This window comes from Camponotus vicinus, unplaced genomic scaffold, assembly GCF_025532165.1.
Source record: "Camponotus vicinus isolate PSW18456_S1 unplaced genomic scaffold, iyCamVici1.0 SCAF_11, whole genome shotgun sequence".
NCBI lineage: Eukaryota > Metazoa > Arthropoda > Insecta > Hymenoptera > Formicidae > Camponotus > Camponotus vicinus.
The window spans coordinates 12,622,178-13,633,482 of record NW_028141947.1 but is presented as its reverse complement, the minus strand read 5'-3'; the positions used below and the strand labels follow the sequence as shown (position 1 = coordinate 13,633,482).

Sequence of the window (1,011,305 nt, the reverse complement as noted above, 5' to 3'; positions counted from 1 at the left end):
ATTATTGCAGTTTACATAATCAAAGCTCTCTTAATCGCTCGTAGCGACTGTTTTGAAACCTGGTCGCCGACTATGTTCACGTACGATATGGTCTTTGAGACACCGCGCGAGGTGCTCGTAAGGGGTGTTGGAAAAAAGAAGAAGCGGCCGGGAGAGCGAGTCGAGTCGGCGCGTCTCCGGCGCGTACACGAGACAGGACGATAAATATCTTTATGCGTTGCACGTTGCAAGCGCGCACGACATTGTGGGCAATGGTCGTAAACCGACATGTTCGTGCTCCCCCTACGCGCCATCGCGTCGCGCTCCCCCTTGACCCCTTTCGTGTACCCGATGCTAGATTATACGCGCTGGACCGACAACTTCATCCGCAGGGCGTCTCTGATTTATCCTTATTAATAAAACTTTAAAGTCCTGTTAACATGTGTGTCGGAGAGAGAGGAAGGGGAGAGATGGGGTTGAGAGGATGGGGGAGAATTCGTCACGACAGCGAAACTATTGCTGTACTCGAAATGCGAATGAAATAAATGGAAACTTAAATACATACTTTTGAGTGTGTTTATTTCCAAAATTAATATGTAAGTCTTGCGATAAAAAAGATGGTAAATAAAATTTAAGAGAATGCAAAATATGTATACTCAAGTCTTCTCTTTCCTTGCATATGTGTATCATGTTTAAAATATCAGTACTTATATTTATTTTACCAGAGATTATGATAAATTAATCATTATAATTATTGTGATAAATTAATCATAATTATTCTACGCATGTATTACAGTTACTCGCTGATGGATATCGTATCGCGAAACAAGGGTTGCGTTTTTAAATGCGTGTCAAATGGAATATAAAAATGCGAGAGAGGCACATATGGAGGACGAGAGAAACATCGCGCGAGACAATATCGATTCTCCGATCGCACGGGCCCAAAGTTTCTCGGTCCGGACCGTATTACGACCACACATCTGGGCGCAGCGGGGTGCACGATGCAACGCCGGGGGGATGGAGCGCTCGCAGAGAGGGAGCGCCTTCTCCCCGCACGAGAGATATCAGGCATTATTAAAAGTACATAAACACCGCGAGGTAAAACGCGAGTTATGAGTCGGCCTGGCTGTGAATTAAGGAGGGGCGACGACGGAACGATGAGAACACGAGATAAAGAGAGCTATCGGGGCTTCACCACCTACCTATGTCGAACGCGAGGCCTCTAGTCTTTCCTCTTCTTCCTTTTCTCCTCCGTTGCTCTTCGTTCGCCTTTCTTTTACATACCGTTCGCGCGCTCTGGTCCCGGGGGAATTATGTCATTTTCTTCGCGCTCGAGTCTGTTGCTCGCTCGCTCAACGACTTTATTACTCGAAAGTATATTTTTTTTCTGTAAACTGAAGGATGTAACATGTTCCATCATATAATTATATAACACATAGAATCTCATCAATTTTATTAGGGACGATTAATCGATATAATAGAAGCATTTGCGTTCAGATATTGCTCAGTAAAATAATGTGTTTAAAGAAGTTCTTGAGATTTTTATAAACTCATAATTATATATTTTTTAATATTGTCATAATATATAATAATATTTATTACATATTTATAAGCTATCAAACTTAATTTCTTGCAAGATTTATGAATTTCTTACACACATATATTTTATATTATTTATTATTTCATTTTAGAATCTTGTATTCTTAACTTTGCTCCGATAATAAATTCGATCAGAGACGATCACGAAATGATTATAAATCAGATCGCTTGTCTTCACAAACAGATATTGCTTTCAAAAGTATAAAGAATCCGATATTATATCGATTATAGCTTCGCTATCATCTTCCAGAGCATGAGTCGATCGGTCCTGTAACGCGAGAGTTATAGTACATGTCCTTGCGTGGGATATCCGAAAGATGCCGGATCTTAATGAAGTTGTTTTAGTGAACGGGCCCACCGCGATTGTCGGTGGCGGAAGAGGAGAGATCGATCTCTTATCGGCAAAACTCAATCTGAGATCGACTCGCGTTTAGCTTCGCGATCGGTTATCGATCCTTCGTGGACTTCACCTGGATGATACTCGGATGTAATTCACGAGATCCCCTGTTCGTCTCTCATTCTCTTCTCTCTTTTTCTTTTTGTCTCTCTTTTATCGCGAATCGTTCGATCACATTTGGTCGTCTTTCAGATTGAGATATGCACACTCGCGAATCGCGGAGATGACGATGAACGGGCCCGATAGCGGCCCTTTCCATGATCGTCATTAACCATTTACCAGCTGTAACGCGACATCTCGACGTCATGACGATGCGAGATGATGGTGGCGGATGAATATGGATATTGATAAGAGAATAATTACGATGAGCACTTCCATATGCGAAGAATGCATGGATAATGTCGCGGAGCCCGATGATAATCTCTTTGAATTTTTACTCTTGGCATCGAATACTTATTGTGGTTCTACATGTTTTCTCTGCGAAGAGCAAAGGACTTTTAAATACGTTGCGAATGGCTTACAAAAAGCAATGAAACGATAAAAAAATATAATGACAAAATATTCGCAATTATAAAAAATACGTAATAATATGTAAAAATAATTTTGATATTACAAAAAGTATATTATATTAAATTTTATCACACACACACATATACGTATACAAGGGTGCTTATTATATATTGCATGCATTACTATATATACTCCTGGATAAAATTAACGCATAATTTTTTTTTCACTTTTTCTTTAAAAGCTGATATTTAAATTTTAACGAAAAATTTTAAAGAAAAAGTGAAAAAAAAATTATGCGTTAATTTTGTCCAGGAGTATATATACTATATATTGCATTTCACATCCGATATGGCGAGAGCAGCAACAACCGTTCCAAGTGACAGCTCAATCCGGCGAAATGCGATATTAATTAGCTCCTTTATCCCGTTCCTTAAACGGCCGTTCATAGGGGTCGACAAGGGAGGAGCGCGGCATGTCCTGCACTTGTCCCCGTCGTTCTCTCGCTCATGTCGCGCGTCCACCCACGTCGGCCGCGATATGGATGCGAGCATTTAGCCGGCGGGAGACACGGCACAGGAAGGTCCTGAATCATCGCGCTCCTCCGGAACAGCCACGTCGTTATTACACGCACGGACAGTAACATAATGTGATCGTACGCATGTATGCACATAGTCACCCGCCGCCCACGTGGTGGAACGATCTCACCGCCGAGATATGGCTCATCGTGGGTGAAAGTCGATCGAGCGATCGTAAGTCTTGCACAGCGACATAATTCCTCGCATTCTTTATGACCTGTTGTTAATTAATGAATATCTCGAGAAACGTCCCCTTGTCATCTCTGTGCCTGCGCTTATTGAATTCCCAAATTTCTTGTTCCATTTTTTAAATTCTTTTAATTATTTAAGAGTATATTTAAATATTTTGTTCCAATTATATAGTTTATTATGTTACTTATATTTAGCATTTTTTTACAATATGATATATTTAATAATAAGTTATTTATATTTTTGCAGAATTATTTTGAAAGTGTTTAGGCAAATTTCGCGATTTTGAGATATATTAATGTCAGACTTATAATAAAATTTCTAATAAAATATAAAATATAGTAATTTTTCATTAAAGTTTAAGAATGTAACAGAGAACACTAACTGTTATTATTTCAAGTAATAAAAACTGGAATTAAATTCTATAATTGATTGCATCATACAGGGATAAAACTGTTTAAAAGATTTTAGAGAGATCAGAGGAACTTTATCTAGATATAACTTTAGATCGGAGAAAGCGAAAGAACGGAAAGAGTTCGAAGCATGGAAATAGCGAAAGGTTAATTTGGATGTGGAATTGGCGCTAATTAACCGCAGACCAGCAGGCTCGCTGACGTACGATAATACTAATAATTCATGATATTTCTCTAACTATTCGTCGAGTGGATTATTTTATAGTCGGTCCGATCGGCTCGAGTCTTGGAATCTCGGAATATTTATTACGGTGTCGATGTACGTATGATAGAGTCTGCGCTTAGAGATCAAGATGTTAGTCCCGGAATGAATCGTTGGCATGTTTCATTAATTACGAAGATAGGAAATCATTCTCGAATTTAATCATCGAGATGCTTATCGTAGTTTAAAGAGTAAAAGCTTGGAGTAAAAGCTTAGAATTTTATTAATTTATATATCTGCAATTGAATACATGGCTTATCTTCAATTTGCAAAATCTTTGTCTTTTTAAAAAATTATATATATATAAATTCTTTAATAATATCTTCTATCTTCTTTCTATCTCTTATATCGAAATTTTTTAGCTGCAATTATAAAGTGCAAAATAAGAACAGGAAACCGGAGATGTCTTATTTCTATTTAATATTTATTGGACTTCTTATGATATTAAAATTCATCTAACAGTTATATCGATTACAACACAACGTAGAGTATTTTTTTTAATATACATAGATATTAAATTTTTAATGCTAGATTGTGAAACATTGTCACAACCTGGAATTTTTTTTCTCGTTCTATCGCTCTTGTGCAGGTTCGTCTTTTCTTTACACGCATCATCGAGCACAATGACGTATCGCCGATACGTGTTAAGTGAGCGGTTAGTTAGCCGCGGCAATTAGCATCGGTGTCGCCGGGTGGTTGCTATTGCTCCTGTCGTTGTTGCTGTTGCCATCGCTGATGCTTCTCAGCTGAGCGTGCCAGACACGCTTGACTGCCCGGGAAAACAGCTTTAAAGACTGTTAAACTGTGTGTCAATAACCGATCGCAGTTGATGCTGTTGTACACGCGACTCACCCGTCAAAGTTCGGTGAAATCGTTTCTAATGAGTCTTTCGATGAGTAACAGTTTCGGAAAAAATGTTTGATCATGACGACTGAAGGTAGTGTTTATATAAATGTTTAATTGAAATATTGTACAAATATAAACATAATCACAGAAAATCTATATGCATTAAATATTAAGGGAGAGAATGACTTTTGATATCTAAAAATTGTGCATATCATAAATTTTGCGATCTTGATTTGCAATTTGAATTTTGCAACTTGATTCTCTCTATCCGCTTAATCATATTGAATAAACTTCTAACGGATTCGGGGTAGCTCGCGTTAGTATGCAAATTACAAATCGTCATCGTTCGTAAATTTTTTCCCCGTCGCGATTGTAATATTGTAAATTCATTTGCGTTCACGCCCTCATCTCGCTGCCTGCCCTTCGGATGCGAAACGACTCGACCCGAGGCTACGGGGAAGGACCGATCGGGTCCGCCATGAGGCCGGAACGGAGGCGAGGAAAAAATCTCTTGTGGTCGCAAAACAAAATGTCACGTAATTATCGCGGTAGGTGTTCCATCGTACTCTTCCCCGCCTCACCCTCCTGTCTTTCCCTGTTCCCATGTTCCCCCCTCTTACGGATGACCTTCCGCAAGACCCGGTGCGGAACAAAAAGCACAGCGAAAAACCATTGGAGGGATCGTAAAATGGACCCGTTTATGAGCACCAACGCATCCGAGAGGAGAGAGAGAGAGAGAGAGAGAGAGAGAGAAAGAGAGAACGACAAAAAAGGGCGTTTCCACCGGTTGCTATAATAAACATTTTCTATCTGTCGGAGCACAGAGGAAGCACCTGCGGTTTCTCGATGTGGCGGCACTCTTATCGATACATCGTTTCATGCTACTCCCTTGCATCGTAGAATATATTGGCTGAAATTTCATGGTTTATTATAAACGACACGAACAGGACGGATGCTTCTTAATTTTAGTACTTAAGAAGCCTCTTTTTATATTAAATATAATGTTATTGAAAATTAGTAACAGAGTATTATCATTATATGGAAGATTTAATGGTGTGAGGATGAGGATGAGGATAATTTTAAATTATTTCCGATTTATTTTAACTCTGTACACAAGATGGAATGTTTATTAGGCTGCTTTAAAAAAAAAAGGCGAACTTATCGTAATAATTGCCGGGGATATTTTGAGATACGTGCTTACGTCGCGTGCGCAATGCAAGATCAGACGGATACAAGAAAAAATAAAAAGAAACGACATATCGAGAGGAGAACGGGAAAGAAAAAAAAATAACAAGACTAACGAGAGAAGGAGAAGAAAGGTGAATGAGAGGAAAGGGCGAAAGGGGCCGGATGGCGAGCTCTCTAACGTTCGGACACCGTTAAATTATCGTTATTGATTCGTAATTATCGGGAAATAACTCAATAAAGGGCCAGTGGATTATGGTGCGGGCCATCAATAAAATATCAATTTCGATAATGGCCGCCGGACCAGAAGATCACGCGAGACCGAACGAGAAGGGCGAGAGAGGCGAGAGAGAGAGAGAGAGAGAAAGAGAGGACCGTAGGGCGATTTTGACGCCTCTCTTTCGCAGCGGCCTTGCCGCGTAATTACGAGCCTCGCGGAACACGGCGGTGGGTCCGACCAGGCCCTTAAGCTTCGCCCTGTCTCTCGCTTCTTCTTCTCACCTCTCCTTCCTTCTCCTCTTCTTCTTCAATCATCCTTCTGCTTCTCGAGGCGTTCATGCGTCCCTCCGTTATCAGTATGCGGGCAACCTTTCCCTTCCTCCAGGTATATTTTCAGAAAATTGACAGAAATTGTCTTCATTAAAAATTATTTTATCTTATTATTGCGCGCGCTCCATCTCTTTTTCTTCTAATTACCCTTTAATCAAAAAAGATTTATATATATATTTTATTATATATTACATTACATGTGTTACATTTAATATATATAATTATTAGTAACATTTAATAATAACATTTTTTCGGATTTATTTGTAATGTATCTATAACTGTACTTTCTTGTGAGTTAAAAATTTTAAGCTCTCAAAACGATTTATTAAATATGATTTGCATATATATATTTACGAAATTTCATAACTTTAAAATTCAAAATATATGCGCAAACCAAAAAGATAGAAGATAAAAACGTGAGGATGAATATCATTTTTAATATGAAAATCTTTCAACAACTTCGTCAAACATAGTTATTGATATAAATGCAATCATCAATCTCTCAATGTCATCTTCCGTTGTGTTGAATACAGTTAAAAATTCGAAGGATTCTTCTCTGAGCTTGGATTCGAAAATTATCATGCATATGTAAATCTCGATTTCTTTCGAGCGAGTTATTAATGTATAGGGAGTGACTAGTCGATCTTATTCAGGAATAAAAGCGGTCGATATTCTTTGATACTCTTTCGCGAGCGCAAAGAGTTATCCATTCACGGAGAGGACTTGCTTCCGAAGAGATGTATCCAAATCTTTCTTCGTCTCAATTAGTTATAGGATACCTGTGTAAACTACCATGTATCTACATGTTAATAGTATTATCTGCCCCGAGAGATCTCTGTATCAAGAACTACTCTAGATGTTTCATATCGGTAAGATGTTAAGAAGCGCGGTTAATGATTACAAACGATCGTCTTGAGGAAAAGAAGATAATGACGATAATCAATAATACTGTACATTGCAAAACACGAATCGTGCTACGCTCGCGCGCTATGCTCGTTACATGTCGATACATCTAATTGCGCACTCACAGGACGATTACACGATCCTCTCCGTAGGAATGATGCTGCGAAAAACGCAGCCGCTCATTACGGATAAACGTTGCGTCGCGGCGCGCGTAAAAGTGATAACAATAATTGCGAATAGATTGCACGCCGTTATACCCGTTACTTATCTCCGTTTCTGCTGGGCTCGTACGATCCGATAGCTCCGAGATCGAGACGCTCCGCGATTCAAGGACATCGTGGTTGCGAGCAACACGCAACTCACACAACGTGACGTAATGCACACTTTGGTGGTGGTGAAGGAAAGAGCATAGATTTTACGAAATAAGTCTAAATCATTAGCCGTGCGCTTCCGGTAAATGAATCGGCGGTAAATTCCTCCGTTTCTTTAGCTTTCCGCTTGAACGATACTGGAGTATCTCGAGACAGGCGCATTCGGAATTTCCGGCCACGAAAGGCGTTAGTTCGCGTACATAAATTACGAGCGTAATCTCTGGCCCAAAGCATAAAGAGAGAAGTGAAGGAGATAGAGGTGCACGCGGGACCAGCAACGCCATAGCAACGATATGGGTGTTTCTACGGGCCGATGGCTTCCTGGAGAGAGAGTTGCTACTCATGCCGCGTAATGCAACCGTGCATCGTAATTTTTCGTCCCCCGCGACACTGAGTCTCGTCTTCTAATCCACGACAGTTGCAACGTGCCACCTGTTGGAACATTCATCGGCGACGAAACCGTTCGATTAAAGATGCACTTGAATACCATCGCAATTTGTAATCCAACAAAATGTTTGAGATTTCTTAACGGAAGATACATCGATTGTATGCGTAAAATTTTATATTAATTTGGCTTATAGTGTATATTTTATGTGATTTTTAGGGAATAGTAAAAGACTGAGATTTCTAGGATGATTTTGATTCAAAAGCTTAATTTATAACAACTGTAACACTTTTCTTTGTAAAAATATAAAAGAAGATTAGCATAGAATATAGGTCAATATAGAGAAGCGAGAATGAACAGCTACGACTAAAGCTACTGATCCGAGCGTATGTTAATTTACCAGGAATTGGTCCTCTTCTTCTTCTTCGATAGACATGGACAGAAGAATGAATCGAGTCCTCGAATGGCCAGGTGGTCCGTTGCCGGCGCATGCAACTGAGTGCACTCGATTCTGTTCCGAAGCCTGGCCTTTCGAAAATCATTAAGTCAAGTGAAGATTACGGAATCTTACGCGCGTAATTTTCTCACGCGTGCAAACGACTATTTTTATGCGTGAATGCACTAATTGACAAGTGGAATTTTTTTATTAGATTGTAATATAATTAATCGCTTTTATTACTCTGCAGTCACATTTAATATACTCGTGTAACTGAAAAAAAATAATATATTCACTAGGGGATGTCAAATCTTATTAAAGGATATGTATGAAATTTTGATAAGACATATAAATTGTCAAAAATTAAAATTGCAATATTAGTCATGGTAAATTTAATTTACATTCCAAGATATTAATTAGCGATAATATGTGAGAAGATATGTAAGTTGTTACACATTTTAATGCGGTTTTCCTTGTTTTTGTCACAAATGTGTCACTTTTATCCTCGCATTAACTGATTACCGTATCTGTTCAAAGGCGCGCACCGGATAAAGCAAATACGATGATGCGGAGCGAATCGATAATCCTCGCAAGGGAAACACTGGACTCTAAATCGACCAGAAAAAGTCGTATATCGACGAATCACGCGGCCCACCATCGGCGACGGTAAGCGCGTCTTTGTTTTGACGCCTCGATAAATTCTGCTCGACCGGACGCGAGATATTTCCAATATCATAAAACCATTAATTATCATCCTGGTCCTGGTGTCGGTCCGTCGGATCCTTCCGCCCCCTCCGGCTACTTAGGTGGCCGCCGGCGCCTGCCTGATGTATGTCGGTGTTTTTGTTCGATATTAATAACGACGTCGCTCCTCTCTCTTCGGCGTGTCTTGAATAAAAAGACGCGTCGTTTCCATCACACAGGTATATATACCTCTGATCGATCCTCTCCCTCCGCGAGCGGGATCTGGTGACCGTTGTAATTTTCGGGGGAACTAATTTTCGAAACTGTGGTCGCGCGAAAATCAATTCCGAGTCGCTCATTATATATAATAGTCGTCGAAGGAGCTCGCTAATAAAAGCATGTTGAACGATTCTGAAGGACATAATTCGTGGGCCAATAAAAGTCCGTAATTATGCTATTAAAGGGACGTAATGGTGAATTTTTAGGACAGCGATGTAGTTATATACGAACAAGTTTCAACGAGCATCCAGCTATAATTTTAATAAATTTAATTTTGGATAATATATACATTTGAATTGATATAGATATATAATTATCTTCCCTTATATAATGCATAGCATTCAAAAAGAGTCATCAATTTATCACTATTAATATGTACATGTACGTTCAACTGAAACATGGACTCAGATAATTGTTCTATAAAAGTTTCAGTATGTTTTATTTAAAATACAATATTATCATTAGATTAAATATAAATTTAATATATGAAATATTATAATATATTAAATATTACTTGTTTGTACTAAAAAATTTGGAATTTATAAAAATTCCAATCAGCCTCAGAGTTCGTGGCTTTCATGGTCTGGGAGTCGATGCGAATCTGGCGGAGATGAGTGTCGCGAGAGTCGCGAAAAAGAAGTGTAGAAAAACGGCGGACTCGCCGAGCTGAGAACAGAGTAGAACATTGTGTGTGTTTTTCAAATTAAAGGGAGGCCAATTGTTGATTTTCCCAGACGGCATCTCAGTGATTCGTTACGCCACTCACGGCGTCATCTACGCTTCTCGATCTTACGAAAGGGGACACGGCCACTGGACACGTATTACGCGCCCTGATCCTCTTCTTCCTTGCCTTCTTCCTCGTCCTTACCTCCACGTTCTCCGCTGTCCATCCGCCTCGCGTCGCAGACTCTCTGTCTCTATCTTCAGAGAATTAAGTCATTCATTCCGCGCCGGGCCAGAAAAAAGTAATGAAGCTCTCGTAGGATCCACGAACATGTATTGCCCTCGGGACCCGTAGCGAACGCGATACGTAAATCTACCCGCTGGTACCCAAAGGATTATGCACGGAATCGCCCAGGGTGGTCCGTTGTGCTCTTCGGGTTCTTCAATGACTCACTTACTTGCTACGATCGTCATGGATGAAAGAGCGAGAATAGCACTGAGTTTTTTACAAGAAGCGAATGTTGTCTTTTTAGACGTGCTTGGCAAAATACATTTTTCTTCTCGTAGACATTTTTCTTGTCATAGACATTCCTCTTTTCATGGATATTCTTCTTCTCATAGACATTCGTCTTCTCATGTTGACATTTTTTCCCCTAAATTAAATTCTCATTGAATTTAAAGTTGTTTTGCAAAAAAAATACATTTCTCTTTTCACGACAATCCTTATAATTAGCATGACGACAGGATTCCAACGAGTCAAACTGGAATTGTGTTGAATCTTGTCGCCGTGCTGAGTACAAGATATTGCCAATTCTTCCATTCACGAATCCATTTATCATTGTTTAAGCTTCCCTCAGTAAATATCGATTGGTCACACACATTTCTTACTCCTTTATTATTTAAATATTCAGTCTTGTAATTTATATTCATGTAATTAATTTACGAATAAGAATAGACTTTAAATTAGAGAATAAGAATACGAATAAGAATAGACTTTAAATTATAAATTAAAAGATGTTTGAAAAAATGCAGGCAATTTCTTACAGCATTACATCTAGACGCATTTTTAAATATTAAAATATCAGAGCGATTATTCACATAGAATTAGAGAAAACGAATAAACATACTGAATCTTGCTTGCAATCTTCTCTGCAGGACAGTCATTAATTCAGATATTTCCAAATATTCTTCGAATACCACAGGAGACAAGTGAAGATGATTAGATACTGACAGAAATTGAGACAGAGAAAGAGATAGAGAAGAACTTCTCTCGAAAGTTGAGAGAGAGGGAAGCTAAAGAATACGAAAGGAATCCGGGTGTCGACCGACACATTGGTACACGTTGGTTCCAGGCAGCGGCCGTACCGCGATTTCGTTCCCACAGTCGTCGAAGACGCGGATTCCGCCGGAGATTCCCTTTGCCGGTTTCGCGGAGGTGGACAACCGGAGGAGGAACGATCGAAGGAGCGAAAGGAAGAAGCCAGAACGGAGGTAGGAGAAGCGCGCTCCACGTCGGGATGCGTCTTATAACATGCCAAAACGCCGATAATTCGACGGTGTGGTCCTGAACGTTAGCCGATATCCTTTCCCACGGATGGCCACGACGACGAGCCCCAGGTCCCGCCAAAGGGGATTCCAGCCATTCCTGTAGCCCGGCGACGACATGGACGACGAGAACGATGACGGCAAGTAGGATGGGCCACCTTTGGCTCAATCGCAAAAACGATAAATTAGTTGATTTACGTGCACGTAATTCTTTTTTTTTTAATCGAGAATCATTTCAAAAAGAGCGAAAGATATCGTAGAGCGAGGGACATGAAATTCTGAATTTCATCGGACAATTCTACTCCGATTTCTTCATCGCGTTTTTCCTGCAATAGATATATTTATTTGATTTTTTCTCTAAATATTTACAGTGTTTATTTCACTTGAAGTTCATTTGAAATAGTGTATTTTTTCGGGTATGATAGAATACTTGACGATTATTATATATAAATGATAAAAGTATAAATATATATTTTTTTATTATTATTAAATTATATATTGTAAATACACATCATAAAAATGAATATATAAAAATTAAAATAATTAAAAATTAATATATATTAATTTATAAATGTTTTACTTAAAGTATTACTAAAGGTACAATTCTAGCTTTCATTATTAGCTCTGTACAAACTTTGAATATAGAAACTTGGGAAATAAAAAACTACAATAACGTAGAAGATACTTTACTCTAATTTAATCTCTTCAATTAAAGCAATATGGAATAATATAACAGCTCCTTATCACATTCACAATTATAAAATAAATTGCATTGTTATTTAAAAGCATATATTCAGTTTAAATTTATACAAATTGTCAATGAAATCATGGACCTGAAAAAAATTAAATGGTGGTTTCTTAGACAAGTCTTGCAGGCAATAATGATCCAGAACAGGAAAGCCTTTATAATATCAGCGCCTGTATCCGACTTGGCTTTAAGAATACAAAATGCACAGCACGGGAACGACAATCGAGTGCCTCCGCTTGTGGAGTGGCTCCTCGTGAAGAGGAGAGGCCATCAAGGATGCCACGCGCGTGTGTTCGTGCACGACACGCCGCGTGTCGTTCCGTCCGCCTGGCTGCCCCGATTTTATCGTTTCGGGGGCTCTTATAACCTCTAAATGTTTTCGTCGCCTCTATCAGATCGTCGAAGACAGAGATCGCTCTTCTCTTCGTTGGCGAGGGTACCATGCGAAAGATTGAAATGGCGATAAAGCGGCGAAAGGAGCGCCGATAGAAGGTGTCGATGACGCTATGACACATTTTATTTCCAATTAGCTGGAATTATCAAAAGAATTTTTGCAACGATTTATTTATACAACGATTTAATTTCAACAATAAATAATTTATTTAATTTTTTCATATTTTATTCTCTCTTTCTATAAAAAAAATTACAGAAAAATATTCTAAAAGAATTGAAGAGGGAGTGAATTTATGACGACGTAAATCTTTAAGATACAAAAATTATAATTTTTTTTTAATGAAAAGAATTTGTCACGCGTATCGATGGAATCCGCGGATTGCGAAGAGGAAATTGGCACGCGCTGCTTCCTGCGTTCATCAGGACTCAAGAATCGCGGAAGAATCCTTGAACGGCGACTATTTATCCATCCGGCTACTCTCCACCTACCAGACGTTTGCTTCATTAAGCCGACATCCCTATCAAGAGTCTCGGTAGGATCGTCGGGATCAAATTCCGCGGACTGAGACGAACCGCACGCGTGACGGTATGCGTAATAATAGTAAAACTGAATGAATCCTCAGCTCGTTTCGCCTCCGGGATGCGTTCGTGCTTTTTGAGAATGCGCGGAGGTCAAGAGGGAGAAGGCGGAGAAGGAGGGTTGGTGGGGTTGCCGCTCAACGTCGAGCTGGTTCAGGGTAAAAACCCGAACTCGCGAGGGCGAGGAAGGGAGAGGTTGGAAAGAGGCTGCTGGTGTCCGTTGGTCGAGGTGGGGGACCGAGAGGGTGGGTGGGTCAAGTAAGATCAAAGGGGCCGCCGTGAGAAGTGGTCCGGCTGCCCGAGATTCTTGTCTGTCGAGACGCTGGCAGAGTCCCTCTCTCTCGTGGCAAGAATTTGTTTTACTATCACGGTACACTTCACCCTCCCGTCTGTATTTTTATCCTCCTGAGTTGCATTGCTCGGCTGCGGATCTCAACTGTAACGAACAATTTCGGTATAATTCGATAGCGGAAATCGATTGGCCATTGCCAAATGAGACGTAAATGCTCGAGTATGTGTTGCGTAATTCGATTTATAATTCTATTATTAAATGTACAAATATTTTGTATATACATTATAGATAAGATTTTATTTAAAAAAAAATTGAACAATTAATTTTTCTCTCTCGATTTATAATATATGAAGATAATTTATAAAGATATTTGATGCTTAATTCGATAAGAACATAAGTTTGCTAGATTACAACATCATAAAGTAATAGACATATTCTATTAGGCAAACTACTAGCATATAAATTATAAATCATTTTTCATATGATGTGAAAATTATACTTCATCTGAAATCACGCTTTTAATCTATACTAATTTATTATAACGTCTCAACAGATGATCTAATGAAAGAAGGATAAAAATAAACTCGATATAACTTGATATATCAATTAGTCAATATCTAAATGATCTTGGAATACATTATGGAATACATTAATACATACGGATCTCTCTCAGAACAATACCTACCATCTGCGGATGGTGGATAAGAGAGAAAAGAACCGATGGTCCGTCAGTAGATACAGAAAAAAGAAGCAAGAAAAAGGAAGCTGTAACGGAAGGTAGATCAGGGGAAAGAGCGCGTGGAAAAAAAAGGATGAAACGGAGGGGGAGAGAAAGCCGGTAGGTCGGCGATGGAGTGTTGGTACCATTAGCGCGGATGCCTGTTCGTATGCGGTCAGGGTCCTTTTATCCCGCGCGGAGATTCCTGCGGGATTCCTACGTTCGTTATCATCGCGTGCAGTATTCGCCGAACGCTGAAACGGTGGAGAACAAGGATGCAGGAAGAAGGAACGCGATGAGAAAGAGGAGGGGAAGCAAGAGGGGGATTGGAAGAAGAGAAGAGGGAGGCCGAGGAGAGTCAAACCAGTCCTCGGCGCGGGGCACGGGCCTCCCACGACATTCACTCGGCTTGAGGAGTTATGAAGTCGTCCAGCTGGAGAACCAGTTGACTACATTTCGCGAGGATACGTCGACGGCGGCGCGCATCGTGTAATGGGAAAATATTGTATAGCGCCGCGACAGAACGCGTCGCATCGAGGGAGGCCCGAAGATCGAGATACGGCTTATAGATTTCATCACGATCGAGAAATAGCAGTCAGGTGGAGTTGGTCTTTCGTGAACGCACAAATCAATCTGTCTGCTTTTTCAAATATTTCTCGTGACGGGAAAGTAAAATTATTAAACATTTTTACGTAATTAATTAAATTCTCTTCTTATTTTTAAATGAAAGAATTTTTACCGTGATTGACACACTTGTATTAAATTTTTGACGCAAAACAAATGTCACTCAATAAATTATTGATTATGCTAAATGCCAAATCGCCACGTGATTATGTTTGAAATAATTAAAAAATTTTTTAAGTATATATTATTTTAATAGGAGAAGCAGAGATGGGATATAAGAACAATGCAATAAAAAACTCCAACATTTCATTGTTTATTTAATTCTCTTATATATTTATTTGCATAAATTACGAGTAATAATTAATACATCTATTATGCACAATGTTGGAATCACCGTTTTCTTATTCGTAGGTTTTTCTATCCAGCATTTTGTGATAGATGTCTCTAAGCCTGCGGGATTCTCGAAATCCCGGTTTTCGGTAGAAGAAAAGGAAAAGAGAAAAAGAGAGAAAAGAATAAAAAGATATAAAAATAATTTATTACACCCAATAGATGTCTCTCGTCAATCGGGTGCCATCTTTATCGCGCGCGCGAAAGTTATTTTTTATTTACAAGAATTTCTTATAGGAGAAATATCTTACGGCCGCTAACCGCCTCGAATTACTGCAAAATATATCGCTATTATCTATTTATGTACAATTACGCGTCTCTATACTCGAGATTGTTCATTTCTCCGAAGGAGTTAATATAAATCGCAGGAAAAATACCTTCAGAATAAATAATGTTTTACGAGACCACACGATGCTCGCATTAGATCGATCACTTTAAACATGGACTTCATATGCAGTAGGATAAAATAATTAAAGGCTTCTTTTTACAATGATCTACATATCATAGTTATAAACAATTTGTTCTATCATAGAAGGATAACAATTATGCAAACATTAAAATAATGTAATTTGTAATCAATGCATCAATAATGAGAGAGAGAAAGAGAGAGAAAAATATAAATTGAATTTGAATACAAATGGATGACGGCTAAATGCCTAATAAGAGTAGCCTTAAATTATTTTCTTCTACCACTGTGACATCTAAGATGTCAGAGTGATCTTTCTTTCTTATAGGTAATGATGGACCAGTCACACTGGTACTTACACCGGTGCACCGACATTTACACACTGCTTCCATGCATCCCTCAATCTTTCCGTCTCAAAATCTTAAAAATCTACGATCGCGCGAACGCTTTTCACCATTTCAGTCTTTAATACGCGCCACGCGACATAATAAATATATGTGGTTTCGAGCGTAATACTGGAGATGATGAGGCCCCGCGGATTCGCGCGGGTTTTACGACCTCGGATACATCCGACGAGTTCCGCGGCGGGATCTCACGCAGGATCAGACCTCGAGTCGTCCGCTAGAGAGACTATTAGAATCTATCGAGCTAGAGAAAAAAATAGTTTCGTTTGTCTTTGCCATACCGTACTTTAACTCCAACGTTTTGCGAAAACGAGAGCGAGAGTTCGATCATTTAATCCTGCGTATGCGTGAAGCTCCTCCAAAATGATCGAGATTTCCTCTATATCGAGTTGACCGAATCCGTTTTAGAGGCATGTGTGTACCGTCTTTGTTGTCCTGCACTTCTGACACTTGACCTCGCAGCACCAGTGGAAGATGCAAGCGCACCTCTCGATCACCACCACCTCCTGGGTCTTGTAGCCTCTGCCGCAGCACATCAGATCGCAACCGTCAACACCGAGACTGGTGTCGTTACACTGTCGCCCGTGGGTACCTAGGATGCCGAGTTTGGGATTCTTCTCGCAGAACGGCGGTGACTGCTCCAGATAGACGAGGTCTTTCAGCCCAGGGGGTTTGTGCTCCGGATTGTATGGCTTTAGCTGAAAGTTGTAGCGCTGCCGGCGTGGAAGACCGTCGCGATGCTGATGCACAGAGTTGCTCGCCGAATTAGCGTGCACATTACTGCGTACGCGATCTGAATTGCTGACCATTACCCGGGAGGCCCCGTCGAAGCGGTCCTTTAGATTATCGCCGACCACGCGGAAACTTGGCAGCCGCATCCAGCAAGTTTTCACTGTACACGAGCCCGACATACCGTGACACTTGCACTCCTGACGCATTTCTGCAGACACGTGCTGTAACGAGACGAAGACGGAACCCTGTAATTTTTCTCCTCGATTTAAATTGAATATATATTCGCGATATTTTCTCACATCTCTTCTTCGTGTCTGGTTGTTTCATACGAATTAAACACAACTTCGACAAATTTAAAAACGTGATAAAATAGAAAAAATGTAATATATTATAAATTTTGAATATTGAAATTGAAGAAATACTTTCTTCTTCGAGCAGGAAGTAGTAAAGAATAAAGAAAATGATTTAAACTCTTCTAATGATTTTTTTTATTTTTTCAGATATCACAGAAATGATTTTAAAAAATGAAGAAGATGCGTCCTCTCTTTCTCTTACCGTTCTGCCAGCTTCGTTGTTATGCAGATTCATCTTTTCGCGGAGGTTGCGACCACGTTCGCCAGTATCAACGAATTCGCGGGAGAACTTGAAGCCGTATTCGATGTTATCCGAGCAACCACCCCATTCCCAATCCCGAACGGTGGATGTTGGGGTGCGTGATTGGTGACTATAGTCACAGGAACACGACTGAATGCTGCCCTCGCTGCATGCTCTCGCGATACTGTGAGTCACAGCCGCGCTCGTGATGGCATAGATGAAAGCGGTCTCTCGACAACCTACAAAAAAATTGCGGGAAATTTATGACGCGTACCATGCTGGAAACTAAATTCCCCGTTGAGCAAACGGGAAAATGGAGGCACAACTCGAAAAGTGTTGTTTCAAAATCCATGATATATTATCGTAATTTATTGCCACATTGTTGTCTTTTTCTTCTTAATTTTATTTATACCGAGTTGTACAATATATTATATTTTTCTGCGAATTTCTGGCGAACCAAAACTCTTGGCAGTTATGATTTTGTCTCCATCAGAGAAGTGCTATATATTCTTGACGTAGGCACGTTTATTCTTCTCTCGACTAAACGATAAGAATACTTTTATACTCGCCGAGAGCGCGGACAAGACGCTCACGGTGTTTGGTCGTGTGGGAGGTGAGCGATGACGTCAGACAACATCTCAATCCTCCGCAGGAGACTACCTGCGCGAGAAGTCCTCGCAGGTGGAAGGTAGCGAAGGGAGAACGGGAGGATCGTGGGACGAGGAGAACGACAGAGAGAAAGAGGCAGAGCGAGAGATAGGAGACGGTACGTGACCTTAACCCTGAGTGGGCTGACCTGAAGCACCTCGACCTTATCTGCATAAGGCGCAGGTGTTTGCCGGCTCCTTTTGTGCCGGTGAAGATATCACGAGGGAAGAGCGGACGAAACGATTTCGTAAATTGCGAGCTCGCACGGTCCCAAGGTAATGTCCCATTAGCGAAAAAGATATTATATTGCGCTTTAGCTTTTTAAGTTATAAACTTTTTTATTTATTTGTAAATTTTTTTATTCATTTTTTTGTTTCAAATGTGTAATAATGCAGTCAGGAATTATATATGCGATTTAATAATATGATAGATAATTATTCGCGACGTTCTTCACAAAGTAATAGCTTATAATAATACATAATAAATTTATAAATGCTGGAAAATGCGATACCTTGGCTTCTCTAATTATGTCACTGATATCGAACTCGAATCTTTGAAGTGACTGATTAGAACTCGGCGAGAAACTTTTCTTGTCCGATTGGACGCGCGTGCGTATCGAATAAGACGTTCGTCCGCAAGCAAGAGATGTTTTTCCGGTCAGTGCGATAGTGATGACCAGATGATCATCCGTAACGAATTAACTCGGGCTACGAGTTCCAAATTCGTTACGTGTCTTTTTCGTTGCAGTGACATCTCGAGCTTCCTTTTTCACGGTAGTGAACCACTACGAAGCACAGAGAACAGACAGAACGAAATTGTAAAAGGGAAAGAGAAGAAAGTGAGCAAAGAGCAACGACGATGATTTTCCTTAATCCCCGTACAAGACGTTGTTGGCAGAAGCGAGAGCAAGAACGACGAAGAAAAGCGGAGAGATTTACGCCGTTACACCCTATTACACATCGTCTCGTTTCCTCTCGCTTCGTCCTAAATTCGATCAGTTCCAGATATTATTTATCATAATGTCAGAAACTACCATGACAGAATCATGAATTATACTGTTCGTGGTCACTTCTTCTAGACAAATCACGTTGTTTGTTCAGGAAACTGACAATGAGAGCGAAAAAGTGTTATAGATTGTTATCTGACAAGAAAAGATGTACAAAGCCGAGGAAGATTAATCGTTAACTTAATCTGAACATAATGCAAGAAATATTTGTTACATGTTTCTAATAATTTTCAATAATTGCGCATATGGCTACTAAAATTGCTCAATCTTAGAAATTTCCCATTATCATCGAAATACTTTAAATCTTATAACATTTCTTTTTTTTTCTTGCTCTATAGGTTTCGATACATTTTCTATTTTCTTGTTGAAGAGAGAATAGTTTTTGATATTCTATTATTAATATAATTTTTTAGGCAATATATTTATTTTATCTTTATTATAAGAGATGAAGAGAGAGAAGTTTATTCAAAATAATAATCAATTAATTTTTTCTTTTTTTTTTATTAGATAAACGGAAATCATATATTGGCAAATATTAATAGAATACTCGTGCTCGCTGAATCATATTTGTAGGAATGAGGCTAATCGTTGGCGGCGAACGCCCTCGATAAACTCGTTGCCTTGTTGAGAGAAGTTCTCCTTCGTAGTTCGCGGAAACCAATCCGTTCAATTTTTCTTGGCTTTTACGGATTTTACGATTTTCAAACAATCGGATTGTCATCCGCAGATAAGCGAGTTTTCTGAAGACGCGAAAGAAGGCCGTTATCGACACGCGCGCACAGAAGAATAAAATACAAGGAGAAGAGATAAATAAGGAGCGCGACGAGGAGAGATTCGGTGCGAAGGAAAGTATCAGACGGAGGGAAAAGCGACTCGCGATGATCCCGGTGCTGCGATTGTTTGCCCTCGGCGAATACGCCGTTCCACGTACGATAAATAGTTTGACGGCGGCTTTATCAACTCGTTCAAATAGCATGAGCAAGTTGGAGGCGCAGCCAGAGTGTGCCCGCAAAGTAAACACCAGCGCACACATTGATGAGGATTTCTTGGTCATGTTCGAGCATTGGTCCGGAATCTGTCCCTGACAATAGGCGGCAATATTCGGGACAGCGGACGGATTTCGAATATTCCGGGTTCGAAACGTACGGTATTTCGAAACCTTCATAAGAAAATAACACAAGTTAGGTAATCTCTGTAGAAATATGGATGCCTAAATATTTTCGGTTGTAATTATTCATTTTCTTTGTTAATTTTATTGAAAATTTCACGCAATCGTAGCTTGATATTAATTACTCGTCCAAATTATCTGAATCAAACTTTTCTTGATTATTATTTCAGATTTGACAAATATTCAAATGACATAAACGATGAAACAGCATTAATTGTTTACTGTTAAATTATTACGAGAAAATTAAATTACTGCGAAAACATATAATACATGTAACTATACAATTGTTAATTTAATGCAGAGAGAAAGTATATCAAATGTACACTTTTCAAGTCACAGATTATCTGATAAATTTAATTCGGTAAAAATTTAATATTTGAATGGGATTTATAGCTCGTGAAAAAAACGGTTGACGTCTCAGTCTCAGTGCAATATATAGAGCAATATCCGCGATCTCGTTTCGACTGTCGTTCTCAAGATTGTCTTAAGCGACATCGTCGCGCATCTTTACGAGGGACATTTGCATCTCGGCTGAAATTCCATGGAGATAAAATCGTTAGGAATTATTGCTACTGTCGCGCGCGGTCCGAGTTCCTGTCACAAGACATGGAACGAGTTATGGTGCAACCACCTACGCGTGGAATTTAAAACGATGTACTGGCGATGGTGGTCTCCTATGACGTGATATCGGCGACGTGATGATTTATGTAGATGTGTCGTAATACAGCCATTAGACATAAGATGATAGCCTGTAATGTCAAATGATAGGCTGTACGCTGAAAATCGCTTACAATGATTCATTACGAACGTTTATGAAGAATGGAAAGATGAATTTATTACTTGCACTGTGACAGAGATTGTCATTTCACAGCAACTCAAGATGTCAACGTAAAAAAAATGCGAATTCGAAAGAATAGCTATAAAACGGCTATTATTCTTAACGGACGCACAGAAAGTTGTTTGTCCAAGGATGATAAGCATTATGCAACCATAAAGATACGTTCCGACTTTATAAATGAAATTATTATAATCATTTATTATAGTTATTATTATATGTTATATGCACATGTATACATTTTAATTTTATATTCATATTTTAAATGCTCGTTGAATTTTTTTAATATTCATATATATAATATTTTTATACACATTTGTTATTTTAAGGATATGTATGGAGATTAGTTAAATTAAATTACACATGTACATATCTCTCTCTAGTCCCCAAATATATTAAAATATTATTATTAAAATAACGACTGTGCGAAATTATATAAATGTTAAAAAAATCCAACACAGACATTTAAAATACTTTCCTCGCTTATATTTTACTTTTGATGTCGTTGACGATATTCGGCGAAAATAAGACGAGACAAAAAGAGAAGCCGAGAACAGGCAGGACAGTCTTGAGGAACTCGAAGACCGCGAAGTAACACGGAGCGCCATATAGACCCGCGGGCTTGCGGGGCACCGCTTGGAAGCAAACAAGATGTAAAAATCACAGGGGGACCCATTGGGTCGCGGCTCACGTTTTCGCAAGAAACCGTGGCGTGCCGTCGACACATGTAGCCCATCATAGGCCGCGATTTATGGCGGCGTAACGCCGCAAAAACGCCCGGTGACGCGCCATATAAGACGGTGTCCTGCGCCTCGTGCACCGGACAGGTATCGATTGAATTTATTCTGCAAACGGTCGGATTACGTCGATATTCATGGCGAAAATATCCGAGCCTCGTCCGGACGAACATGTCACTGATAAAGATAAGATTAGAAAAGTTGAGAGTCAGAGAATGATCGGAAATAGGATTATGTATGTGGATTTATTGATTCATAAGAAAATGTCTACGATTCCGGTGTAACTGTCTCTGGAATATAATGTAATCAGAATCAGTGAAAAGAGATTGAAATTTGTTACGGATTTGTGCTCTGTATTGTGGAAGTTCTTTATACCTCTCCTTCCTTTTACGTCTTGCAGTTTATCTTGCATTGAAACTCGATTTATGAAATCATGGAGATGAAATGTGCAAATCGCAATGTCATCTCGTGGAATAGGATACAAGCTCATAACTAATTGCAGGACTTCTTTCGCTGATTATTTATCCCTTATTGATATAGAATATAGAATAAAAATAAAGAAGGTGGAAAAAGAGATGATTACAAAGCATAAATTATTCGCATATTACGCTGATTAATTGAAACTATTCTTGGATTAGAAATTTCATATTCCTTTGCCAATGCATCTCAAAGATTCAACGAGAGATCTATATTTTTCAATATTAATTCTATTCTTCCTCATTAAACTAACTTACACGGGCAGGTTCATTCGTTATCGATGATGCAGCTTTTTTTTTGCTGGATAATTTTGGCTGCGACCGTCAGATGTAATCTGGCGGAGAAAAAGACGGCATTGCGCGTCCGATGCAGCGGGGTCTCGCGAAGTTCGCAGTTTACCGAGCAATTAGGCTGTGGGACTTGCTTTTGCGAGCCATAGTGTGTGTCGAGGAAAAGGAAGATGCAGAAGGCACGAGAGGAAGAGACGCGCGAGAAAGGAGTAAGAGAAGAGAAGAAACGAGATGGAGAACGAGGATGGAAGGCGAGGGTACCAATGCGGTAGGTGGCTCTTGGCGGCGAAATGATTACAGGCCGCGAACGCATTCACTACCAGCTATAATATTGAGTACAAACGCAGCCAAAAGTATCCATCGAGTCTCCGAATCGCGAAAGTATCCCTCCTCGATTCGATACTAATCCTGTCGAGTATCATTTACATCAGCACAATGATTACGTACGACATTTAAATGTAAACGTCCGATTCGTGTTAGTTGTGTCGACACAAAAGTTTCGGATCATACATATTAATTAACATTCGCGATTTTTATCGAATCGCTAATTATGCGTTCCGCGCAGACATATGAATATATTAAGGATATCTTACTCATGTTATTAGACATTCCAGCGTAGATTGATAACTTGGCCTATACTTAATAATATATCCGCGCAAAAACGCGAAGAAACTAATTTATCCGTATACAGAATATCTTTAATTCCCTAGACATGACGAATATTTAATATATTCAAAATGTACATGGGCATTTCTTTCGCAATAAGCGCGATAAAAATCTAACAACACGAGACGGGAATCTCTACGTGATTTTCTATTTCTAGCGCAATGGATACCTGCGATGAAACGTCACGACGTAGCCGGTGACGTGAATGCGGAACCAACCGATTGCGAAACTCGTGTTCTTTCTACAGCTTGAAAATTTATGTATTCCACACTTTCACGATTTATATTTCCGGCATGACCGCCGACAGTTTGATGTTACATTAGAACGTGGTGCTAATCCGGAAACGACCGTTTAAGCCGGTGTTCGACTGCGAGTTCTTTCCGGATCCCCCTCTGATCTCTCTTTATTCTTGCGACAAGTACGAGAGCGCATTACTGCTCGCTGATAGTAATCTGCGTTTCCCCTGTGTGAGAGCTCGGCAAAGATCAAATCTCGAGGATCTATACGAGGACAAAGGAGATATGAGAAGCGAGAGCGGCAGCGAGAAGAGCGGAAGAAACTGGTCCGCGCTCACACGAGGCGATGAAGACGAGAGGTGAAAGGTCGAGAGCCCGGTCTCTCGTGGAAGCTACGAGAGATCCTGCAGCTTATTACGGAAAACGAGGAGGACAGAGTTTGTATCCAACTCCAATCTATCGTGATAATTTATTAAGAAACAATTACAAATCTTGTTTATTAATTTTACGTGCAAAAATAATCAAACACTTGCCACACATCTTAATTGCGCGTCTACGAAAGTGTATTTTATATATGTGCATGTTGCGAGCAAGAATATTATTTTCCCCGACGTATTTATGAATTTGTCACTTACGTGAATTTTATTTATTCATTAATTATTTCGTGATACAAGCTTTCTATGCGTATCATATCAACACGTCGCGATGATTTAATTTAATTTTGACAGGAATGACATTACGAAGCTCTCTTCTGAAGCGCGTGACATATTTTATCTCACAATTCATTTGTAATAATATTCTATCGTGTCTTGACGGAACATGTATCATAGCGTGTAAAAATGGATTCTCTCGTCCCTACCGGCGTTATTATCCGTCAGTGGCTTTCTCGGAGCTTGATTAACACGTCAAGCGTTATGGATACCACATGGCGCTCTCGCTTTTCGCTTACAGGTGTCATATAAATGCCGTACGTTACCGTGACAACCGTTCAACTTGCGGAATTTCTAATGGCTATTGCACCGCGTCTCTCTGTTCCTTAATGGCTATAAAGTATAGTAATAACGCACAAGAAGTACACGTAATTTGGACGTGATATCTCTGAGGCGTATGCAAAAATCGGATATGCATTATACATGTTGCATTATGTACGTCGAAACTGAATATATTAAACGCTTTCGTAGAAACCTCATAACTGGGTAAAAATTTAACGAACGTAGATTTCATAAATATGGCATTTCGTAATATTTCATAAAGGACATTCAAATAAAATAAGGAAGCTTATAGTAACTTAGATCGTGAATTTCGTGATATATATCATATTATATTTTTGAAATATATTTTGAAAATATCTCTAGATGGTACGAATATTTAATTTCTATGTACATTGCTGGTGTGCGACAAATGCTCCGAAGCAATAGCGAGAATAAAATCACGCTGGAGGGTGAATCGAAAATAAAAAAGGAGGGATAGAGTATTAGTACGAAAGATACGAATCTCTCTGCAAATAGATATTAGTATTAGTCACAGATGCATACGTTATATAACCGCCAATCTGCGTTAGTTACAATCGTCTCGTGTTGCAACATTGCAACGAAACGTATCTCGATACACAGGCTCGTGAAAATAACACGCAAAAATCTCTCGCTCTCTACCCTTTCTCCTAGTTTCCTTGCCCCTCTTCCCCTTATCCCTCCCTTCGCGACGTGTACTTCTTTTAGTTTTACTAAGTGGCCATATGGGGACATTCGACATAATGGGGTGGGAGCGGCTCGAGCGAAAAAGCTCGGCTTACAATCGCCTCGACGAGATCTAAAAGAGCCGCAGGGGAGCCAGAACTGGTACGAGAAGGTCCATTATCAGGTTGCAAAACATACATCTGGTCGGTGAGGGCACGTGCCCGGGGCCCTCGGACGTAGGGCACGCCCTCCAAGACCCCCTGGCCCCTTCTCCTCTCCTTTTCGCATCATCGCCGTGTACCTTCGCCCTTCTAACCCCACGACGACTTGGAGCCTTCGCGCCCCATGCACTCGATCTACGCGATCGTTCGCACTCGAATGAGGTGTTAATGCGCCTTGTCGAAAGCACCGCGGGTGCCTGATCATGGTCTCTTTAATGGTAATAGAATAATATTTATACTTTACGAATGTGTGTGTGTAATTGTCTATTAGGATTAAGAGCATTTTATATATTGCATTAAAAATATTTTATATAAATCTAATGCACGTCTTAAATGGAATCGGTATATTATTATTAAAAAGCAGTGAATAATTTCTGATAATCTTAAATTTTTTTATATTTATAGATACAGCAAATTAATGAAATCTTATTGAAGGATCATTATATAATCGTAGAGAGAATATTTTTTTTGCTTTATTTAACAAATATAATTTTAGATTTATATTTAAATTGTTTTTTTATACAATTTACATTATAACTTATATATTACATATTCAATTATATTTTATACAAATCTATAAATTTAATAAATTAATTCATAAGATATTTATCGTATGATTGTGTATATAATCGAGATAACTAATGCAAAGAGAAGAAATATGATCCATTCGAAGTAACACGCTTTTCGACCAGATAAGAGACCAATGATGTCGTTTTAAATTGACTCTACATCCGCTGAATCCATAGCTTATCTCGAAGGTATCGTTCACTCGGCGATTATTGCGATGACGCATTGCGATGACGAGATGACGACCTTATTACTTAATCTACCAAGTGTTACGAGACGTATCGAGAGTCTGTGTTGACTTAAGCAAATCGACAGATTTGTCACTCGCGATCTTAAGGAGCCCTCTTTCTCTTTCATTCCTTTCTTCCCTTTCGTTTCTATCGCATTGAAACTTGTCTCCAATAAATCTTTATCGAGAGTACCGGTTCGGGGACAATTGTGGTACAATGAATGATCCTTTAAAATATAAAATATATCTTTTTATTATTTATATGTGTCTTTATTTTTTCGATTTTTTGAAAAGCATTAGATGAAGACATTTATTTCTTATTATTTTTCAGTGAAATTTATTTTGATGGAAATTTAAATACCCCCTTGAGAAAATTGATAGAGAGAGTGAAATAAAATTTTTAATTAAGTCGTGCATTAAATAATAATTATATCGAATAATAATTATCGATGGATATAATATTTTCATAATAATAGTTCTTATTGCCATTCAAAATTCTTCGCGAGATTACACTTATAAGATTATTAAACTCGATTAATTACTTACCTTTATCGACGATCTTGCCGAAGAGATTTTTTCCTCGAAGAAAATTCTTTGTCGAGCAGTTCCATCGCCGATTGCGAAACTGATGTTGGCACTCGGTGACGGCTTGATTTGCACCCCTGGATATTGCCTGAAGTACTCCAGGATTTTCCCTAACGAGCCTTCTCTGTTTTCTTCTCAAAGTCCCGTAGATCGATGAATCCATCATGGAAGTCGGTGGCAAGAAATTGTTGGGTTCGTCCGCTTTCGCAATACCCCTGGAAACCGACATTATATCTCGTATCATCCTTCATATTTTTCACAATTCATTCAAGGAAAATTTATTATAAGGGCTATAAAATAGCCTCGCTTGTAGCAAATATTTTATGAAACTGAAATGAAGGAATACAATGAAACATAAAGAATATAAATTTCACGAAGAAAAATTAAGTAAGAAAAGAAGAAAAAAAAATCCAAGGATAGGAGAGAAACAAGATAAAATAGGAAAACGTACAAAGTTAAAAGTATTTATTAAAGAGTCCTTTAAAATCCACCGAAGCGGTTCCAGTCTGCAGCCGTTAAGGTTCATTCACTTTGGACAATTCTTCAAAGTTTTGTTCACATTCCAGAAAGGGTTACGATCAGTCAATGTCTGAAATGTGAATCTTTCTATAGACAGACGTGAAGCGTTAAGAATGTTTTCAAACAGGGTTCGTGTTAATGAAGAGAGTTTTCGAGTAAAATAACTCCCGTGGTAAAAATAAATCCAGCGGTGCGATGTTTCTCTTGTCCTCGAAAGATTCTGATCATATATATATATATATATATATATATCCTCGACACGGACGTTAAAACGCGCATAGTGCGCGCGCTTTCATGATATTATCAATTTATATGCAGCCACGTTCAACGGCGGTCGAGCTAACTCCAGTCCCGACTAATGCAAAGAGCTTAATGCAACGCGATCGCTGGTAAATTCGCTTAATGAGACCCTGTGCATTCGTTTCGGCGAGCGCCGCGCGCATCGTTATCGTGCGTGTCGCGTATTACATGGAAGTAATAATGTAACGCACAAGGTATGTACGTATATATCGAGCCATATCGCGGGAATAAATTTTAATTACGCGGCAATACCGCGAACGATAATGCGCATCGTCATCTGCCGCGATTGCATTTGTCCTATCCGGTCTACAACGCGACAGGTGATCGTGCGATCTGAAAGAGGAAAATTTTCGTTAAACGAAGTTTCAATTTATAGTCAATAATTTGTAAATATTTTAGTTGTCTTATTATATTTTTCTAATTATTATTCATGTCTGATGAAAAATGTAACATATCTTGTTACATGCTTTTTTATCCCTTCATTTGCCATTTCATATTTATGTTATAAAGAATGTAATTTTAAATGTAATTTTAATTTTGTCTGATTTATATTTTGATTCATGCTAAACAAAAATTGTGCCTCATTAAAATCATTTCTAGTAAAAATATCGAATAACATTAAATAAAACGTAATTAAATCATTTATATTATACCAGAAATTGTTAGCAAAATTTGGTGTAACCCATGGCGTTACGATTTAAACGGTGATTGTCAATGCGAAATGCCGATTTCGCGTGCAAAAAAGCACGCTTTCAGGAGAGAACAGGTAGCGCGAGAGAATGAGAAGCGACGAAGGTGGATTAGCACGAAAGACGAAACTGGTTCAGCAGTTTCGATCAACGGTAGCTCGTCGTCGTATGTATATAGGGTGTATCAGAGTTTGGCGTAGATTCTTGGATGAATTTAAAGTTGATTTTATCTGTAAAAGAGATGTGTACCTGATGAGACACCAGCTTCTCCAGACAACTTTTTAATTTTAATCATAAGTACTCTAATAACTAAGATGCAAATAATTGAAACAATTTCATAACTTATTTATATTGGAAATTATTTATAATGTTAATTACTTATAATCAGAAGTTATTAACAGTTTAACATGGACAATATCGATATTCTTTATGAGCCGGCTCTTTGGTTTTATAGATTGTAATTTGGTGAAAGCGACCGACTTTTGATACACCCTATGTATATATAAATCAAGCTGCCGCGCGAGTCCAGCCTGTGAAAGAATTCGCGTCTCGATCGATCGAGCATCGCGCAGAAAAACGTTTAAATGCGCTCACAGTGTGCCCTTCGTGGGAAGAAGGACGCGCGGTCCTCGAAGAAATGCTGGACCGCGCAAAATGCATACTGATCAAGCGTAGTAAGAAACGTGTTGTGACCCGCTCTTAAACACGGAACAATCGGAAAGCAGTTGGCAGCTGAGAGTGATTTTAATTAGACACAGGGGTGTTATTTTACACATCCTTTATCATAAATTTAATCGTCTTCATATTTTCCTTAGGAATAAATATGATTATTAATTATATACATTATTTATAGCATTATAAATATTTCTTTCTCTTCAAAAGCGAGTTTGAAGTTCAAACAATGCTAGTGTCATAAGCACTCTTCGTGAAAGAGAAACTTGACGAAGCCCAAACAAGATCGTAAACGTCCACGGCTGATTTGCCCCGCGTGAAAAAGCGCCAAATGCGTCTGATATTTGTTGTTCTTTAACGAGAGACCGCGCGCGACCCTTATTTAAAATAGCTCGCACGCGCTGGGATCGGATCAGTCGTCGCCCGGCATAATAAACAGGTAATCACTGTCGCCGCGGCTCCGTCGACGCTTCGCTTTCGTCTGGGCGGAAATCGAGGCTCTGACAGTAACCGGGCTGTGCGTGGCGCCCACTGCGAAATGACTGTCAGCCACCCGCCTCTCGTTGACACTTCGAGAAGCGAGCTAAACAAACTCGGATCGGTGGTAAGCACGTGGCCAGATAAAAGAAGACGGAAGATTGTTCCTCGATATTGAATTAGAAAAGAGTATTCTACATACAAGAACTCTCGAGCAACGCAAATATAATGCACGAAATAATACTATGCTTCGTGAATTCAATGAATGAAAAAAAAACAAAGTCGAGGATAAGCTGAGACAGCACATATATCCGGATGGAGAAGAAGCAACATCTCAGAAGATTACTTCCTCATATCATTTCAATGCAAGAGCCATAAGAAAATTAAAGATTTAAATGAATTTTGCACGGTTTGAATTTTGCAAGCAGCGCAAATGTCACGTTAAAAAATGCAAATACGACAGAATTATATTATATATATTATTACGTGCAAAAATGAAAGGATGAATAAAATATGGAATAAAATGCGGAATTCGAACACTACCTTCGAGAGCATCGCAAACCTCGTGTATTGCCAGAATGCGCAACACGACGACCTATCGATTCGTCACGTGCGATCCGCGAACTCGCGCGGTTGATGCGACGTGTAATGCACTCCGTGCATCGGCGATGCATTCAATAAGCGATGTCCATAAATAAGCCACGCCACGGACCGGTTAGGATATATCTATTGCTTGTAATTTACGTCGGACTGAAAAGCTCAGGGACGACCCCCTCCGTCCTCTCTTCCTTCGCATACTTTCTACCAGACAATGACCCAGACGCAAATAATTTATTATGCCTGACATAAAGATAAGAAAAAGGAAGAAAAGAGCAATAACGATCCTCCAAAGCTTCGTAATAACAGAGGAATACGTTGAAAATTCCTGTCATTATTACTGAATTATAAACACGTGTTTTAACTTTGTATTTCTTCCAGAATATATGAAATCTAGACTAAAAGATTTCTCTTCTCTGTGAAAAGTAAAAATAAAGAAATAGAAAAGATAGGGATAAAGATTTAGAAATAATTAAGAAAATTAATTGTACATAATTAGCATTAATTAATGTTTACAGAAGTAGTTTTAGATGGATGCATGCCTCGATTTATGCACTTAATAAAAACCTTAATAGTTTAATATCGATATTCGATCAATCAAATAATCTAATCAAATGACAAGATTATTGTTTATTTTGTATCAATTCCGTAACTTATGGGATCATTGTTTATCTTAGATGAATTCACACTATGATGACGCTGTTTTAGCATCGAGAGCCTTATCCTTCGCGCGTGTTATTCGCACCTTTTAAATCGAACGACATATAATTATATACGTAGAGGATATATTAAACTCACAGGATACATAAGACACTTTGATTTCTTTAGAAATGATACACAAAAGATCGAGCAAAATTTATACGTGACATATTATCGAGATTTTATAGACGATTGTAAATCTTTTTGTTCTCAAATGTGTCCAGATCCATACTTTTCTTGCCAACGTCCGTCTCGGAATAAGCGTGTTTTCCCGCGTGTATAAGCGTTCCTTTCCCGTGGCAGAGCGACGTATTCCGACGTATGTCATTTCTAACGTGACTCCGTCCATATCTAGAACAGCAACGTTGGTCGCGAATCAGGTCACGAGATGTCATGAATCAGACAGAGAGCTTGTCGACGTCTTTTTCATTCGATCGACCGATTTCTCGTCGTAGAAGAAGCATGACTGTCACTGTTGTGTACATCTCGCTCCTGATTCTCATCCTCGAGAATCGTTCTTATGTTGATAAATCGACCACACTTGAGATTACCGGTTCGCGACGAAAGCGACAGGTACAAAATTGTAGCGATCGTTAGAATCGCGATCGCGATGAACATGCGGAAAGATGTTCATCTGAAATTCGAAACACGAGTGATTAATGGCGATGCAGCCGACATCCCGTTTGTGTAGAACGTTGCATGTGACGTGTTATCTTGTTCAATGATAACGGAGCGTCTATGAACAACTTCATTCTTGCCCCAATGATGGATGTATAATATCAGTTGAGAGAAACCGAGCGTATTTAAAATTATAGCCAATAATGTATTTGAAAGAATGGATCACATCAGCATCTTACGTGTAAATTTATAATGAAATAGATTTTTTGTTCACTCCAAACATGCACATCCTGAAAGCCAAATTGCTTTGCTTTTGCAAGTGCGCCTTGTATTACAATGAAAAACTTTCAGTTGTTAATATTTTACAGAGGATGTTTTCAAAAATTTATAAACTTTAATTCAGGAAAATTTTAATCAGGAAAATTTTTTTATTTCGAAAATACCAGATGATTTCATGGAATAACAATATCGATTCTGTTTGATAAAAATCATATGGATAGCAATGACAATAATTCATAAGTTCAAGCGTGCTTTTTCGCGAAGATAGAAAAATATACGATTTAATTGACTATGATGTGTGTAGCAAAAGTAATATTACAAAATTAAATATTACAAAATCTAGAGTCTGTTATGTTGTGAATAATTTTTATTCGTGTCCACATAATTAATTGTCATTATTAACGTCCACCCCAGATGTGGCCACCCAGGTTGTGCGATAACGTGCGTTGGATCAGTGCGTATCGACTCTTGGACCGGTCTACCGGTCTCGGCAATCGCCGGTTGTACCTGTCAATCGATCGATTCCGACATGTTACGATCGGCGATGAATCATACAGATAATAGATTCACGACTTTCTCTTTGCGTTTTCCTTTTAATATAATTAATCTATTTTAGTTTTATTATTTAAATTCCGATACTAGTTGTTTGAATGTCCATTTCTTATATACTTGTTTATCTGTGTCTACTTGTTTTCTATTATTTATTGATTTATTAATATATTAGCCTTTCAATCTATTGTATTTATAATCAAGATATATATGGTTGATGTAGAAAATAAGACTATTAATTTATTGAGCCAAATACATCACTCTTCATTAAATAGAAAAACTTACGAGAAAAAAATTTACTTGTCTTTTAGGGTTTGGAAATTTTCCCTTTTTTATTTGAATAATTTTCCAATAATGATGTATGAAATAATTTATTTCGCTTGACAATTTTCAGATAAAATTAATTGCAGAAGTAATGTCATATTGCTCAGTTAATTTATAAAGCTTATGTAAAGATCACATCAATTACATGCTGATGCTTTTAAAATATTCTTTTTCTAAAACAGATTTATTTTAGTTTAGTCAAGGGTATACCCAGACACGTACATTGTGAAAAATATTCTCAGGCAAAAATATCTTCAGTGAAAAATATCCTCAGTGTCCAGAATATATCCTTTTGTAAAGATATCTATTTAAAGGGATTTAAAGGTATGTTTAAATGTTTAAAAAGATTTTAATATCTGTTTTGAGTCGCTGCTAATAAATCATTAACAACATGTTGTCTTGTTTATTTTAGACTTCTAAAAATATACTCAATTAAAGGATAGATTTCACGCCACGTGCATCCACAACGAAGAACATATTTTGTTCCTTTTCAATTGCGGCGACTAATTTATACGTCATAATCTGAGCCGGCTCGTGGAATCAGGAGGAACGCGCGGCTTGTGTTGCCGATTTAATTAATTTAGCGGCAATAACCATCGCTGCCAAACTGTCGCGCGAGAAACTGGACGAGACTGGTTGATTTATCGCCGGCGGTTTATCGTTATAGGTGAATATTCGCCGCGGCTGTATCTCGCGGGACAATATATGAGCGCGTGAACGCTCGATCGCGCGCGAGTTTTATTTACGATCGGGCTAATGAAGTTAGTCATTATCTAACACACATCGCGCGCAAGAAACGCGAATCGAAACGAGCGGAGTTAGAATTATGATTAATGAATTAATAACGATACGGACGGCGTCGCTCCCGCGATTAGCCCGACAAATGTCGGGGCAGACAGGTGTTAATGCGTGCGCTCGCATGAGAGCGAGGTGGAGTAATTAACGCACGTAGATCGTCGATTCGATTCAAGAGTGGTGGGTAACATTTTAATTAGAAGAAACGCCGCGAGTCCGACATTGAAAGAAAAAAGATACGATGCGATGTTGATTTCGTGAGACATTTATTCATGATGTGTTTCTGTATATAGGCACTCGTAAGCGTAATTTCCCTGTGAGATGTTAATTATACGTTGAATGCGCATAGAAAAGATGGTGAGAATATAAGAAGGGAATTTATATGTTATTTTGATTATGTTTTCAGGAAAATATATCAAATTTTTTTAATATGGCAACATATAGAAGAATAAAATGAAATTTCCTCATCAATTGACATTTAGTTTTGAAGATTTTCAGATTTTTTAATTAAATATCTTATTTAGAGAAGAAAAAAGAGAGAAAGAATTGAGAGAGTTATTAGTATTTATTAATATAATATTTAAAATCTTAAAAAAAATCGTTGCTCTGAAAAATTAGAAAAAGATTCTCGAGAATTCTTCTTGACAAAAGAGTAACTTGGCAATTGCAAAACAAGAATCGGTGAAAAATAAAAACGACAGAGTTTCCGATCTTCACGGTATAAACTCGTCAAAGATCAAGGGCAGGTCCATATGGAACAGATTCTGTCGGCATGATTTTTATTTTCGATGATTCAGCGATTGCAATCTCAATTAACGCTTGAATCGTTAGTTATGATATCATCGTTTATAGCCGGAAAAGAGTTTTTATAAGATCGGTAATCGGAGCAATAAAGCGACAATTATCGAAAATTTCCTAGTACTATGTATCGAATATTAGAACTGTAAATTATACACGTGCTTTTTTTATCAAGTTTATTCTCACACATATCTCATACATATATATTTTCTCAAATATAAATTTGATCATAATTACTAGCTAATTATTATTAAAATATGAAGGAATGAATGACAACAAATTTGAATGAGTTAAAAAGATAAATGAGATCTTTCGTCGAAAAAAGTATCTGTCATTTTCTTCAAAAATTGTATTTCATCATATTACGTATAACTTTTTTATTTTATTATTTATTGATATTTCATGCGAATAAAACAAGAAATAACTAAAAAATTGTACGGTATGAAAAAAATGCAATTTCGAGAAATATTTCCATTTCTTTCAAGCTTCTTCGATTATATTCAAACTTAACCAATGATTGTGTCAACAAGTCTATTAACTGCATAGTGTAACTATAATTTATTTCGAGAACCTTCACACGCTTAGTGTATCCGCGATAAAAAATTTTATGACGCGACGTGTTGTTTACAAGCGAACAGGACGACAGGATTTCAACTATACTGTATTAAAGCGAAAGTCCGGGTTCGTCTCCGATACTTACCACCACATGGATCCTCTGCCGCGACTCTTGTTTCTGGTGATCTCCGCCAACTCCGACACGTACGCCATCACCGAAAGCACAGCTAGCAACATCCAGAGCCTCATCTTCCAGCGTATGTCTCGCGCGTCTCGATCCTTACGAGTGTATCCAACGCGTAAAAAAATGCTCCGCTCGTCCTTATCTCACCGCGATCGGGAGCAAGCACCGTGCACCAATTGTATTCACTGAACGAACATCTCGCGGGATACTCGAACCTTCGTCGAACTTGCGAACCGCACTCACGGAATCGCGCGCTCACGATCCCGATGCTAATCGTCCGATAAGATCGTCCTTAACACCGCGATCCTTCCGGGGTGTCGGGATTACGATCGCCGCGATCCACCACGTCACTCCCTTGGAATCGACGTTCGGCGAACCGTATCGAAATTGATCGGCGTTATCGCACGAGGATATGCACCGTCCTCCTCTCCGCAAACACTTCTGTGCACTGACCTGAAGAACTTGGTGCCCGTTTTGTCTATCGTCGGACCGAGAGCGCGTCTTGCGAGTCTTGTCAACGTGTCGATTAGTTCCGGCAAACACTACGACGCTTAAGCTTCTGACTGGTTGCTGAATGCGACTGCCGCTCGGTGTGAACCGGCCTGGGAAATTTCACCCTCCCCGAAGGGTTCTCATCGAAGGGTGGGTGTCACCCTTCGAGAGCGTGCGAGCGGACGATTAGTGGTGGGAGAGAGAAACGGACGGTACGAGCACAAAATGGCCCGAGAACGTTTTATACCTGCCAACCCCCTCGGTGGTATACGCCGGCTGCTAGCTGTTTGGCGAGGATCGGGTCAGGTCGGGTCAGGTAAGAAGAATCATGGATTCGGAAACGCCACCGTAGATCCGAATGATTCTCGCCTAATCTCTCTCGGGAGAGGTTACGCGTGCCGCGCTCTGCTCCTTCCGTTCCGTCCCGTTCATCCGTCGGCCGTACGTGCCAACTCTCTGCTTCCTTGACGGGGAGGTTCTCCGAGTGGTAACGTGTGGCGGCGACGATGGTGGCGGTGGCGACGATGGTGCGCGCGCGTGCATGCGTGCCTGCCGCGAGCGTGCGTGCACGCGTGCTCGTGTCGGAGTACGACAATGTCAGGGGAGAGAGATGTCCTCTATTTGCCCTTTTCTCTGTCGAGCTCTCTCTTTCTCCTCACCTATTTATTCCTTCCGTCTCCCTCTCTTTCTCTCTCTCTGTCTTTCTTTTTTTTCTTTACGTCTTTTTCGTTTGCGATCCTTCTCCCTCTTTCTATCTCTCTCTTTCTCTCTCCGTTCGTCCGTTCGTTTCACGCTGCTTGGGGGGTATGGTGCAACGAGTTGGAGAACCAATACCCTTCGACGGACAAGTATAGACCTCGGCTAGCGACTGCATGCGCTCCTCGACGGAAGATCTCTCCTCAGAGAGAGAATGGAACGCTCTCCCTTCCCCCCTGACGCGTGGAGACTGCTGGACCCCCCCAAGACCAAGATTAAATCTTGCTCCGCCTCTGTCGGTTCGGCCTCTCTACCTCTACTCTTCCTTCACCAACGTGCGTTACGATCTCTTCGGCTTCTTCCCTCCCGGTGTCATCTGCTTCCTTCTTTCCCTCGTCAACGTCATCATTCTCTAACTTTGCTCAGCATTCGCTAAAATGTTTCTTTCTCGTTTCTCTTCCTTCTCCTCCTTCTCTCTCAGAATGCATGCTTTCATCTACTCTTCGCGATATTTGAAAGAGGCGTTCTGGAGTGTTGAATCAACTTTCATCATTAAGGAATATTTCTATGAGGTGGAATATAAAGTATGACTTTTGCCATGATTCTATCAAGTTCGATACTCTAAATTGTATCGATAAAAAAGTATTATGTTGTACTGTTGTAGAAAATAGTATGTTATATTTCTCTAATTTAATTATTTATACTTTCTAAATTTAAAATTTATACAAAATTGAATTTTAATGATGATAACTAGCCTAGATGATAATTTCTCTTCACGATAGAATCATCAGTGACTATCAATGACATAAGAACTGCGGCTACATCATCATCGCTCTCATTCTCACGTTCGCGAGACTAGTCAGTTTCTGACAGACAGAGTCTGTCTGACAGGCGAGCACGTGGCTCTCAAGGGGAAATAGTAGGCGGGTTTTATCAAGACTACGCCCGTTCAAACCCCCACTAAGAACCCCTGCATTTCTCGCGCAAGGAGTCTGTGTATCGTGGTTCCCTACTCCTCCGTCGTCCGTTTTGTCTCCCTTCCACCCTCCTTGTCCATCGCGCTCACCCGGTTCCTCTACCTTTTTTTCCTCTTTTTTTTTCATTCAGCTCTTCCCTCACTCTATGGCCCCGGTAGTTTCTTCCTCTTCTGGCGTGTTGCGCCTGGCCGGTCGCATCTCTTTCCTCGGGAATGCGTGAATCGAGAGGTGAAGGTGTGCATGTGTGTGGGAACGCATCGCGGAATGCGGGACAGCGTAGCTATGGAACTACCAGCCAAGTTTTCCCCCTCCCGCCTTGAATCCTAAAGGACTCTGATGTGCGATGTCGTCCACATCAGGAAATTTCTTCTATTGTTAGCTTAGTGTTGTAGAATTTTTATAATTTATCATAAATTTGTTTTCGTACATAACAATACATAGGTACCGAATACTTTGATTTGACAATTTAGTTAAGAAAAATGTAGATTTTCTATATTAAAAGTTACAGGTAACAGAAATTTTAATCTTAGAAAAGAAGTGATTATATAAAAAGATTTTTTTTAAATAATAATTTTTTGAAAAATCGAATGTTTCAGCAATGCTGAAATACACAATTGGTTACACAATCGGTCAAATCTTTAAATGAAACTTGGAAACATTATGGTCACTAATATTAATTAAATCTAAATCATTGTATAATATAATATTGGCTTTACAAATTCTTCACAAAAATTATCGTTATCACCTGTTACGTAAATGTTGGCGGACGCGCAACAAATTTTAAGCATGATTAAACGTTTGCACATCAATCTGCGTCAACAAATCCATTTATCTCCATGCGATAAGGGAAAGAAAGCGACCTGTGTCGGCTGTATCGCTTTCGCACCTACTAATAATAAGAACAAAGTGATGAGAAAAGCATGGCAAATGCATTTCTCTCCTCTCAAATGATAAACTTGATAAATATATGGTAACATTTGTGCGTCTGTCCTTTCACCGAATAACATGTCGTTTGATAGTGAAGCGAATTTTGATAGACATAGGAAGCATAAGCTACTCACATAAACGAATCAGCAACAAAAGGGATACTTAATGGATTTTATCTTTTTCTTTTTCTCTTGTCAAAAGTGAAAAGAACAAAAAGGAAAACGAGCTTCTTTAAGTAATTCTATTCTGTTTTATTCGGAGCAGTTTTTCTATTTATGGTGTAAATAGGAGCAATCTATATTTCCTATGTCTATAAATGAATTGTGTATGTGATGTACGTGTATAGCAAGGCGAGAAGCGAAATTGATAAAGTCGAATTAAGCGTGTGCGCGATGCAATTGATTTCGCGCAATGATTTTAATGGCATTTTGATCGATATGAAGCTACATATTTGATAGGTTGTTCGTTAATAGAAGGGAGAAATCTGAATATAATCGCGCAGATATTCTGTCTCATTAATATGCGATAATATCCGAAGTGCAATTATGCAAGGAATATTTTAATGTTGTATAATGTCGGTTTTACTCTTTTATAAAGATAAAAAAAATGGAATTAATCAATTACAATTATATGTATTTCTCCATGCTGCTGGAAAAAGAATAGAAAAAGAAAGAAAAACTGAGCATCAGAAATATAATGGTAATAAACAAACTGATAAAATCATTTATCGTATGCAATTTTTTTAAATGCTTCCAAAATTCATGGAACATTTGAAAAAAAAGCATTATGTCGGCAATTTTTTACTTTTGCTATTTATTTTATTATTGTCGAGTATAATAAATATTACAGTGAACCTTGATGATCAAATGAAAGAGAGAATCAAAAGCATAACTTTTACTATATTATATAATAAGTGATTATACATGTATAATTCGTTTGCTTTTTAGTAAAATGCTTTCAGCGATGACGTTGAAAAATATTTATTAAAGAGAGGAAATTTTCACTTTAAAGACGAGGTTCTTTTCGATCTAAAGGCAGACGATGCTAATCCGCTTCTCAATGTTTCAGCGGTAACGAGGAAAGGAGCGTCATTATTTACCGAGCAGAAGGCGAGGCGGTTTATCGTTAGCCAGCAAAATCCGAGGCAATTACGCTCGGAATGTTGAGCTGCATCGCCGAGAGGATGCGATTGCGCGTTTCGCCCGAAGCTCGAAATTGCACTATTGCATATTGCTCGCGTCCTTCGTTTAGTTTGTTTTACTATCGAGCAATTATATTGTGAAACGTGTCTTGAAACGTTCTCAAATTTATTTGAAATCCAACTTTTATGCAAATGTATATACATTGCTAATTTTTATTATTTCTGTATATTCTCGTCAGCAATTCACGCATCTTTTTGTCGCGAAACGCGGGGGAAAAAACGCGCGTTTATCGAGAAATTTGTCATTACGAGTAAAATCTCCACGTTTCCACCTAGAGTCTAATCCGGGCCTAATTGCCGCGAATAACTCGCATGATCATGTTCTTGCCGATGGTCTGTCTGTCTGCGTTTCTTCACGCCTCCGCGCGCGAGCGTAAGCAGAAATAATCGTTCTCGCCTGTAAGTCACGGACGAGTGAGTCGTTACTATGTATGATCGCCGAGAGCGAGACGTGGACTCGCGTGATGGACAGCCTGTCTGTACCGTACTTAAGCCGACGCTTATGATAATTACTTAATGCCGCTCTCTAAGTTGCACGCACGTATAAATGTGCGCGAATGCGCCGCGCGGCTTCTACGAATCCGCAACCAATACGCCGCAAAACCTTTACCGACGACTAAACGAAGCGCCCGGATAAACGTGGTGCCCGGTCTGGTATTAGCGTTACGTTCTCGTGCCATGTCTATTTTACGGAGGTAATTCTGCCTTTCTGGTGATGATTGAAAATAGAATTGCCCGTTACTCGTATATTCACGTAATTACATGATTAGTAATACTTTCCCCCTTATGATTTTTGCGATTTCGAAATTCTATCATTTATATATCAGGCTTTTTCATAATTTCTTCTGTCTTTTAAATAAAATTTGTGCCTTTCTTCTATAATGTCCAAATTTTGATACTCGAGCAATGTTGGCTCTTTTCTTTTTACGTTGTCTTAAATTTACTTCATGAGTTTATATTTATAATCATTATTCATACGGAAGTTTATGTTTGGCTTGATGGTGTTATTTATAACTATATTTATAACTTAATAAAAGAAAAATAATTTCTCTTGATTCATAGTAAAAAATATAAGAGGTATTACTAAGGGATAAATATAAAAAACATACTTTGCTATTATATTATACGAAGGTTCAACACATGGCTTTTAACGTAGATAACCTTGCGAACACACGACTAAGCGATAAATCTTTGATTATCACTTCTTCATGTATCTGGGCTAAGCGGCAGAATCTCGGTACCAATTTAAAGTCAATATCGTAAAACGATACGAAAGAATAAAGATGCTAGGATGCTCTATATACATCACTTCATGATTCACTGAGATGTTTTAATCGCAAGGTTGGCTATTGGATATATATATATATATATACAACAAATAGCTAGAATTTTTATAATAATTAGACATAAATCATGTACATTAATATGAAACAATGTCTTAAAAAAAGCATTTAAATATTTCGTATACATCCCTGGTGGTATAATTCGCTCATCATGGATAAAGTTGCGCTGACATTTATTTCTTCTTGCAGGTTCGTGTTAGGCAAAAATGTGTGTCACGAAGATACGTCGGGAACTGTCTGACAATTTAACGGAGGCATAGAAAGGAAGATACAGAAGCGACAGTTCCTTTTTCTCCTGAAACCCTCGACCAAGGTGATGAGTCCACGCGGCTGTTGTGAAATACTAATGGCGGTATCGGTCATTTTCCTCCGCTCACGGGCCGGGATCTTTCGTTTTCTCGCTTTCATCTTCTCGCCGATCCCTTACCATTTCCTTTTCACAGACCGTCGACGGTTACGTACGATGTCCCGGACAGCGTAACGAATTTTATGGGAGACCCGTTATGGGCCACCATGATCACATTTTAGTCCATCGATAATGGCAGCCGAAATCTCTCGACGAGGCTGTAATTTCTGGTCAAATTGAGTTTTCTGTTCTCGCCAGGTTATATATTTCTAATCTCTTCGATTTTCAGTAACGCGAATTATAATACTTTACCGTAATTTATTGTAAAAAATTTCTTCATCATGCTTCATAGATGTAGAATTTCTTTTATGTTCCAACTTTATATCAAATCTCTGACATACATTATTGATTACATTAGTTAAAGTATTTTTATTACAATCATGAGGAAGCTGCAGTCTTGGCAAGAATCAAATGATTTAATCGGGAAACAGTTTGCACATGTTCCACGTGGCGGCATGGCTGTGTTATCGTGCTCTTTTTCTTTTTGGATGTCGGTCCAGAGCGAGAGAAAGAGAAGAGGAGAAAGAGAACGGCGGGGAGGTGAAGTAAGACTGCTCATAAATCTAAAGGCCGCGTTGAAGAGGGACCGGGGAAGCTGAATAGGTGTAAATGAAGTTGCGGCCTGCCGCAAACTCGGCCGGACCACCCCGTATATTTTGTCTCCTGTACATGCTGGTGGACTCGTCTCCTCCTCTCGGTCTCCTTCATCTCGGCAAATAAATAGTTCCACGCGCACGGTGGGCTTACCTACATCCCTGATAACAATGTCGGCTCCGACTTCTGACTTCTTCCTTTCCGATCTGCCAGGATCTTTATCGGCCACGCCTACCAGGAGATGAAAGAACAAGATGTAGATTCAATTGCGAAAGAGACAAAAATGCAAAAAATGCAAAATATATCTGATTTTTTGGCGAGGTATACTAATGTTCGAAAAGTGTCAACTTTCAATATCTATGGGATTCTTCGAGAATTTCAATTAATACTATTATAATTAAAAAAAGATATTTAATTTTTTGTGAATATCAAAAAATCACACATTGATGTAAGTGTGATTAAAATAGAAAAAAAGAGATAAGTTGCAATTATTGTTGGAGGATGAAGCGCCAAACAGTTAGACAAGGCAGAGAATAAAAATTAAAATTTCATCCTTTCTGTCACACTTTCTTTCCGAAACAGGATTTTTCTTATCCATTTTCATGCACAAACATTCGTGTCGGTGTAAAATTTAACGTTAAGCGCATCTAAATTCCGTAACAACAAAAGAAGTTTGAAATAGACCGGAAAGCTATCGTCACATAAAGAGGATTGGAGAAACAAGCTAAGGACCGTTTTGAGACTTCTGAAAACTTCTTTGTTGGCAGTATTATATTCAGTTAGTTAATGAAGATCATGTTAAACTGTATTAAACTAATCTCACGATTCATCCCTCGGAGAATGCATCCGTATGGCGCTTTCCACTAGCACATTGCTTGCCTTTGGATGTCTCCTTTTCAAGGATTCAAAGATCACTCGAGACTCACCTGTCAGAGATCTTTCTTGGTGACCTCGTAATCCGCTACCAGTAATCCGCAGCATTGACATTATGTGAGTCTGCTTCATTTCCTACTTTCTTTTAATCCCAGGAGACATTTTTCGGATGGCATTATTTTCATAGTGTTTTTAGTAAAACTATCTTCTTTATTATTTCTTTATTATTTCGATTTTTTTGACTTTTAACATGATTTTTAACATCGATGTTTGGACGAGGTTTTTGATAATTAAGTATGCTCATTTCACACAGTTACATTTGCTTAATTATTTTTTTAAAAATAATTTAAAAATTGCTTAGAACGAGATACAATGCAATATTAATTTTACAATGCAATATTAACTTGATTTGTTCATTTTGTTGGTATTATCTAATAGCTAGTTTTCTAATATCTAATTATCTAATTTATCTATTCTAATATCTAATTTTTTCCGTTATAATTCTAATTATAAAATATAGATAGAAAAAATGATTTCATTATTCATGATTTACAATCAACATTAGTGCAATCGATGCTTGAAATCAAAGCCATATATTAGATCATTTAACACGTTATTTCGTTATATTTTATTAGTTCTAAAACTTTATTGTTTGGGAACGATTATTTTCGATTTTTCCACTCGAGATCGGCCGAACAGGTATCTTTCTCCCGGGCTCGCGCGTATGCGTGACTTTCTACGACCACCCGGGACACCTAAGTGTAGGATCTCTGGGCGGGGTGCGAACACGTCGGGGGACATCAAAGGACCCGTGAGAGGTAATTATTGTTTCTCGATGCCGGGCCGAGTGCGGAACCGTGAGCACGGTGGCGCCTGCACGATAGGCGCTGCCGTTCTCACCCTGCCCTGTCTCTCTACCTCCGAGAAGGCTCATTTCTCGTTGAGGAAGGAGACGTCGCAGGCGCGACGAGAGAGGGGAAGGGATGGAACGACTACGGGGCACTCCTCCAGGACACCCTTAATTAAGAGAACACCATTCGGCTCACGACCGATTCCTCGCACAGTCCCGCATTCCGAGATTCTACGCGCCGCAAGGTCGGCATTATGATTCCACCATCGACTCAAGGACGGTGTCGATGACTAGGCCCGATTTGTTGGCATTATTGCGGGAATTTCTTTTTTTTTATTCAGGTATCCACTCTCGGGCGATAAAAATGTAGGTGGGATTAAGAGACAAGCGAAGATAGGCACATGTCGAAATCTACTTTTTTGCTCAAATGTAAAAGTTAGATATTAGATACTTAATTTAACCGAATTGTATTTCTCTTTCGATTCATACTAACTCATTAATTTTTTGTAAGGCTACTTTTCGCACGGTGATTCGAGTACGTTAATATCGCAGAAACAACATAATCCAATAGCTTTCTCACGGCAAAAAGAACAGATAGATTAAAAAATAAAATATCGTCGTGACACTCACATTCATGAAAAATGTGTCATAGCAACATTAGCATTGAAATTATTTATAGTACTTGCTTTTTCTTTTTTTGTTGAATTTTTTGCCCTTAGTTTATTGTATCCTTTTTCTTTTCTGATTCATAAATAAAATATCATAAATACCAAGGTGAATTATTTTTATGACATAATAAAGGATGATGTCATAGGTACATACAATGTTTCTGCTTATAGCAATCTTCAACTGCATAATTTTCTTATTCAGTATAACACGATTTTTTAGTACATTGTAAAATATCGTACATAAAAAATAACGTAAAATATCATATATTTCACAAATGTAAAAGAGATATTTTTAGATATTTTCAGACATTTTTATTGAATTATTTACAAGTTTGCATAAATTTCAAAACCCTTAAAAGGGACAGCATATTTTCCTAGAATGATTCTTTCAAAGGAAAAGGGTTTTCTTTTTTTCCCTTTTCTTTCTTTTTCTTTAATATTTCTCTCGTAATTTAGAATAGAGATTTTCATTAAAAATTTAAATCGAATAATGTGTAATAACCGGTTATGTCATTATTAATAATTTATAGAGCAATAAATATATAAATGTTTTCTCGTAACAAAAAAGATAATTCGGCGTGCAACCTGAATAGGTGGGGAGCCCAGGTACCATTTGAACATCATCAAGATTAACCACGGTCCAGAAATGGAAGTAACGGTTCGCGTTTTCTTTCGCTGTAGAAAAGTATCCCACGGTCAATCTGCGAGATTCATTAAACACGTAAATAGAGAACAAAATTACTGAAAGAATTATCTCTACTCCTTTAGTATATTTTATACATTACAATCTTGATTATTAAATGAAGGTTTTTTAAATATTTATTGTAATCTAATCATGTACAATCGAAATTATAGTATGTGTACTCGCGTGAGAAATGGACAATATATTTTATGTTAGAAACAACAAACTACAAACTGCAAATCAAAACTGCTCAATCATTATTCATATATCTTTATTATTATTATAATACTGCTTCACAAACCAATTCTAACAGAACCATGAAGAATTTTGATAATCATATCTTAAATTAAAATTCCGGAGAAGAAACGTAAAACTTACTTAAGTTTTTGCATAAAACAATATCTTGATATTCAGTTATTTGTAAATAGAAATTTATCATCAATGACATATTAATTAAAAAAAATTCAAATTGATGAGAGAATCCGGCGAATTTAAGAAATATTTAATTACAATAGTTTATGATTTCTTCTATAAACATTTTTACATAGACGGAACATTATTAACGAAACGATTAGCGAGATTCGTCTTATCTATGCATTTTATCTCTCGGTACTGATCGGCGTAGTATATCCGAGACATAAAGAAGATCGAATGGGTGCAGAAGGGGGAAAGGGGTGGAGGAGGGAGCCGGCCGGGAGGAACATAATGTTTTCATTAGGTCGCGATCATTATCTGGCCCAACTGAACAAACGAGCGAATGCCACGGGCCGCATAGCGCACACGTATTAAGACGAATGACCGTGGCGGTCCGGTAATTAATTACGGCCTCCCCCAGTGTTACTAATATTAATTAATCCCGCGCGTTCCCCCCTCTGCCTTCCCCCTTTCCTCCCTCCTTTTCTTCCTTCTTCTCCGGGGTCCGGGTCGATCAGAGCCCACGCAGTGCACGTGACCTCTTGCAGGCTGATGCGCGCGGGTCATCGCGTAGACGAAATCGTGTTGAGGATTGCGAGCCACCTGTTCGGGGAATCGTTTCCGGCGCTGCTTCTCACACACTCGAATCATTAATTATTATACCCGACTGACGGCTGCTTTGTGACTGCATGCGGTGCCTTGTATGCGTACGTATGCTTGCTGCACGCCCGCGTGTTAGTTGATGCATCGGGAAAGAGGTCAGGTCGATTTCAAACAAATTATCAGTAGCGATCAGGGATCAGTACTCGGATCAAACAGATATCAAGCGATTGCCTCGCGTATACATCGCGTACGATAAATAGATACATAGATATCGTGATACATAGACGTCGTGATGTGATCGATTCTTTGAAACTGAGCAGTATAAATGACAAATATCGATGTCTGAAATAAAAAAATAATTATAAATAAAACATAAATTATTAATAAATTCCACGATGTTACGGAATAAATTTTATAATTAATCACAAAGTATTTCGGAAGTAACAATTATCCTTGCATGAAAATTATCTATTTTGATCCATAGATATATGGCAATTATTCGAGTCATGTGGCAGACGTCACTCTGATTTTCAAGAAGTCGATGCGATATATGAAATATTAAGGAGGTTGTTGGATTTTGATAAATCTGAAGTTTCATGTGGCGATACAACAACCAGGAAACGGGAATTCGGGAGAAGAACGACAGAAGAGAAGTGGATTTGGCCTGAGGATAGAAAAAAATAGAGACAAGTTGACGCATACCTCGCGTGACAGGACGCGTTAATGCACAATTGTGCGATCCGACGGATTGATCTGCCAAGAAATGACATATCGTCACGAACCTGTCCATTCGTAGGAGAAAAAACTTTTACGAAATGATGCCCCATGGCTGATTCGATACATATATCTTGCGCGTGCCCAATTGAGACATTCAAGTCACTATGTGACCAATGTGACAGTTGTTCCATGCTTGACTTCATTACATTTAATAATTTAACGATAAAGGAAAAGAATTTTTATTCTTATATTTTATTTATATTTACATCAATAATAGGTTGCATTATTATGGATGAAGATTAAATTTTTGTTTATGCTCAAGTAGCAGAGAGGAAATACATCAACGCGGAACGCGATTGCAAGTTATTGCAGTGTTTATTACGGACATGGATAAACATCAATTTGTGTTCATTTGTAAGTATATTTAAAACAAATTGCCAACATATATTCCATTCGTAACCGTCGATCCATACTTTCGGACCACCTCGTAGCGTTCTCGACCCGCGTGACTCGAGACCGATACAGAACCGATCGAAAAGCCCCTTTCCTTCCTGAAGGTGATCCAAATGAAGAAAAAAATAACAAATGCCGCAGGCTTGCATTAATAAATCGGCGTGGATGCACGGCGCGTAGATCATCGTGTCGCGAACCCACGGCCCATACGGGATTCATGCGATGTTCGAGTTCGCGAAAGAAAGAAAAAAAGGAGACGGAGGAAGAAGATCCGGGGTAGAGGAAGAGGCAAAAGGGAGGACGGCGGCAGCGTGAAGGGTTTACCGAGGAAGGTTTCTCCTTCTCTTAATTGCTCCGATTAATTAGCCACCACGGTTTCGCTATGGCTAATGGGCGGCCGTACGTTTTCCTGTGGCCCCGCGGACACGCGGATATATATGTTTTAATAACGTCCCGTTAATCACGCGACACGCGAGGCAAATCGGGACACGGGCCTGCCCTGGGTCCCTCGAGAGGCCCCGATATTTGCGGTTACACGCCAAGTTTCGTTTCACGAATAAACTGTAGAGACCATGAAAAGATCTCAATCACATTTAGGAGAAAGATTCAGGTATCATGAACATTGAACAATTTGAGTTGTTTTTGTAAAATTAAAAAATTGTTTCATATATAACAATATTAATTTCAAATGTTTCTGAAAAAATTGGAAATATCATACATGATACGATATATTTTGTATATTTGATTTTCAAAATGTACGTTCCTCAGATTTTCTATATCACCTTTCATTAAAGAATCTACGAATATTTAATTTTTGTTTTTACACATAAATTTTTATCCGGATAATGCGTTACTCATAACACACTCATATAATGATATTCATCCTTTTTTCCGTGTTTGGTCCTTTTATCTGTCCAAATTTCTCTCGCAAAGCCCGCCGAATTAGTTACACAGGAGAAAGAGCCGCGCGAAGGGAAGAACAAGAAAACGGCCGGTATATCTCGTACCTTCATCTTCGCCCTCTTTCTTTTTTCGCGCGTCCACTCTTTAATTTGCTGAAGTTTCCTCCCGCGGGTGGTAAGACGGTGGTTTCGCGGTCCCGCAAAAAAGAACGACGGGGTTAAAAGCGAAAACATACCGAATGACTACCGCTCGCAATACGACCGGACGATTCGGTTCTATCTCTTAATCGATCATCGAATCATTTTCTTCTTCCATACGTCTTACGTCTCTCTCGGTCTTTCTCTCTGCGGGATGCACTTACGCGTCGCATTCCGGTTTCTTGCTTGACCGCGGACAGGAGCCGTCTTGTATTTTCTTCCCCTGGAGACAGAAGCTTTCTTCTCGTCCTCCTCGTTCTTCTTCTTCCTTCGCTTTTCTTATTCGAGTTTGTCGCCTACCTCCTACCGAAGTTTCTTCCGGACAAACGTGAAGTCGCGTACTGGAGGGACCACCACTGCCAGCTGCGTGGAACCGGATCCTGACAGTTAATTAGTAGCTCCGATCATTCGAGGATGAATCGGTCTACGTGAGCCACCATGCTCACGGTTTCCCTATGGGTGGCGGATTACGAAAGAATAGTTAATATTATATATTCTTGAGGTCTATCCTCTTTTTTTTATATTCAACGTTTGCTTCTAATAATCAATTGTCAATTTTATTTAATTTTAATATTGCTATTTTTAGAATAGATAGAAAAAATTAGATATCGGCTCAATAATTTTAATAATCGAATCGCGATGCAAATTCCTTATATATGATGATATTATGACATAGATAACAATGAAAAGAAAGATATTTTGCAATTATAATTAATCCAAACTTTGAGATAATAATATATATAAATTTTATCGCTAAATATATAAATACCTAATTACAAAATAAAATTAAAAAAAGATAGATTTCAATGCTACTGATAGGGACTTTTGACTTTATAAAAATATCAGCGGGATTTGAGAGGTTGAAAGCCCACGGCGGGTATTCCTAATATTGATGATGGCGTAAGACCATATCCTGCCGAGCGTTAATGGATTGATCCTGGGTGGTTCAAATCCACGCAATCACAATGATTGTATAGTTTAAAATAAAAATTTCGTGACCGCGTGGGATGTAATTTTTTTTATCGATACTCTTAATTTATTATATACATCTACAGACTTTGACTATGGCACTTTCTTAACATTTATTTATTTATTTTATTTTATTTTATAATATTTAGTTTTAATTTTATTACTCTCATATTGTGCAAAAAAGTAGGATAATTATTTTTAATTATCTTCAATTCTAATTGCGATGCCGACAAAGAATAAGGAAATTTAATAATATACAGTACGTTTTCTAATGTTAGAAAGAACATGGTAACCTTTTACCTTGCATGTTCTCAATGATATATGTATATCATTGTAGTTTATAAATTGATAAATCGAAATGTAGAGCACAATAATTGAAATAAATTGGAATCGACAAAAAACTAATTTTAAATTCACTCTATGATCGTTAATGAGATAAGAACGAGCCATTTGCTCGCGACAGGTTGTGATTCATTTCTGAGAAACTTTTGACGGGACCAATGAATCACCGTTTCGCGGTTCCTACGCTATTTCCGGAAATCGTTTAGATGGCCCGACCTCTTTACATAGAAGTTGACTTGTCGAGTCATCAAGATTGTAAAAAAATGTATTAACACAGCTTGCTGAGTGTATGTACATTCGCCAAACTTATATTGTTCAGATGCGATTCGAATGATATATGTCTCGTTAGTTAAACTTTTGTATTAAAATAAATGTCTCGTTAGTTGAACTTTTGTATTAAAATAAATTATTATAGAAGACGAAATTGTATACATAATGCTGAATCATTACACAGAATAAAATGACAATAGCAGATATTTTTTTGACGTAAACTTTCTTTAGAAAAGAAAAAAGTGAAAAATGGAAAAATACAAAATACAATACTAACAAAAGAATTGTTGCTGCGAAATTATAGAATACTAGAGACCACCAAGCCACTTGGTCATGAGTGCAAAAAACGGGTTGAATAAAACGCGTGAAAAATCGAAGATGCTTTACCTACATAGAACTCCAAGAATAAATAAGTATAACACACTGTGATACCATCACTACAAACTGGACTTTTTGACCACCCATGAGAGAAACAGAGAAAAGAGAGTGAAAAGAAATAAAGAGAGGGAGAGAGAGAGAAAAAGAGTGAGAGAAAAAAGAGTGCATCAGCAAAAGAAGAGTAGTTTCGGGTTTTTGACGACTTTAACAATCCGTTTAGTTACACCTGTCGATCATTTTCTGAAACCATTTTGACTAAACCACAATAAGTATATAAGTTTTATAAATTGTTTGATATCCCGAAAGTTTTAAGGTAAAATATTTTAAAGATGTTTCTAATAAACGAGATTCTTTGATGTTTCTTTATTCAATATGAATAGTAACGCCTCTCATTAAAAAAATATAATAATTAAAAAATTAAAAAATTACGTTAAAAATAATTATATTAAAAACAATTAAAAGATATGTATTAATTAAATCTCTGTTTAATTAATATGAAGAAATGGTGAATATATTCTTTTTAGAATTTTAATTATTTATTTACAGCGTTTCTCTCCATGATTATCTACATCATTAACGTTATGAAACCAACCTTCATAATCATTTGTGTCGTGCCTGAGCGCGACGAATTAGCGGGCGTTGTAGTAGGTAAGATGCATGGTAATGCCAAAGCCACCCAGGTTAAGACGTTCTTTTTCGAGAAGAATAATTAAGCATCCTGTCGTAATTTTTGGGCGCGAAAGAACGTGCAAAACCATTCTCCACAGGCCTTTTTCCAGAGCCTTGAAAGGCGTACGAAATCGTTAATAATTTCTGAGTTCTTTGAAATACAATCGATATTTTGAAAAAGCTGAATAAAAGAAAATTTAGCCTATGAAATTATATTTAAACAATACGCCCTCTAATATCTAATAGTGTTATGCATCGAAGAGAATTGACATTTCGTGGGAAACAGTATTAGTTTCGGTAATACTGCTACCTAAGCTACTATTAGTATACAATTTAAATGTCTTAGGCCCGGTTGCACCAACGTTATTTTAGCTATAAGCAAGACTTAAATATATGTTTATCTTTATCTTTCTTTCTAAATAAAAACAGACATATATTTAAGTTTCGCTTAAAGCTAAAATAATGTTGGCGCAACCAGGCCTTACTTACTCTCTCTTATTTAAGCTTCTTCTTTTCGTAACTTTTCTAAATTTTTCGTAACATTTTAAATACATGATGCATTTCTTAAACATATTTATAAACATTGAAATTACAAAATTTAAATAATTATCAATATTTAATTAAATATTTAAAAATATTTAATTAAAATATTAATTTGCGCGGTACTTTTTTCAATCGATAACATGAACGAAAAGATTTATACTGAGTTTTAATGAAATAAAACCAGATATTTTAATAAAAAAGTTTCAATTAAATTTGCAATTATAATAGAGAATGAGTTAATAGGTTTTAGTTTTATTAATGATTTGATTTTCATCACTTACTCCTTTTTACTCCTTTTTCCGCGCTTTAAATATTAATTATAAAGATTCTAAATGTACACACATTTTTAATACGAGATATAGACCATAATATCGTCCTATATATGTGTTATGAAAAGATTGTACAGGTACAATGAGCGAGTGATGGAGCGACAGATGTAAGAGATTTCTCGAAGAGATCATCTCGTGCGAAATATATCTGGCCGAAGCGGAACGGGCAGGATTGGGACCCAAATTCCGAATTAGCTATCCTTCGTGGCTTTCCATTGAGATTACTTCCGCGACGGCCGCATCCTGCACATCGCTCCCCGTTCTCGGCGAACTCGACGACGTTTTTTCGGATTTGTCATAGCCAGGTGAGAGTATCGAGGCGCGTTCCCTTTTTGGACCGCGCCCGTCGGTCCGGATGCACGCTAGTTAGGATCCGGTCAAAGGGGAATCTCCCCTTCTTAAACTTAAACCAACGACAACTACACGAATTCACGCGGGGTCCGGCGTCGAACCCCCGTGGGGTCTACCTGACTATGAATGAGCATAGTTGTCATCCTGTCGACACGAACGTTTATAGCGATCGGGCATTCTTCAAGTATCATAATGATCTCCGTCCTCTCAATCACTTCCTTTCTTCAAGATTTCGTGGAAACGATTGGAACGTTGCACTTTGCATTTTTTTATGTAATATAAAATGCAAATGTGTCGCTTCGAGAAAGTATATTCTTTCCAAAGTGCACATACACACACACACACATCTCTGTAATTATCGATTTTTTAAATTATTAATGAACATAATTCTTAAGCGATAAAATATCTAATAATATAAATATCGTTATTTTAATTAAGAAGACGATATAAGTGAGATGATTATAATTTTTTGTAAGTTACAGATAAAAATATCTAAATGTCAAAAGTAAGCACATGCTTCTATTAAATAAGACATGCCTCTAGACAAGCATCTAAAATTTTGCTCATGTATAATAATAAAATTAAATAATTATCTTTAGATTAATTTACTAATTTGTAAAAAAATATTCTAGGTAAAAATATCACGCTAAGAAATGAGCATCGTTTTACGAAAAGCAGACTCAACAGAGTAATTCAATATTTATCGCTTCTTTTGTTGCGAGTGACTTTTCAACGTAAATGAATAAATAAGTTCGATATAGATGGCAACAGCCTTATTTAAATTTTTAATCGCCGATCGCAATCTCCACTGTTTCCATTCTGTTGTCGCGCAATCCAGACACTCGGCCTGAAATACCAACTAAGAAATTAATAATCCGTTAAACGATTGCTCTGGTGGACATAAATTTATCGCGCGATCGGTATTCCGAGTGTGGTCCGCTCGAGAGGAGCGTCGTTCACTTTCAGCGCGACGTGGCGATAAATTAATAGCGGATCGACGTTGATGAGGGACGATAACGATCGACGCTTCGCCACCGCTATGCAAACGACTTGGTGGCAAGCACTTGGCGCAAACAAAAAAAGAAGGCAAAAAGAAGAGACGTCCAAATGAATGGTAAACGAAAAGAGATGAGGCAGAAATAGACAAGAGAGATGGTTAATCTAAGAAGAAAGAATAGAGAGAGAGGAGAAGGAAGAAGGAGAGAGAGGAGGGGAGGCTGAGAGCGGGGGTGAGTAAAAAGAAAACGAGGAGACGACAAACACACGGAGAAGAGCACGACATTCCAGGTGCGCTGTAACCAATTTGTGAGCCGGACGATAGTGACAAATACACGATATTGCCATAACGTATCGTCGGAGCATGACTATCGTCGGAATTAATAGTCAACGCCGCTGACTAATAGCCTCATTAATTAACGATCCGCGGGACCAGATTAAGCTAATCCGGCTTAATTTAGTGATCGTGCCATCGTTCGCCTATCCACCTACCTGTCTGCCTCGAGAGGACACGACTTTTACCTCTGCACGCAGGTAAATCTCGTCCTCCCACTTCTCTCGCCCTTCGCCACCCTTCGTTTTTTCTCACCCTTCTTTTCTCTCTCTCTCAAACGCAATCAATAATTTAATTTAAAAAATACTCGCGAAAAGAATTGTCAACCTCTTGATTCTTTACCCAATTTCTCTTTGGCAAATCCGCTTTTTAAGTAAGATAACATTGTGTTCTAAGAAACAACTCCATTTATCAGGATTATGCAAAAAATACTTAGTCAAATAATGTATATATTCTATTAATTGTTAATGGAGAGATTTTCAAGAAAAAATGAATTGATTTTTAAGTCTTATTCTTTGATTTTTAAAAACAATTGGAACGAATTTATTTTACAGTATAAACATAAATAGAAAAATGATGAAAATATAACGATATTTATGTGTTACTTAAAAATTATGTGTCCATTTATTAAAATATATTTAATTAAAAGACATTGTGATGTAAAATATTAAAAATATTAAATATTAAAATATTTAATAAATATTAATAAATTAAAATATTTAATAAAATATTTGTTTCAAATAAATATATAGAATCTCAGATTATTAAATTAAATATTTTTCTCTCTTCACGTTTAATCCGCTTAAACAAAAGAATCACACCGAGAAGTTCCCGAGTCGAGTTAAGTCAGCTTACGATTATATACGGAGTAACGGATTGACAGAAGATAATAGCATTTGAGAAAAATATTTTTCGTTGGATTATCCCAGTATCGCTGCTGATTGTATAGCACAAGAAGCTATGTATAATTTTGTCGAAAAATACAGATTATACGGAAAATTCTGCAAGCGTCGCATTGCGGGTGCCTAACGGTGCGTAAGAGTGGAGAGCGAGGGCTTTATGTGGTAGCAGGTACACCAATATGGCGGCTGGATCCTCAGGCGGATGCCTGCGGGATCGGCGACAGTCCCGATATCTGTTTGCCTGCATGAAGTGCGTTCGAGCGCGTTACAACTCAAACCTTTTAGCCGGCTGTTTGCACGGCGCTTTGTATTCTATTTGTACAACCGCTTAAACAACTCGGCCTGGACGTAAGCCGCATTGAAGCCCCCTCGAGCGAGTTGTGCGAACCCTCGAGCGGAGTCGAGGGGGCCACTTTCGTGACGAGCCGCGTCGATGCTCACGTCAATGCTTTCCCGATGCGTCTACAAGCTTAGTTCCTGGGCATTTCCTCCTTCGCTCGTGATCCTTCAGGTGCATCCGTATCTCTTCGCTTTATTGCTCTCTTCCTATTTGAATCTTCCCTGAACAATTCTATCTTCTTTACACATCTTTCCGATTTTATTGATTGTTAACGATGTGATTCTTTGACAAATTTGATATTTCCTCGAGATAATTAGATTTAAAAAAAATTTTAAAGAATATTTAAAGAAGAATTCAAGAATGCTTGCGAATGAAAGTTTATGAATGTACGCAAATAAGATGAAATGTAAATATTTTAATTAATCTTCAAGATTCTTAGACTTGCTTCTGCTTCGAAATTTTTTACAAATAATTCTTTGCGTATTCATTAGTATTAATTTTCTTGTAGAATACATTGAAGAACACAAAACGGACCTGTCATCTTGCGAAACTAGCAAGTTTCTAGAAGTAAGATCATTATATTGTCAAGAGCTTTCCGAGAACGCACTGATCCTGATGGCACTACAACTGATCCTTAATGTCCCATGATCATTCGTCGTTCGTCGGCCGTTCGTCTTGAAAGAACATTGTAGAGTTATGCCGTGAGAAACCGCCGGACACCATAGTATCTGCGGCATATCTGTACAAATGGGGGACATACGAACGAAACCAGCAGGGGTAGATGGATATCGAGGGGAGGCGGATTGGTAGCGATTAACTCTTACTTAAGAGGCACCTTCGCTCTTCATGCGGCGTCATCTCGAAGATGTCGTGCACAACAATGGGGCACTTAAACGCCGCGAAAGCTTAAGTCATCGTAACGGCCAATCAGCAGGGCACTGCCTCTTCCCCTCTTCCAATTATCTCGGGGCAAAACAATTAAACGCGACCTCCGGCTGCCGCCCGGGATCGCGCTAATGCTCGTCGTCACATAAGCGGGGCCGGGATTCGGGACTTGTGGCTTGTCCGGCAGGAACAAAAGGATGTGCATCTTCATCCAATTAGACGATAATGGAACACGGACGCGCGTTTTGCCACGGGGCGCGACGGAGATGATTCCCCAATCGTCCGGCGATCTTTACTCCCGCGTGCCGGACGTTTTTGCGCCGTCCTGCTTTTGTACTCTGCGTTGGTGCCCCGGAATAATCCCTTTCTTGCGATCATAATTTGCAACGGTATATATCGTCTCTTGCATGTTGGTTTCTACTTGTCATTGACATTGGACTCTAGATGAAAGAGAAATCGTGATATATAATGATTGATATTGAATATTTGAATATATCTTCCATTTATTTTATAAATAGATAAAGAACACATTTCGTAAATTTTAATTTCATTAAAATATTACAAAGCATATATTTCGCACGTGATATTTATTTTCTTACGTTACATTATTTAATAACCTATAATTAAAAAATTACAAATTTGAAAAAAGATGTATTCTCGAAATATGAAAATTTAAAATGATAATATTAAATTAATATACAAATAATTTTTTTAATTATACAAATTAATTTTATAAAATTTAACCATTAGGTTGCTGATGTTGGCTCAACATTTATTTCAATTTTAAAATTAATTTAAAATGTAAAAAGATGCAAAAAATATTCAGCCTAAATTTACATTACAAAATATTGAATATTTTGAGATCATAATAAATTAATTATCATTTATCGTTTTCCTTAGCATATTATTGTTAAAACGCGCAAAATTACAAATTATATATTATATTAAAAATTATATAAATAATCCCTCCCAATGGGTACACCTTGACGTTGGTGGGAGGGCTTAGTACCTGAAAGGTTTATCCTGAAGGGGAAGCCAAGTACCTAAACGATTTGTGACAATGCTTTTATAGCATTGTCACAAGTCGCAAATATAGTATATAATATACGTCATATAGTGAGCATATTTATATAAACGCGATTTTGAATGTTTTTCGTAAATGATTAATTGTATCTTTATATATATTTCGATTTTGCTCTGATAAGCGCTTAAATTTAAATTCATTAAATTTGATCGATTATCCAATAAGATGGGAATTGGTGTTTGGTCCCGGATATTATCAAAATAAATTTTCATTTTTCGAGAAAAATAGAATTATGTAATAATAGTCATAGCGTTAAAGCTAATAAATATAATAGAAAAAAGCAACAAAAAATTTTGAGTCTTTTGAAAAGACCTTGAAAGACTTTGAAAGACTTTGAAAAGACATTCGAGTATTCAATTTAATGTTCCTTTTTTAAAAGTGAATATTGATATTGAATGGCAGAAAATTTGGGCTTTAAATCTAACAGAAAATTCTTGGAGAAATTCAATTATTTTTTTCTTAACAATAATGTCGAAGATTTGAGTTTCATTTTCATTATTTGTAATTTCATTTATTTGTAATTTTTTATTTAATATTATAAATTAATAGATCGACAGAAAAAATGATAAAGAAACTCAAAGAAAAACATTCCTTAACTGAGATAGAAAAAAATCAAATTAATTAGTAATACTTTGTTATACATGAGATACAAAGAAGTAGTTGGCGGAACGAAATGAGTCAGCACGTGGATCTCCTTGAAAATTTGGATGACCGATCGATCTGGAATAACCCAGCTATCAGAATGAATTAGGCGCACGAAATGTTGTGACAGAATTTCATAATCGCTCACCGTAGTTCAGATTCCCCTGGTTAACTGCGAGAGCGTGAGATCGATTCGTATGGCTCGTCGTATATCGACTACCAGCAGTTTCACATACCGTATAATACCACGAATACCACGAAGTATAATCACGTGGAGACACGCACCGTCATCGATCATCGAAGTCGGAACCTCCGACCATCTAATAGTCTACTAATTCAAGAATGGTAGCCCGCGATCGCGAAGTGAATAACCTGAAACAAATAGATTTGTGCGACTTCGCCTCTTGTAACTTTCATCGCGAAAAATTTTTTTGAATATATTTTTGCAGCATTGAAAATAATTTGCATTTCTAAGCAATGAAGATTAAACATAAAATAAAAGCATATATGTGTGAAAGGAAGGAACTATTATTTTTGAATAAAAAAGAATGATTTTAGTAAATAAGTTGTATTGACTTACTTAACGCAACATAATATTTCAATTAATAGCTATATTATTTTTCGAATTTAACGAAAGTAATTAAAAAACACACTCTGAAAAAAATATCTTTATTTTTTTCCAATTAATTAATTGTATTTATTTTTTAAGAACATTTATTACTAGCACAATTATTTTGCTGTAATTTTAATTATTAGAACGTTTACGTTCCTGCAAACTTCAATAGAACGTTTTATAAAAGAATTATATTTTTATATATTTCCAATATATAAAAGTATATAACTTAGAAATATGTATAAAGATTCATTTTTAAATCTTGTATTTTTATATATTTTCTATTTTTAATTAGGGAACATATGAAATAACAAATAAATTTACGAATTTTTCCATTTCAATATCTTCCACTAATCCATTTAATTATAAATACGTTTACATTAGAAGAAGAAATTGTTTTTCTTTTTACGGGTAGCCTTCGTTATTTGGATGCCAATGTAATAGCTTTTTATTGCAGGCTGACGGTTTTTTCCGACAACAGAGATATACATGTTCGCCCTTTGGCCGCAAATGTCTTCGATTTGCCTAAGTAAACGAAAGGGCCATAAAGGTGTGCTAGGCCCTTTCGACCCGACATTAGCATCGCTATCAAGGAACCATCGGTCTGTGTGATTGCTTAATCCTGCGCAACGGTCTTGGGAACAAAATCCAATCTTTCGATTGCCGTTATCCTGTAATAAAAAAGGGTACAACCTATTTTTGGAATGTTGAAATTATATTTACAGTTTATGATTTACACACGATCTTGAGTAGCATAATTTTGACAATTTTATAATACGTTTGGCATTTTTATTGCAGCAATTTTAAATTTGTGATGTTCAAATCTTTTCATTTTAGAGGTTTCAAAATGTGACAGTCATAAATTAACACTTACAATTAGTCATACTTTTTCTCTCAATAATTTGAAATTAATAAATTGATAGAGATTTTTATTTTATATTTTTATCGGTAGTATGGCTAATAATACAAAATATAAATTTTATTCTAATTATAATATTATTTTGATATTGCATTTAAATTAGTATTATTTTGATAATAATGTATAATACATTAATATTAACATTAATATTAATAACAACATTAATATTAACATGTATAATATATACATATGTATTTATAATTTACAGAAAATTTAATTAACCGACCGATTATCTCATCGCGCATAAATGAATTACCGTTCTTTTTTATAATATAAAAGATAAAGCGTACCATTAAAGGATTAGTTTGTTACGAATTCTATTGATTTTAGAGGCTAAGCTCTCTCAGAGGAGCTTTAAACTTCAAAATTATTTAAAACGCTGAGGCGCCGATTGTGCCCAGTGGAATTTAAAGAGGACTCTTTTACCTTCCAGCAAATGTTTGCTAGCAATGTGGCCGGGAAAACTGTGCGATGCCCATCGAAGTCATTTGAACCAACTTTGAGCTCGCACCGTCACAAGTGCATTGCAAATATGAGACCTGTCTATATCGATTTTCACGAGATCCATCCTATAAGTTTCAATCTTCCCTAGATCTAGAAAGATTATGCTGTTGGAAAAATTATTTCAAAGGAGATTATAATCGTTCATATTTACATTTCTCACTATTCTTTCAGTTAAATTGATATCTGCATTGTTTTATAAACTCGAGAGAGAAATTTGTGACTCAACAGATATATCACATACTGTAAAATATAATTAAATTACATCAATTTTATATTAATTATATTAATTACATTAATTTTATATTGAAATACAAAAAGTTATCAGCATCAAAATAATTGATCGAGGATTTAATGAATTTCGATCAGACTGAATAATTGTGCCTCTAGAATATATGTGTGATGAAACAAAAATTGTCTACTTTGAAATAACGTATAAACGATACAAATAGAAGAAACCAGCTGGTTAGAAAGACCAGAGATCAAGACGAGCTAGAATTTGCCCATCGGGGATTTAGCAATCATCCACTTTGTCAAATTCGACGTGAATTACGATAATCACACGGATATGTCGAGATGTCGATAACAGTCTGTAGGTTGCAGGTAGATACCCCGGGTAAACTTAAGCGGATAAATACATACATATATACGCGCTTACACCCGATAATATTTGATCTCAGAGCGAGAGAGGAAAGGAGGTGTGCCCGGTTTGTTCCTGCCCGTGCTCAAACAGAGGGTCCTCTGCGGACCTTGCCAGACCTTATCTCGATTCTTAAACAAAGGAAATGTCAAGTGGAAGAGACGTGCTTCCTTATCTGATCCTTTCTTTTTCTCGTCGACACGTCGAAGTCAGCTGTCCTGAATCCTGCTTCCGTGTTATTCTTTCGACTCGTATAATCACCCTGGTCCAGGACCCCTATTCGCTGCCGCTCAATTTCCTCAAAATTTTCTCGTGGCAGTTAAACTCGCGCGATTGTTTTCTTAAGATGGTGAGATGATTGAGAGCCAAGATCTTTCCGAGGAATCCATGCTTTAACAGCTTAACGGCTTCAGTCAATTTCCTCCAGGGATACTGATCTCGGAAAACGATGCTTAATCCATTGTCATGGTTGTCAAGTTAAGTGCATTAGATATCCTTATCGCAGAACAATAGTAGTTAATTGATATTTTAATAAAAATAGCAAAGCGTTTAAAAAACATTTATTAAATTAAAAATTTTATTTATTTTTTTATCTATTTCTTTATGTTATGTTTGTTCGTTTGCATTTATTCATTATGAAAACAAATCACTTGCTTCAATAGTTCTTTAATTGTAAACAGTAAATAAATAGTAAATAAAAAACTAAAATCTTCATATCTATTTTTTATTATATAATTTATATAATATAATTTTTATTATATAATTAATAATTTTTTAGTTTTATGCGTATGATATCGCCATCTATTGGACTTTATTACTGATTCAATGCATGAGTTGTATGAATTGAGAATATAAACATGATAAAAAGATAAAAGATTCCAATTAAAGCACAAAAATTATAATAAATATAAGGAAAGATGTGATATATGTATATATTTATCAATATAGAAATTTATATCATAAAATCGAATAATTTTACATTTCTGTATGATAACTGTACTTATTACACCGAGAAATCTACTATATCTACTGTATCATTTTCCAACAATGAATAAGTTACCGTCCAGCATTTGGTTATCATGGATCTTACTTTTTGCTGTAGCGTGTGAAAGATTTATCGCGATTCACAATTGTATCTCTTGATGTTACAGAGAAAAATATGAACAAATCAATTCTACGATATTTCTCGAAAAAATGTTAGCATTGGTTAGGTTATAAGGATCATTATAAAATATGTATCTAATTGAATATGTACAACATAAATACATGTCAGATTCAATTAAATAAATCAATTCATTCAATTTAAATTCGCTAATTCGTAAATTCTTTCTCTTTCGTTCTTTCTTTTCGTAATTCTTTCTCTTTCGTTCTTTCTTTTTCTTCTTCTCCTTTAAAGAGAAAGTTTTAATTTTCATTATTTTATATGTTGTATAAATATTTCCTTTCAGAATGGAATTTCTTTTTATCAGACCTAATAATCCTTATTTTTCTTCTTTAATAAAGTTACAAAAACTTCATCACGATAAAAAAATCAATATAAGGAAAAATATATCATTCAGTTTTGTTAAAATTTTATCTTATTTCTTGTATGACCATCAGTCTTGGATGTAGTTCTTGAATATACGAATGAGATATAATTCGTTATTTATTGTATAGATAGATGTTATATAATATATATACATTCTTATAAACTTATATTTTTGTTATATAAATTATTATAAAAGCATTTCAATAACATTAGAGTAAATTTTATTTTGGAGTAAATTTTACTTTGGAGTAAATTTTATTTTATATCTGAGATAATTCTAATTAATTTTAAAAATATTTTATTTGTATTTTCCGTGGATATAAACAATTTATATTAGTACATTTTTTGATGAAAAGAGACATTAAAATCAGTATATATATATTATTATTTATACATACATTTTTTATAAATATATTTTGAAAAAAATTATGTGTATAATTTTTTCTTTTTTAATTTAATAAATCATTTATACGAATTCATCTATTAAGTTCTAACGCAAGAAACTGAAGCAATTAACTTTCTGTCGGCGACCATACTCTTCGGGAGCAACGAACGACCTTCAGACATCCTTTCACCTTGCCGTGCTAATGTCCTGTTGAGCCACCCTCCGGATCCTTGGGTTCAAAGATTGAAGGTAATCTTTACTCGGGTCGTTTGCTGAAAATTTAATAATTCAAACAAGAAAATTTGTATATATATGCGAAAGATAGGTTCGAATTTTGGCAATGTTTGTATGAAATAATATAAAATTATAATTTAGATTTCAAAAGCTCCAGCAGCATCTAACAGAATCTCTAAATTAATTCTGAAAAGAAAGAGCAAATATCTACATATCTTAGAGAAAGATAATGATTAATAATATCTGATCTTTTTAAATTGTTTGGTAAAAACATTTGTGACAAAGGAATAATATTTCTATTCGCAAGCATAGAAGTTAAAATATATCAAAAAATCTCACTCATATCTAAATTTAAAAAAATTTAAAAATATTAACAATGCAAATAAGATTTTTATATCCATTTTTCTGACATGTGGAGTTTCTATATGTAATTGTATTTTCCATATTTTTGCATATTTATATTTTATTTATTTTCATCGTGTTACGCACGAAAGGTCAAAGAATATACATTTTAAAAGTGGACCTGCTGAAATATTAATCGGTCATTCACTGGTATATATCAACTAGGACCCCCATTTTCTCCGTCCTCCGAGTGGCGCCTACGACATCATCTTATCGTTCACCTCCTCCACCTCCGAATCTCATTATCTATGACAATTATCGACCTGTCAAAAGAATCTTTGTGGATCCAGGCAGACAGATAGGCCGTTGAAACAATGGGAGCACAACACCGCAGATTGCCGATGCTAGGAAGAGAGATGACGGGGCTGGTCGAACAAATGCGGAGAGGAGTGTCGTCCACGTGGATCAATACTGAAGAGCGTGCAGGCGCCTCCACCTTTTGCTACGAGCAGTACTCTCGCGCCGCGGACACGCGTCGCACGCTCCTCCGCGTCGGTCCTTCGTGCAAAGGTCCGAGGGTTGACACGGGGACGCCGTCGTTGCCCGCCGACGTTGTCCTTCGTCCTCGCCCTGCGGGAGGATGCGAATCACCCGTCGATCGGGAGGGAAGGATCCTTAGATCTCGACGTGCCTTACCCGTTCCCGCTTGCTCAATGCACTTTTCTCTCATCTTCATTCCGTGATACATCCGGAGAGACACAACACGAGAGACGCTCTTGGATTTGTTTGCTCGCGTGTGACAAGATCTACGTGCGTATACATTGTTTATTCTCCGTTGCCTTTTTTCATATAAACATTGTACGTTTATTTCATTTTTCTGTTTTTGTATTTTTCTACGTTTACTCGGTATTAAAAAGTAGGTTTTTGGTTCATTTCTTCCATAGATTAGCTAACTTTAATTATGTCTAAATTATAGTTAGTGTTTTTAGTGATCTAGGAAAAAAGGCAATTGTCCCCGATAACTTTTACCCAACAATTTACTGAAGGTGAAGTCATCGGATATATACATATAAGCAAGTTGCATTAATTGGCTTCTTGATTATGAAAGAATCGTTTCGCTTTACCGAAGTATTTTTCTTTTAAGAGAAAAAGAAAACGTGAGAGAAGTTGTTTCTTCTTTTCCTATAATATATTTAGCAAAAAAAAAAGTATTCTTAAAAGATATTCTTCGTTCTTTTCATTTATGTGAAAGATCATTCGTGAAGTATATATTGCAAAGCTTTTTTAATTATTTATCAATTATTTATACATAGATCTACTTGTTATTTTAGTGACTTCTCGAAGTGCATTGCTTATTCAAAAATATTTGAATTTAACTTAAGCTTTGTTATTATTTCAAAGCGATCCTTACTTGCAATCGAGAAAAGGTTCATATTTCCATAGAAATATTATTCTTAGAATTCCAGAATCAGACTTTTCTTCTTTGCGTGCCGTATTATTATTCAGATGAATGAGTGTCTATCAAATTATTGCATATGTTGCTTCGCAACAAGATTCAAATTGCAATATATATAATTTTGAAACTGAATACTTTTAATATAATACTACTGATATACTAATGTTAGAAATATAAATTAGAAAACATCTCTTGTATATAAAAGAAATATTCTTTAATAAAAAAAAGTATAAAATATCTTTCTCTTACATATAAATAAGAATAATTTTAAATCGAAACTTTTTATTATTCTACGGTATAGTTACATTTACATAATATGTTCTATATTATACGAGGCTCTTTAAATTATAAAAAATTATAGAATTTTTTTAAAGAAAGATCTTCGAGAATCTCTGAGAATAATAAAATTTAATTAAGAGATAATTATCATGAAAAAATGATAGTAAAAAAATATTCTTATATATTAAAATTATACATTAAAAACTTAAATATTTCAAATACTCTATCCGTATGTTTCCTCATTTTTTGCTTATTAATAAAATATTGAATAAAAATAATACATTTATATTTGATCAGTGCAATTAATAATCAGTGTGATTAATAAATAAAATAAAAAAGAGATATAAAATAAAAGAAGGTATTGTTATCTAATGTACACCTTAAAAAATATGACCCCGTACGTCATCGATCTCCATGCATTGACTATTCGATTGTTCGATATCGTCGAAAAATTTCTTGCACACATTATTGCGATTCATAAATAAGTCGAAATAGTCTTGTTTTATGATTTGTCACGCGGCCAAATACGAAAAATAATTTGTCTCATATCGTTTCGTGTGTCTTCCACGTTTTAGGCTTCCCGACAGCTATTACACGCGACTCTTGTTGAGAGTCACTAAACTTTCTCAGTGATAAGCACCGCTGAACTCAATACAGATGAAATTGTTCTCTTTTATCGTGTAGTCGCTATTTGAGATCTATGTTTTAATTTTTATCTTGTTTTCTTGTGCTATTTAATCTTTTATTTCTTTAATTTTTCTTATATTAGATTATGTATTAATGTCCTTTTATTGTCGATGTCAATGATAAAGAAAAAATAAAAAAGAGAACAAATTTAAGACCCGTCTATCAATATTGTGGAGTAAACTTATCTTAAAAAGGCATCAGTCTAATTGACAGTATTGACAGTTTTCTTTTCTCGCCAGCAAATATCATTTATTTTTATGATATTACAACTTACATAGTTTTATTTGCACAAATTTAAATTAAACAATCCATAAATTAGGCTTAACTCGATATTTGTCTGTAATTGGATTAGAGATGCTTAAAAATGTAATATATCGATATTTTAAATCATTTCGTCAAATATCACAAGCATCACTCGTAATAATGATAAAAAGATTCCTATAATGATCAATAATAAAAATCAATAATAAAAATAATTAATTAATATATATTATCCGGAAGTATACAGAAATTAAATATATAAATAAATAATATTTTCTGACGTGAAAAGAAAACTGTCAATATTAAACTAATGCCTTTTCAAGATAAGTTTATTCCACAATATTGAAATATAGAATTTTGAATATATCGAAATAGCTTACGATATCGATGTTTCTTTGATAATTAAAATAATAATATTAAAACAATAATTGATAATGAAATTAAAATAATAATATTTTAAAATTCAAAATATGTGTAAAAGTATTTAACATACTAAATAATACATAAATAAAAAAATATATAATATATCAACTCGAGCTCAAAATTCGGTATCAAACCACCATTTATACTCTGTTATCGTAATATCAATGCATTGTAAGCATCTTCATAGAAGTGAAAGTCCTTGTTGAATGAGAAAGGCGCGAAGGGCGGCTTGCGTTCGATATTCAGTTCGTGGTAGTTGCAATTGCGAGCGATAAGGTGGAGATAGTGAAGGTTGCATGAATTTGTAACATCAGCTTTTTATAAACGGCATTTACTCCACAATTCGCTGTCGACAGGTCAAGGTGACGCGATATTACTTAAACTCTGGCGAATCGACGCGCGTTCGCAAACTTATTTAAAAGTTATCATTTTACAATTTTATTCCCGTTTTTCACGATAATTTTCTGGGAAAGATTTTATCGATTTTATTGCAAAAGTTAATTTTAATAATTTTAATTTTCCTTACTTTTGTATAATAATTCTTTTTCTCATGAAATTTAAAATTTTTTTAATATCAATGCTTATATTGTATTTAATTTCTGTAAAATTGACTTAGGGCAAATTTTTCTGAGCAATTTGTCGCGCTGATAAAGGTATTTTGAGCAGAACAACATTTTATTGCATTTAAATAACTTCTATCTAAATCATTTCAGAATTTAATTTTTCGTGTTCTTTTTTTCATCTTTAAAAAAGTAACAGAGTAACACGAGTGTGTTTAACGTAAATATAAAAAACTTACGTTTTATTTTTCCAATATTTTCCAGTATGAAACCTTCGAGACGTCGCGCACGGGAAAACCCTAAAGGAGAAAATTTTAATTAAAAAAACATCTCCTTGGTGGTGATTAAAATCCAGTCATCGATTATTCGTGCGTATAAAGTGTGACTTTCTGTGGTTATGAGGGCAGTTTGATAGAACATCATCGAATTGTGAAGGAAAGAAATTTACAATCAGGGTGCATTCGAGACTGCCAGTAAATCAGGAGGTAAGAACATGTTTAGCAAATATGTTAAAGGCTTTTTGCAATAACGTATTTCGAATAAATGCTGACGTCGCGTTAAATTACATGTGTGTATAATGAATAATAATAAATTGCCGCGATAATATATACATCTATTTATTAAACACAGAATTTCAACATATATAATATTTAAATGCAAAATACAAATATTGCAAAAACATTTCATTAATACACGTTATTTGAACAAAATTACAGCAAATTTTAGTCAATAAGCGATATTATAATATGCTTGATATACTTTAATTCTTATCTCATTATTTAATAAAGAGGTCAAATATTGAGATATAGATTATATTTATTTGAGAAACATACATTATATTAAATTTTCAATGGTATCGATGTGAAATGAATCTAAACTACTTTAAACTAGTTCAAAGATTTGATATGAATCGTATCATTGAAGATATCATTCAAGAGATAACAGTCTGTCATTGATCACATAATCATCGTAATTCATGTAATTAGCGTCACAAAATTTATATTGCTTTAAGATAATAAAACAACGAACATGTGTAATAAACATTTGCATTTTAAAATAAACATCTGCGTTTATACAGTTGTATGTATAAAAAGGGATGAAAAATATTCATAACATATTTTTCATAATTGCTATATTTTGAAGGGAGAAAATATACGTTTCATGTTTTGCCGACTATTTGAAACGAGAATACTCATGAATTAACGATGCGTGATATCAGAGTATAAAATTATTTGACATCGTGCGTCACGCAGCAGTTATCGAAAGATTCTGTCGACTTTGGTACGTCTTACGTGTTATTATGATGAGACGAGGATCAAGCGTTATTTTATCACTTGTTCGCACAAGACGTACATGAAATTAAATTCACATGCAATTGACTATATACTAGTTTTGTAATATCTATTTTATTATCAGACAAGAGAATCAAGCCGAAAGCTAACAAGAAAAAAGACGAGCTGTCAAGTGTCTCCAAATACTATTTACAAGTCTTTAGTGCGTACTGATTGACTCTAAAAAGACTCACGATGTTTAAACAGATACATATTGAAAGCGGTTTAATATGAGAGGTGCGTGTTCGTTGTAAAGAATAAAAATTGTCTTATGTATATGTTACGCAAGTCATATTATAAATAGAAATCTGATAAGAAGATTTTCTGATTACATATCTAATTATATTTATAAGAAGATCGAATTACATTTAATATAGCAAAGGATTTTTCTGGATTAAGCATGAAAATTAAAAATTTTATTTTAAATCGATTAATTTAATAAAATTTTTTTTCTTAACGACTGAGGGCATATATTTAATTTCTAATATTAAAGTTCTTAAGAAAGAAAAACAAAAGAAAAATTTCTTGATGAAATTTTCGTTATGAGGAATTCTTTTTTGTTTCAAATTTTTCGATAAGAAAATATTCATCAAGTTTCTCATTAAATATGAGAGTATTCTGTAATCATTATCGTTATTTAATTATAAATAACGTTAAAGTTACATATTATATATTATTTATATTTGTATTATTTATAGTTATAGCTTTTGACACGTGCAAATAAATGATTAAATAAAGAAAATGATATAAAATATAACTGATAGTGGTATTTCTGCAGATGACAAAAATCTGAAGAAAAATTACACGTATTTTTAACAGTTAGAGTCAAAGTATAAATTGTGAAATACATTGTATGTTACAACAATACTGTACATACGAAAGTTCGCAACGGTATTATTTCGTACTCTACTAGACAGCGTGTCGTGTCTCTCATTGAACATCACGCAAATGATAACGAATGTTCCTTCATGTGACAAATACGCTTCTGCGGTTATCATGTAGTCTGATAATAAAATACATGGCAATAATACGTCGAATATAAGCGCATTCGTTTTTTTTTAATCTGATGTACGAAAACATATGCGCCTAATTAGGTTCATATTATCCCTGATTTGGTATTAACTAGCTATCTCTGGTTCTTAGTGGTTTGTATCTCTTGTCGCCGTAAAGATACGAGTGATAAAACTCTAAAAATTTACTTAAAACCGTTTAAACGAGTGATTGCCTATAATAAGGAGATGAGAAAAAATTATATAAGCTTTTATTATATAGTAACACAATCTGAAAATTATTAAAATTATTATAATTATTGTTATATATATTGATTATATGTATATTTTATATATATCGAAAAAACAATCATACACAGACATAGGCACATAAACATATAATAAAGAAAACTTGAGATTTGTGTATTAAATGAATTATGAATGTGTGTGAAAACAATTTAAATAAATTAAAAACTTTTAATTTTCCTTTTATAACAGTTCTTCTAGTCATTCTTAATAACTTTTTATTTCTGTCAAGTATTATTCTCTTTATAATAATTTAATTATATAGATATTAAAAAATAATTTTATATAAAAATGAGTGATTAATTGGAGTTCATAAATATAGTGTAGAGGCACGCATAAAATGATCCCTTGATATATTAATGCATAATTATACAAATTGATTGTATTTTCCCGCGGGTATGATTCGCAGAATACAGCACGCAATATTCAGTTATATGATTAATTATTTATGACATATTCTGCTAATTCTCTCGCTGTATTACGCGTTATAGTATGCTAATTAGCAGTAAGACTCCTTACTATCAGAAGTACTTGCTTAAGTAATATTGTTGGGTAAAATTGTTTTCAAACGAGTTACATTTATTTTATATGACAATACATTGCATTTAAAACTTTTATAAATTCCAATCTTTTTGCACATAATGAGCTTGTAATATTAATTTTATTGATTCCTTTATAATTAAATATCTATTTTTATTCAGTCATTTATATATTTGCCAATAAAAAAGATATTACAATAAATCTGTAATATACGCAAAAAATTAATATCTATTATTATCGAATATAAAAAAATAAAATAATAAGATCAAGATATAATTAAAACAAATACACGTGTTGCCTTGTAAAAAAAATAATTTATACAAGTAAGAAACAAGAAGTATGACGCATGCTTCTAATGCAAAATATATGTAAATCTCTTCCTTCTTCTAATCTACTCATAAATGCAGTCTGACTGTGTTATATCCACGTGCATGCTTGAATATACAAAGCAACGGCACATTCAAAACAGTGCATTCGTCAAACTCATTATCGTATTACAATAATTTTCAATGCAGTAAACTGGTTGTAAGCGTCATATGATAAAAAATGCGCGTTTATAGAAATCATTGTGTAATAATACAAAGCGATGTGCATGATTATTGGATACGTGATCAGATGATATGATGTTTTAAGTTGCCATTTCTGAGCAAAAATAATTTGAAATAACGAGAAAAAAACAGGAAAGTATTAGTATTTCATATCGTGTAATCTCTATAAGCTTTCAATATTTCCAAGATAATAATTATTTTATATAAATGATTCATTGAATTATTTCTCATTTCATTTTCACCATATTATTTTTACAAGATTTATATAAAATTTATAAAATTTATATTATACAAAAGAGCATATAAATATTTTTATAAAAATAATATTTAGCAAAAATGAGATAATGAAAATTGAGAAAAATTATATATCAAGAATATCTCTGTTTAGTTACCTGATTTATCTAAAACTACAGTCTCAATACCATTAAAACATGCATATAACGTAATATTATCTTCTTTAGATCATTTATTTTAAAACATCGATGATTAAATTTAGTAATATAAAATATTTTTTAATCACTACTCATATAATTCTATTTTATTTACTTATTTTGCTCTTCTTTGAACATTGACATTCATGCGCGACATCAGACCGAAGGATTAATTTCTCAATTGAACATGTGATTCATTCAGAAATATATTCAACGTTGTTTTGAAAAATTGAGAACGTATCTTCAGTAATCAAAAATCAATTATTTTCCTATAAATATATTTATAAATCAACAAGAGCGTATCGCATAAGTATATAGTTTCTTTAAACCTTGGATGAACTAATGACCCCTTTTACTTGATGTCTGGCATCGTCACGATTTCGACGTGACAAATTATTCCCCTCTCCATGGGATAATCTGACCAGATTCTCGAGCATATCTCGACACTATCTGGGCGGAGTTTCCTTATCAAAATCACCGGATGACTGTCCCGCGCTGCTGTCAGCCACCGACTGGTTGCTGCGACTGGTTGCGATCGCTGGTCGCTTACTGGTACCAAGGAGAGTGCGATCGGAAACTATCATCTGGCTATCAGCCGATGATAAACAGTCCACCGGCATACATCGCGGTGCGTAGACGTGGTTGCGTACGTGGTGCAACGTGTGCACATGTGCGTGAGTGAATAGAGAGAGAAAGGAAAAGAAAGAGGGAGACAAAAACGGATCCAATTAGATACACACATTCTCATCTACCCACGCGTGCCTCTTTATTTACTCGTGAAGCAGTGCGACATGAGGACCATTGTCTGATGTTACAACCGAAAGTGCATCCTCCTAGTGCCGAGGTGACGGACCTCTATAACCATCAATGCAGTCGTGGATAGAACTCCAGGAAGACATACACAAGTAGTGTCTTTATAATCTTTCACGTGACACAATTATATTCTTATTGTATTTTTTATCATACTCGTACATAATTCAAAAGTTTTTCTCCTATTTTATTCTGTCTTACTATACTTTTTTTATTTATCTACCATAAAATTGATACTCTACAATATGCAATATTTGATTATAGAAAGATTTGTTATTACAATATTATGTGATCAATCAAATTAACAAATAATTAATAATAACATCTCTGCACTAATTTACATTATTAATATATGGAAAATTTCATTACATAAATAATACATTAATTATACTAGTGATTTGAGATGTCATGGTCTCAAATGATTAACATTATCAGATAGGTCGATTTCGCAAGTTGAAAAAGCAACGGATGTTGGTGAGAAATTTATATTTGCCGATAAAGTTGTTTTATCATATTTATATTGGATCGCACCTTGTTTGCTTGAGATTCTCGAGATGTACTCGATGTCCTCGATGGCTTTCAAAGAATTATAAGAATAGATTATAAGAACGCAGAAATTAAAATGTGCTATCGACGTGATAGCAGATAGATCGTGTCGATCAAATTCATTGATATCCATCATAAAAATTTCTTAAAAAGATTTTTTAACTTCAAGAAAATATGTTTCTTTAATAGCTACAAATATATCGATAGTGTCATAGAATAGATAGACAACATATTTTTTTTCATTAAAATTAATAACACTATTATTTATAGAATATAAAAAAAATTCATTTACAGTGTAAAATAGATGTACAATGTAAATAGACATTTTAATTAGCATTACTTGATAAATATTAATAAGAGTTTTATTAACAGTTCATGCAAGTGAAGTGAAATTTAAAATGTGATCCAAATGTTATAATTGCTAAAAGTTGACACATATGATTTCATTAGAGAAAAATAATCGACAAATCTATAATTAATTGCATTAATCAGTGATCATGAAATTTATACGAAATGCATTCTTTTCCGATGCATGATAGTATTAATTAGATTCATCTTGCAGCATGAAATGCGAATTGACTTTCCGATTGTTCGAGATATCTTTTTCATGCTTATATTACGTAATCATAATTGTTCATATATATAATTATTTTTATATTACTTAATCTGGTAAAAATCGCGAAAGAATAATTATTTCGCAATATGGCTGATCGATCATGTGCTAGCTTGCACTTTGACCCAAGTGACGTCTCTATGTATGGATTCCCTTATCAACACTTACATGCGCTTAATTCTTGAATGCTGCGATTATCGGGACAGCGAACCTGGAAAAAATCGGTTAGCTTATCGAAACGAAGTCGATGATTGAATATACAAAATTTCATACTATATTGCAAATTATTTGTATATTTATAATATGCAAGAAAAATAATGCGGAACCAGACGTCGATATCAATGTAATAATTTTTATCTCTCTATAGTATATAACTATATAATAATTTCTATTTATATTAATAACATTATTCTTATTTGTTTTATTGCTAAATTAATTACATCGAAAACAAAGTACATCAAAAGATTCTTTCCAACTGTTTAGAGAGAGATGAGAACTGCGTTATTTCTGAAATATTATACAAATGTGAAACATCTGTCTGTTTTATCTGAAATTATTTATATATTACATGTATATTATAAATTTACTATTATATTATTTTATTATACGTGCCATTATTAAGTATAAATGTAATTCTAACAATTAAACATTAATTTTTTAAACAAAATAATCAGATAATAGGATTTGTTAAAATCCTGTTAGCGTGAACATAATTATTTATATTATATATTTATATTATATATTTATAATTTTCAAAATAATTTACTTAATTATTTTCGAATCATCGTAATTGATTATTGCTTGTTTTGGAGGAAATATCTCAAATCGATGAACGGCTAAGCAGAAGACGATTAGCTCGAGAATAAACATAATCCAATTTAGTTAATGTTCCGATGATCCAGATAATCCAGATGATCCAGATGATTGACAGATTGATAGCAAAAAGCAAAGTCAATTAAGAGTAATAGTCGCAGAAATGAGAAATTTTATAATCGGATTAAGCAAATTATTCTGATTGGAAGGTAAACGAATAAAAAATATGTTTGCTGTCATTTCAAATTAGAATATGAATGAATAGACTTCTAAATAGAGAAAGACGCACGACAAATCGCGCAAATGCCAATATTTTTTCAATCAGAAAAAATGTATTTTAGCGGACAAAAATTATGAATTTATAGGACTTATTTTAGAGAAGGTGAAAAAGAACAAGATTATTAGAAAGTAATAGAGTCTATTCAAAGATAATCGACCTTTGACCTCTTTTATATCTCGAAAGTGCACGAGAATCCCATTGTGTGATATTATATTTAAAGTAAGAATTGATTGGGCTTTCTTGCCATTTCGTTTCGCCTGCGAGATACTTATTTTGCGATTCTCTCCTCAAAATGGAATAAAATAAATCCTCAATCTATTTATGCGCGCCATTTTATAAAATTGGTTGTGACATATTTGCATCTCTCGTATAAACGGTTTATGTGATATTGTGAAAGATTTAATGTGTGCTGCACCAACTCGCTTTAATATCTGCAATCAACGAATCTGTTTGTACAATTGATAGATTATTAATACATGCTCTGCGAATTATACAAATACATGTATTATAAAAATGTTGAAAAATTGAGAGATATATGTGTTATATAAATTAAAAATAATAAAATTTTAGAGTTTAAACTTACAAACGATTATCTACAAATTTTACAGGAAATCTCTATTTATCATAAAATAGTACACATTATTTTACGCATATGAGTGACATTCAATTCATTAAAATGTTATAAATCACATTATGACAATATGCTTTCTTAGCTGTAAGAAGTTATAAACAAAGGCTAATTTCGACAATTATATTCATCTAGATTAGCGTTATTTGAAATTAGTACAATGCATCAATATTTTCCCATTATTCTCTCTATACAACGCAAACATTCATCTTCTCCCCTCGATAGCTATTTGAAAGTGGTTCTGCTACCGACGATTTTGCTAATTTCAATATGTGCGTTGATGCTATGTCTCGACAGTATAAAGCTGTAGTAAGCGAGTAGGGGAAAGAGTATTAAATAAGGGGACAACGTGATGGAGATTCCTAAATTCTAATTCTACCAAATCAAGCTTTGTTTTGTTTTCGGCAATCTGTTGTATTCTTCGAAGCTATATAAATCACTCTTAAATATCACTATCTGTCTCTCATGATTATTAATAAAAATCAATATTTGCTTCTTTATATCAATGATATCTTATGATTGGTCTTTTAAAACTTATTAAAAACTATTTAATTTATGACACGTGTGCGTGAAATTACAATCGAATATGTAAATTCAGTCTTGATGTATGAAGAACAAAGATAATATATTAAAATTATCATTTTGTGATTCAGACTCGTTAATTGCATCTGTCATATACGATTTTTGATCAATTTCGTTATTGGTTTGAGCTCAATATATTTTTTTTCACGATTATTTGTTAGACTGAAAAATAAATATGCCTTTGTTATATGCGTTGATACATTTATGATATAGCGTTAATCGCGACATTTATTTGTTATTTATTAGCTCTTTCATGAAAATATCATTTAGCAATTAACTAAGCGTATTTCGAATAATTATGTTTCAAGTAAGATTATTTAATAATGATTTCATTATTTTATAAAATTACGTAATCATATATGTCATTTTAAGACATTTATATACATATTTTTTATCATATATATATTGTAAGAATATTAAATAATATATACACATATTTTAAGAGTATTAAATAATATATATAATTTAATGACATATTTTTTAACAAATCAAGAGTTAATCTTTGACTAAAATGAATATTTTATATGAACAAATGATATCTTTCAGAAAACATTTCACACAATATAACTCGATTCAAAGCTCAATTTCTTTGGCAAGCTTTTTATATCAACGTTGATAAATGCCTGTAGATAAGAAACATTCATTTAATGAGCCTTGTGTTTTTCATTTTTGTACTCATAAAATATCGAAATATTTTTGTATGTTGAGAATGTTTTGTTTTATTTTAAAGCCGATTGTGTTTTATTCATCTTTCACTGACAATAAGTAAAAAATATATTTTTGATATGATATCATTTACAAACCGAAACTGTTGTGTTAAACATATTTCACTCAATAAGTTGTTATTGTCATTTAAAAAATAATGAATTGACATTGTAAAAATTCAATAGAATTTCGTGATGTTTCATATATAATTATTATTAATATATAATTAATATATAATTAATATTAGAAATATTTAAATATATATTGTGTTTATATATATATATATATATATATATATATATATATATATTTATTTATTTATATATATATATATATATAAAGAAAAGTACAATAAGTGAAACATACAATATTTCACAGACAAATATATTTTTAATGAATTTTTAATAATATTATAAAAAAATCACGATATTAAATTCCTTTATTTACAGAGAAATTCTAACATTTGTTTAGTGTTATCACGGAAATGTATGTTATTATGTTCTTGAGATTAGCAATCATTGCGTTGGGAATTTGGAGAGCATTTCATAAAGATAATTACTGGCGATCACGATAATCAATGTGTGATATGAAGAGAGCATTAATTACCCTTAGATTTGAATCATCATCTCAATTATATAATTAATACGTTTACAAGCAAATTGCATACGACATTCGCTACGAATCACCACATATGCCCACCTTAAAATGACACGTCGTCATTTTTGTCTCTATTAAACCGCCAATTATCGCCGCATGTCTACGGAAAAGTGCCGCATCACAAGGACTTTTTCATTTGACGTTGTTGCCGCTCGTTAATGCTCTCATTGGCCCGTCCGCCGACGTCCGCGCTTGATCATCATCCCGAGCATTGTCCGCTTCCTCGTCCAAATTCGTTTGCTCGTTCCGAAACCGGAAGCGTAGCGCAATGCACCGCGTAGCGCTAGTTCCTTTTGTCATTATATGCTCCCTATCGGCATTTACTTCATAAAGTACTAAAATATATTATATATATTTAGATCTTCTCATTAAAAAAATTCTTTATCTCTTTCATTAAAAGTACAATATATCATTTAAATATGTGAAATGTATAATATTTTAATAATTAAAAATCTATATCTCTAAAATATTTTAATTTAAAATATTTTACTTTTAATATAATTAGAGATATTTTTTTGGTAATTTTTTAATAGAATTAAAAACCTTTTTAAATCAAATTTTTTTAATTAGTTTTACAAAATTTGCTTATATTATTTATAAATATGGAGTTGATAAAAAACTCATTGATGATATATGCAATAATAAATTTGAATAATTAATTGAATAACTGGACAGATATATATATATATATATATATATATATATATATATATATATATATATATAACATTTTATATATTTATTAATTTTTATAATATAAATATTTTAATAATTTTTGTAAAAGAGGAAAAGGAGAGAACAAAGATACATTTTTCCACAGATAAACTATACGAGCAATTTTTCTAGAAATCAAACAATACGATCATTTCCTCTTTTCTTTTCAAATTAGTCCTACTTTATTATAGAGACAGCCCGAACAAACAGATTGATCATTATGAGCTTCGTACATACCTGAGTAATCGTATTGCGGTAATTATCCATTTGACGGTTCGACGACAATAACAATGCGATCTTGACATTCCGTTAAATGACATCACGAGAGGAATCTTGAAAGTGCAATGAATGGATGATGTATTCGAGACAATTGTCTTTACCACGCGAAATAATTTTTCTACGAAAGACACTGCTCTTTTTATCTATAATAATAAAGAAAATTGACCTACTTCCAGAACAAATTAAAATACCAATTACCATTTTTAGAGAAGGGAGATGACACGTATCACAAAAATATAATAAAGCAATTTAATAAAGCAATATTGTTGACGAGTTTTCGAATAATAATTTTAATCGATTAGCATGATGATTCAGCTATATCGCGATTGGCAATTTTTTTGCTGTATGATTCCGAAATTATCTGAGAGTAGATCAATATTTTGTCAATTATTACTATCCCAGTCCAACACACGAATATTTAATGTACACATTAATAATCTCCGCAGTGAGTACGTCTTAATAAACTATATATACACCAAAACTTAATACATTAATTATATTTAAAGAGCACACACATAAAATAGAAGGTCGCCGCGGTAAGTCGCGGACCTTCAAAGAATTTCATTGAGTATGCATAACGCGGGCTCACGACATCGTCATATTCTACTGTCTTTCTCCGCGATACACACTGATCTATGGCGACCCTGACAGTACGTGTATACGTCGTTTGCGTTTATATCGAGCGCTTCAATTGCGTTCGTCGCCGAGAACTGCACCTGGCAGCGCCCACGAAAAGCAGATTAAGCCTCACCGTCCCCTTCCCCGTTCCCTTCTATCCGCGACCGATTCGCGTCGCATAAAGCTCGTCTTGCGCCAGTTGCATCTGCGACGAGGATGCATATGTGATGTGCAACATTTAATTGTTTCCCGCCATGTGTTATCGGGACCGATATAAGAAATGTCGCCCGTTCGGTGATCATCTCAAACGTCTCGCGTGATTGAACGTCGTCGAAATCGAGAAAGAGTTGTCCGGCAAGGATAAGAATAAAGTTTAACTTCGGAAACGAGGTAATTTTAGGCAAGAGAAGCTAATATGTTAAAATTTTTGTTCTACTCTCCTGACTCATCTCGTTATCTGTCATTTTATCATCTAAATAAAACAAATTAAATTTAAAAGATTTATTTAAAAAACTATGTTGTTATTAATATTTATTATTGTTTAAAAGTTATTAAACAAATATTATTTAAAAAAAGCATGGTTAAAAGAAATAGAATATATAGGTAAAATAAACAAAGAGACCTTCACAATTAAAAATAGGAATTCTAAATATTAAATAAAAACAAGTAACGCGAAAAATTTTATACACAAAAAAGAGAAGAATATATCACGAATATTCACTTAATAACTTATTTAGTTTTTGTTATGAGATGAAAAAGGAAAACTCTGTCGTATAACGTGCATGTCAAAATTAACATCCATGTAGGTGGATAATCATAGTATACCATATTTTTCATATGCCTATTCATGTCATGATGTGCATTATCTGACAAGAATAAATATCATGCAGCGTATTCTAACAAACTTTGCATCGTCGCATTTTATTCATAATTATTATAATCATCTCAACATATTTTAATTGTTGTAATTATCAATTTTTTATGTCATATAAAATTTAAGAAAAAATAACACTTCAATAAATTTCATTAAAATTATATTTTTTACTATGCATAAATAATCATCTGTAATCGTAATAATGTTGTTTATATTATCTATTCATAATTTTATTTACGTGTAAAAATGTTTCACGTTCAAAGTGATAAAAATCATTATAATTTATATAATGTATTATATCACATTACAATTTATATATTTTAAAATCGATAATTCGCTTTATATTTATTATTCTCATATTTTCCTAACACTTATAAATGACTTTTACAGTTACTTGTTGGCAAAATATGACAATGGCCACAATTTATAATGCAATATTAAAAATAATTAAAAAAAACTTGATGAGAGAAGAGACAATATATTTTATTAATAATTTTAATTAAATATAAATTGAGAGAGATTTGCAAATAAAATCTATTTTAATTAAAATATGACATGAAAAAATAATCTGTATTTTTTTTTTATTTTAAAATATCTCTTGCATTTTTTTATACTCGGTAAATATTGTCATCCTTAAATTAATTTACAAATCGTCTCTTTCTCTGGTGCCATTAAAACGTAGTGATGAATTCAATCATGCCACTTACTGTCATTTATTCATCAACTATATTGTCATCATTGTCATTACCGCTATCGTCCCCCATAATTGCAGATTCTTGCGCGTAAAAAACTTCATCACGTTGAAAAGAAATCTGACACGTGCGGAACTGTCCGTTCTATGAAACAGCTGCTTAAATCCCAGAATTAAATCGCACGATTAGCATGATAATCGAATCGCTTTTGCGAGCGTGAAAGGAGCAGAATACCAATAGAATTGTGGTGACCATGGTGGCAGTTACACGATCGATGTGCGAACGTAAATTTATAGATAGACGACTGTATATCACAGCTATTTCTGTTGCAAAAAAACTTACATCCTAGACAATAATAGTGATATCAAACTTTTGTTTGCGAGATGCTTTATTTATGCATGCAAGTTGCCGTCTGTCTGAAGCTTCGATCGACTTAGAACCAACTGTTAATCACGATCTCAAGTGACTATAGACTTGAAACACAAAACCGAACATTTTACATATTGATATACATGGAAGATTAAAAAAGAGTAAACATTAATCTAGACATTTTATCTAGACATTTTCTCAGCAATTTCATGTTGATCTTTTTATTTTCTTTATTAAAAATAAATTTTATTATTTTATTTATACATGCATTCTAATTTTTGGTAATTTTTTTATACATTCCATCACGCGCGTGACATCCACTTAATATTAAAGCTGCTCTAACAACCGTTGATAAACGTGAGAACACAGTGATTAAGGATGTCGAAGGAAATTAGTAAATGTCTCAGAGGAAGAAGATGATTACGAGACAAAACCAAAAAAATATAGTAATAGCTGACTATATTATTACGCTTATTTCTTCTAAGAAAAACCGACAATAAATATTTTCGATTTAAATAAAAGAGGATTTTTGTAATATTCCATAAGCAAATTGAATGAATATGATTGTTGATTAAATTAAACAATTTGTAACATCAAGTTGAAACAATGAAACGTATCGCTGAAATTGTTATTTAATTATATTTTTAATATGTTTTTGACATAAAAAGATAATTATATCTCTTTATAATCTTTATCGATGTTTAATAAACGAATATTGTTTGAAGCGAAAAGTTACATATAGATTAAAAATTACTGTATACGTCAACATGAAATAATTATGCATTAATTAAACGTAAATATGTTTATGATTTAAGATATATAGGTCTTGACATCGATGATATTAATAAAATTATTTGATAAATCTAATATAATTGCGATTTATTTATGTAGTTCATTAGAAGTTGAATTTCTAAATTATATAAAAAAATTAACTACTTGAATGTTTTAGATGTTAACTTTAAATGTTAACTACTTGAAATGTTTAGAAAAATATATTAAAATTCTTATCAATCTTTTTATTTGCATCGAATTTGTCATAATACAAAATCAATGTGTGTGTGTATGTATATAATTAAATCTCATAAATTTATTATTCCGAATAATGTACAACATTTAATGTCTTGTATAATCGCTATGCACTCATGCAATTCTATATTGCAACAACTTGATTATGACAAAGAAATATAAAATTTAATCAAAATGTTAGCTTTACATAGACGCTTAAACTCGCTTTCATTTTCGATTATCATGACAATGCATATTAAGGCAGTTAATTCTCATTGAAATGTCACATTTGAATTATACATCTATTTTCCCTTTTCTGATTTGTAATCCACCGTGTTCATTCTCATACCTGAATTTTGACAACTATCTCCAACTTTTCTCATTTTCACACATAATCATGAAAATATTCCTAAGCTGATCATTTGTCAGTTATAAATGATACAATGATCGAATGCAGTGATTTTATGCATTCATTCAGCATTGCAAGTGCGTTGTCTATGTAATATGAGAACAGGTATAGAATGCGTAACAAGTAAAATAAAATGATATCTTTTACTACAGAGTTGTGTAACTTGTATTCATATCGGTCCAATGAAAAATAATCGGCCGATTGAATAATTGTAATGATTGATAAGATATGCAACTTCGAATGAATCTTGAAAAAATATATTCAATAGAAACAAATACTATTTTGATATGAAAATGGGAAAATATATTCAAAAGTTAAAAGAATTCATTTTTTTAAATATAAATTGCATTTGCAATTAGATAAGCTATAATTTTATATACATACAATATACATATATATATCGTTATATTGATAGTATAAAAAAATAATTCTATTGATATTGTCAATATAAAAAATTCTATATTCTTTAATTAATCATAAAATTTAGATTAAATGTAAATTTTCATAGTAAACAAAATGCCATTATATTAATTAAACCATTATATTAATCATTTTTAATACTGTCAAGCTTTATGGGCTGCAGTTAATATTTATATGTATTTCCTATTATCATATGTACAAACAAAAAATAAAATAAATATAAATGTTTTTAATCTGATCGAATATCCAATACACATAATAATTTCTATTAATTTAATTTATTCAGAAAAGACATTATCTTTTTCTTCTTAAAGAACCTAATTCGATTGTGAAACCAACTATATAAACGAAAATTGTATCACTGCAGAATCCGCTAAATTCATTCTCATTATCGAACAAAAGGCCGGCGAGAGAGAAATTTATGTATTTCTCACGACAATAACAAAATATATGTATGTGTATTAAAAGCTTGAGACAAATATATTGTCGTGAATGCAATGTGGAAATGTGCATTATCATTAATACATATACATATTATTTGTTAAGGAACTAGTCACGAAACTAATTTATTACACAGAATTAAATCATATTTAATTACATATATAACACGGAATTATTATGCACAATTAAATCATATTTAATGACATATATAAAATTTAAATAAGTTACATCGAAGATTAAAGAAGTAAATATAAAAATGACTGAACGAAATAGTATGAAATTTAATAGCATAAAAGAGAAACAGAGGAGGGGAAGTGGTTGTGAGCAAAGTGAGCCCCCGGCTGAGGAAGTTTAATTATTATTAACTCGCGTCACAGTAGTTACGTAGATGGTCGTAGACAGACGCCATCAGACTACCCACGAAATATTTCGTGGATAGACACCCACGAACTATTACGCTCACGTGCATGCTTGGCATTTTCCTTCGCCACTGAAATAAATACACAACTTTCAATTTATTCGATTTAATCGAACAGACATAAATTCAATATTAATAACAAAATACGAAAGTACAATTTTCGCTAATAAAACCAGTATTCTGTACGATATTTTTTATAGAAAATTTATCGCCAGCAACAACACGATTCGAAAAAAGAACAAAATCAGACAAACGAACTCGATAACATTTCCGCCTGTTGAAAACTCGTTAATGTGTTAATAATAAAAACATGCTAAAGCAGCGAATGCATAAAAAGAAAATCGACATTGCAATAATTTGAATTGAACGTTCAATTTATTTTCACAGATCGTGGATGCAGCCGAGAGCTGGCAGTGGCGGGGCCCACGCGGGCGGGACAGGTGACGATGAGGCCCCGAAGGATCCGGGGGCGCGGATCACCCATCAGTCTTATACGGAAAAGGATTATGAAGGTAAAAGACATCAAAGAATTTTCTTAGAGCGAATAAAAATTAATCGTAATCAACACAAATATTCTTTTATACTATTACTTAGGAATAAATAGAAATATTATTAATTTATTAAAGGCATTTTATAATTATATTGATCATTATTCGATTGTACTTTCCATGATGATCAAAAACTTATAATTTCATATATAACTGTTAATTAACTAATATATCGAATAGCTATTGAATCTATCGAATTCCATATTTTAGGCTATATTATATTAAAGCATAGTTTGATGATATATCAAAATATATGAATATTTCAATGAGATCAATCAAAATTAATCTTTCATAGTGATATGAATCAAATTTATGTGATTTACTACGAAAACGATATGAAAAAGCAAAATATCTTATTAATAAAGAAAGAAAAATTATAATCTTTAATAATTCCTATGACTCTTGCTTTGCAAAGCTTATGTAAAATTCTTTCACCGCTTTTAAAAGTAAAGGATAATGAAGCGAGCTTCTGTTTTGTAAGCATCAAATCTCCAACAAGCAATAATGTGCTATAGGTCAGTATGAATTTGGCTTCAGTGTTTGCTCACATGACCTGGTCCTCGCGCGTATAGGAGCTTCGAAAATCGTTATTTCGTTAAACAACACCACCAGCTATAGATGGATAGATACATGTGACCAGGTCACCTTGTACCGACAATGAAACGTATGGATAGAGGCCATATATGTCATGATGATCTTGCATCGTAAACGTTAAACCCTTTATCGAAACAAATTGATCACTTCGTCTAGCAGCTGTTCATTTTCTTCCACTGACAAAGTTTTATTGAAAAATGTCAACCAGTCTTTAAAGACAAAACTTCATAGAGAATGACTAAATCATAGCTTAAACTTTTCTCAATTGCTTCTAGTAAAAATTTTTCGTTAAATTTTCGTTATCTGCTTTATGGAAAAAAGCTTTTATATTTTATAAACTATATTATATTTCGAGAAGGATATACTTAATGCGTGGCACGGAATCATTATTTATTAAAAGATGTCTAATCGTATTATAAAAATATCAAAATATATATGCAATATATAGATACTTTGATCTAACACTACCTCAATCTAATGCTCAATAATAGTAACTTCAATGCTCATTTATATATATATATATATATATATATATATATATATATATATATGCCCTTTTTTATAAACATATAACATATAACGTAAATATCTATCTATCGTACTTCTTTTATCATTTTCTTATTGCAACATTCTCGTGTGATATCAGTACAAAAACTACATTACGCTTATCAAAGTAATCACGAGATATTTATGAAGCTTAAGACATAATGATAGTCACCGTAAACTATATTATGTTGAAAGGTTGCACTGTTAATAATATCAGAAAAGTGTGAATAGTATGCTATTAATATATATCATCCTTCGCATAGAAAGTTCAACCATTCGCTTATTATCGCGAAATCGCCGCAGACCTATTGACCTTTCCACCTCAGCTGACTCAATATGCCAATGTAAGGCTGCGTTCGGAAACATCACTCGAGTGCTCCCGGATATCATTTTATCCTTGTTGTTCACCGCATGTTAAACAAGGATAAAATGATACCCGTGTAAATTACACTCGGGTGATATTTCCGAACGCAGCCTAACGCAACCGTGTTACACCAATACCCGTGTAAATTAATTTCGTTCGTGTGAAGATATGAGGAGTCTTTTTCATTTGCTCTTCTCGCTTATAAGAGCGAGATTACGCGATCAAACGATGCTGACCTAATTTTCTACTTTCTTGTGCGCGGACGAAAGGGAAACACGGTATCTCATGCATGCACCCTCGTGTCTCATCCGAGAAAATCATTCTGAATCTGCGCAAATTCTGGTGTCGGTTGAGAAATACTGCATGACAAGGTATCTCTTTCATCTGCTTCCAGGTCACAGGGCGCACACGGTGTACGTGGGCGTGCATCTGCCGGGGGAGAGGAGACATCGTCGGCATAAGCACCATCATTCACAACGGCAGTCGTACACCTGCGGTAAAGAAGATGCCGACAACGAGAGACCAAGTAAGTTTGATTTTTCCCTTCTTTTTCCATCGCCGGAATTGTGCGACTTTTTTCGAAAATAATGTAACGTCATACTTTGATTCATCATGCTTTGACTCCACCCGAGCTCCTCTTGAAGAGATGACAAAATATCGCGTGAATAATGGATATGGTGGAGAAATTTCAACCATCGCGTTTTTGCTGATTATATTTTAACGTCAATCCATAATATCATCCTTTAACGTAGTCCATGTGACATATTTCAAAATGTACGTTGAAATATGATAGAAACTATTCCCCTACACGCGATAACTGTTGGTAATATATCATTCAATAAATGTATCGTTTATTGCTGTTTTAGTAGTAAACATGTCAACAGGTGAAATGTTTGAAATTCCGCGGTTTATTAATAAAACGCTCGGACAGAAACGAGAATTCTCGCGAACGGTGTATAAAGTGTTAATTGTACATGATATTCCCCAGCTTCTCTTGAGCAAGCTTGTGCACAAGAATTTTCAAGAAATAAGATCAAATATATCGTTTAACATAAATAAAATTCTATGTATATAATAAATATATTATATATTTTGAGAGTGTATCTTTCTTCGATAAAATTAAGGGTCGATATCATTGTTGGCAATCTCATACTATGACGTCAAAAGCCAGAAGATACATGTAAACCTCCCTTATATGTCCACATAAATAAGTTTTCTTTTGTGAAAAGAGTTTAGTTCGATAAAGCAAACTTGTGGATTGCGTCAGAGATTTTAAACGAGATAAAAATTGATGTCAAAGAAAAATGTCTAACCGATTTCATTATTGTACTTGTTGGAATGTTAAAGCCGCCACGTAATTTATCACTTGTCTTATCTAAAAAAGTGTTTAAAAGATTATAATATACAACATATAAAAGTAAAGATAATAGCAGATATATAAGATAATAGCAACAGTCGCAAAATTGATAATATATGTCAATATTTTTTTCAAATCATCTGGCGACAATTCACCAGTCAACAATTTTTCACTTTTTCGTGTATGATTCACTAAATATATTTTATATATTTTTACATTCTTACATCAGTTGATTAGAGTTATTTCTTTTTTCTAGAAACAATCGAAATCCTTTTTTTATTGATAAATAATATTAATAATATTAGATAAAATACCTCATTTTAATCAGCAACCATGAAAACTATCACTTTGATATAGACGCATTTATGCAATTATGCAATCATTAATAGTGAAATCGTTATTAAAAATTATGCATAGTATCGCACGTATTTTACGATATTATTTGCAACGTTTAAATTTGGCATCGATACGAAGTTTGCATTCCTCCAAGAATGACATATATTCGAGACACTGTACGGATCGCATAATAGATAGAAGAGAATTTTGGCGAGCAATAAATTTCATAGATCCCTAGAATAATAAGTATGCATATTTTCAACAAAACGTGCATTTAATTAAGTATCATTAAATTGTGACGTACCAATTTTACAATTCATACGATAGCTTTCCACAACCGTGCAAAGGCGTATCTTCTGCTCTCTGTAGTTTTGTTATTTAGGAACATGCAGTCGTAAATATAGCAATAAAAAGCAGATTGCGCCAATCTAAAAATGAACGAGAGCCCCTACCTTCGGTGCGAATTGCCTCCTATCTCTCAACGATGTTATTACTTTGCTCTCACAAATTTGATTGTGCTTCAAAAGAGCCGCTTATTACATAGCAAATTCTTCTGCAAAATTTGCGCTATTATTTTGTTCGAAAGCCATTCGGAATGTTACGCTAAAACGTCATATGTGACGCAAACGTATTATATGTGACGCGTAACACTTTTGCGGTGCTACTAAACCATATGTGGCAACATGCCAACCACTTGTCGAGACTTATTCGGATATTCACCCTACTTTTGATACATCCAGTACAAAGAGCTAATCGATATCGAGGTGCTGCAACAATTTTTCAGTTCCATTTTCCTTGATTTTTCTATATTTTATGTTAGAACGATATAATATCAATATATAAATAGAAAATTATGTTCTTAATTTTGAAAGATAATCTTAATTTTTTTTATTTTAAATAAACAATCAGATTGTCATCATCAAATCTATCTTTGATTAATGAAAATTTGATTGGACATTATTTTCAAAAAATTAGATTTTTAGATATCAAAAAGATTATATAACATTATATTAACACCTTATAAAGTCGAGTCTATAATGTAGTATTTGAAATTAATTAGAAAGGTAATATTGTTTCTTCTTTGTAGCTCTGTAACTCAATTCATAGAAAGTCCTTTATATAACTTAGTAGTGAATTAAAACGAGGAGTTTCAATCAAAAACTTTTGCGTACGCTTGAAATAAAATACCCTAATAAAATTATTGAGACAAAATACTGTAAAGTATATTCAAATATATGAAGATTGAGAAAAAGTAACTCAAATTATTCGCTTAAACGTAACGAAATGTGATGAAGATAGGGAAGCTCCTGGAAAATATCATATTAGGGTTTCCAAGGCGATAAATCGATTCTCGGCGTTTTTTAAAAATAGAGCGAAAACGTGTTGCCATTTCTTTATCGCAGTAAAAAGTTTGTTATATCTATACCAAATGTTTTATCTTTAAAAATAATATAATATTATATATATTAATATACTTTCTTTGAATGTCCAATTAATTTATGAAAATAATTGATTAATAGATAGAATTAAAAGTTATATATTTATTTAGTGTAGAATTACAAATTTTACTTAATTAAAATTTAAATTAGATATATATATATATATATATATATATATATATATATATATATATGTATAACACATGATAATATATCTAATTTAACTTAACTTTAATTAAGTAAAATTTGTAATTCTACCTATTAATCAATTATTTTCATAAATTAATTGAACATTCAATAAAGAAAGTATATTAATAGTTATTTTCTCTCTCTTCCCCTCTTTATATATTTTAGATTTGTTATTTAGAAAGATAAAAAAATTGTTTTTTCATTATTATGTGCGACATATTTGTACGATATTGTGTATATATCGGTGTCATTTCACTTAGTCGAGAATCTATCAAACTTGAAAAGGCGTTTTTAAAAAAATTCAGTTAATATCCCTCGAAAAGTAGATTTTCTGAGAGCTTTCATGAAAAGTGCACAGATCAGAAATTGGTTGCAATTTCTTAGCCAACTAATTATAGCACTAGCCATTTAATTTCTGCCGATGTTACAAGTTTGCGTTAAAGAAAGTTCACCATCTCGGCCACCTTTCCGCTTTACTACTTACAATACTTTCTGTAGTAATAGAAGATTGTGTATTGAGTGCCAATAGAAGTGCGCAATGATATTAATTGCATAAATACTTAAAATTGCAGAAGTAGCAAATAAAAATGATATTTTACGAAATTATTTATAACAAAATTTATTATATATATATATTCTAAAAAAAATATGACATGAAATAACGACGTTAGAAACAACATGTTCTGCAATATGTGAATATATTGTCTATATTTATTAAAAATTTTGTTTATACAATCATTAGTTGTTAGCTTGGATCTTAACTAGTAAATTGGTTTTCCTGATTGGAACGTGTTATCGTTTTTATATTTCCTTTCTTACTTTGTATTAATTTCTATATTTGTAGATTGCATCAATTAACATTAACACAAAATATATATAATATATAAGCAAAATAATTAAAGCAAAATAAAATTGAATTTCTTTGACTTGGATATATATATATTTACTTTCGATATATGACTTCTATTGACTTGAGATCTATCAATGATGACATGAATAAACATTGAAGGTATATGTAATCAATATATTTTCAATCCTTTTATCGCCAAATATTCGGTTTTGACCTAGATAAACATTGTATCAAGATAAGCAAACAAGATATTTCTTACCATGAACCCCTATAAATCAATGTTATAATTCTTTATGATTTGACAATTAATTATAATTCTCACTAAATGAGCAAATATAAATGCATAAAAAACTATATGTATATATAACACGATATCGCATAATTTTAAATAGAAGAAAAAAAACCAATCTTTTTTTTTTAGAAAGATAGAAGAATCTAAATTTTTCGTAAAAGAGTAAGGCCCGGTTGCACCAACGTTATTTTAGCTTTAAGTGAGATTTAAATATATGTCTATCTTTATCTTTCTTTCTAAATAAATAAAGACAGACATATATTTCAGTTTCGCTTAAAGCTAAAATAATTTTGGTGCAACCGGATCTAAGAAACTTACATATATGATCATTCCTCATATTAATTTCTTCATATCGACGCGAAAAGTATGTGATTTGTCTCTCGAGAATCAGCGTTTCTTTAGTCCGAATGACACGGCAACACCATTAACGTTGCAGGACAATTGTTGATGGCGCGCAGGGGTCGTCTCGCTAGCATCTGCGACCCCGCCGGCGAGATGATATGTAAGCCACCCTTATGAATACATACGAGATTCCTTTGTGTGATGCAAATTAACGCGGGACCGTTCGTGCATCTTACAATACGTTTCTCGAATCCTCAAGTTCTCGCCAAGGATCTCACGTGCTCGCGACTTTGCCTCGAATTGCGCATGAGATTCATCGTCGGACGACAATCTCAGCTTTCGTCGATACCGTATCTCGTACGAAGATAATATTTCTCTTAATAGATTGCCAGCTTACGCGCGTATAATGTGCTACGACGACATGTTAGGTGCTCGCGATAATCGCGTTACGTGCGTCGAGGTTTATCGGATACAAATAGCTCTTACATCGCGCAGACATCGCCTCGATTCGTTGTTTTATCGTTATATAAAAGTGATCGTATCACACGCCGTTGACATGTCGAGCGCAATTACGCTTAAATGCCCCCGTTGCAGGGCATTCGCTAACTCCGCACATGTTGCGAATGTAAATTATGTATGCCGGGATATAATGTCTCCCTCCCTCCAGTTATATGTACAATGCACCAGTTATACGATAAATATTTATAGCATTGTGAGATATACGAACGGTACCCCCGAAATTTATCGACGCACTATACGCTATATACATAATTTAGAGGAGGGTAAAAACGCTATTTTCGCACTCGCTAAGCGCGATTGATGAAGACATTATTTTGTACAATAATAAACAAGTAACTATTCTGTCCATAGTAAAATAAATAATGGGCGTTTTTAGAATTTTAAAAAATTGTATGTAAACATTTATATTTAAAGAGTGAGAGAATTGCTACACAATAAGTCTATGTAATTGAATTGCACACATTTGCATTTTTTTGCTTAAAGCTATATTTAAAATTAACGCTCAATAGATCAAGGAACCAATGGTGTGTAAAAATATTTTCAAATTTTAAAAATGTAATATAATATTATACACAAAAAATATAATAAATAAATAGAAGTATAAATTATATAATATTTAATCGATTAAAATATGTATGTAATAGATTTTCAGCTTAAACGTTGATTAACTTCAAAGCTCTCTTTATATCAACGATAGATTTTTATAAATAAAAAGGGCAGTCGATTATGGGGAGTGTACCTTTTCCCCCTCTGTGTCATCTATTTTACATAAGATAATGTTTTACCCAACTCTAAGCAAATTACATCACACAATAGGTTACGCAATCGTTCGAATCGGGAGAGATTCTTATTCTTTTTTTCTTTAATCTGCTTTCTATGTGTTCTCTTTGAAGGAATCTTTCTAATGTGCATGCGTCATCTATCATATGGCGTATACATATGGTCATATACATACATACATTTTTTATACCATTTATTTGGTCGATCGATCAACGTCAGGTTTCTTTTATTTCACTTCGAAATTGACGCGCGTCAAAAAAGTATTTCAGAAAAGTATAATTCCTTCGCTCTTTTACGTTATACGTGTTTCGCTCTGATTAATATATTGTTGGATACTTTTGTGCGTTGACATGTTCTCTCGCCGAACTTTGTTTCTTCATCTCGTGACTCTATTCTCATAAGTTTCTAGATACAAAACTTTATCTCGTCTGTTGACATTTTAGTGGACAAGATCTAATTTCTCTTTCATATACGCTACGGAATGTTTCTTTTTAACTATTACATGCATTCGCTGGGGTATGCGGAGAATGAGATGCAACATAAGATGCATGTTCTGAGAATCGATAATTTACTTGCTTGCACATGATTGCACGTAACCAGAAACAGCTATTCTAAGCGATTTGCTGTTCATCTTAACGCGCGGGCTCTCGTGTGATTGTATCACAAATCAATCTCTATTTATGATAGATAGTGTTATGCAAATACATAGGGAAATTGAAGCCACAGAGTCTCTACTGTTATAAAATTAACATATCATTGTATGAATATCTCTGCATTTGTTCAATTTTTTTAATCATATTTTTTGATAAATATTTTATAAGTAATGCTTTGAACAAGTTTCTTGTTTAATTTATTATATTTGTCATACTTGACATATATTCTGATAAATGTCTGTCCTCTGTATAAATCTCTCTTTCTCTCTATACATATATATTTTCGCAAATACTTTCATCTCCAAATTGCAATCTTAAAATTGACGATTCACGTTTTATCGAATGATTGTTTAGTCACTCCACCAGCCCAGAGAGTGCAGTTTATCCTCGGCGAGGAAGTCGGTGACGATGCGCACGAATCGCATCCGCTCTTCTCGGAGATGGAGGAGCTAGTCAAGGATGGCGACGAGATGGAATGGAAGGAGACGGCGAGGTAAAGTTCGAATTGCTACTTCACTTCCATCGACTTAACCCTTTGAAATGCAAACATATGTCGACGCGTGTTTACGATGTCATGCATTAAAATAATCAAGATAATATTTTTCTCTTTCATCACGAAACGAGGAAATAATATCTAATTTTATCTTTTTTATATTTGCAATATAATATAACAATATATTAATACAAAATACAAAATAATTTTAAATTAAGCGATTCAACAAAAAATATTAATTATTCTTTAAACGAGGAATTAAAAAAAAGAATTTTTTAATTATACATGTTTTAAGAGCTTAAACAAAATAATTGTAAGCATCGTATGTTATACATTATGCATAGATGGATCAAGTTTGAGGAAGATGTCGAGGAAGGTGGCAATAGGTGGAGTAAACCTCACGTTGCCACATTATCGCTGCACTCACTTTTCGAGTTGAGGAGTCTCCTTTTAAATGGAACAGTCATGCTCGATATGGAAGCAGCCAGTTTGGAGCAGATAACTGATCTCGTTCTTGATAACATGATTAATAAAGGAGTACTGCCGGTTGAATTGCGAGAAAAGGTAAAAATGTGACAAAAAGCATGTAAGAAATATCATATCTATCATTAAAATAGAAATCTCCGATATCTCTTTTTGGATGGATATAAATGAGTATACTTGTGATTCCACTTTGCTATTGACATAACACTTACATACAAAGGTCATTCATGAAATTTATATATGTGATTAAAGTAGAAATTAAATTATGCGTTCTGAAAATAGTAACTTATCATTAGATATCTATCATCGTTAAAATCAGTTATCGATTTTATGGAAAGTAAAAAATGCAAAGTAAAAGTTCCAGATTCTATATTCAGAATTCGTTTATTTCCCATTCGAATCAATATTTTAAAGTATCAGCCACACATGTGTCGCTAATCTGATCGATCAGGCGGGATATAAATATCGTTTCAGGTGAAAGAAGCCCTTCTCGTGAGACATCGGCATCAGCATGAAAGACGTAAAGACAATAACATGTCGAAGTTACCGATCATAAGATCGTTAGCTGAGATAGGACGCAATCATTCCTCTTCGAAAAGTAAGTTTCATGCCATGGCCCGACGTCAGTAATTTTTTTTTGACAGGTCACCGGATCAGACTTACACATATAATGTACATAATACTTTTAATCAGGCACATGGACGCTCAGAAACAGAGATTGTTTCTGTGTAATTAACACCATCAAACTCCGTTTGCCACATTTGCCTACTTAATATGCTCTCTCACAATACGCGCGCTTTTTATTTCCTTTAAGTTTATAATACTTCATTTTTTGCTTGTTATAATTAGTGAATTATTCTTATAATTAGCTATAATATTATATTTTGTTTTATATTTTTTACCATTATATTTTATGCAATTATCATGTAGCTTTTAAATAAAATAATTATATTTTCCTATATATTTTTTATATTGTAATTTTTGTTATCTAGACTTGCTCATATTTAATTTAATTTTTTGTAATAACTCATAATGACCCGAAATAATACTTAATAATAAAATTGTGATTTCTATATCTGAGATCAAATCTTCTATTATAAAAACGATTAAAATTAAATTAATTTTTTTTAATTTTCCTAATGTTTACTTTTGCGAATATCTGATATCGGGTCCTTAAGAGTTTGTGCTCCTTTTTGAAATTTAAGCTATACTAATTTAATTTAATTTCTCTTAATTTCTAATTCAGATTTTGTTTGTATTTTTACCTGCATTTTTTCCGTTGAAGACCACCCCGGTGTGGCGGTGGCGAGACGAAAGAGTCCGGGTTCACCGGTTCCCAGGGCGTGCTAACTTTGCTAAAACACGTATGACACAATCGACATTTTCAGATTGCGACTGTTCATGTGGTATGCATGCCTTGTTGACGTCAGATTTGCAGGAGCGTCGTGATCCCAAGGATGCCTATGTACCCTCCGTCGCCCGCAGCAGCAGCTGCCCAAACTCGGACACGGCGCCGCTGTCGAAAGAGGCGAAAGACCTTAAAGGGCCGTACCTTCTGGTTCCAGGTACAACTTAGGCCAGTCCATCCGCTAAGCAGCCTTGGATTGCGGTGCTTTCGTGGCTTTTCTAACCACACCTGACCGGAACAACCCACTAACAACTACAACATGCGTGTATTGACAGCCTCGCAAATTATTTCTAATTGCTTTTTAAATTGATACAAAAAACGCGCACAGTTTATTCAATTGCAGTGAGATTTATTACTTAATAAGTCGAATATTTCTTTTAAATATCTCGAATAAAATATTAGAATGACAGCTTGCGATACTATTATAAATTTGGGAGGCAATCGATACGTTTAGCTATAACTTAGTATGATATGATTGTGTATCATAGTGCGTGGTGAAAGTTCAAGCGAGGGTCGAGACAATCTCGATCGTCGTTGGATCTGTCACACGTTGAATTTTTACATCATGGTCATTTCCCAACTGCCTGATGTTTCTTGGTGATTGTCTTGTTCAGTAATTATCAATGTAAAATATTTGGCATCGTCAAGACTATTCATCGTCTTCATTGTGTCATCCATCCCCTTTGTTCTTCGGAGCTCAAGCCGGTCGAAAATTTATAACTTACCAGCGTTTTTTTCTTTTATTAGACGAATTTGGCATACCCCACGTGGTGGGATTCACGACGTGGTTCGCGATGTGTCCGCTAAAAGGTTAGCTTACCAGGTGGTTTATTCTCGATTCTACACGAATTTGCACAAAAAAGTTCTACTTCCTCACTCGTATCTTTCATCTATTCTAAAGTTTCTTCTCTTTCGTGTCTCTACCACATAAGTGATAGAAAACAACTTATTCCGGTCTCTCGTCGATCCTGCCTTTTACTATTTTAGCTATCTCAATGGTACTATAATTGTTTAATGTGTAAAATGCACAAGAATTTCAACTATAAGGACACCACTTCATCTAGAAATACGCGACACGGGAATCTCCTAAAAGATGATACATGTACGAAAATTCGAAGCTTTATAAAACAATTTGCGATTGTTTTCGCACATTCAGTAACATTGATTCAATTTATGACAGATACTAATTTTTAATTTTTATAAAGACGTGTCCTTATTGATGAGCGCAAGATTTAATTATTTACAGCAGACAGTGCGTCTGATCTATCACGGTTGCAACTACTGCGGTCAATTCTATCTCTCGAATATACTAGATATGTCCTGGTTATTCCCGGCACTCACACCGGAAATGAAGTTGATCGTGATTACCAATCTCATGCGATATAACAACTCTATGAGAAGTGAATTGCGGTTTTCGAGCATGGTTTATATTCTCATTATGCATTTATCATTAAATGCGGTTGTCTGATCATCATTTCTCATTAATATTAAATGTTCAATTCGAGCAAGTAAGCCGCATTAAATGTGCGATGATAACACGGAGAATTTCAACACATTTGCAAATTATGGATTTACTTTCGAGCGAACGTGACATTATTAGAGAACTCATCGTTCGCGATTCATTATCCATCGATCAACATGCACGTTTCTTCGTTGACAACTTAGGCCAACGTTTGTAATTCCGATCACGAGGCATGGATCTTTCGTTGTAATCGTACTAGGTGCACGTAATTCGATGTAAACCCTATTCTACTATATATTTATTACACAATTGTGCATTTGTGACTCTCAGTGTTATAATCGAATAATTAATATCTTTTTAGTATCCTAATTATCTCGTAACTAATTAATTTCATTAACATGCAAGAATAATTATAATTTTTTCTTTAATATCATTATTTTAAAACACATTATATTTTGTAAAACATAAGAAAATTAATATTAAATGTTGCAAATGTTTATAATCGTCATAAAATTATATCTTTAGGAATTTTTTCGGTAATTAACGGAGCGTATCTCCAAATGTTGAGAGAATTCCTGGGTTATTTGAATTTTACGACTGCCGCGAAACGTGCTGACAAATATATGGAAATGAAGCGATGCTTTAAAACATCGAAAACGCAATAGAGCTTGCGACGAAATCATTCGAGAAATTTTCCCGACGTCGTTTAATTTATCGTCGCCATTCTTGTCCTTGACGTTTCGCGCGTGCTTTTTATATAAAAATAGAAACAATTGCATGCACAATTCTCTCTCTTTTTACGATGCAATCAACACACGCGTATGTACATGAAATATCCCGGAGTTAAACTGTTTGTTCGCACGCGATAATTCCTTTTCCAGATCAAATCTTAAGATTAAGACTGAAAGCGACGCATATAATAAGGCAATTACTTTTAATCTCGATTACGAATATTCAGTTATTACCATCAAACTATTTGCGTGATGATAAATAAATATATCGAATTGTATGTGTGTATATAATTTAATAGATGATATATATATTATTATAAAAATCATCGCGTTTATTATGTCAAAGACGCAGATTGCTATGCATTTTAAAAAGGATTTCGAGCTCGAAACACTCGCGAATTACCGCGACGGCGGGTCATTCTCTCCTGCCTATTTTCGCACCTTCCTTTGTAAATAAAAGACGATCCTGGTGTTGTGTTTCATGCTCATTTTTAGTGGAGGAATCGAATTCCGCTCCGGCAATCGCCGGCGCAACAAGTCATGGCAGTGGAGCAGCGCTGAATGTTGGTAGCCGCTTCCTTACGATACCCGGCAATCCCGGTAAACCGCTTTTCTCTGTGTTCGCTTTATTACTCACACACTTTCACACATTCGCGAACCTACATTAATCCGTAGTGAAACGCCACACGTACACGTAGATTAATTTGTAGTGGCAATTATCCGCGCTGTTTGTGTGCACGCGACAAATGAGAAACCATCGTGAAATCGGAACAGCTTGTTATTGGAACGCGGAAGACTTAACGAACTTCGTTCCGCTTGCGACAAATTATCTTTAATCGCGCCACGAGGGGTCTTTATCGCAAATAACGATGGTCAGCTCGCAAAACGCACCAGGCGTCATTATTTCTCTTGGCATTTCGTAAAACTAGTCAGATTCAACGTGAAAATAAAAGGTCACTTCCCGTGATTTAATTATTTTTTCATAGACCATATTTGTGTGCTAATTATTTGTTATAAATAATCGAAAGATAATCGAGATTAATTGGCAAAGAAAAATAACAAAACATATTTCTTAAAATCTTTCTTGCTTATTACAAAAATCACTGTTTTATGTAAATATAAATATATACGGCAAATGAATAGCATATGTTATTTATATTTTGTACTAAAAAGAATATTGGAAAGATATTAATAAAAAATATTTTCTTATGCATGTCATGCATTAAAGAGCGAAAGAATTATTCAAGAAATGTCTGAGCGTGTATTAAGATTAATAAGATTATTTATTTGCGCAAGATTGTCATATAAATATAGAAATTGGATTATCTCGGTCTCTTTTTTATGACAATATTGTCGGAGAAACGATATGGGATATTATTCCAAATGGTTGTCAGTAACCGTTCTTGACATTTGATGCGAAGGTCGAGTATTACTTTAAGAATACTACCTTCTGTTACGATAGGCTTTGATCAAATAGAGATTCATTTAAACAAATAAATCGGTTATTATATCGATTTCACGCATTGACAAGATTCAAATTTGATTACAAATAAATTAATATGACCACTTTCCGCGATTATATTGAACCGCTTAATGGACATCGGTGCGATTTAATATTAAATTTAATCTGTATCGTTATAATTAGTCATATCTTTTTCTCGATTATTATTAATTTTAATCAGATGATTTAAACGGCTGTTTTGTACATTATACATAATAGTTTTAATCTTGATGAGAATTTGGTTAATGTATTTCGCAAGATAGCATATTTAATTTACGAAATTCAAAGGTAATTGCGATATCGGATTATTACGAATAAAATAAAACACTATACATATATCGGATCATTGATTGTTCATAGTTATGCAGGTATAAAAATTAATATCCTCGTTCACGATCGAAAATTGCTAAAAATATACGTTCTTCCATTAAAAACTTTTAATGAATATTTCTTATCATTATAAAAGATAGACAAGTTTCAATCTCATGAAGACGCAGCTTTGTGAACCTGCTGTTTATTCAGAAAGAAACTTTTATCTCAAGATATCGTTTATGAAATAAATGTCGAAATGGCATATTTAGTTTTGTAATGTTTTTAATTAATATCGTTTTAATCTAAGATCAGAAATCCGTTGTCTTTAAAATATTTATTCTACGGAAATAAAATATCTTACATTTATAACTGTTAATAAATGCAGATCAATTTTTTTGGAACTTTCACTTATTTTTCGGTTATTTTGCAAACATACTAATGAATTTTCATGGCAAATGTACAGGCAAATTTTATAATGAGATAAAGACGCGTCCTTATTCTTTTTGATTCTCTACGGGAAACTGTCTTAAAGCGGAACGTGCTGTTTTAGAACGAGTGGCTATGAAATTCAAACAGCACAAAATTGCAATTTAACTCGGACGTGCGAGAATTAGTGACGCATGGGCGGATAAAAGCCATGACAAGGGGGTTGCACCGATTCAATTTATGCGTAAAAATGCAGTAGGCAGTAAGCTAGATCTCTTTCAGGCCAAGAACCAGGCAGCAATGGTATGGACCGAAGTCCCAGCAGCATATCCATCAGCAGGAATCACAGCTCTTCTGCATTGGAGAATGGAGATGTTAATCATAGGGTTGGTAGATATATTATTTGGATATTATATTTCTAACAATAGATACAATTTCAATGTATTTCAATGTAAATGCCTCACAATGTACTAAATATGGCATTTAATTTCAATCATCAGATATAGTTTTGAGTTATTATGACTAAATCATTGTAAAAAAGACTATGTAATGTACAATTTAACTTCAAAATATCGAAATTTAATTTCGAAAATATCGAATCCGTTTATTATAATTATTTTTCGATTATTTATCGTCTATTTATTTTTCGACCTTTTTTTCTACCAGTAATATCAGATAAACGAGAAATTATTTTACTTTCTAACTTTCGCAAATCTCGCTTCTTTGACGAAAAGTTTTGTATGAGTTTTTCCCCTTTAATATTAAGGTCGGCCCTCCGTTAAGTAACGCGAGCAGAGTTTAACCCGAGCAACTTTAACTCTATTTTCTCATTAGGGTAATACGCACTTTATGAGAAAGATACCAGCCGGTGCCGAGGCGAGCAACATACTCGTGGGTGAAGTCGATTTCCTCGACAAAACTTTGTCCGCATTTATCCGACTAAGTCAGGCTGGGATAATGGGTGACCTGACAGAAGTTCCTGTTCCGACAAGATTCATCTTTGTCCTTTTAGGACCGATGGTAAGAACTTTATCGAGATTACAAACCATGCGAGCAAAACGTAAGAAATAAAATACGATCGCGATCATTTCAGATACCACTTCGTTAATTGTGCAAGAATCTCTGTAATAAAACGAGAATTTATCGCATACGATATCGTATACGACAGATATTTCGTTTTAATTAAATTGCACGTTACACGTGCGAAAATAATACAAAACATTTAATTCACACTCTGCAATATTCCAATTGAATTTACGAATTTCTCTTGCCATCTCTGATCAAAAATCTCGCGATTATTATAAATTTTCTTTCTTTTCATATAAAGTTAGGTAAATTGAAATGCGATCAAACTTAGCAATTTATTAAGCTTTTCCTGTTCTCTTCGAAAATAATAAGAAAAAATAGCTTTCTATGATAAAGAAACAAAATAATTTTAAAGTTATTATTTTCACTTTTCTACAGACTTTTTCGAAAAGTGAAATGTTATTTTGAATACTATGAATTTGAAAGTGTTGCACGATTTTTATACGAATGTCACATACATTCAGAAAAAGTTACAGCTCATATACTGGGGGCGAAAGTGTTCACGGTGTTTGAAATATCAGAACATCAATATAGCGCGTGTCGCAAATAAAACGCTGGCAACTGTGATTATATCAAATAAAATTGCCGTACATACAAGTGCGGTAGCCATTAACGAATTCCTTGACATGTTTCTGAATCGTCAATTATCTGCACGAATCAATATCTACTCGGCTATTACAGTTGATATCAACTGTTCATCACAGACAATCGCGCTCGACCTCGAATGGAAGTCTAAAAAAAGAGTATAACCAGTCCGAACCGCCTTTAAACCATTTGTGCAAGGTCTTCTCTCTTCGCGTTTACATATTACATATATATTCGCACGTCTATCAATTTAAGACTCGTCGAAAAGGCCGCTTTCACTAACACAACGCGGCAATTAAACCTTCAATAAAGCAGCCATGCATACTGATTGCGTTTGCTGACTATTGTCTCGAGAGACCTATATGCAAAGTAATTTAGTTTCGGCGCAAATGCAATTTAAACACGATCACGTGTTTATTACAGCTTAACATACAATGACTTTGCTCTCCATATGTTTCTTCGTACAATTCCAAACATGTGTGTATGTTTGCTTTTAAATTTAAATGTTTTTATCATTTGCCATTGATATATAATGTGCCGGTGATAAGAAATTAGGTCTGTTCATAAAATAATGTTCCGTAATTTGCGTATCAATGATATCCAAGATAAGAGTAAAGAATAGAATATCATAAAAGTATATTAATATTAAAACAAATCATTGAAAATAAATTGAACGATGCACGCAAATACAGTATTATTTATATAATATGAATTTAATTCCTAATTAAATATAATTCTAATTATATTTAAATATCTAAATAAATTTCTAATTTAATATAATTATTTAATTTAATATAATTATCGGATATGACGAGATTGTAATATTTATAATATTCGCTTATATTTCACATTGCATGAATCGATCAGGGCGGGAATTCGGGTTTTCACGAGATCGGTCGGGCTATGGCGACCTTGATGTCCGACGAAGTCTTCCATGACGTGGCTTACAAAGCGAAAAACAGAAATCATCTTTTAGCTGGGATCGATGAGTTCCTAGACGCCGTGACGGTATTACCGCCCGGTGAATGGGATCCGGCAATCCGAATAGAACCACCAGCTGCTATACCATCACAGGTGAGAATAGTCTCAAGCAGAAATAAAAGGCGATAAAATATTCTTGCATATTTACAGCAAGAGATTGTCCGGACAATTGAAGTCATTAAAATTAAAACTGATTTCAACTTTTAACTTTAACGTACACGTTCAAAAAGTATTCGTTTCTTCTCAATCGCGACTTAATTCGATGTCCTTAGGAAATCAGGAAGAGGCCCAAGGAGGAAAAGCCTAAGGAAGACTTCGACGAGGAGGCTGATGAACAGAAGCTGAGGGAGGAGTCGGGTCTTTCGAGATCCGGAAAATTATTTGGAGGATTGATTAATGACATTAAAAGGAAAGCTCCGTTTTATTTATCTGATTTCAAAGACGCCCTGGCGCTTCAATGCGTAGCATCTTTCATCTTCTTGTATTTCGCTTGTTTGTCGCCCATAATTACCTTCGGTGGATTACTCAGTGAGGCTACCGGGAAGAACATGGCCGCGATGGAATCACTAGTCTCCGGTTTCGTTTGTGGCATAGGATATGGATTCTTTTCCGGCCAACCCCTAACTATACTCGGTTCTACCGGTCCGGTTTTGGTTTTCGAGACAATTGTCTATGAATTCTGCAAGTGAGTCTCAAAAGAAGTTGATCTAAAGTTTTACTAATAATAGCTTTTTACAGTTTGATGAATCTCCTCTAAAATTTAGCATCCTAACTTTCCTCAAAGATAAAGAATATTAAATATAAATTTTTTCTCAGCAACACACATTTTCTTTCTTCGCGGATTTCAAGATAATTTGGTCAGATTGTTATTCTTCTTGCAGAAAGGTCGACTGGAATTACATGTCTTTTCGCTTCTGGATCGGCACATGGATAGCCACGATTCTACTCATCCTCGTGGCTCTTGACGCGAGTGCTTGCGTCTGTTACATCACTCGATTTACAGAGGAGAATTTTGCAACTCTCATCGCCTTCATCTTTATCTATAAGGTGAGAAAAGTCGTAATAGCATCTATCAATATCATAGATAGATATGTTATATCAATAAATCTTTCGAAATTTTTTTCGTTTTAAAGTCATTAAAGAAACCGCAAAAGATAATTATTCGAATTTTTTCACAATTTAGCATAAAACTATTTTTACTATTTTTTTATTATTAAACTATTATTTATTATACAAATTATAGAAGCGAGAAAATGAGAGATAATTTATCATCAGCAATTATAATAATTATTGTACTAATCAAAAATTTTTCATATTAGAAGAGATGTTATGATAGTACTCTATTTAATTTATTATTAAGCGTATCAATATCATTTTAGGCTATCGAGAATGTGTTGTCGATCGGCAAGAAATATCCCTTGACCACCTATTCAAGCGAAACATTGGACTACAATTGCTGGTGCAAATCACCAAACATCAGTCTGCCATCCAGTTATGATAACGTGAATTGGACGACATTGGATAAAACAGCTTGCGAGGTAAACATAACATACAATTATTTTCTATTTATAGTTCGTCTGTTTAGCTAGAAAACAACAAATAATTTCGTTGCATTAGAACTTTTGAGATCTGTCAACATTGAATGCACTTTAATTAATAAACTCTATCAACAACAAAGTTATTAATGTGATCTTTATTTTTCTAGTTTATCGCGTGCGTCTCGTTATAAAAATTGTAGACTTTTAAATAATTTGTTTGACATCTCTGCAATTGCGAACGGTAAGAAACGCAAAAGAAATGTCAAACATACACACAAATATCTCGTTATATTCAATCACAATCATCAAACACGTACGTTTCTTCTAGTATATCCTTTTTGAGAAATCACAAGTTCCTGCGAGCAACTAGATTACTAGGCGTTCAGAATCGGAGAGAAAATACGCTCTTGGTTATGATTTCCCTTTGGCATCTTGTTCATTATTACTTCTTTCAGAATTACAATGGTACGATGGTGGGCGACGACTGCAACGCACCGCATTATGTACCCGATGTGTTCCTCATGTCAATTATTCTATTCATGGGCACGTTCTTATTGTCAATCGAGCTCAAGGATTTCAAGAACGCTTTATTTTTCCCCTCGAAGGTAAACATAAAATAAAATTGAGAAGAATTTTAAAAATAATCAACGTATCAAAACTTTAATTTTCTAATTAAAGAAAATAGTTTCAAAATTCATCATTACTTTTATATTTCAAATTTTTCTATAGTGACCATTAATCGTTATATATATTTAATATAATTATTAATATTATTAAATAATATATTTAATATGATATTATACATATTAACTGTATTTATGGATGCTTCTTAATTTCATCGTTGATATCTCAAGATAATTACATTTCTTCTTCATATCGAAAATCCAATAATTTATTCTCACATTTGGTACACAAATTTATTTTTTAATATTCTATTATTATTTCAGGTAAGACAAGTGGTGAGCGACTTCGCAGTAATAATCGCAATATTTTCTATGAGCACATTGGATCATTTCGTGGGCATCCCAACACCGAAGTTGGAGGTACCGACAGAGTTCAAACCAACGTTAGAGGAACGAGGATGGATAATTTCGCCTTTTCAGCACAATCCGTTGTGGAGTGCTATTATTGCATGCCTCCCCGCTTTATTGGGCACTATATTGATCTTCATGGATCAGCAAATCACAGCCGTTATTGTTAATAGAAAAGAGAACAAATTAAAGGTGAGCGATTACGCTTGTCAAAATATTTCTATTTATTCTCAAGTATTACGTGAATGCGTAATAAATTAAATGACAATTAAAATAGTAAGATATAACTGAAGATTCACTATGACATCGATCAATAATTTCGTAAATATTTTTTTTTTCTTTACAGAAAGGATGCGGATATCATCTGGACCTCTTCATTCTGGCGATTCTTATCCAGATATGCTCGGTGATGGGACTTCCATGGTTCGTCGCAGCGACGGTCCTCTCCATAAATCACGTGAACTCCTTGAAGCTGGAATCTGAATGCGCTGCGCCGGGTGAGAAGCCGCAGTTTTTGGGTGTTCGCGAGCAGAGAGTTACTCATATATTGATTTTCCTGATGATCGGATGCTCGGTGTTCCTAACACCAATGTTGAGGAATATACCGATGCCGGTGTTGTTCGGTGTCTTCCTGTACATGGGCGTCGCGTCGTTGAAGGGTCTCCAGTTCTTCGATAGAATTCTGATTATGCTGATGCCCGTCAAATATCAACCAGATTACATGTTCCTTCGGCAGGTAAAAATAGATTGGATTTATCAGCTTTATATATATTTTCCTTTTAATAAAATGATTCGAAAAATATTGAATTTAAGATGCTTGGCAGTCAAATATTATTTCTATCGTTTTATTTCCAATATTTTAAAACAAATATATTTTTTTAGGTGCCATTGAAGCGCGTACATATGTTTACTGTAATCCAGCTTGCCTGCCTCGCCTGCTTGTGGATTATAAAATCTTTCAGTTCTACTTCTATCCTATTTCCCTTAATGGTGAGTAATTGGGGGTGGAGGATCCATCGGTTCGTAATTTTAAAACATATTAAAATAATTAGAAATAGCTACTAGAACATTAATTTGTATTTTACGAATGGAAGAGAAATAATCAATTATATTGTTATAAAACCTAGAGCTAATTAATCTTTTAGATAAATAAATTAATCTCGCTAGAGTTTGCAACGATTACAAGTTTGTCTCAAATTTTACAGCTCGTGGTAATGATTGGCATCCGTAAATCCCTGGATCTGATGTTTACGCAACGCGAGTTAAAGATCCTCGACGATATAATGCCGGAACCGAGCAAAAAACACGCCGAGGAGCTTCGGAAACTGGAGAACGGCGAGGTTAGCACCGCGACACGAATATTAAACGCCATCAATTGTTGCAAATAGCATACAAACGGTGATCACCTGGCGAATGCTCGCCCCGTGGTCACTATAACTCTCTCCGACTTTGGGGAATCCGCCCTTTGCAGAGAAAACGACATGTATACCACGTGCGATCGGAACGTCACCTAAAACGAATCAGTTTTTCGTCGCTGCGTAAAGACCAGATTCGAGTAAAGACATATAAGCTAGGATATAGTTTAATTTGAAGTGCATTATATCATGTATATGCAGAATAATTTATTCTATAAGAGAGCCAATTCGGGCTTTAATAATTTAAAAAAAACGGGTGGACCAATGTGATATATATATATAAATATATTTCTACGCAAAACGCATACTTTTTACGATTATTGTTGCATCGAAACAACTCTTTACTCTTTTCTGGTTGAGAATTTCGCAAAGGACGCTTTATCGCCTGAACACACCAAGACGACGAGAATGGTATCATGCAAACATTTCGAAAACGCACACAGACTGTTTTCAGTCCACAAAATTTTTTTTTCTTTCGAAGCACGAAAGTATTTGCCACTTTATGAAAATACTCGTTGTCTGTCAAACACTTTTACGCGTCGAATTTTTCATCCGATATTCTTTCAACGACTCAAGATTTCGGTCTCGAAAGCCATCCTCTCGTCTTCCATCCAGCATATGTGCCAAACAATTCTTCAATCCAGGTGGCTTACCGACCAGTATTAAAGTAAATGTAATAATAATCGTTGTTGAATTTTTGAACACGGTAGACTTTTGGATACCGCAATCTTAAATATTTGTATCGATAGCGTTGTTGTTGTAGCGAAATTAGGATAATGTGTTGAATGCTGATCGTTTCTGCGAGCGCTTCTCGAATACGTCGACGGCTGTCCGAAATTTTATTTTGCGCAAAACACATTTCGCTTCAGATTACCGATTATTCTTCTATGATGAACACATTATTCTATGATGCATAATGCTCTTTGTTTGCTATTTATAATTTTAGGCGAATTTAAAGTAGAAATATAAAACAACTCTAAGAGATTTTGTTACAATATAATGTAATCGCGAGAATAAGTAATATTATGGTATAGCCATGTAACGTAGGCAGGATATTTCAAACTGTAATAAATTAACAATTAAGTTAAGGAAAATTATTGTTGCGAGATAAGCAATATTTTACTGTTTCGTTCATTTGAATGACTTAAATGTAGCGCTTCTATAATTCTATATTATATTTCAATAGTACGGTAAACTACAAAAAATAAATAAAATTACAGTTAGTTCACCATAGAAGAATATATACATATATTTATTACATCGTGCGCGCGCGCGAACAGAGATTTTTTTTTAATATAATCACAGTTAATCGACTATATATATTATTAAATACATAGCAGGTTGTCGACTATCCAAAAGGTATCAACGAAGATATTTGTCGAGTAGCGATCGACGCATCACGATCAATATCACGACTCGGTGAAACGAAAGTTTCGTCTCTCCTGCATTTAATACATCGCCAAGTCGTTGATATTTCTCTGTGGACCATTCTTGTATCGATTCGATGCGCCGTCGTACATACAATTTCCACTTATCTTATCATGTAAAAATACATTATTGTTTCGAAACACGGAACCCTTTTATAATTTCAACATCTCCTAAGACAATTAACGATTCACGTTTGAACTTGCTTGAGAGTTTCTTTAGTCAAATTTACAATAATGAAATATCAAGATTTTAATATAATTTGAAAATTATTACTACGTAATATAATAATGAAAAAATATGAAGTACATAATAGTAATATTTACATTTATAATAAATGACGTTGAATTTTTTTATATATGTATTTTATAAAATTAGCCTTATTTTTTGTACAATTCTACTTCAATTTTTTTATTTATTTATGTGGGTGATACATTTTATTTTTACAATTTAAATATAGGCTAATTTAACGTGTTTAAAAAAACCCTGAATTTTTAATAAAAAATTAAATTGTAGAAATAATAATTTACTATAATCAATTCCAATATTAAGAGAAGATTTTCTCCAATATTAACTCTATTCTCCAAGTATGTATTAATGTTAATCAGAGATAGATATGTTAATGTCAAAAATAGATGACAAAAAGCAATTTTTCCATATAAATAGCTCAGTTAAAATTTTATCCCGCGATTTCAGAAAATTTTTGATAAAACTTGGATTAAAACTTAATTTATTAATTGAAAAATTTATCAAATTTAACATATTGCCAACTTGAAAATTATATAAGGATAAATATAGGCAGTAACTGGATACAGATATATAAAATGACGTAATTATTATGTGTTTAATTATTCATATAATGCGATAAAATAATATCAATAAGAAAATAATACTTTTTCTAATTACGTATTTCTTAACGCGAACGAATAATTAGATGAGTCGTCGCACTGTATAACAGTCGACAACTGTGCGTTCGTTGACAATGCAATTAAAGACGGAATAACCGAGACCGGAAGCACCATGACTCACGGAGGAGAGTGACGATTCAACGAGAGAAAATGAGAGAGCTACCGAAAGAAATCACAAGCCGGACAAACACGGAATATCGGTACAGAAATCGCAAACGAAAAAAACCGTCAGTCGTCGAATCCTCCGCCTGTCATTGGTACGTCACTATAAGTGCACGTCCGTAGTTTTGCCGCATAGCGACTATCATATATCTATATTCTTTTATCAGCAAGCGAATAAAAATTCGGCGAACTAATCTCTTATGCCCGTTACACGTTATTCAACGAAGAGAGGCGCTTTTCGGGACGTTGACAATTCTGTGAGTCGATTTACGCATCGAATACGCACCGAATTGCGCGTCGGATGCGTTTCAACTGCAATTATGTCAATCACGCGCCGCTAAATCGATCGCAATGGCATGTTACAAATTTTCCGCGTTTCGCATGACGACAGCGATGATTTATTGTAGCTTATGCTCGGTTGATTGTCAAAAGAGGTCATATTTTAAAAAATTTTTTTGTATTATTAAATACAAAGAAATATTGATTAATATTAAATTAATAATGTATGCATTTACGCATACACAGACCTTTTTATTCATTCATTCTGAATAATTTAATATAATTGCAAACGCGTGTTAATGATACATATTCTCTTTAAAGTATAAGCATCAAGATCGTCGCTATCTCAATCAATATAACCGATCGTTATACGCGGACAGAATGATAATATCTCATTATTTATATCACGCGAGGCAAGCAGAATCATTGTTATAATATATATATACATTTGTACATATCTATTTTATAGAGAATCATTTTTCTTAAATTACACACAAAACTGATTCCACTGTCATGGGCTCGTCGCACTAATTTTTCAGGTGCATTTTTTCTTTTAGGTTTATCTACACACAAAGAGTCATACTCTTACGAATTAATTTCTAGCGTTATACACGAGTTCCCTCTTTTGTCATTATTACTTCCCTTGTGTAAATCTATAATTTATTGTCATGTATAATTGACTAGTTCATGAAACATGCTGGCAAGCAGCATCTGGCATCATGCCTGCTTCCCAGCAATTTAAAGGCAACGCAAAGTTCGCTTGAATTTCTGCATGGCCTCTGGTAGAAATCAATCGCGTATCAACCTCGATACTCACTATCGTTTAATTCATTTCACAGGATCCGACCGAGACGATGGGATATGGACCACCGGGAAATATTCAAATTTCTTTGGCTAACGGGAATATCATGAAGATTCCTCTAGCAAGTATCAATATCAGCGAGGAGGTGAATAAGACCGGTATCTGGCAACAGGTCAACGAAGGCAACGAAAAATTAAAGCAATCAAAATCACTAATCAAGTAGGTATCGAATTTCGAACAATTGTACATAACTTTGCAAAGTTTAAAACAAGACATATAAAATTAAATAAAATATGAAAAGTGGAATAAAAATTATTTCGTTGTCTTGTTATTTTTATTTTAGTTTCTTTCAATAATAATACTTTTTATAATGTTACATTTTGTTCCTTATATTTTATATTCTTATATTGTATGTATATTTTTTTTGTGTATATTATTTTTGTTTTTTTATTTGGTTCTAAAGTGCATGCAAGGATATTTCTATGAAAAACCTTCTTCAAGATTGTGATGACCTATCCATGATTGATCAAATATCTTACTTATGTATTCATATAAACTCAATGCAAAAATTGCATCGGTATAAAATTAAGATGTTGCGAAAGGAAGAGAGTCGAAGGCGAATAACCAATTATTAAAATATCATCAAACAAAAATATCAGAGATATTTTCACTAATATTTTCCTAAACAATAAATATGAAAATTCTAATGTTTCTCAAACAGAGAAACCGGAAGTTAATATGAAGACTATTAATTGTAGAAACTTATTATATAATTATTTGACGCATAGTGTAGGAAAACAAAAGAAGCATCCGAAGAAGGACACCTCGCTGTTGACCGATGAGACAACGAGACTGACGACGATGACCGAAGAGGACGAGGATGACAGTGGAATCTCTATCAAGGTGACAAACGTAAATGACTCTAAATTCTAACTACCATCACCATCACCAAAAACCGACAATTCATATGGCAAGACACACAGCAAGAGCACCAACATACCGGCATGCAACATATCCTATGCACCGCCGCTGTGAGTAAACTTACAAACGAGGACGGCATGACCAGCCCTCGTCGAGTCGACGTAAAAGCGAATTCAAACGTGGACGACTCGTCGTAGAAAAAAATAGATTTTCATAGACGACAAGAATGTGATGAGAATCTTTTATCATGTAACAATGATATAATAATATGCCTATGTACATGAAATATTAATTCGCGTAATGCATGCAATTCTGCGTGACTTAGAGTATTTAGATTCCAAGCTTCATTTTATATTGTAGATTTATAAAAGTTTCATTGTACAATTAAATCATGTATAAAAAAGAGAATTTTTTTATGTTTATTGTTACTAGTCTATCAAATTTATCACATATGTTTCATTCTTTTCATAGCAATTTTATATAACAACATAATCGTCTATGAGATTCAGCTTTGCTTATAGAAATATAGAAATACATATGCACGTATTCTGCGTTGATTTATGCACCGAAATAATTAAACACTGATTGAGAAGACGTTACATGTACCTCTAGACTCATTTCTCATTCACAAAAGTTCCATTTCCCATTTAAATTATTTATTATGTGTACAGTAGTTAACTTTATATGTATTTTGTCGTATAAAAAAGGTAATCATCGAAAATAATCGAAGAAAGACGTAAAGTGCGAATTTAAGAAGAAATAAATTGATATAACGTTTTCTCTTCTTATGAGATGGAATGAAAGCATCTATAATTGCATGTTTCTTTCTTTTTTTTTCATTATATTATTAGCTACCTTTTTTTACCGTTGCATGAACATTAAAAACTATTTTTTTCATTATTTCACTATATTAATAAAATTATATCCATAAATAAAAGAAGAAATGAAGAAAAGAACAAATGTCAAATTTGTTAAAAAAATTCTCATTTTAATAAATTTATTAAACCAATTTAAAGCCAATTTATTAAAACCAATTTAAAGCCAATTTATTAAAACTATTCGGAAATTTTTTTTAAATATATATAGTATCTGCAGTACTATCTTTATCTTTATACTACTCTTTTCTTTAGTTTTACATTCTCTTCTCATAATTATTGTAATCAAATGAAAAAAGTCAAAAATTAAATGCCATAAAAATAATTATGAAACAACTTTTAATTATATATATAACATGTTTAATTTTTCGAATTCTTTAAATTTATAGAAAATCTTATGAATGATAGCAAAAAATAATTCAATACATATCTTATTAGAAGAATTTCAGGAAAAATATATCAAAATAAATTTTAAAGACAACAATGTTCGAATTTTAAAAAATAACGTTGCTCGAAATTAATGAACATTTTTTAATTCAATTATTCCAGGTAGATTTAATACGATCCAAGGAAAGCATCAATTCTTTAAAAGCAAATGGTACTACCTCAGCCGAAACTTCCGTTTAATAAGAAGACAGCAGAAATGAATTATTAAATATATATTAGTGCGGCATATAATTATTTTTAATTTCAATCATTTCATTTCGATATTGTTTCTCTTTCTATAACCTCTATTCTGATCTCATAAATCACCATTGAACTGACGATTTGAAATGATAATTATGTCTAATTTCCCAAATATGATTATCCTTATCCAAAGGGATATCTATAAAAAATGAACGTTATCATTTTTTTATCAATGGTTTATTTAATTGTATTATATTTGTATTATATTTAGCGAACAATGCGTGCGTCAAATTTCGCGATCCTCTGCGGTTTATACTGAATTATAAATGAGATTCTCTCTGATCATACACATTCTAACAATGTATATAGAACAATTCAACAAGATTCGCCAATAGTGTCCAATTGTGATTTTATGAAACATTTCCCTCTCGATATTAGTACAGGTTACTAAAACCGTTTGATGTTCATGTAAAAACAATTATAAAGTATGTGGGAACAGAAGAGACAACGTATATCTATATTCTTTCTAGTAATTATTCAATAAATAATTCTTCTTTGTTAATTTAATCATATACCAGGAGAGACCATGAGAAGAATTCTAAAGTTCGAAAAAATTCTTTGAAATAATAAGGCGTACGATAAAACATGTTTAGTGATGACAGAATGTAAAATATAATATACTTCTATATTATTATATATCTTTCTTTAAACGATATACACGATCTGAATTAATAAGATTTATATGATTTATATAAGTCAATAGCAATAGTATATCTATGCTAGAACTTCATGAAGGGACGCACATTTTTCCAAATTGCGACACTAAACAAACATATACATGGCATTTATAAAATATAAGTAAGAAAAATTACATAATACAGTTCGAGTTTTCAATCACGGCCCGTGAAGAATTTATTCAAGCTTTAATCTATTCAAATATTCAAATAATTAATATCAATAATTTTCATTATCGATCATTCTCATAGATTGACATGTATGAAATAAATTATAATAAATAAAAGTAATGATAAAAAGTATCATGATGTAGATTATATCATGATTCAGATATCCGAACTGTACAATTCCAATTATTCGAATATTTGAATATTGACAGATATAGTTTGACACATAGCTTTAAGTTCATCATAACAACATCTAATTATGTGAATCATAGAAAAAAATGTATAAGAATATCGTATTGCCGTGCAATAATATATTTCTGCGTGTAGATATTAGTAGTTAAAGTAACTTTACAACCATGCCAAAGAAACCCCACAATATATACGTCAATCATATATTATACGTACGCTTCCTTTGAGGGATCTGGCAAGTGAATATGGTACGTGCTAAAAAAAGGAAATCCGACAACTATCGCTTGTTAAGAAAGCATTTAAATATTATTTATCATCTAATAATTCAATACTGTCGATCAAAAATTATTGAAATTGTTGTGAGCTAAGAGTAGAAGAAGGAAACTGTTATGTTTACAAATTAACAATAATTATTCTTTACTCCTAAATGATACAATGATACGACTTCTTCTGTTCCGAAATACTAATATTGTGTAATTTTTGAACAGGGAACTTTTTCCGCGTATATTCGTTCGTAGTCGAAATTAGTTATTATATATATAGTAAATTATTTTTTTTTGTTGATATTTTAAGATAAAAATTTTATTTTAGACCAAAAATAAATAATATATCTTTGTTATTTTATAAAGTTCTAGATTCTAGCTAAAATTTTATGCGAACTAAATTCTAAAATTTTATTTTCCTGACTTTTTTGATATCTGGACACGTCCAACTAGTCATCAAAGACAATATATACATTTTAATTATAGTAAAATTAATTTCTTTGTTGCAATGAAAATTTTACGTACTATAAAAAATATAGATGCAATATGTAATGTCCTATAAAGTAAGACAGTAATAAAAAGCAATTTGAAGAATAATCAATGTTATTCGTGATTAAAGAGAAAAAATATAACTGTGGATTCATATATCCTATGACATATAATAATTATGCGACGATTCTTACGACTTTACTGATAATGGATATATTCTGTCGTATATGAAATAAATAATTGTTTATTGATATTTTAATTAATTGAATATAGAAAAGAAAATTTTTAGTATACTATATTCTTGAAAAACATAATTTTTTAACTTTGATTAACTTACGAAATACAAAATATTTTATTCAAATACACTTTATTATATCAACTTTAATAAAATAATTGAGGTAATTAATTTCAGAACTTTTTATATCAAACCGACAGAATATTTGCATTGACAAATAACGTATGTAACTTATGGAATATAGGATCAGAATATAAACAAAAGAATCTTTTCTCAAACAATCTGCAGTAGATCTGTATCAATGATAAAGGATCTTAAAAAGTTAGCTTTTCAATTCAGCTTATTAATAAAATACGATATTATTTAGGGCGTAAATATGGAACTTCTACAATTGAACTTTTTCTAAAATTGAATTTTAAGCTAAAACGTTTATACATTTTTTTATACGAACATTTTGCTATAACGAGTAGTTTGAAAAAAAATTTCAATGAAGCCAATGCGAAACTTACAATATTCAAAATACGTAGGAATGCACACAAGGGAAGACCTACAGTGTTAAAACAATATAAAACATTTATATCGTGCTGGAAAGTATAATCGCGTGTACGTACTTTTAGTATATTTTTAGAGAAAGAAAATGTGCGCGCTCGCGCGTAAAATATTTAAATCACTTGAAAGTCATGCGCAAATACGCGTTTGTTAAACATTAACAACGCTTATCTGTTATTGCAATATTAATGCTACATAGTGTGACATTTGGAGATACGAAGTATTGTATTGTAAACGGAACGAATAAAAATGTCTAGAGAGAAAAAGCGTGCCATAATCTTAGGAATGCGGGTATAAACGTGCAAGTTAAATTTATGAATATGTAATATGTAAAAAAAATATAATATAAATTTATGGAAAAATGTATGTATGATATGTGTATGTATAATGCGTTCCACATATCACGCAACATTGATCTTCGATGTGAAGAGAAAGATTCTATCACACATTCGAAGAGCATAGTTTCGCGCATAAATTTCGCAGCGAATTCACGATGACGAATGGGCTATAATTCGCCGACGTAGTATTTAATTGGTTGTGATTAGGAAAGATCGTCTCGGAAACTAGTTTCCTAGTCGACAAGGAAAGTAGCTGAAATGCCTGTCGTATAACTATAAACCATATACTGTGTTACTTTAAAATTTAATGTGCAATTATTAAATGTACAAAGATTGCTATTTCTGTTATACAAAGTGATATTCGTAAACGTGGGCCTACGCTACAGCCAGATAGGACCGCATTGAGAAACAAACTTTGTATAACACTTGTATGAATTTTAATAGCTTTTAACGACCATCGTTAGTGATCGTGTTTAATGCTTGTCTGAAAAATTTCCGAGCCGGTATAACAGAAAGTGCAATCTATGGCGTAAGAAAATTGATCGTTATAAGACATTCTTGTGAGAAAGATGGAAAAAAGTTCACGCATTAGAGAAATTTGTACTAGAATTCCATTGTACCCTATAGTAATCGGGTGCCATTCAAATTGATATGATGTATAATATAATAAATTAATTGATAATTATATGTAATTTATGTACAACATATATATTTTTTACCTTTACATCCTTCAATTCTGTAAAATTAAATATATATGTACATATTAAATTAAATTACATTAGAAAGTTACGGAGATCGGCAATCATCGTTGCAATTCTGCGCACGTGTCGACATCCTTAATTGAATTTGTAAAATTCTTCAATTCAAGAAACCTCCTGATACATCATTATTCTATCTTCTATTCTTATCTTCAATTTGTTATTTTATTTTGCGTTTTACGAATCTTGACGTGTACAATTACGTTGTGATCTCGAACTTCCCATTTGAAATTGTACAAGTATCACCAAGTACGTCACCACCGTACCGATCAGCTGATGAAAATTATTATTACTAAGTTGTATATTATTATAGTTTATTACTTATGGGAATTTTTAATTCTCTCTCCTTCTCATCAGACATATTTCGAACATTATTCTCAATATTCTCACCGAATAAAGGAAACTGTTATCAAGCGTGAAGTATCCATTAGCTGTGAACCGTATCTTACGATGTAGTATTTGAAGCGAAAATTGCTTGAGCTATAACAATAAATCTATAATCAATGTCGAATGTTATAACAAAGAGTGTCCTTAAGAGATTCCTTTACAATTACCTCTGATCTTGCTTCTTTGCCAATCGCGCAACTTAAGACGTTATGCACTATATTGCCCGTTTTCTCCATCTATAATAGATTCGTAATTGGAATAATGTCACGCAATTTTGTAAAACATTCTATTTTATTTTATCTTTCACCAGTAAAATAATTAAAACACTTTAATTAGAGCATGATACACAAGCTGAATTTGCATTATCCTACCTCATTCATAATCCTAGTAATCCTGTTGGTGAGGAGAAAAATGGGATAAGTCAGATATATTAACCAGACGACGGTATTACTAAAAATCACATATTCTAAAACTTCGTCAGACATCAACAGAGGCGAAAGAAGATAGTAGCCGTTATATATAAGTGACAAAAAAAGGAAAGTGACGCCGAAGAGTATTGGCAATGAATAGAAATCCGACACGTTCTCCGAGATTTCACAGAGATTACAATGCACATCTCGCAGTTGCAGTAGCTGATTAACGGTAGAGTTGCTGACGATCATGCGGCGCGTCTGATAGAAGGATTGCGGTCGAAGATCCGGTGTCCTGGATAAGGTCTGTATCGCCCGATTCACGTCAATGAAATCCGTCTGGATAATCGTAACCAGCATGAAGTACTGTATTATCATCCACCCCACATGAAATGTCGGCAGAATGTCTGTCAGCCAGGAGACCGGAGTCGAGTGGAAGGCCAGAACTTCAGAGACCAGGAGAACGATCAATAGGCAATTGTTCGAAATGCAGACGAGGATCATGGTCCATAAGACACGTTGTCGTTGCAACGGACTATACAGGCGATATAAATGATCAATCTCATGTTCAATATCCGTCAATCGATTTATGATTCGTATAAAGGATTTCTGATCTACGCAATAGAAGAACAGAATCATGCAGATTACGATGGTGCCCAATATAGTTTGCACAAGTTCGATAACTACGGTCAAGTTCGACTTGTTCTCGTACTTTATTTTAATTCTATACGGTATCGATAGATAGTTCGAAGCGACCATTAAGCTGATTAATACGCCATTGTAGATGATGCCAAATTCGGAATACTGGAATGTATATAATGTTCTCTTTTTCGAAGTATCAATACGACGAATGAACGTAGCGAGTCCGATGAGCTTGAAAAATATTATTAACATCCGAAGCATCCAGAGAGAATCCTGATGTGATCTTATTTTCATTACTTTCTGTTTACTGACTTTTTCCACGGCGATATTCATTTTATTTAGATTTCTTAAGAAATTGGAAATATTAGCATTCGTGAAAATTAAATCACTCGAACCGGAGATATTCTTGCGATGATTATTTTCTTCCATAATTCAATTTAAAGTTAAGCTCCTCTTCTAACTCTTCTCTTCTAGCTCTTCTCTTCTAGCTCTTCTCTGTTAGACTTTATCAATTTATGTATATTCGTGCCTTCTCTCATGATCTATAAGTATTTTCTTTCTCTGTTGTTTTCATATTTCAGTTCAATATACATACATTTTATATTACTATTACATTTACATACGTATATACTTTTATAAACTATCTATGTGTATAAATATTTTTTTTAATTTATACATTATAATTTGAAGTCTTGCTTGTTAACTTATAAGATAATATCGTTTCACATATGTATAATTTATAATTAAACGAAGAAATATGTGTGTATGCCTGTTATTTATCGATATCTATCTTTCCAATTACTGCAAGTCAAAATTAATCGTATTTGTTTAAATGTCATACAAGATTAATTATAAAAATTAATAAAGTCACTGCGCTTTGTGTCGCGCTTTAGTCATGCGAAGGCACTGAATGTATGTAGCGAGGAACTTTCACAAATGACTTCCTCGCGATCGCATCATGTATGCAAAATATTAAATATTAAGTTCACGAGACTCATAAGCGTGTAATAAAAAATATAAGACTAACACTTTTATTCTGTATCATTCGATACCGATTCTGTGATAAAATAGCAGATTACAGGCTAGCAAGCACGTTGTGTCATGTAGTGACATCCACTAAGACTTTCTGGAATATTTATTGTCACCTATGGTCTGATAAACGAGTACGATATGAATACAGAATATATAGTTTTGTGCATTTTTCCAACTCTAATGTTAGTTAGATTATCGTAGTAATTAATGCAAACATGACTTGAAAAATTTCCTCATAACTTTCAATCCGTCGCATCTATTTTAAGTTCTTATGGAAATATGTGAAAATGTTTTTAGCCTTCAATATAATTTTTTCTCATTTTAGCGATAAATTTTTTACGAAGTATACACTTATGTGTTTTACTGTTTTATATAAAATATTTGTTTTAGTATAAACGAAAACTTTATGTCATGTGATGATTTATCTGAAAATATAAAATACTCACGTATTAAACATTGTTTTGTGTTCTCTTGATGTATTGTAATTTAAAGAATTTTTTGTATAATTATCTTAGATTATCTTCTTTCATAGTATAATTTGAAATTAATGAGATTTTAAATCTTGTCTATTATATTTTGCTAATTTATATTTCTTTCTTTTTGTGATTTGTTAAAAATATCTTTTGTTTCTCATTTTTTAATTTCATATGAATCTAAAATATCTATATGAATAAAATAATACATTGAAGCGAGATACAAGCTCAGATTGTATATACTCGTATATTATCTACTCCATAGTATCTGTACAAGCCCTATGCACGTACGTTATTATAAATCGAGTGTTCATATCAGTTCTTGCCATTGTAATATGACCTTGCTTCTATAAAATTGATTTTTAAGTGTTTTTAACTCATCTTTGAATTTATTACATCGAAATAAAAAAAAATATAAGTCATATGTTACGGACATCTTACAAATAAAAAACAATATTAAAAAATAGTCCGCAAACATAAAAGTAGATAAATATAGCTATTACAAATATATCGATCATACCTCATCATAAATCTTCGTCGTTTCAGATATGCGATTTTATTAACAAGATTACTTTTACAAATTTTCTTTTATCGAGATATGCGATTATAAAATTACAATTATATCCTATATGATTATTAAATGTACATTTATAATTTAATCTAACTTATATGATATTAAATTCAATGTAATTATAACATTTTTATTATATTTTTATGAAAATGGAAATAAATTTTTTTATTTCCGGTTTGTAGAATAAAATGGATAACATCTGTTACGACAGTTATTCCAATTTTTGATATAATTTCGTCCTGAATAAATTTCCAATTTTGACAAAAATTACGTTCTTAATAAGTTCTGATATTTTTTTCGTAATACATTATATATATATGTATTATTAATTATAAAATAAAATTTAATACTTACCAATTTTATATCATAAAATGTTTACGGTAATTGCCACGTTGCTCGTAATAAAAATATAGTAACGTCCGAAAATTTTTGGTTTGTATCACTAATTTGTACAATTTCGATACTTTTTTACGAGCACTTTTAATGTAATATTAATCGAAATAGTAATATTTTGAGTACACGATAGTATTATACAAATATTAAAATAAAACATAGGTATATGTAAAAAAACACATTTTTATCTTTGAAATGTAATGAAAACGAGAAAAGTTATTTTCATATAATAGAGAAAACTTCTAAAATACGATAAAAACGCGGAATAAAACGTTTCTAGTCTTGAAATAAAATGCAAATATATCAAGGACTATTTTCCTATCGTTCATTGCATTATTTTTATGTAATATGTGACGTTTATCGCTAACATCAATTGTATTAATTAAACAAGTAAATAAGTTTTGTGTGAATAGTGTTTATGTGCTCTTTACAAATTTTCTCCATGGCACTACCCGAATATACAAAGACTAGTATTTCGATACATGACAGCATTATTTAACTGTCAAGTAAAAATACTATGCATGTGTCGTTCTGATTTTATCTATTATATTAGCCATTTTTATTGAATAATCTCTGACAGTGAATATTTGCCTGATCTTATCCAGTTAATTGTGACCAGTAATGATTGCAAATATTGTATCAAGTGATGATGCAGGTGTACTGCAGTCGCACAATGTGAATATATATTCACAAACTCATGAAATAAAATATAACACAACTTATTCAAGAGATTGATTTCCACATGCGCAAAAGCTATATCGATCGCATTCACAGAATCAAACTTTAAAGTGGTTTTACAATCATTTTTAATATTTTTTATTATAACACTGATTTGAATTCTTCATATAGAGATTTTCATATAAAAATTCTCAATATAATTTCTACTTTAATTTTTAATTTCATGCTTTTATTAAATAGCATAGATATTTTAAAATAAATATCATAAATATGTAACATGAGTGAATTAAGTGTTATTAAGTTTTATTTGTATAGGACATACATATGCAGATTAATAAATTATATTTAATAAATTATTTTAAAATAATGGGATCCTGATTGTAACAAGAGGTCATATTATTTACATCTCGTCAAATAAAAAGTTAACGAATTTTATATTTCTATTTTCAAGTATATTGTAAAAGTTAAATTTATGTCGTTGGAAAATAATTTAATAATTATATGAGAATAACATTAGCTAATAACATTAGCAATATATAAAATATAAATAGAAGATTATAAAACCAATCAATGCAAATTTAACTTTATAAATGCGTTCGATATACTTTAGCTATATATCCGCTTTTTTTTTCTTTTTTTTTAGTACCATAGTACAAGAAAATAAGCAAAAATTTATATTAATGAATAAAAATTTTTATATGTTACTTGATCTCCTCATTCTTGGGGCTCTCACTTCTGGTAGGCACTTCTGCTTCTATTTCCGTTTCAGCAACTGTTTCCGATTCCACCTCTGTTTCTGCTTGCATTACTGGAGCAGAATCTGTCTCTGCTTTCGGTTCCAGTTCAAATTCTGCTTCTGGTTTATGCTCTACTTCTGGTTCTGCTATAGATTCTGCTTCAACTACATCTGTATCTAGTTGACTGGCACTATCATCTGCAAGTGAATCTTCTGATCTTCCTGTGTCTATGTACATACACATCAAACATTTTTATACATATAGTAACAACACAATGCGGAATATTTTTTATTTCTCTCATCTCTAGTTATTATAAAAATATTTCATTGAATTATAAAACCAATCAGTTACTTTTATTTATAATTGTAAAATAGTGATAAAATTACCTGAACAAGCAGGATCAGACATCAATGAAAACACCTTCTCTTCAGGCATATTTTTTGTCAATTCTTTGAAATGGACTACTTGATTTGAAAATGATTGCCAAAATGACTGACCCTCAGGTATAGTAAACATAGCCTGCATATTTTTAAGTAGTTTTTAGTAAATGCATGACAAAACATTTAAATAATTATATTTAAATTCTTTTTTGCATATAACAATTACCTTATACTTATTGTATATATGCTCAGCCTTTTGTCTAATCTGTTCTGCCTTTTGTTTGAAAATAGCCTGAAAAGAATGTTGTAAATGATTATAGTGAAACAAAAATAATATCACATTAAATATTTTATAAATATATTATTTATACCCCTTCTTCTGCAGTTAGTTTCCATTCTCCTAGGTTGCCAATATATCGTCGCAGCTAAAATAAAAACATAATTAATTAAAAAAGATATACAAAATAGGAGAATCAGGTTAATGGACAATACTTAAAGTGCAAATTATATATTTTTTAATAAGATCAACAAAATTCTTTACTATCAAAATTAAAATGTTTGATATATTATTCACCCTTTTCACTGTTTCAACAATATGGGGATGTTTCTTTAACATTAAAGGATCAATTGAAAGAGCCAAGATATCGTCCATCGCCTGTAGACATTTATCTGTATTTGCTCGATCTAGTCCTAGATTTGATTTTATTTGAGCATCTAATTGTAGGAGTTGAGCCTCTATACGAAGCCACCTAAAAAATATAGTACATATAAGCATTTCAGTTGTAGGATAAATTAAATACATATATAGTATATAATTAAATATATATAATAATCAGTATATCATATATATATATATATATATATATATATATATATATATATATATATAATGTATAATTAAATATATATCACAACTATATATAGTACAGTCTTATTAATTTTGGCTTTTTCGGGTAAAAGAGAGAAACTCTAGAAAACAAAAATATATATAAATATCCTCTCCACAGTGAGATACTCAATCATTGTACATTTGGCGCATATTGCGCACATGAAGCTGTCATCTGCACTTGATGTAATATGATTTTTATAATATAGAAACATCACGTCTCTATTGTATCCTTTATATTAACGTTTTTTTGAAAACATATGTTGGAGGAAATTGTGAGGAATACCAAAATTAACAAAACAATTGTAATATGTAACAAATTTCTCTCTACCTCAATTTATATGTTTTTCGATGAACAGCACCATCTTTTGTTAAAAGACGCTTCTCATCCTCTGGCACGACTACATTAAAATCTAAAGAGTCCTTCACCTGCTCTGGTAAAACCTCACCACTTTCCAATTGCGCTTTGAGTTTCATAGCATTCCTGGCAACCATCCAATCCCATCGCGTTCGAGCTTCTTTACTTTCAAAAGTCTTCGGCCTGTTTATATCCAGCTTAATACCTACATGTTCTCCAGCAAATGTACGAGCTAAGAGAACGCGATTTGATGTATCAGAAGATGCGGCACTTGATACTACCGTTCCATCAAGTATCGATCCTTCATTATTTCTCTCTGTAAATTAGATAAATGATATTTTAATAATAGATTATAACTAAACAAAATTGAGCAGAGTAAAATCTATAAATGCCTACTTTCAATAGCAGCCCTTTTTTTATGCATTACATTTGGTGTTATTTGATGCTCATTAGAATCTTCATTTTTCGCTTTACGACCTCGTCCAGAATGTTCTAAACAGAAATAATACATAATTTTAAATCTTGATATAGCATGATATGGATGGCAAGTACAATATTTCATAAAATAAAATTATTGAAGATTATTTATTATAATAATTAATGCATTGAGTTCTAGAATGTTAATATTATTTTAATTTTATTAACTCAATGCATTAATTATTATATATACATTGTGCATTGAATTAAAAATAATAGAAAAGTCAATTATTCAATAAAACTACTTTATTACCTAATTTTGTATGAAATATTTACTATTTTTATTTATTTATAATTTATTTATTATTTATTTATAATTTAAATATTTATTTATAAAATTATAACATAAAAAGAGAAAATATCAATAATAGATTTTCTGAAATTTCTATGATATAAAAAATATTATATATACCGTTTTTATCCAGATTGGTTTCAGTTTCATCAGAACTAGAAAAATCTGCAAAGCGTTTTGGTTTTATCTTGCGTCCACTACGACTAACTACTTCTTTAGGCGATTCCTCGCCTTGCGAATCTAAAGCAGCTTCCTGTTTCGATGCATCACTTGTGGCTTTCCTACCACGTTTCTTTTTCACTTCTGGAGTATCCTATTATCACATATTATTTCCCAATGTAACATTTGAATTCTTAAAGATATGTGTTATAAATAATATTGTAAGGAACAATCGCACAAACTATTTAATCTTTAAAAATATTTGTCGGCAATTCCTAAATCTCTTTTGGAGTATATTCATCAATAACTGTTCTTTTTTTTTGCACAGTATTGTGAGGCATGCAGTAAATACTCCAAAGCTTTTTGTATTAAAAAAAAAAGAAGAAAAAACTTACAGAAGTATTGGAGGTAGACGTAAGAGATTTTCTTTTGTAAGATTTTTTCTTCTCTCCTTCATCTATCATTAAGGAACCAGATTCCATGTCGCTATCTGTAGTACTAGCAGTTGGCAATTCCGTCGTTTCGGCACCTTTGGATAAACACAAATTGGCTTATTTATACAATAATTATTTTAACAAATATATCTAATAATTATATAAATAATTATAAATAATTATTATCATTATTATTATTAATATTAGTCATTATATAATACCTTTAATGGCTGCAATATCTGCCATAGGCTTATTTCTGTCATTTTTAAGTTCTTGTTCAAGTTGTTGTATGCCCTCATGAAAAAATTTTCGTCGACTAGGTTTGCAAAACTTTGCTTTGTTTTCAATATAAGTATACAACTCTTCAACTTTGCAAACAGCTCTGAAATTTAATATCATATTTGATTAAATATCATGAAAACATTTGTCAATATTAGGATAAAGACTAATATATTACAGAGCAATACTATGTTAATATTAAGTAAGCTAAATTTTGCAACAACTTATGACGTTACTTACGTTTCTCCTGTACCATAAAAGTAGACACTATATTTAGCATTCTTTGAATTTGGATCACTGACTTTTTCAACCTGTAAATAGATAGACAATACATTTAAGTTACATTTGTACATAATGTGCAAGGTTGATACATATATACGTGCTGAAAAAAAAAAGTATATATATATGTGCGCCATATATATAATACATATATATATACATAATAAAAAATATATGTAGTTAGACTTATAAAAAAATATAAATTTTTAGTCGAATTTAATTAATATTAATGTAATATTACGTAAATATAAATAGCTACGCGTCTTATCAATCATCATAATCATGCAGGATTACAACTTAGCGAAATATCATTCATCCTACATAAATCCCGCGCTTTTCTTACTTCTATACGAGAAACACGATCTTACAAAACATGACCGCGTACATGCGAGACGATCCGAGACGCAATCTATAAATAATTAATATCCATCTCTCGTTGCGTCATCGTGATCGGATACTCGCGGAGAATGAGATACGATAACATCGCACGCGGTATTAGACATTTTTCTATTTCGTCGTAGAAGCGTCTAGATACTTACTTTGGCTGGCCATGGCGGGTAACCTCGAACTTTCGCAAACACCTTGTCACCGGCGAAGAATTTCTTCACCAGTTTCACCATGATTGCAGGCGATCCGCGATCGCGGCACCGATCTGTCCTAAGGGTACTCTCTCGCTCGTCGAACGCTGTATTAACGATATGGCGTAGTTAATTTCGAGGTAACATCTCACAAAACACCACGACAACGACCGCCATTTGCAATACACACATCGAAAAAACACACGCGCGATACGACGCTCGATCCGATTCGTCGTCGTCGTCTACCCGCGTAAAATCAAGCGCACGATTGTTCGTCAAATACGCGCTCGCCGATTGGCCGCTGTTGACAGCACGTGGATCCAATCAGCGATCTCCGATATTATCCTGGTTCTCGTCGATGCAGCATCCATGTAAATAGCTCGTAAGGTTTCGCGCGATGCGTACGATGATTTTAGTTGGATGAGAAACTGCGGGAAGATGCGCGTGAAGTTTGCGAACGCGTGATTAGGACGCGACTCTCTCAATGGGATACGGGCTGTCTGTCAAATATTACACGAATATTCGGACGACGCATTTATTTCGGATGCGCTCGGCGACGTTTTGAGGGAACGTGCGATGTTGTCCCCGACGACGATCCCGATAACGCGCCGTCTCGTACTCTCACGAGGACCACCGAGCAGAATGTAAGTGCGTATCGCGTTACGTTAGTTTGTAATGCATTACGCGTTCATCCGTGTATTTTCTTTTTCATCTTCGCCGATTTTTCGCGGCACGCGTACGTCTCGCTTTCGATCGCTTATCAAGTACACCGATCCTTCGTTAATCTTTCACGATCCGACTCCGGGCCGTTCGATGTTACATCTACCTGTCACATAAGGAATTCTGATTAATCAGTCATATATTACAGATGAGATTTACATTATTTATATTATATTCTGGCTCATATGTAAATTTGCATCGCGATTTTAATGAATCAATGTTTAAATGTCACTGAAGATCTTTTTGTATAATTATGTGAGAATTAAATTTAAAGAATGACAGAGTTGCAAAAAATACTTAATGAATATAAGGTATATATATGTTTATTGACAAATACGTTTATTGAGAAACAAAATTATACATAACGCGATGATTATTGAATGTGTGACATGGATAGATTAATATTACTTAAAGTATGAAAATGTACTTTACACACAGTGACTTTATCAAGTGCAAATCCAAAAAAAAATTTGATGTTTACTTTTAAGAACTATACAGATTAATAATATTTTATACAACTTTCTATATATATAAGAGCTAAAAGAAAAAATAAAACTAAGAAATATTTTACTTAATTTCTTTAATTATTTATCAATTTTTTTATGTTATATATAATAAGCAGATGAGCTCAGAATGGTCTCAATGGCAGTGTTTTATATTACTGCGATGAAAGATGCCAATTCTTAAAGAGCTGTACTTCTGCTGAAGTGGTTCTGGTTCAAGAGCCTGTGCTAAAGCACAATGAGAGCCATTGTATCAATCGCACTGATCACGCTGCTGTGTGGCATAAGTTTAGCCTCTGTCAATGCCACTAGAAAATGTGCCAGCAGAAAGAGAAATGCTGAAAATTTTTTTTCGAGACAGAACTCAACAGGTGTACCTGAAAATACATCCAATGACCATAATGTAGGTCATACAGTAAATTATTAAAAAATACGCTCTTTATTACATTTTTCATATTTTGAAATATTTACAAGCATATTGAATTCAAGATTCAGAACTAAACTAGTTCTAAATCTTGAATTTAATATGCTTGTAAATATTTCAAAATATGTAAAATAAAAAACATGTATTTTTAGATGAATGAAGATGTCAAATTTGAGAAATGTAATAATTTCTGTCATGCTTTATGGGTAGAGAATAAGACTGCAAATGGTACCAAAATTGAAATTTTATCTCAAGGTATATAAGATTATTTATTATGCATAAACATCGATTCATAAATGCCATCCAATATAAATAATTGTATCTGATATATGTCGTTTGTATATCAATTAGGTTGTTGGAAACAGTCTGGTGAACAAAAATGTGAAAATACAGAATGTGTTCCACTTAAGAGATCCACAAAAGCTTTGAACAATACAAAATTTTGTTGCTGTCATGGAGATTATTGTAATCTTAATATTACAAATTCCAATCCTGCTTCAGATAACTCGGATAATAAAATATCTAACCCTCTTTCATCACAAAAAAGTCAGCCAAGTAAGCTTAATAACATTTAATATCAAAATAAATTATATTATACTTACAAAATATATTATACTTTTATAAAATAATGATGATAGACCAAGGAATATTATTTTATAATAATTTTCAGCTACAGAATATCTTGAACAGTCAAACTCTAAACGATGGATGCTTATTATACTAACCATCATAGCATGTACATTACTAGTGATATGTATCATAGCAATGATTATATACAAAACGTATCATAATAATATTTTAGCAAGATTAGGAAAGCCGTTACCTTATAATGATCAGTTTATGGATAGTCCAGCATTAAGAACTGGTACTTACACAGTTGATCACTTGAAACTCACAACTATTGTAGGTATGTCCTTCTTCATTAATTACTATTTTGTAAAATTAATGACATCTTTTTTATCACATTTATTTAATATTAAAATTACAAAATATATGTTCAGAGTTCTCTTTCTTTGCAAATTATAATTATAATGATACTACAGGTCAAGGACGATATGGATCAGTATGGCAAGGTAGCATGGGAGATCAAGATGTTGCAGTTAAAATATATCCCTCGCACTATCGCAATTATTTTCAGAATGAGAGAGATACTTATTGTTTACCTTTTATGGAGCATCCATCATTATTAAGCTATTATGGTTTGTATTATATATTTTGTTGAAATTAAGATGAAATAAACTATAGTAATAATAATCTAAATAATATAAATAAAAATAATGTATATATAAAACTGGTTTTGATTTTGAAGTCCTAAATTTTTTAGTTTCTTTCTAAATCTTTAAGTTAAATTATAAAACAAAAATTTGATTAATATTTCAATTGCAGGTGTGGATGAAAGAATAAGCATGGATGGTAGTGTTGAATATCTTTTGGTATTCAGTTTTGCTCCAGGTGGTAGTTTAACAGACTTTTTACGAACACATACTATTGATTGGATTACATTCTGTAAAATGAGTCTTTCGATAGTTAAAGGACTTGCTTACTTGCATACAGATATACGCAAAGGTGGTATGTATACAAAATTATTTTTTTATTATATTATATTATAAGATTATATAATTAAAATTTTTTTATAGCATAGATTTACATAAATATTGTTCTTTTTAGATAAATTCAAACCATGTATTGCACATAGAGATATAAATTCGAGGAATGTATTAATCAAAGCTGATGGTACTTGCTGTATTTGTGATTTGGGTTTGGCGGTTCAAATCTCTGGATCTAAGTATTACTCTAATGGAGAGGAACAGCATGCTGAATTAAAATCAATTAATGATGTAAATATCTAAATATTCATAAAATTTTGAAGATTATATTATTATAATTAAATTTCTATTAAACTCTATTGTGCTAGGTGGGTACTTTGAGATATATGGCACCAGAAGTATTGGAAGGTGCTGTTAATTTACGAGATTGTGAAAGTTCTTTAAAACAGATAGATGTTTATGCAATGGGATTAGTTCTTTGGGAACTGGTTACAAGATGTTCTGACATTTATATTCCTGGATCAGAAGTACCACAATATAAACAGCCGTATGAAAATGAAATAGGTATAGAAATTATATATATATATATATATATATATAATCAAAATCTATGCTATTCTAATATTGTTACATTTTATTTTGTTATATTTTATTTCATAACAAATGTATTTTTCTTATTTTATTTTCTAGGTCTTCATCCAACATTTGAACAAATGCAAGTTTTAGTATCACGTAACAAAGCCAGACCACTGTTAGAGGGTAATTTAGTGGATAGACCAGGAGTACGTTTGATTAAGGAAACTATGGAAGATTGCTGGGATGCTGATGCGGAAGCTCGTTTAACTGCTTTGTGTATAGAAGAACGACTTTCGGAATTGCAATCTCATCGTGGTAATGCGTTTAATATTTAATGAAAATACATACCTTTTACATTTTCTAACAAAAGACTTGTTTTGTAGTGACAATGCACTTTACTGATGGAAGTCCAATGGTGAATTCTCATTGCACCCTAGTGCCTTCAACGACAAACAGTCTTTATAGCGAGTCCTCGCATCATGATAATGTACATGTTGTTCAACTTGCATTGAACATGATGCAAGATGGTAATGACAGTGCAATAGCTGAAAACTTAGTTATATTATCACCATCTGATAGTGTTGTTCACGAACACAGTTGTAAGCAATTGATATTAATAAACGTTATATATTTTATAATATTTGTAATATACTTTTTTAATCATTTTTAATCTGCTTGTGTTTCAGTTAAAAATTCAAACGAAGTAGCGACATATAATCACACTCAAACGCTTCAGCCGTATCAAGGCAGAAATCCATGTATGGAGAGAAATTTAATGTTACAATCGGATTCCTTGGACGACTTGGGCTGTAATGGCAATGTTCTCGTCGATAAATCGTTGAAACATGCGTGTCACGATCAATATAAGATAACTACAGAAGCACAGGGTCTAGTTTCACATGATTACTTAAGTCAACATACTACTCAATTAACGCAACTTAGACCAGCGACGCCTATACCATATGTCCAAAATGTCATTTCCGACGAAGGATCAACTTCCTGTAGTAAGCGAAAACAAACGAATATACAAGACTCATCGCTTCAAGAAAGTCCACGAAAAAAATTATTTGCCTGGCCCAATTTAAAAAAGTTGCTCATTACTAAAAAGATGTATCCGTATAGTAGATATCAAATTGACAGGGAGGATTCCAAATCTAATTTATTATCGAAGCAAAATATTCAAATTAAAACTGTCGAAACAAATGTAACAATCTCGTCTGGAGGAAAGTACGTAAATGGTATTGTTGGTAAAACTTCTACTTCGGCAATGCCGATAGAGAAGAATGACAAAAATACCATGCAAACGGGGAAGCAAAAGCAATATGAGACTGATAACACATCTAACGCACGTCCTTCTACTTTACCACTTGTCAATTTAAGAAATAAAAAGACAGAAAACAATTTAAGCAGACAACAGAGCATTGATAAATTTAACGAAGTTTTTAATGTGGGTTCAAATATAAACAATGCGTTAAAAGACCCACATATGAGAATAAAAACGCCCGGTGATTTGCCACCGTCCGTTAGAAAAATTCGTGGCCGTGCGCAATCAACAGCGAGATTTTCTCTTTATGATGATCGTATGATGTGCAATATCTTGAACGAAGAAGACGATCGAAATGACAAAGCCATTTGGAATTCAGTGCCATTTGGTATGGATCTCGGTGATAATGATGGGAAACATTCACCAACGAAACTTGGTACCAAAAATGTTACGTGCTTTTAATCAGATATGATATTAATGTGTTTGTAAAGTCTTTATGTCTATAACTTAGTCAAAGAAAAGAGGAATGTTGTAGGATACCTCTAGCTTCAATTTATGTACAGAGAGAAAGAGAGAAAAAACTTATGTCTATAAGAATAAGTAAGATTTTATACTCAATGCAAATATATTATTATAATATAGACACAGTAAAAAACACGATAAAATTAAAAAGAAATTTGAAAAAGAAGAATATATTTAGAAATTTATGCTATTCAATTGGTTTGTCATGTTATATTGATAGCATATTTTGTGCATCATGAATGCTTTTGAAGTAGATGGTTGAGTATGACAAGAAGTGCACATTACAGATAGAAAATAGAAAATCAAATTGACTTGCGATTTATATTCGCTGAACTAAGAAATGAGTTTATTCGTAATTTTGCTTTTGTATACATGATATTTGTGAATCATCCTCTTTATAATCAATATTTCTTTCAATTTGATATTTGTAGATTTAATTAATTCAGTGTAATTGATAAAACATAGACAATCAATATTGACATTTACATCACATCATAAGATATTATTAACATCTCGATGTGTAATTGTCTTTTATTTTTTCCACAACATTTAAAAGACATAATCTCTATGTAATGTGTAAAACAACAATCTCTCTTAATGTTAATATTTGTAGAATATTCCCCATTTGATATTATTAACTCAAAGACTTATGAAATTATGAATGAAAGTAATGCAAACTTCAATTTTTTATTATTGACTTTATATATTTTACATGAGAATTCGGTGTTTACTTTTTATGCGTATACGCGCGCATACAAAATATAATTTAAGTTTTAAACAAATTATGCAACAAATTTGTTCATTAATATGCAACGATATTTATCAGATATACGAATCTTATACAATTAATACAAAGCCATTAATATTAATATAGGTGATTATAATTATAAAATAGAAATAGAGTATAAAAAAAGGATATATTTGAGCACAAAATATAATTGTATCGAGTTATATGAAAATTATTTTTCCTGATCCTGTAAAAGTTCAGTGTAAATACCCATAGTATTAAAAGAAAACTATTGAAATGCGTTGAATATACTTGTTATGTTATGTCATGTTATGTTGAAGATATCCTAAATTCTTATGTTACATATTTCTTGCGCGGTACTTTATTCTACATGTTATTATTAACAAAATTAAGATAAATAATGAAATAATGATTATGCAATTCATAATAAAGTATGTCTTTTGTCGAAAATTTTCGTCCTTTCATTTATAATAAAACAAACATATTAGATTATAAGAAATATCTAAATATTATAGGAAATAAATTGGAAAATTTTATGAAAATATTTCAAAAAAATTTATAAGAATTAAAATATTTTATATATTAACTTTTTGTATATTTGTGAAATTATGAATGTTTTACACTTCTTTGATATTCATTTATTAGATGGGTCTTTTTCTGTATTTCTGTCTATGTAATTATATAAATCAAATGTGTTTATTCTATTCAATAAGTTACATTTTTATTGTACCTCTATTATATATTTAATATTTTTTTCAATTACATAAATTTTTGTAATTAAATTTTTTAAATTTGTACCTTTTTATTTCTGAAAACTTGCATATATAATTCTTAATTACATCATTAAATTAAATTGTATAAATTAATTATATGTTATTTATATTTAAAGGTTTTATATTTAGGTTCTTTGTCAATTCAATCGAGTACACGTGTTACGTTACGTCATTGAAACTGTTTGCAGCGGACAAAATTTGTGTGTGTGTGTCAGTGTATATGTGTGTGTGTAATCCCGGCAATGTCGAACATCGCGTGTGCTTCGTGCAACATCGTAAAAAAAATTTTGACAAAAATATTATAGCTACAAAAATTACTTGGTATTAGATAAAATTGATAATCATGACTATTGTGAATATTTTAAGTCGTAATATTAATTTAACTCAATTATTAAAGCTACATTCGTGCATCTATGGAGTAAGATTCATAACCTTTACTTCTTCCTAATTGCTTTTGCATTTGTTAAAAAGAAAATTTTGCGACTTACGAAAATTACTTTCTCTTTTTTTAGCAAAATGTGCGGTCTTGGGCGTCACATGCTAAATTTGCCGAGCATAAAACATTGGAAAAGCTCAGGAATATTGGTATATCAGCTCACATTGATTCCGGAAAGACTACCTTAACTGAACGTATTTTATATTATACCGGTAGAATATCCGAAATGCATGAGGTGAGTTGTAGAATTTACTTATTGTATATATTTTTAGTGTTTATTTTTATATAATATAGGCAGATAAAATTAACTAAGTTAAGTATATGTTACTACATTTATATTATAATATTTCTATAGAATATACATATATACATATATATATTGTTTGTTAGGTAAAAGGAAAAGATAATGTTGGTGCAACTATGGACAGCATGGAATTGGAAAGGCAGAGAGGAATCACTATTCAATCTGCCGCGACGTACACGTTATGGAAAGATCATAACATTAATATTATTGACACACCTGGACATGTAGATTTTACAGTGGAAGTTGAAAGAGCTCTACGTGTTTTGGACGGTGCTATACTTGTTCTCTGTGCTGTAGGTGGTGTCCAATCACAGACCTTGACTGTAAATCGGCAGATGAAGAGATACAATGTACCCTGCTTAGCATTTATCAATAAATTAGATAGGATGGGTGCAAATCCAAAGAAAGTCTTACAGCAAATGAGAACTAAATTACATCATAATGCTGCATTTTTACAATTACCAATTGGTCTGGAAAGTAATACAAAGGGAGTAGTTGATTTAATTTCTCAAAAAGCAATTTATTTTGAAGGAAATTTCGGGGAAGTTGTTAGAGAGGCTGAAATTCCAAAAGATATGAATGCAGGTATGCATATAGAATTAGATCTCAAAGTCATATTTATATGTTTGTTTTCTGTTTTTGCTTTACAAAGTTATTATATACAATATTACATCCATTAGAGGTGAATGAAAAGAGGCAAGAATTAATTGAGCACTTGAGTAATGTGGATAATACACTTGGTGAATTATATCTAAATGATACAAAGTTAACTGAGAAAGATATTATGGATGCTATACGTAGGAGTTGTTTGAAAAGAAAATTTACACCTGTATTAGTTGGTACTGCATTAAAAAATAAAGGTGTTCAGCCATTATTAGATGCAGTAATTAACTATTTACCAAATCCAGGAGAAGTAGAGAATTATGCTCTTCAAGAGAAATCTGAGTAAGCATTTTGTATATTAATGATAATTAATACCTGTGTGTGTACTATGTACCTAAAGATAAATTTTATTTTATATCTCTATTGTTTATTTTATTAAATATATCTTTATCTTCTATTTTTTATTAGTGGAAAATGTACTAAAGTTTTATTAAATTCTAATCGCGATGATAAAAATCCTTTTGTTGGATTGGCTTTTAAATTGGAAGCTGGCAGATTTGGTCAATTAACGTATTTCCGTTGTTATCAAGGAATGTTGAGGAAATCAGATAACTTATACAATACGAGAACAGGAAAAAAGGTAATTATATATTTACACACACACACACACACACACACACACACACATATATATATATATATATATATATATACATTTCTTTATAATTTATCATTAAAATGTTCAAAAAGTCTTTAAAAACTATCATGATAATTGTGTGTGTGTTCTATTATTTTCAGGTGCGAACTCAAAGATTAGTTCGGCTTCATTCAAATCAAATGGAAGATGTGACAGAAGTCTATGCAGGGGATATTTTTGCTTTATTTGGCATAGATTGTGCATCTGGTGATACTTTTGTCAGAGATTCTAAGCTAAAATTATCAATGGAATCAATTTATGTTCCTGATCCCGTGATATCTATGTCTATACAAACAAAAAATACGAAAGATCGAGACAATTTTGCTAAAGGTATTGGTCGATTTACTAAAGAAGACCCAACTTTGCGTTTCAACTATGATACCGATAATAAGGTAAGATTTTTAATATCATAAATTATTATTTTTGACAAATATTTATATATATCATCACTAAGACATATGTCTCTTTCAGGAAAGTATAGTTTCTGGTATGGGAGAATTGCATTTGGAAATTTATGCACAACGATTAGAACGTGAATATAATTGTCCAATCATTCTTGGAAAGCCAAAGGTTTCTTTTCGTGAAACTTTATGTGAACCATGTGAATTCAATTATCTTCATAAAAAACAATCTGGTGGTGCTGGCCAATATGCTCGTGTGACTGGAATTATGGAAGTATGAAATATGTGCATTATCTTTTTATTATTAATATTTATCATATTTATTGATATTAGATATTATTTGCGTATGTACATATAATCTTTCAATAATTTTCAAACAATATTTTATTTATAAAAAAAAATTTCTCTGTTTCTTATTCTTAGCCCTTGCCACCTCATAAGAACACACATATCGAATTTTCGGACGAAACTATAGGGACTAATGTTCCAAAACAATATATTCCGGGTGTAGAAAAAGGCTTCAGAGCTATGTGTGAGAAAGGTATGCTCAGTGGACATAAAATTGCTGGTGTTAGATTCAGAATAATAGATGGTATGCACCATTGTGTCGATTCTTCGGAGTTCGCCTTTTTCCAAGCTGCTCAAGGTGCTGTCAGAGATGTATTTCAAACTGGTAGCTGGCGAATTTTGGAGCCAATTATGCTGGTCGAAATAACGGCTCCTGAGGAATTTCAGGTACAATAATATTGCTTAATATAGTTTATTTCGCATTTATATAATTTATTACTTTTTTGCTAGAAACTTACATGTCCCTATATTACATAATTAAATTTTTAAATGATATGCCCTTTATAGGGTCTGGTATTAGGACAAATCAGTAAAAGAAAAGGAATTATAAAATCAACGGAAATGAATGATGAATGGTTCACAGCCATTGCAGAAGTACCACTTAATGAAATGTTTGGTTACTCTGGTGAAATAAGATCCACAACACAAGGTAAAGGAGAATTTACTATGGAATATACAAGATACAGCCCTTGCCTACCAGAGGTACAAGAAGAGCTTGTTAGACAATATCAAGAATCACAAGGAATCGTAGTAGCTCAGAAATCGAAAAATTGATTATAGAGCATTAGGTATGTTTTTTTAGTGAAAAATTGCGCAATATTATCGTGAATGCTATAAATGTATCATGGTAATACTTGTTTTATTATATCTAAATATTTACTTAATGTAAACTATTAAGATATAGTAATGAATTAATTTATTAATAATAGAAAGTTGATGAATGCAATTTGTATAATTGGCAATTTTGACAGAGTGAATGTATCGAGCGGATTAGTTCATGTCGAAAATGTGTGATATATAAAATAAATACATAGAAAATAATTTCTGTCTACAGAGAAACATACAACAAAATACCTATATTGTATTTCTCATTGTCTTTCCCGCGCTCGAGTTTCGATATAACATATAAAATTTAATTTCAGCATCAGCTTTCTCTATGTTTCCGTATTTTTAATTATGTTAAATATATACGAAAGCGTATTCTTTTTGTCTGTATATATATATATATATATATATATATATATATATATATATATATATATTTTTTTTTTTTTTTTTTTTCAAATCTTGTTTCTCATTTTTTTTCTCCAGTGCTTTTATTTTGAATGTTAAAAATGTAATAAGTAACTCTAGTGTAAACTTTTATCTATTATATATCATTTAATATATGGAAAAAAATATATATTAATATATAAATGATATATATTATATATATTTATATATATAGAAGTATAATTGTACACTACTATATGTATGCATAAATAAATAAATAAATAAATACTAAATACTAAGAGACCGAGAGACGGTTGTCATGGCGACGATACAAGATGGCGCTCAGGTGGCGTGCATCGCGGCGCACAGTGCGACGCGCAGCGCGGCCTATCAGTCGCGTCCTGATAGATTGGGGGGGAGGTTGTATCGCGCGTCTTCTACCCTCTGTCGCGTTCTCGAGCACGAGATCGGAGCGCGTCGCCGCGAGTGTACTTCGCCGGGGGAGACGCACCCTCTTGTCCTCGGTCGCTGCGTATCGCCGAAGCCGTGCGTGCAGTCGTGCCGCGTGTGCCCGTGTCCGAAAAATGTAATATGGCGATGGTTGCGTCGAACATGAGCGGCCACATACAAAAGCAGCTCACCAGGAGCCTCGAGCGAATCCTGGAGGAGGCGCACCTGAGCGGCGAACTTAAACTCAGCGGTCGCAAGCTCAAGGACTTTCCGAAGGTCGGGAAAGCCGGCGCGGCCAAGTATAACCTGCAGGACACCGTGATCGCCGGTGAGTCCATTTGATCCGTTTTTTTTCGCTATTTTCGATCAGGTCGATTTTACCAGGAATGATCGTACAAATATTCGCGAATGTTAAGTATACAGAGGAATACGTATACGCGGTAACGCACGCGATTGATCCGAATTCTGTTTGGTGGACATTTTTTGTTTGTTTTTGTGTGCGCGTTTTTTCGCTCTCTTACGTCACAAGGATACGCAGTACACACGGCAAATTCATAAATACGTATATTCGCAAATAATTTTTCGTGTATTTGTAAATTATAATTACCACTCACTGTTAGTTTATTATATTCGTAATATCTACTTTAATTCTCAATACTTGCTTCGCATAATTTGAAACATTTTTTTAAAGATTTTTTTAAAATTTTGACATGAATTGTCGGTTAAAAATTTTTCTGTGATATCTGAAGTAGAGTATTCCTATTGAATCTGCATTTTCCATAGAAAGATTTATTTGAATTTATTCCTGGCGGAAAGTTTACAATAGAGAGAATTACCTACAAAGATATTATGTTTCGTGTCAATGAATATGTATTATATGTATGGAATGCTATTAAATCTAACTTTTGGTTATTTAACAACCGAATACATATGTACCGTTCGTGTCAGTGCATTGACCACAGAAACTTTTAAGCATTACCTAATACGCGTGCACCTGCCAGGTTCTCGACACCTGGCGTGCATTATTCACCGATAATTGCAGCTGATTGTAGAGCTTTAGCAAACGTATAGTGCTGGCAGATTTATTAAACATCCCGACGACGATTTGAAAACGCATTTACGAACGAAATTCGCACATTCATTGCGCATTTATTATGCTTAACATCGATTCTTCTCGAGACTCGTTTCGATTTTACGTCTGAAGTACATATGTGACGTACATAAATATTTATTGTATTTTAATCGTTTTTCGGATACACAGTGCAATTAAATTTGAATAAGATAATTACTTTGACTGATAAAATTTATATTTTATCAATCAAAATGATTATTTTATTCAATTCTAATTGTTTCAACGCATAAAACAATTGAAATATAATAAATATCATTGTAACTTTTATGACATTGTAACTTTTATTAACAAGTTGCAAAGTAAAAGGAAAAATAGCACATTATAATACAGCAGCGATAAAAATAAAATAATAAAATGGATTTTTTATTCTTCGTGATACTTCGAAGAAAAACATCCACGATGTAGATAAATATAATTGAATTATAATATTGAGACAATTTAAAACTAGTATTAAGCGGAACGAATATTCGCGAGTTAATTCATTTCTCTTGAAATAATTCCTACAGATATTAAAAATTCTTCTTTTGATTGTGCTATTTTTGCAGTCGAATTCCTACGTGAAATTCAAATTTCAGATGGGCTAAAAAGAATGTAAAGGCTTTTACAAATAATTAGTCACGTCAATACTTCGTAACAAAAAAATTAGGGAAGAAAATAAAATAAAAATAGAAAATTACAAACTTTAAGTAAAAATTCACAGAAAGAATACAAAATTTAGACTGACATATTTCATTATCATATGCAGAGACAAGACGTGTGTGTGTGTTTGTATCGAAACAAAAACATATCAAATGAACACAGACTGCAGAATATAAAACAGACTACAGAAATGTAAACTCGTGGGATCTTTATATAGCAAGGTTTATACAGTATATTTATACTATGCTTTTTTTCACTTGCGAGACCAAATAATATGCAAACATGACATACGATCTATGTATATAACACATTCTTAATGTCTTAATATATCTTGATTAAATGATGTAGCATTATGTTTTTCTATTGAAAAGTGTAAGTACAAGTTACATACAAATTTAATTTACATACAATTTAATTACAAAAATATTAATATCTAAAGTAAATATCTCTTCAAATAATTTTAATATTTTCGCTTTTTTCAATATTTCTTTTCCTTGTTCATTTAAAAGTCCAAGCAAATTTAGTTACGACAAAAATGTTAGTAGTAAATATCTACAAATAATTTTAATATTTTCGCTTTTATTTAAAACATTTCTTTTCCTTCTGATCTCATTCGCGTAATCGTAAAAAGAATCAATGTGACGTAATACTCTCGAAATAGAAAGATATGAAAAAGTGAGAAAGAACCGCGCTCTGAAACAAAATTCTGCGCCAAAGTTATGCATCCGCGGAGGGACTTATTTCTGTCGCGCCGTGTATAAACATCGTGTGCGCCAAGAGCGTGCAATCGTGTCCGCAACTCTTTCGTGTCGTGCACAAAGGAGACTTTCCGCGCGTAATAATTTTCCCGCCCGATAGATCGACGTCCTGGTTCTCCTTTTATCACCGGGGGTTCGGTCTGAACACGACGTGCCGCAGGAACCGCGTTATCTCGGCGCACCCAGTGTTTCCTGTCGCTGTAATAAATACATGTCGAACAGCCAATAATATTCCAAGAGTAACGAGAATTAAGTTCGCTAAGAATGTGCCAAGTTTCGACGTGGTCGATACGTCGCTGACACTTGACAGTAACAAAACTTGCCAAGTATCGACAGACGTTCGTCCCTTCGTCTCTCACGCTTATTTCATTAAGATGAAATTACTTCAACTGTCGCTTCTGCATCTGCGATTTCTGCACTTCGATATAAAAGTGAAATAATTGGCAATTATATAATTATATTAATTATTAACATGAGTCACTAATATTATATAATATAATATATATACACTTACAAGATATTTTAACATGAAACACAACGAGAGACGAACATTTTAAAGTTAATCGCTACTTATGCTCATATATATTGTCATATTTAATAAATTTAAAATATTATTTAATTAAAATATTAATTAAAATATTATTTAAAATATTATTTAATTAAAATATTATAAATAATGATACGACAAATGTGAGGTTTAATTTTTTTCTGATTGATGATCTATATTATTTTTTTTTTTAGGCAGCTAAAATTTATTCGATATTTTCATATTAGTATTTTCATATTAGTATGTATGTGTATAAGATTTTGTAAGAAATAATAAAGTGTACGTGTGTATATATTAGATGGATATCTAGGTCAACACGATATAATATTAAAGGCAATAAATTACAGGCTATTCATCGATATTGCGAAAGAATTCAGTCGACTCTAATTCGCGGAATAATTTCATGCGTTCGCTGTTATACATTGATTAGGTTCTACGATGCTGATTCATAATTCTTAAGCAGAATGCAGTATATTCGCGGTTTCAATGCGGTGTCGTGCATACTCACACTTTTTTTTCTTACGCGTGTTACACGCACTCGCTTATTCAGTATAATGCCTAACGTGTCAGGAATGTGAGATAACATTGCACGTGAAGTTTTTCCAATCGTTATCCGCAATTTTCAATTATGGTTACACTTTCGTGGATTAATAGATAGCAATAACGACCTTACTTTCGTGTTTCAAACTCGAGAATGTTTCCATTAAAGCAATTTGAAAATCCAGTGCCCCATATTTTCACCGCATATAATTAACGGTTGGACGAATGATAATCAACGACTCACATTATTTAGCACACTGACACTCGGAGAAAGTGCAGACGCTTTCTTGTTGATTTCTTATTCATACTTTTTTATAAAAAGTAGTTCTGAAACGAGATAACATACATATATACATAGAGGCACACAATACGTTTTATTTTAATTATATCTTAGAAAATTATTACACGTTTTATTTTAATTATTTTTAAAAAAATATGTACGTTATTTCCATTATAAAAATAACGCGATATCTGCATATATCCTCCTGTCACAATCTTTCCGACCGAACAGCGGGCTCATCGAATTTCGATGACGTTCGTCGGGAAATGGACTAGAATCGTAGATTGACGTTGTCCCTGGAGAATGGATCGGTGATATTCCATGGTAGGGGACTTTTTTACTATTTTCCCGAGCATTATCGAACTGTCCCTCGCCCGCCCATCTTACGACGAGTCCCGTGAGAGAGGGGACGTAACTTTATTAACGGACCCCAGGTCAGTTCAGTCAGTCTTGATGAGATATCTGATAGCTTATTCCATATCGGACACCAGAATGAAATATGCACGCGTACCAATTAACGTTACGTTTCTTCCCTTCTCCGAAAAAAATCTCTCTTCAGAATAAACATATCGTTCTAGTGCTTGATAAACTTAATTTTAAAATTATAGAAGAAAATATTTTTTCTCGTGTATTTTTTCATTAAACTTCATTCACAATTGAGTCGATATATTAATAATAATAATATATATTAGTGTTATATTAATATATTATAATAATAAAATATTCCAAAATTTAAATAATCTTACTTTTTTATTTGACATTTCATGAAACTCGAAAAATTTATCTCGAGCACGTCTTTCTCTCCCCAAAGGATACTAATAAATATTTTTTATCATCTCGCCTTCTCGTCGCATATAATGCGCATTCGGTCAGAGCTGTTATCGATTATGTCACGGTGTACCGCGCACATTCTTCTTTAGATAAAGAAGAAGGGTGCGACATCCCTTTCCGTGTCGTCCCTCTTTATGCACCATTACAGGCAGATAATTCAGTCAGCGGGGGATGTCCGCCACTTCGCTTTGTGGATTTTAAAATCAGTGTGTCTGCGTCTGCAGTTGCGGGAACGAAACTCGCGCAGACGTTTTCACGATGACCGGAATGCCTTGGCATTCTACGCGATCTTCTGTGCCAAATGCAATTTCGTCGACGCAGTTACGATCCGCACGCTTGTGTGGCCGCGGTCTTGTTGCAAGGACTTCGAATAACATACGTATCGAACAAGCTTGCAGTCACGTTATATCGAATTTTCACGAACGTCCCCGTATTTGTATCTGTTTCTAGTAGTCCGGAAATTTAAATAAATGACACGACACGGTACTATATATTTCGCGGTACTCGCTTTAGCAAAATTGATGGTATCCCTTAATACACTTTATGGTGTATTTTTTCGTCTGCGCCACTGAAAACAAACATATAAATTTTTTTACGCGATTGTCGATCGTTATAACTGCAAGTTTACGCCGTTGACTATAAGAACACGTAACAGTGCTTCTCGCGTATATCTTTTCATTTGATCATTTAATTACCTTGCTTAGAGAAGCATACTATTTTGTAACATAACTTTAATTTTCTTTCAAGTCTTTATAATATCTCATTTCATTTATCATAATCAAATTATCGAATAAATATACTATCGTCACTTATCATTCAACGTGCAACAATACAGATTGCATTAACTCACTATCGATGGAAGGAATCAAAGAGCAACAGTGCGTAAAATAAAGTTTGTAACTTCACTGAGCAATCGTCATATCAGGCATCTTAATTGTCTAATTAGTCGAGCATGAATGTATCGGACTTTTGTCATACATTAAACTATTGCACAATAGTCACATCATAAACTAGTAGTAGTTATCTTCGATCATTAATGCCGTCTAATTACTATCATTGCGTAAAAAAACTTGCATATTTTCTCTTATCTTTGTGATACCGTAATTTCTTTTTTATTGCTTTTGCTTTAAAGAAAGTTAAATTCAATATAATAATATAACGTCCAGCAAAATATTTTCTACAAAATATTTTCAATGTACATTTCGACAAGTTACGCTTGCACGCGTGAAATAACTGTCGAAAGACTCGAAAAAGTTGGAGCGCGAGCGCATCCGAGTGCGATAGTGTGTGCGATTGCACTTCACTTTTCAGCGGATCACTTCGTTATTATTTGCTTTCTTTGCTCTCTCTTTCTTTGCCCGCTGACTCTGTAACAGCTGTCGTGCAACGAAGAATCGGCCAACCGCAACGAAAACGTTTCCTTCTCGAATCGCTTTAGGACAATTTCTTCGCGTCTGCAATATTCGAGCGTCTTAAAAAATTCTGATCGATATGCCAAGAATGGAGTACATTTGAAACATGTTATTTGTGTTCATTATATTTATTATTTGCAATCAATTAATCGTAAAACGTGGAACTTTGTAACGACGCGTTATATCGAATTTTAGAAATTAATTTAATTTCGCGAAAATCGATAGAAAGCATATATAAGTGATTATCATAACAGGAAATTATTCTCTAAATTATTGAAACGTTATAGCAGACAATAATAAGCAAAATGATATTTTCATAAATACATAATTCATTATTAATTATATGATAACGAGGAAAATATGGATCATTCTACATGATAATGCAATGATGCATTGATAAATCAACAGATTAGAAGATTAATAAGATTCATATCTTGTGGATAGAGTTTTTTTTAAATTACTTCACTTATATCTGTTAAATGTGCGCGAAGAATCTTATAATCCGAGAAGAAATATATGATACAGATCTCTCGAAAGGAAAATGCAAATGTCATATCAAGTATATCTTGAGAAGAGAGATATCTTATGAATTCAATGTTGAATAATCGAAAAGATCTTTCGTCCCCGAACTTTCTTAGACTCTTCAGTCTCTCTCTAGTTCAGGAAAATCCAAACGGTACACGAAATATACACCAAGGGCGATGACGACCCTCCGAATTATCTCCAGCGATATCGAAATGTGCCACGCTGGTCCTGCTCGTTCGTGAGGGTGCCGCATTTTTAAAGGGGTGGAGCGACTTGCGTGCGCGCGGGGATGTAAGAGAGACATCCGTGCACGTTCAAGCTAAAGATAGAGACACCGCAGCTGCAGAGGCAGGGGTGCCAACAGGTCGATAACTTCATAACGTGTTATACTATGGGGTTTACTATGGCGCCACTACTCTCGCGAGTTTCGTTTGTCAACATCGAAGCTGTTCAGCTTATACTACTCTCCCAGCAAACTTAAATACGACGGTATTATACTTGCTGTATGCTAGAGAGAAACATGACAAGTTGGGGAATGGGCTAGAGTACCCTAGAGTGTGTCAGAGCTCACGCCGTATTAATCCTAGAGTACTAACGCAATGAAATGATAACGGTTTTAGTTGTAATACCAAGGGACAACGTTATTCTCAATATGCTGAAGAAAATAACATATGATATAGTATCAATTATTAGGAGCAGTAATTAATATATGTGGACATGTCAATTATTTTATTGATGATTATTATACATAAACTTTATTAATAATATTTGATTGATATGTTGATATATAATAAGTTTGTAATATTAAAGTAAATTTGATATATCAAATTTAATATATTAATTTAACTTATCAAGATGCTTTATTATTTGATTATGAGCGTTTTAAAGTTATTTCAAGATAAATATAAAACATAATAAATATGATATTTCCGGTTTAAAACATAAATTTTATAGAGAGAATATAAAAATGCTAACATTTAATCGGAAAAAGATTTAACGAGCGATTCTAGAGTTGAGTTGTGTCACAGTGAAGCAAAGTTCGTTAACGTAATCCGGTTTTATCGTTTATTCGAAGCACTTATACTTGTCAAAGGAGACTCTAACGAGACATTCCCTTGCGAAACATCCAAAGTTCGAGGAACTCTTACACATACGACATATATCAATTTGATATGCGATTTGGATATTTTGTGTGATATGCTGTTTATAAAGAACATATCATTTATTCACATATTTAAGAATAATACAAACGACTTTCCTTTCTATTAAAATAACAGTTAATATTATTTCATGATACAATTTTAAAATAATGTATATTTATCTAGCATCATATAAATATTTATCAAAATCGATAAATACCAAACAAACCGTCGCCAGATGCACTAAAGAGTATATCGACCAATCGCGATTGTAGACTGTTTGATAGAAAAGTAAATAACGACATAGAATAAACACTCTTGCACAAGAGTATCTTGTTATTATGTGTATTTCTCTAGCCTTCTATATTTTTAGAATCATTTATATCCCATCATGTTTATCTTTTTACGCGGAATAAATAATAAATGTAATGAAAAATTTGAAAACAAATTGAAAACACTATCACTATACTTTCATAAAAATTAATACAAAAATTTTATCATAACTTTTATTGCACTAAAAAAAATTAAGGAGTAATCACTATTATTTCGTATGGTAAGGCATCGTCTGACGTACTTACGCATCGTGATTAATTAATTTCTTTCCGAGACTCCCAGCTGCGAACGAGCCTTCTCCCTAATTTGTTCGCGTCCGATGGCGAATATGAATGAAGACACGATCTCTCGTGCCGCATTTGGCACGAGACTTCGCGCATCCCCGATCTCCGTCGTGTTTGTAACGAGACAGTCCAGACTCTGTCGCATCTGAGGTCTGTGTCTCGCGTCGCACGTGCGCCGAGACCAAACACGATGAATGCACCCGATACGGCGTTGTGTCGTCATCTCTCGCGTGCCTCCGGACCGCCACACGCGTTTATTGTCCTGTGCTCGTGCATATAATGTACCGGCGACTGTGAGAAATCAGGCATTTCCTCCGGTATTGATAGCAACGCTATCCATTAGTTTATTAGAATCCAAGTTGCATTCACGGAGTTCTGGAGGAAGTTTAAATAATATCGAAATATTATTATAATTTCGTGAGAAAGAATGATATTTTGAGGGTGGCTAGAGGTAGATGGATACGAAATACAAGTGCAAAATATCTAAAAATGATTCGATTCTCATTTTAGCACCAGAAGATTATATATTATATATTACGATATATTCAATATTTTCTATATAAAATAGAAAACTGATATTAATATCAAAATTTCAATTTCGCGAATGAAAAATGATGAGAAAGACAGCTTATATATTCGAAGGCTTATACGCGATTTTACGATCGAGGTGTACTATCGTAATGATAATAACTCGCGGCTAATTATCTGGGAATAATACACTGTTTATTTTACGCGTTGGTAGATAATACAAATCGGTCGGCGGTTATTCCACAGCTTTCATGAATTCAGATGCCTCCTGAACGCGAATATATCGCCTTCGCGAATTAGTGCCGCACGCGCGAGCAAGCACGCGAGTTTATAGCGGCTTCTTAATGAGGAATATTAATTCAACACCTTTGCATCTAGCACGATATGAGGCTTTAATTACTATACAATGGGTAAAACATAAAATTCTAGCGGAAAAATAAATGAAATCGCTGGAATATAGCGTAGTTTCAAAAGTCCCGTAAGATTTACTATTGGCAAGATTTTTTACAGCTCTTATGTATTTCAAATTATTTCGTTTCTAGATTATTTTTACTTTATGCGTTATCATTTTTAATCTTTATTTTTTATATTAAAATATTTTATATATTTAAATATTTTATATTTAAATATTTTTTATATTTTCTTTGCGTCAATCTACATAAAATAATATTGCTTTTTGTACGAATAATTATTTACTTAAAATTTTTATTACTAAATTTATATGAAATAGATAAGTGTTATTTTGAAAAAATCTTACGAAACTTTTATTGTTCTTTTAGGATCTTTTTCTAATTATTTCAGTTTTATATAAAATCGCTTAGATTTATGAAACTCTGTTAAAGAAAGAGAATGGAAAGATATTTTTAAAAACTCCATAATTATCTCAATTTGTAATATTACAACTTATTCAAATAATTTTGACAGTGCATATTTTATCGTTTGATTTATTCAAAAATTTTCAATTGCTCACTCGGTTTTTCAGTAATTATTCATATACTAATTATTCAATAACTGTTCATATATTGCCGTCAAGTATTCATTCTCTGTCTGTAATACAAAATAACGCATCGTAATAAGGTAGACTTTTTTATGCATTGTTTGATATTCATAGAGATTTAAAGTTCTGTCATTCAGACCGCGTGTCACTGTATCACATACGCCATCATTCCTCTTGTGTATCGCATGTGCAAGGCAACATGGTTTCGTTGCCGAGTTATAATTAACTCTATCGCAGGGCCGCACTAATATCATCTCGGCTTGGTATGTAGAGTCACAAATTTTGTGCTAATAGTGCTTATTATCTAGTGTAGAATGCAGTAATTATTGTATATGTCATAATACGCAGCTATTCATAAAAATGATACGAAACGCGCTAGCAACTTTTCGTTAATAAAGAAAAATATATAGTATGTTCTATTTATGTGTTGTAATCCTTTTGCACAGATTGTTTCTATAAAGCACCAATTAACTGAAATTTTGCAGATTCTCTATGTCTCTTTTTCTCTCTAGCAACCTCAAATTAATTAAAGTTATTACTTTAATTGGTTTTATCTCTAACAATTTACAAAACAATCTTATGTAAGAGAGCATTTCAGCATTTTTTTCTCCATAAAAACATAATTTAATTTCATGGAATTTAATTACTGCCCATTAATTTCTATTCATTTTTTTATTCATATACGAGAATATCACTTCTAACCATAATTTATCTTTTATTCTATTAACAAGATTTATTGAAAAGCGGCAAAAGCTCTCGAAAGTTATTGGTCCAAAAAGAATATTCACGGTTTATAAGTAGCTCCTTTGTGAAGAAATTGCACCAACCCTCGTCGCTCTGATGCACTCGTTGTTTGAAGATAAAGTATCTCCCGTGGATTATCGATAGCTTAGAAGAAAGCTATGCCAGTCATGGCTCGCTGAGCCCTTTTTCCTTTTCACCGATATTCGCGATATTACGCTTACCAACTTTTACTTTTATCACTACGATATCATCGCTAGATATTCGTAGGCACACTTACAATATCAAATATATAAATAGAACGTTTTATGATATTTACATTAGCAGATTAATTTATGTAACAGAATTAATAAATTTTAACAGTTACGTATGCGAAATGATCCCACTATAATCGTTTATATTTATCAAAATGCAAAATTGCACTAATTTTTCTTTGTATGACTAATATATCAAGATGTAGTTGACTATCATTTTTTGAAAAATAATGCATATTTTCAATAAATAACAGATAATGCTAGATCTGTAAGAAGATGGCACGATATTTATATTTAAAAAATATATATTTTTAAGAGAGAAAAAGGGCAGAGATAATGCAATATTTGCGTACATACATCGCAGTTGCTGTGTAACTCGATTATTATAGAAGTGGATCGCTTTGTTTGCATCATTTACGCCGAGTGCTTAAAGACTTAAAAATGTCAGGAAAACATACATGCTAAGGAAACCAGGGCGGCAGAGGCATATCCTGTCGAACGCGTTCAACCGTATTTCAAATGTCACCGTGTATAACGCAAAAGAGAACCTTTCGCTTGGGTCATAAATAACGGCGATTAGCTTCCACTGTGTTTTTGTTTCAATCATGTGTACAACCTACGTAAATTGATTCTGCAAGTTTAGAATTCCTTCGGCTCAATTTTCTAATCTCATAAAGTACCCCTCATCATAAAGATTATATTAGATCTTAAGAGGGAAAATATGCATTTGGGAATGATTAAAATATCAATTTTTTTTATTTTAGAAATAGAGTAGATAAATTTCCGCATGTTTTGAGCTATATAAAATTATTTTTAGATAATAAAGGTTTTCTTTTTATAAAAATCAATAGTTTTTACTAAAATCAATAGTTTCTGTAAAAGTTATCTACTATCACTCATAAATATTCTATATAAGAAAAATAAATCGAAAAATTTTTCTTTAAATTTATAAAATGCTCCCGCATATCAGCTGTTAATTGTTAATTAATCATTAATCATTATTAACTATTTTTCTTATAAGTGTGTGCATGTCAACATATGTATAAGCAATATAAAAAAAATGTTCGTTTAGTAAATGTTAAAGTATGTATGATGTCTAATAAACATGACATGACTCTGCATCTATCGTTACGATATATGACCCATATATCGATCTATCGACTTTAAAGTCGGAGCTCTTCCGTTTTATCTACAAATAAATTTGCACCGCGGCACCAACGGCCATCGTTACATGCTTATGTGTGTACAATTACATACTTACACTTGCTGCATACAACGATGCAAAAGACATTTAGCTTTCGCCGTTTCATTGCTCATCCTTGATATTTACGAGCAATATAAAGACTAGTCGTTACCCAGCGTTTAATCTACGAGTGATCGATCGGTGAGGGTGCGCTCGAAATTAAAAATAGCTCTTTTCTATACAGATTTTTCAATTAATTTGCTATTTTCAGCCAGCTTTTATCACTTTGAGAAAATTCACGCGAGGAATTATTATGTCATGGAACATTCCTTTTGATCGTCGTTATACATGTTTCAACACAACAATGACATAATATTGTTTAATTTAAATTAATTTAAATTAATTTAAATTAAATAATATTATTAATAATATTATTGATAATAATATTATTTATAATATTATAAATAATATTATAATATTGTTTAATTTAAATTAAATAAGTTTTTATTACGTTTTATCTTAGACACATAAATAGCTATGTATTCATAGACATTTTTAGAAACAAAACTGTGACGTCTCCTTCCCAAGATTTAATCTTTTCATTTTCTCCAATAATCGATTCGACGCATTATTTTTTTTTAAAGCGCGTACTTTATCATTAGATCAATTTTTTTATTTTTTCCAATTATATGGCCTTTTTTCCTTTCTCTCACACCTATTTATTTTTATTTTAAACGTAGAAATTGTCAGAATAGATAAGAAGAATAAATTTATCTCTGTTTTAGCTTCTCAACACATGTACAGTGACATCATTTTAACGCTTTATTTCTCAGCAATGTCATGTAGCACTACTAGTATCACTTTTTTGCTCAAACTTGGCCTAGAATCTGACTTTTTAATGTTGAAACATGGATAAAAATGTACCTATTAAAATTGAGAAAAAAAGATTAATTATGTAGTTTAATAAAAATAACATGGTTATTTCTCATCTGGGCAAATAATGAATTTCATGCGATTCCATCTCGCAGAGATCATTCTACATTTTTCATTCGTACGAATTTAATCGCGCGTTATTCACGTATCCAGGTCGCGACCTGTAATCGTCTCGTGGACATCTATATAAAACTGTTGATAAACTTTAAAATGCCTTTTTATACAGGTCATCCTACTAGTATAGAATAAGATTTAATAATAAAGTTTTTAGAAAACTATCTATGAAATTAACTGTGCGAAAGAATATCAGTTTATTTAACAATAACCGACCAATTTTACATAATTTGACAAGAGCAGATTGAAGAGACGCGAATAATTCAGTTTCATACTATATTCTTCTTAATAGAATCAATCTCCGTACATTATAGACCTCGTTTGGCCGATTTGCTAAGAATTGTCAATGTCGGTCGACTGCACTATCGAAAGTGCAGTTATCTCGTGCTACCCATTGTTGCACATGCACAATATCGCATCTTCCGATCTCATTGTGTGAACTCATGGTGCTTCCATTGCGCTAACTTTATCTGATAAAAGATAGAAACCAGAGGTTATCAACGAGGTCAATCTTTCTCTCTTTCCCTATTTCTCCCTTCTGCGATATATTCTTGACAAACGCAATTTGCGTACACAACTTACAAAAAATTTGATGTGAAAAATTTGTGGATATACTTCTATATGAATTGAATCTTACTTTTTTGTGGATTTTAAATCGCAGATCCTCTCAATTAAGATTATAATCCATATTGTTCGAGCAAAATTTAGATAATATTGCGAGTTAATATTGCGAGAAAGTTTTTAATTTTACGCAGAAGAGAAAAAATTTTACACATTTCATACATTTGTTTATTATGCGAAATAATGTTTCTAAATAATTGAAAAAATTTTCATTTATTTTTTGATATTATATTTTATACGTGTAACACATTTTTTTATAGATAATTATAGATAATTAGAAAATGAAGCAAAACATTCTTAATATCTTAATCGAATTAATTCATTAAAAAAATCTAACGAAAAATAAATTGAGTTAGCATCGATGTGTAGTCAGAACGTTCAATGAACCTTTCATCTTTTGATTAATATAATTTTCCTGCAACCGCATAAATGACATGATGCAATTCGCCGAATGCCAGTTGGCATATATCTAACGATCGAAAGCTCAAAGCCGCTTTCCGCGAAACTCACTTTTCGTGTGTACACGCACGACGACGCTGCAGTGAGTTCGGATTTGAATACCCGCTGACGTGCATTGTACGTGAAAATGCATGAAAATAGAGAGAGAAGGGGTGACGTTACTCATACTCCTCGCGATTTTTTTTTCTCTGCGAGTGCTATATTTGCGTCCGAAAATGTGGAGTTTCCATTTGCAAGCTACACCTTTAGCACGACGTGTGCAAAACATTATCGCGGAATAATGCATCGTGAGCGACGAATAAAAGTCCCGATAGATAAAGGTGAATAGCTTATGCATATGTATAAAAAACATACGAGGCAATGCAACTTTTTATTCATTTCGCTCGGAAATTCTCTGAACGACTCAAAGTTGATTTTTTTGTCAAAAATGTCGAAACGATAGTTTTTAATTTGAAAATGATTGAAAAAAATGACACCATATGAATGATATCAAAATACATGCGAATAGTACATATCATGTTTATATCAAAACGTCTACATAAATACGTGTGATATAATTTTGTTAATAAATCGTATAGAATTTTTATTTATATATATTAATTTTTAATAATTAATCCATTTTCTTTTTTTAATACAAATACGAGTATAAATATAATGTTATAAATGTGTTTCTCTCTCTCTCTCGCGTACTTGATGATCATTTTCTTCTCTTCCACAGTGTCGCCGATGCGATCGCTTGATTATACGCTGGTATAATTTGTAGGCCGCCCCATGATTAAGGCTAACTTAATCTGCTTAAACGCGGTTCTTAGCTTCACGGGTTTAAATTAGGAAACGCGACTAGGCGTGAATAATACACGTGGAAACGGAGACCGATGAATTCGCCTCGATGATCATCTAAAATCGACACTGTGCGCAAATTATGAGGAACAAAGTCGTCTTTTAGCCTTTCGCACTCGGATCTCGAGCTGAATTATACAAGATCATGATAAAAAATATAAGCACAGAGTATGATACAAATAATATGAAATTTAAAAAAGCATTTAATATATGTTGTAAAAACATATTTTAATATGAATTAGAAAATGACATATCTTAATATACATTAGAAAAATTCTATGATAATAAAAAAAATATAGATAAAATGATTAATTTTAATTGCGATATAATTACTTGCTTTAATTCTTCATATACATATTATATATTAATATTTTGTATACATGAAAAATGTTTACAAGATGTAAGATACAGATAATGAATGTTAAAATTATACGATATAATACAGCTTTATTTGCTCTAATTCCTCACGCACATATTTTATATATGAATCGTTTTTGTATATTAATAGTTCTCTTCCTCAGCGTTATATCTGTGATATTGCTGTTATATGTGAAATAATCATAATTTCAAATAATTATATAAATTTGCAATAATAAATTTATAATGATATGCTTATACCTATGACAACGGTATACATAAAATCTTTTTTATAATTTTATATATCAATCATCATAATCGGAGTCATAATGAGATTTTCACATTAATTATTGGGTTTTATCAGTAATCACTATTATATCAATTTGATAATTGGATAATTGATTTGAAATGTTGTGAAACTAATTAACTATCTTTCCTAAACATTTATCTTATAAATATATAATATACAACACATTATATTATTTAATTCTGTAATCTTAATAATAGAGCGACAAATTTGTATTCTTGAGTCAGACTTTTTGAAGAAAATTATTTATAGCAGCTTTTTAAATATTTTCAAAATTACAATCGAATTAAAATACTGTCAAATTAACATTTAGATAAATATAAGTGATAAATAATGATAAATTAAGATAAAAATAAGTGAGAAATAATGAAAAATCGAATTAAAAACCTACTAAAATTAGAATTGCTCTCTAGAAAATCTTGTACATCGGCGTCAGCGCAGAATTGAAACGTATCTGTCGACGGAAAAAAAATATCTCCTTTGTTCCCCTGCCGTGTGTTATCCACATACGCTCTGGCACGTCTGCCAAATGTATTACATGCATCCATAATCACGCTCGGTCGAACGTGTGGCTTGAGACGGCTGCACGCACAATACGACGCACTGTTCGACACGCATGAGCCGCCTCGTCCACATATAAACCGGATCGTGAAAACGTGCTAGGAAACTCCTTTCTTTACATACGCGATATCCTAGAATATTTTTTCGAATAATTCGGAATAGATTCTTACTAATCGTATAATCTTCTCGTTGAGTTAGCGTCTCTCTCTCTCGCGTTCGTAATTTATTCCGACTTTGGTTTGTATAATTTTCAACGCTGCGTATGTTCTCTGCAAGTTTCCACGCACGTAATTCATGCCTGGTCAAATCGTCGCGTACCAGATGGTCGACAACTCGCTGCCGTGGAAATTATCTCTGACAGGCGGCTTAGATGGAATCCAAACATTGTCCGTCAGAATGTGCATTCGAGATTTCAGGCGTTACAACGCCGATAAATTCCACTTTACCTCGGCAGCACATGAATATTTTATCCGAATATTAACTTTAAACGTACAAATCCGGCTGTACGATATCACAGAGAGTCCTATTTCATTTCATATAAATGTAAATAATTGCACGCCTTAAAAGATCAGCTCTTGTCTGTAGAATTAACATGATGTGCTTTTTACCATTTAAAAAAATTTTTACATATTTATGTGATAGATGTATGAATATTTGAATGAGACATTAAAAATATAATTTTAATGTGATATTTAATTGTTAATGTTATCAGAATGTTATTCTTAATCAAAATGTTATCAGAAAAACTAAAGATTTCTTACAGGTATCATTATTGATTATTGCTTATACCACGATAAATTTTCCATCTGAGGAACCGGTGGCGAGTTCACGTAGACGATGACGAAGATGCTCTTGAATTCGTGGCGCCCGATCGAGAATGCGAGTCTCGTCCGCACTTGCGCGTCGCCGGAAGTTGCGGCGGTCCGTCACAAAAGCGGCAGAGCTGTCCTTCTCGCTCCCTCCTCGCGCGGTTGTCCACCTCGCAGCCGTCCTCCTCTTCGTCTTTGACGCGATCAACCCGCCAATGACATGGCAATAGCGACGGTTCAAGGACAGCACGCGACGGCGACGACGACGACGACAACAACACGAAGAAGCCGGACGGATGCGCCGTGTGAACTTCTTTTCTCCTCGCACACAATTCCCTTCCCGTCCCTTCCCGTCCCTCTCACCGGCGCATCTCCCGCGATGTCGTTTTTTCTGCGGGCCTCCTCAGCGGCGTCATATGTCGCCACCGTGAACAATGACGGCGAAAGTCAATTATGCGAAAATCGCGCTTCACCAGGTATGCGAAACGTACCATAATTGGCTCGCGTTGCGAATCGGGATTTCTCGCTCTCGAAGAAAGGTATTTATCAACTCTGGGTTCTTGTTGATCCATCCGATAACTTTTTACGTTATAGTGGAACTAATTAAATTTGTGTTATGTAACAATGGTATTGTTAGGGCAATTTAGACCTGCGGCTTTCTCGCCGTAATCATGAGAAGCGGAAAAGATGCGATCTAATATATTGTCTGAAGATCTTATGTTATCTTACGTCGGAAAAGTGTATAATTATGCTTGAAATCAAATAAGTATACCAATCGTGTTAGGAAGATAAATCGTAAGATTTATTAAATTTATGGCTTCTTAAAATTACCTTATTACATTCTGAAGAAACTTAATGAGAAGATTATATTAGAAAAACAGTAAACGTGTTCGTGCTGCTTAATATCGCGTAACATTTTCAATTATGATAATTTAAGAAGCAGATAAATAAATAAATCATCAAATCATAGGCTCATATAAACATTGTAAAATTAAGTAATTTCCGTTAAGTACAAAAATCATTACTAAATTCTTCAAAAAATCCTATTTTCTCCTACTTCCTATCTCTTTTTTTAGGCGTCTCTTATGCAAGCAGTTTTCGCTGCAAACACAGCGGGGATGCATCCTTTATATGATGCAGTTTGCACGAGGTTCCTGACCAAGTCTTCCGCAGAGGTAACTCGGTCAAATTTCACGCTGATAAGGCCGTGAATATTTCACTTTGTTGCGCGATACACGCCGGAGTGAACAACGCGCGCGCGAAGTATCTTGCTTAGTACTTGACAGCATGGCAACCCCCATGGGCAATATTTGCCATGGGGGCGTTATCGATCGTGCGGTCCTCTGTTTCCCTCTGTTTCGAGAGACGGCCTTACGTGTGTGGGCTTTCAGGGCCCCGCGTATCTCTCAGGATAAGTTAACGACATAAAGTCTTCTTCAACGTCCCTTTCCCTTCAACGATTTCTTTCTAGCCACACCTTTTGCAGGAACAACAAGAATAAGATCGGACGCAATAGATATAGGAGACTGCAGCCACTCACTCTCTCTTTTTTTTCTTTTGGTTTTTAATATAAAAAAATATTAAGAGGTTTTTCTCTGTCATATTTTGTAAGTTACAAGATATATAAAGCATAGCTGACAGAAATAAATGCTTATGGCGCCGGATATACTTATCTCAAATATTTATCGCCGATTACGAGTGATCATTACAATGATGATGAAATCACAGATGTTGGATCGATATTACGTTACGCTACAGCAATGTCATTGTAAACAATGTCACTCGTCATTCGATAGAAATACATTCGACGCCGGAAACAGTCATATTTATTGTACGCTACTGTCAAGAGAGAAAGAGGGAAAAATGAAGTGATTGAAACACAATGATTTCTCTGAAAATATTATATGATATTAGTTCTATTACAAATAAAATTTTTCTATATCAAGAATAACGCATGGAGAAATATTATTTTATTATTGCACAATGTAATATTGAATGATCAATTTTTATGTGTCTCGAAAGTGCATTTTCTTCTGTCAAAGAAGAGATCTCTGCCATTAGTGCGTGACATGTTCCAATTAACGAAGAATCAACATCACCTGCAACTCATGGTCAACGACGGCAAGTCACGGAGACGAGATTTTTTTGCAACATTCGATGAATCGCGCGGGACACACCCAGAAAATGGAGGAATTCGTCCTTCATTCGTACTTCAGGATTTACATCCGGCGCTCACGACTTGCGAGCTTGTCTCGATGCACATACGATGACATTGTACGCGAAACAATGTATATTCATAGTATCATTATTATGAACAAGAATAATATGTATTAATTTATATCACACTTATCATTTAAAACCTAAGTATATTCACATGAAATTTTATAAAACTTCTTTTTTATAGAAAAATATGAATGTCATCTCACGCTCACAACTAATGTATAAAAGAAAATTAGGCAAATTAAAAAAAAATTGCTCATAAAATGCAATTAATTTTTTATAAGAATTGATAATGAATAGATCCATTACTCTGAGTTTTAGTATTAAAGGCATTTCTTTTTTTTCTGCATAAGGCACTTATAAGTACCGTTTCATTTCTATCATCAACTAACTTTATTGTGCGTCATCGTATCCTCAGGTGTTAGGCATGCGGAAACCGGCTTTGAACCTAAATAAATTCCTCTATCCATTCAATAGCGCCTTAAATAGTCTATCTTGCCCTAGGGAAATATGCGCGTCCTATATCCTCATTCAATCGGATTCATGCTTGTAATTAAATTTCTGCATTTCGTATCTAAATTTTGTACAATGTAAAAAGGATCGAGTAACATTATTGATATAATTCAATTATAAAAAGCACAGGATATTTTTTTTAATTTTGTTACACAAGATGTTAATTTTATGATACACAGCACGTTAGAATTTTTTCCAATTCACAAGTGCCTTTTCATTTGTTAAATTACGATGCAACAGAAACGGCTAGTTAAGATTTGAGGAAATGATCGAGCTTACCTTTAAGGCTACCTGTTACGAGAACGCACACTTCTTTTGGTCGCAATGGTACTTAGATGGAAACCTGAACTAGAGAAAGAAACGGTAGGTAGGCAGACGCCGCCAGACGAACGTCGAAGCGATCGTCTCGCCTAGACGGACATTTATTTCTTCCCGGCCGTTGGCCTTGCATGCTTCAGCACGTGGAGATTAACGTGGAAACCGTGAGGCAGACATTTTCCGCTCGACAGGCAATTTCGCTTTCCGTCTCGCTCTTTTTTGCATCAGGTTCATTAGATAAGACAAATTTTCAATCTGAGATTTTTCAATCTGAACCTAACACATGATTGCTTCTGATTCATACATACTCTTTAAAAAAAAGTATTTTTTTACATAGTTTAGTAATTATTCTCTTATTGAACATGTAATGCTAGATTCGAATTTTTTTATTAATTGTTTAATATTTATTTTGTTTTAGATTATAATTAACATTTTTATTTTTAGAAACAAATATAATAAAATTATAAGCATTTAGAAGAAATTAAACTTTAATGTTAAGCGTGGTAAAAATGATGTTTTTATTTAGCAAAACGAATGAATCTAAAATAATATTTCATAACCGTTCACTAAAACGTTTACCTTGAACAAGCGAAATTCGCAAATGCGTAGGAGTTTGTCAGCGATAAAACTGCCACGCCCTTTATCAGGAAATAATATAACTGTGCGTGTCACGCAAATCGTGTATCGATCCTCGACCTTGGTCCTTGAAAATATTCGGGTACATCGACTCTTTCTGAAATGTCCTGTACAGTCACTACACAAAGGGTAGACTGCGATATTTATCGAGAGATCAATCTAACCGTTAGAAACGGAAGTGTGGACATGCTTATAATCATTCGCACGCGCGGTTCCACTGATTTTTATCAGCCGATTGTGAATTTCAAATCAGTGTGACTAACCTTCGTCATGTTGAGCGACAACGCGCAAAAAAGTATAAAAATCTTTCATCATGAATCGAATAAAAACAGTATAATATCCTTATAACGTACATAATGTAACAAATATGTTAATATCAATTACATCGGCTCTTTATATTACAATTATTCATATATTAACTTAAACTTTAATTATCATTACATTTATTTATCTACGTTATTATTAAGTGCTTTTAAATTTCGAAGTAAATCTATTATTCTTTCCTCTTGAAAGTGATAGCGGTATATTTTTATCTTACGATATACAATAGAAATATGTATTTTTCTAGCGATTTCTAATCTAACGAATTCTCAGAGATGAGAGTCATGTTTCTCGGCTCCCATGCTTTCACCGATTTTGTTTCTCACAAAACTTATCTGTAGACAGAGTCTATCACCAGCACACAACACATGGATTTATTGAAGTGTAGTGCGTCATATATTATCGCGAAACAAATTCGACAATAGGATGTCACAATATACCAATTCATGACGCGACACTCTGCCACAAAATTTTGTCACTTTGCACAAAGAGACGGCGTTTTGAAAGGGAATTCAATATTGCGTGGGAGTTGCTCGTGGGGTTGGCGAGGGGTCTCCGTCAGACGAGCCGACGCCCTTGCACCCGATAGACCGTATCCCAACTATTCCAGACCAACAAATGCTTAAATTGAACGGAATATTCGATATTCTGAAATGTTGTTTTAATACTACGCGTATTGATTCGACAAATTTCTCGAAAAAATATTTTTTAATGCCGAAATTACAATAAAAAAAATTTTTTTCATCGTGAATTATTCATAATAATTGCACGTTACTTTTATTAGAGAATATTAAAACTATCAAATCAGTTGCATCATTACTTGTATTATTCGATATTTCGATTGTGCTACATACTCTATCGAAATGTGCTACATACTCTATTGCAGTTATTGAGAGCAACACATCGATGTATCAAACTGCCATAAGAGTATCGTGAGCATCCCTATTCACGCCTTGGCTTTCACCCTATTCGATTTATTCCCGTTTCAATACGCTTAGTTCGCGAAGAATATAAGAAATGAGATCAATGAAGTTACATTCATCAAGGCACACCCTTGGGTTATAACCGCGTAAATTGCCATAGTTTTCGATGAATAAGAATGGATTATATCTTATGTTATGATGAATTACGCGAGCACATTATATAACATTCCCTCCGACTTACTGCAATTTATGATTAATTATTTCAATAATTATACATTAAGAGATAGATTTAGACTAAATTAACATAATACCATAGAACAGTGACGTATATATGTAATATTATTTTTAATCCTTTTATAAATTATTAAGTATTTTTATACGAATAAACAGAAATAGTTTTATATGTTACTTATTAAATACTTGTAATCATAATTCGCAAATTCTAATAAAATAAATGTCACATATTTCTTAAATCCTTTTCGTTAAAAATTGTTGAGCAAATTTTGATCTCAATCCCTTTAAAGGAAATCGCATATCCTGTTTACGCAACGATTGTCAATTTCCGTTGATCGTTCGACAGATTCGGGATCTGATTCTCTCCCTCAAATTGGGGTATATTTGGAAAATTTCCGTAAATTAATCCATCCACTTTTTCCAGTCCTTCCCAATCTATTTTAAAAAGATACAGAAATATATAGATAGAGAATCAGGTATTACTGAATAATTTTCTTTTTACAAAAGATAACATTTATAATGATATTTAATGTTAATTTTTTTGTTTTATATCAAATAAGATCAAGATATTTAAAAAATGTCAAAATGTTTGTATCTTAACCATTAATTTTACCACTAGTTTTATTTCCTAAGTGATTTAAATGTCAAATGTATATCAGATATAATATCTCAGTAACAGAAATAAGTATTTCTAAATCTATATAAATATTACTAAAAAAATTCAAGAAATTCTTATCTATATAAATAGAAATACTTATCTATATAATTTATAAATATCTATATATATTTATCTATATCTGTATCTCTATAAATATTTATTTATAATATGTAATTTAGATAAATTTTTTCCGAAGATCTTACATAACACATAATTTTTTTATTTTATATACGTATGCGATATTTTTATAATACTCGGGTCAAAAGAATAATATCCGCTTCGTAACTATTCGACTCGACGATATTTGCGAATGTTTCCAAGACTCGAAGACTAGCTTTTATTGATTAGGAAGAAGGTTCGAAGCTGGGAGCAGCTGAGCTACCCTTGTCCTTTCCCTGCATTTCGAGGCTGTGCGCGCACGTGGCCGTCGCGCCCCATTCATAACAACCCCCAGCAACACCCTAAGACCGCCCTAACCGGAGCACAGCTGTTGCCATGGGAGACATATCGATACCTAACTAAGTTCGATAGTTCCTTTCTTAATGAGTTTGATCGGCCAATTGTAGAGGCTGATTGTTTAGGATCGTTTATTGTTTGTGGGATACTTTTGGGGATAATTTAATTGTTATGGATAATTATTATTTTTCTTAAGAAAAATGCGAATTAGCTTTTAAATTAATGCAAGATCCATTTTCATATTCTATGTTTATTCATAATATAACGAGAACTCCAATTTCTTATTAAAACTGTATGTTACATCTCTTGAAATTACATTTCTTTTCAATCCACTCATCGTACTTTAACATATTTTAAAGGTGGAATATTTTCTTTCTGTTACAGATCTTTCGAAAAATCGCTTCAGTGAGTTACCGGAGGAAGTTACGGAATTTCCGTTTCTCGAAAAGCTACACCTTTACCATAATGCCATAAGAATAATCCCGGAAACCGTTGTAATGCTCCAATCTCTGAACTACCTCGATCTTAGGTTTGTGCACCTATGTATATATGTCTATCTATATTGACATTCATGCGATATATCTACATCCTGTTTAATATGACGTAATAGTCGATAACAGTTCTCGGAACTAGAAGAATATGTATCTTACTCTACATAGCACGAAACATCAACATCACACAATGGAAAGTTAAAAATATTTTAAAAAAAGATCGTCATATATTGCGACGATAATTATAATCAATTATATAATAATTTATCGAGTAATATATATTTCGATTAAAAAAAAAATGAATTTTAATGCGAAGGACGCATAATGATAATAATTTTTAACAAATCTATACATATATGTATTTAAAAAAGATGATATCTTCCAAAAAATATTGCAAAAATTGTTAGTCAGTTTAAAAAAAAACTGAATGAAGTAATCGATTAATCTATTATTCGTTCTAAAAAATAAAATTCGAACGCATAAGAAATTTAATTTTAATAATATCCAGACAAAGTATCTATTTAAAAAAAAAAACAATGACCTGACGTCTCTCTATAGTCGAAACCAATTGACGTCACTACCTCGAGAGATATGCAGGCTACCCCTCCAGACCTTGCTAGTCGCGCACAACAGATTAGCATCTCTGCCAGATGAGTTGGGCAGGATGACAGCGTTGGCAGAACTGGACGCAGGTTGCAACGAAATCACGAGCCTTCCACCTCGAATAGGCGACCTTGCGCGACTCCGGTCTCTAGACCTGAGGAGCAACTTGTTGGTGCACCTGCCTATAGGTAGGCCCGCCTTTTTAATGGGACTGCGACATATATAGTAGATATATTTTCATGTTACGATCGGATCCGCGATTAAGAAATCACATCAATTTGTGCGAAGAAATAAATATGTATTGCTTGAAAGTATAATTCTCGATAAACTAAATCTTTGCAAAATTAATGCATAAATTAACGTATGTATAAATCGGTTCTAAGTAAATTATTTATTTATTTATTCAATATAATAAGAAAATTAATTCTAAATAAAAAGAGGAAATTTGGAATGAAATGTAGAATCTAAAATAATTTTTTTAACTAAGCTAATTGTCGGAAGATTTGATAATCAATTTTCGATGAGAACTTCAATCAAGTTTTTAAAATGCATTTTCATGTAGAACTGACGTACCTGAGGCTCGTGAAGCTGGATATTAGCGGCAATCGAATATCTGTGCTTCCGAACGAGATAAGGAAGATGAAGGGCTTGGTGGATTTTAGACTGTCCGACAATCCGCTGACCTCGCCGCCTGCCTCGGTGAGCATTCGTAAACGATTCATTAGTTCATTTCCACTTAAGAAAGAGAGACAGAGAGAGAGAGAGAGAGAGAGAGAGAGAGAAAATCCGATATTTTCCTTGACATCCTACGCTCTTTCCTCAGACTGACGGATTTTAATAACCCGTACACGATATTACTTCATCTGTCGACTATGTTGTTTTCCTCATTCACAGACTTTTTACATCTTACGAAGTTGATTGCGAAACCGGTAGTTTTCGCTTCGGATATTTTATTCAAGACTTTATTTGCAAATTCCCGAATCAATATCCTGAGATTATTCGATAGTGTTCTACTGCTGGGAAGGCGTAAAATGAACGAAAATATAGCGCGAACATCTTTTCTTAAAATATCGATTCTCTCGAAGCTAACTTGGCCTCTAACTTGGCCGTTTTTATTGCCGATTTCAGCTATGCATTCGCGGGCGAACGCACATTTTCAAGTACTTGGAGAGGCAAGCAGCGAAACACGAGAGAGCCAGAGGCGGTCGAACACGACGAGCACCTCTGGATGCGAGAGGTCACGTGACGCTGGATAGGTCGCATCGACGGCACAACATCGACAGCGGATACAGCACGAGCGATGGCGTCGACAAGCGTTGGTCCCAGGAAATCCACAGCGCGGTTAGTTTCGCCGTTCTCGTGGCCTTTTCACTATCGCTCCATCTCCTACACGCGCTCTACAGCTATCTCCTCGCTAAGCTATTCGACGAGTCTGTCGCCGAATCGTCCGCGGATCTTTGATCCCAAGATCCAGCGTAAATAATGAGTTATATGAATAAACCGGAGCATCACATTGACGCTTTTGCTTCTTTCAGCGAGAAGAAAATTTCAAAACTAAACATATCCTGTGACTTAACATTCTTATTTTTCTTATCGAAGAAAATGCTGGAAAACACGGACAAAAGTATTACAGCATTTACTTATGCAAACTTACTTAATTAAAATAATTGTGTAAATAAAAAAATATAATATATTTTTAATATATATATATATATATATATATATATATATATATATATATAACGTAAACATGCCGTAAAATATGACAGATGTTTTAGAATAACAATAAAGTATCATATACATTTGCTTTATATTCTTGCTTTAGAAAAAGTGCTTCTGCTTCGTAGACGTTTGATTTGACCAAGATAATTGTCCATTTATTCATATGACTTCTTAGAATTATAATAAAACTTGTTATGTACATTTTTTGTAAGCTTTTGTGTAAGTCTTGTATAAATTATTGTGTACAAAAGAAAGAAAATTTTTATCCCAGTGATTGCGTTTGATCTTTGTATGATCGAACATTTTGTACAAAAGTACACGAATAAAATTCTACTGATACGAGGTGTACACCATTCACGATTTTACATGACTCCTATTTGGCCACCGTTTGCGTGCAGGTGCACGACGGCGAAGTTCGCGGCTTGTGGCGACAGGAATGCTCACCGCTTTCGATAACATTACCACACGAGGTAGGCGTGAACGGATCCTGCAGCGGCACGTCGACGCCCAGCACGATTTCACCTGGGGAGCACACATCCCTGGAAGATGAATTGGGCAAGGTAGGCTAATATGTAAGATTATCGCAAAAAATTCAGTAATCGATTCTTCCGATTGCTTCAAGATATGAAGAAATATTTTGTGAGAAATATATTGAGGTCCACATTTTTTTTTATTTTTTATTAAGTATAGCAGTAATTGCCATTTGAATACAAAACTGTTTTTTTATTTCTTACATGTAATAAATAAAAATACTGACCACTCAATATATTTATTAAACGATTTATTTTCATAATAATTAATAATTATATATCTTTCTTCACAGACAATTATATTTTCTTAAAAATTATCAATAGAAAAGTGAGATTTTATAAGATAATAATACGAATATTACATAATCCTGATAGTAGATTAAGATAGTAGAAAATCAGAAGTATATATCTACTACTGTAATTATGATAGACACTTATTGTACTATATCATTATCTAAAAGCAAGTGGTTATAAGAATATTGAGCTGTACTACATAATCTAAAGGATGACATAGTCGCTATATTTAGCTGTCAAATAGATCTCAAGTCGAGAGCCGCGGCAATGATATTCATTACGACAAGCCGTTGTTGGCTGTCGCTCAAATTTCGTTATAAGACCTTGACCTGATAAGATCATATTAACGACGTTTTAAAATTACGGATACGCGATGCATTAATAATAATATATTAGCATCTCTGTGTAAATCTGATGATGAAATTAACTTCTCGCTATTTTCCTTGATTGGTTATTGTTTTCCTCTATTAAAAAAGTTGATTTTTCCTTGACATTTATTCATTTCTAAATCATAGAATTCATTGAAAAATAATATAAATTTTAGGATAGAGAAATAGATAACATTAATTAAAAACTACTTGTTGAGAATGTCATCTCTTCTTTCTGGTAAATTTTAAAAGATTAAAAGAATTAAAGAGAGATGAAAAAAATTAAGTTTAAAAACTAATTTTTTAAGAGTTTAACATACACTACACTACACATTCACTACATTACACTACTATTATAAGATATCTTGTATTGGACTAAAAATTAAAGACTCAATCTTTTGCAGGCGATGATATTGCACGATCAACTGGAAAAGAGGAGATTAGAGAGGAGCACATCGGAGAACGGGACAGACATTAGGAGACCGATGATGTCTAGCCTTCATCACACATCGATTACGCCACCGGGGTGAGTGAATATCTCTTGCTACGATGATCAACCGATCCGCGTGCTTTCCCTCGTGATAAACAAACGCGTCCCTCTGTCGGTGTTTCCCATTGATATTGTGATACGAATTTCACAGACACGGTAGTTTACACGTTATATACGTAATATTCTTGCATGCATGCATGTGCATTATCGTGGCTGGCATCCTTTTTTGCAGCCATCTGGAGTCCACACATTTGACGAGTCAGTCGCAGCAGATATCGTCCGCACAATCGGTACACCCGCTTCAGACTGCGATGAATCCCGCCGCGCTGGTGAACGGCGACGATAAGAGGCCATTGAATCACATACAAACGTACAGGTAACTTCGCTTTGAACCGTACAAAAGCTCTTGTCCGTCCGAGTTTATCTCATTCACATTACTACGTTTGCGTTACACTCATCTTACTCATCCAACCGTATTTGAATCCTCCAGCAGACGCACTCTAATAGTGCTATGACGAATCATATGCGTTGAACAACTACAAACAACGCTGCTGTATTAATTTTCTCAAACGTTTTGGATATTTGAATTATAAAATAAATTATTTGGATTTTAACAATTATTTTTTATTTTTTTCTTTAAACTTTTGCAAGTTAGAGGATTAAAGTGTTGTTATCATGCTTTCAATATTTTTCATACATAGTCGTCTTGCTTTTATAATCATTCATATTCACAAAAATCATCATATAATATTCATTTGAAAGTTATATCACTCTCGTACGCTGTAACAATACATAAAGATTCGAAATTATAAACTATCTTATTCTTAGGGAGTACAAGGAAGCTCTAAAGCAGCAGAGAGCTAACGAAGGTCTAAGCGTGTATAGACCTCGTGAACAAGTGACACCACCAGGAAATGAATCGCAAAACAACGAGACTGATTCGGGCAATAATAAAGAAATCATTGCTTTGACCGGTAAACAAATCTTCAACGAGGACAACGCGTTAAAAAGGCCGGTGCAGAAGGTCACTCCGTCGCGGATCAACTATCAAAACATGCCGATTATCAACGGCAGCAACAACGAGTACAACAACAAGAATGGAAAGTATCTCGAACAACCTTACAAGAAACCTAGCTCGCCCATTAAAACTTGCAGTAGCATCCTGTCCGGAAATACGAGTCCAGCGCACGCGCCCAGGCTGGTCAAAACCGCTGTTGGTTACGTAGAAGGTGACCATCTATAAGTAAAACCAAATATAGGCTCATATAATACTGATTTTAGATATAGAATCGCTCTTAAGTAACTATATTTATATAAACGACGTATAAGAGAAATTTTATATTCTAAAGAATATAAAATTTCTCTAGATTCTATAATGAAAGAAGACTTAATTACACAAAATGCACATAGTATGTCTATCTTTATTAGGCAACAAGAGTCCAAGCAGAAACGGTGGTAGTCCGAAATCTCCGCGATCTGTTACGTGGAATAGTAATTTGCCTGAAAAGTATTCCTTTACCATGAGAAGAGAATTCGAACGCGCCAAAGAAGAAGCTGATCTCATTGAACAACTGCGAAATGTAAGTAGAACGAAAAGCAGCTGCAATTGTAATTATATATAACGGTCAAGAGAACATCGCGTTTATTTTATAGCACATAGAAACGAGATTGAAGATGGCACTGCCGGAGGACCTCGCACCAGCATTAACGGACGGCGTTGTTCTCTGTCATCTGGCCAACCACGTTAGACCACGATCGGTTGCCAGTATACATGTTCCTTCTCCCGCTGTAGTAAGTATATTTTTTACAATTTATTATTTTTGTGATATACAATTTTATGTTTATCGATATGATGTCTATGTTTTTTTTACAGCCTAAACTGACAATGGCGCGATGCAGGCGGAATGTCGACAACTTCCTCGAGGCGTGTCGGAAGATTGGCGTCGATGAGGTAAGAAACATTGTCAAAATTATTAATTAGTTTCGAGAAAGTTTGTGCTTCTCTTTCGCTCAAGATATATCATGCATGAGACATGCTCAACGTTAGTATACATTATGGAACATATAGAGGACACTTCTAAATCAAACGAATTATTCCGATTTTCTTTTTTCTGTAAATAATAATGCGATACGAGAATCATAATAGGTAGTAATTGTACTATATAACTGCTCATCGAAAAATAAAATATAAAAATAAGAGACATAAAACACAAAGTGCGAAAAATTAGCACAATTATGACTTGACGATACTTTCATCACAAGTGTTGTCTTAAATCCGATCTATCGAATCTGCTTGGTGAATAGTTGAAAAAATTTATCATACATTACTTGTAACCAAATGTCTATGTACGTCTCGTAACTAACGCTTCGGCAATATAGCCGTCATTTCTCGATGATACTTCCAACAACTACTAGTCAGTCCCTGATTTTAATCTGATCTCGATCAAGTGTAAACCGTTTTTAAGAAAATGACGAATGAAAAGACGGATGTATAGATGACAAATGATATTATATAAAAATATAAAATCACAGGAGAAGGAAAACAAATTAGCCAATAAGCTTTAGTTGCATGCGCCTAAATTCCAATCCGCTTTTGTATCGCTTCTTCGGGGAATAATTTAATATCTCAAGCTCTCTCTCATTCTTCCTGTTATCATTATTCCTGTCTTATCAATTAATATTTATAGATTCTAACACTCTACTCCTAATCTGTACAAATAACTGTACAAAGAAAATAATCTTAACTATTACATAAAATACTACTGTTATTGCTTACTTGCTTTCCTGCCATTCTACCTCTGGACGTCCTTCAATTGCTTTTCTTATGATAGAACTTTTGATACAATTATAGGATGAATAAATAAATTGAACAATTGATTTTAATTAGAAATATTAAAATCAAAATAAATAGATAAGCAAAGTCTAAACTCTATCGAAAGTTCTTTCGCAAAAGCAAAAATTTCCATACATAATACGGTGATAGTTTACACATACGGTTATAATAATCGAACAAAATAACTTCCCCGAGGAATGCTTTTTTTCTTATCGACACAAAAGTAGGGTCTTCCTCGAAGAGGACAAAAATATGCATTTTAAAACCATGTGAGAATGTTCTCACAGTGCGGTAACGTAGAAACTGGGACTGAGTAGTATCGTTGTTGGTGTTGCAGGAGGCGTTATTGGACGCGGACGCAATCATGGACGTGGGTTACATGGACGCGTACGGGCTGGAGGCTTTGGCGCGTCTCGTCACCGCTCTTCTCCTTGCTCGCGATGAGGGGGGGAGTGACACCGAAAAACCGGCCGCAGGTTCCCTCCGTACGATTCAGGACCGCGTTCTATCCGCGATGCTTTTTGCGACATTCCTATCCACCTTGGTTTTGCTCTATCTTTTCCCAATCCCCGATTAGTAAGACAGTGTCGAGAATGAAAAACCGCCAATGCGCGACAGAAAGGAAGGAGTTAATAAGGGGTGTCAGAACGGGAGCTATGATATCTAGAGATGGCGATTCCCAGAGAAATTCTCTGATCTTCTTGACCGTTGTGTCGTTCTCACTTTTGATCACATCGAAAATCTGAGAATCATTATCTCGTTCGAACAACGATGCACGCGACACTTTCAACGTTTGTTTCGTGATTTGATACTTTTTGAGATAATAGCATGTTCGATTATTTTCGTTAATCTTATTTGCATTTATATTCATTGAGATTCGGGAAAGTGTCGTGTCGTAGACTTGGACACGACTTCGACGTCGAAGATTTTCACAGGTGATGTTTAACAGATCTCTTTAGAAAAAAAGGACGCGAAAATGTTCGATGATTAATTTTTCTCTTGTAAGTGAAAAAAAGAAATGATTGAATATTTACATGAGAAAGTATACATACAGAGTTATCGTCGACGTCGAAGCATTCTGCGATTTTTTAAAGTGTTTTTTAGAGCGAATACATCAAAGAACGATTCGTGATCGCCGCGTCCAGGCGCTTTAAAAGATATCAGAATATATCTTTTCGCCGCTAGACCTCGCTGAGGCAGAGTATTTAACTCTCAAGAATCGATTTATCACGATAGTAGCTTTAACAGGGTTGTTCGCTTTTTTTGACCTCCGCTCATGTAAGTTTTCTCGTTCGGTGTAGGAATCCGCGAACGAGGAACTTCATAGTCGGTGGAAAATTTTTCGAGATAGTTTTTAAGTATCGATAAGCAGCTTGATGAGATGTTTAATCGTCTAAGTATTACATAAATTTTTTTTTCATCCATGAAGGAAAAGGCCTTCATTTTTCATCGACGATATGATTATACTGTTTACATGCAGGAATATCAATGAGAATTCGATAGATAACAAATATCTATTGGGAAAAACGTTTAATTCTTAATTAAGTAAAATTTTACTTCACTTCTCGTTAGTTTCCTTTGAGCTTATCTCGACGTAAAATCAAAGAGCGCAATCAAAAGCGAAGGCGCGCTCGCATATCACATTTGGTTGTCTATAAATGTATTTTGCAAAATAAAGCGGTTATTCGATCGTCGCTTGCGATCGTGCAAGCAGACTATCGTCAGCTAAACTGATGAATATTTTGATAAAAAGAAGGATAATCGGGATAATCGAAATCGAGAGATTGATAGTGTGCAATACTTGTTTAAGAATTATATAAATCGTATATATTCATCCTACATGTTTAATTGTTCCGTATTCTCGGAAAGTACGCATTGCCTTCTATGATGAAAGCCTCCGATTTATAATCGTCTTAACTGGTATTGCTACATCATTCTTTGTACGTTTAATATACCTGGGATTGTCTCTCAGGAAGAAAAAAAGCAGAAACGGAAGGATAACTATCGATTGCCTTCGATGGTAGTATTTTTTTAAGATTCGACCAATGAACCGCTATTTATGGCTTTTTCAGGATTGGTGGGTCTGTGATAGGTAGTCTGCGAATATATTACAGGATTCACAAAAAGGTGCTAAGGGAATCTCTTTTAGTTCGAGAATTTTCTATTTTGGTACGTAAGGTCTAACGAGAGATAGAATTCGAACGTTGAAAGATAATATGATGATGTTTATATTTGTTTGTTATAAGTTATACTGGCGGTATATATATTACCGCTTTCCTTGCTCGTAATTTCGTAAGTTAGATCGATTGTCTTCTTCATTGCGGTTATCTAAAACAAAAATCAATATTTTCATTTCGAAAGGGAGGAAACAAAATAGAGCACTCTTCAATATTTCACCGACCAAGCAATTCGGTCGTAGTCTAAGATACTTAGATCGAAGTTATTTTTATCTGAGCTTGTATTTTTGGGAAATTTATCTTATACCGAACTTTATCATCGCTAAATATAAAGAATAATTCTTCCTACACGTGAAAATTGAAATTAAACAAATTATATATCGACTTTAATTTCTAATATATATTAATTATATACTAATATATAATTAATTTCTAATATATATTCTCTTATACTCTTATATATTTCTAATATATATTCTTCCAAATAAAAAATAAAATTATAAGAAGATTTACATGATTACCAAGGATACATTACTTGAGATCGAAATGACTACGATCTATGATACTACGGTAGAGACACGGTGCCTACTACCTGCCAATTTATTTTCATAAAAATGATAAGAATGTAGAGGGCATGTATCGTCTATATAATATTTAATAACTTATACTATATTATTAAGAGATCTCTCTCTTCAAAGATATGCAGTTAGGACGAGGTCTTCGTCGGAAAAAGGAGATCGAACACTATCGCAAATCGATTGATATTGATTTTATAGATATCAATACATAGTGCATTTTTTTAAATCTCATGTCTCTCAAAATCGACTATAGTTCAGAAACGTACAATTCTTCGATCGCCGCAATATTTATTCAAACAGTGCCAAATATTCTATTTTGAACACGAAGGACGTCTCCATTTCTCCGACAAGATTCACGTCGTTGAATAGATCCTAGTACGAGGCAGCATCTGATCGTTGCGAATTACTTGAATCGAATTTCGAGGGCGCACAAGTGGAATTTTTTAGAGAGACGAAACGATTCTTCGCATAAAAGAGAGGCGTAGAATTCTTTCATACGCATTTCATAAGTGGGCCTTATAACGGGTGACCACTCTGTACTTGGAGACTATCATAATATACATATAAGCGTATATATTTATACGTACTATGTCGCGAATCGACACGCGTTTACTATATGTATGCAGTATGCCAGTGTATCTTTTTAAGGGGATGCAAAGACGAGTCGTATTTTCCATGATTTTCGCGATTACTCGAATTTAATCTACGCTTTTGCTGGGAGATGCGTGATTTCGGCGCGTACACATAAGTGGCAATGCATTTTCCTTTGCAGTTTCGAGTGTGGGTTGCACTTTCTAGTCTATAATAATAATAATAATAATGATCGTTAGTTACATAAGTCCATCTGTACCCGCATTCTAGTCAGTTTATTTTTTCTTCTCGCATTTATTTTCTTTTTGCAATTACCACAAACCGCTTTGAGTGGCTTTAGCATATTTCATTTGCAATTTATAATTACGTTAATGATTCTGCAGCAATTTATTACTTAATCTAATGTCGATTTAGTCTATTTAAAGAACGACAATATCGTCCTTTTGTTATTAAAGCTGGAACGTCCGATTCATTTTTTTATAACTTTTATACCTCAATTCTTCTTATGCATTTTTATTCTTGCCTTGAATATAATTTATTTACGCAGAATATTATCGCATATATTTAATCTTTTAAGCTGCGATTTTTTTAAATCCTTGTATCGTTTGATTGCCATTTCGTTGCATTTATTAGCTACTAATAATATTATCGAAAGTTCTTTTTTTATTCATTCGTACTCTAAAAAAATTGATCATTTATATTCAAATAGTAGATGAAAAATTAATATGCGCAACAAATGATTAATAGGATCTTTAACAATATCTCCTTAAAAATAACAACGCCAAAAGTTTCGAACTGTAAACGTTAATTGCACCTTGAATCGCATCGCTAAAATTACATGGGATAAATTACATTTCCGGACGTTCCGAGTTAAATGCAATTAAGCGTTCGTTAATAACTTCCGCACCTACATTCAATGAGCGGATCGTCCATCGCGTTCATTATGGAATAATAAATAGTGACAAATCATCATCGGATATTCCATTATACGCTTAATCATCGATCATTATGACGAGTGCCTAATGATCCTTCGCAAAGACGCGATTGCGAATGGTCGCGACGGCCACACATCATATCAGTATTATTCACATTAGAATTGGAGGCGGGATATCGGAATATTTTTAATAATTTAAGACTGGATTTGAACTTAGCATACCGATGTTTATATTATCAATTGCTTATCATAGCGATCTATAATTGATCTACGTGATTATCCAAGCGATATCTAAATCTTCACATTCGTAAATAACAGAAATTAATCCGTTAATAATGAACAAGTCAACACAATGATATGTCAATACAATGATATTTTGTATAGAATGATAAAATTTTGATAATTATATCATAGAATCATTAAAAAACTGGTCAGTTATAAACACAATTATTAGATTACACTTTAATAACATTACATACATATGAGTAGTGTTACATAAATAAAAATTCTACACATCCTAAATTTTGATTCCACGCAGTTATACTAGTCGAGAATTAATCTCGTAGATCGTCGCATTGAAATTTTACAAATAGCTTTCGCTTTCATAAGAGGCTACATCACTACTAAGCATATCTATGAAATGAAAAATGAGGGAGAGGAAAGGATAAAAGAAAGAGAGAAGGAGAAGAAATATGAAATCATTCCACTGCGCATTAGCTTACATGTATAATTAATTTTTGTAAAGTACGCGAAGAAGCTTATATATGCAGATATATATATAGAGATAGATATATTATATAAAGACAGATATATAGTTCGTTGAAGCTAGTTCTTTTGCGGCGTTTTTATCTTTTTTCTTTCTACGTTCTTTCATTTCTCAACAAGACGTTAAAATATATATGTAAGCCTATTAAATTAAATTATTCGCTAATTTGATAAATCCACACTTGGTGCTTGGTATATTTTTGTTCGTTGTTGTTTTCTGTAAGCTCCTAAAGCTTCTTATCTATTTATACGTACCTATATTTATTCCGCGGCGTCTCGTTAAATGCCGCTTCATACTTGCAAGATCGATCGTGCCTGCTCACCGAGCTCAGACAATAATTCCTTTCTAAATAGATATGTAGCCTAAGCAGAGTCAGGATCGGCGAGCCCAGCACGATCGACTCGTCTCAATTTGGTCCTCGGTTCTCTAATGAAGCATAATATCAGCTGATCTTGAACACAACACATTTTTATCACTGCGATCGAATCGGGTCTAATTTTCGTGTTTATCGTGATCCTTCATTAATATTCAATATCGATTACACATATACAAAAAATGGAAAATAAAAAATCTCTTATAAAAATATTAGTATCTCTTATAAAAATAGTAGATCTTTACGAAAAAAAATTTATTTTCAAATTAATTATTAAGTTTCGTAAGAAAGAAACTGGAAACAATTTTTACACACACAATTAAAATTTAATATTATATTTTAAATATAAAATATAAGTATATATATATATATATATATATATATATATATATATATATATATATATATACTATATAATTTTTATTGAATTATTAATCATTTAGTAATTTAGGAAATTTTATCATTTATAATTATTACTTATATCATCCCTAGTTAATGTTCAATTAGTCGACAATTTTTTTTGTTAAAGATCTATCTGTGCCTATATAGTGAATCATGTAAGAACAGTTGAATATGAATTTTTAATACTATAGTGCTCAATAAACGTGTCTATTAAGGAAACACTGCCTAATTTAAATGGAATTAACGATCCGATTCGATTGTTGTTAGAATCGAGTCACCAATGTAATGTGCGCATTTATTGGAGGATTTGTATTTACAAATGCTCACAGAGTGTATTTCTCCATTTTGTCTTTCATATTTAATTTATTTATATAAATTAATGTCATATACAACACTCGTCCGCCATCCCTGACGCTTCGTTATTAGAGAGAACGATCCTAGTGGCGAGACAATTGCATCTTTCTTTCAAATTTTAATCTCTTTTAAAAAAATTGAATCTCTTAATTGTTTCGCCGCTCGGACGATAATAATATCATGGACCTTGTTTTCCTCCTTTGAGATATGCTCTGTAATGTTGATTGTATGAGTAAAGCATAATGATTGTAATACTCTATAGCTATTTATAATAAAAATATATCCTTTTCTTAAAATGTGTTTTATGCTCGATTTAATGATGAGATATTTTCCAAGGAATTTCGAAAATCACATTTCTTTATTTTTCACAAATATAATTTATAAATATGCATTTGTGAAATCTTTGCAAAAATTTAAAAATCAATTTATATAATTTGTTTAGGAAATAATTATTTATTCTTAAAAAAGAGGTTTTCCTAATTTGAATTTGTGCATATTTTTAATTATACATTTCCTGTCTCTTTATTTCTATTTCATAAAAGAGTCATATCTTCATTTATACATAAATTTTTATGTAATTTGAACTGAATTAAATAAATAATAAATGTCACCTTTTAATTTTTAACATCATCCAGATATTTATAATTACTTTTACGATTCAAGCACACGTAGAAAGCTTGCAGATCTACAGTTACATTTTTTAAATGAAAATTGCAAGTATATACGCTCGCTTCAGAAAAAGAGATTTACTAAAGACACGTGCATTCTTCTTGATAATTTTCCAGAATCTTGTGTGCTGCGCCAGCGATGTCCTGGAAGGAGGTCGTGGAGTTGTACGCGTCGCGGTTACCGTATCCGAGCTACTAAGATTCCATCAAACACGCTCGCCGCTGCAAACATCCTCGAGCATGCCGAATCATGTGCCTGCTTAGCGTCAGACTATCTAATTCGCGAGATCGTCTGGCGAGAGATCCGGAGTCGGTTTCCTCACCCTCGCGCAGGAAGAGGGAGGAAAACGACGAGGATGAGCGAAGAAACCGCGCGGCGGATGCGCTCGAAATGTGCACCGAGACGAGACAGAAAGTCCGAGACGACTTTTTCCTTCGAATCGTCGATACTGAACTGGAATTTGCTCGATCGCTTCCGTTTCGATGTAAGTCAAGCGTTTGCAGATCGACAACTCGATACACGAATTGATTATCAATCGTTAACTGGTGAAAACATCATATATATTGATGGTTATATTTCAGATTTCAACTAAAGAAATTAATTGGCAAAATAATAATTACCAAAATCTTAAAAAAAAACGAATTTTTTAATTTTTTAATTCACTAAAATATTGTACTTTAAGAAGCTCTGCTTTAGAATTTCAAACTAAAATTTTTTAAATGTATGGCAAATTAGTTTTATAAATTTCACACATAACAGAGTAATGCAATATTTATGTAGTAATGCAATATTATGCAAGTTACATTAAACCAGTTAAGGATTGAATGGAATACTCGGAGTTAGAATTTAGATTTAATAGCGATACTTAATTAATAAATGTCAGGCGAATAAAGTATTCTTATGAACATACTTCTTAGATAACACAAACGTTTGAAAGATGTCTAACAGACGCCGTAAGAACATCTAAAAGAGATACCAATCTTTTAGGTATCCATCAAACATTTAAGAGACGTGCTAATCCTTCGCAAATCTATTAGATTTCTAAAGGATATGATGCTCGTCCTAAAATGTTTCTTAGATATCTAAAAGGCTGAATTTTTCAAGCATCTTTTTGAATGTTTGTGTTATGTAAATTGTTTCGAAGCTTCTCTCAGCTCGAGATAGTCCTTAGGATACAACGAGTCGATAGTCTCGATTGCGAAGTGATTTTTTATCGAACCGACAATAAGTCGCTTTGTCGCTATAACTTTTGCACGAGCGCTTTGTAGAATTGATGAATCGCTTTGAGACCACGAAAGGATAAACTCAAATAAGCGGTCGCGTATTAAGCTAATCTATATGAAAGAAACTCTTTTTTATCCTTCGTACGATAAGCAACCTGTGGTAATACAACCTGTGTTAATATCGAGAGGATTTTTCTCATCAAAAACCGCGCGCGAGCAAAATCGCACGTACGACGTAACGATAGACTGCAGCCATGACACTTAATTAGGTATAACGAATTTTATATGGAGAAACGAGGTCGGACATACGATGATGCTTATTTTTGCTCGTAGTTACAGCTGGATCCTTAGAAGTCCTGAAATAAAAACGGGACGGGCATTTTATAAAATAGAAAGACGGGCATATGGAATTAAGAGATATTAGATGTAGGCTGTGTGTCCACTTAATCTTCAAAAAAAATCTTATAAAATTGAAGAATTCTCAATCTTATAAATCAAAAATGCAAAATATCGAAGAATTAAAGAATTTTACTTATATGTCATATGTATTTATAGATATGTATGAAAATTATATAGGACCATATGTTGTTTATTACGTTACGTTTTCTCAGAGAAAGTAAGGTGGACATTCAACCTCAAGATTCTATTTCATCGGGCTGAAAAAGGTATTCGAGCTTTTGAATAGCGTAGTCCTGTAATATCCGTGATCTAATATCTCGCATGCATGCGTCGCTAAAGCTGAGTTTGTAGACTAGACTGGCAATCCATAAATACGAGTATCCCAAAGACATGTTATACGAATCTTCGATTTCTATCGCTTCATTATCGTTACATGCCTTAAATGGAAATAGTGTTAAATGTAAACGGATTTTTATTTCGAAATGTACGACATTATTTCTCATGTATCAGCATCTCTAAGTACATTCTTATGCTTGATAACAACAAATTTTATATCTTATTTTTAGTTTAACAATTAGTTGAACAATTTAATCATCAAGTGTATTCATTTCCATAAAAATTGAAATTGTCGCTTCAATTTGTACAAGTATTGATTTCAAATTAGACTATCCTTCGCGACATATTATCTCATAATTATATATTATATTGCTTTTATTATTTAGCACATATTTTTTAGAATATATTTTTTCGATAAATATAAGAATCAAAATCATGATATAGAATAAGATAGATAAAGAATATACTTATGGATGCCGATACTTGATATTCGTGATTCGCGAAGGAAAGCGGTCTCATCTCCTTATCTTATTTCCAAAGAATTATCACGTGTCAAACACAGATCAAAGAAGAGATCAAAGTAGATCTCTGCGCGAGCAGACGGTAAGTTAGTTAGGAACTTTCGAATAAGTATGCCGGCGATTTTTAACGTCGATGGTAAACCGCGAATGGTTACCAACAAGCGTCAAGTACAGTCGGCGATGGTACGAGTAAGGGCCTAGGTGTTCAAGCTGGTATACGTAAACGTTTTGTGATTTTTCAATTCAGGGTGAATTGCACCGAAGGAGCTCGATTAGCAATTATTCATTATAGCGATTTTTCATCATTCTGGAGGAAACAATAAAATTAGAGAGTACGAAATTAATTAAATATCGTTAATGATAATATTAAAGCAAAAATGAATTAGGTGGTTCCTTCGATATCTTCCGATTGATCTTTGTCTCTTCTATTTTTTTCTTAGATCTTGTCTCGAATAATGTTGGTGCACTTTCAACATATTTTAAATTCTCGACTCTCTTCACAGTCAATTGGAGGGAATTTTTTATAATTTTCCTAGGCCAAGCAGGAAGTATTTTTATTTTATTTTTTGAAATTTACAAGTGTTTCACGAATAGTTAAGAATCGTTAATTTGCGCGCGCGATTAATGTGAATAACCCCATTAGGTGCTAAGTCTAATATTATTAATTGTAATTGTTCTATATTACAATTCTTTTTAATTTCGATATTGATGTGATTTCCTATATGTGAGCGTGAGAAAACGCGAAAGATCTCATATACCGTGATCGAAGAAGGAAAGGAGACAATTAAGAATGCCAATACGATGACTACATTGAAATTGGCGGACACGGATAACACATTAATGTTCACATTTATTGTGCCAAAGATATGTCTTTTTTCACTTACGTTCGAAGACGAATTTCATTTAAATAATTTTAGCAAGAATTAACATAAGTGTGCATTAAGATGGATAATTTGCGTATGTTTCTTAATATATCGATTCCTGTTGAAACATTTTTTTTTTTCCAAAATATGTACATACACAAGAGAGAGAATTTTTCCGGCTGTAGTTTTTAATTTTCGCTGGTTACCAAATTAAAATACGTCTGACTCTTATATTCTTATATTTATCGAAAAAATATGTTTTATGTTGCAAAAATGAAATCCGGATTTATTAGAATTTATTTCAAAGTAATCTGTTATTCCTTGTACAGAACATCGATTTTACATTGTTTCTATGAATGAATATAATGAATATACATATAAAGATTCTCCAATATTGTTACATGGCAATTTTTAAGGAAACAAAAAATAATTAAAATCTTTTCCTTAAAATTACATTGCAATTTTACATTTATGCCAAGGGAAAAGTGGAATTGATTATTTATTCTTTCTTGCGAGAATTTTATTGTAGATATTACGAAATAAGTCAGCGCAACTTTGAGTGCTTAAAAATACGAAATTACGATTTCGTTACATTGTAATATAACTCCCATCCTCGGATCATTAGAGCATTACACATTCGCGCGTTTGCGACACACAAGACACAGAAAAGATGCGCTTTCTCTATTTTTAATTTGTTCAATTCATTCTTTTGATGATCGTAGTCACGTAGAGATTTGTAAAGCGACATGTTACTGAGGAATTGTATTACTGTCACCTAGATTAATTATGTTTGTCGGATTTCGTGCAGGGCAACGTCTGCTCGTTAAAATTCAGCGATTCGAAGCGCCTCGTTCAGTGATGTTTAACGAAGAATATTATTAGCAGATTTATACTCAGAGATCCCTTTCAGACCTGCATTTTTATTATTTTTTATTCTTTCTAATTTTTAAATATTATTATATAAAGGCTTTTATTCTGAATTAAAATATAATTTAATTGTAAAATTTTCAAGAATTATTTTCCTTATAAATATATAAATTAAATATTATTGCATGATAATATTAATATAATATTATCATACAAATTAATAAATAATCGGGTGATATCCTATTGCGATAATGTGTGCAAATAATAGACTTGAAATGATTAAATTTATACGCCCTATATTGAAAAAAATTTTATTTTGCGTAAAAAATACTTAAAATTGATGTTGAAACTGCCATTTCGTTATTCCGTCGCTTGATCGAAGTGCTTCCAGTGATTGCTGTGGCGAATTATTAAACGCACTACGTAATGTACTAAAATTAATCAATACTACGTATGAAATAAATCGAAAAGAATTACGTACCGAATATATGCAACAATAATACTGTGGTTCTCCCGAAATTTTACTAAAGCTACTACCTTATATATACATCCTTCTTTCTTTTTTTATCTAATAATAACTTTCCGAACACATATAACAATAATAACAATAATAAAATAAATATGATAGTTAAATATAATAAATATAATAATTAAATAAATATATAAAATAAATATAATTGGACAACTAATAAGAGAAAACTTTAGTCACTGTAATAGAACAAGTTTTAAAATTGCAATATGTAAAGATAATATTTATAATTATTTATACACAGATTAACGTATTACACACAATATATAGCAAAAATATACTGCAGTTGGTTGATTATTACAGTACAAAGGAACATTTAGTTAATTTCAGCATTCGGCGCATTTAGCATTTATAAAATAATTTGTTTTCTTAATTTTCAACTCACATTTTCTGCTTAACATTCTAATGACATAATTTACAAGGCAATCTGATTTTTTTAATTTTTTGACATATTTATAAACGTAAAATAAATTTAAGAAAAAACTTTTACGTATAAAAAAATCTATTCTAACTATAAAAAAGTCAATATCTGCTTAATATAATTATTACAAGTCCTTTTTATTTTTATCTCAATTCACAAAATCAGGCTGCTGAAAACAATAATGATTTCCTCGTCGGTTGAAAATTATCGAAATGAAATACAACACGGGATATCCGAGAACACACGTGAAGCACGTCGATCTGTATCGGAGTCTCCTCATCGGAGCAGCCTCCGTCCAAAAGAGAAGAATCGGTCCGTCAATCTTTCTCAGGATTCTTCGCGGGCGGATCCCTGTGGGCGGAGTTTCCATTCGTGTTCAACTCCATTTTGTTCCACGAAGGCGGTCTGCAGGTGCTCATCACACCTTCCTCTCTATCCCACCTGGTATCACCTTGGGGCAGCGTGGCGAGCGATCGACCTCCTCGAAGTGGAGGGAACGCGGCGGCGCACATTGCCGGCCAGGAGTTCGCGATACGCGTGTGCCGCGCGCGCTTACGGCTTCGCTCTCGCTTCTCGAACCAACTGTCAATTTCACCGTCAGGCCGATTGTACGTGGGACCGAGAGATATTAGTGACGGTTATCATACGGGATATCAACCGCGTTCGTCAATTAAATGGAACACATTAAAATGTGGTAGAACTCAAAAAGTTAGTAGACAAGTATATGTGATACACGTTGCAATGTGATCGATTCAAGGAGACTCGTGTTCTGAGACACATGGATCTATATGGAAAACTAATGAGACAGAAATGCTTGAGTGATAACAGATTTCAGTCTTTTGAAAATGTTGCCATAATGTTGATACTGGTTTATGAAGCTAATCAAGCATATGATGGACATTTACTTTGTTGCGCAAATAATCAGGAGGAAGAATTATGCTTCATTTAGATATCATATTTACACAGATTTATTATCAGAATCTACGATCTATCGAGAAAAGTGATTTTAAATCAAAGAATGTGATTCCTTCAATTATAAGTATTGGAGTTTATATCATGACTTATTTATTAACTAAACATCTATGACACAGATTTCAGTTTCTCGAGTGATTTCTATTTTATCTTGAAGTTTCTATAAGTGTTAAGATTGACTATTAGTTTATTATAGACTAATTATGGACATTGTAACAAATAAAGTGTGCATAATAGTACGAGGAATTTATCTGACGAAAAATTAACGTACTTGTGCTTATTTGAAATATTTACAGTCTCATATAATTGCAATCAAACTTTACGTACAAAGTGATTCCGTTGTGTCTGTGAAAACCTTTGTTAAAGCTGTCAAATTTTAAACAATGCTAGAGATTGAAATCTCTTGGATCTCCTGTCATAACACCACGTGTCGAAATGTCATCAGCTGATCCTTTCGTTGCTTCGAAAATAATTGCATGAAGAGCAATTTTCTTGTAAACGTCATTCGTAAACAAAGTAAGAAGTGACCAGAAGAGCGCATATAAACCAAGAATTGAAAGAGTTTATCGATTTTTCCGGGTGCAAAATGTACGTGCGTGAGTGTGTTTTTACGAGCCCGACAGAGACTGTTTTTGCGCGACACGCGCGATTTGCCAATCTGCGATGATACGTGCTCCTGATAACGATCGACGTGATAACATGCCAGCCGACGGGATCGATAGTAAACTATTTGATGATCCGATATCCTCGAGAAGCATTCTTGAACGGTGACGCTCATTCTTGACCGGAATCGCGATAGCACCGTCAATCGTTGATGCGAGGATCGAATTTATTGAAGTGTAAACAAAAGAAAAGAAACAATTTGCGATGTGATAACGCAAATATTAATGATGCGATTGCCAGATACTCGAAGATAATCGATCTCGGGAATTAATCACGGAAAGAGACAAGTGATAACGTTGACATATAAGATGATATGTAATCGTTGTACTTGTTATCCGGAAAAAAAAATTCGTTTATCGGTTAAAAATTCGAGTTATCATCGAATTCCAGAGATATTGCGACGAACTAATGATTATACTATCTAGGCTAACAATAAGTGCACATCCGTGACATATGTTGTGACGATTCAGATGGAGAACAGCTTCCTCGTAAAGTTGAGTTTACATGATTGTGACAAGATTGAACGTAGATAGTTTTCACAGAAAATTATCGACAAAAATCAAGATTGCCATTAATCTCTCGCGGGATCCGCTATAAAAAAAAATAAAGTTGCAGATGTTAGATGACGTAGTGAAGTACTTGGAATTTTTATCCAACTGTAAATTAGATTATGAGTATCAGATATATCACGCTGAGTATTATATATTAAGTATCATCAGAGCGTTAACAAAGTTGCGGGAACGGAGGTGCAAAAAAATCAGCGCGGCTTGTTAATAAGCGGATAACATTCAATTGTGTATGTCGTTAATAAGGTCGCGCGAACGAAGATGCGGGAGACAACGCCGACGGCGAAGATGGCACGATTCCGGTGTCTACGGTGAGAGGACGTGAGGTCTCCGAGTCCTCCTCCCTGTTTGCTGTCGAGAATTGTGCGACTATCGACGATGGATCTCAGCACAACGCCCAGAAGAGCCACGGACGGCGTTGGTGACATACAAAAGACCAGAGTGGCGAAAAGTGTCTTTAGCATCCGCAGCCTCGTCGATGTCGAGGAAGCAGAGCTACCCGCGCAGGACGAGTGTTCGCCAAGTGAGTCTTTTTGTTGGATAATCTTACTTAGAATTATCATAATCCGTTACATACATCGATGAAAGCAAGTGGTCTTGATTTTAAACAGGAATAAAATATTTTTTATAAATATTGGATTAATATATTTTGGATTAAAATATATTAATCCAAAATATATTTTTATTATAAAAAATTTCTTAGAAAGGAGATTTATTATATTAGATATATTAGACATATCTTAAAAGAAATATCGGCTTTTCTATCTCTAACGATATTTAACATCTCTTTACATTATAAAAAATTCATTATCTCTTCTATTTTCTTAAAATTCTTTTTTTGAAGAATGAGAATGCGCATAGTTATTTCAAAGAGTTATAAAAACAGTTTAATAATAGTAACTACTATTATTACAATACTAAGCAAATAACTACAAAAAATATATGTAATATGTAACAAAGAGTCATAGTAAATTTTAAACGTGCGAAATTACGTGTGAGAGAAGAAGAAAAAATAATTACATATAAATATATTAAACGTATTTTGGATGAAATGAGAATTTTATTGCTTCATAGATATGAATAAATGAATATGCTATGAAACATGACAGGTATATCATATTTCAAAGCAAATCTAAATCTGATAGGCAAGTTAATTATCAAGTTGATTAAGTTGGATAATTATTAGCATGACCTATGTAATTTATCGTCGCATAAAAAAATTCATTCTAGTAGAGTTGATTACACAACGCTATGGAATTCTTATTTATGTGTGATGCTTATTTATCATTTCCTTGTTTTATAACGATATATCGAAATAAGTTGAATGACAGATCTCATATAACGCATATGTATAAAACATACATGTATGTTTACTCGAGATAAACCTCTGACTTGTAATCGTGAAAGAAATTATGATTTTTTAAAATATATATTAATATATAAAATGTAACATTAAATAGAGAGAAATGTAATATAATACTTACAAGTAGATAGTAAAAAATTAGTAATATGATATTTATAGAAAAGTAATTATTGTGTTGATTTTTGTAATTTTTTTAATAATTAAAATTTTTCTAAAGTATACTGGAGAGGTTAGAAACTAAAAACTTTTGCAGGACATAATATATCTTAGACATTAGTTAAAACGCGCGGAAACGCGCAAATATTTCCGTTAAATATTTCCCGTGGAAAGGAACATTGAGAAACAAAAGCAAGATCAATCGTGACATCAGGTTTTCAAAGGATCAGTTACCTATCTCGATTAAAGCCGCATGACATTCCGAGGGGGCTTGAGAAATCCCGGACCCCGAGGTTTACTTTTTCCCCACGAGTGCCTTTTGTGCCAAAGACTCGGCAAAAACTCGGCCGCTCTTATAAGAGCGGCGGAGTTAATTAAGGCGCATTTAAAGTCAGTAAGATCGCGATAAGATGGCGATTAACTCGAAATTAGTCCGCCCATGGATCTAGCAAAAACTGTATCGCTGTCGTTATTGCTGACACGTATCGACGGTGCAGATAAATACGTGATTGAGATGATGCCCAATTAGAGATTCGGAGCATAGAGCGAATTGTTACGTCACCATTAGAATTCATTTTTTCTCTCGTAAACCGCAAAAAAAATCTGTCGAAAACAATGACACTTTTCTATTTATTCATTTAATTATTTTACTCTTATCCCTTCTAAGTGACAAACGCGATGTTTGTTAAGAAATAAAGAATTAAATAAAATTGCTATATTTTTATAGCAAATTCTGGAGTTTCGATAATAAAATCTGAAATTTTTCCTTAAAAATATATATTTATAAATTGATATATTTTCTTGATATTGTTGGCATGTCGCACGCATCTATAGCATCTAGAAAAACAACGAGAAAGGTCCGAGCACGATGCGAGCGACTAACGGAAAAGCGCTATCGGCCAAGTTTCTAGTTGGCCGATATGCAAAATATGTGCCCGGCAACGATAACGCGCATTACTCGACTCTCTTACGGTGGCGAATAAATAGCGAATTACCATTTAGTCGTCGGCCGATAAAGCGAAACGAGCTTGCGAAATCTCGGAATCTCATTCTCCCCGCGACTCTATGAATTATCGACTTGTAATCGAGTAATTAACAAGATAGCGATTGAATTAATGAATTACACATGAGCGTAATGTAACCAAGACCGGTGATATTAATTTACACGGAAACATCGGGCGACGAATATATATCATTTCGACTCAGGAACGTACTCTCTAAAAGTGAATCAGTGTATTATCACTGAAAAATGTAAATAGTCATTGCAGCAGTTATAAGTACAGCACTGTAAATCAGTGATATTTTATTGAAAGAATCAGTTAATAATTTTGACTGTGTTTCAATCAGTAATATTTCTTTTGTTATTGTCAGTAATATTAAACTACAATTCATCTCTCTATCTATTTCATATAAAATTGAAAATTTTATTTATATTTACTAAATATTTATTATATTAAAAATTTTATTTTATTTATATATTACATGCATATTAAACTTGTTATTTTAAATAGATAACGAACGAATAATTTTCATTAAATCGCCAGACATTTATTTATCCGACTGTTTATCCGATTTGTTTGACTTATAAGATTTAATATCTGAAGCCTCTCTATTGAGATTGTATCAGAAATTAAATCAAAGTAATACTTCTAATTTTATCTGTCGCTCTGTGCAAACTTTATATAATTCTTATGACTAAAAAACTAAATACGAGAGAGATAGCGATCGTAGCGATAAACGAACGAACTAGCGATTACTGGTTTTACAATGAATTTTAACTGACCACAATCAGTGAGATATAAGATAAAATAACAAAAAAAATAAGCGTTTCCTGAAGATCAGTAAAATACTCACTGATTCTCAGTGAAATCTTATTTTACTGTTTAAATTAGTGATATTTTCACTGATTCACTTTTAGAGAGTAACCAGAGATTAGCAGAGTTTATTAATATAACATTAAAATTACATATATATATATATTAATTTTCAATTAGATTGTATTATACGTTTATTATTATACATATTTATACAACTATGATATTTTTTATTTACTTAAATAGCCGAGGTGCATAGACACACTACTGTTTACCTTGTACTATTTTCAAACAACGAATTGTTAATTTTCATGTTTCTGTGTACATGGTTGCAAATGACTCGTTATATATCGTCCTGATCGAGTTTACGATATACGTAAAACGAATTATGTTACGAATAAGCACGTGGATATAGATAAACGTTTGAAATAAGAATTGCTAATTTAATGAAGTCACAGCGATATTTAACAAATTCAAATCAGAAAAGACACGTAATTGTTGTATCTTAAAAGATAATGAATTATTTTTTAAAACGAAGTGAAGAAATTGTATCAAAATCTATTAGTATGCTGAGATACGCGTTTTCAGATTAAAGATAAAATATAATATAATTAATTATTATATATTATATATATTTTTTAATTTAAGGATTCAACAAGAAGCAAAAAGAAATATATCGGGATTATAATAACACTTTGTATATTCAACACAGTGTGTTTCCGGATACAGTTATCTTTATTTATTGTTAAAATATCTTTATTTATTGTTAAATTTCCGTATACAATTTTTTAGTTTATTTTTTGTCGTCAATTTGTTTGAAAAGAGAACGAAACCGTATTATTATCGCCACATTAATGCCGGTATTATTAACTTTGTAGATACTTGCGTACTTTGTAGGTAAATATTTAAAAATGGATATAAATAATTACCCGTGTACAGACGCATAGATAAGCAAACTAAAATAGGTGGATGTACTGCGATATAGCGAGTAAAATGTGTTTTAGTTACCTTTACTTAAGTAATTCTTGTCGAAGTCGATAAAAAATATTTTTCCTAATGATTCGAGTTATCCACGATTAGTGGAAAATATTATATTTTACATTTATAGATTTTTTTTAAAACTATATAATCAATAATCTTCGTATAATCGAAAATTTCGTATGATATGAAATGTCGTGCAATTTAGCAAACCTGCAATAAAATAGAACTATTTTTTTTTCTTCATTCTTTCTTGTCACAAAATTAATTATCGAAATATAGAGTGCGACTTAAGATAGTTGAAATGTTCGTGCATTCGTAGCCTGAAACTGCAAATATTGGCTTTTCTATTTAATGACAAAAGTGTCTAGAGGAGTGAGATGGCATGTGCACGAGTTGGTTTATCGCCGCCATATTACGAGATCCGGTCTGGTCGATTAAATGCTATAAATGGCCATGACAGAGGGTGTAATAGAATTGGGGTAACTCCGGGCCAATGGCGTTCCGCGATTAGGGGTGGTTGTTCGTGCTCGATTGGCTTTCATGGAGGGTTGATGTTCCCCGGAGGTAAGCTACGTCTTTATCCTCCCATCGATTCCCGTTATCCCATTACAGAAACGACCCACCCCCGCGTTTAAAATTTCATCGTCCCGGAAATGTTACAATCCCGTATGCTTACTAATTCTCTATTCAAATTAGTGACTATATAATTGCATGGAATTACGAAACTTTTATTGTCAATGGATACCCCGATAATTTCCCCATTTAATATCTCAAAAGTTACACTGCATTCGCAAAAAAATACGAATATCTTTCTTTTCATGACAGAATAATAACATGTATATCATCATTGTATCTTTTATTATTTCGTTTATTTATTTATAAAATTAAGACAATTTTCAAAAATAATGAAAATATAATTTATAATTCTTCAAAATATCAATGCAAGAGAATTACATAAAAATGATTAAAATAATAACTCTTGTTACTTGATATATAAGATGACAAATTTTTTGACTAAAATATATTAAATGTAAAAATATAATATCCAATATTAAATAATCCAGCAAATGCTATGCGACTGATGTTATCGCTGAAGTTATATCACCAATGGTTTATAAGTATGTATCAAATATTCTGCCATTCGGGTTAAATTTGCAAGTTGATTAAGAAAATCAATAATTAAAACATGTTATTAATCTGACAAAACCATCAGAGTACTTTTCAAATATATAATTTAATACAACCATTATAGAAAAAGTGAATTATGTATATACATATATATTATAATTTCATGCATGAATTTTTAATCTACATGGATTAATTTATATTAAATAATTTTTATAACATATTGTCAAATAATTGATGTTTATATTTTTAAGTATATTTTTAGAGAAGAAATAACTTTATCTTTCTTAAATAAAAAATAATCAAGTACTCCTGAATAAAAGATAATCCAGTATCTCTTTATTAAAGATAAATTATTAAAATTTATCATTTTATATAAACACATGCATGATATATTAATGACAAGCACTTACAGTATTTATTTTTTTTATGAAACATGAAATAAATAAGATACAAAGTTAGATCAGGTCAAAGTCCAGTCAGTGTAAAGATCAACAAACATTTTAAATCCTATTAAATCGTTCATCTTCTGCAAAACTAGTCGGAGGCTGTCAAAAGTTTTAACGTTGACTTCCACAGATTCCCGCAACTAGTTGCAAAAAGCAAGATTTCTGCCAATAATATGTGGCAGTCAGGCTGTAAATAATTTCGCGCAAGTTTTACGCGTATGTAGTGCTATGGTATCCGCTGATTGGTCGAGTTGGTAAAGTCGCTAATTGTGTTTTATTAGCATTCACCCTTTTCCTGTTCTCTCTTTCTCTTTCTCTTTTTCTGCCTCTTTCTTATCTTCGAATAACTGCGGTCTAGCTAAGCTTCCCGCCCATACTAGTAACACATTGTTATCTCGATATAAAAAGTTTTTTAATATTACAAGGATACCATGCCTTCGATTTTTTTTAAGAACTGTCAAATATCCTAAAAAAAATTAATCGCATTTTTGTTAACTGAAAGGGAAAAGAAGTAGGAAATAATGAATAATATAACACTTATTAAATTATCGCATATGTAGATGAAAATTAACTGCAAACTTGTTATTTCTTAAAGAGTTACAGATGAGCTATTCATTTAAAAAAATAATAATTAAAATTTCGATTTTGAAAATGATGAAGATTGAAGGAAAGATAATTGATTTAAAAAATTGTTCCTTGGATTGGAAATTTTATGAAACAATCAATAAAAATAAAAATGATTCAAGGTGGCGTTTAATGAATACTCAATATGATCAATCCTGAATAAACGAAACACTGAGCATTTTTGCAGTATTTTGCAATAATTCAAAGTAAAACATTCAAAATAAAAAATGCACTAGTCTCGATGTAAAATTAATCTACATAGTTGCAAATTTACATTGATGCTTGTCGATTGTTTTTCTTACTATTCTAAAATTATTAACATCATTAATAAAATTATTAATAACATTAATATCTTTAACTTACTGTAAGAATAGTCGATCTCGAATTTTAGATGGAAGATCTTTAACTGGTGTTTACTCGTGCATCTCAAAAAAGTATTAATTAATCCTACCATCGTCCAAATCAAGTCTCTCGCGAATCGAACAAACACATTCACGCGCGATCTCAAGGTCGAAATACGAAACTGTCTCGAAGATTAAACGTGGGGAGCGCCCGTGGACGGACGGGTATTTCTTTACTTTCTCGGCGGTGCGGGGGTTGGGCTGCCCAGGCGACCAGGTGAAGGGGAGAGAGCTGGGGCGAGTCTTATTACGAGGAGAGCCGAGCATGCTGGCGCAATCAAATAAATTAGTCGGAATTACGCGGGCCATGGAGAGCCGGTGGTGGCGGCGCAGGCGTTCACCACCGGCTCGTCCTCGCCACCAATTAGCGGAGCTTAATCCCGCGCCGGGTCTCTCTTCCATACACATACATACATACATACATACATTCGTACATGTACGTACATATTTCACGCGGGTTCGGTATATCGCTTTCGTGGCAGTCCCTCTCGCGGATGCGGATCCATGATCCTCTCGAGCATCGCCGCAACCCTTTTTCGAACAAGGCTCGTGATTTGCGACGTATCGCGAGAGTTTATTGGACTGGCGGATAAACGAAAGACGACGCTACTAATTTAACGTATGATTCCGTGGCGATCGTTTGTTTCGCTTATTTATTAAATGACCGTTCCCCTCGTAAGACCAATTATCGAGATCCTAGATCGTACGGGAAGACGTCCTGCGTGTGTGCAAATTTTCAATCTGCGGCAATCTGCGGGCGATGAATTTCAAATCGAAATCAAATGCAAATTTGACAGATTTTGCAGAAACTTTTAATCGAGTAATTTGTATAGCAAAATGCTAAATTACACACGCATATAATTAAACGAGAAATTTTAATCTCACTCACGATTAAAATTATCGCGACGGCTTATGTCATTTTCACAAGAATAATATTATACCATAAAAATTTTAACTTGAATGGCGCGCGTAAGAATTAATAGAAGAATATATAAGCAAAACTGCAATAATTATCCCGATGTATAGAACTTGTCTGGTCTCGCGAATGCACGGTTTTCTCGGTGACGCTTTCAAATGATATTCGCTCGCCTTTATTCGTGCACACTAACTTTCCGTCCGTGAAATCGTTTGCTGCATAATGCGCGCGGAAGAGTGTCGTAATCCGTTAACGAGCTCACGATCCTGGGAATGACTATGCGGCGAGGGCCAATAGTCGATAAAGAGAAAGAGAGGGATAATAACGGCAACACAATATCGTACAACGCGAACGGTAACGCGACGCAAAACGGTTACCGCGTATTCTTGCGTGACGCGTTATTAGCCGATTGGCTCATTAATCGCTCCGTCGGTTCGAAACAGCTGAAGCCTCACTCCCACCTATCTGTTCGCGTAGGAAGTAATTGCTAATCGCTAATTGCGGGCGCAAACACTCCATCCAATTAACCCCTCCCAGGTTGAGCGCGGTTTGTCCATGACCGGAGCGGTGCAGCCACCCTTCTTGATAACTAACTTGCTTCCATAAACAATTTATATCCTACCTGCGGTCTGGATGAGTTAAAGGTTACCTTTGTTGCATAACGACCGCCCAATTATCAATTTAATTGTTCTAGCGCGGAGGATCAAAGATATTTCACAAATCGAGACGATTTACTTGCACTCGTTGTCGCTTATTGTTGTTGCAGCAAGTTTTTTTGTACCATTCGATTTTTATAGACATTTTAAATACTTGTGAAAAAAATGCTCTTTAAAATTGTCTATTTATAGAGAAATTAAATTGTATTTATGAGACATATTTAATAGAGCTTTTCCTACTCGCTTAAATAAGCAAGCGGCGCTCTCTTAAATTTCTCGTAGCTTTGATCATTCTGATATTGATGTCGCTTATCGCGAGATATCTTGTATACACATGTGCAGTTAATTAATGTAGGAAAATTACTCGCAGGAATTCCCCGCCTTCCTATAATCAGGTATTTTCCAGCGATGGGGCGCGCGTTCCCCTCAGCTTTATCCCGAGATGAGGTAAAAACAGATCGGTCACGGGCAATCTACGCGTTCCGAGCGCGCAGGTATCACCTGTTAACTCGCCGCCGGTCCTAATCGTTATGAAGGCGCCGGCGTCATATGCTGCGCGGTAAAAACAACGGCTCATTTCCTCGCTGCGTCGTATCTCACCCTCTCCGACCCTTCAGTTTCCCGTTCTCGTCTCGACCTAATGAAATTTCGTCTCGGACAAAAATGCAAACCGGCTCGCGCGAGGGGGATAGAAAGATGAACGGGGGAGAAGAGAAGGGGAGTACGCGAGGGAGACCCCTTTCGATCAATTAAGGCTAATAAATGGCGTCGGCGGTGGGGTTGTTGATGGCGACCGGTCATGGAGATGGGGATTGAGGGGAAAGGCGAGGAGTGAGAAGAAGAGCGGAAAGGAAAGCGTTGCCATGAGCGAAACGATCGGGCTCTGTGGGTTTATGCTATTAAAAATGTAAATATCTGCCGGCGGCTCGTTATCGGATGTAAATATGGCGGCGGGCGCGTCCGGTGTCGGGGCCAGATGGGACGGGGTGGGTCTCATAGCTCCTTTGTTTCGTTATTTATTGGAATGTGGGGCGCGCGCCGCATTGAAACCCACGCCGAGAGAACGAGCCCCCGTCCTTAGGTTCGTCCTTATCCTCCTCTGTGCTCTCATCTCGTCTCGAAATTTGTCCTCGCATCCTGTTAGACATGTTTCAATCACGAATTGCGTAGATCTTAAAATTGACGCGTGTTTTCGCTGTATCGCGATGCTGCAAGTTGCATTCAAAAACGAATCCTCTAAATTAAACTTATTATATGTGAAAAAAAATAAATTTAACGACCTTTGCGATAAAGCATAAAATAGCATCTATCTGTAAATTATTGATTCGCAGATGAATAAATGCTAAAACAGAAAACTCCACAAAGTCAAATACCAGGAAAGTATCCCAATCAAATCTAATCAAAAGTTTAAAGCAATCTCGCTGATAATTTGCGCCGAAAAAAATGCGGCGAGACTCCCCTAAATCTTGAAAATTCCGTCAGTCGATTCGCGAATGCGCGCGCCAGTCTTTCTACCCCTTTCGCTTTTTCAGGCCCCGAAGCTTTGATATATGACTCTATAAAACCAGATCCAAGGCGGGCCCGAAGTAAATATCAAACGTAAAATGTTCACCTCGTTAACCTGTTCCATGGAGTCGGGATGCTACGAAAGGAGAGAAAGAGGGAACATAGAGACATGCGCATCGGGACGAAGTACCAATTAGAAATTCCGCTAATTGATATAAGCGAATCGATGGAATGAAGAATCGAAGGAAGAAAGGAAGATAGAGAACACGCTCGTTTACTATTTCATTCAATTCTAAATCGGCGGGTGATAAATCGTCAGATGTTTCGGAGAGCCATAAAATTTCAACGGACGGCAAGAGCGATCATTCGCGCAAATTAAGCTTTGCCGTAGGCATATTTTTTTCACATGCAGATTTTTACGAATAGATACATACAGAAATCATCGAACATGTATCGCACGCTACGATTCAAAAAATTATTTATCTCATATGTTATACCTTCTGATAGCGATAGTTAATTTTGATTATTATCGTGTTTTATAGCTTAATGCCTAGTTTATTATTAAAAGCAACTATGTTCCGTTTTGAAATAATTTGTATCTCAAGTATTTCAATAGCATGATTTACAAAATATATTTATTATTTATTATTTCAATTATTTATTATTTATTGTTTCTCGTATGTGCGTGTGTAACGCAACACTAAAAAATATTTATTATACAAATAATTTCTAATATGTTTTTAACGACTTTACTGCTTCTTTACACAAAAAACAATTATAAACATACATATAATATTATGTTCCATAATATTAAAAACTAAGAGAAATACTAATTGATAGTGATAATAAAATTTTATAATATTACATATATTTATAATTCATTAATTAACAGAGAAGTAGCTATTTCGGCTAGATTTTCCATTTAAAATATCATTAAAGCGCCACAATGACACGTCATTAGGAATAACAGTAACATTATTATCAGATCTAGCTCGAAGAGATTATTTAGATTATCGGCAGGTGCGTGTCTTAATGACCCCGGCCGAAATTACAGTCGAAATTACCTCCCGTCCTGATAAACACGAAAAAAAAAACAGAATGAAGAGGCCGGCGTAACACAGCGCGATATCGCCGAGATAAATTGCAAAGATATTGGTGTCGTTTTCAAATTTCAGTATTGTTTAAATGACATGATATGCATGCGAAACGGATTCTAAGACAAATATGGCAGGCGTAAAGCTGCTATTTCAAAAGTCTAAATTATTAAATTTTGTCTCATTTTCGCTCGCGTAAAATTACGTATGTGATTTAAGTATATAATACTTAATATATATACTAATATATATACTTAATATAGGTACTTGTAAAATTTGTTTCCAATTTCTTTTCGTCCTAATCAAAATGATAGAGGATAATGCTAAAAATTCATGCATTGGAATAAATTATATGTCATCATACAGCGTTTTGTTCTATTAACGAGCGGACACTAAAAATGTACCTACTTATAAATTTGCGATTTACACATTGATAGTTTTATTGTGTATTTTCTATCGTTTCTTCTTGCATCGCGTCGATCCGCTTCGACGGATCGGATAGTCGTTTCTTTTCTGCCGCCATCAGCAGGTCGTTTCAATTGCACTTGGATCGCTTGTTTTGCTCCCCGAATCCTCTTTTTATTTTTCCCCACGATCATTTCACCCATTCGACGGGTGTTTGTTTTCATGTTATACTACTTTTATTTTATTCATTCGAAAGGATAAGATCTCGATTTACACACACACACACACACATTCTCTTTCTCTCTTCTTCTTGAAGTTTTTCAGGCAAGATTGTGATTCACCCTAATGACCCTGATTCAAAATAATCATATATCCGACTTTAACATACATAAGTTTACAAAAAATTTTACACAGTTAGCATCTTGTTTAATATTCATTTTTTAAAATTGCTAATTTTTGATTAATCATAATTAAACATGCATGTCATGTAAAATATTAATCCATCAAGTCATGAATGTAATGTAAGTTAATATTAATTTAAAATGTTGAATTTTGCATTGCCAGTCCAGTTCTTTCACACATTTCTTTTGCAATTTTTTGCATCTTAACTCATTTCTCTTTGCATACGCCACCTGATTAGCCGCGATGACAGTTTTATCTTCTATCACATGTCGTAGAATGAGAGTTTTAATTTTTCACGATACCTCGGCCTGCTCTCTAATCATCTCCAATGGACGCAGGTGTTACATTGCCGGCAGCGTACCGCGACGATTCGTTTTATCGGATCGCCATCGCCTTCATCGCGACTGATCTGTATCCTTAGAAGCAACACTGAAATTTCTTTGTCGTCGTTGTCATCGTCTTTCGTCACCGCACGGTATTGCCATTAGTTCCGGCATCAGGAACGAAGAATGAAGTGAAGCTACGTTAATCGAAACAATGATGAAGAACGGACTCGATCGAAATCGATAAACTAGTATCGACTCTTCGCAATAATACGTTTCCCGTGAAACAATGCAATCTCCAATATTATTATCTCATAAACCCTTATAGGAAATTTTGGCAAAATTATTAACGAAGAAATAATTTGCATGTATCGGTTTTTCTCATTTGAAATTAATTTTTTATTCGAAACTTTTCGTTTCAATTCATTTCAATGTTTCTTAAACGGAAATTTTTCCTCTGACAACCGTATCATAATGAATTATGAAACTTATTACTGACATTTACGCGATAAGAAACTTATTAATCGTTGTAGTGAACTAGATACATTTTGATCGTGGTAACAGATTATATACATTATGTAACAATATTAGATTATCATATAAAATCACTAGAATTCATATTGCAAGAAATTTGAAATTAACGTAATATCTAATTTGATCGATATATTATTAAATATAAAATATCATAATTATATATAAATATCACAAAGTGCAGGTATTATAGCAATTCTCTTATTTTTTTTCTCTTGTTAAAATGTCAGGCCGTGTTAATGTTATCGCGATACCGAGCCGTTGCAGAATACCTTTGGAATAAAGTGCATTACGTAAGGATAATTCAATCTCGTTGTGAACTTGAGGGAGGGACAGGTCGCAGGCACGGGCCCCGAATGATTGGAGATGTGCATGACGATTCCGAGAATCCATTAGGAAACACGAGTTTAACATACTCGCGGAGTTAGAGTCTTATAGTCGCAAGTCCCTGAAGGAGAGAAAGAGAGAGAAAGAGGGAGGATGCCAGGAATGCCGATCATTTGTCGGTGGCAGGACAAGGATTCCCAGCGACGGTGGCCTCCGAGTGTTTTCCGTAAATTTAGTTAAGATAGAGAGGCCTACCACGAAGTCGCCCTGCTACTTTCGTCCCTGATAACAGTTCCCGATAGAAGATGCGTCACAGATGCTCATACTGCATGTTTTTGTATGTTTATGCAGTGCAGTTCTATTGATACAAACACTGTTGTAAATTTTATCTTTCTCATTTCGAGAAACAAAAAGATTCGCAAAGATAAAATAAAAATTACTAACGTGTTAATGATGAAATAATATTAAATTTTCATACTTTAGAAATCTATGCGCATCGTTTATTTGCAAAGAAAGAGAAATAGTTACATTAGTACATAAAACAGATATAAATATATGCACAACTTTTGATAAGTATTCTTTTAAGTCATTTATACATACAGGAAAAAAATCATGTCTACAATCGCCATGATTATCATGCATGACAAAATTTTTTAAATGTCATAAAATATTTTAGTTATGCATTGTTCTTCTTATTTTTTCTAAAATTAATCCATAGTTAATAATTATAGTTGAAAAATGTACTCTTATCTCTGTGAGAAAGCAAATTTATATATATATATACATATATACAAACATATACACACAAACTATAAATAGGAAACTATAAATAGAAATTATAATAAGATTACTTATCAAAAAATTTTAGATTCAATGTTTAGTAACAAGTTTTTAGCATTTTCGTGCATTATTTAAATAATGTATTAAAAATGCATTCGCTCTTAACTTAAAATTTTAAAACAATTTGTTGTATTTTTTGTTCAGTATTAAAGTCATTCTTTCTTTTTGTCTCTAGATATAAATAATTGTATTATGAAGATTGGAAATAATATTGCACACAAAACAAAAATGGCTTATGTAGAACAATAATACTAATTGTTTATTAAATTGTTGCATTTGCTTTTTTCATGCATTCGATTTTCTCTCTTGTGTTATATATATAAGATATATATGTGTGTATGTGTTTGTTTTTCTAACTCGCATTTCGATATAATTATTATTCATTTTAAATTATATTCATGAGAAATAATGGGAGGTATGTGTTTTTATCTAATTTTTTCACCTTACGAAGTATTACATTTTGCATGAGTGACTTAACATGCTGAGATAAGAATCGGTTATCTTCGACGTGAAATATAGTTGACCGTAAAGAATTTAAGCAAAATGTACTTATTAAAAAGATATCGCATCTAATTCTCACATTGGCTACAACAATAACATTATTATTTTTAGAGAAGTTTATGTTGTACGTTGTATTTAAAAAAGTCTACGTTAATATTATTCTTACTCATTTAAAATGACTTTTTTGACTAAATGTAAATCGTACTCGCAAATCACTTAACAAATTGATACGCTAACAATATGTTATAAATACGTACGCAAAATTTAATTAATAATTATCTCTTGTTCTTTTCAATCTTTAACTATTATGAAGAAGATTACGGGATTTTGTTTATATTTTCATTTTCCGGTATGTTTTATTGAAATAAACGTCAAACCTGAAATGCATCAATCGCATGTTTACATGAAATGACGGATAAGTCACGTGGCCGAGCGAAAGCTATTAGTTCGTGACAGACCTGATCGGTTAAGAGCAGGTAACCTCTATACATCTTTTCTTTTTTTAATCAACATACTCGGCTATCTGCTTGGCGGGTGCACGCACCAGCAATGAAGAGGCACTTATGATTAGATCACTGGAAGGTCCATTTACGCGATGGTCCACTAAAAGTTAGCACTACTCGTAAATTGACTACAACGCGGTCGCTCTTACTCGAGAATTTTTCTGTCGAAGGATCTAGAGGCCTCGCGCAGATAGCAAGATGATAAAGAGTACATTATGTTCGAAGAAATATTTTTCGGTTTTCGTCACGTCTATTTCTAAGAATTCGGAAACCGATGAATTATACACATATATATAGATGCGCACATATATAAAAAAGCATGGATGAGAAATTATTAAAAACAATAATAAATACAGATAAAATAAAAAATAATCGAAATTGCAAAAATCAAAAGGCACGCACTTAATTAAATAAAATTAATATAAATTAAAAAATAGATATTACGATAAACGAATAAAAAATATAAATAATTCATACCATTGTGACTAATCATAATTAAAATTAGAGGAATTTTAATATATAGTTTCTTATCTAATTTATAAATACATACGAGAGATATTAATATAATATACGCGCGTATATAATTTATCTTTTAATCCATTTTTTCGAAACTAATAATTTTTAATAAATGATTTAAAAATGTTTCGAATTAAATTTTCTTCAAAACATTCTGTCTTACGAATGCTTCTACACACACGCACAAACAACATTTCTAAATAATAAATATCTGCTAACTTATTTTTATCCTTTACTTAAGCTTTTAATTTATTCATGAACTTTTAAAATAATGTTAAAGCAAAATATTATACTACTTTCCTCGTTGCAACTAAATTACTTATGTAACAAACACGGCACACGTGATAAGCACCGTTAAAATCCGAAAAGGAAAGTCAAATGAAAAATAGACTAATCTAGTTTTACGGTGCATATTTAAAAAAAATAGAAATAAATGTTAATATAATTTTATTGTATTAATAAAATGTATATATTTCGTACTCAAACATTTGCATTTCTGCTCTGGTTTTAATGTATAATTTTATCTTTTTTTTTTCATTTTCAAGCTAGTTTTTCAAAATAAATTATAAATAAAAATAAATAACAGAGAGAATTACAGCATAAAGTCTTTATTAAATGATTGAAAAAAATATTTTATAATTTATCTTCCTCTCTTTCTGCCTTATAAGTATTTTAATAAAATAAAAAATTATAGAAACAATTTCTTCCAACATTTTCAATTTTCTCAGAAATCATTAACTCTGACTATTAATAATTTTCATTAATAAATCAATTCGTTTTGTTAACAATGCGACTTGACATAATGCTTGTGAGTAAACTAGATATATTTTTGAACAAAACGCGAATTTTATTCCATTGTATGCATAAAACAAAGCAAGATTAGCTGGCCATCAACATTCACGTGAAAAGAATCGACAAACCGCAAAGTTTCACGTAAACTTAGCATAATGCGAACGAGCGCAATCACAAATAACAATTAGCGTGAGCGATTAATCATTTCACGTTAATCACAATACCAGGCACGCGATGTTTTTTAGTCTTAATTCGACGATTATTACAAATCAAATGCAAGCTGATTTGCAACGTGTTCTATATAAAACTATATTAGAAACGCTATGATTATTTTCCAACAATTACTTCTTTTAAATATTAGACTATTAACTTGTACGTTTATTCGTAAACAAAAACACAATGCAAGGCAAAGATCTTATTGCAGCTACATCGAAAAGAAATTATTTTTGAAATTATTTTGATTTCAATTTTCGGATTATTATCACTAGGCCTTATACATGTATCTACGAGTTAATTATTTATTCATAATTTAACGAATCAAGAACACCACAAGACGTAAGATAATCCACGAATCGGCTACGCTTCCATTTACCTTTAAAAAGCAATCCACGGGCTTGATTTTAGCCTCATTTTAGAATCGCACCTGATGAATGCCATACGAGAGATTCCCCCTTGTTAAAATTCTTAATGACGATATCGACCAATATGGTACGTCCGGGTCGCCGAACTCGGCCTTAATGGATTCTCCGAATTTTAACTCCAGTGATTAATTTCGCATCGAAGATGCGACGACGAAACGGAGAAACAACACTGTGGCTCGTTCGATTTGGATTTCCGAGGCATTCATCGAATCGCACTTATCGTAACGTCTCGGCGTGTTGTTAATATTGAATATTCCTTCAATATTTCGCGCGATCTCGACAATCGACTAAACGTTTCTTATATATTTTGGAGCTCTGACTGATTTCAACGATGCGGTTTTTTCATAAATTCGCTTCATCGAATACAAAATTTAAATCATGAGAGTTCAATCTCTCTCTCTCTCTCTTATTATCCAATTTAAAAAATTATTTCGAAATTATAGTAATACAGAGTTTAAAATTTATTAATATTAATTTTTTTTAATGATTCTTGGTATTCTGATTTTTTTCAAGCATTTCATATTGATTATTCAATAATCTAATAATCCAATAAACGCAGAATAAAATATAAAAACTCGATGTAAGTATGATAATATATGTATATCTGATATTCTTTGACGACCCCAGTGTACACTCTTATCGGTCGTTTTTGCACAATCAATTCTCAGTCAGTCTTCCGGTAGAATGCACGTTGAGAGTACTGCCGAAAATAGTAGAGGCAGCGCGGTATCCACGAAGTACCGAGATGGAAAAGCGCGAATTAGGCGAAAGAGCAGATGATGAAAGAGGGGGCGGACGTATATCGCGTGCGGAATAATCAACGCGGGGCAACATTAATTATCGTTATCAAAGCCCTCGGTCTGAAGCGTCGTGTAACGAGAATGCGGCGCGCAGCATGCGCTCCGCATAGAGCACGGTCGTGTAAGTTACGCACGCGGAGAAGTTCAAAGAGGCCGAACGCGAGTGCGCGAGCGCGCGCGTGCGAGTGCAATGCGTGCATCCCACGTCCGAGCGCATAGTACCCGTATGCATGCACGTGAGATGCAATGTACGATACGCGCCGTTGCTTACGAGTCTATTTGCGCGTGGATTATGCGTGGCGCGCGTACGGCGCGTCACGGGCGGATGCGCGAATGTCGATTATCAACGTGAGATACGTCAGCGAAAGAGATATTTTGGACCATAAAAGAAATCAATCGACAAGATCTTGCTTATATTTGTTTTTACGATTAGCAGGTATTTTAATAGTCATTTTTCAATTAATAAATGTGGTTACGAGAGTCGAATCTTAGAGACATTGAAGATTATATAATGTTTTGGTTTCATTCATTAAATCTAAAAAATCAGATTTAAAAAGAAAATCAGTATTAATCAAAAAATAAATCAGGGTTTTTTTATGGAAAATATTAATATTTAAATATATGAGAAATTAATAGATATTAATGCCATAAATTTTCGATTTTCGCGGAGTCGCTCTTAAAAATAAATGGGCAGCATAATTTTAATCAATTTTATCGGACTATATCTAGCATACTAAGCATCGATCTTGCTTTCAAAAAGTACTCATGTCTAAATAATCTCGTGTCTAAATCATCTCTTTCGAGCAATACCAACAGTTTAAAAAGTAATGACACAAAAAGTTCGATTGATGTCTATGACGTGAACACTAGTAATTACGTGCCGAGATTTAGCAATGTAATTAAAAGTCAATCTCTGTCTAAATTATTCTTCATTTGCACCGTCACTATCTCACCGTGACTATCAATGGCGTTCGGCATTCATTTTACATTATTTGATAATTGGTTTTTAGATGCTAGTTATATAAGAAGTTGGTTTTCTCAAATTAGTATCGGTATAGGGCATGATTGCCCGAAGATTTTTTATCTTAGCACATAGTCAAGTATCTAGTTATATATTTCGCAAGATAATATAATTTAAATATGACAAAATATCACAGCATGTATCTCATAAGACGAGGAAAAATGCAATAAGCGAAAAAATAATATTTTTCAGCGTATGCATATACTATTAAAACGATGTACTTTTTTTTTAAACACGCTTTTTTCCTTATACATTTTTATTTGTGTCTCGCAGGAGGCTATCGGAGGCACCCGGAGTCATTTGTTTCGAACGATAAAGTTACGATCCGTCGGTCGTCGCAGGAACCAGATTCAATCCGCCCGTCGTGAGTCGCGCTACGACACGATGACCACTTAAATGCACAAATGGACTCGACTTTATGCACGGAGATAATTTCATAATGATTTACCGGCTGTCCCTCGAAAAGCTCGCACTCGAATGGACGCGCTTCCTCCTTTCGTTGCGACGCGATAAAAGCGCGCCTCTTGGTGTATCACGGTGACGAGTCACTAATTAGTCCGTCGAGGAAACACTCGACCGCTAGCTGTCGCCCTTATTTTGCATTATATCGTTAAAAAGATGCGAGGATGCGACAATGTTATTTTTACCTAGAGAGACAATTTCATTAACTTGTGGATAAAAATTGTAGATAAAAATAATTTCATACTTATAAAAGAGTTTTATAAAAAACTTTTCTATATTGTAAATATAAATTTACATTATATAATAATTCTTTTCTCTTTATATTAATTGAAAATGTTTCTTTGTAATGTTTTATCTATTATCTACTCTCCAATTTATTATATTGTGTGTTTTACGTTCAAATATAAATATGCCTAGTGTTTTCAAATTAATTAACTTAGTTTATTAAGCAAAGTATTAACAGAACGTGAAACGTTATGCAATTTTCAATCTTCAAATACATGACATAAATTTTTTTGTTGATTACTCCATTTGTATTTTCGAAGGTTAAAGGAAAATTATGTAGAATCGCTGACATAAAATTTTATTCTACAATCAATTAAGTATAATTTGACGGACATAAATGATTATTTTTAAAGTTTCTATTAAAATAAACATTTCTAATAGAAAATTATTTTGATAATATCAAATTGATATTAATAATTTTAAGAAAAAAATCCTATCTTATAATTTAATAGATTCTTATTTTTTTTATTTTCAAATGAATTTTTAAATTTCTTCAAAATTTTAATTTGTAGCTTAATTACTAAAATATTTAATGTTAAATATGAAAAAATTATGTCACAAATGGCAACTTGAAATTATAGAAAATTTATTCTGAATTTATCAAAGAATATATATATATATATATATATATATATATATATATATATATATATATATATATATATATTTATTTATTTACAATCGAAATTAAATTAAAGAATAATTCCTTTAGATATAATCATGTTATATATATGTATATAATCACATTGAAATAATTAAATCACAAATGAATGAAAGAAAAAAATATTATTTTGTTAAGATATGTTATATTACACGTTACCATTGTTGGGTTAATGAAAGGAAAAGAACCAGAGATAAGATAAATACTAAAGTAAATTGTGGTGGATCTAATACGCTTGCGTGCTCGTGAATATCATTACATATGTATATATATGTATTATGCATGTATGTTGTATGCAAAATTATTTCAAGTAATATCAAATACAATCGTTTCTTTTTGAGTTCAAAATTAAATTTCGATGCTCTATAGTTTCATTCAATATCGTTTAAATTTGGAGATGACTAGCTTCCACAATTTTAATCAATTCAAATCCTTAAGATCCCTTAAAGATGTGCTGAGTCGAAAGATAAAAGCTTACTCTCTGCAGTAAAATAGATGAAAATATTTCGAGAATAATTTGTGATCAATGGACGCTGGCGAGAAATTTAGTATAAATATAATTTATACCGAAAATCGAGATACTTCTTTATTAATATTCATCGAACAAGATTTGCGCCTTTAAGAGAAACATACTGTGTTTTTTACACGTAAATGAGGCAATTTCGAAACATACATTCATAAGCATCGGATGATACAAGATATAAGTGTCTCATTAAACGTCACTCGTCCATTATAAATTCCTCTCGATGGTATAAGTCTAACGATTGGCCACAGTGCGGAAAGAATTTATTCGCGATTCGACCGTGACGAATTATTCGCAGAATTAAGATAACGCGGTTTACTTGTCGTTTTGTCGACATCGCGTGCCTATCTTTCGCAAATGAATAATATTGCAAAAAATTCAATTTTTGTTTTCGCAATGTTAACCGTTAATCGACGCGCGTTATCGTTTCGCCGTCACGTTGCCAAGGTTATGAAACTGTACTGTCTTTATTAAAAGAATGTAAAAAGGAATAACGGCCGTTCTCGTCATCGTGTCTAATTGTCTGCGGTAATGACTAGGTGCAGCGACCGGCGGTAGTGCACTAAAGCCTATCCGTCCGTTAAATGGAACTGCGTAAAATGGCAGCAAAACAGGACGGAGAGTTATTTCTGATCGATGACAGCCCAATTCCGCGACGGAATGCCTTTCAATCAAAAATACATTTATTGTTAGAACGGAAGACTAGCCACTACTTTTATAACGGTAAAACGCGCAACTAATCTTATATAATAGTCTTTCTTGTCACGTTTTTGACTTTTTTTAAATTAGAGGTAGCAATAAAATAATATCAAATAATGCAAAATATATTCATTTTTGAAAAAAAAATTATTTAATAAAAAGAATTTAAGCTAGTCAAAAAAGTATGTATATTATTAAAATTGAATATTTTGAAGTAATGCTATGAATGTGTGTATTTTTCAAGAATTCTGAAAGAAAAATTTATACAAATGCTTTTCACACGATGTAATGTTAAGTGAGTATAATACTTTTACTTGTAAAATCGGGTAATTTAGGATAATCTAGAATAGCAACGTTTAACTTTTATTATATCGATTTTATATCGATATAACATACACCGTTTAGTATAAGCCTGATTATTGTGTGTTTTACTAACGCACGACTGGCACGAACGAGCATAATAATATAAAACTGTCGATGAAATATGCGATAAGCGACGGTAATAATTCCGTCGAGTGAATAAATTTAATCGCGCCGTCGTTCGTAATTAAGAATATTATTATAAAAGTCAGAGCGCGAGAGTTGCACGCGAGCCGCGGCAAAAAACGATGCATTCGTACTAATTAATCACGTCTTCATTCAGGAGCACGTTTTAATTTGACGTTGTGCCGCGCAATTTTGCGCATCCGTGAAAGTTACGCTCGACGATTTCTTTGACCGCCGATCGGCGAATTACGCTTTTCTCGCGTACTATGTCGTTAATGAAATTTAATTGATCGCATAATGGATATAATAACGCATAGCCAAGTTAAACCTATGATTGAATTTATGCAGACATAATTAAGCTAATTATGTGAACATGATATATAATAAAGATTATTATTATTATTATCTAATATCACAATTTAATAAACAATTGTATTTTTTTTAAATATGCTCTTCTCTTTCATTAATTAAAAATATATTTTATATATTATATATATTTATTATATATAAATTAATTTAAAATATATATAATTTAAAACATATTATTTCAAACTTGAAAGATATTAAAGAAAAGTGCCTAAACGAGATACATAGCAATAATTATTTTTCACAAATAATAAATGAGTATCGCTGTTTTATTATCGAAATATTATATATGATTCACTTTTGTCGAATTCCCATTAAATCTACACATCGAAATGTGCTCGCAGTGATATGGATTAATAATCCTCTTGTACATGGCTGTTTACACAGACATATCACACGCGCGGTATCTCTCTCCTCTTTCCTCCGTAAAATATCATTTTAGAACTCGCGGCGCGGTGATTTGTTTCTTTCAACAAACGCTTTCCCCGATTTCGCGTGCTCTAGCACGCAAAGATATACGTCAGTCCATACATGCGCACAAACACTGTCTACGTCCGCCCGCACACGAGCGCGTGCATCCGCGAGCTGTCTCGGAACGGCGGTATAATTCAATTCCAGGTGGAACTACCTGCCTGACTAGGTACGGCGGCCGTGCGGCTCGAACAAGTGGAGGCAAATGAGATCCAGTTAAATTTGAGTTTACTAAGTTAGCGCAAAGTTGGCGCAACTCCGTGGCCCGTCACGCGGGGCACCGTGCGCCGGCCCGATAGCGTACACGCGGTGTAATTGCAATTAGCATATATCACAGTGGCGTACTCGGCTCCACGAGTTTGCCGGCACGCAAGCCCATTGGCGTAGCCGCAATTCAGATTTCGATTCGTCTCTTTTACAGGAAACTAAGTCATGAAATACGCATAAGGGTAAAAAATACAAGTTTTGTTGAAAATTGTTTGATAACGATTTTTCCTTGATTTTTTTAAAATTATAATCGTTTTGCTAACATCAAACTAGGCGTGAGATGTATGCAAATGGGAGGAATTAAGATCTATGAAAAAAGTATATGTGTTCATCATAAAATACACGTATGAAAAGGTAGTTACCCATTTAAGATGAATACTAGTGTTTCTTTTAGTTACATTGTTGTAACAAAAAGAGATCCATAACATTATATCTTAATGAGTCTAGTTTGTTTCTAAAAAAAAGTACCATTTTAATATACTGCTCCTAATCATTCAGCGATTTTAGGCAAGTGGAAACTTTGCCTTGCAGAGTCGGAGCGTCTTAAGTCGACCGTGCAATCTTGTTTCACCGTGCGGTATAAACATAAGTATACGTCACCTGGAGAATGCACTCGGAATCCCGCAGATGCAATAAAATCTGGACACCGCACGTAATTATCTCGTAAAAAAAAGAAACTTTCTCTCGCGAGCATCCACATTAATGCGTACACTACTACATTAACTACACTAACGATTTGAGGGACACAAGTGCGATTCCGCAAAATCCAGATCGCCCTTCCGGGGCGAAGAAACGAAAAAAAAATGGCGCACTAACGAAGTAATTACGGTGAGAGCCGTGGCGAATTGGTCGGGCGCTCTAACGACGGGCAATTTGTTGGCAGGAGGAAAATGTTTTCGCGGAAGTTTTAATGAAATGTTTTAATCAGACCCGCTCCGATAATATAAACGCAACGTAATCGTAATTAGCACACATCGCGTCTTATCAGCGAATACACTGGCGTCAGCGTCAATAATCCTCTCGTGATCTCTTCGCAAAGTCCCTCGTTCGGTCGCGATCGCTCGCGATGCCACTGTGACTTGAGAGCAGAAACTACCGAAATGACAGGATGCATTCCTGCGATTGAAAACTTACTTTTGCAACTTATTTTTGCGATAGAAACATCGTTTTATTAATTTATATTGAATAAACCGGAAATATTTCATTGATAAATTAATACAAATAAATTAAATCTCAGATTTGTTACATTATTTTTATTTCTATAGAGGAACGAGCTATTTAATGTCTGATAATAAAACATAGAGTTTACAGCAAAACCAAAATATAGTTTACATAAAAATCATTATTTTGAAAGATTGATTTCATCAAACCAAATATAATTACAAATATAAGTTCGTATATAAATCTACAAAAATAAGCATTTAAGTGTTATATAAGAAAATTATGCGTCATCTAAATTTTATTTAAGTTATAATCATAAAATATAAAAATCTCATCTAAATTTTTATTTAAATATTACCGAATCGCCTTTCCTCCTTTCTGAAGAAAATGCTGACAGTCCATATTGTTAGAGCAAAAAACAATTTCCCCATTTAAATGTTGTATAACGATTCAATTATCAAAAGAACACCTTATAAAACTGTAATGATTTGCAATCACATAATAAATTTCCCGTATATAATTATATATTTCTAGACTCACGAGTACGTCTCGCTCCAGTACAACAATCTAATAAGTGTCAAGCTATGATTATATTTACATCGCCGTGTTTTGTATAGAGAGCTTTTTATACCCGTTTCTCTGCGATACATCCCCTCCACTTACAAAATAGCTCGGCAATTTCCAAATCACGTTCTTAACGATTTATTATTATATTATTTAACTTTTACTCTGCTTTATTATTCGCTTACAATCGTGTATGCATAATTTATGTCTTTTTAATCTCTAAGTGCTTATAATAGAATTTATGAAATAATAATTTTTTGACATTTACCACACATCTGATAATAGAATTAAATAAGAATGTTAATTATTATTATTAAAGAGTAACGATATTTTTCATTTTTGTCCATACATAAAGAAAAGTTAATAATAGTATAAATAATATATTAAAACGAAATATTTTTTATTTGGATATTATATATTTTTACACTCACTTTTAAATACTATATTTGTGATTCTTTTCACAGTGTTTAAATACAACTTGTTTCAAAGAATTCTTTAATTCAATCATATAAGCGTTCATCCATGACTTCCTTGGGAATAAAGGAGCCTTTGGTATGCCAGGGTTAATACGTACGTTTCACGCTTTCTCGATTTTCTTTGATCCGCAAAAATTACGACTTATTATATGCGTCCATTGAGTGACTTGGTCGATCGTTGTTGTAAGCGGGGAGAATTAGTCGCCATGACTAATCCGTAATAACGAGCCGCGAAACTGAAGCTTGTCGATTCAATCAAGTGGTAAGCGCAATGTGAATTCGAGCTTCTCCCGGGAAATGTCGAAATCATTGACAGAAAATGGCGAGTAATCAATTTCAATGATTTTTATGAATATAACGATGCTTGTGAAATCACACAAACATAATAAAATAATATTAAAGTAAAATAAAAATAAATTATACACATTTTGCTATACAACTTTTATGTAGTGAATAAAGAATATGTGAAAAAATATATTATGTAAAAAGATTAAAATTTTTTTTGTATTAATGTATAATTAATGTGAAATAAGAATCAAAGAAAAATTATAAATTTCCTTATTCTCATATTTAAAATAATAGAAAAAAAGACATTTACTATATTTTGATATTTGACAGAAATCAGCGTTTGATTTTGAAACTATCGAATTAATTACCGTTTGATCTCATCACACATGATGTCAAATATGAATAAATTTATAACATGATTCTATAAGATTATCGTCTGCATATTTCTCGATATGCGAGGTAAAACTGTTATATTTAATGAACCAGTGATAACAGACTTAATCCTTAAAACCAATTTGTCGCATAGTAAAATTATGAGTTTCATAATTAATTTATAAAGATCTATAAAGGCACGGACTTAATTAGAACGAAAATTTCGTCCGAAACGCCGCAAAATTTGCGATGATATGTCGTAAACATACCGATATTTAATGTTTGCAGGCACATTTCAAAATCGCTTTTTCATCTCGTAAAGTCAATGTCGAAGTCAGTCGTCTTGTTTGGAGTTTGATAATCGAATAATTAAAAAATGTAATAATTTAATATTATAAACAAGGTTAGCAAAATTCCACATTTGTTGGATAAAATCCATGCCAGTGTTTTTCGGTAAAAATATTATTTTTTTAGATTATACTCTCTAAAAGTGAATCAGTGTATTATCACTGTAATCAGTGCTGTACTTATAACTGCTTGTAATCAGTGAGTATTTACTGTTTTTCAGTGATAATACACTGATTCACTCTAGTGAAAGTAGTATATATACTACTTTCAGTAAATACTCACTGATTACAAGCAGTTATAAGTACAGCACTGATTACAGTGATAATACACTGATTCACTTTTAGAGAGTAGTGCACGATTTATTAATTAAAGTAAAAATATTTTTTTACATAAGTTATGTAAATATATTTTAGTGTCAAAAAAAACACACATATTAGTTATTTTTATAATTATTATAGTTTATTTCATTAGATAATATCCGGGACAGTAACTCGAAATTTACCACCGAGTTTTTTTCATCCACTGGATTGTCTGGCCATCCCAGAATCATAAATTTAAAAAATCGATGCGTATTTTCGAAACACGTAGGAAATCGAAAATAATATTTCGTATTAAATATGAGTAGAGAGAAAGCTATACTTAATAGTAGTAGTATGTACAGTTTTTTATTTCCGACGAAAGTGGACTTATATGGATTTTTAGAGAGCTATTTAATTGATGATTCCCGATCCATCGAATACGAGTTCACAGAATATACTGCGAATGCAAAATACCGTAGAAAAAAGTGCGACAACCGATCGTGCGACTGTTTGCGTTCTATAAGTCGCGAGCGCAAAGGGATCGACTTATCATAAGCGGTGTGTATCGTAACGCTATGTATACGCTAAAGCAACACCGCCATGTTTCGACGACCGGCAATTACAATTAACAGCAAAACGGGAATGTCGTAAAATACAATTAAACATTATTACTTCCCGTCTAATGGTCGTCGCGGCCATGAACGCGCACAGGTTTGCATACGAGCCCATATGACTCGCACACATAAATACACGAAGTAACTAATGCGCGGACGTGAACACGTCGCTTACTTTGTTAGCGTATCCCTCGACTATTGCGCAGTCAACAAAATCGTCAACGCGCGATACCGTAATTGCAGCGTCCGCATATGTCCCGAGTTGCCGTAAATTACCATTTTTAATCGTGACGCGCGATTGAACGTACGTGCTTTTGACATGCAAGCTCCTTAATTGAAGACAAAAAATTTACGACTACGTGCGGCAAACACAGTCTTTTCTCTACAAATGAACGCGGAATAGCGTTATGATTGGCGATAAATATAAATTTAAGCATCGGTATTATTGCTACATTGCTGATTCTCCCCGTCCGAGTATAATAAATATTTCATCGAATATCGTTTCAACTAAATTCTCTTAAAATTGTCTCGTGAATTTCTAAAGGAATGGATATTTTAATTTAAAAATATCAATATATCTAATCTCTCTCTCTCTCTAGTAGTTTTGCGCCTTTGTAAGCCTCGTTAGTAATTTTATCATGCATAATCGCGCTTTGTTCCTTCCTTTCTTTGTTCACAATTCAAGTTGGGTGAGATTTTTCGTGGATCCAATCTGTGAAACACGCTGCGTAAACCGCGTCCGTGTTTTACGATACACTCTGTATAATACGAATTCGACGCGGATCGACGGGGATTGTTGCGTTCGCGAAGCTTTTCATTCGTTTCTAAAGCGTTTCGACGAGATCGTTTTAAAAATAGAGATGTTAACAAAATGAGGCGCGTTGGCAGCTCGACGCTGTTTTTGCCGGCTCTGCGAGCGCTACAATGGCGTTCACGGAGGAACACTCGGAGGACAATGGTCAGTTGATGGTTTTCGTGACCCGGCTCGCGCTCTCTGACTCCCCGTTCCCTTTGCACCTCACGAAACGAGATATCGGAGACGCCTATCAAGCTATTACGCGTTGAAGAATTAACGCCATTAGTGACTCGACTTTTCTCGGTGGCCCAATCTTTTTTTAAGCCGGTTACACTCTCCGCCGCTGACTCACATATTTCTTCGCTCACGAGTGTATTGTGGTCGTAAAGATAGATAAAGTCGTTTATATGACGATAATTTTTTTTCCATAGGTTCTTTCTCGCCTGACAAGAAATTGATAATTCTTAGTTCGAGCGCGACGTAAACATTAAAAATAAAATAAAATATAATATAATATAACATAAAATATAAAATAATATAATGTAATATATAATATCTAAAATAAAATATAATATATGTCGAAATATGCGAATCTATAAAGAGATAAATCATTCTACGCAAACACATATTTAAAAATAACGATGAAGCGATTACCATTATCCTTCGAAATTTCACAAAATAGAATTGTTCCCGTTAAAATAATTATTTTCGCATTGCCAATGATAAGCATCTAGAGCCAAACAGAATATTTCCTTTCTTCACGAATTTCCCCTCGACTGATAGGCGCGATAAAAGCTATCGCTGGCTTACAAGCCGCGCGGTTCAATTGTTGAAACGCACGAAAAAAGGCAATCAACGTTTGTCTCATTATTCGATTATGATTATTATTCGCTCGGACAAACAATCAAGGACGAATCCAGATATGGAAGGCTAGCATCGATTATATGCGGCATCGCGATCAACTAACGCCCATTAAATCGTGCTCAGAGCTTGCAGCAGTGTCACAATTTTTAAGATAAATGCAAATTGTAAGAAAAAAATACTGTTGATTATAAAAGATAAAATGGAGATAGGCAATTCGATTTCTTTAATTCTAAATCTTTAATTTCTAAAATTAAAAATTCCTCTAAATAACTTTTTTAAAATGTTGTTAAATCTAGTTTTTTTAAAACAATATCTCGTATCGTTATATCTTTTCGACACTTTGACGCAACTCTTTTGGCCCTCTCAGAAGACTGATAATTTCCGGTATCGCTCTCACTCTAATACCGATCACGTCCGGCAAACAAAACGAGAGAGACACGTGCTTCTTTTTTTCTCCTTCCTTTCCCTTTGTCTCGTGAGAGAAGTTGCGATGACGCCAGAAGGAGACACTGAAAGAGCGAAACAGTGCTCATTGGACGGTTGCATCTTATGCACTGGCCTGGACCCTCCTGTAATTGGTCGCCACTCAATTGCCGTTCATTAGGTAACTGCCTATTTTTTGCGCCGGCTTTGTGACTATGGTCAGAGAGCGATAAAAAGAGAAAAAAAAAAATAAAAAAACAATTATCTCCGCTTCACATTACCCTCCTGCATACTTTATACGTAACACATAAAAAAAAATACTTCCAAATATTATAATATATCGCCTACGAGAAAAATAATCAAGCGAGAAAGGAATATCGCTCAAGGTACGTACATAAGTGTATGATAAAATGATAGATTAGATTTCTTTCTGATCTTGACCTGATATGAAGGATTTTAAATTGTCATATGTACAAAAACATATTGCTTAAGAAAAACTATATAAATGACAACAATATTATGAATGCTATATTGTTCGCCAAAATTTCATTAAGAGAAATATAATTTTTTTATTATCATAATGAGAGAAAAAAAACAAAAAATTTTTATTTCTTAGAAGACACATGCTGTCATTAATTAATCTATAATATAAAGTAATGTAAATAGAATATTGTATTTTCATAAAACTGATTTACATAGCAAATTATCATGTATATTCATTCATATTTTAACATCAATCTATGCTCTTTAGATTCTTAAACATAAGATCAAAAACCAGAACCGATTCTCATTTCCTCGCCACTCTTCAATGAATCCGCACTCACACCGAGGAACATTAGATTAACGGCGGATGACAGGTCGGCTGTTCTTTGTCTACTTTGGGCAGGCTAACTCCGGCCTTCTTTTTATATCGTAAAATTAGTTGGCCGCGGTTTCCGGTCCCGGTTTCTTCATCCTGCGTCCTCGGCCATCATTAGCCGACCAGGGGACCAAATTTGCGACCTCGCCAGAAACGTCTTCGCGATCTTGAGATTTGCCAACACTTTCTTAAATTCATTCGTATGTACGAACAAAATATTTGTTTTATATCGCGTTTAATGATTACTATCATTTCATCAAAAACTTTAATGAAAATTTCCAATTATTAAGTCACAGAAATAATTGATGTATTAAATTAGAATAGTTAAAGTAAAGCAAATTATAAACTATTAGACTTTTTTTAAATATTATATAAAATTATTTCAGGTAATACAAGACTGAGAAAAATTTACTATTATATTAGAAAGTGAATAAAATTATACGTAGTACGTTAGCTACAGGGAAGATAATATATGTATTATATATTCTTTCGTCAGATTATTAATTTATGATTCATTCGTAATTTACTGTTTTTAAAATACATAGTTTATGATAAAATATTAAAATACAGCGTTATAATTCAAAGTATGTAAACAAGTACATAAATTCAATCCCAGAAATTTGCATAAATGTATATACATTTAAATACATTGTAAGTAAATATATCATTCGTGTGTGATATTTTACATTTTGTAAATCATCTTTTCTCATGTTCACGCATATATGCAAAAATATACATTATCATATTTAAAAGGCCATTTGACGTTTAATTCAAGTTTTCAAAAGTTCGAAACCTGTCTTGAGAAATTTGTCGTTATATGCGCAGATAGGTGCGAATATATATCGATATACTGTATAATTTCAAAAATTATTTATTTATGCATTAGTGATTTTTTTCAACATATCAAAGTATAATGAAACTAAATATATTCATTTGCCTTATTCAACATATGAAAATCTGTTTTTCATTTTTTAATGCATACTTAAGATATGTTATTATACAAATGTGGTTTTACTATTTTATTCGGTTTTACACGGTTTTATTCTTATGAGTATATTATTACATTTTACTCAAATTTTTTTGATAATACGAAATGTTATTACCGGTTTTTTCCACATACATCACTCTCTATCTGTCTTCAAGCAACTCGATATCTCATATTAAGGAGCGCGGGAATCTTATTACAGACAAACTTACACATTACACACAGATTACAACGCGCATCTCGCTAATAATTAAACGCACCATTTACGAAGCGCTTGTAGCCAATAAATTCCGTAACATTCATGAGGTAACGCGATCACCCATAATAATGGGTTCATCGACGAAGAATATCGTCGGAACTTGCTATAATGTTGCTTACGCGCAACAAAAATTTATCATCTTTATTATTATTTATTTTGTGACCTGCTACATCAAGCGCTGGAGTTTCTTCTCGTCGAGGTACAATGTTTCTCGTTCAACTAATTGGCGACGAGACTCGTTACCGAACGCGCTTTGCTCGCGACCGCCAATTGTCACCGTTCCTTACCATAATTTATAGGCCTTAACGCGATTCTGATTGATCGTAAATCATTACTGCGGATAAAATTATGCGCTCGTCGACCGCTTCATAACGCAATATCGAGCGTTTATTATCGGACGCAAAATCGCGGCCAAGATGTGTCTTTACTCGAGATTTATTCGATGATGTTTTTTTTACCAGGGCATGTTTTTCCTCTAACCGTGTAAATCGTTATCGCATCCGGTTCATTTTATTTTATCATATTCTTAAAGATTATTATATTTTTCTTTTCTTTTCTTTTATGAAACAAATAATTCTAGAATATTATTACAGAAAATTAAATATATGCATATGTATAGTTAATTATTATTAATTAAATTTTGATACATTAAAAAAGATAAAGTCCCAAGACATTCTCAGGAAAGATTGTTAAGCAGATCTATAAAATAGTATATAAATAAAAGAAAATTAAATTTACTTTGTAAATACAAGTCCATATACAAGTGAATAACAAGTGTTTCCTGTCATACAAGGCGCACGACTATTAAAGAAACATTGTAATATAATAACAGGTGTTGCCCCGCATATCCTAGTTGAAACATAAAAGCTTCCATTATTATTTTAGTATTGTATAATTTATGTTCAATATTAACTTATCCATCAATTATTTCGCATATTTATTTTATTCAATAAATTGAGCGGTAAGTGATTTTTCTTTCGGCAGGATCATTCACGATTATTTATTTGTTCGTCCATTTCTTTATTCGCGAAAAGTTGAAAATTTGTATTGTTCTTTTCTATGCAATTATTCCTTCTCGGGGCGGCGTAGTCTTCGTTGCATCGCGATTTCCACGCTTTTTTCTCTCCGGACGAAAGATCGGATCCATTGATATCGTTACACGTATATAAGGCAAGTCAACGTGCTAATCGCGGACGTTATAAATCTCGCAGCCAAACCGCCCGAGAGTTCCCTAATCGAAAATCGACGAGTCGCGACGTGGTGTCGGACGTTTAAACGCGACGCGAAGGCAATGTCCCGCAAGCGCAACGAAGTAGAACGATAAAAATGCGCCAGCAAGGGAAAGAGGAAAAGACAGAGAACGAGGGGAAAGAGAGAGAAAGGAAGGGGAGGTAGGGGACGAAAGACGTCAGATCCCTGTTAATAACCGTTATGGACGAGATGTATAGCGAGCTACATAATTACAGGTTTGGATACATTGCTTACTGGCCGGTGCACCCGAGCACGCCCTCTGTTCTCCTTCATTAAGACCGCCGTAGACGGTAGCCGCCTGTTACTCCTCCAACTACATCCTCTTCGTCTTCCTTCTCTTGTCCCCGTGTTCTCTTAAACGGACTTACAAAGTCTTGTATCGTTGAGAACTGAATTTACAATTAGCACAAATAAACGGCGAGGTGCGAAAATACGGATCATTTTGTATATTTCTAAAGATGCTCTTTTGCATGCGATACCTTTCGGCGCATTATTATATATAAGCAGATTTACACCGGCACGATTTAATTTGCGTCTTCGTATTATTTGCCGCGTTTGCATTTTGATAAGTTCTACGAATGAAAATTTTTGCAACAATTTCAATCCTCTAAAGATATATCGTGCAGAATTTCTGCAATTGTCCGACGCGATTGCGATTTTCGACGACGAAATCGGAAACGAGAGAAGAAAGAGGGAGAAAGATTCTTAGGGTTTGGGAGAGACCCGCCGATCGTGATTCCGAAGGCGACGTTTAGACCCAGGGACGTGATGGTACGAAATCGTCGGAGACCCAAAAGGAAGCGGCTGCTTATTAATAAGAAACCCGCGTATCTCGGCGTCGTTTTCCATGCGAATCGGATCGATTACCGATCTGGCCCGAGGAGGTTGCAAACGCCATTCTTCCTCCCTCTCGCGATCTTCGTTTCTACCCCTCTCATTCCTTCCGTTCGCAGGACTATCATTTGTTAAGCTGGACAACTTAGTCCCATCATTACGAGCAATCACACTTGATTATTTTTGTCTACAGAGTTGTGTACCATCCCATATACTTCTCTAGAGATGATCGGGCCTGCTTGTGGGTCGAGCCCGAGACAGAGAACAATGCATGTATGCGGGTAGGATGAGAGAGAAAAAGAGAGAGAGGGCGACGGAGGGAGATATCGCAACAAGAAGAGGAAAGAAGGAATCGCGGAGAGATCGGGCGATCGAGCGCCCATTTCCGCTTGATTGCTGGGATGTGTGCCGGGAGAGAAATAGGGTGATTTGCGCATGCGCGCGCAAATTCAAATTGGGGAATTAGACGTCGAAAATGATTCGGCAAAAGTATCATCGATCGACGATCGGCGAATACGTGGTAACGATGCTCTCAATCCCCGACCTGAAGAATTGCAGTCGGGTTGTCTGCGTTTGCCGGGTGCGACTGATAATGATTCTACTAATCTATTATCTGATAATAGTTCTACTAATCTAATATAGTTGTATTCTCGAATAAAAATTTTTCTTCTTATTCTCACTAACATCAAATATGTAAAAAATGTTTTTATAAATAGAAGCGCGCCTATTAAAATATATTCTTCATCTTTCAATCTTAATCAGAGAATATATTTTTGAGAAACTATGAGCTCTTCAAGACGCTAATAATAATCAATAGTAATATGATTTAAAAGCAGCAATAATTTTTTTAAATATCTTATCGACAGCCATTTGTTTCGCGATATTTACTACATTCAAATCTAAATTGTACATGTTTCCGACTAATATAAAAATAAAAATATGTTTACAATAAACATCAGGCTATAAAATCAGAACATAGACATTTGCAGATAAGGTTTACAAATTGAATGTGATGCCAGTTTAACATATTGACAACAACAATTACAAGTGAAACGATAATAAAAGTTTGTGATAATAACAGTTAAAATCAACTGTAACAAGATAATTGCAACGGCGTTGTAAAGAATACGGAAAAGAAAAGACATGCACTTTCTCGGTTGTGAACAAGGCATTAACTTTTACGAGCGTGATAATCTCGGCCAGCGTTATGCTCTACGATAAGTATGAAAAAAAATGTTCGGCGTCCCGTTCACGATCGAACGTCTACGCACTTGACTTCGCGTAATTATCACATCGTTAAATATAATTATCGTTATCGAGCCGCGAGATATGCATAATGCAGGCGTCGTACAAACGAGTCTTAGGACGAATTTGCGCTTGCAAATTTTAAAGACAAACCGTGCGAAATTAAAAAAAAAAGGAAGATCCGTGAAACAGATGATCGTTTAAAGTATGTGAAATATTAAAATTATATAATTTTTACTTAGCTTATTGTATGAATCGACAAGTAATTTTCGAACGTGTCATTAATTATTCCATAATCGCGACTGATTTGATTTGGACATATTTATTGAACACTAATCATAAATTCGACTTTAACGCGATATGCAACAAGCGCGCATCAATAATACGACAAAAGCATATGGAAGGAAATTTGACGCTTTGTCAGAGATCAGTGACAGAAAAATTAACAATAAGTACAGTGGCAATATGATAAAATCCGAAATTTCCACGATTAAATTGTAATCGACAAATATGAGAATTCGATTCTCAAGAAGGCTGCTATTTACTATAAATAATTAGAGATGCAATAAAAAAAAGATAATTTAAATATAAAATAGCATATGTTATATATTTATATGCATCAATTGTACCTCGTGTAATAATTATTTAATACGACGCGTATATATAAAGAGAAAATGCATATCATTAATGTGATATAAAATGCATAGAAAAAAATGATCAACATGAAACGAAAGGCTCTGATCCGATTTAGTATCTGGAATGTATCCCTTTTCTCGTCCCGTTAAAGTCAACAAGAGTGATAGAATCTGAGATATTTCGAAAGCTCCAGAAACTAATTAGATCGTTCTTTAACAAACGAGAATACAAATGACTATCTTTTTCATTTTGTGGGTCGAAAGTTGCGTTACTTGCAGAAAAAAGAAAGCCGCGCCGACGTCGGCTGCGGACACGAAATGAACTTATTAAAAATACAAATAAGCGTAACCGCGCCAGGTCCGAGAGAGAGAAAGAGAAAGAGAGAGAGGCGATGATGCGACACGCATCGTGCGTAATGCGTATTATATACGAGGTGGATAAAACATTGTCCTACCGTGGTGGCGGTTAACCTGCCGTGAAATTGGTAGGAGAGGAGAATCGGACTGACTCGGCGCGGCCGAACTCGCATCGTCATCATCGGCTCGTCTCCGCCGCGATAAACTCCCACTAATACAGGCATGCCCTCGCACCTTGAAGAATACGTCGAGAATGCGTCTACCATCCGAGGACCTGTAAAGGATCCGACGTATCGGTCGCCGCGTGTTTGTTCAAGATCGCAGCGCATCTGCCTGTCTACCTTTTCAGAGCGCCACTTGAAAGTCATATTGCGACGCAATCAACATTCTTTGCGTTATTATTTTTTATTATTTTACTCTGAAAAGTTCCTCATATAAGCTGGAAACTTAGTTCTTTTTAAAACTATTAGGAATTGTTATATATAACAATACTCTCATTTCATCATTTTTGTGATTTTTCAGAAATTAATTGAAGTTATGTAAAAGTGAATTAACATTATTACAAATAGCAGTTTTGAAAAACTTTACTTCCATATGTAACATTTAATATTGCCGATTTGGCAATTTTATTTCAATTTTTAAATTATAAATATTATCAAGCAAAATAAATTAATCTGAATCAACTTATATGTGCTTGATACTATTTATTTATTTAAGAATATATCAAAGCGTTTAATCTATAAAGATATATACTTTACATAAAAAATGAGAGATATTTAAAATTTATAATATACAACAAGAATAGATTCAATTTCTTCGAGCAGGTATATGCAAGCTCCAAACTTCCGGTCGTTTCCTTGGAGTTTCCTTAGAAACTAGAAAAGAAACGGTCTGAAGGAAACAAACGGTTATTATTTTTGATTGTGAGATCTTTATTACGACGATCGAGTCCCCTCGTAAGCAATTTCGAGCATAATTTTCTTCTGCGTTTTTCTCTGTAATTGCAACAATATTTGGGAACCCATGGTTATTTCTCATATTGTGCCATAAATACATAAATTTTTCAGTTGTTAAATAGGCGTACTGCAAGAAGAAAGTGAGCAAAAACAAATCGGTGGAAATATATTTTGATGCGAAAATGTAGATTATTAAATTTATAAATGTAGATTATTAAATTCTCGACATCAAGAATTGATATACAAAATAAATTCTTAGGAATTCTTTTACTTTTGCAGAATTGTATTAAATTTGAAAAACTAAGATTTCTTGCAAATTCTATTATTATATATACTACTTTAATAATCTGCCTGCTAATGAAATCTACGTAATATATAATGTATCTATGTCTGATATATATGATACATATTTTATTAAATAAGCTAAATTATATAAACTTTATTATATGATTTCATCGTATCATTCATTATTATTGAGACTTTATGAAAAACCTTACAATTATCATTATAGTAGCCATTATAATAATTGTATACGATAATAGGAAGCTCTCTTGAAACAGGAAATTCTATCTTATTATTTTCCGCATAGCTATTATAAATTTGATAAAGTCGAACGACAGATCATTTATGCGGGCACTCGTTCAATTTGTCAGGGGCAAAAGAACCGCAAAGCGGATTCGGCGTTGCTTCCTGTCGCCTTTGCCGAGACCGCAACCGCTTCCCAACACTAATAAGGACCGCGAATCTCGGTTTCTTCGGAATTCCCGCTCTGGTTTCCGCGCCTTTGCGCCGATCCTATTATTAAGGCACATCAAGGAAGGTGGAGAATTCGCGTGGGTGGCCTATGCACGAGAAATCACCGCCGTATACGACAAAAAAATTGATAAAGATACAAGCAAACAAATGACCTTCTTGGAAGAATAAGACACTTCCGGATCATTAAATACAAATTGCTTTCATTATTTCCTCGAACTGGAAAATTATATCGTGAAGAAATTTGCCTGATATATGATCTGATATAGTATATAGTAAACATATACATATATGTAAGCATTTTAATAGTAACACCTGTTTTAATGATCGTAATTAATGATAAGTGACTGAGAAGAAGAGGATACAGTTCAGTAAGGACGTATTTGGATAACTTTAATCTCTTTCGTTCCCTCGCAATTAGCTACTTTTTATAATTACAGTTTAATATGAGAAAATATTAATTTTAAAAAATAATAGAAAGAAAAGACAGTTGATTAAAATGATGTAATTACATTTTCTTCCTGCTGACGCCTCAAAATTGATCCACAAATAGCTATAGAATTTATGTGTTTAAAAGATTAAAAAAATCAATTTTTCTTTCTCTCACATAAAAATTTTTGTTACATTAATATAAAATTACGATTGATAATTATTAGCTTAATGCTCCCAGCACCGATATATTTGCAAAGTCAACTATTTATCCAGATCGCCATATGCATCGCCATTTGTTATTAATTCGTTGTGTAAATAATACTATAGAGAACTATGTGAAACATGCAAAAATGCCAATTAACTGTTCTTATCTGACAAAGTCATTGATCGACTACGCGTGCCAGCCAGTCACGTGTTACGAGTTACGTTGATTCGTGGAACTGAATGTTGGAATTAATTCAGTTTGCAAGTCAATAGTCGCACGGTAGAGTGAGGGAGGAGGAAGAGAGAGAAAGGAAGAACTTGATACGAGCGATCGGGCAATCAGAACAGACTGCGAACGAAGAGAATCGAGAGAAGATTATGTTCGGGACCGTAATTCACTCATTTACGAGGCAAGAAGTCAAAATAGAAAATACGGTTTAGATGATATCGCGCGTGTCTAACATTTAAATTGACTCTCTTGTCGAGAGATAACAATTAAATTGAAACTCTCATCGAGAGATGATAACGATTCTAACAATAAGTCACATTTTTGCATTTATGAAAATGAAATTTTCAAGAAAATTTTAGATTTATAAAGAGGATATTAAAGCTTATTGAATATAACAAGCATTGCATAAGATTTCTAGATCCTGTAAGCTTGAATAATATAAATAAAATTTAAATTAAACATCTATAAAAATAAATTCAATTTGGAATTAATTGAAGCATTATTTTTAAATTTTGATTCTTATGTGATTTCTTTTCTTGCGATTTAATTATTATCGATATTGATGTATTATTTGATTTAAAAAAAAAGAATCATTATATTCATTATATTTTTTTCTATTTTATATGTATATTGCGCTATATATTTTCGCTGCATACATAGTTTTATAAAATTATTAATTTAACGATTTTAATATCCAAATATTAATGAATCTGATCATATTGACTAGGAAAACCATCTGTCTTTTTTTAAACTCTATTATCTTCAAATTATTAACTATTTATTAACAACATATCGCACACGCATTCGTGCATAAATAATAAAATCTCTATTTATAAAATAAATTTAGTATCACCGAAGATATATAAATCAACATCGTTCCGTCCAACTATTCACTCATTTTCCATTTAGTACATTATCTACGTATACCGGTATCGTTTTCAGTTATATCGAGAAGATACCGGTTGCGAATCTATCATGGACGCTTCGATCCTTATTACCTCCGGCATCAGAGCTACGCCCATTCCTGGACTCGGTAACGTTATCGAGTCGGGGGATCGGTGTCGACGGATCTGATGATCATCGTCGATCGAGCGGAATCACATCTCGCGCCTCTAGAAACGTTTTGACCACAAGCGGACTATTCTATCGGTTTGCTGAACGCCACGTCGTGACTTTTGATCGTCCATACCACCATGTATCATACACGCGTATTTATGTGTGTATATCTGTATACGCGTCTATTACAGGGCCGGGTTAGCTTCAATCTTGGCTAATATTATTCTACGGATCTCTGTTTTTGTTTGCTTATATATGTACTATGGCCTATACTTTCAACTTTTTATTCACAAGTAAAATGCATAATGATATTTCCTTACAATATATAAACGATTCGTACTTTTTCTCTGCCATTTCAAGTTGATATGCTGCCGTGTTCATTAGGTTTCCTTAATATTCAAATGATTATTATACAAATCATTTCTCCTTTTCTCAATTTTGATAAAATAAAATTAATGTACAATTTACATTTCAATAACTGTTTTTGTACTCCTCGAAAAATATGTTTTACATTAATGCAGTTTGGCAAGAGTTAGCTTAAATGACGGATTGATCAGGTCGACTTCAGTTTGGTCTACAGCCGACCCTGGGGTGCAGCGTGCGTGCAGGTGTGCGGGCCAGGGCCCGATGAAAGTCTGTATGGGTGAGCGCGAGTGTCGGACGTCGTGTTTCGTGTTGCTGCGAATCGCGCCATCGCCGAGTATAATAATATGCGCTTGCGGTTTCGCCCGATCTCGATCCGCGCGATGCGCGGGCACCGGCGCATGATCTTGTTGGTTTAGGGGTATTATCGATAATTTGACAATCGACCGCCGGGCGCAACGCCACTCTCGCCACCATTAACGATCGTGCATTGCCATTACGGGCAGCACTCGTTCGCGATTGGAGTTGCACTCGCGCCTCCAGCCAGACTCGTGAAATTTCAGCGCAGATCGTGCACGTCGCATAAAAGAAGCACTATCGGACTCTCGTAAAGTCCCCTCCAACCTATGTTTAAGAAGCATAAAATGTGTTCGTGTTACGTAAAATCGCGCCGCATTGCTAGGATACTGCTGTCGAGAAGACGATGTTGCTATCTACACTTTTCATTTTTCTATAGAAAAGATACGGAATATTATAATTTAGCGAGATCTAAGAATATCGAAAGAAAAATGATGAAATTTTTAGATAGCAAAATATTTATAATATCATACTCATTATCGTGATCTCTACGAGTCACGTGCAACCGACAATCTATAAAAAGAATTATAAGTCGCGATGCGTTGATGGCTCGTTCTTGTCCCTCACGATCGCGCGAGTACTTTTGTCGCGTGCGTACTCCTTTTCCTCGCGTTTTCGTCGCGTCGCAATCATCAATTTTGTTGCAGTGCAAATGAAAATCGATAAAAACGGGAAGATCGGCAGGAAGCAGCTGCGCGGCCGGTCGGGTTGTCGGACTTCTTCCTGTTCAAACAAACAGGGAACGAGCGTGGCCAGTTTCTTTGGGAAACCGCAGACTACTTCCCTCGACTCGTTAACAAGATCCTCGGTGCTCGATCATGCAAGCACTCGCGCCAATTCCCCGACTTGGACTTCTTCGCCGAAACTCGACCGCAGGTTTCGCGCCGCGAGACCGCGAAGAAAAACGAATCTGGCGCAGCGGTTCGCAAAAACGAACGGAACAAACGCTTAAGAACACACAGCGGGACGCGAAAAATAAATCAAAACACCCGGGATCACATTTGCTTTGCGTTAAGGGAAGAATCATTCTCGCGTATCGCTTGTCGCGCAAAAAATTAACAACCCGTTTGCGTTCAAGTAACATGTGGCGACCGCGATATTTAACCCATTATTCGCCATACATGTTTTTGCGGCTGTGATTTTTCTCGTTTTTATCGATTCTGTGAGTTTGCGGTTCGTAAAAATTATGCGTTCTGCGATGGAAAATTAAAGAAAGATTGTTTGCAAAAAATAATGGTAGATAATTAACAAAAACGATGCAAACTTGCTCTTCCAATTATTTCATACGTTTTAAATTAATCAAGTTGATTTATTATATGTATACATATTATTTTTATTATATATATTTATTTCTTAATATACAAAAATTTGAAGGAAATTTGCTCCTATACGTATATTAATCAATTTTTTTAATTTAATTTTTCATTCCTTATATTTATGTCGAAAGCACAATTGCAATTCATAAACTCGTATTCGTTATTCGACGATAAAATTTTATTGCGATCTTTCATCCTCTTATAGCGGTACACGTTTCTGATGCAATTAGTAGACACTAAGTATGATCTGCAAGCATATGATCTTTTGTTTTTTCATGCGAGACCATTACCTATCGACCGGAAGACCTAGGTTAAAACCTTCCTTTCAATCTAAGCGATGCAACCAGCAAGAAAGAAATCCAGGATATGCACTTAGGCGTGGCCTGAAACGCCGCTCGTCTAATTTACGGTAACGTTAAATCATTGAATGAAAGAATATTTGAAATGAAAGAAAATGTAACTTTAAAGTGAATAGATAAGCGCCTATAAGTAACGCGTATAGTGGTTAACAATAATAATATTTACAATTATTGACACGTTAAGACATAGAACTTAAAAGTTAGCATTTTAGATATTAAGCAATGATTATTAAGACAATTATAAGTAAATAATGTTTATGCTATTCCGATATATTTACTATATTTTATTATGTAATTGAATGAATCAAATAATTATAGTAACTTGTGTTAAAAATTATCCTATTTCAATATTCTCATTTTTAATTTATTAATTCAATCATTTTTAAATTATTAATTTTTCGAATATTTCCAACATAATACGTAATCGTATATTTCCATAATACTATCGAAATTGTAATATATATCTTTTTACGTAAAATATATTTTTATCATTAAAATATTTATATAAGAAAAAGATTTTAAATTCATATCCACTTTGTCCGTGAATTTATAAAGAATAATTTGAATGAATTTTCAAAGTGCCATCGACCTGGATTAACATTTTGTTTTTCTCATTATCTCCCCTTTTTTCTCTCTTTATCTCTATTTTATTCTCTTCTTTAGTAAAGGCGCACCGTGGAAAATATAGTAAGAATCCGGAAATCATCTCATTGTCTCATCGACTATCGAAACACTGGCCGCGAAGATTAACCAATCAAACGGATGTTGCCACCGCACAATAGCCGGCTTAATGAGTGTTAGCCGGGTCGCTTATCGATCGTTGGAGCCGATCGATGATCCCCTTTCTTCCGCCACTTTCCACGTCATTCCCGGGGCTCCTTCTTTTGCCGCCCGGCTCCTCTTCTCCCTTTTTCATCGCCTCCGCGGCACAATGCCTTCGCCTGGTAGCGAATACCCGCCCGATATCTATATCTTCGCCGGCCAGTCAAGCCCCTGTGAGAATCACACAGTGGCTAAGGGAAAAAAGGGATCGGGGATCGATGATTGAGAAAAGAGAATAATGTTCCCGATGGCGCGTAACGAGTCCGGGGAATGATTCTCGCGACATAAAAGACGCCCATGAGAGCGAGTACAGAGCGAACCGAGATGTAATGAAGTACAAACATAGAACCGATATGTATAAGAAGTAAAAGGTAACACTATATCAAGATGTAATGAGACAATAAGCGGAGGAAGGAGGATCACAGAGATAATGTCGAAGCTATATCAATCTTCCTTCTTTAATGAACCGAACATTTTACACGTGCAACTTTGACGCATATAATCTATTATAATGAAAGATGTAGAATTTTAAGACTTCTAAGCAATATATATTTTTAATCGATCTATATCAATCTGTCTCTCTCTTCAAGCCATGATTTAATTTATTATTCATTTATCATGGTTTCTTCCTGATTAGAAATTATATTAAAAATTAGAATTTTCTACCAGATATAGATATAAATAATTACATATAAAATTGTAATTTTCTACCAAGTAAAAAATTACATGCATCTAGTTTTAACCTCATTAACCGAACCTAAACGATCCTCAGAGTCGATAAAATCCTCTATTGCTCTTCCAATCTTCTATTTCGCTAAATTATGATCTTACCCGGCCGTATTATAAGTTGAAAGGGGGCGAGGTTCGCATGAGTCAGGAACTGAGAGCGGCGCGCAAAAAGCCTCATTTAATTAAGTACTCGTAAAGGTCAGTGGGTGTCGGCGAGCGCATACTATATACGCGGCCGGAGGTCTGCGAATTAATTCCGGACGCTTTTGCATCTCGAGAATGTTGCGGATGGTTCTCAATCGACGACGTTACTGGGAATCAACGCGACTACCCTTCTCCCGCCTCCCCCCCTCAATCGAGCCCGCGATCCTTTGATCTCATCCGATGATTCGGCGTAATGGGGGTAGCGCCGTAGGGGGCGTGGTCACGGCTAATGACATCATCGTGACGCAATCGTTTCCCTCCGCGATTGTTGCGTATCGAAAGAAGAAAGAAAACGACGGCGACGGCGGCAGCGGCGACAAGAACAACACCGTGATAAACGAGATCACAATGAACGGACGACGCGTCCGTGACCGTCGCAGACTCGCGGATCGCAATCTCTCGATCGAATCCCCGCCAACGGGATTGACATCCGTGAGACTCCGGAGATCAGAGCGCCCGATCGGATTAATGCAGAACAGTACGGGTCAAACGAGCTCTTTCGCCACTGCCATGATTTAATCTATGAAATAGTCATGCCTTTCTCCTTAAGATAAAGAGCTAAGATGAGGAGTACAGTAGTGTTTGAGTAGTAAAGTTACGCGACCAAGTTTAGATCCGGAAAAATAGCTCGATTCACAATTATAATTTAAGATTTGACACCCTGCAATCTCATCTGATAACGTTAACCGCATTTATCTCTTTAACGACACGCATTTGTGTCTCATCACGATCGTTTACCACGTGCAATTTAATGAATGTGCAGTATTCTTGATGCAGATATTAGTTAATTTTATATCATATATTAAAGGATGCTGACGTAATTTCCTGTAACGTAATTTCCTTTCGCCGGAGATATTCTCGATGTAAATGTTGCGATGTAAAAATCACCAAATAACAATAACGAATTCTTTATTTGAAACGTTTTTGTGAATTTCCGAACGCATTTATCGCACTATAATATAATGTGCATTAATTAAAATAATTTAAAGAGTTTCTCATTAAACTGCTTATCTATAATACTTGCTTATCAAATAAACGAATTTAAAAACTCTTTAAATTTTATAAACGCGATATTTTATGCATGTCTACGTTCAATATGTAAATGTAAAAAAGAAAAACAAGCCAATAAAAAATATCTACACGAATAATTGGCTTCTACGACAATTAATAATTAATATAAAATTGCAGGCAACGCGTGTTGGACGAAATGTCAAATCGTCTCCACCGATTTAACATAATATTAATTTTTAAAAGTACACACAGGCCCGATATCTACTCTCCCCGTTAAGTATAATAATTACCTGATGAAAACTAAGAATTAAGGAGCGCCCCGCGCGAGATGAAGAAATTAAATTCAGAGCGGTACGCAGAGAAAGTGGCGCTTATAATGCGCTCGAATGAAAAGCGATCGGTGGAAATTATATACAGCTCCCCGGCATGCGTCATCCGCCGCCGCCGTAATTTACATGTTTACTGGGCCCGCGCGGCACCGATAATTTATTATTTACAATGAGCGATTAAGAGATAGCCGAGATAGAGTATGGTAGCCTCTCTCTCCCCGGTTAGAGAATCGCGCGGGAGGGATCGAGAGTAGCGCGGGGAGATAATTATTTGTAGCCACGGTTTAAGCGTATGTAATTTCGAGAGTCGGTAGCGGCAATCGATCATCGAGATCAGATACAGACGGGGCCTTTCGGAGGATAAACGGCGGGGCCCTCTAAGCGGGCGCGGCAGGGCCGAGGGAGGGAGGGGGGGACGAGGGCCCGAAGATAAGCTCGCGGCATGGGGTAGTCGTAATTATCGAGACACGGACGGTCGATGATCCTCTCGGAGCTACTTATTTCGCCACATCATCGATATCTCGTGTGCCCGTACGCCTCTAATCGCGCCGATCATCGGTCGTGCGCGCTTAACGTTATACGGCCGCGTAACGACGAGCCTGTTAACACCGGAACGCCCGGAGAGAGGAACGATTTGTACATTTACAATTTCAGCTAACTACAATTATCGGCAATTTAATACCGCGGCTACCAAGCGGGGAATTACGAGATTATCCCGCGCTCGTCTTCTCATCCGCGATGAATAATCTCTCGTTGTCACGTCTACGAGATACATACGTGAGAATAATACATTATTTACAATAGATCGATATACAATAAATATTATTCTCTTGGAGTAATATTCTTGATAGTAAAATTAAAAATTTTTCCCTGTAATTTCAACGTGCGATTACAGCTAAAGATTAATTTGCAACGAGACGATTCCATAAAAAAAGGGATTGCACGCAGTGCAAAAATGAACGAATAAAGAAGTAAACATCGAAAGTAAAATTCGACTCGGGCATTCTCGCTGGGATGGAGAACGAGCGAAAATTATTCCTAAATCTCCGAGATGGCTCCGGCAAAAAGCGCGAAAGAAATCGCTACGCCCTGGAGGACTACGGCGGCGTGTACACTGCCACGGCACGAGAACGAATTCCCGCTAACTGGATTTTCTGCGATAAATCAGCTTAACCGTCCGCCGGTCCAAGGCGTGGCTAATGAAGCATCCGCGAGCGAGCAGGACGTGCTGATGATCGGCAGTTTCGACGACGATGGGGTTTGAGTTTCTCACCGACTCCTTCCTTCGGTTCGCCGACGTTCGCGTCGGATCCGCGCGAATGCGAGCTCATTTATAACTCTCCGCGCCCCTTCTTAACTCTGTATATAAAAATAAATCACGGTACGCCCGCGTCCGTATCGTTTATCAATCGGGATCCCGTGCTCGTTACCGCTCAAGAATTTCAGCAACTTGGCCCAACCGTATTGTTTACCGATTTAATGCACATTTTCGATCTATCTGATTCTGACATCTTGCCGAGAACAAGGGATACGCGTTCTATCGAAGAAGAGAGATCTTCTCTTCCGGAGAATCATCGAATGATGTTGTAATGGATGGTCTGATGCAAGCGCGCGATGAATATTGTATAATCTTTACGTCAAGTTATTTATCGGCGCGGTACGCATATCGATTACGCACGCCGGTCGGGAGAAAGTGTAACGTTTACAAATCATTAAAACTATTTAATGAAGTGTCCATCACACAGAAATAAATAAATTGCCTAGCTTCTCATTCGAATCACATATGACGTGTTCGTGAGCGCATATGTCTAGATTTCTAGACTTTTTTCATTTTTATTACGGTTCCATCATTATATGTCTATAAGATGTATCACATAAATTTATGAACTGTTTATGCCATTTTTGTCTCTCTCGCTCTCTTTAATTTTTAATATATATTTTGTTATACATATCATAATGAGAGTTCATTAAAATTTTTTAATTTTTTTCTAAATAAAACATATATATATATAAAAATTACTTGTATAAAAAAACTACATAATGTAAATTAAAGAATTTTTGATACATTTAAATAATTTTTATATATCGTAATTTCATTTCCATTAGTTTAAATAAATCTTGTTTTAGCAAAAATTTAATTGAAACTTGATATTGTAAAAATCAAAATAAAATATTCGATAAAACACGATTAGCGAACTCTCATAAAGTAATTAGATGCAGACTTATGTATGTACATACTTGGTCTCTCTACAGTATAAAACAAATGAGTAATTATCGATTCACAGGTCCGTCCTCTCCCCTGTATCATTTTATATCCATCGTTCACCATTCTTGTTCCACCTCCACCGACTATAAACATTCTTATCGTCGTGTCTAACATGGTTACCAGCGCGATTGTTATCGCTCATAAAATCGCGAAAGCCACCTCGCTCCGCCGAAGCACCCAGTTGCCATTTTAAGCAGCGACGTTTCCACCCCCTCCCCCTCCCCGTCTCGCATCCCCCTCTCGTGCAACCGCGCGCTGATACTCGTGAAATCGCATCTTTCTGCTTCACCATCTGGGTTTCTATCTCCCCTTTCCGCCTCCCCCATTCCTGCCCTCTCCCATTTTCTCTCTCTCTCTCTCTCTATCTCTCTTTTTCGCACATCGAGCCTCTTCTCCTTCGTCGCTCGAGAGATGAACGGGGAGAAGTGCGAGACCGTTCTGGATTGGCAGGTTCTCCGGACACCTTCATTGGCGGGCATTCAACGCACGAGGCGGATCGAGCGACGAGGGCGGGCGGTTCAAAGGCCCCGGCTTCGTCGGGGAGAAGCCGGACGAGAGTCGTTTCCACCGGGTCGGTGAACAGCCGCGCGCACCATTCGAAAGTTCTCGCTCGACGAAGAAGAGGGGGACTCGTTCTCTCTCGAGGCTCTTCCGTCTCGGTCGCTGGAAACGACCCCGCACACCGGTTCGCGCAGCCGCGGCGTACGCCTCTCGCTCGTTCCGACCTAAGAAGCTACGGCGCGACGCGACGCGACCGACCGCGATTTTTCTTCTTATTTTTCCCCCCGACGTATCATCGCTCCCTCCCTCCCTCTCTCTCTCTCTTCTTCCCTTCTTTCGGTACACTTACGGGGTTTATGCGCCCGCGCGACTTCTTATCCGGGAGGCGGACAAGGGGGACCGATCCCCCACGACGCGGGTGATTCCCCCTGGTAAACGGACGTGTGGAGCAGATAAGGTGCGAGAGGTGCCAGGAGAGATCCTGCGAAAGCTAGTTCCGGAAGAGAACAGAGGGACAACGCTCTCGAAATAATCCTGTCGACGCATCAAGGTTAGTTGCATGGCTTTAGGTGCGCACGAGCTAAAACAAGAATGATTTTACGTGAATGTCAGATAAATAAAGTGTTATTTTTTTATCGATATTTCAAATCTAAATTAAATTTAACCTCTATATATTCGAAAATTTCTAAAAATGTTTCTGACAAATAAGAAGTTATTGCTTAAACTTGTTTTTTCTCTTGTTTTGTCTTCAAACATAACAATATAGAACCATGGCTCTCTCATTACTTTCCTCTTTTTCCAAACTAAACATTTGACGAAATCCACCGGTCAGTATGATTAGAATAGATTTATCGTCAGGCGATTATCAATGTTAACAACCTTGAAAGGGCTAAATGGCTTTGATGATGCGTAAGCGATTTGCGTGCGTGACGCGTCAGCGTTGATGAACGACCCGATCGCAGATACAACCCCATTACGTCTTTATATAGGCAAAGGTCCGGCAGAGTAGAAGGAGCCGCGACGTAACGCGTTGACGTTACATTACACAGTTATACGAAGAAACGAGCGTCCCAAGTTTTCATCGATAAAAACTCGATTAATCACGTCGCGTTCCCGGCGACAAGCGAGTCTCCTCGCTCGCGAATAAGAAACAAAGAGAGCCGAGGGGGCCACTTTGTTGCTAATCGAAGCAACAACGAGCGACGCCGCTATATCTGACATTCACGTCTCGCTGATTTACGATCCGACCTCGCGATTATTCGGGCATTTCTTGCCCGCAATAAACGTCCGTCACGTCGCGGCGGCGGCAGCGAGTTTAATTTGACTGCGTTTATAACAAGGTATCGCGCGTAATGGAGCACTAGCCCGCCGACAGGCTCCATTACAATCAGGACTTTCCTTCCGGGCCCGAGGGCAGGCTCATCGCCTTAATTGGATTTTATTTGTTTAACCCTGGACCGGCCCTCTCGCTCGCGAACGTCCTCGTCGTCGACGATGCCGTCCGTCGGATTGAACGGCTGCGACTTACCGTTCTAGCCCTCGGGAAATCCCTCTCCCTTTCCCGATCTCGCTCTTTCTCGTCTCTCGTTTGCATATAAATAATCATAATGACCCGTAGAATGTTGGAGCGATAGAGCGATTGACCGAAGCGCGTTTCGAGTCGATCCGAGAGTGATTAAGTAGAATTAAATTCCATTTTCATGAAGATGTATGTGATTATAGAAATACATTTGATATATGTGGGATGATTTAGAGTCATCGCTTCCTCTTATAGCTTATGAAAACAACACGAATATGTGACTGATGATGATAAATGATTATGACCTCCTACATAGGCTATAAAAAAATATCGGTATATTAATATTAATGTCATACGTCATTGATTCTGATTTAATTATTGAGTCGGAAGAAAAAAAAATTGCTAAATTAATAAATCGCGTTATTTTATATCGGTCGCATCTGCAATTCTATTTCCCTCGAAATCGATTTTGTTGGCGGTAAATTCTCCACGAGATGCGTCTCAGGGCGGTCTTCGACATACAACGTTTCATTATTATTTCGTTTCATTATTAGGGAGCAATTAGGGAATTGTACCGAACGCGTTCGCCGTAGCTTAATTAATTTCGCGGGAGAAATGAAAAACAATCTGCGATTATGCTACACATCGCACGTACGTGATGTTTAATCACGTACGGATAATTAAACAATTATTCGTAACCTCAGATGGTAATCGGCGCAACTTAATTACGCATGAGCAGCAGGTTATATCGCGCTTGCTTATGTTATACGAGATCATGCCATGCGAATATAAGATTTAATCGAGAGGAAATAATCACAAAATTACCTTTTGCAACAGTGAATTTAAGACTGGTATTCAATACGATATAATTGCCCCTATACAAGTAATTTTTTGAATCTCGCCTGCAATATTCACTTTTTAGCTTGCTTTATGATTTAGCTACAATATATTAGTTATTCGCCGAATAACTAAGTATAATAAGTAGATTAAACAAATTTTCTTACTTTTATCATAGCTACATATTTACTTGTTTATCATTTTTAAGGCATTTTTGTAGGCCGACTCGAATTAATAAAAAATATTATAAATAAAAGCTGCAAATTAAAAATGTTTTTCTAAATTTATCAACACTTTTATTTGCAATTCGAGAAAGTATATATTATTTTTTGATGCAGCGTTTCATCGAAAAAATCCTAACAAACACGCACATGTGGATCGCTTAATTACTCACGAAGAATCGCAACAAAGCTGCCGACGGCAGCCAATTTACGAGCTAACTCATCTCTTACCGTCAGCAACAGAGTAGAAAATTGCGTATCCATATAAGCAACGACATAAATAACGATATAATCATATGTAGCTAGAAATATTATTTCTATTTTTATCGATTCTATAATAAAAGCCAAGACAAATACACGAGCTCTGTATAAGCGATTAAGAATGAAGAATAATATTAATAAAACAAATATTAATAAAACAAAATATTTAAAAAAATATTAATAAAAAAATAAATAAAAAAGAATAAATAAAAAAATTACACAACCAGTGGAACTTTAGATTTCGCTAATAAATTTTCCAACTCGTTTCTCAGAGTTGTCTCATCATCACGGCTTATCGTTCCTACAAGCCCTTCGTTTTATCGTTCCACCAACACGGAAAAGAAAGTTGCGTATTTGGTCGCGATGGTGAAGTAATTCGCGTCGCGGTTAACTGCGTTCGCCTTGATGATTCCCGTCGCGCTGCGAATCACCGGCTAACGACAGCAAGCAAGCGCGATAATTGCGTCCACGTACGTGTTTTCCCGTACGAGAAATAGAATCGACGGTGACGCGGAGACGCACGGTAGTCGCGCGGACGACAATCTTAATTGCGACTCAATAAGCGCTAATGATAAGCGAGCGCCAATTACACGGAGGACGGATGTCCGTGCCGGACGATAAAGCGAACACGAGAACGCTCTCTTTCTCGTCGTAAGAAAAAATCCGATTCGCGATCACGACCGATGTTCGCGACACGCGAATCCGTGTGACTTCGAATGAATGCCAGCGAGTATCCAGAAGAATTCTTTCATCTCCTGGAACGTATCATTTGTTGTTGAGATATTTAATTAAATTTACTCCTTTAACGTAAAAGGAATTTTTGAAATTTTCCATAATTTTCCACAATTTTCCACCCTCATATTATCAAAAAAATATATGAAGCAATGGACCAGAATTTTAAATTAAAACCTTCAAGTTCCGGCAAAATCATGTGAACAAGTTTCATGGGTTTCTACGCTGAATGATGAAGTATCTTTGGACGCCCACGTTCTCGAATTCTGTCTTTTCTCTCCAAAAGTTGAGAGGCCACTCTCGGCACAACGCGTGAAATTTCGTCGAGTTGCTTAGAGCGCTTTCGCGCGGGAATTAACATTGCAAATAAGAGGGCCGATAAAGTCGGAGCGGCGGAGAGAAGTGGTCTGCCGAGCGTCGGGAGAGGACCGGGAGGAATAATTGGGCTGCGGCTTTTTTCGCGGGATCAGCTCCTCGCCCTACGGTGAGATTATGAGTAATGCGTTCTCCACCACGTCCTCCGCACCGGAGAGAGAGAGAGAGAGAGAGAGAGAGAGAGTCCGTCTCTTCTTTCTTCTCTTTTCGCGCGATCCACCTCGCCTCGTCCTTCCCGCACGCTGATAGAGACCAGCTCTCTCTCGATCGTCCCATTAGCGTAATGGCTCTCGCGGTATAGTCTTCGCATTTAATCCATCGGATTCTCGTCCATCTCTCGCTACGGAGCGAGATGTTCGCCAAGATCGTCGTTCTTCTCGAAAATTTCCCCTGGCTTACTCTTATTCGTACGAATCGCCAGCAAAGCACTTGTTACTTTGTTATTTCCTATATTCATATATTTTTACTTTTTCTACGCTGCTTTATATATTTCTCTTGTAGTTTAATCGGATAAGAGATATTCAATTCAATTCACGCATGCTGTCCAAGAGCCGATTGCGTAATTGCCAATGAATTATTTTCCTGGATTATTATGTTGAATCTTATTAGATAAAAAAATCTCCAGTTTGTGCGAAAAAATTATAATATGACCGCACTTTTTCTTCAAACATGCAAATAAAATTTGAAAATTTTCATCTTCCTATTTAGAGGGGGATTTATATAATTAATTTCACGAGAATCTCAACACATCCATTTGTATATTTTTATCAATGCGACGAGATGAGTTTCGCTACTCGAAACACAATCGGAACATTGCATAGCAATTTCGAGCAAATCTCATCTAAATTGATTTTTAATTGACATAATTAATGCGCCGGACACGGCATTGTTGACATAACAAGGACATTACAATTGTTATATAATTGTTGCGTAATACATATGACGCAATCTTGTCGCATCATGCTTCTAATATTAATCTTCTTATTCCATCGGGACACAGTTATGCGAGAGCGTTAAAATAAAAGTCTCTGTTAAATAATACATAATAATGAAAATAAAAATGTGTTCAAATATCATTTATCACTAATAAATTAACAGATAATAAAAACTGATAATATGAACAAGGAAATCGATAAAAAAGTTTGCTCAATTAAATGATATTTAATATTTTATACACATTTTTAATTTTTGTTCTAGTAAAATAATGTGCTAAAATTTTCAATCACGATAAATAAAGCAGCATTTCTCACATAAAGTATAGTATTTATTCGAATATCTTAAATCGATCTTTAAAACCATCTATTATTATAATAATCAAATCGAACATGAAGCGTTACGTTTGAAGGAAAAAACATTCCTTAGTTACTTTGTTATATCCATGAATAAGGAAATTAAATATTTCTGCAGCTACGATATTATAAAAGAAAAAAGAAAAAAGTACAATTATATTTAAGATAATAATTATATATTCTTTTTCATGAAAATATAATTTGTACACACAAGAAATCATTTGCTTTATCTCATTCGGAAGACTAGAAAGTTGGCGCGAAAATTTGCGCAACTTCTACGAGTGACTGTACCTTGGCCGTAGTGCTTGGTATAAGTTCTGATAGGGAGGGCAGGTTTTAATAAGAGAAGGATTGAGAGCTCGCCTGTACCTGCACTACCACGAACCGGTGGTAGACTCTTTTCCTCTCGCGAGACGCCAAGATAGCAACAATAAATAACTTGTCCCTGCGCCAGCTAAAAGCATCCTACTAATCCTCCTGGTGACCGCCACCACATCGTCTTTAAACCGACGATAGTGCACTCTCGATGCCCTTTGAACGTTAGTCATAGGCGCCACAAACAGACAGACGCACTTGCAACTCTATGGACTCTCAAGAAAAATTCGGCCGATTTTATCGCGCGATTATTATTAATTTTTTATATTTATTAATTTAAGAAAGATATAAATATACAATATTATTTTTAATATTAAATTTGCTACAAAATGTGATTTAATTTAATTGCAAAAAGCAGTTTTCTCGTTTATATACATTAATTTTCGTTTATACATATATCATTAATTTTAATGTCATTAAATTATTAAAAATATTATTATCAAATTGACGTATTTTCACATTCAATCTGTGATAAAATAGTTTCGACAAAATGTCTATTGATCTCGATTTTGATATTTCTGTCTTCGCGGAAACACTCGTGATCGTAACCTTGATCGAATATGTTACGCTCGGTTAATTTTATTAATTCGCGTCCTTCGCGATTTTATCCATCGCAGGTTGATTTTGTAACAGATTTTAGCAAAGTAATTCCACAGATAAAATGCGAAATCTTCTACGAGATTTCACTGTTTCGATATCAAGAGAAAGCTTTCTCTTTAATGTATCAGAGCTTATGTTGCTTCGATATCCTTTGAATATGGAAATCAAATCAAATTAATTATCACTAATATTGAGAGAAATGTTTTGTTCTTTAACGATCATTTCCTCTCCTCTAATTTTCTAATGAATACTAGAAATACATTCTATATTTTGGTTTCCTTGAACACACCTTATTTAAATGACCGGTATCGAGTTTTGCGCGTGAGTATCTCATCGACTGCATCAGCCAATTGAGCAGTAATTGTGTATGTAATGGATATTATGAATAATTGTAAAAAATAGCTATGTGCTTCTATAGGGGAACGGAATATCGGCTCGGTTATCAACTCGCGAATGTTTTCCCGGAGCAGAAAAACGCACATCCTCTTAATAAATTTAATACTCGCGTTCGCTACTTTATATCCGCCTGTTATTAAGCGGACGCCTGTGTTAGATATTCCGTCGCCGCGGCATTTCCCATTGCGGTCGCCGCGTATAATTACACGAGGCTGCCGCAGCGCGTATTATCGTCACACGTAATCGCGGGGAATAAGCGGTAATGGCGATTATAAGCGGACCCGCTACTGACGAGGCACATCACGGCTGATTTCTGCACGCGGCCCTCGTCCTGCCACGATTTCTACATCTCGCGGGATGTATTACCGTTTCGTGAGCCGCAAAAGCCGCAGGTACATACTAATATGCATCGACGAAAGGTGCGCATTATCAGCTGGAGAATCGGGTGGAAATCGCGCCGCGTCCGTCGGGGCGAATATCGAGAAATACCGAGGAAATCGTTATCGATGGTAAAAAAAGCGGGGTGGAGAAAGGAGGATTTTTACTTCTTTTCGCGTGATTCTCTCTCCGCGCGCATGTGAATTGAAACTTGGATACGATGATATTACTGCGTGCAATAAGTAGTTGCAGATCCGGATAAATAGCTCTCTAACTGTTGAAGATCGCATCTATTTTCGCAGCGAGATTCTCGTGTTTTCATCCGCAGAATATCGCGATCTCTCTAGAATACAATTTTTATCAAAATTGTTAGAGTATGTGTTTTTATTTGCAAGTCGAGACGTAGTTTTATATATTAGACAGAAGAAAAAATGCGCTTTATTAGGATATTAAGTAATAAAAAATAAAAAATTTAAGAATTTTTAATAAATTAATTTTTATAATAAAATTTACACTTTTTTGAAAAAACATTTAATTTTGTATACTTTATAAATAAAATTAGATTTTATTATTGATTAATTTTTTACTATTCTTTAACGCATTTTACTGTGATTTGTTCTCGTACAAAATTAATTGTAAGATGTAAAAGAATCGTGTATCGAAGAGACTTGCAAATGATATATAATGATAATTAAAAATATATAGTCATATTTCGAAATAGCATGAAACAATTACAACATATTTGTACCTGATGTCATGACATCGTTTCTGACAAAATCTCGTATGACGATTCACAACGCATATCGAATCGCGGTAATTAATCGCGAGAGAAATGCAGAGATTGCATACCGCGCGCGTGCATTTGTAGCGCAATCCGGATGCGTTATCTCCAACGTTTTGCTCGCGGTTAATCTACCATTTCCGCGATTTCAAAATCTCGTTCTCTCTCGAGAGCCGCTCAATCGTGTCGCGACTCTCTCACGCCATACGCAATTATTTGTGGCTCTGGAAAAACGGCCGCTGCAAATCTCTTTAATTACCCGCAATGCCGCTCTTTCCAAGATTTAATGACACGAACGATTGGTATTAAAAAAAACGATTTTCTCGCACGTACGAAATATATACTCGCGCAATGTATTGATTTGTCAAGGCAGTGACAACATAATGGATTATGTTATTCATTATTTTCTATTACACCATATAAATAACAAATAGAAACATGAAAATTATAATAAGAAGATAAACTGAATTATATAACAATTGTCAACGCATATTAAATTAGAATTTAAGCATCTTGTTTATTATTTTATCCTCGCAGAAAAGTAATAATATTTATTTTATTAATTTTTTCCAAATATATATAACTATTAAATATTTAATCGCCCACACAATTTTAATTATTAAAGTTCTATTGATTGTCATTTGAAAATAACATTATTATTATTGGGAAAAATCAATACAATTATTGAATCATAAGTCGGATCCAATTCTTACAAGAGAAGAAAGAAGTCGGCACGATCCGCGAGAAAAAAGCGGTACGGGACAAACAGGTTCAAAACAAAAGAATCTGACGAGGACTGTAAAATTTTTGCAGGCCGCCCTGTTATTTACAAGTGATATCTTAGTTTGCCCATCTTAAAAGTCTTTGTTTTCTTCGAATTTCCTTCTCTTTGCTGGCGCGAAGAGGTACACACGTTAACTACCGGCTATCAATAGCTGCTCCCCATTTACTCAACTGCATCACTTCCGGTTACGAACTACCGGTTTACGATTTTACAAGCCCATCATTCACGTTTCGAGCCTTTTTCGGTCAAGAATGGGCGCGACGGATTGGAAATTGTGATCTAACCAACATTCTCACCATGAATTTCCTCGAGAATTGCTTTTTAGCGAACAAGATAATTTGTTTTTGTTCTGAATACAATGTCATATTTATGTGTGAATATATATGTATATTTTCTATAAATGTTTTTTTAAACCTTAAATATTTTTATCAATATGTATTACTACTTATTATCCATATTACGTATTATACGCAATATATATTAAAACATTATTTAACATTTAAATGTATGCATTAGAAGCATATTATGTGTGCGGCAAATCAGTAATATATTTCTATATGTATGTAAACAAGCATCTAACTATTAAATTCACTGAAAAATTACGTAAGATTTTTGGCAAGAATATAATTTGAAAATAATATTGACATTTAAATAAAATGTCCACATTTGAATATGTAATTTTCAAACATCTACAGTTCTAAAGAGGCAAATCTGCTTTTATTATTAAAAATAGGTTTGCTGAGTGCATTTTGATAATTATGTTTATCGGATATTTGTTTTTTGTTCTTCATGAAACCGGACTATAATTAAAAGATCATCCATAAGAGATTGCAGTTTTTTGTTTATTAGTGGATTTCTTTTACGTAAGATGATTAATAGATTAATTTTTCCAAGAGTATGTCCTCTTATTTCATTAATAAAGCGCATATACACGCTCGCATATGCATACACGATCGACGATCAGAAAAATTAGAAAATTGAAATCGCCGCGATAGATCACCGCGTTCGATTAATGGATCAATTAGTTCTGTAGTTCGAGTCACGTAAATACATCTATCGTTATTCCTTATGCGATATATTATGCTCAATTTGCTCTCATATGCAATTTTTGCCCTCATTCCAGTACAATTATTTCAATTATTTCGTAATTTAAATTTACCTTTCTTGCGTTCTCTATTACGCAGATTTATACGGCGTAATTGATATTTGAGATTAGGTTGTTTTCCTCTCACCGTGTGATGGCCTGCAATTCTGCTGAGCTCTCTTGCATATGTTAAACTATGCGAATACAATCAAATTTATATTTTTTTTTCTATTTTGTATCTCAATAATTTGATAGAAACGCGGAAAACGTAAATGTCAATACACAGGTGATACAGCAATATTAACGATGACACAATAATTCGATGATTTATTAGCTCTATGAAATATTGATTGTGTTATTGGAAAGGCATACATTTTTTTTAATTCGCTCCATTTCTTCTTTTCTCTCTATAGTTCAAATAGATTAAACTATTTTTAGTATTTATACGATTTGATATATATTTAAAATATCAGTTTTCAAGTCAATATAATTTATAATGTATTAGATAAAAATATATCTTTATACTTCCCAAGATTACGATTCCTCTCAATTACAAAATTTTTGATACATTTTTGTGCAGTTGTATTTTCTATTAACTTCAGTGACGAGAAAAAAAAGGATAGATAATGTGCAAAACCACATAAATTATGAGATCGTATTAGAAAGCGAAATTATACAGATTACGAAAACACCTTCTTATTAAGTAAAAGGTCTTAGATCGAATGATTACTGTCAATAAATGTATATAACCAAAGCAAATAATACGCGTACGCGAGCGAAAGCGCACGTTCAGTCGATTCGATTACCTAATTTCAATGGAAAGACTTTTCTGCATTGTAATAAGGATGATTAATTGCGTAAACGCTCGAGCGGAACATCAAAACCAAATCAAATCGATCGGCGAACGGACCGATATCGTAAATCGCTATTAGAGAGCGGCACGCTTTACTTTGAACACCGCGTGTCAACCGACAATCGATGATGTATGACAGATTGTTGCATTATCATCTAAGTTGCTCCGGTTCACGTCGGGGCTTTTTGCTCGACGTGCAGATATACGCGGTAATATAAACGCCGTTATTCGGGGCCGATCGTCGAGACTTTGGGAATTCGCGCGCAGAAAAACAGTGATTGCTCGAGCATGGAAAACCGCGTTACATTCGCGCGAATTATTCTCTTTCTCTCTCTTTCTCTCGCGTGCGTCGCGTAACGTATAAAATCATCGACGGTTTTTTTCTCTCATTGCCCGGTGCCACCGGCAATTAACGTAAACTTATTGAATTTATGATAATTTTGACGTTGCAAAGTCAAAGTGACATTTCGCGATTGGATGGGAGTGATAATTGTTTCGCGTTTGGTCTTAAGTTTGACAGAAACTGAAGAACTTGAAATTATTGCTTGGAAAAAAATATATATAAAGGAAATATGATACAATTTTCAATTATGATTGAATGTTGAAAAATTATACTATGTTCAATTTATTTCGTAATGGCAATAGTTTTAGAAAAGAAAGTTATTTAAATGTATTCAAAAATTTAGAAACATATTTTTAATATGTATAAGAAATTGCACGATTGACAAAGTTTGATTTTAACTTTTTAATTATCATCAAATAGTTTGCTAAAGCTTCAAATTAAAATATAATTAAAAGAAAATTTATTTATTAATATCAATAATACTCTGTTTCTTTTCGTAAGAGAATCAAAATTCTTTTCATACATCATCTTTTTTGCAAACATAAGTTTCTAAATTTTTTAATATATATTTTCACAATCATTAAAATGTTAACGAATTACACATGGTATAATTAATAGATCCGTTAATCTGCCTCAATTATACTTCATTTATTATATCTTAATGATTAACAATCTTATTATAAATAAATCTTAATAAGCAAAGACTTTTGCGATTCTTCTCGTCATCCGAAATTCCTTCGCTTTTCGCGATGAGAGTCCTTGACACTAATGCCTTTGACATCCGTGGCAAGTCGACCATCGATCTTATATATCTTATGCACAATGAATATATATACGCTTTACTGTACATAATCGCGTGCAAATTTATTCCGAATAGTGTGCTCCATTTCGCGATACATTCTGCACGGTTATGCATGTGAGTAAAGCTGCGTGCACATTAGCAAGCGATAAATAATGTGTTGTGAACTATAAGTGTATGTATTCAGCAAATAAATCAGCTCATAAAATAATATCCGAATTAAATTCAACAAGCATGTGCATTGTGGCTATCAAAATCAAGATTTCATTAAATTTAGATTTGCATAGAAAGTGATATTTATATTTATTAATAACAATAAAAATAATATAAACGACGAATCCAAACGTCAAAATTAGTCTCGAAAGTCTACTTATATAAGCTTAAATTTATAATGTATATTCGTTAATTAATATCATTTTCAAGTTTGAATTCAAGTCATTTTCAATCAAATTTGGCAACAGAATGATCAATAAAAATCTGATAGTCAAAATTGAAATAAGTAATTTAACATCATTTAAATAATTTAAATCGTTTAAAGTAATATATTAAATGATATAGAATAAGATCATTATTGATAGTACTTATCCAACGTATTTAAATCTTGTTCACCAAGTTTCTATTTTTAAATTTATCCACAATTTGCAGCACATTCCTTATTACTGGCAATGTACACATGGTTTACAACGCATTTTCACAGTATGTTTCGCATTCGTCTCTTTCCTCGCATATCAATTACGTGCCTTCATCCTCGGGGCACTTCACATTTATTGCTAATAGTGCGCAAAACTAGTAATACATAAATTTATTTTCCATTTAATAACCTAATATATATTAGGTTATTTCGTCAGTTTTTTTATGAAATGTATATCGCTTTAAAGGACTCAGTCGTGGACCGCAATTTGCAGTCAACATTTTGCCAAAGGCATATTCAGAATTATTATTCAGTACAGATATTATATAGAATTTTCGAATGTACATAACTATTTATTGATATTATCAATATATATATTTATTGATTTATTACATATCAAATCTAATTAAAAGAGCATTAGAGAGAATATTAAATCCCATCTATGCTATGTGAAATAATCTTGAACTTTATGCAAGTACTAATGCATATCAATCATTTATCGATATACTAATGGCCATTAAGTTATTTCTTACATGAAAGTTATATTTAATATACAATATGTGTTATGAATATGTATCGCACATGTTTTGCATTTACGTAATCGTCATTCGTATTTTATATCAAGTAAAAACAAAATGTTATTGGAATGCGAATGTCAAAAGTAATATTCATTCCAATTAATATTAATTTTTTGATAATATATTAAATAAAAAGAGATATAAAGAAGAAACATTATCTCGAGATCAACTTAAATTGCGCCTTGGATGATTTAATTCGTGTTTCTTTCATACATTCGCCCGTAAAAACTCTAGGTGTTTTCGATTGCGGCGCGTAATAAAAGCGCGTACTTTGATCTTCGATCAGATGCGACTATTAACGTCTCTTAACTGTCAATTGCTCGGATTGCAACGTCGTGTCTCTCCGCATATCCATTGGCAGCTATGAAACACTCGGAGTGCAATTACACACAATTACAAGCGATCGCATGTACAATGTATACACCGTGCGTTTAGGTGATACATCCTTTTAAGGGGACGCGAGGCAGGAGCCATGGGACTCGATAACCGCCCATTGGCCACCTGCGAAAAAGCGAGGAAACATGCGGGTCCTATCTTCCTTGCACGAAGATAATACATACGTATGTACATCGGAATACTCAATTAGACTAAACGCGCATCCGTACCCTTACTCCGCGTAATTAATAGCGGACCGTTGCAGAGACGCACCTTCAGATCGCGACAAAGTGCACATTGTCGGTTACTTAGCATATGCTATTGCATCTATAACATCGTGATACGCAAATGGCGAAAAATTTATACCGCGCGCATTACTACACGTGCAAAAGAATTAACATAAATACATAATGTTTTTGTAATTCTCATTCGGACATCGAAAGATATTGACCGATAAGATCAATAAATCGAATTGATAAATCGGATATTAATGATGGTTTGATTTCATTTATCCCTATAGGATTGCTTCCCCCTTAGTTCATATCTCTGAAACAATAGCAGATCAATGAAGAATACACGTCTTTAAGATGTACATACGTAATTGGTAAGAGCTTTATTATAAGACATTAAGTATGATGTTAAGTTGACGCTAGCAAATAACGACATGATTTTGGCCATTGAAAGCGATTATTTACTTTCATTCATTTAATATATGTATATCGGTAGAGAGAAGAAAGAATTTCCTGCGAAATTACTTTCATCAGTTTAATACCATACGAAGAGAAGAATTTCCTCGGATATAAATTACTTGCATCAATTTAATATCGGGCGCTCGCTTATTAAAGAATATTTATCAATTTTAAACAGTGTACTCAGGAAAATTACATAACATATTATGCAAAAATTTCATGAGCATAAATTACGTATCCATTAGCCGTATCAAATATTCCGTATAATATTTCTATATTACCTATATTAATTGTGACTCTCAATAATTTATTCTCTTAATAAAAGATGCTTTTTTATAATTATTCGTCAATTTGAAATTGTGGTATATTATGCGCATTTCGCTTTGCCCAAATAATAACTTATACTATGTTTCGATTGCAAAACATTGTTGCGCTAATACTGATAAGTGCATTATTATCTCCGCCATTTTTACAAATTTAAAGGCAAAGTTAATTTTCTTATCGCGTACTTCAATGTATTTCTTATCGCGTGCTTTGCGTATTTTCAATGTTCTTATTATTAATTGACCACATCGTAATATATACGCGCAATTTAGCAACATGGCATTTGCAGTTTGAACCGTAACGCGTGGCATAAATTAAAGATAATTAAAGAAATTATTGTAATTACTGCAGCCATTGCGCTACATAGTATACTATACTGCGATAATATCCGATACATAATCTCTCATTAAGTTTTATTCCAGAATTTAACAGCCCGTACTTAATAAAAAATAAGTCACCATTGTTCATTGTACTTTAATTATTAAGCTGATCAATTTTGAATTAATTTCCTTTAAAAAATGTCAAAAGTACCAGTAATTTCCTAGTTAACGAATAAAACTATAGGAAATTCAAAACTAGGATAAAATAGATAAAAAATAAAATAAAACTTTTATTTTTTATTTTTATTCAAGTATATTTTAAATGAATTGTAAGTAGATTTCCAAAGTATTAAACTGAGAATTAAAAAGATTTTCAAAAATTTGGAAACATGGAAATATATCTAATACAATTTTCATTGAGAAAATATTGACTCGAGAGAAAACTTTTCGATTTATTCCATTCGAGAAACTCGCTTAGAGGTATACGAGATATGAAAATGATAATCAAACTAGTATGATTTTAATCAGAGCAGGACGTATAATTACACTCGTCGCCTTACGTGCCGGCTTGCTTCCCGTATAAGCAGCAGCTGTCGCTAGTATCACTCACAACAATGTTTGGTTATTATATTAAACTCGTTTACCAACGATAATTGCTGCAGTGCTCCGTCACGGCCGAGCATTTAACGAGAAAAATATGATATGCAGCTATGATGATCTCGTCTCTCTCTGTCGCGGAAATATGTCAATGAGATTCTTTAGTGTACTTATTTAGTAAAGAACGATCATAAAGACAATATTCTCAGATATAAAGCAAAAAATAACATTAAATAATAATAAAAAAATACTGCTCGTAATATATAAATTATCGTTATAATCATCGTAAATTCCGCGAGATTGTACGAAGACCAATTAACCAAGAACATATCGTTAAAAGTTATTCGCGCAAGTAAATGGGAGCTAATTAATTTCAAAATTAACTGCTCTTTAAAAGAGAGAAAAACTCTTCGCGTCAATGATGAGATATATTATATACACGAGCGCTTAATTGTAAATGAACTAGATGGAGTAGATACTTCAGATAGATAATTGCTGGCTTTTTGTAAAAAAAAAAGGACGGAAAAGAGGAAAATCGAGCGCGTACAACATTGAGCAAAGACAAATTGTTTTATAGTGCTAACATCATCCAGTTTCATGTCGTAAATTGGCATGTCGTAAAATAGCGTTATTTAGGACTTCAATTAATTTCATCCGGTCGAACAAGTCCTCCAGACTTTCCCGTCGTACAATCGCTCCGAGGATACGCTTGGAGTGGAATGCGCATTAAACAAAGTTATTGTTCGCGGAAAGAAACAGAACGGTTTGAGTAACAGCTAAGACTTTAATGTCCCTGGCTCTGGTAGCGAACATTTAAAATAATATATATCGGGCAAGAAATTTTCTTGAAGCTATTTGTAAAAAATAGGAGAAAAAAAGTACTTTTTTTTTTTAATAAACGGTGGTTTCCGCTATGATACGCTTTCGAATATTATTTTTAAAACTTCTAATTATATAATTCTCACGATATGAATTAATAGAATTATATGTACACTTATATAATTTACAATGATAATATACTGTATATGCCTGAATATAAATATTCGTAAATAATCGAGTAAAATTGCTCGCATCGAAAAATGTGAATCGACACTCGAGGAGGCTACGCCAGGGCCACGCTCGTTTCCGTACCTGTTGAACGCAACACGAAATCTCTCGAAATCGCCGCGGACGAAAAACACAAAATTCGGTCGGAGGATGATGCGAGCGCGCGGAGAGACAGCTGATATACATGGGATAGGCAGGGCAGATCCGGGCACCAGGGGTTGTCATTAACTGGGAGCTCACTCGGGAGATAAGTACTACCTGCCACCACGGCGGGGCTCATTTTCCTCGCTGACCTCCCCTCCGTTCCTTCCGCCCCGCTCGGGGGAGTTGCCGCGGCTCATTACAAAAAGCACGTGAGCCCGCTGCTGCTGGCTATTTATTTCCGAATGGTGCATATCACTTTTCGTAATGGGCCTCGCGAAATTAAAAGTATGCCCTTCGGCGCCGAATCGCGCGCGCGCGCATATCAGATACATCGCGATAAACTCGCCTCTCCTATATCCCTGTACGTCTTCAATCTCGACTTTGCGAGCACCGGAGCATCGACGACCCTGGGCTATTAAGATCCAATCGCGTTTTTTTCTTCCTTGTTTTCGCGGACGCGCTGCAACATTGATAATGATTCTCCAAAGTTACTTAAACGCCGTCTGTGCACGGCGGCGCGGATATAAATACCGTAACGTGTGGTGCTGGTCGTTAAAATTCATGCTGTATGTCGTCACGCTAGGACAGAACCATTCCTGAGGTACTTCAGGAAGTATCGGTAGAATTATACGATGCAGTAAACGCAAAGTACCGCGTTTTACGGTGATTTAACACATGTGCATTTTATTTTACAGCATAATTTTAAACTGATTATTATATATGTACTATATACATACGTGTATATTCGACGAATCTTTACGTGAAATAACATCCAAATCGTCATTCCTATCGAATGCTATTACGAATAATAACTTATCATTATTACTGATATTTTATTAATCCGCGCGTTTCTGATAACACGCTATATACCGATGCATTCTGTACTTTTATTTCCCGATATAACGAGATTCCAATCAATATTTTGTTTCATTGCTTAAAAATATCAATTTTTATTGTACGACTTTCAACTCGACAAGTATTATTCACCGTTAATCGGTCACGTTTGTTACTTTCTTGTTTTAATTATGAGCCAACGTATCGAGGGCTCGGGAGCAAGTCACGGTTCATCGGGCAGCCTCTTTCGCGGACAGCTGTGTTTCGGCCCATTAGCAAAGCACCCGCGTACCAGGACGTGTTTGTCGAGCATTTCCTCCTTTTTTCCTTTTAATGCCTCTTACGCTCGGGCGCGCTGCGGTGGCGGCGGTGACGAAGGGAAATGAAATTTCGTCGGCTAATTGAGTTTAAGCATGCGAGTGCGCCTTTCCCGAGAGCGGCACAGGTGTTTCCGCGGCTTAATGCAACCTGGAAACGTCCGTAACACAAAAACGGATAGGATGTGTATAATATCCTCGGCTCTCTTAGGCACGCCCTCCATGTTTTATGTTTCTTTGCAACCTACGCGTAATTATCCACAAATATCGGGGATGTCTCAATTATAAACCGTCTCGAGATAAAGTTTGTATTTCCAAAATACTAGATCAAGAAATTTTCTTTGTAATAAGTTATATGGACGGTTATAGACGATTTCCTTTACAAATGCATATAGATATATATTTTTGTATGCATTAAGAAAAATATATATTTATAAATTAATATATTTATAAATTAATATAAGATTTAAAATTTTTTATTTTTAAATTTGCTTAAATAATTATATAGCTTCTCGCATCTATTTATCTATTTTAAGAAAAACAATCTTCCGTATACTTTCATTAATTAAATCTCTTTCATATGTGCTTTACTATAAATGATTATTAAAAACTATTGTTTGCCGCGCGATTAAATATTGTACAATTTTATTATGCTTCTGTGAGAAAAAAAAACCGAGTGCCGCTCTTTGGCGCAAGAATGATGATTAACGTATGATTTATGCTAATTCTATTAACCTTGCAACAATGTATTCAATAGTGTCAATTTAATCGTTTTAACTTGCCGATATGCTTGAGTTTCTAACGTCATGAGTGATTATAAATTTTAATGTTTGAATACAGATGCTAGATAAATTATAGATACGTATGCATAGATAATCTAATTTAACTAGATAAATGGAAACGTGCGATGCGATGACTGGCCGAGAACATGAAATATTTTACATACTAAATCGCTAAACATTTCATCGAGTATTCATGCCTCGTAAAGGCATCAATTTATGAGCCCGTTTTTTGAGAGCGAAAGTTTTATAGTCATTTATTCTATAGCTAATCATCCTTTGAGGGAGGAAGTGCGCGAATCTTTTACCTCGAGAACGGTACTCCGACATTAAATATGAGCTACGTTTATAATTTCCCGTGAATATTTTTCGAAATTGATATTATACGCGCTATTTGTACGAGATGCTAAAACGTTCGAATGTTTATTTTAGCAAGAATTAATAAGAGAGTCGGAATGTACACATATCTCTCCAATTTTACTACGATTGTAGCAAAGTAATCAAATGGAAGGTTGCATGAAATTTTGTGTAGATCGCACTAATCGTATAGATTGCAATAAATATTAACTACAAATAAAATATATCAAAAATTTTAATAAATATTATATATTCAATAAATATTAATTATGCGAATAAAACATTTAAAAAATTTTAAATCAGAATTAATTAGTTATCGTATTATTTTTTGCCCGAAAACTTTTAATAATAGAATATTAATGCTAAAAAATAGATATATCATATAAATTTTTATAAGAATCTATTTTTACTCAAATAGATCTTATGAGAGAAAGAGACAGAATTATTAATTTTTATATCATTCTCGGCGTTTCATTTATCTCCACGATACAAACTATATATAAACAGCCTTGTTCGTTCGTGATAGGTCGTTTGTGAACGATCACTGGGATAAATAAGCTCGATACGTATGCGCGATACGAGAAAAAACGTATGCAAGAACGAGCATACGCAATGTTTATCTAGGCGTAAACCAGACATCGAGGGATCGCCGAGTAAATGCGATTAAAGACAGTAATTCCGCGGGTTCATCAACTATCCAAATGTCTTTATCGAGCAGCCCTCTTGACCAATCAGGAAGATATATATTTGCAAAGAAAAAGCGGACAAATCGAGAAACGAAGGATGATGACAGAAGAGAAGGAGAGAACAGTGGGACTCGATTGATCAAACGAATCAAATAAAGAAGGACGAGGAGCTAAAAAAGGACGCAAGATATCGGAGAACAATTACTGCAAAACGACTGTCGTTTCTCCGCTTTATTCGCTACAGTAGAAATCAACAATCGGATCAAGATCGGTGCAAGAAGCCACGTCCGACGTGTCATCGTCGATGGCGCGCGCCTCCCTCTTTAATTCATGAAGTCGACTCAGCAACCTCGGTATAATCTCGGATGCTTTCTTACAATCGCATCCCGATGCGGTTGGGGAATCCGTGCGAGCTCGATTCTCGTATAAGGGACCCGCGACGAAGAAAAGTCTCGCTCGGGTTCCGCGAAGGTCGCGCTTAGGTCGAACACCTGTGCGGACTTTTATGGAGCAACAGGAGAGTGTAATATAAAAAAGATTCGTTTATCGATGTGTCATTGTTGATTGCACGTATTACGTGCTCCCCCTCGTGAACTCTCTCATGTCATTGATCGCGCTCTTTTTCGAGAGTAGCGTGTACCTCGGGATTTTTACAAGATTTTTACATTTTTGCGAGTACGATGAAATGAGAAAGAATAAATTTTCTACGGCTAGTAAAACCAGAATGTGAAACAGTATCATTCAACGCACTTTGTGATCCTTTTTCTCTTTTTCTGTCTCTCTCAGTATCAATTATTCAATTATTTATGAATATTTGTATACAACGTGCATGTTTTATTTTTTACACAAGATTGCATTCCCAACAATTTCTATTATTTCGCAAAATTTTACATTTTGCAATACGTTTCACATACAAATATATTGCTAAATAAATATAAATTATATAAGCATAAATTAGTTAATTATTGATAATGATGCGTTGAACAAATGATAAAGTGATGTAAGGAAGGTAAATTGTATATAATACAACAATGTGACTAGCGATAATGATGATATATTATATGGACTGGAAATTTTTTACGCGACCCGACATAGTCGTCCAGCTATTTTTAGTTAAAATTAGCATTAGAAGTAATTGCACTTAATATTTCATGGCCATTTAATGCCATGCGCGTATTCAATTATTGATTATTATAGAGTCATTATTAAGTATTACATGTACGATGAGACAAGAGTCTCTATTTTCTTCAAATATATAAATTTAAAGTTAAATAAATAATTTAAAGTTAAAACAAAGTTATGTCTCCAAAATTCAAATGTGATTTAATTATAACTTAAATCAATACTATTTTTAAAACTAATTAAAAATGTAAAGTACAAAATTTCAAAAGATATTTTCATTCATATTTAGTCGATTTTTTTTATTTTATTTAAAAAAACTAGTTTATTGCTTACAAGTTTATTATTGCGAATAATGTATAATTTTAATATTAAAATGTTGTAACGAGTGTGCTAGTGGCTATTATACTTCATAATCTTTTTGTTTAGTAAAGATTTTATCCATTTTTATCTCGATATGACTTGCGAATCTCCCTCAGTGACTTGAAGATTTCAGTTCCGATATAAACACATTTGACGACGTTGACAAACATATACGTACGCGTATAAGTATGTAGCCGGGAGTTGACATTATAAGACGCAACAGCGTTCGCTTCCGTTGGCGAACGATCGGTGTCACGATCTTCATTACTTTCTTGCAACGCGTCGTCGGAATTCATCGATTAACTTGCTCTTCGAGGAGGCAATTAGCGCCACCTGAGCTTTAGCCTGCAAGGATCTTCGGACGGAACCTGTTCCGAGAAGACGACGACGGACGACCCGGACTGCGGGGAACAAGATGGTAAGAAGCGCGGGGAAGGCAATCCATCGAGAGCTCGCATACCGCTGTCTAATCCATTTAACATAAAGTCACCGTCCGCGTCCCCGTATCGCCGTCGACCTTCTTTCATCCTCTTCTTGCGGGCCGGGAATTCGCGGGCGACGAATCAATTCCGTGTAACCTGTCGGGAACGTTCCGATTCTTTTCGACGTCGGGAAGTGCGCCCGATGGGTGGCCCGCAAATTCTCCGGTTCCTCTCGTCCCCGAAAACGACGAGGACGAGCTCGTTTCTTTTTCGATCCGGGCAGGACCCGCCACGTTTCTGGATCGTACGATATCGCGAGGATGACAGGAACCAAGTTCCTTCTGGGATACTTCAACGTTGCATGTTTGCTATCTCTCTTTCAAATATACTATATAATATATAAAATACGTTAAGATTCTTCATTTCTTTGTTCGAGTTTAGCTTTAAATTTCTGAAATTTACGTCGCGCTTCATCTATTCGATTTATTATAATTAAAATCGATAGAGGTAATCCATTAAATGGCTTTCTACAAAGTCGAAACTCTGCAAATTCGCATTAGTATGCTCGATTATCAATGTTCAATTGACATTCATGAATCAATCTCAATTTCGCTGTGGGATACTCGCATATTTCGTTCTATTTGTCGACTACCACCCGCTGTTTATCGCGCAATTAATAAACCACGATGTAAGGTTCGGCGACCGATTAAACGCACCGGCTCATTAACGTAGCCGGTTAATTAGCGGATCGCGGTGGTCCGTGGTCCTTCGGGAATTACAAAGTGTCCCCTGCTTGTGCCGGCACGTGGCCGCGCGGTCCGGCCTCTAATAAGAGATAAGATCTAAAGGACTCTCTCGATCCTAATTCCAAGTGTCGACACCGCGAGTTCTTATTTGTATTTTCGTACCTGCGACCGCATTCTTGCGGCTAAAGATAACATCCGATGATCCTCGCGTGATACGACACCGAGAATGGCAGAGAGAACATCGCAGGACACACGGCACGTCTAGAAGTGTTCCTTTTTCTCAGGATCTCCATTGAAGAAATTGGCACATTTTAGTCAAGGAAAACAGAGAAAGATGCTCTTTTTTTATTTCTCTTCAATTAATCCATCTTTAAAAATGCAATAATTAAAAATAGTTTTTAGAAAATAAAATAGTTTTTAAAACGATTTTTAAGAGAATGTTTTTTTTCATATCACTTTCGAGAAATATCCGAAAAACAGGAATTTTCATCGCGCGTTGATATTATTATAGAAAATTTTCGGCGAGTTCGTTGCAGGAGCATTTTTCAACGAATTCCAAGGACTCACGTGTATATCGTGGGTCCAGTGATCCCGAGGACTCGGATTAATCGGAGACAAGGCAAGCACATTACCGCGGTCCGAAAGATAGCAGTGGGATAGCGCCACGAAAACCACCGTGAAACTCCGAGAACCCGACACCCAGGTTCGTTGGAAGTCCGCACGATGCAGCTGCTTCGGTCGGAAAGAGGCTGGTAGACTATGGAAGAAAAAGGAAGGAAGGGAGAGAGAGAAGCAAATTGCTTTCTGGATCTCCACCGAATCTGTGACGGGTTAATCCTCCCAGCTTCCAGGAAGCGGGAGAGAAAAAGCTGGCCGTGCGAGAGAGAGAGAGAAAAAGAGACCGCGAAAAACCGCGGTCCGTATCGAAATCGGCGTGTCCTATTCTCGAGAATTGTCGGAATGTTCATGGCACAATTCGAGACAAATCGACTTGTGTTTCTCGACGAAACGATGTTTTTTTTCCAAGGAAGGTTCTCAAGGAATTACGTTGATAATTGATGATTAATTACGCGAGCTATTAATATCTTTCTGTCACTTGATACTCATTTGATAAATAAAAAATACAATTTTTTGTGAAAATTTTTTCCTTCTAAAAATTAAACTTGATATTGTATTTCTTCCCTATTTAATCTTTCCATTTTTAATTTAAGAAATTCATAAATAAAAGAAAGTATGCAAAACTTCAAAAATTATATCGCATATATTTCCATTATTTTCATTATTTTTATTCATACTCATGAGTTTGAGAAATTGAGTATATTATATAATAGATCATCTTATAAGTAATTCATATAATTCTGCTCGATTCTATACGTTTATAGAGAAACTACTTGCAGATGATGGATATTCATAGAAAATATACTTAGCTAGTAACGATCACCTCAACTTCACCGACGCGTTCGTCGGGACAAAGGACATCCTGCACGATGCATTTAATGCCGACTCACGGCTGCCCCGACTAATTATTCCGCGGCAGTTTATTTCTCCAGCACGTGGGGTCACACGGGGCACCGGTTCGATGCGCTCCGCGGCTTTTCGGAACGCGATTAAAGAACTGAAGGCGACGCATGTCGTCGTAACCGACCATGACCACGGCGACGATGGTTATCGGTGTCATATCGAGTGGCATCTCGGCCGAACCTTCCTGAATCCTGCCCGAACTCAACTTAGAATCATACACAACACTGTTGCTAACTCGACACCTAGTAATTTAGTACACTTAGATAGGTGTCAAAAGAAAAAATTCACGCTCGACGGTTTTCGTAATTTTATAGCATTGTCATGTGTGCCGTAATATTTTAATTAGAAACTTCCGATTTTTTTTAAACTAAAAATCTAGAAGAGAGAGAAACGCTTCTCGAATTATTTAATTTCCTTTCAAAGAAATACGATGTCAAATTATCCTTATCAAATTAAATGTAACAATTGGAAAAATGTGTAACAGATTTCGCTCGAGAAGTCCAATGAATAAATTCGCGATACGTCTCTAGAGAGCGGAGAGGATCATCAGTTACGATCTCATGACATTAGAGTAACGACATGTCGTCGCGGTTGGTCGGTGAAAGATGCGGTTGCGAGAGAGCACGCCACGAAGAATGTCAAGGGTGTCATGGCACGGCTCGAAAATTGCGACTTCTCTCTGTCTCTCACACTCATCGTCGGAACACGACGCATGTGCAGCCGCGCCGTCGCCGCGGTGCACTAATGGGCTTTAATTGCGACCCCCTGCAATTGCGACTGCTCCGCGTCGCTCGTTCTCCGGCTTACCGGCTTACACAGGCGAGCGCGTTCTCCCGCCACGGTTGTGACATCGGGTTATAAGATAAGCGCAGTTACGGAAATTGAATAATAATTGCAGGCCTCGGCAGGCGTCCACCACCCCACCATCTCTCCCATGCCGCTACTCCTTTCCATCACCGAGAAAAGTCTAATAACCCTCTAGCGCGCCGCTAGAACGCTCCCGCGCGTCACTATCTGACCGATCTCCTTAATTAGAATTCCGTTGGAGAGGCGAAACAATGGGACCCGTCGCGAACGGGTCGCGAGAAGGTCCGACAAGCCTCTCACCATCACGGACGTTTATGGCGCGCAAAGTGTCAACGACGATATTCGAGCTTTCGTTGCGAAAACTACCGATTAGATCGCGTAATTTCTGTTTTAGACGTGAAAATATATATCTCTTTATCCTTCATTGTCTTTCTAGAGATTCGTGTTTCTAGAATGCTTATTTTTTTAAAATGTCAGAGATTTATATATCTTTAAATAATGCATGTATTTATACAAAATGTTTTATAAGTCTGCGATATTTCCTATATCCTGAAAAAAAGATCATTCATAAAACGATATATCGAATAAAAGATTTTTTTCCATAAAATTCAAAGAGAGAGATAACGATTGATTTTATTGAACTACGAACTTGATGATCACATCGCGAGATCAGTCCTCTTTACATTTTCTAAACGGGATTACGCCAAATCAACCTCCCGCAATGGGTTAAATGAGATTCGCCGAGGGACTGGCGATCGTTCTACAAATGCCGACATGATTTCGCATGGCGTTTTGTCACGGAACGCGCGTAAGTAACCGCATGCATATCGAGCGTGCGCTTACCATACGCCTCGATCGCACACGGTGCCGGGGTACGGGAGACTTCTTGCGAGCCGATGATTGATGACTAGATAAAGTTGCGCGGAGGTAGAGTAATCGGCCCTTAAGCGTCACGCATAAATCAAACGGCTCCGCGCAAAGAAACGCGGGGGCTGCTGTCGCGCCGACGACGGCGAGGATGCGTAAGTGGATTTGGAAAACCGGTAGAAAACCTGATCCTCTCTGTCCCTCCTCACCACCTTCGATGTTGCGCTCTCGTGTTTCGTTGCACGGCTATGCTCCATCGATTAATGAAACACCCCGCGACACACAGACATCGCGATGCTTCGACCCGGTCAGATAGTTAATTAGTCTCGCGATTTTTCTTCCCCGAGACACGGGATGTATTTATGCGCGCTCGATTTACTTACTTTTCGAATTTGTATATCGAGTTTGTGCAAGATCATGCGCTAGTTAATGATACCTCTTACTAGTCTACGGTACGGTTGACTGATTACCTGGCAGATTTAAGAAGATGGAGTTGTCGAAAGCGTAAATAAATATTTAATAGCTTCTCAATTACATCAAGTTAATCGTTTTTAAGACTCTCCTTTAGAAAGAGGAAGAAGTCAGATATTTAAAAGTCGTTATATATTATGGCAAAACATAGATATAACCTATACTTATTGAAAAAAATGCTTATTTTTATTATTTATCTTTTAAATTATTACGTTTCTACTTTTAAATGTTGTTAACGAATTAAAAAATATTTCAAGAGACTTTACATTAAATGAAATATGTTAAAGATTTTGATGACCTAACCTAACCTATTTTAATGTGTACTATGCAATAAAAATTTCATAACTTCTAAATTAATCGAACAGTTAGAAAAAAACTTTATTAACGTCAAAGATAAATATAAACATGCGGAATTAATGCAAATTACAATATTGGCTATGTATTAATAATATATTAGATTACACTGGTATAATTATTGTTAAGTATAAACTAGCCAGCTTCTCAATTATTGCTTACTATTGGAAAAAAGCAATAATATTATCGCGTTCTTGGCAACGCGAGATACAAATTTGTTCGCACATTAAGATTAATAATAGAATCAGCAACTTGAAGCTATTAAATGTATTTCTAACGATCTCTCGCATTTAATTCGAAAGTATTTTATTATCTTATAAAATATCAGACAACAATTTTCTCTAATTTCTTAATTTCAATACCGATGATTTAGAAATTAAGCAGCGAGGAAAAAAGTGAGTCGAGCAAAAAATTAATTATTAATTTATTTCACCATTTAACTGGCCGTTGCGTTAACCGTGATGGCGGTTTCGAATGCTTATTAACTATCGATGTTACAGACGATTATCCGGTCGCGGTCCGCTCGCTATAAATGAACGAATATTTAATTAATCGTGTAAGGCCGATGCGTAATAAGGCCCATTAAAGTTTTTGCCGCGGGACGGTCTTGAGCTCGCGAGTTACCCTTCGAAGGGGCTCGAATTAATGCTTAAGAACAACCTGCGAAGGGGCGGCATCGAGTTCTTACAAGGTGAAATTTGCCCAGCCGCTTCCAAAAAGCTGACTCATTTCTTGATTGCACCGACGGTATACTCTTCGACAATTATGCAAAATAGCTGGCCTTATTCGCGCCCGACGCATCGCGGCTATTATTATTCTTTCGCAGCAATAAAAGAACGCGAGGACGGAGAGAGCGAGGTGCTCGATACGTGGAGGATGATCGACGAGAACATAGTATTCGTGATTGCCTCCTTTCTTGACGTAATTGTAATCGATGACTTCATTCACCATTTAATCGACATTTAATTGCCTTTTCAATCCTAAACGTCGTAGAAATAAATAAAACTGGTATCACCTAAAATGGAGATTTTACAAGAGTGATTATGTATAAAATCTGTCGAAATGAATCGATAGAAACCGAGATGAAGGGACTTTCGCACATTATATTAATCACTGCCACATCTGCTTTACGACGGCACTCGCGCAGCCGGATGTAGGAACGAGAAGGGTCGACGACGTACTTCCGTCGTCGTCCCGTCCTGTCCCGTCATCGTCGTCATCGTTCAGCGAACGAGGACCGAGGACGCCGCGGCAATTCTTTCCGCGTTGCGCAATGCCACGTGTGTCTCGGCTAATGCGATTAAAAAGGCATAACGATTACGTCCAATTATTAACAATTACAAGGACGGCAAAAACCGTAATTACCCGCCATTAATCAAGAGAGCCGGTGCGCGTTTCTCCGCTACTTACATTCGCGACGCGCTACCAGAATGGCGGACACCGCGATATATACACACATAGTGTAGCGCTAATATAACGCGTATGCACGATCAGATTCACGCGAATTGCCGTGTGCGCTAAATCAAATTTCTGAGTCGTTGGGGCGGACAAAAAGTAGCCGCGTAATCTCGGCGCACAGATTGCCGTGCGCGCAAGAAAGTAGCGAATAATTGCGTACGGATAAAAACTTACGTATTTTTTGCTCGTCAAAGGCAATCACGAACGTGTCGCATTAATATTTTTAAATTGATGTATTAGATCGTTGTAATGAGATAAAAGGACGACGCCCCCCTTTCGTCTCGATCGCCGTAACTCGATATAAGAATAATGATACGTGAATCAACAATTTAAATAACATCGCCCAAAGAAAGCAATAACTAGATAATGAGTCAATTAATGCGATGAATTTTTATCGCGTCGTCCAGTTAAACACGATTAATGTGATTTCTCTCTTTCCCTCCTTTTTTTTAAACTTGGCAAAATTAAATTTGACGTTTAATGTGGTGGAAAATATGTAATAGTAAACAATCAAAAAAAAAATACTAACATTAATATGTAATTTCAAGAAAACTACTCTTCGAAATAAACTTTTCTTTGTTTTAAAATTTTGAAAAATAAATCGCTCGTCACGTTTTTTCGGAACTTCTCCGATCACATTTTCTTACATGTCACAAGCAACGGTTTATGCCGAGCGGTATAAAAAATGTACCTGTACTTCGCGCAAGGTATAATTAAGCGAGTAACGCGTGACATTGATGTCATCACTCGCGCCTTCTTACAATCGGAAAGCGAAATTAATCGCCGGCGCGTCGACGCCAATTATTCAGTTGGACGCGCAATTTTTATCGCAATGGAAAGCGCGTCGCGAGCATATGTATGTGCCTACCACAAAGGAACGTGATTTAATAATTGATAGTGACACCGTTGATAATTAACTGCCGTGGATAATTGTGACCGTGCGCTCAAAACCTACCGACTGGCAGCCGGTACGCACTCTTTCGCAGGCAAAAGAGGATGAAAAAAAGAAAAAGAAGTAATAAAGAAAAAAAAGGAAGAAAACACACGCTGCGAGCATCCTCGTCGCTCGTCGCTGTGTGTGTTCTCGGAATCGCAAGGACAAGACTAATGCACGAGACAACGATGCCTCGCGTATTTATGCAGCCGGACAGAGCAATTCGCGAGATTTATGCTCCAGGATGAAGGCGACGACGACACACGCCGTGGCGCTATCCTTTGCGAGGAGCGTATTTGCAAACGAATTTGTTCATCCGTTGAACGTCTCGAAATTTTGCGACCTTTTAGCAGGAGGTCCGCCGCGGAATCTACCGGGATGCGACTGGGAATATTAACGTTCCGAACGTTCGCAGTTTTTGACAAGAAAGTTATTCAAAATCATATGCGTTATTAATAAAATAATTCTCTCTAATTGTCGAGCGCTCCTTCCTTCTTCTCTCATCTTAAACATGCATCTTGTATTCTCTCTTACGCGCTTCCTCAGACTTATATAATATCGTGTCAACGATTACACAATAAAAAATTAATCGCCCACTCAGTCGGAAACGCCAGATTTGCGTAATTTGTAGCAGCTTCGTCCACTTCGCGCCAGTAAAAACGCGATCTCTAATCATACGGGATCAAGGTGCATCCGGCAAAAACGAAAACGAGCGACGCTATTAGCGTAGGGGCAAAACCTTCGATGCGCAGCTATGAATTTAGATTGTAGATTGAAGAGCGGCCAATTATATTTTGCACGTCGCTAAACTTTGCAATGGGAGATGCGTGTGATTTATCACACGTGCCGATTGCCTCGCGCAGAGATCCTCTTTCACGGAACGCCTAATGATCGTTTGCGTATCCCTATCGACGATCGACAGACGGTGCATCTGCCTAGACGACCATTATTGATTAACGAACATGCGCTATAGATCTACCGATTAGTTTACGCTTCTCGATAAAGAGGGAAATTGATGCAAATAAAGTCATCGAAATATTTTGGTCGAGCTGAAACTTTTATGGTAAATACGGAATTTTTATGTTCATTCATCAGTCTTTCTACATTTATTATGCTATGCATTAAATGCGTTAAAGTTATAATTTTATTCTCAGATAATTGATGATTGAACAAGTTAATATTTTGTTGGACAATTTTGAGTATTAAATTTTATCTCGAATTTATCTCTTCGACCTTTAAAAATCAATATATAAATATATCAATCCATATTTGTTTAATGCAGGAATGTAGAAATTACCGAATAATCGAATGTAATTAATAATTTTGTGGTAGCCAATAAATCATTACGAGTATTACAACATTCCATCGACATTCCTATCTATATCGCGACGATTAATTGTATATTTTCATGCATAGAATGCAATGTATGTTACATATCGGTAATATTATACATATGTATTAGTCTCTCTTTATATTTATTTATATTAACGTATATAATTGATCTGTGTGCAGAATTCTCATTTTAGTCGTTAATGATCGTTAAAGATCCCGCGCGTGTGGTAGCGATTAAAGGAGATCAAACCACATCTATCTTCGGGAAGAGTTCACGTCCTCTCTCTCTCTCTCTCTCTCTTTCTGTCTCGCGATAATCGATAATGTACACCGTTGCGGCTACTATATTGACAGACACCGCGTGTGCGCGTACATCAAAGTATCAAGGCACGGCAAAGTGTGTGCAAATACCCCCGGCGGCGGGCAACATGGCATTCCTCGGCAATCATGTGTGCAGAAATCATTAACGATCACTATCGAAGCGCGGATGCAAAACGGAACGATACATGGATATATATATATATATATATATATATATATATATATATATATATATATAAAATAAAAAAACATATATATAAAATAAAAAAAAATATATATATAATAAAAAAATACACACATATATAAATATGCCGTGACTTGAGCAGCTACCACGCACAATATGAATTAATTTTTATTTGCGAATCGGCACATTGTGGTACACGCCCGGCATATACCTTGTCGATTCGTAAACCAGAGCGAATGATCGATGATCGACCGATACCCCGGACGCCGCACAAATTACACTAGCCGCTATCTCCGCGATCATTAATTACTCGCGTGTGCGTAAATCGTCGGTGGATGCTTTCTCTCCGGCTCGATAATGGACCAATTTGCAGTTTGTAAACGAGAATCGCGCGTTGTAAACGTGATTCGGCATCGCATTTCGGGCACAATCGCGATGTTCATGGGCGTCGCAATAGAATCTTCCTCCTTATTCTATCCATATATGCTATAAAAAAAGATGTACTTTTAATTCTTTCGATACCGAATGATATAATTAAAGAAGATGGATTATAAAATTGACATAGAATTTCTTTTCTATAATAAGATAAAAAGTACTAAATATTTATAAACATCAATATGAAAGAGAGAGAGAAATTAAAAGATAATATTTCTTCAATGATCCTTTAGAATGAGATGATAAAAAAGTAGGCGATTAATATTAAATATTTACTACATTAATCAAATTTACTTATTGAAGTTAACCGTTATTGACGGACGATAGAATTGATATTTTGATAAATGTGGCATTTATTGAAAGATGAACAATGAAATATTAGAGACTTGAGAAAAATCTCTTGTCGGCGCCTATGACGTTGTTTAATCCTCGCCTTTCTCCGACTCCGCCGGGAGATAATGTTTCATCGGCATTCGTTGGTAGTTGTTTCTCTGTGTCCGTATACGTATACGTACGTGAAACGTACTAACAAGCACGCGTCCTAGTTTACACGATAATCTTTACAACGTAATAATCGGCGGATATACGTGAGCGCACGACGGGGTCGCAAGACGTTTCATAAATACGCAATCGCGATCGCGGCGCCGATACTTAACGCGGTTCTCGAACCGCGATCGAGAGAGTCAATTGCGCATAGTGGAACGACAGGATCTATTTTACGGATCATTGCCAGGCCGTTCGCGAAACAGATTCGCGCTAAATCACGAGACCGAGGCCGTAAATATCACGCGAAAAAAGATTAAATCTCGCCTTGGCTCAAAGTACCGTGCGATAAAATTGTAAAATAATCCGATTGATATAACCATACTTGGTTATTAATCTTAACGCGGTATGAAAATTTATAGCGTGCTTTAATCTGCGAGATTTGATTTAATTTTGGATTACCTCCATTTATCAAAACTCTTTTATTGCCGAGTTAGGATAAATTGTACTTTCGACGATTTATCGCAACAAAAATAATTCCGCGCATAAGACTGTAGCGGGAAATTTATTTATATGTTTTGCCGCGATGCTGATTATCGATTGAATCGATATTACACACTTACGTAAATCACCGTCTGAGTCAGTCTTTTCGTTTCATAATGGACCATGAAGAAATCGAAATCGATTGAATCGCGCGAAATTATACGAGTCAATAGAGCCCGGAGTCGTAATCGGTCTACCGAGAAATCATTTTACAATGCTCGTGTTCTTCATTGCGGTTTAATTATGAAGCTATTGCGTAATTGGGTGAAACACCCGCGTTGTTAAATTAAAATAGCACAATATATGGAATGTATATCTGTGAAATATGTGAGTTTTAACCGATATACACAATGACAGAATGAAAGAAACGAGCGTAAAAGAAATATCTATCTTTTCCTCTTAATAACGGTAGAGCTATTTGTTTCGACGAGATAAAAAAAATACTCAAAGGCGGCGAATGAATAACGTAAAGGGTCAGAGGTTGCCCTCACACGTCCGGGGTGCATTCAGCTGTTCCGTATCTCGCAATCTTACCGCGCTCTTCGGGGCATTAAAAGAGAGCCGACGAGAGCGGGAGTTACAAGCGCATTCGCGATACATCGGACGCGCATCACCCGTATCCGGAAGGTACACATATCCGGCGCTATCTGCGGCGTTATCGCGGTAGGAGCGAATGTAGCAGAGGACTCGCCGATAATTCGTAATTGCCGCTTATTATCGCGCGCGAGGGATCGAATACGGCCGAGTCGACGCCGATCCGTGTCGCAGGATGCACTGATGCGTCTATTAGCGCGAATTTGCAAGTATGATTCGACGTAGAAACAGCTTTCCGAGCGCGTCGTCGGTCGAGGTGTCTGAACCGCCGCAAAAAGACGACCCGCGAAGACTATATTAAGTGTCGTTCGCATGAGCCCTCGTGCACAGCTGTGTGTAATACGGTATAACTGCATTTTCCGCGCATCCTTCGTATCAAGAATTACTGCCGTCGTGTTTATGTAGAAAGAACATTCTCAGAGGTTTCATTCGCTGTTAACATTGGTTTAATATTATTTTAATTAATTTATTATATTGATATTATGTTAATTTATTATATTATTTTAATTAATTTATTATAGTAATATTATATATTAATTTATTATATTATTTTAATTAATTAAAAATATGTACAAGAATTAAAAATGGTATCTGATTATTATAATTTCATCGAGTTGAAATAGAAATCGTACTCTCTAAAAGTGAATCAGTGTATTATCACTGAAAAACAGTAAATAGTCACTGATTATAGCAGTTATAAGTACAGCACTGTAAATCAGTGATATTTTATTGAAAGAATCAGTTAATAATTTTGAATCAGTTAATAATTTTTTTTTACTGTTTCAATCAGTAATATTTCTCAATATCAGTAATATTTCTTTCGTTATTGTCAGTAATATTAAACTACAATTCATCTCTCTATCTGTTTCATATAAACTTAAAAATTTTATTTATATTTACTAAATATTTATTATATTAAAAATTTTATTTTATTAATATATATTACATGCACATATTGAACTTGTTATTTTAAATAGATAACGAACGAATAATTTTCATTAAGTCGCCAGACATTTATTTGTCCGACTTATAAAGATCGATTTAATATCTGAAGCCTCTCTATTGAGATTGTATCAGAAATTAAATCAAAATAATACTTCTAATTTTAAATGTCGCTCTTTGCAAACTTTATATAATTCTTATGACTAAAATTAAATACGAGAGAGATAGCAATCGTAGCGGTAAACGAACAAACTAGCGATTACTGGTTTTACAGTGAAATTTACTGGTTTTACAGTGAATTTTGTTTTAACTGACCATAATTTATAAATTATGACAGTTTAATCTGTCGTATAAAAAGACCTATTTTACACGCATCACTGCAATAAGTAGATCAAAAAATCTACTTTAAATCACCGATAAGTATCACGATAAAGGATAATTTCCCCCTTTTTTGTCAGAAATAATGTATAACGAATGTTTTATATTCTCATCCGCGTAAAAAGTTCAAAAACTAGTACGCAATTAAGCTTACAAAACAAACGATTAGATGTGATTTCAGTGACACGATGTGTGAGAATAAAGAAAGGAAAAAAAATATAGCGATATTTTATAATATTCGTGCGAGTCACAAGAAATCTCGCGAACGGAAAAGATCGGGGAAGCTTAATTGCCATTCGCGGTATGGATTAGCGGCTAATTAACAGCCGTCGTTGTCCACAGTGCGTACTGCGTATGTCGCGTTCGCGTAAGCGGTCACAATGACTTAGCTAATTGGTTGATTGCGACGCGCTAATTTGCACGGCCGTAAATCGCGCACACGCACATGTACGAACGTACACGTACAATCGGCCGCTAACGGCGCGTAAATGTAACAAAAACGATGCGGTTTTTCAAGTTCCGTTTCACGGACATGGCAGTGCTGCGTTCGCACCGCGTCATTGACACGTACTTAAGAAGCCAAGTTATTTGCTTAGAATTTTGCAACTACACAATCTTGAAAATTAACAAAAAAAATTCTGTTAAAGTAGAATCAAAATTGAAGTTAAGCGTAAAATAAGCTCGCGTTTCCTCAAAACTTGGTATTGAAATATCGCATATATATAAGTACACTTGAGCGTAATAATAAATTCAGAAAAAAATGTAGTGCATGCACATAAAAATTAATAATACTCTGTACAATTTTATTAGTTGCATTAATAAAGCGATATCTCTCGGCGTTCCCGAGATTAATCATCAGCTACAGGCCTGCAATCGTTTCTAATCGAGCATGACGTATCTAATTGAACATTCATGATATTGTCAAGGCGCGCGCGAGCAACAGCCGATGGGGAGAAATAAATGGGTCCTCGCGAGATCGAACTCGTGGTAAATTAAGGACGTCGATGCGATGCAGGTTTATGCTACCCGTTTCGCGATGGAATCGCACTAAAACACGTTTCCGTCAATGTTTATTACGACATACACTTACTACGCATAAACCAGCTATCGCTAACCCGCGCTGGGAATAACATCGACGAGATAACGCGAAGCACATAGTTGCGATATAGTCGATTTTTATAAAATTATGTTGAAAGCAATTTGTCGCTTGACATTTATGAATTCGTGTTAATTAAAGATCTGCGTTTTCCCGATATTTTCATTTACATATTGTCATTTAGAGTTATAATTAGTCAATCAGAATTACTCTACCGTGTAATAGAATAATAACGGAATGAATTATTTCCTAACAATTATTTTTGAACACGCGAGGAATTCTCGTTAAGAATATAACTAAATTGATAACAACAGTTTTAATCTGATTTTTGTATTAATTTTGTTATCTTTGCGTGCAAACCGAAACTGGTTACGAAATTGATGCGGAATGAGCAGTGCTTAGGCTCAAAAATCGATATAATCTGCTTATGGCGAATAGATGCGTTATCTCAAGGGGGTATATTTGTCCGCTCGCGATTAAGCCAAAGAATTTAATGCGTTATCGCAAGGGGAGAATATGAGAGAGCGAATGCTTAGAGCTACTCCCGATTCCACGGCATGCGGTGAAATTATAGTGTTTACGCGAATTAGATTTCGGTTTCGGTAATTTTCAGTTAATAATAACGACGAACTGACCGGCGAGTGAACGCTTAAGTGCGGCCTCGAGCCCCATTAATGCTATTATAATGTAAAAGGCTACCTACACGTTCTGTTCTCTCTCTTTTTCTTCTCTCGTCTCCTTTTCTCTTTTCAACTTTACTTCTCTCTTTCTGTCTCGTTTCTTAAACGCGTCGATGAACTCGTAGTTGCACACATAGTTGCACATGCGTGAACAAAGAGAAAAATCCAGCCAGATTTAGATCTGTGTATTATCAACATTATATCAGAGCTACCTGCATTATAAGCTCATTTCCGATAAATTAACTTGATTAAAAACGGCCGCTTAAGAATTGCGTAAAATCTCGTCGAGATCTCCTCCTCATCTCATGCCTATTTAACCTCGGCTTTCCAACGAATCTCTCGCTCCTAGAAATTTGTTCGATCGATCGCCAGTTTTCTTTAAAGACCTCGCATACGATTGTACGATGTAAGAGTTGCATTTTACTGATATGCGCGGAACGTGACAGGGATATTTGTAATCGTTGCGAATTAAGCTTCGTGGAAAATCTCAATTGAGCTAAATTGAATCAAGCACACATATGTATACGGATGCAAATAAGGAAAAAATAATTTCAATGCCAACACAATAAGATTGAGTCAAATACTGTATGCATAATAATAGAAAGAAATTTGAACACTGCTTGAGTTTATAACTATCAAAGTGTTATGAATACATTATATTATATATGCGCTTCGTACGTAATCTATTCATATCATTATTAGTTTTCTGCTTTGTAAAAGAATATATCATAATTAAAAAAAAGAATTACTGTAAATATTTATATAGTTTAAAAATTGGAAAATTTAAAATTTGAAATTTTTAAAAATTTATCTTATGTCATTTATGTATTAACAACAATCATTTTTAATTCCGAATATATATCTATTATGGATGATTTTACTGCAACTTTCAAGACAACAAATAATATTGAATGTTATTACACGATTACCACGAAGCTGGCATCGCGATTATGCCAAGATGTGAACTCGTAGGAATTAATTCCTCTACGAGGCAAGGTCGCAGTGAAAGGAATGACATCTCTACCGCAGATACATATGCGTATAGTAATAAATCAAATTATATATTTTAGAGACTCGTATATCAAATTATTATTAAAATTAACTTAAATTTTATTTTCTTATTAGAATCTCTTACATTTTCGATATATTATTTCGTATTATAAAATATTATTTTCAGTTAAAAACAGTAAAATTTTAATTTAAAAAATTAATGAAATTTTTAATAAAATTTCATTAAAAAAATTTTCAAGTGTGATGATATAAGATTCGTTAAATAAAGTATTTTCTATTAATAGATTTGTATTCTTCCTATTTGAAAGGGAGAAGTTTTTCAGAAAAAATGCACTTAAGTATCAAATGCAGTGTTTTCATCTTATTTGCTTACATCACTACATGTATGAGTACGATTGCGGCGAATAATAACATCGATGCCGAGTAAATTGCTCGATTTTTTATATTTCTGTGCCACAAATTACGCGGAAACGCTCTAGTTTACTCGCAAGATTTATTTTTTCGAATCGAATAACGATGCAATACGGAGATTAACCGCGGCAGGTTCGCAAAATATAGCGAGAGGGCACGCGAATTAAAGGGAATCGCGCAAGAAAATTAATGGGCATGAGAAGCGATTGTATCGTTTTGTTCGATTTATATATCTGCGCATGTCTATTACATATCTTACATTTTTCTCGAAAGATAACCTGCATGTATTCGTCATGAAGTTTTTGCGAATGTGCAAAGATGTGTTCGAGATAGCGCAAGTCATTATATACATATATGTATTATTTTATTTCAAATATATTAATTAAATATATATTTTAATCTAATATTGCTATTGATGACAGAATTCTATTTTTCGAAATGATATACTTATTTTAGTTCGTATTATTCTCTTTTCATTGTCAATAAAAAATTTATTATATCAAGAAGCACGCTTATTTAAAAAATTTGTTAATATTTTTTAATAAAAGATATTTTTAAAATTTTACATTATATAAATTTCTGGATGATTATGTAAAAAATTTTTTTTATAAAATTTAACAGTTATTTTAATGGTTAGTTTGATTTTTACGGCAATCTCTTCATAAATCTTTTCACAAAAGCGGGAAAAAATTTGACGTGTTGAAATTCTAAATCCTGAAATGGTCTACGGTCAGTACCTCAAATAAGTATTTAAATTCGCTTGTAACTAAAACTAAACCAATGATCTCCAATTTTCTTGATCGATCATGAAATTCGATTGCTGATAAAATATGATCACCGGATCACGTAATAGCTGATAAATCGTTTCACACTCTATTTGTGTTTCAATTGCGATTGGCCTAATAAGAGCCCAATGGCAAACTTCAGTGAAAGTAACCCTAACAGCCTATTTTCAAAATTTTAATATAATTATTAGAATTCAATAAAATGTAAAAGTAACCCCAACAGTGAAAGTAACCCTAACAGTCTATTTTCAAAATTTCAATATAATTATTAGAAAAAATTTTAATAAAATGTAAAAAATAGAGATCCGAAATATAAGGTGTCAACTTCGCGTCTTCGTAATGTGAAAATTAATGCCAAACGATGGAAGCCGATAAAAATAACTGTGACTGCATAATCCAATGAATAATTCGAGATAATCGTTTGTTATTAGATTTGACATTCACGATTTTCACACGCGCTATTGAAAAATACTCGTGACACTTATCATACTGCGCGAAACACGTGTTTGGAGATTGACGTCTCACAACAAACACAACGCGCGAAGTGACAGACGCCGATTGAGAATATCCGCGGTAAACGCGATCGCGTAATCCAGAGAATAGATCGAGGCGATTGTTTATCGTTAGATTCGATACTCGGCATGCGATATTAAAAGATATTCGAGATACTTATCACTGCGCGAAATAAAAAAAAATTGTCGCAACATTTTGTTTCCAGAACATAAAATTTCGATCAAAAAATTGTGAAAATTAGACATTTTTTTAGAGTTTTGAATAGTGCTATTATTAAATATATAAAAGAGCTATTTTCTATCGAAAAATATTAGAAGTTAAATCTCGAAATAAAAAATTATGATCTGTTTTAATATGTTGCAAAAACGTGAAGTTATATATAAACCATCCATTTAAATAACATAATCCTCCTACGAGTTTATATATAAATTTATATTCGAGATGCAACAATTGTCTTTTATAAAATCGATAAAATATCGCAATGATTGCTATGATAGATATAAGTAAAAATCATATTTAGCGTTGCTTGATTAACAAACTGCTAATTATTAAGATAAAACTGCATTATCGCAGATAAATCTCGACTCACCAAAAGTCCTGTTGTTTTCAATTTCAAGTCCACGTGCGTTGCGATTTTCAAGTGCTTCAAGTGCTAATCGTTGCAGCTTTCATGTGGCACCTGTAATCATACATAAAAAATAATTATATTTTTATTATCATTTATATATAAGTGATGTAATTTTTCTCGCAGATCATTCATTGCGAGGAGGCAGCGAGCAGGCCGTCCCGCAGACGAGTCCTGCGAGCAGCACGAGCAGCTCAAGCCAGGTTACTCAGGTGAGCCAGCAACCTCACCCGCAGCCTCATCAACAATCGGCGCCGACGTCAACGACGACGACGACGCCCCAATCTACCCAAATGGGCATCTCCACGGAGGAGGTGAGGCCCGAAGAAGAAGGTGCTCATCCGCGAGCGACCCCGACTAGCCCCGAAAGCGAGACTGAGGCCGACGATTTTGCGCCCAAGAGAAAGCAGCGCCGTTACAGAACAACCTTTACCAGCTTTCAATTGGAAGAGCTCGAAAAGGCCTTCTCCAGGACGCATTACCCGGATGTATTTACAAGGTAAGTCGACTAATTGAATAATTTGGAATTTTTATATTGATTTCTCTTCCTCTCTCTCTTTCAAATACCGAATGATTCTCGGACAGAATTTTATTTATATAATCGTATAATATTTGAAAAGAATTTCTTTAAACAAAAATATTGCATAATACGTGTTGTTGATGAAAATAAACTATACTAAATGAATAAAAAATGTGTAGCATATGAACAGCAAAAAATAGATAATTTCAATTCTTAATAACAGTCGAGCGAAAACTAATTGATACAAAGTTCTTTCTAAGGGCTCATGCTTTTCCTTCTTAGAATAATCTCGACAGCTAAGAGCTTATAATATATCTCGATCGCCGGATAGGAAGCTTATGTACCTTCCGTGAGTCTAGACGATAGGCAAATGTCTAGCTGTATTTATCAGGCTTTAAAATTCGTGCTCGGTGGAGTAATGGGATTTAGATACAATGTGAGGAGTCTATTATCTCGGCTGCCACCCAAATATTTGGTTGTCTGGCTCCTGTTCACTTTCCCGGCTTATCGTCGATATTATCCCCCTCCTCTCCTCTTTCTCTTTCTCGCTACTTACTGAATTCTTTTTCAAAAATGGTCTCTGCCGCACAACATTTACGATGAGTGCACAGGTAGTCCTTGAGCACGGTTATAAAAGAGATCTGGTTATCCTAAGTGTATACTACCTGAAACAGTCTCGAAATAGTGATGATCGAATGACGGTTGGAGACACAATATGTGCATCGGTATGTCTTTTAAAAGATATGCCTGTTAGAATTCTTAAGCTCTAAGTGAAAAATGAGGCATCAAAAAAAGAAAAAAACGGCTCCTCAATAATCAATAAAATTAATATGTAATCGGTTTAATTATGTGCGATAAAAATTTAATATCAAAATTTTATATCTCTAGCAGAATTTGATTTTAAGAATAAAAGATTTCTTGGAAGAGAAATCATTAAACATTAATAGTAAAAACGAAAAGAACATTAACGTTAATTATAATAATATTGAATATTCTCGTTAATCTCTTATTTTACTTTCATATTATTTCATTTTACTTTCACGCATTTCTGCCGTAATGATATATTGTATATAATTTCTTGTAGTAATCATATAATATACAATAAATAATATGAAATCTCTAACGTAAAAGGATATTTTGTACGTCTTAGAAAAAAAAGACAAATATAAAATCAACGTAAAACGTAAACTGTCTAAAGCATTTTTATTAAATATAATCTCGAGTAATAATTGCGTCCATTTAATTTTTTTAATTTTAATCCGTGGCAGATTTTAAATGAATCACGCATGTTCATCAATGTAAGTCTGCAAACGTATTTGCGAGTGTAAATTCGCGGAACGATACATCGATCATCGAGCCTTCTTGCAACTGGACTGACGATCCTCATGCAAATTCCCATCCGTAGACGCGGAACGGCAGTTTTACATTAAGTCCCCTGCACACTCGGGTCCAGTTACATACGTACAGTATATCGCGCCGCCATTGGGCCGCGGCGCAATCTATCTGGATAGCTTTTTCTTTTCTCTTGTCCTTTTTTCGGTACCTTCCTCCGTGGAACACCCGGTAGGTAACTAATAGCGGTGTAATCGCTCGTAATAGGTCCGGTCCTGCGGCCACGGTATGGGTTCTCGTAATTAACGAAGCTGGTGGGGGGAGTATGCAGAGAGAGGTGAAACAGGTAGAGTGTCCGTGGTATACGGTCAAGACTGAGGAGATGTATTCGCGAATGCGAGACGCGTCATTTATGTGTACATGAAATTGCGATTCGTAAGATAGGTCCTAGCGAGCAAAATACTTTAGCTAACGAAATTGAAATCAATCCCTTCAGAATTCTAATGGTTTCTCCTTTTTAATGAAAAAAAAATTTAAATGCGTAAGATCTATGAAGATGCTTAAAAGAAGGACGAATGTTTGTGAATCTTTTTGATCGTAATTGAGAAATTGCTAGTATATCGATTTTTGAAGAAAAAGGCATAGAGAAATTTGATGTGAGTGATGGAATTATCGTGTTACTGTTTATTAGAAAATGATAAACTAAAATGTATACAAGCTCCGTAATTTAATATCGCATGTCTCGTGAATATACTATTTATTTCTATATAATTTATTTATCGATATACAACTTGTTTTCATAATCAATCATCCGGTATATTAATTTTTATCATGAATATACATGTTCTCTTACAACGTCGACACCTATTTATTTGTCGCCATAAAAGTTTTTTTTCTGCAGGAAATGGCCAATAATTGAGTGAATTGGCTTCTAATAATATTCGTGTCGCATCTATTAATTTATTTCTCATCTATTGGTACGCGTTTCCTACTCGTGGAAAATTATCCGATGTATTCTGCCATTCCATAATATAAATTGATCTCCGCTTCTTCCGCGATTTTGCCGTGCAGAGGTATTAATTTCACACTAATTGGATTTTATGGTCGCTTAGGTTTATTGACTAGTCCAACGAGAAAGGAACGAAAAAAAAAAGAAAAAGAGAAGAGAAAGTAAAAACCGCGTCGTGGAGCATGATGCATATTCATTAGGCGCCTGAAGGGCACGCGTGCGATTCGGACCTATCGAAATACAATATATCGACGAGCCAAGATGATGCTCTAGCACGATTAACTTGCCGTACAACGTGAATAAAAATTCATTTGCCAATAAAAGACACATGTTCCCGCGTGGTGGCTTGTGTACCAATTGGACGATAAATATATTTCTCTTTTGCATACATATATTTCTTTCGTCATTTATTTTTTAATCAGTAGATATCAGTCTGACTGCACAATGTCAGGCAAACTTTTTTTCTGAACTCTTAGTTTTCGAGATTCCTATATAAATATTCTTATATCTATAAATTAAGTAAATGCAATTTTTATTTTTACTCATGTGTACATCTATCTTTTGTTGCTTCTTCATTTCACTGATAAAAAATTCTTTATTGTAAGCTTTTAGATACGCGAGATGTAATCTTAATTTTTTCTAATTTCCATATTTTTCTTGAATTTTTGCTATTTTTGTTCTTGAAAAGAATTTCAAATTTCCAATTTCGCCTGTGATCGATCCGAGACGAAGAAGTAGCCACGGACAAACTATCGGCGACGGTATGGAATGCCATTTTCAAGTGCGATAACAGATAAGCGCGCGTCTTTCTGCGAGTCGCGAGTGCGGGCTCGATTGGCATTTGCGAGGGAGCGCGCGGATTACCAGATTCGTCCTGCTTATATGGCACTTAAAGCCAGCTCGCCACGTAGGCTCGCGAGAGAGCGTGGCCACTTACCTTCACGGGCTCTTAAGATCTAATTTAGATTAGAGTATTGCGACTCGGGTCCGCGCTGCTACCGACGACGGCGGCGTCGAGCCCGACCGGACTAATCATTCGACCGCGAGCGGTTCCGCTAACCAGTCTCGGTGTCCCTGTTGATTTTAATTTTTTATCCCGGTTATAAACTCTAGAAGAGAGAGATACAAAGAGAGGAAGAGAGAGAAAGAGAGGGGGGGGGGGAAAAGAATGAGAGCGGAGCATTAAACCGACGAGATCCCGTCATCGCTTCGAATGTCCAGCTATGGTTATAGTTTCTTTCTCACGAATGACGTGGCTAATTAATAACCTCGTAAATATAATATATACGGTGTGTTAAGACGCGTTTATATTCCAGCAGGTTTTTACATTGATATAATGGATGAAATATCTCGTGCGATGTTTACGTGAGATTTATTTTATTATTTGTTTCTCTCTCGGTATTATTTGTTCATCGTAAAAATATATCACATGTAAGTCAAATTATCTCAGTTTAATTATGTAAAGCTAAGTGCTGAGAAAATGTCCGAACTAGTCATAACAAAACTCTTTGATGATTCTTCATTTCTTAATTGCTCGACCAACCGGGCGCTATTTCATCCCGAATTCGCTTTCAAAAGCTGACTCGGCGGAATCGCGCGCGGCCACCCCCGTCGTGCGTGTTCTCAATCTATCTACACGGTGAATCCATAAAATTTATCGTCGGTTTGCGACGCGTTTCGAGGGATCCACCTGTTCAAAGGGCCGCGCGACGCGCTTCTCAGTAAATCATTCCGAAGGATGCCTTTATATCCGCGGAGTGGGCCAGTGGTGAGTTTAATAAGGATGATTGTTTCCAGTGATCCATGGAACGGAACCAGTTCTACGGAGCGGTCTCTTCTTCTGCTCCCTCCTCTCCCCCTGCCCCTCTCATCGTACTTCTTGCGTCCACTCTTTCCTCTTCACCCTCTCTCCGCCGCGATTCTAGCCATCTTCTGGCCCTGCCGTTCGCTTGTGTCCCGCAACTTCTCCTGTCATTAATCGGCCGACGACGAGTCATGCTCCGATTAGATCGATTAGAAACGCTGCCGACCCGTTATTCGTTTCTCAACAAATAAGATTAGTGCCTTCCGGAGTTAATTAGTGGACGCTGTTGCTACGTCGGCTCTACGGAAGCGGCATTGGATCTCTGTCCGTCACGTTAATCAACGACGTAAACTCGATACCGCTTTCATTCCGTTTTCGATCGATCATTGGTTTATCGTGAGAGAATAATATTTGGATTAATAATAGGTGGCAAGTTTTACGAGAAATGCGGCATTCTTATTTTATATATCAAAAGTTGATAACATATAATTTTTTCTTTTCTTTTATCTAAGAATAATATATTATATATATATGTATATTTTTAGTTAAAATTATATATTAATAAATAAATTCAAATTTTTCTTTCCATCCATCTATCTCTGTCTCTGCCTAGAAGGGAATATTAAATATTTAACAGATTTATAGTATTTTTAATTAAAATTTTTTACTATTTATGATTTAGAATCATTTCAAATTTTAATTTTCAGATTGACTCTAAGAAAGGAAACTCATACGTCAAATCGAATATAATAAATGTTAAAAATATACTGTCTTTATACAAGATACGGTGAATGCTCAAGATCCCCTTTAGATAAATATGTTAATTACATTGCAATCTAAACAACCTATAATCGATGATTCGAATCCATTCGCCTTGCCCCTTCGAATCCCGTTCAAAGCGCGATGAAAAAGATTGTTAAACTATCTCGAGGTCGTCTCTTTCCTCGTCCTTCCTCGACATCCTCGAAGACGGCGCGGCTCCGTTGTCGAGCAGGACGAAGGGCCTCCTCGTCTCGCGAAGTGCGAAGGAGAGCGAAGAGTACAGGTTTGTCCAAGGTCCATCCCTCATCCGATTGGCGGTAGTGTGGCCAATCAGTAATTGGCTCGCCACGCCGTACGCGTATTAAGCGCGCATTACGCACGCATTACGCAGCCAGCTACCGGCATCTCTCTTTCGCCTCGCTCCTCACAAAGGTGGCGGTCGATAAAACGGCCGCGGATCCCGCTCGGGAATAATGCGAGCGGCAAAAGCCGCTTGTCACCCCTCGTCAGTGCGAATTACTCGTCTGGTCGGCGTGATTCGTTATTAAACATTATCGATACGGAGGCGTCTCCTTATGACGTGTAAGAAAGGCTTCGAGCGTCGCTTATTATCGAGGCTCGAACTTCGACGACGCGTCACCTTTTCGACATATCCACAGGTAATGATCGTGTGTGCGTAAATCTGATTCCGTGATATCCTGATCGTAGAAGTATATATTTTATGGATACACTCTTGCCACTTTTCGTGTCAATCTGATTTTCAAGACTTTTTTTTATGCTTTGCGTGTCATACACATCATTTCGTTATATTTTCGTATCGTGAAAAAATTGATATTCTCGAATAAGTTTGGCATTTTTATTAATTACCTAGCCGAATTTTTCTTTATTCATATAATTATTATTTGTTAATGTATTTTTTATATTTTATTATTAATATGTAGTATTAATATAAATATAAATTGTATTTTATCTACATAAATTGCATATTAGTCATTTTTAATTGTACAAGAAGTTATACTTATATAAGTTGTATGTTTATCATTGCAGTAAGATAACAATCGACAGTAATTAAAAGCAAAATGACTAATTTTTGTTTTATCATGTTGATATGATGCTATTTTGTAAGTAATTAAAAAATATTTTGTTATCTCATATTTATCAAGAAATATATCGACTGACGCAAATAGAGATATAACTATGTAGAGATAAATGCAGTACGTGATTTAATGCAGATATAAATTCTAAGACTTGTTTATTCAGCGCGATCGTAACAATGCGCATGAATTGTAATACATATGCTTACAACATAACATATTATATAAATAAGTGTATATAAATAAGTTTTATAACTAACAGCTATTAGTTCTTCCTTAGTCACAAATGTGACTAATACATCAACCATGAATCAACATCATTTTTTTATTCCCTTTCGGAAATGCCATGAACAATTATATGAATATAAACAAGTTTGGAATGAAAAGTAAAGGGACTGTAAATTTAATTTAATATAAATCGTACGCGAGCTATTATTTAAAAAAAATATACTATTAAAGTCATTGTGATTTTATTTATCAATCAAGTTTCGTTAATAATTGCCAATATTGTCTTAATAAGATAAGGAATTTTAACTCTTTGTTTATTAAACAGCTTAAAGATTAAGAGAGATCTTTACATCAAACTTAAATTACACAAAATTTTTTTTTGCCTTAACGGACAGATTTTCTGACTCGAATTGTTCCGGATGTGGCATGGCAAGACAGTTGCTATTGCATTAGTAAGTTGTTATGACAAAAGAATAATACCGGCGACTCGCCATTAATCTAAAGAGAAGGTAAATGGAAAACTAGGATCCCTCTAGTTTGGAAAAAACACGTGTAAGGCCCGCGGGCCAATCGTCGATCACGCGAAACGATTGCATGGCATGATCTTGGTAGGTAACGAGAATTAATAAGAGGAAAAAAAAGAAAAAGAAGACTTCGACTATTCGAGTCTTCTACGAATCGATCGAACAATGATATGTGTTTGTAATTGTTGATAATAATAATTGTAATTCTATTAGTAGATAATTTCAATGCTTGATTTTTTTTAAACAAAATTATAACTAATAAATATATAGTTTACCATTAGTTTATCATTAGAAGCAAAAGATAATTTCAATACTTGATTTTTTTAAACAAAATTATAACTAATAAATATAGTTTACCATTATTTTTTTCTGATCTTTCTTTAAAATATGCTTTAAAAAAAATACAACAAAATTAAAACTGTCCGTTTTCCTGTCAGCTCTGCAAATTTCTGCGAATTTTTGTAAATTCAACGGATTTCGTGTCGCGCGCGTTAAACAATAATAATTGCGATTGCGCCATAAGTGGGACAATCACGGCCGTCGCGGCGACTGACGACTGCTCCGACCTCCGGGGTTAATTAGATAATGTAATTGTGCAGTAATTACTTAAATTACCCGCGTGCCAAGCCTCTTGCTCACACCAGCAATATCGCACACACGCCCGCGCGCATTCTCCATCTCTCCTGTCTCGCTCGTGCATTCTTATACCCTAGCCATCTATCTCTTTCTCTAACTCGACTCGAGATTCGCATTCAACGATAATCATTTCTGCAATACGCGTATCCGAGCCGTATGCATAGCACAATTGTTGCTACACACGAATCGAAAAAAAAAGAACAAATTGAATCTGTATTAAATAAAATTAAATTACTTTAATAAATAATTAATTATTTTAATTAATAATACATTACTTTAATTAATTTAAGTAAATTTATTAAAACAAGATGGAAACTGCAAACTTTTTTTCATTATGAGAGTCACGCCAATATGCTGTCAATTATATCAATAACAATGACATTTATGAAAGCGACTTTTATGTATATAGAAAAATAATATGGAACATATCATAGATACTCAATAATTAACAGATGTATTATAATTTGGTTTGTATGAACCAACAATATCTTTTTTATAATTAAATATTAAATAATTAATACGATTATGTTAAAAAAATAATTCTACATAGAAATATGAAATTTCTTGGGAATTATATTTATGCAGGTTTTGCTTATAAATAAAGTAATACGAAAAATATATTCTCTGTATAAAAGCAAAATAATTAATTCCATACATATTAAAAATGATTGCAACTTGAAATATCGTGATTAATCACTATCATTTCGTCATCGAATTAAATTTCAAACGTGTTAAATCCAAATGTTGTTGAAGCAAACGACGCGAATAAATAAGCGCGCAAACACGATTAAACCTAAGTTAAGTAAATTATCTTCTTTCATCCGTGACTTCTGACGAAGCGCGGTTGCAACGAAGGACTTCGTGCCGAGACAGGAACAAATAAGAACGGCAGGATGCCGCGGCAGGAGTAGCAAAGGAAGAGAGAAGTAGAGAGAGAGAGGAAGAGAGAAAGAGAAAGAAAGAGAGTTCTAGACGAAGAAGATGACGAAGAAACTCGCCTTTAATCCACTTAGCGGCCTCTTTTGATGCTGCCCGTAGGTTTCGCGTTATACTACTGTGCGGTTGCGAAATGGCAAATCCATTCGCGCCTCGCAATCCAATTGCTATAACTTTGCAACGTTGCACAGGACAGAACAGGAAGGACTTCCTTTCAGCGGTCGCAATAGATTCTGAGAATGGTTTTTCATTGCGAATTATTCGCGCGAAATAATCTATTCGCCTAATCTTGAAAACTCTGGTTCTTCGCGCGAAATTCGAGAAACTCGCATAACCACGGAACCGGATTCTAAAGAGAGCTGTAATTATCGTGTTGATGCAATTAATCGACAATTAGCCACGTTTTATTTTGCAATGCGTGTGAATGTAGTACCTGTGTTAATTGCAGTGCAATTGTGTATTCCATAATACGAGAATGTATTTTGTATATAAAAATATTAAAAAATATCAAAGATATAACAGCAGCACTGTAATATGTACATAAAATATTAATTTTTTTATTTAAAATATTTGTTTTTTTATTTCTTTTTATTAAAAATGGCAAAAATTATTTCGAATTTTTATAAATTGAAAATTAACTCACAATAAAATAAAATATCTTCTTTTATACCTCACTCAATTTTAAGTGAAATTTTCGTGGATGAAATTTATTTATTTGGTTAATAAAGATATGTAAAATAAAAACTATGTATTTCTTATTGAATTCTAGAGCATCTTGTATACGTACAATAGAGATTTCAAGCAAATTGATCTTTGAAGCGAAATTGCACAAAGTTTCTATCGTCATCTCATATTTCCCATTAAGTCACGAATACACGACTAATCTCTATATATAGAAACAACTCGCGATTTTTCCGAAGCCCGCACATTTCCCATGGCAAGGACATATTGTGGACGAGGGAGTTAGGAGAGAGACATATAATAACGATACGAGCGAATCGAGGGTAACCGAGAGTCTCGGTGAATGGCGGGTGTAATTAGGGACGTCCGTCTAACCGCGAAATTTCGTGATCTTATTAAATCCAGAAGGACGCCGGCGAGAACGCGCCTGGAGAGAGAAAAAGGGAAAGGCTAAATTATTATTACTTGTAAGCCCCCAAGGTGCCTGAGCCTCGTCCGCCTCTTCGATGGTGTGCGTTTCGTTCGCGTTTGCGAAACTCATGCGTGTAATGCACATATCTAATAAAGATTATATCGTACTCGAATGATCAGAAAAGTGACGCAAAGATTATACGAGATAAATAAAATATTTAAATCGCCAGACAGAGGGAACAGCAATATAATTTTCCTCATTCTTGGAGAGATATATATAGAATATTAGATATACATGTCAAAAAGCACCTCTATGATATAAGATCTCGACCTATTTTATTGTAGTAGCTTTTTATTGTCTTATGAAAAAAAGATAAAATTTTAAAAATAGCCGTAGAAAAGAAATAGTTTGATGTAACATTCAAACATTTATTTTTAATAGTCTCGTCCAACGGTATTCATTCCACATTTGTGAGTCAATTACAATTAAACAACGGACAGAGAAACTACGTACATTATCGTACGTGGCGCGCGAGCCTGTTTTTCGTGAGAAGAAGCTGATAAGTGCGCGCTTTCATACTCGGCGTTTCATTGAAAACGAAGTCGAGCCGCCTGGTAGCAGGTACGAATTACCGTCTGCAACTATGTTCGCCAGAGTAGTCATTAGCGCACGACAACGGGTAATCAGAGAGTACCATGGCTATATACGAACGCGCGTCTTCTAGTTACGTTTCCTCCAATAAGCCCGAGTATGGGCCGTCAAAATCATTTGACGACATGAATACGTTTTGCAATTACCGGCCGATACACGATGAAAGTCATTTTGGACGATTAATCAATGGCTAAACATCGCTCCATTACATTTTGTTAATAATTTCATTCACCGACTCAACTTTCGATAAACCCGGTTTGACGAGTTCAATCTCAAAAATTACAATTTTTACATGTATAAATTTTATAAATAATAAACAGTATTATCGTTCGCATAAAGCATACATATATAATACATAAGAATATCATTATATATAATAATCTTATATATTTTATTACATATAAAAGTAAAAAAAGAAGTATATTATATTATTTCCTCGTGATTAATAATTGTAAAATGACGTGGCTTTAAAATTGAAATATAACGATATATAATAAATGCAATTCGAAAGGTTCTTGATCGAAATGACCGATTGGAAGAATCATCTTAGACGGAATGCAACGAAATCAGGTGAGCGGACGATAATAAAATCGATGGGAGGTGAACCGGGCGAATCTGTGGACCGCGAACTCGCGCCGAAATTCCCTGTAATTTCGGGAGCTACCGTCTGAAATGCACCTAAACACGAGATTCGGGCGATCGTACGCGGGAGCTTCTGTGCGTGGCATAATCACCGAGATTTCCTCGCGATTTCGTGGAACATCTGGGCAATTTGCCTGCGAGATGAGAGACGCCCGGCGGGCTGTCTCACTGCCCGATTCACTCTCTCTCCTTCTTGTCTTTCTTTCTCTACCCGCCGCCGGATATACTCGCCGATTACACGATCACCGCCGCATCCGATTCTTTTATCGCAACAAGAGTGAAAACCGGGAATATTTCCGGCATGAATGAATCCTCGACGCGCGGAATGTAAATTTTCGACACCAGTCATGATTCCTGTATTTCGCCTTGTAATGATTTCCTTACATTCTACGAGGCTTTACCTTGTTCTGGAGAGGTGAAAAAATTGGAAATGTGTTCGCACAATTTCCGGTGAAATCGCACGAATAGCGATTTAAACGGGTTATTATTTTTATTGGAAATATCCTGCGAGCAATCGATTAGTCTAGATAAATCAAGCTAAAGGAAATTCAATGACATTAAAGTCGATGACTATTAATTTTCTTTCTCTTCTTAAAAATATTACAGTTGTAATGCTATCTCTGTAATCTTACGCTCTTTACGTAATTTATTATGATTATAATACTTGAGATACATACATCTTTACAGCAAAGCGAAACATTTCTCTCTCTCTTCTGGATATGCTCGTGTACGTAACGTGACAAAATGCACTTTTTAATTATTAATGCATACCTAGACATTCAATAAGCAATTTGAATTATATTATGGGTCCAAATTAGAGGTTTGCGCTTATAAATTAAATCCTCGATACTTTGAAACGCATTCTACATCCTTTTTAATCAGTAGTTTCTTAATTCAATATCTGCATACGCTTCAGAATTCTATAAACGACGATAAGGAGAGTATTCCACATGAGGCGAAACATATACGCTTTGCAAAGAAAAGTGTCGTGTAGTACGTGCAGACATCGTGTAATGTGCGCCCGCGAGCGAAGGATGCGAAACTCGATCGAGTGGAAAGGAAATGATCGGTATCGTGTATGACAAGATCAACGTTATGTAAAATATCAAGAGCTAATAATTATTTGCCATTACTGCTGCGCGAGTCCGGTCAATTAGTCGCGGATAATCGTATTCGTAATAGCCGAGTATCTGTTTGAGAGAGAGAGGGGGACAACAGTCACCTACATAAAACGAGAATTTTATCTGACGCGCTAACCGCGGATTCTGATCGTCTCGTAATAGATATTAATAGCTCTCGTCACGACGGCTCGTGCAGGTAGCAATCGAACGGAAAATCACACATAATGTTACGAGATCCATAATGCAATTAATCCCCATCGTGCGTCGTTATACGCGGTTAATCTGTCTTCGGATGCAAAACTAATTAAGGTAATGAACGCGCGCGTTTTTACAAGACCGGCTATTTCGCAGAACGGTTTCTGCGATTTTCTCACGGATATGATACGAGGTCAGACCGCTATTCCCCAACGCTATTAAAAGACAAGCAAACCATTTTTTTCTACCTGAATTACATTGCGTTCTTAAGTAATACATGCTCAAGAGAGACAATAATTATAGTTGCAATTATATATGCAAAGTTTCAATTACTCCTGACCAAAAATTTAGATATACATTTGATTATATAAGATAAAAAAAAAAGACATTTCAACATTACAGAATTTATATTCAACCTTTTAACAGCATGTATATATAATATTTAAAATAAATGGTACAAAAAATATATAAAATAATATCGAAATAATAATAAAACCAAATACAACTAAACCAGATCAATAAAAAAATAAGAATTATATCATAAAATATTGATTAAAAATAATTTTATATAAAATCTTTAAAAAGCTTAGCAATGAAGCTCTTATCCATCTAATAAAACAAAAAATGATATAATCAAAACTTTTCAAACATTAAATGTAGTAAGTAATATACAATATGTATTTATTTAACTGACTATCAAAAAATCATTAAAAATAATTTTATCACTGGTTATTTATTATTATTTAGACATATTGAGTAATAGGAATATTTAATTGACTGGAAACTCGATTTTCTCTCTGTTAATTCGCGTTTATCGTAATAGCAAAATCGAATAACTCACACTCGCAAATAAGCCCGCGGCTACGCATAGCCTTGATATCTTTTTCTAGTGTTAATGATTGTCTTTCTTTTTATTTTTAGGGAGGAGCTCGCTATGAAGATCGGCCTGACGGAAGCACGGATACAGGTCAGTAGAATCTTATTTTATTTTGCGTAAAACAAAATATGTAAATAAATAACAACGTAGATAAATTCACTTTACATTTCTGATGCGAATTAATTAAACATATAGTTCTATCAAATCCGTAATATATGGATATTTCATGATTTTTAATTATTTTTTGCAGTTATTGTTTAAGTATAACAAAATATAAATATAATATAAATATAAAAAACTACTTTTCAAATTTGAAAAATAATGAATCTCCGAAAATAACTTCGTACTTCTTTAATAAGTGAATAAGTAAAAACTTGCTGTCTAGTTAAATGTAATATAAGAACTAAAATTAATTAATTATGTCGGATTATATGTATTGATGCATGTTATGGCGCAACTTAGAAATTATTTTAATAATAAGCAGCTACAAACTCAAATTTTGTCGGTTGGAAAAATGAAGTAATACTTGGTGGTAATAATGTGGTTAGAGGCGTCTGCTTTGGCGCGAAGGTGAAAATAATGCGCGATCGCGCATCTCTTGCGTAACAACAATTATCTCGTATCCTCTGACATTTGGATAATAGTTTCGAAGCCCGCAAACGCGCGCAAAGAATTACTCAAGAATTACTTAAGTTCTCCGCACGATCACGTATCTCCAACTGTGTATAATTTACCTTCGTGTGGCGAAACGCGATACCCTTGCAATATAAAAATCATCGACCGTGAGTCTTTTAATTATTCACTTTTCAATCTTTTTCAAAGCGTCTATTATCGTTAAAAAATTATTAGAAGTAACATTCAAATTATTATTACTTATATTGTTGCTTAAAAAAATTATAAAGACATATATCTACATTATTAGAAAATTTACATAATGTTAAAAAGATGATTGTGCACATATAAACAGGCAACTATTTATGGCAAGAATATGATTAAGTATAATTGATTTCTACTGTTGCGGCTATTATCGACGCTGATTCCAAGTATTGACGTCAGTAATTATCGAACAAAATAATTAAATACAATTATTCATTATTAATATTAATTATTTGCTCGACTTGTAAAAAAAAGAGATCGCAACAGGAGTACATGTTATTATGCAAAAATCAATTACGATTGATAATACTTTAAATCTCGTTATCGATAATAAACGCGGGAGATTGTTTTCTCGTAATTGTTCTCGATTGTTCTCTACGCAACAATATCGTATTTGAATAGTAAATCGATCATTAAAGGCACTAGATACTTTCGATTAATCAATACTAAAAATACATGTGTGTGTGTGTGTGTGTGTGTGTCACGCATTTATAATTAAATTGTAGTAATGTTCGTTCTTGTGTTCAAACAGCAATTATGCCATTCGAATACATTTAAATATTTCAATAACAATCATTAGATTAATTCTCAGTTCCCACTCAAGTTTTTATTGCACTTCATTATTACTATCGTTCCACGATCAAGGTATTTATTATAATGTTTCGTCTTTTGCGCGTGCGCATACATGCAATCATGACATCACATAAAAACTGGAAACCTATAAAAAGTAAATCATTACGATAAATGCCGCATAAAATGCTATTAAAATGTAAACAATCTGTAATATATTTTTAAAATCGTCATAAGAAAGTATCATACAAAACAACTCAGAAGATTAGTATGTATTTTTTGTATTTTTTTCTTTTAATAAACTAATCATGGAATGTTTATTATGTTAAATAACTCGTATTTTAAATCGAATTTGTACGTGTAAGATTTACATTAAGGAAAAATATTACGTTCGAGAAATGTTTCTAATTTAATATAAAAAATACTAGTTTAATGAAATATCAAATCTAAAATTTAAAAAAATATTATTTAGAAAATATTAACGTAAAAAATATTAACGTAAAAAGATGATATGGTTGGGCTCATTAATGATATCTATTTTGCTGATTTTTATTGCTATTTACGCATTTAATTTTTTTTTTTTTTTTTTAGTGTTGGATCTGTTATTCTCACTTATTCGAAGGAACGCGCGAATATACGTCTTCTGCGTGACGACGATGGCTTCTTACTGGCCAAGAAGAGCGTGTCTGTATGCCATAGTTGCGTGAACAGCTGGCTAATTTGCTCAATTAGTTTAATTTATTCCCGGTACTTACTTACTGACTCTTTTTCTTTTTCTTAATCGGCCCGCGCGTATTTACCTCTCGCTCCGTCCTACAGTTCTTCATCCCTTGTTGACTCCGGGGGCACGCACACTCGCGCGCCTTTACACGATCTTATTATTTTCCTCGCAACGTGAAAGTACAACGCTTTAACATTAACCCGATACTTTTCATTATACTTGCAAATTCGTCACCGTCCGCGAATCGGCGATTCATCATCGACGGCCAGGAATTATCCGCGACAACGCGCACGCGATGAGAACCACTGTTCCACCGGAGGAATGACATGCCTGTCGTAATTTCTCGCTGTGGCGTTAATAATTTTCAGGAATCCCTGAACCTGTATCGAGAGGCCTTGCGTTCTTCCTCTCGCTAGCTGCGGCGAGATGACCGGCTTCGCGAAGCTGCGTCCCTTTTCAATCGCGATAGAGGTGTCAATTGCTTTCAGGGCCGTAACGAAGGGAGATTACGCGTGTTGGTTTATGAAAATATTTCAGGGAATTAGGCTTATTCAGTCGCGATGTCTTCTTGCCATTTAAAAGATACGAAGTCGAGAAGATTTCTAAGTGTATTGAATTGGAATTGCGCGGGAGAATTTGTTTTGATTTTCAATATTAAATATTTCATTAATTTTTGCATTTTAAATTAAATGAATTTTTACGTTTGTTAAAATTAATTTAGCTTAACAAAAATAAGATTTTTTTATCATGTATATTTATATTAATTTCTAATATGAAATGATTAAACTTATTTATTTTTTATTAAAAAGTAATTAACGGTAAGTTCGATATATATAATCTATCACCAAATATATATATATATATAAATATATATATTAGGAATCCGTTTATAAGCGAGGTAAGAAACGACTTTAGTGAACGCCACAAATTTCTGTTCGCTCATCCTAACGCGCGAAAATTAGGTTGTCGGGCGATTCAGTCGCCGCTTGTCCATCAGCTGTCATTAATATGCATGACAAATACATCGTCGTGGAGAATGAAGTGCGATTTTTTTCGACGCTGAACGCTTTGCCCGTGCGCATCAACGCGCAAAAATTAGGATACATGACCTATCATTGGCGATCATTAATAATTCATGAAATACGCGGTATCGTTTGAGGATAGGACGCCTTCTTTACGCAGAGACGTTAAAGACAGCGGCTCATATTTATAACGCACATTTAACGCTAAACGATAACATTGAATAAAATCTTCATATAATAACTAACAGGTAAATTAAAAAAAACTAAAATATTGTGCGTAACATCCCATATACACATTAATTATGTAAAAGGTCAAATTAGATTAAGAATAGCGCTCGATCCCGGATGATTGCGGAGCACCGTGAATTTAATCGCATTTATGCGGGTTACTATAAATAGAAACATTGCGTTGCTTATCACATATTGAGGAAAGGTTCATGCAAATGTATGCTTCGATGCAGCTATTTTATGCTAATTCGAATCTTAAACAGTGCTAATGTCCAAAGCAAAATATGCTCGATATATTCGATCGCTTTACGAGATTAAAAGATATTTTATTTTGCCTTCGATTAAAAATTAAAACATTTATACACGAAAATATCTCCGCGCGACGCGTCCATTTAAGAAACGCTAATTCTCGAGTAAACAAATTCTCAGTTCTCGATTTGACTATTAATCGAGTATACGATTTTTTTGCACGGTTCGATGAATAATGAACGTTCCTTCTCGCAGACTTGTTTGCCGATGAAACCTGTCGCTCGCATGAATAACAGATTGCTATTAGGCAAAGTGATTATCGGTTGTTGCAGCGTCGACGATTAATTATTTTTACGATCTCCTCGAGTGTGACGAGATAATCGACAAGTCGCGAACTTCTGCTACGCGTAAGGAAGTTCTTGCGCAAGTAAAACTTAAGTTACGGATAAAAATATCATCTTTTTTTAGTTCGACGTCTGTCTTTTGAAAAAGATACACGCGAGACATTGCGTTTCCCCGAATCGATTTCGGCAATCGACAGACAAATGGAATAAATCCGCTTGACGTGTGCGTTTTTATTCATGAGCTTGGAGTTTCTTTTACGTTTGGATTCTTTTCTTCTGGCACAAGAGAGATTTTTTGATCAAAACAAACAGTACGTATATCTTTGTTTCGTTTTCATGTTAATAATTTCCATACAACATATTTATTTATTGATTAATATCATAAAACGAGTTTTTGCTCTAATAAAATTAATAAAATTAATTTTAGACAATAAATGAACTTGTGTGTGTGTGGGTAAAATATAAAGATTGCGTATATTTGTTTAAATTATTCAAAATTATAGAATTATTAGAAATAAAGAATTTTGTTGATGTGCGCGAAATGATTCGCCAGCTTCACACATTAAGATTTTATTAATAAAGTCTGTTAAAATAAATCAAAGTAATATTTATTTATACGTCTGCATAGCTCTAACATTAAATAATTAATTAAAATTATTTCTTTTTCCCCTTTTCGTTTTTCTGAATCTAGATATTTTATTTTACAAATTAAAATAATAACGATAAAATATTAAAAAAATAAATTTTTCAAGATAATATCTGAATTATGCATAAAATATTTTATTAGATATAAATGTGCCTTGCCTTGACTTTTATCTTCTATCTTTGGCATTTAGTTCTTTTTATATCAAGTTTTCAATTATAGTCACTAAGTTTGAAGAAGTTCAAAGAACGATTCGCTCGAGGAAGTATCTATACATGGCATGTCGAAGGCGCGGGAGAATCTTGTTTGTCGGCCAAAGAAAGAAAGAGGAAAAGATTGAAGCGGAGAAGCAGAAGAAACGAACATAGCCGGCGTTCGTGTAATTAATGCGGCACGATTAAGCACGAAACGACTAGGTTCCGGCGGCGACGTGCTTGCGTTTTGTTTTAAAAGCCGAGAGTCGGAGATGTTTAGCGCCCTGCTGGGGGCAATCCTGCTCACCGTGGGGGGTCCTGGCACCCGAGAGCCCCTTCCCCATTTTTACCCTAACGATGCCAGGGGTCTCTAATCTCTTGTGTGTCTAGGTGAGATTCCAAGACGAGCGGGCGGCACACGCGGAACGCGTATGTTTGCCTCTCTCTCGAATGATAAAAATCGAAATATAAATATCGGGGATGTAATCGATTATTGCGCAACCGTAAATCTTGCGTTTCAATTTGCAGTAGATTTGCCCCTTTGTGGAATGATTGATTTATATATTGTTAGGAGTGCGACGTCTAGTTCGAATTGTCAAATCTATTAATTACGTGATATATGACACACATTATACACTTAATATATAAAGAGAGAGAGAGAGAGTAAAAGAAGAAAAATGATAATATTTTATTGCTGTTGAATAATGTACAGCAATTAATAATCATTTTGGAAAATCGATAAATATGAACATAAATCTTGATAAAATTTAGGAGGAAAATTATCCTCAATCTCGCTCTTATAATTGCTGATAATACTAAACGTATTACTTTAAAGCGAATCTGAGATCTATATATGAAGGCGGAATTTAAGATCGAGTAAACCGATCGAAATCATTTTCTCGATACCGAGCTACCAGAATAGAGATCGGCGGATCCTTCTCACGGGATGCACTCGTAGTCGCCGTCCCGTCGGTGAGCCGATGATCGAGTCCGATCGTCAAATCGCAGAGTCATCGGGACACACGTTTATCCTCGTCCGCGCGATGACGAGGCTGCACCGTGACGAACCGTATTGGGAGTGTCTACATCTCCCGGCGGTACTTTTGATTCCCAAACTCGTGATGTTGTCGAGAACCGAAGCCGACAATATGAAACACGTAGCCATCCGATTCGGGAATCCCGCGAATGTCGATGGAAAATGAGGCAAATCTCTCTCGTCGTACATGGGAAAGACAAGCGAGCCATGTAAGGTTCTCGTCTATTACGCAACCCTGTGATCGATGAAAAGAATGAAAAGGAGAGACATCATTTTCCAGTATCGTTATCCACGTTCTTTCTACGTGACACGTTATTTGATTCTTCTGCCTCGAGATGCGAAAGTCTCACATATATATATATTCCTCTTTAATAACATTAAATAAGAATAAAATTTTAAAAAAATTTAAAAACTATATAAAATATAATATTTATGTAAAAAAAAAAACATTCTTGATCGATACAAAATAATTTGCATATGTGTAATAATAATAATTACTTCTTCTAGATTTATTCTCAAAGACTGATCAATATTATTAAAAAAAAGTAACTAATCAAAAGACAAATGTGATTAAAAAAATAAGACAGTATATATGAATATATGAATATATGAAAATATATCAAAAAATATGAATAGCCGTAAAGGGATGAAATTCATGTAATAAACGATGTGAATTGAAATTTAATCCATATTTAAATTCGCATTCAGAGAGCGAAAAAACTTTATAAAAGATAGAGAACCGTTCGCAGATTACCCGACGAGAAATACTTGTAAGTATCTCGCACTCTTCAAGCGGTAACACGAAACATCTCTCTGCGGAAATAATCACCGGAAACGATAAAAGATCCCGGATAGTTTTCAGGATAGACAGTTGCTTCTTGAAAAGTTCTACTCGAACATGTGACGTAACGAGCCGCGCGTTTATACTTTAGAATACGATCGTATTCTACACGACGGAAACACGATGGTACAAAAATGCCGCTGGAATCACGGCAGATGCTCGCGCGCGGAGAGATTGGATAAGTTGAATTGTTGTTGTCCTAAATCGCTCGTCATTGCAACCTGTCACGAGACATTTCTCCCTCCCCGCTCCGGCGCGACTTGATATTAAAACGAAATCGGCGATACGTTATTTGCGTTCGGTTGAACTCGCGCACGGCATAAAATCGACCTAACAACCAGAGATAGGATGGTAAACACAGCGGGAAAAAGAAGAAAGAGGAAAGAGATGCGAGACTGACGAAGGAATGAAAAGGAGCGAACTTCCGCTGAACTGATTAGATGCTCGGGTCTCTTCGGAGAAGTCTCGCTGTGGAATGAAATGGAATGGAATGCGCTGGAATCTGGCGGACGTGCATCACGAACGGTTTGTTCGCGATCAACTTTCCATTTAAACGAGTATCAAAATTAGATCTTGTTAGGTTTTACGTTCTAATTTCCGTTTTGTAAGTCGTAAGAACAAACCAATAATATCTTTCGCATTATGCACAATAAAATGATTTGTAGAAATATTTAATAATATATTTAATATTAATATTTAACATTTGGTTATTTTCTTGATATATTTTAATAATTTTAGAAAAAAATGTTTTATGTCACGCTGAAATAATCATAACAATTGATACGTCAAAATTCTAAATTTTCTCAGATTCATAATTTATATCAATATTCCTCATAATTTATATCAATATATTAATTGAATATATTGAATATTATATATTATAGATAAAACGATTGTCATTTAAATGATAACTATAAAAACTAAAAAAACTAAAAGCTCTCATTCTGTATGTATAGGAATATTAATATGATATTAATATGATATTATTTTAAATACGGTTTCTGTCAGAAACGAAAAGTAGGCCAAGCGCGATTGCTAACGTAACGGTTTTACAACCGATATTTTGTTAATTTTCGAGCAGGAACGTAAAATTCAGGTAAAAGGACAAACAAGGACGAAAGAGGAAGCAGAGAGAAAGGAAGGTAGAAAGAAAGATGCAGAGAACTCTGCCTCGCAGCAATGTTCGGTTTGGTAATCGACGTTTTTTTTAATGATACGCTACTCTTTACCTTCCCTAAAAAGGGAAGAATGCGTTACTGTAATCGGAATTCGAACTCTCGCGGATCGTTTCGATAACTTCCAAGGAAGAAAATATCTATCTACTACTTTCCTGACCTGGAATTGAAATTAGAAGAATGCCTTTCTTGAGTTGTTATCGACAACAATCTATATTTTCACTATTTGATCGCTGCGATGTTTGAAGATCACGTTAGATAGACTCATAATAAAGAACTGTCAATATAGAATGTCATTAAGTATTAAATATATAACAAATATATATTATTCGATTTTTACCAAAAAATGAGGAATATTTCGACTGAATATTATATCTAAATAAAATTAGCTCCTCTCTTTTATACAAGCTGATAAATTTATAAAAAATGTATCTTAAATACTGCAAGTATAACAAGTAAAAATAAAATACTAATTATCTCCATTTCAAATTTTAATAATATTTTGTCATAAATATTTAAAAACTGTCTATATTAACTATATTAACTGTCTATATAGAAAACTTTCTTAACTCTGAAAAATTTCTAGTATATATTTTTTACGTTTATAAAAATATTTATATGACTGTTGAAAAAATTAATCGATAAAAAAATACGGATTGCTCGTTCATTACGATCGAATGACGTCCGCAGATAAGCAGCTGACGACTAATATCGGTTTTGCCATTCGAAATATCGATTGCGCAACACGAAGGATTCCGAAGGCCGCGGAAGGAATCCTTCCGGGCCCCGGCGTTATCGTCGCGGCCTACTAACAATAAGAGCCTTCCACGAACGACACAGCGCCTAATCAAACCGCTCGTTCATCATGTGTTCCAGGTCTGGTTCCAGAACCGACGGGCCAAGTGGCGTAAACAGGAGAAGGTCGGGCCCCAGGCGCATCCCTATACGCCGTACCCACCACCGTCGGCGGTCGTGGCGCCGACCTTGCCGAACTCCTTCGCCCACCTGGTCACCTTTCCACACAGGAAGCCCTTCGACGCCTTTCGCTACCCGCCGCTGGGTCACGGCCCGGTCCTCCCCGGTAGTTACGCCGCTCATCCCTTTCATCGGGCTCCGCCGCCGTTGCTACCGCCCGGTATGCCCCTGCCGTACACGTCCGCGGCATCGTTTCAAACTTTGCTGGCGAATATATCGGCGCAGCGGCCGAAACTGGTGCGCGGCTCGCCACCCCCGCCGCCGCTGTCCGCCCCCGCGATTGTCCTGCCGCATCCCCCGGTGGCGCCGCTGCCCCCGCCGACGGCCACCTCGCCGCAAAGTTCACCCACGGGCAGCGTGGGTCTGCAGGATATCGACAGGAGGACTAACAGCATCGTCTCCCTCAGACAGAGGGCTCGCGAGTACGAGCAACAGCTGGAGAGATCGCTTAAGAACGGCGATCTTATAAGTTGAAACGTCGCGAACTGAATGTCAATGGGGAGTCAGTGAACGCGAGTCCGTCTTAAGATGATTTTGGACGGTCGCGAATCGGCGGGACCGGACAGGTTTTATACAAAGAATGTCGGTAGATTGAGTCGAGAGGATGAACTCGATATACTAATGGGATTTTCTTAGTGACATTCAAATCAGAATTTGCTGATCCGGATGAAATATCAAAACACATGTTTCTAGCCGAATGTCATATAAAAATAAATCGACGGCAAATGCGATATTTAATTATTGTATATACAATTTTTTAAATCACATATTCTCTTATGTATAATGTCACGTTGATCAGATCCTGCTTCGAATATTTATCCGATCAATCTGTTACCGATTATCGCGATGAGCTTAGCATATACGATCATGATTTCGTGACAAATAAAGACTATAATCATATTGATAAGCAACGAACTGTATATAGCAAATATGTTAAGCACGTTTGTTGATCGAAGCAATTTTTTTATCATCGAAGAAATTATATGCATCGTGAAAAGCATGTGATAATTTTCATTATTCCATCAGAGAAATCTATTGTCGAAGCTATAATATTTTAACGTTTTTTTTTTCAATTTTATAAAATAGAAATGTGATAGAATTTTGCAAAAATATTATTATAATCGAAATTTTTGAGCATATAACATTTTCTTGTTCATGTGATGGAAATCAAAATTAATTTCTTTAAATCAATTGGAATCAAATGATTATTTGCTTAATATTCAAAGTGCATTTAATGACTTTTAATCGGTTTTTATAATTTCATGCAGGTCATGTCAATCGATTTCAGAATAATCAAAACAAAATTTATAAAAAGGTAAACAAATATAATTAGAACTATCTTTTCTTTCAAACTGATATTGAAGTTCGAGAGAATGACATTGTTTACTTATAGAAAAAATTTATCATGATACAATAAAGTCAGTTTCTTTTTATTCATCACTTACCATTATTCATGATATCATAATTATAACGCGAAACCGATGGTAATAGGGAACACGTGCAGCACGAATAAAAGGAAGGAAGAGTAAAATTACCGTTACTCTCATGTGTATACACTCTACTGTACATAGTTTACAATATTCCGTTTGCGCGAGGGAACTAATAGAGATGCGCAAATCGAGAGTCTCGCAGGGGTGCGTATATCACTTGAATCTGTTTCACACGCATCGAAAGGTAAGTTTTTCTAATTAGCTTGCATAATCAGTAATCACGTCAGCTTCTATTAAGGTTAGTATCATATATGTATATTGTATGATGAATTTATATCAAGAACGCGCATTAATAAGTGTTTGGCGTGGAAAAAAAATTTTTCACGAAGCTATTAGACAAACTTGTTGCGGGACAAACTTGTGAAATATTAGCCTAACGCAATGCTGGTCGTTAAATGTATGTGAAACAGATTTTAATCTTAGCAGGATCAAGTTTCGAGCTGTGAGATGATCGATCAGATGAAGATCAATTTTATCTTATCGGAAGATCAATGTAATCAATGAATACATATGTAATTTGCACACATTAAAAAATATGTCAGCTTATTACTCACTTTAAATGGAATAAACAAAAAATATTATCTGCATGTATATTAGATTTTATAAATTTGCTTATAAACTCGGAAAATTTGCAAAAAAGATGTATAAAATTTATGAAAATATAAACGGAAAATATATAAAGGACAATTAGATATTTACAGGTAATTAAAGCTGTTTTGCAGCTGCTTGATTCTGCTAGGATTAACTAAGAGTCCTATGAACTGTCATTTTCTTCTCGTTAGAAAACGACAGCGGCTCTCTCGTGATTCCAAAGTGATCCTTATCGATCCTAAATCGATCATCGAAAAATATCCGTCCACTTGTAGATTATTCGACATCACGACGGTAAAGTCTAGAGTTTAGAGACTATTTGACTAGAAGCAAGAAATGGGCAATATATTTTCACTCGAAAATATCCAAATAGACACACAGGCTTTTCCGTCGTGATCGAAATGATCTCCTATATTGCTGCTGATTGCGCTGATCAGGGATCGCGTAAAGCGTGTAGTTTTATTTACTTTTACATGACGCATTATATATATTTAGATAACGAGAGGAAAGAAAGATACTATTTATATAGAAATCTATATATAACTTTATATATTTACTATTGAGATATTCTACGCTATTGCTATAGATTTTACAAGTGCATAAGCAAAGCCTAGCGCATAAGCCTGTAAATAATTGTAAACAATCCGCATGTCATTTTTAACAACGACTTGCAATTACCTGTCCCGTTTGCATAATGTACAACGAACGACACGTACGCGTAGCCATATCGATAACCCGGCTACTTCTCGGCGGCGTTTTTTCACTTTCAATTTCTTCGTCAAGAGATTCTCGGCACGCCTTTGATCTCGTTCAATTTAAGCGACAACCGTAACAATCGTCGTCTGTGACGATGTGTCGAGAGCGATAACCCTTTTTACGCGAATTACGATCGAGATCGACGTTGAGATTGAAAAGACACCGTTATCACACAAGCCTCACCTTATTTCTCAATTCGAAACAGTCGCGTGCATTGTGTACTTAATCTTAATATTACCTCCCTTAATATTACTATCCATTTGCAATGAATAAATGACTACGATAAGACAAACACGTTTTTTACTAAGCGACTCCCTATCATTAAAGATTGATTTGATAAATTTATAATTTTATAATTTTTCTCTCCTGAATTTTTTCCATTCTTAGATTCTATAATAAAAGCATCAATTTTACTTTAGCGAAAATTTTCTTAAGATTCTAATTAAAAAGGTGTTCGGTGATTGGTTCTGTTACAATAAATCATTTCTATTATTAGAGAATCAAACATATGTATAAAACAAAAAATATAAATTAGGATATTTAGAAATAAAATTAATCACATTTGATATACAATATACTTGACTGCTGTCGAATCAAGGATAAAAATCTTTTTTTTGCGTGTAAATTTGACTATTCAAAAATTACAGGAATTTAATCCTTGTTTCAGTGCCGTCATCTTGCCGCAAGGAGATGTATGCGACGGATAGCGGTATTAATTTACGGGCTCGTCAGCTTTTCGAAAAATACTCCATTAACTCGCACATACATTAAGTGCTCCTTCTCCTTGAAGGGCCGTGCTCGAGGAGCCTCCCGAGACTGACTTACGGCGAGTAATTCGCGACTGGACACGCCCGGCCGACGAGTTATTTAAATATTTTACAGTTTAATGGAGTCTCGAGCCCCATTAACGGGCGTCAGCTAATTAGTAACGTATCCTGGAGTGTAACCGCGCGCGAGCATCCTCTTGAGGAGGCCCACTAACGATCGATCGATAAATCGAACGTTCGCCGACAAATCGACTAGCCGATCAGGCCTGACGTGTAGCAACGAATTTAAAACATTTTAGGTCGTTCGAGATAAAACGCATATTTTCGATTCTTGATAAATGACGTAAAAGAGATTACTCGCTCAATTTAAATTATTATACTTTCGCAGGATTTTACATAATTCATGATTTAAGTACCAAGAAACACGTAAAACCTTCCGCAATAAGAAAGTAATGTCAAATTTCGTTAAAGAATTTAATTACAATTAGAAATTTCGATTTTTTGTCTATTAAAAAGTCAATCTCATAAATATAAGTCAATCTTCTGCGGACAGAATTGCTATAAAATTAAGATCTAAATAAACGTCAAATGATAGCACCGTTAAATTCGATGAAAATTAAACGCGTGATGGATTTTAACGTCACAAAATTCAATTTAAAAAAAAAAACTAGTATTCGGTATTTCGCGTTTCAATTTTCTGTTCACTCTAAAACTGTTAAAGCGAGTTTCCGCCGATCGGCATTTTAAATTCTCTCGCGAGATTTCATTGAATGCGATAGTAAATTTGCCGTAAAATCGTGATATTATAGCAGCGGTTGATTGAGAAATGGTATTAGGAATCGGACGTTAATGCTTGGAATTATGGGGCCGCTTTTATCTCGATATATCAGGGCTATTTTACGAGCGCGTCGTATGTACCTGAAACATTATTATGTGCTTTGCGATAATCTTAAATGAGTATCAAACTGCACGCTTAAATTACATATTTCGATTCTCTACATCGCTCGTATATATCGTAATTGCGATTGCACAAGCTCCAAGATACGTAAATGGAATGAAAGATTTCCTCTGATTATTATATATTATTTATGTATTATACATATACATAGAATGCCTTTGTTAAAAAAATAATAGCAAATAGAAACGAGGACTGTTTCTTACAGGATAGATGAAATATAATTACGTTATATAATTTGACTTGATAAAATTTGATTTAGGTTTTCCGAGTTTCTTTCTACACCTAATTTGTTAATTCAAAGCTACATTAATTGTACAGTTACTCGAGAGATATTATTTTTTCGTTATAATAAAATAGGAGTAATTTATCTCCTTGAAAACAATCTCCGAATGCAAGAAAAGCCGACTTGGATCGATGCGCGGCTCATAAACGATGGTAGCTGCCGATTCATTTCGCGATGTGGATGGTTATTAGGTGGCTAGAGCCGGTGTAAAACGTCGCCGTAATCACCGGTTACTAACTAACTGGCCGAACCCCCGATCCCTGCGCATCCAGCATCCCTTCGCGATATGTGCACGCGCATATGTACGCGATTCGCCGATCGCCCCAGGCACCGTCGATACTGTTTACACCGTAGTAATTTGCTAATGGCCAGGCCGACACGATGAATTCGGGATCGGGTTAGCTGCGTGTTCTGCATACCGATCGACGACGCGGCCCGAGTGATCGAGGATCGATCACGCAGGAGGAAGAGGGGACACGCCCCCGACGATCGATCTTGCCGTTCGGTTCGCGTATTACCGATCTATTCCGGACCGTAATTTGCGTCGATTATCCTTTCGTTTACCGTGGCCGCTTATCGCTCCGGCCGATTTTTCGATGATAACCGAAGTGATGAAGGCAATGGGCTCGTATCTATTTACGTCACCGTGCGCTCGTTTTTTCTTTCGGAATACGATATATCGAAAATGCGCGTACAACTTGGCTTGTCAAATAGGTGCTACGTATTTCAATAAACTTTCGAGCGATAAACGATTAAAAATCTTAACATTATTACGTTTGCTAGATAAGAAGCTATTTTCTGTTTTATTTAAAAATTGAGATTAGACATTTAGAATAGTATCTTTTAATGTAACATAATCTCCCGTTAAGTGAAGACAATTTGCGCACCGATTCACGATGACGTCAAAACGAGATCGATCTCTCCAAGGTACTATACGTTAATCCGGAATCGAGCATTCAACGTTTCAGGAGCAACGCTTCATTTAAATGCTGCTCGTTTTTTCTCTCTTTCTCTCTCTACCTCTCTCGCTCTCTCTCTTTCTCTTTCATATCCTCGCGCGCAGCACGCGCAAGGCTTTATCCGGTTAACAATCCCTAATTATGGGGTTCCTCGTAACTAACTCGGTTAACGTGGAAGGTCCCCCTTACAACCTCCCCTCCCCCTTCCCCCTGCGAGCTGCTCAGTACTCGCCTATCATCGCGATGGATGCAGATTAACCGGTCGTCCAAGATCTCTCTCGTAGCCTTCACTTTAACTTCCCGGCACCGGCTTCCTTCGTTCAACGGCATTCGATTTCGCGTATCCTGCCACGCCACCTCTCAGAATGGACCGCCAAGTTTTAATAACTCGTTACAAAATTTGTTAAACCGAGGCGAATATCAGGTATAAGCATTGCCACAGGGCGAAAAAGATTCGATTTTACAAAATTCGTCTTAATATTGAAGAAGTGACGTATGATCTTAAAAATTTTCTCTTTATCATATAAACTTTTCTAATATAAAAAAAAAGTTATCTTAAATTTATCTCGCATTTGTAAATATCTTTGTAAATCGCGAAGGAGAGCGATTATAAAAAAAGATAAATTTGCAGAAACAATCATGATTTACGTTACTATCTATTATAAATTGTGTTATTCTCTCTCTATTGTAGATTTAAAATAATGATAAATAATTTGATTATTGCGGGAAAAATAGAAATCAATTTCTGCATAAATTAAAATAGTATTAATTATTATTTTTTAAATTGTTATTGGAATTATATTTTATAATAAAATAAAAAATTTTATCATTTTACGTACTATGCTTAAGTCCTTGTGATTATCAAATTAAAAATAAGAAAATTCAATTCCCGAATAAATTCGCGTAGTTTTTGGATATTTTAAAGAACATTCATAATTTGAAAAAAATTATTAATATTAAAAAGACGCATATATATCGTTTATTTATGTAATAATAATTATTTTAGATTTTTAGAGATATCTATTCTGAAAATATCTATTCGAAATCGAATTGATATTGAATTCGAAATATCAATCTTTTCCATTAAATTAAAATTTGGATACAGCACACCCAATTCTTTTACTTTAACAATATTTTCATTAACACTCGCAGTTCGGCGTAATCATTTATACAAATTGCAAATAAAAATTTACATAAAATAGGATTTGATAATATAAAACTATCCAATTAATAATTTAAACAGTGTTGCTTTCATAGATTCCAGACTTTTCAATTGGAAAAAGATTATAAAACTCATTCTGCACGCATAATTATATTATGCGTACACGCGTGTTTTCATACATGTATAAATCCATACGCCTTAAGAGTCAGACGCGTTTCTCGACGTATCCACAAACACATGCGCATCTCTACCGAATTCTCCGGCCGCTTATCTCGTAATAAGACCCAACGCCTTCCCCTGCTTCGAGATCCAGAAGAAGACAAAATTGACGACGGGGTCGGAGGCATAGGGGGGGGGAGAAAAGGCGAGAGAGAAGGAGAGAGAGAAAGAAAGAGAAAGCGAGGGAAGGAGGGAGGGAGGCAGAGAAGCCGAAGACTCCGAGATGAGGGATGTACGGCGTGACGGTCTAATTGAGGCCCTCTTGATTGCATTTACACCGCCGCGCGGCCTCCCGTATATCCCCGGGTGTATCCACGCGGAATATCCACCTTCCCCGATGGATCCGCGCATAGAGAGACCACTCGTTTCCTTCTTCCTCACCCTTGTTCTTCCCCGCCTCCACCCTTCGCCCGTCCTCGTCCTTATCCCTTCTCCAGCCCCTCTCATCGCGGCTCGCATCGTTCTGTACCTTCCATTTGTACTTGGTAACATTGCTCTCGCGCCGTCTCTTTCAATCTTTACCTCTCTTCTTCCCCCTTTTCTCGCTCTCTTTCTCTCTTCACCTTTCCTTCCCGAGGAACTTGGAAGGATCGTTTCTCCTCTTTCACAAGAAGCAAACCGCGCTGCGCCATTATATAAACGCGCTCATCGACATCGTCGCTCGCTTCGAAACCTTGAGAGAAGACGGGACGAGCGAACAAGAGAGAGAGAGAGAGAGAGAGAGAGAGAGAGAGAGAGAGAGAGAGAGAGAGAGAGAGAGAGAGAGAGAGAGAAAGAGAGAGAGAGGGAGGAATACAAATGATAGAAGAGAGAAGCCGTATCATAGAGATAATTTGTCCACCTGCGCGTGTAACAATCTCACCTGATCTGTTCGCTATCTCACGATCTCTCTCCTCCTCTGTACTTCTCCGCTGCTCTCCTTCGTCGCAATCATAGACTGCCTCTATCCAATCTACACCATAAGCGGAAACCGTCGTACTTCTGGAGTGAGAAGAGGTACTTATATCGGAACTCCTTTTCTAATGGACGACTGTAGCATCACCGTTGATTCCTCCATTGCTTCGAACCGTTGGAAAATATAATCGATTAATAATCTTTACATAATTTGCGATCGAATAATATTAGATTTCTTAGAAATTCGAGTTATATATAAACTAAAGTTATTGTATAATAATTAATCCTATTATAGCAATATTATTAATATTGTTATATTGCAGCAACATTGCAATATTGCCGCAATATTACTGCAATATTCTGTGCTGTATGGGAAGTTATTGTATGAGTTATTGCATAATTATTGTATAATTTTAATCGGTAATGAATTTAAAATGAACTTTTTCTCCTTAGCACACTCACCGATTCGCGATGTATGTACGATTCTAATAAAGATCCGCGAAGAAAGGGTCTCTTTGCTTAACGGTCGACTGCCATTGCTCCGCTCCATCCACTTCTTTGTCTCCACATTTAACCACTCGCGGATACGAATTAACGCGATACGATAATCGCCCGTCACTTTATACGTCACTCCCGACATTCCGCACTCGCGAAGACACGTATCGGACGAATAAATCGCGCGAGAAACACGGCGATCGCTCCTCGAATCTTGCGATGCATCCGACGTCCGTTAACGCGCGAAGAAAACTTGAGTTATCTCAAGAAAAATTTGAATTACGTCACGATGCAACGCCGATAGCTGATAGGTGGATAGACAGCGGCGCCTAGTTCACTTGACTCGCGACACGAGGGGTACCAACTGCGAGTGACTCCGCGTACTTGGAGTTTTTTTTTATACAAAATTGCCGTCATACATTTGTGAAAGTTTTCGTAAATTATAATTATGAGAAGCAAAACTGTCAACTCACTTAATTTTCACCATCCTCTCTTAATATTCGTAGAGTGAAAAAATGTTTGTGCTTCCTCTACTTCTGATAGAAAGAGTAAGACTGATCTTACATTTGTCGACAAATTATTTAAACACGTTGATTGGCCGGGTAGAAAATTACTAAAAAATTACTTAAAAAATTACTATGCTGCAGCCAATCAATATGCTTAAAAAATTTGACATATGACAAATGTAATATCGGTCTAATTAAGTATTACCCTCTCTTTTATCGCATTGATATATTCGCATAGATTGTAAGTAGTCTATGCTTCAGATATTTAAAATCGCGATCACTGTAGACATCGTTTATCACGGTTCGGAAATAACGACAAGAAAGCTTCCGAAATCCATCATCAGACTAAACGTAAATATTCACCGTTAAAAAGTGACGCCCAACAGGTATGCACATCCACTTTGTGTACATTTTACCAATTATCTAATAAAGATATCCTTGATTAGTCAATCATCCGTAACGTTAGTGACAAGTAGATGACAAGCCGCGTAAATTCGCGCGATAATTTGAGAAAAGACCAGAATGTCTCACGCCGCTAAAATTTACGAGACGAGAAAATATTATGGCTTAACGAGAATTCGATATCCGATCCGCCATCATTTTCGCAAATTACAATTCGCGGATTCAATCTGGCGAGCAATTCGGTTATCTCGTTGCGCATCGACACCCTGTAAATTGCGCAAGAATTCAGGAACGACGGATGTGACGAGCACCTAACGGCGGACGTGACGAACATCTAGCGGCGGACGCGATAATTAAAAGAGCAACTAGCGGTATCGCGATTTAACGTACGACAGTGAACTTTTTCGCGCCTCTTTAACGAGATCTTCTCGTCCCCGGGGACCGTCATTTTCGCGCAAATCACGGATTCGATCTTGAGGCGTGTGTGATCTTTTTATCATGTGTTTATCGAGAGTGTCTCATCTTTTTATTACATGTACATCAACACGTCATAAATCAGGAGTATGAAAATTCAGAAAGGTGCAAAATTGAACCCAACTTAACCTAACCTAACTTAACCTAGTGAGGATAATTAAAAGTGATTCACAAAGTGATTCAAGAAACTATGATATCATCGCTTTACGAGGATTCGTCTCCATCATTTTCAAAAACCATGGGTTCGAGGGATTCTGGAGTTGTACTCGCGGTGCCAAGGTAAGCAAAAAAATTGTTATTGGATCATAATATATCGTTACCGTCGTATTACTTTTCACCAATCATTCATCGCTCCCCTAAGGGCTATCATCGACACGTCGTAAATTGCGCGTAATGTTAACCCCCAACTTTCTTTACGATCGTATTGATGAAGAGAGAGAATTTAATACGCTGCCGTGAATTTATCGATAGAATGTATCAATAATGTCAATGTACATCAAAACAGGCACGCGAGACAGAGGATAATTCACAGAAACGTGAATTATCCTTTTAATTATAAGCATTATGTTCATAAAACTTTCCCACGATTTTAATTAAAAAAATAAACACGTAAAGAAATTAATTTTTCTTTTGCATTTTTCTGCAATATTTATAGAGCATTATATCTTCTGCATTATTTTTTCAAAACTCGAAGACAGCAATTTCGTCCATTTATAAAACTCGTCAGATTCCTTGAAGTAAATTGTGATCTATATATCATGGATAAAATATAGCTAACATTACTTTAGAGATAATTACAATAAAGAATTGTTCAATTTACACAAAAGTCGTATTAAAAAAAGATTATTTTTTTATAAATGTAGATAAAATACAATTCGAGCCGCGAGCTATATAAGCGAAATTAGATTGTATTTGTATTAAAAATTATTTGATAGTAAAATACAACAATAATAAACTATTTTCCTATAATTTAACAACATTTACGTGACTCGTAGTAACGTCTTTATTGATCGTATTTAATACAGAAAGCACAAAGTATACGCGCGAAATTATTTTTGACAATCACGATAACTACATCGACGAGAAGCTATCAGATTTTTTTTACAATCATCCGATAATATTTCATTCCATTCCACTGATCGCGCTGATTGGTATATGACCGCATTAATTCGCTTCGGAAAGAGGCTCGTTTCGATTTGCGTGGATTCGCGCGCGCGCGAGACATTAATCGAGGAAGGGGGGAGGAGGGGGAGGGAACTCGGATCGGGACTTTCGGGACCTGGACCCTTCGTCCGGTGCCCGTTGCTCCCCGGACATGGCATAAAACGCGCAAACGCCGTCATTAGTTACTGGCACGGTCGCGGAATGCCATCCGGCCGGAGCCTTATTAAGCCCATTACGTCTTAATTTATTTCCTCATTTAAAAAAAAGCGCGGGCACGGCCGCGCCGAGAGAGAGAGAGAGAGAGAGAGAGAGGGCCCCGGGGAAGTAATGATATAATTCCACCGAGGCGTCTCGCGTCATTTGCATTCGCGGCTGGTATCGGTGGATGCGCGCATCTTATTGTGGGTGTACTATATGTGCACACGCGATAAAGTTTTACACACGACACACACCGAGATAGAGATTCTTGGCTTTCCCTTTCTTCCTCGGCGACGAACGCCCACGGATCCCTCTGATTCGGGAAGAATGGCGGCTTGGTCTTTATATATAAATTCGACTTTCGTTGCAGCTCGCTGCTTTAGCGAGCATTAAAATTTACCTTTGCCCAGGAAAGGAGAAGAAGGGAAGGGACACTTTACCTCTCGCACTCGGCGTGTTTGTCATCGTGATATTAGTTGGCGCTGCATTATGTCACAGCCGAAATTTATGCGAAGGTTTCAAGTCAAATTGGATTTCCAAATGCATGAATAATTAATAAGATTTCATAATTTTATGTAAATTCGCGATATAAGACACAGGCGTACAATAAAGATGAATTGGATGATAAATTAGACGGGAATCGTAAGATCGCGAGGTCAAATACAAAATATAATCATATTTTTACCATATTTGATATAGTGTATGCGCTTCCCTAAGATAAATTATGCACACAGGGCATTCTCTGCTAATAGTAACGGGGATTAATATCGAAGAAATTGAATAAAAGGATAACCTCGGGCTTTCTGAAATAACAGAACCGACCAGAGAGTCGACGGAATGCAAACACACCATTTTACGCAATCGCGCAGGAAAACATCCCCGCCTGCGGTGTCGTTCACACCTGCGGTTTACGCCCTCGGTGGGAAAGAGTGATTGCACCTTCTCCACCGCGAGGTTCCTTCCACACCGCGTCCTTGTTTGCAATTCGCCGCGTAGCGTTGCCGTTATTAGCCGTAAACCCGCAATCGCGATGGTAATTTGCGCGTTTGCCCGTCAGTGCCGCCTTGAGTAGAATTGCGGTGTCGCCTTACCTTACGTGATAATGCGCGACGTACCGTAAAAGCGTTCCTCACCGACGTCTTTCCACGCGCGCACATCCAACAATCGCGGTAATAACGTGAGAGAATCGGACATACGTATGTCAGCGAGTCACCGCGAAGCGGACGCGTCCGAAATATCGTGTAAATATCGCGACAAACGTTCGCTTCCATCTCACTGATGACGCCGATCCTTTTTGTTTGATATTTATGTTAGAGGAATTGAATATTTAATTTATCAATGGAATATATTAGAGGAATTAAATATTTAATTTATTAATGGATATTTAATTTATTAATGGATTAATTAATTAAATTGAAAATCAATTAAACGCATTTCTCTTCAGTCTAAAGCGAGCAATCTTAAATAATACGGTAATTTATACGTCGAGTAAAACAATTTGATAATTCCCGTGTAATAAATCAATTTTTATAAATAATTGTCTCTATAATTTTATTGATTTTACGAGATTGCGATTTAGGATCGGTAGCAAAGGATTCGATATTATTTGTATGATCGCTGCAGACTTAGCGACGATTGTTGTCGATATCGTGTAATATGATGTATCGTTCCGAACTGGTCGAGATGTATTTTCAAGGTAAATGATTTCAAACTTCTTGAACGATTCAAAGTCATTCATCACGACGACGGCGAATGATTCGCGGCGCTCTCGAATCGGGAAGCCAGTCTAATTTGAACATTGTCCGCCAGTGGCTTCTTGAAATTAAGCGTCATTGTTTAAGAGTGAATTCATCTTGATTGTCGATGACTAATGTCTCGCGGCAGCCACGCTGAGTGCTGCGAGAATGGATCGAGGGTGTCCAGAAGTTGGGGCCTGAAATGGCGGTTGGATAGTGAAAGAGAGAGAGAAAGGGGAGGGAAGAGGGGGGGGAAGGGTGAGGAAGGGACGGAGGGCACCAAAGACGGCGGAGACGAAGAAGAAGTGCCCGCCGCCACGTGAGAGAACTCTTTAACGAGCATCATCAATAACACGTACCGACGTTGAGGAGAAAACGAAAAAAAAAGAGCTCGGGGAGTCACGGACAGCGCGTCGCTCGCTATAGATACCGGTAAATGGTGTTAATTAGTAAATTTGATTTAAACCCAAATGGCGCGACCGGATAGGCGGACAAGTGTTGCGCGATGATGTACGATCTCTGCGAAATGTTCAGTCCGGGCTTCTTTGTGATCATCCTCTTTGACAGGGATTGAAAAGTTCGTGAGGGATAACATTATGCCACTATCTATTCGAGATTCTTCGCTCTCGTCTCTTCCCATAATAATAAATCTTTCTCTCTCTCCATAAAGAAATTTCACTGCTCAAATCGAATTATCCTAATTTTAAGCAAAATATACAATTTTTTTAATTATATTTATCGGACGTTGTCAATCTCTTTCTCTCTTTTTGCGTGAAAAAACTAAATTTCTTCAGAGAAATCCTCTAATACGAAATTATTCTTGTATGCAATTATTTTAGCCTGATTTCGGAGAAGTGATGAATATTCATTCTCAGTTAATAAATATTCATTCTCATTATATATATATCGCAAGATTTACAGATAAATTGAATTAAACACTGATTTCCCGAGTACCAGATCGTTAAAACACGTGTGCAAAGTTCAAAGTTTCCACGGTACCATGTATTTTTAACATTGGTTCACCTGCAGAAAATTGAACTGCTGGTTTTATTCCGCCGTGATCTTTCGTGGGATGGGCTTGAATTTCGGTAATGACCCGTTTGCTACCGTAGGAGAAGGCGGAGGAATATGGATGAAGAAAAGAAGGAGAGGCGAAGGGGAGAAGAAAGAAAGGGTTGAAGGATAAGAATGAAGGGAGGTAGGAGGAGAGAGAGAAGCTCGAGGAGATCAGCCTGGCACTCCGGCGGGGGCAGAGAGGCGAGGGTCCATTAATCGGAGGGCATTATCTCAATCACGTAAAACGGCAAAATTGCATTTACCTTTTTAAATGAATATTTGGCGGGAGACGCGCCGCGCTTACCGGCGCGTTGCAGCCGCCCGCTAAGTTAATTTACCGAAGAATGTCGGGTAACGCCCTGTTCAACCTACCAGCAGCTGGACAAGTATTGTCCCGCCCCTATGCAACCACAAGCGCGAGATACGTGTGGAGAAAAAAAGGATTTTGCGCGTATTATGGTTGGCGGCAAATTCGCGGATCGAGATTCGCGTCATCTCGAAAATTCGCGCATAATTCTTGACTTTAATATTCGACGGTTATTTAGATTTGAAAATATCGGTGGCGCGAAAAAATGCGTTTATAACGATGTAATTTGTACAATAAAGGTGTTACAATTTCTTAAATAAATAATATCTAATAAGAGATTGCTAGTATTCATATTTAAAATTTTTTTCTCTAGATAATTTCCGGAAGATATTATAATGAAAGTCTCATTTTAATCAAAGATATAATTTGACATAATCTGAAATAATTTGAATTTAATATATTCTTTATATTAGATTAATTGATTTAATATATTCTATATATTAAATTAATTGATTTAATTTATATTCTATATCTTTGACAAAGATATAATCTGACATAATTTGAATTTAATATATTCTATAAAAAATCCAAAAAATTCAAATTTATATTTAAAATTGTATTCTCTCGTTTGCGCAATTCAGAAACAGAGATGCTATCGCTAATCATGTATTCTCGATTAAACGTCATCGATGAATACGGATGAACAGTTTTCAAGAGACGCAAGGTCGTTTAATTTTCCAAACGAGAGATTGCAAGACATATTCCGTACACCGAGTAATTGACACTTTCTCGTGGCGGTTACCAATCTCGCGAAGCGATTGAGATCGACATGTAACCAGCCCGTTCGCCAGATATGACGGGCCCCGAGAGTAAACCGGACCACGCCGCTAACAGATTCCCGAAGCCGGCTGATTCCCCCGCCTCCTCCTCGTTCTCCTCGTGCCCCTCCGCACTTCTATCTCTGTATCTGATAATTGGAGCGGTAATTACGCGGTGATTAACAGAGATGGCTCCCGCGCATCGTACCTCCTTCTACGAGAGTCTCTGTCTTCTTTCTCCTCCTCTCTTTTCTCCCCAGTTGTTCATTACGTTCGCTATTGCGTCCTCCTGCGGAGAGATCCCTCCTTCTCACCCCCGGATCCCTGGTTAAGATCAAAGATAACCCCGTGCGCGAGCACGTTAACTTATCTCTTTCTTCTTCCTCTGTAACCTTTCCGCTCCTTCTCTCTGCTTTCTCCATCTTCAGATCCGATTCTCTTTGTGATCTTTCTCTTTCTTTTTCTCTCTTTGCTTTCTTCTTTTTATTATATAACACATGTACACTATGTGTAATGATGAACTTGTGTAGTTCATCAAACTTGTTTGTTGACGTGAATATTTTTAAGCATTTGCAACACAAAAAGAATCATTTTTTCAACAATATAATGTAAATACAAAAACAGAGAAAGAGAGAGAGAGAAAGACGAAAATAATTATTATAAGTAAAAATTTAGTTTTGACAATTATATATAAAATTAAAAATAAATTTTGATCAGTATCATGAGATAGAGTAAAATTTTCAATGCATTCTTATTCCATTTTACATATCACTAAAAAATGAAAGTATCTCATATAATTTCACTATTTTTTATTTAATAGTTTGCTCTTTTTTCCACTGCGCCACATTGTTATCCCGTTAGGCAGCTCCTTCTTCATCCAACTCTCTTCGGTAGAGACATTTGAATGAAGAAAGAAGGAGATGTTTGATGAGACCAATCTCCCTCTCTCCCCCGCCGGCGCGTTCACGAAACAGGGGTGATAGGTGGCCTCACAAAGTATTCGAACTAGCTGCGCCAGCCAGGTAAAAACGGAATTGCTTAACCAAACGGGCGTGGCCGTAACTTTGACCAGTCGAGTAACCCCTAAACGTCCAGTTAATTCCGAGCTCGACCCCCTCGCATCTCCTTTTACCGGCCACGTCGTTCTCTCCCCTCCTTCCCCTCTTGCTCTACCGCTCCCTCCCACAATCGCAGGGCCTCCTAATAACGCGGGCCAGCCGTAATGAGGAGTAAACTAATTATTGGATGCTAGTTGGGCAGGACGATATTTCACGTTCTCGCTGACAGCAGGGTAGGAGCAACAAGGATGCGGCGCGCGTGAAAAGAGAGAAAGAAAGAAAGAGAGAAACCTCGAAGAGCGAGCACCGCGCGCTCATAAACAGGTTAAAATGATGCCTAGGCGTTTTAGCAATTTCGAGAGCGAGAGAGGAAACAGCGAATTCTTGTATTGCGGTGTCTATCGCGCGGACATGAATGTTAAACGTTTCGCGCGATGCAACGATGTAATAAGTGAATGTGAGCCTGGTATATTCAATATTTAAAGCGTACTTCCCATCCTCAGAATCGCATAACACTTTTGTCTCTTAGCATTAATTTATTATGAATAAAAAATTAAAATTTTACAAAATTATGGAATATTATCGTTAAACTTGATTGATTTCGCAAAGTTTCTCCCGTAAAGTTATAGTTTACATTACTGTCTAAAAGATATCACGCAAGTTATGTGAATGAAAATACTATATAAATATATGGAAGTTATAAAAAATAAAGTTAATGTATGGAATTATTAAATATTATATTAAATCTTTATATTAACGATTGCTTTTCTTGGAGATAATTAATTTTTCCATAATATTCCGTGAGCTAATCACTTTAAAATGTATATTTGCTGTACGACATTATTATGCTCATATTTAGTATAATCTTTGAGAATTTACAATATATTTCTAAAATGTAATAATATATTTAAAATTAATTTTTTCACTGAGCAGTTGATAAATTTTGAAAAACTATGACGAAAGATGAATAAAGAATTAGACAACATCAATGTAGAATGGCACAGATTCAATTTTAATGATCCGTATTATAAATGGATGTAAAATACATACTTAAAATGTATTACAACTATCGCTACTTTAATTGAATTTTTTAATCAATATATAATGCAATTTTTTATTCCGCAAAATTTTGATTAATCGTCGCATTTTTTAAATATGTGAAAACAAAATATTTGACGTTACTATTAAAAAAAATATTATTCGAAATTAAAATAGAGTGCCATCTTAAAAACGCAATATTCCAAAATTTTCAAATTTTTAATAACTTATAAATTAGAGAACTATCTCAAAATGCATAAATAGATAAAACGATTTCTTCATATTTATTTTCTGATACTTCATATTTATAATTTTTTATAACGATATTCCTAAAGACATCGTTTACCGGCGAAAAACCTATAGCTTCTTTGATTTATAGTTGTGACGTTTTTACTGTCTAATCTTCTCCAGAGAGAATCATTCTCCATAAAAGTCATCGGCAATGACATCGCCCTTATAATCTGTCCTGACGAAAGCGCGCAATTCAATAAATTAATTTTTATCACCGCTTGCATTTTTCTCTTTGAGAGTTGTCTTTCTTTTCTTAGCCGTAATCACAATATCCTGTTCCTCGGATAACCCAAGAGACGTCCGCAATAACGTCACCGGTGCACGACCAATACGGCCGGCATCGACGAGATCGAAGTAAAAATGCGTCGTACGGCTCGAGTCTGGGCCCGGGCCCGAGATGAAATATCGCGCGGAACGAACCCAATAGGTCGGTCTAATAGGAATAAACAATGTTATGAATTTAAACGGCCCAGCTTGGCGCCACTATAACCCTATATTATCAAATTACGGGGGCCTTGTGTGTATCAGGCCCCGCGAGGTGCACGCCTCGCGCGACCAGGATGTGCCATAAAGTCGGATGTTAACGGTAGGAACCCACGTCCCGCCATCCTGTCGTTTTTTTAGAACCTATTCGCGATGCGCCACGGGGGGCCCCGCTTCGTTTCAACCCGGAGCACGAAAACGACGATAAAGAGTGCTATGGAATGACGTTTTCTGTAAATACGCATTGAACGTGCGACGACGGGAATTTCGACGGAATAATCGCCGCGAATTATTCGCGAACATTTGCCCGATGCCGTGGCAATATTCGCATTATAATCTAGTACTTATGTTGCAATATCGGAAACCAATATTTCAATGGCTGGATGATAATGTAATGTATAAGTGTTATTTAAAAAAGAATTTGGAATTACAGATTATTCTACAATTATATTAAATATAAATATGTGCGTTTTATACATTACATTATGTATCTATCCTATTGCGCAATCTTTATCGTAATAAATAATGCAGATAATGCAGATAATGTGTCTGCTATTACGTTATTGCAAATTCGATTTTGCATAATGAATAATATAATAGATAATAGCAAATATTAAGAATAAATTAATAAAATTATAAATAACTTACTTTATAATTGCTCCATCGTTGTCCGATGTCTCCTCCTCCTCGTGTGTTTGTCCTTTCTTCTCACTTTTTCGTGGCACTCACTCACGATTAATTACGTTCGCACACACGATAATTGGCATAATTATTTTAATATTACACGGCACTCCCGATAAACTATTACGCAAGACGCATTTTATTTTATATATTGCGACGGAAAAACAATAAATAAATTATGATTCAAAACTATGATTCGGTTAAAAAATCGCGACCAAATTCATGTGTCACTCACGGCACAATGTTAATTAATCTTGCGATAAACGATACCTAAAAATATTACGACCATCGAAGTATGTATTTCATAGGATATATCGCAACGCAAAATGTTGATAATGAATTACTACTTGTCGATAACGAATTGTATAAGTTTCCGTTTAAATTATTATTTTGCATTAAAACGCGAGATTGAATAAATATACTAGTTAAAATGCAGGATACGATATCTAAAAATACATCGTTATTCTTGCCATTTGAATCAATCTGTTTTGTAAATCACGGCATTTTATTAATCGGAAATGATATCGACAAAATTTCACTTCCAATATCGCGTAAGAAATACGCGAAAAATTCACGGATATATCGCCAAATACATGCTTCAATAAATAGCTATTATCTATTACTATAATATTTTTACATGTCGATTATCGAAATTTATTAATCACGCGAGCTAATAATTATAGCTAATAATTATGGCTAATAATTATAGCTAATAATTACTAATTATAATAATTATAGCGAATAATTTTGTATTTGTAGTATTTTTCGTGATTCGGAATATAATATAACGACATAATAGAGCGTTTCACGCTGTCTGCCTGCCTGCTCGAGCGCTGTGATACGACTAACAAGGTCGCGTCGATATATAAACAGTAGCGCGCTGTAGGTCGCATACCAATCAAGGCTACATACCAGTGTACTAAATCGTATATATCAGTTTAATTGTATATCAGCGTACTAATCGCAGTTTAAATCAGTTTATTCATTGTCATTTCGTAAAATATGTGTGTATTTTATTATTAATATAAATCGAAAGAAAACGACAAGGACCGATGTGTAGGAAACTAAAAAAATTGTTGTTACTCTGTCTTTATACGTAGAAGTTTTATACGTCGTTCGTCAATAAAATTTTATTTTCGGAGTTTTTTTTCCGATCGTAATTCTATCCAGTTTTATATAAAACTAGTTTTCTTTAAAAATAACTTCATTTCGTATTTTGAATTTTTCGCCTATTCATCGCGCGGTATAAGAATGTGAAATCGCACATGTCATTTCTGATTCTATTATTAACAAAACATCGCGAATACATTACAGATTGATCTCGAGTCGAGACGCATTTAATTGGATACGTTATCGAGAGAATATCGAATCATGCTTTAATATGTCTTTCAATCGTGTAGTAATAATTTGCCATTTATACATCGATGACTTATTAGTATGCTTATTTTACGTGATTTACTCGATCGAAATTTATCGTGCGAATAATCAACAAAGTACGACGTATGTATTTTCGAAAATTACATTCTACAAAACTGTAATTTTGCTTGTACATTCATTTTTATTATAATGAAGATAATAACGGTTTTCTCAAACGAGAACGTATGTTATCAACAAGTAGTAATTTGTTATCAACATTATGCAACTTTCATGCAAAATATTGCTTTAATAAATAGCAGCTGTCATAATATCTTTACGTGTTGTTTATTTTAAAAATTAATCAATCAAAATTATATGTCGCGATGAACTAGATTGCATGACTTTTAGAAACTAAGAGTCTCATAGCTTTGTGCCGTTATATTGTTCTCATATCGCAATGTGTAATAATAAAATACCCGTCGTGTGCGATTTATTATCAGGAGTGCTGTGCAAAGTTTCGGACGATTGTCATATTGTGCTAATTATTGCGCGTGCGATCGTAATTAATAGTGAGTGAGTGAGTGAGTGCCATGAAGGAAAGGACAAACATGAGAAAAAGAGAAAAAGATATCCAGAGAGGCATCCGGTGGAACAACCATAAGGTGAGTAATTTATAATTTTGTTAATTTATTATGTATTATTTGTAAAATTAATTGTCTGCTTATCTTTGTGATAGTAATCTATTTTATATTTTTATGTAATTATGTAATATTATGCATACACAAAATATTCTTGTTTTGAAATACGTAAAATATTTAATATATATATTTAAACGACATTTGTTTTTCATTTTTAAACATTCAATAGTAATTATAATTTACACATTTACTCTAATTTAATTCATCCAATGAGATATTTATTCAATTAAGTATAAAGATTGCTAAAATATTATTTTATTATTTTTACCTACGAAAATAATAAATTTATAAAAAAGAGAGTGTGTCACAAAATAACAATTATATACAAAAGATTGAACAGAAAGCAAAAAAAGATATTCGGATACTCAATCTATTTCCCAATTTGTGATTTATAATTAGGAAATAATATGTTGATTCTTGTATACATTAATCCATCTGTATAATCGATTACTATCGCAAATATATAGCATATACGTATCGAAATTATATCAATATTCGTATCAATGCTCGTATCATACTAATCACTATAAGATCATCAAACATATCGATTCATGCATGTTTATGTTCGCATTCGATCCTCCCGATTGAATCATACATATCTCACGATAATTAACTTGAACGGGCTTATTCGAAATGTTTCGGTTCAGCGAACGACAACGATAATGTCTCATATCGCCGGTCGTGGAATATTAAGAGGCACTCGGAAGGTCCATCGCTTTATGAATATCGAATGAGGGCGCGCAAGGGACTATCGCGGGAAAAGTTTTCGTAATAAATTGAGAACGAAGAAAGAAAGACGAAAGAGACCTCAGAAGAGTACAAAAAAAGAACGTGATCTGTTCGGTAAAACAGTCGACTAGCTGCCGATCGTTAACGAATAAAGAATGGTAATATTATGCTTGGTGGATGTGAGAATATCGTGGTTTCATGCACCCTTGATCAGCTGCTCGAGGGCGGGGACGATACAAATCAGGATGGGACAGTCGAATTGCCGTGGATGGATTAATTATTGACCGCCGAATTTCGTTTATCCGTTTCGAGGTTTCTCTCCGAGATTCTGTGAATAACTTACATTTGAATTGCAAGAAGAGAAATTGAGACTATGATAGTGTTTTATTATATTAAAAAATTATTATTTTTAATTTTAATTTATAAATTAAAAATTTATAAATTAATTTATAAATTTGGAAAAAAGAAGAAAAAACTTATTCTTTTAGATATCTATATTACTTATTGCTGCTTGCAATTTTTTAATGTATAAAAATAATATAAACTTTTACATTTAAGTAACAAAATATTCTATTGAAATATTATATAAAATCCATATTTCGCTCTCGCCCATCAGTAGTTTCCTATGAGATGCGGTCTCCAAAAGTCAGTCGGAGAAGTCGGGTCGGTCGGACGGTCGATTCCTTTGGACACGCCCCGAGAAAGAGATCGCGTAGTGGGGCCCGATGGGAATTTTAATTTAATTAAGACAGACCCGTTATTAAGAGGCACGTCCGGCTAGTTGATTAGAATTCCTTCGAACCCGTCCGGGATCATAAGTCACTCGCGGATTAGTAACAGACAGCGCGCAAAGAAGCACAGTAATTTATGTAGATGTGAGATTAAGGTGGAATCTTCTCTATCCTACATAATCATTATTCGTAATATTACTGCGGAAACTATTTTCTTAATATCATATTTAGTAGTAGAAAAATAATAGTATAAAATAAAAAAAATAATCATTCATGATTTTCTTATAAACCTATAATTTTATATTTTCGCATAAAAAAGAAGTTTTCGTGACTATAAAAGATAAGAGATATAAACATTAATTTATTATTAATTTCCGGTCGATCAATGATTTGCCTGTCGGCATTTTGACCGCGCAATCTCTTTTTTTAAATCGCTGTCGTCATAATTTTAATTTAATAACTGTGGGGACTTTTTTCATATTCATCGAGTCGACAACCGGAAATTCTCAGACGATTTTTTCTAGGATCTCCCGAGTAATCATCATGTCACTCGCCAGAAATGTTAGGTCACCATAAATCGACCGACAAATTACTAGTCTTTATGGCGGTACAAAAATGTCACGCAAACTTTTTTCAAACTTAATTTATTATCTAATTATCTTTTTAATCAATTATAAAATACGGTAATATTTTTTCGCATAAAATATCTAAAAATAAACTTGTAATACATTAGTTAATTTGTAAGAGTGAAAAAAATTAAGAAAGCATTTTATTCGATCATTTTATTTAGATTCTTGCCAAATTCGTAATAATATTAATATCAAAGCACAATATTAATATTCCTCAAACGGACATCTATCATAACAATATTGAATTTATTAAAATATTGCAATATTTTCTACAAACATTATGTCGAAAATCACTTCGCGATTACCACTTTTTGCATGCGATTCGTTTATCTTGTCGAACCCTACGACACTCCATGCGAAACCGAAATGAACAGAAAAAAATAACACGAGGCAAACAGATATAGCATCAGCCGCGCGCTAACACTGTGGTAGGGAGAACAGAGATTCCGAATAATTTTATCCAATTATACTTTAATGGCCAGTTCCTCCATTGAGCAGTCCGACAAAATTCCGATGTTCCGTGGCAAAATAGTAGAGGGAGAAGGCGGGAACGCAATTAGCATAACAACGGGCACGATAGTCAAATAATTCTCACTCTGTCCGAGATGAACGCTTCGACGGACAATAATACACGCTCTCGGGAGATTCTTGTTTTATTTATGTGTTTGGTAAGGCGACACGGCGTGTGGGTGTCGAAGCCCGGTGAGCACCACAGGAGCTCGCAGCGGCAACGCGCTGTGCGCGCCCATGGTGACCGACGATAGTATGAGTAGAATGAAAAATCCGACGCGTGCAAACATTTAACTTTGATCAATGCTATTTTTAATTAATATAATGCGACAGAATTACCATGTAAGCCATAACATATGATGAAAAAAAGCATTTAACGCCGATGAACCTCTTCAAGAGAGAAACCGTTATATAAACTACATGATTAAAAGGAAATTAAGTTTCAAGTAACGAGATATTAAAATTTTATGACAAAAATATATTTAAAAAATAAATTATTTCAACATGCAAAATTAGAATAATCAAGAGATTGGATGAATATTTGCTTATTATTATTATTAGTTGATTTAAATTTCAAGAGGAAAAATGATCAATTATGTTATAATTATATACTAATAATAATATAGCGGATACAAGAAACCAGCGTAATGATGATGAGATAAAAGAATATAATTCGCAAACTGTTACACGCATTACAAAGAAAAACCAAACGGGTAGGATCGCGCTCATCTCATCGACATCACCTGTCGTATGACGGCTTCCTTTACGGCCTTTCCCTCTCCGAATAGTCCTTCATGAAGGATATCGTCGAGCTATGAATCATATCGTGGATTTGTTAGAGCCATCATCTCCGGTTTGCAGAGGCGTGCATTTGAATAGGAACGACAGTCGTGTATCAGAGAGGTGAAGTCGTAAGAAGAGTAGGAAAAAAAGAGGGAGAGAGAGAAAGAGATATTAAGGGAGCAAAGAAACTGAAGGGGATATCCGACTAGCGTCGTAACGCGAGGTACACCACTGTCCCCTTTATATCCAGGAACATAATCTCACAAAGTTATTGGCCCATTTCGGACCTCCTGCCTCTACGAGAGACACCGGCTCTTTTCTCATTCACGTGTTCGACGGCGTTACTTGTGCCCTTTACTTTGCATCTCTCCTCTTCTTTTCAATGCGTCAGATTCAGAGTCTTCTCTTCGCCGCATACGATTCAGCTTAAAAATCTTCCTCTCCTCTTTTTCTCCCCAACGTGTTGTTTTTGCGTTTATTATAAAGTATTTACATATCAACCTTCATTTATGTTGTTTAAATCAAACACGTTGAAATAACATCATCGATATCAAAATTGTCAACGAAGAAATGTGATTTCTTTAATTAAATTTTAGAATTCTAATTAAAAATTTTACTTATCAGATCATTTAATAAATTCCTTATATTTTGAAATATACAGCGATTCGAAAATGGTCAAGAGCGCGAAGAGACACTCCGCTCATCGATTTGCATAAAGAGAAAAAAAAATAAAGCGGTAAAACCGCGACAATTTTCGCACCGTGCACACATCGGCACTAACTCGATCCTGCGAATTCGCAAAATGGCGCGCACGTTTCCGCTTATGATTGTCAATAAACAATCTGGCATCCCGCTGCGCACTTGAAATCATTTAACGCGCTCTCGCGATAACGATCCCGATAACCGAACATAATATTACTATACTAGAGATCGTCCTCGATGCCGCGACTTCCAGGATAATTTTCTCGGAAGGCGATCGCGCAATTATCGCGATCGAACGATCCTTACGCATCCTACGGATCCCCGCTGAGTATTAAAATCCATTTCGTCCTTTGCACCTGTGAAATATTTCTCACACATTCGCTTCTGTCATCAAATTGGAATAATTTCCACATATTAAAGCTATGCGTGATTTTAAGTCTATATTTGCGTATTCTTGTGGGAATGTAAATAATTTTGTTAATGGTGTATTCAATGGTGTATTCAAAAGTAATATTTTATGCAAATATTTCTCATGGATGAAAACACTTGATAAATTTTATTATTATAAAAATAATATTTAAATAATGATATTTATATAATGATATTTATATAAGATTTTATTATTATAAAAATAATATTTAATGATATTTATATATTTATATGATATTTATATAAATCTCTATTATATAAATCTCTATTATATCTCTATTATATTTAATAATTTTCCTCGATGTTTTTCAAAATCTTATTTAAATCAGCGAAGGATGCTGCTTATGACGGTGGTTCGTCTTTCGCGAATACGCCGCCGGCGCGGCTTTTGGCTACCGAATGACGGGAGAAATTAATCAAAACAATCATCCTCGAGTCCCGAGGCGGCCACCGAAGCCTGTCATTTACTCCCTCGAAACTCTTCCCTTCCATAGTCCTTTCGCACACTCGTGTATGGCCGCTACTATCCGGTAGCCGTCTGTAACATTCTGCGAGATTTTCGGAGGATCTACGAGAGTGCCGTAGCCTCGAGGATGAGACACGAGAATGGATTTCAAATTAAAGGATCGACCGTACCTATCTTTACCGAAATTTCAGTCCGAATAGTAGCCATATTTTTCGCAACAAAGAAAAGACTTGTGTGAAGGATCTAAATATATATAACTTAAAACTGCTTTTAACATTGCTATTTCTTTGAAGACTCATGATTTTATGATTTAATTATAATACTTTAATTATATAATATTGCAAAGCCTTTGTATGAAAAGTCTTTGCTTATTAATAATTATTCTCGCAGTAGCATCAATACTTTAGCAATAAGTCGTCTCATAAAAATCAAATCGTTTCATCAAATTCAGATTCAAGAAACGAACATAATTCTCCGCACTAATTTAAATTAGACTTTGGAAAATATGAAAAGCAATTATTAAATATAATAGAGATTTGTAAGAAGGTGTAACACACAAGTACTATTATAATACCAATAAATAATAAAAGTTAACTATTTTCACTTATTAAATACTTGTATATAAAAACGCAATCTCTGTGTGAACATCAACAAGATAATTGTATCGAATATTAGCGAACACGATCCACGTCGCTTATTTTCACGCACTATCTGTCGAATAACAGACGGTGTAAAAAAAAATAAAAATTGCGAGAGATCGTGCCGCTGTTGGTTGGCAACAGTATCCGTCATTCCGAGAGAAATTGCGCGGACCGATCATCCCGCGGCGGGATAATTCGGTCTAATTCCGCGGCTGCCCGGCGATTTCGGCTATCTGCTCGTAATCGACCGGGCCCGCCTCGCGCAGCAAGGAACCGAGCCTGTAATGGGATGGAATTAAGAGGAGACGTGCCCTTCGCTAATCTATTAATTCCTACACGCGAGATTACTGCCGGGCGTCGGAGAAAACGAGTTTTCGCGAAACTGGTCGCGAGTAAATTTTCTACGATATCTCCTACTTTTATACAGGGTGTTTCATCCTCGTCGATCGTTGATTAATTTATCTTGTCTTAATCAAAATATTCAAATACCAACTCGTGTGTAAGTCTTAAGTTATAATCCGTTAAAAATATAAACAAATATTTTCGTTTTATGCAACAAATAGATAATAATATACTAGGTTTTTTATTTAATTTAAAGTTGATTTTGAACGCCATTTGTTTTAAAACTTAATTATGAAGAGATTTAATATGCATAACATCAAGATCTATTGCAGAATTCATGAATGAAAAATGATGCGATACGAGACACCTAGTATGTATCTTTTTTTATTCCTCCCACATTCGATTTGCCAATAATTATGTAAACGCGCTGTGTTCCGCTTATAATAAACCTTATAATAAACGATCAGCAAGCGTGAGATTAATTTACATGGTAATTGAATTTACGGTATAAAATTTACCGGAGGAATTTGCGGAACGAAAAGTGAAATCGAGAACGAGACGGATAATAATCATGCGACATTTTGCACTATCGATATTTCGGGTTGCAAATATATTCTGTGTTAATCCATTGATTGATGATACTTTATGCAGATTTATCGAAACTTTATATCAAATGAAAGACTTAGTTGTAAAAATATCCATGAGTTTTACAAACAAATTATGTTTATTTAAAAAAAATTTATTAAATTTTTTTGCTCGAGAGAATTTTTTTCAGATTTTAGATATAAATGTAATCATTTGGTAATTCTTAATATATGGTCAGTAAAAAAAGGAACATTATTATATCAATTTGATTTTGTAGAAACTGTCCTTTACGTCCTCCGCATTAAGATCACTTAAAACTTGAAAGCACACACTCATTATCAACTTAGTTCGATTATGACCACGGTTTTAGTTCAATCATTCGTTTCATATCTATAATTTGGTAACTGCCAGAAACCTTTTGCAAGGTGAGCGAGTGAGTCATTAATGGAATGCGGATAGATATGTTGACTGAGTCTCTTATCACTTCGAGAAAGCGAACATTTGTCCTGCATTCCCTTATCATTGTTTTCTATAGCATTCACCCCGTTGCAATAAGCGAACGCATTCGTCTTTGTTGAGGAGAATTAAGAACATAGATTAAGAACGAGAGATAATACCGGTTTTTCAGCTTAGGAATTCAAATGGAAAATATTTTCAATGATAAGTAGAGAAAAAATCTGTAATTATGATGTAGTAAAAAAATTATACACGAAATAAAGAGAATATAAGAGCATTTTAAAGAAAATATTTGTCATAAATTGCCAAGTTATTTATTATATATATGTATGTATAAAAAATATATATATTAAGAATAGATATTTTGATTTTATGATACTTTAAATTTTTTCCTGAGCACAGAATCGAACTAAGATTTATCAAAGAATATAATTAGAAATAAATTGTCGATATATTTTATCAGCCAGTAATTATTACTATTTACATTAATATAAAAATTAAACTATATATATATATAATTCTAAATGTATAAGGTTTATTTAGTTTTAACCAAACGTAATAAGAGTTTTTTCTCTTTTATCACGAAATTATTTTTTCTGGCGTTACATTTTTATTTTTTATAACTTTAAAGATTATTATGTGCTGCGATATTTTGATTGAGAAAAAAATAATAGTATATTTTCTAGGGCTTCTAAAAAAATTACTTTACAACTGTGAGTTATTCAATATTTTAACCCCTCACCAAATATTCCATGTTCCCCTCAAATTAAACTACGGCAGTTAAGGGTTAATCGTACATGGCACGTTCGGCGAAGGCAAATGCCAAGGAACGGTTCTCGATGTTCCTCCACAACACTCTTCATGAATATCGACCCGAGCAGACGCTTATGCAGAAACACGCTCGCGCAAGTAAAATTGCTCACATTTTTCAGACGCGAGACGAGCGACGGGTAAGAGGGAGGCGGGAAGGGAAGCGAAGGGAGAACAGAGTATTTCCTTTTTCAAGCCTGACGAGCATCAAGCTCTCTCTCCGGGGCCCTTGAAGAGCACAGCAATGCTCGGGGAACGGACAACGGATCCGGCGCTGACGCTCATTACGATGATTGGCAGATTCAATTAACGGCCGGCCGGGCTCCACCGCGGCAGGGTCGCCCCGGCTTAACCTCGGCTAAATATTATTAATAATAATCAGCTCATTACCGGCTCCATTAATTATCCGTGCCGTATATACGCGGGTAGCGCGCCTCCAGGAGCGCACCAGATTCGAGGGCCGCGCGCGTTCGTCGATATTGGGTCGAAATAAAACTCACCGGTGGTCCGACATTAGTGCTTGCACTACTTCAAGTCACGTCGGTATACATATTAGAGCAGCACTCATAATTCGACTTGTATTAAGACACAGTTATCGTCGATACAACGGATAATTTAAGCAAATTTAACAGAGTTTTATTAGGACGATAAACGTTTTGGGAGGTAGGATTACTGCAAACCTTCGATGCAACTTGTCCTTTAATCAACTCGTTGCAAATGAGAAAAGTTGATTATTATACTGTATGCTATAATCAATGCAAAATATTTTTATTACCTGCTCGAAATATTTATAAAGATACAAAATTAAAATTATTTCTTCTGTACGCAATATATTATATAGTTTTATATTATAATATAATATAAAGGCATAAAGAAAACTGTAGAGGGATATAAAAATCTGTCGTTGATCTCTCGCGAGATGGTATCACCAAAGTTACCCTCATGATGATTCTCGGAAAACGGAGTGCGGGACGAAGGGCAGCGACGAGGGAAAGGGGCGGGGGACGGGTAGGGCGTGCAATATTAATCCATTTAACAAACTCATTATCGATGAGATATACCGAGCGTTTACCGTGCGCGGCGGCGGCGCGAACGTGCTCCACCTATCCCGGGGGAATCCCGGCTATATTAGCGGGTTTGCACCCCTGCGGCTTGATTTACGGGCGTGCGCTAACGAGTCTCGGCCCGCATCAGCCACGAAGAGGAGACGATGCAGCAGCACTCGGGCACGGTGAGGCCACGCTACGGTTACGAGGACGCAGCGCGGGTCATGGGCTAAAAATTTATCTGCCGGAGATGACGAAGGAGGGAAAGCAAGGGAGAAATTTGACCTCGGAGCAATCAACCGAGCTACCAATGCCATTTTACAAAAATTACTTGGAAAATGATTGAGCTGAAACCGCTAATCATATATTTTAACGCGGTACAAATGATAGATAAGCGAAATTTTTAGTTCAGTTTAATTATTTTTCATCTATATGTTTCAAATTAGACGTGTGTGCGCGTCAAGTTAATCGCGTCATATTTTGCAGGGACTTGTCGAAAATTATTTTGCGATAACATTATTCTGTTTATTTTGCGTCTATTATACAGATATAAAAGTATATTTCTTTGATTGTGAAATTTTTTTTCATAAATAATATCAGATTATTTTACAGGCATTCAATTTAGATCATTAAACGATAATAAGATGCATTCAAAGTTATCGAATAATTAATTTGTTCGGTACATCAATTCTCCGCTTGGCTCGAATTTATAAAGATACGATGATATTTCTCGTATATATATTTTATACAATCTTTCATTATCCTGTATCATTCAATCGCAATTCGGCGAGCGTACCCACAAGGTGCTAACTGTTTCTTGCTCGGTCCAATTAACTGGGATCGATAAGTTCGGCGAAACGTATTTCCTTTCTCGATTGCCTCGTTTCATCGACGATATAAATTCAAAGGCAAAAAAGGAAACGGATTATTCCAGTCTTGCGCATTAAGGATTCCCTGTGCGAACGTGAGCTTTGTCGTGTTTGGAAGTCAAGTTTCGATATCGTGGACCATCTCCATGGACGGCGGTGTCCGCCGAAACGCGGCAGAACGGATGCGCCGGTTGGCGAAAGAAAGGCAGGCTTCTCCGACAATATGCCGGCTAAAAATCTCAAAACGATCCGACACCCGAGCGGGCCGTATTTGGTTGTAATTAAGGCACCGGCGGCGGCCATTAGCGAATCACGAAAACAAACAATATTGTTCGATTCTCAGGTGCGTAAATCAAATCGCGCAAGTACATCTCCTCTTTTAAGAGTATCTCAGTTGGTGTCACGCATAATCTGATATGTACTTTATAAAAAAAAGACTCTTGAAGAAATATTTTATATAGATCTACATTTTCAATCAAGTTTTCTAAATCATTGATCAACTGCCACATGTTTCCAAAATATCAAGACAAATGCGAGAATGATGCTCGTTAACTCATTTTAATGATGTAAAAAATAAAATATCTTAATTTTAAATAATAATATTTATGTTAATTAATGACGTTCGATTGTCTGTGCATATACAATGCAATCGATCAAGCACGAATAAACGGTTAGCGAAAAATCGATGAAATGATGTTACGCGAAACGCTCCTGTCATATCCAGAGACGAATATATGAGCAAACAATACTTTTCGACTCGCATAATTGGTGCTACGGGCGCCCCATTGGGGCCACCTCGCAGAGGGCCGTCGATGCAGGATGAAGAGATTTACAATGTTCCCGGTCGTAAAATAATCAATAAAATCTGCGCAATGTAAAGAAACGGACGTGCGGCAATGATTTAGTATTCGAAGCGCCGGGTCTCGCCCTCCCTCCTTTCCCATTCACCATCTTTCTCAGGGTGGTTTTTTCAGGTTCGTTCTTAAGGCCCGGCCATACGGAGGACGAATCATGTTTTGAAATATATAAGTCTTCAAAAAAAGAAGAATTCGTCCAAATTTGCGAATCGAAACTTACAAAGTGAAATCAGATAATCGATATTTTATGCAATAATTATATTGCTAGTAATACAATTGTTTCAACGGTGTAATCAAGCAACATTCGAAAAAATATAAAATAATATAAAAGTTGTAAAATGAAAAAGTTGATACTTATAATAAATTAGAATAATAATATTTATATAGATAATTTATATTTTTTTGAAACAGTATATATATTATAAAAATAAAATATATATAAAATTACTTTAATATTGCTATTCTTTGAGTACTACTTAACTTTGAGTTAAAGTCATATATGATCGATTGTTAAAAAGGAAAATATAAACATAGACCACATGTCGTTGAGCTGAAAACCAATTAGGAAGGGTCGCTTTGAAAAAGCGCGTCGCGTTGTAATCGAGTACTAATTCATCAACGCGGTCCATTTACGAGCGTAAGTCGCCCAAATGATCCTGTAGCTTCACCACACAGGTAATAGGCGTGGTTCTGGCTCTTTTGAACGTTACGTATCTTGGTTTTACGAGGCGTTAAAGGCACCATGACTAATGGTGGAGCCAACTAACAAGCTTTTATAAGTAAAACAAAGATGTTCGACAAATTTTTATTTTTGTTTATCTACTGCTACAGAATTACAGAATTTTACAGACGACACTTTTGCTCATGCAATGCATATTTGTTTCCAGAATTCGACATAATTTTTTCAATAACATGAAAATAACACCTTAATAATTGATTGAAAATTAGATTCATCTCATTCATTATTAATGTTTCTTACTTCGGTTATTTTTTATTATTCAGTATCTAATGTGTAATTCTTAATATCTAATTTTAGAATTCTTAATCTACTATTCCTCTATTAATAAAAATAATATTTTTAATGCTGTTTTAGTATTATTATTACCACTTTTATTATTTTCCGTTTAATCTTTCTTTTTTAACTTAAGTACGTATAATGTTATGTTTTGATTTTTTCATATATTATTATAATTATTTCCATATGAGTTTTAAGGATGTTTACTTCATATTCGTAATAATTTCTCTATTTAATAAAATTTTTATTGCTATATCCGCGTATTTAAAAATTGCGAAATTTTTGCTTACTCGACGATCATCAATTAATCGAATCATGCGAAGACATATCGAATGTATATGGTGCCTTAAGTTTCCGGTGGGAAATATAGTGCGATTCGCTTCGGGGTTTTGCGGCGGGAGCCAAGTATGGTGACGAATTTACGAGCTCCTTACGAGCTTGCCTTCCTCGTGAGGCAATAAAGTATGAGGCCAGAGGATATTCGAAACAATCGGGAGAGGGATGATCATTTATTTTATTCTATTTTAGTTTTCGAGGAATATTCATATATCATATTTAAAATTAATTTACGAATAATCGGCATATTGACGAGTTTTTCTCTCGACTAATTTGTCGTTAATTTTATTTATTGAATAACAATGATGACAACAAGTTGCTGATAAAATTGAGAAACTAATAAAATATACTTGCAATAAATCATTACGTTGATTGGCGCGATTGATTTAAAATGTTTTGAGCGATAATTAAAATCTACTGAAAAATAGAATTTCAGAAGTTCTTAAATTAAATAACAAGATTTTTCAAAAATGAATGCAAATAAAGGTTAATAAAACTTAGTTTTGTTTTATACAAAGGAAGTAGCTTTTCATTAACATCTGTTATCATTTATAATATAAAAGTAAAATAAAACAAAATTATTTACATTTATAAAGCAATTTGAATAATAGATTTCAATGATAATATTCGTTTATTAATCAGGAAATCAAATTTTAAGCCACGATCGATGTAGAAATGGCTTTATGGGAACGAAATAATAAAATGTCTCGTTAAAAGAAACCTACGCGACTAGATTTTGCAATAAATAGGGGGAAGCAGGAAGTGCTTGAACAGAGTCATGTTATTACGAGCTTGGCAAGTGGGAAAAGGACACAAGAGAAGAGAGAGAGAAAGAACCATGAAAAGTTTTGTTCGTTTTTGCAAGCGAGATTCTTGTTGCCGATTGGTCGACTCATTATACGGCAATTAAAGAACGTGGCACCCATTGCGGCTTGGTCGATTCACTCACTGGCGTGGCGCTAGTCGTCGGATCCGATAGATTGAACGACTGGCGTTAAAGTCCCCTTCATATATTTACTTGTAAAGAATATTTCTATTTATACAATAAGATCTAAGAACATTTTTATTAATATCATAAAATGCCATAATATTTATATTAATATTACTTATTAGAAGTGCACATGCAATTTGTGCTGCACAAGTTCTATTTTTAACTTGAACAATTTATGTATTAACTATCGTGTATTATATTTTTAATTTATTGTTGAAATCTGAGATAATAAATTAAATAACGTATAGAATGGTCAATGTCTGTTAATATAATTACGAAATTATATTAATAAAACGTGATGTTTGCAATTTTTTAAAATGTTCAAAATAAAATTTTAATGCACGAGAAATAGAATTAAAAGGCTTAAATAGAAATGCTAATATCACAATGAGAGTCTCTCTCTAAGATTATTATTAATCTTTAACGTTGAACGTCGGATTGCTGAAAGTCGACGTCGCTTGCTTGTAGAGAGGATTCTCGCCCTGAAACATTCCGACATATTGACGTTCTGACAATCTTATAATCACGCGATCGAAAACAATGGTGAATAGCAACTCACTCTGTCCCATTTGGCGAGAGCGCGTTCTCTCTCGAATCTTGCGAATTCTCTCTTGTCGTGGATCATCGTGAGGATCTTCCAAATGAGGAGAATCAGGAAACCGACAATGACGGTACTTATGACGACGCCCAGCGCAACACCTACGGGAGAAAGTATAAATTCTAGTTTATTTTGTGTATTTCCTCTCACACATTTTTCTCAATTGTGTTAAGCATGATTGAAGCACAATAATATATCAGTTTTCAAACATCATCACTTGTAAATAGTATAGAATTGACATGTGTAGTCAGATAAATAGAATAGCATTGAAAAGTTGAAGAGAATTAATATAAAAATTTATATTAAAGTTATATATAATTTTTCAAAAGTATATATGTTACACACAAGAATAATTTTATATTAAATATTAATCATCTGTTTAATTACGTTATATACTATTTGATTATTATATAACATTAACATAATTTAAGAATCTTATACATTTTTCATCTAATATTACTTATGAAATATTTATGCTGAAACAAGTTTTTGGATTTATTATATCCATTATTTGAAAGAACATAATGAAAATTAAATTAAATATTTCCATAGCACACACGGCGTGACAAAGCATCATTCATCATATGATAAAATACAGGACAAATTACCAAAGACATTAATAGGTGCTGGACAAGTTCTCTCTTTCTGAGCCTGAATCTTGAAAATTTTAATATCTCCGCCAGTACCGTCTCTATGATACTGGTATTTGAAGACAAACGTGCAGCCTGCATCACCGGGTGTTCGGCATATGCGGGCGCCGGTTTCCTCGTCTTTCACAGGATCTTCCTCGACAACGTCGACCTACGGAATAATAAATGTCCGTTTACGTTGCAAATTATTAATTGCCCGCGCGCAGCTTGTAAGTAGAGATGTTATCTCGAAGGAAGTGCTACTAACAATGTCAATTTCATGCATGCACAAGTCACATTTCCCATCCTTCGCGAGCGGTCCTGTATTATACGCTACGCACTCCACGCAATCCTTCAGCTCCTCGCATCTTTGTCCTGGACACGTCTAAAATACATTTAATTATTTCGCAGGGAAAGATATTTATGATTAAGAAATTGTGATTTTGCTAAACGATGTATATGTGGAATTTATTCCGAAATTACATTTTCGAAATGTCTTTCTTGCAAAAAGTCAATTATGTAAATAGATATAATGTAATTATATAATTATATAATTATATAAATAGATATAATAATAATCGATAATTTAAATTACTTAAAAATCGAAATAAATTTAATTTTATTCATACATAATCAGAAATGTTTGCAGATTTTAATCACATATGCGCGTGCACATTACAACATATTATGTATAATGTAAGCGCCCGTATGTGGATAATTAATTAGAATAAAATTTGAATTAAATTATCACATTTTTATATTTATTGAGTTTCTTTTAATTTTCTTTGTTTTTTTATCGCGATAAGTCGCTCGTCGATTTCTTCCTCAAGGCACATGACAGATTACTCACGGGGCATTCCTCGCAATATTGTCCGGAATATCGAATATTGTCCCGTTCTTGGCAATGGCAGCTGCCGCAGATACAGTCGCCGCGTCCGCTGCAAATCTCGACGTTTCCGTTCGACGGTGCGATGCATGTGCTATTGGTCTCCTTGCAATCGCACGTCTCGCCACCCCAACCTGGTAGGCAATTGCAGGTACCGCATTCGCACTTGCCCCGTCCGCCGCAGACCTTAAACAGACAGAGGAAAGATGAACGGCGAACGTGTAATGGACGCAGGTAGAAAGGTGTATATAATATATAATTTGTCCTCTACCGCCCTTATAAATGCCAAGCTCGAAGAGAGGATTGCTGTACAAATTTCGCGTGAATTTGTTAAAAGTGATTATTAGGGGAGTAGATATGATAATAGATTATCTTCCTATCCTGTTTATAATTCGTTATTACTTATATCACACGTACATATATATAATTTGCGCTAAATGTACTATCAAATGATTTTTATATCATAATAATTATTTTTTTATAATAGATATGTAGTTGCAAGAAGCATATGTGTGAAATTTTATGTATTGCTTATTTACATATTTTTTGTGGTTGTATTCACTTATATATATTCTTTTCAATTTATTCTTAAAAAAAACATACCTGGCCACCACTGCGTTTGCAAGAGAAATTGTCGCATTCGCAATATTTCCCGTAAAACATTTCATGCGGATTATTCGGTCGTTTATCACAATCGCAGACTCCGCATTTGCATGTACCGTGTCCACTACAAATCTCTGCAGTTTGGTTGTCAGGTTTGCAATCGGTTATCGAGATCGAGTTACCAGCACCGACCTCGTTTCCCTCGCACTCGCATTGCTTTCCGTAAAAACCGGGATTACAGGAACACACGCCGCACATTGATTTGCCGTTATTCTTGCATTCCGCAGCGTTCATTCGATATCCCTATTTTCCGGTTTATAAAACGATTAATATTGTGCAAGTTTGATTAATTATATCAGTGTATAAATTGTACATTTTTTATTTTTTAACTAAATTTTTTTATATTAATTTTTTTATATTTTATATATTTTTTTATATATTTTATATATTTTATATATTTTTTTTGTTATAATATAATACCGAGTGCCCAGGTTTCTCACAAGGACAATCGCATATGATTTCTAGATCGATAGTCAAACTTTCATTCAAGCCTCTGGGTTTAATTTCCACGGTTTGCTGCCAATTCTTCGGATCGTCGGGGCATTCAACAACCTGATAATCGAATTAATAATACATAATAAACTATTATTGATTAACCAAAATATTCGATCGCTAATTCATATACCTTGATCACAACTTCAAATTCAATAACATTTCCTACGCGAAGTCCTTCGCATTCTTGACGCTCTAGCAATTCTCCCGTTTTGTTTAAACATCGAGAGAAATATTTAATATCGATTACCTTTGGCGCTGTATCGATTATTGTCACTGAGTCTACTAGTTTCTGCAAATTATTAACGTATGAAATTACTATTGACTTCTCAGCTATCGCATAAATATAAAATGGATAAAAGTTTTGAAAAGAGTAAGCTCAAGTTATTAATAAAGTTTCTATTAGCTTTTCTGGATTATGACATAAATTGAAATGTGTAGCGTAAAAAAACTATTATATATACTTAACGAATTATATGTACTTAAATTAATAATTATGTAAACATATGTAAATTGTTATTACTTCTAATGAGTATATTAAGATCACCTCGTATTCACTGCTCACTAAAGCGACAACGTTCTGCGATTCATTTTCTAAAGTGCCTGTCGAAGATCCACTGATATGTTGACTCAATCGCTGATAGGTCACATTTTTGTGATCAGGAACGGCAAAGATAATGTTCATGTTATGTTCGCGCGCTTTTCTATTGAGCTAGAAATTAAAGGGACAGACATATTTTTTCAAATTATTTAAGTCTTATAGAAATAAGGCTTAATTGCATCAACATTATTTTGGTTTTAAGCGAAACTTAAATATGGTATCTATCTTTTATTTATTTAAAAAGAAAGATAAAGATAGACACATATTCAAATCTCGCTTAATATAATGTTCGTGCAACTTGGCCTAAGCCATTTCTTTTCTTTAAAAAAATATTTATTCACCTGAGAGATTGACGGATAATCTTGTAAAAGGGAATGACTATAGAATCCTTTCTCATCCAAATGGCACATGCAATCATTGGGCTCTATTATTCCTGCAAGCTAAGAAATCCTAAATTTTTTTAAGTTGCAATGTTGATTTATTTCGGTATGTTATCGTTCGAAGTCGACCGAGGGTTTTGCATGATTCACAATCACGTACTTTACCATCTCCGGCGACGTGAAAGACCGCGTCGGTCGAGAACACGATAAGATGACGCGCTTTTTGGCGCCAGCCGATTTCTTTGGTACACACGATGACCTGCATCATCGCATCGAGCCCACCTTCAGGACCATCCAAATTACCTGACACTGGTGCCGCTTGTACCTGATCCTAATTTGTTAAATAATAGTATGTGATAGAATATTTGAAACACAAAGAATTGAATAGTTTCAGTAGTTTAATTAATAGTTTAATTAAAAAGATTTTGTTTCGAATTTTTCTCCTTTCCAGGAGACATATTTTGTTTATTAATTTTTTTTGTTTATATATTATTGTTTTATATTTATTTAATTATGATTTTGAAAGAAACCGCATTTACTTGTTTATTATTTTTAATCACTTTAAAATTTTCTTTCAATTCTTTCACTATCCGCTGAACACAATTTCATATAATTACCTCAAATAGAGCTACATTCTCCGTAAGAGACATTTGATTTTTATAGTCATAAGGCGGTGCACATGGTTCTCCAGTTTTCAAATTGCAGGGAGATTCCAGTCTAACGTTAAAATTTAATCAGATTATTATAGATGCATCAATGATATAATTTTGTATCGTTTGTATCGTTATAGTAAAGATTTCATTGTAATAGTTTATTTATTTGGTTCATTTAATTGATCGAAATACTATGATTTACGTAATGAATATATAATTACTTGTCAGGCTGCGTGTTGGTCATCGGTAAAACGACCTTGTCTATAAAACTACCAAAGCCGATACGAAAATTCGACGTGAGCTTTTGCATAGCTTTAGCCAACTGCAGACCGAGTTTCGACAATTTATCTCTATACGGTTCCATAGACGCGGATAAATCCATAAGATAATATAAATCCACAGGATAATCCTCTGCTTGACTGTATTTCAGAATTACGCGATAATCCTCTCCTATTAATAATTTATGTAATATTCTTATAAAATTTAATTTTTAATTGTTTTTATAAAATTTTGATTAAATTATAGTATTAGAAAAATATATATTGGATCAAATATTATAAAAATATAATTATATATTTTAGTATAAATGTTTTACATTCTACAAAAAATCTTATCGTTTTAAAAAAAATTTTCTTGTGTATAATATTAGAATGCTAGGAGCTTCGTAAAAAAAAAATACAGTATAGTTTCGTAAAAAAAATAATTGATTAGAAATAAAAAGGGGCAACATTTTTCTCTTACCTCGCCTGAGACGTAACCGTATTTTTTGCGGTTGGACTTGGACAGGATCTTTACCCTTGATCGAAGATAACGGCCGATTTTCAAGGATATCCATCGTATTCTCATGATGTATTACGTCTGACAGTGGACACCAGAGATGGCCTTCTTTCAAAAATGTTTGTCTAGATACACAACGTAGCAAAGGACTGCTTGCATTCTGTCCAGACACCTTGCGAAGCCATGAACATAAAATCAGCCTTATTGATCATATTGCAGGTTCAAGTTAAAAACGTTCAAGTTAAAAAAGCTTACAAATATTGTGCAAAATAGAATTTATCGATAATCTTTCCAAATCTTTCACATTTTGAATTTAATAATTCTTTTTTCACATCTGATAAAAAGCATGGAAAAAATTTTATCTGATTTATGATAATTCTTTTCACCGATGATTACGATTAATATATTTCCGGCACAAAAAACTAGGAATTCCCTCAGGAAATAAAAGATTTCTTATATGAAATTCTTTTTAAAAATTTTAACTCTTCTAAGTTTAAATGTTTTAAAGTTATAAATAATTGTTGACCTTAAGAGGGAATTTTTTTTATATTACAGATGAAAAAAATGTTCATCAAAATTGCATATACATCAATTTTATTGTATAAGTATGGCATTATTGTAAACATGATAATCAATAATTAATGGTGTATGAAATTTATTTTATAGATTTTAATCAAATTATTCTCATTAAAACAAATAAGTTTTAATCTTTTCACTACACGAATACGTCTCGTAAATTAATATATTTTTTATTCTATATATAACATAATAAAAATCACAGCAAAATATTATGATATAAATATTTCATTGATAAATCGCTTTCCTTTCATAAAAAGCCTTAGATTTGCGTATAAACTTTTTATATTTTAAAAATGACACTTCTCTCGGAGTTAGTCATCAAAAGACTGGTAAAAAAATATTGTCATGCTAAATGCCTGCGAATACAAAATAGTCACGCGGCATGAGTTCATTCATGAATCACCACTGAAAGAACGACGGTTGAGAAAGAAGGATTGTCGCGCAGGTGCTCGCGTCCGATATTTCTTCTCGTAGACTCGTGTACAGCCGTCACTTGGTTCGTCTCTAGCGAATAATCATAAATATTCATTACCATCATGGAACACCACACGCATCGCGGCGTTTGTAGACAGCTCGCACAGGTCTGTTGGGACTCGCAGAGGCTCTCCCGGTCCCGATGCTGCGAGAATGCGAGCACGAAGAATCGCGTCATCAGGAAAAGAAAGATAGTCGTCGCCCACCGTGTCATTATTTCGCCGTTAACGTCGACGTACGGCGAAAGTGAGGTGCGGACGAGACGAGAGTCGCGGTACCAACGCTCGCGATTCACGAAAGGATACTGCGGCATCCCGCGGAAATGACTTCGTGATAAAACGCGCCGTGGTCATGTCATAATGCGTCATTAGGTAATCATCACGTTTGTTCGTTTTCTTCTCCTCGGTGATGATTCTTTTATAATCGAGTCTATTAAAGCACGAGATTTTTATCGTGTACATCGCAGCAATATCAGAAATTTAATTTAATTAAATCTAATTAATATTCACATTTTTACTGTTTACTCTTACCCTGGCGAAAATAAATATCGGAGCGTAAGTCGAATGTAAGGAAAGAGTAACAGAAGTGTAAACGAAGCTTCTAGGAGGCGTAAATTGAAACAACGAAACGTAAATGAAGCGTTAACACTTCGTTTACGTTTCGTTGTTTCAATTTACGCCTCCTAGAAGCTTCGTTTACACTTCTGTTACTCTTTCCTTACATTCGACTTACGCTCCGATAATTATTTTCGCCAGGGTATTGATAACTTAATTGTAGACGTTAAAGAATGAATGAATGAATCATACAAATAAATAAATAATTTTTAAACATGTAATGTCTTGTTCGATGATGAAGATGAAGGGAAAAGATAGGAAAAGCTTATACAGATAGAATGCTTAGGAACATAGTAAAGATATAAATAGATTATACTTATTTCTTACAAATTGAGTATAATTTTTATTATATGAATTTTCATCAAACTCTCTTTATATATTATATACTCCAATGTAAACAGCTAATATGCTGGTAGTATTGAAAAATTAATTATATCGATTAAATGTCGATTAAAACAAAATACAGTCATTGATGTATCCTCTCACAAGTTCCAATATTATGAATGAAATTGATATGATTCATGTATTTCTAAGATTGTTTTTCATTAATAAAGATTTTGCGAAAAGTATAATTTGCTGCTATCTAGTGTGTCAACAATGTATTATACGATGAAAGTTTATTAATTTTCCGAGAGATGGCATGCGAAGAACAAAAAATTGGGCAGTGTTTTCAACAATCTACAAACATAAGAATATCATATTGCTTCACCTTCATCCCTCTTTTGGGACTTATAATATTTACTCGCTATTTTATAAATATATTTGATAATAAATTATAAAATGTCAAAATTATGTATGTTACATAAAACGAATTTTAGTTCTACGAATTCATATAGTTTTGTTTTTATAAGAACAAAAATTTGCACAACTTCGATACATTGATATTATATATTTTTTAACTTTTGTCATTAATTTGTGAGAAAAAATAGATATATTTATTTCTCTATTTAATAATAAAATTTCTCATTATTCTTTTTATTAGTTTAAAATTTTAAAATATCTATTTTCGAACTTGTTAATCTAATTCCCTTGGTCGCTTTTACGAACAGAAATTGTCGCCACTATCTCAATTGAGTATGCTCCTCAAAGAAATCATAATCTTTCGTTACAGGTATATCTCGTAGTACGTGACACAATGGCATACGTATCTCATTGAATCACCATTTTCGATGCGTTTGACAGATGATCGACTGTCAGCATTTGACAAGTTTAACAAATTGAAGACTGAGTAAGCAAGCCGATATGGAAGCAGTGCCGAGATTGCCAATGATATGGTTCCAAGTAAAAGTCAGTCCAGAACCCACTACTTTTGGGCCAAAACTCAAACAGGTACAAATCTCACAATTTTATATTTGGCTTTTTATATTTAATTAGTCAAGTCTTTGCGCTACGGATTTAGCGTTAATTACAAATTTGCCGTTTGTGTGAAATGTCAAAGTGCTATTAATATAAAAATTTGCAATTATGATCGTTTCCAACATAATGTAATTGTCTATAGCTTTACTAATTTTATGTATTTTATCCTATTTTTTTTTAGTATATACGAGATTTTTATAATGAGGATCCTGAATCATATAACAATGAAATACATCAATTGGAAAGCTTACGCTCGATGGCGGTTAGACCACCCGTCGATATGGCTGGCTGTGTGTTGCTGAAGAAGTACTATTGCCAGTTGCATTTTCTTCAAAGTAGGTTTCCCATGGGCAAGGATGGTTCTGCTGCAGTCACATTTACATGGTATAGAATTATGTTATCCTTGTATTAATATTACGAGTATAATATTTTACTTATCAAAGTGTAATATATAATACAGTTGTTTAAGATTTAATTCAATTATATATATATGAATTTGTATAAAATGCAAATTTTGTTGACGTGAATTGTGTGTATTTTATTAGGAGAGATACTTATGCAAATATGGTATGTTCATTGGCTAATATTCGTTTTGAAATGATATCCATTTTGTACAACATTGGCGCGATACATAGCCAATTGGGTGCACGCACAGAAAGAAACAGCGGAGATGGAATGAAAATGGCATGTAGTCATTTTCAATGTGCAGCATGGGCTTTTGAACACTTGAAAAATAGTTATCCCCAACCATCTGGTGTAGATCTAGCTCCAGAATTAATGACTTTTATGCACCAGCTTTGCTTAGCACAAGCTCAAGAATGCATATTACAAAAGAGTATGTTGGATAATCGTAAGCCAACAATTGTAGGTATGTGTTGTTAGTCATATTAATAAATTTTAACAGTAATTGTTTAGATTTGTCTGTCACTATATAAGACATGTATATATTATGCAGCAAAAGTTGCAAAGCAAATAGTAGATTATTTTACTATGGCGCTAAATACATTGGAGCAAGGGGGAAGTGAAGATGGAACTGTATCTGATACAGTGGGTACGAAAATTTATAAAGTAAGTGAAATTTATAATTTTTATATTTTACAATTATTTCACAATTACACAATATTATAAACATAGGAATATTATTTTGTAAATATCAATAAAACTACGACTAATTATTATAACAATTAATTATTATAAATTTTTGCAGAGTTGGAAACGTTATGTCAAATTTAAAAAGGCGTATCACTCTGCTGTTACATTTCTTTATCAAGGCCTCACAGCTGAGGAACAGAGAAAAATGGGAGAACGAGTTGCTTTTTATAATGCTGCGTTAACATCCCTTAATGAGGCACATGCAATTTACGATTTTGCAAATGTTAAAGAGGAAAAAGCTGCTGTGGAAGAAGCACTCACGTTTACAAATGATGTAATAGAAGGCAAAAGAAAAGCTGCTAAAAATGAAAACGAATTTATCTATCATGAGGAAGTGCCAGAAAAAGAAAGCCTTCCTATAGTGAAAGGCGCTTCTTTAGTTAAAGGAATATCATTTTATATAAATGATCCAGAAATATCAGGACAAGATATATTTGCAAGGTAATTACATTTTATATATTATTTTAATATTCCTCTCTTTTAGCATCAACTCACATTCAATTTTTTTTTATTAAGTTAAAAATAAATAAAATCTTTTTTTGTAATTTTTCCTTTTCTTTACTGTTGAATATTATTATAGATTGACCTTTCTTAATATGGAAATTATTATAATATTTATATGTGGTTTTTATAGATTAGTTCCTATGAAAGTGCATGAAGCTAGTTCTCTTTATTCAGAGGAAAAAGCCAAGATATTGCGTTCTATTGGAGCAAAAATCGAGGAAAAGGATCAATATCTTAATACTTATCTTACATCTTTAAAACTGGAACATATGAATTTATGGGATCCTGACAGTACACAAGCTTCAGAATGGGAATGCTTACCTCTTCCAGAAGAATTAGTCGAACGATGTGCTGCGCTTAATGCAAAACAACATGTTATTGAGGATTTAGTAGATATAATGGGAAAATTATCTGAAACAAGCCAAGATGTTGAAAGTGTACTAAAGGAAATATCAAAACTTTTGTTGGATGAAGAACAAAAGTATGAAACTAATCGTCTCTTAATTTTATTGAAAACTTTAAATCATTAATGTCTCTCTTTCTTTTTACATAACAATAATTAATGTTATTAATAAATTTGTGATCTTTTATAGAGAAAAACAGTATCAAGATGCAGTAGGCAAGAGACCACCATCGATAGTAGCAACAGATTTGACTAGAGAAGCTAAGAAATATGAAGAAGCACATAATAAGGCTTCAGAAAGTAATCAAGCTCTGCATAAAGCAATAACAATGCATGTAAAGAATTTAAAAATTCTCGCGCAACCATTGGCTGATTTAATGGCGCATATTCCTTCACCAAGTATATATCTTTCAGGTAACACATTTTATACAGAATTTACATTGTTCATATATATATATATATATATATATATATATATATATATATATATATATATATATTGTATATATATGTTTAATATATTGTATAAAATAATTATAAGTTTAAATATAATTTATTGGTCATATTTATATAATACATACGTATATATACATTCTTGTTATGTTTTATACAGATCAAAGTTCCGAAAAATCGCAAAATACGAAGGAAATAGAAAAAATGCATACTAAAGAACTAAAACGTATATTAAATAAAGTAGATGAAATGCGGATGCAGAGACTTGAATTGCATAGCAAACTACGAGATCAAATTGCCCAGGACGATTTAACACGCTTATTAGTTACAGCTACTTCTGAATCTGCTCCTTTGGACCGTTTATTTGCAGATCAGCTTAGCAAACATCAGAGTTTGGTTAGCAAAAAAAATTTATACATATTATTTTGTATCTTTTAATATACAACAAATTAAGTAAAACAATTTAATATTGAATTGCAGGTAAATTTAATAGAACAAAATCTTGCTGCACAAGATAATATATTAGCAGCATTAACAGATGTATATGCACAGACTGCTAACATACGGAAAAATGTCGAGGAGATATTGAAACGTAGAGAAATTACAATATCTTCTTTGATCAATTCTTATGACGCGTATGAAGATTTATTAGCAAAATCGAGTAAGGGCTTAGAATTCTATAGGAAATTAGAAATAAATGTTACAAAATTATTGCAACGAGTTAAAAGTACATGTAAGGTGCAAGAAGAAGAACGAGAGCAAATACTTGCTCAGGACAGTAAAAATACATATGAGAAGACTGATGCAACAATACCGTCGACTTATGATCAAGGACGTCGATCTAATAACGGCCTCAAGTTAAAAGATTATTTGAATAGCAGAGTTGAAGGGGGTACTGGTTATCAAAATCCGTATTACAACTTATACAAAGGACATGCTGCAACATTGCAAATGGATTCATTACCAAAGTCATTGGTAACGGACACTGGAAACAAGAATGTAATTCAATCTCCAAATACAATATCCGTATCGGAAATTCCATCTTCGTCTACGAGATCGCAACACTACTATCCTACAACATACACCGATTATAGAATAAATTCTCCTTCATACCTATACAATGCTCAAACTTATTATGAAAATCCAATTGCCGTAAATCAGAGCTCTTTGTCGACTAATACAAACGCTACAGGTATCTATCAACAACCAAGTTTATCCGCGCCAACTGCAACAAGTGTATCTAATTCAAGCATACAATATCCTGCAAATTCCTATCTATCGACTGGACAATCTCTACCTGCATCTATTGCCACACAAGAGAAATTTCGCGATGTCGCACATACTAATTATAATGTTTCTAATGCTACTTTACAATACGACGCTTATCAGTCTCCAGCGGGTTACAATATTGCCACATCATATGTTCCTAATCAAGAAAAAGCTACAATTAAAAGCGGAATAACAAAGGTATCTTCGCAAGTTCAACCAGTATCTACAAGAGTACCTGTTTCCACGATTAGTACAGCTGTAAACAGTACCATGTCGATAGATGATCAGCGGCAAATTTCTTATAGTATTGCGCAACAATCTCAGCAATATAACAGTCAACAGAAAACAACTTTAAGTCAAGATATACCTCATAGCGGTCAAAATATAGCTGTTGGACCTCAACAAACACTGTCGACCAAGGATAATACGCTCACGCAAAACTATTCGCTCCCTCAAAGCGGCCACGCTGAAGTGACGTATCTACAAAACTATCATCAAAATACCACATATTACAATCCAACAGAACTGCAAACTCAACGAGTTCCGTACACTCATGGCACGTACGACCCAACTGTCATTCCTCCGACGCAATATGTGCAATCGCAGTTACCGAGTACGAGCAATCAGTCTATACACTCCGTAACATCGACGAGCGAAAATTCGGCATCGTATCCTTTGAATTTACACAGCATTAATTCTGCTCAGTATTCGCAGCAGACAAGTACAGAACAGAGTAAACAGAATTATGCAGATAAAACATATGCTGCTTACAGTACACAAGTGCAAATGAACGCTCCGACAAATTATCCGAGTACTTATCAAACTTATCAGCATGGCACTGCTGGTACACCATATCAACAACAGAATATGATACCTGGAGATACACCTAATGCTTATGCTTATTTAAATAACTCGAGTAACTCGGAGATAATACAGAGTCACGCGAAATCAACGACAGTGCAGAGTTACTCACCATCGTATCAATATTCACAGCAAGTTCCTTATTCCGGATATGTACAGTATCCAAATTATACACAAAGTCAAAATTATAATTATATGCAAAACGCTCATGGAACAAATACAATAGCATATACATATAATCCTTCTGCTAATCAAGCACAAGGATATGCTTATGCATCTAATCTGCAAAGTACACAGACTTCTCAAGCGTCTCAAGAGGCAATAGTTTCGACAACATCCTCCGATATTACGGCTAATAGCGTTCATTATCAACAGCAAGAGACGAATGCGAGATACACGAACGCGAGCAATAATGCTATAGTTAGCCAAACACAATCGTCGCAATACAGTCAAGCTTACCAATCTCAAACGGAAACCGATACGTATTATACCACGCCTTACGGTCTTCAAATGCAGGGTCAAAGTATGTTATATATTTTTCACTAATATAAAGATATTATGCATTCTTACATTACTTAATTTGTTTTGTTTCAGCTGGTACAGCTGCAAGACCGGAAAATTATACTAATTATAATCAAACGTATATGCAAGCTGTCAATAATGGAACGAACACAACAACGAGTGCAAATCCGATGAAACTTACGACTAAATCCGAGGAAGAGAAATCAAATGTCGATCTTCTCGCCGATCTCGACATTACTATAAATCATGCACCACTTGTGCCGGAAGTACGACCTCTTGCTACAATACAGAAAAAAGAAGAAACAGTAACGAGCGATATTGCGGAAGATGTCAAGGCAGAAAAAAATGAACAGGAGAAACCTCATAATACTGAACAGAAAGCAACAACTTCCTCTGAAGACAAAAGTGACCATGAAAACTTACAAATCGTATGGGATACGTGGTACAATGACGTGCAACCGAAAAAAGATCCTCTAGGAGAACCAGCAACATTACAAAAGTTCATTAATGATGTTGAGAAATATGAAAAATTCGTAGATAGTTTACTTGTAAAGACTCTAAGCGGAGCTACAAATCTTGATATTAAATGGAAAGAAGTTCAAGACTTTGAGGTAAATTTAAAATCAATCTATGAATATTTATACAAGTTAAGCAAAAATATATTTTTAGAAACATGAAAATATGTTTTAGTTAATATAAAACTATTTGTTTTCTTTAGGAACGGGAAAATGGCAAACAGTCAAGTACTGTAGCGTTAGCTCATTCGTCCGAAAATCGAGCGGTCGATTGCATTCCATATGATACGACGCGAGTGCAAATATCATCCGCAGAAGTTTCGTCATACATAAACGCGTCTCACATTATGGAAATCACACAATGGATACCTACGGCATTTATTATAACTCAAGCACCTTTAACAAATAAATTGGACATTTTTTGGATGATGATCTGGGAGCAAGAGAGTGAAGTTATTGCGTGTTTAGCATCTGATGCTCAGGTTCATATATATGTATATATGAATAGAAATAATATATTTTATAGTGCAAAATTATATATATATATATATATATATATATATATATATATATATATATATATATATATAAAAGGAAGTAAAGAGAGTAAAGAGAGAGAAAGAGAATAAAGAGAAATTATATGTTATTTTTTTATATAGGCTACATCATATTTCTTTTATTACATAAATTATTAATTTTTCTTATTTTTTAAAATTTATATGCTCTAATAATATAAAATTTTTTCACAGTTGAATGGAGAAGTATATTGGCCCATTAGCGAAGAGAACAACCTAGACATAGGAAATTTTACAATTTCGTTAAAAAGAATAATCAATTATACAACCTATATTCAAAGAACTCTTTCTATACAATATAATAAAAAGAAGTCTGAAAAAATTGTTGTACACATGCAGTTTCTTGTGTGGCCTTCTAAGTAAGTTTATTATAATTAAAGAGAAATAAATATACACAGGAGATTATTATATCTTATTTTTCCAGTGGTTTTCCTAGTAGTCCTGGTGCTATACTTGCATTTGCAAGCGATGTGATGACTGAGCAAGCATTAAGACGTTGCTCTCCCAAGCCTGTAGTTGTACATTGTTTAGATGGCGGTTCCTTGAGTAGCTTGTTTTTAGTAGCTGCTACAACAGTATGCCACATACGAGCAGGTCGTGGAATTGTAGATGTACCGCTGGTTTTTAAAGGCCTTGCAAAATGTCGCAAACAAATTGTGAATAAAGAAACATTGTTATTTGCATATAGATTGGTACTGTATCACGCTCAGGACATTTTAATGAAACGTGAGGAAAATAATTTTTTCATGATATTCTTTAAGGAAATTATTTAAATATTACATTTTATTAACTTTTTTCTTTTTTTTAGGCGGCATTTTATCTTCTACTCGATCCACGTTTGAAAATTTTGATGGTTTTAAAGGAAATAAGGAGAGAACATCCAGAAGATTGCAATGTCATCCTTCAGATGATTTTCTTCATAATCTTGCTGTGGGAATGCAACATTCCGATTTGGAACAAGGTATATATAATTAGGAAAAATATCGTAAATCGATAGTTTCAGGCGAGCAATTTGCTCTAAGTATTGGTTCTTATTTAAACCTCTTAGAAAATATCAGATTTATTATATTTTAGGAAAAACACAAACTTTAACAAGTGATAGCGCATCGAATAAAAGTTCGTCATCGCAAGAAAAATCCAACGGCGGAGTCATCGATCCTTTGAGCCAATTGGACCCTTTGTGGTCTATCAGAAGATAATTATAAAATGCTAGAGGAATGTAAATTCCATTGCATTGCAGCTTTAAACGAATGATTATTTAAACAAAATAGCCATTCCTGTCTTTGTTAAAGCAATTGAGAAAATATCGAGCTAGAATTTTTAAGAGCTTGTATAAATAATGTTATAGAGGAATTAAAAAAGGAGTACCAATGCATCTAAATTAGTCTTGAAATAAAAGACATTTATTCAAGTACTTGCTAATCCTTAAGTTTTAACAGTTTTACAATCTGTTAAATATATAGAATAAAAAATATAAAACACATGCCTCCTATATATACTCGCCTTATATCCATTTTCATATTTATACATCTTGGCTTAAACAATGTAATCTAATTACATCTTTTTATTTATATTCAATATAAGCTATGATGTACGGTTAATTCACTTAGATAAATTTAAAGTATCTTTTTGCATTTATATTAAATGCTTTAATAACTAACTTAAATATTTTTACTGTTTCCAAGCAAAATAAGTATAATATAAAAAACTAAGAACTATTCGTTTTTCAAATATAATTTCTTGGAAAGTAAGGAAGATATTTTAGATAATTATTCGATATATCGCATTAGATGCGAAATATTTGTTATAAAGAAAAACATACATTCTCTTTATATTTAAAGCATAAGCTCATACTAGTGTTCATAAACAAAAGGATTATTACAATCATGTATCCAGTGTATATATGTGGATTTTGGGCGCCTCTGCCAAAATATGTGATAAATGCATACAGCTTTCAAAATTCTAATAAATTGCATATAGCAATATTTATTTATATCGCATTTCTCTTTTATCTCTTTGTGTGATAACATTTCATTTATAAAAATTTCGATTACGCGCTATGTACGATAATGCGTATTTAATATTAATGTTTATCACACAGAATTCGTACATTGATGAACATAAATATCAAAAGATTTATGAAGTTATGATGGTAGACTCATATGTATCTATAAAATATCGTGATGCCCAAGAACACTTTAAGCCCCTCTATTTCGTAGATCTTTCACCTTGTAAATTCGTACAAGCCAATGTTCTGTCGTGTACGCTTCTTCCAATGTATTTAATTCAAAATCCTTGTTTCCAATTTCCATATTCCTCACTCTGTCGTAACCTGAAGGTTTGCCTGCTTGAAAGATTAGAAATCATTAATTAGAATATAAAAAAATTATTGTAAAAAACGGACCTAAAAATTACACAGATTTTAATAAAAAACCGTACCGCCTTCAGTGAAAACTTGGCCGAATCTATAATAACACATTTTGTACATGAGACAATTGAGCAAAATTGGGGATCCATCTTTATCTACTCGAAATTCGCCCCCAGAATTATAATAATCCCACTCGGTTATAGATTTCCCTTTCTCTGTACTACCACCAATGCGCACCATCCATAGGAACTTGTTTATGTCTAATCAAAGCACATAATTAATAAATTTTTAATAATACAAGACATTTATTTTCAGATCAGAATTCGAATCGATTAGTTTTTAAATATTTCTAAAGATCGAAAATGACTATTATATTATATTATATTCTTACCATCTGATGAGTAGCCAGTCAGTCCACCAAAAATCACAAGAACATAGTTGACATCTAATTCTCTCATAATCTCGTAAGCCTTTTCCTCGGAACTTGCCATTGCCTGACCAACTCTTGATATGTGCGTATTATTCCATGTGTTATTGTCTACTAGGATAGTACGATTTGCCATTGCAGTTATCTGATATCCATAATCCCACCAAGACATTACTTTAGCATTCTGAAAATAATAGAATATTTGTTATTATCTTTTTTGCATAAATTTTCTATTTCAAGAGAGAGAATTGTATTAATTTTTTAATTTTCTAACAAAATTTACATTATTAGATATTGTTTATATTTGTATTTTATTGAATACCCAAATTTTTAATTTTTAATACTAATATCATTTAATTGTTTATTGTCTGAAATTATATAAACCTTACTTCAGGTGTATTCATACGCAGCCAATAATATGCTTCTCTAAAATCATCAAAAATCATCCGTCCACCGTCAGGCGATCGTGCAGATAGTACAATACTCGGTGAACTATAAGCTTCTGCTGTAACCCATGTGCAATGAAGAGTATAAGAAAAGAAAAGTACGCACATTACTATAATGAAAAACGTGGCAATCTGAAAATAACATGGTATATTCTTAATTTAATATTGCATTATTTTTATTTTTAAATACATTATATATTTTAAGCATATCTTTCTATAAAAACAGAAGTCCTCAATTTACCTCACTCCTCAAGACATAATTACTTTCAAATTTCTTGGCTTTTTTATCGACAACTTTTCCACTTTCAACTTGTTTCATATAAGTAACTAATAGAGAGGATGCTCCAATTCCACCCAAAATACACATAACTGGAGCAAGTACTAACATTAAACGTACCATGACTCCCTAAAATATTAAATATTATTCATATATAATATAGATAAAATTATTTCTACAGAAAAAAAAATTAATATATAAACTGTGATATATAAGCTAATAGTTTATAATAAAATGTCAATGAGAAAATAGAGAATATTTAATATATCATTATAATATAATCTTATTTACTTACTGCAAAATATAAACTGGTAACTCCATACAGAATTAGAAAAATGTTTGAGTCTGTTAATTTGGAAAAACAGAAATATAAGCCTGATGGAAACAAAAATACAAGTATCTGCAGATCAAAGTAGAATGAGCTCCATGATGTTGGTTGATGTTCAGAAACTGAAGCAATAATTGGAATATGATTTTTGGCATAAGATGGGTCAAGCAAAGAATAAAAGCGTCCGGTCCATGGTGATATTTTTCCTTAAAATACAAGAGAATATGTACATCACAAATGAAATAAATATGTATATTTGATACATATATATATATATATATATATATATATATATATATATATATGTATAAAGTGATAAAAAGTATATATTATGAGATCCATACCTGTAATAGTTAAAATACCACCAACTGTGCACGATACTGTAATCACCACAATTAGCAAGGCACGAAATAATATTTCAAAGTCCTTTTGGGACAATTTACTCCGCAAATAGTCCACTAACGCGTGTATTTGACAAAGCCCAAAAACGCCCAATGCCTATGTAAAAAATGAAGTAAATTGCATATTGAATTTTTAGTTACATTTAAATGTAGATGTAAATTTTAATAACACATTAGAAAGACTTACAAGCATGTGTTCGGAACTTTGAACAGGTTGAAAACCAACAAATGATATTTGCATAGATAGAATTGTTCCTAAACAATATAAAATGCTATATGCAATATATATTCTGTGGGAAAATCTGCCAGTCACCATCAAGGTCAGTACATGTAACGGAATTAAATTAATTAAAAAGACATATCCGCCCCACGAAGACACCATATAAAAATATGCTAGCGCAGAGCAGGTAGCCCAAGATATTGCTCCTGTTTTCACAGCTTTGATCCACATGTAGTATGTGAATAACATACAAAAAATTGCTATGCCTTCATTATCATAAGATCCTGCAACTGATCGCGATATGTAACCAGGTACAATTGCAATCATTGCAGCTGCAAATAGGCCTGATGCAGAATCCTAAAAAAATAAAATAAAATAAAATAAATTTAGTTTAAACACGACATACATAATTCGTGATTATATTGTAAATGATAAAAATACAAATTATACCTTTAATTCTTTTGTAAGCAGATAAGTAATAATCGTTGTTAAACTTGAAAACAGTGGAGCAAGGAAGACACAAATATTACGTATATTTAATGTGATATTGAGTAACCATGAGAGATGATATAATGTTGCTGAAGTTATCATCAAACCAGGATATATGGTTCCTACAAAATATTTATTTTCAAATTATCAAATTCTTCTCTTAAAAGGAAAGTTATATTAAAATTTATTAATATACAATCAATATACCTCCAATTATTCTGCCAAGCGGATACCAAACTCGATCATCAAACCAATTATGAAAACTATAGAATCCATTTTCAGCTAAATATTTCGTTGTACGATAATTGAAGTATGGATCAAATTCATGAATAACACTTTCAAATCTTAATACTGAGAATAAACGTGTTGCAAATGCTGTAAAAAAAATAATTATATATATGTAATTATATATAATTATATAAATAATTTTTTAAGTACAACTTTTTTTATATATATCCAGTAAAATATAAACACAAATGATAAACTTACATAAAATTGCTGCTAGAGAAAGAACAGTTAATTTTAAGAGCGTTTCTTGCTTCTGCGCCGTCATGCGCAAACCCCTTGCTTTTATTAACGATCCCATGTTATTGAAGAGAGACGCACACAATTCTAAATGAAATAAATCCCAAGTCTTATAACATCAATCTGCAAATAGAATTAATAAATAAATTATTTATTTTAAATTTTAAGTGTATTGTTTATACACATTCAACATCATCAATCAGAAACATTTTGCGTAACTTAAAACACAGATACTTGAATAACTTTAGTTTTCATAGAAAAATAACAGATATATAATTAAAAAATTTTTTTATTTTTATATATCTAGATTACACACCAGCTAATAGTACATGTCCACTATTGTTTAAGGTTATAGTTGAATTGACAAATAAATATTAGTATGTGCGTGATCATGTTAAAATAACAAAAATTTCCATTTTGAGATAAATGGTTCCAATTTTTAATTATCTAATACGCTCTCAAAATGTACATGCACCTTCAAATAATGCCGGGTTGTACATTCAATATTGTGACCACGTACAGAAAATTACCGGCCGGTGACACATGTACACGTCGATTCGCACATTCTTTTACTCTTGAATATCGTATATATCAACGTCTATATAAATAAGGGTTTCTAAAATTAAAAGGACAAAACTTACGAAATTACATACATCAAATGCGAGAAAACAACGTGGCCATTTAAATTATTAAAGGCCGGCAAGAGTGACAGGTCTCTACTCCGAATAGATTTTGAAGACCCCGTGTGGTGAAAATACAAAGCTCCGGTTTTAATAAAGGCTACGATCGAGAAGATGCAAGGGACAAAAGGAGTCGAGATTTCTTTATTCTGATTGGTTAACATGGTACTTCGAAATATCTCATTCGTAGCCAATGATAAGTTTTCCAGCGAAAAAATACAAGTATACACAGCTCACTCAATTGGTTATCGAATAGAGAATTTTTGAAATTCCAACAATTTTTCTATTCGATAACCAATGATAAAATCGTATAAAATTTGCTGGAAACTTTTTGCCATTATCGATAATTCGTGTTTTATGATCTGTGTCTTGTCTTTGATATCAGTGCTCAATGCTTTAAGTTTTCATCCATTATTTGTTCCCGCCAGAGAACCGGTCCTGAGACCGGTACGTTTTATGAGATTTGTATGATTATATGTATTTATGTATATAACATCGTGTTTACATTATATTTTAGAGAAGTTCTGGTTAAAAAAGACAAAATTGAAATTGATTTGGACTAAATAACTGCAAGGAAAAAATAAAAATGTCTGAAGGTAATTGATATTCAAATATAATATACATCTTGTCACGCGATGCATTTAACCTCTTAAATGTAAAATAAATTTTACTAAAAATAATTTTGCATAATTACAGACATAAACCGGGATATAATTTTTGAAAATTTATAATTGAGTGAAATTCTATAAATGAAAATTAAAGGATATCTTTTATTAACTAACTCTATAACATATTTCTTTCTTAAATGTATAGAAAAGATATGTTTTTTATAACAATAATACAATAATATAATACTTAAAAACTTTTTTTTATTATTTTATATATCAAAACTTTAATATATTCGTACATTTATTTTTGCATTTATTTTAATATTCTGCATTTAAGTGAATGATGGATTTAAATCTTAAAAAAATATGTGTTATCTTTTTGTACAGACAAAGCAGGAATAACAGAAGATATGTGGACTCCGTATAAAGAACTGCAAAATCTTGTTGAAAAATATATAATATCAGTTCCTGATGTTCAAGATCCACAATATCATGAACTCACAGAAGCTTTGCGAAACCATAGACAAAACTTTCTTACTATTCTAAAAAATCCAGTAAGTATACTTTTTGTATCTTTATGTTATAATAAATAATTTAAAAAAATTAATATTTCTATATTTCTAAAATAACAATTATATTTTGAATATATAAGATGAAATATATATAAAAAACCTTAAGTATATGTTATATATAAAGAGAAATTATATTGTTTGTAGCCAAAAAATATAAAAAGTCGCGAAGAAATTAAAAAAGGAGTTACAGATGGTATAATGCTACCTGGTTTGGGTCATCAAATATTATCAAAAGAATTAGTGGATGAGACTATCACTATATCAGATATGTATGATTTGAATGAATTCATGGCATTGGATCTTCTCTGTACTGCTCAACTTCAAATGCCTTATCATCCTGGATTAACGCGTGGTTTAACAGCTGTCCTCCTATATTATGATGGAAGGAAAGCTTTGACATCAGTATTAAGAACATTGGTACATGCTCGCATTGGTCATAGTTGGGCGATTGATACACCAATTGCTCTTACCAGATATATCACAGATTATACAAATAAATTGCAAGAGGATGGCTTGTTGAGCAGAATTTTATCTTTATTAGAAGAAATGGATCCTACCAAGGTATTGTATTAAATAATAGAAAAATACATAAATAAAATTTTATGTTGTGCAAAATATACCACATTTTGTGACAAATTGTGAAATAAATTGTTAGTATTAATTTAAAGAATAAATTGATAAAAATTACAGTTTTTGTAATTTTTCAAATATTCGAATTATCGAAATGAATTAATTTCTTTAAAAATAATTCTAAATAGGAACAAGATTTGTTGCAACAAAATAGAGCATTAGGTGGGCCCAAACATCATCAGATGGTTATGAAACTTTACAATGATACACGACAAGATTTGGCTGATATTTTGTACTTATGGTCTGCTCAAACATCTATACCAAATATAATTTTGTTTCGTCTATTATCTATATTGCAAACACGTCAAGTAGAATCCGAAGCGGGTGAAGGAGGACCTGACAAAATTACACTTGCTCTTATAATGGCTGTTTTGAATGCTTTTAATTTTAGTTTCTTACATAATCGCGAAAATGGCGAAGGTATAATATGTTAGTATTGATATATTAAGTTAATATATACAACTTTTACTAATTATAATTTTTTTTCAGAATTAATTAATTCAATGCCATTGATAGGAGAGAAAGAAGCACTAGAAGAATTGAATCAAAAATTAATATCTACTAATATAAATTGGGAAAGTGCTGGATTGCGAGGAGTGATACAATTTGCTTTAGCAATAGCTATGATAACAATTAAAACAACTACTGCTCAGTTTCAATCTCAAAACATTATTGCAGAGGATGAAATATTAATAGAAGCTGCCTTAGCTAATAAAGCTTTCCATTTTATGGCAGAGATTCTGTTCAAAAATAGTTGCATACATCAAGAAGAATTTTATTTTCGTTATTTTCATACACTTATTTCCGACTTTATATTACTGATGCCTGTTAAAGTCAAAGAATTACGTAGTCGAGCCGATGAATCTATGCGTTTGATCCAAGCATTCCAGCAAGAAGGCATTGAACCTCCAATGAATCTGAATAATCATTTTGAATATTTAATGTTGATGGTAGCAGAACTGTATAAGAAAGATCCATTGAAATTAAATTTAGCCATGGATTATTGGTGTTATCATACTGATACGACTCATGTATCTGCTCCTGCGTACATTAGCCGTTTGCCCTCAAGACAAGTTGCTTTGTTTAAATTTGTACGACTCGCCGGAGAGATATTGCCGGCAGGTTTATTCGTTTCGTATATGAAAATGATCGCATCTCTCGCTTCATCACCACAAGCGGCTAGATATGCATTCAATTTCTTTAAACCCAATGGTAAATATTAAGTATAATTTATAAACAAATTTTGTTATATTAATTACGCTATTTACGCAGGAATTATACATTATTTAAATGTTTGTTATACAGGGTCATCAGGTTCGGCGACAATCTGCTGGGATCATTTTTTCAATTCCTTAAGTCGATATTATTATAATTTAAGACAAGAATTACCTCCTAGTCAGGATACAGTCTACAGACAAAGATGTCATCCAAAAGGAATCATGCCACAGGAGGTGAAAGGTCTCGAGGCAGTGCTGTTGGTTGTTCAAGTGATAGCTAAGAACGATGAAATGTCAAGAGTTGCGATATGCGATCATCCAAGTTGGAAAATCTTGCAGTCTCTAATCGGTTTGGTGAGCTGTGCGATGCCGATACCGCTGAAAGGTGTGTTAGTAAGAACTCTTGCTGCACTTGCCCGATCTCCAGAAAGTTCTTCCAGTGTTTGGCAAAGTTTAGAAGCCGCTCAAATTCTCTCGACTATACCAACAACGAGCAGTTATCAACCGAGAGGTGTGCAAACGGAATTGGAAGAGATCGAATCCAGGAACGAAGAGTATCCATTAACGCGCGCAATGTTAGAATTATTAGATGTTCTCACCGATTTCCCAATACCGCGTCTGTTGGGTGTAGGTCAACGAAATCCAGGATTTGATCCATATCTATATTTTATCATTAACACTGTCTTTCTACGATTTCATACTCGTTCGTATAAGAATCCGGCCGAGAAGTGGGAGATTGCGGAAGCCTGCTTGAAGATATTCTCGAAATTTATAAAACAATACGAACCGACTGTCGAAGATTTCGTGGGCTGTAAGGTTGAATTGCAAGGTGGTGAGACTACATTAGTCAACTCGGCTCCGGGATATCACTTGATGACACAATTGCACACCACGTCTGAATTATTAAATGTGATATTATTCATTTTGAATGAAGGTTGCAATCATTTCGACACTTATAACAATTTTTCTGGCAAGAAATATTTGGAAAATTGCAGTTTTTATTGCTTAGAGATATTGGAGCGTGGATTGAAGACACAAAATAGTTATATGGCGCAGTTGACAGCCATACCTTCAAACAAAATTATGACCGGATTATCACGTTTGCTACTCGGAGTGAATCCTCGCACTGGTAAACCGGATCATATGATTAATATCGTCAAATATGTTTCTTACAACTCGTGGCTACCGAAGCAGGCTTTTGTAGCTGTTGGTGTTATACATGGTGTGACAAATGAACCTGGAGCAGATTCCGAATTGTTATCCACATTCACAGCGACTTCTGTTTTAGCGACGAATATTAGACACGGCTTCGTCGAGTGTCTAGACGCAGATAATTTAATCTTGGAGGATGGCGACTTGGAGACAGCTAGCAGTGATCAAAGACAATTACAGGCTGGAAATTGTAAAGAAAGAATTCTACTGTTGATGATGCATAGTATCACACGGCCCGCGCCCAATCTTGCGCATTACTTACTCGGCTTCGATATAACTAAAGATATCAGAAAGACCGTTATCCAACAACCAGGAATCTTGGGCTTCCCACGTACTTGTCTACACTCTATTTTAGGCATATTGGAACAATCTCTGGATTGCGGTCGCGACAAGATAACCGAAGCTTGTTACTGCTATCTTCACATATTGACGGCTAATAGTAAAACATCGGTACCTGTTCTCAGATTTCTACGCACCACGAGTAACCAGGACTTTGTACAAAGACATCTTTCAAAATTACCGTTTCAAGGACCGAACAAATCGACTGAACTCGGTTGCATGTCTTGGTTATTAAAGATAGCGGCCATTGAATTGCGAGTTGCCGGTGGTAGTTTACAAACTTCTCTGATTCAACGATTGGTGGGAAGTTTCAATCAAGATAAAGATCAAATTGTACCCTCCCAGAAGTTATTAATGGATCTTTTACATTATATCGATTTCCAATTGTATCTGGAACCTGCAAAATCCTGGGAATTCTTTGATCCATCGCAAATCGAAATGGTTTTGGGCAAATGCAGCACTCTTGTCGCGTTGATGGGCGGACCACGACTCATCGACATCAGAAAATTGCATTCTCTCATTACCGAGGAATTAACGGTTACACAGAGTAGTGCGACTGCTACTCAACGCAAGCTCATGCAGCAAGAAGTAAAATCTATACTTGCACATGCATTGAAAAAGAATCAGACGAAGATTCTATCTTATGCAACTGTTAAATTTGTGGAAGGTTGGTGCCAAACTACAGAGATACTCTTCTCCGTCGCGACTAATCAACAATTGCCGGTGACGCAAAGGCAGAACCTTTTGCTAAATTTGTCACACGATTTACTACAGAAGATGACGACTTGCGAAGCTTTGAGTGAGATTAAGACGTTAGTATCCGGTACAGTTTTGATGCTATTAGTGAACTTGCGAAATAGTTTCGTGATTCAATCAGATGAGTTACTGCCGTCGTCACCGTCGAATACAACGATGATGAAGATAATTTTAAATCATATCTTACAATGGATCATAAATGCTGGCACTTCCTCTCAGAAAGTCATGACACATCTTTACGCGGCTTTGTTGAACTTTTTAAGTATTGTTGGTTTAGAAAAGTCAACCGAACACGTAAATACAATTGATTCAATGTACATTAGCCAGTTGGACAGTTCATTGAATCGACTCATACCCGTGCAAGAAAGATCACAACGTTATGCGACAATTCAAGTTATCAACAGTTTTGGGAATCAATTGATGGATATTGTATGCCATAATTGCTCAGGAGGACACGATGTGTGCAAGATGCTTGCACTGTCTTGCCTAGACAAGATCTTGGAATTGGATTACGATAATGCGTGGATGATCTACTTGGCGAGCAGAGGCTACTTGAAGCACATGATAGATAGCCTATTGGAATCGGACAATTTGCTGCGGTGTATGCTGCAACCGGAACCGCAAACATTGCGGCCTTTGTATCTGTATGAGGCGAAAATAGCGATCTTTTGTAGAATGGCCTCAACGAGATTAGGCGCGGAGAGTCTTTTGGAGAACAAGGTTTTATTCTGTATGTCTAGTATGTGCGTGTTCGATCAACATCCTGATGTGCACATAGGTTTCGAGGGTGGTGATTACTCATTCATACCGTCGGTCGGACAACGTTATCAACAAATCTTTTTGCCGGCTTTGTATCTCTGTGATGCTCTATTCACCACGTTGGGAACGGAAAATCAATCGTGCGCTGTACAAGTGTGCGGATTCCTGCAGAGTCACAGAGATATTGTGGAGATGGCTTTAAGAAACGCATTCTTGCATGCTAATGTGCTTTTCTTGAAAGAGATTGCATGTCTCACTGGTGTAATATCCAGATCTGCCAATATAGGTTTGTATTATAAAGCATTAAACTTTATATTCGTATTTCATTTTATTATAAATGCTTCATTAGTACAATTATTTTTCAGACATGTACAAACTTGTGGATGATGAGTTAGCGAAGATAAATATAGATGATTATAAATTGGAGAATAGTACTGGAATGAGAGAATTGCGGGCGCACTTATACCGGCTGCAGAAATTAATGCTATCGTTGTTGCACAGATTTCAGTTACAATCGATCCCAATGAATCATAATTATCAGCAAGCTGAAGCAAACCAACAATATATTTCTTGCATACAAATTGTCGCCAATGTTTTATTATATACACGTAACCAAGTAAAGTTCTAAATTTATAATTTTTATAATATGATTTATCATATATATATATATATATATATATATATATATATATATATATATATATTTATATTTATATCTATAATTATTATTATATGGGATATATGGGGATATGGGTTCTTATGAGAGTCTACTGGAAATGTTTAAATTAAATTTAAGCTTTCTAATGGACATATTGTATACACATTGTAACATCATGTAACTATATTTCCATCTTTAGATGCAGCACAGTCGTATGGATCAGAAAATACGGAATGTGTTGTTTGATCCTTATTTAACGCCGAAACCTGAAGGAAGACATGATAAAATGAAAGACACTTCCGATGGGATGCATTTAGGCATGATAGTTGAACAACTGGTTTCTGTAACAAATTTACTACATACCGAGCTACCACATATCGACTCTTTAATAAAAAAATCGCAAATAGTAACTGACATGAGTACAGCAGAATTAAAAAAGGTGAGCAAAACTCGATCAAATTTATATATATTTGTAATATCAAATCACATGTAAACTTAATATGATTGATTTTTTATCAGTTTATGTCTGAAAATGAGACGGAACTCGATATAGGAAAACAACGAATATTGGTCGAGCAACGATTGAATCGTTGGGTAAAAGATAAGCGACAAAGTATAAAATATTGCTCTCTTATAATAGAACATGCTTTATACATTCTCTGGAGTCATTTGGACTTTTATACTATGCAAGTGATATCAAGACATACTCAAAGAATACACGGTCAGTGACATTTTCAACTTTTAATCATAAACAATGTATATTTACATAATTTTTATAATTATTCAAGCACTTAAAATATTTGTTTATACAGTGTCTTCAAGCAGCATTGATGAGAATATGATAGAATGGAAAGTCTCGACCGAAATATTAATGGAGCTGAAGCAAGGACTCGTTTCTATATTTACAGATACTTTTATTACACAGTTATTGGATACAACGCACAGTGAATATGCAACATTGGATCGCAGTTTTATTGAAGCTCTTATAAGACGAATTAAAAGATTATTACAATTTATAATCATAAAATAAAGAGCTAAGATGTGCGTTTACATTCATAGTTTCAATTTGTATGTTAATAATTTCCTTGATTTCAAATATTTTTTCATATCTAGATATTGTTTATAATTTAAGTATATATTTTTATCCCAATTTTAATAAAGGATCTTTATAATTTGTTAATTTTTATTAGTTTGTATAGTCTGTTTAAGGTCAATCGTCATTTTATATATAAAATAAAAACGAAAAATATTTAGACTAGAATATGAAATTATAATTGAAATCACTAACAATTTGTTACATATTTGAAATATATTAAAAATGATTGATAATATTCTAATTTAGAGAATCTCAAATATATACACAATGTCGATTTATTTACAAAAATTCAGGGAAAATCATAATTGTTCTTTACTTCATCTTCTGTTACATTTTTTGTAAAACATTAGAATATCTTTAATTCTTAAATATCTTAATTCTATTAGAATTATAACATATGATTTATATTAACATGCTTCTTCCATATATCTTATTTATCTCTCTGACTTATATATTATGCAATAAATATATTTATGTAATATGTCATTTATTATTTATTATATGAATATTGTAAATATGACATTTTTATATAAAAATATATAATAAATATAGAATGTTGTATTTTAAAGTGTACATATATAATCTAAATTTAATGGAGAGAAAGAAAAAGAAATTACATGTTTACATTTATATATAGTTTTATATAATCATGATACTTTACAGAGAATATGTTCTATTTGTTTTAGGAAACGATTACTGCTTCATCCCATGGACCATAAATGTTATCTTTATATTTTTGGCATCTGATATACCAAAGTGGACAAATAAAATGGAGGAATATTATAGCAACAATAAAAACATATGAAAATGTTTGTGAGATGAATAAAAGTAAATATATGGTACCAATTGTCAAAAAAACTGACATGAAAATTTTATTAGTTATTTGTGACAATAAATATGGTAACAATACAAAACACTGAACGGAAACTGTTAAAAGTGAAAAAGCATGTAATGGAGATGTTAATCTGGAAGTCAACATTAATGAACCAAAAATTGAAGAAGTTATGGATAAGGAATCTGACAAAGAGATTTGTGATGATCCATATTTACTAAATATTAAATGAGTCAAGAACATGAATATTGTCATAGCATAAATTGTATCAGTACTAATTGTTTCAGTTAAAGTTTTCAAAATAGGCGATAATATATAACCAAATGTAACAAATATTAATACTGTCCACAAATCTTTTGTCAATCTTACAGATCGATTGGATACTTTAATGTTATAAATAAAATATCCAAAAATTGTTAATATGCCACCTGATACTACAATAACATTTGGCGTGATCCACTCATTATTTAACCAAATAAATATTATGACAAAAAGTACTACGATGCTCAATTGTATGGATATACTAGCACCCAAACTTATCGCTTCAGTCATTGTCACATTATTTGGTTTTATATTTTTACGCAGTTGTTCTAAGAAAGATCTATCTGTGTAATTGTCTGGCAAGCCATAATTTTCATATAAATTTTTCTTCCACTGTACTTTTTTCATATTTAGCTGAGATATGTTTTTAGCTTTAGAATTATAAAAATTCTTATTCTTATAGAATCTGCAAATTATTTAGATCCATTAAAACATCTAATACTTAAACTTATTAGTCTTGCATTAATTTATATTAATAATTATACATAAAATATCTGCTCACCACTTCTTGTTGAAAAATTCAAGTATGTAATGATACTCTCCTTTAGATATATACACGTTAATGTAAAAAAATATATTAATATATATAATTTTATATATAAATTATGTGTATACATAAAAGAATCTTTCTATTTCAAAAGATTTTCATCTTATTAATAAAAATTTTTTTACATATATACATAATATATAATATTGTTCAAAATTTGTTTTTTTGTTTGTTTGTAATTTAGCTTACGAAACACATTTTATCCAATTAGCACAATAATAATGCAAACGTCACAAGATATTTAAAGAATTTCATATCGTAAAGATAAATCTTTGCATCTACAAGTCAAAATTTAGCGAGAAATTAAAAAAATATTCTGATGAGACCGATCATCTTACTCCCAATTCCCAATTAATTCTCCATGATAAGGCCGGTATTCATAGTCTGTCCATTCTTATTTCTTAAGGCCTATCCAGATAAACTTGCATACTTTTAAGATGCCATGTAATTCTTTTTATTTGTCAAAAGGGATTCGTCAGGGAATACTATTCGTCGATCCAAACCAATCGGAACAAGAGGAGAGCAAATATTTTTTTGTTGCAGTTGATGGATAAAACGCTATTTCACCTGATTTTCGAACGCGACCTTTCGAAATGGAAGCTAGGAAATTTCTCGAGAGGAATCAGCAGCACTGACGGCGAACTCGACAAATTTTGTTGTAGTACTTTTAGTAGAATTTATTTTCAAAATGGCCGCTACGAGGAGATTGCAAAAGGTAATTCGGTATAGTATCGGTCGTGTGACACAGGAACGACAGTGGAACGCGATCGTCATACGACAGTTAATTACAGACGAATTTTTCCGCGATCGCGATTAAGTCTGGTCGGCGAAAAAAACGGCAATCATAATGGCGTTTTTCTTGTTTCATCGTTGGACCCCTCGATCTCGTCGTTTATAATGTCGATAACTCTCCTCGTTATATTATCCGCTCTCGTAGCCCGTTTCGCGTATTTTCGTTTCGCGGCTATAATTTTCCGTCACTGTCACGAAACGTTACTGACTGAAACTAGCGCGACTGTGTCCACGATACGATCACTGCCACTGTGTCTGACATGACCATCCGTGTTCTTTTTCCAGGAGCTCGGCGACCTAAGGGCGTCGGCGATGAAAAACTTCACAAATATCCAAGTAGACGAGTCCAACATCCTCACCTGGCAAGGTCTCATACTGCCGGTATGTATACGTCATCCTCGAGAGCTCGAGGACATACGTAACCTAAAATACGCGCGGGGTGCAAAGTGCATTTGTGACTCATCCTTTATTTCTCTCTCAGGTGTATGTCTTGTTATATTTTTCACGCACGAGGGATGAAACGAGTACTTTTTCGAGAGAAAAAGATAAGAGAAAAATGTGCGAAGAAAAGTGAAAAATGTAGTTGCTTAAAAAAGCATTGCATATCGTTGTGTTCTTTTGATTTATATATATGTTTTGTTATTTATTTGTATTGCTTAATGTTTTTAAACACAGTATTTTTTGATAAAATTCATTCAGTCTATATTTCACTATAAAAATCATTTTTTAAAAAATATAATAGTTTCAATAATATATTTTAAGATATGAAATTACCTACATTAAAATATTATACTTAACATAATATTTAATCAATAATTAAATTACAGAAACAAATTATGATAATATATTGTGTATAATATTAATTATTATAAATTCCATACTTTTTGTATAGAATCTATGTATAAAATTGTAACTGCTATGTTTTATATGTATAAAAATATAAAAAGATTATTTTTTGTGTCTTAAAAAAAGCATATATAAAGTTTTTTAATAGTACTATAGCATATATTTACATATATAATTTACATTTTGTTTTTTTTAATTTTATAACATGTATAATCTTTACACATAACATGTAATATAATTTTAATAATATAAAATAGATATTAATTTACCTGTTATTTTACATTAATAAAAAAATGTTTTTTTCCATAGGATAATCCACCATATAATAAAGGAGCATTTCGTATTGAAATCAATTTTCCTGCAGAATATCCTTTTAAACCACCAAGAATAAATTTTAAAACAAAGATATACCATCCAAATGTAGATGAAAAAGGCCAGATATGTTTACCAATTATAAGTGCTGAAAATTGGAAACCTGCTACAAAAACAGATCAAGGTTAGATTCCCTCACTATCTTAGTCATTCAATTTCTCTTAATCATTCTGCTTTAAATGAATAGCAATATTCTCTCAGTGAATATAATTGCTACTTGTTGCAATTTGCAAATAAAAGGCTTATATAATAAAATTCTTATTTCTAAGGCAGAATAAATACAAAAGTAGTTTTTCTTTTAAAGAGAAAAATATAGACATGTCTTTAATCTTAAGATATCTTTAATTTTAAATATGTCACTTCTTTTTTTTTATGTATTTGTAGTGATCCAAGCTTTGATAGCATTAGTGAATGATCCTGAACCTGAACATCCACTGAGAGCGGATTTAGCAGAAGAATTTTTGAAGGATAGAAAAAAATTTTTAAAGAATGCCGAGGAGTTTACGAAAAAACACGCCGAGAAAAGACGGGAATCATCATCTTCTAACGAATAACGCCGAGTAATTGATTTTACTCACCATCACCACCGCGATGCCTGCCGCCCGTCAGCTGATTCAAAGTCAAGCCAATGTATACCTGTCTGTTAATTCCCATGGAATCTCATAGATTCAAGATGAGATGACTCTGTACAGTATTGGTTAACCCCGACGATATAACTATACGCAAATTGTAATGTTTATAAGTGAGAACTTTTCAGAGTACAGTAAATTATGATAAATAACTCTGTATCATATTGTATACAATTTATACTTGTCATATGCAGTTATACTTTGGTTTATTATCTAAAGTCGTTACATTCCAGCTTAATCCTGTAGGAATGTACACGATGGTGAAAATGGTTCAACATAGAGCTGTCATGTTTGTCAGATGTAGCAACATATATATATATATATATAATACAGTATGTATTAAAGTACATATAATTTCCAATGACGTTTAAGATGTTAATTTATAATTGCATTTCGAATTTATAGCTACCGCTTTATAACTGTTACTAATATTAAGATTACAGATAATAAAAAACGAACAATGTTTTCTCTTAATTTTCAATCAGTATTTCTACTAAAAAATAGTAATTACAATTTTATGTTAAAATCGTATTTCCAATCGTAACGTGAAATTATATAATTAACATTTTTTTATAACATGTAAGAGAATCTTGAGCATATAATTTAATTTCTCTATCAATCTTTAATTCAAATATATTAACAATATCTTTTGTTATTTTTAATTCTAAATAATTGCGTTTTCGAAAATTAAATGAAATTGGGGTTTTTACAAAAAAACTACAAATATTTTTATTTATATAATGTTATAAAGAATTATAAATTATTTTATGAAATTTCTCTATTAGATTTATATAAATTATTTTTTGAAAAAAAATTTGAAAATAAATTATTTTTTGATATATTCATGATAATATTTGAATCATATATAGTAGAAAAACTAACAAATGTAATTAAAAGCGTTGGAAAGAAGTCTCTAGTCATTTTTATCTTTCCATCTGATTATTACAGGTCCCAATTTTTGCAATGGGCTTGAAAAACTGAAGATTATTATAGAAAAATTGTGTTAATATCTTTTTCATATCTTAATATATATATAATATTTAGGTGGGTGAATAAATTATTACAACCTCTATATATTAGTATAAGTGTACATGTAATTATATATATATATATATATATATATATATATATATATATATATATATATATATATATATATATATATATATATATATCTTAAAAAAGTTCGAATTGCTGAAATGTGAAATGTCTTCTATGTGTGCTGTTCATTTCATACTTATAGGAAATAAATATAGCATATTAATTGTTTTTAATCCTTAATATAAGGATTAAAAAGTACAATTGTAGGAATATATATTAATGTAAATGTGGTAGTTGTTTTTCTTATGGAGCAAATTGATATACACATAATTTAAAAAAAATTTTTTATGTAATTACACACTTATATTTATATTATTTACATTTTTCAATCTTATCCAATAATTTATAGTAGCATTTTGAAAATGCTAATAAAAACTTTGCTTTTATAGTTATTCTATATCAACTTTTACATCAACACATATAGATAAATAATTATTCCTAAAATTCTAAAGATTGAAAAAACATTTTACAACATATAAGATTTTTTTTATAACATTGATTATTAATATATAAAGATTCAATACTTGCTTTATTTTTATTTTACTGCAATCATGATAACATGAATATTAATTAAATTTTAATTACTTTCGTAACTTTGCTAAAATAATATTTATCCCACATTGTACCCAAGTTCTTTGAGACAATAAAGAACATAGAAGAGGGAAATATAATAGTTAATCATTATGGTCATTATTTCAAGGAATATTAAGTTTCAAAGGAAGAATATTAATTTTTATCATTCATTATACTGAAGATGCATTATATATATATATATATATATATATATATATATATATATATATATATATATAATAAAAAAATTATATAATTATTGTGTATATGTGTGAATTATATCTTGCAACTTCCATTGATGAATTTATTATAATGAGCTTATAATTTTTGTACTGTAAATCTTTAACATTTATTTTTAGAATTATGAATGGGAAAGAACATGATCTATATATAAAAGATATATATATATATATATATATATATATAAAAGACCTGTTTGGCTGTAAATATACATATTATTTTGACACAATATATGTGAAACTTTTCATGTATGAGGATAATTTGAAGATATTAGATATTTTTTATATTTGCCTAATGTATTTTATTTGTGTATAAAGAATAAATATGTTGGGTGAATGTTTGAGGAATAATAAATGCTGTTATAGGATTTTATTTTTATTCAATTTTGTGTACGAAAGGGTAAAACTTCCGTTTAAATATTAAAACTCTATTAATAAATAAGGAGAATACAAATAAAAATAAAAATACGCCGATTATTTCACTTTTTTCACTACAATGTGAGCCTTGTGTAACACATGTTCGAATTGAATCCTTCAGCATTTTTATTAAGATCTCCATCTTTACTTAAGTTCTCATGCACATATTTTATTCCGTAAACAAATTCTGCATCTCTTATAGATTCGTAGATCCCACTTTTTTGGCATACTATAATAAATATTCTGTATTGTATCAAGTCAATGTTTGATTAAACTGTAATGAAGTAATTGAAAAGCTAGGTGGAAGAGGTGGAAATTGTTAAGTTTGAGAGAGAATGTATGTACATGTTTATTATATTTATTAAGTTCAGATGTTTAAATAAATAAAATGTGTAGTAAAAAAGTACATTTTTTAACTTAAATATATATCCAAAACAGATTTAATAGATGAGAGAATTTAACGCTCGTATATAATTTATATATTTTATATATGTAGAGATAAATATATATAAATTTATAGTTAGGGTTTATATGGAGTGCAGATGTTAAAAATAATATTAAATTATTGGAAAAAAAAGAGACAATTATATTTTTAGTAATACATTCACACATCGCTTATTTACATATATAATTGAAACATCAACGTAAATAAAACTATATGTAAATACTATTTTTTTTCCTAAATTCACGATATATCTGAATAATATTTGTTATCGTAGACAATCACAGTCTTACAAGTGTAGAAAAGTTCCTAATTGCAATATTATTTTAATACGAATCATTAAATTTTTTATTAACTTAATTATATTTTGTATTATTAAAAACATACATTGTTTAACTAAAGTTCATCTAATTTAGAATACACATATTTATTATAATGAATACTCATATGTATAACACATGTATTATAATACAAGTAAATATATGTATTATAATACAAGTAAGTCAATCAAATGCGTACATAATTGAAATGTGTGAAGAGTAGTATAGGGAGAGCATACACATAATATCTATTATTACAAAAAATTAATATGCTTCCCTAATTTAAACCTAAGTATGCATCATTCTTTTGATACACATGTTGACCTTTTCCACCAAACTAATCAATTATCAAAAAAATATCTTGCCATTTATCTCAAATAGAGATATTCCATTGCAACAAGTACGAGATACTTATTATTTTATGTTTAAATGATAAATATATATAATATATATAAATGCAATTAATGAATTCCAAGTAAAACTTTTTTAAATGTTGTCTGTATACAAAATAATAATATAAATAAAATAAGCACCTTATAACTTTTTCAGCACCTATAATGTAATACATTGGCTCTCTTTCTCTCTTTATATTTGATCTTTTACTATATAATGAAGGATATAAATATATGATTATCATTAAAATAAATGTTCAATCATGTTCATAATGTCGTCGGTATTTTATAATATTCAAGAATTTTTTTCAATTGTACATTTCTCCAAAAAATATTACAGATTATTTAAAGTTAAATAAAGATAAATATAATTAACAATATTGATAATTCTTGCTTGAAATAGTTTCCTTGTTAGCATGGAACATCCCTTGGATATAACGGTCTAATTAAAAATAAAAATAAAAACAAAGAGATAACAATAATGACATTACAAATGACGATAGTGTAATAATGATGTCATGATTCGGTGAAAAGAAAACGTGAAGAATCATTAATTTTTGCAATAAGAGAGAGAATATATATTATTACAAATTACTTACATGTTTGTACACATCCAATATTGAATTCAGCATTAAGCAACATATGTATACACCTTTCTGTAAATCACAATACATCATTAGTCAATGATTTGTAAATATTAGTTACGATTTATTATACAATATACTTCACACATACCGATCTTCCGGTGTACGAGCCAAGTATTCTCGTTCGATTAAACCTTCGATACGTTTCTTAATTATTACAGGTGAAGGCAAAAATCGACCTCTTAATTGCTCTGTTACTTCTGTTACAAGTATATTGTGCTAGTAAAAGAAAATAAGTTGATATTAATATTACACTTTTTTATATGTAAATACATATCCTGTGTATATAATTCATGAAAGTATATTTTTATATTTGTAAAATATATATTAATAGATTAATATTGTTTAAAAGAATAAATTTTCTATTTACAAGAATTTTTAAATTACATACAGGCATGCGCTTTCGAGCTTTCATAATCCGCACGATGGCAGCTTCGATTTCATGTTTTCGGTCTTCGTCGACTTTAATGCGCGTTTCTCTTCTCTCAGGTTCAGATTCTCCTTTTGCTGCTACAGTCTGGATCTTCACTCTTTGCAAAATAATTTAAATAATTAGCAATACTAATTATATATTACGCACATACATTCTCCACACACACACACACACATATATATACATACACAATACATTTATATATAACATCATATGCACCTGTGTAATTTGCTGGTAAAACTATCATTTACGCAGAAACAATGCGAAGGTTCGATTTCCTTGGTACGAGGGTGTTTAAGTAAAATTCTTTGTGAAGCTTTACCCATGGCAAGAGATTGTAATGCTCTGACCAAGTCCCTCTCTGGAATATCGGTTTCACCTTGAATTTCCTACACAATATTTATACATTTATGTATATGCGGATATAAATAATATTTTATTTTTTATGTAACGCCATATATACGAAAATGATTAATTGATTATTTAAACTTACATATTATAAAAAACTAACCTCATATGTTAATCTTTCTCTTTTATTGAAGAGCATTAATACACACATTTGATAAGTGGAAACTTGTATTATGTGTTTTCGCGGTGTACTACATGCATTGCTTCGCTGGCTCACTAAACTGCCACTTGCACTACTACCATTTCCAATAGAACTTGAAGACGATGGAGTATCTAAACCTCCACAATTACTTTCTTCTCTTCGTGGTCCATGGAATATAGCATTTAGATCAGCAGAGCCTAATAACAAACATTTTTTTATTCCTTTGTTATTAAATGCTTCAATAAAAACTACAGATATTAATAAATAAAGACATAAAAAATATTGCTTACCTAATTGAGGCTGCAACGTCAATTGTCGACCACTATGTTTAGCCAAATAGAAGCGCCGAAAGGCATCGAAGGCATCGCGCGGTGCAGTGGGCATACTGCATTTTGGGGTGGCCGATTGGGTCGGCCAGAAACCAGTTGTGAGCACCCGAACGCTTATATCGACACCGTGCAGATTCGTCTTTATAAGACAAATAACAAGATATAGTATATAACAAGTACATATATATATTAATTCGTTTATAAAATTAAAAAAAAATAATATTTTAAGTAATATTTTACATATTTTTTTAAACATAACCAAAATATTTGTGAGACTTGATTATATATAAATATCTCTTAGAAACATAATAAATACTTATATAATACTTTAATATCAAAATTATAAGTATGTTTTTAATTATAATAAAATTATCTTATAATTAACTAAAAAATTATCTTAAATAAAAAAAAAACTATTTTGTACATTAATGTTTTGTACTTTATGATAGTAGTTTGATACTTACACCAGATGTAAGGACATGATCTTTAAATTCATCCATAATTGTGTTACTGACTGTTATATCTTTAAACATGCCTTCTAATTTTGATGTAAACTGACACCCACATTCAGTCTAAAAAAATAGAATTGAAAATGGATATTATTAATTTTAGTACATGTTTATATTAATTTACATCTCATGGATCACTTTTCTTTTTATATATATTATAGGAGGTGCATTCCTAAATAATACACGCTTTGAATTTATTGTGGAGTTCTCTTTTCGTTCCTAAGGTATGTGACTTTGAAATATTGTAAAAATAAAATTTTTAGAAAAGGATATTTACAATATATGTGAAAAAAAGTAACCTACGAGGTGTAAGTTAATTATTTACCTTTTTTTTATAGGAATATAAGCAATTCAAATATAAATGAAATAATTATGGAAGATAGTTCTTAATACCAGTTCTCACCTTAAGTTTGGATATCATATTCTTTTCACTATCATCTGAAACAGATTTATTCAACAATAATCGCTTGGCTAAGTGTTGCTTATAGTACCGTTCAAATACATCTTTTTCTTGTAAAAATCGGAACAAGACCATAGTTTTGTCTAAAATTCCTTCAATTTCCTGCTCTGTCATCTAAAATCAAACATATTATATAAATAATATAATGCGATGTTGATACGCGATTGCGATGTAATTATGTATGTGATTACTAACTCCTTTAACACCTTTCTTCAATTTGTCATCGATAAAGAGTGAGAGATATTCCGGACTTTTAGGATTTAAATTAAGGAAATATTCAAAGTCCGATGCGATCATTTGTTTGTAATTTTTATCGTTATTGAAAGAATAATGTAGAAAATGATCAAAGCGGTCCTTTAAATCTAACAAGTTTTGGACGTAAAGAACAGCATTTGTGGTTGATTCATGCTCTTCTTGCACCAAAGCTCGACCCTGCTCTCTAAGAAATTGAGACACACAATCGCACACAGTGCGTAATCCGTCCGACACTCTTGAAAATAGCTTATACATACAACTAAGATCTTCTGTTTTCTGATTTTTGAGCATGTGTACTACACCACTATTTTCCATCTAATATAGAAATGATGAATTAATATATAACATATGTATGATAATATCATGATATAAGCTAAATTACATTAGCAATTAATAAAATAAAATTAGAATAAAAACAAGATAACGCACTTCAACAATGGTTTTCATGTGGATTTTGATTAATTCTTCTTCTACAACTTCTACTATTCGTGGTTCGGTGGATTCATCTAAATAATGTTTTGCTCTTTCAGATTCTTCACAAATTCTAGCTTCAACTTTTTTTATGTATACTGAGGCGCTGTTTTCTGCCAAAAATTTTTGAGATTCCATCTGAAGAAAATAATCTTCAATGTTACATGTATAGGTGCTCGTATTAAATACATTTTGTACTAGACACTTACTCTATAAAACTCAGCACTTTGCTGTAAAAAAGGCCTTTCAAAATCTTCTTCGTAAACTTGACGACTGTTAATTCCAAGTAACATTAACATTTGGCAGGCATTTTTTATAGCGCTACGATCTACAACTTCTCCTCTTCTTTCCCTTGCAACCATACCTAATAATGTCTCGCGTAAATGATCTCTAACACATCCATATCTAACGACCTAAAAGCATTATAACAAACAATTTACTAACATGACATATTATGAAAAGATTAAAAGTATATTAAAGACTTATATGTATAACAATTTTACAAATATGTAAAATATAATCATTCCAAAGACTGATCATATCAGAGAACAGAATTTTATATATATATATATATATATATATATATATATATATATGATTTCAAAGTTCTTTGAACTATTTAATAAAAATAAAATATTTATGATAATTACCTGATCTCGAAAAATAATTAATCCAAGATTATACACATTGTCTACATCATTCTGTTGAACATACACTCTGTCCATATACATTAATATATCCCTAATCATCACCATTGACGTTTGGTGATCGTTCCATGCAAGATTCAAAGTTTGCAGGAAGTTATTATGCAGAGATCGAAGAACATCTTCCCGTACTTTGTTTTCAAGATGATGTGTTACGACTTCTTTCAATCCTGTATACAAGCGTTCACCATATTTGTGAAGAACCATTGTATAAGCATTGCGATAGAGTTCTTCAAAACTGAGGCCAGAATTATTCTTCTTCTGTATTTCTTGAATAGCACTTTTCAGCAAAGCCCAAATGCTTTCTACATACTTTTCATCCATAGTAGTCTAAGAAAGTAAAATAGTATAAATAGTAATCAATTAATTCTGGATAAGACTAAAAATATTTCTACTGGGTTTTATTGAACAGATGCCATGCAATTAATACAATTGTTTATAAAAAAAATGGTATATCCTAATTACACAAGTATAAAAGCAAAGTGTAAATATAATAATTCTCACAAGAGTGTGATAAATTATGAAAAGACTGTTTTTGTTACTATATACTTATATTAATCCTGATGTAGGGATTGTTTCAGCCACTTTATCTATTTGCTGCAGACCATAGTCTTCAGTTTGATAATTCATATATGTGCAATTCTATTTTTTTATATACAAATTTTATTTGTATGTTTTATTTTGTGCAATCACAAAATAAATGTAATATAATCACACACCTTTATTACAAAAATATATATTTACTTTAGAGAAAATTATTTGTTTTGCTTTTAATAATATGGTATATTAATTAAATATTTTATCTGTAATTTGATTCTTGATATTATCAATCATTAAGCAATGCAAACTAGTATCTACTTTTAAATAACATTATCCAACTAATCATACAATATAATTAGATTTAGTATTAAATTCAAAGTAAAATAAAAATCTCTAATTAAATCAATGCAATTTTCATATTATTTATATAATGTAAATTTATTAAACAAAAACTATAGATCGTGTATATGTTTTATAAATACATTCATATATAACTATATATACTTTTTTGTTTGAATAATATAATCTAATAAATTCTGTGTGTGTGTGTGTATAATATACAAAGTATAGATGTTCTTATTATCATTTTATAAAAAAAGCTAATTTTTGTAAATAAAATTATTATCATTTTACCTTATGTTATTCAGTAATAAAAATTCAGTAACAAAAAGTAAGACATTACTAGTTATAAATTTGACAAATAGTAAAATATTAAAAATTTAGAACATGTGATATAACCTGACTAGATAGCATATATACATATTGCAATTGTTTTACACTGCTATGGTAACCATCAACGATTGTTGATTTTGATAGTAATTCAGTAATATAAAAATGCAGAATATACATAATACATGTGTATGTAATACATGTGTATGTGTGTGAATATACATAATACATAATACCTGTACATAATAATTACAAAAAAAGTAAAAGATAAGTGTTAAATGTTGACATATTTATAATATATTAAATTTTATTTATTGGACAAAATATGTACAAAATATATCATTGCACATGTAATTTTTTTAAGGAATCTAATTAAAGATGTTGATGTAACGAATGATATTTATTTTATATTATCAATTTCATATATATTATTATGTCTATTTCAAAGTTTCTTAATAATTAATCCACAATTGATGCTGATTTGAAAGGAACTAATTATTGTAATCATATAAATGTCGATTCAAATTAATATGTCTAATCAATGTAATTAATTATTACATATCTAATATCATCTGATTTCATATTTTTTCGCCATTACTTAGATTGCATATCATTTTAAACTTCTCTCTGAAAAGACGTATTAAAAAATGTGGTAATTATAGTGAAATTGAGTTACATGCGAATAAACGCGAGAGATGACAGACATATTATAAACTGAGTAATGATAACTGCGAGTAATGATAAAGATATTTAACGATTATATTCGCGAGAACAAGCATGAATTTTGCATTCCAATGGAATATCTTTGTTGGATAATAATGAAATGGTTATGATACAAGCCGTCACAATTCGATACTCGACTTGCATTTAACGGGGAGTATAAGTTAGAGAGAGAGAGAGGGAGAGAGAAAGAGAAGGAGAGAGAGAGAGAGAGAGAGAGAGAGAGAGAGAGAGAGAGAAAGAGAGGTGCAATTATACTCTACTCTCCAGTTGTGTGCGAGACACATAGGTAGGTTATGGAATTATGTTTGTACACGCATGGTGTAGCGCGGGACGGATAAAGAGACTCGAAATAAATAAATAAAATGATCCAACATGAAGAGGGAAAGGGGAGCAATGGTGTTGTGCTCCCCCGACTTCATTGAATCGTGCTCTAAACTCTCGTATCACTCACCGGAAAAGCACGTATGCGCATCTTGCTCTCCTTCTTCATCAGGGCACTGCTCTTCATCATGTCGAATTTTCGGTCTCAACGCGTCCTCAACGGGTCCTCTCCTTCCCAGTTAATGCCTTCCCGACGATGCTGCTACGATAATCGCGTGGCGCCGCGTACACATTGATACCGCTGCTTCTTTTTAAGCGTAGCGAGCACACATTTGGGTATATCGGGAACAGCCGATGATCGCGAACCACCGTGGTTGCCGTGCGAGGAGACGAGTGGAATCACTGCCGAATCATACTCGCGAATTCAACGTAGAGAGAACCGATGACGGACGAGCACATTTAACGACGCGTTTCACGGCGTCTCTCTCTTGCAAGCTCCAACACTGTTTCTTTCTCCGGCCTGGCGAGCGAAACGCTAAACGCGCCGAGAGGTACGCGCTTTTGACGATCGAGGCGAAAAGCGATGACTGTACAAGAGCGTGAGAGACGGAGCGAGGAGGCAGAATATCGGAGAGAGACAATGAAAGAGAGAGATAGATAGACACGATACAGAATCGCGGCCAATAGGGAAATATCGCACTTCTGTCAACAACCTGAGGGGATCCGATCTTCTCTTTCATCCGCAGCTGCAAGAGTCTCGATCCTCGATGATGACGATTGTAAAGATAATGAGCGTTCACCGATCGCTTACCGAAGCAGCCGTGAATGCAAATGTAGTGACATAATTGAGAAGAGTCCGGTACAACAGCACCGCCACGCTAACGTGAGTTTTCGTTGCGCCAACAACACCGCCACCGTCGTCAACAACAGAGAGTATTTACCATTAGAGAGAAGCTTGAGAGCGGCCACGCCAGCATTTTTCATTAAAATCCCTCCTACACTAGCGCCATCGCGTCTACTTTCGTTGCTGGTAAGATTTAGCCAAATCCATTTTTCAACTGGTAAAATCACAGATGTTCGCGACATGAATCAGGATTATCGCAATAAACTTATGATATAGAACTCTGAGATTTATTTTTGTTTTTTCCCTCTTTCTCCTTGTATCGAGTTACAAGGAGATTTTTATTGAGTCGTATGTAACTTATTAATTTGTAACGTACTGCCCTACTTTCTTAATCCCTTTTCACTTTTTTAACATTAAAATTTTATAAATACACTAAGAATTGAAAAGGAAATTTTTTGATCCAAGCATTTATTATGGAAAAGATGCATATGGGAAATGTGAAATATTGTATACAATTCTATTTTTTAATTTATTTTAATTTTCTTATGAAAGCGTTCTTTTCCACAAATATATCATTCTTTTTTTATATATTTAGGAAAAATATAAATTTTTAACTATATTCTCTTCTTAAAATATTAATATTTATGACTGTTTGTTTAATAAAATCAAATTTTAATATAAAAATGTACTTTTTATTTTAGTTATCATTATTTTCAGTTTTTATTCTATTTATTTTCATATAATGTGTTAAGGACTATTTATTTTATATATAACATGACAATTTTTTAATACTTAAAAAGTTACATATTTAATGATTTATTTTTTTATCTATATTTAATAAATACAATTTATATTTTTATCTTTAAATTCTTTGAAATTACCTTAATTTTATTACAAAATCGTTAAAATCTCGTGAAATAAAAATCAAATTTCTCTAAATAATTATTCTCAGTCTATCATTATTAATATTAAATATAAATATATATAAATATATATAAATATATATATTATATATATATACATTGATAATCACACTGATAATCACAGATATATGATTATTATTGTAAATTGATCATTGTATAGTGTCATTAATTTCAGATCAATTTGTAGAATCAACTCATTTTAAGCATACTTGAATCAAAAGAAGTCATATATACTATTACTATACCTATAATGCTTACAATAATCGCTAAAATCCATGCATTCCAACAGTTATTCCCCATGTTTCCTTGAGATAATTTCGAATTTTCATACTTGTCTTTCCTCTTTCGGCGTGGCTTGAACTTTTTCTCAAATTTCTCAATCTCTTTCCGATTACGTAGCTCTTCTGCCTCTCGTTTCTTTGCTATAATAGCTTCTTGAGCCTCCTTTTTCTCAATCTTCAATGATTCGCACACATTATCGCATTCTACAGTAATTTGCTCCTTTTGAAGACGCAAACAAAGAAAGTCCTTTTTGATCCTTTTACATTTACACCATAATCTAACTTTCTTGCTACATTGCTCCTCTCCTTTGCACTCTCCTGGATGGCAATCATTAATGCAACGGTGGCCGCATGAATACTGAAATGAAAAAACACATTATACTTTCTGTTAAAAAAGAAGCAAAATTTATATACATTTCATCAAGAGTACATGAATGTAATTACATTTTTTGGACACTGGTTTCCACATTTGAGTAATTCATCATGTTTCTTATTCGTCGCGGTTATCAAATCTACACAGTGTCGGTAAAGGGTACTAATACCACAGTGACAAGAGACTCGCACCAATTGCTTGCACGATTTGCAAGGCGCCGGATGACAAGGTTCCGGACATGCGTGCATACAACCCGGTAAACGTGCGAATTGGCATTCCTTTTCGCATTCCATACACGGTATACCACTGTCCGATTTGTTATCAGAAGTTTGTATCTTATGACAGGTCAATTCGCAGGTATGATTTTTACACGGCAATAGTTGGCCACAAGCCCTGCCGCAAGAGCTTGGCTTCGACATATGACACGGCCAGGGACGCGTCTCATGACCGCCGAGACAGGTCACGGACACGGAAATCTCACATGGTGGACACGGTAAAGTCTTCAATTCCATAATATCTTTACCAGGTTTTTCCCAAGGTCCAATAGGTTGTGCTTTTACTCCGTTCGCTTTGACCTTCACCCAGACCTTCGTGTGACAAGTGGCTGGGCAAGAGTGACCGCATCTTTTGTGTATCAAGCCGCAGATCTTTTTGCATGGTGGACACGGGCCTTGATGACATCTATGGGTTTCCCTTTTGTTGTGATGACAATCAGGCGGAATTTTACAAGATTTATTACATGGCGGCGGTTTGATTCTTTTTCTGGTACCGCATGGCACTGTTATTTTACTACTGCCGCATCGACATTGTACAGTGTCCATTCTTGTGCATGGATAGCAAGGACCACTGTGGCAGGGTGCGGCGCACTTGTGCTTGCGGCAATTAAGCATATTTTCGCACGTTTTTTCACAGGGATTAGATGTATTCTTCGATATGCAATCGCAACATTTTTTATTACATAGGTGTCTACCACATAAGCGCATTTGTGTACATTTCTTGTTGCAGTGAAATTCTTTTCCACAAGCAATCTCTTTTGTATAACTGCCACATCTGCAAGATTTTGTTACTACTTCCAGACACTGACCACAACGATCAATATGGCATCTCATATTGCAGAAATGTGATCCACAGTCTAACAATTTCCCGCAAGTATCGCCGCACGTTGGTACTTGTTGCTGCCTGCACGAAACTTCGTATCGTTTCTTCCCGCAAGGACAACATCTATTCTTCTCCAGCGGACAATTACCACAATCATCGGGTAAGTGACATGTACTCTCGCAAATATGTACATTACAAGAGAATTTTCTATTACAAGGTCTCTCACAACTCCACGTACCTTCATAGCATTTTCCTTCTTTTTGATTACTCTTACAGTGGCATTTCAGTGATACTGTTTCCATACAAGGGGGACATTCTCCATCATGACACAAGTTATTACAAGTGTGCGAGCAAAATTTATATTTTTTATCACATACTGTTCCACAACTCCAATTTTTAGCATTGCAACGACGTGGCTGTGGCAGTAGATTGCCACAATAGCATTTGACCGACACCATCTTTGCACATGGTGGGCATGGGCCAGGATGACAGAGCAATACACATTTGTGACCACATTCTGGTTGCAAGAGCTTGCCACAAGTTTCGTCACAAGAATGTGGAATTATCCAGGGTTGATATGGAGGATTTATAGTCTTTTTACAGAAACATTCGTATGATCTTGGAATCTGATCCTGGTTATATTCCATGCGACATTTTGGGCTGTAATATATGTATTTTTGGTCAAAATTAAATAGAACTTTTAACTTATATATGTATTCTATGTATTTTATGAAAACTATTTTTGGAATATTTCATGATGTATACCATGCCCAGATTGGTGCGATTCCTTTAGCCTGTTTGTAACTTAAACTGTCATTGATCCAACGTAAGATGCAGGACATGTGCAAAAATGCATAACATTTGTTACAGTTCCATATCTATATAAAAAGAGGGGAAAATAAGATAATAAGAAACTATTCTATTATACAGTGTATTTTACTGAAAACATATATATATATTTTTTTTAAATTTGAACAAAGTTGACAGGAAAAATATATAATATACATAACAATTTAAAAATTTATATTTTAAGATTGATAAATTTATATTTTAGCATGTATAAATATTACTACTTATATAAATATAGACAAAAATTGCAGAAATCTTTAATTTTGCATATATTTAGTAAAAATTTATTAAAAATGTATTTAACAATGTAAATAAAATTAAAATATTAACCAGACAGTAATGCCATGTTATATGAACATACCGGATCTATCTTCTTGACAGTTGATATACATATCAAACAAACAGCGCTACTTGATTGGAAAGAATTAATTAAGTATGATATCACTTTCTCTGCATCCGTACTTTGTCCCTGATATGCCAACAATACTTTGCCCACTACATTTTGGACATCTTCTTCATTTGTTTCATCTTCTTCTTCACTAGACGAATTTAATGACATGTTGGCCTCCAAGTGTCTTTCGATGGACAACTTATTTTGTGCTTGAGCTCTCCTAAATTTTTGCATCTTGAAATTCTACAATTTGGTAGCATAAATCAATTTGACAATTAAAAACTTGAATATACATATATACACGTATAAGTAACAGTTTGCTCATAACCAATATTGAAGGCATACATCATTTCTATCATAAATGAATAACAAATTATTGATACTATAAGATAGCTTTGTATGTTTTTATTGAAATATATTAGCACAATTATAATAAATATTTACTTTGCATCTAATGCGTTACTTTGCCGAACAACATAACCGGCAAATTATTATAAATTCTGTAAAAAACAATCAAATAACAAGTTGCATATGTATAGGTTTATAATTACCGATTCTTCTTCGTTTTTGCCGATTTTAAAGATTAATTGTGATTATTTCTAACTACTATATTAGGTTGTCCTTGAATGCTTTTTAACATTATCATGTATGTCAAAGAGAAGAATGAGAGGGAAGTCAGTGTCCACGAATGTTCTCAGAGGGTAACATATAATTTCTGGTTCTGTTCCGTGCTACGTGGACGAAATGCTGGTAGCACCAGTGTTGTAGCAAGATGCTTATATGTATAAATGTACATAAATTTTTAATATAAATGAGTTTTATAGTTTTTCTCTTTCTTTCTCTTTATATATATATATATATATATATATATATATATATATATATATATATATATATACAGGGTGAGTTTTAATGGTTGTGTCAATCTTTTTATCATGCGGGAGATTACCGATCGCAATTTTAATAAATTGCGATCGGTAATTGATCGATACATAGATCAATGATTGATTATGTATCAATCAATTTATTAAAATTGCGATCGGTAATCTCCCGTATGATAAAAAGATTGACACAACCATTAAAACTCACCCTGTATATGTGTATATGTATATATGTATAACGTAAATTTAATAAATAAATTTGAAAAAATATAGTAAAAAATATAATAAACAAATATAATAAAATATACTTATAATGACAAATATTTTTGATCTTTACATGTAATGAATTATAATAAATGTTCAATATAACCACCATCTTCTTCTAAACATAAAGCAATTCTGCGCATGAAATTTTCTTTTACGCGACTTATCATGAGAGACTTATCATGATCTCTGCACATGCGTTACGAATTCTATTTTTAAGAATTTCTATATTTTCCGGCAGGATGTGATATATTTTATTTTTTAAGATTTAAAATACTTCTATAATTTAATATTCCGCTCGTGTATATTTTATAGTATATAAAATATTTCGACGAATTATCAATAACATAATGTTCGACTTTTACAACGTAAACAATAGCGTGCTATTGTTTGTATGTTATGGTTTTGCTATCATTTGCTCGGTGACATTCGAGCAGTAAAATAATGATGCGAAATATATATATATGCTTTGTATGTTAGTTAATTGTTTAATAAATAATCGTTTAATTAATCTATAAATTGAAAAACTTTTACAATTTAATATTTTCATGTATATGTTATAGTACGTAAAATATTTCGGCAACGAATTATCAATAACACGGTGATCGACTTTGGCAATATAAACAATAGCGTGCTATTATTAATATGTTACGGCTTTGTTATCATTCGCACGGTGACACTCGAGCAATAAAGTAGTGGTGCGAAACGCTTCGCATATTCTATTATTGTCGAATTTTTTTCTAAACGCGATTACGATTAATATCGAAACATAATTTGATATAATTATTAATAATTAGAAATTAATTAACTTATGATAAACGACGAACGACTTATGATAAAATTGTATCGCAACGATAAATCCTTATCGAATCGCAATCATTAATTACTGCGAATAAAAATTGGAACGGGGGTACATAAAAGGGGATAAAAGAATTAATTTTGTTATGATCTTTCGATTATTAATGTTTATTAAAATAATTTCCTTAACGATGACCAATTTAAATTTTCTTAATCGGCAATCACTCATAGAATATTTCAACGACGAATTATAACAATAACATAGTATAAGTCGAACTTGGTTGACGATATAAACAGTATCGCGATAATGTTTTTGACTTACGATCATTCGCACAGTAACCTTGAGCAATAAAGTAGTGACGTTTCATATATTATCAAATTCTTTCTTTACATAGTCGAACTTGGCGATATAAATAGTACCGTGATAATGTTTCTGACTTACGATCATTCGCTCAGTGGCTCTTGAGCAGTGAAGTAGTGATGTGAGACGTTCCATATATTATCAAATTCTTCCTTTACATAGTCAACCTTGGCGATATAAACAGTACCGCGGTAATGTTTCTGACTTACGATCATTCGCTCAGTGGCTCTTGAGCAGTGAAGTAGTGATGTGAGACGTTCCATATATTATCAAATTCTTCCTTTACATAGTCAACCTTGGCGATATAAACAGTACCGCGGTAATGTTTCTGACTTACGATCATTCGCTCAGTGGCTCTTGAGCAGTGAAGTAGTGATGTGAGACGTTCCATATATTATCAAATTCTTTCTTTACATAGTCAACCTTGGCGATATAAACAGTACCGCGGTAATATTTCTGACTTACGATCATTCGCTCAGTGGCTCTTGAGCAGTGAAGTAGTGATGTGAGACGTTCCATATATTATCAAATTCTTTCTTTACATAGTCAACCTTAGCGATATAAACAGTACCGCGGTAATATTTCTGACTTACGATCATTCGCTCAGTGGCTCTTGAGCAGTGAAGTAGTGATGTGAGACGTTCCATATATTATCAAATTCTTTCTCTAAACACAATTGCAAGTGCAACGCGGAACTTTTCGTGTATGAGTGTAAGTGCAACGAGGAATTCAAATGAGTGTAACGAGGATTGAAGTGCCACGAGAAAAAAGCGAAGAAAGCAAAAGAAAAAAGGAAATCTTGGAAATGGATGGATCAATAAGATATGATGTAAGTCATTAATATTTTAATTATTCATCACATTCATTATTTATTATATTGTTACGTTTCCACGTCCTATCCCCCTGGATGTATTCGCTACCTGTTGAATTCTTTCGGCGGAAAGTACGTCGACGGAAGATCATTTTCGCGCGCGTTGTCAAGATGTTGTTATAAATAACGACGATCAAAGAGTTTGACAATGATCCCAGCTGTCAAGCTGTGCGGACGCGCGTCTATCTGTGATCCGTTATTCTGAATTCTTGTATGTTACTCGTGGTTTATTAAAGTTTTTATATCTTAAACCGCGTTATTATTTGCGCGAGCGTCAGCGTGTGCCGATCGATTGTGTCGCGCGAGTTCGATATATATCGTTCCGCGAACGCAACAATATATAAATTATTTATCAATAGTATTTATTGTTGTATAACAACGATGGTCAGCTGAGTCGAAGAATAGCTGTCAAGCTATCCGGACGCGTTTTACATTACGGGTCGTTATCGCGAGATTTCCCCTGTTATTATTCATTGTTTGTGTATTCTGTGTTTTTAATTAAAGTTCTTAATTTCCATTAAGAGTATGTTGTTATTTTACGCGGTCCGCGAGTGCCCGATTGTGGCTGTGTTCCAAAATTCACTGCCAGTACTGAAAATCTATAGTGTACGTCACGTAAACTATAGATTTTCAGTACTGGCAGTGAATTTTGGAACGCAGCCTACGTTGAACGCGCTTCGATATCTCGAAGTCGCCGCCGCGGACGTAACAATATATTCAAAATTTACATATTTCTCGTTTGGTTTTATTTCTTTAATTTTGATTCAATAGTGACTTTAAATTGTAACATAGAAACAATAGAAAAAAAAAAAGAAATTTTTTTATTTATCATATTTTTAAAAGTTTATATCTAAAAAATATAAATTATTTTGTAATTACGCAATTTATAACATTAAAATATATCTACTTAAAAGTAAAAATTAATTGCGCGCAATAATTAGTTTTAAAATCAATTATTTTGAACATTGTTTTATATAATAGATTTTCTCTTATCTCTTATATTTTTATTTATCGTTTATATTTGCGAATTAAAATTTATATAGTATATTACAAAATAAATTATATATTATATTATATATAAAATTATATATAATATAACCCTCCCATGGGGTACACCTTGTCGCGGTGGGAGGGCTTAGTACTTGGATGGTGCCTTGAGGTTTATCTTAAATTTTTCTATTTATCATAAATCTTAAGGTGCCTGAATGGGAAGCTAAGTACCCTTTCGCGTCGTCGGTGCCGTCAACGTGCCGCGGACGGCAAGCGCTTCGTTACCGCGTTTTCGCGTTGTAGTATTCTCGCGTCGTCGCGTTTTCGCGGAACTTTTGAACTTTTCATATAAAATCCCAATTTTATTTATTGTCACGAGTCTCTACTTCCAGGTACATCTCGCGATCAAATATAAAATTACATCGCGCGATCAAATATAAAATTTTTAATCGCTTCGAAATAGTGCGAAAATCATTAAGTATTCGCGCGTAAAATAGCGAAAATAGCGATATAAAAATATCGCTCGTGAGTGCGGGAGTGCCGTTGAAAGTATCGCGCGTCAACAACATGAGAAGAGAAGGAGGCCTGGGAGAGGCATCAGGCACCTGTAAAGCAACTCTATGGTAAATAAATTATCGCTTATATATAATTATTTATTAATTGCGTATGCGCGATTTAAATTAAGTAATTAATCGCGTAATTTGATTTTTTATTTATATGACTTAAACAAGAGAAAAAGAGAGAAATTTTTACATAAAAACTGTAATTTAAAAGTTTCTACGTTCGAATAGCTTTTGATAGAATTATTAAATTATTACTTATTAATAGAATTTTTTTCAAAATTTATAAAATTGTTTATCTGCTTATTATTTATGTGCGTCGGATATAAAATTAAATGCATATAATAATAATTTTTTGACCATGATTACAATTTGAATCTTCTTTGTATGTTACAGACCAACAAAAACTATTGTGAGAGGAGGAGGAGGCCTGGGAGAGGCATCTTGCATCGGCGAAGCAACCTGATGGTGAATATTTATTATTTGTATATCAATTGTTATAAATCGTACGCACAATAATTCCTTCTTATAATTTAAAGGAATTAAAGAGAAAATTAGAGAGAAAGATTTTTATAAAAATCATATATAAAAATTTCTATTTAAAAAGTAATTTTAAAATTTATAAAATCTTCCCACGTGTTTATATCTGCTTATTATTTTACACACCGGATATGAAATTCCGCACAATAATAATTTTTTGAAATATTGATTGTATTTTGAGCTTTGTTATAAATGAATTTTATATTTGTATGTTACAGACAACGTAACTTCGATAATGACAACTCCGCTGTGGCACATCAATGCTCCGGTAAGTGATAAAAACTTTTATTTAATTTTAAAGTAACGGATTCATAGAGATTGTAGATAAATCCGTTGCCTTAAAATGGATGAGCTAGAATAGATTAAATTAAATAACTTTTAATAAATTCGTTCGAAATATATTGCATCCATTGCGAAAATATATTGCAGTATTTTAATTATAAAGAAAAAAGATAGAGAAAAGATTATTTTTGTATAGATTTTACCTAATTTATTAAAAATAAAGAACACTAAAAATTGTATCAATTACATCTAATGCTAATTTATTCGCTTATAACGCGCATTTATCTTATTCACTTATCTTACTCTAATTTCTTATTAGCTCATCCATTACAACATTTGTTGTAGATATTGTTTTTAAACTTAATGTAAAGCCAAATGATTAATTAATGAAATAATTTGTAATGTGATAAATGTAATATGATAAATGTTATACACATATTAATTTTATATTTTATTATAAATTATGCATTACTATAAAAATTTATTAATTACATATATTATTATAATATTAATCAATTTTTATTGATAATCTGCACAGAGACTTTTATATTATAAGAATTTTATATATTATACCAGGCTGCTCACAGCTGAAGCCAGAATTTACATTTGGGCAGGATATACATATACAGATTAGATTAATATACATATTATGTCGTACTGTCAATTTTTGCCGGCATTTATTAAAATAAATATAAACTTCTACGAGATAGTGATTAAAATGAACATAAGTAGTTACAAAATATTAAAATATAGTATTTAAATAAATATAAGCAATAACCAGCAATTATTAAAATAAATATACAATCGATACTCATATAAATTACAATTGCATCTTTCGAGAGCGATAGTTATGTTATGTTAAATTCTGTGATACCCGGTATAAATTCTGTCCAGTTATAAATGGTTGCCTTTGTTTTACATTTTATCATATGAGATATGGCCGTGTTAGCAGTCTAATATAATATAGAGAAATTTGTAATTTGGCTTTATTTCAGTTTAAAAAATTAAATTGAATTTATTTTTAAAAATGCTAAAAAAATGAAAATATTTAAATTATTAATTCAAATTATTAAAATTATTTTCAGGAATACTAAAACAAATTGCAAAATTATTAATGTTTAAGAAGATTGTAAATTGCGTAAATACATTCTTATGTAAATTACACGAAAAATTATCCAAAGTACACGTATAATGATTATATAATAGTAATTTATTAAATTAACATATTTATTTTTATAGTATATATTCTTTAAATATTCATAAAAGGGTAACTATATTTATATTTTCATATCAAAGAGTCATTAATAAATTCGGAAAATTTTTATATCAAATGTAAAAATTCGATGCTAAATTAATGATTAAATATAAGCGTTATAAAATTTGACGGACGCCTTCGTTATAGAATCGCGAGCAATTATTATAAATTTAATGATATGCTTTCCGTTAGATTTATCTATTTATGAATTCCATATCGCGCGGAGCTGAATATTCTTAAAATAAATTATTAAATTATGATCACGAAAATACCGTGTTCTTTCCGCGTTCTTTCCGCGTTCTTTCCGCGTTCTTTCCGCGTTCTTTTCGCGTTCTTTCCGCGTTCTTTCCGCGTTCTTTTAGCGTTCTTTCCTGGTTCTTTCCGCGTTCTTTCTAGGTTCTTTTCGCGTTCTTTTCGCGTCCTTATAAAAGATTACCGTTTTAACAAAAGAATTTTATCGCTGTCCCTCTCGTCAGATAATATTCCTAAATATTGCTAATCAAATATAAAGAATTATCGAATAAGAGTGTGAAGATTCGATGTGATAAGTCAACGATTAAATATTAGCTATCACAAAATTTGACGACCACCTTCGATATTATAGGATCGCGAGTTAATTATTATGAATTTAATAATTTGTTTTTTCAGTTATATTTATACTTACGAATTTCGTATCGGAAAATATTCATAAATAAATTAATAAATTACGTTTGCGAAATCACCGTGTTTTTCCCGCGTTCTTTTCGCATTCTTAGACGAGATTGTCGTTTTAATAAAAGAGTTATCGTTGTTCCTTCCGTTAAATAAACGTTAATAAAAGTTGCGTGGCTTGTACTGCCGAGGAGTCGAAACGATTTTCATCATGGAGAATTATTTCTCACCGGTTCTTGTGAGATCCATTCGCGACGTCTAGTTCGGTGCCCTGTTGAAAATTGGGAATTTTTATTGTAAGATTGGAACTAATCCCAGGTTTTCCTGGCAATTTCCGAAAGCAATGATTTCGGTAGTAATTCAACGACGATACGCTTCTTTAACGTCGAATTAATTTAAATAATATATATTTAGATGAGAGAAATGTATCTTTTCTTTTCTTTGTTAAAAATGTTCTATCATTATTAGGATTGGTATTATTATTGTCTATATATATAATGCCAGAAAGATTTAATAGTAGATTAAATATGGATATAGCGTTGTGTATAAATTTTTATTTTTCAAGTAATTTCATATTGTAATTAGTTTTTATTAACTGTTTGATAAAAATGATTACGAACGAATATATTTTATTAATTATTAATTAATTATTTCTAGGTACTGGGGACATTAATATTAGTTTTTAGTTTCTTTTAAGAAACTATTTGCAGGTATTGGACATCCATCGCCATTTTAGAATATTAATTTTTAGATATATACCATTTTATATATATGTATAATAAAATACATGCACAAATTAACGTATCCAAAATATTTTTATAGTTTTTATTAATATTATATATTATATATACGCGAAATTATACATGAATGTTACATAAAATGTGCGAATACTTAAAAATTTTGAGACGAATCGAATGGGTACCCCTATATCAGCAAGATATTGATTAAAAGAAAAAAAATTATTAATTTAAACATTATAAGAATAAGAATCTAGAGAATTAATCTAGAATTAATTATATATTTAAAATTATTTGATTTATTTTATTTTGCATACTATTCGAATTGAAATTTTTTAAATCTTGCTGTTATCAGGTTCGATTCGTCTCGCGCGCGCAAACGGTACCCCAAAATTATTGTGTTCGCACATTTAACACAAACTCCAATGATGCATGGATTTTATTATTTATAAATATAATCGTTCGTAATCACATTTCTATAAAAAAATTGCTATATCCATTTAATTTTCAATAAAGAAATATATTTCTTAATAATGGAAGAACATGTTTTCTGACGTGCATATCAATTTCGTGAATTGAAGATAATGACGAGGGAATTGTCGTCGATTTATTACTGAAATCATTGCTATTGGGAATAGTCCGGAAGATCCAGGATTCGTTCCCTCCTACAGTGAAGTTCCCGACGTTCAATGGATCACTTAACTTTTCTTCGCAGATTGATCTTGCGAAATCTGATGAGAAGCAAGATGTTAATCGTTCTCCATTTTTAAGATCGCTCCTCTTTTTATCGCATATTACTGGTATGTCACCCGCGTATTTGATGGCTTCGATTATTATATTATAAAAGTTATACGCAATTGAATATTTAAAATATTATCGATTTATTTACTCGTCGCGTTTTATCGTGAATTTTAAATTGCGATTTATCTTATAAAAATTCGCAAATAACTCGGTCGGTGAATTGTATATCCGCAAACATTACAGACCTCAAACTGTCTATCGAAATATCTTAGCCTTTGTGTGATAATAATTATTTCGCGTGCGTGTCTATTGAGGACGCTTCGATTATCAAATTACAAAAATTAATACATGTCGCAATCGGATATTCCGAATATTATCGATTTATTTATTTGTCGCGTTTTCTCGTGAATTCAAATCGTGATTTATCTTATAATTTAATCGTTGACTTATGTATACATCGAACCTTTGTTTATCTTTCCACGTCTTTGAATATTGTTTTTAATAGTTCGCGCAAAATGCGTTAGTAGTGCGAATATTTTTTTCTACTATTTAAAAGACGATCAATATTTTTATTAATGACTGTTTTAATCGCGATTATTTACAAATTGTGTGATAATTTGAGTGATAATAATGTATCGCGCACGCATCTTGATGATTTCGATTATCATATTATAAAAATTTTTCATTTTATCTTATTTAACTAATTATGCGCGAGATAGGTATCTTATGTGAATCACGGCGTTCATATAAAGTTGCGTGTTAATCGCAAATAAATCGGATAGTGAATTTTATATTCGCAAATATTTCAGACCTCGAATGTCTGTCGAAATATATCTTCGCACTTATATGTGACAGCATAATTATATTGCGCGCGTATCTATTGAGGACTTCGCGATTATTATATTATAAAATTATTATTATATTATAAAAATTACGTATCGAATATTTCGTGTATTATCAATTTATTTATTCGTCGCGTTTTCTCGCGAATTTTAAATCGCGATCTAACTTAATCGCTGACTTACATCGAAACTTTGTCTATCTTTCCACGTCTTTAAATATTGTCTCTTTTATAAATCTTTTACAATCTGCGCTAGTAGTGCAAATATTTTTTTCTACTATTTAAATAGACGATAATTTTATTGATGATTAATCGCGACTGTTTAAATCATTATATAAATCTTATTAAACTCTACTAATAAATCGACAATTAGAGATATAGTTAGATAGTTAAATTATTAGAGAGGGTCTGTGATAAAATCATTCGTTCCGTTATTCTCTATTAAACGTGGCGAACAACGCGATTTTTTAATTATATGTTAATTACATTTAAAATTGTAAAGTCTTAAGATTCATTTTATTTCATTTAACTAATCATGCGCGAGATGCAATATGTATTTTCAATATGTATTTTTTTAATCGCGACATTTATATAAAATAGTGTATTAATCGCAAATAAATCGCAAATAAATTCGCAAATATTACAGACCTTAAATGTCTGCCGAAGTATCTTCGCACTTGTGTGTGATAGTAATTATATCGCGCGTGTCTATAGCGGCTCCGATTATATTATAAACATTATACATATCGCAATCGAATATTCCGAATATTGTCGATTTATTTATTTGTCGCGTCTTCTCGCGAATTGTAAATCGTGATTTATCTTCTAAAAATTCGCAAATAAATCAGACAATAAATTCTATATTCGCAAATATTATAGATCTCAAATATCTTGAAATATCTTCGTATTTGTTTGATAATAATTACGTCGCGCGCTGTCTATCGACGGTTTAAATTTTCATATTATACAAAAATTATGCGTATCGTAATCGAATATTCCTAATATTATCGATTTATTTATTCGTTATTTTTTCTCGCGAATTTTAAATCGTCATTTATCTTGTATTTAAATCATTGATATATAATTGACACTTCTTCTTCTTTTCGCGTTTTGAATATTGATAACCTACATAAAATGCGCCAGTAATGCAAATACTTTTCTCTACAATCAAAAAAACAATCAATAATTTTATTAATGACTCTTTTGATCACGATTATTTACGTTTAAACGTTATTTATATAAAATTAATTTCTATTCTTAAATTCTATTATTGTATGTCAATTATTAATAATAAATATCGCGTAATTTATCATTGCTAATCAGTCTTGTTTGGACTATGTAGAAATTTTTAATAAATTTTATATTAGTCATATATTTTGGATACTTTCGTGTAATCCTTTGTAATAAATTAAAATTGTTTTTAAAAAATTAAATTGAATTTAGTTTTAAAAAAGTTTTAAAAATGAAATTTAAATTATCAAAATTATTTTCAAGAAGATTAAACAAATTGTATAATTATAAATGTTCAAGATATATTTTAAAAATATATCATATATATATGTAAATTAATATATAGCTATAATATTAAGTCTAAATATTAATGCTATTAATATCAAATTATTTATGTTATTAAACATTTGAATAAATTGAGTACATATATTTGATATTAACATCATAAATTGTATTTTGTAAATTGTAAATAGTTATAATTGTATATTAATTATAATCTAATATTAATATTTTTAATTATTGACATAGTTTTGTATAAAATACAATTATAACTATAATGATATTACATAAAATTGTATTTACGATTTTAAATTACGTGAATACATTCTTATGTAAATTACACGAAAAATAATTGAAAGTATACGTATAACGATTATATAATATTAATGTAAAAATTCGATACTAAATTAATGATCGAATATAAGCTTCACAAAATTTGACGAACGCCTTCGTTATAGAATCGCGATTCAATTATTATAAATTTAATGATATGCTTTTCGTTAGATTTATCTATTTATGAATTTCATGTCACGCGGAACTGAATACTCGTATTCGTAAAATAAATTAATAAATTATGATTGCGAAATTCCGTGCTCTTTCCGCGTTCTTTTCGCGTAATTATACAAGATTATCGTTTTAACAAAAGAATTTTATCCCTGTCCCTCTCGTCAGATAATATTCCTAAATATTGCTATTTAAATATAAAGAAATATCGAATAAGAGAGTGAAGATTCGATGTGATAAGTCAACGATTAAATATTAGCTTCGCAAAATTTATCGCGATAACCTTCGCTATTAAAGAATCGCGAATTAATTATTATGAATTTAATAATTTGTTTCTTCAGTTATATTTATATTTACGAATTTCGTATCGGAAAATATTCATAAATAAATTAATAAATTACGGTTGCGAAAACACGGTGTTTTTCCCGCGTTCTTTTCGCATTCTTAGACGAGATTGTCGTTGTTCCTTTCGTTAAATAAAAGTTAATGAAAGTTGCGTGGCTCGTACCGCCGAGGAGTCGAAACGATTTTCATCATGGAGAATTTTTTCTCATCGGTTCTTGTGAGATCCATTCGCGACGTCTAGTTCGGTGCCCTGTTGAAAATTGGGAATTTTTATTGTAAGATCCCACAATGGCTCTTATGTGGCACGTGCATTTAATGCGTTGAACGCATTGCGTCGTCGGTGCCGTCAACGTGTCGCGGACGGCGGCGTCTCGTTACCGCGTTTTCGCGTTTAGCTTTCTCGCGTCATCGTGTTTTCGCGAAACTTTTGGACTTTTTCATATAAAATCCCAATTTCATTTATTGTCACGAGTCTCTACTTCCGATGCCAATTAACTGGGATGTTTCACCGAGTTTGCACACGTTGCTATGCAACGTACACTCGCGCCTTGTGCATCGCGGCACTTGGTGATGCCGGCCGCGCAGAACGTATGTCCAGTACAAAATGTACATGGGCGCGCGGGTTCGAGCTTCGCGCTCGATCGGCTTAGTGATGGTCACGCTCTACTTCGTCAAGTGATTCGGCCCGAATTGTCTAGGACTCGATCGATTGTTCGGAATGGTCGTTAATGGGTCCCTTCTCTTTGCTCGTCTACAGCCACACGCCCAGCGTGTGTTAACCCTGTCGAGGAGTCGAGTGGATTCCCCTAGGCACGATTTTCGCTCGGTAAAAGGGGTTGCCTCCCCATTTTCTAAATTGCTGAATGTTAGCATTTAAAAAATGTGGGTATCCTCTTCTTTTACCGTCTACTAGCCTTGTGTACTGCGCTAGTGATATAGCATCCGTGCGGGTCACCTGAAATCGTGCTTAGCGGGTCCAGGTTCGATACGAGATAGGATAATTATGCGCGAAAAAGAGCTGGTGAACTTCATTTTCCTCTATTTCCGTCAATCGTTTCGTCTTCTTTCCAGTTTGGGCCTAGTCCTTGCTCGTTGTATCGTTGCATTCCCGACCGGTTGGCTCGAAGCTGATTTTAGTAAGTGAAATGGGATTTTCGCTCGTACCGAAACCGGGAATGCTGTCCAAAGTATATACATATTAAGTATATACATCGCGCGATCAAATATAAAAATTATATGTATCGTGAACAAATATTCCGCATATTATCGACTTATTTATTCGTCGCGTTTTCTCGTGATTTCAAATCATGATTTATCTTATAAAGATTCGTAAATGACTCGGACAGTGAGTACTATATTCGTAAACATTACAGACATCAAATTGTCTGTCGAAATATCTTCGCATTTATGTGATAATAATTATATCGCGCGCGATAATAATGTCTATTGAGGGCGCTTTGATTATTATATTATAAAAGATATACATATCGCAATCGGATATTCCGAATACTATCGATTTATTTAGTCGTCGCGTTTTCTCGAGAATTTTAAATCGCGATTTATCTTATAACTTAATATTTTCTTAATTTAATCGTTGACTTGTACGTCGAAGCTTTGTCTATCTTTCCACGTGTTTGAATATTGTCTTTTATAGTCTGCGCTAATAGTGCAAATATTTTTCTTTACTATTTAAAAAGACGATAATTTTATTAATGATTAATCGCGATTGTTTAAATCATTATTTAAATCTTATTAAACTCTACTAATACATCGACAGTTAGAGATATAGTTAGATAGTTAAATTATTAGAGAGGGACTTTGATAAAATCATTCGTTCCGTTATTCCCTATTAAACGTGGCGAACAACGCGATTTTTTAATTATATGTTCATTACATTTAAAATATGTAAAGTCTTAAGATTCATTTTATTTCATTTAACTAATTATGCGCGAGATGCAATATTTATTTTCAACATGTATTTTTTCAATCGCGACATTTATATAAAATAGACATTTATATTAATCGCAAATAAATTCGCAAATATTACAGACCTTAAATGTCTGTTGAAATGTCTTCGCACTTGTGTGTGATAGTAATTATATCGCGCGTGTTTATTAGGGCTCCGATTATATTATAAAAATTATACATACCGCAATCAAATATTCCGAATATTGTCGATTTATTTATTTGTCGCGTCTTCTCGGAAATTGTAAATCGCGATATATCTTCTAAATATTCGCAAATATATCAGACAATAAATTCTATATCCGCAAATATTATAGATCTCAAATGTCTCGAAATATTTTCGCATTTGTTTGATAATAATTATGTCGCGCGCTGTCTGTTGGCGGTTTCGATTATCAATTACATAAATTATTCATTATTATTACAAAAATTATGCATATCGTAATCGAATATTCCTAATATTGTCGATTTATTTATTCGTTATCGTATTTATCCGTTTCCTCGCGAATTTTAAATCGTTGTTGATCTTGTATTTTAATGTATTTTGACGTACATCGAAGCTTGATCTATCTTTTCGCGTTTTGAATAAAATTCTATTATGACGATTAATAATAATAATATCACGTAATTCATCATCGCCAATCAGTCTTGTTTGTAGAACTTTTTAATAAGTTTTATAGTATACGTATATTTTAAATACTTTCGTGTAATTCTTTGTAATAAATTAAAATTTTTAAAAAATTAAATGGAATTTATTTTTAAAAATGTTTTAAAAATAAAATTGAAATTATCAAAGTTATTTTCAAGAAGATTAAACAAATTGCATAATTGTAAATGTTCAAGATATATTTTAATATGTTATATTTTATTTTGAAATTAAAAATTAAATATATAATTTACATATATATATGATATGTAATATTAAGTCCAAATGTTAATGTTGTCAATATCAAATTATTTATGTTATTAAACATTTGAATAAAACGAATCCATTTATTTGATATTGATAACATCATAAATTCTATTTTGTAAATTGTAATTTGTAAGTAGTAAATTGTGTTTTGTAAATTGTAAATAGTTATAATTGTATATTAATTATAATTTAATATTGATATTTTTAATTATTGACATAATTGTGTACAAAATACAATTATAACTATAATTATATTATATGAAATTGTATTTAGGATTGTCAATTATATCAATGCATTCTTATGTAAATTACAGGAAAAATGGTCGAAAGTATACGTATAATGATTATATAATAGTAATTTGTTAAATTAACATATTTGTTTCTATAGTACATATTTTTGAAATATTCATAAAAGCGTAACTATTTATATATTCATATCAAAGAATCATTAATAAATTCGGAAAATTTTTATATGAAATGTAAAAATTCGATGCTACATTAATGATTAAATACAAGCTTTATAAAATATGACGAACGTCTTCGTTATAGAATCGCGAGTCAATTATTATAAATTTAATGATATACTTTTCGTTAGATTTATCTATTTACTCGTATGAATTCCATATCGCGCGGAACTAAATACTCGTATTCGTAAAATAAATGAATAAATTATGATTACGAAAATACCGTGCTTTTTCCGCGTTCTTTTCGCGTTGTTTTCGCGTTCTTATACAAAATTATTGTTTTAACAAAAGAATTTTATCCCTTTCGTTAGATAATATTCCTAAATATTGCTAATTAAATATAAAGAAATATCGAATAAGAGTGAAGATTCGATGTTATAAGTCAACGATTAAATATTAGCTTCACAGAATTTAACGATGACCTTCGATATTATAAAATCGCGAGTTAATTATTATGAATTTAATAATTTGTTTTTTCAATTATATTTGTATTTACGAATTTCGTATCGGAAAATATTTATAAATAAATTAATAAATTACGGTTACGAAAATACCGTGTTTTTCTCTCGTTCTTTTCGCGCTCTTAAACGAAATTGTCGTTGTAATAAAAGAGTCTTATCGTTGTTTTTTTTCGTTAGGTAAACGTTAATGAAAGTTGCGTGGCTCGTATCGCCGAGGAGTCGAAACGATTTTCATCATGGAGAATTATTTCTTATCGGTTTTTGTAAGATCCATTCGCGACGTCTAGTTCGGTGCCCCGTTAAAAATTGGGAATTTTTATTGTAAGAATGGAACTAATCCCAGGTTTTCCTGGCAATTTCCGACAGCAATGGTTTTGGTAGTCATTCAACGACGAACGCCATACGCTTCTTTAAAGTCGAATTAATTTAAATAATATATATTTAGATGTGAGAGAAATGCATCTATTCTTTTCTTCTCGTTAAAAATGTTCTGTCATTATTAGGATTGGTATTATTATTGTTTAATGCCAGAAAGATTTAATAGTAGATTAAATATGGATATAGCGTTGTGTGTAAATATCTATTTTTCAACTAATTTCATATTGTAATTAGTTTTTATTAACTGTTTGATAAAAATGATTACGAACGAATATATTTTATTAATTATTAATTAATTATTTCTAGGTACTGGGGACATTAATATTAGTTTTTAGTTTCTTTTAAGAAACTATTTGCAGGTATTGGACATCCATCGCCATTTTAGAATATTAGTTTTTAGATATATACCATTTTATATATATGTATAATAAAATACATGCATAAATTAACGTATCCAAAATATTTTTATAATTTTTATTAATATTATATATCATATATACGCGAAATTATACATGAATGTTACATAAAATGTGCGAATACTTAAAAATTTAGAGACGAATCGAATGGGTACCCCTATATCAGCAAGATATTGATTAAAAGAAAAAAAATTATTAATTTAAACATTATAAGAATAAGAATCTAGAGAATTAATCTAGAATTAATTATATATTTAAAATTATTTGATTTATTTTATTTTACAAACTATTCGAATTGAAATTTTTTAAATCTTGCTGTTATCGGGTTCGATTCGTCTCGCGCGCGCAAACGGTACCCCAAAACTATTTGTATTCGCACATTCACTACAAACTTCAATGATGCATGGATTTTATTATTTATAAATATAATCGTTCGTAATCACATTTCTATAAAAAAAATTGCTATATCTATTTAATTTTCAATAAATAAATATATTTCTTAATAATGAAAGAACATGTTTTCTGACGTGAATATCAATTTCGTGAATCGAAGATAATGACGAGGGAATTGTCGTTGATTTATTACTGAAATCATTGCTATTGGGAATAGTCCGGAAGATCCGGGATTCGTTCCCTCCTACAGTGAAGTTCCCGACGTTCAATGGATCACTTAACTTTTCTTCGCAGATTGATCTTGCGAAATCTGATGAGAAACAAGATGTTAATCGTTCTCCATTTAAGATCGCTCCTCTTTTTAATGGATATTATCGGTATGTCACTCGCGTATCTGCAATTGAATATTTTGAATATTATCGATTTATTTATTTGTTGCGTTTTATCGCGAATTTTAAATCTCGATTTATCTTACAAAAATTCGCAAATGACTCGGATACTATACTTGCAAACATTACAGATCTCAAGTTTTCTATCGAAATATGTTCGCTCTTTTGTGCGATAATAATTATATCGCGCGCGTGTCTATTGAGGGCGCTTCGATTATGATATTATAAAAATTAATACACGTCGCAATCGGATATTCCGAATATTATCGATTTATTTATTCGCGTCTTCTCGCGAATTTTAAATCGCGATTTATCTTATAATTTATTATTATCTTATAATTTAATCGTTGACTTATACATCGAAGCTTTGTCTATCTTTCCACGTCTGAATATTGTTTTTAATAGTTCGCCCAAAACGCGCAGTGCAAATATTTTCTTCTATAATTTAGAAGACGATCGGTAACTTTATTAATGACTGTTTTAATTGCGATTGTTTTTACATTATTTAAATCTTATTAAGTTCTGTTACATCGACTATTAGAGGGACTTTGATAAAATCGTTCGATCCGTTATTCTCTATTAAACGTGGCGATAACGAGATTTTTAAATAATATTTTAAAACTTATAAAGCTTATTTTATTTTATTTAGCTAATCATGCGCAAGATGGAATATGTATTTTATTCTCGATCGCGAAATTCGTATAAAGTCGAATATTAGTCGCAAATAAATCGGACAGAATTTTATATTCATAAACAATACGGACCACAAATGTTTATCAAAATATCTTTGTGTATCATCATTTGTAATAATTATGTCGCCCGCGTGTCTGTTGATGGGTCCGATTATCATATTATAAAAATTATGCGTATCTGCAATCGAGAATATTCGATTATTGTCGATTTATTTATTTATCGCATTTTCTCGTGAATTTTAAATCGCGATTTATTTTGTAATTTAATCTTTGATTTACGAAGCTTGTTTTATCTTTACGCGTTTTGAATATTTCTTTTGATGGTATGCACAAATGCACCAATAATGCAAATACTTTCTTCTACAATCGAAGAAACGATCAATAATTTTATTAATGACTCTTTTGATCATGATTATTTACGTTTATATACGTTATTTATATAAAACTAATTAAGTACTATTATTGTATGTCGATTATTAATAATAAATATCGCGTAATTAATTACTACAAATCAGTCTTGTCTAGTCTATGTAAACATTTTTAATAAATTTTATATTATACGTATACTTTGGAGAGACACTTTCGTGTAATTCTGTGTAATAAACTTTATTTTGTATTAAGTTTCAAATTATAGTTTATATTAAATTTGTATTATATTTTGTAATATATATTTGTAATGTACATTGTATATTATATATTCTGTATTAAATTTTATAATATATTTTGTAATATATATATATTTGTAATGAAATTATTTTTATGTTACATAATTTAATATTTTGTAATGTGTTCTTTATGTAATTGCAAATTAATTATAATTTACGTTGTAAATATTATGTAATATATATTTTTCTAATATAAATTATGTAATATATATTTTATATATATATATATATATATATATAATATTCTCTGTTTGGAAACTTTGTATTAAAAGAAAATAAAAAGAAAATTTAAAAAAATTTTTCCTCCTCAATGTATCTCCATCTTAACAAAGGCATTTGCCGGGTGAGGAGGTTTCAGTACTCTCATGAACCTGAGAGCTATGCCGGCGGTAACATACGCCGATATTTATATAGAATATAGACTATTTTTATATTTACAGTGGCACACACATATATATTGGTAAATAATTTATAAAAATTATTTTTATTATTTATTATATTTATTATATTACTTTCAAAACAAATGAATTAATTGTTTTATAAATAATCAATTAAAGAATCTATAAATATATTAAAATTTTTCTATAATTTAATATTCCGCGTGTAAATTATATAATGCATAGAATATTTCGGAACAGTAACGCGTTATTGTTTACATATTATGATCTCGTTGTCATGGCGCGTGTGTATGTGTGTGTGTGTGTGTAGAAAGAGAAAGAAAGAGAACCACAAAATTTTATTTAAAAAATTAAAAAATTAAGAATTTATTTATATTTATATAGATAAGCGTCTTGCTATATCCCACACAGCACATTATACTAAAAGATAACGAAAAGATGTCTTTTTTAAGTTATCTTTTCGACAAAACGAAAAGATGTCTATAAAGACAGTTGTTGGTCTATAACTCAAGACTTCGAATATAATCTGACCGCTGAATTGACTGCATGATGAATATATGTTTGATTTATAAAAGATTCGTAATTGTATACGATATTTCAAAAGGGATATCTAATAGAATAATATATATTTTTAAAATCTTTATTTTATAACATTTCAGTCTCTAGAAAAGAATTTTTTTAATAAATATAGCAAATTTTTTATAAAGACATATTACGAATTCTTTTCAAGAGTTTAATACATTTATGAATTTATATTTTTGTGGTACAAAGCTTTAAACTTAAAATTTTAAGAATACTTGCAATTCTTGAATTTCTAATTAGTGCCACCTCTTATCTAGTTATATTCGTCGGATACTTTGTTAATGTTTCATAATTTCAATATTTACAGTTCGCGGATTATTCACTCGACATCGATGATTTTCCAGTTTCCAAATATATTCTGAAATAGGCGGAATATTAGAAAAATATTAGGCAAATATGATCGGATAGGAGGTAATATTAACAGAAAAAGACCGACCGTCGATAACCCAGTGAATACCGCTAAAGGTGATTTAAACAGCCGATAATTTAGCTAGGTAATTTTACTAGTTTTGCTACCTCCAACTTGATTATATTCGCCTAATAGTTTCCTAATATTTCAGAATACGTTTCCAGCGAAGAACTTGACATCAATGTCGGCAATTAATGAATTATGGATATCGAAAATAAGTAAAAATATGAATTTTCAGCGCTGACTTATTTCCGGTAAGTCCCATGGCATCTCTTATTCTTCTCTTTGATAATTTTTTATAAGTATGCGTTCAATTAAAGATGCAGATCGAATCAAACAAAACAAAAAATACAAAGATATTTTATCTCTATCAATTACTCAAACACCGAGGAAATATTTATAGTTTCAAGTATTTTCAAAAATAAAGTTCATCCGTGATATGCAGTAAATTGGGGAGATATAATTTTTTGATTTTTTATTATAGTCGGCGAAGTTAATCGTAGTTTAAAAGAGGAAAGATAAAAACATTTTTACAATTTTATAATTTTAAAAGATTTAACAAGATGTATATCATAAAAATAAAACTCTCACAACAATAAAAAAAGTATTAAGATAATATAAACAGATAAATATTGTACTAATAAAAAATCTATGAATTTATAATAATGTATAATTTTAAGTCTTATGATTAAGTCTTTTATCATTTCATGGCTTAAAAAAAAATCTCTTGATAATTTATGTTAGAACTTTTTTATTTCTTGATATAAAGATTGGTGATTCTAGTTTTGTAAATAAATAACAAAAATATGTGTACAAAATATTGTAATTGTATAACATTTATAATGATATATTGATAGAATTTTAGATTCTTTATACAATCTTGTGCGCAGTATTCTTACATAATTATAAGTCACTTTCTTTATCATAAAAAATTGTGTTGCACAATTTTTAAATACAAATATTGAAAATTGCTCTATGAAAATATGTGTGTGTAGCATTAATCTCGGGAGTGTCAGACTTAAATTTACAAATACAGTGGCAATGAGATCGCGTTAATATTAAAACTACATTTTTAAGATGTAAAAATATTAAACACATACAATAAATTGCAATAAACTGCTGTATAAAATATTTGTGCACTTACATATTTAATTGTTATAATGAATAAGGCACTCAGCCTACTTCTGATTATATATTCAACTATTTACTTAATATATAATGAATTGCATATTAAATCAGGAAATGTTGCATTTGAAACCTGCCTGCAAGTATCATGGATAATTAAACGTACTACATACATATACACGAATGCATATAATGTAATGAATATATTAAATATTCAAAAATAAGCATATACACATACACACACATACACGCGCGCGCGTGTGCGCGTACACATACACACACACATTCTATATATATAAAATCTATTACAAATGTTCTTTCATTTATATAACAATTATTGTTTTTATGGACGGAAATAAAGTAGCCACCTTTCAAGTGCTTTTTACTACTCACATAATTTATAAAATAATCTAATACGTTATAAGAATTAAAATTTAAAAAAATCCATTAATTATTAACTTAATAGTCTTATATGCACATGGCATTGTCACGCTATATTCAGAATACAGATATGACTAATAATTTGATTTGTAAATACATTGATTGCATAAAAAGTAAATTAATTAATAACAAATAGATTTTTGCATATTATTTAGAATAGACAAAGATGTGTTAAAATTTTTATAAAAATAATGTTAATTATTTTCAATTCATATATGCCTATTAAATTATTACATTTTTCACAATTTTCAGAACTGCATATAAAATTGTCTTTAAAAATTTTAACTTAATTTTATATGGCATTATATGTGAAAACAAATAATTTGATCTTTTAAAAATAATACAATTATAAAAACCTAGATATAAAAAATAAATTAAATAAATGTCGATTTGTGTAATGGTAACTTAATTATTAAACAGCTGTTTGTGGTACTCCCTGTACTAAAAGCGTCTTACTTTTAGCTTTCGGCAGTGTAGATTGACTCATTGTTTTTGTTAACTTAGGCTGACCATTAGGCGAGCTTGTAACAAAACCTTCCGATCTCATATCTTTCAAAGAGACATTAGAATTACTACGTAATGAAGGTGTAGAACTAAATTTTCTGTTATGTGCTAGACGTTCTTGTAATCTTGCTTCGTTTTGACGTGGTATTCTGGATTTTACTGGTACATCACGATATTCGTATATATTTTCTTTAGAGGCACGCGTTAAATTCTCGATTCCCTCGGAATGCTCATCCTCTCGTACCATCAGGATGTCTCCGCTATAGTAGTGATCAGATTGTCTGTAGAAAGAAACATATAGAAACATATTAGATATATCTTTACATGTATTGCATATAGAATATATGTATAAAATATAAATGAAATGAAATTAACAATTGTACATTCTTTTATTTATTTTAGTTAAATCTTTCTCTATCTATATAAATAGTGTAATGTAATATACAAACAATATAGTGCAATTAATAAAGCATACATATGTAAAAGGCAAAATAGTGTGCAAAATTGTGCATAAAGTATTTTTTTATAAATACCTGCACTCGTTCTAGCTGCTTTTGTTTTGCTAATTGTAAGCAGAAATAGAGTTAATCAGCAATTTTATTTAAAAATGGTTATATGAGAAAAAGATAAAGAAACCGTATCCCAATTATATCCCAATATATTCATGAACCAAAACCAGTCTCTGCATGCGCTATCGCATTCGGTCGCAGCGAGTGCTATCGAGTTATATTGCAGTTACATGGATTTGGTTCTGTTTACCTTTTCTTACCTTTTGGCATTACGCCAAAGCATACAGCACACCACAGAGAGTACAAGTAACAGCAAGCATGCTGTTGACATTGACCAAAATGCGATTTGCAGCGGCTGTTTAGGTTCCCACCAATACTATAATAAAAATTGTAAATATAATAAATGCAACCTAACCGTGATTTAATAATAACATGAAATTTATAAATGTTATATTACAGAGTCTTACTTCGGTAACAGGAGGATATGTAGGAACAAGATAACCGATAACAGATGGCAAATACATAGACCAGAACGCGCTCTCCGTTTGACGATAGTTTATTTGAATGGAGCTATTAAACGTTGTATTGATATTGAGATATCGTAATTGTCCATGACGAGCGAGATCAAAATGTAATCCCAAAATTTGTGAAGGCGTCGGATTTCTAAAATAAGAATAAATTATTTTAATTTTTTATAAAATGTTTTATGTAAGTAACTGTACAGCAGTATTACTAGATATGTACCCATATTTTGCAAAATTAGAGTATGCCTCCATGAAGAAGCGACTCATATTACGATCATTGTCGGTCCACATATCTCGACTTAATTTCCACTTTTGCGGGAAAAATTCTGAATTAATATATATTATGTTAATAAATGTTATAATTATTAATATTTAAATCAAATAAATAAATACACACACACACACACACACACACACACACACACACACACACACACACACACACACACACACACACACACACACACACACACACACACACACACATATATATATATATACATATATATATAATATAATATATAAATATATAATATATAATATAACATGTATATATATATATATATAATATATAAATATATACCAGAGTCCATAAATGGTGCTCCTGTTAGCCACAGAAGTTCTGTATCATGAGGTACTCTAGCCCATTCCGGCGAATTAAGCGCTTCTATCGAGGTATTTAGAATATACAAGTAGGTTGGTACATGTCTCTCCACTAAGAGTTTTGCTATTTTGTCAAATGGTGCAACATAATGGAAATCTGATAAGAGCTGAAAATATTAATAACGATCAAGATAAAGAATAATGCCATATAACAGAAATTTTATTTGGTACTGTCATATTACTTACATTTATATATTGATCACGTATGTGTGTAACATTTGTTGGATCTGGCCAATATGTATACATATACTTTATTGCTTCGTAAACACCTTGTGGATTTAGAGTATAATTATATTGCAAGACTAATTCCCAAACTTTTTGATCGAATGACTCAGAATTTATTATATATCGATTTCTCGCTAATGTAATATTATTCTCTGCAATGTAAGAATTATATGAAGTGATATATATGTACAATAATTTGCAGCGCAATAATGTATAATTGACTAAAATAAATAATAGTATGATTCTAGATGCAAAGAGATAAAAATACAATGAAATAAAAATAAATGAATTGATGGATAACATACTTATAATAAATGCTGCTTCCTGAGTTGTGACACCAGCCATGTACGCTAAATCTCTTCTATATTTACGGGCTTTAATACTCTCTTCTGGTGTTTCTGCGAAGAAACGCCAGTCAGATGCTCTCCAATCCTCATACCAATTATCTTGAGGTATCGTAAAGTTTATATCTAATACAGGTGCCCATGGAAACATTCCAACATGTGGTTTCAATTCGGAATTTCCCAATTCAAGGAAACTACGTCCATCTTTTAGGCATTGCACTAATTTCCAACTGCTCTCTATACTACAGCCGAGCATTTCTGCATATACCCGAGACGTATTTTGTACTCGATACTTATCTATTATCACTGCCCAATCAGCTAATGCTGAACCTGATTGCGCTATTACTTTTGATACCATATGTCGAGTTCTATAAAATAAAAAAATATATAATTTCAATATATAATTACAATATATATATATATATATATATATATATATATATATATATATATATATGTATATAAAAATAATTTCAGTTACCTAGGCGCAACCATTAATAATCCCGCACTTGCTGCTCCAGCACCTGGTCCAAAGAGTGTTATAGAGTCAGGATTTCCATTAAAAATGGCTATATTGTCATACACCCATCGTAATGCCATAGCTTGATCAAGAATTCCATAATTTCCAGGGCTATTCTCATCTCCAGTACTCAAAAATCCTAAAGATGCAATGGAATGAATTGTTGATTAATAATGTAATCAATAATATAAATTAAATGGTTCAAAGATTTTACAGTGTCTTTTTAATTATTTACTCACCAAGAGCACCAAGACGATAATTTATCGATACTACTACAACATTGTAAAAGGCAGCTAATATGTGAGCTGGAAACAAATTACTAGCCCCATGAGTAAATTCACCACCATGTATATAAAACATCACTGCATATTTGTTTGCTAACCCAGAACCAATCTGATATAAATGTGTAAATTTATTTAGTAATTTATTTACAATTTATTTAAAACAAACTTTATTTTTTTATGGATTTGATGTACTTACAGAAGGTGTAAATATATTCAAATATAAGCAATCTTCATCAATATCTCGTACACCTTTTGTAGCCCCAGTATATTCGCTAGGCTGAGGACATGCTGGTCCCCAATCAACAGCTTGTAAAAGTTGCCATCCTCTACATAGAAATAAATGTTTCTCTCAGCATTGTATCAGTTGTTGAATATTAAGATAGTAAAAAGTATGTTTCATGAAATATTTTTATATTAACCTGTGTGGTCTAGGAGGTTTGAAGCGGCCTTCTTTCGTAGGTGGCATAGCATAAGGAATACCCAAAAATACATCGACACTTTTTGTGACTCTTTCTACTGCCAGATTCCAAGGCCTATGCCTCGCATTTGGATCATCATATAGTTGAACTTTGAAGCCTTGAACTTGGCCATAATTTGTATTCACTATTAGATCTCTGTCTCTGAAATTTTTAGAATCTGGTCTTTCTTTGCCTTGAAGATCTTCGCGCCAGCCACCCAATATTCCTGGTAATGGAAGTCTTGCTGTTGTCTCCTTTAATAATTTAATCTTCATTAGTATAAATCCTAATCAATTAATCCTAAAAAAAGCATCTTGATTGAACATCTCATTTAAATATCTTTTCACATGACACATGCAGCAAAATGAATTTCCTCACTCACATCGTAAAGATATCTATCCTCTGGTGCCCTTGTAGGTCCTCTGTAAACAGGGTCCAGGTAGCTGGGCTGATATCCATACCTTCTGCCCTTATATACAAAAGTATAACCGGACGCGTCTTGTGGTACATACACACCGTCACGATTGTAATATCGGCTACCAGGCAAGATAGAGTCTTGGGCGAGCGCGACGATGTCCGTCAGCAACACGTAGAAGTAGCAACAAACAGCAACGCGTCCTGCGGACGCATGTTGTTTACGCATGGCCATTCTTCGCGCGATAGATTCACATAGGTGTGACTTTAAACGTCACGTTAAACTGTCACTTTCCGTCACGAGGAAACGCGGCAAATTCCCTGTCACTTTGCGATAAATGAGATAAAAGCGAAAGTCTTCTTCGTTGGTTCCCGCGCAGGCTGATAGTTTCTTTACCGATTATTGACGAAGAATGAGAGAAGAGGCATGGGCGCGTATTAAATGGACGTGTATACGATTACGAATTTTCGTATGTATTCCTTCAATGAGATACGCGAGAGGAGCACTCTTGTTTCAGCGCGTTGTTGTTACGAAATGTTTGCCACACGCGCTCGAAAGCGTCCCTACCTGAACGGCCAACACCCTATCGCCCCCCTCCGTCACGTTTGAACGTATACCTCAGGTAGCCCCGTCGCGCTCGCCGTGCGTTGTGTCCTCCGCCCCCGTTCTTCACCTCTTCCTCGAGTCGATAATACGAAATGTCACGATCGGTGCTGCAAGAAGTCCAAAGGCGGGATTAATAAATAGAATATGAAAGCAAACGAAAGACACACGAATATGTATCTGCGTCAATAATTACAAATTAAGATTTGATACATTTCAGTATAAAAAATTGCCTCGTTAAAATTATATCTATGATGAGAATTAAATATACAAGACTATAAATATATATAAATATATTTTATGGAATGTTTTCATTTTTTTGATGAATAATATGTAGTCTTTGTTAAAAGTAATTCTTCTTTCCCACAATTCAATTTAGAATTTAAGTTTAAAATTTAATTAGATTTTTACTTTATTTTTTAAAATTTAATTAAATATCTTGATATCTTGATACTTTCAAAGTTTCTCCCATATTTCAAAGAAGATTAAAAATAAAATGTTTATAAAACTAATTATATATATTATATTATGGCTCTAAAAAAAATAATTGTAATTGTCTTTAGACAATTTTGTCATTCAATTTCCAATAAGAAATACTGTCACCTGTATCAAACCCATCTATCATGAAGTATTTTATTTGAAATTTATAACGTTACATTTATTTCTGTATCAAACTTAAGTTACACGACGACACTGAAAATTATAATTATGCAATTAATCAATCTTACAATTAACGTAAAAAAAAAATGTTAAACGCGTGATACCAATGTACATATATATTGTAAAGTTATAATTTCATAACAAACGAACTTGTACAACGCACAGCTACTTATCCTCCGATTATATATTATAGTTAGATTTCACCTTCAGTACCGTCATAGAGGAAAGAAGACGTATGTCGAACACGTTAATGAATTCATTCACGAGTCATACCTTCCGCTATCTTGCCATGAGAAACCGAGATTAAGATCGCCTACACGAGTACCGTGCGCTCGAAGCCGAAGAATTACGTGAAAATGTGCGTATAGTAACTTGGCTACTGTCTCGCGCACTGTTTGCCGATCAGGTGTAATGTTGCGAAGGGCAGTGGCCGGACTCTACTAAGTCATAATGATGCTGTCGCGTGCATATATGTCGTCGCAATGGATGGGCAATGAGCCGCCCACGCGCGTAAGTCAGCGGCCCGTTGCAAAAAGCATCGTGCAGTAGATTGGAGGCTAACAAATAACGGGCAATCATTAAAAATTTAAATTTCAATATTTCTATTTATATCTATCTAAATTTTTGATCATGAATGTGTAATATTCATAATACAGATAATTGATTATTTATCGTTTATGGATTATAATATGTGGATTTGATTTTTTTTAATATTTTAATATTCCACTTTTTAGAAAAAGAATAATGAGGATCAATAGAAATTGATTATAAAAGGATGATAACTATGACTTAGTTTATCCTTCCCCTCTCCTTTTCATTAGATATTTTAATTTATACACGCCCAAAAGAATGTCATCGCGTGAACGGATATGTTCCGCAATGAGCAATTAGTTCATACAACTCCACATTTATCAACAATAGTTTTTCCTGCTACGAGATTAGATATCAAGACTAGCGCAGTGATGAATAAGTATACGCACAGCAACGAAGCCACGCATTTATCGCAGATGTCACATATTTTATCATGACACTATTTTTAATACTTTCACTTGTGAATTTAATTTGAAAATTAGATAGGTAATATCTAGGATTAAAATGTTATATTTATGTGATATTTAGCGTTAAATGTGACATATATTAAATATAAGATATTGAAATTATAGTTGATTATGATAGAATTATTAATTATTATTCTAGGATTATTATGCTTTATATGATTTTGATTTTTTCTGTCAAAATAAAAAAATAAGAAAAATTACTCTTTTCACTCTTTTCTTTTACTTTTTTATCGTGACCAAATATTTGATCGCCACCGCTGCCACCGCTATGTAACAGTCTTTATTACAAGGATCCATCACTGAAAATAAAGTATAACATACAGTATTCTAGTTTATTTCTAAATATTAAATATTATACATATTATAAAAGTTATGTTTTATAAAATTTATTTAAAAGAATCTTGAATCTATTCCAAAAGAAACCTTTATCAATGTAGCAAAAAGGAAGTTAATTATAAATAAATTTATTTAATTGAATTATCAAGCTATATATGATATATCTCCGCGATGAATTATACACGAAGCAAGCACAGTGAGAATATTTTTCACTTTTCTTTCTCTAATTTCTTCTTTAACTATCTTCAACTATCTAATATAATCAAAAATTTCCATCTGTCTTTTATATAAAAATTTTTGTCATCTTTTATTTTTCTTTCCAAACTATTATTTATTTCAATCACTTCTGAAATTGACAAATTATTTGAATTGTTACAATTGATTTTATTTTTGTCTTTGTTTAAAGAGAAAGAGATTCTAAAATGCTGCGAACTGCACGAATCTTCTGAACATTGAATTAACCAACAATACATACACGTGTGATGGGAATAAATTTACTTTTCATAAGATTCATTACGATGTCTAATGTCGCATCTTTCTTTCAAATTTTTGTAAATCTGTTTTGTAAAGCTGTTTTTTTATAACTGTTATCTTTTTACTTCAAAATATAAAGTAAAAGATGTCTCGATGTACGTTCCTTTTGTATGAATCATGTCATGACTCGTCTTTCTGACTCATGATTTTATTAGCTAAACTAAGTATTAATCGTTCGCTAGTGAAATGACTTGTTTTGTAAACAAAATGTAAGAAAAAAGTAAGAAATGAGATACTTATTTTAAAAGTTGAAAAATTATCAATTAAAACTATTTAATTAGAATATTATTAGCATGTTAAAAAGTTAAACTGAAATTCTGTTCAATAAAAGATAGAAAATTAAGTAATAGAATTTATTCTTTTAGAAAGAAAAAGAATATATATGCCTGTATATTAAACATTAAATTCTGCAAAAAATATATTAATAGAAAAATTTCCAACGCAAAAAATCATACATTCTGAGAGACTGCCACTTACAAGAATATATTCCGCCAAGCAGTACCGTGCCTAGGTAGTTTAGCACCCGGGGCGAGCTAGTCCTTTAGCGCCCTTTGAATAAAAGTGACGTCAAAAAATAAGTGCGCATTTGTTCGGGTTTATGAAGGAAATAAAAGAATATAAGTTTATAATAATTTATATAATTTTAAAGTACAAAGCTGAACAGTAATAATCACAACGACAATCATGATTGCAGACATGAACGAGCAACAATGTAAGTTACATTTCTTCAGAGGCGCATATATTAGCGACGTCATTTCAAGTGCACCGCGCTTGGATATTATAGCGATAACAACGCATCGCACACATACAAAATATTTTTTATATTATCACAATATTGTAATGCATATTAGCTTTCAAAATTTCATCTGCACTTGCGCCCCTTCAAAATTTGCGCCCTGGGCAAGGGCCCCGCTCGCCCCTGTCTTGGCACGGCACTGCCGCCAAGTTTTGTATGTGTATTATATGTGTGCTGCACGCATTTCTATAATGCACTACAATGACCAATGAATACAGCTAAGACCATAAATTACAATTAAAAACATGAATAATTCAAAGATAATTCAGAGAAGCTAGTGTACCGAGCTTGTGTAAGTTTTAATTTATGCTAAATATTTCGTAAGAAGGAAGAAAATTGTACAATTATTAAAGAAAGAAAATGAATTCTAATTACATAATAACAATGTGAAAATTATATACTATAAACATGATATAAATTCAAAAATTATATAGAAATTTTCTATTATATATTATACATATATATACATAATTTCAATAATATACTAATTAATATAATTTAAATCATATCAATATAATCAAAATATATATAAGTATATAAGTTAATAACGGATGTATATACAATTGATTATTGTTTTTATAAAATTCAATCATTCAATTTCTGAGGAAAAGATTCCAGACACGTATGCTCGACTAATTATAAAATTGTTACAGACATTTTTAAGATTCAATGAATAATAAAGCCAATTGTAAAGATATCGAGTAATATTTATAAACATGAATATTGTAAAGAAAATGTTCACCAGCAGCGCAGTGACGATAAAGCGAATACCCTTCATTTCATATCTTACTCCCCCGCATAAGTTCTTCAATTTACAGTAATTGGTAAATTTATTACTGTTTCACAGACTCGCAACTTCGCTCATGCGCCACTACAGTCTTAGTAAAGAGTTAAATAGCTTTAATTACTGCCAGCTATCGCGTGCTATCCTATTTTGAAATTATCAAACTGGTAAAAGTCATCATCAAAGTTTCGTTTTTTCTAGCTGAGACAAAATTTGTTAAATGTTAGAATTTGACAAAAATGAGATAACGATAAAATATCAAGTAATTTATTTTAAAGAAAAAAACATATGTAATAATAATATTTAAGAACTTGAAAATTTATTTTTAAAACATTTTTATTATATATACATATATATACATATATATATATATATATATATATATATATATATATATATATATATATATATATGTATATATGTATATATATATATAAATTAAAGTTCAACTTAAAAGAATTATTAAGTTAAAAATAAAATCGAAAAGTGGAAAATGAAGAATGAAATTATATAATCCATACATTTTCTATTTGAAAAATTATATACTTAACTTATAATGATTGTATGTAGCATAGCAAGAAGAAAATAATTTATTCAATTGAATAAAGGAACTATAAAAGATTTCTGTATTATAATTGAGAGAGAGAATAGTTTGTAATTGGAGATTTTACATTATGTACGTATGTCAGTATATATATTAGCAAAAATTGGATAGCATTTCTATCAAATCTCTTCTCATATTCGCGATATTCCTTTTATTATCATTACATTGACGTAGTCCCAAAAATTTGCATTTCTATATATTGGAATATATTGGAATTGACATAAACCAGTTTATCGTACTTATTCTTCTACGCGAACATGGACACTATGTAAATAATAAATTCGCACGATTTTCTGCCGAATCATTTCTACTTGTATTCTTAAGTTTATCGATCGCATTTTTAATACGAAAAATCAATGCAATTTTGTATAAGATGACCTTCGAGGTGATCATTTATGTCTGACATTCGCTTGTAAAGTTTGTCTAAATGTACGATATTATACTCGTTGTTCATGCCCCGTCGTGCGTATATCCCTTTTTTGTGGGAACATGGACATTATGGTACTCTTTGAACTCGTGGGAATAAGACCCACCACTGAGTCAAGTGTATACGCGATGGTTTATTTATTTAGTTTATTTTTATCATCCGCAGACTCCAACGTACACATTGGTGAATGGAAGCTCACAGCTAATGATGCGCGCATTTAAGCTTAAGTACCTTAACTAAAGGTAATACACGCGATGCCATTCTTAATAGTTTCTATTAGAACACTCGATCCGTTTTCTTATATTTCTCATACACACTATTTTATGTGTATATTAAGTATTACATTGTTTTATACAGACGAATAATAAGAATTACATTTATTAATTATTTAATAATTAATCGGATAGGAAACAATATTTTTGCATTAATTCTACACGAAAATTCTGCGGAGTTTAAAAACAGTGATTTATAATATTGAAAGCGCAATTCATTAATTTCAATAAAGTAAAAAGCATTAATAATTAATAGACTCTTTTGATTAAATTAATATTGAATTAATATTTGAATATAGATGAAAAGTTTCTTTATCTTTTTATAATATTTTATAATTTGTATAATCTCAATAATGTGTTCTTTGCATTTGTAAATATCAGTGAAAATTCGCGAGTGAGATCCATGGAATAAATGCAGATATCAAATCTTATATTTGCATATTTCAAGTGTAAGAAACAAAAATAATTAATTATCATTTATTATTGTATATTATTATTGTATTTATTTTTATATATTAAATAACTTTCAATTATTAAAATATAACAATTTACTTTTCATAGATCAGATTAATAATATAAAATAGAGGCGATAAAAAAATAGATATAGAAATATAAAGACACCAAAAAGCGTTTATGAGAAGATAAAATAATTCTTTAAATAAATAATTTGTTTTTTTAATACAAAAAAGTCTCACTATTTAATTGTAAAAATAATATACTTTATAATTATAATTATTTTACGCACTTTATAATTATCTTACGAAGATAAAGATCAAAAACCTCTCAGCGTATACTCAGTCTTTAAAAAAGAGTTTCTAAAGTTTTAGACATTATTCGGTTAGTATTTAATAGTAGTAGTGACAGTGATGATGTGAGGAGCTCGAATGCGCAGCTTCACAGATGCACCGACATATCGGGTATACTGATCGAAGAGAGGGGGGGTGGTAAGGTGGTGAAGGCGCGCTTACGCTCTGCAGTCTGCAGGGCCCACTTGTTCGCCATCGCGTTGGCTTGCCACTCGCGAGCGCGTTGGCGGTCGGACAACATCGAGTACATCCTCCTTCGGCCGCGCTCACAACACTTCGAGTTTATTTCACTCGAAGAATTCACCGAGAATAGTCGCGAATGTCACGGTATCTTGAGAGAGGAAAGATCAGTTTTTGAGTTTCCATTGGGAAAATTTACAATATCGTTGAAGGACGGTAGCGAATCGCACCCGATCGATCAGTGTGATCGCGGTCTTTTCGATTGACATTAGCGTAAAAGTGCACGTGAGAATCACATCATTCTGAAAGAACATGTTCTGAGAGCGAAAGCACACTTCGTCGTGTCGTATTTTTCTCTTTTTCTATTCGTGATCGAGCAACAACGAAAGCAAGGATGACAACCGAGTCTTTGGCGCGCGAGGTCGACTCGCACATCATCACCATCCTGTCCAGACTATCGGCTCTTCGGGAAAACAATGCCGAAGTCATTGACAGAAAACCACCCATGTCCATCGAGGCTCGTAGTTTAGAGCTTTGGCGAGCAGTGGCTGTCGAGTGCTTCGCTACTTTCCTCTTCAGTCTGGTGGTGGCCGGTGCAGCCGCTGCCTCCGCCGTATCCGGAAGTGGTCTCTCTGTATTAGCCACCGCCATAGCTTCCGGCTTTACTATCGCAGCTATTTCTCTCATCTTCAGCCATATAAGTGGTAAGAATTATTGCATCACTTTTTTATGAAATTCAGGAGATAAAGTTCCTGTGTATCTGTTGTCATGTTTTGAGAGATGAAATTCATTCGAAAAAAACAACGGCTATATTTTATACATAATAGTCTTCAATCCAATGTTTAATTGGAATTTTGGAAATTTTACTTTTGTAATCACAAAATTGATTAATTGTTATTTTAATTTAATTAATTTTTGCTTCTATTTAAGTGTTTAGAAAGAAGCAATTAGTTAGTCACTTTAAATATATATAAAACTTCAAAATATACATAAAAAATAAAAGAAAAGATATCCGATCATCTTCAAAAATTTTTTTTACTAATATATAACACATTTTTATTTTATTATTTCAAATAATAATTAATATTTCTCTTTCTCTCGTAAGTTTATAAGTACAATCTCTACTATCGCCAATAGTAAACAATTTGTTTGATCTTAATTTGTACATCTTACATTGCATGCGTGAGGCTTATACACATATGCGTGCGTATCTTCTTTCTGCAAAGTATTCAGAGAATAATTACGTAAAGGGTCGCGAACTGCTCGAAGCAACTATCTCGTTGCGTGAATAGTCGTGTTCCTTCTTCTATGTTCGTATCGTTGACGAGCAGCGGCCCTCGCGATTTCTCTCGATTGACTCGTTAACTGATTACGCCGGTGGCGTGGATGTGGATATTACCGCATTGTGCGTGTCTATCGGAACGCATATGTGGGTACTGTCAGAGTACGTTCCACCGCGCGCACAATACGCGTGTAGTATAAACTTTCAGTTCCCGTATACTACGGAAACTCGATCTCGATTATTCCTCATTCACTATGGTTTCACGAATGAATGGGATACACGTGCCCGCCAATTTAATTCTATTTCAGTTCATTGAGCAATCATTTATAACGAAAATTGATTCTCTAAATTTATATTAATCTATGTAATTTATATATATAATAAGAGAATTATTGCTTGAAAGAAAGAGAAAATTTATTTAATGTCTTCACAAGCGCTCTACGAGGAATATATTATTTTTGTCGTAATTCACATCAAGCCGTGGTTGGTAATTTAATTTTCCGATTTGTATCAATTTCGCATTGACTCGAGAATTGTAACAAATTAAATTGATTAATGTTACAATTTTTGAGCAATATAAACGAAGACGAATGTCGCTGTTTAAAAAAAGGAACGTCGATCAAACGGTATACAAGCGAGTAAAAAATCGCGTAATCCTTGTATTCTTTGAGATTCTTCCCTCTTCTTTATACGGAAAACCTTTTTTACGCAGGTGGACATGTAAATCCAGCGGTCTCGCTATCGTTCGCTTTGTGCAGACGGATTTCCCCACTTCGCGCGGTGCTCTATATAGCAGCACAATGCGGTGGTGGTATAGCTGGGGCGGCGATGCTTTATGGGTAAGCACATGCATCTTTGAGAACCAATGGATCTCGAAACAATTCAATTTGTTGCGCAATGTTGGTCGAGGTTGTCAACAACCATAAAATAAGCATTTAAAAAATATAAGATATTTTCGATTATTATTATTTCATGTTCGTTTAAAGCTATTAGCTAATAACTGAAGATTGAAAATATTATAAAAATGTTAAGTATTACGATACATCTCGTATAAGCAGAATCTTTTTAATTGGCAAAGTATTTTTAGTCTTTAAGAACAATGCAAGATCGTTTCAACAGTTGCATAATTTCTTCATTTCTGAGAAAAACTTATCAAAATAAATTCAAATTTAATTTTCTCAACTTTTTCATATCGATTTTTACAAGTTCTTAAAATTCAACAAATCAACAAGTGTCTTTAAATTATTCTGATATTTAGCCGATAGTAAGCATAATTACTTAATAAAATAATAGCAATTTTTCAATTATGAGTAATGAAAAATCTTGATATTACTCGATGTATAAAGTAGTATAGATCCTTAGTGTTGAGCGGTATTAAGAGCAGAATGAGATTCACTGTCTCGTGAAGACAGCTGCTAGATAGAACCAGGAAGGCATGTGGCCCATCCAAAGTCGGGTCGAGTTTTCTTCCAAGTGTTCGTACGGTGATTGGTAGGCTGAGCGAGTGTTTCGGGAGGAGCATAAATAATACCAATCATCGTGATTTTTATTTCATATGATGATTATAATAGGGCAAACGAAGCAAATATTTCTTTGAGTAATTTTGCACTTTTTTTTAAACAAAATTTTTCATTAACGACAAAACACATTAAAAGTAATGAAATGAATTTATCTCTATATGAATAAAATGTCAATCCATAACATTCCAAGGAATTGTTTCCGATCTTGCGAACGGTGGAGAATGTAATGTGTATCTTGTATAGCTGGACTATAGATAAGTTCCTTCAACATGAAACGAATAGTATCGCATAACGTAAACAGTGCTTGCCATCAAGCATATATGACATATACTAATATATTTCTTATGCAAATTTAACTGGAACATGAATACAAGGTTTGATAAAAATATTTCCTATATCATGCAATTCTCCTTGCTATTGCATTACAAGCTAAAGCGAAAACAAGGTTTTTTTATATTTTATTTTAATTATAAACTTTTCTATATTACATTTTAATATGAAAACTTTATAGAGTTTTCTGTAAAAACGAGAAAATATAATCTACTCTACGAAATATGAACATTCTAATTCGTTCTCCAGAAACATTATGATATATAAAAGTGCACACATCTCCGAGCCATTTGCAAATCGCCCTCGAGATGTACAAGCTAGTGCACGTGCCTCGATCTCGCCTATGGGCAGACGGCTGCCATCTCGAAGAGTGAGAAAAAATGAAAGGGGGAAGCTGGATGGAGCTGCGCGCTGGACCAAGAGAAGCGGCGCATCGTTTGAGAGAGAGCAAGTAAGCTACTCTTTAAGTAGCGGCAGCTGAGAAAGCCTAAAGAGAAGGAGCATGAAACGAAGCAAGAGCAACTTTAAGCACGAACAAGATGAAAAAAGAAGGCGATAAGAAGGCTATAGAAGGGAATGGCGATGCAAAGAATACCTGAATAATAATTGCACTATTTATAATATCCGCTTAATCAGCAGAAAGACATTCAGCGGGAAAACATGCGATATTATAGGAACATATTAAATACCTTCAAATGTAACATAGACTGAGACTTTTATGGAACAACGACTTTAGTCTACATTCAATTAAACGTGTCTAATAGTTTTTTCTACTGAAAAAATTTGGGAAATAATACCTGTGTGTGTCTTTTCTCTTTGATAATTAGATAGAGACACGTTAAAGTGCTCAAGTTGTCACGTGGGACATTCAATGAAAAAGATCGAAAGACAACATCGAAGATAGAAAGGAAGGATTATTATAAATGTTGTCCGATTAACGAATAACTGCTGGAGAAATGTCATAGAACTTTTTTACCAAACATATAAAAAGAACAGTTGGTTCGATAAAACTTTACCTGTTCAATAATTGAGGAGGAAAGGTGGAGCGTGTTAAAACACGCGAAGGAATGCAAGAAGTTGGCACGAGGGCAACAGGATGAAGGAGATCAAAACTCGGAGATAGAGGGCGGAGGAACGGGGCGGGGGAGGAAGGGAATAAAAACGGCAATGTGCGGGGGGAGGAAGGGATGGTAACGAGAGAAGGCGAGAGAAAAACTACGAAAGAGGCAGCGCGACGGAGGCGGCGAGGACGAGAAATGGAACGAGAGTGGGAGAGGCAGAAAGAGGCACGCGTAATTGGCAGGCGAGGGAGAGCCTCGAGAAGGTGAGCACCTGCCTCGTACGAGGAGCCGAGGTCCCGGCGGCGGTCCATCGCCTCGCAGCTGCCGCAGATGTTTCCCCGTGGACCAAAAAAGATCGTGCGGAAAAAGGAACGCGCGAGGCGGCGTACGGGCACCGTCGAACGAAAAGAGGAGACTGGAAGAGGATAATGAACACCTATGCATGCACATATCGAGGTGGGACAAGTTTCACGGCATCGGGCCGATCGGGCCGTGAAGGAGGACGCGAGCGATTCGAGAGCGACGGTGCGCCAAGACCGAGCAGATGTTCCCGCCGCGTTGCGGAGATCATTGTCCGTTCTTCGTCCGTCGCTTCGACTCCTTTCTTCGCCGGGGACGGATGTATCCTGCTAAATTTGGTTTTATGTACTGTCGTGCCGTCGCGTGCCTCTACGTGCGTGACTTTCTTGTTTTTGAATATTTAAAAAACCATATAACCAAAAGAGATATCCAAGTTTCTCTTTTCTAATAATAAATTTAAAAAGCTGTAATTTAAAATTCTGATTTAAAAAATCATTAGGCTTATCGCGACACGTTTTATTACAATTTTTAACTGTATACGTTATTAATATTATACGTTATTAATAAGTTACGCCTCATAAAAAAAATGCGAAAAGGACTCTTTTATCATATCTCTTCCTTTTTTACAATCTATTACTTATTTTTGATCTAATATTATAAATTTATTGAGATATGATATATTTGTATATATATTGTGGTAACATACATATATTTGTTTTATGCGTTTAAAATCTTTAATCTCTATATTTTTAATCGTTATACTTTCTTGTATTGATACTTTTATCTCTATTATGCCAAGTGATGCTGCGCGTGTTTCTCTCTAACTCGTCACGTCTTCTATCTCGTGACACTCGCTGGTCACCCTCCAACCACCATATGACCGCACAAAGAGGTAACAAGTGCGCGATATGTACTGAAATAATAATCGAACAATACTCTAGTTAACCGGACGACCAACAGGGCCCTTTCCCGAGGCATCTCGGGGGAATACCGTCGAGCTCGGTACAGAAAAAAAGTCGGGGCGTGAGATCGAGAGAGAGAAAAAGAGCGCGAGAGGTGCGGAGAATGCACTTGCATCTGTTGCGACTTCGCCGACTAACGGTGGCGGGTGTAAAACACACGTCGCGACGTTTTCCGGGGGTGGTGAAGGACTGAAAAAGGGACCCGGAGATAGGAATTGTGGGGAATCCGAGGGGTGGATTTTGGCGCCCCTATCGTTCTTATCCGCGATCGTTGTCTGTCCCAAACACGCGCGCGCAAGGTAATAAATATAAAAATCGTTCGATAAGCTAAACTGAGGCAAAGAATGGTAGGGGAGAGAAAAAAATGATAGAAGCGGGAGCCGCGAATTTAATTATCCGTGAAGAATTTACTGTCATCTCTTCATTACGCGCACTTACAGGATTCTTCCATTACTGCATTCGCAAGGGAGTAATTTTTTTTGCCGAAAGAATAGTTGTGAAATATTTTACTTAAAAAGTGTTTTCTGTTTATGTGTCAAGATAATATGGAGTTTTATTTTATATCTAGTCAAATTAGGCATATGCTTAAAAAATCTATATTTTTAAGAATATAAAAGTCAACGAAGATAAATAATATTATCAATAACATATGTAAAGAAATTTCTCTTAAAATTTTATTTGCTATTTATTTTTATCAGCTCATATTAATTTATTTTTACAACTGTATATTTGCTTTTTTAAAAATTGTGAAATATTTCTAGCAATATTATGTTTACAAAAATAAATCCTGCAATATCTACAAATATATTTAGAGTTCTTCGTTTTCCCGATTATATGACGAAGCACAGATTTAGTGATTTTCAGTCGTATGCGAGGAGGATCACGAAATTGGATGCTTCGAAAATTAGTCTATTGAAATCTTGAGACACGTGCGCCAGGTAAGCGTGCACGATGCCGATATGTGGGCATCCTTTCAGACGAGGTTTTCCATAGATATTCTCAATTGAAAGATTTCCAATTTATCAAAGTTAGACCTAATTCCTAGCGCCGCCAATATTTTGGCCAAAACTTTGCAGCTGCCAATAAAGTTCGGCTTATGGTTTCGTAATCTATGCAAAATGAATCTGCTTGAATAATTTCTGCCGTCGAATATCTGATATATCGGCACGAAATTCGCGTTTGAGAGTATGACTCTCGCGACACCGAAAACTCGTGCAATCGTTTAGAAAGATAATAATTCAGACTGCGACAAAAATGATTAAATTCTTTATAAATGAAAAAATAGGAATACATCATGAATACGTCTAGAATACATCATGAGATTCCCAAATCTAATTTTAAGCATAATTTGTGTGTATAGAATTGATATAATATGCATTCTTTTAATTAGCATTTTTCAAGCATTATAGTTAATACAATGAAAGATAGAGAAATCAAACAATGAAATAATATTGTTCAAACAATGAAATAATTTAAACGACCTTATCTTCTCGTAGATTTTTAATTTAAGGCTTAATTAAAGTTATGATATTTCAGTTTTTATAGAAATTTTCAAAAAAATTCTGTAGTTAATGGTATTTTATAATATCAAATACTAAGACGAAACTCTCTCGTCATATCGTTTTTAGATTTTACTTAATTCTTTCAAATTTTCTGCTTTTTAAAAACCGAAGAAAGCAATGGTCGCAGGGTGGTTCAAGTTAAATCTATTTATCAAGGGGGTTCTCTACTAATACCACGAATTGAGGAAACAGCTGTGAAATGGCAGGTGTGTTATGACGTCAGGCAAGACACACGCAGTGCGCGTGTCGAACCGGATGTCCAGGAATGAAAACAGCTTTGCCGCACAGCTTTTGTGGTTGTGTATGTCGTTCATGGGTGGTGGTATATTTCTTGCCTTGGTCATCGAACCACCATCACTGAAACTATCTATTCGAGATTAATGAGAAAGGTGTGCGCGCAAATTCCCTTTATTTATCTCTTATTCAAAAGATAAGGATTTCCTGTCATACTTTGATCGAGATATGTTTAATTAAATCGAATAAATGATATTTTTTTACGTATTTAAATATAAAAAAAATTAACAGTATATTTCACATCTTTTTTCGAAGCAAATTTAAGATTTATTTTTTCATTTGAAATGTCATTATACTAATATTTTCCAAAGCTCGTACTGTCAAATTTATTTAAAGTTTCTAAAGATAAATCAAAAGAGAATTTATATGATGATGTATTTATATGCATCTTTTGCTTTTTTAATATGTGTATTATGATAAGAGTGAACAGTTCTAGTGTGTATTATATCGAGATGTTTGGATAAGACGATAGGAGGATAGTAGATCCCCGTCTTTGCTCAAAGATATTCAAATAACCGAAAAGTGTGGTTTATATAGCAAGATTCAGCTACGATATGCAATATTCGCGTCTTCTTGAAAGGTCTCAGATATTGAGTTCTTAATCCGTACTTTTCGAAAAATCCTTCATATCACCAAATCGATTCTCATAAAATTCTTCTTGGATTTATTTCATTTTCTGATGATATTTTTTTTGCTTACATAATTCTATGTAACCCTTACAATTTAACTAATTTTTTATCAAATTGGTTATTGTATGTACGTATTTTTCTATTAAATAAATTCTATTAAATATTAATACATAGAATATTCTATAAACACAGATTTTAAAATTACGCATTTATTATATCATTAAAACATTTAATTATACTGATTGTAAGAATAGTGTATAAATACGTACGATAAACTCATTATTAGAGCATTTTTGCACAAATAAGTTTTCATAATTTAAAAATATATAGTCTCGTCTATAGTGGATGCAGGAGAAACCGACGTTTCTCGGGCCGAAAATACGTGAAAGCCAGGTGGGTCAGGTAGTATGGTCTTTCTGTCGGCGCTCAGGAATGCTTTACCTGCCCGAAACGCCTTTTACTGAGAAGCGACACAAAAGCATGCGCTCGCGGATGTTGCGGATTCCGTTCCTTTACAACTTTGGACCCGGCCGAACCCAGTCTCCTTTCCGTTTATCGGTACGTTATATTTTCAATGACACGAATGTCGTGTATTATGACAGTGCAATATCGGAGCTTACGGTACTACCTACCCGATATCCTTGAAGTAATAGGAATAAATTTAACAGAGGCTGTCTAGAGAAAACCTTGCTCGTTTGACACATTTATTAATCAGAGGTCAAGTTGAATTTAATTAATTTCTCTCTGGATACATTCTGATAGAAATTTTTTCTTTGATGTTTTATCAAGATGAAGTGAATAGTCACGTGAGTTCTAGGAAGATATTCCTTCAAACGATAAGAATTTGTTATCTGTGTATATAAATGTCAAAATATTTTCTGATTTCGTAAATATGTTACCATCTTTAGATTAAACAAAATGGAAGGAACTTTTATCGCGTTTAGGGACACAAAACCAGTGCGATACGTGAGAACTGTGATGTGAGATGCTATGGTCAATCTTTAGAAGCGCACTCAACATTTTATAACAACTTCATATAATACAATAAAATTATATTCAAAAGAAATATATAATAATATATAATGATATATAATTGCATTATAATATTATAGATATAGTGATTTCTTAATTCTTTTCGTAGAATGTACGCATGTGTCAAACAATGTGATGCTCTCGAATCAAAAAAACGTAAACTCCATTGTAAGATCCGCCAACATTGGCGGATCCCGTAAATGAAAAAAAAAGAACTTCCATTATATTAAAACGGGCCGGTTTGGTTGGGTTAGGTCGAGCAGAGTAGGATGCCAACAGATGGTCGCAACCACGTGTTCGTTTTCAAGAACCTTTCCATTCCTTCCCTGCGGAGCAATGGATTGGATGCACGCGTGTATCGCGAGTTTTATACTTTAAAATTAGCTTCATGACTAAAGTATAAGTGTGCGTGCTATTTTAAGATATCAGAAGCCGGCAAAAAGTTTTGACGGAACTTAATTTTTACTTCTCAATATAACGTATCTACCGAGGGGTAAACCGCTGATCAAAATTATGTACACTAATGCCTACTAATGCCCAATTCCTGGGTATTACTGCTAAATTTTTAAAATTTAATAATTTAAATTTTAATAAATTTAAAATTATTATTTGGAAGAAAAGACTTAATAATACTTTAATAACGTCCATAATACGCATTAATACTTCAATAAAACCTAATAATGCCCAAGTAATGCCCAAGTAATGTCCAAGCAATGCCCAGTAATGCCTCAAATCTGTACACCGCAATGCCCTCAGCGGTTTACCCCTCGGTATCTACACGTCAATTGCATTTTCGTACATGTTAATGATAAATTAAGAAATATTTAGCAAAAAAGAAAGAAAGATACGTTCGGATATTTTTAAATATCCAGTATTTATAAATCTAGAACAAGAAGCTTATATTTACCATATAGACAATAAATCATTCAAATGCATCAATTTTTTTATTTAATCGCAAAAATGTCTTACTTCTCGATTGAAATAATCGTTCCACAATCTATATCGAAATTTTTCTGCTTTCAATTTTCATTCTAACATCCACTTTTAATAGTTAAATCATTCTCTTTTTTTAATTATTTAATTTATAGTTTTGCGGAAAGTTCATCTTTTAAATTTCTAAGTGGATAAATGTTTGTATCTATTTGAAATACAAAATAATTCAATGTCTATATTAATTAAACCTATCAAAAGCTTTTAGAAATGTGAAAAAATTGAAGTTGAATAGGAACACAATTTCAATTCGGAAGATTTGAACATGTCGTTGATTTAAATTAGCTCAAAGTATCAAAATTAATATTGCATCTGGTAGCGAACACAGGAAAGACGTCAGACATTACGTGGACTGATCGCGAGTTTCCGTCTCTCTTTTATCTTATCGGTATTATGTATCCTTAAGCGTGTCCGGTGCGCGGATAGACATCTTCGAAGTCCCGGAGACGTAAAACATCTGCCGTGTCGTCGGACCCCCCGACGAAGGAGAATCATTTATGGGGTCCTAAAGCTCCTTTGTGACGGCGACTTACGCTATACGGCGCCCAAAAAGGACCACGGAGGATTCCTTTTGTGCAACATGTGGCTGGCACGTGTATCCTCGTATGAAGGCGATTTATAGATCTATATAGGAGAAGACATGCGCGCGTGATTCGCTCTCACTCTCGGGCAGCTGCATCGCCCTTCTATCATATCTAAAAGGTCAATAGGATTTTTGCATCGTTTTTACATTTACATGGATTATCATGTCAAATCGCGATTATTTATGTGCATTTACCGAATTAATTTAATATAAAATTTATAATAATTTTAATAAAAAATTAAAAAGAAATAATTGTAATTATAAAAGAATGTAAAATTATATTGTATTACATTTATAGATTCGTATATTTGCATTATTACTTAGACATTATAGGATAGTATATTAAGTTTGATTGTTGTTAAATAAATTTTTGCTAAAAAGCTATTTATTCTATAGCTTTTAATTTTAAACTCAGAAAATATGCAAGTCTTATGACATCACTATTAACATGTCAGTTTTGTGAAATTTACTGAATATTTGAAAATAATAATTTTTTGCTTTTAATGTGTTTTAATATCGAGAAGAGCTGCGGCTGAATTAACTAAGAATTATTTTTAAGAAGCGTCATTTGCATTATTACTTAAGAGTCTCGGCAAATGACCGCGTTGTCCTCTCACAATTCGCTCCCTTTCGACCGTCTGAAGGATACCGACAATTATTCCTCGACCCTACCATTTCCGCAGTATTACTACCTCGCAGCCTAGTACTCCGCTTTGTTTAAGGTTTCATTTAACCCATGCAACTTCCCTTCTGTCTTTCTGTCCATTAAAAAGACATTTTTGCTTTGTAATTAAATCTATAGTTATCGATTTATTAATTGTATAATCAGTTAGGGTTTTAGAAGAATTTGTTCACTTTAGATGAAAAATGTTACATATTTTTATATTATCTTATCGATTATTCAATATTTCGCATAAAAGAAATTTTTTTTATTATCGTATGCCTAACAAATAAAGAAAAAGTTCTGCTGGATGCATTGTTGGTGCATTAGAGATAATAATACAGAGATGATAATCCAGTTGTACGTCTCAATTACAGCCAAAATTATGTGTCATCATTATTTACTTCGAAAGGAAAAATGAATGGGCGTTGTACGTAGGTGATTTGCTGATATTTTAATCGGTCGGTATGCGCTTCCTGTCTCTACCTTTTTCAACTTTAAACAATACCGAGGAATTGTAGGGCGATCTGTTTCTTCCCTCCCCCATATGTACGCTTTACGTCCTCTTTTATAGAATTCTTTGTTACGGTGCAGCGCACACTTCGCGCAAGGAAGCACATTGATCGTGAAAGATGAGACTCGAAATCACCGGTCTGTACCTGGTCACAATCGCAGTCGGTTTTTCAAAAGCGAGAAAAGAGAAAGTGGGCGGATGCATCGAGCGCAAAAAAATTTACGACGAATTGTTGTAACACGCATAAATTCGGATGAACTATTGCTTGGCTAATAACACACGGACAGAATTACAACTTTGCCGAGTAATAATTTCATCTTTTTGACATTTTTACGCATTCGTCCCACGCTTAAGTTATTCGATGCGGGTCCGATTCCCATTGAGATTATATCGTACATTTTTCTCATCTTTTTATACAATTTAGAATAAAAATATATTAATAATTATATGGGAAATTTTTTCTAACATTTCTCTGATATTTTTATATTTTGATTTAGAAACACGAATTTATGTATTATTACAAAGTGTAGTATTTTAAAATATCTTTGTATTATATTTATTTTTTTAAAACAGTGCTACTCCTCTCTTTTAAATAAATTTGAATACTTATACAATTGCACTTATACAAGGTCAATATACACCTTTCCTATTTTGTCTGTAGCGAAACGAAATATATCGTTGTCCCTTCTTCGTCATCTCCCCCACAACGACTTTACGGTTCATGCTACATCCTAATTTTATGGTCTGACCATGCCAACCTCAGCATCTGAACTTTCCCATAGCCAAGACTTTATAATGGTATCGGAGCGAACGTATCATCTCCGGGCCCTTTGAGCTTTCGTCGTTTATCGCGCTCGTCACATGTGTGATATTCCTTGTACAGGGGGATTCTGGAGCAGTTTGGAGTATCCAGAACTTGGTTAGGAGAGGGCGGACTAGGACAGAGGGGGTTGATCGTGTCTCGACGAGCCTCGAGAAGGGGATCTGTGGTCCAGTACGTGAAAGGGGGTATCAATAGCTCGTTAATCGCAACGAAGGGTGGGATTCGGGGCGATACATATCCCGCATCCCCTTGAATTAAATTTATTTAAAACGGCGCACCGACGTATCTACCCTAGGGGTTTATGCCGGGACGTCTCTCGCCCCTTCGTGTGAATTGCGAAAACGGGGCACAGGTTGCACCAAGCACTGGCTGCGGCTCTCGAGTCAAGTGTACGCAAGATTAAACCTACCTCCATCGTGTCTCGCCTCGATGACCACGAGCTTTTCATCGCGTACGACGAGTCCTGAGAACGCGCCCGCCTCCGGGTCAAAATCTCATCGAATTTCTCCCACGAAGCTACTGCTCACAAGCATTCGACTTGCCTTTCATCCGATCGCTATTTTTACGGAAACCTGCAACAATAGTCATATGTGGAATAGATCATGAGAAATGAAACACCTACTCTCTAAAAGTGAATCAGTGTATTATCACTGATTTCCAGTGCTGTACTTATAACTGCTTGTAATCAGGGACTATTTACTGTTTTTCAGATAATACATTGTAGTATATATACGACTTTCACTAGAGTGAATCAGTGTATTATCACTGAAAAAGATAATAGTCACTGATTACAGTCACTGATTACAAGCAGTTATAAGTAAGAGTAAATATACCAGAAAATAACATATAAAACTTTGTTTTTAAAATGAAAAGATTCATTTTATAAGGTAATTTTACATACAAACATATATATATATATATATATATATATATATATATATATATATATACTCTCTAAAAGTGAATCTGATAATACACTGATTCACGCTAGTGAAAGTAGTATATATACTACTTTCACTAGCGTGAATCAGTATCACTGAACAACAATACACTGAAAAACAGTAAATACTCACTGATTACAAGCAGTTATAAGTACAGCACTGATTACAGTGATAATACACTGATTCACTTTTAGAGAGTATATATACACATATATGTATGTATCAAATATAGCATTGATTCTATCAGGATATAACAGTTTTATTTATAATATCTATATGTAATAGTGCAGAAGTAAAATTTCCGTTAAAAATAATTTTAATTTTATTTGAAAAATACATTTCGAAATATTTTTTCTTTATGTAAAAATATTCACAATTGTATCTATGATTTATGGAAAATAATCTATGGAAAAGAATAGGGATTACTCCCTATTCTTAGAATAGATGTAGAATAGATCTATTCTATCGTAAGAATAGATGGGAAAAATCTTTTCACTCATGACAAAAATAACTTTTAAAAGAAAAAATGGAATGCAGTTAAATCTTCCTAAGTAACAAATGGAAAAGTAAAAACTGGAATGCAGTTAAATCTTCCTAAGTAACAAAGATTAATGGCTCCACTTTCGATTCTACCGAAGGTCATCCGGTAATTGTTGAAAAAGGTAACTTATATAGCTGGCAGCAAAAAAAACTGACAGATTGTGAAGTATTATATTATTGTATTATGCGCATTCGAGAGAATGGAGTTTTTCAATAGAATTATTTAGAAAAATCATACAATGAAGGAAATACATCGTTATCATTCTCATGCACTCACACGTCAATCGCAGCATAATATATTCACGTGGGAAATGTACACTGCCGAGCGATTTTTCTGCCGAAGAAGTAAAAATCCGCTTATCACGCAAGGGCACGCATATAAATATAAAAATGCTACTGTTTCTTTCTCCCTTATTCGACCGGGGATTCTCGTCTGTTGCCGCAGTTGATCCCAATTGTGCGGTCATGATCTGCATTTCTGATTTCATCAATTCGCTCTCTTGACATACTTGCTCTCGGTGAAAATAGGGAAAGAAAAGAGACAGGGAGGGGGGGTGATGAATACTGTCATTTGCATTGCGACTGCGATGGTCGAGATAGGGGAGTGTTTCGTGTCTGATGATGAAGAAGAATATGAGGGACGGCGAATCGCAATTCGAATATAGTATTTAGCTATGAGTATTTAGTAAGATTAATCACGATCGAGTAACTCGTGGAGCGAAATTGTGAAGGGCGCCAATCGTACAGGTGTATTTCTATACCTTTGTGTAGAGATTTTGAATAAAAATATTATTCATTAAGATTATCAATTCAATATAACTATGTAAATTGCCCAAAAAACATCGATTTTGATTTTGAGAACAAAGCAATTGAATATTTTGATTCAATAAAAAAATCATATTTATTAATGTTATTAAATCAAAAATCTAAGAATTCCGGTAATTTTTCGAATATATATCACAAATCTTGATCCTATCAGTACATTAAATAAGTTAAATGCCAAAATTGTTACAATCATGAATGCATAATCGTGTTTTTATTACGCTGCGCGTGAAAAGCCTCCGGTCTGATCGCAAAGGAAGTGTCTGAGACAAATGATAATGCGAGAAACATGATTATGGTAATTTTATTGGAACTTGTGAATGCTGTACTCGAGAAGAATCTTGGTTGAGGAAAGTCACTTGCATAGTCTATGCATGTATAAACAGGAGGAATAAAAGTGAGGACAAAAAATAAAAAAAACACTGAAAAAAATCAAAATCGTCGAATAAATAAATGGAAAAAAGAACAAATCTTGTTTAAAATTCGATTGAAATAAAAAAAAATATACGAGAATTAATACAAATATTTCTCTTGTCTATTTACAACCATAATCTCTAATTCACTTTTTAAAAGGCTTGAAAATCTTTAAGTTGAAAAAAATTGAATTTAAATTAATTCTCTGAATTAATTTTCTTTCTTTTGACAAATTAATAATCGATGTTATATTAATTTTTAATTGTAACACATTGTAATTATATCGAATTATATCAATACGTATATTTTTTCACTATCGAAGAATTTTAACAAATAAATTTGAGTTCGCAAAAAAGTGTGTGAAATGCAGTCATCGAATATACTTGTGGGAGATGATTGAAGGTCATATCTCTGCGACCCTATATGATTATACGAGCTGAGAAAATCAACGAGAATTTTATGCAAGGGAAATGTCACAAGAGGTACATCGGGGTCACGTTTAAGGGCTGGAGGATGCACTAGCTAATATAAACATTACACCGTTGGGACCGACTTATCGCAGGGGGTTTCTATGCGGGGTGCATGTCTCGCGGCAAGTTTCAATAGGAAAATCATCGTATATTACACCGCAGTCGCATAACTCGCATATACTAGTGATATCGTCCTACAAGAGACCATATGTGATCATTTTTGACGATCGATAATTTTCTCTCGTCCTCAAAAAATAATTTTTCTATTTTCTATTTTCTATTTTTAACTAGTTTTCTTTCTGTAATTCTAACTATATATGATATTTATTATATAATAAAGATAATATAAGAACTATCCCTTTCTATTATACATATATTAATATAATCTCTCTTTTGATTTCAGAGTAACTACACCCTCGAATACGCAGACCCTGACATCCCCCGGTCGACTAGGAGGCCCGATCGAGAGGCTTTTAGTCGAAATAGCACTGTCTGTGCTTATCGTGCTAGCTCATTTCGCTGCGGATTCATCCAGAGCATTGCCACCTACGATTTCTTCAAAGGCTTCTGCGGTTTTGGCCGCAGCTTATACAGCGGCCACTCTCGTTTCCGTAAGTTCTTTTTCTTAATCATTTAATCGTCTTAATTAAAAAATTATTATGGACATGAAAAAATTGGAAATGAAATAATCTAGATGCAATTTTCAATTATTAAATCAATAATCAATTATTATTTCTTAATTATTCATTAATTATTATTCTTATTCTGTAAACACATAACTGGATAAAAGAATCGCGTTCTTTCTTCCGTTGTGCATGTTCTCCTTTACAACCGTTCTATAAATAAAAACGTCTCTCTCGGACTCTTTCCAATCGGACCGATGTCCGCATCTTTAAAGAGCACCTGCCGTTGGGCGAGTGAGAAGGGTGGGGTCTTGGAGGACACACTGATTGTGAGCAGGAAGGTGAAAGAAAGAACTTAATCCTGGACCCACCTGCTCCGAAACGAATGTACAATGCACTCCAAAACGAAAAATTCTTGAAAGCATCCTCTTACAAGTGTTGAATGTAAATTCTCTGCAAAATCAAATACGCTCAGAGTTCAGTACAAACTTTCTTCGTACATATCTATTACTTATAAAAACTTCTACCTTCGTCTATTTCCTTGTGTTCCATTCCGTACAAAAATTATAAAATATTATATCTCTCAGAGTATATGTAAAAAATTTTCATAATTTTTGAGAGGGAAGAATATAGCAATTATTTATAATTGTCACAATATACTGAAATTTTTTTAATGAAGACGTAAAAATCAAGCTTAATGAGAAGAATTATTTTGTTTAAATATCCATGGTGCTGTTAATTATTTAATAATTTTTTTTACATTTTTTTCAGAGTCCCTTTCTAAATCCAGCGCGCGCGTTGGGTCCGGCCTTCGTTATGAATCGCTGGGACAATCATTGGGTATACTGGGTAGGTCCGCTTTCGGGAGGCGCCGTGGCGGCTCTACTTCACGAGTACGTCCTAAGTCCCAGACCCGCGAAGGATTCGCGCGACATGGACGACGGCGATAATTCTTCCATGAGATCCGACGAGGATACGTACGACGATCTGGACAAACCGAACGGGCCCAAGTTTCCCAGTGCATACGCAACCTATCGTCCAGTGGCTGGCGCGTCGTCGTCGATCTACAGCGCACCACCAACCGCGTTGGAACGCGTCGAATCGATCTACGGCGGCACTAAATCGCTCTACTGCAAATCGCCACCGTTGACGCGTGCCAATCTGAATCGCTCCCAGAGCGTTTACGCGAAATCGACGTCGGGCCCGCGGGATGGCCTGATGATCCCGAAGCCGGGTCCACTGGTGCCGGCGCAGAGTTTGTATCCTATCAGACTTGGTCAGAACGGTGGTTGCCAGAGCGGTGGTAACCGCGAGAGCCAACCCATACCTGGTGGTCCACCGAGCCAGTCGTCGCAGAATCACAACAGCACCAATCAGAACATGCAGAACCAATTGCAGCAGTGCACGCAGAGCATCTACGGCATCCGCGGGATCTCCACGAGTCTTAGTACACGGGAAAACGGTATCTACGGTGTATCTACTGGTTCCAGCGTCTACGGCCGTGCACCAGCACCACCGCCGAGCAGTCAGAATTCGCAGCAGTCCGGTCAAAGTAGCGGTCAGTCCTCGATACAGAATCATCCGCCACCACCGCCGCCGTCGCAGCAACAACCGCAACAACAGCAACAACAGCAGCAGCAGCAGCAGCAGCAGCAGCAACAGCAGCAACAGCAGCAACAACATCAGAACGGACCATTGTCGAGTAATTCGGATAACGGGCCAAGCACCAGACGGCCCGAAAGCATGTACGGCCACGTTTCGAGGCGCAGTGACGATTCCGCGTACGGTAGCTATCAGAGCTGCACGCGAGGAAATTATGGCAAAATGCCTGGACCACCGCAATATCGCGATCAGGGTAGACCGAGTCCGGCCGGACCCCTTCAGCAAAGTCAGAGCGCGCAAAATAACTTCCAAAGAAATTCGCCGAATCCTCAGTATTGACTATAAATGAAGAAATCGAATCGGATATTATGGCGATCAACGAATTATCTCGCTTCTCGATGAAATATAGCTTTTCGTCAAATATTTAAAAATCTCAGACTCTTCAATGAGTGGTTTTTATTTAGCGACATAAATCCACAACAAGTTATCTTTGTTATTTACTGGATATTGAAAAAAGAGAATGACGCTTGTGTCGATTTATATCGTTAAATGGAAAGCACCTGATAGGAAGTTTTTTTACATTTTAAATGCGAAAGTTCGTCCTGATATAATTCTATAAGGTGTACTATTCGCAACGATTAGTTCTATGGAATCTATTTTTGCGAACTCCTATTTCGTTTTATAGAATGTGAAAGTAATATCGGACCAATATCATTTATGTCGATGATGAGCGTCAATAAAACTTGTAAATAGGTATTACATTATATATAACGTGTATACATTGTGTATTTCTGCGCGATGCACATTGAAAAAAAATGAACTGTGCGATATGATCATTGAGCTTTTATATCAATGTTTTATAATATATTAGATTTACCGTATATACATATTAGAAAAACGTAATTTAAAATCGTATAGGGCGAGAGAAAACTAATGTATCAGCAAAGGAAAAGATGAAAAAATATCTGCCAAAGAGCAGAAATATTATTCTCGATAAACTTCGTATAACGATTTACAAAAATGTTAGATATGTCGAAGATGAACCGACTTATATATCGTTGCCCGTACACGTGTAAATATATAGATTTAAATTTAATTTTTTTTGGCACAAAAAATATTATTAATTCTACTTGTCAATATTATAATACTATCAATATTATAATACTAATATTATAATACTATTATGCCAAATCTCTGCAGTGAAGCGTGTACTGATCTTTCAACTGTGAAATAAGCTTCATTAGCGAGATCATTTTAAAATCTTTTCGCAACGATGGAACCAAATGAAAGACTGCGAAATGAATTACATGCTATGCTCTATTTTATGAGTATTATTCTCTCTTCCATATGTGTAGACTTGAAATATATACATAATTTTAGCGCGCATGACGTAAATTATTATATTTGTACAAATGATAAGTAGTGACTCTTCGTATGATAAAAATTATTATAGTGGTTTAAGAAAGTAAACTCGCGCATGAGAAACATGTATTCCGACAATTTTAAAATAGAGTATATATATAATCTTTAAGCGATTTTTTTATAGAAAATCTGTACATAGATTCTAGTTAATAAATGTTTATAACTTCTTCATTTCTTTTTTCGTTAATCATGTCAACAATGTTTTACTTACCGATAATACTTTACGAAATATTAATAAATCCATAAATGTCTATTCATAAAAATTCGTTAAATACTTGTTTATTTTATAACGACAATATTTGTGATAATCAAATTTACGATCTGACGTGTTGTCACATTAATTTCAACGATTTACTGCCATTAATTGGAATTATTTCGAAAAAAAGATAAACGTTTATGAATCATATTAACTCTTTGTTAAATACTATAAGCAACTTATAATGGACGTTAATTAGTACCGGCTAAACAAATACAACATTTATATATAATTATAATATCTAATCTTTAGAAACAAATTGTTGTCAGTAAATATTCTTCAAAGAGCGACTTTGGCATATGATTTTTTTTTCTATATTCTTATATTTTTTTAAATTTCTCCAGGGAAAGAAGAAAAAATGCATAGTTAGAAACAATAGATCTAATATCGGTAAAAATAGGCTAATATGTTTCATCAGATTAGATTAATTAACAATAAGTTCGAAATAGTTAAATATTGATTGTGAAATATTAAAAAAAGCTGAAAGACTAACCTTGCATTATATGAAAACAATTGCACGATACTCTGCATCGATGCGTTGTATCATGAGACCTTAATATATCGATTTCTCGAGATTAATGTCCTGTAATTAAAATAATATATATTTCCCATTTAGTCGCCAGTGATTTCATTTCTTGTGCGAGCAGTAAATTTCGAATTCATCGAAGACGCGTTGAACACAGATTTAGAGAGAGAAATATAAACTGACCTTTTTTGAAAACAATCCCGGTGCTCTGCATCGTTGCGTATCTTAAGGTAAAGTAATTCAATTCCTTGATATTGCGTTGGTATCACAAAGATGATTGACGTAATTAAAAAATTAATAACTCACAAACTCACTCTCGATGCGCGCCAACGATTTCGTATAAATGGTGGACGGCGCCGAATTCGAATCTTCGAGAAAGTTAACCGACATACTCTGACGTCACCTGTATGCAACATGAAAGCATTCTTCCCATAGACTTGTAGAAATAGACCGCGCATCCCTGTACAAAAGACTGTCTTACATTAAAAAGAGAGAGCGATAGCGGTTGGATATCTCTCTCTCTCTCTCGCCCCATTGAAGGAGAAAAGCACATTTCGTCGCTTTTCTGTTCGTTCTCCTCCAGCCTCCCCTCTCCTTCAATGGTGCGAGAAAGAAGGAGATCCGCCCGCTATCGCTCTCTCTTTTTAAGACTTGTAGAAATAGACCGCGCATCCCTGTACAAAAGACTGTCTTACATTAAAAAGAGAGAGCGATAGCGGTTGGATATCTCTCTCTCTCTCTCGCCCCATTGAAGGAGAAAAGCACATTTCGTCGCTTTTCTGTTCGTTCTCCTCCAGCCTTCCCTCTCCTTCAATGGTGCGAGAAAGAAGGAGATCCGCCCGCTATCGCTCTCTCTTTTTAATGTTGAGTCTTTTGTACAGGGATGCGCAATCGCTCCGGGGTAGTTTACTAAACGTTATTGACCAATCACAGTCAATCTTCTGAAGAATATATGGTTACATTCTTCAAAAGAATGGCTGTGATTGGTCAATAACGTCTAGTAAACTATCCCGGAGCGATTGAACCAGACAAGTCGAAAACGCTATATGATTCTTCCTATCCAATCATTTACAGCTTCGATGGCGACTCGAGTCGCCATTGGTCGTCGTCGTCAACGTGTGAGCGCGCACGCTACTTCGTCTCTATATAAAATCGCATATAAGGAGGACTGCTTCCGCTCACTGCTTCGTTATTCTCGATGCACTCGGTCGCGATCAGCTGGTGACGTAACATACGACGAGCATTCTCGCGTGCGGGAGGAAAGTTTCGTTCAGTTGTGTGTCGCATATCGGTGTCCGTAGATCCGTGGGATCGCGAGCAGCAACGTACGGCGTAGGAGATTGACGATCCATTCTCCGATCGAGCTCGGTCAATCGGTGCTCGTTTCTCTCGCGCGTACCCGCTCGTGTTGCTCGGTCACGCGTTGTCACGCTCGAAGAAACGTGCGCGCGAACCGCCAACTCTGTCCCTGCCGTGCGGGGGTGCGAATAGGGAGTGAACGTTACAAGGAGTAAGGAAAGAGAAGCGTGGATCCATCCAGGATGAGCGTCGACGCGTACGGGCCCAGCAGTCAGACCCTCACGTTCCTCGACACCGAGGAGACTGACCTGATCGGCGCGGACACGCAGGGCAGCGAATTCGACTTCACCGATTTCACGTTACCTTCGCAGAGTCAGACCCAGGCCTCGCAACACGACGCGACCCAGACGCAGTCCAGTCAACCTGTTCAGGTTAGTCGACGAACGATAGTCGTGCACGTTCAGTCTCGTTATTGTAGGCTCGCCCGTCGATCTTCGACGCGAGAATCAGCCCGGAAAGCGAATTCGCGTGGCCACGCGGCCTAACCTCACGCTTGTCAAGGGTGCGGCACAAAAGCGATCGCTCTTTGAGCGCTTTCCGCTTAGTCCCTTATCTTTGTTTTGTGACCTCGCATTTTTCCTCAATATCGAAATCTCGTAGATTTCCGCGAAACGCCACCGAAATGATTTTAATGACACTCGTTCACGAAATGCACGAGATAAATCCACGTTTGTCGTGCATGTGGATCACTCGTCTCTCTCGCAGCCAGTTGCTAACACGAGGTTAAGTGTGTCGATTTGCGCTAGAATTTTGCAAAGTTACGCAAGTTGCGCTCTCGTTGCACCTTAAATGTAATAATGAAACGAAAAAATCGCATAATATATGTATTTAATTTTAAAACGACGTTAGACGAAAGAGATTTTTGACGATATATTTCATTTTTCGAGAAATTAATTTCTGCTTAAATAGATGAAATCACGGTAGTGTCTTGTATCAAATTTATCTAGCATAATAATAATTTCGCGAGAGGAACGCTATTCTCTATAGGAAAAATGAAGTTTTTTCAGTTTTATTTTCACAAAAATTCTTTTCTGTTCGCATGCGTTGAATAACTAACTTTTTTTCAAAAATATTCTATAAATTTTTAAACGTTTATCAATGATATTTTTTTAAATTTTGATATTTTCTCTTAATAGCACATTGTACATTGTTACATAGTACATTGTTATTTAGGTAAATGGAACAAATGGTAGTTCATCGTTGGATTTAAAGATTTCTGGAGCAGCTCAAAGTCTTGCCGAGTTGCAATTCGAGGAAGAGGAAGAGGAAGCATATTATAATCGTGATTTACCTGAACATGCATGTAAATACTGTGGTATCCACGAGGCATCATGCGTGGTTATGTGTAATGTTTGCCGAAAATGGTTTTGTAATGGACGTGGTAATACATCAGGCTCACATATTATCAATCATCTTGTTCGTGCTAAACACAAGGAAGTTACATTACACAGGTAATTTATTTTTCTATCATATGTTTCTACCATAGAATTTAAAAATGCATTATCAACATGTGCAAACAGTTTGAAACATTGTGTTTTTTTAGATCTGCCAATTTTTTTATTAAAATTTTTAATTTATAAAAAATCACTAATAACTTTTATGTTACAGAGATGGCCCTCTTGGAGAAACTGTTTTGGAATGTTATTCCTGTGCCACAAGAAATGTTTTTGTATTGGGTTTTATTCCTGCTAGAGCTGATTCTGTAGTCGTGTTGCTTTGTCGCCAACCATGTGCTGCACAGAGTTCTTTGAAAGATATGAATTGGTAAGAGTGAATTTGTTTTGACTTAGTTATATGTTGCGTATAAAAAAAATATTTGTATATATTATATCAATATCTTTTCAATATAATTATGTATATGCATTAATATTTTTTAAAAATATTTAGGGATCAAGAGCAATGGAAGCCTTTGATTGAAGATCGTAGTTTTTTATCTTGGTTAGTGAAAATCCCATCTGAACAAGAACAGTTGAGAGCTAGACAGATCTCAGCACAGCAGATTAATAAATTGGAGGAGTTATGGCGAGACAACGTCGATGCTACTTTCCAAGATCTTGAAAAGCCTGGAGTGGACGAGGAACCGCAACAAGTGTTGTTACGCTATGAGGATGGTTATCAATATCAAAATATTTTTGGCCCACTTGTAAAATTGGAAGCCGATTATGATAAACGGTTAAAAGAATCTCAAACTCAAGAGAATATTGAAGTACGATGGGATGTTGGGTTAAACAAGAAGACTATCGCATACTTTTTGCTAGCTAAAACAGATGGTGATATGAAATTAATGCATGGGGACGAATTGAGACTCCGTTACTTGGGAGAACTTCATAAGCCTTGGTCCGGAATTGGACACGTGATTAAGATCCCGGATAATTATGGGGAAGAGGTTGGAATTGAGCTAAAAAATAATTCTGGAGCGCCAACAGAATGCGTCAGTAACTTCGTTGTTGATTTCATTTGGAAAAGTACAAGTTTTGATAGGTAAGAATCATTGATGTAAAATGAATATAGATACTATTTTTTATGTGATTATGATTTTAACGAGTATTTTTATTTTATTTTCTATTGTAGAATGCAGTCTGCATTACGCAAGTTTGCTGTTGATGACACATCTGTATCAGCTTACATATATCATAGACTACTAGGTCATGAAGTAGAAGAAGTTTTGTTCCGTTGTCATCTCCCTAAGCACTTTAGTGCGCCGAATTTGCCTGATTTGAACAGATCGCAAGTGTATGCTGTAAAACATGCTATACAACGACCCTTGTCTTTGATTCAAGGACCACCTGGAACAGGTAAAACCGTAACGAGTGCTACGATAGTTTATCAATTGGTAAAACAAAACGGTGGTCCGGTTCTTGTATGCGCTCCCTCCAATACTGCTGTCGATCAATTAACTGAGAAGATACATAAATCAAATCTGAAAGTTGTACGATTATGTGCCAAATCGCGAGAGGCCATTGATTCGCCCGTGAGTTTTCTCGCGTTACATAATCAGATAAAGAACTTGGAGACCAATACTGAATTGCAAAAATTACAACAACTGAAGGATGAGACGGGTGAACTTTCAAGCGTTGATGAAAAACGCTATAGACTCTTGAAGAAAGCGGCGGAGAAGGAACTTCTGGAAGCAGCAGATGTAATTTGCTGTACTTGCGTAGGTGCTGGTGATCCTAGATTGCATCGATTAAAGTTCCATTCTATACTTATCGATGAGAGTATGCAGGCTACCGAACCGGAGTGCATGGTACCTGTCGTTTTAGGAGCCAAGCAATTGATACTTGTTGGTGATCATTGTCAATTGGGTCCAGTGGTGATGTGTAAGAAAGCTGCCAGAGCTGGTTTGTCACAATCTCTATTCGAAAGACTGGTGGTACTGGGAATTAGACCCTTCCGTTTGGAAGTACAATATCGTATGCATCCTGATCTTTCACGATTCCCGTCTAACTTTTTCTATGAAGGTTCTCTACAGAATGGCGTTTGCGCCGATGAAAGAAAATTATTGAAGATTGATTTTCCCTGGCCTGCAGTAGACAAGCCAATGTTCTTTTATGTCACGCAAGGTCAAGAAGAGATAGCTGGAAGCGGAACATCCTATTTGAATCGTACCGAAGCGTCTAATGTGGAAAAGATAACGACGCGATTTTTACGTTGCGGTGTGAAACCGGAACAAATCGGAGTGATAACCCCATATGAAGGTCAACGAGCTTATCTTGTGCAGTACATGCAGTATCAAGGTTCTCTGCACTCGAAATTATATCAGGAAATTGAAGTGGCGAGCGTCGACGCTTTTCAAGGACGCGAGAAAGATATAATAATAATGTCTTGCGTACGATCCAACGAACATCAGGGCATTGGCTTCTTGAATGATCCCCGAAGATTAAACGTGGCACTGACTCGCGCTAAATACGGTATCATCATTGTAGGAAATCCTAAGGTACTTTCGAAACAGCCACTCTGGAACCATCTGCTCAGCTTTTACAAGGAGCAAAAGGTGCTGGTCGAAGGGCCTTTGAACAATCTAAAGGAATCCATGATCCAATTTGCTAAACCAAAAAAACTTGTAAACGCAGCCAATCCAGGTTCTCATTTCATGTCCACATCGATGTACGATGCTCGTGAAGCCTTGATCCCTGGATCAGTATACGATCGCTCTGGCACGCAGGTGAACGGCATGCAAAATCACAATCCATATTATCAGAGAAACGTGCCGCTCGACATTTTCAGTCGCACTCACGATACCATTAGCTACATCAGTCCGGAACGGGCGCAGGCGGCGATGAACAATGTACCGGTACCGCTGGGTATGTTCATGAACATGGCGCACGTGCCGCCGCGCTTCTATAATCAACATCAGCAAGCATTGCAGGCACGTCAGAATCAGAGAAATCGACGTGGTGCCACCGCCGCTTCGGTAAGAAACAAGTCCGGTCCGCGTATGGGTAAACTGAATAGTCAAACCGAACAAAATACGCAGCCGTACAGCCAACCGGGTCTGCCGCTAACTCAGGGCACGACGCAGGGCATGTCTCAACCCGGCTTCAGTCTCTCGCAGCCTGGACTCAGTCAAGCGGAGCTTTCTCAGGATTCGTTCGCGGTTGGTGAATTCCAGTCGCAAATGGACGGTCTGTTGTCGCAAGATTCGACTTATCAGGGCGATCGAAGTGGTTTTTATCAATCGGGCCAGTCGCAAGCCGGAGGACAATTCTCGCAACCCTACTGAGCCGAGACCTACCTACGGCTGAGCAAAGCAATTGCCATGCCATGAAGGCTCGTTCGACCAATTCTTCTTCGACCAACAACCACAAATCACTAACTGCGCAAAACGGTAAAACGGCTCGACGATCGAGTACGATATTATTGCAGCATATGCTCATGTCGTCGACGTGAGAAGAAAAGGGGAAAGTGAAAGGAGAACGAAAGTTCCATAAACTAATTCGCCGTTGGCGGACTCCACCATGGATGAAAACATGCGCAAGGCTCATGATTATCTACTGACTGTAACACACAAGTGCGACAAGAACAAAAAAGGACATCCACACAGGCTGGAAAATACGACATACGACAAACTACCAATCAATATGATCACGCGCTTACCGTGAACGAACCGTTTTATCGCGGGGATGTCGCGTAATGCTAGAATTACAAAAAATATGTACACACAATGTAAAAAGAGAAAGGGGAAAAAAAATGGAACGTAAAATGGATAGATTGATTTTATAACTCGACCGAATTCAACAAGTGTGCCAATGTAGCATCATCGGACGAATCCACGGCGACGAGGTTCGCGAATGAGGATCTTTACAGCCGTCTATAACTAAATGGAAAATCGAATCTTGCAATAGCAAAGTGAAATGCTACATGTTTCTGCCACTTCGCCACAAATGTCAACATTGAAGAACCGAACGCAAAGCACAAGAGAAATAGGAAGAAAAGAAGACTACATACATTTCGAATTTCTTTATATCAATCATTCATCTCGAATTGAAAATAACACCGCTACTACTTGCTACTCGAATGTGTGAGCGCACATCGCATCCTGAAAGTCGATATCGATTTCTCCGGCGGGATTTTGTCGAAAGGAAAGTCGCCAATTAAATCTTCGTCAGACAGTATGAGGCCAACAACAGCATTTCAATGTTATCACATGGAGGTGGGACATCCTTTCTCAGAGGATCGGCATCTTCGCCGTGATCGTGAGAAATTCATTGGTGGTTTTAATTATATCGATTAGTTTTTTGTTTCCTTATGTTATATCTATTGCTTACTTACCGCAGGGGTCAACAGAGCGCATTAAAAAGATTGCTTTCTTTCAGTAGATTTTTAGTGACGTGGTGAGATCGATTTTTAGCGATTAATGTAATCGGATATAGACACAGCTTATCAAAATATATTATCGTTCTTTCTTTTATATATACATATACATATATATATCGCGTCGTATATATCGTTCTTTAATCTTTTCGCGACGACCAGTGAAAATGTTACAGCGCGGCAAAACGTTACTCTTTTCCAAGAGTAGTACTATTTTTTTTTCCATGTTAACTATGTATAATTTTGTTGCATCACATACATTAAGACATTACGATAATTTGTATCGTACAAATCGATGATGGATAAGAAATTGCTGAAATTTCTCTTTACTGATTTGACGTATTTGACTGCAACGTATCTCTACATAGGGGGAACTTTGACAACCATTACATGTAATGGCTTTTCTCGTAGCGAAAGGATTAACGTGCGAAACGATAATTATGTAAGCTTAAGATTGAAAATTTTTGATTTGTGTATTTTGGGGTGGATATGACGGTACAAGTCGTACTGCAAAATCACATGTGACTGCATCATTGCGTGTTTCCGACATTGCCATTATCCGCAATGGCACACAAACAACTTGTTATGAAACGTTATGGAGATATTTTACTTGCTGTATCGACTAGAATGTCATATAGATTTTTTTTTTGTATTCGGATATCGCTTTTTTGTTCTTTCCGAATCCCTGCTTTTAATTCTATACTCTGTCTGTATTGGCTTCTGGCGGTAATGAATTCTCATTATATTATTGCAATAGATTAAGTAATAATTAATGTAACCTGTGCATTACATGACACTAAATTCTTTTATTTCTTCTGTCCGACCAACAGCGCACCGCTAACATAACAGCAGATTATAATATTAAAATTTATTGTCAAAAAATCTCTTATGAAAAAATAAATTTGATTTGAAAATATTTAGTTCGTTGATTAATATAAGAAAATAAATACATATATGTATATATACAGATTTCATTAATTTTGATTAAGGAAACTTGACTAGAAAAAATTTATAGGAATAATACATGTATTGTGCACATATTTTCAATATCTTTTATATTAAAATAAAATATATATTTATTTGCGCAACACATGCACACATTAATAAATACAAGTTAATAATTATTTTTGTATTATACAGTTATAACGCAGTTAATAATTTTTTTAATCTTTCAAAAAGAAAAGCTGAAAATTAAGCGCATTTATAACATCAAAATGGAGAATATTTATAGTACATTAAAATTTGCGCGAATTTAATTACTTCTCGTCACCAATATTAGTACGCGGGAATTTTGCGCGCATGCGCTAAAGCGGCACGTGTTTACCATTTCTAAAGGCGCCTTTTCATGTCGACGTTCATTTTTCAGCAAATTCGATATCATTCGTCGTTTTTTGATCACGTGATGAATGAATGACGTTTGATATAACCAATAAGAGTTTATTTTCTAGAGACATGCGTCATTAGTTATATTTCGCAAAACTGTCGGACGCAATAAGAATGTTTGATTGGTCGATTTGCCTTATATACTAAATCTTTTTTTCATATATTTTGGCCTTTAGATATACACGGCACGCTATATATTCGTGTGTATCCATGTAACATGTAAATATAATAGCGTTTTCGACTTGTCGGATTCAATCGCTCCAAGGTAGTTTACTGGACGTTATTGGCCAATCACAGTCATTCTTTTGAAGAATATATGGTTATATTCTTCAGAAGAATGGCTGTGATTGGTCAATAACGTCTAGTAAACTACTTCGGAGCGATTGAACCCGACAAGTCGAAAACGTTATTAAAGCAAGGTTGTGTAAAGTCACTAGACATACAAAGTACCGCAATCATTCGCCATTTTGGCTCCAATAAGCGGTTCATTCAAATTATATATTTACATGACCTCTTAATGATAATGTATTTTTGGCAATTAATTTCAGCCATTTTTTGCATTTTTTGTTGTTATTTTCGCTTTTTGGGATGCGAAATAAACGAAAACCTTTTTCGCTTTGATTTCTATAGCCTTTTACGCAACAACCTAGTCACGAATGCTCAGATTTCACATACAGGTTAGAAAATTGCACTTAAAGTGTACATACATACGTAACAAAAGTGTGCACTTGTACTTTTTGGCGTCATTTTGGCTCCAAATCCTTATACATTGGCCGCATTCAGCAGACTCAACAGTTGGGCAACATTACTAGATTTTCCGATGTAATTCGACGCTGATTGGTCGGACCTGAAAGTAGAAACCAATCATGTTCGATTGCTACTTAGCGGTTGAGTCTGCTGAATGCGGCCAATGAGTCTTATGGATTGCGATACTTTGTATATCTAGTGACTTTAAGGTTGTGGACAAAGCATCACGGTTAATCCGTGAAGCACGTGAAGTGAGAGTCATCCATAACGCGTCAAAGATTTGAAAATTTGAACGTTTTGGCTTTTTGTGGATGTGGCGATTTGCGTTAATAGTGACGAGCGTGCGGCGAATCAATTAAGACAACGAGAGACATTCGTCGTTGACATATCGCGCGCATGCTATTGTAAAATTGCTGCTGGTTGAGAGATCGCGACGAGAGTCACGATTAGGTACGCCGCGTCGTATTTCCGATTGTGTACATTAATAATCGGAAACATAAAGCCCGGGAATGAAGAATAGTTTTTTCATAAATTTTTCGTTCATCTAAAAGGGTAAATTTGATTGCAACATGGCGATTAAGAACAGGTAATATCGCTATTTCCTTCTCATTTCTCGTTTACGCGCGAATTTCTATTTCTGTTTATTTGATCTCTAGTCTTGCTCTCACACCGTTGTATACGTGTACACGAGTACACGAGCAAGAAAATATTTAATATCTTCTGTATATATATATATGTGTGTGTGTGTGTGTGTGCGCGCACACGTTTACGTAGCATGTTGTTTGCTCGGGCAAGTAATATCTCATAGAAAATTATGTGTTTGATGTGATAAATATATTCAGACAATTTTGCAATCTCGAGTGTTTTTGTTTCGTTTGTGATATTCTACTTTAAAAATAGTATAAAATAGTATAAAAATAGAATAAAACAGTAATATATATACTAAAATTAATCTGATATTCTACTTAAAGTGTGCGCAAAGCATGTAAGATTATTATAATTTGTGCTGTAATAAATAATTTACAGACTAATACTTGATTCACATAATAATATATACTATAAAATTATTTGCAATTATTTTTCTTGTTTCTTACAGGAGGTTATGATAGAGTATGCAAGCACTTATATATTAGTTAAAAACTCTCAAAGAGAGAAAGAATAAAGGCAATCATACATTATCTCACATTATATGTATATAATCTTAATTGAAAACATCTGAAAACTAAACTTCAAAAGTACTCAACTTATAGTCAAAATTACACGTGTAAAATTAATTACTGTGAATGTAACTGGATTGAGATTATAAAAAATCTGATAGTTGATCAAAAATATGGACTTTGCCTTGCATAAATTTTCCTTTATCAAAATGCTGTGAGAGAGAGAAAGTATTTCTCATTAAATATAATCATTAATTTACATTACAATTTAGTTCCGCAACTCTGTATTCCACATATGCATCTATGTATATGTCTAAATATATATCTAAAACTTTATGACAAAAGATAGACATGATAAAGATAAACTAAACATAGTGTCTCTGCTTTTGAATTCTTAATTTCATTATCGCTTTTCTTGCATTATTATGGAATTGTTATGTATATTGTTATATTCTAGATTAACATAGCAGATCTCACAAGATACAAAATATAAATTTTGCAAAATTATATAAAAAAATATAAAAGCAAGAAAGTAACACAAGAAAGATAAAGAGAGTAAGAAGATTTTCTAAATATATATATAAATTAAATAAAAAATTGCAAGATTTAATAACAACATTGTGCCTTATATATACTATTGATTGCTATAAATATCTATGAGGACCATTAAAAGTGCAATAAACTGCTATATTAGCAATTAAATAAAGAAATTGCACACATCTTGTATCTCCTATATCTATATTGACTATGTACCATACTGTGTTTCCACCACAAATAATGGTACAAATGATGAGTGGACAGCAAACAGGTGGACATTGTCTACCATTGCAAACTCATACGTTGCATATTAATGGCATAAATGGATTGCCTCAAATTGATTTTACACAATATAGTTCAGATATTTCCAGGCATAACAGACCTCAAACAATACAGGTATATGTTAAAATTTTTTACATTTAATTTGAAATATAAATATATTGAAAAGAAAAAAAGAAAATATTTTTTCTCTAAAACTTATATTTTTACAAATGTTTTTAATATGATACAAAAATAAATACAAAATAAAAATACAACGTAAGAATTTACTTGAATAAAACAAGTTATGGAATTATTTATATTTGAGATGCAAGTTAATGATATATTTAGACTTTGTTTTACAATTCATTTATAAGTTTGTTATATCAAAATATGTGTGATAAAAGTATTCATTCTTATATTCAATAATAATTAATATGACAAAATTTTTTTTTACTTACATTTATAAATATATTTTATTATGTGAATATATTGTTTTTGTTTATATTTTTCTGTTGGAATATATAAATAATATTTTTGTAGACAGAATCTCAGCCAATGCAATTCTTACAACATATGGGAGTTAAAATGTCACCAGTACAACGTATAGAATATACACTATTAAATAATAATAATTCATCTGCTGCAACTTGGGAGAGACGAATGGGTACATCCAACAATACTTCAATTATTCCATCGTCAAATTATAGTTTCAAACCTTCAACTATTAATTCAATAAAAAAACCGAGTTGGAATAACAGAAATGGTAGACGAAGTACATATAAAAATTCTTATTCCAAGTATGAGACATATAACAGTGACAGTGGATTTAGTTCTCGTTCACCAACACCAAATAAATACCATATTGACAATAGTCTTACAGAGAGTTCAGATGAAAAAGATTCCACAAGTTCATCAAGAGGACAAGAAATAAAGTAAATATAATGAATCTTTAAAATTCTTTATTATTATTTAATTTCCACATGCATTACTGCTACTCTTTTTTATTAAAAATCTACATTAGAATATATTGATTAATATAGAGGAGAGAAAAAAAGAGAAGCGATTTGATAATATGATACATATGTAATATATATATTAATAAAAATTATATATATATATATATATATATATATATATATATATATATTATTAATAAAAATTTTATATACAGGAAATATCATAGGATACATTCAGATAATAGAACAATCAACAAACCAATATCAAATGGGTTAATTTCAAGTGCATCTGCTCATCAATTTTATCAAAATCAACGACCTGTCAATTATTACAATAATACTGTCTCCACCTCTAGATCTCATGCTCAAAATTATCAGAATAGAAGAAAGTATTTATCAAGTAAGAGTTTTCTTTATATATAAGATAATAACAAGATTATCTATACTGTTGTATGTTTTTGTATTGCTTTTGAATCTCCTAATAGTTATTTATTATTTTCCTTGTTTCCCATTATTTACATGTTATTTACTGTGTGCTATGTGATTGTGCTAGAATGAGAAAGCAAGTAAAAGTACATGTTCATGATGTACAAATGTAGCATGCTACATGTGAATTGTGAAAAAACAGGGAAAGGGATAAGGGAAAGAATGGGAATTTAACAACAGAGACTCAATTAATATTTAATATTATATTGATATCGAATTCAGAAAATATACAGTATAGAAAAAGTATATAATTTGATTCACTTTATATTAAATAAAATTTATTTTCAGATAGGATTGAAAATTCTCAAAGATTTCTAAGAAATCGTAAATTTCCGGAATTTTTATTGCCGAATCACAATATGGTTTCCAAATATATTACAGCTCCTGATAGATATTTTGCTAATTCTCATTTGATGGAAGTAACTTCTGCACCAAAGAATATTATGACTGGATCAAAATGGGATAATCTGTCACAAGAAATCTGGTCGAAATTTATATTAAATCAACAAACTGAAGCTACTTATAAAAATAAAATGATGCTGTGGAAAAGTCTTTATGTTTACATTAAGGTAAAAAATACAAAATAAGGATTAATAGCAGATAAAATATTGTAAAAATATTTAAAAAGAAAATTCGAAATGATATACTAATTAATTTATTCATATATTGATGTTTGTTTATAGAGTCAATATCCAAAATATGGTTTATTTTTGGTTGGTTCAACAATGAATGGATTTGGATCGGATAATAGCGACGTCGACATGTGTCTTTTAGTGAGACATACAGAAATGGATCAAAAACATGAGGCTATAGAGCATTTAGAACAAATACTAAAATATCTTAAAAAATGTGGTATGTAAGAAACAAAGATTTATAATATCATATAAAAATATAATGAATATTATCTTTTAATATATTTTACATATATATATATCTTAATAACAAACTTTTAATCTATCTTTCATATTTAGATTTCATTGATCAGCTCGAACTTATACATGCAAAAGTACCTATTATAAAATTTCGTGATACAATACAAAACTTGAAAGTCGATCTTAATTGTAATAATGCTGTTGGTATTAGGAATACACAATTGCTGTATTGTTATTCAAAACGTAAGCTTAATTAATAACTTGAATATTATTTACATAAAAGTATTTTATAAAAAGAATGTTTTAATTTTCTATACTTTTACAGTTGATTGGAGGGTAAGACCATTAGTACTTGTTATAAAACTTTGGGCTCAACATCATGACATTAATAATGCAAAAGATATGACAATATCTAGTTATTCTTTAGTTCTCATGGTCATACACTTTTTACAATGTATGTATATTGCAGCATTTATTTTTTCTGGACCAATGTTCTTAGAAGAGTTTGAATATAAATATTATACTATTTTACAGGTGGTGTCAACCCTCCAGTTCTGCCATGCTTACATTCGATATTTGAAGACAAGTTTAGCCCACATATAGATATTCATAGTATCGACATTCATGAGGATTTAAAAATTCCATCCTCGACTCGTTTACCTGAAAATAATCAGTCTCTTGGAGAATTACTTGTAGAATTTTTCAGATATTACGACAAATTCGAGTAAGTAATTTCTTATTTACAAATGTATAATGTTCAGAAGATATATTATTCTGATATATAATTTTAAATTTATATTATTAAAAATTAGTTTTAGGCAATATGCGATATCTGTACGCTTAGCAAAAAAAATACCAATTGAAGAATGTCGTATGGTGCAATCTCTCAAAAACGATCCTCGTCAATGGAAATATTTATGTATTGAAGGTAAATGAATATTCTTTTTACATAGATAACTTAAAAACATTGTTTTTTTTTATACTTATTAAAATTATTGCAATATTGTAGAGCCATTTGATCTGACTAACACAGCTAGATCAGTTTATGATCAGGTTACATTTTTAAGAATTCAACAGTTAATTAAAAGAGCACACAATAAACTGCAGGAAAAACATAATCTAAATCCTATATTTGACGAAATATGCGCTGATAATCCCATGACATTTTACTTAAGCGGTGAATATTGGTGAAGCCGTTTTAATTGAACCAAAGGCATTTTGTTAAATGCTGATAGCTTAATGATCTAATGATCTAAAACAATATAAAAGGAAGATTGAACGAAATGAAATAAGACTGCCAAGATCGTCTTGTATGCTTAGTACCTTGTAATATTAAGCTTTATTTTTTAAAACAACTTATATTAGCAAGGTATACAAAGTGAAACATGATAAAACATGTTTATTAAATTACTTGTCTGTAAGTAATACTCTTTCAAGTAATCCTCCATCAAATTTTATATTTTTCTTTTTTGGAGGATTTTAAAATCATCATTAATTATATAACATCTTTAAAAAAGACAGTGTCTTTATTAACATGCAAAAATATTTCATTTTGATATAATGTATTGCGAATGCACGGGTATCGTTCCTACATACGGGTATCGTTCGTACATAAATGCAAAACTTGCAATACGTGCAATAATAATAAAGTCTGATTTATACTTAAAGCTACAATTAATCAGGCTTGCTTGGATCTCTCTAAATCTTTAATGAGAATCATGAAATGAATTAAGTACCTCTACTCTGATAATTAGTTATATTCATGTATATGATAACATCATAGTGATTACTATCATATCAAAATTATTCAACATTGTCTTCCCAATATATATTACTCATTACCCTAAATATGTCTTTCACGTAATATCAACAATTTAAAATATATAGTGCCTTGTAGCTATTTTGATTACTGTTAACACAAATATATACTATGTGATACATCTACAATGATTAGATATAAAAATGGAGAAATAAAGGAATAAGGGTAATGAAATTTTTTTCTATGACGTTGAAAAATAATTATCAGATGCTGCACAAATATATTCTCGATTAAAAAATATTTCTAACTAGCTAAATTGCTAGCCATAAAAAATATCTGATATTAAATGTCTGATATTAAAATAACATCCTTATATACAAAGAGAAAGATGCAATACTTATTTTTTTTCGTGTAGTTGCTATTTCTCAAAAAGAAAAAAAAAAGAAAAAAAGAAAAAATCACGAGATTCGTGAGAAAAAAAATATATAAACTTTTAACATTACCTTTTGCAAAATAATATTAAAAAATAAAAAAAAAGAAAAGAAAAACGCTTGTTAAAAGTAAAAAAAAATGTTACACATTTGAAATAAATTAATTATTTACGTTTACAATATTTTGTTCAGATATATAGTGAATGAAAGACTGATAGTAAAGTTAGCAAGACTGTTTCTTTTAAAAGAATTTAAAAATTTTCTAAGTTCCAATAATTTTGTCTTAAAATTGATACAAATATGTCGGCACGTTAGGGGGATAATTTATATTCAATTCAATCATAAAACATAAAATATAAATTATAGTGATATATAAATATATATATATATATATATAAATTAGAGTAAAAATTTCTAATATTCTTGAAAATTGAAAAACTAGAAGCAAGTTTTTTGATATCAATGAATTTAATCTTTACTCCTTAGCAAAATGCCTCTTCATTTTTTTAGTAAATTTTCATTATTCTGAAACAATCAATTAATAAAAAATCTGCAGTTGTTACAAGATTATGTATTTCAACAAAATCATTAACTTTATTAAAGGACATTTTTACAAAAATTGTCTAAAAATAAAGTTATCTCATAATCATCAATCTTGGAAATATTTAATTGCTGAAAGATGACAATCTTCTTAGTATAGCTAACTTTGTGTAATAATTCTTTCCAAAAGAAACATTCAAGCTTGATACTTTTCTTTCTTTGTCAAAAGGAGGCTATTATCCCCATTCTTTTGCTAGTGTCTATTAATATTTTTTTTCTTCAAAGAAATATATATAGCATTGTGTAATAACATTCTTAAATAATATATAAAAAACAAGGTTGTGCTGCAGTATAACAAATTATTATTGTGATTATATTAACTCTAGGTCCATGTAAATAAAATAAGTAAAATATAAGTAACACGAAAAGCATCTATTAACTGCAGGATGAATATGCAATATTAAGTAACACATATATTTTGCCTTATGCACATATGACTTATGCTATTCTTATGATAGTAAAACTGATTCCATTTCTGATGTGATATTAAATTAAACTTATATCTTTTGTAACGCACTATGTACTTATACACAATGCTACTGTAAGCGCCAAATTTTTTAATGCATTCTTATAAAACAAAAAAAAATTAAAATTAAAAATTAACGATAAATCGAGGAATTTAGGTTGCAGCCATTATATAATCTTAGAATAAATTGCAATAGTACATTCCTATTAAATTATAAGTATATAAACATCTGATTTATACAATAAATTCGATTTCCTGTAAAACATCAATTTTCTTAAATAAAATGTTTATACAGTATATATTGTTTTATTTTTTGCCATTTTTTTCCATGATAATCTGTTTTTGATCATTTGATAAATATCTGGATGTAATGTACGCACGTATCTCTGTTAAATAATGTATATAATCTTTTGTATGAATGTAATATATAATGAAAAAGTAATATTCGAATATTCTCTATACAAAGGCTGTGTTCCAAAATTCACTGCCAGTACTGAAAATCTATAGTGTACGTCACGTAAAGGTCATTCGACAATGGCAGTAGCAGTCGTAAGCGAAATGAACCAAATCCATTTCCTACGGATTTCGTGCGTTCTACGGCGGTCGCGCATACGCCGGCACGGAAAAATTCTGCGTTCTTAATTCTGATTGCGCGTCCGCCGTAGAACATACATTATAGCCGTAGGAAATGGATTTGGTTCATTTCGCTTACGACTGCTACGACCTACTGCTACTGCCATTGTAGAATGACCTTAAATTATAGATTTTCAGTACTGGCAGTGAATTTTGGAACGCAGCCTCTAAATACTATTTCATATAATAACACACACAGAGATGCGTGCGTGCACATTCAGATTCACAGACATTTATCGAATGCAAAATTGATTATCATATGTATATATATTTTTTGGTATACTAATCAAATTTATTTTTCACTAATAAAGAAAATTTCCTTTTCCTAAGAATTCTAGAGAAAATTTTTTTCTCAATTCTAGGGAAAAATTACATTATCAAAGTCAATTTCAATGTTGGTCATTCTGAATATACTATGGTTATAATTTCCGTTAGCCGTCGTATTTCGTTTAGACCCCTTTCCGGTAGGGTAACAGAATGACGGGGTTCAGTGAGAAGGTAAGTGTTCCAAAATTTTAGATATTTTAGATGGTTAAAGAGATATTTGCACCGATCATATATGCGGTGACGATTACTTAGCCAGAGAAGCAACGTCCGACTTCTTCACCGCTCTTCGAATAAAAATAATTATCGAAAAGAATACAAAAGTTTTGTTACTTTGACTCATACACGTGTCTATGATGGCGAACGTCTGAAACGAAAATTCCAGCACGTTGTCGTATGGTCCAAGAACTCGGATAGACACTTTAATCTTCTTCATCTGATATTTTTGTACCGCGTTTATGCCGATCCGAACACTATGGATTGCATATATTATTGAACTTATAATGTTGCGAGCGACATGCACGTGGATCACATTGATTCTGAGATCCTGTAACTGAGGTCTTACAATTATAATATTATACTATTATACTATTATGATTTCAGTCAATATTAATAGATGGCCGCGGCCATTTACTCGGCCGATTGGCGGCTACTGTTGCCAAGACTACCTTGCAAGGCAACAAAGTTATTGTTGTACGTAGTGAACAACTTAATATAAGCGGCAACTTCTTCAGGTTTGTAACTTCTCATTCTTTGGATTTGGAATAATATCTGATTTTAAGTAACCAATTGTTATATTTGTATGATTAAAATGTGTCAATATAAAGATTATATATTATTTACTTTTTGTATAAGGAAATATGTGAATAGTTTTAAAATTTATATTGTTTATTTTCAGAAATAAGTTGAAATTCATGTCTTTTCTACGTAAGAGATGTAACGTAAATCCTGCACGTGGCCCATTCCACTTCCGTGCACCTAGCAAGATTTTCCGGAAAACAGTTCGTGGTATAGTTAAAATTATATCGATAATTTATATTGATAAAATAAAACCATTGCGTATGATTACATATTTACCTACATTATCTGATAGTATAATGAAAGAAATCTTTTTTTATGAGGCTAAAAATACATATAATATCTCACAGTAGCAAAGATGTAAGAATATTAAAAAAAAGAAAAAAAACTACAGGTATGATCCCACATAAGACTCAAAGAGGAAAGGATGCTCTCAGACGATTGAAGGTTTATGAAGGATGCCCACCACCGTACAATCGCAGAAAGCGTGTCGTTGTGCCTGGTGCCATGAGAGTAATGTGTCTTAAACCAGGCCGAAAGGTAAATCAGATTGTGTTTATTCCAGCTTATTTAATTCTTTCATATGCTTAAATTTTATTTACTGAAAAAGCAATGATGGTATGGTAATTTGCGTCTGAAGTTGATCTATACGACCATGATGTCATTTTAAACTGAGCAATAAAACAATATAATAGCTTATTCTTGTTCTTTCACAAAATATTAAGACAATATTTATACTGATACAAAACTTTTTTATTTTTAGTATTGTCATGTGGGTAGACTGTCTCATGAAGTAGGATGGAAATACAAGTCTGTAGTTCGTACATTGGAGAACAAGAGACGTGTTAAGGAAATTCTTGACATCCAGAAAAGAAACAAGCTTAAGGTAATTTATATAATCAAACTTTCTTGTAACTATATGTTTTTAAAATTTTTGCTCTTAAAAAATTATTTCTGAAACATTTTTGAGATTTTATAATCGCATTTTTTTTTTGCAGAAACTTACTAAACAAGCTGGTGAAGCAGTTTCCAAAGCCGCAGAACCATACACAAAAATTATTAATGACTTTGGATATAATTAACATTATAAAAATAATAAAGTCTTTTAAACTATATAATTCAAAGTATTTTTTCACATGGGGAATTATTAGAGAGAAAGAGAGAAATATATTTCTTAAGTATTCAAAAGTAAAATATGCACAATTCCTTAATCATTTAAAAAATAATTTTATTAATAAAAATAAATATTAATACTCTTAAAACACTAATATTTATATACAAGATGTGTATAACGTTAGCTTTCTATAGAATCTACAGTAAATACAACTGTTCCACTTCTATCATTATCTTCTTCATCTTGTACCTCGTATTCTTCCTCATCCTCGGAGGAAGAAGATGAAGGTAAATTATTTGTATGTCGTAACTGATAATTTCCAATATTTTGTGGTATAGGACCAATATTTTGCATTCCTATTTGATTAGCTAAACGCTCTATTGCGTGTTTTGCTTGAATTTCCTGTCAAATAATAATATATATATAGAATATATATATATATATATATATATTTATATCTAAATATATATATATATATATATATATATATCTAAATATATATATATATATATATTTAGAATTAATTGTAAAGATATATAGAAAAAAGGTTTGTAAAACATTTTTTGAAAATTTAACAATTTTAGGGAACAAAAAAAAATTAAATACCTGTAATTTTTTAGTTTGTTCTGTCTGCAATCTTAAAGATTCATTAATGCTTAGAACTTTTGTTGCATCATGAATTATAAGAGGTGGTGTAGCTGCTGTGACTTCCCAATTTTTAGGAAGTTTTCTTTGTTTCTCTTTTATTGGATCATGCACGTTGCTTTTAGTTGTTTTATATGGCTTAAATGGTTTTTTCTTTTTGTTTGTTTCTTGTGCTTTTTCTACTTTATCAATGATATATTTTACATGTTCCACATCTAAACAATTGTCTGTTTTAAAGGATTCAATTTCTACTATGTCTTCTGGCTTGATGAGACTTTCTTCTTGTATTATGTGTATAATTTTTTTCTTATGAACTCCAGTTCCTGTAGGCTATTAGAAAATAAAAAATTATATTACATTAGTTAACAAAAGTTATTACTGAGTATTTACATATTTAAAATATAATAAACCTGAGCTAATATCTTTAATGGATCTTCATCATCACTATCTAGTTCAACAACTTTGGTTGTATTTTCATCATTCTTGTCATTATATTTTCCTGTCCATTCTAATTTAGTCATAGCTGCTTTGCCTATGGATGCTATATTAAGTTGCGATAGCAAATTAGCTGCTGTCTCCATTTCATTTCTATGCTCAAGCTCTTTCAACAATTTATCACGGAAGCTTACAATTTTCTCTCCTTTATCGGGAAGCTTTGAGATAAATTGTCTGAAAAAATGTAATAAGAGTTAGAAATTCAATATTCATAATATATTAATTTATTTATTATTTTACCCACTTGTTTGCAAGAATTTTATTTTGTCTTTCCAAAAGTTCCTCCAATTCACATTTCTGCTTTATCCTTAAATCCTCGATATAACCTTGGCTTTCCTTTTTCGAATGAGGTGGTATATCGTCAGGTATTTTCTTAATTATATTTTTTGACATCTTTTCATATATTTATCAAATTCCTAAAAAAGCATACTTTGAATAAAATCAGTCATATAGTTAGAGAAATTACATAAAATACATGCCATAAAAGAGTAAATAAAATTACATGAAATCTATTTTTCAAAAATTATTATAGTATACATATATATATATATATATCTGAAATTGCATAAAATTATAACCTTTGAACAAATTTTGCGTAATGTGATTAACATTGATTTTAAAGGTCATTAAGAATCGGTGCATTGCAATTGTTTAAAAATACTTTGATATATTCATTAGCGTAAAAATAATCATAGAAAAATGTACGTTTCGAGGGACATACACAATGATATTATTGCAAAGAAGCACACTATTCAAAACAGTTACTTTTGAAACGTTTCAAACTGACAATACACGTTTTTACTCCAAAAAAATAAACACATATATGACATAAAAAAAGTACAATGCACCATTTTCATGAACATACGCAATGGTCGCCAATCAGATTACAATACTGAAAAACACATGTCTACTGACGTATATGTGATACAATTTTACATCATAGCACAAACACATTGCAATGACATAACGAGATATCGCGAGATCCTCGTTTCACTTGAATCGATACGAAACGGCATATACCAACCAAATGCAGATTCCGATTCCAACCTCAATGGAGTTCGAAAGTGCGAAGTACAATGTTTCGTTTCATCTTCTAAATCGTCGTTAAATACACGCCGATAATTTATCGCGGAATCCTGAGGGCTCGTTGCGAACTTTGGCGAACTTGCGAGTCCACGAACGACGAGGATTCTTATGCGGAGAGGATCGTGGAGTTGTGATGACTGAGAGCTCGATCGGGAGCAACGAGCTCGCGAGGCGTATTGTCAGTCCTCAGAAATGATGAATTGCAATGGAGGATCGTCCGTGGCTGAGGCACGCAAAACGAGTGCTCCCATGGACAGCAAACCGATCGTCACCTGTGAGTTGGCTCGAATCGTTTAACCGCTATGTTATGCCGATAACAACGCCGTCTCACTGATGCTCCCGATTTCACTATCTGTCAATTTCCGCGATGTTTCCCTCATTTTTTTCCTCTCTATTCCTCCGGGATAAAATTGACGTTTATTGTTTAGATAAAACTCGCGGAACGATACGTGCCTCAAGATTGAGTTATTCGATTTTCCAAAGTTTTTTTGTCTTGAAAAACATATGTTAGCTTTTGCAGAATAAAGAAAAATATCACTTGAATTATATTTAGATAATTGAATATTTTTCCCGACTCTTTTTCTTCCTTTGTTACGCATATGTAATGTTTAGACTATAAACTGACTCGATAAAAATACAAGATATATCTTATGATATACATGTTTAAATCTTACCTAATCGCAGTATATGCAAGAAAGATGTTATTCTTATATAAATTTATATAAATATGCTCTCTTTTAAAATTACTCTTATTTATATAAATTTATATAGATGATGACTTATTTATATAATTTATATAAATGTATCATTTTATTATATATGATGTTTTATAGGTAGGTACAGTAGAAATATAATAATTTGCGTGATTATACAGGTGCTGGGGATGAGAACTTGTTTTCTACATTGGAGAAGAATTTACTTCAAGCTATACCTGCAGATGTAGTAGAATGGCGTAGGTCCTTTAGCAGGCCTATTAAACAAGTTAAACTTGAAACGACTTTTGTGCCATTTTCCAGAGATATTTTGCCCACTGAGAAAGATTGGCATCTTATAAAACAACCAATCTTTCATATTTATTGGACTGAATGTTCTGTAAGTTTTTATAATAATGTTTCATTTGATACTATAGTTTCTTGCTATATATATATATATATATATATATATATATATATATATATATATATATATATATAATAAAAAAAGTTGTGTATATAATTTCAAGATAGATTTTTTCTTCTACTACGTATTTTATCAAAGGAAGTTATATGTGAAAATAAGTTATATATAAATATAATAAATTAAAAATGCTTTGTGTTTAGTAATATCTGGTTGTATTTATGTTTTTGATAACTTTGCAATAGCAAGTATATTATATCTTATACATCTCTTTACAGGATATTGATACTTATAAGACTAATGTCAGAGATGATATTGATGCCTGGTTAAAAATATTAAATTTATATCACATCCAAGATTGGATGATTGTGTTAGTAGAAACGTATGATTTAAAAAAGGCCAATAAGCTATTACCTAGGACAACAGTGTTGGATAAAATAAGAAATGACTTTGCTGCCAAAAATGGTGACAGGTAATTACATTCAAGTTGTAATTGATATAAATTCAATAATTATATTTTAACACAGATATGAATATTTTTGTTCGATATGAAATTATATATATAATTGTTAGATGCTTTGCTGTAATTAATCCAATTAAATCTGAATCTCGTTCCGCCGAGTCATGGAGAGGCTTGATAACTCGTATTCGTCATTTGATGTTGACTGCATATGATAGAACTCTTTCACGCTTTGAGGATATTATACGTGAGCAGAGAGAAAGACGAAACAATCCTAATTGGAATTTCTGCCATTATTTTCTTCTACAGGTAATACAGTGCTTGCTGGAAACTTTTTTATTTTTGAAATATCTAATCTTGAAAATTTAGTAATTTTTTTTTATTACAAAAACGACTTAAAATTGTTTTAGGAAGAATTGGCGTTTGCATTGCAAATGCTAGGTCTATATGATGAAGCATTGGTGCAATATGATGAACTAGATGCTCTCTTTACACAATTTGTACTCAATTCTAATGTAGGAGGTATATTTCTTTCAAAGTTTTTGGAATAAAAAGATGCACATTATACAATGAAAAAGGATATCGATACAAAATGAAAACCTAAATATAGATAAACTGTTCATAGATACTCCAGGATGGTTAAATCTATTTCAAATGCCTCTCAACAACTGGGGAGGCGTGAATTTAAATAACGGTACAAATCATCATTTAAGGTTTCTTATGGCTGAATGTAGGGCATCTTTATTAGATCTTAGGAGTTACTTGTTCAGTAGACAATGTGCCATGTTACTCTTGCTTAATAAACCTTGGGAGGTTTGTATATATGTTCAACAATTATTAATAATTAATCAATTTTATCTCGAAATATTATTGTTAAAGAAAGATTATTCTTGTATGTGATACAGGTTGCGCAAAGATGTTTATCATTTGTGCATAATACATTGAGTGAACTAAGAATCTTAGAAGTACAGAAGCCTGAGGGATCTATAGAATGCTGGTCATTCCTCTGTGCATTAGAAGTTTTGCAAGCATGTCAGTTATCTATTTACAATATTGATAATAATCAACAATTAGACTTGTGTTCTTTACATATGGCCAGTTTATGGGCACTTGCAAGAGACAAGGTAAATTATCTAATTTATGTATTTGACTAGGATTAATTTTACATATCTTTACTCTTTATTATTTTTTAATATTCTCAAATAATTATATATAAATGGAATAATACATAATGATATAAATATAATTCTTAATTTCTTTTCATGGCATATTTTTTTTTTCAGTTAGGGAGTTTAGGAAAATTATGTGGCCTAATGCCGGGAAGTGAACCGACTAGTGAACAGTTACACACAGTTGTGTATCTTATAGCTGGCATAGGAGATTCTGAACCACAGGTAGAGAGGAAGTTAACTCCTACAGATAAATTAAAGGAAGCACTTTCGTCCAAAGAAGCATTTAAGAAACAATATTTGGAGCATGCAGAATTAGCCATGGGTACATACAAGCACGTTGGACGCATTCGGTCAGCTAGATTAATCGGCAAAGAATTGGCACGATTCTATAGTGAACTCGGCGAAAATCAAAAAGCAGTCGCGTTTCTATCTGATGCTTTAAAAACTTATATGGATGAAGGATGGAGTCATTTGGCTGCACAAACACAGTTGGAGTTGGCCGAATGTTATAAACGCATGGACGATGTCGAGAAATATACTAAAGTGTGCGCAGCAGTAGCTTGTACAAGTGTTTTGCACATAACTGTACGCAATACATACTTGGAAGAAATGTTAGGATATATGAAAATGATCTCTTCGTCTCAACCATTACTCACAGAGCTCGGATATGCTTTTATAATACTCAGTATGGAAGCTAAAGTAATGGATAAGATAGTACAAGACTGTGTAGTTAGTATTGAGATAAGTGTACAGAGTTTGTTCCCTCGTGAAATAAGATGCACCAGTGCCGCTATCTCTGTAGAGGAGATACAAAAGCCATCTATACCTAATAAAAAGAAAGGATTAAAAGCACCTATTGAGCCTCCCGTACAATTGTAAGAGTTAAAATGAATAAGAAGTTTATAAATTTTCTTGCTTATATATAAACTTTTATCTGTGCATATAATTCTTCATATATATAAAAAACATTGTAAAAGCAGATTGTGGAATTGTAAAGATTATATATATATATATATATATATATATATATATATATATATATATATACAGGGTGACCCATTTTAACTTAGGCAGCCAAATAACTCGAAAAATAAGCAAGATAGAGAAAAATGTTTTAGACAAAAGTTGTATGGTTTCGAGGGGGCCATAAGATGGTATCATTGGTTTGACCTTGAAGAGTCATTTGAAGGTCACGTGAAGGTCACTTCAATTTTTTTAAATGGAATACCCTATATATTTTTGTACATTTTTGTAGCTTATTTCGAGAGCTTTCCAAAACACTATAATTAAGTACCTTTCCGTTAAGTACTTTTTGAGTTATGATGCTTGAAATAATTTCTTAATTTTACATAAACCGTAAAATATCTTGTAAAATATTCATTTTTCGATTATCTTACCTTAATACTTTTATGTACAAAATAATGAGAGGAATCAATTGGTGTAAAGAAAACACATAGTTGTTTTTAAGAAAAAATATGGAATTGTTAATTGCAAATTACATATTTTTTCTTCGAAACAACTATGTGTTTTCTTTACACCAATTGATTCCTCTCATTATTTTGTACATAAAACTATTAAGGTAAGGTAATCGAAAAATGAATATTTTACAAGATATTTTACGGTTTATGTAAAATTAAGAAATTATTTCAAGCCTCATAACTCAAAAAGTACTTAACGAAAATGTACTTAATTATAGTGTTTTGGAAAGCTCTCGAGATGAGCTACAAGAATGTACAAAAATATATAGGATGTTCCATTTAAAAAAATTGAAGTGACCTTCACGTGACCTTCAAATGACTCTTCAAGGTCAAACCAATGATACCATCTTATGGCCCCCTCGAAACCATACAACTTTTGTCTAAAACATTTTTCTCTATCTTGCTTATTTTTCGAGTTATTTGGCTGCCTAAGTTAAAATGGGTCACCCTGTATATTGCTATCTATGTAACATTATATACATATTTACTGTTATATGTTTTTTTTTATATATGTCTAATTTCTATTTTATTTTGCTTCAGGTTATCAAAGTGCACATTAGAAGATATGAAATTGTTTGATCCTAGTTTGTTACACTTGCAAGTATATTGTTATTTGGATTACAAGGAAGATAGAAGTCTTGGGTCTGCTAGTGTTATTAATAAAAATACAAAGCCACTTGTGAGACGGTCAGATAGTGCAAAGCATAGAAAACCTTCGGTTAATGTAAAGGGCGATTTTAGCAAAGCACTTTCATGTGATGAATTTCTTATGAAACCTGGTACAAATACATTTATATTGACAAGAAGAGTAAATCAACCAGGTTTATATAAAGTTAGCCAATTATCATTGGTGATAGAAGACAAATTAGAATTTTTATCATCTATATTAAATCCACGACTATGCTACGAAGTAGCAAAAACACAGCCGATGATATCTGTAAATTGCGGTAGAGATTTATTGGCAGGTCTTATTCAAGATATTGAGTTAGTTATTTCAAGCGGAAGTACGAAAATCACTGAAGAAATGAAATTAAAGTTACGCACATCACGCGGATTGACGGTGCAGTCACAAAGTGTCGAAAAAGTAATGGTAAAAGAATTGGAAATATCACTGCCAACATGTGAACCATTTCAAACTATAAGAATACAATTAAAAGTTCTAGCTGAACTTCCACCAAAGAAGGATGCCTCATCTATGGAACATAAAGTATTTAACATTTGTATAATTATATTATATTCTTTTCTATTCAATAAATATTACGAATTACTTTTAATATTAATTTTTTATATAATTACAAATAACTTATAATTTTTTTTTAGTTGAATATTCAATGTCCATGGGATTTGGAAGAAAGCATACTTTTACATTTTGGCCCACCCTTAATGTCTAACATGAAGCTTCATACGGCAAAACAAAGAAAATTTGTTCAAATAGTTGTAACTGGTTTGACAAATCAACTTTTACAATTAACTGAACCTGAATTAACTACAATTACGTCGATAGATGTTATCTTTAAAAGCTTAAATCCTATTGCGGGTCAAAGATTAGTGATAGGTAATGGAATGAATGTTTCCTTTATGTGGGAACTTGAAATTGGAAAAGATGAAAGATCTACGATGCCAATAAAGACTGATTTTCGTGTAAAATATATACCAATTAGCAATACTAAAGAATTAATCGATACACATGTTGATGATGATCCATTACACATACATAATTTAGAAAGAATTGAGAAAGCATGTAGTCTTTATAGATGCAATTTTGATATTACAGATTATGTGGTAAGAATAACTATATCTCATTGATTAATGTTTTATTGTTATACATTTACATATTCGAAATTTTTATTGAAATAAAAGAACAGTCGGATTAATGGTAACTTATATTGCAATATCTAATGTTATTAATTTTTTTTTCATAGAACTTATGATAAAATATCCTATATATATACATATATATATATATATATATATATATATATATGTATATATATTAGAACAGTATATAACATTAATCCTCTCTTTTATTCCTAATGATGCTTTCCAGACTTTATTCACGGTATCTTCAAAAGTTGAAGCAAGTGGTAGTGGAGGAGAGTTTTGTCGTGCTGGTAGTATGTGCCATCTCTGTCTTACAGTGATGCGCGTGTTACCTAGTCTTAGCCCAAATCCTCCACCACAGTTAATGTATGAGGTTCTAGCAGACCAAACCATGTGGGCGGTATGTGGTCGGACTGCAGGCATTGTATCATTAGAAATAGTAGAAAAGCAAAGTGTTACATTAGATGTAATGCCTCTGACGAGTGGTTATTTGCCTCTCCCTGTTGTTAGATTATCTCGATATATACCTGCAACAGAGTCTAAAAATGGTAAGTTTAAGCTATTTTTATATATACTTATATATAATGTATTATACTTGATTGGTGCAAAACTTACTAAATTTTTTTAGAAAAGATAATTGTAATACGATCTGGAAAAATAGTATTATTAGATTGTATGAAATTTATATAATTATTTTTTTATTTGTGTTTTTATTTTAAGATATCATCCGTAATAAAAATGATGTAGGATCTGGTCCTCGATTAGAGCCATTTAGTCCAGGACAAGTGTATAATGCCAGTAAAGCACAGCAAGTGCATGTTCTGCCAGCAGTTCCATCAGAATCGAACTAAAATTTGTAAATTGTTAAAAATGTTAAAAATGTATACATTTTACTTTCTGTAAACACTTGGGTTTAGGAGGAGCTTTAGAAAATATTCATAATTTGTTTTTGTAACATAATGAACGATTGTGTAAATATTTTTTATTATTTACACGATAAAGGTATATATATATATATATATATATATATATATATATATATATATATATATATATATATATCAATATAAATTAACATTTTGAAGTAAATCGACGTTGAAGGATAGTTTAACATTATTTGTCTAAGAGATTCATGTGACAGTTTATTTCAATTTTCTATTACCAAAGTTATTCATTATTATCATATTTCAAAAAAACTTAAATTTTGCAATTAATAATTATACAATGCGATGCCATAAATTTTTTATTTAAAATTAATAACTAAACCTATTTCTTACCAAGCATACATATGTATGTTTTGTCTAGAAGTTAGAACATTTAATATATATATGTAATTTGTTGTATTATATTGTATTTGTTGTATTATATTTTATATTTCAATTAGAGATTTTTGATAGAAAGATGTTATTTGTAATAATATGATGTGTATATCATATCAAAGAAAATATTATATTTCTTAATGATTTTATATTCATATAATTATGATGTACGTCGATAAAGCTTGTTTTAGTTATGTGTTAAACTATGTACTTATATTTTTGTCATTTTGCACATGACAAATAATAATTCTTTTCTAATTGATTTTTTACTTTTTTTATTCTACATTTATTTGGAGCTTATTATTATATGAATTTCCCACACAATATGTAATTTTTTTCTCTTATTTAAAATATTTAATACTACATCTTAATTTTAAAAGAAATATAAAAATGTTCATCAAATGTAGATATATGTAAAATTGATATAAATATTTGTTAGCAATATATTCATAAGCTTGTGAACATAAATTGTATTATGAATTTCTATTTTCTAAAAATTGTAAGTATAGTAATTACTACAGGTATAATTTTTTGGTACATAAATTAGGAGTTTATTTGATGCTGTAAAATATATGTTATATATATATATGTTCTTTTAATAATATTTATATTTTAAATATACATATATATACATATATAGAGGAGAAAAATATATGAATCGCTCATATGAGTATTTATTTTAAAATTGGAATTATTAGGAAGATTTTCTCTTGTATTGTGTATATGCGTGCCATGTTTTCTAAAATATTATAACTTTCTATATTTATGGAATTTTTAATTTCTAAATATAGAGTAATTATAAAATACTCTTGATTATTAATATTTATATATTTGTTAAATTGAAAATGCCTCTTAAAATTCTCTCTTTTCAGTATATTTATATTATGTTTTTATTATCTCATTTTTGTATGCATATGAGAGACAATTTATATTACTTATTATAGTTATTAAAAATATCTCTTTATTTTTATTACATTTGATTTTACGACCAAAATATGTACATATGTACAATTAATTTTCTATATATAATAGTAATAATAAGTTAAACTAAATGTATATATATGCATATATATGTTTTTTCACATATATTTCAAAGACTTATAAATATAAGTAAATTAAAATAAATTTAAACATTTCTAAAAAATTTATCTAATTATCAATTTATCTAATTAGAGTTCAATTATTTATTTTTTTTTAAACTACAATTCATATCTATACTAATTTTTCTATATGTAAAGAAAATTTAATTTATATAGTAATTATTAAAATATGCTTATGGGTACACACATATGCACATTATTTAATACTCACCAAAGTTATATTGTACCATAATGTAAAAATAAACATAAGATATACTACTATGTATTTATAATAATCAATATATGTGCAATAATGTAATTTCTTTTCCATTATATATTAGTATTTCAAATATCAAAGGCAAAAATAACATTAACATTTATATATAAATTTTTTAGGATATTTTCATATGTGCAGATTGCAATCATACTTTAGATCAAATATTCAATATATATATGTTGGATAATATTGTTTTTTTTTTGTGAAATTATATATTTCTAATCTATTATGCATAAATAAATATTTTAAAAATTAATTATTTTATAAATAAAGCTTATTAAATGTTTAAATACTTGCATTTGGTAAATAATTCTAACAAAGCATACTGTATATAGCTAATATTATATATTGATACATATGTAAAGTTGTTTACATATATATATATATATAAAATGCAGATTACCACTTTTATTATTTTTTAATATACATAGAATTATAAATAATATAGGTCTACATATTAATAGTTAAGCATATAATTATAAGATAGTTATCAGAAATTTATATTTTCGGCTTTTTGTATTTCAATTTTTATTATATATATATGTATATGTATTAATTTGCCAGACATTACAAGAATAATATTCATGTTAAGCTAATGAGATTGCTCCTATATGTCATCTTGTTACGCAATTTTCTAAATAAAATTATATTATATATTGCAAGTCAAGAAATCACTGTATACGACAAAGTTTTTATTCTTTATAAATGACATGTGAATATACAGTAAAAAAATAAAATGTTTATAGTAAATATATATATATATATATATATATATATATATCTGTATGAAAATTAATATGTAAGAAATGATTTTGTTTGCTATATATTAACAGAACAACTCAATATTATTTCATACAAATTAATAAATTTATTTATATATTATTTGAGTTAATAAATTCTTATAACAAATAATCATTACATATATGTATTACAGTTATGATGCCAAATGCATTAATATGATTTTTGCGTGTGCATATTTTCTGCCAATTATCACTAAAGGAAGTTGTAGGTGTAAAAGTTGAACTACCTCTGGTAACAGCGATGTAGATTATTATATAGTAGTACGAGATATATTACTATATTGTATGTGTGTGTGTGTGTGTATACATGAATTCTTTCAATTATATTCTACATTTTCCAGTAAAATTTATAACATGATTTTATATGTATTTTATATTAAAAGCTAGGTAGAGGTTGTTGTGTTAAAAGCAATCCAAATCGTTTCTTCATTGTAATCCTTTCTCTTGAATATTTGTCCTCTACAGAAAATCGAGCTATAAAAAAATAGATATAAATATATTACATAAAGATATTATCTACTTTTTGTAATTATTCTGTAAAATAAGATATATAGATCCAAAAATGTAGTTGTTTTTAATAATTTACCTGGATGTGCTGATAATGTAGGTTTTCCATTAGGATCTATTTTCTATAAAAAATAGAAACAAAGAATTAACAATTTTAAGATATTAAATAAAAAAAAGTTTGGAATATTCTATTACAAGAGATAGAAAATGTTATAGCTTGCACTATACAACGCGTGCATATAATTTTTATTTTATATAAAAATAATTGTACATATATAAAATTGTGTATATATAATTTATCACATATAATCACCTTTAATGTATATACTCGCTCTCCTTTTTCGTTCAAATAATACATGAGATACATTTTGGAACGTTTTTTTATGTGATATTTTTATAAACACTTTTCCTTTCTTTCACATCCGTTTCCTTTCTAACCACGCATTTGAGAGTAAATAATTATTTACAACGGAATGCTTGTGATTCTTGTACATAGAATACACAGCAATAAGATACGATAAGATGCGACGCGCGGAGCCAATCACGTTTTTGCTTTTTTATAAAAGAGATAATCTGATTGGCTGTTATATCGTGTGCACGTATTGTCGCAATCATGCGAAGGCGCCATTAGTACTGCATCGCAACGACATCGTTGCAAGTATTGTCAATTTGAAATGATTTCGCGCTGAAAAATTCCTGTTCATACATGTTCTTTTCCTTTGTGCGTGTGTTTGCTCGTGTCTCGCAATACAAATGTACAGTATTTTGCGCACAGTAAGTATTCTTTTAATACACTAGAAAAATGAAACTCGATTAATCAATAGATGTGATAGTCGAAGTCCGACAGATTTGTATAAAATGCATATATATAGAAAAATCAATCGTCACGGATCTAACATAATGGATGCCATATTTTTGCGCTCCGCATATATTATACAAGACGATTAATTGACTTTTCCATGTATGTGTGTTTGCTTTATGAAGCTATAAAAAAATCCATTTGAATAATACAACTAATAGAAAGTTGCAGTTGCAAATTCCTCTTCGCTGAACGTAATCAATAAGGCTTAAAATTAGGTATGGAAAATTATTCTTTATTTTATTCATACTGTTTACGCAATATCGAGCTGCTGGTGGTCATCGCCGCAACCAGCGATATTACACTTGATTCCAAGAATATAAAAACAAAAAAGTTAAGAATTGTAACCATTAACACTCGAAACGCTAAAGTGACGCGCATTTAGAGATTTAGATGAAACATAACTTTTATTACATATTTCTGTCATTCTTTCATCAATCACTTGCCAGTATTTTTGTTTGAACATAAAGATCGATTCCGGATTGATCCATCGGTCAAGGACCGAGATCATCCTAGATAAAATAAGATTCGATAGAGATTCGATCTACATACGTACTTATTATCATACTTATTATCGTACTTATTATCACATTCTAACAGGCTTTGCAATGCCGTGTGACGGACGTAGGCGCGACGATATTCGCCGGTGATTAGCCGGTGATAAAAGTACGCGGCCCAAGAGATGAACAGCCGCACTCGCTGCCAGCGAGTGCGAACGTGTAGGCGTAATGACTGACAATTCCTCCTCGTATGGCCAAGTCAACGTATAGTAAGCACGCAGGCACGATGCACATTGGCGAACGCAACGAGAGCTGTCCCGGATAGTCAGCTGGGGTGTCACTTCCGTTGACAGACAAATCACTGTCAGTGCTCACTCGTCGGTTTTATCGTCCGTGACGAGGCTCGAGATTCGTACGCGATTCGCCGAAGGCGGAAAGCGCATTTTCCTAATGTCACGAGGATTTCCGAGGTAAATAATGATTTATAGAAAAAGCCGATTATCGCGCTGTGTCGCTCGTAAATTGACGCGTCTCGCGTCGCGAGTACGATTTCATGGTCATTGAGAGTGAATTATAACGATGAAGCGTCAATTACGAATATTAGATGTATAGAAAACATCCGTGTTGTCTCTGTCATTCATTGCGAGAAGCGTCATTGATGGTGTTAATGTTGTTTCCGTTAATAATTATACAATAGGAAGCGCGTAATTATCGCAATCTGTGCAAATGTTATATGCATGTTTGCAGGTCGAAATCATACGTAGACATGTGCGCAACAAAGCACTATTACGTGACGCTAAACTCGTGCTAAAATTAATTTTAAACGAACTTGTAAATTAATTTATCATTAAATAAAAAAAAATTAACAAATTAAGCAAGAAATCTTTAGAGTTCATTATATATATGAGTTTTCTTGAAGTATAGAATTTTTAATAATTTTAATAATTTTTAAATAAAAATTCTGTACTTTAGAAGTGTAAAAAGAATTTAATCAAAATGCGCGCATTGAAAAATCGAGAGCATTTTAAGTAATAATAATAATAATAGTGCTCTTTAAATCAAATATACATTAATTCGGATTATACATTAATAGTTTTTGAATTGTTTGATGCAAATTTTATGAATTTAAAATAATCAGTAAATTTCTATTTAATCAAAATATATGATTAGTAATATTCGTTATAATTGTCATTTACATCATTAAAAATCTAAATATCTTATTTCTTATCTTCTTAAGTATGTACAACAAGCTCGAAAATATTTAGATAATAATTTAGTTGTATGTAAAATTTATTGTATTTCGTGCAAATACAACACTTAAATAGGAAAAAAAGTGTATATGTATTCATGATAATCTAGAGGTTACGAGGGAATTGTTATTATACCGATAGAAATAGTACTTTTCATATCAACTTCTGTCCATAAAAAATAATCGTACTGATATCGTCAAAGCAACTTTAAATCTGCCTTACACTACTAATCTCATTCAGTCTAGCGATTAAAACCAATAGCGATTCATGCTGCGCATTTTTAGAGTTTGTTGGATTATCGATTGCAACTGTCACGTGTGCGGTTTGTTTTAGATGCAGCGGAGGAAAATTCGTTGGATTATTCAAGTATCGGAAGAACCGCGGCATGTCGAGACCGTCGAGGAGCAAATCTTAAGCACGAAAGGTAAGAATTCAAAAAATAAAAGATTTCAAGATTTAAAAAGTAGTTCTAAATGATTAAAAAAGCAACTGTTAATTTTTTAAAGGCTCTTCGAATGTTATTTAGACAACTTTTGCATTATTAACATTATACGTATCTATTTGCAAATATATCAATTGCGCAAGTCAATTATCTGTAGAGACTTGCAGTTATATATTATTCGGTTAATGTATAAATGTATTTATTTTAATTTAATTTAATCTAATTCGTGCGCGCTAAAACGAGTAATCATTGTGTGTGTAAAATTACAATTAGAATTTAATTGATATATTATGTGATCAAAGATAATCTGTTGAGTAATAATATTAAGATATATAGTTGTCTAATTATAAATTTAGCAATGATTTCATTGAAAACAGCTTATTTATAACAGCAGTGTTTAGAATTAAATACGAGATTCTTCATTAGATTAACGTAGATAAATTATTACATATATAAATGAATAATTTTAACGCCAGAATCTTTACGCGCGTGAACTTCTGTTTTATGAAGTTTTATTGTAAGCACAATTCCTGAATACAGATATCTCAAGTTGTACATTTGGTCTGATAAGAGAAAGTCGCGATATATACATACGTAATATATCAATCATACTGATTTTTAATTCTGATCTCTTTACGAATTCTTATAAAACTGTCATAAGTGGTACATCAAAAACTGAAAAATTCAAAGGATTTAGTTCAATTTGATCTCTTCTACTTTATACCTTATCACGTCTAATTGTAAGTAATAGTATTTTATTCAATCTATCACGTAAAACATGATATCACGCATGCCGTTTGCGTGATTATAAATAGAAATGATCGGTGCAACATTACGTTTTTGCATCGCACTTTATTCGTCGCGCCTTTGTTTATTCATCACTTCACTTTTCAGTATATATATATATATTCGATTTAGAACGTCTTCCGTTGTCTAACGCCTAGTTTCTACCTCTTCCGGTCTTCCTATTGTCTCTCCGTGAAATTTCTTTCATTCATTAATTTCCTTATTTCTTCCACCCACTTTTCAGTATAACATCTTTTTATAGGTGATTACTATCATCTCATGATAATTCCTACGGTTTATGGATTCTATTCGCGCTTTTTTTTTCTTGCTTGATTAAATTTACTTTAAACCGTGTAAAAAAATATAACGTGCGAAATATTGGTGGCACCGATAAGGCAAATTCACGCTGATATTGAGGCAATTTCGTTTTGTGTACTTAACCGTTAGCAAATAAATCAAGTGACTGCACTCGGCGACGGATGTCCCAAGGCGCAATCGGCAATGGTGCATCCGTACGAAAAGAGATCATGTTATCGCTCTTTATCTATAATTTTATTTTTCGATAATATAAACCGTTAAAATATTGGCAAAGTCTACAATTTAAAGAAATTATAGAAAAAGGTATTTTTTGCAAAGTTTGTGTCAATCGAGAAAAAAAATTCAGATATATAAATATTAATGAAATCTTTTTCGATAGAGATGTATCTTGTAAGTTTTATCGCATACATTTTGTGCACATTAATCGATTGTATAAATCTATATACCAAACGCGGTGTTTGATGCGTCGGCGCTATAACTTGTGGAGAGATCACCCGCAGGGTCGAAATCTAGATACCGCGCAGTGTTGTAACGGGCTGCGTCCCATGAGGTCGTTCCGAGTTATGGAAAGTCAGAGATGCACTCTTATTATAGAAGTTCCCTAACTTCATAGACACGTTGTACTTTCCGTGGATCGCGACTTGGGAATAAGTGTTTGACAAAATGTGCAAAAGCGAGTGAAATGAACATGCTTAGGGGATGCAAAATTCTTCTTAAACTATATTTACAAAAATATAATGTGCATAGATAGGAAGTATTTTCTTTGCCAAGTGATCACAAAGATCTCGAGTGATGTTACTTTCCATTAGCAGATGAACAAGCGGATTTGTTGTTTTGTTACCGAGTCAGTAATCGAATTATGATCGTTTTAAATGCGGAGCGTATCATACATTTTTCCTAATTTTACTGTGTTTTCTATTATAAGTTGATTTTATTCATAGAAATTTTCATATCGGGTATTAATCAATTTAACTAAAAATTCATGAATAATAGCTACATACATAGTTGTGCAAGAATAAATTTTGTAAAAAAAATTGGAAAAATTTGTATATATTATCAAATTATATAATAAATTGATACGAGATATAAATATATTTTTATGTCGATTAAATTGACGGTCATTCTATATATCGTTTTATCATAATTGCCAATTTGACTTTGGCCGATTTAAATCACAATGCACGGATGTAATTAATGCGCAGTCAGTTATATCAAGATGACAAATACATACACAGTGATCATTTAATTATAAAAGTAATATATTGCATACATATTTTACTGTATATTTCGAATTATTTGGGTATTTAGAGGATCGAAAGTTAACTATGTTATAAAATATCAATTTACATTTCGTAATTATATTATAATATTATTGAAAATTGATCATAACTTATACAAAATTGACCGTAATATTTAATTGTACCATAGCGTATTATTAATATTATTATTATTTCTGTTTTTATATTTATATCAGCTACATCAGTTATATCATATAAATGTCGTAATCATTTTTTTAATTATGTTAAGAAATTCGTGCTATCGGTTTGCTATGTATCATAATAATACACATGTCCAAAAGACGTCCAGAGAACATCCAAAGGATAGTCAGAGGATACTTTAAATCCTCTGGATGTCCTCTGGATGATCTCTAGACGTCTTTTGAACATGTGTACTATTAGGGTATGTATTAAAATTTAATCAAATGCTTATAAAAAAATATATAGTAGATATATAATTGAGATATAATTAAAATTGTATGGTGAAATATAAATTCTTTTGTAAAACTTTCTGTACATCTATATGAAGTTAATAGAAAATGGATGATGATATATGTAAGTATAATCAATGATTAGTTAAAGTCCATTTTCGTTATTGCACGTTTTTTTTAAATATATGTATGTGATTCTTATTAATATTAATTTCGTGTGTATTAAGAATGTATGTTTTTATAATTTCACAAATATTCTGAACAATTCTCTTTCTTTCTGTTTCTTTCTTATTATTTATGATTCGAAATAATAACAAGAAATATTTTGATATATGTGAAACATTTTAAATTTTAATTCGATATTGTCAATTTAGCTGTATTTAGCATAATAATCATTTTCTACCATTCTTTAGAGAGTATCAAATATATTTGAAATAGTGCTCCCACATTTTACTCGTTAATTTTTGATTCATTGTCTTTTGTACTAGAAGGACATGTACACAAGATTATCATAAATTGCTATGTGCAGCTCATCTTTATGTAAAATCACAAAGAATTGATAAATCTAATTTAACTCTCTCTCTCTCTCTCTTAACTTGTACAATATAATAATATTATCTTTCTTTTCGCCACGAGTTAAAAAGTAAAGTAAAAGAAATTTAATTTACTGATGAATATAAAATGTCATAAGTTTTGAAAAAAAGAATAGACAAAGATTGTAAAACAAAATTGCGACAAAATTTGCTTGCAATTTTATTTAATTACGCGCATTAGTTATTTTTTAAGTTGGTTAAAATACACAATGACTGTTGACAGTGAGAATGTTAGAAAGGATAACAGTGGCATTGTGTGTTTTCGTTGGTAAACTATTGTTCTAAGTGGTTTAAATATTTCTACGGTTAACAGAATGTTTATTTTCCCGTGTCAGAAATGATATGCTTGTTATGAAATTAAAACTTTTCTATATTGCTGAATAAAAATGTCTCAGATAGCAATAAACATCCATAAACTTATCGAAAATTCGAAAAGTTTTAAATTCAAATTTAAGAAAAATATCCAAATATTAATAATTGAAATTGCAATAGAAATTACTTTGAAAGCGCACTTATATACGATGCTTAATTACATTTAAAAATTTTTAAAATTATTTAAAATTGTTTATTATAACTATATTCGCTTATAAAAAGTACTATGTTTGAGAGATGAAAGAAATTTTTATTATATCATTCGTATTATATTTAGATAGCATTTACGTACAATAAATACAGCTAAGATAGTAAATTATGAAAATGTTATCGCGAAATGGGAGGAGTGTCATAAAAAGAATGTGTCATATCGCAGACGTCTGCAGACAAAAATAGAGACATGTTCTTTGAGAATTGAGCGGTAATCTTTTTTGACTCTTTGTGGTCTCATGAGTCTTATAACTTTGGAAATAGAGGATGGTTATCTCCTGAAATTGCATGAGTAACAAACACATTTCACAATCAAATTTTCAATCAAAAATTCAGAGACGTGAATCATTATTTATTATCGCAACTTTGTTGAGAGAGATATGAGTTTTATCAATAATTTGATTAATCGATTAAGACTTTTTTGATATTATATTTTATCGCTTATTATATCATATAAAGTTTTATTTATGATATCACATATTTATTTTCATTGATAATTCTTTCGATAAACATATTTCAACAAACAAAATTTTTCGATAAACAATTATTACTTCTTATGAGATTGTATTTTACAATAAATTAATATTTTGAGAATTAAAATTTAAAATCAAACATGATGAGGGTATGGCATAATATTGAAATTATATTAAAATTGAATAAAAATTAAAAATGAAATGTGAATGTAAATTTTTTAATTCGTAAAAAATATTTCTTACTCTTTGATATTAAATTACGCTTTCAATTAAATTTTTATCAATATAGATTAAAAATGAGTAATGAACTATTACAGTGCTCTGCATTCTTTATTTTGATATGTATATATGAATTAAAATGTTTAAAATGTGCACAGAAAAATACTGTTTTGAAATATTGATGATTTGCTTCATATCATTCATAACCATAGTAGTATTAATTGGCATTACTATAAACAGATTCTAGATATGAAATTAATTAAATCTGTGCCTATAATGCGCGAATCAGACATGCAACCATGCGCAACGTTATCAGTGAAGCCAATTTATAATGACATCAAGATGCTATCTCTGGGTTATTGACACGAGCACTTCCGTGACACAACACATGCATCTACTATTGAGAATATACATTAGCATTGATACAAAATGTAGCAGTATCAGTAACAAAGATTAAAATTTCCGGTTCAGCATTTCTCTACACGGTTTTAATCTGGATTATTCTTAAAATTATCCGAAATTAAAAACTAATACTGATTGAAAACTCTACGGTATAGAATAGAAATTTGAAACAGGATTGAATCGAGCATTATAAAATTTGTAAAATTTACTTTAAATATAAATGAAAATCTAAGGCAAATACGTTATAATTTATGAATACGTTACAATTTATGGCTATTTTGCTTTGAATTTTTTTAAATGATAAGGGGACGTGTGAAGTTTTCTGAAGTAAATTTTTATACAATTTTGTCTCCCTGCTAAAACAAAATTTAAAAATATATTTTAATATACAAGAGTACAAAATTCCATGCTTGGTTATTTATTTTCTAATTTTAAGATTGTTTCATGCATATATATATATAATTGTTAACACAAAATGTTGCTAATTTGCTATACGTATATTTCATGTAACGTATGTATGTGAATGTGTAAAAAAGAGTATTAGTGTGTACATATTAATATGTACATAAATTTCTTCTCTCTCTCTTTCTTATCATGTATCTGCTATTTAGATAATTAATTGTAAACATGAGGTTTTCGGTTAGCAAATCCCGGGGCCCGCGTCTATATCTGTTTCATCCGTAGAATACCCCTTCTGCTTTCTGAATTCCTGTTTACCTGTGATCTGTTGGGCCTTATAATCAACGAAGCAGACTGTAAGGCCCAACCTGCAATAAAAAGACACCTTGAAATTATCTACGTTTTATTTACAAAAAGTAGTTGCATCGCAGATATCTTTAAAACGTATTATGTAGAAAGTATACGGGTATAATTTTATACCGAAATGAAAGAAATGATGATAAAAAATAATTAAAAATCATACTCGATAGAGAATAACATTTTTTCCAGAATATTAGATATCTTTTACACACACATATTCTATTACACTTTTCTGGATTAATTATCTATAGAGATTAGAGATTTTGCAGATCTAAAAAATTTTCGATTTATATAAATAGATTCACATAAACAAGGAAGTGTATCTTTGTTGACGTCTATTTTATTTCTCTTTTGACTGTTTTTTTTTGTTTGTATCAACGAAAATGTGCGTACGATTAAAATATATATATATATTTTTTTTTTTATTAGTTTCTCGTGCGTACTCGAGAAGGCCCACCGTGTTTGGAGAAAGGGGAAATTCTCGCGATTGGAGCGAGTAAGAGGGCAATATACGGCGAAGACGGATGCGCGGCGACACGAAAACGGAGTTACACTGTCGAGATATATCAGGGTGGGAGAAGCTGGGCCTTACAGCAAGCCGTCCGAGGTTGCCAGTTCGCTAGTGGCACGGCTGACGCGCGTTGTGTTTGGTAGCAGTCGTCGATTGACGTTAGCTCGCGTGAGAGCTTCGTGAGAGTTTCGTTGTTCCCCCTGTTCCCCCTTCCCGCGATCAGCGTCGTTCACTTTCCATCCATCGACGGTAGTACAGTAGAACCGCGTCGAAAGATCGCTCGATCGATCGGGATGTCACCAAGTGTTTCATTCTGTCGTCGTCTTCGGCTAAGACGACGGTTGTGAAGGTTGAAACGTCGTCATCTTGTTCGCGCGTGAAAGAGAGAGAAAGTTAAAAAGTTAACACGCACGAGCCGCGCATGCGACGACGAGAAGTGCCTTAATTCGATATACACATGTTTGTGCGTGTGAGTGAATGAGTGTCGTGTATGGATACACGGTGCCCCTTGACTTGTCAATGCGGAATCAACAAGTGGCATAGCAGCTGAGCGTGTAAGCGCGCGCGCGCGCGCGAGTCCCGATTCTAACCTCCGCGGATCAGCGGCGATTCCTCTCGCTTATTTACGCGGGCTCTGCCACCGCCAACGGCGAGTATCGCGCCGGTGATTAATGTGATCTCGCTGTGTGTGCCCCCCACCCCGCTCCCGCTTCCTTGCAACGCGTGCCCTTGGATATTACGTCGGCTGCGATCCGGTGTCGGCTACGTCCGAATATCTCAAGATGGAAGTCGTCTATATAGGTGCGTGTATATGTGTGTGTTTTTTTTTTATATACCTTACGTCTACGCGGTATACATGTGGGTATGTGTGTGGGCGAGTGGATATTGTATGTCGCCGAGTTTCTTACTGCAACGAGATTCTTTCTTCGTGTGATCATCTTGAGCGTGTGTGTCGTTCGTACCTGGCGAAATCATGCAAATCTCTTTCTCAGGATCGTTTCCATCTTCTACGGCCTTGATCTCGAGCGATCGCGGCAAAATCTGACACGATTCCTGTAGATAAGAGTTCACATATTTTAACAATCTTACATTTTATCTTACATTGTAGATAAGAGTTCACATATTTTAACAATCTTACATTTTAAACTTGACACGTTATTTCTCGATGACGTACTTGATAATCGCTCAAATTCAATAAGTTCATAATTGTTTCATTAAACCAACGGTTATCGCTTTTTGAGATTTTGCAATAATTATTAGGTTCAGTTCATTAACATTCCAAATCGAACAAAAGAATATGAGCAATCATGAATCATCGAGTAAGCGTAAACAGACGTTAATTATTTTAGCGTTTTCCAATTTCTTATAAAAAATAATTTTTTATAAAATTATTTAAATAATACCTTTTCATTGACATTTGCCGATACTTGCTCGCTTTCGTTTGCTTGATTTAAACTCGCTTCATATTATTATGACATTCGTCATAATTATCCTATTGACTCTATTTATCAGCCATTTATTATAATTTTGACATGTCTTCTCGTATCATCGTGTACAATCATTTATTATTTATGGTTTTCCTTTTGATCTTAATTAGCTGATAATGTTTTGTTTTTTTAAACATGTATTTTTTTAATAATTTTTTTTAAACATATTGTTCTTGTGAGAGACATACAAATATTTAAATATGAAATAGGAAGTCTAACATAAGACATATATTATCTATGAATCACACACACACAGTATTAATATAATTTTAGTGTTTTCAAGTTTTATAATCTTATAAAGTATAAAGAAATTCTTTCCCTTTATCTCTCTCTCTCTTTCTGCATATTTGTATATTTCAATAAATACTTCTAATTTTGATTGTTTCTTTTATATGAAAATTGCACATTTATTATATGTAAATTTGAGAACAAAATAGTTTATGGAAGACCGATGTAAATAAGATATATAAATATTTTAGTTGTATTTTGTTCTAGTATTTATTTATATATTAATATTATATTTTAGTTAAATTATTTTATTAAATAATAAATACTTGTTATGTTAATTGTATAAATATTGCATCGTGAAATGTGCCAATTATTTAATTTATTATCAAATTTCTTATCTATTATTAAATTTATTATTAAATATCTTTTTTATGTATAAATCGCGCGATTTGACAGTGGGCTATTCTCTTTAATAAATATCTGTCTATATTAATATTTCTTAGTACAATCACGTGTTCGAGAATCACGTACGTGATCATCGCGATTATCTGACATTGTCTTTTATAACAGCATGTTACCGGCTATATATTTAAGCGGTTAACTTACATTTTTCATGTTATTCACTCATACTAAGCAATGACGTTATCTATGCCTATATAACTTATCTTATCTTGAAATTATTTGCGCTCGGGTACTCGGCTAAACATACGTCAGAGAATTGAGAATCGGTATAAGTGTACATATATACATGTTAAGAAGGATACACATAGATAGGTAGGACTCATAACCGTTAACAACTTGAGTTTAGCGCGCACGTGCTATACCTTATGGTGCAGAAGTCGTTGACAATTGGCAAAGTGCGAATTCTTTATAATTGTTAGATGCGGGGGATATCTTTTAAATTAGAGATATCTTCTGACATTAAATTAAATTAACGTATTACTAATTGACATAAAAATATTACAGCTTTTTTTTAAAGATCGCTGACGATGTATACAATATGTCATATTAAATATGTCTATTAAATCAGTATAATATGTATATATGTCTACTAAATCAGTGCAACAAAATATTTAGTTTATATTTGAATTTTGCAAAATCTTTTTAATTATTATCAGAAGAAAATTTCTTGATAATTGATTACATATCAGTTTAAAGAGCATTTTTTTATGATAAATTATATTCAAATTCGTTTTATATATGATTTATATATTAAATCGCATATATAAATATAAGGAAGTTTTACAAATTTCTATTAAGCCGTTATAATAATTATTTGTTGCATATAAATTACATAAGTAATTATCTAATTATATAGATTGTAAAAGTATTAATAATATATTAAACAACACATCAACATACGACGTAATTTCATACATTATCACATACTTGATGAGAATAGATACAATGGGAGTACATATGTTCTATGAGGTCGTTATGCTTTTAACGAGATTAATACATTTACTGCAAATTATCTCTTATAATCTATTCTCTCTCTCTCTCTCTCTCTCTCTCTCTCTCTCTCTCTCTCTCTCTCTCTCTCTCTCTCTCTCTCTCTCTCTCTCTCTCTCTCGAATATAGCGTGCTTCATAGAAAAATGACGTTTATGTTATTAAATTATATCAATTTCATTATAATATACGCTACAAATTTAAATACGTAATCATAAATTATACACATATGTAAAGAGAAAGAGAGAGAGTGAGAGGAAGGGGGAGGGGACGAGAAGGTAAAGATTTCTTATAAGCTTTTTTAAAATAAATTAAAAAAAAATTTATAATAAAATATTTGTACTGGCAAGAGGGAGTAAAATTTGATTGTCAATCCTTTTTTAAATTATGATAAAAATTCATCATGATATTAACGATGTTGATTCCACTTAAATGCATCAATTTCTATTATCGATTGCATTAGTTGCTTCCACCCGACTATAATGAAATGAAATGACATTAGGTAGATCCCGTGCGTCTCTAAATAGATATGTCTGGTATCTGTGATGTGATCGTCGTGTGAGAAAAGTAGAATGTTCGCGTTCTATATGCGAGCTCTTGATAATTTCGCTGGCCACCACACCCATTGACGTAGTTAAATACTCTCACGAGAGCACACATTGACTTTATTCGGTCCCATCAGGACGCTTGACCCGCGAAACCTTTCGTAGTGCCTGGTTAGGGCCAACGACACGCACGCTCCAGGCATATCCAACAGAGGAGAAGTGTGCCATACTCGTGCAGCCGGTGGTAGTCCGCATTGTCAGCTCGTTTAAACAATTGTTCATGCTACGCAGCCGGCTTGTTCGCTTAGCATATACGGTGCTCCCAATGTATGCGCCATGGAATTGAAGGGATTCACCCAGTGACGCATTTACATTTTTGTCGTTCTAAGCATTTTGATCTCTGGGTATCTGAACGAATATACGGTTAAAAAGGATTAATATTTTATATTTTATATAGTTATAATTAGCGTCAATTTTCAGCTAATCATTTTTACTAAGAAAAAACAATTTTTATTTTATTTTAAATAAAATTATTATAATAATACGCATGATATATGGGTGGATTATCTCAAAAACTTTTTTGCTTAAAATCGATAAATGATTTGTTAAAAATTTCATCATCCTCGATATTAACTAATATTTTAAACGTATATTATGTATTAAAATTCTCTAAGAAAAATTACTGTGACATATTTTTAATGCTAAGCAGGAAACTATATTTTACTTTATTTCCTTTCATATGAATCGCACTTAATATGAAGCGAGATTCAGACGACGACTTTTAGCGTTAATTATATGCGCGTAAAAATATCGTACGTATAGAATCTCTACTTAGTGTCACACGCAGCGCTAAATACAGTCATCTGATTCTGGATTTTATTCCTCTGATATGAAGACTGCATCCATTGCCAGCATGGGGTAAAAAATAGTTAACTGCATTTAACTCGCTAAACGCGCAGCGAAAATGCAAGTTGAATTGGCTGAAAGATTAACTGGTGATAAACGGCGCGTTGCGGCGTTCGTTCGATTAAGTTGATTGGTTTTTTGCGTGCGAATTTGCACTTTTCACAAAAACCAATCGCATTACTCCGGCAAAGCAATATAAAATGTATAATCGATTTTTTTCGCTGAATAAGCGATAGATGTACATCGAATCCTTTTTTTTCTATCATTTCGATTCTCCTTGTTCTTCGCACTTCCCATTTAATGAAGAGACGGGAAGGAGTGTTTTTGAATCTGCTTCCAAAAAAAAACTTAAGAAAACATTTGCGGATCAATACCTCGATAATTTTCAGTTATTTTCATTCGCGAATTCCAGTAAAACAAACGGCGAATTTTATCGGTTTATACTAAACAATTGGATTAACTTGGGATAAAAGATATTTCTTTACATTTTAGTCGATAATATGACGGAAAAAATGGCACAACTTTAGCGACTGATCGAGATTTCGCTCTGACATTAATATTGCAAAATAAATCTAATTTTTAAGCACATACGTGAAATCATTACACATCTATTATTCACTTTACAGTTAAAGTGGTCGTTAGATTATTTAATCAAATAAATATTTTATATTGTAGATTGACACTAAAAGCGAATTCTATTGTCAAAGTTGTTAAAAAAGACTTGGAATTGAGACTTTAGACTTGTTTTTTTTTTCGTCGAAGAAGCCTTCTAATAGCAAAGTTATGTACGTGTGTGTATGTGTATAAAAAGTTATTGATGCAAAGAATAAAATCATTAAAACAATCTTTTTCGGTTAAATAAAATATTATTTGGAAAAATAATTCTTCTCGCGAGATTTTTCTTGAGACACATTCAATTTTTTTCATTAAATTCTCTTGATAAATTTGACGATTTTAATAAGAAAAAAATATGCATGCGTTAATTACAACTAAAACTACTAAAAATAGAGTAACTTTTCGATCCGTCAAAATAGATATTTCTTTTTCTTTCTTTAAGTGTTCGAAACGCACAATTAAAAACAGAATATTTTGCGATATTAGAGAGCGAAAGCCTAAAAAATGCACTCTATTGATCGCTGATATATTCGAAAGTTTTCATAACTGAAAAAAGGAGAAGATGCTTTTATAGCAGTTAGTTAAGTTTAGCGGTAACTTCTGATGGCTAGTACTATTTCCCCGACGAAGTATGTTATCGATGTGTTAACGGTGTTATATGTTGCGAACTTGCGGTTCGTTCAACCCTCGCGATTGTCGGTTATGCGAACGCAGCTTTCATCCCGTTAGCAATTCGACGTAATGAGCGATTATCGCATCAAATGTGCGATACGTATTCTTATTTTTTATTATTTTATAGAATAAAGCGCTAATTTCTCGATAAAAACTTATATCTCTATTTTTTAATGACAATTTCTCTGGATATTTAATTTTTTTTCCTTTGTAAACTCGCCACATAACTTGATGTATAACTTCTCATTTAAAATAACTAAATTTACGTTAGATGTCGTAATGTTTTTAACATATCACATTATTATTTTAATTTTATAAATAATTCGTATTATGGTATCAAAGATATAATTGAGATTCAAAAGATTAAGTTAAATGAAGATATGGAACGCTGGATATTAATACTTTATCGATATGAAAGACAAGCTGAAGACAAAAGTTATAAAAAATGCATTGAACAAGTATAGAATCTGTCTTGAGTGAAGATTAAATATCTAATCGAAATATAATTTTGTTCGAGATTCACAAATTTATTAAAGTTTGGATCTGTGCGATATTAATGCTCTAATTGTGTTTAATTATATTTTCTTGGATATTTATGACTTCCTTTAAAAAGATAGAAAGAGATAAAAAAAGATAAAAAGAGATAATTAAAGTTAAAAATAAAATACATCAAAAATATGTTATAAGAAAGATAGAAAAAAAGAACAATTAATTAATGTTGACAATACACGAAGAATAATAATATAAATATACATTTTATTCATTGCTAGAATTAAAATATTGAAATTTTAATGTTAAAACGCAAATGTATATAGAGTCGTATGAGATATTAAAATATAATTTTCTATGAACAAGTGCGTTTTAAACTGCACATGCATACTGCATATGTGCTAATTTATAGCAAGGCAAAGTATTTACAGACACACAAGTTCTCTGTTTGCTTAATGGCGGTATGCTACCGTTTATACTGCTTGCTTTGAAAGAAAACGAGCGGATGTGCGTACCTAAACAAAGTTGTAAAACGTAGAACAAGTTATAATAAATATTTTTTTAACCAATTTGACATAAAGTGCACTCTATTATAAAACAATGACAATAATAGTATATGCTTAATAATGAGTCTAAATAAAGATCATTAAACTATGATTTAAAATTTTTTTCCTTAATATCAATCTTCTATCTGTATTTTAATTTCTTTAATTGTGTCCTTTTAAGATCTTTATCGGGTTAATTATTCTCATTAAATATATTGGTAAACGTGTCAGTGTTGTTTTCTTTTTGCAAACAGGAGAAATAATTTTATACATTTATATATATATATATTTAATCCTCGGTATGATACGATAAGATTCTTTAACAGAAGATATAATGTTCAGAGGAAAAAGAAATCGTCGAATCCAGATCTTGTTGCGCCATATTCGGGAATGTCACATTTTCACAGGGCTGGACGAAGATGTTTTATTGCCCTGAACATAAAATTACACTACAATTAATTTTGCATATTTCTATATACTAATCCCAAAGTATACTTTTTGGCAAGAGTCATCAGTCACGAGTCATCATTAACTGTAATATAATTTTATATGTATTTTTTCATTTGCGAATTGAGTTTATATTTATTATTGCATAAGATTTCAATCAATCACTGATTAATATTAGGTTTGAATTCATTAGTCTCACGTTCCATCATTTTTTATTACATGCATAGAAGCATGTTAGAAGAAATTACGCAGCACGTTTCTGTACATAAAATGTTATATAATAATAATAATAATAACGCGAAAGAAAAAAAATTTAATCTGCTTTTAGTGACAATCTTGTTAATTTTAATGACAGCATTTTCCTAGTCATTCTGACTTTTCGAGATAAGCTAGAGGACGACCAAAACCCGCACGAAATAGACTGTCTTTTGCTTACATCGAGCTTACGACTTACTTTAGGAAAACGTGATCACCATTTACGATTTCTTTTCGCTTGCGTGTTCCGCATGTAAATTACGTTTCTTGAGAGATAAATATACGTTCATTCATTCATTCATTTATTCGCAAACGACTTTGTCGGTTAATGTTTTTCTTAAGACTTGTTAAAATGCGCGATTGACTATGGAATGACTTTCAGATTCCAAGTAAAAGCTTCATGTTGTCACTTATCACATGCATTGGCAGTGTGTTGTGTTTATTGCGGAAAGTTTTTTACATTTCCGGATTAACATAAGATTCGTTTTAAAAGTGTACGATTATTGGACGATACGATAGAATGCATATTAAGGATTTTTCCGAGTATACTTGAAAAAAGTGATAAGTTGATAAGATTATAATTTGAAAGTTACTACTGGCAAAGCAGGCAAGGTCTCTTCTATTGCAATGTGCGATCGCGAATTGTTTCTACGTGGCGCTAATTTAATATGCAACGATGCAAGAGTGCACGTGTCTACGCTTATCTAAATATAATTTTTCAGGCGTGTCAGTATGCTGGAAGGATATTTTGCGAACGTGCGGGAGTAGCGACTCCAGATTAATAAACATTCTGAAATGCGCGAAAGCTGACATCATCTATCATTCTATTTTTATCGACATTGCCGATATTCGTGGCTTCCTTATAAGCCGGTTGCATCACGACCATGAAATCACCATACGATCAATTCCGTCACTCTATGCGATAGATGACGACAACTATGCGTAGAATATTCACGCGCTTAATAATCCTATAAAATAAACAGGTGCTATTTACAATATACTCGTGAATTTCTACTGGTCGACCTAAATTTCGAGAGTTTACTGCTTCAGTCATCGGGGTCAACTAATGTCAACGTGATAGATAGCGATGAGCTGCCGTTGCTGCGTTGGCAATAATTCTATGAGAGACTAAAACCGTCAGTGGATCAATGACTGTTGTTCCACTTAATGCATTATAAATTGCTACAGTATCTCAACCATTAAAGCGCGAAATGAATAATTGAGAATCTCAGAGACAAAGTGACGTTTCTCTTAATTAAATGTTAATTTTTCTTTGAATATATATAAACTATTATAAAATAAATGTATCCTTTTAATTTTCAAAAAAACAGTTTGCTTCTGAATTTTGGAATTTTTGGCTATTTTTTCAGGAGTGACATGATAAAATAATAGCAAACTTAAATTTTTGACTAAAACTTTTTAACTTTGATTTTTGATTATAGTGCAATAATATAAATCTACATTAATATATTAAAGTTAGCATCTCAACATTCGAAAAAATTAAATTTTTATGTCATTTGATTGCGCACTATATATATGCTATTTTTTAAATTTCTCTACTTGCATTCATTTAGAAAGATAGTTATTTAAAAAACATTTAGAAAGAACGTTAACTTTCCTAATCCCTCAATTCTTTACAATATAATTTTTAATTAACATAATCAAATTTTTACTTGCTCATTACCGTCCAAGTTAAATTTTTAATAAAAAATGTTTAGTAGGAAACTCTTGAAAAGCCTTTATATTAGGCTTTATTCCACCTATCAAATGAAGTAATTAAAAATTGATTTTTAATTACTTTATTTGATAGGTGGAATATTCAATATATTTTCATTTGCACATATATTGATGTAATATTATTTAAATATGCTAACATAAATAAAATTCAAAGTAATGATTATAGTACAATTGATGATATTCAGAGTAATTTGTACATATGTTTATCAGATTTTATAATATTATTTGACGTGAGGTATATTTAATATTTAATATTTAATTTATATAATATTGCGTTACACACGCACACACACACACACAATATTAAGCATTGTGTATGTGTGTGTATGTTTTCAATGCAATCTTTCTCTTAAAATATTTTAAAATAAGTGAATTCTAAATATTTTATTACAACAATTAATAATAATGTTGCAGATGAGCGAGAAGATGTACAGAAGAAAACGTTCGCCAAATGGATAAATTCGCAGCTTCTTAAGGTAAAAGATCCATACTTCATATTCGAGGAGTATCTTATCACCGCTCACTTGTTATCATAGTATTACGAGTAGTAGTTTCGCTCTTAAACCTGTCTATGCATGGAATGTAACAAATACCTACTTGTCACATGTGTTCGTTTCTATATTCGTTATCTGCATCATATACGATGTAATAAGTCGAGAGATACTCCTTCGGAGAAAGAATGCGAGAGACGGATGTTTAATCTGTCTTACTTTCTGCAGAATCATCACGAGCCGATCAGCGATTTGTTCGTCGATTTACGAGATGGAAATCGTTTGTTATCCCTCCTGGAAGTGCTCACTTCTAAAACTTATGTAAGTATGTCGCAAACTTATCTCGGCTACAATAATCGTTTAGCGGTGATCCGTAATTTTGCACAAGTTTTTCCGTGTCATACTCGAAAGCGCTGTTAAATCGCAAAGCCGATCATTAGAATATCTTTTATGTTAGCTTCAGGCGCTTTCTAATAAAATTATTCCTCATGCATCTCACGTCAGCACATGCACACATTCACGTTAGCGAATTGCGAGCAGGTGCACGTGCATCGGGAATATTTGCATAAGAGTGCATGATTATGAATGCGCGGTAGGCGTAAGAATGTTCCATTCTCGAGATGTATATAGCGCCCCGGCATTTGCATTACCCCACGCAGGTGTTCTCTTTCATCGTTGAAATTTATTTTGTACAATGGGTCTATAGAATTGGTCGTAATGTAAGGATTATATTAAAACAAGTTGCGCGAGAAGGCCCAGTTAATTTTATCTTATTTTTTTAAGTGAAACAATACATATTGTTTTACAGAAAAGAGAACGCGGTCGGATGCGAGTGCATCATCTTAATAATGTTAACAAAGCATTGCAAATTCTTGAGCAAAATAATGTAAGTACAAATATAAATAATGTGTACATAATGTAACTACAGCATTTATTATTATTATTATTATGTTTGCAAGCATGCTACATTGTTAAACAAAATCAAACTATAAAACAAATTACGCGAAATATTTTATTTTAATAGAAAAAAGTGTTTAATAAATAAAGATTTTGGCGCGTAAATATATAAATAATGCTACACAATAATATATAATATTTTAGGTGAAACTTGTCAATATTAGTAGCAATGATATTGTTGATGGTAATCCGAAATTGACACTTGGTTTGGTGTGGAGTATTATTTTACATTGGCAAGTAAGTTCGATGCTTATATGATATATATATTTTTCACTTAAATATTAAATATGTTATATACACATTAATAAAATTATATTAAATTATAATAAAATTATTTTTATTTTGTTACGTGATTTAATATGTTATTCGTTATGATTCAAAATGTTATTCAACCTTTGTGATATATGATATACATATTTACTATATATACTTGTATCATTATTATTAACTTTTTCATTAATATGTTTCACCAGGTACATTATCATTTGAAAGATTTGATGACAGAATTACAACAAACCAATTTAGAAAAAACACTTCTTGCATGGTGCCGTCAAAATTCGCAGGTAAAAATTATATAGATACGTGTTGTTAAAAATAAATTAAAGCAAGCATATTTATTTTTATATGTAATATCGCTTTTTTCAGAATTATCCTGGTGTTGATATTAAAAATTTTACAACATCTTGGTCGGATGGATTGGCGTTTAATGCAATATTACATAGATGGAAACCTCATTTATTTGACTTTAATAATATCGCGCGTAAACATCCGAATGCTAGATTGGACCACGCTTTTCGACTCGCACAAGAACATCTTGATATCGAACGTCTTTTGGATCCTGAAGGTTATTTAATTTAATACATATATATCACATTAATATTAACAATATATATATATATAGTATTAACAATAATTTTTTAGCTTTCCCTAGTTTTATATATTTGAAAGATAAAATTTTACATTATTATCTTTTGCATTTTTAAAAATATTTTAATTAATTTTTTTATTTTATTTTTATAAATATGCAAAAAGTTATTAACTCTATCAGCTTATATAATAAGCCAATGTTATTTTATGAGTAATATTTCATTACAGATGTCAATACTTCAGTACCAGATAAAAAATCCATAATGATGTACGTTATGTGTCTCTTTCAATCCTTACCACATTCTGGGGATGATGTTGGTGAACTGGATCTTTCAATCGCAAGTGACAGTACTCCAGTCAGTCCAGTTACAACACCAGGAACAGAGGTAAATGAATGGTAGTTTAATTAAAGAAAGCAATAGCGTTATAAAATAACATATCAGTCGTGTGTAAAAAAAAAAAATATTAAATTTACAGAATACTTTATCGTTCAGCAATTTCGGACTGCCAGCTTCCCGTCCGATAAGTTTGGCTACAAATGTTTCTGTCGAGCTTGGCGGTTATCAGGTCGCGCTTGAAGATGTTCTAACATGGCTTTTGGAAGCAGAAGATAAATTGAATCATGCCCCCGAGCCAGGCTCGACTCTAGACATATTGAAACAAGAATTTCACGAACACGAAACCTTTTTGATGGAACTATCTGGTCATCAAGACGGAGTGGGGACTGTTCTAGAGGAAGGTGCAAGATTATTAGCTGAAGGCGGACTACATAAAGATGAAGAGCATGAAGTGCGCGTGCAAATGTCCTTACTGAATTCTCGATGGGAAGGACTTCGAATGCGTGCTATGGAAAGACAAACCAAAATTCACGAGGTTTATACATTTCGTTAATGAAAATAATTATAAATATATTAGATACGAAAAAAAACTAATGCTGATATTTAATTATATTTTGCGAATATATTATATCGAATCTGTGATTATTTCTAGGTCTTGATGCAAATGCAACAGACACAGTTAGATGCATTGCGACAATGGTTGACAAAAATGGAAGATCGGATTTCTTTGATGGCAGCAACTGAAATAAATCCGTCAACTCTCGAGGAGCAAATGAAACATTTGAACGAATTGGAACAAGATATTCAGGCACAACAAGACATAGTCGATGGTATGAGAAATATGGTAGTGGTCGTGGATGAAGAAAGTTCCGAAACAGTTTATGCTCAAATGGAAGATCAATTGTCCGCTCTTGGTGAACGTTGGAGTCACATTTGTCAGTGGAAAGAAGAACGACGCCAACGGTTGGAATCCCTGTCTATGCTTTGGCAGAGTATTATTGATGATTATAAAAGACTGGTAGCATGGTTAAACGAAATTGAAATTACGTTAAAGCAAATGGAAGCTAATCCAGCATCTGAATTTGGTGAAGTACTAGACAGAATAAGAAAGTTGCAGATTCTTAAAGCAGAAATGGATATAAATCAGAAAAAATTAATGTCTCTACAAGAATCAATACAGGATTTAGATGGCAATAGCTCATCTTCAGATTACGTGAATATTTTGGAGAAGATTGAAAACTTGCAAGATCGATGGGAAGCTGTTGGACAAATCATGGAGGTTCAATCTCAAAGGGTAATTTGAATATAATATCCCACCATGAAATTCATTTTATAAAATAAATATGTTTCGCTTCTTGAATTCTTGAAAAATAACTCACGTTTATGATATTACACTAGATAACAAACTCTGGATTTGAATTTGATTTAAAGTCGGAAGAAAGCATAACAACTATTAAAGGAAATGAATGGATGTCTGAAACGGTAACAAGTATAGCATACAAAGAAGAGATTACTGCTACAGTATGTATATTTTTCATTTTTTTCAATTATGTATCTTCTAAATCCGATTTTCGTTAAATATTCTTATTTTTTCAGTCAACGCCACATAGTGATTCAAAGAAACGCCGTGTGGATAGCTCCACTAAACACGAGTTTGAATCGGCATTACTTCATTTATATAAATGGCTAGATTATGTTGACCTAGAAATTAGTCGTTCAGAAGGAGTATTCGATGAATTAAGCGTGGAAGAAAAGAAAGTTGTTTACAAAGATACTCTTGTAGACGTGGAATCTCATAAGAATGAATATGATAAAGTTCTTGAAATTGGTAAACAATTTATCGATGAATTAAAGAACGCAAACGAGTCCATTGAAGAAGAAGAATCCAAAATTAAGGACATACAAAATTGTTGGATAGCGACAAATAATCGTCTGCAGGAAATAAAGAAGCGGATAGATTATCTGGAAGAAGTAAAGAAATTCCGGACTGAACTAGCCAGTTTAAATCTAATGTTGGAGAGTTATACCAAGTGGTTTGATACAAATAAAGCAAACAATCAAATAGAACCATTCAGGGTAAGCTAAAATATTGCTTTTTAGTACAGTTTAATGTCTTTAACATCAGTATATTTAATTAAATATTAAATTTTATATATATATATATATATATATATATATATATATATATAATAACTATATATTTTAATCATAATTTTAAATTTCATTTAGGTTAAAATGAAATCAATGAAGTCACATGATGAGCGCATAAAAAATATGCTTGAGAAAGCAAATGAACTGTCAGAAAATCAAATTGCAATTACAGAAAGTAGTAATGTGGATGTAGACATAAAAGCGTTTTCCACTAATTGGGAAAAATTGTACACTTTGTAAGTATTATTCAAGATATATGTATATTTGTATACTTTTTATACATTTTATTAAAATGTGCAATATTTTCAGGTTATCGGAGCGATTAACTGAAGTAAATAATGCTATCGATCGAACACCACCTAAAAAGTACACTGAAGCAGTCACTAGTTTGATGTCATTTATTAACAATATCGAAGGTGTTCTATTGTCAGAACATGTAGTTATATCTGATCAAAAGACTATGGAAGAGCAAATAGAAAGATTTAAAACCATACAAAGTTCATTAAAAGAACAGGAACAAACTTTCAAATATGTTAATTCCACTGGACAAGATCTCATAGCGAAGATAAATGATGATTCTTTAGGGCAACGGCTTAAAGATGAGTTGCAAGACTTGAATACTAAATGGAGTGATATTCCTATCATTTTGGAAGAGAAACAACAGAGTCTTGTCAAAGGTAAATAAAACACAAATATATTCATTATATGTAATATGCTAAAAAAATTGTTTAAATTTGTGGCTTATATTTTATTTAACTAATGTAATTTATATTATGATTGTATAATAAATATATTTATTATTAATGTAAAATAATTTTTTAGATATTGCAACTTTGCAAGCATTTAGTACTGAACTTTCTACACTTGAAGCTTGGTTGGAAAAGTCATCATTATATCTAGAGGATTTATCTAAAGCGGACATTACGGATAACGTTGAAAATATTCAGCATAAATTAGGGCAAATTCATTCGTTTTCTCAAGAAATAGACAAAACAAAACCACAGATAGAAGCACTTCGAACATCGGCAAATGGAATACTCGAGAAATCTGAAGCTAATTTTGCAAATCTATTAAATAGCAAATTACATACTGTAGCGTATAAATGGAATGATATTCTCGATGAGACTAGAAGTTTAAGTGACAAATATGAGAGTGCTTTAAAGAAGAATGATGATGTAAGTATATACAATTCTTACAAAAGAATTTACAAATGTAAACGCTTGTTATATAATAATTCTGTTTTATTAGATTATAAATGGTATAGAAGATTTCACAAAGTGGTTATCGAGTTTAGAAAAAGATATACCTGTAGATTCAAGAATAACATCTTCAGTTGAACTTTTTCAAGTGCGCGGTCGATATCAAGCGCTGAAAGACAAAGTTGACAAACGAGTGGAAGAGTTTAGAAACTTGAATGAAATAGGAAATGATAAATTATTAAGTTCAGAAGGAGCATCCGTGCAAGAGTTGGGTAGACGCTTTACTTTCTTAAATGCACGATGGACCGACGTTACAGATCGCATATATGAACGCTACAGACATTTACAAAATGCTAGTCATGAATACGGGGAATTCCGGGCTTTAGTCGCGCAGGAAAGCGATTGGTTAGATAAGTTAGATAAACGATTAAAAAAGTCACCTAAAACTGCTGCAGATGCAGAAGAAATATCAGAAGAACTTGATGTAAGTAAATTGTCCAGTTTTAAACATGTGTGCTAATTGCCTCATAATTTAAATACGAAATAATTTTAATTAAAAGAATAAATTGTGATTTAAAAAATTAATTTCTTTATATTTATTTTGTGTAAAATTTAATTATATATATATGTATGTATGTATGTAAATATATGTTATATATTCATCTATGAAATTTTATAATTTTATCTTATTTCTTTAATATATATAATACTTAAATTTTATTATTTAAGGATTTAGAAAATTACATACGAAATCACCCGGAATCTAGACTTGAGAAGATTCAAGAAATTGGTAAACAACTCATCGATAGTAATATCATGACTCATTCTATTGAAACAGATGTGGAAGGATTAACAAATCGATGGGAAAATCTAAATAAGCAGGTATGTATGTTAAATATTACATGTTCATGTTCATTACTAATATAAAGTGTATGATTATTAAGATACCTAAATAGTTTATATTATTTTTTGAAAATTGTATATAACAATAGTTTTAAGTACGGAATATCTAAGCACGAATTTTTCGGATTTTAACAGCTTATATAATCGCATGTAACATCATTACGAATTACTTAAAACGATTATGTGAATAGTATTATGCAAATATAATTATCTTAGCTATAAAATATATATAATTATGAAAATAGTTTATATAATATATCAAATAATTTTTTCTTAAAGAAAATTTTTAAATATTACATATATTTATTATTGTGTGTCATATTGCTTGTGCTTGGCCGAAAAAAAATTATAATCAGCCAGTTGTAATTCTAATATTTGCTTTGTAAAGTTAGTTTAGTTAGAAAGATAGAGTTATGTTTTGAGTAGGCAGGGCAACGGGCCAAGCTGCTGGAAGGATCAGTGAAACAAGCCCAACAATCGGAAGGGCGCATCCTTGCTCTCCAACATTCTTTAACACAAATAGATTCTGTACTAACTGCACGTCTTGATTGTGACCTCACTGCTGATGACTTGCCTCATGATTATCAGGTCTGTCTATGATACAAAAAAAAGAATATGTATATTACAGTGCTTTATTTTTGTATAATTTTCATTAATGTATTTAAAAATTAATATATAATTTATATATCAGGAATAAAATATAATTTATATGATGTCTTAGGGCTATAATTATCATGATTTTGTTGCTTATAAACGATCTTATTATTAAGCTTGTCAATGTTTAATTGTAAAGAAGCTATAGAATATAAGATATATATCTCTTAGACAATATTATAAGATATATATCTTTAGGCATGTTATTACAGAAATATTCACTAATATACAGGATGTTCATAAAATACGGGACCAAATTTATACAATACGAGTTTAATAAGATATAGTAAAAGATATACAAAATATATAATTTTTATTTTATTTGTGTGGGTGTGTGTGTGTGTGTATACACACCCACACAAATAAAATAAAAATTATATATTTTGTATATCATTTAAAATATATCTTTTAAAAATAAAAATTATATATTTTGTATATATATATATATATATATATAACGATTTTGGGAATAATATGATAAAAAGACATGATTATTAAAAAAATCTGCATTTTTTGCATAGATTTTACTAATTGTATCATAAAAGAAAATGTAAAATTATTAATATGGCATATCATGAAATAAATATAATAGTAGATTTTCTTTATTTTATGCATAATAATTACATATTATGATCACAGAAATTAATGGAAGAGTTGGAACAACAGCATGCTACACTCGAAGAAATGGCATCACAAATTGAATCGTATAAAGCTTCTGGTAAACAAGAAGCGGCGCTTCGACTGCAAGAACAAATGTCTCTGATTGAACAAAAATATACTAAAGTCCAGGCAAAATTTCAACGTTTTCGTTGTCCGATCAATATAGAACCTAGATTATCAAGAGCTTTGCGAGAACTCAGGGGAATAGAGGAAGCAACTTGCTTGTTAGAGCTATCATCAGAAGATCCCGAAGTCATCGAAGGTCAACTAAAACATTGCTTGGTATATTAATTATGTATTACTTATAAAAAATATATAATTTGGAAAATTAATGTACACATTAATAATTTATTTGTTACAGCGCTTTTATCAAACTTTAAGTGAGATTAAAAGTGAAATTGAATGTATAATTGTTACCGGGAGAAAATTAGTTAAGGATGAAACTATTCCCGAGTCTGATAAATTTTCAAAGCGAATTGATATGTTAAAGGAATTATATAATAGGGTATATAAGTTGTAATTCTAGAAAAGAATGTATCGCAATAAAAGAACAAATTGAATAGTTTTTTAATTTATTACAGCTTGGTCGTCATATAACAGAATCCAAATCTATATTAGAATCGGCATTAGACTTGTCACGCGACATGCAGAAAAATCTGACATACATTAACATGTCAATTGAAAGCATAAATAAGGAGTTAGATACGCAAAAGAGCATGCCCGATCTGCCAGTAAATGCGATATATGTACGAGTAAGTATAAATTAATTATAAATCTAATTCTAATTATATTTGTTTCTTAGTTCAGATATAAAAACGAATAATTAAATATTAGTCATGCTTTTTTATCGAATTAAATTTTATAATTTTTTGTATTAATAAATCAGAAAAATATATGTTCAATCGCCATTATTTGTAGGAGACTTTGACTGAAGTAATTCCGCGTCTCAATATTATAAGAGACAAATTGCTTAGATTGCAAGATGAATTTTCAAAGTTATGCGACCCTATGTATCTCGAACAACTTAAAGAAAAAATATCAGACATTATTACAAGATTAGCTAATACAGAAAAAAGACTGCGACTGTGTAAGGGCTCAGAGGTAAATATTCCTTTATAACATTTTTCTCAATACTTTTCAATATACATGTTTTCTATGTTCGTTTTTTTTCGTAAAAGGATGAACCTAATGTCGATGAAATAAACGCATGGCTTCTTCAAATTGAAGATAAATTAAATAAGTTAGATGCAGTTCCAATCGATCAACTTACAGAACATCACTTTGAACAGTGCAAGGTATTGAAATATTGTATATATAATATTAATACAGAAGATATATAAGAAATTACATATTCATCTTATTTTCTTTCTATTTTTCTTTAATGTCTAAAATAATATTTGATAGAACATACTTATAATAACATCCTAAAATGTTTTTAATGTTATCTGTATTATTAGGCTGTGCAAAGTGAAATGATAGAAGCAAAACCTAAAGTTAATCAGCTTCAACGTTATGCATTTTATCCTAAAGTAGCTGAAATATGTGAGAAATGGGAAGATATCTCTAACAGAATACAGGTATGTATTCAATTTTTGTGTTTATATAAAAATAAAAAGTTTATCTTTTTTCTAAATTTTATCATTCATTGCTTATTCGCTCATGGCTTATTCCTTGCTTTATACTTTAACAATTGGTATATGTAATGCTTGTGCTTGTTAGTACCATTACGTATATCTCTATCACATAAAACTTTTTTATTAATATGAAATTTCATTATATTCCGAAAAAAATTCAAAAATATTACAGATTTATTTTGAGTATCCAAATCTTTGCATTAAATATTAATTTTTCTTTAATATTGAAAACATTATTCCATTCTTTTGCAGCAGGATTTAAATGGAGCTATGTATGTTTTAATAAGTATTATTTTCTGGATATCTATATGTTTCTTGTATATATACTGATTATATATTTTAATAGTCGTTAATAATATTTTTTTTTATTATCGAAAAATTTTTATATTAAGATAATATATATATACACACACACATATATGTTTTTTTGAATTTATTTTTGTATTCCTCAACATATAGTATGAAATTTAATAGAATAGAATAATATGTATACTTTAATTCTGTCCAAGAGGTGGCTCTATCTTTGTAAATAATGTAATTACTGGCACAAAATAAGTATATACTTTGGTGGACGGAAAAAAAACTTTTATCGAAAGATTGTGTTCTACAGTATTGTCTCTCCCCTTATAGACATAAAAAATCTATTTTTTTATGAAGAACTTAGACAGCAAGCTACAGAGTTAAAAGAGAAGTTAATTGAACAATAGTGCAATGAGATTCTTGCATTGGTGATGGATACACATGAAAAATTTAGCTTTATGCACAGTGAACTGCCATTGTCACTTTCATTTAGATCATATGCTTAATATTGTTCTACTATATTAACATGCTCTTTCAATTAACTGTCGATTGTCTCTGAAAAGTTTCTGTCACCTATCATATTTTCACAGGAATGGATCCACAAAATTACAGACAATTTATTAATAAAAAGTAAAGCAGAAGCTTCTAAGGGGAGAGACAATTACGGACGCAACAAATTACCTAGACAGCTGGAACAAACTTTAGCACATCCTGTTAAAAAAGAAAAAAAATTAATAGATGAGAACGAAGCTATTTACGGCATAGGATATCTTAATCCTGCATTTGATGATAATCAATGTACTATTATTAATACGCCTGAAACTTCGCCCATTGATGTACCTCATCGAAGTAGAAAATCTTCTGCTAAGTCGGAAAAAGTAAAAGCTAGAATTGTAGATGTCAGTAGAACCGTTAGGCGAAAATTAGATATGAGTTCTGTACCTGATGTTGTTCAGACTTCTCAACCGCAAGTTGTTCAAATTGATGATGACCTGCCTTCGCCTTGTTCTGATACAGATGTGCACATGACTGATGAGGAAGAATTCTTTCTGACTAAAAACAGTAAATTATTTTCTCAAGTATCTAGTAATACCTTGACAGCAACAGAGACAAAGACGTCTAACGTAGCTTGTGCACAACAGAATCCATTTCGTATTGTTGAAGTGAAAGAAATGGAAATTGTGAAATCAGTAGCATCTTCCGAAAATCATGTAATTTTGCCAAGTGCTAATGTCAGTGTTGGATTGATGCCGCAAGTAGTTGAAAGAGTGGAAATTATCGAAGATACTGAGACAGAAGCTGAATCTATAGATACTGATACAGAAGACAGGGAACTCAGGGGAAAAATGTCTTCTGCCATTGGTATTGTAGAACAAGTAAATAAAAAGAAAGAACTTGTGCCAATCTTAAAAAAGAAAAAAACTTCGGTTAAATCTACAAAAAATATTAAAAGACTTGTATTAAAATTAGATTTAGACACTGATAAAAGTAATGTTATCGAATCAAATAAAAGTACAACACTTCCCAGCAGTGAACCATTGAAAAATACAGAAGAAGCTAACATTGCAGAAATTCCGATTGCTGAATGTAGTAAAGTAGAGCAACAATTAAAAGAAAGATTAAATAAATTACCAGTTTCAATGTTGAAAGATACAGAAAGTGTGGCGGAGTATCTTATATTAGATGATAATAAAGAAATTGAAAAATCCGACATGGGAATCAGTGAGCAAACAGATTATGCTAAATCACAAGATTTAATAACAATGCAAAAAAAGGTAGCTGAAAAAACTATTATTGAATATCCTAAAATATGTGAAAATGCTGGTGATGCGAGTTGTAGCAGAGAAGAGAAACTATATAAGAAATCACCATTACTAAAACGTACAAAGAGTCTATCAAAAGATGATACATTGGAAGATTGCGAAAGTTTTTATGGCAGTGATAAGGAAACAGATGATGTGTTGATATTTTCGGATGATACAGAAATTGATGTTGGTAGTTCCAGTTCAGATGGAGAAGATACTAATTTAGGAAAGCATGTTGAGCACCTCTTGGATAAGGTAACATGTGTGCCGCATATATCCGTCTTTGAGGTTTACCAACTCGTTATTTCCAATTTTTTTGATTATAAACTTATGAGTACGATAGTTCTTGGATATCGTTTTACAATTTTTCTTTTTTTACAGATTAAAGTTGAAAAGTCTCGACCGCTCATGCATAAGATGGAAACAAAAACTTTTAATGAGAAAGCACTATTTAAAGGTCCAATAAGTACATCTCGAACAACATTAGAGAAAAATATTTTAGAATTTGAACAGTTAGCACAAATGATGCTATGTAGAATGGATGTTATGTTAATGAGTATTAGCGGTATCTCTAATGAAAAAGATCCTACTAAACGTCTTGAGGTTTGTATAATTTATTTATCTATATAATGAATAAAATCATATCATTTAATATGAATTATGTTATAATTCATATTAATCATATTACAGATACTCAAAAGCGAAATTAGTACTCTTGCCCCAGATGCAGCAGCTTTAATCAGTAAAGGAGATGATCTAGTTATGACAATACATATGACTGATCCTGGACGAGCAGAAAAAATAAAGAATGAACATCAAGATAAGCTAAGGAGCAAGTGGCATCAAGTTATGGCAGAAATTAAAACCCGTAGAAAACAGGCACAAAAAGCAGAAGAAACTTTGCGGCAATATAATAATATAATCACAGAACTTGAGGATTGGTTTAGAGATGTACCATTGAAACTTGAACAGGCTAATAATTATGAAGGCCAATTAGAAACATTTACTGAGGAATTTGATGCAAAACAAATACAAATACACAAATTGAACGAGCTAGCTGTGGAATTGAAAAAATTAAATGTTAGCTACTCAGAATCAGTACGTTATAACATTAACAGCAATTGGCAAAAAGTTAGTTCACAGTTCAAACGATTTAGTGGTAGCAAAGATAAAGACAAACAGGTGATCGACAAGAAAGTAGAATTGGTATGTATAAATATTTGTTTGAATTGTTATAAATAAATTATATAATATTTAATAAAAAGACCGAAGTGTCTATATGAAAAAATTTGTAGAATTTGTTTACATTTGCGAATATTTTTTTCAGGATATTGATGGTGTAAATCCGCAAGAATTTATTGCGCGCATTATCAAACTGAGAGAAGCAGTCTCGACTGTGTCGCGATCTTTAAACTCTTTGCCATTGAGTGGTAAAGATTACGAGCTATTTACAAGTCAAGAAGAATGTTTAAAGAAAATTGGCAATGCTTTAAATATTTTGAAGCCAAGTGTCGATGAAATGAATTACATTTGTGAAAGTGTCACGCGGCAAGCCAAAAGAGAACAAGCCGATCAAATAAAACATTTAAGTGAAAAGTTGCAAGATGAATGGACAAATATAAATCAGAGCTACGTAGAAAGATATAATCGTTGGATTAAATGTTACGAAAAGTGGATGGAACTGTATAACACGTGCCAAACATTTTCAGAATGGTTAGATAAGATGGAAGATGCTCTAAAAAAATGTAATGTTTATAGCCATTCTAAAGCAAGCAAGACGAAAACTTTCGAATTAGAGCAAGAAGTTTCTAGAATGCAAAGAACATTGAATAATATTAACACAACGAATACAGATATATCTGATCGAGCCTCCATTGAAGATATGATAGAATTACAAAATATAATTGAAAACATTAAGCAACGCTGGCAAAATTTAGTAGCCGAAATAAGCGCGCGAAAAGAAAAGTAAGTGAAATATATGGTAATGACATTTTTGAATGAGGAAATAATATTATTTATTGGATGTGCTTGTATATCCATGTTTTTACTCAAATATTTTAAATAAATGTTCGTCGTATTTCATAATCACAAATAATAGTCGTTGCTTATAATTTAAAAAGTTATGAATTATGAAATTATGATTTGCTAATGCATACAAGCATGTAGCATTGCGAGGAAAGCTCGGTCCAGCATTGAGCTATTTCAGTTGTGATTTGTCTGTGCTACTGTAGTGAAGTCAGTCAACTCAGAATAACCTCAGAATAAGCAAACACCTTTCGAGTTTCTTTTGTAAATTATATTTTATATATAATAATAATAGATTATAATTTTTATTAAAATAATTTTCGGTGATTCGATGTTTGAAATATATGCTAAAATATTTCTTTTTTTTTAATGTATATTATATTTTTTTAAATATATTTACATTAATGTATTATTTAAGGAATTTTGCTATGGAGAGAAAAATAAACAATGACGGTAGGGTCTTGGAAACGGCGTACAATATCATAGAACAAGTTAACACTCTGTTGGTATCTGCAGCAAATCCTTCGGACGAAACCTCATTATCGATCCGATTATCATTAATTAAGGTAAGTTTACATGTATTTAGAATGTTTCTTTTATTATCTTATTAGAATCTACACGAACGATCATTGATGCAGTAAAAAGTTTATATCTATTTTTAATTCTTAAATATACGAATTTTTAGTTTTTAAACAAATAACATAATAATAGAGTAACTTAGTTTTATGTATAACATATTGACTGCTCCCGCGAAAGTTACTCTTATTATATGAAATCACATTTTTTAAATGATATCACATACACAATATATAACACACTATGATATATATTTAAAAAAAAAACACTCCTTAGCACTTGGCTTAGATGTGACTTGGATAAGTAATGGAATTATTCTCTGCGAGATTCAGTTTCTATAGGCTTATAGCCCGGTGCAGCATAATCAAATAAACCGAAACTTGTCCTAATAATACCTCTACATTTCATGACTGCACATACTAAATCGTGCCAAGATATAAATAGCATTGAACTCTCACTTTCAAACAAGTTTCCTAGTTCACCTATATATATTTGTCTTTTACTTTATTTTATAGTGTTAATTAATATTTATATTATTATAATTTATATATATATATATATATATATATATATATATATTTAAAATGTTTAAAATATAATGTAAATTATAATTCGTTTTTATTGTTATATGTTTTATTTTTAGCATATGCATAAACTAAATTTTTTAAACATAAATAAGCATTATTTACTTAAGGATTAATAAAATATTTGTAGGCAAGAGAAGAAGAACTTTCGTCTCGGAAAAGAGCTTTGCAAACCTTAGTAAGTCAACATAACGTTCCTAGAGAAGAAGACGAGAGCTGCAGACTTCTCTCGGATATGGATAAGGTATCCATTGCTTATCTAAATATTTAGTAATATTAATTTTATGAAATTTTAAAAACTTGATGGGTATAACAATTTTTTTTGTATCTAATGATATGTATTTAGGTTAATGCAAGTCTCTCAAATCATCGCGAATACGTGGAATGTAAACTTGCGTCGCTTAGAAAATACATCTGTACTTTGGATGCTGTTATGGTGTGGATTATGGAAACACGAACGCGATTGAGTATTTCTCAAGAGTTGCCGCAACATGAGCGTGATGAAATAATTAAAAATATTATGGTAAGTTATAATATTTTTTATATATTTATATATAATAAAAAAAATAAGCGTCAAATTTGTATTTTTATAAACTCATTATAGTCTAGAGTCGAAGATCGTGAGATGGAAGTAAAAGATGTGTTAGAAAATTATACTAATTTGGAAAAAGAATGTGAATCAGCAAAACAGCCAGTTTCTGTTGAATTACAGGTATATAGAAATATGTTTATTATGCATAATTTTCAATAGTTTGTTATTAAGATATATTGATATTTAAGTTTACATTTTGTATATTGCAGGAAAAGCTGAAGAAATTGCGAGAGGATTGGCAGTTTGTAAAGTGTTATGGTGAAAATTATGAAGTTTCTTCCACAATTTCTATTGGAGCTACATCAAAAGGTAAGAGAAATATTGTGTGCATTTTTACTAAACCTGAGTTTTTTCTACATATACTTACATATCTTCGAATTTTATATTGCTATTCTTAAACACACACATATTATGAGTTTTAAAATTTATGTATATCGTATAGATATACAATTACATATTTTTTTTTATTTTCATTAAAAAACTAATTTCGGTGTATACATATAATTTTGAAGAGATATTTAATATTTCATATACTTTTTGTGTTTTTTGCAAAGAATAAAAAAGTATTTAAAAAATTTTTCACTGCATTAAAAATATGTCACTAGTAATGTTTTTAATATAATAGAGATAATGCTTTTTGACTGATTGAATGCATTTTTAAGCTTGAAAAAATTTTTATGTCATTATTTATGATAATTTATGAATTCACATATTATTTACTAATATAAAACATGATAAGTTAGCAAAGATATAGTTAGCAAAGTTAGATTTTTCATTTTTTATCTTTTACATAGGAAAAATGTTTTCTTCTTAATTGAACATATAAAAAAATATAGAGAATTCTTAATTCATGATTATGTACATCATGATTATATAATTTACTATATAGTAGTGACAATAAGTGAATATATAAATTATATTCACAATAAATTAATTAAATAAAGCATGTTACACCACAAAATACATGCTATGTGTTTAAACATGTGTTAACATAATTTTGTTCTCTATATATTACATATCATTACATCAAATTTGAAAAAGCGTTATGATCAGGATATATAATACCAAACGTTTAATATGAATGAAGCCAATTCTAACTGTCTTTGGTAAATGCGTGTTCTTATGGACGACACAGAATCTCTGAAGGAAACCGGCAGCCGGACAATAAATAGTACATTTAGCCGGTCCGGTAAGCGCGGCTACATTTCACTTCCACCCCATCCTGCAGAGCGATATATATCCGCCGCGTTAAGTGCAGCTTTTTCAGCGACTGGCCCGATCCTTTCTCCTTTGCCACAGTCGTTATTCGATTGGTTGGTGTACTCGGATATAATGCCTTATCGCGTTGTTTAGAAATCTTCGTATTGATGACATTCATCAAAGCAGCTTCAATAGATACAAAATAACGTTCTTTCTTAATCTCCTAATTCACTTAAAATTATAATTTTAAGTAAATTATATTTTGTAAAAGTATCTTCTAAAATCGATTGATTAAATGATATTTGATTGAATTTTTTTTTTAATTCTCAATTTAATATAAGAATGTGATGTGAGAAACATTATTTATATCTATTGAGCTAATAAATATCAAACGAAGATTTTTAAACAACATCTAACGTGTTCAGAGTTTTAATAAAGATGATTGATATTATTATGATTATCGAAATTTTCTATTTTAATTATTAAAATATATCATAACTCGAAAGTTCATTATAAATTTGTGAAAATATTTTTTACTAAATTTTCATTAAAATTAAAAGCAGACGTCTTTGAATATGTTATATTTGTATAACATTTATTAATTGGCAACATAATATATTGTCATTATATATATATATATAATGATTTAAAAATTTATTAATAAACTTTCTAAGCAATGCAATAGCAACTGTTTGAAAAAAATAAATAGGAGATTCCCAAATTATTTTACATAAATATATATTTGCAATATTTTAAGAGATTGTAATTATTATTATAATCAATTAATTAAATGTCAGATTTAAAGTACACCAACAAAATAATAAAAACAATAGCAAATTAATTTTTAAATAAAATAGAAATAGGAAAATATAGTATCGGGTGGCGTGTTATCGGGAATCGGGAATGTTAGATGGATTTTCGGATTAATTAGGGCACGTGGTGTGATAATCGATCTTAGTGATCGAGCTCGGATCGCGAAATGACGCTTCTCAAATCGGTATGAAGTTGTCTCGTGTTTTTCGAGCATTAATTTTCTGTTCGACTCACGTAGTTTGTGACGTCACGGTATCATTTTCGGGAAAGCTTCTCGTCTTCTCCGTATTTATCGTTAGCGAGAGTGAATATTCGCGCGTTTTCTAATGTCGGGGGTGTTTAAGTCGAGTGGCGGGTTATCGAGAATCGGGAATGTGAAATGGATTTTCGGATTAATTACGGAACGTGGTAATAATCGACCGATCTTTGGTGATCGAACTCGGGTCGCGAACCGGACACTCTTCTAGAATCGATATGAAGTTGTCCCGCGTCCTTTCGAAGTGCATTAATTTTCGTTCGACTCACGTAGTTTGTGACGTCACGGTATCATTTTCGGGAAAGCTTCTCGTCTTCTCCGTATTTATCGTTAGCGAGAGTGAATATTCGCGCGTTTTCTAATGTCGGGAGTGTTTGAGTGTCGAGTGGCGGGTTATCGAGAATCGGGAATGTGAAATGGATTTTCGGATTAATTACGGAATGTGGTGATAATCGGTCGATTTTTGGTGATCGAACTTGGGTCGCGAACCCGATACTCTTCTAGAATCGATATGAAATTGTCCCGCGTCTTTTCGAAGTGCATTAATTTTCGTTCGTTCGAGTATATAGGTTATACCTTGTTTCGTCGCATTTATACGCGTTTCGAGTATTGTGACAAGTATAAATATCCAACAAGTATATAAAGGGAAATGACAGCTGATCATCGTGTCGCATCGACCTACGGGATTGCGATCAATGTTTTTCGGCCGATTTATAATTCACGCGTGTGTGAGTGATAAGAAAAATGGAGCGCCCGGCGAGAAGGGAATGGTGGTGTATTGTCGAGTGAGTAAATTTCTCCCATGATTAATAATTCATCCATTTAATTTGCAACAATTTGATATTATATCGTCGCAACAATCCTGCTTTTAACACGCTTTACGCTTTCGTGCGTTATCGTGTATCAGAATATATAAAAATTAAATAACTTGTACAAGATGTTGCGATGCAGTAATATGGTTATAATTATCATGATTTTAATATCGTGTTTTTATATCGATATAATTTTGTATTTAAAATTTTATATATATTATATTATTTTATATCGATATAATTTTGTATTTAAAATTTTATATATATATATATATATATATATATATATATATCAATAATTTAAACAAAGTAATTTACTACAAGTAGCAATTATCTATAGTCTCGTGTAATCTATGATATATGCAATAAAAATTTCTCTCTAGACATTTATAAAATTAATCGAAATATAACGCGTTAATAAAATCACGAGTGATTGAAAAAATAAAAATTATTAAAATTATTAAAGATATTATAATTGATAGTAACTGATTTTATGGATATTGGTACGAAGGAGAGAACACTATCTTTTTTTTATCGTGCTATTGTAGAAAAAATAGCGGGAAACACGCTTTTCATTGTACATATTAATAAATCGCGACATGTGACCATTGACCCTGTAACGTGTCTTATTCGACGTTGACGTCGCGATAGTCAAGAGTAAGAATAGACGCGTCTCTTGTGATCTTTCGTGAAGAGCTTAGCGAAGAGGATCATGGGGGGATGGGACGGGGTGCGATCGTCCTCCCACATAATGAGCGGATAAGCCGGCTAATGTAGTCGGTGGCGGAGCATTGCCAGACGGAAGATAGCTCAAGCCTTGCCGTCGCACATTTCTCTTGTTCACCGTATCCATACACCCCCTTCCCACCTCCGCTCTCCTCTCTCTCACCCTCTTTCACCCTCCGGCAACCGGTTAACGTACCGAGATAGAATCAGGCTTTGTCGGACACAAGTTTATACCGCCTCGCCGACGAAGTCGCACACGTGCGCACGAACACGTACGGATAACACCGTGTGATTATCCCTTAATTGACGTAGCCACTCCGAGGTGTAATCCGTTCATTCTGATTCCGTGCTGCCATCGCCGTGTAAAAAATTACTTTACACAGGTTGGGCGAATTCTCGCGTAAGTGGAAATCGGTGCAATGCCTCGCGTGATGCTCGGTCGTATATTAAAAAATATGAGAAAAATGGACAAGTATTGATAAAATACAAAATGTACGTAAGAGAGGAAATTAGTTTTTTATCATATAATATAATCAAATTATTATAGCACTTGATACATATTTATTTCTATTTTTTAATGATGTGTTATTTTTATTATTTTCTTATTTTCTTATTTTTATATTGTTTTTATTTTTCTTAATAATAATTCTATTTAATAATAATAATAACTTAATATATTATTGACGTTTATGTTATCCGAAATATAATAATGTTTCTATAGCGTTGAGAATTTTGTATAAGATGATTGCTATTTAAAGCGGTTATGGAACTGCAATCTGAGGAGTATTGTGCACAATTAATAGTTAATTACCACGAATTTCAACTCTTGAATATCTGAAATAATCAAGACTATTTTCAAACGTAAGATAATTACAAGGAAATTTACCGATGATTTACAGCAAAATAGGATGGATAAGAGTTGCAGATTTTTGGTAGGCAAAGTAAAAATAATATTTGTAAACATTTACATTTTGCAATATTTAAAGAAAAATATACAATATAATTACATAGTTAGCGGATTTTTCTCTCTATATTACAGGTATAGCACAAGTCTACTATTTTTTTTTTAAATAAACATTTTAGTACATAAATTAAAAATTCTTTTGTTTATATATTCGCGCAGGTCAATCGTGTTTTAGCGGGAATTAATGTTTGTGTAATCGATATCCAGATAATTGGCACATGATGGTGTACTATAAATTGTACATAATCAAACATAATATATTAATGTCTCTTTGTAAATTATTAATTATTATGGAAAATCAAGTAACATTAATTTATAATATTACAAATTATATAGAAATCTAGTTCGAGCAGTTTGTTATCAGAATATATAACTATCAGATCTAATATAATTAAAAAATTATAATAAAAATTCCAAACCTGTGCATTTTTATATGTTATAAAATTGCACTTGGTTTAAAAGTTACAGTTTAGAATTTCATAAAAAATTAAATTTCCTGTTGTTTAAAAAAATATGTTTGAACTGATATTTATTTATATATAACGTAAAGTAAGTTATAGTAATTTTGTGGATAGATTACTTCAATATGGCAGTCAAAATTATTTTTTTTTCCCATCACATACATCTCGCGCGTATTTAATTTAACACTCCGATCGATTTCCATTTAATAAAAAACGCAAACATTGAGATAGATTGTATATTACTTTTACCGAAATTGTATAATACTTTTACCGAAATGATACAAACAGAGAAGCTTTATCGAAAATTATCTTTGACTCGTCAAAGACAGAGTATGAAAAATATGTGTGTATATCCCGATTATTAATAAATACATTATTAATAAATATAATCAGCTTACGTTTTTGTCGTTATAAATACGCATGAGAGAATTCGCGGATGAAAACCTCGGAAATTGAAGTGTGTTTATCGACCCGTATGACGGCCCCTCTTGCAAATAATCGATCAGCGAGAAAATCTAGATGGGTGGCTTTTTTTATGTCTCTCCGAGGAATTCACGAAGTGGATGGACCGTCAGTTTGCGCTATTCTTCCCATATCTTTCCGGAACTATCCTTACGGATTCATTCTTCGTCCACAACGTCCGTCAATTGAATCCGCAATATTTTGCTTGATGCTTCGAACTGCTCGGGGATAATAGAATTGTTTCTCGTTTCATTCATAAAAACATATCTGGATAGCTATTTTTTTACACATCCAACTTATCCAACTGGATTAACTGGAGATTCATAAAAATAAAGTACGCTCATGAAAATATTATATTGAAGGCAAGAATTATTTATTGTTTATTACATAATTTTTTTCTTGAGAATAATTTTAAAACATACTGTATTTTGTTAAAGAAAAATTTAATTATAATTTTATTACTTTTATAATAAAATTATTTCCTCCTAAAATATCTATAGAACATTTAAACTATAAATTATTCCATGCTTGCTATTTATATCATTCTGAATGGAAAATTAAAAATAATAAATATTATTTAAATACTTTTTTGCATTTTCGATAATACGGTCATTATAATTTTCGTTGAAATGAAATTTACGGATGTGCGCGCGTTTCTTCTACATACAATGGACAGCATTAATATGGACAGTTATTAGATTATTGTCGCACGATCGCGTAAAGCGATACGGGATTCACGATTATTTCGTTCGCGCACAGATCGTATCCGCGGCTAAGTAAAGCGGATTAGCGTCCCTGAGTCCATAGCTTTCGCGGGATCGGACACGATATTTTGTCGTTTTGGAAGCGGTTCAGCCGCATTCATGCTGATGCCGAGTATTCATGCTGATTAGCCGAATCCATTGTGAACCGTAATAACAACTGAAAATTGCATCGATTTTAAAAAAGCCGCTGTAAATATTCGTTAATATGTCGTTCATAAACACGCATTTAAGTTTTTAATTTTTATTAACAAAGTAGCTTGTTAAAACTTTTAAATTCCTGCATCAATTTTTCTCTTTACATCAAATATTGTTAACAACTATGAATCATGTTGAACTTTTCATGGTGGAATTTATAACGAATTTATAACGTATATATTCATAAAATTTTTATTTTCTTTCAAATTCACTTTGTTTATTTTTCTTCTGCTAGAATATATAAATTATGATTAATAAAATATAATAATCAATTTGTGTCCATAAGATAACGTGAGGAAACAATGTATGTAAATACAAGTTTGCTGATTTTTTTCCAACAAGAGTTGCCACAGTCCAAAAATTGGACTATCTATGAGCGCCTTTTTTCCAAGGCTTTTCGTTATGAAATCAATCGTGTGTTTGTTGTACGTCATGTTATGTTAAATGAATAACAATTTTTACGTATAATTACAAACAACAATAACAAACGAGAAACGTTGGAGCTTGTTTTGCTGCGCGCTGACGCCGGAATTGTATTGTATGACGCCGTGTTAATTGCACGACGATGTTGTACGAGGGAGGCAGCTTTTTATGCCGCGACTGCTGATGACATCCCCGCTGCGCACAGCTGACCCTCTATTATTTCTCACCGTCGGTTCCCCATCGGTTGAGCGAAATCCTCTCTCGAAGATCGCGCGTTCAGCACCCCATGAATTCTTGAATACGAGAGTCTTGTTCCATGTTCGGCCACTTAGACGGAGATATTAATTCCATTTATTTAACGCGTTTATTAATAGCGAGAGATTTTTTTATACACTGGAACATTTTCAATGTCGTTCATCATTATGAATGATGGAGCTCGGAAAAATTCTTAATTTTCTTCCTCTAAAATTACTTTTTCTTTATACGACTGTTTTCGTGTGATTGTTTTAATTTTAATTATAAGAGAACGTATTTTTTTCTTTAGTATTTGACATCTTTAAAGAATTTGTATACGCTTTTTTTTAAGGAATTAGGAACTTTATTTAAAAAGAAAGATAATATTTTTTTATTACTTTTATGTTAACATACATATTGAGATGTAGAAACGTTTGTGTGAATCAGTCAAATGTGATGTATTATTTTTATGATTAATACGTACATGACTTTGAATATACATATATACGAACGTGTATTTTAATATCAGAACACGACGCACATATGCGCACGTGAATAGTGAATATTGTCACTCATTTTCATTCCGTTCACGTATGTAATAGAATGAAAAGGTAGTCCGATAAGATAGAAATCGACAGTGAAATTTTATTGTATCGTCAAAGTGTAGTTTCATATAGAGTTTTATCAGCTGGTGTATCATCGACGAGACACTCGTACCGATATTCACGTATGACGCATTGATCATGATTGAAGGAAGTAGTAGCGGTCGACGATGGAACGGACGAAAGACCGGACAGACGAATGAATGAAATAATAGTTTCAGAATGTGAAAGACAATCTCTGGCAAATCGATGTATTATGTAATTTAAAATATACTCGCGTGGGATAATAAATAATCGCAAAATAATCGCATATTTTGCAGTATATAAATATATCATACGAGTAATTAACTCCGATGCTTTTATCATCTCGAGGTAAATTAATTAATATATATTGCAGAAAGGGAGGGTGTGTATTCACGTACATTAGCTGCTGAATGATATATGGCATGACCTTCTTTTTGTCGGCTCGGTCTGCTATATGGCTGCATCTCACGTAAAAGCCGAGTATATCCCATCTCCATTCCATCCTCGATCGCATTCTGCACTCTCGTAGGGATGATTCAATTCGACACAGAAATAAGGTTCCTCTTTTAGGGTAGGGATAGAGGGTATAGATTCTTGCGACGTCAACTGCGTTTACGGACTCGTTGGTCTAGCGAGCTTTGGGATCCTTTCCATGCACAATACCCTCTTGTTCTGTTTCAGTCCTTTCTTTTTCTTTCCATACTATTGTATTCTGAATCTATTATATTCATGATCGCATCGTTTCCAATTTTTGTAATGATTTTTGATTGTATTGATTATTATTCTCATGCTTATATCAATGATATTATACTCATATCAATGCTTTATATATTGATATATATATTACGCCATATATTATTGTAGAATATCACGATTGCATGGATTCATTTCAAAATTTACAATTTGAAAAAAAAATTCTTCGCGTTTGAAATCTTAAAATGTGCAGATTTTGTAGAGATTTGAATAAGAGATTCACGTACATTTTTTTCAAGATCTTTTTTCAGAATAAAATCTGACTTCGATATTTAATATTATGAATATTGATTAAAGATTGCTATTAATATAGTCATGATAACAAGTATACTCAACAAGCAAATGAGTTTTACTTAAAGTAATTTTCTCTGACATAATTTTTTTCTAAACGAGTGAACATATCTGCTGCATAATTTCTGCAAATTATGATAAATAGATGATGCGTACTACCCATGTAGCAATATTTACGTTGCAGTATATTTCATTCGAGCGCCAAAAGGAACTTTATGAATAATTCGTGCTTCCGCATACATTGTGTAAATCGGATACGATCTGAAAAACGTAGCTATGAAAGCGTTCTCTGCTGTTTTGACATGATGCTTTTATTTACTGCATTAGTCATTTTTATTGAAACACTTTATATACATTTTATAGAGCAAAAGTACGCGATTAATAATAAACATTTCATTTAATAATTCATAAATCAGAACACAACATTAGCTAGTGATTTATTTATGCCAGAAAAATATTTTAATAATTATAAAATGGATATATCTCTCACATATCGAATCATAGAATCACGGAAAGGAGAAAACGGAAAAGATAAATTCATAATTTTCGACAAAGTTTGTCGCGCAACTACGCGGATGATTTATCAATGAGATTTCGAAACTGGGGAAACCAAAATTTACTCATCCATAAAAAATAATCCAGCACGAGAACGAAGAAGTATAGCAGCGCGTAAATCGCGTACAGCCGCATTACGAAGTCAGCCGATGGCGATTCTCGGTTTTCCTGGAGGCTTTCCATTTTGCTGCGCGAGCACATAGAGAAATCCCTGCGGAAATCGACGAAATCACTTGGCGATTCACGCTCGCTTATAACTTTTGCGTAACAATGATTTTAGTTTGACAGTTTTCGAGGCGTGACACGTTCAAGTCGATCCTTTTCTCTCTCTCTCTTTCTCTTTCTCTTTTTCTCTCTTTCTCTCTCTACCCTTACCTGCAATGTTCTCTTGACGTTTCTGATTGCTCGCGCGTGACAGACCTTTTCGATCATACGACCCGTGAGACCACCGAGAGGCGACCGGATGCTGGTATGACGAGTCATCAGAGTTTTATCGGGATCACCGCGAGTGGGTATATATTCGATCGTTTCCGTGGCGACTACCAACTTCTTGTGGTCGATGTTTCTGGTTAACGAGACCAGTCGTTTCGCGCCGAGATCGACGACGCTTTCTTCGAGAATCAGCACCTACCGTATGTCGTAAATTCATTGTAAATGGCCTCTCCTCGAACGTACTTTTGTTGCTGCCGTAGAACGGATGCTTGATACGGCGGCGATAAAAGCACTGATCGATCAGGAAAGATTGGTTTTATATCTTGCGATTTTCGAAATGTGCATCTCACCGGCTTAAGGATTTCAATTCCTACGTCATTTGATTATCTTGAATATTGATGTTAGAAATACAATGTTAAAAATGCGTGCGAAGATTAATCGTTCCGCCAGTATATATTCATGCAAAAAGTTTTTCGATAATAAAATTGTTTCTAGTTTAATAGAATAAAAATTTGGCCATTCACATCATATAATTGAATATATAAAATATAATTAATATAATGAAATATAATTAAAAATATAATAGAAAGTAATGAGGGAGAATACAAATGGAAAAATTTAAATATGATTTTTTATTCTACGTTCGTTTATGCTGCATACGAAATTGATAGAATTTTCAAATTTCTCATAATATTTTTTATCGGAATAGCATACGTTTATTAACGAAAAGTTATTTGCATGGATATAAGTTATCTATATATATTTCCTGGCAATTTTCTTTCGTTTTCGTTCTAAAATAGCTGTCGCATAATATCATTAAATTAAAATTTACAAAGTCTGTAAAATTATTAGGATGATATCTAATTAGAATGATAGTTATTGGATTTAAATATTAAATGGAAATACATCGAGAACGTTTATGAAGAGAATATATAATCTTATGGAGAAAGAAATACACGTGAAGAAACCTGCGGATTGTTCACTAGCTTCTGAGCCCAGCTCGGTAACGAGGTGGTAGCTCTTTTGCGGAAAATCCGCGTGCTGAAGAGACTAGTACCACTAACTTCTCGATACAGGGTATCCTCCGATAAAACGTGAGTCGCGTAAGGATTGGGATAACGCCTGAAGAATGCTTGGCAAACAGCAATCCAAGAATAGGGAAGTATCGTCGTTTCTGTGCTCTCCTTCATTGACTGCATTTGTTAAATCATATTATGTTGAGAGTATTGATTGAAAATTACAGTTCAAGCAAAATAGCATTAATTATGCTTTGTCTTCAAAGATTGTATATGAAATAACGTTAAGATATAATTTTTATAATGGAGTTAGTTAGTTATTCTTGTTTTACAATAAAAAAATTATATTTTGCTATAATAGTCGCAGTAAAATTCATGTTATTTGACTTTTTATCGTTTATAATTGTTATCTAGATTTTTATACAATAACGTATTTTTCTCCGCATTTTTCATTGTTTGAAATGTTGTGTAAACAATCCAAATGAATTTACTTACAATTATTCGATGAATAATATCCGTTTCATTTCAGTTTTTACCGTAGCTTTTTCTTTAACAATCCATTAGAGAATCGTTATGTGCTCGATAATATGGGTTTTCTTTTCATTAACGTAATATCAATGATAGTAGCTTTTCCACAATTTTATTCTTCTTCTCACTTGATTCATCGCAAACAATGGCTTCGCAACGTGGATTACAGAGCAGCTTTTTATTCACTTTTAACGAAAAATACGTGAATTTATTTATAGATATCTATCTAATCAAATGGTTCATATATTGTAACGATATAATATCAAATTAATTGTTTGCAATTTGAAAAATATCGATAAAGCGATTTATTTCAATTTAATGATAATTTAAGGTGATTTAGCGAAATTGATTATACTATATGGAAATGCGCTCGAATGGAAGTTTTTTTATCTACAATTAAATAAGCATACCGCGTTTAATAATTCTTTTTCTGTCCGATTACAAATTTGTATTTAATGCTCGTATTCTATAAATGTCAAAATAAACAGGATTAGGCGGTTCTTCGAAAGCAAGGCTTTTTAAAGAAGAAGTTCTTTATGAAATGTCACACGACACACAAGAGAAATTAACCTCTGATTTTCGATGACTGCTGAACTGCAACTGTTTCTTGTAATATTGTTTTTATTCTGAATAAAATTAGAGCGTCTGAATGAAATTAGAATATTAAAAACTAGTTTACAAGAGTTTAGTTTGCAAGAATATTATATATTTTTTTTTATTTCGGGAGGATTTACATTCTTAGAAAGAGACCGAATTTTTTTACAATTTTATAATAATAGAAAACAAAAGTTTACACGAAAGATACTGAAATATTCGTCATAATATCGATAATCGAACTTCGCGAATTATAATGCTGTTATTAATTAAATAGTAAATTACAGCATGCTTTTATGCTTTCGAAGAAGAAGCTAATAGCTAACGACAAAATATTTTATATTGACCCGTGTTAAAAAAGTTGTTCGACATACTATTATCTATTTTTGAAATAGGTACATCGATTCAAATCCATACGTGTCATTTGCCAGCGTCTGCGCCGAGGATTCTTCTTTGTTCTTGTTTAAATAGAAGGTGGTGGCCGCGAAAATGGTTCGGCGGCTCTGCCTTTATCATACTTCATTTTACAAGCGACGACATGAATTTCACTTCCTTCTTTTCATAAAATTCCTAGGTATAATATTGTGTAAGGCTTACCTCATTTTTTTGTTTTAGTGTCATTAATTATTATTAAAATTGTATTATTTCTTTTTTTTTCACTATGTTATATAATAAATTTTATATAGCATGCATTATTTGCATAATAAACTTTACATACAATTTTATATTTTTTTATATCGTGAACATTTAAAGCTTTATTTAAAATCATTTTTATTAGGCCCTTTATATTTTTTTGAGACTTTATATTTTCTTATATTTATGATTATAATTTTTTTTATAAATTTTTTATATCGTGATGTTTATAAATTTAGTAAATAATTTCTTAATAAAAACATTTGATTTATTTCTTAAATCTAATATCAAATTAAGAAATAATATTTTTAATAATCGAATATTTTTAATATTGTTTTATACATCAGAGTTTTTGTTCTTGCTAAAAATTAAAATTTCAAAGTAATAAAGCATTTCTGTCAACTGTTCATAAATTATCTAATGATCTCATGATTACATGAACATTGTAATGATGATACAAACAGTGCTGCAAGAGTGGGTTCCGGCTTCGTTTGAGCCGCGTTCATTACGTACCGACAATCAAGCTGCCCTTTAGTCCGAGATGGTAGGTTAGGAGAGAGCCTAAGCAAGTGTAGCCACGGCGGTCAAGCTTGTAATCTGACGGTGGTCGTCTGGTCGGTTGGTCGGTTGGTCGGTCGGGGTAAACGATCCATTAAGACGGGGGTAACAGTTAGTGGCCGTGCTGTAGGAAACAGGCAGTCCACTAATGCGACAAGAGGAGCGGGGAGAGGGAGGGAGAGATGCGAGGTAGTCCCGCAAGAGCCGTTGCTGAGGTTAAGGGTGACTTCGCCATCATCAGGCAAAGTTGAATCATTGATTTCGCACGTCACGATATTGTTCTTGCACAAATATAGAGATTTCTTGCAGACTAAAGATAATCACCGGTTATTTTAAACATTGTATATTCGGATTACATTAGGTTCGCGATATTATCAGATTACAGATTTTTAAGAATTTATCGCGGATATCTTGTTTTTTATTTCGTTTAACTTGATATATTATATGCATGTGATTTGGTGCTAACAATAAGTTGATGACGCGTGCGCGTTTCATTGAATTAGCATAGATATTAGATTTGCCGGAAAACGTATGTGGAAACTATACATGCGAGAAATACAACCAGAGGATAGCAGTCTCTTAAATGTAGCCACATTTAAGGTCGTTTGGCTTGTACGAACCGAAGTTTGATTACTGTTTTCACAGTGAGGTCACGATGTGGATACATACGTGCGAGACTAACTGTGTGCTATTGTTTTGCCTACAGTCGAGTTTCCCTTGCTCAAGTTTCACCTGTTGTCGTCCTTCGCATCCATCTATAGTACAGTATGTTTCTAAGATTGTATACGGCATCGAAATTGATAATTATGTTCTGTGCATATTTTATCTGAATATTTAAAACGGTTTATAATTAATTTCTCTTTATAATGATAATTTGATCATTAAATATTTTATATTTTAATTTTTAATTTTATATTTTAATTTTTAATTTTATATTTTAATTTTAAAATAATATTTCTTTGCACTATTGAAAATTTATTTATGAAATACTAAATATTTTTATTTTAAATATATTTGAGTTACATATACATTACACATTTTATATTTATTTAATATAACTTTGCAAGAGAAAGCATGATGTAAATATCTCTTGTAGTGTGTATCGTAGTGCTTATTATGCTCATCGTTTCTACTTGAATATTTCCTTTGGGATAATTCAGGAAATGAAGTCCATAGAGGACGAAGATTTAGTATTACATCTGTATATTACTGTTATTTACTACGATGTATGTAGATTTATTGTTAGAACACAGATTTCGTACAAAATTTCAAATAAAGTCGTGCAAGCGAGTGCAAGTTGAATAAGGTCATCTTTTTATATTTTTTTGTAAACGCTTTTCTTTTATGCTGAAATTGAGATGTTAAAAACATTTGTTTCTACTTGTCAGACAATCTCCATTTTGCAGAATTCTTAGTTTGATAAGCTGAAATCTGGTATATAAAGAAGCTTAATTAAAAATCTGATAAAGAAGCTTAATTAAAAATTTTACGTTCTAAAATTATTTTTGTGAATGTTCTTTATAATTTAAATATTGTCATTAAATTACTATCATTAAGAGATATTTTTTGTAACTTTAATAACGAAATTTTAATGTAGTTTTTATGCTAATATAGTTATTATATGATCGCAGAATAATTTTAATATTTTGGACGAATTTGCTAATTAGACAAAAACATTTAGGTGGATATTGTTGAGTTTTTTAGCGTAATTGTGTTATGCTGAAATTTTTGTTGTTCGATTCTATCGCGTAATTATCGAATTTTCCATGAATTTATTCTTTTCTCCTGTCATTGCCCCCTTTCATCGTAGTTACACTTTCGTGCTCATTTCTCTTGCCGTTCTGGGCAGCAGCGTAATGAATTCGGGACGATCGTGTCCGCAGGGAGAACTTCCCCAGCTGAGTTTCGGGATGAAAAAGAATACTTCCCAAAGAGGAACAACGAGGTTTCAGCTCAGGAAAACTTTGATTTCGTTCACACACGCGATTACTTTCATACACGAAACTCCGCGAACTGCAAGTCGATCTCTCATTATTAATAAATTTGTTTTTCGACAGCATAGATGATATACTTACAAAATACAGTTACTTGTGCATTGATTCTTTTCTTTATCGCTAAAAGAAATATGGTTTAATTTGTTTGTAATTACCAATTAAAATTATAAAATTGTAGAATTAAAATTAAAATTTTATAGAATTATATTTAGAGTTATAGAATTAAAAATTTAGAAAAAAACATTTAGAAATGAAATTCAAAATTCATATATGTAATGGATGCAATCTATGAAACTATACATTTATGTTCAAAATCTAATGAAAAAATATCTTATTTTTTCTCGTGTTATATTTTAATTTTGCATCTTATTGTTGTTATTTTACTGGGGAAACAATATCTTGTAGTAATATTTCCTTTTTCTTCTCCACTTTATGATATTTTACACCGACTTTTCACGTGTATTTTGCAATTTACTTATGCATTGTTTTTATGATATTTATTGACGATATCACGCAACATATATATGTAATATGTACGCTATATATAGTGGATGTTAAAGCGCAAGTTGGCGATATCAGAGTTTCTCCTCGTCTTCTCGTTCTCTTCTCGACGTGGTGGCGCGATCATCTTCCGCGAAACTTCAGAACGAGAAACTGCGCGAGGCGAGGAGGTCAAAGGAGTGCGAGGCACGGGGGAATAATATGCGACGGCTCTAGAATCCGTAGTTTCGCACGGGTAGGGAACAATGGACAAGATTAATGGCAAATGGGGCGAACGCAGAGGGCAACGTGAAGGATGCGACGCAGGCAGGAGAGGAGCAGCTTTGCATAATTTGTCTTGGAGTAATACTCGAAACTCTGCGACATTAGATTGACTTGCCAATTCGAACATTGGAAACTACCAATGAACCAAAGAACTTGGATCAAAGTGATAAAGCACGAAAGAAGAGATTATGATATACGAGAAAAGCGTAAAGATTATATAAATTCTCAATATTTTATATCATTAAAAAAAGGGAAAAGGGATTAGAAGATTAGAGGATTATATCTGATTTATATAATTAGAATATATGTGTCGTTAGACACATTTTAATTCTTTTTTCGTTCGAAAATGTCTATTTATATTTTAGATAGCTTTTAAAAAGATTGAGAGAATTATCTATTTATAATTTCGTTCAATCTGTCACTTGCTTAGCTTTGTCACAGCTTGTAAGGAAATATTTAAAATAATTTAAATATTAAACGCAATATGTGGAAAGCTTAAACATTTTTAAAACTGCACTTTTGCAAGTAATCGATTGTGCGAATATCAAGTAAAATATCTATCAGCCTTTTGTTATATCATTTTTAATAATTTTTGATGACTTTTTTTGAATGTGTCGATACACAATACGCTGTTTGCTTTCAGGATTATTGAAGCAAGTTTTGATATTGACGTTTATATTTTCGGGGCCAAAAAAATACAATACTGGCTATAGACGCTGGAATTATTTTGCATTGATGTTTGTAACATCTATTTGACTGTAAAGTTTTTTTTTATTCTAATCATCTCTCAGTTTGTATTTTCAAAATAGCGCGTTTTAAGAAACACAAATATAAGCACGATGTTAAACGCGGCTCGATAAAGAGAATTTATTTTCTGTATTTTCGTGATTATTGGTTAGGCAATTTGTTTCTCGTTGGCCATCTTGCTGCCGTGGGAATGGGATATTGAAAAAATACCAACCGCCCATTTGCTCCGCCGCTCGCCAGAACCTTGGGTATAGATCGCGTGAGATTGACAGTCGTTTTATTTGCGTGTATGAAAACCATTTGCCAGCATTGGCGATTCACGTTAAAAGCAATCTGCAGCCGAATCGGAACGGGGATTTTAATAGTGTGCAATTATTTTTTATCGATCGGAGACATTTTTATTCTGGAGTATAAGAGTATCGGGCTTGACTAAGTAACAACGTTGCTCAGAAATGCCCTTCGAGGATCTCATTAATTTACGTCACTTGGTTTGTGTGTAGCATTTTTTCTTCGATCGTTTCACTGGCGCGATTCTGAGGAACGAGAAGCAACGATGATGCGCCTCCTTTTCTTCCTTCTCTTCCTTCCTCCAACGGTATCGCACGGTTCTCTTGCACTTACGGCGACGCGAAGAATAGGATATTGAAAAATCTCCGCCTTTCATTGACATCCTCCCTCTTACTCTGCGTCCTCTTTCGCTCGCCACCCTCTCTCGTTCGTCACCGAGGATGAATGCGTGAGGGTGCCACGAATGGTAGCAGGTGCGCCATGTGAATTTATCGCGGCGGAGAGCTCGACTTATGAGCGTTGGTTGAGATTTGAATTGAGCCAAAAAAAAAGAGATTCATCTCTCGGTCAATGATCAATATTCTCAACACAGACGGGCCAGGATTATCACAATCATGTTTCTTTTTTTTCGAAACATGTTTTTTCAATCCTTCGTTTGCCCTCTTATTCGTTTTTTATTCGTAATATTTAAAACTCCAAAAGTCTTTACTATATTATTTCACTGTAGCTTAAGTTGTATGTATTTTATGCATATTTTATTTATTTCGACTTTTTGATTTCTTTAAAAAATAGTTATATTATCAGTCTTGATCTTAAGAATCTAGAAAAATATCGCACATCTTTTGCAGTCAAACAAATTGATTTGAAATAATACAGATATGATTGTAGGAAATAAGGAAGTCATTTAATGAATTAGTGAATAAAATGATTTTTTTAAATTAAACTTTTCTATTGCGAATTTTAATTTATTATTTAGAAAAGTTTTTTTAATTCAGATTTTATCGGCGTTATTGCATCGATTCGTAATTAATGTATTCGTTCTGTCGCCCACAATTTGTGAGTCGATGATGCTCAAAAGCGCACAAATAAATGATCGAGGGGGAGAAAGTATTATCGCATCAGAATTTGTTTTAAGGAATTCTTACGAATCTTGCCATTTGTTCTGTCGCGATATCGCCGCGATCGATTTCGCTCGAGTTTATTTTCTCGATGGTGCCAATCGACTGCGTCTGTGGCATTTCATATATCCGTGGCAAACCAACCCGGGTTAACATCGGCTTTCGAGCACTTACCCTGGCAAGCCGCGCTATCTTCGCGGCGAGAGGTGTTCTCGTGTGATATCTCGGCATGACCACGATAGGCGATGGTATAGGAGGATCGGTGAGAAACATCTGAAATCAGTGTGTTCCTCGGGGACACATCGTAAATCGTGCGTTCCGTTGTTGGCGTCTTTCCACAGCAGAGCTACCGCTCTGTTTTTTTTCCTTCTTTTTCTTGTTCCCTTTCGTTTCTTTCTACTGTATCTTTCTTCCGTTAGCGCGCCCGAGATTCAAGAAAATCTGAAAAAAATTGCATTATCGCTAACTCGTGAAACAAAAGTCTTGCGGAAAAAAGGGATGAAAAGTGCTCGCGGCGAAATCGTGGTACACAAGCAAACTACCATCTTCTGCTCTTTGATTGATGTATCGACATTTTGAGAGCCTTATTGCATTACAAAAATCACAAAATATTTCGTGTATATGTATGATATAGATAATAATTGTTTTTTTAGTTGACGAGACGAAAGAGATAATTTTAATTGTAATAATTATCTTGTAATTCTAGTAAAAAATCCAAACAAGGGAAAGAAAATTTGCGGAATTATAGTAATTAAAGAGAAACAGAATTGATCGCGTGTATATTATTTTTATAAGAAAGTATATGAAAAAATGGGAATTGCAATTACATACAAACCGTCCAATGAATTTTCAATATTTTTCTGTCAAATGCAATATGTAACAATTGCATGATTTATCGGAATTCTGATATTTTAATTATATATTTTATTATCAATGTAATCGTTATATTTTCCAGATATATTTTATTTCTTACATATTTGTTTATTTAATTATTTTAGTAACCGAGTAACTCAGCTATGAATTTTATCAATTTGGAATATTACAAGCTTCAGGTAGTTTGAGCATTCGATATACATCTACGCATCAATTGACACTCGTTTCAATTAAATTTTCAATCTAGACAAGAAAATGGATTTACATGATATATTTACGGAGACATGTAATTCAATTTAGAACAACCAATTATTTATTCTATTAACTTTTACATTGTGTAAAACGTGATGTGAAGATATTAAACGTAACAAAATTAAATTGTAATGAATCTTTTCACAGTTTGCATTTTATAGAAGAGGAACTAATTAAATGATATTCATTCGGAAAGAAAGAATAATGGATAAAGTCAAACTTGTATTTTATAGATATTTATATTACAAGTTTAATATTTTACAAGAATTACTTAGTTTTATAAGAAGTTAAAAAATATATATTTTGCTCTTCAAATTAATTTATTCGATATAAAACAAGGAAAAGAGAGCAACTGTATTATCTGGTATTTTGCTATTTAATATAAAAAATCAACATTTTTAACGTATTCTACCGTGAAAGTATCATCTCGCAATACGTGAGATTGATTTTAATATACGTGCCCGTGCGTAATATTTCGAAAGAATACAGTGATCGGGATATCAAAAAAATATTGCTTTCTGTGTGTATGGTTTCGTATGCAGTTGTCCAGTTTCGTTCGCTATTTCAGCAACGTATTTGTATGAGCTTTCGCAATATCCCTATTTTGCTTTGCAAATGTAGCTGCAACAAACCGAGCATTTTCCATGCTCGTGCACGCGGTTTACTATAGATGCTACTTCAGGATCTAGATAAAAAGTCAAATATTCTCTTTTCTTACAAACACACTCTCTCACACACACACACAATTACATACATTATTTGCACAAAGATAATCGTACAATAAGAAATAGTATTTCGTATCTCAAGTGTATGTTTCGCAATTATGCAATGTTAATGGCTTGTCAATATATTCTCCCATCAGAGTCTGTTCTATCATACGTGAGAGCCCTGTAGCGTTGTACCGGAAACCCCAGAGATACCATCGCCGAAATCCCGTGTTACGTTAGTATTCATGAGCGGGAGTGGTTTACCGTACACGCGTCTGAGCAGCCATTTGGGCGCCGCTTTGACATGAGAGCAGCACTTGTTTTACGATGGAAAATAGAGAATTTCTGCGCAGAGAAGAGAATAGACATGTTATCGATACATTGAAAGTTTTGATTGGTATACTCCCTGTAGTTGAAGCGCAATATGACGTTGTGTAACGTTGAAGCGATGCATTAGGAATGTAGAAGTACCGACAAGCCGGACCGCGTTGCTTTCGGCATTAGTACATTTAATATTCAGGAGTTTCCTGCAGAGTTAAAGCGGAATGAGGAATGTCTAGTAATGTCGTTAATCGACCGTAAGCACTTTGCATTAAGATCATTTCCGGTGGAAGCGCTTGCAAATCGAATTTATCATGGTCGACCGAATAAATGTCTAATGATTTATCGAGAAAATAAAATTAATTGTGCTAATTAAATTTTTCATATTAAATCTTTCAATATTCTAGGATTAATTACCGTCTATTTGCGATTACTTAATTTCGCGAATTTCTCTTCGAAATAGAACTAGGAATATTTTGATTAATTCGTTTATCTCTTTTTCTTTCTCTCTTCTCCTTTTATGTTATATATTTATTTTTAAAATCTACAGATAACATCTGTCCCTGTGGCAAAATTTGGGGAATATTTGAATCGCACTAAATATTATAAATATTATATAAATATTCATTTTTTTGTCAGTAATCACTCGTTGAAAATTAATTTTTGAAATATCGCTAGAAATATTTAATTATCCTCAAATATTTTATTATCTACGACAACGGAATAAACAAATAGAGTAGCAATATTTGTACACAGAAAAAAAATAAGTGTCAAATCAAAACTTATATACTTAAACTAACGCGTTCATTGTTTCGTATATACGCAACAATTTATAATCTTCTTAGAGGAATTTAATAATTTTAAATTTTAACAATATTATAGTCTTATTTTAATATTGTAATTGTCAAGAATATATAATTATTTAATTCTACTTTAAGAAAATTATAATCCTTGATTTAAAAATGTTATTTTCTATCTAACATTGTTTCTTTTTCATTCAAGAAAATTAAATCTTAAATCATAAGAATATATTTTTCTTGATTGAATTATATAAAATGGCTTCATTCAAGTAAGCAATTATTCAAGCAATTATATTTTTCGTTAATTAACGCAATATAATCTCATTTCAAGATTTCCATGTTAAAAGTAAATATATTTTCAAAATAAGAATGTCCTTTTTTTCTGTGTACACAATAAATTTGTTATATGAACATAACGTGCATAGGATGAGTGGCTTACTACTTTGTCCGCATACCGAAGAATTTAAACACTTTACATTAAACACCAACACATCTACGGCATGTGTCGTTTTATGAATCGCAGAGGGGTCCCCAAAAAGGGGTCGGTACACGGGCCATCGAAGTAGCTATATCTCGATGTCAGGAGCCAGAGTCAGGGATGTTGGCTGACATTGACCGCGGAAGCAACCCCCGCTCGGGGTTCTCGCTAGCGCGTGGAAACGGCGCTTGCGCCCCGTGGACGCTCTCGCGCGGCCGGGTTGCTGAAAGAAGGGGCGACGGGGTAAAACACAGTACGACCCCGGACGATCAAGGGGTAACGGCATTACAGTCCACGAGACGACTTCCGTCTTCCTATACCGTGGGGCAGTAGATTTCCGCGGTACTGCTCTGGGTTAATTCCGCTGGAAAGAGGAACCGCGAGCCAGATTTGAAAAGCATACATATCCCGTGCGTGCCTGTGCGTTTGTAATTTTTATTACGCGAGATATCTCTCGCCGTGCCATTCGATATTTCGCGTATAAAAGTTCTTCAACCGCTAGTGTTATAGATTACGTGCCTCTCATCACGAGGTCGTTCGTTACATCATAGATTCGTGATTACCTTTTCTTCGCAGTAATACGAGTGCACCGAAAGAAATAAAGGAGTCTATATGGAGAATTACATGGCTTTATTATGAAATATCTGATGTAAGTACCGAGAAAAAATAAAGAGCCAGTATTAATAGCAAAGTATGTAGCTGTCGGGAGTTTTTGTCGGATATTTTCGTGAGGGGAGGAGCCGAGAAGTTGATCTCTCGTATAACGTTGAAAGCTGGTACCTCGTGGTCCGGACGGCAGGATGCCGGGCTGGAATGCTTCAGGGAAGAAATATGAGTTGTTCTTGGCGCTTGTCGGGAATTGTTGAGAGTCCTGAACAACGACGGCTTTAGTCGTGGGTAAACTTAGTTTGATGATCTTACGCGCACGTGAAACTTTTTTTCCTACATGAATGAACTCTTGCCGGTATACTTGTGACTAATTCAATTACTGCTAGAGTCTGCGAATTTTCGAAATCGTTAGGTATTTGTATTAAAGTCGACATACGTTTTTTATCATCATTTAATTTATGATGTATGAAGACATAGGATTATTTTCTCGAATATATTATACATTTTTCTACATTTCTTTATGATTTCTATTTTTTACTATTAAAAATTCCATAATTTTTTAGCTTACCAAAGTTTCAGGTGATTTTTATGATAATTATTATGTATTTTATAATATAAATTTGGAATTTTTCAAGTATATTTTCAACGATTCCTTTTTTCAGAAAAATATGAATAAGCTTTTAGTATTTAACTCGTCATTTTTAGTATGCGCGAGTAAGACGTTTTTCGCGTGTCGCCTCTCTCTATCCGCTTTTCTCCGGCTTTCCATGCACGAAGCTGCATATCGCGAGTAGACGTGAAACTCATATTGGACGATTCATATGCGCAGCCAGTCATCGAACGTTCGATTAGTCTGTATCCAGAAGACAATGGTTAATCTTTATAGGCGATTTTAGTATGTCGTTGCGCCAAAGTGTCCTTCACTATAGTCTCATTTAATATGTACTAGCTTGCGTTTATACTAGATTCCCGCCATGCAAAAGCCAATACTATTCGTGGCATATATTTTGATGAAATCTATGGCACACGATGAAAGCTTTTGATACTTGGCTCTCTTAATAAGAAATTTATTGTCATATTATAAAATCGCGAAATTAATAAAATAACATAATTATAATTAGTAAAGTATTTATACATTTTGTTTGATATTATTTTAAGAATCTGTTAGAAACTGTTACTTTAAAACCGTACAATTTAATTCTCTATTGTCACCACTATTTTTTAGAATTATTTATTAATTTTATTACTTTATCGTATAATTTGCTATAAACAGTTTAATTATATTTTAATCATATTATAAAGGTACAATTTAGTGCAAATTATTTCTCCTTTTCTTACATATAATATATATGTATATATTTATTATCTCGGTTACACGAAAAATATTCATGTCGCGGTTTCGCTATCTGGAGGCGAGCGATCGGAATGCATGACCATAAATCATTCATTTAATTTTCGATACTAACACCGGATTATTAACGACGGCCGCAAAGCGATAATGCGTGCGCCGTGCTCCCGCAGTAACGCAAAATTAATTTATTCGATGATTACGTAGCCGTCCGTAATATAATCCTTGTACTGATAAAATCGCTAGAATGGAAATTAGAATGTCAACATTAATATTGCATATCCGCGATTCCGCTTTTCCTCTTATCGCGACGGTCGTATTCCCGTGTCTGTGCGGTCGGCGTTACAAATCCGCGGTGCATCGACTCTCGTTACACGCTCGATGCATCGAGCGTAACTCGAGTTCGCGCGATGCGCGCGATGTGCACGCGTGTAGTTGGATTAACGCTTGATGCGCTAAAGCGAACGCGGTTTAATCCTCGTGCTCGGTTTTGCCAGCGTTATTCTAGCGCGCGTTAAGTACTTGCTCGGCGCAAAGGAAGCTGCGTGCATGCTTAAGTTGGGAAGCCACACGCGTGTCGCCGATAAATTCGGCGTTTTGCACGCGCCCTCAGGATACTCCCACGATTATTATGCGATCCGCGCCTAACTATGTAGCGCTGAGCGCAGAATGCATATTTATGACCCACGATGTATGCTCGTGCATGTGGTAGAAGTTTGTCTCGTACCATACGTTACAAAGGGGAAGTCCATTATAATTGCTACGCCAACTGATACCTGCGCTCAGGGTAACAACCGGGATTGCGGGAGACGGCAGTTTAACCGTTTAATCTCTCATATGTTTTCCAACGTTCGTATTAAAGCGCGTCGCGCATTTGTCCGGGCTGACATATTAGATTACGTCAACTGCGGTTGCTGTGCGAAATGGATGGCTCAAACGATTAACGCGGTTGATTACGCCAAATTGTTATTGTGATAAAAGATTTTAGAGCGTTTCGATCAAATCGAAACCCGATTTCTTCAACGCATAATTATGGATTCGAATAATTGTTTCCGTTTCTTGTAGCACGTCTTATTTTTATTCACATTTCATTTACATTTGTTAGTCACGTATGACTGATAGAAAAGAAATTTTCAGATATTGTATCTCTCTGTTAATTTGAATTATAATAGTGTTTGCTAGAATGTCGGTTTAAAGAGAGAAATAATCATCCCGCGATTTTATTACAATTTATATCTCTTAGGATATTTTACATGCATGTTTATTTCTTCTGATATTTTTGTATATAGCTTTTTTAATTAAATATTATATGACACTAAGCTCCAAGATTATATACAAGATCGTCTCGACGCAAGTTTTAGCGCGTTTCGTTGTCGAGTTCTCGCAAATTACGTTTTGTCGCATTGCTTGCTTCTCCAAGCTTATACTGTACGTGTATCGTTATACTTACGCATAGGTGTATGCGTGGATTGCGTAGATATAACGTGAAAGGCAGATACACGTGAAAAGGACGAAAGGACACGAAGTTTTTTCGAGCTATAATAAAAGGTAGCGCGATGATGGGGATGATGATACCTACGCGTATCTCTCAAACCTCAAACATTACTTGAACAAAATGATCATCATGTTAAAATCTTCAAAGTAATGCAAAGCAGGATCTTAGGAAATAAAAGATGGATTTAGCGATCTCGCGCTGTAGTTCCTTATTTCGCTGTCTATAATCTGAATGCACGAACAGAATTTCGATTTGCAAGCTCTACTGGGCCCCATGGAGAATCGGTTTGTCTCGAATGCCAAGCGATACAAGAAACAGAGGGCTATTTCGAACTCACGTCTCAAAGGGATAGACTAGTATGGCGGTTTTCTCGGACAAATTCTCAGTGAAGTTAAATTGGATGACGCTCGTCGTGTAAAGTAAATGTGAGATGCATATAAAAGAAAATGCAAAATGTAGGACATGGATTGCGTTGATTCCTATTTATGGTATCTTAATATATCGAAGAAAAATCTTATTTAAGTTACATATATTAAAGAATGTTAACGTTATAATATTATTATTTTAATATAATATTTTAAATTATCTGTGAATAAGACCAGTAAAAATTTATTTGATATTTAATTCAGAGTAATCATTGACTTGAAATTAAGATCGTTTTTGCAGTATGATATTCATGTTCTCTTAATCAATATACATCATTTTTTAATTTATTACATTTGCATATTATCTTTTTTCGAATATAGGTGAAATTCTTAATGTAGAACAGAAAAGAATCTCTTAAAATGAGAGCGGTCGATTAGTTCTGCACAGAAATGTCACATCTACGCTTTCTCGTAACCTAAATTCGTAATATAGACATTCAATGTATAGTCTGACTGCTTGTATTTATAGAGAGAGAAGGCTGATTCTTGACACGAGTTATTTTCAATTTTTCATGATACAATTGTATTCATTTTGTATACATGGAATATGAAAAATTAGATTAAATCCTAAGATTTAAAAAAAAAAATATCACATTATCTTGTTTCTTGATTCTTGAAAATTTTATTGTGATGTTCATTAGCGTATCTGCTTTTCGTGATAGGAACAAAAATACTAAGCTATATTCGAATAAATATTCCGGAATATTTCACTTAAAAAATGAAATATATTTTTGCTTTAGAAATCATATGTTATTTTTTAGAAAAATTTGACATAGTAGAACGACAATGAAAAATGCAGAGAAGATGTAAATTAATCTGATATGAAAGAAGTTACAATATTTTATCCACATTATATAAATTATTACGAAAGATGCAAAAATATCTGAGCAATGATATTTTAGATAATATAAGATTTTTAATTTTACATCGCCGATCTTAGACGAGTGAATAATAAACTGATTTTTCATCATAAAAATCTTAATGAATAGAAAGAGCTTGTCATAAATCTCCAGATGTTAAGTATAGTAAATGCACATTCGACTGGAACTTGGCAATATTCGATTCGCGAATGGATATAAAGCGAGAATTTTATGATAGTCTTTTAATCGCGTCATCATTTGAAACTTTCGTGGCTCACTCTTCATATTTCCCTATCACAAAATCCGCCATCAAGTGGAACGGAGCATTAAACTTATCGCATCGTATTAAACGTCGAATCAATCTATAGGGGATGCTCGCGATCGTGCATTAATATCAAGAGTTACTTCTCTAGGCGAGTGTCCAGTCGGCGAAGTTTACGTGTCGATCTCCTTGTCGTATGTTAACGTAATTCGGAGAACATCGTTAAAGTAACTCGATTTCCGATCGAGCCGCGCGGATAACTCAATGCACGCAATCAAATAACTCCGTGGTTCTGTTAGCGACGAGATGGATGTGCCAAATGGAAACCGCAGAGGATACTCATCCGCTCGAGAAAACCGCAGAGAGAGGAAGGAATGAACGCGCGTGGCGCGGCAGAAAGAGAGAATATAACGTCGATCGATTCTATAGAATTATATGTACGTTAATCTGAACATTTCTCTGCCGAATTCGATACCTTCTGTATATCTTCTGTATATCTTATATCAGTCGTATGTCGATTTATTTGATGGCGGTTCCTTCGAAACTCTGCCAAATCATTTCTCTTGACAAAATTATGCGTCAGTTGCATTTCTTATGTTTTTTATTCATCGCTTAATATATGATTAATTTAATTTTCGTTGTCTCTTACACGATATCGCGTTTCTGAAACGAATTGTTACCGTAAATAAAATCCAATGGCTCAAGGTTTACGGCTACTTTCGAATATCGTGTCGGAATGCATAGCAGTTTTGAACACACGAGACTGCGTCAAGAGTGCTCGAGAGACGTTACACACTTAGGGGAATTTCGTATACGCAGCACGTAAGAAATTGCAGTTGTACGTCGAGGCATCGATTGCGATCTGGAGAGAGGTTGAACTTCTTTTCTTTCTTTTTTTTTTTACGCTACGTACAATAGAATCGCGAGGCACGCTAATCTCGGTCGTTTGTCGTTATTGCGCGTAATTTTCAGTCGGACAGCACCGCGCTTCTCTCTATAAAGATTCACGCTTGCGGAAAGGGAGAAGGTGCAACAGGGAGCTGCTAATGGAACTAAGCAGTTTAGGCTGGAAAACAAGTACGACAGTCGACTAGTTTGCCGGTAGTTCGGAGACAATACCCGACAAATCCCCTTTGCGGGTCTCGCCGCCTTTGGCTAAAACAATGCGCGATTCTTCCGTGAAATCACCCACCCGGGATCTAGTACATATATACAATGGGCCCGGCATCAAAGAGGCGTGTTTCTGAAAAATCAATGAGGTATAGCGGCGGCAGGATAAAGGTACATACATATTCTTTTATCGCAGCGGCGCTTATTGTTATTAAGAGAGAAAGAGAAAGATAGGGAGCTCGTTCATAAATGTCCATTTATTTGCTATCACGCCTACGCTCCTATTCGACAATGGAAACGTCACTCTCAAGCGCTTTTATACATGATTTATAAGCGTGATCATTTCCAAAAAATTCGCGATAAATCTACGAGTTTGCATTACGAGTGACATTTAAAAGCTCAATTGGAATTATGAGAGGCATTGATAAAAAAAGCCTAATAATATTTAATAACGCGCAAGGATGCTTTCTCCCGATTAATTATCTTTCAATCTAGCTCTACTAAATTGTCACGCAAATAGTTGTTTAATATTATAATTCATTAATTTATATACAATATATGTATAAATTAGATGTATAGGTTTTATGTAAAAAATATGAGCTAATATATGTATAACTTATTAATTTACATTCTTGTGTAAAAAATTCCGTGTTTTTATCTCGAAAGACCCGTGTGTCGACGGGAAGAGTTCGTGTATAGGAAAATCCCGGGATCTACGTAAAAGCTCTTTTCCAATTATGGTAATCAAGAGACGTTTCGTTACACTCGTTCGATCCCTCGAACGAGGGGTTTACATGGTTAATTACCGAACGTGGCCGGCGGATTGTCTGCGCAGAAGGGCCCGGCCGGTCTATATATCTGTTTTTAGGGGAGGATTTGTCCGGTAGCACGCGGATTAATCGAGCGAGGGCCGACGGTGGCGGAAGCGTTATCAGTGCGCTCTACAGATAATGCGTGCCAGGATGCAGCCGCGGAGAGGAGGGAGGAGAGGGTGGCGGTATCTTCCCTTGTAAGTGCGTACGTACGTCCGCATATGCGCGTATGTGCGTACGTCTATTCGACCTCGTCGTGCGAAACGGCCGAACGTGTTTGCTCCTCGTAAACCATTCTGTCGCGCCCACGTTCCTTCATCCCTCTGTCCCCCTAGCATACCTGCGTTATCGCGCGAGACGACGTCGTATCGCGTTACGCGTGATTCACTCCCCCACATGTACGCGCGCACGTGTACATACGCGCGCACACAACCCCGTGCGTGCATTTCAAGGACATTGGGTGACCGGTCGGCCGCGCAATTAAATCGAATTTGATCGAATTCCGGGCGTGTGTGCGGCCGGTTACCCGCAGCCGGGTCAGCCGACATTAGCGTCGCGGAATATTTCGGCCATATTGCCGTCGAACCGATGCGGTGGCGGCGGCGGCGGCGGCGGGTTCGCCCCCCGGGTTCGATATCGCGACAAATTATTCACTAATGCCCGCAGCGCATGGATGGGATTTATTAATATTAGGCAACGTTTGCTGCACTGTATAATTGATTGCCTCGCTGTTGTTTTGCGCACATGGTATTTGATTCCCCGACACGTTTTTACGATATCCGCTTTGTTTAGAAAGGCAAATTGAATCTATCGAACATGCGTTATAACCGTTCGTGTAGCGATTCGCTATAATGACAGAACGAAACTTGCATATTTTGTATGTATGAGCTTTATACTTAATAAAATGTATACCTTAGAGAATTTGAGTTAGTAGATTTTGCAGGAGATTTTTGTTAGATTTATATTACATGATATGCTAAATATGACTATCGTTCATGTTATCGTTATATTAAATAAGTGAAATATATGGAAAATTTTGAAAGACATTTTTAATATTGAATGTGACCTCAAAAATGTGTTTTTAAGATAAAAATATATTTTTCAAGAAGATCAATTTTGAAGAAGGATATTACGTAAACAGGAATTGAGATGTGATAGAATTGAGATTGCGTTCTTAGAAATAATAAATTCTTAAAGAAACTTTTCGTTCTACAAAGTTTGCAATTGTTAGGATGATTTTTTTTGCATTCTTATTTAATTTATGATATTATATACATATACGTATACGTATATTATTATGTATACATATACGTATACATAATAAATTTATATTACACGTACAAAAGTTTCGTCTTTTTGTTCGTGACAAAAAGATGGGACTTTTATTGACTCGATCGAATGCAATAGTTGACATTGATATTTTGACGAAGCGCAATATCGCGGATAGCTCGGTATACGGTATAGAGTATAGACATATTGAATATAATCTCGGGATAACGCCGATGCTTCCGTATTCCCACGCGAATGTCGAGGAAAATACGGCGACTTTACGCTGTTTTGATGTGATATAATGATTTCTCTCGAGACTAGTGCTGCATTCGATCCACGTGCACAAACTTGTACACGTCTGGCGAGATCCGTTTATATCGATGTCAAGCGCCCCGAGGAATTTCTGAGCGCATATCTGTATTCGAATGTCATATTTCGCAGTTTCAAGAGGAGGCTCCACCCTCCTCTCTTTGCGAATCTGCATATGCAATTACGTTGATGTATTTGAATTCTATAAATTTTTCCTCTCATGTAGATATTTTTTTTTTACTAATAATGTCTAATGCTTCTTTTGCTTCTTATGCGTATTAATTATTTATTACAGAATAATACAGCAAAATTTAGCTTCGCGTAAAATTAAAAGAGTGAAATATAATTGAATGAGATTATAGATAGCGCACGAAATTAACATTAGCAAAAATTAGTCTTGGAAAAGGATATCTTCAAATGTAATTTTCTTAAACATATATTTAAACATGCATTTTTTTTAACGTAATTACTTTTCGCATATATGTATTTTTTACTACTTAACGGTTCAAAAATTCATTTGTACGAGATGCAGCAGTAAAAACTATATATTGTTCCGAAATTCTGCATAATCTTTTTCTACTTGTCGGGCTGACATACACTAGAGAAAGTCTATTTGCGACCGGAAAATCTACTAGTATCTCTTGATAGTGCGGGAATGGAAAGACGAGAAGAGGAAAAGAAAAAGAGGATTCGAAGGTAGGCTCGAAGTTATCTTGATTGGGATATGGTAATGCCCGCGCTAGTTAAAGGCCAATTTCTATGGATGTGCGAATGCGTACGGTGGGGGTGGAGGAGAAGGAGAGAAAATAAAAGAAAGATACTTGTAGAGTAGGGGATGGGGTAGGACGAGGTCGAAGGATCGAAAGAGAAGTGGAGAGAGGGTGGAGGGCGAACTGCGAGGGTGCGATGTGGAAGAAGGAGGTAACACGAACTAGGCGGGCGACGCGGCATGCTAATATCGGATTTTCCGTTCGTACGTTCGGTCCATCTGCTCGGGAAACGTTTATTCGGCGCTTTATTTCCGCCATCCACGGATGGATGGCGACGGACGGGGAAAGAGATAGAGCTCCCTATGAAAAAGCCGAGCACACACCGCGAACAACTTTCTCCCCCGCGAAGTTTCATGGGGACCGACCGACCGACCGACCGACCGACCAACCAACGAAGGGCGAACGATGTGAAAACTCGTGCGAACGTATTGCCGATAGGCTATCGCGGGAAATCTCGGAAGTCGAGTCGCGCGTGGTTCCCTCAAGTTTTTCCGTTCGTCGTCACTGTCGTAGATGTATTTTTATTTTTATCAGTCGCGGCAAAAATAACATTTCCGCAAGTAACAAATATCTTTTGAAACTGTAATAAGTAGGTAAACATTTTTACAAAATTATTCCGCAAAACTTAAGATAATTATTTCTTTTTATAATTATAAAATATGTCGTTTAATTGGATTTACATTTAAATATTTATTATAAATTTATAGCGCTCTCTTTTAAAGTAACTAATATCTATAATTTACATGTTACATCAGCTGTTTGCCTTAACATATTATTTTACAAAATAATTTCATAGTTTACTAATTGGCATACACAGGTGAGCATTGTGCGAATGTCATTCGATTCGCTTCTCTTTGAACCGTCAGGTATAGCTATTATATTGGTTTCATGTAGCATTCTTGATATTTGTTCGGTATCGCGTTTTGATTGATACCATCCTATATTTCGCGTCAAACGTGACTCGCTCATGAATGATTCAATCGCTTTCGTTCTTGACGTATCATCCATAACGCTCGGATTTTTCGATATAATAAAAATTATACACGGCTATCGTTATCTCTCGTAACTATACCTTGTATAGACGATGACAACTGAAACAAATTTCGAGCGTTTTCGTGGATCGCGTACGAAAAAAAGGGAACGAAACGACATAAAAAATAAAAGAACAAAGAGAAAATACGCCGTTGACGATATATATAGCTCGCGGCCTGATTTTCGTGTCATCGCCCTTTTTCATCGTCGCTTCTCATGGCAAGCTGGAAAGAACTGTGGAATTACAGAAGAGCGATACTTTTCTCGGCTCGTTTCGTATGTGGGCCAGTGGAATGGCTCCCTGTTGCTTTTACTTGATGAACCATCTCCGTCTTCGGCCATTTGTTGCTGCTTGAGGTGCTTACATTGTCTCTCGTACTTGTTTCACATCCGGTCAAAGCACCGTATTTTTAATATCTCGACTTACCAGCGTATTTCATTTCTTTTTCCTTCGAGATGCAAATATGAAATATCTGCTTCTGTCGTGTTTTTGTCATTATTAACAATTTTTTTGCTGCTTGCAAGAACAAGCAAACTTCTATTTTTACTTTTATTTTCGTTTACTTATGTATTTTATGGTATATTATGTATTATACATGAAAAGTTACTTTATTGTGGTTATTCGACAAAAAGTAATTCAATAAAAACATTTTTGTATATTATCACGATTATATCTACATAAATACTTCTTGCATTTAATGCAAGAGAAATCATAATTGCTCGATAATGAAATATAGAAGAATAATATAATGATGGGATTAAGCTATCATGTTTATAAATTATTTAATGACGTAATTAAGTTATTATGATTATAACACGAATTAATTTCTCTCTCCATTAACATATTCCGGCATAAACTAGAAACTTCCGGCGACTCGAGCGAGATTTTATCTAGACTTATGGTTTTCCAGCCCTGTAAAATTTGCCGGTGTGCATTTTCTGACCATCCTGTTCAGCTACACAAAGCTGTTATATCTCCCAGATTATATTTAATGAAGGTCCGCAATGCCAGATCGTTAGAATGTACGCTCGCTCGTAAATGTTTCGCATGCGTGTAGAGATAGCACAAAAAGGGGTTAATGCTGCATGCAGATAAAATCATTTACTTTGTGTTAAGATGTGACATAATATAGGAGATATAATGGAGCTGTCATTAAAACAAAATTTGATTGGAGGGAAATTTTACTTTACATATTATATATTTTTATTATATAACAGCTTACCATATTTATATACAATTTATATATTTAATTCATATATTTCATACATTTATATATTTCTATTATAACACAGTTTACAAATGGTAGCAATGTGATATCTGTTATATAATTTGATTATTTAGGCGATTAATAAGAAATAAAATGACAGGTATATGAAGTTTATATCAAATAAAGTAAATCTTTATGCATATGAACGCTCAGATGCAAGAGTGAGTAACAATGTATTCACGACTCTGTCTGTTTTCTCTGTTTCAGGTAAGTTTCACGTCTATACGCTTTGCAAAGTTAGCGCCGTTAACGTAAGTAATGTCTTCCATTATCGTTGCTCTACTTGAACAGAGCGCATCGAAAACCATTGACTGAAAATTGTCGATGAAACTTTATATAAGCAGCTTTGTTCGGCGGTTGCTTAATAAAATACACAAAGGTGCAAAGTTGGAAAGCTTAGTTTTATAAGCAGGCGATATACAAAACCTTCAAATAACGAAGGGCTTTTTCCCTTGTTGCACTTTTTGATTTTTTTGCTCTTGAAAAGTTGAACAGTATAATGCATTTGTACGTTAAATAATTAACAAATATAATAAAAATTTAAAAATAAAAAAATTTTATAAATTGAGAATTTAAATTAAAAATATAACTATATATAAAAATAACATAAAATATATAAAATAACTAAATTAAAATTAACAATTTAAAACAAAAATAATAAATTTAATAATACAATAATATAACGTAGCAATGATATTATATATATTCCAGAGAATAATTATATATATATATAATTTAACTATATTGATAGTTTATACTGTCGGTTAACTTACTTAATTATACGATACAGTCAAGTAATTAATTAGCGATTATCGTTTATATTCGGAAAATTAATGATCCTTTATATTTCCCTGAATTTCTACATAGATTATCGCGTATTCGATAGTATCCTATGATGGATGACGTCCGAGTAACTATAATGAAGTTTTGTTAGCATAGGTATTGTTATTAGCACGGCTATTATCACACTCTTGTTATTGTACGATGATAATAACAGTCGCTCGATAGATCGTTATTATTCCATAAACTCGCGAGGGATGTTAATATCAAGTACATTTGCATAACATTCTTCGGATATATATAACGCATTATTATGTATGTTCCAATTTCAATATGTCACATCTCTTTATTATCTCACGAATTATATCTTACTCTTATATTTGCTATCTACAGTTCACCGATGTTTGCAATTTTAGAAATAATGTTTAATACGCTGTCATTTCGATTATTTAAAAAAGTAGTTTTATATATAATAATAATTTGATATATAAAAGTGGTTTTATATTAAAGTTGAGAATTATTTTCACTGCTGTAATTTAAGTTTGATCGATCATATGTACACAGTTTAAAAAGAATTATAAGGTTCGTTATTTATGTGCTCGCAACTTATCGATATATATGTATCGATAGCTATAAATCGGATCAATTGATCGGTGATTTATCGGCTCATCGCCGATCGCGCGCCGTGTTATAACATCGGCTGGGATTTTGGATATCTGACTTGATGAATCGTTACACTTCGGATCCTGACATATCGAGCGCATGCTTATATGTTGGCTACGATTATTTTGGAAAACATCAATATCAGGTGACGTTATAATTAATCACAAGATGAGCACACAAAAGATAAATCCAATTTTTATTCAGATTTTTCTAAAATACTTTACATTTGATAAAGCAAATTGTATTATCAATTAGCAATCGTATTATAAATGAAATCACCTATTTTATATCAAAAGTCGTTATTTAAATTTATTGTGTTTTGAAATTTCTTTACAAATATTCTATAAGGAATATTGAATAAATAGTAAAGTTGTGTGTTTTAGTTAGCTTAATATATTTTTAACAAATATATTATTGCCAAATGTCGTGCCTTTTTTAAAATAATTATTCTTTTTTAATAATTACAACATATGACAACATATTAAGTATTATTTTTAAAGTTGTAAACGGGATCAACAAAATATATTTTAATCATAAAAAATGAAATATGTGTTGATGTTAGTTGATAATTAATAAGCTAAAACATGAAATGTAGATTACGCGACGTTGGAGTTGTTCTATATTATCTGCATCGTGTATCTTGATACTGCAGCACTTTGAAAATAAAAACTCTTTGAAATCCGTGTTTTTTGTAATTCTATAGTTAATTTGACGCGCGATTTATCATTCACAAATGCATTCTGTGTGCTAATATTCCAGTTCCAAATACTTACATTTTTCATTAAGAAAGTAATATTATTTTTTAATTAATAAAATAAAAACATAGTCATGCACAAAAGTTGATATTTTCTTACAGTACGATTTTTTCACCGCTTATTATCATTATAATCATCGCGAATCAAGATAAGTTGGTTCCTTTTGTATTTGTCTCTCCATCTTCGCGCCTACTAAAACAAGATGTGAGGATAGCGGCTTAATTAACTGGAGAAAAGCTATTAGAATAATTTATCGGCATGCGACATCGCGGACGGTGAAACCAAGGCAGGTTACTTAGCGTGCGACACCTATAGCGCAGCATCCTGTAACAGGAAATGATAAAAAAGATATTGTTTAGGGATTCGATATATCCCTAAGCAATAATTGAACTAGATAAAAAGCAACATGAATTCAGAACATGATAAAAAGAAATTAAAAAAAATAATTAGAACTTTAAATATTGACAGCGTGCAGAAATATAGCAAATTTATTTTATCGATTAATCGTACTTAATAGTGTTATAAAGTTGAGGAAATTTGCATTTTATTAAGACTTTATCTGGACAACGTGAAGTGTTCTCGAATAAAAAAGTATTTATATTGTTCTTTTTATAATAGAAAATTTTTGATGAATTATATTTCTCACTATATGAAAATTGATACTAAATTTTGCCTCTGCTATTCATTATTGTATTACATATGTGCTACTAAAAAACGTTGTCGCGGTGAAGATCCAGGGATGTCCTCATTTTAGTATTTTGAGATAGAAGGAGCTTTAAAGTAAAGTGGCGTATAATGGAAGTGAGATGAAAAGCAGATATTTAGTACAACTGCAGAAAACTATGCGAGTGTTATAGACATATAGCATTTTATTAAAAATTATTAATTTATATTTTAAATACGCGCGCAAACGTGTGTAATTATAATATTGTAATGCAAATGGAGAAACATTAATCTCTTTAAATTCAAAATTTAAACAGGCATTTCAGGTATTTAATACAGATATTTTATTTATATATAATATACAAAATTTATTTGTAGCGCATGCGTTTAGTGTCTTTTTAATATCTTCGTAATATTCGATATAAATATTATTCTTCTTATTACTTCATTATTAACATTATTATTGACTATTATTGTAAAATAATAATATATATCATTTACTAACATTAAACCTTATTTTTTATTCAAGTTAGGAGGCTATTGTACCGATTGCGCGTTTGTCAAAGTTAAACATAACACACATATATTTTGCATTAAAGTTAAATATTATGTACGGTGTATTAGCTGCAGTGTGGTTCTATTGTAGTTTCCTAAAATTTTCTATAAACCTATTATGACTCTTTATGACACGTGCGCTATTCTTTCGAAGGACAGCTTTCGTCATGAAAATGAATTTTATGTTTCCCACGTTTAAACGATACGTCCCATTATGAGAATAAATTACAACTTTTTGTGGTTGCTCGTTCGCTAGCCTCTGCTGACTATGCGACCTGGTAAATCACTTTATATGCATTTTCGCACTTTTATTGCAGGCGATGTGTGTATATGCTGTAATCTGTATGCACATTGCTTATCACGTGCCTCTACTTTTCTCGACATTATTTATACCGAAACTTCGCTGTCACTGTTTTTCAACAAGGACGAAGCTCGCTTATTACGGAATCTGTTACATGAATATTATGTCACTCAAATAGCTTTACCTTATTTGTGCTTCAGGTAATATTGACAAAATTATTCAAAGCCTCGAAGCAAATTTTGCTCCTATTGTTTTTTTTCGCAAAAAACTAAATAAAGTTGGCAAATAGAGAAAGATAAAAAATGTACAAAACTATTGCGAAAAACTGATTGCTTTTTATTTATTACAACTGTGAAATTTTTGCAATAGTTTTGAAATGTAATACGAACGCTTTTATGAGAAGCGAAATTTAACTCCCTGTGAAAATTGTCGATATTCTCTTGATATCGAATATCAAATTTGATATTTCCCGATACGCTAATGAAGCCTTGAGGGATTCTCACGTTTATATATAAAATTCTTATTAAAAGTTTTTAAGTAACACTACTATCTTCGGTTATTAAATATCGTTGATTTTAGTGTCATTCGCATTTAAATTTTATTGTTCAGACTAAAACGTATTTATATGTATTAATCCATGATACTCATATAATCAGTGAATATTATTTTATGTTTTCATAATTAATTGATATTATTTATGAATTGATTTATTCGGGCAAACAATTTATTGTAAATATAAATATATATTGATTTGTATATTGAAAAGTGATAAACATTTCGCAACAGTGAGCATATAAATTTTCAAACGAAGTGATTAGATTACTATTTTTGATATCCATAAAAACAGATAATTTATATTTTATCAAAAATATAATATATTCGTTCATGAATATATATATATGAGAGCAACGTGTTTATATAAAATATCTAAAATAAATAATTATATGTCCATATGTTTAAAATGGAATTTAAAATTGAAGTTTTACGGAATCAATCAGGAATAATAATCGAGTCGATCCGTTTTTCCAAACATTTGGAGAGACTGTACATGAGAGAAATTTTAATGAGACTCGAGCGTGCGAAATAGTTGAATCGTAATTTCTTGGAACTTGGCAATTTTACGAGTTCGAGATTCGGTTCTTCGATTTCTTTGGGGGGTCGCTATATTTACGATATGAGCCATTAGGGATTATTTAACAGCAAGAGAATTGTGTTCTCTGTGTTCAAGACAAATTCTTGCATTTTTGTTTCGCACATCCAATTTTAAGTGGATGTTTAAGTGAATGTTTATTAGAAAAATTATTTCTACGTATATTTATACAGATTGTTTCATAAATTATTATTTTTAATAAGGAAATCAATTTTATCTTGATAAAAAATATATCTCACGATACAAATTACCAACGATGTAAGATCAAATTTATATGAACTTTTATAAAATTACTCATTTTAATATTTTATTGCAGGTAATATTTTTTATGTATAATATCAGTGTCGGAAATTACGTATCATATATTTGCATTTTTACTTATTCTCAAAAAAGAAGTATATTTCGTTTGCTAAATTTCTCCATGCATTTTTTAAAATTCGTAACTCTTACTCTCTGTAGAATTTGGACATCTTCAATTTTCGAATGTCTGTGTAGGTAGACGTCTATAAATAAAACGCTACATCTGTGTATGTATTTTTCGGTCCGTTCCTTCCGCCTCGTCTTACGAGATTTCTTGAAATATGCATTTCCCGCTTTTGTGTGGTTCTTCGTCAGCTGCTTTTATGTCCTGAAATACTTCTTTTTGTACATGGACTGCCGTCTAATAGTAATTTCTTGCTATGTGTCCCTGTTCTGACGGGGAAGAATATAGCGGAAAGGCAGGATGATGCAATAAAATCTCCCATAAATTCATTCATCCACTATGGGTATATATTTTTATTGTGCCATTTAAAAAATTCACTTTTTCAGTCTTGTCGATTTCTATTTTGCGAGCAAATGCTTTGTTTGCATGGCTAGAAATGCATTAATATTAGCATCCCGCTTTTTGTTTATTTATATAAAGAACGCAGAAATGAAAATCAAGATTCACAATATTTCGTTATAATATTGAGACTTAATATTTTAATAGGATTTGAAAATTAGAATAATAATATATAATGTAATTTTTATATATTGTGTATTTTTTAGTTTTTTGTCAGAAAGACGAGAAAGATATGTTAATGTTATACTTGAGGAAACAGTTTAAAATTTGGAAATTATGCATACAATAGTTACGAACCCGCTGTCATTTCCATTTCAAGATTTCCTCCGTGCATACTAAGAGAAATATATATATAGCTCTTTCTCTCTTTCGTAATTATTTTACAAATTATATTTTGCATCCTAATACAGATTTATTTTAATATTTTATGAAGGATTGTTTATATTTCTTCGACTCTATTGCATTTTGATTATAAATTCGGTATATTAACATAACGATTTTTGAATATTTAATGTTAGATAATGAGAGAATTATATGAATAAAAATAGGATTGACTTTTTAAGGCTGATTTCAATAATTAATTGTTAAAAGTAAGCAACGTTAAAATGCATCAGAACATAAGTGGCCGAAAACGGTATAACTATTGAATCGGATTTTTACGTGTCTGCGTTGACGCCTGATCGATCACCCATAAACAAAGCGCGACGAACTGGGTTCACGATCTGTTTGATATCCATGGCTAAACAGATTACCGGCTTTTCGATTCAACGGTTCATTCCGCCATCTAACATGTTCTAATTCTATTGTGGAAGTCCAATTGTCATCGGTTAAGCTCGTGCTTAAATGGACTCGCTGAAATTCGTGATTCATGATCATTATATGATTGATATGTATTATATATCGATATGTATTATCTTGATTTACCCTTGATTTTTATTTGAAAAATCATATGTTATATGAAAATATTTGCAATTTTTTTCCTTCGGAACATTTAATAAAAATCTAAAAACATGGCTTAAAGTTTATATAAATAACGTCGGCTACGAGACTATTTATACTTATAATATTATCTATGTATGATTATGGTTGTCGCGATTTGAAGTAGAGAAATCGTTCCCGGTGGCACTGAAGGAAGAGCACGAAGAAGAACGTACGAAGCGCTCGGCGAGCAAACAGATATGCCTTCAGAATCAATATTTGCTCGATACACGATGGTACACTGCTCTGAATGCATCCCTCGTCACACTCATACATGTACATAAACAAACACATACTCTCCTTAGTATCCCCTGTTCCATTCTTCTCTCTCTTTCTCTCTTCTCGGATTTCTGCCACTCTTATATGACACGACGGCGGCCTCCACATTTCACTGCGACTTGCCAGCGAATCCTGAGCGCAGGTTGTGAATTCAGACCGAATTGACAGAACGATTGGCCGCGATATTTATTCATGACGGAGTGATAGATTTCGCGACTATTTTTATTGCAGTGAAGATCAAGATGTTTTGCGAAAATAAATAAATATTAGAAGCATCTTCAATAATATTTAAGGAAGCTTTTATGTAAACTACCGTTCCATTTAATTTTGCAAATTTATAGAAATTAGGCAAAAGGAAGTAAAAGAATTAAAGAATATCACTTGTAAATGTAAAAGTCAGATTCATAACTTAAATCATTCGTTAATAAAATTTATATGTGAATTACGCTCTTAAAAATCACTTAAAATCAATCTAAATTTCGATGGTATTGGTCTTATTGTCAAAGATTATTTTCCTAAAGTTTGAGTATTAATTAATAGTTTGTAGAGAGCACAAAGTGTTTTTTCACAATTTTATCGTAATAGAAATTTCAATTGTGACAGATATTGCTAGGATTAAACGAAATCATAATATTATATTACTTTGAACTAGTTTGAACTTTACAATACTTGTTACAATTGCCAACACACTTGATGACGAAATATAAAAGTTGTTAAAACTTTTTTCCTTAACTTAAATTGGGCTTGAATTGATGCGCTCTAATAACAATTACACTCACCTGGAATATTTGCGGAATTACATTATTTTGCATTTTACGATAATAACATCGTAGATATTCGCAGACGTGTTCCATAGATCCTATCGGAATAAGGTTTTTCTCTTATTAAAGAGAAAGATTAATCAAGAATGCGATTTCTATAGATTTCTTTCAAGATTTATGTCTACGATTTACAAGAGACCTATTACTTTTGTAAACAGAATAACTTAATCTAATTTTATTTGAAGTCTTTAATTAAATATTATTCTGCAATTTTTATATTTCGTTTTAATAATAAATTAACAATTTTTATTATTATTTTGTGAATTTTTATAACGTGAATTATACTATTATGTAAAGATTTTAACACGTAGTATATTTGTGAGATAAAATATGATTAATTTTAAAATTGCCTAACATAAAAGTTGGAAAACTGCTTTCTTTCTCTTTGTTTTTCTATTAATTTTTCTATTTCCAGCTTCTTCTCTCGATACGCTCGATATGAATTCTTCGATATCTACGAAACATTAAGATAGTTTTCGACAATAGTCGCGTAATTTCCACGCCATCCGTTGCCACGCCACATTAACAACGTGTAGTTCGATTTAACTGTACACCTGAAACTTCCAGGATATGCGTAATGCAGAGCGTTATACACACGCCGTAGAGAATTGCTATTGGCAGCTGAGAATGCCTAAATGTCGATAATCATTTAAGTGACAATAGCGCGCGATAGGATCGGTGCAGTCACGCGTTATTTATGGCACCAAAACCCCTTCCCTCGTAACATGTTAATAATTGCGCGCGTGTATTTGTAAGTGCTTCCGTCTACGAGCATTATTGAATCTCGAGTGCGGTTAGGTATTGTGAGATTTCTCGCAGAATATATCACGCATTTCCCTCCAGCTCTGTCTACTTCATCTTAATACGATCTAGGAAGTAGAGGAAACGAGGAAACAGTATTCTGGATTATATTTTCCGTCCGTTTTTCCACATATCGTAATTTATAATTTCAGAATTATTAATTTTATATTTTTATAATAAATAATAATTAGATTATATGCACATTGTTGCACATATATATGGAGCTTGGTACGGAAAAGCTTTTAGTCATTATTTATAACATTACAACGTAATTTTATAAAATTATATACTAGGATATTTTAAAGCAAGTTAAACATGGCTTTACATATACTTTGTTCATTTTGATTATAAAATCAAATAAAAATCGAAATTAATACATTTATTAAATTACGAGAAATACAGACAATATATTTTAAAAAAGCGACATTGAATTTGCTTTAAAATATTTCAATTTTTACTCCTATATATAAAATTTTATGTAACTGTGTTTGCATATGAATAATTTAATCAGAGAAAGAGAGAGAATTTTACAAATATAAGTTAAAGAATATTAATAACGTAATTATACATTACAAGTTGAGAGGCGATACATGGCGTTGAAAATTATGGAAGAATTAATTTGCAACTTTCGATATATATTATTTTATTTTGGTTTATTTTTAGCAGTGTCAAAAATTGCTTGATCTTTTTGGTAATAATGGAATTTGTGGAATTTTGTTAACATCGCATCGTGCATTGCTAGATCATGTCACACAGATACGCAAACGACCATAGTTTAATATCTATATATGACGAGGGATATCTGGCCTTTATTACTGCCGCAATCTCGGGTGTACCGTGCGCTACTACGTGTTTGAAATCACACGGGAACGCGAAACGTGCGAACGGTTTTATTGTGGCTATCTGGCCGATATTTAGCTTCGGTTCACTCAGACTGAACGCGTGTGGAAGGAAAGTTCGATAATTAATGTTTCAGGTCATAAACGCGACGATGCGTTATTCTGGATGAACCTGAAATGCTGATGTATTAGTTAAAGCGATATAATATAGGTAGAATTTAGTTTTAGGCAGAACGTGAAACACATGGGATGTGTTTATGTGAGATATACAGGGATATAATACGCAGATAATTGCAATAATAAAATTAATAAATGTATAAGTAATGTATAATTAAATTAAATAAGTCGAAATAAATACTTTAATTAATCATGTTAGAGATTATGCATTTATAAACGGCAATATGTATATAGATATATATGTTATATGAAAATATTTTTCTTTGAATGAATAATATTCTTAGATAAGATTATCGTACTCGCGTAGAGAAATTCTTTACTCGATCTTATTATTAAATATTCGCAGCTGTGTTTGTAGGTGCTTTTTTATGTCTCTGATGATAGGCGAAGAAGAATATATATCTGCTTCAAGAAGCAGCAATTTATTTTCGCTCCGTAGCTGGTTGTATTAAACAACTGCACTTTACGAAGCTTCTTACGCCAATCTTTAATGGCTGCTATAACGAGTTTGTGATGATCATCGCTAACATATCTAATCGCGTGCAGATTATTGACTCGAAATGGATTGAGAAATATTTTTACTGTGTGACTTAGTGTTTGTAAAATCCGATCTTATATTGATCGTTCTTGTGGAGGAGCTGCGAATTAAAGAAGTTTTCATCCGTTTAGTTTGAATGATACATTTACAAGTTTCCTTCCTCTGTTTGCTTCCTCAGTAGCTCTGCGCAAACAGCTCGGCCAGTGTTCCTGTAAAAAAACTCTTTTACTTCTACCGGTGTTAAAAGATAAAATGGACGATAACAAATTAACTAATGCTTTTTCCATGCTAACTTTTCTCTTCTTTTATTCGTTTCAATCCCTTGTGTACTCGATGAAAGTTTCGGGATTTTTTCCAACGATAAATCAACTCCGAATAGCGCGTAAAAATGACGAGATTTATATTGCGAGAAAAGTAAATTTTATGGTGTTTGTCTTCTTTAGTTTCCTCCCTTTTTCCATTTTGCTTGAAGTTTATTTTTCAAGGATAAAAAGACGATGGAAAATATTTTTTTCGTTTCATCATTACTCATTGTAAAGCATATTAAATGCTTATTGCAGAGTATAATTTAGAAATGTATCAAAAATTCTCTTTATTTGAGATCTAAAGTCCGAGCATGCTCGTGGATATCGTGACGTGAGGGGACGGGAAAGTGAAAAAAAAAAGTACGAAAGATAAAGGGCGGCGAAGAATGACGAAGTGCGAAGGAAAGCATCGTCCGTCAAAATTTATCGAAGCTACCGCACGTGGATCACCGGTGAGGAATATATCGTTATAGCGAGACCGTTATCGATCTCGACACACACGATAAAGTAGTAACGAGGCTCGTAAACTAAAAGTACCGCCTGTCCAAGCACATTGTGACACGTTGAATTCTTCGCTATGGAATATAACAGTAGTACCACTCGAGCATTTTTATATGTCCCCGCATCTGATGCTGAAATCGGATAATGTCCGTCCGAATGCGGCTTTATCTCCTTGTCACGTAATTCGGATTTAAATTACAATCGTCGTATACTTCAATATGATTACTGGACATATGTATTATCATATTATATTATTGTTGCATTTTCATATCGGGGCATCTCTCCATGTTATTTATAATAATTTATTCACCGAGATAAAGTTAATTTCAAATTCAGATAATATGTCGGTATATATGTCGGTATAATATTGTATATCAGGTAAATTTGACAATTTTCAACGTTAATAATTGTTTGTGAAAAACGACATCATATTCGGGGAAATTAATGTATTAAGAATATTAGATTAATATTATAATTAATAATATATGTTTAATTTATGATATTGCGATTTATATTTAATTTATTCTATAGCTACTCCAACTTGCATTCATCGGTTATCGGTGGAAATATCAGAGTAGTTGTATTGCTGCATTGCAATGCTTTGAAAAAAAATCTCTTCAATCATTTCCATATAAAATTTCTATATCTCGTTCGGAGATACAGTATCAGTTTATGTTTCGGGCATACAAAGCGATTTGAGTGGCATGTCTTTTTTTACATCTTCGCTTTCGATCTATTTCTCCTATGAAATACGAACGATGGATCGATGAGTTGCAAGATTATCGGTTTAATTAAGATTGAAGAAAGTAACGAGATCGACGAGCGAGATGTACTTGAGATTTACGAGAGAGATGAGAGCGATATAAAAGAAGGACTTAACTGTCACGATGATAACTTTCGATTTTGTCATAAAGAATTCCGATACAGTTCCAATATTATCAATATGAGTTAATATCCTTTATATATATGTCAATTAATATTGAGTAATTATTTACAAATAAATATTTACAAATAATGCATTTTAATGCGACAAACAATGAAATTAGTTTGTGCGGTCAAAATTAAAATTCCTTTGTCTTTTTCTTCATATTACATAGATATATCTAAAGAAATAAAGTTTTATATTTTATATTATATTTTTATTTTGTATTATACATATATATATAATATACATCATATATTTGATGCCTAACCAAATATATCTAAATAATTTATAACTTCTTTAAAAAATCGATTATGTGTATATATGTTAATCGCTTTTTATTGAGACTTAAATAATATATTTTTTTCTCTCTCTCTTCCAATATATATTTTATTCAGTTACAATTCATAATGTCGTTGATCAAATAAATGCGTTCATCAAAATTTTCTTTATTGATCGAAGCAGAATTTTTTAAAGAATTTGCAGTCATTATATGTGGCACGCTAGAAAATGGTTAATATTAATATTAATGAAGTTACGTACGCATATTTGGATAGGTACTGTCTGTTGAGAAAAGTCTCAGAATAGACGACGCGGTAAAAAAAATCCTTCCTTCACTCTCGAGAAGGGAATGCAGCAAGTCCGACTAACGTTAATTATTTATGAGAGTATCAGGGGTGAGCTTCTTACGGATACTTTGTTAAATGTGGATATGTTGGGCGCTTCATTGCTTGTAAAAACATGTTTATTTCAAATTTCCAAATCGGTTTTCACTCATTCAGTTAGCAATTATTTAGGATTTTATTTTTAGTTATTTGTCAAAAATAAGAGGTTTTTCAATTTTGATTATTTTTATTCTTAGCTGTAATAATTATTTCAGATAATAAAATTTTATTAATAAAAGAACGAAATTAATTTTATGTATGATATGCACACAATACGTATAACAATATTTTTTGCTCTTGTATGTATTATAATAATTTAATATTACATTATATAATTTTATTTATATGATATAATTTTTATTAATTTTTTTAGCATTTCACGCGTTTTTTTTTTAATCGGCAGTAAAAATATATAATCGTGAGATATATATATTAAATTTATTATATTTAAAGGCAATTATTCTATATTGTTATAGCTGCTCTAAATAATTAACTCTGGTATAGAGATTCTTTATATATATCGTGTACCTTAGTTTGTCTTTGAAGAAGAGCTAATGGAAGTGCTGTTGCAACACTACAACTTTGTTCGCGAATAAACGTCGGTGTCATAAACTTTGTAATTCGCGTGCTTATTGGGAAGCAAGGCTTTTACCGGAGGAATCTCGTTCGAGAGGGTTTCGATGATCTCGTTCGTGTCTGAAGTTTACGACCACGTCGCGACAACGTCGACATCGACATCGACGAATGTGGCAAAGATGCGGTACGTTCAGGATAAGACGATTGCCGTTGAGCAGGATCAACCAACCGAAATAAGGACGTAGAAGCGAAGACTTACAAGAAGGAAAGAGCAAGACTTACTCGACTAGATATTTCGAAGCGAATTGAACGATCTTTTAAGACAGTCGCGCAGAGACAGGTTCGAGTTGCAAAATAGAAATAAAAATAAAATATAATGCAAAGATTATGCGATAAAAATTAATTTCTCTTTAAAAGCTGATTACAGTAATGATTTTATTTATATACTATATAAAAAGCTTCCTGTTATTTTATTAATTATATTTTTGTTTTTTTGGATTAATTAATATTTTTTATGTTCTATATTGAAATATATAATATACTATATGGATATGACAAAGTCGGAGTGATATGTTAATGTAAATAGTATTTCGATTCTTTTATTAATCGTGAGATGTTTACTTTAGTGAGAAAATTTTTGAAACGTATGATGCATTCTTGCTAATTGGTTACAACAGAGAAATATATGGAATGCATTATACAAGGAGGAGTTCAGAATGACAAGTATGCGACGCAGCAACTTCGACATATGCATAACTATAGCGCGCTGTATCAGCGACACACGCATCATCTTGAATTATGCATATGATGTCGAAGTAATCTTGTGTTAGTGCAACAAAGCAATCGCGATTACTACGTAGTTATATATTAGTGCATCGACCAAGTACATCGAGTCAACGCTCAGCTGATCAGCTAGCCCTTGCAGGGATTATTGATGCAGCGCAAGTAGTTGGCGGCTAAGTTATATACAGTGTACATGTATGTGAGATATTAGTAATAACAATTACGTATGATTAAAGACTTAATTATAATGAGTAAAATTACGAAAAATTAGAGACGTATTTGTCATTCTAAATATCATTTCATAAATAGTAATATCAAACGCGAGCACTGTTTCCATGTAAGAAGAGTTTATACGGATAAAAAATGTATTCGTTTACTCTTTATGATACTTTATTACTCTCAGATTGATTTATTTACACAAGCTTTGTCCCTTTAAGAGCGCCGGTGACAGGACACTGAATTTTTATGGAGTCAAATAAAGAAAAAATTCTGTTGCCCAGCGACATGTTTAAGTAACGCAGGCGTCAAAGAGAATCCTTGATAAATATCTTATGAATATGTTAATTTGGATCGTCGCGGGGAAAAATGAGGAAAGTCCTTGGCAGCGTAATCTTCTTTACAAGAGAACCTTCGTAGCTACGGACCACTTCTGTAAGCGCATGATTTATATTCTTTTTCGAGGAAAGAGGAAGAAAATATTTTTGAGCACGACTGGCGATTTATTTCATAATGCCGACATACTTCTCTCTGAAATTTCTCACAAGCTTTGCGTAGTATCAAGAATCCTATGAGAATAAGTCTAAATTGTTTCACGGATATGTCTTCAAATTATGTTTGCAAATTAGAAATTTCGATCCAGCACTATTATTATTATAATTATTCGATCCTACATTATTATCGCATACATGCATCTGAGATATTTTAATGAAGTCTAGCCAATTTCAAGGGCCGTAATGTTCAATCATGGTCCTATAATTTGTTTCGAAGAAAGTACCCGCGTTACCCTGGCATCGTGAACGAAGAGCGCCCAGCTGTCGATAAAATTTCGTTTACATGGCATCTAATATTTAAGCGTGGTTCGCAATTTTGCAATCTTCACTCTAGTATTGCCGTCACGTTTCGCTGCGAAAGTAATTTTTCTCCCCCTCCGTCCCCCTCGCCACATTCTCTTTTCCTCTCTTCGTCATCATCTTCGATCTTTTCTGTCAGACGAGCTGCAAGAATGAGCAAGGAGTGTTTTGAGCTGATAAACAGAAATCCTTGTTCGAGAAGACTATAATAAAAGCAATCCTATTATTCTAATATGATAAGATTTAATGGAGTTTGGTTGTTGCCCTCCTCTTTATCCGGCATTACGTCGGCGTTACCACCCACGATCTCTTTATCAGATATGACAAATATTTTTTTGGGAGATTATATAACGACAACTAAAATTTAATTGATTACATTATACCAGTATAGATAACATATTTCCTCATACCGTTTACAAAAATATCATTTGGGCACATTTTTTTCCAATAAAATTGTCATATTATATAAAAACATATTTTCAATATATATTGTACGTAAAAAATACAGAAAATCATGATGATGTCATCACTACATGTGCATGCATCGTGAAATGCATTATATATTGTGTATTATATTGCATTATTTTTTAGAATCGCAAAAATAGTACAAATAGTAGAAATAATTTAATTAAATATAGCATAAAATATGTATGTGAGAAAATGAATTTTTTATATAATATCAGTTATATAATATCCTGATCTATTCGATGACATACACGCAAAATATGAATCTCCTCATTCTTGCTGAATTGTTTTACTTTGAAATTTGTGTACTCTCAAATAATAAGAGTGGCAATTACAGTTTTCGACTGTAAGTGCTCTTTGTAAGATTGTAAGACTAACGTTAATTGTTCAGCAAATCGCTTGCGATGAATTCATCTTTTATCGGCATCGACACGCGGCGAAAGAACTCGTGTTCGTGCTGGATTCAGGTCCGAATTATAGATCTCTATTACTTTTGTTTTTTCTCGACGATCGTGGAATCGCTCCCGCGGAAGGGAAGATTAATTTCTCGCGGTAAGAGAGCAGCTCTAGATTGTCGGGGAGAGGGGAACGGTACAATTGCCTTGGCAAAGACGAGAGATTCAATTACATCGAAAACGTGGGGCAGAAAAGGCCCCTCTTCGTGAAGCCAGATTAATTCGTCCTTTGCTGTGATGGTTCCACAGGGAGGGGGCATCAGTATTTCCTTTTTTCTACCATCGCCGGAATACTTAACGATCTTTATTGAAGCCGGAAACAGATCTCGTCTATACACTCGATTAAATTAGTTATTATATTAGCTGTTATCACGTTCACGAAATTATCGCGAATTTATTATGGTCCTTAATAACGAAATTTAATATCAAGCTCAATTGTAGTTATGGAAATTATTTAAATCGTATTTGATCACAAATTGAGATTTAAGTTTTCATTAAAGTAATTTATCATAAAAATTATACATAACGTTTACTTATTTATTGAATTAATTTTATATATGCATATAATCATTAAATCAAATTTGATTAATAAATAATAGGAAAATTTTAATATTAAAAATATTTTCTCTGTTTTTCTTTTTGTTTCATACAATATCAAGTTTTTTTTTCTATGCATATAATATAACAAAAACAACTTTAGCTTTTTAATCATCAGGGTACAAAAAGAATCTTTCCCCGTTTTATTTATATTTTCCTAAATCTTCTAATTCGGATTCTGATGCGTCATTCATGCATGTTTTATCGATTCAGTCGCCGTGTACCGCTGTCACGATAATCCGCGGTGTCTATTAATATGCATGTTTGTTTCGGCCTTGTGACGAGCTTCCATTTGGATTCCGGATAATAATTTTTCAAACCGGACACACGTGTAGTAGACACAGTTTTAATTATTACACATGTTCACAACATTCTCCTCATGCGGCTAATAGGGATAAACAAATAAATCAAAATTTATGCATTTTATAACAACAGCAATGTATTTATTCATGTATTCAGTAGTCTGACTATTATTTCAGTTTAATAATAATTTAAATCAAGTTGTCTGTATATTACATCATATTATCATTCGTTTGATTAAGCCAGATAATAATAATTTTCGTTTGTATAGTAATTAAGATGGAATGCTTTATTTGTCAAGTATTATTATATTTGTGAAATGAGTTCAATGATAAGTTTCTCTTTCAAGGAGTTTCTTAGTAGAGATTTCTATTCCTAAGCGAATTTAAATTTATTTCCTATCATTTATAAAAATAAAATCTTGCATTTCGTTACATTTTCGGTGCACTTGTGTGAATTTTTCTTTATATAATTTTTTCAATAAATCATTAATGCTGTGTATTTCAGATATATATAATATTTAAACATTTAAAATATTTAAACATCGAGATATTCTTAATATTTGCAATTGTTTATCTAATATTTCGCTTTTTTCTTATTCAACTTTTCTTATTCACTATACCTCGAATTAAGCTACAAGCTATAATTAGCAAGATGGCATGGAATACAACAATGCTTTCTCAGGATTTCTTTTTAAGATATTTTATTTTTCATTTTTTCCTTCCACCTCTCTCTAAGTTCATCATTTATTTTTATCATTAACAATACTGCCAAGTACTAACAATTCCATGATACTTCTGATCCTTTCGTAAGCGGCTAATATTTATTTTTCTGGTTTTATTTCTCTTCTATGTGTTACGTAAAATTATGAAATGCTTCCTCTTTTAACTATAAAATTTGTTTGTCGATGAGTTTATTTAAGTTATTGCAGTATAAGTTTGATGATATTTATTTATGCAGCGGAACAGAAAATTAAAATTTAACTTCTAATATATATCGCGAGTTTTGATTTCATTACAACTACTTCGATATCTCTTCAGATAGATGAGAATAATTTACTTTCGAAAAATTTTTTTTCTATTCATCAAGTGAAAGCATATTTATATTTTAAAAGTAAAGTATATATGTAAATTAAAATAATTATATTTTTGATGACCTGATTTTTTTCTTTTTCATACAATGATCAATTGTCACTAATGAATATGTAATACATTTATTTATGTCTATAAAGCTGAAATTTTGTTTTTTATAATTTCAAAAATCGATTTGCATTATAAAATTAAGCAGACCATTTCGGAAAGATATTTGTGTTATTAAATTATTATTATAAATGAATCCTATTAAATTTTATAATAAACGTGCATTTTGTATAAAGTCATCTTACAATTAGATAAATTTTCACAGATTCTCTGCTTTTATGGCTATGAATAATCTGAAGAGAAACGAATTATGAACTCAGACTTATGCAATCCGCTTCATGTCGGGCACACTCGGTCGAAGACCTTTCAATAAAAAAGACACGGATTCGCGTTAGATCGTATCGCCGTTCAGTCGACCGGAAATGTAGACGGCACAAGTTGTGGGTTCCGGTTTCTGCGGTACAATGAGCGACCTGCCCTTTGGTGGAAGAGTGTCAGTGGATGGCGGCGTGCAATCCATCACTCTCATTCACGGCCCATCCTCGCTTCTTCCCCCTGTGTTGCTGCTATACGACTGCCCTCTCACCATGCTGCTTTTCCCTTCGCGCATCTCCGTTGTACTGTCACATCACTTATCCCTGGAAGACAGGCGGACAGACGAACGCTTAAGCCGTGCTCGCAACGCGCCTTTCCTATTTTTCACCTCCGGAGTGCCGGGAGAAAGGGACCAAAGTATCCGTGTGCTTTCCTTTCCCCGTCGGCCTTGCCGGAATAAAACTGCTGCCACGAAGAGAATTGATGCTTCCCGCTGTAAATTCGTCCTATTTTTCACGGCGGGGGTCATTCCGCGGCGGCGCTTGCTTCGTCTCGTCTCGTCTCACCTTGCCTCGCTGTACACAGCCTGCTAACAAGGGATTTCTACTTCAACGGCGACGGTCTGAGCCGGATCGTCCCTCGTTTACTGCATAAGGGATAAATCGTATACTCCCCCGTGCGCCGCGAGATTTTCCACCATCGCGAAAACGTTGGCGTCACGCTGCTATACTCTTTCCTTTCGTTGTTAGAATCGTAAATACACTAATGCACGAGAATGTTACCACCACTCGTGTAGAGAGATTTGCCTCTAAATGTTATTTTTTAGAATCTTGACGTATATATCACGGGGCTTTAAAAGTTTGATTACGTAAAATAACAAAGTATTCATAACTTTTTTTTGAGATTACCGAATAAAGTGCATGTTAGATATTTTTCTCGCGCATTTTACAGAAAACTTGCGTACTTTTAAGGGTATATTCATGTTTATCCTACGAGATGAGTTATATTTGCAAAGTTTGCGTTATGCGAATGGATATAAATGGAATTATGCACATAGGATAGGGAGAGAAAAGGATGGCGTTAAAATTAGAAACCCTACGCAAAGATTAATGATTAGGGAAAATAACCGCTGGATTCTGACGAAGATCAAAATGAGATTTGATAGAGTTGAATTGAATGAAATCAATGGACGAGTCTTTAATCTAGATTACTTCACTAACCTTATTCTAAGAAAGCAAATGAAAGAACTCTATAAGTCTCGTTAAGCTTTGAAATCTGGCTTAACTATTGATCAGGGTAAGATTATATTTCCATTTTCTTGAGATTGAATAAATCTAGTACAAGGTTTGTAACAATCTATCTAATCGATATGTTATAGTTAACCTCATAATCGAACAAGACATTTTTTTTGTATAGGAGGATCATATATAGAGCTCCCTTTTGATAAGACATCGCTGTCACGCACAAAGATTTATCGTCTGATCCATGCACATCATTTATTATCCTATACACTTTATTAAACATGTTTCGTGTTCACCGAGTTTCTAGCGGTTTTGTTGGCTTATATTAAGTTTTTTTTATGTTCAGATTATACATATTCATTCTCGGCTGCAATTTTTGTTGTTTTTGGATGGAAAATTAATGTGTGATTCTTGTTTTGTATATTTCAAGATAAATGATAATGTGTGAATTAATATATGATTCTGTTTTATATATTCCAAAATAAATGATAATGTTTTACATTTTCAATTTTGCTACGAATGCATTTTCGTTGGATTTGTTCTTTTATTGTTTAATGAAGATATATTTTATGAAACATATTTTATTTTTTTTTTATTGTAGTCAGAAAAAATTTCTATTAATTTGTACGTGCGTATTTTGTTATTTTTGATACGCATTTTGAGTAATGCTCATCATGTGGTATCGAAAACGTTTCTACCCTCGTTGCCATTATTACGAGAATAATAACTCGCTCCTAGCAGCTGCTGCAGCGACAAGTGTTACGAATGCCCTCTTCAAGGACCACTTTCTTTCAGGCCATGCAGCATCGGGAAGTATCATTTGCGTTATGCTGTCTAAATTAGTAGGGGAATAAATACGATTTGTCTTTTGAATTTTGAATATTCTGCAAAAATATCAAGCTTTTCAATGATGCAGTTTAGAATAAAAATACATTATTTAAAATTTGTTTAAAATAAAATTTTTATATAGAGAAAGTAGAAAAATTTGTATTTTATATTATTAAAAAAAATATTTATAATTTTCATTATCGTTTAAAGACAATTTATAAAATCCTATAATTTTATATTACTTTACGACTCGTGTAGACTTTGTGACTTGTGACAGCTTGTCGTTGTCATAATTCATTTTTGTACCGAAGATTATTTAAAATACAACTGGAAAAAAAACATCCGTAAATAAATTAATATTGTAAAAGAGACGAGAGAAAGCAATATTATTTTAAAATAAAATCTCATATATAATTTCGTATATATCTCATATATAATAATATATTATTTTACATGTAAATTACATGTACATAACATTATTTTATAATAATATATTATTATATAATATAATAATAATAATTATATATTATAATAATATTTTACATATAATATATTATTTTATATATAAAATATGTAAAATATATCTTTCATGATATTTGCGAAGAAGTTTGCATAGATCAATTCTCTTGACTAGGAATTCGCTCTTGCTTACTTTAATCTGATAAGACGGAAGGAAGCAAGATATGCGCCGTCATGCTTATTATGTATTTAGTGTATATCGTAACTTATCCAACCGCCATGGAGATTATGTAATTCCTAGCGTACACGAGACTTAGAGGTTGCGACAACTTATGACAGAACTTTGTAAACGTTCTGTGGTTTATGCGCCGAACCTTGTGTGTCTTATCTATATTAAGTTTCTCTTCTTCCGTTATGGGAAATTCAGCCAAAATACATGTGTATTTGCACATTTTAACTTAAAGCATATGATTACTTAGTAATATATCGTGTACCGAATTTCCTCCGCCCGATTTTCCTTCAATTCTATATATTTAAATTTTTTTTATATGATGAATAATACAAACCATAAAATTTTAAATCAATTTTTTAACAAATAGAAAAGGAGTTAAAATTCAAAAATAGCAATTTGTAAAAATTATATTTAACTACTTTATGCTACTATAATAATTACTTTTATCGTTTACTTATTTAAATATCAGTCACTCAACTTTCTGACAAATTTTATTATATTTCTACATTTTCTGTCTTTATACTTATCACATAATGTCACTGTAAACATCACTGTAAACATTTTACGTTCATATATTTTGCATTTAAATAACACGATTTCCTTACTTCAATTCGTCCTGCGCATAACTACGTAAAGTAGTCTTTAAATTGAGGTAGCTATCTTCCTCGTGGCAGTCGGGCTGCTTCGGCCGAGATTTCACAGTTCTCAACTTCGCAAATTGTATGTACACAATTTGCTCGAGCGGACGAGATGGGACGCGAAGAAATTTGAGCTTCAGAAGGTGAACGGTATCCTTGTGAGAATTCACGGTGAATGTCTCGCGGTACGTTTGCATAACTGCTTTTCCTTTGAATTAGCAAGACTGCCCGTAGCCCACCGGTTTCTCATCGCTTCGACGACAAAGTACTTTGTTGTAAACGTATAGATCGTCCTCGAAGTTTAGCGAATGCGTTAAGAAATATCGTCAAAGTCGGAAAAATTCTTTGCCGACGAAAGTTTCGCGGTTTGTGAGTAATTACGCGAGCAACTGTTCTTTCGTGCCAACATTGCTCGTCGTTTGGTCTTTCTTTGTATTTTCACATTTTTTCTTTTTGTGCCGGTTCTAGATAATATAACGATATATAAAATTCAGTAGTGAAAAGATAGCAGGACCAGTTGTTAAGATAATATCCTCGCCGGTACTAGTTCAGGTGGAAAAGTCCGGAAATAAAAAATATAATAGCTTCTTTAAAACTGGACTGAGACGATTTTGCGCATAATTTATAATCTCTGGAGACTGCGAGTTCTTTGAATTGCGGCACGTTTAGAATTTATTGTGGAAAGTATACATGTCTCTTGTGCTCGATGCAATATTTAGATACCGATGCTGGACGAAACTGTAAAAATATTTTTCGTAGTATCTTATCGAAATTAATGTTTATGGTATTTTTCACGATTTTTGTGCCATTGATAGAGGTTATTTTCAAGCATATTTCAACTTTGTAATTAATAAGCATAAACGAATTTTTATTATATGTAATAAATAATTTTCTTGATTGCAAATTTTTGTCAACAAAATTAAATTATAAATTACATATTGTGAAGTGTGTATTAATATGTATAGAAATTAATACGTTCGAATAACATCGATCTAATTTCTAAGCATCAATGAGATTAATTTTTTATATGTTTATTCATATTGGCAAACCATATAAATACGGAAGATCTTTGACGATTTTTTTTCTCTCAGGTATATGAGTACAAGTACTTAAAGCATACTATGGAAGTAATTTCCTTGCTAATTTTACGCAGTGCTGTTTAGTACCATTCTTATCGAGTAAATGAGAACATCGAGCTTGCATAGCTGTACAAATAAATGATTAACTGTAGGGTAACTAGAGAGGATTCCAGCGTTTGCGGTACGTTTGTCTGAAAGCAAGCATTGTAATCTTCATTACTTCAACTAATTTATAATATTATATTAAAATGACTGTGTGTGTTATAACTGGTTTATTAATACACGTACATACTAATTGATGATAATATGTGAATCATATATCGAAATATACATTAATTTTAACTATTAAATCTTTCTCGCTGTGTGCAAAATTGTCTGCACTGGATTTTTAAAAAAAGAATAATATATGAGTAATTTATTTTTATGATATATATCGAATAGAATATATATTTTATAATAATTCTTGCGATTATAGTGGGGCGAAATTATAAAGTTATTAAAAATTTTTATTTTAATTCGATAAACAATAAATAAACATATAACTGTTATTGTATATTGCTGTAACTCGTATTTGCTGTACGAATGTATAACAGCAATAATATATTACAACAGTAAATTACATGGTTAATTACTGAGATTAATGAACCAAACGGAAATGTTTGATATTACAAGCTCGATTTACCGATTGCCAATGCAATCATATGATATAAAATATTTATTTCGAGATAAAATATAAAAATGCGTATTTATGCAATGTAAAAATATAAAATTTTTTATTCTAACATAATCAAAAATAACTGTAGAAACTTTAATGAGTGCAATTAATATTAATTGTTGCGAATCGATAATATAAACATCTCTGCCCACGATATTGTATTATTGCAATAGATGTAATTACAGTTGTACTATTACTTATTACTAATTATTAATAACTAATAATTAATAACTAATAATCGTTAATTGTTATTAATTTATTAATTTACTCTTTATCGAAACAACAATATGTATGTACATTATGTATCCCGTTTGTATTTCTGTACGTATGGGATATATTAACGTTTATAAGATAGAAAAGGAGCAGAGTTTTATATCATTATTGATTGTAAGTGGCGCAATGCGTTTCTAAGTAACGTTTAAGCGCTAGTAGACGAGCGTTACAAATCGAGGGGTACGAAAAAGCGTTTACGAAAGTTTTCAATTACATTAGAGACGAGCATTAAGCTCGTCTTCGACGACCCTAGCGTAAGGTTCCACCTGGGATATGCCATAGCGTCGCTCCGACTCGATCCGAGAGAATGAAACGGGTAAACTTATAAACTATGAAAATTACTTTCCTATTCAATGAATTGACCGTGCATCCTTCGGTACGTGCCTCGAAACATTCCGCCTCGGTTCTTGCTTCTATCTTCCTTTTTCCTTCAGCGAACTTGTCCTTTCTATCTCATTATCTGTCACCGTACGTGAGAAAAAATACAACGTCGGCGAATTAAATTTTTACCAAGAGCAGAAATGTATTTTCATACGACAGAAAGAAAATCAACAAAGTCTGATAAACATATCATTACATCTCTTTAGGACTCAGACAATAAATCATAATTAACGGTCGGTTAATTTCGGAGCCCGATCTCGGAAAATACCGATTTGATTACTCCCGTATTATTACGAAGGGATGAAAAGGTGAACCGAAATATTTCATGAGAAACTCAATAAGTCAGTGATCTCTCGTTAATCGCGTAGTCGTGAAAATCATTACTGTCGTTAAGCTCGAATGATATCGATAATTCGATGTACGCATATGGCGGCATGGAAACATCGTTGAAACGGATGTCTGAATGCTCGCTTTGCTTCCCGAGAGCGCATCAATTTTCGTCACGTCGGCGGGCAACCGCAGGAGATACGGCCTGCCGACTTTTACGACACGATGCGCCACGCTCTAATGGAGATATGGTTTTGTTTCCCTGTTACAGAAGTGGAAAGGAGTGTAGGCACCGCAGCACCGGGGGCGGCGGGTGCAACTGCAGGGGGCTCTCGGGGGCTGTCACCCTCTCCCGCCCCCTCATCACCGTCGACCCCCGTAGCGACTAGCAGTCCCTCCGTTTCCTCGGCTTCGTCTTCACCTTCACCCTCCACCTCAGCTTCCGCTCTCGTCGCGGGACTCGATAAATCAGTGCTTCAGGTAAGCTCACTTACTTATACGCGTGCGTGAAGCTGCCAGGACAATGTAACTGAAAGATACATACGAAGAAAAGGGACGTACATGGGATATTTTTTTTTATTATATGCTACTTAAGTGTATTCGAGTCTGATCGTTATCATACGTAGCTCTCGTCGTTTTATTTGGATTTTATTAATTTACATTCATCAGTAGACACTTACAATTTGTATAAAATAAATTAATGTTGGTCCATGGAGATAGCACATGTAAAAATGTTATTTGTCTACGTTATTTTAAGGATGACTTCATATCTCAATTGTGTAAAATATTTGGATTCTTTCGAATATTCACTCAACTAAAATTAAACGAAAATAGATATATTGATACAATGTTATTTACATTGTATTAATATGTATTGTATTTTAATTTGAGAGATTCTTTATTATCCTCGCGAAAATCTATTTAAATGTTAACAAGTAAAGCTTCGACTATACATAAAACGACGATAAATTTGTACTAAGAATAGAAATATATTTTCATGTGGCAGAAAGAAAATTAACGAGATTTGATGAACTGATATCATTGTCTCTTTAGAAATCAGACACTCGGTATGTAACAAAAATAATTAATGGTCGGTTAACCAGATCGCGGAAGATATTGATTTGATTACTCCGGTAATGCTACGAGAAGATGGAAATATTCTCAACGAGAAGATCAAATGTTTTGCGATAGTTTTTGCAATTATTCTTGTTGGGAATCGATTTACTCTGTACTCTGTACTCTGTACTTCGACTTCTTTTCTCCCGCGATCGAAACTACGTTGTTATTTCAAATACGAAGCTTTTTACGGGAAATTTTATGTTGGACAAAAGTATGCGAAATTTGTAATGCAAAACTTCGTCGTTTTTCCGCGTCCCCAAAAATGGCGGAGTTACGATAATGGCAAGAGCTTGCCTGTCCTCGGGCATCTCGGCTAATTAAAGTGCATAAATTACGCGAATGCGTAGAGAGAGACTGATGAGAATATGGCAGCGTAATGTGCGTTGCTGGGATCTGACAGTAAGGTCGCGTGTTTTCCGAGCGAATGTCAGCAGAAAATATGTTAAACTACCGTGAAAAATCGCGTATTTTTCGACAAATTCGTCTAGATACTGTAAATGAAACCGATTCATTTTTCGTACATATATTAAAACGCGAATAAAAAATTTAACATTGTGCGTAATATCGTGCAAAATAACGTTTTTACATGAGATATAAAAATATAGGGGTACGCGAATAATGAATATATATCATTAAATTGATATGAATGTTTATATAGCTATATCTTGCGTTTCATATTGCACTTTTTTTGAACTTAACGAGTAGGATATTATTTTTATATTTCTCTGTACCTATGATTTTTTTAAAATTTATTTTTTAAAAACTTTTTGTATTTAAATTGAGAAAAGTATATATAGCCAAGTATACTATAGCCAAAAATAACAGAAGTCTGTTATGTGGCCTCTAATGGAAAAACGTTCTCTTTGTAAACGTAAATTAAAACGCTGTCGTAGATTGTATTAAGCATACATAATTGCGATATTCTATTCTGTGTGCATGCTAGTATATTGCAATGTGTCCCTGAGGGACGAGTCTTAACTTGATTATCGAGGTGTCGACTAGATTATATTCGCTTTCCCTTTGGTATTCAGAGTAGAATGATATAGCTGATCGATATTGCTGATATATTGTCGCTATCCTCTTTTTTATTATCGATATATTACACACATCAATATTATAATTAATAAATCAGAAAATTAGGAAAATTTAATTAAAATTTATATAAACAATAAGAAAGAAATTTGAAGCAATGTTTCGTTGCACGAAAGCTAGTATAAATTTCGCATTGAAAGTTTCTTTATACGAATTAACATTTATTGAAAGTTAATTTTATTCACCCCTTTATATTATTTCGCTTTCGCTTATGCGTACCGACTTCCATAAAGCGGCGAAACAAATTTTGTTACCACTGCTCTCTTCTCTCTGAAACACGGTTCGTCATAAATTACATGTAAATCTGTGACGAAGTACCGAGAATACGGAAACAGGGGAGATACATATATACCTTTTTTGTAGACAGAGATGTCAAACTGTCACGGAGTAATCGGACGGCGCTTCGTGCGTGACATTTTAACTTCGCGAATAATAAAAGCTTTCGTAGTTCTGTTAAGAATGCTGTCCTTTTAGATAACCTTTTATTCTATTATGCTTTTATATATCCCACGTTTGCTGCAATAAAATTTTTTTTCATTACGCTTTTAAACTACATTCTGCCTATTATGTGAAATGCATATTAAAACACAATTTATGAAATATGATATCATATAATATATTTGAAAATATCTGCTTGTCTAAATTGTTTTTATTCTTTATTTGATTTAATTATTTAATCATTTATTAGTATTTATTTATTATAGCTTCTATTTTTAATATTATTCTCGTTACTTTATGTTTTTTCATTTTTTTTAATGGTTTCTCATTATCGATAATATTTCTGGATGCGCAAATTTCGAGAAATTTTTTATGCAAATGGCGAGCAAACTGTATAACTTCGTTGAATCAATGAGAATTGTAAATGACTTTTCCATAGAACTTGCCTGTTGCTAATCGCGAATAATTTATTACATCAGCATACTTTTCATGAGATTTCGACTTGGACTTCTAGACTGCACATTCTTTTCCAGTTGCGATCTGATTACGATGGCACAAATTTCGAAAGAAATGAAATCCCGTCTGAATATTCTGCAATTGGTGGCACAAGTTCGGTTATCAGGGACAAGAATTAGATTTGTGTGACGGCGGTGTGGACAGCACAAGAGGGAAAGGACCGACGCGACGTTCATGCAGGCGTATAACTCGGTCAATTTTATCGAATTACTCCGTCAGCTTCTCTCCCTTTACGCCATTCTGAGCCCCATTCACTCTTCGTGCTCGTGTTGCGGTTCTTACGACGCACATAACTCGGGAGCATAATCTAGTAAATATTCTAAAATAAATTAAGTCAAATTCCATTTCGTATCCTTATAGGATGCTCTCTTCAAAATCCGCCAGCTCGACTGGGATTCGAGCGGGAATGTACAGACTACGTCTTCTATAGCACCCAAAATTTAATTTAAAGATCACTTTGGTTAACGAAAAATTCACTCGGTTTTAGTTAAATACGATAATCATATATACGTCAGTGATCAACATTTTATACATAAATATTTTTGGTTTTGCTGAGAATATCTTTCCACCTCGTTTCACTTTCCATATTATCTTGATCCTTAAATTCAAGCACATCTTTTAGCTTATATTACAATATCATTTAATCAAGTGTACATGTTTTTTTATTCGTTTTGTATATTTTGATTATTTTTTATTATTTGAATTAATCGTATTTTTTTATTAAGATCAGTTTTGCTTCGTTAAGATATATTTATTGCACGATATAACTTAGATGCATATTATATCATTTCTGTCAGTTAAAATTCTCAGGAATTTCTTTCTTTTCGCTGAGGTCATAGGGCGTTTTTTCCACCTGTTTTTCAAGGATTTCTTCTCTTTGAACTCTTGCGACCCAAGTTATCACGTTCATATTTCGCGAAACGTCTTTTGCCCTTTTACTCGTCAGAGTCACGTTACAGTTTCCTTTGAAAACGTGACATTTTACGCGTACTTCGTAAAGGTGAAATAACTTTTGATCTTGCATATGTTGCTTATGTGCAACTGCTGGAAAGCGAGGATACATTTATTATGTCAATATATTTTAATTTTGCAATATTGAGTTTGATTCCGATAAAAAATATTTAAAAGCAGAGTAGTCAAATAGTTATTACAGTGATAGACAGTGTATGAAACTTTACGAGTGTGTAAATATAATTCGACAACATCTTCGTCTATTGTCCAGATAACTTTTACCAACATCTCGGTCAACATTACACAAGCTCCAGTACGCTTTTCCTATTTGCCGAGTCAACAGTCAGATTCAAGCAGCCCATCTAACGCCATAACAGCTATCTCCCTGTTTCTATTTCCGGCTATGCTGTCGCACTGACAAGTATTGTGTTGTTTGCATAAAGCGATGAGATGCCTCGAGGTAACGAAACTTGAACAGAAATCAAGTTGAAAATGAAATTCTATTTTTATGATGGTAAACCACATTTTATTTACTGTTTGTTGTATTGATTCAGCTGTGGAGTTAATTTCAAGAATCTTAATTTAATCAAGTCAATAATAGGGATTGAAATATTTCATCTCACTTAAAGAAATTATATGTTGCGTGTACAATTTATTTAGAATATTTGATATCGATTTAAATATCTATTTTACATTCTAAAGGATGTAGTTTCTTTTTTTTTATTTTATAATTCGAGATTATATAAATTGATTGTGTGTTATCTTATGCTTTACTTTGGTTTAATTGATACAAAGCATTAATTTCATAAATTGTAGGATTGATTAATTAATGTAAATAAGAAATGTTTGTGCTCGACCAGGCAAATTCTCATCGTATATAAAATAAATTTTAATTTTGAAACTTCTCCGAACACAATGTTAATATGCGGTTTCCTATACCGAATTCCCGTGTTCGCGCCCGCGTTTCCGTGGCACTCCAATAATTTGAGTCTCTTTGCGGTATTCAGCTTATTAGATTCTTGGTTACCCTTGTGACAAAATATGTGAGGCTAGTTCGAAAGCTTACATGTGTTCTGTATAAAATACTGAAATAGCAGACATTGTTTTCCAATTGCCGCATAGGGATATGAAAGTGATTTACGACGATATTTCCATGTTTTTATCTTTTCAATGATTCAATTAATTCCGAATTAATTACTAGAAAGATTTATATGTACATAAATTATTAGACGAAGCTTGAACGGAGCGAAACCTGAAATTTTTAACATTGTTTCATAATTCACGTCATGCTAAAAGAATGATTAATATCGCAAGAAGAATTTTTTAATAGTGGTTTATTAACATTTTGTAAAATGTTTTTCGTTACATTTTTATCAAAGTGCGATAATAATCTTGCTGGAGAATGATCATTTTCGGTTTTGCAAACACTACAATAATAATACTACGATAATAATAAAAGTTTCGATTGAAACAAAGAGAGGCTATAGAACAAAAATGAAACAGTTTGTTCAATGAACTGTTTGATGCATCAGAAAGTCATAGAGCGACAATCGAGAAACTTCGTGCAAAGTGCACCTGCGCCAACTTTTCCGCGTTTATTGTCATTCGGGGAACAACAGCATTTCGAAAATCGGTTTCTTGCGAAGAGTATTTTATTGTAAGATAAACATGGAAGAGACAATCATTTGCGAGTTAATATCTTTCAATTCTTTGGATATGTTTTTAGTTATCGAATTGAAAATAAATATAGAGTTATCGGATAAAGAATGATCGAATAATAGTGTTATTTTGTATCAATGTTACGGTTGAAACTCACGATGCTCATCAAAGTAAAAATATCGCACTATTCGATCGCTGCCAAGCGATTCGTTCTCGATGCAGTTGATTTCCGAAGGGAGGTGTGTGTACCTTCTATCACGTCTTTTTTTATTGCTCGGGTGCTAAAGTCCATCGTTAAATTCTTGAAGCGGAATTCTCAGAAACTTTCACGATTCTCGATGAAACGCTCTGTGCATAAGAATAGATATAGATTGTGTGGTGAAAAATATATAACGGACACGTAAGCTTACTCGTGAAGTTTTATATCGTAAAAGCTTATATCGTAGCAGACAATAAATGATAGCTATATTTCAGTTGTCTAAAAATCAGAAAATAAAAATATCGAAGAAGCTTCAATATCTTATATTTTCTAACAAACTCTTTTTAAAAAACTAATAAAAGTGTACAGCTTACGAATTATATCTCTCGTAAGAATTGAACGAAAAAAAAATCAATGTTTTCAATTTTATTTTTATCTCTTATTCTTAAGTCTCTTGATAATTCAATGAATTATTTTGAAAGCAATAATAAAGTGTGTAAATATGATTTCTCGAATAATTATGAATTTTGCTAAATAACAGGGATTATTATTTAGACTTGTATATTTTAATCACATACACAGATTTTTGAAATTGTATTTGCAGAAAAAGAACGATTAATCTCCTAATTATGAAAATGTATAAATCGTGATTTTATGCTCATTTTGAAATGCGAGGGATATGATCAGACACTTCGACAACAGGTACTTAATCAAGACCGCTTCGGACAAGGGTGGGTGAAAGGCGAAACGAGGCCCGGAGCTTAGACTAGATGGTAGACTCTGGGGCTTGCCGGACCGAGCGGGACCTTAATTTCCTGTAGCACTACGGTTTATCTCTCCCGCGATTTATCGACTCCCTCGAAAGTTCCATGTTCGCGATTCGAAACCCTCGTCGAATGCTAGTTCGGGTTCCTTGCCCGCTGGCTTATATTCGCCGATCGATGATCAGCCGAGTGTCAGTCCGAGAATTTCGTAGTGCTTTTTTTCAATATATTGTTTGTCATATAAACGTTTATTTGGATGCCACGATCTTTTCAAGTATTTCAAGTAGAATTCTCTCTCGTGCGCGAAATACACGAACAAGCTACGCTAAAATCGCTAGCAGAAATATTGCCGGTGTCTAGCGGAGCGTTACACGTGCACACATGCCCGTATGGGCTTTTAAATTTATTATTGGCTTTACAATTCGTAGTTGTTCCAATGGAAATGCGATTACGCAACTCGCCTTGATATTTAATTAAACGCACCGATAGAGCCATTTACAAGAAAAAACTCCATCGTAATGATTGTTGGAAAATGTAAATTTATAACACAATTGAGAGTGCTTACTCACGCTGTGTATTGCTGATTCTAATCCATTTACAATAATTAAGTTGTAAACTGTTTTTTGCGAGTGGATATTATTTTCTTTGAAAATTACTTCATACGATTATTTATTCCACATGTTATTATTTAACATGTTGCGAAAATAAAACTTGGATCAAGAATTTAAATTGCAATCACACGGAATATTTCTTCGAAGTTCGATAGAAATTTTTCAGAATACCCAGTACATTTCATGTTCATTTATCCTTACTTCTTAATGGATATTGTGGTACGACGTAAATCGAAGTCGGCCACTTACGAACGGACACTCCCTACTAATTTCCGGCAGCAAATATCTTGATTCCGGTCTTGCCTCTCCTTCCCTTTTCGCTAGCCAACGGCTCTTTTCCATCTCATTTGAACCACTTTTGGATGATAGAGACATTTCCCGCCGATTCGCACTTTCCCAAGAGACACGAGTTAATTGCTACGGCTAATTTTTTAATGTACCATTTGTGATAACTTATCGATTTATAAATTAACTAGTAATCGAAGATATATTGTTAATTTAAAGTCACGTTCTTGTTTTGAAAATGATTATCTGTTTGATATCATCTTTATTTATTTTTTTAATAGAAAAATATTATAATTTTTCGTTAATTGCACAGGTTTTTTTTTAACATAAAGAGAATTCAGCAAATATGAATCATCATTTATATCACGACTTCTTGTTACAATATAGTACATTATTATAATTTTTTTGCTCGCTTATGAGATTGCCGCTTATGTTGCAGATACGTGACTGGCTTACGGTCGAAGAAGGGATGTTGCGACAACAATCCGTAGTCGTCGGCGATGTCGACGAAATTATGCATCTTCTTGATAAGCAAAAGGTGAGTCAATTATCAAAAACTATTGTTTACACGCAGCACATTGCTTTTTGAATAAATATCTATAATTATATATATTATAATATTAATAATTAAATTAAAACAATATTTATTTATTATGAGATACAATTTATAAGATATGTTTTCAACGCGAGATCCTTCAAAAGTATAATAGGAAAATTATTTATTTGCACATACTCGAAAATAACAAGATCTACACATGTGATAATCTTGAATTATCTAGTGTGTATCGTGACTTACGTTATTTATATTTTGATTAGTCGCATGTGCTTTTATTGAACCGCCTTAGCTGTAAAGATTCCAAACGCGAACGAACGATTGCCGGGACGTTGTCGTGCCTTTGAAGTTTATCGTAATTTGCCGAGTCAAGCTGCAATGCTTCCAAGCTACCTCATTCGTGCTTGCGTGGCATTATTGGAAGCTCGCCTGTCGCTTTTTCTTTTTATTTCCTTTCCTTTATTCTTGTTTTAACAACAACGATTCTGCCGTCGAAAGCGGCGGTCACGAAATCGTGGGCGTTTTTACGCGCTGCTTATCTGCTTTATTACTTAAATAATAATAACTTGCGCTTTATTTTCAATGCATTAAGAATTTTATTTTGCGATAATTATCGGTTACCGATCTTTTCAAATAGATATCGCGAAATTCATGTATATATATCATTATGGTTTTTCATCGTCTCATCGTATCTTGTGCGGTAAAAGCAGCAGAGAGCTAAAAGCTCCAGCGTCGGTAACCTGGCAAACTGTCATTGCCATGCAGTCGATATTTCAACCCCCAGGGTTTGACTCGAGTGCTCGCTGCAGGGGTAAGTGCTCATCGCCCGTCTTTTTCACAAAATCAGTCTGGTATAATACCATGAGTGGAAAAGTTATCAGCGAATGATGATAGGAAGAGAGAAGCTCCTTTGATCGCGATTAAGGGCTACGACCAGTTTCCAAGGTACAAAGGTAGGGGTGTTTAGGATAGGTGATTGACCGGGAAAGCCCTGACATTGGCATTGGCATTAAGGGTTCCGACGAACATTGCCACGCCTTCCTTTGTGCGTCGACGTCGCGGCGTCGTGTTGCGCGCGTTATTCCGCCATAGTCGTTAATTGCATTGGACTTAATGGATCGATATCCAGAATTGCGAGCGACACGAAATCTCACTTTATAGACAACGTAACAGATAAGTTAGAAGAATATCCACTTTACCGAAATGTATGATATAATGTACTTTTTCTTAAATTATACATATTAATATATTTCATGTACAGTTTCTTATGATTATTATTGTATTATATAATTTATATATGTATATAAAATGATTATCGAGTAAAATCGTTACACAAGAAATAATTAAATATAACATTATCTTTTTACATTTATTGAATTACATTTTATACTTTTTTTATATATATGCAAAGTTACCACATATCATATTTAGTAAAAGATTGATATCTCTTTCTCTTTTTATGTTTTTTTTTATTTATTTTGTATTATATTTCTTCTTGGATTAAATATGAAGTTTTTAAATATATATATATATATATTATATCATACATGAAATTTTTTTCAAACTCGCAATTGCAATAATAAACTTTTTATGACATGACTTCCTTTTCTTACTTTATCATACAGCTTTTTGTATTCGCTGATTATGGGACTCTGTAAATCTAACATTAGACTATAAAAACGCTATGCGATACGGCTCTATTATGGATTTCTGCCGTAAAAACTTGCACGTTATCGAGACATTTTTATATTCTCGAATATACATATCTGGCTTTTCTTCCCCATCACATTCTCATAGCAGTGTTCTCCCATGAAAAAAGTTTACCGCGAAAATAATACGAACGTTTATCGTAAATTTTCTCGGGCCAAGACACAGAGAGTACATTATCGTACGCTCCTTTATTCCTCTTGCTTTTCTGCATTAAGTCGCGGAAGCTTGCACAATGTCAACTTTGAGAAACTGGCATTTTCCGAGTCGCATTCTTCCGCGTAAGGGCGCAAGAGTTTCGCAATTTCAAACTCCCATTTTAATACTCTACCACTTTTAAAACCGCGCCAAATATTTCCGCTCCATTTCTCTCGAGGCGTAATTGTAATTTTGATTGACGATAATTATGTTTCTTTCTTCATCCTTTTACATTTTAATTTTAATAGGATTCATTATAATACACACACACACTTTTTTTAAGGACACATGAATGTAAATGAGGGGGAAATAATATGATTCATTAATTTTTTCAATATGGCAGCATTCTTTCTCGAACGAAAATAATGTTGCACATGGCAGATTTTTTGTTCGTTAATGAGAACACTTCGAAAAGAAAATCGGCGTGATAAGGTTTCCTTCGGGTAGAAATTCTTCTCTATTCGGACGCGGAAGCGGAGTCATTTTTTTTTCTCGCGCCGCACACCAGACGGTTGTGAATGAGACAAATGACGCATTTGATTGATCAGTGAAATTGTATTCTGACAAACGCCAAATCATACGGGGTATTCTTTCTGCTTATACTTCAGAACGGAGATGCAAAATTTTCGGACGCATTTTGAGGGATGACCGAAAACAATAGGTTTGTTACGGTAGCGTTGTTATTGATTTCCGATTGGGAGGAAACTGAGGAAGATATTTTGACTCGCGAAAGGTGCAGGGAATGAAAAGACAGGGATTTCAGAGAATGTATTGAATTCTTCGCATATATGTCGATAGTTGATATTTCGAGTTAGATTTTGTCCCGCTTAATTTTGGTTAAGTAAATCCAGAAGCTAATTATATATCCGAGAGAAACAGAGAGAGAATTATATATATTCGACAATGCGCGACTAGGATATTTGTACGAAGTAATGCTGACATCTCACTTTAAATCATATTACAATTATAGTCGTCTCGTAATTGTCACAGTAGATTTTGTCTCTCTATCTCACGAGCTTACTTAAGCTTGTTCCACTGTTAACATTACACAAGTCATTGTCGTCACCTGCCACGTAACAGGATTCGCCCGACAAAGCCCAATTACGAGATCCGAGCTATATGTTGGCGTGAAATGTGCTTTCAGTCACTCGCATTCTTGTTTTAAACGATGAAGTTTTTTATAAAGTAGAGTAACTATCGTAACAAGAACGTGTTCAAACAATCAAACAATAACAAAACATGACACATACATATGAATGCGTTATAAATATTAATTGTTTTTATCGAACATCATGGATTTCCGATAATAACAATTTCTACTATATTTTTATTATACGAATTACTTTTTTTGACATCTCTCAATTCAAATTTCTCGTAAAACAAATATTTTTAAATTTAATATATTTTAATAGCAAAATATGGACTATATATCCTTTTTCTTTTTATATTAACATTAAAAATAAATTGTTATTGTTTAAAATTCGCGAAATTTTTCTTTGTCCTATAGGCTATTTTAAATAAACGAATAACTTATTCAATAGAATTGTATTTAAACCATGGATATTATTATCAATTTTAGATTACTTTTTAAAAATAATTTTCTATCTTTTTAATTATTTAAGTAATAATTATTTGATCATAAACTGTAATATATGGTTATTTATAATCTATTATTAATAAATTATTTTATTTACTTATATCTCTTGAAAGGAATCTTACAAGTAATGAAGGAGAATTCGTAATCTCTTTTCTCACTACGATGACAATGTCTATATTGTTCGTAAACCATTCCCTCGCTGATTGTTCTACAGCGTGTGCAATCTTGTACAAGCTATACAAGCTTCTTCGTCTTTCGGACGATGTCCCTCACACCGGTTACAATAAACGTCTGCTTCATTATTTCTTTCGTTTCCTTCGTCCGGCTTTGTTGCCGATGTCTGATAAGTCTGGCACGCCATCTCATCGCTTTTCCCCATAGGATTCACAGGATTTCAGGGTTGCGCTCCTTATACCAGCAACGCGAAGGACTAATGCCAGGAAGCTGCGCGCGCGCGCGTCTGTAGTTATGAAGAACCTTCCACGATCTCGCAATTTCCCGGCTATGCCGGTATCTGGTGAATAGTCGTCCTCATTCCATAACATGCGTATGAGCTTACAGCTTGTATATACAGTTATACGCATCGGCTGTGTACAGAATGTCGTAGATTGTTCATGAAAATTGAAATTTCGCCGCCTTCTTGTCCATTCCATTAATATAGATACGTATTAATTTCAGATAAAATTCATTCTCATGTGATTTCGCGATTAGGCATCATCAGTGAGATTATTGGATTCAAATAAAACGATAAATCGACTAACAGAATTGCTTTCTTTTCTTTTAATTTTACAAGCGCTTTAATTATCTGAAATGTGATTTGATATTTCAAGAAAGAATATGATATTATATGTCATTGTAACATTTGTAAAATCGATTGCATTATTACTGTTGAAACTGAAGATTAATTTTCTATAGATAATTTGTCATTTTTTTGTGAATAGTTTTGTTTTCATCTAATATTTTTCAGATTTAATAATAAATGTTGCGATTTTTTTTATTACGTTAAAAATTTACAGAAGATAATTATAAATGTTTTTAAATTTCCTATTTTTATATTTGAAAAAGAAATTGTGAAATTTTTTGATTTACTTATTTCTTTTATTTCATAGAATTTCGTACCTCAGAAAGTAGGAAGAAGTATAATATTTAATTAGACCGAGTTTTGACGAAGTTTGTTTCCGCCTCGCTAGATACTATAATTATTTCCGTAATTTATATCGTTAGACTTTCATAACCGACTTATACCTTCAGTAATGTCGAACTTCGACGTAACAACTTTGTTGCAAAAGTTAACTATTGTAAATTAATTTTATATTCAATTAATTCTTTTTTCTAAGCAAAATCCAACTTTTGATCCAAGTTTTGAGAAAAAGTATTTTCTGTTATGATTTTATAGTACGAAAAGATTGAGTATAACATTATAATTTAAACATGTATATGTATCTGTGAAAATCTTATAAAAAGAATTTTCAATAATTATATTTATTATTAATTATAAATATTTTGTTTTGAAAAAATACTAAAACAAAGATACAAAAATTGCACACATATATAATATACATATTGCTTTTGAACATTGTTTTTTTTTTCTTTATGAAATACTGTGCAAGAAGAGCATGTTTGCATGTGTATTGCAGTTACGAAGTTCCTGCTATAAAGTATGTGGCATCATATACACTGGGATATTTAATTACTGCATTTTTCTCCGCGAAAATTTTTTCAATTAATGTTATGGAATTGCAGACTTTTTACAGCCGACATTTTGAGCCACATAGAAAGTTCATAGTGCGCGATGAGAATATATATAGTTACATAAAATAGACCGAGCTTGTTAAAAAGGGTATCGCAAAGAAAAGCCGACAAACGTCTCGTTTGTATAATCATGTGGCCGTAGGTAATTTTAATAAACTTTTTTAACTGCATGTTTACGTTGTTATATGTAACTGCTTTCAGCAAAGTTATTTTTTCGTATATTATTTTAACTCTTTCGTGTGATTTATAAACTTTTTATGATTAAAATTTTAATAATTATATGTTGTACTAATATATTGTAAAATTTGTGAAATTTAAAAATTTTACATTTTATATTTATATATCTTAGATAAAAATAATGTTGAATTTTTGTGATACACGCATATTTTATATCGTAATAAAATAAATAGTAGCTACAAAATAAATGATAATATAATTCAGTAATATTTTGATATGTAAATATTGTAAGATATATATTTCAATTATATTTAAACTATTGGCTATTTTAATTGTTGTTTTGTTAAAAGATTTTCGCGAAACATTATTTAATTTGTATTTGTCCACTTTAGGTAATTGCTCTATATTTTAAAAACATTTAGCAGACCTTAAGCGTGCTCGCATGACGCATTATGATATTTTTGTAATATATCTGGAGCGTTTTTACATGATACACATATCACATAGATATACAAACACGCACATTTATTTCTAACTTGGAGAATAATTTGCGTTTTTTTTTCATTTCGTTAGTCACTTTCATCCTATCCTTTTCACGTGTCAAGCGATTTTGATTTTTTTTGTCACTATGCCATTTGATATTTTATGATTTAGAGAGGAAGGAGGAAGGCTTGCAGTTGCTTGCTTTTATGCCACTCGTGCCAGTCGTCGCGCACTTCGGTTAATGGCACAAATGCGTTTGTGACATAAACCGTACATCTTCATATACGTCGTGGTTACTTTCGTGTTACATTCGTGTAGTGGATATACGATCCGTGTATTTTTGCTAAAAAAGCGACATATTTCTAAAAAAGTGGTTTATGTTGCGAGATACTTGATATTTTTGCTTTTTTTGATTATATATGATAATTGATATTAATATCAACAATAGTTAGCTTGTTAATTTATCAACGCAATATTTTTGTTATCTATATGCTGCTTTTATCATATTAAATACAATTTACGGTAGAGTGAGTACTTGCTTGCCGCGTAAAAGTAATTTTAGAACCCATTAGCACGTTTATATCACATGTGTGAAAACATTATTTGATAATACTTTTTAAATATATTTAATGAAATTTCACTCGCTGATTGATTACAAAATTTCTCACGTGCTTTTGCCTTCTCTATGCGTACTTATTATTTTTCCCATTTCATCTCCGTCATACTACCTTTTGCATCTTTCATTCCTATGTCCGTAGGCGACGAAAAATGCAATCATGAAACTCGGCGACGCGATACAGCCCGAGGAAATATGTTCGCGGTTGATAAGCATACCTGCGCGAGTTGCGCGAGCTTTTCTCGCGAGATTTTCAATAGTTTTAGACAAACCTATTTGCATGAGAATACTTGACTATCGTTTCAAGCCATACGAGGCGTTCTCTGGATAATTTAATTTAAATTTAAGCTTAAATTTCTTATAGATGCTATATATATATAATATTTTAGAAACACTATTCCAAATTTTTAAAAGCAAAATATAATATTAAAAACTAATAATTTTAACGTTATATTAACGTAGCATTAAACGTGACAAAATAAGCATACTTATGTCATATCTTAATATTCTATATTAAATGTAATAAAAAATAATTTATTAATATATATATATATATATATATATATATATATTATATATAATATTGCACAATTTTTTCCTAAACAACGCATTATGAAAATTTTCATACGGCATAATGTAGCGGAATAATTATTTAGGATTTAATTATTAAATTTACAGTATAATTAGGCAGGATTTAATAACTAAATTTACCGTAATAAAGTAGCATTTAAATTTTATACGGTAATGTGTTTTCAATAGAATCGCATTGGGGTGGTTAAGAGATCTTTTTACGCCTTTGCAATTATAACACGGTGGAGTGTTTTGCGTGTGCGCAATACGCATCTTCTTTGTCGATCCCTGTTCCATTGGATTTGGTGTAATGGCAGCGACGGGTTGAAACACACGTTTTGCATTTAAAAGTTTTATTTAATTTTAAAACTGCGATCTCTATATCATATTACAATTTTATTTAAAAAGATTGCGATTGACGCATAACTTATTTTGCATTATTTATTATACATTATAAAATTGAATAAAAAAATAGATAATCGACTTGGATATATTTGTCGAGGTATACATATTAGCTCTATTTTTAAGCGTGCAAGCTGAATATTTCCCGATGAAAATTACTTTAAGCTTATTAGCACACGCTCATCTTATATTTCCTTATGTGAAGTTTATTACTATCGATCGATTGATAATCAGTTTTTTGAACTTAGATATTTTTGACAAGACGGTAATTTCCGATTTGTCAAGAAGTGAGAAATTTATACAAATTCTTCATAATCAATGATGGATAAATCCACGTTTGCTTCGAATTTCGTATAAAGCTCGCAGCATTCGCTAAGCAGCACCCTTCGCTATACGAATTTTGCACCCTACGGACTCCATATACATCCCGTAGGATGGAGGATATATATATATATACATCGTTCCCTGGCTACCAAGGGTACCCATGAAGCAGCGTCAGATGCTGAATTCAGTTCGACGACGCGCTTCCATCGAAGTACACGCGTTCGAAAATCATGTAGCGCGACGTGGCGGAGTTATTTATTAATTATTGTTGATACGATCATCGATCGATTGCACGTAATCTCTCGCTACGCTTTCGGTTGCACTTTTTGTATCACTGTCGTGGACAGTTTTACGATTTTTAGTGTTAACGCAGCTCTCGACGTACAATGTGTTTGCGCACATGGTTACTCAGCCTGTACACAGCAAATTACAAATATTTGTCTTGTTAACGAATGGGAAGCTGATTATCCGAAAATTTGAAATCTTGTATTTATAGGTTTTTGCGAGATATCATCAGAATTATGCATGATCGATTTTGCTAAATTTAAACAGTATCGATAATTTTTTACTGTCATCTATCAACATATAGGTCGGCAAGTGCAGTTTTTGATAAATTGTATCAACCATCTATGTATATCATTTGAAGAGACGTAAATAACACATATTTATTTTATATAATATACACTATAAATTTATTTGTTATTTACATCTCTTCCAAAATTGATTTACATTTAATATTTTACGTTTATTTAATGTCGAATTTGAATTTACCATACTCGCTCTTGCAAGAGACTTGATGATTTTTGTGATTTTTTAACTTTTTATAATATAAAAGTCACGAATAATTATTTACATGAGTGATTTAAAATCGAACTCTTTATTGTTTTGCTCTCACGATTTGTAGTGTTTAAATATACGTAATCGTATTAAAGATCTGCTATCGCACGTGGAATCGATAATCTAATTTTGACGAAAGGGGCCCAATGAAAATTAGAGATGCAGCCGGCGAAATACCGAACGAAACGAAAATCGATACAGCATACCCGGCTTCCTCTCTATCTCTGTCTCACGACTCCTTCCTCCCTCCTTGTCGCGGGGAAAATCCGGCGTCACCGAACGAATATCGTATAGTAAAACGAGAAACACTGTACTGGTTTGAACTTGTCTATTCAAACTATATGTGGTTGATTTAAACTAAAACATTTTAGTAGAACTGTGAGATGTGTTTTAGCAAAATACACTTTTGTAACTTTCAACAATTGAGTTTAGTAAATCGATTATAGACATAATGCATTAACAAATTATAGACTAGTCGTACAATATTATAGCATGTATACGAAATTTTAGAATTTTATTCTCCAATTTTATGTGTTTGTTTAAATTCTTTTACAAATATGTTTTATATTAGATTTTTTACAAGAGCAATCCGTGTTATTGTTTAATATAAAATACATACTCATATTTTATAGACGAAACATAGTTATTAAAGTATCATAAAATGAAATTGGCGAATAAATCATAAAGAAAGATGAAAACGGAATTTATGAAAAGTAAAATGTGTTCTAGCAAAATTTTGTGCGTTATCAAGATTATATTGATATAATTGATATAATGTTTGATATAATTTTTACAATTATATTATATTTTCTTTACGAATAAAATACGGAATTTTTCTATCAAATGATAGACATTAGACGATATATATCGCTACGTCAAATATACATGTATTGAAGAAGTGCTAAAGAGAGTAATAACTGATCATTTCGACAAAATTGGTTGAAAATTAAATTTTTACGATGTCTCATGCACAATGTTACATACGCGACATCCAATATTTACGTTAATACGTGAACAAAATCTTTTATTCATTACTAATATCGACTAGTTTTTCGCACTTTTCGTAAACTATTTGGAATCGACAACGTCCGAGTTTAGGTCCGTTTTCGAAAGCATTTTCATTGTGATGAAATTGAATCTTTTATCCGCCCTAACGCTGTCTCGGATGTCTCGGAGTTTTGACATTGCGGGTGGCCGCTATGTTCGCATTACGTGTCACATCAACGATTTGGACTATGCAAGCCGATGCGAGCTGACAGCCTGACAGGCAATGGTTTGACATTTTGTCTTTCCTGATATGCTCTTCTCGTTTGATCAAAAGTAATATATTTTTCATTAGTGCGCGTATCGTTATTTCTTTTCTTTTTTTTCTTTCGATTTTCGTTGTTTATTTTAGTAAGGAAATGCGCTATTTCCATTTTTAAATAACTGCACGAAAGGTAAATTATCGATTAACTGCATCCTCATTGATTTTATATATACTATAAAAGAAAGAATGTTTTTTTGGAAGAATTTAATTTCTAAGCTTCCTTGCTTTTAATGTTATTAAAAATCGATACCTCGTGTCGGTCGATAGAGTACATATATGAAAACTATAGCAAGATGACGAACTGTGTAGTTTTCACTTTATTTTCATGTTATACGATGCGTAAACGATTATGATAACGTATTGATGGATTACACGGAAAATTTACTTTATGAAGACGAAAGAGTAGAAAATATTAGTGTAATCTAGCCGTGAAAATAGTGGAAGTTTGTATGAGATATAAATGCAACAGCGCGCTCCGTTATTAAAAAATCTATCTGGAGCGGGATATATAGATTATATAAGTTGTCTTCAAAAACGCATTGTCTATTATGAGACCTCGCAAGTAAATATGACATTTTGGAACAAGTTACAACGGAAATTTTAAAATTGTAAAAATGCTCATATTTTTATTTCCTACTATTATCATTTTAATCCGACGCATTGTTGGACAGAATCATATGGAGAAACGCTCGATTGAAAGAGCTCAGGGGACCGCGGAAAAATTTTATATCGCGTAAACATGTGTATATATATATACACATATATACACATATATATATATGTACATATGTACATATGTGTATATGTGTATATGTGTATATATGTACACATATACACATATATATATATATGTACATATATGTATAGATGTTTTGTTAATCCAGACTGCATACGAGCTTTTTTACACGATAGCTGCTCCGATTTAACGGGTGACGGCAGCGGCAGAGTCAAAGTGCGCGCGTGATTGGCAGAACTATCGCTTATGTGCTTTGTCCGATCCGGCTAGATACATGAGCGTAAAGTGACCGTGTCCGGCAAAAGACAAAAAAGAAGCTATCAAAAGCTATCGTGCGCGACGCAAAGTGTGAGGGAGACCCTGTGCGATGGATCGGAAGGAGTCTTCTCAGCCCGGCACGTCGGCCGCGTCGTCTATGTACACCGGCACCCTGCAGCTTCGCTTTAACGTAAGTGAATAAAAAGGAGCAAAGCGAATAGAGAGAAAAAGAGGGAGAGAGAAAAAGAATGGAAGAGGCAGAACTCTTTGAAATCGGCGAGAAGCTTTGCGCGGGCAACATTTGCGGGAAACATACTCTCAATATCTGAAATTGACCACGTTTCTACCGCGCTCGATGCGGAATTTTCGTCCCCTTTGGATTCTTTCTTGTGTTTCATGTAAGGATAAAAATGTATGAAAAAAATAAATATTTCTATGGTGTGTTTTAATCTCTTACAATTATGAAATATAAATTGTTTATAAATTAAATTTGTTTTAAATATTTTTAATATCTGTTTTAAATATTTTTTAATTTTTATAATTTGATAATTTAATTTCATAATGTAATTTTATAATTTTATAATTTAATTTTTATAATTAGTATTTTTATAAGAGAGAAAGAGAAAGAGACAGTAAATTATACAAACTTAAACATCTATTGCTGTTTGCGGTTTGAATAGATTTTTTAAACATAAAGTTACATATATTTTATATAAATTGTTAGCGTAATTGCTGGCACATGTTGCGTTAATTATGTTTAGTAGCCATATCTTTATCTTTGAAAAAGAAATGTTGCGCAAAAAATGTCATTATCGCTGGAAGAATGATTAGAGGAAAAAAGTGCGTCGCCTTTGGCATCAATATACACTCGAGAAACGCTTAGAGTGCTCGTGTTGTTCAATAATTTTGTATTCTTTTGCTTTGTTCGCGGCTGCACAGTAATAGTGTCGTTTGAGGCACGCTCGAAATTTTTCTTATCGCCACGTCGAGACAAGACGCTTACACTTCGAGCGAGAGAAAACGCAATTTACAATGTTTGCGGGAATATTTCATACTAAAACCACGACGATGGTAATATTGAGGATAAACATGCGAAGAGAGAACGAAGGTGCAGTGAAATTTTTCGTTGGTCGCTCGTAAGTCAGCTCGGCGAGATATCCTCTGTTGTGCAGCCATTTCTCTTTTCCCGGCTTCTTCATCTTCTTTTTTTCGTTAGCGTACTTTTATTTTCTTTAGAAAAGCAACGGTTTCTGCCACGACGCTGTCCGATATCTTGCCTCCTCCTTGTTTGCGTTATATATCGCGACTCGACCTTTTTGCGTTCGCTCCTGCTTTTTACAGCCGCTATTTTCCAGTTCTCGAAGAAGTGTCAGTACAGCTCTTGCTTTTTCGTATCGTGGGCAATTGTGGAAGATATTGATAAAAAGATACGATTGAAAATTATGTCATGATCTCGCGTCACGCTGTAAAAATAATATAGATTTCATTAAACAAATAGAAAATGCTGCGAGAAATTGAATGACGTTGAACTTCTACATTTTTTATGAACGTCATATCAAATAATGTATGAGTAGATCGAGAAAGTTGCGCATCTTACTACGGTCGCCACGTTGCACTTTGGATAATGAATGACATTACCGTGTAAGATCCATCGCGTCGCTTATGAGAGAATATTTCATAGTTGGAAAAGTTATTTCTGTGCAACTACCAAACTGACAACTCTGTAACCGGCCGTATATTCTCAGATCGAACGATGAGACATTTCCCATAAATCATATGACGAGTTTTTATTATCTTATCAAATATTTTTTAATTAGTCTACAAATGATGGGTGTTTCACGTACACTGAAAAAATTGTATTCTCAACTTAAGAATATGCCACTTATTTTTAGAATATAGCGCCAAGAGGATCTCCTCTTGGCGCCTATTTTAGTATATATTCTAAAGATAAATGGCATATTCTTAAGTTGAGAATACAATTTTTTCAGTGTATGTTCTTTCAATTGGAATTTCAATGCAAGAGGGGAGATTATAATTTTTCATTAAACTGCCACATAAAATGTATCGTAATGTCGTTTACGCGCAATATTCACGTTATAATACTTTATATAAATTTTATTACGGACTTGTTGTCGACTATCAATCTCTCGTAATACGAATAATAAACATAATTTTCTCGGGATATTTATCTAACCGCTGTGAGCGTTTCGGAGACACGTTTACGAATGTTGTCAGAACGCGCCAAGTTTTACGTCGAACTTTCTACTTACTTGCCGGTAAATTGCTTCTCCGCGGGAACATTTCGAAGGATTGCGCTAAATGGGACGTCAAAAGTTTTCTTCGTGTTCAATTTTCTTCGACGAACTGTTTACTCGTGGTCTGATCTTGAACGGAACTTACCCCTTCAGAACACGCACCTCTTACTCATACGTGTAGCGTATATTTATGCGAGACATTTAACATGGCATTATTCTCGTAAGCTTGGAGTTTTAATAGGGACATTGATTTTTAAAGATATTTTTTTAAATAAGAAAATATATTATCTTACTTAATAAGATATTATTTAGTAAAAAAATATTTTGTTATGAAATGGAATGATGAGAATGGAATTATATACATATATAATAGTACAAGAATGAAAGAAAGAGATTGTCATGTCGCTTGAAAGTAATAAGAAAAGATATTTGTTACTATGTTAAATAAAATATTTTTATATCAATAATTATAATAAAAAAATGCAAATCAGAAAATATCATAAGAAACAATTATATGCCAACAAGTTTAATATTTTCACATTGAATTAGTTTATGCATTTTTCTTCGATTTGCTTTCCTTATTACTTTCATTTCATTATGTATCTCTTGTATATATTATGTATTTTTTAGAACGTTATCTTCTTCTCGCGTTATGTAAATTTTCCGTTACATTTTTCGCACATCGACTGACTTCAATGGGCTCGAGCGAGTTATGCCATAGATATTATTGTTTAATTAAAGCTTTGTTACACTCTCCGAGAAATATACGGCACTCGCATTTTATTGTCGTACAAATGCTCCTAGTATGTTAAATCAACCTTGAATTTTACACTTTGCAACATTACGCGAGAGTTATATTCGCACACATCACGCTTCATTTCGTAAATCGTATTCGTTGAATCTACATCCCGTTGACGTTATTCACGGACTTTCTGGTAGATTATATCGGAGCCATTTCGCGAAGATTAAAATTTAATTGCCAGTGTATGAAGTTTAACGTGCCCGATGGGAGATGAAGGAAAGTGTCGTTAAGAGGAAATTAGCCGAGTTATCTTGTAACGCAGTTTAATTTGGTTTTAGTTAATATAGCAGTAAATTCATTTGGCGGTGTATCAAACAAATTATTTTGCACGAGTATTATAATCAAAATGTGTACTTTCTAGTATTATATATATTTCATTGTTTTTGATATTATCTTTTATAGTTAAAGATATTGATTAAAAGAGAATCTATGATATTGCATATAATATATAGCAACCTTGGTATCTTTTTCCGGTGGTAAAGTAAACTACATTATAATTTATTTATATTAACAACAGAGTAATAATGCTGATCTATCGCGTGCAACTTTGATATTAATCTTTTATCGAAAATGGGCATACATTAATGTATACATATGAAAATCAACAATTTATACTACCAAGAACATGGTCTGGCATGAGCTTATAATATTTAATGCGTTGTGAGATTATTATCATATATGATACATTATAATTTAATATAATACGATATCTAATGATAATTTAGTAATTTTTAATCAGTATAATTTTACGAGTGATTAGGCGATATTTTCAATTTACGAATCGTTTTTTGTATTAAGAACGAAAGTGCGGAAATTTTCATGAAACTTTTCTAATTTTATTCTCCAATGTAAACGATAATGTTCTTTAACTATAATGGCTGGGACATCTGATATTCGATGAAATTCTCGCGGCTCCTGTTTCATCGAATTCAATCCTACGGGATTTCCATTGGTTACTACTGGAGAATCGAAATGTGTCAGGCCATTGGCTCTTGCTATTTGAATGGATCGAAGTGAAGTACTCGGTTAACGTGTCCTATCTATGTTATACGGTCACTCCTCGATTTGATTGACATTCTTTTGTTCTCCTGGCTGTAGAAAGTACATGAATACGAAGAAAAGGGTAAGAATAGAAAGGAAGAAGCATAGTGAAAAAATTGAAGCTAAGCTGAAAATTCTCCATTTTCAATTCACTCATTGTTACATAAAATTCTAACTTTCTTGAAAAATTTATTTCATTTCTTTTAGCTTTGTAAATAACATTCACGCAATTAATACACATGATCTGAAAAAACACACAAAAAACTTGCAATTCCAAACTTTCTGATATTTTTCTGACAAAGATATAGCAAAACTCTGCATGTATCATAGTTTTTATTAACGTGAGTGGAACTTTTTGGGAAGCGAGTGTATGTTCAGCTTTCTGAGCGGCTGGTGACACGGAAGTAACACGCGATCGATTATGTCAGAGGGATGTAAATAACTCCACTTTACATAGAGGAAGAGGAAGTAAAAGTACCACTAAGTGGATTAACGATTCTCTTTAATGTATCATAGAATATTATTTCGCGACGTTTGAATATAAATAAAACTGTCATAATTGTGACAATTATTATTATTATTATTAATATTTTTATATCTTTTATCTGATAATCGCATTTCTCGAAAAGAGAAATCGACTGAATTCCCAGATGAAAAAAAGGAATAAAAACAATTAATAATCCGCATCTGCTGATAAATGAATTTCATTTGCATATCGGATGAGAGAATATGTATATATTGTATAATGTGTGTGCTAAAGCCAAGGCGATTATATAATGCCAACGAACAAAGTGAATTAACAAGTTAATCTGGCAGTTTTCCGGAGCCGGCTAATTTGTGTATTTAGCGACTGTATATATTCTCTACATGATGGTTTCGAAAAGATCCCCGGAGTCTAGCGAAATTGAATGAGGTTACTAGCAATAAGGTAAAATCTTCCGGCTCTCTTAGTCTGTACTCGATACATCGATTATCGATTAAAGATACGTTTAGTAATTTTACGAACGAAAGAATTGGATATTGGATACATAAAAGTAGAAGTTTTATATATATGTATGTACATACATACATATCTAGGATGCATATACATATACGTGTGTGCGTGTGTGGCATTAATATCTTTCGAAATTCCCTGTTCGTTGAAATTAGTTCGTCGAGTTTCTTTTTCTTGGCAGCGATATTTGATATTGGAAAGAGTAACTAGGACCGGACCTAATGAACATTTCATGCTTGGTGGGCATCGCGAAAATTAATTCGATCAGCAATCAAGTGTAAGAATCGGATTAGGACTTTGAACTTGTGTGTGAGAAGGCATTTGGTATTCTTCTATCTAGAGTAATGCAGATTGGTGAGACTTAACATAATTATACTTATTGTATAATCTTTTTGTGGGACTGATAGTTTCTAAGAATTCTAAGAATTCATAAAAATTTTCTCGCTTCGATGTTATTATGTTTTATTAGTATATTGGAGAAAAATTTTGAAGCTTCTAGAAAAATTTTAAGGACTATTTTTCATTGAGATTGACGTATTTTGTTTTATATGTTATGAAATTAATAATTTTCGCAATTTTGTTTCCAAGTTACTCTTTAATGACTAGTGTCTAAGACAAGATTACATGTTAATTAAAAGCTGATATAGTGATCTATATGTCTATTCTAATGAAAGGTCATGTAATGGTTGCTACAACGAACCACGGATATAGAGCTTAGTATCTCGAAAGCTTACAAGCGATCGATAGATTCGTGCGGTAAAAGGCAACTATAACAGCAGGGTAAAAACAGGTGATCGACCTGAATGTTTCGTGGAATATTACATCAGGATATTAGTTCTCTCTAAAAGCTTGTACTTTCGATTTTGGCTTTTGCGGTTATGTAATAGAAAAGAATTTTCTTCTAAAGAATTCCTGTTTATTTAGCCGTTTAAACGGATATAAAATTATTATAGAAAATTCTTAAAAAATTTTTCCCAAGAAAAATGTGTTTTAAGTAGGAAAAATTGTCAAAGCTTTTAATTAGCTTAAAATTTTTGCTTTTGTTTAATATTTTTACAGTCATACTTTTATTTTGTGTCAGTATTCTGCGTTTATTATTTAAAAGTTTTGTTATATATTGACGTACATACCACAAATAATATACAACAAATTAATTAAACCTCGTGATAGTAATCAGCGTATCCTGAAGCAGAAAATTGAGTCGATTTATACCAAGTACGAAGTTTAAGTGGAAAGCGCCTAAATACTCGGCGTGCTCTAGAAGCTTATACGCGCTTTCAATCGATACATTGAACTTTTGGACAAAGTATGTGTCGCGCAGTCCGACTTCTAGTCATTAGGTTGCAATTTGCAACAGTTTGAACGTCGCATCGATTATAAACTATGCGCTGCGTCACCGTTGCATGCGGTGGGAACCATCGTTTCGCGTTAGTTGCTGTATATTTTATGATATGACAGGGGTTATTAACCTCGTAATAATGTCCACGTCATTTTGATTTATGTTTGCAGAACGTCTTACGGGAGCTGGAGCAAAAGAAACCGCAATTAGACGAACTGGTTCACACGGCCGAGAACTTGCGCGCTGACACGAATCGACAACAGTTGCACGGCAAAGGTAAGTCCTTTTTGTGTATCACGACCGTGTATTTTCTAGGTCTGTTTGGCAATCCTAACGATACGTATAAAGCCGGCATTTCGCCTGATTGCGGTAGCACAATTTTAACATTTTTTGATCAGAGATGTGGATATTCTTTGGTAATTGATTAGATGTTACATACCATATGTAATATATTGAAATATATAAATATTAATAAATATTAATAAATATTAAATATAAATATTGAAATATATATATATATATATATATATATATATATATATATATATATATATAACAGAATTTTACAATTGCTTTGTAATGTATAGATTTGAGAAAAATTCGGACTTATCATGTTTTTCAATATAAAGAGAAGTACACGTTATCTTTAAAAATGTAAAAAATTCTATGTAATTTGTTTTATAATTAGAAGATACAGACTGCAAGCTGTTAAGAATTAAATGAGTTGCTTTTTGCAAATTTACAATAGATTGCCTAGAATCTTTTATACGAAAAAATAGAAAAATAAGCTTACAAAATACATATATGTATATATTTTCTTTTTTTTTAACATTTTGTTAATTTTTACTTTCTTCACGAATATTGATTTTTAAAAGAGTATTTTACTATTGATTTATTTGTGCCGGAAACTTTTATGAAGTGGACAATGAAAATATTTTCACGAAAAGCATTCGATAAGTGCATTGAGATCTAATGGATTTAATGAGTTTCTGTCGTCATAATTGATACTGGAGAAGCAATCCTGCCTGCGCAGCACTTTCCGCAATCGGGCGAAGTTTAGAAGTTTAATTATCGGCTATGATTGCTCGCGCCCGAAGACTGTAATAAATTGCAGTAACTGCCGATCGATGTAAATTCGGTCTGCAAATTGTCCTGAAATTAATTGTCGTATACCGATTTGTCATTGAATGTCCAACGCCAGCGCAATGCATCACGAAGGCATTGACGGTTTTAACCGCAACACTTTTCATAATCCACGATGTCATTTAATTGCGCATTAACATTCTATGCATTGCTTGTGGATATATATGTCGATATATTTTATCATAAACGCGAAACATACGGCAAGATTGAACTGTGTAATCAAATCGTTAGAATTAATTAATTCACGATAATATTAATAATTTTCGTGATATACGTTTCTAAACAATCAGAATTAATTAATTTGAAAGTTCTCTTACGCTTCCAAACCGACTCTTAAATTCCACGTGAATAGATGCAATTTAAAGTCAACGAAGTAGATTACTTGCGAAGCCGCTAACTATTTCAAGCCTCCTGAAATGTTCTCTTTCTCCATCTCGGCATTGTTCTTACTATATTAGCGTTACAAAGCTTGTTAGATAGGTCTGGTTCTACCATGACGTTGTAACTAGACGATCCATTTGTCTTTAGTATTTTATGAAAATGGGAAATATTTTTGTTTATCATACAGTAATTGAAAACTTGTTGATTTTAAATAATTATTGAAATATAATTTTGTGAAATAAAATTTATGAGTAACTATATTATTTATATCTCGTAAATAAATTTTTATTAATTTTTAAATATATTATTTTATTACGAAAAATGAAATATATTATTTTTTTAATGAAAAATGAAGTGAAACATAATTGGACATACATAAATTCTAAATTTAATCGAAAGCAAAGTAATGTTCTAAAAGCACATATACAACGATGTTTCTAATAAATTACATCGATCTTAGATCTGTTGTTGAGCTTTTTAGTGGTAGACGAGACTTATCATACTGTTAATCATTCGTTAGGGACCGGACTTTACTTGGGGTTTACGAAGTAAATTTTTTCCTTTGACCATAGATTACCGAGGTAGCGTGTCTGCCTTCTCGACTTGAAATGGCTTAACACGCAAGATTGATCCTTCTTGCAGCGTAACATGTGCATATCAATCTTTTGAAATTTAGTTAAATACGTTCTTGTCTACATTGGATACAATGAATATCTTCTATTAAACTGTAATTTTTAATACTTTCTATTTAAAATATATTTCAAATAAGATAAGAATATTAACTACAAATAAAATAGTACATCAAGTAACAAAATATTATAATACATTTAAATATTAATGATAAAATAAATAATATGAAAAAATATAATTTATTTATGAAATATAAATAATATATCTATTTATAAATTTTATATAATTTCCAAGTATATCAATTACAAAATAATCTTAGAAAATCATAATTGTATATCGACGAAACAAATCGTTATCGAAAATTATTTAGAAGCAGAGTCAGTTTTTGCACACGAATTTCGTATCAAGAATATCTGCAATAGAACATTTACCTCGTAACCGTACGTGAAACAAAAATATTTAATTATTGAATTGTCAAGAACGATTAACGTATCGAAAGATTAAATCCGTGCATTACTGATTTCACGAACATTTTTCATAATAGGCAGGTTATCAAGAGCGCATATATGCCACGTAGTGTTGCCGTTGCCTGCCGGACTTTAATTACAAACACGAAACGTACGGAACACGCTACCATCCGCACATTTCACCTGCATAGATTACCACGTTCTTCCCCGGCTATACGCTAGTAGAGCTGCTTTAAGTGGCGTTAACTCGCACCGTCTTGGAATTGCCTGGCAAAGTTGTCGGTATTCTCTCAACCCGGTTCCTACGGCGTTTTAGCCCCTTCTAATCAGTGTAGATTTATGCACCTCGAAATACATATGCGATGCATCACTGCCGTATCGTAACTCTTGCGTTACAGAGAGGTAAAATTCTCTTTTAAAAAAGAGAAAAAAAGAGATTCGTTCAGTATTGATGTTTGGTTGGTGAACGATATGATTGATTTTTTAATTCATTTTCTGATATTCATTTTCTAGAAAAAAATTAGACGATTAATGAAATTCTATTAGCATTTAAAATTTTCAATTAACATTATATTCTATATATTATAAAAAATGTAACATTTTTTTTGTCAAGTTCGCAAAAACTAATATAATTCTATGATCATAAATTTTTATTTGTTGCATTGAAACTTTTTATATTTCATGAGAAACTTGAAACTTTCGTTGTATATATTTTAATATATATATTTGTGTGTGTATAATTGTAAAAAACATATGCATCAATATTTACTTGCCAGTAAATTTTACTTTAATATGTTGTATCTTTAACGCAGTTCTAAATTACAATATCCCGAACTAGGAATAGTACAACAATGTAATCTATGGTGCATACGTTTGCATATTTCATTCAACGCTTAGCTCGTAAATCAAGAATATCAGGTAGACATAATACATTTAGGCCACATAATGAGTTAATTGCCGCTGGGTCTGGAATATCGCTGCTGGTTACCTACGTCTAGTGGCTCTTACAATTTGCCCAAATAAGCTCAGCAATTTATGTTCATACCGGCTGCGAGTTCCAGAAATCGATTTGTCTCGGCACAGTTTGGATTCGTCCATGCTGCCCTCGGTAAAACGGTAATGATCTATATTGGCTTGCGACATTCAGCGTTATACGATTAGATATTCGATGAAGGTCTTCGATTCTTATCACGATCTCGAGCAAATTTATTTAAGAACATGCGGCTCGAGAGCGAAATCGTAACTTTCGCTCCAAGAGATTTTAGAAGGAGAGGTGGACTTCAATAGCTATGCAGGTATCCGAGCGGATATTTTCCACGAAAGACCGACTTATCGATTTTCTTTCAATCGTCTTCATAGCAGCTGCCTGCCTCCCACACATACGTTGCCTCTATTTTTCGAACGCTACCTAGGTAAATCCTACTAGCACGCATACTCGTCGCATCGATTCCTTCTCGTTGAATTCCGTATTCACTGCCGGCACTTCTATGACTTCTCTGACGAATGAGCAGAGGGAACGAAATGGAGGAAAACGTCTCGAGATAAGCCTGCCGCCTGTTTCTATCTTCGCAGCTAAGGCGCCCTCAGCTTTCTGGGAGGAAATGCCTCCTCGCGTTGCCTCTACGCGTAGTCCCGCTTTATCAATGCTGCTCAAGATTAAAACCGATCAATTAGTTCAACGCCACGACCGTTATTACATTCTGTTCGCGACTTTGAGAAATTTCCTTGTCATTTTGAAATGAAAATACTTTCCGACTAAAACTTGCTCCCTTTAGTCATCATATGTTATAATCACCTTATAAAATCTTCTCTCAAAGATTTAGCATAACACATGCATAAATCTCGATATCTTAATATATGTATCTCAAACATCTCACGATATCCTATGGAAACTAATATCCGAATGATACTGCGCAGAGCTAGTTTAGATATCACAAGGGTTCCCGTGAGTAGATCGACATTACTCCCGGATACGGATTACAGAAGCGTATGTATCGACCACAGCAATATAGTCGTGAGATTGACTGATCCACACATCAGAAACGTACTCAAGGAACACTTCAAAGCAACGATATGTCCGCGTGTATGTACACAGTATCTGTTATAATTTAATACCGGCAAGTTAAAGGGATAAAGCGTATCTGTAACAAGCCTTATTCTTGCTTGTGCACAGTGTCTTCTAATATAGACTTAATTGACGTTGTGAAAGATAACAATGTAAAAATAAAGATAAAGATAATAATATAAAAGTAAGAATAAAGATAATAATATTAAAATGTTATTTTTTTTTAGTCATATTTTATTTTTTAAGAGTTATTTTCCGAAGATTTTTCACGATAACGCGACGCAAAATCGATATCTTCGCTAGTCTTTGCAATTTTATGCTTGTTTTTTGTCGCTTCATCCAATTCGCGTAACATGAAATAAAACTGTTATTTTGTGAATGGGTTTCCGTTTGCTGCTTCTATCGTGAAAATGTAGTTTCAAAAATACAGCGCGCGGGAATGTATGATAGACGATTGTTAAACTAATAAATCCAGGTTTCGGGATTACACTATAAATATTCGACATAGTTGATAACGTTTGTCATAAAAATATTTTCGGTATGATTTTCGTCATATATCTTGACAATTGCATCGTATTGCATTATATGATATATCAATTTTAACATTTATCATGACTGATAAATCTTGTTATTTTGATTATATGACAATTTAGAGAAAAATTTCTTTGGCAGCTGTTAAGATAAATTCTCAAGATTGTACAACCTGTTGCAAGTAAATGCAAAATCCGATATCTTTAATGCATGTCATTTTATAATGGAATCGATGAGTTAGCATATTTTTGCAGAGCAGTTTGATCGTTTCAGACCAATGGTTATTCGATTTTGGCGCGTTTGTGGAATAAGAAAGACTCAGCAGAAAGATAAATTTGCCTTTTGTCACGATTTGATGTGCATTTTTCACAAAAGAAGCCACTAAAAATCATATTTTAATATGATCGAGTAGCAAAATATATATCCATATAAATATTTATTTAGTTAGTTTCTAGATGCGTTTTATGCATTCTGTACTTTACATATCCGCAGGTTTAATGAATTAGGTATGACACGTAATAAATTTATCCATTGATTTATATGCAAAAGATTTTGTGGAAATATGGATATCATAAATTACAGAGAATAATTGAAAATAAAAATATTCGTGTGAGATAAACTTACATCCTGAATATTTGTCTGGAAGTGTTTGCGAAAAAGATGAAAAGATATGTAATTCAAGAGATGGCGTTATTTGTAAAATGCAGAAAGCATGAGAGCATTGTTTTAGATATATATTGAAAGTAGATAAATATTTTGCGAGATAGCGTTAACGATAATTTCCATGTGAAACAGCAACATCTTCGGTTTCACGAGAAGCATCAACGTAATTCCTGTCTTGGCGCGTGTTACATTCTCCTACATTCTACGTTGTTATCGCCGCTTCAAAGAGCTAGCACATTTGCCGTATTTCGACTAGTAAAGTGTATAGAGTTGGCGCAAGTGGTAGTTGAGAAAATGCCAGTACAGAGTATATAGGGTATCTCACGTTCTTGATATTTTTTATCCACAAATTGTTGGATGAATTTATGGAATCGGTTTTTATTGAGAGAATAAAAATAAATGGACGAATGTCATAATAATTACTATTTACTGTAACCAATTAAAAATGTAACAGTTTTTACAAATCTAGAAAAATTTCAGAACTGCAAAAGTATATTCTTTGTTTACTTGAATTTACAATTAGAAAATTTTCTGTAGAATAATATTTCGATAATTAATTTAAAAGTATTTATCCTTAAATATTGAGAAAAAGTCTCTTTAATTTACTTTTTGAATCATAGTTTCTTTGATAATGTATGTAAAAAAATATTTGTGTAATAAGATAATTACGAAATAATAATAAAATTAAAGTATAATATAATCACAATATTATATAAATATAGTAAAATTCAGAAAATAATTTTATAAAATTATTTTGATTACTAAGTTCAAGCACAAGAAAAAACTTTTTTTTTTTCATTTTGTTCAGAGAAGAAGAACGAAGACAACTATACGTAAAAGAAAAATCAAAAATAAAACTTGACTCGCGATATTTCCGGGTTAAAATTAAGAGCGAGTGTTCTGGGGCACTCTGTATATGTATAAAAAAACCACTGGTGAATACCGAGTGTTTTCGTATAGTGAGATGTACCGCATTGCGATACCGAGCGGACCGAGAGGTATGTGTTCTAAGTTTCAGACTCCTAGCCTTCGCTTCTGCGGTCTACGCAACTGCGAACTCTCTCGGTTTGTCTTTTTTCGGTGCGCTTTTTTTTAGTCTCTCAGAAAATTTTGCGACCGACTTTTTTGTAGTGAGATTGCAGAGGACAAAACTTTGCCGCTTGCACGCGTATTATGTCCCATAGTTGAGGCGATGCCGCAGAACTCGAAGCAATTACTCCGAATCTATGGCGACTTACGAGAGTTGCGATAAATATCGCCTATTATACGTACTTACTGTAATATAGTGCGAGCCGAACGTCAGGTTACTCGGGACTTAGCTATTTAATTGCGTAATTACTTAATTATATCAATTAGTCCTCTGCGAAGATCGCGCCCAGAGATATCTGCTTGGAATTTATCTCCGCGGTATATCAGCGGCATTTCTTCGTTATTTAAAATAATCATAATATTGATTCTTTTTAAAACGTTGACATAAAACAGAAAAAATCATATTTTATCTTTTCAATAAAATTAAATCAATCTAGAGAAGAGCCAGTTATCGTGTTGGATTTTTTGCGATGAGAGAAAGAGGGCGAGATCTTGAATACAAATAAAATTTTAATTTCTTGTCTCATATATTATTTAATGCAGTACATGTAATCGCGGTATTTCCGTTGAAATTTATATATCGTAAGATACCGTTGTAGATGATATTTAGCTAATTAAGGACTGCTTGTGATAGCATGTTCAGTAACTCTACAATTCAGCGCGCTCTTTGACATTTGTTACATTCCGGAAATTAAGTTTCTTCGGAATAATTAGTTACTAGAGATATCTTCTAACTAAAGGAGAAAATCTCGTGAATATAGCTAATGGATACGGTGATATTAGATATTCGTAATATGTTGAAAGTTGGCAAAGTAAATGGGTTTTCGTTATCTCTTTAGAGAAGGAATATAATTCATGATGTAAAAATATTTTTTTCAAATTTTTGGAAATAATGCTGTTCTTATAACTACGTTTTATTACATATACGGCGACCGTCATTTGAAATGGAATATTATCTTCCAACAGAAAGGAGAAAGAAGAGACCCCGGAAAGCGTAATGGGAAACCGTTGATGGAGACATTATGCCACCTTTATTACACGCATTAAAGAGGAGAAAACAAGATTGACAAAATTGTTTTCTCCTTCATGAATTTCAAATACAATTGATACCAGTGACGTTATTATCCGTTCCTTTATTTTACTTTCGTTTGTGAACTAATAATAGATTTGAATTTTGAATTCTGTCAACTAGAACGGCTGATCTGTAAAAAATTTAATTATTATTTATTTAGTAGATAAATAATAGAAATACTAACAAAAATTTAAATTAGAATTCGTAATTTCCTTTTAAAGTAAGATATTCTGTATGCGATTATGACGATTGAGAAAGAACGCAAAAGTTATAATAAAGCATTTTCCTTTGGAAAAAATTAGTTTAATAATAGTCGAGATACACACTGCAAAACTTTGTGTTTAATCCAATATTCTAATTGAATATATTATTGGATGTTATGTCATTTTACTTCTTATTTTAAATTATATATAAAATCAGATAAATATAAAGTCAAATAGTTCATGAATATGAGTAAGAAAATTATGAAGATAATTAGAAAAGTGATGTATAAATGAAATATAATATAATACTGCGATACATATTTTTTAAATTTTATTTCCTTATTTATATCCGCGAAATTTCAAGCAGCTTATGCATCTTGTAACTAATATTTTGTTGTATAATAAGATATCAAAATATGCAAAGATTAAATATTTGCATTAATTTATTTCAAGATAATCTATGATATATTATTTATTTATATATCGCTTTTATTATGTTTAACTTAGATATATATTTTTTCAATTCTTTTATAATATAATAATAAAAAGAAAATAATTTAATATATTAAGCAATTTATAAGAATAAATAATACAAAGTATTTTTTTCGTAAAATTTTTAATCCTTTACTAATGCTCTAATGCTCTAATAATTTCAGATATAACTCAAGTTCTCTCTTTAAATCAGAAATTATTAATTGATATTATGCTTTGTTTAAATATTTACAAAACGCTTCATTCGCATATTCCATGTTCTTCTTTGCGTCTTCCATTAGGAAAATGACTTTTATTCATTCTGATTGATGTATTCTCAACACGTAGTAGACGCATCCGCGGCAATTTTACGGTCGCGTCGTGCGACCATTTTCATTTTCGGTTCCGAGATTTCCGCATACTCGTTTTGTCGATGCATAAACCATAAATCAACGCTGCATCTGACGTTTGCATATCCTCGCGCATATTCCTCGTGGAAAATAGTTCGCAATCATACCCATCTGCTTTTCGTTATTTTTAGTTTATTCGATAGGCTTTCAATGTCACATCGCGTTCCGATATTTATTTCAATTCAGAATCTCGATTTATACAGCCGAGAAAACATCGAACGGAATTTTACATTTGTGCATTGCAATAAGTCTGGCATCTTTCTGAAGCGAATAAAGGGAAACGCGAAAACGCAAAAAGAGGAGCCGGTAAGCTCATTGTGAAATCGCTGAAAAATGCATCTCAAGAAAGCAAGGATTTTCAGCGTCAGTTGAAGTGCCAAGAATTGTCGTTCGTTCTTAAAACTTCTAGGTCGTGTTTGCATTGCGTGATTCTTCGCCAAATTTGTTTTTTTTTTATACGACACTCAAGTGCAATTAAGGTTCTTAAAATTCTCTGTATCATTATTGCGAATTATATATATATTTTTTTAGAACAAAAATTTCATTCAAAGTAATGGAATTCCGCAATATGCTTTCACACGTGCGTATTGATTCGCGTATGATTTCTCTCACATCACAAACTCTCAATTCACGAGTTATCGAGGAGGATGTGGTTTTAGAACGTATCAATATATTCTACTCGCTATTTTCTTTCTTATTCTTGATTCTCGTTCTTGGATTTTATAGGATCTTCTCTAGAATTTCAAAATTGGCACTCATTTTTATCGTGCAAATTCCTGTATATTAGCTAGTGGTACTCGTTTTTTAGTGACATCCGCGAAGAAACATTGCGGCTATAAATTTGTATCTTTTCGCGAAATTTTTAATATTTTATTACATAAAAGAAAATATATATATAAATCTTTATAAACTACGATTGTTTCGATTCCGATCCCCGTTTTATCTTCGATCAGCCTTTACTTTATCCCTCGCGATATCCATTTATTTCCACAAATCCATTCGGTCAGTACTGTTGCACCTTTTTTGTTGGTTTCTATCTCAGGCAAGAAGAATATCGCAAGATTTTTTTACATGCCATAACTTGCAACGCCTAACAAGATCCTAGGCTCTTTTTATAAAAGTGTTATAAAAGATGCAAAAAGAAAGTAGATGATAAAGTCTTTATTAACCATGAATTTATACTTTTCCGCACTCAGACGAGAACCTATTTTACAACAATCCGGTGTCTACGAAATTTTTTTGTACATTACCTTTTTATGGATCTGTGCAGTCTTTTACGATAATTTTTCTATAATGACATCTTTCACAATATATTAAGTATTTTTTATTTGAGACTTTTTGAAATCTGTTTAACGATTTCTAATTTGTACATAATGCAGGAATTTTGTACATATATATCCAGTACATTTATTTATTATTACAATAACATATATTTTCTTTCTTAGTTCTTTTACATTTTTGCTTCATTTATATTGATTTTTCATACATGAAAATATAGCGAAATTTCCTTCCAAAATAAAATATGTTAAATAATATCTTATAATATTATTTCTATTTTTACGTAACGTACAATATTTATTGTATTTTATTTATGAGTAAAAATTTTAAAAATGTTCATTTTTAATATAATATTCTATTTGGTAATTTATACGTACATTTATATATTTGTGTAAATTCGATATTTAGATATAATGTATTCTACACATATTTCCACTGAAATTTTATTTTTTTTCTTAATTTTCTTTTTCTTTCGCGCTCTATTTGCAAACTTGTTTCGTTCCTCGTGAAGACAATTTCTTCTACGATTTACAAGCCATTTGATAGAGTCTAGGTAGGTTTATCTTTTGCTTCGAGGCAGGAGGAAAGATCGTTGCAGAGTTTTCAGAATGGAAGATATTTTTTGTGGTCACCACAACACATTCGATGTACGTAAAATCGCCTTTTTAGTATTTGAGTCACGCGTATACACATATATCGCATCATGCGCCATGTATTATTCACAACGTATTTATGTCACCAGCCAAATATGAGGTGGAATCTATGGATGTACCGGTGGAGAAGCACGGCGAAATATAAATTCAAGTCAGAATTATCTCATTACGCTCCGATTCTCCTATTTTTCATCTTTATCTCTTAATCCACAAGAAATTCATATCCGAAGACAAATGTTGTCTCAAAATTCTATTGTTTTGTAACATTTATAACAATAAACATCGATGCGCAAAATTAGTTGGAAATATTATTTTATTTCGCGTTCTGTTAATATTGACGTTAGATTTTATTTATACGATTTATTCGATATCAATTATATACAATTGCAATTTGATCATAATACTTACATTTTTAATTTCTTTTCGCGTCATACAAGTCATAAGTAATGAATTTAATTTTTTCTCGATTATAAGATATTTATTATAAGATATTATAAGATATTTATAAAATATTTATAAAATATTTATTTGATATTTATTCGGAGAAAACAACTCGTAGATTTTAATATAAATTTGCTTTTAAAAAGATAGCATACAGTTTTCAATGGTATCTCTAGTGAGTTTATTAATACAGGCAAACAATGGCTAGCGTCAAAACAAATCGTGACATTCGCACATCCGTCAAGTGCAAATGCAGATGAAAATCAGGGAAAATTCGATTATTCACATCATGACATGAGTCGTGGACAGAGATCTCAACGAGAGAGCATTTGCACAAATATAGAGCGGAAGGTGAAGCGCTCATTCTGCATTCGCCAAAATTACATACAATAGTACACATTAACAGTCTTACATTCGCGTGTATAAGTTTCATCGCAATTAATCCTGTTCTGACAGTAATTCTTCAATAAGCCGATACATAAAAATTTATATAAAGCCCGAAATTAATTTATGTATTAATATTTAATGGAATATTTTTTTTATTTAATATTTACATACGAACATTAATAATTTCTTATATCAATTGTAGCCGAAAATTAATCGATGTTTTTTTACATATTATTTAATATGATAATTGTTTATTATCTTATTATGCTGTTTCTATTTTGCCGACAAAATGTTTATTTATTTAAATATTCTTAAATATATGTTTTTCTATTAATAGTCTTTATAAGACATATAAAACACTGTCCTTCTTTGTTCCATTTTTTCTCGTTATCTATTTTAGCAGTTTTACATTCGATTAGAGAGTACGTCGATTCCTAAAATACATCGGAAAATCCAATAACGTTAACGATTTTCTTCTAGACAAATGAGTCCCTGGTATGCGCGACGGCGTCTGTCGGATGCGCCATCGAAAATTCGCTCTTATCAAATTCCTTTCTGGTCAATGAAAATAGCCTGCACGTATAAAAACAATTGTATAGCACTTTAATATGAAATTGAATGAATTGAATTGAATTGAATTGAATTTTAAAACAGATATTGTACGTTTTCACTGGAAATTTTTCTCTACCTCTAAATCCGGTGCGCGCGAGAATCAATAGAATAGTACGAGCATAATCCGCGAAAGTGACATGAAAACCTGTTGCAGGCAAGGTGATCGTACGTCAAAATACTGTACAGTGTTCTAGATATACAAGCTTGCGGCTGTGAATTTTTAAATTATTTGAAACCAATCCGTGACAGAAATTTGATAGAGCGTTATCATTTGTAATTAAATATTCCAATTTTGTACATGTAAAATTTTGATGATTAATTCTGACGTTAAATCTTTGCTAAAATAATATTTATTTTAAATTACATTTAAAGAATAAATATTTATTTGCGTATATTTTTATTATAACATTTGTTTGCGACTCTGATATTGTTCTCGCCATTCTTTTTAATTTCTTTTATTCTCTCAAAAAAAATTCTCTCTATTTTTTAAATTTAAACGTGTGTAAAGATTCTGATGTTAAATAGTAAGATATAAGTTGTGTATGTACATTTTTATACGAATCATACTTTTTATATATTTATTATATCTATGACATTAATCTTGATTATCAAAAGGTTTGAACTTTCAAACCTGAGGGAGCAGAACTTCTCTTTCGTCAATTTACAAAACTATGAAAATCATACTCGAATCTGTCGTAGAAGATAACAGTAGATTAGATATAGATATGGTACTTAACTTTTGGCCATATACCGTTCTGCATCGTGGAGGCAACGATCTCGTTCGTTGAATTTTTATGGTTGTTCGCCATAGCAGCTGTAACGCCCTACGAGGCACGATAGTATTATTACGCCGGGAGCCCTTAAAATATTGCCTGGTCGTATATTTCATGAAAGTGGGCGATTTTGCTTCTCCGAGGCGTGGTGCGACGCCATTCTAGACGCGATCGAGTTTTACATTCATTTCGTTCTTATATCTCGATGACGTGGTTAAAAAAGAATAAGCGCACGCGTTTTGTACACACTACATAGAATAGCACTTTAAATATTAATATCGTATGGCAGTTATGTAATCTTCCATCGTTTTCTTGAAATACGCTAAATTCAAATATCACAAATTTTATTCGCGTTTAATTCAACATTTTATGATTTATGATTTAAAGGGGATTTTATTATTGTATTTAATTTGTTCAAAGAAAATGCTTACGGAAAGTATAAAATTTAAAAATCATCAAAGACAATTTTATCTGTCAATGTTACAATAATAGAAAAATAGTTAAATAATTATATAAAATAATTTACATTCAGATAATATTAAAATAATTTTTTTTTTGTATTATCTTGTATCGCACAGGACGAGATTTTAGCATATATATTTTTCATGTAAATTATGTTTTCGATTTTCTGAAAACTATTAAAAGAAAGAAAAATGAATGATATCTGGCAATTGCATTATGATATTGATAAACGCTAATAATGTATTTAATCAACGTATGTATACGTTTGAGAGGTGTTAGCTTTATTTGTACACGTCGTATCGCAACGACTTGTATACGGATTTTGAGTTCCAATTTTACACCGAAATCAAATATCGAACTGAAATCACATTACTGGACGAGCGGGTCCGCAACCCGCAGAGCCCATATCTAGGTGTTCCGTCTTTCTCTTTTACCTCGCCTCCCTTCTCTGTCTATTTATCTACCTGTCCATTTATCCGTATCTCTCCTCCACCCTCCGCGACCACCATCGTCCATCCGAACGGGCGTGGGTTACTCACACATCGTTGCGATGCCTCCATCACGGCGGATGCCTCTTGTACGAGGACCCAACCCTCACCCACACTATTCAACTTTGGGTTTCTCCCGGCTAATAAACGACCTTGGGGATTTGGTCCGTCTTGGTACCTTCGCGCCGAAGTGAAGTACGTTCCTTTTGTTCCACCGCGTTTGGGCATTACCGAAAGGGATGCCAACGTCGTCCCTTTCTTCAGTCCTCTACGAATATTCGTAGGAGTGACGGAATCTCGCGGTATCTGCTAATGTGCACGTCGATCGTCGTCACGTGCAAAAAAAAGGATTTTCCGATTTCAAGGTTGCAAAACGGCTTCTCGACGTCAGTAAGAATGACGCCGTTCCATCTATGTCCATTCGAACAATATTCGCTCGAGATCACTCTCGCTCGCGTGAGTTTTCCGTTGCATCAACCTTCTACAACGCACCCATTTTTTCCGATAATTTGCTCCGCGATATTCAGGCGTGATTGATCGGCCGCATAATTGGAAACCGCCCTTCATAAGAAGCCTCGTCGTCGCGCACGGCTGGCGCGCATGATCCATCACTTTGCACTAAAACCCAGAGTCTTCGTGATCTAGTGCGTTTCCGTAAATGTTTCAAAATATTGAAATACATCTGTCATACGCAATTATAATTAATAGAGAAATGTAGAGATAATTATTATATTTTATTGATTCTAGCAATAAAAAATACGAAAAAAATATACAATATATATTGTATGAAATATTTACAACAAAATATTCGTATAGATGATGGACATTCTTATATGATTGTATCATCCTCCGCCAGACTCTAATGCAGTTATCATAACTTTTTTGTCCCTTGAAGTTATGTAAGTCATAACAGCTATTTCTGCTCTCATGTGTTTCGTATTTTAGTATTATTACAGCGCAACGAATTTTTACTTGTATCGCTTGAAATATTTATGAGCTCGCGAAAACATATTACCGCGACGACTGTATACACTCGATACTTTCCATTATTGAAACACTATTGGATACAATCGGATTAATGTCGCCTCGAATTAACATACAGATGCGTTTAAGTACAATGAAACATGTCGAAATCGAATCGTTGTTCTTTCTCTCGATAATTACCGAATCAATAGGTTCGCAAAATTGTTATCACATGTGATGCACATGTGTACTTAGATTCTCGCAATTCGAATTAATGACCGCGCGAATGGCGGTTAAAGCAGCCAAATTGCATACACCACTCGTTTCGCTTAATTTGACGAATCGTTCATTATATTTGTGGTTATTATACAAGTACACGCGCATTTTGACATTGCTCGAATTGAACTACCGTCCTGGCGTACTTTACAGTTACAGCGAGACGAGCCCGAACGCGACACTGCCTTTTTGATTAATTTGACGAATCGCGTACCTGACGATCGAAGTCTCGTTATCGCGGTGGGATTGTACTTCAATTGCGACGCGGTCCGGCAGGGGAAAAAATTCGATCGCCGCTATCTAGCGCGCGAATGTTTGTTGTTGTGCTCCGTAGAAATTTCGAGGACGCGCGTCTATCCGCTATCGAATAAATAAACGAAGTTATCTAGTATTCGTAATTCATCGCGAATGCAATTCTATAGCGCGCCCCGCCGGATTAAAACGTTTTTCTATCGCCGTCTAATTCTATCGCCGATTAAAATCTATTAGATCGAATCGCTGTTCGACAAAGAGAACGTATAGCGCGCGGAGTAGTCGTTATACATTTCGTCTAGCTCGGTATTTCGAATTTTGGCGAATTTCATCGGCATGCACCTCTCACGTGTGTTGTACATGTATGTATATCCATGTTTTTCAGGTGCTCCTCTTCGCTATGCGAAGCGTTACAAATTTCGATCGTATAAATTTCTCTTGATTCGCGTTCGCTGATACACAAATTTAAATTCATCAATTGCAATGTATACATAATTACATAATAAATCGGTGAGCAGACAGGCGAAAAATTAATGTCTCATTTACTATCTCGCTGAAATTATTATTCTGTGATAAACCGTGTTTATATCGCGATACCAAAGAGTTACGAGTATGTATTTAAACTTGTCAAATAACGATAAGTTTCCAAATTTGTTTGGATAAAGCGTAACTAGCTGTTTCTCATATTCAATATATAACATCATGAGAGCATGTTTAAATATTATTTTCTAGAAATAATATTGAACAAACACGCAAAATATTCATATAATGTATACTTCTGGAAATTTGCTATAAAATGTTTTACTAAAATTGAAATATTTAAAATATAATATGTACAAGGTATTTGCTAATAATTTATTAAACTCGGTCTTTATATAAATATAATTCTATATTATTTTTAACTTCTGTCATGCCGTAATATTGATATTTTATAAAATTCTTCAATCTCTGCAGAGAAATTAGTGCTCGTTATCAACTGCTCATTAATATAGAAATATCATTGATGTCGTTGTCAGTGTCGACGAATAATTACGCGCATCTAACTCGCCTGTGCATCGCGGCGTATGACGGCTGAAATAACCCGCGCAACTACCCTCGTATGCATCTACTTACACATGCACTCGAACGAAAGATGCAAAAGAGAAGGAAAGGAACACTTGGATAGGGGATGGCGAAGTTCGAAGGTGGATAGAGAAGAAGGAAACGAGGGGGTTGGATAGCAGTAGCGGTCGTCAGTATCTACCTGCCGCGGTAGTCACGGGGGGTAGAGCGGCATCGAAGACAGGAGGAGGAGGGGAGCTCTCCATCTACACGAGAACTGCAGATGGTGGTACTGGTGGTGGCGATGGATAGCGGTTGAAGGGTAGAGAATCGGAGGGTTCGCGGAACAGTGCTGGCAGTGGCAGCGTGGTGGTAGTGGTGGTAGTGACGATGATATGGTGGTGGAAGCGACGGCGTCGGAGGAGAGGGTGCGGCATCGTTGACGGTGGTAGTGGGTGGGTGGACGGGTGGATAGAGACGGGTTGATGGTGGTGGCGTGGGTTGGTTTCAGTGTTCGCGCGGCCGCTCCCTGTCGCACACGGACGACTCACCCCGACGCTACCGGCGTCGCGACGGCTCTCGCAATCGCCGGCGAAAACGTGCTCGCGGAAAATACGGTCGCGCGTTCGCTGCACGTCGCTTCGGAAAACTCGATTCGCCGGCCATGGATGTAATTCGCTTCGTCGCGTTGGCCACTGGCCTTGTCGCGCCTGAATTTCGGCTTTTTTAATCGGGAGCCGGCGAACTGTCGCGGTCCCTCGCTCTCTTTTTCTCTCTTTTTCTCCTTTTTTTTGCGCCCGTGAATCGAGCATCGTTGTGTAACACGAGGCGTCGTTACAAGCCGCCTGCGACGTACGTATGTGAAAAATAGTCCGTCTGTCACGTCGGTCGCTTTATCCGCGCCGGCCTTTTTTTCCCGGGGAGGGGAGCGTCGATCGTTAGCACGTGGTCTGTGATAATCCTCGTGAAAGTGAGGTTGCTTTAACGAAGTCACCGATTGTCGTGTCCACCTGTGGATAACCCGTACAAAATCGTCCGGTGACTTCAAAGTACAGTGTGCGTTTGATGATTCGTGCTGTTACATGCTAACTATGTGACGCATGCGATTGTGCACAACTTACTCTCGTCGATCAATTACTGTGTATTTGATTTAAAGTGCGAATTCATCTTACAAAACTGGGACGAATGATTTGTTGATTAAATACGAAACTATACATTATTACGTAGGTGTATGTGGATTGCTGTACGTGTGTCAACGACGATTTTATTTGGACACTGTTTTTTTGATTATAATCAAATTAGAGCTCTTTATCAGCAAATTACCATATTCTAAAATAAAAACTTTGTAAAGCACGTAACGATATTAAATGAACTGTAAAACATCAAATAACCATTGACTGACCGTCGTTTTTGATTCGGCTGTTAACACGTGGCTCGTGACAATCGTAAAAGTGTATTATTTCGGCAAAATCGAGTGTATCGCAGCCTGCATCTGTGGATAATCCTACGAATTTAATCGATCGCATTTTTATGGATTATAACATTTCATTTAAAGGATATAATCAATGCATGTGATGACTTTATTAGATCACATTTAAATAAACATATTCTAAACGTATCGCAAAATATTTTGCTGTGATGGGCTTTATATTAGATTATTTATCAAGATTTCTGTGATGATATTTCTATAATATTATCCGGAGTTGCTTTTGCTTAGACTTTACTTCGTTAAAAAGAATTATTCTGCGAAGAGAATTTAATTAGAAATCGTTAATAAAGCACAGAATTGTTTTGAATAAGGAATAAAACTATAGCGTCACATAAATGTAAGATTAACGAACATTTATATCGATATCTGCGACAACAAAAATTCTTTATTTCTACGACTGATAAAACTAAGAAGATATGTTTAAACGTGTCGTGGCCATGATAACGATCTAAAACCAACAAGTGTCTTAAATCAACAAGTCCTAAGTATCAAGGTCGGGTCAAGTCTATACAGGTGGAAGGAAACTTGCCGACGGAAAATTCTTATTGTGGTGCTAATTGACGGCTGTTTTGCATTTTGGAGAATCGCGAATGATAACGTTTCTCGTGATAAAAAGATCGAGATATCGTTGCGGATACTATTATTCTGGATTAGCTGCAAATTCTCCGCGTTGAACTTGACAAAAATCGTACACGTGCGATTCGAATTTGATGTACTGCGATCGTTGACACTCGAAAAATCGACAACGATAAATATTGACGTGTCAGTATAGAATTTGACTGTTGCATGCAAGTTTGCATATTTATATAACTCGGTCTGTTATGATTATATGTGCATAAAAGATTCGTATAATTAACAATTCAATCTTTAAATTGATTGTGCGACGCTTATTTCTTGTTTCGATGAAAGTATTCCCTACGTTCCATAAATAGTGAGAAGTAACATATCAAATGTAATTGTTTCGATTGAAGAGACTTTGTGCTCTAATTGGTTAAGACGTAGAGTTAATTAAGGATTCAGAACTTGATTAAGGTGACATAGAGAGAATATTAATTATTATTATGTGAATTGCTTACGATATAAATATAGAGGACTTCTAATAAATATACAGATATAATAAATGAGATAAATAAAAATGTACCAAAAATTGATAAATTGATAAAAAGTTGCATAATTTTGTAAAAACATGCCTATAAAGCTGATTACATTTGACTTTCGTGGAATGAAGTAAAAAACTACGCTAGTTCTTCGTCCAATAAACATATCACGATAAATCTTTGTCTGCCGTGTCCGCGAAATCCCATCACACGAGGGACCATTATCTAGTAGACAGAACGACATTAATTATTCCTGCTAAAGGGTGTACGACAAATGTGCCGCAAATTACATTTTCAATATGGCGCCTTTGGGATTAACCGTCACAAATGCAATTTTTGGAGCTGAAGACACATTAATCCGATTGTTAAAAGGGAAACGTAAATAAATATTAGTGTAAATTACGTTTCTCTACAAAATATTAAGTGAGATCAACAACAAATACCTTGCATCGTGGCAACGCAAACTTGCAGAGGAATCATTGGAAATTTGTAAAAGGGAAAAAAATTCAGCTAGAGAGCGGAGTGTTTGCTTGACTCGAAATATAATACGTGAGATATCGAATTTACTTTGTAGTAACGAAAAATCTACAACAGTGTTTTGATGTGAATCGAATTTCATTGAGTTCACTGTTTGAATGCAATGATGAAACGTTAAAATTGCACGAATTTCTAGCAAAATCAACATAAAAGAAATATTAGACGTATTAATATATCCGCCTGTAATCTTCCTACGTTTTTGGGAGCAAAATCGAATATTCAATCGAAAAAACTATCGCCGAAAGAGAAATTACCATCTTATCAAATTCTTCATATTTTTCCGATGGTTCGTCCTCGAAGTGACGTATTAGAGGATAATTGGATGAGAATCGAAAATATCAGCGGCGAGCATAAAATATCTGCCCGAGTGAATTCGAGTGCCTCGATGTCGTCGATCTCCGGAGAGCATTAAGCTTTCCTGCCTACTGCGCTACCTTTACCCGTCGACGGCGTCATCGAATTCCAATTATGTCGCAGCCTCGAAGAGGTTCCATACATGGGAGCAGCCCCGTTCCGGGTCATCCAAGCACGACCGTTTCTGCGTCCTCCTCCTCCTCCTCGTCTCACGAGATACAAACGAGAGGGATACCTTTGCCCGGAATGGTACCATCGCGCTCGATCCACGCCAGTCCCATGCATGGGAATCCAATCCATGGGTTCGTCAACCCTCTTGGACCAGGCAGTCTCGTTCATCCTCCGCCCCTCACGCACGCGGCCGCCGCGTCCGGAATTTCTCATCATCCGCCAAACGTTCACCAAGGTATCGAATATCTCGCTGTAAACGACGGTTACGTAGTGCTTTAAAGATCATGGAGGCTGTTTTTCAACAATGAACGCGCTATTTAAATGGACTATTGTGTCCACAGAACCGTATATATGGCTATGATCGGAATTTTTTCTCGGTTTATGTACATTGCCTAATCTAAAATCGATATTCTCTTTTTTTGCATAAAATTCTGAGAATATAGAATATTTTGATGATTACAGGGAAATTAGACTTTTCTCGTAATAATGGAATTATTCCAATTTTAATATTATTAAATCTTTTAATATTTCAATCTTGAAATGACATCATTCTTTCACTATCTGCGGTTCAGGAAAAATATATGCGATTATGTATTACAGAGAATAAAAGAAAATCGATAAAATTTTATGTATAGCACATATAAATTTAACAATAGGTTTCAGCTTGACACACGAAATGCATATAACCACAATCGTAGAAAATACGCGTCAGGAGTTGGACAGAAGTTACCAAACGATAGCATTCGATCAATTATGTGTCATTGGAATAGGCGCGTGGAGGAGCTGAACGTTCATTGATCTCGCGACGATCGTTGGAGCGTGTAAGTGGGCCGCGTTGATAGATGAGCTATGACGTATTCGACGTGTTCGCGATTAAAAGATAGACGAGAGCGCGATGTCTGCTGCGATCAGAATTGGAAACTTGTTTCTGGAAACGTTATCCTCTAATCGTATCACTTTCCCGCTCGTCATCGATGATTTATTTCGAATTAAAATGTAAATCTAATCGATAGGATATGCATATATCGTGTTTGTTGGCACAAGCTTTGTTTTAAATTGTAATAAACCCAGTAACTCATGCTTGTCTTATCGATATATTCAAATATTATACACATTGACATGTTTTTTTTTATGAATGATATATTCGGTATATACTCTGCATTCGATTGTTGTAACAATTTCTATGAAGGAAGGTAAACTGTTTCATGTAGACGTGATTTTTTAAATATTTACGTGCAAAATAATCGTTCCGCGAATATAATATTTATCATATATCGAAAAGAGTTTTATAAATTCAATTATATAAAAATAAAAAAAAATTTATCGTAAAAATTTATTAGAAAAGAATATTAATATGGCAACTCTCTTTCAATGAAGCAAAGAATTTCTTTCGCACGGTATTTTCAAATCAAGATTGAAATATATGTATATTTCCAATATATCGATTATTTCGCCAAATATTTGTATTAAAGGAATACAAATATATAGGCGATTTTTGCGCTTTTTTTTTCGCGATTTATTCGTGCAGCCTCCACTGATCCAATTCGTTATTCGTGTCGTACGATCTGTCACGTGGATATTCACTCAAAGGGACCGAGAAGATATTACCACCGGGCTCTCCGTATTCATTTCACGGTTCTCCGTTGAGAACTCCGATGAGTTCTGGTCACGGCAGCCCCCAGGACTCGCCACACGTGATTAGACATCGCAGAGATTCCGAACATTCGTCTGGCGCTGTATCAAGACGCAGTTCGTCAGAGGTGGTTTCACCCTTGCCGGAAGGTCATCCCCTAGGATCGCCGGACAATCGCGGTCGCCGGCGGTCTGACTACAGCCCTCATCAGGGTAGGTCCATCTACGATCTGATGGCAAAAGAATATTAAATTAAAGTCGCAAAGAGCCCGATCATACTATTTACCGTGATATATTAAAAAGTTGAAGCAAATTTTAATAAGAATTGCTTTGATAAGAATTTGACGTATTTTAATCGACTCTGCGTAGATTGTACATGACATTAATTTGCACCCTATATTACTTTGCTCATAATTTCTTTATGTTATCATTATCATAACTAGTCACATTATATTTAATATTAAAGAGAGAAAGAATTTAAAAAATTTGTTAAATTCAAAATAACGATTGAAATGTCGATTTATTGATTATAATTTATTTATATTGATCGCAATTTTCTTTTATTTAAATATGTGCAGTAAATGATGGCAAGACAATTAATTATTTACTCCGTTATTCGTGTGCTGCTCCGATTAGAGTGATTGCGAACGATTGATCTTACCGCAAGCATGTCTGCATCAGGCAACCTTCATTTACGAATTTCCCGAACCCCTTCTAAATCTCATAGAAATCTCTACGCTGCCCTTTGATCCGACGACCCGTAGCTTTACAACGTAATTTCGCTATATATTAGTCGAGTATAACTGAGAGTTGTTACTGTCAAAGAGAATTGTAGACACATGCGCATCACGTCATGTTTTAAATATAGTTCACAGGCTACATATGTATCTACGTGATATATTTCCTCAGTTTTCTCTCTGGGTGCAATATTTTCCTGGTCGTATCGCAAAATCGTCTCATATATTAATAGGAGATCTTCATTCTCTGAACAAACATTGTAAAAATTCCTTTTACCTACATTGCAACAGTTTTTTTGTGAATCTCTTGACAATTACAGAAATTACACAGTTTTCAGCAACGAAATGAAATCGTTAAAATACCGAAGCTACCATGAGATAATATTCCGTGCTAGTTATATAATGTGAAAGTTCATTATCTGATGGGAATTTGTAACATGCGGTATGAACAAACTCTGACAATAAGTTTAAAGTTACGGAATAAAATTGATTAATTGACATTTGAAATACGCGTAATCGACTTTAAAATTATTACTGCATTATCATCATTAAAATTTGCATTATTACTATTCTTTATCTATAAAGTCTCTTTTACGCGTAAAAAAGCATTTATGCTTAATTATTATTTCTTATTAAAAAATTCTTATCTTTTGCTACTAAAAGCAAAGATTGAAATTAGAATTATGAAACAGCATAGTATAATATGTTAATTAATATATATATATATATATATATATATATATATATAGAAATATATATAGAATATATAGATATATAGAATATATATAGAAAATTAAATATTTCAGAAATTCATGCTTATATATATATATATATATATATAAGCATGAATTTCTGAAATATTTAATTTTCTGCTTTTTATTCATATATATTTTTTAAATATTAATGTGAGATTGAATATTATCTATAGAAGATCAGCGCGGCGCATATTTTTTCGCGTTTTTTAGAAAAATTTAATTTATAGTGAGAGGACAAATTAATAAATAGATATTTTATAAATATTTTAAAATTAAAGATTTTTTTGCGTGTGACAATTAACTAAACTGAAATTCTGGAAATTTACTCTTTCTACTACACATATATAAAAGTTTGGAAAAAAATATGATTAAAAATTTAATTTAGTTATTATTTTCTTATCTAACTAGTATGTATTTATATGTGAAACAAAATTTTTTAAATATTCCTGATATCGTTGATATCTGCATATTTTATCAGATTTTTTGTTGCTTCCAGAGCGAAACTCAATGTTATGAACATTTGCATTCAGACAGCTTGGAAGAATGAGTTTTAGAATGAATGACGTTTTTGCATGCGTACTCGGGATAGATGCCATGACAAAAATTTACGTCCCCAACCAAAGGGTTGAATGAGCTGCACTGGAGTGAAAAGTAGCGCGTGTCTATGCACTGCATCGAGGGGTGCGAACGTTATAACTCGTTGTTACGGTTGCGTGTAAAGCCAGCCCAATGTGTGTCTTTGCCTTCTTCGGTAGATTGACTTCATCACTGTCAGATGTAGTAACGAGAGGGCAAACATCGGGACAAAAACATTTATGTTTTCGCACTATATCTTGTTCTTTTAATGTCTTTCAAACATCCCCGTTGCTCTGTCATATTTCACGATTATAGCTTGATAATTCAGATATCAAATTGACATATAGCTAGTTCAAATTATATTTTTTTAATTATATGTAATTGACGTTTTCTCTCCCATAGTAATCTTTTAGTAGCCGTTTTTTATAATTATTATTATTAATAAAAAGCATCGAGATACGAAAGCACGTGGTTTCAGAATTAATTGCGCAAAAATGTATTGCTGCCCATTGAAAAAAATGTCAGTGTCAAATTTATTTTCGGACGCTTTTGACTTTTACCTATATTCTTGTCGTATCTCAGCATTTCACAAATTTCTGACGCGCGTGGTTAATTGAAAATTGGTCGTGGGAATAGATGGTAATCCGACAGACACGCCTTTGAAAATTGGAACCTCGTTAACGACGGCCAGGGAGAAAAATCGCATGACTTTCCTTCTTGAGAGGGACAAAAGGTTATTCGCCGGTCGCAACGGTCAACCTTCTCCTCGACAGATACGCGCGGCCGCGTCTGTATACGTAAGCTACTCACTGTTTTCACGTCACGTCCAGGTCGTCTGTCTGAGAGAAGAAAAGGGCGGAAAGTTTAGATAGATTACGATAAAACTGGTGAGGAACTTTCACGTGGACGGTAAGTCATCCACGATGTCGAACATAAAGCAATAATATATAACGAGCGCATTTTTTGGGAGGAATGGGAGGGAGGGCAATAAAGATTTTATTAAACGTACCACGTTGCGGGTTAAGGAAAAAAAAAATGTGAAGCCTGTAATAGTAAAATACAAATTTTACAACTTTAATAGATAAAAAATAAAAATTCATAGACTACATATTTCATAAATGCTCTTTGCTAATAGCAAGCAATTTGAATGACAGCGCTTTTTCAACGCCGCGAGGTTTTTGAGTAATAAAAGCGTTGTTACAGCACTTTCCTGAACAATGTGTCATACTTTATAGTAAAATTGAAATCTCGCTTACAAATGGAATATATTTCTTTTCTCTTCTTCATATGGCGTTGTTTTATTTATATGTGTTTGTGATTTTTTTTTCATTTATATAAATTAAAAACATCTATGAATAAAATAGCAATAAGTTTGTAATCTGTCATATCTTTTATGCTTAATTTCATTTGGCATTCACATCATATTGTGTATCGTTAAATTTTTGTCTGCTAATTCAGAATTGAACGTTGATTTCGTTGTGGCAGTTTTTAATGTTAAGTTACCTAAGTTGAGCGGAAGTAACAAAGGATGGGATAGTGAGATGCAAAGAAGCTACTTAACATCACATCGATTAGCATGGAAAGTATCCGCTTTCCGTGCAAATGTAGTTTTAGAAGAACCATAGGGCTGGCAGGGTGAAGAGAGCCAATTAAAATGGTGATCTGATCTGACGTTTTGCTCGTTTTCTCAGTCATTTGTCTCTCGTTTTTTTAACCTAAAGCGGCTATCTTGCTGTTAGGAATATTTTTTCTCTCACCGTAATCAATAGAATCACTTAGTGTCATTCTTATTTTTATGTTTATTCTTTTTAATCTTTATTATATCATAAGTTACATTTAATTCGCGCGGTTATTACTCGTTACATATTATGGAATGAAAAGTTTCCAGATTTTTTTTTTAAAAAGACATAACTTTATTCTAGATGATATTTTTCGTGAAATTACATATGTGTAAAATATTAAATAACATGAATTATTTTATATTTCTCGCTTTATATATTATCCATTTTTTGAGGTACATATCTGTCCATCAAATTCACGTTTTTTAATATATCAACTCATTATATAAATAATATTATATCAATTCACGTTTTTTAATATATCAACTCATTATATAAATAATATTATATCTACATGTATACGCAAGGTAAATTTAATGTGACATTTTTATTATGAAATGACATGTTTATATTATGAAAAGAAAGATAGAGTTATATACTCTTTGATTTAGTTTTTCTAAAGCTCCAGAGCTTTTCTTCGTAAACGAGTATAGTTTTCAAACGAAAAACGGAATACGTTTGTTAAGCAAGAGCAATGAGAGGAAAGAGTCTTATACCGGTAATCCGACGTACTAGTAGTACATTGCACAAACAACTTATTATCCGCGTTTTCATTCGCGAAGCTTTATGTCGTGGCTTATTTTACCTAGGGCAGTGATACATGCATTTGTAGGATCAAGTTGTAATTTTCGCTTTTCACGTATAAAGCGGAAGCCAACTCGAATGTAACACACATTACGTAAAGTGTATATCTTTTATCTTGAAAATGATACCGTAGAAATAAATGCAAAATTCATGTTACGAATCTTTTATAAAGGTTGCACCAGACTACATTTGTCGAGATAGGAAATGTAGAAAATTTCATTAATGTACACCATCGGAAGTGTAATAATTCACGGTCCGAATGGCGATTATTTTACATAGGTGACGAATAAACGTTATTCTTTCGTTTTATCCGATATAATATTCCCGTATTTTTTTTGTACTCTAGCGATATATTCAGGTATTTCAAATAAGGAATGATTATTGCTGATCTCTCTCATTAGAACGTTTGTCGGCCGGAATTGCGTGCGACGCATAACACATGCATCGACCAATAAAGAAGACAAACTGCGCAATGCGCAATCTCGGCGTTGCAATAGATATCGAAGCGGCAGAACCGCGGAATCGCCGCTCGACATGCGAAAATTATCTCCGGGCACACGAGCACACGAGCACGCGATCGTGAAATATCGTTTTCTCTCTCGGCCACCCTTTATTCTCCATTTCTGTTACTCTTTCATCCTTTTCCTTTATCTCTCCTTCTTCATCTTTCTCTTTCTCTCTCTCTCTCCCTTTTTTTCGCTCTTCCTTTAACTCTAGCAACTAATCATTCCATAGGCCACCCAATTTCGATGCTCGATACCCGTATCGTCCACTCGCTCCGTATCGTTTCATCCGCGATTCAGAAAACGAACAGAAATTCGTAGGAGACGTCGTGGTCATGTCGGTGAATATCGTTCACGGTCGCCCTACCTTGAAACTAAAAATCACGTGGCTCTACGTGTCTATATCGATGCGACGCGAGCGGATATATGAGCGGATTTAACGAAGGATCAAGGCTAGAAAAGAGCGCCGCTTTTTAGCAATAGTGTCCGACTTTGAATCACGTCTTCTTTATCCGTTCTTATCTTTCATCCAGACGAACATTTTCCAATCGTGACACTTTCTACCATTTCCAATCAAGAGATACACTCAGAGATGCTTAGCCTAAGTAATGATCTAGAATTGAATCCGATCTTTGAATTATGTTTTGACAGAATGATATATAATTGAAGATTCGATATTATATTTTGCATCGAATTTTTAATTTTTATTTTCACGTAAACATAAAAACATAAAAAATATTAATTTCAATAACGTTATTGAGATTCATAATATTTTTTCCATTTATATATGTAAGATATTATTTTCATTCCCGATAGAGTTTAACTGAGATATATTCGATCCACTTTTAACATGATGAATATTATTTCTAACGACGTTCCACCGTAATTGAAAATTCCGTCATTCTAAATGCAGATAGGAAATATCATATTTGTCGGCTATCTAAGTTTAATTAAAAATTCTTTCAATTGGAAGGGTTCGTTCCAAGGCTGGGCAGACCATTATGTAATCGATAACTTCTATTCTGCCTTAAATCAAATTTATTCAGTTTTATTGTCAACGTAGATTAAATATGGACGGATAGGCGTCATTAATATCATTCAAAATTAAGAAGTTTTTCGCGTAGTCACGCAACGAAGCACAGGATTCTTCATAAAGTCAGATGACGCGGCTTTAATTAGTTTTAAACTCTTTGCAACATCAACCGTTCGAACTTTTGCAGTTACAGAGTCGCGAAACAGTGCTCGCACACTGTTGTCGGACAGCGGAGGAAAGACAGCTTCAGAGTGGGCTATACAAGTACGTAATTAACCGTTCGTCGCTGCTAATGTTCGTTCTTGTTTCCGACAACGTCGTTGTTAATTCGTTTTTTCTCCTTTTGATAATAACTTCAGGACGAGAAAGTTGTAAACGACGAATGATTATTAATCTTTGAGTTCGAAACTCGTGTATTTCAAGTCCTGAAAAATATCCCGGTGATCTTCTTTGATCTTAATTCCGTGAGTTTGTGCACATAGCGCCGGCTTTTGCGGAGTTGAAATTATATATTCCGGTCCTTCTTCGGACTCTGTCTCGGGATATTCGTATAGAGAACTGCGAGAGAGTTGATTTACCTCGTGGCCCCTTCTCCACGGCTTAATCGCATTAAAACCAACTGAAAGTTCCCAGGGTTACGCGCCAGCTGAAGCATTGCTGCGAGTCGCCTCTGATTTTCGTGAAATCTGTCGACATCCTGTTTCAGCGAATCTCCATTGGATGCAGTTGAGCTCAACAGCGAGATCGATTTAATACCATCTCGACACGCTGTTCTGCAAACTCCTTACATAAAGCATTAGGAATATCGAGAAAAATGAATGGTGACGTCAAAGCATATGATAATGCATGATATACAGGGTGTTCTAAAAAGGTATGTCAAAAATTTAAGGAGATATTCCTCACACCTGGGAAGGATGAAAAAATGTTATATGGACATAGGTGTGGAAATGCTCATTTCAGGAGTTGTGTTGAAAATACTGTTAGCTGTATTACTTACACAAGGAAAAATTTAGGATTTATTATTGTAGACGACAATCGTTTAATTAGGCTTATTTACATTTGGTTTTATTGTAAGGGCATTTTTGAACGTGTCCGTGAATCGATGCGTTGACGTGTCACTGCTTGTATTCAAGAAAATGATGAACATTTTCAACATTTATTGTAACATACTCAAGGTCACATTAAAACCAAATGTAAATAAGCCTAATTAAACGATTGTCGTCTACAATAATTAATCCTAAATTTTTCCTTGTGTAAGTAATACAGCTAACAGTATTTTCAATATAACTCCTGAAATAAGCATTTCCGCACCTATGTCCATATAATATTTTTTCATCCTTCAGGTGTAAGGAATATCTCCTTAAATTTTTGACATACCTTTTTAGAACACCTTGTATAAGCGGGTATTTATTAATATTTTTTGCGTGCTTTACATGTGTGAAATTTCTTCAAAGTGTTAAACATAATTTCGAGAAACTTAATGAATCCTTAATTGTCAGATTTAATAGTAATCTTGAAAGTAGCTCCTATAAGAAACATAAACGATGTACTCTTATTTCAAGTTTATTTTTAATGTCAAGAAAGAAGAAGATTTTACACATGTCGATCTTTGTATAACGAAATAGTAAAGTAGTGTCATCCAAACATGCCACTATGATTGCAAAGCTTATATTGGAAAGTTTCATTGTTATGACAAGAGAAGTAATGTTGGTTTCTGTTTTTCTTCTATATTTGTATATTGTATTTTGATATAACATGATCATCTTAAAATAACAAGGAATATATAACATCAGTTTAAAGCATATTATTTTAAGGAAGATTTGTAAAAGAAATTTTTATATTGCGAATAATTATAACATATGTAATATGCATTGTTGATCATTGAAATTGCGCGCAACACCATATGTACATTTATATTTACAATGTTGTAATTTTAATACATAATAGTATATTTTTTTATATTTTTCGTACGATAAAGTTTTGATGAATTAATATACTTTTTCATACGTACTCGAATATCAAATTAATTCACGAGTTTTTAACATGAATTTTAATACTCTTTTAATTTACACCAGATTTTAAAAAATTTCGTCTCAGTAATATTTCATGAAAAGATATCTAAATAGCTGTATTTTTGTTGGATCATATGTTTATTATTGAAAAAATATTTACATAAATTCTGATGTTAGCCTAATAAATTTAATTCGTATAATTTCGCTAAAAATAACAGGCGATTTCTGTTAATTGCGCTTGTTTTCAAGAGCAAAATGTACGTCATAATTCTCGCCATCGTTATCCCTTTCTAATCCGTGGACGGTAATAGAGCGCAATTTGCAAACAATTTGCAGGAATTACACGGCAATTCCGGCGAATGGCGCGGCACCAGTGCTGTATCGATCAATCATCTCCGAAAAAAATAAGCGCGCCTCGTCGTGGTACGGATTTTCACATTACAGGAATGTTAACGCTGTAGAAAGAGTGATTTACTATTATTAAAGAATAACTGAGCATTTTATTAAAGGCAAAGGGTTGGTAAAAGGGTTGGTAATGCTCGGATATATATCGTGTGTAACGCTGAAATTTATACCCGAGTTAATTGAATGCGCCGAGTAAAAAGATTGAAATATAGCTGCGACGGTTTAGGCAGCGTCAATGAGTTATTCTCGCAATAAGGAGAAAGTTTGCAGAAGACAGCTTGTTAGGAAAAAGCTAGTCTCAGTCATCTGTACGGAAGTAATTTAACGGTAGAAGACTGTCGCGTTAATATCGGATGCGATCTCGTCTTTTAAATAAAGATGACACTAACATGCATATGTATTTATTTGCATTGCACGGTTTTCAAATTTTCAATATTATTTTACTTATTTTTAGAAGTGATTTTTAGAAACGATATTTTTCTTTTTTATTCCTTTATATAGTTTATCATACACTCTGCGTTCCTGTACATTTAATAGTCGCCATATGCTCGCAACGAGAGAATATGGATCCGTGTGGTGCATTAGTAGTAATGAGCTACGTATGCATTGTGTTCTAGTATACATGTATTCATAATGAAATTTCGCGGGGAATATTGCAAAAGTTTTTGGTGTCTAGAGTTGGAGGATGGTCACGTGGACGCGTATACGACTAACTTTAATTCCGTCGAGACATCTCTTTATTATACGCCATTTATTCTCTAAAGTCGCGGTTCTCTCCTCGTTTCGTTTCACGGAGAAAAAAATTATGCAGGGCGAACAGAGAGGCAGAAGTTTTTAACGATATAAGTGTTCGAAAATTTCAAAAACGAATTTTCTAATAATACACGACAAGCGAGAAATAGAATTTATTAGGTCAGGATATATATAGAATACAAAAGAGAGAACAAAAGTAGTTAAAAAATCAAAAGTTAGATTAGATTATCCGTGTTGCTTGTAACAAACTTTAATGCGGTTTTCACGATATTATACTTTTATCTCTATAAAAAATAGATATAAAAGTATAATATTCGGCGAATGTATCATGTGTAAAAGAGATAATTTAGAGAAACGTCACTAAAAGAGAGCTGCAAAAGGATTTTCTGTATTACGATCGGTTTATATTATGCACACTTCGTTGCGAGATGAAAAGGGCAAAATCCGCTGAACATCTGAATTCTTCTACGTACGCAAGGTTATTATCTTCTCTCCTTCGAGACGCGTCGTAAAGAAATAGGAATATACGTTTCATGAACACAACTGTCATGCGAAAGAAATCTCAAAAAATGAAAACGCATCGCGCTTGTAAATTTTTTTTTCACACATAGAATATTTCTCTCACCATCTTGTTTCTCACGCACAAGAGTTAGAATTATGCATGTAAATTCTCTTTCTCACGATTGTCGCTGGAAGACGCTCTATGAAGACGAAGACGAAGACGTTTGTTTCGCGCGAAGGCGATCCTTTATTGACGCGAGTGTATCTCATGTAGAGATAAGAACCGAGAGTGCGTACATGCATTATGTGTTGTATGCGCGTTGGTCGGTTTTCCTTGCGCACAATAAGGACATTGTTCCCTCTCGTGTCACTCCCTCAGGATGTAAGGCGAGGTGCGTCTCGAGTGCGGGCGAACGCCGAGTTATAAAGCGACTCGCGGGCGAAATCTCGCGTAAGGGCTTGAAAACGCAACCGCTTTACACTCGTCTCACGTATCCGTGTCTCGCAGTTTCTCATTCCGAGAGGCCGCGATTTTCCGCGCCTTCCAACTCCCTCTTTCCCTCCTCTTCCCCTTCGTTTTTTTCGCCCTTCGTCACGTTTCCCTTTGCTTCGCCCGCAACAGCGGAAGAAAGGAAACTGTGTCTGCAGCACCAGGTAATGGAAGCGGGGTGGTTCGTGCGCGATCGAAAACGACGGCGACTTCAAGCCGATGACTCCGAAGTTTATCGGAAATTCCATTTCGTGTAATGTTTTCTACTGCCGGCGTTTTGCCGTCTGGTATTCCCGTTGTCTCTTCCTTACCTTCTTCGATTCATCGTATCTTTCCGGTTCTATTATTCTTCGCTCTTTCCTGTAGTGTGTTTTCGTTATTCTTATCGCCTCTTGCAACACTATCAGACCGAAGCGGTTAGGAATTATGGTTAAATGCGTCTGTAAAATCATCTATTGTATCTTGAAGGGAAAGAAGAAAAAGGCGAAGGCTACGTAGTGTACAAGATAGTTGCCGAGGAACTTTGTATACTATCTTTTGTCTTTTGTTTACATAGATTATGCACGAGGAAAGCGAGCGTTTGAACGAATGAATTACTATTGCTGTATATTTCTGTATGCAATTTAGTATATTGATCGGAAGTAGATAATTACACATGCGGTTTATAATCCCTTTGTAATGTTTCGATGATTAAAGCTAATATTACCATGATTGAAATTTAATGATGAATTATTCAGTATTATATATTGTATTGGATTTTAGTTATCTCTCATTAATTGTCATATATTTGTATTTCTTGCTACATGTTGTCTTTTATAAATGCTTATTAAACGCGATTTATTCTTTTCCATATAAATTTCTGGCTTTTTACGAAAAATAATTTTGACGTTTTTACTACATTTATATTTATATTTTGATATTTCTGTTAATTTATCTTTAGCAGAGTATTATTTTGGGGAATTTCTGTAACGTATTTAATAGTATATAATTATGTATGCAGGACTTTGCTCATTTTGACGTTCTTACTACATTTATATTTATATTTTGATATTTCTGTTAATTTATCTTTAGCAATTATTTTGGGGAATTTCTGTAACGTATTTAATAGTATATAATTATGTATGCAGGACTTTGCTCATTTTGACGTTCTTACTACATTTATATTTATATTTTGATATTTCTGTTAATTTATCTTTAGCAATTATTTTGGGAAATTTCTGTAACGTATTTAATAGTATATAATTATGTATGCAGGACTTTGCTCGATCGTTACCGCAAAATCTCTCCCGAGAGTTTAGTTGAAATTTTCCCCACGGCAGCAAGTAAACCGAAAAAACTCGCCAGAGCGCGTTTGAATTTTAACGCTAAAAGTTTTCGGCTTTTTTGATCTCTCATTGGTGTACGAATAAGATTGTAAAGCTTTCAGTGCTTTGTAATTTTTATTTAACTTTCATGAGAAGACGGGAAGAGTACTTATACAGTGATGTCATATTGTGAGGGAAAGTTTCTGATAGCATACGCGTATTAACATTTATTGAAAAATTTTATACATTTTATAATTGATATAGAACGAAATATAATTGTATTTTTTTTATATAATCGAAATTTAAATTAATATAAAGGTATCAATAAATAAAAAAAATATTTTTTTTTAAATTATATTTATAACAAGCACTGTATATTCTCTTCCTGAGATCTGGCAATGAATTGAAGCATTTTCGCGCTCCAGCTTATTAAATTCAGACGGATTAAATTCGTAAACTCGCTCCCGTGTAACTAGCTACCTTTCGTTAGCTGAGCAACTCTATCTTTATTTGTTTCGAGATCGAGATACCGCGCGGCTTCAAACTACCGTGAGGAACAACAATGAATAAAGCGTGTAACTTTCAGCTAACTTCGTCGGACCGCGTTTGAACATAATCCACTTGCAAGGCTCCGTAGAAATCTTTGGAGAAGTCAAGTTAACGAAGTTTACAGGGAGTTGAGCGTTATTCGGCGTGGCATGTGTTGTCGCGATGATCCGCGTTTCGATTTGTCTGTAATGTTAGCATTTTCGACAGTGTTTAACATCGTCGTTATAGATTAAGAAGATGGTTCAAACTCTAGTAAAAGCGAACTGATCACGTAGTTGTCATGTAATTGCGACGAATAATACGGGTAGTAGTTTTTATTAGATATAGTTTGCAATTTCAATATCTTTGCATTTAAAGAGTTATTAAATAGAAACCAATTAATGAATAATTTTACTTACAGAATTTGTATTATTAATATTGAAGTGAGAATATACATATACTTGATAAAATAGATTTCATATTTATTATTATAATTATTATATAACGGATTTATATAATGTAGAAATCTTATATTTCAGAGGATGAAATTTTAACCTCATTGCCTATTTTATCAAGTTATAAGAATCATTTGAATGCATTTAACTATCCATCACAATTTAATAGTGATGCATTAAGCGTCGTGGAATAAGAGAATAAGAGGGAGAAAGAGAGAGAGGGAGAGGAAAATCTACCTAAGATTTAATAAACGTTTCATCTCTACTATTTATGTTGAAGAATGTTCCCCTATATTAACTCAATTCCTATTATAAATTAAGTAAAGTACATGTTTTATCGGTCGAATTAATAAACGGGAACATTATTAGAAATAATGTATAATTTTTCTCAATTTGAGAAATGTTTTATCAAATAATAACGATGACGTGAGTTTTAATCCGGACTTTTCCAGACTGACTTTGAAGAGTGCTTGCGTTCTATTTATGAATTCAAGACAAAGTGCAGTTTGGAACTTCAACAATTTATTAATGAGAAGAGAAATAACTTTCCATTAGTTTCTCAAATCTTTCACTGATATCGTGAAATTTCAATGATCTCGTAAACAATGCGTTGCTGGCAACTTTATAACTTTTCCATGAATATGCGCTCGTCAGTTTTGCATATATGTATGTATATGACTGCATAATCTATACTAGTTAACGTAACATGTGCATGTGCGTTTGCTACGGTAGAGATTGTTGGAAGACTCAGGTGTACCGATAACTCATTGCAGGTGTCACGATACTGCATATATTATTCTTCCAATAATTCTCTCATAGAGATATCTAGCGAGGTGATATATCGCTCACTGGTTTCGCGTTACGGTTATTCTAAGGTAATTTATCGTTTTACTAAGAAAATTTAGTTATTGAATATCACTGATTTCTTTACTAGAAAGTTATCAGACATATTATCGGATATATTGGAATGACATATCGATACTCGAACTGGCTAACAACACTATATACAAGACTATATTTATAAGCTTTTTGTCAGTGCGTAAAAATGAAATATAAAATATGAAAGAATCATTTTTCAGGATTAATTTAAAACTTTAACAAAAAACACACAGAAGTTTAATAATTAATTAGGAAAGGCGCAAATTTTTGCTCTTTTCAATCGAGTTTCAATAGGATTACGAATTTTTTTCTTTGATGTAAACGAAATCGAGAATTAATTGAAGCTACATCGACGCATTTGTCGGATTATCTTTAGAATGGAATTAGATAAAATTTCATCGGAAGAATTGTATATGTGTGTGTGTGTGTGTCCTTTTCAAATTTTTTTCGATTGATCCCTATACTTGTAATTTGCATGCAGGCAAAAAGGTATACTTTAAGACTTTGGTGCGGAGGTCGAAGTGCATAGGGGTCGATGAGGGCGAAATGCTCTCATAATAAGTTCGTTGAAAGTCATTGAGGGAACGCAGACAATACCCTCGTTTTTCACACCAAGTTCTTTAGGGTAGCGATGAACTTTTCGAAAAGTTGGCATGCACGTGTGCATGCCTTCTGTTTCTTAATTCTCTTATTCATCGCGCCTTCTCCTAATTATATGGTGACACTTGTCATGATTGAATTGTTGTAATTGTGCTTGTATATCGTGCGTCATTTATTATATTTGAATAATGGATGACGGTGGTGTGTTAAACGGGACAGTTAGAACTTTAGGAATAGTGGAAACTATTAATACAGTAAGCACATGAATATGTAAGATGGCGAATCCTTTGCGATGCAAATTGTTCTCATGGGTCCTGCAGCGAGTTTACTGTTATCTGTTACAATTTATCGCTTCTTGTTGAAGCGCAGTTTTTTTTATCTCTATTAAAATTTTTTTAAACCCAACACGCGTATCATGTACTCGCTTTTATTATACATTACGTCATTCATTTTAATTGACTTTTTAATATTACGTGAAAATTTCTCGAATTATGTCAAGAATACAATTGACATTTTGTTCGAACTAAGAGCGTTAAAGCAGTATTGTAATTAGCGACTTCGTTTGTGATTTATGTTAGAAAACGATACGATCGTACTTAATTGCATTCACTTTTGAAAACTGGGGCTCGTATTTAATTGCATTCACTTTTGGAGAGAGAAACTAGAGCTATAATTCAAGGTATTCTACTTTTGATTCTGACACAATTATATATATTTCTCTTCAATACCGTCTATCATACTTAACTTTTATAATTGTACATGAATTATTAAATTATTACTTTCTAATTTTGCTATTGTCGGATTTAATCAGAAATTATTTATTATATAACATAAATAATATATTGAAAATTTTGTCAAAATTCCAAAAATTAAACGTTTCAAGAAAATCTTTAATATGTAATATAATACATATTAAAGATTTTCTTGAAATGTTTAATTTTTGGAATTTTGACAAAATTTTCAATATGTTATTTATGTTATATAATAAATAATTTCTGATTAAATTGTAATACATGTGATATATATATATATATATATATATATATATATATATATATATATATATAATGTAATATATTACGTTAAAGGAGGTCATATTATTAAATAGCGAAATATAGATACGATAACGGCAATGGGTCGCTTACATCTCTTGCATTAATATTGGATAGACATAAGATAGAGAGATGTATCACCGAGCTTTTGAAGCAAAGCGATAGTTTAAACCACTTTAACGAAGCCCCGAGACACGAGGGCACGTGTCCCTTATATCCCTCTGAAATTCACTGCACGATCATGCATGAGTTGTCGGATTATATTAACCTGTGAGACGATGCAACGTTTATTTTCTCCTCGAATAATCGTCCAAGTTTCGAATTCATTTCATTATGCATATATTCAACAGACAACTTACAAATGATAATATTGTCTATAACTATCCAATTAATATATTACTATTAGCAAGTTATAAATGATATTATTTTATAACATTGTGTAAATTATTAAAAATTAATTGGAAAAACGAAAAAAGTCCAACTAGATTTATCGGAGATGATAAAAACTGTAAATTATCTGCAAGGAACATGTAGAGAAAGCAATAATTTTTATTTCTAAATTTGTATAATTTTCACAATATTTTTCATCTATTATATTAACAATTTACGCGCTGAAAAATAATTTTGATATATTAAAAGAATTTTTTTATTAAAATTCCTATCTTTTCCTCTCTTTATTTTCTACAATTTATCATTTGATCGAAGCAAACATTTTATGTTTAATTGAAAAAGGTATGCTATGCAAAGAAAACATAACTTTCGCGAAATTAGAATCATTTCTTATTTTAATCATCATACTTTAACTTTGTATTAATTTTTTTTATTAAGAGAATATTGTTTACACGTTTGAAAATTATATATATGTATATTAGATTAATAGAACCATTGCAGTTTTCTTTTATAAAGATATATGTGTACATATCTATCAGTACTCCATTTTCCATTTTAGTGTCTGTGCTGTTTGACGACATGCGCTCTCGCAACATTACGCATATAAGGTGCATTCTTAAAGGTACGCGGACAACATCAGTTCACGCGTGCGACTTTTGTAGATCTTGAATTATTTCCAATTTTTTATTGCTTGTTTTATCCAGTTATGCTGTTTAGTTTGCTATTTGGATTATTTCTAATTGATTCCTCGCGAATTTCAATCCCTTTTCGGTTTTAGGGAGTATTCGAAAAGTATAATGAGATAAGAGCTGAAATGATATGAAAAATAATAATTTGAGCGTTTCTCTAACATTAAAAATAATAATACTGCTGCTATTTTTGTGATATTTCATATTTGCCATTTTATATGAATTTTATGCAAAATATTGCTTTTGTGTATGTGTGTATGTATGTATGTATGTGTGTATGTTTGTGTGTGTAAGGAAGAAAATACACAATACAATATATACATATATACAAATATAATAGCATTAACATTTTATGATATTAAAAAACTTCATTATTTGATCTATTTCGATGCTTTTCAAACGCACAAATTTAACTAGCATATCAAATTCTCCTTGTCAAAACCTCAGAAAACTTAAATATATAATGTATATTTATTATTATATGTATAATTTTAATTTATTTATATATTAATTATGTATTTTTTATAATATTATATGAAACAGGAGAGTGCCACTTTCTCTCAATTTTAAAATAAAGGATTTGATGCTACGGTATTTTTCAAAATTTAGTATTTTGTGAATCTAGAAAAAATAAAAAATCTTCGTAAAATGTATGACAATAATGCAAATGTGTGACAGTATCGCAAATGTGTTACAGTTTGCAAATTAAGAGCTAAAGTAAAAATCGCTCGCGCAATTTCGGTATGGCAACTCACGATGATTGACATTTCATTCTCGCGGGGCTTACAAAGCAGAACACTCATATATGTATATTCAATAACGTATATTCTCATCTCGTTATTCGTTTGGTTCTAATGTTACAGTTACCAAGCTGAGGGAACATTGGGACGAGACCAATTCAAAAGTCATGCAAAGGAAGACGCAGTTGGACATGATGTTGGGAGACAGTCAGCGATATGAGGCGAAGAGGAACGAGGTGGAGGTCTGGCTAGCGCGAATGGAAACTAGACTCGAGAGAATGCGAGCTGTAGGACATACCGCCGACGTACTCGAAGCGCAGCTCAGGGAACAAAAGGTACGTCGAACTCTCTTCTTTCGTCTTTACGCGAGTAACCGCATTAGCCCTTCGAGCTGGTGAGTTTTTAGTACCGCGCGTGAGAAGTGTCTTTAGTGGATAGTGAGATGAGAAAAACGACGTAGGTGTGTTGTACGTGATAATTGCTTTACCTATTTAAGGTATTGAACGTGTTAAACAATTTTGAAATTTTATTCTTTTTATGAATATAAATTTATATAATCACGAAGTAGTATGGATTATTTGATTGAAGTACATTAAAAGAGCAGATCATTGTGGAATATATCATTACTTCAAAATGTTGTAAAGAAAATCTATATATTATAAAAAATTAATCGTAAACGGTATTCTTGATTGTGTCATAGTTTAAATGAATTTCTATTCTTTAATGAAAGTTTCAAAAGCATATTTTTCACGTTATATATTTATTTACTATTGCTTCAATGGCGCAGCTTATTTTACGTTATTTTTACGCTGGAATGTTTCAGTAATACATTTTTCTTGCGTATCGGAAATGTATTAGTATTGAGCGACATGTGTCTGTTAACCAATATCATTTCGTTGTACGACTTCAGAAAAGAATGTCAATTACAATCCTCTTTAGATATATAAGTGAATGTTGCGAAAATAAATGAATAGCTTGCAAAAAATTTTCTATGTATATTATATACATTCTATGTATATTATATAATATCTTTTCTATGTATATTATATAAGAAAATTAATGTCAAATAATTTTATGACATTTTATTACGTGCAATTACATAAGCATTCACCAATCGCAATATAGGAGCTTTTCAAAAATGCAAAATCTTTTCTCGTATTATTATGTAGTATGCCTATCTACATAAGCACTGAATATATCCAAAGTTTGCGGGTGCAAATATTTTCCGAGGCCGCGAACTTTTCCCATTTGTAGGCAGAATTAAAGAGAGCGAGCGCTTCGGAATCTATCTGCCTGGTAATAAGCCCTTTCTGGTAATTCTCTCTCACTTTGCATACGAGAGCATAAACGTGCCCTGAAAAAAAAATGAATCGCTGAGGCGGTGGAACCGAGTTTTTCCAACGTCTCAATCAACGAGATCCCAGCCGGCAAAGCACATCGAGCGCGAAGAGCCCTGTTTAGATTCAAAAGTGCCAAATGAGATATTCATGGAATAATTTATTTTCGTGGCCGTGTACCACCGCGTCTCCTTTGAGTGTAATGCATTCGTTTGTGTTCTCCTTCCGAACTTGACATGTCTTTAGAATGAGTTTTGAGATGAAAGCATAGTTCAACGTAATACTTTATGGTTTATTACTTTATATATATCCCTTATATATATCCTTCCTTTATATTCCTTTATATATATATCCCTTATTCAGAGGGATAATATATTTACGGTTAATATATTGTCTTTACGAGTATTTCTTTCGATTATTTTTACGCGCTTATCGTTATTCGTCTACTTCGAAAATGCATATTATTTATATGGGGGTTCTTATCTCTCGATGCGCTTTGCAACTTTGATTGGGACCAATCAGTGCCCATCGGGGTATCCGAAGAAAAGTTACGCCGTACGATATATCGGCGTAAAACTTTAGTCGAAGATTTAACTTTGCCGACTTATCAAGGCTCAAGTGCAAAAGAGGCAAGGCTTCTTCTAACTCGATACGAAGCCGGAGTTAGATAAGTTTCCTTTTTTCGCCCGCTGGCCCACCCTCATCGATTTTACGATTTTGTTTCCTTTCTTTTTCTCGCAGTCGTTCCACGCCGAGCTGCACCAGTATAAGCATCACATTGAACTATTTAATCAGCTCACTCAGAAGCTGATAGCTGTTTATCAACAGGACGATACTACACGTGTGAAGAAAATGACGGAGACGATCAATCAGAGATACAACAATCTTAACACGAGGTAAGTGTCAATAATTTCTTCTCTTGCGAAAGTTTTCAGCAATTTTTTTAAGCATTTTTCTCGAACGTGATTTTATTGACATTATATATATGAATTTAGTTCCATTAATAGAAACTTGTTTGCACTGAATGTTGATTAGATACTTAACATTATAATCAATTAATTTAATTTAATAAATTCGAACTATTGAAAATTTGATGCACATAAATATAATCAATATATATATTTGTTTATTTAATATAGCCTAAAAATTTATATATATAAAGGCTAATTTTTTTGAGCGGAAATTATCAGGACGAAAACGAAAAAATAAATAAATAAATTTTTATTCTTTGATTTATTTGTTATAATTCTTGAAAGTTTTAATTTTGTATTTTTATAATTAACAAAACGTATATATTATATTAATGTTAAAGATAAAATTGTACATGAAAGACAATGAAAATCAATATATTTTAAAGCAGATTAACTTCGAGTATTTGTAGTTGAAAGAAAATAATGTAATTACTAAGACAGCTTTGCATATCGCGTATACTTGCATTCGCGTCTACACCGTCTCGAGAAACTTTGCCTTGAATCAAACTGCAGATCACGGATGTAATACTGTACCGAGACCGATCCGTTTCCAGCATCATCAATCGAGGAAAACTACTACACTCCGCAATGAACTCGCTTCACAACTTCGACCGGTCTCTAGACAAGTTCTTGGCCTGGTTGAGCGAAGCAGAATCCTCGATGGAAGGATTGGAAGCGGAAGCCGATCGACTAGGTGGACGACGAGACCAGGGCGCGCTCAGACGACCGCAACATCAGCTTAAGGTAAGATTGTCACGTTCACGCAAATTTCGCGACAAGTTCTGACATGATTCCCTACTAAAGTGAGTGTTCCGACTCGATGCAATGAAACCGCAAATCGCTTTAAATATTATCGATAGACCGCTAACATTTTTCCATTCTTCGAGTTGAAATGTCTTTAGAAATACAATGTACTACGTTTCTTTTTAATCTGTATTAGTGAGATGTCACTTATATTCACGTGGTTGTTGAATCACTGTTAATTATCTTTTGCCACTATTTATGCTGAATATTTTTATATGCATGCGAGGCATTTATGATAATACTTTTAAATGCAAAAGTTGTCGATTTAATAGCACGGAAATGATCTCGATTATGTTCTCTCTGTTTCTCTCTTTCGAGGCAAAGTTTCCTTAATGCTTCCATTTACTTGTTGCGTTTAACCGTATAATCGCGTCTAGAAAGTCGCGTGTGTTCTCACATGTTGCGCATTCTAAAAGGGGCTTCGCGGAGCATTGTCAAGCGAATCGACCTTAATCTCCGAATAGACCCTAAATCGACTTTAAAAACAAGATGACATTTAAACACTCTTTTATCTGACAGTTCATTATAATTTATTTACATGTCGTGGATTGAGAATATCTTTTCGTTATTAAACAATTTAATTTACTTTTTCGATACTTATAAATTTTTTAAGAATTTTTACGCAATCGAGCAAGTTATATCACGACGCATATTTTTTTTTTTTTTACCAAGTACTCATGGCAGAGAGTAAAAATTATCTCTATCGATGTGCACAGCGCGTATGGGACCAGTTAGGAGTTTAATACGATTCGAGCCAGGCGCGTGATAAAAAAGTGTCCATTACGTCCCATTTCAGACCTCTCTGCGTCGCCTGTCGTTCGATATAGTTAGTTTTACAGCTTTTCGACTGATTGCCATAAAAGCGTGTCGAAGGTGCCGGCCAGTCAACATATCGACGTATCCATTAAAAAAAGAAGGAGCTCGATATCGAGTATCGATATAACGCGGACCATCAGTCTCGGTGCGCGAAACGTGTTTTCCTGCTTTATACGCAATTCCCAGATTTCGCATGCGAAGATTTAAGCTTTCGTGCGCGCACACTCGCGTTATTATTTCGGTTGTTTTTTCGTCGGTGCTGACGCACCCGATAAAATTTCTCGCCGCAACTGGCAGTCACTGCGCTCGCGTGCCGTGATTTAGTTAGCTTTTAATTTTGCATTTGAATCGGTTGCTTTTCATGCGACTCCCGGCGCTTTTTGCCGGCGCGTTAGCGATTTTTTCTCGCGGCGGTTGGCCGTTTCATTAATTTGCAAGCGATCATTCTGTACGTTGCAACGGATATAGAATGTGGGAGATGGTGCTCTCTCGTATAAAATAGAGAATAAATTTCTCGCGATCATGTGATTGCAGTGTTTATTTATTTATTTGTAAAGAATTTTGAATTTTAGTAATTTTTTTGCGACGTTTTTTTACGACAGAAAAGTAAGATTATAAACGTGAGACTATCGTCCATCAATCATCTATAATCCTGTGAGACATAAATAAACAACCACCAGAAAGAATAGTAAATAAAGTGTCAAACATATTTCTAATAAGATATCAATCACCGCACGTTATATTTACGTGTTACTCGCGAGAATTGTTATAAAATTGCAATTGATAATATTATTCGTAGATGCAAACTGACATTACACGGCCAATTTGCGAATATCTCGCTATTAAAGATAAATTGATTTACCTTTATCCAATTTTAATATAACAAGTACATTGGGCAAACATAGCCCCAACACTATTAATTATGTTGTATTTCTTGTTTTCGTAATTATATATTGACAAAACCACTGTTCAATAATCTTACATAACATCTATTATAATCTATTTGCTCGTCCAGACAGCATTTATTATTTGACAGAAACATACGCGATACTGTCGCGCTGGAGATTTTGATCGATTGTGTATAATATTTAGAAGCAAATGATATGCCGATTATCACAAAGCTTAGCTTCTTGCATTTTAGAAAAAGACGTCAGATGAAATTATTTGAAATAGATAAAATTTATTATGAAAATTTCGTTCTTTTTTTACTGATATTTCTATTCCACAAATTATCTATCTAGTTAATTCTAAATTTTTTATTTAATTATATGTGAATTTTTATTTTGGCTATATTCTTTGATGGAAAATTAATTCAATGATTTGTCGAGAAAATTATTATTATGGCCATATCATTATGGTACGACGTATATTGTATAATGTATGAGATGTATATTTTATTATTCAAAATATCGGTGAGAGATATGTGCACTTTATCAAGGAATATTGCATATTCACAAGGCATGTATTATTATTAAGCAAATTATAATTTTTCGTTACATAAAATCGCGCAAAGCTTAGTTCAGATGTTTTTTACATCAAATATTTACATGGAAAAGTGTATTATTTAATTCGAAGTGTATTGATCATCGAGTTTGTGATATTCTAACACGTATTCTGCAAGTATTTGAATAATCCATTAATCGTTTAATCATTAAGAAGGGTATCTTCGACTTATCATGACAATGATTGATGATTTTTATTACTAATAATAAAGTTATCAATGATGGATTTTTTTCATTATTGTTAATCACTTAGCTTAATATTTATTACGGTGTTTAATATATAGAGTTTTGAAAAAAAATTATGATATTATAAGAGATTATAAAAATCTCTGTCTCTTTGTCTCTCTCTTTTATATGAAAATGATGGTTATTATTCTGCTCAATATAAATGCGCATACATCACGTATGTCCAATAAATGGCGCAAGCATAATTTATAATTGTAATTATCAGCAATCTGGAAACAGTGGTTATATTTGATAAGCCATATAATAACTGACTCGAAATCAGTTCTACGACCTCATATTAATCTCATAAGTATTATTAGTTATAATTGTGCAATATCTACTATTCGATGGTTCATCTCGTAAACAGCCAAAAGTGATTAATCATATGGGAGGTTTGTGTTTAATATAATTACATTCAGAGAAAGATTTTCGTTATATGTCATTTGATTATATATTTTTTTTCATATTGTTTTTTATATATACTGTCATATATAATAAATGATTAATGCCAAAGTTTCATACTTTTTCTTTGGATGAACAATCGTTAATTGTAATGAAAATTATTTTAGATTTTACATTTTCGTTTATTGTACACTTGATGTCACGCTAATGTTATCGTGTAGGCTATTGCGAAAAACCTGTGTTGTCACCTCTCTTGTGTTACGATGAGAGTTATATGTCACGCGCAACTTTTTTCTCCCATCGCATCGCATTTTCATGCGGGAACTATGTCGATCGTACCATCTGACACTCGAGACTAATTAACTTCGGTGAGCGCGTGTCCATTTTATCCCTCGCTAAGTCCTTTGTACCTCGTTGACACAATTTCGGAGTTTTTCGTATCTACGTTGCGGCGATTTATTTCGAGACCGCGAGATTACTTCATTGTTCACGAAATACGGCATTTAAAAATAGATGTTAAATCGAGTCGAGTAAAACACAATCGATCTGCTACGGCCACGCAGAGCTCTTATTTAAGTCACTTATTTACATACGACGATAGGTATGGAAATCGAGTAGCGAACAAATGGAACGTCTTTTCCTCGATTGTGAAGCTCTTTTCATTGCTTTATAGGTTCATTGCTCTCGCGGCGAGCAAATCGGAGATGAGCTTCAAATGTCGTTTGCAGTTTGTACGAAAGCTAACGAGCTATCTAGAAGCGATTACACGTTTAAATAAATTCGCGATAGAGATTACCCGAGTCTGCTTTGTGAATTAAAATTTGCGATTGCAATTTATTAATGCTCTTATACAGTTTTAATATTTTTATTGGATATAACAATGGCAGAGAGAGAATACAATTCTGAGCTATATCGTCCTAGATGTATTTTTAGTCAAGCTTGTTGCTTGCGTTTCTGATTTGGCATATGATGAATCGTGCATTATTATCATTCATGTATTGGATACAATATAATTCTTCAAGGAGTACTGCATGTTGGTCAATGGATCGCGCATATTTGCGGTTGAATTATTGAACTATTAATATTTCCTGAATATGATAGTCTATAGTTACAACTAGTTTCGCATAACTACGTGGTTGTGTACTACAGTTTACAAATTCCAGGACGATTCAACTAATGAATTATCGACCCACCTATCTCGCAGTCGGATATAATTCATACATGTCTATTTGTATGTATCTACCTAACTCCCATCTTTCGAGAGCGCATCTGGCGGAATTTCTAATATATTGCTGCCGAAAACAGCATGCTTATTTGAATTTGTTGGCTTCAGCTTGCGACTTATGTCGTTCATCGAAATCTATTACATCGTTGAACGAAATTATCTCTGTACTCGACAGCTGGGTCTTGAAATATCACTTAACTCACTTATACTTTTTAGGACAGTCCTTTAAAAGTTTCTCCTCTCTCGTTCCAAGTATGTGCAATATTTTTAGTTTTTAAACATGTTATAATTTTAATCCACTTTTATATAACAATTATTTTTATACAAAAAAAATTTCACGCGTTTTTTAAAAGAAAGCTTTAGAATTTGTTTCTACAAAGTTATAAGACGAAAGCTTTGCAGTTTATTTTACTATACTATCGTAGACGTACGCAAAGTGATTTTATTAGAAAGAGATAAAATTTATTTGCATAAAATTTACAAATCTCAATGTTGCAAATTTTACATTAGATATTTATAAATTGCAAAACACATTGCTACGCGACGTCTCATGTTTTTAATTTTTTATATTCATTAAGATCTCGAATAGATTCGTTCTATTAAAAAATAATGGGATATTTTACTCAAGTCAAAACTTTAACTTTATTTCGGATTTCTCGTCATATCGGGATTCCGCTGCCTTTAGGAACCGTTTACACGGAAAGTAGAGAGCCATCGATCGGCAAGACGCCGGGGAGTCGCTTACGTGACCCGGACTTATGTTTCGCCTTTGGATGAACAAAGAGAGCGCGGCCCTTTTTCATATTCATGGTAAACACGGCACGCTCTGCTTCGTTAAATCAACCCTGCCGTGGCTAATCCGCTTTAATGCAATTTCACTTGGTTCTTTTTTTATAGTCATACACACTCCATATGCGACTTCATGTGGCATTCCATGCGGTGAACCCTTCGCACTTAGATCATTAGACGTACAGATACGTGATTTATCGATATACCGGCGTGAACTTTCGAGCGCTGAATAAGGGGATGAAATGAGATACTTGATGCAATAAACTAGTGGTACCTATTAACTGCATCAAAACAAAATGCATGTTGAGGCAGTAATAGAATATTTTACAAAAATAATTTTTATTTTGCGTTTTTACAAAGAATTTATTTAATTATATTCTTCTTATTCGGCGTGTATAGCAATAACAGATTAAATCTTTTTCGTAATTTTCCAATTTTTGCGCTATCTATTGATGAATATTTAAACGTATTATAAAAATAGCTTTTTTTTGTCTTTCGCATTTTTTCCCGCTCCACTACTATTAAAATTGTTTACTAGAATTACAGCAAATTAGGAAGGAATGCATACTCTGGATTTTCTCTCCTCTCACTCTTTCTCTCTCTTTCTCAGTATAATTATACATATTTTATTGCTCTAGACCCGATTGTCAGATTTGACTTTGATGGGAAACTTTATCCAGATGTAATTGCGCGCGAATTGAAATTACCTTTCGTATTAGACGCGTAATTGTCAAAGTTCGTTGGAAGAGCGTTAAAGCTTTCACGGATGAAGTCGCGATTGGCGAATGTTTTGTCGGGGCCTCGAAGGTCACGGAAACGCGGAAGAGTGGCAAGCCAGCCACTTTCCCTTTCTCGCTTCATCGGCGCCGAACGCGGCCGAACGATCGATAAAACGCCTCCACCGTGCGTCGGGGGTGGCTGAGCGCCCCGCGACGATAATATTCCCCTCCTAATAGCCATTATTCCGTTATGTTATGACGCTTTTCGAGACCCGACGCAATGAGACCCTTGCTGTTTCGCGCATCTCGTTGCATTTCGTCGCGCGACAGGAGAGACGGCGCTGTGTGAAAATTTACAATAAATTTACATGCGCACGTGCTCTCACAAATGTGCTCGCATGCCTTCTTTGGACTCGCCGTGGCTTGGAATTTCATTTGGAAATATCAGGCAACTCGTCCTAAATATTTCCCGCATCTTGTTGCATGCTCATGTGCCAAGTTGACAAGATCGATATGTTTCTCAGTTGAATAACAATGTCTATTGCTTTGCGGAGATAATAATTGAAATTAAGATTTTATGTAAGTGCAAAATTTAAGTTGTACATGCATATCTTTAATATATTTCTTTAAATTTTCTTTTCTCTCAATATCAGTTTACAGAGCTCTCTGCGATGATCATAACCATTATAAATTGTTCGAAGGATATTTTTCCCAATGATCGCATGACGTAACCGATACGTGCCCACGATAAAATCATTAAACAGCTGACGACAGCTTAGGGGGCGCGTTCATTGTGCTGTCCTTTTTTTTTAATGCTTCCGCGCACAAAGCAATGCCCTTTTTTTCAACGCAGGGATTTTACTTGCGACAGACTAGCCGAGGGTGCTACTCAATGCGGAAATGTGATCTAAATCATCCGTTGTTACGAAAGTTACGCGACTGTCGTGTGCTCGCAAATGTAGTGAAAATAAAAAAACGGAAGTCGTAAAGATTATGAAACTCCGACAAAGAGAGAGAGAGAGAGAGAGAGAACGAAGTCTCGTAAAAACCGGATATAAAACGAACGTGCTTGCTAGGGTGGTGCTTCTCGTTAGATCTCTTCTGAAGAGCAAAATTTTACAAACGGTAATTTTCTTGTTTTTCAATATTTTCTTCTGTCCTCCGCGAAATTACTCTAAATTATGCACATTTAAATGTTCGTTAACCAATCTTGTCTAATTCTTTTATTAATTTTTGTAAAATTTTTCAGCTTTAGAATATGAATAAGAAAATATATTTCTTCCTAATAAAATATTCGATTCTGAAAATAATTTGCGATATAGTTCTAGCAATAAAAATTATATTATTATGTTAAATGGTACATGTATATATATTAAAACGACTTTATTTAATTTTTGATTAATATCTGTAATTATTAGAAGCTTTGTTCAAGAAAGAGAGAGAAACTAGATTATTATTATTAATATTTAAGAGAGGGAAACTAGATTATCAATATTTTATTACTTAAGAAGAGAAAAAGAAATTGACAAATTACTTTTTATTACATTTTATTTTGCATTAGTTTATTCAAATGTAACTTTTATATATTCAGTAAATGTTTAGAAAAGAAATAATCTATATTTCTGTTATCTCAGCTGGTCCCAATTTTTATAAATAGAACACACGTATCTACTTATCCACCGCGACCATCCTCGTAACTCGGGGAATAAAATTTGATACAAGGGTTGTTCTCGATCGAAATGGTACGCGCATGCGCTCTAAGTTCGCGCAGAGGGCGACAGTTTCCCAGCCACCCTTACGATTCTGTAGTCGGTAATACAGAGGATTCGCTTTGGTTTAGGGGTTGCTTCTTGGGGTACCGGAACTTCCTTTGTACCTTACCGACAACGGAATTGCGGAAATTTCCCGACTAGATGCTGGTACAACTTCCTAGAGCTTAGCTGTTATCGATATATAATTTTATAAGTTGCATAGGAAGTCTTTTCTATGATTTCTTGGTGATCAACCCTCGGTTACATCTCAAAGTCTTCTGCGATAAACGCAGCGTACAAATTTACCTTTTGTCAATTGAACAGCAAGCTTAAATTTGTTTCAAGTTCAATATATTAAAAGCAAAAAATAAACTCTCTGAGTTTGTTATTGTTAAAAATTAACGTTAAAATGCGAACTAAAAAAAATCTATGTTCATCAAAAATTTTTAAAGAAAAATCGATTTTTTTATCAAACTAACTTATCTATACATGTGAAGTGTTTTTTGCAAGATACTTATATAATTAATTATAGCCATCAGAAATATTTAAAGCAAAAACTTATTTTATCATTTTATCACAAAGTCATATAATAAGATTGCAATTCGTATAATTTATTATCGTGACTGAAAATAATGTTACAAAATTAAGCGGGATAATTATTTATTGATTATTGAATAACTCACTAATTTATAGAATTATATAGAATTTCTCTTGAATATCTCTATATTTGAATGACATAACTTATTGAATGATAACGTTGTTTGCGATTAACATAAAGCTCCGAAGAATTCGAGCTATCTTTCGTCCCTTCGAACGATGCAATGTTGCGAACGAGATAAGAAAATTGCGGTCTCATCGCGTCGGCATTCAGGTCAACGGAATCGATTTAGACGGCATCGCGCTTAAAAGTCGCGATATCGCGTTAATGCATCTTGCCGCTCCATATAACGCGGGTTTGCCGCAGCAGCTTTAATTGTACAGCTCTTTCGACAAGCAGCAAAGATACTGACCTACATCTTTCACAGCATGCTCGAAGAAAAAGGTATCGGGAAGTATCGAAATTTTTTTCAACACGATTAATACGATTAATTAAGGATTTTGTACAATAATAAATGCAAGTAATAATAACATATATGATTCGTATATGAAATGTGAACAAAAATTAATTAATTAAAGAATACATCTGCAACGAATTTTAGAATAAAAAATTGACATGAAACTTATGCCAAATACATAAAATTTAAATTTTATCTCATATTCTTATTACGATATCATTAAAATATAATTTTCTTCGAGCAACGCCTTCTACAAACGCGCGCTTTGTCTATCATCTTCGTCGAAGCCGAACGAATGAGTATTTCGCGACATACATTGCCATTGCCATTCAGTATCTTTGCTCCCACGAGATATCTCGTTGATTGTGTTTCCGTTCTTCTAACAACGTGCAGTTTCATGATTTATTCCGTGGCCGTATCACGGAAATTGTGTTACGACGTTGATTCGAGTTATTTCACCTCGACGCTCGTTAGGCGAATATACGCCGAGAGATCGCAGCCAATATTCTAGCGCACTAAGTTGTCAGTTACGTTACGTTACGTTTATATCGTGTCCTGGCGGCGTTAATTTTGACTGCAATAATTCTCAAATTTATGGTGTTCAATAATACTCGTTGATGTCGATTGTCGGTTTTCAATTTGCTAAGCAATGATTTTCCCGTTTCGTTATACTGACATCGATACGATAAATAATAGCTGATCGCTGAAATTCGGAAAAAAAAGAAACGTTTTACGTCAAAATGTGGGCAATATTTTCGTCAGAACGATTGGCTTTAAACAATCACATGTAATCACTTTTTTGATTAAATTCCATTTTTGTAATGTATTTTTCAATGATTTTAACTGTATTGTCACGAACTAGAAAGATCTGTTCGAGTGTTCATCAAATTTCTGTCTCAAAGTATTAATTAGGAAGGATATTTTCATAATTTTTTTTAGTTGTCGAATTAAGATATTTTTGTTTCTGCTTTTATCAAATTGAGCAGACACTCTATTTTGATTTATTTAATTTCGTCAATACTTTACATTATATCGAAACGCGAATTATTTTTTACGAGTTAATTTCTGAATACTCTTAATTAACGAACTTATCAGCAGCTGCCTGTATTTATCGCGTTATGAGTTGAAAGTTCCTCCCGCGATTATCTTGTTACGACACGCGTTATGTCACATAGGGATAACGAGCTCAGAGCGTACGTGACACAAAGAAGAAAAGTTACAATTTCGTGTATACGAGAAGGAAACGTAATTATTTATTAATGCCGTGACGTAACGTGGTCTGAAGAAAAATTCTTTTCCCCCCCTTCTTCGTCCTTTGATCTTTCTGCATCGTTTCTACCTGCCTGATCTTTTTCGGCAACTTGACAAATTCGATAATTCATGCCCCTAAGGTGGTTGCACTCTTCCTGGAGGGAGGCTCACGGGAGTCAAAGAGATAACGTCGCGTGCAAATGTCACCGCTGCTTGGCAAATTGTACCGGCAACTTTACAATATCGTCCCGTACTTTCATCGTAACTGCCGCGTATGTCTGCCATACTTCCATATATCGTACGTTCATCCTTGTATTGCACGGTATCAGGCCGTACGTCCGCGGCAGAAGCCCCACTTTGTACGCTCACGTACTTCCGAATAGGGGAGAAAGTCACTGCACTAAACTGCCGGATAACAATTTTAGCAACTACCGGGAAAAATTAACGGACGCGGCCGGACAGAGAGAACATCGTTGTTAAATACGGAGTTGTTAAATAATATTCCGAGAAAATGCGCTTGTATTTTTGCAAGTCAGATTTAGCACCTTTGATTCTTTTTATACGACTTTTTATTTTTCATCATCATTTTAATATTTTCTTTGTAACAATGACAAAAGTTGTCGTGTTATCTTTTTAAAAAATAATTCCAAACTGCTTTATCAGATAAAACATAAAAATGATATACTTTCTTTAGGAGGCCTATAAAAGATATTTCCCGCGTGGCTTGTGAAATACGATAAAAATTCAAGATTGATTGGAAAAGAATACTATGATAACTAAGTATTTTTAAGAATATATGATTTTTATTTATGTGATTTTATATGTGTTTAAATTTTGTCTTTATTTCCTTATTAAAATGTATTTATTTACTTATATTTAAATTAAAATAATATCAAAATATAAGCATATAATTCGAAACTAATGCAAACGATTTTATAAATAAAAATTAAATCAAAATTGGCACATAAGAGCCACAGCACGGTAGTTGGAGCGCAGGAAAGAAACAATTAATTCTTCCTTCTTATTAATTGTTGTTTATTTCAAATTTAAAAAAAACTACAAAAATAACGCTTGTTATTTTTGTAACTTTTTTTAAATTTGAAATAAACAACAATTAATAAGAAGGAAGTGTTGTTTCTTTCCTGCGCTCCAACTACCGTGCTGTGGCTCTTATGTGCCAATTTTGATTTAATTTTTATTTATTTATTTGAGCCAAATTCCTAACTATTAAATGATTTTATATATAAGTTTAATTTAAGTTCTACTATTTGTTGATAGTTTAATAATAGTTATAGACACAGGAAAGACTCTCAAAAAAATTTATGCACAATGTGATATTAGAAGGAAAGAGATCTAGTAAATTTAAATCAAGCGAGATCTAGCGCGATTGTAAAAGATCGTTGAAATCTTCTTTCGGGCGCAAAAGCAGGTCAACCTTATACCTTCAGGGAGTCGATATTTTGAAATTCCACGACGATTTCCATGCGATGGCAGTCGAGAGATAAGAGGAATCTTAGAAAAATCCGAACACCCCGCTTGAATACAGACGCTTCCCGAGAGTCCGTAGCAGCCGCACGATTATTTTTATCAAGGATACGTTTTATTTTTCTTTTTCCTCCTTGTCATCGAGATGGCAATATTGACGAGTCAGTCTTTGAAGGTAAACCGTTTAACTTTGCAAAACTCGATCGCGACGTCGTAAATTCCGGTGACTCGCTTTACGCGACACGCAAGTTATTGCCGCTATTATCGCTTTCGCACGAGCAAAAGATCGAGCAAACTCTCTGTACCGGATATACGAGAGGCACAGAGCGGCGCTTTAACGATATGCGTGAAATATGCAATATCTTGCGAAATTCATGATACATTTTCCGTGCAATTCCTGCGGGATCTCGGTTCGCGCCAGCTGTCGACACTTCCCTATTTACCATCGCCGTTAAGCTGCACCTGCGGTTACGTGGAATTAACGATCGGGATATTTCGCTTTTACAAGCCAGCGAGACAATTCGCAATCCTAGAATTATCGATTAAACGGTATAAGATTGATACAGAGTGTTATCTCGCTTTCACAATATAACATTTTGCTCCGACATTTGGCTTTAATTTTGGTTTTTTATTTTAGCTTTATATTTTATTAGCATAAATGTCATGCTAAATATTAAATAACCATTCAACTTTTTGATAAATATAAATTTTCCTTATAAAATTAGAAGAAGGAAAAAATGAATTTGAAACATCGTTTTTTATCTTCACGATATCAAAACCTCGATATCGAAACAATTGGCATTTTCCGAATTTAATCGAAAGTATTCTGACGATGATCATTCCGCTTATTCGACGGTTCACTGAATGAAATAATCAAAAAATAGGGAGGAGAATGCGTTCCAGTTATTCGCCGAAGGGCCGACAACAGACTTGCCTTGGGCATCCGACTAAACGCGCCGTTCTATTTAAATTCCACCGTGGAGAATGTTTCGTATTAAGAGGTTTGCCTCAGAGGAAGTGCGCTCTGATGGGGATGTTGCTATCATCGCCGGATAGTGCGGTAGCTACAGCGATGGCAAAAAATTGAGTACATCGTCAGCGATGCTGGTCCCTTCCGGCATTTCGTTGAAATAAGGAATCGCCATGTATATAAAAGGAAACTGTCGGATAGCGAACTTACGCATGTATTACGATAACTGTTCCCTCTGCGAAAATGCGTTCTTGAGAAATCTTACGGGAAACTCCAAGAGAGGAGCATTCACGACCTGAATTTGTGACAACCGAGCCCGCAAGCGGAATGATTTTTCGATAAAAGTTTTATATCGTCGTGTTCTCTCTTTCTCCGAATTGTGTCTCAAAGTCATTAAGTCGTATGAATTGCTTGAACTTGTAAATTAAGCGTGAGTATGTGAAGATTATGGTTTATTATTTCTGTTTCGAAATTCATTTCTTAAAGGTACATTTGTTTGATAAAATTATAATGTGTACAAATTTCTACAAATTTCCTGTTTATATTTACAATTATTGTTGTGAATTATATTTTATAAATCTATGATATTGATATATTAATATATATTTTTTTTTTGGAAAATGAAACTGCGACATCATATATTTCTCTATATCTACATCACATAAGGATTTAAGATTATAATTCTTTACTATTACGAAATATTTATTTTTAACGAAGATCAGATGCTATTGAAAAAATAAAAGTTTTTGAATATTCGATTTTTATTACAGTCTCCTCAAATTAAATCGAGTAATTTTTTATTGAACTAATGAAATGAAAAAAACGTGATATATCTTATTATTAATCGTCTGTTATAATTATTTGTTTTTTTTATTTAACTTTAAGTCTGCATTTAATTGAATGAAAATATTTATTAAAATAACAAATACACTTATCAATCGATTAGAATTTTTTTTAACAGAAGAATGTCTTTTTTGTGTGAACTAATTGAAATATGAGGGATTTCCAATCTATGATATCGAGGTATTTTTCTGGCTTTAATTGAACGCATTCTCGCGCTACATTTGTGTCCAACAAAATCATAATATCCGAGGGCCATTTCAGTTATTTGAGTTAGTACAACATTTGAATATTTCGTTCGAGCATGGCATCTCATGTATTTCGCGCTTCTATCGATTATCTTGAAATATCCCGCATTCTTTCAGTTTGTAAAAAAATTGCAACGTAGGCATCGGAAACAAGAAAAAAAAAATTCACGATAATATTTGTGATAATATGCAATTCTTTAAAAAAAGCTAATCAATAACTTAAAATTTCTCAAATTTCTAATTGATTATCTTCTATTACTTTAAAATTATAATTATAAATTTTCTGATTATATAATACGAAGTAGTATAATTATTTAATTTTTAATTGAGAGGTATCTTTACTTAAAAGAGAAATTATGTAAACTCACTTAGGATAAAATCTTATTATATAATAAAGTATTTAAAGTTTGATAAATAATTTCAAATAAAGACGATAGAATTATGAGATGGAGTTTTTAATTTTTGTCGATGTAGAGACAAACTTTTCAATTTATGTTCTTTTTTATTTTCTTTTTCTCTTTCTTTTTATTGTTCATTAAAATCTCTCATTCATCACTATCCCGACAGGATCTTGGCTTCGAATTCTGTCGGAGCAGTTTAAGAATTTCGTCAATAAACGTGGCAACTGGAGGTAATAATGTGCGCAATTTATCCTGCAATGTTGCTAATAATCCTTCCGATGACATTTTTTACAAAATTCGATGAGCGATAAGTATTCTCACGGGAAATTTCATTGTTATCATCGATCATAAGCGTGATGCTCTATGTTAAATTACGCGAAACAGCAAAGTATATCTTAAACTTTTAGAAAATAAACAGAGACGCTTATTGCGTCATTAAAGACTGCAACGGATAAAAGAAATGCGCATTCTGGCGTTGCCACCGGAAGAAGAATAAACTTAATTGTTTCGATATCAAAGCTGCCATTTCTGGAGCTTCAGTTCTTCGTCATTGAGTCGCACTCTCTACCGAGTAGGTTTTTCCACTTTTTATTTCTTCTCTATCTCTTACGTCGTTAACTTCGTCTACTCTTCGTTGTCTCTTCGGATGCTATCTCAGATCGAATGGACGACTCTTTTGGTATCGACAATCGCCGACGATACGAAACTAATGGCACCGTAGGCTTCGTTATTCCCCTCGCTGATTTCTCTCGATCGTCTTCTTTCGAGACATTATTTCGATGTGATACATTTTTTTTCACGGAATAAAATTAATAACATAATATTGAACTTTTAAAAAGATGATTGTTTTATTTTACAATTATGTACCTAGCATGCCGATATATTTCCATTTTTTATAAGAAAGATGTTTTTATATATTTAAGCTTCTAATAAATTTATGACATTCCTTTAATTTTTATATGACATTCTTTAATTCGAAATTACTCGCATAATTATTTATTTTAATATATATATATATATATATATATATATATATATATATATTGTAGTAAAAGTGTAATTTAAAGTTAAATTAAAGACATTTAATTTCGTAAACGATGTCATTAACAGTATTGTGCAACGACGTTAATGCATGAACAATTCATGACATAATTCATGAACAAGATACTTTTAAATTCCAACGAATTTCTTTCGCCAATACTTTGTTCATATCTACAAAGACGTCTGTTTTTACGATATCATGTCCGTAAAATTTCCGCGGAAACATGAATGCTTCTCCCTTAGCCTCGATTCGTAAATGGGAGCTACCATCCGCAATTCCTCCTCGTGTGGCCAACTTCTAAAAACCGGCCACCTGCCGGACAAGCTAATTTATCTCTCGTGCGAGGTTTAAAGCCTTTTCGTCGTTTATCTTGCCGCCGACGAGTAGAGGATCCAACACTCATTTCTTTCTTTTCTGCTCTCGCTTCTCTTCTCTTGCCCCTCTTTCTCGTTACGCCCTTAGTGTGGCTACCAAATTGAAAAAACACCTACTCGCCACGGCATCCCCTGGGACTTCGAGAAATTGTCCCATGACAATCTATATCGTCACTGCCACGTGAAAGAATTACGTCATGACAGTCATGCGTTAACGTCGTCGTTGCACGATACTGTTAGTGGCATCGTTTATAGAAATTAAATGTCTTCAATTTAACTTAAATTACACTTTTACTACAATATGTTAAAATAAATAGTTTCAAAATAAAGAATATGTATAACCATATAAGCACAAAATCAAGTACAAGTTACACACATTATGATAGAGAGAGAAAAGCGAATTTAAGCAAAAACAACTAGTGAAATAATCGAATAAAAAAAAGCGAAACAGATAAAGATTGTAAAATAACGTGAAAGCTTAATTATTTTTTCATATTTGATATTTATGGAACGGTTATGTTTTGTATTTTATTACAGCAATTTTTTAATTTTTTTTAAATTTAAGCTCTGACAGAGAAAAAGTTTCCAATTATAGCTTTTGACACGTCAATGATTGAAGGAAAAATTAATAAAACTATGTGATTTATGATGATTACTTCGAGTTATACATGATTTGTTACTTTAAATTCAATATTCATGAAATTATATTAGTATTAAACCGGAGATGTAACGAAATTAAAATAGAATGCATTGTCGATTAATTACTTAAATTTTGCAATTTTCTGTTTTACTTTATCTCACAGCATATCATTATATGGAGTTATATTTTATTATAACTTGCTTTTGCGCAATGGTATGTTTTTTTACAATTTCAAATATAAAAGTGCGAAACTGAATGGTCAGCACATGTCGTTTTAATGAAACATGCGTGATAGAAACGCCAGCGTCAATATCGCGAGTTGGATGTTTGCGACGAGATCCTTTTCTGGTAACGACTGCAAACAGTATCGCATTTTACGAGGCTCTAGACAAAAATGTGCTAAATTAAATGCGGTAGCTTGTCAACGCGTCAGTCGTAGGACCTATTACTAAAAAAGCGCGTATTCGTAATATGTATCGGAAGAAATACCCAATTTCTACTGGTAAAACAATTGCGTACGTTGGTGAAAAATTTATATCTTAATATAATCGCGAATGCGCGCGTGATAACTTTCGCGATAACATTCGCAGCGTGATTTTCAAATGTACAAAATATCATATTTAGCTCTCAATAGATTTTCATATTTTTCATTAATTTTGTATAATTAAAATATCATATATCATACATCTGTATAATTAAAATTAAAAAAAATAATATGCATAATTGTAAATAAATATGTCATTTTGTAAGCGAAAAAAATTTGCCGTGCAAAGCAGTATTAACCTAGTAAAAATACTATTGCGTAAAATTTTAATTTTAATTAAAATTTGATGATAACGCGTAATTTGGGAAGCTAATCAGAAACTCGCAATCACACAAGATTTTTAATCGTGCGATTAATTTTCATCGATAATTTCTCCGTATATATTTAAGCATATCATTTTTTCGTACAACTCTCTTTTTAAAAAGAATTTTAAAAAAATAATAAATTAAAATTTAATATAAATATTATAATATATATAATTAAAATTCTATATATATATAAAATTATATATATATATATATATATATATATATATTATATATTATATATTATATAAAATTAAAATTCAATATAAATTTTATTCTATAATATATATCTTTGAAAGAAATTTTTTTAAAAAATGACCCAGATTTTGCTGTGCACGCTATCTCTTTAGTTATCCGAGGATGGAGGCAACAGATCTATTTAAACTCTATATTTATATCTGCAATCTCTAATCCGCTGCCTCGAAATAAAATATAATAAAAGTTTGCCACCGACTAATGCACAACAGCGAATATGATATTGAAAATATTGAGGCTATATTGATTTGTAAATATAAATAGAAAGTTCAAATTATAGCGCCACAAATAATTAATGTTTTAATAAATTATTATTGCATTGAATTATATATTTATTGCATGCAATAATAAAGCAGAAATTTAATTATATAAATTTCCAAAAGACCACTTATAACTTTCTGATAACTCTATATAAAAACACGCATTTACATTTATTTATTGTGTCGAAACTTTTACAAGAGATTATAATTTTTATATAAAAATCTTTTTCTTTAATTCTCTCTTGTTTAAATCATCGAAATTAAATTAATTGCGATTAATTGGTTAATTTAAATTGTGCATGCAATTAATAAATAAAATGCACAAAAAAATAAAAAAATTACTTACGATAGAGTTGTTCCGCCACTGAAAGATGCCTCTTGTAAGCCTCCTCCTTCCTTCAAGTTGTCAAGGTCTTCAGAATTCGTTGATTCACGCGCGACACTTTTAACGTCACTCCCGCACTTGCACACACGATACTTTGATATTTCTGATTATGGAACAATCACACGAGAGATACGTACTTTATTATGTCATAAGAGAGTGGTACAAAAAATACAATTTATTTGACGTTTACACGAAGTAAAAATTATGTGCCACCGTTAAAGAAAAATTATCGGACGAAATATATCTGAATCTAAACCTTTTGTTAGAGAAATAATTACTATCTAGGGTGAATAACTGATAGATCGCAACAAAATAATTTATAATTTTCATCCCTGTCGTTCTGATATTTACTTGCAATAATTAATGATCGCGCTTTGATAAAGATTTATCGTCGCGTTACAATTTTGTGTCGTTTATCAAAAGGTAATTAAATTACGTTTCGATGCTAGTCGCTATCACGTATAGGAAAAGAATTCGACAATATAGAAAACGTTTCGCACTAATATTTTACTGCTCGAGTGTTGCCGCGCAAAGGATAACAAGGCCGCAGCATGTAAACAATAGCGCGCTATGTACAAAAACCGAACCGTGTTGTTGTAAATTCGTTGCCGCAATATTTTACGTATAAAACATTTAGATATATTCACGGAATATTAAAATATAGAAATATTTAAATTATAGATTAATTATTTATTAAACGATCGATATTTTACGGCATTGTTATTTACTCGATTCTGCGTTTCGATTGTTTTACTGCGCGTTCTTGATTCGAAATATATTGAAATTCTCGAAAAGTTGCGATGAAGCATCGGATGAAATATTTTTAACTCCAAATATTAAAGAAATAATTATTATCCGTAAGGAAATAATTATTATCCGTAAGGAATTGTAACGAAACGATAGTTGTAATTTTCTTTTATCTTTGTAGATTCTTATTTGATGAAAATATGTACGAGATATTTCAAGATTTATTATCACGATAAAGATGTATTATTTATAAAAAATAATTATTAATTATTCATTAATTATATTAATTATAGCAAATTACTTTCCGAAACTTGTCGCGATCGCGTTTAGAAAAGGAATTGATGGAGCGTATCTCGTATCAGTACTTTCCTACTCGAGTATACTTGTGCGAATGATGAAGGACGAAGGACTAAGGCAGGCAAACATTACCGTGTTATACGTAGTGATGCCAGATTCCGACCTATCGGTAGCATGCGGTAGCATGGGGGGGTAATAGAAGGAGACAAAACATGATTCTTTCTCACTCTTTTCTCGCAGAGAAGAGGGAGAAGGAATCATGTTTTGTCTCCTTCTATTACCCATGCTATCGCATGCTACCGAAAGGTCGGAATCATTGGTTACACGTCGTCAAGGACAAACACCGTATTATTATCAACCACATTTGCTACCGAAATATTTTACGTGTTTCGAAAAGGAATTTGTTCAATATATACAGTGTCTATTACTTTACTACACGATTGTTGCCGTTCGAGTGATAATACGCTGAGCGTTTATGATAACAATAATACATTATCCATCACAAAGACCAAATATCTACCCCATGTGTTACAATTAATTTGCTGAAATATATATATATATATATATATATATATATATATATATATATTTTATATATTATTTCATAAAATAATTTAATGTTGGATATTCTGTATCTTCTATTTCAAATTAATCTTGATAAATAGGCTCTATTGTCACAAATAAAATTTAGTAAATTTGAAAAGTAAAATTTTTTTATTTTTGTCAAGAAACTGTGTAAATTAATTTAGTATTATCGTTGTACGTCTTATCAAATTTTTAATTTTCGAAAGAAATGATTTTATTTGATGTTAAAGAATCAAGAATTTTTCTTTCGATTTTAATAAATGAATATATGATAAATTAATATTGATCGATTGAGACTATGGTTAATCAGTATGGGTCTCAGTTATATAACAAAAGTGTCTTTATTTTATTTCACATGTTTTGTAAACGGAAATAATATGTTGTAACATGGAAATTTTAAGAATCGTAATAATCTCGATTGTCATCAATCTATCTATATGTGTCGTCTTCACACATAAAAATGTATTTTTTCAGTTTTCTAAGATCACAACTAACTCGCAACTGGACGACATGCATAGATCCATGGTCGATGTTCACTCCGCGTGATTTGGCACAAGACTGTTTCTTGATATATGCGATATTTTCAATCTTGAAAATAATTATATATAAATTCAAAGAATGTTAAAACATTGACATTATATACAATGCAAAAAGATTAGTTTATAACTTTGTATGAAATTGCGAAGTAAGTAAATATTCGTGCTTTTTATAAATAAATGATGGAATTTATATTCCAATAAAATATGCGGTTATTTAATGGACAATTTATTCAAAAAATTTCGTCGGACGGAGTAATTGCAATACAATAGACTGTGGATAGAAAACGATAAAGACACGGATAGAGGAAAAAAGAGAGAACAACGAATCAGAAGGTCAGACGAAGCTGTCAAATCAGCGCTCGCTGAAACAGCACGTGGAACAATTGCACGGGGAATAGTGATGAAAAAATTCGGTTTTGCACTTCAGCATGAATACAGCCTTCCCCTTCACATAACTGGTTTTCCTGTTATTCCAATTGTATCCGATACGAATCGTATCACCGTTCTAATTGTACTCAATATTGATTTAATCGAAATAAACACTCTGCAACTGTATATAACAATCTTCCTTCAAAACTCTCACACTTTTTTCGCTTTTTAAATCGCTTTCTCGCGTTACACACAATCGCCCGTTACAAACAAAAATCTTATTTATCTAAAAAATATTTTTTGCGTTATTAAAATGTGGAATAAAAATTTACATTTGTAAAACTAGGTTTGTTTAATATCAAACAAATATTTCATACTCATTTCGGATAGGATCATGGGAGGATTTTACGTTAATCACGTCCGAGACATGTGCGACTTTTCCTTGCATGAAGTCGTTCGTCATCGGGAAAATGGAAAATTCCAAACGAGACTCGCGTGTCATGGTTCGGGGCTTCTTATCCGTTGCATATCTATTCGCGGAATTCGCGGCAGACCGACGAAGCTTAGCGGCCACCGAGACGTCGTCGCGGAAAAATTCAGTTATTGCGGTGAACCGGAACGTTGTGTTAGTTGAACGGGAGATTTCGGTGGAGCGCGCAAAGAACGATAGGAATTTTATTCTGGACACGAAAGATACGCGTCTTGCCTGTATCATGGGTTGTTTGATAAAAATCACCGTTTTTTGGCACGTACGTTTTACGACTGTCAGTTTATGTAGTGCAACTTATTGTGTTTGCCACGGACACTTTGTTCCCGATGGTTCCCTCGAGATGAGCAGCGCGCTGATGAACGATGGAAAAACTTTACGCGACTCAAAGTACTTTTCGATCGTTCTAACGCATAATGGATAGAACGTTTTTGCCACCGACTCAAGTTTTATAGTTGAGAACCCGAAGCATTGCAACTTTTCAAGATTAGTCCACGTGAGAGAGAAGACTTGCTCGGCCACAAAAATCCACGTTGTGGAACCATGAAAAATGCAGATATGTCGTAACGAATATATCCACTAATTCTCCTTTCGAAGATCGAATACTTAATTCACACGACTCGACGAATCGTGAATCATACAAAACCTAGTTCACGTATAGTAACATTGAGCAAGTTATTTAAGGAAAGTAATGAAACTAAAAAGCTTTACTTAAATTACAAATAAGAAGCAAAGGAAACATCGAGTTTAGATTTTAAGTATTTCTAGTTTTAATTAACCCCATTTGTTTATTTATTTATTTATATTTATATTCTCTATTTATATTTGGAGTTTTTTATATTTACAATTTTTTAAATTTTAATACACATATGCACGAACACGAGAATTTTCGCGCACGGGTTGTTAATTCCGCAACTAGATTGATGGTAAAGCTCGATGCAGACATAGGGATGCGCGGCAAAAAACTTTATTCACGACAGCTGTGTGTTGCCGGTCTCAACTTCTTTCAACCCGAGCACCCTTATTGTCATCAGATATGAACTTTGAACTCTGTGTTGTCTCGTTGCAGACGACGTAGCATAAAAAGTCAAGAGATGACGAAACAGCTGTTATTCTTTATGATTACCATGGATTTTAATTAAGCTCGCGTCATAAAGAATGGCAGGATGCTTTGTGATTTAAAATTTCATCAAAGATATTTTTTACATTAACATATTATACATTATGTTCTATGCACTTTCATCCTTGATTGCAATGATTTTTTTTGTGACGATGATGATCAAGTTTTATTGAAATAATAATAGCGTTATTATTAGCATTTTTATATGATATTATATATCATATTAACTTTTCTATTCTATTTTTGTTTCAGGTAAGCGAATTGTGCTTATATTTCACTATCGCGACGAGTGGTTTTTAATTCGGTGAGTATATTGTCATTTAACATATACACGATAGCGATTTAAAATTATAAAACTCAAGTAATTATTAATTCAATCAAATTGCTTATCGATTTATTTGTTTGCGCAAATACTTTCGTATCTCGAATGCCTTTTAATTTTTTCTTCAATAAAGAATCGTATTCTTTCTATGAAGCGTATTTCCGAGGTTTGTTCTCGGAACGCTCGTTTTATCAACAATAAGTTATCATATCTCGCCTCGCGAATCGTTAATTTTTACGGCAAAGTTGTGAATTTTAATTGGTTTCGATGGTAATTGAAAGGCTCGGTCGCGCGCCCGTCGCGTAAAATATAATCGCCATACGAAAGTCCGGTCCAGAACGCGCTGTTCAATTACAAAACGGCGCGGATTTGTTCATGTGAAAGAGAATTTCAATTAGGCGTTAATGGACGATATGAGATTTTTGTTGCATTAAAGCGGAACATCCGATTACCGGCTTACAAATCGGTCGCCAATATTGCATGCGTTATTCAGATCCATCGGAAAAATCCGCTTCGGAAAAATATTCGGTTGATATATCTTGCTCTTGGCGATATATCAAATCTGATTATGTATCATATATATATATCGCGATTAATTTTAAATACATATAAAAATGTGTCGATATCAATTTATATGATAGTTTATTTCAAAGAAGTAAGAGTTTCTCTCTTGCAATTATATGTTGATATATGAGTTCAAATAACAATTATCGTTTTTCCAATTTAATATTTATACTACTATTTAACATCAAATTAAGATACATATTTTTTTATAAATTTACAAACTTTTTTATATTATTCTGGAAATTTTTTGACTTGCGTACATTTCGAGGCGAAATACGCAAAGATTGGGAGAAAAATTTCTTGAAGTTATCTTGCAATCTAAAATATCTTTTTTGCTTCTTTCGACAAAGGTATATATATTACACGAAGCTTTTCACGATCGCTGGAATCGAATTCGCTTTCTTCGCAACAATTTGTCGCTCCTAAGCTCAAGAAGCGAGGGTATTAGTGGTAAGAGTCAAGCTGAAACTTAATTGAGTGAGATTTTGCAAAAGAAGCGACTCGGAGGTTGTATCATTAAAGCGGGCACCTGCCCCTTTACCCGCGTTTTCTTTCTCACCCTTAACTCGGTAACCCATATTTCACGGTAGCACTTACTCTAGCCATTCTCCCTTCACAAAGCCACTCGTTTCGCACAAAAATACTCGCGAGCCCGGTACAGTCCAAGGCACTTTTCACGAAGAATCGCGATGGTCTCTATCGCATTCATATATACGGCTCATCACATTCATATATGGCAAAACTTTTTTCAAATATATATATATATATATATATATATATATATATATATATATATATGCATATACAGATATAAGTGTAAGATATATTAAAAATAAAAATAATTTTCATGTTTGAAAAAGTAAGCAAACAGAAGGAAAATTATTAGAACTTTCTGCTACTTTTTATTACGTCTAAACATTTTCGAAATATCGAATTATTTAAAAAATTGACAAATAGTGTTTTTTGTTTGCGTAATTTTTTAAAACATCTGTTCGTACCTACATACTGCACATTTTATAAAATACGTACGTGATCTTCGTGGCATGTGCTAGCGTGTATGACATGCCTTTGTGTGCGCGCATGTAAGACATAAAACTTTTTACCAGATTTCGGGATAAAGAAGCAGGAGATTGAAAAGTGAGGACGAAGAGAAGAGATGTGACAAGAGTCGGGTTTCTTCCGTCGCTTCATTCTTTTCACGGTTTTCCGCGCTGACGAAGTTCCGTTCTCAGCTTCGTATTTTACGCCAAAGACTTTTACGGTAACCTACGAGAATTCTGTAAATTATAAATCTTCTTAAGACGACGATTCGGCGATTTCTTTATTTCTGTGTAAAAGAGATTGTCGAAATGTAAATTTACTCCGTTACTTTTTTACGAGTGTGGCTATTTTATACAACGACGTGTATAATATATTTCTAAAACGCAAGAGAATTGGAAAGAGATTAACAGACACTTTTACTGTATTTTTCCTTATCTTTTAACACGTTCGATACATAATTTATTAAACAATACAGGGAATATCATATATAATATCTAACTGTAAAAAAAATCTTGATCCTTTTCGAAAATGAAAAAGATCTTTAAATTGTAATAATTTGAAGTTACGAGAGGATAGCATCGTCTTTTTTACACGAGACGAATATCGACGGTAGAAAATGAAACACAAATCGAGATTATAAGAGGCCTTCAAAGGCCAGATTGTTATTCGTACCTTATTTAGCGCATTCTGCTTGTTGTGGTTAACGTATGTCTGCTAACGAACCTATTGTGGCATCTCGGTCAACGTTTGGTCTAGTAATCCCGTGGGTTGCTTGCAGCTTTAATGCCGTTCCACGCAGATGCGAAATCCCTAAATACATACTATTTTGAAAGTTACTTTACATGAACGATCGGAGTATATAATTCGTGGTGATATATCTGCGACGAGTTGCAATCGCAGGGTATTCCATGATATCCGCCGAGTATTTTGTGAGAGAGGCAATGAATGGGATGAATTGTCTGAGTGTGTCGGTGATGAAATTAATTACGATACGAGTTACATTCATGACACCTGCAAGTCAATTTATAAATGGTGGTTAATGTACATTCATATATTTATAGTGAGCAGATCAAGATTAAATATTTAGCATTCAGTTAAATTAAATCGAGATTTATCATTAAAATTTCATAGCTATTCCGATAATTCGGTAATTTTTATTATGAATATATATATATCGGAATATATCCGGAAAATATACGACAAAATCTACATCGAGCAACAATATATGTACGCATTCAGAGTAACAACATTGCAGTTTTATTGTTCTGTTCTGTTCTGTTGTTCTACGTGAATTTTACCGTTAAAAAAATTATCGGATCAGCTTCATAATTTTAATAGTATAAATCTCGATTTAAATTAATACAAATTTAATCATATATATTTTTCCTCTTGTTATTACCATTCAAGTTATCACTGTAAAAATCCCTTTATTTTATTGTATACATTGCATATAACGATTTTTGTTAAAATGACGATTAATTTTTTATTCTCTCCGTTGACCCTAAATTTGTACTTTACAGTCATTACTTGCTAATAAACTTCAGGGAATATAAACATCGCTATATTTTTATCTCAATTTTTATGAAATAACGGGAACACTTCTGACGTAACAAAGAAACGAGAGAACGCACTCTTTCGCAGCGAAATACTCTTTTCTCGTCATATGAGGAAAGACGTTCTTAAACACAATTACTGCATCTCTCCCGAAAATACCTCTCATGGAACGGACGATAGTATAAAACGTAATTTCTGGATTAGTTTTATATTTTTGGGATTCGCCAGCGAGTTTTGCGTATATCTTGTGCAGGCGGATTTTATTTCTAATATATAAGCCGAGTCACCTAACTGCAGAGTTTTCTTTCGTCGGGACGAGACTAGTCCGTCCTTTCTTCCTTCCTTCCTTTCTTTTCTTCCTCCTTCCGTCGTCGCTTGGCTCGCACGCCGACAGAGCGCTTTTATTATTTCGCTTTGTGCGCCGAGTTATAGCAAATGATTTATCTACCGGCAGCAACGGCGTCGCTGCCTCATCGAAACTTGGCGTAATCTCGTTCGACGGCCGCCTGCCGGATCGAATAAGTTTCGGTATCCGTGCAAATCTACCTACCGTCGTTTCCATTTGTATCCATTAGCCAGGAAGTAGTTGCATCGGATATAGTATCTCGTACCGTGAGGAATCATGGATACGAGAGATGTTATCTTGCCGATTAATTTACGAAGGTCTGACGGTGAATGGCTAACAAACTTGCTCCGATTATTAAATACGGTTTGAGCGACGATACTTTAAATGCAATTGTTAATGCTGTTAAAAGCGACGAAGGGGAATTATACTATAAATAGATTTGATGGTTAATTCAACATCGTGGTTAAATGTATTGCGCAATATATCAAAGTTTATATTAAATTTTGAAAATATTTTGTGGCTAAATATGCGGATGTCTATTTTTCGCCTAGTCCCAAAGTATATATTATAATTGATGGAGCGAATAACGTACGAGATTTATAGCAATTATTTATATATTTATCAGGATATTATTTGCTATTTTATTCATGTATTGTCTACGACGTATAACCGAATATAAATACAATTATAATCGCCTTATTTATGTTTTTGATATTTTCTCTATTGTAAGACTTTTTTTATTTATTTTATATCGTCTATCCTTAGTGATGAATCCACTGCAAATACACCGAAAATATAATTGAAATATTAAAGATAACTAGAGAGAGAAAGTTTTCGTTTGATTTTTTATTTTTACGTTCTAATTAAACAATGAAATCTTTGACGTTATCCATTGTTTATACGACGAGTTTGATATTGTGCAAGTAAATTGCTTAAGATGTTGATTCTTTCTGGAGATTCGAGTTATATTGGCATCGCGATGAGATCGATAAATTGTAGAGAGAATACGTACATGTGTGTCTATATATATACAAAGTTATGCCTACATCAAAAATTTACATAACGGAAATCCATTGTAGATAATTCTTGAATATGCAGTCGTGCAACTTAAATTACGAAGACCCGATAAAGCATATAATTTTTATTACTAACTGAATGAAAATATCAACAATATTATATTATACACATTAGTAGCCACAAGAGCATTAATATATAAAAACCATTTCGCGAAAAGCCAAACTTAAGTTCCTGAATATTTAATTGCATAGAAAACAGCCTTCGTGAGATTGATATTCTGTGTTACATGCGTTATATCGATCGCGTTTATTTCTGTATATTGAATGCGAATAATGCTTAAATTCTCAATTCGTTCTTTTTTTTATTATTACCTCATAAAATCCGCCTCATCATGTTTATGAAGCTATAAAAGAGAAACGCGCTTTTAATCTTTACCTTTTAATCGCGAGTCTGCGCGTAAAGATTTTATTCTCTTTCTTTTATATCTTTGGCATCTGTTTATTCAAGCAACGCGGTGGGATAGGTCACCATTGACCTATGCCTACTCGGTGTGGGATCCTTCTGAAGTCCCACATACCTAGATCGTGAAAGAGGATTTGGCCAAGTGTCAGCATACATATACTCTATCAAGATAAGGAAAGATAATTTAAATGACATACATATGAAGAGATGAGCCACTTTCGCAATATTCTTACATCTTTGCCGCGCAAGCGACTGTTATTCTGAAAATTAAAAAAAGAACTTAAAATATAAGAAAGAAATATGCTGTGTTTGAGATGTATTGCATGTGAAATCATTTTTCATAAATTTATATTTTAAATCTACAATAGAAAAATTTGAAATAATTTAAATATCGCGGTTTTTGAGATAAATGGTAAAAAAATATTGGTAATAAAATAATTTAATAATAGGAATTTTTACAAAATTGGATTTTGAAAACATAAAAATTCAAAATGTGTGTATGTTTGAAATTATTAATATTTTCCAACTTTCATATTTATCTAAAAAGTTTTTTTATTTTTATTTTTAAAATTTTTGGCCATATAAATAAATCTTTTTACAATTGATTTTATATTGTGAAAAACTGCTAATAAATAAAATAAAAATTAATATTATCAACAATATTACATAAACATCTAATAGAGATGCAGCAATTTTTAGGTTTTTTTTTTAGTTTTTTTTACTTGTTCAGGAAAAAGACGAGCGAAAATCATTACTGTTATCACGATCGATCTGCACTTCCGTCGCATTTACTAGAAGCCATATACCGAGATCATAAAAAGAGAACTGTCGGTCGACGCACGTCGTTCGCATTACGCAGCTCTATGTAGATAAACTGTGTGAGATACAGTAACTTGTGGAGGATATAGGATGGGGCAATGAATACGTATGACGGTTTGCAGCATTTTCTGAGAAATAGCAGTCTCTTTTATCATCTCTTCTTTGGTCGATTCTTTTTTCGTACTTTTACCTCTCAAAGAGACATATCGCTGACGCAGAAATAAAAAGTATCAATAAGTATCTCTTTCGATCATTTCTTCTTTCTAAGCGATTTGTTCTCGTAAATGTAATCTATTGAAAATTATTATTAAATTAATCGAACATACTGATTGTTTCCACGAATCAGTGATGCTTTTCACTGTATAAGATTTGACTTGTGGATATTATCATTTCTCGCGTTTTCGTAGTCAACAACTCGACTCTTATTTAACCCTAGCCGGTAAAAAAGGACTCTAATGGTGGTCGACGTATGCTGTATGTTAGGTAAATAGTAAAAGCGAGGCAAAGCTAAAGGACAAACAGAGATGGCCGTAAGAAAAACAGTCGTATATGAGAAAGGGAAGTGATGCCGAGAAATTGTATCTTGTGAATCAGTGAGCATCGTCCATGTGGAGATATAGATCTTGCAGCTCCCTTTCTTTCATTTTCTTTTTACTATTTTTTCATACTATTATTCCTGAGAGATGATGGTATGAAAAAATAATGCTGGTTTTTATATTAATATATAGTTGTCTTTTTTTTGACAATTATATTTTTTATACTTCTAACAAATTAATCGGATATTTCACAAAGAGTATACTTTCTTTTTTATTATTTACTATTATTTTCTAACTAGAAGATCTTAATGTGCATCTGCATAATCTAATATATTCAAAATTTGACTTTTAAAATTACAAATTAATCAGTTTGATATACCGATCAGTTGTATTCAAAAAATCCGCAGCAGAAGGAAAACGTAGCAGAAAAGCATCTTCTTTATACATCATCCTGAAAAGAGGATGAACACGATTTCTCCCTCTCCATCTCTACTTCCTGCTCTTGCCTTCCTTCTTCTGTCCATCTTTCCTATAGCTTTGCTAGACGAACAGTGAGTTGGTAGTGCCTTCGAAGAGAAATGGGAACATCGTCGTCGTCGCTGTTGTCGGCGTAAAATCGGCAGAGGATACGAGGAAGTAGCAGGAGGGAGTAGCAGGACCGCGCCGATGTTCCTGGGGGAGTATAGTAGTAGGAGACGAGAGGGAGAGGGAGAAGGAGGGTGGAAAACGGAGATGAACGAAGAGGAGAGAACGAGGTGGCGGAGGAAGCGATGTCGTGCGGCGCAGGCGTGCTCCTCGTCGCGGCTCGAATCCCGCCGTATTCCAAAGAGGAACACGCCACTCCGCCCCCGGCACGGCAGCCACGCGTCAGTCTCATCCGACTGACCTCCTGTCCCTAACTTCCCTCTTCGATTCCTGACCCGCGCACATTGAACTCGCGCGCGTTTACCATTCGCCGGCCAAAAGTAATCGCGCTCTCGTTTCGCTCGCTCGCGAGAAGTTCGGCAGCAAGTGCTCTCCTTCCTCTCTCCCTTCCCTAGTGCGATGGCCTAGGATATGTTAACGACGACTGATCGACGGAAACATGGACAGTATCTGTCGGTGGACTCATGAACATTATCTGTCAGAGAAGTTTGAGAACGAAGACGAGCTGTCATTGTGGTTCAACCGGTTGTCATCATCTGGATTAAGAGTGTCGGAACTTCAGACGTTCATTTGAGTCGATACCGTGAATGAGAGTAAAAGTGAACAAAAGTGTTGGTGAATCGCGAGGATGATGGCAAGGATGATGGTGAGCAAAACGCTTAAAAATTGGAAGAGATCGAGGAAGATGGATGATCGCGATTTGATCGCGGTTCGAGAAATAGAATAGTTGTTTCAAGTTCTCGGAAATCGAGATGAATATTTATCGAAGAAAAAAGTGACCGGCCTAACGTATTGATAATAAAAAATTGTCTCTTTATTTCAAAATCATTGAGAATTTAAGATTGTATGCTGATTTTTCTTTACAATATCTCCATATCTTCAAATTCGGATAGTGAGCAGTGTATAGTGCGCGCGTAATGAATTTTTTTGTAATGTTAATTGACAAAAGAAAATATACGTATAAAATTTGCGATAATTTAGTAAAACGTAAGCGTAGATGAAGATTATAGTCTCCTGCAATAAACACATTAAAGCTGATGTCTGATTAAAATCTTGATATAGCTTAAACAACCGGCCACGTGTTTAGATACATATATGTGCTTGCATTCTTTGCTGTTCACTTCATCATTGAAGATTTGAAACGAAAATAATGATCCAGAACATTGGGCTAATAGATAGAAAAATAGTTTTTTCGAATAGCGTAGTGATGAATAGCTGCGATATAATCGACAAAAGTTATAGCGTTCGTAGTTGATTGAAAATATATTTAGAAAATTTAGCGAATATCGTTTTTAATGGATATAGATCGAAGATTACTAATAACTTTAAAAGAAAAAATATGACGATATTGACGTTGAACAAGAAAAAACGCATTTAATAATTTGATTGAATAAAAGATCACGAAGACGACTTTTCAGAGAACTAATTATTTGGCTAATGATTTATGTGCATCCAATATAAAAGCGGCAATAAGTTTATATTTTAATTAATGGTATAATGGCATAGCTATTATTAATATCCACCAAAGCGCATGTGATTTACGTGTATTTATACATGTGCATTCCAATTAATGTAGAAAGGGATGTAGAATTGATCGTGTGCAGTTTCGAAATATTATTCGAATTTTTGATGACAGCAATTGAAATTTAAACGGCCTACAAAGCGACGTGGCGAATGAACAAATAACATCTGTGCCATTGCTTCGAACTTTGCATCGAATTATCAGCGACCTACAAGATCTTTAATATAAACTCAATGGAAATCTAAATAAAAATTTATGAAAAATTTAAATACAGTATAATCTTACGCATATGAGTATTCTTAAATTTATCGATTTTCTCATATGAAACAAATGTTACGCGTTAAACATTCTCGAGCAGTTTTATGCCAACGATGACATTGATAGTTGAAGTAGTTTGGAATATCGAGGAAGAATCCTTCATTTAGGAATACCTTCGACATATCGCAAGTTGAAGTACTTTTGATGTTAAAATTTGGCGCTTAATAAATAAAGATCCATAGATTCACGTTCGTACTAAAGATATCAAAGAAACTGGCGCGATTATATCGAATCAAGACAATGCTTGCGAGGCTGGACACATAATCGGCCGTGTCCTCACGCCGGTAAAACCAAATGGGCGAACCGAAGCCTGCCGTCTCTCCGCAGCCTAACGGCGGAGTGAAGCAGAAACCGACGAGTCTGAATCTCGCGCCGGGTCCCGGCTTCTATCGCAATGTGAACGGACGCGCGTGTCTGAATGATCGTCATCTACAGCACGTCACCGCTCTCGTCGGCGGTGGACGCACCGCACGCATCAACAAGTCCGCCTCAAGTTCTGCCGGCGCAATCAACAACTCCGAGCCCGCCGGCGGCAGCGGCGGTTCAACAAATACCGTCCAGTTACCAGCGCTACCAACAGTACCATCATTATCAGCACTACCTGCAGCGTGGTCGTTGTCTGCAGAACTTGAAAATTTGCTGGAACCCCCGCCCCCACCGGCCCCAACACACCCCTCCCCCCCGGCTCGAGCAAGCTCCGTCAACGAACATCACCAGCAACATCAGAACGAACAGCAGCATAACAATTTACGATCGTCCCCGATCAATCAGCTGCCCACCCGTAGCCCGAGTCACAATGGTCACGGGTTCCCCCTCTACACACCACCTGCCCCGATACCAGCATCCGGCGCAAATAAAATTCGCTCTACACCCAACGGGTTACCACAACCAACAGCACCGAGGCGTCCTCATAGTATTGCCGCTCCACCATTCCACGGCGTCCAACATCCCCTTGGTCAACTCGGTGGTAGAGCAGCCGCAGCCGCGACACCACTATCATCAGCACCCGGATCAGCAGCACCGGCATCGTGGGGCCCAGGTGTTGCACCAAATACAACCGCATGCGGTATACCAGGAGTGGTACAACGGCGCGCCCATTCGGTCGCCAGTACTCCAGTATCTCTATCCACCGGCAGTAGCAACAACAATGGCGGCGTCAATGGCGGCACCAACGGCCAGCAGGAGCCAAGGAGTAACGGTCCACCAGCCGGTGGCGGCGGCGGCGTCAACGGCAGCGGCATCGTGGTATCCGCGACTCGCAGCGCTGTACCACCCCAGTCTCTATGGAACGGTCAGCAACCCTTACCTAGGCGGCCTCACAGCATTGCCTCGACACCCGTTACAGTTGCAACAGGCTTGCCTCCAGCTACAACAGCAACACCAACAAGCGTATCCGCGTCCGCTCGCACACCAGGGGAGCCCGTACAATGGGGCGCCTCCGGGCTGGTTCTACATCAACCCGTGCCTCGTAGGGCGTACGCCTCGACCATGCCACATCCTCAGCCACCCACGCCCACGACACAAGGGCCCTGTCTAAGTATACTGACTAATCCTGGGAACTCGAATACCTGGACACCGGGTGCCGCTCTACGGCCTAGACCTCATAGTATCGCCACAACACCGCAAGGAGCGCCGATGCCGCCTGCTTCCCCCTCGGATTCCGGGTACCGGTCGTTACCCTCGGCCGCTAGTGACTACCAGATCCTTAAATCGCCGTCAAAGCAACAAAACCAACAGCAGCAGCAGCAACAACAAAATCAGAGTGCCGTGCGACGATTGTCTCTGCCGTCAGCTCAGACTCTGCTTCGCACAACCGCACCACGACCGAGCCCTACGTTTCACGGACTCCCCTTTCGACCGTTTACGTGCGGCGTTTCTCCGAACGGTAATCCAATCTTCCTCGGTTGTACTCATCTTCATAATAGTAACTCCAGCAGCGGAAGTACCGGCACGAGAACTTCCACACCGGCGACGAGCCCGGCGACGCCGCTCACCACGTCGCAAGCGATACAGCAGCTGCTGGCGCAGCCGAGAAACGGTTTCAAGATTATGGACGATAAAGTTTCGCTCTTCATAGAAATCCTCGACACGCAGGAGAGATTTGCTAAGGTCAGTGTCAACGGCCTTGCATGATTTATCGACATTATTTCCTCGTTCATAAGTATATTTTTGTTTGAAAACAATCGTGCAATTTTCCGTCGAAAGTAATCCGTCGAGCAAGATAATTGCAGTAATTTATTTGAAAGATTTGTGTGAAGGTAATATAAATTCATTTCTTTCTTCTAATCGCAAAATTTCACTCTATGACACAATCCAATATTTCATTCCACGTTGATGAATTAAGCGCACGCGAAAAATTGATATTCTCTTTTATAACAATTGTATATTATATACGCTAATATGATGCAAATATGAATTATTTCTTATGACGCTGTTGCGTAGTATTTTTTAGAAATGCATAAAAAATTTAAATATCGGAATAAACTTGATTTTTTCAGAACACTTTCTTCATAAAAATTGGACGAGGGGATGATTTTCTCGATGTAAGAGCTTTATCCACCTACTCAGTAGTTTATTGAATTCGGAAGCGATTTGGCGTCTAAGTCAGTTTGCGGTTTAAATCGATAATGTGCGCCGCTCGACGATGAGAAAGAGTTCTATCTTAGGATCTCTCGATGGAAGGTCATACATAAATTTGGGATCTGAAAAATATATGTGATGCGAGACGCTCCCGCGCTTCTCTCGCACTTCACATTTACGGGCGATCGATTGAAAACACTGTAGGCAAGCAGGCAGACAGGCAGGGTAGTCAGACCGCAAACTTCAACTACTTCTACAGCAACTTTATGATTCGGCGCCGCCATCTTGCAATATTATTTATATGCAAACGCGTAAAGGGGTGGAAGAGCGCATCGTTCGCGCGATATATCGGTAGTTTCAGATCCGATTTACCGCCACTTCCGGTGCGACGAATGTGCATGCGCGCGCATCCTGCATAATGCATGGGAGATAGCTTAACGCGAAAACTCCATTCACTGCTGAGATGAGTGTCTCACTTGCGAAATGACCGCTACAAATTTTTTCAAGCGAAAAATTCCGAGAACCTTGTTTTGTACTTTACGGACAAAAATTTTCATCTGCAAAAATTAATGAGACTCGTTTACGCATATTTTTACTACGTATTGTTGCATTTAGAACGACGAGATTGAGAAATTATGTATAAATGGTAAAAGATCTCTCTTGTTTTTATTTTAATGATAAGCACATAATATAAATTTATTATTGATTGTAACAAGAAGATTATAAAAAGACAATTATAAAAAGAAGTGAAAAAATTTATATTACCTTTACGTAAATCTTAAAATAAATTATTGCAATAAATTGTTCCGTGCAATGGATTAATTTGAAAATTACACGATTGTTTCTTCAAACGAAAATATTTATCACATCACGTGAAAAAGAAAACAAAAATTGTCACATGAAAAGTTATGTGACAATCATTTTGCTAAATGTAAACAGTTTTCTTTAGAACGCGATAGAAGTGTTTCCGCAGCGTACGAAACTGTCATGTGAACTATTTTACATTAAATTGCTGCCAGCAAGAGAATCCTGAGGAATTGTTCCGTTACTCGGTTAATTCCTGAAATGCTTTCGTAACTTTCCAGAATCATCAAATATGCAGTATTAATTTTACGCATTTTATCTGTTTATGAATTTTGATATAATAATTTATTTATGTTGAAACTTGTTACTTTAAAAAAATGAATTTCCTGTATACACGGAGTCGATAACTTTCCTTCTCTCGCTTTTCTGTTTTTCGCTTATAAACTCGTCGGGAAATACGTGATAATGAAATTGCGCATGTCATAGACAGCCCATTCGTTGACGCGAATTTTCTTTACAAAGAGAGATGATAAACTCATGTTTTATTTTGATGGTAATCTCTATATTCAAATTATCATACAATAACGTCACTATCTTTCTCTAAACATAATTTTTCTCGATATTTTAAAAGCCTTGGAAATATTATTAGAAAATAACTCTTGAATATTTTTAATATTTTACAATACCTCTAATGTTGTGCGTATGTTCTCTGACATAGAAAAATAAGAATCTACGCGAGACTCGCGCGTAATCGTGTTACATATGTGAAAGTAATTTTCTCGCAATTTGTGTTGCAGTTTCAATTTTTGCGGTCTCGCCGCGTCATTTCGGAGCATTTTGATAGAGTATACGCGATCCCGTTTCTTACCGAAAATAACGGATATGCGACAAGGGATTAAATTCCGCGGGAATTGATGGCAACGCCAAGATTAAACTACGACCTCCGGTAATTCCGAGAGATTCCTCTCATTCAACCGCCCATTTCCACCCTTTTCCTTCCGAGTGCTTGCACCGCTGTTTGCAAGTCGTTTTCAAAGGACACACACCGCGTCATTATACGTACAGCTTTCTCACCCTCCGACTCTCCGTGTCTCTCTCAACTTTGTGTTGACAACGGCGTTGCCGGAGTAGAGAGATGGCGGACGCGGAAGAGCGATCTTCCTGCTAGTTTCCTGCCGGCTCCTCTCACATTGACGTCCAAGATACACGGACATACGTTCTGAATTCGCGCGTTGAGGTTATCCAATGGCATATTAGTTTCCAAGTCGACGAAGCTGCTTAATTGGAGTCTTAATATCGTGCTTCAAAGCGCGAGCAGATGAACGTTGAGCCTGTCGCGCAAGAACACTGATTGCGGCACGATTGATATATGTGTGTGTGTGTGTGTGTGTGTATACACCTATATACACGCACATGTATGCACATATATATGAACGAACTACTACTCCTCGCTGATGAATATAAATGAGATTTAGCACTGAGCGTACTCTCGAAGAGTAGCGAGTTTTTGGTCGGGTCTCGCTTAACGTCTCTTAATGAATGAACGATGACATTGTGGTAGGCCGTGAACTCGAGTCGCATGATTAGTAGTCCGCATATCCCGTTTGTTACTTTCTTATTAACGAGAAAATATATAATTTTATGTATAATGCATTGATAACTACATTTCTTTTTTTTGCAAATTGATTTTTTTTAAAAAAAGAAAACGCATAATTTTATTCTTCTATTTTCTAAACTGATATTATATTTTATTATTTTTTACTTTTATTAATATTAATACATTGGTTATTGATATTTCACAATATTGTTATTATTTGTTTATTAATATTGTTAGAAATTTTTTATTTTTTATATAGTCTCTTTGCATATGTGTGTATATTTATAGCAATAAATTTAAGAGAAGAGAAAACTTTGTTCTGTTTTCGAAGTAAATTGAGACAAACGATCCTTATGCATATTCTATGTCCGTCTTTTGTAATAGGGAAAGAAAATGCCATGTGGATGTGCTGCAATACCTCACAATTTTATTTGACGTACAAAGACTTTAGTCAAATCAGCGGTACTTTAATATCGCGCTTAGAAAATGCATAATTTTATAAGAGAAAAATATTAATTTTTACATTTATATATTGACATATTTTTTTTTAAGGACTTTATCATGAAAATAGAACGAAATAAAATGGAAATCGTTTTAAAGCTGCGACAAATTTGCATACTTGCTCTTAACATGAATTTTAATTTCGACGTTAATATTGGTCGGGCATATTTGCCCCGCTTGTTTAGCGCATTCCATCGGCTTCGATTTCCCGTAATTGGCATGGAGAAAATTTCGATACAGCACGATACAGCGCACCGATAATACTTTGCCGGACAGGGAATCACGTTCACCGCGTAATGGAAAATTCCGGGAAAATTTCTATCCATGTCGCAGCCAAACGCGAATCAAAAAGCAAGCCAACGTCTGCTATGGTGTTCACCTTTTTTTAGTGCGGTCTGTGTGACGTGTCAACGGTTTATTACACAAGCTGTCCTATTCTTTTTCTCTCCGTGATTACAGAGTCCAAAGTTGTCTTTTTGATCACGGTCTAAATGAAGCAATAGGTGAGATAATTTTAGATGACGTTTCGCGATTGACACTGCGCTGAAAAATCGAATAAAAAGCTTCGAGTCGCGTAATTAAATATCGTATTTCCCAAACAAACAATATCTTTTTTATTTTTGACAGAAAACGTTTATTCTCCTTATTTTTTTCGAATTACAGTTACCAAGATAAGAGATGTAGAAATATATTTTATGATAATATTGCTTGATTTGCAAAGTTATTATCTTAGATGAAATGCGACCGGATTACGGGAGAATGTTGAAAAGTCAAAGCAATTTAAGTTTAACTCGCAAAAGTGGCGCTAAAAATTGAGAATGTAATATCTTGAAATATTCTCGTTGTCATGCATTTCTGTATCTAAATATGTATATCTCGGTCGTAGCCGGATTAACGGGGCAACTGGCAAAACTTTACAAACACATTCAAGCGCACATCATAATTTTCAAGGGAAACGAGCTTTCGAGCTAAAAATGTTTTATCGCGACACTTTTGCAAATCTCACTCTTTTATGTATTTTCATGACATTCGTCAGTTATATTATTTGGTTCTCTTTACAAACGAATGTCGTAATAAATCTTAATGGATTATGCCGTGAAAATCGAGCGTGCATAAGAAATCTTTTTTCATCAATTTTTTGTATGTTTTGAGCTTTATATATATATTATCTATATAAATGAGTGAGAAGACAATTTTCGCAATTATTGATGTAACTATAAGATTCTTCTATCTTTGTAATTGATTTTGGTGGATTAATAATTTCCAAATTATATGGGGTTAATCATATAACGTTAACTCAATCGATAAAATAATTTTACATGCGGGAAAGTAAAAATTAGATTATCATTCGAATATACGAATTTGACTTGCTTAATACGAACTGTAACCGGCAGCTCGGGAACGTGATGCTCCTAAGGAAATGTCTACCTAAGGAAAACGGACATAGAGGAAATTAGCAGTCATGACCAGATGATGTACCTTTCATCTAGATATAGTACTGCGGAAATATACAGATCGTGCCAGAACCACCAGATGTCTTTTAACTACAACTTCTTTGGCTAATTTAGAAGATATGATCTTTCTTTAGTACATCGATCTTTTCTTTTAAAAAATAAATCTCATAAAAAATAATTCATCGCATTTTATTAATTCTTGATATTGCTTATACTTTTAAGTGTAAATTAAAATTTTATTCTCATAAAAAAATTATTTGAAATGTTATATATTTTTTTCGAACTTAATTTATCAAAAGCTCTGGACTTTCAATCTTTCATTGTTTTCAAAATTATACGTTTTAATAATTTCGTTGAAAGGAAATTAATTTGTAAAAGAATTTATAATGAAAATAATACACCTGAAATAGTTTGTATACGTCTGCAATACCAAGTGAAGAATTTTTCTTCGTTTATAACGAATCTTTTTTTTATTATGTAGGTTTAATTTTATGAATCTTTAAAAGATATAAATTACTCAACGATCTAGATTGAATATAAATAAAGTACAAGCGATTTAATTAACGATATTTCCGTAAATTTGTTAGTCTTTAATCTCAATGGCTCGATATTATTTCGACTGTGCAATGAATCATCTACTTCGCGTAAAAGAATATACTTGACTTGCAATTCTGCTCTCTGCACGTAAATATCGCTGCTTTTCAATCTCGCAGAAAGATCCACGACGTTATCGTTTAGCTTACGGGATTTCTCGCTGTACACTGCGAATTTTCCGGTAATGGAAACGTTGTAGCCGTGAATACTAGAGCTGAAACTGATAAAAAGAGAGAGAACGTGCGTGCACAAGGGAGAAAGAGAGAGACGTCGCTGCATATTTTACTTGTGTATCCGGCACGTCACATTTGTAAACTAAGCCAATATACTCGCTAAAGTCGGACGGAAGGAAGGAAAGAATGAACTTCCTGACAAAAGCCTATATTCCACGGGCCCTTCGCCGCGCGCGTCGCTTCGACGGACCATTCTACATGCTAAGCTCCAAGTCGCTAGCTCCGGCACAATAGATTTCATCCCGGAGGAGCGTCGCCCGAGACAACTTCTTAAAGCCGCGCCGGTGACGTCCAAACTTCGGACACATTTTACCCCGGGCCCGTCCCATTAGCGTAAACTTCCGAGCGGCCCGCGACACTATATATCATTACGATGTTACTGCCAACGGGGACTTCAGTTTGTTCGGGTCCGCCTAGCGAGAGGACCTTCGCGATAAATCCGTCACCACACGCATATACGCGATGTCCTTCTTAAATCTTGGCTCCGGCCGAATCGCTACTTGGTCTTCTTTCTCGAGCTTCTTGCAGAATGCTATTTCTCAAGAACGAAGAAGAGAGTCGTTGGGTCTTCTTTTAGAACTCTCACTTTTTTTCTGATTTTTGTATCGAACAATTATATTTTACATGATGAATAATAGTAATGAATTAAAAAGATAGTTATGTTATATAATTATAAAATTAAAAAGATAGTTATATATATGTTATATAATTATATAATAAGGAATATACTTAATATTTAGCTTCGCATTTTATATTTCATTGATATTTTGCTGCTTTTTAAGATGTATAATTGAGCGATCAATTATTTTTTACGACGTCATTTGTTAAAAATATCAATAGCGATTGCATTTTTTGACATTATCGCGGCGCAATTTATCTGATTTAATCTTTGCAGCTTGATAAGAAATGTAGGGCAGTGGTACGAATCAATAGCTATTTTCAACTTTATTATCGACGTTATTTGATGCCTCGACAATACTGCAGAGCTCGGTCACACTTTGAGTTCCACAACCGGCTGTGTTGCAAAAAATATCAACGGACATTACGATATTTATGCCACCGGAGCGATAAAGACGAGAGAAATTTCGCATAAACTGACATCTCAAAAGAAAATATCCGCTCCCGTATTATGAGGGTCTTCATGAATTTTATCTGCTCGTAAAACAATTACGTCAGCTCGGTGCTTCGCTTTAATTCCCGTCCATTGTCGCCAGGAGTTGAGTGAAAAATAAAAGCTTTCCCATCTCCCCATCTTTTATCTTTGTTGACTCGTTATGTACCTTTTTTTCTCCTCGCCGACTAATTTAATATAAAATGTCCACGTGTGCTCGAATGGCGTGCCTCCGTATCGCGTCTTTATTTCGTAAATCTATGTACGGTTTCTCTGCATGTATCCAGGAGTTAATCCTCGTTGATGAGCAAGCGCCGTTAATTTACATCAACGGCATTTCTGCTCAGAAAACGGGAAACTCTTCTCTCATTTGTGATCGCGTTTACGTACAATATTATCGTAGTGCGTTCGCAATATATTGGATTACCGCTGTTACAGTACCATGTTCCGACAAATAATCGCTTTACGTCCACCAGGATATTCCGCAGATTTTGTAACAGATTATTGTAATTAATGCCATTATATTGTAACAGTTTGAAACTTGGCGCAGCAACGTTACACCACAGCTGTATCATGCGTACAGCTGTTGGGTGATCTCGACGCAAATGCGCAAACTTTGCACTTTCTTTTTACGCTCCTTAAAAGTGGGTCTTTAGCGAAAAGTTTGTCGGATCTTAATAAATACTAGCATATACCTAGAATTCTGCAAATTAAAAGCCGAGCGTCATAAACAGACGTTACGCAACTTTCTCTCGCAGCAGGTGACTGCGCGAATTGTACGGTGTGTTGCGAGTTTCCGTAAAATATTACAGTCGTCTGGTCGTCGTGTTTTATCGAAACAGTTAAACGAATGGTTATTGGATGCAATTTTTGCCACGATGATAGTGCGTCGGAGAAAATGACGCTTTTTCATAAACGCGCGGGACCACTTTTTAAATTTCGACAGCGGCAACATGTGCGTAGCCGCCAATCCAGTCGTAAAACCCGGCTATTCGCGCGTACAATTGTCCTTGGTCGTTATTTCGCGGATTTCGTTTGCTCGTAAAATGATTATGCAAAACATAGTCGCGTTCGCGAAGGGCGCTCTAATTTGGTGGCATTGTTGGGTCCTGGGACTCGGGCGAAAATTAAAAGCTTATCTCGCGCGGCTCTTCGTCCTGCCTGGCACATCCTCGCTCGCTCGCTTGTTGTAGCCTCACATTGTCTACCGTCAGAATTATTATCAACAACGCCGGTGGACGATGCTGCCGACGACGTTGCAGATAGTAATTGTTTGAACGTTGATTCCATCCCATTGTTTGCTCGTCAAGTCCTTTCTTCGTCAACATGGACCTTCTTCTCGTTGCTCCTGTCGTAGCTTCTTCGGGATATAGCGCTGTTATTAAAGACAAAACTGATTCTCCAGGTTGCATTGTCTTGCATTTTTATATGTGTCATCCTATTAATGAAAATTCAGTGGTTTTAAATTCCAGTTTTTATTCTGTAACGAGGACGTTTAAACGAGAACACAATTTCTCTTTTTTCAGTGAAAATGGATATGATTTATTAGAAAAATCTATCATAATGCATACTTAAGTTTCCAATATTAATATCATATGAAATTAAAAATATAATTTTCACTTTTATAAAAAAATCAATTATAATGAAAATTTCCAATTATTAGTATCGAAACTGTCATGATCACGAAACAACGGTTTTTTGAGAGTTTTAATAATTTATCTTACGTGGCTTTTGACACGAATGGATTAAAGATATTAATTTATGACAGCTACATGTTATGCTCTCAGGATACTTGATATAATGCTCGCGTGTTTTTTTTACTTTCATCGAAATGAAAACTTGTCAGATTCAAAGAGCAACCGTCGTGCTGCTACAGTAGGGTTATTTAGAAACTCGCAACGTACTCTACGATGAGGTACACGTCCCGCGATACTAATGTCCACACCGAGGCCGGCTGACGCCGATTAATTACGGTGCATTAATTATGAGACGTGTCCGATACGCGTATAAAGTAACAAGGTTATGATTGTACGTGAGGCCGACGAGCATCGCACGCGTTATATAGACGCGGTGCACACACGGGCCGCCCAGGGCGGCGAATGCGCGTGTTAGGGAAGAGCCGGGGAGGTTTGGCCCCGTATGTCGTTATACCGGCGTGTGCGAAGGGCCCGTTTAATATGAATTGCGTATTAATAACGAACTAACTAGGCGCGAGACTGCCGCCGGTTATTATTATTTATCAGAGTGATTAATTTCAACCGCTCTATGTTGCGGCGCGCCGCATCTCTGCATCATCGCCTGCACAGCATCATCGGCGCGCTTGGGAAATTGAACTCGCTTCGGAATGCATTTCGACAAATGCTTCGAAAACTGATCGTCCAGCTTTACAAATATTTCTGGATTGGTGCTTTCCTTTTTCCTTCGCGCGCAATTTTCACTCATCAAAATTCTCTGTTAATAGTTTTACATATATTTATACATAAATACATATATATATATATATAGAGAGAGAGAGAGAGAGGCGAGGGGGGGGGTAGAAATAATAATTATATTGAAGGCGCTGTATATTGTGCGTTTCGATACGAATCTAATTTGTCTTCGCGTAGTAAATATGGCGAAATACATCTTACGTTAATTGCCGCATATTTACGTGCAAACATTGAAAGCATTTTCGTGTATATGTGATACAACGATATTCGACAAATGGGATTTATCTCTCTTTTTTCCTCCCTTTTTTTTTTAAATCCCGTGCATGCATATTGTTGCGTATCTGTCGACGTGTCCCTCCTGTACTGAATGATAGTTTAGCAACAGGATGACTTGTGTTTACAATCCCGCTCGATGTATCCTGTCACGTTTGTGATATGATTACTTCTTGTAAAAAAATGGAAAAAAATCTGTTCGCGTATCAAATACTTGTTTATTGCACTATACATTTTATCGTCTCGGTGTGTCACTAAATTACCTATCATGTGCTTAATAAATATTGAATTAATTGTAAAACGCAAAAAAGCACAGTTTTTTTGAGAGAAAAGGGCCAACTTTTAATTTTAAACAGAATAATTAAGATAATATCTTAAAAACTTTTAGAAAAAGAGTGTCTCTTTATCTTTTCAAAATTAATTAGGAAAATTCGATTAATGTTGCGTATTATAAAACATCTGATTGCATTGTATTCTTATTGATATCGTACATTTCTTTTAATTATTAAATACTTAGCATTTTTCACACGAAGTATGTGTGTGTATGCCAAGCAATTTATTTTAAAGTCCAACATTTTTAAATTTAGTTGAATCCTGGGCGCATCGATTGCATAGCGATCCACGATAAGATTGCTCGATTTTTATTATAAACTTTCATTTGTTAAGAATAACAGGCGTGGAACGGTCTGTAGTTCTCTTAAATAACGGTTATCAGTGAGATTAATGGCACGGCGCTATCGTTTTTCCGGTATTCCGATAATAGGTGGAACGCGTGTTGGTCGAGTACGCGGCGTAGCGAAATTATCGATATATCGAATCGTCCGATGTAGGTGCAAAGTTATGAGTTAGTGCATAAAGCAGCGCATATTTTATCCAAAGAAATCGATACGGCCGGCTCTTGCTGTTACAGAGAGCCGAATATCTCGGGGAGCACGTAATTACGCGCGAAGCAGTAGTAGCTACACGTGAATAATTTATTAAAAATAAAAAAAAATTCTGCATTTTTTGGTCATATTTTTCACTGATTATTGCAAGATATCTCAAAACAAGTACATTCTATATGAAGTAAATGTAATGACATATATTTTATAGCAGACATTTTATGCATACACATACACATATAGAATCACGCGAAACGCGAGCAGCAATATTCCTTTTGCCACAAAAATATCTACTATGAAGCTCAGAAAGTATTTCGTGAAAATTCGTACATCTCACATTGTTATAATGAACGATGGAGAAATGAGATGATTTCGCGAATAATGTATATATATACTTGATGATAATCATTTTTGTATCGAAATTTTTGATGCAATCGAAGCTGCACTTATTAAATCGAAAAACGTTCGTAATGCATTGGTTTTTTGGCTAACTCTGTTGGAAACAGAGTATTAATTGATTGGCCACATGCATGAAGTATGTAAAGTCAAATTTTCGTTGCGACTGTAAATATATACTTCCTACGAAAGGATTTACAACATGAGGGGAAAGATTTTTTTTTTCATTTTTTTTTTATTTTTAAAGTTTTATGTTTTATATTTTACTTTCTAATAGAAATAACAATATGAGAGAATTAATAAAACATTTATCGAACGTTTGATATGAATTATTAATTTCGTGTTGTGTGTGAGAAACTCTCTAAATATGAAATATATATATGAAAAATGAAATTTTTCATTATAAAATACTCATATTGCGTGTAGAACTTTTATGAATATGTACGTATAATTAAATTTTTAATAAATTAAATTTTAAGAGAGATTAAAATGGATAAAAATAAACAATTATATATTTCGATACTTTAAACATAGTGTTCAAAGTGTCAAAATATAATTGTTAATTTTTGTTTATTATGAAATAGATTTATGTCTTCACATCCTGAAATTTATTAAGTTCTGGTTATTATCAGATTGATCGAGTGCTTGCGACGCGAAATTTCCCGAGGGAAATGCAATCAATTTAATGAAATAATTTCAGGATGGATATTAATTTCACGCGATGTGACGGTCATCGATTAAGATTAAATTATGCGTCTCTTTCGCAAGTAATTCGGACTTTAGGATACAGCTGCAAAATCAGCTGATGAATGGCGCCCGCGGGAAATTAGAGCCAATTGCACTACCGAGACTGCGCGTGTTTTAAACACATCGACGAATGCGCATGTTTTGTACAAGAAGTATCATCGGACATAACGGCTAATAAATAATATTTTTCACTTAGATAGCATAGGAATTTCTTTCGGATATGATGATTTATTATAATATATCATGGCGTAAATTATAGTACATCTGATTTCAGTTTGATATCAAACATTCTTTTCATTGCTAAATTATAAAACATTATTTATTATGTTAAATTTATGATATTACTCAAACATTATTATTAATTAAGTATTAGTAAATTATTGCATAACATTTTCAAGTTAATTTAGATTAATTTCCTATGATTTTGTTTGGAGCTGATATTGAACGATGGCGAAAATTCCTCTTGCGTCTGATGAAGATCCGGGAATGGCATATCTCGGTATTAGCAAATTTTTGCGGGCCGATATTCGCGCCGATATGTGACAGACGTTACATCGGTCGATATTGGTCGATACAACCACGAGGATCTACCAATGAGCGCGTCATGCCAATACGATTTGAATACCGCGGACGTCTCGCTGGCACGTACGAGAAAATTTCGTTCCTCGCGTATGTCACGACCAACTGATACGAGACAAACCCGTTCCTCCGTTCAGTATCGATGCAGTTTCTCAATATTTTATCATGTATTCCTACTGTGTCATCGAAAGATGGCAAATATTCGGCGCATTGGTGTTTAGATCGCGTCGGTTTCGCATTACTCGGAACAGCATATTTTCTCAAACATTTGTTCGTCTCGGATAATACGATTTATAATTTGACAAATTGATTTTCATTCACCATATTTTTCTTTCAGCAAAATTAATTATTATTTATATACGTCTGAAAGAAATATTGTCACATAAATATTACGCTGTACACATTTTTCGCGATAGATTGATAAGCAAGAGAATTTATATTTTGAATAGAGTTATAAAAGTTTCTATTAAAATATTTTTTAGATATCGATTAAATTTATTATATCCGTCAATTTTGATTATATTAAATTATTGTAGCTGTGAAATATATATTATTTGAACTAGATTAATAAAAAAAAATAATATTTCTATTTCCGTTGAAATATTTTTGAATAAAAACGGAATGTACACGATTTATCTCACGTAATAAATTGTAAAAATATTAATGTTTGCGGTAAAGTTTTCGATGTTAGCGCTGACACCGTAAATTGTATTAATATCCGTTAAGAGCTAAGTAACGTGATGCTTCATATATGTACCTCCCGATATGGAGCGATGTTCTCTTACTTTTTCGTTTTTACTTTCCGCACTCGGGGAGCGTACATACATTAAGGATAAGGTAGTCACTGGAGACCATGGTGCTATTTCCCTTTTTCCCTGCAGTAACTAACGCACTATGACTGTTTTTACTAGAGAGATGCAGGTATTTCTTTTTCATTCATATCTACAATTAGAGCGTAGTAATGATAATGGTGTGGCGGTTTCCGTAATATTTTAGCATTTTCTATGGTAATTTGGAAATTTGTATAATAATTTAGCGATGATTAAATTAACGCACGTTATATCGTCTTAATTGAGCGTTACATTTGTTGACAATGTTTTTAAACAAAGAATTAATGGCATTATTTAGTCTACGAATCTTTAAAATATATATATTGATTGATACGTACATATATATGAAATAATTAGGCTAGATTTTATTAATTATATACGTTTTCAATAACTTTTAAACTCAGTGTATATTTAACATCGATTCTAACTTTGTCTGATTTATCAGGCAAATCATTTATTTATTTATTATTTATTTATTATTTATGTCATTAAATTAATATTATTAATCGTCTGCATGTAAGCATATTTTCCTATGACAGACATATGAGTGACTTATAAATTAAAACGTGCAAAAACACTAAAAAAAATATCTTTTATGCATAAACCAAAGCTGCATAAAATTGCAGTTTCTCGACAAAGTAATATCATGTATATTTATATACATATTTATCGATAAATTAAATTTAAATCGCTTTTTCAGAAAAATATAGTTCTAGAGTAGACACGTACTTGGTCTGTCTTTACGGAGTTTGTACCACTTATTTTTGAAGCTCCTTAATCATAACTTATTACGCTCGTATTAGCTTTACACGTGCAAGTATATGTCATGCTTATAACATATTTGATAAAGTTAAATCTCAGGTATATGTACTTCAGTCAGATTTAATAGATGTGAATGGTGGGCGATCTGCAGGAATTAAGTAGGATAGAACCGCTAGTTATGGATGAAGAAATACAGAGTAAGAGAGTAGCAATGTGCCGAACTTTAAGTACTTCTGATAGGATTTATCCTCCTTTCCGTTTCTCTCTCTCTCTCCCTCGAAGCACATTCACGACATCTGCTTTATGTCCGTCTTCTACCTTCTCAAGGAAGATCGGTTCCTTCGCGTAAGACCGGAACCTCGTAAATCAGTAATCAGAATTCCCGAAGGATTCACCGGCGAGTACATTTACCACAGCCGGTTGCTTTAAGCATGAAGATAAAAGATGTCCGTCCAGACGCGCCCCGACGCTGGAAATACATCGACGCAGACTTCTTCCTCTTAGCAGGCTTCTTCTTAATCTGCTTCTATCTTCTCTTCTCTCTTCTTTCTAATTTATCACAGTTTTACAGAAATATACTATTAATTAGATTTATAACAATATCCGCAGTTGCGCGAACATTATAATTTGATCATCCAGCAAACTACATACTATCTCTGTGCACAGTTATTGTTGTGCAATACGTCATTTGTTGAGTCACTTGGGAATGTTTTAAATTTTATCGCGATAACTGGTGTCCGTAATTATTACGCTTTTAACTGTTATATTGCACAGTTTACTGCAACGTAATAATGATGCATTATCTACACTCTCATTAGCCGCATTATTTTGAAGATCGCATTACTTCGCTTATTGTGCTTAATTTCTATTGAATCTAACGCAGCTTCATCCTATTAATTTTGAAATATAACTATACATTTTGTACAACATAATTTTTATTTTTCTATTATAATAATTCAATTAAGCTTTGTATTTAATATTGTTGTAAAAATTGAATTAAACAAGTTTTATTTATTTTTCAATCTTACCAAAAATCTATTATGATTACACAGTTTTCGGAAGTTATCAATGTATGTTTTTTGCTGTTGAATTTCTCAATTTTTTAATAAAATTTAGATACGCATTCCTTATGAATCTATACGTTCTTTTATTTCTACGCGATGAGCTGCATTAAATATTTAATACTTTTATTTATAATATTTAATATTTAATATAGTAAAAATATAAAAATATCTATGCGCATGTATTGAATTTATTTGTCAATATTCTTGAATTTTATTTGATGAATTTCATAAAGAGAGATATAAAAATGCAGTCGCTGTTTTTATAATCATGAAGTAGCTTGCACGTGTACGATTGGAGTACAATATTTATAAAAATTATTTAAATATATGTGGTCTTTTTTACGCGCGGCTTTGCAGGATTTTCGTCGTAAGCATTACAAATATCACTCGCCTGTAACGAGTTCTCGACCTCGTACTGAGATTTCCCCTAAATTCCCCAAAGTGCGCGAATTTCTCGAGCGTGTCATGACGCACGTTGAAGTTCTGTATCTCCAAGCGTAACCCATCATGAGCTTTCCGGGGTTTACATCCACCTCTTATTTAGAAATTGCTCTACTCGTTATTCACAATTACTTGTGCTAATCTTATTAACCGCGCGCGTAGCGAGGAATTTATTATATTAATCGTATCGCGACTCGGAAAATTTAATTTAATATTTCTTTAGTTTTGTGTTTTAATCAGCGACATGATGTATTAAATTTACTGAAAACATGCAAAAGCGATGCCTCTTTTTATCATTAAAGACATTATGCACAAAGGAGTCCATATTTTCATAATATTTTGTATTCTATCGAATTAGTTTCATGTTAAATTATAATTTCTAAAATATATATGTGGAATAGTCGTTTGCGTAATTAGGAAAATATATAAATAATTAATTAGTCGCGTATATTATTCTTAAAATTTTGCTTGTAAATGTTACAAATATTATCCGGAATTAACGAGCTTTTACCTTTTACCAAGTTTCCCTCGAAATTCTCAACAAGTTAGAACTTTGAGAGAGTGCGTTTTCACAAAGTTCTATACTTTGGCAATGTACAGCGAGCTTTCAAGACTGCCGTGATTCTAATTATTTGTTTTATACGCTATACTACAGCTATATTTTATGATCACCGCACAATTATTAACAACATTGCTTCGTCGCGCATTGCTACGGGCTGCAAAGGAAGCTAGTAATTTATGTCTGAGAAAAGTTTCTACATTTTCCTAGTCTTATCTTTTGTTCGAATCCTTCGGTGACGGTGTACCCGTTTAAAGGAAAACTTATTTGTACATAAAATGCTGGAGCAAAAAAGTTTTGCGCATTACAAAATTTTGTGACAAATATTAATTATCCTGATAATAATAAATTTTTATTACCATAACAATTTTTCTGTATTTTATTAGATATTTATTAAAGAGATTTATTTTTCTACTGTATATTTCGATGAATATATATTTCAAAGTTTCTTATTTTATTTCTCATAATTCGTACTCAATTTGAATTTTATTCTACATACAATGAATATCTATCTTTAACGTGTAATGTTTTGCATGCACTCTTTATGATATGATAATTTATATTAAGGAGAAATACATAAACAATAAAGAAAGGATAAATGATAAAAATTGAAATAGCGTTTGAAATATCTTGGAGCAGAGTTTCACGACGTTAATGTCACAAGTCGCTTCTGCCAATGCCACAACTTAAGATGGAGAAAAACGCTTCGTTACAACCGCGACGTTTTGTAGTAAATCACGTCCGTAAATGTTACAAATATCACTCGAGTTTAACGAGCTCTCACCCCATCCGTAATCTCTCACTCCATTCATTTGAAATTCCCAAAAGACTCGAACTTTAGAAGCGTGTCGTGACGGGTGGCGAAGTTGGTACTTTGAAGCAAAGCCCTGACGCGATGGTTTGGACTTTCAGGGCTCGGAAATTATACGTGGCAGCGTCCTGTTACCGAGAGTTCCCGGAATTAATTCGTCCATGCGATAATATGCAGTGTCGGCCTGTTTCTTCTTTTTTCTGTTAAACGAACCCACCCCTTCCGCATTTGCTTCCTCTGTTACTCGTCCTTTTCTCTCTCTTTCGTCCTATCTTTCCTCTTGCTTCTCGTTTTATCCGACCACAAATATCTCTGATAACTCGCATTCGTTTTGTATTCCGCTCCTTTACGCTCGGTGGCTGTGCTTTCGGTTAAAAATAACTCCAAAATGTGTGCGTCTCCGATTATTCTTTATTCAAATACTTGAGATTCGAGTTTCTCAAGCATGCCTGTCAAGAGTTCCGCGAAAATCACGTCAAGAGATTATGCGAAACTTATGAATCGACGTAACTTTAGCTTTGGTCATTGTTTGTGCGATCGACATGTTGTAACAATACATCATTACGTTGCATTCTCTTGTCACAATAACGGCTTTTCATACGATCAGTATGTAAAATAGAACATCCATAATTATGATCTTTATTGTAGACTCTCATACATTGCATAACCATAAGTCTATTATGATGGTCGTATATTATATTAGCATCATAGTAATAATAGAGTAGGTAGAATATAGTTAGTATTTTATATAATTAATAATAATTTTATATATTAAAAAATTTTTTAATGCAATATTTTTTCTTATCAACGATATTTAAATGAAAAGTATTGATATTTCGACAAGCGCGTTTATTAACGTGATTACAACATGATCGTTTTCTGGAATTTTGAATCAGGTTATTCTATGGTACTCATCTATTATTCATGCACATTATTCTTGATTGCAGGCTTGCGATGAATATTGTACACTTATTAGCGCGCTCTCGTAAGAGCATTGACACGGTTCTCTCTTGTAGCTATCTAAATATGGTAGCAGAGATACAAAGAGAACCAGATGTATGGTCTTAGTGGTTCCTCTACTTACTGCACAAATTCATAATCTTGTTTCGTGCCAATGTTAATTAAGAAAAATATTACAAAAATGATTGTATGATAGAAAAAAGTTCAGAGGTCAGAATAATTTCCCAATATGCTGTTTTCAGGAAGCAAAATAATTTCGTAAATTGTGTTGTGTATTTTGCAATTTTACAAATTAAAAATTAACTTTTTTTGTTTTGTTTCTCAAATTAAATTGTGTTATATATAACGATAAAATATATCTAGAATAAATATAATGCAAAGCAATTACTTTAGGAGTTTAGTTAAAAAATTTTATGCAATAACATATCACAAACATCAAAGAATAAATCATCCTCTGCAGTGATATAAAAAGATATTATGTCATTTTTTTTATATATTTAATTCAAGTACTTTCAACAGATATTTACCGGAAAAATTTATATTTCATAACAGATTTATATTTCTTCTTATTTGTTTTAAGCAACTTAATAAAATGCAAATTTATTTCTTCGTACAACAATTGGTGATTATTGGATAAGATTTCATCTTAAAAATTCTATTTCTTAAATTAAGACATTATTGAAATATTCTAATCACAATTGTCTTTTATCTCAGAGTCAATAGCTTTAAATATTTCAATATTAAAATATACCATCAATAATCTTGATATTTCATCGTTATAATTACACATTATCAACGATTGTAGACAAGGGAAGAAAGTAATCCTTCCAAAAAATTTATGTTATAAAGTATGGATAGTTTGCAAGAAATGATACTGGTATAAATCTTGGATGGATATTACTTTTAGATCCTCGCTTTTAACGTGACATACAGTAATTAATAATGGAAATATTTCTTTAAGAATGCCACCTACGTATAGATGCACAATTATTTTATGTTAATGTTACTTGCAAAAATATAGGATTAATATATAAACGAGAAAAGAGACATTTAATGAAATTTTTTCTTAAGAAAAAACAGATGCAATTTCAAGTAGAAGAATAATTCCAAGATAACTTTAATAGATAAGTTCAAGTATGCCCGATAATTTCATTATCCGTAACATTCGAGTTTCGAAGAATATAATTTTTGCAAATGACATTATTCTCTCTTCTTCTCGTTCCGATTTTTGAAAGCACCTTCAGAGGATTCTTCGAAATTGAATATTTAAACATTACTTAGCGGTTTCCTTAATCGTAAGATGATACGCCAGAAAGTTTGCTCCTCGGCACTCTCTTGAAACTGCATCTTTATCCGACAGGGGGTTGTGTAACGCGGCTGCGATCGCGGTAGTCAGGTGCATTAGAGGGTCCTTAAAGTGTCTTTCGCAGTTACCAGTTAGCCAGCGAGGCGAAGCGCGAATGGGCACTAAATCGTCAAGTTCCTTTGTAATTACAATCGTCCGCCGTAAATGTATTGTCGGATTTTCTCCATATACCGCGTCGTGCAAACGCGAACTCGCGAGCTCCGGTTCGATTACGCCAGATATTTTCGAACTGGGAGTCGTAGCTAATTCGTTATTTCATTGACTTCCTCCTCGGTTGGCAATGGCACATAGAAAGAGGGAGAGGAAGAGAGAGAGAGAGAGAAAGGAAGTCGGTCGAAGCCGGCGGGCGGTTCATTTAATTAACGGGAGATTAGCTCGGCCGCATTTACGTGGACTTGCCGGTGCGAGCTCCGCCATGTATATATACATACCGCCATTGGCACGGCAAGTTAGACATTCTCTGTTAAATCTGCATTTCCGTCTTCCAAGTTTCGAGGGGACAAAGTGAGTAGTGAGCACGGTCGAGCGAGGGAGGCTGAAGAGGCGAAACGACGTGCCCGGAGTCACGAGGGGGAGTCAAAAGGAAGGGGGAAGGCGGGGGAGAGAATAATGTACCTGGTGCACCGGTGTCGCTTGCGTAATACCTGCCGAACAATCGGCACCGAATCGCGACGCGAGTGGCCGGCCTTTCGGTATTCCGTTCTGCGAAAATGGTAGATTGCTCAACTACCTCCACCGCAGCGGTGGTGCGGTAGGAACTACCAAGTTAACCGAACTGTTCTATTGCCTTTGCTTATCCGCCGGCGATCTCGGACTTAGCGAATTGCATTATCGCGCGCGGCGATACCATCGACTCGCGGTTGCTAGATTAGTTTAATGGTCCTTATTTCATAACACCTCCGCATCCCGCAGAGTGCACACCGAGTCGTGTAATTCCGGACGCGGTAAATGCCTCGTAATGACTTTCTCGATTATTCCGACAAGACCGTTAGAAAAGAAAGCGGGTCGTGCGCGCTTTAAATTTCTATTTTGTTTTAACTCGATGCGAGACTGGATTTTACTCGGCTCGTTTGCGAAAGTTTCGAGCTTCGAGGATGCGTCGTCGGAGATTCTTAAGCGCGAGATTTGCCGAATCTACGAAGCGCTTTCGTCGAATTAACTCGCCACCTAATATTTCGTCAAGATAACTGCGATCACTATTTTCAACTTCAATTGTTAATTTTCATGTATCGTATCTTGAGCTACAAAGTCTCAAGATATTCTATTAACTTTGATGACAAGTTGTGTCTGACATTTTTAGAAATGTCACTTAGAGATCTTTTCAACGTTCAATGTCATTTATAATTTGACACATCCGCTCTTATAACGTTTGAAATATATGTAATAATTATAGTCGTAAGAAATGTTGGCATTTTATTTCCCGACGATACTTTATATATACATTGAACATTCAAAAATAGTACGCTAATTAGCGATACAAACGTACTGTCAACAGTACCGGGCGGTGTCGGCAATGTTTGCGGGACCGTCGATATCAGAGAACGGTGTTACCGAGGTTAAAGTTTACGCGGACTCGTTAATTGGTTCGCGTAGACTGGCGTTCGGTGCCGCAAACATAGCGTTTGTAGCGATTCTCCGATGCTCTCGGACGAAGGACGGCGACGATACGATAAACAGAGACCAATCGCGACCGATGCGACGGAGCTGCATCCCGAAATGCATGGCACCGGGTTGTATCGATAAACCGATCGCCGGGTGCGACGTCACCGCAATTGATGGACCACGAGTCACCGGTATTGTCGTGATGATAATAATGACGTTAGTGACGTTCGTTATTACTGGAGCGGGCCACCGCATCGTAATAAGCTCGGTACACGACGCTGGCTTTGCCGTCGATGAATATTCGGGCGTTTCCGATAATATCGAATCAAATTATATCGACTTATATCAATGTATCAGCGTATCCTTACCTCTATAGGACACAATTGATATAATAACTTGTTAATCGAAACTTGTTAATTGAATTGACAGCTTTGTATTACTCGAAGTATATAGCTATGATCGCGTAAAAATTTCTTCCTGTCGTCTGTCGTCGCACAACATTGGATATTGCCATTGCGCAACGTGGAATATTGCAGCGGGGATGGCTGCGGGAATCGATTACAGAAATTGAACGGGCTTCACTTGCTACTTTCCTAAATTATAGAATACACTATAAATTATAATTTTACACTGCGCACGCGTCGTAACAATTTCCTCTCACGACGTTAGGTTGTTCCTTTAACTTTTAATTTCCCATTTATTATGCTGCGCCGTTAAAATACTTTCAACGAGTACAAATTGAATTATAAATTGTGCGAATGTTTGATGCGAATTTTTTGTTGAATGCAATAAACAAATTACGCATTCGTGCGTTATAATAATAACGTTAGAATAATAACGAAAGTGACATGCAAATTTAATATTATTTATTTATAGAAAGTCAAATATAATCGAGGAATTTTTATGCACATTTTTATGCTCTAATAATTTATTACAATATGTTTTTATACGAGTACAACATAGCTATGAGCCCTAATCCGTTTGTGAATCATATCTAGCACCAGACTTACTAGAGTGAGTCTCTTGTGGAAAAAAATATCTTCCTTTACGACTACTATTTTCAGTATACACGTGCATTTCTCTATTCTTTTCGTCGTTTGAAGATTTGCGAAGACGGGAAGCGCAATCCAAGTTGTTTTAGCTCTTTAGTACTCGGTCCTCGAGCGACTTCATTTCCGCGATAAACATGGGCGATTTATTCTGTGTAGAACATATTTGCGACTTGCGTGTCATCGTTTGTGAATAGTAGCTTGTTTCGTTGCTTCCAACACTCGTCCTTTGCAATAAATGTCCAAATATTTAAGGATTCATTGTATCGCAACAGAGTGTTGATTATTTTGACAGATACAACATTTTTGACAGATTTTTCTTATAAAGAACAATATGAATAAATGTATATCATTATAATAATTGTATATCATTAGATTCTCAAGGGATTTTATTAAATATTGGTTAATTAAATTAATTTATTATTTTAATTTATTATTTATTATTTTTTAAAATTTCTTTCTGACACGTTACATTTTACCTTAATGAAAGTCCTCTGTCGTTTCATGGAAAACATTTTCCAATTCATAATTGTTCTACGACACGATCGTTTATATATATATGCAAATTCAAGCTAATGATTACGCGCCTTTGTATACAGTTGAATACATAGTAAATGAATACGATCGAATGCAGCGGAACCTCTATAAATTACGTCGACACGCAAGCTTCATTCGCAATTACAATGAGGATCGGCCGCGCGAAAATTCCATACGAGCGCACAATTAATTGCGGCGAAACATTTTTTCACCGTCAAGTCTTTCATTCGCACGATCGAGCTTCACAAAGTACACAAAGTACGAAGCCGGAACCGGAGTTTCGTCGTGCTTGACAAGAGCCTTTCGTTTTCGAGGGAAAGCTCGCTGGCTCGTGGTTGGCGTATACTAGGTGGGATGAGGAGGCGTGTTGCGAAACTGCGACGATCCGTTGCAAATTCAATTTTCGAAACACCCGGCAGCTCGAAGGGCGGAAGTTCGCGTCCGCTCGAGTCCCCGGTCGTGTATCGCGCGTCAGCGCGACTGCACGCTGGGACGTGCTCATACGTGCCGGAGGACAGAATGCAGTCGTCGCTGGATGTCAACATAATTGGATACGCGCTGTGAGACGCGCGTAACGATTAAGCGCGAGAGAGATCGTCGTTGTTATTAGCGACGTGCGCAAATTCGTCGGGGGCGAATTGTCGCGCGACGTTACATCCCTCTCGTAAACTAGGCGGCTCTATTTTCAGCAAGGTGGCATCGATCGCCACTGAATTATTTCGAGTGGCCTACCTACTGTATGACGCCGCCGCCGCCGCCTGAGAAAACTGACCTACATCTCCCCCGGCATCGTCGGGAACTTTTTATGCACGCTCGTAAGCGGAATTGAATCGTCGGCAGAAGACGCATCGAGTTCCGAAAAAGTCTCGTTTGAAGCAGCGCTACAGTTTGCATTTTTTTTTTATTATTGAAATTATTCTACTCGGGCCGATTTCGCGCGCGAAAGTTTGGAAAGTTTGCGAAAAGTAATTTGCACAGGTCTGAAAGAAAAATTTCGAAAATTTGATATCAACGAGAGAAATGTGCCACTCCGCTGTTTTTCTATCGTTCCGAAATGTGTATTTTTCGGACAAGTCTTCACACTACTGTATATTCATACGTGTTATATATATATATATATATATATATATGAAAACCTTAGTGTAAATATTTTCTTCAAACTTTGGTGTTGTTGTTAAACTTAGAAACTTTGGTAATGCGGCAGCAGATGTTATAATATTTAACATTGACTACTGTTTGCAACTTTGTTCTGTTTGCTCTCGTGATAGAATTTTTTTCATTGCAATTTTTATTCTTAGTATTTCTATATTTAATTTTTTAATACGATTATAATTTTTAGAAACTACGAAATATTGAAATATATTGATGTGTATCATTTCTCTTACCATATTTAATCGCATAATATGTAATTTATTTCATTTATTAAATTGGCTAATTAGTCGATTAATAGCTTATTTATAGATATTAGTATTACAGTTACGAAATACAATTTGACGCTTTTCATGAAATTTACTACTATGTCACATCGATGATATTATTGAATTCATTAATTTTTAATTTTTCTCAAAAAACTAAGTGGCAGTATATTATAAAATTTATTTATTTATTTTTATTTCTCTACGAAGAAAGAGTGAAAGGGGATATATATATTTTTTCCATATTTCATATGTAATAAAATATAATTTATAAAATGCAGTATCATCAAAAGATTGTTGTGCGAATTTGAAATAATGAGAAATTAACAATTGTGCAATCTGTGTGTGTGTATGTGCGAGAGTGACAGCTTCGATACGCATTTGCATAACGAGGTATTCATAATTATCCAAATAATTAGCATTAGTGCTTCAACTTTTGTTAACGGCGATGAATAGTGCTGAATGTATCACATTTATGGTTGCGCGGCACATTTGCCTGCATAAATTCCCACGATTATAATTGTGTTCATAATCGTATACCTCTGATTATGCATCGCTACGTTCTAAGAGATTTAATTGTTTGTTCTTAGCAAAGAGACCAATATTAATCAATAATAATCAATATTAGCAAAGAGACCAATATTAATCAATAATACCAATATTAATAAGAGAATAATATTAATTATATGCTTAGATTATCTAACATACAATGTATGTGTTAAATTAAAATAATTTATTACATATATAAAGAGATAGTAAACAATTCGATTTTTCAATTATTAAATATTCCGATTAAGTGAACCAGCAAGAAAAATCTTAAGATTGTGATATTATTTTGACAGGAAACGAGATCGTTAGATCGTTAATGTTCGGTGGCAATAACTTACTTTGCTGAAACATAAACTCTTGTGGCTTTACAAACGCGCGAGCGGTTCCATTGTACCCGTTACCGAAATGTTTCAAGGCGTAGAAATTTCAGCTTCGTCGCGCGTCGCCGGGATTGTGCAGAAGCAGCATAAATTATTTACCGTGGTCGGTTAACGGGAAGTTTCCGCAACTCGATTTTATACACGCAATGTACAACGATGGTGATACGTTAAATGCGAGATAAACAGACCACATGGCGCAGAGTTAACGATTGTCGTGCTATTAAAGTCGTTGGTTAAGACAATTATTTTGCCACAATGCTCCGAATTCGACATTAAAACAAACGCTTACTGTCCAAAGAAAGGATAGAGAAATAAAGAGAATGAATGATGTATAGAATAAATGATGTTATTATTCTATCATCGCATCTGATTCCAAGTGTTCACAAAATCAAATCTATTTAGTACTAAGTTTAATTCTCGTTCTTTGATTTTATATATATTTCGCTGTTATCCTCGCAATAAAAGTCGCCATGTGTTTATAATGATTCGGATCAGCGACCACATGCATCGACCCACATGGTTCGCAACGATAAGGTTTTATTCTTACGACTTTTATATTCGAAATATATTGCGCTCGACAAGATGAATAAAGCTCTGAACAAAAGAACAGTTTTATTATCTTTCGAGATTCAAATCATCGCGATTAAAGTCCTCAATGGACTGTTTGTAGAAGATCTTGCGGTTAATATGTATCATTTCTGCACATGTGTGAATTTCTTTAGATTAATTCAAAGATACGATATAACATCAACCTTCACACATCAATTTATAATGCATTCATATTTATGGCTTAGCTGTGAGACCTGAAAACTCATCTTGGGAGATATTTATATTTTATTAGAATAGTTATAGATGCATGAGATATCATGTTGTTATAAAACATAAAATTATTTTTAAAATTACTTTTTACTATAAAGTCTCTCTGTATGCTATTAAGTTAAATAAATTCTTATTTATTTTATTGAGTAAAAAGAAGATGAAGACAACAACTGGAGGGTACATCAGATATTTCAAAGAATTTATTTTAAATTTAAAAGTATTTGATTATATTTGATTTTTAAAAAATACGTTTAAAAAAGATAATATTATTTATTATTAATTTTCAATATTTATATCTATGACATATTGTAGAATAATAAAAATGTTCTTCTCGCGATTTTCTATAATGCTACTAAAATTATGTCAATCTAAATAAATTAATGACAGTAACCTAATTTGGAAATGAAAGATAATGAAATAGTTTATTATAGCTGTCAGTATGAAATAAAAATCGTCTTTATATGGGTCTTAAGCAGCGTAAAGTTAATTACCGGCAATCTTTTGCAGGTGGCTAGTACGTTGTATATGAAATAAAAAATGATGCTACTATATAAAGTACGTATTTCGTGAAAGAAACTATAGCGCTGTTGTTGAAACTCATCTCCAGGCTCTCCGGGTATTGCGATGGAGTTAAGCGGTGCGATTTTTCAGTTCTGAAAGTCTTTTCGTGTATTATTAAAATGCAACGTTAGCTAAGAATTATGGACGTAATGAATATTCCTGTTACATAATGAATCTGAAAAATCTCTTCTCCCGGACGTGCGCACACTTTTTTTTACGACTACAATCTCTCGTTAAAAGTTAGCGAATAATTTTCCGCGCAGATGCAAGTACATATTTATCTTTTAACTTATTATCGCGTCATAGATTTTCTATCGTAAGTTTCGGTTAAAAAGAAAACAGGTATTATTGCTTCGAACTGAAAGTTCAAGTTGCAATTTTGCAACTTTGCCTGCTTTTTAAACTGCAGGGAGGAAAAAAAAGTTCAACGAACTGTTCTAAATCCAATTATGGTATTTTGTGCCGCACAGTCATTATTCTCGAATCAAATATTTTGTCCGCATCCTAACTGGCTAAAAATTTATGATGTATAAAAGAAAGTTTCGAGGATAATCTCGAAAGTCTCGTGATAAAAGTTCCAGAGCCAATGGCAAGACCGATGATTTCCCGCAATTTGTTATCGATTGCTCGCGCCTAGCGCTTTACGAGAACAGATTCCCGCAGTTCCGCTGTGTACAGACATCATGCGATATTGGAAGCTGCATTGGACAACGAATGTTATTTCTCTATTTTGCTCGCATCCTCTCAAAAACAAGTATGATTTATTTAGTAATAATCGTGAAAATTAATTAAGACATTTAATTGGATTTTTTTATCTCCTTTAACATTATATATTTCGCTAATAATGATTGATTTTGATAGTTACTTTTAGTATAACTTTAACTTTTAACTCTCTTTTCTCAAAAATTAAATTAATATCAAAAAATTGAATTAATATAAGGAGAGTAATAGTTCAAATATTGATAAAATCGCCTCATTACTGCCTGTCTGCATCACGTTAACAAACTTCTTCTTCGTGTATTTGTACGGCCACCGCGATTAAATAAATTTTCGAAAGTACTGCCGAGAGACTACTACTTGCCAATCCCAATAACGCCGTTTCCGTCAGAAACAGCCGACCGTGTATCATCGCAGATCTTGCGTAAGGATAAAAAACGAATGACGCGGAAGAAGAAGTGAGCGGAAATAAAGTCGGTTGAGGAAAAGGGCGCGCCAACTTTCACAGGAGGTCGCGGTAGAGCGCTTTCATCCGATATTAAGAAACTTTCCATCGGTTCTCGTATTTGAGCAAAAACGAGACGAAATGAACCCGGGATAGATACACGCGCGGCGAGACGAGGCGAAATCGTCGACGGGATTGCCGAGGGACATGAGCGGGATGGCGACGGTGGAACGTCATTAGTGCCCGAATGGATGAGGGCAAAACAGGAACCACTCGTTATCCAGATGGGCAGCAGCGCCATATCCCAGGAGATATATGCAGCGAGAGCAAGATGATGTTGAGCGAAACGTTTTGCATTCATCCGACACCGGGACGCCTGGATACGTAACATCCGAACAATCCGTGGACTAGAATGGACGCTCTAATTCCTGCAGCGGCCAATAAGCCTAATGGAGGACGTTAGCTTCCTCGATGAGGCGTGACTGTAGTATGAAGGGTCTTTATGTAAGCGGCGTTCGTTGTACCGACGAGCACACGGCACATAAATGTTATCAGGTGACAAGAAGATCCTACGAATGATGCTCGATGAATATCGATCGATGATCTTTGCCTAACGTTTTAACGTACGTTTATAAATCACATACATAGATGTATTATTTTCAAACGTGCTTTGCGATTATATAATTATTTTGATGATATTAATTAAGTTTTCCAACCTCTCCCTCTTTCTATTGTAACGAAAATAATCATTAATAATTAAAGATATTATAATTAAATCTGTTTATGTCTGATATATCTTGCCACGTTGAAAATAATAAATTATGTATAACTTGAATTTTTTTCTGAAACTAGTAAAGTTGATGTAACAAGACCGACGAAGGACAAGTCTTCACGCGGCCGATGTCGTCAAATTATATTCGAGTGGCTAATGCGTTTTCCATCCAACAAGTTCGACAAGAATTTTGAATTTCTTTCAAGCGCATTTTACAGCGGAACTGCATTCAGGATAATCGTCCCTAATGCCGCTTTCAAAACTTGCCAAGTTAGATTACAGCTTACGTCAGAAAGTTACTCTTCTTCTCTCAAGAGCGACTTAAAATGTATCTAATGGATAATTCAGCGCGCGGATATATATAAGTTTTAAGTTAACTAGAGCGCGCATATTAAATTATATGACCGGCTCCGCGAGAGCGAGTAAAATCTTTTGCTCTTTCTCGTCGACCCAACATGAATATTACTAATTTCGTATTGAATCGGGTCGTCCGCTCTTGTTTCGCGCGGCTCTCTTTGTTCTCCCAAGGCGCATAAAGAATCCCCTCGGTCGGAAACAGTGCGACCTCATCGCATTATTCTTCCTCGTGTTATAGCCATCGCGAATGAATGAGGCGATCCGTGAGAAGCGTGTCGCTCCTCCGTCGCGCCTCCGTACTTTCCTCGTGCTTTTAGCTCCAGCTAATTGGACCAGTGTGAAACGAGGAGTCTTTTTCTCTCCAGCTTTTTATTTGCGGTTTTGTGTAACCGACTTACCCTGACACTGCAGTACACGTGAATAATCGCGAGCGACTAATTTGCAGCTCTCGCTCGTAACCACCGAGTTAAGTAATGCTGAAGGCGGTGCTAATTCGTCGTTTGCAGCGTTACGTCGGCGATGGCATGAATGGAGAAAGCTTACGTAGCTGGAAGCCACCGCGAAAGTTAAGGGCTTCGGTCTGTTACAAGGGACTCGCGGCTGAATAACTCGGGTTTTGTTAAGAGCATCACGTAATATTAATAAAAAGCTTGTCGGCTCGAATATCGACATACATTTTTTACATTGTTCAATGCCTTTGCTATTTCATAGTTTTTTTACTCTACTTTTTTAGTAGAGTTATTTTAATTTTTCATTACTTTTATTTTTCGTTGCATTTTATCTCTTGGTTAATTATTTATTTATGATTATATACATATATATATTTCTATTTTACGCCCATAACTTTTGCTATTATTATAATGAGAATAAAAGACATTAAATAATTCTACATATATATTTTTAGTTTATTATAATATTAAATTTTACTTATGAAAAGATTCAATAATCATGATCTTTTTTTATACATGATATAACACTATCTTTTGCGTGTATATTAACTCTTCAATTTCGCGCAATGAAGAGATTTTTATATTTGACATGATAAATTACGTCAACTTGAATCTCGCAGACCTCTTACGCGAGTGAGAAACGGAAGCTCTGAGAAGTCAGTTCAGAGATTTCGAGCAACAAAGCACAAGTTCTTGGAGCGCAAGTTTCGCCGCAATTCACGGACCACGTGCTACGGATATTCGACGTCGGTGTGACTTGCAGTTGCGCGTGAACGCAAGACAAGACAAACGGAACTTAAGTTTCTCTCTTAGCCCGATCGAAGCATGACTCGCAGTTCTATTCGGATCAATTGTCATTCATTGTCGTGAAAGAAAAAAGACGGATATTCGACTCGTTACGTAATTGCACGTTAAATACGCAACAGAAATTTAATCGATATGATTTGACATTGTTCGGAATTGCGAATCGAATCTACTTTGATGAGATATTAATTTTACGATTTTTCTTTCCTCCGTCTTTAAATGAAATTATCTAATAATTATAACTGAAAATTATATTATCAATTTTAATATTTATTGACAAAAAATGGAATCTTGCTCGCGTAAATCGCATAAAATGGAATATATACCGCGAATTCGAATTTTTTTATATTAAAATACTTTAAAATAAACTAGTTAATGTAAACTTTTGTTTATAATTTAAATAAAAATAATTTAAATAATACAAATTGCGTTAACGATGAGACGACAAAAAAGGAGTGATAAAACCGCGAGAAAAAATTGTGCGTCTCTCCCACATTGTGCAGTTCTCTACTCTACACCAAACACAATAGCATTTTCTAGGGCAAAGGATGTTGATAGTTTACGTCATTGTACGAATGGTCGCATTTTTATACGAGAAACTATGATACTTGCTATTCAGGAGCCGTAACGAGGCAACATTTCCTCGGATGTTTTTGTGCTATAATGTATTTGTCTATACAGTCGTACGGAGATGGAAGTTATCTCGGAATTCAATAGCCAGACCGGCGTCGAACTATATATTAAGCATAGATTATTTTCCGCTTAATCTTTGTTTAAGTAAAACAGTGAAATATTAACATATCTAGATGATTAAACCAAAAATAAATTAAACAAGAGTATTAGCTTATTTAATCATTATTAAACTGTCATATCTGACAGGCTTATTTAGTCATTATTAAACTGTCGTATTTAACAGAATTTAAATATCAATCTTGAAAAAAACGGGCTCTTATTTGCGATTTTAATTTCAGTGCATATCAATGAATATTGTGGATCTCGCTAAAAAATACATATAAAATCATGTCTTTTATAATAATTTTCAAAATTTTAACATTGCTCAATTTTCCGCATGGTTAATTAGTCGCTTGCGATAGTTGATTAGTTTCATGACCATCGCGACTATGAATATAGATTAAAACTCGGCTTTAGTAAGGGTCGCTTCAATTTACCGAGTACCGAACCTTAATCGAGTTGATTTAACATCCTAACTATGAATATGGCTGTTAGATTATAATTCGTTATGCAACGTAGTGTGTATAGTGTAACTTCAAGAATATCGATTTTCTTGTATATGCGAGCGTGTTATATACGTAACTAGAATATTATCATTAGATAATCCAAGCTGCGCAAATTTCCACTTAAGCGTACGATATATCAAATTAATTCTCGTCACGAATCATTTAATATTTTTAATTACGCTCACCGCGCGCCTCTTCCCGATAAAATACGCTGTTACCTTCGAGTCTAAGTTCTTCGCGAACTCTCATCAAATTCCATTCGTGGGAGCGGCAACACGTAGACCGGCAAACTCGCGACGTAAGTAAGCAGGATGAAAGTTTCATCTCTCGCCGGAAAAAGTGCATCCAACTTTATCGTCCAGGTGAACACCATTCTTCACCTTCATTTTTCACTGATACGAACGGAGATCCTTCCCCGATAATCCGGTTAGGATATACACTTGGCCTCGAAGGAGGAAACGAAAATCGTAGCCGATCCAATCGTCCCGGGAAAGTATCGGGCGGTGCAAATTGATTCCTTATGTTCGCACTTAAGTGCCTTCTTATCGAAAGTATGGATTTGGGCCCCGGCCAGCGACTATAACGAATGATTCGCGACAACGAGAGAGAGCAGAATCGCGAGAATTGGTTGAGAATAAACGAGCGCTTTCGACTTGTCAACAGGTCGAGCGCCTGCCACTTTCCGTCGCCTTCCGGCAGTGGCGATATGACTTTCGACGATAATGGATTTGTCGTGACATATTTTTTAGCGCGAGAATTACAGTCTGTTCTCTCTCAGACAGTTTCGGAAATAAAAAGAATTGCTCTCCTAATGTAAGTCGGACAAAGTTTCAGCTTATTCTTGAAAATGTCATATCTTGAAAAAGTTGTAGTACCGTATTGTTGTCTTTCGAATTGCATTATTTTTTTATAATAAGTTGTACAATCAATTATGATCAATTCTGTTACTTAAAAAGTTTATTAACGCATTTTGTCGATAATTAAAAAATACATTTTTTAAATATTAACTTACAAATATTCACGTACAGAGACGTCTAGATAGTCTAGACGGAGAATTTTTATGCGTACCTTGATATTCATTTAATTTAGATTCTGTTTCTTGCTTGCGCGAATAAATAAGACTCCGATATAGCTTGCGATATGCATGTGACGAACGTCTTACGAAAAGAATATAAAGGATGTATGAGACATCTTTCGTCGGCGATACTCTACTGACGTGCAATTCACAGCGACAAACAATGTATAACAATAGTACATGTATAATACGCTTTTGCTTGCAGCATCCATTCATTTTTCGCGCTTTTTCCCTGCGAGAAAGATATATAACGTTGTAACTAAAACGTAATAAAAATAATTCAAGCTCGATCGTGAAAAATAGAAATCAGGTCAAGTGACAAATCCTAGTTGGATTTTATGGAGCATCTTTTTTAATCCGTTTGCTTCTCTTATATCTTTCATTTCTGCAGTGTCACCTCATCATTGATTCTCTTCGAAAATTCGTTGACTTTGATCTACCTCCCTATTGTATTAATTAGAAGTGTCACGTTTCAAAGTTACGCCCGTAAACGTCATGCATTGAATCGTATGTCTCGTACTAAGTAAAGCTTCGTTTGCATGTGCATGACTCGGCGAACCAGCAAAGCTCCCCGATCTTGAACGAGGATCTTGTTGAATCCGCTGACTGTACGCAACTGTATATTAGACTATCGCGTTGCATAGTGAAATACCGTTGCGCTTGGGGGCAAGATATTATTAAGAATTTGGGATTCGGTTGAATTTATTGATTCTTGTCAAAAGTCAATTTTGATTCGACGAGAAGAAAACTTTTGAAATATTATATATGTATTTTGATGCGTAAACACGTCGTGCACAAAATTGCAATTGAAACTGTGTGAAATATGATTAGGCGAGGCGCGATACTTTTATTTCTTTATGTTCGGCTATTCCCTTACAGAGAGAAGTTTCTCGTGCGAAATATTGTACGAGACATCGAATGCAGTTTGCGTTACTTTACTCATGGATCGGCTTTCCGCTACGGTTCAAGCGCATTGAATTCCCGATGCGTGCTCGGGAATTCGTATTCCCTCGGGGAGGGAACTGCTGCGCGCGCGATGATTCAACGATAAATCATTACCGTCGCCGGCGATGTTGGAGATAGTTGACGGTGGAAGATGATATAATCATCTTGCGTGTCGGAAGTTAGACCACTCGGTCGAACCCGAAGCCAATATCAATTTCCCCGATCGCGCCGGCTTCTCGATGGCTTCGACGCTGCACAATGCATGAGACAATCGGAGACGCTCCGGAGTACCTCCCCAAACAATATAAGACGAATTTCGCTCCTAACTTTCCTCGTTCGTGTTCTTCGTGGTGTGCATCGACGGGAACGAGATAGAAGGCACGGGGCTGGAAGACGGCCGCGATGGTTCCGCCGATCTACCGCAACCTCTTTTAAGAGAGAGCGCTCGCGTACCATTAATATGCAACAGCGATATTCTATAAGATGCGTCCATAATGTGTACCTCAAGACTGTCAAAGGCGCATGATTGTCGAATATTTCGCAGAAGTTGCTGCCGTAAAATGGCTTGAAGCCGGTTTCATTGCTCGATGCTTCGCGAAACTTTCGCGGAATAAAGAGCACCTTTGTCTATCAAAGTTGTGCATACGTGTCATTACACAATAGCAGCTCCCTATATATTTTTAACAGGTGCGTTAACTTCGTCTAAATCCTTTTTTAGTTTACAGATATTCAAATTATTATGGGCGAATGACTATAGGTATCATTTCTCGGGTTGTATTCTTGATTGCTTTTAACTTTATACAACTCTTATAAACTCAAAGAAATTGATATATAATTTAACTTAAAAAATAATGACATTTAAAATATAATAAAAAAAGCAATTAACATAAATATTTTTCAAAATCTTTAAAAAAATTTAAGATCTCTGTCTGTTGTTTAATTAAAATAAACTACATATAATTCTTGTAAAGATATTTTTCTTTTTAATTGTATGTATCTTGCATCTGCAATAATTTATATATATAATAGTTTAATTTATGTTTCACTGATTAAATTTTTTCGATCGATGGAATATTTCTATCAGAATTAAAATCTAATTTTGGATAGAAGAAATGTTTCATTAAATAACATGCACATATCTCGAAATCTATAATCGTTTCATTTAAACAAAAATTTAAATAAAATTTCAGAATTATTTCGAATTCAATAATCTATGCGAAAAAGTATAGATTTTTTTTAAGAAGAATCAATATCGAATATTGGACAATTGGTACTTAAAATGCAATTGCCGTGATACCTGAAATTTTATAATTACCGAACCTCGAGCGAGCATGCATAGCTGTTAATGCGAACTACGTGTTTTCCGGTTTCCTCTTCCCTCTTGTTCTAACTGTGGTTAAAGGTGAAAGGGGAGCAGGGGGACTGGACGCGTGTTTTTCCGGCGAGTGATATACGTTGCGCGAATGCACAATGAGCCCGCGGGACCAGGATCGCCGGCGACCAGTCAACCAGCCGACTGCTGCATTCATCGTCTTTCCGGATTGAAACTCAGTCCGGTAATATTTTCTCGCGAGCGAACTTGATTAAAGCGCGGCGAGTCGGCTTTTCAAACGAGCAAACAGTGACTGCAACTAACGCGACGACGACGACGGGGTGCAACCGATGACCGAAAGCATCGCGGCAGGTGGCGGCGCGACGCAAGCAAATGCAATTTTATGCCTCAGTTTTTCTCATTTCGTTCCTGTCGTCCCGCCAAAGTATCCTCCGCGCTGGAGGACCGTCTCATCTTTTCCAGCTGGTTCTGCATTTTTCCACGAGGAAATAAACTTGCCGATCAAGCGAGCGCAACGCGCGAATTACGTATTAACGTCTTCGACGTGCAATATTATCGCTCGATCGATGATTGCGATTCTTATTGCATAACGCAAAAATATAGAACGTTCTATAAGAAAAATTTTTCATTGTCGTTTGAATACTAACATTATTCTTGTTACCTTTTTTCATTTGATTTGATTTCTTCCGAGTTATTTTGCATTTTATACGTAAATAATAGAAACAAATATGGAAATAATATATGGAATAAAAATGCAGTATTATATTATTACGAAATTATCCTGTATCAAAAAAGAGATTTAGAAACGAGAGCATTGAGAAATGGAAAAACATCTTTGTATCGGAAATATTTATATGGAATTTTGATATGCAACTCGTAAATTTCTACATTATTCTACATTATTTCAAATTTGATTTTAAAGCAAATTTGACATGAATATTTATATAAATATGTAATTCGATCTCAATTATGTATGAAATAATTTAATTATTTGGGAAATTACACCATGTAATTCACTATTAAATAAATTTATTTAAATTTCTCGATTTCCAAACTTTTCTCTTATTCCCATTTATTTATTTCAATTTTTTCGTATGTGTTCTTCGACCATTCTAGTATATTTCGATCTTTGCTATCGGGAGTAAGGGAAAATTGCCGTGAGCCTTCGAAATGACGATTTTCTCAACTTAAGTGCCCATATACTCTCTGAAAGTCGTTCACCAGGCAGCAAAGAGCTTTCTCTACCTCTCTCTTTCTTTCTATTTCTCCCGTCTTTTCTCTTCTGTTTCTCTTTGATACCATTAGACAATTCCCGCTCAGCCTTGAGAGAATATCCGCTATAATATTCCCGACGTCACCTTTGCCGGAACAAAGTGTTCTTGTAAATGCGCCTGGTCTTATTAGCGGGATGGTTTTTCCCAAGGACAGTGAGGGGAGCCGGGCTGCGAGCATTTTTATCTCATTATGTAGCTATCATTCTTCGCTCCGAATGCGGTTCCGTCTGCATATCAAAGCAAGTCGAATAATTGGATTAACGACCTCTCTTAGTCTAATTTCAGCATCCGCCCGTTAACGGAATGCACTTAGATCGGGTCCTATCACTGTGTCATCTCGTATCTCTCCGTTACGAGAAACTGCGCAGGATCTTCCTATCGATCTGTCAATTCCCTGCAATTAAGATACGCGATCTCATGTGGAATTCGCATGAGATACGCGGACACATACGTTCATATATTTACAGAGAACGGTATATTCTAATTGATTTCTATTTTTATACCTAGAATATTCAATTTTTTTTATATTTTTATTCTATATAAAAATAAAAACGCGTATGAATTTGTACTAGATTGAACGATCGATGATATTGATTAATCTCCTTCTAACATATCGGAGTCTTTTCTCCATGCGGATTGACAGACAAACGGGCAGTGGAATTAAATTGACACAGATTAAATGTTGCCTCTCATTGACATTTGATGAATCGATAACGAAATTAATGCCACCGGAAAGCTTTGATAGGGATACTGCATCGCGCATCGATATATACCGGTATATGCAGATGACTACGCACAATGCGTGGCACAGTTGGACGGATTCCAGGCGTACGTTAAGTCGATGATATCGACGTCGATGTTATTTTTTTGTTCGTGCAATTTTGCATTAATCTTCAGCGAATAATACGCTATTTTTATTTATGTACATTTGACAGATATATTTGATATACGCTTTATAACGCCTTTATTATATTTTAACTCCTAATATATATTTATGTCATATTCATGTCATATTCGTCACTTTAATACATTGAAAAAAAATAATGTTGAATTAATAACATCAGTGTTATTGGAATTTATTTTATTTAATTAAGATTAATTATTATATTATTATTAATTATTTTATTAATTAAAATTAATTAAAAATGTTATTGAATTAATAAAATAAATTCCAATTACATTGATGTTGTTGGTTCAACAATTATTTTTTTTCTTAGTGTATAAATTAACTTTAATTTGATAATAATTTCCAAAATAAAATTCTCGAAAAATAAATATTTCATGAAGACAGAAAGATTCATCTTACATAAGTCGCGACATTTATTGATTGGTATTAAAAGGATTTATCTATTAAAGTATACTTTGATTGCGCAAAGCTTTTTTATTATTTAAAATTTTACAAATAACGTAATAACGCGTCGCAATAACGTAGATAGCATTTTTTTTGTTTACAAGCTTATACAGTATAAGTATATTGCCGGCATGATACCGGGACCACTTTCACGTACCGTCATCTTTTTGACTGCTAGTGCACTTCCATCCTCCTTCTCCCTTCTCCCCCTCGACCATTGTACAGGGAACGTGAGTGCGCGCGAGTGCACGTGGAAACCGACAGAAAACGATGGAAGGAGAATCGCAGGATTTGAGCTTGAAAATGTATACGACTATGGTGGTTCGTTGCATATTTCAAGATTCACTTACACACCAATATTACGTGAGGAACTAGTGACTCACACATGTACATTGTAACAAGTACACATCTATTGTATCGTTACTCTCGTTCCCTGTAAAACATCTTCGCTCCAACTTATTTCATCCCTAATCGATGTTATCGCATTATCATACTAATATAATTGATTTTGAGTTTTTTTTAGTAAAGGAGATCATATTATAGATCTACTTGACGTCAATTATCCTTGTACAGAATAATCAAGCTTTATGCGCGCGGCATTCGCTTCAATTGGCAAACGGCATTCCTTTAAAAACGTTGAAAAGTTAAAATTAATCCTATTGTCCAATTTATATGAGAACGAATCGCAATGAAACGCTTTTTGCATCGCAAATGTGATTGCATTTGCTTATGCTTTTATATCGTTACATGTAACGTGCTTGTTTCCTCGCGCTGTAATATCTTTCTCTTTGTTACAGGTACGTAATCGATATTTTCTCATGGTTCTGCCTGTTGTCGGTGAGTCCTCTTAAGATAATGTCTCATAATCAACTCGATGACCCGACTATTTCACAAATGGGATACAATAAGAGGGGAAGCATTCGAATATCAAAAAACATACACATACACATTATTAAATTAATCTCCTTTATATCCATAATTCTTCAATTTATTGACACGAAAAATATAATCATTCCATTTTCCAGCTTTTTATATACGCTATTTATAGTTCTCTATTATATAGATATATTTACATGATTTATTTATCTTTAATTTCAACAATATTTAACGTGAAAACCACACTTATTGGACTTTAATCTAAATAGCCATGATTAATAAGAATATGGCATATGAATATGAAAATATATTCGCTATACAAAAAAATTATTTAAATTTTGTAATTTAATTTCTTATTGATGGAATTTTTAATGATATATTCTATTATATATTTGTTCATATACTTTCTCTCTAGTCAACGTTTATTATGACAATATTATCTTGTACAATATTTATATATAGATAGTCTCGCGTCGATATTTCGAAACTCGATTGCCGGATGCGGTCGACCTGGCGTGTCATATCACCTTTTAGAAAGACCGCACGAGGTCGATGATACTCGAACGCGAGGACAAGATATCTTATCCCTACGACTCTTTCGTTCCCTTTTACCGTGCAATCCTTGGAGGCAGCCCTGTCCCATTGACCGTTGCGTCTACCATGCCACTTCATGACAATGCATTTCCCATTCCATCTATCTGTTTTCCGCGCGAGAAACTGGAATATCGTCGATAAAATATTAAGGACGGATAAACATATGTAGAGCAATTCTATGAAAAGAATGTTTACAGGTAAAAAGATTCTCATATTTTGCGGTAGGAAAATTAATTAATTTAAAATGAGAAAGTGATATGATGCAAATTATCTACAGTTTTCTACAAAATAATTTACCTCTTTCTCTGTAGAGGAATGTCGATAATATTATATTTTTCTCTTTGAGTATTTTTTTTCTATTGAAAAACTAACATTTAACAATTTATGAAATTATAGACTTATAAGGAAAAAATATACTTTTTTGAAGATATATTACGTTTTTCGAATAAATAAATATTTTTATCGTAAAGACACATAGATAAAATATGTAAGATATGTAAAATATTGAAAGTAAAACTATACGGCAAGTTATAACGTAACGCGACGGCGTATTATTTAAAACAATTACATATTTAAGAAAGAGGTGATTCAATTATTAACGTTAATTTAGTTGATAAAATTTCTCTCCGGCTTTTATCTGAAAATAATTTCTTGTCACAATAATGACAATGCAGCACTTTACTCGATAAAATAATATTACATTTATTTAAGAAGATTAGAGGTACATTGCTCTTTGACAATTTTCATGAAAGAAAAAATTGTCACCATTTTCTTCAAGACAATTAAGGCTTTTAATCGAGCATACACTATTTTTCTTAAATTTGTAGCATATTACATTTTTTTTAATTTATTCTAGTTGAACATTTTTCTCTTCTAAACTTTTATTGCTTTTTTATCTTTATTTAATAATTAATTTTTAATGAATGTATGTAATTTTAATTTGTTATTTTATTTAATAAACTTTAATTTCACTATTTATGCGACCAGCATATTACTTGTATAATTAAAACAATTATAAAAAAAATAAAAAAATTAGATTTCTATATATTTTAATACTCGGAATGTTTACTAATTTAATGATAAAAATTTTAAAAATTTTGCATACACGAACTTGTGCACGAGGTAGAAATGCATGATGAAAATTACAATGTTAAGAGAGTAATTGGCCGGGACATAGATTTCCATCCTCGAGGAATCGAGATAATTTTGTGGAGCTGATTTTCAAGAAAAGAATTGACGTGGAAAGGCAGCTTGACGAAGGGGCATTTAAACAATGTAATTTGTCGGTTCCAGCACAGCGGACGCCATTAATTCACAAAATTAGCCGGATAAATCGAGAAATGGAAGCGGTAGAAATCTTCGAGTGGATAACAGCCGGTCGAACGTTGCAAAGAATGCTCGGCAACCGTTATTGGTTCGAAGAAAATGTCGAATCACTGCGCTTTCAACGCATTCTTTCGATAGATGAGAAATTTACTTTCTTGTAGTTTAGATACCAATCGAAAATGTACGATAAATCGCGGTTGTATTTGAACGTTACAAATAAAATTCGTCGTACAATAAATTAACCCGCGCTCTAATTATTCGATTGTCCATGCATTCATTTTACAATAATATTACAACAAGCTTCGGGATTATTAGATTCATTAATATTGCTTTTAATATACAGTACTATTATACATAGTTCTTTTTAACGGTCGAGGTAGAATTTAATATAAAAATTTTCTTATTGTAGACAAACGAAACAATATTTAACATTCCAGTTATTTTAAAACTTTATGCATAATTTTACAATTTCATGAATACAAGTTATTAAAATAACGCATTGCAAGCTATTAAAATGATTTACTTTTTTATATAAAATTTGCATAACAAATATTACACTGAAACAATCATTAAAAATTACTTGAGAGATTTTCGAATATTTATGAAATAAAAAATATTCGGTTAATTATTGGTACTAAGGAGTTCTGTTTCGTGTAATCTAAACTTTTAAGCGCGAATGATTTGACGTGCAAGGCAATTCGTTTATACATATGTTCGTTGATACATATCATACAGGTTTTTAATTGGGTTCTTCGCGCGGATTTTAAGTATCAGGAGCTCGCAAGAGCAGTAAAGTTAATTAACCGCTTGTAATGCGAACGGTCGTCCTGCGTCAAACGCCGCTTTAATGTCATTCCGGTGCAGCAGAAATTAAGACCCTAGAAGGACATAAACGTTTTTCAACGACGCAACCTGCGCGCAAACTGCTACCTTTTACGATATCGGCGTTCACGAACGATGGTGTTAAAGATCTTTGCTATGTTCGTTTGACATTGGACAATATCGCATGCGATCAATATGATTTCGGATTTACTTTATTTCGTGACACTTCACTCCAGTTGGCGTTTAATCTATGACATTTCGGAAAGTCGATTTTCATAGAATGTTTCATGAGAGACGAATTTGTTTTATCTTCCAAAAATAAAAGTGCATAGAAAAATAGAATTGAAAAATATACACACACACATTCTTCGAATCGTCGCTTTTTCTATCTTTTTCTCTCTATTCTTATTACAAATTATCCGAAGACAGAAAACTGTATATCAATTCCAATTGTTTAATTTCGCTTTTTCGCTATTTCCGCGCAAGCAAATCAAATTACAACTAGAATTCTCCGGCATATTCTATATAATGATCAGATACGGCGAGGCGAGGATTTCGCGGACCGAAGAGAGTAGAATTTCCCCTGGCTATAAATCCTTATTTCAATAACCACACAGAGATAATTAATGTCAGTGCGCGCGAGTGTAGGTGCGAGATCTTCTCTCGACGTGTGCGCACGATATGTATCGTGCAGCAAAGGCGCCACAGGCGACGATGTACGTGTCGATTCTCGTTCGATTTTACGTTTCGAGTAGTCGTCGGTCGACTTCCCCGGCGGGATTGGAATTAATTTGCCGGCGTTTTATAATGCAATCGCGGCGCCGGGGCCGATCGGACAGCGATTTATAACGGCAATATTCCGAAACGCGTAACGGAGCAAAGGCGTCAGAATGAACGATGAACTAATATGCGAACGAATTGCTGGTCTCGTGACCCTTTTATTATCGCGTAGTCGTGTACGAATACCTAGAAGCTGCGCTGAGAGAATCCACATATGTAGAATATTTTTTCTACATATGTACTTTCTTCCGGACAATGTGCTTTTTGCAAGTCAAGTTTTTTATTGATTTCCCCGTCGCAATGTATAAGTCAATTCTTTCATTTTCGTTTGCATAAAAAATATTTTAAATTACAAAAATCATTTTGTCATACCTCATATTGAAATGAAATGTATAAAAGTATCTTTATAGCCCTAAGTTATTCATCAAGGCTTTTAATATTGTGTATTAAAAGTTATGATTTTCTACTTTTAGATATTTATTTAGTTAAATGCCTTATTATTGCTTCGAGTTATTCCGCAGGATATACATACAGACGTATTTTACATTAAGAACTTCGATAGAACTACAACTCGCGTAACTAAGAGAACACCTTGATCCTATTGCTTGAAGTTTTGTACAACGTTGAGTAGTTCTTCATTTTTTTTTTTTTAACTTTTCGTTTTAATTTACTGCAAGTTTGGAATGACATTGTACTTTTCTTTTACAATCACAAGATGTCAGTTAAAAGCGTTTTTTTTTTTACCACTGATATTTGTTTCTTATCGTCGCTTTAATCACTGAAAACAATATGAATGTCGTATTTTATTATTGACAAACCATCATTTCCTGACAAATCTTACAGCTTGCAGTTGAAAAGATTCACAAAGACTCGCGGTGCTTGTAATTTAATCAAGCATTAAAGCGTTATGTTATTTTTACACGTATTGCAATGATCGCAGTAATTGGAGCAAAATTGAAAAACAAAACATCTCTGTCAGTTTTACAACATAACGAATGCGTGTTTTCATACTTTATTCTACCTATTCTGTAACTCCGACGGACTATATTTTATTTTGTTGTTCTATTTTTTTTACGTTTCAACCCTCCGCAGCCCATTGTAACTTTAGAGCGACACACTTTATTTTTATTTTTATTTCGGACTATTTTCTGTTGCTATGCGGTAGTGGAGTAGCGTAGCGGCTTTAACGTTACAATACGAGAGCCATCTCTTGTTGGTTACTTTTATCCTTCCCGAGTATGCTAGCTTCTGCCATGAAACGCTGGGCAAACAATTTAATGTGGTATACATATCTAGCAACGGTCGCATTAAGTTAATCTCTTTTAATAATTGAGGTAGCTTTAATAATTGAGATGAGTAAAGGACATTATCCTTATCCATGTTTAATTATTGCTTTCTTACAAATATGATTTTAATGTACGAAAATAATTAGAATGTAATCAAAAGTTGATATAGACGTATAAAATAAATAAGACTGAATAATTGCTATTGTTGCTTCGTTCCTCAATTTGTAATTGTTATTTGAAGAAATACTGACGATGGAAATTGAGATGGCTACGTTTTGCTATGCGCAAATACGAATGCTTTTACATTAGTGCTTGAAAATATATACATATGTATGTATGGTGGTTCGTGTAATATAAGCCAAAACAGTTGTAAAACTCGCGTGAAAATGTATGAACAAAAATAAATTAGCTTGTTTATTATCGCAAAATGTTTATTGCGTTAAATCTAAGGAAAATTAACCATATCTTATTTAGTTGAAAAAATACAAGAAAATTTCTATTCTTTATTTTTTTAATCAATATTTTTATCTCGTGTGTATCCAATTAATTCATACACACACATACATATATATTTACATTATATAATCGCAATATGGCGAATACGGAGTTTTTTATACAAGCCGCTTAAGCGAATGGTTTTTTTTTGCGGTTTTGATATCATTGGTGAGCGGTGATAAAAAAAACTGGCTATTTTTGGTTGCTGCGATACCACCGTGTGCAGCGAAATAACAGCGCGCAAAATGTGAAGCGCTTCGCATAAAACACTGTGATGAATTAGCGAATCTCATTGTCATTCGGATGAACGTGTAGCGTTCAATGGAGGATTACGTTTTACGAGCGTTTAATGTTTATCAACTTCTCGTTGGCACGCCAGTATTATCTTGTTAGGCGTCCACGACATCACGAACAAATTGCCCGGCAATCGCTCGCAATCAACAATTAATTGATCTAATAGCATTAAATTGATAGATTAAGTCTACGTGACAATAGTTTTAGTGAGTTGATAATTTCATCATTTATTAAAATCAGAAACGTTGCGTCAATTGTTAATTGTATAATTGATTGCGTTACAGGCGATATACATTTATATCCCACGTAAAATACTCGATAATTAACTCAGTTTTAAAGCATGCTTCCATTTTACAGATTAAAGAAAAAAAAATTGTCTATTAATGTTAATGACATTGAAGGGCTATGTAGGCAACTTTGAAACATCTTAATTGACAAAGGTGTCTCGCTAGCTCATTAACAAGTTTCCAAAGCGCGCCTACATAACGCCACTCTATCTTCCTGTTGGTTCTCAGTTACGGAGTTACATAATTGATTGATTAAATTGCGGCGCTTTCCTGATTATAATTAATGCACATTGATTGTCTAATACCAAATCTCATTAGAACGCATATTAAACTCATTATGTCTATGTATTCATATGTAAATGTATATGTCATTCATATGCAAATGTCATATTTATATATTATCGTCTTGCGGTACATATACAAATTCACTTAGTATAGCAGAGAAAATTAAATAATCGTGAATGTTAATTTTTTCCTGAAAGATTCAATTACTGCAAAACTTAGCTATTTAATCAGGAGGCCTTAGGCACTAATGCTCGGCGGGATACATTACATGTATTACTCTCCAGAGACGTATAGCCAAATATACAGAGCCAAAAACGACAATGCTTTTTCGTAGCGAAATTTGCAATTTAGATTCGGCCGGTCGTGCCATATGGCGATAAATATTTTGCGGAGAGGAAAACGAGCATCCGGCTCGCATTGAACGGGTTAATCAAGAAGAAATGTTCGGAAATGTATAATGTGTGGGTGGCGGACATCATTAATGGTTTGAGAGTTTTAAACTCATTGGTGCTATTCTCTTAAATTTTAAGATGTTATTGTTTTCTTGAGATGCAACTTTTCAATTCCTGATTATTTTTGATACCGTTAAAACGTTACATGGTACGCGCAAACGAAATGCTCGTATACTTTCTTCGCTTTCTTTCTTGTAATATACGATTTCAGCGAGAATGCACGCACTCTCATTTAATATTATAGTAAAATGCTTTTTTACTTTCACAGCTTAAGTGAGAAATAGTATGTACGATCACGTCTCGAAAATTTTAACGAGAAAGTCAGGAATATTTTATTCATCGTTAAAAAATTAAAGTAGGAATATTGCTGAATTTTTTAAAAATTTTCAACAGAAAATGTAATACATAATTTTTATTTAATATTAATGAGATAGAATATTATTTGAAAGATGATTTTAGATTATTAAATATTTATATGTTAAAAAAAATTGATTGTAAATTTTTATATCGTGAATACAGATTTAATGAGTAGATGTATAGTTCTCTCTCTAATTCTCTATTATAGACGTAATGAAAATCGATTAATTGTACGAAAATATACTTTTTTCTCATACGGTAATAGAATAAGATTAATGATTATTTATTACAAATATTATTACAAATTTATTTCCTTGAATAAAATGCAATCCATTTTGTTAAACACTTAGCGCGGTGAATGACATCGCGAGAAAAAGACATTGGTATCGACAGACTTGTAGACACTTGTAGCTCCATTTCCTAGATACGCGACGCTCTAATGGCGCTCTTCTAGCCAGACCGACCAGGGTAGTTTACTGGCTCGAGCAGACGCCACGACGTCCGTACTCATTTAGCCTCTCGAGCAGGATACTCGATCCATCGAGCGTGTTTTCTCCTCGTTCGAAAAAAGAACGAGTCACGGCGCACCTCTCTATTCCCGGTCTATCTTCACGAAGGAAACTCGCTCATCTCTTCTACCCTTCTGTTTCCCGAGGGTATATCGTTATCTCGGAGACAGAAATCCGCCGTTGGTCGTTTGCCGTCTCTTGAAACTCACGTGCCTGTTTGATACTTCCGGCCCTACATTCTCCTCTTTCCGTATCTTCAGCATTAAGCACGAGGCTTAATGTTTTCGTCGATTCTTGAATCTCGTTTTTTATTTTAGTTCTCATTCTTTTGCGTTTCCTATTTGTGCATCATTTTTTTTCCACAGTGAGAAATTTATTTTCACATAGTTCCGTTTATTGGGTGTCTATTTTTAACATTTTTTAAAATGACTATTATTTTTCAAGTATGGTTGCATACATTTTTTTAACTTTTCCAGAAACTAGAATCTTTGCTGACTCATGTATATTAATGAAATTATGTTTATTGTTGTTCTTGAATTTTTGTTTTCTTGAACTGATGGAATAAAATGATCGTAACTTTTTTTTTCAAAGTTCGATTTTTTTTTTGTGAACTGTTTATTTTTCGCTTCTTCAAATTTCTTTTGCCAAAAAGTATTTCGGTGGACGTGACAACTGTCAGTCATAAAAGCAAACTTGTCTCTCGAACCTCAATCACGATGTTGGTCTTTCTCAAGAGCGTATCGTTACTTTGAGAGATTCGTTGGTGGGCTCTGTTGACCAGACGTCTGCCGTGTCTTATTTCTCGCGCAAGAGTTTTATTTCTTCTTAGATTTTTCTCTCTTATTGCAGGCCACAACTTCATCACGCTCGCTCTTCCTCGTAGGACATTAGTTTTGTCGGCAATCGTTGAGATGGTAAAATTTTCAGCATGTTTTTCAAGAACGATTTTATTTATCTATAGCTTGAGAAGAGAAAATATGCTCATAGATATTAAAAAGTTTATTCATAGAGAAAAAAATGACGTTTTTATCTGTTTCGATTTTCTCCCTTCTTTCTCTCTCTTCTGTCTCCCTTTCTTTCTCTTTTTTTGAAAGTTTAATTCTATTCATACATAACGTGTTATGTTGATTTAGAACTTTATGTCAACAAATTATAAATAATTGCATTTTCGATAAATAATATATACATAGAGAATGATGTATAACGCGTTAATATTTTGAATAAATGTAATCGTTATTTTTTTTCAGACTAAATTTTATTTAGATGTCTTTTACTTTGAGATCTGCATTTTAAATTAAGTTACTATATCACGTGGATAAAACGTAGCTTCTACGTAAAAACACCGATATTAAATACGAAGTCAATTTATTTATCTACTGCGAATTTGTGCCAAAAAGGAAAAAAGATCGATAGCTTTCCTCGAAAAGAGAAAGAGAGACAGAAAAAAATTTAATCAGACGAAATTAATCACGTACAAATTCATCGAGGTCTTATAATTTCTGAAATAAATCCGCCTTTCGAGTATTGCTTTAAAGTGTCACACGATCAGAAAGAAATAATATGATACTTTGAATGAGTTTCTTTTCCAACTTTTGTCGAAGCAGTATTTTTTACATAACTGGGACACAGTTTCAAGCATGTTCTTGTATACCTAACAACGTCATATCCGACTGTAAGCCTTGATATTCATCTTTTCGTGGAAAATAATCGCGCCATCAAAAGATTCATTTTACAAACTCAACAACAAATGTACACATCGAGTGCAGGCTCGACGATACCTATAATCGGATTACAACAGATCGATCTACGACTGCGAACGTGCCACCGATTGGCGACAATAACATTTTTCCGTGAAAAAGCTGTATCACGGATAAAACGTATTCAAGCAATAGTTCGTGTTTTATGACACGTTTCATTACATGAAAATATTTTGACGAATTTATTATGAGGAATTTATTTCGCTGGCTTAATAACACGTATCATTAATCCTTGGAGATTTTTTATCGTTAATTGATGAACAAAATTGCCCATTTTTTTATTTGAAGAATTTGCCATTTTATATTTTTAAAAGAGTAAAATATAAATAACAGATCAAATTTGTTTACGAATGATTTTAATATAAATGAAATTCAATTGCCCAGCAATTCCACGATTAACTTTAACTTGACTTAACTTTTTCTCTTTGATAATAGCAGAAATCAATATTATTATATTTGCTGAAATAGACAAGATATACAAATCCCTTCTTATATACGATTAATCAATTAAAGTCAATAATACTCTTATTATTCCATCAGCTCGATGTAATTTCGCGAGACTCGTACCTGCATACTTCCGAAAGCATAATTGATTGCCGACGGAAATGCGCGGGCGGCAAAGCGTTGCGATCGGCAAATCATCGGATACCGCGGCATCGATCGATCATCACGATGATCCTTGGAGAGAGCCGAGACTCCCTTTGATTCTCTTTCGTGCAAGTCTGTCGGGCAATCTGTGCATGCTCATTTGCATCGGTAGCCGTCCGCGCGTTTTCCGCGCAAACCCTCCGTCCCGATGCGCATTAGCCGGCGAGGTTCTAGTAGTGAAACGGGATCTGGGAATAGACTGTTGCATAGATTTTGCATTTCCCCGAGAGTGTTCTGGACCGCGTTACGCTACATAGCTTACCGTGCTCCCGTGGCGTTGTGGACTAAAAGCAACGACCGAAGTTTCGACCGTCGAACCGACTGATTACATTCCTTGGCCGCTGCATTGCTCGTAACCCCAGGAAGTCAGTTATGGAAAATTGCTAATCGGACCGCGATCATTCTATTCCATCTCGTTCGATTAAATTCCGAAATTTAACACTTGTTTGCGACACGATTTAGTTGTTTCGCGCGAGAAAATAATGCAGGGATTACTTCCCGCGATGTATGGCTGCTGCGTCGTCAACGATGCACGCGTAACGCGATATACCGCGGAATATTTATTTACACATGGCGAAATGTGAACATTTCGGATAGATGTGTATTCATTCCCTTTAAATTTTAGATCGTACGAGGCATAAACAGACGGATAAAAGGACATTTCGACGAGGGAATAAATTGTGAGATATTTTAAACTATCGTTAATTTGATGAGAAAAGAGGAAAAAAGATTTATTCAGCATGTCGTATTTGCATATAAGATAAAATGGAAAAACGTTCTCACATGACATAGCGAAACGCGTAACTCTTTTATCGTAAACTGAATAAAATTTGTAAAATTGAAAGGTACAAAATGAATTAGTTTTTTTGTAGTTACTGAACGCTCACAAATACGTTAGTTTCCTGTAAATGCAACGACTGCACAGTTTTCGTTTCTGGCTGGGAAAAGGGTATCGATGCGATTGATTGCATTCCAGTGAGGCTTCTGTCCGATGCGTTGCAAAGTTCGTTACTGAAAATCACTGGTTCTATTGATTTTTTTTCCGGTATGTGACGACCTATTTTATTAAATTTTATTTTGTATCGGCATTTATATATATCCAAAAAAATTATAGATATAGAGAGAAAGAAAAAAATGTGTATGTGTGAAAGCGAGAGAGAGAGAGATTTTTTGTAATATAGTTGATAAATAACATGGAGATATGTTAAAAGCATCAGTAATACTTTTTCGTTATTTACAAACTGTGAAAATATGATATATATATTGTACAAAATATATATATTTAATTAAATCAACGATATTTTTGAAATTTTGAACATAATAATACGTGATAATAATAAATGATTAACATTTTATTATTTATTATTATTACATCCATCATTATTAACATTATAATTATTATATTTACACATGATGAATAATATATTTTATAACTCATATTTTTTTATTCCAATATTATTATAAAAATGTTTTTATATTATTTATATGAAATATTTTCATATTTTTCATTTTTATATTAATACTGGAATAAAAAAAATGAGTTATAAAATATATTATTATTTTCATATTAATATATTATTTATATTAATATATTTTTTACATTAATATAAAATATATTACTTATATATTTATGTATTTTTTGTTTAATATTAATTATATTTGTAAAAATTATATGTACTATTGCAATACAAAGAATGTTAGTAAAATGTAGATACATAATCTATTTTTTATTTTTAGATATTGATCATCATCAAATTATTATTATCAAACATATTTTACATATATATACAAAATATATATGATAACAGTAGTCTCTCATTAATAGAATCAACATACTTATTATTTAATTTGATTATCTGAAAACTTTGAGCTTGCATTTTGCTCCGTATGTTTCTTAAAAGGCCATTTGCATAATTCTTTCAGTATATTCTTCATACATTTATTCGAGAATTTGTTTTTTAATAATGACCGGCTCAAATTTATAAATTAAATTGCTGTAACGTTATATTCTCTATAAAATAAAGGAATGAAACACTGATGAATTCAATAAAATGCAATCTACAGTATATTTATGCACCAGCAGAACGAAATATTATACAGATGGGAAACACAGAGCTATCGTACAGTGAAATGGATTAATTTTGTTGTAGCATTCGCTATGAAAATTTCGAAACAATTTACGGAGAACAGATGTCCTATTCTTAATTAAATTTTATTGCACGTCATAAATTTATTATGTATATTTCCTAAATTAAATTATTACGTATCACACACAGTAACGTGTAAAAGCAACATATTTTTATTCATTACAATTAATCCGTGTAATTTTGTCCATATAGGAGCAGCGCAATTGAAAACAGCTTAATTAAACAAAAACTAATATAAATTTTACGATATTGAAACATTTTCAAAGTTCGCAGTCTCTGATCGGTCGGCGTCGGTTAACGAAACCGAGGATACGCACGCACATTCAAAGGTATCAATCTGCCTCAAACGTTGATTGAATTTGAAAATTCCGCTCGACGATATTGCATTTTCTAAATCGCGCGCATACGAGTCCAAATAAGCAATTAAATTATTAAATTATCAGAAATTCGAAATCGTTCGAATTTTATTGGAAAATTTCGGTCGTTAAGTGAAAGAATTCATGAATTATCGAGAAATTTTCAAGATTATTTTAGTAACAAAAATATATTCTTTGGCCATTTTCTCTTTCTCTCTTTCCCTCTCTCCCTTTTGATTGTGTGACCGATCGATTGTATCTTAACACAGTTTCATCCTTAATTTTCAAGCCAAGTCTATATTCTCAGTTATCTCTCGCAAACATTCGCAAGCATTTTCTTCTCATCTCTTTGATAACGATAATGCCTTGGCATCTCGAAATAAATATGTAGCAGCAGCAACAATAACAATTGACCTGCGCGTCCGAGCGCTTTTCTTTAATTCGCTCTAATTAGCGCAAACCGGCGTTAACGAAGGTTTCACTTCCGCGGGAATTAATTAAGCCGGTTTCCGAACTTTGCCAGCGGTGGCCGCAAGTGGATGGTAGTGATGGTGGGATGGTGGCGATGACGGCTACCGCCGAGCTCTCACTTCGCATAAAACCTCGAGAAGGAGGAAAAAGGAGCAGTAAAGGCGGCAGAGGCCGCCCCACTGAATATTCATATATTGTAATCAACCCCTTGCGGACTGCGGGCTAGACATACACCGTGCCCGGCACGTACGTATGATCACGCACGGACTATCCTCTCCTCGCGCCTCCTCCAGGCGGCCGAGCGCATTCCGATGTTTTCCACGTTGCACTTTCCACGGTGCTCTGATGGAGTTAAGAGGCCGCAATCAACGCACGATGTACAATGCAAGCACGGAGCTCGGACGGTGCTCATTAATTTTCTCGCGTATCGCGACGAGACAGCAAATTTAATCGCTAAGTTTCATGCCGGACTGCAAGTGTTTAAGTGAGTGCTATTGTTCAAATTTTATACGAAAGTCGCGTATCTTTTTTTGCATAAATCAAATGTTAAAAAACCGCATATACTGTACGTTTATATCATTTATTGTAGCGATTGCAAATTTGGGGTAACAAAGATAATTAATTTAACTGTATTTCACATCTTCCGTCTGTATTAATGTTTATGTTAGTTTAATTTTGTGCGATATCTTAATTTCTGTTTGAATTTCATTAATATCTCATGAAATTTAATACTAGGCTTACCGCCCTCTCAGTATTCATTAGTTCTCGGAGTGGAATGAAAGAGCGATAACTTAATCAGCTAAGGAGCTTTCTTTGCAGTCGCCGCACGTCAGTTTCTTGGCTTTTGAAAACTTATGAAAAGAATTTGGGGTTTCGACTGAGACTCGTGGTAATAAAATATTATTCAACAAAACTAATAATTTATCCACCAGTCGTGTTAATTCTATTAAACGCGTTATAAATAGCAAATCAAATTTCAAAAGTAATATAATTTTGATATTCTTAGAAAATTACATTTTATATTTTATGATATTTTTGTCAGAATAATCCTAATGTCGCATAATGTCGAGATTTCATGCTGCTACTTTGTAATTTGTATTCAGATTAATTAAATCAGATTCACTTCAGCATCATTAATACATATTAGCTTGACACAGCGGGATTAAAATATATGTAGATGTGGATGCAGTGTCTGTACATATTCGTCGTTGTATATTCATCGTCTTCTTCATTTAGGGGTCGGTTTTATGCACAACGATTTCGTCATATAAAATACATAATTATATAATATTCCATTTGTACTCGCTTATGTACCATTTTTATCCTTTTTTCCTCATAATTTAATTCAAATAGAATTTTATAGTATGTATTAAATAAACGCTGCCAATTGTACTTCAACTTATTGTATGTTTTTGAATGAATATTTCCTGTTATCTCAAGTCCATTTAATTAAGCCTGATTAGTTATTCATCTCTCTTCACAATCAAATGGATCATTACTTTATCACTAATTAATTTTGTACTATTGAATCTTGCTGCTTCTATTCATATCGTGTTATGTAAGAATGTAGAAAATTATGTAAACTCGTGTATTATCGTAACATTTATAAAGCTTTTATTATTTTAGTATCATTAATTCATTTATTTTTCTGAATTTAAAAAGCTAATTTAGTTCCCTTTTACTGCAATTATGCTTTATAAAAGCGTAAAAAGATTTTGATAATTAAGAATTTTAATTTATAATTTTTACGATTTATCATTTTGAACGCAACAAAATTTATATCATTTTTTATATTATTTATATTATTATATTAGTTTATATTATCGAATTATAACTATGATAACTATTGGTTGATGAAATTGAAACTCTATCGATCGATCTTCACTTTAAGATTATAAAGATACAAAGGATCAAGACATAAGAGTATAAAACAATTTTATATTCAATTAATTGTGTGTATGTGCTTTATTAAAAATATTCGCGTCATTCCTCGGCTTCATCCTCCTTTAAACGAAGTCTATATTATCCTACCGCAGTTTTAATCAGAGATTTCTCACCGTTGACCCAGTCTCATCTCTTCTCCTTCACCGCGATCCTTATTCTTATCCATCACAGTGGCATCCATAATTCTTTGTTACATTCTGGCGTGAGGTTGACAAAGAGGGGAGTTAGAAGAGAAGCGGAGGGTTGCATTGTCTACGCATACGACAACGCGATATCTATGCTGTTCTTAATAAAGCTCACATAAAAGCTTCTTTGAGAGTCTGCGTCATTCTCAGAGCTTCTGTTATAATCGTGTTCTCTTTCGGATCTTGGTTGTAATAAACAATAAAATATTCGACGTGTAATATATAAATCTGAATTAAATCCTTTTTCAAGCAATACATAAATCTAAATTAAATCTATCTCTCTTTCCAGATGGCTCTATCGATTGACTAAAATCAATAACAAAATAGAATCCAGTAATAGAATCGAAACACTGCCACATTTGAAGGCGCAAAATTTCACCGATTGTCTTTATTTTAAAGAGAGTAATTCGTGAAAAGGATTTTCCTGTTACGAGAAAATTTTAAAGTTCTACTTCGTTTAAACGGAAAAGAGATTGATTCCGCGTTTAATAGCAGCAATCGTTTTACATATTCCGCTTTTTCTCTTGTATGTAGAAATTTCGTTCGATTAGTAAAATGAATACGATTATTCCTAACATAATATTGGTTAATACGATGAATAATACGAGGAAGGAATAAAATAATAATTTATAGCTCTATATAACTATTAATAACATATTACATGAGCGCGATTTACTAGTTAGAATTTTCTAAAGTACGGATATTATACTACTTTTGTTTAAACCAATGAATTTTTAAAGCAATGATTTCAAATGTAAATTAATTTATATAATTAAATGAATAATAATTATTTAACTAAATATGAATGATGCGTATATCAATTAATTATAATTATGTATAATTATAATTAATTGTTAAGCATCACTCATATTTAGTTAAATATTTTGATTAAAAGTATAATAAAAGCAGACTAATTACGCAATTATTCAATTATTAATTTACTCATTATAATAATAATATTGGAACAAGCATTTCATACGACACGTTAACTTAATTCATGTAGTATTGTAGAACTGTTAGAAAACAGTATCGGATTCTTTTCCTATTGTATATTTTTGGAGACATTTAAATTTCGGGAGAAAAAGGATTTTTCACAAAGGATTTATTTCACTATTAGGAGAAACTCGGAGAAGGAACGTGTTTTGGTGGGGACGTTCTCGTGTAATCTCAATTAGCCGCTTTGAATCTCTGCAGAGAAAGAGACAGTCTCTTGTTCTCTTTTTTCGTCCGGGTGTTGCCAACGAGGTGATGTCCCCCGTTCGGCGTCGGGTGAATTTGCATCGATCGCTTTTTTTTTCTTCGTGCTACACACCGGATGCAAGGTGAACGACGACCGCGAATAAAAGCGAGGAAAAGCCGGAATTAAGCTCCGAGATTGTTAAAGAAGGTAAAGGCCCGTAGAGAGAGAATTCACCACAGAGTATCAGCCATGGAAATTTGCGAATGACGAAAAAAATGTCACGCGTATTTTTCAGAGTCTAGTAGGAAATGAAGCTCAATTTTGCAGCAATGGTCGATATACGCTTAGATAAAATTGATCTATTTCTCTAAGAAATTGTAAAATCAATATCATTTATTTAAATTTTGTCAGAATAATGTCTTGTACTCGTTTGATTTTTTTTATTAACTTTTAATATTAAGTAATTATTTTTTACACATTTGGTGAACCAATTGATGTGTATCATTTTTATAAAAATGTCTATATTTTGAATAATTACAGTTATGAATTAAGAGTAGATGAAGTTATTATTTAGGATGACGCATTATTATTATAATTAATATATATTTTGTCGTTTCAGGTGAGTCAAATGATGTCAGCTATCCTGATACAGTAATGTAAGTAAATGCATGATTACTCAACCCACTCTAGATATTATAGTTTACAATATTACAATATTTAATTAGATGTCATAATATTATAAGCGGCATATTAATATTATCTAAAACGTCCTTTTTGTTAATGTTCAGTAAAACTTCAATTTTAAAACATTTTTAAAAGAGGACATTTCAATGGAAAAAGTATAGGGCTATTTCTCGCATATAGAAAATAAGAGACTGCTGAATTAAACTTAGATCGAAAATTGGTAAAAACAAATCTATTTAGCATATAGAATGAAAATTTTAATGAAGTCTTTTTTTTTGAGAGACACTCGTGACTATAAAACTTATTTTTCAAGAATTTTTTATTTATTTTATTTATTTTGTTTTTATTTATTATTTTGTTTATTTTATTTTTTTATTTTATCTTCTTAATCTTATATAATATAATCTTACATAATAAATTTTTATGTTTAGGAAGATTATATATAATATTGATTAAAAAATAAATTATACTTTATTTTGGATATTTTTAATAATATACACACAAAATTCGATCTAAATAATGAAACATTAACGATTCTTTATTGCATTTAAATGAATAAAATATTTTACATATTATATTATAATTTTTCGTAAAGTTTGTGTTAATTAAATCAATGTTGTGATGTTAACGAGGGTAGCTTGAGGAAATAGAATGTCGATGTTACATAAACGAGCGTGTGTAATATTTGTTCAAGTGGTCTTCCGAATCCTCCTCATGGTTGGTGTGGTCATGTTATTGCTACATAGCATGTGTTTACTTTGTATAATCGCAACTTTGTAACTTATCGTTTTAGAGTAATAGTTTCCCTCGTGAATTGCTTTAGCGAATCTAAACTAAGTAAAGTTATTTCATTTCTCATCTTTGAGAATCTACAGTCTCGATAACGTTTATGTAATCATTTTTATCTGTCTGAATTATGTAATAGATATTGATATTTGTCACAAAGAACTGATGACATCATTATGTGTGTAATAAGCGATATTACAATCGTAATATTATGATTGTGCATAAATTTATATCACAAACTTCAGAATTGATGCAGCTAACTCATACGAAGTATACTACATTATCTTGATAATAGCTATTAGACAAGTCTCAATCGATAAATCTCGATTGACAAATCAAGAATTTGATTAATTAATTTATCGAAAATTCTTCTGCTCATTATTTCAACCGCTTTGTACGTCAAGATCTTTATATTCGGAAAAAACATGCGAAAAATTCACGCGAATTAGGAAGAACATCAATTTTTCGAGTAATGAATTTGAATTTTTGCTCGCTCGAGCGTTTCTCAAATGTTCCCATATTTTCGGTTCATCGTTTAAGTACACGTTAAATTCTGCACGAGTGCGAATGTGCGAATTTGCGACGCGTAGCGACAATCGTCAGTCGTAATATTAATGTTCTCTTCGGTTTAGAACGGGTTCGTAAAAATGCGAGCGAGACTTACAAGCGAGTGCACTATGCCCTGTGACTTGCGAACGACAATGATTTCATCGGATGGAGATCACAGCTTAGAATCTGGATCGTTGGGTTCCAAATCTGCGACCTCGTAAATGTCGCTCACTTTTTATGACGCGATCAAGTTTCGGGTTGCATTGGTAATAGTACATCACGTATTATGAAATTTCGCAGAGCCTTAAAACCGCACGCTGGTCGCCCGTGAAATTCGTACCCGGGGCTCGTTCTCGATGGAAAAACCAAGAGACCGCGGGTCGGTTTTTATATTTCGTCAAGCCGCGTCGCGAAAACAATATTTTCCATCGATGCGACACGAGCACGAGAGAACCGCGTGCGCCGCCGGCAAACTTTCCCGCGTCGACGGAAAATGTTGACGATAAATTTCCGACTGTGATTTTATTCCGCGAGCAAATCCCACATTGTCCAACTTGGCGCGGCTCTGCGATTTACGCTTAGTCCGCCGTTGTGTTTTCGTGCCACGAGGCGCGCGATATCTTGCGGATTACACGATAAAGGTCAACTTTGTCTGAGACTTGGGTACTCTGTAGTATTCTCTGATGTACTTCTTTCTCGAGAGTGGTAGTTTCCCGCGCATCGGATAAATTGTTTAACTTTTGATTTCTGATTTCTCATTTCCATGTTACGCTCTTTCCGCGGGATAAAATCTAATCGTAATCGCAATGAAATCTAGATTACAACGACAACATTCAGCATTGGCATTAAGATCTCGGAAAGAGCAGAACTTATGTATTCGATTTCTTTTTCTTTTTTTTCTTTTTATGAAGTTTTTTAATCTTCGGGATATTATTGCACGAATTTGATGAATAGAGCAGAAGATCTCCTCGTTCAAAGTTGAATTTTGCGATGAAATTTAGATGAAAGGACTATTAAACGAAAAAAGATATCCTAGATTTTGCAAACGATAATATGGAGGATTAAGATAAATTTGCGAACAGAAATATTATTCTAATAGAATGTGTATTCAATAATGAGTGCTGAGTATTCATAAGAAAAAAATACATAAACGCGGAAAAATAATATCTTGCATAAAAATCAATTGACGAATAAACATTTTAATCTAAAATTTTTGCGAAATTTTATATCAATAACTTTTTAATTAGAAAAAAAAATTAAAATATAATAATAATAAAATATACGCTTTGTGAAATTGAAAACAAAAACAAATGTTTTGTTTATCTAAAATTTTCATACAAAAGCTTCATTTCCAGACTGTCTCGCGTCAATTGCGTTATGATTTTAATAAGATACGTTAATTCTCAAAGTTTTACAAGTAGGCAAAAGAAAAAACGAGAAAAGATCAAAAACATCACGAGAAAATACCAATTAGAAACGAAAAGAATGAATCTCTATCGAAAGAGATTATTATTCCGGAGAATCTCTTTCATTCTCTGACCACGGGACTTTTTTGTTCTTAGTCTAGCGTTGTCTTTAGTAAGAGTCGGATACAAGGAAGATTACTCGTCCGACTTCACTTCTGCGAAAATTTCACTTGCGCCTTTATTATAGTACGCATTTGCATATTTGTTGAAACTTTTCTAATTACATATACATAAGTCTAAAAAACGAGAAATACAAGGTAAAATTTGTTATGAAAGTATTCCGCTTATTTTACATTAAAATCTCGCGATCCTAGAAGTTATTATGACCACTTAATTATTTTGATAATTTATATTTCTCGAGACTTTTGTTTTTTGAACTATATACGTGTACTTATCCTGTCGCAGACTTATTCGTAATGAATTTTAAAAGAAAAGAGATATAAAACATGAGAAAAAATTGAGGAGCAAATGAATTGGTTTAAGAAAATTATTATGTACTCTATATAATTTTTTTATAGAATTAAAATATTCCTAATTTGTTTTGTATTTATTCTCGTAATGATAACGTCTCATATTTATATTCTTTTTTTTACTTTTCTGTTTCGTTAGCGAGAAACTGATCCATATTCATCGAGATATCTGGCCACGAATACTCGTTCAAATAACACTTCAATTGAAGGGGTTCGATCATTGGCAATGAATCCTCCTTTTAAAGCAGGTCCCTACATGTGTGCGCTATTTCAATAATATCGTTATCGTGGGTTATTTCAAGTCTTACTATCTATATAAGAGTATCGATTTGCTGGATTAAAGGTCAAGAAATTTTCCTATATCAAGCTCTCATCCCTCTTATCCCTTTTTCCATGTTTCCTTAAAAAATATATAGCTAATAATTTTTATGGGCATATCCAAACATGACCGAAAATGTTAAAAGAAACGCGAATTCTTTTGTTCTAGTTTATACTTATATAATTTTAAATTGATAAATATTTAACGTTTATTTGCAAAGAAAAGAAAAAGCAAGAGAGACTCATTTGACATTTTTGAGAACCTTAATTTTAATATTTAAATATACAAGATTTGCTTCTCTATTTTTAGTATAAAAGCAATATAGAGGAACGGTAGAGAAAAGAAAGAGAGAGAGAGACTGAAGAAAAAGATACAGTTATGTAACTACATATATCATACAATGCTTCACTGATCTGCTATCGACCAATGTAGTTACGTAATTTGATCGGTTAGACGTAGACTACAGCGTAGAGCGATCACTATGTAAAATCCATGCGTGTACGCGAAAGCATCTGCCATGAAAAATTGCGGCGGCTGATCCGATAGGGGAAAAAGGTAACTTATCTGGATCACGGGCAGGTATCGGACCAAAGTATAGAGAAAAAGATCGACAGATAATAGAAGGAAGGAGTTTATCCTCTCTCTCTGTTTCCTTCTCTCAATTTGCAAGGTCGATTTCAGGGTCGATTTATCTTTTTCCTTTCTCGTTTTCCGTATCACTGCTCGCTCATATGTACGTATTTACATGCGTCGTTTCAATGTCTATATCATTTTCCTCAGGATATTTGCTTTGTCTGAATTCTTCGATGTCGAACTTTGTTGTTTATATATTTAATTGATACGATATCGTTTAATCGTGTATCTTTATATTATTTAATTCACTTTTCATTTATTTTCTATTTTTCATATTTTTTATAACGACACTTGAAAACGTTGAAATATTTGATTAACGATATACACGTATAAAAATATATTCACGATAATTTAAAATGTGCACGGACAAGAGTTATTCCTATCGAAAGTAGATGGGCGGAGAAATAATACATGTAAAGAAGACAAGGGTTTGATGTTAATTCTTGGTTATGGAACATACAGCTGATGTAATCCTTATTACCGTACGATGTTGAAGAAGGGACTCTCTTCATCCGCCGTATCCTCTTATCTATATCCTCCATCATTAACCTTATTTCCCTCTAGTTATATTTTCCTCTTGTATATAAATGTAAAGTATATAAGTAAATTTTGAATATAAGTTGAAAACTCTCTAATAATAGACTTTAAATTTTTATTTAATTTAAATTTTTATTTTTGATTTTCATGTTCGCGTGAGATATTTTCTGTAACCTAAAAACTGATTTTCATATAATTTTAATTTTGATTTTAACTTATTTATCTTAGATTTGGAAAAAATAGTGCAAAAATTTTAAAAATATCTTAATGAATATCTTGTTTAAATACTATTTCCCGGAATTTATTATTAAATGCGAATATTTATCTACGAAATAAGGCGATAATCTCATATGTGTACATTATATTCGTTATGAAATTACCAGAGGCTACAATTAGGAATACAGAAGGGCATGCAAACAAAGCACATTGCTGAAAGCATGAAGAGGAAGAGGCTAAACGTATTATACGCATGAACAGCAATGCGTGATAATAATACGTTTGTGTTATTCTCTTACGATTATGGAGATGAAACCATTTGCTTAATAATCAAGCTCTCATTATGTCGCTTTCTCTACAAATTTACATTATACATCTTCTTAAATTTGCATTATAAAAAATACGATCAAATATTTTTTTTAATTAAAAATAAAGGTATTATTAAATGAGAATTATAATCAAATGTTTAGAAAAAAATTGTTCGAATATATATATAATAATGATGCGTTATTGATAATTGTCTTCGTATTTTATTGTATATCGTCTTGTAATATATGCATATTTGTATTATCATCTAACTGCAAATTACATTATCTTTCTATATATATCCATACGACCCTCAAGGGTGATATTTATGAAATTAGTACTGCTGAGTACTGATTTATGTACTGAATACGGTGTACGCGTCACCCCTCGGTGTTGGTTTCTATAATATCCGCTTTATTGATCCTTTTGTACGTGTATATATATTGTATGCACATTTGCGTGCCATCAAAATTACCTACTGAAATTTAAGCGTGACAAAAAATCGTAATCGCTTTGCCGAACCATATTCTCGAATAAAATAACGCGCCATATGCACTCGTATTTTGCGGATTTTGTCGCGATATTGTGTTATAGCATAATACTATATATTATAATATGTATCGTGTATAGCGTTGCGAATAATTGTCGTTTTTTTAATTATTTCCAATATTTTATTCTTTCATATATAATTACGATATATTGATTTATTAAATCTTTAGAATATATTTTTTAATAAGATATATAAATTTGCGATAAATTTACATTTATGAATTTAATATATCTGTTCCATCTATTAAGTAATTTTCAACAACAAAGCTTCTCGAGCTCGTACACGTGGTGAATTATACTACTTATTTATTTGAAATCAGATAATATAAATTGATTTAAATAAATATTTTTTTATCACTTCAAACATATAATTTAATAAAAAAAGATGAAGAGACATTTTTAATTTTCGATGTTGATCTAATTCTTAGAAGATAACGCTCTTCTTTGCATCTACGAAATTGGCTGATATTCTATTCTCTTGCCGAGGTTATCTTTTCTATAATCTAACCACTCTTGCTCTCTCACCTCAACTGGCCGCATCCCTTTTCCTTCCTGTCTTCTATGCCGCATCCTCAGCTTTGTCGCTCGCTCCTGTTTCCTGCCGCACAGTCCTGTAGCACTCTCTCTTTCCATCTCACTCCGTTTCTCTTGGTCTCGTGTACACACACTCACACATACGCACGCGTACGTGCGTGTTATGTGTGTATCTCTGTCCCTTCCCCATACATTAGCAGCCTCTTCTCCATGTCCTGTCCTTTTCCATCTCCCTCAGTTTTCTTAATGCTATATCCCTCTACTTCTGTCTTACTTCCGTGCTCTCTACGTGCCTGTTCCGCTTCTTCGTCCCGTCCCTACCAGTTCAGCTTGTTCCCCCCTCGTGTTTCAACACGCCCACGTGTCACGTGGCTGTATGGGTGCACGTGCACGTAGTTGCACACAGTGGCGCGCGACCGACCGCCGCGGCAACGGAGTGCGGATGCGGAGTACCTACAGAGTTGAGGGTACGGACGACAGTGCCGCGTACACACCACAGCGTTCCGCACTCATGCCTTGCGTTCTCGTGTGATAGATTGCCCGGCGGTCCTCGTATCCTCCAGTCGATCCGTCCGATCGATCGATCGATCCCGCAACCCCTCTCTTCTTTAAGGCTGTTCTCGTACCCTGCGATAGTTCGGGGCGTTTGCTCGTCGCGGCGCGTCAAAGACGAGAATTCAAAGATAACCGCGATTGCTCGATCCGGTGTACGAGATGAAGGCAAGATCGAGGGAAGATCCGATCGTCGAAAGAAATCAGGGTGCAAGGAAGGGGCGAGGGCAGCCTAGTATGAGATATGAAATGTGTTCTGTGAGTACCGCGTGTCTTTGATCTCTCACGGAGCATCGTGATTCTTTTCGAATGTCCAAAGTGGCCGAGTGCCTCCCTGAGGATGATGTCGGGAGTAGAGAAGATGGACCTGCGCACGGAAGATGACGAGAGAAACGAGTTGGGATCCGGCTGACAGTTGGTTTATGAAGAAGAGAATTCTTGTTATTTTTGTGACCATGTGTTCGTGATTTTTCAGACTTTCGAATTGTGAGCCCAATATGTTGCAAAGAGATGACGGTTATCCGATTGTCTCGAAACTGATGATTTCATGCTGACGATCAGCTGATTATTATTTCGTATCTTCGGGAGGCATCATTGTGCGAGTTAAGAGAGAAACTTTTTTAACGAAGATTGTTGCAGTTATCAGATATCATTGGCTTTTGTTCGAAATTTTCGTTATCGAAATAGATTGCAAATTTCATGAACAAAAGAAGAAAGAGAGGCACAAAAATATCGGACCATTTTTTTTCGATTTTATAGACGAGTTTTTCTTGTTTCGCGAGAATAAAATTGTATTTATTGTATAACGATGGAAATGAAAATATATCAAAGATTTTATATTCATTTACTTTGATAAAATTTTGATAAAATAACGTAAAGCTCGTACAAGACATCTCCATTTCTCAAAACGGGAGAGATTTCAAGAAATAATGCCAAAAATACAGAAAATCTAAATTTAATTATATTTATATTGCTATTTATATTGCTGTGTATTTGTACTATCATTTTTGTATAATGAATAACATACGCGCGTTAAGTAATAGCCAATTAATGTGAGGCATAGAAAGTTGCGCGAAATGTACAAGTTCGATTATATAATTCTAGAAGGAGCATTATGTTGGTATGTAGAATCACATATAGTGATAATTGATACTAAGCTCCAATATTCTCTCACCTGATCGTACAATTGACACACAAAAACTATCGCTGTACTGATTCAGTGGATTATATAATTCTAGAAGGAGCATTATGTTGGTATGTAGAATCACATATAGTGATAATTGATACTAAGCTCCAATATTCTCTCACCTGATCGTACAATTGACACACAAAAACTATCGCTGTACTGATTCAGTGGAAGGAGTTCTTAGCTTTTCGATGTCCTCGCTCTTAATGTCATCAAAAGTTGGAGCGTGGTCTCAGGATCGGGGAAACGAGTCGCGTCGACACAGTCGGAGCAGAAGAGAAGAGCTAGACTAGAGGGACTGCTTTCGAGATGCTCGAGTGCCAATAGAAACGTCCGAGTGTCACGGAAAGAGAACGCGGACGGGAAGGAGCCGATTGCGAGGGAATTCAATGGTAGTCGTCGAATTCGAACGCGAGCATCGAGACAAAGTGCCCTCGAGTTCTCGCCGATGCGCGTATCGTGTATACACACGTGTTCTCCTTAACGAAAAGAGGCGCCGCGGTACTGGACGATAGTAATTGCACCGTCTTCGAGGACGCTGCCGCCGGCTCGTGAACTCCATCAGGTGGAAATTGAAAAACGCTCGTTCTACAAAATGCTTCCGTTTTGTTCAGCTGGTTGGGCACACATTGGAGTTTCGCACGGAATGTTTTTAATTCACGAACATTTCCGAGCACTAATGAGCGCGATCGTTTTAATGACGGATTTTGACGCAAATAATATAGCAAAACATGCGCGTGCATACTCTTATGAGTGTTGCGAGTGTTAATTGTGAATGTATGTGCGTCACCTTGGACCGTTGGTAATGTGCGAGTGTGTTAATGTGCTTGTATTGTTCGTCACTTGGAAGACTATAAAGGTTTTTCTTTTTCTGACATATTGTTTCTTAATAGTATAGTAACCATTTGGTTGCATAATAAAAGTAGTTATTACATTCAATGTAATGTTTAAAAGCTTCAGAGTGTGTGTGTATCGCTATTTAATTATTGATAAACAAATAATATATAACCTATATTTCTCATATATAATTTGTATAAAATGTATACTATAATTTTTTTCACACACATAAATTTGATAAAAAAGATGTCAAATCAATTTTGATTATACTATTTTAAATCTACAATGTGCAGTAAAGATATAATTCATTGCAGATAAAATTCAAACAGCAAAAATTTCGAAGCTATTTTATTATATATTTAAATGAACTTTCGATACATCAATCGCTAAAAACTCATAAAAATAAAAATATTTATCGAATAATATAATGTAGAATAATAAAATTAATATATAAAATTTTTAAATAGACTACAGATTAGAAAAGAGAAAAAAAGAAGTTCTCTTACTTATATGCATATTTATATCAGATTATTTTAACGAATTCATGCAAGGATTCTTTGATCATGCGAACTATATGTTTGCTTGGATCACAGATATTTGTTTATGCATTCAAAGGGAATAATGCGGGGCAGGACGGTCGATAGAATTTTACAGTATAGATAAACAAAAAAAAATAGTGATCGGCAACTATTTATCGAGTATTTATTTGAATCTGTATAATATCACTGTGTAGTTGAGGGGATTCATTTCGTGCTAAAGAAGCCATTTATCTTGACGAACAACGCGCTCATTAACCTAATGCTACGTATCGTTCTATTTGAAAACCATCACCCGACTCTCATGGAACAAATTTATATCACTTCCAGCATCTCTTGGTTTATCAATCGAGGTGAGACTATTGCATAACATTTTTTTGCGAATTTACATCGTCTTTCTTTTGCGTCAGGTACAAGTTAAAGTACAATAATATAAGCCATTAAGCTGCTCATTTGCATAGTGGCAATGCGGTTTTACTTATTTTTATATTTCTGATTTATGTGATCTAGTTTAATCGCGCTGACAAATCGATCGTACATTGAGATCTCGATATTCAAGGCGTTAGCGAGCGTGAAGTTTAATGTTTATGAATCATATCCTAAGAACGGACAACTTTATTACGTCTCTCTATTTATTGGACTATTTGAATGACTCGAGTGATCAATTTTAATTCAAATGCGAGATTAAATCAAATCGTTTCTGGTGATAAATATGGTGATGTGATAATATCGCGTGTCTATAAGTCTTCTTATTTGAGTTTTGACACGTTATTAAATTAACTCTCGTGATAAAGATTTACTTTATCGATGCTTCAAAGACGCCACGATATAATTACCAGGTGAACCTTATTGCCCGCGATGAAAATTTGAATTTGAAATTGCGTTTCAAGTTCGATTAAAGTTACCGGACTCATATTTCACAAATATTCACGCCCGGGTAGAATCCTATGAATATTCGTCGCGATCTTAGCAAGAGCTCATTTTCATAGTCCGAGGCTTATGTGCCTCGTTCTCGGATCTTTAAACATTCTGTATGAATACAGGAATTGACTCCTCTTTTATGAAATGGAGAAAACAGAGATAATCATTTGTTACAGAATAACACTTATTAGACATTAATATTATCACTTATCGACATTAATATTATCATTTGTGAATATTAATATCGTTGCATACAGTGTACGACTTATAATTAAAAAGCATTAAAAAGTTTACTTAAACCATGTTTTAAAATAAAAATACTGATGTGATTCTGGGAATATTATTTGTTTCAAATTGTCTATTCTTGTTCATAATTTCAATTTAATATTGTTGCTCGCATCGCAATTATTGAAAGAACAATATTACAGATATTTAGGAGAGATTTTCGTACAATTTTTTCTTAGTTGAATTTATTTGAAATTTAAATCGCTTATCTGAACTGTTAAATCAGAGTGACGATTTTCAACACACTTCGAGAGAATTCTTTTCTCTTGTAAAATATCATTGGATTTGTACATTTGACACGGCGACGTCTCAGCAGAGATTAAATCTTATATTAGAAAATCGATTTACGAGAAGACAAAAAACACTGTTTCTCTGTCACAGAAAATTGGAAAATCGAAGAAAGCTGTGCGCGTTTGTTCGGAAAGCCGATATTCCTCTTACCACTATATGCAATGTGTATAATTGAACATATTGTGTATATATGTGTGTGTATGCGCGTGCTAGATTTATTAATCTCGAACTTATATTATCGAAATCTGATTCAATCGATATGAAAACTACTCTCTTGTTTTTCTTTCAATTCTGTAAATCTCTTGTTAATCGTAACAAGATTTTACGTAAACTTTTTATTTTCACGAAAACTGAAAAAGTAAAGTGATTTTAGATTTTAGCATATAACATACGCGTCGATGCAAGGATATTAGAGTTAATATCGGGAGATATATATATCTGATTTTATGTTACTTGTAAGATAGTTATGTTTGTTCATTGTGTTTCCGCGATATGTTATATTCTCTGAACGCGAATATTATTGTGCAATCACAGTTGTGAAATTGCATAATAACGTAAACTACAGGTTTCCAGTTCGATAGCTAGAGAGAATTGAAATTCTTGCTTAAGTTATCTCATTGATACTTTGCTCAACTATATGAAGTTCTATCTATCTTGATTTAAATTACTATTGATATAAATTCAAATTTCATGCATCTTGATTAAGATAAACTTGATTGGACATGTACTTATTATTACACGATATATATCTTGTCTTCGTGTAATATAATTTGATAATTTCAAGTAAAAAAAAATATTGATTTTTGGTATTGATTTTTATGTAATTAGAAAAATCATTTTAATAACTCATTGTTTTCCAATCTTATATATCTTGTTTATTTAATTTTTACAATATGTCGAATCGTTTTTGCTGCGTTTTATAAGTCTTTAGTTAAAATGTTCAATAAGATCAGCGCGATTGCATGAGATATACAACAATCTGTTGCGATTTGTCATTCCAAATCGGTAACTGAACTAGCAACACCCACAATTGATCGCCACGAACTAGAGAGAAGGGAAAGGCACGTCTGAATCGCTTTTATTTCTATTCAAAATTCGCATATGCAAGGTTATTGCGATACGACTATTAAATCATCACGTATTACGTTGAGTAATTCTACTATCTGTAATCAAATTGATCAAGCCACGTCATCATCTCTTGGCTTTATGTAATAAAATGACAGCACAATTCGACTTAATAAAAATATGTTAGCTATATTATATAGCATATTTTATCACTTTTAAACTGTATCAAGTTTAACGTAACAATTAATTGCTATAATAGCTTTTTTTAATGCTAGAAAAGTTTCCATCGCATATTACACAATTTTTTAAAGAAATTGTAGGAGAAAATATTTTGATCCTGGAAAGTTTCCGACGTCCCGACACATTACACAACTTTCGAAAGATTTACCTTGATTGCTACTAATCATATATTAAAATTCACCTCTGATGCAACATTTTGTAATATTAAAATAGAATGAATGGGCTAATGGAAGTATTCAGTACTAAACTTTCAAAATGCTAATAGCTTGGTTCTCTAACTTCTTCGCTTACAGATTTATTTGAATTAGATTATATATAGAAAAGAATTCTAATAACTTACAGAGTATTATCATAATTTTTCCATCAAATTTAATCACCTCGAATCTATATTTTTCTATGTGATCATATAAAGTAATGTAATTCTATTTTGTTTCAAAAATATTGTAATATTCTTAATTATTCTAGTTAAAAATTAAAGTACTCTTAAGTAGTTTTATTTATTGTATATTAAAATATTAATAGTTATTTATTAACAAAATTTTTTCAATTTAATATTCTCTATTTGACAATTTAATATTCTTTTTTCAATTTTTAATATTTGATTGATTTTTGTATTTTAGTTTTATTTAGTTTCACTTTATTGTTATAACTGCTCTTTCAATTTTAATATTTACCTTCAATTTTAATATTTAATATTTACTTTTCAACTTTAATATTTTCAATTTTAATATTTATCATATCATAACGATTTTATATAGTGTCTTATTATATATTTTAATTATATTTTATCAGGAAACTATAAAAATATTCATGTCTGGGATGCAATAAACGAAGTCTGCGAAAAAATAATTATTTTTATATCATTTGTTGTATATCTGATTATTAATTTTTTAAACGTAATTAAAATTTATGTATATTACATGGGAATGTTGTTGTCGAGACGTTTTACTGACAAAAATGGGAATATTTGGAGGTATATCTCGCATCTATTATTCCTCCCGGCAGCTTATTCTCGACTCTAGAATCCTATAAAATCGATCGCCTACACTCGCTCCGATATAAGGAGGCTCTCGTGTTATCGCCCCATCATTTTGGTCACGGTGCAGGCCTTAATTAAAGTTTCGCAACCGATTGGAGAGCGCGACGGGAGTAATCAACGGTCGCCCACGCAATCAGCGATCGCCGCGTCGAAGCCAAACTTTACCGGGTATGCTTTGTCGCCACGTAATGGAACCGTCCATGGATCCGCAATGTCCACCACTAAACTTTCCGACGTTTTGTTTTCCTAACCGCCCAGCTAATTCCCATCTCGATTTGGTTTCTACGTTACATTTGCAAAAACGATTCGATAGCCATCTCGAACAAACCATTTACGTTGTCGGTGTTATCTTTTCATAGCTGCTGCTAAAGCAAATGTTATTTTTCGTACAATACAAGAGACTTATATAATTTAATTACAAATTAATTTTAATTTTTAATTTAATTAACAATTAATTAACAATTTTTTAAATTTAATTAACAATTTAATTCCAAGATCAATTTTTTTAGAAAATATATTGTACATATTCAAATTGATATCTAATTTAAATTTGAGATTCGAAAATACATTTGAGCTTTCTTAAGTTTAAAATTACTTTTGCAAAGAATCACGAAAATATATTTTATAAAATATATAATTGTGATAATAGGAATTAATAATTTTATTATTGAGTTACATAAATTATTGGAGAAACACATGAAAAGTATTTGATTATAAATCTGTCACGAGCTGTCATATTTCACGGTTACAAACTTGTACGTTCATTAGAATAGGAAATTTGGAATAGCGATGAAATCGATGGAATCGCCGAGAGTAAAATTTGATAATTCAATCCATGTAATAAAATCGATATAGTAAAATTATTTTACCACATTTAACTTTTGCGTTGCATATAGCTGCGAATTAATTTAGCATTTTTCATTTTGTTAAATCCGATAGAGAGGTATGCAAAGAAGATTAAAAGTTCTCCAGTATTCTTTAGATTGTCTTTTCTTTCTCCTGAATAAATGATATAGAATTGTAATTATATTTAGAAGATATTAAAACATATTTTTGAAGGCATAATTTCTGCTGTATAAAATTAACGTGTTGAAAATAATGTATAATTTTATACATATGTAAATATATTGAAAATATATTAATTTGCTATATACTTCATTTATTATTAATCTTAACAAGAAATATTTCATTAAAATATATTTTAATGAACAAATAATCATTTTTAATTTGATTGATTATTAAATATATTATATATAATTTGATAAAAAAATTGACCATCTATGAATTTTTCTCTCGATGTCGCTATGTTAAACATAGATAATAATACATTAATTCTATCTCAATAGGTTGAACAAGCTTGATTGAATTAGTAATTTATTTCCATCATTATTTTCATCATTATTTATCATTTTGAACAAATTAGAAAATTAATAAGAAAATTAAATTGAAATTTAAACAATTTTTTATGACTAAAATTATAGAGTTAAAATCCTAATATGACAAATTTTTACTTGGAAAATTTAGTTATTTTTAATTAATTTTGTGAGTTATGTGTGTGACATTCTTTTAATTAATTTTATGAATCGATATTATTTTGAAAATTATTACGTATTTTTTAGTATATGGAAACACAATCCAGACTTCTTATATTCTGCTATCAAAGGATATTTTTAGATGCTATTACTAGACATCTTTTCGTAGGGAAGAATATTGTGTATCTATATGGCTGTTCATAAGACGATGTGGTTACATCGTAAACGAAGCTTGAATTTCTCGACGATGTATCTACTATTTCATCTTCATAACGGATGTTCTGGGCAGTTAGATAGTAAAATTGGAGTTAGGGATCAAAATTCTTAAAATAATCACGATATAATCACGATTGCCCATGTATTACATGGAAGCATTAGTAATTTTTAGAAATCATTAATTAATTTTATCCATAAAAATCTGCCATTAGATGCGAAATAATATCATTGATCATATTTTATATTTTCTTATTCTCTCTCTTTTTCTGTAAATGTTCTTCTATAACACGACTATGCTACAGTGATTTTAAATTTTAAATTTATACATTTTTCTGTGTTCTCTTTTGTCACATTTGAAAGGTTTCTCGCGATAGTACTGAAATGTTTAAATAGTACATAAAAAGTTGCTATAGGATTTTGTAATATTTGCGACAATTATTTGCTAATCTCGAGTTCCTCGGATAGTTCCATTAAAGGATATTTGAAATTGTCTCATTTATTGGACGTTAGACGGACGTTCATTTAGTAGGTCTTTTAATACTTCTACTGTTCATTCAGACTTGAATTACGTTAATGGATGACGTCTAAGAGATTGAGCGCGTAAGGACAGAGGATCATTCAAGAACAATTACACTCAGTGGGAGGACTCTCTCTAATGAAATTAACTCGTCTCCGATAATTAATTAGTATCTGTCAGAGCGACCTTCTTCGTCGACTTTAAATGATTATTATATGGTTCACGTGATGATTTCACGAGGTTTGGTGTTGAAATTCTAAATCTTATTAATTCTAAATCTTATTAATTCTAAATCTTGTTAATTCTAAATAAACTGTTTCTTTAGAATGATAGATGTATAATTTTTGCATGCAAGTTTAACACACAACAATCATAATTTCATATGAAAACTTTGTCTATTGTGGCTTTTAACGTTTTTCACATAAGAGACTGCAAAAGTATCACGTAAAAATTCCCTTAAATTGGACTACTTTAAATTCTTTTTAGCGTTTTTCTTTTTGCATACAACTCTTTGAACTCATGTTATTACATCCGTAAGAATTTAAGAGTGAGATACGACGTAATCTGTAACACAAGACTACAAAGGTAAAGTCGGCGCGCGCGCAGAATCAAATATAAAATTAAAACAGGAACAGAATAAATTTTTAAAGCAACCGGAGAATGAGAAAGGAAGTTTCTCCATTTCGTGAGTTTGACTTACCGAGCATTTTTTGCCGTTGACTTAAAAACAAATAATATTAATAAATAACGATTTAACGACATTTAATATGGATTTTTGTATGAATATTATTACGATATTTATCTATATGGATTAAAAACGCATCGGCGTTATAGTTTGCCTAATAATAATAGTAATATAAAAGAATATTAGTAAAATAATATCTTCGTCCTTTCTGATATGAGATAAACGTTCGCACGTTTAAGATTTAAACAATATAGAGATTCTGGCCAGAAAATTACATTTTGAAAACTGAAAACTCTTTGATAATATTTTTGCATATCATTTACAGAGAAAGAAAAAAAAAGTTACTTATTTTTGTAACTGTGAGTTTTTTTTATATATATTCTGATTATTAATTTATGCAAATTGACATAATTTTTTTGAAGGAAGAAAAACAATCTATATTTAAATTATTTCTTTATTTATATGTTACATAATTATTTAATTAGAATTATTCTTGTGAATTATTATTCTTTAGAAATATATCTAGTGAATTATTATTTAGTAGTTTAGGAAAAAATTAATTCTATGGCCGATCATATATATATACGGACATTTTCCATCAGAGTTAATGTTCGTGAAATGACAAATTAATGACTCAATATTGTTTAAAAATACTTCACCTCGTAAAATAGTTACAGGGCGGAAAATTGCTAGCACAGCTGAGTATTGTCGCGATATAATACAACCTCGACAATGCACAAACATACCGCTATCGTCGCATCATAACGGAGCAAATAAAAAGATAAGAATAATTGGCGGTGGCGAAGTTACAGAAGAAACAAAAGATTGAAAAAAGTAATCGTGGAATCTCGACTCTTGCTACGAGATACCGACTGAAAGCGGAGACAGGTTTTGCTGTCTTATTACGGATCTTCGATCTACCAGACGGGAAGATACATGATACTTTTCCTGTACCGCGACAACCGCGATGATTTTTTAATCTTAGAGAACAATCTCTAGAGATTGGAACATACTGTATATCGCCTTTATAAAACTTTATTAAATTCTGATTATTTTCCTTTTTTTTTAATGAGAAAAGATTATCTTGTTTTTAATTGAAGTAAATTATTTTTGAGAAAAATTATTTCAAATTATTTAAGATCTTATTACGTGTTTCATGTACGCTTAATATAAAATTATTTAATGGATGTTTTTTTTATTGAGAAAATGTCAAAATAAAAAATAAATTTTGAGACTGAATGTTCGAGGGAAAACTTAATGTTTGTTTATTTCTTAATGAGACTTTTTCTTATCGATAATTATACCAAGTATCGTTATTAATGTGTCGTAATTCATAGCAATGAATAGTCTTGTCACCTGTTTACTCGCTCTGTATTTGTCGCTCGGGTTTTAGGTGAGAAAATGCATATTGCAAACGCGCGGTTGCTGTGCAATCAGGGGGCGGCGAGGCATGGCACGGGGGTATTGCACGATGATGTATTAATACCATTATCGCTCGATGATCACCTGCGCCCCAAACTAACTCAGCAGCGCTCGCGTTATTAAAGGACGCGTCGCGACGCTTTCCGAATGCTTCATTTACCGATTCGCAAATCATAATCAATCCGCCTCGCGAATCATACTTCCTTGATCGAGTAATTAATCACGTATTCGTTTCGATTCTAATACAAGTTCTTATGTCATATATTTGAGCAGCACGTAATATTGCCTGCAGATAAAACGCAATATATTTCTCATCATAATTATTTCGAAATTAGATTCATCCGGTTTCAGAGGATCCGTCTTGAAAGAAGTTACAACGATTAACGTAATCGAGCAAGAGTATCTAATTTGCTTTTTCCACTGCTTGTTTTCTCGTTTTCCATCTAAACAGCTTCCAATGTTATATTCATTTTTTAATCCTTACTTGATCATTTAACACACATCATAAAACTAGCTTAAAAGGATAGAATTAAGGTAGAATTTTCTTATGTAATGCAGTATTAACTCAGTAATTCTACGGATTTTTCTACAACGAAAGATGCCTGGAAGCCACTTAGCATAATCCTCATATTTAACAAAACCTTTTACATAACATCTTTGAAAAATGCATTTTCATAATATGAGCTACATAATGTGAAAAAATAATAAAAAAAATGAATAGTTAGTACTGCGGTGCATATATATATCTTATTTTATATAAAATTGTCTTCTTTCTAACAATAATTTCAAGAATAAGTAATATGAAAGTATAGAATATTTTTAGTAGCTGGTTTCTTAAATTTTTCAAATTTTACAATTAGCATTTTTAAATTTAAAAAAAATGTGAATCTTTTAAATCTTTTTTAATTTCTTATATTTTAAAAAAGTGTAAAAAAACTATTTTCTCTCTTTTGATTATCTAAAAATGTGTATATGTATTTTTATTGAAATTGTAGCGATTCCGAGTTTTTTAAATTTCATCGATGATGCTTAAAATTATCGAACGATGACATCATCGAACCCCCATGTCTCTTTGGAACAAACGTGGTCCCACCGAACCCACCCTCGCTCATCGCTTACTCTCGACACCCCCAACTGATTTCACAATGGTATCCTGTCGCCAACCATTGTGAACGGGATAATTACTCCTCATTAACAAATAGCTTTCTTTGATGTGTAAACCACGTGCACATCGGGGAAGGGACCGATTGTATGGATCATTAGTTCGTGCGGGTGTGATGCAGAAGGTGGTATACGACATGGGGGTAAAGAATGGTAGAGAGGGATGAGGGAGAGAGACAGTGGACGAAGAAATGATGGAGAATAGAAAAAAAGTGAAAAAAAAGAAAATAAAACGCGAAGCGTGTCGACGACGCTGTGCGGTTCGAAAGAACACGATCGATATTTCTCATTGCAGAATGCGGCTCTTGCCAACATTCTTCATCTATTTCTTCAATTTTTTAAAATAAGACAATGCGTGGGCCGGTAATTCATTCGTGTGGTAGGAATCCCAAATTATGTATTCGAGTTAGGAATTCTATTTCAATTTTGACCGAATTATATCAACAAGAAGAAGCTTTTATTTCTCGAAGGAATATTTTAACTAAAAAAAATTGTTGAGTTACATACAACAATAATATTATAGTTCTTTTTATATTTACGACATATACAGCAATAATATGGCATAGATATGATAAAGTTCATTATATTATTTAACAAGGAATTAAATTAATAGCTGCACGTGCAAAATTTTAATCCTGAGAATTACCACTATCTATTAATTAATTTTTTATTTCTATTTTCCATTTGTGTATTGTAAATAATATCTTGTAGTAGGATACACTATGCGTGAAAAGTTATGGATAAAAGAATATTTTGAATACATATTTGCAGTAACTTTATCTCTGCAACTTTCAGAAAAGTAAATATGCTCGCGGAATTTCTGTAGAGGCAAATGCGTGAAAGTAAACCACAGGGATATTTGATAATGCAGAGCAGATACCTCGCCCGTGATCGACATCGATAGATAAATATACTTTTGGAAGTAATATTCGGTATTCCATGCGTACGCACAAGCATTCGCGTATGTTTCCCAACGTTTTCTACGGAACGCGCGGAATCCTCTGTTTTCTAGATGTCGAGATGTTATGTTCGGAAATTGAATATGCAGTTTGAAAGTCGATTGAAAGAGAAGAGCTACAGCTGCGCATAAGGAAACTGTATGAATGATGGTTCATATGCGTATATATAATATTTGAACTCGCAATATAAGAACGCATTTTATTTATAATCCCATAGTTGTTCATTGAAATTACATTATTTACTTTATGAATTTTTTTGAGAGAAACACAAAAGACACAATAATTATAACGATATAAATTTTATGGTTTATAAAAATTGACGTAAAAAAAAAAAAAAAAAATCTTGGATCAAATGATTAAAAATAATATCATAATTATATACATGTTACTATTTTTTGTAATTGATTAATATGTAAACTATCAATAATTTGCTTCAATACTTTTATTCATAGTATCATTTCTTATGAGATAAGTTATTAACGGAATTTTTTATAAAGAAAAAATGTCACTATTCTTTTCTCGCATAGCAAGCAGAATCCAACAATCATATCATATGCTCAGAACGCATAAATTATTCATCGGTAGTTACGCTTGATTGCAAAGCGTCTAGACGATACGCGTTAAGTATAATAGCAGTCGGGTTGTTACTCTTCGCAGACTAACCGGATATTAATATAGTCATCGCGCTCCACTTGATTCATCAATCAGATAGTCAGTCATGCAGATGGCTCATCAAAGATATTATGTCTATATTAATTAAGATTAGATTTTGATATCGGCAGCTGTATAATTACGTTAATTTAGATCAACTCTAGATAAAGAATTATAAAAATTACCTCCATAAATCATCAAAATAAATTTTGATTGAAAATTAAAACGTGAATTTTTTTATTGCGCGATTATAATTCTTTGAATTTCGATTTTCTCTTTCGATCTTTATTTACCATTATAAGTTGAGATAGATCTTGGTTCGACGTTTCAAAGTTGAGGCGTTTTGAAATGTTAAGTCGAAAGAAACAATAATCACGCTACGCTAAACTTAATTTATTTATGATAAATTGCTCTAATTACGCATGTGTGATAAAAAAATTGTAAAAGTAACTTTTGACGTAAGAAAAAAGATATCAGAAGATTCAAAGAGTCCACGACGAGTCCCGTCATCGTTTCGCCAAGTTATTTTCCAAGCCAGCGGGAGTTCAGAGAACGATGAGGATGAGAACGAAACTCATAGCGCGCGCGAATTCGTTAGTCCTGTAACCCTTTTATGCTGGGCGCGTAAAGTTGTCCGTCGTCTTTGTCCGCCTACGTCAGCTGTCTGCCGGCCGTTTGTTCCGCGCTAAATAAAAAGGACTCTCGTACTTGCGCAAGGAGGAGAAACGGTAATGCGCCGCGGAAAGGAAGGCGATCGTTTGTTCCTCCGACAATGGCGCCGGATTCCCGCAGAGGCAGGAAAAACGGTCCAGACACACCGTGTACACGAACGCTTCCACACGCTCGAAAGAAGCGGCGCCGGTGGCTCGTTACTGCCGTGCAGCTTGTGCATCGCGATCGATTATTAACTATCGGAAAAGCGATCAGTCCAAGGTGACGAGGCAAGGCAGGGTACTAGCTTAATAACGCCATGCTTCTCGCTCGATCCGCGTCCCTCTTTTTCGAATCTTCGGCTTTTTATATATTTATTTCTTCTTCTCCTTGGAATTAACGTTACGGATTCATTTCTTTGCGATGCCATTCTCTTTTTTTTTAACTACAAGAAAAAGATATATATCTACTAATATTGCAATATGTATTTTGTTTTGTTCAAATATTATTTTACGCGTCATATATGCATTTCGTTGAATGATGAACATTTTAATCACTGTCTTTGATTATTGTCGACTTTTACAATCTATCTATACAATTTAATGCGTGAATGATCGCGAAATTATTATTAAGATTCGAATTTTCAGATTGAAAAAAAAATTTCGTTTACGAACCGATGATTGAATGTGTAAATCATTTATGAACCACGCGTAGACTGTCCAGTTAACATGAAAGCCGCTATTTTTTTCTTTTTTATACAGCGGGAGGCATCGCGTGTGCGAGCAGAAATTTTTCACGAACTTGTATGAGCATAAGTGCAATATCATGGCACGCGATTCATGATTTAGGGAAGCTCTTTACAATGGCCCATGGAACTTCGTCCATTCAGCAGGTTGTGGAATTACATTGCTATTGAGTCCTTTTAACTTTATCGCGGTTACCCCGTCTTTTGTCACATATATTTTGAAATTTCTTCATTATAAAATTCCAATGAGTCCCCATTATATGGGGAATAAAGACACAAATAAAGTCTTAAATTCTCAGCTACTCAACTGTGTACAATGATTGTCAAAATTTATCTCAGAAATTATTAATTTTTTATAAATTACATATATTACATTGACTATATCTAATTCTGCTTGAAAGATGATTAAATAAGATAATTAAATCGCATTAATATAAAGAAAAATTCTAATACAAATAGAAATAGAAGAAACAAAAAAGTTAATTTTTTTCTTATTAAACTTTTACTAGAGAACGCAATAAATCATTAGTTTAAAAAATACCTATCAAATTCTATAAAATTTTTTGCGACAGTTAAAAATAAATTTTAATTTTACTACGAGTTTTATCATACAAAATATGTACGTCTGTGTAAAAAGATATTTTTATACAGGGTGGCCCACGTAAAGTGTTACAAATTTATATCTCGGAAACGAAGCAATTTAGAGAAAAATGTTTCAGACAAAAGTTGTATGGTTTCAAGGGGGACATAAGATGGTGCCATTAGTTTGACTTTGAAGAGTCACCTGAAGGTCACGTGAAGGCCACCTCCAACTTTTTAAATGGGACACCCTATATGCTTTTGCATATTCTTGTAGTTCATCTCGAGAGCTTTCTAAAACACTATAATTAAGTTAGTTTTCATTAAATACTTTCCGAGTTATGAGGCTTGAAATCATTTCTTAATTTTACATAAACCGTAAAATATCTTGTAAAATATTCATTTTTCGATTATCTTACCTTAATACTTTTATGTACAAAATAATGAGAGGAATTAATTGGTGTAAAGAAAACACATAATTGTTTCGAAAAAAAAATGTAATTTGCAATTAACAATTACATTTTTTTTTTTTCGAAACAATTATGTGTTTTCTTTACACCAATTGATTCCTCTCATTATTTTGTACATAAAAGTATTAAGGTAAGATAATCGAAAAATGAATATTTTACAAGATATTTTACGGTTTATGTAAAATTAAGAAATGATTTCAAGCCTCATAACTCGGAAAGTACTTAATGAAATCTAACTTAATTATAGTGTTTTAGAAAGCTCTCGAGACGAACTACAAGAATATGCAAAAGCATATAGGGTGTCCCATTTAAAAAGTTGGAGGTGGCCTTCACGTGACCTTCAGGTGACTCTTCAAAGTCAAACTAATGGCACCATCTTATGTCCCCCTTGAAACCATACAACTTTTGTCTGAAACATTTTTCTCTAAATTGCTTCGTTTCTGAGATATAAATTTGTAACACTTTACGTGGGCCACCCTGTATATAATAGACAGGAAAGGTTTTACTTTTGTTCGCTCAGTATATTTCATAACCGTTAATTTGACAAGCGTGGCAATTAAATCTGTTACACGTGAAAACCATAATCAGAAGTTGATTTCTATCTGCAGAGATTTTCAACGGCGTTTATACGAGCCGAGTGAAGCGAGTTAAACAAGCGAGTGGAAAGACCGTTCCCTTGAGACGTAAAATTTCTTACTTTCGCGAAGAGATTTATACATGTAACGGTACGCATGTCACTTAAAAACAAAATAACTATGTCCATAAAGTCTGTTTTGCTAGTTAACGGAAATGATCGTAAAGTACTGTCAAATATAAAGCAACTTGTACCAATAATAACTGTAAGTAATAAGATCACAATTAAATGGCATATTTACGAAACAAATATACTTAAAGATATATTTGAAAATACAAAGTTCTCTCTTCATAAATCATTTTCCTGTATATTATTACATTTTATAATATTAATATACTTTTATATTGTAATATATTAGCTAGTATAAGATTTTATGATACATTATTATATATTTAATACATTTTAAAACCATTTGACAGCACTCGAGATAAATATGAAAGACGATTTGAAATGATGACACGGTGATTAAATTCAAAATAATGCACGGCGGACAGAGACTGCAAGTTAAAGATGACAGGATACATTTCCAGAGATTTCTCTCAACATTTTTTACTCATAAATCGAAAACAGAATAGATGGAATACCAGAGTTAAATACCAGGCTCGAACACCAAAATCCCTTTCAGCTAGGTAACTATTCCTCGTTGCCGGCCTTATCGTGGTTAATTCGACAGGCACAATGCTTAAATCGTGGCTCAGGCGTGACAACCGCACAGTCAGATCCTGATTTGTATCTGCCGCGGTCTATGACAGTCTCCGGGGACAGGAAAGAACCGTAGGAAGACGAGGAACGAACGGATGCGGTTGAGTGTCTCGGAACGAGAGATAGAGGAACCTCGTCGTCGACTGTGGTCCCACGAGAAATCACGGGCGGGCAGGAATACGTGAGGGGGCTCGTCAACTCATAGCTGTTAAACGCGCAATTCCTATATGAATAGCCGTGACAAAACCGTAAACGACCATAATTGCGTTTCGAGGCATCCCGTGCCGAACCGTGAAGAGCGAAGCCACCCGGTAGATTGTGAAGGACAATAACGCTTCATGATTCCACGATGTTATGGATCACGCGTGTCTATCGTAATATCCATAATCATATTTATCTTATGCAACCACAGGTAATACAACGTACTACTTAACACGGAAAATAATTCTCTCAAACTGTTGGAGTAGGTTGGAGTAAGTTGGAGTAATATGCACATATACACTTTATAATTTATGACATGAAAAAGAAAAAATATTCATATCTTTATCCGTATAAATGAGCGTACTTGTGTCGACTAAAATGGTTAAGGCTGCTTTTTGTAGTACTTTTAATACTAGAATATGTTAGCAAAGTCTTGAATAAGAGCGAGCGTTGGTTAATTATAGAACAAACGAGAGGAGCAATTTAATACTCCGGATACTTTTTCCTTTTACATGTCCTATTATGTCATAAAGCAGGAGAATAAAAACGCGTTCGGTGGCTTCAATTAAATTCAGTACATATCATAAATTTTGCGCTTGCTGTCCGCCTCGGGCAATCGTTCTCGCGTGGTCGACGATTTTTCTTTTCCAATATTGCGAGCGGTTATGCATCGTGTGTACGTATGTATGTGTATATATTTAGATCGTGCTTTCGCCTCTATTTTAAGTCTTTCTTTTTTCGCTTTTCAGCATGGCATATAACTTATTTGACAATTGTGAATTGTACATTTATCATCTTTTGGCATCGCGCTCGTGTGCTGCTTCAGAAATCCGCGAAAGTGTTCAATAAAATTTTTTTATGAAAAATAGATGCATCTGAAAATGCGTCAAAATGTCCGAAATGTTTCTTCTTTAAAACATGCATTGAAAATAAATAAATTTATTTATAATTTATAATTTATTTTTGAAACGATCTTCGGCGGGATGTAATTTTAACAGAATATTATTTAAAAAAAAGAGGGAATCCGGGACGCGCGTGTGTCTACATTGCATGAAAAGAACCGACGGAAATGTCGCCGAGTTTATCGCAACAAACGGCGTTATGCAATTTTGCCCGCTTACGGAGATTATAGTCGCGCCGCACCTGCTTCCGTACGCAGTAAATCACGAGTGACCTTTATACATATATCGATGCACGATTTAACGTCACTGTGTTACATTTAATACGCCGGCAAATATGCACGCGGGCGGACGTTTCCGCGTTTGCATGCATGCATGTATGTATGCGCACTTCCGTTACGAAACAATAATAAATTCGTAAGCATCGATTAATATTACGCGGTATTTAAATCGGCGCACATCGCACGCTTAATCCGATGAGAATCTAGAATGCCACGCGAGGAACGTTTCGCTTGCGTATAGCATAAATAATTAAACTATAATTTCCTGTCCTGCGGGGTAACAGTCCATGAATCAATCAAATCAATGTGGATTCGATTTTACATATTAACTGTAAACTCTATGGAACTCACTTCAGCTTTCATAGAAATTCGGGACATGTGCGATTTTGACTTGTTTCCAAATTATAATTATTTTCAAGATTTTATTTCTATTCGCTTCTAAAGGGAATGCTTACAGAATATCATTTTCTCTTTGAATCTCGACACGTTTATAATTGTAGAATGTTTGACACACTTGCAACTTTTATATATTCTATTCCAATCATTCTATTTTTCGAAGATTTCTAAGAGGTCAGGTGACAATATATATTAGATATGTTTACATAAAAATTTTGAGTCTTGAATTTATATTTCCTAAGCAAATCACACGATGTGATGTATTTGTATTGCTTGTCATTGAATTTTTTTAGCGTATAATACCCTGCTTATCTCGATAATAAGTGGGAGCAACTCGTCTTGCTTGTTAAACGCGAGATATATCGTCGCTTTTATCCTCGACAGATCGAAACAGATTGGTCGTTACCGAGGCGATTGCTTCGTATCGTGAAACAATTATTAAATCTCGTGTCAGCATCCCGTAAACAACGATCGTCGCTTACAGGGCGATGTTTGTTTCGCACATTCGAGAGGCGATCATGTGTTCGCGGGAAGGGCCCGGATTTTCCGCCCACCAGCACTCCTCTCGGCCTACGCTATCTTTGTTCGAAGTGTATACGGTATTCAGATAAGTATATAGCACGCGGTTACAGCACGTGAGATGTTTGCGAGCGATTCTTTTCGGCAATATAGATATCACGTTGTTATAACGATACAAGCGAGGTCGTTAATTACGCGTTTTTTTAGGACGAATAAGATTGTGTAATGAATAGTTGTAAGAAAGGACCGCCATTCCTGTATCAAAATTGAGAAAAAAACTATCTAAATGTTTGCAACAGTATTTGCTAGACGATGATATTTTGTATCATGAAAATAATTTGCAGCGAGTAATAAAAATTTCTCTTGATTTTTATTTCTATTTCTAATTCTATTTCTATTCTATTTCTATTCTATTTCTATTCTATTTCTATTCTTGATTAAGAAATAATAGATTAATTACATTTCTCAAATATTTTTATACATTTCAATTATATTCAATTTTATTTCTCATATACATCACTGCGTTTATTCACGATATATGAGTCAATGTCTGGTAATAAATATTGTTAAAATACATAAAGAAAATGAAAAATGCAATGAGAGCTAAAAAGAGAGAAATATCTATTTTGTTTTGCTAATAAATCAGCTTTTAAAGTATGCATGATAAAAAAAATACGTTTTTATCGTGCTATTCGAATAAAATGTATTCCTCACACTTATATCTCTCGCTGTTATACCGTAGGAAATAAATAGTATCGACAATATTGTCCATCACGCGTTTTGTTATATGTGCGAGCGTGCGTGTATAATGCATGCTATATTTCCAGCAAGTTGCTTGCAAAGCGTAAAGTGACGATCGATCTAAAAAATACGTGCAAATCAAATAAAAAAAAAAATGATCTCACGTCGAAATACGTCGCGCCTGAAAATGCCTAATTTCGATTTACATCATACGTCAATGGTGTCGGATGAAATGAATTTTAACAATACACAGACGTCGATATAAGCAATTTGTTTGACAAACTTCATCGATATTCGCACACATTCAATGCGTATGCATTGTGCCCGTAAATGTGTGTTGCATCGATCGCTATAAAGTATGCGCGCAAGAGCTCGCGAGAGTCACGGATATGCAGTTTCATTTATTCATATCTATACATATCCATATACGTGAACGTATATACAAACGATCGCGTATAAACGAGTGTAAATCAATGAATGAAAATCTACGACGAGTTTCGGAAACCAGCAGCACGAAAGCTCACTAATTTGCATAAAAATTGATTTAGACTTGGTCGTTTATTTTTTTTTTTCGTACAAAAAGGAACGGTTATTCCTAGATTCGTTATACGAATCTTTTTTACGATTCAGGAATGATCGATATTCACTTTTGTTTTATAATCTCATTGGCTGTATCTACATAGATATGCGTAAGGCGTATTTCGTTCTCATACGTTGTCTAAAGAAGCGTAGATTTTTTAACAATAAAACTAATATAATTGCGATGTCATGTTTGTTCCAATATTGCTTATCAAAATTTGAAACATTCGTGGAATAGGAATCTAAAATTCGTTAGTATATGTAAATTGCCGCATATATATGTAAATTGATAAAATTGATGAAAAAATATAAGCTTGAAATAAATGAAATGGATAAAAGAGTTAAAATATATTGATATCCCAAAATTTTTACGAAAAATTACTATGTTTTATATATGTGTCCAAAACAAAAAATACATCGCAATCAAAATAGTTTAATAATTGAAATTCGAAAAATCTTCGCTCGATATTTTTGTTCCTGCTTCTAATTAAATATTAAATAAATATCTTTATATTCATTTATAAGTTAATATTAAAAAATATATATATATAATATATATAATATTGTAATATTATTTAAGATTTCTCTCTAAAAAGAAAACAATTTGCCAAAAGTGACAGTCTAGAGAGAGAGAGATACATTTAGAAATATATATATCTTGAATGTATAATATTTGCACTTGTGTGCTTAAATATACATTTAAAAATGTGTTTTTCTGATTGTCTTCTTTATTTATGTAAAAATACAAAAAGTACAAAAATTTATTTTGTATTAATTTAGAAGAATTTATTTAGTTGTGTATATTTTTTTTTGTTTTATTATTTCTTTTGATTTTATATAAAAATAGTCGCTATCTTTACTAATTATTATGTATATCTTTTTTTAATAGATAAATCTTTTTTTATCAAATCAAAAATAAAGTCCATTTATTTCAAATGAAATGATGGATTTTTGTGAAATATTATATTTACAATTATATTTACATGTTTTCATTTGTAATTTGAAATTCTAATTATCTTTTGTGATATAATAAAATATGTGCAATTATAGAAGTAAATAATAAATTCAAGATATATATATATATATATATATATATATATATATAAGAATAAATAACATAAAATATTTTTTATTGCTGTGATATTTTATAAAATTTAAATTTTTTGTATTGAATTAATTATATTAAAGAGAAATCTCTCTCTCCTTCTATTTTCTTCTACGATATTCTTGATATTTATATAATATTTATATAATATAAATTTATTGTTACCTGTTATTATCACCTTTTAATTTAGCATCCACCGATACGCAGTGATGGAGTTAAGGTTGATCTGTAAAGCACAAAAATATATATTTATATTACACAAAGTAGTATCCAAAATAACTAATATTTTAAAAATATTTATTACATGCAATTAAATTTTTCGTTTATATTTTAAATAGATATTTACTGAAAAGATTAATGTAAAAAAGTTTTTTTTAGATATTAACTTTTATAAAATATAATAAATAAAATAACTTAATTTTTACAAAAAAAAATGTATCTAAATATTTATTTGAGAAAGAATCTTACAAACAATATATTCGATTATTATTAAATATAACTTTATATAAATATGTTCATTATATAAATACTTTTATTACATATTTTAAGTATTTTTAAAAATGAAATCTAGAATGTTCTCTTAATATGCATTATATTGTATTTTGATATAAAATGATATAAAACGAATTTTATTTTATTACCGTGGAGGTAAACAAACAACTAATTTCGCAAATAACGAGTAAAAAGAAATAAGTTGTAAATTGCTCACCTTGGGGTTGCTCCGTCGTCGCCCGATGCCTCCCCGGGCCTCCTCCTCCTCTCTTTTTATTCATCTTTGCGGCTTCTTCGAGACACTCACACGCGAAAACACGATTAATTACGATCGCGCGCGCGCTCGCAATAAATACGACGATCACTCGACACTTTACACGGCACTCCCGATGTTGATCGCACGAGACGCACAATTTATTATATTGCGATAACGTACATACGTCTCTACCAACGACATTCAAATTAACTGTTGTTCAACATGCAGAATAACCAACAATAAAATTTAAAAAATTGCTCTTATTTATCGTAATTACGCGATAATTGGAAATTTTTACGTTGGACATCCTGCTCGCTTTCGCGCGAAAAATAGTCGCAGCTTGCAGGATGGCCAACGTCAAATTTTTAAATGCTGTTGGTAACCTTGCGAAAATTTTTAAATTTCGCTGTTGGTACTACTGCGGAAATTTTTAAATTTCGCTGTTGGTACTACTGCAGAAATTTTTACGTTTCTCCGTTGGTCATTCTGCAAGTTTGTTAAAATAATTTTAAACAGCGGTGGTAGAAGCGAGGAAACGATAGTGAAAATTATAGTTGCATTAAACTACGTCGGATGCTCCAAAATCAAATCTAAGCGTCTCACTCGGTTGCCGACGAGAAGCTACGCTTCTGTTTGAGGGTGAGTATTATAATATAAGTATGAATAAATATACGAAATTAAGCAGAAAATGCAATATCCAAAATTCGTTACTTGTATATACATTCACGCGATAGATTTCGACGGAATTAATCACGTAAAATATTAGCCGATATTCGACGCTGAATTTTATCGCGCGTTTAACGATACAAGGTTAGTAATTCGATGCCGCTCGTTTTGAAGTCGATGTATTCTACATCCGCGATTTTCATAATGATTGAAAATGATATACATCAACTTTATATACTTTCCGATATCATGCGATACTAACTAACCGTATTAATGACCGGTTAAAACGCGACCGTATCGCCCGATAATATATAATCGAATATAAATCGCGCGAGATATATTTTGACAAATAATCGTTTCGGTACGTTTACGAGACTCGGTGGAAATTGATTAATCGAGATTAATAATCTATAATTTATTTCTAATCGATCGCGTTTGTGATCTTTTAATATTCGTCGCGAATATTTCGGAAAATATTATGACGTCACACGGAGCGCCTCGCATTTCAATCTTCCCGTTCGAGTCTAGCGACATGACTGATAACAAGGCCACGGCACAAAAACATCAGCGCGCTATTGTTTACATACCTCGGCCTTGTGACGTCAGTCACTACGCGACACTCGAGCGGAGAGGCAGGAATGCGAGGCGCTCCGCGTGACGTCGTAATATTTTCCGAAATATTCGCGACGAATATTAGAGGATATCGAAAATGCGATTAATTGCGAATAAAATTACAGATTATCAATCCGCCCGTATCGATTAACATGCACATGATTCATTAAAGTAAATATTTCGACTGTTTCGTACTAAATTATTATTATAAAAATTTATCGTGCGAATGATTGGAAAATCGATAATCAACGTTAAATGTATTATGCGATATACAAACAATATATTTTCGGATATTGCATTCTGTGGAATTTTAATATTGATTCGTATATTTATTCATATTTGCATTATAATACGAAATAATTTTAAAATGGGAATCTAACCTAACCTAACCTAACATACGTGTAGCGTTGTTAAGGCGATTGACGCGTAGATTCGATCTCGTGATTTTTGAAGCACCGAACGAATCATACTTAATGTAACTATAGTTTTTTATTGTTTTCTTATCGTAATAAAGAGCGTTTCGCGTGCGATCAACATCGGGAGTGCCGTGCAAAGTGCGGTGTGATTATTCGTCGTATTTATTCTAAATGCGCGCGCGATCGTAATTAATTATGTTTTCGCGTGTGAGTGCAACAAAAAAGCCGCAAAGATGAACAAGAGAGGAGGAGGAAGTCCGGGAAGATACCTGGTGATGGCAGAGCAACCCTACGGTGAGCAACTTTTGTTTTTTTACTTATTACTTCTGAAATTGTTCATGTCCATAATAATAAAGTACATTTTATATTATTTTACATAATTTTATGTCATATGATATAGTGCATATTAAGAGTATTCTAGAGATTTTATTTTTAAAAATATTTAAAATATTTAATGAATACATTTATAATAATGAATATTTGGATATAAATTTATATTATACTATATATATATATATATATATATATTTTTTTTTCTCTTTATTATATATATATATATATATATATATATATATATATATATATATATATATAAGATTCTTTCTCAAATAATTATTTAGATAATTGTTTTCATAAAAATTAGACTTTTATTATATTTTATAAAAATTTATATCTAAAAAATATTCTTGTCGGAAATTAATTCTTTTAATAAATTCTTTAATAAATATTTATTTAAAATATAAACGAAAAATTTAATTGCGCACAATAATTATTTCTTAAAATAATTTCTTAAAATATCGGTTATTTTGGATACAACTTTACATATAATATGGATATATATTTATGTTTTACAGATCAACATTGTGTATCACAATTCTGCTATTATCATATCGCATCATATCGGTGAGTGCTGAATTATTTTGAATTTTAATTTCGAGATAAAATCAATTTATTAATATCATATTGGAAATATCAGAAAACACAAAAGAATTAGTCTTTTTTTAATTATTATAATTGTGCTAAAATTTTAATTTGCAATAATAGGTTCAATTGTAAAAAAATATTTTATATTATTTATTTTTATAAATAGCTTAACACATTCATTATTTATTTCTATATAATAATATTTTATTATTAAAACAAGATTATAAAAATTAAATAGAGAAATTAGGAAATTGTTATAAATATAATATTTTATAAATTTATTTACTTTGAAATAAATGTTTATTTTCAATTTGAAAAAAAAATTGATTTTATATAGAATAATTTAAGTAGGATTGTATATATGTGGAATCTAAGAATTCTAAAGAAAAAAATTAACTTAAATTTTTATTTATATACATATCGATTATCGTTATAATATTGTTACATACAATGGAATCTATAGCAATATTTTGCAATAATATTTCAATAAATCAGACAGACTAAAATCGCGAGGTACAATTTACACGCATAATTAATCGATATGTACGATTGTATCTATTATTATAAGTACGTCGTTAATAATGTTAATGAGACCCCATCAATATTCACTATCGCGTAACGAATGCATTGTGAATTCATGTATTGATCGTTAATATGTTGTGACCCATAACATGCATTGATCGAGTAATTTTGTTAAAATTACAATGGCGTATAGTTGGAAATTATTAGTATTATGACCATTCTTTTGTACTACTCTTATTTGCACTAACTATCAATACGTTTTCACATACAAATTATAAATGTTATAACACCCACACACTGCATTCATACGTGTCGTTACAATTACATGCGAGTTTATTAATGATTATTATGTGCAGAAATGCATTTAGCTGTATATAATGAAAACATAAAATGCATAATTACAATAGCCAATGCTGCAGCTCTCATTAAATTATATGATTTAATAATATGACTTAAAAGCTTATTAAGAGTACATAACCAACTAAAATAGAATGCTTTATATTCGGAAATTATATTTATATTTTTTTTAATATATATAATAGGGGTTAAATTATTTTTCTCTCTCAAATTAATATGTATAATATAAAATTAAAAAATATTTTTTAGTATAATTAATATAATTTCAAATTAAAATATTTTTTTCGAAATAAGAGATTACAGAGGCAGAAATAAAAAATTTAATATAAGTATATAATAAATGTAACACAAAATATGCATTTCGAACGCTGTAGGAATTTCATAGAAGCTTCGCGTCGCGAATATCGTCAGGCGAGGTATGTGAAAATCTCTGTCGGAATAGATAAATTTAGAACACAAAGGAAGACATACGAGCGACGCGTAAATCATTTCGCGATCCTTGTCATTTCGGAAAAAAAAGCTAGAGGTAGAAAGACGAATGGATTGAATAGTTGAGACACGAACGTGTTTTGAGACAGTGTTTTGAAAGTAAAAAAAAGAGAAAATAATCGTGAATCATGCTCGAGTTATTTTATGAGTCACAGTAATTGCAAATACTTCAGCTTCGCCCGGTTGCGAAATCGTTAGAGCGAGCTTCCTTTCTCAGTTAAGGTAATGCATACGAAAGGCTTCCGGTTTAAAACTAAATTCGAGAGAGAGAGAATGAAAGGTGAAACACGAGGAAAATGAATGAGGGAAGACGTTATATCATTTTCCTCGGCTTTCTACTAAAATTAATGTTTCTGTCGGCTGAAACTTTACTTTGCTACCGCATGATAAGTCGGTGACTCAAATGTACAAAGTTAGCTATTATGCAGATGATTGTTGTACTTTAACAGTTACTTCAATCAAAAGAGTCTTCTGCTGCTTTGTATCCATTAGCGCAGTCCACATTAAAATATTAAAATTATTTTGCGTTACGATTAATTAAAAATATTGGCAAGTAAAAGACAGCAAGGCGCGGTAATTGGAGCGCAAGGAAGAATAAAAAAACAACTTTTTTTTCTTTCTTTTAGTATATTTCAAGTAATAAACACATATTTAGTGCATGTATTGGGAATTATTTGAAATATATATTAATAACTAAATGAAAGAGAAAGTTGTTTTTTTTATTTATTCCTTGCGCTCCAATTACCGCGCCTTGCTATTTTTTACTTGCCAATATTTTTAATTGATCGTAATTTTTATTATTCGAGTAAATTTATTTTTATTTTGCGTTATTTTGTACACTTGTGTCGCACAGACATAATTTATATATTTATACACGCGAGTATATAAATCACTGTCTAAATATTAAAAGCCAATGTGATGAATGTTTTTAAGAATTCCACTAATGCGTAAAAATGCCTCGCCCTCGAATGTTTCCGTGATATACAAAATCCTTGGATATTACCATTTGCTGACAGTTGAAAAATTGTTACCGCGGAACTCAATTCTCCGTCGAGTATAAGAGCTAATGCATGCGGACCGTGATTCTGCTTCGTACAAATGCCGCTTGTAACACGACGCGAGGTAATTCTCTAAAGGAAGGGTGAAGAATGAGCGCGAGGTTGAGCAGATAAAGGCATTGTATCATATTTCTCGGTTATCCATAAAAAAATGTTCCGCGAAAATAATTTGAATTGTCTCCTTTATTCGAGTTTTTTGCGTAAAGAAAAAATGAAATCAATGGAAACAATCGAGACCTCGAATGCAATTTTTGACGGTGTAGTTTCTATATTTGAAAGTCATACAAATCGTTTAAGAAAAATAAATATAACCGACTCATATAAATAGGAAAGTATATAAATAGGAAAATTTTTCATTTTATTCGCGAGAGAGGGAGGCTAATTTACTTCGATCTAGAATCTGAGAATTATTTTTCGCGGCGAATACACTTGATGAGATTTCTATTTTTTATGAAACTGAGATTTCTGACGTAAATGTTCTCGAGCGTTTTAATTTTATAATTAAGTTGTCTACAAGAGTGTAGAGTGCGATACACAAAGAACGCGGCAAATACATGTACCAACAACATGGCGTATCCTACATTTTTCTCGCGCGTCCTGAATGGACGCTATTCCCAGGTCGCATCTCGAGGACGCTTGCAACCCTCGCGCATAATATGCATGCATAATGCGCCTCCTCCCCTATCCCTCTTCGCCCTCGCGAGTAACTGTCCATTAGCTGTGCCAGCCGTTTCCAAGTTTCCGCAACGAGGCGTCTGGGGTAGAGTGACGTAATGAGGTAATACTTAAATTGCGTCCACGTGCCGTGTGACAGTATCGACAGACAGGACCTTTGGCATAGAAAGCCATCGGTCGGACGGGCAGAACTAGGCCGCAAACAATGGCGGTGCCTCTCGTTAACGACGAGACGCCGTCCCGTCGGCGTCGGCTGCGGCATCATCTGGCGCAGTCCAGTCAGGATTGTATGGCAGCCTCGTACGAGTGAGTTTCAGTATAAGCAGTCCTCGCGATTATTGAGTATCCCGCAGGACTCTGTGCTAGGAATCATCGGACATTCCGAGAATGATCGAGGGGAACATTTATTTCATTATTTAGCTTTAACTATTGAATTTTGCGTCAGAAAGTCGTGAAAAATGTGAGAAAGTGCGCGATAATAATGTGACATTTAGTTATTGTATATCGTAAAAATATGAAGAAACTTTTACAGAACAAATAGCGGTGTGAGCTATGATTTTACAGGAAAGTAACTGATTATGAAACTTAATTTTAGAAAAAAAAAAAGATTTACGAAGCACCGTATAATATGAATAGAGGATTTGTGCAAAAACTAATGAAGTGCACTAATGCAATATATGAAATTGCACATATTATCATGGCAGTATTAGGTATAAACATAAATCATTGATTTTACATGATATTTAGTATTACGGCAAGGAACATTTTCTTTAAACAAAATTCTTAAAAAAAAATGTTTCGATATTTGTATGATTTTTAAAGTAAAAGGAAATTAAATCAGCATTTATTCTTGATTTTATGTACAAGAATATATTGCTAGAATAAAATATATTAGAGATTAAATTATATATTTTTTTTTTAATATGTATTTCTAATAATTATATTTCTTTAAAATATTATCTAAAAATTTTCCTTTATTAGACTTTATTTTCATAATTGATTTTAATAGATTTTAATATCTATATGCATATGGTAATATGTATTTGAAACATATATCTGTATTATATGATAGTAAACCTACGTGTCTCTGATGAATATACTGCCATGTAGATCAAAATTAATCATCATCTTTGAGAGATAGTATATAAAAGAGCGAAGCTGAGAGATACTAGATATCGCGCGTGTTCGAGTATTAAGTTATTTAATTTTGCGAAAGCTATTAATTACTCTGTAGAAAACGCTATTAAATTATAACATTATTAAATTAGAAACTAAATAATTAAAAACTAATAAGTATTTTCGAACGAGACAAATGACATATGACAAATGAAGAGAGACAATACAGCATCAAATATAATTTTCATCCTTTAATGAGAGAGAGAGCAAACAAATTAAAAAATTGTTAAAAATAGATAATATAAGTAAATGTAACTCGAATACATATATTTTAAATCTAACATAATTACGTAGTAATTTGCATAGTAAATATGTAACGCAATGTTATACAAACTTATTGAATTAATATACAACTGATTAAAATCACTGAATAGTTTATTTAATTTGTAATTGAAAATTTTATTAAAAAGTTAATTTTATTGAAAATATTTTTATTATATAGATTCTTTATTTTATTATCTAATTATGCAGTAATTATGTGTTCTAAAATTTTAAGAAATTTACAAAAAATGGAGTCGATCAATTTGACTTCTGAGAGATTTGCATAGATACTAAAGAAGTTTAATGTGTTTATTAAAAAATATTTTTTTTTAATTGCATTAAATTCTTGCAGCAATAGATCTTAAACGTTGATTTAATAATTAATAAATTAATAAATAACTCGATAGTGATATTAAAGATGGTTACAGGTTTCATGAAGATAAAATTAATAAAACATAATAAATTTATTTCTCAGTAATAGATGTTGTTTACTTTGACTTATTATCGCATAGGTTCCTCAAGTAATGTAATAAATTTTTTGATCAGAAGAGTAACTTTATCGGGCAGACGGCTGAAATAATGGCGCGTAATAGAGCACGAGGCGAGTGTTAGATTTTCCTCGGCACATAACTACGTAATGTAGCAAACTATTAAGGTATTCTGGCCAAGTGCGCCGCGTGCTCTAATTAATGGCATCCCATGCGCGGCTACCGATTATCTCGCCGTGTATAATCTTACCCGAGCGATGCGACGGTTTTAGACGTCCGTGGTCTGAGCGGGATTAGAGGCAACATCGATAATCGATTAAGTTTAAGTGCTTCCCACGCCGGCGGCTCGTGTAATAACGTATGATTCTTCAGAGACGATCGTCACGTGCTTAAGTACCGTCGCGAAAACTTGAGGAACCAGTTATTGCCGCTGGAACTATGGAGTAAATGCGTCACAGTTATCAGCATCAAGATGAGACGATCACAAACTTTTTGATGTTCTTAAGGTAGCGTCGATAATGAAATACGAATTTATCTGATAATAACTCGCATCCCATCCATCGCACGCGCATGTTTAAATTTAAAGAAATTTCTTAGATTAAAAATTTACATCGAATCTCTCATATTTCAGTTTGATAATTTTTTGGATTTATTTAATATTAGAGATAATTTGCTAATAAATTCTATGGGAATAAATTCTAAGATTCAAAGTTTCGATTGATATTTTGTTAAGTAAAGTGACATTTTTTGCCTATCTCTTATAATATGAAGTATTATGCGGTTTTTTTTATAATAATACTTTAAATAGCTCTCATTTTATATATATGTATATATATAAGATTGTCTGTAAACATATTAGGACTTTTCCTCTATCTTGCTAAAAAAAAATGTTCCATTAATCTAACGGATCGATTCATCTTAGTTCGCATGTTAGAAAACTATAAGCTTTTGGTACGTAAGTACATTTACAAGACTGTAGCACTCAGTATATTTCTTTTCTCTCGATCTTTTATTGCTACGAAGTCGTTACTGTGAGTTGCTTGTAACGACTTCCACGAATCCTTCCTTAGCAGAACGATATTCGTTTTCTCAATTTTCGTTCTGCTATTACCGCTTACTGACCAAAAACTAGTAATTTTCTTAAAAGTCTGTCGTTTATTCTCTTTTATTATTATTTTAAATCCTGCGACATAAGTGGCGTTATCCTAAAATGTTAATACAATCTGTATATAATTTACTAAAAGAAACGATTTTTGCCTTTTGACATCTTGTATGTATCGTAACATTTTTATTTCTAAAATATGCAATTGTTAAATCTGTCATTAATTTTCGTTATTAAAATATATCATTCAAAAAAATTGTTATGTAATAAAACTTTGAATCTTGGAATTATGCCTAAATAATTTATATAATATGCTTTAATTGTCGAAGATTTAAACAATCAATTACGCTAGTTACACGCGTGATAATTTGGTGAACGCTTTTCACAAAATAATTGACGCATTTATACAAACTTGCACGGTTTGTAACATTTTCTCTCTTCGATTTTTTTCGCACGATTGTCTCTAAGAATGGCCTCACATAGCGCGACACGATATTCGCTATTTTCTGGTTTCCTCTATGACAAAGTCAAGCTACGGTCAAAGCGAGCCAGTCTCGATTCAATTAGCCAGATGTCGTGCTTTTATTTTTCTTGATTTTTGCGCGGTATGCCTTGAAGGCACGTTTCGCTCGAGTTCAAGCTTATTCTTTAGTTCAACGATTGCTTTACTCAGGAATAAACCCGCTGGACCCACCCGCTTTCTACGCGTCCGATACAGCTGTTCTTTTTCATTTCACAATATCTGATGCACTTTCATAAATTTATAACTTTTACAAATGCGGCCAGTTTATGTTATATGTATCGAATCAGTCTATTACATATATTGAAACTTTTATTTCGTGTTATAAGCATAAAACACATTCTTACCATGTGAGATAAATAAAAGAATATTATAATTATTATAGAGACAAAATGTGAGTTAAATACAGCTGATAATTTTCAAGTTATTTATTATAAAACATTTTGATATTTTTTCTTATTTTATTTTTGTAATTTCTCTTATAATCGCATTTGTTAAATGAACACAATGTTATTTTTAACCGATGTGTTATATTAATTAATCTATCTTCCATAAAGTTGCACAAATGAAACGAAAAAAAAATTTCAATTTTTTTAGTATGACGCGATGTCTACGCGACTATTACTGCTAAATGTTTTTCCCCTCTTTCAACGCGATTCCACTTCCTCTTTTGCCCCTTCCGTTATTGCGCCACGCATTAGAATGTGTCGCATTTTAATCTATGAACGCTATTCGCCTTGAAAGACGAAAACGGAAGAAAAACATTTCCAACGTATGCTGCGAGGCAGAAAGATACCGTCTGGAGCAGATTCTTCTGCACCGCCAAGAAATTGTTTTCATTTTCTTAAATGAAAGCACGCATTCCTTCGCGGTAACCTCCTGCAATCTCAACAAGTACTCTCGAGATTTTTATATTACGTTACGTCTTATTCTCTTTTTCATCTCTCACGTTACAAGAAGTAATCTTTGTAGAATTAAAGTTAAATATCTCATCTATAAGAAAAATTTTTGTTTAAAACATTCCGAAGAATCAGAGAATCAAATAAATCTTGTGTTATTTTGTTATTACAATATTACAATATAAAGAAGCTCATCTTTCTTAACTGATATTATTCCTACTGAATATTTATCTTTGTAATTTATTTTATCTAACGCAATGCTTGTAGAATAGAAAACAATTTAATATCCTGTCTGGTATAGCTTTAAAAGTGTAATAAGTTTATGCAAGAGACGTAAAACTGCCAGTTTGTTGATTATCTAAAGATTGCAATTGTTGCCCTCAAAATATAATAATACAAACAATTTTTAACGATGGTTACTTTTGAATGTCGACATTTCAAATCCGAAAAGCAGTTTCATGAAGTCCTCAGTCTTTTGCACTTATATATTTTTATTATTTAAAATTTGAAATAGATATACGAAAATTTCTGCAAGATATAATACTAGTGGTTTTGAAAGTGTGCTTCTTTCTATTATTTTTTTGAAGTCATTAATTAGAGAAATTGATGTCATATGATTGAAGAAAAAAAGTTTATTGAAGCTCATATAATAAATCTAAAAAATAAAATATAAAGCACATTATATGTATTACCTCGGTAGAAATTGTTATAAAAAGCTTTTTTTCTGTCCTGTTATGCGTTATCATGGTTCCAGTTGACAACATTTTTCATGCAAATTTTTTTGTATATACGTTTTATACATGCGTACGTATGTACAAGTAAATTTATGGACTCATAAATTTCGTGTAAAAATAACGGGCATAGAATCACGTAAAATATTTTACGATGATATTTACACGTGTGTGTTATATTATTTAAATTTTTATATATTAATTTTCTCCTTTAATTCTTTTTTTTCACGGATTTTATATATATCTACATCATATATGTCAATCGATAAAATAATGTTATAGTAAAGCGATAGAAAGAAATCCTTTTTATAATACATATTAGATGATATTTTATAGATTTATTATAGAAAAATATAAATATGAAATTTATTTTTAGGTATATTGATATGTTTACGCAGTGATATTACCTTTTATATTTTTTTTTATCGGATTTGCAGATTGTTATATTGACAATCGATCGATTTGACGACATAACTTAAAGTCGATGAAACAATTTTCAAGTAATCGGAAAACTTTGTGAATTTTAAAAATTTTATTAAAAGTAAATTATATACATATGTATACAAGTTTTGTCACTCTAATATTTTCATAATAATATTTTTTGAGAATAAAAATCATCAAAATATATGTATATATAATTTATCTTTGAGTTATTATAAATAATATCAATGTGACTTGCACATATCAGTAACAAAATTATTTATAATTGAATATTAAAATGATGAGAATTAAGTCAAATCAATAATATATGTTTTTTTTCATCACTCACTTTATATTTATATATGTCAAATAATTATCGCGCGGAATTAAAAGCCTTTGAAAGCTTGAGACATAAAGATTCTTCCTCATAAACTCTTAATTTCTGCGCAGCGATAAAGAAAAATAATCGATAAAGTAACAAATCGAAACGACAAGCCGATTGACGAGGTAAAACTCTAGAATCCAAGTCTTCGTCGTATAATACCAAGTGACATTTCCAATAGTATTTTCCCAATACGAAACTCGCGGATCCGTCAGTGTGGTCGACGGTGTGGTCGGACGCGCAGCTAGAATATCAAATAGATCCATAGCTCTCTTGGTAGACAGTCGACTATGTAAGATAAACGAGCCAATATGGGCCATGACACTCACTAACTGCCGGATTTAGTGAGCTCGATAACCGATAACTTTCTTATTAAATCGACTTGGGTTGGGTTATCGGGCATATAGCCGTTCCGGGTCCCCTTATGTTGCATTGGCGGATCTGAATTACGTTACGGTATTACCGTACCGCGGATTAACTATACACGATAAGAGACCAGGCATACTTTCGGGATGACGATAATACCGTGATAAAACAAGGAAAGTTCAATACACGTGGTTACACTTTGTTTTAATGCGTTTATCTTGACACGAGTGATTTGAAGTGAATAAAAGTTAATGATATATTTCAAAATTAAGTTTATGTGCTTAAACAAGAGAAATTTTGAAACCGTCATCATTATTACATATTATCGATAATAAATATGCGAAATAATGGCATTACGCAAAATATAATATTATATAGTGTACTCATAATATTTCAAATTTAAATACGATAAATAATTGTATTGAAGCATCAGAGATAGCACTTCTATATTGAAATTTTGATAATCAGTTGGATTGTTCGATGATAAATATATATTATATAATATAGATGATAAATATAAATATAATAAATTAAAATGTGTATATAGTATTAGGATACACGCGAAATGAGAAATAAATACCATAATTTCTCACTTTTTCGTTTAATCTAGTAAAAAATTGCAATGCAGATATTTCAAACAAATGACAATTAAAAATCTAAAATATGTTATATGATATTATTAATGAATATCTATAGAATAAATTAGAATAATGATGTCACATTGAATTTATGCAATAACATTTTTAACGAAATTACTATTATTATAATTAATACGTCTATATTCAAATCGCTAAAAAATTATTCGAAATTAAAAATTATTAATTCTATCATTGGCTATCTTCTTGACAAATTAAATTATACATATGTTTTTATACGTACATCTTATATTTCAAGTACATGTAAGGGGAATATTATTTCAATAACATTTTAGAATTTTATATTTTATTCTTGACCTTTAAACCATTGCACGTTCCTGCAAAGGGTTCGCAAGCTGTAAAAGACGAAAGTTTTAGGCGGTTGTAGAAGCGAAGCTTTTCGTCTGAAAAGGGAGCGGTAACATAAATGTTTCACGACCAACTTTCTTTCCCTCGGCATTTAGTCACGGGCTTCTAACTTTGGCTGCGCGCGAGCACGAGGAAGGAAGTTATTAATCTGCGAGGAGTCAATCCTCCTCTCGCCTCTCGTAATTCACAGTCGACCCATTGTATTCGTTCAACTGCAATTATGTGTCCGCACTGAATTCGTTCGCGACTTTCGTCTGCATGCATATTGCTGTCTCATGTATTTTTGCTTGCAAAAATATTCGTGTATTTGATTGAATGTACAACGTACAACTTTGTGATGCATTCATACAGACAAAAATTGGTAAAAATATTTTTTACGGTTATATCGACTAGAAAATATTTGTGTGGGCTTGAAAAGTATGTCGCGTGAAATAACTAATTTTTTATTTCTACATGGAAGAATGCTATTTTGTCTGAATCTGAAAGTGTAACTAAAATAATACATAATTGTGGGAATTTATGAAAGATGATAAAATATAAAAAAATTTGAATGTATTTTTCATCTTTTTTATCTTTTAATATTATTTTCGAAGTATTAAAAGATATTACATGTTGGTTTTTAATGATGCTTTCAAAATACTTTATTATATTATTAATACGTATATTATGGTATATTTTGCTAAATTGAGTGCAATATATAATAATAAAATATTTTTTTATTATTATATATTGCACAAATAAATACCGTTATTATCCTTGCTATTTTTTTAATAGACATAATCAAGGAATTATTATTTGATCTAATAGATTCTTTATTAAATTATTTGTTTTTATAAAAATATTATTTATGTGTTTCATAATCCGCTTTTCTTAGAGATCTTTTATATTCATATAAATTTTAACTTATAATTTGATGGGAATATTTTGATACAGGATGATATATGGTTTAAAGACAGCAATCGTTCTTCTATCTTCATGATTGGCACTTTTGGGTCACTCGAGATGCTTTATCGAATGTTCTACACATCCAATTTTAAATTGGTATCAAAGTTTCTTTTTTTTTTTATATATTTATCTTTGACAACATCGACATACTATTGTTTTAACTTTTGAAAAAAAAAAAACGAAATAACATAGTTCTTTAATGTCAATTTATCTTGCTATTATTAATATTAATAATATTAATAATAATACTATATGTTGAAAAAACAAATTATTAATTATTAGAAAATTTTAAAAAATTATTTTTTGTGCTTGTATAGAGTAATAATTAGAATTCTTTTAATTTTGTCAAGTTTGTTACCCATAAAATAAATCATTAATGTTTGCATGAGATTGTATTATATTAAAAAAATTTAAACAAATCAGATCTCTCTCTTTTATCTATTGTTGTATAATGTCTTGCTCTCCAAATTGGAAAGATATGCTGGTAAATGTAATTTTATTCAATAAGAAAGCAAGCGAAAGATAAAGATAACTTGTATCTCGAACGTGGAGAAGAGTACAAAGTACTAGATAATTTAATATTTAATGAAACTATATATGATATTGCTTTTCTGAAATGTAACATCGAATGCACGAAAATGTATACGATTAAAATACTATAAAATCATTTCTGTTATGAACAAAAATCTCAAATAAGAGTATGAGAATAAAAAGTGCAAAATATTAATTTAATGTATCAAATTGTTTAAAACTTAATAAATTTTTAATTAAGGAATAATCAATTGAAATTTCAAGATACTGACTGTGAGAAGTAAAACGTGTTGAGGTGCAAATATGAGTGATATTTTCGTCGCTACGATCGCTAAAATGATACTCTTTATTACGGCGCATATTTCGAAAGTTGAAACTTAAACGTGATAGGAAAAAAATTAAAAAGTATTCGCGAGTGAAGAAAAGTTGCAGATCGAGATGCCGGAATCACCGAGCGACCATATCCACAGGTGTTGCGAAAGTTGATAAAGTCCGCAGTTTCTCAGGGAGCTTCTTTTCGTCGAGTTTTCGATTAAGACCACATTGCGGGGAATCTAGCAAGATTTAATTTTCTGCGAAAATCTTATAATTTTCATCACGATTTTGAGTTTTTCTTTTATTTTTTTAATGCATTAGATATTTTATCGATAAGTAATAGTCGTAAAGCATGTTTGCCAAAATTAATTTACCATTGAAAAACAGAAGTATTCCTTCCTATAGGAAAACAAATATTTTAAATTCTTCGTTATATATAGAGAAAAAGAAAAATCATATACTATTTTCGGTTACAAGTTCTTCGGTAATTTGAAATTAATTCTTTGACTTAGCAAAAATATGATTGAATATTACGTTTTCTTGGAACTTTTAAATCTTCAGTGAAGTTTAATTCATCAAAGTTGTTCAATATTTAATGATTTATAAATCAAAATCTACCAATGATTGGAAGCAATCATTTTCTTCACAACTTTTAATATCAGTATTTATAGCTTCGAGAAATTGCAGGAAATAGTATTACTTTTCTGAAATACCATTGCAAAATAAAACGCGCGGAAGCGTCAATCCCGTATCATTTTAAATCCTCGATAGTTATTTTATTGACAAATATGGAAAAACTATTCTTCTAAATTATACCCGCTCCACAGTATACAGCTGGCTTCGCAATAATTACGAGCAATGACCGGCGGTCATCGATTCGTAGTCGATTAAACGGGAATCAGACGTACCGCTCGCGGTCGCTCTCGGACGCACCTATAAATAAACCCATTAACGCTTTAGTCATCGGTCGTCGTTGTGACAATTATTGCACTTAACGGAAACGGAAACGGAAACTGCGATTTATTTGATAGCTCGAAGTTGTAAAATAAATTAAAAAATCGTCCGGTATACTTTTTTTCTTGGCGTGTTTCTTCGAAATTGCTTCGGTTTTGAGGAGCGTCCTGAGACAAACGGAAGCATGTGTAGGAGCGTAACGACGCAAGAGGAACTTTGTATTACCATCCTGGGTGGCATCGCGGTTACCGGGCTTCCTTTATTGTTCGATTGGACGGGGAATTGCCGGCGGTGATCGAGCAATGTTATCCATCTCAATCAAATGCTTTCATCCACAGCTTTCGTCGCGATACAAAAGAAATTCCTGTACATGCGTAATACCTGGATATCCGCGAGATATCTGCTTGCTCTTGTAGCTTTGCCCCGAAGCAGCGATTCTTTATCTAGAAAACCGAAGAAATTCACGATATATAAGTTCTCAAAGCAAGCGCAAACCCGGCAACGATCCGCGCTGCGGCGTCGAGACTTTATCAAATCCCCGGGGCAACAAATATTGTTGATTCCAGCTTTTCAAGTTACTTCCCGTCTTACAGCACCGGCTACATCCACGATTGAAAAAATATGTCCGCGCGTATTGTTCCGCTTGATGTTGCATTCGTAGAATTTCGATTCAATAATAGCTTTATCGCGATACAAAAATGGCAATATCGAGAATATCATTTATTTTTTATAATTTTTTGTAATCTTACGATTTTCGCGATATATAATCCTTGTATCTGTGTCATTGTTTGCAGAATTTGTTTTTTAGATAAGTCTTGAATTAATTTTTTCACAAACATTTTGTCGCGTTCACGATATTAACGTCTTTATTATTTTATAGTATTTTATAATATAAATATATAATAATATAAATATATAATAACTAATCTTATTTTTAAAGAAGGATTGAAAAAATTTACTTTTTTTGAAACCTAACATAGGGACTTTATAAAAATTATCTCTTCGGCTATAAATATCAATGATTTAAAATACACAGTTCGCTCCTTTCCATTTTACTTTAGCAGCTTCAAATCTACCGGTGTTGTCAGAAAATATGGAATATATTCCCACATTGAGATTTATGTTTATAGAACTTCAAGTGATACCTCTCTCCGATCCATAAAATGTCATCGATCAGACCATGTCAGTTTTTTTATTTTTTTGGTTATATGACACATGATGTCATAAAAATCGATGAAAGCTAAAAATTCACGCGGAATATCTGCAAGAAATAATTTTAGCATAAATAATAATAGAATAAATAAGTAAAAAATATATCTTACACATACATACACAGATATGAATGTAGATTAATAAAGAATATGGATTAAAAATACTTTATAAAACCTAAAAATTTTAATGCTAAATTTTTAAATATTATAATATGAGAGAAAAGGTATAACTTTTTTATAATAATTTATATTATTTCTCTCGCATTATTCTCTCTTTCTCGTTCTTGTACATATTGCGTGTCATTGTTTTGCTATTATTGTTTTAAGGATAATAATCGAAACGACAAAAAAGTCGAAGTGATAAGAATATAGCAATTTTGCGAGACGGACGCGTTCGTCTGCAACGCATTCGTCGAAAGCGTACATCAAAAAGAGCTCTATTTCTTGTTGCTCATAGTAGAAGGGTACGATGTCGTCCATTGCTGGTTCATTCATGCGAACGCGATGTTAACAGCTGATTTCACCCGCGCTTGGTCGAAATGAAATCCGCTGAATTGACAACCAAATCGTTTCACGAGAGCAGAAAAGTCATTTTTACGCGATAGATGCTTTCGTTTACTCTATAAAACGATAGAACAAATAATTTTGATTGTTATTTGTAATTAAGTTTAATTAATTTAGTTACATACATATCCGGTCAACTATGCGTCATCGTATTCATTCAAACACACATAAAGTCTGGATAGCTCATTATTTAGTATAGAGTCAACGGGTAACGAATTGTTTTATCCCAAAAATTCCGCGCTCGAAAGAACTCATGTCATAATATCATAAATTGTACCTGACATTGTTTTCGCTTGGTATGCATTATTTTCAAAGTATATTTATGATACCAGCCGAAACGCATTAACGGTCGAATGATAATGCGGTCGATCATCAGACCACCGCAGGAATTTAAAAGTGGTCCATCATTATGAATGCCAAATTGAATAGCGAATACGCGCGGTACACATTAACTACACGAGAAACATTTTGTTGGAAATAATCGCGAATAAATACGGATATATCGAAGTAATAAGAATTATAATGTTATAAAATCGTCATGAATATCGAAATAATAAGAATTGTAACGTCATGAAAAAGCATTGTCGAAATTTTTTATTTTTATTTTATATTTTAATTAATTGCGATAATTAAATTCTTGAAGTTTTTATTAATTATTCATTAGTATAGCGTTGTGTATAGAGTATGAAAGATGCTATCGGTTCGAATCAGTGGAGTAACTCAAAATTCTCTCATAGATCTTCCTGAGAGATTAAAATTTTTATTCGAACGCAGGATAAATCCAGCGCCGCGAGTGCACATTGATCGACAGATCATTAATTACAAATCCATTATTACGTTACCAAGAGAGGTATATCTGATAGAGTGCGCGTTCCCTCCTTTTTTACCTTCATTATGCAAGAAATTCTTTTTACACCGATCGAGCATTTTTCGTATCTGATTACGTGAGCACAAGTTTCTAGCAGTAATCCGTCAAAGAGGAATGACGTACGAATATAAATCACGTTACGAAGACTGAAGAGACTAAACCGTTGATAGAAAAGTTGAAGAAGTGTTAGATATTGATTGACTTTAGGGGTTAGTAGTGGATCTAGGTCATATTTTCATAGGATTATGTCCATATTATATTCTGTAACGTAATAATGCAACGTAAATGTAATGTTACATTAAGTTGTGCTGTAAGCAAGCTCGTCGAAGTTGCTAATGCGAGTTCTAGTCTTTTAGCGAAGCGAGTTTCTCATATCTTTCTAAAATATACAAAGTACAAAGTGACCGCAAATTTAGATCCCAGTCATATCCTTGCAACGGATATGAGGTTGATTAGCTTTAAATATTTTATTTCCACTAGGTATATATGATAACATGTTAAAGTCTATTTATTGGAAAGAAAAACGTGCAAAATATCATTAGAGCATACTTTTTTTACATTGATATCATTGTTAAAGTTTTAAATATCGGATCGAGATAATTAATGTAATTTCTTATTTGGAACAAATATTGAAGCATAAACATGATAACTGAATATTTAATAGCTATGAGTTTAATAATTATTTTACGTTGTAATTATTCTCACTCGTCATTTGAATAGTGCATGTTATTTACATTATGTTCGATTAAAAACAGCTGGGAATTTGTATTAAAGATTCGCAGGAAACCAGTGAGATGGTCGATTTTGATAATTTTTGATAAATTATCAGAACTAATGACTTCTGAAGTTTCTCGCTTTATGCATTTATTATAAAATATTATATTTTATTATAAAATATTATATTTATATTTATTATAAATATTAATATTAATTAAAATATTATTTACATTGTCTTTCTGCGGATCAGTAAAATCAGGCATTAAATTAAAGGAAGTGTTTTAATGGATAATATTTATAATAATAAATATATAAAGCGAAGCAAAAACTCTTTTTTGATTTTAGTTATCGCGAAAATTCCAAACAAATCATTTCATTAAGCATGAGCAATACATGCAATTATCCGTTTTGCATTAAATTTATCAGAATCCCAGTGTTTTCCAATGGATTAAAGTTGTTTTATTCAACCCTGGAGCAATCCCCTCCGCCATCGTGCAAGGACGCATCGACAGCTCATTAATTACAAATCATGTTATGAAACTCCGTAACATGCGATAACGCATCTACGTTGCATAAGCTCTAGTTTGCCAACTGCGTGCAATTATTATGCGACCAATTACAAACATTGCCAAACAATTGTAAATATCTGCAGAATGTTTGACATGCAAGAGAGAGAAAGAGAGAGAGAATGTATCACTGATGATCATTTAGGTTGCAGTTATTAATATAATAGAAAATAAGTGTTACTTTTATTTTAAACTGTAAATACGCGTTCTCTTGATATGCCTTTCATAAATGATAATATATCTTTTTTTTGAAAATTTTTTTTTCTTACTCATTTTCTTCGAATTTATTCAGTACTGCATTAAAAGATTAATTCATTGAAAAATGTAGGAAATATATAGAAGTTATTTCTAATCGCGCATAAATTGTCTTTTAACTTCAATCTCGATAAATCAAAACCGTTTTAGTTGATCTCTTCGTTGATTATGCGATTATGCATCCAATGATCATTGACAGCGCTGTAAATGTAACACAGATGGACTAGTCACGCTATCTCAATATGTGCCCGATGCAGAAACGCAGGATGATTTAATTGCACGGCGAGATTGTTGCTGAAATAGCATTTATCAAAATGATGGATGATGTTTAACGATCCTATCAAAAGTTCACGATAAAATTTCGATGTCTGGCTAGTGTGTTTTGAAGTTAAATATCGTTGGAGCTCGCATAATAGGATAAATTACGTTTTCCATAGACGCATTGTGCATTTTCTTCGAAAATTTCTGCTAAATGAGAGACGCGTAATTAACTTTTTACCGGATAAAAACGCAACGGTAATCTATCAACTACCAACTGTGAAAATGTTTAAATTAATTCACTGTACGGCCGATCCCATTTTTCTGTCCCTATAATGTCAGGTCCGTCGCTCTTTCCTTTTTCCTTTCTTCTTTCTTTGCAGTTTCACATTTCGACGGGGCTATCTCGGATTCGCGGAAAAACTAGGCCGTCATAGAGCTGGTCTCGTGCCAGAGCTGGGAAGGAAAGCGGATTTATATCTTAGCACGTTTTATTTGCGGAGCTGTGAATCCACTTATACCCGGCAAACTCGGCGAAAAAAAGGATGCAAAAAGCTGCGCGCTTGTGATATATTATTAAAGTGAAAATTACAGTTTGCGGATTTAAAAATTTGTCGTTAAAATTAAAATGGGATTTTCCCAGGGACAACTCGCACACGCGCACCCTTGATATCTCGCTTGCCGACATTGAAATATATTGCACGTACGGTATTTCGCGCGGTGCTTTTTGCGACAGCACGATCGCGCGCTTCACTCCGTTATTTTTCCTAATTTGTTTCTTATCGATCCGACTCGATCGAAGCTCGGCCTTAATGCATCGGCGTAACAAATATGATAATATATAAAATTATGGCGCCCATTAGCGTAGCTCGCGCGCGCGCGAACCCACACGCCGCTCTTTCACGTGTAGCGTGATGCTCGTGCCTTCGTTATCTATGCTGACCACATGCCGCGTAATCTTCTTCATTATATCTGCCAGGTCGTTTCGCATTTGCATTAAACGAAAATGTTTGTGTACGCGCGTCGCGGCAAGATAACGTCTCGGACTATCCCCGTTTTTATACGGATCAGGTTTTAGATATAACCGCAGAAATTCGTGTGTTGCATGACTACGTCGCGCGGAAAATCTCGGCGATTGTCGGCGAGATTGGAGACAATACGGCGACGTTATTCGTGACACATGAAGTTGCTCATCATTGTCGAAAGAAAGAGAATCATAGCTCTAAGAATAAGCATTTAGGAATAAACCCTTAATCTGCAATCGATCTGTAAAATCGTTTTCTTTTAATTTTTTTTGTTTACTATCTTATGAAAATTTTTCTGGATTTCATGTCGATTAATATTTTATAAATATTCTTTTCAAAAATCAATTTGCCATAAATCATGCGTTACATTTTTAGTGCGTAAATTGTGTAATAAATTTTCATAAACTCTCAAATTATAAAATCTTTAAAGAACATAAAGATTTTTAAATACACAAACATTTATCTTATCTTGATTTTTGCAACGAAGAAATTCGAGAGAATATAATTAGGACAGGAAATCTATAACTTCGGCAAGGATGTCAGAACATCAGAATAAGACTTTAATCAAAGAAAGAGATTATGGTTTACGACGACAGTTTGATATATTGGTATGATACTTACCGCAAGGCTATCGATAATTGTACGCATTATTTATGTTAGATATAAATTTCTTTTACCTTTAACTTAACCTTTAACTTAACCTTTTACCTTTAACCTTTTACCTTTTACCTTAACCGTGTGCTCGTATTTTATCTTGCATATTTTAAAAGCATACAATCTGGACGCAAGCATGAGCAAAAATCACATTAAATAAATATAATAGAGTAGGATTGAAGGGAAGAACTCTCGCGTTGTTATTTGTTGACGTCATCATCGTCATCATTATCGACGAAAACGTCTATAAGGGATCACGCTTTTACTCAGAAACGCCCGAAAGCTTTGCACTCTTCTTGGAATTTTCGGCCAGTTTACGGGCCAGGAAATTCCAGCGGCGGCAATTAACGTGAGCACTTTAGCGTGCTCAGTACCTTGTACTCGGGGGCAGACAAAGGGTTAGGGTACGGCAGCTGCCGGTTCTCTTGCCGCAAACATTGTTGTGCCGAAGCACAAGTTTGGCGGTCGAGCCACTTGCTTTCCGAAAAGCTCACAAATTACAGCAGGTTTTTTCGCCTGCTGATTCGATGTTTGGAAAATTCGAACGATTTTACAGTCGTTCGATCTTTAAGAATTTATATCAAGCTACTGTCATGCTTCGTGTCAAGAGTGATATTTTTCATATATTTGTCAGCAAAGTATTAGTATCAATAATGTAAAATCAAATTTGAAGTGACATTTTTATTTTATAACATTTTTATTTTCAAACATTTTCTTAACTTTAGTGTAACGCAGACAGTTAGATTTTTTGGTTATAATTTGTGAATAATCATACATTGAAATTTTCGGTCCACTCATTGTCAGATTCATTTCTGAAAATGTATCATAAATCATGATATTATCTCTATTTGGACATTTTATGTCAACTTATTTAAAATTCGATTTGGTTTAATTTTGGCTTAATTATTAATCAATGATTAATAAAAAAAAACGATAAGTAATTTCAGATGTCGTTTGCTGATAATTCTATTATTACAGATAATTAACACGATACAATCGAGAAGCTTTAATTTTGCTTTTTCAATATTTTTTAAACGATCATTCTTGAAGAAAAAATAAAATGTTTACAGAAAATTTGCCTTACTCTCGATATAAAAAAGAATATATTTTATTGTAGATATATGTTCTTATATGTTGGATACTTTTCCGAATTACATAGATATGAAATTTTCAATTTTCTGCAAATTCCTCAAAGCTTTCTCAATTTTAACATACGAGCACAGGGAAGCTTTCTGAAAATGCATAAATTTTGCACACAAGTGTCAGTTATTTTCAATTATAATTATACAGTACAAAAAGATAGAATATTCTAAAAAAATAAAGATCCACATATACACACATGCATACACAACAACAAGCGGGACCAATTTATATCTGCATCAGCTTTCCTCGTACCCTTTGTACATCAAGCAAAGTTTAGAAAGCCACATTTATTTTTGCAAATCCTGCATGAAACTCACTACGTTCTTTTGCGCGAGAGTTTGTCCCAGTTTCGTTCTCGTTTGTCGGCTTTATCATGTAAAATTCCAACTTGTCCGCGACTACTTTACATTATCGATTTCTCTATACACGAGTAACGGCAAGCAAGACAAATTTAATTCCTTTCAGATCGCTATATATTTCTTTCTGATCATTATTCAATTTCCGTTTAATGTTACACTCTTTAGTAAAATTTTGTATATTTTCTCACATATTTGCTGAAAATACCACTTTACATTTTCTATAATTTATAGTCGGGATATTCAATCACATGTGTATTAATTGCAAGAATGATTTTATTTTCTTCTAACATAAATAAAGATTATTTAAATAAAGAGCGTTTACACACATTATATATATAATATATACTTGCGAATTTTTTATTAAACTCTCAACAAATCAAAATTATTTCGACAAAAATACTGAGCTATCCAAAAAGTATAATATCGAATCGAGCCACAAAAAAAGGTATGAAAGCGCAAGCTCTTAATTTTCTCGCTACATCGCACCGGTTCGCTATATCACCATTTCGCGGTTCCCTATCGTTTTTCAGTCCCGGAGCACAAATCGATGGCGGCAAGAAGCACGGAGGAAACGAAACGTGGACGGCCATATATTTCTCCCGTAGTAGCTTCGTGAAACGATTCGCGTCATTAGCTACCGCGTTTCCGCCGATGACTTTACGATTATACGTGCTGGCTTCATTGATTTTACCGGATTCGTTTCGTGTTCGATGGTATCGCGTCGTATATCACGCGATTCATACTATTCTTGATTATCATTTAAAATTGTAGTTTTAGCTATATAAATTATAAAACGTTATTATATCATATCAGTAGACTACAATATAAAGTTTCAGTTTTATTCATATATTAATAAAAATACGATAATAGCTTTGTTATTATTAAAATAATAAACTATACTGTCGGATACTAAAAAGAAAATTTAATTAAATTATCACGAATGTGTATTGTTTATGGCATGGTAACTTTCACGAAATTTATTTTATTATTTGTTATTGATTTAATGTAAATATGTAAGTGAAACGCACATGTGTGTTATGTACTGTTTGATGCATATAACTCATTACATTTATTCGATGGATTGTTATAATTAAAAAAACGTAAAATCGGACACACAATGCGACTAAAAGCGGCTGCGTAGTTAAATGCATTTTGTAATGTCCGTGTGGCGAATCGCAGCCGCCAGTAACACACCTCATAGGACCACCGTCATTTCAGTTGATCGATGCATTGCACCTGCGTTTCACTGATTTATATCGCACTGCAATGTCGGGCGACGCGTTTTAATCTGCTTTTGTCGAAAACACCATGACACTTGCAATTTAAGAAAATTAGCCAATATTCATCAGTTTTTCCGGAGCATCACTTCATTAATTATATTTAAGCACATTAAAGTGTCTTTTTATAATCTAAATTTTCTTTTAAAATGAGGCTAATATAACTGTATCTTTTTAATATTTTTTATTCTTTGAATTTGATATTTAAAAAAAACATGTCCTATACATTTAAATTGTCCTATACATTTGTATTAGAGAAATATATATCCACAAAATTTACTATAACAATAAATAAATTATTAAGAAAATTTAGATGTAATGTCGTTTATAGAAAACTTATATATTCGTTCCAAAATTAACATAAATGCATTGATATTCTATTTAATAATATATTTTAAACATTATTTTAAATGGGTATCGTCACAAAATAAATCGGTGTTCTTCGCGTTCTTCCTCGCGTTGCACAGAACTTAGTTTGCGAAATTGTTTCACGTAAATCCGCAACAAACATATCATCTTTCTTCTCACTTAATCAAGCGCTTGTTCACGTTCCTCCAGTCGATTTCCTTCTGCCGTGTATCAATGTAGAGGAGTCGGTTACGAGTCTTGGCACCGACCGCAATAACCAGCTGCTTATGAATAGCCGGTCGTGCTACACGATCCATCACTCCACGAGAGCTTCCAAGAGAGTAACGCTCTCCTTACGTTCAATCCATCAGCTGGCAGCTATTTCTTCGGACGGCCTATTGGCCTTCGAGCAACGATACCTTCCCTCTTTCTCGCCCATATCGCGATTGCCTGTACTGCGAGAAGGTTGTTAATAATTTCCACCGTATCGAGGCATCCTTGAGCGCAGTGGCAAGCGTGGAGATATGAGCGACAATAGTTACCTGGCAGATCTACGGGCTCTTTGAATAGATTGAATCTAGAAACGAGATATTTTCGAGCATTTGAGTGAGAGGGAGAGGGAAGAGATCGACATCTCTCTAGAAATAACCGCATAACCGAGAACGCAGGCTTTGAACGTCGTACGTTACGATGTCGATAACGAAATATGGCGATTACGCGCGTCCTAGTCGAAGTATATTTTTCGATATTTTTATCGAGTACGTACAGTCGGGTAGAATATTGTGCCGGATCTACCGAAAAGATGGAATTTATGAGAAATCCGGCAGCGGCGACGTCGGCGGCGAACGGACGATTTATGCGTCTGTATCCAGGGATATGGAATTGAATATTCAAAGTTTAAGAGAAAACGCTCGCATTTTATAATCCGAACTTTACTCATGGTGATATTCCCGGAGAAAATATCCACGTCATTATTACAGAAATTACATTATAAAAAATGAGTGTATCATTCCATAAAAAAGATAGATATTTTAAATAATTTTACGTAAATACGTTGTTTTTATTTCGCTAAAATTTTCACTACAAAAAAATGAAAAAATTGTGAGAGCATTTTACGGTGCTCGAAGTACCACGTTGAGCCTCTTAATGAAAAACTCGATAATTTTCATTAATCCTAGTAATTGAATATTGAATGTTAATTTTATATTCATCACGGATTACGGATGTTTTATTTTTTATAAGCAAAAGCATCATTACCGTTTCATTAAGTTTATAATTTAAAACGTAGTAATTAATTCAAGAGTTTTACTCTTATTATACCGTCATCTTAATTGCCCGTTGCCCTCCCTAGGCTGTCGAATTTACCACGTGAACTTGGCATGCGACACGTGCAGCGAGAGAACTATGATCGCGACGGGCTATTAAATAATGAAATATGTAAATTCGTCGGTTTCTCTCTACTTGACCTTACACACTCGACTCGAGTATACTTTCGATAGCTGGCGCATGGAAAGTATGAAATTATGGGGCGAGAAAGCTTCTCCCCCCCCAGAGCACTTTGATGAAATGGTGCGCGTTCTCATTCTCCTGTGCCCTTTCATTATTATTCGTCTCTGTTGAAGCTTTAGAGTTTTAAAAGTCACAAGTACGCGTGGTCAAATTGTGCTTCAAAAGCACACAGCTCGCCATGCGTACCATTTATCTAATGCATCATTCGTGCCCTCGTTTAAACCTTTTGACGTTGAAATTATTTTTTTCACTGTCGCTCGATAAGCCGAAAGATTTGCACTATATATATTCAAATAATATATTATAAAAACAGTTAAAACGGTTTTGTGAATTATACGATACGATATTTACCCAAAGTATACACGTTATTTATTTTGTAAATAGATTATAATCGATAGATATAATTAAATATAAAGCTATGCTATATTTAACAAATTTATTTCATATCAACATTTTATAAATTATCTTAAATATTTACTATACATATAAATTATTTTGATTATAATGCTAATATATAAAATAGAGCGTATTACTTATTTTCTCTTAAAATAACTTATATTTTTAAACAAAACTATAAATAAATTTTCTTTGGAACAAATACAATTTGATTTGAGTTAATTTTTAGTTTATTCTTATTACGCAAAATTAGAGAATCCAATTTAATTTACATTTATGAAGAGAGCACTTTAATAACGTTCTATTTATAAGAGTCTTTTGTGCTGTTGGAAATTGAGTGATTGTTATTCTAATCATCGCGGACACTGTCCGACAGTTCTTAATTCAATAATCTAGCTAAGAACAGTTTGCAACAACTTTAGATTGATATAACAGATATACATATATAGTAAGTTTAAAATAAGCTCTTGAGTTCACAAACTAATAGTCTTACTAAGAGACTTGAAGATATGATTTTCGGTAACTATAGAAGTTTCTATTTGCTACGTACAACTTACATAATTTAAATAGTTGCTCAGTGTATATGTATACGTTAAAGATCAATTTCAACTTTAATAGGATTTTTTTTATCGTAGCTGCATCTGCAGAGGTACTTGAAACGATTTTATTCGAAATACGACTAATTGGCGAGCGTTCGGATCTTATCGTAAAAACGCCGCTAAGTTTTTGATCGATTAAATCAAACGTCAAAGTTGGTTATAGACAACTCCATACAATGACTAGGAGTTCATAAATTATTCCTCGCGTAACATTTGTCGATTGTCAAATTCAAATTTCTCTTATTGTGTTGGATTTTCTCGGAAATTTTCCTCGCGCGAAACACTTTTCAGGAAACGTTATCATTAAAAATTTTGCGCAAGTTTTTCGCATATTGTATATACGTGGGAAAAAGTTTTCGGAAACTTTTCCTTAGGAAAGTTTCTTTCGCCACTCGTCTCTTTGGCACGTTACTAGCTTTGTGCTAACGTGACTTATAGAAAATCGCATAACCAAAATGGTTGAAAAGACTGCTTCGGCCTCGTGGCGACGAGGGCCGTTGACAAGGTCGATCGGCTTCGGTCACCGATATCAACACCCTGCTCAGTATTTCTCTGTTGATCGACAGATACGACAGCCGGAGGGTCGCTGGCCAGTTAGTGGACGACCGCAGTGTAATCATTTGTGGTGCTGGAATGGATGCGACCACCCCTTTCCATCACTACCCGCCGTTCTGGCACCTACGTATCCCTTTCTCCCCTTCCTCCCCTCCCCCCCTTCAATCTACTTCACCGCCTGACCCTGGCAAATCCTCCCTCCGGCTCGACTATCCGAGCCGGCTGTTAATAGGGATTGAGATCCTCTCGTAGGGCTTGGCTTGCTCACCCGAAACGCATGTGACCGTTTGCACTCGAAGCTGATACGGCCACTACGGAAGCTGCAATTGCAATTATGCGTCGAGGAATTGCGACAGGTCCGTCATATAAATCATTGTGATTGGGTAGACATACATCGCGCGATAGGAAGCGACTTTGATTAGCTTTTTGCGCAACCTTGCCGTTTGTGCGTTGCCATATTAAATGTATCTTAATCATTAAAATTGTGATCTTTTGAGGATCTCATTACAGATTCGACGTATTGTAACGAGCGAATATATTGCATGCTTGTCCAGTTGGAATATTTCTCTTTGATATCAAAAATTACATTTCGTTTTCAATTTGTTATTTAAATAGATTTCCTTTGTAATATCATTTTCATTGCAAACGACTGCGTGCAATATGCACATGGTTGATTATTAATATATATTAACTCATATATATAAATTTATTTTTCACGTCATCTTTTATCGTTATTTCATTGTACGAGAGATACTTAATGTAGATAATGAGAAACGAAGAACGTATTATTCATTCAATAGATTAAGATCTTGCCCGAGGTCTGATCTGTTTGATGCGAGTCCACTCAGAATTGATATCCTCATCAGGAACGGTGCGATTGCAATTGTGTATCGAGGAACCGTAATTGCTCGCGACAATAGACTCTACCGGTGACAATGTTATTGCATCGTGACACGAATATGAGAAGCTAGATGCATTATTATTGAACATAATATTATCGATGCTAATTTAATGATCCTGGTAATCTAGTAATCCGCATTGAAGATGCTATTTATTTAAGCAAAAATCCAAACGAACAGAATTAAAATGTTAATCTATTAACATGGATAAATATTAAGTTGTTGCATTAAAAGAACATTTTTATCATGATATTATTTTAATACTAAAATTTATATAAAACTTTTCTTTTTTCCGCTTTTTATGGAACACAAAAGCATAGGACAATAATTTTATTCAAATTTAAGAGATCGATAATTGGATAGCAATATTAAACTGCGTGGCAATTATTAATTACATGATAGAATCAATCCGCGACTAATTTCTATAGTCCTTGATGAAAATTACCATAGTGACCTAGTTTTCAATAATAATGCAATAAATAAAGAGATTATGCGAAAATTGTAATCGGGATAATGCCGGAAATTGAATCACAATATTCTACATTTTCGTACACGCATACACGTCTGTTTCGCATTAACGCAAAAGCGTTTCAATACAAATCCAACAACGCTAATAAATCAACGTGAATATTTATCGACGAAAAAAGTATTTGGGAGAATTGTGTCAATATTTGATATTGTTGAAGCTGTATATCGTTAACTTCTTGATTTTACCATTAAATTGGTATTTAATTGTATATTTTTTTTTAACTAAATTTTCAATTTTTTTAATAATTAGTTCTCCTCATGTTCCAATTCATTATTTTGAAAAATCAATTTTTCTCTCTACTTCTCTCTACTTCTTTTGTCGATCTTTTGTCTTGTCCATTTTTTATTTTTTCAAAAGTCAAACACTAATCAGAAAAGCGGATTAATTCGCATTAATTATGATGATGCTATTACATAGACTACACTATTATATTGCAAATTATAGCAATTGTAGCAAATTGTCACGTAATCTACTGTGGTTTATTTATGAAAAGTTCATCGGAATGCAGTTTTGTACGATAATGAGTTGATTTTAATTACAGTTTCAAAATTTCGATGTTTTGATTTCCGATGATTTGTTATATTTTTATACTCGATCGAAAGCTTATACATTTCGCTTAATGATATAATCATAAATTCGAGTTATTACGTTTTTTATTAACAATCTGGCGATCTTATTTAATACTATCAAACTTGTCTAGAACTGCCGTCTGTTTTTCTTGAAGGAAATAAAGCGAGATGAGAGAGTTTCATCAAGGATAGTCGTCTGGTTTGTAACGGAGAAGAATACATAATGCCGAGCTCGCGTTTTTCAACTATTTTTCGATTTATTTATTATCTCGCGGTGAGCTCAAGTATCAATGTCAGATAGCGACAGCTATTCTATGAATTTATTGATAATATACGAGTATATTTCCGAAGAAATATATGACATATATGCGTGGAAAAATGTGAGTCATATGATTATTTTATGAATCTCGTCGTTTCAAAAAGCTTCACTGATAAATCGCCTTAACTGATATGAGAAAAACGATCACAGCTACTTATTCAATACTTACGTTGCCATAATTGTTGCCATGATTCACTATTATATTGATTAATTTTTATTGGCTCTGTTGAACAATTAGTGAGGTTTTAAAATTATAATTTAAATAAAAGAGAAGATTTAAGGGAAATAGAGAAATTTATAATATTTTGATCACAATAAGATGATTAGTATATATATAGAAAATAATAAATTAATTAAACACATAATAATCGTTAATGAATCATTTTACTTTGTTATACATTATTATTTTAATTTATTCTTTTCTCGTACATATTACTTAAATTTCAAATTTTTTAGAATTTTATATTACGAGCTTCAAATAATTTTTACGTAAAATCGCATTGTCTGCCATCATAGTTCTGGAATTTATAGTTGTTGGACGAGATTCTCTTTTGCGAGGAGTGGAATAGATTTTCTGCGCGTAAAATTCTCTAAAGTACTTCCAAATGCTTTTCATTCCCATTGTTGTACGACTGTAGTCTGCCGCCAATTGTTTCATCGATCGCTTTGGATTGGGAATTTTTAAGTGACGACAGCTGACTAAATTGAGCGAGCGCACGATGACGATGATACTGAAATCAAGATTCCTCAAGCGCGAAATGGATGCTAATTGAAATGTCTGGGCATTAAGGTACAGACTATCCCTCCGCGTCGACTTGCTAGAAGCGTATAACATCGTGAAAGATGTAAAACGAAGACATTACATTGCCGGGCAATTATCCTGTAATAATATAATTCTATTAAACGGGCCAAGAGAGAGGGACGGACAAGAAATTTCAGAATTATAATGTAATATCTACTTACTTGCGAGGGGTCGACGACCGCCAAATGATATTTAGTCTGCTCATTAGATGTTTAAGCAAAGCATCCGAAAAACGACAAGAAAAATATTTGCTTCCGTGCGAAGAGATAAAAGTAATAAATCTTGCTCGAAATAATTGTGCAAGATATGTATTTATATTTTTTACTTGGTAGATTGAAATTTTTTGTCATTTCGATTTTACGCACGAGTTTAAATATATTACAGTAACGATTTTATTTTGTAAATAATTGACAAGTGGTTTTCGCGAATTGTCCGGCAGTAATTAGAAGTTTGTTATTTGCTCGGACCCTCTGCACAACTATTAACGAATATTGGATCAAATCCGCAGTATTGATTTTCGACCGTAACTCGGTTCGATGTAATCATTTTCGTGCTTTAATCGCGACGGAATACGGTATGCGCGCTACGATAGGTATTTTTTATGCTGCGTCAGCCGAATATCTGCTGTTATCCGGAAGACTGCCACGTTTTGCAGATTGCACCGCGTGGAGATAAGGCACGTGGACATTCATCGTCGATCCGCGGATGAATTAAAAAATTAGCACCAAGTATGCGTTGAGTAAAAAATTGTTTGGATTTAAAAAATTTGTACATATGAAATGGTCGAAAATGATTACTTGCACGTCCACTTTACTAGCGGATAGTACAGAATATGGAATATTTTATTGTGATTTTCCATTATTCTAAGCACTCGCGATGCAGCTGTTACGATGAAACTAATATATAATTTTTTTTCTGAGAAACATAGTTTAAATCGCTTCAGCGATATTTCAGTGAAAGATCACGCTGATCACGATAAATGTCGTCATTTGACGGAAAAAAAGCGGCGCGAATAATTGATCGCGGCACGAATAATTGATCATGAGTAATTTAATTTCAATTAACGAGGACAGCGCGGATGTCGCGATATTCTCCTTGGCGAGTTTAATTACTTCTCGAACGTGCGCGTGGCTACATGTTAATTAAAGTACTTTTTAGCCGGTTCAAGAACGGAACACCGACCGACGTCCCCCCGTTAATCCTGTTAGCGGGTCGGGTGAGCGAGCGCGCTTCTATTTTTTATCCGGCAAGTGTGCGAGACTTCGCGACGATAAAGCGGCGGATACGATGGGGGCGGTAATTAATTAAGTGCACTGCAACTTTGTGTACGAAAATGCCGCAGTGGCTTGGAAGGTGTTCGGACGTTATTGCGCCCCGCAAAAGCGAAACTTGCAGAAAGAAGGCGACGCGATGATGAACGAGCCGCCGCGACAGAAAGAGCGCCTTCACGCGGACAGTTTGTTCGTTGTTACCCTCGAAATGTCGCCTATATACGTTCACATACGTCTCGTTTAATGCGAGATGTTTGGTACGAGCGCTGTGGATTATATATAATATATTAGAACCGGTGAGAGAAAAGAATTCGCGAACGCGAATGAAAATTGTGATTGACGCAACGGCGAATTTTATGAGATTACGAAGTTGAATGCTATCTATTTTTATATACCTAAAAAAATTATATTCCTGTTCGCATGTCATATTCGTCTCTTCTGTATACACGCATTTTTCACGATGACGTAAATTTTTAGCGACTCTTACAATCTTTCGAATGCGCGTTATTGTGACGGTACATTCAAGATTCGCCGTATTTCGTATAGTCTTGAAAATATTTAAAAGATGAGAAACACAGTTACATAATTAACGTAATGCATAAAAGAAAACATATGGTATGAAAAAAATTTATAAATTTTTATTGAGATATTTAGGATATGCTGTAAAACACACAAAGAATATCGTATCACTTTATTCCATTATTATTTTGCCAATAGAAAAATTACAAAAATTAGATTCTATTTAGGAATTTAGTTTTATTGAAAATTAAAATATTGAAGATATAAAAATATTATAATCAATGAATGAGCGATTATATTTAGATTTTGTCATGATTGATACTATTAATCACTGCTATTACATAATTAAATATATATCGTGATATATTATGCAATCAATATCTATAATTATATTATTCTTGTTAATAATGTAGACTGCGTTTTGCATAGATTCATGTCTAGCGTTTGATTTCTTTACGTCAGTTAAATTATTTATATTATTAATTTATTTATATTACGTTATTTATATTTTTGTTCGATTTTATACTTATATATATCTAAAGACATAGCGTAGATTTCTTTCTCACAAAAAGTATATTCAATGTTATCGAAATAATCGAAATAATTCTTTAACTTATGTAACATTTGAAAATAATATCGATTTCTCTTAATATTTCTTGTATATATTACATATTCTGTAACTATCACTAAAATGAAAGAAGTTTGCTTTATATGGCATAATTTAATCAATTTCCAAGTTTAAACGTACAAGTACATATTCCCACAGCATAATTAACTGCGCAGAATTAATGACAATTTGATGATTCGTAGTTCATTTGCGAAGTTCGGGGTCGAAGTTGAGCAAGACATAAACGTCACTGTCATTCTATAAGCGACCACGGTGTGTGTTCCTTAATAATTGTCCCAAAATCTCGCGTTGGACAAACGATCCAACTTCGAATCTCCTTCGAGAGGTCTATTATAATCTCATGCGGGTATTCTCACGGATCTTGACGGTTCATCTCGTACGGGCTAATTACGGATTCTAACGAATTATACTAGAGCAGGTATTTCAATTCTTTCCATGTACAAAGTACATATCGATAAATGCGAATGTAACATTGATTTATAATAACATTCGAGCAGTTAAAATTCATATAATCGTGAAAATATTGATTATTAAAAATAATGTTATTATAAGCTCCCTCGTCCTCTCTTTTCTCAACTAATTTTTATTGATTTTAAATTTTTAGTATAGTAGTTTTATAGATTTTAAGCTTTTAAATCGAGGCTGTCGAAAATTAAATAATAGTCTGGAATGCTTAATTAAATAATAGTCTGGAATGTGTATCTTAAGCCACCGCTGTATCTTTAATCCAAACACTATTCATATCTTGACACTACATCGTTCTTCTGGATATGCGATAGCCACGTTATCCAGAGAATGCGCGCAACTTCTGTCGCACCCCGTGCATCTCAGCTTTGTCGTGCTTACGAGCTCAAACCGTCGAGAAGTAGCGTTGCTAAGTGGCCGCGATAAATATTCATGCCTGCAGGTCATGTCTCACCAGAACACGTCCATCTTTCTCTTCCTGTGTACCTTCATGGCGCGTTTACTTATACCGCCGCAGGATAGAAGAGACATAGAGAGCGAGAGAGAGAGGAGAGAAGGAGAGAATAAGGCATACCTGAGAAATGAACGGTCGGTCCTGCTGCCGGTTATGGCGCGTCCGGTAGACGACGATGATGATGCTGACGCTCCGTAGAACTGCTCGGAACAAACACGTCCCCGATTTCGCATTTGAATACGTATGTTGCATACGCACAGGCATGCGTGCGTCAACATCGTTTGCAGAATGTACCGGTTACAATGTATACATTGCGGTTCGCGACGTTTTCTCGAGGGAGAGAAAGTGCATAAACGAGTTGTTTATGCACCCGGGTGGAAACAGTATCGATTATGCATTCGTGAACCGAAAAAATAAGCTCTTGTTTTGCTTTCTTGAAATCTCCAGACGGGGTTCTTCTTGTCGTTTGCATCATCAATCACAATTTACCGTTTAATAGTTTGAAACGAACAACATTAAGACAGCGGAATAAGTTGACGCTGACAGTACAAGTTTCGTAGAAAGAAATATGGAAACATCGCCAACAAATGGCGAATTTTGCGATACATTCAGAAAGAACGACGAAAAGTTTGCGCAAGTTTTTTGAAGGGGAAACTCAGCTCTTGAAAGTTTCATCCGATGTCTTTACTAATGAGGCAAAAATATATATCATGAATATTACTTTTTCAAACGTGCGCTTCCTAAATAAAGGGATGAATGTTGCATCTTCTTTTGTCTTTTGAATCATATTATAATTAAATTATGCCAGTTTATTATTGAGCAGGTGGCTTCTCTAATGAGAAGAAATGATATATTTCACGAAAAGTGTGGTAATACTGTAACGCGATGATATCGTAAATGGCAGAATATCTGGTGCATTCGACGATACATATCCATAATTCACAAAACAGCCTTTTAGTGACGCTAATTGGCGATCCAATTCCACCCTGATCCACTCTGTGCATAAAATACAACGAAAATTCCGCTTATCTGCCGAACGAAACTATTTTGCATCGATCTCGTTATTGAGCTGAATAAATCAAAATACGCCACAAATGTATAAATATATCGCCGACATATTGAGATGCTACCGTCTATATGCATTTCTATCGTGTTTACCTATATATATCTAAAGTTATTTAAAATTAAGTTTTATCAATATATATCTAAATTAATAATTATTTTTCTCATCTTATTTTCCCTTAATTAAACTACCAGCGCGTACAAATATATATATATTACTGAATAATATACATCTGTAAAAATTTAATCGATTGATAACTATATTAAACGATTTCAGATGGTATATTACAAAAATTTATTATATTTATTCTTTAAAGGAATACAAACATATGATTATAACTTATCCTAATTTTTTATATTTTTACGAATTATTATTATTTAAATAATCTTCAAACTAAATAGGAAAGCAATTAAATACTTAAATGAAAAAGGTAGAATTGCATTACTTCTTATTGATATAAATAAATTCATACAAATCGTGCATAATTTATCGTTTTCGATATATGCAAAGATCAACGAATATATAAATTATCATATCAAAATAGATTGTCTTATATTATTAATTAAAATTACTTGATAACGTATTTTTATTGAGATTAAATATTATTAAAATTTATTAAAGCTTTATAAGAGACAAAAACTCCAGCTCAAAATTTATTAATAATTATAAAGATAGATATATAAGTTTTTCAATATATATTTACATTGTTTTTAAAAAGTGAAGAATTTTTAATAATTTTAAATATTAAATATATATTTTTATAAAATTATAGCTCTCATGAAAAGAGAATAATTTAATTTATAATTAAAAAATACGCTGTCAAGTTATTCTTCAATAATGATGGAGTACCCATATATTCTATTAACGCAGTTAGCAAACAGTTCGTCGGTTACGTTAACTGGCGGTTTAATAACAATCGATCCGTCAGTCGAAATGGTTCCGGGGAGAGTAGCGACGGGATTTGGGAGAGACTAGTGATACATAGCAAGCGAAAAGGCATATTTGATGCGCGTTCACAGAATCTACGTCCGCGAACGGTAACACACACGGTAGTTTGCGTGCGGCAAACTAACCAATCTCTACGCGTATTACCACACGCAAACACATCGTACGCACGTGTACGCATACAGTCTCGTGATGGCCGATATTGTCAGCTTTTACCCTCAGTCCGGAGACCGAATTGAATTTTGAACATTTCAGGCACAGAATGCGCGCATTTTAAACACTATTTATTCTGCGCAACGGTACATGGTAATACGATCAGAGCCTATTACAGCACAGATTTCCATTTATTTACAAGTTGCTCGGCTGAAAAACAGTTCGATAGCTATTAACCTGCGGTGAAAATCATTTCCACGAGGTTCGAATCGACTAAATACGGGCTCGTTCTATTCGAAGCGTTCTCCGAAAGAGGAATAGAAAAAGAGAGTTTCTTTTGCGATTCAACAAATGCGAGTCAGTCAAAAGGATTTACTCTACGATTTCCGTTTCGTCGCTCTTAGATAATCACATCGAAGTTTCTCTCTTTTTTGCGATCGCGACTTTGACTACGAGTTAACGAACTTGTTTCTCGACTCGCGTTGAGGATGTGTCATTGAGTCTTCTGTCGTTGATTCAATAATGGAGCGCGTAGGGTGAACGTCCCTCGTAGTGTACGATTCCTTCGAGGCCTCGAAACCATTTGTCTTCGGAAGATGGAGTTTTGTAACGGAATAACTTCTGTGGATTGCCATGACAGTGGAACCGAATCATATTTCGGCGACACGTTACGAACCGTCCGTAGGAATAATCTTCACCGGATTTGAAAGAGAAAAAGAAAGAAAAAGAGAATTACACGTCGATCAATTTGTAAGGATATTCCTCGCGGTAGGAAAATTCCGAAGAGATAGTATATCTTATCCAGTTTTACGTCTCGCGAGTATGTAATGTAATATGTTAATGATCGAGTAGCGGATGATATTTGGTTTGCTGGAACATTGTACAAAGAGCCATAAGCTCTCTGCAACATTTCGGACGACACAAGCTGATAGATGTCCTTAGGCTGCGATAATGCGATGCGATTCCATTAGCTTAATGCATCAGATGTATCGCACAAATGTGCCTTCGGCCAAATTCATTTGCCGTTTGACGAGCCGTGCTTTGCGTCCTGTGCATCGCTGCACGCGCGTTGTACCGTCGCAGCTCGTCGAACAAGGAGCATCTCTGATCGTTGATCCTAGTTAGGATTAACGCGAAACATCAATGGGGCGTTAATTCATCGAATGCACCCACCATGCGTGACGTCATGTATAACTTCGACGTACCGTGACGATTTCACGAGGAGCAAGGACAACGCGCTGTTACTGCCGCGGAAATTCATCCGTTAATTACATCGACTGAATATCGTATTGTCAGGATTTAAAATTCAATTTCCTCTCTCTCTCTCTCTCTCTCTTTGAGGAAAAATTTACTGGAGACACTTCTTTCTTTTGCGCTCATTCCTGCCCGACTATAATGCTATTGTAAAATGAACAACGTAACGTGCTTCCATTTCTCGTTAAGCACAAACGAAAGAACGACATTGAAGGTAAATGAAATTTATTATCTTGGATTACTTTAGAAGATAACGTCGTTAGAGAGAAAAAAAGATGCGCTGCGATTTCGTAAAAAGTTCACAGTTCAAAACGATATAATCTCATTACATAATTATCATCATACTTTATTATGATTGAGATTTTCAAATGCTTTCTTCCTTTAATCGATATAGAAATTATTACACGAATATTCCTGGGAAATTATAACTGAATTAAACAGTCAAATTATATGTGTATGTGTATATATTATATGACGCATCAAACTCACACACAGGGAAAAATGTATACTGTATTCAAGTAAATATTATTTATTTATATCATAAGTTTGTATATCCGCAAATATATCACAAGTTCACCACAAGCATTAAATTTAATTGAATATATTCTGAATTTTAATAAGTGCAGTATTTTAGTCAAGAATATTAAATTAAAACAAAAATTTGGTTTGCTTACTACATAGAATTGGCGTAAAGTAAGTTTGATTTTTCCTTGATACAACTTTACATAGAATATTCTTGAAGAGAAAATAAATTCTTTTGAGTACATGATAATGAGATTTTCTAACACTTGTGATGAGTATATTTTAAGACTATTATCACGAATATATTCTTTGTTGAAGAAAACTATTACTTAAAAAAAGAAAAATAAACTGAGTAATCGCTTTTCTTAACAGTAGAATGATATTTTTTTTCTGTGCAGAAATGCTTCTTAATTGTTTTACAATTGTAATAGCTGTTTATTATCAGTTGTGTCAGCGATAACGCCGTTGTATTAAAATTGCGACGAATATGTAGAGAAAAATTAATCGGAATTGTTTACCATTTTCTCCATGTTTTTTTCAGTTATACAGTCGATAGTTTCGTAATATTCTTGCGTATTAAATCGATGCGTTACCACTCATAGCGGTTTAAAAGCTCGGGTAGGTTCGAGATACGGTACGTCGAAGGGTTGTAAAATCACACGCGTACACGTCGGCACGCATTCGCGGGCACGCTGGTAATCCGGAAGAGTGACATCGGAAAACGTGATGTGTCCCAAGTCTCTGCGTATGCGGATGTCCCAATTCCGTGTTCCACAACATGTGCACATCGATCTGCACTGTGTTTTCGCAGCTCGTTTACGGCGCATTCACGATTATGCGTTCCTAATGCAATTCCTAATGCGGCCGCACGTTTCATCATCGTTAATTTTAAATTTGAAACAGCCACGCGAAGCTTTATTATTGTTTCAAGTAGTACCGCGCCATTAAATCCGCGACGAGGAGTAGTTAAATCGTTGAACGATCTTCCTGAGGAAGACTGTAAACACATATGTTCGCAAGAAATAATATCATATGCTTCCCGTGGAATGTAAAACGATTCAATCTTTTAGATCAGATATTTAATTTAATTCGTTATCATACAAATTACCTTTTAAAATAGCAAAATAAAAGTATATTGGAAAACAATATCCAACATGCACGGAAATCTGTCAGAACACGCCAGTGTACTACAATTATTTTTTATTAATAGATCTTTAAAAATAAAAGATGTGACATTTTAAATTACAAGAACAATAAATTGGAACAGATTAGAAAATGCTGAGATATATTAAATATTATAAAAAAGTTATTGAAATTAACTCTAAAAATATTAAACATCAAATTGTATAATTTCAACTGCGAACTAAAGACTAGTTTTACGATTGCGGGTTCGCTGCCAAACGTTCGGGAAATTGACGAAATCGTAAAAATCAGTTCGTCGATCCTAAAAGTCGAAATCCAAGCTCTCACTAAACCATGATGGGGTGAGAGAGATAGAGAGATCAGGAGAGAAGAGAGAGAGAGAGAGATGAAGAGGAGAGAAAAAGACTGGGAAGTCTCCGACGACACCGACTGTCGTGGAGTCTAATGGATCTTTAGAAGCAAAAAGATCTCTTCGAGTGGGGGAAAAAAAAAGAGTGAGAGGAAAATCGGCCACTTACGAGCGGCGAAGCATACGAAGCGGCATTTCGCCCGTCATTTACAGCCACTCAAAAATTTCCGAGTTTCCAGTAAATTATTCTCCCGTTGCTATGTGATGCGCTCGTTTCGTGTGCCGCGATCTGTAAAGCGTGAATGTTTGTTAATAGCCCTCACTTGCCACCTGCAGAGAGAGATGTATGGCGAACACCGGTATGAATAATTCGATAATACACGCGCGTAATGTCGGAATAATACGGCGAGTATCGGAAAGCAATCGATCATTTGTCACGACGCTATGGTAAACTTTTCGAGCATAAGTGATACTTGGAGCCTCCTTGGATACCGGGAGATATCAGTTCATTTTTTATTTAATTCATCACAAGTTGTATCATGTAAACATAATTCTCTTCGTGTAACATGTATATATAGATATTTCTTACTTCCGCAATATATGAGAATTTGTAGTCTCAAAAGTAAACCGTATGTCGAAATATTCGATTAAATCAACATACGAAGTTTATTATTTCCGGCGAAACATCCACTGTCTGGAAAATGATCTTTGTGCAGACATACAAATTTTTATAAAACGTACGTTTTTATGACAGTAGAAAGTACTAATAAATTCACATGGCAGACACTTTGATCCTTTTACGAGATTTTCTCGATTACGAGCACCATCGATTACTTTTATTTTTCTGCGAGATCATAAAACTACTTTTTTTATGGATTTTTTTCTATTCTATGTAAGAAGCTATATAAAAAGATATTCTTCGAAGCTGGTGTCCGACGCTCGAAAGAGAGATTTCTCGTTATTACTATTCTTCGTGCATGCACACTTTTCGCCATTTCTCGCAAACTATTTGTTAGTTTGTTTTACAAAATATTTTCGCGCAATATTATGGAAATATTAAATAGTTATGTTTGATAATTTAATATTGATAATTGATAATTTAATAATAATAATTGATAATTAATTTTTTAATAATGATTTATAATAACAGTTATTATTGGATATAAAAATTAGCTTAAGCACTTATAAATAAAATTGAGAATCAAATTTCGTTATTTTACTAAATATTATTGTACTGAAGAAATATGTCAGTATTGATTTTGATCATACATATAGCTCAACAATCGATGCCTCTTTGTGATTCTTTTTTAAAAAAGATTTACTGCAAAGTCCCAGCAATGAATAAGGGATATCATCAGCTCAAAAAGGAAGTTTCATATCCGATGTGGTCGTGTTTCGACCGGCAGGTTTCGCGAGATAGCCTTTGCTGTAAGGGTAGAGAAACTCAATGTTCATAAGGAAGATCGGCTTGTCGTTCATAGCAAAGCTTTGATAAAATCGATTGGCCGTCAGACTTGATGATATTTATCTATCGTTACTGCAAATAGAAGCGTGTATCTCCGACAGTCGTGATTTCGCGCGATATTCTAAAATCGCGACAAAAGATAATAGAATCCCGCCTATGATGTAAATATTATCTGATTCTAGTTTTTATCGTGACTCGCAAATAGTATGTAATAAAACTGCCATCTGATATATAAAAAATGACGTGTTATCGTGAAACGTGTTATCGTTTTCTATAGATAATTATTATATTGAATTATTATTTCTATAGATAATTATTATATTGAATTATTATTTCTATAGATAATTATTATATTGAATTATTATTTCTATAGATAATTATTGAATGTTTCATACATATAAATGTACTTTAGCGGAAATTTTATATTTGTGCTCTGATTATAAAATTATTTAATTATTTAGAAGAAAGAGAGAGAAAGATATGCGATAAATATCGATTTTTCAATAGATATTCGTTGCGAAAGAGATGAGCTTTAAATCTATTAGAATGCATGTCTAAAGGAAAACGTGGTTAACACCTATGACACCCTGTACACCTCGTATCTTCAGCGGCACCGCAATCGATAACCACACGTCCATATTAACTCGATGTCTCGCCATTCTATCGAAAGCATTTAACGATATCCCGAAGAACGCAAAAAAGCGGAGGTGACGCGAGAGCCGAGCAGAACGACGGAAAAAAGAGGCGAGTATTTTGCATTTAACTGTTTCGCGAGGTAGCCGAGTTTTGATCGACGACGGAGCGTCAAGCCAGAGCATGACGGATGCTACAGGGTGCTCTCTAATCGTCCACAAGCCGCTTAACCCCTCCCGTCACTCCCGCCTCGCTCCTGCCACTTACCCGGTTTCGGTACCGACTTCAATGACGGTTCGCACATCCGTTTCTCCATCAGACTTTAGCAGCGGGTAACTACTATTGCTGCTAAAATGCTGCTACCATTATTGTCGGCATTACGGTCGAATCTCTCTTGTTAACCGGGATCCTTGGAGCCGCTTCGTAGGTGATTCGCGAAATAAGTGAGACTAGACTATCGTCGACGGGGCTTTCCAAGACACTCCGCAAATTACGTTCTTCCTGTAGGAGGATTATGTAGTTATAGACAAGATATTCTCGGCGTAAATCGCAGACTTCCGCCGTGAATATCATTTAGATCAGTAGTTTTTAAGAATGTATGTGATTATAGTCATTACATAAGTTATTTATGACGGTAAAAACTGAATTAGCGCTGAATTTCATTAATTCACTCGTCTCAGTCAATCGATTATTTAGAGAAAATTAAATTTCTTTCTCTTCTCAAAACATTCGAGTATTTATAAGTGAAAAACATCTCATATGCTCGTCTTCAAAGTTGTAAAAATTTTATCTCTTAAATGAATGAAAAGTTTAATTATGATTTGATTATTTTTCGATCTTGATGCTTTCGAAAAATTTTGTTCTAATAAAGAAAAGTTGAAAATTCCTTTTAAACTCATTTCATAGTTTCATGGCTCTTTTGCATTTCATTGAGAAGATTGTTATTAATCTGAGATGAAAATTCCGTACTTTTTTATGACTGAAAATTTCTCTGGATAATTTGATATGACTTTTCTAGTTCGGGTTTATTTGATGATGAAGTAAAATGTTAAATCTTAATTTAAAATCGAAAAAATATGTAGAATGGAAATATATCAGCTTGAAACTTATGACCGAATCCGCGAAAATTCTGAATAGTTCGCCAAGAAAAGAGAGAGAGAAAGAGAAAAATATTGTACAATTTCATTTCTATAATGAAAGTTATAATGCAAATAGATAATTTTACAATATATCTCTTTCATTTCTCGTTTTTCTTATCTTTCTCAATTATCGAAGCACAATATGAATAGTTTGTATTCCAAGTAACGCGAAACGACGAACCTTCTATATTACAAGTTGTACGAGTTAGTTAATTGAAGTTATTTATTAATACCTTTGTTGCAACGATACTTTGAAACGTATTTTCAAACTTCTTACATTTAGATTCACCTGGCTCGCTTAATTTACATGAAAACGCGCAGTTACGAAGTTTTTGTTTTGGCATCGTTATCGACACCGCGATTTTGCTTGTACTTAATCCCGAAATAGAGTAAACGCGATAACGACCGAAGAGTCTAAATAGCGTGTACTTGAAACGGATCTTCCTCGAGATGGAATAAAATTAAGGACAATTTTTTCTTCCCGACGAGAGCAATATGGCGGACCAAAAATGTCGATAGAAAAACTGTACGTCGGGCATTCGCTATCACGATCGGGCATTTATTTTAATTCCGCGATTGTGACCCGGATATCAGGAATTCCGTTTCATCGTCACGACCCAAACGAAGCGAGTAAATTACTCTTGGTTCATCGAGGATGCGCGGGGGTTAAGTCGGTGGACGCGGAACTGCTTTACAAATCCGCCTCGTTACTTATCACAAGCTCTGTTCGCCGCATGCATTATTCATTATCCGCCGTTTTCTCTCGCGCTGTATATTTTATTTCGATCAATCCCGATCGTGCTCGATGGCGTGCTTTCTAATCCGATAGAATGCGCGACACATTTCACCCGCGACGTCGCCGAGAACTGGACACGCATTGTTGATTCAGTAACGAGATGGAGGTCAAATTACTTCCGACTACCGTATACAATTGCGAGCACTCGAGATTTTTCTTACAAGAAAGATGTACCGTAAGAGGATTCCCCGCAAAGTTGGTATTTTTACGACGCAATCGTTTGATACTATTCCCTTTGAGACTTTTTTGTTGATTTTAATGTATCGAATATATTATCAAATATTTTGCAAACTGATATTGAATTGATATATTTCTTTTGATTAGAACAGAATTATAAATATTTTTTATTAAGATGGAATTCGCAAAATTTCTGCTGAACTCTTTAAAGTTATAAAAATTATATATTATATCATTCTTAGAGAATTTGGCGAGAAAATAAGAAAGAACGCATAAAAATAACTCTTTCTCGTGGATCTCATTTGTAACATTTCTTCTCAAAAGAACCTAAAGTACTTTTCTTTTTTTTAAAAAAGATTCGCAAACCTCAATGCACATAAGTGATTTCACTTCGTCGTATATACAAAGGAGCGGAGATTTTCTACTTCCTAATACATATACTTGCTTTATTTCTGTCTAAGAGTACAATTTCATGGTTTCATTTGAAAACAGCTCATATCCCGAGAGTAAATACCAGTTATTTTCATTTTTCTTGGAGAAACGAGTATCTTTATATTCTACCTCTTGTTTTTCTCCACAACGCGTGAATTTCTGCACTTAAATCCGCAATTCGTCAAACTGAAAAAAAAGAAAACATTTAAACTTCATGTATTATCTAGGTTTATTGCAAAAATAAAATATACTCACTTATAACATTTTTTTAGTTAGCAACAGATTTCAATAATAAAATAGTTACGATAAAATAGTTCTACTCTGAAATTTCTATGAAGTTTCTGTCAGAGTTTAATTATATTATTTATAATATAAACACTATTGAAGCAATATTTTATATTAGTTAAGAATTTTTAAAACATTTGAAACTAAAGTACATGTAATTTTAATTAAATTATGTTGTAATAAATTTTATTTTGCCCGCATTGTGTGTTTTACAAATTTAGCATTCTTGTGCGATTATTTTTTTACATTTAAATTGATTAGTATTTTTAATAATAATATCCAAATAACAATAAAGTGTCTATAAAAATATAAATAAAATTAGCCATCCAGACAATTTTGGGAAACTTTAGAATGCATTGATCGAAACTGCTTAAAAATCTCTTAAAATTCATTGAAGCTTTACAAAACTTTCGCGAAAGTTCCTAGTTCGAGGCGTTTCTATATATCCGTTACGATAGGAGGAAATAAAATATGTAATGTTTAAATGTAAATATCGCAATGCACTTATTTCTCTGTTCATATTTCTTTTGTATGAAGATATTTTATTAATTGTGAACATCATATGTATATAAATTTTTACTGCATACATATACATGTAAAACATGACATTACAAAATGGAGACGAAACTTCTATTAAAATATATATATACATTATTATAAAGTATCCAAAAATTACTAACCTCATAAACTTATATTAATTAAAATGATTGATTTTTCAGAACTTTAAATATGTAAACGATTTTTTATTTATAAATATTATAAATTCATGATTTTTTAATTAAATATAATTTGCATCAAATATAACTGTTTTTGTGGGTAATAATGAATTAATTACGGAATTACTAAATTACGAATTAGTCCCAGCCACATATAGAGCTTCTAATGCGATTCTGACCATGAATTATATGAAATTATATTAACCGGATATTTAAACTGCTTTGCATAAATTTATTACCTCACATAACCGTATTAGATTCAATTTGCGTCCGTACTGCAACACAAAGGAAATATCTCGCAGAGGTATCAAAGTTTACGCGATCCGAATTAGCGTCGATGATAGAATAATATATAAAATTATATAATGTGTGTTATAATGTATTACAAATGTAAAGAAAAGTTAGGAAGAAAAGTTACATCACACATTATGATAAATATATTCATTTCTAGAGCGATTAAATCTCAATAATTTAAATAACATTTAAAAAAAACATTAATATTATTAATTTTGTATCTATTTATTTCCAACGCATGATTATTACATCTTTAGAAATATTTATAAGACTTTATTATTAAGAAGCTAAAATACACTCAACTATAATGTAGTAATAATAAATATTTAGTAACGATAAATATTTAGTAATGATAAATATTTAGTAATAAATATAATTAGGTTTTTTAGTAAAACAAATTATTCTTTCTTATCATTTTGACGACATAATCTTTTCTCATGTTCTGTTATCTGTACATTTTCTCTTCCGCATCCATATACATTACATAAATCATAAACTAAGTTATTATTTACATATATATTTTGTAATAACAAAATATTGTATTACAAAATATTATCACAACATTTGAAAGATGAAGAAAAAATAAATTTTACATGATAATTCCAGCATAATCGCTTCATCGTGATGTTATAAATGAATGCAGGTCACGCTGTTGTCAGAACGATTGTAGAGTGAAACTTTGAAATATCTCAATAATATTGGCGCGAACAAAAATGTCTTTTCAAACTGTGCGAATCGACATGGGTGAAAATAGCGGGGGTTTGACTAGAAGTGCATCGAGATGTTCGTTGCTCAGAACATCGAAAGTGAAGAGGTAGAGGAGAATTGTCAAACGTTTTTCAAAGACGAATTATCCAAGAGTGATAGTGGGGTGATGATGGGACTTACGTAATTACGGTGGATTATCGTGGTGGTGCACCCAGAGGGGGCACCTGGCCCGGAGGGCGTGCCACCCTACAGGGTTACCGCTCTCGAAGGATACACGCCGGGAAAACAGTCGACGATGCACGATATATCTACATATCCTATACTCTACTGGCGGAGTTGCATCTCTTCGAACAGGTAAAGATCTGTACAATATTCTTAGTGTTTGCTCAGCGTTAATCAATTATTGCGTGATACGAAATATGGACGAGAAATTAAATATAGACGATAGTAATAAATACACATAATTATGAAAATAAATATGGAAATATGTATAAATAAAATTTATTTTAATATATAATTGCTAATGAGAGTTGCTTTAATCACGTAAAACTTCTTCAGATAACAGATATCGAAATTTGTTTCAAAAATTATAATTATATATATATATATATAATAATTATATATATTACAAATATTATACATATTACTTATTATAAAAATTATTAGAAAAAGAACAATCTATGAAAAATTTACATTTATATTATTAAATATATAAAAATATATGCAAAAAAAATAAATTTATACGTTCTAATTGATTTTACTTTGTATAAACTCAAATTCTAATTAAAAAAATTTTTTTTAATCAGTGTAATTGCGATTTAAATCAACTTGCAGGTGTGGGTGTCGAAATCAGTCATTATAGAGATAAATACAAGAACAGATAGGAGCCTGACTGTTCCTTAGCTTTTTTATTTTAAAATATAAAAGCCCGGCTCTCATTACCGGGACTTTTGTCTAGTCATATCCTTAATACGAATAAATCGTCACTCTTTTCTTCTAAATGAACGACACGGTCATTCGTACAGTGAGCCAGTGTTACTCGCGAAACCTCGTCATTCTGAGGCTAATTGGCAATTCCTCATTAGAAGTCCCCGTTGGTGGCGCGCACGCGTCACTGGCACCTTCCGCATAAGTACCAGACATTGATTAAGGCCCCCGCTGCCGACGCTGCCGCCAATTCCCCATTAAATACGTCACACGGAATTCTGAGCGGCGCGGTAGCCGAAACCTCTTGAATTATGCTCGTCCTTCCGATTCCTGGGCGGTATGTACCGTTCGCTCCGCACGAACCCATCCGTGACCGAGGCTTTCACGGTCGATACGATCCAATAACTGCTTGAGCCGATAAGAATTGCGAATTAGTTCGTAATTTAGTTCGACAGAATCTCGGAACTGCTTAATAACTCGTGATCGATGAAATGTCAGGATGATATTTTAATCAGGGGCATACAACGCGATATTTTTATTTTAAGATATTTTACCCTTTCGATGGAAATGTAAAATCGATGCGAATTTATATTTGTGTAGTCATTTATTAATAAATCCGAAAAAAGAATTATCTATATACGTATATGTATATTTTACAAATCTATTATATCTAATGTGAGGTAATATATGTTACGAAAATAATTATAGTTTAGATATTTTAACTCGCGAGGGAAGAAATCACATATTTCCATAGTTCAATATAATTCCGGTGATCAGAAATTTTAAACCGATATTATTATCGAAATTGTCCGTTTAATTCGCACTTTGTCAATTTTATTCTTGAAGAAGAATATCTTTCAAAAAAATCGAGATCGGCAGCCATTTTTCGATATGGATATTGCTAATTATTAGATGAGCAATTTTATCGCGACAAAAATAAATTGTATTACATGTTTTATTAAGATTGATATTATAATTTTTTTTGGAAAATTATTGACATATTACTCACACTGTTCACTATAACACTCCCACATAAGCAATCATGACAAATATAAAAAATACTTAATATTATTTTTAAATCATGATTTATCACAAAATTCTGATATAATAATTACCAATTATTAGTGTAATATTGGACACACATATCAGTTATCGCATAAACAATATATGATTAAACTGAACACATTACAATTGCCATATATTACAGTAATACTCATAATATATTGATTAATATCGAGCATGGAAACAATAATATGAAAATTTTTGTATTTTACTTTCGTGAAATGTTTTTACTCTCATTTGAAAATTTTTTACATAAAAATGAAAAATTATCAATTTACAGAGCAACGTTTCAGTACGTATAAAAGCAGAATTAATAATAAAAGTTTTATATCATTGGAAATGCAATCACTCATTTTTCCTTTTCTCCATAAAAACATTTTATTATAGATATCGAATCATTGCTACGCTATATAAAAGTATTGTTATACTTTGGCAATTTACTTCTACTCACATTCATTATAACATTAAATCATTGCATTACCCATCTTTAATGGAACATAACGTCATATTGCACCTGTCCCTGCGGAGAATTCAATGAGAATTAACCGTTTAGTTTCACGGTTCTAATTAAATTTAGATATTCCACGACAGCTCCTGGAATTGATTTAATTACCGCATTTACGTGACCGGAGATATTAAGCGTAAATTTAGATGATTATTAGGTTCTAGTTAGACATTCGCGAATAATATTTAACGTGAAAATGATGATATGGTCAGGTTTAATTTCTGTTTAATTTTCTAACTTCTGTTTGAGTGAAACAGTGACACATCGAGAAGTACAACTCAAATGTTAAATAAAATGGATATCTTTCGTTGGATTTTATTCAGCGCATAGTTGAATTAATAGCGGAAATATATCATTTGCTAATTAAAAGATAAGTCATATATTATGCCGTCCGTTAGGAAGATTATACTATCATGGATTAATTAGTATTCCTCGTATTACTTCCTCTAAAAGAGCATTTGCTTTTTTTTAAACGGGTATCAGTCGATCGCAAAATTAAAATAATTGCCGATCGACGTTAAATGAATGACGTGTAAAGATCGAATAGGAACGAGCGAATTAATTAAATTGTCGATAAAGCAAAAAGCGAAATCGTGCTATCGTCACGTTGGTTGCGTGTCATTAACGACGTCGCTGGTTGATTTTATTATCAGACGTACATGTCGCATTATAAATCATAAAATGACAAAATTCACAACATGTGTGCGGAATCGATGCTGAAATCGTTTGTAGAAAATAGTTCAACGGAGAAGCGGTAATATGTTTGCCTATTCTAATTACTGAAAACTTAAGAAATCTTGCGAATGAAATTTAAAAGATAACAAAACATGTTAATTGAATAAAAATTTTATAATGTAAAATTTAATCAATAGAATATTTGATATTAAATTTTAAGAAATTATTAAAAAAAGTTTGTGTACAAAAATTTGTTTGTGTAATCGAATTCTTCGTTAAAAGTTAAATCAGCTTGTTAAAAAATCCATAAAAGTAATAAGCCTTTTAAAGCATTCTGTATTATTGTGTATATACCGGCTGTATATATCCTGTATTACTGACTACCATGCACTGTGACGTCACATCCAGTAAGGCGCATTTGCGTAATTGCACGGTGAACCGCGATAAGAACTTGGGAGCTGCGACAGGTAATGCAAAAACGTTTTGTACTTTGCTTTTTTTCCAAGCCATCTCCCTGAAGCATTCTTGAACATTTTAATACCTAGCTCGCCAGGATGGCGTCTTAAGAAAGTTCCATTAGCGCGAAAAATCTAATCGACATTGTGGATGCGTTCTAAGACATCGATATAATGTCGCGATGTTGTTGTTAACTGACAAGTGCAATGAAACGGATCTTAACTCTTAAAAATACTCGATTAAACGCTTCTTGCCTTTTAATAAAATTGCATCACAGAAATTTATACGTTATTTTATTTACAATTATTATTTGACAACTATTTAAATAATTTATCTCTATTAAATAAAATATAATATGATTAATTCAATTTTCACATATCAATTAATACTTAAATACAAAAACTTGTGATAATAATTTTAGCAAAATTATATTATTAACTAAGCTCTTCCTTTTTTATAATAATAGAAATATGAAAAAAAAGATATTTTCATAATATTTAATACCATGTACTTTACATAATTATATACTTATTAGTTAATTTGTATACTTTTATATATTTTTATTCTTATCTATGTAGTTCAATTAAAAGGCGACGATGTTTAACGTGATCATCATGATTAGAATTATGAAAAATATTTTCCGGCATCGTAATATTTATTGTTAATCCTGGCTGTTTATTATGCTCGATTTAATAATTCATAATTTGCAAATGTCAAGGAAAGTGCGGAATAGAGTTTCACATGCCTGTCGAGGTTTAAACGAAATTAGCTTCCGCGCAAGCTGCCACCAAGAGCTTCAATTAAACGTTACCGATTCAAACGCTCGACGAACGTACAGTTCGCTCGTCGTCGAGCAGGTCCCAGTTTGATAGATGTGCCCAATTTTCCGGAGTCGGTTCACTGGCGCAGCAGTATCCACGTCGATATATATACATATATAGACATATATACTCTCCTCTTTTCTCGTCCTTCCTCCTTTCCCTCCATCCGCTTTTTACTTCCCTTTCTTCTTTTTTCATTACGCGTGTCTCCGCGATGCACACCGGGTGTCACCAGTGTCAATTCGCGCGGAAACTGCAGCTGAAAAATATCTCGCTCTGACCCGTCGATCGTCGACCCAGATGGGAATCGAGTCCCGGCTGGAATCGTTCTCGAGATTGCAGCCTTCAATTCGTGCGTCAAAAATTGAAGAGGGTTGGGAGGAAAGGGAGGTTTGAAAAGGGAGTATACGACCGTCGTTGACAGGCAGACGGTTTCAGATTAAGACAACGCCGCGGCGAACGGAAACGAAAGATATTTCACGGATTTCATAGTGTCGTTGCTATCGCATGTTACTCCTCCGGAGAACATTTTTTAGCTTCAAATGTTTTCTCACACCGGATTAGAAGAGTGAAATATATTTATTTGCGACAATATTTATTTTTATCATATTATATGCAACAGAACATATTTACAGAAATTGAGAAAATTTTTTTATTACTCCTATTAATAAATTATTTGTTTATTATTTATGTATAAATATATAATGCATATTTGGAATAATAATATTTGTTTTTGCGCGTACATTAATGAATATAATCTACATGCAATATTATAAAACAAACTATTAATGCTATTAATTATAAATATTAATTAAATATATTTAATGAGACTCTATATAACAATAATAATAATAATAATTTTGCCAACAAATCAATTGATTGTAACTATCAATTAGCAATCAGTTTAAGTTATATTTCGGGAAATCGTTAATAAAATAAACCATAATTATTTGCTATTCTAAATTTATTGCCTTTTTTATAAATTTTATTTTTAAATGTGGAGAGAACTTTCCGATTCTCTTAAAATTTGCGTCTAATGAAAGTCTTTTGTCTAGTTTTTATATTGATGAGGAATATAGAATAAACTAAGGCTGTGGGTTTGTAATTGCGAAATGCACAGCTGTTTTAAAGAGAGCAAGACAAATGCTATTGTTCTTGCCGTGACGCCAGCGAATATTTCTTAATTCACTCCCGCATCGGCGCCGATTTATTTTCATTGGCGCATGCATTGCATGTCGGCGTTCCGACATACTCGTATACCACCGTTGTACATGGAAACTCGTATATAAATCATTTCTATCCACGCGCAGACTGCAATTCACGTCATCACGATGACGAAATACCACGAATGCATTCTCCCTCTGTCGCGCGAATGCTCTTCATTTCCATAAAAAGAATCAAGTTGCCTAAAATTGAAAAAAACTTCATACTTTTTTGACTTATATCTTCAGAAAGACTTTTAAATTATTATTACTGCGATCTAAATAATTATATCTTATATCTTATAAGAAATCTGTGGTGGAAATTGTATTGCAAATACTAATAAAAGATATATTTAAATATAATTTAATTTAAATATTTATAATAAATATTTAAATATAATTTAATTTAAATATTTATAATAAATATTTAAATATAATTTAATTTAAATATTTATAATAAATATTTAAATATAATTTAAAATTTAATAAATATATATATATATATATATATATATATATATATATTAAATTATATTCAAATATTTATGATTTTTTTGGATAACAGAAAAAATACGTATACTTTAGTTATAAGTGACAATCTTCGATATATTTGTCCCTAATATATTATTCTTCAGATAATGAATAGTTTTATCTTGTTTTATCGCAAAATCTTTCAACCTCGTTCTTAAGGATCTAAGGAGGTTTTCTCCTGCTTGTTGCAGGATCTTCAGTCGGAAATCGAGACGCACCGAGACGTTTATGCATCTTTGAACGGCACCGGACGAAAATTACTGAGCTCATTAGCGAGTCAGGATGACGCTGTTATGCTGCAACGTCGATTGGATGAAATGAACCAGAGATGGCATCATCTAAAGGCAAAGAGCATGGCAATCAGGTAAGTGTGAGAATCCCTATATTTTTCGCGGTTATTAACGTCGTTTATCAATATAAAATTAAAAATTATAAGCGAAAGACTGAAATGTTGCTATGACGATGAACATGTAAGGCGCACAATGATATTTATAACAGTGATATTCTCGCTCGTACTATCGTAAAAGATAGTTTTCGCGTACGAAATGGCGTCGTAAATCAACGTGTTGAAAAAGGCCAACCCGGGCTAGCTTTTTCGTCGAAAGAATAACTTGAAAACGCACGACGCATTCACAGCGCGAAAGCGCAAAAATTCGTGATTCTCTCGCGCACATACAATCTCGCACCTCAATAACTCTTCAAAAAAGAGAGGGAGAAATGGAAAAAAATATATACGCATTGTATAAAATCGCGAACCGTACCATGACAGTGGGGAGAGTTTCGGCTTTTGACATGCGAACAATTTCGGAGATTCTTCCGCAGGATAGGTCAGCGAGAGGATGAACGGTGGGTTAACTCTGGGCTTCCGCATTCTCGGCATGCCATTCTACTTTGACGGCGTTGCAGTTATGCATTATAATAATGTCTACTGCAAAATATAGAAATATAGTCACGCGTGAAAAGAAAGATCGCGAACTTGTAAAGATTTTATTTTATTACAAATTATGTGTGATTTTTGTTCGCTCGAATTAAAATATATTTGTGCAAGGGAATAAAAACGTAAAGTAATTTGTATTATAATAAGCTTTATTCCGGCGCGTTTTAATAACGCCGAAATTAATTTATGTGCATTGGGAAGCGATCGTGTACATATACTATATACAGAATTTAAATCCCGTTTTTGTTCGCGAGTTTGTTCAGTTTGCGCTCGGTTCATAGGAAATCCTCACAGGATTTTCCGGTGAAAACTTCGAGAATTCGTGATCCAATTTAGCCTCAAACGTAGCGTAAACTTCCCTTCGACTGTTCGACTATGCAACCGTGGACTGTTAGAAAGTACATCGAACTTTCGCGAAAACCACATCCCAATGCATTTGATGCGATAGTGAAGCTATACAGCTTAACATGCGTTATTTTTATTTTGCTCGTTTCATGTTATGCTCATCCAAACCGGGATATTGTTGAGCATTGAAAGAAAATGTCGAGCGTAAGCTTCTTCGTCGATCTCGATGAAGAGCTTACGTTGAAATCCTTCTAAAATTTATCTGCAAGAATGAGAATAAAAATTCTTTTTCTTAAAGAAAAGAGAGAAAATATTGATATCTAAATTCGAGACTTTGAAGCATATATATTGATATGTCTCTCTAACAAATAAATCTTTTATGTAAATTTGCTTTGATAAAATTGCAATTTGACATAAAGATGACAAATATTAAATATAAAGAAGAAAAATAATTATATTACAAATATTTAATATTTATTTATATATAAGAGAATATATACTTGGAATAGAATTTTTTCTCTTAACGCTTTTTGACGAAGGTTTTTCATTGTTTATTATTTGCAGATAATTAAATATTTCGTATATATCTATTAATAACATTTTATTTATTCAATTTCATTATTTCATTATTTCATTGTTCATTTTTATTTATTCAATTATTCAATTTCATTTTATTTATTCAATTTATTCAATATTATTCAATATTATTCAATTTCTTATTGATAATATCCATAGACAAGCATACATATAACATTGCATGTACAATTACAATTTTAATATTTATAGTAAAAATTGTTAATAGTAAAAATTCGATCGTTAATAACAATTTAGCGATAAGCATTGATGATACGATCCTTATCACAAGAAGCATAAATGTGGATCATTTCGCGCAAAATCGCTCAAAATCAGCCATACGGCCGATCGATCGATTGGTGCTTTTTGGAAAACTTTCATGGCAAATCCATTTCCGAGAACTTTACCATAGTCGGTCGTAATCGGATTCCCCACGGAAACTTTATAGCGGTGTGTTAATTCTGGGCTCGAACATCGACTCTGAGATCCGCCGTAAACTTTGCTCGGACAACTATGCAACGGTGCGTTGTTGAAAGGTATCTGAATATTTCCGGGTAGAAAGTCTATGGTTTGATGATGTACGTCGATAAAGTTCTATCGATTTGTCAGTAATTCCACGCGACTCGCCAACAATTTCGGTCATTTATATGGAATTTCGATTTCTTAATTACACAAGTTCGTTATCGAATCTTGGGTTGCGTCGCTGTTAGTCTGTATGATTGGCACTATACCGACGAAATGTATTTCTAACAATTCAAACTAACGAAGGAAACCAATAATTCGTGACCTGTAAGCTTTATTTAATCTTCTACTTTAATTTCAAGCTTAATCTTTCTGCCACATACTTATTTATGTGTAGACATAATAATTTTAAAAAATGTTAGATATTAAGATTCAGATTGTGTCTTCTTAAAAAGATTTTACATTTTTCAAGAGAAGAGTTTGCTTCTATAAATTATAAAATATATCGACTTCTACGATACATGGATCTCATAAAATTACAATAACGAAGAACCGTGGATGTATCTCGCAGATGAAGCACAGTTTACTTTTTATATTAGATCTTACAGCAATCTCAATTTTATCTCTGTAATATAAACAAAGGAACAGATAAAAACGTAATTTCTTATAGAGAAGTTTTATTTTACTTAGTTTTATTAAGAAATCTGACCGAACTAGATTATTGTATTCGAATCAAGATTTTTAAGATATTTGCTTTGAGGATATACCGCCGGATATAAGACGATTTATTGGAATTATTTCAAAAAGATAGCTCTTTCTCTCTGTTTACGCAAATAAATCGCTTTATCTTTCCGAAATAAATATACTGTGTATATCTCAATTTTCATATTATCAATATTCTTATACACATTCAAAAATCAGAAGAGAGAGAGATTTGCTTTATTTTATTATTTAATAATTAATATAATAATAATATAATTATTTTATCCAGAAATAAATATTTTCGCATTTTAGAAAGAATACTTAAAATTATTATTTTAAAGGCAATTATCATTGATAGTTCGAAATATTTAGAATCTTTGCTTATAAACCAATCACCATTAAGAAGCGTTTTTTGTATAAATTGATTTTAATTTAATCAAGCAAGTCGAGAAAATAGATACGATAGCATAAAGTCAGCATCGAGGTCAATCCCGATAAAAGACCGCGCAATCAGTCTCCATTAATTAGTCCGAATTACGGCCAGGAGCTTAATTACCGAAGAGATATTCGTGCAGGATGCGAACAACCAGAGCGTTCTGCACGTATAGATGGATAGAAGTTCGCCGACCATATTTATCAGTACCTATACTGACTCTCTATTCCTTCATCCGTCAATTTGTATCTATCGGCCGTTCTCTATCACACTCCTATTCTCTTTCTCCCTTTATATATATACCTTTCCCAAATCGTCCTGGCAACCCTTTAGTGGTTATCCCGCAATCAAGCCGCAAATGCCGAAGCCGATAATTCGACGGACGATCGCTTTTGGCACTGGTCTCAACGAGGTCGTCGGAATATGGCCAATGTTATTTGTGGGAAAATTTTTCGGATTAGCCCACCTCTTGTGGCGAATATACGTGACAGTAGTTTTGCTCCTTACGAATTGACAATGAGAATTAATCGTGGAGAAATTGCCGCCATGTATTTTCTTTTTGTCACCGATTCCTTATCAGATTTAATTTTTCGAATCAGAATTTGTACTTTAATGAGAATATGATGGATTACTTAATTATGATATTATTTAATACTGAAAATTGATTGTTGTAGCGTGAATGAGCATAATTATAGCTTATATTTTAGATTAATTCATTTTAAAGTTTATAACGAATTTGATTTTTTCTGCCATTTTTAAATAATTTGAAAAATATGCGGCACTTTATAGTGTCAAATTGAAACTTTTTATGCCAAGTTTATTAAAATCCATGGTTCAGAAACACTTTGCGTGTAACAGGAATATGCTCTTTGCGGAAATGTCCGGCGCGAGGTAAACATCGCGATGACTTATCAAAATGCGCGTTAAGTGGATTTCGTGATCGATGCAGCCGTCGTTGTCGCACTACTCTGGACGTAGATTAACGAGGATAAAAGTCCGGTTCAGCCGACGGCTTTTCGCCGTCGTTGCATCCTCGCGCGGACGATATTTTTTGTTTTCGCAAGATACCGGCAACGGCCGTAAAATCAATACCAAGAGGAATAATTAGTTACCTCGACACGCACGGTGGCCGACGACGGCGACAGCATCCGGCGGTCGGATACGCGGACTTTTCGGACTTGTCCAACATCCGGTGGTACTTTCCCGGCACACTGGCATCCGGACGACAAATAAAGGTTCACACGAGCTGCGCGAGTGTTTGTAGGCGATGACCGACGCACACTATCGCCCTGTACGCTTCGAATCACGCAAACTTGTGTAACAATTGCTCGCGCGGTTTATCCCAAAATGACCTATTGTTTGTGGCGAATAAAAAAAAATTGTGCGTTGCCTCGAAAAAGTTGGCGCACGTACGGGTTTTAGCTGAAAAAAATTTACGCCACGCGAAATTATACCGGCGATTAACGGTGATGTTATATAGTAGGTCAAAAATATTGCATCACCTATAGAAACTGTTATTTTAATAAATAAAAATATGGAAAACGTGTGCTAGTGATTGCACAACTGAATATCGATCATTAATATAAAAATAAACTCACACACACATACAAAAACATATATAAATATTATTAAACTATATTTTATTATTGTTATTTTATGCTTTAATATCGTAGAAATTAAAAATTATAATAAATAATACATTTTTTTAAATATTAAATTTTTGTCTCTTCAAAATAAACATCCCTTTGTTTTTAATATTGCCGCACATATTCTCAACATTCTTGACAATTTTTTAAAAATTCTCTGATATTTGATTCCAGCATATTTACAAATATTTCTACAGTTGTGTTTGATTAATAGGTATCACATTTTTATCAAATTTATTTTACAATAGTTCTATCAGATTAAAATTCGGTGATTGAGAGGGTTTATTTTGAAGAATCAAAAGTTTAATATTTCTATTATTATTTATTATAATTTTTAAATTTCATGATATGAAAACATAGTAATAAAATACAAGTTAGTACATTTATATATATATTTTTGTTCATTTTACTAATGACTTTTTTGTTTCTATAAATGATGTAACTGACTTTTGACTCGGTACTTTATATTTTTATCGATGTATTTATATTTGTAGAAATGCGTGTATTCTCCGAGGACATTTTCATGCTCTATATAAATTTTAAAATTCTTGAAACACTGAATTTTATGCATCCCCGACTTGTTTATAACTCTACGATGATAAATAGTGCGACTGCCAATTAATATTTTTTTCCGCACGTTTTTCCACGGGGACAACAGAATTGCGAATTTATTTACTGGCCAGCTGACGCGAGATTCAACAGTTCGATGGAAAACACGAACTGAAATGAAAAAGGATTCGAGTGGCTGCGAGGCATAAACGTGTCCGCGCTCGATCGGAACGAATTAATATTCCATCGCGCTCCGAAGCGTCGATGTGTCGACGCGAAAAATTCGAAAGGCAGATGAGGACGTTTGTCGTGTTTGCAAATGAAGTTGCACCAAAGTTCACCAAAAGCTAGACTTCACAAGACAGCGCACCGGGTGCACCGTGCGCTCAAGAAGACAGGTCCAAGCAGACGAAGGTAAGACGCTGTGAAGTCTAAGACTTGACATTGCCCAAAGCGAGGGTCGTTAACAGGGAGACATGGATCGGGAGGAATAATTATGGGTGTCTCAGCTGTTCAAGCAGGCACGTGTATTACTGGCGCGTTTAGACAGTGCGCAGCGGTGCGTTCACGCGTGCGTAGCGCGCGCACCAAAGCGGACGGAGTGTCGAGAAATGCAACGATGCACATTCATTATCCGTGTGCACAATCAAAGATATCGACTTTGAGAATAGTCTGGAGTCCCCGGCGAAGTGAATTTCAAGTGGACTATTCGTCAAATCGCTACGAGAAACGCGTCTTTGCGTACTTGCCAGCGTAGTCGTTATTCTCGTCGGATTATTTACCGTGCAGGTCTTTACGATAGTTTGCTATTTTTTGCCTAATTAATATCGGATTTCTCTCTACTGATAGGAAACAATCCTGCATTATCAATAAAGAAAGCAATATTATAATCTTCGTTTATGAAACTTATCATTATTATTCATTAATATTTATCAATTATTATATAATTTAGTTATAGAACCAGAAAAACGTGTACAATTCTTAGGTAAACTTGTCATTGATTTCAAGGATATAACAATGAAAAATCGATAATTTTAATTCCACAAATGCCTGAAAGCAATAGATTAAAATAATTCTCAATTTGATTAGTGACGTTTGTTTTCCCACAAACAAAATTGACGAAGAAAACTTTATCTCGGGATAATAATTTCAAACTAGATCGAGCTCTAAACGCCGTATATCCCGCAGCCGTTCTCGCGTATCTCGTGGACGGATAAGTCGCGATGGCAAAAACATTCGCCGCGACACGAAACACGACGTTTGATCCATCACCGAACCGGAACTGACAGCTAGATAATCGCCGAGTGATGAATCGCCGTTGAGTCTTATCAGCTGACTCCCCCGCGCATCGATGCTCATTCGCTGGCTGCGAACGAAACAGCAGAATGTGGATTTTGTCACGTACAGTTTGCTCGTTCTTGTTCGCTTAGGTTCTTGTCTCTTTCCCCCTTACTCTCTCTCTCCCTCTTTCTCGATAATAGCAAATCGAAAGTTATTTTTACGTGATATCGCACATGTGGTCGGGAAAACGTGAGGACGGCGACGCTCAATATCGAAACGTACGACCGTAGCAGGAAATTTGTTGAAGTCGTTCAACGGGCATGAAAAAGCAGACGAATGCGAAGAAGCGGAGAGAGAGAGAGAGAGAGAGAGAGAGAGAGAGAGAGAGAAGGAGAGAAAAAGCGGAATCGGTCCGCCGATTTTCCACAAAACTCAAAGCAATACCTTCGTGACCAGAACGCGAGAACGCTAGACGGAAAAGCGAACCATACATAAAGATGGAAAGTTGTTGGCGATAATAAGCGAAGGAGGAACGGGCACTTATGGTCTGCGATGGCATTGAACAAATTTATCACGACGTATAATGGTGGCATAAAAAAAATGAATGTAGGTTGAAGCAATAGAATTGTATTCTTAAAAAGAATAAAATAATTGTATAAATTGTACAGTGGAAACTTATTATGTTAAAAAAATGTTTGAAAAATGTTTCTATCATGTTTCTCCTCTATTTGCATTTAAATCAAAGTTATAGATTATAAATTATTTCAATTCCTATAGATTTATCCTCTATATATACAGTAATTACTCGCACACAACATATATATATATATATATATATATATATATATATATATATATATATAATTATATAATATAATCTTTTATTATTTTTTAGAAATATATTTTATTTTAGAAATATAATTTAAAAGTAAATCATTACATATTAAAAATGTAAAATAGTCCTATAATTTGCACAGCAGTATACGAAAGGATTAAGAACGCAGCTACTCGCTTTGTTGGTGAAGGATAAAAATTACCTAATCTACTAATCCGCATCTACTATTCGCGACATGGTAGTGAATCCTATTATTCTCGGATTTATACCATAGAAACGCATCCCTAGAACACATTTCTGGCGTTTCCGGTATTCAAAAGCATTCGCGAGCACGACATCATGTCGACAAATCTGTCGCGCACCGTCCGAAACTTCCTTCCGGCATTTCCTCTCCGGCTGGCTGCAAAACTTATTACCGGTCCCAGTTCGCTGGAACATATTCCCAACCGGTTTATCGTGGCGCGGAGCGATAATGCGAGCTTAAAGTATGATAAGGTGCAGCTTAATATTAATCTCGGAAGATACCATACGCGACACTGGTACCGCAGGTGGTACCACGTGCTAAACGCAGCGAGCTTTATTTGATACCGCTATGCAAATAATCCAGGATCAGTTTATGCAGGGAAACTGTTAAACGATCGTTTCGAGAATCCATTTATCACTAGACAAATCTAACATTTGGGGATCTCTCTAAAAATTTTTTCTTATACTAATACGCGTGAGATATTTCCTACATATATCGATATAAAAAAATTTTGTAATATTTGGCAGTCGTAAATTTTAGTTTCTACAAGCGTATAACAATTATTTTTACGAATTTTATTAACGCATCTAAAAAGAAATATTTGTACAAGTTACATTTTAATCTATCAATCCAGCAATATTGTGTGCATTTATCGCAATGTGTTTGTAATACAAATTATATTACTTAATGAAAATTATATATATTACTTATATATATTTTTTATTAATTTTATTTATTAATTGATCTTTTAACTTGTGAAAAATGTTCAAGTGTCACAAACGTACTCGGTATCGGGCTGAGAGAATTAACACGTATCCGTATGTCAAAGTGCTTACATTCAGCTTGTATATAGGGCGGCAAAAAAACGTGCAACGAACCCTGTTGGTATTCGGGAACACCCTTATTGCCAGGCATTACATTCTCTTCGCGCCAGATGCGACACAACGTTTACTTAGTGACTTTAAATCCTGCGTATACGCCGCAGTACGCGAAGCGGATGACTTCGTATGTGAGCGCAGGATTTCATTTATGAGGGTAATCGATTGAGCGCAGGATTTTCTCTGTTAATCTCGATTTAAAAGCTGAACGAAGAACGGTCGAGTCGCGTCGAACGTTTTACAAATCGCGGAAATGGCGCGTTGCTCGCAGAGATGTTAGTGTACTTGGATTATCGTCGGAGAGCTTTTTCGGTCCATTCCGTTGTTTCAAAAAATCAATGAAACCATTTAAAATAGTATTTTTCTTTAAACATTTGATTTTACATATGCGCGTTGTTTAATCGAATGATATTGTTTTGTTTCATTGAAAAATTTAATTCGCATTAAATAATTATATTAATTCGTTAATTAATTAAATCGTGAGTGACAGTTGTTACATGTGATCTCAGGAATCCATAAAAGTAGAGAATAAAGCACAATTCACGAAATATTAAAAAAATTGTATTAATAATATAATATATTAATTTGTAATATTCCGAATTTAATTATGTATTAAATTAAAAATATCGCGAATAATTCAACTGATAAAGAAGAAGTGTTTTAAAAATTAGTTTTTTCTCTTTTTTCCCTGTAACAAATATTTTCATAAAAATTAATATTTTGTAGTACTAATTATTTTTTCCACGCGTAACTACAATTTTCAAAAATCAAGAACGCACGTTTTGTATAGCTTGAAATGCTATCATTCGCCCGTTCGTGCATTTCGTTTGTTTTCCTCTATTTCAGATCTATTTCTCGCGCGATCGCTCATTTTTCACTTTCTTTCACACGAACGCGAGCGTGACTCAATTTGTAACGTTCTCGCAAATGTGCGACACAGGTATCCGTTAAAGCTCACCGTTTTACCTTTTTCTCCCTTGTCCCCGCTTCGATGTCCGGGTCCCGCGAGAGGAAATTGGCCGGAAGCGCGCGCGCGTAACCACCGGCATCGAGCTATCATGCCAGGGATACAAATCGCGGACGATTCCACGGGAGAACGGAATTCGATGGGCAGCGCAGGGATCGATGAACGATCCTCTGGGGTCTCTGTATGCCCGAGAGACGGACGGGAAGGCGCTCGTGTTCATCGAGCGTGAACGAGCGCGTCCCTGGTGACTCGACGACCCGGCCGGCTCAAAATTTTTAATTTCCGGCTGACCGAAGACTCTTCAACAAAGAGACCAGACCCTTGCTCAGGATGCATCGGAACGCAACATCTGACTCGCGCAACGACCGAGTATTGTGCGGACGATCAAGGTGACGACAACGGCCGTGGCTTAAAAAAGAAATGAAATGGCTGATGTCAGTCTGTACCGGTGAGGGAACGACGAAGAGAAAAGAGGAACATTCCTGACATCTTGCCAGACGTACTCAAAGCAGGATTTGTAAAATGAAGTTTTCGAGAACGTAAAATCAGAGCTACAAAGAAATGCACTGACGTCTCTCTCTTTTCTGGATCATCATCGAATTATTAACTCAAAATAATTCGCGGATCTCCTGTTCTTTTTCAGAAAGAAAGAAAAAGCGAATCTATTTAATCTATGCAAAGAATATTTCGAAATAAAACACCTGGTTCCGTCTTCTCAGTTTAATTCGCCGTTCACATAGAAAATCAGATATTCAACTGTGGTTAGTTTTGATGCGGTTTTAGAGCTGGAAACACGATCAAAAGCGGACGTGCAACGCTATGAATACCAGCTGAGAGATATGCTTTGCACAGTAATCTCAGCGGATAATTATACGGATTAAATTATTGCGTGAGGCAAGGAGAATTAAGAGATTTGAATAATCAATAGATTGAGGAGAGAGAAATAAAATGACGGTAATGTATATTTAATGCGCGTTCTCTCAATCATCGTTTATATCGTTCATACTTGATCGATATTACTCACCTTTGATGCTACGTCTAGCACGTATATTCCATACTTCCAAACTAACTATCGCTAATTTGGAAATTACAAACGGCCATGGCTGGCTTTGCGGCCAGTTCATCACGCATTGATTTCACATGTATCGATCAGACATGCTCGAAAATCGCAAGCGCATAGTTAATGCGTAATCGCTCGATTATCATCGACGAGAAAAAAACTCGAAACCTCTTCAACGTATCCGTGGAATCCGCGACCTAACTGCTGGCTTCGCGCCCGTTCAACGAGTTATTCCTCTCTCTCTCTCTCTTCCTCTCTGTTGCTTCGGTATTTGCGTTCTCATTAGGAAATGCCACAAACCGATTCAAACAGTCCCGATCCACCACCATGCTAATCCGCAAAATGGATTAACCACATGCCTCTTTCGACCGTAATCGATATGTCTGCGGACGGTTCATATAATCAGAAAATGCTCTTAAAGGCGCGATATTAATCTGGACGTTTCCGCACTAATTATGCTTCGTGTTCAATAGATTCATTATAAAGAAGATCCTTATACTTAGATTCTCATTAGAAATCGATGAAGTCTGACAAGAGTGAATGATAACTTATCAACTAATTTAAAGTAATTTGAAAAATTTATATAGCATGGTAAAATGTATGTGTGGCATGTTTACTGGGAATATAATAATTAATTTCATGATTTCTCTTAAAAATGGCCGAAATAAAATCTATTAATATAAGTTAATTTAGTTTTTTTAAATATTGGAGCTTGCATAATAGATGCTCTTTTGCGATATGGATAAATTTTTATTAACAAAATTTACTAAACCATTAATTAACGCGTGATATGCAAGTATTTTTCTTACATTTTAAAACGCATATTTTGAAATATCGCAGTTTTATCGAATGCGCGTATCAAAAAATCATCGCTTATCATTTTTTGATAAAATCGTGCAGCAGAGATGGATATATAAATATGAAAAACATCAGCGAAATTTTAACTGTGTGGTCGATTGTGATACTACACGTGCGGAGGTTACAACTCATAGGATCACGGCAAAATACGCGTTATTGTTATTTGTACAAACATTCGCAACGTTACTGCTAAACTCGCTTTACGAGCGAAAAGTTTGTATCGCGCTCTTCACGAACGACAATCATATCGCCTGTCGGCGAGATTCAATTGAACGCATTAATTTTTTGCGGTTTTACATATCTGCGATGATTCGCAGATTATTACGTTATCGATGGATTACGATACGTGATCAATTTTGTACGATTTGTTCGGCAGCTTTAGACAGTTGCTTTTAGTGAGTTGAACAATATTATCTTTCCTTTTGTCCTCTCGACCGATGAACAAATATCTTTGATCTTTCGAATAATCGAAAGGATAGTATTTGTTCGCTAAAATATTGAAAAATATGCGAAGGATGACAAAGGTTACATTTTCCATCTCATACATAATGGATCTGTAACGGTACGTGAAATAATACATGGTACCAATACAGGAAACTGAGAAACAATAGTAAACTCATACGTAAACCAGAGGTTTATCGGAATTGCTATCGAATGGAGTTCATAACTTACTAAATACGTACCAAGTGGCCGGTTCTAATGGAACTACAATCCGGTAGTGGATTTGGTAGTGTTCTGCAATAGCTAACTTGTTTGAGACTCTTAATCCTTTTCGGGACAAATAACGGGTATATCATATCTGTCGTATTTTATTCATTATATTTTATTTATTAATATTGATAAATCGGATACTACATCAATAATTTATTATCCAATTAATTTGCTTCGAAGAAATTTCTTCTCGTTCTTTATTAAAACATATTTTCATGGAGAGATTTATAATAGATCGAGAGATGCAAAAGAAATCTTGCATATCATTCGAGAAAAAGTCGTATCAAGCTGTCTCCTATTAATCTTCAGATAATTTATGATGTATACAGTGATAAAAGAAATTTTTTTATCAAATCTATTCTAAAATGTAAGATAAAGATGTTTTTTTTTTAAATATCGTCAGGAAACTTAGAAATTTATTTGATCATTACATCGATCACTAGTTTCGTTTTGACTACCGAAAACGAGACATACGGACCACATTTTAATCGTTGATCCATGTATGCTATTAAGTCGCGATGTTCATTTCTGCGAAGCGCGAAGTTGCATCTCGAAAATACAGAGAGAGAAAGAGAGATAGAGAGAGAGAGAGCGACGCGACACTAATGGCCACGTTGTTGCTGTTGTTTATTGTAGAAGTTTGGGCCGGTTTTGCGCGACAAGTCGACCTTACTCAGATTGGGATTGTACCGGCAAATTGTTCCCCCGAGTTGAATTATAACGTTCCGCCCGTTTGTGGCAATTCCATTTGCTCGCTTTATTACGTTAACTAGCACGACAACGGCAACAACGACGACGATGAAGACGAGGATGAGACCGATGATGGCGATGCCGATGCCATCGTCCACGACGAGCCGCCGCCGGCACAATGGATCAAAGGGCTTTATCTGCGTTCATTGTAATGTGGTTTGCCGAGTCGATAACCGCTATAGAATCTATCATGAAACAGCGCGACAAGTACGAATGAATTTTCGCGAAATTCGGTCGAGATCTCGTTGATCCTCGGAACGCAGCGAATTAGATGTTTATCGGCGGGTAAAGGAAGGAGATAAGAGATTGAAGCTCGGTAACATCTCGTTTTATAAGGGCGACGTGTCGTGAATAACGAATGCGCTCTGTGATGGATCAATTTTGTGGCTCGCGATTGCGTTCTTACAGTGATAGAGTTTTCTTGAATAAGGACAGGATGAAATGCGCTAATAATCATTATATATATTAATGATGATATTATCGAGTGAATTGTAAGCAGAACATGCAATTTATTTCACTGATATGTAGTTTGTATCTCGTATGCATTTTCGAATAACGTGAATATAATTCAGCGCCTTTAATTTAACAGACAGTTTGACAATGAAAAGAATTTGCTCAATGATGAATGAGACGTAATAATGGATATTGATATCCATCAATATCCGTATTATTACATCCGTAAGCGCATTTGTATCGATTAACTCATAATAACATATTTAGTATTGCTCTCGTGAAAGATGTTTCATCGATACTACATTATTATAACATATATGTGAGCAAATTCGCATTCGCCTCTAGTTCAATAGTAATTTCGTCTGGAGCGAGGCGAAATTTATTTATAACACCAACTAATTCAACGCGAACCACATGACGGGTTGGCGATGTTATCGAGAGATCGATGGCCGCAATGAATTTTGATAGCTCCCTATGGAATTACATTGACTATCGGGATTTAATACATTTCTCGCTTGTTAGAATAGAATGGAAAAGCGGAAATATACGAAGTTATCAGAAATCGTCATATTTTGCAGCTTTTGTAATTGATCAACGGCGTGTTAATAATAATATATCGAAAGTTAATACGTTAAAATTCTTCAATATGAGAAAGTGAATTATTTACGTTTAAGCAACTATTTAACTAATTATATGGGGTTATAATCAAATTTATTAAATCAAGATTAATATGTTCATATAGGTAATAGTGAATTTACTAATGATATATAAATTTTTAGAGTACATATATGAATAAAGATATCAAGAATTAATCTTGATAATATGGTTTTTGATAGTAACGTATATATATTTGTAGCTGCAAATGTATTAATCGCAAAATTTAATTTAACTTATGTTTATGATAGAAACGATCAAGTAATAAATTTTATTTATTGTTGAATAATGTAAATAGAATTATTACTTATGATAAAAACTGTGACGAAATTTTCTTGAATTATAAATTTGCAATTTAGAACATTATTGTACAAAATACTCTCTCGTGAAATTTTAAAGATTCAACAATAAATCGTGTAAAAATAAACTCTCGTAAATCTGAATAGTTTTGATTCAGTAGCATAAACGTTACATCTTTTTATCACAAGTGGGTTGTCACATGTGAAATGTATATTATTTTACATTCATAAATTCATATGCCTTCAGACGTTTCGCAGAAACTTACAGTCTTCTGTAACATAAATGCAGAATACAATTGAGATCGTATTGTAGATTTCCATGGAGACTGTACCAGTATTCATGCAAGTCTATCTCTCAATGAATTTCAGTGATTTCAGTAGTGAAATATAACATTTTCAGATGTAGAGTAATATTTTCAGATGTGAAGTAATATTATTTTATATTATAATCATAATTATTATCTTGTTATCATGTTTAATGTTTAGTTGATAGTTCTATTTTACATCTTATTACATTATTTGCAACAATTTTGCAATTTGTAAATTATTTATATAAAAATATTTATATAAAAATTATCACAACTGGTAGGAAAATAATTTTTAAACATTCCGTTTATACATGCTTTATTTTCATTTCAAATACTTTTTCGGCCTTCCTACCGACATTTTCTAAATGCGTTTGACAACGCAGAAAAACATCTTTCAGAATGTCGATATTGTCAGAAACGAAATTCCGACTTATTTCAAATCCTTGAGCTATCAATGCTTACAGTTGCAGCGTTCCTACATTTCCCCGATATATACGTGCGCGTTTCACCGTTTTAATTATCTTTAATCTCTGGCTGTGTACGCTAAATTGGACCATCTCGCGTAATCAGAAGTTTCGCCGGCATTTTATGTCTCGCAACGCTTGCGATTCAATTCCGTATGTATTTGTACCTTTTTGAGTTTACACGTAAATGGCGACGAACTCAAATTATATATCGCGCTCTTGCATTCGCGCAATCAAATTTTCCGGAAACTTTGGTAAACACACTATTGTACGTGTCTCTTTCATTATGCAAATGAAAAAAAGGACAGCATCGTTATATCTCTCTGTTGCAATATTGATTTTCTATTATTACAGAATTTCATTATCATATTTTTTCTTTTTTTGCAGAAATCACATTGTTATGATTTTTTCACCGGGAAGAAAAGGTTCCGTTAAAAATTATTTCATGTTCATTTATAATATATATTAAAATTGAGATTAATATATTCGCGAGAGAGCACGCTTTTTCCATATATAAAATATTTTTACGAATCGGATTATCCGTTCCATTATTTTCTTCCTTTACGAGAAAGGATACGTTCGCTTTTCGAGTACATAGTCGTATGCAGAGAGAGTAACTTTGGTTCTAAGCGACTTTTATTACTCGGCAAACAATTGTACTGTCGTCACGCGTAACTTTATCAATAAAATCTTAATGCTAGGACGTTGTTCATGATTTATTTACTCGAGGCTACAACGGGACTTTATTGAGTGAGTGCGAGATACGTGACGTTTCGTCGGCAGATTTTTATAGCCGCCCAGGAAATTCCTTGGTGATTTATTTTACATCAGCCTGGCACGTCGTAAAGAGCTCGCTCGCGAGGGCGATGCTCGTTCGCGAATAGGGCGACAGAGTAGCACCACTTACTGAACATTCAATTGAAATGCGATCGCACGAACGAGAAGTATATCTCTTTTCGCGAGTAGAAGCTCCTCTGTTTCTGGCAGCCGGACGACGAACGAAAATAAATGTTCCGCCAAATTCGCTTTCGTGACCGTAAGATTCCATTACTGACACAGGTCCGACGTATATTCTATTAATCACTCGGACTTCGTTTTTTCTCAATTACACGACGATAAATTGCCGGTATCTGTGTATATGTGAGCAGCGATTAATTAAAATTAATAATTTGCAGACGCGCGGAGGTAATAATGAATCTTGATGAGTACGGTATGTGATGAAATAAAAATTGCCTTCTCTGTGAAAGAATATTATTACGGTAAAAAATATATGTGAAACGTAAAATATGAAATAGTGTTCAAATTGTTTAATTTCATATACATGAAATCTATTATATATTGCTTTCTCTATTTCTTTAAATATTATTCATCATAATTTTTACAATTTTCTATACCAAATTTGTTTACAATTTTACTCACGGTAAAATATTCTCCCTTTTCATATTGTTTTGTTAGAAAAACAAAAGATTACAAAATTAAAGTTCTTCCCCCATCATCGTGTACTCGTTATATCCAAATATGTTGCTGTCATCAGAAAAAGTTACTGTGCTGTAAACGATTGCAGATCGTAAAAAAGTTTTCACAAATTCCCATAAATCCTTAATATTAATATTTGTAAAATAATATTTAATTTTAATTATTATTTTATATTTATTATATTTAATATTTTAAAAATAATATTTAATTTTAATTCCAATTTAAGTCACATTTCTAGAAGCTAATTCAATTCAGATGCATCCGCTGTATTAAATCCAAGTATAAAACGCCAATATCTTATCTTCGAAAAGTAGTTCCACTATCCCGCAAATTAATCTTCTTCTCGTGACCGCGTCATGCGAATAAATTTTCCCGAGCAAACATCAGTCCGCTGCTCCGAGTGAGGGAAGTTTATTCCCGCGATTCGTCGGAGCGATGAGGACGATTTCTTTCGGTAACCCCGTACCGCCATCCATCGCGCGAAATATCCTTACGCCCTTATCTCCCTGGGAGAAGTGCAATACCATTCGACGTGGGTGTGCACCTGTGTACGTACACGTACAATGCGCTTGTACGCGCGCTCAAATCGCAAAAGTACGCGGAATTCCGCCGAGCTCTCATCGACGTTACAATAACCGCAATATATCCGGAAGCGAGGCTGTTTCTTTGCGATACGATGCAGGGACCTGCGAGGGAGGAGAACGGTTGGGGACGGAGGAGGCAGGGGGGGAATTGTTGGATGCGACCTAGTAAGTGGGTGCCGTCACCGGTGGTGGGTGCAACAATGGCGAAATATAAATCTAAATCCCAACCGCCATCCTTCCTGCTCTCCTTTCGCCCGCGTACCTCTGCGACGCCTTCATCTTCCTCCTTCGTCTATTCCTTGCGAGCCTCCCCGACGATGCTCCCCCGGTAGTCGGTATGCACGGTCTTTATCCTCGCCCGGGAATTTCTCTCCCGCTATTCAGAACTCCTGGCCTCTCTCTTTCGCGCTTCCTACCTCTTTATAGTAGTTTTCGTGCCGTGCCTCTGTCTTCCGCTTTAATTCGTCTTACGCAGGGGCTTCTTCATTTCTCGGACCACTTTGGATTTTATCTGCATACAAGTCGTTCCAACAAGGTAATGGACGACAAGTTAAACAGGAAATAAAATGAGACGGAATACATCGCAAATATTATCTCACTCCTTTTTTCTTACATTTTCTATATAAAATGCATATCTATATTTTTACTGCACATTAATAAAGATTTTGTGAAATTAAATATATTTCTACAAATATTTTCATTTCTTAAGAAGAAGAAAAAATTATAATATAATTAATATTTTTTTTTACCAGATGTCATTCGCATAATAAATCGAATCGCGTGTAATAAAGGGATTGAAAAAAATGGAATCAACCATCCCTGAATTTTAGTATTAAAATAAAATATGAGGTCCCGTCCCTGTTGTCATTTTTTGTCAGTGTTACGTCCGTGTCATATTATGTATACTGCAAGATGTGATTTATACGTGTGCATGGACCCGTGAGACCATATGATCTCGGATACCTACGAGATCGTCTCCTAATTCTTCTCTTTTGACTTATCCTCCGTATCTATCTTATTCGTTGCATCGCTCTAACCCCTTTTGCTTCAGTTTCTTTCTCCCAACGGTACATATCACGAGTACTCATTCTTCTTGAGACCATTTCCTTTGTATATATATTCAGCCTTTCGCGCTCCCACGCCTTTCAGTGATTTCCCACCGGTCTTTCATTTTATTTTACGCTTCCGGCACTCTCGTCCAGTGGTATTTACTTACTATTAACAAAACACGCGGGCATTATACCTTACCCTCCCTTCAATATTTATCCTTCATTTATTTTTGTCGACTCTGCTACCGTACACCATGTTCGTCGTATCCCTCGGAAATTTTGTCCGCTGCAAATTTCGCCATTTGCATACTTTTCTCTTCTCATCTCCTTCATTAAAGATATCTTCCTGATCTGATTTCTCCATGCTCTTGCGTTTTTTTTGTCTGAAGTTATTCCGATGTTCAATCTACTTCTTTGTCTTAATCAACTTTATTCCGACGAAACGTTCCTCTTATCCTCCTTTGCATTTATCAGGGATCGTTCTCTATTCATTCACATCCCTTGATCTCGTCATCTCGAGCTCCCATCTTTTATTTTTCTCATTCGAGTCATCTCTTTTCTTCTCTTATTGTCCTACTCATCTCCTTTCGAAGTCGGTTTGTACACCAACACCTTCCGTCACCGCTTGCACCGCTTTTTCCGTATTTTTCCAATTTGCCTGAAATCGTTTTCTTTCTTGGCCGTGATCGGCTTTACCATCGGTTTCCTTTTTCCGGCCGCTTTTCTTTTCGGTCGCGCACGGTTTACTTCGTCGCGTCGACGCTTAAAATGCTCGTCCGTTTTAATTTTCTCGGGACTCTTTTACTTCCTGTATTTATCTGCTTTACTCCAACCGCGTTTTATCCACGAGCGTACTCCATCTCTGCTCTCTCACACTTTTTGAAATTTGTCTTTTTCGATTTACGTTTTCCCGAGAGGAGAGTCATCGTCTTTTTCTCTCCTTTTCACCATATCAGGATGTGTTACATTCCATTTGCTCTTTCCAATCACTTTAGTCTTGATCCATTTATCTTAAGTATCTATCCGTTCCACTTACCTATTTTTTTTATCTTTATTTACTTTATTTTCACGTCATCGTTCCTCTCTTTTCATCCTCTGATGTTTCTTTTGGCGCCATCAAGGCAACATCAAGGCTGTACATTTATTCTTCCCTCATCCACTTTACCGCTCTGTCTTACTAGTCCCTTTTCCTTATTCTATCTCGACAACGACTACATCTATCTGTCTCGAACAAATATGTACTACCCTTACATGCATTTATGATGAATCGTTTTATATACTTTTCTCACTGCTGTTATGCATCCTCGTATGAATTTCGTATCACGGCATGAATGTCCATCAACATTTTATGTCGAGAGAATGTAATATCTCTCGGATGGATATGTAAGATATCATCTACGAATCTATTAGAGTGTCTATGGCATTAATTTTGAGACGTGACTTTTTGTCTAATTTTGATTGTAATTACAAAAATCTACCGTGTAATTGACGCAAATTAATATTTCGACATTTAATAGAATCTTGTATGTATTCGTATTTATATTACGTTTAAAATAAATATGAAGAATAGCAATATTTGAAATGCGGTAAATAAATAAGTGCAAATATTTCGACATTTGATATAGAATAATAGTTACATAAAACACGTATATTTTTTCTGCGCAGGAATCGCTTGGAAAGCAACACGGAGCACTGGAATGCTTTGCTGCTATCGTTGCGCGAACTCATTGAATGGGTGATAAGGAAAGACACAGAGCTCACCGGGTTGGGACCCGTTTGCGGCGATGTGGCTGCGCTACAAAAACAACAAGTAAGTTACCAAATGTTGTTTCGCGCATAGATTTACTCGGGTTCCGTCTCGTCGAATCTTAGTTAGTCCACGTAAACCTATAAAAGTACGCCAGAGGTTTACTTTTCTCGGCGTATTCGTTATCTCGGGAAGACGAGCATACTCCATTTAGCATCTTTCACGGCAACGGCATCAATCTCGAACTTCGGTATTCAAGCCAAGTTACCTAAATATGACTTATGTATCTAAAATTGATTCCGCGTAGTCATCCTCTGAGACGCTTGCGAATTTCCGCCTCGGAAGCTGTACAGACGAATAGAATGTAATTAAGCACGAGCTCATGTGCTATCAGGCGAGTGTTCAACTGTCTCTTTGAAATACGGCAACTCATGCGGAATGAATGTTTACGTATTCTCACCACGTATGAGCGTCAAGCTTCATGGAAACGCACGTTTCAATTACTACCTATTGTCGCGTCAATTGTTCGCTAAACGCTTTGATTGAATTCATTGCCGATTTTACTTGATTAAATTAATTTCCGGCTCGCTAAGTCTCGTTTAATAGAAATTTCATTTGTTTATCTTAAAAAAATCTTTCAACAGTGTTATATTTTATCTCTCTTTTATATTAAAATAATTTTTTTAGTAAATTATAGGTGTATATTAACGCGCTATTTAAAAATAAATTAGTATTGATAACGTAAAACTCTCTAGTGCTCTATTAAATAATTCTCTCGTTCTATCGAATTATTAATCATTAATTGTTTTAAAAATTGAATATGGTCGTCCAAAATTGGATGCACCCGTAGATATACGTCGATGCAACCGTGCTAATTTATACCCTAGGATCCTTCGTGATAGTACAAAGGCACACTAGTAGTTTGGATTAATCCAGATTAGAACGTGCGTGTTGCCGGCAGAAGCGTCTGTATCATATACATAGATAGCGAGTCCGAGTGTACGTAGGTGATAAGCCGCATGTCCCTCGACCAGATCCTCGATGTCATCGTGCGGTTAGATCTGCGTATGTATTTGTCACTCGCGTCGTAGAATACAGTAAATTGCTATCGATTATCCTTAGTTGCTCAAGCGAAAGCGTAAAGTGATCAACCGATTGCATGCTCATTCGATTGGCCTTACGCAACGATCTTCTCCCGTAAATATGATTGCCTTGAGACGTTTAACACGAAAATTATATTAATTTGTCCCGATTATCGCGAAGAAAACATAAATAAATTTTAATATACATTTAATGTACATTTTCGCATTTATCAATTTATACGGAGATTTTCAAAGTGAAATCTTTAACTCAGACTTTTTTTTAGTATCTCATAATATATATTATTCTAAATAAATTTTGCAGAAAATTATTATCGAAGCTTTTTAACTTGAAATTTTTTTTACAGTTGTACATAATAACGAAATAAATAAAACAATCAAATTATAAATTATATATGTGTTACTAATGATATAACAAAAAAAACAAAATTGCAAATATAATTCTCTTCACGAAAATATTATAAATATCGAAAAATTTATTTTTTGCGTAACATTTCACTGCAATGCGAAAAATTTAAGCATTTCGTTTTAGAGAGTCGGATTTATACAGATTTGCGAAAACGTTGCTCGGGATTTGCACCGCAGCAGTTCCTACGTACGTTCTCCGCATTCCTTCAGGTACAGAACTCGACTCTCGCACTGCAACCCCCGATCGTGTTTTGGAGCAATTGTTTCCTAATGTAATTGTTTATCCTGTTCTCTCCGTAGATCCAATTAAGATCATTTCCCCGACACCTCAAACGTTTAATCTCCTCAGTTCTCACAACTGTTTACTTTTTCTCTTCTTTTTTTTTTCCTTTTAAATTCATTCCCGAAATAACGTGGCAGTTTAAATGAACGAGGTTCCTGTAATTATCGTTGACGAAATTGTCGCGGAATTATCGCTGCGGTTTGAAATTTGATGCGCCATCGTTGCGCTATCGGGAAAATGTGGTTAATGTGAATCGATCATACGCAGATTTAATTTAAATGACTTGCCGATAATTAATAAATTCTTCCCACATGCATATGCATCGATTTTAAATAATTTTGCAAACATTTTAAACATATATATCTCTGAAATTCTCGGGTGTTTACCTCGAACGAATTTTAATTATGCGTTGTTGATTTCATTAACGCTTGATGGTGAAGACACGATGTTTTTTCCAAACGGGTGAACTTCTACGCTCGCTCGGAATAGTGTTATAGACATTACCCTTTCATTTATTCATGTTTTCTGTAATTAAATCCGCTTTAATTAGATTAATGGATATGTATATCAATGGCAGAAAGTAAAGATAACTGTGTCACAGGCAACATTTCGAGTTTTGCAATCGTCAGAAAATATTCCAAAAATTAATTTAGTAAGCAGAGCAAAAATTAAGTATTAATTGAGTATTAATCAACTCATTTGCAAGTCTAAATTAACCTCTAAACATTACAAACGACATTATCTCTCATTACCAAAGAAACTTGGCGATTAATTCAATTGTAGGCAACTAATGAACCAGAATGGAGAATAAATGTGATGTATTATTGTGCAACGCTGACACAACAATAATATAACACTTACACGACACTGCATATGATAAGTGTAATTTTAGCGTCATTTCTATCACAATAATTATTTTACATGCAAAATCTATTTTATCGTTAAAATACATTTTCTGAAATAAATTTCTTGATATTTTTCTACGTCAACGTACGTTATATTTAAAGCATATTTCTCTAGGAGTCCGGCGAAAAATGCCGTTGCGTAAATTGAAATTTACGATGGCGCATATGAGCGTAAACGCGATCTTGAATTATATAAACGTTCGCAAAATTTTCGCATAAAAGTGATCTGGCAATGGCAAAGCGGTTTCATTCGATCATACTCAAAACTGCCGCATTGAAATGGCTGCTCATCTCGGTATCGAAGTCGGAACGACGGTGGCGCGTAATTAAAAGAGCGTTTATTGCGTCCACGCAATCGGAATGAAAGCCGATCGCTTTCGCGCAGTTAGTCGCCGTTGCAACGACGACGTAACGAGCATCGACGGTCGTTTCTCTTACGCAAGCCGTCCTGAAAAATTCTATTCGCCCGCGATCAATATCCCGACCGTCGCGTAAACTCGCGCGTCGTTTCATCCGACGACGGACGCGCGCGCCTGTATTTTACACATCTTTTGCGGGAGTACATCCGTAAATCAAAACCGCCACGATGTATAACGAGGGCCTACAGTGGCGATGCTTGGATCGAGAATTTGAACGTATCGATTTGCGGCAGGTCATCGATTTGCTTTCGAGGTAAATCTGCCTCTGAATCCGCGCTGAGAGCATACACTACCGGTCAAAAATCCATTTCTGGTAATTTTCGGAAAAGTTTGTGAATTTCTAAAAATTTCTTAGATGCAAATTATATATAAGTGTCTAATATTTTTATGTGTCTAATGTTTTGAATTATTATAAGTCGACATAACATAATAATGAAATTATTTATAATTGAATATTAAAATAAGGAAAATTAAATCGAATCGGTAATTACATGTATTTTATTACATGTATTTATTTTTTAATATCGTAAAAATTAAAAAAAAAAAATAATAACAGAAATATGAAATTTTTAATTCTTTAAAATAGAGTCTCTCTTTGCTTTCAATACTGCCGCACATATTCTTAGCATTTTTGAGTTTTTTTTTAAATTCGGTAATATAAACATTTATAAATAACTTTAATTAATATAACGCATTTTAAACAGTATCGAACCAAGTATTACAATTGTATACTAACTAATTTTAGAAGCCAAATAATAAATAATATACACTTTTCATATTTTATGAACATAAGTCAAACAACTAGTGAAAAAAAATTTAATCATTTTTCTGTATTTTACACGCAATGCTTTTGATTGGTACTGTATGTATCTTTTAATGGACGCTCATACTCGTTTTTCGTCAAGCACATTTTTACCTTGTGCATCTATGTATAGTGCGAACGATGATATTTTTGTTTCGCCACGTCGAAATTTCCGTACGCGAGAACGGTCGCGTTTGGAAGTTATTTTTCGGAGGAGCACTTTAGTCCACTATCACCTCGGAATTTATGCCGGTATGTTTCTTTCGGTTCGGGAAAGCCTGGATCTGCCACCACAGAGTTACCCCGATTGTTTACGGAGAGGTCTGTCGACACTCGTAGCATGTGAAACATTTAACACCCAATGGTATAGGACTCGCCGTGCATCAGTCGTAAATAAAAAATAATATGCCTTCGTTGAGAAGAAATCTATTTGAAGAATGATTATGGCCGTTCTATTCTCGATATTCACTTTTAAATTTATTAATCAGCCAATTGATCATTTAAATTCCTCTTATTTTATACTCAACTAAACGAAAAGAAATTTAAACATTTAAGTGCTTAAATTTCTTTTCGTTCAATTGCATTGTTCGTATAAAACAAAAAGTTTTTTTTTCAAAGAATTATATAATGCATTTACGTTAAAGCAGTTTTATTATTGGTTATGCTATGCGCATAAAATATGAGAGAAAGAGCAATTTTATTCTATTTATTAATAAAATTGTTGTGAAATTAAATTGTTTATCGTTTAAATATTTCCTCTTTTTTGTCGTCTTGCATTGCGCATATTAAATATGGGACAAAAGGCTTTCCTTTCCTCGTGGAGCTTTATAATAAAATTGTTTTGAAATAATTTATTCCCTTTTTCGGTATCATAATTGAACGGATTACAGTTAAATGCTGAAGATTCTTAACGTCAGTTGCACATACATTATTATGATACACATCAGTACATTGTGTTGCCGTATATATCTTGTAATTAATCTCTTATAATATGATAACCGCATTGATAAGACGACTCGTCATCTTGCTGCAAGCAATTAGAAAATGTTCAACTATCTAATTGAACGGATAGTTCTAATTTAGTCGTCCCAATTTCTTTATTAACGCCTTGTGTGTAACTAGCGACTAAGCGTGCGTCATAAATTTTCATACAATTTATAATAAGAACATAAATATTTATGATTAATTAGTTCATAATTAAATTTGACAGCGCCACAGAAAATATTTTATTCGTTGAATAACAAGAATAACAACATATTTGTATCAAAAAAGCATGATTTACACGTAAACTGGTGAACTAAGAAAGACCTTGGAAGAGAAATATCTGTACAATGAGAATTACGAGAGAGCAAAAAAAAATAAAGAATAAACGCAATGAGATTTCTATCACTCACCGCGTGTTGCGCCATCACTCTTCGAAATGGGAAGCGAGGAAAGAAAATAAGAAAGATATAAGAATGATTAATGACCAGTATATCATGAAATCTGTGTTCTGCAGAACACCAATTTAACCAATTTATTTAATAATATATTTTTCTTCTGGCAGATTATATCTCTTCTTCAAAAGTTATCTCGCAAACTCCCAATTACTATGAAACAAGTGGCGATAAATAGCTAACGATTAATAAGCTCAAATCACGATATAAATTGTTGTTTTATATAATTTTGTTAGATTTATAAGAGCAAATTAAAAAATGATATTATTAAATGAAGAAAAATTACGCAAGATTGTCTTTATTTGTTGTGAGATATTTCATATATCATGTTTTTATTCCCTCAATCGATTTGTAAAAGTATAAATAGATCTGCATTCCTGAAGAAATATATATGAGTGATTTTATTCTTAAAAAAGAACAATCGTTTTTTATCAGCGATTGATACAACGCCCACCATAATTTGCGTTAAAACACTAAAAAAATCGTGGAAAATAACATCGATATAGAATTGAAAAATAGAATATTAAATCATTTAATTTATTTCGGGTACGTTAAATATAACTACGAAAATACAAATACAAAACTAAATTACGAGCGCCTGTTACGTTGGTTAATGTAAAGCAATCGCGCGAAAACAATCTTTTTAAAAAACTCGAGCAACATCGACAAAAAAAACGACCTTCTTACTTCTCATTCGTTTCGTTTGCGATGAATTTTCTTCTCTATAGCGATATAAAAAAAAAGACGGAAACACTCTAGATGAACATGTCGTCTGGTCGTCTTTCGACATGCCAGAAAGAAACTCGCGACGTTTTACTCGCAGCAAATCCTTAACCCCACGAACGACGAGAAATAATCTCGTTAACTAGCAGGTGTGCAATATCGTAAGAGTGCCTTTTTATCCACTCGACTTTTTTTCTCGTTGACTGCAGTGGGCTAATTTTCAAGTCCGCTGTACACATTACATCAACCGCAATTACGAATACATATGTTGATGTTCCTGTACCGCGACACAGTAGTATATGGATGATATTGCATATACATTGTAAAAATGTAATATAAGAATATTTATTATTTAATATTTTGTCATCTTGTTATTTGTTATATTACAATATATTTAAAGATTTATAGAATGTACGCACTTTTTGTCATTACATTCCATTATTTAAATACATTTCAATATGTATTATGACTATAATGTAAAATATAATATAATATAAAAAAATCATCATAGAGTTAAACTCTTCAAATGTACATAATTACGATATTTTTCTTTTTAATATATCTATTTTATTTTTTATAAATACATATATCCTTTTTCTATTAATTGCTTTGCTTATTAGATTAATTGATATATTAGAATTTGCAAATAATGCTGTCAAAGTAATGTAACGATGATGACATCATTCCAAGGTTCCATCTTATTTATTGCAGTCAGCAGACGAATTTAGTCAAGGCAAAGTGATTTTTTTAAAGCCTCTTTCGCGACGAAGAGTTGATTCGCCAAGGGAAAACCTGGCACTGCACCAGACACCGATGCTCCTTGTCTCGTTATTTTTGTTTCACGATTTACGTTTCTCCTTCACAGGACGACCATCGTGGCTTTAGAAGACAGCTGGAGGACAAACGACCGGTCGTGGAGAACAATTTGCTGAGCGGCCGCCAGTACATCGCCAATGAGCCTCCGCTGTCGGACACATCGGACTCTGAAGGTACGTGAATTATGAATTATATATAAATCGAGAACCTAACGATTTTTCTTTAACTTAACTAACAATTTTTAATAATATATATATTATATATTACAATAATATAATATATTAATATATAATATATACGTAATATTTTATGATACGTAATATACTATGAATTATACATAAATCATATTCTAATAATTTTTCTTTAAATTATAATTAACAATTTTTAATAATATATTAACATATGTGAAAGATAGTACGTAAAAGACAGACAATTTTTCTCTAATAATATTTTATGATACATAATATTATTAATATATTATGATACATAATATATTATTTTGCAAATAGAAAATGTTCTTCATAATAATAAAAAAAACTCAAGAGCGTAAATTTTGCATTTTTGAGTTTTTCGTAATATATGTCCTTCTGCGTTTGAATTTTTAAAAATTACTTTCGTATAATATCATAAAAAGAACTTGAAAATCGCTTCATTTTGTTCGCGCCAACAAACATCTCGCGAAAGAACAAAGAAAATCGGCGAATATATTCACCGTTAGTTCCGTGAAACCACCTCATAACGCAAGACTGAGTTCGCCGATAGTGCTCAGTAATTAAGAACGGTAGTGTGCCTTTCAATCTCATCAATTCGCGCTTTTATTCTTGCATTCGTAATTTTTCGTACCAATTACCGGAGGCAGGAGCTTCGAGTCCCAGCCTATCTCACCAGTCTATCGGTTTGGAAGAGAGCACAGGATTTTTTCCCTCTCTTTGTTTCTATCACCGTTTGATTTAATTAACGAATTGTTACTGCCGCCATTGTCCTTCCGTTAGTATTCCCAGTGATGTTATTTTAATCTATAAAAAGAGACGCTTATAAAAAAAATCTGCAATATCTGATATTTCCATTATTTTTTATGATGGCATAAAAAATATAATGTGGAGAATATAACAACAGTATTGCTTAAACTGAAAGAAAATGTCTCATATTTCTTTTCCTAAACTATTGATACGATATTTTGGTAAAATTAACAAGATTTTAAATGAATGTTCACTATATTTGTCACAATTTGTCACAAATATGAGACATTTTATTTTATTTTGCTTTTTCTCTGCGTAAACTCGCGATTGTATTTTAATAATTCACACCTTTTCTTTCGAGTTCGTAAATTTTCACATTGAATTGAAAATTTTATTGTGCATATTCCAAGTTGTCCAAACTGAAAGATTCTAACAAATATTTTGCTCTCTTTTCTTTTCTTTTTTCGGCCTAACTTGCGAGACCAGAAACGAGCTTCATTCTTTATTGTCATTCCCTTTTCAAGTATAACAAGAGAGAAAAATGCGTAACTGCGACGCCTTGAGCGTTTCATTTATATAATCTCATCGAGATATAAAAATACAGATATTTAAAAAAAATTCGTTAGATATCTGATGTGAATTATGTTTTATTTTATAGATAATTTACGAATTTATAGGTAAGAATAATTCTCTAAAAATCGATCACAATTTGAGAATAAAAAAATATGTGATGGTCTATAATATAAAATATAAAATAGTGATAATTTTTCATGTCATATATCAAATTTAACACTCTATTATATTTATATTTATTTTAATTTATCCTTTGCCTAGAAAGTTTTGAACAAAGTTTGAGGATTAATGATTATTATTCACAAAGATATATTTAAATGTGTTATGCGAGAAGTAAAACCTATTTTATTGAAAATACATATATTAGATATTTTAATCTAAATTTCGTTTTACAATTAAAACAAAATAAATTTTTAATTCAAAATTTTTTTTATTATTTATATTGAAGAGTGTGATTTTCATAGTATAATGTAATATAGTTATGCAAGTATCTTTTATATAATCATTACAAGTAATTCTTTTCTTATAGTATCGTATTGTATCGTAATATCATTTCAAGTATTCAACTCGGAAATAAAACTTCTAGCAGACGGTATTAACGCGAATCTATCGGGAACCGATATGAAGCGTTTCTAACCAGTTACAGGCGTACACTTTCCAGTTTTCGTTCTGTATCAGCAACTCTGAGTTGTGAAATTTAGACGAGATGTTTTATTCATGTTGCACCGTCTCTGATTGAATAGGAACAGGAAAAATGAAGTAAGGCACTAAATAATACATCGAGATGAATCCAATTTCTTTGATTTGTTGAAAATCGAACGTGGGACGAGATTTTATTTGAAATTATTTTAATTATGTTTTTTTACGATACACTGCAAGTCACATCTTATATGAAGCGTAATATAAATTTAATATGACAAGGATTTTAGTTTGATAATTAAATTTCATCGTTGTGCTTTCCATCACGCGAATCAAATATTTTCCAATAAAAAATCTACATGTGACTTATAAAAAAATAAAGCGCTAATTTTATCTGTATTAGTTTAAATGCATTTTGAGAATCTCATTTTTAGCCTTATATGTAAAAAAAACTGAACTATATTTATATTTTTGCTTTTCGTGTAAAACTTGCACACCATATTTATTGATATTTTTATTTAATTTTCGTAAGAAGGCGAGTATTTGTACTATGTGTTGGCTAGAAAAAGAAATTATTGCGGTTAAGTAAACGTAATTCCGTCGCAAACCACGTGGGATTTTCAATTGAATTACAACTATCGTAGTATATCGGTACCGATGGAAGACGACGCGGAGGCTTTAGAAGAGATGTCCCCGAGAGGGACTGAAAACTTGTAGGACTTGCTGGAGTCCCGGAGGAAGATACGACACAGTCTGCCATATTTCTCTCCCAACTTGCGCTATTGCATAATTAGTCAATAAAAGATACTTATTCTTGGAATAGCTTGTTGTAACGTAACAAACTCGGTTTTTTTATCTCGGAAAAGTTGTAAAGTTTTTATGGCAACATAAGTTGTTTAAATTAATTACGTTTAATGATTGATTGTTTCGAAATTTATTATAAATGTGGAAACATTTATGCAATGTTTTTATTGTAATTTTTATGTTTTTCAATAATGCAAGAGAGAATTTATAGATTATTAATACACAATAAAGCGTTATATGCGCAATGAATAATACGCAAAAACAATCGTTATTGAAAAAAATCAATCTTTTTAAAAATTGTACTTAATATATTTTGAATTAACCCACACGTATCGATGTCATTGAGTGATTGTAATTACCGTCAGAAAATCGCGCGATTGATGGTCAAATATCAAAATAGCCGATCGACGATAATTTAAGCAAGTTTTCAAAAGTTCATTAGCCCTCGTCAAAACGAGATTTAATTACTTCGAAAATGTATTCGCGTAAAACTCGCTAATGCTGTTGTCGTTAAACTATATTCAGTGCCAGATTGTACATATTATGAGATTAATTCGTAGAATCAATAATCGATACTGTCCGGTAAAAAAAAATATATATATAAATTTTGAATCTGTGCAAAAATATTTGTGCCAGAAAGCTTGAATGAATTAAAATGGTATCTCAAATAGAAATTTCGTGAATCTCAAACTACGCAACAATAAGTACGTTTCTTTAAATTTGATAAGAAGCAAAAATAATCATATTTTCAATGCATTTTAGCCAATCGTTTAGACAAAATATATCATCATTGAAAATCATTAAACGTTGGTTATGTCATTTTATATTAATATCATAAGTTGCAATTGTATCTGCAATATTAATAATCGTTATTCGAACGAGTAATCTCGACGGTATCGCTTCATCTGTACACGAGAGTTATGTTCGATGACGCGGTTTCCAGGGCCTCGATCATTGTCATTCACCGTATTTCTTGTAATATCCAATGTAAGATCCCGGAATAACCGTAACGATAGCTTCGCTCTGCGTGTGAGAAACGGATTTGATCCCAATAACGTGGGATGTGCGGCTCCTGCGAGCGAGCAACTACGCGTAGCGGCCGCGCGCGATTTCGCTCATTCCATAGGAAGTCACGTTTCGCGAAACGTGCCCTGCATCGGCTGCCCGGCCGCGCCGCGCAACGTCGATAAATTTCCGGTAGAATAACATCGCACCATAAGGCTAGATTATACGGGGTGAGTCACAGAAATAGCCTTTTAAGATCTTCATAAATATTGATTTTATAGAGAAAACATTTCGGACAAAAGTTAAATAATTTTGAAAGGACTACATTTTGGTCCCCTTGGTTTTTTTTGGAGACTTCAAAAAAGTCTTGATGGTCATTTCAGGTTTTTTTTATATGGAAAACCTTATTTCTAATCAATCATTATTATAGAAAATGAAAAGACGAATTTAACAAGCTATAATAAGCGTGGAGTAATTTTGAAATGAAAATAATTAGAGTAATAATTTTTCGAAGAAAATGAATTAATTTTATTTATTAAATTAATGACGCCTCTTCATATAAAAAAAATTAAGATGACCAAAATGTATGCTTTTCAAAATTAGTTAATTTTTATCTTAAACGTTTTTCTGTAAAATCAATATTTATGAAGATATTTTAAAAGGCTGAGTAACTCACCTTGTATAATTCCGACGTTGAATTCGCCAGTGTAAATTATTCGCGAACTTCATTCGTGGTTCCCGTATTCGGTCGATCGGAACGGAACTAAAACTTATTGATGTGTGTGGAATAGAGTTCTTATCGGTAGAATTGTTATCAACGTCAAAAAAAGATAAATTATATTATTTTATATCTACTATAAATATTTCGAAATATAACAAAGAAATTATTAATCATGCTTATATCTATTTATTAATTAAATTATTATTAAATCAAAATTGATGTACGCATTTCTCCGATATATTTTTTATGTCAAAATAAATGAGAGAATTCTTATTTTATTCTAGGGCGAGATAAAACATTTGATAAATTCTCTATAATTTTCTATATCTTACAAACACATTATTACGTCCGCGAATTGAAATTGATTGGACCATACATCTCTCAAAACGCGTCAATAGTTCCTTCCTAGAATGATCGATCAGACGGAAATAGTTGACCTGGAATAGTTTTGCCTCTTCTTAATTGCCATTGTCGTAGCTAGGAATATATACGATGTAATTTTCTAATACTGTCAGAATACTGTCAAGAAGAATAAGAATCTTCAATTATACTATTCAGAATAATTAGGAAGTCCTGAAAGGATAGATTGAATCAAGAATGTTGTAAATTAGAAAAGTTAAAGTACTTTATACGTACGTGTCGAAAGTCAATTTTTCAATTGCTTTTTAATTCAAATACTAATTTATAGAAAATTTCTGACAAATCAAAGTTCTTCATTAACTGATAGATTTTGATAAATCAAAATATTACTGGTTATTGGTTTAATATATATATTCTTATATTAATCGTTTATTAAACAATTAAATAGTTATAAATAAATAAATTGCATATAAATTAATTGAATTACAATTACAACGTATTGTGAATTACAATCATGATTTTGTAAGTACGAAATAAGATGAAAATGTTGCATTTTTGAAATCCGAGGCTTTTGACATTTTTATTCATATTGCTCAATGACAGCCGCGGAATTTATATTCCACTCTTTAGAGAACCTCGTCGTTATTTCCGCCTTCGTCACCCACTTCCTACTTAAATCTGAATGCAGTGGCGAAGGAAGAAAGAATTAGCGTGACACTCCAGGGATGTGGATTAAAATGAGGTTGGGAAAGAGTCAGCGAACAGGAACTAGATAAACTAGCGGCGTACGTGTTCGGAAAGTAGAGCGTCAACTGTTGAATAGATGGCTTAGTAATGAAGAGCACGGTCGTCTAATTCAATTCGCTGTAGACTGTTTTCTGAAACGTTCTTTTTTGTTCGATCTACCTTGTTGTTTCCCGCGATCGTTCACTTTTTCGCACTGCTTGCTCCTTTAAAGAATGAAGACTGCATCCGATTGGTTCATTCCATCTGTCAGTCCCTACAAGGGAGATCAATATGTGATAACGTGAGAAGAAAATCTTAGATTGCGTATATTTCTTGCGTATATTCTCGCGAATATTTTTCAAATTATGGAGTTGTACAATAAAAAGCTTCTCTTTTTTTATTTTTATAACAAGTTTCCCTTTTTTCTGTCTTAAAAGACAATATAACTTGAGAGAAATTATCATATAAATTTGATTTTACTTTTGAATCAAGGAAGATCGACGAGAAAATTATGAAGCGCGATAAAATTCTGATTAAAAAGATTTTATCTTTTTTAAAATTTATTTCTGTAAAGTGTATATTTTTTGCTCTCAATATATTCATATTTCGTATTAATAACTTAATTATTACAAACGCATCATGCGCAAGTTACACGGATATAAGATGTATAAGTGCAATACATACACAGAATCATTTCAACAACCTACTCTCATTTTCCGCACGCGGCAAACATTCGCCGTGTTTTTCCGCGAGTTGTTATCCATTAGCCGTTACCTAGATTGATCGTTCAATCTCACGTGACCCGGAAGATAATCACGGCCACGCCTGATGTCCTGTCACGAGCAAATCGTTTTTTCCCCATCTTTTAATATCATCGGTGAGCCTTTATCGCGGGATTTACTGCCGAACATATCTCCCTGGATACCCGTAAAAATGCCGTGATGGCGCGCTCGCCGAGTCGCAAGAAACCCTTTTATTTTTCGCCAACCGGACCGGGAACGCGCGTAACGAAGCGTAGAGAAATGGTCGAAACCCGGGTTAGCTATCCGAGCCTATCGCCAGGAATTAATTGTCCTATGAATCACGCATCGTATCATGCAGCGGACAGTTTTTATGTGCATGTTTAGCATTGATAACGCCGATGCTGTATACCTATGTGCGCCTGCTCGTTGGTTTCCTATCTACCGCGTGTTATGTTGATTTATGTTCGCGATGTTACCCAGCTGGTCTTCGCCGCGATTCATCCTGCGCGTTCGCGTTTAATCGCCCGACCGCACGTCGGATTTATCGATCGACAGCGCTGAGGAATCAGCAAGAGGAGATATTTTTGCGCGATTCGATCGGTTCCTCGGACCACTCTTTTTCTTTCGCGAATACGCGCTGGTACTTATGATATGGAAGCACAGACTCGCGTCGGGAAGATGCGATCTTGAATGCATGCGTTGCGTTAGTAACTCTGATGCGATATAATATTATATCAGGATATATAAAACTTTTTTTTTCATCGCATGATGTGAGGTCACATGCGTGCGTTTTTATTTTTCCAAACTTTAGAAAAATATTGGCAATTAATTAATGTTTGCTACAAATTGCTGAGTGTTTCTTCTTTCATATGTACAAAAAATTTTTGTTGATATAGGTAGATTTCTAGTATAACAATAAAAATTTATCGCTTTTTTATATTTGCTAACATTGTTTATAATGTAGAATTTATAATTGTAAATCTTAGTGATATCTTCTGGATTCAATTGCCACATATCATTGCGTTGGATAAATATGAATTTTGATACTACAGGTAGAATGATTTTTATGAAAAACGATTTTTTTATATATCACATGTCAAATTTTATAATAAATACGATTAACCGGCGTCACAGAAAGACTTCCTTTCTCACTAATAATTGAGATATTTATGTTATTTCGATTGATCAAGTGTAAAACGTATGCAATATCATCTATCTACCTCAGTTAATTTTTCGTACCCAGAAAATTATTGTTATAATTGTAAGACTATTTTTTTGAGCGTATATTAAACACAGTAAGATAAATATTCTTCTCAGAAAAATATTATTTTTTAAAACATATAAAATAAAATATTAATACGATATTAAAATAATATTTTAAGAGATCTTCGCTATTTTTATAACAAACATTGTATCGCGTAGAAGCCTCAATATTCATCCATGTTTGCGAGATAACAAAAGCATATAACTAAATGAAAACTAGAATTGTGTAGATTTGCTCTGGAAAATGTTTAACGGTTTATCCTCTGTTTGCTTTCTCTATAGCAGGCAGAGAATTGGACGGCGATTCCAGAGGATACAGAAGCGCCGAGGAGCAGGCGCGCGAATTGACGCGGAGCATTCGCCGCGAAGTGAATAAACTTTCGGAGCAGTGGAACGCTTTAATCGAACGTAGCGATGCGTGGAAGCGGAAACTCGACGACACCTCTAACGTGAGTACCTTACTCCATTCTTACTTACACAGAAAGCCGCTTACCTTCGAAATGGTATTCCCTGATATGAATACCAATTTTTTGTCTCTTGCCGAAATCAATTCTGGATTTGGTGCCCGAATCGGGTATACTCGGATCAAAAAGTTGTTTTGAGGGAAATTTTCGACGCGCGAGAAATTATTTTTTTTCTCGAATATGAAGAGAGACAGAAACAGTATAAATTGCAAAATTACGCGAATAATGCCACACGGTTTTTAGAATTATTAAGTTAAAAAATATATTGCACACATCGATTTTAGAATTATGTAAGTAAAGCTGCGATTATCGATGATAGGCATTTTGCACACGCAGAATTGCAATTTAAAGTAAAGATGAATTACGACGAAAGATTAATCGATAGTGTAATCTCTATTAAATGAATGTATAAGCGAATATGATTGTCAGAGATAAAATTTATTGTTAGTATGTTAACTAAGTACAGATTTTTAGATGCTTGTTGACAGGAAATTTGTGACTTATGATACATCTCAATGAACAGATAAGAAAGATGATGTTTGCGAATGAGTTTCGCAAGAATTAATTGATATTTTGATGCTGGGCATAATATGCAAACTTAAATTAAGCGCGAAACTTAAAGTTTCCTTGCAGCTGTAAGTGAATGCGAAAACTTTGATTTATATCCTTCCCCTGCCGCGATAGATCGAGATAAGTCTATATAATATTAAGTACTATCGAAAGTAACTTTAAATCAACTTTTATGCAAAAGAAATTTAAACTAGAGTTCTGTTATTTTTATTTGATAAATATTTTCTTCAATTACAAGGAAAAATTCAAATGATTATACATATCTATAAAAAATGCGAAATAATAAATAATACAAATTTTTCATATTTTTTTGAATCTTTTAATGACAACGGATAAAAAAATTAAACTGATTTTATTTTGTTACTTTATGTCAAATATAATAGCAATAACAATATAAGGAATACTTTAAAATTATAGTTATTATTTCGCACTTTTCGTTTTTATATTTTTCATAGCCTCAAATTGTTATAATTATAGTCTATATAAAATGAAAGATATGTTGTATCGATATCAATAACGTCCGACGAACCATGATGATCGTGAGAAATACCAAGTACTTGGTCTTAACAAGAATTTTACAAGAGGCCAGTGACGACATCGTTACGAGGCTCAATTTTTCCATCGTATCGCTTTATGATTGCCATTGCAATCTTCTCTATGAGAGGTTCCATTTGTCGGAACGACTTTGCGCTTTAGAGGGAGAGCAACCGGACCATTTATTGGCGAGTACCGAGAAAAGACGTTCGGAAACGAGCTGCTTCGTAGCAAAGGCGATCCTTAGGTGCGTTTCTGGCCAATCGACGCTCGTGTCGCGTCTAATGCTACCGAAATCTCGAGCTCACGTCTTTTTCGATATCGGAAATAGCTCCTATTTCCCGAACGTTCATTTAATCGGAGCTCTACTTTGTATCGCGTGTACGTCAATTGTGCTTGATAGGGAACATAATATAACTATCCTATGGAAATAGGATATATCTTCCGTTATTATAAGAAATACAGAGACTATAATCCTTTCTTACGAATTTCGTGCGAATTTCTCAGAAATGTCAACTTAATTTCGAGTCGAATATTGAAGTAGCGATAATTTTTTAATTATGATTAAAATGGAATCTTTTTATGAATGTAGCTTTTAATTAAAGGAAAGGAAATCTTATTGTTTATTTTCTTAAAATCTCACAGTAGACTTTACTTACAGAAATTTAATTAGACATGTACCAAGATATCACATAACAATGAATATTAACGCTTTCACACATATTAACGGAAGATATTTGTCGAATAGGAGAAGAGAAATGAACAGTGAAAGGATTAAGGCGCTATTTAACGTTAAAGATTCAGGAGTTGCTCGCAGAAACACGATTAAATATTCAACGAGGAAAATTCGTCGACCGACTTCATCAAAGAATGCGCTCCTCAAGTTTAATGCAAACCTTGGCAAAAGCACCATCTCGTATATACGTGCTTGAGCGAAAAGAGCTTCGGAGCAACCTTCCTCCTGGAGGAACTGTTTATAAGCATCGCGGAGCAAAGAAGTGAGGGATCTGATGTTCCTTATCCGAGGAGGTCGAGAATTTATTATCAGGCGACAGTACGACGGGTGTATTCGCGATGCATCAATAATCGTACTCGATTCATCGCTCTCAGGTATGGGCATCGATCGACGGATCCGAAGAGCATAAACTGCGCTTTCAGGTTGCTCGCGCGTCCTTAAGCTTGTATTCACGTCGTTGTCGAGGTTTAATGCATGCTTTCGTGGATGGAATCGCGTTGACTTTCCCGTTCACGGTTCCTCGTCTCCCTTCGTCGCGCTTGGTTTTCCTCTTTTTTGTACATCACACCCTCGATCTCATAAGCGGTTTTACGTTTTGCGTCTCTCGTTCGCATGAAAGGACGATACTCGAGTGCGGTTGAATATTCCGCGGCTGCGTTCGAGAATATTATTCGATATGATATTCGAAATGAAATTCCTGCGGCGGTAGCTTTTCCGAAATTGTTATCATATTTTCCGAAGCTTTTTTCACGAAAATAAATAAAAAAGATAAAAGTTCTAATTTTACTAATTTTTGTTTCTATGATATTGATGTACGTATTTAAGACGTATATATATAAAGACTCATTATCATATTATAAAAATTCTGATCATGATTTTGTTCAGAAAATTATCCAACTTAATTACATTCACTTTAATTGTTTTTGATTAAAATTGAATCCATACGACAGAAACTTGAATATAATTATTTTATTATGACATTTCATCGAAAGAATAACATTGATTTTTTGATATTTCGAATTTTTTTAAGACAAAATCAAACTACATTGTAACGTCGATGTGCGAGATATCCTCGAGTGAGACAAGATGCCACTAGTGTGATTCAAATCAAATGGAATTCACGATACGTGCTCGCAATATCGGCTGCATCACGCACACTGATCACATATAACAGCTTGCGTACATCGATAATGCAGAATAACACGACGAGACGATGATGTCGATCGATCCTCGATTTGATCGGTTGTTATTCGCGAGTGAACTGATTATCGGCTCTATTCGCGGGAAAAACGTCCGGCGATTCGCAATAAAACGACGACAACGGATAATTGATAATCTTGATTCGGATGGAAGCGCGCGGAAGGTACGCTAATTAAAAAATTTTATCGGATACACGAGATAAACGTCGAGTGTGATGTAATTAAATCGTAATAGACTACTAAACGACACGATGAGTTGGTAATACAAATTGTGGAGTATTAATTAACTTTATGCGACATTAATAATCGTTAATGTCAATTTGTTAGTCAATTACGTTGCCGGGGAATAGCTTTTGTATACTTTGAACATATGCCAGCAACTGGAATACTCTTTTGACCATAGACGTTACTGGATGATGGAATTAGCGTTAATAATTGAAATTTTTTGCTGCATTAATCTTTTTATTCATCTTAAATAATTTTATTTTATTAAAGAAAATTATAGGCTCTGACACACACACACACATATACAAAAGATTTAATCATTAGAAATATTAACATAATTCAAAAATAATACAATATAATATTGAAGAATATCCTTGTTTCATTATTGAATTCATCAATGATTTTTTTGCAAAATTCCTGAGAATTTCTATATATAATAAAAACCATTTACATAAAAAACATTTAGATACTAAATTAATTAAAACAGAAAATTTTTATAGTAAAATTAAAAACTAAAAAAATATTTGTGAAATTGATGTTAACATTTTATCTCGTAAAATATATATCTAATGCAATAAATTGCATTATACTTTTATATTCGAATAGTTGACCGTATTTTTAACTGAGATTTAACGAGTTCGACGAAGAAGATAATTTCGTTTTAACGAGCCTTAATATAAGTCGACCCGCCGGTAGCCAGGAATTCATTTTAATATAATTCGAGTAGTCCATCGATTATAAGCGGGAACAGCTTGCGTTCTTTGGAAAAGATAGTTAATTCGGTTCATCTTTGGTTTATATCCCAATATTTAATAATACATTTATTGTTTATTATCAGAACTTTTTTGCAAAATATTTGCTTTTAATTCACGAGAAGAGTTCTTAATTTTCAAAGATTTAAAATTTTTATTTTGTTTCGTTTGATCACTTGCAACTATTAGTTTATTTAACTTGAATGCACGATACATGATAAATAAATTTATCATAATCAGTATAATTATCTCTTCTATAAATTCGAAGTTTTTTATGACTCTTATCTATCTCTACCTGCATAATTTGATAAAATGTTAGATATATGATGTATCTTAGAGAGAGTTCCTTAGCCAGCCATTGCTTATATAAAAATTTAATTTAACGGCTATAAGTCTCAAGAAATTCATTCCGTTGCAAATTATACATGAACGCGGTTGTCGAGGGACTCTCCGATCACTTTTAGTAACCGATGAAGCTTAATTGCAAGATGAATATTCATCAATCCATTTATTTATTCTCGTTACGAGTTGAAGTAACAAGCAAGTTACTTAATTTTCTATTCGATCTGCGCGCAAGCCGTGTCGATAAAATCCTCACGTTCAAGTAAATAAGCTCTTCAAAGGCGATCGAGAGTGACTTTTTGGTCGTTCTGTTCGGTTGGAGGTGTTCCTACAACATCAATGGACTATATTAATAACTAACGCACGTTTATCGCTCGAAAGTAAACGGACCGGTGGCTCGACAAAAGCGTCAGGCGTTTTGAATAAATAGAAAAAAATACTCACGGTAGTATCTGTCGATTAAAAGTGCATCGAATTAACGGTTATGTGACCGATACGATGTTCCCGGAAGATCAAAGTTTCCGCGCAATCAAAAGAGTCTGTCACGAATGCATAATTCATGAACGAAACACAATTTAACTTTTAAATTCCACGTTTTCTCGCCGCAATTCCTTCTCCCCCTTTCTCCCCCGTCTGTTCCACCCTTCGTCGCGCTTTAATTATCGGCTATCTAGTAATTACGGATGACACCTTCTTTTTGGTCGTCGATACCGCCCAAGATACACCGTGGTCTTATATTAATTTGACTTCCTATATACATCTACTATTACGATATACCCGCGGATCGTCCGAAATTGTCCTTGGCAATGCAAACGAGGCAAAGCGAAATGTTTTCCGAATAATCGGGAAATCGCAATAAAAACAATCGATAGTTGATCGTGCGAACGATTGTCATGCGACTCCACGGAGTTCTGAATAAAAAAGTGTCGAGATTTTTATATTTTCTAAAATCGAGACTCGCTTGAATTTAGAGATATGCTGCTTTAAAATAAGCGCGATCAAAGATTTTTTATTAAATTCTAATAATGCTTTTTAATAAATTTAAAAAAATATATAATAATCGAAATACAAAGATTTATAGTACTTTGCCAATTTTATTTTTTCCATTTATTCTTGTCAATGATTGTTTTATTTGTTTATAATCTATTTTAATCGAATAAAGAAAATTGTTAAATTTGTCTGAAAGTATCTCAGTTTTTTTTTGGTCGCATACTGAAAATTTATTTTATGTTGAAGCAAAGTTTCTGTAAACATATATTTTCTTATAAATCTTCATCGTGTCCCTCTTTGAAAGTTTTTCAATATAGATGAAGAATTTAACATGACATCCGGGGCACTGTAATTTTGCAACTGTCGACAATGAAAGAAATATTGACATGTATTAAAAGTCTTCAGAATTAATGAATGCGCATTATTTACTACGAGCAGAGAAATTTTATCTGGAAATTGAAGCGAAGCAAAACATTCTTTAAAGTATAAAACTCTTGGATATTATTTCGAGGAAATATTCCGCGACAAACATGCATCACGAAGGAATCTTGCATAATATTTGCCAAACGTATGAAAAACAAATCTTATATATTTAATCGTTTCTCGCCAGAAAATTGCGCGTGAAAAATAAATAAAGAATAGTGTTGACCGATCAGAGCGAAGTGGAATGGAATGCACTCTGTGAGGGGTGAAGGGGGGGGGGATGGTTGCACTTGCAAGATATCCCGATTTAAGCTCGAAATTAAGCCGAACCAAGCAATTTGAGTCGTCCGTACCGAGGAATTCTCCTTCGTAGTTAGATATGCAAAGGAGGAAGCAAGGCAAGAGGAAGCCTGGGCAAGGCCCAATCAGGGAATATAACCGGCGATAGTTGTTGTATACATGTGGTGGTACGAACGTACACACGCACGACGCACAAGCGTAGACGTCGTCGTATAAAACACACTTAGAGTGGTCAAATAAATGAGCGAATGAACGAACGAATGAATACATACACATCCGGGTCAGCTGCAAAAATTCAAACATCATCTTTCGAATTATCTTTGCCACGTTATCGAATTATCTTTGGAATTATTCCGGATAGCGCCTCGAGAAAAAGCATGGCAATCTACGTTTCGTTCGAAAGTACATACTCAACATACTCGCGTTGCTGAGCTCACACTTATCTCTCTTTGCCGAACTAGAGAGTTTGAGATCGATTGTGCAGTGTCGAGGTTATTCTCGAGTGTTGGAATGAGCATAGATTAGATTAGGCTTTATTTATGTCTCCTTAAAAAAGAAATGCCTATCGGGTCGCTTACAACTTACGAGATATGTACGCGACATAAATTATATATAATGATGATTCTTATCAAAATATATTATTTACTTAATGAAAAAATGATAAAACTTTTCTACAGAAAGATTGAAGAGATTAAAGTATACAAACATATTTTAAATAAAATTGCTATATTTTATTTAATTTTACACTTACATTTAATTTTACAATTTTACATAGTTTAAAAATGAAATAGTGGGCGTGCACTAAGTACAATGAAAGTATATTGCTCCCTTGGTTCTTAATAAATCCTCCAGTTGCACGGGTCGTATATGCTCAGGGATATTTTTATAAAAATTTAAGTACTCTCTGTATATGTGTGCAAATATTAAGATAGGATTTCCGTTCCGATACAATATTGGAATTACAGAAATTCGTTTTCAAACTGATAATAGTTAATCAACCATATGTTATATAAAGACATTATAAGCGAAGATACACATAGACGTATGCTGTATATATATTTTTCGGAACGAAACAATAACATTTCCGGCAATATTAATGCGCTCGGACATCGATCTATTTACCTACCAGCGGGTATTTAATCAGTCAGTTAGCATCAATTCACTAATTAATTAATTAATTAATTACAAGGCAAATTTGTAATCAGCGAAGTATTGCGCTGTAGAAATTGTGTACGTATCTATAAATAGAATCATAGACCGACGATGCCTATTGCTAACGTTAAAACCGGATATAGATATTCCCGAGCATTACTTATTCTACATATCAAGACATGTTATATATCATTTCATATGTCCAAGACATAGTTGTTCAGCGACTTTGCTCACGTACATCGGTATATTAATGATTTCGAAATTGCGTAATCTCTCGACAATCTCCTTGCTTGCGACGAAAGTAACGTAAGAAAAAATATTTTCCGTTAAATATTTTAATTAATATCTTGATAATTCATATGCGCGTTCTATGCGCAATATAATTTATTGCTACTAGTTTTATTGTAAGAACAATATTGCATCGTGTGTCCATGTATCTCTGACAACATGAACAGAAGTCGTTAAGAAATAATGATCAAACGATCTATGTATATATATATATTTATTACGGAATTGTTGATCATTAGTGTCGACAATTTTTCACGCTTACATGACAGACTGGTAGCATTTTTCTTCATTCCTTTTTAATTTAAAAATGAAAATTCTAAAAATTGAAAGATTAAAATTAAAATTTTATGCTACACACATATTCTATCAAAACTTTATGGTGTAACTTAATATCGGTTGACAAGATTGACATATAGAGTAATCAAGAATTTATTAAAAAATGGTATCATAGAAATTAAAATCGGAGATTACAGTTTGTATAACTTATTGTATCTTCGATTAATATTCATCATATCGAGATCATGCGAATTTGTATGTCTTATTGGCTTATTACAACGGCTGCTGTGGAATATCCCGACGATGGGAAAGCCCGAAGTAATGCGCATTAGAAGTACGACCGGAAGCTGCTGTTTACTTGTACCCGTTTCGTTCTCAAGTTCAACGACGCGTTAAATTCAACTCGCAACGCGACGCGACGTCCAAATTTACGCGACTCGCGTTTCAAGTTCAACGCACCCACGCATCGCGACACGACTCACACACAATGTCTTTATAATTTCGTGCAAACACTCATAAGTATAATAAAGTGCTCATTATAATATATAAAACGAGTTCCATTCTGTCGGCTAATCAACTGATTAGCCTCTAATGAATCGACTTCGGGTAAATTCGTTGCACTTGATATTTTATATTTAAATAAATATTTTTACGATTATCTTTGAAAGGCGTGTCTTTGAGATAAATCGAAAGAATGAATAGGAAGGCTTACGAAATTTAATAAATTTTTTAATTTAGATCTTATAATTAAAGAAAGTTATCTCTGTTTTTTACGATATATTTGAAATACAACTACGTTAACTAACATTGATAGAAAGAATAATTATAATTATTTATAATGGAATAAATTCTATTATAGTGAAAATTAAATTTCCGTCCCCGAAGGAAAAATAAATTACTTTGGAAAAATTAATTGCTCCATTTGGCGCTTTTATTTCCGTCACTTTAGTAAATAAAAATTCTAAATAAATTTAAATTTTCAAATGTATCCTCATAAACACTTCAAAAATATTCTATAAAGTAATATACCACGATACTCATTGAAAAAGCTATGAAAAATTTAAACGCAAATTAATACAACAAAGTAAAATAAAGAAATATCTTTCTAAATATATTAAATATATTAATTTTTAATTTATCAACAAATATTCGGGAAGATTGCGCAAGTTAATATAAAAGTCGATCACAAGATTTAAAGATGAGGCAGAATAAATGGTCGGGGTCGATCGGGAAAATCTGGGCGGAAACCGCGGCAACACGGCGCTCCTCCGTAGATACTGTAATATCGTATTGTAACGTTGCGCGCTCTCCGGTTCTCCTGCATTAAACATGAGCTATATATATCGGTATTGTGTGCTCTGTACATAGACCCGGGCTAAATTTACATTATGTTTATGTGGCTAGTAATTGAACAGGACGTGTCAGAGTTGACATGCGAGAACGCGGCTGCGCGACTGCGCGACTAGGCCCCAGGAGACTCGAAAACAAGGCCTCCTCGTCGTCGTCATCGTCGTCGTCGCCATCGTCGTCGTCCCTTTAAATAATTTTATCGAAAATATTGCGCACAACCGTGGATACTTTATGACAAAAATCAAATTATACGGCTTTATAACGAAGATCAAATTACGAGGTTGATGGATATCAGAGAAGCGAAATGCGGCGTTGTTATGCTTATATTAATAACATCATCGCTTTAAAAAGTGTATACTGCAATTTCCCCGCGTTTTTAACAATTCACAAATTTAATTACTATAAAATTCAATTTATCTCTAAGCGCGGGACATATATATTTTTTTAACAATACCATACATCGGCGCATATCGGTTTTTGATACGCACAATTTTGCGGGCTTTTGTTGGAAAACGAATTTTGATTTTGTTTAAAAGTTTCATGATTAAATATATACATCTCACGTGTATCCACACTATTGCGATAAAAGCATATATCAAGTTTATGTACTTGTATCAAGAAAAATAAGATGATTCGCAGAGCAAGTAGAAAATTTGTGGTTCAAAAACAAAAATAAATCATATCGCTTTCATTTAATTATCCAAATCGTCCTAATATCTCGCACTTTAATTATTATTCAGAAATAAATCACTGCAGATCCTTATTTATATCAATTTATTTATTATAGATTTATCGATTAGATCCTGACCTATGTAAATTTGTGATTCTCGAAGAACGTCATTTGAAGCATACAAAAGAAATTTTTATAAATTGCTATTATATATATGCAATGGCTTGTCTGCCAAGTTGAAAGTTTATGAGAAACGCAGTTTTTAAAAAATAAAAGCATCGACTTTGCAAGTATAAAAGGATCATAATTCATACAGTTCAGATAAATGCATTAAAGTATTCGTAGGACATCCTACTTAAGCATTAATGTCATAGTTCAAGAATTGCAAAAGAGAGGAAAAGAATTTAATGCGCTTAATAGATTGAGCCCTAATTGAAATTATTATTATAATCCTACTTACTACTTAATACTTTATGAAAAATATATGTGAAAGAGAGATTTCTCTCGCCATTTTCGCGCCATTAATATGAATGAATTAAAGGTTTTCATAAACAGAAGCTTCCATAGCCGGTCTTCTTTAAAAAGTAATTATCGGTCAATAAAGTCGTTTTGACGATAAAAATTGAAATAAATTGAATCGATAATGATTCTTCCCATCGCGATTGACGCGTAGGAAAAATGCAGATCGTACGGAAATTATACGTTTCTTGTGCTCCATTCAAGTTGGATTGGATTTATCCAAATGACTATATCTGGTCTAAAGATGAGTCCGGATCTACAAGTTTACTCACGACGCGCGACGTGTAATACTTCAAACTCGTGCCACATCACGTTTCTCTCCTGCTTGTTTTCATCCCCTATATTCTACATTGTACAGTAATCGCTTGTTCGACATGCAGCCGCAGTTTGTACTTGCCAGTATCGATTCATAATTACTCACGAATGTCACTATCATTCGAGCTACTTAGCGGACAATAACGCATTAATTGCGGATCAAATAAATTGATTCTCCTAAATGATTATGCATTATTTATCGTTCTTATTCGTGACACTAGAAAATGATGATGGTAACCGTTTCTTTATTAAAGTTTGTATGAACACGCTTAACACACGAATAATAAATAAATAACAGATTAGTTTTAGCAATAGGTTACACCCGCCCACACCGATGTGTATAAAATAAATTGCGTGTGTGATAAATGAACAGTCGGTTAATATGAAACTTTACCACGCGATCGCTGAATCATATTTATAATTGACGAGTCTGACCGTTACTCATCGCATATCCTCGCTTGGTTTATCCATTCATGTGTATATTTATGCATATTCATTCCACAATTCTCGCGATAACGCGCAGATGAAGCGGACGATTTTGGTGCCAAAAAAAAAATACGCGTAAGATACCAGCGAAAATGGGAGGAGAGTAATATAATTCCTCATCGAACGATTGTGATACTCGCGTGTAACATTGCGTTAGTTGATTCGCCTGTAATAAGTCAATTAGCAGGTAATTGGAGCCATGTTACTTGAGACGTAATTTCATTGTGTCTGATCAAAGTCACGATAAATCATTTAATTATTCATCAATTAGTCAGTATGCGTTTCGTGTATGTAGCTTAATGGAAGACAATATATCTCATTTTACATGTGTAACATCCCACACAGCACCAAGTCGTCTAAAAGTATTACTAAAACTGGACATTTTTTTGTAACAGACATCTTTTACTGACATCGTTAAGTCGACGGAAAGATGGCTAAAAGTCGCCTCATGAGCCGAATTTAGTGACTTTTTAGTCTTGTCCATATGATGACTAAAAAATGACTTGATTCATTCTATATAGATTATCGACACTCGGTAGTAGGAATACTTCAGTACACGCAATAAATGGGCTATTTCTCCCATTTATCCGCCTAATTTCTAATAATCTGTTTAATATTCTGAATCCCAACAAGGAATCCAGATTATTAAATAAATTATTTTAAATTCAATTTGTCAGAAATTAAACTGATAAACAGTAATGTCAGGAAAAGGATGCGGCTCACACGCATACAATCATTCTGCGTAGCACATGTATGTGGCTCTCTCTGATTGATGCGTGAGCAGTATCCTCTTTCTGGCATTACTGCTCGTAAAAGGCAAAAATATGTTTCAGATCTTATATTAATTACTAATTCTTTATATACATTTCGTGATAAATATTAAATATGAGATAAGTTAAGAGTGGCTCGCCGCGTAGCGGCAAGCGAAGAAACACATGCCACATACTATTATGTCTTTTTTATGTCATCTTTTTCGACAAAGCGAAAAGATGTCTTTATAGATATCTTTTCGTTTTGTCGAAAAGATAACTTAAAAAAGACATCTTTTCGTTATCTTTTAGTATAATGTGCTGTGTGGAATGTATAAATTCAACTCGATACTAATTAAAAGATCGACAAGTTTGTGAGCAATATACAAGTAACGTTTAATTTTTTACATTTATTGGAAATGGCGATTTGTCAATTTAAACAATTAATACAATTCGGAAGTGAATTTGTCTGACGATGAAGGGAATGCTGGACCGACTCCGGATAATCACAGATTCATGCTTACCGACCAGTCCGGCCTATCGGCGAGGATCGCGATCGTTCCAACGATTTTGCAAAACTGCACGAAGGGCCTCGCAATCCAGCTTCCGCTTTGACCGGCGCGAGAAAGAAAGAAGTCCCCTCTGCCTCCTCTCTTTCTCTATCTTTTATGCTGCGCGTCCATTATTCCCACCCTTCCCGTCTCTTCTGTTCCCCTCCCGACATTCGTTACACCCTACGATTTGATGGCAGCCGGTCCTATACCCGGACCCACCGATCCGAGGCGCGTTCAGTCGGCGTTTCGCGCGAAGTGCGAATGCGTGCGTGCGTATGTGTGTGCACGCATGCACGCGTGAACGGATAAAGCGACCGGGACGCGCAGTAAGGATGTGAGACTCGCGTTGCTGCTGGAGATTCATCGCGATTCTCGCGCCGTGTGTGGGCGACCGGCGGCGAAGAGGGAAAAGGGGGCAGGGGCGCGGAAAAGTGCGGAATCGTTGATTCGAGATATGAGAGAAATCGAGATCGTTCGAAACGGCTACGACACAGTCGGGTCGTTCTGGTGAGATTGAGTATCCTGCGAGAAAATCGGGAGATCGTTGCTAGTAATCGTCGTACATCTATTCGATTCGACTCTATTTCCGCTAGATCGACAAAAGGCGCGCACGCTGGCGAGTTCGTGTCATTGAATATTTGGTGAGATTTTTAAGACATCGAGTGTGCACAGTGCCATCGATTGAATTGAGTCGATTTGGATTGAATCGATGCTATATATCTTACATAAGTTGACTTTTGACTCGTGGATTGTAAATAAAAAACATAAAAGAATTTTTAAACGATAATGGAATTATAATATCAGAAAATTTTGGATCCAAATTTTTAATCATTAAACATAGTGATGGTATTTTGTGATAGTTCTATCTGTGAGAGTGATATCTTTTAATAAATTAAATTTAATATTCAATTTTTTTAATAAATTAAATTTAATATTCAATTTTCTTTTAATAAATTAAATTTAATATTCATTGTTGCAAAGATACATAAATTTTAAATAGAAAATATTTCTTTTACATAAAGATGAAATACTAAGCATTAGAAATAACATTAGAATAAAAGTATAAATATAAGAAGAAAAACATTAGCAGATGATGTCTTTTAAAACACAATTAAAATAAAATCCGATATATATATTTTCGCACGTGTGAAACTTGCACTAATTAAAATGATGATAAAAAAATGCCGCTTCACTGTGCACGAACGCACGATGAATAAGCAGATGAAATTGGCCGAGGAAACGACTGGTTTCGCTACGAGGGTCCTCCGGTTTTTACCCTCTCTCTCGCGCGCGCTTCCCTCTTCTTTCAATTTACATCCTGCAGCACGAATCAAAGGATCCCCTTAGTTTGCTCCATTTTTTATTGCGCATCAAAAGAAAAATCGCTTTTGTCGGAAACGATTGAAATACGTGGGATTAAGATAGATGTTTCGATTATTTAATCATTTAATAAATAAAAGACTTTTTCTTCTCAAGATATTTTATATCAATAATTTCGAAGATTGCACAGAAAATGACGGTTAATTTAAATTTTCGTGAAGAAAGATAATTATTTCAATCTTCGACAAGTAATATCAATTAGTTATCAGCGTGTTTCTTATCCAACTATATACGTATATAGAGAATTACATATACTTCAATGATAGAAGCAGCAATTTATAGATCGTAATTTATGGATGCTTGGCGTTTAAAGCTGCGCTCGAGGATCAAAAGTTTCAAGGCTTCAAGCACTTAAGAGGTTTCTCCTTCTCCCGAAGGTACCACCTCCTTTGAGATATTTGTCGAATGTTCGAATGTACTTGACGAAATGGATCTCTTTACAGCTCGTAAACGTCATCGTGGGCACCATTCTTTCCCCAAGTTTGCCCATAATACTTGAATTCCTCTTTAATGGAAGAATGACCATCTCTCTTGAAACGTTAACGATCAGCTGTCATCGATATCCAATTGTCTCATGTCAGGATAATTTCGTATGTTTCATTAATTATTATTTGTTAATCAACGATAATTGATTTATTCTCGAATAATTTAAAGAATAATTAAGAGATTTTGTGACTTAAATTTAAGATGAATTATTATTTTTTTGCGGAGAAGTGCAGATAATATATAACATTGCAGCATCAGTTATTTCACTTTCAATGAAATCTGTTTAAATAAAAAAAAAAAACATTTAACAAGAACATGGTACCAAGCAATCACAAATAAATAGAAGGCTATTCCATTAATTTTATAATCATGATTGGATCTTAATCTTTACAAGTCTTGTTAAATATCATCATCATCAAATTCTCAAATTCGACACGGTGTAACGATATTTATATTATGATGGGACGTACAAATCATGATATGCAAAATAACTTCGAGTCCCGCGGACTTTGCAATAAACAGGGCATCGTATCCCCGGGAGGATTTTAATGCATACGTAATTTAATCGCGCATCATACCGAGTCCCCTGTCCATGGAAAGGACAGTTTTCTGTCGTGTATGGTCTGGTGTCTCCGCATGCAGTCGCGAGAAATCCAGTTTTCGCAATAAACTCTCGGTTGCTTCTTTTCCCTCATAAATGGCAACTTTTGCCGACACTACCAGTGTCCTGGCTTATTACTGTTTATTTAATCTCATTTAACATTTCATCTTCCTGGTAAGCAGATGACGAATTCAAAGCTTAGCTCGGCTTCGTGATAAAACAATGAGTTCTCGGGTAAGATCGTTGCATTTTTTTTTTTTTTGAGAAAATACATCGTAAATTTTCACACGTCGCTGCGCGAAAATATCGGCGGAATTAAAAATGTGCCATGATTTACATAACGAACATACGTCAATAGCTCGTTGTTCTCTTATCGCGCAACAAGATGACAAAATAAACGATACCGTTTTACGCAAAAAATGATGACGAACACTACTCTGTGATTAAATGGGATATTCTTGTATATCTTTCGTAGGCTGGGTGGTCTGTTACATCATCGGCGTTTATAATCGATTCGTTTTAGACGTATGAATGCTTCCTCATAATGTTTCACACGCGTACATTTTTGCGTGAATATTGCTTTTTCATATTATTAAAAATTGAAATTATAAATGTTAAGAAATTATAAATGTTATTATTAAAAATTGAAATTATAAATGTTAAGAGATTATAAATATTATTATTAAAAATTGAAATTATGAATGTTAGAATTATGCAATATCTTTGATACTTTCTTTTTGGAACATGTAACATGTAAAAGTTGCCACTAGATTCGAGCCACTGAACGTGTGATTCTCGCTATATTCTTCCCGGCATGAAAGAATAAACAAAATTGCCATGAGTGCCGGATGAGACGTGAAAAAATAAACGGCTAAAGAGATTACGCTAGTCTCTTAACTAAAGCGTAACACTTTTATTATTCACGGAGTAAAAGCGTTCCGTATATCTTTTGCTACGAATAATAAAACCGTTTATATTTCCTGACTAGATGTTCTCTATATAACAAGATATAAAAATATCCCAATGATATATATTAATAATCATTCCCAATGATATCACATTATTATATTAAAAAAATATTGTTAAAAATATAACAGAAATTACTTATATATACAAGATATATAATTTGAAATACAATTATTTTATTTTGCACAATTTTAATTAATTATATATTATTCTAAAGAATATATTGATACAATAATAATATAGATTTGAAATAATACTGGTAAAGCACAAATTATTTTATAAATTCTACGTTTAAGCTTTTTTTAATTATTTTATAAAAATTTGATTTTTTATTAAATCACATGTGCTTATGATCACATACAATTTAGTCTTCTTGTAGTGTTTTCGTAAGTTTTGAAAAGTCAATTTCGCCGAGATATTTATCGTTCGAGCATACACTCAAGCTTAAGCTGTTGGTCAAGCAAGCAACCTCCTCAGAATGTATTCAACATGACTGTTTTCCCCCTGCATCTCCTCGTGCGTTCACCACGAGAGAGCCGCGGGAGCTTGACAACTGAATCGTTTGACCCATTTCTTCTTCGTATAGTTTCGCAATGCATCGCCAGCATAACGGTCTTTTGTATTGCTCTAGCTATTACCAGAAATTAACTGGACACGATTATACTTCCTTTCGTTTTCCAACCGCGCGATCTGTTGCGCTGACTTATAAACGCACTAAAGATTATGAAAATCTGTGCTCTTGTAAGATATTTTGGTTCCTCTGTAGATTTTTTTAACGAAAGAGCAGAAATTTCTCTTTTCGTTAAATTTAAGAAAAAAATCTTTAAATATTTTTTATTAACTGTGATAATCCTGGAGGATATCAATGAAATTCTGATGGTCGTTTCTGAATACGAATAAACTATCGAAAGAATTTATATTTTATATTTTATATTTTATATTTTAGCGTATATGTGAAGCCCCCTTAGATTATTATAGCCTCCTACTAGCTTCTTTCTCTTTCTTTTATTTAAATTATTATTTAAATGTTTTTATATTTGTAAGGGATGAGATTGATTTTGTGCGTGTTTAATACGCACCATGGAAAGTGATTATAGAGTAAATGTAAAAGAGTTTACGTATATAAACGTGGAAGAGATCAAAAGCAGTTAATGTAAAAGAGATCAAAGCATGTACGAGACATACCATCTTTATGCAAATTTTTAAAGTACTTGGTAATATTGATACAACGATCAAATTTTGTAAAAGTTTCTAATACTTATAATTTTAAAGTTTTTTTCACATTAAGATTGTAGAATCAAATAAAACTTAATCACTTAAATCAAGATTATAAAGATTTAATTTTCCGATTTCTTATTTTCTATTATTCCTCAATGCATTAAAAATGAATTTGTGAAATATTAAATTCTTGTCTTAATTTTGATTAACAATAATTATCAAGATGCTCACAACTCGGTTTTGATTAAAATGCATCGCGTCTGAGAAATAATTAAAAGGATTAATTCAATATTTTCGCACCGTATATCTCCGTTAAGTAATAATCATTCATCAGATCTGCACGTTCACCTTCGCGTCCGTTCGAAACTAAGGTAGGAGAAGGTTGTATTTCTTGACACCTCTAACCTGCTTAGATTGGATTACTCTGGATTGTATAGTGTTACAGTGAGCACACAAGCGTGTTGTTCTGCGCTCTCACATTCGTCCACGTGTTTAGGCGAGTTAACACGTAGCCGCGAGGCAACGAGGATTCTCCATTACACACGGAATCCCCGTACAACTCGTCGTCGTATAACGGCTACGTGTTAATATTTGCGCGTATACACACGCGTTTACCGGGTCACACGATTACGCAACTCTGCAAATAATCCCGTGAGTAATGGCAGACACAACGCGCTTGTTGCTTTCTCAGTACCCATCTCTGTACTCGTCCTTCTTGCTCTTTCTTAGGGAAGACACATCGAAACACATAGTTCATTACTTTCAGTACGACTTGTACTCATCCTAGAATCTCTTCTCTGGCTCCTTCGATCATTCGCCACTTCAACTTTAGGAGGAAAGAACTAAATTTAAAATTTACGTCGTAAAGTTCTTCTACCGCCCCTCTCGCAGTTGAATATTCGTCCTCGGTTAGACTATAAAAATAGATGATGTTTTCGCGCAAGTGATAGTTCGCTAACACATAGTATCTAAAGCACAATTGATCGATATTTATGGATTCGAAAAATATTTGTTTCTACTTAATTAATTTCTATGTTCAATCAGATCTCTCGATCTTAGAGATACAAATGAAATTTCTTAAATAAAATCTTTTTCTCTTCTTTATCAGTTCTTCGTCTTTTTTATATTTGATAACTTTTGGATTACATAATATAAGAGATATTTTCACACAAGACAAGAATATCGGTACAAGTAGTTATATCGACGAATCAATAAATATTTTTCCTCGACTAATTATTCTGATTGCGTAGGTGCTGCAACCACACCTTGGAGACACGTCGCATGAATTGTAACTCGTGTCATTATGAATATGTTTTGTCGAGTCATTTATGCCGCTGCTCAAGCCAGTCCGCTGTATTCAGAAGCGAAACAGAGAGAGATAGAAAGATAGATAGAGAAATAGAGAGAGAGAGAGAGAGAGAGAGAGAGAGGAAGAGAAAGTGAGAAAGGAAGAGAGAGTGAATCAGAGGAGAAGCTTGCGAGAGAATAAGATAGAAACCATCAAAGAGAGGGGAGAAGTCGACGAGATTTCGTCTTTCTCGACTTTTTTTCTTTCCTCTTACGGTGTAAGCTATTTTTAGCTTCATTCTCCCTTTCTCTCTCTCTCTCCCTCTCTTTCACCGTTACCGCGTGTTCTTCACATATTTACATATATACATGTACGAACTGATTCTTGCAGAATGTGCATTTTTCCGGCAACTTTTATAAACTTTTTGCAGTTCTTCGATCGATGCACACTTTTGAAATTTTTTCGGAATTTTTTCGAATAATGGAGCAGAAGTTTTAGTCAGATTATCATTTCGAAAAGGAAGTCGGAACATTTCTTTAACATTTTTTCTGTAATATATTTATTATTATTATATAAAGAATTTTCAGGAAATAAAAATAATTGTTTAGGTTAATAACTAAATTAATAATTAATTAATTAATAACTAAATTAATCATTAAATTTTTTTGTTAAAGACAAATGATTGTGATTTAGATGCCTTGCGAGATGATATTGCTAAGTATTAAAATTTAATGCTCTAAGCAAATTTAATTGCGCGTGATGTCTGGTTGAAAATTGCTCGTCGGCAGCGAGATCGCTTAAATCATCTACTTAAATCATGTTATACACATGGAGCTACCAAAATGTGGCTTGTACGTGCATATAAAGGCTGATCGTTCCTCTTTCGCGCATACCAGTCGAGAAAGACAAAGGACTCGGCTGTGTCGGACCCCGACACTTCTCTCCTTCTCTCTTCGTTTCGTCCCTCTCGTCCTTCTCTTCTTCTTCTTCGGATATTCCACGAAGACTCGCATACTAACCTCGGCATCATCGGAATCTTAATTACGTTACAGTCCATTCATGGCAGCTGATGCTCCGCCGTCGTTGTCGCGTCTGTCTAGTCGCGACGCGTCAATCGATTATTCGCGCGAAAGCGCGATCAAAACGTTTTAAATTCAATCTTTGAATTGAAAAATTGTGGAAACGAATTACGATCTTGTTAAAATTGCAATCTCGAAAATATAAATACGTTACGTATCTTGTTACATCACGACGCGGAGCGAGATTTCTTTATTTTTTCACCGTTCAGTTGACATCAATTGTCAACTATAAATTGCCCACCAATATCCTCTTCAATTCCTCAGCAAGATATTGGCAAATATCCGCTTGCCTGTGGCACAATGCGACGAACACGATCCGCCTTTGTCTGAATTTCACTGAAAGGTGCGTTGCAGGCTGCCCGGATTACGTTCTCCTTTTCCGAGCGAAGCCCCATCAAACGAGAGTTTCCTCGTCGATTCGACAACGTGTATACATCGCGATTCTTCTCTCTCTTTCTCTCTCTCATGACGTTTCTACTCCGATATCCGATTAAACTTCGCTTGTCGTTAAAAAGGATTTTAAATGTTCTCGTTCTTATTGATGCGCGTACAAGCTATCGATTCTCAAAATGCGAACGTACAATACGTCTTAGCAAATAAAAACAAAGATATTGGTATTCGATATCTGTATCAATTTCATTAAAAATATCATTGATAATATCTAAATTGAATTCGTGACGTGCTTATACAATGTATTTTTTTCAAAAATGTCACTCTTTCTCTATAAGAATTTTATTTTGACGATAGATTTTAATATACATAAGACAAAAACAAATGAGGATTAGACGAAATAATAAAGAATCAATTAAACAAAGAATAGCATAGATTCTGAAGACATTCAAATAAATCGTATACCTACATCTATTTTTCTCGCGCGTATATTTTAATTATTTTTCAGTCCGATTTTTTCATATGTGATAAAAATTAAATCAACATCGTTGTGTTTAAATGAACAATTTTATTTCTTTTTGAAAACGCTAGTGATTTCCGTTGAAACTTCGCATCTTGCGCGTTTTGTCGATGCTCTTTCAACAAATATATTCTCGTACGTATGTATATGTGTGTGTAATACGTATAGGTACGAACCTTGGAATCAAATCCAGGATAACGGTTCGCGGGATGTCGGGGATTTAAATGGGATTGAATGAAGAGTCAAATGGTTTTCTCCCTTGTCTGTTACTCGGAAGATAAACCCGTATCGTAGATCCGCTTGTAGTCGGTTGCATCCCGCGATAGATGCACCGATAACTCTTGCTTCTCGTGCCTTTTTCTCGTAGAAACGATTAAGGCCTCCTCTCACCCTTCGTCCTCCCCCTCCCAATGAACTATCTTCATCATTATAGGTTGATATGGCCTGACCTATGGATTTCATCATTAACATTCTAGTCTTTTGAGGCCCTGTACGATCTAAAGATAAAGGGACTAAAATCAAATGAAATAAATACGGATTTTGAAAATTTCTCATTTTAAGCTACTTTTTTTACTAATAATTTTTATTAATACTTTAGTTCAAATGTTACTGCCTATCTATTTTTTTATGCTCTTCTTGCACGGCTAAATATGAACCGTTTTCGAAATTAATAAATCAAATTTTGGAATGTCCGCATTCGCGTTATGCATGTCCGCATTCGCGTGATGCATTAAAATGGGATACAAATGGGATGTCAATCTTGACATAGCTTTAGGAAATTAGATCGGTTGTCATTTGCAAAATATATCTCATATATGCACAGTATGAGAATGTAGGTTATTAAAATAAGAGAAAGAAATTCAATTTTTGAAGATATATAATAACTTAAATAAAACTTAAATAAAATTAGGGTGTAAAATGATGCATTATATTTTAACAAACATTTTAAAAATTTCCATCATGCTCTCTTTAGAATAAATGAATGCAAGTACGTGAACGGTATGTCAAATATAGGAAATTATTTGCAACTTACTAAATCGTAGAATATCGCATAATTTATATGTATAATATACGTATAATTAATAAATATAATATCGCCGCATAATTTCACCCTGCGTTATCACCTTTGCGGCGACTACATCACACAATTATATTGTATTCATTTAATTAATGAGATTCGTGCAGCGTAGATATAATGCAACTTTAGAATTTGCAAAGACTTGATATAATTCGCGTAATAAGAAGATAAATAACCGGCATCAAGATCGTCAAGTGTAACGAAGCACGATGAGCTTCTTAATTAAAGGATTCTTTTAATATAAATATAAGATTTAAATTGCATTGTCTCATATTGCTTTTCCTAACATTATTACCCTACATGCTTGTATATTCCATCGATTCGGATCATCATAATTTATTGTCTAATCGCCATTCGATACCATGTATCATTCAAAAACAATTGGATTAAGTTCTATCGGGTTAAAGTGCCTCGTTTCGGGCTCGTTTACGTCCATAAGTGGCTCTTGTGCTAATCTTAATTCTGAGTCATCGCTAACACAATTGCCTTTTAGCTGACAGCGTACGTCGATGAAGACTTACGTTCGTCATGCTGTGCAATTAACCGGTTCTAATTGAGGCATGATTAATCGTGATCGATGGTAAAGCACTTATCTTCTATCTGCTCAATATTGTGTACGTATTTTTTGCCACTTTGCCGCTGTCAGTTTCTTAAAAGAAATACCACACGTCGAAATGTGTATATTTTTGTATGCACTTTCTTGTAATGTAATATAAACCAAGTTAAAAATAAATCTTGCAAAAATAAATTCTAAAACAGCTGAGACTCGAGAAAAAAATTTTTCAATCTTTTATCTTCAAGATACAAAAATGTCTGAAGTTTATTATTTTTAAAGAATCGTGAGAGAAAAAGTATGTAGGATATTCTCAAGTTTCTAAGATTTCCGTTCATTCTTGGATTCTTTAACCAATAACGTGATTATTGGCGACTTTTCGAGTAGCCAAATAGTAAAGAATTTGTCGCCATCGCACGAAACTCGTACGTATTGAATTAAATCAGATTTAATGCATTAGATTAAATGCATTGTCGCGACTCTTGAAGCGCAGATACTTTATTTTCGGTTCTTCGCACTTTTAGCCGCCGTACATGGGTGTTTTTCGCGCACTCTCGGTGCCTAGTCGAAAGCATTTTTATCGCAATGCAAGGTGCACCGCTTGCACGATGCAATGTCGGGCGTTTTATCGTCTCGCGCTCGTATTCGTCGCGCATAAAGTCACGCACAGCTGCAGTGTCGACGCGAAAATTTGTAAGAGAACTCGCATAAATCCGAGATGAGATTTTAAAACTACGTGCTTCGTACGAATCAGATTTTAAATATATTTATTTATATTTGCCATATATCGTGATGCTTATATAAATGCATAGACTTTAGTAATTTATTTTATTTTTTACAAAGATGAGGTATACATAAATATATATTTTATAATAATTCGAGGCGATATCGAGAATGAAAAGTTATAAGTCGCTAAAAATTCTTTAATTAGGAACTCAGTAAAATTGTAATAGCGCGTAATAGTTTAGAAACTTTTTTAAAAACTTGAGAAAATCAATATAAATTGAACTTTTTCCCAACTTTGAGATTAATTTTCTTCAAGTTCTTCTAAAGAAAGCGAAACAAGCTATTTTTTACACCAATATATTTTAATTATACGAATTTTATATTTAAAATGTGAAATACACAATTTACAACAAAATAAATTTAAAAAGCAAAGAGACATCTGCAAAAAATTGCGGCCCTTGAAACTTTATTAAATTCTGATTTGCTTGTAAATTAGCATACCTTACACTCATGTCGATATGATTTTACAATTTAGCAACGACATTTACTTACATGATAATTTTCATCTCTCTTTTTTCATTTTTTTGTAATATTTATAATAATATTGGCGATTTCGATGCTCTCAGTTTTATTTAAAGTAATTGAAAATATCAGAAAGATTTGTAACAACAAAACATAAATTTCTCGATGTTTTATTTCAGCATCTCAATGATTATTAGGTAATTTATATGAGAAATCTATTAGTTTTTTAAACAGATTGATAGTTAATAATACAGACGTTACACTAAATTTTATTTTGCGTCAAAATTAATAAATTAATGGGATATAAATGATATTTTGCTATATATTTTTTACATGAAATGATGAAAATATTATATATTAAATTTGACATAAAATATGCTGCTAAAATTAGATCTTTGAATAGAACTTTAAAGTTAGCGCAGTTTATCTACTCGATGGTTTACTCAACAATCGCATGAGATTATCTACTAATAAGACAAATTGAAAAATTGATTGAATTTAATCAGAATCATTTATTATAAAATATCCAATTTTTCTCGAAAACTAAATTTTTATATAAAACGATAAATGTTCTACATAGAGTATGATACAATATATCAAATAATACTTAAGTTTATTATTTTTCTATCGATAATTAGTTTTCAGTATTTCTTATAATACGTTGCTTATAATAAAATTATATGCACAAGAGACATATGAAATATATGTATAAATAATTTAAGCTTATACATGCTTGTAATATTTTTTAAAAACGAAACAATATATTAAAGTTACATAATATTAATTTAAAATTTTATTTACTAATTAATCATTGCTTATTAAATAATTATTATATTAATATCGATACTATAGCGGAAAATTAACGTATATTTATCAATAATTCTTGTTTAAATATCGTAATCTTGCATCTGATATTTAACCTGCAATCTAGTATCGATTACATTTTTAAAGTTCAGATAAAGCAAGTGGAAATTACTTTCCATTCACGTCGAGTGAAACTAAAATCCTTGAACTTTATTCCAGTTTCCAGAAGTTCCGGAAATACTTTCAGATATGTAATTTATAAAATCTACTTTATCGCTTCTCTCGTATAATTTCTGCATTTTAAATACACGGTCACACGTTTTACAATTAAAACCTAGTTTCACGATGTCGCTTTTACGTATAGAATGAAATGTACCATTTCCCGTTGCAGTTGGTTAGTCATTTCCTCTGTTCTTAGTACAGTGCCCTGCCAACGTCTCGTAGACTCTATTAATATCCTCTGATTTCAGCAAATTCTTCGTCCTTTGCAATACCTACCTACCTATCGGAAATTCTGTAATTTCTATGCGCATTTGAAATGCCATAATATTCCTCCTTTCCTCTCGGAATATTCACGTGAAAATTTACAAACGTTTTACGAAATTGCTGTGTGCCTACATTCGACCAACGACGAGGAATTGTCTATCGTGATTTAAAGTCAAGCCAAATGTAATATATTTTTCTAGCAATAAACAATATATTAATTACAATTAAATATTAATATTTTTAAATATTATTAAATATTATTATTAACTATGCTTCTAACTAAATTAAATTAAATTAAGTATAATAATATGGAGTAAAATTTTGGGGCCACTTTTTCAATTAGAAAAAATTAAGCAATTTTGCATCGAAAAGAATTTCATAATATCACACTTTTATTCATTGCATTCTTTTATCAACGCAAAGACACTCCCCTTTTATATCCGTCACCCTGCAGACTGTGTCGGTCTCGATTCCGCTCTCGTCTCGTCGTGCGGCAGGGCTTATCTAGAGTCGGTGTTGGTTGACACTGCGTTAGTATTGCTGCACGGCCGCGTTATACGTGCTCTTTCGTTACTACGGCTCAGTTCGCTCGCGCCTTGCCAGCGTGCGCGTAGGCTTCTCTCGGTGCGGCTCTCTGCTCATCGCGCCATGCTTCCCTGACATTTTCCTCTCCGACGAACCGGAGCGCCTAAACCGACGAGGAAACCGACCGATTACAGCCGTCTGCTCCGAAATACCGTCGATGCTCCGATCGCCGCGAAAATGTGAAGAACATTTCGACGGGATCGCTCTCGTCATGGGAAAACTCGCCGGGATCTCGAGGAGCTGCCTGCAGTTTTTCGAGACGATAAACGTGAAGAATGCGAAGCGATAAGTGCGAATGGGAAGTGCTCTTCGTTGACGTCTTCGTTTGCGCGGGATACAAAGCGAACGTGAGACGTAACGTTTGACATGTGAAGTGTGTATGTGCGTGTATACGTGTGGGAATCAATTTTGATTAATGATTCCCATTCATATTTCCGTTTGATTGGATTTACGTTGATTGAAAGCAACGTCGGCAGGAAATATACCGAAGGCGAGGCGAAGAAAGGCGTCGTTGCAGGATGCAATTTATGAATACGAGGGATACACCTGTATTCAGTGAAATATCGATATTCTCTCTTATCCGTGATATAATAGAGAGCATCGAAAGTCACAAGAGCTGCTCGCGAGAGACCTTAATGGAGCCGGATCTCGCATCAATGATGCATCGCTCCGAAATGCATTCTTTCGAAAGTTTCCGCAAGGCTCGAAACAACGCGTGCAGTCGCGAACGCGGGTGATAAGCTACGATCATCAATCAAAGCAAGCCGCCGTTCATCCTCAACGCGTCTCGGCTATAAGTTATAATTAGACTCTCAGCCGAGGTTGCGCTGGAAGGAAGGCGTTAAGATAGAGAAACTTATCTTATCGCCGCGATAGTGAAAGTTAACCAAAAGTAAATCAGCTGTGATTAGATATATAATCGAATTACATATAATAATAAATATATCAAATAACAACTACGATAATACGTGTAAAGCATATGTATACGTCTAATTTAATACGAAGACACTTGCCTGTGTGAAAGTTGTTTAAGAAAAACAAATGGGAGAAGAAGAAGAATCAGTCGTGAAGGAAGAAAACATGGGCGAGACTTGTAAAAAAGAGGAAAAATTATCATTGAATATAAAAAATAATTCAAAATAATTTCTGACGAAAGAAAGAAACGTATCGAGTGCGAGCGGGAAAGATTCGACGAGGTGGAGGGAAAACGGGCGAATAATTTGGACGAAAATGGAGCTAGTGAAAAGCGGCACTATCGAGATGCTGTCTCGTCGAAGTGTAGCGATAAAGGATTACAGTGTCGAGAACGGCGACGAAGACGAGGAGCGATGCGACGAGAGCGATCGGACGTCCCTCAAGATCGACCTCTCGATGGCGGAGCAATTCTACTATGAGGTTATTTCGTCGTTCGAGCAGGAGGAGGTATATAGATTAGATATTCCGTCGCACCTCTATTAATTCATTACACTTTCCGCTCGCCGATCTCTCGATTTCAACCACAAGGGAACGAACGAGTCGATAGCGAATCTAGAAAAAAACCACGAGAGATATTTTGATTTCATATGCAATTTAAAATCGGGAATCAATCGAGAAATTTACACGAGATTAATTTTGTTTACCTCAATTTGAAGTAGCAACATTCGGATTTTTTTAACGGTCGTATATTTCTGTATATTTTTGTATCCATGTATTTACATCACTGGTCGCAATTTTAAAAACTTAAAATAGAAGGAAAATAAAATTGGCTATTAAAAACTAGATGTAAATTTGGGAAATTTATCGAGCAAAAGAGCTTAAAGTTGACAATAATAATAGTAATAATTTTAAATAATAAATGATCATATAAGGTATGTACCTTTTCGTAAATCTCGACGCGTTTAAAATGTCTGAAACTTTAAAAAGTCTACTGTATATGCGAAAAATAACTTATAGTTATAGAATGAATGAATAAAACGACAGCACGTGCTTCGGTACCTCCCACCCACTCAATTTGTCATTGACCGCGATCAATGACGTCGCGACGTCAGGTGCACGTGTGCAGAAGCAAATTGCATAGCTTTAATCTTTCCTCTCGTTTCTGTCGACGTTTTAATAGTTTACGAGTGCAATGCCTCTCCTTATGGCGTGCAACCGTGATAAGCTCAGACGAACCGGAGGGTTTTGGCAACGTTACAAAACGCCGTTTATTTTAGCTCGAGTTGGTACTTTATGCATATTTGTATGCGCCCAGACTGTCTCGGCTGCGAAATAACTCGAAGTCGCTGCGTCACCGCGATAATTATTTTAATTGAAAACTATTCGCATACCTCGGAGATAATATTTTCAAAATAAATACCATCCGATGAATATTTATCTATCCACCCTTCTTTAATATTATGATGCAAATTTAGTTCTTTTTTTTTAAATTGATAATTAAATTGATCTCTTCCTGAAGTAAACATTTATACGTTCTAAAATTTTAGACACAGGCTCTTATGCAGAGGATATACATTTCGATTTACATTTCGAGAAAAGAAAATTACTCGTCTCGAGATAAACGCTGCTCCTTGACTCAGACACGCAACGATGGCAACTTAGCGATTACCAGGCCGAAACTCTTTCTTTCGCGCACCTGCAATTCCGCAAGTCACTGCTTCTCGATCGGGATCTGCGTATCCAGCGGCGTTGTTCGGCCTACGCATTTGCGCGATTCACGAATCGCTCTAGGGATAAGCCAACCTAGTTCCCAAGGTGAACCAGTTGCCCTGATAAAACAACGTAATAAATAATCTCGCTAGCTGTGAGGATCATCCTCGTCTCAAACGTAAGCGCGCCTGACACACCCACTAAATTGTCAATCGCGAAACGTCCAGGGTAACCGACCGCGACTGTAAACCATGCTCGTTATTCGGCCCATTAAATAGTTTATCGTTCCCTCGATCCGGTGTCGCCGAACGCCCCCCATCTTTGCGTCATTTAACCAGGCGCGATTATTGCGAGATAAAGAAACGACAGCGAGGGATTGAAGCGTGATTCAGATTTTAAATTTAAAAAAATGACTCATTGCCGCACTTCCTCCTCAGATTCTGCCAGCTTTCCTGATTGCGAAAAATTAATTTTCGCTTCCGTCGACGTACCACACTTCCTCCGAAGCTTCTCGTTACTTTAATCTCGTTAATTCTTTAACTTCATTCGATTATCGCTGCTACACAAGTATTTCTGAATAGTTATTTTTCCTCAAATTTATTTTATTTTTTTCTTTTATTTTCACGATTATTAATAGCTCGGTGTTTTGAGTTAAATAAACGATCGCCATTTGTTTAGAAACTATTTTGTTAAATTTAAACTGCGATTTGTGTCAAAGAAATTTATCCGATCGAATATCTAGCTATCTCGAATCGAAGAGAACAACATGCAGAATTTTTTATGAACGTAGCGATGCTGCCGCTTTATAAATTTAGACGTGCCAACGATCCTTTTCATTTTCGCGATAGAATGTCCGCAATGATGTCTACCTGATACGGAACGCGGTGTCGCGAACGAGCCGAGGATTCCTCTCGGATGTTTTCCAGCATAAAACGACAAAAACGAAGCCGAACTTGGGGAGGTGCAGGATCGTTCGTCATTCTATCGAAATGCCGATACTACGACGCTTTCTATCTTGTCGGTTGGACGTATATTTTTGCATAATTAGCATCATGATTTAACGACGTGCCTTGGTTGGAGAAACTCCCCGCAACGTTGCCTCGGTCTCGGTATGGAATGTGCTTACTCGGCAAACGTAAACTCCTCCCTCGGGATTGAAAGTAGGAGAAGAAAGTACTTGAAAGTCGCAATGTCGCATTTTGCGTTAACATTTTAAATCCGTTGGAAATAAAACTACTATAAAAGCATTTAAAACGCCACCAATAAATGGCGATGATAGCATTACTACCTCATGTATTGTAAAATCTCTGATTTATAACTGTATTATTTTTTATATCGCGTATATACAATAATTAATTTCTTTTAACATTAATCATATAATATGCAGAGTATATTAAAATTATCATCGATCGCGTGAGCTAATATTTTTTTAAATAAAAAAGCTAAAAAATTAAAGCTTTTGCAAAATAAGGAGATTTTGATGAAAACAATTGCCAAATTAATTAATCTAATAAAAATATTTAGATGATTATGAAAACAATTGTCAAATTAATTAATCTGATAAAAATATCTAGATGATTACGTAAAATGATAAAAACATGATAAAAATCTAGACTATTCAAGTGTGTTTTCTTGGACTTACGATAATATCTTAAGAAAAGAATAAATAGCAGATTTCCGTGTTTAAAGCATTGCTAATTATCAAACAATGGCTTAAGATATGTAATATGCAATGCATGAAGCATTTGATAGTGGGACGTGTTGGTAGACTAGGAATGTATAGTTGACGCAACCGGTCTATCATCACCTTCGATAAACACACTCACTTTCGTTTAATATACAAAGACTATTTGTGTGTGAAGGCACACCCATCAAAAAATCAAAAGGTACAGGAAAAAAGGGCGGCGACAGTTATCCATATGATTACATGGGGATACTTTTTCACGAATGATTACATGACAAAAGTCACACAAGACGAATGTAATGAGTTTCTTTTACAAACGCGAATGTTGCATCCATTGACATTAATTTTACAAGAAAAGCGGCGGAAAAAAAAGTATTAATATTGAAATATTTTTTTAAATTAATTTATACCATATTTCTTACATTTTTTAAAAATCTTACAATTATGTATATTTTTTAATTATATTATAAACACACAAGCTAAAAATATATTTCGATTTCATGAAGGCCATTCTAAAAGAATAACTGAAATTTCTTATAAATAAATACCTTCTGTTGCTCTTGAAAAGTATATTTATTGTTTGATTCTTGTCTATATTTGCTTATACGTATAAACATAACGTTATATCTGATTTAAGTGCGAGCACAAACTGTACAGTTATTTAATACGTATTGAAAAATTGTTTCAGTCTGCTAATTTTTTTAAAGTCGCAATCTTGTGATTTTTGACATATGAAATCGTTCGAATAATTCTAAATAATACGAGATTGTTCATGTGAATCATGAATAAAAGCAAATGTATGCTCGATCTTCCCGAGACGTAAGACATTCCAGAGAGTGCACGCGTCATTTGAATGCAATTTAACGTCGGTGATGAAATATAATTGCATTATTGTCATCGTTCCTTAGAATCTTTGTTACATTGCTAATTGTCTCTTCATCCAGAGATATGCGTTTCTAATGATATATGTACATGTTTTTCTGACACGAGGTTTCACATGTGCCTAAATTTGGACAAATCCGTCCTAATTTATTTCTTGTTGGCCCCACTTTATAACGCGAGCCTCACTCTAACTGTTCAAAAATTCATAATCGTGACTTATGCTCTCTTTCCGGAGAGCGCCCGGAGATTTATGACGCCGCTAAATTTAGCACGGCTTTCATCCGCCTTCGCAAAGTACAATGGCGAGATCCGAGGGGTATCTATCGAACTCGCGCGCGCTATTCTTCTCTCGTCTACACAATTGCGGATGCGCAGAGTATAACGAGCGGCCAGACACCCTTCTCTCTTGACAATATCCAATTATTTAACTGCAACGACTGCGTGATTTCAAACAGCTCGATATGCATCTCATTGATGCCTTTTTTTTCTCTCAGTCACTGTTTTCTTCCTCTCTCTTTTCTCTTCAATAAGATGACAGCTACGAAAATAAGGAACAGGCAGCCATCGCTCGGACGAATAAATTATTCATTGTTTGCGAACGGGTCAAGCGGAAGAAACGGATGTTAGGAAGGGTGAAAAATACAACTACAGAGGAATCAAGAATAAGGGAATTGCCGTGACTTCTTACTTGCGTCGTTAAAACCAAGGCAGGAATGATGATTGCGAGACTTGAGTGTCGGGAATGACACGATAAGAGAACGATACTACGTTTCTTTCGAGATCGAAATTATATGAGCACCGAAGCGAAACGAATTGTTCAAACTTGACGATTGCAACTTGTATTTTCAATTGAGAATCAAGTACGATAAAGATAAAATTATATAGTTATGAATAAATTATTGTAGTTATGATAACTTTCACTATAAAGATACGACGATGATGTTCGCAGCATAAAAATTTATATTGTTGAAATTTTAAATAAGATTTCATATTCAATAATGATCACATATAATTAAACATTTAAAATCGTATATTTTAATTTATTCCGATTAGTTATTTTAAAATTTTTAAATGTGTCATAATAATCTTGCAATATAATAATTAAAAACGTAATTATATTAACTTTATATTAAAGTGTATATAATTATTAAATATTTATAAAATATATTAATATCAAATATTTATAAAATCGCGGAATTTCTGAACGCATCTAATATTACGCGACGTACGTTCCATTAAAGATAAAGTGCACACGGTGTAAAATTCTCTTAGTATATTCAGTAAACGAAGTACGACAAGTGCCGCTAAAGATCGATCGTTCTATGAATAATACGGAAACGAAGAGCATCGTCTCTGATTATATGGATACGATCGAGGAACGTCTCTCGAAGGTAGCACTGAAGACAGACTGCAAATCTGCAAGGGTAATCACCCGTCGCGAGAGACGAATGTACTCTTAAATTGCCAAACACTCGTCCAATGAGAAATGGAAGCATCGCCGAAGTGTCGTTTAAAGAGGAGGAAGAATTTACCCGGTTTAATCGATTTTCACCGAAGAACGCGCCCATAAATCACTCGGAACTAATTTTTCTGCGCGTTACTGTCCGCATACAGTTCGCACAAGTCCTCTCGCGAATAAATGGATGTTACAAAACTGCGTAACATTTATATAACATTTTATGTTATAATGTACGGCAGATCTCACAACATTGTCCATGTTCGCATAAATTTATATGTGCTTTTATAAAGATTGTATTGTTGATTGCTATGATAATTTTCGATACCGGTTGGCCATATTATGATAAATTCAGGGATAAATAATCTCATTTTGAATTAAAAATATTTTTTTTTAAATGTAACAATTGCTAAAAATGATGCGTTAAATTATACGCGTTCTTTGTTTCTATCTAAATAACTTAATTTGTCGCTGAATAAAATCGTGATATTATTAATAAAGAGAAGACGAGAAGCGCTATGATTGCAATCACGTTTTACAAATTATGCCGATGTTACCGGCGGGAAATATGTTGCTTAGCATAAAAACGCGAGATTAAAAGAAGACTACGAAGGATGAGGGAAAAAACGAAGAGTGGCGAGGGAGAGGAAACGATGCGACAGGCGACCCTATAAACTTTAAGAGCCTGGCGTTGATCGCCCTGTTCCGTGGCTTGGATATAAAAGTATGTATCCCCTTTATTACCACGTCGTAATTAATTCGGATCTTAAACGGATGCGAGGTGGAGCGGAGATCGACAGAGTGTCGTCGAGAAAGCCCGGTCGGGTTGGTGTCCCGCGAGTCTTCTCGGCGATTCAGTGCAATTTGTGCTTTTACAGCGCGTCGATAAGACGTTCATTGCACTCACTCAGCGCGATAAAGAAAAACCACGAGAGATAAGAGTCGAAATACGGTGGGAAAGTAGTGCCACGAATCTAAAGTTTCTTGACATTCGACGATCTTTCTCGATCCCCTGAGATTCGTACCGTTTTTTGTATACAAGGCGTTTCAAAAGATTCGAATCGAGCTTGAAAAATTTTTGCAAAAGCAATCGATACACTTATGTGCAGGATTTTCACGTATTCAGGGACGAAGAATTCAGTTTGAATTATTCATAGATTACTTAATAAAAATGTGCGAATATATAAAGAATTTTGATCATAGAGATATATGAAAGTAACATTATGAAGTGGCATTATACAACATCTTTTAGTGTTATTTTCAGTTTTACAAGCTCACCGTTTCAAAGCACTCGCAGAAAAATTTAAAGTTGAAAACAGTTTTATAATCGTGAAAAATGAGATAGTCAACTTTTTAATACGCCTGACGCAATTAGAAAGTTAATTATCCTTAATATTATTTTAAAGATAGGAAGAAGCATTGTGTAATTAGTCATAACAACGTGCTTGATTTACATACTTATAAAATTAATAATTACATTTTTTCTGAGTCATAAAAATTACATTTAATTTAGAGACAATTTTTGTAACAGCTTATATAAAATTTTGTTAGCTACACATACACTCTTCTCTTAAAAGTTCTTTTATTTATTTAAATTTATTAAAAAAGATTTAAATGTTAAATAATTATTTTAATGTTAAATTATTATTTGTCTTCATCATATTTATAAAAAATTTTGCTGAGAGGAATTTAATTATGAATATTATAAAAAAAAATTTTTAATTTAATTTTTAATTTAATTTAATTTTTAACTGAAACGAAGAAGATGTTATATCAGTAATTCGAAACGGAAAATACTAATCACGGCGCGTTTAGCATATCCCGAACGTGATTATCTAGCTAATTCATCGCAATTTGTTGAATAATTTAACACGTAATATTCACCAGTTAATCGTGAATTCTTGCGATCCTGAAACCGGTGTGCCGACAGTACGTCCGGACGACGGAACGCAACGACATTGCGTCACGCAAAGTTCGTATTATGCAAAGTGATAAAGTTGCCGAACTATGTCGATGATGGCGGCGCACCGTTATAAGCACCGATCAGCGAGAGGGACTGTTTATTATTTCGCGCCGGCTGAATTATCGACGCAATTTCTCGCAGAGTGATAACGCTCGGTACCAGCAGCGTTATGGACAACGACAGAGAGATACGGGAGTAATCGACGAGAAATTATCGTTATTTATCGCAATGGCGACATACGCACGCTCAAACGCACCGGGACGACGTACATCGATCGGATTTTTCGCGGGGGAAAAGATTCTTTGTCCGGATTCGCGAAGAAGCGAACGCACGTCGTTCGTTTTTGCCATCGTATTCGCGCAAGATCACGACATGAATGGCGACGAAATGGAGAGCGTTTCAATATCCACGAAAGAGGAAATTTCTGTCTCGAACTCTCTTTCTGCCTCTTTCTCTCTCGTGGCTCTCGTTGCTTTTGCTTTGAAATATCGGGAGTATTTTAAAGCACGACGAAATATCGACACTGTCATCGTGTCCGATATGGCGCGAGTGCGTTGACCCCCCTCGGTGCATTGGGCGAGAATGTGGAACGTGGTTGAAAACCTGTTAGGACAACTGCTTCTATTCGCGTGCGGCCGTCGACAATCGTCGGCCTCTAAAATAGCACGTTTAATTCGCGCGCGTGTTAAATCGCCCGTTTCGAGACTGTGAAAAATTGTTGGCGCATCGATTTCCTGAGGATTTGCGATCTCGCAGTTCCTCCCCCGGAGTTACGACGGTACGTCGGGAGAAGCTCCGTGGGAATGACGGCGTATATGGGATCATTCGTAATCCTGACGAGCAGGTTTACCGGATTTGTGCGATACCTAACGATAAACGATGCGTTCGAGATCCTCGGCCCGAAGGCGCGCTATTTTGTTTCCGATCGCGACGAAATCGCGAAGATGCTATAACATTACTTGTATGGGCATAACTATGGAGTTTGTTACGACAGTGAAGCTTGTAGAAATTTCTGTAGGAATTTCACGATCGAGACAAATTAATGATTAATGATTATTTAACACTGGAATTTTTTTGAATAGATTTAAATAAATTAATCTTATCAGAAGAGAAGAGTATGCATGTATGCATGTGTGTGTATAACTGACAAAACCTTACGTAAGCTGCTGCACAAATTATCTTTAAATTAAATATAATTTTTCATGATTAAAAAAAATATAATAAAATGTGTGTTAATTTTACGCATCTAAGTGTATGAGCAACACGATGTTACGACTAATTATATAATACTTTTATATGATTGTAACATGAACATGATTAATAAACATCAATAATATGCAAATTATTCGCGATAATAAAATATTAATGCAATTTTTTACATACATTTAACATGATAAAAATAAAACGATCGTTTCACAAAATAACAAAGATCCTAGCAACGTGTATACGTTGATTTAATTTCCCTGAAACGCGACGGGAGAGACAATACATTGCCTCATTTTTTGCCACCTAATTAGCGACCCATCGACATATATCGGATGGCAACGTGTTTTGGTTATCGAATCGCATGCGGCCGTTTAATTAACGCCGGGATATACAAGGGCGTAGCTTCTTCCCTCATTCGGCGAACGTAAATGGTGAGGCAACGGACGGAGAGTTAGCCAGTATGGAGATTATGCAGGGAGACAGCTGTGCTAAGAATCTCAGATTTCAAATGGCCTTTCAACTCGCGTTACACGCGGGTCTCGGTAGTTCAGTTCGTACTACAGGCTCGGGCAAATGTGCCATCGTACGATATTTGCCTTAACACAGGGCCTTGTTTGTATCGCATGTAATTGACCAACGACTTTATCGGGCATGTCTATCTCGGAGTTTTAAGTCACGGAATTCACGAACTCTCGGTAGAAAGTATACGATCGCCCTTAGTAGCGAGATCACAATTTTCGCGAGGCAAATAAGGTAAGATTGTAATGACTCCACCTCACGTCTAATATCGAAATGTCGTTGTATGTGTAGGAAAAAGAGCCGAATAATGATGCAAATACCTATATTTTAACTTATGTATAATTACACAGTTGCTAACAGTGTTCATTCAATTGAAGCGCAAAATAAACTTTTCTCTATCGAATTCTTTTTACGATAAATATTCTGTCAGGTTGCGAGGCAAACGCGAATATTTTTCCACGCCATCCAGTACCTTTCACGCCTTAAATAGAGAAAAAAATATGTACGATCGTAAAACAAGAACAGGAACGATGATTGTCGATCCCAGAAGCTTCCGACCGGATGAGAGAATCAAAGTCGTCCGTATCTCTTTGACGGTGGCTAACGAACGTCAAACTTAAAGGTCCCTGCACAACGATGCTCGAAAGGAAAATTATAATCAAGACGCACTACTGGGAGAAAAGGGAGTGTTAAGGTCCTCGACACGTCGTGCTTGAAACTCGTTACGATATAACATCTCGTGTTAAGATCTCGACCACGGATTTATTCGTTGTTCTCTTTGTCATAATTCTTGTCGTGTAAACTCATCGCGTATTCCTGGTAAGGAAGCTGATCGCTGAAACTCGTTTAGCTCAGTGCTACAATTTTAATGGTAATCCAAAGTGAAATAGTCGCAATTTTCATATTTTGCCTTCAATTTTCTCGCTATTATGTGGAAAAATTAGCGAAATGATTTAACTATAAAGCAAATATTATTTTTTGCAATAGTTTCAAATGTATATATATTTTTAATTTTTATGAATTATATTTAATATTTTATTATTAGAAATTTATTTGTTTTTATTTATTTTGAAACATTATTAATTTATTTATTTTTAAACACTATATTTATGGAATAAAACGATATAATATTTTACATTGTGTTAAAAGTATGTAATAAAAGCCATGTATATAGCTATCTTTTTAAAAAATATATCAATCAAAATAGCGAATAAAGTGAAGAATAAAATTTCAAAAATTCGTTGCGTTAATGATAAATATTAACACGCGTCAAAAATAATTTGCTTTCTGACCTCAATTTAAAATGCAAACTGCTAAAATTTTCACAGAAACTAATTTTTCTCTTAACGTCGATAGAATTAGTCAAAAAATAAAGATAGAAATAAATGCGAAAAAGCATAAGAATATGACGAAAATGTGAGTATTCTGGATAAAAGCCAAAGGAGTTAATTATACCTTTCATGCGCTCAATTTTCGCTACATCATCGTTGCTCGGGCTCGTAATACTTTTAAATGCGAGCAATATTAACGTAGAAAATTCCGCCTCTCTATTTGGACCACTCGTAGATTCTTCGTCTTCATTCATCATTCGTCGAAGAGTCGAGATAAAATGAAAGAACGAGAAGCACACAGTAAGAGTACTTTTGACAGCTGGAAAAGTTTTCCTTCTAAATAGCCTAGATGCTCCGATTCAAACACTCGATCGAAAGTACGATTGTTTTTCTCGAGCACTATCAATTAATTATGTAGACGCGTTCTCTCTGATCGGATGATCGGAATGATAAATAAGTAGATAATAAGGTTTGAATAATGCAAGAAAAGCATAGATTAAAAAACATAGATAAGCATAGATTAAAGTAGATGAAAATCATTTCAAATCTCCGTAAAATTAATCGTTGATTAAATAAATATGATGAAATACTCTCGATTTTCTGTCAAAATAGAGAATTAATGCTATCATTCAATTTTTTCCAAAATAAAACAACATTTAAATTCTTGAGAAAATGTGAGTTTTAAATTTGTTTAATTATGTAGATAAGTAGACAACATTTTCTGCACGTGTATAAATTATAATAACGATAATAAAATAATATATATAGTGCTTTGCTTATAAATCTAAAGCAGTTTTATACATTTCAATCTGAATAAATTGAATTCTAAGAGACAAATATTCCTTCTGCATCAATAATAATATGCATTTTTATGAAGCAAAGTGTACTATGTTGCCTGTATAAATGTTTTCAAACACAATCATACTTATTTAATACTTTTATGTTCGGAGCGACACTGAATATTTTCCAACTATATCACGGAAATGGCTACAAATCTCTTTCACTCGACCATGAAGCGGCCGAATTACCATAAATAGACACCGAAGCAACCCGGCATAGTCATGAATGTAAAAGTAGTCGGTAGTAGAGTCACGTAACTCTGGGCAACAGCATTCTCCCGGCAACGCGAGGAGATACGCTTCAAAGCGGGCACCAAGGTTTCAAAACACCTAGAAGGTGGGGATTAATTACGGCCCTCCCTTAATTTCCATCGCGTCGTGGAAAGGGCGACAGAAGCGCGCGCATCAACGAGGCAAAATTTCGCTGCTCGATTTAGGTCCGTCGATCCTTCAGTGTCCCATTTATCATACCTCGACCTTATGGCTGCAGGGAACTGGGAGGACATATGATGTGAAACGTGGTTACGAAGGACCAGAAAAAGAGAGAGAAAGAGAGGGGAAGCGGTGTCTTAACCGTTTACTCCGTTCAATTAAAATGTCTCATGTCAAAGTCGCAGTTAATTAAAAATAAACATAATCCAGCAATATAATTATTTAGAAATTCATCAATAAAGTTGCTCGAGCCAAGTTACTAGATTAATACATTATTAATTAATGATAAAATCTCGGATGCTTTTAGAAAATTATCACGGTTAAAAAAGCCAAAATATTGATAAAATATGAAAATACTTAGATGGTGTTGATGGAATTTTTAAATTCTACACGCGAATTATGATAAATATTTTGTGAAATTTATATCGGGCTATTTTATACATCACGGTTAGAAAAGTGTCAACATATTAATAGAATGTGAAAATACTTGGATGATGCTGATGGAATTTTTAAATTTTGTACGCGAGCAATTATAAATATTCCGTCAAGTTTATAATTTTTTTAAAGTTTTATAATCATTAGAGGAGGCGACAAATACAATAAAGATCTTTTAAAAACCGATATATTCTTCGACGGTTATTTAGCTCCATTTAGTTCAATTGTTAAGCTTGGTATGAAGAACGAAAGATGTTCGCTTCGTCGTGTCCAAGAGGGGCAGCATAGAATGGGAGAGGAAATTTAACGGGGGGATTTAATGGGGCAGCGGGTTGCCTTCAATGGGAAAATTGTACCGGAAGTCTCCGCGCCGTAGAACGGGCCGCTAAAGCGCACAGAGGTTAAAGGCCCATTAAGTGCAGCGCAATCTCGCCCTGTACTAGACCGGCGCGTTTTACGAGAGGCAGAGCTTTGGAGTGCCGGGAATGTCCGAGTCGCGTTACATTAATGCGTGTCACGCATGCACCATCGCGGGCACGCACTATCCGCGGATGCATTTCTATGCTTTTTGCGAACGAGACGCGCGACGCTTATTCGCGCATAACTTATGTTAGCAATACTTTGCGAGACGTAAAGTGAAATCATATCGAGTGTCGCAAACACACGTGTGTATCTCGGTTATTCCTCAAAATATTATCAGCACATTCTACAATAAATACAATGAATGCATCGCTCTTTAAAATTCCCTTGTGTGTGCCATTTTAGGCTTTCGAAACTAAGGAATGTGAAAATCTGACGCGCAAGAAATTTTATTCGTGTTGTACTCTGCTGGTTTTGCTAGAATTGCAATTTTGTGTTGTAGTGGCTTTTTATTGCGACTTATTGTGTGAAAAAGTTATTTAATTCTCGGTATATCTTTTACATATTTATTATAGGAATTGAATTTTTCAAAGAATGTATAGTGTATAAATATATATTTTTTAATCATGTTTTTTTATTTTTGTGCCATGTTATACACATTGTTCGCTATTTTAATATTCAAATTTTAATTTAATTATGAATTAATATATAAATTAATAATATAAATATAAGCAAGATTATATATATATGAAATTAGAAGAATACATGAAGCACAGAATGCAACAATAACATGTTAAAAATTATGCATCGCTATAAACATTCCATTTAGCGAGTGCATTTAAGGACATTTTATGCATGCGTTAACAGTTTTGCATGAGAATTGCAATGTACGGAAATACAATAAATGAGACATCTCCGCTCCAATATCGACGACAGTTTTATATTACATCCTGTCTCGATTGTAAACATACGTGTGATAAAATTTGCAGTAAATATATTTATAAAAATTACAATCAAGTACAATGAATATTCACGAGAAATTTGAAATGCATGACGCGAATTCTCTCGGCAAACCAGGCTCGTCATAATTTAGCAGCATTATATTCTTTATAATGTATATATGTGCGGAAATGTTAATATATGAGCCGGATTTATTTGTATCACATACGCGCAGAAATTAATTTATTAATATCAGGAAACTAGCCGTTTTTTTTTATCCGGCTCGCTCGTGCTCTTTGTTTTTTTTCTCCAGCTCTTTTCGGCATTTTAGTAATACGCGAGTTTAATTCACGCTATAACACGCGCCATCCATTTTCAGTTAGATGCGCTTTCGCGCGTCCGCGAATTTATGCGTACGCATTATGCGTAAATGCATTGCATACGATGCGGCGAAATGACCGGCGGTCACAAAGTTCCGACAGGCATGCGAAATGTGCTCGCGCGAGATCTTTAATGAAATGCTTCATAATATCTTTCCTGCCAATCTTCTTACGTTGCAATTGCATACTTTTGCATAATATCCGTCACTCTTTCGCTTTTCTCGCTTGGTACAAAGGAATAGCGCTACATCCCTTTTATTACGCATTAAGCAACATTATGACGCAATATTTTTGGGGAGAACTTAGAATTTCTACATTTTAAATTTTATTTCTCATTTGTATATTTATTTATAGAACGCTCTATATGCATTTATATATATTTTTATTAAAAATAATATATGTAAAATATATATATATATATATATATATATATATATATATATATATAATAATAAATCAATTAATTAAATAAAAATATACATAATTAATAAATAATTAAATTAAAATATAAATAAATGTGTATATAATATAATCTCAAATAATATTTAATGAATTATTTGTAAGAGCGTAAAATTGTTCTATCGTGTTGCAAAAAATTATTTATGGTGTCTGTATATATCATTTATAAATTGGAGTGATATTTCTTTTCAATTATATTAATCGAATTTTTTATTTCATTTTAATTTACTTTAAACTCGAACTTTTTTCTCATTGCCTTAAAATAATCTTTCAAGAACGAAGTTTCGAACGAATCTTACAAAAGCGAAGTTTCTTCTCATTATTTTCACATAAGTATAGCTTTCTAAGTAAGTTCTTTCAAAGCCGTTAAGCATGCGTTTCGCAAAAGTCGTTGTACCATGCGCCGCTATATTTCTGCTGTGCCAAGCCATAATCAGCAAGAGGGATTCGTGTACTCGTGCGAGTTTGCGTAACCTAGTTAAGAGACGAATTACGACAGGCTTGTAAAACTCATTTACACCGAATCTTTAATTAAACGCATCACATCACAACATGGTCGATTGTCACGTGGCGCGATTAAAGTACGGGCGTGTATAAAAAATACGATTATTGTTTTTCAAACAAAATACTGAATATCATTCAAAGCTTTAAATATATTTCATATGTCGCGAATCAGCATTCGTCACTATCTACTTCGCGTTGTGAACAAGGAGACCATTTTAGATGTCCCTGAAGTCGAAAGTAGATTCTGTTGCTGTCTGGACATTGACTGAATATGAGATAATTTCGGAATTAAATATCCGCAACAGTTGCATGCGAAAAAAATTCCGCAACGTGTATTGTGTTTATATTCGTCAATTTTTGATAAGCTACAAAAACGCGTCAAGTTTAATTAAATACTAGATGATCTTGAAATATATATTGTATTGTCTTATCAAGAATATGAGAGAAAAGATATGTACCTATTATGTATTTTTTTATTCAATCAAGATGCTTATCTAAATGAAGACATCTTTAACCTTTCACTATTATATAGCATTGAAGTTTAGCGTTGACTCTAAGAGAAAGATTGTTTAAAGAGGGGACACGCGATACTGAAATAACGCTCGCGCCTACATATATCTTTCGCATTCTTGAATAATGAAATTTTCTTCTATTTTTAGCCGTATGTCTATGAATACAATTAATTAAGGCTCGTACATACATTATGCAAAATATTTCTTGTTTTAGTGATAATTGTTCCGCTCGCACGATGATGAATAAATCTTGTCTAAATCATTAATTATAAAGCGAAATATTTTCCCTCTTGTCATATATGAGACTCATACATATTCGCGTACATACAATTAAGGTTGCAACAAACAACGACTGGAAATATTATTTTTAAACACGCAACACACAGCGTGTACACAAGCTTTTATTTACGCATAAATTATTTTACTTTTTTATTATTGCGCGCTATAAAAAAATATTTATACTTCGCAATAACAAGAGAGGAGTATAGCATTTTATTTGCGAAATGCACATATAAGCAGGTACTGTGTTTTAATTACGTTTGTAATTAAGTCCACATGCATATCCCATCCCATCCCGAATGACACGCTCTCGAGTAGCTCGTGAAAATTCTTTATTCGGCATTATCTGCGCGGAGCTTTCCGCTGTCTCTCTATTTCTTATTTAAGCATTCAACTTTAGCCTCTCTTCCGTATGCAGTTCTTATCCTAGTTGAGAAGCAAAATATACGCAGAGAGTGTTTTTTAGGAATTATATGCTTACATGCATATGTACATTTATTATGCGCGACGCCTCGGTTCACAGTTTTATATCGTACAAATCTAGTTTAAGCGGAGTAATTTTTTTGTATTTTTTATAATTGCATTTATAACTTTATTATATTTTGTTCGTGCGCGGAGGAAAATAGGAGGGATCTTAATTTTTATTTAACGAAAGATATCTTCTATGCGCTTTACATCGTTGACTGTCGGAAATAACCGATAAAAGAAGCTTGCATGAATAATTGAATACGGTCATATGGGCTTCGACCTAATTCCATTCGGTTAGAAATCGAAGAAATAGACATTCATGCGAGAGAAAACGTAATGGGGACCACTCGTACGTGTATCCAGTATAGATTTATCGTGCCCTAACTTAAAGGCCAAACGAGCACGGCCCGCTATTCTGCTATTCTGCAGCCATAGGAATAGGCATACATGCCAAAGAAATAGGCATACATGCGCAGACGTACGATGATAATAATTTAATTATGTCACAAATTGTAGAATTCTAGATCTATCTGAAACATCGCAGACTACAAAGTACATGTATGTTTTACATAAAACTATGTATATACATAGGGGCACTTGATCAGATAACTTTACCCTTTAGTCGTTATGACGTCAGTGCCAACCAACCGCAATCTGCTATTCCACAATCACAATAACGCGTTAACTAACGCTACAATTATCTAAACCTTTTGTCCTCTCGCTCATGCGCGAGTCAAGCTGTCATCATCAAGCACGCCCCCGCATAGTTCCGTGCATATACGCAGTGCATATTCGCATAAACCAGTTCAGCGATGTAACGAATTATATATACAGAGTGTTAAAAGATTAGAATGACGAACTTTGAAATAAGGAAATAAAGATAAGGAAATAAACTTTCACTGAAATATTTTTCGTTAATGATATTTCTCTTTGACATTTCGTTTTGGTCTTACCATTTCAACCTCTCAATAGAACAGAAATCTTCAGTATGTCTTGACAATTTGCATGTAACTGACATGCATTTTATGGAGTAGCCAATTGGAATGTAATTTTCTAACACCCTGTATACATGCTACAACCTCATCTGACAGAATTATAACGATTGTTCAAATTTTTTTGTGAACCAGAATATTTTTATAAATGATATATTTTATCATGTACGCTTTTTTTGTTAAATTAAATTTTTGTATCGCACCTATTACGTCATGTATTCCTCAAAAGCTTATTTCAGGTTATATGATTATTAGTTTTTCATAAATTAGCAGAAATTATTCAGAAATGCATTTTATTATGTGCTACGAATGTCTGGTATTTTTGAAATCGATACGCTTTCTAATTCAGATATTGATGCGAATTCTCTCTTCCGATCTGTCTTTATGGACAATCCCTGTTTCATTATACAATCGCATATCACGGCTTGACACAGTTTGGCAATTTGGTCCACAATTGATCCGATTTCAGTCAATATCCCTCGTCAAGTACTATTACATTTGACGCATAAAATATTACAAAGATAAATTGATCATTTCTTGAATAACCACATCAAATATGAAGCAGTATCTATCATACTTGTTTATTTAAGTTTACAAAATTCGTTTTTGCGCACGTGAGATTTTTTTTCACCTTTTGCTTTATTTGACACACAGAAAATGAATGCTATGGAAATAACTTTATCTCGCATAATTTCTTCAGACAATTTAATAATAATTCGATAATAGGTAAAGATTTGTCTTTCTCGATGCAAAAGCGAAAACAGTGTGCATGAGGGAGTTTAGAGATTAAACGCGTGCTGTCATTCCGTAATCGTGGCGCGTTAACAGGAGCGTGATAATGATTGTTGCGGTATAGCAACATATCTCGTTATAAGCCGTGGAGTACATATAGTAGGGACGTTTAGTTGGCCGGCACGTTGGTTGGCTGAAGCCACTGATCTCGTAGACAATTGCACGTAATTAACACCAGGGCGCCCCGCTTGTTGCGGGGACAACTTACTATGGAGGAGCGTATCAGTGCCCCGCGCCCATTCTGTCTCCCTCATGTACAGATACTATCGCGGAAATTGCTCTTATCGTTTCTCCGTCTGCTAATCCAATTCCCCTGTAGCTCGCGAGCTCTCATTGTCCTACAGCCGATCCCGGCAGCTGGCTTTAGATAAAGCGCGAGATAGACGTCTAACGACAGAGTACGCCCTAAACGTCTGTTTTCGTTTACGCTCGTGCTATGCTCGCAATTTTCCACATCTCTTTTACCGTTGATTTTCCAGATTCTTTTTCATCCTAAATTATATGCGGATTCTCGAAGATTCTGCTTTGGATCTTGATCGCGCTAAACTTTATTTTAAGAAGGGAATTCTCTTGAGCTGAATCAGTGAAAATGTCACTGACTAAAGTAACGACAAGAGATTTCGCCGGAGATCAGTAAGCATTTCTAATCTTCAGTGAAAACACTCGCATTTTGTTCCTTCGTTTTATGTTTTATTGATTGTAGCAGTAAAATTTTATTAAAAAATTAGCTAAGCAATTCTTCTCATAATCAGCAAGATTTTACTATTTCCGATGTCATACTTATAATTGAAATTACTGCTCATAATATACTGATTTTATTTAAGAGATAAGCAATCAGAAAATATATTTTAGAGAGAAAAATTAGATAATAATTAGATAATAATTAGATGGAGAGACATATATGATTAAAAGATTGAAACATATCATTAAATAATATTAAATACATATGTTCACAAACTTATATGTTCTTTATAATCATCTATTTTACTTTACAATTTATTTAATTAATTTAAAAAATATTTGTTTTATTTAATTTTATTTATTATTTTTTATTTATTGAATTTATTTATTTAATAGACTTCATTATATACATTATTTTTCCAGGATTTGCATGTTTTTATCCTAAAAATATTATAATTTAATATAATATCAATGCATTTTTATTGTTGCACAATCTGTTGCAGAATTTATCATTTTCTTTGACCTAAGTATCTTGTGTAGATGCTATCGGGAAAATTGCTCTCACCGTTCCAGCGGCAACTGATTCAATTTTCATGCTGCATACCACCTATAAATGAGCGTTGTATAGACCGCTGTATAATCATACTATGAGTAAATGACTGACATTCGATAAGATTCTAGGTAAAGTCTGTGAAACAGATAATCGAATAAAAAGCAAACGAGTCCGAATGACGTTTAATAGTGAAAGTAGAATCGACGTATACTTTTATAATAGTACGGATATTTCTAACTACTTGCATATATAATTTTTACATATGTAATCTTTCTTATGAACACTAAAAAATATATTTTAAATTATGACGTTTCTCGCGAGCCTCACGATTAAAAAAAAACTGTCACATATATTTAACATACATTTGACAATTTCTTTACGACTATACATAATGTGGAGCGATAGTCGACGTCGTAACATTTTCAGCGTTCGTGTAATTAATTGCGTGAGATGAGAAAAATTATTTTATTAATTGCAATGCAGATGAAGTAAAGACAAAGGGATCTATATACTCTTGCAATGACAATTGCCTTAAGGCGGTCACAAACGAGCTCGGTAGATTCTAACGCGTACGTATACGTACATCGACATCCATTATTTGCAACGAGACACGTTGTTACATCACGCCCCACAGCATATGTACAGATACTATCGTCTAAATTTCTATTACCGTTTCCCCGGCTATTAATCCGATTCCGCGCTCAGATATCATTCTGTGTTGCCTGGAACTCGTTTAAATCAAGGCCAGGCTTCGAGGCGCCATATAACTGACACCGTGTTGATTTATTTGCGAAATTGTCGCGAAATGCTGTACGCGAGATTACGATAATGCAACGATATCTCTCCATACGATCCGAAAGAATAATCGTCGGATATTACGATGCAAATTAGGGGACGTTACTGTCAGTTGACGTCGCTGGTGGATTAGGCCTATGTACATCGCATCAACCCTCACATTGAGGGTTGTATATCGTTATCAGTTGCCCTCCCGCGTGGCGTATTAACGTACTCTCCATGCCCTTCCTCGTGTACAGATAGATATCGCGGAAATTGCTCTTACCGTTTCTCCGACTGTTAATTCAATTTCCATGCAACGTCGTGAGCTTCCTTAGGTTCCTCTCCGTGCCATTTGTAAGTGCGGTGCGGCCCTGCAACCAGGGCTAGACGACTGATTCCAGATAAGAAGTTGATGACCGACTTAGAATAGGAGAATACGAGCTCCGGTTCGTCTTTAGATTATCGCCTCGTAAAAATCACAGACGTCCCACGAGAGAGTATTTATTGTATCCATCGTAAACGAATCTGTAAATGACGTCTGAATTGCAAATTATTTGCAAGAAATTTCATTTAGTTTCTTCAGGCTTTACAGCGTAAATTCAAAGAGGAAATAAAAAAAATTATTATGTAAAAGATATAATATTTCACACTTTTTTTAATGTAAAATAAATATTATTAAAATTTTTTTAGAACTCGATTATTTTATTAATTAATCGTTGCAATTTCAAAGCTAGGAAGCGTGTGAATTAACTTATGATTATTTTAATAACGACTTATTTAATTTTGATAATTGATAACTTTTTTAATTTATCTATTTCTATTATTGTGGCATTTAAAAGAAAATATTGAAAGCAGTCATAATTGGCATATTTCGCAGAATTGAATGCGAACGCTTGCTGAAATCGCTCATGCCTATCAATAAAATATTTCGCACCTCAGAAATGCATCTCGGTCTTCAAGGAACACCTTTGTCGCCCGAACCAAATATTCTTGCGCACTCTCGTATGAAATATCGTTGTGTCAAGATACATATTCTTGTAAAATATATTCTACGCAAATCCTTCTTCAAACGAATATTCTTTTATCGTGTGACATGAAAATTTATTTTGCATTTTCCCATTTTTTGTATTTCTGCTTAATTCAACGAATTTACCTGCATCATTATCGGCAAGATGCAGCAAAAATGCAACATTGTGTGCCATTTATAAACTTAATAACTCTTGTAGCCTGAGATGACAGAACTTTATATATAAAATTACCTTCTCTTCCTCTTCCTCTTGTGATGTACTAAAACTTTCACATACAATAAGCGCCAATCATAGCGGATCAATATTATGCGGAAACCTTTCAGTATGGAACATTATCGTCCGTAGAACAAAATCTTGTCTCGATGGATATTCGAGGGGGCTCGTCCTTCTTAAGTTTACCCACATAATAGCGTTTCTCCGCAGGGTATCTAATTTCCGTCGTCATGCAAGATGCTGTTCTTCTTTACTTTATGTATGTAGTCTTTACATTAAAGAGCTCGCACACGAACATTCTCTCCTTCATTCGTTTAATCGTGATATGTTACTTACAAAATATGTACATGAACTTGCGCTGTGATTTTGATATTTAAATTTTTTCACCTTTTGCAGCATATTTAATTGAAAACTGCATGCGACAAATATTTTGAGCAAGATTTATCTTATTTTAAGATAATCGAGTTTTTACTATCGAAATTGTGCCTACTTTTATATTATTTAGAAATGTATAACACATAAGAGAAGTATTTAATTATTAAAGGTACATAATTTTTTAATAAAAATCCGAATAAATATAATAAATATAATAAAACATCTGCGGGAATCTCTGTAAGATTATTAATCTTTAGAATTATTTATTTTTGTGGTATGATTTGTAAGTTGGTTCCATATAAATATCTTTTCTTGTCACGATGTTTCAGCAAACATCGGCGCATTCTTAAATCGCGTAGACTACCCGCATCGCTTAAGAGACACGTGTCTCGCATATTTCTGACACACATGTGTTAGCCCGGCTACTAATTTCATCTTCAAACTCTCTGGAAATAATGTTTGTCCGTACAAGATCCTTTAAGATTTGTCATATGCGTGTCAAATGTTCACGACAGTCACGTGCGTTTAAAGTGCACTCAAATCCCATCTGTTTCACGAATCAATCGCACATATAGTTTTGCCGTTTCAACAATCGAAACACTAGAAACTCCTCCTCGTTTGACAAAACAAAAGATTCTCTAGACTTTTAAGAACTAAAAGAAATTAGATACTCTATATACCTTGCAAACAAAGTGATTTCTCCTTTTCTATTAGAAATCACGAAATTATTAATAAGTGCACACTTCCTATCTAAGGAAGCATAATTGAAAAACCGCGATGATACATCGGTTACAACCCATGTCCTTTAAGTAAAGGCGTCGATAACTAACACGGCTTCAGGATTGCGGCTAAAGCCGAGGTTAAGGTCTAGGGTACGGTCTATGTGCGCGAACTCGAGACTTATAATAGATGGATATGGCGTATTGCCAACGGCAAGGCGCCACAATATTGCCGCTTAGTCACTTCAAGCCAGACTCCTCTTTGTCCGCTGCTCTGGCGCGCGCCTCTCTCTGGACGATGCGATAAATAACAGAAAGCATCGCGAAAAATCTGAATATTTACGAGATAATTCGGTAGACCATCGTGTGTGCGAAAGATGTGTAAGAAAACGCGTGAGTTATTTTGTGGCTTGACCCTTCGCTAAGTGTTAATTTCTAGCTCGGTCTCCGCCTATTTCGTGCAATTTTCACCCCAAGTACGGCAGGAGAGATAATGTAACGTTCACTTAATATAATTTTTTATTATGAGGATTTTTAATACAGTTTAATACAATTTTTATAATACAGAGTGTTTCGATAAAATAAACAATCTTTCGTGGAACAGATAAAAAGAACTTTTTTCTCTGACACATCTTTTATCATCATCATTTTATTATAGGAACTTATGGATTATTTCTATCTGTTCTACACATGCCAAGGATTGCCCACCTTCATCGAAACATTCTGTATATCTCTATAAAATAATTATTACGCTATTTAATACACAATTCGTGCACCATTTGGCATGTTAAATAAAATACATAATCAAGCTGCATCTAGATTAATTAATTCTGAATCTATGATAAGTTGTAGCTGTTTGTTTGTGAATTGTCATCCTATGTAAATTAAAAAAATGAAAATATATTTTGTATATTTTCATTTTTATATGTAATTAAAAAAATGAAAATAATTTTCATAAACTGCAATCTATCAATATTAATGTAAGGCAATCTATCATCAATCGGTTCTTTCTATCCAGAATGTAATCTCTTTTTTCTTTTTGAAAATGCTGTGAACTTAAAATTATTTATTATATTAGCAAACGATATAAATCGCAATAAATTTTGTACTGGACGAATTATCGACGATGGTTGTGCAAAGTTTTGCCATACATGTTATATTTTTATGCGATTATCAGCGTTGTTTTAATCTTTATGATAGACTGGACAAGCACGGAAAGTTACATGTTAAGCTGTGATATAATCAACATGTAAGCTGCTTACCAAGATTCACGGTATACGATGTTCCAATATCACAACAGCTAAGTCTCTTAGTCTTACAGCGTAGTCTGTAACTATCTTAGTCTAAGGAAACTTCGAAATAAGTCTTATATATTATTGTCAGTCCTTCCTTTTCAAATAACGCTCATGTTTGAGTTTAAGCAACGATATATCAAAAATAAGAAAAGTATAATATAGAGATATTAATTTAAACGGAAGTAACAGAAATATATATAATTTTGTTTGGTAACATTTTCAAACATCTATTTTAAGTTTTATAAAATAATTTGTGAAAATCAATATATTGACATTTTCTAAAATTTTTTCTCCTCAATTTGTCACAATATTTTACAAATGAATCAATATTATTAATGAATCAATCAATATTTAATAAAAATGCATAAATTATTTTTCATCTATTATTTTTTTATTAATATATTTTTTGTATTTAATTATATTAAAAATATTGATGCTAATTTTTATCAAATTATTATGCTACTTTATTCAACATGCTATAATCAAGCTGCATCTAGATAGATCTAATTAATCCTGAATCTATGACAAGTTGGCTGCTTTGTGATTCTATAATATAATTAAAAAACGAAACTCGAATTAAAATTGAACTAGGATTAGCAATGCTTGATATCAACTACTTATAAAAACATGAAGATATTTAATAAACTATACGTATACTTGTCACATACAAGTTAATATTGAAACTATTTACTATTTAATTTGACACAATTATCATACGGTCAAATGGATATATAGGATATAATTGATTAGAAAAAAAGAAAGAAAGAAAGAAAAAAAACCGAGAAAGAAAGAGAGAGAGAGAGATTTCGCGAGAGATCTTACGAGTCAAACAGCTAATTGCCAAATGGTGCACGAATTGTGCATATAATCAGGCGTATATCGGACGGCGCCAGTAGTTAGTAAATTCCACGAAATTCTCTTTGCCAGGACACAAGGAGTCGCGAGGAGAGACAGAGAGCAGGAGCAACGCTGGAACAGTCGAGTTAACTTTAATTGCCCGGTTGACTATATAAATGACATTGCAGATGCCATGGCGAGAAATTATTTCGGCCTCGGCCTTTTTGTTCCGAAGATTTCACGCGCGAGGATCTCACACTATCGGCGAACCCATTGATTATTTGACGTCCAGGTGCACGATCCCCGTCACTCGCGTTCACGTCACTTCAGTGAAAGTCGAGAAAATGTCGAGGAACTCTTTCAACGTGATTTATTGCGAAAATCAAGTGAAGAGATCCTTTAATGAGAGACATGGAAAGTAACGCTTAAATAAAGTTGCTCGTTGCCATGTTTCAGGAAAAGCAACTTATTTGCAAGAGCAAAAGATTCGAGGGTAACGAATTTTTTCTCCGGTCCTAAATAAAACAGTGATATCATTTATACCGAAAGAGGCAATACAAGGAAAAATTCATGTTATCTTGTACATGGTTCAAAATTAAACTAACTTTTCGTGCAGAATTTTACCGCAATTTTTACGCCTTACGTTGTTCTACGTTGCTCAATTTTTCTTTTACAAAATTGTTATTGCAATTTTGCTTGGGAAGCGATTTTATTTTGCTGAAAAATATACGGTGAAGTCAATCAGAATCAAGGAATTATTTCGTGACTTTTACTAGAAAGTGTCTAGAATTAAACTTTCGGGTACTCTGGTTTTTAAAAAATGTCTGCTCTTCTTATTTTTTATATTTTTCTTACCCGTTGTAATTTTATTTACTACAGAACGAAACTATGTCATTTACTAGCGTGTCAGTGCTTCCTGTGGTACTTTATCCGAGGGAATTATTGTGGTTGATTAAAAAAACTCATCACATATAAAGATTGAATCTTTCCTGCGCTTTTACGACACATAAATGCTCTTCAATTATCTTTATGTTATTTAAGAATTGAACATGATGAAATACACCGAATAGTTTCTCCAGAAAAATACTTTTTTATCAATAGCTTAATTAAAAACTTTATTATATAGGTAAAAGAGTCGAATATAAATACCAATTCAACGATTTTAAACTTAAGATTTCGAATTTCCGAAAGTGTTTTTGAATTTTACATTTATGTATTTATACAAAGAAAAATTAAGCATTCTATATGTGATTGAAATTGGAATTATTATACGACTTGAGTTGTTTAGAAATTAATTTAATTACTTAAAATATTATCTTCTTTTCTATATTAATAGAATTTCAAAATTCTATTTACCAAATTTCACATATAAAGATATTTGATGCGATAAAAAATGATATGTATATAATTATAAAATTTCTCAGCATCATTATTTTTTATTTTGCTTTTGCTAAAATTTGCTCTTTTCATATCCCAGCAGTATTCGAGACACGATATTTAATGCGTGCTGATTTAGACATATCAAGTGCTTTACACTGACCTTGCGCGAACATGCATGCAGAGAGATCTCATTGTACAATCAAATTACTATCTTAATCTCGTACTTTTTACGTAATCGGAATGCCAAATGCGTGCGTGCGTGCGTGCAAGCATTCATACATGCGTGCGTGCGCGCGTTAAAATAAATCTCATCAACAAGAAACTCGCTCATTATACTAATTTTTTCACACAATTTCGTACAGACACACGCGAGAGCGCTGCGAAGTGCATTTTAGCGTTCCAAATATAATTACATTTATATTGAACACAATAATTCTCCATTAGCGACGAATAATATTGGAGGTGCTTTATGTCGGACACAATTCGCGTCATGGGTTATGCAGTATTTATAATATACATTTATATAATGATCTAAATGCGTAAATTATACATTTTAGCTCGAAGTCGTAATTATGTAACAGCTATTTTTCACATAATATGTTAAGTTATTATACGTGTGTGCTAAATCTTCTTATATGAAAATGACACACAACATTTATACATATATTACTCATTTAGAAATTAATATTGACATACTTGTTACGAGCTATTTAACATTTTTAACAGCGCAAAACACAGTATTGTAAGATGCTAGGAGCTTTATTTTGAAGCGATTCAGCTTGAACTTTCGCCTTTTAGAATTGCACGATTTTATCATCGGTATAATTTTTCACATTTATAATATTTTTCTTTCTAAATTATTAAGCATAAAGACACGATTCAGCTTTTTCTGGACGCGGCATTTTTATCGGTCCGATCATCGTCGTTCCACTTTCCTTTCTGTCACAGATGCCAGAGTAAGACTCCGACATCTCTTTCTCTTGCATTCGCGCTCCGCTTTTACGCGTCCACCTTTTTCTTTATCCCGCTCTCGGAACAAGGGATGCTTAAAGCACTTCCATAGGGAGACGACTAATTAGAGCGATTTAGCGTTCGTCGACGGCTTTTATTTGGAATGCAAATGCCATCCTCCGTGAGACGGTCCTCCGTTTTTCCGTTCTTTCTGCTCTCCCGTGTCATATATCGCCGACTGATAAATGTCCGGAGAATTTTATCGCGACGCCAGTTACCGCGCCTTGTCTGAGAATGAAAATTGAAAAGATCGGAAGAGCTAGCCATTTGTACGTAGCAATTGTCCCGTACCTTTCTGCGTTTGTACGCTCTTTCGTAAAGTGCCAGAAGAAAAAACGAGAGATTATTTCGCGACAAAGAAATTATATATTATATTCTTTTTATTTCGATTTAGATTCTTTCTCATTTCTTTACGACAGCCATTTTTTTTAAATAAAATTAAGGGAAAGTCATTTTTGGATAGCAACAAATATTTAACAATTTTTCTTTCTCTATACAAGAATTCTTTCGTTCTCATATTGATTAATTTGAAGTAGATTTTAACGAAAATATAATTAGACTCCATTTATTTAATTTTTACTTATTAATTATTTTATAATGAAAATATAATTAGAGATATCTAATTTTATAATTTTTATAATTAAATATTTTAGTAATTAAATTTTATATTTGTTAATTCTAGAATAAAGTAATGTTTATTTAAAATTAAATACAGAATCTCTCAACTTTTATAACTGGGGTAAAAGAAATCGGTTATCATTTAAAATACGATTGAATATATTTTTATTCTTTGTATTTATATCTTATGAAACATTTCATCAAAACTATCTCTGTTATAATTTCAATATTCATCTCTTTTCATCTGTTTTCAATTCAAAAAAACACGTATAAAAAGAAAATTTATTCTTTAAATATTTTGCTGCCTAATTAAATTATATTTTAATTAGAAACAAAGTTGGATTTCGTTTCATTGGTAAATGCACATCAGTTATAAATCGAAAAACAAAATTAAAACAGTCATAATTTGATTACGCTTCATCTAATTATAACAGCGAGTTCTCCTGAAGTATACACGTAAATGCTAATACGATAAGTATAACTTGAACGATCGTAAAATTTTATGCATGTAGTTTACTTCCGACTTTTCTATCTGCTCGCAAATAGCCGCCCACGTAAAACTTTTTCTCTTACACTGGGAATACCACTTTTGGCCGTAATTACGGCAACAAGAACAACCCAGACGTTTCATGCACCTGCACATTGTACATTGCATCGGGTACTATTGCTCTGAATGAATAATTCGAATTTACATCGCGTAAAAGTGAATATCTTAATTAACGTTGCTGCGTTCGTTATTTTATTCCATTGAGTACAACTCCATTGAATATTATCAGTTGCAAACGAGTTACTATTGATGCGATAGCAAAATATTCAAACATTAGGTGGAAAATGTCTGTTAATTAAAAATGTCACATACATTGCTATTTAGATATTTAGAAATATCTATTTCTTCAAATATATATTAATTATCTTAATTAATTCTCTTCTTAATTATCTGTATTAAATACATATTGTTATTTATATGCTTTTCTTTTCTCGCATATTTTTGCTAGAAATACTTTCTGGATTCATTATGTTTGGCGAATCAGTATCGTTTGTCATCCTTTCACGGAAGACTTTTTTATTCTTCACTTTAGTAAACGGTAATCTCTTTGATTCATTATATGCCGCGTCTTGTGATTTAACGAAATTGAAGATATAATAAAATTTTCATGGATATATAAAGATTTGTAGACAAAAAATTTTTTCATCGAAAATAAAATATTTTTGCAAACAATGAAATGTATGTTTTACATGTGTATCAATTTATAAATACACTGCACTTTTTTAACATAAAATATAAACATATCCCAAATAACATATATTTTTTAATTAAGAGAGAGGCACGATGTAATCAAAAGTATATTAAAATAAGTAAAGCACGTAATTATATAAAACATACAAGTTTATACAAGCGATGAAAGCAATGTTATTAAAATACACAACTATAAAATAATGAAATTTCTTCAAATTTAATAAGTTTAATTATAAAATACATATTAGCTTCATGACTTTAGGTTTATGAATTTTGATATGGAAATTCTCCTTCTTTTAAATAACGAATTAATTTATCAAACAATATTATATTATCTTGATTATATATTTTTAGATTTAAATAATAAATATCCTAATTTAATGCTTCCTTTTTAATTTTAGAAAATATGTGTCTTCCAAAAGTCTCTCGAGGATCTCTCCTCGCGGATGGCCGCGGCCGAGGCGATCCAGAGCGGCTGGCAGAATCCAAATGACGCCAACGAGGCGACGGAATTGCTCGAGCAGTTGCAGAAATTTGGCGAACGACTGGTACCTATTCAGAGGAACATCGAGGATGCGAACGATCAGGCGAGCGTCTTCGCGTCAAGCAGCGTCATCGTTTCTCACGCTTTACTGGCGAAACTCGAAGATCTGAACACCAGGTATGGCTTTGAAAACCGCAAAAATTTATTTCGCGGTTTCTAGCAGAAGAGTCCTAAACAGAACTCGCATATCGTTCATTATCTAGCTGCTTTTACAATATATACACTATGTTTCGAAACTATAAAATTGGATTTCAATGATAAATTCTTCAAGTAATTTGTCAAATCGATTTTTTAAATCATGTTTTTATAACACATAAATGCTGTAGAGATATTTGAAATTTTCTTTTTACAACCATCCAAGGATTTCACTTTTTTTCTCACCGATATCATTTTTATCAAATTAGACATTATGTATGGAATTTATTTTTACGCCGGTTCTTGCTTTGAATTCAATATGAATTTACGATGTTAACTTTTTTTCGTTGTGTTTTCACAGGTGGAAGGTGCTGCAAGTCGCGGTTGACGAACGTTACAAGTTGCTAAGCGGATTCGGGAAGGATGGCAGCACTCCGGGTAGTCAGGCTTTCCTCGCGAGTAGCGTAGAACCACCATGGGAGAGAGCCCTCACACCCGCCAAAGTGCCTTACTATATCAAGTAATCGATCTTCCTTGCATCTTGTACATTCGCCTTGAGTTTCCTAAACAGCGCGACACGGTTATTTCCATCACGATTAAAAGCTTTTGCTCCTTATAACGCGACCGGCTCTTGTATTTTCTAAGAAACATATTCCAAGTTACTTAAATATCTAACTATTAATATTTATAATTTACATATCTGATAATTTTTTAATTCAATTTCAATAAAGAGACATAATAACTGTGTCATAAAAATTTTTTTTAATATAGAAAATTATTGAAACTCGCTCAATTTATGTATTTATTCGTGCATACAATTAAACCTAGATATCTAATCTGAAATTTATTTATTACAGCCATCAATTGGAAACTACGCATTGGGATCATCCGAAAATGATAGAGCTGATGTCTTCTCTCGCGGACCTAAACGAAGTTCGCTTTTCCGCATACCGAACCGCCATGAAGCTGCGTACCGTTCAGAAGCGACTGTGCCGTGAGTATTTTCGCATTCTTAGCGATCAATCATTCCTTTATTGCTGTCTGGTTAGCACCATGTGTTCATTAACTATCGTAATTTTCTCGATCAATCACATTCTACACGTCCGTAGTGGCGTACCGTTAGAATGACATTAGATATTATTCCTCTTGACATATTCAACGCATGTTTAGCAAGCTAACCGATATCATAAAAATGAAAATTTATATGAAATAGATGAATATTTTATTTTTTTTTTTTTATCGTTTCAGTGGACATGTTGAGCCTTTCCACCGCGTTGGAACAGTTTGATTCACACGGGCTTCGGGCACAAAATGATAAACTGATTGACATCCCCGATATGGTAACAGTACTAACATCGCTGTACGAAGTAATTGCAGCAGACAATCCGGCGCAGGTGTCCGTACCGCTATGCATTGATTTGGCTATCAATTGGCTGCTCAATGTATATGATAGGTACGTTGTATGAAGAATATGTTTCATAAATAATACTAGTATTGAAGAATTAGTTTTAACCGTATAAATTAGTATTAAATTATCGATATATACCAATTCTTATTATTCATATTTTTATATCTTGTTTATATGTATATATTTTTTAAATCTATTTTAGTTTTTCTTTCCTTTTTTTCTCTTTCTAGATTAGTCTTTTTCAAAATACAATAATCATGAAATTTTGTGTTGTAATTTTTAGCCAACGTACTGGTCAGATTCGAGTACTTTCATTCAAAGTCGGTCTGGTTTTATTGTGCAAGGGACACTTGGAGGAAAAATACAGATGTAAGTAAAATATATTAAAATTCTCTCTAATAATAATTTATAAATTATATTTAATGTGTCTCTAAAATGCTTTCATGATATTTACAGATCTATTCCGCTTGATCGCAGATCCTAATAGATTGGTAGATCAACGAAAGCTGGGACTTTTGTTGCATGACTGTATACAGGTACCAAGACAATTGGGTGAAGTCGCGGCATTTGGAGGTTCGAACATCGAACCCAGTGTTCGTAGTTGCTTCGAGAAGGCAGGAAAGGATAAGAACGAGATAGAGGCCGTGCACTTTCTAAGCTGGCTGCAGCAAGAACCGCAAAGCATGGTCTGGTTACCAGTACTGCATAGACTATCCGCGGCAGAAACAGCCAAACATCAAGCTAAATGCAATATATGCAAGGAGTATCCTATCATAGGATTCAGGTAAGATTCGTTTTTATCGGAAAGAGTCGATAACATCTAAAATTATGGGAATATATTGACATAAAAAATATTCGAATTTTTCAGATACCGTTGCTTGAAATGCTTCAACTTCGACATGTGTCAGAATTGTTTCTTCTCAGGACGTAAAGCAAAAAATCATAAGCTAACACATCCGATGCAAGAATATTGCACTGCGGTAAGACGTCTATCTTCATATAATTTAAATATTATCAAAAGAAATGATTCGTATATATTGAGCGACATGTTTGTCACTTTATAGACGACGTCTGGTGAAGATGTCCGCGATTTTACGCGTGCGTTGCGTAACAAATTCAAATCCAAACGATACTTCAAGAAACATCCTAGAGTTGGTTATCTGCCTGTGCAAACTGTCTTAGAAGGGGACGCGCTGGAAAGCCCGGCACCTTCACCCCAGCACAGCTCTCTTAGTCAAGACATGCATTCCCGTCTGGAGATGTATGCCTCTCGACTCGCCGAAGTTGAACTATCGCGCACAAGAAGTAATTCCACACCGGACAGTGATGACGAGCATCAGTTAATAGCGCACTACTGTCAGAGTCTAAATGGCGGCGATAACATTAACGTACCAAGAAGTCCGGTTCAAGTCATGGCCGCGATTGATGCCGAGCAGAGGGAAGAGCTTGAGGCTATGATACGGGAATTGGAAGAGGAGAACGCGACGCTGCAAGCGGAATACGAAAGATTGCGCTCGAAGCAAACCCCTGGTTCGACGCCAGAAGATGGTCATAGTACTAGGCAACCCGATTGCGATATGATTGCGGAAGCCAAACTGCTGAGGCAGCACAAAGGTAGATTAGAAGCGCGCATGCAATTACTCGAGGACCATAATCGCCAATTGGAGGCGCAGCTACAGAGACTTAGACAGCTTCTAGATGAGGTATATCACAAAAATGTTACATTTTAAATATCTTATTTTTTCAATATTAATTTTTCTAATTATTTGAAAATGAAATAAAAAATCTTAAAAAATTTAGATCAATCTCTAAATTTGTTTAGCCGAACGCTTCTTCACCATCAAAGACCGGAACTTTACAAACTCGAAGTGTAACAGCATCACAATTGGCGACTGATTCTCCGGCAAAAATGAATGGCCATTATCATGATTCTCCAGGTACAATACATTTCATTTCTATTACAGCTCAAATTTTAATTATTTTTGGCAAATAAACGACTGATAATATTTGTGGGATGATATATCAAAGTTTTTTAATTGGGGATCGCTATTAATGCATTCAATCAATCAGATTATCATACATACTTATTATAACTAATATGGAACAATCGGATATTAACGTCTTTCTATAGGCATTGTACTAACTACATATATAATACAATAGAGATTCATTGATTTCAATCAGATAAATACATCTATGATATAATGGAATGAATACGAATAGCAAATCTTTTTTATAGTTTCCTAAAAACAAATTGTTTTCTAATATGTCCTAGTCTTTTAAAATATCAATAAAATTTAATAAATTAATAAAATCGTTAAGAAAATTACATCATCAATTAATATTATATGATATTAATATTATTAATATCATATAATTACAAAATTAATTGAAAATGCAATGCAACATTAGAATATTGTAACTTTTTTAGCATTATTTGCATGAATTATAAAACGAATCCCTATTGTATACCCTGTGTTATATTATATATTTAATCATATACTAAAAGTTAGATAAGCTTATTGCTATTGGGTATATAAACATAGGTGGTGGAAATTCAAACGAAGGCAGAGTCAGCAGTTTAGAGAGGCCACCACCGCCACCACATTCTCATAGTGTTGCTCATAATGTGGGCAATTTATTGCACATGGCAGGTTCGTTCAGTTATATGAATTTGTGATTGTGTGTCAATCATGTAGTATAACCAACTATTATGTTCTGTCTTTATAATGCATGTCACTTGTGCTTGATATAAACTTAAATAATGTTGCTTTCCTGTTTTCACGCTACAGAATGGATGTAAGGTGAGATCACTATGCTTCTCCCTTATAAGGGCTTAAAAAATTTGCTTGGATATATTAATATTAGATACGCAAAATAAAACTGCTATTCACAATTATCGGTAATGCAATGAGCACAATCTTATACATTAATTAAATTAATAGCATAGATCTCTAATATTAATCATGTATTTTATATACCTGTGCTTGATTTCTTCTTTTCTTTCTTTCTTTTAATGCTTTTCCCTTCGTTTCTAATCTTTGAATACGTGCACGCGTTGATTGTCTAAATATAAATTGTGAGTTTAGCAGCATATTTCCTGGATCTTAGGAGCGTTAATGAGAAGACAGGCGAATGATAAAGAGCCTTCTCTTTTTATTTTAGGTGACTTAGGAAAAGCTGTAGGCGAATTGGTGACAGTCATGACGGAGGACACATCGAAGACGAATGGACAACGAGCACCACCGGCATTCAAATAACAATTGCAACCGTTCCATCAACGAATGCTGATATTAGATGACGCTAAAATTCGGTTAAATCGACATGCTATCCATTTGATATTCACGATTGTAAACGTTTAATCGTAATCATTGACCAATAACACACAAGTCTGGCTCTAATACGCATATCAGAGACAAGTACATGGTATATCTGCCACGCAATGCAGGGTCAGGGGACTCGTCTCGTGGTGTGGTGGTTTTGGGTATTTTATAAGTTTTGATATACGTCATTGTATAGCTGAATTATATCAATAAGACGATTATGATTTGGCTTTCGGCGCTGTCCCCTGAGAGTAACTTTATTACATATTGACATGTCATATCATAAAACTAATTGTAATGAGAAATCAATTGTTATGCTTGCTAGCTAAACTATACAAACACAATTAAGAGAATATAATGAGAATAAAAAAAAGAGACACATGTGGAAGAAAATATCATTAATGCATGCAAAAGCAATGTATCAAATCACATAATCTATTATAGATCGTAGTTTATATTTACATACCCATTCTGTTCACTGCCACGGGCTCTTCCTCGACGTAACTTACACAATGTACATGTTGCGATTCTAGACGACACATAATGGGAAATAGACAGAATTCATATATCTGACCTCCTGTATTTGACGCTCTTGAATTTTACATATATAATCACACAAAAGAAAGAGAATCTTTTATAATAAAACAGAGAGCGATATGCATTACGATTTTCAAGTTTATTTTTTATCCAGTTACATGATTTTTCATACTTTTTAAATAAATTTAAACGGCAATGTCTATTATTTAAACCTGCCGAATGTTATTATATATCTAAGAAAATATATTGATAAGTACCTAACTAATAAACTGTAGGCTGTATTCTCTAATATGTAATAAAGTTGTCTAGAAAATACTTCATCGCGATATTATTGAAATATGAGCTTTTTTTACCGTGGTTCTGTTACTAAAGTTTACAATCTGCTTCTTGGTGGATAATTTTTATATTTTGAATGAATTAAACGTTTTTTATGCATATCACATAGATGCCATATGTTAATAATATTATTATATTACTATTATATTACGAGCGGACGCTGTTTGCGAAATGTAAAATACATATCTTCGAAAAAAAATATCATATTTTACCAATTCGATAAACATTGCGAATAAATGTCAGATAATAATGAATATATTGTTATTTGCCGTCGTTAAGTCACAAAAAGATTGATTTCACTTTATAGAGTGTAAAATGATCGAATATGTTTTTTCAAGCTCCGTCTGTAGTCTGTTGACAAATTGTTGGGTTTTGCGATTTCATACATTAATATAACACATTAAAAAATTTTAGAGAGAATTAGTCATATAAAAATGAAGTTATATACTGCGTACATCAAACAGGTAACTACGTTACTTGTAATATATTGTAATATGACTGAAATGATATGGGACAAAATGCTTAAATAAAAATAATAATGGATATAAAAAATCTCATATACTTTTTTTCTATACAACTATTTGTTATAGTAATTATTGATATAACAAATTTTAAATATAACATTTATAAGTTATTGATATTTATATTTTTGGTTATTGCATTGAGATATATTTATAATATTTAAAATATAAATTCTTTAATGAAAACAAAAAAAGGTAAGTAATCAATAGATAATCTCTAAGATTGAAAATTATTCATTACATTTGGTTCTTATAAAATTTACATGTTCATTTCTTGTGTTTATATTGACTAATTAATTGTTTAAAAATATGTATTCAAATTCAACACATCACACTTGCATGATGTAAGCAAACTTAGAAAGCTATATTTTAATTAGTAATATTTTGTTTGATCCTAATTATGAAGTAGTTAAAATTAATTATATTTTACATTTTGAATTCCATTAAGAAGGAATTCCTAAAAAACCTTTTGAAAAAAGATAAAAGAATATATTTAGAATATATGCGGTTCTTAATAACGAATTTATTCTAAACGACGAATCCAATTTATAATGGACAGTGTATACAATAACATTTCTGACATTCATCTATGCGGTTTGAAAAAAGAATTTGTCAAAAATTTTTCTGAGAAATGTATAATGTCTATAGAATTTATCTACTATTGCAACATATAAAATTTTATAAAATATTATATATTAAATAAATATTATATGTAACTATTTATGTAACTCATTTATGTAACTACTATTATATGTAACTCATTATTTAGCAAATAATTCACTTGTTATAAAGTAACACAAGTTTGAGACAGAATACATTTCAATACGTACATTTCAATCCAAGTACTATCAAGTTTTCATACCTAAAGATTATTTTATGCAAATTTGCACAAACAACTTTCCTTTTTCTGCGTCGCTGGATAAATCATTAGATATTAACTAAAATTTCATATCATTTTTCAATGAAAGTGTGAAAAAAATTATAGCCATTTTATAACAGATATCGTCGGTCTGCAGCTGCTTATAATTTATTTTAGTCACGTCCTGTATGGTACAAAGAAATCAAGTTTAAAATGTTACCATCTGTGTCTTGGGCAGCCTTAGCACGTGCCTTTTTTTCTTAAAATAAGGGATAACATGGCGCCAATACACATATCTAAAAGACTAAATATATCGTCAGATATATTAAAGAAATAGCAGATGTTGATTTTTATATTTAGAAAATTCGAAAAAAATAAAAATATTTAGAAACATTCAAAAACATTATTAATATTTTGTTTATGCTCATAAAACAATTTTAACAAAATATTGAATGATAAAAAGTAAATTAATAAAGAAATAATTAAATATTTGTGTATGAGATTGAAAGTTTATTTCGATACAAAAAGATTACGTGAATACGCATCGATATAAAAAGTGAATTCTCGGTCAGAACAACTCTACGGCACAAGGACGTTGCCTGAACTGGCATTCATTTGATCCGGTTTTAACCATCCTTCGGAGGAAATCGTAAGTGAATCAACAAGTAAAAAGTATACAATGAATGCAGACTTGACTTAGTTTCAATATACATAACAGAATTTTATTCATGAAATTATTTAACACATTTTCCAATCATTCTTATTTATTGTAAAATAAATAAATAACGATTTTTATGCAACATTATTTTATGTAATTATATATTTTATACAAATATATAAAGAAATTTTATCTTCTTTTACACGAGACATAATAAAAATTGTTTAAAGGGAAATGGAATAATCTAATTCCTTTAAAAGTTATTTGATAAAGAATGATATTTTCACATATGTGTAACATGTAATTTTACAGAAATATAGCAAAGTAGTGTGAATTCTAGCATATCTTATAAATGCATTCCATTAACTCAAATTTCAACGCGCTGTCAGCAGTTTGACGCGAGAATCTTGAAAGAAAATTTATAATGCAATTTATAAAGACATACAAACTTAAGTTAAATTTTTTTAAAGATATTTCGTGTAATTTAAAACTTTCGATATTTTACATCTATATATAATTATATCGGATTATATTTTTTATATATGCAGTATATGTTTGATTGCGAAATAATAAAATCGTACATTTTATAAAAAAATATAAGTAAATATTTAAAATATAAAAAAAATATATTTAATTATATTTATTAATTTTACTTAAATTTATTATATTTATTTATTATATTTAAAAATATATATAAGGCAACGTAATCATTGCAAAAATTAGTTAATAATTATGTTGTATGATTATTTGTTACATTAATTAATTATGCTTTTGTACACTTGAAATATTTCATCGTTATCAAGGATTTTTAATCGCATTCATGATGCAAATTCTTCAGAAAAAGAACTAATTATAAGATTTTCATCTTTAATGCTTCTTTATGTGCTATTTTGAACATACATAGCGTGAACACACGCACGATATGCGTGTAAATACTGCTTATATGATTGTGAGAGAAATGTACTCTCATAAAGATTCAGACTTTCAATACTTATATATATATATATATATATATATATATATATATATATATATATATATATATATATATACTACTTGCTTACTACTAACGTATATGGCCATGACCTTGCTGCATCGCATCAGTGCGTTATGCATTATTTCATAAAATAGTGTAATACATGGAAATCGCATTAATTCGCATTTTGCAAATTACAAATGAAAAGCAGATATGTTATAATTATAATAAATTATATATAATATTATAATAAATATTTCTTTCTCCACGTACATTATCATAGATGACATAATGACAGAGTTTTATATCTCTTTACTTATATTACACATGTCTTTCATCATTAATATTTGGATGTATTAAATATATGCATTTAATATATGACATTTTTAAAAAGCGTAGATACATATTTTAATAATTTTCTTAATATTCGCGAACAAGAATTATATTTTGTCCTCTTGGTAAAAACAGAATTAATATTCTGCCGTTGCCGTATCTTGAGACACGTATGTATATCCGTAGAAGTTCCAATACAAGCGATTGAGTCATTGATACGTGACATGTGTATCAATATGCATAAACAGAAATTTAGTGCATGCTACGAAGGCCGATCGTAATTGATTTCAAATACGGCATACATTTATTCAATATCGAGCTAAATGCCTAAGCATTATAGTTATATTTGTATAATCAATGTGTCTCAAATGAGATAATAACGATAAAGTTTTTTTTATGTTTTTCTTTATGCTGATGTCAAAAATAATGTTACTTATGTTGTATTACATTAATTCTTATCTGAATATTTCAATGATTCATCAAAAGTGTATCTTTAAAATAATATTCTACCTTCAGAGTTTGCGAAGTTATGTAATATTTTTAAAGGAACAGAATTTCTCTAAACTTAAAAATGTTTCTTCTTTCTGTTCAGTTAATATAAAACTAGGTTCTAATATATATGTGTGCAAAAGGAAAATTCCTAGCATTCCTTTCGGTGTGGCACTGTTTTTCTCACGAAGTGCTGAGTCTACAGAAACTGTTAGAAATGCAAATAGATCAGAACACGATCGCAAAGTGTGCAGAAGTCTAGTGAGTGCACAGAATTTTCGAAAGAGAACGAACCTGATGAGTCTATTATTTATCTATGAATTTTGCAAAAATTTCAATTAAATTTAAATTATCTGGAAAATGAAATTTTCAAATTTTGAGACGCCTTTTAGAAGATATTGTTACATCATATTTATATAATAACGTTGATCTTTAATAACAAATTCAAGCAATTTACCAGCATTATATCTTCAATCTTTATGCAATAAATACTTAAAATTGTTTTCAGAGCTATAAAAGCAATTAATATTTTTTTAAAGCTATTTTTTAGAGCTATAAAGGCAACTAATGTAATATTTTTTTTAACAAATGTAATATTTTTTTAACAAATTGTCTATTACCATTGTAAGTTATAAGTTGTGTGACTCACAATTCAGAAACTGCTCCTGATGTATGAATCGAATTTTATTTCTTCATTCTGATAATACTGTGATTTTGTAGTGTCAAAAAATTTTCTGAATTTATATATTTTTATTATTCTATACATGAACTCACAATTCGTGCATCCCATACATAAACTGCCAGCGTGATACCAGTTTTGTTTCCAGAACGAGTTCCCATCGTGCGCTCGAGAAGCAGCAACAATCAGGACCAGTTGGGTCCAAAGGCATTCGGACCTACATATAGCTTATAGCTATCGAAGGTTCCATGACCTATCGGGTACTTTTTTATTTCAGAAAGCCTAAAGCGACCTCGAAGAAGGTCGCTTGTTCTTGACGATTATAATTGAGATCGAAGAAGATATATATGAGAAGTTTCAACAAAATTAAAATCCCCGAAATTCAAGCAATATTATAGCTAGATTTTTTAACAATATTTCTTAGACTGAAACTTAATATATGAAAAAAGAGATTAATTAAGATTAAATATCAAAATAAATGTTTATTGCAAGAAAGAATAAAATGCAAAAAATTAAAAGAAAGAATAAAAGATAATTAAACTCTCTTCCTTTATGCAAAAAATTCCGTTTTATATTATTATTGTGATGTTTGAATTTTTGTTTTTATTTTAAATTTTATTATCGATATTTTCGAATGAAATATATCTAATATATGATATCTATAAAATTAAATACGCATCATAAAAATTAATATAGAATCGCGATATCTGAATAAGGAGTTTTTAATTCTCAGACGATACCAGAGAGAGAAAGGCTAATTCTCAGAATTCTGAGCCTGACATCATCTCCATCTTACAATTGTAGTTAGAGAAAAAAGAGTAAGCGAGAGAGACGATCCAAATTTGCATTATTATAGCGAAATTTATGCACTGCATATTTTTCCTTTTATATATTATATGAAATATTTATTTTAAAAATATATGTATTTGTTTACTTTCTCTCTATAATTATATTTCACAATTATAAGTTTATGTAATTATAAAAAAAGAGGCTTAATTTTATATATTTTATATATTATTTTTTTGTAAGTTAGAAGGCTTATGAGTGATTCGTTCCTGGTTGTCTAATGTAATATTAAAAAATTTATCACGTTATTTTAGAGAGCTTTATTTAATAATAAAAATAATTATTAAAATCTATGCAGTGATATAGAAATTATTCATAAGAAAAAAATGCTTCTCAAATTTTAATCTTGAAGACAAAGATCTCGATGAAAATGCGTCGTAGAAAAAAAAAATTATTTCGTTTTTTACTCACTCGGGCCCAGATCGGCCGAGAGATCGATCATTTTTACCGAAACACCCTGTATATTCGTCGCTGGCGCGCGCGCGCGAATTTAATGGTAATATCGCGCGGGAGAGAAAGACCTTCTCGACTCCTCGCCTCCAGGAATCTCCATCGTCTGACGTCATCTCCGGAGAGGCCTGGAGAACGGAGGTCACGTGTAGCGAGCGCGCCGCTAGACGAAAACTCGATACACACTAAGGCGCGGGCGGCCAATGGGTGCCTCGAAGAAACTCCGACGAAGCGTGTTGTCGCGTCGTCTCGTCGCCGGCGCCGGTTCGCCTCAGTCGAGCCGCGGCCGCCGAGGTGCGAGTGTCGTGTTCGTGTCGCCGAGATCGGACCCCCGAATTTTCTCACGAACCTATTCTGTAAAATTATAAAAAACGTTCTGCGCTCGTTCACGTCTCTCTAGGAGCAGAGAAGATGGCCTGTAATAGAGCTGCCAAGTCCGGATTTGCCGCCGAGGCGCAGAGAAAGGTGAGGTTCCGCGCGAAAAAGGACTCGTCGACCCGCTTTTCGTACGCGCGATCGTTGGCATTCCTGCCACCCTGACCTAGTCAACCGCTCACCCTCCTCTCCACCTTAACGCCGAGGGTACGTGGACTCGACCTACTGAGGGTGCATTTCCGCAGGGCGCAGACGCGCATCCCCGGTTCGTCGTCGCGTTTATAGAGCTGTGGTAATTCACCTCAGCTGGGCTGACAAGACCAATGAGGCAAATGACCAATGTGGCATTGAAATATCTTTCGATAAAGCACTAATTATTATTGTGAAGTCTCTTTAGAAGTGATAATTACATTTTTAATATCATTTTAAATGAATAATTAAAGTTATAAGTAATTGCGATTTATTATTATTGATTTTTTTTATCTATATATTGTGAGATGTGCGGCTTTAGGATAGGATGAGAGTGATTCAGACTGATTGAAAAACGAATGGCTAATTCAAGTTGTGAAAATATGAAAATTAATGTGTGTGTGTGTGTCAAGATATCGTTGATTATTATTAATATAATAATTAATGTAATTAATATCAAATATATAAATAATATATTTCATTTTATTTTAAATTCGGATGATCGTATTATTTTATAATTTTCAATAATTCTATAATCATTCAATAATTATTCTAGTTTGAAAATATTCAATAATTATGGCAAACAATATTGTGTTAAAATTTAAATAATTAAGCATCTACAGTTTTTTATATCGATACAGAATCAAGAAGATTGAAGATATTTGATTTCTTTATTTAAATATTAAATATCTATTTCTTATTCATACAAGTAGCTTTATCTTCTATAGCTGTTTATAAGAAATTATCTGGTAAATATCATCCTTTGAAATACAACTCTACTTCGAGCTGCACGTGACCCTAATTTTTCTGTCAAATATATTATTACAAAAAAAATTACGAAGTCTGCGTACCAATATAATGTGCGAATGTGGCACACGCAGTAAATAATGAGGCAGACTTTCGTTACTCATACCTTCGCATTCGTTCATGTAGCTCGTGTTTACCTTATCTCTACCGTGTAGATAAACTTGTGAGAGTATCAAGAGAAATTCGTATAAATAACAGAATAAAAAAGGATAGAGATATAAATTACTTCAGATTTTAAACAGATTATAATAAATATATTATTTTAAATTATTTTAAATTGTATTTTTCATGTATCTCACATGTTTACTGCAATTTTAAACAATTTAAAAATTCTTGTTTTACTAATTAACATAATCCGATTTTAATCGTATACAGAATGCATTATGATTTTGCAAGCGGTATCATTGTACTGACAATGAGATAGGAAATGCACGCAACGATTAAGAAAAATTCGCGATAAATTATCCAGCTTAGCAAACCTTTGCCAAGCTTTGCATTAAATTCCATACAAGTGTGTCGTTTATCTCGCAGCTGTGTTTAAATGTGTGTACAATCGCTCGCTTTCACAATTCTGAGACGAAGCGATTCTCGCCAGCCATAAGTCACTTTATAACACACACCCATGTAAAAGTATCTTAATCTTATTTATTCAAGTATATACATGTATGACCTGAAGTAAAATTTTTGGAAATATAGTCGACAGTAAAGCGTTCTTTTTAAGAGAAAAATCTTAAAGAATTAATTGATTATGCATAAAACAATGTGATACGATTTCGAAAGTTTATTACACAGTCATAAATTAATTTGACCGTTATGATAAACGATAAGAGATATCTTTCACACATTTTTGAAGTATGATGAAAGAGCTAGAAATATTTTGTTTTGTTTTGATATTTATCATGATAAAATAAAAAAAGATGCTTTAGTTAATAATCATGTAATTTGTGAATAATGCATTCAATGTAGATAACAAACAAGTGGATGCAATTTTGTGATAAATCAAGATCTTATTTGGAGATAATCAACATTAGGAATAGTAAAAATTGTATTAAAAATTTTATTGGAAAAAAAATTGCATTATTTTATATATCTAATATTTCTGCCAAGAAAAAATTGATTCCAAAATTCAGTAAAAATCGAAGGCTTTACATTCTGTATCGTATATTTTAAATACAATCATAAGTAGAAATTATAATTTCTATCGATTCAAGCATGTGAGGTGAGAAAAGAAAAGTTAATTTTTATGTGCATTCACAAAAGATGCATTTCTCGATTAATTCGCTTTTCTCACCTCAGATATTCCGCGGAATTCAGCATTGCATGGCATTTCGTTCCATAATCGGCAACAGCTGCTAGGCGGTCTCTTTCGAGGGGAATTATAAAATGAGATCCACACAGTTGCCGAAGAAGGGAGCGTCCCTCACGAAACCCGGTGACCATGGTATACTTCTTCGACTCTGTTCGTGCTATACAACCCCTCTCCTTCTATAAAACCCTCCTCAATATTTCTCTCTCATGTTGCCACACTCGAAATTACGCTATCCTACAATGAGAGCCCATATCTTTTGTCTTTCTCCAAACGAGTAGCATGATCAATACTCGTTTGCTTGCCTCTTATTTTTCGTTGTAGAAAATTCGTTAATTATTTTTACATTATTAATTTCATAGTTCAAAGCGTAGAATTTGTATAATTTATAAATTTGAATAATTTATAAATTTATAAATGCGGAAATTCATTATGTTTAATAAATAATAAGAATGAATCTTTTGTATACGGAGAAATTTCTTTATCAATAATTAATAAGTATTTCTTTAGTATGGATTAGCATTTAACATTCCCATATTAAATACTTCAAGTACTGCGTTAGTACTTCAAGTACTGTTAGAAACATAGAACATCATCTTCTCAGGAGTAGAAACTTTAGTGGAATTGCATCATTAATATTCACTAAGAATGGAAATATACTGAATGTTGTCGCATACATGGATAGTGAGTCATTTTTTATCAGTCATATTTTTTTCTTTCTTCCGTATGTTATGATTTCTTAAATCCCACATTGTAAATTTTATAAATTTAAATTTATGAATATTCCTACTATTATAGAGTATCTCTCGTTTTATATTTTATTTAAAAAATTTACGATACAATTATAAATAAATTATATATAATATTATATTAAACAAATATATTGAAAAACTGCTATGGAATTAAAGTTTGAAAATTGCATTCTCCAATTTCTTTCGATAATATATAATTGAATTTTTTATAAAATATATATTTTTATTTTATAATAGAAAAAGATGGCAAATTTTTGATATCTAAAACATCTAAAAAGTACAATTACACAATTGTAAAAAGCTATCTTGCATTTTAATGAGAGGCTATGGAAATTGAATAAGAAGAAAATACGTATTTCTTTTTACGAATCGCAATATTAGAAGACATTCGTCGCAATAAGTTTGTGGAGAAGCTCACACTCATTACGAACTAAGATATGCTTATCGTCTGCGGAATGCAGTTCGAGCCAGCTCGTCATACTTCACCGGTACGAAATAATTTGTCTCAGAATGTAGTGACGCGCATGATTTAAGAGTGACGTTGAATATTGTGAAAAAAGAAAATTAGTATATTAAATTTGAGACTCGTCACACTTTTTTATCGCTTTAAAATTCCATCACTGAGAAACATTTAAAAATATTTTTCAAAAAATACTTATGATCTGTCATTAAATGTTTTTTAAGAAAAAGAACTACATATGTAATATAATTAATTCTATATAAAAAATCAATTTAGCAATGATTCAACAATGATGCCATATCCAATAAAAAATTCAATAATTTCCTTATAAAATAAAGGGCACTTGTATGATGCAAATTAAAATTGTCATTGCTATTATTAATAAAATGTATATATTTTTATGTGTTATTAATAATTATTATTGTCTAATAATTAAAACGGTATTATTATTATTATTATGGACAGAATAAAGTTAATTAAAATTCGTTATAGCTACAAACATCCAATGAATGTAAATATATGACATTCCAAGATAGCAGCGACATTGTGAGGTATCATTAAAGACATAATTACTGCTTTCAGTGCTATAAATTAAAACCTGTGAGCCATGATCATCTCCCATAATTGCTAGAGTTCAATGTGCCTATTTACACAAACCAACAGAAGAATAAATACATATGATTAGTAGCATCAAGTGAGATAATATCATAGATATTACTGTCTCGTGCAAATCTATTTTTTTCTGGAAAAAGAATCTAATTAATTTTCATTTATTGACACGAAGGTGAATATTATTGCAAAGCACGTGTTCTTCAACTACTGTCGGCGCTCTTTGAATACAACAGCTAATATTACATTATCATGATTGATTGAATAAAATACATTGAAAACATGTGACGTGGCAGAAATACACATATGCAGAGAATATATAAGAATTTTTCTATATGATCTTTTATAATATATTTATCTTGAAGAGTTTTATATTTCTTTATTTTCTTTGTTTCATTATTGTTTATAACAATAGATAATCAATTTTTTTTTATTTTTTTAGGTTTATATATTTTATGTGACTTTCTCTTATCTTTTCTATATATATATATATATATATATATGTAATTATCTACTTATTTTGTTGTATAATGATCTTTTCCTCGGAATTATGATTTCGTAGTAACTTACTGACAGTACAGTCTTTTCTACGAATACCATGCCATACGATGAATGTGTAGTATTATAACCATACTCTAAAAATAGAGATGCTTCATCCCTAAAGAGGATATCTGTATTAACGGCCGGAAGTAGAATAAAGTGGTTTCCGTTCTAGGAGCGAATAATGAAGAATAAGGATTCTTTGCGCGCGCGTCTTATTATTCTTATGCATCTCCATGCGAACAACAGATAAAATAATTTGATATACAATTTGATCTTTTGGTTTTGGGCTTGTAATATCAAGATTAAGCTAAGATTAGCTAAGATTAGCTTAAAATTAAAATTTCATTAAAATAATAAAAAAGTCACGTATGAATTAAATTACGATAAAATATATTAATTTATGTACTTTTAAAATTTAATTTTTGAATAGCTAACTAAATATTAAAAAATTTTTTGGTATCATAATATAACTATATAATGTTAAATAACAGAACACACAGTAATAAAATATATGAAATTTAATTATTTTGATGTTAAGAAGATATATTAAATAGAGTTCATCTTATGTAAAAGCAGTCCAGCTAACTATAAATTCGAAACATCGTAATCGCGTTCGACATATGATTTTACGTGAGCTATTACAACTGATAAAAGCATTATCGCGTTTCAAAAATGCATTACATGCGTCAGAATTAGTAATAGAATGATTATATATTCACTTTCATTTATTTTGCTTATTTCTTTAATTCTTTTTCTTCCAATATTATTCGATATAATAAAGAGAGACATTATAATTCATTTTTTATAGTGTGATTGCAAAAATAATACAGAATCTAGATAAGTAAATTAACTATCATTATCTCTTATTATAGTTTAATATAAATCTTTCAATACCTTAAATATTATTGATTATTTAGACATATTTATTTATAAATATTTCATATTTTGTAACTTAATTTGAAGTTTATTATCATACATCCTGCTAAATTTATCTAGGAGAATACACAAGATACACCTACTTATTTCGTGATTATGAAACAGTGTTGTTGCAGGAAGCAACTTACTTAACTCGTCGAATCGGAATATTGAGAAAAACATAACGCTGAACGTAAAATTCATCCTACCAGAAAACTTTCTCCATGTTGTGACTCATTCTACAGCATAGTTTCTTTCTTATGTCATATTCGTCGTCGGATGACATAAGGCTTATAGACGACTTTAATTATCGATATTTCACACATATTTATTGCTTAAATAAATATTTTCCTTTCAAGTGAATTACCTAGCCACTCCTATATGTAACGTCTGTCTTTGATCGTAAAGCACTGATCGTAAAGTACAAGTTTCAAGAAGAAATGCATTTGATAGTTAATTTTAAACTTGACAAAATTGATGAAATAAAAAAATTTCAAGCAATATGATAAAAAATTTAGAAAAATAATTAAATCCACAATTATTATTAATTTACATAGTACATATTTTCCTGGAAAATGTTAATAGTATTTTATATTAAACAAGTGAAAGTGTTGTGAAAAATTGAAATCAAAATTGTGTGTTGAAATAAATTGCATTGAATTGTAAATATATCACATAAAAAGTGAAGGGAGAGGAAATAAATTAGAGATACATTAATAGAGATGGAAAATGTAGCAATATAACACTATAAAATGCATTACGTGCAATCGATATTACGATATTTCTTTATATAATTTATTATACTAAATGAAAGAATGCAAAAATTGCCAATAAAGGGTATCTTTAGTGCACTCTTGATAACTTATTCAAAGATTCGTTTTTTTACATAAACCTGTTTAGCGATTACATGAATAATTTAATTACATGAATATCACATTGATTATAATAGAATGAATAAATTATCGAGTGCACAAGATAAGCGAGTTTCGAAGATTTCGCCATGACCTCGATATTATCGCAGGAACCCCTTGACCTTGCATTCTTCTCAATTAGCAGTTATGGGTTCCCATGATTCTTATGAGTTGTACAGTGGAAACAGAATTCTGCATGCGCAGAAAATCTATCGTTGAAAATGGAGAAAATTTTATCTGTATTTTATGTTTGTAAAAAATTGACAAATATTAATATAATATTTATTTTCTTAAAAAAAAATGTTGAAAATTAAAAAGTAAATTAAAATTATAAAGTGTACACACACGTATATGTATATACATCTACATACTATCTTGTTTCACATAACTCTCGCCCGTTTTTTTATTACTCATTCATCACGATGTGAATGCAGTTTCTTATAACGTGCAAAACTTCGGAGAGATCGCATTCGTGACTCGTGCGAATTTAAAGATGACGTTATCCCATGTACCGTCATGATGAATATTTTAATGTGTATTCAAGTTCTTAAATGGTCAGTATGGAAATTTGTGTGTACATATATACATTCGCACATATATGTGAGAGTCAATAATACATTTACGATTAAGTAATCGAGTCGGTTCGCATGACTTTGACACTAAATTATAATATAGCTTCAATTATTATATATTATCGAATATATATAATACTAATAATAATATACGACAAATGAGACAAACTGTATTATAGGGTAATATTATAAATATGAAATTTGGAATTTTTATCCTATACCGAATGTTAACTCCTCATGTACTAATGAGAAACAAAAACATTTTACAAACTCAAACATGGAATATTTAGATTCATCCGTTTTCTGCTCAACAGGATATTCTAATATTATTCTTTTCATTACAATTCAAATACAAGATATATTACATGCAAACAAAGCTAAGAATATTTCAATGTATTATTCAAGAAATTTAAATTACGACTTAAATTGACTTAATTAATTTTAACGATTTTTAATCAGTTTTTTTATTATATATATTTTGTTATTTTATTATTATATTTTATATATATTTTATTATATATTGTTATATATTATATATTTTTTTATTATATATTTTGAATATATATTTTTCAAAATAACCCGAGGTCTCTCAGAATTTCTTAGAATGTTAAAAAAAAGATCTATCCAAAGAGATATACAATTTGTATTTTAAATAAGAGAATTGTAGCTCCTTGAATGTTGTATTCTTTTCATCATGTTCCAATATGTATGAAGATATTATGACTCTTTCGAGCTGACCGTTCTCTTCTCGTTTAGAGTTCCTTATACGGTCAAGAGCAACCAGACAACCTTTGCTCACACATGCATTTAACTCTTCGAGAAACGCGTATGATCGAACAAGTCGCATAAGGAGATTATGCAATGGATCGGTTTTACAAAGTAGGTCAACGATTTTGACGGTATAATACGTATACGTGTTGTATAATATAAGCTTAAACCCTCGTAACGAGCGTATACCTCTTAAGGGCAGTCGTTAAGCACGATTGCGAACTTCCTTTAGAAAGGAGATCCTCTACTCATCGACCAAGAAGTGCGCCATACTAGCATGCAAATCAATCAAGTTCTTAAGGTCTTGCATATCCGCGCATCCTTGAAGAATCAAAGTAAATCTACGCAATTTTTGCCACGTTCGAAAATGTAACAATAAATCACGGGATAATTGCTTACAATTTCGTTATATTTTTCAGCAGTATATATTATCTATTATTGATATATATATCTCTCTGTGTGTAAATAAATTAAAATATATAAAAATTTCAGTATTGTATATATAATTAATAATAATTTACATAACATTGGCATATTTACATTGATGACAACTAAGATGTTTCGCCTGCGAAATTACGATCACCCTAGTCAATAAACAAAACGACTCTGCTCATCGCGACATAGTCGAGCAATTTGTTCAATCTGGCTTGTGCTTCATTGAAGGCAGCAGACCTCTGACCTAATTCTTGCGACCATGAACGTGAATATTACACGACATGAGCATCAATGTCGTCTCTAGAAGCATGATGAAAATGCATCGTAATTCTTCAATTACAATTCCTTTTGTGAAAACTATTTCCCAACTCGGCCTTTTACATTCTTAACGCTTCTTATTATTTCTTTATTTTAATAATACGAAATTTAATAATACGATTTATCAATACGAAAGTTTCATATCAGAATAATATTACGAGCAAAATTTAAAAAAATCGAAGCTATCGCGCGATTCTTGGATTCTAACAATTTATACACGAGTACTCTTAATCATTATATAAAGCAACCAATAGTTTTCTTTCATTTCGTACAAAAATAATTCTAATCTATCATATAAGATATAATATCGATAAATCTTACTAACTAATACGTGTGCGATATAATTTTTACAAACTTTTGATGAAATTAGTCACATAAATGTATGAGGCTCTTTTTTGAAGATCAACAACCGCTAATTGCAAAAATTGGTAAATGTATTTTTTCCGGTGTTAGTGATGAATGGATTTTTTTATGTGATATAACACACACTTAGATTTTTTTCTCTCAGCTTCGAAATTGGATGTAAACTTCATGGCAAGTATTATATAGCTTATATGAAGAATACGTGCGATCCTCGCATAATTTCTAACTCTCTAAGGCTCTCTAAGGCTCTCTGCGCTCTTCATATTTTAAGAGCCTGTTCGAAAGGCTTCGAGGTTCACATGGTATACCGAAGAGATATCTTCGTATCTTTACTTGCGCTTCTCTCCTTTTCTCTCATCTTGGTATAGAGCTACGACAAACCCTCTTACCTCTTGGAATACGAGATAACCATTGCTGATCGTACTGTTCAATCGAATTATTTGTACAACACTCTCTCTAGAGATAAAAGTTCCCTCGTAGATTGAACTATTTAGAAACTCTCTTCTTGTTAATGTTTACATTTAAAATTCTATTCGGATCTTTTTATTTAAAATCTTTTCTTTCTGATATGCAGCCCCAAATATATATAATTTTCTATAAAAATATAAAGTTCTTCCAAATTTTAATATATTGTAATAGACTAAAAAATTAATCAGAGTACTTACATACACATATTAAAAGAAACAACAAAACTTGTACACTGAATTAAATTCAATAATAAAAAAAAATATAATTATTGATAAATTATTTTAAAAAGTTTACTTCTTTTTTTAAATTTAGATGAATATTGCCTGGTTTGTTTATTCTGATGTGCAATATATTTATAATGCTGATTATTTGTACCAGCTTTAACCTTGATATTGATAAGATAGACAGTTATCCGGTGATATCACATTTATAGAGGGAATATGTGAAATTACAATTAAAATTCTACTCTTCTATAATATACTGGCTCCATATATTATATTATCTTTATATATTTACTAAGAATATTACTAATAATGTTACAACGAAATTAATAACACAAAATTTAACAACACAAAAATTATCTAGTATTAAAAAAATCTGTTTCTATTTATCAAAGAAATGTTTATAACATCATATTAAAAATTATAATTATATATCTTATTAATCTATTTCACATATTATCTTAATGATAAAATCATATAAAATATTTTCAACGATGATGAGATATTTAAATACATAAAGTTTTCGAAATTTATGCCACGTGCTTCATGTGAGAAAAAGCGGTCTAAAGTGTTACGTGCCTTTTTCGCGTTTATGCTCAAATTTGTCACTCTTCTCACGTTAATAAAATTATTGTGCGCTTACTTAATGTCTAAATATAGAAGCAATCGCGTTCTATATTACTAACGACGGTGGTCACGGTATCGTGTGTATTCTTTAAAAGAGAACGCGATATCATCGAGAAATGTGCAACTATGCGGAACAAAAGTAAATGACCAAGCTCGAATATTATTCAAAACATACATAACATTTTTTTATGAATTTAAAGCCTTATTATAATTGTATCAAACTTTTCACTTTCCGTAATTTTTGAAGTTAGCACTGGTCTGATAATTTTTATTTGGCTTTATATTGTAAAATATTCATGTTTTTTGCACATATAATATTACAAGCACTGCAAAAATTTTAAGAATACTGGAAGTAGAAATTCCCTCGGCAAATTTATAATTACATAGAATACAATTAAAATTTATATTTACTAAATATAATTAAATACATTCAATTTAAAGAAAAATAAAATGATAAATTACAGAATTTTAATTTTCAATAAATAGTAATAAATTTGTCGTATTTATAGCACAGGAAATTATTTTTCACATTATATAATAAAATTTATTAGAATAAATTCACGTAAATCATTCAAAAGGAATTTCCATTATAAGAAGATATATTGCACAACTTATTGACATGCAATGGCAATATTCAATATTTTGTAATATCCTTATTCGCAATTCTTTTAATATTCTTATTCACGATTCCTTATCCTTCCGATCTGAGCTGTCAGTAAAATTGTTGAAATTGCAAAAACAGCTTATTTTGGCGAATATTTTAATTTTTATAAAGAACAAGATAATAAAAAATGATTTTAAAATATGAAAACAAAATGAAAGTTTGGTCATAAGTATTTTCCATAAAATATTAAGTGCAATTTGTAATGTTTATGTGAAGAATTGATATTATTGCAATTTTAATTCGAATGATTGTCTCTGTCAAGGAAACTCTTGAAATGCACCTCCTACTGATATACAGATATATATGCAATATATCTGTACTCTACACACGCATTCATTTATACTCTTTATGGATGATAGTGTTTTTAGAAGAAACATGCCGCAGAAATAGTTTCGTACTGGCATCGAATCGCTTCAAAATGACTCACCGAAAATCTGAAACTGCATCCGCTATAAAAACTCTGACGCGGATACCAGACATGATATATTTGTACAGTATAATTAATTCGATTGGAAATGACTGAACTCGTTTTTAAAAATTAAATTTTTTAGAAAGAAAGAGAAACGCAGGTGATTAAAATTATAGCTCTTCTATTTAATCGTTAATCGATTTTCTCAGAATTTCATGGCGAAACTTGATAATCAAGATATAAGAAATTAAGATATTGAACATTAAATAGGACAAAATCTTTTCCAAGCAATTCAGATTCAACTCAGAATTTGATGAAAGAAATGTGACAGGAAATACCCTTTACATAGCCGGGTCTCTGCAAAATGCATCACGATCCGAAGCACCGTATATCTAACGGAATATGCATGCTACAGGATGATGAATGCCAACGGTCCATGCTTGGAAACCTTTCCTTTTTAGGCAATCACGCATATAGGCAGGTAGAAATCGTTTGTCTGAATAGAAATGCGTATTTGTGTGTGTGTGTGTGTGTGTGATTTCTTTTACACAAAATAAATTATTTAATTCCATCTCTCAGTATATTAGAACTTAACAATAAAATCCGATAAATTGAATCATTATATTATTAAAAATTATTGTACATTTAAAAGTGACAAATGTATATGCGTGAAAAAAATTACGCTTTTCTTAAAATAAAACTAGCACAAGAAAGAGACGTATGCGTTGTATTCACTGAAAGAAATAAACTGATGTTGTAACGGGTTATAGGTCAGTGACCCGACTATGGTTGTGGCCCCTACAGGATGCATTACTTGGTTCATACTAGAACATCGCATAATTAATAAGCGGCCCTCCACATAATATCAAAGCCAACATTGTGCCCTACGACCGAGAACTCGAAAATATAATAACATCTTCCATTGCGTATCACTCTTAAGAGGATAACATGGTAATTGACTTATGTTACAGATCAATAGCAAGTACAGCGAGGAACTGGCACAGGAATGTCTGGAATGGATCAAAACCATCACCGGCGAAAATATAAACACCAACGGGGACATGGACAACTTTTTCGAAACCCTGAAGGACGGCGTCTTACTTTGCGTGTATTTAAAGACTCGAAAAATTAACGAAAAATGCCGATCGACTTGAGGATCGTCGGCGAGGCAAAAATATTTATGTTAATCGTATTTTTTCTGTTTTCCACTAGCTTGGTGAATGACATCAAGGAGGGCTCGGTGAAGAAAATTAATAGGACGTCGCTAGCTTTCAAATGCATGGAGAATATAAACGCCTTTCTAGAGGCTGCGAAGATACTAGGTGTTCCACCGCAGGAGACCTTTCAGACCGTAGATCTCTGGGAAAGACAAAATTTAAATTCCGTTGTTATTTGCTTACAGTCCCTTGGAAGAAAGGTACAACGCCATTTCATAAGCATGGATATAGTGACTGAAAACTTCATGTATATTTCTTTATTAATCTGTAGAGAGAGAGCCGCTCTTTTTATAAAATTGTTAAAACATCAATTATTTCCGATTCATAAACTGTAAAAAAATCTCTTCGCGAATTAAATTTTAATTCCATATATATCAGAAGAATATTATTTAATTCATAATAATATATCGTAAAAAATATTCGAATGTTTTATAAGATATATCTTTACAGGCGGGTAATTATGGTAAACCAAGTATCGGTCCTAAAGAAGCGGATAAGAATGTACGCAATTTCACGGAGGAACAGCTCAGGGCCGGACAGGGCGTGATAAGTTTACAATACGGTAGCAATAAGGGTGCTAATCAAAGCGGCATCAATTTTGGAAACACCAGACATATGTAAACCACTACTTTCGTATTTTCGCTGAAAAGCAAAATCGCTCTATCTCTTACCCTTGACTGTGTTTCCGCAACACGCAAGTATTCCTTTAGACATAGCATAATACATGTTCATCGAGGTCCAAAATGTATCAAATAGTGCACAAGATATTCCTTGTGCGCGCAATAGGGGAGAAGACACAGATAAAAAGATTTAAAATTTTTCAAATAAAAGTGATAAAATGTAATTTGAGAAAAAAAATAATTTAACTTTTGGATGCGCAAGTGGCATTTTTGAGACTGCAATATTTACTTTTTTATGATATTTCTAATATTATCGATATATCTTTTTCTTTTTAAACTACTTTCAACAATACTCACACACATACAACACGTGAGTTTATATATATTAAATTTATTTTTTTGCCATTTCAATTTTTATTAAGAATCTATGCACATCCAAAAGTATAATAAACTATATATAAGTTTTGCATCAATATGAATTATTTAATTTTGTTGTTATCTTATGTCACTTTTATGTCGATTGTATCGCGTTAATGATTCCGAATCGATATATGTCATAGTTATCGAATATACGTATGATAAAAGTGAGTACTCCAAGAGAGAAATAGCATGTAGTTTATATCCCGTTTCCTGGTTATATGACAACTTAAAGTGAAACCATTTATATGTGTATAATATGTATGCTATCAATGTGTAAGTTATTGGTTTATAACGCGACTGTGTAGCTCTCAGGATAGAAAATACATAAACATTCTACACATTACAAAAGAACAAAGATATCATGTTAGCATTAATTCAGACAACTACTATAATATTTGTTAAATATTACAAAGTATATTGTACAACGAGAGAAGCCACAGACTTGGCTAACTGTGTTGTCATTGCAGTTGAACATTTTTCACAATCTAACCAAATTATTTTACAAATTCATGTTGCACGTGAGATAATAATAATTATTATAATTATTATATAATGATGAATGACTATATATTAAGTATATATTTTGTACAAATATATATTGATGGTTAAGAGAAATAATAATTTTTCATAAGTGCTGATTGAGTTAATAAACAATGCATCAATAAGTGATTTTTACATTAAATGTTACTTATGATGAAACGCAATTGTATGTTGCATTTTTAATTGTTCTACCCTAGATCAATTAATTCTCTTTTTAAATAAGACGTTTATAGTATTTTAAGTATATTCAATTTTTTTTTATATATTTTATTTTGAAACAAGTAATACTATATATGCACAAATAAAAAAATCTATAATTATTTATTAAAAGGATAATAGTTTAACCCACTATTATATTTAAATTGATATTTATTATTTTTGCGCCTCTTTGCCAATTCCATCAATTTCTGAACACCAGGTCTATGTAAATAAAATAGAGTGATTAAGATATATGCATATATATATATATATATTTTATAATGTAATTTATATATATATATATATATATATATAAATTACATTATAAAAATTATGGAAAACAAATATATACCTGTATGGTGGTGGTAACATTTCCTCATGGAACGTACAATTCTGTTTCTTTGGTTCCATTTGTTTAAATACTTGTAATTTAACAATATCAATATCTCTGTTGCATTCATCTACAATTTTATCTAGTTCTCTTGGTGGTACATCAAAATATATAAGAAAATGGCTGAAAATATAAAATCAAAAAATACATGTATATATTTTCCCAGTTGAACACATAATAAGAAAATGATCAATTGCACTTAGTCCCAGTTTAAATACAAAACTATATTAAGCTACGCTTTCTTTAAATTCTATTTAATGGTGTTATAAGTATAATCTTACTTTGCTTCTCTATGAACTCGTCCATGAGCTACGGCTTTGCATGGAAGTGGTTTTACTCCCCAATTCTCAATTTTTCTAATAAAGCCCCCAGTACTGAATATCGTTGAGGTTGCTCTCTTTAAAGTTGCTACCAGTTCCGGCTATAAAATATATCAAATTCATAATAATAATTTTCTAATGGAAAAGTTATATAAAAAAATCCGTATATTATTCGCGTGAATAAAATAATCAATTAGATTACAAATGCAATTAGCGCAATTTTGCAAAAATTACAATAACCTAACATATATTACAGTACAAAATATACCTTTTTCATGATGCGTAATAACAGCGGCATTTCATATGTTGGCATATTTGTCACTTCACACACGCGCACACAAGTACAATTTTCAAATAAGTGAAAAAATTAATAATAATAATAATAATATAACTTCACTATTCGCGAACAATTCAATATTTCTCCTCGAAGGAAAAAATATAAATATCAATGGAATAAAATAACCATTGGAAATGTAAGCTATGTAGATGCACAAAATAGTATCGATACCAAGCCGTAATCACACTACGGGTTGCGATTGGAATTGACCAATCAGAGCAAAGCAATTTGACGCCTGGCTATTCTCATTGGTCAATTCCAACCGCAACCGAAAGTCTTCTCTTCCTTCTTCCTCATTCACATCTCAGACATTCGCATGTAATTGGACAATACAGTTGTAAAAATTACACGATTTATTCATGTTTTTATTTACTATGTAAGTCTATGGTCTATTCGTACGATCTACATCCATATGGCGCGATGCATAAGGTGCATTAGGTTGCGTTGATTGAGATAATAATTATATAAAAAAGAAGTGTCATATATACGATAAAAACGGTAATTTGAAAATAAGAATTTTTGCAACAAGAGAAAAAAAAACAATTTTTTTTTAACTTACAATACATGTTATTGATGAAAATCGAAAAGTAGTACATTTTTAATATTTTAGGTATTTGCACTTATGATCAATTTTAATATGATTTTAAATTTATTGTAAAATAATATTGTAATATCAAACGATTGTAACTCTATTTACTTAATATCTTGTTTCTATTGATAAATTTTCTGGGACAAAATATATTAAAATGGCTTTTTTCTAAAAAATTATATAAATACAAATTTTGTGTATTACGTTACTTACTTGTGCTATCGAAATAAGAAATTATTCTCATTATATCTATTTAACAGATTACAAGAAAATGGCAACAGAGGTATTAAATAACAAGACTGATTGTGATACGAAAGAAGTTGTACGTCGGACATTTTATAAAAACCGCATCAGAAAAGATAATATTAAGTTGGAACTTGATGAAAATTCGCATCAAGAAGAAAGACGTCAACTGTTGTTGGAACATCAAAAAGAGTATGTATAATATGCTGCATAATTTATAAAATTTTATATATTTCTATAGGTTTTGTTATATAGAAAAAGATTAATGTTTATATTATATATAGAATATTTTATAAAATCCTGCAAAATACACACATAAAGTACAATAAAGATCAATAGGATTTAATAGCTAATTTAATTTTTTTAATCATTGAAAAAAGTTAACCCGAATTAAACTGAAATTTCAATGTTTTTTTAGCCATATTTTTAGTCATATTAACAATTATTATAATTAATTGCACATAATTGCTATAATTACATTTAAATTTTTATCAGCTTCTATTTTTATTGCATAATATGCTATTCTACTTATAGACAGAGGCATGAAGCATTTAATATTGCACGTGGCATATTTGAAGAGATATATTCCTCTGAATTAGAAAATGAGAACTCTATGGATGTAGAAGAATATTCTTCACAATCCAGATATCCACGAAAATATAAAAAATTTAATCGAATGATGCTGTCAGAATGGATGTTCGATGTACCACAAGATTTTTCTGAGAATTGGATTATGGTTCCATGTCCTATAGGGAAACGAACTAGATTGATTTCAAGACAGGTATTGATCTTTATCTATTTTTGTTTATTTGAAACAAATTTTTAGTTATTAAATATGAAATAATAATGATTTTAATTTAAATTAGGGCATAACAAAGGCATATTCTAGAAATGGTGTGCTATGTAATACTTTCCCTTCAGCACTTCCAGGTGGAAATTCTGATGCAGATATGCATCATTCTGCAATTGTAGATTGCATATGGGTAAAGGATCAACAAATTTATTACATATTGGATGTATTGCATTGGTGTCAATTACCATTCACATTCTGTGAGGTAATGTACATATATAGATACTGTTTATATATTTTAGAAGTTTATATCAACTACCTAATCAATAAAAGATAATTAAATAAATTTTAGGCCCAAATGAGGTTATATTGGATAAATAATAAAATCTGTGAGGCAAAAGAATTCAAAGAATGCGATACCGATATAAATAAATATCCCATTTTACCTCTACAAAATATTAATTGCAATTCAGATTTAAGTTCTGCTTTGACACAACTTGATGTTGAATTAAAATCTATAGATGGGTTTTTATTTTATCATCGTAATGCACACTATTATTTTGGATATACTCCACTTGTGACATGGTTAAAATCTTTTATGTTACCTGAAGTGCTTGGAATATTTGTACCTTCGCCATTTGATGAAAAACCAGATAACTACATAAATTTTGAACATTATATGCAACAAAATAAAAAAAGAACAATAGAAAAGAAAAATAAAAAAAGGAATGCCAAAAATCTCGTAAGTTTTTATATTGTTATATAATGAATATTGAATTTGATTATTTGTAATATTATAATTTTTCTTTGCTTTTACAGATGGATATAGAATTACTTAAGACAGAAATATAATTAAGATAGAAGTAAAGTACGAGAATAATCTTAAATTTGATTTAATTTTTATAAATAACGTTAACAAATGTATGAATATATGTAAATATTTTTTTTCTGATAAAATGATGTATGCAAAATAAATAAATAAATAGCCATAGATGTTTTATGTTAAAAACCAATGTGATATTTTTTAACTAATAAACAATAACTATAAGTGGAATTTAAGTAATTAATGTAACAATCATGATAACTACGGCATTTAAGTTATATATTACAGAACTAGTTATATGTTACAGAACAATATAAAATAGGAAAATTCATATATCAATATGTACTGTATGAAATATATCACGAGCTTTATCATTTAAATACAATAATACATTATTCATAATTTCTACATTCACTATCTTCATCTAGAAATAAAAATACAAAAAGGATGTATTAGACTATAAATATATATCAAGTATAGCAAATATGTCCCAAGAAAATAAAATGATTTTAATATAAAATAAGAAAAAAAGATGTATATAAATATAGACAAACTCACTCTGTTCTCCATTATAGTTATTCCAGGCAGATTAATCCTATGCAATGTACATAATCCTAATTTCAAACCTCCCAGTATTAACATTTGCTTATGTAAGACTTCAAAAAATATTTCTACGTGTTCACGATTAAGGAATATATTCTCATCATTTTGATTTGTGATAATGCTGTAAATTAATAAATAATATAAAATTGTATGGAATATGTATATCTATAATAATCTTAGAAATATTTTTGCATAATTGAATATTAACACTATACGTACGCTGATAATATCTTTCTTAAATCTCCAGTTTGAAATTTAACTGTAATAGTATCCGTAATTGGTAATTCTGGTACTGTATATACCATTTGAATTTCACCAGAAACTACAGGTTCTTCTTTGTTAGTCATAATTATAATAGGAACAAGCCAGCTTAAATCACACTCTTTGGCTGGTAGCACAATTATTGAGCAATCAAACATGCGAATAATTGTAGCATGTACTGCATCTATACCAGTACTAGTACCACGGCATAACAGAAGAGGTAATCGTATGAGATTTTCTCTACTTTGTTCAGATTGTGTTATATCCCAGGATAACAATATCCCTTGATAAAGAGATTTCTCTTTCTCAGTATCATTATTTTTAGCTAGAACTTCAATCTAAAAAATAAATTTCAAATAAACTCTCTCAAATTTTACTATTCCTTATATAAAGTATATTTGATTAAGATATTTAATAAAAATATCATTAAATAAAAAAATATTGATATTTCTCTATTAACCTTAATTGCTGGATGATTTTCATGATTTGGTTTAGGCACAATATTTTCCATAATAGAAAACTTTGCATCGTAAGTTACATCTTCATGTGATAAAGTACTTGCAATTTCTTCTCTTAGTCTTTTTGAATATAATTTAAAATGGATATCATCTTGTTGAAAACCAAATAAAGCAGATACAGCGTAAACATTCCATGTTTGGCCTACTAAATCTGTAAAAAGTTTATATATTTATAATATATAAAAAAATATAAAAAAAAACAATGTAAAGAAATTGTAATATTTAAATATATAAACAAATATTGTAAATATTTGTGACAGAATATGTATTTCAAGCACAAGGGAAATTTTTTATCCATACATTTAAACGAGATATTTTGGAGATTAATTATTAAAGATGAGAGAAATTCTTGCGATATTAAATCGCAATTTTATTAACTTATATATAATTAAAATTCCAAATCTTTTTTTTTCCAAACATAAAATAAAGCGTTCTACGTACCTTCCAGTCCTGAAACATCGTTCTCTTCGTTATCTGGTCTAATACTTAAATTAAATCGTTGTCGTTCTCGCATTTGCGGTGTCCGCGGTGTATACATTATACCACTGGACCTGACATTTTCTACGTGATTCATTTTATGAAGAATTGAAAAATCATCGATCGACGAAACTAAATATACAGATACATCGAGAAACGCGTAATTGCATGTAATTTATTTATTTATTTTTCATTTATGAGTTATTGTCAGGAACAAAAAGATTTCAAAACGGTTATAAACAGAGAGAAAACTGAGATATCATAGCCCGCTTTTAGGTGATCCCTAGAAGCGATACTCCCTCTGTGGACATTAAAAACGTGGACATGAACTACAAAACCAATGTCCACGAATGTTCTCAGAGGATAACACATATGTCTCTCTGATAATATAAATAATATAAATAAAAATATAAATAATTTAATTAATAATAATTTATTATATAAAAATATTAGTATGTTCTCTCTTTTCACGCTATTATTTATTTATTTATTTATGTGTCTTCTTTTTCTTTTTCTCAACATCATTTATTTATTTATTTATTTATTTATTTATTTATTTAGTTCGCTCTAAGTCAGTCTTTTAAAATGCAAAACTAAATATTATAAAATTTGACTTCGGAAAAGCGCGGTAAAACAATCAAATAAATTCAAATCATTAGCATAACAAAAGGTTCCGTGATACATCAATCGTTTAATAATTAATTTAAAATAAAATATACCTCTATAATTTAAAATTCTGCGTGTATATGTAGTACGTAAAATATTTCGGCAGAGAGAATTATCAATAATATCATGTTTGGCCTTGGCGACGTATAGCAACCCTGGCAAAAATGAGACGTTTGTTTGGCGTTTACATGAACGTTTGTGGAAGTTCGTCGAGAGTTTAAAAACGATTAGTAAAGAGTTTGTAGAACAAAAATTGCAACACTGCAGCGTTTAAAAGACGTTTGTACGTTATAGCGTAAACGTAAACGTTTGAAAAGTCTGAGTAAACTCTGTACACGAAGATGTATCAACGTTTACTGAACGTACTCTGAAAAATGTTACCTCACCATTGCAAAACTTTCATATAACATTATATAAAGAGTTTGTAGAACAAAAATTGCAACATTGCAGCGTTTGATAAGCATTCAAAACCCAACAGCGTTATGTAAGTGCTCTTACAAAGTTTGAAAAGCATATAAACTCTCAGAAAACCCTCACTCAACGGTTGTTAACGCTTTATAAAGTTTCTTATTTTCGCCAGAGTTATTCGTCGCATTTTCTCGCGAATTTTAAATCGCGATTTATTTAGTAATTTAATTGTTGATTTCGAAGTTTATTCTATCTTTTCATTTTGAATATTTCCTTTGATAATCTATACAAAATGCGCCAGTTCTTATAAAATAAAAATTGAAACTTTTATTTTTAATTTTATCGGTTTGAAAGTAATTTTAATGAATTAATGAGATTTTGGCGATTAAAATGATATCAAACATGACGTAAATCGGGTAATTTTTAATTAATCTGATAATAAATATTTCATTATAATTATATATTTAATTAAATTTATGCGATTTATATCGTGTTTGGTATTATTTTAATCGCAAAATTCTCATTATTCTATTAAAATTACTTTCAAATGAATAAAAAATGCATTTTATTTTTTGACATATATTCGTGAATATTATAAATGAAGTCTCGTGTAAGAAATTTCGGAATCTGCGGCATCGGGAATTTTTTCGTTATTTATAATAATATATGACTTTAAATTGCCATAAAATAAAAACTAAAGTTTTTATATTTTGTTTGATCTTTTTTGATTAAAAGGGATTAATGAAATTCTTGCGTTTAAAATGACATCGAACACAATATAATTCGGATAACTTTTACTTATTGTTATATAAGTAAAAGAATGTTTCTAATTGAAAATTATTTGAATAAAATGTTGAGTTTAATGTGATTTTACAATTAGTCGTAAAAATCATATTAATTCTAAAATTATGTTCAGTAAGATAAATTAAGTAATATAAAAATTTTAGTTTCTAATACATTTTCAATGTTATCAATTGTGGTGTTCACATGACGTCTCCTGGTCTAAATATGTTCAATATAATTAATATTAAATGGTCTATATATTGTGCAGTGAAACAATTTATTTTAATTTATTATATATATATATGTATATACAGGGTGTCGCAGATCACCCGTTTCAGCCGAATATCTCAAAAACTGAGCGCGGCAGACAAAAATATTTCAAACAAAAGTTGTAAGGTTTCAAGTAACGCATTACATGGTGATATCAGTATGACCTTGAAGAGTGTTGTCAAGATCAGGGCAAAATCACTTTGGATTTTTTAAATGGAACTCGCTATTTTTATTACATATTCTTGTAGCTCATCTCAAGAGCTTTCCAAAATACTATAATTAAGTTAGTTTTAATTAAGTACTTTCCGAGTTATGAGGCTTGAAATCATTTCTTAATTTTACATAAACCGTAAAATATCTTGTAAAATATTCATTTTTCGATTATCTTACCTTAATACTTTTATGTACAAAATAATGAGAGGAATCAATTGGTGTAAAGAAAACATAGTTGTTTCGAAGAAAAAATATGTAATTGTTAATTACAAATTACACATTTCTGAAGATAATTTTGATAATTTAAATTTCCCTTTTAAAACATTTTTATTTTTAAAACATGTTATATTCATTTTTACGTTTTTAAAAATAAATTCAACTTAATTAAAATAATTTTAATTTACCCCTAGGATTATTGGAATATTAAAAGAAAGAATGAATCTTACTTAATAGCCCTAACAACCCTACTATTAAAGGATTCTAATAATTTTAATAGCTCCAACAATCCTACTATAACAGAATTCTAATGATCTTAAGAGCCCTAACAACCCTAATATTAATAGAAGAATTCTAATGATTTTACTTAATAGCCTTAACAACCCTACTTCCTGATTAACTAAAATTATTCGAGATTTGAGGAACCTATCTCTAATCATCACCTCACCTAATCATGTATATATTTTAGTCACGTGCCCTAACCGCGTACCCTAACCGTACTCTTCAGGCCAGTTGAACCTACCTTTCGTTGATCCTGGCCACTTTCTTTCTCGATCTCTAATCAGAGATCGAAGAAGGAGATAATTACTCCTTCTTTTGCCGGATAATTACCGGCAAAAGAGCGTGAAATATTTACGCTCATTTAGTAACGATCGTTCGATTTCACGATCGTTCGTTAAATATTGAATATAACTTTATTTTAACTGAAATAAAGCCAAATTACTACAAATTTCTATAAATTATATTTTATAGTAAAATATAAAATTAATATGTGTATTTATCATATTACAAATTATTTAATTAATTAATCATTTGGCTTTATATTAAGTTAAAGTAAAGTTTAAAAACAATATCTACAAACAAATTCTACGATGGATGAGCTATTAGCAATTAGAAGATAAGTACGTATTATAAGAATAAATTAGCATCAAAAATTGATAAAATTGGTAATTGTTAATGCGTGTCCTTTATTTAATAAATTAGACAAAATCTTTACAAAAAAATCTTTTCTTAATCTCTTCTTTTTTTAATTAATATTTCAATATATTTTCGCAATAGATGCAAAGCATAAGTTCGAAAGAACTTATTAAAATTATTTAATTTAATTGAATTAATTTAATTTAATTATTTAATTTAATTTATTTAATTTAATCCATCCTAGCTCATCCATTTTAAGGCAACGGATTTATCTACAATCTACAATCTACATCTACATCTACATCTACATCTGCAATCTCTACGAATCTGTTACCTTAAAGTTAAATAAAAGTTTTTTTCACTCACCGGCACTGATGCGCAACAGCGGAGTTGTTGTTATCGAAGCTAGTTGTCTGTAACATACAAATATAAAATTCATTTATAATAATGCTCACAAAATGCAATTAATATTTAAAAAAATTTTTATCGCGCGGAATTTTATATCCCATGTGTAAAATAATAAGCAGATAAACACGTATGGAAAAATTTTATAAATTTTTGAAACCGTTTTTTAAATAGAAAATTTTATGACTTTTATAAAAATCTTTCTCTTTAATTCATTTAAATAATAAGATCGAATTATTGTTCGTTTATAACAAGTTAACGATTTATAACAATTAACATATAAATAATAGATATTCACCATCAGGTTGCTCCGCCGATGTAAGATGCCTCTCCCAGGCCTCCTCCTCCTCTCATGTTGTTGGCGCGCGATAACGACACTCCCGCACTCGCGAGCGATATTTTTATATCGCTATTTCCGCTATTTTACGCGCGATTCTTAACGGTGTCCGCACTATTTCGGTACAATAAAAAATTTTCTATTTGATCGCGCGATGTATATACTTAATATGTATATACTTTGAACGGCACTCCCGGTTTCGGTACGAGCGAAAATCCCATTTCACTTACGAGAATCAGCTTCGAGTCAACAGGTCGGGAATGCAACGATACAACGAGCAAGGACTAAGCCCAAACCGGAAAGAAGACGAAGCGATTAACGGAAATAGAGGAAAATGAAGTTCACCAACTCTTTTTCGCGCATAATTATCCTATCTCGTATCGAACCTGGACCCGCTAAGCACGATTTCAGGTGCTCCGCCCGGACATATTATGCCTCCCGCGGTTGCTATATGCTACACCAGGCTAGTAGACGGCAAAAGAAGAGGATACCCACATTTTTTAAATGCTAACATTCAGCAATTTAGAAAATGGGGAGGCAACCCCTTTTACCGAGCGAAAATCGTGCCTAGGGGAATCCACTCGACTCCTCGACAGGTTAACACACGCAGTGCGTGTGGCTGTAGACGATCAAAGAGAAGGGACCCATTGACGACCATTCCGAGCAATCGATCAAGTTCTAACTAATTCGGGCCGAATCACTTGACGAAGCACGAAGCACGAAGCGCGAGTGTACGTTGTATAGTAACGTGTGCAAACTCGAAACATCCCAGTTAGTTGGCATCGGAAGTAGAGACTCGTGACGATAAATGAAATTGGGATTTTATATGAAAAAGTCCAAAAGTTCCGCGAAAACGCGACAACGCGAGAATACTGCAACGCGAAAACGTGGTAACGAAGCGCTTGCCGTCCACGGCACGTTGACGGCACCGACGACGCGAAAGGGTACTTAGCTTCCCATTCAGGCACCTTAAAATTTATCATAAATAGAAAAATTTAAGATAAACCTCAAGGCACCATCCAAGTACTAAGCCCTCCCACCGCGACAAGGTGTACCCCATGGGAGGGTTATATTATATATAATTTTATATATAATATAATACATAATTTGAAATTTATTTTGTAATATAGTACATAAATTTAAATTCGCAAATATAAATAATAAATAAAAATATAAAAGATAAAAGAAAATCTATTATATAAAGCAATGTTCAAAATAATTGATTTTAAAACTAATTATTTTTAAAACTAATTATTATATTTTAATATTATAAATTTCGTAATTACAAAATAATTTATATTTCTTAGATATAAACTTTTAGAAATATGATAAATAAAAAAATTTCTATTTTTTTTATACATGAAATATTTAAATAAATATATTAATATGAAATGTTTTATAAAATATAAGAAGTAACTGAAAATATTAATTAATAAAAAATTTTATAAATGTTTTATAAATATTTTAAAATAAAATGGAATATTTTTTTCGGCATACGCTGACGTTCGTGCACTCGTAAATAATAACGCGATTTAAGGTGCACAAGAATTTTAATAAACCGCGAGTAACATACAAGAATTCAGAATAATCGTAAAATGGATCACAAATAGACGCGCGTCCGCACAGCTTGACAGCTGGGCTCAGATTCTTTGACAGTCGTTGTTTATAACAATATCTTGACATCGCGCGCGGAAACGACCTTCTTCGAAAGAATTCAACGGGTGACGAATACAGCGGGACGGGACGCGGGGACGCAACAATATAACAAATAATGAATGTGATAAATAATTTATATTAATGACTTACATCATATTTCATTGGTCCATCCATTTCCAAAATCTCCTTTTTTTTTTGCTTTCTTCGCTTTTTCCTCGTGGCACTTCAATCCTCGTTGCACTCATTTGAATTCCTCGTTGCACTTACATTCATTCACGAAAAGTTCCTCGTTGCACTTGCAATTGTGTTCAGAGAAAGAATTTGATAATATATGATACGTCTCACATCACTACTCAAGATATTCACTGCTCAAGAGCCACTGAGCGAATGATCGTAAGTCAGAAACATTACCGCGGTACTGTTTATATCGCCAAGGTTGACTATGTAAAGAAAGAATTTGATAATATGTGAAACGTCTCTCACGTCACTACTCAAGATCACTGTGCGAATGATAATAAAGCCGTGTAACATATTAACAATAGCGCGATACTGTTTATCAAGGTCGAACACGGTGTTATTGATAATTCTCTCGTTGCCGAAATATTTTCTGTAATATAAAATATTCGTGCGCGGAATATTAAATTATAGAAGCATTTTAATTTATTGATTAAGATTAATTGATTATTTATTAAACTATTCATCATGAAGTCTTTCGTTATACTAATTATTTGCATCTATAATTCGATTGTTTTACTTCGTGTTCTTTCACAATCCCCCCCCCAATTATATTTAGATTGTCAAGTAAAATGATAAAGTAATTTCGACCAATGCTTTAAATTTTCTCAATCCTGGTTAATTAAACAAGAAATATATTTAATTCTAATATTGTTAAAGAAATATTATAATAAGCATTGATGATCAAAAGATCATAATATATTTAATTCTCTTGTCCCCTTTCATGTATTCCCTGTTTCAATTTTTATTCGCAGTAATGAATGATTACGATTCGATAAATATTTATCGTTGCGATACAGTTTCATGTTTATCAAAAGTTAATTAATTTTTAATTATTAATATTTATAGCAAATTATGTTTCGATACTAATCATAATCGTGTTTAGTACAAAAATTACAATATACGAAGCGTTTCTCATCACTACTTTATTACTCGAGAGTCACCGTGCGAATGATAACAAAGCCGTGATATGTATAGCGCGCTTGCTATACGTCGCCAAGGCCAAACATGATATTATTGATAATTCTCTGCCGAAATATTTTACGTACTACATATACACGCGGAATTTTAAATTATAGAGGTATTTTATTTTAAATTAATTATTAAACGATTGATATATCACGGAACCTTTTGTTATGCTAATGATTTGAATTTATTCGATTGTTTTACCGCGTTTTTCCGAAGTCAAATTTTATAATATTTAGTTTTGCATTTTAAAAGACTGACTTAGAGCGAACTAAATAAATAAATAAATGATGTTGAGAAAAAGAAAAAGAAGACACATAAATAAATAAATAAATAATAGCGTGAAAAGAGAGAACATACTAATATTTTTATATAATAAATTATTATTAATTAAATTATTTATATTTTTATTTATATTATTTATATTATCAGAGGGACATATGTGTTACCCTCTGAGAACATTCGTGGACATTGGTTTTGTAGTTCATGTCCACGTTTTTAGTGTCCACAGAGGGAGTATCGCTTCCAGGGATCATCTAAAAACGGGTCATGACATCTCTCAGTCTTCTCTCTGCTGTTATAAACGTCACGCGCGCGCCAATACATTCGGCTGCGTTCGGAAACATCACACGAGTGTACCCAGGTATCATTTTATCCTTGTTTAACATTCGGTGAACAACAAGAATGATACCCGGGAGCACTCGGGTGATGTTTCCGAACGCAGCCCATATGGCATTATTCTAATATATGATCGGCCACTAGAGTCCACAATCTGTCCATAGATAATACGATGCTATGACTGCTATTTGACTTTCGCAATTTACGTGCCAAATTCAAATCATTAGCTATACTTTCTCCAATTACTTTATATTTATTTTTAACTAATAATAAAAATATGAAAGATAATTAAACAAATAATATAAAAGAATTTAAAAAAGCGTAGCAGATAATAATTTAAAGTTCTCTAAAAAATAATTTTATCAAATATTAAATTTTATAAAAATATTTTTCATTGCTTTATAAATATGATTGCTGCGATTAACGACGAAGTTAGAATTAACAATTAAGCATTTAATTATGTATTGTGCTTTATCTGTTTTTAACTCACTTTACTTGTACATGAGATGTGATATGATTATTGCTGGATATCTTGTATATAATAGTATGTGTAACATAATGTGATTTAATTGAAACTGATTGCATGAAATCAATAATAAATAATTGTATGATATGAATATTATATGACATTATCATTATAAGCGATTTATACTTAAGAAATATTAATGCTTTTAATGTATTCTTATAGAATATATTCATGTATAAATGGTGTGCAAAATTAATAAATAAAAAGAATATGTAGAGCGGAAAGTTATCAAAAGACCAAACTTATTTCAATTATTTATAACACCATAATAAAGTTTACTTTATGTAACATAATATTTCTTACATATTATATACACACACTGAGATATATATATATTTTTGTACATATTATGTACATTTAAGACATATTTTAATTCATAAATTGTAACATAAAGTTTATGGAATTGTCATATTTGTTATATATATATATATGTTTATATATATTATATATATATATTTTTTTCATTATTTAGTTTACCAGATAAAATATAAATATATTCTTATTACTCTAAAATTAAAAATGTACTCGAAAATTTTAACAAAAAATTTAATTTTTAAATTAACAAAGTTTTAACAAAATTCTTATGTGAATAAAAGTTTACAAAAATATATGACTGATATAAAATTTAAAGTACACAATTTCTTGTTATAAAATACTGTTTTGTAAATAGATTTTTAATATTACATTAATACAATCAAAGAAGATTAATTACAGTTTTTGCAAAAAATTGAAAATTATGCTTTGAGCATTTTTATTTTTATACTAAATGTTATCTTAAATTGCATAAACATGTTATCAATAATCATGGCACATCTTTAAATGAATTGATACAAAATATTAATAAAAAGAAAATATTGCATCTATTCTGATTTGTGATGTTACTTATACTCTTACATTATATTTTAAGGTGCTATTTTCATTTTCTAAATTTATAATATACATATATAATTATATACATATATAAGTATATAATACAATTATATAATACAAATCATAGAATAGATTTATCAGGACACAAATTTGCTTTCATGGAAGAAAAAAAGAACCTGCTATCGTACTTCAGTGAGAGTGTATGTAGAAGATTCTACTATAATACACGAAATGTATGTACATGTATCAGTTAACCATCTGTTCAGAATGCCTTCACAACCACTTTAACATATATGTATCACATATGTTATGTTCATAGTATGTTATGTTCATATATATTATGGATTCTATAGTAATATCATCGCCTTTCCTTAGATAACAAATGGAAATAGATTTTCTTATAAGCATTGATTTAAAATCTACAGAGAGATTTTTTCTATGAATTTATATTATATAGCATTGTTATAATCTGACAGTTTTATTTTTTTTTTATCGAATAACTGGAATTTTTTTAGATTATCTTGTATATATAGAAATCAATTAAAATTCATTGCACACACACATCTAGATCACAGTGCAAAAATATCATTTGCAATGCAGCCTTATGCAGATAGCCTTATGGCCGTTGGGAATTGATTCTCTGTCATTTTTATAACTATAATTTAGCCTAAATCTTAAAAGCTATTGTTATAATTCATCATCGATATGTTTAGCTATATATAATTTTGGTTTAGTTTCTTTATCTTTGTTTTTGCTTACATATTTTTTTTTATATTTCAATTCATTTAATTTTATGGTATTATATTGTGCATCTACAATCTGTAACTTTTTTGGAAATACTTTTCCCTCATTGATAGTCGATATAAATTTTTTAAACTCTTCTAATGGATCAGTAAATATGATTTTATTTGCAATCAGATCTTTCTTATTAAACGTTTTTTCTTTTAAAATAGTTTTATAAGAATGTTGCATGTCATTAATATCTTTCTGTATTGCCTGCAATAAAGTATGCTTTTTATTGGAAAAAGCTGTCTCTACATTAGTATCTAGAGTTGTAGGTATATCAGAGGCATGATATTTGTGTATTATACTGTTAGTATCGGATATAGAGTCAGTAGAAGATTTTTCCTCTTGTTTTTCCTGAATAGTTACTTTCTCAAATTTCACATCTACTGCTTTTGTTGCTTGTAAGCCTAATTTTTTCCGTAAACTTTGAACTTCATTCTTTCTATCATCACCTTCGCTTTGATTTTTAGAGAACAGAATAATATCATCAGATTTAACAGCATCCTTATTTTTCTTATCTTGTATAACAACACTTTTCAATTCACTATTTACATCATCATACTTTTCTAAGGTATTTTGCTCAGAGTATTTCACAGCTTTTTCTATTTCTGTCAATATGAAATATTCGAAATCCTTTATTTCATTAGTGCTTGATTTCTTATCCTTCTTTAAAATGTTAATATTTTTAGTTTCAATATCTCCTTTACCTCCATTACTATCACTTATAAATTCAGCAACTGCCAAATCACTCTCTTTAATTTTTCCAAGTAAATTTTCTTCTTTATCTACATTTTTTAAATTCTTCTGTAAATCAGCAATCAATATATCATAATATGAATGATCTTCTTCTCCTAATTTTTCAAGGTGCCTGTGTACTCCATCAATTAATATTTCTTGATATATAGAGTGTACCTCTGCGTGAATATGATCCAAAAGAGCAATATGTCGATTAATGATCTCATCTTCTTCATCGAACAAATCAACTAATAAATGACGTAAGAACGAGTAATATTCAACCTGTGTAATGCCAGATTCTGAAATTTTTAATAATTGCTCCATTTTGGGTCTTACTGATTTTATACTCTTCAATTTTGTAGCTACCGTTTTTAAATTTAACACCATAGTATCCATATTTGTGAGTAAATATTGTTTTAATAACTTTTGCTTATTTAATTCTAATAACTGTCCCATCTTTTTAATAGATGAGTTTGGTGCAACTACTAATAGTTCACTTAAGAACCATCGAACTTTATAAGACAATGATGTTTTCGTAAGCAGTCCACGCTCTTTGTTTACCCAATTGTAATAGCTCTCTAAAATAAAACTTCTGATTCTTATACCTTTATTTTGTTTCCTATTAAGGAATATCTGATTGACAAACACTTCTTTCAACTGATGCCATAAAATTTCTGTTGGTGTAGAAACTGGTCTTAAGATGATAATTGCAGCTTCAGATGTGGCAGTAATTCTGACTTCACCATTTAATGAATCTTTGATGATTTCTGCGTGAAAATAATGAAAATCGACTACATCCTCTTGATCTTCTTGTGATTCAATTACAGGAATTGTTATATCCAAACTAGATCCAATAGTTGTCGCCTATAAAAAGATATATAACTTTTAAAATTTAATATAAAATATGGAAAATATAAATTTTATATAAAATATAGAATAAATCTTGTATAATAATTCAACAGACCTGTGGAGTTACATGTCGGCTGAGAAATGATTTTAACGATCCTTTTACACGTTCAAATAATGATAAATCAGTAGGCGCTTTAAGTTGAATCTCTTCTTTAGAAGAATATATTCCTATAATCATATGTAAAAAACACATAATAAAATAAATATATAATTACATATATTATATATAGTTTTTATTTTTATTATTACATATAGTTTTTAATATCTTTTTCAATATAGATATCTTATTGAAGAAAAATCGATCCTACTAATCGATTCTTCTAATTGATTGAAGTATATCTATAGTGAAAATGACATCCAGATTTTTAACAATAAATTTTTTGAAACTGTTTTATCCTTTACAAAAAATACATAATTTATTCTTAATAAAATCTTCATTTATTTCAACTTTTCAATTTCTAGCCTTCTGTACATATTTCTGTAAATAAATCTTTCTAACTAAAATGAGTTAAAAATATAGCTTTGTTAGCTCTTTTGTTAGCTTGTCCAGCTCTATAAAATTTAATTTGAGAAAAGTTTCTTTAATTTATCTATAACTTGAAAATGACTGATGATTTTTCTTAATATCCTTACTAAAAATAAATCGATTCTAAATTGACCAAAGAAGTATTAAAAACTGCAGTAAAGTTTTCTTACAAAATAATGCCCGAGAAGTGGGGTTTATATATTTTACTTTGTGCGTCTGTGTGTCTGATATGTATATTTAATTATTATTACCAAGCGTAACAGTAAGATCTCCATCTGCTGCATTAATAGCCTTCATTAATTCGGCTGCTTCTGTGAAAAATAGAAATACAACAGGTATTGTGACGTCATCTATCTCTTTTCCATCACCGGACATAGCAAACATGGGCGATGTTGCCGCACTCGAACCGGCAATATTATCCAATACTATTCCGGCAAGCGCACCAGCTTTTTGAATTCTGCGCGCCTAAAATACGAAAATCGAGATAAAAATTCATAAATTATTTAATATCGCTAGTCAATTAATCAAAGGATCATTGGAAATAATGTAATCGACCAAAACTAGCCAGAATTTTTGTTTATTAATTACGACGTTTCGACCATATGGTTGTGGTCCTTTTCAAGTATATAAGATCAAGTGATGGATATAAATCATAGTATTGTAAACTGCACAAGTCACATTTGCAAGATCACTACATCTTACTAAATTTAAAATCAAGAGATAAAAACGATGTGTCAGTGTGAGACTTCGTCAACGAACTGGTCTTGCAAATGTGACTTGTGCAGTTTACAATACTATGATTTATATCCATCACTTGATCTTATATACTTGAAAAGGACCACAACCATATGGTCGAAACGTCGTAATTAATAAACAAAAATTCTGGCTAGTTTTGGTCGAGATAAAAAGTTGGTTTGGGAAAACCAAAAAAATGTCTTGCATTCAATGATATATACTTTTTCTATAAACATGCAATTTCCGCGATTCACAATCGCTATTTTGCCTGCCAATTTATCTGCATTGTGCAGATCAGTACAAGCTGCAGGTGGATATGTAAATATCACTTTTCCAGAAATCTTATCGAAATTTTGTAAATCAGGCCCGAATTGCGCCGGTCCAGCTAACAGTGTAACTTTTTCCAATGGATCTGTATTGGGTCTCATGAATGTTACCGTTTGCGGTTTAGTTTCTGGTTGTTGCATTTGCATCTTACTCAGTTCGACCATTTCTTGCATGAATAATAATCCTTCCTCTGAATCTTGCGTCGTCTTTGCCTATTTAATCCAATTATAATTGATCATGTAATATAGATCATGATAAAATATATAAATAAAATTTTATGTGTCTATATATATATATATATATATATATATATATATATATATATATGTATAAAGAATAAATTACATTAGAAAATGTGTGCAAAAGCTGAATCCGCCCATCTGCTAATGTTAAAGTCGTTATCCCCATATCACTCAATATTTTCAAATGTTCCAAATTATTTGCCTACAGAAAAAGAGATAAATTTCTAGATATATTTCTTTGCTAATAGATACGTGAATATATAATTTAAACAAACTTGAAATTGTGATGCGCTTAATCGTCGTTTAATCGATCGTCTCGGGCAAACATCCTCGACCATATTTCTCAAAGGTTGTCTTACTGACGCAGGAAATAAATGTAAACTATTTGGGCAAGTACGATCAAATTCGTCCACATACACGATATCTCGTTCGAAGTCCTGTCATATAATTCAAAATATAAAATGTAAAATTTAACCATGTCTATATTACTTATATCAATTTTACAGAAATATTCGTTCACTTACAGATGAAATATTTGTTCTTATAGAAGCGAGTGTGAGTGGTAATAAATGACCTTCAGTAGTAAAAATAAATTCATCCAACTCTAAAATTAATTCTCCTGGTTCCGCAAATAATAAAAATAAATATTTAAATGTCTCTGACAATACAAAGCTATCCATTGTATCATCATGTTTGTTAGTTCTAACATCTGATACAGCTGCATAACCACATGGTACTCTTGCATATGTTTGCAGACTTTTGAGTACTTTACGTCCGACTCCTAAATAATAATGATCGCCTGTGGCTCGATATAAGAAGTATGTTGATTCTAAAAATTCTGGTCTGAGTGGATGATGTCCCCAATGTACCTATTTTTCCGAATGTTATTATATAACATAAAAAACTCATTATATAAAAATGATAAATTCTATATATTTTATCAATTGTGTAAATAATATGTACCTGAAAATCAGTAGTGAATGCTTCTGGTATAAAATTATGTCTCTGCATAACTTGATACAGCATTTCATGTGTTTCTACAGCAGGTTTGATGTCACCTTTAAGAACCTTATAAAGAAATATAGTCAAATAAATAAGAAATGTCAAATGAACAAATAAATTTTTTTTAATATAACAATTAATAATATATACCTGCAGACCTGGCCAAAAGGCTAATAAAGCATCCATGAAATTTTTAGAGTTGGTGTTTGGTCTATGCATATGGACATCTAACAACATAGGTCCTTGACTAACATACTTCATTACAGCTTGATAATGTTTGTTGAAACGCCCTAAATATTTTTCATCACCTGCATAAAAAATACAAAATGTATTATATATGATAATTTAACTTAAGAATTATATATATATATATATATATATATATATATATATATATATGAATATGTATATAATTACCAAGTAAAATGTATGCCTTAAGACAGTATTCATAATAAGAATCTATGCCAGCGCCGACACCAGAATCTCTTCGTACCCAATCCCCAGAATTTACATTCAATACAGATCCCATTAAGTCTGTACCACGATGTCTCATTCGCCACAAAACATCCATAGCTTTCTGCGCCTTTTCCTAGAAAAATAATTCTATCATTTAATATTAATTAGATATTACTATATATATATACTAATTATTATTTTATTATATTATTGTATGCATTACTCGCATATCTAGAATATTTTACCTCAAATATTGGTTCGCCCGTTAATCGAGATAAAGCAGCCATTTCTAATATCATACTACCTGCACAAGCAGTGCATGTCTCTTTCGATACTTCCATAGGAACTCCTTTCATGCCATGTTTTAAATTTATCTGGAGATATTTTTAGAAAACATTCTTATTCATATCAAATATATAATATATTTATTAGCATTAAATTTGACATTGAATTATCTTTTTGATTTAATAGAGATGTAAAAAGAGATTTTTATACAAAATTTTATTTAAAATCTATGTGATGTAATTAAATCATTGCATAAACAAACATACTCTGCCATAAGGTATTCCAGTAGTTGTGTTAAATGCAGGTAAAAATCTAAATCCTAAATCTTTAGCTAAATCCAAAAGTTCTCCTCTATACCATGGCATTATATCAGCCCTTTGTTGTAGATATTCGGCTAATATGTGACCACTAAGAAGACCTCTATAAAAAGTAAATACTATTATAACATTTAATATAAATTAAATAACTTACAATCAAATATATTTCTAAATGTACATTATTAAATATGTATGTGTGTGCACATATATAAAAGTTTTGATTGTAATTATGATTTTACTTACCCAAGCATTCTAATATTTGTTTCAAACAATGAAACAATAACATCTGTATCAAAGCTTACATCTCTAGCAACAAGTTTGACTGCATTCTCAAATTCTTCCAAATCTCCTAATACCTAACATATATGAGATATTTATATAAATGGAATTGTGATGTTGTAATACATGTTATAATATAGTTTATTAAATTATTTATTATTGAACTTACCACTAATGTATCTAGTGTATCCACCAAAGTAAGTGAAAAACTATAGCAAATACAATACATAAATTAGAGTAAATTATGATTATATAATATGTCTAAAATAATAAATATATCTAAATAAAATCTTCCTAAAAAAAAGTACGAGTTAAATACATAAAATAAAAATCCAACTAAATTTCCAAACTTGTATAGATAATAAATAACAATTATAAAAATAAAAACTATTAAACAATTAAAAAATTAATATGTTCAAAAACAGGTATGATGTCAATGTAAGTATTCGAGTAATTATATATTATTAATTTATAATCAGTATTAATCATGATTTATAGCTTTTTAAATCCATATATATAAAAATTGTATTTTATATATTTTATTTTTATATCTATAGCTTAAAAGACAACTTATTGTCTATACAAATTCAAAAACATAAACTGATAAATGATAATAATGTATAATTACTTTGCAAATTATGTTGATTATATACTTGTTTATGAATATTAGTTTTTTAATTATTCAATGTTCATGAGAGTAATGAGTTATTAAAAATTGAGTAACAGTAACAAATTATAAAATAACTTTTCCTGAATGAATATAACTATAGCCAAGCTGTCAATATTTTTATATGTTGATATCAAGATTACTTGATCAAAAATCATACAATCAACAAAACATAACTATTATTAAGATATGTAATTTATCTCATATAATTCTATGTATATTTAATTTCTTACTTTCCCAATGTAGAATCTATATCACCCCTGTTTGGTTCTGAGCCTCTATATCGCCCTTTACAGCTTAATGGCATCAATTCATCAGCAGGATATGCATTTTCCTTGTACAAAGATTAGAGAAAATATTTTATTCAAATGTTAAACTTATATAAATCTATATTACAATGATGTTCTTCTCTTCTAATATACAAACAGTAAAAAATTTATAATTTTAGCCTCTTGTATTTAATTTTCATACTGCTATATATTCTCACTTAATTTTTATAATTATTCTCTTTTTTATTTAATATGCTAAGATGTCATCTCTTTTTGACTTATATTAATAAATCTAAGACATATTACTTTTATTTTAAAAATATTAATGTAATACAAATAAAAGTTAAAAGACTGTCAAATGTTATTTACCATATAGGCATTGTATGCATGATAAAACATATCCCTTGCTTCTTCTCTATAAAATATAATAGCACAATTATAAAAGGATTGATGCAGAGATCTAATCATATAGTAGATAATACAAACTTTAAAGCTTCTCTTTCTTCCTTGCTCATATATTCTAATGGATCATCTTCAGACATAGCCCATAATATCTGTACGCATCCTACAAACAATAGCCCCCAAATAAGAGCATCACAAGCCATTGTTCGCTAAAAAAATATGTCCCCTTTTTGTCAAGATTTCATACTTGTAGCAGTACACATGGTCCACCAAAATTTTTCCCAACTAATCCATCTCATTTCAACAATTTCATTGTCGTATCGAAAGTATGAACCAAAAGTATATCATATGAGTTTTTAAGAATCTTCCACTCGTTTTTTTTTATACTAAATTGTTCCTTGTACATGAGATATTTTTTCTCAAATCGATGACACACATCACATTGCATAACTTTATGAAATTTACGTGTTCCATGGATTTATCGCTGTTTGCCAAGTGGTAAAATGCATTTATTATGCAATCACAAAAAAATCGTAATTCTTTCGTCAGAGATCGCCGACTTAAAAATCAGTGAATCTCTTTATAAACTATTCATTACATCGGCAATTTATCAAAAACAATCAAAACTGAACTGATGAGCGATGAGAAAAGTGTGTAGGACAAACTGTTGTTATCCGAAGAGATAAATAACAGGCAGTAGGGACATGATTGCGTATTTTTATCAAGGTCAGATGATGTAGACGCAGTCAGTTTGCTGAAAGTTTTTTGTTTTGTTACGCAAAATACACAAGATTTTCCGCTTCACGTTCTTCGAACAAACGAAATTGTCTGCTTCTCGTTTTTTCTTTTCAATTGATTTTCCAACACGATTATTCCGATTCTTTATGTTTCGGTGCATTAACTACGGTCAACAAGACTTAATTGACAGCAAGTGGCAGCGATTTCTCCACATCTGACATGAGATTATTGCCGTTTAGTAACCTCCCTAACCAATTTCCCGAACTTGCTCGAGGCGAAACAGATGGACTAGAACGGGGGATGGAGAGGATCGTAGAACGGGGAACAGTCACGTGACCATCAGTCATTTGACCATGTGCCGCAAAAAAAATAATACAATTTTATTAGAATATCATCGCAATAAGCATTTGTCATATTAAATTTCTCAGCTTCAAAGAATAATTAACACGAGCTCTACTGCATACATTATTGATAAATTTTAGAAATTATCACTGAGAAAAAAAAAAAAAAGAAATATATATATATATATATATATATATATATATATATATATATATATATGTATATTTGAAAGATGTAAAAAAGAGACACGTGTCAAATAAATATACACACTCCTAAAAAATTGCGAAATTAAATAGAAAATAATATACCCTATGATGGAAATAATTTTACAACTTTTCGCGCGAAAATTATGCGAAAACTACAATTTTTTATAAGATAACTTACGTAAAAAAAGTACACGATTTGAACCATATGTTTTTCATAAATTACGCAGTTTTCCATAAATTTACGTAGAAAGTTGTGATTTTTCTACAACTACATCATGTGTGTAGTTTAGTTATATATAATTTACAACTTCTATTATTATATACAATTCGTAAAAAGTGGTAGAAACTTGTAAAAATTTGTAAATATTTTTTACAAATCATTACATCTTATTACAATTTATCATACATTTTTCGCAAATTTGTAGAAAATCGCGATTTATTATTGAAGATTTTTATTTTTCATACAAATATAAATGTAGATTGTAAAATTATTTCCAAGTTTCCACCTAAAAATTTGTAAATATATTAATACTAATACATATTATCTTACTGTGTTTATTGTTAATTACTAATAAATAAAAATCAATATATAATATACACAATAATGCACAGCTGATATATATATTTGGACTAAACCGCTACACAATAAAAACTTTTGCATACAGGCGTCAATGCGTCACACGTGGCAAGAAGCGATATGCTAGCTAATCAAATCTTCGCTCTTACGGACAAACTGTAAATTGATTGGCTTTATATACGTGTATATACATGTAGATTTAATACAATGAAAAAGATAATTGCAATAAATTACTTTCTTTTTTTTTTAATTCTTGGAACAAAAATATCAAGAATGCTTCATTATTATAAGCTCTATGACTATAGAATTTAATGATTATGTGATCCAAAAGAAATTGTGAAGACTGATAAAAGTTCACACACGATAAGTTTGTCAAACGTATCGATTGGTTGTCAAATAGAGAATTTCTAGTGGAAACTCTAGAAATTTTTTATTCGATAGCCAATCGCTACGTCCGATAAATGTAATATGGATGGCACCCGATTGACCGCGTCGTCAATTGGCCAATTCAAAATAGGACTTTCTAATTGGTCAATCGTTGCTGGTTACCATAGGCACAGATCGATATGAATAGGTGCATCCAAAAGCACAACCGCTCACTGAGCGTCTAAGTAGCAATCGAATGTGATTGGTCAATTCAAACATAGAAACCAATCACATTCAATTGCTACTTAGCCGCTCAGTGAGCGGTTGTGCTTCTGGATGCACCCATTGGCTGTGGTCAATCGCAACGTGGTCAAACGGGACGCTCCCATGTAATATCACCTTAATAATCCTAACATTTGTTCTTTGTAGCTGAACTTTTTGCACTTTTTTATTCTTCCTCTCTCTCTCTCTTCAACTTCCAAATAATTAACTATCTCTCATTTTTCGTGTACATTAATACAGAAAATTCAGTTGCGAAGCACGAGTCCCACGCAATCCCACGTGCTGGATGACACTTTCGTGGTTTTGCAATCATTTGAACGTTTCATCAGTCACTTGTCCAAAGAGGCTCTCTGGTTTGAATATAAAACAGGAAATAGACAAATGTTGAGCTTCTTTTATTGAAAAAAAGAAAATGGTTAACATAAAAAATGATGAAACTACGGATGTGGTTGCGGAAAATGGTCCTCAGAAAACAGCAAAGCAACTGCAAAAGGAGGCCAAAAAATTGGCCAAGTTGGAGAAATTTAAACAAAAACAGGAGAAAAAGGAAAGTGAAAAGCCGACAAAGGTGAAAGAAAAGCAAGATGTAAGTATATATCCTAAAATATGTTAAATTCTCTGGCCCTAATAGTACAGAAAACATGCACATAATCTGGTATTTTAATTAACCATATGGATTCCTTCACCATTCATTAGACAGTTTTTATAAATCTGATTTAATTATTTTAATTAGTTATTTTTCATGTCTTGGATTATTTGGTTCACATCACAATAAATATACATATACATAACATATTTATTAACAATCACTAAGAGATTCAAGAAAAGCAAAATATCTGTTTGTTCTGCTCGCATTCTCTACAATTTTCTGTATTTGAAATGAGATAAAATATATATATGTATATTTGACATTGAAGAAAGAGAAAGCGAATAATCTGAACATAAAAAGTATAAAATAAAACCAACGAATTTAAGGTTGATTAAATTTATAATCAAGTGGAAAACATAATATTTGTATATTTGTATGTAGTATCTAATATATTAATTTAATATATTTTAGAAGAATGATAAGAAGAAAGAGACCACATCAATCTATACTATTAACGTAGTACCTGGGGAGAAGAAAGATATTTCATGTCCAATGCCAGATACGTATAGCCCACAATATGTAGAAGCCACATGGTATGCTTGGTGGGAAAAAGAAGGCTTTTTTAAACCAGAATATGGAGTATGTAAATATATGGAAGATTAAAAAAATTATTTAGATTTATATGAACATGTTTTTTATATTATATATCTTTTATTTTTATATATTTATATAAATACATAAAAAAACAAGTTTATTTATTAAAATATATCTATTTTAGAGGAAAGATATATTTAAAGAAGATACGAAAGAAAAATTTGTAATGATAATACCACCACCTAATGTAACTGGTTTTTTACATCTTGGACATGCTCTAACTAATGCTGTGGAAGATACTATTACTAGATGGTAAATATTATATAAGTTTGGGATATGATTTTTCTGAAATTTTTTTTATATGAATAGAGTATTAAAATTGCTGTATTTATTTAGGAATCGTATGAAAGGCCGTATGACTCTTTGGAATCCAGGTTGTGATCATGCAGGTATTGCTACTCAAGTGGTTGTAGAGAAACAGCTTTGGAAAGAAGAAAAGAAAACTCGTCATGATATTGGAAGAGAAGAATTTATCAAGAGAATTTGGCAGTGGAAGCATGAGTAAGTATATAAAATTTAAGTAAAATATTAAATAATTTTTATATAGAAATTACAACAAATGTAATGTTTGACATAATAATATCTAATCATGATATTTATCTGAAATATTTTCCAGAAAGGGAGATAGAATTTATTTACAATTAAGGAAAATAGGTGGTTCCTTTGACTGGAGCCGTGCTTGTTTTACAATGGATCCTAAATTATGTAAAGCTGTAACAGAAGCGTTTGTGCGCTTGCATGATGAAGGCATTATTTATCGCAGCAATCGTTTAGTTAATTGGTCATGTGCTCTAAAAAGTGCGATATCAGATATTGAAGTGAGTGCTATATTCAAGTATTTTTTTTTTAATTTATCTATTTTCTACATTTTTAATTTATATTTAAGATTAATATGGAAATTTTTATTAAAAACATGTTAAAAATATAGGTTGATAAAGTGGAATTAAGTGGTCGAACTCTATTATCGATACCTGGCTATGAAAAGAAAATAGAATTTGGGGTTTTAGTATTTTTCGCTTATCAGCTCTTTGATTCGGAAGACAACATAATTGTAGCAACTACTCGTATCGAAACTATGTTAGGAGATACTGCTATTGCCGTGCATCCAAACGATAGTAGATATGCGCAATACATCGGAAAATATGTGCAGCATCCGTTTTGTGATAGACGTATACCCATTGTAGCAGATGAATTTGTCGACATAAACTTTGGCACTGGTAAATATTTCTTAATAAATTTCGTGAAAAAATAGAGCGAGTGTGAAAGTAAACTATATCTAATCTGATTATTTAGGTGCTGTAAAAATTACACCAGCTCATGATCCAAATGATTATGAAGTAGGGAAAAGACATAATCTATCATTCATAAATATTTTTGATGATGATGGAAATATTACTGCAAACTGTGGAAAATTTACGGTATCATATCTTTCTTTATATACGAGGTCTGTAAATAAAGTAATGAGACTTTTTCGAGATGAACTTTTATTTATAATTTAACTATAATTTAACTCTGTCTTTTTCAAAATGGTTCCCTTGGGAAGCCACGCAGCGCCTGAGACGTTGTTTCCAGTCTTCATAGCAGTGCTGGAACTCAGAAACCCGAATGGCCTTCAGAATGGTCGGTTACAGCCGCTTTTACGTTTTCGGTCGTATCAAAGTGATGTCCTTTGAAATGAGTTTTCAATCTCGGGAAGAGAAAGAAGCCACAGGGACTCAGGTCAGGCGAATACGGGGGCTGGGGGACGACAGGAATGTTTTTTCGTGACAAAAACTCCGTAATTGAAAGTTTACAAGTTTAAGAAAAACATTCCTGTCGTCCCCCAGCCCCCGTATTCGCCTGACCTGAGTCCCTGTGACTTCTTTCTCTTCCCGAGATTGAAAACTCATCTCAAAGGACATCACTTTGATACGACCGAAAACGTAAAAGCGGCTGTAACCGACCATTCTGAAGGCCATTCGGGTTTCTGAGTTCCAGCACTGCTATGAAGACTGGAAACAACGTCTCAGGCGCTGCGTGGCTTCCCAAGGGAACTATTTTGAAGGAGACAGAGTTAAATTATAGTTAAATTATAAATAAAAGTTCATCTCGAAAAAGTCTCATTACTTTATTTACAGACCTCGTATGCTTAGATTACATTCTCTTCTTCCTAAATTGAAGTATAAATTTAATTATATATTCTTGATTATATATACATACTTTAGCTTCACTAGTATCAAAATATATGTCAAGAAATATAATATTCCATTCAGAATAAAAATAATCTTGATTTTTTATATCCTTTTTAAGTGTAATTTAAATTAAAAACTTTTTTACTAAATAAAGCATACTTTTTATATATTAATAGTCATAGTTCAGATTAATTTGATGATATAATGTCATTAAAAATTAAATTAAGCTTAAAAAACTGTAAATATGTTATTATAATTTTCAAATTTTTTAAATTACATTAATTTAAATTTATTAGAAAATAAAGCCCCACATAAAAATATTTTATTTTGTATTTTTAATTTATTTTCGCATAAAAAATTACTTCTTTCTTGGTCTATAATTTTTAACGCGTCCTCGTATACATATTACATAATAACAACTTTATTTTGAAATTTTATTATGCATGATGAAATAAGTGTACATAAATATATATAAATTAAATTTTAATTATAGGGAATGAAAAGATTTGATGCTAGGGTGGCTATCATTAAGGAATTGACAGAAAAGACTCTCCTGATTACTATAAAAGATAATCCAATGGTAATACCTATATGCAGTCGATCAAAAGATGTCGTTGAACCTCTTGTGAAACCGCAATGGTAAATAACATATTATATACTACATTATATAACACATTATATACTATAGTAGTTAAATTTTAGAAGCATCTAACATTTTTCTTATTTAGGTATATCAAGTGTAATGAAATGGCTGCTCAAGCTAAGGAAGCGGTAAGCACAGGTGCCCTGAAAATAATTCCAGAACAGTTTAAAAAGACTTGGTATATTTGGATGGATGGTATCCGAGATTGGTGTATTTCACGTCAGCTCTGGTGGGGTCATCGCATTCCTGCTTATGCAATTAAATGTATTAATTCTCACGTGAATAAAAACGAGGTAATTTTGAAGAAATATATAACTTGGGAATCATAAATGACTTTAAATTTGTATGTATCAAGTCTTAGTCACAGATGAAAATTTTATATAGGCAGATGAATATTGGGTGAGTGCACATTCTGAAGCAGAAGCAAAAGAAAAGGCAGCCAAGAAATTAGGCGTTAACATAGATAATATTATTGCGGAACAAGATGCTGATGTATTAGACACTTGGTTCTCTTCTGCTCTGTTTCCATTCTCCATTTTTGGCTGGCCAGATGAAGTATGTATAAACTGTTTATAGATTGAACTTTCTTTTAAGAAACAAAATTATGCTATATATGGATTAACCTATGAAAGTCTATATATCTAAATATCTGTAAGAGTAAATAATACAAAGTGTTTCACATAAAGTTGCAAGGCATTTTCTCCAAAATTTGACATACAAAAAAAATGTTTCAGACAAAATTTATGAGTTTTGAGAAGGAGAACACCTTGTAACACTTTATGTAAAACACTTTGTATATACATAGTTTCAATATATTAGCTAGGATATATTTTTCAGACTCCTGAGCTCAAGACATTCTATCCAGGTACACTATTAGAAACTGGCCATGATATACTTTTCTTTTGGGTAGCCAGAATGGTCTTTATGGGCCAAAAATTATTAGGGCAGTTACCTTTCAGGTATGTTACATAATGCATTTTCTACATACTTGTTTTTTGTAAAAGAAAAGAAAGAGAAAAAAAATGCGTATGCATACGTGCATGCGGATGTATATAAGTAAAATATATATTCTGTGTATGTGAAAATAAAATAAAAATATTATACAGAGAAGTATATCTACATGCAATGGTGAGAGATGCACATGGAAGAAAAATGAGTAAATCTTTGGGAAATGTAATAGATCCTATGGATGTGATTAAAGGAATATCTTTAGAAGTATGTATGAAATCATTTTATTTTATTAGTTATTTTATTTTATTCGAATTTTTTTATTGTCAAAATATTTCAGGATCTCCAAAAACAATTGTTAGATTCGAATTTAGATCCGAAAGAATTTGAACGAGCTCAAGAAGGTCAGCGACGCGATTATCCACAAGGCATTCCTGAATGTGGTACAGATGCTTTGCGATTCGCTCTCTGTGCTTATACCACTCAAGGACGAGATATAAATCTGGATATATTTCGTGTACAAGGGTATAGATTTTTCTGTAACAAGATATGGAATGCTACTAAATTTGCACTTACTTATCTTGGATCTAAATTTGAACATGATACAAATGATGTGGTAAATTTTAATATTTTTTTAAAAAAGTTATTCATAATCTAATCATAAAAAAAGTCAAAGGTTTAAAACTGAATTTTTATCCAGAAATACAATGGTACTACTATTGACATAATTGGTGATAGCAAGTGGTATCAGCAAGCTTTGAATGAATCCTGTGTACAGGAGGCACTAGATAATTATTTAGCAACTTATTCATATCTTGATGGTTATACACCCTCACAACTTGATTCAAAAGTTTATCAAACATTAAAGGAATTGAATATTAATTTTGCAAATTATTTGCATCTTAAACGTTGGTATAATCATATTGCAACATTTACGGATGAAGAAAAAACTATATTCCGTGCAGAACAAAATGAAATAATACCACAACTTACATATACATGTAAAAAAAGTAATGATGATACGTTTATGGTAAAATCTTGTTTAATATATAAATAATCTCTTATTGCTACAAAAAAAAACAAAAATTCAAATTGTTTGACATTTATATTATTTTGTATTATAGCTGACTGGACATGAGACAAACGTAGATTTATGGATGCTATCACGACTCAGTTACGCTGCCAAAACTTGTGACGAAGCATTAGCACAATATGATTTTGCATTAGCTACTACTATCTGTTATAATTTATGGTTATATGATCTGTGCGATATTTATTTGGTAAGTAACATTTTTTAGATATTGATATGTATATATATAATAAAAATATATTTTTATGTACAATTTAATAATAGCAAACAATTCATATTTTTAGGAATATCTTAAACCTATATTTCAAAGTGAGAATAAAGAGGCAAAGTTGGTGGCACAAAAAGTATTATTTAAAACATTAGATGTAGGATTACGTTTATTGAGTCCGTTTATGCCGTTTATAACAGAAGAACTCTATCAACGTTTACATCAAAAGAAACTAATATATCCAAGTATATGCATAAGTCCATATCCGGACAGTTCTGAGGTAATTATTACTTACAATATTAATAATAATAATAATAATTAATATTAGTAATAATAATAATTAAAATATTAATTTCATAGTTATAACACATCAAAATGTGGATATGTATATTTGATATACATGTGATATATTTCAGTGTTGTTGGAGAAATCAAGAGATTGAGAAAAATGTTGACTTTGTGCAAAAAATAATTAAGAACATTAGATCTACCCGTGCGACTTACAATTTACCTAATAAAACAAAAACCGAAGCATATATCATATGTAACAATTCAGTTTCAAAAGAGATAATTGTTCAATACAAGTCATTCATAGAAACTCTTGCATATTCTACTCTTAGCACAGAAAACCCTCCGGAGGGATGTGCTATCATCACTATAAGCGATAAAATTCAAGTGCATCTCTTACTTAAGGTAATTAACACATCATATCTGTTATATATGTCATATTAATTATTATAAATATATATATTTATTACATATTAATATAAATATATTTTATAGGGTTTAATTGATCCAAAGAAAGAATTAGAAAAATTGAAAAAAAAAGAAGGACAATTGATTGAAGTTATACAAAAATTAAAACAAGATTTAGCTATACCCAATTATGATACAAAAGTACCACTCGATATTCAAAAGAATAATAAGGAAAAATTGACAAATAGTGAAGGCGAATTACAACGAATAATTGATGCACTAATAGTTTTACAAACAATGTAAAAGCATATAAAATAGAAAATTTTATAAATTCTACACTTAATATAGATATACGATTTATTTATTGAGTTACTTTATAGTAAGTAATTTATTGACCTATTTAATAGTAAAAAGTAATAGATCAAAAAATTATAATTATATTTTTCGGTTTTTTGTTTAAAATTATATTCACAAAATAATTTGAAAGAGTGAGAATGTCTAGATGGTTAAGAAATATTTATATAAAATTTGATAAAATACAAATTCGTTTGTAAAAACATAAAAAAAGAAAAAAAGAAAAATAATACAAAAAAAAATAATTTTGTATACGCAGAGAAGAAATCATGTGGAATATACTCTAAAAATGCAAACTATATAAATTATAATTAAAGCTTCCAGGAACTTTTACTGAATGTATTGTAATATAAAAGAGAAACAGGGAAGCCTTAGTATTAAATATAAATTAAATATATAATTTATGGAAGGCGACGCATATGCATGAATTATACATATTTCATATATTAGAAGTAATATTTCAGCATAATATATAGGATATAATAGTAGAATATATAGAATAAAAATATTGGATAATATCTTGTGTGAATGAATAAAAGGGATTTTTTGTCTGAAAAAGACATCTTATGTTTTCACATTAATTTATTATAAAGCATTGCATTATAAATGTGCAACAGTTATTAAAATTGATGTAATCAATTTCTAATAATGATTTATAAACTGTAAAATTGTACGATATATTTGTTTTACTTACTCTTTGCTCACTATTTTCAATCATTCTCATTATAGTTTGTTTTAAATGGACATCCGGTGTTCTATACAAATATATTAAAACTCGGTAACTGAATATTTATTAAAAATTTATATTAAAAAAAAATAAAATCAATATCAAATTATATTTTACAGTTTACAAGAAAAAATACCCTGATAGTGTATTTAACGTGAAATGAAGTCAAAATGAAAAAGAGTGACATCAGAAAACCTGTTACATTATATGACATTTTCTGATATCATCCTCTTGCTTAGGTAATAGCATTATACAATATAATACTGTTATTCTTTTATGATCACAATATATTTTCTCGCGGACTTTTTTCAACATTTTAATTATATATTTTAAACAAAATATTAAAATATTAAATTAAATTTTAATATTTGTGGTTTTTCTCAGAGATTTATTATCTCTTTGAGTTCTTTTGTTATGTTATTGTTTTCAAATAAAAGTTTTACAAATGACATTTTCGCATTACATAATCCATTTGATAAAAATGAATGGAAAATATTGATAATAGAAATAGAAAAATTTGTGACAAAATATATACAACAAATATTATTAATTTTTAATACAAAAAATATACAGAGAAGAATTATACAAAAGTATGCTCTTATGATCCAAAAAAAGTATATAAAATTTATCGCGCAAAACACAGCACGGATGACTATTATGTGTATATAACAAGAAAATTATTGGCTAATTCTCAGGATGATTTTATAACAGAGTATTAATGCGGATAATTTATAGTAAAGATATTTAAATATATAACAAATAGAATAAAACAATACTAATGATATATTTACAAATATGATAAATATGCATGTATATATGTGAAATTATACTAATATTTATTCAAACTTTGTCCAATTATTTGGTGATTTAATAGCAGATGTATTTAGTGTTAAATTGAATGTGTCCATTGTATCAACATTATTAATTTTGTTGTCTGGTACACTTCGATTACATACAGTAGTAGTCTTTGTAGATGGATTATCACTATTGGTTAAACTAAATTTACTAAAATCTATACCATACGCTTGTAATAAATCCATATCACCTACGTTATCCGAGGCCTTCGGTTTGTCATTGTTTTTGTGCGATGATTGTTGAAAATAAGGATATAAAGGGTTACTAAGACCTTCATTCATTTCGGGCAAATGTAACGATTGACTCATTTGTTTTGTGCTTGAAAGCTCGGGAACTTTAGAGAGAAGTGGATCAAAATCCTCATTACTATTCGTTGAATCTAAGCGTATTAAATCCGGGACTTCAGGAGAATCCTGCAAAGAAATATATAATGATAATAAGTAAATTTTAATTAATTAAGTGAAGCAATATATGAGAATTATAACTTAAGTTTTAACTTAGAATATATAAAAATGTTGTTTTGTTTTCGTTTAATGATTATGCTCGCGATTTTATGTGAAAATTATATGTAAATTTCATATGCACAGTGTCAGGATTAAATGTTCTAACTTAAAATATAAATCTAGAATTCTCCAAGATAATTAAGATATATAAATCCCCCCCCCTCCCTAGAATTCTAAGAGAGAGATAATTAAGTTCTTTTAGAGATATCCACACATAAATGCTTTGTTCAAGAAATATATATATATATGTGTGTGTGTGTGTGTGTGTGTGTGTGTGTGTGTGTATAATAAATTAATAGTGTCAACTAATATAGTTTACACTATTTTATCTACTAAAAAATATGAGAAATTAAAAATAATTATAAATAATGATAATTTAAATAATAATAGTTTAAACACAGAGACAAACTTTTCTTTCACGGCATCAGCGACGGAACAACAGTGAACAGATATAAAAAAAAAAAGAAATAATATGTGGACGAAATGATTGCTATGATTTTAAATTTTATAATTTAGAAATGAAGAACCTCACTATATTACGTTCAGAACATCAAACTGCGCGTTAAAAGTTTCATTTTATTAAAAAATACTTCCAAGTAAACAACGGGAATCGAAACTTTTGAAACATATTTAATACGTAAACATATGAGCTAGATTATTAATTATTAAATCTATATTATGTAGATTAAGATAAAATCCATGTTGTGCAAATTTGTAAAGATTTATTTCAAGATCCTAAATTTATATTTTAAGTTAGAATATTTATTGAAATTTGATATATGCATCTAATTATCGAACATTATTTGACAATTTCATTCCATACACTTATACATGAATTACAATAATTTACTACATTCAAAAATTGAGAACTTGGACATAACAACGGAAATAAGAGAAACAAAATTTACAGAGATAGATTTACCGAGTTTATTTTTGTAACTTAAAATGCTTGATAATTAAATTTTCTTGCCGAAAAAAACAAAATTTGTATTATTTAATATTCTCATAATTTAATTTACCAAAACTTTCGGATTTATGATAATAAATTTAAATCTATATATAATATTATTTTGATATCTGAATATTGAAATAATACCAATATTCTTTTTAATCCGTCTTTTAATATTTGCTTATTCTAGTGATTGAAAAATTCGGTAAATCTAGAACATTCTAACTATATTGGACATACTTTACGAATCAAACAATTATACAAAAATTGATCGGACTATGTCGTAGATATAAAAAATAATGGACGATGTTATGTTTACCTTAACATGTGCAGAGCAGGATGTAGTATTGAATGGATGTGATAATGGATGAAATGGAGCGGGCATTGAGGAAATTTTAGATTTAAAAAGTGGTGCAGTTTGTAAATAGATAGGCATTAATACTTTACTCGTATCGAAAGGATCATCTTCATTTACTTCATGAAGAAAATTTGACGTTTTGAAAGGTCTATCAAAAGATTCGCTTGTCCATGTATTTGATATTGAATTAGCATTTGTAAAATTATCTTTACAATTAAAATTTTTATTATTTGAAGAAAAATTTTCTTCCGTCTTAGGATTTTCTTTTTCATGAACACATAATGATAAATCAACAACAGGTTTTATTAAATTATTATGTATATTTAATTCATGTAAAAATCGGTTTGGTTCAGTGTTTTGATTATATGATGCAGATGCAGGTAAAAGTGATGTTTTATCTACTTCTTTTACAGTTCTGTTTGTCTTTGAAGCTAGCAAATTAGAAGAAAACATTTTCGATTGATTAAATGAAGTATCTGAAGGAAGAGGATAAGGAGAAGAAGTTAAAATTGGTTTTTTCGAGGAAATTTCGCATGGATTTGTAATGACAGTACTAGGAGAAGGACTGTGCCGTAAATGCCCACTCCATGCAGGTCTCAAGTTGTCTAAACTGCGTACTGGTTTCAACTGAAAGTGATGCATGACAAATTTTTACTTTTCTTTTATATAATAAATTAACTAATATGAATTATGAAATACCTAATAATAAATTCTATTGATACATTATAGTAATAATACACACATACCGATCTTTAATACATGACACATGCGTATAATAATCATAAATCTACTTATTCATTATATTACAATTTATTATTTTATTATCATTATTTGTATTAACACATCCAACACAAATAACATGTATGAGGCATACAGGTTCTCTGCTACTATACGTTCTCAACTACTATACATTCATACTATTTGATGTCTCTCTGATAGCTCAATCAAACAACAAACTTAATATAATGCGTAATTTGTCATTAAATACTATTTCTTGTAATAAACTCGTTAAATTTGTCGGTATCGATAAAAAAACAGTGGCTCGCTTGACATAAAATTCCAATGCATTATTATATTTTAACAATACAAAAATAATGTGCAGAATATTATAAAATTAATATTTCTAATTTTTCTTCAAGTACCTTTCTAGTCAGATAAACACTTAAAAAAAAACAATTTATATATTTTTAAAGAAAGCTATAAAATGATTAAAAAATTTAAGAATGCTAAAAATTACTGTCTGAAAAATTTAGGTGAAGATGATTTCAATGCAAGTACATGCAAAATATTTTTTTAGACACGTCCTTATGTATACATATAATAACGCATTACATGTAATTCAGAAAAGCATGCTCTGCACATAATTATTTTATCCTATATATATATATATATAGGGGATATATATATATAATATAGGATTTGAAACAAAATCCATTACTTAAAGGACAATGAACAATTGATAAAAAGCAACAGAAATTTACAAGATTAATAAACAATTAATAAACAATTTATTTAAAAAAAAGTTAGCATTTATCATCTGTTTATATCATGTTATAATTTTTACCACAATTAAATTGCAGAAGATAAATGTATCAATAATGGAAATTTAGCTCGATTTATCTTAATATACATTACCAAAATTAAAATCGATTCGAGCTAAGTTCTCTCATCAATATATTTAGCTTGCAGGAAATGATATATATGCAATTATTAAAAACAAAGACATGATAATCACATCTCATCATTTAGAGAATATATTTATCTTAATTGACAACTAATAATATTCTCTTTTTTGTACTACTTTTGGAGAAATTATAAAAAAACAATAATGTATAAATATTATACTAATAAATATATTAATAAATTATAAATAACAAAATAAACTATATACAATGTAAAACTTACCGTCCTATCCACTGATGGTATTTTTGGAAATATAACATCTTGAAGTTCGTGCATAAGGTCTATATTTATGCGCTCTGGTGGAGAATCTGATTCTTCAGGAGAACTCGGGTTTAAAGGTGAGTATTGTTTCTTACTGCAATACATATGTACATGTACATGTGCTATGCTTTCATCAATATATTTAGCTTGCAGGAAATGATATATATGCAATTATTAAAAACAAAGACATGATAATCACATCTCATCATTTAGAGAATATATTTATCTTAATTGACAACTAATAATATTCTCTTTTTTGTACTACTTTTGGACACATGTATATAATATTCCATGAGAAAACTGACAAATTTCAACAGTGTAATCTAAAATTATCAATATAAAAATCAATTTATATCTATTTAGCTCATTCATTATCAAGTGAAAAAGTACATTATATGTATTAAAATAACATATATTGTTTTGACTATAAATTATCAAAATATTATTTTTACAAATATCATTTATTTTACGAGACGAACATAAGTAACTTAATGTAATAAGATCTGAATAAATAGAACAATAGCATGCTTGACACAAGATTGATTTTAATTAGTACTTAAAGTGATGTTATTTTGATAACGTATAATGAAAACTTAATGAAAGTAAAAAGAATATTAAAGCAATATTCATAATATTTTTATTTTGATACATACAATAATATACTTCTAATTTAATGACAAAATCAAATTTTATTTATATATGACTTTGTTGTAGACAAATATTTTTAAAATACACTATTAAAATGTCGGTTTACTCGCAATTTTATTATACGTTAATTATAATATTATCAGATGATATATATAAACAATTATATATACCTTGCATCAAAATTAGTATTCCGCAAACGCAATTCCTTTCGGTAACTAGTTGTTGCTGATACTCCATTTGGAGATTTTGATGGAGATGTGAATTCAATAGGTCTTCTATCTAAAGTGGGTGAACTAGGAGCTGATCGTGGTTGATGAAATCTCATATTCGTTTCACTTCTATTAGGGCGCCCTGTCCACATAAATAATTATTTATCGATCAATAACATTTAACATGAAATGATAATAAAGTTATCAATGTCAAAAAGAAGCGCACCTTTCCATTTTAGTCCTTTATATGCCGTTTTCATATCTTTCCCTTTATCTTTCACCTGTTGATACTAATCTTTATAATTCACTTTTTTTTCATTGTTATTAACTATTATCATGTTATAATAGATAAAAAATAATACAAAAAGTTATAAATAATGTTCAAATATATTAAGAGAAAAGAGTACATATAAATATAAAATATATTCAAATAATATATTTTAACTTAAAACTTACTGATTTAACAGCATACTTTACTGCTGGATTGGCCTGCAAGATAAAAAAATAAAATATTCTTATTTTTCTTCTTTGTACTTAAAACATATATGTATAAAGTATATCTATGTGAGATTAATTCTGGAATAAGCTATATAATACTAATTAATTAAAATTAATCCAAACTAATTGAAAGTTGTTAATGTACCTTATCTTTCACACTACGAAAAAATGCAGAGCTTTCCTTTCGCATAGTGTAAGTCCATTCTCTATACTGTTGCATAAATTTACTACTCGATTTGGCTGAATAACTGCAGGCTTCCATTTCAAATTCGTCTGAGAAACCAAGTCCTGAATTAAGCATATTCAATCTTTCTTCTATAAACTGGAAATATCCAGAATATTTATATAGTATCAAAGTATAGCTATAATTTTACTTTATATAAGAGACTTACTTGTTGAAAAATTTGTAATTCCAACATTTTTCGTAAAAAGGGTTGCATGGAAGATGGTCTACTTTCGACAAAGGCATTTTGATTAAATGTAATACGTTCACCCTGTTGTAAAGTTAATGCTTCTCTATAACCAGCAGTTAACTGTACTAATGCACGCAAAAACGCTCTTGATACACCATCTCCAAGAAGAGTTGATCTATTACGTAAAGCTTTCTTCAAATTTGTCACCTGCAAGAATTTTTTATTTCATTATTTAAAATGTATACATTATTTAATATGATATGTATAATATATATTGTCATAGCAATATCTAATGCTCTACATACTACATCTTGAGGTAAAGACTCCAGATCTTGAAATGGTGACTCAATTGTATTATTATCAGCATCCAAAATAACAACTTCTCCTAAATCACTTTTGGGTACTTTCTGCAAAGAATATTATAAAATATGTATTCCAATATACACTTGTATATCCATTCACAATATACTAACATATATTATCAAAATAAAATTTTTATTATAAATACCTGAAGCGTTGATGTGGGTACCCCGATAAGAAATGGCATAGGCGCTAATAAATAATCTATTAATGATAAAGGCAGGACGGGGATATATATATGTTGCCAAATCATTGGATAAATTAAGGCATTGCATGCTTGTACACATGCACTTAATCTCGATAAACGTTTTGAAATAAAAATAATACGACGTTCGTATAACATAGATGCAAATATCACCATCATATTATATGAATCAATAGCACTATAATATTCAGTCAAGTTTCTCTGAAATAGTAAAATCGATATTTAGGGAAATACTTGATAATAATTTTCTTACTGTAAACAAATTTTTTTATAATAAATTATTTTAATAAAATTATGTTCTTAATATTATTGCTTACATTTTCTGGAATACTAGGTAGTTGAAATTGTTTTGGACTTTGACAAATAAAATTCTGAAAAGATTGAAATGTTTTATATATATTAAAGTGTATATAAAAAATAATTTAATAAATATATATTAAAAAGCAATTTATACATGCAAGAAAAATGCATGTTTTTAAATTTATTTCACACTCATATACACAAATACATATATATATATATATATATATATATATATATATATATATATATATATATATTTCTATACTTTTTATACAGAATGTCCCAAATTTTGTTACATTTCATCTTTATTATAAGCTTTATTTAAGCTCAGTACATTATAAATGGAAATAAGAAAAAATATCATATAAACATAGATCTAAAGAAATTTTATTTAATAATTATAATAAAAGAATAAAAATACGAATATGATGGAAATAATAAAGGATTTGTTTTCATTGTTAATACGGTACAATACTATTCTATTAACTATTAATGTTCTAAAATTGTCTCAAAATCTTTCGTTCTTTTACAAAACAAAATGTGTGAAAGTTATTAAAATTATTAATTAAAATTTAAATTATTATTAAAATAATCTAATTAATCATCATTAATTTTTTGTTTTATTTCATATAGCAAATACAATATTTTAAATTTTTAAATTGATGAATATGTATTATCATTCTATATACTTCGTTATTCAATAAGCTATTAGATAAATATCTAATAGCATTTTCTAGGAATCTTGAAAGGCAAATAATTGTTCGTCCTCGACCTTTCTTTAAATTCGTGAAATCACTATTCCATAACATGCTAGTCATCCAATTGTATATTTACATTGAAGTCTCATAATAGTATACTTTGAAATAATGAAAAATATCCCTTTCATACGTGTTAGATGGTTGTGAGTAATATGAATGGGAGTAATAATTCAGTCACGCAGCGACGCGTATATCTGTAGGCACAATGTCCTTTGCTGACGGTGTATTTGAAAAAATGTGTTTGTTTCGTGTGTCCGCTACGGTGAATTTCTCGGAATTTTACGGAAGCGTTCAAAGTCCTGAAGCGCGCGCTATTAAGAGGTTCATCATTATTGAAGAGTACTTATCATTATTTTCATCTTTCTTTACATTTATTACCTTTAATCTTACTTTCCTTCTTTTCTATTTGCTCTCCTGAAGTCACTGTTTGAGATTCATGTTTCTCCTTGTCTTCTCTCTATTAATAGTTTTTAAAAAGAATTAAAATAAATTTACTATGAATTATTTAATGCAAAAACTTTTTATTATTAAAAACTGTGATTTCTTTTTGGAAGTAGCTAAAAGATTTTGAAAGTTACTCAAGATTATATTGTAATAATATATGCCAAAATTATGCATGAGTTTTACTAATATAATTTATCAAAATGTCTTTCTAGAAAACATATGCTTATATACTATTTAATATGATGTGATTGTTGCAATCTCTTAAAAAGTATGTGTTATATTGAAAAAGTTTTCAGAAAAATTAAAAGATTTTAAAAAAAATACAATGATATTTGTTTGATCTTAGGTCAAAATTATATCAAGATCTTAAAATTTTTAATTGAAGATCTTTATATTTCGTTAAAGATTCTTATCTATCTCTGTCGAGATATTTTTAAAATAGTTGATATTTAAGTAGTAGATATTTTTAAAATGATTAAACTTTTTTCTATTAATAATTTCTGTATTATAAAAGTTATAACATTAGTAATTCAAGATATAAAAATTGCTTGGCCGAATTTACAAGTGTATATGCAGAAATTAAAATACCTTGGTTTGTTACTTTTATAACATTCGATTTTAAAACCTCACATATGATTGAAATTAAGAAATAAAGAAATTTTTAATGGAAAAGTTTAATTACAGCATTTTGAAAACAACCCAATATATAAGCTACAAAATTTATAATGAAAACTTTAAAAATCTCAAGCTTAGTAATATGATTTTAATTCTTTCACTTAAAATCAAATAAACATCATTGTAAACATCATTATTCCTTTTTGAAATTCTTTAACTTTTGTTAACTTCTATTTCTGAAATTTGAATTTGTTGATCCAATGCATGTTTTTTTAGATACCTGTGACAATTATATTAAATCATTCTGTATAATACTTTTTTCTTATTTCCATCCATAAAGTATAATGGCATAGCTAAGGACATTCTGTATATGTGCACATATGTTACATTTGTCTTTCATTCATACATCCATACACACACATATACACATATTTTATAAATTATAAGAACAATAATTTACTGCTGTAGAATTTGGTAAAGAGATAGATATAGAATTTCCAGGAATTGGAACTCCACAAGTATATATATTTTCAAGAAATTTCCATAAATCCTCTCCACTGGCATTGCTGGTCAAAGATGCAATATGATTCAATAACCTATGATGCAAATATAATTTAATATTTTGATTCTGAATACATTTGAGTATTTAATTAACATATTTTTACTAACTTGTAAAATGTTTCGTGCCATGGAAGTGCACTCAAGACCACTAAAGCTGTTTCTGTTTTAGGATCGTGACGGCAAAAGCCAAAAGTCCATTTTGAATCTATACTAGTGAGCACAAATGAGAAATGTTGCACCAACAAACTAAAATGATAACATATAATAGAAAAATGTTGTAATAAAAAGAAGGTATAAAAACTTATAACCATACAATATACTGTATTTGATATCAACGTACTTTTCAAATTCACAAGGATATGTAAATTTAGGAACAGATTTAAGTATCTCTTCATCTGAAAAGGAATTAGGATATTTTTGGAGTATCCAAGCTGGCTTCTCCCCTACTGGTGCAGCTATCTCGCAGAAGCATTCAAACAGTTGTTTGACATTTTCTCTGAAGAAAATAATAGACAAACTAATGTTTATATAATTCAAGTAAACTACAATTGTACATTTTGCAATTATTATGATTATACTCATTAATCCATGTGTATAAAAAATATAAAATATATTCTGTTAATCAAAATGGGAACATTCTATAAAGTTGTCCGAATGGAGCATAAGGGCGGAATATGCTTTCGTTGCATTTTACTCGAAAAAAAAATTCAGCAGTTCTATTATACAAAGGAGAAATGATGAAGGAGGCTTGCCTTAATCGAGATCCCATGATAATGGTTGAAAAAAAAATAAGTACTTCGTATGATCTTGATGTTTATACGTCATCGTATTACATGATAGTGATGTATTCCAATCGTATGTAATCTTAAAAATGTTGCAGTCACATGTCGTCGACACTCAATCGCTTTCACTAGCCGTCACGCTTGGGGATTCCGTTCTTGTCTGCTTTCCTCGGATCAGAAAGCGGCAAGTAGAATTAATAAATCACTACCCAAGATGAAATCTATAAAACGAACTATAGATAACTACGTATCTTTATCACGCGTCGCGTTTCACCGAAATTAGATTGAATCGGACTAAACATACGTCACGTAGAAATGCACTTAGGATCCATTTCTATCGTGTCAAAAACTATTGTAATATATAATACATCGTCACAGAATAAGCAGAGACAAGAGTGGCTATCGAGTCTCTCTTTTCGTAAGTCGCTTAAATGTCAGCTCATCAGCGACTTCATATCCATTTTAAAACCAAGGGAATTATGTAACCACATTTACTTTTCGATGCACCGACTAGAGGTATTCTAGATTTCCGACGAAGTTATCAAGGAGATAACTCGATATCCCGAAGACAATTAAGAACGAAGGAAATTGATGATGTTACCGACAGATTGATTGCATGAAGATTTTACACTAGTTATTTAAAATTTAAATCACGCGAAAAATTTACTTCATCCACAGCTGTTGTTTTATTTATCGAAGATGTTTTATTATCTTCGATTTTTTATGTATTTGTCATCATGATGAATAAGGTATTTTATTGTATCATGGTTATCATCTAAAAGATGACAAATTATAGTAAATTTTATTATCAATAATTAATATTCTAAGAGATATACATATATACCCAGTGAGAAATGATAAGTCGGATAGACGTCTAAGACGTTTAATAAACGTCTATTAGACATCTATTAAACATCTTAGACGTCTATTCGACTTATCATTTCTCACTGGGTATATATATATATATATATATATATATATATATATATATATATATATATATATATATATATCTCGCTTAGAGATATAATATATAATTTCATATATAATTATTCTTTAAATGAATACTTTTGCAGCCAACATCGCAAATTATTAATCTGTTGCTGTACTGCTTCGAAACTAGTTCCACCGGCAACTTTGTATTGATCTACGCTGGAATTAAAGTCCCAAATGCACGATACATTTTCTTCAAACGCCTCGCTAAAACAGTTAGATCTTTCTTTTAGAATTTTCTTCGAATACAACTATTTCATCTTTAAAAAGATTTTAATTATACCTTATCGTTTTTAATTGTTGCACAGATAGCTCTGATAATGGTATTCCTTTTGATTCAGCCAGAGCGACAGCTTTCCCAGCCAGATGGTGACTTTCTCTAAACGATATCTATATTTTGTGATCCAAATTTATTATTATTAATAAATGTATATAAAAAATCCCAACTTTATATATTTATATATTTATATATTTATTAAATATTATATTTAAATTACTATTTAAATTAATATTATTACAGGGAAAATTTAAAATAAATCTCAAACTCGGGATTATTTAAACATTTGTATCAAATAAAAAATTAATAATACATAATTTAATAATATTTGCGTACAATTTTTACGCAAATATTAAGATAATTCGATTAACATTTAAATAAAATTTAAAGAAATTAAATTAGTGAATCAATTGCTCTAAAAATTATCAAATAAAATTGAACATCTAGAAATAGAAAAAATACTTGCGCCCTTTTTAACAAGATAATATGCCATATCGGTTGCGAGCATGTCGGATGTTAAAGCTCTCTTACAACTTTCCCTGTTTACTTTTAATGTGGCTAATGCTTTTTCAGCGATATGGAACATCTGATATAACGTATCATATGTGTAAAATAGCGATTCTTTGTCTTCCTGAAGATCTTTATTGTATGTCGACGGAATTCCTTTCAATGTCACCATAAAGCCAATACACTAAAATTAAAACAATTTTACGAATAATATATTTTTCAAACTATTTTCTTATAGTTTTTATCTATATATTTTATCTATATATTTTATCTATATATTTTATATATAGTTTTTATCTATAATAAATTTCCTATAAATTACCTACAATAAATTTCAGAATATAGATAAAAATTATTATATAATTTAATTATTATATAATTATTATATAATTATTATATAATAATTATATAATAATTTTTATTATAATTATTATATAATTATTATATAATAATTATAATAAAAATATTATATAATTATTATATAATTATTATATATGTTGTTTTATAGTGAAATGTGAAATTTGAAGATTAATATTAGTTCTTGATTTTAACATTATAATCTAATGTAATTGCCATGATTTAAATATATTTAAACAGACCTTTCCAAATATAGTGCCAGTTTTTCCACGTATTAATTCTATGCAATCCGGATTACGTTTTTGGGGCATTAGACTGCTACCAGTGGAATATTTATCAGCAAGTTGAATAAAATTAAATTCCTGAGTGCTATAGATGATCAAATCTTCGCAGAAGCGACTCAAATGCATCGATGATAATGATGACCAAAATAGAAATTCAGCTTAAAAAATCAAATTAAAGACAAGTAATATATAAAAATATTTAAAATAATATGTAAAAATATTTAAAAATGCACTATAGATGTGATATAAAAGGAATATCTTATTAATTTTATTTGAAATTTGTATTTTTGGATGTTTTAAGTTAATTTTTTTTATAAGAATGCGAGATATTGTTTTTGAGTTAATCTGTTAAAAATGTTAATTGATTAAAAAAGAAAAGTTTTTTTGTAAACTAAGTTTAAGAAAAAAATTAAATATTAAAATTACATTTTTCACCTAATTTCAGATATATTTTACTTTAATTCAAAACTGGATTGCAAAGATAAATAATATTATAAGAAATTATAGAAAATTGTACAACAAATATTGATCTCTTTTGATAAAAAAATTTTATTAAAAAAGTAAATTTAATATTAATTAAAGAATCCTCAATTTAAAGGATGATTAAATAAATATAAAGAAAACTACACTTAATATTTTCTATGTCGAAAATGTTATTAAATTGTTTATAGTTATGTTTTTTAAATTTTCTGACAAAATATCGATTTTTAATGTTATCAAAATGATGCGTTAACATATACATATATATATGTTCGTAACTAAAAAATTCGAAAAGAATAAATTGTTTATATTATTATCATATTTGCATTCGAGAATAATATAATTCAAAATTATTTTTATTCAATAGTATCAAAAATATATTTCGTAAACTTATTCTATATATATATGTATATGCACATGCCACAGAAATGTATTTATTTTTATTAAAACATACCGACAAAATCTCGATCTCCAACAGTATGCATACTATTATCGGTAATTTCATCGAAACCAAGTTCCATAGCCAAGAATTGACGATCAATAGCAAAAGGATTTCCTGCTATCGCACCACTACCAAGCGGTAAAATGTTTACGTGTTTACGTACTTCTAGTAGTCTCTCCAAATCTTGTTTCGCGTACCAAGCATAACTACGAAATTTAAAAAATCAATAATAAAATTAGAATTAATTGAAATATTATGGATGGTATTAGACTTTCAAATGGAAGTCTCGAATTGCTTTTTTATTGATTCGAATTCAAATATAATGGAACTGATAATGGAATTATGGATAAATTAAATTATATAATTTACATTTATAAAACTTCGTAACAATGCATTTCAAAATAGAACACAACATTAATAAAACTTGTCCAAGATTGGCTGTTTTTAACAGTATTTCGTCGGTGCTCATATTAAAAAATTTTTAATATAATAACTATTTTAAATTAGAATATTTTAAAAAATATTTTATTTTCTTATTATTTGTTTCTACTGAAAATTTATAAATGAATTGTTTGTCACCTAAGTAACCACTGACTCCATCTAATAGGTTGTGCCCGTTGCATATGTGTATATCCAGGCATAAGTATGTCTATATCTTCTTCCGCTCGAGTTATAAGAACCTATTTTCAGAATTAATAATGAATTAGTATTTAGCATGTTTTTTTTTATATTATAGCTCGTACATTATTTTAAAATATGTAATAATAAATTAAACTATTTTTTGAAAAGAATATGAAAACTATAGTAAATCATAGATATTAAATAAACAATAGATAAAATTATTAAAATTTTATTAATCTAATGTTATTACATATGAGATGATATAAATATAAAATATATGTATTATTTTATTTACCTCGATGAATTTCTTTAGCCTTATCAGAAGTTTATCAATCGATTTTCGAAGCCATAATTTGGTATCGGTCACAGTTTGATCATTGCGACTCCTCCCCGTATGTAATTTCTTTGCTATATCACCAATTAATTCCTGTAATATTAAAATATGTGTAACGATGTTAATTATCTTTTATTAATATTTTTAAGAATTCACATAAATATTTTTGTTGTTTATGATTTTATTGTTTTGGAGAGATTAATATTAAAAATAACATTGTGTATATGTGTGTGTGTATGATTTAAAGAAACAACTATGGTAATACATATTATGATAGTGATAATTATATATTTGTGTTTGCTGGAAATATTGTCTTATTAATTCATTAATTATACACAAGTAGCAAAAATAATGTAGTAATTAATTGATTAATTTTACACAAGCATAGCAAATCAATAGGATTCTGCCATTGCAAACGTACCGAGAGTCTTCGTTCATTGGCGCTATGTATATCCTCATCTTCATGATTTATGACAAATTTGTTATTTTCCCATTCATTTTGTACCTAATTAAAAATATACTTTTTTTATTTTGTCTTACTTTTATTACTTATAATTTAAAAGCTATTGTAGCTTCGATATTTGTGTATTCGAATTTTGTATTCTATTTTACTTTTAGAATATATATAATTATTAAACTATTATATAGAGATTATGAGACATTTAGTATGTATGCATATATATAATATATACATGTGTATGTATGTATATATGCGGATGTGTACATGTACATACATGCACAACATACACACATATTAACAAAATTAGATTTTGTACAGTAAAATTGTAAATAATATAAATAATTGTACTTGTTTCAAAGCTGTATTTATAGCTTGCATCTCTTCATATGTGATAAGTTTCACTTTGTAAAGAGCACGTGCATAAGCTATGCTTCCCTAGAAACAATTAGATAGATATTATTAAAATAAGAAGCGGATTAATAAATTTACTCATTTATTAAAACTATTGATTAAAAACTATGAAATTATATGTAATTGTGTAATTTAATATTATACAATTTATTATTTATTTTCTAAATTCATACTTCATATATATTTACCTGTATATCCTCGGCATACAATCGCTTATCGATATCAATTGACATATTAAAATTATGAAAATCCGAATCAATATCTTCGGTAAATCGACCTCCCCATAGTTTTTGACAAGACAGTTCAGTCTTTGTTTCAATATACATAAAATAAAATTAAATTAAAAATTTATTTTTATATAAACACAATCTATTTTACATGTTATAACTATTTTCTAAAAACAATTACTTAGAATTATATTATTCTTATGTTTCTGTTATTAATGTTTATATATATTTTTATTACAAATCTTTTTTTATATTGTTTTAATGTAAATAAAAATAATTTTTAAAATTAATAATAGAAAATCTCTCTTTTTCTATATCTAAATAAACTATAATGTACAATATCTTTTTGCTTTTAAATATATCAATAATTTTAATAATAATAAATATATATAATATAATAATAAATATATATAAAATACAATACTTGTTTATATTCTTAGTATTGCATGAATATTTTGCTTGGAATATATGACACAATGACAAATGTAAATTATTTCATTATAATTGTAAAAAATTAAGATAAAATTTATTGCCAGAGTTTGCACATATAAAAATAAATATATATTTGTGCAAAATATTTATATAATATCTACATAATTAGGATAGAAGTACATAATTAATTTAAATTCTTTCTTACTTGTGGTATAATTCCATCCATATTACCTATACTTTATAACTCCACTAATGTCCAGAATTATATGAGAACTTCGAGAGTTGGCATGTTTGTGAAGTAATTGAAGAAAAAACCGATATCGTTATCTAGTTCTAGATAACGATAGCACTTATGAATTATACGATTAAGATTTGATTTTATTTTATTCTCTGAAATAATTCATACGGAAATTTATATATTCTCATGAGAGATAGAAAACCCGGAGTCTTAAAAAAAAATATAAATGATTTTAAAAATTAAAAAAGTTGAGTTGATTCAACTGGAAAGAAATGATAAATCTTAGGAATCAGAAACAACTTTTAAAATTTTTAAATGTCTCTCGTTATACAAAAAAGTTTTAACGTTGTTCTAATATATTATTTATTGTTTAAACGTTTCTCGTATAAAAGTAATTGCTAGAAAATTAAGAAATAACGCATTTTATTCATCTTATATGATATATACCTTATGTGATATATACGCAAATTTAATCTACGCTGACACTCTCGGTGAGATGCGCGCATGCGCTCACGTCCCCATGCGCCAACATGATGGCGTCGAACTGTGTCAACGTCGAATTGCGTCGTCGAATATCGAGATCGCCGAACTATGGATGTGAGTGCGTGTCTTATTGTAGTGTGCGTATCTCCCTTCCCTTACACGCTGTAAATGTGCTGTTTGCGTCCATTGGATCCATTTTTTTGATGCTCTGTCACCGGTATTTTGTTGGTATACGTTGATTCTAACTTAACCCTAATCTTTAAAAGTGTCATATTCAAATGATAATTTTTATTTTCCAAATCTTTGTTTTTGCATAAAAAGAAATCGATTGATCGTATTTGTATAAGAAACTCTAATGTTCTTCTAACCTAAAGTTTTGTTCATAATAGTTAAAATAAAAATATCTGCACAATATCGTGAGATAATTTATTAAATATGATATACATATATATATATATATGTGTATATGTATTTACTATAAATATTTTTGACAACTTTTGTAGTTCCTTAAACATGACTTTCATATTTTCTGCCACATAGTGCAGTCATATTTATTTATTATAAATATACATATGTACACATAACCATTAAGAGGCAAGTGTTATAAATTTAGATTAGAATCAATTTGTTCGAAAAAATTTCCCAATCATATCAAATAAAATGACAAACCTGAATTATCTGTCAATTTTAATTTTGCTATTTGATGCGTTAGTCTTCTTACTTATATTTAACAAAATGTTTTTATATAACTCTTTCAACAGTTTTACATAATGATGGCGTAACATTTTTAATTTATATCAACATTGAAACATAATCTCAGTAAAACATAAATATCTCTTTAATATCTTTTGAAATATATCATATTTCTATTTAATATTTCTGAAACAAAAAATGAGATATATCTCAAAAATTGAATTTGAACCTATGAATTAAAAGATTAAGAATTATATAAAAATATAAACAATATTATGTTATTATTAAATAGTAAACATTCTGTTTGCCCATTGCGATTGTTCACAATCATCGACTAATGCTTAAATTTTTACTAGATTAATTAATCAAGACATTTCATGGGCAATCAGATATTACTTGTTAAATATAAACATTAAATAGTAATATTAAATTTAAAAAAAATGATATTTACATATTATTTGTGCCGCTCAAATCACTCAGTTAAAATGATTGATGATTCAACATATTACAGAAGCATCGTTGATGGATTCTCTATGAAATCCTTAAAAGCAACTAACCATTGTGCACCTACCGCACCGTCAATGATACGGTGATCACAACTGGCAGTTACAGACATATATTGGGCAGTGGTGAATCTGTAAAAGCATATTTATAATATTTGTAATATAATTGCGTATCATAAAACATATTTTTGGCGGAAATATTATGAAATATTACAAAAATTTACCCTTTCTCATTTTTGGCAGGTATCAGTCTAGTCTCTGTGCCACCTACAGCAAGAATAATAGATTGCGGAGGATTTATTACAGCAGCAAAATTCTTAATTCCAAACATGCCTAAGTTAGACACAGTAATTGTTCCTCCTTGAAATTCTTGCGGTTGTAATTTTCCTTCTCTCGCTTTCGCAGCTAATGCCTTTACTTCTTTACTAATTTGAACCATACCTTTTGTATCGGCACTAAACACTATGGGAGTAATTAGACCACTATCTGTGCTTACTGCTACACTAACATCTACATTATTGTATCTAAAAAAAGATGCACAATTTATATGTTTGATATAAAATATATTTCAATATATTAAATTGTTATTATATTGATAACAAATATAGTAATATACTTACTGTCTGATTACATCTCCTAACCAGGAACTGTTGCCTTCTGGTATTTTTTTACAAGCCATAGCCATTCCTTTGATGATAATATCGTTTATGCTCAATTTTATTTTATCTTTTTCTAACAATTTATTAAATTGTTCTCGCATTGCTAATGCAGCATCCATTTTTATGTCCGTTGAAAGATAATAATGTGGAATTGTCTGCTTACTCTCCAATAAACGTTTAGCAATAATAGCACGTATATTTGATATAGGAATATCTATTCCAGCTGCTCCAGGTGCTCCAGGTGCTCCAACTGTTACTCCTGGTTTTATTGCAATAGCACCTTCTAGATCTTTAGATGTTATAGAGCCATATAATCCTGTTCCTTTTAAACCCTATAAAGTATAGAAAAAAAATTAAGAATGTCATATGTATATTTATAAATTATCCATAAAAATACATTAATTAAATATATTTAGGCAGAACATTGAAAGAATAAAAACAAATTGGCTTACACCTGTCTTCATTCCTTTAATTTCATTTATAAAATAACAATTTTATAGCACCTGTAAATCGAGTCCTTTCTCAGTTGCTAATCTTTTCGCTAATGGACTAGCATATATCCTTTCTCCGGAAGGCGGTGGAATAGAAGGAGCTTTCGTCACAGTTGGTGCAGGTGTCGGTGCAGGTGGTGTTGAAACTGCTGGCGAAGGAGGTGCAGCAGGAGGAGGAGCAGCCACTGTATCATCTTTAAAGTCTTTAAATGCAACTACACTCGATTCATCTTGTACAATAATGCAAACCAGTTTGCCTATGGGCACATTTTTTGTTCCTGCAGGTACCAAAATTTTAGCCAAATAACCTTCTTCAGGAGTTTCAAATCCCATTGTGGCTTTATCTGTTTCAATCTCTGCTAGCAAATCACCTTCATTTAACTTATCACCTAAGAAATTAAACATACAAGATTTAAATTTAAGAATTTTTAATTCTGTACTCTTGTTAAAATCATGATCCTATACATGTTATATTATAATATCAAGGGACAACAATTTCTCTTACCTTCTTTTTTTTGCCAACTGATTATTGTTCCCGTCTCCATGGTAGGAGATAATGCTGGCAGTGGGACTTTGATATGATCCGGATAATCCGCATAAAACCTGAGTTGTTGCTGCCATGGTGTTAATTTACAATGTAAAACAGTGTGATGTTGAATAAAAACCCTGAATAAAAAAAAAATATCTTACATATATTCTTTTATATGTAATGAATAATGGTTATATAAGACTTTCCTTATGTCTTTGACTTTACTATTTTGACAAGAGATTAATATGCAAATGACTATATTATAAAAGTTTGGATTCCTTGTGCTAGATTACATTGGAGTTAATGTGAAATAACCTTAAAGATCGTTTCCAATCGCAAAATATAAATAATAACCATAAGATTTAAATGCGAGAATGATTTTAGATATCAGGCGAAATACCTCTGTTGATGTTTTCTGTGAAGATAGCGGATAACTATGGATCTCACGGTGTTGGTTCGTATGGAACCACGGACGATAGAACGGGCTAATCGTATGCTCGATATGGTTCGTATCATATCTGTCAGAATTCTAAACGAATCAATCTAAAATTCTTGACGCACGTGGGAGTCGAAAAATTTCGCGAATTATCCTAAAAATGATGATGCTCCGTTCGGCAACAACCTAAGTTTAACGTGAAATCGCAAGAACAGATGACCAAATGACGGACGATATTAAATACCAAACCAGAGGTCGTCAGCAAGGTCACGTGGTTTTTTACAAGGCTGTGTTCAGAAACACTACCCTGAGAATATGAATGTATGAATCATGGTGGGGATAGGATGCACTCCAAATGCGAATAATTTCCGAATGGAGTCCAGACTCATATGGCGTTTCCAAGTGGTCGGGTTTACTGGTTTAATCGCTCCGGGGTAGTTTACTAGATGTTATTGACCAATCATAGCCATTCTTCAGAAGAATGAAACTATACATTCTTCAGAAAAATAGCTGTGATTGGTCAATAACGTCTAGTAAACTATCTCGGAGCGATTAAATCCGACCACTTGAAAACGCCAATATATAATATATCTATAAATTCAGAATTATTTTTATTATTTCCAAATTTGTTGTAAGCACTGTATATTATATTAGGGATCTTATTGAGCTCTATAATCTGTGATTGTAAATATAAATCGTCTATATTCAAAAAAGAGTAACATCAGAGTTTAATGACTAAAAATTAAATAGAAGATTAAATAAAAGGATATCAGATTGCTAACTTCAATGAAAAATGAAGCAAGGGCCATTTTCAATTCGGCAGAATAAGTTGGGTAAGTTAATAAAATTGTCGCTTTTCCGTAAAAGCAAATTAATTGGCTACATTTCTCGACCGAGATCGATTGCTAATTATAGTGGCGGTAATGATAGAGATGATGTGTGATTATATGTGTAATATTAATAGTAGAGAAAAGGAGTGAAAAAGAGAGAAAGAAAATAGGTAATATCACATATTTAATATTAATATAATTAATTTATAATTATTGTATAATTAATTGTTAAGATTTATATAATTGTGATATTTTATTGATAAAAGACATGTAATATTTTTTATTTAAAAACAAGATTATTTTACATACATTTACATAACTTATTTAAGATTATTTTACATACATTTACATAACTTATTTAAATATATTTAACGTTTGTGCTTCTTTTCTATATATATATATATATATATATATATATATATATATATATATATATATATATATATATATATATATATATATATATATATATAGAAAAGAAGCACAAACGTTAAATATATTTAAATAAGTTATGTAAATGTATGTAAAATAATCTTGTTTTTAAATAAAAAATATTATATATATATTTGAATAAAAAAATATGTGTGTGTGTGTGTGTGTGTGTGTGTGTGTGTGTGTGTGTGTGTGTGTGTGTGTGTGTATGTTCGAATTAAAAACGCAATAAAATAATCGAATAAATCGAATCAAGTATAAAACGAAAGTCTTCATGAAACATCAATCATTTAATAAATAATCTTTTAATGTATTAATCTGTAAATTTAAATATTTCTATAATTTGATATTTTTCACATAGTACCCCTTAAAAAAAATAATCAGTATATGGAAACATTTTATACATATATATACCACTGGTCAATTGATGAGTTTTTGCATGAGTAACTGAGTTTCAATATATTGATTATTTTTTTAAGGGACATAAAATATTTCTCCAACAAATTATCAATGTCATAGTATTTGCCCTTGGCGATGTAAATAATAGCACGCTATTGTTAACATGTCACAATCTTACTATCACACATCAACATTCGAACAGTAAAATAGTGACGCGAGACGTTCCGTCGAATTTCTTCTCTAAATGCGATCGCGACAAATATATGGGAAAATAATTTGATATAATTAATACTTAATACTTAAAATTTATCTTTATGTAAAGTAATACGTAAAATTTTTTTATATCGCGTCGACAGAACTCGAAGCGCGTGTTTCGTGAGATGTGTACAATTAATACATACAAAACCAAGATTCGAAGTAACGGAAATCTAACATAATAAATAATCGTTTCGTTGCGATCTTTATGGATAATTATTGTTTTATTGATACTTAGTGTTGAATATATTTCATCTACGTTATTTTATTGTTCTATTCGACAATTGATCTAAATATACTTCGGATTATGATCGAAAAAGGCGAATCGATCCAAGAAATAATTAACTAACGAAAAGCTCCGTGATCTCAAAATCACTTAATAAATAAAATTGATCTATATTTTAAAATACTTAAAATATCTGTAACAGAATATTTTTATATTAATTAATATTTTATTTTATAAAATGTTTCTTAATAATATAATTATTCAGATATATTATATATAAAAATTAGAATATATATGTTTTATTCATCATATTTTTCTCAAGTTTAAAAATTATTTCTAAAATATTCTGCATAAAATCATAAATACCTTGTAAAAAATAAAATATATGTGTAATAAAATATAGGATTACTAAATAGAGACCTAGGACAGACATCGGGCACTGGAGCAATCCTATAGTAAATAATTCATTATTCATGTATAATTATTTATTAATTTGTACGCGCGATTTAAATTAAGTTTAATTAATTGTGTAATTGATTTTTTATTTATATGACTCAACAAGAAAAAATTAGAGCAAAAGATTTAGATAAAAATTATAATCTTGTAAAAATTTCTATTTTCATAGATTTTAATAAACTTACTAGACAATTATTAATAGAACTTTTTTTAAATTTAAAAAAATTGCTTCATTAATTTGCTTATTATATGCGTTGAATAATATAAAATTAAATGTATACAATAATTTTTTGAAATATTGGTTTTTTTTAACATAATTACAATTTGGATTTTCTTCGTGTGTTACAGATCTACGTAGCTGATGATCCTGACAATCTGAAAGGAGAAGGAGGAAGTCCAGGAGAGGTATCCTGTATCGATGGAGCAACTTTAAAGTGAATATTTATTATTTGTATGTTAGTTATAAATCGTATGCATAATAATTCGATTTGATTATTTAAATGAAATAATGAAGAAAACATTAGAAAAGAAAATTTAAAAAAAAACGTATAAAAGTATCTATCTAAAAAATAGTTTTAAAATTTATAAAATTTTTTTATATGTATATATATCTGCTTTTTATTTTACGCGTTGGATATAAGAATTGATAAAATAATAATTTTTTGAAATATTAATTTTATTTTGATGAAATTTTTGATTGAATGAAATTTTGAACGTTTCCATAATTTGTGGATTTTATATTTGTATGTTACAGACAACGTGCAGCTTCAACAACTCCACTGTTGCGCATCGATATCGGTGAGTGATAAAAACTTTTGTTTAATCTTAAGGTAACGGATTTGTAGAGATAATAGATTGTAAATTGTAGATAGATCCGTTGCCTTAAAATGGATGAGCTAGAACAAATTAAGTTAAATAACTTTTAAGTTGAATAAATTGTTTCGATATGTATTGTATCTATTGCAAGAATAAATTATTAACTAAATTATGAACTAAATAAAATATTAATTAGAGAAGGAAGATTATAGAAAAGATTTTTTCAATTTGTATAGATTTTATCTAATTTATTGATTAAAGAATTAGTAATTTTATCAATTATATTGATAAACTAATGACTAAGTAAAATGATGCTATCTTATTCTTATAATGCATACCGATCTTATTCTAATTTTTGACATAGCTCATCCATATTGTAAAATTTGTTTGCAAACACGGTTTTTAAATTCTGCTTTAACTAATACAAAGCCAAATGATTAATTAATTAAATTACCTGTAATATGAAATAATATAAATGTTACACATATATTAATTTTTTTATTATAAATATATTACTATATATAAAAATTTTAATTAATCGATTTTAATTGATGGCTTGGCTTTATTTCAGTTAAAGTTAAAATAAAGTTACACTCAAATGAACATCTAAAAATAAAATCGCATGTTAATAAGCGTGAAGTATTTACTGATGATGGTGATTAGATGGCAAAAAGAATGTCTCTCCTTTTTCAATTTAAATGCATTTAAATTGTTAATAATAATGCAAACGAACAATTCCTCGAAAGCATTAGTTTCGTAATTCAACGACGAATGTCATACATCTTTACATATATATACATACATAAAGTCAAATTAATTTAAATAATTCTAAATCCCGATTAGCCTTTGAGATCTAGTCATCATTTAATTCATAGTCACAATATATTTACATAGATAAATTTAATTGTCAAAATATTTATTAATGACGAAATCTTGCGAGCTCAAATTACTGTATATATACAGGGTGAGTCAAAAGTATGTTTTAAAAATTTGTGAGCGTGTTCCTGGATAAAAAGGAAGAACAAATGTTCATATGAACATATGGTCGCAAATGCTTTGTTGTCGAGATAATGGACATAAATCAGCAGTATCAAATAATACTTTATTTGAACGTTTACAATTTTGTTATTGTTGTTTGTTTTTTTTCGTTCAAATAAAGCATTATTTGATACTGCTGATTTATGTCCATTATCTCGACAACAAAGCATTTGCGACCATATGTTCATATGAACATTTGTTCTTCCTTTTTATCCAGGAACACGCTCACAAATTTTTAAAACATACTTTTGACTCACCCTGTATATATATATATATATATATATAATATAAACAAATATATTATTTGCCGAATATGAAATTTATCGTGATGTTATTCATGAAGCTAATATAATCATTTACAATTGGGCAGAATATAATTACTGTATTAATGGATAAAATATCAATAAATACTTTCTATACATGAAAATAGCTTATATTTTAATAATTGCCGAAAAAATATGACTAAATTGAAATATGACTCTGTATCAAAATATATAAGTTAATATATTAACCCAACCTATTCTGCCCAATAATTGTAATTGTTACATGGATGTTAGCGATCTAGATATAATAATAGAAGTCTTGATTCCAAATGATACTATCGAAGCCCTTGTCAATCAATTGATAAAGTTCACTCAGAAAATAAAGATTTGATTCTTATATGCTATGTGGATTGGTACTATTAATCATACTAAATTATGGCTAATCATTTATTTTGCTGTTAATCACAATCATATTTAAAATTTATGAATATTTATAATAATGTAACGCATGTATACATTAATTTATAAGTATTTTATAGTGATGTAATTATAATTACATTTCACATTTATACTTTGTTAATATTAGGAGGATGACGCGAACTTTCTTCTAAAGATCTTTGACATATTTCATTCCAAAAATGATTTCCAGTTGTAAATAAAATTTGCTATATTACAGATAATAGGAATGTAATTTTAACAAAATTACAAATTTATATAACAAAATATAATCTAATCTAACTAATCAATTTGTAATTTTATATTACAAGTTGATATACAAACATTATTTGAAATTGATTCAGTTTTCCATTTATATCCAAGTGGTTTTTGATAAATGACATCTGAAATAGGTTTATTTTGCGACCATAAAGCCATCAAGGAGGAATCATCGGGAAATATATATGTTCCTATACCATTCATCGCTCCGTTTCTATCAACGTTACCTTTATATTGCGCATTATTGTTGTATCTTTTAAAAAATTAATATGAAGATATTCTTAGAGTTATTAAATAATATTTCATGAGATATCATCTATAATATATATTATATATAATATAATATTATTTACCGAATGTGAAATTTACCGGCAAACTTATCATCGTGCCATGTACCATTATATACATTAAAGTTATCGGTTACATATACTCCTTGATCTAAATTAAATAACAAATATAAATACAAATACTGATGATCATTTTTCTATTTAGATAATATATATTCATAATTATTAAATATATATAAGAAATGTTATAACCTTGTTTAACTAAGGTGCATTTGTCAAAATCCACTTGATATTTTCCTTCGTAGTTGTCCCCATTTTCAAAAGTAAATTTTGCAATACCGATTCTTACGTTCGACTCAGCTTTAGAAATTTCACTTGAATCTTTCATATTTTAAGGATTTCTCTTTTCTTTTTTCTTTTATTATTTTATTCTATATAAAAAACTTTTTTGTACATATCAATTCATATCATATATAAAAATATTATTATACTATAATAATATTAGTTATTATTTCTCTTATCTTAAAAAGTATATTATATGAACATTTTTTCAAGAAATGTAAAGCTTTTTTTTAATATATCGCGAAACAAAAAACAGTAAAAATTAATCTGCTCTTTAAAAAGACATGTTAAATCGATTCTCGCAAGTATTGTTGCTTTGTATTATTCTAGTCTTTTTATATCGTTGATGTTCACGCATGAAAAATTATGCTATGTGTGTATAAATACTCAAAGAATTTCGATTTTTAAAAGTTATTAAATTATTATGTGAGAGATTTAATTAATTGTCATAAGAAGAAACTATATGTGGGTACAATAGGAAAGTATCATATATAATAGAAAAAAAGACAAGAAGTATGTACAGAAAAAGAATTAATTTTAATAATTCTGAAAAGAAGCAAAACTGTTTCTTAACGAAATATTTTCTCAAATTTTTCTTAAATCACATATAATATATCAGAAAAATTTAATAGACTAAATGCACAGTTTATTACATGTTTCATGTTATAAAGTACAAACAATGTTATACAATATAACATAATGTGTATTTTAATTGCTTTTTCATATTTTTTTTGCAAATATAAGTTATGGCACACTGTATAAAGCTAGATTAATTTTTTCTAATAAAAGTTTATCTCCAAATCCTCTGTTGTTTTCAAAGAAAACGTCATTTAAAAGAATAAGGATTACATACACGAAAAAATTCGTTTACCACTACTTACTTAAAATTGTTACGATTATTATAAAAAACAAATATTTCTATATTATTCCATGATAAAACTATTGTTTAAAAATATTTCTCAATATGTGTCCTTAATTGATATTAAAAATAAAGTGAGATTGTATGTAGTTTTTATATAGTTTCGTTTACAAACACACAAACACACACACACACACACACGTGTGTGTGTGTGTGTATATATGTGTGTGTGTGTGTGTGTGTGTGTGTGTGTTTGTAAACGAAACTATATAAAAACTACATACAATCTCACTTTATTTTTAATATCAATTAAGGACACATATTGAGAAATATTTTTAAACAATAGATTTATCATGGAATAATATAGAAATATTTGTCTTATATATATATATATATATATATATATATATATATATATATATATATATAAGACAAATATTTATATATTATTCCATGATAAAACTATTGTTTAAAAATATTTCTAATAGAGGGAAATTTTCAGGTAAATATTTATATTATATATATTTTATATATATATATATATATATATATATTTATATATATATATTTATATATATATATAAATATATAAATATATATAAAATATAAATATATATATAAAAATATAAATATATATATATATATATATATATATATATATATATATATATATATTTTATATATATATATATATATATATATATAAAATATTATTAATATTAGAAATTATATATTCTAAATATTTGCTATAAAAGAGATTTACATTTATATAGATTATTAATGTCACATTTTTCTAATACCTTTATATCAATGTAACATATGATATTACGATTAATTTATTATTTAAAACTATACTTTGGAGAACTGAAGCATAAAGCCGCGTGCAATCTTCATTATATATCGTTCGTAAATTTGGCATACAATAATACCATTCATTCTTATATATGTAAATATTTTCTACATACATAGGACAATAATAAGAGTAGTGATTTTTACAAATTATGTAGAATTGTCAAACATTTGTATTATAGTTATGGTACAAGTACGCTTCTGCAATTCTATATATAATATCAAATTAGATATTCTCGCTCTAATATAGTCGAACTTCCACATCCTTAACATGCCGAGACCAAATAACTTCCTTTCAATGCATTTGCTAAATTTTTACCCTAATTTACCCTGCATTAAATCTATTTATTTTATTTATACTTTCTACATTTAGATTCTTCGCTCGCTCTCTCTCTCTCTCTCTCTCTCTCTCTCTCTCTCTCTCTCTCTCTCTCTCTCTCTCTCTCTCTCTCTCTCTCTCTCTCTCTCTCTCTCTCTCTCTTTCTCTAATATATATATATATATATATATATATATATATATATATATATATACAGGGTGACCCATTTTAACTTAGGCAGCCAAATAACTCGAAAAATAAGCAAGATAGAGAAAAATGTTTTAGACAAAAGTTGTATGGTTTCGAGGGGGCCATAAGATGGTATCATTGGTTTGACCTTGAAGAGTCATTTGAAGGTCACGTGAAGGTCACTTCAATTTTTTTAAATGGAACATCCTATATATTTTTGTACATTCTTGTAGCTCATCTCGAGAGCTTTCCAAAACACTATAATTAAGTACATTTTCGTTAAGTACTTTTTGAGTTATGAGGCTTGAAATAATTTCTTAATTTTACATAAACCGTAAAATATCTTGTAAAATATTCATTTTTCGATTACCTTACCTTAATAGTTTTATGTACAAAATAATGAGAGGAATCAATTGGTGTAAAGAAAACACATAGTTGTTTCGAAGAAAAAATATGTAATTTGCAATTAACAATTCCATATTTTTTCTTAAAAACAACTATGTGTTTTCTTTACACCAATTGATTCCTCTCATTATTTTGTACATAAAAGTATTAAGGTAAGATAATCGAAAAATGAATATTTTACAAGATATTTTACGGTTTATGTAAAATTAAGAAATTATTTCAAGCATCATAACTCAAAAAGTACTTAACGGAAAGGTACTTAATTATAGTGTTTTGGAAAGCTCTCGAAATAAGCTACAAGAATGTACAAAAATATATAGGGTATTCCATTTTAAAAAAATTGAAGTGACCTTCACGTGACCTTCAAATGACTCTTCAAGGTCAAACCAATGATACCATCTTATGGCCCCCTCGAAACCATACAACTTTTGTCTAAAACATTTTTCTCTATCTTGCTTATTTTTCGAGTTATTTGGCTGCCTAAGTTAAAATGGGTCACCCTGTATATATATGTATATATATGTATATATATGTATATATATGTATATATATGTATATATATGTATATATATTTCGTGGCAAAAAATTATAGAGAGTGCGAACAAAACAAATAGACTTAATGATATATATAGGACGAATATGTATTATGCATTAATTGCATATGTAAAATTAAGAACAATTTTACTCACTTATTTGATGATGTCATGGTCACGTAATCACAAATGTAATAACCAGTGAAGTAGTGACAAAGTGCCACAGAAAAAAATATTAAAGTATTTAAGAGTTAAGAAAACGAACATTCGACTATATTATTCTTATATATTTACTACTGATGTTACTAGATTCAGTATCACATTTTTTTAACAATATATTATTCACCTATTTTTCTTACCATATTTTACAGTGAACAAATAGAAATAAAAAAAAATGTCATACAATAACAATGCATGACAAGAATCCCACAAATATTTTTAAATTTAGTCATCGATGATTTTTTTACTAAAATCACATTCAGAATACGAAATTATTATAAAATTTCATACGATGTAGAATTGCTAGGAAATATATAGCTTTATGTATTGTCCCAATCTTTAGCAGAATTATAACGAATCTATCGCAATTGTCTAATGACGATAACCATTTTAATCTTGTGCAAATATTAAACAAAACATTCCAAGATGGATCGGCACGATTTTGAAATAATTTAACGATATAATCGATACGAAATCATCATATATATGGAAGCTTTCTACATTTGCATTATGTGATTCAATCGATTTTACAATATTTATTTTCTGACTGCTAAAATATAACTTGTAAGATCAGAAAAGATAAAACTAAAGGCCAATACACTAATACTTCGTAAAGCAGAAATGCATTTGACAAAAAATATTTTAAACTAATATTAAAATCAAACAGACCGAAAAAGTTTAAGGTTTTCTTTCGCTGGAGATACGTCTGGCTAATTGTTGATGGATGGTTTTGCCATTTTGATCTTTCGATGATGAAACAGCACACGATTCTTTTGTTATAATTGTATCTGTAGATACACATGGTTCGCTATCAACATGGCTCGGTGAAGCATCTTTGACCAATCCACGAAGCAACATAGCAGTACAAGACCACGGAAATAGCCTGTGTTTCAAATTATACAGTTTGATCCATATGTGCAATAATATTTAATAAACTACTTACCACTTTAAAGCTAGCAGAACTTGTAAGTAGCTTGGAATAATAACATATTTCTCATTGCATCTCATTGCAGTTATAATTTTGTCAGCTACGACGTTTGGACTCAGAGTTGGAACATATCTACATTATATTTCAAATATAACAATCTTTTTAAACTAATTACGTAAAATATATTTATGCGCGAAAAACACATTTATTCGATTAAAAATAATTAAAAAATATATAAAATATTTCATAATGTATTATATTTAAATATAAAGAGAAACGAAAAAGTATATATATTATAGATATCAAAATGCTAGCAAATTCAATTATGACTTTGCTGTAGATTCTGATATGCTGCGTTTTTATTAAATTTAATTTCTAGCAGCATAGCAAAAATGAACCTTCTTTCTCGAGTGTAAAAATATAATTTTATTTAAATACAATAATTAATCAATTAATTAAATTGTTATTAAAGAAGAATTAAATATTTTGCGTATAACATTTATAACTCGTTGATATTAACTAACTACCATATACAGTAAACACAGATAAAAAATGATAAAATTAGCTGCAATAAATATCAATATCTGATTTGTAAAAATTAATACTAGATCAGAGATCGACGATATCCATGTAAGTGTAGTTATAGATCCAAGAGTACGAGTTCTACGCGATATCATTGACAAACTTTGATCAATGATAATTCAAAAATTATTACAACTTTGAAATTTTTGTATTAGGATTTTTGATTCTATTTTACTTTTGGAATATAATGTTAAAATGTTATACAGAGATTGTGAGATATCCTGTACATGTGTGTGTAAAAAAAATAATATATTTTTATAAAATATAATTTTTAAATAAATTTCCGAAATTGTCAAAGCACTTAATTTGTGAGCCATTGCATTAAATCATAAAAAATCATAATATATTATTTACCTTGATTGAACATCTTCGAACATACCGGTACTACGAATGAAATAAGGACAAATGACCGTTGTATTGATATCGTATCCTTCATACTAAAAGAGAATATAAATAATTGATTAGTTATTTAAAATTATAAATAAAGTATTTTTTTACATAATTACATAGCTAAAGTCTTAACATATGCATTACAATAACTCATGTGTTAACAGTTACATAATAGGCTTGAGAGTTCGACTCATTATCAATAGTCAAATTATAGTCACCTCAAGTTCCATTCGAAGAGCCTCGTCAAATCCCATAGCCGCAAATTTTGATGTACAATAATCTACCAATTTAGGAACTCCACATTGCCCAGCCAAACTCGCCACGCTCACGATATGCCCTTTATTATTCTCTAACATTGTTGGAAGAAAGGCCTTTACAGTCTAAAATTGCATTATGAAAAAATATTGTTATTGTAATTAGTAATTTTCACAGCATTTACTAACTTTATTGTCCATATGACATTTACCATGACTTTTGATATATAAATTTGAAACTTATAAAAATTATTCTCTTTAAGTTTAAAGTTTAAGATTTTAAAAGCAAAATAAAAATAACATGTCGCGATTATTTAAGTAAACATTTTAAATGTGATTCAAAGATTAGGGAAAGTTTTATATTATTAATTTAAATTACAAAATGCAAATACGTGGAAATATTGCAATGTGGAAATCAAATGAAAATGATCAAGGACAAACTGATAAAAGATAAAAAACATGTATTTTTAAATTATCCAGATTCTCTAATCAAAGAAATAACATCAAGTATAGTGCTAACATTAATATTAGAACACCAATATCAGAAATGTACAGATATAGTGCTAACATTAATATTAGAAATGTACAGATGGAGACAGAAATGCCTTCTTCCTATTTAAAATTGCAAAGGAATATCGGAATATAAGTATGTTTAATTTTCTCCTTTGTGTTCTAAATAGTGTTTCTAAGTTGCAACATTTATTCTCATAAAAAATAAAAAATTTTAGTCAAAAATTGAGTTGTCAGATCACTAATATGGTTTTTCATTATTCGGTTAAGTGAGAGAAAAAGAGATAAAAACAGTAATATATGAATTCATTGAAATTTGCACGATAATATGACATACAAGCGAATGGAATCGCCAGTGAAGTAGGGAAGAGCATTGGAAAGTGGATGGCAAGATCCAACAGAAATGACCATGACATCGAGATGTAAAAGTCTACTATAACTGCCGCGCGGAGTTTCCTTCACGATGTTGTTAACCCACTTTTACGTTTGCTTTATTATGCCGAATATGTCATGCCTTTATTCAGTATTAATTTTTGTTCACATCTTATTAATTTTATTTATTTTTTATTTATTTAATATAAATATTTATTTTAATTTCTTTCTCTTTTCAATCTTGAGAATTAAACCGGATTAGAAATCCATAAAAGAAATTAAAAATCAAATTTCTGAATATTGTCTATTTATATTAATATTCTATTACAATAATGGAAATAAAAAAATATAATTTTATCGTTGATCATGAAATTTCTTAAGAGAACTGCGATTTTTAAAAAGTAATAATATCGCTATTAATTAGTAAATTCTTTGACAGTGTAATTATTTTCTTTAATTATTTGCTAAAATTGTTGAAAAATATCTAAAATTATACAACATAATTTGAGATTTAAGTTAGAAGTTGAAATCCATAAATGGGACTTCAAGCATTCTCATCTACATTCATTAAAGTGTAAAATGATGAAGTTCAGAAAATAATATGAGGAATAATACGCAATATGCTATATCATTTTATATTTTTTTACACAAAAAACTAGGAAAAATAAAATACTTGAAATCACGGCCATATTATTTTTCTCTTGTTACAAATAGATTAAATAGATAAAAAAATTACAACAAGAAGCATTATAACTTTTAATGTGTAATGCTATTCCGAACTATATATTGTAACTTTATGAATATAAATTATTTTTTTTAACATCATCCAACAACATGATTATAAGCTATTTTGTTTTTGTCGCTGCAGATAAATCTCATATTTAATCATCATTGACGTAACATAATTCAGAATATAACTCACAAAGATATCAAAAAAATTATTACGAATAGATTATCAACACAGATATACATTCTTTTTAACCTTATCAAATAATTTACATATTAAACCGAGAGATATCTATATATATGTATGTACGTATATACAAATGCACATATACATATATACATACATACATACATGGATACATATATATACATATATATTGAAACATTGAAATCTCTTAATAACGCAAGTTGTGAACGTAATAGCGCTATTATTCCCACTTAAATTTTTTTAATAGAATATTATGTTTTTATATTCTTATACAGATTTATGAAGCTCTCATTCAAAATATTATGAAAACAAACTAATTATCCAAAGTAATTTATTATCTCGTGTCATAGAGAGAGAGAGAAATATGTTATCTTGACAAAATTATTTTATTCTACTAATTCGAATAGGCAACAATAAGATATTCTAACAAAATATATAGAAATAAAATCAATAGAATTCCTTTCTGCTAAAAATTCGAAGCAAATAAAAATTTGTAAGCGTATCGCATATTAAGGAATTTAAATTATTTGCATTTGGCAAGCATATCATTGGCTGGTGTATATCGCAAGAGACTATAACATACAGAGACTACAACATGGCTTGCACCTATCTGACCGGTTCTTACACCTGACCAGCAGCAACAAATAGGAGGGACGAAATGGAATGCCTCTCACCGCCAATTCTCCGCAATATATATACACACACATTGAAACACATACACATGTTTCAATATATGTATGTATGTGTACATATATTATATATATGTGTGTGTCTGTGTGTACAAATATATTTCTGTGTGTGTGCGCTTATGTATGTATGTGGATGAAACAATTTGTCTTTGAATTATTCAAGATTCTATAATTTAAACCAAAATCTCAAACTTGCAGCAAGTTGGATAATTCAAAACATCATCGCTTATGATATCACGGTTGAGTCACATCATTTCGAAATCAATTGCAAAATCATATTACAAAATCTATGAACAAGGGAATTAAGAACATGCGAGACTTCTTTTCACGAATTTCATTTCTGAACGATATTTCGATTCGATATGTCTCTTTTCATCGTAAAAAGATTTTCAAATTATCAATATCTTTTAAACAGTTAATGCATTTCTGTGTGTATAAAAGTTTCTAAAGATGAAATCATATACGTCAATACGATGTAATATTTTTAATATTTCGAAATATAAACAATATAATATATTATTTAAACTTTTAGTGACGGATTAACTTTAAATTAATATTTTTATTTACCCAAAAATGGCTCATGATGTTAACATCCATTGTTCTAATAATAAGTTTGTCCGGAGTGTCCAGAAATTTCATTCCCGTAACAATGCCTGCATTATTAATTAGTATCGTTACCTAAAAATAAAAGCACAAAAATTATTTATTCTTACCTAAAGCAAAGTAATTATCATTTTGCATTTCACATTAAAAGTTAGTGTAAAAACGAAAAATAAAGAATCATATATACATATATATATATATATATATATATATATATATATATATATATATAATATTATATTTTATCATTGAACAGAGAGAACGGATAAAATCATAAAAAAAATTTTTTTCCTTGCAATTCTTAAAACCCACATATTGGCCTAACATATCACAACGTTATGAAGTAATATAAACTTTCATAATATCATCCACAGAGAAATACTTCTTGTGAGTGCTTTGTTGAATCACGCACTATTTGACTTTTAAGAATCTTTTTTTGCGTTTCATTAAGTATTTACGATCTATCTAGATTGCCAAGGTTAATATATAAGTACAAATCCTATACTTCACAAGAAGAATAAAAAATAAAAATTAAAAAATACATGAAAGAGAAAAGAAAATGCTCTCTAAATTATATAAAATTACAATAATAGGCGAATTTTAGACAAAAAAGGAATCTTAGATTCTTACACATTGATATCTCTTACTACCTTAGTTTAAAATAATAATAATTTCAGTGAATTTTATTTTCGTCAAGATTGTATATAAATGAAAAAATGTCAATTTTTATTATTTATTTGTAAATATATATGAAGGTATTTTCATATATTTTTGATGCACACATTTACATCTAAACTCAACAAAATTATATTAGTTTCAATTTCTTATGTATTACACACACACACACACACACACACACAGAGAGAGAGAGAGAGAGAGAGAGAGAGAGAGAGAGAGAGAGAGAGAGAGAGAGAGAGAGAGAGAGAGAGAGAGAGAGAGAGAGAGAGAGGTGCGCGCACATGTGTATGTATATGTACAAAACAATTATTAAACTATTGTTACATTAGTAAAGGATTGATAAGTGTAAGTTTTATATATATATACAGAGTGTCCGATTCGTGAGGGACCAAACTAAAAGTGATGATAGATTGGATCAAACTAAGAAGAAAAGTCCTCTACCATTTTGGAAAATTCGCAATAATTATTAAGTAATAAGCAAAAATGTCACATGAAGGTTTAATTTTTTAAATGGAACCCCCTATTTTTTATTATGTATTCTTATAGCTTATCTCGAGAGCTTTCCAAAACACTATAATAAAGTATTTCTTCATTGAGTACTTTTCGAGTTATGAGGCTTGAAATAATTTCTTAATTTTACATAAACCATAAAATATCTAGTAAAATATTCATTTTTCGATTATCTTACCTTAATACTTTTATATGCAAAATAATGAGAGGAATCAATTGGTGTAAAAAAAACATAGTTGTTTTTAAGAAAAAATATGTAATTGTTAATTGCAAATTACATATTTTTTTTTTAAAACAACTATGTTTTTTCTTTACACCAATTGATTCCTCTCATTGTTTTGTATATAAAAGTATTAAGGTAAGATAATCGAAAAATGAATATTTTACTAGATATTTTATGGTTTATGTAAAATTAAGAAATTATTTCAAGCCTCATAACTCGAAAAGTACTCAATGAAGAAATACTTTATTATAGTGTTTTGGAAAGCTCTCGAGATAAGCTATAAGAATACATAATAAAAAATAGGGGGTTCCATTTAAAAAATTAAACCTTCATGTGACATTTTTGCTTATTACTTAATAATTATTGCGAATTTTGCAAAATGGTAGAGGATTTTTCTTCTTAGTTTGATCCAATCTATCATCACTTTTAGTTTGGTCCCTCACGAATCGGACACCCTGTATATATATATATATATATATATATATATATATATATATATAATATACACACATCTATACATACATACATATGTATATACATAGATAATGCATAGCATACTGAGTCTATCTTTATATTTCTATTCAGCATCAAAAAGATTATGAAAAATTCTTTTTTTTTTTTTCTAATTATGTTATTACCTTGCCAATTTCTTCTTCGATAATTTTGGCTTTTTTATATACATCCTCTCGATCGCATAAGTCGCAGACATAACCGTAACACGTACCTCCGACCGCCCGCACGAGTTTAATAGTTTCCTCGATGCCTGTAACAAAATATAAATTTTTAATACTGCAATCTTACGCTTTTTGTTTGATATATTTCAACAACGATTACACATTGTATGTATTGTGCTTATAGAAAAAAATTTATATTGTGAAATATAAATAAAACACTAAGACTTTTCTTCTGCATAACTTGCAAGTTATATATGCAGAAGAAAAAGAGAAAGGCATTTTTATCTCTCGCGAAATCATTACTTTCTTACTTAATTTAGATCTGTGTTCTATTATTACAATACACAAACGTGACTTTATTAACAATATCTTATTTTACAAAAAATAGCAATACATCTCATTACGATCTTTTCAAAACATTTTTAATTATATATTGCATAAATGCAATTATATCTCTTACATTAAAAAATAATGATATCCTACAAATATCCACAAGATTGTAAAATTCATAATAATAATTTTTTATGGAATTTTGTGAGGATTCATAATTTTTGCAATTGTTCTAAAAAAAATAATATAATAATTATTTAATTATAAAATTTAATACATTTCTTTATACTATAATATATATTGATATTAATACTTTTCATAACTAAATAATTATTACAGTAAAAACTCACCAAAGAGCATATCAATATTCTTTTTAAAATATAGTATATATAAAATTTGAATATAATATGATTTTTTTTTAAATATATATATATATATATATATATATATATATGCAAAAATTTCTAGATAGAAAGTACTGTCCTTACAGCTTCTTTTTCGTTGTCTGATTGCTCGCCTAAATAGCAACTGCTCTCTTCACACACATCTGTTAGATAAAAAATGCTAATGCAATCATTTGCCACTGATACTTTCACTCCTATACAATCGATTTCTCTTAATAATATTTAAAATATATGAGCATTTACACTAAGAGACATTTTGTTTATATCTAAAATACAAAGATAAAAAAGGATAAAAAATGATTATCTGCGTTAATAAATAAATTTGCAATATATCTGTTTTGAAAATAACGAAGATAAGTGAAGAGAAAGTTAAATTTGCATATGCTGTGTATATAAATATATCCAAAATTCGTGATAAATCTGAAATAATATTGTGTTACATAGGGCATACTCGTTTATTATTTGATGTTTGTGACGGTTAACCAGTTTGCAAACTTGATTCAGCAGATCAAGTATGCCTGTAGACCTTGAATATTGTGCCACTTTTGTTATCGAGACAGAAAACAGAATTGTACTATCCTTCACATCGTTTTTCATTAAAACAGATGTTAAGAAGTGAAAATTTAATTTTGTTTAAGGCAACTTAATTGATAAATAGGAACTCTTAAAATTAAATATGGAAGTTAAATATAATAGTATCAAATACGCAATTGCATCTTATTATAATAAAGCAAATACATATTTCAAGTACAATATAACTATAATTATTATATTAAAACACGGTTATTTATAATTAGTACAGATTCACGTATATATTTGATATACCTAATAGTAAATATACCTAATAGTAAATAATTAGTCAACATAATTAGTAATTATGTAATATATATATATATATATATGTGTGTGTGTGTGTGTGTGTGTGTGTGTGTGTGTGTGTGTGTGTGTGTGTGTGTGTGTGTGTGTATACTAATTGTTTCTAAATAAAAAACTCCATGAATATTAATATCAAAAATGTAATATACACACATAATTTTCCTACTTTAAAAATTCTCTTAATATATTGCGCATTTAATTAATTACACAAAAATGTTATTCCTATGCAATTTCAAAGCACTCACTTTTAAAAATGGCATGTAAAATCAATTATTTGAAAGTATCAAAGTTTCTGTCACTTTCGCTAGTAACTGGTTATTTTATTATATTTATTCATGAATAACTCTCTGTCAAAGCAGTATATATTTAACAATTTAAAGATAGTTAAAAGAGTGAATATATTTTATTCATTTAACGTGAGTTTAGTAAACCTCTTAATTTAATTTTAACAAACAAAGAAAATTGTATGCTTTTAATATATTTTTATCATGTTTACATCAACATATTTCAGCACTAACAATAACAATGGCTGTTATTATTGACTGCTCAAATATTCAGGGTCTTAGTATAAATAATTCTAAGTAAATAATTCCAAATTTTGTGTTCCTTAGCTATAAATTTTTATATCAAATTTTGAGGGATGAAAAACATCATAACACGCTTATTTTTAATGATTGCCTTAAACTTAATTTTGTAATTCCGTAGACTAAATGAAATGTCATGTTTTTTAATTTTACTTAACTATGTGAATGTTTCTACTAGTTATAGACGAATTACATTAATTTTTTTGATGACACATATTATATAATAATATGTATCAAATTATTAGGATTGGCTTTTGGATTTAAGCCACATAAATTTTTTGCTTGATTGTTTGATGCATCGTGAAATGTTCATGTTTTAAACTTTTTATAATGTAATAGCAATGATATGTATGTAATCATACAACATGTAATCATACAAAATATATACACAAAATTATAACTTCTCACTTCTTTACGCGCGTTAGTCATGTAAACAAAAAATATAATTAATGATGCTATACTATGATTAAAAGGTGAGATCGATAAAGATCGATAGAAATTAATAATGTATGATTGATCAGTATGCATAATGAAATCATAAAAAGGCAAATTGATCGGTACGCATGATGAAATTATAAAACGCAAATTGTGAACATTAACAACAGGTTATCTTCTTTCTCATATAATAACGATTAATTTTAATAACGATTAATTATTTTTAAAATTATAAAGCTTTTATAATTTTAATATTTTCGTATTGAAATTTTCGATTGTATCACTATCCTCCAAACTTTATTAATAAATATAAAAATATTAAAAATATTTTTTTACATAACAACACGAACACATTTATGAGTGTACTCGTGTCATTAATATTATAAATAATTATTAATTTTTATTAATATTATGATAAATAATGTAATATTTATAATTAATGTGATAAAAATATAAAAACTCGGCAATTAATCACATGACAATTTACATGCATACGTATACAAGCATGCACATACGCATTTCTATTGATTTGGAGATTACTCAGAATAATGATTTTGACAGTATATGTTAAAATCAATATTAGGGCTTACTAGGGATTATTCTATATGCACATTTACTCTACTACTCTGCTACTTTTTATATTCCTTTCCTGTATATATTTTACAAATCATATGCCTCGAAAATAATAATTTTACAAATTATAATCTGAGAAACATGTAAGTGATATTAATAGTCTGCTCGCGTTTCACAGTGACCTTCAAATTTGGAAGCTCAATTGGTCTTGCATTTATAGTGAGGCCTTCGGTCACATCTTCACTGTTCAGTTTTTATTGATCATCAATACTTCCTGAATACTTTCAATTTCGTGGCCTTCATTATGATTTCGTCATTATGCGTACGTATACGTGAAATGATTTTTTATATCAAGCAATATTATCAATAATAACTTATAAATTTCGAATTAACAATAACTTTTACTAAATACATATTTGACTTATTACAACATTATTTGAAATGTATTGCTCAGTAATATTTCTACAGCTTTTAATATTTTAAATGTTGATTTTATTGAACATTTTGAAAAACGTGTTGTAATGATTTGATCTGAGTAATCGCAAAATTATTGTGACAAGAAAAGACTCTTGTAATGTTTTATGATAATTATTACAAGTGTGTGTGTATGTATGTGCACTATATTTTTTTCTTTTCCTAAGATTATATAGTTTCAATTCTATTAAATATACATTTTTAATCTGTCCATACAGTAATTTTCTTAAGTGTTTATTTCTATTGTGCGTATGTATGTACAGAAGAATGTTCTTTTAAATCATATATCCTTGCTTATTCTTGAATACAAATAAATTAAAAATCTAATTAAAAATGTGAAACAAACTAAAAATATGAAAGAGATAAGCAACAAAGAAATATAGATCAAATATTATCAAATTCATTTATCTTGTTCAGTGCGTACAAACATTTGAAAACATTGATACAATTGATAAAAATCAATTTATATAACTGATATTAATCTAACAATTGTATTCTGTATTTTTGTTTTTCAAAAAAGTCGATTTATTGCAGGATACTTTATATTTTACGCATTATATGTATATATTACTCATTTCATATATACATTTTATGTATATATTATATATATTACAATTATTATAAAATTTAAATCGATATGTTTATTTTTTCTATCAATATTAAAATTTATCTTTTGGTGATATTTGTTATATCACCAAAAGATTTCTTAAATCATATCGATACGATTCAAGAATTCATGCTTAATATGTTCTCTATTAGCATTTAGCTTATCACATGTAAATTATTCCTATATTTATTATTGATAAAGAGTATATTAGTATATTAATATAAATATGTTATTTACTATTTTTGGATTTATCAATACGTAATTTGATTATTAATATTATTAAATATATATATGTATATATTTATATTTTTTTTAATAAATAATTTTTTTATTAATATTTCTTTATTAATATATATATATATATATATATATATATATATATTAATAAATAATTTCTTTTTTAATATTTTTACATACTAAAAAAGAAAATATATATATTAATATTTTTATATTTTTTCATTTTTATATTCTCAAAAGTATTATTTTTAAAAAAGATACGAGACTTTAGAAACCGGTAAGTTCGATTTAGAACATCGATTACTTATATTACTAAATCATATTTTTTATAATATGTCATAAAAAAGCTTGTAACAAAAGAATTTGTTCTTTACAAAAAATTAAAAATAGATATATTAAATACTCATAATTTTCAGCATTTTTCTCATTGTTGTGTACAATTTAGTACCTTATATACCAAACAGGAAATGTAACATAAAATATCTTCTTAAATAATGCGATTCTGGCAAATCTCCCTTATATATACATGAAGTCAATAATATCTTAACACATGAATTTACATGCACATTGAAATACATTCAGCATGCGTGCCTCGTCTTTAAATATTTGTGCATTATAACTGTTAGTTGTATGATAATACTATCTCAAAACAAAAAAGAAATACAATTATTATTAAAAATTATTGTTAATTTTTTTATTATTTATTAATATTATTGTTAATTTTTCACTCAATATATATAAATAAATAATGCCAAATCGCATATGACTATATTTATCAAACAAAGACAAATCGTAATAATATCAAATTAATTCAAACTGAACTCTATTATGTAAGGATAATTTCTTAAAATAAGTATTTACGTCAGAGAATTAAAAATAACATAATTCTTTTACAATAATGTGAGTATAATAAATTTAATATAATACAATTTATAGCACTACGAAATACGAGGACAACATTACGAGGGATAATCTAAAAGACATAATTACACGGTTTGTGTATTTGTTGTTAGGAATCTTACATTTATAATATGTTACCTGACACAAGATAATGTGAGTACAGATTTTTTTGTTATGTATGCATTTTAATAAGTACACATATGCCATTTGTGATTTTGAAATGACTTTGAAATTTTCAGATTTTCACGAATAAATAATATGCATAAAGTTTTTCCTAAGTGCTTGTTTAAAATATTTCTCCAGTTCTATTATTTTAAAGCAAAATTTGATGCACATTTTTGTTCACGAAAAAATTTGCCATTTTAAAATAATTTTAAAATAAAAAACGATACGTGTATGATAACTTGAAAAAAAATATAAAACCTGTGATTGTACTATTAAAAACACATAACAAAAAACTTGTGATTATACTATTTTGCATATTAATTTATAAATATATTTATAAATATATTTATTTGCATATTAATTTATAAATATATATTATAAAATATCATAAATATATACATTTTCTAAAGCAAATATCAATTTAAATTATGCAGCGTCAGTCTATAAACTTCTCGATTATAAATATATATTATAAAATACAATGTAGTTAATGTAATAAATGTGTGTGCACATGTTGTGTGTATTTGTGTGTATATATGTAATATGTAAATGATTTCTAGCGTCAATAATTATTATGTAAATTTAATAATTAAACTGTTTTCGTTCTATTAACTGGTTTTTTTATTTTAATGTATATAGGGTGAGCCATTTTAATTAACGCACGCAATTATTTCGGAAACAAAGCATTTTAGAGAAAAATGTTTCAGACAAAAGTTTTATGGTTTCGAGGGGGCCATAAGATGGTATCATTGGTTTGACACTGAAGAGTCATTTGAAGGTCACGTGAAGGTCACTTCAATTTTTTTAAATGGAACACCCTATATATTTTTGCACACTCTTGTAGCTTATCTCGAGAGCTTTCCAAAACACTATAATTAAGTACCTTTTCGTTAAGTACTTTTTGAGTTATGAGGCTTGAAATAATTTCTTAATTTTACATAAACCGTAAAATATCTTGTAAAATATTCATTTTTTGATTATCTTACCTTAATACTTTTACGTACAAAATAATGAGAGGAATCAATTGGTGTAAAGAAAACACATAGTTGTTTTTAAGAAAAAATATGGAATTGTTAATTGCAAATTACATATTTTTTCTTCAAAACAACTATGTGTTTTCTTTAGACCAATTGATTCCTCTCATTATTTTGTACGTAAAAGTATTAAGGTAAGATAATCGAAAAATGAATATTTTACAAGATATTTTACGGTTTATGTAAAATTAAGAAATTATTTCAAGCCTCATAACTCAAAAAGTACTTAACGAAAAGGTACTTAATTATAGTGTTTTGGAAAGCTCTCGAGATAAGCTACAAGAGTGTGCAAAAATATATAGGGTGTTCCATTTAAAAAAATTGAAGTGACCTTCACGTGACCTTCAAATGACTCTTCAGTGTCAAACCAATGATACCATCTTATGGCCCCCTCGAAACCATAAAACTTTTGTCTGAAACATTTTTCTCTAAAATGCTTTGTTTCCGAAATAATTGCGTGCGTTAATTAAAATGGCTCACCCTGTATATAAATTATTCATTAAAATAAAAAAAAAATTATTGATATATATATTGATTAAATTTTTTACATAATATTAAAGTAAAAAAGTGTTTACGTGTTGTATTACTAATTTTGCTTAACTTTTTGTTATAATAGAAGCAACATTCTTATTATTCGTTGTATATCTGTATTCACATCACATACTATATCATTCAGTTCAAATATATTCTCTTTGTGGAATTATTAAAATTGCGTGTAAATTTTCTCAATACACTCGATCATATATCTCATAATTAATAAATTATACAGATAGATTTTTATCTTATTCTATCAAATTTTTTAAGGAACACACACATACACGCACACGCATGCATACGCATATGTGTATAATTATTATTAAATAAGAAATATATTTTAATTTTATATAATTAAAAGACTAAAATTTCATTGGCTTAAATATTATTTATAATGAGGCGTGCACATAAATATTAATTAAATATGTATTTCATTGAACTTTTCAAGAATCTCGAATCAAATATATAGAATTTGAAATATATAGAATTCTCACGTTCTATAAATTAAATATTTAAAATTTTAGAATTTTTTTCGATTTACTAATTTGTTTCTTAATCTCACCGCTTTTATTTATATCCCAAACGATGACAATGGCACCAAGGTTGGCCAGCCTGAGAGAGAGAAGCCTGCCCAATCCACCACCACCCCCTGTCACAAGAGCGATTTCGCCATCTATGCTTTTCATCTTGTATCTTTTGGGTATAAATGACCTAATAATACCCTCCAATATTGCAATACCAGACAATACTAAGAAAACAATCACTTCCCCGATTGAACGTAAATACGTCATAATGATGCTGTATACGTGTATCCTATGCGCGTGTATAGAGTCCTGTAAATCCGACTTGATAGCGAACTTATCGAATTTTTGACGCAGCTTTTCTGTGAACGACTGATCACTCAGCACACATTTCTCGAACTGATATTTTTATATAGAGGTCGATTTAGAGTTTATGCAATAACCGATAGTCATGCTGATTTAATTAACTGAGAAGCACATATCTGAAACATAAAAACATAAAATTTTTATGATAAATTCTTTAAGATAATTACAACAAAAAACTAAATTAAATCATAATTTATATTCAATATGATACTCAATATGATACTTGAATAATCTCAGATAGTAAAATGACATCTAAAGACATTTTGTTACATTAAAACATTAAACAATTAAGATTCGACATTGTTATGCTATTTCGGATGATTAATGATATCTAACAGATTATTAATTATCCTAAAATAGCTTTTATATTTTTTATATTTTATATTTTATAATTATATTTTATATTGTATATAGCAAAAAAAATATTTTTCAATACATATATTAATTTAGGAAAAATTAATATATGTAATATTTTATTTAAATTTTAAAATACACACACTCATACCATTAATAGTAATAATTTTGAACACTTTATATAACTTTCTCGACATTGAACTAATCAAACAGTTATGTTATGAACAGTTTAATCCTTTCATCTATTTCATATATATAAATCCAGCATTATATAGTCTAAAAAAATAAATTACTAAACTAATTATGATGAGCGTTTTGCTAATAAATCAAGAAGAGTATGAAAATAATGTAACATATTAAACTATTAAAAGAATTTAATTATTAATATTGATTAACATTGTAAAACAAAATTAATTTTTTTATCTACAATGTATAATATATATACATATTATTTTATAGTTATATAAAATATACGTATCATAATCACATCTTTTTAAGATACACAATTTAATATAATTCATTTTCCAGAGAAAAAACATTTCTCGCTATGCATATTAAAAATATATGTTTTTATTGATAAAAGAATATTTTCTCTATTCACTAAAAAATCTTTTTAAAATGGTACACACAGAATTTGAAAATATCAAATAATTTTAAATATCACAAAAACTGACTAGAAATAGGCAGTATGTTTCTTCTACAAAAAATGCAAATTTAAAAAAATTATTTCTTATTTTAATTGTATTTAATTTTTTAATTTTTACATATGCAAGTGCAAATTAAGGATAATAATTGCAAATGCAAATTAATAATATATTAATGCTTAATGTGATATCAAGCAATACATTGGATAGGTACTCGAAAAAAAATTTCAGATTATGTGACATACAAAACAACTCAAAACATTCTAATTAACATATATATCATATTTATCATTTACATCAACATATATAACATATTTATCATTTACATCATTGATATTGAATATGATAAAAAAAATAATTATTGATAAATAATAACGATAAGGATATAAATATGTATGTGTATGTATAAAAATTATTGCATCACCTACAGCAATTTTGCTATTTTTATTATTTTTCCTTATTTGTGTCGTGACACGTTTTTATTTGTCTTTCGTTGCATATTTTTTTTTTATTGATCATTATTATATAGATAGCATTTAGAATCATATCTTTTTTATATAAAATTTTTTGATTAACTTAAAATTAGTTTCTTCAAATAGGCTTAGATCTTCAAAGTTTAATTAACCATTATATAATTAATATATAATTAATTAATATATCATTAATCATTAAATATAACACATTTTTTAAGCAGTAATTATTATTAAAAAAAGTTAACTAAAAAAAATATGTAATATTTTTCATAATATTGCGCAAAATGCACAATAAATCAAAACTATTAAGAATTTTTCTTTTGCAAATTATAAATGTAGAAAAGATTAGAGCAAATTGATTTGATATAAATTAAATATTTTGAATCACGTATGCAGAACATATTTACATTCTACATCTGCTGTGAATAGTAAATAAGTAAATTATTTTACTTATTGAAATATCAAATGATAATCGTTTAAGTCTTATTATACAAACTTGATTGACTTTCATTATATAAATTCCTTATTTTCGATACTACAATATTTTCTGCATTATGTTTTCTTAGTTATAGATTCATGATCAAGTGAGATTTACAAACTAATTTTGCTTATAACATTAATTTCTATAATTATATCTATAATCATATTGTAAAAATAGATAAAAGGAGTTGCAATCTAAAGTAATAAATGTGCAATGATTGTGTATCGCATAATTATATATATATATAACGAGATTCATCTATATATTATATTTAATATGTATATATTACATATATAATTTTAAATTATAACTAACTTTGTCCGGATAAAAGAAATTATTATCTGCTTCATATTGAAAGTAAGAATTACAATAATGATTACAAGAATTAAATGTAAAAAATAAGATTACGTAAAAAATGTAATGATTTAATTCAAATTAATAATTCTAATGGCACATATTCTCACCTATTGATAATAACCACATATGCAAAATCACATTAAAATAGAACCATGAAAAGAATGTTAATTTGCACGCGTGTATATGAACATATTTACACGATATAAGACGTAAAAGATAGCGAGTCCTCCCGGTACTACGGTCGTTGGTATACTAAATGGAACGTGTTGCTTCGGTTGCGCCTTCACTTTGGACTGATCGCCGAGCCAACGAGAACGTATTTCATTACAAATCGTGTGCATGTATGTGTATGTGTATTATGCGTACCTCCAGATACCCTAGTGATAGCTAGTATACGTGTGCATGATTATTATATTGTTACACAATAACTAATGCATAAAATAAAACGCACAAAAAAGTAGTCTTTTTGTATGTTTGTATCGATTTTAATATCAATAAAAATTTTATTAGTATTAAAAGAATAAAAATAAATGTTACATAAAAATAAATAACAGCACAATATATACAACCTTGAGATATAATAAAGTGAGTTATACTCTTGAGTTATAATAAGAAAAGAGAATTAATGTCGCGAAATTATTCGTAGTTTTAAAATAAAAGATATTAGATGCCTATGAGAACTATTAGAGAACTATGTAATATAGTCATATATAAATTTTTATATAATATAGTCATATAAATTTTTATATTGTTGTCTCAAGTTATCCTGTATATTAAAATGTTAAAATAAGATAATCAAACGAAATAAATATAAAATATTTTATATTTTTGTGTTTCGATATAAAATATATTATAAGATATACAGGGTGTCTCAGACCACCCGTACACTCCTTTTAAAATGAAAATAAATGGCTTTTGTCAAAAATCGCGCAATTTTTAAGTAAATCAGGTACGCTCTATCAAATGGTGATATTTTCAACTTTTGATTCCGACCGGAAATACACCATCCGGATCAGAAGTTGAATTTTTTTAGGGGAACATGGTACTTTTTATTACAGATTCGAATTGTACGTGAAAAAATAAGAAACTTTTGTGTCAAACGTTTCTTCTGAAAGTGCCTCTGTCAATCTTAAAATTGACCTTGAAAGTAATTGTGATGAACTTTCAATAATTAATATTTCTATTATTATTACAAAAATCGTTACATGGAATAGGATTTCTTTATTTAATTTACTGCGCTCTACCTCCTCACAAGTGCGTGAGCTCATGCTTAGGGACACCCTGTATATACATTCATACATGCATGCAAGGATGTATGTGCGTTATTATTCTAGCATACATGCGACGTGAATAAACGATTATCTAAAATAATTTATAATTGACTAACTTTACAGTCTTAAATTTTATATTTTTGTGTATTTTTATGTAGTTGCAAAAACTACACATTTTTTTTTAAACCAAATATGTATTTTTTTACACCAATTGATTCTTCTCTTTATTTTGCGCATTGAAGTAAAATTATCGAAAATAAATAATTTTACAAAATATGGTTATGTAAAATTATGTAAAATTAAAGTATATACATATATGTAAAATTAAAGTAAATATATATATGTAAAATTAAAGTAGATACATATATAAAATATCTGATAAAATATAATTTTTGATCATCATATCTTTATAACTTTTTGCGTTGAATATTGCAAGAAATTTATTTATAGTATATGACAAAGTTAAGGTTAATATATAAAAAAATTAGGTTGATCTTGAAAATGACTTTAGTTAAAATTCGAGCTCATAACTTTTTTCCTCTCAAAATCTTAATTAAATTTTGTCTTAAATATTTTTGTACGATCAAGTTTAAAAGATATAACCGTTTTCATTAAAATGAGACACCATGTATACGTACATATATAGAGTGTCCTAAAATTCGCAACTAAAGATATTATAGCAAAGTCCTCGAAAATTAAATAAAAGAGTTATTTCCAAGAGATATTTTATTCCAAGTAGTTGTACTTGAGATATAAAAATTTAAAACTAATTAATCATACACAGTAAAAAATTTTGTGTTAAATTTAACATATTTCACATGTCCCAATTTATCCACTCTAATTTTAATGTTAATTTAACAGAAGGCAAGTATGTAAATAAATAACACAAGTAATATGTGAAACAACGACAATATGTTACATTAACATAAGAGTATGTTAAAAATTTAACACAAAAATTTTTACACGAGAAAATTTTAACAGAAATACAAAATGTTTTTTACCGTGTAGAATACATACAATTTCTTGTTTGTGCTTTCGTACGTGCATCATTATCAACATACACGCGACTCATGAACAAATTATCGTCTAAATATAGTTTATAATTGGCTTTAAACCTTTATAACTCAAAAACTATTGTTTCAAAGAAAAAATTAATAAATAAATTTTTTATTTCTTTATAAGTAAACTTTGTGATGCCAAATAAAAATGTTTAGTAGATTAATTTTGTTTTATGAATTAAATAATTGAATTATTCAAGTCATGTAGTGAAACCTTGAAATAGCACACTGCAGGGGTCTGACATATTATAACGAAGCTATCCTCAATTTTTGTCAAATTCAGGATCGTAGTGAGATCTTAATTTTTTTTACTTTAATGCGTCTATGGAAAAGTTATTATTATATTATATAGAATACAATATTTTCTATTATGCAACTTTTCAAGAAATTTTTCTTTAATTCTTATAGTTTCTAAAATATTAAAGATACTAATTTAATTTTTTTACTTTTTTTTTTTATTGATTCCTGTATACACACATACAAATCATGCATATATATGTATAATATTTTATTTAATTTATTTGCTTTATATGTAATTATAAAGAACGTTATAATGTATATATGAATTATAAAGTAAGTAAATTGTTATAATTATAAATCTTAGTGAGTTTTGTTATTTTACTGATAGTTTTGCTGAAATTATTTATTAAACGAATATTTATATAAAATAATATAGCAATGTTTTTCTCAGCATGTATAAAAAAGCATATGTATGTAAATGTAACATCCAATATTGTCATATTCCTAAGGATAGGATATTATTATTCTCATCACGTAACTTATATTAAAATTTAATACATAAGAATTATAGTTTTTAACCTTTTGATTGGCTCGATATTTCTTAAAAATAGATGTCGAATAAGCGTGTATAGTATAATATAGTAAGTATAATATAGTAAATATAATCATCCATCATAAATTTTTTTTTAACACGCAATAAAGATACTGACATTCTTCGTATCGTTCTGCATAATTTTCATATGTATTCGTTGGCATGCTTGCTCATTATAATGTTTTGAAATAAGTAACGACTACGTGACAAAAATTTATCGTATAAATGAAGGTTTCCTTCTTTTTTTCTTTATTTCATATCCTTTAAGTTCATTGCATATAACAACATAATATTGCATATATTTTCACATTAATATAACATTATTCTTATACCTTTGTCTTCTCTTCTTGAATCAATTGTTAGTAACTTAGTTTGGCAATCCTTTCACCAATTTCAGGCAAAGAAATATTTATATTTTCAATTTACGTATACTTTTTCGTATATTTAAGATGAAATCATAAAATGTTACATATTAAAATTAATTTCGATAATTCTTCGATCTATCTTAAAAAAAATATTTTTCAAAAAATCTCATAGATAATATTCCTTTCAGCAAATTTAATATACATATGTATGTTCAAACATAAAAATATATGAAATACAATTTAGTCTATCATAATTTGTGGAGAAAATGGTTAATATACATTTTTCGTATTTAATTAGAAGACTAGTAGTTTTCTAGGGAAGAGATTATTAACCATACACTCAATATTCACCAATTTACAGCGCTTAGAGTAATATCAAATGACCAAAAATAATGACAAAAATTAGTATAACAAAAAATTTAGCCGATAAAAACTTGTGCAATGTTTTTCGAAAATATATTTTATCTTTTTGTTATATGTGTGTAATGTACTGTTATAAAAGCCTTTTTATATAAACGATTTAGAATATATACATAACAAGAATATATACATTACAAAAAAATATTAAATATATAAAATGCACATAGATCAAAATATATATACATCTGACATATACATATGTATTAAAAGAAGATGTATAGAATTTTGTCTTGAATTTAGTCGTGAATTATAGATTGTTTAAAGTTTAAAGCATTCTTAACACACTATTTTTAACTAATGTAATAAAAATAAAAACTTTAGTTAAATAAATAACACTAACTAATGGGAGCAAAGAAAAAATTATTAAGATTGCAGAATTATTTAAAAAAAAATACATAAAGTTGAATAAATTTTATTAATATTTCTGCTTAAAAAAACCGATAAGAAATGATAAAAAGATTCAAATTTTATTCGAATTTTACATAAATTTATTAGGCTGTTATTTCAATTAGACATACTTCTAATGATAGAAAAGCTATCTATTTCTTTCGTTTTTAATTAGATTTTTTTCTTGAATTATAAGACTTGCTACTTATACAAATACATATATTTTAGTTTTATACATATTTTCTTTTGTGAAAGCGCACGTGTCGAAAAGTGTATGCGTGTGTTTGTGTGTGTGTATAAGGTATTTAAAAATAGTCGGAACTTATGTACAAAACAATTAACAGCTTACCAAAAAAATTAATAGCTTTTATCACTTTAGAGATAATTTCCTGCGGCATTTATGCAAAAATTTCAACACGATTTTAACGGAAGCAGTGACTAGGTTTAACGTTCACTCTTAATCGGATTTAATATAATGATGTGTAACTCAATAATAAAATTTTACTATGTATTACATTATAAATATATAATGTAATATATTTTAATAATTTATATACTTTTTTTTTAATATTCAATCTAAAATCTACCTATAGTAAATTTGAAATAAAAAGCGTTTAATTTATTAAATCAAGAAAATGAACGCAAACGTTGAGCAATAATTTTTAAAACGTCCATTCTTTCAAGAAAATGCAGTTTAAAAGATTTGTCGTGGAAGAAAGTTTATAACGTATATATATTGCCGTTATTGCGTGCAATGTAATCACAGGTCATATACCGGAACAGAGTTTCACTTTACTTGTTTTAACCGCATTTTCTTACACTATCTGTATTTGAAATAAAACTATATATAATAATACACATATGTCTTTATATTTTAAATAGAAAGAAAAACTTAACTGTGTATGTGTGTGTATGACATTAAATAAGAAGTAAATCTCTCTCTCTCTCTCTCTCTCTCTCTCTCTTTCTCTAATAATTCTTAAAACTAATGATCCTTAGGAATAGTATAAGAAATTGGTAACATAATATATCTTGTTGACCCTGGCCATGAAGGTATAATTGGAGAAAATATAAAGTTTATATAAGTAAAATATGTTATTATATATGATCATTAAAATATCTCTTGTAATATTTCTTGCTGTAATATTCTGTTTTAACATAGCTGATGTTTCTACATACAAAAACAACACAATAAATGTTTTACAAAAATATATTTTGACATATTTTATTTATGTAAGGCTAAAGTATATCATAATTACATCATAATTCATTCAAAAAGTACGACATAATTATAACAAAGCTAATCAAATTTATATTATGTCGTCTTTTTTTTCTCCTTGCGAATTTTCATTCCCTACTTTCTTAATCAAAATGGGACCTTTCACTCTATGACTTATCTCCTTGTGTCCATAATCCTAGCGGACTACTTATACTATGGTGAAGACTGCATCCAACACTTCTATAGTACGCTCGAATTACCGAGCGAACTGGAAGTGGTTGTACAGTCAACATTTGCTGATCATCTTGTGCACACTGCGACTGCACTGCAGGATATTTATATTCTTTTACAATTTTGGTATTAAATTCTGTTTAAAGTGTAAACTGTGTAATTTCTTAAAAACTTTGCAAATCGCTGATAAATCAAGTACGGGATTTTTCGAGAAACGAAAGGTAACAAAAATTATGAAATTGATAAGTAATTAAAATAAATAGAATATAAATGATATGAACAAATTATATATATATATATAAATAAAATAATACATACAAGTAAAAAATTAAAAACATAAAATAAATTTAAATTAAATAAATAAAACATAATCTAGATAAATGTCTGGTGTGTGTGTATGTGTGTGTGTGTGTGTATGTGTGCGCGTATGTGTGCGTGTGTGCGTATATATACAAGAGGTAGACAAAATAATGTGAACACCTGAAAAATATACTATATTTGTTTATTAATAAGATGTTGTGCCACCATTTGTCTTTAATACAGTTTCAAGTCTCCTTGGAATAGAACTATATAATTTTTGAATAATCTCCAGTAGCATATTGTCTCATTCTTTTATCAAAATATCTGTCAACTGCTTTAGAGATATTAGAGGAGGAAATTTGCTTCTCACTTTCTTTTCCAAAACTGCCTATAGTGGTTCGATTATATTTAAATCGGGTAAGTGCTGGTCAGAGAAGATATTAAAGTTCATTTTGATGCTGTTCAAATCAAGATTGAATTTTTCTAGCTGTGTGTATGAGTGCGTTACACATCTTGAAAAATGGTAATATTTAATAGAAGAATGAAACAATATTCCACTGGAGATTATTCAAAAATTGTATGATTCTATTCCAAGGAGAATCGAAGCTATATTAAAGGCAAATGGTAGCCCAATATCTTATTAATAAACAAATATAATGTTTATTTTTTAGGTGTTCACATTATTTTGTCTACCCCCTGTATATGTGTGTTATACGTGTGTTATACGTATATACATACGTATATCTTTCCGATCGAATTTTTACGTAGACATGGATGTCATACTGGTTAAAATTATTTTTGAGTCGCGTGGTCGCTCAGTCAATTATTGTCTAAAATATGTATAAATTTTATTATATGAATTTGTTTAAACTAAGTATATTTTAAGCATATTTTTTACTATCTTGGTATTCGATTTTATGTGTAGTGCGATAAAATAAGCAATGTAGTTTCATTGCATAACAATTCGTACCTCCGGCACATAGGTGTATCACCTATAAAAAAAAATCATAACTTTTAAACAAATAATTCTATCGAATTTTACTTTGACTTTTTTAAAGAAGAAAGTTCAAGCCACATGTAAAAAAATCACGCACTTTGAAATGTAATGTTTGCAATAAAATATAGTTACTTAAACTTTGCAAAAAATCAAACTCTTAAATAGTGAAGAATAACTGTATATTATGTCGAAAAATCATATAATTGATGCGCTAATTATATACTTGCAAAAAAAGTGTAACAAAGCCGCGAGTAGAGCATGTGTGTATATATTCAGAAAAAACATAATATATATTTAAAAAAATAAAATCCAAGCTTATATTTTAAATATATTAATATTTCAGCTTATTATGGCTGCCATTTTTAATTTAAATTTTGATAGTGAATTTGGAATTAGCACCCTCAAAAACCTATAAAACTGTCTTCATATGAAACGCATCTCTTTTGACAAAAGCTGGAGGTACGAAAGGGTTAAATGAGTGTCGTATGCTCGTGCCGGGATATTCCCGCAACCCGGTAAAAAAATCTTGCTGGAAATATTCCGAGTTACAACCGAAAAGATATATATATATATATATATATATATATATATATATATATATATATCTGTGTGTGTGTGTGTGTGTGTGTTATAAGTATATACACACATATACATAAGGAACAAATAATTTTTAATAATAATCAAAAATATTTAGATTATTTTCTATTTATATATCATTAAGTTATCTTACATGTTATATATGTATATATAAATATATGAATCTATAATATTCGTGTATATATGAGAGCTTGTAAATATATATATAAAGGATGCACACAAGATATCATATTATAGCTATATATAAGCTATATATCTCAAATAGCTTCTTGACATATAATTTTACATATTTTACATATTTTTGTCATACATACTTGTCATAGTAAAAAATTATTAAAAATGGTATAATATATATTTAGACCATTTTCAGAATATGCCATTTGAAGGCAATTGATATGTAACATAAAATTATTTTGAAAATAAACATAACATTGCATATGTAAAAACTAAGATTTTTTATTTTTATATTTTTTATTTCTTTATATTTTTATTTCATTTTTAAACATAATTTTACTGATTTAATGACTGAATTAATGAAATTTTTGTGTTTAAAATGATATAAAAAGAAATATAAATCCATACATATAAATCAATTTAACAAAAATTATCCGAATTATATTGTTTTATATTATTTTAACAGCAAAAGCTTTATTAATCCATTAAAATTACTTTCAAAAAGATAAAATAAAAAAATAAAAGTTTCAATTTTATTTTATAAGATATTTATATTTGTGATTTATTATGCATGGGGAAAGTCCATTGTAAAAAACTTCGGAACTTGATGAAGGTCATCTCAGTGATTTCTCGCTCTCAATTCGCCGCTTATCTTTCCGAACTATCTAACACGATTCGTCGAGTGTAACAGCAAGAAAAAGTAAAAAGCAAGCAAAATATACTTATCATCTAAGAACTTCCCTTTTAAAAAGCTTTCTCCATCCATAGCAATTCACGAACATTTTTTTGTAAACATTTAATAAACTAGAACTATAACTTAGAACCTTATCTTTTTGAAACTAATTTTAACAGTTTAAGAATAAGAATTTTGCGATTAAAATGACATCACACACAATATAATTTATCATTTTAATTAGATAAATAATAAAAATTTTTATCTTATGTAAATTAAAAATTTTCCGAAATATATTATGTTTCACATCATTTTATGCATAAAAATCAATCTCCAGTAAAATCACATTTAAAAGAAATGCAATAAAAAATATAAAAATTTGTATTTTCATATAATTAACGTCATGTTTATTTTCAAAAAAATTCTTGACATATTTGATGTCTATATAACATCTCATGAAATGCTCTATACATTATATTATATCACTTTTAATAATTTCTTACTGTGACACATGTGTTACAAAAATATATAAATAATGTTAAAATAATTGTATAACGAGTCAAAAAAATATATAATTTTAAGACCGTGCATTAATTTATTTTAATCTCTCTCCAAAATTGTTCTAAAAACATGCGCACGCGCATGTAATATGTTTATATAAATCGCAGTTGGAGGTTGGAGCCACATACAATTTTACACACACACACAAATATATACATAAATACATATAAAAGATTTTTTTTTGTATTTTATAATATTTTTCAATGATGCTTAGATCGCAAAATGATGAATCTGAAAGAAGGCGTATATATGATCTACAATTTATTTCTATCAATTGGTATGGCGGTTATTTATGTTACTGAGACCATAATGTTAACGCTAATTCCTCACCGATATCGAGCGAAGTCGATCAAAAATGAAATTGCTCTCGTTACGGGTGGTGCGAGTGGAATTGGTAAATTAATCGCAATTAAACTTGCCAAACTTGGTGCGAACGTAATTGTCTGGGATATCAACAAAAATGGTAAGAAATTATTTCATTTCAAATGAATAATTTTTTTTCTTTGTATTCAAATAAATCATATTTAAATTGTTTTAAATATATATTTAAAAAATTGAAAATAAATTATGCAGGGTGTTTCAGAATTAAACACGTTTTAACTTAAAATATGAGTTTACGATCTCAAAATAAACAAAAAAGTTTCTCTAAAGGTATACCCGCAAATGCGTTATGGCTAATTTATGTTTTCCCAATTTAATGTTATTAAGTTTTTGCACGCACACATGGGAGATGCTATTAAATAAAAAATTCTGCAAAACTGCATCCAGTGGATGACATTAATTTTTTACATAGAAGAATCACTCAAACATGTAAAACAAAGCTCTCTGCATGCTGTAAGAGAATATTGAATATTGAATATTGCTGCGAGAAAAAGATTTCAAGCCTATTTATTTAAGATTGTTGTTTTGAACAAAATTTACAATTCAAGAATACAAGTCAAGAATTTTCATGTTTTTAATAATAAAAATAGAAATGAAACATATTATTAATGTACAATGAAACATATTATTAATGCATTGTGTAACTTGTAAATAAATAATTTTAAAACATCTTACATTCAAAATATTAGATGTCATATTTCTCGACTAAATCATTTGCGGGCATTTATTTTAAATCCTTCTTATTTATTTTGAGGTTCTAAATATTTTAAATTAGGTTTAATCTTGAAATATCCTATATATCATAATGCTTGCAATAAATATATTGATGAAGAAAATGTCTCGAATGTATGGAACAGATAGTTGTCAAATAGTTGCAAATAGTAATCTCCAAAAGGTTCTAGCTTGTTGTTTATTAAAAAGCTATTAAAAAATGAGAGAATGTCAAGTAATATTCAAATATAAATTAATGATGTTATTATTATTTTCCTAATTAACGAACCTAAAAATGTATATCTTGCACTAAATAAAAAACATGTGAATATATGTATATTCTTATGTATCTAATTGTGTTTAACTCTTTAAATCACACACAACGTAGTTATATAAATTTGAAGATATATCGATAAAGTATAATTATATATATATATATATATATATATATATATATATATATATATATATATATATATATATGTAAAAATGACATATAAAGTATAACCATGTATATGTAACTATATATATGTAAATGACATATAGGTCTTATAGAAATTGCGGAAGAAATAAGGAAAACCGGTGGAAAATGTTATACATATTATTGCGATATCGCTAACAAAGAAGAAGTATATCGTATTGCGAAAGTAGTACAAATCGAAGTCGGACATGTGGGTAAAAATATAAATAAATTTATAAATATATTTATATGAATTTTATAAACTGTAATTAATTATTTGTATTGTGTGAGAAAGAGAGAAAGAGAAAGAGAGAAAGAGAAAGAGAAAGAAATTATTAAATTTTTGGACCAAATAATGTTTTTATTATATAGATTTTTATTTTATTATGAAGTACGAATATTCGATTATATATATAAAAGATAATTTAAATTCTATTTTTAAAAGATATTTTTTAAAAATCTAAAGCAAAAAGAAATTAAAATTTATACATAATTATTTAAGGTAAGTATACTAGTGAATAACGCTGGATATGTCTATGGAAGAACTTTTATGGAATTGCCAGATTGCGAAATTGAACGAACATTTAAAGTAAATATTCTATCGCATTATTGGGTGAGTCTAAATTAAATTTCCATTTTGTGGAAGTCATTAATTTTCATCAAATTACATTTCATTTAATATTATCACAGATTACAAAATCATTTTTGAAAGACATGATGAAAAATAATCACGGTCATATAGTAACAATAGCAAGCGTCACCGGATTTGTAGGAACTTATAAATGCACGGATTATTCTGCGACAAAATTCGCAGCCATTGGATGCCACGAAAGTCTTTTTAACGAGTTGAAAGTACGTAAAAAATTATTGATTAAAGCAAATAATTATCAGATGATAGAGGTAGATTTTTTTGTAATGTGATATTTAGAAGATGTGGTATTTAGAGATTATTTCCAACACAAGAAAAAATGATTTTTCTTTATATATTAATTTCTCATTAAATTATATCATTCTATTATATTATTTTTTTATGTGTTCTAAGGTGCATGGATACGATGGAATTCACATGACTTTGGTTTGTCCTTATCTCATAAATACGGGAATGTTCAATGGAGTAAAACCCGTTAGTAGGTTTGTAAAAGTATAATATAAGTGCCAAAGAAAAATTATACGGTTTAACTTCTGTATATATATTCTATATATATTCTTAACACTATATTCCTATATTCCTAATATTTTTCTATTAATAATCGAGTTAGGCGATCTTTACTTACATCGCATTTACATACATTTTTGTGAAATTATGTATAAGATCAGTGTCAGAAATGCCGATATCATATACACATATAAAAATATATGTCTATACATTTACATTTATAAAAATAATTCTTACAAAAACAGGTTTATGCCGATACTCGAACCAGAATATGTTGCTGAACGAGTGGTTGCAGGTATATTAACGAATGAGATGTTCATAGTGTTACCTAACATCATAAAATATTTATTGCCATTTAAATAGTAAGTTCAAAATAAATATATACACTATACATAAAAAAATTTTTTAAATAATCTCTTTTATTTATAAATAATAAAATAACGTTAAAAGCAAAGAAATTACGAGTTTTTCTTGCAAAATACATCAAAATAAATAAATTTGTTTGTGAATATGACTATCTGTGTTCGATATGAATTAGTATATATCGGAAACTCTTTTTGATTTATAAATTAATAAATAAATTTTTATCAATTGTTGTAAAATCTGTTTCCGCTGATAATATATGGAACAAATACAGATGAATTATACAATAATTTATTGATATAGAATAATAGAAAAGTTTTTAGCATATTTTATCAATTCAATCATATCAAATCCATACCATATCAAACATAAGACATTAAAAAAACATTTATCTCAATATATATTTCAAAAGAAAAAAATTCACACACACATATAATTGAAACATAATACTTGCAAAATCTTAATACATAAAAATTCTAAAGAGCCTTAATACATAAAATTTAATGTTTCAGTCTATTACCAGTTAAAATGAACTGGGCATTAATATATTACATTGTAAAAGGACCACAAATTATGATGACATTCAAAGGTCGGGAATCAAGGAAGACCTCAAGTGATGATAGTATAACAAATTATAAATATATAAGCGAGCAGTAAAGTTACACAAAACTAAAATAGATTATATTTTTTAAATATATTTTTATCAATATCAAATTTTTTTATAAACATTGAAGTATGTATATTCTTTTAGTCTCTTATATATATATATATATATATATATATGCATCTCTGCACATGTTTTATTTAACAAACTCCATTTAAGTGAAAATAATAGATAATTCACAGCAAATCATAAAAATAATTCAATCCTTGGCCTAATTCCCATATTGAAATCCCTGTACCTAATTCATTAGCGAGATCCAATCTTTCCTTAATCGAATATAATGTAGGATAAAAAACATACCCATTATCCACAGATAATCTGAAATATAAATGTATTTATATATCTATATAATATTAAAAACCATTAATTTTTTATTAATTATAAACCCAATAAATAATACTTGACAAGTCAGAAAAAACTTACTTCGATTTAAAAAAATGCTCCTTGCTACTATCATCCCATTGGATTTTTCCTTTAAATGATTTCAATATATCCAAATATTCAGATGCAAGAATTGCTTTACCACCTTCTGATGTATAAATGTAACCATAGAAATTAATACCTAATAAAATCTGAGATCGTCTTGGATCATCTTTCTTTGGAACTAATAGTTCGACACATTGCCTGGCCCAATTTATAGGACTATTTGGGCCTGGTCTTTGAATACTCGAATAATCATAAGTCATTAGAGAAAAAGCATTTACATATGATGCTAAGTCATCAAATTGTTGTTTTGAAAATAATTCAACTTGTGCACTAAAAAATTGAAGAAATATAATTAAAGAAATAAATAAGAAAAGATACTATTTATATCATATACATATAAAGATAAGCCTTTGTATTACGTATTTTCTGATTCCATGTTGTTTATCATGCCTCTTTTTCTGTTATTCTCACTATTTCACATTTGCATAACTAAATAATACATGATAATTAGTCATATAACTTAATACAAGTCATATAACATAGTCATATAACATAAGTCATATAACATAGTTATATAACTTAATACAAGGGCTTTCTTGTAAAAATACTTTTCAAAAATATTATTATTAAGTACCCTCTAAATGGTGGTATTGCTAATATAATATCCAAATCATGTTTTTTTAACTTCTGTGCAATGAATCTAACTATAGAAGTAACAATTGATAAGTTTGCACCTGCAAATATGAATTGATTCCATATTTCTAAAACATATCCATCAAAATGGAAAGTCTGTAAACAAGATAAAATTTCTGTTTATCACATTTTGATATTTAGAATAAATAATAATTATAAATCTATATAAGAATAAACAATAATTAAATATATAATTATATATCTATATTTTTCTAAGAAAAAGGTATTATACCTGGGCAGCATCCACAAGTGATATTATTAATTGTGTTTTGCTTTCTGTATTATTGTATATCCTAATAATATCATCAATTGACCAACGTTCAAACAATACTCGAGGTACAACTAAGAAAAATAATAATTCAATAATAAATAATTATTCACTGAAAAAAGAGTAGAATATAGTTGTATTTCAATCAATTTTTTACTTACGCTTCACACTATGATTAACATTATTATTAGTTCTCATTTCCTTTATCCATTTAGTCTGTACAGAATCAGTAGCCAATTGATAAGTTGACATGTTGCCAAAAGACAAAGACAACCATACTGGTGATATCATTGTGAATTTGCTATGAAATGTTTTAGAAACTTTAAATCCATCCGCATTCCACTGTAAAATTGGATTATATTCAATACATAAATATTAAATATATTAATATATTTTATTATAACTTCTATAATTCTATAAAGCTATACATAGCATTGCAATTACTTACAGGAGTACAATATCCTAACACATCTTTTTTAAATCTTCTATGCTTTGTATCTTGAAAATATCGACCAGATTCATGAAGAATATCTTGCTGTTTAGGATTTTCTACTACTAAGTTTCTTTGAAAAACATCTCGATTTACAGGACCCTGATGTAACTTAAAGTACAATATTTATTAAAATAAATATTTATGTTTATAGAAAAAAAATATACATTCTCTTTTTATAATACTTACCTTATTGTTAGTCTTTTTTTTCTCTTTTTCATTTTTTTTTACTGGTGGTGATAGAGTAGCACAACATAATTCTCCAAGAAATAATATTATAATCAGAGTAATTGCATTCATAGTATGTTATTATAGATTTAGTCACAATGACAAAATATTTCAAATCATATTTAAAATATTCCTTAAATGAATGATTAAACGTAAAATTTATTTGTGTTACACTTTCTATATATTTAGATCCTTCGTCTTTTATCCTTTCAATGCCTTCAATGAATATATTTTTATGGTTTTGATGGCAATTTGACAGTTTTTGTAGGAACTAGACTTACTGTCATACCTGAATATGCACTTATCTCGTTGAAAAGCAAAAATTTTTGGAAATTGCAAAACGAACTTAAATAATAAACCAAAATAAGTCTACATTTTTGCTGCTAGATATTATATTAGACAGCTGAGACAACAATGCTAACCATGATGCAAAGGCAGCCATTTTTAATTGGGCAGAATATAATTTTAATATGCTTGCTATACATTATTAATCTGCCTATTTTTTACAAAAATAATGATATAAAAAAGTGTATCAATTAGAAATAAAAATGTTAGTGCTTCCAAACACTATCAAACTCTTTTCTTAACGACTCTTCTAGATTGCATTATTTTCGCAATTTCGAAAAATGAATTAAATGTTTTTTTTTTTTTTACTTTAATCAATTTAAAAGTTTAGTTTCCTTAAAATACATTATTTTAGAAATTAATCTGCGATTTTTTATTAATCGCGAATTAAAATGATCAATGCATTTTTAGCTTTTTCAATAAAAATCCATAATATAATCATTATTCAAGTTATACGACTCAAGACTAACGAAAGAGAAGCATGATTAAAATTATATCTGATGTATATTATATATAAATGTGTGGTTGAATGAACGGATGGATTATGGATAGATATGATTTTTTGTGCATGCGTGTAAATGGATTTTTATTTCTATTGTTTGAAAACAGAAAGATAGAAAAACATAATTTAAAAAATTTTTGTTTTAACATTCAAAATCAGCAAAGCAATAAAAATCTAGATATGCATGTGCGCAAATATAGCCGTCATTTAATCGCATGCACGCACGTATATGATATATATTATTATTATTTATTCAATTTTATAATACACATTTCATATTTGATTGAATTTTTTTAATCAGATGTAAGATTGGAAATATCAATTACTTCATTGTTATGGCCATTGCAAATTAATACCCGTGACGTCTAATGCTACAATATCCACTTCAGTATTGAGAAAATCACATAAACTTGGTTTAGTCCTACCAAAATCACCATGTACGAATTCTTTCACGTATGTACCTGCTTGAGTTTTGACATCAAGAATGAAAAACTTATCGGTACTTTCGACGGAAACTTGTAACAATTTCTTCAGTTCATGCGATTTTGCCCAGCGTACGCGCATTTCGTAAATAGTGCGCGTTCGTGGACTTAAAGGTCGTCTGTGTAACACTCTTATTGGTGTTTTCTGAATGATTTTGATATTCTTCAATTCATTTAGAGTTTCCAATTGTGATAAACTGTCGCCGTTCGCGCTTTTACAAACGCATAGCGCTCGATAAAACTTCGTTTTGACATTTTCACCTTCTTTAAGTTTTTTCAAATCAAGTCTGAAAACATGTATATTGCTTATTTAATTGAATTTATTTTAATTTAAATTATACATATTATACATATTATATATTTAAATTATACATACATACATATATGTGTATATACATATACATATACATATCATATATATATATATATATATATATATATATATTCTTTTTGTTAACACTCACCTATTTCATTTATTATATTAGTTGGATTTATTTTAAAAATCATATTTTTTAAAAGAATTGTTTTAAAGAAACATACCTTGAGAGAACTTTTAAACCTGATGTTATTTGAACTTGTTTAGTTGACTGATTGATATTGGCAACTAAATGTCTCAAGAGTTCATTTGTAATATTTGTCATACGAGGATTTAGCAACTCAACCGCAAATGGTCGGCCACCATATATGTTTCGTACATCGACATCTTCTCTTCCTGATGATAAAAATTTTATTGCTGTGCAAATATAAACATATTATAGCTTTGTGTTGAAAGTAGAAATATATACAATAATAATATAAACACAACCAAATCGTACATTCTGCCTTTACAGTTTCAGCAATAAGATTGCATAGTAAGTCTTGTACTGAGGTATCCACTTTTTTCTCACCATTTATGAACCATGGAGTTTGGCTAAGCTTTCTTGAGAATTTGTTGTAACATCCTGAAATTGTGAAATTGTATAAAAAATTTAATATTATGCCATAAATATTAGTAATTAAGTTTAATATATTTTAATTATGTCGATACCTCCTATAAAAATACTGTTATGAGAACACAAAATATTTTCTACAGAAACAAACATTTTTGTTACAAGTTGAGGGATTGTAAAATGTTGCAAAAGTTGTTCATCCGTTGTTTCAAGGAGTAAAGTTTCAATATTTTTCCTACTAAATATATTATCATTGTATTTTCTTTTGTTCTGTTTATTATTGCCTTCTTTATGTTTATTCATTCTAAAAATATAAATAGAAAAATGTCTGTAGATATCTTTATTACAAAAAGACAATTTAATATTTAAATTTCTTTTTTGTCATTAATAATTACATTCATCTTGTCTTAGATTATATAAAATTTTAAGAGATGCTTACAATTCTTTAAATATCACCTCATCATTGGTGTATGTTAAAAAAACTTCAATCAGAAAAGAGGATGTTAAAAGATCTGCACATTTTTTCATAGCTTGTTCAAGTTTTGGAATCATAAATAACTTCCAGATATCTTTGATATTTTGTAATCTTGTTTTAAGAACATCTACAACAGATTTATGAATATCCAATTCTTTAGAGATATGAGCATACAATATATGTTCTCTGAGCTTCACTGATACAGGAACAGTCAATGCACAAGTAAAAGTTGTACAATCATAACCTTTTTTATTTACTTCCTCTATTACCTGCATAATTAAAAGATGTTAAATATCAAGTCAAATGTATATTTATTGTTATATTTTACCTTTTTAATTACTTCTTCTTGTGTCTTATCTTGAAGCACTCCTAAACATACAATACAAGGTGTTTCTTCTGAAGAAATATAATCTTTTGTGTCAAAACAGTCCATCTATAATTAAGTTAAATCTATATGTAAAAAGATTATTTTTTATATCATTGCTTCACATAAATTCACATTGTTGACCCACCCTCCCTTATATTCTTACAAAATAATTTCTATTCTCTAAATGCAAGTATCTCCATATGATAAGAAAACTGATATTACAAATTTAATTTAATTATTTTTATTGAGGTGACTGATAACGATGTCAATGTTATTTATCTTTTTTTTTAATTAAAAACAAACTTACTCGTGTTGCAAATTCAAAAGGCTTGCAATAACATTCTGATGTACGATATCCAATAAATCGTAAACAACATCTTAAACAGCAGCCTTGCGATTTTAAAAAGTGGAGAATCTTTTTCTCTTCTTCCGTCGAAATAGTATACATCATAATAATCAAAATATCTAATTTTTTGTTTTGTATCTCTCTCTCTAGTCTTGTCTTGTATTTACGATACTAGAATTCAGATAATCTATAGATTTGTTGTAGCAGAGAAAAAATTAAAAACAACCACTTTCTCGATTTAGGTTAAACCTAACTTAACCTAACCGTATTCGAGACGCCCTCGTGTTCATAAAACATGAACTATATTTCGTGCACATAGCACGGAACAAAACCAAAAATTGTGCACATTATATGTGTTATCCTCTGAGAACATTCGTGGACTTGGGCTTCGTAGTTCATATCAGAGAGAAGACTGAGAGATGTCATAGCCTGCTTTAAAGTGATCTCTGAAAGCGATACTCCCTCTATGGACATTGAAAACGTAGACATGAACTACAAAGCCAATGTCCATAAATGTTCTCAGAGGGTAATATATAACGTGCACAATTTCTGGTTTTGTTCCGTGCTATGTGCACGAAATGCCGGTAGCACCAGTGCTGTATAACAAGATACTTATGTATGTAAATTGATAGTAAATAAATTATTCAATCGCGAAAGATACTGTAATATTCAAAGATGAAATAAATATTTTTCTATATTCATTGTCATATTTATATCTTTTTATTTACAAAACACAAAATGCCTACTGTGGGATAAAAACATTTTTAATCGTATTTCTATAAATTTTCTTAATTAGCAGTAAACTGATCTTTAATATTTGTCAATCATTTTTTTAATTATTTAAAAATTTAATTATTAATACATGTATAGAACTTGTCAAATTAATCACTGATTCTTCTGAAGTTTTTATAATTAAGACTCGAAAAATATAGATGTTGCAAAATATTTTAAGCCTCTTCTTTTATATAAAATATAAAGAATTCATATGTTCCATTCTAATATAGCTAACATTATTTATATATTTTTATTATAATTTTCATACCATAAGCATAATATAGCATAATACTTTTGTGCTTAATATTTTATATAATACAATGTACTAAATTATAAAATTTAATATAATTACAAAATATTATTACTATTAATAAATAGGTTGTATGCATACTGTCTTTTAGTTTCTAATCATTTCCAATCACTATGCATTTCTATCCAATATATTCTCTTCTTCGAGTTCTTGGATTATTATGGTTTATTGTATTCCTTTGTGTTAATATCATAAAAATTACCATCACTTGTCATGCTTTATTCCTTCCTATGGAATCCATCGGAATACTTTCTATGGACATTTGTACTCAGGTATAGATATTCAAATTACTGTAGTCGCCTTTTTCTATTTTCTCGATTATTGTCCCTTTTTCTTTCATTTTATTTAAAAATATTAATATAATTAATATAACAAATATTTATATAATCTTGGTATCTCTCTTAGTCTTCCCCTTCGACCTGTCCGGCATGGGTGATCCTATCAGTAACTACGATCGGTATTCATAATTCACTTTTATATTTAAGATCATACTTAAAATTATCTTAAATATAAGAAAAGTCTATATGAATATTGGCGTATGTTACCGCCGGCATAGCTCTCAGGTTCATTAGAGTACTCAAACCTCCTCACCTGGCAAATGCCTTCGTTAAGGTGGAGATACCATCGAGGAAAAATTTTTTATTTTTTTTTAATACAGAATTTAATACAATAGTTAATGTAAAATATAATATAATTTGAAATGTAATACAAAATAATTTATAACATGGAAAAATTTATTACACGAAAATGTCCAAAATATATGTATAATATTTTATATTATAAAATTTACTAAAAATTTTTACATAGTCCAGACAAGATTAGCGATGATTAATCCCTAAGATTATTGAAATTTTAATATATTTTCCTTAGCATTAAAGGAATATTGAAAAAATCTTAATGATCACCTAATAGCCCTAACAATCCTGTTTTTTTTTTTTTTTTTTTTATGTGGGGAAAATGCTCCTTATGCACACCCCAGCGGGACCTATTTAGCAGGCTCTCGCATACATAAAATTTCGTATTACATAAAAGTACATAAATTTCGTATTACATAAGTACATAAAATTTCACAAGAAAATTCGTATTACTATAAAAATTATTGAGTGTTAACAATTTAATTTTCATCCTTATATAAATAAAATAACGATAAAAAAAAACACTAAAAAATTATTGACTCCTTAAAAATTGTTAATATTAATAATATAATTATTGAAATATTTATTAATCTGTTTTCCCTAATATTATTTAAACCTACATTTCCTGATTCTTTAAAAGATACATAATATATTAATCACCTAAATTAATCACATAATAGCCCTAACAATCCTCTACTTCTTGAAAGGAAAATTAAAAAATCTTAATGATCACCTAATAGCCCTAACAATCCTATTTCTCGATTAAGTGAAATTATTCGATGAAAGCCTATCTCTAATCACGTATATTTTAATTACGTGCCCTAATTACATTCTCTAACTGCGTGCCCTAACCGCGTGAATAAATATCCGACATTATGTACTATTGTACGTAAAGCTTTTCTTCAGGCCAGTTGAACTTACTTTTCGTTGATCCTGGCCACTTTCTTGCTCGATCTCTAATCAGAGATCGAAAAAGGAGATAAACACTCCTTCTTTTGCCGATTAATTACCGGCAAATAAGCGTAAATATTTCACGCTCACCGTAACGATCACACGATTTTACAATCGTTCGTTAAATATTTGAATATAATTTTAACTTTAACTCAAATAAAGCCAAATTACTACAAATTTTTGTATATTATATTTTCTAATAAAATATAAAATTCATGTGTGTGTATAACTTTTATGATATTACGAATTATTTAATTAATTAATCATTTGGCTTTATATTAAGTTAAAGTAAAGTTTAAAAACAATATCTACAAACAAATTCTACGATGGATGAGCTATAAGAAATTAGAATAAAATAAGTGCGCGTTATAAGAATAAAGTAGCATCAAAAATTGATAAAATTGATAAAATTATTAATGCGTGCTCTTTATTTAATAAATTAGACAAAATCTTTACAAAAAAATTTTCTTTTCTTGATTCTCTTCTTTTAATTAATACTTCAATATATTTTCGCAATAGATGCAAAGCCTTTCGAAAGAATTTATTAAAAGTTAATTAATTTAATCTGTCCTAGCTCATCCATTTTAAGGCAACGCATTTACTACAATCTACAACCTACAATCTACATCTACATCTACAATCTCTACGAATTCGTTACCTTAAAGTTAAATAAAAGTTTTTCTCACTCACCGGCACTGATGCGCAACAGCGGAGTTATAGTTATCGAAGCTACGTTGTCTGTAACATACAAATATAAAATTCATTTATATTAATGCTCACAAAATGCAATCAATATTTCAAAAAATTTTTATCGCGTGGAATTTTATATCCCACGTGTAAAATAATAAGCAGAGATAAACACGTGTGGAAAAATTTTATAAATTTTTAAAACTGTTTCTTAAGACAGTTTTTTAGAAAGTTTTATATAACTTTTATAAAAATCTTTCTCTCTAATTTTCAATTTAATTCATTTAAATAATAAGATCGAATTATTATGCGTACGATTTATAACAATTGATATACAAATAATAAATATTCACCATCAGGTTGCTCCGCCGATGCAAGATGCCTCTCCCAGGCCTCCTCCTCCTCTCATGTTGTTGACGCGCGATACTTTCAACGGCACTCCCGCACTCACGAGCGATATTTTTATATCACTATTTTCGTTATTTTACGCGCGATACTGAACGGCACTCCCGCACTATTACGGTACGATTAAAAATTTGGTCGCGCGATGTATATATTTAATATATATATATTTTCAACGACACTCCCGGTTTCGGTACGAGCGAAAATCCTATTTCATTTAGGAGAATCAACTTCGAGCCAATAGGTCGGGAATGCAACGATACAACGAGCAAAGATTAAGCCCGAACTGGAAAGAAGACAAAACGATTGACGGAATAGAGGAAAATAAAGTTCACCAGCTCTTTTTCGCGCATAATTATCCTATCTCGTATCGAACCTGGACCCGCTAAGCACGATTTCAGGTGCTTCGCCCGGAACACGAAGTTTCCCGCGATTGCAGGACATGGCTACACCAGGCTGGTAGACGGCAAAAGAAGAGGATACCCACATTTTTTAAATGCTAACATTCAGCAATTTAGAAAATGGGGAGGCAACCCCTTTTACCGAGCGAAAATCGTGTCTAGGGGAATCCACTCGACTCCTCGACAGGGTTAACACACGCAGTGCGTGTGGCTGTAGACGAGCAAAGAGAAGGGACCCATTGACGACCATTCCGAGCAATCGATCGAGTTCTAACTAATTCGGGCCGAATCACTTGACGAAGCACGAAGCATGAAGCGCGAGTGTACGTTGCACAGCAACGTGTGCAAACTCGAAACATCCCAGTTAGTTGGCATCGGAAGTAGAGACTCGTGACAATAAATGAAATTGGGATTTTATATGAAAAAGTCCAAAAGTTCCGCGAAAACGCGACGATGCGAGAATACTACAACGCGAAAACGCGGCGCGTTGACGAAGCGCTTGCCGTCCGCGGCACGTTGACGGCACCGACGACGCGAAAGGGTACTTAGCTTCCCATTCAGGCACCTTGAGATTTATCATAAATAGAAAAATTTAAGATAAACCTCAAGGCACCATCCAAGTACTAAGCCCTCCCACCGCGACAAGGTGTACCCCATGGGAGGGTTATATTATATATAATTTTATATATAATATAATATATATAATATAGCATTTATTTTGCAATATAATATATAAATTTAAATTTGCATAACAAGACCGTAAAACAAAATCATTAGCGCGGTACTGTTTATGTCGGATACTATGTTGTTGTTAATTCATTTTTGAAATATTTTAACATATTAATGTATTTCATATATCTAACGTATTAATGTATCGTAAGATTAAAAGATTAAAATAATTACACGTCGTGATATATTGCTATTGTTTAATTAACAAGGATTTAATTAACAAGGAGAATATTTAAGCATTGGTAGAAATATATTTAATTCTAATATTGTTAAAGAAATATTATAATAAGCATCAATGATCGAAAGATCATAACATAATTAAATCTATGCCCTTTTACGTATTCCCTGTTTTAATTTTTATTCGCAGTAATGAATGATTGCGATTCGATAAAGATTTATCGTTGCAATATAGATTTATATCGTTAATTAATTCTTAATTAATTAATTTTTATTTACATTTATAGTAAATTATGTTTCGATACCAATCATAATCGTGTTTAATAAAAAAAATTACAATATACGAAGCGTTTCTCACCACTACTTTATTACTCTAGAGTCACCGTGCGAATGATGACAAAGCGGTAACGTATAGAGCGCTACTGTTTATATTTTATATTGCCAAAGTCGAACGCCGTGTTATCGATAATTCATTGCCCAAATATTTTATATATTATAAAATATACATTAACGTGGAATATTAAATTATGAAAGTATTTTAATTTATTGATTAAAATTGATTATTTATCAAACAATTCACGAAGCCTTTTGTTATGCTAATTATTTGTATCTATAATTCGATTGTTTTACTTTGTGTTCTCTCACAGTCCCCCCCCAAATTATATTTAGATTGTTAAGTAGAACGATAAAGTAACACGGATAAAATATATCTGTGATTCTAAGTATTAAAATAATAATTATTATCCGGAAAGATCGCAATCATCGAAGTGATTATTTAATATCTTGGATTCCTATCATTTAATCGATTCTCGATTAAATTGTATATTGTTTAATTAACAAGGATTGAGAAAATTTAAAGCATTGATGGAAATATATTTAATTCTAATATTGTTAAAGAAATATTATAATAAGCATCGATGATCGAAAGATTATATTTAATTCTCGTATCCCCTTTTATGTATCCCCTGTTTCAATTTTTAATAGGGGTAATGAATGATTACGATTCGATAAAGATTTATCGTTGCGATACAGTTTCATGTCGTTAATTAATTTTTGTTAATATTTATAGCAAATTATGTTTCGATACTAATCATAATCGTGTTTAATAAAAAAATTACAATATACGAAGCATTTCTCACCACTACTTTATTACTCCAGAGTCACCGTGCGAATGATGACAAAGCGGTAACGTATAGAGCGCTACTGTTTATATTTTATATTGCCAAAGTCAAACGCCGTGTTATCGATAATTCGTTGCCGAAATATTTTATATATTATAAAATATACATTAACGTGGAGTATTAAATTATGAAAGTATTTTAATTTATTGATTAAAATTGATTATTTATCAAACAATTCACAGAGCTTTTGGTTATGCTAATTATTTGCATCTATAATTCGATTGTTTTACTTTGTGTTCTCTCACAGTCCCCCCTTCCAAATTATATTTAGATTGTTAAGTAGAACGATAAAGTAACACGGATAAAATATATCTGTGATTCTAAGTATTAAAATAATAATTATTGTCCGGAAAGATGGCAACGATCGAAGTGATGATTTAATATTTTGGATCATCATTCATTCGATTCTCGATTAAACTATATATTGTTTAATTAATAAGGATTGAGAAAATTTAAAGCATTGGTCGAAATATAGTTAATGCTAATATTGTTAAAGAAATATTATAATAAGCATCAATGATCGATCATCATAACATAATTAATTCTTTTATCCTCTTTTACATATCCCGTGTTTCAATTTTTATTCCCAATAATGAATGATTGCGATTCGATAAAGATTTATCGTTGCAATACAGTTTCATGTCGTTAATTAATTTTTAATTAATTAATTTTTGTTAATATTTATAGCAAATTATATTTCGATACTAATCGTAATCGTGTTTAGTAAAATAATTACCATATACAAAGCGTTTCTCACCACTACTTTATTACTCCAGAGTCACCGTGCGAATGATGACAAAGCGGTAACGTATAGAGCGCTACTGTTTATATTTTATATTGCCAAAGTCGAACGCCGTGTTATCGATAATTCGTTGCCGAAATATTTTATATATTATAAAATATACATTAACGTGGAATATTAAATTATACAAATATTTTAATTTATTGATTAAAATTCGTTATTTATTAAACAATTTATCACGGAGCCTTTCGTTATGCTAATTATTTGCATATATAATTCGATTGTTTTACTTCGTATTACTTCGTATTACTCCGTACATTACATCTGATGCTTTTCCAGATTTCCTTTTTCTCTCTTACGTATCTTTCGTTATTTCCTTTTGGCATTCACTCACTCACGAATACACGATTTAATTATAATTAATCGAATACGTGGCGCACTTTGTACGAGACTATCGATCGCGAAATAATCATACGAAACTTATATACGCACTTTATTATATCATAAGAGAGCAACATGAGCTTTACATGAGACCAAAATCATTCGCTACTTGCTACAGCAATGCATATTACTGTATGCTACTAATACGCGTATTATACGCTGTATAATATACGAATCATAAGAATCAAAAGATTAAAGTAATGAATAAAGTTGTGAGATAGCAGTCATTTAATTAATAATTAATTTATGTTCACATTTATTAAAATGTAAAGTTTAGTTGTTTGATTGTAAGTATTAAATAAATAATTATTATTCATAAGAATCGATAATCGAAGAACCATAATAAAAGTTGTTTCTATTCTTTTTGTTTCAATCGTTACTTGTAATAATGAATGATTGCTCTTCCATAAAGATTTATCGGCGTACAATTTCATGTCGTTTAACAAAAATTAATTAATGATTAATTAAGAGTCATTGCTAATTATGTTTAGATATTAGTTGCGATCACGTTTAGAAAAAGAATCTAATAATTATACGAAATGTTTCGCATTACTATTTCGTTGTTTGAGTGTCGCCATACGAATGATAGCAAGGGTTTGTACTACATAAACAATAGCTCGCTACTGTTTATACTGCCAAAGTCGAATACCGTATTAATGATAATTCGTTGCCAAAATATTTTATATACTATGATATGTATGTATTTGCGAAATATTAAATTATTTTAATTTATAAGATTAATTAACGATTTTACTTATTAAACGATTAATGTTTAAATTAGGAGACTTCGTAATGTTAATTATTTGGATCTACAATTCGATTGTTTTATTGCGTCTTCAATTTAAATTATATTTAAATCTTAAAGAAAAAAGCGACAAAGCGCATTATGGCGAAATATATTTGACTCTAAATATCATTAAAGAAATAATTATTGTCCGTAAAGATCGCAACGAAACAATAATTTATTATTTTAAACCTCCCCCTATCATTACGATTCTTGATTAAATGAATAAATTACACGGAGCGTATGTTTCGTTCGTCGTTGAATTATTATCGAAATCATTGTTTTCAGAAATTACCAGGAAAACCTGGGATTAGTTCCAATTTTACAATAAAAATCCCGAATTTTTAACAGAACACCGAATTAGATACCGCGAATTGATCTTATGAGAACCAAAAAGAAATAATTTTTCATAATGAAAGTCGTTTTTACTCTTCACCGGTATTTTGCTGTTCCTCGTACTTTCATTCATTTAAATTCTTTGTTACATTTGAATTCATTCGCAAAAATATTCGCGATCGCGTTAAAAAGAAATTCAATAATATACGAACTGTTTTTTAAATAGAAAGTTTTATATGACTTTTATAAAAATCTTTTTCTCTAATTTTCTCTTTAATTCATTTAAATAATAAGACCGAATTATTATGCGTACAATTTATACCAATTGATATAAATGACAAATAATAAATATTCACCATCAGGTTGCTCCGCCGATGCAAGATGCCTCTCCCAGGCCTCCTCCTCCTCTCATGTTGTTGACGCGCGATACTTTTAACGGCACTCCCGCACTCACGAGCGATATTTTTATATCGCTATTTCCGCTATTTTACGCGCGATACTAAACGGCACTCCCGCACTAATTCGGTATGATTAAAAATTTGGTCGCGCGATGTATATATTTAATATAAATATACTTTCAACGACACTCCCGGTTTCGGTACGAGCGAAAATCCCATTTCATTTACGAGAATCAACTTCGAGCCAACAGGTCGGGAATGCAACGATACAACGAGCAAAGATTAGGCCCGAACCGGAAAGAAGACGAAACGATTGACGGAAATAGAGGAAAATGAAGTTCACCAGCTCTTTTTCGCGCATAATTATCCTATCTCGTATCGAACCTGGACCCGCTAAGCACGATTTCAGGTGCTCCGCCCGGACATATTATGCCTCTCGCGGTTGCTATATGCTACACCAGGCTAGTAGACGGCAAAAGAAGAGGATACCCACATTTTTTAAATGCTAACATTCAGCAATTTAGAAAATGGGGAGGCAACCCCTTTTACCGAGCGAAAATCGTGCCTAGGGGAATCCACTCGACTCCTCGACAGGGTTAACACACGCAGTGCGTGTGGCTGTAGACGAGCAAAGAGAAGGGACCCATTGACGACCATTCCGAGCAATCGATCGAGTTCTAATTAATTCGGGCCGAATCACTTGACGAAGCACGAAGCACGAGTGTACGTTGCAGAGCAACGTGTGCAAACTCGAACATCCCAGTTAATTGACATCGGAAGTAGAGACTCGTGACAATAAATGAAATTGGGATTTTATATGAAAAAGTCCAAAAGTTCCGCGAAAACGCGACGACGCGAGAATACTACAACGCGAAAACGCGGTAACGAAGCGGTTGCCGTCCGCGGCACGTTGACGGCACCGACGAGGCGAAAGGGTACTTAGCTTCCCATTCAGGCACCTTAAGATTTATCATAAATAGAAAAATTTAAAATAAACCTCAAGGCACCATCCAAGTACTAAGCCCTCCCACCGCGACAAGGTGTACCCCATGGGAGGGTTATATTATATATAATTTTATATATAATATAATATATAATTAATTTTGTAATATACTATATAAATTTTAATTCGCAAATATAAACGATAAATAAAAATATAAAAGATAAGAGAAAATCTATTACATAAAGCAATGTTCAAAATAATTGATTTTAAAACTAATTGTTGCGCGGAATTAATTTCTACATTTTTACTTTTAAATAGATATATTTTAATTATAAAATAGTTATAAATTGCGTAATTATAAAATAATTTATATTTCTTAAATATAAACTTTTAAAAATATGATAAATAAAAAATTTCTATTTTTTAATATATAAAGTATTTAATATAATAAATATATTAATATGAAATATTTTCTGAAATATAAGAAGTATCTGAAAATATTAATTAATGAACAATTTATAAATGTTTTAATTATTTTAAAATAAAATAGAATATTTTTTACAAGTATATGTATTATATATGTTACACAATTTAAAATCACTATTGAATCACAATCAAAGAAATAAAATGAA

The 1,011,305-nt window shown here is 32.7% G+C and overlaps 43 protein-coding genes and 7 long non-coding RNA genes across 120 annotated transcripts; 24 read left to right on the top strand and 26 right to left on the bottom strand.

The window, feature by feature from the left end:
* Positions 1-15,455: 15,455 nt before the first annotated feature.
* Positions 15,456-36,447, bottom strand: Wg (Wnt family member 1 wingless). 2 transcript variants are annotated; one of them, XM_083083066.1, is made up of 4 exons: positions 35,008-36,447; positions 26,953-27,206; positions 17,612-17,889; positions 15,456-17,277 (listed from the first exon to the last, which is right to left on the bottom strand). In XM_083083066.1, the coding sequence occupies exons 1-4, from the start codon at positions 35,109-35,111 to the stop codon at positions 16,729-16,731; spliced, it is 1,185 nt and encodes a 394-aa protein (XP_082939192.1). In that variant the 5' UTR covers positions 35,112-36,447; the 3' UTR covers positions 15,456-16,728. The 2 variants fall into 2 exon arrangements, with proteins under 2 accessions (XP_082939192.1, XP_082939193.1); XM_083083067.1 differs by lacking the exon at positions 35,008-36,447 and adding an exon at positions 27,443-27,544.
* Positions 36,448-61,503: 25,056 nt separating this feature from the next.
* On the bottom strand, positions 61,504-70,595 carry LOC145961937 (uncharacterized). Its single transcript, XR_014435749.1, has 3 exons — positions 70,379-70,595; positions 66,144-66,203; positions 61,504-61,934 (listed from the first exon to the last, which is right to left on the bottom strand). It is a non-coding gene; the product is annotated as an uncharacterized LOC145961937 (long non-coding RNA).
* Positions 62,769-113,839, top strand: Ndae1 (Na[+]-driven anion exchanger 1). 3 transcript variants are annotated; one of them, XM_083082559.1, is made up of 23 exons: positions 62,769-63,048; positions 66,169-66,389; positions 82,310-82,434; positions 84,369-84,500; positions 91,086-91,224; positions 91,569-91,788; positions 92,182-92,305; positions 93,096-93,272; positions 95,804-95,908; positions 97,830-97,933; positions 98,382-98,567; positions 100,086-100,292; positions 100,472-100,884; positions 101,081-101,246; positions 101,579-101,737; positions 102,193-102,342; positions 102,685-102,960; positions 103,115-103,504; positions 103,651-103,758; positions 103,974-104,108; positions 107,797-107,978; positions 108,548-108,671; positions 110,105-113,839. In XM_083082559.1, exons 3-23 carry the CDS (start codon positions 82,317-82,319, stop codon positions 110,180-110,182), a joined length of 3,693 nt encoding a protein of 1,230 aa, XP_082938685.1. In that variant the 5' UTR covers positions 62,769-63,048; positions 66,169-66,389; positions 82,310-82,316; the 3' UTR covers positions 110,183-113,839. The 3 variants fall into 3 exon arrangements, with proteins under 3 accessions (XP_082938685.1, XP_082938683.1, XP_082938684.1); XM_083082557.1 differs by lacking the exons at positions 62,769-63,048; positions 66,169-66,389 and adding an exon at positions 70,546-70,954; XM_083082558.1 differs by lacking the exons at positions 62,769-63,048; positions 66,169-66,389 and adding an exon at positions 77,487-77,684.
* Jasper (JIL-1 anchoring and stabilizing protein) lies at positions 70,791-123,555 on the bottom strand. 5 transcript variants are annotated; one of them, XM_083082561.1, is made up of 14 exons: positions 123,312-123,553; positions 122,734-122,804; positions 122,436-122,596; positions 122,176-122,309; positions 121,742-121,934; positions 121,249-121,344; positions 120,826-121,168; positions 120,183-120,357; positions 119,980-120,033; positions 119,835-119,900; positions 119,615-119,747; positions 119,197-119,455; positions 114,460-114,528; positions 114,296-114,385 (listed from the first exon to the last, which is right to left on the bottom strand). In XM_083082561.1, exons 1-13 carry the CDS (start codon positions 123,390-123,392, stop codon positions 114,507-114,509), a joined length of 1,788 nt encoding a protein of 595 aa, XP_082938687.1. In that variant the 5' UTR covers positions 123,393-123,553; the 3' UTR covers positions 114,296-114,385; positions 114,460-114,506. The 5 variants fall into 5 exon arrangements, with proteins under 5 accessions (XP_082938690.1, XP_082938686.1, XP_082938688.1 ...); XM_083082564.1 differs by lacking the exons at positions 114,296-114,385; positions 114,460-114,528 and adding an exon at positions 70,791-72,229 and having other exon boundaries at positions 119,197-119,425; positions 123,312-123,555; XM_083082560.1 differs by lacking the exons at positions 114,296-114,385; positions 114,460-114,528 and adding an exon at positions 70,791-72,229 and having other exon boundaries at positions 123,312-123,554.
* Positions 72,621-89,417, bottom strand: LOC145961936 (uncharacterized). Of its 2 annotated transcripts, XR_014435748.1 has the most exons (4): positions 88,756-89,417; positions 76,635-76,729; positions 75,726-75,993; positions 72,621-73,542 (listed from the first exon to the last, which is right to left on the bottom strand). It is a non-coding gene; the product is annotated as an uncharacterized LOC145961936 (long non-coding RNA). The 2 variants fall into 2 exon arrangements; XR_014435747.1 differs by lacking the exon at positions 72,621-73,542 and having other exon boundaries at positions 75,434-75,993.
* On the bottom strand, positions 114,559-116,820 carry LOC145961935 (uncharacterized). The gene has a single exon (XM_083082566.1). It carries the CDS (start codon positions 115,771-115,773, stop codon positions 114,655-114,657), a length of 1,119 nt encoding a protein of 372 aa, XP_082938692.1. The 5' UTR covers positions 115,774-116,820; the 3' UTR covers positions 114,559-114,654.
* Positions 123,556-123,765: 210 nt separating the features above from the next.
* Wit (kinase protein wishful thinking) lies at positions 123,766-130,104 on the top strand. Its single transcript, XM_083081727.1, has 12 exons — positions 123,766-123,994; positions 124,693-124,976; positions 125,150-125,252; positions 125,349-125,552; positions 125,668-125,904; positions 126,041-126,196; positions 126,384-126,566; positions 126,666-126,835; positions 126,913-127,108; positions 127,235-127,435; positions 127,504-127,719; positions 127,807-130,104. Exons 2-12 carry the CDS (start codon positions 124,812-124,814, stop codon positions 128,844-128,846), a joined length of 2,871 nt encoding a protein of 956 aa, XP_082937853.1. The 5' UTR covers positions 123,766-123,994; positions 124,693-124,811; the 3' UTR covers positions 128,847-130,104.
* Positions 130,105-130,641: 537 nt separating this feature from the next.
* On the top strand, positions 130,642-134,257 carry Mefg1 (mitochondrial translation elongation factor G 1). Its single transcript, XM_083082709.1, has 9 exons — positions 130,642-130,845; positions 130,940-131,098; positions 131,254-131,752; positions 131,848-132,112; positions 132,239-132,410; positions 132,569-132,859; positions 132,939-133,142; positions 133,292-133,603; positions 133,724-134,257. The coding sequence occupies exons 1-9, from the start codon at positions 130,771-130,773 to the stop codon at positions 133,988-133,990; spliced, it is 2,244 nt and encodes a 747-aa protein (XP_082938835.1). The 5' UTR covers positions 130,642-130,770; the 3' UTR covers positions 133,991-134,257.
* Positions 134,258-134,726: 469 nt separating this feature from the next.
* On the top strand, positions 134,727-177,165 carry Lrch (Leucine-rich-repeats and calponin homology domain protein). 3 transcript variants are annotated; one of them, XM_083082706.1, is made up of 13 exons: positions 134,730-135,206; positions 158,666-158,810; positions 159,331-159,563; positions 159,938-160,074; positions 160,504-160,716; positions 161,496-161,657; positions 162,694-162,815; positions 163,012-163,155; positions 163,608-164,008; positions 164,208-164,359; positions 164,433-164,570; positions 164,653-164,730; positions 165,950-170,833. In XM_083082706.1, the coding sequence occupies exons 1-13, from the start codon at positions 135,020-135,022 to the stop codon at positions 166,187-166,189; spliced, it is 2,352 nt and encodes a 783-aa protein (XP_082938832.1). In that variant the 5' UTR covers positions 134,730-135,019; the 3' UTR covers positions 166,190-170,833. The 3 variants fall into 3 exon arrangements, with proteins under 3 accessions (XP_082938834.1, XP_082938832.1, XP_082938833.1); XM_083082707.1 differs by lacking the exon at positions 165,950-170,833 and adding an exon at positions 172,573-177,165 and having other exon boundaries at positions 134,733-135,206; XM_083082708.1 differs by lacking the exon at positions 163,012-163,155 and having other exon boundaries at positions 134,727-135,206.
* On the bottom strand, positions 171,521-297,057 carry LOC145961997 (uncharacterized). 6 transcript variants are annotated; one of them, XR_014435774.1, is made up of 5 exons: positions 296,780-297,057; positions 296,286-296,482; positions 265,905-265,994; positions 172,399-174,035; positions 171,521-171,999 (listed from the first exon to the last, which is right to left on the bottom strand). It is a non-coding gene; the product is annotated as an uncharacterized LOC145961997 (long non-coding RNA). The 6 variants fall into 6 exon arrangements; XR_014435777.1 differs by lacking the exons at positions 171,521-171,999; positions 172,399-174,035 and adding an exon at positions 209,702-209,953; XR_014435776.1 differs by lacking the exons at positions 171,521-171,999; positions 172,399-174,035 and adding an exon at positions 215,377-215,627.
* LOC145961996 (aristaless-related homeobox protein) lies at positions 172,807-291,367 on the top strand. Its single transcript, XM_083082710.1, has 5 exons — positions 172,807-172,940; positions 180,063-180,339; positions 266,067-266,439; positions 279,409-279,454; positions 288,140-291,367. Exons 2-5 carry the CDS (start codon positions 180,195-180,197, stop codon positions 288,710-288,712), a joined length of 1,137 nt encoding a protein of 378 aa, XP_082938836.1. The 5' UTR covers positions 172,807-172,940; positions 180,063-180,194; the 3' UTR covers positions 288,713-291,367.
* A 1,084-nt stretch (positions 297,058-298,141) lies between the features above and the next one.
* Positions 298,142-338,444, top strand: Mop (tyrosine-protein phosphatase non-receptor type protein myopic). Of its 3 annotated transcripts, none has more exons than XM_083082794.1 (16): positions 298,142-298,473; positions 330,463-330,680; positions 330,889-331,091; positions 331,253-331,575; positions 331,663-331,775; positions 331,915-332,300; positions 332,494-332,844; positions 332,957-333,180; positions 333,380-333,615; positions 333,700-335,872; positions 335,944-336,482; positions 336,590-336,868; positions 337,136-337,320; positions 337,386-337,687; positions 337,770-337,922; positions 338,036-338,444. In XM_083082794.1, the coding sequence occupies exons 2-16, from the start codon at positions 330,594-330,596 to the stop codon at positions 338,158-338,160; spliced, it is 5,679 nt and encodes a 1,892-aa protein (XP_082938920.1). In that variant the 5' UTR covers positions 298,142-298,473; positions 330,463-330,593; the 3' UTR covers positions 338,161-338,444. The 3 variants fall into 3 exon arrangements, with proteins under 3 accessions (XP_082938920.1, XP_082938922.1, XP_082938923.1); XM_083082796.1 differs by lacking the exon at positions 298,142-298,473 and adding an exon at positions 330,056-330,144; XM_083082797.1 differs by lacking the exon at positions 298,142-298,473 and adding an exon at positions 330,381-330,462 and having other exon boundaries at positions 330,534-330,680.
* LOC145962038 (integrin beta-PS) lies at positions 322,251-329,053 on the bottom strand. 2 transcript variants are annotated; one of them, XM_083082798.1, is made up of 15 exons: positions 328,796-329,053; positions 327,649-327,856; positions 327,129-327,357; positions 326,872-326,971; positions 326,415-326,585; positions 326,216-326,314; positions 325,821-325,985; positions 325,407-325,565; positions 325,202-325,333; positions 324,722-325,024; positions 324,083-324,304; positions 323,501-323,617; positions 323,212-323,404; positions 322,565-322,704; positions 322,251-322,487 (listed from the first exon to the last, which is right to left on the bottom strand). In XM_083082798.1, the coding sequence occupies exons 1-15, from the start codon at positions 329,048-329,050 to the stop codon at positions 322,419-322,421; spliced, it is 2,562 nt and encodes an 853-aa protein (XP_082938924.1). In that variant the 5' UTR covers positions 329,051-329,053; the 3' UTR covers positions 322,251-322,418. The 2 variants fall into 2 exon arrangements, with proteins under 2 accessions (XP_082938924.1, XP_082938925.1); XM_083082799.1 differs by lacking the exon at positions 328,796-329,053 and adding an exon at positions 327,940-328,091.
* Stt3a (catalytic subunit 3A of the oligosaccharyltransferase complex) lies at positions 338,339-343,251 on the bottom strand. 5 transcript variants are annotated; one of them, XM_083082800.1, is made up of 12 exons: positions 343,096-343,251; positions 342,407-342,565; positions 342,125-342,292; positions 341,879-342,039; positions 341,396-341,785; positions 341,152-341,305; positions 340,775-341,013; positions 340,444-340,608; positions 340,146-340,334; positions 339,721-339,940; positions 339,401-339,589; positions 338,339-339,305 (listed from the first exon to the last, which is right to left on the bottom strand). In XM_083082800.1, exons 2-12 carry the CDS (start codon positions 342,501-342,503, stop codon positions 339,160-339,162), a joined length of 2,118 nt encoding a protein of 705 aa, XP_082938926.1. In that variant the 5' UTR covers positions 342,504-342,565; positions 343,096-343,251; the 3' UTR covers positions 338,339-339,159. The 5 variants fall into 5 exon arrangements, with proteins under 5 accessions (XP_082938926.1, XP_082938927.1, XP_082938930.1 ...); XM_083082801.1 differs by having other exon boundaries at positions 343,084-343,202; XM_083082804.1 differs by lacking the exon at positions 343,096-343,251 and adding an exon at positions 342,963-343,076.
* A 203-nt stretch (positions 343,252-343,454) lies between these two features.
* On the top strand, positions 343,455-352,298 carry Nup205 (nuclear pore complex protein Nup205). The gene is made up of 12 exons (XM_083082793.1): positions 343,455-343,569; positions 343,640-343,718; positions 344,118-344,284; positions 344,447-344,863; positions 345,061-345,352; positions 345,422-346,144; positions 346,238-349,501; positions 349,581-349,831; positions 350,073-350,312; positions 350,393-350,594; positions 350,686-350,914; positions 351,656-352,298. Exons 2-11 carry the CDS (start codon positions 343,709-343,711, stop codon positions 350,901-350,903), a joined length of 5,784 nt encoding a protein of 1,927 aa, XP_082938919.1. The 5' UTR covers positions 343,455-343,569; positions 343,640-343,708; the 3' UTR covers positions 350,904-350,914; positions 351,656-352,298.
* On the bottom strand, positions 350,600-353,074 carry Pig-c (phosphatidylinositol glycan anchor biosynthesis class C). The gene is made up of 2 exons (XM_083082806.1): positions 352,625-353,074; positions 350,600-352,528 (listed from the first exon to the last, which is right to left on the bottom strand). Exon 2 carries the CDS (start codon positions 352,468-352,470, stop codon positions 351,652-351,654), a length of 819 nt encoding a protein of 272 aa, XP_082938932.1. The 5' UTR covers positions 352,471-352,528; positions 352,625-353,074; the 3' UTR covers positions 350,600-351,651.
* A 164-nt stretch (positions 353,075-353,238) lies between these two features.
* On the top strand, positions 353,239-355,672 carry Ubc10 (ubiquitin conjugating enzyme 10). The gene is made up of 4 exons (XM_083082807.1): positions 353,239-353,384; positions 353,747-353,842; positions 354,617-354,803; positions 355,064-355,672. Exons 1-4 carry the CDS (start codon positions 353,358-353,360, stop codon positions 355,231-355,233), a joined length of 480 nt encoding a protein of 159 aa, XP_082938933.1. The 5' UTR covers positions 353,239-353,357; the 3' UTR covers positions 355,234-355,672.
* A 1,909-nt stretch (positions 355,673-357,581) lies between these two features.
* Positions 357,582-366,332, bottom strand: Cul3 (cullin 3). Of its 4 annotated transcripts, none has more exons than XM_083081438.1 (14): positions 365,531-366,332; positions 363,094-363,477; positions 362,653-362,856; positions 362,402-362,581; positions 361,913-362,287; positions 361,661-361,831; positions 361,213-361,320; positions 360,710-360,887; positions 360,381-360,616; positions 360,089-360,258; positions 359,828-359,966; positions 359,528-359,655; positions 359,392-359,448; positions 357,582-357,867 (listed from the first exon to the last, which is right to left on the bottom strand). In XM_083081438.1, exons 1-13 carry the CDS (start codon positions 365,588-365,590, stop codon positions 359,424-359,426), a joined length of 2,358 nt encoding a protein of 785 aa, XP_082937564.1. In that variant the 5' UTR covers positions 365,591-366,332; the 3' UTR covers positions 357,582-357,867; positions 359,392-359,423. The 4 variants fall into 4 exon arrangements, with proteins under 4 accessions (XP_082937564.1, XP_082937563.1, XP_082937565.1 ...); XM_083081437.1 differs by lacking the exon at positions 357,582-357,867 and adding an exon at positions 359,059-359,234; XM_083081439.1 differs by lacking the exon at positions 357,582-357,867 and adding an exon at positions 359,059-359,219.
* A 655-nt stretch (positions 366,333-366,987) lies between these two features.
* On the bottom strand, positions 366,988-370,867 carry LOC145961642 (NF-X1-type zinc finger protein NFXL1). The gene is made up of 5 exons (XM_083082070.1): positions 370,711-370,867; positions 370,130-370,402; positions 369,685-369,797; positions 367,893-369,579; positions 366,988-367,806 (listed from the first exon to the last, which is right to left on the bottom strand). The coding sequence occupies exons 2-5, from the start codon at positions 370,391-370,393 to the stop codon at positions 367,357-367,359; spliced, it is 2,514 nt and encodes an 837-aa protein (XP_082938196.1). The 5' UTR covers positions 370,394-370,402; positions 370,711-370,867; the 3' UTR covers positions 366,988-367,356.
* A 3,961-nt stretch (positions 370,868-374,828) lies between these two features.
* LOC145961327 (uncharacterized) lies at positions 374,829-375,838 on the top strand. The gene is made up of 3 exons (XR_014435617.1): positions 374,829-374,947; positions 375,281-375,352; positions 375,643-375,838. It is a non-coding gene; the product is annotated as an uncharacterized LOC145961327 (long non-coding RNA).
* A 15,396-nt stretch (positions 375,839-391,234) lies between these two features.
* Positions 391,235-424,042, bottom strand: Gli (carboxyl ester lipase-like protein Gli). 6 transcript variants are annotated; one of them, XM_083081279.1, is made up of 16 exons: positions 423,952-424,042; positions 423,829-423,869; positions 423,613-423,702; positions 416,439-416,601; positions 396,394-397,139; positions 395,973-396,265; positions 395,750-395,879; positions 395,509-395,662; positions 395,231-395,408; positions 394,711-395,117; positions 394,367-394,557; positions 394,101-394,287; positions 393,738-393,843; positions 393,461-393,656; positions 393,254-393,369; positions 391,235-392,765 (listed from the first exon to the last, which is right to left on the bottom strand). In XM_083081279.1, exons 5-16 carry the CDS (start codon positions 396,658-396,660, stop codon positions 392,393-392,395), a joined length of 2,598 nt encoding a protein of 865 aa, XP_082937405.1. In that variant the 5' UTR covers positions 396,661-397,139; positions 416,439-416,601; positions 423,613-423,702; positions 423,829-423,869; positions 423,952-424,042; the 3' UTR covers positions 391,235-392,392. The 6 variants fall into 6 exon arrangements, with proteins under 6 accessions (XP_082937405.1, XP_082937403.1, XP_082937402.1 ...); XM_083081277.1 differs by having other exon boundaries at positions 423,829-424,040; XM_083081281.1 differs by lacking the exons at positions 416,439-416,601; positions 423,613-423,702; positions 423,829-423,869; positions 423,952-424,042 and adding exons at positions 393,018-393,046; positions 397,963-398,133 and having other exon boundaries at positions 392,588-392,765.
* Bib (MIP channel family protein big brain) lies at positions 403,491-423,034 on the top strand. The gene is made up of 4 exons (XM_083081283.1): positions 403,491-404,190; positions 405,481-405,607; positions 419,620-419,827; positions 420,611-423,034. The coding sequence occupies exons 1-4, from the start codon at positions 403,881-403,883 to the stop codon at positions 421,778-421,780; spliced, it is 1,815 nt and encodes a 604-aa protein (XP_082937409.1). The 5' UTR covers positions 403,491-403,880; the 3' UTR covers positions 421,781-423,034.
* Positions 424,043-424,819: 777 nt separating the features above from the next.
* Positions 424,820-431,734, top strand: Upf1 (Upf1 RNA helicase). 2 transcript variants are annotated; one of them, XM_083081426.1, is made up of 5 exons: positions 424,820-425,375; positions 426,178-426,455; positions 426,613-426,768; positions 426,892-427,485; positions 427,576-431,734. In XM_083081426.1, the coding sequence occupies exons 1-5, from the start codon at positions 425,187-425,189 to the stop codon at positions 429,725-429,727; spliced, it is 3,369 nt and encodes a 1,122-aa protein (XP_082937552.1). In that variant the 5' UTR covers positions 424,820-425,186; the 3' UTR covers positions 429,728-431,734. The 2 variants fall into 2 exon arrangements, with proteins under 2 accessions (XP_082937552.1, XP_082937553.1); XM_083081427.1 differs by lacking the exon at positions 424,820-425,375 and adding an exon at positions 425,429-425,795.
* A 1,391-nt stretch (positions 431,735-433,125) lies between these two features.
* On the top strand, positions 433,126-440,770 carry LOC145961507 (poly(A) RNA polymerase gld-2 homolog A). 9 transcript variants are annotated; one of them, XM_083081761.1, is made up of 12 exons: positions 433,126-433,534; positions 434,045-434,058; positions 434,563-435,038; positions 435,444-435,835; positions 436,075-436,259; positions 436,634-436,914; positions 437,029-437,197; positions 437,317-437,460; positions 437,543-437,671; positions 437,752-437,941; positions 438,030-438,145; positions 438,227-440,770. In XM_083081761.1, exons 3-12 carry the CDS (start codon positions 434,853-434,855, stop codon positions 438,406-438,408), a joined length of 1,974 nt encoding a protein of 657 aa, XP_082937887.1. In that variant the 5' UTR covers positions 433,126-433,534; positions 434,045-434,058; positions 434,563-434,852; the 3' UTR covers positions 438,409-440,770. The 9 variants fall into 9 exon arrangements, with proteins under 9 accessions (XP_082937887.1, XP_082937884.1, XP_082937881.1 ...); XM_083081758.1 differs by having other exon boundaries at positions 434,045-434,112; XM_083081755.1 differs by having other exon boundaries at positions 434,045-434,183.
* Positions 440,771-441,456: 686 nt separating this feature from the next.
* Positions 441,457-443,346, top strand: Rpl13a (ribosomal protein L13A). Its single transcript, XM_083081753.1, has 6 exons — positions 441,457-441,604; positions 442,034-442,164; positions 442,329-442,438; positions 442,623-442,768; positions 442,992-443,114; positions 443,227-443,346. Exons 1-6 carry the CDS (start codon positions 441,584-441,586, stop codon positions 443,308-443,310), a joined length of 615 nt encoding a protein of 204 aa, XP_082937879.1. The 5' UTR covers positions 441,457-441,583; the 3' UTR covers positions 443,311-443,346.
* A 93-nt stretch (positions 443,347-443,439) lies between these two features.
* On the bottom strand, positions 443,440-445,866 carry Polr2m (RNA polymerase II subunit M). Of its 4 annotated transcripts, none has more exons than XM_083081751.1 (5): positions 445,507-445,866; positions 444,727-444,898; positions 444,398-444,656; positions 443,949-444,317; positions 443,440-443,744 (listed from the first exon to the last, which is right to left on the bottom strand). In XM_083081751.1, the coding sequence occupies exons 2-5, from the start codon at positions 444,873-444,875 to the stop codon at positions 443,523-443,525; spliced, it is 999 nt and encodes a 332-aa protein (XP_082937877.1). In that variant the 5' UTR covers positions 444,876-444,898; positions 445,507-445,866; the 3' UTR covers positions 443,440-443,522. The 4 variants fall into 4 exon arrangements, with proteins under 4 accessions (XP_082937877.1, XP_082937876.1, XP_082937875.1 ...); XM_083081750.1 differs by lacking the exon at positions 445,507-445,866 and adding an exon at positions 444,985-445,303; XM_083081749.1 differs by lacking the exon at positions 445,507-445,866 and adding an exon at positions 445,061-445,303.
* On the top strand, positions 445,426-452,902 carry Sidl (SIDL trafficking protein particle complex subunit 10). The gene is made up of 12 exons (XM_083081748.1): positions 445,426-445,842; positions 446,443-446,660; positions 446,963-447,156; positions 447,258-447,453; positions 447,555-447,666; positions 447,770-447,957; positions 448,050-448,268; positions 448,428-449,191; positions 450,335-451,001; positions 451,115-451,576; positions 451,842-452,163; positions 452,336-452,902. The coding sequence occupies exons 1-12, from the start codon at positions 445,761-445,763 to the stop codon at positions 452,464-452,466; spliced, it is 3,555 nt and encodes a 1,184-aa protein (XP_082937874.1). The 5' UTR covers positions 445,426-445,760; the 3' UTR covers positions 452,467-452,902.
* A 2,231-nt stretch (positions 452,903-455,133) lies between these two features.
* Positions 455,134-456,068, bottom strand: Nop10 (Nop10 ribonucleoprotein). The gene is made up of 3 exons (XM_083081746.1): positions 455,911-456,068; positions 455,677-455,719; positions 455,134-455,564 (listed from the first exon to the last, which is right to left on the bottom strand). The coding sequence occupies exons 1-3, from the start codon at positions 455,962-455,964 to the stop codon at positions 455,467-455,469; spliced, it is 195 nt and encodes a 64-aa protein (XP_082937872.1). The 5' UTR covers positions 455,965-456,068; the 3' UTR covers positions 455,134-455,466.
* A 170-nt stretch (positions 456,069-456,238) lies between these two features.
* Positions 456,239-882,091, top strand: LOC145961499 (dystrophin, isoforms A/C/F/G/H). Of its 8 annotated transcripts, XM_083081733.1 has the most exons (57): positions 456,239-456,371; positions 457,057-457,426; positions 458,540-458,630; positions 474,791-474,852; positions 475,096-475,188; positions 475,676-475,753; positions 475,969-476,061; positions 476,298-476,387; positions 476,470-476,668; positions 476,920-477,077; positions 477,169-477,564; positions 477,682-478,323; positions 478,428-478,550; positions 478,626-479,105; positions 479,259-479,416; positions 479,490-479,857; positions 480,003-480,355; positions 480,429-480,863; positions 481,109-481,261; positions 481,709-481,870; positions 482,576-482,878; positions 482,958-483,101; positions 483,178-483,348; positions 483,515-483,697; positions 483,775-483,891; positions 484,054-484,173; positions 485,121-486,590; positions 486,717-486,938; positions 487,026-487,541; positions 487,663-488,300; positions 488,779-488,926; positions 489,651-489,764; positions 489,867-490,043; positions 490,125-490,232; positions 490,322-490,421; positions 547,981-548,189; positions 555,783-555,881; positions 573,464-573,569; positions 612,273-612,484; positions 614,228-614,382; positions 615,012-615,201; positions 785,141-785,313; positions 805,133-805,277; positions 812,156-812,279; positions 820,182-820,348; positions 875,658-875,917; positions 876,297-876,455; positions 876,793-876,929; positions 877,184-877,388; positions 877,627-877,712; positions 877,800-878,127; positions 878,212-878,323; positions 878,408-879,046; positions 879,166-879,280; positions 879,890-879,997; positions 880,136-880,147; positions 880,509-882,091. In XM_083081733.1, exons 3-56 carry the CDS (start codon positions 458,540-458,542, stop codon positions 880,144-880,146), a joined length of 12,405 nt encoding a protein of 4,134 aa, XP_082937859.1. In that variant the 5' UTR covers positions 456,239-456,371; positions 457,057-457,426; the 3' UTR covers position 880,147; positions 880,509-882,091. The 8 variants fall into 8 exon arrangements, with proteins under 8 accessions (XP_082937859.1, XP_082937857.1, XP_082937856.1 ...); XM_083081731.1 differs by lacking the exon at positions 880,136-880,147 and having other exon boundaries at positions 785,150-785,313; XM_083081730.1 differs by lacking the exon at positions 880,136-880,147 and having other exon boundaries at positions 820,185-820,348.
* Positions 499,429-502,390, bottom strand: LOC145961501 (PRELI domain-containing protein 1, mitochondrial-like). 4 transcript variants are annotated; one of them, XM_083081740.1, is made up of 6 exons: positions 502,194-502,390; positions 502,034-502,089; positions 501,591-501,808; positions 501,048-501,272; positions 500,023-500,274; positions 499,431-499,858 (listed from the first exon to the last, which is right to left on the bottom strand). In XM_083081740.1, the coding sequence occupies exons 4-6, from the start codon at positions 501,267-501,269 to the stop codon at positions 499,790-499,792; spliced, it is 543 nt and encodes a 180-aa protein (XP_082937866.1). In that variant the 5' UTR covers positions 501,270-501,272; positions 501,591-501,808; positions 502,034-502,089; positions 502,194-502,390; the 3' UTR covers positions 499,431-499,789. The 4 variants fall into 4 exon arrangements, with proteins under 4 accessions (XP_082937868.1, XP_082937866.1, XP_082937867.1 ...); XM_083081742.1 differs by lacking the exon at positions 502,194-502,390 and having other exon boundaries at positions 499,429-499,858; positions 501,144-501,272; positions 502,034-502,187; XM_083081741.1 differs by lacking the exon at positions 502,034-502,089.
* On the top strand, positions 589,912-611,389 carry LOC145961731 (uncharacterized). The gene is made up of 3 exons (XM_083082186.1): positions 589,912-593,927; positions 595,283-595,537; positions 611,280-611,389. Exons 1-3 carry the CDS (start codon positions 593,636-593,638, stop codon positions 611,387-611,389), a joined length of 657 nt encoding a protein of 218 aa, XP_082938312.1. The 5' UTR covers positions 589,912-593,635.
* Positions 642,866-649,294, top strand: LOC145961500 (uncharacterized). The gene is made up of 2 exons (XM_083081737.1): positions 642,866-648,144; positions 648,534-649,294. The coding sequence occupies exons 1-2, from the start codon at positions 646,330-646,332 to the stop codon at positions 648,612-648,614; spliced, it is 1,896 nt and encodes a 631-aa protein (XP_082937863.1). The 5' UTR covers positions 642,866-646,329; the 3' UTR covers positions 648,615-649,294.
* On the top strand, positions 833,033-849,315 carry LOC145961502 (uncharacterized). 3 transcript variants are annotated; one of them, XM_083081744.1, is made up of 4 exons: positions 833,033-833,434; positions 844,624-846,897; positions 847,938-848,278; positions 848,949-849,315. In XM_083081744.1, the coding sequence occupies exons 2-3, from the start codon at positions 846,706-846,708 to the stop codon at positions 848,241-848,243; spliced, it is 498 nt and encodes a 165-aa protein (XP_082937870.1). In that variant the 5' UTR covers positions 833,033-833,434; positions 844,624-846,705; the 3' UTR covers positions 848,244-848,278; positions 848,949-849,315. The 3 variants fall into 3 exon arrangements, with proteins under 3 accessions (XP_082937870.1, XP_082937871.1, XP_082937869.1); XM_083081745.1 differs by having other exon boundaries at positions 847,938-848,205; positions 848,949-849,312; XM_083081743.1 differs by lacking the exon at positions 848,949-849,315 and having other exon boundaries at positions 847,938-848,360.
* Positions 882,092-887,584: 5,493 nt separating the features above from the next.
* Positions 887,585-902,028, top strand: Chd64 (transgelin calponin-3). The gene is made up of 4 exons (XM_083081333.1): positions 887,585-887,815; positions 900,034-900,170; positions 900,275-900,479; positions 900,730-902,028. Exons 1-4 carry the CDS (start codon positions 887,762-887,764, stop codon positions 900,898-900,900), a joined length of 567 nt encoding a protein of 188 aa, XP_082937459.1. The 5' UTR covers positions 887,585-887,761; the 3' UTR covers positions 900,901-902,028.
* Positions 892,828-896,566, top strand: LOC145961288 (uncharacterized). 2 transcript variants are annotated; one of them, XR_014435606.1, is made up of 3 exons: positions 892,828-894,771; positions 895,546-895,668; positions 895,755-896,566. It is a non-coding gene; the product is annotated as an uncharacterized LOC145961288 (long non-coding RNA). The 2 variants fall into 2 exon arrangements; XR_014435607.1 differs by having other exon boundaries at positions 892,829-894,771; positions 895,790-896,566.
* On the bottom strand, positions 901,679-903,231 carry Mrps6 (mitochondrial ribosomal protein S6). The gene is made up of 4 exons (XM_083081334.1): positions 903,037-903,231; positions 902,730-902,869; positions 902,410-902,571; positions 901,679-902,279 (listed from the first exon to the last, which is right to left on the bottom strand). Exons 1-4 carry the CDS (start codon positions 903,079-903,081, stop codon positions 902,177-902,179), a joined length of 450 nt encoding a protein of 149 aa, XP_082937460.1. The 5' UTR covers positions 903,082-903,231; the 3' UTR covers positions 901,679-902,176.
* Positions 903,232-903,412: 181 nt separating this feature from the next.
* Positions 903,413-905,887, top strand: Snup (snurportin-1). 3 transcript variants are annotated; one of them, XM_083081332.1, is made up of 6 exons: positions 903,413-903,481; positions 903,955-904,129; positions 904,472-904,718; positions 904,804-904,992; positions 905,080-905,469; positions 905,547-905,887. In XM_083081332.1, the coding sequence occupies exons 2-6, from the start codon at positions 903,966-903,968 to the stop codon at positions 905,577-905,579; spliced, it is 1,023 nt and encodes a 340-aa protein (XP_082937458.1). In that variant the 5' UTR covers positions 903,413-903,481; positions 903,955-903,965; the 3' UTR covers positions 905,580-905,887. The 3 variants fall into 3 exon arrangements, with proteins under 3 accessions (XP_082937458.1, XP_082937455.1, XP_082937456.1); XM_083081329.1 differs by lacking the exon at positions 903,413-903,481 and adding an exon at positions 903,488-903,603 and having other exon boundaries at positions 905,547-905,868; XM_083081330.1 differs by lacking the exon at positions 903,413-903,481 and adding an exon at positions 903,489-903,715.
* LOC145961284 (uncharacterized) lies at positions 905,813-907,711 on the bottom strand. The gene is given in 6 exon segments (XM_083081328.1): positions 905,813-905,974; positions 906,109-906,274; positions 906,373-906,752; positions 906,875-907,083; positions 907,374-907,557; positions 907,559-907,711. Coding segments are annotated over 6 exon segments (1,056 nt in total). The 5' UTR covers positions 907,580-907,711; the 3' UTR covers positions 905,813-905,878.
* Positions 907,712-916,085: 8,374 nt separating this feature from the next.
* On the bottom strand, positions 916,086-925,496 carry Edem2 (ER degradation enhancer, mannosidase alpha-like 2). 2 transcript variants are annotated; one of them, XM_083081584.1, is made up of 17 exons: positions 924,517-925,485; positions 924,400-924,445; positions 923,995-924,095; positions 923,264-923,303; positions 923,059-923,171; positions 922,765-922,918; positions 922,459-922,587; positions 922,175-922,346; positions 921,908-922,065; positions 921,719-921,823; positions 921,280-921,624; positions 921,031-921,192; positions 920,859-920,957; positions 920,408-920,725; positions 919,703-919,916; positions 918,981-919,093; positions 916,089-918,880 (listed from the first exon to the last, which is right to left on the bottom strand). In XM_083081584.1, exons 1-17 carry the CDS (start codon positions 924,633-924,635, stop codon positions 917,183-917,185), a joined length of 4,086 nt encoding a protein of 1,361 aa, XP_082937710.1. In that variant the 5' UTR covers positions 924,636-925,485; the 3' UTR covers positions 916,089-917,182. The 2 variants fall into 2 exon arrangements, with proteins under 2 accessions (XP_082937712.1, XP_082937710.1); XM_083081586.1 differs by lacking the exon at positions 920,859-920,957 and having other exon boundaries at positions 916,086-918,880; positions 924,517-925,496.
* A 1,625-nt stretch (positions 925,497-927,121) lies between these two features.
* Valrs (Valyl-tRNA synthetase) lies at positions 927,122-936,479 on the top strand. Its single transcript, XM_083082889.1, has 18 exons — positions 927,122-927,529; positions 928,004-928,171; positions 928,311-928,438; positions 928,523-928,687; positions 928,803-929,004; positions 929,115-929,403; positions 929,480-929,604; positions 930,851-930,996; positions 931,086-931,293; positions 931,385-931,555; positions 931,838-931,959; positions 932,107-932,215; positions 932,289-932,564; positions 932,649-932,978; positions 933,073-933,228; positions 933,323-933,526; positions 933,663-933,938; positions 934,029-936,479. The coding sequence occupies exons 1-18, from the start codon at positions 927,356-927,358 to the stop codon at positions 934,242-934,244; spliced, it is 3,465 nt and encodes a 1,154-aa protein (XP_082939015.1). The 5' UTR covers positions 927,122-927,355; the 3' UTR covers positions 934,245-936,479.
* LOC145962086 (DENN domain-containing protein 1A) lies at positions 934,860-946,125 on the bottom strand. 6 transcript variants are annotated; one of them, XM_083082892.1, is made up of 16 exons: positions 945,923-946,125; positions 945,398-945,648; positions 944,986-945,141; positions 944,754-944,891; positions 944,545-944,680; positions 942,282-942,335; positions 941,908-942,165; positions 941,705-941,806; positions 941,379-941,606; positions 941,132-941,308; positions 940,945-940,977; positions 940,715-940,778; positions 940,450-940,630; positions 939,593-939,725; positions 937,649-938,314; positions 934,860-936,290 (listed from the first exon to the last, which is right to left on the bottom strand). In XM_083082892.1, exons 2-16 carry the CDS (start codon positions 945,412-945,414, stop codon positions 935,859-935,861), a joined length of 2,775 nt encoding a protein of 924 aa, XP_082939018.1. In that variant the 5' UTR covers positions 945,415-945,648; positions 945,923-946,125; the 3' UTR covers positions 934,860-935,858. The 6 variants fall into 6 exon arrangements, with proteins under 6 accessions (XP_082939018.1, XP_082939017.1, XP_082939016.1 ...); XM_083082891.1 differs by lacking the exon at positions 945,923-946,125 and adding an exon at positions 945,732-945,915; XM_083082890.1 differs by lacking the exon at positions 945,923-946,125 and having other exon boundaries at positions 945,398-945,915.
* Positions 943,324-944,537, bottom strand: LOC145962094 (uncharacterized). The gene is made up of 3 exons (XR_014435805.1): positions 944,365-944,537; positions 943,404-943,482; positions 943,324-943,336 (listed from the first exon to the last, which is right to left on the bottom strand). It is a non-coding gene; the product is annotated as an uncharacterized LOC145962094 (long non-coding RNA).
* LOC145962093 (uncharacterized) lies at positions 945,940-946,853 on the top strand. Of its 2 annotated transcripts, none has more exons than XR_014435803.1 (3): positions 945,940-946,176; positions 946,551-946,635; positions 946,729-946,853. It is a non-coding gene; the product is annotated as an uncharacterized LOC145962093 (long non-coding RNA). The 2 variants fall into 2 exon arrangements; XR_014435804.1 differs by lacking the exon at positions 945,940-946,176 and adding an exon at positions 946,179-946,222.
* Argl (Argininosuccinate lyase) lies at positions 946,403-952,342 on the bottom strand. Its single transcript, XM_083082899.1, has 12 exons — positions 951,938-952,342; positions 951,458-951,642; positions 950,782-950,901; positions 950,531-950,617; positions 950,144-950,227; positions 949,684-949,815; positions 949,347-949,447; positions 948,780-948,973; positions 947,804-948,003; positions 947,164-947,388; positions 946,704-946,810; positions 946,403-946,627 (listed from the first exon to the last, which is right to left on the bottom strand). The coding sequence occupies exons 2-12, from the start codon at positions 951,476-951,478 to the stop codon at positions 946,477-946,479; spliced, it is 1,422 nt and encodes a 473-aa protein (XP_082939025.1). The 5' UTR covers positions 951,479-951,642; positions 951,938-952,342; the 3' UTR covers positions 946,403-946,476.
* On the top strand, positions 952,026-995,599 carry LOC145962092 (estradiol 17-beta-dehydrogenase 11). 5 transcript variants are annotated; one of them, XM_083082902.1, is made up of 10 exons: positions 952,026-952,087; positions 958,231-958,316; positions 958,637-958,680; positions 991,711-991,959; positions 993,144-993,259; positions 993,551-993,661; positions 993,739-993,900; positions 994,091-994,179; positions 994,450-994,566; positions 995,080-995,599. In XM_083082902.1, the coding sequence occupies exons 1-10, from the start codon at positions 952,082-952,084 to the stop codon at positions 995,222-995,224; spliced, it is 1,125 nt and encodes a 374-aa protein (XP_082939028.1). In that variant the 5' UTR covers positions 952,026-952,081; the 3' UTR covers positions 995,225-995,599. The 5 variants fall into 5 exon arrangements, with proteins under 5 accessions (XP_082939028.1, XP_082939027.1, XP_082939030.1 ...); XM_083082901.1 differs by having other exon boundaries at positions 993,135-993,259; XM_083082904.1 differs by lacking the exon at positions 952,026-952,087 and adding an exon at positions 957,811-957,881 and having other exon boundaries at positions 993,135-993,259.
* Muc (dihydrolipoamide S-acetyltransferase muc) lies at positions 952,363-955,587 on the bottom strand. Its single transcript, XM_083082897.1, has 7 exons — positions 955,249-955,587; positions 954,825-954,985; positions 954,332-954,708; positions 953,790-954,160; positions 953,394-953,693; positions 953,118-953,301; positions 952,363-952,852 (listed from the first exon to the last, which is right to left on the bottom strand). Exons 1-6 carry the CDS (start codon positions 955,362-955,364, stop codon positions 953,172-953,174), a joined length of 1,455 nt encoding a protein of 484 aa, XP_082939023.1. The 5' UTR covers positions 955,365-955,587; the 3' UTR covers positions 952,363-952,852; positions 953,118-953,171.
* On the bottom strand, positions 960,175-962,447 carry LOC145961799 (uncharacterized). Of its 2 annotated transcripts, none has more exons than XM_083082259.1 (4): positions 961,253-962,447; positions 961,083-961,151; positions 960,780-960,940; positions 960,175-960,664 (listed from the first exon to the last, which is right to left on the bottom strand). In XM_083082259.1, the coding sequence occupies exons 1-4, from the start codon at positions 961,386-961,388 to the stop codon at positions 960,566-960,568; spliced, it is 465 nt and encodes a 154-aa protein (XP_082938385.1). In that variant the 5' UTR covers positions 961,389-962,447; the 3' UTR covers positions 960,175-960,565. The 2 variants fall into 2 exon arrangements, with proteins under 2 accessions (XP_082938385.1, XP_082938384.1); XM_083082258.1 differs by having other exon boundaries at positions 960,414-960,664; positions 960,780-960,966; positions 961,067-961,151; positions 961,253-962,430.
* On the bottom strand, positions 964,217-982,704 carry LOC145961652 (epidermal retinol dehydrogenase 2). 2 transcript variants are annotated; one of them, XM_083082084.1, is made up of 8 exons: positions 982,519-982,704; positions 979,778-980,218; positions 972,027-972,151; positions 969,942-970,052; positions 966,834-966,995; positions 966,580-966,662; positions 965,659-965,775; positions 964,217-965,598 (listed from the first exon to the last, which is right to left on the bottom strand). In XM_083082084.1, exons 2-8 carry the CDS (start codon positions 980,004-980,006, stop codon positions 965,394-965,396), a joined length of 1,032 nt encoding a protein of 343 aa, XP_082938210.1. In that variant the 5' UTR covers positions 980,007-980,218; positions 982,519-982,704; the 3' UTR covers positions 964,217-965,393. The 2 variants fall into 2 exon arrangements, with proteins under 2 accessions (XP_082938210.1, XP_082938211.1); XM_083082085.1 differs by having other exon boundaries at positions 982,609-982,695.
* Positions 994,843-997,785, bottom strand: LOC145962091 (chitinase domain-containing protein 1). The gene is given in 8 exon segments (XM_083082900.1): positions 994,843-995,549; positions 995,655-995,987; positions 996,292-996,446; positions 996,583-996,692; positions 996,780-996,960; positions 997,067-997,219; positions 997,298-997,336; positions 997,338-997,785. Coding segments are annotated over 8 exon segments (1,140 nt in total). The 5' UTR covers positions 997,365-997,785; the 3' UTR covers positions 994,843-995,407.
* Positions 997,786-998,418: 633 nt separating this feature from the next.
* Positions 998,419-1,001,272, bottom strand: Pus10 (Pseudouridine synthase 10). Its single transcript, XM_083082896.1, has 7 exons — positions 1,000,744-1,001,272; positions 1,000,398-1,000,502; positions 1,000,034-1,000,338; positions 999,693-999,898; positions 999,481-999,606; positions 999,206-999,398; positions 998,419-998,952 (listed from the first exon to the last, which is right to left on the bottom strand). Exons 1-7 carry the CDS (start codon positions 1,000,885-1,000,887, stop codon positions 998,517-998,519), a joined length of 1,515 nt encoding a protein of 504 aa, XP_082939022.1. The 5' UTR covers positions 1,000,888-1,001,272; the 3' UTR covers positions 998,419-998,516.
* Between the last annotated feature and the right edge of the window lie 10,033 nt (positions 1,001,273-1,011,305).

Excerpts from the sequence above, each read along its gene's own strand:
- Wg (XM_083083066.1), bottom strand. The coding sequence starts at position 35,111 with ATGAGGCTCTGGATGTTGCTAGCTGTGCTTTCGGTGATGGCGTACGTG. Across the intron at positions 27,207-35,007 it reads GGCAGAGGATCCATGTGGTG|GGGTATTGCGAAAGCGGACG; the intron begins GTAAGTATCGGA and ends GTCGGTTTCCAG. Across the intron at positions 17,278-17,611 it reads ACAACGAAGCTGGCAGAACG|CACGTGTCTGCAGAAATGCG; the intron begins GTAAGAGAAAGA and ends GTCTCGTTACAG.
- Ndae1 (XM_083082557.1), top strand. The coding sequence starts at position 70,917 with ATGCAGTCGTGGATAGAACTCCAGGAAGACATACACAA. Across the intron at positions 95,909-97,829 it reads TACGATACCCGGCAATCCCG|GCCAAGAACCAGGCAGCAAT; the intron begins GTAAACCGCTTT and ends GATCTCTTTCAG. Across the intron at positions 97,934-98,381 it reads ATGGAGATGTTAATCATAGG|GGTAATACGCACTTTATGAG; the intron begins GTTGGTAGATAT and ends TTTTCTCATTAG.
- LOC145961935 (XM_083082566.1), bottom strand. The coding sequence starts at position 115,773 with ATGGAAGAAAATAATCATCGCAAGAATATCTCCGGTTCGAGTGATTTA.
- Jasper (XM_083082560.1), bottom strand. The coding sequence starts at position 123,392 with ATGGTGAAACTGGTGAAGAAATTCTTCGCCGGTGACAAGGTGTTTGCG. Across the intron at positions 120,034-120,182 it reads TTGTTGAAACAGTGAAAAGG|CTGCGACGATATATTGGCAA; the intron begins GTGAATAATATA and ends TTTTTATTTTAG. Across the intron at positions 72,230-119,196 it reads CCCAAGAATGAGGAGATCAA|GTTCGCTGTCCCGATAATCG; the intron begins GTAACATATAAA and ends GATTTTTTCCAG.
- Wit (XM_083081727.1), top strand. The coding sequence starts at position 124,812 with ATGAGAGCCATTGTATCAATCGCACTGATCACGCTGCTGTGTGGCATA. Across the intron at positions 124,977-125,149 it reads ATACATCCAATGACCATAAT|ATGAATGAAGATGTCAAATT; the intron begins GTAGGTCATACA and ends ATGTATTTTTAG. Across the intron at positions 127,109-127,234 it reads GCCGTATGAAAATGAAATAG|GTCTTCATCCAACATTTGAA; the intron begins GTATAGAAATTA and ends TTTATTTTCTAG.
- Mefg1 (XM_083082709.1), top strand. The coding sequence starts at position 130,771 with ATGACTATTGTGAATATTTTAAGTCGTAATATTAATTTAACTCAATTA. Across the intron at positions 131,099-131,253 it reads GAATATCCGAAATGCATGAG|GTAAAAGGAAAAGATAATGT; the intron begins GTGAGTTGTAGA and ends ATTGTTTGTTAG. Across the intron at positions 132,860-132,938 it reads ACTATGATACCGATAATAAG|GAAAGTATAGTTTCTGGTAT; the intron begins GTAAGATTTTTA and ends TGTCTCTTTCAG.
- Lrch (XM_083082706.1), top strand. The coding sequence starts at position 135,020 with ATGGCGATGGTTGCGTCGAACATGAGCGGCCACATACAAAAGCAGCTC. Across the intron at positions 158,811-159,330 it reads CTGAACTACCTCGATCTTAG|TCGAAACCAATTGACGTCAC; the intron begins GTTTGTGCACCT and ends GTCTCTCTATAG. Across the intron at positions 161,658-162,693 it reads TGGAAGATGAATTGGGCAAG|GCGATGATATTGCACGATCA; the intron begins GTAGGCTAATAT and ends AATCTTTTGCAG.
- LOC145961996 (XM_083082710.1), top strand. The coding sequence starts at position 180,195 with ATGGATCTCAGCACAACGCCCAGAAGAGCCACGGACGGCGTTGGTGAC. Across the intron at positions 266,440-279,408 it reads TACCCGGATGTATTTACAAG|GGAGGAGCTCGCTATGAAGA; the intron begins GTAAGTCGACTA and ends TTTTATTTTTAG. Across the intron at positions 279,455-288,139 it reads TGACGGAAGCACGGATACAG|GTCTGGTTCCAGAACCGACG; the intron begins GTCAGTAGAATC and ends CATGTGTTCCAG.
- LOC145962038 (XM_083082798.1), bottom strand. The coding sequence starts at position 329,050 with ATGCCGCAGTATCCTTTCGTGAATCGCGAGCGTTGGTACCGCGACTCT. Across the intron at positions 325,566-325,820 it reads TAGTGAGCAGTGAATACGAG|AAACTAGTAGACTCAGTGAC; the intron begins GTGATCTTAATA and ends AATAATTTGCAG. Across the intron at positions 325,334-325,406 it reads AATTTGAAGTTGTGATCAAG|GTTGTTGAATGCCCCGACGA; the intron begins GTATATGAATTA and ends TTCGATTATCAG.
- Mop (XM_083082794.1), top strand. The coding sequence starts at position 330,594 with ATGGAAGCAGTGCCGAGATTGCCAATGATATGGTTCCAAGTAAAAGTC. Across the intron at positions 331,092-331,252 it reads GCTGCAGTCACATTTACATG|GAGAGATACTTATGCAAATA; the intron begins GTATAGAATTAT and ends GTATTTTATTAG. Across the intron at positions 332,845-332,956 it reads TTGTTGGATGAAGAACAAAA|AGAAAAACAGTATCAAGATG; the intron begins GTATGAAACTAA and ends GATCTTTTATAG.
- Stt3a (XM_083082800.1), bottom strand. The coding sequence starts at position 342,503 with ATGGGATCGTTAATAAAAGCAAGGGGTTTGCGCATGACGGCGCAGAAG. Across the intron at positions 341,306-341,395 it reads AAAGTTCCGAACACATGCTT|GCATTGGGCGTTTTTGGGCT; the intron begins GTAAGTCTTTCT and ends TTTTTTACATAG. Across the intron at positions 341,014-341,151 it reads TGGTATTTTAACTATTACAG|GAAAAATATCACCATGGACC; the intron begins GTATGGATCTCA and ends TTGTATTTTAAG.
- Nup205 (XM_083082793.1), top strand. Across the intron at positions 344,864-345,060 it reads AAGAAATGGATCCTACCAAG|GAACAAGATTTGTTGCAACA; the intron begins GTATTGTATTAA and ends AATTCTAAATAG. Across the intron at positions 349,832-350,072 it reads TATTATATACACGTAACCAA|ATGCAGCACAGTCGTATGGA; the intron begins GTAAAGTTCTAA and ends TTCCATCTTTAG.
- Pig-c (XM_083082806.1), bottom strand. The coding sequence starts at position 352,470 with ATGAAAAAAGTACAGTGGAAGAAAAATTTATATGAAAATTATGGCTTG.
- Ubc10 (XM_083082807.1), top strand. The coding sequence starts at position 353,358 with ATGGCCGCTACGAGGAGATTGCAAAAG. Across the intron at positions 353,385-353,746 it reads CTACGAGGAGATTGCAAAAG|GAGCTCGGCGACCTAAGGGC; the intron begins GTAATTCGGTAT and ends TTCTTTTTCCAG. Across the intron at positions 353,843-354,616 it reads GGCAAGGTCTCATACTGCCG|GATAATCCACCATATAATAA; the intron begins GTATGTATACGT and ends TTTTTTCCATAG.
- Cul3 (XM_083081438.1), bottom strand. The coding sequence starts at position 365,590 with ATGATGAAGAGCAGTGCCCTGATGAAGAAGGAGAGCAAGATGCGCATA. Across the intron at positions 362,288-362,401 it reads ACATGAAAACCATTGTTGAA|ATGGAAAATAGTGGTGTAGT; the intron begins GTGCGTTATCTT and ends TTTCTATATTAG. Across the intron at positions 359,656-359,827 it reads AAGCTCGAAAGCGCATGCCT|CACAATATACTTGTAACAGA; the intron begins GTATGTAATTTA and ends TTCTTTTACTAG.
- LOC145961642 (XM_083082070.1), bottom strand. The coding sequence starts at position 370,393 with ATGCAAAAATTTAGGAGAGCTCAAGCACAAAATAAGTTGTCCATCGAA. Across the intron at positions 369,798-370,129 it reads CTGTCAAGAAGATAGATCCG|ATATGGAACTGTAACAAATG; the intron begins GTATGTTCATAT and ends CTTTTTATATAG. Across the intron at positions 367,807-367,892 it reads GAAACCAGTGTCCAAAAAAT|TATTCATGCGGCCACCGTTG; the intron begins GTAATTACATTC and ends TTTTCATTTCAG.
- Gli (XM_083081279.1), bottom strand. The coding sequence starts at position 396,660 with ATGGCCATGCGTAAACAACATGCGTCCGCAGGACGCGTTGCTGTTTGT. Across the intron at positions 395,118-395,230 it reads TTATTAATGGTTGCGCCTAG|AACTCGACATATGGTATCAA; the intron begins GTAACTGAAATT and ends TTTATTTTATAG. Across the intron at positions 393,370-393,460 it reads CATATCCTCCTGTTACCGAA|TATTGGTGGGAACCTAAACA; the intron begins GTAAGACTCTGT and ends TTTTTATTATAG.
- Bib (XM_083081283.1), top strand. The coding sequence starts at position 403,881 with ATGACAACCGAGTCTTTGGCGCGCGAGGTCGACTCGCACATCATCACC. Across the intron at positions 404,191-405,480 it reads CATCTTCAGCCATATAAGTG|GTGGACATGTAAATCCAGCG; the intron begins GTAAGAATTATT and ends TTTTTTACGCAG. Across the intron at positions 419,828-420,610 it reads CAGCGGCCACTCTCGTTTCC|AGTCCCTTTCTAAATCCAGC; the intron begins GTAAGTTCTTTT and ends CATTTTTTTCAG.
- Upf1 (XM_083081426.1), top strand. The coding sequence starts at position 425,187 with ATGAGCGTCGACGCGTACGGGCCCAGCAGTCAGACCCTCACGTTCCTC. Across the intron at positions 425,376-426,177 it reads AGTCCAGTCAACCTGTTCAG|GTAAATGGAACAAATGGTAG; the intron begins GTTAGTCGACGA and ends ATTGTTATTTAG. Across the intron at positions 426,456-426,612 it reads AAGGAAGTTACATTACACAG|AGATGGCCCTCTTGGAGAAA; the intron begins GTAATTTATTTT and ends TTTATGTTACAG.
- LOC145961507 (XM_083081759.1), top strand. The coding sequence starts at position 434,853 with ATGTACCATACTGTGTTTCCACCACAAATAATGGTACAAATGATGAGT. Across the intron at positions 435,039-435,443 it reads ACAGACCTCAAACAATACAG|ACAGAATCTCAGCCAATGCA; the intron begins GTATATGTTAAA and ends ATATTTTTGTAG. Across the intron at positions 438,146-438,226 it reads GAAATATTTATGTATTGAAG|AGCCATTTGATCTGACTAAC; the intron begins GTAAATGAATAT and ends GCAATATTGTAG.
- Rpl13a (XM_083081753.1), top strand. The coding sequence starts at position 441,584 with ATGACGGGGTTCAGTGAGAAG. Across the intron at positions 441,605-442,033 it reads TGACGGGGTTCAGTGAGAAG|TCAATATTAATAGATGGCCG; the intron begins GTAAGTGTTCCA and ends TTATGATTTCAG. Across the intron at positions 442,769-442,991 it reads GTCTTAAACCAGGCCGAAAG|TATTGTCATGTGGGTAGACT; the intron begins GTAAATCAGATT and ends TTTTATTTTTAG.
- Polr2m (XM_083081751.1), bottom strand. The coding sequence starts at position 444,875 with ATGTCAAAAAATATAATTAAGAAAATACCTGACGATATACCACCTCAT. Across the intron at positions 444,657-444,726 it reads AATAAAATTCTTGCAAACAA|ACAATTTATCTCAAAGCTTC; the intron begins GTGGGTAAAATA and ends ACATTTTTTCAG. Across the intron at positions 444,318-444,397 it reads CATTAAAGATATTAGCTCAG|CCTACAGGAACTGGAGTTCA; the intron begins GTTTATTATATT and ends ATTTTCTAATAG.
- Sidl (XM_083081748.1), top strand. The coding sequence starts at position 445,761 with ATGATGAATTGCAATGGAGGATCGTCCGTGGCTGAGGCACGCAAAACG. Across the intron at positions 447,454-447,554 it reads GCCATTATTTTCTTCTACAG|GAAGAATTGGCGTTTGCATT; the intron begins GTAATACAGTGC and ends AAATTGTTTTAG. Across the intron at positions 449,192-450,334 it reads ATTGAGCCTCCCGTACAATT|GTTATCAAAGTGCACATTAG; the intron begins GTAAGAGTTAAA and ends ATTTTGCTTCAG.
- Nop10 (XM_083081746.1), bottom strand. The coding sequence starts at position 455,964 with ATGTATCTCATGTATTATTTGAACGAAAAAGGAGAGCGAGTATATACA. Across the intron at positions 455,720-455,910 it reads AGCGAGTATATACATTAAAG|AAAATAGATCCTAATGGAAA; the intron begins GTGATTATATGT and ends TATTTTTTATAG. Across the intron at positions 455,565-455,676 it reads TACATTATCAGCACATCCAG|CTCGATTTTCTGTAGAGGAC; the intron begins GTAAATTATTAA and ends ATTTTTTTATAG.
- LOC145961499 (XM_083081729.1), top strand. The coding sequence starts at position 458,540 with ATGCAGCGGAGGAAAATTCGTTGGATTATTCAAGTATCGGAAGAACCG. Across the intron at positions 479,106-479,258 it reads ATCAAATAGAACCATTCAGG|GTTAAAATGAAATCAATGAA; the intron begins GTAAGCTAAAAT and ends AATTTCATTTAG. Across the intron at positions 490,422-547,980 it reads TATTGGAGCTACATCAAAAG|AAGTGGAAAGGAGTGTAGGC; the intron begins GTAAGAGAAATA and ends TCCCTGTTACAG.
- LOC145961501 (XM_083081740.1), bottom strand. The coding sequence starts at position 501,269 with ATGAAGGAGAGCACAGAAACGACGATACTTCCCTATTCTTGGATTGCT. Across the intron at positions 500,275-501,047 it reads AGCTAGTGAACAATCCGCAG|GTGCTGATTCTCGAAGAAAG; the intron begins GTTTCTTCACGT and ends GACATACGGTAG. Across the intron at positions 499,859-500,022 it reads ACGTCAAGAGAACATTGCAG|GGATTTCTCTATGTGCTCGC; the intron begins GTAAGGGTAGAG and ends CGATTTCCGCAG.
- LOC145961731 (XM_083082186.1), top strand. The coding sequence starts at position 593,636 with ATGTCGCAGCCTCGAAGAGGTTCCATACATGGGAGCAGCCCCGTTCCG. Across the intron at positions 593,928-595,282 it reads TCCGCCAAACGTTCACCAAG|GGACCGAGAAGATATTACCA; the intron begins GTATCGAATATC and ends ATTCACTCAAAG. Across the intron at positions 595,538-611,279 it reads TGACTACAGCCCTCATCAGG|TGTCTGTGCTGTTTGACGAC; the intron begins GTAGGTCCATCT and ends TTTCCATTTTAG.
- LOC145961500 (XM_083081737.1), top strand. The coding sequence starts at position 646,330 with ATGGGCGAACCGAAGCCTGCCGTCTCTCCGCAGCCTAACGGCGGAGTG. Across the intron at positions 648,145-648,533 it reads CGCAGGAGAGATTTGCTAAG|AACACTTTCTTCATAAAAAT; the intron begins GTCAGTGTCAAC and ends TGATTTTTTCAG.
- LOC145961502 (XM_083081744.1), top strand. The coding sequence starts at position 846,706 with ATGGAGCTAGTGAAAAGCGGCACTATCGAGATGCTGTCTCGTCGAAGT. Across the intron at positions 846,898-847,937 it reads CGTCGTTCGAGCAGGAGGAG|ACACAGGCTCTTATGCAGAG; the intron begins GTATATAGATTA and ends CTAAAATTTTAG.
- Chd64 (XM_083081333.1), top strand. The coding sequence starts at position 887,762 with ATGGCCTGTAATAGAGCTGCCAAGTCCGGATTTGCCGCCGAGGCGCAG. Across the intron at positions 900,171-900,274 it reads GACGGCGTCTTACTTTGCGT|CTTGGTGAATGACATCAAGG; the intron begins GTATTTAAAGAC and ends GTTTTCCACTAG. Across the intron at positions 900,480-900,729 it reads TACAGTCCCTTGGAAGAAAG|GCGGGTAATTATGGTAAACC; the intron begins GTACAACGCCAT and ends ATATCTTTACAG.
- Mrps6 (XM_083081334.1), bottom strand. The coding sequence starts at position 903,081 with ATGCCAACATATGAAATGCCGCTGTTATTACGCATCATGAAAAAG. Across the intron at positions 902,870-903,036 it reads TATTACGCATCATGAAAAAG|CCGGAACTGGTAGCAACTTT; the intron begins GTATATTTTGTA and ends TATATTTTATAG. Across the intron at positions 902,280-902,409 it reads ATGTTACCACCACCATACAG|ACCTGGTGTTCAGAAATTGA; the intron begins GTATATATTTGT and ends TTATTTACATAG.
- Snup (XM_083081332.1), top strand. The coding sequence starts at position 903,966 with ATGGCAACAGAGGTATTAAATAACAAGACTGATTGTGATACGAAAGAA. Across the intron at positions 904,993-905,079 it reads TACCATTCACATTCTGTGAG|GCCCAAATGAGGTTATATTG; the intron begins GTAATGTACATA and ends AATAAATTTTAG. Across the intron at positions 905,470-905,546 it reads AAAGGAATGCCAAAAATCTC|ATGGATATAGAATTACTTAA; the intron begins GTAAGTTTTTAT and ends TTGCTTTTACAG.
- Edem2 (XM_083081584.1), bottom strand. The coding sequence starts at position 924,635 with ATGGCTTGTGATGCTCTTATTTGGGGGCTATTGTTTGTAGGATGCGTA. Across the intron at positions 923,304-923,994 it reads ATAGATTCTACATTGGGAAA|TTTTTCACTTACTTTGGTGG; the intron begins GTAAGAAATTAA and ends TATTTGCTATAG. Across the intron at positions 919,917-920,407 it reads ATTGCATGTTTATAGAAAAA|GCGCGCAGAATTCAAAAAGC; the intron begins GTATATATCATT and ends TTCGTATTTTAG.
- Valrs (XM_083082889.1), top strand. The coding sequence starts at position 927,356 with ATGGTTAACATAAAAAATGATGAAACTACGGATGTGGTTGCGGAAAAT. Across the intron at positions 929,005-929,114 it reads GTGCGATATCAGATATTGAA|GTTGATAAAGTGGAATTAAG; the intron begins GTGAGTGCTATA and ends TTAAAAATATAG. Across the intron at positions 930,997-931,085 it reads CCTCTTGTGAAACCGCAATG|GTATATCAAGTGTAATGAAA; the intron begins GTAAATAACATA and ends TTTCTTATTTAG.
- LOC145962086 (XM_083082892.1), bottom strand. Across the intron at positions 941,607-941,704 it reads AGTCTTTACCTCAAGATGTA|GTGACAAATTTGAAGAAAGC; the intron begins GTATGTAGAGCA and ends AAATTCTTGCAG. Across the intron at positions 936,291-937,648 it reads CCTGCTCTGCACATGTTAAG|GATTCTCCTGAAGTCCCGGA; the intron begins GTAAACATAACA and ends ATTTCTTTGCAG.
- Argl (XM_083082899.1), bottom strand. The coding sequence starts at position 951,478 with ATGGATGGAATTATACCACAA. Across the intron at positions 948,004-948,779 it reads TGGAGATCGAGATTTTGTCG|CTGAATTTCTATTTTGGTCA; the intron begins GTATGTTTTAAT and ends TGATTTTTTAAG. Across the intron at positions 947,389-947,803 it reads CTGGCACTATATTTGGAAAG|TGTATTGGCTTTATGGTGAC; the intron begins GTCTGTTTAAAT and ends TTTTAATTTTAG.
- LOC145962092 (XM_083082901.1), top strand. Across the intron at positions 993,260-993,550 it reads TACAAATCGAAGTCGGACAT|GTAAGTATACTAGTGAATAA; the intron begins GTGGGTAAAAAT and ends TAATTATTTAAG. Across the intron at positions 993,662-993,738 it reads ATATTCTATCGCATTATTGG|ATTACAAAATCATTTTTGAA; the intron begins GTGAGTCTAAAT and ends ATATTATCACAG.
- Muc (XM_083082897.1), bottom strand. The coding sequence starts at position 955,364 with ATGATACGAACCATATCGAGCATACGATTAGCCCGTTCTATCGTCCGT. Across the intron at positions 954,709-954,824 it reads CAGTTGGCAAAAAAAAGAAG|GTGATAAGTTAAATGAAGGT; the intron begins GTAAGAGAAATT and ends TTAATTTCTTAG. Across the intron at positions 953,302-953,393 it reads CCTGCCAAAAATGAGAAAGG|ATTCACCACTGCCCAATATA; the intron begins GTAAATTTTTGT and ends ATGCTTTTACAG.
- LOC145961799 (XM_083082258.1), bottom strand. The coding sequence starts at position 961,388 with ATGAAAGATTCAAGTGAAATTTCTAAAGCTGAGTCGAACGTAAGAATC. Across the intron at positions 961,152-961,252 it reads ATGCACCTTAGTTAAACAAG|ATCAAGGAGTATATGTAACC; the intron begins GTTATAACATTT and ends TATTTAATTTAG. Across the intron at positions 960,665-960,779 it reads CTGAATCAATTTCAAATAAT|CAAATTTTATTTACAACTGG; the intron begins GTTTGTATATCA and ends TCTGTAATATAG.
- LOC145961652 (XM_083082084.1), bottom strand. The coding sequence starts at position 980,006 with ATGACGTATTTACGTTCAATCGGGGAAGTGATTGTTTTCTTAGTATTG. Across the intron at positions 965,776-966,579 it reads TTCGAAGATGTTCAATCAAG|ATATGTTCCAACTCTGAGTC; the intron begins GTAAATAATATA and ends AATATAATGTAG. Across the intron at positions 965,599-965,658 it reads GTTCTGCTAGCTTTAAAGTG|GCTATTTCCGTGGTCTTGTA; the intron begins GTAAGTAGTTTA and ends TTTGAAACACAG.
- Pus10 (XM_083082896.1), bottom strand. The coding sequence starts at position 1,000,887 with ATGATGTATACTATTTCGACGGAAGAAGAGAAAAAGATTCTCCACTTT. Across the intron at positions 999,399-999,480 it reads TGAAACTGTAAAGGCAGAAT|CAATAAAATTTTTATCATCA; the intron begins GTACGATTTGGT and ends ATATTTGCACAG. Across the intron at positions 998,953-999,205 it reads GGTTTAAAAGTTCTCTCAAG|ACTTGATTTGAAAAAACTTA; the intron begins GTATGTTTCTTT and ends ACATGTTTTCAG.